Source organism: Penicillium paradoxum, assembly GCF_028828445.1.
Source record: "Penicillium paradoxum strain IBT 22861 chromosome Unknown utg000005l_segment0_segment0, whole genome shotgun sequence".
Lineage (NCBI taxonomy): Eukaryota > Fungi > Ascomycota > Eurotiomycetes > Eurotiales > Aspergillaceae > Penicillium > Penicillium paradoxum.
In genome coordinates, this window is record NW_026643183.1 from 1,153,326 (window position 1) to 2,065,701 (window position 912,376).

The 912,376-nt window shown below is 48.6% G+C and overlaps 341 protein-coding genes across 341 annotated transcripts; 165 read left to right on the forward strand and 176 right to left on the reverse strand.

The window, feature by feature from the left end:
* Positions 1-1,493: 1,493 nt before the first annotated feature.
* Positions 1,494-3,110, forward strand: N7457_005458 (Beta-lactamase family protein; the record flags this gene model as incomplete). The annotated part of the gene is made up of 1 exon (XM_057176502.1): positions 1,494-3,110. The coding sequence occupies one exon, from the start codon at positions 1,494-1,496 to the stop codon at positions 3,108-3,110; it is 1,617 nt and encodes a 538-aa protein (XP_057030804.1).
* Positions 3,111-4,463: 1,353 nt separating this feature from the next.
* N7457_005459 (uncharacterized protein) lies at positions 4,464-4,655 on the forward strand (the record flags this gene model as incomplete). Its single annotated transcript, XM_057176503.1, has 1 exon — positions 4,464-4,655. One exon carries the CDS (start codon positions 4,464-4,466, stop codon positions 4,653-4,655), a length of 192 nt encoding a protein of 63 aa, XP_057030805.1.
* A 1,160-nt stretch (positions 4,656-5,815) lies between these two features.
* On the forward strand, positions 5,816-6,508 carry N7457_005460 (uncharacterized protein; the record flags this gene model as incomplete). Its single annotated transcript, XM_057176504.1, has 3 exons — positions 5,816-5,953; positions 6,125-6,191; positions 6,246-6,508. The coding sequence occupies 3 exons, from the start codon at positions 5,816-5,818 to the stop codon at positions 6,506-6,508; spliced, it is 468 nt and encodes a 155-aa protein (XP_057030806.1).
* Positions 6,509-6,939: 431 nt separating this feature from the next.
* ags2 (alpha-1,3-glucan synthase Ags2) lies at positions 6,940-14,510 on the reverse strand (the record flags this gene model as incomplete). Its single annotated transcript, XM_057176505.1, has 6 exons — positions 6,940-6,988; positions 7,048-7,558; positions 7,639-7,844; positions 7,905-13,862; positions 13,923-14,098; positions 14,160-14,510. The coding sequence occupies 6 exons, from the start codon at positions 14,508-14,510 to the stop codon at positions 6,940-6,942; spliced, it is 7,251 nt and encodes a 2,416-aa protein (XP_057030807.1).
* Positions 14,511-18,248: 3,738 nt separating this feature from the next.
* On the reverse strand, positions 18,249-18,986 carry N7457_005462 (orotate phosphoribosyltransferase; the record flags this gene model as incomplete). The annotated part of the gene is made up of 1 exon (XM_057176506.1): positions 18,249-18,986. One exon carries the CDS (start codon positions 18,984-18,986, stop codon positions 18,249-18,251), a length of 738 nt encoding a protein of 245 aa, XP_057030808.1.
* A 681-nt stretch (positions 18,987-19,667) lies between these two features.
* Positions 19,668-21,625, forward strand: N7457_005463 (methylenetetrahydrofolate reductase (NAD(P)H) MET13; the record flags this gene model as incomplete). The annotated part of the gene is made up of 3 exons (XM_057176507.1): positions 19,668-20,289; positions 20,414-20,549; positions 20,587-21,625. 3 exons carry the CDS (start codon positions 19,668-19,670, stop codon positions 21,623-21,625), a joined length of 1,797 nt encoding a protein of 598 aa, XP_057030809.1.
* Positions 21,626-22,877: 1,252 nt separating this feature from the next.
* Positions 22,878-26,153, reverse strand: N7457_005464 (putative NTP binding protein; the record flags this gene model as incomplete). The annotated part of the gene is made up of 1 exon (XM_057176508.1): positions 22,878-26,153. One exon carries the CDS (start codon positions 26,151-26,153, stop codon positions 22,878-22,880), a length of 3,276 nt encoding a protein of 1,091 aa, XP_057030810.1.
* Positions 26,154-26,996: 843 nt separating this feature from the next.
* On the reverse strand, positions 26,997-28,430 carry N7457_005465 (Nur1/Mug154 family protein; the record flags this gene model as incomplete). The annotated part of the gene is made up of 2 exons (XM_057176509.1): positions 26,997-28,103; positions 28,173-28,430. The coding sequence occupies 2 exons, from the start codon at positions 28,428-28,430 to the stop codon at positions 26,997-26,999; spliced, it is 1,365 nt and encodes a 454-aa protein (XP_057030811.1).
* Positions 28,431-28,751: 321 nt separating this feature from the next.
* Positions 28,752-29,437, forward strand: N7457_005466 (H(+)-transporting V1 sector ATPase subunit F; the record flags this gene model as incomplete). The annotated part of the gene is made up of 5 exons (XM_057176510.1): positions 28,752-28,778; positions 28,840-28,874; positions 28,949-28,982; positions 29,070-29,207; positions 29,297-29,437. The coding sequence occupies 5 exons, from the start codon at positions 28,752-28,754 to the stop codon at positions 29,435-29,437; spliced, it is 375 nt and encodes a 124-aa protein (XP_057030812.1).
* A 646-nt stretch (positions 29,438-30,083) lies between these two features.
* Positions 30,084-30,728, reverse strand: N7457_005467 (ML domain-containing protein; the record flags this gene model as incomplete). The annotated part of the gene is made up of 3 exons (XM_057176511.1): positions 30,084-30,173; positions 30,230-30,446; positions 30,511-30,728. 3 exons carry the CDS (start codon positions 30,726-30,728, stop codon positions 30,084-30,086), a joined length of 525 nt encoding a protein of 174 aa, XP_057030813.1.
* Positions 30,729-33,472: 2,744 nt separating this feature from the next.
* N7457_005468 (putative GABA permease) lies at positions 33,473-35,174 on the forward strand (the record flags this gene model as incomplete). Its single annotated transcript, XM_057176512.1, has 4 exons — positions 33,473-33,603; positions 33,654-33,886; positions 33,935-34,777; positions 34,852-35,174. 4 exons carry the CDS (start codon positions 33,473-33,475, stop codon positions 35,172-35,174), a joined length of 1,530 nt encoding a protein of 509 aa, XP_057030814.1.
* A 400-nt stretch (positions 35,175-35,574) lies between these two features.
* Positions 35,575-37,963, reverse strand: luA (3-isopropylmalate dehydratase LEU1; the record flags this gene model as incomplete). The annotated part of the gene is made up of 2 exons (XM_057176513.1): positions 35,575-37,695; positions 37,757-37,963. The coding sequence occupies 2 exons, from the start codon at positions 37,961-37,963 to the stop codon at positions 35,575-35,577; spliced, it is 2,328 nt and encodes a 775-aa protein (XP_057030815.1).
* Positions 37,964-38,952: 989 nt separating this feature from the next.
* Positions 38,953-40,419, reverse strand: N7457_005470 (zinc-binding alcohol dehydrogenase family protein; the record flags this gene model as incomplete). The annotated part of the gene is made up of 4 exons (XM_057176514.1): positions 38,953-39,488; positions 39,545-39,990; positions 40,056-40,096; positions 40,168-40,419. The coding sequence occupies 4 exons, from the start codon at positions 40,417-40,419 to the stop codon at positions 38,953-38,955; spliced, it is 1,275 nt and encodes a 424-aa protein (XP_057030816.1).
* A 1,342-nt stretch (positions 40,420-41,761) lies between these two features.
* N7457_005471 (DUF895 domain membrane protein) lies at positions 41,762-43,336 on the forward strand (the record flags this gene model as incomplete). Its single annotated transcript, XM_057176515.1, has 4 exons — positions 41,762-41,849; positions 41,903-42,944; positions 42,998-43,094; positions 43,157-43,336. The coding sequence occupies 4 exons, from the start codon at positions 41,762-41,764 to the stop codon at positions 43,334-43,336; spliced, it is 1,407 nt and encodes a 468-aa protein (XP_057030817.1).
* A 164-nt stretch (positions 43,337-43,500) lies between these two features.
* On the reverse strand, positions 43,501-45,016 carry N7457_005472 (UDP-N-acetylglucosamine--dolichyl-phosphate N-acetylglucosaminephosphotransferase; the record flags this gene model as incomplete). The annotated part of the gene is made up of 3 exons (XM_057176516.1): positions 43,501-44,481; positions 44,541-44,721; positions 44,778-45,016. 3 exons carry the CDS (start codon positions 45,014-45,016, stop codon positions 43,501-43,503), a joined length of 1,401 nt encoding a protein of 466 aa, XP_057030818.1.
* A 327-nt stretch (positions 45,017-45,343) lies between these two features.
* Positions 45,344-46,655, forward strand: N7457_005473 (putative nuclear pore protein (SEH1); the record flags this gene model as incomplete). The annotated part of the gene is made up of 3 exons (XM_057176517.1): positions 45,344-45,553; positions 45,629-46,478; positions 46,549-46,655. The coding sequence occupies 3 exons, from the start codon at positions 45,344-45,346 to the stop codon at positions 46,653-46,655; spliced, it is 1,167 nt and encodes a 388-aa protein (XP_057030819.1).
* A 386-nt stretch (positions 46,656-47,041) lies between these two features.
* Positions 47,042-48,610, forward strand: N7457_005474 (putative proline permease; the record flags this gene model as incomplete). Its single annotated transcript, XM_057176518.1, has 1 exon — positions 47,042-48,610. The coding sequence occupies one exon, from the start codon at positions 47,042-47,044 to the stop codon at positions 48,608-48,610; it is 1,569 nt and encodes a 522-aa protein (XP_057030820.1).
* Positions 48,611-50,661: 2,051 nt separating this feature from the next.
* Positions 50,662-53,545, forward strand: N7457_005475 (putative PHD finger and SET domain protein; the record flags this gene model as incomplete). Its single annotated transcript, XM_057176519.1, has 2 exons — positions 50,662-51,225; positions 51,275-53,545. 2 exons carry the CDS (start codon positions 50,662-50,664, stop codon positions 53,543-53,545), a joined length of 2,835 nt encoding a protein of 944 aa, XP_057030821.1.
* A 911-nt stretch (positions 53,546-54,456) lies between these two features.
* Positions 54,457-56,083, forward strand: N7457_005476 (putative MFS monocarboxylate transporter; the record flags this gene model as incomplete). Its single annotated transcript, XM_057176520.1, has 4 exons — positions 54,457-54,622; positions 54,676-54,776; positions 54,828-55,190; positions 55,331-56,083. The coding sequence occupies 4 exons, from the start codon at positions 54,457-54,459 to the stop codon at positions 56,081-56,083; spliced, it is 1,383 nt and encodes a 460-aa protein (XP_057030822.1).
* A 156-nt stretch (positions 56,084-56,239) lies between these two features.
* Positions 56,240-57,855, forward strand: N7457_005477 (RNA polymerase II accessory factor CDC73 family protein; the record flags this gene model as incomplete). Its single annotated transcript, XM_057176521.1, has 2 exons — positions 56,240-57,061; positions 57,124-57,855. 2 exons carry the CDS (start codon positions 56,240-56,242, stop codon positions 57,853-57,855), a joined length of 1,554 nt encoding a protein of 517 aa, XP_057030823.1.
* Positions 57,856-59,122: 1,267 nt separating this feature from the next.
* On the reverse strand, positions 59,123-61,095 carry flbA (developmental regulator FlbA; the record flags this gene model as incomplete). The annotated part of the gene is made up of 2 exons (XM_057176522.1): positions 59,123-60,598; positions 60,652-61,095. 2 exons carry the CDS (start codon positions 61,093-61,095, stop codon positions 59,123-59,125), a joined length of 1,920 nt encoding a protein of 639 aa, XP_057030824.1.
* A 9,949-nt stretch (positions 61,096-71,044) lies between these two features.
* Positions 71,045-73,338, reverse strand: N7457_005479 (origin recognition complex subunit 4; the record flags this gene model as incomplete). The annotated part of the gene is made up of 2 exons (XM_057176523.1): positions 71,045-71,665; positions 71,734-73,338. 2 exons carry the CDS (start codon positions 73,336-73,338, stop codon positions 71,045-71,047), a joined length of 2,226 nt encoding a protein of 741 aa, XP_057030825.1.
* Positions 73,339-74,246: 908 nt separating this feature from the next.
* On the forward strand, positions 74,247-74,863 carry N7457_005480 (PaaI family thioesterase; the record flags this gene model as incomplete). Its single annotated transcript, XM_057176524.1, has 2 exons — positions 74,247-74,342; positions 74,450-74,863. 2 exons carry the CDS (start codon positions 74,247-74,249, stop codon positions 74,861-74,863), a joined length of 510 nt encoding a protein of 169 aa, XP_057030826.1.
* Positions 74,864-75,165: 302 nt separating this feature from the next.
* Positions 75,166-76,979, reverse strand: N7457_005481 (secretory pathway gdp dissociation inhibitor; the record flags this gene model as incomplete). Its single annotated transcript, XM_057176525.1, has 8 exons — positions 75,166-75,254; positions 75,313-75,570; positions 75,626-76,177; positions 76,240-76,585; positions 76,635-76,662; positions 76,727-76,786; positions 76,849-76,873; positions 76,934-76,979. 8 exons carry the CDS (start codon positions 76,977-76,979, stop codon positions 75,166-75,168), a joined length of 1,404 nt encoding a protein of 467 aa, XP_057030827.1.
* Positions 76,980-77,449: 470 nt separating this feature from the next.
* On the reverse strand, positions 77,450-78,353 carry mrpl4 (mitochondrial 54S ribosomal protein uL29m; the record flags this gene model as incomplete). Its single annotated transcript, XM_057176526.1, has 3 exons — positions 77,450-77,605; positions 77,758-77,924; positions 77,990-78,353. 3 exons carry the CDS (start codon positions 78,351-78,353, stop codon positions 77,450-77,452), a joined length of 687 nt encoding a protein of 228 aa, XP_057030828.1.
* Positions 78,354-79,189: 836 nt separating this feature from the next.
* On the forward strand, positions 79,190-80,960 carry N7457_005483 (NOT2/NOT3/NOT5 family protein; the record flags this gene model as incomplete). The annotated part of the gene is made up of 5 exons (XM_057176527.1): positions 79,190-79,271; positions 79,353-79,491; positions 79,582-80,379; positions 80,447-80,801; positions 80,865-80,960. 5 exons carry the CDS (start codon positions 79,190-79,192, stop codon positions 80,958-80,960), a joined length of 1,470 nt encoding a protein of 489 aa, XP_057030829.1.
* A 274-nt stretch (positions 80,961-81,234) lies between these two features.
* Positions 81,235-82,297, reverse strand: gtmA (gliotoxin thiomethyltransferase; the record flags this gene model as incomplete). The annotated part of the gene is made up of 4 exons (XM_057176528.1): positions 81,235-81,623; positions 81,682-81,738; positions 81,800-81,838; positions 81,904-82,297. 4 exons carry the CDS (start codon positions 82,295-82,297, stop codon positions 81,235-81,237), a joined length of 879 nt encoding a protein of 292 aa, XP_057030830.1.
* Positions 82,298-83,548: 1,251 nt separating this feature from the next.
* Positions 83,549-87,342, forward strand: N7457_005485 (condensin subunit SMC2; the record flags this gene model as incomplete). The annotated part of the gene is made up of 5 exons (XM_057176529.1): positions 83,549-83,575; positions 83,626-83,666; positions 83,766-85,923; positions 85,976-86,350; positions 86,404-87,342. 5 exons carry the CDS (start codon positions 83,549-83,551, stop codon positions 87,340-87,342), a joined length of 3,540 nt encoding a protein of 1,179 aa, XP_057030831.1.
* A 664-nt stretch (positions 87,343-88,006) lies between these two features.
* On the forward strand, positions 88,007-88,707 carry N7457_005486 (Ubiquitin system component Cue; the record flags this gene model as incomplete). Its single annotated transcript, XM_057176530.1, has 2 exons — positions 88,007-88,285; positions 88,414-88,707. The coding sequence occupies 2 exons, from the start codon at positions 88,007-88,009 to the stop codon at positions 88,705-88,707; spliced, it is 573 nt and encodes a 190-aa protein (XP_057030832.1).
* A 356-nt stretch (positions 88,708-89,063) lies between these two features.
* Positions 89,064-90,005, reverse strand: psf2 (DNA replication protein PSF2; the record flags this gene model as incomplete). The annotated part of the gene is made up of 3 exons (XM_057176531.1): positions 89,064-89,178; positions 89,253-89,839; positions 89,892-90,005. 3 exons carry the CDS (start codon positions 90,003-90,005, stop codon positions 89,064-89,066), a joined length of 816 nt encoding a protein of 271 aa, XP_057030833.1.
* A 285-nt stretch (positions 90,006-90,290) lies between these two features.
* On the forward strand, positions 90,291-92,480 carry alg10 (dolichyl-P-Glc:Glc(2)Man(9)GlcNAc(2)-PP-dolichol alpha-1,2- glucosyltransferase; the record flags this gene model as incomplete). Its single annotated transcript, XM_057176532.1, has 3 exons — positions 90,291-91,188; positions 91,253-91,390; positions 91,456-92,480. 3 exons carry the CDS (start codon positions 90,291-90,293, stop codon positions 92,478-92,480), a joined length of 2,061 nt encoding a protein of 686 aa, XP_057030834.1.
* A 261-nt stretch (positions 92,481-92,741) lies between these two features.
* N7457_005489 (serine hydrolase domain-containing protein) lies at positions 92,742-94,004 on the reverse strand (the record flags this gene model as incomplete). The annotated part of the gene is made up of 1 exon (XM_057176533.1): positions 92,742-94,004. The coding sequence occupies one exon, from the start codon at positions 94,002-94,004 to the stop codon at positions 92,742-92,744; it is 1,263 nt and encodes a 420-aa protein (XP_057030835.1).
* Positions 94,005-94,797: 793 nt separating this feature from the next.
* Positions 94,798-96,443, reverse strand: N7457_005490 (rRNA-processing protein PWP1; the record flags this gene model as incomplete). Its single annotated transcript, XM_057176534.1, has 2 exons — positions 94,798-96,157; positions 96,211-96,443. 2 exons carry the CDS (start codon positions 96,441-96,443, stop codon positions 94,798-94,800), a joined length of 1,593 nt encoding a protein of 530 aa, XP_057030836.1.
* Positions 96,444-96,674: 231 nt separating this feature from the next.
* On the forward strand, positions 96,675-97,040 carry N7457_005491 (COX assembly mitochondrial protein; the record flags this gene model as incomplete). Its single annotated transcript, XM_057176535.1, has 2 exons — positions 96,675-96,708; positions 96,790-97,040. 2 exons carry the CDS (start codon positions 96,675-96,677, stop codon positions 97,038-97,040), a joined length of 285 nt encoding a protein of 94 aa, XP_057030837.1.
* A 525-nt stretch (positions 97,041-97,565) lies between these two features.
* Positions 97,566-98,649, reverse strand: N7457_005492 (rRNA-binding ribosome biosynthesis protein UTP23; the record flags this gene model as incomplete). The annotated part of the gene is made up of 3 exons (XM_057176536.1): positions 97,566-98,353; positions 98,416-98,505; positions 98,562-98,649. 3 exons carry the CDS (start codon positions 98,647-98,649, stop codon positions 97,566-97,568), a joined length of 966 nt encoding a protein of 321 aa, XP_057030838.1.
* Positions 98,650-99,554: 905 nt separating this feature from the next.
* Positions 99,555-100,819, reverse strand: N7457_005493 (PP2C family serine/threonine-protein phosphatase; the record flags this gene model as incomplete). Its single annotated transcript, XM_057176537.1, has 2 exons — positions 99,555-100,272; positions 100,344-100,819. The coding sequence occupies 2 exons, from the start codon at positions 100,817-100,819 to the stop codon at positions 99,555-99,557; spliced, it is 1,194 nt and encodes a 397-aa protein (XP_057030839.1).
* Positions 100,820-103,100: 2,281 nt separating this feature from the next.
* Positions 103,101-105,156, reverse strand: N7457_005494 (uncharacterized protein; the record flags this gene model as incomplete). Its single annotated transcript, XM_057176538.1, has 3 exons — positions 103,101-104,171; positions 104,258-104,482; positions 104,560-105,156. 3 exons carry the CDS (start codon positions 105,154-105,156, stop codon positions 103,101-103,103), a joined length of 1,893 nt encoding a protein of 630 aa, XP_057030840.1.
* A 1,433-nt stretch (positions 105,157-106,589) lies between these two features.
* On the reverse strand, positions 106,590-109,588 carry N7457_005495 (snoRNA-binding rRNA-processing protein DIP2; the record flags this gene model as incomplete). Its single annotated transcript, XM_057176539.1, has 3 exons — positions 106,590-109,200; positions 109,262-109,513; positions 109,572-109,588. The coding sequence occupies 3 exons, from the start codon at positions 109,586-109,588 to the stop codon at positions 106,590-106,592; spliced, it is 2,880 nt and encodes a 959-aa protein (XP_057030841.1).
* Positions 109,589-109,767: 179 nt separating this feature from the next.
* On the forward strand, positions 109,768-111,052 carry N7457_005496 (actin-related protein 2/3 complex subunit 2; the record flags this gene model as incomplete). The annotated part of the gene is made up of 6 exons (XM_057176540.1): positions 109,768-109,832; positions 109,924-110,452; positions 110,512-110,650; positions 110,716-110,816; positions 110,874-110,922; positions 110,973-111,052. The coding sequence occupies 6 exons, from the start codon at positions 109,768-109,770 to the stop codon at positions 111,050-111,052; spliced, it is 963 nt and encodes a 320-aa protein (XP_057030842.1).
* A 1,023-nt stretch (positions 111,053-112,075) lies between these two features.
* On the reverse strand, positions 112,076-113,451 carry N7457_005497 (metalloendopeptidase WSS1; the record flags this gene model as incomplete). Its single annotated transcript, XM_057176541.1, has 2 exons — positions 112,076-113,114; positions 113,168-113,451. 2 exons carry the CDS (start codon positions 113,449-113,451, stop codon positions 112,076-112,078), a joined length of 1,323 nt encoding a protein of 440 aa, XP_057030843.1.
* Positions 113,452-114,190: 739 nt separating this feature from the next.
* On the forward strand, positions 114,191-115,743 carry N7457_005498 (DUF1776 domain-containing protein; the record flags this gene model as incomplete). The annotated part of the gene is made up of 4 exons (XM_057176542.1): positions 114,191-114,223; positions 114,281-114,620; positions 114,685-114,848; positions 114,901-115,743. 4 exons carry the CDS (start codon positions 114,191-114,193, stop codon positions 115,741-115,743), a joined length of 1,380 nt encoding a protein of 459 aa, XP_057030844.1.
* A 262-nt stretch (positions 115,744-116,005) lies between these two features.
* Positions 116,006-116,920, reverse strand: N7457_005499 (HNH endonuclease signature motif containing protein; the record flags this gene model as incomplete). The annotated part of the gene is made up of 4 exons (XM_057176543.1): positions 116,006-116,293; positions 116,366-116,644; positions 116,704-116,810; positions 116,869-116,920. 4 exons carry the CDS (start codon positions 116,918-116,920, stop codon positions 116,006-116,008), a joined length of 726 nt encoding a protein of 241 aa, XP_057030845.1.
* A 2,059-nt stretch (positions 116,921-118,979) lies between these two features.
* Positions 118,980-121,234, forward strand: N7457_005500 (tetratricopeptide repeat protein; the record flags this gene model as incomplete). The annotated part of the gene is made up of 2 exons (XM_057176544.1): positions 118,980-121,030; positions 121,087-121,234. 2 exons carry the CDS (start codon positions 118,980-118,982, stop codon positions 121,232-121,234), a joined length of 2,199 nt encoding a protein of 732 aa, XP_057030846.1.
* Positions 121,235-122,791: 1,557 nt separating this feature from the next.
* Positions 122,792-124,030, forward strand: N7457_005501 (DUF3712 domain-containing protein; the record flags this gene model as incomplete). Its single annotated transcript, XM_057176545.1, has 4 exons — positions 122,792-122,946; positions 123,063-123,481; positions 123,539-123,660; positions 123,710-124,030. 4 exons carry the CDS (start codon positions 122,792-122,794, stop codon positions 124,028-124,030), a joined length of 1,017 nt encoding a protein of 338 aa, XP_057030847.1.
* A 1,110-nt stretch (positions 124,031-125,140) lies between these two features.
* N7457_005502 (uncharacterized protein) lies at positions 125,141-125,422 on the forward strand (the record flags this gene model as incomplete). Its single annotated transcript, XM_057176546.1, has 1 exon — positions 125,141-125,422. The coding sequence occupies one exon, from the start codon at positions 125,141-125,143 to the stop codon at positions 125,420-125,422; it is 282 nt and encodes a 93-aa protein (XP_057030848.1).
* Positions 125,423-126,172: 750 nt separating this feature from the next.
* Positions 126,173-126,804, reverse strand: N7457_005503 (uncharacterized protein; the record flags this gene model as incomplete). The annotated part of the gene is made up of 2 exons (XM_057176547.1): positions 126,173-126,356; positions 126,404-126,804. 2 exons carry the CDS (start codon positions 126,802-126,804, stop codon positions 126,173-126,175), a joined length of 585 nt encoding a protein of 194 aa, XP_057030849.1.
* A 1,533-nt stretch (positions 126,805-128,337) lies between these two features.
* Positions 128,338-129,265, reverse strand: N7457_005504 (uncharacterized protein; the record flags this gene model as incomplete). Its single annotated transcript, XM_057176548.1, has 2 exons — positions 128,338-129,149; positions 129,199-129,265. The coding sequence occupies 2 exons, from the start codon at positions 129,263-129,265 to the stop codon at positions 128,338-128,340; spliced, it is 879 nt and encodes a 292-aa protein (XP_057030850.1).
* Positions 129,266-129,676: 411 nt separating this feature from the next.
* On the reverse strand, positions 129,677-130,429 carry N7457_005505 (GNAT family N-acetyltransferase; the record flags this gene model as incomplete). Its single annotated transcript, XM_057176549.1, has 1 exon — positions 129,677-130,429. One exon carries the CDS (start codon positions 130,427-130,429, stop codon positions 129,677-129,679), a length of 753 nt encoding a protein of 250 aa, XP_057030851.1.
* Positions 130,430-130,565: 136 nt separating this feature from the next.
* Positions 130,566-131,555, reverse strand: N7457_005506 (putative glycosyl transferase family 8 family; the record flags this gene model as incomplete). Its single annotated transcript, XM_057176550.1, has 1 exon — positions 130,566-131,555. The coding sequence occupies one exon, from the start codon at positions 131,553-131,555 to the stop codon at positions 130,566-130,568; it is 990 nt and encodes a 329-aa protein (XP_057030852.1).
* A 694-nt stretch (positions 131,556-132,249) lies between these two features.
* On the forward strand, positions 132,250-133,406 carry N7457_005507 (glycosyltransferase family 2 protein; the record flags this gene model as incomplete). Its single annotated transcript, XM_057176551.1, has 4 exons — positions 132,250-132,474; positions 132,565-132,879; positions 132,993-133,163; positions 133,218-133,406. The coding sequence occupies 4 exons, from the start codon at positions 132,250-132,252 to the stop codon at positions 133,404-133,406; spliced, it is 900 nt and encodes a 299-aa protein (XP_057030853.1).
* Positions 133,407-133,925: 519 nt separating this feature from the next.
* Positions 133,926-135,999, reverse strand: N7457_005508 (uncharacterized protein; the record flags this gene model as incomplete). Its single annotated transcript, XM_057176552.1, has 8 exons — positions 133,926-134,575; positions 134,640-134,793; positions 134,848-135,015; positions 135,064-135,079; positions 135,146-135,269; positions 135,319-135,435; positions 135,495-135,599; positions 135,660-135,999. 8 exons carry the CDS (start codon positions 135,997-135,999, stop codon positions 133,926-133,928), a joined length of 1,674 nt encoding a protein of 557 aa, XP_057030854.1.
* Positions 136,000-137,762: 1,763 nt separating this feature from the next.
* Positions 137,763-139,373, reverse strand: N7457_005509 (uncharacterized protein; the record flags this gene model as incomplete). Its single annotated transcript, XM_057176553.1, has 1 exon — positions 137,763-139,373. One exon carries the CDS (start codon positions 139,371-139,373, stop codon positions 137,763-137,765), a length of 1,611 nt encoding a protein of 536 aa, XP_057030855.1.
* A 1,239-nt stretch (positions 139,374-140,612) lies between these two features.
* Positions 140,613-142,986, reverse strand: N7457_005510 (putative DNA helicase; the record flags this gene model as incomplete). The annotated part of the gene is made up of 4 exons (XM_057176554.1): positions 140,613-140,697; positions 140,771-140,831; positions 140,938-142,376; positions 142,430-142,986. 4 exons carry the CDS (start codon positions 142,984-142,986, stop codon positions 140,613-140,615), a joined length of 2,142 nt encoding a protein of 713 aa, XP_057030856.1.
* Positions 142,987-145,226: 2,240 nt separating this feature from the next.
* On the reverse strand, positions 145,227-146,486 carry N7457_005511 (endonuclease III domain-containing protein; the record flags this gene model as incomplete). Its single annotated transcript, XM_057176555.1, has 1 exon — positions 145,227-146,486. The coding sequence occupies one exon, from the start codon at positions 146,484-146,486 to the stop codon at positions 145,227-145,229; it is 1,260 nt and encodes a 419-aa protein (XP_057030857.1).
* Positions 146,487-146,690: 204 nt separating this feature from the next.
* On the forward strand, positions 146,691-147,261 carry pex4 (putative ubiquitin conjugating enzyme (UbcJ); the record flags this gene model as incomplete). Its single annotated transcript, XM_057176556.1, has 2 exons — positions 146,691-146,883; positions 146,924-147,261. 2 exons carry the CDS (start codon positions 146,691-146,693, stop codon positions 147,259-147,261), a joined length of 531 nt encoding a protein of 176 aa, XP_057030858.1.
* A 543-nt stretch (positions 147,262-147,804) lies between these two features.
* N7457_005513 (putative GPI anchored cell wall protein (Dan4)) lies at positions 147,805-148,815 on the reverse strand (the record flags this gene model as incomplete). Its single annotated transcript, XM_057176557.1, has 1 exon — positions 147,805-148,815. One exon carries the CDS (start codon positions 148,813-148,815, stop codon positions 147,805-147,807), a length of 1,011 nt encoding a protein of 336 aa, XP_057030859.1.
* A 753-nt stretch (positions 148,816-149,568) lies between these two features.
* N7457_005514 (tyrosinase family protein) lies at positions 149,569-150,830 on the reverse strand (the record flags this gene model as incomplete). The annotated part of the gene is made up of 4 exons (XM_057176558.1): positions 149,569-150,280; positions 150,341-150,463; positions 150,527-150,652; positions 150,703-150,830. 4 exons carry the CDS (start codon positions 150,828-150,830, stop codon positions 149,569-149,571), a joined length of 1,089 nt encoding a protein of 362 aa, XP_057030860.1.
* A 2,374-nt stretch (positions 150,831-153,204) lies between these two features.
* N7457_005515 (sterol desaturase family protein) lies at positions 153,205-153,990 on the forward strand (the record flags this gene model as incomplete). Its single annotated transcript, XM_057176559.1, has 1 exon — positions 153,205-153,990. One exon carries the CDS (start codon positions 153,205-153,207, stop codon positions 153,988-153,990), a length of 786 nt encoding a protein of 261 aa, XP_057030861.1.
* A 2,682-nt stretch (positions 153,991-156,672) lies between these two features.
* gel1 (1,3-beta-glucanosyltransferase gel1) lies at positions 156,673-158,043 on the forward strand (the record flags this gene model as incomplete). Its single annotated transcript, XM_057176560.1, has 1 exon — positions 156,673-158,043. One exon carries the CDS (start codon positions 156,673-156,675, stop codon positions 158,041-158,043), a length of 1,371 nt encoding a protein of 456 aa, XP_057030862.1.
* A 925-nt stretch (positions 158,044-158,968) lies between these two features.
* On the reverse strand, positions 158,969-161,011 carry N7457_005517 (uncharacterized protein; the record flags this gene model as incomplete). The annotated part of the gene is made up of 1 exon (XM_057176561.1): positions 158,969-161,011. One exon carries the CDS (start codon positions 161,009-161,011, stop codon positions 158,969-158,971), a length of 2,043 nt encoding a protein of 680 aa, XP_057030863.1.
* An 874-nt stretch (positions 161,012-161,885) lies between these two features.
* N7457_005518 (uncharacterized protein) lies at positions 161,886-163,290 on the reverse strand (the record flags this gene model as incomplete). The annotated part of the gene is given in 3 exon segments (XM_057176562.1): positions 161,886-162,513; positions 162,576-163,174; positions 163,192-163,290. 3 exon segments carry the CDS (start codon positions 163,288-163,290, stop codon positions 161,886-161,888), a joined length of 1,326 nt encoding a protein of 441 aa, XP_057030864.1.
* A 228-nt stretch (positions 163,291-163,518) lies between these two features.
* Positions 163,519-165,166, reverse strand: N7457_005519 (Peptidoglycan-binding Lysin subgroup; the record flags this gene model as incomplete). The annotated part of the gene is made up of 3 exons (XM_057176563.1): positions 163,519-164,475; positions 164,531-165,028; positions 165,077-165,166. The coding sequence occupies 3 exons, from the start codon at positions 165,164-165,166 to the stop codon at positions 163,519-163,521; spliced, it is 1,545 nt and encodes a 514-aa protein (XP_057030865.1).
* Positions 165,167-166,832: 1,666 nt separating this feature from the next.
* On the forward strand, positions 166,833-168,463 carry N7457_005520 (uncharacterized protein; the record flags this gene model as incomplete). Its single annotated transcript, XM_057176564.1, has 3 exons — positions 166,833-168,084; positions 168,146-168,211; positions 168,261-168,463. The coding sequence occupies 3 exons, from the start codon at positions 166,833-166,835 to the stop codon at positions 168,461-168,463; spliced, it is 1,521 nt and encodes a 506-aa protein (XP_057030866.1).
* Positions 168,464-169,466: 1,003 nt separating this feature from the next.
* N7457_005521 (zinc-binding alcohol dehydrogenase family protein) lies at positions 169,467-170,588 on the forward strand (the record flags this gene model as incomplete). The annotated part of the gene is made up of 1 exon (XM_057176565.1): positions 169,467-170,588. One exon carries the CDS (start codon positions 169,467-169,469, stop codon positions 170,586-170,588), a length of 1,122 nt encoding a protein of 373 aa, XP_057030867.1.
* Positions 170,589-171,082: 494 nt separating this feature from the next.
* On the reverse strand, positions 171,083-173,084 carry N7457_005522 (Zn(II)2Cys6 transcription factor; the record flags this gene model as incomplete). Its single annotated transcript, XM_057176566.1, has 6 exons — positions 171,083-171,382; positions 171,438-171,908; positions 171,969-172,485; positions 172,544-172,793; positions 172,845-173,001; positions 173,055-173,084. 6 exons carry the CDS (start codon positions 173,082-173,084, stop codon positions 171,083-171,085), a joined length of 1,725 nt encoding a protein of 574 aa, XP_057030868.1.
* A 2,977-nt stretch (positions 173,085-176,061) lies between these two features.
* Positions 176,062-177,456, reverse strand: N7457_005523 (amine oxidase, flavin-containing superfamily; the record flags this gene model as incomplete). The annotated part of the gene is made up of 1 exon (XM_057176567.1): positions 176,062-177,456. One exon carries the CDS (start codon positions 177,454-177,456, stop codon positions 176,062-176,064), a length of 1,395 nt encoding a protein of 464 aa, XP_057030869.1.
* A 1,045-nt stretch (positions 177,457-178,501) lies between these two features.
* On the forward strand, positions 178,502-179,365 carry N7457_005524 (uncharacterized protein; the record flags this gene model as incomplete). The annotated part of the gene is made up of 3 exons (XM_057176568.1): positions 178,502-178,725; positions 178,803-179,007; positions 179,075-179,365. The coding sequence occupies 3 exons, from the start codon at positions 178,502-178,504 to the stop codon at positions 179,363-179,365; spliced, it is 720 nt and encodes a 239-aa protein (XP_057030870.1).
* Positions 179,366-179,543: 178 nt separating this feature from the next.
* N7457_005525 (FAD-binding oxidoreductase) lies at positions 179,544-181,096 on the reverse strand (the record flags this gene model as incomplete). The annotated part of the gene is made up of 2 exons (XM_057176569.1): positions 179,544-180,331; positions 180,400-181,096. The coding sequence occupies 2 exons, from the start codon at positions 181,094-181,096 to the stop codon at positions 179,544-179,546; spliced, it is 1,485 nt and encodes a 494-aa protein (XP_057030871.1).
* A 1,847-nt stretch (positions 181,097-182,943) lies between these two features.
* N7457_005526 (uncharacterized protein) lies at positions 182,944-183,294 on the forward strand (the record flags this gene model as incomplete). Its single annotated transcript, XM_057176570.1, has 2 exons — positions 182,944-183,073; positions 183,131-183,294. 2 exons carry the CDS (start codon positions 182,944-182,946, stop codon positions 183,292-183,294), a joined length of 294 nt encoding a protein of 97 aa, XP_057030872.1.
* Positions 183,295-183,886: 592 nt separating this feature from the next.
* Positions 183,887-184,928, reverse strand: N7457_005527 (putative catechol dioxygenase; the record flags this gene model as incomplete). Its single annotated transcript, XM_057176571.1, has 2 exons — positions 183,887-184,586; positions 184,678-184,928. 2 exons carry the CDS (start codon positions 184,926-184,928, stop codon positions 183,887-183,889), a joined length of 951 nt encoding a protein of 316 aa, XP_057030873.1.
* Positions 184,929-185,667: 739 nt separating this feature from the next.
* Positions 185,668-186,333, reverse strand: N7457_005528 (uncharacterized protein; the record flags this gene model as incomplete). Its single annotated transcript, XM_057176572.1, has 1 exon — positions 185,668-186,333. One exon carries the CDS (start codon positions 186,331-186,333, stop codon positions 185,668-185,670), a length of 666 nt encoding a protein of 221 aa, XP_057030874.1.
* Positions 186,334-187,687: 1,354 nt separating this feature from the next.
* N7457_005529 (aromatic ring-hydroxylating oxygenase subunit alpha) lies at positions 187,688-188,986 on the reverse strand (the record flags this gene model as incomplete). The annotated part of the gene is made up of 2 exons (XM_057176573.1): positions 187,688-188,102; positions 188,160-188,986. 2 exons carry the CDS (start codon positions 188,984-188,986, stop codon positions 187,688-187,690), a joined length of 1,242 nt encoding a protein of 413 aa, XP_057030875.1.
* Positions 188,987-189,900: 914 nt separating this feature from the next.
* Positions 189,901-191,640, reverse strand: N7457_005530 (uncharacterized protein; the record flags this gene model as incomplete). Its single annotated transcript, XM_057176574.1, has 5 exons — positions 189,901-190,428; positions 190,497-190,577; positions 190,632-190,920; positions 190,982-191,092; positions 191,168-191,640. The coding sequence occupies 5 exons, from the start codon at positions 191,638-191,640 to the stop codon at positions 189,901-189,903; spliced, it is 1,482 nt and encodes a 493-aa protein (XP_057030876.1).
* A 974-nt stretch (positions 191,641-192,614) lies between these two features.
* N7457_005531 (FMN-binding negative transcriptional regulator) lies at positions 192,615-193,388 on the reverse strand (the record flags this gene model as incomplete). The annotated part of the gene is made up of 1 exon (XM_057176575.1): positions 192,615-193,388. One exon carries the CDS (start codon positions 193,386-193,388, stop codon positions 192,615-192,617), a length of 774 nt encoding a protein of 257 aa, XP_057030877.1.
* Positions 193,389-194,046: 658 nt separating this feature from the next.
* Positions 194,047-195,663, reverse strand: N7457_005532 (MFS transporter; the record flags this gene model as incomplete). Its single annotated transcript, XM_057176576.1, has 3 exons — positions 194,047-194,295; positions 194,346-195,441; positions 195,512-195,663. 3 exons carry the CDS (start codon positions 195,661-195,663, stop codon positions 194,047-194,049), a joined length of 1,497 nt encoding a protein of 498 aa, XP_057030878.1.
* Positions 195,664-198,366: 2,703 nt separating this feature from the next.
* On the reverse strand, positions 198,367-199,834 carry N7457_005533 (uncharacterized protein; the record flags this gene model as incomplete). Its single annotated transcript, XM_057176577.1, has 2 exons — positions 198,367-199,580; positions 199,696-199,834. The coding sequence occupies 2 exons, from the start codon at positions 199,832-199,834 to the stop codon at positions 198,367-198,369; spliced, it is 1,353 nt and encodes a 450-aa protein (XP_057030879.1).
* An 802-nt stretch (positions 199,835-200,636) lies between these two features.
* Positions 200,637-202,127, reverse strand: N7457_005534 (putative nucleolin protein Nsr1; the record flags this gene model as incomplete). Its single annotated transcript, XM_057176578.1, has 1 exon — positions 200,637-202,127. One exon carries the CDS (start codon positions 202,125-202,127, stop codon positions 200,637-200,639), a length of 1,491 nt encoding a protein of 496 aa, XP_057030880.1.
* A 904-nt stretch (positions 202,128-203,031) lies between these two features.
* N7457_005535 (dolichyl-P-Glc:Man(9)GlcNAc(2)-PP-dolichol alpha-1,3-glucosyltransferase ALG6) lies at positions 203,032-204,944 on the forward strand (the record flags this gene model as incomplete). Its single annotated transcript, XM_057176579.1, has 3 exons — positions 203,032-203,269; positions 203,335-203,497; positions 203,561-204,944. The coding sequence occupies 3 exons, from the start codon at positions 203,032-203,034 to the stop codon at positions 204,942-204,944; spliced, it is 1,785 nt and encodes a 594-aa protein (XP_057030881.1).
* Positions 204,945-205,289: 345 nt separating this feature from the next.
* N7457_005536 (copper metallochaperone COX17) lies at positions 205,290-205,686 on the reverse strand (the record flags this gene model as incomplete). The annotated part of the gene is made up of 3 exons (XM_057176580.1): positions 205,290-205,430; positions 205,490-205,551; positions 205,659-205,686. The coding sequence occupies 3 exons, from the start codon at positions 205,684-205,686 to the stop codon at positions 205,290-205,292; spliced, it is 231 nt and encodes a 76-aa protein (XP_057030882.1).
* A 373-nt stretch (positions 205,687-206,059) lies between these two features.
* N7457_005537 (GTPase-activating protein RNA1) lies at positions 206,060-207,325 on the forward strand (the record flags this gene model as incomplete). Its single annotated transcript, XM_057176581.1, has 1 exon — positions 206,060-207,325. The coding sequence occupies one exon, from the start codon at positions 206,060-206,062 to the stop codon at positions 207,323-207,325; it is 1,266 nt and encodes a 421-aa protein (XP_057030883.1).
* Positions 207,326-208,488: 1,163 nt separating this feature from the next.
* On the forward strand, positions 208,489-209,526 carry N7457_005538 (transcription elongation factor DST1; the record flags this gene model as incomplete). Its single annotated transcript, XM_057176582.1, has 1 exon — positions 208,489-209,526. One exon carries the CDS (start codon positions 208,489-208,491, stop codon positions 209,524-209,526), a length of 1,038 nt encoding a protein of 345 aa, XP_057030884.1.
* A 462-nt stretch (positions 209,527-209,988) lies between these two features.
* On the forward strand, positions 209,989-210,477 carry N7457_005539 (uncharacterized protein; the record flags this gene model as incomplete). Its single annotated transcript, XM_057176583.1, has 1 exon — positions 209,989-210,477. One exon carries the CDS (start codon positions 209,989-209,991, stop codon positions 210,475-210,477), a length of 489 nt encoding a protein of 162 aa, XP_057030885.1.
* Positions 210,478-210,683: 206 nt separating this feature from the next.
* N7457_005540 (ABC1 kinase family protein) lies at positions 210,684-212,678 on the reverse strand (the record flags this gene model as incomplete). The annotated part of the gene is made up of 2 exons (XM_057176584.1): positions 210,684-211,884; positions 211,942-212,678. The coding sequence occupies 2 exons, from the start codon at positions 212,676-212,678 to the stop codon at positions 210,684-210,686; spliced, it is 1,938 nt and encodes a 645-aa protein (XP_057030886.1).
* A 451-nt stretch (positions 212,679-213,129) lies between these two features.
* Positions 213,130-213,702, reverse strand: N7457_005541 (uncharacterized protein; the record flags this gene model as incomplete). Its single annotated transcript, XM_057176585.1, has 1 exon — positions 213,130-213,702. The coding sequence occupies one exon, from the start codon at positions 213,700-213,702 to the stop codon at positions 213,130-213,132; it is 573 nt and encodes a 190-aa protein (XP_057030887.1).
* Positions 213,703-213,892: 190 nt separating this feature from the next.
* Positions 213,893-215,281, forward strand: N7457_005542 (MBL fold metallo-hydrolase; the record flags this gene model as incomplete). Its single annotated transcript, XM_057176586.1, has 5 exons — positions 213,893-213,975; positions 214,039-214,282; positions 214,351-214,498; positions 214,569-214,934; positions 214,989-215,281. The coding sequence occupies 5 exons, from the start codon at positions 213,893-213,895 to the stop codon at positions 215,279-215,281; spliced, it is 1,134 nt and encodes a 377-aa protein (XP_057030888.1).
* A 1,188-nt stretch (positions 215,282-216,469) lies between these two features.
* On the forward strand, positions 216,470-216,736 carry N7457_005543 (uncharacterized protein; the record flags this gene model as incomplete). The annotated part of the gene is made up of 1 exon (XM_057176587.1): positions 216,470-216,736. One exon carries the CDS (start codon positions 216,470-216,472, stop codon positions 216,734-216,736), a length of 267 nt encoding a protein of 88 aa, XP_057030889.1.
* Positions 216,737-225,295: 8,559 nt separating this feature from the next.
* On the forward strand, positions 225,296-228,340 carry N7457_005544 (ATPase P-type K/Mg/Cd/Cu/Zn/Na/Ca/Na/H-transporter; the record flags this gene model as incomplete). Its single annotated transcript, XM_057176588.1, has 3 exons — positions 225,296-225,692; positions 225,760-227,111; positions 227,168-228,340. 3 exons carry the CDS (start codon positions 225,296-225,298, stop codon positions 228,338-228,340), a joined length of 2,922 nt encoding a protein of 973 aa, XP_057030890.1.
* A 746-nt stretch (positions 228,341-229,086) lies between these two features.
* On the forward strand, positions 229,087-230,319 carry N7457_005545 (putative pectin methylesterase; the record flags this gene model as incomplete). The annotated part of the gene is made up of 2 exons (XM_057176589.1): positions 229,087-229,701; positions 229,756-230,319. 2 exons carry the CDS (start codon positions 229,087-229,089, stop codon positions 230,317-230,319), a joined length of 1,179 nt encoding a protein of 392 aa, XP_057030891.1.
* Positions 230,320-230,379: 60 nt separating this feature from the next.
* On the reverse strand, positions 230,380-231,561 carry N7457_005546 (isopenicillin N synthase family dioxygenase; the record flags this gene model as incomplete). The annotated part of the gene is made up of 4 exons (XM_057176590.1): positions 230,380-230,798; positions 230,856-231,230; positions 231,289-231,474; positions 231,525-231,561. The coding sequence occupies 4 exons, from the start codon at positions 231,559-231,561 to the stop codon at positions 230,380-230,382; spliced, it is 1,017 nt and encodes a 338-aa protein (XP_057030892.1).
* Positions 231,562-232,151: 590 nt separating this feature from the next.
* On the reverse strand, positions 232,152-237,207 carry N7457_005547 (uncharacterized protein; the record flags this gene model as incomplete). Its single annotated transcript, XM_057176591.1, has 4 exons — positions 232,152-233,165; positions 233,215-234,621; positions 234,877-237,100; positions 237,164-237,207. The coding sequence occupies 4 exons, from the start codon at positions 237,205-237,207 to the stop codon at positions 232,152-232,154; spliced, it is 4,689 nt and encodes a 1,562-aa protein (XP_057030893.1).
* A 779-nt stretch (positions 237,208-237,986) lies between these two features.
* Positions 237,987-239,191, forward strand: N7457_005548 (t-SNARE syntaxin; the record flags this gene model as incomplete). The annotated part of the gene is made up of 4 exons (XM_057176592.1): positions 237,987-238,245; positions 238,298-238,479; positions 238,533-239,102; positions 239,159-239,191. 4 exons carry the CDS (start codon positions 237,987-237,989, stop codon positions 239,189-239,191), a joined length of 1,044 nt encoding a protein of 347 aa, XP_057030894.1.
* Positions 239,192-240,629: 1,438 nt separating this feature from the next.
* On the reverse strand, positions 240,630-243,183 carry N7457_005549 (Zn(II)2Cys6 transcription factor; the record flags this gene model as incomplete). The annotated part of the gene is made up of 8 exons (XM_057176593.1): positions 240,630-241,122; positions 241,179-241,432; positions 241,490-241,909; positions 241,966-242,282; positions 242,336-242,841; positions 242,893-242,993; positions 243,066-243,089; positions 243,175-243,183. The coding sequence occupies 8 exons, from the start codon at positions 243,181-243,183 to the stop codon at positions 240,630-240,632; spliced, it is 2,124 nt and encodes a 707-aa protein (XP_057030895.1).
* An 852-nt stretch (positions 243,184-244,035) lies between these two features.
* N7457_005550 (MAPEG family protein) lies at positions 244,036-244,710 on the forward strand (the record flags this gene model as incomplete). The annotated part of the gene is made up of 3 exons (XM_057176594.1): positions 244,036-244,049; positions 244,113-244,161; positions 244,210-244,710. The coding sequence occupies 3 exons, from the start codon at positions 244,036-244,038 to the stop codon at positions 244,708-244,710; spliced, it is 564 nt and encodes a 187-aa protein (XP_057030896.1).
* A 573-nt stretch (positions 244,711-245,283) lies between these two features.
* N7457_005551 (uncharacterized protein) lies at positions 245,284-246,499 on the reverse strand (the record flags this gene model as incomplete). Its single annotated transcript, XM_057176595.1, has 2 exons — positions 245,284-245,881; positions 245,931-246,499. 2 exons carry the CDS (start codon positions 246,497-246,499, stop codon positions 245,284-245,286), a joined length of 1,167 nt encoding a protein of 388 aa, XP_057030897.1.
* A 560-nt stretch (positions 246,500-247,059) lies between these two features.
* N7457_005552 (fungal specific transcription factor domain-containing protein) lies at positions 247,060-249,309 on the forward strand (the record flags this gene model as incomplete). Its single annotated transcript, XM_057176596.1, has 6 exons — positions 247,060-247,140; positions 247,201-247,427; positions 247,482-247,509; positions 247,576-247,830; positions 247,894-248,037; positions 248,092-249,309. The coding sequence occupies 6 exons, from the start codon at positions 247,060-247,062 to the stop codon at positions 249,307-249,309; spliced, it is 1,953 nt and encodes a 650-aa protein (XP_057030898.1).
* A 1,159-nt stretch (positions 249,310-250,468) lies between these two features.
* N7457_005553 (putative phosphatidylglycerol specific phospholipase C) lies at positions 250,469-251,909 on the forward strand (the record flags this gene model as incomplete). Its single annotated transcript, XM_057176597.1, has 2 exons — positions 250,469-251,047; positions 251,103-251,909. 2 exons carry the CDS (start codon positions 250,469-250,471, stop codon positions 251,907-251,909), a joined length of 1,386 nt encoding a protein of 461 aa, XP_057030899.1.
* Positions 251,910-254,146: 2,237 nt separating this feature from the next.
* Positions 254,147-255,225, forward strand: N7457_005554 (SCO family protein; the record flags this gene model as incomplete). The annotated part of the gene is made up of 3 exons (XM_057176598.1): positions 254,147-254,620; positions 254,711-255,035; positions 255,104-255,225. 3 exons carry the CDS (start codon positions 254,147-254,149, stop codon positions 255,223-255,225), a joined length of 921 nt encoding a protein of 306 aa, XP_057030900.1.
* Positions 255,226-255,556: 331 nt separating this feature from the next.
* Positions 255,557-256,093, reverse strand: N7457_005555 (molybdopterin synthase catalytic subunit; the record flags this gene model as incomplete). The annotated part of the gene is made up of 1 exon (XM_057176599.1): positions 255,557-256,093. One exon carries the CDS (start codon positions 256,091-256,093, stop codon positions 255,557-255,559), a length of 537 nt encoding a protein of 178 aa, XP_057030901.1.
* A 274-nt stretch (positions 256,094-256,367) lies between these two features.
* On the reverse strand, positions 256,368-258,231 carry N7457_005556 (glycoside hydrolase family 13 protein; the record flags this gene model as incomplete). Its single annotated transcript, XM_057176600.1, has 3 exons — positions 256,368-256,884; positions 256,939-257,698; positions 257,760-258,231. The coding sequence occupies 3 exons, from the start codon at positions 258,229-258,231 to the stop codon at positions 256,368-256,370; spliced, it is 1,749 nt and encodes a 582-aa protein (XP_057030902.1).
* A 727-nt stretch (positions 258,232-258,958) lies between these two features.
* Positions 258,959-263,138, forward strand: N7457_005557 (putative G-patch domain protein; the record flags this gene model as incomplete). Its single annotated transcript, XM_057176601.1, has 7 exons — positions 258,959-259,109; positions 259,180-259,496; positions 259,578-259,653; positions 259,719-259,921; positions 259,993-260,053; positions 260,203-260,552; positions 260,613-263,138. 7 exons carry the CDS (start codon positions 258,959-258,961, stop codon positions 263,136-263,138), a joined length of 3,684 nt encoding a protein of 1,227 aa, XP_057030903.1.
* Positions 263,139-263,522: 384 nt separating this feature from the next.
* N7457_005558 (uncharacterized protein) lies at positions 263,523-264,116 on the reverse strand (the record flags this gene model as incomplete). Its single annotated transcript, XM_057176602.1, has 1 exon — positions 263,523-264,116. One exon carries the CDS (start codon positions 264,114-264,116, stop codon positions 263,523-263,525), a length of 594 nt encoding a protein of 197 aa, XP_057030904.1.
* An 864-nt stretch (positions 264,117-264,980) lies between these two features.
* On the reverse strand, positions 264,981-267,520 carry N7457_005559 (DUF3433 domain-containing protein; the record flags this gene model as incomplete). The annotated part of the gene is made up of 2 exons (XM_057176603.1): positions 264,981-267,385; positions 267,478-267,520. 2 exons carry the CDS (start codon positions 267,518-267,520, stop codon positions 264,981-264,983), a joined length of 2,448 nt encoding a protein of 815 aa, XP_057030905.1.
* Positions 267,521-271,406: 3,886 nt separating this feature from the next.
* Positions 271,407-273,162, forward strand: N7457_005560 (putative pH signal transduction protein PalI; the record flags this gene model as incomplete). The annotated part of the gene is made up of 3 exons (XM_057176604.1): positions 271,407-271,596; positions 271,647-272,886; positions 272,946-273,162. 3 exons carry the CDS (start codon positions 271,407-271,409, stop codon positions 273,160-273,162), a joined length of 1,647 nt encoding a protein of 548 aa, XP_057030906.1.
* Positions 273,163-274,350: 1,188 nt separating this feature from the next.
* On the reverse strand, positions 274,351-274,780 carry N7457_005561 (uncharacterized protein; the record flags this gene model as incomplete). The annotated part of the gene is made up of 2 exons (XM_057176605.1): positions 274,351-274,638; positions 274,700-274,780. 2 exons carry the CDS (start codon positions 274,778-274,780, stop codon positions 274,351-274,353), a joined length of 369 nt encoding a protein of 122 aa, XP_057030907.1.
* A 2,807-nt stretch (positions 274,781-277,587) lies between these two features.
* Positions 277,588-277,803, reverse strand: N7457_005562 (uncharacterized protein; the record flags this gene model as incomplete). Its single annotated transcript, XM_057176606.1, has 1 exon — positions 277,588-277,803. The coding sequence occupies one exon, from the start codon at positions 277,801-277,803 to the stop codon at positions 277,588-277,590; it is 216 nt and encodes a 71-aa protein (XP_057030908.1).
* Positions 277,804-278,198: 395 nt separating this feature from the next.
* Positions 278,199-278,498, reverse strand: N7457_005563 (uncharacterized protein; the record flags this gene model as incomplete). The annotated part of the gene is made up of 1 exon (XM_057176607.1): positions 278,199-278,498. The coding sequence occupies one exon, from the start codon at positions 278,496-278,498 to the stop codon at positions 278,199-278,201; it is 300 nt and encodes a 99-aa protein (XP_057030909.1).
* A 908-nt stretch (positions 278,499-279,406) lies between these two features.
* N7457_005564 (uncharacterized protein) lies at positions 279,407-282,672 on the reverse strand (the record flags this gene model as incomplete). The annotated part of the gene is made up of 3 exons (XM_057176608.1): positions 279,407-280,030; positions 280,099-281,757; positions 282,631-282,672. The coding sequence occupies 3 exons, from the start codon at positions 282,670-282,672 to the stop codon at positions 279,407-279,409; spliced, it is 2,325 nt and encodes a 774-aa protein (XP_057030910.1).
* Positions 282,673-285,403: 2,731 nt separating this feature from the next.
* On the forward strand, positions 285,404-285,658 carry N7457_005565 (uncharacterized protein; the record flags this gene model as incomplete). The annotated part of the gene is made up of 1 exon (XM_057176609.1): positions 285,404-285,658. One exon carries the CDS (start codon positions 285,404-285,406, stop codon positions 285,656-285,658), a length of 255 nt encoding a protein of 84 aa, XP_057030911.1.
* Positions 285,659-286,178: 520 nt separating this feature from the next.
* N7457_005566 (uncharacterized protein) lies at positions 286,179-287,042 on the forward strand (the record flags this gene model as incomplete). The annotated part of the gene is made up of 1 exon (XM_057176610.1): positions 286,179-287,042. One exon carries the CDS (start codon positions 286,179-286,181, stop codon positions 287,040-287,042), a length of 864 nt encoding a protein of 287 aa, XP_057030912.1.
* A 43-nt stretch (positions 287,043-287,085) lies between these two features.
* N7457_005567 (uncharacterized protein) lies at positions 287,086-287,889 on the forward strand (the record flags this gene model as incomplete). The annotated part of the gene is made up of 1 exon (XM_057176611.1): positions 287,086-287,889. The coding sequence occupies one exon, from the start codon at positions 287,086-287,088 to the stop codon at positions 287,887-287,889; it is 804 nt and encodes a 267-aa protein (XP_057030913.1).
* A 689-nt stretch (positions 287,890-288,578) lies between these two features.
* On the forward strand, positions 288,579-288,773 carry N7457_005568 (uncharacterized protein; the record flags this gene model as incomplete). The annotated part of the gene is made up of 1 exon (XM_057176612.1): positions 288,579-288,773. The coding sequence occupies one exon, from the start codon at positions 288,579-288,581 to the stop codon at positions 288,771-288,773; it is 195 nt and encodes a 64-aa protein (XP_057030914.1).
* Positions 288,774-290,523: 1,750 nt separating this feature from the next.
* N7457_005569 (Yae1 family protein) lies at positions 290,524-291,285 on the reverse strand (the record flags this gene model as incomplete). The annotated part of the gene is made up of 1 exon (XM_057176613.1): positions 290,524-291,285. One exon carries the CDS (start codon positions 291,283-291,285, stop codon positions 290,524-290,526), a length of 762 nt encoding a protein of 253 aa, XP_057030915.1.
* A 1,681-nt stretch (positions 291,286-292,966) lies between these two features.
* N7457_005570 (uncharacterized protein) lies at positions 292,967-293,495 on the reverse strand (the record flags this gene model as incomplete). Its single annotated transcript, XM_057176614.1, has 2 exons — positions 292,967-293,320; positions 293,394-293,495. The coding sequence occupies 2 exons, from the start codon at positions 293,493-293,495 to the stop codon at positions 292,967-292,969; spliced, it is 456 nt and encodes a 151-aa protein (XP_057030916.1).
* A 2,135-nt stretch (positions 293,496-295,630) lies between these two features.
* Positions 295,631-297,437, reverse strand: N7457_005571 (SD08430p; the record flags this gene model as incomplete). The annotated part of the gene is made up of 2 exons (XM_057176615.1): positions 295,631-295,976; positions 296,044-297,437. The coding sequence occupies 2 exons, from the start codon at positions 297,435-297,437 to the stop codon at positions 295,631-295,633; spliced, it is 1,740 nt and encodes a 579-aa protein (XP_057030917.1).
* A 776-nt stretch (positions 297,438-298,213) lies between these two features.
* On the forward strand, positions 298,214-299,272 carry N7457_005572 (uncharacterized protein; the record flags this gene model as incomplete). The annotated part of the gene is made up of 1 exon (XM_057176616.1): positions 298,214-299,272. The coding sequence occupies one exon, from the start codon at positions 298,214-298,216 to the stop codon at positions 299,270-299,272; it is 1,059 nt and encodes a 352-aa protein (XP_057030918.1).
* Positions 299,273-299,732: 460 nt separating this feature from the next.
* N7457_005573 (uncharacterized protein) lies at positions 299,733-301,411 on the reverse strand (the record flags this gene model as incomplete). The annotated part of the gene is made up of 2 exons (XM_057176617.1): positions 299,733-300,410; positions 300,470-301,411. 2 exons carry the CDS (start codon positions 301,409-301,411, stop codon positions 299,733-299,735), a joined length of 1,620 nt encoding a protein of 539 aa, XP_057030919.1.
* Positions 301,412-302,080: 669 nt separating this feature from the next.
* Positions 302,081-302,956, reverse strand: N7457_005574 (putative esterase/lipase; the record flags this gene model as incomplete). Its single annotated transcript, XM_057176618.1, has 1 exon — positions 302,081-302,956. The coding sequence occupies one exon, from the start codon at positions 302,954-302,956 to the stop codon at positions 302,081-302,083; it is 876 nt and encodes a 291-aa protein (XP_057030920.1).
* A 767-nt stretch (positions 302,957-303,723) lies between these two features.
* Positions 303,724-305,286, forward strand: N7457_005575 (uncharacterized protein; the record flags this gene model as incomplete). Its single annotated transcript, XM_057176619.1, has 7 exons — positions 303,724-303,813; positions 303,863-303,935; positions 303,997-304,006; positions 304,061-304,257; positions 304,312-304,362; positions 304,418-305,116; positions 305,168-305,286. The coding sequence occupies 7 exons, from the start codon at positions 303,724-303,726 to the stop codon at positions 305,284-305,286; spliced, it is 1,239 nt and encodes a 412-aa protein (XP_057030921.1).
* Positions 305,287-305,789: 503 nt separating this feature from the next.
* N7457_005576 (phosphopantothenate--cysteine ligase CAB2) lies at positions 305,790-306,992 on the forward strand (the record flags this gene model as incomplete). The annotated part of the gene is made up of 1 exon (XM_057176620.1): positions 305,790-306,992. One exon carries the CDS (start codon positions 305,790-305,792, stop codon positions 306,990-306,992), a length of 1,203 nt encoding a protein of 400 aa, XP_057030922.1.
* Positions 306,993-307,651: 659 nt separating this feature from the next.
* N7457_005577 (glycosyltransferase family 31 protein) lies at positions 307,652-309,047 on the forward strand (the record flags this gene model as incomplete). The annotated part of the gene is made up of 2 exons (XM_057176621.1): positions 307,652-308,659; positions 308,718-309,047. The coding sequence occupies 2 exons, from the start codon at positions 307,652-307,654 to the stop codon at positions 309,045-309,047; spliced, it is 1,338 nt and encodes a 445-aa protein (XP_057030923.1).
* A 585-nt stretch (positions 309,048-309,632) lies between these two features.
* Positions 309,633-311,224, reverse strand: N7457_005578 (polysaccharide deacetylase family protein; the record flags this gene model as incomplete). Its single annotated transcript, XM_057176622.1, has 3 exons — positions 309,633-309,952; positions 310,009-310,094; positions 310,158-311,224. The coding sequence occupies 3 exons, from the start codon at positions 311,222-311,224 to the stop codon at positions 309,633-309,635; spliced, it is 1,473 nt and encodes a 490-aa protein (XP_057030924.1).
* A 651-nt stretch (positions 311,225-311,875) lies between these two features.
* On the reverse strand, positions 311,876-314,462 carry N7457_005579 (DEAD/DEAH box helicase; the record flags this gene model as incomplete). Its single annotated transcript, XM_057176623.1, has 9 exons — positions 311,876-312,453; positions 312,539-312,687; positions 312,743-312,936; positions 313,008-313,159; positions 313,214-313,293; positions 313,359-313,719; positions 313,771-313,906; positions 313,958-314,015; positions 314,080-314,462. 9 exons carry the CDS (start codon positions 314,460-314,462, stop codon positions 311,876-311,878), a joined length of 2,091 nt encoding a protein of 696 aa, XP_057030925.1.
* Positions 314,463-316,055: 1,593 nt separating this feature from the next.
* On the forward strand, positions 316,056-317,676 carry N7457_005580 (pantothenate kinase; the record flags this gene model as incomplete). The annotated part of the gene is made up of 4 exons (XM_057176624.1): positions 316,056-316,292; positions 316,433-316,715; positions 316,772-317,288; positions 317,349-317,676. The coding sequence occupies 4 exons, from the start codon at positions 316,056-316,058 to the stop codon at positions 317,674-317,676; spliced, it is 1,365 nt and encodes a 454-aa protein (XP_057030926.1).
* Positions 317,677-318,661: 985 nt separating this feature from the next.
* Positions 318,662-320,238, forward strand: N7457_005581 (uncharacterized protein; the record flags this gene model as incomplete). Its single annotated transcript, XM_057176625.1, has 2 exons — positions 318,662-319,806; positions 319,869-320,238. The coding sequence occupies 2 exons, from the start codon at positions 318,662-318,664 to the stop codon at positions 320,236-320,238; spliced, it is 1,515 nt and encodes a 504-aa protein (XP_057030927.1).
* A 558-nt stretch (positions 320,239-320,796) lies between these two features.
* On the forward strand, positions 320,797-322,584 carry N7457_005582 (cytochrome P450; the record flags this gene model as incomplete). Its single annotated transcript, XM_057176626.1, has 4 exons — positions 320,797-321,001; positions 321,089-321,285; positions 321,368-322,369; positions 322,450-322,584. 4 exons carry the CDS (start codon positions 320,797-320,799, stop codon positions 322,582-322,584), a joined length of 1,539 nt encoding a protein of 512 aa, XP_057030928.1.
* Positions 322,585-323,428: 844 nt separating this feature from the next.
* pigc (phosphatidylinositol N-acetylglucosaminyltransferase) lies at positions 323,429-324,998 on the forward strand (the record flags this gene model as incomplete). Its single annotated transcript, XM_057176627.1, has 2 exons — positions 323,429-323,756; positions 323,824-324,998. 2 exons carry the CDS (start codon positions 323,429-323,431, stop codon positions 324,996-324,998), a joined length of 1,503 nt encoding a protein of 500 aa, XP_057030929.1.
* Positions 324,999-325,925: 927 nt separating this feature from the next.
* Positions 325,926-327,410, forward strand: N7457_005584 (uncharacterized protein; the record flags this gene model as incomplete). The annotated part of the gene is made up of 4 exons (XM_057176628.1): positions 325,926-326,002; positions 326,061-326,347; positions 326,405-327,008; positions 327,065-327,410. The coding sequence occupies 4 exons, from the start codon at positions 325,926-325,928 to the stop codon at positions 327,408-327,410; spliced, it is 1,314 nt and encodes a 437-aa protein (XP_057030930.1).
* A 261-nt stretch (positions 327,411-327,671) lies between these two features.
* Positions 327,672-330,982, reverse strand: N7457_005585 (uncharacterized protein; the record flags this gene model as incomplete). The annotated part of the gene is made up of 2 exons (XM_057176629.1): positions 327,672-330,632; positions 330,686-330,982. The coding sequence occupies 2 exons, from the start codon at positions 330,980-330,982 to the stop codon at positions 327,672-327,674; spliced, it is 3,258 nt and encodes a 1,085-aa protein (XP_057030931.1).
* A 430-nt stretch (positions 330,983-331,412) lies between these two features.
* On the reverse strand, positions 331,413-333,476 carry N7457_005586 (FAD-dependent oxidoreductase; the record flags this gene model as incomplete). The annotated part of the gene is made up of 4 exons (XM_057176630.1): positions 331,413-332,320; positions 332,375-332,555; positions 332,609-333,005; positions 333,061-333,476. The coding sequence occupies 4 exons, from the start codon at positions 333,474-333,476 to the stop codon at positions 331,413-331,415; spliced, it is 1,902 nt and encodes a 633-aa protein (XP_057030932.1).
* Positions 333,477-334,632: 1,156 nt separating this feature from the next.
* On the reverse strand, positions 334,633-334,902 carry N7457_005587 (uncharacterized protein; the record flags this gene model as incomplete). The annotated part of the gene is made up of 1 exon (XM_057176631.1): positions 334,633-334,902. One exon carries the CDS (start codon positions 334,900-334,902, stop codon positions 334,633-334,635), a length of 270 nt encoding a protein of 89 aa, XP_057030933.1.
* A 302-nt stretch (positions 334,903-335,204) lies between these two features.
* N7457_005588 (uncharacterized protein) lies at positions 335,205-336,723 on the forward strand (the record flags this gene model as incomplete). The annotated part of the gene is made up of 6 exons (XM_057176632.1): positions 335,205-335,328; positions 335,414-335,439; positions 335,505-335,541; positions 335,592-335,665; positions 335,717-336,093; positions 336,144-336,723. 6 exons carry the CDS (start codon positions 335,205-335,207, stop codon positions 336,721-336,723), a joined length of 1,218 nt encoding a protein of 405 aa, XP_057030934.1.
* Positions 336,724-336,952: 229 nt separating this feature from the next.
* Positions 336,953-338,696, forward strand: N7457_005589 (NAD-dependent succinate-semialdehyde dehydrogenase; the record flags this gene model as incomplete). Its single annotated transcript, XM_057176633.1, has 4 exons — positions 336,953-336,982; positions 337,090-337,177; positions 337,264-338,508; positions 338,560-338,696. 4 exons carry the CDS (start codon positions 336,953-336,955, stop codon positions 338,694-338,696), a joined length of 1,500 nt encoding a protein of 499 aa, XP_057030935.1.
* A 450-nt stretch (positions 338,697-339,146) lies between these two features.
* On the forward strand, positions 339,147-340,496 carry fluG (uncharacterized protein; the record flags this gene model as incomplete). Its single annotated transcript, XM_057176634.1, has 3 exons — positions 339,147-340,250; positions 340,313-340,428; positions 340,493-340,496. 3 exons carry the CDS (start codon positions 339,147-339,149, stop codon positions 340,494-340,496), a joined length of 1,224 nt encoding a protein of 407 aa, XP_057030936.1.
* An 896-nt stretch (positions 340,497-341,392) lies between these two features.
* Positions 341,393-345,350, reverse strand: N7457_005591 (uncharacterized protein; the record flags this gene model as incomplete). The annotated part of the gene is made up of 3 exons (XM_057176635.1): positions 341,393-343,328; positions 343,397-344,778; positions 344,880-345,350. The coding sequence occupies 3 exons, from the start codon at positions 345,348-345,350 to the stop codon at positions 341,393-341,395; spliced, it is 3,789 nt and encodes a 1,262-aa protein (XP_057030937.1).
* A 2,317-nt stretch (positions 345,351-347,667) lies between these two features.
* N7457_005592 (oxidoreductase 2OG-Fe(II) oxygenase family) lies at positions 347,668-348,786 on the reverse strand (the record flags this gene model as incomplete). Its single annotated transcript, XM_057176636.1, has 2 exons — positions 347,668-348,546; positions 348,598-348,786. 2 exons carry the CDS (start codon positions 348,784-348,786, stop codon positions 347,668-347,670), a joined length of 1,068 nt encoding a protein of 355 aa, XP_057030938.1.
* Positions 348,787-350,396: 1,610 nt separating this feature from the next.
* On the forward strand, positions 350,397-352,387 carry N7457_005593 (amino acid permease; the record flags this gene model as incomplete). Its single annotated transcript, XM_057176637.1, has 8 exons — positions 350,397-350,504; positions 350,564-350,634; positions 350,683-350,706; positions 350,754-350,843; positions 350,893-350,975; positions 351,035-351,429; positions 351,487-351,816; positions 351,884-352,387. 8 exons carry the CDS (start codon positions 350,397-350,399, stop codon positions 352,385-352,387), a joined length of 1,605 nt encoding a protein of 534 aa, XP_057030939.1.
* Positions 352,388-352,526: 139 nt separating this feature from the next.
* Positions 352,527-354,129, reverse strand: N7457_005594 (MATE family efflux transporter; the record flags this gene model as incomplete). The annotated part of the gene is made up of 3 exons (XM_057176638.1): positions 352,527-352,679; positions 352,768-353,397; positions 353,476-354,129. Coding segments are annotated over 3 exons (1,437 nt in total), but the record flags the coding sequence as incomplete, so codon positions are not given.
* Positions 354,130-356,805: 2,676 nt separating this feature from the next.
* On the forward strand, positions 356,806-358,359 carry N7457_005595 (uncharacterized protein; the record flags this gene model as incomplete). Its single annotated transcript, XM_057176639.1, has 1 exon — positions 356,806-358,359. One exon carries the CDS (start codon positions 356,806-356,808, stop codon positions 358,357-358,359), a length of 1,554 nt encoding a protein of 517 aa, XP_057030941.1.
* Positions 358,360-359,667: 1,308 nt separating this feature from the next.
* N7457_005596 (Clavaminate synthase-like protein) lies at positions 359,668-360,820 on the forward strand (the record flags this gene model as incomplete). The annotated part of the gene is made up of 2 exons (XM_057176640.1): positions 359,668-359,856; positions 359,915-360,820. 2 exons carry the CDS (start codon positions 359,668-359,670, stop codon positions 360,818-360,820), a joined length of 1,095 nt encoding a protein of 364 aa, XP_057030942.1.
* Positions 360,821-361,146: 326 nt separating this feature from the next.
* N7457_005597 (uncharacterized protein) lies at positions 361,147-361,977 on the reverse strand (the record flags this gene model as incomplete). The annotated part of the gene is made up of 1 exon (XM_057176641.1): positions 361,147-361,977. One exon carries the CDS (start codon positions 361,975-361,977, stop codon positions 361,147-361,149), a length of 831 nt encoding a protein of 276 aa, XP_057030943.1.
* A 470-nt stretch (positions 361,978-362,447) lies between these two features.
* N7457_005598 (putative MFS transporter) lies at positions 362,448-365,978 on the reverse strand (the record flags this gene model as incomplete). The annotated part of the gene is made up of 5 exons (XM_057176642.1): positions 362,448-362,635; positions 362,694-364,399; positions 364,519-364,540; positions 364,599-364,734; positions 365,922-365,978. 5 exons carry the CDS (start codon positions 365,976-365,978, stop codon positions 362,448-362,450), a joined length of 2,109 nt encoding a protein of 702 aa, XP_057030944.1.
* A 1,348-nt stretch (positions 365,979-367,326) lies between these two features.
* Positions 367,327-369,066, forward strand: N7457_005599 (TMEM165/GDT1 family protein; the record flags this gene model as incomplete). The annotated part of the gene is made up of 3 exons (XM_057176643.1): positions 367,327-367,935; positions 368,006-368,939; positions 368,999-369,066. 3 exons carry the CDS (start codon positions 367,327-367,329, stop codon positions 369,064-369,066), a joined length of 1,611 nt encoding a protein of 536 aa, XP_057030945.1.
* Positions 369,067-369,982: 916 nt separating this feature from the next.
* N7457_005600 (uncharacterized protein) lies at positions 369,983-372,896 on the forward strand (the record flags this gene model as incomplete). Its single annotated transcript, XM_057176644.1, has 4 exons — positions 369,983-370,082; positions 370,314-371,643; positions 371,697-372,782; positions 372,851-372,896. The coding sequence occupies 4 exons, from the start codon at positions 369,983-369,985 to the stop codon at positions 372,894-372,896; spliced, it is 2,562 nt and encodes an 853-aa protein (XP_057030946.1).
* An 866-nt stretch (positions 372,897-373,762) lies between these two features.
* Positions 373,763-374,098, forward strand: N7457_005601 (uncharacterized protein; the record flags this gene model as incomplete). Its single annotated transcript, XM_057176645.1, has 1 exon — positions 373,763-374,098. One exon carries the CDS (start codon positions 373,763-373,765, stop codon positions 374,096-374,098), a length of 336 nt encoding a protein of 111 aa, XP_057030947.1.
* Positions 374,099-374,506: 408 nt separating this feature from the next.
* Positions 374,507-375,226, reverse strand: N7457_005602 (WSC domain-containing protein; the record flags this gene model as incomplete). The annotated part of the gene is made up of 2 exons (XM_057176646.1): positions 374,507-374,850; positions 374,935-375,226. The coding sequence occupies 2 exons, from the start codon at positions 375,224-375,226 to the stop codon at positions 374,507-374,509; spliced, it is 636 nt and encodes a 211-aa protein (XP_057030948.1).
* A 2,283-nt stretch (positions 375,227-377,509) lies between these two features.
* On the forward strand, positions 377,510-379,403 carry cps1 (Gly-Xaa carboxypeptidase; the record flags this gene model as incomplete). The annotated part of the gene is made up of 3 exons (XM_057176647.1): positions 377,510-377,868; positions 377,945-379,287; positions 379,360-379,403. 3 exons carry the CDS (start codon positions 377,510-377,512, stop codon positions 379,401-379,403), a joined length of 1,746 nt encoding a protein of 581 aa, XP_057030949.1.
* Positions 379,404-379,880: 477 nt separating this feature from the next.
* On the reverse strand, positions 379,881-382,263 carry gta1 (glutaminase GtaA; the record flags this gene model as incomplete). The annotated part of the gene is made up of 6 exons (XM_057176648.1): positions 379,881-379,950; positions 380,003-380,138; positions 380,191-380,334; positions 380,389-380,591; positions 380,643-381,666; positions 381,717-382,263. The coding sequence occupies 6 exons, from the start codon at positions 382,261-382,263 to the stop codon at positions 379,881-379,883; spliced, it is 2,124 nt and encodes a 707-aa protein (XP_057030950.1).
* A 629-nt stretch (positions 382,264-382,892) lies between these two features.
* On the reverse strand, positions 382,893-383,087 carry N7457_005605 (uncharacterized protein; the record flags this gene model as incomplete). The annotated part of the gene is made up of 1 exon (XM_057176649.1): positions 382,893-383,087. One exon carries the CDS (start codon positions 383,085-383,087, stop codon positions 382,893-382,895), a length of 195 nt encoding a protein of 64 aa, XP_057030951.1.
* A 1,898-nt stretch (positions 383,088-384,985) lies between these two features.
* On the forward strand, positions 384,986-386,017 carry N7457_005606 (uncharacterized protein; the record flags this gene model as incomplete). The annotated part of the gene is made up of 1 exon (XM_057176650.1): positions 384,986-386,017. The coding sequence occupies one exon, from the start codon at positions 384,986-384,988 to the stop codon at positions 386,015-386,017; it is 1,032 nt and encodes a 343-aa protein (XP_057030952.1).
* Positions 386,018-386,476: 459 nt separating this feature from the next.
* N7457_005607 (ankyrin repeat domain-containing protein) lies at positions 386,477-387,569 on the reverse strand (the record flags this gene model as incomplete). The annotated part of the gene is made up of 2 exons (XM_057176651.1): positions 386,477-386,604; positions 386,684-387,569. 2 exons carry the CDS (start codon positions 387,567-387,569, stop codon positions 386,477-386,479), a joined length of 1,014 nt encoding a protein of 337 aa, XP_057030953.1.
* Positions 387,570-388,035: 466 nt separating this feature from the next.
* anxc4 (annexin ANXC4) lies at positions 388,036-390,681 on the reverse strand (the record flags this gene model as incomplete). The annotated part of the gene is made up of 2 exons (XM_057176652.1): positions 388,036-388,326; positions 388,381-390,681. 2 exons carry the CDS (start codon positions 390,679-390,681, stop codon positions 388,036-388,038), a joined length of 2,592 nt encoding a protein of 863 aa, XP_057030954.1.
* Positions 390,682-391,417: 736 nt separating this feature from the next.
* aspE (septin) lies at positions 391,418-393,024 on the reverse strand (the record flags this gene model as incomplete). The annotated part of the gene is given in 4 exon segments (XM_057176653.1): positions 391,418-392,522; positions 392,578-392,840; positions 392,862-392,898; positions 392,912-393,024. 4 exon segments carry the CDS (start codon positions 393,022-393,024, stop codon positions 391,418-391,420), a joined length of 1,518 nt encoding a protein of 505 aa, XP_057030955.1.
* Positions 393,025-395,251: 2,227 nt separating this feature from the next.
* Positions 395,252-396,270, reverse strand: N7457_005610 (uncharacterized protein; the record flags this gene model as incomplete). The annotated part of the gene is made up of 4 exons (XM_057176654.1): positions 395,252-395,603; positions 395,656-395,817; positions 395,868-395,924; positions 395,975-396,270. 4 exons carry the CDS (start codon positions 396,268-396,270, stop codon positions 395,252-395,254), a joined length of 867 nt encoding a protein of 288 aa, XP_057030956.1.
* Positions 396,271-397,899: 1,629 nt separating this feature from the next.
* On the reverse strand, positions 397,900-398,666 carry N7457_005611 (DOPA 4,5-dioxygenase family protein; the record flags this gene model as incomplete). The annotated part of the gene is made up of 4 exons (XM_057176655.1): positions 397,900-398,192; positions 398,295-398,352; positions 398,412-398,544; positions 398,596-398,666. 4 exons carry the CDS (start codon positions 398,664-398,666, stop codon positions 397,900-397,902), a joined length of 555 nt encoding a protein of 184 aa, XP_057030957.1.
* A 691-nt stretch (positions 398,667-399,357) lies between these two features.
* N7457_005612 (uncharacterized protein) lies at positions 399,358-400,735 on the reverse strand (the record flags this gene model as incomplete). The annotated part of the gene is made up of 4 exons (XM_057176656.1): positions 399,358-399,824; positions 400,031-400,372; positions 400,461-400,579; positions 400,638-400,735. 4 exons carry the CDS (start codon positions 400,733-400,735, stop codon positions 399,358-399,360), a joined length of 1,026 nt encoding a protein of 341 aa, XP_057030958.1.
* A 335-nt stretch (positions 400,736-401,070) lies between these two features.
* On the forward strand, positions 401,071-402,082 carry N7457_005613 (uncharacterized protein; the record flags this gene model as incomplete). The annotated part of the gene is made up of 3 exons (XM_057176657.1): positions 401,071-401,289; positions 401,360-401,579; positions 401,643-402,082. 3 exons carry the CDS (start codon positions 401,071-401,073, stop codon positions 402,080-402,082), a joined length of 879 nt encoding a protein of 292 aa, XP_057030959.1.
* Positions 402,083-402,440: 358 nt separating this feature from the next.
* Positions 402,441-403,308, reverse strand: N7457_005614 (40S ribosomal protein uS4; the record flags this gene model as incomplete). Its single annotated transcript, XM_057176658.1, has 5 exons — positions 402,441-402,852; positions 402,950-403,048; positions 403,131-403,149; positions 403,209-403,246; positions 403,301-403,308. The coding sequence occupies 5 exons, from the start codon at positions 403,306-403,308 to the stop codon at positions 402,441-402,443; spliced, it is 576 nt and encodes a 191-aa protein (XP_057030960.1).
* A 1,453-nt stretch (positions 403,309-404,761) lies between these two features.
* Positions 404,762-405,552, forward strand: N7457_005615 (60S ribosomal protein eL21; the record flags this gene model as incomplete). Its single annotated transcript, XM_057176659.1, has 4 exons — positions 404,762-404,808; positions 404,925-404,992; positions 405,060-405,107; positions 405,222-405,552. Exons 1-4 carry the CDS (start codon positions 404,773-404,775, stop codon positions 405,550-405,552), a joined length of 483 nt encoding a protein of 160 aa, XP_057030961.1. The 5' UTR covers positions 404,762-404,772.
* Positions 405,553-406,360: 808 nt separating this feature from the next.
* N7457_005616 (putative mitochondrial carrier protein (Rim2)) lies at positions 406,361-407,692 on the forward strand (the record flags this gene model as incomplete). Its single annotated transcript, XM_057176660.1, has 3 exons — positions 406,361-406,545; positions 406,626-407,579; positions 407,653-407,692. 3 exons carry the CDS (start codon positions 406,361-406,363, stop codon positions 407,690-407,692), a joined length of 1,179 nt encoding a protein of 392 aa, XP_057030962.1.
* Positions 407,693-411,026: 3,334 nt separating this feature from the next.
* Positions 411,027-411,415, forward strand: N7457_005617 (uncharacterized protein; the record flags this gene model as incomplete). Its single annotated transcript, XM_057176661.1, has 2 exons — positions 411,027-411,037; positions 411,202-411,415. The coding sequence occupies 2 exons, from the start codon at positions 411,027-411,029 to the stop codon at positions 411,413-411,415; spliced, it is 225 nt and encodes a 74-aa protein (XP_057030963.1).
* Positions 411,416-414,365: 2,950 nt separating this feature from the next.
* On the forward strand, positions 414,366-415,806 carry N7457_005618 (uncharacterized protein; the record flags this gene model as incomplete). The annotated part of the gene is made up of 4 exons (XM_057176662.1): positions 414,366-414,482; positions 414,534-415,032; positions 415,112-415,170; positions 415,330-415,806. 4 exons carry the CDS (start codon positions 414,366-414,368, stop codon positions 415,804-415,806), a joined length of 1,152 nt encoding a protein of 383 aa, XP_057030964.1.
* Positions 415,807-415,904: 98 nt separating this feature from the next.
* On the forward strand, positions 415,905-416,915 carry N7457_005619 (uncharacterized protein; the record flags this gene model as incomplete). Its single annotated transcript, XM_057176663.1, has 1 exon — positions 415,905-416,915. The coding sequence occupies one exon, from the start codon at positions 415,905-415,907 to the stop codon at positions 416,913-416,915; it is 1,011 nt and encodes a 336-aa protein (XP_057030965.1).
* A 1,296-nt stretch (positions 416,916-418,211) lies between these two features.
* Positions 418,212-419,663, reverse strand: N7457_005620 (uncharacterized protein; the record flags this gene model as incomplete). Its single annotated transcript, XM_057176664.1, has 3 exons — positions 418,212-418,363; positions 418,428-419,104; positions 419,179-419,663. 3 exons carry the CDS (start codon positions 419,661-419,663, stop codon positions 418,212-418,214), a joined length of 1,314 nt encoding a protein of 437 aa, XP_057030966.1.
* A 959-nt stretch (positions 419,664-420,622) lies between these two features.
* On the forward strand, positions 420,623-421,018 carry N7457_005621 (translocon subunit SSS1; the record flags this gene model as incomplete). The annotated part of the gene is made up of 4 exons (XM_057176665.1): positions 420,623-420,707; positions 420,760-420,818; positions 420,883-420,910; positions 420,978-421,018. 4 exons carry the CDS (start codon positions 420,623-420,625, stop codon positions 421,016-421,018), a joined length of 213 nt encoding a protein of 70 aa, XP_057030967.1.
* A 659-nt stretch (positions 421,019-421,677) lies between these two features.
* On the reverse strand, positions 421,678-424,068 carry N7457_005622 (WD40 repeat domain-containing protein; the record flags this gene model as incomplete). Its single annotated transcript, XM_057176666.1, has 6 exons — positions 421,678-421,919; positions 421,992-422,757; positions 422,819-423,184; positions 423,258-423,634; positions 423,690-423,782; positions 423,870-424,068. The coding sequence occupies 6 exons, from the start codon at positions 424,066-424,068 to the stop codon at positions 421,678-421,680; spliced, it is 2,043 nt and encodes a 680-aa protein (XP_057030968.1).
* Positions 424,069-425,283: 1,215 nt separating this feature from the next.
* N7457_005623 (sorting nexin-3) lies at positions 425,284-425,956 on the forward strand (the record flags this gene model as incomplete). Its single annotated transcript, XM_057176667.1, has 3 exons — positions 425,284-425,361; positions 425,543-425,864; positions 425,928-425,956. The coding sequence occupies 3 exons, from the start codon at positions 425,284-425,286 to the stop codon at positions 425,954-425,956; spliced, it is 429 nt and encodes a 142-aa protein (XP_057030969.1).
* A 714-nt stretch (positions 425,957-426,670) lies between these two features.
* On the reverse strand, positions 426,671-428,807 carry N7457_005624 (telomere repeat binding factor family protein; the record flags this gene model as incomplete). The annotated part of the gene is made up of 3 exons (XM_057176668.1): positions 426,671-427,607; positions 427,670-427,699; positions 427,759-428,807. 3 exons carry the CDS (start codon positions 428,805-428,807, stop codon positions 426,671-426,673), a joined length of 2,016 nt encoding a protein of 671 aa, XP_057030970.1.
* Positions 428,808-429,262: 455 nt separating this feature from the next.
* On the forward strand, positions 429,263-429,802 carry N7457_005625 (uncharacterized protein; the record flags this gene model as incomplete). Its single annotated transcript, XM_057176669.1, has 2 exons — positions 429,263-429,324; positions 429,394-429,802. The coding sequence occupies 2 exons, from the start codon at positions 429,263-429,265 to the stop codon at positions 429,800-429,802; spliced, it is 471 nt and encodes a 156-aa protein (XP_057030971.1).
* Positions 429,803-430,566: 764 nt separating this feature from the next.
* Positions 430,567-432,123, reverse strand: N7457_005626 (RasGEF domain-containing protein; the record flags this gene model as incomplete). The annotated part of the gene is made up of 3 exons (XM_057176670.1): positions 430,567-430,887; positions 430,957-431,445; positions 431,518-432,123. 3 exons carry the CDS (start codon positions 432,121-432,123, stop codon positions 430,567-430,569), a joined length of 1,416 nt encoding a protein of 471 aa, XP_057030972.1.
* Positions 432,124-436,710: 4,587 nt separating this feature from the next.
* Positions 436,711-437,926, reverse strand: N7457_005627 (40S ribosomal protein eS4; the record flags this gene model as incomplete). The annotated part of the gene is made up of 5 exons (XM_057176671.1): positions 436,711-436,764; positions 436,821-437,115; positions 437,280-437,564; positions 437,633-437,770; positions 437,916-437,926. The coding sequence occupies 5 exons, from the start codon at positions 437,924-437,926 to the stop codon at positions 436,711-436,713; spliced, it is 783 nt and encodes a 260-aa protein (XP_057030973.1).
* Positions 437,927-438,247: 321 nt separating this feature from the next.
* N7457_005628 (aspartate-semialdehyde dehydrogenase family protein) lies at positions 438,248-439,453 on the reverse strand (the record flags this gene model as incomplete). Its single annotated transcript, XM_057176672.1, has 3 exons — positions 438,248-439,053; positions 439,107-439,364; positions 439,423-439,453. 3 exons carry the CDS (start codon positions 439,451-439,453, stop codon positions 438,248-438,250), a joined length of 1,095 nt encoding a protein of 364 aa, XP_057030974.1.
* A 146-nt stretch (positions 439,454-439,599) lies between these two features.
* Positions 439,600-439,834, reverse strand: N7457_005629 (uncharacterized protein; the record flags this gene model as incomplete). Its single annotated transcript, XM_057176673.1, has 2 exons — positions 439,600-439,690; positions 439,734-439,834. 2 exons carry the CDS (start codon positions 439,832-439,834, stop codon positions 439,600-439,602), a joined length of 192 nt encoding a protein of 63 aa, XP_057030975.1.
* Positions 439,835-440,554: 720 nt separating this feature from the next.
* On the reverse strand, positions 440,555-442,449 carry N7457_005630 (FAD-binding type 2; the record flags this gene model as incomplete). Its single annotated transcript, XM_057176674.1, has 4 exons — positions 440,555-440,722; positions 440,775-440,956; positions 441,009-442,062; positions 442,144-442,449. The coding sequence occupies 4 exons, from the start codon at positions 442,447-442,449 to the stop codon at positions 440,555-440,557; spliced, it is 1,710 nt and encodes a 569-aa protein (XP_057030976.1).
* Positions 442,450-443,076: 627 nt separating this feature from the next.
* Positions 443,077-446,669, forward strand: N7457_005631 (uncharacterized protein; the record flags this gene model as incomplete). The annotated part of the gene is made up of 10 exons (XM_057176675.1): positions 443,077-443,151; positions 443,200-443,347; positions 443,407-443,498; positions 443,560-444,174; positions 444,235-444,387; positions 444,441-445,435; positions 445,476-445,665; positions 445,717-445,845; positions 445,903-446,019; positions 446,073-446,669. 10 exons carry the CDS (start codon positions 443,077-443,079, stop codon positions 446,667-446,669), a joined length of 3,111 nt encoding a protein of 1,036 aa, XP_057030977.1.
* A 1,489-nt stretch (positions 446,670-448,158) lies between these two features.
* On the forward strand, positions 448,159-452,339 carry N7457_005632 (uncharacterized protein; the record flags this gene model as incomplete). The annotated part of the gene is made up of 4 exons (XM_057176676.1): positions 448,159-448,373; positions 448,427-448,583; positions 448,643-449,090; positions 449,143-452,339. 4 exons carry the CDS (start codon positions 448,159-448,161, stop codon positions 452,337-452,339), a joined length of 4,017 nt encoding a protein of 1,338 aa, XP_057030978.1.
* Positions 452,340-452,673: 334 nt separating this feature from the next.
* On the reverse strand, positions 452,674-457,834 carry N7457_005633 (DNA-directed DNA polymerase zeta catalytic subunit REV3; the record flags this gene model as incomplete). The annotated part of the gene is made up of 2 exons (XM_057176677.1): positions 452,674-457,547; positions 457,600-457,834. 2 exons carry the CDS (start codon positions 457,832-457,834, stop codon positions 452,674-452,676), a joined length of 5,109 nt encoding a protein of 1,702 aa, XP_057030979.1.
* Positions 457,835-458,145: 311 nt separating this feature from the next.
* slu7 (mRNA splicing protein SLU7) lies at positions 458,146-459,552 on the forward strand (the record flags this gene model as incomplete). The annotated part of the gene is made up of 1 exon (XM_057176678.1): positions 458,146-459,552. One exon carries the CDS (start codon positions 458,146-458,148, stop codon positions 459,550-459,552), a length of 1,407 nt encoding a protein of 468 aa, XP_057030980.1.
* A 289-nt stretch (positions 459,553-459,841) lies between these two features.
* On the forward strand, positions 459,842-460,747 carry N7457_005635 (60S ribosomal eL37 domain-containing protein; the record flags this gene model as incomplete). The annotated part of the gene is made up of 5 exons (XM_057176679.1): positions 459,842-459,898; positions 459,946-460,028; positions 460,112-460,266; positions 460,417-460,488; positions 460,608-460,747. 5 exons carry the CDS (start codon positions 459,842-459,844, stop codon positions 460,745-460,747), a joined length of 507 nt encoding a protein of 168 aa, XP_057030981.1.
* Positions 460,748-461,263: 516 nt separating this feature from the next.
* Positions 461,264-462,483, reverse strand: N7457_005636 (uncharacterized protein; the record flags this gene model as incomplete). The annotated part of the gene is made up of 3 exons (XM_057176680.1): positions 461,264-461,581; positions 461,644-462,111; positions 462,223-462,483. 3 exons carry the CDS (start codon positions 462,481-462,483, stop codon positions 461,264-461,266), a joined length of 1,047 nt encoding a protein of 348 aa, XP_057030982.1.
* A 913-nt stretch (positions 462,484-463,396) lies between these two features.
* Positions 463,397-465,842, forward strand: N7457_005637 (putative C6 transcription factor (Gal4); the record flags this gene model as incomplete). The annotated part of the gene is made up of 7 exons (XM_057176681.1): positions 463,397-463,429; positions 463,497-463,526; positions 463,589-463,683; positions 463,746-464,059; positions 464,112-464,791; positions 464,848-465,368; positions 465,419-465,842. The coding sequence occupies 7 exons, from the start codon at positions 463,397-463,399 to the stop codon at positions 465,840-465,842; spliced, it is 2,097 nt and encodes a 698-aa protein (XP_057030983.1).
* Positions 465,843-466,663: 821 nt separating this feature from the next.
* On the forward strand, positions 466,664-469,915 carry N7457_005638 (uncharacterized protein; the record flags this gene model as incomplete). Its single annotated transcript, XM_057176682.1, has 2 exons — positions 466,664-466,891; positions 466,952-469,915. The coding sequence occupies 2 exons, from the start codon at positions 466,664-466,666 to the stop codon at positions 469,913-469,915; spliced, it is 3,192 nt and encodes a 1,063-aa protein (XP_057030984.1).
* Positions 469,916-470,202: 287 nt separating this feature from the next.
* On the reverse strand, positions 470,203-472,319 carry N7457_005639 (sugar porter family MFS transporter; the record flags this gene model as incomplete). The annotated part of the gene is made up of 8 exons (XM_057176683.1): positions 470,203-470,352; positions 470,428-470,554; positions 470,611-470,707; positions 470,776-471,081; positions 471,136-471,226; positions 471,280-471,722; positions 471,776-472,172; positions 472,239-472,319. The coding sequence occupies 8 exons, from the start codon at positions 472,317-472,319 to the stop codon at positions 470,203-470,205; spliced, it is 1,692 nt and encodes a 563-aa protein (XP_057030985.1).
* A 967-nt stretch (positions 472,320-473,286) lies between these two features.
* N7457_005640 (uncharacterized protein) lies at positions 473,287-474,837 on the forward strand (the record flags this gene model as incomplete). Its single annotated transcript, XM_057176684.1, has 4 exons — positions 473,287-473,815; positions 473,883-474,031; positions 474,255-474,480; positions 474,584-474,837. The coding sequence occupies 4 exons, from the start codon at positions 473,287-473,289 to the stop codon at positions 474,835-474,837; spliced, it is 1,158 nt and encodes a 385-aa protein (XP_057030986.1).
* A 2,332-nt stretch (positions 474,838-477,169) lies between these two features.
* On the reverse strand, positions 477,170-478,865 carry N7457_005641 (OTU family ubiquitin thioesterase; the record flags this gene model as incomplete). Its single annotated transcript, XM_057176685.1, has 6 exons — positions 477,170-477,635; positions 477,692-477,984; positions 478,029-478,294; positions 478,347-478,410; positions 478,479-478,565; positions 478,623-478,865. 6 exons carry the CDS (start codon positions 478,863-478,865, stop codon positions 477,170-477,172), a joined length of 1,419 nt encoding a protein of 472 aa, XP_057030987.1.
* A 2,509-nt stretch (positions 478,866-481,374) lies between these two features.
* On the reverse strand, positions 481,375-483,002 carry N7457_005642 (uncharacterized protein; the record flags this gene model as incomplete). The annotated part of the gene is made up of 4 exons (XM_057176686.1): positions 481,375-482,568; positions 482,630-482,690; positions 482,746-482,904; positions 482,959-483,002. The coding sequence occupies 4 exons, from the start codon at positions 483,000-483,002 to the stop codon at positions 481,375-481,377; spliced, it is 1,458 nt and encodes a 485-aa protein (XP_057030988.1).
* A 1,093-nt stretch (positions 483,003-484,095) lies between these two features.
* Positions 484,096-485,113, forward strand: rho3 (Rho family GTPase RHO3; the record flags this gene model as incomplete). Its single annotated transcript, XM_057176687.1, has 7 exons — positions 484,096-484,145; positions 484,205-484,255; positions 484,417-484,433; positions 484,491-484,505; positions 484,561-484,682; positions 484,740-484,941; positions 484,995-485,113. 7 exons carry the CDS (start codon positions 484,096-484,098, stop codon positions 485,111-485,113), a joined length of 576 nt encoding a protein of 191 aa, XP_057030989.1.
* Positions 485,114-486,025: 912 nt separating this feature from the next.
* On the reverse strand, positions 486,026-486,907 carry N7457_005644 (lipoyl(octanoyl) transferase LIP2; the record flags this gene model as incomplete). Its single annotated transcript, XM_057176688.1, has 1 exon — positions 486,026-486,907. The coding sequence occupies one exon, from the start codon at positions 486,905-486,907 to the stop codon at positions 486,026-486,028; it is 882 nt and encodes a 293-aa protein (XP_057030990.1).
* A 490-nt stretch (positions 486,908-487,397) lies between these two features.
* N7457_005645 (pyridoxamine 5'-phosphate oxidase family protein) lies at positions 487,398-488,192 on the reverse strand (the record flags this gene model as incomplete). The annotated part of the gene is made up of 2 exons (XM_057176689.1): positions 487,398-488,006; positions 488,076-488,192. The coding sequence occupies 2 exons, from the start codon at positions 488,190-488,192 to the stop codon at positions 487,398-487,400; spliced, it is 726 nt and encodes a 241-aa protein (XP_057030991.1).
* A 1,026-nt stretch (positions 488,193-489,218) lies between these two features.
* N7457_005646 (NIPSNAP family protein) lies at positions 489,219-490,427 on the forward strand (the record flags this gene model as incomplete). The annotated part of the gene is made up of 2 exons (XM_057176690.1): positions 489,219-489,876; positions 489,943-490,427. The coding sequence occupies 2 exons, from the start codon at positions 489,219-489,221 to the stop codon at positions 490,425-490,427; spliced, it is 1,143 nt and encodes a 380-aa protein (XP_057030992.1).
* Positions 490,428-491,344: 917 nt separating this feature from the next.
* N7457_005647 (aminoalcoholphosphotransferase) lies at positions 491,345-493,097 on the forward strand (the record flags this gene model as incomplete). Its single annotated transcript, XM_057176691.1, has 7 exons — positions 491,345-491,484; positions 491,672-491,681; positions 491,755-491,912; positions 491,968-492,026; positions 492,099-492,194; positions 492,251-492,918; positions 492,984-493,097. The coding sequence occupies 7 exons, from the start codon at positions 491,345-491,347 to the stop codon at positions 493,095-493,097; spliced, it is 1,245 nt and encodes a 414-aa protein (XP_057030993.1).
* A 586-nt stretch (positions 493,098-493,683) lies between these two features.
* N7457_005648 (40S ribosomal protein eS27) lies at positions 493,684-494,282 on the forward strand (the record flags this gene model as incomplete). Its single annotated transcript, XM_057176692.1, has 3 exons — positions 493,684-493,686; positions 493,819-493,881; positions 494,100-494,282. The coding sequence occupies 3 exons, from the start codon at positions 493,684-493,686 to the stop codon at positions 494,280-494,282; spliced, it is 249 nt and encodes an 82-aa protein (XP_057030994.1).
* A 1,449-nt stretch (positions 494,283-495,731) lies between these two features.
* N7457_005649 (uncharacterized protein) lies at positions 495,732-496,186 on the reverse strand (the record flags this gene model as incomplete). Its single annotated transcript, XM_057176693.1, has 2 exons — positions 495,732-496,029; positions 496,134-496,186. 2 exons carry the CDS (start codon positions 496,184-496,186, stop codon positions 495,732-495,734), a joined length of 351 nt encoding a protein of 116 aa, XP_057030995.1.
* A 1,181-nt stretch (positions 496,187-497,367) lies between these two features.
* On the forward strand, positions 497,368-498,228 carry N7457_005650 (alpha/beta hydrolase; the record flags this gene model as incomplete). Its single annotated transcript, XM_057176694.1, has 1 exon — positions 497,368-498,228. One exon carries the CDS (start codon positions 497,368-497,370, stop codon positions 498,226-498,228), a length of 861 nt encoding a protein of 286 aa, XP_057030996.1.
* Positions 498,229-498,499: 271 nt separating this feature from the next.
* N7457_005651 (proteasome regulatory particle lid subunit RPN5) lies at positions 498,500-500,193 on the reverse strand (the record flags this gene model as incomplete). Its single annotated transcript, XM_057176695.1, has 5 exons — positions 498,500-499,102; positions 499,155-499,643; positions 499,697-499,933; positions 499,998-500,054; positions 500,110-500,193. 5 exons carry the CDS (start codon positions 500,191-500,193, stop codon positions 498,500-498,502), a joined length of 1,470 nt encoding a protein of 489 aa, XP_057030997.1.
* A 1,011-nt stretch (positions 500,194-501,204) lies between these two features.
* N7457_005652 (putative siroheme synthase) lies at positions 501,205-502,943 on the forward strand (the record flags this gene model as incomplete). Its single annotated transcript, XM_057176696.1, has 2 exons — positions 501,205-501,529; positions 501,583-502,943. The coding sequence occupies 2 exons, from the start codon at positions 501,205-501,207 to the stop codon at positions 502,941-502,943; spliced, it is 1,686 nt and encodes a 561-aa protein (XP_057030998.1).
* A 317-nt stretch (positions 502,944-503,260) lies between these two features.
* Positions 503,261-505,111, forward strand: N7457_005653 (2-deoxyribose-5-phosphate aldolase; the record flags this gene model as incomplete). The annotated part of the gene is made up of 4 exons (XM_057176697.1): positions 503,261-503,316; positions 503,378-503,459; positions 503,571-503,764; positions 504,289-505,111. 4 exons carry the CDS (start codon positions 503,261-503,263, stop codon positions 505,109-505,111), a joined length of 1,155 nt encoding a protein of 384 aa, XP_057030999.1.
* A 914-nt stretch (positions 505,112-506,025) lies between these two features.
* N7457_005654 (putative ribosomal assembly complex component Ipi3) lies at positions 506,026-507,801 on the reverse strand (the record flags this gene model as incomplete). The annotated part of the gene is made up of 2 exons (XM_057176698.1): positions 506,026-507,396; positions 507,457-507,801. The coding sequence occupies 2 exons, from the start codon at positions 507,799-507,801 to the stop codon at positions 506,026-506,028; spliced, it is 1,716 nt and encodes a 571-aa protein (XP_057031000.1).
* Positions 507,802-509,098: 1,297 nt separating this feature from the next.
* Positions 509,099-511,253, forward strand: N7457_005655 (uncharacterized protein; the record flags this gene model as incomplete). The annotated part of the gene is made up of 2 exons (XM_057176699.1): positions 509,099-510,205; positions 510,261-511,253. The coding sequence occupies 2 exons, from the start codon at positions 509,099-509,101 to the stop codon at positions 511,251-511,253; spliced, it is 2,100 nt and encodes a 699-aa protein (XP_057031001.1).
* Positions 511,254-511,885: 632 nt separating this feature from the next.
* Positions 511,886-513,136, forward strand: N7457_005656 (lipoate synthase; the record flags this gene model as incomplete). Its single annotated transcript, XM_057176700.1, has 1 exon — positions 511,886-513,136. One exon carries the CDS (start codon positions 511,886-511,888, stop codon positions 513,134-513,136), a length of 1,251 nt encoding a protein of 416 aa, XP_057031002.1.
* Positions 513,137-513,843: 707 nt separating this feature from the next.
* Positions 513,844-515,364, reverse strand: N7457_005657 (phosphoserine phosphatase SerB; the record flags this gene model as incomplete). Its single annotated transcript, XM_057176701.1, has 3 exons — positions 513,844-514,167; positions 514,225-514,482; positions 514,540-515,364. 3 exons carry the CDS (start codon positions 515,362-515,364, stop codon positions 513,844-513,846), a joined length of 1,407 nt encoding a protein of 468 aa, XP_057031003.1.
* A 2,347-nt stretch (positions 515,365-517,711) lies between these two features.
* N7457_005658 (putative aminotransferase) lies at positions 517,712-519,007 on the forward strand (the record flags this gene model as incomplete). Its single annotated transcript, XM_057176702.1, has 1 exon — positions 517,712-519,007. One exon carries the CDS (start codon positions 517,712-517,714, stop codon positions 519,005-519,007), a length of 1,296 nt encoding a protein of 431 aa, XP_057031004.1.
* Positions 519,008-520,663: 1,656 nt separating this feature from the next.
* Positions 520,664-521,641, reverse strand: met16 (phosphoadenylyl-sulfate reductase (thioredoxin); the record flags this gene model as incomplete). Its single annotated transcript, XM_057176703.1, has 2 exons — positions 520,664-521,400; positions 521,467-521,641. The coding sequence occupies 2 exons, from the start codon at positions 521,639-521,641 to the stop codon at positions 520,664-520,666; spliced, it is 912 nt and encodes a 303-aa protein (XP_057031005.1).
* Positions 521,642-524,684: 3,043 nt separating this feature from the next.
* N7457_005660 (GFA family protein) lies at positions 524,685-525,252 on the reverse strand (the record flags this gene model as incomplete). The annotated part of the gene is made up of 4 exons (XM_057176704.1): positions 524,685-524,935; positions 524,995-525,058; positions 525,108-525,154; positions 525,201-525,252. 4 exons carry the CDS (start codon positions 525,250-525,252, stop codon positions 524,685-524,687), a joined length of 414 nt encoding a protein of 137 aa, XP_057031006.1.
* A 706-nt stretch (positions 525,253-525,958) lies between these two features.
* Positions 525,959-527,853, reverse strand: rlmA (SRF-type transcription factor RlmA; the record flags this gene model as incomplete). The annotated part of the gene is made up of 3 exons (XM_057176705.1): positions 525,959-527,524; positions 527,581-527,737; positions 527,798-527,853. The coding sequence occupies 3 exons, from the start codon at positions 527,851-527,853 to the stop codon at positions 525,959-525,961; spliced, it is 1,779 nt and encodes a 592-aa protein (XP_057031007.1).
* A 1,890-nt stretch (positions 527,854-529,743) lies between these two features.
* Positions 529,744-533,123, forward strand: N7457_005662 (DUF1708 domain-containing protein; the record flags this gene model as incomplete). The annotated part of the gene is made up of 6 exons (XM_057176706.1): positions 529,744-529,933; positions 530,011-530,168; positions 530,226-530,319; positions 530,371-530,599; positions 530,655-532,987; positions 533,044-533,123. The coding sequence occupies 6 exons, from the start codon at positions 529,744-529,746 to the stop codon at positions 533,121-533,123; spliced, it is 3,084 nt and encodes a 1,027-aa protein (XP_057031008.1).
* A 576-nt stretch (positions 533,124-533,699) lies between these two features.
* Positions 533,700-534,541, reverse strand: N7457_005663 (ThiJ/PfpI family protein; the record flags this gene model as incomplete). Its single annotated transcript, XM_057176707.1, has 3 exons — positions 533,700-534,091; positions 534,146-534,383; positions 534,464-534,541. The coding sequence occupies 3 exons, from the start codon at positions 534,539-534,541 to the stop codon at positions 533,700-533,702; spliced, it is 708 nt and encodes a 235-aa protein (XP_057031009.1).
* Positions 534,542-535,500: 959 nt separating this feature from the next.
* Positions 535,501-537,724, reverse strand: N7457_005664 (putative sucrose transporter; the record flags this gene model as incomplete). The annotated part of the gene is made up of 7 exons (XM_057176708.1): positions 535,501-536,399; positions 536,448-536,560; positions 536,617-536,806; positions 536,863-536,934; positions 536,988-537,054; positions 537,132-537,376; positions 537,601-537,724. 7 exons carry the CDS (start codon positions 537,722-537,724, stop codon positions 535,501-535,503), a joined length of 1,710 nt encoding a protein of 569 aa, XP_057031010.1.
* A 1,158-nt stretch (positions 537,725-538,882) lies between these two features.
* On the reverse strand, positions 538,883-540,750 carry N7457_005665 (glucose-6-phosphate dehydrogenase; the record flags this gene model as incomplete). The annotated part of the gene is made up of 7 exons (XM_057176709.1): positions 538,883-538,995; positions 539,056-539,712; positions 539,768-539,852; positions 539,907-540,104; positions 540,173-540,523; positions 540,581-540,601; positions 540,661-540,750. 7 exons carry the CDS (start codon positions 540,748-540,750, stop codon positions 538,883-538,885), a joined length of 1,515 nt encoding a protein of 504 aa, XP_057031011.1.
* Positions 540,751-543,097: 2,347 nt separating this feature from the next.
* On the forward strand, positions 543,098-544,112 carry N7457_005666 (60S ribosomal protein eL33; the record flags this gene model as incomplete). Its single annotated transcript, XM_057176710.1, has 5 exons — positions 543,098-543,122; positions 543,264-543,273; positions 543,430-543,483; positions 543,548-543,690; positions 543,791-544,112. 5 exons carry the CDS (start codon positions 543,098-543,100, stop codon positions 543,886-543,888), a joined length of 330 nt encoding a protein of 109 aa, XP_057031012.1. The 3' UTR covers positions 543,889-544,112.
* Positions 544,113-544,784: 672 nt separating this feature from the next.
* Positions 544,785-545,526, reverse strand: N7457_005667 (uncharacterized protein; the record flags this gene model as incomplete). The annotated part of the gene is made up of 2 exons (XM_057176711.1): positions 544,785-544,992; positions 545,057-545,526. 2 exons carry the CDS (start codon positions 545,524-545,526, stop codon positions 544,785-544,787), a joined length of 678 nt encoding a protein of 225 aa, XP_057031013.1.
* A 1,786-nt stretch (positions 545,527-547,312) lies between these two features.
* On the reverse strand, positions 547,313-548,033 carry N7457_005668 (uncharacterized protein; the record flags this gene model as incomplete). The annotated part of the gene is made up of 2 exons (XM_057176712.1): positions 547,313-547,514; positions 547,582-548,033. 2 exons carry the CDS (start codon positions 548,031-548,033, stop codon positions 547,313-547,315), a joined length of 654 nt encoding a protein of 217 aa, XP_057031014.1.
* A 3,293-nt stretch (positions 548,034-551,326) lies between these two features.
* On the reverse strand, positions 551,327-553,336 carry N7457_005669 (MFS transporter; the record flags this gene model as incomplete). The annotated part of the gene is made up of 4 exons (XM_057176713.1): positions 551,327-552,551; positions 552,602-552,912; positions 552,967-552,996; positions 553,079-553,336. 4 exons carry the CDS (start codon positions 553,334-553,336, stop codon positions 551,327-551,329), a joined length of 1,824 nt encoding a protein of 607 aa, XP_057031015.1.
* A 1,809-nt stretch (positions 553,337-555,145) lies between these two features.
* Positions 555,146-556,810, forward strand: N7457_005670 (uncharacterized protein; the record flags this gene model as incomplete). Its single annotated transcript, XM_057176714.1, has 1 exon — positions 555,146-556,810. The coding sequence occupies one exon, from the start codon at positions 555,146-555,148 to the stop codon at positions 556,808-556,810; it is 1,665 nt and encodes a 554-aa protein (XP_057031016.1).
* Positions 556,811-557,184: 374 nt separating this feature from the next.
* N7457_005671 (EF-hand domain-containing protein) lies at positions 557,185-558,402 on the reverse strand (the record flags this gene model as incomplete). Its single annotated transcript, XM_057176715.1, has 4 exons — positions 557,185-557,207; positions 557,276-558,233; positions 558,284-558,302; positions 558,362-558,402. The coding sequence occupies 4 exons, from the start codon at positions 558,400-558,402 to the stop codon at positions 557,185-557,187; spliced, it is 1,041 nt and encodes a 346-aa protein (XP_057031017.1).
* A 1,020-nt stretch (positions 558,403-559,422) lies between these two features.
* On the reverse strand, positions 559,423-560,826 carry N7457_005672 (putative tubulin-specific chaperone c; the record flags this gene model as incomplete). Its single annotated transcript, XM_057176716.1, has 4 exons — positions 559,423-559,629; positions 559,692-560,414; positions 560,467-560,627; positions 560,709-560,826. 4 exons carry the CDS (start codon positions 560,824-560,826, stop codon positions 559,423-559,425), a joined length of 1,209 nt encoding a protein of 402 aa, XP_057031018.1.
* A 3,196-nt stretch (positions 560,827-564,022) lies between these two features.
* N7457_005673 (S53 family peptidase) lies at positions 564,023-565,869 on the forward strand (the record flags this gene model as incomplete). The annotated part of the gene is made up of 2 exons (XM_057176717.1): positions 564,023-565,521; positions 565,575-565,869. The coding sequence occupies 2 exons, from the start codon at positions 564,023-564,025 to the stop codon at positions 565,867-565,869; spliced, it is 1,794 nt and encodes a 597-aa protein (XP_057031019.1).
* Positions 565,870-566,197: 328 nt separating this feature from the next.
* rpnL (proteasome regulatory particle lid subunit rpnL) lies at positions 566,198-567,109 on the forward strand (the record flags this gene model as incomplete). The annotated part of the gene is made up of 2 exons (XM_057176718.1): positions 566,198-566,764; positions 566,831-567,109. The coding sequence occupies 2 exons, from the start codon at positions 566,198-566,200 to the stop codon at positions 567,107-567,109; spliced, it is 846 nt and encodes a 281-aa protein (XP_057031020.1).
* A 293-nt stretch (positions 567,110-567,402) lies between these two features.
* On the reverse strand, positions 567,403-568,726 carry N7457_005675 (uncharacterized protein; the record flags this gene model as incomplete). Its single annotated transcript, XM_057176719.1, has 2 exons — positions 567,403-568,432; positions 568,521-568,726. The coding sequence occupies 2 exons, from the start codon at positions 568,724-568,726 to the stop codon at positions 567,403-567,405; spliced, it is 1,236 nt and encodes a 411-aa protein (XP_057031021.1).
* A 1,410-nt stretch (positions 568,727-570,136) lies between these two features.
* On the forward strand, positions 570,137-571,798 carry N7457_005676 (MFS transporter; the record flags this gene model as incomplete). Its single annotated transcript, XM_057176720.1, has 5 exons — positions 570,137-570,224; positions 570,281-570,526; positions 570,582-571,424; positions 571,490-571,663; positions 571,713-571,798. The coding sequence occupies 5 exons, from the start codon at positions 570,137-570,139 to the stop codon at positions 571,796-571,798; spliced, it is 1,437 nt and encodes a 478-aa protein (XP_057031022.1).
* Positions 571,799-572,129: 331 nt separating this feature from the next.
* N7457_005677 (isopenicillin N synthase family dioxygenase) lies at positions 572,130-573,446 on the forward strand (the record flags this gene model as incomplete). Its single annotated transcript, XM_057176721.1, has 5 exons — positions 572,130-572,288; positions 572,348-572,455; positions 572,511-573,127; positions 573,175-573,346; positions 573,399-573,446. 5 exons carry the CDS (start codon positions 572,130-572,132, stop codon positions 573,444-573,446), a joined length of 1,104 nt encoding a protein of 367 aa, XP_057031023.1.
* Positions 573,447-573,800: 354 nt separating this feature from the next.
* N7457_005678 (geranylgeranyl pyrophosphate synthetase) lies at positions 573,801-574,988 on the reverse strand (the record flags this gene model as incomplete). The annotated part of the gene is made up of 1 exon (XM_057176722.1): positions 573,801-574,988. The coding sequence occupies one exon, from the start codon at positions 574,986-574,988 to the stop codon at positions 573,801-573,803; it is 1,188 nt and encodes a 395-aa protein (XP_057031024.1).
* An 858-nt stretch (positions 574,989-575,846) lies between these two features.
* On the forward strand, positions 575,847-577,487 carry N7457_005679 (epoxide hydrolase family protein; the record flags this gene model as incomplete). The annotated part of the gene is made up of 8 exons (XM_057176723.1): positions 575,847-576,067; positions 576,145-576,278; positions 576,339-576,611; positions 576,670-576,678; positions 576,735-576,921; positions 576,986-577,106; positions 577,173-577,328; positions 577,389-577,487. 8 exons carry the CDS (start codon positions 575,847-575,849, stop codon positions 577,485-577,487), a joined length of 1,200 nt encoding a protein of 399 aa, XP_057031025.1.
* A 988-nt stretch (positions 577,488-578,475) lies between these two features.
* Positions 578,476-579,447, forward strand: N7457_005680 (DUF1917 domain-containing protein; the record flags this gene model as incomplete). Its single annotated transcript, XM_057176724.1, has 2 exons — positions 578,476-578,530; positions 578,585-579,447. The coding sequence occupies 2 exons, from the start codon at positions 578,476-578,478 to the stop codon at positions 579,445-579,447; spliced, it is 918 nt and encodes a 305-aa protein (XP_057031026.1).
* Positions 579,448-579,848: 401 nt separating this feature from the next.
* N7457_005681 (COG1/VPS51 family protein) lies at positions 579,849-580,730 on the reverse strand (the record flags this gene model as incomplete). Its single annotated transcript, XM_057176725.1, has 1 exon — positions 579,849-580,730. One exon carries the CDS (start codon positions 580,728-580,730, stop codon positions 579,849-579,851), a length of 882 nt encoding a protein of 293 aa, XP_057031027.1.
* Positions 580,731-580,888: 158 nt separating this feature from the next.
* Positions 580,889-581,623, forward strand: N7457_005682 (OB fold domain-containing protein; the record flags this gene model as incomplete). The annotated part of the gene is made up of 1 exon (XM_057176726.1): positions 580,889-581,623. One exon carries the CDS (start codon positions 580,889-580,891, stop codon positions 581,621-581,623), a length of 735 nt encoding a protein of 244 aa, XP_057031028.1.
* Positions 581,624-581,799: 176 nt separating this feature from the next.
* Positions 581,800-586,285, reverse strand: N7457_005683 (SKI complex subunit tetratricopeptide repeat protein SKI3; the record flags this gene model as incomplete). Its single annotated transcript, XM_057176727.1, has 3 exons — positions 581,800-585,847; positions 585,909-586,109; positions 586,170-586,285. 3 exons carry the CDS (start codon positions 586,283-586,285, stop codon positions 581,800-581,802), a joined length of 4,365 nt encoding a protein of 1,454 aa, XP_057031029.1.
* A 528-nt stretch (positions 586,286-586,813) lies between these two features.
* On the forward strand, positions 586,814-589,232 carry N7457_005684 (sterylglucosidase 1; the record flags this gene model as incomplete). The annotated part of the gene is made up of 4 exons (XM_057176728.1): positions 586,814-587,197; positions 587,245-588,176; positions 588,228-588,546; positions 588,600-589,232. 4 exons carry the CDS (start codon positions 586,814-586,816, stop codon positions 589,230-589,232), a joined length of 2,268 nt encoding a protein of 755 aa, XP_057031030.1.
* A 991-nt stretch (positions 589,233-590,223) lies between these two features.
* On the forward strand, positions 590,224-594,377 carry N7457_005685 (karyopherin MSN5; the record flags this gene model as incomplete). Its single annotated transcript, XM_057176729.1, has 8 exons — positions 590,224-591,712; positions 591,766-591,890; positions 591,940-592,011; positions 592,065-592,289; positions 592,352-592,455; positions 592,516-592,774; positions 592,833-592,975; positions 593,030-594,377. 8 exons carry the CDS (start codon positions 590,224-590,226, stop codon positions 594,375-594,377), a joined length of 3,765 nt encoding a protein of 1,254 aa, XP_057031031.1.
* Positions 594,378-594,990: 613 nt separating this feature from the next.
* Positions 594,991-595,718, reverse strand: N7457_005686 (putative NADH-ubiquinone oxidoreductase subunit GRIM-19; the record flags this gene model as incomplete). Its single annotated transcript, XM_057176730.1, has 4 exons — positions 594,991-595,039; positions 595,119-595,271; positions 595,401-595,507; positions 595,596-595,718. Coding segments are annotated over 4 exons (432 nt in total), but the record flags the coding sequence as incomplete, so codon positions are not given.
* A 150-nt stretch (positions 595,719-595,868) lies between these two features.
* trm10 (tRNA (guanine(9)-N(1))-methyltransferase) lies at positions 595,869-597,119 on the forward strand (the record flags this gene model as incomplete). Its single annotated transcript, XM_057176731.1, has 1 exon — positions 595,869-597,119. The coding sequence occupies one exon, from the start codon at positions 595,869-595,871 to the stop codon at positions 597,117-597,119; it is 1,251 nt and encodes a 416-aa protein (XP_057031033.1).
* Positions 597,120-597,456: 337 nt separating this feature from the next.
* Positions 597,457-600,243, forward strand: N7457_005688 (uncharacterized protein; the record flags this gene model as incomplete). Its single annotated transcript, XM_057176732.1, has 3 exons — positions 597,457-597,658; positions 597,788-599,364; positions 599,425-600,243. The coding sequence occupies 3 exons, from the start codon at positions 597,457-597,459 to the stop codon at positions 600,241-600,243; spliced, it is 2,598 nt and encodes an 865-aa protein (XP_057031034.1).
* Positions 600,244-600,889: 646 nt separating this feature from the next.
* On the reverse strand, positions 600,890-601,078 carry N7457_005689 (uncharacterized protein; the record flags this gene model as incomplete). The annotated part of the gene is made up of 1 exon (XM_057176733.1): positions 600,890-601,078. One exon carries the CDS (start codon positions 601,076-601,078, stop codon positions 600,890-600,892), a length of 189 nt encoding a protein of 62 aa, XP_057031035.1.
* Positions 601,079-602,108: 1,030 nt separating this feature from the next.
* On the forward strand, positions 602,109-605,134 carry N7457_005690 (uncharacterized protein; the record flags this gene model as incomplete). Its single annotated transcript, XM_057176734.1, has 4 exons — positions 602,109-604,022; positions 604,101-604,777; positions 604,917-605,016; positions 605,066-605,134. 4 exons carry the CDS (start codon positions 602,109-602,111, stop codon positions 605,132-605,134), a joined length of 2,760 nt encoding a protein of 919 aa, XP_057031036.1.
* A 652-nt stretch (positions 605,135-605,786) lies between these two features.
* N7457_005691 (putative oxidative stress response protein Oxr1) lies at positions 605,787-606,983 on the reverse strand (the record flags this gene model as incomplete). The annotated part of the gene is made up of 2 exons (XM_057176735.1): positions 605,787-605,931; positions 605,989-606,983. 2 exons carry the CDS (start codon positions 606,981-606,983, stop codon positions 605,787-605,789), a joined length of 1,140 nt encoding a protein of 379 aa, XP_057031037.1.
* A 527-nt stretch (positions 606,984-607,510) lies between these two features.
* N7457_005692 (putative endosome-associated ubiquitin isopeptidase (AmsH)) lies at positions 607,511-609,211 on the reverse strand (the record flags this gene model as incomplete). The annotated part of the gene is made up of 2 exons (XM_057176736.1): positions 607,511-608,992; positions 609,065-609,211. 2 exons carry the CDS (start codon positions 609,209-609,211, stop codon positions 607,511-607,513), a joined length of 1,629 nt encoding a protein of 542 aa, XP_057031038.1.
* Positions 609,212-609,559: 348 nt separating this feature from the next.
* On the forward strand, positions 609,560-611,481 carry N7457_005693 (uncharacterized protein; the record flags this gene model as incomplete). The annotated part of the gene is made up of 2 exons (XM_057176737.1): positions 609,560-609,683; positions 609,758-611,481. The coding sequence occupies 2 exons, from the start codon at positions 609,560-609,562 to the stop codon at positions 611,479-611,481; spliced, it is 1,848 nt and encodes a 615-aa protein (XP_057031039.1).
* Positions 611,482-612,374: 893 nt separating this feature from the next.
* Positions 612,375-613,547, forward strand: N7457_005694 (protein kinase domain-containing protein; the record flags this gene model as incomplete). The annotated part of the gene is made up of 1 exon (XM_057176738.1): positions 612,375-613,547. One exon carries the CDS (start codon positions 612,375-612,377, stop codon positions 613,545-613,547), a length of 1,173 nt encoding a protein of 390 aa, XP_057031040.1.
* A 264-nt stretch (positions 613,548-613,811) lies between these two features.
* N7457_005695 (SRPBCC domain-containing protein) lies at positions 613,812-614,474 on the reverse strand (the record flags this gene model as incomplete). The annotated part of the gene is made up of 1 exon (XM_057176739.1): positions 613,812-614,474. One exon carries the CDS (start codon positions 614,472-614,474, stop codon positions 613,812-613,814), a length of 663 nt encoding a protein of 220 aa, XP_057031041.1.
* An 852-nt stretch (positions 614,475-615,326) lies between these two features.
* N7457_005696 (uncharacterized protein) lies at positions 615,327-616,556 on the forward strand (the record flags this gene model as incomplete). The annotated part of the gene is made up of 1 exon (XM_057176740.1): positions 615,327-616,556. One exon carries the CDS (start codon positions 615,327-615,329, stop codon positions 616,554-616,556), a length of 1,230 nt encoding a protein of 409 aa, XP_057031042.1.
* Positions 616,557-617,329: 773 nt separating this feature from the next.
* On the forward strand, positions 617,330-618,559 carry N7457_005697 (Zn(II)2Cys6 transcription factor; the record flags this gene model as incomplete). Its single annotated transcript, XM_057176741.1, has 1 exon — positions 617,330-618,559. The coding sequence occupies one exon, from the start codon at positions 617,330-617,332 to the stop codon at positions 618,557-618,559; it is 1,230 nt and encodes a 409-aa protein (XP_057031043.1).
* Positions 618,560-618,672: 113 nt separating this feature from the next.
* On the forward strand, positions 618,673-620,627 carry N7457_005698 (Amidase; the record flags this gene model as incomplete). Its single annotated transcript, XM_057176742.1, has 5 exons — positions 618,673-619,102; positions 619,178-619,514; positions 619,594-619,637; positions 619,706-620,100; positions 620,151-620,627. 5 exons carry the CDS (start codon positions 618,673-618,675, stop codon positions 620,625-620,627), a joined length of 1,683 nt encoding a protein of 560 aa, XP_057031044.1.
* A 269-nt stretch (positions 620,628-620,896) lies between these two features.
* N7457_005699 (uncharacterized protein) lies at positions 620,897-622,414 on the reverse strand (the record flags this gene model as incomplete). Its single annotated transcript, XM_057176743.1, has 6 exons — positions 620,897-621,417; positions 621,479-621,546; positions 621,610-621,992; positions 622,061-622,128; positions 622,184-622,220; positions 622,286-622,414. The coding sequence occupies 6 exons, from the start codon at positions 622,412-622,414 to the stop codon at positions 620,897-620,899; spliced, it is 1,206 nt and encodes a 401-aa protein (XP_057031045.1).
* Positions 622,415-622,761: 347 nt separating this feature from the next.
* Positions 622,762-623,079, forward strand: N7457_005700 (uncharacterized protein; the record flags this gene model as incomplete). The annotated part of the gene is made up of 1 exon (XM_057176744.1): positions 622,762-623,079. The coding sequence occupies one exon, from the start codon at positions 622,762-622,764 to the stop codon at positions 623,077-623,079; it is 318 nt and encodes a 105-aa protein (XP_057031046.1).
* A 438-nt stretch (positions 623,080-623,517) lies between these two features.
* N7457_005701 (NADP-dependent isocitrate dehydrogenase) lies at positions 623,518-625,517 on the reverse strand (the record flags this gene model as incomplete). Its single annotated transcript, XM_057176745.1, has 6 exons — positions 623,518-623,942; positions 624,010-624,506; positions 624,563-624,599; positions 624,660-624,843; positions 624,971-625,006; positions 625,227-625,517. The coding sequence occupies 6 exons, from the start codon at positions 625,515-625,517 to the stop codon at positions 623,518-623,520; spliced, it is 1,470 nt and encodes a 489-aa protein (XP_057031047.1).
* Positions 625,518-626,369: 852 nt separating this feature from the next.
* Positions 626,370-629,477, reverse strand: N7457_005702 (C-1-tetrahydrofolate synthase; the record flags this gene model as incomplete). Its single annotated transcript, XM_057176746.1, has 5 exons — positions 626,370-626,478; positions 626,590-629,117; positions 629,175-629,212; positions 629,261-629,312; positions 629,367-629,477. 5 exons carry the CDS (start codon positions 629,475-629,477, stop codon positions 626,370-626,372), a joined length of 2,838 nt encoding a protein of 945 aa, XP_057031048.1.
* A 760-nt stretch (positions 629,478-630,237) lies between these two features.
* tif34 (translation initiation factor eIF3 subunit i) lies at positions 630,238-631,503 on the forward strand (the record flags this gene model as incomplete). Its single annotated transcript, XM_057176747.1, has 5 exons — positions 630,238-630,270; positions 630,337-630,843; positions 630,900-631,016; positions 631,082-631,258; positions 631,321-631,503. The coding sequence occupies exons 1-5, from the start codon at positions 630,244-630,246 to the stop codon at positions 631,501-631,503; spliced, it is 1,011 nt and encodes a 336-aa protein (XP_057031049.1). The 5' UTR covers positions 630,238-630,243.
* Positions 631,504-632,261: 758 nt separating this feature from the next.
* mbf1 (multiprotein-bridging factor 1) lies at positions 632,262-632,792 on the reverse strand (the record flags this gene model as incomplete). The annotated part of the gene is made up of 2 exons (XM_057176748.1): positions 632,262-632,570; positions 632,637-632,792. 2 exons carry the CDS (start codon positions 632,790-632,792, stop codon positions 632,262-632,264), a joined length of 465 nt encoding a protein of 154 aa, XP_057031050.1.
* Positions 632,793-634,848: 2,056 nt separating this feature from the next.
* On the forward strand, positions 634,849-635,792 carry N7457_005705 (SH3 domain-containing protein; the record flags this gene model as incomplete). The annotated part of the gene is made up of 4 exons (XM_057176749.1): positions 634,849-634,911; positions 634,971-635,400; positions 635,456-635,683; positions 635,737-635,792. The coding sequence occupies 4 exons, from the start codon at positions 634,849-634,851 to the stop codon at positions 635,790-635,792; spliced, it is 777 nt and encodes a 258-aa protein (XP_057031051.1).
* A 944-nt stretch (positions 635,793-636,736) lies between these two features.
* N7457_005706 (ankyrin repeat domain-containing protein) lies at positions 636,737-640,282 on the forward strand (the record flags this gene model as incomplete). The annotated part of the gene is made up of 3 exons (XM_057176750.1): positions 636,737-636,835; positions 636,909-637,425; positions 637,479-640,282. 3 exons carry the CDS (start codon positions 636,737-636,739, stop codon positions 640,280-640,282), a joined length of 3,420 nt encoding a protein of 1,139 aa, XP_057031052.1.
* Positions 640,283-640,677: 395 nt separating this feature from the next.
* Positions 640,678-642,497, forward strand: N7457_005707 (uncharacterized protein; the record flags this gene model as incomplete). Its single annotated transcript, XM_057176751.1, has 3 exons — positions 640,678-641,180; positions 641,256-642,393; positions 642,426-642,497. 3 exons carry the CDS (start codon positions 640,678-640,680, stop codon positions 642,495-642,497), a joined length of 1,713 nt encoding a protein of 570 aa, XP_057031053.1.
* Positions 642,498-643,130: 633 nt separating this feature from the next.
* N7457_005708 (AIM24 family protein) lies at positions 643,131-644,447 on the forward strand (the record flags this gene model as incomplete). Its single annotated transcript, XM_057176752.1, has 4 exons — positions 643,131-643,202; positions 643,287-643,716; positions 643,821-644,170; positions 644,229-644,447. The coding sequence occupies 4 exons, from the start codon at positions 643,131-643,133 to the stop codon at positions 644,445-644,447; spliced, it is 1,071 nt and encodes a 356-aa protein (XP_057031054.1).
* A 674-nt stretch (positions 644,448-645,121) lies between these two features.
* N7457_005709 (translation initiation factor eIF2 subunit beta) lies at positions 645,122-646,395 on the reverse strand (the record flags this gene model as incomplete). The annotated part of the gene is made up of 4 exons (XM_057176753.1): positions 645,122-645,419; positions 645,488-646,035; positions 646,061-646,168; positions 646,384-646,395. The coding sequence occupies 4 exons, from the start codon at positions 646,393-646,395 to the stop codon at positions 645,122-645,124; spliced, it is 966 nt and encodes a 321-aa protein (XP_057031055.1).
* A 357-nt stretch (positions 646,396-646,752) lies between these two features.
* On the forward strand, positions 646,753-647,198 carry N7457_005710 (uncharacterized protein; the record flags this gene model as incomplete). Its single annotated transcript, XM_057176754.1, has 2 exons — positions 646,753-647,023; positions 647,095-647,198. 2 exons carry the CDS (start codon positions 646,753-646,755, stop codon positions 647,196-647,198), a joined length of 375 nt encoding a protein of 124 aa, XP_057031056.1.
* Positions 647,199-648,043: 845 nt separating this feature from the next.
* N7457_005711 (uncharacterized protein) lies at positions 648,044-650,209 on the reverse strand (the record flags this gene model as incomplete). The annotated part of the gene is made up of 3 exons (XM_057176755.1): positions 648,044-648,348; positions 648,378-649,659; positions 649,709-650,209. The coding sequence occupies 3 exons, from the start codon at positions 650,207-650,209 to the stop codon at positions 648,044-648,046; spliced, it is 2,088 nt and encodes a 695-aa protein (XP_057031057.1).
* Positions 650,210-651,652: 1,443 nt separating this feature from the next.
* Positions 651,653-652,512, forward strand: N7457_005712 (RNA recognition motif domain-containing protein; the record flags this gene model as incomplete). The annotated part of the gene is made up of 6 exons (XM_057176756.1): positions 651,653-651,672; positions 651,746-651,818; positions 651,884-651,990; positions 652,058-652,317; positions 652,380-652,415; positions 652,466-652,512. The coding sequence occupies 6 exons, from the start codon at positions 651,653-651,655 to the stop codon at positions 652,510-652,512; spliced, it is 543 nt and encodes a 180-aa protein (XP_057031058.1).
* Positions 652,513-653,450: 938 nt separating this feature from the next.
* Positions 653,451-654,618, reverse strand: N7457_005713 (gamma-glutamylcyclotransferase; the record flags this gene model as incomplete). Its single annotated transcript, XM_057176757.1, has 5 exons — positions 653,451-653,990; positions 654,046-654,130; positions 654,283-654,327; positions 654,437-654,468; positions 654,538-654,618. 5 exons carry the CDS (start codon positions 654,616-654,618, stop codon positions 653,451-653,453), a joined length of 783 nt encoding a protein of 260 aa, XP_057031059.1.
* Positions 654,619-655,582: 964 nt separating this feature from the next.
* Positions 655,583-656,641, forward strand: N7457_005714 (putative short-chain dehydrogenase/reductase family protein; the record flags this gene model as incomplete). The annotated part of the gene is made up of 2 exons (XM_057176758.1): positions 655,583-656,463; positions 656,518-656,641. 2 exons carry the CDS (start codon positions 655,583-655,585, stop codon positions 656,639-656,641), a joined length of 1,005 nt encoding a protein of 334 aa, XP_057031060.1.
* A 536-nt stretch (positions 656,642-657,177) lies between these two features.
* Positions 657,178-658,505, reverse strand: N7457_005715 (uncharacterized protein; the record flags this gene model as incomplete). Its single annotated transcript, XM_057176759.1, has 3 exons — positions 657,178-657,254; positions 657,311-657,525; positions 657,583-658,505. 3 exons carry the CDS (start codon positions 658,503-658,505, stop codon positions 657,178-657,180), a joined length of 1,215 nt encoding a protein of 404 aa, XP_057031061.1.
* A 237-nt stretch (positions 658,506-658,742) lies between these two features.
* Positions 658,743-659,390, reverse strand: N7457_005716 (uncharacterized protein; the record flags this gene model as incomplete). Its single annotated transcript, XM_057176760.1, has 1 exon — positions 658,743-659,390. One exon carries the CDS (start codon positions 659,388-659,390, stop codon positions 658,743-658,745), a length of 648 nt encoding a protein of 215 aa, XP_057031062.1.
* A 632-nt stretch (positions 659,391-660,022) lies between these two features.
* N7457_005717 (coatomer subunit alpha) lies at positions 660,023-663,978 on the forward strand (the record flags this gene model as incomplete). Its single annotated transcript, XM_057176761.1, has 6 exons — positions 660,023-660,052; positions 660,137-660,186; positions 660,248-660,567; positions 660,626-662,524; positions 662,575-663,662; positions 663,724-663,978. The coding sequence occupies 6 exons, from the start codon at positions 660,023-660,025 to the stop codon at positions 663,976-663,978; spliced, it is 3,642 nt and encodes a 1,213-aa protein (XP_057031063.1).
* Positions 663,979-664,428: 450 nt separating this feature from the next.
* On the reverse strand, positions 664,429-665,186 carry N7457_005718 (flavin-linked sulfhydryl oxidase; the record flags this gene model as incomplete). The annotated part of the gene is made up of 2 exons (XM_057176762.1): positions 664,429-664,948; positions 665,020-665,186. 2 exons carry the CDS (start codon positions 665,184-665,186, stop codon positions 664,429-664,431), a joined length of 687 nt encoding a protein of 228 aa, XP_057031064.1.
* Positions 665,187-665,677: 491 nt separating this feature from the next.
* On the forward strand, positions 665,678-666,943 carry N7457_005719 (putative transcriptional regulator; the record flags this gene model as incomplete). The annotated part of the gene is made up of 1 exon (XM_057176763.1): positions 665,678-666,943. The coding sequence occupies one exon, from the start codon at positions 665,678-665,680 to the stop codon at positions 666,941-666,943; it is 1,266 nt and encodes a 421-aa protein (XP_057031065.1).
* A 140-nt stretch (positions 666,944-667,083) lies between these two features.
* N7457_005720 (DUF5310 domain-containing protein) lies at positions 667,084-667,495 on the reverse strand (the record flags this gene model as incomplete). Its single annotated transcript, XM_057176764.1, is given in 4 exon segments — positions 667,084-667,170; positions 667,218-667,295; positions 667,346-667,369; positions 667,385-667,495. The coding sequence occupies 4 exon segments, from the start codon at positions 667,493-667,495 to the stop codon at positions 667,084-667,086; spliced, it is 300 nt and encodes a 99-aa protein (XP_057031066.1).
* Positions 667,496-667,723: 228 nt separating this feature from the next.
* N7457_005721 (putative AP-1 adaptor complex subunit beta) lies at positions 667,724-670,326 on the forward strand (the record flags this gene model as incomplete). Its single annotated transcript, XM_057176765.1, has 6 exons — positions 667,724-667,800; positions 667,869-667,889; positions 667,966-668,097; positions 668,160-668,797; positions 668,847-669,415; positions 669,472-670,326. The coding sequence occupies 6 exons, from the start codon at positions 667,724-667,726 to the stop codon at positions 670,324-670,326; spliced, it is 2,292 nt and encodes a 763-aa protein (XP_057031067.1).
* Positions 670,327-671,095: 769 nt separating this feature from the next.
* N7457_005722 (NAD(P)-dependent alcohol dehydrogenase) lies at positions 671,096-672,295 on the forward strand (the record flags this gene model as incomplete). The annotated part of the gene is made up of 3 exons (XM_057176766.1): positions 671,096-671,272; positions 671,337-671,945; positions 672,005-672,295. The coding sequence occupies 3 exons, from the start codon at positions 671,096-671,098 to the stop codon at positions 672,293-672,295; spliced, it is 1,077 nt and encodes a 358-aa protein (XP_057031068.1).
* A 291-nt stretch (positions 672,296-672,586) lies between these two features.
* On the forward strand, positions 672,587-674,265 carry N7457_005723 (threonine synthase THR4; the record flags this gene model as incomplete). The annotated part of the gene is made up of 2 exons (XM_057176767.1): positions 672,587-672,640; positions 672,703-674,265. 2 exons carry the CDS (start codon positions 672,587-672,589, stop codon positions 674,263-674,265), a joined length of 1,617 nt encoding a protein of 538 aa, XP_057031069.1.
* A 1,920-nt stretch (positions 674,266-676,185) lies between these two features.
* N7457_005724 (uncharacterized protein) lies at positions 676,186-676,506 on the forward strand (the record flags this gene model as incomplete). Its single annotated transcript, XM_057176768.1, has 1 exon — positions 676,186-676,506. The coding sequence occupies one exon, from the start codon at positions 676,186-676,188 to the stop codon at positions 676,504-676,506; it is 321 nt and encodes a 106-aa protein (XP_057031070.1).
* Positions 676,507-678,363: 1,857 nt separating this feature from the next.
* On the reverse strand, positions 678,364-680,144 carry cspA (putative cell surface protein; the record flags this gene model as incomplete). The annotated part of the gene is made up of 2 exons (XM_057176769.1): positions 678,364-679,424; positions 679,487-680,144. The coding sequence occupies 2 exons, from the start codon at positions 680,142-680,144 to the stop codon at positions 678,364-678,366; spliced, it is 1,719 nt and encodes a 572-aa protein (XP_057031071.1).
* A 1,491-nt stretch (positions 680,145-681,635) lies between these two features.
* Positions 681,636-683,260, forward strand: N7457_005726 (DNA primase subunit PRI1; the record flags this gene model as incomplete). The annotated part of the gene is made up of 3 exons (XM_057176770.1): positions 681,636-681,811; positions 681,871-682,068; positions 682,126-683,260. 3 exons carry the CDS (start codon positions 681,636-681,638, stop codon positions 683,258-683,260), a joined length of 1,509 nt encoding a protein of 502 aa, XP_057031072.1.
* Positions 683,261-683,751: 491 nt separating this feature from the next.
* Positions 683,752-684,864, reverse strand: N7457_005727 (MAM33 family protein; the record flags this gene model as incomplete). Its single annotated transcript, XM_057176771.1, has 4 exons — positions 683,752-683,777; positions 683,839-684,314; positions 684,396-684,576; positions 684,684-684,864. The coding sequence occupies 4 exons, from the start codon at positions 684,862-684,864 to the stop codon at positions 683,752-683,754; spliced, it is 864 nt and encodes a 287-aa protein (XP_057031073.1).
* A 460-nt stretch (positions 684,865-685,324) lies between these two features.
* Positions 685,325-685,962, reverse strand: N7457_005728 (translation machinery-associated protein 16; the record flags this gene model as incomplete). The annotated part of the gene is made up of 3 exons (XM_057176772.1): positions 685,325-685,607; positions 685,659-685,743; positions 685,794-685,962. The coding sequence occupies 3 exons, from the start codon at positions 685,960-685,962 to the stop codon at positions 685,325-685,327; spliced, it is 537 nt and encodes a 178-aa protein (XP_057031074.1).
* A 308-nt stretch (positions 685,963-686,270) lies between these two features.
* N7457_005729 (putative exonuclease) lies at positions 686,271-688,606 on the forward strand (the record flags this gene model as incomplete). Its single annotated transcript, XM_057176773.1, has 3 exons — positions 686,271-686,283; positions 686,343-686,490; positions 686,554-688,606. 3 exons carry the CDS (start codon positions 686,271-686,273, stop codon positions 688,604-688,606), a joined length of 2,214 nt encoding a protein of 737 aa, XP_057031075.1.
* Positions 688,607-689,553: 947 nt separating this feature from the next.
* On the forward strand, positions 689,554-690,532 carry N7457_005730 (Fig1 domain-containing protein; the record flags this gene model as incomplete). Its single annotated transcript, XM_057176774.1, has 4 exons — positions 689,554-689,584; positions 689,645-689,713; positions 689,772-690,099; positions 690,154-690,532. The coding sequence occupies 4 exons, from the start codon at positions 689,554-689,556 to the stop codon at positions 690,530-690,532; spliced, it is 807 nt and encodes a 268-aa protein (XP_057031076.1).
* A 1,514-nt stretch (positions 690,533-692,046) lies between these two features.
* N7457_005731 (rRNA 2'-O-methyltransferase fibrillarin-like protein) lies at positions 692,047-694,020 on the reverse strand (the record flags this gene model as incomplete). Its single annotated transcript, XM_057176775.1, has 5 exons — positions 692,047-693,118; positions 693,186-693,454; positions 693,509-693,690; positions 693,749-693,796; positions 693,861-694,020. The coding sequence occupies 5 exons, from the start codon at positions 694,018-694,020 to the stop codon at positions 692,047-692,049; spliced, it is 1,731 nt and encodes a 576-aa protein (XP_057031077.1).
* Positions 694,021-694,202: 182 nt separating this feature from the next.
* On the forward strand, positions 694,203-695,286 carry N7457_005732 (RING finger domain protein; the record flags this gene model as incomplete). Its single annotated transcript, XM_057176776.1, has 2 exons — positions 694,203-694,404; positions 694,457-695,286. The coding sequence occupies 2 exons, from the start codon at positions 694,203-694,205 to the stop codon at positions 695,284-695,286; spliced, it is 1,032 nt and encodes a 343-aa protein (XP_057031078.1).
* A 187-nt stretch (positions 695,287-695,473) lies between these two features.
* sld2 lies at positions 695,474-697,202 on the reverse strand (the record flags this gene model as incomplete). Its single annotated transcript, XM_057176777.1, has 2 exons — positions 695,474-696,975; positions 697,052-697,202. The coding sequence occupies 2 exons, from the start codon at positions 697,200-697,202 to the stop codon at positions 695,474-695,476; spliced, it is 1,653 nt and encodes a 550-aa protein (XP_057031079.1).
* Positions 697,203-697,401: 199 nt separating this feature from the next.
* Positions 697,402-697,833, reverse strand: N7457_005734 (uncharacterized protein; the record flags this gene model as incomplete). The annotated part of the gene is made up of 2 exons (XM_057176778.1): positions 697,402-697,561; positions 697,796-697,833. 2 exons carry the CDS (start codon positions 697,831-697,833, stop codon positions 697,402-697,404), a joined length of 198 nt encoding a protein of 65 aa, XP_057031080.1.
* A 3,833-nt stretch (positions 697,834-701,666) lies between these two features.
* N7457_005735 (Peptidase S12 Pab87-related C-terminal) lies at positions 701,667-703,279 on the forward strand (the record flags this gene model as incomplete). Its single annotated transcript, XM_057176779.1, has 2 exons — positions 701,667-701,795; positions 701,849-703,279. 2 exons carry the CDS (start codon positions 701,667-701,669, stop codon positions 703,277-703,279), a joined length of 1,560 nt encoding a protein of 519 aa, XP_057031081.1.
* Positions 703,280-703,911: 632 nt separating this feature from the next.
* On the forward strand, positions 703,912-706,584 carry N7457_005736 (putative C6 transcription factor; the record flags this gene model as incomplete). The annotated part of the gene is made up of 4 exons (XM_057176780.1): positions 703,912-704,628; positions 704,695-705,973; positions 706,030-706,445; positions 706,510-706,584. 4 exons carry the CDS (start codon positions 703,912-703,914, stop codon positions 706,582-706,584), a joined length of 2,487 nt encoding a protein of 828 aa, XP_057031082.1.
* Positions 706,585-707,720: 1,136 nt separating this feature from the next.
* Positions 707,721-708,902, forward strand: N7457_005737 (uncharacterized protein; the record flags this gene model as incomplete). The annotated part of the gene is made up of 2 exons (XM_057176781.1): positions 707,721-708,707; positions 708,759-708,902. The coding sequence occupies 2 exons, from the start codon at positions 707,721-707,723 to the stop codon at positions 708,900-708,902; spliced, it is 1,131 nt and encodes a 376-aa protein (XP_057031083.1).
* Positions 708,903-709,213: 311 nt separating this feature from the next.
* N7457_005738 (SDR family NAD(P)-dependent oxidoreductase) lies at positions 709,214-710,131 on the reverse strand (the record flags this gene model as incomplete). Its single annotated transcript, XM_057176782.1, has 2 exons — positions 709,214-709,400; positions 709,458-710,131. 2 exons carry the CDS (start codon positions 710,129-710,131, stop codon positions 709,214-709,216), a joined length of 861 nt encoding a protein of 286 aa, XP_057031084.1.
* A 1,704-nt stretch (positions 710,132-711,835) lies between these two features.
* Positions 711,836-712,234, reverse strand: N7457_005739 (uncharacterized protein; the record flags this gene model as incomplete). Its single annotated transcript, XM_057176783.1, has 1 exon — positions 711,836-712,234. The coding sequence occupies one exon, from the start codon at positions 712,232-712,234 to the stop codon at positions 711,836-711,838; it is 399 nt and encodes a 132-aa protein (XP_057031085.1).
* A 473-nt stretch (positions 712,235-712,707) lies between these two features.
* Positions 712,708-714,310, reverse strand: N7457_005740 (uncharacterized protein; the record flags this gene model as incomplete). The annotated part of the gene is made up of 4 exons (XM_057176784.1): positions 712,708-713,043; positions 713,114-713,485; positions 713,536-714,127; positions 714,180-714,310. 4 exons carry the CDS (start codon positions 714,308-714,310, stop codon positions 712,708-712,710), a joined length of 1,431 nt encoding a protein of 476 aa, XP_057031086.1.
* A 632-nt stretch (positions 714,311-714,942) lies between these two features.
* On the reverse strand, positions 714,943-718,494 carry N7457_005741 (bifunctional cytochrome P450/NADPH--P450 reductase; the record flags this gene model as incomplete). Its single annotated transcript, XM_057176785.1, has 4 exons — positions 714,943-717,485; positions 717,545-717,985; positions 718,050-718,295; positions 718,374-718,494. The coding sequence occupies 4 exons, from the start codon at positions 718,492-718,494 to the stop codon at positions 714,943-714,945; spliced, it is 3,351 nt and encodes a 1,116-aa protein (XP_057031087.1).
* A 1,432-nt stretch (positions 718,495-719,926) lies between these two features.
* N7457_005742 (glycoside hydrolase family 16 protein) lies at positions 719,927-721,079 on the reverse strand (the record flags this gene model as incomplete). The annotated part of the gene is made up of 2 exons (XM_057176786.1): positions 719,927-720,224; positions 720,280-721,079. The coding sequence occupies 2 exons, from the start codon at positions 721,077-721,079 to the stop codon at positions 719,927-719,929; spliced, it is 1,098 nt and encodes a 365-aa protein (XP_057031088.1).
* Positions 721,080-723,017: 1,938 nt separating this feature from the next.
* On the reverse strand, positions 723,018-723,532 carry N7457_005743 (uncharacterized protein; the record flags this gene model as incomplete). The annotated part of the gene is made up of 2 exons (XM_057176787.1): positions 723,018-723,368; positions 723,530-723,532. The coding sequence occupies 2 exons, from the start codon at positions 723,530-723,532 to the stop codon at positions 723,018-723,020; spliced, it is 354 nt and encodes a 117-aa protein (XP_057031089.1).
* A 2,119-nt stretch (positions 723,533-725,651) lies between these two features.
* N7457_005744 (SDR family NAD(P)-dependent oxidoreductase) lies at positions 725,652-726,753 on the reverse strand (the record flags this gene model as incomplete). Its single annotated transcript, XM_057176788.1, has 5 exons — positions 725,652-725,925; positions 725,984-726,245; positions 726,316-726,540; positions 726,591-726,631; positions 726,686-726,753. The coding sequence occupies 5 exons, from the start codon at positions 726,751-726,753 to the stop codon at positions 725,652-725,654; spliced, it is 870 nt and encodes a 289-aa protein (XP_057031090.1).
* Positions 726,754-727,143: 390 nt separating this feature from the next.
* On the forward strand, positions 727,144-728,644 carry N7457_005745 (acyl-CoA dehydrogenase family protein; the record flags this gene model as incomplete). Its single annotated transcript, XM_057176789.1, has 5 exons — positions 727,144-727,432; positions 727,484-727,509; positions 727,581-727,758; positions 727,814-728,137; positions 728,190-728,644. 5 exons carry the CDS (start codon positions 727,144-727,146, stop codon positions 728,642-728,644), a joined length of 1,272 nt encoding a protein of 423 aa, XP_057031091.1.
* Positions 728,645-728,745: 101 nt separating this feature from the next.
* Positions 728,746-730,884, reverse strand: N7457_005746 (fungal specific transcription factor domain-containing protein; the record flags this gene model as incomplete). Its single annotated transcript, XM_057176790.1, has 4 exons — positions 728,746-729,137; positions 729,218-729,689; positions 729,801-729,892; positions 729,954-730,884. The coding sequence occupies 4 exons, from the start codon at positions 730,882-730,884 to the stop codon at positions 728,746-728,748; spliced, it is 1,887 nt and encodes a 628-aa protein (XP_057031092.1).
* A 229-nt stretch (positions 730,885-731,113) lies between these two features.
* On the forward strand, positions 731,114-733,395 carry N7457_005747 (fungal specific transcription factor domain-containing protein; the record flags this gene model as incomplete). The annotated part of the gene is made up of 3 exons (XM_057176791.1): positions 731,114-731,181; positions 731,548-732,718; positions 732,796-733,395. The coding sequence occupies 3 exons, from the start codon at positions 731,114-731,116 to the stop codon at positions 733,393-733,395; spliced, it is 1,839 nt and encodes a 612-aa protein (XP_057031093.1).
* Positions 733,396-733,636: 241 nt separating this feature from the next.
* On the reverse strand, positions 733,637-735,539 carry N7457_005748 (uncharacterized protein; the record flags this gene model as incomplete). The annotated part of the gene is made up of 5 exons (XM_057176792.1): positions 733,637-733,976; positions 734,036-734,176; positions 734,234-734,417; positions 734,482-734,536; positions 734,589-735,539. 5 exons carry the CDS (start codon positions 735,537-735,539, stop codon positions 733,637-733,639), a joined length of 1,671 nt encoding a protein of 556 aa, XP_057031094.1.
* Positions 735,540-736,892: 1,353 nt separating this feature from the next.
* N7457_005749 (uncharacterized protein) lies at positions 736,893-738,224 on the forward strand (the record flags this gene model as incomplete). Its single annotated transcript, XM_057176793.1, has 1 exon — positions 736,893-738,224. The coding sequence occupies one exon, from the start codon at positions 736,893-736,895 to the stop codon at positions 738,222-738,224; it is 1,332 nt and encodes a 443-aa protein (XP_057031095.1).
* A 769-nt stretch (positions 738,225-738,993) lies between these two features.
* N7457_005750 (uncharacterized protein) lies at positions 738,994-741,361 on the forward strand (the record flags this gene model as incomplete). Its single annotated transcript, XM_057176794.1, has 2 exons — positions 738,994-740,209; positions 740,271-741,361. 2 exons carry the CDS (start codon positions 738,994-738,996, stop codon positions 741,359-741,361), a joined length of 2,307 nt encoding a protein of 768 aa, XP_057031096.1.
* A 424-nt stretch (positions 741,362-741,785) lies between these two features.
* On the reverse strand, positions 741,786-743,540 carry N7457_005751 (uncharacterized protein; the record flags this gene model as incomplete). Its single annotated transcript, XM_057176795.1, has 4 exons — positions 741,786-742,450; positions 742,520-743,016; positions 743,080-743,257; positions 743,315-743,540. The coding sequence occupies 4 exons, from the start codon at positions 743,538-743,540 to the stop codon at positions 741,786-741,788; spliced, it is 1,566 nt and encodes a 521-aa protein (XP_057031097.1).
* Positions 743,541-744,146: 606 nt separating this feature from the next.
* On the reverse strand, positions 744,147-745,795 carry N7457_005752 (cytochrome P450; the record flags this gene model as incomplete). The annotated part of the gene is made up of 4 exons (XM_057176796.1): positions 744,147-744,315; positions 744,368-744,534; positions 744,585-745,694; positions 745,745-745,795. 4 exons carry the CDS (start codon positions 745,793-745,795, stop codon positions 744,147-744,149), a joined length of 1,497 nt encoding a protein of 498 aa, XP_057031098.1.
* A 1,344-nt stretch (positions 745,796-747,139) lies between these two features.
* Positions 747,140-751,642, reverse strand: smc4 (condensin subunit SMC4; the record flags this gene model as incomplete). The annotated part of the gene is made up of 4 exons (XM_057176797.1): positions 747,140-747,235; positions 747,288-747,365; positions 747,423-748,175; positions 748,229-751,642. The coding sequence occupies 4 exons, from the start codon at positions 751,640-751,642 to the stop codon at positions 747,140-747,142; spliced, it is 4,341 nt and encodes a 1,446-aa protein (XP_057031099.1).
* Positions 751,643-751,846: 204 nt separating this feature from the next.
* N7457_005754 (ELYS family protein) lies at positions 751,847-752,920 on the forward strand (the record flags this gene model as incomplete). The annotated part of the gene is made up of 3 exons (XM_057176798.1): positions 751,847-752,036; positions 752,094-752,323; positions 752,381-752,920. Coding segments are annotated over 3 exons (960 nt in total), but the record flags the coding sequence as incomplete, so codon positions are not given.
* A 552-nt stretch (positions 752,921-753,472) lies between these two features.
* On the forward strand, positions 753,473-755,602 carry N7457_005755 (FG-nucleoporin nup42; the record flags this gene model as incomplete). The annotated part of the gene is made up of 4 exons (XM_057176799.1): positions 753,473-753,518; positions 753,568-753,643; positions 753,868-753,972; positions 754,024-755,602. 4 exons carry the CDS (start codon positions 753,473-753,475, stop codon positions 755,600-755,602), a joined length of 1,806 nt encoding a protein of 601 aa, XP_057031101.1.
* A 379-nt stretch (positions 755,603-755,981) lies between these two features.
* S10a (40S ribosomal protein uS10) lies at positions 755,982-756,624 on the reverse strand. Its single transcript, XM_057176800.1, has 3 exons — positions 756,553-756,624; positions 756,201-756,424; positions 755,982-756,120 (listed from the first exon to the last, which is right to left on the reverse strand). Exons 1-3 carry the CDS (start codon positions 756,592-756,594, stop codon positions 756,036-756,038), a joined length of 351 nt encoding a protein of 116 aa, XP_057031102.1. The 5' UTR covers positions 756,595-756,624; the 3' UTR covers positions 755,982-756,035.
* Positions 756,625-756,996: 372 nt separating this feature from the next.
* Positions 756,997-759,072, forward strand: N7457_005757 (ASCC2 family CUE domain-containing protein; the record flags this gene model as incomplete). The annotated part of the gene is made up of 1 exon (XM_057176801.1): positions 756,997-759,072. The coding sequence occupies one exon, from the start codon at positions 756,997-756,999 to the stop codon at positions 759,070-759,072; it is 2,076 nt and encodes a 691-aa protein (XP_057031103.1).
* A 276-nt stretch (positions 759,073-759,348) lies between these two features.
* N7457_005758 (fatty acid desaturase) lies at positions 759,349-761,090 on the reverse strand (the record flags this gene model as incomplete). The annotated part of the gene is made up of 2 exons (XM_057176802.1): positions 759,349-760,822; positions 760,888-761,090. 2 exons carry the CDS (start codon positions 761,088-761,090, stop codon positions 759,349-759,351), a joined length of 1,677 nt encoding a protein of 558 aa, XP_057031104.1.
* A 296-nt stretch (positions 761,091-761,386) lies between these two features.
* On the forward strand, positions 761,387-763,655 carry N7457_005759 (phosphoribomutase PRM15; the record flags this gene model as incomplete). The annotated part of the gene is made up of 11 exons (XM_057176803.1): positions 761,387-761,392; positions 761,451-761,495; positions 761,549-761,627; positions 761,685-762,004; positions 762,058-762,076; positions 762,127-762,136; positions 762,188-762,368; positions 762,419-762,532; positions 762,582-762,709; positions 762,764-763,440; positions 763,495-763,655. The coding sequence occupies 11 exons, from the start codon at positions 761,387-761,389 to the stop codon at positions 763,653-763,655; spliced, it is 1,740 nt and encodes a 579-aa protein (XP_057031105.1).
* Positions 763,656-764,120: 465 nt separating this feature from the next.
* Positions 764,121-764,924, reverse strand: N7457_005760 (uncharacterized protein; the record flags this gene model as incomplete). The annotated part of the gene is made up of 1 exon (XM_057176804.1): positions 764,121-764,924. One exon carries the CDS (start codon positions 764,922-764,924, stop codon positions 764,121-764,123), a length of 804 nt encoding a protein of 267 aa, XP_057031106.1.
* Positions 764,925-768,739: 3,815 nt separating this feature from the next.
* On the reverse strand, positions 768,740-770,804 carry N7457_005761 (MFS general substrate transporter; the record flags this gene model as incomplete). Its single annotated transcript, XM_057176805.1, has 10 exons — positions 768,740-768,813; positions 768,876-768,981; positions 769,037-769,376; positions 769,431-769,561; positions 769,619-769,982; positions 770,055-770,175; positions 770,230-770,327; positions 770,389-770,471; positions 770,524-770,660; positions 770,714-770,804. 10 exons carry the CDS (start codon positions 770,802-770,804, stop codon positions 768,740-768,742), a joined length of 1,545 nt encoding a protein of 514 aa, XP_057031107.1.
* Positions 770,805-771,149: 345 nt separating this feature from the next.
* On the forward strand, positions 771,150-772,469 carry N7457_005762 (glutamine synthetase; the record flags this gene model as incomplete). The annotated part of the gene is made up of 1 exon (XM_057176806.1): positions 771,150-772,469. One exon carries the CDS (start codon positions 771,150-771,152, stop codon positions 772,467-772,469), a length of 1,320 nt encoding a protein of 439 aa, XP_057031108.1.
* Positions 772,470-773,685: 1,216 nt separating this feature from the next.
* Positions 773,686-776,941, forward strand: N7457_005763 (acetyl-CoA synthetase-like protein; the record flags this gene model as incomplete). The annotated part of the gene is made up of 3 exons (XM_057176807.1): positions 773,686-775,474; positions 775,529-776,802; positions 776,858-776,941. 3 exons carry the CDS (start codon positions 773,686-773,688, stop codon positions 776,939-776,941), a joined length of 3,147 nt encoding a protein of 1,048 aa, XP_057031109.1.
* A 564-nt stretch (positions 776,942-777,505) lies between these two features.
* N7457_005764 (glycoside hydrolase family 16 protein) lies at positions 777,506-778,459 on the forward strand (the record flags this gene model as incomplete). Its single annotated transcript, XM_057176808.1, has 1 exon — positions 777,506-778,459. One exon carries the CDS (start codon positions 777,506-777,508, stop codon positions 778,457-778,459), a length of 954 nt encoding a protein of 317 aa, XP_057031110.1.
* Positions 778,460-779,144: 685 nt separating this feature from the next.
* N7457_005765 (Major facilitator superfamily domain general substrate transporter) lies at positions 779,145-780,430 on the reverse strand (the record flags this gene model as incomplete). The annotated part of the gene is made up of 4 exons (XM_057176809.1): positions 779,145-779,460; positions 779,561-779,867; positions 779,928-780,237; positions 780,293-780,430. 4 exons carry the CDS (start codon positions 780,428-780,430, stop codon positions 779,145-779,147), a joined length of 1,071 nt encoding a protein of 356 aa, XP_057031111.1.
* Positions 780,431-781,182: 752 nt separating this feature from the next.
* N7457_005766 (uncharacterized protein) lies at positions 781,183-782,756 on the forward strand (the record flags this gene model as incomplete). The annotated part of the gene is made up of 3 exons (XM_057176810.1): positions 781,183-781,325; positions 781,383-781,956; positions 782,028-782,756. 3 exons carry the CDS (start codon positions 781,183-781,185, stop codon positions 782,754-782,756), a joined length of 1,446 nt encoding a protein of 481 aa, XP_057031112.1.
* A 713-nt stretch (positions 782,757-783,469) lies between these two features.
* On the reverse strand, positions 783,470-784,405 carry N7457_005767 (NmrA/HSCARG family protein; the record flags this gene model as incomplete). Its single annotated transcript, XM_057176811.1, has 1 exon — positions 783,470-784,405. The coding sequence occupies one exon, from the start codon at positions 784,403-784,405 to the stop codon at positions 783,470-783,472; it is 936 nt and encodes a 311-aa protein (XP_057031113.1).
* A 3,547-nt stretch (positions 784,406-787,952) lies between these two features.
* On the forward strand, positions 787,953-788,477 carry N7457_005768 (uncharacterized protein; the record flags this gene model as incomplete). The annotated part of the gene is made up of 2 exons (XM_057176812.1): positions 787,953-788,161; positions 788,222-788,477. 2 exons carry the CDS (start codon positions 787,953-787,955, stop codon positions 788,475-788,477), a joined length of 465 nt encoding a protein of 154 aa, XP_057031114.1.
* Positions 788,478-789,039: 562 nt separating this feature from the next.
* Positions 789,040-789,552, reverse strand: N7457_005769 (uncharacterized protein; the record flags this gene model as incomplete). Its single annotated transcript, XM_057176813.1, has 2 exons — positions 789,040-789,374; positions 789,426-789,552. 2 exons carry the CDS (start codon positions 789,550-789,552, stop codon positions 789,040-789,042), a joined length of 462 nt encoding a protein of 153 aa, XP_057031115.1.
* Positions 789,553-790,055: 503 nt separating this feature from the next.
* N7457_005770 (uncharacterized protein) lies at positions 790,056-790,427 on the reverse strand (the record flags this gene model as incomplete). Its single annotated transcript, XM_057176814.1, has 2 exons — positions 790,056-790,195; positions 790,265-790,427. The coding sequence occupies 2 exons, from the start codon at positions 790,425-790,427 to the stop codon at positions 790,056-790,058; spliced, it is 303 nt and encodes a 100-aa protein (XP_057031116.1).
* A 1,612-nt stretch (positions 790,428-792,039) lies between these two features.
* On the forward strand, positions 792,040-792,617 carry N7457_005771 (uncharacterized protein; the record flags this gene model as incomplete). Its single annotated transcript, XM_057176815.1, has 2 exons — positions 792,040-792,273; positions 792,300-792,617. The coding sequence occupies 2 exons, from the start codon at positions 792,040-792,042 to the stop codon at positions 792,615-792,617; spliced, it is 552 nt and encodes a 183-aa protein (XP_057031117.1).
* A 1,733-nt stretch (positions 792,618-794,350) lies between these two features.
* Positions 794,351-795,085, forward strand: N7457_005772 (uncharacterized protein; the record flags this gene model as incomplete). The annotated part of the gene is made up of 3 exons (XM_057176816.1): positions 794,351-794,485; positions 794,536-794,780; positions 794,839-795,085. 3 exons carry the CDS (start codon positions 794,351-794,353, stop codon positions 795,083-795,085), a joined length of 627 nt encoding a protein of 208 aa, XP_057031118.1.
* Positions 795,086-795,853: 768 nt separating this feature from the next.
* Positions 795,854-798,353, reverse strand: N7457_005773 (uncharacterized protein; the record flags this gene model as incomplete). The annotated part of the gene is made up of 2 exons (XM_057176817.1): positions 795,854-796,007; positions 796,894-798,353. The coding sequence occupies 2 exons, from the start codon at positions 798,351-798,353 to the stop codon at positions 795,854-795,856; spliced, it is 1,614 nt and encodes a 537-aa protein (XP_057031119.1).
* Positions 798,354-799,581: 1,228 nt separating this feature from the next.
* Positions 799,582-800,139, reverse strand: N7457_005774 (uncharacterized protein; the record flags this gene model as incomplete). Its single annotated transcript, XM_057176818.1, has 2 exons — positions 799,582-799,796; positions 799,935-800,139. The coding sequence occupies 2 exons, from the start codon at positions 800,137-800,139 to the stop codon at positions 799,582-799,584; spliced, it is 420 nt and encodes a 139-aa protein (XP_057031120.1).
* Positions 800,140-802,234: 2,095 nt separating this feature from the next.
* On the reverse strand, positions 802,235-803,098 carry N7457_005775 (uncharacterized protein; the record flags this gene model as incomplete). The annotated part of the gene is made up of 1 exon (XM_057176819.1): positions 802,235-803,098. The coding sequence occupies one exon, from the start codon at positions 803,096-803,098 to the stop codon at positions 802,235-802,237; it is 864 nt and encodes a 287-aa protein (XP_057031121.1).
* A 1,652-nt stretch (positions 803,099-804,750) lies between these two features.
* Positions 804,751-805,216, forward strand: N7457_005776 (uncharacterized protein; the record flags this gene model as incomplete). The annotated part of the gene is made up of 2 exons (XM_057176820.1): positions 804,751-804,780; positions 804,833-805,216. The coding sequence occupies 2 exons, from the start codon at positions 804,751-804,753 to the stop codon at positions 805,214-805,216; spliced, it is 414 nt and encodes a 137-aa protein (XP_057031122.1).
* Positions 805,217-808,600: 3,384 nt separating this feature from the next.
* N7457_005777 (dihydrolipoyl dehydrogenase) lies at positions 808,601-810,387 on the reverse strand (the record flags this gene model as incomplete). Its single annotated transcript, XM_057176821.1, has 4 exons — positions 808,601-809,440; positions 809,507-809,989; positions 810,078-810,157; positions 810,252-810,387. 4 exons carry the CDS (start codon positions 810,385-810,387, stop codon positions 808,601-808,603), a joined length of 1,539 nt encoding a protein of 512 aa, XP_057031123.1.
* A 1,150-nt stretch (positions 810,388-811,537) lies between these two features.
* Positions 811,538-813,130, reverse strand: N7457_005778 (MFS transporter; the record flags this gene model as incomplete). Its single annotated transcript, XM_057176822.1, has 2 exons — positions 811,538-812,818; positions 812,885-813,130. 2 exons carry the CDS (start codon positions 813,128-813,130, stop codon positions 811,538-811,540), a joined length of 1,527 nt encoding a protein of 508 aa, XP_057031124.1.
* Positions 813,131-814,588: 1,458 nt separating this feature from the next.
* On the forward strand, positions 814,589-815,613 carry N7457_005779 (glycoside hydrolase family 16 protein; the record flags this gene model as incomplete). Its single annotated transcript, XM_057176823.1, has 2 exons — positions 814,589-815,426; positions 815,474-815,613. The coding sequence occupies 2 exons, from the start codon at positions 814,589-814,591 to the stop codon at positions 815,611-815,613; spliced, it is 978 nt and encodes a 325-aa protein (XP_057031125.1).
* Positions 815,614-818,408: 2,795 nt separating this feature from the next.
* N7457_005780 (uncharacterized protein) lies at positions 818,409-820,384 on the forward strand (the record flags this gene model as incomplete). The annotated part of the gene is made up of 6 exons (XM_057176824.1): positions 818,409-818,805; positions 818,856-819,009; positions 819,057-819,531; positions 819,587-819,822; positions 819,882-819,972; positions 820,028-820,384. 6 exons carry the CDS (start codon positions 818,409-818,411, stop codon positions 820,382-820,384), a joined length of 1,710 nt encoding a protein of 569 aa, XP_057031126.1.
* Positions 820,385-820,886: 502 nt separating this feature from the next.
* Positions 820,887-821,393, forward strand: N7457_005781 (MGMT family protein; the record flags this gene model as incomplete). The annotated part of the gene is made up of 1 exon (XM_057176825.1): positions 820,887-821,393. The coding sequence occupies one exon, from the start codon at positions 820,887-820,889 to the stop codon at positions 821,391-821,393; it is 507 nt and encodes a 168-aa protein (XP_057031127.1).
* Positions 821,394-821,781: 388 nt separating this feature from the next.
* On the reverse strand, positions 821,782-822,099 carry N7457_005782 (uncharacterized protein; the record flags this gene model as incomplete). Its single annotated transcript, XM_057176826.1, has 1 exon — positions 821,782-822,099. The coding sequence occupies one exon, from the start codon at positions 822,097-822,099 to the stop codon at positions 821,782-821,784; it is 318 nt and encodes a 105-aa protein (XP_057031128.1).
* A 1,429-nt stretch (positions 822,100-823,528) lies between these two features.
* Positions 823,529-825,484, forward strand: N7457_005783 (uncharacterized protein; the record flags this gene model as incomplete). The annotated part of the gene is made up of 1 exon (XM_057176827.1): positions 823,529-825,484. One exon carries the CDS (start codon positions 823,529-823,531, stop codon positions 825,482-825,484), a length of 1,956 nt encoding a protein of 651 aa, XP_057031129.1.
* An 864-nt stretch (positions 825,485-826,348) lies between these two features.
* N7457_005784 (uncharacterized protein) lies at positions 826,349-827,160 on the reverse strand (the record flags this gene model as incomplete). The annotated part of the gene is made up of 3 exons (XM_057176828.1): positions 826,349-826,592; positions 826,651-827,096; positions 827,158-827,160. The coding sequence occupies 3 exons, from the start codon at positions 827,158-827,160 to the stop codon at positions 826,349-826,351; spliced, it is 693 nt and encodes a 230-aa protein (XP_057031130.1).
* A 1,897-nt stretch (positions 827,161-829,057) lies between these two features.
* On the reverse strand, positions 829,058-830,998 carry N7457_005785 (CNOT2/3/5 family protein; the record flags this gene model as incomplete). The annotated part of the gene is made up of 3 exons (XM_057176829.1): positions 829,058-829,118; positions 829,184-830,664; positions 830,744-830,998. The coding sequence occupies 3 exons, from the start codon at positions 830,996-830,998 to the stop codon at positions 829,058-829,060; spliced, it is 1,797 nt and encodes a 598-aa protein (XP_057031131.1).
* Positions 830,999-831,527: 529 nt separating this feature from the next.
* On the forward strand, positions 831,528-832,347 carry N7457_005786 (D-aminoacyl-tRNA deacylase; the record flags this gene model as incomplete). The annotated part of the gene is made up of 5 exons (XM_057176830.1): positions 831,528-831,534; positions 831,585-831,763; positions 831,815-831,857; positions 831,921-832,147; positions 832,216-832,347. The coding sequence occupies 5 exons, from the start codon at positions 831,528-831,530 to the stop codon at positions 832,345-832,347; spliced, it is 588 nt and encodes a 195-aa protein (XP_057031132.1).
* Positions 832,348-832,626: 279 nt separating this feature from the next.
* On the forward strand, positions 832,627-834,002 carry N7457_005787 (peptidylprolyl isomerase; the record flags this gene model as incomplete). The annotated part of the gene is made up of 5 exons (XM_057176831.1): positions 832,627-832,642; positions 832,721-832,785; positions 832,851-832,860; positions 832,912-832,998; positions 833,062-834,002. 5 exons carry the CDS (start codon positions 832,627-832,629, stop codon positions 834,000-834,002), a joined length of 1,119 nt encoding a protein of 372 aa, XP_057031133.1.
* Positions 834,003-835,783: 1,781 nt separating this feature from the next.
* Positions 835,784-836,608, reverse strand: N7457_005788 (uncharacterized protein; the record flags this gene model as incomplete). Its single annotated transcript, XM_057176832.1, has 1 exon — positions 835,784-836,608. The coding sequence occupies one exon, from the start codon at positions 836,606-836,608 to the stop codon at positions 835,784-835,786; it is 825 nt and encodes a 274-aa protein (XP_057031134.1).
* A 2,447-nt stretch (positions 836,609-839,055) lies between these two features.
* Positions 839,056-840,557, reverse strand: usgS (transmembrane protein UsgS; the record flags this gene model as incomplete). The annotated part of the gene is made up of 5 exons (XM_057176833.1): positions 839,056-839,412; positions 839,462-839,846; positions 839,901-840,058; positions 840,130-840,236; positions 840,500-840,557. 5 exons carry the CDS (start codon positions 840,555-840,557, stop codon positions 839,056-839,058), a joined length of 1,065 nt encoding a protein of 354 aa, XP_057031135.1.
* A 332-nt stretch (positions 840,558-840,889) lies between these two features.
* On the forward strand, positions 840,890-843,022 carry N7457_005790 (uncharacterized protein; the record flags this gene model as incomplete). The annotated part of the gene is made up of 1 exon (XM_057176834.1): positions 840,890-843,022. The coding sequence occupies one exon, from the start codon at positions 840,890-840,892 to the stop codon at positions 843,020-843,022; it is 2,133 nt and encodes a 710-aa protein (XP_057031136.1).
* A 679-nt stretch (positions 843,023-843,701) lies between these two features.
* On the reverse strand, positions 843,702-844,199 carry N7457_005791 (signal recognition particle 14 kDa protein; the record flags this gene model as incomplete). Its single annotated transcript, XM_057176835.1, has 2 exons — positions 843,702-844,076; positions 844,173-844,199. The coding sequence occupies 2 exons, from the start codon at positions 844,197-844,199 to the stop codon at positions 843,702-843,704; spliced, it is 402 nt and encodes a 133-aa protein (XP_057031137.1).
* A 249-nt stretch (positions 844,200-844,448) lies between these two features.
* N7457_005792 (MIF4G domain-containing protein) lies at positions 844,449-847,148 on the forward strand (the record flags this gene model as incomplete). Its single annotated transcript, XM_057176836.1, has 2 exons — positions 844,449-845,901; positions 845,959-847,148. 2 exons carry the CDS (start codon positions 844,449-844,451, stop codon positions 847,146-847,148), a joined length of 2,643 nt encoding a protein of 880 aa, XP_057031138.1.
* Positions 847,149-847,636: 488 nt separating this feature from the next.
* Positions 847,637-848,345, forward strand: N7457_005793 (uncharacterized protein; the record flags this gene model as incomplete). The annotated part of the gene is made up of 2 exons (XM_057176837.1): positions 847,637-848,055; positions 848,120-848,345. The coding sequence occupies 2 exons, from the start codon at positions 847,637-847,639 to the stop codon at positions 848,343-848,345; spliced, it is 645 nt and encodes a 214-aa protein (XP_057031139.1).
* Positions 848,346-848,478: 133 nt separating this feature from the next.
* On the forward strand, positions 848,479-850,587 carry N7457_005794 (uncharacterized protein; the record flags this gene model as incomplete). The annotated part of the gene is made up of 3 exons (XM_057176838.1): positions 848,479-848,691; positions 848,759-849,047; positions 849,122-850,587. 3 exons carry the CDS (start codon positions 848,479-848,481, stop codon positions 850,585-850,587), a joined length of 1,968 nt encoding a protein of 655 aa, XP_057031140.1.
* Positions 850,588-850,782: 195 nt separating this feature from the next.
* On the reverse strand, positions 850,783-852,233 carry N7457_005795 (uncharacterized protein; the record flags this gene model as incomplete). The annotated part of the gene is made up of 2 exons (XM_057176839.1): positions 850,783-852,165; positions 852,219-852,233. The coding sequence occupies 2 exons, from the start codon at positions 852,231-852,233 to the stop codon at positions 850,783-850,785; spliced, it is 1,398 nt and encodes a 465-aa protein (XP_057031141.1).
* Positions 852,234-852,685: 452 nt separating this feature from the next.
* N7457_005796 (DUF3433 domain-containing protein) lies at positions 852,686-856,439 on the reverse strand (the record flags this gene model as incomplete). The annotated part of the gene is made up of 2 exons (XM_057176840.1): positions 852,686-856,104; positions 856,160-856,439. The coding sequence occupies 2 exons, from the start codon at positions 856,437-856,439 to the stop codon at positions 852,686-852,688; spliced, it is 3,699 nt and encodes a 1,232-aa protein (XP_057031142.1).
* A 799-nt stretch (positions 856,440-857,238) lies between these two features.
* On the reverse strand, positions 857,239-858,627 carry N7457_005797 (putative monooxygenase; the record flags this gene model as incomplete). The annotated part of the gene is made up of 2 exons (XM_057176841.1): positions 857,239-858,326; positions 858,381-858,627. The coding sequence occupies 2 exons, from the start codon at positions 858,625-858,627 to the stop codon at positions 857,239-857,241; spliced, it is 1,335 nt and encodes a 444-aa protein (XP_057031143.1).
* Positions 858,628-871,190: 12,563 nt separating this feature from the next.
* On the forward strand, positions 871,191-871,556 carry N7457_005798 (uncharacterized protein; the record flags this gene model as incomplete). The annotated part of the gene is made up of 2 exons (XM_057176842.1): positions 871,191-871,229; positions 871,287-871,556. 2 exons carry the CDS (start codon positions 871,191-871,193, stop codon positions 871,554-871,556), a joined length of 309 nt encoding a protein of 102 aa, XP_057031144.1.
* Positions 871,557-912,376: the final 40,820 nt, after the last annotated feature.

Sequence of the window (912,376 nt, forward strand, 5' to 3'; positions counted from 1 at the left end):
TATGCATGAGCTATGGATCATGATGTTCTCCGAGGCTGCATTCGATGATTTGTCCGATCTCCCCGGATATTTCCATCCGCGTCGCTGGCGAAGCCATTTCTCCGAGAGATTCATGGCTTAAATGGAGTTAGTAACCATCCAATTTCTTTGATGTATTTCGGTCATACAGTGGATCCTCGGTCACACCGTCCAAGGCTACACGTCTACCAGCCTAAGACGTTCCTGCATCCAAAATATGATAGAGTCACCTCGGTGGAGAATTTGGTGTCATTGCCTGATCAAATTCAATTCGATCAGGGGTCTGCTAATTTCCCGAGTATGGAGTAATGGAATACAGGCTACATGATGTACGGAGTACTCCGTACATATGTTGTGTACCTAAATACATTGGTCTATTATTAGTCGGCCCCTTTTTAAGCTCAGACCTTGATAAATTAATGATCTTCCGGCAGGGAATTGAGTCTAGATGCCAAATAATGCCATTCACAACATGTTCTCCTATACGGGGTACTCCAGGTGGAGTGCTCTGTACTCCGTAGGGTGTCTTGTCTTATAATGGTACTTCTAATGGCTCTATTATGTCCATCTGGGTTTGTCCTCTCGTGTTGATCGTATCGCACCAATGAACCAGGCCAGACGACTAATCTCTTAGGTTGACACTCATTCTATCATAGCAAAGGGTTGTATCTGCATTTGGTATGACCAAGACAATTTAGCAGTTTCCAAGGTGAGATACACTCTACGAAGTGGTAGGTACCTATAGGTCAAGGTTTGGTATGTGGCTCTCGCCGTTTCTATGTGTCTTACAGCGATAACAACCCAATTTGCTCCAAAGTACGTGTGTTGTCTCAAACTTAGTCAGTGGCTTGACAGCAAGGGGAAGTGGCGTAAGCAGCAAGAAACAAGGAGTGGCCAAGGATCAAAATAGTCAAAAGACACCAATTTCTGCCGAATTGGCCTTGGACCTTTTTCAATGGTGAGTGTAAGGATATGCAGCCTATTGGCCCCCTGGTCCCGAGCTACGGACGAGGAACCCGTTCTCGGCAAAACATCTAGTTTCTTGCAGACCAGTCTCTCGATGCAACGTCATTTGAGGACTTATGATCTATAATCATGGTCAGTACCACGTTGAAGTTGACAAGTAGCGTGGTACCACTGGATATCTTCCAGATAATGGATAATCTGTACTGCGTACGTTGCCCTAGTCGTGTTTGCTTTCAAATGGCGAGATCGAACCGCCTCGGGAGTGGTGTCTTGGCGTTAGGTTGTAATTTTCCAAGTAGTGACAATCTTGAGACAAACAAGGACTCAGACACCATTTACTCCATAGAATACCAGGAGATCTCGTACGGAGTAGGGGGTGAAAGAGGAGATTTGATATATTCCGACTGCGCTATAATTAGCAATCACTGCCAACGACAAGGTGGGGTAATTAGGGAACCTCACAGCCTCGGAAATCCCCTGTTTTCCTTTCGTCGCATCGATTTGAAGATATGGCGATCACCAAAGAATATGTGGAAGAGCTATTGAACAACATAGCTCTCCGCTACAGGGGTCCAGGAGGTGCTATCGCGGTCGTCAAAGATGGCGAAGTCATTGGCCAACGTGTCTGGGGGTTCGCCGACCTGGAACAACGGATCCCCTTGACAGCTCAAACACAAATGCCGATCTGCTCAATTACCAAACAGTTTGTTTGTGCACTGTTACTGGATTTGGAACGCAATCCGCCTCCAGTATTGGCTGCCAAGGGCGATGTTCGAAAACAGTTTTCAGATCATCTCACGGAAATCCTCAGTCCGGAGCTTACTGCTAACGATGAACTGACGATCGAACGACTATGTGACATGCAATCTGGTCTCCGCGATTATTGGGCGATGACCACACTCTGGGGATCCAAGCCTGACGACGAGTTCTTGATGGCCAGAGACTGCGGTTCAGTGATCGCGCGAACCAAGTCTTTCCACTTCCAGCCAGGAACAGAATTCTCGTACTGCAATTTCAATTTTTACATAGTTGCCCGAGTAATTGAGCGAGCTACAGGAGAATCCCTTGAGAAATTGCTGGAAGAACGGATCCTCCGCCCAGCTGGTATGAGCACGGCATTCCTATGCCCAGACACCGCAAACCACCCACCGCCGTGTGTGGGCTATGAAGGAGATGAGCAGCGGGGCTTGTTCGCGGCGAAAAACCGAATAGAATGGTCTGGGGATGCTGGTCTAGTGGCTTCACTCACCGATATGATCGCGTATGAAAAATATCTTGATCGCTGCTACGCCGATCCACAAAGCTGGTATCATACTGCTATCGCCACACCATATTTCAAAGACGGTACTATTGCCAAATATCGCTATGGATTGGGTCACACTCAGATTGATGGTGTGCACACGATGGGACATGGGGGAGCGTTGCGAGGTTATCGACTGCACCGGCGCCACGCGCCACGCGAGCGTCTCTCCGTTGTAGTTATGTTCAACAGCGATTCTGATGCATCCGGCCCGAACACTGAGATCTTCCGAGACCTGTTGAAGGCTCCTAAGCCCAGTACCGTTGCCTTTCCACCGCTTCCGGACTGGTTTGGCGTGTTTCTTGACCAAGACACCCAGCTGGCAATTGTCGTCACCAAGAGCCCACGCGATGGAGAAATTGCAATCAGCTATGCCGGCTCCCCAGAAACCGTCAAGCTCACTGCGCCAAACCATGGGAAATCCAATTCCATGGAAGCGACAATCAATGGAAATTCGTTGAGTATCCACCGTTTGGGAGATAATCGGATACTCAGTGCTCAGCGCATTGTTCCGAAGGAATCAATACTCAAAACGACGTCTTTCCAGGGTTTCTACCACTGTGCTGAGACTGAATCTACCTTCCATTGCACCGGCGATGCAGGTATGCTATATGGCGCATTCGATGGATATCTCGGCCAAGGAAATGCTACCCCAATGAGATATCTAGGAGACGATGTCTGGTTCTTGACATGCCCACGTGGCTTGGATGCACCGGCTCCTGGAGATTGGACCGTGGTATTTCACCGTAACGAGAGTAATGTAGTTGATGGGTTTACGATTGGTTGTTGGTTGGCTAGACGGGTTGACTTTATGAGGATCGTCTAAACCCTCACCACTCCGTACTGCCGAACCTTGAGCGATATTAAGCCGAATAATCATTTACATTTTCATATACCTCTGTCGTTGGTAACAACTCATATTTTAGGCCTCAGATCTCAGGACGATGAGTTTCACTATCTGCACTCTTACTATGGACTAAGGGAACTCCAGGCGGCCACCCTGTAGGCGAGAGAAAAAGGGGAAAGACCATCCATCAATCATCTATAAAAAGAAACTGCAAAATGAATACAAATAAAAAACAAAAAAGAAATGAGGCTGACCCGATTTGAACGGATAACCTTGCGAACTGGAGTCGCACGCGCTACCGTTGCGCCACAGCCCCATTTGATGTAAGCAGCGAGCAATTAATGTACTAACAGCAACTACCACTTCAAAAGTAAGAAACTCAGCAAAAGTTAAAAGATCTTGATTTCTCACAGTAAGGCTCGGGCGCATTACTCTAAAATTTCACAGTTTGAAACTTGACCTAAATCTTGGTTCCAGAGCGTTAGCATTTGTACTAGGTGAGTGCTTACAAGTCACGAGGGCATCTTTCAGATCCGATGGATCATGGTAGCTGCTCGATCCCACATGTCTTAGGATACATTATTAGATCGGACACAATGGTATATCAGTACACAAGTAGTAAAAAGAAAAAGCTACGTGGACTTACCTGGATATATGTGTCGGCCTTGATATCAGTTTATCCGTTGTCCTAGTTATTTCAACCCCCAAGTACCACACCAGACACTAATCGATATATATATCACGTCCGTGATAGTCTAGAGATATCAACCTGGAATTTGCGAACCCAGAGCTTCGTTTTCCTCCATGAATATTTACGTAAATTCCCCCGAGACGCTTAGAATAAGCTACGAATTTTGTTCAACTACTAGTTATAAAGTTTGGTTACATCCTCGATCCCGCAATGTTAACCTTAAAGCTACCAAGAAAGACGCCTAAAAAGACGCCTAAAAAGAGCTAGCAAAGATACATTGACTATGCTAGTAAGAGACAATCTACATTGCTTTAAATTATTTGGAGAGTGTATGAAACCATTATCCATATGTACTTGAGTGTCAGAATTCAGATCATCGTGGTGATCCAATTGACGGTCGATGGTTCGGGGCATGATGAGCCCGATGGAGAATGCACTGTTGGCGTCCTTGACATTTGCTTCGGTTTTCTCTCTCAGAGGGATCGAGTCTCAGTACCTAGACAGGTACTTGAGGCCAGATGACCAGCTAATTAATGAGTCGAAGTTCTGCAAATACATCGATAGGGTATTGGTTACCGTTAACCATAGATTTGATCGCCCCGCCCACCTCACAATGGGCCTTCATCGAGAGCCACGGCGCTATGTCCCTCCACGAGATTAGCTTCAAGCGGGCGCCGGGGCACATCGGCACAGAAGGCAACGAACTCGCCGACAAGTTAGCAAACCAGGGCGCCCTCCACGTGGCCCAGGGACTCGGCTCCCAGGATGAGCCCACGATCAGTGGCATCCGATCCGTATATCGGAGCCTGCGGGACGAAGCCCGCTTTGCCTAGTGTCAGAAATCCTCCACTCGACTCTCAGCCTAGTACTAACGCTGGGAAGGAATATACGAGGTCAAGGACCTCCCCGACCTCGACTTACAGCGCCCGGTCTTACACCGATGGCTCGTCATCCGATTCTCGCACGGGGAATTCGACTAGTATCATCGAAATTTCCGGCACAAAGATGAAAAGCTCACCTATATACTCCTACAGGTGGGTCAAGACCCCCGAGTATCTTACGCTATAGCTCCTAGCACAGCGCAGTTTCGGGAACTAGCCTCGAAATCTCCCTCAAGTAGGGAGGACGGGAGTATACCCACAGCACCTCGGCCCTACCGAGTTCAGCGAGCTCCCCCGCGTCACTAGCTTTTACGCCATAATCTGCACCCGGTAAGCACCCGCCTAGGCGTATCACCAGGCTTTTACCGCCTTCCGCTCCTATAGCCCTGTCTCTTTTATCACTCCGCATACTCGCACACTTACTCTTTCACACACTCTCCTTTTCTATTATCCCATACGGAATCTAAGCAGGCCTCGAACTCGCGGGCATCTACCCCATACCCACAGGCGTGGACACGCCCACAACCCGGCAACAGCTTATGAGCACTAGGCGGGAACCACCCACCGCTAAAACACACTACATCCATCTCACAGGCCAGAGGACGGGCAGCTAACTGGAGGCCCAAACAGTCTCATCATCAAGAAGGAGTTGCTTTCTATGGGCGGACATATTTAAATGATTCTATAGCTTAGCACGTCCCAAGACACCAAGGAAGGTCGCCAGATAACGGGCTTTGCCAATGATCCAATGGACGTCAACCAATATTCAATTAATACAACAACAACCACAGGCTTGACATCAAACTCAATTAATTCCCACTTGATAGTCACATCTACTTCGAATATCAATGTGAAAACATTATGTTTGGAGTTCAAAATGAAGAAGTAGAGATGAGAAGGTCAACGGCCTGAGTCTCAAGGTCACTTCAATCGAAAACAGAAGGTGCGCATAGACAGCGTTACGAGGAAGGTGCAAGGTAGACAACATAAAATGTTATTTTTCGCTCCCTCTCTCTATCTCTCTCTTTCTTTCCCCCCTGCCCTCTCTGACTTCCGTTACGCAGCTAATATCATCCTGCCAAACCTGCCAAACCTGCATTTCTATTTTCAATATGACCATCCCTCCCCCCAACGAGGAAACTGCTCCTGTCTCCTCTGGCCCGGGAGAGTCTAAGAAGCCCCGGCGCCACCAGTGTAAGTCTAAAGGAGTGATCGAGCGTAGAAGACAGCGAGATGCTGGACTCCCTGTGGTAAGTTCTATCTACCCCGTCTGTTCGTGAAAGTGCAGCGTCGATCCGTTGACTGTCTGCTGGCTGGTGTCAACTGGCTGGTGTCATCAGTACCAATTGATCTAGCCATGAAGACGCGAGTTTCACCAAACATTATAATGATCAGTTTAAACTAATAGCTGAATCCGATAGGACCCTCTGCCCCCTCGCCCCCAGCGGCAGAAAACCCCTTCCCGAGGAAGGAAGAGGATGATGCGGAGTATGTATCTTTACAAATCAACCACTGAGTGGGTACTAACAGAAACAAAATCAGGAGCTGCTGCCGGAGCCGCCCGCGCTGACGCCGCCCGTGCTGCTGCTGCTGCTGCCGCCGCCGCCGCTGCCACCGTTGCTGCCAACCCCTCCACCTCCCTCGAAACTAGCTGCGCTGAAGCCAAAGTCGAGAGCGAGAATTTTCTGTCCCGGGAGGTGGAGGATGCTAAGGAGGATACGCAGGTTACTCGGAAGCAGATGAGCGAGGCCGTTAAGCCTCATCAGGAGATCGCTGGTTTGGCCTTCCGGCCAAAGGACAGGTGACTTTGTGGTGTGCGCAGACTAGTTCCAATTATGCAAATCTTCAAGTTGACTTTGAGTATCCACCGCGGCTACCAGGTAGCCACTGATGATATCATGAATAGTCTGGGCTTCAAAGCCGCCTTGGGCTGTAGATCGGTTGTCGTAGTTGTATTCTTGTCATAAGGAGGTGGCTGGAAAAAATTACGATACTGGGTACAATTCGTGGCGATGACCATATCTATTGCATCCCAAACTGTGCATTTTATCATAATATTAGATATCAAATGAAACAGGCCATCTCTTTCAAGCCTAATGACATGCAAGCCACATGAACAAAGAAGGAGAAATATCTCGAATATACGCCCAGAAAGAAACCTTGCGCAAATGAAAGGTAGATTAGATTCGTGCTTTGATACCATGTAAAGCCTTCAACAAAAGAGATCGAAACATTTTCAAGGCTTTGACAGTTGCTCCCTGCGGAAGAACAGGAGAAAACCGCCACTAGTAGTTCCGAGGTGTCAGGGAGACTCCACGACAATGCCGTTATTGAGACGACTTACCAGATAGAAAGTTGGAGCATAAGAGCAATCCAAAACCAGGCATTTGCCAATGCGCCGACACCAGCTGTAATATCAGGCGAAATTGGCCCGGGTCCGATCTTGTTAGGTGCAAAGGCCCTTGCACAAATGGTGGCAAGAGAGCCCAGGACCTGTGATACGAGAAGTGTGAAGCAGATGTGCATACGTGTTAGTGTTTGCAGCAAAATCATACCGAAGCCGAGGCCTTGTAATGCATCTAATACCCCGAGCCAGAGCCATAGACTGCGAGATATTAAAGCACCCGCCGTGTAGCTTCCGGCCCAGGGAAGAAATAGACCGGAGCCAGATGTTCCCCACCAGATCTGTGCCCAGCGTGGAGCACCTAGACCACAGGCCAGAACTGGGAGAATCCAACTGTGAGACTTGGATAGCCTGGCAAGGAAGAATAAAACTGCTATCCAGGCACAGCCGAAGAATGCAACGCAGAGAAGAAGAATTTGCCAGGAGCTGGCGTGCTGGGTGATCCAGAGAACTGCAGCGATGATCAGTCAACATTTAAGGCAAAGACGGGGAAGGATGTTAGGAAAACCAGTCTGGTAGATGAAGACTCACAGTTCCAGTTTCTACCATAAGGCGCACTTAAAAAGAAGTTTTGAAGAATGACAACCACCCAGTTCCAAAGTACAATCTTACGTCGAAAGACAGATTTGTAGAACGACGGGACTTTTCCCGGAGTCTGGCGGTAGTAGTTCGGTAGACCATAGTAGATGATAAGGCCAACCGACCATAGAAAGAGGGCGATGGGCGTACATATTGCTCTGATTTCATTGTTAGCAGGTCCCCGAGCTTTAAGGCCATGGCTTTGGTTTTATACGTACGTCATCCGCCAGGTATTCGTGATGCTGCCCTGCACATTTGTGATTCCGGCGTTGGTAGCTTTGGTCAAAGTCGAACCCCAGTACCAAAGGGCAATGACATATGCTTGCTGTGTGCCCTGGATAACACAAGCACGAAAGACCCACTCCCTGACCGGTGCACCACTTTCATCGCCGAAATTGAGAGCAAAGAAGATCGAGCCGCTTGAGGATGCAGCAGCGTATACACTACTACCGACATTCTGGATCCACCCGCGATTGTGTGGGTTAGGCTCAAAGTGCGCCATGCCAATGATCAAGAATGCTGTTCCGTATAAGAACCAAGGCACAGTCAAAACAAGTACTGACTTGCAGTATCGGAAGAAGAACCACCATAGAATAGATGTGATCAGGTACACTGTCGCGATTCCGTATAACTTCGTGGCTGTTTGACCAACCTCTCCAGTAAGAAGGGTGATCTGGTAGGAATTGGCGGCAATAATCTGACCCAGTCCGAGGAAGAGAGAATACACGGGCCATTCTCCGATGCGTATTTGCATCCATTTTTTCAATCCGGTTGGTGGGACATAGTCATCGCCAAGAAGGAACTCATCTGGTGGGCCCTTTTTCCTCTCAGGTACGCCACTGTCATGAGATGTCGCATCGTCGTTGGTGATTGACCCTGTCGGGGAATGACCTGTCTTGAATCGAAGGATTGAGCCCGCTGGCGAGCCTTGATTCCGACCAAGGCGTGCATCGCGGAACTTATTGAACCATTTTTTCTCGCTTTTCTCGAGGTATTGCTCAATACAGAGGTAGGTATCCGAGTTTGACCCATTGAGTTCCTCAAGTCGTTTTTCAAACACTCTGTAGTACTCGCCGTTACTGTCAGTAAAGAAAGGATCAACCTTTTGAAGTTTGAAGTCTTTCTTCTCTCCAACAACCGAGTCGAGTGACAAGACTGATGGACTAGTGAGCCGATTTCCTGGCTCCGTCCATGGGCGAGATGGAGGTATAAGAGTATCATCGGTCCCAACTGTGCTGGGTGCTGTTGAAATAGGGGGCGTGTGATTGCATCGAGGCACCATAGAGCCTTGACTCACTCTTTGGGCCGAGAGGGCTTCTTTGGTGAGTGCGACCCCCTGCGGCTGGGGGGTCTGGGTACGTGCTGGCTCTGCCCCTTCAGGTTGCATAGGATAATCATCGTCGCCATAGCATGTAGCCATCATTTCGTCGTCGCTGTCGTCCTCCACCTCTGGAGAAGCTCTGCTAGCACCATCATCGCTCTCGATAATATTGCCTTTGCCGACCTCACGTCGACCACGAGGATCTAGATTCCCAGATATTGGTCGCACGCCAAAGGACATCTGGCGGCTGAGCCCTGATCTAGGTCTTCCATCTGCCCCAGGACTTGGATCACGACTATAAACTATAGGGCTTCGCTGTAGTGATCCCGTAGTACCTGGGCGACTTGGTGGTTGCAATGGAGGGGTTGATGCGCCGGATCTTGTGGATGGGGCGTGCGGTGTCATCATTCCATAAATTGCATTATACGCTCCAGCAGCAGCAGACGGGCTTTGAGCCTTTGTTCGTCCTTTCTGATGAACTCGAATTGATGTTAACTGTAGGATTTCAAGATCTTCGATCCACTGGGCGACTGGAAATCGTTGCTTAGCCGACCTTGCTCGCATCATTGCCCTCACTTCGGGCTTAGAGTTTAAAGCACTGTCGATAGCCAGCTTGAATTGTTTCAACAGGTGAGAGGTAGTAGTGGACTCGACGGTATACCACCAGCCAGGCATCTGTCCGAGTCCTCCCACTCTGGCTCCAATACCAAGGGCACCCTTTCGACCAAATTCAACAGCGACAAGGCCAAAGGGCTCATCGCGCGACGGAATTAGTGCGAAATCGGCACCAGAAAAGATGAAATGAGGCAGGACGGTGAACTGAGGTTTGGAACATACTCGACCAGGATAAAGCTTCATCATTCGATCCAGTTTCAGTGCGGCAAATTTGCCGTACAAGTCAATAAGCGGCCCAATGCATATCAATTGAACATTTGGGCGCGCCTCTAACACACCAGGCAAGACATCAGCAATTAGATCGACGCCTTTTTGCATGGACCACCTTCCAACAAAGACCAGTAAGTCAGCATCAGATCTCTGCTTCAGACCGGCCCACTCTTGGGCCTGACGTTTTAGGTCTGTCCTGCGGATTTCAAAATCATTGTCGACCTTGATGTCACTCTCCTTGGGCAAAGCTCTATTCCACTCGCCTGTGTCAGAAGGATCTGGGTTTGGCAAGTTTCCAACTTTCCTCAAGCCCCAGAAGATTGGATAACGGGCATAGGAGCGTTTCCCATATTTTTTTGAAACACCAACGGCGCCAAAGCCTTGTTGATGAAGGCGCAGATAGCTTGCACTGGCATGCAAAAGGTTGAAGATTTCGCCAAACTGAACATATCGGGTGACAACATCGAGATCAAGGTTGAACACAGCACACACTTCCGTCTTCTCTTTTTGTGTCCGCATAGGCCATAAACCTTGAAATTCGGCGTTGTGAAGCGACAAGCAAACTGGAATAGTGTCGGGTAACAGGTATAGTGGAGCTACCGAGCCATGATAGTCATTGATATGGTACAAATCAATAGGAAACCGCTTTATCGCCTGCGAAATGCACTGGTTCCAAGCAGAGTAGTAGATCGCGCTGTCGAGATCGTCCATGCGAGCCGGGTAGGGCTGCGTGGCAGATTGTTGGCGAAAGACAGGGGCGTCTAGCAGGACATATGTGATATTCCTCAGTTGATGATACTGGACCTTGATCTCGTAAGAGTTGCCCAAAATCATGACAAACATTGACTCGGCCTGTTTATCCACGGGATAATGAACTCCGCCGACACAAGGTACAACCCAGATGAGATCTTGATGTCCAAGCTGTTTGCCCATTAACTGTGCCATGACGCCCAAACCTCCAATCTTAATCTTGATTGCCCAGTCATCAATCTCGTATTCCATGGTGGCGACGAGAACCTTTCTTCGGTGCGCAGTCCGATTGCCAAATGCTGACGTGCTTTGAAGGAATTTTGATCTGCTTACAAGGCGTAGAAAGGGGTTTCTGGATTGTCCATGTTCAAAATGCCCAAATTTGAAGTTGTTGATGAGATCCATGGAGACATGTGTCTTCCTTCCACTCACGCCGACTTGGTTGAACTTGATTCGATAGAACGTTTTCATGAACACATAAGCACACGCTGTTCCTGTGATGACAGGAACAACCCAAAGAAGAAAGAACAGGGCCATTTGAACATATTTTGAGCCCATGGGAACAAGCTTGAACTGTAAGTTTGAGTCGTCCAGCTGGAGTCTCCAAGCAAGGTGTGGATTGGGTGGGTGCTCTGTAATATTAATGGAGGTGACACTTAGGGACGATGGCGGCAGTCGGTCTAGGATAGAATCTCCATTGGAGTCTCCATAAATGTAGCTTTGGTCTGGTTGATTGTCAGGATTTATGCCCCATACATTGAATTGACCCTGAGCGGGCCATTCTGCCATGAAGCGGAATTTCCAGATGCCATCTGTATCCTGTCTCACCCTATTATCCAATCCGGCATCGTATCCGTACTGATTGAAAGGGCCGTTGAAGAAGAGATGAGGGAAACGACGCCGGATCGCGGGATTCCAGCCAGGCCCGTCGCCTTCTTGGACATAGTCGCTGCTCCCTGTGAGGCGGCTCCAATATTCGACCCGAATGTGTTTCCCATCCCATCTTTGTTTCTTAGTTCCAGACCAAGGTTGTTCTTGAATGGTGTGGTTTCCTCCCTCGTATGGGAGCCAGTCAGTGAATGCAGTGCCCCAGTTTGTAGAGTATCGATATTTGTCTGCCCCGGCTGCATGTTGTGCAATGAACCAAGTGTAATTCTCGCCAGCGTGGAGCAAGCTGCTGGAATAGTTTGCCGTGGTAAAGATCATGGGATTGTCATGCTGGCCAATCCTAAACAGGAAATGGTCGATAGAATGAGTTGCATTTCCATTAGTACTTGTTGCATTGTTGACCGTCATTTTGTGCACTCCATTGTAGACACCGGTCAGAGTAGCCTTCCAAGACCAAGTAGATGGAATTTGGCCGACCCACGAGGTACTTTCTGGGGTCAGGGTTTCACAATGGACACTATCAAAGTCCAGATAAGGCCATTCTCCGGATTCAGTCGACGATTCGATCGAGATCGAGTCAGTTACTGCAGAGCAATTCATCTCTGTGGAGAAGAACAAGCTGACTTCTACCGCCTCACTTTTGTCGGGTGCGACCGAGGAGAGTAGCGGGACATCATGACCGGGGAGGAATTTGGTTATCATAGGACGAGGAGCGACAAAGGTATCTTTGGGGACGTAGGCTCTGAATTCGAAGGGTTCAAGGGTCATGCTCTGAACACAACCCTGGTGTTTGTCTGAGCTGTTCAAAGCAAGTCTGTTTGGACCCTCTTGCAGTGTCAACTCATCGTGAGGATAGAACAGGTTCTTGACTGTAGTGTTCGCGTCGAAGGGAGAAATCAAGGCGGAATCTTGGTCAGAACAGTCAAACTCGTAGTCCACTGTACGTTTTTCATTTTGATATACAAGCCAGACTGTTTGATTTCCCCTTTCCCCTAGATCCTGCATTTCGTAATATGGGCTGCGAAAGGCAGACCACATACCGGTTTCTGTGGGCACTCCATTTGAGCCGGGGAGATGAATGTCATGTGTTTGTTTTGAGAGTAGCTGAACCCACCAGCCGTCATTCAAAGCGCCGAAGTCCTGTCGCATTTGGTACATGTGTTTGATGATGTTCCGCACAGGATGAGCGGGATCACGGTGGTCATACGTGACTGCCTCATCGTAACATCCCAGGCGGCCTGCCTTGATGGGCCACTGGTAATACTGTGTGGAGTTCAATTTGAAACATCCGTGGTTCTTCCAAGCTGTGGCTGGAGACATTGCTTGACGGCCGTATATATAGTTGGCAGCTGAAGCATCCAGTATGTAGAACGCCTGTTCTTCACCCCAGAGAAGCATAGGAATGCCAGGCATGTGCAATGTGGTAATGAAAAGGGCTAGGAGTTGTCTCTCAATTCCATATTCAACTGCTGGCCAGCGGAAAACATCCTGGTTTGTCGCTCCGTACATGTGGCGTGGATCAAATTGACCAGTATTGGCGTTAATCATATCATTGGTAAGAACCATTTGATACCAGGCTTCGGTCCAATCTACTGGAACATCATAGCCAGCAGCTAGGTTACCATCCATGCCCAGGAACCGGGTAAGCGAGCGATAAACAGAGTAATGGAATGCAGCAGCATCGGTAGCCTGTTGGTTTTGATCACGGATAAAGTATGCTGAATCAGAGGAATTGGTCATCCTAAATGCTTCTCCGAGTGTTTCCGGCTGCATATCAGGCTGTCGACCTCTTCCATGAAAGATAGACCCCAGGGTATTGCCACTAGTGATTTCCCCTGGGAGGAAGAAGTTTTTCTTTCCCACGCGACGAGCGCAATCTCGATACGCTGCTGACATGTCCCCAAGCGCATCGACAGTAGCCTGTGTAGCTTTATCGTAACGAAATCCGTCGATATCAAAAGATGCGATGATCATGCATGAATGGCGGATGAGTCGCTCTCTGACACTAGGTACCCATTCGCGCAATCGATCTTGCACCGAGGCAAATTTTGCAAGTTCTCGCTGCCAGTCAGGGTAGACTCCAAAGGCCTCGATGTCACCATATTGGTCAAAGTCACTGTCGTAGCACCCTTTGAGCTCATCCTCGACATACTGGTCCACTGGGTATCCAGTCTCGTTCCAGAAGCGAGGATATTGGCATGTCTCGTTGTAGGTGTTGCCATATCGAAAGTCGACATAACGGCGGTCTGATTTCCAGGAGGCTTTGTGTTCTTTCGTCGAGAATGGGGTGGTTGTGTTCATGTAGCCCTCAAACCCGATGAGATCACCCATCCTGGCCCATTGTTAGATAATCTCAGTGTGATGATAAAATTCGATCAGACTGATAACTCACGTTGAGACAGTATTGTCAAAAATCACGTACATGCCGCGATTGTGAATCTCCGTGATAGCTTCCCTCCAGGTTTGAATGGTGCCAAAATGCTGATCCAGTAGGGTGGTATCGAGCGCTGAATAGCCGTCAGAGCCCCATGGCTGGTTCATCAGTACCAAGCCTGCAAGATAGATCCCCTATGAGTTCCATCGTTAACCGAGATTGGACATATATTCAATGCCCACCCATGAAGCTCACCTTGATCCCCATTCCTTGTAAATAATCCAAGGTATCCAGCAGTCCAGCCACATCACCACCATGTCGCATTTGATTGGAGTTGATATCATGTTCAAAGAGTGTCCCATTTACATTGTCGTTTGTGGGGTCCCCGTTCACAAATCGGTCAAGGAAAAGCGTATATACAGGAAAACGCCAATTCTCTGGGGATGGAGTGTAAGTGTGGTCTGGCCATTCTCCCCAATAATCCAAGGGATTGGTTGCTGATTGATTCTCATTGAGGTTATAAGCAGTAAAGGCCTCGTCATAAGGCCAACTGATCCCCGGAACTGCGAGAAGGGCGAGCACAGTGATTGTGCATCTCCAATTCATGGTCAACAAACAACGTAATCAACCGCTTCCGCAAGTCAAGATCGTGGCATGTGTGGATTGAAGACAGGATAAGACGAGAGAAAGACTGCTGATTTGGCTGGGAATTTCGACACACAGCTGCGATGTTTCACCATCCTCTGTCAGTGGGTATGTTACTATCTCTCCAAAGGGTATATTTGGAATCCGAGCAAGTACCAATCGATACCAAAGAGGTACAGAGCGTCCAACCACAGCGGGTATCCTCAACAGGAAATATGCAAACTGCGCAGAATGAGCCACCGGCGCTTTTCCCCGGAAAGTCGCAGGGATTCAAAAAGGGCGTACTGGGACTTGGTAGAAATGACTAACATCAACGAGGAACTCCAAGTATTTTAAGCCAAGTAGAATATTGCCAAGGTCCTCCAGTCTATCGGAGCTCTCCTAGGTAGAAAGGGAGGAGGAAACAAAACCAAGAGCTGCAGAGTGGCTCCCAGAAATAAAGGAAATCTACAATTATTTGAGTGCTTAGATCACTCGACATTCTTTAAAGATAGTATGATACTCTACCTGTACTTCTTTCTCTAAATCTATTGAGGTGCTTTTCGGCTCTTGATACTACAAATAAACCACTTGAAAATTCCCTTTGGTGTCCGAAACTAACGGTAAAGCCGGACTTAGTGGCTGATACGAGACGTGAAGACCAAAGTACCAAAGTACAACAGCCTCTGCGCTTTGATCAGTATATTTGTTACCCATGTGTGCTATTTACATAGCCCATGGACCTCAGGAGGCAAAGGCTTGTGTCTTACGCGGCATTTCTAACGCCCGGGATTCAAGTAGTAACCATAGCCCCATGCATAACAGACGGCCATCGTGGAATGTCCGTGGCTCGACAAAGCTAATCAAGTAATCCATGTATTGAGGTCTCACAGTCATTCGGTGGGACTTGATTATGATCGTGCTCAAAGTAATTGAGAGTCCGAGCAGTGCAGAAAATACTTTGCTGGTCTTACACTAGCCGAATTGAAACATAGATAATAGACCAAACACACATCATTTGCGTGGTCATATACTCATTCAAAGTAATTACCTAAGCATCCCTACTTGATATAAATCATTTTCGGCTTGGTCTCGACCGTTGCCGCCTCAAAGTCCTAGATGCGTTGTAGAGGAGATAGTTACATTAGAGATGCTGTCTCACGCTAGCTACCTCTAAACCGGTATCTATCTAGGAGAACGCAGATCAGCTCTATAGTAGATGCGTCTCAAAACAAGATACCCAGACTTCCTATTGGGACATGTAGCCATTCTAAGGTTACTATCTAGCCTGCATTCGTGTAGGTATCCACGAAAGTATGGAGTGCATATACAGGATCCGATCCTTTTTGTACCCTCGCCTCTATATACGCATTTAATTACATTCCTCATGCTTGCTGTCTGTGGTATTTCATGCTGGACGAGAATCGTAAGTCCCTTTGGGGACATTGTCGTCACTATCATCCATTTTTCTGCAATTTTCGAGACGAGGTTTGCCTTCAGGCATCATCTTAATAAATTTCTAAAGCATGAATATTCCATAAGCTACATTGTTTACATGTAACCTGCCGCCCATCGTGGACACCAAGGTCACTCACAATTCCAGGAATAGGTGGCCATCAATCAGGCTATCCTAGCTTCTTGTGAGACGACAGCATTTGAAAAGATTTGATTTGATTGAGCAAATCATTGATAGATATCTGGATATTACTGAAACAACCACTCATGCAGTCGTCTCCCAAGATCTGGATCTGTATATCATATCTGATGATTCGAGACAACATGTGCAACTGGAGTACATGTGATGCTTCCAGTGTTCCAAGATTAGGTCAATATGTACAATGATGTAGTGGACCAAGACGGCCAAAGAGCAAGAAGGTAACACGATGTCACCTGAATTCCCTTATACAACCAAGTCATGGGCTTGTGTGTATTTACGGATCCCATTAACGTGTGCCATGGCGTATGATGGCCTGGGGTACAGAATCAACCAGGGCGGGGCGCCGATCTAGGTATATCCCATCTATTCTTTTCTTAGAAGCAACTGACATGGGTTTTGACATATTCGAAAATGTTATCATGTACTTCTAACTACGAGGAATCTAGTATAAAGTGTACATGAAATACCAGTCTACTCAGAAATATGCCGCTAGGCTCTATATCTAATTATATAAAGAACCTTTCCTTTATGTGTTAGTCAAACTAAGTACGAGATTTCTAAAGGTATTATTAATATGGAGCGAGGATGTTTAACCACTCGACTTCCCTTAGTTCTACAGTTTTAGAACTCACGCTGAGGTCTTACATATGCTTCAGGGAAACATACTGCAACGAGGTCAACTGTACCCTTTCTGTCTAGTAGTTGCTGGGGAGCTTGAGTTGTTAACGATCTAAAGTATTTCAGCGTGTGAACGTGATAATGAGCCAACGTATAGAAACTCAGTCGTGCGAGTCCATAATACACCTACCATCAGAGCTAGTCTTAAGAATGAAAATTAGAGTCATGAGGATGTATGCATCTTTCATGGACCCAAGACAAGTGCGTAGTCTTGATCTGAACCCCTGGTCCCGTTTCCAAACTCGCCGTGAAACCCACAGAGCCATTGGGAGATCACCGGAAGCTGCCATATCTTAGGATAAGGGGTATACAAAATACCGATCGGCCGTCTTGTACATTGGTTGAGGCAATGGAAGAATACATCAGCCTTCCTATCTCGATATAATTCAGATCCACGCCAGTATATAGTTCAAGTGTTCAGTGGGACGGCCTAAATTAGATGTAAATATATGTCCCCAGCGATAATCCTTAACATTTCTGTAGATTGCCGGCTGTTGGAATCATGTCTATGTAGTTCATAGCAGTTATCACTGATACCTCCATGTAGGTAGAAAGGACACTATTCATGTCCCACCAAGTACTGATCAAGTGATGGACTTTTGTAAGACTGACAGATACAAATCACCTGAGCGCAACCTCTGATGTCTACATTTCTATACCTATCATTGACTACTCTTCCCCTCATACAATCACTACCTGTTCTGTCCTTCTGTTGCGCGACATCAGATACAACCTAGCACATTGATGGCTTCTGCGGTGCTGCGTGTCGCTTGCCGCGCAATAACTTGAGTTGAGTGCGATAATTGGGCTTTCATAATACTCAGCTTCACACTATCTACTCTGTCGAGTTCATGTGAAACCCTGTCTTGCAGCCAGGTATTCCGGTGTCCGAGTGCGACCACTCAGTTCAGGGGTGTGTTGAGATAGGTAGAAGAATCCAGTTCGAAGAAAAATACACTGGGGTATCGAAATAGCCAGTCATTTATCTGGCAAGACCAAGAACCGGACATAAGGCATGAAAAGATCCATGTTTCCCGATTGGAGCATATAAAATCTTTCTTTTTTCGAGTCGAACACTCGATATCTGTTCGGGATGAAGTTGACAGGACAAACACACTGGCTTGTCCCTGCTAATCATGTTGCTCCCAGGAACCCAAGTGGAAAGTGCATTCGCTAGAAGTGGCCCAGATATATGGTCACATAAATGGCCAAAGGACGAGTTCATAGTTCATATAAAACTGTGCCCACTTCTCCATTCGAATGTGGGCTACTTTGAAGTGGTATATTTCCAGAGAAACTCCTAACTATCCTGGTATCTTTATGTATTTATTTATTGTCTTTCCTCATACATCATGCATTTCTTAGCGGATTCCATGAGGTCATATTTATTGGGCGCCGTAGCGCTCACGGTAATCCTTCAACCGCTGGATTTCAGCGGCTCCAATCTTATCATCGAGCTTCTCAATCAGGTCGTGGAGGCCGATGACTGAACGGATGGGAATCTTGCCGCCAAGGTCACGCTGGGCAACGCCGATGGCGCTCTTGGACTCGGTATCGCTGACACGCTCCTCCCGATCCAGCAGAACGACGACACCAGCCACGATACCGCCCTCCTTCTCGATGATGCCGACAGCCTCGCGGAGTGCAGTGCCCGCGGTGATGACATCATCCACGATGACGACGCGCTTGCCCTTCAGAGGGGCTCCGACGATGTTTCCACCCTCGCCGTGTGCCTTGGCCTCCTTGCGGTTGAAGGAGTAGCTCACATTATCCCAGGTGGCCTTGCCAGACAGGGAGTCCCGCACAGCAAGCTCGTTGGTGACGGAGGCGCAAATGGGAATGCCCTTGTAAGCGGGTCCGAAGATGATGTCAAAGTTGGGCTGGGCGGTGCCGTCGGCGTTGATGGTGACGAAGGGTTCGGCGGAGAGGACACTGGCATATGCGGCAGAGGAGGCGCGTAGCAATGGTGCCGTGTGCAGGAGGGACGAGGTGAAGAAGTAGGGCGATTCACGGCCTGACTTCAAGACATAGCTGCCGAACGAGAGGACATTGTTGGAGATAAGAAGGGGAAGCAGAGTGGACTTGTAGTCCTGGTCGGCGGTTGGGGGAGGAACAGTCGACATTTTGTTGTGTATTGAAGAATGAGGCAATTGTCTGGGAGTCGAGAAAGGCGGATCGACGAAATTTTGCCCGAACTCTGACAGGAGGGGCAAGACCCATCGGGCGATGGCGCAATTTCACAGTTCTGCCGCTTTGAAGCTCATGTATGTCCATCAAAAGTCATTGTTTCGACACAGAAATGGTCGGAATTGAAGGACTGAGACTTGCATTTTAACCTCATCTGATTTTCAACCATTTCCCCCAATTGAATGCCCCCGAAATTCCCCCCCCCCGAAGTAGTAAAACACGTGCCTCCGATGGCGGCCTTCCCCGCCAAATGCTCTCCCCCAAACGTTCCGCTCACCGGATTCCCCCCTTCTCCCCTTCTCCTTGAGCCTCAGTCTTCTTGGTTCTCTTTTTTTTTTCTTTTCGTGTTTGATCATTTGTTCCTCTTTATTTCTAGGCTCTTGGCATTCAGGTGTCACAGCGCACTGGGATTGTGCTTAACTGGCCTTAATACGCAAGCTGAACTAGCCTGTTACATCTGCATAGGTGTTCCAGTCCCAGAAACAATTTCATCTAATTATCACCCTAGCTTTCGGTACGTTTGTTCACATCCCAAAGAGTACAATGGCAATTGCTTGTTGCCATCGATAGCTCAGAACTGTATAGAGTGCTGACTGGGACTAGATTAACACACCGCTATGCATATCCGCGAGAAACTAGCCAAAAATGAGGCAGAGGGGAAGACTGGAATCTCTTTCGAGTTCTTCCCTCCCAAGACCGCCCAGGGTGTACAGAATCTCTATGACCGAATGGATCGCATGCATGGATTGGGTCCCTCATTCATCGATATCACCTGGGGTGCTGGCGGTCGCTTGTCGGATCTGACCTGCGAGATGGTCAATGTGGCACAATCGGTTTATGGCTTGGAGACTTGCATGCACCTGACTTGCACAGATATGCCGCTGGAAAAAGTCGATGAAGCACTCCAAGCTGCTTACAAGGCAGGCTGTACCAACATTCTGGCTCTTCGAGGAGACCCACCCCGTGACAAGGAAACTTGGGAGGCCACTGAAAATGGATTCCGCTATGCAAAGGATTTGGTGAAATATATTCGAGAGAAATATGGCAATCACTTTGACATTGGTGTGGGTGGCTATCCTGAGGGTGCCGACGACAACTCTGATGTGGACCAATTGATCGATCACTTAAAGGAGAAGGTTGATGCAGGCAGCTCCTTCATTGTTACTCAGATGTTCTATGACGCAGAGAACTTCATTGAGTGGGTGAAGAAATGCCGCGCCAAAGGCATTACTGTCCCAGGTATTTTATCATCAACATACGTCCCCCCAAATCGAACGGTGCAGCTAACATTCCAAAAGTCGTGCCAGGTATCATGCCAGTGTCCACCTACGCCTCTTTCATTCGGAGGGTCAACTGGACCAAGGTTCGAGTCCCCCCGAGTGGATGGAGGCCCTTGAGCCGGTTAAGAATGACGACTCCGCGGTTCGAGAGATCGGAAAGACCTTGGTTGCCGAGATGTGCAGAAAGCTGATTGCCGCTGGTCTCAAGCACTTGCATTTGTAAGTCGAGCTCTACTACTTTCCCACTCAATCCCAGTAGCCGTGAATATGCTGATATCATACCTAGCTACACCATGAACTTGGCCCAAGCGACTCGGTTGGTTCTCGAAGAACTCAACCTTACTCCATCGGATGATTCCCCTATTCAGCGCGCCTTGCCCTGGCGGCCTTCCCTTGCCCTCAATCGGAGATCGGAGGATGTGCGACCAGTGTTCTGGCGCAACCGAAATTCGTCATACGTTGCTCGTACCCAGACATGGGACGAGTACCCCAACGGTCGCTGGACTGACTCTCGCTCACCTGCGTTCGGTGAGCTCGACGCATACGGTGTGGGATTGAAGGGCACAAATGAACAGAACATTCAACTTTGGGGCGAGCCGAAGTCGATCAAGGATATGTCGGACATCTTTGTCCGTTTCTTGACCGGCAAGCTCGACAGACTTCCTTGGAGCGACTCGCCAATCTCCACCGAAGCCCACGATATTCAGGAGGACTTGCTGAACTTGAACCAGCGCGGATTCTTGACAATCAACTCTCAGCCTGCTGTCAATGGAGTCAAGTCGTCCCATCCTATTTACGGATGGGGTCCAAAGAACGGTTTCGTTTACCAGAAAGCCTACCTTGAACTTTTGGTTCCCTCCAACTTGCTTGATGAGCTCATCACTCGCATCGAGAAGAACAATGACTTGACCTACCATGCCACCAACAAGAAGGGCGAGCTGAAGACCAATACCCGTGATAGCCCCAATGCGCTGACATGGGGTATCTTCGCTGGACGTGAGATTATTCAGCCCACCATTGTCGAGACCGTTAGTTTCTTGGCCTGGAAGGACGAGGCATACCTCTTGGGTGATCACTGGTCCAAGTGTCATGACGCAGCAAGCCCTAGTCGTAAGCTGATTCAGAATATGATGAACGACTGGTACCTCGTCAATATCGTCGACAATGACTTCCACAGATCCAATGCTGTCTTCGAACTCTTCAATGGCCTCGAGATCAAAGACCTCGATGTTGAGGTGTCTGGAACCCCATTGACTAACGGCCGCGCCGAACCAAATGGCATTGAAGCCAACTAAATCGGTTCTTTTCAACCCAGAACTGGCGACTTCCCCCTAAAATTTTCGACCCTTCGGTCCCACGCCATCTTTGCAAACCTCTCATAAAATCAACATCAAGACTTACCTAATTCAACATCACTCATCTCAACGATAACACAGCCCATTCAAACAACTACTCCAACACATCTCGGGCTCACCCTGCAATGTCTTATGGCGTCACGACTGAAGACCTCTCAACGATTTCTTCCTCAGCGTTTTCATTTCAACATAATGTACCGATACCCCGTCTCTTTTAACAACGGCGCTTCGTCGATCGGATTCTCTGTTTCTTTTTCGGGTCCGTATCTCCTCCGGGCCCGGTGCCTGTCTTCTGGACTATGTCCATCCTCCCTATTCGACCTATCACAGTCCAGAAGAATGGAGGGATCAAAAGAATGAAAGATAACAAAAATTCAACATAATTTCTACCTTGAGGGCCTCTTCTGTTCCTATCCGTCGTCTGTGTTTTGCCCCTTCTACGATTTATCTCAATCCATAGAACTCACAGTAACGGCCATCATTGACTTTTTCCCTTTTTTCATTGCCCTTTTTTTTGGTTTCTTTCTCTCTCCTCACTTCACTTCTTGCTCTGCTTTCCGCGTCATTTTGCATCAATTACTGCTTCCCACCAAAAGCCCGGAATGCACTTCTGAGCATCTCGCTCACATCGCCAGCTCAAAAGACATAACTTTTTCTCGAAATCTTTTCGTCCTTCTTTGCGTTTTGCATTATGATTTGTTCACAAGATTTTCCGGGGGGGCATACAGGACCATTCAACACCAGGATGACGGAGTTGGGATTGTTTTTTGGTTTTGCTTTTATTGCAGAGCGAGAGAAGATCAAACTCGAAATTGAAAGGATTCGAGATAGCTGACCTGAGGTACTTTTCCCCTCTTCAACATGGGAAAAGCAGGCGCTAGATGTGGATTCAAGTTCGGTTTTTGTTTTCTCATTTTCGGGGCAAGGATGTCAATATCAGTACAAGTTTCTGCCTAATTTAACGTACATTAAGATAGATATGGATAAATGGTGATGTAGAATGTTCAAGTTACATGTGTATTGAAGGATAAACTAGGGATACAGCCGATAGACACAATAGGCGAGTAGGATCACTCGAGATCCAAGACCAAGACCAAAACACCACCAAAAATGACGAACGACCTGCTCCCAAGCTCGAAACTCCTAATGAAGACAATCCTGTACAACTGTGCAGCCAAAGAATGGACTAATTTTACACTATAAGGGCACGACCGATGCATTGAAAGACCCACACAAAGGGTCTGGCAAACCATAATATCCAACGACTCACGAGAACGACGTAGCTAGCAGTACGGCCGATCAACATGGCAGCAAATCCAAGGACGAGAAGATACAAAACAGCTTGCAGCAGTTCTACCATGAACTGGCGGATAGCTTTGTCACCGCGAGGCCTGGGCCAGGCACCTGTGGCTTGGTAGTGAGACACTGCGGTGAAGATGCACTCAAACACTCTCCAGCAGTGACCAGTCATGTTCAGAGTATTATTGACCACGAACTTGAAGTAAGGGCTATCGGCACCCATCCGGAAAATTCGGTTCACCTGGGTAACAGCTATAACGAGGATGTTGAAAACAAGTGAGAGGATCAATGGGCTGATTCCCTGGCCTTCGTCATGATCTTTGTTTCGGTGGTGCATGTCACCGAGATCGGCAAAGACGTCTGTGATATTGGGTTGAAATAACTCATCCTTAGGACTCGCAACCTGAAGCCCGTCGAGCTCTGCGATTTCCAATACTTTATCGGTGGTGCGGAGACGAGGTAGAGGTAGAATTTTGGCCCGCTGATCTGCTTTTGATCCAGCATCGGGATTTTTTGTCTTATCAGGTGCAGGCTGTGCAGATGTGGCTGTTTTGGTAGCCTTGATGGGTTTGTCCAACTTGGAAGGCTTTGCCTGCGCGGATATCTTTCTGGTTGATGTGGGAAGCTTATCCGGGTTATGTGACGAGGGAGGGGTTTCTGATATAGTAATTCTTATGGGCACTGGTTTCCTCGGTACATTTGATCCCGATGAAGGTAATTCGTTTGCTGATGACTTTTTTTCCACGGGTTTAGTTTTCTTATGTTCAGTTTCCGTGTGTTTAGTTTCCGTGTGTTTAGTTTCCGTGTGTTTAGTTTCCGTGTGTTTAGTTTCCGCTTTGACCACCTTTGGCGGCGAGACAGGAACATTTCCCGTGATAGCCTGCGATTCTTTTGCGGATTGAAATGACCGTTCAGAGCGTGATGATTCTGAATTGTCTCTGGACGGAAGAGTAGGTTTCGGGCTTTTTGATTGCTTTCGGTTCGAGCGCGGGAGAGATCCAGAAGCATTCCGCAAAGTCTCAGCGCGATGACGGAGGCACTCTGTCCCGTTGCGCAGTATGGTGGTGAGACTGTCGGTAGGTGACTTCACCAGTCCTGAAGGCTTTGCCAGCCCGGAGGTACGGATGAAGCCACGGACAGTATGTGCCGTTGTCCCCGCGGCTCGTGCTGGAATATTGTGATCTTGTAATTGATCTGGAACTTGGCTCTGGTCGACGGCTTGATCTTGCTCCGTGGTTGATTTGCTGGTGGATGGCAATATTTGAGGAGACTTCAAGATAGGAATTGTTGGCTTGATGTTCGAACTCGAGCCTCCGGGCCGTAATCCCAACGGTGTTGTTATCATCTGAGCCCTTGCCCGGACGGCCTTTATAGCTTCGGCAGTGGTTGTGTGGCTTGCGCCACCAGGACGACGCAAGCCTTGCAGCTTTGGCACAGAAAGTTTCTTGTCGGGGGTAGGAATCATAGTGGGTGTGATAGTGGGTGTGGTGATGAATAAATCGTCCTCCCCCCGACCTTTCCCGTGGTCTCCGGACTGGTCGGGAGAATTGCTGGTAGGGTGGAAGTTCTCTTTCCCCGAATCCTGGGTCCCTGACTCCGGAATCGAAGTAGGGTTCGGAACACAAATCTGTTCTTGGGAGATCGTTGATTGCTTCGAGCATTGGGCAGGCTTCGTATTCCGAAAAGTTTGCGGCTTTTCGTCTTGGAGGACTAAGGTCTCCTCCACTTTGTGTGTGGTTTTGCGGGTTATCCCTTTCTTCACCTCCTTCGTTTCCTTTTGCTTGTTTTTGGATGCCAGGGCCAATGGACGTGGATGAAGACTGGCATCGTCTGGAGAAGCGAACTTGAGAATGTCGTCTGGATTTTTCTCCCCTGAGATCTCCCTGCACCCTAAAAAAGAGCCGTCGGCATTTTGAGGGTGTCGCTTTTCTTTGATTTTTGTTGGTGATTCTTCCCATATTGTGCTAATTCGATTATGTCCGATTTCATCTGGGCTGTAGTAGTGGTTCGCTACTACACGTTGGGGTGCAGTGGTAGGTTGAGAGGCAGGCGGAGGCGCTTGGGGAGGCTTATATGGAGATTGTGAGTGAGGCAATGGTAGGCGATATTCATCTGGCGATAAATTTGGTATTTGATCTCCGTCAAACGCCCCGTCAGATGTAATGACTTCCTTATGGCTTTGGTCTCGTTGTCCGCTCAAGCTGCATTTGCTCTCAGGTGAAGGGTTGCGGCTGGGCAGAGAATCTGGATCTAGCATTTGGCCACCTTCTCTGTGTACCCTTTCAATGCTTTTCTGATAATCGGAAATTTGTTGAGCTGTCATCATCGGCGGGTTGGGATCTTTTGCAGTTGGCATGTTCACAACAAATCGATCTTCCCAATCCGTTATGGAGCTTTCCTCGGCAGATACTGGCGAGATGGAAGAATGTGATTGAGGGCTAGAATCGACAGTCGTATCTGTTCTCACTGATTTCCGGGGAGTAGTCTCAGTGGCATCTAAATTGACCCATTGGTCGCCTTGTTTCTGCCATTTATTCAAGCTATCCACCGGACGGGAAACAGAGGCATCGATCCTCACATCCTGCGCAGGCCTGCTAATTCCAGTGGGGGTCGGAATGCCTGATCGTAGAATGGCTCCTCGGGGACTTTTCTGGAGTTGAGGGCTGCTAATGGGAGGTCTGCACCGATGATAGGAGATTCGCGGGTTTGGAGACTGGCTTTTACCGTTTTCCTTGCTTTTGGGACTTCGCGGAGACAAGGGCGAATCCTTCTCAAATTTATCCCGAATTTTCCTCCAGTATTGGTCACGACCTTTCTCTGAAGATCTAGGCTGGCTACCAGGCCGTCCTGACTGGCTAGGTGTCTTCGGTTTGGGGAGCCCGGTGGGACAAGGTGTTTGGTTCAATTCGTCGTTATGATTGTCAACCAAGTTCTTCGGAAGCGGCAGCTTGGTCGCTTTTGATGTTTGTGACACATTTCCAGACGCGACGCTTGCAATGACATGATCTGCTGATATTGCCTGCGGGCTCTGAGCCGAAACTGGCGCAGACAACTCTGTGGCTGATACCTGGTACTCGGCTCGATAGGCTTTGTATGGACTTGGGCGTGCAGGTCGTGGTGAGAGATTCACGAGATGTCCATCGGGCAATTCGACACGGTTTCCGTCCATACTGGGCTAACGAGTGCGATTGGAGTTGGGAACACTATAACCACCGTGGCAAGTTGTCCTAGCCCATGCCGAGTGAAAGTATAGGTTGTGAAGTGTTCCAGGCCGCTGGTCTTGCTGAGTTGAGATCTAGGTCGAAATGGATATGGCGAAAATTGGTCGGCAGATGCAGGAGGGGAGATACATATGACAGACTCTTAGGAGCGGGGTGGCTAAAAATTGACTGGCTATGGATAGATCTCCCAGGTGGTCGTTCTCTCAACACGTAAGGATAGTGTTCTCCCGCTGGTTGGAATGCTAGATCGGTAGTGAGGAATGCTAGCCCCCGGGGTGGAATGCCCTTTGAAATGTCCTGCCGCCAATTGGAATGGCAATTTCCTAACGGTCGCACCTTTCGAATTGAATTGTACCATTTTCGCATGGAAGTTGGGTAGCTTAACTGTTGGAAAGAAAGCGCGATGCAGATATCAAGGACGAACCGCGCATGAACGAACCCGTGAAGAGTTGCCAGTCAATGCAAACGAATACAACGACCGTTCCAGTCAAATAGCAGATCAGTTCCAAACGACAAGACACGAAATTACATGCCGTAGGCACTGGTGTTGTTGGGAGTCCTCCTTGAATGGGCGGTCTGCATTCCCCAGCGTGGCCAACGCGAATGAACATCATGAACTGCACATCAGACACCAACCTGCCTCTAATACTCCGTACTCCGTATAACGTTGATTAAAAAAATGTACGAGGAGTGTCGGAATCACTGACATCATTTGACTTGAAGTCAATATTGACATGACGCATTTGAGAAGGCCGCAGCTTGCTGAGATGGAATATAGTCATTTATTCGTTTCAGAACCGCCCCGTTTCTCGACGGGTGTTCAGGCTATCTGATCTATTGATGGTGGCTGGGCTACCTGGGTTCATGCCTCCCGGTACGCTGCTTCTTTTCAGAGGACTGGAATTGCGCATCAAAGGAGTTGAACCTCGCTCCTTGTACACAAAGTCCCCATTGTTTTGCAAACGGCGATCGAAAGAGGTCGTCGCAGACTTCCTCAATGGAGAGTTTGCATGGCTGTAAACGCCAAGGCTGCCTCCATCGCCCGTTGTCGTTGCCGTTGATCGGAATTGCGGCTGTCGCATTGTTGTGCGAGTATTGTTTCGAGCCATCGGCGACCCATCTCGGGACATGCTCGGAGTGTGGGTTGGTGGACCCTGGAATATAGATGAAATGGGAGTAGAGGAGGTCGATTGGCGGACTGGAGTGAAACCCTCTGGGTCGACGTGCTTGAGGTAGTTTGGATTGGGACTGGTCTTGAACCCACGGTTGATGATGACAGCCGGGGTGTAAGTCTCGACCCTATTACATGCGCCCTCAGACTTTGGTGGTGCACCATACGGATCTGAGAACTGTGTACCAACATCTCTCATCAGTGGATGCGTGCGGGGCTGTACGAATTTGGTTTCGTATTCTTTGAAGACCTCCTTGTGTACCAACTTCTGGTCCTTGGCTTGCTGTGTATATGAAGAAGAGATGAAGGACATCTGAACAGACAGAAGAGTTGTCAGAACAATCGTTGTCACAATTGTTACGCTGGGGCGTGGATCAGACAGCTGTGTTGGTAGAAACAGCCAGTATACCAATACATGCCCCGGGCTAAACAAGCAAAAGAGCCGCAGGCAAAGTGGTGACGGATCCCACATTGCAAGCTCCCACACATCCCGTTGTGCATCGGGGTGTGCTCTCGACTGCGCCGATTCTTTTGATAGGGCGTTGGCGATATACCGCAAAGGAGACGGCATCATGGGGCTTGAATCAACGCGCACCCGGTGCGCAGAAGGTGTCGCCGGGTTATTATCAATAGAGTTCTCGAACAGGCGATAATGCCTCTTCTTGTGGAACGTGTAGGCTGCATTGACCAGAGAGGCGAATGCCATCAAATGGACAATAAATGAGGCCTAGATAGAAAGCACACCGCCGATTAGCTTTACATCCAGAGTTTTAGCAGAAGGAAAAGAGTAACACACAAGCCACCCACGCAGGGATGCACCGTCGTCGTCGCCAAACACATCGTCGAAAGCTTTGCTGCCACCCGATCGGCTATTTGCTCGTGCGATAAGGAACACCACATTGAGCGCAATGCCAATAGGCAAAGCCCAGTTCTTTTCCAGTTGGTCCCAGTCACCAGCTTCGAATTCCTCGGAAAGCCAAAGCAACCAGTCATATGGATTCAGATTGGAGAGTATGCGCTCGGTGAGCGGGCGGCGGCGGACAAGTCGAGGCATAATGTCGGAGGATGGGATATGCAGTACAAGCTGTTCCTCAGCAGCTTCGCGCTATTGAAGACGATGCAAGGGCATGGAATGGGTGGGGGCTGAGTTTGAGGTAGTTCAAAGATTGTTTAGCAGACAACGAAGTAAACAAATCTGAGAAACTTTGGGAAATTGGAAATTGCATCAGCTTATGTAATTGCAGCTCCGAGCGATAACCACGGCGATCAACGGACAGCTAGACCAGATCTCTCAGTTGCTTGATCAATCTAGAACTGACCGTTCGGGGATTGTGTTTCTCGAAGATATCGGATCGTTCTTTTCTTTCTCCTCATCATGGCGGCCGCCGCCGCATCATACAAGGTACCTGGCCTTTAGTCAATGGAACGACCCCTCCGATGGCGTCGCTAACTTGGTACCCCAGGACCGGCAATTCCTTGCCGTTATTGGCGATGAAGAGTACAGACCCTTTTTCTGAGCTTCTCACTTTCGAGGTTCGAAATCAAGCTAACATAGCTCAACCTCTCATACAGCTCCGTTACCGGTCTTCTGCTCGCTGGCATCGGGGTATGACCCTCTTCACAACTCCGACTACGTCACATTTTCATTATATCTACATGAGGTTCCATGCTGACGTCCTGTGTCTTTCTACAGCATGTGACTGAAGCGCCGGGTTCTCAGCGAAACTTCCTTGTCGTTGATTCTAAGACCGAGACGTCGGAGATCGAACGAGCCTTCCAGAACTTCACCCAGGAGAGGAAAGACATCGCTGTGCTCCTGATCAACCAGCATGTGAGTAGATTCTTCATGTCCTGCGCTCAGTGATCCCGGCGCTCGTGTCGCATTGTCTACGTCTCAGCTGACAGATATCTCGCCCACAGATCGCAGAACGCATCCGCCACAGCGTCGACACATTCACTGATCCCTTCCCGGCTGTCCTTGAAATCCCCAGCAAAGACCATCCCTACGATCCGGAGAAAGACAGTGTTCTCAAGCGCGTCCGCCGCCTGTTTGGAGAGTAGAGACGTGGTATAAGTCTCTATGTCTTTGTCATTTAGCCGCGAGAAGAGTGGGTTTGTTGTCCCATTTTGCTTCCAGAGTATGCACAAAACTTTTGTGTTTATCGTCTATGATGCCGGCGCTATATGCCTAATAACTTGCACTCGGGAATGACCGCGAAGACAATTTGGGAATGTCAGATAGGGAAGATACCCAACACAACATAAATGAATTCATATACCCTGCACATTATCCTATTGAGTGGTCTTCTCCGAAACTTTCAAGATTTACTGGGCATTATATTGCAGCATTAATGCAGATGATCTGATTGTATATTATAATTACAGACAGATGTAACTGTCAACCTTGGAAGGTTACTGGCGAACGGGTTGTTGTGCTTTGAGACAGACAAATGTAAACGATAAGGCCAACGAATGCAAACAGCGTTGAAACGACAAAGTTCAAATGATACCCGAACGTACTGCAAAGTGTTATAAAACTCGAACAAGAGATGCAAATATTGAAGTGGTCATGATAAGGGCATGGGAAGGATCATTGCGAACGCTTAAACCTCCGAGTCAAGAACAGAGCCAATGGAGTTAACAGTTCGGCAATCTGAGAGATGCCACCTGGTAAGTGGATGCAAAGCAATGTCTAAAATAAACAGGACTACAGGTGGAACACAATATCATCTGCCTTCAGGCAGGTCACCTGCTTCTGGTCGCTGTTGTAAACATCAGCAAGAACGGAGTATTTGCCCTGGAAAAAGAGATGTTAGCTGCTTGGCCCCAAGAGAGTTATGGCAGACAACGTACCGGTGGGATCTGCTTGGGCAGATCCACCTCCTTCGTCAGGACCATCGTGCCCTTCTCCAAGGGACATGCCAGGTCCACGTTTTTGAGCTCGTCGCAGAGATCGACTGTCTGCTTGATCAAGGTGATAAGACCCCACTTGACTTCTAGGTTTACAGTAGCGCCCTTCTCGATTCTCTCAAGCAGGGTACCTTTGGCGGAGATGGTCAACTTTGCTCCACTGGGCCACAAGAACGTTAGCAAACTGTAATGTATGAAAAGGACGTCCTCTGTGGTTCACATACGGCAGAGGCGGGTTAGGTGCCAGGTCCACGGACTCAATCTCGAGCCTGTAGTTGTCTGGTTTGGCACAGTACTGCAAGGGGTTATCGCCGTTCACTGGGAACTTTTCATTATTGTTCGTCTTCAGTGTAGCCTGCGTAGGGTCGAAAATAGAAAAGGCGGCAGCATTTGCAAGAGGAGCCGTGAGAGCCAAGAGGCTGGCGGCTGATAAGAACTTCATGGCTCCGATGTTCGGTCAGGTTCAGTTGTAGAGACGGACCCAGATTAGAAATTTATCGTCTATGTGCAGTGGAAGATCACCAGGCTTTTGGCTCTTGTTCGAATAGAGTGTACCGTTGGGGTTGAGAAGCAGAAATCGAAGTTGGGGTGAGGAGAAAGAGATGTCACTTGATGACGCCTCCACACGTGATCTCGGGGTAGATCTATACCGTTTCTGTCGCCCAATGGTTCGGCGTCTGTCCAGTGTACCTGCAGGGCATGGCTGGTAAATAACAAAAAGTACCTCGCACGGCGCAGAATTGCTCTCTTACTCCTTGAGTTCATTTTGTTTCATTCAACAACTCGAGTTCATCCCACACGAGGTGGGGAGCTGATTTGACCCACTGCACCCCAGTTCCTTATCGATGATCGGCACCGGAGTGCCAGGCTGCAGGCATCACATCGATACGTGCGGAGTACAAAGCACAAAGTACAACAGACAATAGTGACCAAGTACAGAATCATATCTCATCCTCATCGTTACGTCTTTCTCTTTATATATTTTTGTGTTAAAATCTGCGATCGAAGCTTTTCGCTGGTGTTCAGATATCTCTTAGGTCGGAGGCCCTGTCTCCCCCAAACGTATACATGGACCAACAATGCATGATCCAGATGCTGATATGCCCTTCGAAGACCATGCTGAATTGTCAAATCAGATAGCCAAGTGAACCCATATCTTCAATCCCATAGAAGCCTTATACCTGTGTCAACGTAGAACCTTCAAATACGGGTTTCGCAATCTCCGAACACACAAGCAGAAGTCATTGCAAACTTAAGACTGGTGGCTCTTGAGCCGTTGGACCTCCTGTATAACCCGAGAATCCGATTTCCACATAAGCGACAGCCATATTGGGTATTTGAAAAGCCACCCAAATATGGACGGCTTGACAATGACGTGGAGATGTAAATGGTGAACTGAAATGATATCTGGGTAATACACATTTCCTAGAAGCGGTCGTCTTCCACGGTGATAGCCAGAATATATGGCTGAAGCAGGTAACTCGGGGCAGCAAGACTGGAGGAGACTATTTTTGACATCATCCATAGCCTGCACTAATCCGTGTAGCAATATTGATGGTTAGCCATGTACGGAGTACACCGATGATGATTGTGACTGGTATATTCTCACACAGGGGAAGATGGTCCCCATTAAGGCCTTCTATATCTCGAAGAATGTGTTGTTTTGGCATAATGAGCCAATGGAATTGCCCAGCAGGTCGGATGTTGTCGACTGCGATTAACTCATCATCCTGTCTAGCTTTTAAGAAAGCTGCTTCCTGCACGAGTTCTAAATCCACAGACTGACCTCGTAAGCGATACTGGCAAAGTTCGACACATCGCAAAACTTGCAATTATGCTGCACCCGCTCAGTCCACTCCAATGTGATCAAGTATTCAAACAAGCGTCGGAATTTCTCCATTGGAAGTGTGCAAAAGCAATTGTATATAAATCTCGGATGGCAAAGAAAGTGAGTGTTCGCAAACTCGAAACGTCTTTCGTTTAAACCAAAGCACAGAGTGGCTGTGTGATAAAAGGTGGCTGTGTCGAGGGCTGCACTGCCTCGATTTGGAATAAATGAGAACTGTTCCCCTGCACTTGACTTCCATCAGAAACTGACTGGAAACGAAAAATTAAATCGGTCACAAAGACTCCCATGGTATGTAACGCCGTTCCCCGTAGGTGCTAACGCTTATATATGTACAGCCAGGTTGCAATACGGAGTAGTCACGGCCTCTTTAGAGTCTAGGTACGAGTTTCCTTTAGAGCAAAAATTTGAGACCTGATGGTGAGTATGCTCTTTACGTTTTGATTCTTAGGTTAATGGGTCGATTGTAATAAAGTTGCGTGGGTCAGGGGCTAGGCGAAGTGGTCTGTCGGCCAGGGTCTTGCCAAGGATACGCTGAGTGGGAAGTTTGGAATGAGCTATTTTTTACGTGGCTTTAGGGGGATATAGGGGATGATACTCCGTACTCCGTACATCAAGTACTTTCAAAAAGAAGCATAGGTGACCAACGATAAAGCATCTGCAGTGCTGCACCGGGTGTGGATGAGCTTTCGCTGGCCCCCCGGGCAGCCTGTGGTTATTCCCCTAGGAGCGTGAAGTTTGTGGCCTGATGGTTGGTGACCATATGCTACCAGGAATACTACATATATTTTTTTTTTCCTTTTTTTCATTTTTTTCAGATAAAAAGAAATAAGCCTTCATACATTCTGGCACAGAAAATAAGGTTATTTTATGTGGAGCACGTAATTGGGGGGCTAGGTCACGTGATTGAAATGGGGTCTATCATCTATGTGTGGTCCCAAGCAGAGCCTGGGCCTCATATATATGTATATGTACCGCTCCAGCAGATGATAAAACACCGATTGTCCCTATGACCTTTTGGCCCAGCGGTGGAATGGTCTTATGTTATCTCTTAGGAGGTAGGTAGCGGCCTAAGATTCACACGTGGTTACATACCTACCAACTTAGGAACCTTTGGACTAATATTGCCAACGAAGCCAAATATTCCAAACTGTTAAATAGCATCGACCTAGTCGGTACTCTATACTCTTAGAGAAGTTTCAAAAGTTGATTGCGGACTCATCTACCGCCATTCAAATCTTATATGACAAGTCTCAATGTGAAAGCAGTGCACATGCCCCTTGCTTCAGCAGAGACAGCCACCATGGACAGCAGACTTCGGACGTTGTCAATTACCCAACATGGCGAAGGAGATCCTCGATGCATCGGCATACGCAGATGCTGCCCTTGAGAAGCTGGGGTACCAGCAAGAACTCAAACGTTCGTTCAATCTGTTGGATATGGTGGGGTTCAGTTTCAGTATTGTTACCTGGTAAGAATTTTCATCGCCAGCAAAAAAAAACCCTGTCTCATGTAGTATAGTTGGACTGCCCTCAGTGGTGGCTTTATTATCGGCATTCAGGCAGGTGGCCCACCCGTCATGATCTTCGGCTGGATCGGGGTTTGTGTGTTCACCATGTTCATTGCGCTGGCAATGGCTGAGATGTGCTCGCGTTGGCCAGTAGCCGGGGGCCAATATTCATGGGTGGCTATGTTAGCACCGCCTCGAGTTTCCCGGCAATTGTCATATATCACTGGGTGGTTTATGTTGACTGGTGGGTAGTGTTTGGAAGCTGGTGAATACTCGCTGATCTTCCTGTTAGGGATTATCGCCATGGGCGCCGTTAACAATTCATTTGGATCCAATTATATACTGGGTCAGGCCAACCTGGTTTTCCCAGATCTTGTTATCGAGCGGTGGCACACTGTCCTGGTTGCCTGGGCCGTGGGACTATTTGCTCTCGCCGTCAATGTATTTGCACCCCATGCTTTGCATCGTCTATCGCGTTTGATGCTGGTGTGGAACATTGCCTCGTTCATGATCGTGATCATTACACTATTGGCAACCAATCACCATAAGCAAAACACGGACTTTGTGTTCCACGAATTCCGGAATACAACCGGCTTTGGTGCCTCCATGGCCACAATGATTGGAGTCCTACAAAGCTTCTTCGGCATGTGCTGCTACGATGCACCGAGTCATATGACAGAAGAAATGGCAAATGCCAGTCGAGACGCACCCAAGGCAATTATCCTATCTGTCATAATGGGTGCAGCAACCGGGTTGACCTTTCTACTGACACTGTGCTTTTGCATGGGTGATATTGAGGCAACAGCAAACTCAAGCACCGGGGTACCCGTCATCCAAATCTTCTACGATTCAACTCAAAGCAAGATTGGAACGTGTATTTTGGCGAGTATGATCACCGTCATCATCATGGCAGCATCCATAGGTCTCGTTGCTGAAGGTTCGCGATCAGTGTATGCCTTTGCGCGAGACCATGGGTTGCCGTTTTCGGGTCTGTGGGCTCAAGTCGAATCAAAGAAAAAGATACCTCTTTATGCCGTTGTCCTCACTGTGATAGTGCAACTAGCTCTGAATGCGATCTACTTTGGCACGGAAACAGGGTTTGAAACGGTGATTTCGATAGGTACCACGGGCTTCTGTATGTTGGCCCAGTTCACTCTCGCTGCGTGTATAATCATGATCCTCACAGATTCTAACATGAATTCAATCTAGATGTTTCATACGGTCTTGTCCTTCTTGCTAGACTACTTGGCTATTTTTTCCACCACCCAGCGTCTTTCGAGGGGCCCCATTCACTACCACTTCCGTTGTCACTCAGCTTCAATGCGATTGGTTTCATATTTTTGGTATTCGCTTCGATTACGTTTAATTTTCCCTCTGAAGCCCCGGTAACCTCGGAATCAATGAACTACACCAGTGCAGCTATTGGGCTGCTAGCACTGGTCAGCTTGGTGACCTGGTTGACCACTGCAAGATCTCGGTTTGCCGGGCCTTCAGATGTCAAAATTTTGGTCGTCGACGGTGTGGGAAGCTAACAGATGCTGCGGCCTGTCGACCATGAGGATCTGAAGACAAACAAGGGGAAATAGTGCCCAAAACCTGCTCCACGGGGAGATATGCATATGCTATATAGGTTGTAGCACACACACATGGTGTACCTACGGAGTACATATTCAACTCTCTTGAAGAGAGAGCGAAATACAGAATATACTTTTACGAACAGCAGCAAGTCCACGATCATGATTCATTCTCGTTGAAATTCGTAGGCTATCCAAATTATTAACAATAGCCCAGGATTAGGCCAGGGTAAGACGAAGCACAAACAACAGCGGCAACAAGTAGGGGAATATGATTTTGAAATCCAAAAGTGACACGAAAATGCATTGCGACAGCACCAATGGCTGAATCCAGGCGCTCGACAAAAACAACAACTTTTTACCACTCAAGGGGCTCGTTCTTCACATCACCACGGTTGGTCTTGGGAACAGGAGCGGCCTCGACCATAGTCGCGCCACGGCGGTCACGGCGGAGGTATGCACTGCCGTCCAACCAGGGGGTATCAAGAGTGCGCTTGGCTTCAAAAGTGCGGATCTTGGACTCCATCTGGAGGGTGAGACCAATGTCATCGAGACCGTTGACGAGACAGTGCTTGCGGAAGGCCTCGACATCAAAGGCGACGATCTTGTTACCCTGGGCATCCTTGATCTCTTGGTTGACGAGGTCGACCTCGACTTCGCGGCCGGCGCGGGCCTCGTCGGCGATCTTCTGCAGGGCAACCTCATCAGAAACGATGACGGGCAGCATACCGTTCTTGAAGGTGTTGTTGAAGAAGATGTCGGCAAAGGAGGGGGCGATGATGCACTTGATACCGAAGTCCAACAGTGCCCAGGGGGCATGCTCGCGGGAGCTACCGCATCCGAAGTTGGGGCCGGTAACAACCAGGATCTTGGAGTTGCGGTAGATACCCTGGTTCAGAATGAAATCTGGGTTCTCCTTGTCATCGGTGTAACGGAGCTCGTAGAAGAGCGCGGTACCGAGACCGGTACGCTTGATGGTCTTGAGGAACTGCTTGGGGATGATGGCGTCAGTGTCGACATTGGCGCGCTCCAGAGGCGCAGCGATACCCTTGAGGCTGGTGAAGGCGGGAAGACCGGTGCTTTTGCCGCCGCCGGTAGCAGGAGCAGAGGAGTTGGTGTGGGGCTCGTTGTCGGCGGGCTGGTCCAGGACGCGGTCGAGATCATCCTCAGTCTGGGGGGAGTCAGCCACGGGCTGCTGGACGTCAATCTTAGGCGAGGCCTTGCCGAGGACGGGGCTGGCAACGGCGTGCTCACGGACATCCGCGAGCTTACCGACAATGGCAGCGGTAGCAGCCATAGCGGGGGACATGAGGTGGGTACGGCCCTGAGCACCCTGGCGGCCCTCGAAGTTACGGTTGGAGGTACTGGCACAGCGCTCCTTCGGGCTCAGGATATCAGGGTTCATACCCAGGCACATGGAGCATCCGGCTTCGCGCCATTCGAAGCCGGAATCAGTGAAGATCTTGTCCAGACCCTCAGACTCGGCTTGCTCCTTGACAAGACCGGATCCGGGGACAATCATAGCACGCTTGATGTTGGCGGCAATCTTACGTCCCTTGACAACCTTGGCTGCGGCCCGCAGATCCTCGATACGAGCGTTGGTGCAAGATCCAATGAAGACCTTGTCAACCACAATATCCTTCATGGGGGTACCGGGAACGAGACCCATGTACTCAAGAGCACGCTTGCAGGAGGCCTTGCGGTTCTCATCCTCGAAGTCATCGGGGCCGGGGACAACACCAGTGATCGGAATCACGTCCTGGGGAGAGGTACCCCAAGAGATGGTGGGGATAATATCTTTGCCATCGATGAAAACCTCGGTATCGTATTGGGCGCCGGAATCGGACTTCAGGCTGGACCAGTAGCTGACAGCCTTGTTCCACTCGGCGCTGCCATACTTGGGGGCCAGAGGACGGCCCTTGAGGTATTCGAATGTGATCTCGTCAGGAGCAATCATACCAGCACGTGCACCACCCTCAATGGACATGTTGCACATTGACATACGGGCCTCCATGCTCAGTGCACGGATGACGGAACCGCAGAACTCAATGACAGCACCGTTACCACCGGCAGTACCAATGACACCGATGATGTGAAGAATAACGTCCTTACTGGTGACACCAGCGGGAAGCTCGCCGTCGACCTGAACGCGCATGTTCTTGCTGCGGCGGGTAATAAGAGTCTGGGTTGCGAGGACGTGCTCGACTTCACTGGTTCCGATACCGAATGCGAGGGCACCGAAAGCACCGTGTGTAGAGGTGTGGCTGTCACCGCAGACAACAGTTGTGCCGGGCAGAGTGAAACCCTGCTCCGGGCCAATGATGTGGACAATACCCTGACGCTTATCGCCCATGCCGAAGTAGGTGAGGCCGAAGTCCTTCACGTTCTCCTCCAGGGTTGTACATTGGAGACGCGAATCGTTCTCCTTGATGAAGTCACCGGCATTCTTGAAGTTTTTTCGTGAAGAGGTGGGGATGTTCTATTCATATGAACCGACATGATTAGTATTCGTCTGCCATCAGGCATGGGATTGAACATACGTGATCAACTGTAACCAAAGTGCAGTCCGGCCGGCGGACCTTGCGGCTGGCGTTCTTAAGGCCTTCGAAGGCCTGGGGCGATGTGACCTCGTGAACAAGGTGACGGTCGATATAGATCAGGCAAGTGCCATCTTCTTGCTCATTGACAATGTGGTCAGAGAAGACCTTGTCATACAAGGTCTTAGGTTTTGACTCTGCGGAAGGCATGGTGGGGGGAAAGATAAAAAAAAATAGCAGACGGTCGGTGAGAGTAGAAAATTGGGGAAGAAAAGGTTAGATGAGATAGAGAGGAGATGTAGTGAAATAGAAGTAAGTACCGAGAACCGAGACCTGGGGAACTGGAGTAGCAATGACTTATATTTTTCTATTCAGAGCAGTCCGCGATGTCGCTGAAGAGCTTCTCGAGGGGCAACGCCGATCTCGGCCGGTCAGCGACGAATGGCGCCGCTTTGATTGGCCGAGGTGGCGATAAAGCGGATAGCCGATGTCGGCCCTGTATGCCCAAAAGGGTAAGGCGGCTACTCGCGCTTCATGGCGGAGGCTCAAGAACATTGAATCTTTTGATATTAGAGAATTCCCATACATAGGGGCTCCTCAATTGAGTCATATATTGTGGAGTGCCCAGGTGCATCCCAAGCTATATCTCAAATATCCTGGTCTATGTTTCTGAGCTACATTGTCGGATTTTCCAGAACAAGTCCAGGCAAGATCCAACGTACCATCCATGACGTACTTACAACATAGACCGACTCCGGGGACAGCAGCCTTGGAAGCAATAGAAACACGCTGATTGGGTGCTGGTCCCGTCTCCGATCGGCTCATCCCTTCTTGACTCAACGCTTAGCACTGGGGACACGGTGTTATGCTTGGTATAAAACCCCATGTGCATTGTATATGAGTCTTAGCGTGGATCCTTAGCGAAGTTCAATCAATTCTTACCAAGGTGAATCCGGTTTTCCAGCATAAAGTCATGTTAGAGGTGGGTTGTATACCCCCAACGTTGCAGATAACTAGGTATAACTAGGCTATGGATACACGCATTCACATATTTTCAGCAAAAATATTGTTAAATTCTGAATTTGTTCCATGGTCTAATAGCTGTCCTACGTACATCAATGTATAACCCTATCCCAGAACGCCAATCTCTGCATCTCGAAAGCATAATTTCATGAAGTGTTGGAATCAAAGACAGGGTCTCATAGCTCAGACGAAGAGCCCAGGTCGACCACAATGCGTTTTCCAGACACCGAGCCACTCCGTAAAGTCTCGAGTGCCGCGTTAATACCTTCCAGCCCACCCTCTGCGTGGACGATCTCCGGCAACGTGAGATCTGTTGATTGCAGAAGGTCCTCTAACCAGCACACCATAGCTTCACCCACTGCAGGGGCAGTATGGAAAAGCTTGATGGGGACAGTGTGGTACTGTATCCCCGGGTTCCTCACTTTGGGAAGGCCAGTCAAGCCGAGGAGATGGGAGTGGCCATCGGGGTTAAGAGTCTTCTCAAGTTGTGTTGCTGTCTCTGATCCGACAATATCGAGTGCGTATCGAAGCTTGCCTCCAGTAACACCGCGAATAATTTCCACGGCACGGTCAGGATCATGTCGATCGACTAGAAGATCTGCACCAGACTGTACGAGCTTGGCACCGTGTCTGGCGGCATCCGCTATGCAAATCACCCGTAACCCGGCAAGCTTGGCGAGTTGAAGAGCTACCAACCCAGTGGTTGTTGAGGCTGTAAGATGAATGTCAGCTATATGATCATAAGGGTGGAATTATTGTTTGTCTTACCTCCCCAGATAGCAATCCAGTCTCCCCGTTGCGGCTTTTCTGATTCCATTAATGATGCAAAGCATTCTTGGTGTATGTCGGCCGGTATAGTTGTTCGGTCAAGCTTCTTGATGATATTCGGCAGATTTGGACCGGGGACTCTTTTGATGAGAGAGAAGTCTAGTCCAAACGATACGCCCAGGGCCAATGCAGCAGCGACGTATGCGACTCCAACAGAAGCTGCAGCGTGGATAGATGTTGAAGGAGGGATCCGGGCAGCATTGAAGTCAGTGGCGATGGCGTATTCCTGGAATGCTGCTTTCCTGATATCCCGGTAATCTGTTGATGGCACGAGCACCACGTCGCCTACACGAAGACGTGATGAGCCCTTGGGGACTTGTAGTACACGTCCAGCCAAATCCCGCCCGTTGATCCATGGCAGACTGGGTATCCCGAAGTTGAAAGCACTAATTATGTCTTTGGTTAGCCGTTGACTAGGGTGAGGATCAGCTGCAGTATAGTATAGACTTACGGTCCCTTCCAGTCAACAGGGTTCAGACCAATTGTGAGGACCTGTAAATAGATAGTCAGCACCTTGTTCCATACAAGATCTAATCCACAAGATCAACAGGAACCTATCATACCTTGACAAGAATCTCTCCCTCATGCAAGATGGAAGGAATGGCATGATCATCTACAAGTGCATATTGTTCACGAGCCCCCTTGAGGAGCAACACCCTTTGTGTTGACTCTACCGACCGTGGCGACGGAGGTTCACTTTCTGACCTTGACTCGTTTGAGTAATCTGAGATGGACTCTGAGAAGAAGCCGCTGTGGAAAGTAGTCGGAGTCTTGTGCAACTCTTCGAGCTGAAGGCAAGTAGCGGTGGTAGACATAATGCTTGAGGATAGCAGTGGCATGACAGGTAGATCACAAGGAAACTCCCAACAAATAGTCTATATCTATATTGGCTTTTGATCCGGTTTCCAGATCTCTCGGGCGAGAAGATTAAATTCAAAGTCCACTTTCCTCGGTTTAGAGCGCGGGGCAGTGATATCGATCCCTCCCATAGGCATCTAGGGTTGGGTCTATCCACTATACGCTTGGCCACAAGGGCGCAATGGCGAAACTTATGGGATAATTGCGTCTCACATTTGCGCAATTATAGGGTTTCCGTCCTTCCGAGGTCTCTGATCGCCCATTGCTCATGACGGGGCCCGAATGGCGTGCTAAACCCTAGACCCGGATGTCGTAGATCCCTATCTCGAACGCCATATAACGTATGTACTCCATAGGTTGTCTGAGATTCATGCAATGAGAGGATCAAATTAGCAGAGCTTATATACAACTACATTAATATTATATCGAGAACCATTAACGATAAGTTTGTGCTTGCTCTCGATATAAATTCGTTCTGCGGAAGGTGATTTGCTGCTTTCGGCTCCAAGTGATGTGATCCGGTCTGGCGATGACGAGATTTGCAACGCAGATTTCAACACTCAACACCGGAATCGCGAATATAGGCAACATGTCCATCTAGGCGGCAATAAATAATACGTTGGTGATTTGTTTTGGTCTCCTTATTAGTAGAGTCGATTTAGAATGCCCTGTTCATCTAAAGACATACATATGTGTGCTCGCTGTTTAATCGTGCGAAGAGAATTTGTATCCGGCACACCTTTATAAAACATTAGTGGCAGTGATTTGATTTCTAAGCCGTAGATCTTGTTTGGGATATATAGAAAACATATCTAGCGAAGACCTGGTGCATTTCAAATCGAAAGAGTAGGTAGTAGATTTCCAGTACTCCGTATTATGTCTCAACATGGTCAACTTTCTAGATCTTGAAGACCCCTTAACAACTATATTTCTCTTATTGCCAAGCGTCTTGTGCCCTAGATCTGATAATCCTAACCGTTTTCTACTCCTGGGCTGCTACAGGGATTCGGGTGCCTCCTGCACGCCTCGTGCGAGCACGTAATCCCACCAAAGAACCACAACATTGCTTGAATGACAATGCTCATCGAATCGAGAGCTAGAAGAATATCTGACAAGGATTCACAAACCAAAGCACCTTCCTGATGTTGACATAGCGCGCCATAGATCGCTTAGGATAGAAATGCCGACAGATGTTGATATGGGGTATAGAATGGATCTTTCACGCGAGCACGCTTGTTATAAACTGCCGAAGCGCCTGCTAAAATACTAACACAGCTCAGGTACTAATTCTAGTTCATCATGACCGGCTCTGAAAAGGATTCCGCGCCGAGCGATACGGAGGTGGACAGTGGTTCATCCCACTCCCCGATTGATGGGCCTCACAAAGGTGAGCTTGGGACATTCTCATCGAAGCCGAGGAGACTAACCATTCTCTCACAGTCAAGTGGTATCGCTCGACGTTTTTCAATGCCCTCATTCTCGGTATTTGCAACTTCCTCGCCCCCGGCATTTGGGGTGCGATGAACTCTCTAGGCGGAGGAGGCGCACAAGAACCATACCTCGTCAACGCAGCGAACGCCTTGACTTTCGGTCTCATGGTAGTTTCATGCTTCTTTAGCAGTGTCATCGTGCGATTTATCGGGATCAAATGGACTCTCATCGTCGGAACAATGGGATTCGCACCATACGCAGCCGGTCTATACTTGAACAACCGATATGGCCAGGAATGGCTGGTACTCCTGGGCGCTGCACTTTGTGGTATCTCAGCGGGCATCTTTTGGATGGCTGAAGCTGCTATTGCGCTTTCGTATCCCGAGCCATACAACCAAGGACGTTTCTTGGGATTCTGGCTCGGCTTCCGGGTCGGAGGACAAATCCTCGGCGGTGTCATCAGTCTGGGCATTAATTCCAATCGGTCGACCTCGGGCGCAGTCTCGTATACTGTGTACATCGTTTTCATTACCTTGCAGGCTCTTGCTCCTTTTGCTGGTCTGCTTTTGAGCAACCCATCTCAAGTACAGCGGAAGGATGGAATCGCAGTCAAACTGCATGTGACGAACGGTGTCGTTTATGAGATGAAACGCATGGTGAAACTGTGGATCAATCGCAAGTTTTTGTTGATTGTTCCATTTATCTGCCAGGCTGTCTACACCGAGGCTGTGATGTTTTCGTATCAAGGCTTGTGGTTCTCAGTGCGAGCTAGAGCTCTGGGTTCATTCCTTTCCGGTGTGATCGCTTTGATCATCGGCAATGTCCTAGGAGCCTTTTTGGACAATAAGCGGATCTCTCTGAAGCGAAGAACTCGCTATGCATTCTTCTTCGTGGTTGCATGGCAAGGCATGTGCTGGGTCTGGGCTTCGGTCGTGACTACTGAATTCCACGAGACCCACCCCGTATATGACTGGACTGATCCAAATTTTGGAAGAGGGTTTACCCTCTTCTTGTTCTGGGTTGCTGGGTTCCAGCTCAACTATATGTATCTGTGAGTCGAAACTGAAGAGTGACGGTCTGGTCGAAAGGATGCTAATCGGTCAGATTTTTCTTGGTGGGCAACCTTGCAGACGATCATGAGGAAGTTGTACGGATTTCAGGCCTGTTGCGTGGTACTGAGTCGGCTGCTCAATGTGTCAGCGTGAGTACATTTCCAGGGGTCTCATATTTTGTGTAGTCCAAGTACTAATTGAGAGTCTCTAGTACGGTCTCAGCAGCGTGAACGTCATGGCCGCAGTGGGTAGTGTATATCTCAATTTTGGCATGTGGGCCATCGCAATATACCCTGCCTGGCTCATTGTCAAGGAGATTGGAGAAGCCTTTGGGGATAAAAAGGTCGCCAGAGAGACTCATGGCGTGCACGAGGCCCCAGGCCCAGCATAGATACTTCAATGGTTTGCGCAAGGGTTAGAAACCCTTTAGTTTGCGAATGCTGGGGTATATGTACCTCCTTGTCCGTGTCAAAAATATATACATCAAATAAATAATAATTCTATAGTAAGGCAGTGCCCAAAGATCTCATGACGCCTCAGTTAGCACTTTTGAAGCTATGCGATGAAACCAAACTCCCTGTTATCGTGGTGAAACACGAGTAACGCAAGGCGATGTCGCACGAATAGACCGAGCATCCCACAAACAGTTTGTACTGCAACCATGTGCCACGCAAGTTGGTTTTCTCGCATTGGACCCATCCAAACTAACCAAAGATTCAGAATAGTCAGATTAGTCGACTCAGTGATCCGACCATTTTCATCTTCAGTGATCCGCACAAGTCTCAGAGTATGTAACAAGCGTAGTGCAGCATCGATCAGAGGGGATGGGGGGTTCGTCCACTCCGTGACAGAGGCATCCAATAACCCAGTAGAGGCGCTGAACTTGGGCAATCGGTGACGAGGACAAGGGATCAGTTTGAACAGCTGAGGAGTGGAGTACAGGAAGTTGAAAATCTGGGGAATGAACAGTAGCAGCAGTGTTTTGCTGAAATGTCCTAGAATACCAACCACAGCAAAGACCATTCCCGCGAAATAGCAATAGGTATCGCCCACGAAGACTTTTGATGGATACCAGTTATGATATAGAAGAGCCGCTGATACACCGATAAATGGAAGCAGGAAGTAGATCGATAACAAATGTGAGTCGGTAGCAGGGTGCGGGTATGGCGTGATAGGTGCAAGGTACATCGCATCATTGAATAGCAATTGGAACGCAATCACGAGTGATTGAGCGACCTCAATACCGTTGATGCCTGCCAGCATATTGATTGCATTTGGACAGAAAATTGCAACCGCTGCCATGTACATGTAGTACAGCCATCCAAGGTCGACAATGTCACCCAGGTAAGGCTGCAGGGGCACGGGAACGACGACTTGCGTGACGCCGAAGTCAACAAAATACACAATGAGCATAGGAATTGCGGACAAAGCAGGGATCAGAACTTTGTGTCTCCAACGAATATCGAACAAGTCATCGCCGATTCCCAGAATCACGACGGATTGCAAAGACAAAAGACCAGAAAGGTAAGAGGCGAGCTATGGAAGTCAATATCAACACGAGGTCGGATAGGAATGGTTGTTAAGTCAAGACCAACCTTTCCATGCGGAAACCGGTGCAAAAATCGGCCGCTCTCAATATGTTGCGACTCGATCACAACATCACGGTTTCCGCCGCCAGATGTGGCTGCCACGATGTCCTTGTAGAAGGCAAATGGGATGAACATAATGAGCGACATCAGATACACCACTGCGCATACTGCACCCATTGTTTCAGGTCTGGATGTAAATGTCAGTACACATCAAAATCGCGCACTCAAGAGCTATATACATACATTTCGGGCCGACTGGGCTTTGCCATATCTTTGCCCTTTAACCCCGCCTTCAAAAACACAGGTCCGAGCCATCTAATCAGACTAAAAGCCACTGCAAATACTATACCACATAGCGCAATTGAAGCGACTAGAGGCGCCCCGTCACCCTGGAATGTGGTGTTGAGGATCGCTAAACCGGCCCCGACAAGAGCTAGTAGACGCCAAGTCTCCGTACGGGAGAGGGTGCTTGGGTTATGCATGACGAGCAAACAATCGAGACAACAGGAGCTGCGTCTGTCTGCTGCGAAGAGAGATCCACAAGGAACTGACCTATGCAATAAGAAATGAAGTCACCGGCGACGCGCAATCTGTCTTCATTCTCAAAATACTTGATAAGCCTATCGTGTTCTGCCCGAGTTATCTGACCGCTAAATTTAGCGGTGAGAGTATCCCGTGATGCCTGCGACCAAGAAAGGTAAGGCGACGTCCACCACTTGTTTCATACCTCATACGTGCAGATGCATGAAATCCAAATCGTTATTGGCTCAGCTGTCTAATTCGTCAATTTCATTGTTCAGGCAGTCCTGATGGGGGCAGTGGAGCGCCCCGAGATCACGGCCGGATTCGCCGACTTCGATGCTGGCCATCGGGATCTGGTCACGGTCACTAGATTTAACTTCTATGGCAACCGTATTGTCACAGCTTCGTCTGATCACCGCATGAAAGTTTGGGATCTCAAGGATGGCCAATGGCAGCTTATAGACACATGGCGCGCTCACGATGCTGAGATTCGCGATGTACGTACTCCAAGCAAGCCAAGGGCGTCACTCAAATAGCACCGTTGTGGTTCACTTGCTAAACTACAGTCACAGGCAACATGGAACGGGCCTTTCACAGGCCAACATATAGGCAGTGTCGGAGAAGACATGAAATTAAAAATCTGGCAAGAAGATGTGACCCAGCCACCAAACTCGGGGCGACGTTTCAGGTCAATCTTTCGCATGACTGCACCCCAGAGACATCCATTTGTATCACTTGACTTTCGTAATATTGACCTCGAGTCATGGCTGGCGGTGATCACCCGGGATGGCTACCTCATGGTCATGGAGCCCGTTAGCCCTGATAGCCTTGCAGACTGGCAAGCTGTTGACCAGTTCCGAGTGTGCACCGCCCCCGAACGTGGGGAGGAAACGAGTTTCAAAGTTCAGTTCCATCATGATCCTACCGATATCACCCACACCATCTTACCAGACTCTGATCGAAAGAGTCTATCGCTAATCGTGGCTGCCATGGACACTGTCAAGATTTATCGTACTGACGCAAACCGGCGATTTTACCATGCCATTGAACTAAATGGACACAGTGGGCTTGTGCGAGACATTTCTTGGGCGAATGGCTCTGTGCGTGGCTACGATCTTATTGCGAGTGGTGGCAAGGACGGATTGGTTCGCATCTTTGAAGTGTACACAATGCCGGCTGGCCAAGCACCACAAAGCACCAACAGCCGGAAGGGCGATCGTCGCAGTCAATCCCAGTCGCAATCACCGTCCCTCCGGGCAACATCGCAGTCCGGAATTGGCTCTGCTCTAGCAAGCCGTGTGCCTGTCTCAGTGACTGATCGTCAAGCCAATGGGGATTCACAATTTCGGCATTCGTTCAAGCAAGTAGCTTGTATTGACACCAAGCACCTCGATGTATGGCAAGTCCAATTCTCGTTCTCTGGTGAGTATTTATAGTTCTGTTCGGTTATTTTGGTTGCCAAATCCCTGTCTTTGTACTAATCCACTACTAGGTGACTCGTTAATTTCCTCTGGGGACGATGGAACAGTTCGGTTTTGGAAGAGATCTTTATCTGGGGAATGGCTTGAGTTCGCTGAAACAGACTTGGCTTCTCAGTGATTCCAGTATTTTCAAAGCACTCAATTGGCATGATGGGTGGGCAAGTCATCATCATTGGGGATACCAGAAATACCCGTGGATGTCCAGCCCTCACTGTCTCTCGTCTTCTTACTCAGCCACCATCCTATTTATTTCCTTCTCAGTCAATGATACCCTTTATATTTGATTTGCATCGTCCTGTGTTCACTTGATAGTATCGCTGCGACTAATTAGTTGACTCGAACATTAATAATTTTGAATCGCACTCTCTCAATCATACTCGAGGAAAGAGCGATGTTTGGAGATGCCGTAGGTCGACTCTTGGATAACTTAGCTCTCGAGTTGAACCACACTGGACCTTTCAAATCCATCACCTATTCATTATCTATATTCATTGTTAGCCCGCTATGGCTCTCGGTCCGACCATTGGCACCGGCTTGTTTATCAGCGCCGGCCAGGCTCTCGCGGTCGGCGGACCTGCCTCGCTGCTCATTTCGTATATACTCCTATCCTTCCTCACATTTGCCATGACCACGAGCGTCGCCGAAGTATCTATTCACATGCCCTCGCAACATGGGACACTTGTCACTAATGGCTACCTGTACATGTCAAGCAGCCTAGCATTTGCTTCGGCATACCTCCGCTGGTATACCCTGGCCTTGTTTGTTCCATACGAGATCACAACGGCGATGGTCAACCTTGGCCTGTGGAAACCAGGCGCGATGGTCGCGATCAGATTGGCTATCATCATTTTCATCGTTGTGGGATGCAACTTTCTACCAGAGAGGCTCTTCAAAAGCTCCGAGCGATTTTTCACTTGGATCAAGATCGGTACAATGGCGACTCTCTTCGTGATTTCTCTGGCTCTGGGCCTTGGTGGCGTGGATGATCAGCCCCCATGGGCATTCAAATATTGGAAAGACCCGGGTGCCATGAATGAGTACATAGCTCACGGTCTCTGGGGAAGAGTTTTGGGTTTCTTTCAATGCCTTCTTGATGGCTCCATTGCTTTCACGTTTGCTCCCGAGCTGATCGTGCACCAAGCTGAGATGCCGGTACCACTTGGCGAAACAGCACTTTTGAGCACCGCGATCCCAGGTAGAGTCACGGCTGACGTTGCCCTAACGGCAATCCCGTATATCATGAGCTCCTTGGCCATGACCGTCATGGCTCCTTTCGATGACTCGCGTCTGACGAATAATGGAACAGGCTCCGGGTTTTCTCCCTATGTGATCGGACTCAAGAATGCAAATATTCAGATTATACCTACAATCGCGACGGTTGCCATCCTTCTTTCCTCGGTGGCATCTGGACGTTCATTCTTGTATCTCTCTTCGCGCGCATTGTGTGCAATGTCGGAACTCGGGCATGCGCCCTCGGTATTTTCCATCCGCAACCGTTGGGATGTGCCTTATGTGGCTGTTCTAACGTCCGCTTTATTCTCTGGTCTCACCTTCATTTCTGTGAAAGTGTCGAGCTCAACCACCAATACCTACCTCCTTCGGCTTGTGACGAGCGCCGGCTTTATTTCCTCACTTGTGTCATGCACCATTTATCGTCACTTCAATCAACGACTCAGCACCAACCGAATTCCAAGGCGTCATAGTTTCTCTTTGCAACCCTTTGGTACCTATTTCGGGATGTTCTTGAGTGCCTTACTGCTGCTGGGCGGCGGGTTGTGGGCAGGGCCCAAGGGAAATCTGACTGGGTCTCGGGGTGCCCGACTGGTCATTTCGTACATCAATATCGTTGTATTTGGTCTCCTGTTCTTTGTTCATCGTTTCCGAGACTTTGTACCCGTTGTCGAAGTCGAAAGGCCGATTGATATGGGTGGAAGCAGATATGAGGACCGCGAAGGACCGAGAGACCCACAGACACAGAAAGCTCACTTACACCGGGCAAAGCTCGATGCAATCCCGGAGAACTCTGGAGCGTTTGAGCTGCGACTCAGTCAGACCATGTTCGGAGAGGCTTGAGTGTTAGAAGCCGGTGGAGAATGATCCTTGCAAGATACGAAGCACAATGCCGATGCACTCCGGGTACAGAGGATAGAGGTGGAATTGGCATGTCCTGCGACTCGGCACTATTGGATGTTTATTATCATTAAAGATAGATTGTCGTTCATTTGATGTTTATTCCTTTAATATTTCGGACCGCATTCAGTGTGTTTGCTATATAGTCTGTAGGGCGTATTCGGCCAAGTGAAAAGACCCAATTCTCCGTCTTGGCAGAACGGACCAGCTGACATGGTATGATCACGTTATTCCGTATTAGGTGCCTAAATACGGAATAGATACCTAAATATGATGTGGGCATAGTGGGAAGAGACCCCCGAACAGAGACATTGTCTACCTGTGAATATCTCCTATGTTGTACTCCCTACGGAGTACTCCGTACATGTATCTCATTAGGCGAACTTTTCGATATGGCTCGTACAGTATCTTTCAATATTATACACCGACTGACCTATGGATCGACGGACAAATGGATTAGCCCTGTTCCTGGCACACTTTGATTTTCCCCCTTTGTAGTGGCAAATGGCAACAAATCAAATCGGAAATCCTACACGCCTTTCCCCCCTTTTACCGCTTAGGTCGGAACTTGACCTTCCACTTCCACACTTTTCTTTCTCTGAAAATCTGACTTGGGGTTTCATATGCCTAACCTTCACTTTCTATAGGTCTACGTGAAACCCTCTAAGACCAGATGACCCTGCCCCTCTTTGAACCCACATCACGCTCTCCATCGCCTTCGGCCGATCTCTTTCCCAAGCATTTCTGTTACCCGTTTTTCCCCATGTTACTTCTATATGCTTCCTCATACTTCCTCATTACTCTATACTTCCTGGATGCCTCATCCTTTCCCCTTCTGATATCCGGCTCATTTGAACATCTGATATTTCCGTAGGCAAGCCACATCCTCTTTTTTCCTCCCTTGCATTTTCAGGGATTTTTTCCCCCAACCTGGTTCTGTGGGAATGTCTTTGTGCTTCTCCAGACAATCCTCGCCCCCAAAGGCTCAAAGGACCGTTGGACAGCCCCCTCAAGAGTCTGCCAAACCTATCCAGCTTTTGAGGGATCGTGGGTGCTGCTCACTTGCAGTGGGTGATATCTCGCTTTTCTGCATGAACCTGAACCACATGCCTGGCTTTGTTATAGCCGAAGTGGAAGGGCCAGAAAGTACTCTGTACTGCCCGTATGATCCATTTGAGATTGGAATCTACTATGCTTGATGTTGCATACCAGTTTATCTACTCATCCATCTAGATGCTAACCCTCCCACCTGGACTACCTTAGGTAGGTATGGATGCCCTAGGCTCTCACCATGACATTCCCGTGACTTCCCCGCTGCATTGGACCACACTAGTCCCAAATGGGGCTAGTGTATTCCATGCTTACTGTGAACAGTCGGTTTTGCAGATTACCAAGTTACCATACCGGTAATCACAAACTGGCCATCTCTCTGCAATGAGATCGAAAAAAAAGAGAAAGGATTCGGAGCCCTGGGAAATAATATGGTTGTTTCCGGGTCGTGCCTTCCCCCTCCCCCTTCTCCTCGAAGGCCTCTGGCTTTCTGCCTTGAGTTTCAAACCCACGCTAATCCCTTTTCACCCACACACTTGGTCTCTCTCGCTACCCGGACGTCCCATTCTCTGCCTTAGGCCTTCGTAGCCTCCTCCTTCCTCTGTTTCCAGTCCCTCAACTTACTCTTCTCTTTTTCCTCTCCTTTCCCCTACCCTTCCTCCCTTCGCGCTCTTCTTCCTTTATTCCCTCCCCTTCTCTCATTTATCATTCGCGCCAACCTCTTCCATATTATCGATACTCGACTCTACGACTCTCCCCCTTTCGCTTCCCTCTTGTGATCGCACCGTCTTCAACGTTCCAACGCGTCCACTGTCCACCTAGACCGGATTGACAACTTTCACGACCACGGGAAAAAGTGATATGCGATTTGAACACTGACAGGCTACGCCTCTGTCAAGAAAACATCATTTTGTCTTCGCCTGAGAGGGGGTTATCTGTCGGCTATGACAGATACCTCCTCCCTCGCCATCACGCACGCCACAACGGATTCCTATCCGGTCCACGCCCATCGCGGCTCGCCTGCCGCCGTCGACGGCGCCGCCTCTGACTCCGGCGCACCCGATGAAGAACCTTACACCATCAAATGCATTTGCTCGTTCGAGGAAGATGATGGTAACACGGTCTTTTGCGAAGGGTGCGAGACATGGCAGCACATCCTCTGTTACTATCCCGATAAGAGAGTACCAGATGTGCACAACTGTGTCGACTGCGAGCCACGGCCCCTTGACAATCGTCGTGCCCATGAACGCCAACGGCAGCGGCGGATCAGAGAAAAAAGCGAGGACGGGGACCGAAGAACAAAACGATCCGGTGCTAAATCCCATAAGAGAAAGTCCAAGGATCCCGAGGTGAATGAGTACAGTCTTGGGCGACATGATTCGGGTGCTCGTGAGGCGCCACCGGTTAAGAAACAGAAGGCGTCTCGCCGTCCATCAACGTCAATAAGTGGTGTTTCGGGTCCCTCGGGTTCCTTGGCTGAATCGCGAAATCGTCGATCCTCCACTTCGGTGGCAATGAGTCCAACGAACACCTCTCCCTCTATCCCCCAATTCTCAGACGAATTCCTCCTCTCTTTATGATCGCGAAGATCTTTTTGTGGAATCCAAGAGTATCCTCAACTACGGCGTCGATTTTCTCAATGAAATCGTTGCATGGCTGAAGGATCCACAAATATTAGCGAAAGTCAGTGATGGACTCAGTGCCGAAGACTTTGCCAAACGGTCCGAAGCGGCTATGGATCAGTCTCGCTGGCCCTCCCTGGCCGTTGAAACCATCCCTGCCTCGAGCGTTGAGATTGATGGTAAAATTCCCGTCCACAAGATCTTGAAAACACAAGATCCAATACGGAAGGGCGATATTGTCGGCGAAATTTTTGGCAAACTGGGCCACGTCAAGGACTACAAGAAGGTCGAAAGTAACCGATGGGAAGAATTGAGGCATGCCATGCCCTTCGTGTACTTCAACCGACAGCTGGACCTGTATATCGACAGTCGCCAGGAAGGGAATGAGCTCCGCCACATCAGGCGCTCATGCGATGCGAACGTTTTATTCAAAATTTACATCACCAACGGTCGCGAGTACCATTTTTGTTTTGTTGCGAAAGATGACATTTCGGCAAACTCGGAAATTACCTTCATGTGGCATTTTGATGAAAATCTCTTTCCCGAAAACACGTTGGAGCAGACCAAGGACAGGGTGGTAGATCCAAATGATGCTGCTATATATATTAGCAATGCACTGGCGATCTTTGGTGGTTGTGCGTGCGGTCATTCCCAAACTTGCGCTGTGAGCAAGCTTGATCGCCGGTCCAAACTTCTTCCTGGCCAGAAACGTGTCAAGTCGAAAGTGAAGGGCAAACCCAGGCGGACCAAATCCCAGGTCGATATCAGTCGCGCCGACAGCGAGACGATGAAACATCCCGATGAACATGACTCCGCCCTTGACACCAGATCAAATTCCGGTTCCACGCGCGGTAGACATACTGGTAGTCGCGATATCAGCCCCACGACACATCAACAAATACTGCCCGAGCTCTCCAGTCGTGAAAGACGCAAGATAGCCAATGCCGAAAAGCAGTTTGAACAAATGGCCCTAGGGCCCGTCAACCCCAAAAGGAGAAAGCGCACCAGCGGTCTTTCACGGTCTACTGCTGCGGCAGTCTCGAGCTCAACGCACACTGCAAAGAACTGCAAACCCTACCACGAGTCTGTTCCATCCCGACTCCTTCGCACCGCAGAGCGATCGTCTCAACACCGTGCCCCTTATGTTGATGTACAAACCCAAGTTTATGCCGGTGACGTGGAACGCGCTTTTTTGCGTGCGGAGCATTCGAAACGAGGATATGAACTTGATATTCTACATGATACAGTCATGAAGGTGGCGCGTTTCTCCGCGGGAAATCATTCCAGGGAGGATTGGGCTCAGCGAGCGGCGTGGGAAGCCGGTGACCACAGTGTAATCCCGTCTGGAGTCATCCCCTGGTGGTGCATCTACTACCCGGAAGCCACTGATGACAGATCCCATATCGATTTGCTTCCAGAAGATGCGGATAGAATGGGAATACCCCGTGATCATGGCCCTCTTGCGATGCCTCCTAGGTGGTCTTTCCATCAGTCCAAGTACCCACAGTCTCCATACAAGTATCGCAAGAAGATGCCAATACTCGGTATTCCTTATGACCCTCCAGGGCGATCTGTTCAGGGCGATGTTGATACCCGGAGCGCGGTCTTGGACAAGCCATCCTTCTCTGCGCCTAGCAGCGATCCGCGTAAGCCGGCGGGTACTCCTTATTGGCCATCTATTGCCGCTCATAGCTTCAGGGTCCTTGTTGCTGACAACCGTGGGAATGTGCAATTTTCCATGCCACCACCTCATATACCGTCGGCCCTTAGTCCCAGATCCACGGCGACAGGCGGGTTAGCATCGCCCAGTTCCCATGACGCGACTTCTCCACTTCCACTTGTGCCACCTTCTGGGCCTGCACTAGTATCCACCCCTGCCAAGAAGAAACTCAGTCTTGGTGATTATCTGATTCGACGTGGAACCATGGCGAGCACCCCAACTTCGGAAAGGTCTCCGGCTCCGGCTCCTACCCCGACTTCTAGCCCGGGTTCTCTCCACGCCCAGCATTTTCTTGCAATCACAACTGTTTTCGGTGACAAGCATGAACCTCCTCACCCCAAAACCGAAGCTCAAGGTGACAAGAACGAGTCTTCTGGATCTCCAGATGTTTCTATGATGGATGCACCTCCGGATGTTCCGATGGATGTTCCTATGGAAGATGCATCCGAGTCACAACCCACCAACAAACAGTCTATCTCTTCATGATACGACTCTTCGCGTGGTAATCATGGTGGGTCTGTGACAAAAGGAGAATTCCGCCGTGGATTTAACGTTTCTTACGACCCAAAATTTCGTTTCTCGTGTGACTTCATTTTGATACCTTACAGCAAGGCGGGCACAGGCGTTCGGGATTATGTGTTTCATCTATTTTTCTTTCTTTTCTCATCCGACTTTCGGACTCCGGATGGCGTATGGTGTGGTTTGGGATTGGTTCTTGGTTATGGGAAATACCATCGGTTGGGTCAGGGTCTTTGAGATTGTGTCTGTCTGAGTTGCAGCACTTGATTCTTCACGATATGTCAAGGTTTTGGACATGTATGGCCGCCCTCTTTTGAGACGGGGTCAGATTACTCTTTCGATATGTATGGCCAGCCCCCCTGGGATGGGGCTAGATAGCTTGTATGAACACTGTTACCTTTTCTTGTTAAATCTCCCTTTCCTTTCCCTTTTTGCTCTCGAGTTGTCCTAGGTTCGAACGCACTGGCTGATCAAAGACTGCGACATCGATGTAGATGCATGTCTAGATGTGTTTATAGACTATCTGCCTGTCGTGAATAGTCCTCCCTCAATTGACTATACTGGGGGAAGCGATGGCGCTGTACACTAGCGACGTACCTTTCAATGTTTCGTCTTCCTCATCTCCCTGGCCCTAATATAAGAACAAGGCCATCAAGTTGTCGAAGTCTCTCGCTCGAATGCATACCCAAACATGGATATTCTCCCGATGTAGTGAGTATCTTAATGCAGGCAGTATAGGCTAACTGATTGGCTGTAGGCCTCGAGTCCAAAGGGTCAAGATGAGTCAAGACGAGGGGGAAATCCTCAACCCCGCGTGTCTTCTCGCGATCATCTTCGTTTCTATACTTCAGGTTCATTTCGGTTGAGGCTATCACACGATGAATAATTCTGATCACGAAAACCTCACGCTGAGCGAGATTCATCCTCGCGGGTCTACAGATGAGGTCCCTGAAATCGAGCAGCCCGCTCTTCCTCCACCAGATGAAGGCAAAGCTGCATGGATGATGTTGGCTTCATGTTGTTTGATCCAAATACCAGTCTGGGGTCTGTTGTGATCAAACGGAACTTACAGCCCATAAATAATAACCAGCATCTAGGATTCTCCACTGTCTTTGGTGTCTTCCAAGAGTACTACTCAACACAAAACGTCTTACAAGGAAGCAAAGGCGATCTAGCAACTGTTGGAACTACCTCCACTGTATGCAACCCGTAGATGATGCGGATGTTAATCTGTTCTAATGTCTTGCAGGGACTTCTGTATCTGCTCTCGCCTGTGACTTTCACACTTCTGACCCGGTACCCACGTCTACAATACTACTGTGCACCCATAGGCCTGGTCATCACAGTGATAGGGTCCCTGCTATCATCATTTTCAGTACAGGTGTGGCATTTGATCGCCACTCAAGGTGTCATATGTGCCATTGGTAATGGGCTCTTGTTCAGCCCTTCTTCTTTATACCTTGACCAGTGGTTCTTGCGTCGGAAAGGCCTTGCGATTGGAACGATGTGGGCAGCAAAGAGCATCACTGGTGTTGCTTTGCCTTTCATTGCCAGTGCTTGTTTGAATAAGTATGGCTCTAGTACTACACTCAGAGCTTGGACAGTTACTACGGTATGAATCACTTTCTCGTTGGTGTTTCATGAACCGATTCAGATATAGGATGTTATGTCCCGAGGTGGTGACCGAGTTGGATTATCAATGTCTTTCACACCTTCGAGCTATACTAACGAGCATTTGAATCATTTACTTAGTTGCTAACCACCCTTGCGGCCTTGCCCTACATGAAGCCACGCATCCCCGTATCTTCATCAGCTGCAGCCCGTCGCTTGGACTTGAGTTTCCTCAAACAAGCCACATTCTGGATGCTACAGGCTGGGAATATCATCCAGAGTTTTGGATACTTCCTGCCAACAACGTTTCTTCCTTCCTATTCAACACATACTATCGGGCTCTCCCAGAATACCGGAACAATGCTGGTGTCACTATTCAACGCAACATCTGTTTTTGGTGGGATAGCTCTTGGAACCCTCTGTGACCGCTTTTCTGTCACTAATATCATGCTACTGTCCTCGGTTGGCTCGGGGTTATCAGTATTCCTGTTCTGGGGCATGTCATCATCGTCGAGCTCAGGGTCAGATTCGCAGACAGCCATTGCTCTTCTTACTGTCTTCTCCATTACATACGGCTTCTTTGCGGGTGGCTTCAGCTCCACCTGGTCTGGGGTCATTACTCAGATAAAGCGGGACTCATCGCCTTCCTTGGACACAGGATTAGTCTTTGGTCTTCTTGCTGGTGGCCGAGGAATTGGGAATGTGATCAGTGGGCCGCTGAGCACCGTGCTGCTTCATTCAGGGTCGTTGGGGGATTCAAGTGGCCCGAATGGCAGTACTGGCTATGGAACCAAGTACGGGACGCTGATTGTTTTCACTGGCATCACGGCCTTTTTTGGCGCTTGGAGCTGGATGTGGCGTTATATCAGCCCTGCACGGAGAGGTCTTGGTTGATCTTCACAACACGAGAAGACGAGCAGGGATTAGGCAGTGGTGGTTGGTGGAACATCGAAGCATTGAATAGCATGAATAGTAGTCAATAGCAGCTATTCATCTCGGAAAATAAATATTCATCATCTCTTTTTCTACGAAGAACAAAAAGTTCAATGTATGGACAAGACCGCGTCACGTGCAGCAATACATCTGCGGAGCTTCGACTCCGAATGCGCGTTCTTCAATCCCAGCCCCGACAACGCTCTTCTTACAATTACTGCTGCAACCAGGGCCACTGCCCTATCTGAAACAATGGCGACCGATGCCGCACTTCAAGATCCTCTTCTGTCGCTCCGACGTGCGATTGCCTCTGGCAACCTCCCAACGCCGACGACCTCATCCGAGCTCTCAGATAAACCTGCCACAGATGACCTAGCCAAAGCCACACATCTTTATTTCACTCAGCCAACCCCTCAGACAATCGCTTTGTCGACTTTAACACGATTTATCTCCACGTCGACAAAGTCCCCCGTTGACCTGCGCAGTATCCTTTTCGCCTGGCAGAACAAAGATGTCGCCATTCCCGAGTATATTGCTAAGGCGCAGGAGTTCAATGAGGCATTGAAACAGCAGACACCGGAGGGTGGTAAGGAAGAGAGTGTTCAGATTCTGATCTTCCTCGAACGTCTCGACCTTTTCACCTGGTTGGAGGGCGCCTCTGACGACAGCGAACACATCAAACCCCTCGAGGGTGCTGCCGCCGCTGCCGAGGCCGCCAGTGCGGCCGCAGGTGTTGCGCAGGCTGAGAATGCAGCCGGAATCGCCGCTGGTGCGACTGGCGGTGTCGCAGCCGTCCCCAGTGGTACCGTAGGAGCCGCACCGCCTGGAGCTCAAGCCGGGCGTCCACAGAAGCAGATCGATCCTCGACTGCAGGAGATCTACAACGGAGAGCGCAAGACCGGTGACCGCAACACAGTGCTTCGTGGAATCAAGCCAACAGTGAGTCTAGAGCCAAGACGCGACAGCACAGCAGCAAGCTAACCCAAACCCCCCCTCACCAGGACTTCTCACACGTCCGCAAGAGTGCTGAAATATTCCTTGACCGCAACCGCAATCGCCCTGGCCAACCAAGCGCCAAACCCGGCACCAAGGTCCCAGCTCCATCAGCCGGACTCTCGATGCCATCATCCCGCAAGTCCAGCTCGCACTCCCGCCCCGACCCAATCATCCTGATCTCGCCCTCCGCCTCATCCCTCATCCGCATGTCGAACGTCAAATCCTTCCTCGAACAGGGTATCTTCGTACCCCCGGACCACCCCACCCTCTCCAGCACCACAGACGCCAACCTCGTGAAGCTGGAGCGACCACTCCGCATCAACGGCGACCCATCCAACCCCAGCGCAAGCGCAAGCGGCTCCCGCACCGGTGGCAAATCCACCCGCCCAACCAAGTTCATCGTCGTCGACGGCACGACCAACTTCAAGCCCGAGTACTGGAACCGGCTCGTCGCCGTCTTCACGACCGGCCAGACCTGGCAGTTCAAGTCGTACAAGTGGTCTTCGCCGCCGGAGCTGTTCAAGCACGCCACCGGTGTCTACATCGGCTGGCGAGGCGAGGATGTCCCCGGCCAAGTGAAGGGCTGGGGTCGGGGCGTTGCGAACTTTGCTGTTGAGCGCTGGGATGAGAAGAACGGTGTTCATGGTGGTGGACGCTGGCGGGATCGTGAGGTCGTTGAGGGTATCTGGACGGCTATTGAGGAGGGTATGAAACTTCGTGGTTGGGGTGCTAAGTAGACTTCCCTGTCCCCTGTTATCCTGTCTTGTATCTCTCTCAATACCCTCTCCAAGAACATGATGACCAGTTGGCATTCAAGGCGTGGTTCTAGGCGTTGTGGTCTTTCTTTCTTTTTTTTGGTTCCCATCTTGTTCTGTGTATTTATGGTCTTGATACTCAAAATCTATGAGATTTCAATCTGTAACCTGGTGTATTCGTGGCATTCGAGCGCTATGTAGTCGGGTTATAGACCACACGTACACTTTGGATAAGGTCATCTGGTATCCTGGTATCAGAGTACTATATTTGTTTACACTGGACCATCTACTGGAAAGAGATGAGAATACAAGATCGTGTCCATTGCAATTCCCAAAGTAAATAATATGACATACACAAGCAGACCAGAACTCACTCGCTGTGCCCGGGTAGAAAGATGCAGGGGACTTAAGTAAACAGAGTCACATGAGATGGAAAAGAGTAAAAAAAAAGGAGATATGAAATCGTATGACATGCTCAGATGAAAAGTAATCAAAAGAAATGCAGAAGGGTTGTATAAGAAGAGAGATAGGAAAAAGAAAATAGGAGAGACATGCAAGAAACGCCGGGTCTGATGCTCAGGAGAATAAAGAAACAAGCCTCCAATCATTTTTGTGTTTTTGTGTTTTTTTTTTGTTCTGTTTCTTCTGAGTCTTCCTTCTGAGACTCTCCCGATCTAGAGGATCAAAGAGAGAGAGAAAAAGGGAAATGCGAGGAAAGCTGAATAGGAAAGGGAAAAAAAGAAGCAATGCCATCCGAATATTACAAATATTTTCCAGTTCCGGCCTTCTCTATAACATGAGCCATCGATCATAACGTCTTTCGTTTGGAGTGGGGGAATCTCGTGACGAGGTGATTAAAAGAAAAAAGGGAAAATGGAAATGGCAGCCAGGACTGAGCTGGACTGCATGCGGAGAGTAAAGAACTTCGTGGTCGGAGTAGATCGTGACGAGATTGATGAAATCGGGTCTCAAGGTCGACCGGATATTTTATGTCCCGCCTCGGGGTTTATACGAGGGGGCGAGGGTTTCCGTAATTGGGTCCACAAGCATGAGAGTGCGGGTGTCGCAGGGTGTGTGGGATTTCGATCTGTGTCTTAGGGAAGAAAGGTCAAATACCGGACTGCGGGTGTTGAATTGGATCGGGCAGCTGTATGCACCGAAGTGAGGCTCATGAGGAGTCGGAATCGCAGTGGTACGACTCGTCTTCAAATGGGTTGCGGGCTATGTCAATGCTTGTGGGCGGTGGTTGTCAGGCGCGAGTCGAACGGCTCATGCTGCGCTCTGGGATTGAAGGCGGGCCGATTGGTGTGGGCGAGTATGAACGTGGTCCTCCCAGGATGTCCACATCGTGTTCTTGTAGGACAACGGAGTACTTGGGATCGCGCAGGAACTTTGGGACCGAATCGCTTGACATCAGCTTAAACACAGATGTTTGAGCAAGCTCAAACAGATGCACCACTTCTTGAAGACTTTTGAACATGGAGTCATCGTCTCCCACGGCTTTGGTCATGCGGCTGGCCAAGCTGTTGCGCAGGGCATGATCAATGTTCAACTCGCAGGGAGAGCCGGGAGCTAGGAAGGCATTGTATAGTCCATATGCGGCAGCCAAAGTTTCCCGCACCGAGTCGACCTTGTTGAATGTTCCCATCTTTTCGGACTTGTGGTAGTTGGCAGTGAATTCCGAGACATCGAGGTAGAAAGACAGATTCTCCTCACAGAGCGAATAGCGAAGGAATTCACGGAAGAGCAGACGCAACGCGGGATCTTGAAGGATGTGGGTCAATCGGGCATTGTTGGAATCACGGGGCATACCACGACTATCGTACGTCGTCGCAGCCTCGCGTGCCTTTTCGCGCGCAATCCATCCACACACGCGCTGTCCACGTTCGGTGATACCGTAAATGGCATACTTGGAAGGCTGGAAATGAGCATTCGTCCCAATGTCAGGGAACTGCTTATCGTCTTGAATCATCGTGATCAGGCCGTACTTCAAGAACAGCTCCGCGATCAAACAGGTCTCCCGGCGCTCGATAGTAGTCGAACAATCCATCAACCAGTCCACCGATGCCTTTCCAGTGAATGTGTTGCTGTAAATCTTTCCATCCAGAAGCTTGCGCTCCCGAGCCACCTTCACACCAACTAGGCCGTTGGTGTAATCGCTGAGCGAGTCCGAATCGGAAGTCGAGATGCTGCTCTTCACGTTCGGACCATCTTGACCAGCAAAGCGGCGGAAGATCACCTCGATTGTCGCGCGATCATGGGAGAGCTTGTCGGAATCCGTATCACGCTCCAGAATGACCAACTGCATGGTATTGCGAGGCGACTCCAATACATCCATCACGTGACGGGCGGTGATGCCGTTCCGCTGGCAGAAACGCTGCAAGATGTTAATGCCCTTTGGGGTAAGCTGGAAGAGGGCGCCCTTGAGGGGGAAAATTGGAAGCGCCTTGCCGTCCACGGATTCAATGAAACGCGCATCGACAAATCGCTGGCAAACGGATCGGGCCATTTCCTTGGCCATGGAGAAGGTGGTGGTCGTGGTGGTCGTGACGATGCGGGAGGGGTCCTTGGGGTCAGGCATGCGATTGGACTGGGAGAACTTGAGGGAGCCCAAATTGTTGATGGCCTCCTCTGAGGTAAATGTGTGGTCATATCTGGTGAAACGAACGCGGTGCGAATCCAACTTCAAGCTGACCATCAACGTGGAGAACAAGTCCATGAAATCCTGCGCAAATCAGCCCAATTGTCCCATTGTGTCTCTAGAGTTTGTAGACCTACCTTGGTGAAGGGGCGCTCATCTTCGGTCATGCGCAATAACCTCGACGACGTTTGATGCATTTTGGGGGGGTCGGGCGGGGAAAGGTGGTTTTCGTGGGGAAGTGTAGGAATACGCTGTAGAGTCAAACGACGCTTCAGCAGCGATTGGGGAGGATGGTCGACCAAGGCCGGAGAAGAAGGGCGCGAGGTTCCCGTCAATTGCTCGTAGGTGTCGGCGTGGAATGGTGGGGTCACAGGGGTTGAGAGCTTATGTCTCGATAGACTACCATAGGAAGTGGAGGAACGTAGTGTAGTTGTTCCAGACAGACTAGCAAGAGCGTTTGAAGTCTTTTGAGCTAAGGCAGCAAAAGAGCGACGATTGCGGGAGATAGAGCCGCCAAAAGCAGAACCAGGAACTGAAGGGAGAGAATCTTCTCGGCTGTGGCTCCCGGGTTGGGTTGGCATTGAATGGTTTTGAGTCTTCGGGTTGAACCAGAGGGAAAAAGTGGGTTAGGCCAAACACCTGATACCGGAAAAAAACATGGGATTTTTTTTTTTTTGGTTAAAAAAAAAAAGAAAAAAGGAAAAAAAAAAGTTATTAAGAGTGGACTGGCTAACTCTCAAAGGGAAAAAAGGAAAACGGATGAGAGGGGGAGGAAATTATAGACTATGATAATTTCCTATTATTATTTTTCTCTTCAAATCAATTTCAATAGAAAAGAAAAGGAGGAGTAGAATGGGTCTAAAGGGGGGAAGAACAACGGGATAGGCAAAATAATTTAAATAAAATAAAAAACAGAAGGAATGGAAAAAGGAAAAAGGAAAAAGGAAAGGAAAAAAAAAAGACGGAAAGGAAAAGAACAAAAAGAGGAATAGAACATGCCCCTTGTGAAGAACAGCCATTCGGCCTGTCAGCCCATGACCCACAGCCCACGCGTGATTCCCAAAAGAGTTTGGCCTGATGCATCCAAACAACGTGGGCCATGAAGATCGGTGGGTTCTGGGGTCTGGTATTACGCACTACGACGGTAACAGTGTGTACCAAATACCCTCCAGTCTACATGTACGAAACATCAGGTGTAGGGTCTGGAGATCTACAGTCTCAAGCATCCCTACATGGAGATTCCTGTAGTATAGTATATGCTGGAACCACATCACTGGGATTGTGAATAAATCTTAAAACCCTATCTGCAGATAGTCTATTATAGTTTGGGTCATTCCAAAGTTCTTAAGAATCGTCGACCATGGAAATAAAACAATGATGCTGTGATTTCAGGATGGATCCCCAATTTTTCCGATGATTTCATTGATTTGCAGTTTTTTATTACCCAAGTCCCAAGGAAACGGGGACCGAACAGATCCGCCAGATCGTGATACCGCGGTAATGGTAATACATGCAATACCTGCCCAGCAGGCATACCTATCTTAGGTTAGGTCCCTCCTCCTCCGTACCTTCTCCTACTATAGAAATCGACTCTGGCTGTTTCCTTGTTCACTTGGTATTCCTGTCTTAGGCGCCGCTGATTGGGATTGGCTTCCTGGACTTCGGAGTAATAACGGCTAAACTCAGATCTGAATCTTCACTTTAAAATGTCTCCAACCTGATTGGTGTCTTTTCACTCTATTTCAGGCTTCCATGACATCCATACTACCTAGGTATCCCATGAATTATGCTGTGTGCCGCCAGAACAGGCAGTGACCGAAAGCTTGAGCCCACGTGGGACCTACAGTTTGTGATCATCCCGATATCTAACGTTATACTGATATTGGATGTCGAGATTCTCGGGTAATCTACGGAGTTACTGTTACTCTAATCATAATCGAACAACCATGGAAGTCTCCTTAACCTTATCCAGTGGCAAAGGGCTTAGGGCAATTTGATGATACATAGGGTCTTTTCGTGCCCATATCGGCCCACCCAAAACGCCGAACTGAAATATAGATGAAAAACGTGATTGTCTATGTTGTATACACCAGCTCGGGCTGAGGCCGAAGGCTCCATGTAGATTACCCACAACATACGGAGCACCTAGGTTGGATGTATCCATTGGCGGAGTACGGAGTACGGAGGACTCCGAACACCTTGAAAATCAACATCATCCTACACCGCACATCGTATGTCGCCATCGGGATAACCCCCTCCACTTTCCACTACGATCGTCCAGTAGTGGGGCAATTGGGAAACGCTTTCTCAGAACTTCCCTGTTTCTTTCTCAATGTTTCGTCACTAATCCAGATCTGGCCTGTCGCATATAGGCTATGATTCTGAAACTACACTACCTCCAACGGACGCTTGTAGTACCGTTTGAGACGAGAGACAAAAGAATCCCATATCTATGCCGTACATCATAGGCAATTAATTTATCACGAGTGGAAGAGTCATACTTTGGGGTTGAGTACGGAGTACCCTGGGAGTGACTCCAAATTACGCAACCAGTAAACAAACAAAAAAAAAAAAAAATGAGAGAGAATCAAGGACTCCGTAAAGTACATTGTAATCTCCCAAGGCTTCCATGGTGATTCCAAGCGTCTTCTTTTCGTTTCGTGCGCATAATCCATGTGGTCCCACGTGGGCACACGTGGAGTGAGAGATGCTTAGCGTCTGACCGCCAAACCCCCTCTTACTGTTTTGCGCCTAGAGGGAGGCGCAGTCTCGCGAATCTTTCCCCTGGATGCCTTGGTTCCGGGTGAGCTGGGGAGCTATCGCTAATAAATCCCATGAAGGTCCTAGGCGTGGCTTTAGTACGGAGTTTTCAACAACTCTGGTTCGCGCCCTGGTTCCTGGATCCACGAAGATACTGCCATCGCTGGTTTCAGCCCTCTTTGTCTTTCGGGATCTGGAAAATACCGGGGTTCGCGCGTTGGCCGCCCTGACATAATTGACGCCAGTACTCCGTACGGAGTACCAAGACGCCCCTAATGTCGCTTACCCGCCCAGCCCTGGGGATCATGATCGCCAATGCTATCAACAATGCCTCCATGACCGCCTGAAATACGAGATCAGAGCGAAGACAGGGATTGCCTATTCTTGCGGTCGGGGCGTTTCTGGCATGAGCTAACGCCTCAGCATGAGAGCCTCATCTTGGATTCCGTCATCTGTACCGGGTTTCCGGCTCGAGACGACGTCACGGCACAAAGACCGTCTCCCATGATTTCACCTCCATGAACCATGGCTCCCCATTGAGAGTTTTTGTCCAAGGTGTTTCATTTCCCTGCTCAGATCCCGCTATCAGACACGTCAGCAACCTCCCGATCCTCCCGGCAGTGCTCCAACAGACAAGGCTGGCCAGCCAGAAAATACAAAACAGGTCACGCGAAACAACAATTCCAAGAAGTCAGTGCGAGTTTCAGCCGGGTGGCCGAGTGGTATCCTACAGTTACCTATCTCTTTAAAGTCAAAAGCAGGAGAAAAAAAAGGTTTGGACTAAAACGCTCAGATACGGCGATAGAGACAAATTGAGCAAAGATAGTCGATGATTCCATAGCGTGTGATACGAGATTGGCTCCCCCGCAACAGGAGATGGCTAAAGCCAAAGTTAAATTGGATAGCGCAGATCGAAAGCGAGCAAAAGAGATTAAACGACATTATACATCACAGAAGCACGGAAAGACCGGAAAAAGAACATTCGACTCATCCACACGTCACATACGTTTCAACTCTTGGGATCTATCAATAAGGATCAGTCAGAAGATCGAACGGTGTGCCACGTGGATTGAGACATGGAACAATCCAAACCGAACGGGTTCTCCGGAGTAAAATGTCTTTGATATGCCGTAACCATACTCTGTAACCAGGGACGGGATAATGGTTGGGGGCCAAAAAAAAGCGGTGCCTAAACTCCGGCCGCGACGTCTTCAGCGTTGTCCGAATAGAGCCACGAGGCTTGGCTGTTGATCCAAGACCACCAACGGAAACGCTGTGGATTCTGGAAAAATAAATCAATAAAAACACAAACACCACCCAACCCAACGCAGTAAATGATTCAGACAGTGCCTGCTCTCTTCAAATCGATTATTACTTTCTGTACCGGAATATTTGCCATTGCCCTCCAGATAGAGACACCGTGGGCTTGGGACACGCTAACCCCGAAGCGGAGATAGTGGACATCAGTGTCGCTTTGGTCTGCCCGTATTGTAGAAGTGGATTGGCATCCATCCAGTTTGGAAAAACAGATTGGCTCCCGGAGATTTTCCTGTTAGACTCTAAAGTTGCGGTCAACGAAAAACGTGATCCGCTCGTCTATCGACTCCGCATGATTCAAGTGTTCAGCTGGATGGGTCGTACCTAGTTGTCGGGACTGGATTCCCTTGGGTACGGAGTATTGTAATCCACGATGACAGTACATAAATTGTAAGTTATACATACCTACTCTAATGTATTGTATTGATTCTGGATATCCCTGGGTGCCATGCGACTAGCTACAAGGAAGGATTCCTGCAGGGTTCGAATTATTCAGGGGTAAAAAAAAAAGAAGAAAAGTTGCCCCGGTGCATATTTGGTGGATTCCTGTCTATCACCGTACTCCGTACTCCGTACTCTCGATTGACATCAAACCTTACGAGTCATGCAAAGTCTAAATACAGCGAGGCCACTTCGCATAATTACAAGTCCATCCTATCCTGTTAGGGACAGTTATCCTGCGTTTCAGGATAAGGGTCTGGTCGTCGATCTACGCAAATAGAAATGGAAAGCTTGGTTGCCATTAGTTAACCCTGGCACATACCTTACTTGGAAAGATCGACTTCTCGTGGCTGTACTTTGTACACCGGGCACCAACTCACGTTGTAATCCAGTCACATATCACACCTCCTTGCCTGTTCGAGGGTCCCTGCATGTACCAGGTGTACTCACACATACTCCGAGGTGCGTGGTTGTACGCGGATCTCTGCGGAATCCAGGCAATCAACACCCGACAATTGGTTTTGCTTTTCTAGGAATGTGGCGTGGATGATTGGGATTCGAGCTATGCCCTGATACTCCCTGGGACTGGGCTGAGGATGCTAAACTCAAACCGTCACTTCTCCCAATCCCTGGCTTGCCGGGTGAGGTATCTGGGTTTCGATTTGGACCATGTGGCTGGCAATAGAGAAAAGAGACAGGTCTAGATGAGTCTGGACGTGGTCTTTGCCTTCCCGTTACCCCCTTGATGTCTACATACGGTGTACTCCGTAGGACCGTAGCACCCGCAATATCAATTCGGGGTTTCGAATTCGGGGATCGTCTCATGGAACAACTATAATTAGGTCTAGAATCCCGACAACATGTATCACATTCCAGAAACCGAAGCTGTCGGAGCCACGAATGTGGGGAATGCATACTACATACATAGCTGAGGTTGCCACGTGGAATGCCGGGTCAATCATGGGCGTGGTACGGAGTACCTAGGTACATGTAGGTACGGAGGATAGAGCATTGCACGATTCCATATCCAACACGGATAGGGGGGATACCATAGGGACTACAGACCTTTGAGCACAGATCCTGATGATCTCTTTGCCAGACCGCAACTTGTCACCAATGTGCGGTCTGTCCCAGTTATTTTTTGCTGCGCATATACGCCGTCGATGGGATTAGACCTCATCTTAGTGCTATGTGGCTTACGCAGCGACCTTGATTTTCTTGCCCGTAATTCAGCCACAAACCTCGATCCGTCCTGCCGGATGAAAATCCTCAGAAGGGGGCATGATTGGCAAAAACTCTCCTTGCCAGACTAGCGAAGCGACTAGTGAATTTCCTGGGGGTGCACGCAGCACTCGGTGGACAGAGCCTCACTTAACTTAATCTATTCCCTAATCGGCGTTCCTCCGTACCTAAATGTGGGGGGTTAGAAATCCCAGATATCTCCCCTGGCGCGGCAGCCGCGTCGATATTCGATATTCATTTTTTGAAACGGTCGTCAAACTTGTGGCTTTGGCCTTGGATCTCTGACTCGCTCAAATTCGAATGCCAATGCTGGTCTGACGTCGCGACCTTTGGAAGGATTCTGAATTCTATTGGCCCTCTGGCATGGAGATGCGAATGACGATGATCTCATCTGGGGCATCATACGATGTGAGATCGACGGTGCGATGGGAAATCGGCACTCCACATCGAGAAAAAGCAAGACGGAAGGGAGTACGGAGTATAACATATTTGCCGTACCTAAGTACCAAGGAGGTCCCTCACAATACACGTGTCTTGTACGGCTGCCAACATGGTGTATCCAATACAGGAGCCTGACAGTACAGGTCTACCCGTTGATCGACTCCACCGGCTGAAAACAGCAAGTGCAAGTGACAAAACGTCATTGACAACTCCGCGGGCGTATATAGGGACTCCATCTATCCGTCCTCCCAATCCATTGAATCCATTGAATCCATTGAACCAGACTTTCGAGGTGTGGCTTGCCCACAATACCGGATTAGGGGGTAATACGGCGAACTCCGGCGTGGCAAAAACTCCAATGGAACTATTGGCACCCCACGCTAGAAGCCTTCCAGAAGCCTTCCAGAAGACGCTAAGAAGCCCCCGTTTCGGAACGTCCATGGTTCACGCAGACACCAAACAAATGGAGTCCTTTGTTCTTTGATTAAGGGGCTGGGAAAACTCGGTCTCTGGGTGACGTTCTTTTTTTATTTCCTTTGGTTCTCGTGTTCCTGACGAGTTTGAGAAGACCTTCCGGCCGAAGGTGAAGCCTTGGCAGATGTCACTCGAACTATGGCCCTACGAAGTATAGGTTTCTTAAATTGTCTATAAGATTGTGGGTCACGGAGCAAGTTCAACCCTGGCGTCTTCCGAGTAAGACTCGTATATTGAAATCTACCGGTCTACTATGCATCTTCGATATTGTTACGTATCAGATTCCATGTTCTGGAAGGAAGTCATGTGTCAAAAAAAAAACTAAAACTAAAAAAAGAACCCCAAAGAAAAGGGAAAACCCGGCGAGCGCGGATTCCCATGAACCCACCAGACAAAAACCACTCCACCGTGACGGTTGACACGGGAAAAGTGTCGGGAAACAAAAGCACCAAGTCCACGTGGCAGATCTGCAAAACACCGGTGATAGAAGAGAAAAACAGCCCTTATGCAGCCAACGGAGTCAATAATCACTCTGCACTAAGCGAGGATGACCTGCAGTTGGAACCTTGGCTGTGGAGCTTCTACGCCCATGTGGCCCTGAAGGATGCAGAAGAAGCGGTCTGCATGCCTTCCAAGATTTGTTTCATCGTCTCTGGTTTGATTTGTTGACCAGGCTGGGAAGATTATTTCCGTTTCCTTCTCTTAGCCCACGACATCGACTAAGCCGCTGACTTGGCCGGTGGCAACTTTCGATGAGGGTTACTTGTATCTACTAAAAGCCGGTGATTGCAACAGAATGTATATTTCTCATTCTGTCTCTTTTCTTCGGGAAATGACAATCCCCGATCGGAGATAGTACTACCTTGGGTTTCCTTTGCATTTGGCCGTCAGCCCTTGATCAATGATATGGCAGGTCACGCCAATTGGGTGGAACAATTTCCATCCAGATAACCATGGCGAAAGTCATATGCATCTCGCAATGGGGACCGAGGGACATCCACCCAATCCTGACAAATCGTCCGGGACTGGAGAACGGTTGCATATGTTGTATGTACCCCTATACGGAGTACAACCGAGCCCTTGTCGGGATCTATACAATGTCCACTCCAACTTGTCAACGACTGCCATCTTTAATACCGAGAACAATGCTATCGATGTTAAGACCGATGGAGGATATCTACGACATACTGATCATTCTTAACTGGTAGAAGTGTTTCTATTACCTACAAAGTATACCTGCCTACTCCGTACGGAGTACTTGGCAAGTCTTGGTCTTAGTTGATCGTCAGGCTGCTACTGCATGGCAACGGGGCAGACGGAAGTTGTCCGGAAGTTGTCCGAATGATACTGATCGCCACAAGAAAACCAAATCACATCACACACGAAGCCGTTTACGACTCGGATATGCATCAACATCACCCCCGCGCTTTGGTCTCTCCCCGCTCGTCCCAACTGACTCCAGTTGCCCTAGAGAAAAGCCTAAAAGCCAACCCCAAGCCCCCATTCGAAGGAAAATCTTCCTGGCTTGAGATAACCCTCCGATCACCCTGCCATTCAGCTCCACTCTTGTCTGCCGTTAACCTTGCTCTCGCGTGGAGGCTAGGCTAGTCCGCTAGCTTGGCGGGAGGTGGCAAGGTATGATCCAAACGGGAAACCCCCGAAGAATTACAGGGAAAAAAAGACCAGGACAACTACTTCGAGCTTCGACCTAACAGGAAAGGAAACCTACAGCTCTACATCTCCAAAGCGGGGGTGTGAAGTCTGGGCGCGTATAGGCGGCGAAGAAGCCGGTGACCGCCGCTTTGCAGGAAGATCCTTGACACAGGCTCATTTTTCTCCCCGGGGGATACAGCGTCTTGGAAATGTCACCGAGTTGCAGAGTTCTGCATGTGCAAATACCCATCTGATAGATTTTTTTTTCACCTGGTCTTTTCTGGGTAACGGACTACAGCCCACGCGGAAGGCTGCGGCCCGCTGATCAAACACAGACAAAGGCACATGGATAACCACCTCACATTTGAAAGAGACTGGCATGACCATGTTGCACAAAGCCCTGGTTTACATCTTCTCAACAATGCCGTGCGAGGCGGGTCTAGATTTACCCCCCACCATCCTGAAACCAGCCTGCAAGTCTCGGCCCTGTTCTCTCGGTCACAATCGCAGCCATCCGGTTCCTATTTCAAGAACTGAGACAGGCTTCTGAGGTAAAAGAGGTCTTTCGGGCTCTGGCATGGTTTGAATACACTAGCTTTGCACATGTGCAGCACCCGACACATGTTCATGTAGTCACCCTTGCCACAAAAGAATACCGATCTGCAGGCTGCAGCATGACTCGGATGAATTCCTAACGGTCAGTCAATCCTGAGACTAGCCCTAGAAAGGGAACGTTGGGGCATGTGGATTACGCATCAAAGCCATGCGATTGTTGCAGGATAGTGGAGTTTGGGGGGGCTGCTGTTCCTTGCTTTTGTTAGCCTGTCCTTGGCTCCACTCCTTTTATCCTGTCTGTGACCTAGGGTAGACTGGTGAGATGAAATTACATATATTATGGCTATAGTGTTCTCTCTTATTGAGCATATTTAACTCTAAACACAGCGTAACATAGGTATAAGAATGGGCCTAACTATATAAACCACCATTGACGTTCTGCAGCTTTCACATGGAACCCCAGTGATCGCTGTCCTGCATGCAGACTAATACGCTCAACGCACATCTTGCCACATTTGAATCTACACCCCAGCCCCTCCGCTATCCATTTGTAGGCAAAGACTTGAGAATTCGACATGTCACAACACATGGCAACCCACATGCTATCACTTCACCATGCCGTTGAACATACATACAGATCAACAATGCACAAGCACGGCATTCTAGGGTTTATTATACATTAATTAACATAGAAGCAAAGCCTTTACTAACGTCTAAAATACCTACCACGCAAGAAAGTATCTCAACCAAGGCAGCGCGACTAAAGAATCCCATCTTCTGTAGGTACATCTATGTGGCATCGCTCTAAAACAGTGAACCAAAAAAAGGATATACAGACTCATCGCTTCCCTGATTTCTATTACCACACGTTTTCCTTTCCCTCCGAATCTACTAGCCAGTTTCAAAATCCCAACAAGATCTACCACGATATATCGAATAGACTCCCGATCTCGCCACCATCGAGCCCGCGCAGATCATTGCTCATCATACGATATCCAACCTTAACCCCCTTACCGCAGATCCCATGCTATTCCGAGGCCTACGTCTGCAGACATCAATTTAGGAGTTCATTTGCCCCAGTATAGTGCACGGAAGCTTGCATACACCCTGAAGCAAACCTTCCAAGGACAAGGATGACGTGACTGATCGCACACGGAACTAGGATCGCCACAGTTGGATGTAGGTTTGGGACTAGTGATGTTTGTCGATAATAGTTTAAAGGGCCTATGTATGGAGTAGTGTACCTATGGTTATGTCTGGTCGGTGCACGGAAATGTGTGTATGGGATGTGAGTCCGGTATCGGAATGGGGTTCGGGGAATATATAACTAGTGTACAGCACCTTACGGAGTACGGAATAGGGCTGATATGGTTATTCCTTTTCGGGACTCGGGATTTGAGCCAGGAATACGGGTTGGTGTTTGTGTGTACTGCTTTGTATGTCTGATGGAAGAGAATTCCAAATCTTTTGTGAACATGACTTGGGGGAGGAGATGGAAATCAATTGAGATGGAATTTGACTATTTGTATAGTTCAATTATCTGATAGTCAGAAAGCCAAATAATGTACTCCGTACTCGCCGATGCAAATCATGTAACACAGCAATGCATGCTGGTAATATATCCTTGGAACCGAGTTGGGGGTAGGTTTATTCACGCCACCACTGGCCCAGACCACCTCCGGAACCAGCCATTTCAATAACTTCCTCGAAACTAATTTCCACACGGAACATCTGCCCATCAGCAGTGCCGTTGCCACTGCCCACAGGGGTAACGAGTCCCCAGCTGAGCAGCTTCTCCCAGGATTCTCGGGCTACATCTCGGCCCCAGACCCGGCCTGGTGTAGCCGCGGCTCCTGACACCGAGGCAGATATCTTTGCAGAGGTTAGAAGCCGGACGTATTCCGCATATGCGGCGGGGAAGGAAAGTGCAAGTGGTCCCATGCTTTGTGATTGGGACCCGTCGTTTCCGGGATCGAACAGGGCTGACAAGCGGGTTGCAGCTACCAACAAAGCTAATGGCAACGACGAGGGACTAGATGATGTGATGGACGTGGAGAAGGGGAGAGGTGCTGGGTCGGGGCAATCAAGTGTTTGCGAAGCGAAGTTTTTCGGTACTGGAATTTCGGGAACTGGTGTGTCGACGGTCGATACGCTTTGCAGCAAGTCGCCGATTGGGAGAAGTGCGCTGTTGAAAAACTCCTTTACACATTTCGATTGGTAGTAGATACGCCTGATGTGGAATTGGAAGTCTTGGTCATTCCACATATGCTATTTTCAAAAGCGAGGTTTAGTAAATCTGCAAGTAACGGGAAAGAGCAGAAAGCTGTAGCTCTTACCTTCAAATATTCCTTCCAGCCCTTGAGCAGTATCACCCATTTGCTAGACTCGACCAGGGCACGGTCAGATCCAAGTTCAGCCGCAATATCTGCTACTTCGGTTTCACTGAGGTCTAGACTTCCGAGGCAGATATCCGAGAATGTCTCCAATGACTTAGGTAGCGGGACGTAAGTATAGCGGTGACTGAATCGACTCTTGACACGCTTCTCGAGCATTTCGGTGACATCGACCTTTGTCGTGAGCCCAATGACCGCGATAGGTGCTTTGCGGGCCTGGGCAATATCAAACAGATTATACAACAGAGTTTGTCGTGGGTGGGTGACGAACAAGTCGAACTCATCCAGCAAGATGATGATAGACTTTGCAGCAGTTTTTGACCCTGCATCACCAGAAGCTCCGAAAAGCTCTTCTGGGTGCGATAACAAAGCCAAGAGCGTCGCCATGGTATCCGCATAGGAGCTGACCTTGGCTGCATCCTCCTCGGTATGCATCTCACGACCAAGTTGGCGCCACATCTCGCGCAACGCTAGACGATCATCCGTGTGCAAAAATCCATTGAGGCGAACAACGTGAAATTCGTTTCTATGCTCCCTCGCGAGTGACGAAATGATGGATTCCACAATCGCAGTCTTTCCACACCCTCTGGATCCAAGAAGAAGCATCGAGTTACCCTCGCCCACCGACACTGTTTGTTCGATGAGCTGGTGAACCTTTTGGTATTCGGTTTCAACTCCCCGTAATGGGATCTGCCGTTTCCCTGACAATTTTTCGAGGAGAATGGTCGAGAGAATGCGCACTTCATCTGCAAGGCCCGTCTGACAGAGTGCCTGGAACTTTTCAGCGTATTCTGGCAATGGCTCGGAGACATCAACGGCTTCAGTCGCCTCCGGTTGTTCATAAGGCATTTCCTGTTGCAGTTGCATCGCAACGATATCGTCCAAGCCGTCCTGATACTCAGGTGAAGGAGACTTCTCTTTCGGCTCTGCGGCCAGGGCTCTCTTGGATCTGGTTCTCGTGGTGGATCTGGGGTTTGCGATGGATCTAGGTTTTGCGGCGGATCTGGGTTTTGCGGTGCTTCTCTTTGATTTGGCTCTTGTAGCTGAGCGACGGGCAGGCTCCGGAGATGACTCGTCGACATCTATGTCATCCTCGTCGTCGTCATCGTCATCCTCTTCCTCAGACTCAGGTGCGTCCTCGTCCTCATCTTCCACCGGAGACTGTGGCGGGTTTTGCACTGTTCGAGTCGCACGCGCACTCTTTGAGGGGGTAGTTGCTTGTTTTCTCCTCGACGGCGTCACAACCTCCTCCTCATATCTTTTTGGTGTTTTCCGTTGTCGCCCACTTGTTCGTGTTCCAACCCGGGCAGGGGTTTGCGTCTCTTCTTTCTCTTCCTCGGCCTCCTGGCCTGTGCTTTCTTGGTTAAGATCGTGTGCTCCGCGGGCAGATTGACGCCGTGAGGCACTTTTAACCGGCGTAGGGGAATTTCGAGTGTTGTTGGGGGATGAGGAGACCGCGAATACGTCTTGATCCTCGTTTCCCATTTCGATATCTCCATCAAAATCCTTGGAGACTCTTCTTCTTTTAGATGCTCGTGGGTCCTTCATGGCTATAGGTTGTCTGGGGAACTCGAATTGCTGGTATCGGGGGGATCCTCTAATTGGAGCGAATAGAATTGCACCGGAGCAAGGGAATCAAAAACAGCTCCTCTTGTGATGTGCTTTTGTCGAAATTGGGTTTGCGACTGTATGAATTAGCATCACATCCAATCAATGCTCTTGGTTTCCGACCAGCTTGAACTTGGGAGCTTTCCCTGAGTGAAATGACTTACAATTCGAGAGAGAATCAATGCGCATATGGTCCAAGGTAGCGCCAGCAAGCGTAGCTCGTCCAAATTGAAAAAGACAAACTGTGTGGTTCAATTGCGCTCCAAGGGTCGGACGAAGGACAACAATTGTCGATTTTCGCCTCAGGCCGAGACGCGTGACGCGAAGTCAGGTGCTTTCCCTTGGAGCGGCAAGGAATCCTCTCCTGTATTCCAAGCGCCATGCTAACTGGTCTGTATGCACATGGAGAAAAAGCCATGTACTTTTGCAATACAGATCGACTGTCATTGAAAATTACATCTTGCATTTCGTGGCAAGCAGCTTCCTCGGTTGCGTTCGGCCATTGCTAACAGCCTTACGGAGTACAACATAGGAACTACGTACTCCGTACCCGGGATACCTATATAGGGGGTTTCTCTCTTCTTTTTTCCTTTATTTTTCTTTAAGAAAAAAGAAACAAGGCATTGAAAACAATTAACCATTAACGAGAAAGACAGACCAATATCCGGTGATCCAGATCTCAAACGTGGGGACTTTCTACCATATCTACGCCTATCCGCCCCCCAGCCGAGGTCCAATGATGCATCCGAGCTGAGGTTCGGGGTAAGCTTCCCAGAGTTACTCCCAATAACACAACTCTTCTTCCTCGAAAAAGTCCATCTTTATACTCAATAACCCTATAACACATCATGGCCAGTCATGCAATTAGCGCCCCGTCCAGGAAACTGGACGAGTTCGAGGAGCTCGTCTACGGACATACGGGCCGAATGGGCATAAACGAGGAAGTAAGTTCCATGTGCAATTACAACCCCGACATATACACTGCACCCCAATCTACGCACCATTGCGATGCAGACTGAATCCAGCGCTTACCCTTGTCTCGAACGCAAAGCACTGGGACGTCGATGCCCGCGGTTGTAACCTCCGCTTTGAATCCGCAACCCGCGGTCCTCCGGCCAAAGTCTCGTTCCTTATAACGGTCACTCCTGCGCTGAGCAATTCCTTCGGGAACCTCCACGGAGGCTGCGCTGCGACTTTGATCGATGTCCTGTCTACCACTATCTTGCTGGGCGTCTCCAAGCCTGGTAACTTTAGTCTCGGTGGTGTCAGCCGCAATCTCAAATTGACGTATCTGCGCCCTGTGCCTACGGGTATTGAGGCGCGTGTTGTCTGCGAAGTTATCCATGTTGGCAAGCGATTGGCATTGCTTCGGGCTGAGATCCAGAAGGCTGAGACTGGGGATGTTTGTGTCGTTGGGGAGCATGAGAAAGCCAATACAGACCCCGAGGTGACGCAGCGGATTTGATTAGGGTTGGGTACATTTATAAGCGGCACCATGACCTTCCTGGTTCTTAGAGACTGTTACTTGGATATCAATAGATAAAGAAGACGTTTGAATCAATAATATAGCTGCAAAGTTCCAGACATTGTACGAGCGAAGTGCATGTAAGGATGGCAGTGGTGTCCAAAAATATTGTGCTTCGTTTGTGATAGGGAAAAGAAAGACGGACAGACAGAGAAACTGCCAGACATGCCCAAGACAAATATAGTCAACCAATCTAAACAGCACTAGATTATCCGATTCTCAAGGCGGGTATCAAAGCCTGTTTACTCGGTAGCCAGTTGTTGATCTTCACGGAGACCCTCAACCTTCAGCTCCTCGCCAGTGGCACGGCGGTACACATCACGGACATCATCTATGGCAAGTTGGTTAGCGAACAGGTGATAGACTTTTGATATTGGAAAATTGCTTACCAGTTGTAGTTTCGAAGTGTGATGTCGCGTCGTAGCTCTTGGAGATGAAGATGTTGGATTCTTCGCCACTGTCGGTGGGCTCATACAAAGGAATAGGCGGGCCCATGAACTTCTCCTCGACCTTACCCAGGCGCTCGAAGCCAGGCTCAAGCTCAAGGTGGGGGTTAGCATCGTTCTCAGCAATAGTGGAAACAATGGCGATGTAGTAGCCCTTGGGGCAGACGTTATGCGCGGATGAAACCATGGCAATGTAAATATCTGGAGGGGGTCAGTTTCAGATCAACAAAATAAGCTCGAATATGACTTGACTTACCGTGCTTGCGTCCAACCTGGGACTGGGGAATGATCAGCTGCACAGAGTCACTGCCGTCGGTCTTATCGATGGGGTGGTTCAGAATGCAGATAGCCTTGAGCAAGTATCCGGTGACCTTGGACTTGCTGGGGAAGTAGGAAGGATCGGCGATGATCTTCTTGGTCTTGGTCTCAAACTTCATGGCTTCGGATTGGTCATCCCGATCCTTCATGGTGGCCTTGATACCGGAGACCTTGCCGTTCTCGTAAAGCACTTCATCGACATCGGTGTTCAACATGTAGGTACCGCCGTAGATGGCAGACAGACGAGCAAAGCCCTGGGGCAGCTCGCCGAGACCGTAGAGAGGGTAGATGTATGGGGACTTTCCGTAGCGTGCCATAGAGTTGACATAGAGGCGGATGCGGTTAATGGTTTCGACGGCAGCGCCGGCCTGGGTGATATAGTCGTCGGAGGGGTACAAAGCCATGGAGTGACCAACGAAATCACGGGTGTTATCTTCAAGGCCAAACTTGTCGTAAACCTCCTTCATTGTGCAAGATTGGACGTCCAGTCCTAATCTTCATTAGCTCACTTCTAGGAACCCCGCCTAAAGAACTCGGGTTGCAGATACTTACCCTGGTGGCTAGCTGGGTCGTCCTCCTTGAATTCACCAACCCACTCCAAGAACTTCTTGGCACGTCGCTTCTCGAACAAGCCCATGAGCGATGAGCGCAGAGCTTCACCAGCATCGGAAGGCACCTTGGCCACGGTCGCCTTGGGGCCCTTACCTTGCTGAACATAACTGCCAGCAATCTGCTTGAACTCGAGGTACCGGGTCACATCGGTGGAAACCAAGATGTTGGTCAATTCTCCATTGGACATGAGCAACTTGGGGACCAAATCGATGTTCCAGTCGTTGACTCTCCCGTATTTCTTCCATGGCTCCTCGCCGGGGGCGACGTTGCCGTATTTCTTGAACAGCTGCAAAGAGAGTCAGCAGAGTCGATCGGGGGATAGCTGGTAAACATACTGCTTCGATGTTGACAGATGCTGCTTCTCTATGGCCATTGTGAGCTATTCTGATCGTGGTGCCGTCATAGCAAGCTTCTCCGCCTCACTTACCCTCCATAGTGATCGTTGCGATCGATGTGAAGAACCTTGTTACCCTTGACACTGAGGACACTATAGTCGAACACAATGAGATACGGGGATCATCAAACAGAACAAGCTCTTTGGAGACCTACCCAGACAACACACACTCGGTCAGGCCTGCAAGAAATGGTCAGTGTTGACTTGGGGCGCATGGCGGGGTAGCATAGCAAAACATACCGGTTCCCAACACTACCACATCGTATTCGGGGGCGATTTCGTCCATGATGGATGTGAAGGATATTAAAGGTAGAGAAAAAACAGAAGAAGGATTCAAGAGAATGAGGAGAAAGAGAAAGTTGGCTATCTCCCCGCGGATCAACGAAGCGGTAAGAAAGGGGAACTATTTGACGGATCCGCCACTAGTGAGTTGCCTCGAGACACCTCACCACGATATTAATATTACAATATAAAAATCACTCTGGATCATTCGTTTTTAACCCCTGAATATAAGAGGCGTGAATTCTTGGGCCTCAGGGGTAATCATGACTGGTTCCTGGCACTCAGAGGCACAGGAGTAAATGAACACATGTTGATAGTGTCGAATGTTGACCCATTTTCTTATGTATCCTGTGAATAATTTGACATGCGAACTAATAAAACCACTCTGAAAGCTAATGTTACATACTTAGTTGACCTGGGAAGACTTTGCTTAGGTCTCCCTCGACTGGGTGGGTCTCTACCCTATTCTCATGTTTATTGTTTCTTGCCCTTGGCCTGCTCAACCTCAACGTCCTCGAGTCCGTGGAAGTTCTCAGGGCGATATCCGGCTTCGTACATCCGCGAGGCGTCCTCCCAAGCATACCAGCGCTCACGCAGAACGTGCTTGATATTCTTCATGGTGCTTCGGATCTGACATTATCGGGTTAGCTCATTGTGGTCGAATATTATCAATCTTTAATTGAGAAAGAAGTCGCAAGCACTGGAAACAAGAAGATTTCACAGAGAGCATTGCAAGATTGGTAGATGAATGTGACGGCTGAAAGCCTCGGAGCGAAACTCACCACTTTGTCACGTTCCCCAGACTCATAATCACCGTAGCCGGGCTTCAGTCGAATTCGCTCCATATCAGATGTGGCAATGCGGTTTCGTTCGCGGACGCATACATGCCACAAAGCGTGCAGGTCTTCCCAGCTCCGTTCGCGGAGTTCCTGGATACCCCATGAGCGACCTAGATTGCCAACAATCAGCACTGTCGGCAAGAACATCGATATATTGAAAATTCGCCTAACTAACCAAAAGCGAAATCATAATCTGGTTGAGGCAATGCCGCCCGGTTAGGGGGAAAGAATGCCCAGAGTCCATGGTTAGGGTTCGTTTCCCGGGGCTGCATCTCTTCCGGTGATACAGGCTTGGGCAATGGCCATTTTGACACGGTGAATGGGGTTCTGGGACCGGTCCGGTTGATAGCGGACACACCGCGGTTTTTGCTCTTGTCGCGTCGAGGGTTGACGCCGACAGAGGCAGTCGAAGAAAAGCTTGAAGACTGAATGGCTGATACAGTCACGGGGAGGCGAAGTGATGGTGCGAGGTAAGTAGGGGGCAACTCAGCCATAGCCAGCCCTCTCAGGCGGCCGGCAATGCGTGGAACCTGTTGCATGATTGTGATGGCTTCCCCAGGTTGGTCGAGTCGGAGATTGATGGCCCTTTCTTTTCGCAAAGGCGGCAAGGCTCATCACGTGCCATGGCAGTAGTTAAGATGGTACCAGCTTCGGGTTCATCGGGTCTGCTTTCATACCTATAGCTAGATTTCTCTTTTTTTTTCTCTCTCCAGATCTCTTTTGATATAGTTCTCAATCACCAAAGGCAATTACTCTTTCACACTTAGCCCTTAAGGTATTTTATATGTTCACCTCTTGAAGGCTTGTCCGCGGTTAATTGGAGACTGGCCTGTGCATTCTCGAGCACCCGCGCGCCTGACCGCCCAATCGACTCTCTCTCAGCGGAGTAGTGCCGCATCAAGCGTGACCAGCCTTTGTGGATTGCTCTCCCCTCCACAGATTCAAGTCCGGCGTATTACTCGATCAAAGCTCTATTTTGAACGTTCTTAAGAGATCCCGAGATCTCACAAGTTTGCTTCTCTTTCGGAAGCACCGATTATGAATAGACCAGGTTCGTTATTTTCCTTCAATGCCATCGCATACCCTCATACCATTCTTATCTTTTACCCAACTCCGCGGAACTCTTGATAGTCGAACTTGCCTCGATGCAAGGTTTTGATCTATGTGATGCCGAAAGTTGGCTGGGATCATGCATGTTTCGGGGAGTCCAATGGCAAGCCTCGCTGCAAATAGTCCTACATTTGCGACCGAGACATTCGCAAGGGCACGTCCGCACATTCCTGTGCCGTGATATTGACCTGCGCGGCCCTTGATGCGACGAACGTGCTAACTTGCCACGCTTGTGTCAAGCCTAAGTCTACATCTGTTGAGAGGCATGTCTGGATTCCCCATGCAACAGCAAGCACAAGCTCGAACTGCTTCATTAGCCTCTGCGCGATTGTCACACGGGAAACTGGGTGTGATTGCCTCGTGTTATACTGACTGAGCACTCGAGATTATTTTGAAGAAGGGATGCTAACATGGGACTGAATGATTAGGCGGTGCAAACTGGAGCTTCAATCTACCTGTCAGCGGAACAACTGGCCTACAGGGCAATCAACAGCGCACAATGGGAACAATGGGCAGTTTTGCGCAAAGTCTAGGAGGGTCGCAATCTACGGCTCCACTCGATCTGTCGTAAGTACACCCTTGCCATGGTTTGCGGTGGTCTCCCGTCTCTCCGGACCTTTGAGTCTGTCTCCGAGCTGACAAGGTCGGTGATTCTAGGGAGTTCCCTTCGCTATCAGGAGCATCACAGCAATCACAGTCACAGACTCCCGGTCAGCTAATGTGGGCCAACGCAAGTCAACGCGCTGCTCAGCAAACACCCGTTCAAAGACAACAGCACCCTCCGACGTCGCAAGCCCCCTCTCGTTCCTCCCAACCCCAAGGTCTTCCTACACCGCAACAATCGCAGGCACAACATGATGATATGTTCCCTTCTGGTACGCAGTTTGCCAATCGACTAGATGACTTTAGAAATGGTGGGCAGGGCATCAGTAACCAACTCGGTGCGGGTGGACAACCCCAGACAGGCAATATCGAAGAGTTCCCTCCATTGGGTCGAAATGCCGCTGCTGAACTTCCCCTCGGCCGAACCGGTCCTTTGATGCAGGGTGCGGGCTTTGGAGGCTATGGGTCTGGTATAGGGACCTCACGATCACCAGTCAGCCAAGTGCCCAATGGCATTCTGGGACAAGAGAAAGAAGTAGGTATTATCAGTAATACTCACTTACAAGGCGGCACTGACTTCGAACAGGACTTGAACAATGGCGTGCTACCAGGCCAGCGTAACTTTAGTGACCCGCAACAGCTACAGCAAAGGCAGGCAGAAAGTAGCGATAGCCAAGATGTTTCCGGTGCTTCGCAGAGCGCCGAACAACCGCCTCTTGCGCAAATGAGTGAACTTGACAGATTTGGGTTGGCCGGTCTGCTACGTATGATTCATGGCGAGAGCCCTGATGTCGCAAGTCTCGCCGTTGGCCAAGATTTGATGACACTAGGATTAGATTTAAATCAGGCGGAGTATGCTAATATTTCCGCCTCACTATTGACACACCCATGGATGCTAATCAAATTCTTTCTTTCATAGGCCTTTGCACACATCATTTGCTTCGCCATTTGTGTCATCAATGTCGGCCGTCCCTCTGGAACAAGATTTCTCTTTGCCAAGCTGTTATAATGTTGCCAATATTCAACCCCTTCAATCTCGCATTCCCGGATTCAGCGATGAGACACTCTTCTTCATCTTCTATAGCATGCCCCGGGATATCATGCAAGAACTAGTTGCCGAGGAATTGATGGGCCGGAAGTGGCGGTACCACAAGCTTGAGCGATGCTGGCTGACTCGCGACGAGACATACCCAGGACCTGTTGACGTGGAGCGTGGCGTGACGGAGCGCGGCGTGTATCTTCTGTGGGATCCCACCAGCTGGAAGAAAGTCCGAGTATGTCACCTTCATCCCTTGTTGAGATCGAGAAAATCATCAAGCTAATCATGATCTTCGCAGCGCGAATTCATTCTTCGATACGAAGACTTGGACAACCGGTTGGATCCCAATCGCGGCGTTGCCCGTCCACCTGGCGTGGCGCATCATGCCTCATGATTTTAAGCTTATACGAGTTAGGTGTGGCGCACAGAATTTAAACAATCAGCTAGGGCGTTTGGTTTACTGGTCTATGTAATATTGCTCAGGTGTGGCCGATAGTACATTACCCTTCGGGAACAAAGCGTGTTGATTTCTCGGAGACTAAACGGACTATGTGGAAACCCAGGATACCATTTTGACGATCAATAGCCTTGATGAACTGTTCAGATTATGACAAAATGTAGACCCTTTGAAGGTTCTATACATCCAAAATTCCAATGAAATTCTCCACTTAGCAAGATTGCCGCGCAGTGGAAAGAAGGGCCACCCATTCCGTCTCGATATCACCATCCCCGAATGTGTCCTTTGCGTATTTCTCCAGTGCCGGACGAAGCTTGTCCGCATGTTCTTCTCGTTGCTTGTCTGTCCAGAATGACTTTGTCATGCTGGGTATCATCATCATGGCCATATCGACAAAGACAGACGAGATGAGGGCCAATTTGATTTTACTGACACGGACATCAACGTCCTGGAAACCACGATTCTCGAGCTGGGACTCAATCCAAGGCTTTGAGTACCATTCTCCATCATTGAGCGATGCCAATAGTTCCTGTGTTTCAGGGAAAGGCAAATTGCCTGGGATGCCCTCAATTGCTCTCCGGGCAAGGGCAATCCAGCCGGCTATTTTCACGTCAGTAAATCTATTACTTGCGACCATCCTGCGTTTTCCAAAACTCACGCTCGATCCAGGTCGAAAAGGCAATAGTCCCGCCAGGTTGCAGAATCCGGATGGTTTCTAGTGGCCGTTCATGTTAGATTTCAAATGAAACGCGCAATAACGCAACGAGCTCTCTTACCGTCGAGAGCCTTGATAGAATCAGGGATTGCCATGTAGGCTATCAAAAAGCATATGGTTAGCCACATTCAAGTCAGCCGAAAGTGCATTCAGTACGAAACTCACCAAAAGCAGTAAATACATGGGAGTAATGATCGCTGGGAAGATCAGAATCCCGCGCATCTACAACCCTGGTCTCCACGTTCTCCCAACCCTCTTGCTTCATCCGATCGGCAGTGTACGTGAGAATTACGGACGAGATGTCTCCGCAGGTCAATGTAGCTCGTGCCTTGGTAGTGTCGTCGAGTTTGGCATTGAGGGTACTGGAGATAACACCAGTGCCGCAGGCATTGTCAAGGATTACGAGGGATTGATCCGGGTTGGCCTTGGACTCAGCGACCACCTTGCTCTGGTCAACCAGCAATTCACCGAAGGTACGGGTGACAATCTCCCCGCGCTTGAAGGTGGAAGCATAGGCCTCGCTCTTGAAGACTGTTTCAAGGTCGGTTTTGTCTGTCATGGCTGATCTGAACAATACTATGTGTGGAAGTATAGTAGTGATTGAGATTGCTGGGTGTAGAAGACCGGAGTAATATGACACAATGTCCAGATGATGGAATGATGGAGGTGATTATTCGATCTACCTGGCTCTTTATATAGGGTCTGAGGCTCTAGATTCCCTATAGTCGGTGCAATGTCTCACTTGAGCAACTTTGTACCACAGAGAAAGTGTCCGAGAATGTCTCCGCGAGTGGAGATATTGGTATAGGTGCGGCTTGAAAGGTGCATATGACCTGCTTATTCCCTCGATACATACTTCCAATTGTACTTTGTATCCAAAACCCCCAATGATAATCCTTGACCAGGTCAGCTCTTGTGATGTACCCTGGTAGTAGATTGGGCGGATTGGAAGAAAAATCTCCCTTACACAGCCTGAGCGATTCCTATGGAATCCTTTGTCATAGGTACTTTAAGCTTACACATGAAAGCTGATAAATCAGGGGTTTAAGTGACAACTAACCCAAATCATCGCAAGGACACTGGTCTATGGAGGTGGGACTTGTCCTCCTTCATAAGCCGGGTGAAGGTGCTTTCATATCATTCTCTAGTTAAGTACAGCGCTCTGTACTAAGAGCTCTTGATCCAATATTATTATATTATCTCTCACCTGTCTTGCAAATGGGGTTCCAAGGTCTTTCTAAAGGTCTCTCCGGCCGTCTGTGTAAGTTGTAACTGTGGTAGATAACCTATATTTATGGACTCAACTGCCAAGTTACCACATCTTCCTTCCTCAAATTTAATGATAATTTTAGACTCACGCCAAATATATCATAGGATACATGGCTTTAGTCCTAATAAGCGTACTCTGTTTCTTATTATTTAACGAACATATAAGTCGTCGCAAAAGCTTGTGACAGATTGGGCGTTCGCTTCCTCGGTACTCCGTAGTTAGTACTGTAATCGGATAAAATCAAAAGATAACACAGGAGCATTTGACCCATTATATAAGGTAGGTAGTTCGGATAGGCAAATCTCACCTATATAGACGAGTGTATGTAGAAGCTGATGTCAAGTCGCCCGAGCCTCTCTTTTCATAGTTCTATATCACGTGACAATGAAGCCCCCGCGCTGACATCAGCAACGCGGCGCCAGACCCGAACGGGCAAAGCATAAACAGCTGGTGCGGCAAAACAATCAATCCCCTCCACATTTCATCTGGCCGACCCATGCACTCTGCTAGCGAGCAGCACGCCGTTTCGGAGTCGCAACCATGAGGATTACGGAAATTGTTATAGACGTGAGTCTCAGGATCTCTGATTGTTATTTACTGCGCTAATTTGTTGTTAGGGCTTCAAATCGTACGCTGTGCGTACGGTGATCTCGGGATGGTATGCAGCCCTTCAATTCCAAGCATGGACCGAGCTACTGCATGGACCGAGTTCCTGGCAAGATAAAAATGGCGGAATGTACTGATCGCGCAAATATAGGGACGAAGCGTTCAACTCTATCACTGGCCTGAACGGCAGTGGTAAATCCAACATTCTCGATGCCATTTGCTTCGTGCTTGGTATTACCAACATGACCACAGTCCGCGCGCAAAACCTCCAAGATCTCATCTACAAGCGCGGCCAAGCCGGTGTGACTAAGGCCAGTGTTACTATCGTTTTCGACAACCGGGATACCGCGAAATCGCCGATCGGATTCGAAGAATATGCGAACATCTCGGTTACCCGACAAATTGTGCTAGGCGGCACAAGCAAATATTTGATCAATGGCCATCGCGCGCAACAACAGACTGTCCAGAACCTTTTCCAGAGTGTCCAATTGAACATCAACAACCCTAATTTCCTCATTATGCAAGGTCGCATCACGAAGGTCTTGAATATGAAGTCGGTCGAAATTCTGGCGATGATTGAGGAGGCAGCCGGCACACGAATGTTCGAGGACCGAAGAGAGAAGGCGAACAGGACAATGGGAAAGAAGGAACTGAAGCTGCGCGAGATCGAAGAACTGCTGAAGGAAGAGATTGAGCCCAAGCTCGAGAAGCTACGGTCGGAGAAACGAGCTTTCCTCGATTTTCAGCAGACGCAGAACGATCTCGAGCGCTTGACCCGACTTGTTGTAGCCCATGACTATGTTCGCGGCGGCGAACGGTTGCGAATTGCAGGCGAAGAGTGCGAAAATAAGCGCAATAAGGTGCAGGCACTTGAAGATAATACACTCAAGCTCAAAAATGAGATTGCTCACTTGGAGGAAGACGTACAACGGGTGCGCACAGCTCGCGACAAGGAACTCCGAAAAGGCGGAAAATTCCAAGGACTTGAAGATGAGGTCAAGAACTACTCGCACGAGTTGGTTCGATTGACCACCGTCTTTGATCTTAAAAATGCAAGCATAGAGGAAGAGAAGGAGAAACGAAAGACTATCCAAAAGACTGTCACTGATCTCGAGAAAGTCCTGAAAGAGAAGCGCAAGATCTATGAGAAGCTACAAGCTCAGTACGACACCGCTAAAGCTGAACTGGACGCACAGAACGTCGAAGTGGAACAAAAAGAGGAATTGCTCCAGACACTGCAGACTGGTGTAGCCTCCAAGGAGGGCCAGGAGAGTGGTTACCAGGGTCAATTACAAGATGCCCGCAACCGTGCAAGCAATGCCGCCACAGAACAAGAACAAGGGAAGCTCAAAATCAACCACCTTGAGAAGCGTATCAAAGAAGAGGAGCCTCGCGCAAAGAAAGCGAAGGAACAGAACTCAGGGCTTTTGCGTGATCTGGAAGGGTTGAAGTCGCAAGCAAGCAAGCTAGAGTCCGAGCTGACTCGACTTGGGTTTGAGCCTGGAAAAGAAGAGCAAATCTACCAAGAACAGACCGGGCTTCAACGAGATATTCGCGAGCTCCGTCAACGGGCTGATGGCCTTAAGCGACAGGCAGCAAACATTGATTTCAACTACGCTGACCCTCACCCCAACTTTGACCGATCCAAGGTAAAGGGCTTGGTTGCCCAGCTCTTCACCCTTAACAAAGATCAAGTTCCGGCCGCGACTGCGCTGGAGATCTGCGCCGGTGGCCGCCTTTACAATGTTGTCGTGGACAGTGCAGAGACCGGCACGCAGCTACTTCAGAAAGGCAAGCTGCGCAAGCGTGTGACTATCATTCCCCTTAATAAAATTTCTGCTTTCAAGGCCTCCGCAGAAAAGATTGGAGCTGCACAGAAGCTTGCTCCCGGGAAGGTTGACCTCGCCCTCTCCTTGGTTGGATATGAGGAAGAAATTCTCGCAGCGATGAACTACGTTTTTGGCAACACACTCATCTGCCATGACGCTGAAACAGCCAAGAAGGTGACATTTGATCCATCAGTTCGCATGAAGAGTGTCACGCTGGAGGGTGATGTGTATGATCCGTCCGGAACACTTTCTGGTGGAAGCTCTCCCAATTCTAGCGGTGTTCTCGTTACTTTGCAAAAACTCAACGAGATCACCAAGGAGCTGCGGAGCAAGGAACGACAGCTCGCGACTTTGGAAGACAATATGAAGAGAGAAAAGAAGAAGCTTGATTCTGTCCGCTCCATCAAACAAAATCTGGATCTCAAGTCTCACGAAATTAAGCTCACCGAGGAGCAAATTAACAGCAACTCCTCATCTTCGGTATGTTCTGTTTATATTTAATTATCAACAATTTGCGACTAACTCGAAGTAGATTATTCAAGCCGTCGAGGAAATGAGAGCAAATATTGAACAACTCAAGGAAGACATCGCCGATGCTAAATCTCGCCAGGCCGAAGCATCCAAGGATATCAAGCGCATTGAGAAGGACATGAGTGAATTCAACAATAACAAAGATAGCAAGTTGGAAGAACTCCAAACCACGCTCAATAAGCTCAAAAAGAGCCTCGCCAAGAATTCTATCTCGGTCAAAGAGCTGCAGAAGGAATTGCAAACTTCCAGACTAGATTCTGAACAAGTTGGCAGCGATCTATCCGCAGCCGAGGAGCAGTTGGTTGAGTCGGACAACACCCTCAGTGCCCAGGTGGAAGAAATCGAGTCCCAAAAGCGGGAGCAGACACGACTGAAGGTATTTGATTCCCTCGCAACGCTATTCAATAACCATGTAGCTAACAGATTCAGGATGCCCATGACATCGCGCAGGCTCAACTTGACGATGAGAGGGCTAAGTTGACTGGCTTCGATGAGGAATTGCGAGAATTAGAGGAAGCCATGAAGAACAAATCGTCTCGAATTACCGAGGATGGTCTTGAAGCGCAGAAGCTCGGCCATCAGCTTGAGAAGGTCCAGAAGGATCAGCACACCGCTAGCCAGGCTGTGGCTCATATGGAAGAGGAACATGAATGGATTGCGGATGAAAAAGAGCACTTCGGACGCGCCAATACACCCTACAACTTCCAGAACCAGAACATCGCTGAGTGCAAAGCTACTCTACGCAACTTGACAGAGCGATCTCAAGGCATGAAGAAGAAGATCAACCCCAAGGTTATGAACATGATCGACAGCGTTGAGAAGAAGGAGGCTGCTCTGAAGAACATGATGAAGACCGTTATCCGCGACAAGCGAAAGATCGAGGAAACCATCATGAATTTGAACGAATACAAAAAGGAGGCTCTTCACAAGACGTGGGTCAAGGTGAATGGCGACTTCGGACAGATTTTCAACGAGCTTCTTCCGGGCAGTTTCGCCAAACTTGACCCGCCAGAGGGCAAAGACATCACAGACGGTCTCGAGGTCAAGGTGTCCCTGGGCAAAGTCTGGAAGCAGAGTCTTACAGAACTGAGCGGTGGCCAACGTTCGCTCATTGCACTCTCGTTGATCATGGCACTTTTGCAATTCAAGCCCGCACCAATGTACATTCTCGATGAGGTTGACGCCGCACTCGATCTATCTCACACGCAAAACATCGGTCGACTGATCAAGACCCGTTTCAAGGGCTCTCAGTTCATCGTCGTCTCGCTGAAGGATGGCATGTTCCAAAACGCCAACCGCATTTTCCGTACGCGATTCAGCGAGGGTACCAGTATCGTCCAAGCGTTGACTCCTGCCGATATGAAATAAGCATGCACATGAAATTCATTGTTTATAGTTCCTTTCTTGGTTCGGTGGTGTACGACGTTACGTCTGGCCTTTGGTGTTTGGTTGTGTTTGGGTGGGAATGGATCTCTGTTTTATGACTTATGCATGGTAAAGGCTATTTTCGTTTCTATTAAACCCCTGTATCTTGTATTTGCTTAACTTGATAATCCAACGGTCTATACAAAGCCATCTCGGTGCGGAATTATCCTGTTCCCCTAGTTCACTCGAAGTATATTACCCAAATGGAGATCACTGATACTATGGGCTCCATTATCAAAGAGATGCAAGCCACATAGCAGGAATATTGAGTATAAAGGACGCAAAGTGCGGTTGTTTTATAGTGGTCTACATCCCAAGTCGGCGTTGTGGAAGATAAACTCCGATTCCCGCTTTTATGACGGCACGTGCTTGATTCTTGACAGGAGCCTCCCGTGCCACACCTCCAAACGCGCAATCTGATTTCATACTCTCCGCGCATTGCGCTCCTACCAACCTAAGCTTACCCCATCCGTTCTATTTTCCGAGGCTAAATTCCACCTTGCGCGTTCTCTTTCTCGGAATCCTTCCGCCCATCACCCGCATACCAATACTGGTGATACCCGGACCCTGAACACTTTCCCAACTTGCGCTCCGCTACCAACACACGATGACGGACGAAGAACCTTCGCTGAATATTCCATCGCTCCTAACACTAGCCGTTGTATCATACTTCGTGCTCCGTTGGTTTTTCAAGCGCGATGACAACCCCGCAGGAGGCGAACGAGGTCGGGGGCGTGGCAATGTCGTCGACCCGGCGCAGGTGGAACAGATCGCGCAGATGTTCCCTCAACTGAGTACGCGAGATATTATGTGGGATTTGCAGCGTAACGGAGGCAGTGCTGCAGCGACTACAGAGAGGATCCTGACTGGACGCGGGTTGGAAACTGTACGTATTGCGCTCCTACTGTCATTTACTCCCCACCTCATTCTTGTGCCAGGCAAACAGGCTTGACCACAGGCTTACAACATCTACTCAAAACTGTTATTAAGGCATGAGCTAATTCACATTACCAGCCCCCTCCTTCGTTCCAGCCCCAGGTCGCAATTCCCTCTCCCAGTATCCCGCCGACCCAGACCGCCCCGGCCGCATCGGTACTCAAAGCGGACGGCCAAGACTTGATATCTCGGTACAACCTGGGTGCGAAGACCGCTAGCCCGCCTGCGGAATCACAACCGGAAACGCCCTCCAAGTCTGCTTGGTCTCAAAATAAAGAAGAGCGCCAGCGGTTGTTGCAGAAGCGTCGGGACGACATGATCTTGGCAGCACGGAGGAAGATGATGCAAAAGGAGCAAGGTGGTGCTCAATGATATGAGCATTACCACTCCTACCTATCGACAACATGATTTCCTGTATACTGCCTCTGATGTTGATGAACTCGGCCAATCTCGGTACTAGGATTACCTTACGGTCGATATACCCTCTCTATTCCAAGGTTGTTTCGGTTTTGTCCCGTGTTATCATCACTGCTCTCCGTTTTCGATCAAGCGTTCGCATGCTGTATGGTGTTAATTAAATTGGAAGATTTTGATTATGATCGTTGGTCATTGGATCAGGGTATATTGGTCTATATACATGAAAGTCGTTGTGGGCATTGGTCTGCGTCACATATGCACCGATTAACTCCGAATAAAGATACCCCAAAATACGAAAAATGCTTGAATGCTTAGAATTCCATGTAGTCTTCTTCCTCATCATCTTGAGTACCGTCATACCCGCCATTTGCTCTTTGCTCGGCCATTTGTTCGCGCCGGGCTTGTTCCTTAGAGGACCCGATCTTCCTATAAACCAGTTAGTATCAACGATCTTCCATGGAATCGCACATGAAACTATCCCTGAACGAGATCCAACATACCGAAGACCATCCACAACACCAGTAACAAAGCCTCGCTCCTCTCCCAGCTCCATTGAACCAACACCCGTCAGAACAACACCGCTGCCACCGGTCGCCGCAGCATCCAGTGCCTCGACACCGGATCTCATCTTCGCCATGCGCACCTCACGCAGATCCTTCAGCAACCTCCGTATCTGATCCGGGTCCACGAGATCATCGCTCGCGGCATCGAGCAACAGATTGCCTACCTCGACCCAGTGATAAGGTAGCGAGGGGGGATCCCGCGAGGACGTCACGGTCTGGGCTGTATTTTGAGGTAGGAAAGGCGGTGTTGGATAATACCGATTGCCATCGGGAGTATACTGCGGGCGAGCCGTTGGCAAAGCCCCACGATCTAAAATGCTGGGTTGGCCAGGTAGGGGAGGAGGCGGGGAGAAAGCACTCTGGTAGTCTTGGTGCTGGGATTCGATTTCAAGGATTAGAGACAATGGATCTGGGTGGAGCCATGTTGGTGGTATGATATTGGCGCGGCGTTGGCGTTTGAGGAGGAGCGCGAGCCAGAGGGGTAGAGAGGCACGTCGTGGGGGCATCAGAGGTTCAACGGGGCCCTTGGAATAGTTAGCTTCAATCTCATAGGCAGTTCTTAGAAGGCGCATTCACTCCTAGTAGTTCGAGGCCTTCTAGACGCTGTCGAGGCACAATGGTCACTGTTTCCATCTCCGCCAGGAAGGCGATCTCTGAGGCCGTGACGCCTCGCGGGAGAGGAAAAGCCATCGGGGGAAGATGTATATGGGAGTTTGAAGAAAGTCTCCCGTGTCACAAGTTCAGTTGTCACGAAATGTTATCAGTCACGATCGCATTGCGTTCGCGATGGTTTGAATAGTCGCAACGTTGATATTTGCGTTGCCTGGCCGTGCTTTTGTTTGCTGGTTTTCTTGGATATCTCTGTCTTCTGCTTCTTGATCGCCTTCAATTGTATTCAAACCCTTTGAATATTCTGTTCTCTGCTCCACATTCCCCTGGTGGTTGACCGCAAGTAAATCCACACGGCTGATCGAGATGGCGCGTTTGAAACGTTTGCATCGGTCTTCAAGCTCCAGCTCCGACGGAGATCCGGCCGCCCAACGAGCTAAGGTCACCTGGCAACTTTACATGCTTGCTGCAACTGATTATTTGCGTAGCATGGTTAATCCTTTAGAATCAGAACGGAGTCGGGGCGCTCGATGGTTTGTGCCATTCTGCCTGCTCTTGATCCCTGTTTGGGTGAGCCTCGTCAATAAGGCTGTCCCGGAACCCTACCTCGATGAAGTCTTCCATGTCCCGCAAGCACAGGCATACTGGGCGCATAAGTGGACGCAATGGGATCCGAAGCTTACAACGCCGCCGGGGTTGTATCTGTGCTCGTACATTGTCTTTTCTGCTGTGTTGCTGTTGCGCGGGTCTCCGACAAAGCTCACTCCGGACGTCCTGCGAATGACCAACGTTGGAGCAACTTCGGTTATCTTTCCTTGGAGACTGCAAAAGTTGTTTGATACTATCCAGAGGATGAAAAATACTCGCCCATTGGGAGCGAACTTGTCGCACACCGTGCTGAATATTTGCTTGTTCCCTCCGCTCTTCTTCTTCTCCGGTTTGTACTATACCGATGTTCTGGCTTTGCTGGTTGTCATTGAAGCGTACAATTGGGACTTGGAAAGAGACTCGGAAAAAGACCCGAAAGAAGGACCTAAAAATGGTGTTCGGGAGACACTGATTTTCTTGGCTTTCGCACTCGCTGCACTGGTCTGTCGACAGACCAATATCTTCTGGGTTGCAGTCTTCCTGGGTGGACTTCAGGTTGTTCGCAAGATCCGAAAGTCAGCTACGCCTTGCATGTCATCCAAAGTGCCAACTATTGTGAAGCAAGGTCTGCAGAATGAGGTGTATGATCCTCTCGTTTCGGAGGCTTCCTTGGAAGGTAAATTATCCATTGAACGTAAAATATGAAACTAGCAGAACCATGATACTAACCCGATATTCAGATTATTTCAAGACCGCCGTTTCACTTGCAACCATTGGTCTACAGAAGCCTTTCTCTCTCCTCGTTTCTCTTATTCCTCACATCATCGTCCTAGCAGCCTTTGGCGCGTTTGTACTTTGGAACGATGGTGTTGTCCTTGGTAAGAATGACCTGTTTTATTCCACAGCTGATGGATATCTCAACTAACATCCGCCATTCAACTAGGCCACAAGGAGTTCCACACTGCGGGTATTCACCTGGCTCAAATGCTCTACATCTGGCCGTACATCGCCTTCTTCTCGTGGCCACTGTTTGTCCTTCCTTTGATCAACATCCTTGCCCCCAAGCCACTCCCTGAGTCTCTGAACCTTGGCTTCCCGTCGAAGCAACGGAAGTATCCCAAGCTCAAAGCAGCCCTGATTGTCATGCCGCTTATGCTTGCCGTGGTCCACTTCAACACCATCGTGCATCCCTTCACCCTTGCTGATAACCGACACTATGTGTTCTACGTCTTCCGCATTCTTCTGGTCCACCCCGCAGTCAAGTACGCTGCAGTCCCAGTCTACTTCCTCTGCGGATGGGCCGTGATCTCTGCCTTTGGATTCACGACCATTCAGCGTCCACCCAAAGCCCTACGAGTTCAGGGTGCCCCAGTAGTACCTCCTGCGCCAGCTCCGGCCCCTACCCCATCCCCAGCTGCGAAAGAGCCAAAACGTATTCCAGCGTCTGCACGCAAGCCCGTCCAACAGCATGAGCAACCACCAAAGGGAGCGAAAAAGCCCGCCCGGCCCAACCGCAAGAATGCCAAGAAGAGCGAGAAAACTGAGGAGAAGCCCTCCGCGGCTATCACGGATCCAAATGATCCTACAGTTCTAGCTAGAGTCCAAAAGCACATCTTCGCACGACAGAAAGAATTGCTGGAAGCACCGCGCGTTAGCTTCGTGCTTGTTTGGCTGGCTGCTACTTCCCTGTCTCTCATCACGGCACCCCTCGTCGAGCCTCGCTATTTCATCATCCCGTGGGTTATGTGGCGTGTGCATCTTCCTCCCCTGCCATGTCTATTCAAGTACCGAGAGACTCGTCCTCGCACAGAGGAAGCTAAGCGCCGCTCTGATTTCATTATCAACGCGCCAAAGTTCGTGGAGACATTCTGGTTCTTGGTCATTAACTTGATCACTGGGTATGTCTTCCTGTGCAAGGGCTTTGAGTGGCCGCAGGAGCCTGGCAAGGTCCAGCGGTTCATGTGGTGATCCTTTATTCCCTCACTTTGCCTTCTTTCTGGGCTTTGCTTTTGAGAGGCTTGTACCATACAAACTTCCACACTTGTCTTACTACTGATTAAAAAGTGTATGTATTTTAAATTTGACCTAATAATCATCTGTTCTTGTTTTTCTTTATCAATCGCGACATTCAGATCAGGCGAGCCTCATCATCACCTATGTACATTGTTAGAAATTGGCCGTAGTATACAGATTCTACCTCGATGTATTCAGAAACATAATAACTCCGAATCACATCTTCCGATCAAATACACGCCCACCAGGTGGAACGTAACCCTCCCTTCCAACCATACCGTTTAGTTGCTCCTCCCTCCATGCCACACGTTTACAATAAACATCATGCCGGAAAGTGTGTTTCAGCTCATCCATCAAGTCATTATCAAGCGGCAACGCAGCCTGAACAGCCCCAACACCACACAAGTCATTCTTCCGATCAACAAACCAAGTGAGAGTATGACCGCCACCCCACGTCAAAGTCCGCTCCCCATACCACCCCTCAACATCCCCCAGCGTCAACAAACCCCCAAACCCATATCCAGCCTTCATTTCCGCACCAATACCAACACGAAAAGACACCCCGCCAGGACTAGCAAGCGCATCTGAGTAACTATCCGTTGCCTCCGGCGAAAGCTGATGCCGAAACATATCATCAACGGTAGCAGGTCTAAGCATCTTCCCATCATTCGCCAACAAAGAACGCAGAACCTTGGCAAAGTCCACGCCCGTCATGAATAGTCCCTGGCCCCCGAAATCTCCCCGTCCCCGCAGATTGATTACCCCGCCGCCCCCGAGAACCGCTTGCCCGGCTGCGTCGCGGTCGGTGGGGGTTAGGTCGACGAGACGCGCGCGCAGGTCTTCCCGGATGACGGGGTAGAACTGGGCATCTTTGATGTCGAGGGGATCGAAGAGTCGTCGCTGCATGTATTCTAGTAGTGTACCGCCCGTTGCGCGCTCTACTATGCGTCCCGCCCAGTCGAGACTCGGTCCGTACGTCCAGGCCTCGCCGGGCTGGAAGATTAGGGGGTAATTGAACCTCTCTTCGACGGGGAGGGGAGTGGGTTTGGTGATGGGGAGCTGCTTGCGCCACTTGGCGATGAGCGGGTTCATGAAATAGTAGCACAGCCCGGAGCTGTGTGTGAGGAGCATCTTGAGGGTGATGGGGCGGGCGGGTGGTTCGAGTTGGGGAGTTCCGTCATCGGCGAAGCCGGTGAGGATTTCCTTTGCTGTGAGGTCTGGGGCGATGGTGGAGAGATCGCCGTCTAGAGTGAGTAGGCCGTCTTCGACGCATTGGAGGGCGGCGATGGTGGTGATTAGTTTGGTGGCTGAGGCTATGTATAAGACATCATCGAGCTGTTGGGGCTTCTTGTCACCTGAAAGGAGAGTGCGCTCTCCCAAGGCTTTGTTGTATATGAAATGGCCTTCGCTGTCTGTGGCGCAGATTACAGCGCCGTTGATCTTGCCGGCGTCGATGGCAGCTTGGAGGCTGGTCTCCATGTTTTTGACAGACATAGCTGTATCGATTGACTGGATGTGGTGAAGGTAGTAGAGTATTGGTAGATAGCTACGGACAATAATGGTGCCTATATGCATGGAGGTGAGATACCTGTGTACCTAGGTGAGTATAGCGTCGAAATCGGTGCCTCTTTTAGTCCCGAGTGGGGTACAGTGGGTCCCGGGATGTGGGGATTGAGTTAACCTCCGAAGTTAAAGACAGTTCTTATACATCTCCATGGTGCAGCACAGGTGGAAACGGAGAGAGGGAGATGGCGGTCTCACTGTTAGCAGAATATGCAGACAATGTACCAGCCCGCATCGGAGGGGGCTAGCCCTATCAAAGGGCACTGGTCTGAGAGATCTCGAGACCTCGACACAAGGAAGTTTGGGGACTCGAAGGCTTCGTATACGAATTTATGGAATTCGAGGTTTTGAGTACGAGGGAAGGAGAGAATGACATACTTAACTTGTTATACTGTCATAGATGAGTACATGAGTATGACCGTTCTACTGCTTCGCACCGGGAATTACTAGATCAGATTCAAATGTTCTCTGATATGGGAAATCCTATTTAGAACATACACTGAATTCCCCCTAGGATAGATATACATGTACTACGCATACGGTTGATAATAAAACAGCCTAATAGAGAATTGTTAGAAAAGCATATATAGTCATTGAAATTGTCTCTTCAAAACTTCATAACAAAACTGGTCATTAACATGCAAAACCCAGCAAATCTATTTTTTGTGACGCATATCAAACAGAACGATCCACGGGTATATGAGTCGAACTAATCCTCATCCATCGACTCCCAGCCATCACGACCACGGTGCTCATCCTCGTCACCCTCCTCTTCCTCATCATCAGACTCATCATCATTACCAGGATTGATACCAATAGTGCGCTCCTGGACATCACCAGCCAAGTCAGGCAGACGAGACACAAACGCGCGACGCACAGCGGCGTTAGTCGAAGCATCCCAGATCTGCACATTACCCTTGCTACCAGCAACAGCCAGGCGGAAGCTGACCTCCTGGTCGGGAGCGAAGGAAGTAGAGAACACCTTGCCGACCTCGAGCTTGCGGGTGACGACCAGGCTGGGCTTGTCGTTCTCGACATTCCACAACTTGACCTGCTTATCTGTGGAGCCGGTGACCAGGAAGCCGGGGATGGTGCGGTTGATGTCGAAGGAGGAAACGGAGGAGTCGTGCGCCTGCAGAGACCAGACGGGCTTGGACTCGGCGGGGGTGGCGGGCACATTGCGCATGTCGTAACGGTAAACCATGCCGCCGTCGGTGGTCACGTAGAAGAAGTTAGGGTCGTGAGGGTCCCAGCGGACGGCCTCGACGTCGGCGTCAACGCCCCAGCGGGCCTGGGCGTCCGGCGCACGCATATCAGCTGCGACGACGGTGCGGTCGTAACTGCCGCTCAGCAGGATGGTGGACTCGGTAGGATGCCAGTCTAGTGAGCAGACCTTGTCCTTGTGGTTAGAGTAGGACTTGGCGCAGGTGGTGGTGGTGAGATCCCAGAGCTTGACGGTCTTGTCGGCCGAGGCGGAGGCAAGCAGGTTGCGGTGCTGACGGTTGGCGGCCAGCGCCAGGACGGCGTCGATGTGGTACTCGTCGTTGGCCTTGGCCTTCTTCTTTTGCTTCTTCTTGGCCTTCTCGGCGTCCTGGCCGCCCTGGCCGAGAATCGCGTTGGGGTACATGCAGTCCACGACGTCCAGGTCCCAGATCTCAATATCGGGCTCCATGGTTCCGATGGCCACAAAGTTTCCTTGCGTCCGACCTTCGGGGTTCTTGCCAACGGGGATATCGAGCCACTCGGTGCACAGAGGGATACCGGGCAACATGATGTCGTGGTGTACGTAGAGGTTCTCGTCCTTGTCTTCGTAGACATAGACCTCCAGGTGTGCAACTTCGTCCTCCACCTTTCCAGCTAGTAGAAGGTTGTCGTGGGGCATAATCTGGAGCTCCTCGCGTTCTTCATCATCCTCGTCTTCGGGGATCACAAGGTACGGATCTTCCTCGTTGGGCTGGTGGTATGCGAGAGATTGAACATTGCCGAACATGGTTGCACGCTCGCCATGCTCATCAACCTCCTCCTTGTCGTAGTTATCCATATCGAATTCCTTCAACACATCGTCGTCGCTGTACATCCGATTAGCATCACTCGAACCCCGCAGCGCTCAGGATTTACTCACTCCTTTGAATCGGCACCCTTGGTTGAAGACTTCTCCTCGGTATCATCCTCCATAGCATCATCATTTGCAGTCCCAGCCTGGGCAGCGCTCATATCCTCCTTGGCATCCTCAAGTTGCATGCGCGCAAGCTTAGATATACGACTCATCTCAGCCTCATCAATCTGATATTTGGTAGGGAACTGGGCAGCGACACCGCGCTTAACCCATGTCGTAGTCGTAATCATGGAAGACATTGTGAAAGTGTTGTGACGAAACTGATCACTGCCGTACACTTTTTTTTATCGGCGATTATTTTTTTTTATCGGTGTGCCTTGAGGGGCTGTCCGCCCGGCAGAATCAGGCCGATCTCCTTACCGCCCGGGGGTTTTGCGGACGATGTTCTTTGCGGTGATCGTACGATTGACGTTATCCGGCCTTTCAATTAGCTCTGATTTCCCGTCAAGTACTCTATTTCCATCGCCATCATGCATTCCCACCTGCACACTTCTTACAATGTCAGTATGTTCAGCCTTACCCGATCCGGAGGACCCCTCGAGCGGTCCTGCTGCATAATCGCCCGGTGACTGACAAATCACACAGACTGCGAGGAGATCATGAATGCTCTTGATGAATGTCATGCCAAGGGATTCCTGCACAAAGCCATTGGAAGCTGCAATGATATCAAGATTGACGTGAACAAGTGTCTCTCGGCAGAGCGATTCGAGCGCGCGAAGCGCAACCGAGACGAGGCGCGCAGTAACCGGCGGCGTGTTGAGGAGATCTGGGCCAAGGAGCGTGAGCTCAGTCAAGGGCCTGCGGTGGCTGCCAATACCGATGCTGCAAAGCAATAGACGGTGCGATGAGCATATGCTATGCCACCATGTTTGGGACTGGAGTTTGGAGTGTGCTTTTTATGGCTATTCAATGATGGGATTTGAGCCCGAAAAGACGGCACTACTGGCTGCTTGTGCTTAGAAGCAGATACCCGCATGGTTTCGAGGTTCCAGCTCGACTGCGATATGATCTCATGGGGCCGAACACATCGAGGCCAAGTTGACTTGCCGCCTCGCCATCTCCTCTCATTGCATTTGGGGAAGAATACTCTGTACGATACTTGAATGCGACTGTATATACGACTAGGCCTTTCGCTGTTATTTTGGTTGTATTTTCCTCTGCCAGCCAATACCGCAAAGTAAATCTACCGGGAGTCAGAGATCCCCATGAATGATATCAGATGTACATTTCTATTATGTACATCAGCTAGACTTTTAAATATAACCCATCCGATCTGAACGCCGTGCCCTGGGAGTGTAAAAAACGATGAATGCATGCAATGATAACCAGCATCATGAGTCGCCTAGGCCGTAAAGATTCAATCAAGCATCAACCTCCATAGCCTCATTCGACTCGGCGGCCTCCTCGAAATCTTCACGAGGACCCTTATTGTGACGACGTTTCCGCTTAGGCTTAGCCGCAGCAGACTCATCATCCTGCTGCTCAGTAGCATCCTCCTTCGGGGCGATCTTCTCCTTCTTCGGTGCTGGCGCATCGGTCTTCTTCTTGGACTTCTTCACGCTGAGCGGATTAGGTCCCTTGACCTTAGGACCACGCTTCTTCTTGGGTTCCTCAGCATCGGAAGCATCCTCATCACCTTCGCCATCCCGCTTGCGCTTGCCGAGCATAGGATCCACATCCAATCCGGCGCGGAACTTCCCGCGCTCATGGCCCTCCCGCACCATCTCGGAGGGGTTGCTCATTGGCTCGAGAACCATCACTGAGCGCTTGACGTAGATGATAGGCACGCCGGGAATGGAACGGGCAGCAGAGCGCAGTGCCCGGGAACGGCGCATAGCTTCCTCTTCTTTACGATCCTCCTCGGTCTTGCGTCTCCGCGGCTGGTTCTCGTTGTTGCTGGTCTTTCGCAAAATAGGATCCGCGCTTGCGAGAATGTAGTGCTCCTTGTTCTTTTTGACATCTGCATTGGGCGAGAGCAGTGAGAGGAGACACTCGATCTCGTCGATGGGCGTGGAGTCCGCGTTGTGCGAGCAGTGACGGAGCGGGAGTTCTGTGGGCGGGGGAAGGAAGAGAGGGCGATATGGCTTTTCGGTTCTGGGGTTGATGGGTTGCGCGGCCATGATAGCGGCGAGAGAGCACTTGGTCAATACTGCGAGATGGTTAGCTGATGTGTGTCTTGGGTAGATGGGGCTGATGCTCAGCGGGACTCACAAGGCTTGACCTTTCCTTGAACGGTTCGCTCAAGCGCAGGAATCAGCTCCATCTTGAAGGAATCGGTGGCACGAAGAAAGTTCGAGTCAACTGTTCATGCGCATGTTAGTATTGTTCTTAAAGCAATAGCATTGAACTCAACATACCCAGGACCTGGTAGGCCTCTCGGAAACCGAAAGTGAGCTCATACTGGTGCATAAGCTTGCGATACTTCTTGGAACGTTTGGCCCTCATTGTGAATGGTAAAGATAAGAGAATCGAGGATTGATTGCAGCAAAAACCATGAGCTTCTGCGTCGACCGAAACTTTTTTCATTCTGCCGGGCGGCGGCAGCGGCGGTGATGTGGTCTGTGCTGGGGGAAGTACCCAGTACTTTGTTCAAGTGGGGCATCAAGGCTCAAATAGAAGTACCCTATACATACTTCTAATCGATCCATCTCTATATCTCCATCTACAGGTAAAGCTAAGAGAAACGAGCAATACGACATGGTGGATTGCGTGTCCAGAACTCAATGAAATATTATTATTTGCCCTAGTGTAAACTCGGCACAATGATTAAACGATGGACGGACACGTCACATCTTGCCAGTAAAGCAATCCCTCCAAGTCTAAAAACATAAGAAAATGGTTTCGGCGATCTCAAATAGTGTTGAGGGCATATTTGTGAGGGTAAGAATCACCGGCTGGAGCGGTTCCTAGCAGGGATTGAGTGTATTCGCAAACTCCCAATGCACAATCTCCGTGCTAGCCATAGAATCGCCTGAGGGGGTGTCAACCTAACAGACGGAGGATGGCGATGACTAGACGTGGCTGAGCAAGTGAGTCTCGCGCTGGAGGTTGGGAGGAATAATATCGGCGTGGAGCTCATGTTTGGAGGTGCAGAGTGAGCGTTGGACATGCATGTCTTGGTCCTGGTTCGGCACTCGCATGCTATCAAAGCTACATGATAGCGATGTGCTTGGGTGCGCTTTTGGTAGTAGACCTGAGCATCAAGCCGGTATACCATGCGGGGGAACAAACGGCCTGCTTAATGGACTGATGTTCGGTTTCGATGGGATCCGGCGCATCGCCGAGAAGGACGCCGAATCCAAGATTGGTGGATACTGAGGAAAGTTCGACTGAAGAGCCAGTGGCTACTTTCATCCATCACGTTTCTTGCAAGATGCGACAATGACGGAGATATCGTCCATTTTGCCGCCCTCAATAGCCAGTCCCTCATCCACTGCCTTCTCCATGAAAGGACTCTCTGCAAAAGGATCCTGGGCAATAGTGAGGGCCGCGTTGAGCAGCTCGCGGGCGACATAGACATTGCGATCATCAGACAATTGAGGATGCTGCGCACGCAATTTTGGGTCGGTGCGCGCTTCCTCCCATTTGTCGATGCTCTCCAGAATGAGTTTCAGGACCTCGTGCTCCCAGAGATTATCCATGACGCCGTCCGAGAGCGCTAGAATGATGTCATCTTCCTGCACGGCAACTTTGGATAACACTGCGTCTTTCCGGGGCGTGTCGATGCTGTTCGTGCCCAGCTGCATGGGGCAATCGAACCAATGCCACTGCTCGGCCGTGCGGAAGAGAACTTTCTTCTCGCTTGGTCGAATCACGAGAATCTTGCAATCGCCCAAGTTAGTGACATACAGCAAAGGTTTCTTCGTGCCGTTCTGTTCCTTGGTCCAGTGGAGGATTGCGGTCGCGGAGGTTGTCGTTCCTAGCCACTCAGTGGGAGATGTGGTTGCCCGCAGGGTCTCCTCATATGCGGACTGCAGGTAGCCGACCGGGTCGAGTGTCGCCGTGCATTGATCGACATTCTTTTCGACCTCGAGGGCCCAGAAGTGTAGAAGGAGTCGAGACCACAGCCTGTATTGAAAAAAAGAGAGATAAGGTCAGAGATTGTTTCCTTGTATGCGGGGTTAGATGCGACCACTCACGCAGCATGACCGCGGGGTTTCGTAGCCCAGGCGCCTACACCATCATCGACGCCCAGGAAGTTCTCAGCAACAATGATGGAATCGTCACCATTGTTCAAGCCGCGGATTAGCTCGCCCTTGACGGATAATCTTTTATCCTGGTTGAGGCCGTGCGTCGTCAAAGGATCCGAAAACGAGTGCGAAGGTGGTGAGAGAAAGGGTGGAGGGAACGGTCGTGACGGTCGTTTAGCACATAAAGCATAGCCGGTCTCGAATCGAAAAGGCGATTTGTGGAAGGCTAGCGGGTGTTCGGGGACAGGAGTAGTGATGCCGTAGCAGGGCCACACCGCAGCATGATATGGGCGTGCCGTGCTCGGTAGTCGGAGGCGGGCACTTTTGACCGGGGCTTGGTTTATGCTTATGTTCGCGATCCACTTGCTAAGGGACGTCCATGATGATGATAATGAGTGTGACACGGCCGCTGCCTTGGTCACCATGCCTGACTTCGCACCTCACTGTGCACCAAGATGGGCTCGGGCGAAGGGGTTCTTGGGCGTCAAGGCATGAGCTGAGAAGAATGGAGAAACGGAAAAACAAGAAATTGTCGAGAGAACAGGTATTGACTCAGACCAAGGCGTGAGCGCAGAAAAAAAAAAAAAAAGCGACACACCGGTAAGGGCCGAGCATATCTCGAAGATATCACTGGTCTGCATCGCCGACTGTACCTTGCGCTACGGAGTATCTCTGAGCATATGACAATCACCGCCCGATGGAATTTCAGCATTCCTGCTACTGGCTTTTGTCTCCTATTACTCCTATCTTGCATTTTACTGGCCTAAAAATAAAAAGAAATCCTGCAAGCACAGTCGTCGATAGTATGACGCGGGACAGCCTATGAGCTGCCTATTAGGGTTCTGGCGTCTATCTCGATCCCTGTCGATCAAATGACGGGGATTATTCTGGAAGTTGTCTATTCATCGGTGTGCAATGCAAAAGCACTAGTGTATTCCTTTTGAATCTGTATCTCTTTTGCTTTTTCTTCGTTTTTTTTTTCGCCACCAGTCCAGCGGGGGCATTCCCAGTTAGGCCCTCTGCTCTATATTTAGGTAATGGCCAGGCCATGTTTTGATTAGGTACATATATCCGGAGGGCTGGAGTGTTATTCTCACCAGAAAGAGGAAATGAGAGCTGGATTCACATCATAGGGGAGAAACCCGTGTTGTGATTCAGAGTCCGGAGTACTGCGTACTCCGTAGAGAGCAACATTTGCAATCCCGTGGCCCCACACAACTTCGGCGTTTATAGTGACGCAAGCAGATGTGTTGGCTTTCGATATGTACATATACCTATCGAACCACGATTCATCGCTGCCATTGAGGCCAAGCCACGGAGATACTGCTTTACTTCACCCTCCAAGGATTGAGTTCTCCCGAGGTCTGTTGATACTTGAAGTCATACTCCGTACTGTCCGCCGACATCGGACAAGACTAGAATTTATTTGTCAGTGCAGATGAATACCAAGATGAACAACACGAGGTAAACGAATGGTTGAACTACTTCGTACAATGCTAAGTCCTGTACACTCATGGTCTATTGGATAGACACATTTAGCCGGGATTCTCCAAGACATTCGTCCTATACAAAAGTGTCACTACCCAACAAAATCTCTAAAAACCCAGACTTACAAGCAGACTGTGGGACCGTCTCAAGTAGGAGTTGGAGCCAGGGACTATCTTTGGTGGATGAGATGAAATCTGCAGTTATCTGCTCGGTGATTATAACCAGCAACAGATGAGCAGCTCTTTCCTTGCATATCACCACTATGAAACACCGGGAACTCAACTTTCTCGCAACGGGACCGACTCCATTGGTTCAATGTGTTTATGTTTCGATGTGCAGAGAAGCATGGGGGGGCTCATCGTGCTTCCATTCTAGACTTGCCCGGTATATGTTCATCTCAGATCCACGCCGCTATCTACGTAGTCCGATAATGTATAGTAGATCGAACAATATCCTACCCACCAGGATGAACCAATCATCTCAAAAGCAAAGACCCTCTCGACTACGAAAACCACATCGACAACTACAGGGAAACGAATTTGCAAAGACTCAGCATATCGACAGCACTATGCACCAGAGTTCCGTGACCGCTGAACTAAGTCGTAGGTTACTTTCAGAACTACCTCACGGCATGTCTAGACACCAAGTACCTAGGCAAATTAGAGATGAGAGGCCAAGGCGATATTTGGCTTGAGACGGAGACCTGTAAGGACGACGAAACCCGGTGACTCTCTACGAAGCATTGGGTGGCATTGCCTAGGTAGTGTTAGGGCTGAAATGGGGTTCATTCTGCTAGAAACTTAATATGTAGACTTCTCGCGGCTATATCAAGAATTGACATGGCCCAGGATTAGTTTGTCATATGCTTCAAATGAAAATATTCACCCCTCGACCTCTTGCCCATAATTCCCCATGGCGTTCCGCCATAAACCTTTGCCATGCCGTTGGCATGTAACCTTCCCTTGAACTTGCTTTTTTTTTGGCTTTTTTTCGTCGTTTTCTGTATGTTTTTCTCCTTTTTCTTTTTTCATTTCGTTATCATAGTTGAGATTAGTTGAAGAATCCTCAGAATCCCGTCAAATGAGAATAAATATTCATTCTTTTGGCAATCTGAGGACTGCATTTCAACCGCTCTGTAGCGCAAAAGCTGCATCATGAATCATGAATCATAAGCCGTATGCAAGTCATAATTCGTGATTCTCATAGTCATACCGCGTCCTAGAAGAAGTTTGGAATGCTGGCTTCATCAGGAGTCTCCGCTTTGGTATTCGTCCTATCAGCCTCTTTCCGCTCATTCATGATCAACAGATTGATCAATTCAAATGCATGATTGAGCTCGCTCGCGATAACCTCATCCTTAACATGGCGCTTCAGCGCACTCAAGCCGTAGAAATACATACGAGCAAGAGTGCTAGCAGTAAGGGCGGTTGGCGGTCGACGGTGTCTGCGTTCAATGCTGCGCTTGGTCACCATGGTACGCACATGGCGTTCCGCACAGGGGCAGGCGATCACGACCTCTTGGGTGCACTCCTTAGAACAGCGGCAGAGAGCGGAGCAGATACATTTGTGTTGTTTGATTAGGTAGTAGGTGCCAGATTGAGGATCCTTTTGGCGTTCGTCTCCGATGCTTGTGCCCTCCAGTTTGGCAAGAGCGGACATGCGGTGATCTTTGATAGTCTGGGCCTCGGCGACTTGCGGGGACAGCTGCTCGGGTTTAATCCATGGAAGCTTGCCGTACGGGATATCATCAGGCAGACTAGCAATTGCATACACAGTGGTATATTTTTCAGACATGGTAGTCAGAAGATCGGCCGAGATGACATTAAAGCATGGAATGAGCTCTCTCCATTTCTGGCAGTAGTCCCCACCGCGGTCCGAAGCGACTCGGGTGGCGAAACTGCGATATCCAAGCGGATCGAAATGAACGACGTGTCTGCGTCTGTCCTTGTCGACAAGGTGACTGATGTATTCTTGCTGGAAGTGTGCAACGAAGTCTTTCCGAAGAATTGGACAGATCTCAGGCGAGTCCAACACGTCCTTGAACGCGAGAATAATGCGGTAGAGATGATCAGCTTCGGGAAGAAGGTTGGGTTGGTAATTTTGCAATGAACGCAGGTCGATTCGGAAGGAACCGCAGAGCTCGATGTTTGCCAGCTCAATCGTCACGCGGGCATACAAGGCGTAAAAGAGATTCTCGACGATATCGATCATGACCTTCATTTCCTGGGTGTACATGTTCTGTTCAGCTCGCCGAACCCAGCACGTCAGTCCTGTCTCAGTGGTATCAATCTGAGAGTCAAATTTTGGTGTTAGCACTGTTATAAACATAAAGTAGAAGACATAAGCCTCAAGAAAGACTTGACTTCAAGACGTACCTCAACGCCATAGCTTAGGAAGATTGCCTGCATGATCTTTGACATGGTGTACAGCTTGGTGAAGATGCGCAGAATGACGCCGAAGTGAATCGAGGCATCGACAGGATCCATATCATCGGGGGCTAGGAGCTGGATTGGAGTAGTAGGTGAAGGGGGGCCCGAGACAATAATCCATTCGTCGTTGCTAACAGTGTAAACTCGAAGGGGATTCTTGCGAGCGGCAAGCTAAGGATAACCCGTTAGTTGAACTTCCAAGGTTCTTTCGAAGTATCCAATTCCATCAATAGAGACATGTCACTTACCAGAGCCTGTGGAGATCCTGATTCATCAGACCATGAGCAGAACTGGGGTGTCTTTGGACCAGACCGAGGTGTAATTGGAGAAGAGTCCTTGGTTGAGTCCGTAGAGGTCTTAAAGCCAGTGGAAATCTTGAACGTCCTGGCGGGAGAATCGATGGCAGTGATTGAGGACAAGGACTGTACTTCATCCACGAGTGATTGGCAGTACTTATAGCAGCGATGCGTCATCTCATCAATCATTTCTTCGTAAGGAAGGTCCTCGCCATTGTTGATACGGACACCGAGATTATCCATCATGGCCTTGGTGGCTTGGGCATAGGCGTCAACACAGTCCTTACCACGTTGGATGCAAGTTCTTGTATCCTCCCCCGATGTGAGAGCAGTTAAGCGTGCCTGGGAGATGGTACTGGCCATTGTCACAGGATCCAGGCTGACATCGGATGCAATGAGGCCGGTGGAGGCGAAGTTCGATGGATCCATTTCGGAATTAGTAGAGCTGTTGGATGCGCGAGCTAAGTGAGGAAAAACAATTTTCAATGGGGCAGGCTGGGGCTTAGAGGCCTTTCGCAGCCTGGGCCAGAGACTACCCTTAGGAGACATGCTTTCGTTGGGCAACGCCTTCGACAGCAGTTAACGGATGAAAAGATGAGGAGGATGAAGAAGGAAAAGACTTCAATTGGTACAATGCTCCTATTTATACTCTGCACGCATACACCATGTATTTGTTTAGATCATGAGGGTATACACAGAGTGGAAGGACCCGCAACTGGCAAGGACGACCAGTCACGGCGTGGCTCCAGGAGGTGTAGATATAGATCCCTATAGATCCATGCAGCTAGAAACCTAATGAAATGACAATCATTGAATGTGATTGGTCGCAACTTAGCTGACTTAAGTATCATTGTTATATCCATCGCAAATTCTCATCGAATCGCTCCGGATGATAGGCCGCAAAGTGACCTGGATGCTCCGCGCGGCTTGGACACGCATAGATCAGGTGCACCAATAATCAATCGCTGACAAAGAAAATATTATATTCTTCGTATTCCTATCCGTTCAGCTGATGGAAGGATTTCATATTCCTACACGGAGTAGGACGGGTATATACTTACGGGGTACCGGAACCCTCCAAGGTTAGCTGCACTCGCACACCACGATTGTTCTGTACCGTCTTCCTAATATGGATACCGCCTTGACCGTCCACTGCTTCACCGCCCTCTTGACCGCCTTCCAAATTCTAGCTCCGTCTCACCACGTGATCTTAATGACTAAGGTATCCACTCAGCCAAATTTTCTCACAAAACTCCCAACCCAACTCTTTCCCTCCTCCATCTCCAACCAACACCCAAAATCCCGCGTGGATCAAGGTCAAACAAATGCGATTGACTTTTATCCATGCTGGATTACCACACTAATAGGTATGTGCCACCAGTCCTTACGGACAGGACCGCAATCGAGAAAAGAAACAACACGATACGGCACCAAACAGACTCTTTATGTGATGAGATTCGCATTAGAACCGGTAATTTTTTAGGAAGAGCCGGAAGAGGTATGGCAGGGGCAAAAATCCCTGTCGTCGATGCTTATAATGGTTCTCCTGAGAAGAGTCTTATGGATGCTTGATGTTTCTTTTCTTGGTTACTGGCCTGGAAAAAGATCATTGTCTTGGAGCAAATCGCTAATGATGTCTCTTTGCAATGCAGATTATCAACTTGAACTCGATGAATACTTGCCTTTTTTTGTTATACACAGGCAGACCATCTTAGAACAGACAAATGAGAGAAACATTTTTATCACATTGATACATCCATGTAAACCATAGAATGTATGTCCCAGTAGTAACGAAATATTTCAGGGAAACAATTCTATTTATATTCAAAATTGAACTATGATACATCCCTTATATTCTCTTCAACTCCCAAGGATATAGAACTTTTATATGGAAACCAGATAGAGAAGACCTCCAAGGTAACAAGGTCAAAAATGATTCACAACGCCAATAGACATGCTTGTACACAACCGTAATCCTAAACTCAAGCAACGCTGACAAACTGGCGCTTCTTGCCGGTGCCCTTGGTTGTCTGCTGCTCCTCCCAAGTCGCCTCATCGACATAATCCGTAGTACTCTGCTCGCGGATTTGGTTGCCAATGAACTGCAGCGCGGAAAGGTTGAAACCCATCTCATCCTTCTGACGAGCAAGAACCCGACGCAGCGATACCCGGATGTTGTCGAGCATAGGGCGCATCATCTTGCTGGCAACGATCTGGCGGTGATGGGTCTTCAGAATGAAGAACAACACGCGGCAGGTGAGAGGCACATTCCATTCGCGCTCGGCCCAGATGTTGAGGAAGGTGAAGAGGGCCGAGAGCTTGGAGAATGGTAGAACCAAAAGAGCGTCCTGGAGGGCCGCAGCAGGGACTCTTTGGACGGTGTTCAGAACGTGCTGCTCGGCGGAGACGTTGTTGAGAGCCAGGTAGACTGGGTTACGATCGGGCGCGGCGGCGTTGGGGTTGGCAGCCTTGACCTTGAGCCAGTCGCGTACGACTTCGAGATCCTCCATACCGAGCTCCAAAGCTTCCATGATCTTTTCTCCGGCCATGAGAGTGCCGGTGGTCTGCTTGCCAGCGTCGACGGCCTCGGCCTTCTCGCCATCCTCACCGTCCTCGTCTTGCTCGAGAGACGCAGTGAGTGTGCTGTCGTAAGCCTCTTCCATCTCCTTCTCGCGCTCTTCCTCCAGGAACAATGGCTCGTCAGTTTGTTCCCAGATGCGGATGCTCTTGTCGTGACTGGCACTGACGATGAAGTCACCAGTGCGACTCATGGCAAGTGCCCAGATCTCACCGTGGTGACCAACAAGGCGCTGAATTTGCTCGAACTTGTCTCCGTCCCAGTATTTAATGACGCGGTCCTTGCTTGCACTGAAGAAGTTGTGACCGTTACCATCCTTGTTGTGGGGAACGAATGCTACTGCCATGATACTGTCCTCGTGGGCCAGGAAGGCCTTGTGGCAGTCACCGAAGTCCAAGCCCCAGAGTCGGACGGTCTTATCAGCCGAGCAAGTGACGATGAGTTTGCTATCATGGGAGATATCCAGACTCAAAACAGGAAGTTTGTGTCCGTAAAGGTTGAGGAAAAGCTTCAGCGAATCAACAAAGAAGACCTTCACGGTGTTGTCTAGGAGGGAAACTGCAAGAAGTCGTGCATCGGGAGAGAAACGAAGGTTGAGAATGTCGTCGTTAACCTTCAGGGTTCTGGTGTGTGCCAGCTTGAGGCGAGGGGTGGTGCGTTTGGTTCCTGGGATTTCTTCCTGGACAACCTGGAAGTTCCAGAATTTGGCTGTCTTGTCTGCACTTCCACTGACCATAGATTTGCCATCTGGATGCACGTGAAGCGACCACACGGGTCCCTCATGTGCTTTGATAGTATCGAGCAATGTTGAGGACGCGATATCAAATACTTCAAGTTCTCCGTTCTTGTTGCCAACAACCACGATCTTATCACCGGGAAGGAACGCGGAACACAGTGAATAGCCACACTCGAGTGTTCGTAAACAACTTTCGGTACGAACATTCCAAATCTTGAGGGTGCCATTCGAGGCAGAAGCGAGCATTCGATCGTCGGAGCTTAATGCAATCGACCGAATATCTGTTCGGTGTCCAGGGATGTCCACAGCCAAACTTCTGGTATAGTCGGGATCTTCGCTATCGGTGTTCTTCTTGTTCGCCGGCACAATGGTGTAGGCCTCGAGCTGATTGTTGGTCGTCGCCGCCAGGAGATTCAGTCCAGTTGACTTGTTGGTCATCCAATCAAAGGAACGAACTTTACCACCAGTTCGAACGATGACATGTTGGACAAAAACTTCGGTTATAGGAGCGGCAGAAACATCTTCAGGCTTGTCGTTATCCTGTTCTTCTTCCTGTCCATTTTCCTCGGACCGCTGCGCCTCCTTCTCCTTTCTTCGCTTCTTCTTCCGTGCCATACTCTTTTGTACCTCCGACTGCGAGCGAATGCGCCAAACCTCGACTGACTTGTCGGAACCGTGGAAGCCAACGTAATCTGAACGAGGGTGGAATCGGATGCCAAGTGTGCGATCTTTGCCATGTCGGTAGAAAGTTCCTCGTTCGGTAAGAATTTTGCGACCGTCTGCGCCGACCTTCTCCCTGGAAATCTCCATCATGGCTGCCTCATCGATCGACCAAACTCTGAGTTCACCGTCATTGCCAGCTGTGATACATCCACCCTGATCGGGCGAAAGACCCAAACTCCAGCACTCGCCGTTCGATTGCGCCACATGTGTTTCGATGCAGTGCTGAGAGGCGAGATCCCAGACTTTGATCAAGGCGTCCTTGCCGGTGGTCAATAGGAATCCCGCGTGTTCACTCAAGCCGGAAGCAGTGAGCAATTCTGGTGAAGGGAAGAGAAAATGCAGGGATGTGATCTGGTCGGTATGTCCGCGAAGTTTGAAGAGACCAGTTTCGGTGATCAAATCCCAGACAATGATATCAGTATCTTTCGAGCCACTGGCAAGGCGCACGCCTGCATTGTCGAAGGCTAGCTTGGTGACGGCAGATTTGTGGCCGTTAAAAGAGATGATGACGGTGGCAGTGCGCGAATCCCAAAGACGAATACTTCCATCCTCGTAGCTGGGAAGGACACCGTTGTTAGTTATAATCGCCCGAATGGGTCATATTGGAGAAAACTCACCCAACCGCGAAGATATCTTCATCCGTCTGGCTCTGCGTGACCACACTAACTTGCGCTCTGCAGGAAGAATCGCGCCATCTTCCTAAGAGTTCGCCCTTCTTCACATCCCAGCACAAGACTTCCTCGCTTGCGCCCACAATGGCTCGTCCGGCGCCTGTCTGGCGTGCAATGCCGGTCTGGTCATCTTTGGCCCAAACCGCATTTGAGGACGCCGAGGCGACGAGCCCGAATGTATTCGAATGCTCGAATTTACTGCATGAATGTTAGCGCTCGGACTAGAGAATTCCAAAACACATAAAATCGCACGTACAAGTATGATTTCACCATCGTTGGGGGTGGATGGGAAAATTTTTGGAGCCTCCGATTGCTATCGATAGGATAAAATTAATACGGGCGGCGACAGCGACCTCTCCGGCTCCCCCACCGCCCATGACGATCACGGGCAACCTCATAACAGCCACCAACTACGTCTGGGCACTACTTTACCAGCCATTGTCTTGCCCATCATGCTTCTCTTGGATTATCAGAACGTTTTAATTCAGTCCCTCCTGACGGAGCGGTTTTCTGCTGGGTACGATTTGCCCTTTTCCCCCGCACTGCGATCCCGCGCATTGTATACACCTCACCCGGAACCAGGCACCCGACTAACAAGCTGACTTCAGAGCACCCCCCGTTTCCATTGACCAGGTGGTTTCCGACTTCGATGGTGTGACATTCCACCTTTCTACCCCCGAGTCCAAGACAAAGATCCTCATCTCGATCAATGTGAAATGTTACAAAGAATTGGTCCAGTACGGAGCTCAGGAGGTGTTGGAGAGAGAATATGGTCCTTACATCGTGTCTCCCGAGGTGGGCTACGATTTCTCGGTACAGGTCGACCTCGAAAACCTGCCCGCAGACGAGGAGGCCCGGAGTGATTTGATTATGAAGCTTGCACTCCTGAAGCGGAACGCAATGGCTGCTCCTTTTGAGAGAGCATTCGACGAATTTAACAAGCTCGCCGAGGAAGCTTCTCGGTATACCTCCGAGTCAGCACCACAGGGCATCAAGGAGGGCGGTGAAGTTATGGCCATCCATTACCGGGAAGAGGAAGCCATCTACATCAAGGCCAACTGGGATCGAGTCACAGTGATCTTCAGCACCGTTTTCCGTGAGGAGACAGATCGCATTTTTGGCAAGGTCTTCCTGCAGGTTCGTACTTTGTGGCAGTCGCGTTATAAGCTTTTGAAACCTATACTTACAGCCTATAGGAATTCGTTGACGCCCGACGACGTGTTTTGACGCTTCAGAATGCTCCTCAGGTTCTTTTCCGTAACGATCCTCCCCTTGAGCTGGCCGGTGTGCCTGGTCTGAGTGCCAGCGGCGGCGAAGTCAGCTATGTCACCTTTGGTACGAATGCTACGAACGCAGATAATTGTTGAGAATCTCCATCGTGATACTAATTCGGCTCGCAGTTCTGTTCCCCCGACACTTGACTCCTCAACGTCGTTATGAGAACATCTCCCACATTCAGACCTTCCGTGATTACTTCCATTACCACATCAAAGCCTCCAAGGTATGTGTTTTTGTTAGTCCTGACTAGACGGATTTAATGACTAAACATTGAGTGCAGGCCTACATTCACACTCGAATGAGAAAGAGGACAGCCGATTTCCTTCAAGGTACGTATTCCAGTGAGCGAGAGAAAGGGTTTGGCGCTAACTTGCAGCAGTACTCAACCGAGCTCGGCCGGAAAATGAGGAACGTGAGCGCAAGACTGCTAGTGGTCGCACGTTCCGAGTCCAGGGTTAAAATCCCAAGGTTCTTTGTTGATATTTGCCCCCAAGGAGTGCTTTGTTTGTATGAGCCAATTTGAGCCAATTTTTTTATACACCTTCTTTGTGTACATGTTAGACAGTTGCATCCACCAGAATATTCATTCACGTATCTATGTAGATAGGCCTTCCCAAAGTCGGAATTCTAAAATTTGCCAATGCAACGGCAATAGAATCTAGCAACTCAAGAATGATGATGATCCAGACTTTCTTCAGCTATGTATAGGCGGTACTATCATTGCATGTGGAAACCGTATAAGTCACAATTCTGTGTCACCATGTGGGAGTCATAAGTAGATATGATATCCCGTTAAATATGGTATTTAGATGAAGCTATATATTAATGTAAACATAGTAATAGGAAGCATACGATATTTGATACAGATAGGGTATTGATCTAGGTGACAGGTACATCCACCCCTGCTTAATGTTTCAGATAGATGCCTGAATTTTCAGTATCTCCCTCAACATTCTGGTAGAAAGTTTTTCTGCCACTTTTTCTGCCACCTATTCTTTTCTGCCACCCCATTTGATATCTACAACATGGTCTAGATAGTAAACAAAAGGTACTTTTCTAGTCAAAAGATCGTCCATTTTCATATAATCAAACGTACTCCGCATCATACAGATCCTCCAGTCCCCTTCCATCACCAGTATCAGCAGTACTTCCCCGTTCTCGTCCTCGTCCTCGTCTACCGTTGTCGGAGAGCAGATACTCAAGTCATAAAGACGGCATTTCAATAGAGATGGAGTTAATGGAGGTAGATTAGGAGCATTCAATTAGTTAAATAAAAAATAGGAGTAGCAAAAACAGGTACCCGAAAGAGTAGGCTTCAGTTGTAGTCTTCAAAGTATATAGAGTTGGATGTATATAGATTTCTAGACTTGTTCAAATCGAGTTCATCATTTCAACACAAGGTAATGCATTCTTGGTATCTATCTCATAAAAATCGTAATTCCGTGTAGGGAGCATGTGCCAGTCAAATATCTCGAGAATTGATTAAGAGGACGGCTTCATTGTCCCGCAACAGGAACATGTCCACCATTGGGTTTCCATAAAGCTACTGCATGAGGTGCAGAGCCAACCAAGGGGCTTTTTATCAGCATCCCGGTCCAAGGATTTCAGGGTATCTAGTGCACGAGTGCGATTCTTGAAAGCAAACGTATCCCTAGGATTTATGTCCTTGTCTTCCTTTCGATCAAGAGGTGCAGACCGTTTCTTTGAGTTACGGGGCTCTGAGCGCGCTGGTAGTGCAGATGTTCGGCCAGAAGTAGATATGGACGTTGTTGTGAACAAGGTATTGGTCGGAGGTGGTCGTTCTGCAGCACAGACATCACAGCATAGGAATGTAGAGGGGTTCTCGAGGGTGCAGGTTGAGCATGTCCAGGGGGCCTCGTATGAGCTGTTATCAGCTGTGAGATCAACAGTAATATTGTTATTAGACGATGAAGTAACCTGTGGCATTACAGGTTGGGCTTCAGAAGTAGCAGGCGAGGTGTCAGAAGCAGTGAGTGGTGGTGATGATTTTGTTCGAGGTCCCGCTGGGTTTTGTTGACTTGGCGGAACATAGGAGGACTCATATTTTTCCCTTTCTTCTTCCTGTATTAATTCAATAAAGGCCTCCATTATAGCTCGCTCGTTCGCATCATCTTCCTCGGCCTGAGTTCTGAATCCATGCGAGGCCTCTTCCGCAAGTTCGGTGCTGCGATCTGTACCAGACGCACATCCCTGGGTTACTTCAATACGCCTCTGAGCGGCGTCAGCCCTGATTTTGCGTATATCTGTTCCTCGGAGCACGGGGGCGCCGCCGAGCTTTTTGCCGGAATTCTTAGAGAGAATCTTCCGCTGCTCAGCAGCGGCACGAGCTTGACGCCGAGCTTCGTCCAGTGGAATCCTCTGGCCACCAAGACGCTTTCCTTGTGATAAGAAACCCTCTCCGGTGTATCCTTTCCGGGCGAGTTCTTCATGCTCATCACGAAGTTGGTTCCACAGCGCATGAAATTGCTGGTTGTGAGGACCAATTAAGTTATGGCAGAGTCTGTTTAATATCAGCGTCTGGAATGGGAAACTCCTGAACATAAAATTACTCACTCATGAAGCATAGTATCTACAACTTCTTCAATAGGGAGGAACTGTCGCTGATCGGAGGGGTATCGTAGTCTTAGGCAAATTTTTTGCCCTGAGTTGACATTCAATCCCAGCAGATTTCGCTGCTGCGGATAGAACTCGCAGAGCGCACCAACTCTCCAGGCACGCTGTCGCATGATCGGTTTGACCAGAGACGCGACTTTGCGGAGGATTAAGAGCGCCTCTGACTCTCTCGGGCGTTTCTTCTCATGGCGGTATTCCGAGATCAAGGGGTCTAGCTCCCGCATGTTTGCAATTTTTAATCAAAATTTGAATGATTTAGTGTCACCAGGAATAAGATGTCACCGATATGTCGGAGGTTACTGCCTCCGTCAGAATAGCCTCCGAGACGAGGGTCTGAACGAGAACTTTTCACATCAGAACATGGGCAAATTATGCCAACGTACAGCGATGCAGATAGCCAGGAACAATCAAAGGAACATAACCAGCGATGGAAATTTCAGGATCAATCCATGTCCTGGGCGTCCATGGATCGTCTTTTGTATTGATAATCAAGCAAGGCACATGGATGCCTGATCCCTCAGGCCTCAAAGTGATCACGTGCATTGTATTGAAACAAGACCGGGTGAACTACCTAGGTGCTCCACGCTTCTACAATATCTGTGTATAATGACAAGTGAGGCAGCTTAATGCGGAGTCTGCGTTGCCAAAAGACTGGGAATTATCTCCGAGTTATATCAACGATCATATCCGTTTGGTTTTATGTGTATCGGGCAATAAGTACATGTAGTCACAAAATCCGGAAGTTCAACCACTTGTGCTGGCATGAAGAACTTTACCCCGCCAGATATCCATCTGCTGCAACTACGGAAATCCGACAAAAACAAGAGAAACCTGTAGAAGTATAGAGTTGACATCGATATCCAGCGCACTGCTCATGTGACCTCCTCGATAGTGCCAGCGTTATCAGCATCAATCTTATCAAACTTTTGCGTTTCTTTTCCAACTTCTTCTGAAATCAACAAAATGACGAGCGACGACCAGTTCTTCCTTGATTATGTGAGTATCTTGGACATGACCATCGAAACCCTCCAGTGCTGATACTTCTTTGTCTAGCTTGAGTCCATACGCCATGACGTAATGCGGTATTCCCTCGGAGTCGCAGACTCGATCGACCGACAGGTTGACCATGCCGCGAATGTTATCAGAGACACACTGGCCCAGCAGTCATGGCTGCCGCCCACTGTTCGCCCGCTTCGTGTTGGGCCGCGAACACGGTCATCGCAAGCTCTGACGGTCCGGATTCAAAACTGGATGGCTCGGAATCGCGCGTGGACTGCAGCCATTCTCGCATTTGTCGGAACAGGTGTCGTTTTATACTATGGGAGCAAGAAGCTGCATGGAAAGCGGAGAAAGGCTAGAAGGGCGGGCAACGGTGCGCGTAAAGAAATAGTGGGTATGTGTCATAACCTCCGCGTTTTATGATCTGCGCCGGGATAGAAGCTAACTCTGCGATATAGTTGTCGCTGGGTCGCCGCATGAGCCGATGATAAGGGCCATTGCTACTGATTTGGAACGTCGAGGATTCATTGTATACGTGACTGTTTCGTCCGCTGATGAAGAGCATATCGTCAAGTCTGAGAACCGCGCTGATATCAAGGCTCTGTGGTTCGATCCCACAACCGTAAGTGTTATTCGTCGCTGTGCGGAATTCATCCACTGACATTTTTCAATAGACTACATCTTCTCCATCCGAAGTCCATCCATCATTGCAAGAACTTCGCTCCTTAATCACTCAGGCGCAATCACCTGTTGCCGGAGTGCCTCCGCACACTTGTCAGCTGAGTGGCCTTATCGTGGTCCCATCACCCAACTACAGCGCCGGTCCTGTAGCAACCATTCCACAGTCATCCTGGGCCGATACGGTCAACACCCGCGTTCTCTCACCAATCCTCACAACACAGGCATTCCTACCTCTCCTGACTCTTCGCAGCAATAGCAGTACTATTGTGTTTGCCTATCCATCCATATCCTCCTCCCTTTCTGCACCATTTGCCGGGCCGGAAGTAGCCACGGCGCGCGCGATTTCAGGCTTCGCAGCCTCACTTCGCCAGGAACTTAGCCTTCTCGAACAAGGCAATGTCGATGTCGTCGAGCTGCAGCTGGGCAACATTGATTTAGGGCCGACATACCGAAATGGTCAAAGTCAAATTGCAGGCACAGAAGTCCTGGCTTGGAGCACTCAGCAGCGAGCTCTGTATGCTTCACAATATCTGTCTAGCGTTGAGCAGCGCCCAGTTGCATCTGCGGGTCCCAGTACAGTGCGTGGATCCCCGGCCCGGAATCTCCATTACGCTATCCTAGATGCCCTGGAACCAGCTTCGCGCAACATGTTTGGCCTCAAAAAGACAAAGAAGCCAGTCATGTACGTGGGTCGGGGAGCTTGGTCATATAGCATGATCGGGGCCTGGGCTCCCAGTGGGCTTGTGGCATTGATGATGGGGTACCGCAGTGTAAATGGGATGGCCTCTGGCACTTCTAGTGGCAGTGGCAGCGAATCAGGCTGGGAGAGAGTTTAAGCTCCAGTGTGCTGTATGGCCCCTCATTGCCTTCATGCTACTACCATCTTCAAAACTCCAAAAGCACTCGGTTTTCGATAATGCTTTTCTGTATATAATGTCTTCAAAAATACTCTTCACTCTTAATGGTATATTTTGACCTGATCTTATGATCCATATCATCGCATATTGATACATACTGTCAAATCCTGTAGACAAAATTAGTATGTTAGTACCTATGTTGCACGCGAGATTCTCTAGTCATCGTGTGTTTTGAGATGATCTACGCGATCATGCTTCCTAGGCGCGTAAAAAGCTCCGCTTCCATCCGTGCAGCAGCATCTGGCTGCGCTAGGATGGTCCCCATTGAGTCCTCCCCAATATCCTCCTCCCAGAGAATTTGTGGCTCAGCATGGGTCTTCAGATTCCGGTACAGGCACATACGCAAATGCCAACGGAGGAGATCCGCGTTCACCCCTTGGCTTCCCGATCTTGCAGAGTCCCGAAGACGAGTCCCTCCTAGTCTCGCCTCGCCCCTTTCGCTTGAGAATATGATGATTTTAAAGCCAGCCTATATCAATTAGATCAGCATCTATCAGCAAAGTAACACATCCTGTTATGGGCAGTCCTACGTTGGATCTACTCCAGTTTCAAAATCATCAAACAAGGAATACAAATCGGAGCGAAGAAGGAGCCCATTCTGTGGGGAGAACATCTTTGACGCCCCAATCACACTAGCGGGGCTGGGATCTGTCACGTAACGACTGTAATTGCCGCGATTCCACTCCTCTAGGAGACTCACGGGGAAAATGTGTGTAGACTCCAGACCCCGGAAAGGTCTTGTATTGTTGAACACCTGAGGGGGACCGGTAAGCGCACAACACCCATCTCGTCGGCGGAGGCTGTCGCGAAACTGCTCCTGCTGTTAGAATCGTTAGCCTCATCATGAAATGCTTCTGGTAATTTATATATCAGCACTACCAGATCGTCCCGATCCTTCCGGCCTTGGGATTCTGTGCTAGTATCGTGGGGTTTGACACGGCGAGGCGCGCATTCTGTTGTCAAGCTAACAGAAACTGGGGTCTGGTCTACATCTTTCATTGTTAGCTTGGAAGACTTGAGCCATATTGGATTCACCACACTTACTACTGGCAAGGACAATATAATTTCCGGGCGGAACGGGAGACCGGCCACTCATTCGGAGCGCCTGACCTGGGTGTCCAGCACCAGATAGATGGAAAATGGCCCATTCGATATTATTTTGAAAGATAAAGATTGCTGAACAATACCGATACAGCATTTCATCGCTTATGTACCGTGATCTGTTCATTGGGGATCGTGAGGCCTATCCATGGCTGTATCAGTTATCATCGCAGCCCGCTCTTGTGAAGTCAACTGACTCGCAAGTAAAGCGCCACTGTTCTGGTACAAGTGGAGATTTGAATATGGATTCTGCGGCTGCTGGAGGATGCGTGCTGCCATATTGACGATGAGAAAGGTCAAAGTCAAAAACCCCAAAAAAAAGTATAGAGGTGAGATTGATATCAAGTTAACTATTGAGTGGCAGGGCCTTAGTGCCTTAGTGCCTTAGGCACCTTGGTGTACAAAATATGCACGAATTGGGCATATCTCAGATTCAAAAGGGAACAACGTCTTCAATGATCACCACATAGTTCCCATGCTTATATTCGTACTCCGTACGGAGTACAGTGGATATAGTGCCGGTCGTTTCGCTGCAAGTCTGAAACAAATCCCCGTGAAATACGTTCAGCATTGACAGCCGCCCAATTGGGGAACTGATGGGTGTGGCCCCACTTAGCTGTACGTCATTGGTGAACCAGGCAAGCACAGCACATGGATTAGTTTTCTCGTTCCATGGTACTAACTAGTGAGGATGGCGACCCCTTTGGCTCTATTCTTAGACGAACAACATTCCGAGTCCAGAGTCCAGAGTCCAACGGTATAAAATGGATAGTACCAAAGTAGAGAGCTTGGCTAGACTACGCGAGATTGTTAAAGAGGGTCCTGGTTCTTCCTAGGGGAGGATCCACCCGGTACACCAAAGCAAATGTACTCCGTATACCCATAACGCAATAGAGAGTGATCAAGTGCCGTTGGGATGAGAGACAGCCTACTCCGTAGAACGATGGATGCAGATATATCAAGCAATGCCCGGAGGATCAATTAGATTCTTTACGTGCTTATCTCTCTCCCTTTGGGAACATGTCGAGCGCTGAATTGCATATCCACTCTTTGGTGGCTTGCAATATAATTAGTTAGGGGATGGTTTCACTTATTTACATCGACTGATTCGCCCCCAGAGGCTAATTCTCATGTATTTTGGATTCTGCAGGAATGTGCGCTCATCGTCATTTTTTCTCCCAGCCGGGATTTCTAGAATTCCAAGCGGACATGGCATCGATACATACGATGAAACCACCCGTGTGGGGAGGGACGGCAGGAGAAACGACCTGGGAGCCTGGGATTCTAGAAGATTGCGGGTCAAAGAAAAACACTCCGGAACTATAGTACTCCGTACGGAGTACACAAATTATGATGGATAGTGAAATCAATAATAGACTTATATTCATGTTATAGCATGGCTCGAGCCAATAACGATCACAGTATGCACCCTGCCGGCCCCAATGGCGTCAATGGCCGCCATTACGATATTGTTCTTGGCGACCCCCTGAAGCCGAAGCGGTTTGAAGGTGTTAGAGGAGTCTCCCCTGAGACGATCTCTCCCTTGTCAACGTCGAGACCCAGTGGAGTCCTTTTTACTCCGTACTGTTTTTTTAGTGCACGGGGCCTCTATTTACGTTGTCATCGTGTCGTCTTTGCATTGTGATCGTCAGGGCCCTCCGTTTTTCTCCCTCCCTCTGTTTCTCCTTTCTCACATCCTTGTCTCATCTATACCCCCCCCCCCCTCTCCCCAATGCCCTGAACTCTCACGGTGTCTTCCTTGCTTCGATTTCGTCTCCTATAGGGCTGTCATTCCTTTTGGCTCTATAACTCCGCCTCCCCGCCCGAACCCCCCCTTTGTGTGTTATCCGCAACCCCGAAGGCGACCTCGTTTCAGGAATACAAACCAACTTTCCACCTTTACTCCGATGCTTCCTGCGCATATCTCGAAACCTCCCACCGATTTAGGATACATGATTGAATAGCCAACTGTGTCGTGACCTTATTGACTGGACAAACATTTGATACCCTGGGAACGGAGAACCCAACAGCTTGTGATATAGATAATTCTCGCCATGAACACTCGAGGAAAACTGGGCGAATGTCGCTCTACATCTCACGATACTTTGCGAAGTGGTATATCCTCGCCGCGGGTGGCGCATTTTGACGGCGAAGTTCCTCCCGCACTTTCCCCTCTCGATGCATTTGCCGCCCAGGGCCGCTTTCTGGCCCGCCAACTCGATGAGTCTCGACGAGGAGACCGTCGCATGAGTCGCCTGCCGCCTGCCAGTGTCGCTCGATCGCTTTCACAAGGCCGCCCGGGCTTCTACCGCTCCAAGTCGTCGGCTGAATCCCGCACCGGATTGACCCGCCAACCCACGCAGAAGGGACAGCCAGAATATGAACAACCTAAATACCGCCCGATTTCTGAACATCCCCGCTTCAGCTCGGTTTCCAATGCTAGTACTGAGGCTAGCTATTATGAGGATGACGATGATGATAGTAATATAACACCTCGGACAACGATGGTCCCCACTGGACCGGAGGTGTATGGGATGCCGCGCGCCGAGTCTCCGGAGAATCTGGCATCGGTCGCAAGTGGGGCGGAGGGTGCACCTGTTGATGTGGCCTTTCATGAGCTACGAGGTTCATCAACCGACTCGGCAACTTCTCGACTACATATTCCACGCACCTTGGCACCGCCAGTGTCGCCGCGTTCGCGTCCGTCTAGTAGCTCCAGGAGGGCGCATCATGAGAGTTCTGATGACGAGTACAGCAGCTCCAATGGGGGGTCGACGTTCTCGAAACCTCGCAAGATGTCCTCCGGGAGTGCTGCTTCGTTGCCATATTCGCCCATGTCAACATACCCTGCACGAACGCTCCCTCGATCACCGTCCATGAGCTCGGAGACATCGGGCTCCGGAATGAATCATTTACCCAGGCCTTCCTTCAATTTCTCTCGGCCGCTGAGTCGATCAAGTACAACCCTATCTGCTCCTAGTTCCTCGACACCTACCGAATCGACCATTGCGTCCACTTCACACCACATGCAGCGTCGCTGCAAGCCGACCCCACTGCAGCTTTCCACTGAAGGAGCTGCCGCATTCGCACCGCTAGAAGGCGAACCATCCTCCGCAGTCTCATCTTATGTTTACGCCAAGTATGCGCTTCCGCGCGGACGCTTCCTCTCGAGGGATTCGGTCGTATTTGCAGGCTTGCAAACGCCTCATTTCGAATGGGAAGGAGCGATATTTGAGAAAACACCTCCTCGAAACTCAGAGCAGCCACCACGGATGACACGAACGCCATCTCCAACGCCTCATCGCCAGTTCGAGCACTCACCAAAGCCTCACTCGATGCACGAAGTTCCAAATTCAACGTTCCAGACCTCCAGGCCGAAATCTCAACCTGAACTACCCCAGCCTCAACGAGCTCTGCGACCCCCGCCCTCGCCTGTGCCCACATCGAAAGTGGAGCCACTACGCCCCTCTGTTAATAGCGCCCGACAGATAACCAACGAAAAGGATGAAACCGTCTCTTCTGCGGATTCCGCAAGCACCGTGCGACCTCAAACCGCCGCCCCTCAGGTGACGGCGTCCGGCCTTACCGCCGATGATCACGTCACTAAGGGCATCGAATGCCACGAAAGAGGATCTCTCAGTGAGTCGACGTATCATCTGCGTGTCGCCGCGAAACAGGACCACCCGACGGGAATGCTGTTATATGCGCTAGCCTGTCGCCATGGCTGGGGCATGCGGCCTAATGAGAAGGAGGGCGTGCGATGGTTACGCAAAGCCGTGGATTCCGTCGGCCTCGAAATGTTAGCCAATCCCGATGCTCCGGGTGCGTCGAAGGCGAAGGAATTGCAAAAGGCATACCGGGCCCAGTTTGCTCTGAGCATCTACGAATTGGGCGTTAGCTACTTGAATGGCTGGGGCATTGAGCAAGACAAGTCTCTTGCCCTGCGCTGCTTCGAGATCGCCGGTCAATGGGGCGACGTCGATGCCATGGCCGAAGCCGGATTCTGCTACGCGGAGGGCGTTGGCTGCAAGAAGGACATGCAGAAGGCAGCCCGATTCTATCGTAAAGCTGAGTCCGAGGGCATGAGCATGGTTGGAAACAGCTGGTACGTTCTTGGTGATTCCATTCTCCCATTTCTATATCACTAACCTATCTCTGCAGGATCCACAAAGACAAGTACAATGAGAATGAGGCGAAGAATCGCTCCCGTGGCCGAAATGTCAGCGGAGAGAAGGACAAAAAGTCGCGCAGCAAGTCTCGTACTCGCAGTATCTTCCAACGCAAGAAACCCAACGCACCCGAGGCATAGACTGCCTTTGATTCCTAGTTATTGTCATTTGCTTTCGCTCCCTATTGGAGCTGTATAACCTAACATTGCTGCAATTTGCAATATGTTTGGAGCGTTCTGAGCCGATGTTTCGCTTCTTTTCTTTTTCTCTTTTCTCTCTTCTGACCCCTTTACACTCCTTGCCTTTCTCATGTCTTAAATTTTTATTATCAGAGCCGCCTGGGCAGCTGTTTTCGATGTATTCGCCGAGCCTTTTGGCTTGGGTTCATGCGTCGCAGGCTTCATACTTCCGTTCTCCGTGGATACCCTTTCTTTGCCACCGCTTTTTTCTTCTTTTCTTCTTTTCTGTTCATTCTTCTCTTCTCTCCTGGCACCTTTTTTTTCTTTCTATCTTTTCTGAGCTCCATCCCATTGGATATTTGCATTGTACTCATGAACTCATGACAGAATCCTGTACTTCTCCTTACATCAACCAATTTGGACATTATTATTCATAACTTCGTATAACAACCCAAACACCTGACCCCGCATTGTTCTCTCCCCCGGCTTTCTGCTTCTCTTTTGCTGGCCCCTCCTTTTCTTTTCGCTTGGCTGCGCGGAGGATTGACCTAATGGGTTTTAGCTCCTAGCCCGTGGACCTTGGGATTTGCCTAAAACACACTGGTGTGGGGTTAGATCCAACGCCACGACCGGGGGGTGTGCTTCACTTGGACCATTTCGGTCTTTTGCCCCGTATAACCTTCTCTCAATACGGGGGTATGTTCAATCCCTTGGCAGGCTAATTTTGCTAGTCTCACCATCATCCAATGGCTGTCCGGCTCGCTCAATAAGCTAGTGCAACGGGGCATGTCAAGGAAGTCTGCAATCTCACACATTGAATGCCATATGGTAGGACACGTCCTTCCGTTATCTTGACATGCGTGTCAGATTCCAAAATAAAGCCCACCTCGGCTCGGTCCTTTTCATGTGGGAGTACTGCTTGTTTTCGGGGTCTCAACCTGAGACATTATACTGGACTTCCAGTCGATCGATTCTCCGCAAATCCGGAGTTTCCCCAGACCCACGCTAGAGTCCACTACCTGGCCCGTGTGTGTCGTCTCATAGGTGCTGTGGAGGGCAGTCAGGGACGAAAATCACTCGAGTAAAATGAAATGTCTCTTTTCCGTACGCCACAACCCAACCTTGCATTTCGTTCGCCCCCTTCTTTTCGGATTTTTGGATTAGCGTTTTGGCTTTTTCCTACTTCTTGCATGGCATGTGACGATACTAGACCCCGTTCTAGGACGTTTTGGCAGTTTGAGCTTTTTTAGCGAACGCCGGTGGGTTATAAAGTACTACCCACGCCCTTACATTGAGGCAGCGCGTAGTACCACGTTCGTTTTCCTTTCATTTACTCTGTGCTTCCTTCAGGCCTCTTGTGCCTCTTTTTTTCCCTCGGAAGTTCTTCACTGTGGGTGTGTCCGATTCGGTAAGTCTAGCTTCTTTCGAGACTCCCCTGTCGATAACTCGACAAAGTACCCCTTTGTTTCTCCTTTTCCCTGCCATTGTACTCTCTAACATAGACTACAGCAGCACAAAATGTCGGCCACAAAAGCCTCAGTCGTGGAAGCAGAAAACGTCGGCGTAGCGCCAAAGAAGGGCTTCGGCGCGCGTCTTGTCGCCCACTTCAAGAAGTGGTGGTGGGTGCACTTGATCATTTTCTGTGCTTGCGTGTTGATCATCACATTACCAGTGTAAGTCAATGCTCCTTTGAAAACAAAGAAACTCATCCCCTTACTTCCCGGTGGAGAACAAAACCACATGGTTGAGGCTCACATCAATCCGAACATTCCACTGACATTGAAACTAGTGTGTACGTCGGCTACCCCAGAATCGCCCAGGATGCCGTCAACGACTCGACCCTCGAGATCAAGGAGATGATCGTCAGCGATCCCACACCTGAATCGATCCAGCTTGAGCAGTTCCAAATCATCGGCACGGACAGCCCGTTCCACCCCAAGATCTACGAGTTTGATGCCGAGGTTTCGCTCTCCGGTGCATCAACACCTTTCGGCACTGTCGTTGTCCCTGCTGTCAAGTCTAAGGACGGTGCAGAGGTTCACGTGGAGCAGAAGCTTGATCTGACCGACGTCGATGCCTTTGGCGAGTACAACAAGGCTGTTATGTTGAATGAGGAGTTCTCGATGAACGTTTACGGAAAGCCCGGTCTTAAGCAGGGAGCTTTGCCTAAGACTACGGTGACCTATAACAAGACCGTCACTATGAAGGGTATGTTTGCCTCCCCTTTTTCTTGTTAATGAATAAGCAGATGCTAACTCGAACCAGGTCTCAATAAACTCAAGGGCTTCGACGTCCCCGAGTTCCACATCATCTACCCTCCCAAGAACGGCATCGGCTTGAACGGCACAGCCATGATCCCCAACCCCACTGTGATGACCATCACCATGGTAAGAATTGATCTCGCACATTCACCAACAAAACTAACACTAAAACTAGGGCAACGTCACCATGAACCTCGCCATCGCCGGCAAACCAGTAGGAACAACAGTCCTGCAAAACCTCGTCCTGAAGCCCGGCAAGAACAACGTACCAATGGTCGGAGACGTCGACCAAGCCTACATCATCAGCCTGCTCATGTCGAAGAAAAACCCCTACAAGGATGGCGTCGTGCCCTTCGACATCACCGGAAATTCCAGCGTGTATCACGGCAAGGAGCTTCCGTACTTCACCACTGCCTTGAAGGCAAATAAGATGGCCATTAAGCTGGATGTTGGTGCTGCTCTTGGTGAGGTCGGGATCAAGTTTGAGAAATCTTAAATCTTGACCTTCTTGGGGTTGTACACAATTTATCTTATGCTTATGGTTATGTCTTTGATGCTTCTATGTACATCTACTCGACTGAGTAGCGGGGCCCCTTGTGTGGTGGATTGTGGCTTATGTGTATAGTTAATACCCTTTTACTTTTGCAATTGACAATTGCGTTAATATGATACTTGATCCCCCGAATTCTTGGTTTTCGTATAAATGATTGCATCATGGCTGTAGTTGTGCGAAGTAGACGTGCTTATCTTTGGATTTTCAACTTCTTTCGTTCCGGTAGGCCTATTTGTTGTGCAGCATGTTCACCCAACTTGACCCTCCATACACTGAGCCCAAACCAACAAGGAAGATTGTCAAGGTACATACACTACTCCAGCAATAACGGGGCTTTGGTGGAAGTTCCCGGTTCATTACCCACCCATTCAATATCCACCGAAACCCACCGTCAACATCGTGCACATCAAGGAGCCAGTGTTTCCATTGTATAGCAAGTAGACGACGAACCGTACAGCCCAAGAGAAACCGATCTCAGTCCGTTTGCTGGCCACAGCAATCGAATCCGCAGTCCATGAATCTCGACTACTCTGGTCAACGATTATGGAAAAGACAGGATGGTCAGACCCGTCATTTCCGCGACCCGGATCTCCTCGAACCCCGTCGCTGATATGCAACTTCGGAGGAGCCAGCAAGCTTGTTGGAGCTCACGCGAAGACTCAATTGGAGAGAGAGCGCGCGGGATTCGACAAAACCCACATCCGAACTCGGGTTCAAATAACCGAAGTCCCGAATGAGGTTTTTGTCGGGGGTCAAACGACGATAGCGCGAACGCGCTCACGAGAAACGGGTTCAACTCCCCGGGATCCACTCCTTTTATCCTCTGAGCGGGTTATGGACTCTGCTAGATGAATTAATCCATGAGAGGAAGCCATTGAAGAAGGTTCAGATACAGGACCGAAACGTCATTCAAGAGAAATCGAATTCCAATTCGCATTTGTCCCGAGCGTTGTTGCACCGTGCATAGAGACGAGATGGATGGGCATCCCGGTAACTATCAATCTTGAAAGGCTGCTGCCATGCGATTTCGCCTTCTCTTCCACGCAAGGAAATATGGGAGCAGTGGGTATCACTATACCTCAAATCGAACTTCACGATATTTGGCAGATCATCCAGGAGAAGTCCTCTCCTATGACAGTCTATGTCACTGACCCTCAGGTCCGCGGATTAACACAAGTTGTGACTCGATGGGAAGGTTCCCGGTTCTCAATAGCTCCTGAATCCCCGGATTTTCCTTGTTTTGCCAATGGCAAATTTTCCATCAATTCGCCGGCACCGGGTGTTGATCCATCGGTGCTGATCACAGAGGATTGGAAGATACGTCCTGCTATCTGAGGACCTGCATATCTGGGATATCCATCGTGTTCTTCGACGAAGGCTGCATGCGATCTCGGAACTCGTCATGTGGGATCGGGCATACCGCTTCAAGGGTAAGGATGAACAGGAAGGTAAAATCGAAGGATTGAATTTCAACTTGCGAATGGTGCTTTTCATCCCTCGCACGCGCAGATGTCGCTCTGAGCGGTTGATTGAAGAAGGAGTTGCCTGTTGGACGTCTTCCAGAAGCTGTCGATCAAGTCAGTGTCGGACCTTCCGTAGTCGTCTATGATGAGGACTCACAGGCTTGCATGATGGTTGCGCCCCCGAGAAGAGTAAATGGCCTGTAACTGGCTAGACACTGCTAGACACTTTCTTCATTCAAGGTTTATAGAGACGAAGATGGATGTGAGATTGTTAGAAAAAGAGGGTTATCGATCGGTGTTGTGATGTGTTAGATGAAGGAGAAGATTTAGCGGTCCGGGGCGTTCTGGTCTTCTAGCAGCCAAAAGAGAGCGACAGGAGATATCGACTATGACTCTCACTTCTGGGATGAAGACCAAATGGGTTATATAAGATACCATATAGGAAATCACGGATGTATACAGCCAGGTGGGTGTTCTCCATAAGAACGCTGCTATTTATCTAGAAGAGCTTTATCTCCAGCAGACAAAGAAGTTTGAGAAAGAGAATTTGTTTGTCAATGTCAATGAAAGATACTAAACAAACATACTCATACACAACACAGTCTGACCTATGTGCTAGAGACTATAGCTTGTAGTACGCTGGCGGGATGTTATCGTAGTAAGGCACCACCACCGAATCAGAGTCCTCAGTCAGTCCAACCATAGCAGTAGGCGGAGGATGAATAGGCTTCTGATCAACAATCAAGTTGATACAACTTGGCCCAGACTGAGCCAGGAGCTTAGCGACCGCACCCCGGATATCATCTCTGGAATCTGGATGACTCCTTCCGAGTCCTTCGCAACAGCATTCTACAAGCCTCTAGCCACCACGTCATATTTAGTCGCTGAACCGAGAGCACTGATCGGCCGAATCGGATTCTTAGGTCCACGGACAACACCCTGGCCGTTAGAACTCATACCCCCACTTGCGTCGTTAACTACCACGGTTATGATATCCAAGTTGAATCCGGTGTAGGCGTCCAGCTCCATCAGGTGCAACCCGACTGACGCATCTCCTTGGATACTGATAACTTTGCGACTAGGATCTGCAATCGCACAGCCCCGCAAATACCCAAACCCGGTACCCAAGAAGCCGAGGTAGCCCGTGGAAGTGAGGACAATGCTAAGTTTTGCGTATGCAGTCAGATCACAGGCCACAACGGATGTTTCGCCACTATCAGGCACAATGACGCTATCTAATTCAACGGTAGACATGACCTGTTTCATCGCGCGAGAGGGGTGGATAGCCCCCGACTCTGTCGTGCTGGCTTCTTGCTCAAATGGTCGTTCTAGAGATGTGAGACCGTGAATCGTCTCCACTCATGGCTTGGCGATTATGTCTTGAGAAGCCGTTGTGAATTTGGCATTCATCGCAGTGACGAAGGCATTCACATCAGAGACAATACCAAGATCAATAGGCAGTGTTCGACCAATCTCACTCTCGTCACAGTCAACCTGTACTAGTTTGCATCCTTGACTTGGGATGATGGCGCCGCTGCGACCCCCAGGTACATTCCTGTACGGGCACCTAGGAGACTGGTTAGATCTGGAGGTGACTGCGGGTCAAACGATGCATATTTGGATGTTTTGAAATGGGCATACTGCACGTCTCTGCGAATTTGACGATGACCTGCCGTATCTGTAGTGCTAATTACAGGTTATCCATTAGGTATCGAGCAGAGCCTACCTGAGCATGCTTTGTGCCTGTTCCAGTATTTATGATCGATCAGTTGGGAACAGATCCATAAGAGCTCAACCGCTGCTTCGACAGCCTCGTTGCTGGGGCCCGGAGAAAAAGAGGATTGTGAAGTAATCGATCCCCAAGCAACGAGCTAGGCTGAACTGGCGTAAACAACACATCGAGAGGGAAGTTAAGCAAGACCGAGCCTTATTGGACTTGTGTCAATTGTTACTTCATCACCTTTGGACCATGATATTTACCTGGAGCCCCAGATTGAGCCACTCGAATCGCACGCGACACAATCCTCGGACATTCCTCGGGCGTTACAACTCCATGGGCGAATTTGAGAAAGGCCAAGCAGCAACAACTCGATCTATCGATCCCTGAAGGGTATTATTGTCTGTGTTCCTCGATGGCGGCGAGGAAGTAATACAGAGAGTCGGGCCTCGGTCGCTATAAGCCGTAGCGAGGCCTGGATTCCGTTGGAGAAGCTATCGTTGATTTCAACTACGGTAATTCCCTGTGAATCAACTCTCGAGGGAAGAGACTGACCCACCATCAACGGTCACGAAGCACACCTCCAGCTTCATGCTGATCCGAGAATAATCCTCGGCGGCCTATACGGCGACGGCTTCATGTCTAGTGTCGACGAGACGGATGCCAATGGATTCGCAGCCCATAAGGAATGCGTCTAGATGTCCACCATGTAGACCAAAGGCTACTTGCACACCGAAGTGCTTCAGACACTGGGCGAGCAAGTCACCATCAACTCACGATCGGATGGATATTGTAGCTCAAAGCCTGCCATATGATCTGTGTCAATCAGACCATTTCAAGACATCACTGGGCGTATGAAACCCCCTGAACAGAGCCACAAATCTGTGCGGACCGAGGTGATGTTCCAATGGATTGGTAAATACGAGGTCATCCCATTGAATTTGCGGAGAAAATGGCGGGGAAGCAACGTCGTGGAAGACGCCCAAATGCGGAGAAGTCATATGATGTATACAAGAGTACGGAGATGGACGCAACACTCGGTATTCTTGCAAACATTACTTGACAAAGAACTAGAACAGGCCCTGTGCGCTCGCCTCTCTCAGTTTTCTCATCGCAGTTTCCTCATTGGCCGAATTCACAAGAATTGCATCCGCAGCCGCCAACAGTCCGTTCTCTGCCTTGTTAACCTCCAGAAACTTCCCATCCCAACTATAGATCACATCTCCATGACGCTGCTGATCACTGAAAAGGAGTGCGACACTTCGAGCCACAGTCTCTGGCTGTTGAACACCAACACCAAGAGACTCGATAAAGGGCGTAGGCACCATTCCCGTCGCAGTCCAAGAAGGCGAAACAGCATTCAACCGGACCTTCCCTTCAAGCTGATATCCCATTCCACGAATCAACCCCAGAACGCCATGTTTCGTGATCGTATAATCGCCCGCACTGAAGTTCTGGAATGAAGACGCAGACGCGGTGACCACGATACTGCCCAATTCACCAGGCGCGCGGTGGGTCGCGTGTTTCTGGATATAGTGCGCAGCTAAGCGAACTGTGGAAATAACCCCCAAAAGATTGATATTGACCGTCCGCAGATTGGGAGGGGCTAACAGCCCGTTCTCGTCAAGGTCATCTTCGAGGAAATCGCTCATTGGCCCCACGCCTGCGTTGGCAAAAACGTGGTCGATTCGGCCGAACCATTCTTCGATCTGAATGAATGCGGCGCGCTGGCTTTCCCATGAAGTGACGTCCAATTGGATGAATTTGAGGTTCTCTGCGTTTTCGAGTTCAGTTGGCAGTGGGCTCAGGTCGCCAATGATCACTTTCGCGCCGTTCTGGAGACATAGCTCTGCTGTCGCTTTTCCGATTCCTGATGCGCCGCCTGTGGCTGTGAGCTATGGGTTTCAAGTTGGAATATGGTGAATGCATACCGGTAATTAGAACTACCTTATCCTTGATATCCCGCAAGAGATCATCGGTGATTTGGATGCTCGCCATGGTTGAAGGGAGTGTTAGAAGCCACGTTGCGGTTGATATTTCGGAATCTGGCACTAAGGCGGGGTTTATATGCGTTTCTAGTTGTTTTGAAGTGGAGAAAGCCGAGGCAGATCCATTAGTCCTGCAAAGAGCACGACCATTCTCTTTTCTTCGATTCCGCGGCTTATATCCACAGGGATCTTCCACTAAAGGCACTACTCCGCATTTCGGAGGGGGTGGCGTTTGTTGATAGTCAGCATTATGGCTTATTTTGGCCTTGGACTTCGTACATGCTCCCCCGGAAGAGAGAATAAGAGGGGGTTCGTTGATAATGATTCTCAGCTACATCCTTATTAAATGCTTCATACCAGGTGAGAGTTCGCAGAACCTTATGTAACGGTAAGTAAACTATAGCAAGTGACGAAGTAATCTTTATTTACATATAGGAACAGCCTGAATATAGCTCTGCTGAAAAGTAGATATCTCTCTCTCCATAGCCCAAAGAACAAAGCCTGTCTTATAATCCCATGTTAACGGAGGACAGTATTGTTCCCCGATGACACGAAAACCTTTCTTCAGCCAATAATCCCCTGCGACATCCCGGACAACCTTGAGCGTGATTCGCAACTGGGGGAGTCCAGTGCGCCTCTTTGCTTCCTGCTCACACTCCCTAACCAAAATTTCCGCAATGCCTTTTCTTCTGTATCGAGGATTCGGCTTAATACCAACCGCCGCGAGTTCGAACGTCCCCTCACAGACTGTACTTTGAGCTTCGTCACTAATACTTTCTAGTAGAGCGGTACTCGGCGAGATGATCTCCTCAGAGCGAAACTGGTCAAAGTGGCCTGGTAACTTCCACACGGGGCCTTCAGAATAGGGCGCCCAGATTTTCAGGCTTGCTGAGCCGATGATCGCGTTTCCATCGAATGCGATGGCAGTAAAGCCGGTTTCTTGCAGCTCGTTGGCAAGCTGGGTCTCGCTCTTGAGTCGAGGAGACGTTTTCTCGAAAGCAGCCCCACCCGGATCGCGGTAGCTCTCGTTGATGACTTCTTGAAGCTCAGATAGGAAGGGTTGTTTGAGAAGTTCGGTTTGAGAAAAGACCTCAATAGTGTAAACTAATGGAGTTTCTGGGGTAAATTGCAGAACGTCCGGGGCTTGAATTGCGTGTTGCACAGTAGTAGACATATCGAGGACGGAGAAAGAATGTCCAAAGGAGGTGAGGTCGGGATGAATATGGGTCTTATATTTGACTTCTGTCGGGATCCACCTGCTTGTCAAGTGAAGGGCGTAAATCCCGTATTTGGCATAAAAGTGTGAGTCATTAGTTTGAAGCCGAAGAATATCCAACCATTCGCCAGTACCAAGAAAGCAAATAGTCTCTAGACTCCCAATGCACAGGAGCCCACCACTTTTCATGCAGAACGGCATAACCTGACTTGATATCCTCCGGCCACGGCCATTGGATATTCCACGAGAAGTTCATCGTAGTCCACGGGGTAGGACCTGCCCGAGAAAAGGCATAGTTCAAAACACTCTGGTCGGCGATGCTGGTGTCAAAGCTGCCTTCAGCAGCCAGGAGAGCTTCGAAGTAGCGGAACATCATGAGCGACGGCTGTAAGACCATAAAGCCAGTGTTCAAAGTGTCCCAGTCCCAAAAGTCTTCAGGGACGCGTGATGGATGCGATGAGTGATTCAGCTTGAGCTGCGGCAAGCCAGCAGCAATATAACTCTCTGGCAGGGGGATCTCAGCCCCGTTGAAGAAGAAGGAAGGTTGTAAGGGCGTTGCAGACCAGTCCTTTGGGATAGTGAGGAGCCCGTCGAGACATCTTGTCAAAACAGAATCGCCATCTAAGAACACAATCAGGTCATACTGGACCATTTCCCAGAGCCGCAGCTTGGTCAAGGCATCAGCCCATCGGGAATCTTTTGGTCGAACCCAGTCCACTCGCAAATCTGGCCATTCGACGACTTGTGCGCCGTCCGATCGGAGACGATCTCTCTTTTCTTGATCGACATTTTCGTGAACGAATACCACGAATGGAATGCCCAACTTGGTTCGTGTTTCCGGGGCGTGAAGGACTTGGTAAGTGAGGATGCGGGCGGCATCAAAATATGGATCGCTAGTATTTTGGAACTCGGAGATGAAGTGATATCTGTTTTCGGTTGGTGCGCTCAAATAGGTCGCGTAGATCACTTTGGGGAACTCTTCTGATCTCTCGCCGGTCTGATGGACAAAGTAGCTACTCCATAGCCACGACAGAAATAGACTCAGGCCACTGAAAAGCAGAATGGTGCTCAGTAGGCGCTTCATTTCTTTTTACCGGGCTGGAGAGAATATCAAATACATGGTTAGTCACAAGGAATCCCACTTGATATAAATCAAACCTGTGCCTCTAGGGCTGTTACACCGCGAGAAGAAGTCGTCTCATATGCTGTGCGCACTCTGGCTTGATCTCCAAGCGACGTACTGCTTCCGGTGATCAAAAGAGAAACAATACAACAGACATGACAGGTTCTTTTATCCTACTACCCTGTACAACTTAAGTCTGTCGGAGGTTTGTCGCTTTCCCACAGGGTTAATCCAAGCACCCACCCAATATATATGGAGTGTCTTTTTGTCACTGAAGTAGTGCATATTAATCCTAACTAACACACTTGGTTGCAACTAAAATATCCAAGAAGCTATTACACCTAGGAACTTGGTCAAATTCAGATTGAGATCCCTGGGCTGTGAGGAGCTGTAAAGACTCTTCCATCACCTTGTTCCACCCCTATATTGCTATATCTCTTTTTCCTGAATCTCGAAACGCTGAGCGTTTCCATGGAAAATAATAGCCTACACAATGGGAACTATATTGAATTTCGAGTTCCTATCTCCCCCGAAAAACAGACAAAAAGACTCTTTCAGCGTCTGAACTACAACTGGATAATCTTTCCTCTGACCGCCACAGTTTCATTGACTGGTATGTCGTGTGCCGTAGTCTCGCTTGATAAAATACGCGCTAATGACTACAGCTCTATATCATATAACTATTTGGACAGGCTTATACACCCGGCTTGTTCAGCCGGACATCCTGTGGACTCCCGACTGCACAATCCTAGCCATCGTCTACGCCCCATTCTTGCTGGCACAGCTCCCACCATATTCCATTCTATGGGGACTATGCCTACCAGTGCGCCCTTTCACATACGCCAAATCTCCCAAGAAGCGAGTTTTTCGCGAACTCAGGGTATGCCTAGTTACCAAGGGGACAAACATACAGGTCAGGCCTTGATATCTTGCATTCTGTTTGTCTCAATGCTTATACATCGAGTGATAGACGGTGGTCAATTCGGTTCGGCCATGGCAAAGTTGCAGACAAAACGATAAAATCACCTTCCACGTAGTGCTAGATTGCGACCATGATGCACTCAACACATCACTCCCTAGTTTCGTCAACGTGGTTAAAGTGCCAGCCTCGTTTCAACCAGACCATGCGAAATATAAGGGACGGGCATTGGAATGGTGTCGGCGATATTGGAGACTATCAGAACATGATTGGGTGTTACATCTCGATGAAGAAACTGAGATTGATGCATATCTGGTACAAGCTTGTATTGATTTCATAGAGCGAGGAACAGAGGATATTGGCATGGTATGCATTCTACACCCCTGGGGACTTTCATCTCACCACTGAAGCATTGATAGGGAACAATATACTACACCGCGCATAATCACTGGAAGAACTCATTCCTGACTGCCGCGGAGATATTCAGAGTCGCAGAGGACTTTGGTCGCTTTCAACTTCCAGTCCGACTTTTCAAACGTCCTTTACTTGGATGGATGCATGGTTCATTTATTTTGATCAACGGTGCCGTGGAGAATCAAGTCACCTGGGATACTGGGTGTCTCGCTGAGGATTTTTGGTTTGCCTTCCATGTATCCTGCCTATCTTTCTCAACTAATACCATTGGCTAATATCCGGTTGAATAGGCCGCACGGCGAGGGTTCAAATTTGGCTGGATCCACGCAATCGCACAAGAGCAGCCTCCTATCAGCGTTGCAGATCTCGTTCAGCAGCGGAGGAGGTGGTACACGGGTATCATGTCCATGGATAACTGGCTGGTCAAACTGGCTCTCGCAGTTCCTATGATGGGGCCATTAGCTTATGGATGTTTGTAAGTAGTTAGGTCCCTTGGGATTGCATGTTCTGGTACTAATATGTAATGCCAACTGTATCTAGGACTATATATGCATTCATGAGCAGCTGGCATATCTCAGTCTCCCACTGGTTCTTTGTGTGGAACTTATTCAACATCGCCGTAGATATGCATGGTCTTATTATAGGGAGCTTGCTTCAGGATTCATACTTGCGTGCCACCTCAATTACTATGATCTTGCACGTCGTGTTGACATTGCTTTGGGCACCCTTCGTCCAGTTCGCGCATTCAATTATCTTCCTATCTGCATTGATTCGACCTGCGAGCAATTTTGTCGTGATTAGGAAAGTATAGGTTGGTGGTCTCGTGATCTAGCTTGCAGTATAAGTGATATAGATTCTTCAATATAGCCTTGACGTCGAGTGAAACCATCGCCTCTTATGCATTGTAGATACGAATCAGAAAAACAACCCGAACATCACCAAAATCCAGCGCTGATATTCCCTGCAATGAAGAAGCACATATATCCATCAACGGCCCCTCAAGCCCACCATTGCTGAGCACCAGACGCCGAAGGCAATGGCGTCGAAGAATGAAGCGCCACAGAAGATTGCATATGCGTAGCACTAGCAGGGCCATGACTACCCGCATCCGGCTTAATCTTCTTCTCACCAGTCGCGATCTCCCACCCATTCAAGGTCCGATTAAACAACTGCAAAGACGCAGCAGGCTGATAGAACGGTACCATATGGCCTGCATCGTAGACACGAGTGAACGAGAAATTACCGTACTCACGTGTGGCACCATACTCCTTTCCATCAACAACGAAGGGGGTATATCCAGCAGAGCGGAACTGCTTAGCGTGTTCGTACTTCGTCGCAAGGGATACTGCCTCGCCGCCAAACCAGTTGCAGGTGTAGTCTGCGTCGCCGTATATGAGTGCGACGCGCACGGGGCGAGAGAGGATGTCTTCCAGGTCTTCGAGGAAATTGGGGTATGCGAAGTCGCCGCTTTGATAGAAGGAGTAGAGGACGTCGAAGTTGGATTTGGTGTAGTTGACGTCCACACCGATTGCGTCTTGGATGGATGCTTTGTTGAGATACTCGGTGTAATATGGTGGAGGAGTTTGGTCATCTGCTGCAAGACGGATGTCGTAGCTGTTGCGTCCGCTGATTGTATAGTACGGTCCCTCTGTGATAGAATAGAACCATATAAGAAGGATATCATGGGAAATGAAGGGATAGGAAACACATACCAGCGTTATCACGACACATATATGTAGCTTCGGCGCAGATTGCCTGATCTGCAACCTCAACTCGTTTTGTTGCGTGGCACATAGCTATCAAAGTCTGGCAGCCCTTTGGCATCTCGTTTGCGAACTTCATATAGTTGTAGACCGTGTCGTTGACCTATAACCTTTTTGTGAGTGGGAGTTTCGCTTCTACCAGAAAAGAACCTCTTACAGTCTTGATGCCATAGGTGTTATTGACGGCAAAGTCAGCATAGTAATTCGCTTGAATGCCTTGATCGATCAGACCGTTGATAATTCCTAGGGTGTTGAACTCAAGCTGAACACCATCCAGGGTACCGTTTGCGATCTTCTCATTTTGTTCGTAGAAATGATCGAAGAACTATACTTGTTAGAAAAGATGGACAGACTCCAGATTGTTAGCACTTACAGTAGTGCCCCAATGTCTAACGCAGTGAGAAGAAGATCAGTTGAGGGTTCCGTTGCAAGATTCAATATAAACATCAACTTACCCTCCATAGCTTTCAGTCCAGAGATTGAAGCTTCGCGACTGGAGTTTCGAGTCCAGCTTTGGCAGACCGGACAGAAACCCTTGGACTACCTCCCAAGTGGCCTTTGCTGCAAGATCGGTCGTGGCTTTATGACATTAGGCTGTCGGCTCGTACACCAAGGTTAAACAACTTACTGATCTCTGAAGCGTTGATAACAGGGTAGCGGCCGACGACATCACCATATGAAGCATTTTGGAAAGATCCTGTAAGAAGATCAAAGGAGCCAGCTTCTTTCTCGGCATACGAGAAACCTGTATAATATTGTAAGGCAAGGAAGTTCCAGCGTGAAAAATTGGATAGGAAACCTTACCAACACCAACAGGTTGTGAAAGAAAGAGGACATTCGAGACCTCGTTCCAGGAGTGGGGATTAATGTAATCCTCTAGCTTTTCGTTGACAAAACATGGTCCAAGTTCTATACTCAATGTATGGGTAAGCAGCTTGGCTTCATCTGCATTGCTATGGTTGGACCTACCTTGGAATAATCCAATCAGAGAATCACTACCAGGTCCGCCATTTAGCCACAAGGTAATAGGTGCGTTCTCTGGATCATGTCGAGCCTCGAAGAACCAGAAGAAAGTATGCGAGTCTGGCGCCAGATCCACATAGCCCGAGTACGACTTGACGCCCTCGGTAGTCTCGCAGATTTTGGGCTCCTTGTAACGAATTGTGACATTGTTGCCAGTCTCGATTGTCTTCACACCAGTGGCCTCCTCAGGCAGCTGGCGGCGATTGAAGAAATTGAGATCTGGACTGGATGCTTCGCTATTCCCGAGAAGTGGGAGCAAAAACGGAATCCATGCAGACAAATGCATCGTGTCCTGCGTTTGATAGTCTAGGTACTGACTGAATCTTGTCTGATGGAATTGAAAATCTCCGTCTGAGACGTTGGTTTATATATCTATCCATCTCGACCAAAATGCAGACGTCATTCAATTGGGCTGAGGTCGAACAAACCTGATCCTTGGAGCGCATCGAGAGAGCTGTATCGTATACGAGGAATCAAGATGGCGGTGTTGGACTCTGCAAATAACATCCGACGTTGAAGCATACCAAGTGCCAACCCTGCTCTTGGCTGACGATCGATGACCGGATTAGGTGCAATCGTGCGCCGGCCCCCATAGGATGAATGAGCCACGATGCTAAGATCCCACGGGGAATAGGTTGGTTCCCAGATCGAGGAGAACTATGCGCCCGACGTCATGTCAAACTCAGGTTTATCTGCCGAAGTCTCACAGTGGCGTGGATGGTCTGGATGTTGGAGTTAAAAATAAATCGTGGGATATGGGTTCATCGGCTTGGCCATGCACAGCAGCCACCTATAGGGCCTACCGAATGGATATATCTAATGCTGGAGCCTAAGGAAATGGCAGCGGTGGTTATACTAGGAGACAACCTAGGGCTACAAGGGAAAAGGCATGGACTCGCAATACCTCACACTCAAGTATACCAACCATCCTACTATGCTGTATTCTCCAAGTTGTAAGGCTGCTCATGCTGATACCATATATTCCCCCATTTTCTCTCTCGCCTGCTCTGCTTGACCTTGTACATCCAAATCCCAAAGCCACCGAAACCGTTGATCAAGGTTGTTCCTCGACTTAGTCTCATCATCACCAACCCCCTCAAGACACAGACAAAGAAGATCCCCATTCTCCTTGCTACTAGTAACAACCCTCTGACACCGCGGCCGACGAACATTATCATAAGCCCTAAACGCCGCCACAACATCACCCACACACCCAACCCGCGAATCACGCATCCTCGAACGCCAGCACGTAGCCACCCCCCGTCTCGTGGAGACTCTGAAGCCGTTTGCCGAAATGGATGGTCTCCGGCGGCATAAGCGAGACAAGGGCATTGAGGAAACCCGCTCGTTGGAGGAACATGTTTTATGGAGGAATGGAGCTTGGGGTTGATGGATGGGATATTTTGCTAGGTTCCAATCTGGAAGTAGTACGGAATACCGTTTGCGCAATGGTAATAGGGTTGAAGGCTGTGTTTTGTGGAGGCACGTAAGCTTAGGAAGTAATATTGGGGGTTACTACATGACTTGATGTGCGAGAGTCGGATGGCGGGGAACAAGCTTTATAACGCGAGTTGGGCTTGGGCAGTGCAGAGGCATTGGGTTCAGAAGCCCCGCGGGCTGACAGCCATGATCTGCACTCTAGCGGGGGTGCATATCAATATGCCGAAAAGGATACGAGGTAGCAAAGGGGGAGAGGATAAGAGTATGTATTGATATAGACACTGTCTAGGGCCGCGTTCATGAAATAGTATAGAGACATTGAGCTCGAAAGCAAGATGGGTGGAACGCGCAAGTCTAAAGTATCATGTCTGTCCCATACGGGATAATAAACGCAGACAGTGTGCATGATAGCTGCCAACATGGGAGAACTCGGATCGACGTCGCGATCCTGCCGCGATGCCTAAAATACGCGCATCGACATGCGTAAAAGGGAAACCAACAGCTCGAACGCATCGACTCTGTCAGTAAAAGAAAAGAAATTCGCTAAGAAAGAAGGAAAAAAAAAGTCAAAAGGCGCTGTGCACGCAACGAAGAAATAAAGAAAGATATTCAAATCATAGGAGCAGTCACAATCCGCTGACGTTCCCATTTGGAATGTCCGAATGGATCATCACGCGAGTAGAGATCCGATCGGTCCCACTCAGAGTCGCTGTCCGTAATGCCGGCGTACTGATCATCCGATCGAAACAGCTGAGAAGAATCGGTGTCATCCATCGCGCGACGGAATCGTAGGAACTCCCGCGACTGGGGGCTGGGCATGGGCTGTATTGCGTTTGATTGCATGGACTCGAGTGCCACGCGCTGCAAGTTGCGAATGTCATCACGCATAGTACCCACTTGGGTTTCTAGATTTCTGCGGGCAGTTTGCTCGCGGCGCAGGAGCGTGACTAACGTGCTGTATTGCTCTATTGAAACGCCCTGATATTCGGAGAGGGAGGTGGCGGAGGGAGCGGGGCGGAGAGTGCGCGAGTTTGTAGTGTCTGGACGGATTGTGCTCGTGCTTGAGGGGCGGGCGGATGCATTGAGGGGGCTAGGGGATTCTTCGCGGTCACTTGGGGAGAGAAGGCCGCTGGTTTTGCGCGGGCGAGAGAAGGATTCTGATGAAGGGTGGTGTCTTGAACGAGATGATTTTTCGGAGTTGGACTTTTCGGAGCCGTTGGTTTGCATGCGCGCAATGGCAAATTCTAGGTCGATGAGCTTCACTTCTAATGTGGTCAACCGCTGTTCCAGGGTGACGCTGTCATCTTGCTGCATTGTGTTGATGAAACTTGCAAAGTTTGGTGGGAGACTGGCTTGTTCTGCGCGTTGGTCGTCTTCCATCAAGGACGGTGTATCGGACATTCGGGTCACGCTGGTTACTGTCGTTCCCGAGGAAGGCCTCACAGATTGTCCACTATTGGAGCTTTCGTCTAACGGTGGAGGGGAGCCTGGAATTGAGGCTGGTGCAGGAGCGGATGTAGGTGCGGGCCAAGATGCCAATCCCTCTGGCAGCTGTTCTGTCATCTCGCGCAGGGCATCTGCGCTTCTCGACAGTCGGTGCGAGAGCAAACTATGTCTTCGCTCGGGGAGATAGCTTTTGTCTTCTTGCGGGTCGGAGATTGCGGTTGAAGCCACAGCAAACCGAGATTCGTCATCCGAGAAGACGACGCTAGGAAGAGTGGCCCGTCTTCGGCGCGGCTGCATGCTACCAGGCATTGAATCACGCAAGGTTGCGGAAGACAGAGGAGACAAGGGGGACAGATGTGTTTCCGCGAGTTGCAGGTTCTGCACGGAGAGCGGACTACTCCGGTGCGAGTTCAAATGCAGAGGCGGAGGGACAGCCAGCGGTGATTTTCCTTTCGCTAGCCCTGGGGTCCTCACCGGCGGCCTTGCGAAGCTCGATTCATAGGGATTCTCTTCTAGCTCATCAGCCTGGCTTTGCCTCTTCCGATTGAAGATCTTGCGCATCACTGTCTTCAAGGTGCTCCCTGTCCGGCGATGGGCAAGAGACGGTTGAGCATGGGAATGGAAGTCCATGGATGGCAGCGCCGTATCATAGTGTTCTCCGGTGTAGGATGCAGGGTTCGAGGCCGAGCGCTCTGTCCGGGGAGATGGCTGTTGAATACTCCCAGCTGACTCGCTGCCGGCACTCGTAATCGACCGTGGACTGTATTTCGACATCGCTGCGGGAGGGTAGGGAGGATAGCGATCGACAGAGAGTGGGCATGCAATGTATGCGCAAGGGATCCACTTAGATCATTAAAAACAATATCACGGGGACATGGGGTATATATCGTTGTAAAAGCAATGAGAATCAAAGATCGTCTGGAGCGAGTGTCGAGAAGCGAAAAATAAAAGATCGAAGGGCACCAAGGGTTTACAATTGCAACGGGCGACGGATTCGAATAACAACCAGGGGAATGGGGTTAGTCGACTTGTGGAACTATAGTCAAAGACTATCAAACGCGCGTTAGCTGATGAACCAGGCCATGAGGGGGTTACAAACGAGCACAGCGTACAATGTAGGATATCCTCGGGGACATAATGCGAGATGCTACACAGCTTCCACGGCAAGGGCGTTTGCCAGTCGCAGACTCAAAATACCGTTTACAACAAAGAACACCAAAAAAAAGGGAGATCTAAACGAGTGTCGGGCGAAGAGAGAGAGGAGGAAACAAAGGGGAAGAATTGGAGATTAGGGAGAGAGAGCTATCCCCACACCGGCACTTCACGCCACAACCGCAATTAAACAGGATTCCAACAGCAGGGAGAGAAGAAGACGTGGAATGCCAGGCAGTGGGGAACAATGCCGGTTAAAGGGTCTGCTGGAGTCCCCGACATGCTGCGCTAGAACCCTCTTTGTGAGAGTAAGCCTTCCAAGACTAGAACACTTGGGAAGTGCATATTTTTGGTCTGAAACACCACATGGCGAGATGCTGTTGATGGGATGTTCCGCACAGACCCGGTTCTTTTCAGCCGTACGGGGCAAATCCACGAAGGCCAGGTCACGAAAGCCCACGTAGGGGCTCTTCTAAGAACATTCGTAAAGGAATGTAGTGTCAAAGCGGGCGAATCGGGGCGCCGATCCGCGGCCCCTGCTGCTTCAGGCAATGCACCTCCGGCGCCTCCAAGCAGAAGTGATCGGCCAACTGGACATTTCAAAAATACCTTATCTCCCACATCCCTGGCCTTCCGCAGGGGTTTCGGGTTGAGACGGTGAGTTTCAAATGATTTGAGTAGTTGTCCTCGAATCACCGCGCTCCCCCACCGTAGAGGCCGTGCTCCAAATTTAATCTATCGCGTTGGGTGCTATATAGTGGGGAATATTGTTCTGGAAGCAGATCGGCTAGAACAATGAGCAAGAAGTCGGACTAAGTACGGAGTACGGAGTATGGAGTAGTCCCCGAGGCCGCACATTCGCTAGAGCAGGTCTCCGGCGTCGGGGTATCGCAGGTCGGCATTCTCTTCCAGAAAATCCATCCAGTGCTTGAGGAAGCTGCTGCCACTATACATTCCCAGTGTCGATCAGCATTAAACTATTGAATCTCCAATGACAGAGAAGAATCAACGTGACTTACCGACTGATCGTCTCCGAATCCCCACAAATACACAGGTGTCGCTTGGGGCGTGTCATAGCCACTACCACCTCGTTAGCAATCTATTGATTCTCCTACAGGTACTCCGTACAGCACCTGCAGACAAGTAGGTCGAATTGCGACCGGGAGGAATAAAAATACGAACATACCATTCAACCGGCGCTTCTCGCCAAGGAAGCCCACTTCGTGCTCCGCATTGCTGCGCACCAAGCTCACCACAACGGCCTCTTTCTCGCGCCCCTGGAATCCATCCACACTGCCAAGTTCAATCCCTGGATACTTCTCTCGCAGCATTCGTGATAGTAGAGCCAATTGCCCGTTGTAAGGGGTGATCACGGCAATGCTTTCGGGCCGAATACCCGCATCAACCAGCGTGTCCACATGTCTGGCAACGACCATAGCTTCCATCTCGTTGCTTTTGCTGTCTCCGAGCAATGCCCCCTTTTTGGTGATATCATCCTCCTCTGCCTTTTCGGGGAAATCCCCGCCTTGTGTATCCCAGAATACGAGGGGCTCCTGCGTATCGTCGGTACCTTCGACTTCGTAAGGCAGGTCGATCAGCAATCGGGCTTTGACCGCATCGCTGGCTATCAGCTTCCCCTCGTAGAGCTCATCGGACGGGAATCGCATGATCTTCTCATGCATTCGATATTGTGTGGTCAGCATGCGTTTGATTCCCGGTCCGTGCAGCGCCAATAAACGGTCGAACAGGGTGCGCTCAAGCGATACGCCCTTGAGCATTTCCTGGTCGGTTCCAGCCGTTGGCTCTTCGGCCTTACCCTTGGAAGGTTTATCTTTGGAATTCTGTCCAGATTTGACGGTCGGAGGTAATTGCAGATGGTCACCTGCAAGCACAACTTTCTCTGCGCCTAGAAGAGAGATCCAGCATTGTGCTTCCAGGGCTTGACTCGCCTCGTCGATGATCACAACATCGAACTTCTGGTTCTTCAGTTGATGACCTCCAGCGCCATGCAGAGTAGCCAGAACCACGCTACTCTCGCGCACCAAATTGTCCACGCATTTAGATTCGCGTTCCCGGAACTCCTTCCGGAGCTGCTTTAAATCATCATAGATACCTCGTCGCTCACGACCAGACCGAGTCTTTCGGATGCTAGCCTGTTTCTCATCGATCTCCTTCCGAATATCCTTCACAATTCCCCCAGCATCAGAGGTCTGCGTAAGGACTTCAAGGGAATGCTCAAGAACAGAAGGAAGTAGACGAGCCGGATGTCCAATGCGCACAACAGGAACCTTCGTAGGAGCCAGCCGTTCGACAATATTATCAACAGAAACGTTCGATGGACCGCAGACGAGGACACGCTTTTTGCGCCGAACCAATTGCAAGATCAACTCAATCAGAGTATGGGTCTTTCCCGTCCCAGGTGGACCATGGATCAAAGCAATATCCCTCGACGCCAGCGCGAATCGAATAGCATCCTTTTGCGAATCATTCAGCGACGGATCCACAAATTCCACCGTCTCAGTATCACCCAGTTGTAGCGGAGTCGTATGCCCAAACGCAACACGCATGAAATGCGTATAATCCGACTCAGTCATTTTGACCATCTTCTCCATAGTCTGTCTCATCCTAGAACAAGTCAACACCCCCAATCCAACAAATCCCATAAAAATAACCCATACCTCCGATACGTAACATCATTGGCAAGTTTAATAGCCCACAGCTTCTTCCCCCAAAGCTCCTCAATGGCCTCATCGTCCTCCTTCGATCGTGCCCCGCCACCCTGCTGCCCGAACGCAATCCAAATGGCGCGCTCTCCAGTCCGCGTAACGACACCTTCAGGTCCGCCCTTCTCGCCTTTATCCTTTTCCTTGTCCTTCCCGCCCGCGGCCTTCTTCGACCCCGCAGCAACGTCATTCACCCTCACCACATCCCCGACGCGAATTCCGTGCGATCCAAGACGCGGCGTCCCGTCTGCGGATCTAGTCTCGTCTGAGGCGACGGCTGGATCGGGTGCGAATTCGCCGACGACACGTCCGCCCAGTCCGGTGCGGCACTGCGAGAGGACGAGGCCTGTTAGGGCGGAGCCGGTTGCTTGGAGGGTGCGGCGTGTTGCGGGGGAGACGGAGGCAGCTGTGCTGGCTAGTTTGGAGGAGGAGACTTCGGCTTCGTGTTCTTGGAGGAGAAGGTGGAGTTGGGTTGAGGCGAAGAGGGGGATTGGGATCGGGGTTGGGGCCATTTTGGCTGGTGTAGAGGTGGAGGCTGGAGGTTGGATGTTATATATTAAAATTGGCCTTGTCTAGGTAGTATCAGTTGGTAGAAGACCTAGCAGTGGGGTGTGGTGCTGTGTGATATTCCAAGGTGTGTGTTTGCGGTCCGTCGAGGGACCGGCGATAAAGAAGCTTCATCGCTTATCTCCGTATGAGCGTGATGTATCCTTATACGATGGTCATAAAATGAGTCTGAACTGAACACTGTGATCTAAATCTAGAATGAACTACTAACCACATATGACGGTCGTCGTTTCCTTAAATAAGTCACTTCGTCTTATTCCTCTTCTCCGTCCTCTGCTTTCTTTAAGCTCGTGCATTATACTATCTTTCTCTCAAGGCTCTCGTCCTTGATCCCGTAACAGCCTTCCCCTTATGCCATTCTCAAAAAATCCTCAAGTTGAAACAAACCGGTGCAAACTCCGACCGAGACCTAAAGAATATTGAAGCAACATCCTTGCCCATTAGCTTGGGTGAGCAAATCCAACCCCAGGAAGAAGCGACGGACCAAATTGACCAACTCGAGCTAGGTGAAGATCGAATCCAAATCCCGAATATGCCAAGCGGGATACCAAATAGTGAAGATCGCAATAGATTCACAATCAACGAGCTGCTTCCATATGTCTCTATCACAGAGGAGTGGATCAAATATGCGGCAGTGAAGGTGTTAAAACACGAATGCGCTCCCAAAAACAGCCTATCCCGCGCGGAGATAACTGTGGCAGCTGCCACAGGAAATTTGAGATAGTTCGAAGCCCGATACATTCATAGCAGTCGCTGCTATTGAGAGGCTCACAAGGGCATACAAGGACAGTGAGCTCGCTACTAAGCTCCAATAGGGGAACAACCCGGCGTATTTATCACTACGACTTGAGCAATTATGTGATTCCGTTGGTCAATTCAGAGCTAGAATTGGTTCATACCCTCGGTCAGTGGTTTCGAAGCAACCAAGGGGATGGTGTTCTCAGGATCGTGGTATACTCCGGACACGCAAGGGTGGCAGGACGAGCCGCAACAACATAGATGTTAGGGTGAGTTAGATAGCGACCATTTAATATGTACATGCTAACGAGTTCACTATAGTGGCCGAGCTAACATATCTGGGAATCTTCAGGGGCCGACGTGTGATACTTTGTTGGTGATACATGCTATATCTTCGACTGTTGTTCAGGAGGGTCTCTGGCCTTAGGAGACGACACCGGCGATGAGTTTCTAGCCTCTTATGGGTGGGACGGCTTTGCCTATACCTCTACCAACTGGCCCTTAACTCGGTCCTTGACCGATATTCTCATCGATCTGAGTGGACGTCCAGCAACCCTAGCGCAGATATATGCAACTATTTTCCGCCGTGCCCATCAGAGCCAAGTTGAAGCCTCTCCTGTGCATGTTCCAAATCGAGAGAAACCCAGCGTTACTCTGGCTCCCTCTGGCCTAAGTCACATTCACAGATGCCGCCACCAGGCAATGACACCGTCAGTGTGCTCCTCCAGAGCTTCATCGCCAGCTGGGAGGCCTGAACGAACAAGGAGTATTAAACGCCATTCGATTAACAATTATGTTCTATTCTTTGCTTCTTCGCAGTCAGCCTATTACCACGGTTTCATCCATTGATGTTTCACAGTCATGTCTGTGCCTACAGCTCCTATTCTTTCCCCTCGGTCAAGGGCGACCGTCGCTTTCGATGGCGGCAGATGTGACAGTATCCTGGATATATTCACATAGTAGCCAAGTGACTCCCGCTCCCATAGGAGTGGGAGTAGCTAGAACAATCAAGCATCCTCTTCCCCTGCTTTCGGCGTGACAGCAGGCCCAAGTTTGACTAGTACACAGACTCCAGCGTTACCCAGGTAGGGATATCTACTAGCACATATCTGTAGAATAGCGTCAATTCAATCGAATGCTATGTAACGTATTAAATTCAGTATATATGTGTTTCTACATGGAGAATGGCCCTAAATTATGAAAAGTAAGTCAATCAGTGAAGCCCAGTGCCCGCACGGTTTGCAAATGGTTCCCGTAGGATAATATACATCATCACACGGGCAATTGGATTCGTCCACAGCCAGGGACGATATAAACCCCTCGCGTATGCTCCTCGAATAGTCCATGGAAAGACAATCCGGATCATCGTTTCTCTGGCAACGATCCGTCCACTTCAAACGTAATCTTGGAGGTATAAGACAGATTATGAGCAAGCAACATGTCCCGATCAAACAGCCTCAATCTTAACCTTCGGCTCATCCAATTCAGGACTTCTCTTAACCCTCGACATAGTAGGCTCCAACCCCCGAATCTCACTCTTACAAAGCCGCGAGCCAGCAAGATAGCAATCTCCACAGCGACGCTTAACGGGCAGACAAACCGTCTGCCCAAGCCCAACAAGCAACTTATTAATCTCATGCCACTTATCATGCGGCAACCATGACTGCAGCGCCATCCGCGTCTCCTCCGGATTCTTGGTCTTATTCCAGCCCCAGAGATTCGTAATGCGGTGGACATGCACATCGACTCCAATGCCCTCGTGTTTGCCCCATGCCGCGCTCAGACACAGGTATGCCATTTTCGGCCCAACGCCCGGAAGAGCCATTAGCCCTTCGGGCGTCGAGGGGATATCGCCATCGTGCTGGTCGCGCAGTATTAAAGCGGTCGCTTTGATGTATTTTGTTTTGTTGTTGTGGAAGCCGACTGTGCGGATTAGTTCGTTCAGACGCGTGGGATCCACAGCCAGGATATTTTTTAGGTTGAGCGTGCTGTCTTTGGTGTCTGTGTCGTTGGACTCGTCTTCCAATTTGATTTTGATATCCGGTGAGTCGTCGCCGAGTTCTGTGTGTAGACGTTGCATCGCTACCGCTGTGACGGTGTCTTTTGTCTGCGATGAGAGCATCAGTGCGATGAGTGTCTGGAATCGTCGGTCCTGGGGTGAGGATGCCCGCCAGTAGAGCTCGGAGCAACCCATTGTGTCTACCGGTGCGGTCGGATTGTCGGCCCGCATCTGCTTGATGGTGTTGTACATTGTCTCCCAATTGGACGGGGGCTCGACTTTGACCAGGCCGTCGGCATCGCGGGTTTTGCGGGCTGGGAGACGTCTTGCTTTTGGTGCCGGTGTGGGTTTCTGATCGGGCTCATTCTTGACGATGACTTTGCGGGGTGTGCGAGGACTCTTCTTCGGGACTGGGGGGTTTAAGGGACTCGCATTGCGCTTTTGACGTTTCGGTGGCGGTTCAAGGAGGTCTTCGATATCGGCTGTGTCTGCCTCGGAAAGAACGGAGTCGTCATCGCTTTCGGCAATCAAACTCGGTGGTACAGCAACAGATTCAGGCTCGGTCTTGACGGTCGGAGTTGCATTTGCATTGTAGGCGAAACTTTTCAAAGCGCTGACAGCGGAGGAGTTGCGCGTCTGACGTCGCACGGGGGACGAAAGTGCCTGTAGCACCTTCGCGGTATCCTTGGAAGTACGAGAAGTGCGCATGACGGAGATTGAACATGAAACAGGAAACAAATCCCCGAAGAAAACAGAAAGTCGGAAACAATTTCACATGGTTGACCCGTGGGTGGGCCATGGGGCAGAACTTCCCCAGCCTCGGCGATCGCAGTTCCCGAGTCAACTGCGGACTGAGGAAACCACTTCGACTACACATCTACTGTAATTACACAACTTATATCCACGTTCAATATGTCGCAGGCAATGTCAGGTAACACGACACAGCGGCTTATTCGTGAGCTGAAGGGGTACCACTCCACCCCGAATGAGGCACTGTTGCACCTCGGCCCTGTCGATGAGGACCTACTACGTTGGGAGGCGGTGTTGAAGGGCGTAGATGGAACACCGTACGAGGGCAAGTCTACTCAGTCCAGCCACTTTTACAGTTCATATGCTGGGCGATCAGGTCACTAATGCGACAACAGGCGGACTCTGGCACCTTCGCATCGCCATTCCTCCAAACTATCCTCTTGCGCCGCCGGCTATCCACTTTACGACCCGTATCTCGCACCCGAATATCTCCTTCACGACAGGCGAGATCTGTCTCACGCTTCTGACCACCGAGCATTGGAGCCCAGTCTATACCCTATCGAGTACACTCACGGCTGTCCAGCAGCTATTGACAGATCCGCAACCTGATTCGCCTCTGAATGTTGATGTTGCGGCTCTGCTGCGTGACGGGGATCTCGCCGCCTGGGAGAGTGTGGTGCGGTACTGGACGGGCGAGGAACGGTGGAAGGGCGCCGGCAATGTTGGACGATAATGGTCTCTTTGGACTAGTTGAGATATTTTGGGCTCCGTTGAGAGACCCATTCTGGATTTGATTTGTCTCTGCTCTTTTTCTGAGGGTTGACATCATTGACCGCACATAACATACCCCTTGTACATTCCGATCATCTTATATACCTAGCACGTTTTACTCTACTCTATACATACTTATTCAGCAAATTTTACAGTTGATCTTGAGACAATGTGATACTTGAGCACAATTTTTGCATTGTCTTCAATGTGAAGATTGAAGATCGGCTAAAATTCATCACATGAAAAATGTTAGCGTGTGCTATGCGCTGTAAATGTTTTGGATCGGTGAAAAGCCGAGAAAAAAGGATCCCGAGGCATGATAAAAAATGCCAGCCGTTGAACGCCGAAGAACGAAGGAAAGACATAAGTAGGTCGTCACGGGTCATGCGGAAAGATAGTACAATGACAATTGGCATGAAGATGCAGAACCGATTTCAGATGCTAAAAAAGAAGCGCCGTTGAAGATGATAAAGATGCAAGCAGGCGAGTAGGCAAAATCCATCGATTAGAGGGCCATTGCGACCGCGACGGCACCACCAACCATGGCGATAACCTCACGAGCCATACCAGTAGTCAACGCGGCGGCACCCGTCTGCAGACCGGGCTTAACGACAGTGGTGGCTGCAGCTTTGCCGGTTGGCGTCGGGGTGATGACAGTGTAGGAGGTGATGGTGCTCAGGCTGCCATCAGCCATGGTGGTGGTGCTCTTGAAGGTGGAAGTGCTCAAGCTGGTGGGCTCTGTAGTTTGAGCAGAAGTAGTTGAGCGACTAGAAGTAGACTTCGACGAGCTGGACGAAGTGCTCGTGGTCGTCGACAGAGTCGACGGAGCAGTGGTAGTCGCGGCCTGGGTGGTCTGGCTAGTCGAGGGCACAGATGTGGGGGTGGTCTGCTCAGCAGTAGTCTGAGTAGTGACCACGTCCGTGGTAGAGATGGGGACTGAGACAGAGCTGGCAGAGGTGGTCGGGTCGGCCGAAGTAACACTCGACTCAGCACTGGTAGTTGGCTCAGTCTTTGATGCCGAGGTGGTCTCACTGGTCTCAGGAACTGAGGTAGTTGGTTCAGTGGTAGGTGCAGCGGTAGGTTCAGTGGTGGGTTCAGTGGAGGGTTCAGTGGTAGGCGCAGTGGTAGGCGCAGTGGTAGGTTCAGTGGTGGGTTCAGCGATGGGTTCAGTAGTAGGCTCAGTGCTCGCCGAAGTCACAGGAGGAACGGTTTCAGACGGCTCAGGACTGGCAGTGGCGTTGTTCTGGCGCTTGGCAAGCTTCATGAGGCTCGCAATAGCGGGTTCCTCGGCTTGAAGAGCTTCGGCGGCATGAAGGTCAGTCGGGAAGATTCCATGACGGAATTTGGTGGAAAGAACATGCAGAGCATCATGAAGCGAGACTGCGTTGATGTCGGCAAGTGCTTCCTGGAGAGACTCACGTTGGGAAGCCTCCGAGTCCACTGCATCTGCTGCGAAAACCGCAGACAGAGCGAGCAGTGTCACAAAGAGCAATTGGAGCAAACTGATACGCAGCATGATGCAAAGATCAGCGATAAGTAGATCCGGCTGATAGGAGAGATGTGAAAGAAGAAGAAAGACGATGGGCGACGAAGTGGGAGTTTTAAATTTTACGACAGAGAAGGAGCTATCCAAAAGATGTTATCCAATCGACTCCACCTCGAGTGGCAATCTCACGAACTGGTTTTTTTTCTTTTTCCCTTTCTTCTGGATTTCACGGTTTTTCGCACTAGTGAAGAGAGGACCCGATAGTCATCGGCGTGGCTGACTTTCTCACGGAGTCCAGACCTATCAAATGTCTTGGATCGGCCTCGACGAAGCTTGATACTTTCCGACCACAACTATTTTAAAACAATCGAGCAGTGATGAAACTGCAACACAAGGCGCAGTCAGACAGGGCGTAGGTGCAGTGTTAAAGAGTGCCAGTTCATCATCCCAGCTCCACTCCTTTCTATTGGCCCGGTGTCAGCGCTAACAATAGCAAAAAGGACAATAATAGAAAGTCGTGTTGTCATTATTTCTTTTTTACTCCATCTGGCAATTTCAAGAAAGGGGTTATTGTCTCCCCTGGAGCCTTTCCATGGCTCTACAATATGTGCAAAAGATTAATTGTGTACGGAGGACTCCTACTACGGAGTACTCCGTACAAAGTACAAATCTCCCAAAAGTCGAGCAGTCATAACTCTCCACAGCGGGTGTATTGTTGTCCGATACAGCCGAGCATCCCAGGGACTGGTCATTTGTGTACCTCGTACCTCAGGTCGGCCTCAGCTACGGAGTATACGAAAAGCAATACCCGCGCCGGGTGGGATCCATAGTATCGCCGACCGACCGGGACCGACCAAGCACCCCAAATTCCATCATCATATCGACGGTGACCTCCGTGCTGTTCGGCGGATTGAGAAGCCGGTCTGTTCCATTAAGCGCAAACCGACGATTCTGTTCATCCTTAGCTTGCCAGATACTCCACAACCGATCGATCATACCGTGGTGCAGCATGAACGCCGGGTCTTGTGGAGACGTGAACAGGTCTTGGAGAGTCGCGCCGAGGCTGAAATGGCCGCCGCCATGAACGCCCAGGACCCCGTCTGGCCGTACGGGCCAGTAATCCATGGCAGTCTGGAAGTCGGAGATATTCTCCGCGGCCAGGAGTCGGTCGACAATGGTCTTATTATCGTAATTATGGCTGACGAAGTTGTTGAGACTTCGGTTGAAGCAGCGCGGATTGTAGTCAAAGCCCGGTTCGGGGAGCTCGGTGAATGAGGCAATGTTTCGCGAGAACGGTCCCAAATGGATTTCCATGTCTTTGAAGGGTCCACATCGGACACAGCCGCCACCCGACCCTGGAGGAAGCGTTACCACGCCACCTTGGATGCTTTGCTCGCCCGGGTTCTGCTCTCCGTCGCCCGACAGTGAGCTGTCGCTGCAATCGAAGAGAGGGCTCGCCTTGAGGTTTTCCGACCACAACGGCCAGTTCCAGTATCTGGGTTCTACATTAGTTTGCAATCTTATTGGTCGGACGTAAGGAGGGGGTGGTCCTTACGGGAGGTAGCCAGAGTAACCACACTCGTCTCGCAGGGCTGTCTCCCAAAGCCAGAGAAAGTGGCGATGCCATGGGAGAAACAGCCCGCTGTAGTGCGCATTGAGGGTGTAGTTAACGTGAGTACTGTACGGCCATGTCAGTCCTGTATAGTATAACCTCGGAAGGCATGAAGCTGTTCACACATACGCCACAAAATCATCAAATCTATTGCGCACACCTGGGTATTCCTCTCTTGGAAGGTGCTGGGGCTGCCGTTGCATACACAACACCGCATCGGTATAGTCGATTCGCTCAGTTCGGGTCAATTCTCCCCTGTCCAATGTCAGCTCGAATCAGTCCAGATATCGGCAATAAGCACAAACCACTCCTTCCGCACGCCATTGTTGTGGTTTCCACACAACTCGAAAGATATGTTGATTATGGAGGCATCGACCAGCGAAACCAGAAGCCCCAATGCAAAGATCAAGGCAGGCTGATAAAAAGCAATCATCCTGTCACTCTAAAAAGCACACCCTCGAACGTGTCCAGATCGATGACAGACGATCGAGACTTCCGAGAAAACCCCACTGCTCAAGATGGTCTGTGGTCATGGTTTATAACCTCTCAAATCCTGCAACCAGGCTAACAAAACCGGATAATACCCCTTGTATGATATGTAAGTAAGTACCCCGTACCCCATACGGAGTATATGGGGCTGTTTATTGTTTTCCCCCAAATTCTAGACCTTGATTTGGCACGGTGAACCAGGAACAGCACTTGGCTATGCGGGTTCTGACCTGTCAGTGTGGGGGGTGTCACCCTGCAGGGATGGAAACGTCCAGGTGGCAGGCACTTACTCTCGAGACGGGACAAAGTGATCACACTATCTCCTTACAAACAGGACAGGCTGGGGTTCCAGACCAATGAAGTTGATTTTGGAGGTCGTTTGTCGTTGTGCAGGTGTTCTGGGCGAACCATTCGGGCCACTAGTTTGGCGGGCTACATTAGCTCTCGACGTGCAGAGATAGCCCCTATTTGACCGGGGTCCCTCTCAACCAATCTTTTCAATTGCATGCACTGGATGTTCAAGCTACGCGAGTCAGGATGTCAACCTACATACGGAGCATGGAGTACGGACTACTCCGTACATACGTCAATGATAGCTATATTTGTCATGGTTTATTGGGTGACTAGACCGTCGTTTGCTATCGCAATCAAACAGGTCTTCAATGCCGTGGTTATATGTACCCACCCGACCAACACTTGAATCCTAGATAGTAGCTTTCAGACTTGGAATACTTAGCGATGCCTGATGGCTATACGAAATGCTCATTCCACAGAAATTGTAAATAAGCACCCAGTTCACCTGAAAATGCAGAGTATATGGTACCAGGCATAGCGGTTCATGCGTCTATACAATCTTAAAAAAAAAGCCAACAAATGAAACATGCATCATCCCTCCCGATAGGTGCATATTCTAGTACGATCCAGAGCAGGAATTAATCCCTGTCAGGTTGTCATACTACTCCCCAAAATTTGGTCACCCTAGCACGTGTCTAAAACGCTTAATACTGCCACTGCGTGAGGCTGATTTCCAACCGCTGTTCTCGTATAAAGAGTGATTCTGTATACACACACATATTGTCTCTGTCTGTTCTAAATCGGGCACAGTTGCAGCGTGGACAATCCCAGCCGAGTAGATGCAGGTGACAACACCAAAAAAGATCGTCCATGAACCCTGTAAGCTAATTCAGCAAGCCACCACGATTGAATCCCGAATGAGCAATTAGATCCCCTCTTGAGAATCATAACCTATTCCCAATACGGACTGGATAACAGCATTGTCCCCGATCTACAGCATCTCCTAGGTCATAGATATCGCACTAGGCTTTTGGGTATCCACCGGGCCTGTGGGAATGACAAGGATGAAAAAGTACCATTTGACCTTCGAACAAGCAGCAGAGGAAAAATATCAACAGATTATGTGACCCTCTCTTTTCAAAGTTATTAACACCATATTTTGCGGCAAAGGGAAAACCACTGTCGGTCACACTGACCCCAATCTAGAAATCATATAATAGACCCCATGGACGATTGAGCTACAAAGGTAGATCCGGGCTTTTGCTATCAGGTCTTTCCTCAATTTTGGGCAATGCAGCTAGTCACCTTAGGGTCTTGGACTAGCCGAATTCTTCTACACAGTGCTGCGTCGTACTCCGTAGTGCGTACACGTCTACGGGTAGTCGTGACTCGGTTGGTCCCACTTCTACACTCATAAGGGGTCATATGTCGTGGATATCTGAAAATACTGTCATTTCAGTTGATAATTTGGTGTCAGTGCCTTTGAATTGGGCAACTTTCAACCCCAGCCACGTTCTAGGCAATCGAGCATCTTGACGTGTGAGCCACAGAGCGCAGCACGGTCCCGGGGATGATGGATGACGCTGGCTTTGTTCCGGAGACTTTTGAGGGAGGGAAGGTCAAGAAAGTTACGTGTTTTCTTGTCTGAAGGGAGACGGACGAATTGAGAGAGCGAGGTGTATACTTGTCTTTGAAGAGAACAGAAAGAGATCAGATCGTGAATCTCAATATCTCAACATCCCAAACACCGCATCGAGCTTCTTGGCTAAACCTCCGAACAACATATTCCTCAGATATCTATCTACAGAAACAAACTCTCAGGTACAAGTCTCCATGCTCTAAGCCTTTTCACATGGTGTTGAATCGCACCATTAGCGGCGACGCCCGATGCGGGGGCCATGAAAAGCTGGGGAACCGAGGCACACACATAATACCCTGAGGACTCACTCACCACAGAGTTAGCAACCATCCCATGTCTTTCTCGACCTTGGTCGCATGGCCATTTTATACAAGCTCAAGTCACAATGGACATTCTAAATAGCTCCCTGGGCCAGCTACTCCCCGAAATCGCGACACTCTGGTCGCAGATTGTGGCCAGATATTCGCCCCAGCAAATCGAGTTTCTGGGAACGCTGCTATTCCAGATCCTATTCTTCTGGATACCTTCGTTATGCTATATGTCCCTTGACGTGATCGCGCCCTCCTTCTCCCAGCGCCACAAGATCCAACCCGCCCCCAAACAGCCAAGCCGTCAGGAGATCGCACGATGTTTCATAGTCGTCACGCAGAACCAGATCATATCCTCTATACTTCATCTGCTGTTACTTTCCGCAACCACTTATGCTGGTATCAACTCATCATATCGAATCGAAAGCTCCCTACCGACCCTAGCCGAGATCCTCCGCGACGTCTTCCTCAGCCTGTTGATGCGCGAGGTGATGTTCTACTACAGCCACCGAATCCTACATACCCCTTCTCTCTACGCCCGGATTCATAAGAAACACCACCGCTTCACGGCGCCCATTGCGCTGGCTGCTCAGTTCGCGCATCCAATCGAGCAGATCGTCGCTAATGCATTGCCCGTCTCTTTGCCGCCGCAGTTGTTGCGGAGTCACATTGTTTCTTTCTGGGTTTTCTTGGCTTATGAGCTTTTCAATATGTCGACAGTCCATAGTGGGTATGATTTTTTCCATAATAAGGCGAAGATGCATGATCTCCATCATGAGAAGTTCAATCTGAACTATGGCACGCTGGGTTTATTGGACTGGGTGCACGGAACGGATAAGCTAACGAAGCGCCGGACCGAGTGAAGGTAATCGGTTGCTATATATGGAGTAGTAATAGCTAGTTACTTGGGTTCCTACAGCCTACATGTATGCATCTACGGAGTACGGAGTACCGGTATGTAAGTAGGCTTAACGCGCGCGAATGCATACATGATCAATATCCCACTTGTGGACATTTATTGCAGATTGCTCGCGTATTACGAAGATGTAAAGCGCTTAGGGGTGAGTTTCGAATAAAATCGAATCTGCTACCTGAATATCCCTAGCCAAGATTACTGTATCTTGTGAATCATACTCCGTAGTCCCTGATCAGAGCTATTCCCACAGCCAAAGCGATTCCTACCGTCCAAATCCCGGCCTTCCTCTATCTCTAGGTGTTGAAGCTCTTACGGCCATTTAGATCATGCACCTACAGAGTAAATATTTATACAAAAAGAGTGGCTTTCAAATAGTACAGTACCTACCGTCTAGCGATATATATCGATATAGTTCTCGGGAAGGGCAGAAAATGTCCGTGAAAGGACTTCAGGAAAGACTACTTCGTACCAAGATGTCGCATGGCCACAAACGCTGCTGATCGTATGTACAGCTTCCTTATGCCTGCTTTCTTTCTAGAGAGATATTCCAAGGTTGAATCATAGGACCTGATATAGGCATCCACTGAGGTCTGTATCATCGTAATTTAGGTGTTCTAATTTTGTGGCGGTTTAAAATTGGGCATATCCAGGCAGGAAATTTGATTTTAATTGAAATGGACCCCTGAGAGTTACCTGTACATGCAGATTTGCATAAGTATTGTTTTATCCTCTCCCCTTTCTATTTTTATGGGTATTTATCCGTAGTGCTTTGTGAATCCCGGTCAGTACCCCGTTCCTAGGTACCCTTGGTCGGGTTCTCGTTGGCCCTGACAGTCGTGGCTCGGCACTGCTCGGCATTATATTTCTCCGGACCGTTTTGCCGTTGGTGTGGTGTGGTGAGTTTGCCAGTGTGCAGAATGGCACGATGATCTGGAACATCCCTGTCCATAACCTTGAAAATAGGTTGGAAAGGATTGATATCGCCAGAACGACATACCGACTCGAATAATACCCTGGGAACCTTGGAATGAAACTTCGTTCGGGGTGGGGCAGTTTGACGCTGTATTCTTGGCTTTCCTGGTCTTAAAGATCTGCAGCAAAACAAAAATAAAAGATCGCGATCGTCGCTTATGCTCTCGCAGGAAGCACATTCGCTCATCCGTGGACGAGTGGCCTGATGAGTCATATAAGGCTGTGGCTGACCACGCTCAGACAATGGAGATGGTGGTCTTGGAAGAGGTGGTCTTGGAGGAGCTTGTCTTACGATCTCAGACATGGGGCAGCGTGCTAATTGCATTGTGGGTTACTCCGTAGATCGAGTCAACGCCCGGACATACTCCGTAAGCCTTGCCAGGGAAGATGGGTGAATGCCTAGACTTCAAGTGCAGCCTTTTGCTATCGACGCGTCATCTTCACACACGCCCTTTTTAGAGGCGAGTATTTATAGTCGGTTGTTTTCCACGGGGGTTGGGATCAAAGTCTTAGTATGATCCAGGCAAGAGTCCGGGGGCGGGGCACGTTGACGGGGTGTATTTTGGAATTGATGAGAAAGCGAGTACGGAATCTCCATCACGGTATGAAGAACTGGACGGGCAAGTCTATTTGGAAAATGCATTGGGTTATATCTCCAGGGTCGTTGCGTCTGAGGATTGGGGAATCGGCTACTTTCTCCAGCTCACGTGCCAAGTCCACGGTACATGCCTTGGAAGCCCAGTATGCGTTGTCCTTGATACTCTGCGCATTCTTCGGAAATAACACATCACACTGCAGAGCCCGGTTTATGTACGGAGTACGGAGTACGGGTTGGCCTCATTGTTTGGTCTCACTTTATGTATAGCGATCAAAGGAGGACTCTGGGAAGTGTCACTACAAGTGGGTTTCACGCCAAGAGTAGCCAGTGTTTCAGTCAACTAAGCGAATCTCGTTCGCCTTGAATTGGATTCCAGAACTCGAGGTTTCTCTTCCCCTATACTCCGTCTTAGAGACACTGTGTGTGTGCATGCAACAATATCCCAGGCCCCCCTAGACCCTTGGACCCCTGAAGTGCGATCGCCCTGCCTAGATAGTGGCGCGTCACCGCCAAGCCGTGGCACTCCACCCAGAGCTTTTATGCCGATGGAGGCAGGTGAGAGGGATCGTGTACGGAGTAGAGATGCAGTGCAACGAGTATCAGATGGATTGAGACCCGAAGATGGAACTGCGCTGGGGATGTCTCCGTACGGAGTACTCCGTACTGCGTAGATTGGCCCATGTCTCAAGATGCGGTCCAAAAGGTACCTGACAATCCCACGAAAAACACCGAATAATCAATAATATAGGGGCTGGCCTATCCCCGGCGGTGATTCCAGGTCATTCTCCATAAAAGGGTCCACTGCAAGCCCACGGTGTTTGACCCTTACAGTCTGATCGACTCAGGTCCAAGCTGAGAGCCAATGTACTTGGCGCGGCACAGCCCCGTTGTCTTTGGTGTAGCCATTTTGAAACCTTTGACGTATAACCCTTCATCCCTTCCCTCATTCATTCCTGATCTTACTTTTGTTTCTTGTCTTTCACTCTTTTGATCTTTTGCCTAGAGCGTACACTCTCGTTTACCATCCGTTCTTTCCATCCTCCCAAGAAACACGACATCATGAAGGGCACCGTTGCCTCTATGGCCACGGCCATTACTCTCGGCGCTTCCACCGTTCTCGGTGCCGACCTCAAGACCCGCGACAGCGACATCACCCCCATCACTGTCAAGGGTAACGCCTTCTTCAAGGGCGATGAACGCTTCTATATTCGCGGTGTCGACTACCAGCCTGGCGGTTCCTCTGATCTCGCTGATCCCATCGCCGATGTTGAGGGTTGCAAGCGCGACATCAAGAACTTCAAGGAGCTCGGCCTGAACACCATCCGTGTCTACTCCGTTGACAACTCCGCCGACCACGACGAGTGCATGGAAGCCCTGGCGGAGGCCGGTATCTACCTCGTTCTCGACGTCAACACCCCCAAGTACTCTCTCAACCGCAAGGAGCCCGAGAGATCATACAACGATGTCTACCTGCAGTACATCTTCGCGACCATGGAGAAGTTCGCCAAGTACGACAACACCCTGGCCTTCTTCTCTGGTAACGAGGTCATTAACGACGGTCCTTCCTCCAATGCCGCCCCTTACGTCAAGGCCGTCACCCGTGATATGCGCACTTACCTCCGCGCCCGCAAGCTCCGTAAGGTTCCCGTTGGTTACTCCGCCGCCGATGTCGACACCAACCGTCTCGAGATGGCCGAGTACATGAACTGCGGTACCGACGATGAGCGCAGCGACTTCTTCGCTTTCAACGACTACTCCTGGTGTGACCCCTCTTCCTTCACCACCTCAGGCTGGGACCAGAAGGTGAAGAACTTCACTGGATATGGACTTCCCCTCTTCCTCTCCGAGTACGGCTGCAACACCAACGACCGTGAGTTCAACGAAGTCAGCGCTCTTTACTCCACCCGGATGACCGGTGTTTACTCCGGCGGTTTGGTCTACGAGTACACCGAGGGTGGCAACAAGTACGGCCTGGTCAAGATCAAGGACGACGAGGTCACCACTCTCAAGGACTACAAAGCTCTCAAGGCCGCCTTCGCGAAGACCGACAACCCCAAGGGCGACGGCAATTACAACACCACCGGCGGTGCCTCCGGCTGCCCTGCGATGCAGAAGCCCAACTGGGATGTCCCCACCGATGCTCTCCCCGCCATGCCCGCCCCCGCCAAGAAGTACCTGACCGAGGGTGCTGGCAAGGGTGTGGGTTTCAAGGGCAAGGGCAGCCAGGACGCCGGCACCAAGTCCACCAGCACTGCCACCCAGGGCTCCGGTGATGTCGCCGCTGCCACCAGCACCAGCACCGATAGTGCCAGCACCTCCGAGGGTGCTGCCGCCAACCTCAAGCCCATGCAGTTCAGCTTCGCCCCTGCTACCGTCGGCCTGGTGACCATTGTGTCCACCATTTTCGGCGCTAGCTTCCTTCTCCTGTAAAGCAGTCATTTAACGGGATTGCTCAGTTCTATTTCGCTTCTTCTCAGTGAACATGTATCTTTTATCTGGATTTTCATATTTGACTCTGTGGTTAGAACCATCGCATTAGGATAGCAAATTGTATGGCGGGACGCTTGATAGTTGGTGTATAGAAGACCTTGGTTTCCGCATCTAGTTTGAAATGAAACGTAGCTGGATTGCTCATATTCTAAACTTCTAGTAAACACCCTACTGTACTCTGTGGGAGGTTCTTTGCTTTCCTGCCGAGATAGCGAAACAGACTAAAGGCCCAATTGGTGGAGATGTGGTAGACCGAACGACCGGGCACATCATTAGTAGCTTACTAGACCAATCATCCCGATTCCATCTACACAGAACCTGCTCCGTACAGGTCAAGGTTTTCGACCAACAGCTTAACTATCTTGAGCACCAGTTTGTGTCAAGTAAACAATTCTTCCAAAAATAATTGGTATACTCTGTATTATCCCTGGTCTGCCAGACGTCCATTATTTGGCCTGTATCTATTGACATATAGTCTGCGGTTCCTCTCTAGATAATGGTTAGCGCGGTATTAAACGAGGCAGTTGTATGTCGGATAAGATGACAGATATTTCAATATCTAGGTAAGTCTGTCTAATTTATAGATTTCATGTTCTATCGAAATATATGCTGAGAAGGTGTTTGTTGACATTGATGTTCTTAGTTCTATATAATTCTATATATCGCTAGTTAACCTGTTAGACAACTCCCCAACAGTGACTACTTGGTTTTGCTGCTAGTCAGTGCAATTGAATATACTCGTGTATGTGGCGGGATCACGCTGTCATTCGGATAGGCAGTCACTGGGGTTAGAAGATGTTCGTGAAGGCGATATTTGTTTACGGTCTAGAGAACCTCGGGAGGCTACAAGGCGCATCGGAAAAAATCAAAGTTCCTCCTTATGAGCAAGATCAGGAGCAGAATCATAAGCATTAGCAATGCCAAATAGAGAGGCAGTATGAAGAACAGGATCAGAAGCAGCACCACGAGCCTGAGCCTGAGCCCGAGCCCGAGCCCGATCCTGATCCTGAGCTTGAGCCCGATCCCGAGCCCGAGCCTCAGCCTCAGCATAAGCCTCAGCTTGAGCCTGAGCCCGAGCCTCAGCATGAGCCTCAGCATGAGCTTGAGCCCGAGCCTGAGCCTGAGCCCGAGCCTGGTCCCGAGCAATAGCAAGAGCAGAAGGAAGAGCATAAGAAGGAGAAACGGAAGGAGCAATAGGAGGAATAGGAGCATCAGCGGGAACAGGACGAGCAGGAGGCGCAGGGCCCGCAAAGGTTTCCGGAGCACACCGTGGCTCAATGTCGAACCGTACCTGTAAGTCAGCATTATAGAACCAGGTGTTGACCTGGCTGATGTGATGGGTACCTCTTGGCCAAGCACCCAATACAACTCTGGCAACGGCCTTTCCCAGCGGGGTTCCTAGAAGTTCGTGGTAGTGCTGGGTGCCATATTTCCAAAGATATGATCCCCTTTCCTCGCACAAGACAGCCGAGGTTCGAAGGCCGTACATTGGGTAAAGGCGTTTGGTCGCCAAAAAATGGGTCAGCAGATCTGCAGTAGGGGCAAAATAAATATGTCGTAGAGTGTCGATGTGGTGCTCGTGCTTATATAGAGCTAAGGCAATGTCAGGCCAGCTATACTCATCGAGTTTCACCTCCCCGAGATTCTCGGCAATAATAGCGCCATTTCCGATCAAATGAGTATACTCCCTCGTCTCGTCAGGAATTCCGACTTCGTCGTGCCGAATTCGTGACCATTGGTACTCTTGCTTCAGAGAAAGACCTGCCTGTTCAAGATTCTTGACGAGTGCTTCTGGTGGGAATCTCATATCATCTCTCTCGGGTTTCCAGAAACTTTTCAACTTGTCTCGACCATCGAACAAAGTTTTCACGGTTAGCTTTGACATCTTGATATTGCAATCTTCCAGAAATGCATTGGCAATCCAGTCTTGGAAGATTCGGCCGTCTCTTTCCCATTGGGGGACGTCCTGCTGGTGAGGTACATTCTTGGGTCTGTCTGGACCGCCCAAGCCAAGTTTGATTAGGTCCTCAGGTGCACGAAGCCGTAATGGCAAGCTTTGTGGGTCTTCTGGGACTTGTGGGACTTGTATGCCTAAGCGCCCAAAATCTTCTACAAAGTGAGAGACGAGTGCTGAGTCTTCACTAGAACTAGAACGCTGTCTGCGAGCCCGGCGGCGAGGAGCTCTTCCACTAGTACCCCGTCTCCGACCCAGGCGATGAGATTCTTCACTAGTACCCCGTCTCCCGAACCGGCGAAGAGGCTCGCCACTAGAAGGCCGTCTCCGGACCCGGCGAGGAGAATCGTCACTAGCACGCCGTCTCCCGGGCGGACTAGACCGTCTCCGAGCCCGACGAGGAGAATCGTCGCTAACACGCCGTCTCCGGGGCGGACTAGGAGAACCGTCACTTGCACGCGGTCGCCGGGGTGGACTAGGGGAACCGTCACTAGCACGCGGTCGCCGGGGCGGACTCGGAGAACCGTCACTAGCACGCGGTCTCCGGGGTGGACTCGGAGAACCGTCACTAGCACGCGGTCTCCGGGCCCGGCGAGGAGAATCGTCACTAGCACGCGGTCTCCGGCCCCGGGGAGGAGAATCGTCACCAACAAGTGGTCTCCGGCCCCGGGGAGGAGAATCGTCACTAACAAGCGGTCTCCGGGGCGAACTAGGAGAATCGTCACTAATAGACTGGCTTGGGGGCGGACCAAGAGAATAGTCACTAACATGCTGTCCCAAGACCCAGCGAGTAGTATAGTAGTCACTAGTATCTCGGGGCGGATTAGCAGAATCATCATCAATACGCCGTCTCTGAGCTGGGCGACTAAATTCTCCTTCGATATAACCTTCACTCTCACGTTTCAGGCCACGAGAAAGAAGAGGAATACTGGTTTCGTTGTTTGACTCGGACATGTTGAATAGAATTGAACAAGAGGTTGTGTCTATAAGGATTTAGTAGGTTGTATGAATTCAGGAGTCTGAAGTTTGATACTGGTATTAGTGCGGACCAAGCAGCCGTTATATAGTTCAGGCTATCAGGCTCGTTCTAGAGACAATGACTGGGTCGGTTCTTGCAACTCGTCTATCTTGAGATCGAACAAACCAAGGGGAACAAACCAGGTGAGACTGGCTTGTTAGGAGAACAAAGACTGGCCTGTAATAGAAGCAACAAACAATGGCATGGCAGACAAGCCTGGAAGTCTGTTATCCTGACTAACCAATGCATCGAGAATTGCATTGTGCAAACAAGGCAAGGTCAAGGCAAAAGCAAAGCCAAATATAGCCAAAACCGACCTCGTAAGTCGAGTATGATAAAGACCTCGAGATGAGGCAGTAATATGGAACCTTTGTTTATCCTTTGATGAGCGTATCAGTCTACAAGAGAGTGACTAGAGCATGCCCCCAAGGAAGGGTTCAATATCATCTTACTATTCTTGCTCTTTGTTGTATTTCTGAGGCCGCTATGCATGAAACTTACCCTAACGATGGGAGCAAAGAGTCAGGGAAGAATGTTGCGTATAGTCGTTTCGAGAGACAAGATATCCGGACTGGGATAGGCGGACTTGAAACTTCGGTTTACGTGTCCTTGGCAGATTAAAAAAAGGTCTATGAAGATCATTTGCTTGAAAGTGAAAGAGATATGTAACGCTAGAATAATTCATCGTTGATACCTATCGTAAAGGACTTGGAGCAAATTCACTGATATGCGTCATTGGTGTAGCAACAACTCTTAAGGACTTCATGAACACCCAATCCAAACCATTACAGTTGAAGCTCAAATCACGAGTTAGCAATTAGCACCCCATCCAGAAGCAAACCTCCAATCCTGGCTAACCTCGCCAATCCCCCTCACCAGACCTACGACATTATCAACAAACCCGCCCTCGCCGCTGTTAACACGCCCACGCCGCTCAAGCTCCGCATCCGAGTCAGGAACCCGCAGACCAAGTAGCTGCTGAGTACTATACCCCTGCAAGCGATCTGCATCCATTCTCGTTAAAAGCTCAGAATCCTGCCGCCGACTCCACGCCGCCTGCTTCACAGCCGGCGCCCAATACTCCGCTAGGGCAGACTCGCTACGACCAAAAGCATAGCATTTGGCCAGCGGAGAGGCGGCCTCTTCGGGCACGAGCGACGCATTCCAGCGTGTGTGCGCGATTTCGTACCGCTTCTCAATGAAGAAGATAATCGGCCATGTGATGATCCAGAGCTGGAGAATGACAACAGTCCACCAGACGGCCCTGTTTGCACGCAGCCGGTTGATCCAGTGTGGGGAGTAAATTGTGACGGAGTGGTGGGCGGTCGCGAGACTGATGCTTATGTTGCCGCGGTAGTTGAGTTCGCGGATATGGGAGGAGAGGACGTTGCGCATGGCGTTCGAGTCAAAGCCGCGGACTTCGCGGTGTAGAGTGAATCTGAAATTGAGTCCAGGTTAACACAAAGGAATTTTTCTCACCTAGGGGGAGGGGAAACGTACGACTTCACAGGCGCGGGGTCGTGACAGAACCGTTCGCACCACATTCTTAGGTCTTTTTCTGCAGGTGAGAGGTTATTCTGTTGGCCATCATGGCGATTCAGGAGAGCATCGGTGTCTTCATCAAGGCTGATAGCACGCGACTTGGGAGGCTCGTATGTGGGTGAGCGGAGAATTCCTCCCCGGTACGCTGGCTTGAGATCCTCGTCTGTGAGGATCTCAACCTGCATCCAGTTCAATTCCATGCGTGTAGGCTCCCAGCCGGTTAACATGGTCTCTGCGAGATCTAGTCTGAACTGGAAGTCTGTGACGGTGTTGCTGTTTCTCTCATTTTTCTTTTCCTGGCTGGTTTCAGTATGCGTGCCGCGGATGTGGAGCAGCGGCCGCGGGGGCAGTTTTATTTGCTTGTGGATGACATTGTATAGCTCGTCGCAGTTGCTCGAGAGCCCTGGGCTGAGACTGAGAGCGACCTTGTCATGGGGTTTGGTACCCGGGCTGCCAGGAAGAACGTAGGCGGAGTCGATTAGGCGGAGGGGTAAAATACTAGTGGGAGGCTGGACGGGCTGGACGGGCTGGACCTGAACAAAGTGAGGTTGGACAGGCTGCACAGGGGGAAAACGACCTCGGGGTCATCAGAGTATGGAGGCGGCGCGTCGTCGATAGAATGAAGTGAGTGCGACGATGACGCCGGGGGATCGGCCGAGGGGAGGCGACCCATGACTCCCAGTACTCAGAGGCAAAAAAGGGGAAATGGAATTAAAGACAATGAACGAGAGAGAAAAGATTCAGAGAGAACTAAGCGACTTCTACGGAAAGAGAGAGAGGGGAATAGATTTTGGAGGCTCTGAGACTCTTCGTATTGCCACTGCAGCCTAGAGCCTGGACCCCTGCACCTGGAACTGATCATTGCTCTACTCCGGACTCCATATTCCACGATTCTTTCTTTCTACCCAATATAACACTTGAGCGATCCGAAAACATCAGGATCTGAAGCTGTGCGCTCCCAACAAGGAGCATCTTTCTGCCGTGAGCCATAGGTCGACGAAATGGTGTGGTAGTTATCGCAATCACCACCAGCACAGACTTCACAAAGACCGTTTCGAATACGCCAGGACTTGGGCTTGGTCATAGGAGTTTTGGTACAAGAAGCCCATTTCATTCCATTTTGCACCTCGGTATACCATCGGCACGAAACTGCCGTTTCATTCACTGTAGTGCCGAGTTTACTCCCCTTGCCAAACTTCATACAGTCGCTATCACTCAGCTTCTTGTTGTGGCCTTCCATCACCACATAATTGCCTTTGCAATTTGCCTCGGTGTACATCTCAAATGACCACCCCTGCGCTCGCGTCTCGATGGTCTCTTGAGGACTGGCAACAGTCGCAACCTGGGCAGCAATTCGTGTTACGTCTGAGGGGTGAAGGAAAGTCGCAGGGCCAAGGTCATCATAAACCACCCTGCTTATTGTAGAGGGCTTTGCTGTGGATGAGGTCCCGACATAGTTGGGGGGTTTTTCTGTTAAGAGTGGCAGCCAGAAAGCTTTAGACTTGCTTGTTTTCGAAGCAAGGTCCCTCGCACTGGGTTTGACCCAGACGAGGGGGAGTACTGGTAAGAGCGTCTGCCATATATTTAACTTCATTGTTTTTGAAGCAACTTCGCTCGCACTAGGTGTTACCACTTCGTAAGACGTTATTGTTATGGGCGGGAGCGTGCTTTCTGTTGCACTTGTCGAGGGCTTGCTTGTTGTCAAGGGCTTGCTTGTTGTCGAGGGCTTGCTTGTTGTCGAGGGCTTTCTCGTTGTCGAGGGCTTACTTGTTGTAGAGGCCTTGATGGATGTTGACAACTCTGCCCCCGAGGAGCCACAGAAGTCGGCACCGGTGCCACATTTACCCCATGTAGAACACTATACGTAAGGTCAGTCTCGGCTACAATATCCTTGAGATCTTGACAAAACGTACACACTGGCCTGCAGGGCACGGATTCAGAGAGGCAATGTCAGTCCAAAACAACGGACGTGCTGTCCCAGGCACCTGTGGGCCACAGACTGCATTCTCAATGGCAACTGGCATGGGAGGCTCGCCGGGGCTGAGGCACATCTGCCCGCCAATCTGTAGCTTATTACACCCGTACCAGCCAGTAGTATTGGTGTTCCAATACTCGATATTGGCCACAGTGACATCGTATCCCTTGGCAATCTCTGTGCAGTTATTGTCATCGCGAATGGTGTATGTGTAGCACGTACCGGAATCCCTGACCGGTGGCGTGAGGGGGTCTCCAGTCGCACAGCACATGGGTTTTCTGATGGGTATATTGGCGCAAGGAGCGTCTGGGTTGAAGGAAATGAAAGCACTTGACGAGATACCACATCTGGCAGCTAGCGTGTCGCAGGTATCACCGGCTTCACTGAGAACAGAGCGACAGGTAGAGTCAAAGCGCTTATGAATTGATCCAGACTGCTATCAGTTAGAGTCCTGCATTGGAGTATTGGAAATTTAGGTACTGACCTCCGGTTGCCTTAGAGACAGTGCAGCTGCCATATGAATCACGCAGAGACCGCAGAGGGCAAGAAAGATGCCATATTGAGAAGTTCTCATCTTGCACGGACTGGTTGCTAGTACGACACTTCTTGAAAGATCGAACCCGGGCCTTTATAGATCTGAGGTCCTCAAAGCACTACACCATCAATGCTACTGCTGAGAGCACCGTATCGGAGGCATTTTTCATTAATGCGGATAGGGAATAATATGAAACATCAGTTCGCTGCTTACAGTATCGCGCAAGGCCCGAGGGCGTAACAGCATAAGTCGAGAGCACCAGTACCTTTTGTATAAGATATCTCAAATGACCCAAATGAGTAAGGCAATGTACAATATCAAGCACCGTCAACAAAGAATGTTGTTGTACTCGGAGATCAACTGGCGCAAGTATGACTGCGGATAGCCTTTGTGCAATTTTAGCTCTTTCCTCTTCGGATTTCAAGTTGAATGTATTCTTTGAAGCAGGTATATAATGCTCCGTGTTGCCAAGTGTCTTGGCTGCTGGGGCATTAGATACTTGCATCAAAACATTTTAGCGAGGCTTCATAGGAAGACAAAGGACGGGCCCAACAAAAAGAATGATCACTACCACCAATCAATTCCGCGTCTCATGGGGGTAGGGTGCACACAGACAAGTTAATGCTTGTCCTCGACGGCTCGACCAGTTCCAGGTGTGTAGGTAGCAGATTGATATGTAGTATTGTTTCATCTCAAATATCAAAGCGAGATCTCAAGTCTGGAGCAATTAATCTAGTAAGCACCACCGGGTCAAAGAAGATACCATATTTTGGAGGTTTGTGAGATTGAAACCTATTACCTATGTGTTCAAGTGAGATCTCATGAGTCATTGACTTCCATCTTCTAAACCGTGTATACCGAAAACAACCAGTCCTCTAAGGATGTACGGAGTACGAAGTACGGAGTAGACCACTGGCAAAAGCCTATTGAGCTGAGAGAGCCTACTTCGTAAGTCTTGACGTGTTCAATTATCGTAGATGCAAGAGCAGGAATCAACCTCGCGTTTCAATGCATCTGCAGAACTGTCTTGATCTACTCCGTACATGTACTCTGTATGGTTGCAAAAGCTGTATACATACTCCGTACGGACCACACCAATGCCGGGCCATTCTCAGCATCAGTATGCTGATGTATTGTGTAATTAGAAGAGGGGTTCTGTAATTTGGGCCTAATAACTGCAGCTTGCTTTTTCTTGAGAGACTATTGCCGCAACTGCTGCAGACTCCTTACTCCACTCTACTCCACCAAATTGCATCTAGATCTTCATTACTCCGTATACATGTCATGTAACACAAATGATGAAGAGCGGCATACTCCGTAGAATTCCCCACGTTGAGCAATGCAGTGCGTTTTGTCTCAAAGTGACGTTCGTCAGCAACTGATACCTCAGAATGCGGCTTGGCTGAACCTCAGCTAGGGGTGTCACATCACACTTCACGGTACGGAGCACTCTGTACGGGATATACAGTCGATCGACGCAGCAAATACTCCGTACGGCTGGTTTAGTTACAAACTGCTATACTCTCCTTACCGACCGCGTCCAGATTCTAGTATACGTGTACTGTCCTGACCGTGTGGTCCACCAAGTGACGAAAGTGCCATCGAGATTAGGTAGTACCGCTGTGTCCACATGCCATGTATAAATACCGGAATGTGTCATGAGAGCGCATTCCCAGACTCAAACCTCTAGTTTCACGAGTTGAACATGCTCCTGAAATCTACTCTGTTTCTGCTGAGTGCAGCTTCTGCCTTGGCTCAGGAGTCATGCCTATCCTCATCTGATCCAGCGGCCTGCTGCGCCAGCGGAGCAATCGAAGGCGAAGAGACTGTTGGTGAGACTGTTTTCCAATATATTTGTGGCTCAATCCCTAGCCCTCCTAGATTCAAGGGACACAAAGCTGCAAACGCCTACGAATGTGCTGAGCTGTGCGCACAGGATGACACTTGCTTCGCTACCTCGTGGCGGATCAGCGGCTCGAGTCCGCGTGGAAATTGCTTCTTCGCCATTGGTGAGGACTTTGAGGCAAAGGAAGACAAATTGTTCATGTTACTTGCAAAAGCCCCTGAGCCTGTTCCGGACCCTCCATGTCTAGCCTCACCCGAGGCGAACGCCTGTTGCACTGGTGGGCGAACTGAAGGAGAAGAAACTGTTGGCGATGTTCGTTTCCGGTTCACCTGTGGATTCGTCCCAACCCCGTCCAAGTTCAAGGGTCACAGCGTGGGAAGTGCCTACGAATGTGCCGAGCTTTGCGCACAGGATGATACTTGCTATGCTACCTCGTGGCGTATTACCGGCTCAAACGCGCGTGGAAATTGTTTCTTCGCTATGAGCCAAACCTTCGACTCCCAGGCCAACAAAGATCAAATGTTGATTTCTAAAATCGTCGATGACGACGAATCCAATGAATGTGACAAGGAAAAGGAGGAGTGTCTGGAGGAACAAAAGAACTGCGAGGCCGACAAGGCACAGTGCCTCGCAGACAAGGGCCGTTGCGAGGATGAGAGAGAAGTGTACGAGGCCGACAAGGCACAGTGCCTCGAAGACAAGGGCCGTTGCGAGGATGAGAGAGAAGTGTACGAGGCGGTCAGTCTGCAGTGCGAGGCCGACAAGAACCGCGCTGAGAACGCAGAGCGCGAGTGTATTCGCAACTCGAACGAGCTCACCGAGAAGAAGCGTCAATGCCGGGAGGAACAGCGTCAATGCCATGAAGAGAAGTCCCAACAAGCCATTCAATGCCATGAGGATAAGGCTCAACTGAACCTCGAGAAGCAACAATGCGAAAACCAGAACAACCAGCTCTCTCTTGATATTATCAAGCATCAGGATGAGATCTCTGAGCTTCAATCCACCATCACAACCTTGCAGTCTACTATCGACAACCTTAATTCCACATACTTGGCCCTGCACAAGGAATGCAAGGGCGGTTCTTCATGCCGATCCGGAATTGTGAACGCCGGTGAGCGATCCTTGGAATACCCAACACAACCAATAAGATGACCAGTACTAACAATATGAAGAAAAACGCGATGACGGTTGCATTCTGCCTGCTGGCGGCAAGAACTTCAAAATCTACTATGCCAAGTGTCAGTATTATCCAGTTTCGTTCCCAAATTTATACTAACTCAACATCAGTGGATGACCCCGGTGCTTGGGATCTCGGTACACCCAAGGTAGCCAACTTCGCTGCTTGTGGTGATATGTGTGCCCGCACCGCCCGTTGCGTGAGATTCGCTTGGGCTACCTCTAACACGGAGGGTACTTGCTGGATGAGGTCTCACGGCCAGGACCGGAAGCCCACTAAACTCTCATCGTGGACCAGTGGACAGTTGGTGTAAGAGCATGCGATGTGGATATATTTGCTGATAGGTGCAAGTCTGGAATCCAGCTTGGTTGTATATTCGGGGATGGTGGCTTTCAAGGGGTTAGTTTAGCCTTGGTATAGGTTTTGCCCTGTTAGGTTTTCCCATACTTTCGTGCAAATGCAAAGGCTACACTTTATGATTTGCGGTTGTATTCTTTCAAGGCTGAGCGACGCGTATATGTGCGATGGTCGATATGCCCATGCAGTGCAGTATAGGCTGCTAGAAGTTTGAGGTCGGTCTCCCACCGACGTCTATGAAGATATAATTTTGATCTAATGTTGAGTCTGGTTCTGGCATCCATCGGCCTGGAGTAGTACTGTACCTTCTTTTTCCTCCCGTTCGAATGGAGGAAACAGCATGTTATCAGCGATGTTCGGTAGCCGATCCTCAAACCATTGAATATCTGGGAGAGCTCGTTTGTTGACGCCAGCGAGGGCTTGGGCAAGGAGGTCCGAGGTGCTGCACTCTTCTTGCAGCAAGTATCTAATAGTCTCTGTGCACGCTGAAAGCTTCCAGCTTCTTGTTCGGGTAAGAGTGGTGACCAGTGTAGGAAGTTCCTCCCTAGCTCTCAGCTTCGCTTCTTCGCGGCAGCACGAGGATTCGACTGTTTTGTTCGGTGTCAAAGTCAAAGGGCACTGAGTTTGAGGACAGATGCTTGGGTCTGGGGGATAAATACGGAGAAGAAGAGGTAGAGATATTTCATTCATTGAACTAGGAAAGACCTAGGCAACACGGCGAATGGGTGGATCACCAACTTGTTGATATAACTCACAATCAGTTTCAGAGGAACAATCTTTGGAGGCTGCCTTGAGGGTCGTTGTTTCCAATGAGTGACCCTCATCCAGACGCGTTTGACCCTCTGAGTTTTGTCAACTTTGACACTTTATCTTCTATTTGCTCTACATTGTTGTTTCAGAGACCTGATCTTGCAACCAGCCTCAGATCTCTCGATTCTAAAGCTTGATCTCTCATCGCCATGCTGGCCTCAAACCAAGCTGCTTGGCTTAGCTCCAAGTCAGCTCGTCCTCTCAAGGTTGGCTTAGCACCATACACCAACCCGCACGGCAATGAGATCGTGGTCAAGAATGGAGCTGTTGCGGTTAATCGACTTGAATGGACCAAGCAGCTGATGGGCAACATGGCGTCTAGATGGATGAAATACCCCTTTGTGCTTGGAAACGACTGCGCTGGTGAGGTTGTTCAGATCGGCGACGATGTCAGTCGCTTCAAAATCGGCGATCGTGTCCTTGCTCATGCCCTTTCTATGGATCCTGCTGTTAACAAGTCATCTGAGGGCGCCTTCCAGAAATACACTGTCATCCGTGACAATATGGCCGCCTTGATCCCAGATTGGATGTCTTACGAAGAAGCTTGTGTCGTTCCCCTCGGCTTGTCGACTGCCGCGTCCGCGTTGTTCCAAAAGGACTACCTCGCTCTCAAACTGCCGGATGCCTCAGCCGCACCCTCTGATTCGACTCCGGAAGTGGTCTTGGTGTGGGGTGGATCGACCAGCGTGGGCAGCAATGCCATACAACTCGCGATCGCAGCGGGCTACGAAGTCGTCACTACCTGTTCCCCGACGAATTTTGACTACGTCTCAAGCCTGGGGGCATACCATGTCTTTGATTATCACAGCAAGGCTACTATCCAGCAGATAGTCAACATTATGCGGAACAAAGCGGTTGCTGGGGCTATTGCGATTGGGAAGGGCTCGACCGAGGCTTGCATCGAGATTCTCGCAAAGACAAATGGCTCAAAGTTCGTGGCTCAGGCCAGTTCTCTGTCCTTTGAAACAATACCAACTACAACTTTCGGGATCGTGCGCGCGATGGGTGCTTGGGTGTGGTCGAGAATAACCATATTTATCAAGTCGAAACTCCGTGGCGTGAAAACCAAGCTTATCGTCGGTACCTCTTTGGCCCACAACGAGGTGGGCGCTTCGATCTACAGCCAATTCCTGCCCGGTGCTCTCGAGAATGGGGGTTTTATTGCTGCCCCTAGGGCTTTTGTTGTGGGTAAGGGTCTGGGCGATATTCAGAAGGCTTTTGATTTCCACATGCAGGGAGTCTCTGCCCAAAAGATTGTAGTTTCGCTTTGAGAATTCGCTGAGATCTTCATGTGGGTTTCCAGGTCTTGATGCTCTCTACATATGTTATCATTTCCACAAGGATTGACGAAACCTTGCATGCCTTTTGCCTTGACTATCTCATGCCATAAAGTGAGAACCCACAGATCCATCATAGTTTACCAAGGTTAACAGGTTCAACTCAAATTGAGACATATCCATTCCGTATCTAATAGATCCTTGTAATCAAGGTAATATCCCCCAGGTGCCTAGGTGCATGTATGTATTACATTTTACCTAGATAGTTCACAGGACGTTTGAGACATCCAACCCCAGCCAACAAGAGTGAATAGTCAAACCTTAACATTGCGATGTAAATACAGAGAGCGGCTAATCTAACCCAAGGCATTGGATCACTTGGTTTCATATGAAGTTTCATATCAACCAATCCACCCCTTAGTAAAGATGACTTGAATAGGGTACATACATGAAGGAAGGCCGGCCTCGACCCACCAATTGGCAAGAAACTAAAAGATATGTGTGATATCCAAAAAGAAGGACGGCTCGCTCTGATCAGTGACCTCAGACATAGCAAACGCTTGAACAGCGGACATATTGCACAACTTGTGAAACGAGCCGGATTCCAGCAGCCCCAAGTACCTCACAGCTAAATTGTTACCTCCTTGCAGAACCCGAAGAGCCCTTTTCAATTCCTCCAACTTCTGCTGCTTATCGTCCGACGCAGAAGCACATGTGCTCGGTTGGTTGGCATGTGCGTTAAGAAACTTTGCCGAGAGATACAACAGCATGGGTGAGAATGCATGTGCCTGTGTACTTATGTGAGACAAACTCAAACTCGTCCGTTTCAGGAAGGAGACTCACTTTAAAGAAGCTAGACCGAGTAAGCGGCTTCGCTAAACCTACTATCTCGTATGCCGAGTACAAAGGTACCAGGAACATATCTTCTTCCATCTCCACCTGGAGGATCTCCATCATATTGTAAAACCATATCACAGCTGCATTGGCTAGCATATTAGTGAATAGTCGCATTGGATCGTGGAGCTCGGGTGCGGATGCTGGGAGTGAAATTAACATCAGTCGTTGCTGGGCCATTTGGTAGAGTCGGCTATGACGCTTCCAGATGTCCATTGGCTCGCTCGGGGATGCCTTTCCACTATTCTCAGCTCGTTGGAATGTAACGCTATGCCAGCATAGTGTGATTAGGACTATTGTCTCCGCGAAAGGTGGTAACATTCTCTGTCCTGAACTTTCGATTTCCTCGTATAAGGAGCCCATTACTACTGGCCTGCTGTGTTGAAAGTCTGACTCCGAGACAGGGAGATATGTGCAGAGCTGAGGCAGAGATCAGCTTGGCTCGGTAGATCATTATATAGAAGACATGGTATAACTTACCGCTTCCTCGTGGAGGCTTAGAGGCCACTCATCGGAGATGTTGAGAAATCGGTCGAGACAATATGCTAGCCAGTATGTCCGTCGCTTCTCCTCAGCCTCAGCCCATGCTTCAGGATGTGCCATGTTTATGTTGATCTCGTTGAGTCGATCAATCTCGTACAATTTGGCCAATTGAATAAGACGAAAAGCTCGCCCTGCAGTTAGCCATGCGCGGCGATAGCTCATATAGCGAAACTCATAATGAGTCAGTAGAAGCCATGCTTGGGCTGCCTGGAGACAAGCCGCATTGGTAGATTCAATGTCGTGGTCAAGAGCTTCAATGCCGGATCGTGCTCGTGTGTAGAGCGACTCTCGCATGTGTTGTAAATGAGCAGATGAAGCTGCTGCAAGTGCCCACATTGCATATTGTAGGCAGATGTGAGAGCTAGGCTTGTCGGATCTCTGTGACCAGGAGAAATAGCGGCCTTGGTGAAGCATTGGTGCGACAGGGTGTACTCTGTCGAAGTATAATTGATCACTGAACTGATCGTCAGCTTTGTTCGCAAATATAGGCTAGGATAAAATAGATTGCGTACAGATCTGCCTCGATTATATCGGATGTCTCTTCATCGGGCGGTGTCATTGAGGTCACTGGCGTGCTGAGCGGTGATGTCCCAACATTGTATGGGATATCACGAGATTCTGAGTTTGGGGCATTGGGGATGTATTCTTCCGGTGGACTGAGTATCTGTACCGTCTCGTCTGACTGGTATTTTTCATTGCCATCCGATGCATCCCTAGCACTGGAATTGCCTTGATCGCAGTTGATGATGCTTTCAAGGGTTGCTAAAGCTTCAATCAGTGGTGAGGGAATATCAGGATCTATTTATGACACACCAATGCGATTACGTAGAGCCTTAAGATGTCCCTTTTTTGGACCTCGTGGTGATCGGATCTGATTGACCAGACAAGCTGTGCCTGATTCCTCGCATTGGTCACATTGAGGCCGTCGCCTGTCGCATCGAAGTTTCTTTTTGCGACATTCCTCACAGGCCTATATCGTCAGGACCAAGAGATTTCTTATGAGCTAAGAGACTATTATCTTACCAGTCCCGGTTGCTGTCGTGAACCCGACATGGTAAGGTTTGAGGAAAGTGCTGATGCTGAATCTACTGCATCCTTAAGATAGAGCTCATCCTATTCCATTGTGAGAGAGACACCTGTACTTGGTATTTATAGGCATTTAGTATGACCATTCAGTGCACTGAAGCCTGAGTCGCTCAAAGGTCGGCAATTATGGATAGACTGTTTCCTAAATCGTCTATCTATGAATCCGTTTCTACTACCATCTGTTTCGCCCGTCGTACTTGTAGAAAGTCTACTCGGTCTCCCCGATTCCGTCTCGAAAGATCCCACTCCGCATGGCGTGATCAGTAATTTAGTGTAGAAAATGTTATTTTTTGTTTCATTTTCAATACTTCCAATCAGCTAAGAAGGTGCTTCATCGCGGGTAAACGGCTAGAGGCCTTGGTTATTACCAATGGACTTACGTCTCTGCGCTGGCAACAGCCTCGATTGCTTTGATCACGCCACTTGGGTATGTAGTATCAACAAGAGAGCCGGTCAGCCGTATCTGTGGCTTGTTGATCAGGAGGGTGGACAGTTGATTGATCTGTCATTTGGCCATCTGCTCTATTAACCGAATTGGTTTGTTGCTCATCAAGACTGAAGTTCCGGTTGTTAAACGGTACATGGTGTGGCAGGTCGCTATGAGGATACGCTGCGCCGACTGGCTGTTGTTGGTGGCGATCTGAGCACATGGGGGCACATGGACAGTTATTTGGAATCATTATTTGTCACGACACATACCACATGAAGGAGGGGACGTGTAGTGGTATGTTCACAACCCGACAGAGCTGGGTGCGTGACACAAACGTCAATCTCGAGGCGTGCATTGTCCCCCAAAGATGTACGGGACATTAATTAGATCATTGCCCCGTTTCAAGATTCCTTTTTCAATCTCCGAATAAACAATCTGGGGAGCAAAGATGTCCTGAGCCCACCAATCTTGTGGATGTTTCTCACTCTGACAACGAAGCTGAAGTTAACAGTCACTTAGCAGTATGGGTCATTAGATCCGCGGTTGTCTGAGTGTACCAAAAAGGGTGGGCGACAGACAAAGTCGATCCCAACATCAGCACAACTCACACATTTTCCTTCGGCACGGCACAATGATTCGGGCCCATGTAATCTGCTTCTTGTGATAAACCTCTTGTGATGAGTCGGATGATACTGAGTATACTCCCCCTGTCTTCACAGAAGGACAGCAATTTGACACAGTTGCAATCGCAAACAGTCGCAAACGGAGGCAGCGGAACTTTGGGTGTGATGTAACCTGACATAATGGCCATATAACCAAGACACAGATTTACTTATCTTGCCTGGAACAGGACATTAAGGTCTCGTATAATTGGTTGATATTCCCCCGCCAGAGCCACGCGAGACTCGCGCGGATCGCATATACGGGTGGCAGTAGCAGTACCGCCCAAATACGAGGACGGTAAAGTCATTGAAGTATAATATACTGTATATTAACTATGAATTATTCGTATCAGCCTAGCTCCTGGTCTACCTTGTACTCAACAGTTGAGTTAGCTCGAAAGGCAATAAAGCGTCGAGGCTTACGAATGACATTTCTATGCATGCGGCATCCCCGACATGCATGATGTCCCTGCCACCAGCACCATTAGGCAGGAATTATTGGGTATACGGCAGATACCCACGGCAAAGGATGAGTACCTTGGCGGCCTCGCTACCGGTCCAGCCCTGCCCTGTCGCCGAAAAAGCTTGTAAGTATTTGGAATTGGTAAACGGCTTTAGTGCTTATACTCGGCTAGGCTCCAGGGCGCGGCTCTTCATCCTTTTCTCAGGCTCTCCGTTGTACCTCTGGACAGCGATAAGATATGTACCCGTGTTAATTGGTTAAGACCTCGACTGGCCAGATGTGGTTTCCGCAGGACCTCTGTCGGTATGGAGTGTCGCAGGGCGGGACTACGGCTGCCCCATCCCTTCTCGATGCTTAGATTCAGATGATGACACACCCCAAGACCGCGTGTCATTGATTGTGCTAGATATCACAAGCACTGAGAGCAAAATGACTCGTAGCAGATAGACATGGCAACGTGCACAAACGAGAGTAGTCATCTCAAGCTCCACCACGATGTGGGCAGCCTCAATTTATACGGCTATCCAGATTTCACATACTCTTCCTCAGGCACAAATCTCGGGTTTAATCCCGCCAGCCTTGGGAAGCACCCACGTAGTGACAGAGAGTCGATAAGGTTTGAAATAACCTCCGAGGATCCATCCTCCTACTTTGTTAGCGCCGGGTCGGGCCGGAGTATGGCCAACCTTGGAAGTCCGGTCGGACCTCGGGAGTTGCAACACGTCAACGGGATGGAAGATCCGAAATCCGGCTATAGCGGGTGCTTCAGGCAAGCTTCCTGGGGTATTTTCACAGGATATGGCATATCAATTGGTGGAAATCAGGGTTTTCTCGTTTGACGAGTTCACAGAGATACCCCATGACTCCCAAGCCCAGAAGCCGTTGGAAGTGGTATAAACACGGCTTGTTCCCCCAAAACCAAAGAAAATCGTTATAAAAACGACTCACCAGTTGCCATCAATCTAATTCAACAGGCCAACCACTTGCTCGTCGCAAGAGGTGGGGGGATGATGACGCTGCCGTATATTCTGGGAGAAGAGACAATTTTTGAGTTCATGAAGGTGTGAATAGATAACGAGGTTCAATCTCGGCTACCTTGAAATTGCTTCCAGCTCTTTTGCATCCTTTTGGATCGACAAGCACTTATATGACGGCATCGTGAATCCATTGAAGGTGTCAATAAACCAGTTCAACTGTACATGATTGATACAGCAGCCTCATGATGCGCTAAGAACTATATATAGCTTTATGCAAAGCATATCTCTTGAAATTCTGGATTGCGCAAGTAAAAGGTGTTCAAGCCCAAGTGCATATCAAATCCGGTCAACTAAGCTCTGGCAGACGAATATGGGGCTATTTCCGAAACGGAAACCCTTCAATCATTGATCTTCAACACCATATATAGTCAGCGGCAATTATATGGGGTAATAGTGCTTGGGTAAAGCTCCAAAGTACTCCTCCGTTGTGAGAAATCATCGCAGCCCCCGTGTACCAGGTATTGCGTTGTCCCTGCAGGGCGTACAGGTCACTATAAAAGCCATCCTTGATGGCCTGAGCGGACACTTCCAATTTAAAAGGCGAGTGTGATTTGAATTTGACAATTTGAGGAGTTGTGACCGTGAAGCTCTGCGCGCTCTGTATGTTCTGGATAGCCCGAATAGCCGCCTTCTCGACTGCCAACCGCGCCATTCGTGAGGAGCTGCGGAACCAGACATAGAACATACCTGGAATGCGGGTGCTAGTTATAAGCTCCACTGCAGGCTGCTGAGGGATGTTGTACATGGCAGATGAGTCCCCATTGATCCACTGATGCCCATCAGGTAGGCCGGTGTTATTGACGAGCATAATATAAAAGCCCATGGTGTCCCACTGTGCAAACAAAGCACGCTCCGCTGGGCTGAGGTCGAATCGTTCCATATTTTCCAAGGTTGTGGGAATGGTGATAAGTAGCTTGGATGCTTGAATAAGCTTAGAGCCAGTTGGTGTCTTGACAACCAGAGGCACGCCTCGTCCAGATTGGGGTCTTGCGGCAGCCGTCACGGCCGAGGATACCAGAGCGTTGGAGCCGAGCTCACTAAGTGCTTTTTTGTATAGCTCAGAGTTATCATGATGTGCGGGCCCAACGCCAGCACCTGATATTTGACTTAGGAACTCAGTGCTCACCAACTTCATCACATTAACAGTCAGTTGTTGTAGTGGATTTGAAAGCCCATGGGCATTGAGATAAACGCTAAATGCAACTTCAGAAAGGTTGTATTTGTTAATAAAGTCTCCGAAAGGCAGCAACAAATCCGGGGCAAGTGGCTGCGGCACGTTCCAGGTGGAGTCTAGCCAGGGATACTTAGCAAGCTCGATTGCCCATCCGGTCAGATTTTTACTGGGATTGAAAGCGACTGGATTACCCGTGTTGAAGTCTGCCAGCGAATGGATGAGATTGGGTTCAGTGTAGTTGACAAGGGGGATGTTGAAGTGGGCGAAATAGTCGAGTGTGACGGAGTTGTTTAGATATCTTTGTACACCATAGTCCACAGTGAGGCCGGTGGCATGATCAGTGTACGTGTTTGTATGGCCACCGAGGTGTTTCCTTTTCTCCACGACCACTACATTCTGCCCCATTTTGCGCAGGTTGATTGCAGCATATGTTCCTGATGAACCGCCTCCAATGACAGCAATATCGGAGACAATTACGTTCGCTTCGGCGTAGTTTTTGGAATCAAAGATATCGCTCATGGCTGAGACGGCTAGACCAAGGCCAACCACCACAAGCGGGCTTAGAGAGTACATCTTTTGGGGGGAGGGGGTCTTTCTGGTTGATCAACTTTTCCGTGCAAATAAGATCTCAGTGTGAAGCCTTCAATCGAACAACATGTAATGACTTACGACTCAATGATAGACTGGATCCTAGGTAAGCACTGTTATGATCAGTCGCGGAAAAGGTGATAACAAGGAGTCAACGAGGCCTCCGATTCTCCATCGACCATATGTGTAAGATCTTATAATTTGGGCGGTCACATTGGTGTCACTGTCCGTTCCAGATGGGGCATACCTACCTAAGGTATTCAACCACTGAGCTCTTCGGAACAAGATGTTTCAAATACTGTTCCACAACATCCGCCCATTCATGCCTGAGAAGCGGGACATCAACTCTTCGTGTCGTATAACCAAACCTAAATCCCCCTGGGGGTGATGTCAGGCTGTCCAGCTGAAGAGGCCTACGAGGGATTTGGGCCCAAGAAATGGCATTGGGGTGCCTGGGCTGTACCTTCTACTATGTCAGTAGGTCAGTTGTAGGTACCCAATCAGCCCAAAGCTTCACGTTGAAGCCTTGAAATGCAGAGCAGGTTTCATTGTAAGGGTACTCCAGGGAGGTGAATCTTTTGAAAGGCTTGTCGTCAAACAAAGAGGGCATAGACCCACCTTCCCGATTGGGAGGCCCATGTTTGCCCTGGTTGCCTTAAGTAAAAGGACAACTCCTTCCCTGACGACGGATCCGACCAGTTGCTGTGTGATTGTCCTGGCTTACAAGTCCTACCCTTTCTTTTTTTCGTTGTTATTTCTACGTTGGATATTAGACTTGCTTCACTTTTTTCTTCACTTTTTCAGGCTGCTTCTTCCCCTTATTTACTGCTTCTAGGCCAGCTAATATTCCAGGGCATCAACGAGAAAGGACGAAAAGGGAAGCTGCAAATATTGCATCTGTATTCTTCGAGGAAGGAACTATCGACCTCCACAAACTCCAAGCCGATCTTTTCCACTTTGTTTCACTTGCCTTCCTCAATACAGCCAATCTTATCTCTAAAGAGACACAGAGACAGATCACTGGTCCACGATGAAGCTCATTATAGCTGGCGCGACCGGTCTCTTGGGCACTGAGATTGTGAGACAAAGCCTCCAAATCCCCGATATCACCCAGGTCATTGCTTTGTCCTGCAAACCTATCCAGCTTGATGAAGGTGCCGACTCGTCAAAGCTAAAAAGCGTCCTCATCCGCGACTATGGTGAGTACCCTGATGATGTCAAGGCTGAGTTCACTGGTGTCGACGCTTGTATCTGGTATGTCACAGCCGGTTTCTTCCTTGCGTTTTACTATAAAACCTAGATTCGCCAACTGATTTTTATTTGATCAACAGGACTGTTTCCCCTATTCCCCTCCAGACTGATAGATTTGGATTTTCCGAGGTCAGCCGTGCGTGGCATGATTACACCAAAATTGGATTCGAGGCCATGTACGAGGCTGGACCAGTTCATCCCTTCCGTTTCATGTATGTCAGAACAGAGAAATTTGAAGACTCAACATGGAAGCCAGTCATGAAGGTGGATTATCAGGTCATGCGTGTGAGTGATAGAGACGTTATGGTCTGCTCCATATCTTACTCTAACGCCATGCCTTGGGATAAACTAGCGCAACACAGAGCTTACGGTCCTCAAATTCCCTACTGAAAAGGAAGGAGTGGAGGTTTGCATCGCTCAGCCCGGGGTTATTGTTAAATCAACAATTTGGTCTACAGGTTTAATGGCAAACATCTGTCGCATCATCAACATTTTCGGGCGGCCGGTCCCCGAGATTTATCCAAATGAACTTGCAGCCGCAGTGCTAAATCAAGTCATGGATGGGTTCGAGAAGGAAACACTTCTGGATTCCGATCTCGTGCGAATCGGACAGAAGGCACTGGATATATCTCAGGACAGCTGAGAATTAGTGAACTTGTTTCTGTTGAGGGTATTCTACTGCTCCCAGTTTCCTGCTTTTTTGTTTCACGTGTTGACCTTTCTTACTCAGATATTGTGGTGTTCGATTTACAATAAAGATTAGACGCCTATTGAGTTCGGTCCTTGGTTTCCAGTGCAATTCCTTCCAGGCTTCATATCAGTTACTCTAGCAATTGACCCTTCCCTACTGGAGACAAATTCACTATCTTCCTGAATACATGGTTGGGATCGTACTTCTTCTTGAGCTTTCTCAACCTTGGTGAATTTGGTCCGTAGACTTTTTCTGCCTTGGTAATGCTGCCTAAGTATGACTTAGCTACGAGTCTTGATGTACCAAAGCGCAGAAGAAAGTCGAAAGGCTCACTCAAGTAGTTGCCATATACGCTAGTGCCATCACTGTTTTCATCGCCCTTCCAAGCAACTCTATCGGTAATATACCGCGAGATGTTCCTCAATAGTAGCCGCGCACTTTTATCTTTTGATTCATCTGTCCAGTTGACAGTGATACAGATAGGTGCAAATTGGCCACGATTTGCGAAGGCCGTCTCTCCTATTGCAACTTGGCGAATCTGTTGGGTAGGATAATATTCAAAGGCTATCGTACTACCGCGTAGGTTCTCATTCTCAGCCTTCTTTGTGGTTTCCCAGAAGTAGTCACTGATTTCTTGGGCAGCATTCACATCTAGGGGAAATGTGAAATTCGCACCGCCAAGCAGATGCCGGCCATCGGGCCCTCGGGGGTATCTGTTGAACATCATATTTAAATCTGGATATGATACCATGCTTGTGGTATCTGCTAGAGGCTCAAGATCAAAAAGTGGTTTGAAGAATTTCTTCCCTTCCTCTTCGGGTCCGTTGTAGAAGACAAGCGCCATTATCCCAGAGCCATTTTTCGGAATGAAATTGCCAATGATCAAGCTAAACATCGAATTGCCATCCATCGCTGCCACTGTTAGTTCCAGGATCAGCATTTTTTCGAGCAAGGTAAACAAATCCGATCTATCAAAGCCGGCTTACTGAAACGATTCCCAAACTCCACCAGAGCGGGCAATTTCTGTGGCTGGTAGCCCAAGAAGCCAGCCCAGCTATCCCCCTGAGGATATCCCTGAGAGGTGAAATGCGTCACGATTCCAAAGTTTGCACCAGCACCGCGCAACGCCCAGAACAACTCAGCATTCTTTTCCTTGCTAGCCGTGACGACATCCCCATTCGCCAGCACCACTTCACAACTAACAAGACAATCAAGTGCCAACCCCCGCCGACCAGTCAAATATCCATAGCCCCCACCGAGTATCAGGCCTCCAACCCCTGTATCACCGACAGTCCCGCCGACAGTCGCAAGGCCATGATTCCACAACGCACAATTGACATCGTCCCAGGTGCACCCGCCACCAAACGTGACCGTCTGTCTCTCCAAATCGACGGAAGTTGATCGTATCTTGCGCAAATCTATCACCATACCCCCGCTGGAACAGTTATCTCCACTTGTGCTGTGACCCCCTCCGCAAACCGCAAGAGGAAATACCCTGTGCTCCACAGCGTATCGTAGAGCAATGCTTACTTCGAAGGCATTGCGGGGGCACACAATTATGGCAGCGGGTTTGATGCATGATGCGCTCCATCGTTTCAGTCTGTCCTCGTACCCGAGATACCCAGGTACAAAGATCTCTGCGTCTGGAAGGGCTTGCATAAGACTTTCAAATTTGGACGTCATTGTGGATTGGGACTGGGATAGTCTGCCAGTATACCAGGCGTATATCAGCACTTCTTATGGTTGTATTAGGGTTCGCTTTTCCTCTTCATAATCTCCAGTCCTACTGGAAATCAACTGGAATTTAGCAGAAGATGAGATTGGGGTTGCACTCGGGGTATTTACATGTCTTTGTTATCCGCCGAAACGGTGGTGATCGTTGTGAAGATTATAGATCAATCGGCAGACCTCGGCCTCCTTTATGATGAGATTGGACGTTTCTTGACAATCAGGAGTGCATGATCCGTATCTAAGCATTTGAAGACATTGCATAGAATGGTCCAGGACACAATTTAAAATTACTCTTGTACCCTTGGAGTTATTATCTCATTTAAGATACACCGCAGCTCATTTACAGTTGGTTCATTTGAGGTACACTCTTATGCTTATGCTATTTTACATCTTTGGCCCGATATTCGGACTGGACATCAAGAGATCCATCAAGGAGTTCTAGTTTATTATAGCTTTCAAGTTTGCTCTTTCGAGCAAAAGAGAAGACGACAAGTGCGAAGTAAAAAATATTAAAAAAAAGTAATGGGGGCTCAGCCGGGAATCGAACCCGGGACCTCACGCATAATAGGTAATACTAGGTATTGGTACCTGAGATTTCTCCCGAAGCATGAATTATACCACTAAACCACTGAGCCGAATGTCCTAAAACCACAAGGATCTTACAAACGAGAGGCAATACATGACGTTACAGTCAGTGTGCAAAAGTGTTAACACCCCTTTTTCTGCAGAACAAATCACCACCAATTAAACATTAGAAATGACGGGCGGTATAACTAGTTCGGAAGGCGGTGGCAGAGAGGGTATTAAAACTTTTGCCTAGCCACAGTAGGCTCGAGCAAAAAAAGGGGCTCAGCCGGGAATCGAACCCGGGACCTCACGCATAATAGGTAATACTAGGTATTTGAACCTGAGATTTGCTCCCGAAGCATGAATTATACCACTAAACCACTGAGCCCAGTGGTTGCAAAGATTGCAAATCATTGGTGTATGATGTCTTAAACTATTAAACTAATTGGTTATTCGTACACAAAACCCTATTTCCCCCTCCCTTCCTCCAATTGCTGATTATCAACAGGGGGACTTGAAATATATCTAGCTTTCCGAATGAACAATAAAACACATTATTGAGATAGGATAGAGGCAATGGAAATAAACAGGAAGGGGATCGGCGCAGTCATTTATTCAGGAGAATAGACCAACATCTATTGACACAGAAAAATGGTCAAGCGGAGATATATGGAGTGCGCGACTATAGTATGATTCAGGTGGATAATTGATGCTTATTGTTCACAGCTAGACGTCTTCTATGTAGGTGGGCTTGGACATACTCCGGGGTAAGCAACCAATTTACCACGTAGTGTGCAAGTTGATATATATGTCGATCGATGTAAAGCACCACTCTTGTCATTAGCACAGAGGTCCTCAGAGGCGACGGTAAAACTAGTTACAGACCCCCCTCAAGTAGCCCAGAAAGAACCAACATCAATGTGCTGGATACAAAGTACTCAGCCCGCATGATCCACTCTCCCCAGGGCTGAACCTCCAGTCATGACCACCGACCATGGTTTTACACCTATTTGCAAGCGCCCATCTCATCTATAATATACACATGTACCCATTTATTCATCCCGAGAGGCAAATCCAGCGTGGGCAATTCACCGAAATGTCATGAATAGTCATAATGACGTCCAATCACCCCAGGGCATAAAAGTATGGCCGCTCCAACCATCATTTCCACACTCTACAGTATTGCACAGTCAACGATCCATTTTACATATTCAACGATCCCATCCGTCAAAATGCCCAACAAGTCCCAATCAAAAGTCCCCAAGTCCGAGCAGGAGAGTCACATCATGGGATCGCAAGTTAATGCTCCCGAAATGGCAGATCAGCCTCAGCCTGCTTCTTCCGATGTCGATGAGACGATGAGTGTGTCTTTTCCGTCTGGTCGTTCTTCTTCTGTTTCACGCTAACAAATACCTCCAGCTCGGGATTACAAGGAGGCAATCGACCAGTCTAATGTCCTCTCTGGCGATGCCCTTCGCCACGCAAAGCCCCAGTCTTCCACGGGCTACTACGAACCAACGGAGGAAGAAACTGATATCTCCTGGAGACCTGATCCTTCGGGTCATCCGCGCAGGACTTTCTAGGGTGGTTGTATATGATATAGTTGGGTTGTGATTAGGATACTTCTACAGAATGAATAGCGTCTTTGATATCTGGTTTTTTTGTCTTTATACCTTCGAAGTTTCCAGTATGATATTTTAAAGCATGATATATCCAGAATGTGGGATTCTTTGTGAATACGAGGTTATTTTGGGTTTTTAGTGGTGGTGTTGGTCATGGTAACACCGGCGTGTCATGGAACATGGCACGACCCGGAGACCTTGGCGGATGAAAGCTTAGGCCAAGCCGACGTTAACTCTAACTGGTCCAAACGCGCGAACCCCGGATTTGTGGGCCAGGATCCTTCATGCACGTCTTACATTTAAGTATTGCGATCTCGGCGGCATGACGGCTGATCTACGTGCTAGTCGCACAGGAGGATTTAGTGTCAGGGGGACCCTTAATCCGCTGCACGGGCCGTTTGACTTAAGCTTGATAAGTGGGGAATCAAGGAGAAGGAGCGAAATGATGTAGAATGTGAGATTATCCCGTGAAATTGAAGTAAATGCTAAAATGCGCGACCAATATCAAATGCCGTTACAACCGTGCTGCGCTTTTGAAATAGCTCAGAACCGCTCAAAGCTTTCCCTGGGCCTCCTTGGCCGCCTTGGCGTGACGCTCGAATGAGGACACAGGGGGAGCGGAGTTGGGGTTGGGGTGGTGCTTCTTGAGCGCCATCTTGACGTTGTACTCCAAGTCGAGAGAGGCCTTGGGATCACCGGTCTTGGGCTTGAAGTCTACAACCAGGTCATCCTTGACAGCGAAGACGGAGTCAATGGCGAGGTGGGGGTCGTCGCTGGGGTAAATCTGGTTGATGACGGTGGCGTATTCGGGGTGGGTGATCATCAGGTGAATGTGGGCGGGGCGCATGGGAGAACGGTCCATGATGTTGAGCAGAACGCCGGCGGGACCGTCGGTAGGCAAGGAGTAGGGAGTAGGGTGGTAGCAGTACCAGTTGAACTCTCCCTTCTCGTTTGTTCGGAACTTGCCGCGTAGGTTGTTATCGGTCTGCTTGGGATCCTGGAAATCGTACTGGCCATTGGCCGAGGCTTGCCAGATGTCGAGAACAGCACCGGCAATTGGCTTGCCGGATTCCATATCCCTGATCACGCCGTGCATGAAGGTGACCCGGCCATTGGGGTTCGGGTCCTGGATGATGCTGTCACCCAGAGCGCGGAAGGGAGCATTGGGAGACCAGAAGGGACCGAGAATGACGTTGGAGGTGGGGGAGACACCGTCCTCGGTAATGATCTTGTTGGCGATCTCATCGACGAGGCTGAGATAAAAACAATTAGCTTTTGTGATTTTGGTTTTGGTAATTTTTTTTCCTTGTGAAAAAAAAAAAGTGACGCTGAAGTAAGACTTACGACTCAAGGCCAATGACGTCGCAAATACGGTGGCCCTCATTGCGGATAGGAGTGCTGATCTGTCCAACGGAGTTGATAAACTCAACGCCGAGCATCCACTCAGCGGAGGTCAGCTCAACCTCACGAGCGAAGTCATGGATGTGTCTGATCAAGGAGCCCAGAACGACGCGAGCACGCTCGGGAGTGTTGGGACCCATGCCATTGATGACAGAGTCGGTGAAAGTGGGGTCAAACTGGCGGCCGGAAGACATTGTGTGTGATGAGAGTGAGTTGTAAGTTGAAGAAGTGAAGAAGTTTGGAGAGACCTCGAAGGTCTATATACACGGTCGGCGACGGCATATCGTTCGGCTGGTCATCAATGTGGGGGAACTGCAACGGTGCTAAACCCAAAAAAATACCGTCGCCACCTGCCGGATGGGTCGATCGCGTGGATCACAGATCGTTCCATTCTGGCATCGGTCAGCCCCAACAGCCGAGTGGCGGCTGGTCCCCTATTATATCAGCGCGGGGTGGCCGGGGTAGCTCTTATCCGCGGGTAAGGCCCGGGATCAGCTCTCTTGCGCCTTCCCGGCACCGCCCCGGTTGCTGACTCAGTGTGGCTATCAGCGCATTTTGATTGGTCTGCTGACTTGCGCCTTTCCCGAACCGGGGGTCGCACGTGCCGATATGCCGGCCACGATGTATATCCTTAGCATCCTGCCTAGGTACATTCAGCGTGCCTTACTCCGCAGTGTTTGATTAGTTGATATATAAAGAGTAGGATATGGGGAACTGTATGTCACTCTCCATCTCCATAGAAACCCATCATATACCTGACTACATGCGTACTTTAGAGTCCATAATCGAAATCTCTAGAGACAGTTTCACAGATCAGTAGATATTGAATGGATAGAAGAAAACTTGTTCTACCGTGAGAGGGAAGAAGTTTGAAGCACCAAGACTCTATTCTCATTCTTGCTCATTTCCTAGGTTTGTACTTATCTCAAGCCTTCAATAGTGCAATTCAACCAGATTCTCTACCTCCAAATTTCCTATGGTGAACTCTCCACAGTTCACCTGTTGATCGATCTTCCGAAGCAATGACTTGAACGCTTCCCGATCTTCATCATCGCATACTGGCCACTCCTTGTTGTAACATCCCGATGGTGTTATGAATTGACTTGGCCCTAGACCACCATTAAATTGGATGTACCGGGCCTCTGTAAGAACTGGAACGAGGTCCTTCTCATGCTCAAAAGGCATGCCAGGTTCAAAATCCCATGCTTCGCTGTGGCCTGTTGCGAAATGGCGAAGGTGCGGAAGGCCTGCCTCAAAGGAGGCAAAATAGTCAGACCACCGGCGTGGATAATAATAGCGCCAGCCATCGCACCCGTTTTCCTCTAGCACATATTGCATTTCAGATGCTGGAATCGGACATTCAGAAAGTTGGTAATCCAACATTCGCACATCGAATATGATCGGACAATCGTCGAGATAAATTTCCTCGAGTGTCGATGAGTGCGAGAGAATCCAGTCAAGCTGCTTGTCCTCAAAGAAGGTAAAGTTACCCAGAGCGAGCGACTGCAAGTTTGGAAAATGGATCCCTTCCAGACTGAATTTGGGGTAAAAGCCCCAGTAAAGGTTGGAGTAAAGAGAGAGTCTCCGAAGAGATCCCATCGTGGGCTTCAGCCAGTCTGACGCTAGTATCCCTCCGTAGAACTCGTGTAATTCTTGAATCTGTTCAATCCATCACGGTGTCAGCTCATAGCACGTAGCACACAAAATGGGCTATAGATGTACAAACATCAATTTCATTTTCCGGACAGGCAGGCACCAGTTCGTGCACAGTATTTAATCTCAAGGACTCCAATGTGGGCAAGACTTGCTTGAATTCATCACTGAGCGGGGTCACGTTTTGCTGATTGCGAATTCCAAGCTCTTTCAGGGGTTGTTGCAATGAGGCCAACCCTGCACCCAACCATTGAACGAGAGTTTCTCGGTAATCTTCTGATTGAGCTGGCTCATTCCAATCTGGATTCTTGGCGCAATTCTGATCAAAGCGCAGCACAACACTCTCAAGATTTGATAGATTTGGAAGCATGAGCAGAAGCTTCTGCCATTTATGAGGAAGCTCAAGTTCTTCGCCCCCATCGTATGAGCCCTAATAGATATCGCATGTCAGACAAGGCTTTGAGCATGATGCCATGGTGTATATTGCCCCCTAATTTTTCGGATTGGTACTTCACTTACATAGTCCTCCTCGACAGTATTGAGGTAAACCTTGCGCACTTGGTCTTTAAACTGCGGGTGTGTGATAATGGACTCGAATGCCTGACAACTTCCGTCTTCGGTGTACAACGAAATCTCGGAGAATAGACACTCTGTTGCGAAGGAACTTAGCGCGTGGTTTGTCAGCCTCAGAGCCTTGAGGGTTTCTACGTCCGACTGGGACGCGATGACTGCCAGTAGCTCCGGGGGGAAATTGAATGAAGCCATGGCTCTTTTTATCTGAACGGTGTTGACTTGCATCAGAAAAAGTGTCTACGAGCTGTACGTGGAGTACATTTTATACGATTTGACAGCAACTAGACTCAACGAGATCTTGGCCCTATTTTTTAGGCACCCGTAGGCAGAAGGGGCCATTCTTAGTTTGCCACATATGTCTTATTGGTGATATCTAATCTAGTGCCCCTTTTTTGATCTCTTTTCCTATCGTTAATTTTGACTTGATATTTTAAGCAAAAATTGCCGACAAGGCACTGGACGGCGCGGGAAGGTCCCCATTGAGGCTCTCGGGAGTGGTGCAGAGCTGCCTGGTCTCTCAGGCGCCATTTCCTTTCTTTGGGCCAACAAACATCGGGACTATCTACACTCTCCTTTCTTCTCTAATGTCCACGATACTAGTTCCAGCAGATGGCAAAACTAAATCCAATTTGAAAAATTATAGTAACTGCCAAAATCTCGCACAAAAAAAACCATAAAACCCGCAAAGGAGCTGATGCAATACAAACAAAAAAGAACCCAAAAATGATCACCAAGCCAATACCTCTTTCTGAGCTCCACAGGCCAAAGACGCACAAATCTGCTCATCCTTCTCGCTGACGTCTGAATTACATGCCGCCTTAGGCTTTGCCGGCCAGATCTGATGGCCCGCGGATTTTTCACGCTCAAAATGCTCCGTGATGACGTCGCGAACAGTGCTCTGGAAGAAGAGCGGCGCCTTCTCGTACTTGGGATGTAGTTCGCCATTGGTAAAGACATTTCGATCGAGGTTCTTCTGTGCGTTGTTGCAGAGGACTTTGTCCTCGCCCATAACGCGTGCGTACATCTCACTGATGAGCTTGAAGTCGGCATCGGAGGAGTTGCGGTTTCGGTAAATCTCGTAGGCCATTTTGGAGCTCTTGGGGCCTGAAGGAAGGAATTTCTGGATCATGATAAAATGGGGTCTGTGTTGTGTGTTAGCAGTGGTTTTATTTGGTCAGGCATAAGCTGGGGAGACTCACGAGACAACCATGGCAGACATGGGGAAGTAATAGGTACTGGCAGTGTAAAGGCCTTTCTCAATTTGTTCGGGCGTAGACTCGCAATGGTGTTGGATGTGTCCGTCTTTGAGGTCGCTGTCAAAAGATTCAAGGTTGAGGAACTCAGGAATGTCAGCGTGGGTGGTAGGACAGTGGTAGCATTCGTTGAAATTATCCGCTAGGATCTTCCAGTTGTAGTCGCCCTCCAGAGCATAGGAATGATCCAGATCGTAGTTATCGAAATTGTACGCTTTGTATCGGTCTTGCTTGTCGACGTCCCGGAAATGTTCTTCCCAGGGAACTTCTGGGACTTCATTTGCATCGAGATTCACCCAGATAAATCCATTGACGTCGACCTTGACATGGATCCTGAATAGACTGTTCTGCTCCTTGTCGAAGTTGCTCAACTCTTGGTATCCCGTTGCTTTGGCGAGTTTGCCATTCAGTCCATATGACCAGCCATGGTACCGACAAGCCAGAATCTTGGAGTTTCCAGAGCCCTCTTTCTCGACCACTGGGTACGCACGGTGTCGGCACACGTTGTGGAAGGCGTTGACATTGCCCTGTCGGTCGCGAGTGATAATGAAGTCAAATCCCGCAATCTCATAACGAAGCCAGTCACCGGTGTTCTTCACCCGCATGCTGTGGGTGATGAAGAGCCATCGCTTTGAAAAGATCGCCCGGCGCTCCAACTCGTACATCTCCGGTGAGGTGTACCATGAGGCCGGCAAAGCGCGTACAGGAGAGGCTTTGGCTTCTTCTTTTGGGGCAGGGTTGTTGAAGCCGAAATAATGTAACATTGAAGCCATGATGGAGCGATTTGCAGGTTTGGTAGAGAATATCTTTCAATCTTTGCTGGTCTTCTTGCTAACCTCATGGGCTCTTTATACGTTCACAAATAATTTGACATCGGACTGGCAATCATCTCTATAGTCCGATCAGATGAACGGCTGGATTCCAATTTGGTAGGGCAACCCATCAGGAGGCGGGTTGGTCTTCCGAAAAGAGATATCGGACCCGCCAACCCGCCACCATAGTGCTACAACGCGTGCTACAAGCCGACCAGCTAATCCCCCGATGGGTTTATTGGGCTCCATGTCGCCAAACCTGACATATGCCCGGGCAGGCTCATTCCGCTATCTATGCTTCCCCTACCTTGTTCGGAACTAGAGCAAATTGACGACTATGTACTTCGCCGATCGGGCCCTTTGGCCAATGACAGTTCGCAGATTGAGGAGTACGCGAGGTTCAGTCTTCGGGATGTCTTGCCCATGAAGTCACGAGCACTTGAGCGCAGATGCAAGATGCAGATGCAAGACTCCGCTTATAAAGGAAGATACACACTTGTCAGCAGTTTTTCTACATGGCGGATAGTGTCCTTCATTAGGTCATAGATTCCTGACCGATTCTATTATTTTCGCAGACAATATCGATCACAAGACAATTCTATATGCTTTTCTCCATCCTTCTTTCTATACGACGAGCATGCTGATCTTTCCAAGATTGCTATTAAGACGTAGGAGATCAAGATGATTACGCCTGCATCAAGAATAATCTAGCCGAAGAGATAGATTGCATGGTTTCACCATATCACCATAAAATTCACTATATATTCTTCGCAAGCGAGACGGTTGAAAGCTCAATACAATATCATAAGATGTATCCCAATCGCAGAGTAATGGAACAGAAGCTATCCCTCATGTTAGGAAGATGAAACCTATCTCTATTCACCAGCTGGGAGCTTTGGATTTATGTTAGCAGTAGGTGCGTCCAGTGGCATATATGTCATAGGTTGAGCAACTTGTGCCGGTGTTGCCACGGGCACTTGTATTGCGTGATCAGCCAGATGCACCTGCTTTGTGCCATTGGGGATTATTGTTGTGTATAGTCTCTGACGAGACCAAGGCCCGTCCAATCTCATACCATGTTGACCAATATCGCCTTTGTTTATAGAAACCTGGATATCATCCCAGGTGCTCAACTCCCTGCCGTTGTAATCGAGTAAATTGACTTGAAATTGCCTCACAACGGCTGCGCTGAAGGACCCATCGCCCAGTATCCGGGTCACGACTCCAAGAAGAGCAGGCTGGTCGACGATAGCGTCTGGGAGATTGTTTATTTTGAGGAGGTGTTCCACATCAGTAGCGTAGATGCACATTATATCAGCCCCAGTATCAAAACAAAATGGGAATTCAAAGCATCTGTATGTTAGAAATTGGTTTGTAGAACGAATTCGGAGCAACATTTTTACCTGCATCGGTAATTAGAAATTGGATAGCAAATAGAAGGAGCCGGAAATAGTAAGGTGATGCTACTTACTTCGGCGCGGAAAAGAGAGTCAGACGCAACATCCAAGGTTATACCACTGAGATTGGTTTTCATAGGTTCAGGACCGTGCAGCTAATCCGACATCAGTATATTCGTGATTGAAGTGGGGCTTATGGAAAGACTTACCCCTTCTACCCAGAAGCCCGTATGACCCTTTCGATCTTCATTGATCATATTGAATTCATGCCAGCGGAAAGGCCTTGGCTGACACAACTTCGTTCCGTACGACCAATAGGTAACCAAGCCCGGGTTCCAGGTTAACTGGCCAGACCGATATGCTGTCATGATTGCTTGCACATTGCTGACTAGTTGGCATGGATCATTTTCTTTCCGAAGCCAGTCCAAAATGAACTCAAGTTGCTCGAGCCGTTGTACGATAGGCCAACTGAGGCCGGGCTCTTTGGCCATCATTGCACTAGACAGTGGCGATTTCCAATTAGCAACATCCAAGAAAAGTGACTTTAAGGGATCCATACTCGCGCTTTTCCTTCTTTTTTAAGAAACCCTCCAGTTTCCACTCGTAGACGTCGATCAAGATATCATCTTTCATTCGCTCCCGGCATCTTTGAATTTGAGCGTCCAAATCCCTGAGTGGCATATGTTAGCACAATTCTGGAACGGAGTTAATTTCACTAGCGTGGGATTCTATGGGCAGAACTCACTCAGGATCCAAGTCAATCTCGTCGGAGGTCCATCCTTTAGGCGCCTTCAGTCTATCTGTAATGGGATCTTTGGGACGCTCCCATGTTTGCTTTGCAGGTCGTTTTGGCGGTGCTGGAAGTGTATCTACATAAGAAACCTGGACATCCTTCGCAAGCTCTGCAGCGGTCAACTCCGGCTCAGGTGCAATCGGAGCATCATCCTTAGCTGGGGCAACATCCTTAGCTGGGGCAACATCCTTAGCTGCAGCAACATCCTGGGACTTTCGGACTTTGACCTTCTTTTTGCCTTTGACTTTGACTTTGCCTTTGTCTTTACCACGCTTCTTGGTAACGCGAGTGCTAGAAGATATTGCCGGACCCGCTGCTGAACTGGAAGAATATCCACTCCATTGCGCCTTCTCTTGAGATTTCTGTGAGTAGAACCCTTCTTCCCTTTTCCTCTTTCGCAATGTGTGCGCGGCAGCCTCGGACATATTGCAAGAAGGGTTGGTGTATGATGACAGTGATGATTTGTTTTGGTGGAAATGCTGTGTTTATCAAATTTATAGAATATAATGTTGTAATTGGAGACATCTGCTGGATAATGCCCACCGAAGCCTTATATAGAGGGAACATACCACCATGTAAATGTTACCAAGGCATGGCTGGACTGGCGCTCATTGAATGTCATACTCGGACAAAAAACAAAGGATGTGAAATTGACCAGTAAGCGCGAGTTTCCGTGTCTATTTTCCCAAGCTCTTTGTTTCTGTCTTCTTCAGCGATTGCTTGGCCTTTTGTATAAGAAATTCAAGAGCAAAGAGCATCGAATATTCTAAAAGGGGATCAGTCTCAAAAGACATGTCGTCAAAGAGACCCGCAAGCAGTCGAAACGAGTGATCCGCGCATGATCATGGAGCTCTTGACACAGGGTCCAAATTTAGCTCAATGCGCTAACTTCTGACGAAATTTGGCTCTTGGTGTAAATTGCTGTCGAATGCTGGGTTGAGAAGAAAGAAGAAAGACACTGATAGCACCGATCCTGACTAGGCTCGCATTGTGATATTTGAAAATAACCAGATCGTGGCTTTGCGAGTTTCAGATGCTGTGAGAAGGTTTATCTTCCAAGGTTGTCATATCTGCGCTGGTTTTGGACGGTTGAATCATATCACCAAACAAAAGACCCCGAGGGTTAGATGGTCTATGTCGGTGTCAACACCCTAGGGCGTGGGGTGCAGTGGCTGTCAGGTTAAGCAAGCAGTCCCAGTATTGATAGCTCAGAAGATCTGAGCAGAAAATATAAAAACATACGTGTAGCTTTATCCGTGTTCCCGATGTTCCAGAAGAGAGAAATATCTTTCCCCGCATGACCTTGTGTATGCTTATAGTAAACTGCCTTCCATGTACTAACTGTCCTATCATAAACAATCGTAATCAATGGGTTACAAATAATGTCAGACGTGGGTATCTATTCTTTCTTGGAGGCCTTCTTCGCCTCATGCAACTCAGCTCGCTCTTTCACCAATTCCGAAATCGCAGTGCCGGTCTCACTTCCTAGCTTCGCGAAACCCTCCACCACGCCCTCACGATCCCCAGGACGCATCTCCTGGCTCATCTTGAACTTCCCTTGAAGCTTGGTAATGCGAATCTCAATTCCAACAATGTTCTTCTTCAGGAGATCAGTGTACTCCTTCGGCGCATCAGCCACTTCCCACGCCTTCGGTTTCTCGCCACCAGTATACCCCATAATTGACTGCTCCGTGTGTTGCGAAAGATCATGCAACTGCTTGGCAAGGAATGCGCCGGTCTCCGGTGTTTTGGAATCATAGTACAGCGACATCTTGCCATATGCCTGGACAGCAGAGTAGTTCCACGTGGGCACGACTTTCCCGGTAGTGGGTTTTGTTTCGGTGTAGAATTTGGGAGTCACATAGTGATCGTGCTTGCCATTGAATAGCACCAGAACGTCCTTATCGAGTTCAAGAACGTTCGGCGGGTTGTCATTCACCGCCTCCATCATCGCCTTGACTTGTGGATTCTGCTTGGCGATGTGGGCGCGGAGATGAGCGTCGGTCTTGCCATTTTCCCCAGGAAGGTCGAGTACGAATGGAGCATGGGTGCACTGTAAAAAGTCTTGCTGGGAGGAGTTTAGGCCAGTGATCAAGACTCCGAGAGGATTTTGGCGGATAAATTGGAGCAAAGCCTCCGTGTCTGTCTCTGCGTGGGCGCTTTGGAAGAACATGTCGAATAGCAATGAGAATGCAGGTGGTAGATGAGCTATGGATTGGGAAGAAATCGAAGTGGAAGGTCAATATGTGAGATGCAAAAAATGACCCAGATCTGTAGGGGGGATTTGTTATCAGAAGCCAAGCATTCGTTAAAGGCATGTACAACCGGGTCCCGCACGGAGATGCTCTGGGCTTTCCCCGCCGGATTACCAAAATTCCGACTTGAAGCAGGACCACTCCACAATAGTAAATGTCGATCTCATCTGTTATATATAGCTCAAGGACAACAAGAGATTCTTTGTGTTGGCCCAACGTGGTGAGTATGAGCACTCTAACCCGTTCGGGTTAGTATGATTAATAGGGGGATAGCGCAAGCCAGTGAAGAGGCTGCTATTGGCTGGCAATGGACATACGAGACCCACTCTACATGGATTATATGTGTTCTTCAGTGTTTACCTCCCCAACAAAGATCATTGAACGAAGAGGAAAAAAAGAAATAACTCAAAGAGAGAGCGACTGGAGTCAACTGGACATCTAGGTGGTGGAATAACTTAGGCATCTCCTCAGTGCTACACATAAAACACCCCTAATAGTAATAATAAAAGTCAAGGATGTGTATACAGTAAATACATTTTGTTCATATCTAAAAGCTACCAATTCAAAAGGAGAGGCTCAAAGTTTCAAGTTCTGGCTTGTCCGCAGCTTCTCGCCGTATTTCCAGAAAAGAACCGGAATGGGAATCATGGCAAGTGAGAGGAATCCCAGCAGGGAATTGCCCCAGCCAAGACCCATCGCCTCGTACATATCGGGCCCTGCTAGGGGAATGAGGGCGCCAAAAAGGGAACGCAACACGGTGTTTGCAGCTATTGCCGAGGCCGAGTGAATGCCGAAGGCATCGATAAGATATGTTGAGGTGGGAATCTGGCACGAGTATTAGAACGCTGTTTTACCAAGAATTTCACGACACTTACAAAACTTCCAATCAAGCCCACTCCAACAAAGGCAGTTCCAATGATCGGAACCATCCATTGCACGCCGTACTCTGCTGTCCATCCGTATAGGAAGAGTCCTACTGGCAGAACCAAGCCTGCAAATATCATTGGTGGTAATCGGTATTCTGGCTTTATGACTCCGTTGTTGGCAGCGGCTAGTTTCTTGAGAAGTAGGTCTGATGATCCACCGACCAATACAAGACCTATCATCATTCCAATGCCAATGCCAAGATAAGAAAGCCCCGATAGACCTTGAGAGAAGCCGTAGGTTCCAACAAACACAGAGGTGATGGTGGTGAACAGTAAATAGAGAATACCGTAAACGAAAGCGATGTATACCGATAGGGCCAAAACAATCGGCGAGAAAATCAAAAGTTTCATAGGTCTAATGACAGCGCGCTTCATCAACTCCTTTGGCGGCAGACCGAGGTCTTGAGCAGATCTGAGATTGGGGTTATTAGTTGCCTTGCGAAGACGTTCGGTTTTCTGGCTGAGAAGAGTAATCTCGTATGTCTCTCGGAGGAAAAGGAACATTATCACGGTCATCAATCCTGACTTTGTCATATAGTCAGTAAGAGGGCTCATGGGGAAAACAAGGGGAACCGAGAAAATGCTCACGGCAATTGTGATCAGCCAAAATACCCATCTCCACCCTGCTTCATCTGCAAGAAATCCGCCTGCAACGGGTCCAATCACCGGACCAAGGAGGGGGCCCATGGACCAGATGGCAATGGCCGCGCCTCTCTCCTCGACCTTGAACATATCACCAAATGTACCACCACCAATCGATAACGGAGTTGAGCCCGCAAGCCCCGCAAAGAATCGGAATACGATCAACATGTCAAGGCTGGAACTGACAGCGCATGCAATGGTGAAGATGACGAAAAGGACGTTCGAGACATGGTAGATCGGGAGACGGCCGTATATCTCTGAAAGTGGTGCGACAATCAAGGGTCCGACGCAATATCCGAGGACATATACTGAAACAACAAAAGAGGCGAGTATGGAGCTCTGCGACTTGAAATCGATCATCACGTCTTGAACACCGGGAGCAAACATGGAAGAAGCTAGGGGACTGTTGAGTTGTTAGCTCATAATCCAGAGGCACTTCATGGACAGCGACGCGGTGGAGTGATAGTTCTTACGTGATGAGTGTCATGAGAGCAAGAAGACCTCCATTTGTCCATTTTTTCTTCCCTGACCAGTTCGTTGGTTTGGCTGGGTCATCTTCCCCTTCCCAGTCTACAATATCGGGGTCATGTATCGATTTTATGCTTTCGGTATCATGGGTAAGCATTTGTTCTGAGTTGAGACTGGTCGCGGTGGACTTTTCAGTAGTGCTAGCCATGATGGGAAAAATTATAATAAGTGATCTGGGGACATATAATCGAGAAACTGAGAACAAGCCATGTTCTTATATCACAGGGGAGTGTGGCGCAGAGAATAAAATTGGCTCGGAAGGACTCCTGTCGCGGACGCTAGGAGCCTTTTTCACAGTAGCGTTAGCGGAATATATTAACTCAATTGTTTATGAATGCATATAAAGCCAGTGGAATTGATCTATTGGTGGGATAGAGCAATAAGGTAGTAGTCAGGTCCGGTGCATGTATAAACGGTATCATACGAGATTCTCGGCTCGCCAGTTCATTGGCCGACGTCCTCTTAACATCCCACCTGGGCACCTGAACCACCTCACTTTAGGCAGAAGAGATGGTCACGCGGGGAATAAAGGGAGTTATGCAAATGCATTATTCACTTGCTACAGAGGTCGTACATTATTGATTTCGTAAACCCACTTGCTCTCTGGATTGTGAAGGACCAGCTCCAGGGGCCACTAGAGCCATTGGTTCCATTTAGTCTCAACTGTGTCTCTGACAGCTTCGACAGCCGAGGCCAGTCCTTAGTCCACCACCTGGAGCTTGCAACGTAAATCAGGGCACAGTAGTTTACTAGTGTGCAAATACCAAAAGCGCTTCCGGTGCTTTTTCTTCAAGAAGAACAAGGTAAGCAGGGTCTACCCTGATCGGTCAGAAGAATGAATGCAAGGGCATGACCCTCTGACTGATTCAGTTCTGTTATCACTTGATGGAGTGTCGCAATTGAAGACCGACAGACCTGGAGAATTCTATCATCGGAGGTGTGGGCCCGGAGACCTTTTGATGGGTACCGAAACCGAGAGCATATTGTTTCTCTCTCTATTGAAAGACATGAATCTTCTTGAAACTTCCCCTTTGCGGCCATGAGAAGGGCAAGTGACCCGCCTGTAAGTGCCGAGAGAAATCCATCATAGGCGATGAAATACGGGAGACCTTTTATAAGAATAGTCCACTCTGATAGCAGATCACCTTTGATAGATAGACGTGACTAGCCCATCTGGAATCCAACTTCTGCTGGCCGGGCGAAAGCCGTGATGAACAGAAGGCATGCACAGGCAAAGCTCCCATGGCAACTTTCTTTATTCACATTTGACAGGATCTGGCGATAGCTTTTCAATGCACTCTCGTGGTACTTATAGGCCGCTTGGAGATAAATATCCCTATAAGGGTCTGCACTTGGAAGTTGGGAGCTGCGAGGAGCCCAGACTCTCCAGTTCATTCACTAGATGGAAAGCCGATAGTGTCAATATCCAGTGCAGCAGATATTAATTTTGCATTGCAAGTCCAACAAATTCTGTGGAGAAGAGTTCCTGAGTCTCTGCTTGCGATGACAAGGAATGTGCTGTTCTGGCCACGAAGTTGTGCAGTAGCTTCAGATCTAACAGCGCACTTGTTGAGAAGGTGGAGTCAACAGGAAGAGGAGGCGGGGCAAATGAGTACGCATGGCGCTTCTTAACGCATTGGGCACAAGGAACTGCGCTATTTCCGTCGCATTTTGACTTACGCTTCTTGCATTAGATACAGCCATTGCGGCTCTTCACATGCTTGCGTTGGCTTGGTGTAGACATGACTGTGTCATTTCTGTGTCTTTTTTTGAGAGGCTATTCCTGCATGATAGAGGCGTGCAATTAACAAAAGTTCCCACACGACAAGGCCTTGCAGGTAAAAAACTTGAAGGGGGTGTGAGCATTGAAGTGTACCTCATCTCATGACTTAGCCTCATTTGGACTAGCGTATAGATCTGTCCTACCGAGGTTAAATGCCTTCGATGGCACGACCAATGTGTTTAGAATAGTTCTTCAATATGTCGACTACTGGACGGTTTCTTTATCTAGGCTGCAAGAATGTGTCACTTTATCATAGAGAAATGACATCCGCTGGCTAATAAATAGTACCGTCCGCCAATATGCTCTTTCCAATCTCCGAGGTTCCTTACGCCTCTACCAAGGGCCCATGACGCAGAGCATTTTCAACTAATTCATAGTCCAGCTATTAAACAAGAAACTCTACAAGTCTATCACTTGGTACTACTAGCGCATGTATCATCAAAAGGCTTGATGCTCGTGAGACTCGACCGCTGGTCTTCAGATAGCCTACCTCCAAGGCTAGGTACTTTGCTTAAAAAGCGGAGTTTATATCACATTCACAAAGCGGATGGCTATATCAGGTAGAACCGACATCTCACCCGACGGCAAATCTGTGGCCATCTGCGACCCCGATGATAAAGATACTTGTCTATAAATGTTGACTGGATTCAGATTTGTAAAAGGTTCATTGGCTTTGTAGGATAAGGGTGATAGAAAGAGGGTATAGATTGAAAATTGCATAAAATCGTAAAAGGAACCATCATGAGAGCCCTAAGTGGGACGACATAAACCAAAACTCCATCGCTGCAAGAAGCCACCGTGAAAAGATAAAGATGCGCCGATTTTTGATAAACAGGAGATCGCAAGATCTCCCGCATATAACAAGCGAAATCCTTAGAAATTAGTCAGTGAGACAAAAGTGAAATATCAACCAGGTAGAGAGACATGGAATCAGACGCGAGCTGCCATGTTTGAAACAACACCAATGTAGCTCAAGCGCCATGTTCTCCTGCGTTGACATAGTAAATCGTTGAGATATTACATTGAGGCAAGACTAGCAGAGCCTGCAGCCGCAGACCCCCAGCGCAGTTTTCGAAGTCCGCCGCGGACCGCTTCCTGGCCACACCCTGCAGAGGGGCGGGGGCCAGGAACACCATCTCCGATCATGCCGACCTCAGTACGCCCAACCTCACGGCCAAGCATATATCCAGCAGAAAAGCTTATGGCAGAGAACAAAACAACAACACCGGCGCTGAGGACCCAAGTCATAATCGTAGGGCTGACAGGCGTCACTGAATCTGTCATACTCGCGCGGCGGTTCTTCTTTGATGCAGCACTACGGTCCTTGGGTGAACTTGATCGGCGTTTGACTTTGGCGATGGGGGAGCCAGATGGCGCTGTTGGCTCTCTTGGGTGTCGCTGTGGTGCTTTTATAGACGTGATTGGCTCTGGATACTGGGGTGAGGGTCGGACCTCCTCGTCGCTGCTTTCTTCGCCTATGGCGACTGATTCCCCTACTAGGCGGAATGAAGCAGGTTGTGCAAGTCCCGGTGGAGCAGCCCGGGAAGAGGATGGCTGGCTATCATTCTTCGGTAGACACCTGGCGGCAGCGGCACATGAAAGAAGTGTAGATAGACTCGCACGAAGGGCGGCATCATGATCCGCATGATGGGAGGGTGAAAGCATGTTGTAGGGGCTGTGCTGATACTGACGTCTCCGTGATGATCGTGGGCTGGGATAAGATTCTCTTCTTGAAGCCCGGGAGGTCGACGGGACGCCAGATTGAGGACGCCGTGTAGACCATCCTGGTTCCGACGTGGCAGGAGGATGTGTGAATATGTTTGGCTGAGGAACAAAAGGTGATGGGCTGATGCCCATCCCTAGGGCAGTGGAGGTATCATCTTCATCATCGCTAGAGGCGCCGTCGGAACTAGAGCGTGCAGATAACGAAGCCGGGAGAGTTGGGCGGCGCATATCTTCATTGGAGCTGCTGAGAACCTGGTCGGACTCGCTTTCGCTCTCCTCGTATTCCTCCTGACTACTACTGGCTTGGCTGGCATCCCGCGATGAATAGTCCACTTGAGCTGTGGTGATAGCAGCAAGGTGTTGTAAACGGCGTCGTCGATTACGGCGTTTATATGCCCCAGCTTGCCCATGCTCGACACGTAACCCGGTAGTGATTATATCATCATTGGTAGCAGCCGATGAGAAGGAGGAAGAGGACGGTTGCGAGGACACGTCAATCCAAGAGTCTATATAGTATTGTAGTGAGTACATTATGAAAGTTTTAAAACGAAGTTTATGTATGCATATTGAAAGGCGATCAATAATGGAGGTACCAGCCAGATTATAAAAAGGACTACATACCCTCTGATCTCATGGGCGCTGCACCAGATGACTGGGGCTGACCGTTATCTCGAAGCGGCTGATGGGCATCGCGCGTCATCCGACTTGCGGCTCTAGGCTCACGCACCTGACCCAGCAAGTCGCAGTGATTTGGTTGCATGGCCAAAGATTAGATTGTGAAATATGAGAGGAGGGGATATGTGAATAGAAATAGAAAAAGAGAGTGGGAGATCAGGCCACCCTGGATCGAAGGGAGCGGTCAACGTGGGGGATGAGGTTATCTTATCAGTGTGGAGTCGGCGATCACTGATGCCCAAAGCACTGTACAACATATACTAGTGCTGCCCACCAGGAGAAACAAACCCTGGAAGAGAGAAAGAAAGAGAGATAGAGGAAGAGAGGCTAAGAAGGATGCAACTATTGATTTTCGCAATCACAGTAGAAATGAAGGAGGTGAAGAAAAATGAAAAGAACATTCAGGTGGAAAGGATCGAGTGATGAGGTGATCAGCAGACCGAGCAGGTGATTTGCAGCCCGTGACGACGATATGAGGGGTTTTGTCTGAGAAAACGGGGGCAGCAGTGGGGCATACTTTGGAATGTCGCGAATTGAGACCTGCAAGACAAGAGTCTCTTTGATTGATAATGCAATGAAAAGGACATAAACCGGGAGCCAGATGGATCAGAGTGGCAGATAGAAAAACAAAGGAAATTGCGGGGAAGGCGGCAACCAGCGGCAATATGTGTCGCGGTTCCAAGGTTACGCAGAATACAAGACAAAGAGCACGTTGAGTTGGACAAAATGAAAATTGAAATGATGTATCAAATTAGAGATACCTGAGCTAAGATCATATTACACGTAATTAAACACGAACTTTTTTTCCCCTCAGTCAAAGCAAACCTGAGACCCATGGACACCGATATGTTGCAAAAATCAAACGTACGCAGGAAACAACATCAAGTTTAGAAGGTAACCTTGGTACCCTTGTACTCGGGAATGCTGCCCTTGCCCTTGTTGAGGGCACCGCCGCGAGGAGCACCGAAGCCACCGCGACCACCGCGGCCACCACCACCACGGCCACCGAAACCACCACCGCCGCCACGGCCACCGAAACCTCCACGGCCACCACCACGGCCACCACCGCGGCCGCCGAAGCCACCACGGTCACCACCCTGGGGACGAGGAGTGCTGAAGTCAAGACGGATAGCACGGCCCTCGAGCTCCTGGCCCTGGAGAGCATTGTGAGCAGCCTTGGCCTCATCAATGGAAGCGAACTGAACGTAACCGAAGCCCTTGGGGCGGCCAGTCTCCTGCTCAGTGGGGAGACGGATTCCGAGAACGGAGCCCTGGGCACCGAAGACCTCGTGGAGAGCATCCTCAGTGGCGCTGAAGGGAAGGTTGCCAACGAAAAGAGTGTCACTCTCGGGGCTGGTCTGGTCGCCGTAGGAGCGGGCACGAGCCTGGCTACGGTCGGCACCCTGCTGGGGGTTGGACTGGCGGGCAGTGGCGTAATCAAGGTTGATGGTACGTCCATCAAGATCGGTACCCTTCTTGGCATCCATGGCCTTGGCAGCATCGGCAGCGCTGTTGTACTCGACGTAACCGAAGCCACGGGAGCGGCCAGACTCACGGTCGGTGACGATGCGGACACCGGAGAGCTCACCGAACTCGGAGAACTCACGCTGGAGCCACTCCTCATCGACGTTCCAGGACAGGTTGCCAATGAAGAGGTTGGCGGAAGCACCCTCGGGGACATCCTCGGTCTTGGACTTCTTAGCGGCAGCAGCAGGCTCCTCATCGGCCTTGCGCTTCTTGGAGGCAGAGGCCTCGCTCTCCTCGGAGTCGGAATCAGAGCTGTCAGAGTCGGAGCCAGACTCGGAGTCGGAGGACTCAGCCTTCTTGGCCTCAGACTCGGACTCGGAGGAGTCAGAGTCAGAGTCGGAAGACTCGGCCTTCTTCTCAGCCTTCTTGGGAGCGGGCTTCTCATCCTCGGACTCAGAGTCGGAGGAATCGGAAGAGTCAGAAGACTCAGCCTTGGCGGCGACCTTCTTCTCGGCCTTCTTGGGAGCAGGCTTCTCCTCCTCGGACTCAGAGTCGGAGGAGTCGGAAGAGTCAGAAGACTCAGCCTTGGCGGCGACCTTCTTCTCGGCCTTCTTGGGGGCGGGCTTCTCCTCCTCGGACTCAGAGTCAGAAGAGTCAGAGCTGGAGGAAGCATCCTTCATCTCCTCATCGGACTCAGACTCAGACTCGGACTCGGAGGAGCTGCTGGGAGTAGGCTCCTTCTTCTTGCTCTTCTTGGAGGACTTCTCCTTGGAGGCGATCTTGGAGGCAACGGCCTTGCTCTTGGCGGCGGGGGACTGGGAAGCCTTGGTGATACCGGCATCCTTGACCTTGTTCAAGGCCTTGCTGGCCTTGCTGCCCTTATCGGCAACCTTGGAAGAAGTCTTGGACATTTTGAACTGCAGAAAAGAAATGCGATGTCAGCAATTGCTCTTTTGGAGGTGGGGAGGACTCATGGAGAGGGCTGGGAGGCTGGCTTGTAGCTCGGGTAGGGTGGCACATACTGTAATGACAAGTGAAATTCTTGTAGTATGTGCGGCAAAGCCCACGATCCCTCAAGCACCCGTGTATTTGGATGTAAAATGGAACAACAGCCCTCAGAAGAACTGCCAGAAGTGATCTAATCACAGCTGGACGTTAACCCACAACCCACGGACGGACAAGTTTTCAAGCCCACAAGCGACCGACAGCCAATACTGTCTAGAATATGTAACCCACGAGGAAGATGTCCCACAGAGCCCACAGAATAGATGTATATCAAGCCCACAGCCCTCAGAGTAATGATAAGCCCTCAGAGTATCTGTTCAAGAACTTACGAAATAGAACCCACGCAACTGCGTTAGTTAGTGTGAAGGAAAAGTTTTTTGTAAAATAAAACAAGAAAAGCAACCTGAGACAGACTGCTTCTTATAGGAGATGAGGAAAGAAGAAGAGAGGATGGGAAGAAGAAGAAAAAAAAGAGTGAAGAACTGGGGACCATCAGCCCTGATAAGGAAAAATTTCTGGAAAAAAAAAAATCGGACGCTGGCAGAACCACTCCGCCTGCCTAAGGCGAACTAGCCCAGGCACTTAGCGCGAGAACCGAGTGGGTACCTGCTGGTGCCTGTCGACGACTCACAATCGCAAGTCACTTGGCGGTATCTTTTGCTCCGGCTTCATGGCTACCACCTATAAACCATAAAATCATCAACTCTTATTCGCTTACTGACCCTACCCATTCCAACATTGACCCCCTGTTCGACCTGCCTTCACTAGAGAGTCAATGGGACGATAAGTTTCCACCTGGCCTATATCGTGATGGCCCCTCCAACACCCTCCTCGCACCGCCCCCGCAAAAAGAGAAAGGTCGCAATCTCTCCCGGCTCCAACAATAACCTGATCTTGGACTTGGGCGAGGGGAAACAATCTCCAGCATTTCCGCTAGTCTCATTCCTGTGGGCTGCTCGAGCCGGTGTGTCCCAATGGCTGATCCTCCCTATCGTCCTCATGGCCGTTGGCCTCTTCCGATGGGCTGTGAGCTTGTGGGGTTACTCTGGTAAGCAGCATTGTCTTCCTTCAGGGGAGGATAAACCGGCGACACAACAGACTGACACCTTCTAGGGTTCCAGGTTCCCCCAATGCATGGTGATTTTGAAGCGCAACGGCATTGGATGGAAATTACCACGCATTTGCCATTGGCGAAGTGGTACACCTACGATCTTCAATATTGGGGCCTCGATTATCCGCCATTGACCGCATATCACAGCTGGCTGCTTGGAAAGATGTATGTTTCCTTCATCTGTTGAGGTTTCCCCGTGGATCAATGTTGACTTGTTGGCCTATTAAGCGGCTCCGCTTTCAATCCGAGCTGGTTCGCCCTAGACGCCTCCCGAGGCTTTGAGGATCCCCATTTGAAAGTATACATGCGCGCCACTGTCGTTGTATCTGAATACTTGGTGTTCATCCCGGCAGTGGTCACTTTCCTTCGCCGCTATACGCGGATCCAGGGCGTTCATGCTTGGTCCGCCTCGATTGCTCTTGTGGCGGTCCTTCTTCAGCCAGCGAACATTCTCATCGATCATGGCCATTTCCAATATAATACCGTGATGCTTGGCTTGGTCGTTGCAAGCTTGGATGCTATCCTGGCAGGACGTATGCTTTGGGCTTGCATTTTCTTCGTTGGTGCGCTGGGATTCAAACAAATGGCGTTGTATTATGCGCCAGTCATGTTCGCATATCTTCTCGGCGTCTGCACCTTCCCTCGGATCAATATTCCCCGTCTTGTCAGCATTGCGCTCGTCACATTAGCCACTTTTGCTCTGCTGTTGGCACCTTTCATGGTTGGTGCATCCAACGCAGATGCTCGGAAGGCATTCTTATCTTCTCCGGTGCCACCCCTGTTGCAGGCACTTCCCATGCCCGTGGACAATGATTCTGTTCTGTATGGGCTGTCATTCCAACTAATGCAGATTATCCACCGAGTGTTCCCCTTCGCGCGTGGGCTCTTTGAAGATAAAGTTGCCAACGCTTGGTGTGCCATTCACACGTTCTACAAGCTCACTCGCTTCGATGCCACACTCTTACAGCGAGCATCTCTTGGTGCCACATTGGCGTCGATTATCGTCCCTTGTGCTATCATCTTCCGCCATCCTCGAGCTTCGCTGCTCCTTCCCGCTCTATCTGCCGTGTCTTGGGGATTCTTCTTGTTCTCCTTCCAGGTACATGAGAAGAGTGTCCTGTTGCCTCTGCTGCCAATGACCCTTTTGCTTGCTGGCGACGGTGGACTGAGCAAGGAGACCCGCTCCTGGGTGGGCTGGGCCAATATACTTGGCTCCTGGACCATGTACCCCCTTCTCAAGCGCGATGAACTTCGTGTTCCTTACATGGTTATGACTTTGCTTTGGGCTTATCTTCTTGGTTTGCCTCCTACCTCTTTTGAGACCTACCGAAGCCGGTCATCCGCGGAAGATGCCAATGCCCATTTCGAGCCCAACATTTTCACCACTCTCCTGCACTTTGCATTCTATTTTGTCATGATTGCCTGGCATGTCCTTGAAGCATATGTGGCTCCACCGCCCGGCAAACCCGATCTCTGGGTAGTCTTGAATGCTCTGATCGGAGCTGGTGGATTCGGAATTGCGTATTTGTGGTGTATGTGGAAGCTGGTTACCCAATGTCGCCAAATCAATCGGCAGGCGACCGAGGAGGAAAGCCAGAAAAAGAAGCAGTGATTATTCATCTTGGTGGACGGTTGTGTGCTTCTTAGTGATACCCAATGTTGTGTGTTTATCGAAATAATCTGAAGCCGTACGATTGCTTGGTCTATGTATTAACATGTATTCATACGAATGATATTTTTGAAATTATCGCTTGAAGAGGTGAGATATTGTATTGGGAAACTGAATCCCGATCATCTGTAGCGCAAAGCTCTAGATTCCAATATTTTAACAAAAGAGCAGATATGCTCCAAAAACAGACGATATCCAGAGAAAACAAGAAACTCCCGCCAATGAATGGTATAGTACAGTGTTGTATATTGATGGTACAGACGAGGACAATCAGTCAGACATCAGAGTCTAGACCTTGAAGCCAAATCCGGCCATGCAAGTCTTGTACTGCTCGATCGTGGACTTGCACTCCTGCTCGGGATTCTCGGACTTGGAGAACAGCATACAGTCATCGCGAGCGGTCTTCTCGGGTTTGCAGACGCAGCAGGGCTATAGAGAAGAGCGAATCAGTCGGTTGCGCTTGTTCGTTCGGCAGCATCGGATCATACCTTGGGCTTCTCGGTTTGGGCGGGCTGAGCGGGCGCTTGCTCGGGAGCAGCAGCGCTTTTCTCTGCAAAGCATTGTGTAAGCAAGTGTCAAGTCCTTTCCTTTGATGTAGAGTGGGCGCATTGTGCAAGTATTCAACTTGGGTAGATGGACAGAGGCATTGAGACGTACCATTTGAGGAGCCAAAGAGCCAGGACATTGTGATTGATATGTAGGTTAATTTGATGAGAAGATCACAAATGAAAGACAAGAAGACAGTATGGAGTGGGAAGTTGTAAGTTGAACCATAAGTGCTTACCCTTGACTTGACACCATTGGACATTATTAATGCGCTTTCAGCGGGGCTGGTCTCTATGGGATACCGTAGCTGTTATTTTTTTTGTTATCACCAAAACACTCGCCTCCGCAGATTTGCCTCCCTTTCTGCTACACTGACTGTCTCTGTCTTTTCTTCTTGTTCTTGGGTCTACTTGGGTCTCTTCGTTGCTGGGAAAAAGACCTCCATTGATCTCACGCTTTTTCCTTCTTTTTTCTCCCTTCTTATCTCAACATCCCACTTCAACTACCCCGCCATGGCCCCTCCCAAGGTCTTTTCCCTCGAGGGCAAAGTTCTCAAGCTCAACAGCGCAGAGGACATTAATGCACACATCCAGCCCTTGATTGACAACACCGACTACACTGAGATCCGCCTCGGTGGAAATACCCTAGGCATTGGCGCCTGTGAACGCCTGGCCGAAGTCCTGAAGACCCAGAAGAGCCTCGAAGCCGCCTACCTCGACGACATCTTCACCGGTCGTCTCCTTTCCGAAATCCCCACTGCTTTGTCTGCCCTCCTGAGCGCCATTCTCAAGCTCCCGACTGTCCACACCGTGAACCTCAATGACAATGCTTTCGGTCTCAACACCCAGGCCCCGCTTGTCGAATTCCTCTCGCGCCACGTGCCCCTCCGCCACCTCATCCTGAACAACAATGGACTTGGTCCCAATGCTGGAACTTACGTCGCCGACGCTCTGTCAAAGTTGGCTGAACGCAAGGAGGAAGCTCGCAACTGTGGTGAGGAGGTTGCCCTGTTGGAGAGCGTTGTCTGCGGACGTAACCGCTTGGAGAACGGCAGCATGGAGGCATGGGCTCGCGCCTACAAAGCCCATGCAGCGGGCCTGAAGTCGGTTAAGATGACACAGAACGGCATCCGGGCCGAGGGTATCTCCCACCTGTTGACCCAGGGTCTCTACCACGCCAATGCCCTTGAAGTTCTGGATCTGCAGGATAACACTTTCACTGCCGTGGGCTCCACCGCTCTGGCAAACGCCTTGTCCGGCTGGCCCTCTCTGCGTGAGCTTGGTGTCGGCGACTGCTTGCTCTCCGCCCGTGGTGGTGTGAAGGTTGCCCAGGCTTTGGCTGCGAACAAAAACCAGAAGCTCCAAACTCTGCGTCTGCAATACAACGAGATGAAGGCGGAATCTGTCAAGGGTTTCACTCACGCAGCTAAGACTGCACTCCCCAGCCTGCGTCGTGTTGAGCTGAATGGAAACATCTTCTCTGAGGAGGATCCTAACATCGCTGATCTGCGTGAGCTCTTGGAGGCTCGTCAGGAGGAACACGGTACCGATGAGGACCCAGAGGACACTTGGGGTCTTGACGACTTGGACGAGCTCGAGGAGGAAGACTCGGAAGACGAAGAAGAGGAGGAAGAGGAGGAGGAGGATGAAGATGACGAAGATGCCAAGGCTGAGAAGGCCCTCCGGGATGCCGACCATGCCGAGGAGGAGAAGGTCGCCCAGAGGGACGACAAGGACGTCGATGACCTGGCCGATGTGCTGGGCAAGACTGCCATCTAAACCTCCGGAGCTGTTCAATAATTGTCACTTCCATCATTCCCTGCCTTCCATCACAGTCCATGGATCCAATTTGATTCTGACATGGCCAATGGCCGAGATAATCCCTTACCCTTGGTTTGATGGGGATGTTCTCGCTGGCGTTCATGGTCCCTTGCCGTCTTCAAGGCTACTCGCGCGCTTCAGGTCTGAGGATCTGACTGGCGACGCTTACACTTTACCTTCCAAAGACCCCCATTTGTTATACCCCCAAACTACATCGATGAAATCGCAGCCGCACATAATTTCCTTTGCTTTGATCCATATTCTGTTTGCATAGCCGTGGACCACAATGTTTTCTGCAAAGAACACAAACCATATAGATGAAATACATATCTGGACGAGCAGGGCCATTGAACTTTGAACACTACATGCGTATTAAGGTGTATGTGGGAATCTACTCAGACAAGGAGATATAGACGCGCAAGTATAAAAGTGAAAAATAATTTCCCAAAAGGGAAGGTAAGTCTTGGCACAAACCTCAGATATCGCATCTCATAAAATTCCCATTACCTTGTCGCTTTGACCTATCTTTTCTTCCCTCCCTGTCACTTTCGGCGCTTATATTGCTGCTCTCTTTCCGCTCTTTGTTTACTTTGCGGGTACCATTCCTCTCTGATACACCGCTAACGTGACCGTGAGATCTACCAAGTGAGTGCGCAAGCATACCACCCCTCATCATACCTTGCTTTCCCACAATTACCTGTTTTGATACCTGGCGCATTGCGGATCACAGCCTCTATATTATTATCTCTGAGCTCCTAGGTGTGATTTCGTCGAGTCCCCGAGGGCAACTGAGGTGGGAAGGTGGACACGTGGAAACTGGCAGCGTACCACTGTTCTCCCCCATGCGCCTATATAATGGGTACCTTGAGAGCTATGTTTTGTGTGACATGAAATGAATGCATGTATGCTCCGCGACCGTGAACCCAAAAGGATCAATATAGTAGCTGTGGTTCTGCAGAATGCGCCGGTATCCGGTGTTTACAAAGACCCTGCGCTCCAAGCTTTGACGATGATATACTGACAACTGTGGCTTCTAGGTCGCCAGAAGACTCTCCAGCTAGTACTCCGGTTCCTCCGCCGTCGTCTTTGATCGCGTTACTCCTCCATACCCCCCGCACAACATGGCGATGGATACCAAAGAGATTCAAGAGAAGGGCAAGATCCTGGCGAAGGTCGTGGCCAGGGATGCACCTAGAATTGCTGCTAGGGAAGCGGCTAAGGCCAAGGCTGAGCCTGCAGCTAAGGCAGCTAAGGAGGCAGGGCTGCCTGTGCCGGAGCTGAAATATGAAAAGATGCCTGCCGACGAGGCGAATATGGTCCAGGGCGTCCTCAAGGAAATTCAACAAGGCATCCGGGCAACAGAGGATCTGTTACGGCAGACGCGCATCGGTATCATCGTCAACAAGCTCAAAATCAGCACGTCTGAAGACGTCGGAAGACTTGCCAGTGCCATTGTCAAGAAGTGGCGCGATGATGTGCAGAAGCCCAAGCACGGTGCTACGTCGGCGGCCAGTCGGGCGTTGAGCGGCTCTCCGCGACCAGTAAAGAAGGATACAAGCGCGTCTACTCCAGCCGCTGCTACACCCTCAGACAAGGCTCCTCCCAAGCCTACTGGGCCCGTGAAAGATCGAACCTGGACTACAGACGGAGTAGATATCAATCATACCGATAATGGCAACCGGAACAAATCCATGGGACTGATATACAACGGACTTTGCGCCAAGTCGACCGAGGACCCGAAGGTCATCCTCCCTCGCGCCATTGCAGTGGAGATTGCTGCCTACAAACTCGTGGGACCGGAGACGAAAGCAGAGTACCGGGATAAAATCCGCAGTCTTTTCATGAATCTGAAGAACAAGTCCAACCCGAAGCTCAGCGTGCGCGTCATCGAGGGAGAGATTACCGGCGAGCAACTTGTGCGCATGTCTTCCGACGAACTGCGATCTATTGAGCAGCGTGAGGCAGATGCCAAAATCCGCAAGGAGAATATGGACAAGGCCATGGTCGCGCAGCAAGAACGCAGTATCAGTAAGAGTTTGCAGTGTGGCAAATGTGGCCAACGCCAGGTTACCTACACCGAAGCCCAGACCCGCGCTGCTGATGAGCCGATGACCCTGTTCTGCACATGTTTGGCTTGCGGCAAGTCCTGGCGCCAGTGAGCTCGAACCGTCCGGGAGGTGCGAGAGACGGGATCTGTATTATCTTTGGGACTCGGTGTTTTTTCTTTTTCCTTTTCTTTTCTCCATCTTCCTATTTCCTTCTCAATTACGACTTCCTGCTTTCTGTCAAGCTCAGGTTATGAAAGACGACAGTGGAGTTCTTTTGCGGGCTTTCGAGGTTTCTCCTTTCTACATCGGTTTCCTCTTCGGGGTGAAACTTAGCCGCCCCCAATGGATGCAGCTGCCATCCACATTTCTTCCAAAAATTCAGATATCCAATTCATTCCAACTCTCGCCAACTACAGAGTAGTACCGCCGTAGAACACCAATAAACGAAAACGTCATACCTATGTCATTATCAATCTGCACCTCCCATCCATGGTTTCGATCTTTACATGTTCATGTATACAACTCTCGCATCTATACCTACCACCAGAAGATACCGTGCACAGCTCCCTCATAATGACCTCCCGCGAGATACTCCTCAAACCAACTCAAGCCCTCCTAGAAGCCCTCACAAACCCAGACCCAACGAACCCCAACCACCTCTTGTCAACATTCACAACCATCCCAACTCCCGTAGTCCACGAACACGGCCTCCCTCAGCTAGCACCCTTCCTCGGCCGCCCATTCACCGGCCAAGATGGAATAGCAGCCTACTTCGACCTCCTCTCCTCCCTCCTCTCGGTCAGGAATATGCTCTTCGAGCCCGAGGAGAGCTGGGTAGTCGACGAGAGCTGCATGGCTGTTTCGCTACGCGGGACGGCGACGTTTGTGTGGAAGGAGACGCGGCAGGCGTGGGATGAGACGTTTGTGTATCGTATTAAGCTTGCTGTTGACAGTAGCGAGGATCCGGTGAAGAAGGGGGGTTGGCGGTTTGCGAGTATCATGTTTGGGCGGATACAGGCGCGGCGTATCTTGCTAGAATGGGGAAGTTGGGGGAGTTGTTAGGGTCTGGGAATAGAGGCGGGGTTTATGTGGCTTTTGATACGGAAGAGGAGGAGAAAGGGACCGGGTAGGAGGATATAGGGAGATATGTGTTGTATGGATCATAAGGAGAGTGTCATTATCTAGAAGATTGCTCTGGTCAGAGTGCCGGTATAATGCACATGTTTTTTATACTGTCTATTCAGGAGCATGGGCTTGTCTATCCCCATCTATCCCTCGAAGACGTTCTGGTTAAGCTCAACTCCCATGTCCTTCGCCATGCTCTGCATCTGGGCCTCGAGATCATCCTCCATGCCACCGCCCAGATGTAAGAACTGACGCACTTTGGTGAAGTAGAACCAGATATCGGTAGTAAATAGCACCATGCGGAAGACAAAGTGGCGACCTATATTACGGATCTTCTCGGCCAGCGGCAGATCCGGGGATTCGATGAGAGCACGCGAGGCCCAGATGCCGGTGATCTTAACTCGGTTCACCGGTGAGCCCAGGAATTGGTTGTTTGCTTGAACGATGCGCAAATTGCGGCCGATGAAGATCAACTCCTGAGGCCATTTGGTTTCATCGCCGAGGATATCGCGGATTGCTTTGCGCGCTGCCTGTTGCATCTCATAGTGTCTCTCTGCACGCTCGGACTTGCTCAATCCTTCGATCCCGCGCTGGGTAGACATGTCACCGCCACTGTACGGGCGCATCAGCGTCGCTGATGCGAAGATGTCTGGATTGTTGACGCCCCAGCTGTTAACAATCTCGCCCAGCGTGCGATTGTCGAAGGTGAGGAGAGCTTTCCAGAAGCATGCGTATTGGTGTCGAAATCCGGGTTCCATGTGGATGTACAAACCGTGATCGATCAGAACCAGTTCCGGCTCCCCGGATGGCTTGCGACGGATGAAGATGTTTCCTGGGTGAGGATCGCAGTGGACATATCCCCACAGGAACATCTGTGCAGAGAACAAGTCTACCATAGTCGTCATCACATCCTTGAGGGACAAGCCTAGTCCGCCGCGGTTTTTGTAGCCTCGCCAATAGTCACGCTCTGACTTGATCTTTGACGCGCGCGGGTTTCGGCTTGTGGGTGGTCCATTGGGCTGATCAAGTGGTGTCCCATGGCAGCCTGGGCTTCCCTGGCCGTAGCCGCCGCGCCAGGGTCGCGTGATGGAATCCTTGTCCCAGAGCCGTACGCCCTCGACCCATTCGGCAGTCATGACGCGCTTCGAGCTCAATTCGCGGTATACCCGGGGGATATATACACGATTTCGCAGACGAGGTTCACCAGCCACTAGGTTGGCCATGTTTTCCGAGTTGTCTGCTTCATTGATAAAGTCTGTTTCGAGCGATAGTCTTTCACTGATATAGGGAACAAGACTGTAGAAAGGAATGTCGAATATCTTGCTGTAGATATAGGTCACAACTCTGTGGATTTCAAAGTCAGCATCATATCCTCTTCCAGGTCAATCATAGGGAGCGCACTTGAAGGCCCAGAGATCCCAAGCCAATTGCTGGGCAATCTCCCGCTTTTGAATCTTGATCGCGAGCTCTCTGCCATCCGGCAAACGAGCCCAGTGAACCTGAGCAACACTAGCACTGGCTCGGGCTCTACGTTCCATCACACCCTTCTCGGGGTCGCCCGTAAACGAGACACCGAATACCTCCTCGGGCGACTTCCCAAAGTCCTCACGAATGACCTTCTCAATATCCTTCCAGCTATTCTGCGGTGCATCATCAAACATACGCGAAAACATTTGCTGAAACTCAGCTGGTAGAATGGCAGATTGCATCGCAATCGCCTGTCCCATCTTCAGATAAAGTCCGCCATTGTGTCTGAGCAGGTCCGACAATCGCTCCGCATTACGAGCGTGCACAGCGGCAATAGAGCTAGCCAGTGGCGGTTGTGGGCGGAAATTGATTTTGTAGTCCAGGGCCACGAACAGACCGAGAGAGAAGGTGCGGGCAGTTCGGGTCAGCGATGATGCGTAGAACTGGCTGTCAATGCCGTAGACGACGCCCGTTGCTAGCGAGACGTAGACAATTCGGCGCAGCCATTTGAGAGTCCGTTTATATGTCTTTGCTTCTGTGGGTTTGCCTAGTGAGATTGGGGATGGCGGCACGAAGGGTTGAAATTGGCTTGAGTGAGCATATCGGTGCGGGCGCCAGATGGGGGGACGGACGATCGTCCGCGTAGAGCGGAGGAGCGTCGCGTGCGCCATTAGGAATTGTAGAGGCAGATGCCAGTTCACTGCATGATGTTTGAGATCAAATTCAGAAGGCAGATGTCGAGTGTGTGTCGAGTGTCAAGGGGAAGTTCGGCCTGTCGTCATCGAAGCTTCCAAGGTTGTGAGATCAGGTGAGATTCCTCCTGGCCTCTATGCACCCGCGGACAGGATAGGTAGTCCTCTAGCTATTCACTCCTAATCAATACCTCATTCGCCAATCTGACCACTGGAACCTCCTCTGATGCGCAAGTCCGCGGACCTCCTCTTATTCTCAAGTCCGCGGACCTCCTCGGTCTCGGAGTGAGGGCCGAGTTCAGCCTGCGATGGATATACCCCGGAAGCATCTACGAGTCCACTGGGCCATCAAAAGGAAATTAATGATTGGATCGGGTATCTGGCATCAATTACATCTATAGCACTATTTACAATTGGTTCCGAGCATAGATCACAATTCATCATGGTCATTAGATCCCAATGTGTCGCAGACTTTCGCATAGTCGCGCATATTCTGGGGAATGGTGATATCCCACAGCTCATCGCCCTCCAAGAAGGTCAGTTGCTTCTTGCATGATTCTTCCGAAGCCATTGGGACCAAAATCGGGAGATGTTTGATCGAGGCCTTGAGGAAATTGGTCTTGAAGCAGTTGCCAAAGCCGGCCAGAGTGTCCGCATCCGAGCAGATATGTGTTCCACCCCCGAGCAATGGCCCACAGCGTTCTTTGATGGTGATTGCGACGTCGTCGCCCATCTTCAACAGAGCCTCTTCCTTGTGGGGCACGTTCATCTGCAGCATCAGGCTGCGCACGGCGGGGACGAAGGTATTGTTGCGCGTCCAGAGATCCCAGTGAGGGATTGTTGGCTGGCATCCAGCATCGCAGATTTCACTCTGGAATTTATCGAAGATGTGACTCGGTCGGCCGACCAGCGCGGAGACCACTTTGAAGCATGACATGCCGATCGCCGCGACGGGGGAACATAGCAGCACGAGGAGCAGAAGGCGATCGAAGAAGAGATACATGGTCGCTCTGTAGAAATGGGGAAGAGACGAGCGACGTAGAGATGATCCAACTTTTGCTGGTCAGGGGTCACTGATAATGTGATTTCCCCCGCCTTTGTGGAGAACTTGTCTCCTTCACATGTCCTCTGCTATTGTCTAGCAACGGCGTAGTTGGCTCACGAAGAAATGGATCCATTTAATCTGGCTCGCCATGATCCTTTCAGGTATCGCCATATCCTCGGCGAGAGCCGTGGTCGTGGCTCTTATTCGGGCAAAAGCAAAATCGGGGCGAGAGTCCTTCCAAGCTGGCAGTGATGGTATATGACCAAATGCTGACCGGAATTTTTGTCGCTCTAGTGATGACTCTGGAGAGATCTCCCCCATCAGCCTGGAAGAGGTGGACTCTCTCGAGGCCATTGTTATCATCGACAATGAGCTGGATCCGCTATCACCCCCAGCCCCGGACACGGTCAAGGTTTCAGGAAACCTGGGGTCTATTGCCATGGGCTCAGAGCACACATTAACCGACCGTGGAGAAGCCTGCAAAGAGCTCAGGCTCGGAGATGTGTGCTGCGCAGCGCATGGCTTGTCAATTCTTGTGGTAAGATGATATCCTATCCTACTGTTGCTTGGTTGAATGCAGGTTTGTATTGAGCAGATAATATGTAGACTGCCACGAAAGGCGACAGAAAGCACGCTATTCTCTTCGATGCTGGTCCTGAAGAAGAGGCATGGGAGAGAAATGTCAAACGGCTGCGCCCGAATCTCTCCTCTGTGGAAGTGGTCCATCTATCGCACTGGCATCGTGATCACTCAGGTCCGTCATTCCAATTGCAACACGAACGCATTGGTCTATTTTATATTCCTTTCTCCTGACACTCATGCAGGCGGGCTTCTTCGGGCAATTCGCATGATCAACGATGCCAAACGGGCCGAAGGATGCTCTGATGACCTCGTCGTGGATTTGCACCCAGATCGACCGGTCTATCGAGGCATTGCTCTGCACGATCATATCATTTCCCTCGAGGCAGATCCTACCTTTGAGGAGATAGAAGGTGCGGGTGCCGTAGTCGACAAGCAGAGCGAGCCCCATACCGTGCTTGATGACTTTTTTCTCGTCTCTGGGGAGATCCCGCGAGTGACACCGTACGAGACAGGTCTGAAGAACTCAGTGCGATATGATCCTGATGAAAATGACTGGTTCTCCGATGAAGCCATTGTTGACGAGCGTTCTCTGATCTGCAATCTCAAAGGTAAATGCAGACCGATCGACGCCCGTAAGCTAATGAAACTAACATCTTCTGCAGGAAAAGGCCTTGTCGTTTTCACTGGATGTAGCCATGCCGGCGTGGTCAACACCACCAAGCACGCCCTCCAACTCACGGGTGGCACGATCCCTCTCCATGCCGTGGTCGGCGGGTTTCATCTAGCCACGAGCGATGCAGATCAAATCGAAGACACAGTCGCAGATCTCAAAAAACTCGATCCCGCCGTGCTCATGCCAGGTCACTGTTCCGGCTGGCGCGCCAAGTTTGCCATTGAAAAGCAGATGCCGGGATCAATGGTACCCTGTACCGTGGGATCAAGAATCAGCTTCTGATCGCCGTCATGTCGGTTTCACCTGAAACCATGATGCTCGCCGAGCCCGTTCCTTGCATGCTCAAGTCTCCACGTGCAGGAGTTTGATGTCAAAGCGGCATGGGTTGCTGGGAGCAACAATTCTCATCAAGGGGTATCTCGTCATTGGCGTTCGGCATATTTTAGACTGTTTTCGGATTCCGATGCCTGACATCACTCAGATCTCCTTACTGCATTCTTCTTGTGATCGGGAGATTGCGGGAATGATATGGATCGCTACAATGTAGGTCTATACGATGTATCGGTCTAGATTGTAGGCTTGTCGTGGTAATGATGACAACGGTGCTAATAATAATTACGGAATATATTCGGTCAAGCGGCGTACAAGGCAGGTATCTACTAGGTGACTAGGTAGACGGCGGAGTGTGTCAGGCTGATTGTAGTGCCAGGCTATGTGGCATGGTTCAGCGATATATATCTCGGGTAAGCATGAGTGAGGCTCAGAGCAAGTAGAGTAGATCCTCAGAGAAAGTAGGCCAAATATATCTTGCACAACTAGGTGATGCGTCCAGTCAAACTGCATACGATATATATATTTGCGTCAGATACTCAATCCTATCCGATGGGCATCTCCTTCCTCTTTCGGTAGTTCGATAACCAAAACAGCTAATGTCAAGCGAAATAACGTACACTTGTACCCGTTGAACAAGCAGCAACCTCCATGGGTTGTGTTCCACATAACGACGGTGCAACGCCTACTTGACTACGACCTGGAAGTATTGTTCGAACCATAAGAACCAACGTTCAACCATCATATCTGTACATACTCAACTCTCCACCGATCACTAGATATCTCAACTAGCACTTCACCATCTTCCGTATACCAAGATACAGTGTCACCACCCGAGCAGCAACTACCCCCAACTCCCCGAGGACGTATCCGTCTCCAGTCAGCTGGACAATTCCCCCAAGACTCTCCGTGCATCGTGCTACAGCCAAGATCTCTTGGTATTAGATATCTACCGAATCCTCAACCCCCCAATTCCCAATAAGCCAGACCGTCGTCTAAGCCGGAGTGAAAAAAAAATCCCTCGGCCCAAACAAGCCCCAAGCATTGGCATATCGGCATCCAAATGTCCCCCAAACCACCCCTGACAGCGGCACGCTCCCTCACAGGAGACACCTCCGATAAGAAGACGTGGGCAAAAGCATGCACACTGCCACCCTCGCCAAGACGCAACCAGCACAAGCATTGCCAGTACCAACCCTTGCGCCCGTCTTCCCTCTCTCTCCTCTCCACTCCGCCCCACGACCACGACCAAACTGCACGGGTGATCTCACGACCGAGCGAAAAAAAGGGGGTTGGTTTGAGGCCAAATGCCAAGACGATAATGCGGAAGGGATGCACGGCGTGGGCCTTGGCGGTGGTGGACAGGTACCGCATCAGGGCGATCGGCAGATCAAGGGAGGAGCATAATTGGGTAGAGACACGGTGGGAAGATGGTTTACATCATTGAATGACTTTATCGCACGATTCGCCAAGAGACTTTGAATAGCGTCGTGGGCAGGAAAACATCCCGTGCCAAGATGGGGGTTTACTGGAGGCAGGGATGCAATGCAGTGATGATCGGGATGATTTGCGCGCATTGATTTTTGAGACTTGCTGGGGAGAACTTGAGGACCCTCCGAAGTGCTTGGTACGGAAGATGTCCGTCTTATCAATACAGAGGGCTCTGTGCTCTGGACTCTGTACCCGGGTGTGATCTATACTCTTGCCGATGGGGTAAATCGGATATTGATGCAGGTCATAGAGACCGACTATTGACAGTTGCCAGAGAACACAGAGTCGATCATACCCCTCTTTCTGACCTCACATACTCATTATCCCGGAGGTGTTTATTGCCTGGCCAAGAAACTCTAGTGGGAAAAAGAAAACAAAGGATTCAAACTTGGAGCATTATTGCCATGACTCCGTACGGAGGACCGTCTGCTCGTCGATCAGGTTCTCATTTCGCAATGGGACAGCACTACGGCATTTCCATCCACGCAGAGAGCACTGGCTATTCATAGATAGCAACCAGCACGGGCGATCACCCAGCATCCCCCGCGAATCTATCCCTGTCTTTATCTTGGCATACCCGGACAAGGTATCCTAGAACCTCGCTGTATGCACTGTACGGAGTCCTTCGTATACAGTACCTGTAAGAACGGAGAAGACAAATCGAATCCTGTCGACCCTCCGGACTATTCCCATCGGCAATAACAGACGTGGCCGGGAATCGTAGATCGGGGACTTAAACGGTGGCTATGCAGCTCTGCCGATACACTGGCTGAAGACGCATCCTGCAATCGATATCTCGTAGCCTAGCAGGCAGTCTCATATCTCCTTGTTCCAAGTATAGAAAGAACGAAGCAGGATCAAGGCTCGGATTCGTGGCGCGTCACAATGGGAGAGAAGGGGAAAAAAAGAGACCAGGATCAAGCGGGGATCGTGAACAGCGCCGATCAGTGGTGCCCGAGGCAGTGACAGCGGCCAGCCCGAGACAGAATCAAACTCGTACGGAGTACCATCTGCTCCTGGACAATTGTAATCCCTGGTTTTACGTTTTGTTTTACCCTTGTACCCGATATAAGACAGCCAAGGGAAAAAGTAATACATACCTCATCCGTTGCCTAGAGCGGACGGGCGTGGGCATTGGATGTTCGACTCAACGGCTTTTCGCGCACGGGGTATGGAGTACTCCGGACAGCATACGGAGTCGATAGGTCGGGAAGGAGGTATCTCGCACAGGTCACAGAAAGCACAAAGGGTATCTCCATTTCTCTCTGTCATTCGACTTGGAGCCATACCCTGCTATACACTCAGGCCACTGATTCGGGATACGACGGAGGATGTCGCTTTGCGTCGAAAAAGGGGGAACACAACTGATGCGTTTACTCCGGACTTCATATCTCCGTAGATACGAACGCCCCGAGACCGGATTCCGCGTCAATGGAAATCATGAGGTGCAACCGTGCTGTACGGGGACCAGTGACGAGGGCGGAAAGGAAAAAGGTCCTTGACTTGCCAATGGCGAGGGTTCGCGTCGAAGTGTGGAGAGAGTGTTTCTCCTGTCGATCACCCCCCAAAAAGGGGAAGACTAAGCATATGGGTGTGTCGGTGGATTCAGTTGAGTCACGTTGTGTGTTTATTCTTCTGGAGTATGTCATCATTGCTGGGAAGCTATTTAGTCACGCGAGCTAATGTGGTATCGTATGTTTTATTATTTTTTGGGCTTCGGAGCTTCGCGCGGTCAAGCTCCGAAGCTGCAAGGAGCTCGGAGGGTGTTGCTGGTCGACCGAAAACGTTAAACCCCGAGACTATCTAGGTAGTAGCTAAAGACTACACGTTTTTTTGTCGCGCTTTGCGAATTAGGGCGAATCGAGCTGATCGGCACAGGGGTTTTTGCACATCGTATGCAGCCAAGCGACAAGAGTAATCTGGATATGGACATCGTACGTTAGACTCCGTCGGGAGTGCTACGCTCTGAAGCTCCAATTCTGCTATACACTTATACTTCGTATAAGGTAGCTCTTTAGGCACAGTTAAGCCGAGGGTTTCGATTAGGGCTGATAAGGGCGACTATTTTGCGACTATCATTTCGTGGCGTCCAGTTAAACGCGGGTGGCAATCACCAGAGTCAGAAGAAAGGACAATTTACCCGGTGCACCGTCGGCAAAAACAGGGCAAAAACGATAGCAAATTAAACCGGGTGGTCAGTTAGCTCCAGTCCAGCTCAGCATCAGTGTGTAGAGCAAATAAGAAAAAAATAAAAAATAAAAATCCGCGATGCTGGTGTGCACAACGAAACCTGAAAATGTCGTGCCGAGTTTCCCGAGAGCTCTTCCAACACGGGAACCCCGATACTGGCCGAGTTTGCTTCGCCGAAGCAGTATAGCCAAGACCGAGAGGGGTCCGACATAATCCCAAGTCGCGGGCCCAATGGTGTGTCTTGCATGAGAAAACCTCCCATATTCGGCTTGCCTATCTAGGTATGGTAGCGACACGGGCAGTCAGGGAAGCACAGACGCAGAAGCGGATATCCGAGGTCGGGGAGGCATTGTGTGATTCCATGGGCTTCGAATGGAGCAATGGGCATAGGGCAATGGCCAGGACTAGGGCACAATAGGGCACGGGCAAAAGATAACCAAAAGAGCTATGACCAGGGGGAGCCCCTCTCCCGGGACAGCGTCATTATTCTCCGCGAAGAGAGTCTGGAGATTGCAATATAAAGGGGATAATTTCGAGATTTGCTCCAGGCCACGTCGGTTTTGTATATTTAGACACGGGAAATCAAATCTCTCGTTTCAAAAGCTTTAAAAGCTCTCCTGCAGGCACCACATGGCACCTTTCCTAATCGGGCCGCGAGGTGAGCGTAACCCGTGCACGGAGATGAAAAGAGACGCTATATCCAACCCGCAATTTGCTTTCATTTCACATCTCCTGATTTCTCCATGGGCAGCGAAGTCTGGGGACGCTGGGATGGCTTGGCGAACCGCGCGTTGGCTCTTCGCAGTTACGGTCCTTGGGGCTTTCGATGGGCGTGTAAATCTACCAAGCTGTGAGTCGGATACGAAGCTGGTTCGACATGGTACCATGAGTATAGCCCCAAAAAAAAGGAAAAGAAAAAGGGGATTGGCGCCGTCCCCGACCTCCGCGGACTAGCCGTTTAGTCAAGTAATCGAAGGTATCGTGAACCCTGAAATGAGCTAGGAAAGAGGGAAAAATGCCTCACGATCTGAGATCGGCAAAAGTCCTCGGACACGCCTCCGACCGTACAAGCTACGCGTCTTGGTACTATTGTTTACCTTCGTACCTACCTACTCTGGACTCCGTACGGCGACTCCGTACGGTGGTAAGGTAATCAAGCAACGATTTTGGCAGGGCGATCATCCAGTGGACCCCCTCACGATGCTCCTCTGGCCCACCAGTGAGGGGTTGATTTCGATGAGGGGCTCTTTTAAGCGGGTTTGGGGTAATCTGATTGCTGGAGGCAGGCCTGTCCCCATCGCACTACGCGCACTACTGTAGGTACACGGCTGCGAAGCGCAGGCCAAGCCCGGAGGATGATTGCTGTGCGACACCTAGCCAGTGACCGGTGATAAAGGTAATGCCAATGGAATGAATGTGGGTTCAGGATCTGGGCATCTATACAACGGGAAATTGGAGAGACAGATTAAGTTGGGTGTGCTCATCATCGGTGACATTAGACACTGGCCCTTGCAGAGTTTTTTTTTTTTTTTTTTTTTTGGTATTTTTTCGTGTTTAGGGTTATAAAAGGCGGCCATGTCCACGGTGACGCAACGGGTAAAATCGTTCGGTTTGGTGTAATTTACCAGGACAGGGACGAGGAAAAGCTCTGACTCGGGAGGTTCTGGAGGCGCTGATTGGTGGGGGAAAGGTAATCTCGCGGTTCGGACTTGACCCGAATGAGACATTCTGTCGCGTTTTTGCGTTTGCAGTTACCGTGCGTAATGACCGTGACGGGAGTAATCAAGGGTTAGTCCAACAAGGGCATAGCGAAAGCGGCCTGATAGAAGTCATGACGTGATACTCTTATTCTTATCATATCATTTCACTTCGCAATTGATGCCGACTTCCGTTCAGGACGCGAGATAAAAAAGAAAAGAAATTGCTACCATGCAGTAAGCTGCACCGCGTCCATGGGACGGTCGCGTCGAGGGAAAGCTTCTAGAAGACGACCAGAACACCTTTAATCCGTAAAGACACGCACTCTGGGCACTGGGTCCACTCTGAGAATTTTTTTCTCATTTGGAGAGAAACGCCGACTCGGCACCGAATCCTCTCTTGGACTCTGGTTTACTCTGCACACAGCACTTCTGATATCGACTAGGATGACCTGCACCGTGCTGACCGTCCTGGACCAGGTGGCAATGGAGCCTCAATGGCCCTGTGAATGACCCGTCCCGACGTGGCAATCAATCTTCGGGGCACGATAATGGGGGTTTGAGGCATTTTGTTGCATGACGGCGAAGAGAGACATCCGATCGGAACAGACCGTACGAAGTCCAGCTGAACGTTGATGTGTGCATTCCCCAGATCAAGGGATTCAACTATCCCAAACGACATCAGCGGCGTGATCGCCTTAACGAACTTTAGATGGTCTCTTTATCCCCCTGTGGTTTGTCCTCCACGTGTAGCGAACACATGTCCGACCGAGGAGAGATAGGCGATTCGCCACGGGCGTTTAGATTAAATTGTGTACCTCCGTAAATCAATGTACAACACACACGGAGTACAGTAGATATACGTCGCAATTGTCCGACAGGATTCCTTGGGGTAAGTTGTGTTCCGATTCAAGATCGTGAAACCGTTCCCAACCCCCTCCAATAATTCGCAGCCACACACGGACACCGTGAACTCCCGAGGTATTTTAGGCCATTGGCACTTCAATGGCAAGGATGTCGGCGAAAATGCATTGAGAGGATAGCACGGTTACAATTCTCCAAATGAAACTATTGCGAAGGTGTTGCTGCATCAACATATAGTGTGTGTGTATGTAGTATAATCTACCTCCAACGGAGCTCCCTTGTCCCACAACATGATCCACGGGTCGGGGCGTGGGGAAACCAAACAAAAAGAAATCAAAAAATAAAAAAGACCAGGCCCGAAAAGGAAAATTCCCTTTTCTCGACGCTTCGAAGGCCCCCAATCGAGCCATTTTTCCACTTTCGATGGAGTCAACAGAGCTCTCCACTTCTCGTCTCCGTTCAAAAGACTCTGAGTCCTGGGCCGACAGATTTTTCTCTTCCAGAACAATAGCTCCGACACCATGGTACATGATTCCTCTGTACTCGCGCAGACAGTCCCAGGATCGTGCACACCTCCTGTCGGCCTTGGCTGACGTGGTTCACTAAGACTCAACGGCGAGAATCCCCCGGAATAATCACTCAATTGAGATCCTTTTTGTTATTAATTTTCCCGTCTTTTTGTTTCTCGCACGGGGCTGCAGGAGGACGAAGCGCACGGCGTTGTGTCGAATAGGAGCCCATTGCGGATGTGAGACTCCACCCGCGGCCGGCTTCCCGAATCAGTTTGGCCCCAAGAGCTATCTGGCTTTTTTTTTTTGCCTCTATTCCTCTCCCAGATGTGATATGGAGATGATTGAGACAAGGGGAGAGTGGCGAGCTCCAGAGTGACAATGGGATGGGTCAGGGCGAGACAATCGTCTCTTTCCCACTGGAAAGAAACCACACCAAAAAGCAATAGCTCCTTCTCGCCACTCTAGATTGGAGGTCGTAATATCTATTAGGTATCAGTATCATGGCTACACTCGGCTCCATAATTCACCGTGCAAAAGTCCGCAATTGGCTCGCATTGGGAACAGCGGAAGTACCGCGGAAAGCGCCGGGCCTGGGTCTTGAAGCTACAACGTCCAGATGTATATATACGAGACGGGATGACCGGGGTTGAATGGGCGTCACGCCCTACGGGTGATAGCCGTGGCATTGATCTGAGAGAAGCGCATGTCCGGAGTCAAGGAGAGGGAATTATGTGTGTAGATCGTGTAGACTCGGAATTCATCTCGTCTTTTCCCGCGCCGTTTCTCATCTCCAAACGGCTCGTGCGCGATCGAGGAAAACCCCAGCCCCGAGGAGATGGGCTTCTGGGGAAGGACTTGCCAAGGGGGACTCCGTCCTCGCCGGGAAGCCGGGGTGCATTTGTAGGGGATTCGAGAGTTGGAGTAAACCCATCGACACGCCACGGCGGCTTCTGATTGACTGTGCTAACGGAGGGAACACTTGGTTGCTACATTGTGATTCGAAAACGAGGTCCAATCGCATCCAGGCTGATTATGCAACGGGAAGCTTGATGGGGTCTGGAGGGTTTGCGGATCGCCAACGATACGGGAGTCCATAGATGCATTCAATTGTTTCCCATGCTCTTGTATTTCCGCAATCGGGCAATGTCCTTTGTCCCCCGAATTGGGATTGTTGTTCCCCTGTTGGGCCGGAGGCATATTATTCATTTCTTTGGTCATGCATAACTGGGCTATGTCCTGGCCAGAAGGATTCCCTTTCTTTTTTTTTCCTCTCGTAATTATAGCTATGGGGTACGGTTACTTCGTACTAGCAATTGGAAACAGCGGCATTAATCGGACTCGCCTTCATTTCGGCCAACTTCCATTTAGGTCCAAGCCATTGCTCATCGAATGTGATATTATGAGGCAACTCCGGTGCGTTCAGACAGGATATATCAGAGTCAGTGCTTGGGGACAGCGTCGCCGATCAACAGCGATGAAATCATCGGTCGGTGTCTGCGCCCGGTGATTCGATCAAAGCCGCCCGGTTGTGATTTAGTAAGTGGTAGTGGGTGGGACATTCACGGGCCTGCCAGCCAGTGAGCACCGCCGAATTAAATGACGCTTCTGGGGACGCTCCCCACGAGGCCAGGGGAAGAAAGACCAGGCAAAGATCGACTGTGGGCGAGATACGAAGGAGGCAGCTTCGGCGAGAGTGGTGCTAAGAGATACGGTGCGTATTGATAACAGAGTTGAAAGCGTAAAAGAAAAAGTAATCGATGACATAATAGTCATCGTGGTAAGGGAAACCGAAATGGTAATTTTCATCAACTCGGTATGCTTCAGCATTGGCATACGTTGTACATATCAAAAAAGACAAGAAAAAAGAATTCACCTGCCAACTGCTTCCGGACCCCTTGCTATGTTTAAAATGGTCCAGATGTAACAGCCATGCGATACTGTCGTCACTAGAGTGCCCGTGGTCTACCTAGGTCCCTCCGCGTTCCTTGGTCAGTTGGTCGAAACGGCCGGATTGGGAGCCCCGTCGAAGATCGGTCAACTTGAAGTATAGTAGGATGCGCAGTTTGCACGCCATGGTTCTCAATAGTAGAACTGAAAAGTGTAGGTGTACCAATGGTCCAACATGGGACTGATCTCGGACCATGTCGCTCAATAAAGGAACATTCTCCTGCAAGGGCATTCCTGTCTATTTCCTTTGGCCATGCCTGTGAATTCTCCGTCAAACCATCTTATCGCTAATCGGCTCATATGCCAACTGCAAATCGCAATACATTGGATTTGCAGTGCCAATTCCATTAGTTGTTTCTTGTCATTGTCTTGGGGGTCTCGGGGCACAGTAAGGATCCAAATGACCCCAGACACAAAAATCGCGCATAGTCAGAGCTGGGGCACTCCAGCTAAGGCCCTCAAAAAGCGTGTAATTTTCCTTCTTATGCTATACCTTTTGCATACACCAGATTTCATCCCACTGATGTTTGTGGAGGCCAACTCGGCAGACCGGTGCCGGTAGCAGACTCTGGAGTGTCGTGGTATTGGTATGATCAGGTTTTTTACCGGTTTTGATACTAGCCTGAAAACAGCAATCGCCCCACTCAATGCTATGCGCCTGGCAGGTGAGTGGCTGCAACCGGGGGTCCCGTTGGAGCTTTCTTGGTAGGGCAAGGGGCAAAGTCTGGTAACAACCAAGAAATAAGACCGGACTAACTCGAAGGGGAATGGAAAAATGAGAATTTTGCGGGAACGAAAAATAAATATGGAGAAAAACAGAAAATAAAGAAAATAAAGACCCCAAAAAAATAAATATCATATTCGCGGGCGGGTCAGCGTAGTACCTAGGCTCAACCTCCCCCAGCAACCATATTCAGAAGTATCTTTTCCCCCAAATTCGACAAACACGGGATTATGGTTGTGAAATTCCTTCTTATCCTAATTCAGTCGACTGAATTTTCATTTTCCTAATTCCCAATTTTCGCTTTTATTCTATTTTTTTTTTATTTCCCTCACTCTTTTCGTTCATTATCCACCCACCCACTCCGGTTTCTTCTTTCTGACCCCCCCGGTAATCCATTATAAAACAGACCTTCCTTCACCCGTCTGGTTTACTTTTTCTTCTCTCTTTACATAGGATCACTTCCGCCTCTGCCAGACCCGTCATCCAGCTGTGTTTACTCATATCGTTGGGTTCCAAGGCTGTGTGAGCCGAAGCAACAACAATGGCGGAGCGGAGAATTTCCTATGCTGTCGATGTCGAGAATGGTGAGCGTCACAACCGTGAGGCTGGAGATGAACACAACCTTGATGAGTACTCTGCTCTGAACCGGTACATTTCGACTGCCCGCGATGGTCGTCGTGGTTCTACCTCGAGCGCCGCTGCTCTGAGCGCCGCAGGCGACAAGAAGAAGCCCTGGTGGAAGTTCGGTGGTAAGACCGATGGTGTCGAGGATGGCTTCGTCACTCCCGATGAGTGGCTCGAGACCGACCTGCGCGCTGGTCTGAGCTCCGGCGATATTGAGCCTCGTCGCAAGAAGACTGGCTGGAACGAGCTGGTTACTGAGAAGACCAACATCTTCGTCCAGTTCATTGGTTACTTCCGTGGTCCTATTCTCTATGGTAAGTGGCTTGCAAGTCTCGATGGAGACGCGTCCTGCCAACGGCTACTAACGCGTTGGCTCTACAGTTATGGAACTTGCTGTCCTCCTCGCTGCCGGTCTGCGTGACTGGATCGATCTCGGTGTTATCTGTGGTATTCTTGCGCTTAATGCTCTCGTCGGTTGGTACCAGGAGAAGCAGGCTGCCGATGTCGTTGCTTCTCTCAAGGGTGATATTGCTATGCGTGCTGTCGTTGTCCGTAACGGCCAGGAGGAGGAGATCCTCGCTCGTGAGCTCGTTGCCGGTGATATCGTTATCGTTGAGGAGGGTACTGTCATTCCCGCCGATGTCCGCCTGATCTGTGACTACTCCAAGCCCGAGATGTTCGAGGCCTACAAGGAGTACCTCGCCAACGCCAACTCCGACGATCTCAAGGAGAAGCACGGTGATGATGACGATGATGATGTTGAGACCCACCAGGGTGTCTCCCTCATTGCCTGTGATCAGTCCGCCATCACTGGTGAGTCTCTCGCCGTCGACAAGTACATGGCCGATACCTGTTACTACACCACCGGTTGCAAGCGCGGCAAGGCCTACGGTATTGTCACTGCTACTGCCCGTCACTCTTTCGTCGGAAAGACCGCTGCCCTCGTTCAGGGTGCCCAGGACTCTGGTCACTTCAAGGCTGTCATGGACAACATCGGTACCTCTCTGCTCGTTCTCGTCATGTTCTGGATTCTCGCTGCCTGGATTGGTGGATTCTTCCGTCACTTGAAGATTGCTACCCCCGAGGATACCGACAACAACCTGCTCCACTACACCCTGATTCTCCTGATTATCGGTGTCCCCGTCGGTCTCCCCGTTGTTACCACCACTACCCTCGCTGTCGGTGCCGCCTACCTCGCCGAGCAGAAGGCTATTGTCCAGAAGCTCACTGCCATCGAGTCCCTCGCTGGTGTCGATATCCTTTGCTCTGATAAGACCGGTACTCTCACTGCCAACCAGCTCTCCATCCGCGAGCCCTACGTCGCTGAGGGTGTTGATGTCAACTGGATGATGGCCGTCGCTGCTATTGCCTCTTCCCACAACATCAAGAACCTGGATCCCATTGATAAGGTCACCGTCCTTACTCTCCGCCGCTACCCCAAGGCCCGTGAGATCCTGTCCCGCAACTGGATCACCGAGAAGTACACTCCCTTCGACCCCGTCTCCAAGCGTATTACCACCGTCTGTACCTGCGATGGTGTCCGTTACATCTGTGCCAAGGGTGCCCCCAAGGCTATCCTCAACCTGTCTGCCTGCTCCGAGGAGGAGGGCCGTCTCTACCGCGAGAAGGTCACTGAGTTCGCTCGTCGTGGTTTCCGTTCCCTCGGTGTCGCCGTCCAGAAGGAGGGTGAGCCCTGGCAGCTTCTGGGCATGTACCCCATGTTCGATCCCCCCGTGAGGATACCGCCCACACCATCGCTGAGGCCCAGGTTCTCGGTCTTTCCGTCAAGATGCTTACTGGTGATGCCATCGCTATCGCCAAGGAGACTTGCAAGATGCTTGCCCTCGGTACTAAGGTTTACAACTCTGAGCGTCTGATCCACGGTGGTCTCGCTGGTTCCGCCCAGCACGACCTTGTTGAGAAGGCTGATGGTTTCGCTGAGGTTTTCCCCGAGCACAAGTACCAGGTCGTCGAGATGCTCCAGCAGCGTGGTCACTTGACTGCCATGACTGGTGACGGTGTCAACGATGCTCCCTCTCTCAAGAAGGCCGATTGTGGTATCGCTGTCGAGGGTTCCACTGAGGCTGCCCAGGCTGCCGCCGATATTGTCTTCCTCGCCCCCGGTCTCTCCACCATCGTCGATGCTATTAAGCTTGCCCGCCAGATTTTCCAGCGTATGAAGGCTTACATTCAGTACCGTATTGCTCTGTGTCTCCACCTTGAGATCTACCTTGTTACCTCCATGATCATCATCAACGAGACCGTCGACTCTTCCCTGATTGTCTTCATCGCCCTGTTCGCTGATCTTGCTACCATCGCCGTCGCTTACGATAATGCTCACTTCGAGGCCCGCCCCGTCGAGTGGCAGTTGCCCAAGATCTGGGTTATCTCCGTCGTCCTCGGAATCTTACTCGCTGTCGCCACCTGGATCATCCGTGCCACTCTCTTCCTTGAGAACGGCGGTATCATCCAGAACTTCGGTTCTCCCCAGGAAATTCTGTTCCTCGAGATTGCCCTCACTGAGAACTGGCTCATCTTCGTTACCCGTGGTGGAAAGACCTGGCCCTCGTGGCAGTTGGTTATTGCCATCTTCATCGTCGATGTCCTTGCCACCCTCTTCTGTGTCTTCGGCTGGCTCGCACCCGACTGGAAGCAGACCTCCCCCATCACCCCCGGTGGCCCTGGCTTCTCCAAGAACAACGATGTCGACATTGTCACCGTCGTTGTCATCTGGGCTTACTCTATTGGTGTCACCGTCATCATTGCCGTTGTGTACTACCTTCTGACCATCGTCCCCGCTCTGGACAACCTTGGCCGCAAGACCCGCTCCAAGGCCGATACCCAGATCGAGAACATGATCGCTCACCTCTCCAAGCTTGCCATCGAGCACGAGCACGACTCGGAAGGAAAGTCCCGCTACGTCATCTCTGCTCGCGCCGAGGATGTCGAGGACAATGAGTAAATGCTCTTTCCTTAGCTAATTTTTCGACTCGTTACTGATCCGAGGTCTAATTTTTCTTACTTCCCTGCGATCTATCAAACTGGTGTGCCACCTACTTGAACATGCATACCGTGGAAGTTCAAAAGCCCGTACGTCGAGCTTTTGCTTCCGTTTTACCGTATTATAGACTTTGTGTGTTTCATTTACCCCTTGACTGTTGTTTGCTCTTGAGTTGCTAGGGTCAAGTTTTTCTTTCTCTACGTGTATGTATGTCGTTAATAGTGGCACCAAGTCAATCTAAGGGATTCTAATCATTTTTCTTCCTTGTAAATTCTTCAAATTCTTCTCCTTTTTAAAACTTTCAGAGCATTCCAGCCTTCTATTTCAAATTCTCTTCCTGGCTCCTCATCCCTGCTGCATATACCCCTGGCGTTTTTGTCTCAGTCTCAACCCTCACCGGTGGAAGCCAGATTTTCCGTGGCTGTCTGTTATTCCGGATTATGGTCTTTTGCGGGGAGACAAGCTTTCATGCAAGCCTCCATTCCTCCGTCGAGTACGCAGTATACAGAGATGACCGGGGTGTACTTGCTTCGTCCCCCCGGCCCTCTCATCTACGAAGTCTTTACTGGTGCACAATGAACTTGCTATTTCTCCGTCTGGTACCACAGGGGACCCGGGCTTGTATAGAACCAATTCCTCTAGTCCTATAAAAACAAGGATCATGTTCATTCACAAGAGCCTATCCCAATCCACGAGAGTAAACAACCATGCCCCCATACTTCCTCCTCTTAAGCCTCCTCTTCCACGCCATAGGCGCCAACGCCAAACCCATCCAACTTGCTTCTAGACAAAAATGCCAATCCTCAGGAACCCATTGTCCTCCCGGAACAATCATCGTCAGCGCCTCTGACCAACGCGCCGACTTCCCGACTATTCAAGACGCCATAAACTCCCTCCCAGACGACCCAAGCCCGCAAACAATCCTCATCCTAGCAGGCACCTACACCGAGCAAGTCAACATAACCCGCTCCGGCCCAATCACTCTCCTCGGCCAAACGACCTCGCCCAAAGACGCCACCCGCAATCGCGTGCGCATCACCTGGGCCGCCGCCAATCAAGACAACACCGGCCAAAGCCTCGACAACGTCTACTCCAGCGTCCTGGTCGTAGCCCCCACGCTCGAATCAAGTCTCACGGGCTCTGGGCCAACAGGCCATGCCGTGCCGGCCGATACGCGCTTCGGAAATGGGGATTTCCGCGCATACAACATCGATTTCGATAATACCTGGGCGGAGTACGCTGATGGACCCGCGCACGCATTGAGTTTCAGTCGCGCTAACGGGGGCTTCTATTACTGCGGATTCTATTCGTATCAGGATACAGTATGTATCATTCTCGTTTTTCGAATGGACTCGTACCGTACTGACCCCCGACAGGTCTATGTAGGCAAGCTCGCCAATGCATACTTCCATGCTAGCATCATTGCCGGCCAGACGGACTTCGTTTATGGATTTGGCACCGCCTGGATCCAATCCAGCGCGCTGCAGCTGCGGGGTTGTGGTGGTGGTATTACTGCTTGGAAAGGTACTGATACTACCTTTGCAAATAGGTATGGCGTGTACGTCGTTGACTCGACGGTTCGTGCGGCGAATGCTTCTGTTGCGCTGGATATCGTGGGTGCGTGTGCGCTTGGCAGGCCGTGGAATAGCCAGCATCGGTCTATCTTTGCGCGGTGCTATGAAGATGGGAGTATTGATCCTAGTGGGTATGTGGATTGGGTTGTTTCGGGTGTTTCGCGGTTTGAAGAGGGTGTTACCCTTATGGCGGAGTATCGGTCGTATGGGCCTGGGTTTAACGCCACAGGCAGGGTCGGGGGTGTGACTACTGTTCTGGAGCGAGAGACGTGGGAGATGTACAATCATCCGCAGAAGGTGTTTCAGGATTCGGATGGTCAGTTTGGGAATACGAAGTGGATTGATTGGGAGACTGTGAGAGGATGATACTCTAGAATCAGTTGTGATATGCTTGTAACACTCAGCACACGTTGCCCTCACCACATCCTATACATCTCTACCCGGCTCATGACGCATCTCCCCAATAGCCTTCTCCTCCGAAGTCCCATAAGTGTCCGCATACCGACCCGTCATCCATTCATGGACTGTCACCGGGGGGTATCTCGCACCCACCTCCGCATCCTCACAACCAGGGAGACACCGAATCGTATAATCCGGATTCCCAGAGAAGAAGAACGGAACACTGAACCTCTCCTTCCCACTCGTATTAATCACACGATGCAGATTCGACAAATACCGATCATTCGTCCAGCGCATCATCATATTCCCCAGATTCACAACATAGGCACCACGAACAGGCGTCACGTCCACCCACTCAGACGAGAGATTATTCCACACCTGCAGTCCGCCAGTATCATCCTGCAGGAGCATAGTAATAGCGCCAAAGTCCGTATGCGCCCCGATTCCTATATTCATTTAGCCCACACCCAGATAGCGTCATTCCAATGAGGAATATGCCTCACCTCTCTCCAGATCCGACGCATCAGCCTCCTGCAGCGGATGATGAAGCAATCGCAGAATCGTAACCGGATGATCGTAGAAATCACCGAAGACGGTCTCCTGCAGACCAAGCGTATGCGCTAGGACTTGCATAATCGCCACCGCGAGCTCGATCATGGCGTCGTGGTACTCGTCCACGACTTGCCGGAAGGCCTCTGGTTCTGCGAGTTCAGAGGGATACTTATTCGGGCCTTGGCCGAAGCGTCGCTTGGCGACGTAGACATCGTCCAGTGGGAGGTCTTTGCCGAGATAGAAGCCTTCCTTTAGATCGCCTTTGGTGCGTTTTTCGAAGTTTTGGGAGCGGAGGCGCTCGTAGCCTCGGTTGAAGCCGTCGATAGCTTTTGGGTTGGGTTAGTTGTGGATCTGGGTATGTAGGTCTGGGGTTGGTGTGCATACATAGATCATATTTCTGTTTTGTTTCTAAGGGGAGGTTGAAGAATTCGGTTGATTGGTGGAGAATGGCGGTTTGGAGGCTGGTTGGGATGGGGTGGTTGATTAGTTGGAAGAAGCCGAATTGTGAACATGCCTGGCGGATTTGATCGATGAGGGCTTCTTTGGCGGTTGGGTTGGTGCTGTAGAAGGCTGGGGAGGTGGTTAGGTAGCTTGTAGAGGAGGGCTACAGGGGCACTTACGAGCGAAATCGATGATGGGGGGTTCTTCGCAGTTCATCTCGGTGCTATTCAAACTTCCGTACACTGGAAGAGGTTTGATATGTGATTTCCATCCGACGTTGTATACACTCTCTATCGTCTTAAATGCGGGGATTCGGGCATCGCCGTTATCTGCACGATGTAGCCATTCACAGTGCAGATTGTACCCTCCGAACCTCCGAAAATCTGTCCTATTAGAGTCCACCTTTCTTATATCCAGTTGCTTGATTGCTTTGCCCCCAATGTTCTAGCGATAAGAGGTCTTGATGAGGCTGCTGGGAAACCAGGACTCAAGAGGCGTCTCCTCAGTCTAGAGGAGTGTATGGTGTGCAGGATAGCGCAGTATAGAAACAGTATCCGGCCCACTCTTTAGCAGTAAGAAACACAGTCTAGAAATAGCATAAGACCACGGAGGGCATGAGATACGGAATGAAATGTATGATACAAGACAAAAGATAGTAAATCATTGAGACAGGGATTTCCCTGTACGTGTAGAAGAGAAGTGGATAAAAAAAAGGCATATTGGTAAACATGAATGAAAAGACTCAAAAAGAAGAATCCATGCGAACGGGCTATTGGGTATCAAGAGGTGCTTTAATCAAACATCCGCTAATAGCAGATCGGCGTCCACTCCTGTCCTGGATAGGATGTGGGGGACATGATAATCTCCTCGCTGGAGTTGTCCGCGGTGATGGCAAGTTCCGCCGGCCGGGGCGGGTCGTGGACGACACAGGCCTTAGATTCACTGCGGTGAGGATGCGAGGACACCACCGAGCTATTGGAGTCGGCAATGGCATTTGTATGGTTCTCAGAAGATGAGGTAGCCGAGGCCGGTGACGCTGGCGTTCGAGATCCGACGTTGGGCTGGGGAGAGAGACTTTGTTGAGATTTGCTACCTGGCACCTCGTATCGGTCTTGAGCATAATCGTGCTCATTCTTTTGAGTATCGGTTGGCTCCCCGGGTAGCTCGTGTCGGAGGTGTTCTCCAAGAACGCGATCGTTGAGTTCTTCATGCTCCTCCTGTTCTTGATTCTCGCTCAGCGTACCTAGTTGCGGATCTTGAAGTTCGGTTTGCTTGGTTTCTTGCTTATGCTGCTCATCTTCCCGTAACTGATGTATCTGTTGATCTTGTAATTCCTGTAGTGGTGATAGTGGCTGTGGAACTCGATTCTCGTGTACTGACATAGGAGATGGTGTTCGAGAATGACCTGGGAGAGGCAGACTGAGTGCACCACCGTAATGGGACCCAGTGGGTGTTTCATTCATAGATGGGGACCTAAATTGCGAGTAAAACCGACCTCCCATCGCCATGTGATTGAAGGACGAACTAGGCGGATGTGATATGCTAGCATGTTGAGGGATATGAGCCGATGAACTCCTTGTATAGCTCGGTGTCAGTGATGGAGGTGCAGTTGGCTCTGGAAGCCTAATTGGCCAAGGCTGTTGTTCAAACGGATGGTCAAGGGCTGGTAGTTCAACTTGTGCAGCGGTAATGGCTTTCGTACTATTTCCATCTGTTGCTGGGGGTGTTGCCAGCGTCCTGTTCAGCGGTTCTGAGGTAGGCCTCGTGTGGTCGGGCGAGTTGTTCTCGCGATCCTGAGAGTCTTGCCGGCCAAATAGTATCTGTTTAGGTCAGAATGAGTGGCAAGAAGAGATTATAGAATCGACATACACTAAACCTGCTGAACGACCGTTTCCGCTGCCTTGCAGGTGCTTCCTGAGATCCTTGCACTTGAACTTTGGAGAATAGATCCCCCACTGAGGCCCGTCGTTGTTTCCCAAAGTTCTTGATCTTTCTGATGGTAGACTTCTCGATTTGCGCTGGGGACTCGGATTCTGAAGCTTGCGATAGACCGTTAGCAGGCGTGACCGGGCGAGATCCCTTATTACTGCTGTGTTTGCTGAAGCTACCAAAGCTAAGCATACTGCTTCGGGTCCCTGGTACGTTTCTGACTTCGTTCCTCAAGGGACTATGCAAATTTGGAGCGGACGGAGGCAGCCCACTAATTGATCTCCTTTTTGACTCGAGAACCTCGGCAGAACTCGGGGATTCTGACGGATAGAAAGGCATGAAAGACTTTCTCTTCTGTTGGACAGATGGAAGAGAGCCACTGGAAGGGTCGGCACTCAGAGCATGGTTGTCATTCATCGGACGCTCAGCCTTGCTTTTGTGCTCGGTGTGCTCAATGTCAGATGCAACCTCGTTTATGGTCTCTTGTAAAGGAGAAGGGGGTTCCCTGTCCGCGTCATCATCAAATCCAAGTCCAGTTTGCTCGTCAGCTCCAAGTGTTGAGACCGAAGGCTGGCGGTTATGACCTTCATCGGGTGCAAGCCCATTATTATCTTTCGGGGGAGGCGAAGGAGGCTTGGTGCTTTCATCTAACACCGGGCGGATTGACGGAGTAATAATTTCCGGTATATTCTTGCTTGGCTGATGCCTTTGGCTGTTCAGTATCGGCAAAGGGACATCAAAAGGCTCATGACGAACGACGGGCAAACTCTTTTCTGCGACTAAAGATTTTCTCGCTGGCAGCTTCGAAGCAGGTTGATCGCCAGTCGTGTGTTCACCCGATTGTTCTGAGGACTCTGCGAATTGTCTTTTACCACCATTGACTTGACCAGGTCCATTCAGCTTCATGGGAGTACTTGCCGACCTCTGAGGACGAGGATCTGTAGGTGAGAGACCAAGCGCAGCTATCATTTCCTGCGCTAAATCTCCAGCTAATCCAGGGCTTCTGGCGACTTGGGTTTTAGGAGGTACAGCCGGAGGGGATGGCAACTCCTTCGGTTGTACACCAGTTTCACCAACCCGCTTGCGCGATAGGAAATCCCTCGAGCTGACTCCATTGATACGATTCTGGGGATTGTTTTCACGTGCGCCATCTAGACGGAGACTGGCCCCCGTAGGATCAGGGTCAGAACTTGCTTCAGCTCGCCCGGATTTGAATATAGGCAGGCTTCCCAAGTTGACCGAGTTCCGCATAGAAGAAGAGTTACCAGACATACCAGCGGCTCCTGATGGGATAGAGAACTGTATGCTGTGGCGAGGAGCACTAGAAGCACTCGGAGCTGATTGACCCTACAACGTTACCAACATCAGAACCGAAACAATCAAGGACGGGGAGTTAGGTTGTAGAGAAAGGGCGGATGCATCATTCGTATCGCATTCTAGAGCTCAATGCAAAAAAAAAGTGCTCGGAATTACATCGTGGTATCCAAAAAGTCAAGCAATGCACCGATATTAAAAAAGGGGGAGACATTCAGGCAATGGCCTCCACTAACCCAAGTGAATAACCCGCTCAGACGAAATAGAAAGAAAAATTCAGGCATCTACCTTGTCTCCACTAGCACGGAACTTGCTTCTGCCCTTGGCAAACAGCCCCTTGGCTGCTCCGCTCGCCTTGCCACTAAACGCTCCAGCAGTGTGAAGGAACTCCTTTCCTTTCTCTCCGACCTTCTCCCTGTTCATCACAGTGGCCAGATGGGTCGACGGTCGCCTCACATGACTGGCGCCGGCTGGAGTACCGTCATTCGAAGAACCGAGGTTCCCAAGAGATCCCAACTTGGGGAATCTGCTTCTGGTAGGTGATGATGGCACAGTGGGAGAAAGACTCTGGCTCTGCTGAACTACGCCAGCATGTTCGGGGTGCTCATGAACTACGAACTGCAGCCAATTATTCAGTCCAGTGTCAAGAGTAGCAAACTGATCGCGGGTATGTTCGAAAGACTTGATCCTCTGGTTGACAGACGTGATACCGAGGATATCACGGAAGCCCAGAAGTTGAGACTCATCGAGGGATATGGGTTCAACGTGAGGAGGGGCTTTAGGTTGCTTTGGCGAGACAGTACCTGGGCCCATGATTTGTTCCGGTGGTGTGTTATTTTCCGGAAGAGGTGGAACAATCGAGAGTCGAGGCTTTCGAACGGCATTCTGGGTGTCGGAACCTTCATTATCAGAAGTAATTGATTCAGGCAATGCCTCCGAAGGCAACGGGACAATCTCCTCAGTGATAGGCTCAGGCTCCTGCATAGATAATGATGCGTCCAAAGGAAGGGGCGATGCATAGCTGCCAGGCTTTTGAGGTGCTGGCTCTTCTTCGTCAGAGGACTCCCAAGAGAACCTTCTTTCTAACTTGGGCTTTTTTGGCTGATCAACGATGTTAGAAGAAGAGTCCCCAGTTAGACTAGGACTATTCGAATAAGGATCCTTGGGCGCCAAAGGATGCGGGCTGGACCAGTCTGGGTGGCTCTCCGAGACCAGAGCCTTAGGTTGTTCATTCGGACCAGGTCCGGTCTGACCATCCCAATATTTCTCAAACTGATGCGGGATGGACTCGGTGGGTGCCTGTGACTGGGGTTGATGACTCTGCTCCGGGTTCTCCGCAGGGGTGGCTTCACGGCTTAACGATCGAATGATTTCTTCCCTCAGACGGTCATTATCGGCATGCTGTGGCGACTCCTCGGGCCCCCTGATGGTAGGGATTTCGCCAGGGAAGCCGTCAGGGCCTAAAGTGCTTCCGAATTTGAGAGGGGCAGGCAGATCCTGCCCACTGCTCGAGTATGATTGCATCGATGAGTTCTGAGGAGAGATCCCTGCGTCAGGCGACTCTGGGAAGAGATTCTGAGGGGGAATGGAGGACAGTTCTGCGCAATCCGCTGGTGGGGTATCCTGGTCTGTAACTTGTGGTTTCCTTGACGGACTGTTGTCCGAATTTGGAAGGCTCAGGTCGCGACGATGCCCTGGGTTAAACATTGGCCCAGCAGTCGCACCTACCTTCGGACTCGACTCATTAGGTTCTTCGAAAATGGTGGGTGTTCTTTCATCAGTCATACTGCGACCACCCATGATAGGGCTGATCGTCGAAGTGCCGTCGCTATTCGACCGCGCAACACTGGTAGTGGTGGATTGCGGAGTTTCTGGAACGTCGAAAGCCTGATGAACTACCGATCTGAATCCTGCCGAGGGTTTGTGATGCAAAGAAGCATCCTGGGGAGCAGAGGTCTCCTTAGGGATGTTGGGGTCTGCACCATCCAAGAAGTCGGCTCCAAAGCTAGACATGCGCTCAACTTCCGGTAGACCCATGGAGGGGGTTTGTTGATCTGTCTGAGATGGGGTCCCAGCTCCGTCAGGCTTAAGATCTTTGGGATCTGCGATAGGAGACTGATGTGTTGCTTTTTCCTCGCGCATGCGTTTGTAGAGATCGGCTGGCCTCACAAAGGCAAGAGGCTTCTGATCTCCCCCACTAACACTCCGTCCCTTATTGACCGAAACCTGCTCATCGGCACCAAATGGAAGGGCAGACAAACGCCTCGAGACCAACTCGGAGGAACTGCCCGTATGATGGGTGGCATAGAAAGGCCGAGGTACGGCGGCAGGCTCCTCCTCTTCATCATCGTCATCATCGTCATCATCACCCCAGTCACCTCCATCGTAGGAATACTGTTTTGCTTCCACCCAGCGTTTCGTTTTGGAGCGATTCACGTTCGTTTGGAAGGAGATTGGAGTTCCGCTACTACCGGTGCCTGCGGAAAGCGGACTGCGAACATTTGACGAGGGGCTAAAGCAGGTCTCAGTATTTGTGCGACTGGATATGCGACTGGATATAAATGTGTTGCCTTACAAGTTCTGGGGTCCGCGCCCATGCGATTGCGCGGGGTCTGCCATCAGGAGAGCAGTGTCAGGGAAGTGAGGCGAGCTCGATTACCAGCATCGACTGCTGCCTAGCGATTTGCGATAACTCGGCAAGAAAGGTGTATGTTGGAAGCGATAATTAAGGACAGCAACTGTACTCGGTATTGTCCCCTTTCTAGCAAGGCTAACGAGGGGGAGGACGAAAGTGGCGATTTGGCCCAAGTTGGGCAAGGCGCCGATCAGATGGCTGGTCTAATGGAGGGAAACAAGATTAGGTATAAGTAATTTTGTACAAGAATGACGTGTTATCATAAAGGAAAAGAGCAAGACAGGAACATCAATGCGACTAACATTAGAATATCAAAGATGAAACGAGAGAACTGAAACAAGCTATTGCCCCTGACGAAAGGGAAAGGTGCGTCAGTTGAGCTATTCGCCGTCTAAATTTGGCTGGTGCGGGGCTTATGTAAGGGTTTCCGATTTAGTAACGTGGACCCAACGGGGGTCTGGGGGTTGCGTAGACGATTTGTTCTTCTCGATGTTCTCACTTTGCCTCTTAGTATACCACGTGTAGACCTTCGTTCTTGTTCCTGTCCTTGAGCCGATACTTTCGGAGCTGGGTACCTGCAACCGGACACGTCTTCACCTTGCCCCTTATCGATTGCCGATAGACCACACTCCAGTTCAAGTCCGAATTCAGCCCTCTCTGTTCAACGTGAATTGAAATAAGCCTCTTGAGATCGAACTTTCATTGGAGAATATAACTTTTGATCGCTCAGCCTCCCTTCACATCGCTCCTGCCGCAACGCAAAATGACTGGACCCTCGATACAAGATCGGACCAGCGAGTTCAGCGCTATCTTAGGCCAGGCCCAGAAGCGCTTAGGAACATCGAAAGTAGGCTCACAACGCCAGGCATTGTTGACCGATGCGCAAAGGCGCCAAGCCAATGCTTCGCCCACGGGAGCCACAGGGGAGGCGAAGGCGGCAAGATCGGAGTTCGCGCGACGAGCGCGAGATATCGGAAGGGGGATTACAGGCACAATGGCGAAATTGCAGCGACTGGCTGAATGTGAGTGTGTCGTCACAATGTTGAGAGTACCAATAATCTAACAGGCGAATAGTGGCGAAACGGAAAACGCTGTTCGATGACCGACCTGTCGAAATCTCCGAATTGACGTATGTGATCAAACAAGACCTGGCCGCCCTAAACCAGAGCATCGCATCGCTGCAGGCGCTCACCCATGCGCAACACCCCAAGTCGACTCGCTCAAGGACAGACCAGGAAGGAGAACACAATGACAATGTAAGTGAGACATGAAAGGACGGGAACGGATAGTTGCTGATTGCCCTTCTTAGGTTGTCGTTATGCTGCAGGGAAAGCTAGCCGATGTAGGTGCCAGCTTCAAAGAAGTTCTCGAGGTCCGCACGAAGAATATCCAAGCATCCCGAACACGCACCGAGAACTTTGTCTCCTCGGTCTCTTCCAAATCACACAATCTCGATGCACAGCGCTCAGACTCCCCCTTGTATAACCTATCGGGACGACGGACACCTCAGCCCGGATTTCAAGTCAATTCTTCTGACCTATTGACCCTCGAGCCCTCGAACCCTTCACCGCTAGGGCGTCCATCGTTCCAATCAGACCAACAGCTGATGGTCATGGAAGAGGGAGAATCAAGCAATACATATGTCCAAGCACGAGGTGAAGCCATCGAAGCCATCGAGCGCACCATCAGCGAACTGGGTGGCATCTTCGGTCAACTAGCGCAGATGGTCAGCGAACAGTCAGAAATGATTCAGCGCATAGACGCCAACACCGAAGATGTGGTCGATAACGTTGAGGGCGCACAGAGAGAACTAATGAAGTATTGGGGGCGCGTATCTGGGAATCGCTGGTTAATTGCCAAGATGTTTGGTATCCTGATGGTACGTTCACATATCATGGCCTTCTTGCGAGGATGGTTAACTAATGACCGCTTTAGATCTTCTTCCTTCTTTGGGTGTTGATTTCGTGATAGATTCGATATCCCCTCCCCCTTTTTTTTACTGTATTATAATACCTGGCCTGTGTGGTTTCGACAGATCATGGCCCTTCTGCATGTCCGCACACGCTGAGCATTTCAATTTCTTTTTACACTCTGGCTAGACTCTGGGATGTCGAAACCGTCACGCTCCTTATTCCCCCCCCCTTTTCTCTACTGCCTGGGACTGTGTCCTCAAGAGTTACCTGCGTAAATACATTTCATGTACTAATTGGATTCCACCCAAGATCATGGGATAACCATGAACGACCTCTATAAACTGTCTCGATATGTGACCTTCCTTCACATTAGGCTGAAGCTTTGTTCCATGATCCAGGCCTTGCTCTTTCTTAGAATTTGTGATGCAGCACGATTCGTGTTTGCTATATATGAGGAGTACATCAAAGAAGTGGGTTTCTCACCAGTGGGGATAAATTTCAAAGCCGCAGGCTGTGATTTCTGCTCAGCTATACTGGCTCAAGCAATGTGTCTGACTCTCCTACTTGGGGGCTTCTACCTACTACATATATAGGTAGATGTCTACATGTACGTTAAATTTTCTGATACACACCCCAAGCGCCCGTTCCGTTCGGCTCAACCTCCGATCCACGGGTAGATCTACCCTTAACTCTGTTGCCCATGACCCTCCTACTTTGGCTTTCACCCCAGGCCGAATATCTATTGACACTATCAATACGCATCACAATTCGCCATGATTCAAATATCTCATTGGAACTTGAACTGAGCAGGGAGACTACAATAAGCTCCATTCCAGAAAATGCATCTGAGGTCCAAAATTTTGTTACGCAAGGGTTGGATAGACGTGTTGAGTCCAGAAAGCTTCCGTCCATGATATCACATTGCTTTCTGACATACATGCCGCCCTACAAAAGGATTCGCAAGGAATGTACCTCAGGACAGTTCTTCAAATAGAATCGCTGTGTTCCGTGGCGACCGACAAAGCAATTCGTTCTGCTCTTGCAAACCTTTCAAAAGGTCTCCCAGAAACATTTTGCTATATTTTACAGAGATCAGAGAAGATCGTATCGTCGCCTTCTTACCAGAAGCCGATATTGGGGTTGCTCTTTGTGGCTCAGCGTCCACTTATAGTGGATGAATTGCGTGAAGCTTCGAGTGTTGTGCCTGGTGATACAAACCAGGACATCACACGGCTTGTCAGCAACATTATGAAGGGGACAGTTGGGGAAGAACACCTTTACAACATGCCGCTATGAAAGGCTTTTGTGACGCTGTTCACCAGATCTTGGATATTCCAAAAGTGGGCTTTAGGACCAAGGGCTTGAAGGAGTATACGCGTTAATCATATGCTTTGGAGATTGGTCATAGTTGTGCTAATCCGCCATCGATTAAAATAGGGCAATGTGCGTTGCCGAGAAAATCACAAGTAAATATCGCAATCAAATGCCATATTTTATGCCCCATCAAACTGGGCCATAACGTTCCACGGTTCTGATTCCGCCCACCCCAAAGAGGGCTGGTTATCAAACAATTCCCACACAAGAATATCATCCCAACCTTCCATAGACCGCGGTCCAGCGGAGGTTTCATCGGTGGGATCGTTACCATGCGGAGTAGCCATAACCTGGTTGGCAGAATGGCCAAATATATCAGAATAAGATCTAATCTGGCCCTCGGAATAATTTTCAGTCCCATTCCCATCGGACAGTGCGTTGGCTGGCTGCTCTGAACGAGAGCCATCAGGATCTCCTTTGACCAATGGAGCACAGAGATCCAGAAATTTGGAAAAGAGTTTGTATAGCTTGCCGATAGAGACATTTGCCTCGGCGAATTGGTGAAGATCATCAGTGATGTTTTTGATCATGTTGAAGTCTCTCTCATTCGAGGTTGCAATCACATTGCAAAACAGGACAAAGAATGGTGCCAGGGGGAATAGCAACATGGTCCTATGTAGCAGGAGTTTGTTAGTATAGAAAGATGGCTGAGTTGGGTCATATCATACCAAGTGAGAAAATATGGATATGAATCGATGGGATTGAGGCGGCTCGAGAATGCTTCCTGTAAAGCCCGGAGGGTAGTGAGGGCTTCCCGGGCTGTGTATAAACAGTTTTCGCAGACCAGGCGGGACTTGAGTACGGAAGAGCGAGCTTGAATGATTGTCGTAAGAATCGAGTAGTAGTTAAAATCCATTGCCAGCCACTCGCGCCGCAAGTCACTCCATGATTGTCGGAACTGCTGTTCCTGGCGACGCCGAAACTGGAAATAGAATCAGCGGCATATCATTGCGGAGCTTGGTCTTTTCTCCTGTCTTACCATCTGCACATTGAGGTGGATTGTATGTGCCCGCGCCACCAGATCTGATAGTATATTGGCCTTCTCTGAGTCGTCTATTGTTTTGGTATCAAGCAAGATATTCAGTAATGTGTTTTTCAACTCCGAAAACTCAACTGTGCCTGTTACCATGGTAGATGTTGGCAAATCAGGGTCAACATGAACTAATTGACTCGGCTTAACTTTCAAATCTGGCAAAGAGGGTGGTCGAAGCAGCAGTAGACTGAGAGTCTTGTCAAAGTAATAGCAAGAGTACACACAGGCATGGATGTTTTTCTCTGTTTCGGTTCGAGGATTAGGATCCGTGATGTTGTGGTAGTTCAAAGCAACAATCATCCTCGAGGCTAGTGCTGTGAACATCCAGCAACGGGACATGTCACCTAGATATTGCATCAAGCGTGTCTATCATGGTCAGAGATTTTACACCCATGCCACATAGGAAAGCGAAACAAACATACAGCGGACAATATTGACTGAAGCAAAAGCAGACTTGGTGCGGCTGCAAGCGGAATTTGATTTATAGCTTCCATGGCGCCGGCTTCGTATCTTCTTTTGAGTGATCTGAAATGAACTCTCAAAGGCTCATTCGTAATTAGAGGGGCCATTTTGGATATGAAACCCATGGCTTTCACCCAGACAATGATCCGATAATGCTGCATTACTTGCTCACATTCTGTGCCCCCAATAATTGCAAGCCCCATCCGCTCCAGCATCTTTTCAGATATATGATCAGGCCAGCTCACTATTCCCTGGGAACTTGTTCTCTTATCGGTTCCTAGAACAAATAATTTAGTAGTGCTAACGTTTGCCTCGTTGTCGGCAACTTACCAGGCAGCATCATGTAGAGCAATTCTGGCGTGAGAGACGGATGCTCCAGATTTTCTTGAACATCCAAATCATCCATAGTCACAGTCTCTTCCCAATGTAGAGTTGGATCAGACAATTGACTGACGAATTTTCGCGCTGATTCAAGCGCGGTTCGTCTATCTTTTGAAAGAGCCGGGTTGCATTGTAGCTCATGCTCAATATATTCCCTAGCCTCGCTGACATGATGTGTTGAGCCAGGAGAATGCGCTTGGTGGGTATGTTGGGGCGTCACGGTTTGAGACTTGTGGCGCTTGTTTGCTTGAAGCTTGAGAGGCGTGGTCTCGTGCAAGTCAGATTCTCGATAGCGCTTCTTTTTGTCATTAAGACCTTCGGCATTGTTCATAAGATTATCCAAAGGCGATGAAGTGGATGTACTGCTAACGGCATGATGACCTGATGGAAAATCTGCTATCTCTTTGCCGTTGGACTCCTCTAGCTTGGTTAATCTTTGTGTCAATGCGTCTAATCTTACGGATATCAGCTTTCAATTGACTTGATTTAAGGTAAGTTGCACATACCGAGAAACTCGCGGCCTATGAACTCGTGCCTGGCGGGTACGGAGACATTCTGCCCCTGCGTCGGTGCAATTCATACAAGGGTCTTGGCGGTCGCACTTCACCTGCAATAGAATGGTTCAAAATGAGCATGCGGGTATCAGAGTATAAAATACACCAATTGAAAGACTCTCTACCTTTCGATTATGACATAAATCACACTAGTCAATGATTAGTTTGGCTGCATACTTGTTTTGAAACAGCGTATGCCGTTCGCGATGCCATGAGTTATTTAGGCAGACTTACTGCAGACATATTGACATTAGTCTCCCAAACAGACCCTCGGAATCATGAAATTTTAGTCAGATGCTTCAGAGAAAGCCCTATCTTGGAGCCTCCAAGTAGGAATGTTGTTGAAGTCCAAGGGTTGACGCGTTCGGCTCCCGAAATGCCGTGTCCGAACCAAAGCGGCTTAGTTCTGATGCCATATTCATAAGGCTACGACGACGACCGGGAACTGAGAAAATGATTCTGATACCACATCCATCTCTTAGTATACATATATATTTGACCCTTGAAAAGATCTAGATATTGAACTGGACTTATTAAAAGATGTATCAAACATATGCTTCACCTCCACCTCCATCTGTCCTTCACAATGCAACGCGGTTCCATACACCAGTTGGCATCACATGGCGACTTGCCGAGGTACCTATGCAGTTTATATCGGTTGATCGGCCTTCGAAAGCTTGCATAACCTCATTTATGACTTGAGTAGACGTTTCATATCCTTATTCCAAAGGCAGAAAACAGTCTAGTCTCCGGGGTGCAAACCAAAAGAGGGTATCTGAACAACACATTGGATATCCGGAGAACATACCACTAACATCCATCCCCATTTAAGATTGATTTATCCAGTCACCCCCGCATTTTTTCACAAATACCGTGATAATTGAGACTATCTTGCGTATCTAGCGACTGTCACATCGGGCAGGCTACTACCGTTCCTCGGCTTAAGACGATCCGATGGAGATCTGCGGCTAACAGTAACCGGTTCCCAGAAGACCTAGTATAAATACCCGCCATGTCCAGTACTAACAATGTTCAAACATCAGTCAATCTCTAACTGTGATCATTAAGATTCCTGTGCCATTTCCTCCCGAAAAGATGTCGAACGGAATGTGAGACTGGGCTCCGTTTCTATCTCAGATGCGTATACTAACCTAGGCTCTATTGTTATCTAGTAACAACCCTTCTGGGATCTTTATTGCTGCCACTGGACCTATTTATCTGGTCAGTGCCTCTCCAAATTTGCTATACATGACCGCTAACCAGAACAAGGCACTTGCACCTTTGGCATCGAAAATCGCCGCACCTAACGGGATTGTTCAACAGCTCACCGAGACTTTGGTTAGCCTGGCCACCCGCAGTGATGTAGCACCAGCCCGTGCAATCCCTGCACTTACTCTAGTTTACGCACTGTGGAGTTTTGTCGGCAGTAGCGCTCTGTCGGTCGCCGGACAAGCCATGTCCAGATCGGCTGGTCTCGATCATGATCACCCTCGGAAACATCGCAGCAACATGGAGGGGGTTCCATTGCGTCTCATGTCTGCCCATCATGCGCTTATCGAGATATTCCCATTGTTTGCGGCTGCGGCTTGTTTCGCTCAAGTGCTGGCCCCCGGAGATCAGCAGATTCGGAATCTTCTTGGTCTTCATGTGTTGTTGAAGACTTTCGTCTTCTACCCTTCATATGTTGCGGGGGTTTCTCCGGTCAGATCACTGTCCCATATACTTTCAACTTCCGCTATTATCCGCGTCCTTTGGTTGCTCGCAAACTGAAGTAGCTGCTAGAAGATATCTCGCTTTCTTCTTTATCTCTCGTCGAAAGAAGAAAGCAGCGACGAAAGAAATGAAATCTATATTATTTGCCGGTTACAGGCTCCTAGCTCATCTCCCAATGACTGAATGCCTCTCCGTAGCTTTGAAATGGACCTGGCCTAGATATATTCCAAAACTATAGCTGCGTCGGGTCTGTATTTGGATGCAAGCCCATGTAAATAAGATCTTTGGCGAATATTCGCCAGATATCCCATTTTTTGTAGTGCATCTATAGTAATGATTCACAACCAAATGATAGTCAACTGGGGTATACATCTTGAAACGCTGGGACCCCAGATATAGTACCCAAGTACATTCTCGGGACACACTGGTTCCCGGGAACGTCCATGGAATCTTACCGAAGCGGAACTGATCTTAGACCTCGTATACCGAATAAATCTAGGGCTTCGTTTGAATTTTGTACATTTTACTAATTAGCATTGTGTGCTTAGATTTGTCCACGTTCAAAGGCTTGAGCAGCACTACTACTGACACCCACAATGTATTACCGAATATTTGCATTGGTTTGAGCTATCATTCATGATAACAATGATAACAGTATTCACACTCCAATCTAACAACAGACCCGTGAAGAACATGCACTTCCGTATCTTCAACAGTATGTGGAATAGCACCTCGTCGGTCCATCTCATTGCATGCCGCTTCGAACCATATGTGGTTGAGATTTGGCACAATTTTTTGTTCGCCATGCTGGTTAAAAGATAATATGTATTCGTTCAGATCCTGCCGCATCGCCCATAGGAACTCCTTTCTATGAGACCACGTGGAATTTTGTTCGCCTTTCCGTTGTCTCTGGTCGTCTTTCGCTATGGCAACAAAAAAGCTGACAAGTCTCTCCATAGTTGACGTGGTGAGAAGAAGACTAAACCAGCTTTCGGCTGACGAATGGGGAATTTCCGGGCCCATCAAGCGTTGGACGGTCGAAAATAAAAGAGTCATGCAGTGATGGGTTGATAGGAAGATCTGAGTGTCGGTGAATGGTGCCTTTTGAAGAATTGACTGCTGCCTTTTTACAGATAGAGCCATATTTTGGGGATGATGTTCAAACGCATCAGAGTCAGAGTCAGAGTCAGAAGATGCCAACGATTCGAGGAAAAATGTTGCGTAGGCGCTTTATTCAAGTCAGTAGATCTCACAAAGGGGACATTCTGAGACCATACATCGGATACAAAAGCTTGGACTGGAGCGAAGCCACGGCTCTGCTGTAGATGACTTCTTTCTCGGTCTTAGACGATGCCCACATAGGCTGGGCAATTTTGTCTGTCTTCAGATGATATGCAACCACACGTCCAGCTAGGTGATGAGATAATCGAATACAAGTATTCCAACATCTTCTTAAATCGCCTAGATATCTCAGAGAATACCCTGCGTTGTCATGGACAAAACCTGTGCTGTACTCAGGCGGCGGGGGAGGGAATAGTTTAGAGATAAAAGCGATGTCATCACCTGGTGACAGGCTTTCGTCAATAAAATGACCTTTCTGATGCTTCCGCTTCCGGAGTTGGATATATGCCCACGCTATTGCGAATTCTAGCTGTGAAACCCGGTCATGGAGTGCTCGGCAAGAGAGAGACAAAGAGCCGATGTCCTTCAATTCACAAGATGCTAGGATCGTCACAAACGCATGAGCCGGGAGTCGCTTCCAGCCTGAACCTTTAGGCCCAGTGGTCATCGACCCTCTTTTACCTCTCCGAAGGACTGTTCGGACTCGATCGAGAAAATGTGCCATGGCTAGATCTGAAGCGGTCTCCGACTATCCTTTGGTAGATGTCGAATTTTTCATTGAAGAAGGACACGTAAAATAGAAGAACTTTGGAATAGATGGTGAAAATTGCCGATAGGTTTCTTCCTGTCATCTGACTGTACCCAAATTGAAGACCTCGGGCACAGTCGTGGGGCTGACGCTTTACAAAAGCACAGTCGCCGATTTCAAGTTGAGGGGTGGGGATTTGCAAAAATTAAGCCTGGAATGAAGCAGTAGCAGTGGAGAAAATACAAGCTAATCGAAGTACAGAATTCGAAACATCTGAAATTGTGATGATGTCGATGGTGGATATAGTGGACTTGATGCCTTATCGCCTGATACCCAAGGCATCAACATCTCTTGGCGCTGACTCCATTGGAACACCAAAGTACATGTACCTATCCGCTTCCCTTCTTCAATGTCCTCTTCTTCAATGTCCTCTTCTTCAATGTCGCCAGTAATCAAATCGATGGACTGTTCATACAAAACATTGATGCCTAGCTGACTACTTACATGCGGCGCTTTTCAGAGCGTGCAGCGCGGCGATGGCGACTCCAAATGACCCTGTAAATGGCGGAGGGGCAACAGACTGGCCATCGAAACCACCAACATTATTTTCATGCATGGTTTGTCATAACAGGAAAGTCAAATGCGACAGGCAAGAACCCTGTTCAAATTGCGCAAAGGCAAATGTGGAGTGCATATACCGTGCTCCACCGCCGCGTCGTCGCAAAAGGGACCGAGAGACCAATGGGAGTTTGTTTCAAGAGCGCAGAAAGGCTCTCAAACGCCGCCCGGACATTGGCTCTACCACTCACCATCACCCTGCTGGGGAAGACCACCGGACTGATGCAGGGAAAGGTGGATCTGGGAGGATGATCATAAAAGATGGCAATTCCATCTATATCGACAAGTGAGTCCCTGCGTTTCATGTGGCTCAATATGAAGCTTCTAACTTCCACGCCAGCAATCTTTGGGCGAGTGTCAGCAATGAGGTTTGTTTTATTTATTTATTTATTTTACTTATGCGTATGTATGTCAATTCTGATCATTATTGCTAGCTGTCGAATGCAGCAGACGTACTGGGCGATGTATCGGATACTGGTACCGATGACTTCGCCCAGGACGTGAACGACGATTATACAATACTCTCAACTTCCGCAACCAAACATGTTCTCACCGGACTCCACCCAAATCCCCTGAATATCTTCAAGTTATGGCAGGCATTTCTCGAGAATGTGAACCCACTCACCAAAATCATACATGCTCCAACTGTACAACAACAAATTTTGGAAGCTACGAGTGACCTCCCAAAAGTAAGCCGGGAGTTCGAAACATTGATGTTTGCGATATACTGCATATCGTTGGTTTCCTTACAGGAAGAAGATGTGAAAAAATTGTTCGGAGAAAGCAAAAAAGCCCTGTTATCGAAGAGCAGACGAGGCGCCCAGCTCGCTTTTAGGAACGCAACTCTTCTTCGTACATCGAGTTCAGTGGTGCTTCAAGCTTTCATGCTATACCTGGTAGGCTCATTTTACTTTTACGGAGTACAACACCTTTTAACGATGTTTCGGTAGCTTTGTATGCGCGCCTTCTCTGACCCACATACTATCTGGACACTGTGTGGCATTGCAACACGAATTGCGCAGCGAATTGGGATCCATCGTGACGGGTCTGGACATGGGCTTTCAATATTCGAGACTGAGATGCGTCGTCGTATCTGGTTCCAGCTCGTGATCATAGATGCCACGTCAGCACAGTTCTGTGGTGTAGCATCAACGCCGCTTCCAGCTACAATTGACGTTCAACCACCGATGAATGCGAATGATAGCGATCTTGATCCGCGAATGACCGAGCCAGCCTGTGAGAAGCCAGGTTCGACGGAGATGATTTTTGTCCTGGCTCGGAGCGGCTTTGGAAAATGGCTCCACCGTCTATCAAAGAAGGTCGAGGGATCCAAAGTCAAACTATGGGACTTTTTATCATCATCGTCAATGTCCTTGGTTGATAAGGATAAGGCAATTGATGAGCTTGAAACATACTTGGAAGAAAATTTCATTAGACATTGTGATAAATCCATTCCACTGCACATGGCAACCGAAACCATGGCACGTTCGGCCATATACTATACCCGATTTATGGCACACCATCCTCGTCAATACCAGGACCCCAATACTCGCATCTCTCAGGCTGAGAAAGATGTCATTTTCGAGTATTCCCTCAAGATGATAGAGTATGCTGATTATGCCCAAAGCAATTCCGTTGTACAGAAATTCTCGTGGCACATGGTGAATCATATGCCGTGGGACGCCATAATCTTCATGCTCTCGGAGATGCAACATCGGGCCGATCCTGAAGAAAAGAGCAAAGTCTGGCAATTGATCGGAAGGGTGTATTTGGTATATTCCGGGCATATTAGGGATATGGGCAAAAAGGATCCAACGCCTCTTCACATGGCCATACAAAACTTGATTCTGAAGGCCTGGTGGGCTTATATTGAGGAGTGCAATCTCAACCACCGCATACCGACCCCTTGTCCAACCATTGTCACATCATTGATTGCAACCATGCCAGATAATTCTCGTCCACAATCGGAGAGAAACGACCAAGTTATTGCGCTCTGTGAGGGTTCAAAAGATCACCTCAGCCACGGCATTTCGATCTCACAATTCGCACCAGAGGCCGACAATTTGGAGTTTTCACACGGTGACAGCCCGAAAGACTGGAATGACTGGGACAATCTTCTCGCTCACTTCCAGGATTCCCTGGCAAATGATACAATGCATCTGTCGTGACCCAAACAAAATTCCTCTCCGGGGCCGTGAGGGTTATAGACTGGCCTATCTTGCACACTCCAAATGCGTTCACCGTACCCTATTTGTTTCAGTGCTACGAGAAATCGGTTAACAGCGTTGGAATTTCTTTTCCATGGGGAAACATTCCAGCAACTTGGTGGATGGAGAGTCTCTCGTCTCATGCACATTACCAATGACCTTCCAATTTCGGCCGTTCTTAATGGACTGGAACCTATCAGCCACCACGTGGAAGTCAACGGTGCCGTTTTGGCTTTTAAGACGCAGCATTTATACCGGCCTGCATCCATAAGAACGGTGAAAGTGTTGATCTGACTTCCCAATTGAGCATAGCTGTCTTCTTAGTTGTCTCCTTAGCTACAAACCCGAGTGCTCAGCTACTAGATCTTCTGTCAAACACAATGATGGCTGGCACCACTGAGAAGACCCCCAAAATCGCTAGTTTTTGCTCTCATATACTACATACTTTGTTATCTCACAAGCTTTTCTAAAAGCTTTTGGCGTGAGCAGTCGCTTTGATATTTTCTCGGCAGACGCGGTAAGACCATGAGGGCATATGAAAGTGAGCGACCCCCATATAGACTGGAGTCCGGACTTTCTGGATAAATGCGTCACAGAGCGGGATAGGGTTGTATGTATCATCATCCGCGTGCGCCAAGAACAAGACGTGATTGGTGATGAGGAGAATTAAGCCCGCAGACGTTCTCATTGGTGTGCCTGTGGCACTAAGCCTTTGTGAGTGGATCTATGAGACCCCCACCTATGCTTCTTGAATGTGATGCCCACCATTGTCATCCAATCTCACATACACGAGGATTGACAACTGGAAGATCGGACTATTAGCCCGGGAGTATCCCACTGTCTAAGATCCACTAATCCTTCACTGACCGATTGTGTGCCCGCTAAGCATCAATCTGTCCGTGGTTGGCCACTGAAACTTCACTGCTCGAACATGTGAACAAAATGAGTGCTGGTCATTTGCGATCGAGGCAAATGAGAGCCGGTATTTTGCTATCTTGAAATTACAGTTCTGGTAGTAGTCATCTCGCGACAGTAGAGGTATAAAGGCTTCGCAGCGGCTGAGGGAATGATCTTCTGGCTCACTTCAGTCAAGCTCTTGTCTACTTCCTCCATTTGCAAAATGAAGACCAACGCCCTCATTTCCCTACTTGGCCTGTCCGGAAGTGCCCTGGGCGCAGCTATGGACAAGGGCCATCATGAGCCCTTTGGCTACAAATCCGGCTCGAAGGAGTCGATTGCTAACATGAAGGACAAGGTCGAGAACGTTGTCTGGATCCTGCTGGAGAACCGCGGATTTGACAATATCTTGGGTGGAGTGAAGAAGAAAGGGCTGGACAACGTCGTCAACAATGGCCCTTTCTGGAACCCCGAAAGAGTCAACGACACTAGCAGCAAGAAGTGGCCTAGCCAGTATAAGAATTACGACTCGGTTCTCCATGATCCCGACCATACAGTGACTGGTGTCAACTTTGAGCTTTACGGTTCTTACAGTCCTGACAATGAGGCCATCGCCAACGGCTCTTTGACTCCCAACCTGGAGGGCTTTGTCAACCGCCAAATGCTGCGCTACCCCAGTATCTCCGCCCAGCGAGCCACAGACGAAGTCATGGGATATTACTCTGAAGACCAGATCCCCACTCTCGTTGACCTGGTTGATGAGTTTACCACTTTCAACTATTGGCACTCGTGTGTTCCTGGTGTAAGTACCTTCCTGACTCACGACATGCCAGAATAGCAATTTAACAATCAACTAGCCCACCAATCCCAACCGTCTCTGCGCCGTCTCAGGTATCACCGATGGACATGGTAAAAACGACAAGAGCTTCGATGTCTCCAGCATAGACGCCACCAGCATCTTCCAAGTTGCCTCAGAGAAAGGCATCTCCTGGCTGAACTATGACGGCACCAACGGCGCCTTCAACCCTGACTCCATGTTCTTCGACTGGACCACCAGAAACGCCAAGAGCAACGTCGTCCCGCTCGAGAACTTCTATCAAGACGCTTATCTCGGTCTCCTGCCCCAGCTGTCATATATCAACCCGTCCTGCTGCGGCCTGAACACGAACTCCATGCACCCTGCCGGAAATGTCTCCTTCGGCCAGGTTCTCTTGAAACAAGTCTACGACGCCGTCCGCACTGGCCCTCAGTGGGACAAGACCCTCCTACTCATCAGCTTTGACGAGACAGGTGGATTCTTCGACCATGTCGCGCCCCTACTGGCCGTCCGCCCAGACAACAAGACCTACACTGAGACTGCTTTCGATGGCAGCAAGTATACACTCAATTTCGATCGCCTGGGCGGTCGTATGCCCACTTGGTTGGTTTCTCCTTATACCCCTCGTGGCCACATCGAAAATTTCGGCACCGATCCCGTCACTGGTGAATCTTCCTCATATAGCGCTACCTCCGTGTTAAAGACGCTTGGCTACTTGTGGGATTTGGAGGATATGAGTCCCCGTGTGGAGCATTCGCCTGCCTTTGATCATCTTATTGGCCCGAAGGCGCGCTCTTTCACACCGGCTACTCTCAAGAACCCTCACACGTTCCCCGATGCTATTTAAAGGTCTGTCCTGGAATATTCCGACTTGATGGGTCTGACATCTGATGTGATGGATGGATGTATCGATCGATCATTATGAATTATTGTTTCCTCTCTCAATTTTGAAGATATGCGGGATTGGTTTGAACTATATATATTATGCTATTTATCATCATCTTTTCTAAACGGACTAGATGAACATCAGGAATCAGCTACTCAACTCTCATCAGGACAGGATACGATAATATCAGACAATATGCGCGGTGAAGGAGAGTGTTAGAAACTATGGATGAAGAAATTTGCTGGATTATGCCGAGTCACATCGCATCTCTTCCGCGGAGAGTCCATAGTCGTAGGACGATCCAGAGTCGCCGCGGTTTGATGATGACTCTGATAGGAGTTTCTTCGATCAAGTGTCTGAGAATACATCCAGCCACCCCTGCCCTTCCCCTTCACAGGATTAGAGCTCTGTCAAAGAGCGCCTTTTCTGCGACTTCGTTGCTGGGGCATGTTTGTCTGTTGCCGAAAATGGCACCAGAGCACTTGGACAATCCAAGCCTACCTGGGTACACACTTCGGACATTGGCAACATTTTACAATGGTAGTCAGGCCATTTTATCCTATGATGCCTTAGCTGGGAATTCAAACAAAACTGGCCTTGGAAGACAGTCGCGTCAAAGGACATAAGATCCTGGCGGAGAATCGAGTTGCGGCGATCTCGTGAATGGAGGTGACTTAGGATTGAATGTAATAGGGTAAAGATAAAGCAATTAACTCGAGGGATCACATCTGGTTATAGAAAATATCCCAAAGTGAATAGAAAAAACGCAATCAATATCTGGAGTACTTGCCAAAGCTCCCCCGATATATAAATCAATCTACTTTGCCTGAGATTTACAACAGGGTACCTTGTCTAATGGAACAGATAGCTATCTAGCTATATATCCGTAGGTATCCCCGCTCAAGGTTGAAGCCTGAACTTATCAATGTCGTTAGTGTCCTGCAAATATATCGATCGTGCAAATGAACATCCCATATTTATCAAGTACCCTCAAGAGAAGTTATCCGGAACGCATTTTTGATCGCAGCTCTACACGGGGTTGAAGACGAAGCCGTTCGATCTAACATGGCTGTAGAGACTTAATTTCAACTCTATGGCAAATCATTGGCTCAAGCAAAACATTGAACTGGTCATTCGGGAGCCTCAGTATCACGTCAAGCTTCTCATGAATGCTCCACATGCTGAGCCGCCACCAGTTAGCCCTAAGCCCTGGAGCTCTATTTTGCTTATTAATAAGGCCCCCAAGTGGTCGGTTGCTTTATATATCGCTTTAAGGCCAACTCATACATCAAGTAACATAAGGCGGTTTGGCCGAGTGGTCTAAGGCGATTGACTAGAAATCAATTCTCTTCGGAGGCGCATGTTCGAATCATGCAGCCGTCGGTTCTTTCTTTTTGGCTGGTGTTTCTCTTTTTGTCTCCACAGGGACGTCTGAAAAGTGGCTCCTGGGGCTTGACTTCTGCCGGGAATGATTCGGGGAACACACATGTGCGTTCATAAAGCACTTGTTGTACGGTCATCCCGACGATTTTTTGCCTGGAAAACAAGTCGCTTTTTCATACATACGTGGTTCATGGCATGGATCCTCGAGATTCGATATGCACTGGGAGGAATTTTGATCTCTGGTTGAATAGGATCAAAGTAGGTCTTTATTGCAGATGATATTGAATAGCAATATTGTATGGTTGTTTGATTGGAATACTACATATTTTACATTGCGCACGTTCTTTGGGTTGACCTCCCGGAGTGTCTTTGTTTAATTTCTAGGCGAGATTAGTGGAGCGAAAAGAAAGATAGTAGCACCTCCGTTTGTCTGTTGAAGCAAAGAAAGAGATGGCTTTTCGATTGCATTGCCCTGATGCTTGTCATGGCATAGAAGAAAAGAACTAAAAACAGCCAAGCCTGTTCGCAAGTCCTTGCTTTTCCTCAATGTTTCTGTATATCTATGCTTCAAATCAGCCATCAATGGATATATGCAATCAAACCTAATCAATTATAAGATATAACACCTAGATGCTTTCACACACCTCTAAGGTTGCAAGATAGAAGACACAACTGTGTATGTGATAGTGGTTGAGGCCTCAGGCGGACACCCTAAACTCGATTGAGGTGTCGATCTGGAGATTCTCGAATTCCGCCCGCAGCATCCATTGATAATCAACCTTCCTCTTCCCAACCACAGCCCTGCAACAGTCAAAATGCCTGCTCCCTTGAGATTGACAAGCGGGCTCCTCACCCGAGCCACTCGCAATCTTGTTCTCGAATCTACCCACACACAGCGCATCCTCCCTCTTCTCCGAAACAACACTGCGTCACAATGCCGAGCCTACACCCAAGCACAGCGCCCGCGATGCGAACAAAGCATGCGCAGCATGCTCGCTGCCCAGAACAACTTCTCCACCTCTGCCTCCCGAGCAGGCCCCAAGACAATGGGTCAGATGCGCCAGCGTAACTCCACCGGCCCATTCTCATGGAAGGCCGCGTTGCTCTTCGTGCTGACCGGCGCCGGTATGATGCTCTACTTCCGGGTTGAGAAGGCTCGTCTGGAGCGCAAGCGTATGACGGAGATGAGCAAGGGTGTTGGCAAGCCGAAGGTTGGCGGTCCGTTTGTGTTGACGGATCTTGATGGCAAGGAGTTCACAGCGGAGGACTTGAAGGGCAAATACAGTTTCGTGAGTAATCCCAGGGAATCGACCAGAATTGGATGGATTTGTGGCTTTGGAATGTGTGTTTGCTAACACAACCTTGTCTTACTTCTGTAGGTCTACTTCGGCTTCACTCACTGCCCCGATATCTGCCCCGATGAGCTGGACAAGATGGCCGAGATCATCGAGAAGGTCAAGGCCGCTACCAAAGACGAGAAGCTCTTCATGCCCGTTTTCATTACTTGCGATCCCGTCCGCGATACCCCCGAGGTCCTGCGCGAGTATCTGAAGGAGTTCCACACCGGCATCGTCGGCCTGACTGGCACGTACGAACAGGTCAAGCACGTTTGCAAGCAGTACCGCGTGTACTTCAGTACTCCCAAGGATGTGAAGCCCGGCGAGGACTACCTCGTGGATCACAGTATCTACTTCTACCTGATGGGTGAGTGTGGGCCCATACAATGCTATAACTCGGGTGACAGATTTCAGTATGCTGACCATATATTATAGATCCCGACAATGATTTCGTCGAATGTATCGGCCGCCAGGATACTCCCGAGTCTGCCTCCAAGGTGATCTTGGAGCACATCAACGACTGGAAGCGGGAGGGAAAGCCCCTCAAGACGGAGTAAGCGTCTTGCGCCAGATGTATCTGTGGAAATTGTACAATATAGTCATTCAGTATCTGAATACCCTACTCACGCTGGAGCCGTGCTCTCATGATCCCGTTTTTGTTCATGTCCATGTTCGTACATCCGCAATGCTCAGACCAAACCTGGCCTCAACAACCACCCAACACAAACCCAGGCGCCGAGGGAGCCAATTCCCTCGAGTAACGGCTATTATCCCTAGCAGAACCTGTAAAAAGATATCAGCGTTGCCCAGAAGCCACAATCAAGAAAGCCGCACCAACCTACCAAGTTCACTCAACCACATCGAACCTCAATCCAAGCAACATCATCTCTAGACCGCATCAGTCCCCAAAGCCTTCCCTTCAGCATCCCGATCCGCATTAGCCCTCCACTCCATCCCCCCATCAACAAATTCCTCCCTCTTCCAAATCTCCGCCTTCTCCTTACATGCCTCCAAAACCTCCTCCCCAGCCCTCCACGCCGCGCCCCGATGTCCCGCACTAACCGCGATAACAATCGAAGCTTCTCCAATCGGCACAGTACCCAGCCTGTGCGCAATACTCACACCCTCAAGCTGGTGCGTCTTCACAGCAGCCTCCGCGATCCTCGCCAGCGTCTTCAGCGCCAGAGGCGGGTAGGCTGTGTAGCTGAGCTGCGAGACGGAGCGGCCTTCAAAGGTATCGCGCGTTGTGCCGAGGAAGAGGACGTTTGCGCCGGCGGCTGGCGAGGACGTTTGGGATAGATAGGTGTTTGCGTCGAGGGTGTCGTAGGTTAGTGTGATGTGGATGTTTTGGGCTGCAATGTGGTGGGTGCGTGGGTAGGTTTTTGGGTCGAGGTGCGCTGGGAGCGCAGATTCGGTGGATGTCATTGTTTTGGCATTGAATGTGTTGGGAGAGAGGATGGGTTCCTGGAAGTGTTTGGGTGGACTTGCTTGCGGCTTATCTGCGGGGATGGATAAGAGCCGATATGTGGAGAGCCCCGCGGGAGGCTTGGGTTTGTTTTTTTGGATGTGAATTCATGGCTTAGGGTTTATGATTTGGGGGTTGTGTTCGTGTGTCTTCATTGTAGGAAACGGTCTAGCTACAATGTATAGATGGTGTGGCTTGCTGCCAAACATACGTCTCAAGTACAACATATATTTATCATAGGAGTAGCACAGTGGCTTCGTACGGCCGGAGTGTGAACTTGTCACCAGAGAAGCGCTGGGTGGCCTCTTCGACTCCTTCATAGGTGTTGAGCAAGACCTGCTTCACGCCGGTGATACCGTTGCTGGCTGCATCCCACTCCAGGGTCTTCTCTGTCCAGTGGCACACAACCAAGGCCTTCTGGTCGCCATACTGGCGAGTGTATACAAAGACATCCTGGTTAGGCTTGTCCAAAAGTGTGAAGTTGCCGTACACAAAGATGTCAAGATACTTCTTGCGCAATTTGAGCACAGTCGCCCAGTAATGGTAGGTGGAGTTGGGATCCTTGACTTCGGCCTCGGCATTGATCCGAACATAATCGGTGTTCACAGACATCCAGGGCTTGACCCCGGGTCCGGTGAAACCAGCGTTCTCGGCAGCAGACCATTGAACCGGAGTGCGTGCGTTGTCGCGTGACTTCTTCTGGTATTCTTGAAGAGCAATGAGTTGAGCATTCTTGTCCTGCTTTTCCAACCTGTAATATCGTCAGCCATGCCGCTGATGAGTAGCATCAGGAAAGTGAAATTACCTCTTCCAGTGGTTCAAACAGTCAATGTCCTTGTATTCTTCAATGCCCCATTCCTTGGGCACGTTTCTGGTTCCAAGCTCCTGTCCCTGGTAAACGAAGGGAGTACCAGCCATCAGTGTGAGGGCAGTAGCCAGCATCTTGGATGCGACCAATCGATGCTCTTCCTTGGCGTTTGTGTAACGATCAATAGAACGTGGCTGGTCATGGTTCTCCCAGTAGAGCGCATTCCAACCATCATTGTCATACATAAAGGTCTGCCAGCGCTCAAAGAAGTCCTTCAAATCAGTGAGTTGCCAGCTGCCAGGCTCGAACTTGTCGTATTTACCATGGTCAATGTCAACATGCTCAAAATTGAAGATCATGTTGATTTCATTGCGGTCAAATTGCACGGCACGGAGCACCTCCTTCTCATCGGTGACGAAGGGCATCTCGCCCACACTGAAGGCATCGTACTCCTTGAGAATCTTGCCAATACCCTGGAGATACTCGTGCAAGCGTGGCCCGTTGGCATACCACTTATCTCCCCACTGCCAGGGAGTACGGGGATCTTTGATGGGTCCATCAGGGAAGCTTTGATCCTTGCTAATGAAATTGATCACATCCATGCGGAAACCATCGCAGCCCTTGTTGAGCCAGAATCGCACAATATCGTGCACGGCTTCAACGACTGCTGGGTGTTCCCAATTGAGATCGGGCTGCTCAACTGCGTATAAATGCAGATAGTATTCTTGGGTCAGCTCATCCCATTGCCAGGCACTTCCTAAATTGGATCATTCATCAGATGGATTCATGCAAGCGGCAAGATAGGTAGAGACGCATACCCTGGAAATGAGACACCCAGTTATTAGGAGGCTGGCGATTTCCCTGCTCATCGTATTTGGCTGGCTTCCAGACATACCAGTCGCGGTACTTATTATCCTTGGAGCTGCGGGACTGTTTGAACCATTCATGCTGGTCGCTGGTGTGGTTGACGACGAGATCCATCAGAAGTTTCATACCGCGCTCATGGCACCCGGCAATTAACTTCTCAACATCTTCAACAATGCCATACTCATCGGCAATACTGTAGTAATCGGCGATGTCGTAGCCCATATCCACCTGCGGCGATTTGTACGATGGACACAGCCAGACGATGTCTACTGCTAGGTTCTTGATGTAATCAAGCTCGGAGATAATGCCGGGAATATCACCGATTCCATCGTTATTTGAATCCTTGAAAGAGGCCGGCCAGATTTGGTACACAGAGCTCTCTTTCCACCAGGCACGGTGGTTGGAAGTTTCCGGTGTCGTCATACTGTCCACTACGGTTCCCCGCAATGAGAATGATCAGTGATAAGGGAGGAGGTCAGGTGTGGGAAGGACAGGGAAAATGGACCAGAGGAAGAGGAAACAAAAAGAACCAGGAATCTAGATAGTTTGGGTGGTTTATATAGTGAACGAGTACAGAAAGAATGTCGTATTCATCTCCTACCGAGGGGCAGATGCGGAGAATCATCGGGTCTCTCAACAATTGATTTGCCTGCATTCGACAGGGATAAGCCGTCCTTTGCACTTGCCAGGTGCATCATTGAATCAGATCTCGAGAAACTCTTGTCGCTGGCCCAGTGGATCGTCTCCACCTGGCAATGGGAGTTGGGGTTTCTTGGCAGACAACCAGACCCAGACCCAGACTTAGAACTTTGCATGTTTTGCTGTGAGACTTATGAGCTTTTTAGAAAAGGGCATGTGTAGAATGTTTTCAATCTTCTCATACAATTAGAATATGTATGTATTAATTGTATGTTTGCTGATTGTGTGCGGGTTAAACCATGTACATAACACATACGTACGGAGTACGGAGTACACAATGGGGATCGTCGTGTTGTTTGATGCATCTCGGGAGCATCTCGGCCCGAGATATGTATCGGGTAGGCGGTGAAAACAGGTACATGATGCTTTTCCTTATCGCTTATCGGATAGCGGATAGCTTCGAACATCCATTTCGGAGATCAACTTAGCATGTTTGCCAACCACTGCAACCATGGCGCATCCTCGAAATGAGCGATATCCTGCAGGATCAACCGGTCGCCCATTCCCTTCGCGCAGTGAACACGACGACTTCATGTATGATGATCAATCCAGATCGCGATCGCCTGGTAAGCTCCTCCCCGCACGGCAATGGTGCGCCGGGTGTATACATAGACATCTGCGGCTTGGGAACAAGTCTCTCACAAGATCAAAGTTGACTAAATTGAGTCCCAGTTGAAACGAGGGATAGAGAACGCGTCCACTCCCCCCATCGAAGACCAGCAGCCGACGGCAGACTCCAATACTCGAGAGATCGAGAATCTGGTCAAGGCTATCGAGGCCACGATCGCGGCGACTACCGCCAGCGAAACTCGCGCTCATCCCCTGGCCGGGGCAGGAATACATACAGAGACCGTGACAGAGAGGGTTATCGAAGCGGGAGCCACAGTCGAAGTCGTAGCCGCAGCCCTCGTCGAGGCCCGTCCCATCTCGGACAGGTGAGCCGAGAAGTGATGATGGAGGGACTGCCGGTGGACATGACAGAAGAACATGTGAGTCCAAATAAACAAACAGCCCTCGTTTCACCGTTGTGAACAACTGGCTCGCCAGGGACAAATGCTGATGACCAACAGATCTCCGTTGAACTTAATACTGCCTATCATATCGATGGCCTCGAGGATATTCGAGTGATCCGTGATCGGCAGACAAGTATGTGAACACGGCACAAACCTGTGGGGTCTTGCGTTTATCTAACCTGGTACTGTGTTCAACAGAACTGTCAAGAAAGCTAGGGTTCCTGCGCTTTCCTACCATTGACGCATCCCGCGCATTCGTCGAACGAAACCATCCGTTCATTTACCTTTATGGTCCCAGCGCGGGAAACACTGACCGGGGCACCAAAGTTCGCATTGCTTACAGCCGTGAGAGGGAAGACCGAGCTCGTGCAAAAGGCGCAGGCGACTGGAACTGCAGAAAGGTAAGTGAGCTCGGTAAAACCTTGAGCTGCGTATGCGGGTTGTATTTCATGATATGCGCTTACAAATTCAGTGTTTTATTCTCAATTTTTCTACACGTCCGCATTGTTTCAAGTGTGGCAGTCCGCGACCAGGTGAGTACACGTTAACTACCACCTTACATTTACCATCTCCCACACCCCATTTCACACGCATCATTCATCGCAGCGCATCTTTCCCTTCACAAATTTCATTGTCCATCTTTTACTCAGCATTCGCCTTTCTTCATCGCTGACTGTCCCAGCAGACATGGATCCTACCGGCCCTCCGGGAGTTCCCACCCCGAAAGTAGCTAACGATGGTGATAATGATGCCGCTCCAGAGAACCAACCCTCTCAGTTCCTGCTTGTTCGTGGCCTGGAGGCATCTGTCTCAGAAGAGCTTCTTGCAAAAGGAGTTTCTAAACTGTACCGACCCTCTGGAAACACTGAATCTGCCCCCAACATTCAAAAAAAGGGATCAAAAGTAGCATCTACAACTGGTGACAGCAATCTGGGAGCCCCAGAAGGATCTCTTCGTCGCGTTCTTCTTGTACGTGATCGCAGAACCAATGAAAGCTGGCGTTATGGATTCGCGGAATTTGCAGGAGTCGCGGTATGTATGCTCTATTCATTTACTCCATTGTCCTACCTCCTCTGACACTCTGCCTTCCAGGACGCACAAGCTGCGATGGCACGACTCAAATCCTTCGACAAGTTTACCATTTCCTCTAAGCCAGTTTTGGTAACCTACATTCACGGCGGAGTATTTGTTCCTGTCATCAACCCCTCATCCAGTGCTAGTCACTACACATTCAGCCCAGCGAACAACCCGTCGCTGCAGTTGATGTACTGGGATGACGCGGCGTACGTGACGGAACTTAAGCTGTCAACCGATCAAGACAATGCCGCACAGGAACAGAGAGGCGGCAAGGCGGCTTCCAACCAGCAAGATACCCAAGCCAAGGGCAACAAGGACTCTGATAAGACAAAAAAGAGAAAGGCCGATGCAACTGCCGCTACCACTGCCACCACGAACGCAAAGAAGCTTTCAATGCCATCCCAGCTGCAATTCTGGAGTGACCGCCACGCTGAACTGCATGCCAACAAAGACGATGGCGAAGATCATGCGGAGACGGCCCCGGAGCTAAACGCGTCGGTGACTGACCTGGGTGCTCTTCCTGTTCAATCATTTGCAGACTTGGAGAACAGCACCTGCTATTTGTGCTGGCGCATCTTTGACAATCCGGAAGATGTCCTAGAGCATGAAAGTGTCAGTGAAATGCACCAAGAAAATTTACGTAACGAAGCCTTGAGGGAACAGAAAATGCGCGAAATGATTAAACATGGTGTTATAGAAGCACCCCAAGCCTACCGAGACCGGGCAAAGGAGCGCCGCCAGGCATTTGGTGTTCAAGATAATTCAGGTGCTGATGCCAACTCTGACTCCAGCATTGATTTGATCGCCCAGCCGGTTACATCATACGCAGACTTTGACCAGATCGTCTGCTTGTTGTGTGCTGAGGGGTTCGAAAGACCTGAATTACTCGTTCTCCATGAACGCCACTCTACAACTCACGAGAAAAATATGCAGGATGAAGCAGCACGGGCACAAGGCGATTTTAACCGGGTCAGTTATGGTCTCATCCCCCTGCCCACACCAACCTATCGAGCTTTCGCCGATGATCCTGAGTCGGTTTCATCCTATGCAGATTTGAAGGAGAATTGCTGCCTCTTGTGTCGACGAAAGTTCCGGAGTCCGGAAGCTGTTCTTCTCCACGAGCGTGTGAATGAAAACCACCGGGAAAACCTAAAGGATAAGGAAAAGAGAGCATACGCCGATCGTGACCTCGTCCGGAGTGGTCTCGCGACCCTACCGACTCCAATCTATCGTGCTTTTGCGGAAGATCCGGAAACAATTTCCTCCTATGCAGACATGAAGGAACTGCAGTGCCACTTGTGCAACTGGATATTCCCAACCCCGGAAGGTCTTTTCCTCCACGAGCGCGTGAACGAAGCGCACCTCGCAAACATGAAGGATAAAAAATTGAGGGCAGAAAGCGATTGGAGGATCATGGAGGCAGGTCTCGCGACCGCACCGAATCCCATCTATCGTGTTTTTACGGAGGATCTGGAAACGTTCTCATCCTATGCAGAACTCGGAAAGAATATCTGCCACTTGTGCTTATTTCAATTTAAGACTCCGGAACATCTTCTTGTTCACGAACGCGTGGATGAGCCACACCTCGAAAAATTGAAGGATAAAGAAGCGAGGGCACGCGGTGATATGAGACTGATCGAGGAAGGTCTCGCATCCCTACCAAGTCCTGTCTATCGATTTAGCCCAGAGGATCTCGAGTGTGACGATTTTGATACTAAACCGCCCTCATCCTATGCTGATCTGGGGCAGAATGGGTGTTTTTTGTGCAATGCCCAATATGAAAAACCAGAATATGTGTTCTTGCATGACCGCTTCGCTGACATGCACTTCGAAAACCTGAAGAGCAAAAGAAAGAGGGAAATCGCCATGTGCGCGCTGGTCATTAGACATATCGTGGAAATACCTCACATTTATGGGGATTCCGCCAACCAGAAACGCTTGAAGGAGCAACGCGCGGCATTTTGCTCTGACGACTCCAGTGCTCCGCCGGATGCATCTTACATCGATCCGAACACCCAGAGCTGCTGGCTATGCTGGTTGGACTTTGAGGCGCCTGAGCTAGCCATTCTCCACGAGCGCATAGATGAAGCACACCAAGAAAAGTTGAAGGACGAAGCATTGCGAGTCCGAGCCCGGCGCGCATTGATCGAAAGTGGTGCTTTGGAAGAGCGTGAAAACGACGAAAATCAAGCAACGGAGCGCCACGAGGCCCCCAGTGCTGACGACTCTAATGCCCGCCAGAAGGCGTCTGAGCCAGCGCAAGAGGATCAGCAACCTGCGCAGCCAACCTCAATTGGTGCTTCTCTTCTCCGCAAAATGGGCTGGTCGGCTGGTTCTGGCCTCGGCGCTGAAGGCACCGGAGTGACGGCGCCAATTTCTACAGAACTTTATGCCCCAGGTGTGGGACTGGGTGCTCAAGGAGGTAAACTGGGTGATGCAACCGAGGAAGCTGGCCGGAAAACCCGAGGTCGGTACGAAGAATTCTTGGAAAAGACTAAGGATAATGCACGCCAGCGCTACGAAGAGATGGATCGGTCTTAACCCCGGTTGGAAAGATCCGTAACGGTTTGACTGTACAACATACAACATGAATATCGAGAATGGAGGTGTGAAGTTGCTGGATAGTTGAGAAATATGAGTGGGGAATTTGAAGTCTGGAGAATTTGACGTCTGGGGATATTTGAGAAGGCTTGAGGAGGTCTGGGAATGACTTCAATGTCGCCATACTCTTTGGCTGATTACCTGTACGATACTAATGGATAACCAAATGAACTTATGTAGCCTTGCTTGCACCTGTTCGCGGATAGTTCTTCCTATTGCTATCTGCAAGCTATGCCCACAAGTCAATGCAATAATGTACAAGCTGGTATCAAATCATGAGTAGAGTGTGTAGTGGTATAAGCACTTTGCAAATAAAACCCCGAATCAGTTTTCTTTCGTCCCTTGCTCTTCCCGAGCGTCCTGGAACGCCCTCTTCATCTTCTCCTTCTCCAACTCCTTCTCAAACTTATCACCAAACACTTTGGTCACCCACTCCGTAACCTCCACCTCAAGCTCCTCATCACTCTTCATAGGCACATCACTTCCACCCTGCAACCCAGCCCGCACAAATTTCCTCAAATCCTCAAGCCCGTTGATATCCAATGCATACCCAACCGCACCGCCAGCCATCAACCCGAACGAAATCACATTCAGCGTAGCCAGGTTCAGCGCCTCGAAGGCGTCCATCGCGGAGTTCGAGAACGGCTGGTGGTACACCGAGCTTGTGTAGTATTGCGGCATGCAAGCAATTCGCTTCTTGTGGAAAGCGCGCCGCGTCACGAGTAATGAGAGCGCGAAGAAAGTCATTCCTCCCAGGAGGAGTTTGAGGGTCGTCTTTGTTTGCGGCGCAGGCGGCTGCGTTATTTGTGCTGGTGGTGGTGTTGGGATCTGAGATTGATCGGGCAGCGGCTTTTCCTGAGGTGCTGGCTCGCTCGACTCAGATTTCGGGCTTGAGCCCCAGCCAAATAGTGACACCATTGCTATGGTGTGTGATGGGAGTATTGGGTTTGTGATGCGAAGGTAGAGAGCTGAATGGCGCTCGGGAATCGGCGGATGCTGGAGGATGAATTGGAAATTCGGACAAATAGATTGTTTGGGTATGGAATTCTCGTTTCTTCCACGAGTTTCCTTGGGAGACTGTATATGAGCGGGGCAATTGTTCGGTCGAAGATGAAGCAGATCTGCGCGGCGGAGACGATGTTGATCCCTGGCACGTGACTGGATTTTTTCGCCGAGGAATTTCGAAGTTGACTGCTGTCTTGACTTGAGGATGATTGGAGCAGAATATGACTGGGCTTATATCTGCTTTTGTTGCTTCCAAGGAGTAAGTTTTTGGCAATGACCACTTTCTAGAAGCACACGAAGCAAAGGATGGCGATACTCGACTGATGCGGAGACTACATGTAGTCTACTGGGGCATTTCCCAAAGAAGCTTAAGAGTCATCTACAATTCTATTTTGGAGTTGATTCACGCTAGACCGAAATGGCCTTCTAATATTTAGAGCCTTATCCCATTAATTCGAAGACAAATTAGTAAATCAAGGCTGCAATTAAACGAATTACCATCTATACCAACATCTATCACCTATGCATAACACTAATCCGAGAAAGAAACTCATCGCAATATATGAAATATCAAAATAACGCCTAGAATGCAAAGAGTCAGAAAGAAAGCAACACGCAAACCCGAAAACCCCAACATCTCAAAGTCATCCACATATGTTCGTAATTCAGCGCTTCGAAACATTCGTCAATATATGCTCATAAAAGGATTGCAGATCATAGTAACGTAGTAACATAACAGAGGAAACCAAAAAAAGAGTCGTTAGTAGGGAAGTTATGTCATGAGCCCGTGGTAATAAGCATATCGGTCCGACCAGGGCGATGGAAGCGATCAATACCAAGATGCTCTTTGCCGTCACGGCCAATATAGATTCCAAAGCCATATAAAGGTAGGTTGCGGTCTGCTGGCGGGGCAATGATAAGACGGGTGACGAGGTCGGTTTTGCTCCTCGGTTCGCGGAGGATCTTGTCAGATAGGAGAGGGGACTGGTATAGGTAGCTCATCAAATCAGCTAAGGTCGTGATGTCGTGAGGGAGATAGCGGCGACGGCCGGGCCAGATCGCCAGGAAGGATAAGGCATATAGGCCACAGAAGACGATCAAAGCGTAGAATGCAGGCATGAGAGCGGAAATGCGGATGTCGTTGTGATTGGGATACCAGAGGGCGATGAAGACGCCACCGGCGAGAATGGGAATTGCGAGAGATAGCAGGCTCATGAGGGATATCCAGGCAATTTTGAAGTGGCGGTTGATGATGGCTTGGATGGTGACCTGGAACGGGAAAGCGGATGGGTAGGCGAGGAGGATGCTCTGCTCGGCAGATGCGCCGCCGGGGGATGAGAGCTCAGCGAATGGCTGGAGGGCTCGGAAGTATACATCGATGGGCTGCCAGGCGAGGAAGAGGACGTTGCCAATCAATGTAGGGACGAAGCTGTATAGGAAATTGGACGAGGAGAAACCATTGGTCGATGGTAATGTTGGAAGCCTAGGAGGGAAGCCGCCCTCGATGGCGTTGTTGATAAAGCTGACGGAAACAAAGGCGATAAACAGGGCGAAGACAATGGTAATCCACACAAATACTGGGAGGCTGCGTAAGAACCAAGGTGTCCAACGGTATCGGGTGAAAGGCGGATAAAGGTGACCATCAGGTGAATCGTCGGCGGCTGCACCATGCTGCTCAACGTCATAATAGACCGGGACAAGTCCTTGTGGCTGGCTGTCCCGACTCTTTCCAGTCTGATGAAGTGATGGGCTGCGCACAGGAGCATTGACTTCTCCCATTCCGTAGAAGATTTCGGGCTTGCTCGAGATTTTCCAGTAGCCTAATCGCAAGATACGGGGATCAAGCGACTCTTGCACAGACGGGACTGTCTCAGAGTGCTCGAAATCGTGCAGGATATTCGACCGTTGGATAATAGAGATCAAGTCTGCCAGACTCACAGGATCCCACATCAAGCCGGTCCAACCGCGACCGAAACGCAGGGAAAGGAGGAACAACCCAATTGTTAAAACACCATATAACCCCACCAATGTCCAGCCCACAGATTGAACTGAGGTCCATCTCCAGACACCCTGTCCACCAATGATATAGTACTTTGCCTGGAAGAGACAGCTGAGGAGAGGCAAGGCGAAGAAGTTGGCAAGCCAAATTGAGAATAAAGAGAATCCTAGCAACGGCTCGCCATGTTGAAAGTGGGAGAGATCAGGAAGCAGAAAATTCTGTGAGAGGATAGGTAAACGATGCATGACAAGTCCTCGTTGTCGCTCTGCTGACATTATAGCAAAAGGCGCTATCCGATACACCGCAGCCTGGATGACGAACGACCAAATGATGATCGGTGCGGCGAGAATTTGTGGTAGGAATTGCATCACAAAATATCGTGAGTCGCCTTGACGAATGTAGTTCCATAAGCCGCTATGACCATGGGACCATACATTGCAGAAAACCACACCCGCGATCATGAGCAGACAGCAAAATATCGCCAAAGCCAGCGCCCACGGCCGCAAGACAATGGGCACGTAATCCAAAGGAGGATACATCAAGCTCTGCTCAGGTGGATCAACGGGAATAAACGATTCGGGATCCACAGACGTTGGCCTTTGCGGCAAAGCTTGGACAGGAGATGGAGATGTGTACGATTGATTCACAGGGGGCGTGTCATGTCGAATGGGAGTTCGTGTGCGTGTGAAGTAGCCGAGCCCTTCATCCCATACCAAACGATCATTTGGATAGTCACCTGTAGTTGTCGTAGAAACTGAGTCGTGTCTTTGGATTCCCCGAGCTCGGTCCTGGGTGAGCTGGTCGATTGCAAACCGGACGTATGGGGTGTCATCCAGGCCTGGAGTAGGGGGTGGACCTGCGTAGTCACTGGGAACTCGACGAGCAGTCTCCTCTGAAGCTGTCCTGTCGGATAAGGGGCTGATGCGAGATATTCTTTCTTCTCCAAAGCGGACAGTACTGGAAGTGGGTGGACGCGGGGACTCATACTCCTCTTCGGCAAGTTGCATATGCGACATAGCGAGTGATGGTGGCCGGGACGAGGGATGGGAGTTGGGAGTCATGAATACCCTGACAGTTATAAGACTGTCAGGAGTAGAAGAAGCTTGATCTGAGAACGAATAGTAGTCGTCTGATGCAGCTATAGATTGTCGGGATTCTGATCTGGCAAGTTGAGGCCTACTTGCTATATATGAGTCAGTTGACATCAATCCCTGTGCGAGCGCAGGTTCCGCATCTGAATTAGCAACGAGGCGGGGGATTCATCTATGCACGTACTATTCACGTTGCGCAGGCTGAAGTTTTTCGTCGGGGTGGTCATGCTGGGCCCTGGAATGTGGATATTGATCCCACGCGCAACGGCAATTAATCTAGAAGCATTCCCCGAACAAGGCACTTGAGAAGCGAAGGGGTTTTTCAAGACTCACAGTCGCTGCCCAGCGGGCTTTTGTCTAGCTGTCATGGTGCTAGGTGACGTTTCCCAGCCTCCCCAGCCACCAGACCGAGGTTTCCATCACCCAGGCCAATAGGGATAGATGAATTATGGGGACTGTCAACTCAGACACTATTAATTTGATGAATCACACTGAAGACTCCATCGAATGAAAAAGCGAGGAAGTGAATCTCGGAATCGTTGGTTGTTTCGCGGCCCGATCACCAACCCATGGATGGCCCAAAGCTTGGCTTTGATTTCTATTCTTCTACCTTCCTACTTTCCCACTTCCCTACCATCTTTTGGATGAGGTATTCGACTGCAAGTCTAATAATTGGCGATTGTATGTATGAACTTGGGTTATTCTTGCTATTTGCTCCGAACTACTACAGTTCAACACTCTAGGCCCCACCCAGGTGCCTCGCAGACACGTTCCGCGCTGGGCCCTCAAGACAAATAATTGTCAACAATATTGCTATCCTAGATTGTGGCTATTGAGACTAACAAGCAGGGTGTCTCAAATAGTTTCCAATGCTCCTTGAAGATAAATCATAGTGTTACAATTGTTCTGCCTCCCTTGCTGGCATGGGCGGCTGGGTCTAGGGCTTCGCGGGCGACCGAATACAATTCGAAGACATATTGCATCTAGGGCATGGAAGATATGATGGCGATACATCTTACAGAAATTTCCGAGTTAGTGTCCAAGAAAGAAAGAGTGAAACCAAAATCGACAGTATCGACCGATTACTCTGGTAACCAGGATAGAATGAGATCCATAAGTAGCTCGGTTGGCTTGGAGCATTGTATCCACAAGTCGTGTTAATAACGGAAACCAAGTATTTGATAGCGACAATAAATACTTTCAGCGCGCATCATCAGGGTCGTCAATCTTATTTTGAACCCTTACGTTTCAGATTGAGGGCAATTGTAGACAAAACAGTCACACAGTTTGCTGTCAGAAAGTCAATTCGGGGGGAATTATTGAATGACAAGCCTTAAGTAGCTTCCTAGGTATAGTGTCTTCCCGTATAGCCTCTTAGGCATCCGAGCAGCTTGTATGGACGCATCAAGCCAAAATTAGGCGCCAGCAGAAGGACAGCGTGCTATACGAAGTTTCGCATATAGCCCTCGGGGCTCGGTTTGGATTGAAATCGAATTTGCTGCCTGGCAATGCTTATTTTCAAGCTGATAGAAAAATACAGAAATAGAATACCTAAATTACTATGACATAGACCTTAACAAATGCCTAGTCTGCGCTTCTAGCCTGAGATTCCATTTAATTTGAATCTATTAATCTATCCTTCATGATCTTGCCCCTAGATTTCAACATCGTTCAACGCAAACCTCATTCCAAGGTTGCTATTTCGCGCCCATTATGTGAGAGCACCCTATTGATATCTTCCATGTCAGTAAAGGAAAGTATCTATTAGACTTATCTGAACATCCAGGAAAGGGAAGCAGGACTTGCGCGTGTTGCCAGCACCCCCAATTCCGAACCTGACATAACGCTGTTGAAGGTCATATGTAGTTCCACCATCGGGGACATCATTGCCCCGAGAGCTATTCAATGACTCCAGCAGAGTTATCCTATCAAAGGTCTCTAACGCCAGTTGCCTCTCTTCGTCCTTGGACTTTTGCCGTCTTGGCCATTTGAACAATCTCCATATGCAGCGCATATTCAAAGAGGGAGGAAAATATTTCCCGTTGTCTTCGTTTTCAATGACAAATTGAACTGAAAGCTTGAGTCAGCCACTTCTGGGGTTAGTATTTTAGTTTCTCGATACCTTGATAGCTTCAACTCACCTCGAGACCATGGGTCTAGTTCAGTGAGCTTTTGCAGGAGCAAATAGCTTCTTGGATTTAAGGCTGGTTATACGTCTAATGAGCCGGTCCCTTACTGTGGCCTGCACCATGGGTTACACTGACACTGTATAACCTAGGCATGAAGCCTAAGTCTGCCCAAAGTAGTAAGCCTTGAGTCTCAAACGCAGCACATGAGATAGGAACAAAAAAATGTGCTAGGTTAGATGATACGTTGCCTACATCTTGAGATCAACAGGGTTGTCACTTTCGATTCGGAAGAGAATGCTCTTATTTTATGAAACCTGGACCGAGTCAGGTCTAATATGAGTTGGCCGGATTGAATGAAGGATTGCAACATTCCAAGGTTACCACCATGTGTAACCGCTCATGCAAGTACCCTTTTTATGATCTGGTATCTGTCCATAATCCTGCTGCAGAAGAATGAGGAATATGTGAAGGGTTCAAAGGCGAACGATGCGATTTGTGATGCGTAGAGAGAAGCATTGGAGATCACCACTTATAGTACAATCTCCACTATAGCAACGAGTTCCCCAGGGATCGTAGGTTGACGATGGAGTGGTTTGCGGGGGGAGTAAGTGAATATTTTGGGCCGTGTCGCCGTAGTGGAACTCTACTAGGAAGCTGTTTGTTCACGAGGTCATCGGCGCTAGATTGATGGCCTACCCAAATCGAATGTCCTCGTAGAGAGCCTGTGCAGTGTCTAGGCAGCACGATGTACGACACATTTCTTCAAACAGAAGCACAAAAGCCGGCCATGATCAAAGGCGATAAACCTTATCTGGTCTTTAGCAAATGGTATGTTTGATAATCAAGTGAGATCTTTAGGGTGGAGACAGCCTGTTTCATCTTCGAAAACGTGGGAAGGTGGGCCTCCAACGGGGCCTGAAGCCCGGACTCCAGTCCAAGCGTTTTTTGGGGGCTAAATATCCCGGTTGAGAGCTGTGCCGTGTTAGTGGATCGATGAAATCCGAATGGGGGCTGGCGAGATTGCAAGTTATGGTCCATGAGTGTGTCTGATGGTGGACCGCAATCAATCTCTGGGTAGGTAAATTTCAGAAATGCAGATCCCGTTTCACCACTCACAAGATGAGCCTCCTGAAATCAGGCACTTCGGATCCTTTGAAGAGCTCGATTCAAATTCAGGAGTCAATGGTCACATTAAAAAGCAACAGCTGGGATTCAACCCCTGAGTGAAAAGAAAGAAGCGTTGATGCTCTGCGAGAACAAAGAAATCACAAACATCTCGATATTGGCTAACAAACAGATATAGCTGATGACCGCATGTGTCACGAAGCTCGAGATTATTCCAGCGGCCGCCCGCGATTCCTCCGGCGCCCGGGCTTGGCAACCTGTCCCGAAGTGACGCCTCAACCGGGCAGAGCGAATGAGAGGCCCGGGGAGCTCTGCGCGAACAACCCCGGGCTTTCAAAGAAGGGAACCGTGCTGCGGATGGATGGAGTAGCTTCACCGATTAGAATTTGGAAGGAACATTGAAATAGGGGGAAATGAAATTGCAAGCATATGAAAAGACAGAGAGAGAGAGTATGGAGTACAGATACGAAGAGGGTGATGAAGAGGAAACATACCAAGTTGTAGAGATCATCTGACTGTTGCCTGAGGCCAAAAGCCTCTCTCCTCCTCCAAACGCCCATCCACGGTTTCTTCTCCAATGGCTTAGCTAGGCCCTTGTCATTCCTTTATTCTTCTTTCTTAAATTCTTGGCCTTTCCCCTCATTTGCTTCTGCTCCTTGATTGTTCTCGTTTTGGAGCCTTGGTGGCTTCTATTTCCCCAGAGTCTCAGACCAATGTCCCCTGCCAATGCAGCCTTGGATTCACCTCGAACTCTTGCGTCGCGTGTGTCATTAGGCTATTAGAATTAATCGCTCATTTTTTCTCCTATCATTTCGCTGTCTGGAGACAGGTTTGACTTCCAGGGTCGTCTCCCCTCACCATGTTGCTCAAGCCTGCGACACCCCTCACCGTCTTGCTACTGATCGCATTTGTGCTGTTGCTACTCTCCTGTCTTTCGACTCCTATCGTTAAAGGCATCCCCCTAGCAACTTTCAAAGATGTCGATTATGGCGTCTTTGGATATTGTAAGGGTAGCACCTGCACCAATATCCATGTGGGATATACTAGCAGTTGGTCTCTCCCTTTCTTTTCTGCCTGTGCGCCGCTAAGTTTCATGCAGATGATATAAGTAGCACCGGCGATGACTTCAATCTCCCCTCCGGCACTCGAAAGTCGCTCTCGTCGATTCTTATCATTCACCCAGTCGCCGCCTTCATGACCCTGATCTGCCTCTGCTTAGCTTTCGCGGCCCACTTCCATGCTCCCTCCCACTCGCCGCGCTTCCTATTAGCTCTTCTGATTTTGCTTCTGCCCACACTGCTCGTGACTCTCTTAGCATTCCTGGTCGATATTTTGCTCTTTGTGCCGCATCTAGGATGGGGTGGTTGGATTGTCCTGGCGGCGACCATCATTCTCACCTCCTGCGGAGTGGTTACATGTGCCATGCGCCGAACCCTTGTGAGCCGAAAGGCGAGGAAGCTCCGAATCGCGGAAAATGCTGAGATGAGTGGCGAGAATTACTACAACCGACAGAACGCCGCAGCTGCGATTGCGGCCCCTGCCCCGGTCCCTGCTCCGGCCCATGTCGAACCCAAAGATGCCTTGGTCTCCACTTCTCTTACCTCCGACTCCGGCCCTACATTTGCAACCTTCCAAACGGAAAGGAGCAATAGCGATGATGATCGCATTCCTCTCAACTCGCGGACACCACCCCCAGACAATCGCGGCACTCCATACCGCTCTCAGCAAGATGAATTAGGCAACATGCCACCTCAGGGCTCGGATCCCTATGGCGCTGGTCAAATGTCTCGTAATCCCTCTGATCCGCGGATCCGTCCCCAATATTCAGATGGCAGCATGGGCTCCCGGAGAGGAGGAGCACCACCTGGCTTCAATGGACGCGGACGCGGTGGATATCCTCCCCGGGGTGGACGCGGAGGACCATATATGGGGCCTCCTCGCGGGCCTTCCCCTGGCGCTCGGGGTGGCTATATGGGGCCCATGTCAGCTCGTGGAGGCCGCGGTGGAATGCCGCCTCGAGCACCACCGGGTGGTTATGGTCCCGGTCCAGGCCCCAATCGCGGCTATGACGCATACGCTCAATCTGCATCGCCTCCTCAGGATGGCTCCTATGGTTATGGACCGCGGCAGGGACAGATGCGCCAGCCATCCCCCGGTCCCATTGGAATGGCCGTGTCACCTGAGACGGTAGGCCAGGCCATTGAGATGACGCCGCAGAATCGACCACAGTACGATATGTATGAGTCAACCCAGCCAATGAGCAGCGTACCGCAAGCGCTCACAGCTGAGAACCCCAACGCTCCTCTTGAAAGTCCAACAAGCATGTATAGCCGACCCGAGTAAGTCAAGTTATCGCAACATCGCACACCTAGGTTGATCACTAATCATATCTGTGTAGTTCATACATTCCTCCCCGATCGGGCTGGGGTGCAAATGACTATAGTACCCCGCGACCGAACGGTCAGCAGACCAACAGCACTGGTGCTACCTACTACGAAGACGTGGATCCTCGATTCGCTCGCCGACCATCGCCGGCCAATGATTCTGCAATTCCCCCATCTCTAACGCCTGGACCTGGCCACTGTACGTGCTTTTCTATGAAACACTCGTGTTGACCGAAACTTACTAACTTCTCCCAGTTTAATGAAACTTATTTGCTTTCCTGAGTGTCTATCACACTTGACACGATTCCCTCACCTCTTCTAAGCTCTGCGATACCCTTCTTTTTTTCTTCAATTCCCTGGCTTATCTTTGGATGACTTTTTACTTTTCGAACTTATGGCACAATGTAGTCATTTTGGGGACTGGAGTTTTGGTTTCTCTTTTTTTATCTTCATTTTGTCCTCGATAAACGCTGTCCTTCCGGACCAAACCCTGAGGGTTCAACTTGGTCTCACGTATCCGCTTGGACAAAAGGTGGCGTTGAGCACGAAAGTCTTTTATTTGTTGAGTCGCATTCTGTCTGGTTTTCGATGTATAGCAGCAGGCAGATACGATGTACAGGAACCGCTTCCCAGTCGTCCTGGCCTCCAAGATCCAAAGCACTTGATATTGCTTCTGGTTTGATCACTTTTCTTTCCTATTCTATTTTCCTACCTTCTTCCACTGAGTGGACTGTCAACCATATCCTCCCCAATGTTACATACATTTTCCTTTGTAGAGTACAGCTGGCGTCTGGCTTCCAAAATCAATGGGACAGTGCAAGCGTTTCCAATTGACCTTTGAGCTAATCAGATATCTAGGGACGTCATACATGCATATAAGCTTTATTTATGTATAATTTCATAGTAAAAGAAGGGAGACACGAAGGTAAACTGAAGAGTGTGATTTCAATAAGCCAAGTTGGAAAACCAACGCCCTTTTTTCTCTATACCAGCTGCACCCAAGACCTCTATTCGGTTTGCTGCTGCAAGCATGTCCCGGTCAGCGGTTGCGGTGCTCGATTGGACGAATTCTCGAGAGCTTTACAGCTGACCGGGTCAATCTTCATGTTCAGATTGGGCAATGTAAAAGGCTACCTCACAGCTCTACACGCGGGAAATAAAGATAGATCAATGGTTACTATGTCCAGCAGTCCCCAAATCCCGAGAATGCATATTGGAATAAATTCAAGGAATCTTAAGCTTCGAATGCCTGCGAAGGTAGATCAAATTATCCATTAGCAGCGCATCATTGTCCAAGTCCATAAAACACAAAAGTAACGTGAAGGAAATCATTCTTAATATGTCCGTGGGTCGTGACCTAGGCTGTCGGAGGCACAGCCTCACGGAAGAACGAGAAGCATTTCGCAGTCTGGTGCAAATCTAACCAGCCCTTCTCCAGATCTCCTGTGTCTCCTCCAAGTTCGCCGCCTCTTCGGCCTCCAGCTCGCGCATTTCGTCCGCCAGGATTCTCAGCTGGTGCTGCAGGGCAAGGTGGGTTGAAGTGGTAGTATCCCTGTAGGTCAACCAGTTGAGATGCTCGTAGTAATTGAAAATTGACCGTATGTCCTGCAGGATTGATTCCTTCATACTCGCTCGCGCATAGTCTTTGATTCGCAGCTTCATGAGCCGCTCGAGCTGCTCATCACTGAGTGTTGGGATCGGTCTAGGCTGGGACACTGTTCCTCTGTTAGCTTTACGAAGTGTAGTGGCAGAAAGGCCTATTTCGCACTTTTCGGTTTGATGAGGTGTCAGTGGGAGTCACCTTGGAGTAGAAATCTGGGTATTTAGCTTTGGCCTCTGCTTTCATCATCAGTGTGGCTTACCTAGGTGGGAAACACAGCATCACCTTGCTTGGTAATGTCGGGGGAATTAGGAGGATAGTTGGAAATGATCGATGTAAGTTGAGGAGGTGAGTTGGATGGTCTGGGTAGCAATCATGGAGAGGATTCTCACAAAAGGAAGGTGCCATATTCATAGAAGGGATAGGAAGAGCTGTGAAGTCCTACTAAGGCTCTCGTAATGTAGCAATAAATGCGGAGTACATGTATTAACCTAGACACCTTTATGAGCCCCCTCCTAGTAATGGATGATTCAAATCAAAATATATTGATATTCTATTCGGCCTCCAGGTGAAGTGAAAGCAAATCGAGGTCTAGCAGTGTTACCTTTTATACCCGATGCTTCATTTCTCCATATTCACAGTGCTTCTGGAGGAGATGATTCCACAGCTTGGTCTTGTCTACCGAGGTCAACCCACACATCATATGGCCTCTGATTACGACATCGCCTACGCCAACATTACTTCGATTCATGGCAACAAGCAGGTCAGGGGGCAGAGAAGAGCGGAGGTCATCCGTTTTGATCGTATATGTTCTGGTGCCGTCGTCAGTTGTGGCGAGATACTCGGCGGGCTTCGAGCCCAGATTGTGGCCGGGAAGGAAACCTTTGATGGTTTATGTTATGCTGAGGCCTACGAAATGGGGCTCGGTGAGGAGGGAGAGAGCTGTATTGGAAAAGGAGATGGAACTCCTAAGTATATATCTGCGACGTGCTCTGCACTTAGGATAACCAGGCTAATCAGCCCTTCTCGGACTGCATGTCGTAGAAACTGATATCTAGCTTCCGGCCACTTCGTCCCTTTTGCCAGGGAGTCCTGTTTCATGACAATCTCTTCTGCATATGGCTTCTAACTAAGAAAGATCCATTTTTCACAGCGAGACGGACTGTTGCCGAGAAAATGACTCGGTTCTATCATATTCAGTGGGTGAGTGCCTAACTGAAGCCCGGTGACTTCTTGATACATAACCACGAGATAAGGAGTTTTATAATTATATGATGAGATTTGGTGAATATTTGAGTAGAAAAACTAATATTGATGCTCGACTGGCATTCTTAAGCAATGATCGGGGCAAAATGATGCCGAGCGATGCCTTGTAGGTAGTTGGGGGTAGTTGGGTCAAACCTATACGACGACAAGCTAGGTTTAAACGACGTTATGATCGTGCAAATAAATTAAATGATTTATTTACTATCCTTTCCCCAAATACATTGCAATCAGGTCCTAAGAAATATTCCTGGGCCATAGGATATCCATGTCAAGTGCTTGCCTGGGCCGTGCATTTCTTTGATTGACACGCAGCAGATTGCAATGCACCAACGGTGCTACCTCAGTATAGATTTAGCAAACAAGCTTCCCAGGGCATACCGAGAATCCCCACTATGGTCTCATATTCAAATTCTAAGCCGAAAAATGACACGCGCCAAAGCCTATGATAAAGAAGCAGGTGAAGCAGGAGACTAGAAGCCGACTCCTAGGGATATGTCGTTGTAAGGAGACTCGATAAGAGGTCTCCTTTGTAGGGTCTCCTTAAAGCCCAGCCAAATAGCGAAATATTCGGCCGAATCCTCCACAGTCTAATTCAATAAATAGAGCAAATATGCCACTTTGCAGCCTATATTGCGTTGAATAAACTCAAATGTCCCATGCAAGCCAGTCAAGCTCCTTCCAGGTCGTCACACCTGATAGGTAAGGCACTATATCTTTTCAAAATGTCTACGAATGAGACACCTCCATACATGAGGAGTACATTGAGAAATTCAGGAGGGAAGAGCTATGGAAGCTAGGTATCCATCCGTTACCTCTCAGAAGCCCTCTCCTTGATGCATCGTAAGCATCAATCCCAACCTCAATCACGCTCATCAAACATGCTGCCGATGTAAAAATAAGAGACTATAGAAGTTGATGAATTCAAAAAACTACATGACCAAGCCATCTGATATACCCATTTCTTCTAGATTTAACTCCGAACTGTCAATTCCAGCACAGGACTTATCGGACTAATGAAGGCTTTGTCGAAGTTTCAAATGATCAACCTACCCAATAGCAATATTCCGTAGCTTTCAATGGAATCTGGAGATTCAGCCACCGATGACTCGCTCTCAATGTCATTTTGACGGGGTAGACACGTAACAGGTCGACACGTAATAGATCGTCACATGGGTCCGAGGCCATCACGTACTTTAGGCGTCCGATGCGATGATTCCGTCGCCTTCTCAAGGCTTCCGGAACGTCGCCAGAGGGTATAAAGAGAGCAGCGAGCCCCAGAAGCGACGATCGCTCTCGCACACCTCTCCCCCCACACCCGCTCATCCTCAGCTATGGCAGCTATAGCTGTCAGTTTCTCTGTCCCAAGAGCTAAGCTCGCCCTCGCGAGAAAGATTTCATGTTCGCTCTGTTCGAGCGTGTCTGAGATCGTGGCATTTGCTAGGGACCACCGAGAGTCCAATCAGATATCACAACTCTGCCTGTGAATGAGCGCAGCAAGACTGATGCGAAAAGTTCCCAAGACACCGGAAATGACCTTGCGGAGCACCCGCGAGCCAGACAAGCTTGTCTCATTCTCTCAAACTGCCTAACAAAGCGGTTCGAAAACAACCACATCCACCCACGATCTGCCTCTGCTTGATTCTCATCCTCACTCCATCTTAAGTGGTGAAGAAGCAAAAAACACTTAATGCTTCTTTCTCGGGTTTTTTCTTAAACGACCGTGATTCGTTGTCGTCTGCATTCGGCTGCCCTATAAGTTGCATATTCGGCAATGCCCTCATATATGCCGGCTACTTAAGCCGGCCCTCACTCATCGAGCTGTGCTCGAGCCCGTTCGAATCGTGGCACTTGCTAGGGACCGTCAAGAGTCCAATGAATACCACAACTCCGCCTGCGAACGACTCGGCAAGCCCAATGCGGCAAGATACCAAGGCAGCGGATATGCCCTTGGCGAGCGAAATCGCAAGGCGCCGAAAATTCCCTTGGCGAGCAAGATCCCAAGACATCGGAAATGACCTTGCTGAGTCCCTGCGAGCTACCTAAGCTTGTCTCATTCTCTCAAACCGCCTAACAAAGCAATCTGAAAACAATCGCATCCAGCCCTGCTCTGCTTTTGCTTGATTTCCTTCTTCCCTGCCTGCAAGTGGTGAAAACAGAAACAGAGCTATGCTTCTCTTTCGGGGTTTTCTCAAAGCTGCCGAATCATACCCATCAGTATTCGGCTGCCCTCTCAGTTGCATATCCGGCAATTCCCTCATATATGCCGGTAGCCAGATCCAAAGTTTGCTCATCGAGCTCGCCGAGCACGTACTCTTATGGAGAGACCCTGCCTCGAGAATGCCATAATTTGGCTCAGAAGCACCCGAGACAACACCCACTGATCAACAAACGAAGACTCATTTCACAACATCCATAACGCCCGTTCCTTCCGACAATCACCAAGTTCAGTGCCGTTGTCGTCAACTGCGAAATGGTCCAAACCGAGTCCAACCAATCTGCAGTTGACTTCGTCACCAGCGAAATCCTGATAAATAACCACGTCGCCCTCATCCTCCGACCATGGTCGTCGGATTGGATAACTTCCGCTAGCGGCATCCACGAAATGGCTGTATACCCCTCTATCATCGCCGAAGGTGGTACATGCTGAGATGTCGCATGTGTACGCAATAAGATGGAGCAGTTCACGGAGCAAACCATGCATTCTTGTGGACCACGCGTTGCACAATGATCTGCGTGAGGTGCAGAGCTTGCAGAGCTTGCATCAAGATGCACCTGCGCGTCATGGATACTTCTGCCGTGACTTCTGACGCGGCTTTCTTGCAGGTCGTTTCTAGGCTTGGGTTGCCTCAAAATTGCGGTAGGGGATTCAAGATCCCGTCAATCGAGCTGCTTGGGTCTTGACCACCGATATCGAGATTGGCCCCTGATACATGGGGGAGGTGCTAGGCAACCGGGAGGTTTATCTGTGGTGTCTTCGAGAACTGGGGTTTCTGGAGGACTGCGCTGATGTGACTCGGTTACGGGCTGGGAACTCGGCAAGAACGGGAGATAGGTCGAAACAAAGACAAACACAGAGCGGGGAGTATCGGTTGCTTGTGCCAGTGCATCTGGACGAACTGAAGATAGTTTGGCAGATGATTTGAGAGATGAAATGAGGGGCAGAAAATGTCAACTTCGGAGTGAAACAAATGGGAAGTCGTTTGACAGGTGCTTTAAGTGCTTTCTACTGTCATCTCTTTATTTGATTTAGAGAGAACACACTCGACTGTACCTAGCACTACGGATAAGGCCTGAACAGGCAATTAGGTATTAATGGATCACCATTGAAGACGGAACTATTGCGCAAAAAAAAAACAAAACCAGAACCACAGCGAATTGGGGGGATAGGGGGAATTAAACGCCATGTTACAGAAAAAAAAAAAGACACGGTAAAGACAGCAACAGGAACCAGTAGAAATATGACGACTTGTGAAAGCGGCAATGGAGAAAACACCCTCGCTATAGATACGAGAACACCTCTCCGCATTTCACCATGCATGCATCGAGAGGCTCAGAATCCAGCGCTAAACAACTTCCAGAAAGAATACACGAATCCAGCAATTTGTTTTTTCAAAGGATGCTTCGACTGGCCTGGCTTCGGCTTGCCTGGCTGCGACTAGCCATACTAGCGCGGCTCGGGCTCGTACGACTAGGCTCATCTTCCTCGAGGACATCGCTCAGACGTGTCGGGTGACGGTGGCGCGGTGTCATAGACTCCCATCCAGTACCAGGGCCCCAGCCAGCGCCACTATAGTCTGCAGCAGAGGTAGGTGGGTAAGGGGCTTGCAATGGGGCGGGTGCGTCAGAAGATGTGTAGGAAGCTCCCGGCATATAGTGACCCCCTGGCGGGGACTGGTCATACTCCTCGCTTCCCTCAGATGCTGGGCCAGGTGGATAGTTGAAGGACTGGTTGTGTGGGTCTTGGGAATACTGCGCGTACTCGTCATCACCGGCTTCGCTGCTTCCAACATACGACCGCGCATCGGGTTCGGAGGTTGCGGGGCCTGGGTACGGAACACTTGTGTTATCGTGTGAGTACAGTGGGCCCGGGTAAGGGGCCTTTGAGGCTGGTGGGTCAACCTTTTTCGGTTCAATGAAAGGGTCGGAGCCTGTGGGAGACATCGGTGTGCTCTGATATGCGTCCGTAGCCATAGCAGTAGCAGTTGGACCACCTGGGTATGGACCCTCCCGGGTCTGTGGTCGGGTGGTGTTGTGACGACCAGGCAAACCCGAAACCATAGGCACAACCTGAACCCCCCGACAAGAGTGGGCTCTCCATTGCGCAGAGAATTGGTTCGGTCTCGCTCTTCTTGTTCGCGACGGCCAAGCTCCTCCCAGGCACGGCGTGCTTCCTCTTTGGATATCTGAAGTTCGCGTCGCATCTCTTTGAGGAGCTCTTCGGCCTTGGCTTTGTCTTTTTCGGATTCTTGTGCGGCAGCAAATGCATCGGCTCGGCCTTGTCGCTCTGCCTTGAGCTGGCGGTCTAGATCGGCTTGCAGTTCCTTTGAACGTTCCTGCTCAGCACGAGTGTCAAAGAACCAGCGCTGGAACTTGCGTTCGGAAGATGCTCGTAGCCGTTGCAATTCAACAACGGCATGGAAAAGGTTGGCACCAGCGGCAGACAAGTCTGTAATCTGTCGAGCCAATTGTTGACTGATTGGATCGCGCTCTAGATCGTCATTGTTTTGTTCAAGCTTGCGCATCCAATAGCTGGTGAGACCCTCCCAGTGTGATGACAGTGTCTCCCATCGCTCGAATGCATGCGGAAACCCAATGCGTTTCGGCTGTTGGAGCGCTTGGGGAGCACCAGGCTGTCCTGCGGGTGGAACCTGAGAGACTTTGGAGAGCCCACTTGGCTTCATGTGAGCCCCAACCTCTGCGGCACTCTGCGAGCGACCGTGCTGGGGCTGCTGGCCGGTTGCCTGTGCCAGTCGTGGCTGGCTGGCCACTGGTCCCGTGGCAGCTGTGGGTAGTCCTGCCTGATATTCTGATGGTCGGCTATTTGCGGTAGCATCTGCTGTTGGTCGATACCCAGGTACTGCGCCCGAGGCGACGGGGACGATCTGGGGCTGTCCTTCGGGGGCTCTAGATGTTCGTGGGACTCTATTTCTTGCTTGGGAGGCATTGTCGCCGGCAACGCCAGCACTGTACTGTTGGGCTTGGGCCTGTTGTTCTTGCTCCAATTGTTGTCTTTCCAATTGTTCTTGTTCCGCCTTGCGGCGAGCCTCTCGATCCCGGCGTTGTCTCATGATATCCGTAGGCGTCCGCACACCACTGGGTGGCTGCGACGTACCTGTAATGGGGTTTTGAGGTACACGGGGTCCACCGTTTTGAACATTTTGAACACGGCCATTGCCCATAGGCCCAGCGGGGCCAGCAACACCTACCATGTCTGACATTGAAGCATTCACTTCGTCCCAGTCAGTAGAAAGCTGCAACGGTCCACGGATGGCTTCTTCAAGCGCAAAGAGTATTGCTGACGCGGTGCGTGATGAAACACTGGTTGTTCTCTGCGGCCAATACGAAGAATCGAGAAGCTGGTACGGGTCGTCGATGGTAGAACCGTTGTCGTCAGTGTGTGCTTCGGAAAGGGCCGGGCGTAGCGCTGCAATGCCACTGGTCGGCGCGCGTTGTACAGGGACCGGGTTTGTCTGTGCCGGTTGGGGGTGATTGGGGTATGAGCCCGGAACACCTAGAGAGACAGCTCGTCTATGGAGGGATTGGCGAACCTCTGACTGACGCGGAATACGACGTAATGGACGCTGGGAGTCAGAAGCGCTCGAAGGTCGAAATTGATCGGCTGATGAAGAGGAAGAAGGTCGCTGCACAGTCGGCTGGCGTTGCCGCGCAAAATTCGTAAACGTGGGTCGGTCGTTAGATTCGTTGGCTTCGTTAACCGCTCTGGGGGTTCGGCGAGACACCTCTAAGAATGGTCGATATAAATGTGGATAGGGCGACAATGCGAGATGTTGCGTCACTTGAGTAGTGGATAGCTCTCAATCGCGATCGCAAAATTATCGCTCGGAGTGCGCAAAAAGTGTACAGCCCCAACGGCTGTATAAATCAATACTCAATGCACAAAGTAACACAATTGAGAGAAACACAGAAGCAATTCGAAATCAGGAGAGACGAAAGAACGGGGAAAGGGACGGAGTGCGAGGTGGCTGGTTAATTGGGATGGCTGGGGGTCGCCGCAGCTCCAGCTGCAGCGCACCAAACGTGTCTTGGGGATGAAGCGCCAACTCTTACCCTAATTCCAGATCTCAAAAGAAAGAAGATGGAAATGGGGAAGATTCAAGGCTGAAGTTGGAATGGAAATTCACGTTCTGATTGGGGCAGGAATGCTAGCTCGGTACCCTAATTGACCCGACCTGGGAAGTCAGGCCTGAATCGCTCGGCACTAGGACTTTTGCAGTAGCTGGAGCTAGAGCTAGTATATTGTTAGATCCTCAATAGCCCTATGATCAGGGCAATCCGGGGAGAGCAATACCTCCAATAATTAGTTGTGAGCCTGCACGGATGACCCTGCAAACTCGAGTCAAAATGTAAGCCCAATTCTGAGGCCTGCACATGGGTATTTGTAGAAGAAAATTCAGAGAAAGGGCTCAGAAACCCCGAATTCAATTTCCCAGCGTGCCATGGTTGGGTTTCGAAGCTAGGCACTCCGAGCATTCGAGAGATATACCTGTACAGCTGGTGATGCGTTGGCAGTACACTGTACTCGCTCTTGTTTGTCGGGCAGCTATATATATTCCGTACGGAGTACATGTTCCTCTTATATATCGAACACCTACTCCGTATGGGATATAAAGCTGTTCCAACGTGCCTTCTTCCATTGAATGCATCTTCCAGGAACTAGACTCCATCTGATCCACTGCCTACGCGCCAGTGGCTCCAAATTCATGGCTCGAACTGCTCTTCCCCACATCGTAGTTCCGAGGGCCCGTAGTTCGTTCGATTCTCAGGGTTCGGTTTCTATTTCTGTTTCCCAGCGTTAGAGTGGGAACGAATGTAGCCATTGACGAGTGTGCACACCTACTCCGTATTCAATGCAGAGTTATAACACCTCTCATGCTCAATTGGATACTACTCAAGGATGTTCCCCGTGGCCGAGGTCTCCCTGGAGGGCTGAACGGATGACAAAGCAAAATAGACTACCTCGTGGACCAACTCAAGGACTGGGAAAACAGAGTCAAGGACAACTCGAGAACAACACAAGGATGCATCGAGTATCTGCACAAGCCCTAGGGCTGTAAATGGCCGAATAGCTGGGCATAACAAAAACCCAGTCTGTGTCCAGTCTAAATACAACATGCAGAAGGAGAGCAGGAGCAATTGTGAACATTTAACCGAGATGAATCAATTTCCTACCTGTCACTTAATAGCATTGGAATAGTTCGAAGCTTTCTGGATTTTCCACTCTTCATGAACTTTGAACTATTTTTCAAATCTCCTGGCATCGTGGAACGCTCGATTGTGACCAGACCTTCCGTTTCCGAGTGCAAATAATAACTATAACATAGATATACTGTGTCCGGGAGAGACTCGGGGAACCCACGGTCTCATCGGCCCGACAGGTTCAGACTGGACAGTTGACCTAGGAACGGGATTTCTTTGGTGCATCATCCATTTTGATGACTCAAATCGTCACCGAAAAATCTCCCCGGGGCCCCTCTTCCAATGCATCCGCGTGACCGCACGCCTCGCAACACGACAAATACCCTCAGTCGTCGGGTCTTCCAGCCGAGCATAAACCCTAATAGCTAGCTAGTTGGAGGTCCGTATGCGGGCGCACTTACTGCAGCTTTGGGGTCAGCTAGCTCAACCCCTCGCGATACCCAATTCCAAATCTGCAAGCCAGGAGGCTTCAATAGAACGAGGGGTCACCGAGCCCACAACGAGGCGCTAATCAACACGAGCCGTCCCAGGAGCACGACGACATCAAAGGCACAGATCCTCCCTTAGGGAGGGAAGGCCTAGACTCCGCTGGACAAGCACGCAAGGGCCCCAGAATCGGACAATTTCATATTTCAATCGGACCGGGGAAAAGCTTCCCGTAGTGCCGCGGATGCACAATCGCGAAACCCGGGAAGATCTCGAAAGGGGACCGAAGACCCAGAGTGGAGGAAGGTTTCACATGTGCCTTGCAGCCTGCATCTGGACGCGGGAGCTTGGGTGTTTTAGGAGCAGTGTTTCAGTGTCGTTCAGGAGCGTTGGGTTTGGACTATTGGCTACCTAAATCATGGTATTATGTGTTGCCAGACACGGGGGACGGAGAGGCGATATTCCTTTTTCGGAAAAGATCTGTTTAAGACGTCGCCGTGTCGCCGTGAAATTGGATCGTGCTGATCATTACATTTCATTGATTTGTTCCTGGCAGTGATTTTAAATGAAGTTTTCGAGTCTGTTGGCTCGTGAATCATGGGATGGCCTCGTGTGCTGGTCTTTTGCTCTTCGGCTCCCGGTCCTTCCCCTTGGGAAGACTTCTGGTGGAAATTGCTTCTCTAGTGGATGGGGTTATATTGCACTCTGGATCCTCATCTGCATTGGCTTGGTGTAGGTCTAAGATTTAAATTATATGTGCTAACGTCCTAAGAATGTGGCCGAGAGGGCTGGAGGTGAGGGTTTCTGCAGAGGCTGCACCCGCTGTGACTTAATCGCTTCAAGATCGCGGATACTGCATGCACCGAACGCTCAAGAGTGATTACGTCTGCCGATCAGGGGCACCACTGGGGGTGCGGCGATACTTATACGGAGTACATGGCCGAGATAGCTGCAATGGAGCGGGCTGTATAGCGGGATGCATGCAAGTCAGGCTTTCGATGGAATGTGGGGTTTATTTACTCGGTGATTAAGCAGAAGCATGTCTCGAGGGTTTTGTTCTTAAAAAAAACCTTTTTTCTTTCTTTCTGGTTTGTTCTGGCGTTAAGGGGAATTGAATGTGTAGAGGGTAAGTTCTGGTGGATCGACCGTCACATATAGAGTGCCATTTCGAGTTGGACCCAGGACTCCGTAGATACAATTGACATATTGGGTTCAAATGGGGTCGAGTGATTCGATCCGAGCTAAATTAGGACAAAAGAGACTTTTTGGACTCACCAATGGCCGCATCCTCCTTATAGAGTTACTCCGTTCAGCTGCATAACATTTGTGATTTGTCAACCGTCAGTGTATATGTACCCTGGAGCTCCTTGAGCCTCTCGCTAGCGCTGCAGAAAGTTAAGATGGTTCGGTTTAATCTAATCCAGACACTGAGTTTTTGACTATTGTTGTGGCAGTGAAGGTTACGAGCTATAGACACTAAGTAGTGGACAGGAGGTACCACGCCAACTACAATAGTGGCCGCTATCAGGCTATAACGGTGGAAGACGACTTGGTCACCCGATAGAATGTCCGGAGTACGGAGTAGAAGCCTTGAAGATGCTTAGCCAGCCACTCAAATGCACAGAAGAAAAACGAAATTAACCCACATCAGCCCATGACGTAGGGGCAGCTAGAACAATTTCCGAGATGAAACGTCGAAGTGTGAGGCTTGAAATTCAAACGTTGCTAGGAGAAGTGTGAGGAATGTCCAACGCCGAGAAAAGACCTAAGCGTCCCCACAATGCCTCCACAGCCCAGAAGCCCTACAGTGCTGCCAAAGTGACAGAGCAGAAGAAGCATAGATCACGGCGATCGGCATTAGTGGCTGATCCGGAACTCACCCACCTTCACTCCGTGGCTGATACCTCACATTTTCGCTCCCAGCCTCTGCATGGGATTTTGGTCTGCACATGCACAGTGGGCGGACAATCAGCTGAAAATGACGACAAAGAAGGATGAGATGATTCATGGGAATGAGTTCGATCGCTGAGACGAAGAGCCGTGTCACTTCGTGGCCGTCTAGAGCTCACATCCTCGCACAAGATGGATTACGAGGCCCATTGCACTATAGAGGCTTCGGGATGTTTCTCAAGCCCTACGGATCGAGTTCCGCGCCCTTGCTGGGGGAGGAGAGACCCAATCGAAAAAGGTCCTTGCTGTAACCCCATCCCTGCGGAAGGGGACCATGCAAGGTCGGATAGGTCATGATCGTCTGTGCTTCGGTCTGTTTACATTGTGCATTTGGCATGCGTCGGTCTTTCCGGCCACCGGGCCATTATCCTCGAGCTTCTAGTCCTCGAGGTTATTTTTGGTATATCTATCCCCTTCGCCCTGGCATCCACCTCGTTTGTCCTCCATTCCTTCTCTTCTATCGTCCTGGCGGCAATCCCCTCTCGTTAACCTGCAGTGACTGTGCCTGGGTCCTAGTGGTTCTGCATTACTCGTGTTTCCTTCTCTTACCACTCGAGAGCATAGTCCCATGGATCGCAGAGGTCTTTACTGTCCAGGCGAGTTGGACGTGTTGTATCAAGACAGGAACGAATCAGAGACTACCATCTGTCTGCCGTCACCACCTGCAAAGCGAATTTCATCATACTACCCCACGACGGGCCCCAAGGTTGTTGAGGATTCACACCTTGATCCCTTCTACCTGGAACAATCATTGGCGGCCACCCCAACTTGGGATTCATACCCATCGGACATGCGCAATGATAATTTTGAAGACGAAAATCAATACTATACACTGTCCTTTTCTCACAACAAACAAATCAACACATTAAAATACCGACGTCCAAATCGCTCCACACTTGCACAGGTGGAGTTGGAGAACAGCCTGAGATTCCACCGATACACTTCCTCGACCGAAGAACATAGTACTTTGCACAGCAGCCATATCTCCTTCAGCTCTGTGCAGACAGACAATACCACCCCAGATTTGACACCCAGCAGCTCCTTCTCCTACGATACACCTGGCTGCCCAGACATTGTGATCGAGGCAACCCAACAACTTTACCAACACGCGCACCAAACCAAGTGCGAACCTCGCCGCCGATTCTATCTTCCTGCTTCGACACCACCTACATATTCTCTTCCTCCCCCGCCACCCCCACTGGGAGGGTCTTTTACCCCCGATAGTCGTCCCACTACACCTTCCTTCCAACATTCAAACGACTCCACTACAACCATCACTATGGGCTACGAGGACATGACGGGATCCGCTTCATCACGATCACGCCGCAGGAAGCAGCCTCCCCCTAGTCTCAACTTATCATCGCGTGACCCAAGCTCCCACAGCGTTAGCCGTCGCAAGCAATATAGCCCTGGGACCCGCCCCCCCGCTTGACCCTTCTATGATTTCCCCTCCATGTCTCATCAACCCAGTCACAATGGAGCCCCACATGACACACTTTGACCACCCTCTTTTCATCCCTGCCAACGATTGTCCAAGCCCAGTTCCCAGCCCGGTGGCTAGCTCCCCGCCTATTTCCCGCCAATGGACAGCGAACTCGATGGAGCGGCCTTCGATCTCTACCATTGATGCCTTTTGCGAGCAGTCTGTCTGGGAGTCCGACTCCGATTCAGAGTCTCTTGGCTGCAAATCCATGTCGCGGAGACCTATCGACACTCTGCGCAAGGTCCGCAGTCGCGCTAAGCTCCGTGGTGCCAAGTCGCAGCCTCGACTGCATCAGACTATGCTCGGTGAACAGACAGTGGACGAGTTCCGATGCATGCCCGAGGACATTGTAGGGGAGCCCATCCCAGACAATATCCGACCTAGCATCGAACGTCCCAGCACTAGCAGAGACGGCCTGCGTCCGCCTAACGCCCTGCAGACACTGCGTCTTGTTGCCCCTTCCACCACATCTCTCATTCGCCCTCGATCTCGGAAGAACAGCAATCCAGATAGCGCTGATGTCGCTCGCGCTGCAGCTGCGGCTGCAGCTTTGCAAGCACAATCCCGGCGGCGCCAGCGCTCCGACTCACCAGAATACTCGAACCCCGACAAGAGCAGCCAGGAGAAGTTGACGGCATTCTGCTACGAGCAGCACTCGCAGTTTCCGTTCATTGATGGATCCCGCGAGCAAAGACCCCTCTTCCAGCGCTTCATGGACTCCTTACGTTCACTTAACTGCCAGAAGCCCACCAAGTCTCGCAAATCTTACAAGAAAACCAATGTTACCACCATTTGATGCATTTACAATCGGCGTTCCGGTTCCCAGGGTTCTACTTAACGGACGATACCATGCTACAACATTCAACTCTCTCAGCGATCACTACATTGTTTTGATATCATTTGCCATCACATATCCCACGTGTTTTCCATTACCAACACTTTCGCTCCCACGCGACTCCTTTTGCCTCCCAATGAAAATAACGAATCTCCACATCTGACTGTGGCTGGACACTGACATGCGCCAAAAGAGGTTCTCTACGCGTAAACCTCGCGCAAAACGAATTTCACGCCTGGTTCTAGCGACCATGACTACCAACTACTGACTCGAAACCCTCGAGCTGACTATCGTTAACTTTCCTATATGTTATCTCTCTTCAATATCTTGCATGTCTGGATCGCGCCTCCCGCGCGCTGTATCAACAACGCTTTGTCTGATCACGAAGTCCTCGTGTACACGGTCTTCATCACATCATGAATGTCTATAGACTCAAGTCTCACCCTCGCTGTGCCAACAATTATTTCCTTATTTTCTCATTTTTTTTTGTCATTTACTTAATCCCAGACTTTGCCGGAATTTGGCGTTCTCTGTGGTCTGTCTTTTTACGATGCAAAATCCCTGCATTCTCTCAATCTCAGCATTCACCAAAAAACCTGTTTCATTATTTCAAACTTGCATAGACAAAGCTAGAAATCTATACATTCACGATGATGTCAGCGATCGTTTTGCCTTTCTATCGTCTAGGTGATGACACGCTTTCGAGGAATGCTAGATCACCTCTCGAAACCATCCTCCGAGGTATCTCGAATGCTACCACACCCTCCAGCCACACTCCCTTCGCAATGACGCATAACAGCAGCTCCACAGACCAGGACCCCACAGTCCTACACAACGCACGGTGACTCAATCCACTACACCCAAACCTCAACCAAGGGCGAAAGGGGCAAGCCTCGGCCCTGGCCACAAAATTAAGATTCCCAGCTAGGAATTATTACCTTTGGGACTTTGGATAGCCCTCCATCCTGTTAGCCACGTACGTAGTCCGCTTCGATGAACCGATATTGTCGATCGCCTGCAGCCCTCTCGGACTCCCCCGGGCCTAATGTACGCGACGAAGCCCGCATCCTGGATCTCGGGTCGCTTTCCCCACCAGGAAACCGCACTGCCTACCTGTCGGATTCCTGCGAAGCTATTTCTAGGAACCCCACTGTGGCTTCGACGGAGACACCGAGTGCAGATCGTCTGGGCTGTGCTGGGTCGACGTGTCGACTTTAGAGTTCTTAGGGCTTGGAGCCACATGCCGACTATTTTGGATTATCATCCACGACACTTCTCTTCCCCTGCCGCTACAGGTAAATTGTTTCCTTTGCTAGCGTTTCTCATCTAGATTAACTATACTCCGTACGGGATATTTCGTACTCAACTACCCAGTATACACGTTCGATCGAGAAACCCACGAGTGGAGACAGGATGGCATCCCTTGCATCGGCCCCTCAACGTCTGCCAAGCGACACATTGCGTCTGAGATCCTTATTTTCGATCTGGGCTGGAAAGTCTTGGAAAACCCATATATCGAATATAGGTGATACAAGCTTAATCGGAACGTATCGAGTCAACCAAACGGCCCGGAGTACATTCCCCGCGCTTTCCCCTCAACCTGATATCACACGTTCGCTATGCTGAATGCAACTTCAAGCCAACTCGTAGATCTGCCAATTGTCACTTTGACAGTCAACGCTAGACAGGGGTCTTGTTTGTGCTGGTCAAACACAATTTGTCTCTGCCGGACTTGCCTTATGCGATTTCACAACGCAAGGCGGTCGATCCTTCGGATGCGTGCTCGTGTCCCCCAGGTCTGTCTGCTTGTCGGTTTCAGATCTGTCGGAGTTTGCGCGGTGGAGATCTAGGCCGCAGAGAGTTCGATCGGGTGCCTTGTTGTCAAGACTTCCCTGTTTCTGGGTGGGTACGCTTTTGTCTTTGAATCTAGGCCAAGGGCTACGTAGGGGATAGGTGTGACATATGAGCTGTCGGATTCGCCTCGTGTTTGACAGACAGGTGTCTGTCCTGTCGTCTGTGCTATCTCACAAATGCAGTCTTGTAAAGTACATTATACTGTTGGGTGCTCGCTGGGTATAATCTGCCGTGAGTCGGGGCGAGTGTCTCAAGATTCCTCGCAAGGAAAACCCAATATCAAATCCCAGTCGCAGTACCATAGCAACAACGCCACCAACAGCTGCGGCTATAGTAGTCTGCAGAATCCCCAGCGTCAGTGTGTCTCGGAGCAGCACAACCGTTATGTCCCAGGTGGCAAAGAACGGACAGGCCGGAGAGACTTTCCGCCCCGCCCACTGTATCGACCTTGCAGCGGCAGCGGACCCCTGTTCCAAGCCCTTGGGTACCGTACCCGCATCCTCACGCCAAGGGATGAGTCGTGCGGCGCGGGATGCGCGGTGGAGTCCCCGAGAGACAATCGACCCGTGTCTGCAGAAACATACATCTGCGTTGGCAATCGGCACGATGCTCGTTTTTCGTCCTTCATCCCTCGCACTGCTTCCCTGGAGAAGGAACTTGGCATGTAGATCCTGACAGCGCTGTATCGCATCGACAAACATCCAATGCAAATCATGGATGTATCGCAAATCGGAAACAGCTTCAGCTCCGTTCCACAGTGCCCTCATCACCCTTACTCTCATCCTTCTTCATCTCCAAGGCCTCCATATTCTCCTCCCACTTTGGAACATCCACCCGTCTCTCCCATTTAGATAGAATGACATCACCCCGCCGCGCCAGCTGCACCTCCGCCCGCTCTTCTTCCGCCTTGCCCGGGGCCGCAACCTCCGCAGGGCCACCGCCCTCCGCAAAGACCGCCTGGACATCTAGTTCATTGAGGGCGGTCTCGTAGAGCGTACGCAGCTGCTCCCTCTTCTGCCGACGCAATTCCGTAATCTCATCTGTATTGCCCATATCCCCGGAGCCAGATGTAGCGGGGTTGCCCCGCACGGGCTTCTTCACAGCACCGGGTCCGCTCCGCTCTTCAAATCCGCGTAGTAGACCTTCCATAATACCGAGGACCGTACCCGCGCGCATTCCCATCTGCGCACCGACGGGGAAGCCGGCGTCGAAGCCTTCTTGGACGTGTGCGCCCTTTGAGGAGGCCGTGCCGTCGCGATACCCGGCTGTGACGTGCTGGCGGCGCAGGGAAGGGAGGTCGGATGGTTCGGCGGAGGTGGATGCCGAGGCGGCTGCTGCTCGGGCTGTGTCGAGCTCTCTTTCGCTGCGCGGTGGGGAGGAGCCGAAGATGTCGTCGAGGGAGTTGTCCACTGCGGGGTCGTCGGTTTGCGTTGAGGTCATTGTGGTTTCTGGGGAGGCTGGAGCGGATTGGGCGGAATCCGAGCCTGTGGGTGTTAGAGACATTGTTTGAGGAGCTGGATCTGGTGCACTCTTTGACTTGGGTTGGAGAGTGTTGACGCTGTGGAAGAAAAAAAGTTGATGGGAGCGGGTCGGCGGGGCGATCCGCCGATCCACTGAAGTATAAGGGGAGCATCTATAGACGGTTATTGCTTGTGTCTTGCCATTGTGCGCTGATGCTTGTGTGTACGGAAACATTAGGACTGCACTTCTTCAACTCCTACATTGTATACTCATATTCTCTTACAATTGAGGACATTATTCGGGGGTGGAGTGCTACGCCGCCCAAAGCCTCATGGGCCATACGCGCCGGATGTTATAGGTATCTAGGTACCTGGTCAATTGAAGAACCTTGTGAAACTAATATGACAGCACATACGACTGCTAAGATGCATTTGCAACATATTGAGTGCTCCTTTCACAGTTCGAAGGCCTGAAATAGCCTCCGAAATCACCTTAGGGCTCAACAATCTGCACAACAAGTATCCAACTCTCACGAGAGTATGGCCCTCCACATACTGCATTGTCCAATGATTCTTGACTGCACATATGCCAAAATATGTATACCCAAAACTCCGCTCAAAGTCTCTCACCCAGAAATTCTGCGACCAGAACATCGTATCTAGACAAGGAAGGCTGAGCTCTCGCTGAAGCTACCTCGGGGAACTTCGTACTGGCCGCCGCTTCTGCTAGTGTCATCCATTTGTTTGATACACTACTAATAGACTGAAGGTAAATACCGTCAACCAAGAAGCCGCTCATGGTGAGCACATCTCCTTGCCTTGGTCAAGCTACGGTGGTTCAATTGCCCAGTTGTCCCGCCGAGTGACGAATTGCAGTCGTCATAAAGGCAAAATGCGAGGAACCTCTGCCTGAACTTGAAGTTTTGAAGAGACACCACAGATTCGGTGAGGCAATCTCGCTTCATGGAATTTCATGTCCCGTCCGGTGTCAGGTATTCATTCCTGGGAAGGGAGCAGGATGCTAAGGTTCACTCTGCATATTCCTACGACCGAAAATTCTTCAACCCGAGGAAAAACAGAAGGTTATGCCCGGTTGTGTTATGGCCTTATGGTCTTGATATTTTGGGTAATTCTCTGACTTCCTTGATGGCGTCATTGCGCTTCCTCCAATATGATGAGACCCGCCAGTTCTAGACGGCACTTGGCCAATCTCCTTGGCTTTGAGAGCTATAACTACATGTCTTTCTTAGCCATACCATGATTTTGGGTCTTCTTTGCGCAAGCCCGTTATCCCGGAATTATACTCTTGTGTCAAAATACATTTACTCTCCGTAAGGAACAGTAAATGGATTGATCACTGTTCAGACTTATTAGGATTATGTTTATGAAGAGACCTAGTAAGATCATATTGTAGAGCTTCTCTGCTGGAAATGCGATTTTGAATTACTAATGTTCCAATGGTCTTTCAGACCTATGATTTACCGTCCATGATGTAGAAAGCCTCATGGACTTTGATATTTCTGCTCTAAGCTACCTAGGTAGGGCCAGAAAGGTGAAAGCTGCCGAATTAACCTTGCCATCATACACTTAGCTATACCCCAAACATATTTGCTTCATACAGGTTGGATTTGTAATCGCATTTTTTGCCAAAATTCTTCCCAAGACTATACAAATTGATGTAACCCGAATCCAACTTATGGACCTAGCTCTATACCTGGAAAGGTCTACTGCTGTTCTTCTCCATCACCCTCATCACTCCCATCAGGGAAACAAGGATCCCCTTTCGAAACAACGGAATATGACTGGAACCCATTGTACAAGTAGCACACATCCCAGTCATTGGTAATCTTCGCCAAGTAGCTCTCAGGGGCACAATCATCAGTGCCGAACATGCAAAGGTCGAACCGATACGAAATCATGGGTGCTTTCCATGAGATACTCTTGATTTCCTCGGGTTCATTAAAAATTTGCTCGCAAGTACGCCCAGACTGGCCGTAGCGACGACCGATGGAGTACTCGATATTAGATACGGAGGAATTGCAAACTGGGGGTGCTTCGCTGAGGAAGCGCAGATCCCACTGGCAAGTGTTAGCGGGATAGTTTTATAGAGATGAGAATTTGAAGAGTTCTTCTTGGTGGGACTGAACATACAGCTCTCCAGGCGAGAGTTCCGACTTCTTCAGGGGTAGGAACTGCGTTCACAGTCCAGGCAGAGGCGCTGAAGAGCGCTAGAGTCATGGCGAGAAACTTCATCTTGCACGGTGAAAACGGACTTTTCTTTGGTGCCAAGGAGTGTTATTAGGAAAAGGAAAACAGAATTTCTCTGAAAGGTACAAGATTCGAGCAGATTTTCTCCTTATTATACGCCTGCACACCCCCCGTCAGGCTATTTGAACACTCATGCACCTGCAGGAAGCGGGCCCAACAGCCCAATCACATCCGACAATGACCAGTCTCGACTCCATGGACTCCAAGATAAAACCCTGCAGTTGCAGCAAAAGAGGAGTCAAAAAAAAACAAAATACTGGGAGCTGAAAGAGTCTCTGGCTGATACCACTCCATAGAGGGGTCTCGCATAAAGCGTTTCTTGGCATCGGGGAAAACAGCGTTGGGCTTTGGGATATTCATTGGGCGACGTGAGACGAGGCGAGAGGTTTGCGTCTTGAAGGCTTCTCATAAGATACAGCTCATTCGGGTCTTGAACGCGGAGGAATTATGGGCGATGAATCCACATTTCCAGGTCATTGGACAGAAGGTTGGTTGTCTCGCCGATTCAGGAACATGGCGAATAAGCGCTGGCTTGGCTCAGGGACCTGTCACTTCAGGAACCGGATATTAGCTGACATGCAGATTGGGTTGCAGACACGAGTTCGCTTAATCAATTTTTCTCCGGTCATACGAGGTTGACCCAGACCGTCAGCTTTAGAGCACGTACACTCGAGCAGCAGTGAGGGGATTTGCTCGTTTTGCTAATATCCTCTAGTCAATTGAGATCTTGACTTGCAGATGGTCTGAAAGGCAATTGTGATATTGACCTTTATCATTTTCCTGGCTCACTGCCTTAGTGGAGGACGGCACGGAGTACTAGACCTTTTGATACGCATAACTAGAGGCGACGTAGGAGAAAACATTGATGAAATGTCACGGGAGAAAAATAACCAGTGACAATAGAAGATAAACCTTCGATATCTTTGATTCATCTTTTGCCATTGACACAAATCTCATCGCCGAACACATCACAGGCATTGGTCCAGACCCAACATAACATGCCGGATGTAAGAGGATAGATATAGCCAATACTCTGAACCATGCGATATCCCTCATATAGAGCATTGGCCGCGTTAGGCGCCCCCGCCTGACATCACAGCAGCATTCTCCTCGGTATCTAGGTCCAAGTCAGATCATTTCCATAATATCCAGATACAGGAGACCTTGTAAGATCGATAAAAAGTACAAGAAGAAGTCCAAGTGAAGATGGTTGAGTCCGACAATCCGAGAAGGGAAGAAATTATCCAGACCGTGCTGTGTTCGCTAGAATTTATGATGGTAGAATGTGTTTGAGTGAGGCACTGGCTAAGATGGGAACAGGTATTTTGCTTTTATGACTATTATTTTCTAGTTGACTTTATGAACAAGAGACCAGAAAGGATGGAAGGGTCTCTGAGGCGTCAATTTGGACATTTTGGACACTATAAAACTCGCGTATCCCCTCCAGCGAATGCTCTCGGAGGCGCATTTCCGTCCAATAAACTAGCCAGAGTAGTAGAAGTGGACAATGGGTTGGATCTCCTGTCTTTTGCAATCTGATCTGACTGGATCAGTCAATCCCGCGTAATTCGCCAGTCAGGATCCCGATATTGATCTATGGCAAGATCAAGATCGCAAGATAGACGTCGAAACAATGGTCGAATTCTCCAGGTTTCATCGGCTGGTTTGCCAAAGTGCCTCGCTGGCATATGATGGAATGGAAATTGAAGGTAGGAGTCTTTGGGAGTAAGGGAAGAATGAAGTAAGAGAAAATTCAAGTTGATTTGCAGATGAGATAGGGGACAGCAAAGAAGATGGAAGCCGAATTCTCTAGGAGATAGGAAGGACCCTTGTATAATCGGGTACACTAAAGCTGAAACAAAGACTATGTAGGAATATCGACGTGCGATCAATCTCTTGCTTAATATACTAAGGTACTTGTTGAGCAGGCTCGTTTTCAGTTTCGTCCTTCAGACGTAGTCCATCGGCCTTATAATATCTTGCTAAATACGACTCCGTACATCTCCAAATAACATATAACATATCTAAGTCATTTATTTATTCAATCTATAGAATATCCCACACAGGGGGTATACATTATAGGCCGTCACAAGAACCAGCACTGCACGAGACTGTTTCAATCATTGCCGCTGTGGACTCGTGGTCAACCGCCAAGCCCGAAGAGGCAAGTCCTGCAACTTCTGTGCTGCCGGTTTGATAAACATTATAAATGTAAGCGTGCCGATCAGCACACAAAGCATGTTGGTCATGTAGTAGCCGTCACGGTCGATCTGACAGGTACCGCCACCGTTGATGCAGCGGTTCTTCTCTGGCTCGAGGGCGCAGGAGAATGCCGTTGTGACAAGGGCGTCTTTGAGGGAATCGGTGGGTGGGGCGATGGTCGGGGGTAGACATGTGGCTTCTGTGAACATGTCGACGAGTTTAAGGACGAAGATGCGGGGGAAGGTTCCTCCCAGGTTACAGACACTGGAGATATGTTAGCTATTGGTAAGGCTGTGAGTGCTTTGGGGAGATGGGAGATGTTTGGGCTTACGTTGCGAGGAGTGTCATGTATGTCCCGCCAATGGCTGGGTCGGCAATACGCGCGTGGAAGGCCGAGATGGCGACGAACATGACGGTGTTCATGAAGGTTGATAGGACATGCTCGCCAATTACAGTAAGCATGTACCACATCGGCACTTCCGGAGCACTGGGGTAGATCATCACGGTCAATTGGGCGAGCACGGCGGCTGCCAGTCGGCCGATAAATGCCCAGCCCCAGAGGCGCATTGCGCCGTAGTTGGTTGACCACTGACCGGCGTAATAGCCCAGCATGATTTCAAAGGGGAAGTCAATCAACACAACCAAGGCCATGTTGTCTTGGCCGAAGCCCTTATCCAGAAGCTTGAGGCTGGTGACTCCGTCATTGGCCTGGAATCCGATCTTGGCAATCAGGTGGATCAGAATGATGGTCTGAATGTTCTTCAACTTCAAGACACTCCACATGCTCTTATAGACATCCATGATACTATCACGCTCCTTGGTGCGCTCTTCCTTCTTCAGGAGAGCCAAGCCACAGGTCACGATCAGATAAGCCCAGCCCCAGAAGCTAAGGTATGTGCCGAGGGATAGCAGGCCACCCTCGCCAGGGACGGTTCGGAACCATCGGTTCGCAAAGTCCTTCGAGTTAAAAGCCAAGAACACGGTGTACGACAGAAAATGGCCGGCTGTCAATCCGACCGTTTGCGCGGTCGAGGCGTAGGAGATGTTCGGCGGGGACATCAAAGTGATAGCCCAGCCATCCACTGCAATGTCCTGGGTGGCGCAGAACAGAACCAGCATGAACCACCAGTATGTGAATGTCCAGACACCCGCGCCGCCATTCGCGCCGGCCTTGACCATCATGTTTTCAATGTGGCCTCCCATATAGATCATAGCTAGTCCGGCAATCACCTGCACTGGGGTAATCCAGCTCTTGCGGCGACCGAAACGCGTGCTCCATACTGCATCCACAATTGGACTCCAGAATAGTTTGAGAGAGTATGGGTATGAGGCGAGCGAGAAGACTCCAATCTGGCCGTATGAGAGATATGGCTTGAGGAGGAAGGGCACAGAGCCAGTGGCCAGGCCCATGGGCACTCCTTGGAGAAAGTATAGTAATACCAACAGCAGGAAGTTGCGGCGATCACTGTGCGGTAGGTCGTTGAAAGTTGTAGTGGTCTGGACGGGGGTCTGCGGGATGACGGCGGGTTCGTAATCGAGGGAGAAGCCAGGCCTTGACATGAGTTGAGCAGTTCTTTCAGCAGAGGTCTCTGCAGAGGGCGTGTCCCTCCTGCGCATTTCTATGTTGTGATTCATCTTGCCGTTCGCATGTCCGTTTGTCTGTGTAGCCAGGTGCAAGCTCGGTTTGGAGCGGCGCTTCGTGAGGCTCCCGTTCTTGCGTGGCATTGAATATTAATTAATGAAAAACAGAATTCACTGTGGTGGCCAACTTTGTCCTAGTTGGATTTGAGGACAGAAGTTGGGTATTATGATAAGGGAATGTGAAAGGGATGGAACGAGGGCAGTTGGGCTGTAAGGAGAGCCGGGGGGTTATGAAAAGGTCTAGGTACCCGAGTAGTACGTTTAGTTTCGAAGATAAAAGAGTGTATGCATGAATATCAAAAGGAAGAATCAAAGAATGGGGGGGATCTCCAAGACGCCCAAGTGGAGGATGACAAAAAAAGTAGTTTTGAGGCAAGCTGGCCTCTTGGCTTTTCGGTGGCTTTGCAAATCCGGGGGAGCCTCTTTTTTAATCTCATTCTTCACACTTCTGCAACTGGATCCCATTTGCCCTTGATCTCCTTCATCTGCCCATTTGTTCTATTGTTACACACCATGCAGATGAACTCATCGGAGCAAACCCCAGGAGCTATGAGGTCATAGCAACACAGTGGGACTGTATCAGGGATCTAATGAGACTAAAAGCCCAACCTAGACCCTCTACTTCAAACATCGGCTTTCAATAGATCGGGCATCAGCATGTAATAATAGATGGATTTAATGTCAGTGCTTCGCTAAGCTTCTCGCGTCAACTCTTGCCCAGATCACGTGCTGTAAATAAACATTGCATCGGGAACTGCGCAGCTGTCCTACCTTCTCGCGGGCTTAGGGGAACCTCGATTTCTAAACCTCCCATCTATTTCAACCCACTCTCCAGTAACCATCATCTACCTATATCTACAATGACAAAATTAATGTCGCGCGTCCCCGCATCACCAGACCCAGAAGAAGAAGAACTAGACTCGGAGATCACCTCGATCCGCGCAGAAAGTAAGCAGACCGAGTCCCAACCAAATCCCCAAAAGCAACAAACTAACCCATACAAAGTCCAAAATCTCCAAAAACGCAAGCGCATCCTCACATCGAGTCTCCTAGCAACCGACCCCGTCCAAAAACTGCTCCGCAAACCCGCAGCTCTAAACAATCTCAGTGATGACCTCGCAACAATCTCTCCTCTAGCTCGCGCCGCCGGCACGCACACCTCATCAAACCACCACCGCATCGCCTTCAGTGCAACCGCATTCCCATTCAAGGATCCGTCCCCAAGAGCCCCCGCGAACCTCCTCGGCGTGCGCATTGACGTCTGCGCGCGCAACGGCCGCTTCGCCAAGCCATACTATGTCCTCCTCCGGCAGGGCCAGAGTCGCGCAGATTCCGGCTCCAAAGTATTGAAGGTCCATCGGCACACGGTGCCGGGGTTTATATCTCTTGAAAAACTGGAGAGTGTTTATCTACCCCACCCTGGAGGTTCGCAAGGCGATAGGGATGGAGATGGAGATGGTTCATCTGACGGGGAAGATGAGGTTGCTGAGCCAGCGAAGCCGTGGAAGAAGAATGGCCGAGTTGCGCGCAAGCAAGATCTGCGGGGCTTTGTGCGCGAACTACGCCGCGAGCTTGTGGCGTGGCATATGCGTGTGGACGCTGTTGAGTTCCTGCGCGAGAAGTTGGGTCTTGTGGGCGAGGGGGGCGCGCCATTGCCGTTTGACGCGTCGCCGGATCAGGATACGGGGATTGTGTCTTTGGCTGCTGCTGCGCTGGAGGCGCGGTATGTGCGGCTTGAGTGGGCGGATGGACGGGTTGGGCGGTTTAAGTTGACCAATGCTGGGGTTGTGGAGAGGGCTGTTGTTATTGGTGATGAGGGGCGTGATAAGAAGACTGAAGATGCGATGACTGGGGGTGGGGGTAGGATTGAGACGGTCTTGGAGAGATTGAAGGTGGATGTTTTGTCCAAGTCACCATGAAGCGTTGTGTTTTGTCTTATCAAATGATTCTTCTACTAGCCAGATACCCCAATACGAAATTAAACTGAATCCCACGATACCATTACTCCATCCTTCAGACCTCTACAAATACCCGAACGGATTGCGCAGATGGAAGTTGATATAACCACAGTGCTACGATGAGCCAAGAACCAAAAATCAGAGATAGCCATTGTAAATAAGTTCAATTGTCACGTCTATTCAATAACCTCCACCAATGCTATGCAATCATGAGACCAAAAAGCCGCCGCAATGCGTATATGTGGGGGTGACCAATGGTCGATCCAAAAGCAGATCAAGTTTATTACAAGAAGAGTAGGGGGCGTAACAAAGAGAGAAGATGCGGAGATAGCAATGTCCGACATTAAAAAGATAGGGCAAAGAAGTGGGCTGATTAAAAAGGGTATATTGAGTGGATGTCGTGTCATCGTGAGCACTCCAATTAGAGCGCCACGCAATCCTGGTTGGGATGGATTGTATCCGGGGTACTGGACGATTCGAGAGGGGAGTGTTCTGGAACCCCGACGGGGGTATCGGTAGGGTGTGCGAACGAAACAAGGGGTAAGGGACCATATGATTGGCCATGTCGCATCTCGAGATGTCTCCGTAGGACAGCCTCTTCTAGGTGCCAGCGTTGTCGCAGGGTTGTCTTCTTCGTATCCAAGGCTTGCATGAGAGAGATTTCTTCTCGTTGGTGCTCTGCCTGCAACGTAGCAAGATCCTGAGTGTTTTTATTACACATGTCATCGAGTTCCCTTTCCATACGCGCCGTGGCTTCCTGCAGCTTGAGTTCTTGGCGGTCACGGAGGACTTTGATACGAGCGTTGTGGAGCTGGTCCATTGTTTCGTGGCTATGGTATTGTTGTTCGAGCTGCTCCATATGTTGACGAGTCAATACACGAGGTGGTGGGGTTAAGTCGGGTTCTGAAAATGATTCCGAGGTTCTTTCGGTTCTTGTCGGGGTTGCGATGGGAGAGGGTGGTGGGCTGGCATTGCGGAGATACCCCTCCATGTGCTTGATCCGAGTGCGCGAGTTCATCTTGGCTCGATCGAACTCACGTTGCTGTTCAATTTCAACGGCGAGTTGTCGCTCTTCAATTAGGGATATGGCTTCGATGTTCTGCAGGAGAAAACGTTAGCATAGAATTACATAATGAAGCGAATGTTGGCAGAACGAACCTTGTCGCGTTTCTCATCCTCGTGCTGCTGGTTGTCAGATTGCTTTTCCGAGACAGCAGTCAGGTGTCGGCGCCGGAGGATACTCAAGGCGGCATCTTGGAAAGCCAAATGCCTGTCCCTTTCCATCCGATGCCGTTCTTGCATCTCACTCAGCTCGGGATCATCGAGAGTTCTCTGCAATGCCTCTTTGCTAAACAAAGGGATTTCCAACTTAGGAAGCGGTACCTCGATGATCGGATTGGCCGGGACATGTTCATGAGCCGCATCGTTGGACTCTGCGTCACGTTCTAAGAACACATGATCCACGCCGTTTTCGCCCGTAGAGACTGTAATCCGTGCCGCCGGTGGCAGGACCAGGGCCGACGATGTGCGCTTTTTGCGGAAATTAATCCTTCCGATAGCAGATTTCAAGCTGCTTCGGCGCTTCTCCTTCTTATCCGCAGAAGCGACACTTAGCATTGAATGCCGATGTGAATTGGGGTCAAATGGTTCGAGAGAATACCCAAGCCCAGTAATGCCCGACTTCCCCTCACTTGAACAAAACGAGGTCGGGCGAGTAGACAGCGAAGCCAGCGATCGCGTGCTGCCGGGTTTCATGCGATCGGAAGCCAGTGTGACATCGGACAACGACGAAACGACTTGGTCCAGCGCAGAGGGAGCGGGGGAGGACGGCTCGTGGGACGGAGTGACAGAGCCGCAGGTCGAATTCCGATCGGTCGACGAGCCGGAGGACAGGACTGGCGATGAGAGATCGACCATTCCTGAGGCGATCGAGGCGGCCAGTGGTGCAGTTGCCTCGATCTCCGGGACTTTCAGCCCCAGCTCTCGTGCCTCGTCGGCGAGCTGTTGCGCCCGCGCTTCTTCGGATTCGGGTGTGGGGAGATCGAGGACATCGCGACGGTAATGGGCCTCATCAAAGACGGGCCCAGTGCTTGACTCCATTGTATGTACAGGTAGCAGTTGTATAGGGCGCCTAACCAGCGCACATGAAGTAGCGAGGAATGGAGAACTCGCCCACTGCAGTGGACGAGAAGGACGCAGGCTATGACGGCATCCGCTCAGGAGAGGGTCAAATTGATGAGGGGGGGGGTAATGACAGTGGAGGTGGTCAAAGCCAATTCAGAAGATCAATACGAGGCAATAAGGGGCAGAAAGGGGAACAAAGACCATGTTTCTTCATGTTTTTCTTTTTCGGGCAATTTTTCATAAAAAAATCAGCTTGACCCACGGGCGACCCTGGCGCAATCCCTGGCTCTACTATGGGACGATGGGGTCATCATGAAACGGCCTAAGATGTGGGTTGATGAGTGATATCAGAGAACCGACTATTACTCCATACCCTGGTTTCCAATAGATATGACTCGTCTAGCTCGTAGGCATATATTAACTATTGGACACCGGCATTTATCCCGATAGCCTTGCGCCAAACTGCCCTAACTCTATACTCCGGACATCGACTTCATACCCCTGGCCGATGGTTGCCATCTCAGGAAAGTAGGGCTTAGGGCTACGGTCATAGCCTCCGGTTCCAACTTCCAAGTTTATGACGGGTCAGGCCAGGAACGGGGGACTCCGTGAGGGAGTTCAAGAAAATGAGTCGGGAATACAGGACTATTCGTTCAACATGTCAAATGCCAGCTGGTAAGCCCGTTCTTTGGCTTCGTGCTGCGGGGTTCCCGCCCTCGTGCCTTTGTCCCACCCATGGCTGCATCCGATCATTCTGTAGCTGTCCACATGCCAGCCCTTCAAATCCTGGATCTTCTGGGCCAGTGCCTCTGCCTCCACTGCGAGGGTATCCCCATCCGCAGTGATTATCAGCATTCGTCGAGGGAAACGATCTGCCGGAGCATAGAGTGGTGAAAGGCGCGGGTCCCGCTTGTCCAAGGACGAGGGTATATAGCAGCGGTCGAACAGGCGCATCACGGGAATCGGAATTACAAAATCTCCTCTGGTTGGTGCAATCTTCAACGCAGGATCGAGGCTCAGATCGGTCACCGGATAGATTGTCACCAGGGATCGGAAAGTATCGCGCGGGAAGAGGTTCGAGGCGGCTACCAGCGCGAGGTTACCACCGGCACTGAAACCAGACAGAGACACATGGTTCAAGTCAAACTCGTCGGGATTTGTAAGGACATATCTGATAGCATCTTCCACGTCGTTTAGGGCTGCGGGGAAAGGGTGTTCTGGTGCTAGACGATACGGAACATCCAAGACGGTATACTTCGTTTCGCGGCTGACCCTTCGACAGTACTCGTCGTCACCGCCGTGGAGAGGTATTACGAAGCCACTCCCGTGAAAGTTGAGCAGCACCGGTGATGGTCCCTTCCCAGACGATCGATACAGACGAACTGGAATAGTTCGGCCGTCATCCCGCGAGTTGATCTGGCGGATTTCATCTGGCGCGGCCGATACATCCCTGGCAAATCTCATATAACTTCGTACGATAAATGCAAAGCATTTGTTGTAATAATTTGTGGGAAACGACATATTTGGCGGATGTACGGAGTACGGAGTGTGTTGAAGCTGAGTCTCAGTCAAAGGCTGGGGTTCGACCGGGGTGCAACTAACTACTGCTGATCCTGACCCAATCCTAATCTGATCTAACCTCTACTAGCTACCTAGGTAGGATTACTTACCAGTAACTGGTCCCGAACCTGCCGCCCATGTGTCAAATCTCATTTATAACCTCGGGATGTACGGAGTACTCCCTAAATATTGAATCCCTCGAAACCCAGGAGATGACTTCCCAGAGCCTAAGGCAGCCGCGCCCCCGTGCAGTAGACAGTGCAACCTTTATCTGAAATTGCAGTGAAGTGATTGGGGAGATCTCAATTAGACGAATACTTTAAATCTGACATTCTTCCACAAACACTCTAAATTCCCGATCTCTGTAACATGAATCATGCCACCTTCTGTCGTGCGTCGACATATCTGATCCATCGTGGTCGTAGCGTGACTCTCATCTCGTGGCTGTGGATTCCCCGCAATGGGAAAATTCCACGCGGAGCCGCAATCGTTTTCCACGCACCTTGTCCGCCAATGAAAATGACCACCTGCCGTCGTGACGCCCATCTCCATCTCCCATCACCATCCCATCTATTGTTTCCTTTTTGGAGTTCGGGGCTGCCTAACAAGCTATTAATTGATATATTTCCTACATAATCTAGCCTTTTATCTAACTAGCCACCGAAAGGCTTGTTGTTGAGCTGCACAGGACCATTGGGAGATCCGCTTTTTACACCGCAATCTACACAATGACCACCAAAGTCGACCCCGTTGATACCAACTTCACAGTTTTCATACGGTTGCCATTCCCTCGGGGGGACTTTATCGATCCGCCACCGGCAGGTTCTTCCAGACGGAGCTTCTTGAACATTTTACTAACAGAACTAGGTGGAATGGAACGCTTCCAAAGACCAAGCGCTATGGGATATTCTCTCCCGGCCATCGAAAGGAGACATTGACTGTACGAACCTCACTGGGCTATACATTTACAGCTAAACTAAGTAATACTGACATCATTCTAGGGAAAGCTTTGTAAATGCCTTTCACTTTCCACCACCCCAAGATTTGCTAACATGGTTCATCTAGGGCAGAGAACTTTGATGTCACACTGCAGTTCTTACTCCAACAGGCAGCATGGCTTTACGACCGCCAGCTATCACAGGTTCGGGCTCAGATGCGGAAGGTTGGGACTACGCAGTCAAGCTCTCCTTCCCCAGCTCCAGGTTCTGTCACTGGGAGTACGGCCTTGGGTGGGCAGTCACAGAGAGACACCCCCACGCTAGGTAAGTATATCGTGCTGATAATGCCTATTATTGTTGAAGACTCACATTCAACAGGTTCTCGGGCGACATCACGACATGTAGCTCAACAAAAAGATATTCAGCGAGGTATGGACCAATCTCTCGCCCGTCCGTTGGATTCAACACATCTGATAGTGACTAGCTCCTGACAACCGACGCACAAGTGTCACGTCAATTACCACTATTACTGCTACTAATACAGCCCGGGGGTCTCGCGACCCTGTACGCACTGGCACACCCACAATCGACGATAAAGAACCACACTGGGATGCTTTTGGTCGTCGCCCTTCGGCTGTCAGACGGGAACAGCCGCCCGTCGCGTCTTTACCTAAATCTCCCACACTAGAGGAAGAGTCTCTATCTTCTAGCTCGGAGGAATCTGACTCCGATGATGACGCAGACCCACGGGCACCCCGATTCAAACGGTTTGGTAAATTCTCTATGCAGCGCTCTGGTCTTCGGGATGATGAGGACGACGAGGATGATACCCCAGCATTCCTCCCCTTTCCCCGGGAAACTGAACACGCTTACCGAGAACGACCAGTCCATGGAAGTGCCACTCTCCGCTTAGATGCCGAGCGAGGAGCAGCTGTGCAAGGCCGACGTGCCGATCAGCAATCTGGTCCCCGGACACCGACAGCTACGGAGTCCTCCACTAGCTCGATGAGTTCTGGTGGGCCTGTCATTGTACCCGGAAATAGACGGATCAGCCAGGGCCCACCAATCTATAGCCCCCAGCGCGTCGCTCACTCGCGCCAAAACTCCCGCAAGTCCACCGCCTCCGGTCGCGAAGCTAGTGACGGTACCCCCAGCATGGGTAGCAGCTTCAGTGACCTCGACGGTATGTGCCCCCAGCCCGAGGATTCCGGATTTCAACTGATCGCCCGGTCAGATGCAAGCGTCACGCAATCTGCCCTGGAGGAGGCCCTTCTCAGTAACATGCAGCACGGTGGAATGGCGAGTCGGATGAGTACCATCAGCCAAGCATTGCGTAGCCGGTATCTGCAATGATGTACACAGTCCGCTTTATATAGCAAATCCTATTGGGGCAATATCGTGGAATGTATGATGTAGCTGCGGGACACCCCGCATGTGGCATCCACGTGACGGGTGGCGCCTCTGATCATGGACATTTGCTTCGCACGTTGTTCCCAGATATTCAAAGTATTCAGAGTCACGGATCCATATCGGTCAAACGGGTGCGCTAGTGCCGGATCAGGCGATTCGGTCTCAGTTCTTTTCACTTGGAGGGGTAGCTCCACGGATTTTTAGCCAAAACCAAAAACATCCAACAGCCGGGAAAAGCCTATATATCGTGCATCAACGAGAATCTCGGGCCAATCGTGAGGAGGCTAAATAATCAGCATCAGGGAATACCCGTGAACCCCACCAAAGCGTAGAGCAACACGCAGCGGCATCCTCGGCATCTTCTTATCAGACATCAGACGTTCCTCGATTCACAATTGCTTTTTTTTCTTTCTCAAGTACCGCACAGCAACCCCTCACAAATCATAATGACAACTCCTTTAGTCGGCGAAATGCCTCCAGCGGAAGCCGAGTCGGTTTACTTCAGTGAGTACCCGCCACCAAAAGCTCTACCGAGACATGAAGCGCTCGCGCGCGCCTTCATTGAGCTTCACGTGGAGGCAAACCGACGTGTAGTTCTCGTCACATCTGGCGGCACTACAGTACCACTTGAAGCGCAAACAGTGCGATTCATCGACAACTTCTCCGCAGGTACTCGTGGTGCCACATCAGCCGAGTACTTCCTCGAGCAAGGCTATGCCGTGATCTTCTTGCACCGACAGTACAGTCTGCTGCCGTACTCGCGGCACTACAGCCACTCAACCAACTGTTTCCTTGATTTCATGGACGAGGCGCCCGCCTCGGCAGACTCTTCCAACCCAGACAATGGGCCCATTATGGTGCGCGATGAGTATCAGAATGAGATGCGCGATGTGCTGCGCAAGTACCGCTATGCGAAGCAGAACAACCGACTTCTCCTGCTGCCGTTTACAACGGTGTCGGAGTACATGTTCGAGCTGCGAGCTATGGCGAAGCTGATGCGCCCACTGGGCGCGAATGCGCTGTTCTATCTGGCTGCCGCAGTCAGCGATTTCTTCATCCCGCGCAGCCGGATGTCCGAGCACAAGATTCAGTCTTCGGAGTTGCCCGCGCACATGCAGGGCAGTGCTATTGCACCGGATGACATCTACACTGGCGAGAATGAAGAGCAGCCATCCTCGCATCGCAAGAAGCTCATTGTCAACCTCGACCCTGTACCCAAATTCCTGCACCAATTGGTTGACGGCTGGGCGCCGGAGGGAAGTATGGTTGTCTCGTTTAAGTTGGAGACCGATCCCTCGTTGTTGGTGTATAAGGCGCGGACTGCGTTGCAGCGCTATTCGCATCACTTGGTGATTGGTAATTTGCTTTCAACGCGCAAGTGGGAGGTGGTTTTCATTACACCGGATCCGCCACATGAGCGTTGGCTTCGGGTGCCTAAGTCCAGGCGCAGCAAGAGTATCTCTGGTGTTGAGGATCAGGTTGGGTTGGCAGAGGCTAAGAAAGGGGACTCGGTGTCGTCGGAGCAGCCTGAGACAGCGCAGATTGTGGGTGGGGATCACGATGGCATTGAGATTGAGAGTCTGATCATCCCGGAGTTGGTCAAGTTGCACACGAAGATGGTTGAGAAGAAGACAAAGTCTACGCAGTGAATGTTTTATGGAAATGTACAAATCGATTGAAAAATAACATACTACCTAGGTACGCTTTGCCACTAGGATCGCTATATCTATATAATGTCAATATTGTCTATATAGCTGAACGTGTCCTGTACGTCATGCCTTTCACGATTTATCAAAGCTTTCTGCAGCGTTGCACGTTCTCTTTACACATTGCAGTAGTCCATAGTTATACGCTATGTATGCAGGGGTGTGGACCTCCTACAACTCCGTAATTGCCAACTCCTAGTCCACTCTGCCATGATATCTTTGCAAAGCCATATTGGTCGCGGTGGATCCTGACGCCGATTAGCGGGAACAGGATCTCCACGGTGTACGCCCCGGGAGATCCAAATCGCCAGCTCAATTGCAACAAAGGACTCCTTTTTTTTTCTCAGCAGGAAGATATCTAAGTCAAGGGGGAGATATCTGAAACCTTCGAATTCCACCAGGGCTACGCGTCCCGATGTGTCAGCAGGCGGCAAAGCTCGGGGGTCGATCATCTTAGCGTCGACCTTTCCCCAGTCCCTCGCTCTCATGATCAACAGGAGAGGAGGAAAAGGACAGCTTTGATCTCCTCTGGGCATTGCTCTCGAAACACCAAAAAATGACTGATTGATTTATTTTCTGTTTAGCGTCGTATTTTTCTCAGGATGCTTTCCCGCCGCCGGTTCAGTCGCCGCTTAATTGCTATTGCGACCGCCATTGCGCTCTTCTTCCTCTATCACATTTCCTCTCTCTCCGATCACAGTAGCTCATGGCCACCTCACTTCTCAACGACCGAAACAATCCCCGACCTCGATGAGAATGGCGAACCCGTCCCATTCTGTCCGCCATTACCAGGCATCGAAAATATACTCGTGGTCATGAAGACCGGAGTGACGGAATCGAAAGAGAAAGTCCCCGTGCACTTCAAATCCACTCTCCGCTGCATCCCCCACTACGTGATCTACTCCGACTTCGCCGAAGAAATCGAAGGCGTCCAAATCCACGATGTCCTCCAAAACATGGACAGCGCCGCAAAGAGGAACCCGGACTTCGACTTCTACCACCGCATCGTGAAATACGGCCGTAAAGGTCTCGAGCAGCAAGATTTCGCCGACGAGGCCAATTCAGCCATCGGAAAACCCAACAATCCCGGCTGGAAGCTGGACAAATGGAAGTTCTTGCCGATGGCGCAAGAAGCGCTGCGCTACAAGCCCGATGCGAAATGGTTCGTCTTCGTCGAAGCCGATACCTATCTGTCGTGGCCGACGGTCCTGAGCTGGCTGGCCCGGTTCGACCACACAAAGCCTCACTACCTAGGCACGGAGACGCAGATTGCGGACGTTATCTTCGCCCACGGCGGTTCGGGCTTCGTGCTCTCCAATTCTGCTCTGCAGCGCGCGTCTGACGAGTACTCCGCCCGCGAAGTCGAGCTGAATCTCTACACCGACCAGCACTGGGCAGGTGACTGTGTTCTGGGCAAGGTCCTCAGCGACGCAGGCGTCAATCTGCACTTCACATGGCCGATTCTCCAGAACTCCAACATCGGCGAGCTGGACGAGTTCACCACCGAGTTCTACCGACACCCGTGGTGTTTCATCGCCGCCTCCATGCACCACCTCTCACCAACTGAAATTGAGAATCTTTGGAAATTCGAACAAAAGCGCTGGCGTAATGTGAGTATACCCAATCCTCCCACGTCCCATCGGTCCCACCCAACTAACCAACTCCCAGAAAAACAAACGCATCCTCCTCCACAGTGACCTCTTCCGCGAATACATTTACCAAGAAATCGCCACCCAACCCACCCGTCTAAGCTGGAACAACCTAGCCAGCGACGAACAACCCTTCGCCCACTCCTTCGACGACTGCCGCACAATCTGCGAAGCCCAAAAAACCTGCGTGCAATTCTCCTTCCGCGCAGACACCTGCTGGACAAGCTCCAGCCCCCGTCTCGGAAAGCTCGTCTCCGATAAAGACGCCACATCTGGCTGGATCATCCCGCGGATCCGCTCTCTGACCGAGTCAAAGGGTGTATGCCGGAAGCCCGATTACGGCGATTGAGAGGGCCTTGGCTTAGAAAAAGTGTAATCTTGATCATCTACGTGTCTTGTTTTGGCTGTCTATCTGGTGTACAGCCGTTATTGTGTTTGCATGGAAAAGCGAAAGGAATCGAATTGGCTTTGGCAATTGGCTTTCAATTGGGGGTCTGGGTCTGGCTTTTTCGGGTTATATGCATTTGTACTGGGCATCTTGGGCTCGATTATGATAACTTGCTTTGTTTCTCCTCATTTCCTGTACTACCATATTCTTACATTCTCTAGCTGATGATTGTCTTGGACGGACAATGTTTGCTATTGTGGCGTTGGTGCTGTGTTGGATCTTTTTATATAACCCCTTGGTCAACACAGTCAATACATCCCTTGGACGTGTATAAACATGTTCAAATTTGCTTGTATCAGGTGTCATCTGCTCTACCATCGATTCATGCTCTAAGGATTACCACCGGAAAGAATTGTTATATGAATGAAAGTCATCATTGCCAAGAGGGCATTAGGACAGCAAAGAGGAGAGATATTATCAAATAAGGATGTATACGAAGGACAACTCCTGCTGCAAGTCCGTACAAATTCCACGGACATTGTGCATTCACAACGGTGGAGCAGATGAATCCTCCAGGCATTGGTCGATGCGCATGATCTGGTACCCGGCCCCCTTGACGTGTCGGATGAATTGCGGGAGGTAATTGATAGTAGTGGGATTCAGGTAGTGCATGACAGCAAGGTTCCCGCCCATACCTACGCCCCGGTAAAATGCTTCGAGCTGCTTTTCTGGTGTGGTGGTATTGGCCCATAGCCAGTCTTCGACATCCACACTCCAGTTCACAATGTACGGGTTTGGAATGTTCCGGGCTAGCTGCTGGCGTAGTCGGGCACCTACTGTGCCATATGGTGGACGGAAGTATGAAGCTGCAGATTTTCAGAGTGTTAGATGCATGCCCGTTGGAATAGAGGGAACAACTTACACTCAATTCCCAGCTTATCCTTGAACACTTGTATAGCTTGAATGATCTCGTTATCAATGTCCCGGAGGGTTGGCAATGATTCCATCCTTGGTAATCTTATTAGCAACTTCACTATGAAATAAAACCCGAGTTTTATAGAGTGGACTTACTTCGGATGAGTATTCGAGTGGAGCGCCACCTGGTGGCCCTTTCTCAACATTTCCTTATAGAACTCTGTGAAATTGCTCGTCTGATCCCTGAGTCCTGCTCCAACGACAAAGAAAGTGACTCGGACATTCTCCTCGTCAAGGATGCGCATGACTCGCTGAGAGAACTGCGGATGTCCATCATCAATGCCAAAGGCAAAAGAATTCGGACGCGAACACCGCAGAACCAATCGCCCGCTGGGCAACTTCCCAGGCAAACGATAATGACCATTTTCTGGGATTGGTGGTGGAATATCTGGCACAATCTCCACACGATGAAGAGTGAGCGTTTCCTGAGTATAAAAGCCATGGAATGAGAAAGACACGACCCGATTGAAATCGACCGCGAAATGACTGAGAGGAATATAGAGTTGACGACGACCCGTCGGGATTCTGGAATTTCCTTTGGGATGCTTGCGTCTGGAGCTTTTGCATTGTCCATGCTTGTACTGATTCCTTCTTCGTTTATCCAAGTCCATATCATCGTCGTCATCCCAGTCATCGTCATCGTCCCAGTCATCATCATCATCGCCGGAGGCTTCAGAGGCGGGATGCATCACGTACCGCTCTGCCTGAACGGAGTCTGTAACGCTGGGAAAGGGACTGCGGTGCGGGCTACATTCGTCATTGTGCTGGTTTAACGAAATGCTGAATTGATCTGTGCCCTCAAACTCGACATGCAAGTACTCGTTATACCAGGGGATCAGACTATAGCATAGATTGGTGTCAAACTGTGTGTGGAAATTCTGGTCCGGATCTGTTGGGAGTAAACGGATGAAGCCCGGTCCATGTTGCACTGTGAGATTCTCGCCAGAGCCATGCCAGAACCCTAAGTCATTGTGGGTGAGGTTTTGGAAAGTGTCGATGACCATAGGGGGGCTTGAACTTTTTATCTGCGAGGCATTTTGCGAGGCGCTACGAGGGAGGCCTCGGAGTTCATTCCAGTGGCCGTGGTCAACAATTCCGCGGAATAGAGCTGAGGTCGAAAGGAATAGTGAAAGAGTGGCGGATCCTATAAATAACCAATGCATGATGAAGTCCCTTTGGAAAAGACCGAATGTGCTTGGGTTGAAAAGGTTGGATTGGGATTTGTAGAAAAGTAGAGTTGTTTACTCTGCCCAAGAGGTCGGGGCAAGAGCCATTGATCTGGCACAGAGGCAGGAGCTCTACAATACGCTATGAAGGGCGTTCTTTCTACGAGCTCTCTACAGTATATGCGCTACAGGCAATCAGGAACATAGAATAGGAAATGAAAACTAGATAGTTGCATAAAAGCTCCACGAAATCAGTATTGAGGCACATCTCTCGACTAAAGTCATTCGCATCCATGTGACGGTGGTCGCAATAACGCTCACTAAAACCATTAAATCCTCATACAAGATGCAGAAGAAATGGTCTTGATATCGCTTTCACTGACTTTGGCTGCTGACCATAGCGAGAGATCAAGCGGTCAAGGTACGTTCGGGTTCTCCCATAATGTGACAATGTGATCCTGAATTGGAATGTCTCAGAGACATCATCCAGGGTAAAGTTGCAAGCTGCTGCTGTTGGACTTCTTACGTTTCCATTTTTTTGGTGGGTTCTTGCCCTGCTTTTGTTAAATCGTTGATCTTGTTAATTGCGTTGGTCTCGTTGTTCGCCAGCTTTGACAGACTCAGAAAGGAAGACTGGGTATCGAAGCTCTAACCCCAGAATGCATCATTGTCGCTAGAAGCAACAGATGCTGGAGCCCAGTTGGAACCGGTCAATCCGGTCGTCTTCTTAGGTTTCTCAGGCTTGTCGACATCGTATGTCTCATGGCGGTCGTCCACGGTCGTCTGTTCGGCATCACTCCCCTGATCACGCCGGTCATCCTCCTTAGACTTGGGTTTGCCAGTGGACTCACTGCGGTCAGGCTCTTCTTTGATCGGGGATTCTTCCTCGTCGGCAGCAGACTCCTCTTGACCAAACCCGGCATCACTCTCGGCGGATTTCTCACTTTCATCGGCCTCAGCAGACGCAACTACAACAGACTCAGCCGCGCCAGACTCCGAACCAGAGTCGGCGTTGGATTCAGCATCAGACCCAGCATCGAAGAAACTCTTGTCAGAGTCATCATCGAATTCTAGCAAGTCACCCTCAGGACGGTAGCTCTCGAGGAACTGAGGAATGTTCTGCTTGCATTCGATCAAGTTCTTGACCAAATCTTCGGCAATATCCTCGTTGCGTTCATTGTAGAATGAGGTAGCAATACCTTCGTTGCCAATGCGAGCGGTACGGCCTGTGGACCATCGAAAAAGATATTAGCGGGCAATTTCATCAACTGTATCAGAACGCAGGCAGCGCCTAGTTGGTGTAATACTTACCAATACGGTGAATGTATTCGGTAATTCCGCCGTGCATAGCGCTGGGAAGATCGTAGTTCACAACATGAAGGACATTGATCACATCAAGACCACGGGCGGAGACGCCGGTGGCAATCAGGATAGGGCACTTGGCAGTCCGGAAGGCACGCCTGTTTTAGTGCATTAGTAGGGTAAGATAAAACAACATACCAAACAGCTACTTACATAGCATCCTCACGCTCACGCTGATTGCGTCCGCCATGAATCGAAGTACTAGGCATTCCTGAGTTGTAAAGATAGTCGTCCACGAAGTCAACTTGCTCTTTATTGTTGACAAAAATCAGAGTGCGGACAGGCGGCATGCTTATGAGAAGATCATAAATAGCACGCATCTTCTGGTTCTGGTCCACCCAGATGATCTGAAAGTCCCATCAAGTTAGTATAATCATAATCCATGCGAACTATCTTGGGGTATTTGCGGTGCACATACATCTTGAACAACATTGTGGTGTGAACTGCCAGCTCGGCCGACGCGAAGACGCACATGATCATCACCAAGGTATGTCTTTGCAAGCTGGCGGAAGTCCTTGCTGAAGGTAGCGGAAAACATCAAGTAGCGGTGATCATCATCCTCATTGATATCTTGCTCAAGTCAGCATCATGCAAGTAAAGAAAAGGATATTCGCAAGTACTCACCTCCTCCAGACATAATTTTCTTGAATTCGTCCTCCCAATCAGATTGCAGCATCTCGTCAGCCTCATCGATTACAGTGTAGCTAAGGAGATATCAGTATACAACCCGTGTGGACCTATGTCAGAATTGGTGAACAGGCTGACTTACCGAACGCGACGGAGAGACAAGACGTGGGTTTGGTTCATGAAATCGAGCAGGCGACCAGGAGTGGCAATCAGAATATCACATCCTTTCTGAAGTTCCTCACGTTGATGAGCGGAAGGAGCACCGCCATAAGCAACGCAGGGACGAAGCATGGAGCGATAGCAAAGACGACGTGCGTCATCAAAAATTTGAGTAGCCAGTTCACGAGTAGGGCACACGATGAGAACCAATGGCTCTGCACGAACAGCATTTTCCCTTGGGTTGAAATGATCAGCGGGATTTGGCCTAGGAGCAGCCAGCTTTTTCGCCTTTCCCATCAACTTAGACAGAATGGGGATAAGAAAAGCTCCCGTCTTTCCCGAACCTACGTTTGTTAGTTCAATTCATGCGAGGGAGCAAATTTCGCGGCACATACCAGTTTGGGCCACGGAAATCAAGTCATGGTTTGCTAGAACCGCTGGGATAGCATACGATTGAACTGCGGTAGGGTGTCGATAGCCACAGAGACGGACGTTCTCAAGCATAACCGGATGCAAACCAAAGTTTCCCCACTATTTATCTTTAGGCTGGCACAACATAACTAACTTCTCTCGCAGACTAACCTCGGTAACGGCCTTGATCTCGTTGGGACTTTCTATGTTCACCTTATAGCTATTCAGCCTGGAAGGGAAGATATATTTAGCTACCATGCTGCACCCATGCTCTTCGAAGACCCGTTACTTACTCGTCAAATTTGTCACCGGCACGAGAGATCACGTCGCTATTGAAAAGCTGCGCCTCCAATTCGGGGACGGGAGGTCCGACATCGCCATACTCATCCTTCCATTCATAGCGGGTAGCAATGCCAGCCCAATCCCGATGCTCCTTGTTGTTGACAAGTTCAGCGTATTCGAAGGGAACGCGGTCAGTCCAACCTTTGTCACGAGCAACCTGGAGAGCAGCATTGGTGCTAGGGCCAACACCAGAGAGAACACCTTCGACAGGCTCACTCTTCTGGGTGTTCAAAGCATCATCATCATCGCTAGAGGGGCGATCGACAGCGGAGGCAGTATCAGCCACCGAGGCCACCGAGGCCACCGAGGCAGCCTCAGGGTCATCGTAGTCCATGGCTTGGATAGTTCAAAGGCGATAGTGGGATAGAATAGATACTAAAATGGATAGCGAAGATTCGAGGAGATGGAAGAGAAGAAGGAGAAGAGTGAAGTGTAAACAGAAAGACTTTATGTTCGAATGAAAGGAACGCAAACGACGTGCTAACTTGGCGGGAAGGAAGAGCAGGAATATTCGGGGCTGCAGTAAACGATTCGTCGCGTACTCTACCTGTGATCTTGAGGGCCGTAGTATGGAAAGGGATGTATCTAAATGTACCTGGATATAGCTCCAGGGGCTCTAACTGGGAAGGAACTACCAGCGTAGATAGTACATGGGTCGTAACAGTACATCGTTGTATACCGAACATTCGGTACAGTATTTGCCTACATGTATGTATACGGAGTACAAGGTAGTACCTACATGTAGGTATGGAGGTATCAGGTAGCGTCTAGAAATTCGTAAGATCGCTTTTTATCAGACTTCCTGCGAAGGGGCGTAGCGGCCAATGTCCTAATGGACTTTTTGGCCTAGTTGATGCCTGAATTATGCCTGATTCTAGACCGCTTTTTTGACCGCTCTATACAGTGTATTGTAAATGAAGCTATTCCCATCATTGTTTTCATCCCTTTCATCATCTCCATCGTCGTCGCCCCAAAGCTATTCCCATCTCCAACCATTATCGTAACGCACGAAATGCCAGCTTACATCGATGCTCAGCCTTATAAAGCTAAGATACTCGATCTTCTCCAATAAAAAACCACCTACAAAGCTATTCGCACTAATCTTGAGCTGGACGGATGACGGAGGTTTACCTTAAAGTAAGCGTAAAGCGGTAACCCAGGTAGTGATAAAGACAAAGAGTAGGAGAGAGAGGAGAAGAGAGTGTTATGAAATAAAAATGCTTTTATCGCTAGGTCCGGGGGTTCATAATATTTTATATGGTGGGAATAGCTTCATTCTATTGGACTTGGGCACTTTCGAAGGTTGGGTACTTTGCTTAATAAGACCCCTATCATTGTAATTCAGGTATTTTAATTTCTGCCTGTTCAAAATAAGACGCCAATAAGGCATTTTCAAACGCTTTCAGGCATCAACTAGGCCAAAAAGTCGATTGGGACATTGGCCGCTATGCCCCTTCGCAGGGCGTGACCCGCGTGTTGAACATCAAACTGCTTCTCATTTTGTATTCGCCTCACGTGCGATTTCATCTGGTGTGACTCTCGAGATCAGCCCTACCCAGACGAGTGCAGAAGATCTCAGTATGGCTATAGTTCGGAGCTAATGCAAACATCGCCCCGAAGATGGACGAAAGCGGAAGAGGGAAAAGCGGGCCGCACAGAGCCCGATTCCTCATATATTCGAGAATCCCCAGGGATAACGGAGGCAGTCCCACAACTCCTAGGAATATCTCCATCTGATTATGCTCAGGGCTGATCATTCTGATTGATAACAACCGGGATCTGCCCTCGGGACGTTGGTAGCTCCTCGGCTTGTTGCAGTGGAACCCGTGGATCCGGGTAGAAGGAGATATACGCAGTAAGCCTGGGCACGGGTACCTCTCCAGCATCAGCTCCGTCGGTCACTCTACTTCTCCCCAACTTCCTCATGATGGCTGCCTCCGATCGCATTCCGGCGGTAGATACCAATTCTCGACGCAAGCGCCCCAATCGTCTGGAGGAGGCGATTACCAATCCCGGCGCCGTGAAAATCAACGTCAAGGGCGCATTTATCGTCGACGACGAGCCACGCTCCAAGAGTCCCGTTGATGCGGAGGGCGTACACTATGAGAATAAGGACATTCGACTCCCCCACCATACAGGCGTTGTGAGCCATGTAGCTGTCGATGTGAGTGATTCATGGGAAGGCTTTTTTTTTGCTGTGTGCCCCGCACTACTGCTGCTTCCCCCGCAATCAAGGGGCTGTGAAGAAATTCCGTCCACAACACGAGTAGAGAGTATGGGCTGACGCGAAATCGCACTTGACAGATCGGTGGAACACTTGCGAAGCTTGTCTATTTTACTCGGGAGCTGGATAGCGCGGACAACGGCGGTCGACTCAATTTCCTTAACTTTGAAACCCATCGAATTGATCTGTGCATCAATTTCATTCGGCAGCTCAAAGAAGAACATGAAAAGCGCAATGGCTCTACACGAGAGGGACTATGTGTCGTGGCGACTGGCGGAGGTGCCTACAAATACTATGACAGGCTGAAGGAAGAGCTGAACGTCAATATTCTACGGGAAGAGGAGATGGAATGTCTGATCATTGGTAAGTCGTCGGACATGCCTAAGCAGTTAGGGCTATCATTTAACACCAGCAAATAGGTCTCGACTTTTTCATCACCGAGATTCCCAACGAAGTCTTCACCTATAGCGATGCCGATGCGGAACCCATGCAATATGCCGAGGCCCGACCTGACGTCTATCCCTATCTCCTTGTCAATATAGGATCAGGCGTGTCAATGATCAAAGTCTCTGGTCCGCGACAATTTGAGCGTGTTGGTGGAACGCATTTGGGAGGTGGAACGTTTTGGGGCATTATGTCATTGTTGACCGGCTCCCGAACCTTTGACGACATGCTGGCAATGGCCGATCGTGGAGATAATAGTGCTGTGGATATGCTTGTGGGAGATATATACGGCATGGATTATACCAAGATTGGTTTGAAGAGCACAGCCATTGCCAGTACTTTCGGCAAGGTACTCCGGTTGCAAAACGACGCGGAGCAAGGCGCCGAGGACGGCGAGGGCTCGACTGGTGGTGACTCGATTGAAACTAATTCCAGTCACGATGGCAAGCCAAACCCGGAAGACATGAGTCGAAGTCTACTCTACGCCATCAGGTATGTCCCAGTATTTAAATTCCCCGAACCCCGAGTCCGACCTCAACTAACCCCAATTAGTAATAATATCGGCCAGATCGCATATCTCCAGTCAGAAAAACACTCAGTGAAACACATTTATTTCGGAGGCTCATTTATACGGGGCCACCGGCAAACTATGAATACCCTGTCTTACGCTATTCGCTTCTGGTCCAAAGGCGAGAAGCAAGCGTATTTCCTGCGCCACGAAGGCTACCTCGGTGCCGTTGGGGCTTTTATCCAACGACAGCCACAGAACTGGGGTCGCAGAAACAGCGTTGACGAGGTGGTCGCACCGCAGGCGGTCCGAAACCTCGCTCGAAATAAAAATGTTCTTCAGCAACACGGTAGGTCATCGAGTGATCTATGACATCTGACAGAACTGTTGTGGCTCTACCTTCCTCTGCATTGAGTCTTGATACCCCTTCCACGCAAACCACGAACTACCCATCTTATGCCACCCTATGTTGTGCACTGTTGAGCCCAGTGTGGCCGCTTCAGAATTTCCCGCTTCAGAGCTTCCCTGTCAGAAGCCAATGTGTTTCTTTGGGCATTTACCCAAGTTGTACCTCTAGATCTAGGTAACTTATGAAGTCTGTTGGCTCTGTATTGGATGTGAAATATGTTCGGTTTTGATGTTTTAAAGAAATAAAATCTTCGTTTGATCTGGTTTGTTGTATCGTATCTTATTGGTACATCATTCTTAGGGTCACTTTTCAAGGTCAGCTTGTGTTTGATGTCGAATATGTGTGTCCATGGATGTTTGCACTAGGACACTCTGCGGTGCCCACGTGAATATCGAGAGCCCTAAGCTTGGAAGAATTCAGCATTGAGCATTCGCGCCAGCGCCGACTCAGCACGGGCTATTCTAGGCAATCCATCTATGAACCCCTAGTAAGGTCATTGCGCTTATGTCGTCCATGTTTTACATTTGCTATTTCCTATTTCATACTAGAACTCATTGCGCTTATGTCGTCAACGTCCTATATTTGTCTCCCGTTCCCCAGTTTCCACTTCGCACTGTTTACCATTTCCGCGAGCATACACGCAGAACCCCGTCACGTCTGCTCGTTTTTCTATCTCCCAGTTTCTCGCTGTCTTCCACAGTTCTGTCGTGGCTTGCTTGCACTTGTCTCACACTTTTCTCTCACTTTGATCGCAATCTTACTTCATTTGCCATTGGTTGGGTCCATGTTCTCTGATTTTACGTGGCTATTCATCCTACAAGCCATATTCTTTTGCTGTCCATTCCTGACCCGGTTTTCCTACTGCTGTCTCGTAGACAATCTTTGGCACGCCTTCGCATCACCTGTCACCTCCAGTCTTTTCACTCCCTTGTTCCCATACTCATCAACATGACCAAGAACATGGTGCACGAGGTCGTTGATCAGCTGGAGAATCTCTCCGCGCACTCGCCCCGGGCCCAGCATGCAACCCAACTTCCAGCTGTGCAAGCTGACATGCTTGAGTCGACTGTTCATGGCTCTGTACCTGATGCACTGAATGCAGCTGATCAACAGGCTGTCACTCCAACTCTATCTGAGTTGACTGAAGTCGACGACTCTTTCCTGCAACTTTTGCCAGATCCTGCTGCGGTGTCTCAGTTGGGTTCAACTGGGACTCAGTTCCTCAACCCTGCGCCGCCCAGCGTCAATTACCAAGTGTCTCCCAAAGGGCTTGTCACGCTTTCTGAAAGTGCTGGACATACCACTGAAGCCGCTTCCCCCCATCTTCTGAGCCCTGCATTGGGATTCACATCTTTCGAGCAACATCGTGCACAGAGCTCCCCTCTGAATTCAACAGCTGCTCAAACCACCCAACCCAGCACGTCTTCGCTTACAGCGGAGCGCATCGTGGGTCCGTCGCGGCCAATCCCAGCAACAATATTGACCATGCTTGAGAATTGGCATGTAGCCAATCCCGATACTGAGCACCCCGCCGCCATAGCTGGCCGTGCGCTCTCCGCCTGGAAGAACTTCAAAGTCTTCAATGATGATGCTGATGAGTACGAACTGTCGATGTTCCAGATAGCTTTCAAGGCTCAGAAAAAGAAAACTTTGAATTATCGTATCATGGTACTTCACTCACCGAACGGCATGACGCAGCTGGTAGTTTATGGCCAACCTCATCCACGATTCAACGGAAAATCGAGAAAAGGAACCAAGGGAATTTACCTGCTGGATTGGCTTGAGGTTGATGAGCATGGGGAAGCCGAGGCCTGTGGCATCAAACTATGGAGGACCGATAATGAAAACATCACCTTCAGCGCACAGATTGCCGACTCCGAAGGCAAGTGTCTTCCGGCGTCTGGACCGGTCAAGCCTGCCAACGTGCCTCGCCCAGTGTCAACTCCTAAGCAAGAAGAGCATGCAGATGATGGAGATGATGGAGATGAGATTGAATCCGGCTCCTCCGACCAACCTCTTCTACTCAAGTCCACTCGTCAATTCTCGTTTCCCAAAGCCAGAATCCCCAATCAGAACAACGGAGATGAATTCGTGTATGACTCCCCTCTGTCTCGTTTGGCGGCTGCTTTCCCTTTTCACGCCCCCCTGTTCTCAGGCCTCCCCGGGCTCTTGGCAGTCCCTGGAAACCACAGGAGAAGAGACGTCGCGGTAGTTTGTTTGAACTCAATTTCAATGCCCACAGCGCCACCCCTATCAGATACAAACTTACCTGTGATTTGTCCAATCACGTACGCGTCTTCAAGACCAACGATGCCCAGGTCTTGTTCCAAAGGGCCCGGGAGTTTTACAATGGCACCGACAAGCCGATGCGTCTCCTATGCACTGTGCCTGGTGTTGAAGGAGTCCGATACTTGGGAGAGGGATGCACCGATGAGTTTGATATTCTCCAGGAGGATATTCGCAAGGCTTCTGGTGGTGATTATGAGAATGTTGTTGTGGAGGTGAAGGCCTATAATGGTGCTTAAGCTTTGGTGAGACGTGCTGGTGAGATGGGGTGTGTGTGGCTGAAAGGCCTAAGGGAAGCTACTGCATTCATATCTGCTCGAAGTCCGAGCGTGCGCACGAGTGCATGTATTTGTATCTACAGAAAGTCAGAAGTTTCCATCTCTAACCAGTCAATTTGCATTATGTGTGTTATGTGCATGTACGGAGTACTCCGTTCGTATTTTGGCTTTCTGTTGTTTCGGCAGCAATATGTTAGCCAGCTCTACCCCGCATATGAACCTTCTTTCTCGGTGAATCGAGAATAGATCGCCGTATTTCCCAGTGTCTATGACATCATGATAGGCCATAAGTTTGTGATATGCAGGAGAAACATACGTAGGATATCATATCTCATGCATGTACGTGCCGCCATATCGAGACGCATTCCTACGCCCAGACTCCAGACCTTCGTAGCACAAGGGAATAAGTTTTTCGCAGATTCCACATTCTCAAGTCCTTGAAAAGGCTCGAACCCCCTACATGTGAATCTGAAATATCTTTCACTTTGATCAAGGTCGCCAGTTGTTGCTTTTCCCGCTATGGATGTATCCACTTTGTCCCCAAAGGCTGTGACACTCTTCTGTGGTCTGTTGAGCTTCTATATCTTCATCACGATCACCAAATATGTCAAGTTGAGGCAGTTCCGAGGTCCTTCATGGACCAACATCTCGCACTGGCCTCATAGTATAGCGCTGCTCCGGGGGAATTGCCACGAGTGGTATGCAGAAGTCAATAAGAAACATGGTGCGAGTCATCTTCTCGGGAGCATTATGCTTTGCCTTACTACCGTGGTGTCATACATCCTTCGCTAACAGTTCCCATTTGAGCCAGGTCCGATTGCCCGTATCGCTCCTGGACGGCTGATCACATCCTCCCCCGACGTTTGGATGCATGTGAACAACAAGCCTGGCTATAAGCGCTCCGATTGGTACTACCGCGCCGTGCGACTTGAGTACCGGAAGGATAATGTCTTCAGTCAGACGGATAACGTGAAACATGAGCAACGGAGGAAGCAGATGGCTCCAGGGGTATGATAGCTGCCCTTTCATCGTACTCGGATTCTTTTTCCGTCCAATCATGGGATAGCACGCTGACTGTGGCTGAATAAAGTATTCGGGAAGGGAGAATCCCAACTTTGAGGGCTCTATAGATGAGCAAGTCCATGGTCTCTTGAACCTCATCCGGTCTAAATATCTCTCGTCTGAGCAGGAGATCGTACCGATGGATCTATCAAAGAAGATCCAGTATTTCACAGTCGATGTCATCAGCAGTGTGGGTCTCGGCAAGGCGTTTGGTATGCTTCAAAATGACCAAGATGTGGACGAGTACCTCCAATCGACCGACGAGGGTCTTTCTATCGCTAATACCGCCCTCGCCATGGGGTTCAGCTGGCTCGCTCAGGCGCCTTTCATCGGTCAATTTATTGCACCCTCACCCAACGACAACAACGGCTTCGGTAGGATGATGGCAGCATGCTTCCGTCTCGTCAATGAGCGTGCTGCAAACCCCTTTGACGATCGGAGCGATATGCTAGCCTCATTCATGCGTCATGGCTTATTGGATGATGAGCTACGCAGTGAGGCGCTAGAGCAAATACTTGCGGGTTCTGATACCACAGCTGCCGCCATTCGTGGCACCCTTTTGCATATAGTAACCACCCCTCGCGTCTATATCAAGCTGCGGGGTGAAATTGATGATGCCGTCCACCGTGGAAATGCGCCAAGCGAAGACCAAGGCCTGATCACTGCTGCCCAAGCTAAACAGCTTCCGTACCTGCAGGCTGTAATCCGCGAGGGTCTAAGAATACGGCCGCCTGTTGCGAATGTGTTCCCCCGCGATATCCCGAAAGGTGGTGACACTGTTGTTGTCGATGGCGAGAGGGTGTTCCTACCGGGTGGTGCCTGCATTGGATACTCGGCATACGCAATGCATCACAGTGAGAAAGTCTATGGCAAAGATGCAGGGGCTTTCCGACCGGAGCGGTGGCTTGAGTCAGATCCTGATAAGTTGGCTCTCATGACTCATACCAACGAGCTTATATTTGGCTTTGGCAGATTCCAGTGTTTGGGAAAGGTAGTAGCCCAGATCGAGATTGGAAAGATAATATTTGAGGTCAGTAGAATTAGATCCGCGTCCCTGCTGCCATCTTCTTGCTTCTTGATGAAACGCTAACGCACTGCCGACTGACATAGCTCTTCCGCAATTTCGATATAGCTTTTGTCAACCCCACACATCCCTGGGATGTGCGAAACAATGCTGGGCTTTTTTCGATCTCAAATATGTGGGTGCAAGTAGTCGAACGGACGCCCTGTTCTCAGTCCGGGTAGAGATGGGCTCTACTGTCATATTTGGGTATGCCATGTTATGATGCCGCGTTAATCGAGAACAAATTGCTCATGTCGCTCGGATCTTCTCTCGGGATGTCATCAAACTCATCTGAAATTGTGAAACTGTCTTTGAATCAACGTGAATTTCATCTTGGTCTTGATATATATGCACACAATATATCCACAAATAGCACTCCTAGACATCTATCATGTCAATGCCTTTAGAACTCGATCATTAATATTGGTGATCAGTCTTATATCTTATTAAATCATTCTTTACGCTAGCTATGTCAGTAGTACTCAGGTGCAACTGTATCTCTCTTTGTGAAATGTGGTCTACCTCCTATCTTGATCCGAATGTGTCCCTCCTATAGATCAAAAATTCTCTCTATTTAGGCCTTTTTGCTTTCTTGAAATCTACAACATTGTCAGCATTGTCAAGATCTGCATGTGTGGTCCTATCCCCTATTACTGGACGCTTGACCCCAGGGGCATCTCTTTTATAATATGGTCTTATCGCCGCCTCGGTCATTAATAGAACACCAAGATTCCATAGGCTGCTACCTACGGGTAGGCACCCCTAAGTGATTTCAGAAGCCCAATTTACCTCTCTGCAATACACATTAGCAACAATCAGAATAGCCGATTGTAGATGCAAGCAGATCCAAAGCTCCGCGCCCAATAAGGGCTGATTGGATCACGTGCATCTATAGATAACTGCTGAATCAGCCTCCAGTTGCGCCCGGGCGCGTTTCGTGTACAGCTGTCACTTTGCCAAGGATATCAATCAACGGGGTTATTTCGTTCTCGCGCCATGCCCCAATATTAGTTCTGCCCGTGCTCCATGACGTCTCCTCCCTCCCTAGACCCTTCCCCTCCCCCAATCCCCGTTGACACCCATCCAAACCGCGCCCCCGGGTCCAAGTCTCCTGAGCTTGAACGGTCCCTCCCCGATCCCAATCGACTGGCGCCGGAGGATGCATATTTTGCACCCTCACTCTCACGAGTCCGGTCGGCACCAACCAATTATGAAGAAAGTTTGCGGGCCTTGAATGGCGAGAGCGGTGCCCATCTTGGGTCCGCCGCCGCATTGCGGAAGAGAGTCGGCGGTGCTGGCAGACGGCGCAGGCGAAAAGGTGCCTGGAAGAAGTTGCTCTGGGTTAAACAATCCTGTATGTTTGCGCGCACCCACACAGGGCTCGAGCTTGGAGTTCCACCGTTGCTGACGATCGTTTATAGATCCGGATAATTACACCGATACGGAGACATTTCTGGACCATCTCCAGCGCAATCCTCGAGTGCGGCCGTATGATTTCTGGCCTCTCGTGGCTGATTCGACTGTGATTGTGCAACATGTGTGCTCGGTGGTGATCTTTGTTTGCTGCTTTGTCGGTATCGTTCAAGATCGGGTGAGCCCCGTCTCGATTGTGTGCTGGGGAAGTGTTGGCACGGCCGTGGGCTGGATTCTATGGGACAATTGGATCTGGAAGGAGCATGAGGAATCCGTGAGAAGCCCAGATGGAATCACTGGAGCCGACGACGACTCTAGTTCGGCTTCCATTGCTAGCGCCGTCAATGCACCTTCAAGCGACACACAATTTGAGGGCCCGAAGACCAACGCTATTCACGGTCTTGGATTGACTATGTCTGCAAATGAATCAAAAGAGCGATTTGCTCGTCGCAGTGCAGATTTCAGCGAGAGCATCGATGCAGTCGCTCATCTGACAGCGCACAGTGCTATGCCGTCTCCTCCAGACGGCTCTATTGGCAGTATGGACGGAGTAGTATCGCAAGATACACACCGGGTTTCGATGCTATCACCCCGCAACCGCCAGCGACTGACTACAGTCAAGTCAGCATTCCTTATCTACTTCGCCCTCCTCGGCCTGAGCCCTATCTTAAAGTCTCTCACCAAATCTACCGCCAGTGACTCTATCTGGGCCATGAGCTGCTGGCTTTTAATCATGAATATATTTTCCTTCGACTATGGAAGTGGGGAAGGCGCTGGCGCCACCACCAAGTTTCCTGCTTCTTTGTCCACAAACGCAGCTGTGATGGCCTCGACTGTGCTTGCGTCTCGATTGCCGTCTACGACCCACGTGTTTAGTCTCATGCTATTCTCGATGGAAGTATTTGGGCTGTTCCCGATCTTCCGGCGCCAACTACGGCAGAAGTCATGGACTGGTCACGTTCTCCTGACACTGGCCCTTGTGATTGTTGCCGGGGGCGCTGTTGGTGTCACCTTGAGCGGTGGATGGGCAGCAGCCATCATCGGATCAGCTCTGGGAAGCATCCTGACCGCGTTTGGCATGGGCGGCTGCAGTTGGTGGCTTATCAGCCTGCAGAAATATAAGAACGTTGTGATCGGTCCTTGGGATCCTGCACGGCCTATTATTCGGAGGCATTGGAACTAAACACCACTTGACGTTTGACTATTGATGACTTTTACCTTCATTGTAATATAGATTTCGGCGTCTGGAACTTGTCGTTACTTATACCCCTAGATTATCTAGTCTTACTTATTCTTGAGACATCCCAGTTTCACTTGCCTTCATTTTCTGTTTATTCGAACGTGTCATTGGGGCTGTTTCCCATTCCAATATCCTGGGTGCTTTGCAAACCAACCTTCCAGGAATACATATTCTCGTGAGTGATGGAATCTATTTCCGAGGGACTGTATGATCATCGGACTCAGTCAAGCATCAAGCACCCAGTGACGTAGGGGCAAGAATGCGGGCTGGGAGGGAATGAATGCACAACCCCAATCTGGTATGTCGAGTCCATCGCGATGCCTCGATTTTGCACCAAGGCAACGCAGCTTCTAGTTGTGCTGACCGAAACTGCAGTTTTTCGTTTGAAAACCAATTGGCATGAGTTGTTGATGTTCTATTTTTACTTGGGGGTTCAATCACCTGTACACCTGTCAGCTTCGGGAGCATCCAATTTAGCCCCCCGAGGTGGACTCGCTTGGCATTCCGAGCCGCCTGCTTAGCGCCTCGGACCACTTTTCAGCGGCCTTCTGACGGCGTTCTATTTGCACCAGTGACATTCCTCTAAAGGAATGGCCCACATGCCCCGTATGAAAATCAGCCGCAGAACAAGGCGCATGTTGGGACAGATCGTCTAGGGGGATGTGGTGGCATTCATGGATGTTGCGGGACTATATACTCGACGTTCTGCTGTCCTCGAACATGTCCTCGTTTATTCCTATTTCACTCGAATCGCGGCGTGTAGCTGCTTGATAACCTCTCACGACAAACTGGGTATTTTATTATACCCTTTAATCCTATAATATACCCTTTCGCCCGTATATAGCCATACCATCGCAACCGCAACTCATCATGCTTAAGCGCTTGGCACTCGGCCTGTTGGCCGCTCAATCTGTGGTGGCTACACGCTTTGTCATGTACATTGACGAGTGAGCAACACCTTTCTGATTCATTTGCGGCGAATCCTATAGCTGACTGTTATACAAGATGGCATGTAACCGATCTTCCGAGCCAGGACAAGACCGAGGGCATCGACTATGCTGTCATGGGATTCGCTCCCTCGAAGACTTTCAACACAGGGTCATCGTTCCAGCCCTTCGAGTCTCCTGATACCATGCGCAAGCGCTTCGGTCCAGATACCAAGCTGATGATTGCCATTGGAGGCTGGGGTGATACTGCCGGTTTCTCGGAAGCAGCAAAGACCGAGGCTTCGCGTGAGCGATATGCTAAGAATGTTGCTTCCATGGTTGAATCGAACGGATTCGACGGCGTCGGTAAGAAATCTCCATTAACCTTGACATTAATACACAATACTAACGTATCCAAAAAAGATATCGACTGGGAGTATCCCGGTGGCAATGGTGAAGACTACAAGACTGTGCCCAACTCGAAAAAAGTCGACGAAATCGAAACTTATCCCCTCTTCCTCGCCGCTATCCGCAAGGAAATCGGCGACAAGCTCCTCTCCATCGCTGTGCCAGGTCGTAAGCTGGACTTCATTGCTTTCACCAAGCAGCAGGGTCCCAAGATCTTCGAGTCAGTCGATATGGTTAATGTCATGAGTTACGATCTGATCAACCGTCGTGATAACGTTACCGATCACCACACTGGTGTCCAGAACTCCTTGGATACCATTAACGAGTATCTCGCTATCGGTGCTGCTCCCGAGAAGCTCAACCTTGGCTTCGCCTACTATGCTAAGTGGTTCACCACCGCCGCTGACTCTGACTGTGATGAAAACCCACTCGGATGCCAGCTCGCTCAGCTCGAGAACGACGATGGTAGTGATAATGGAAAGTCTGGTGCTTTGACCTTCGAGGCTAGCGCGGTTGCTCCTCCCCCTAAGAACTTGAAGGAATCTAGCAATGGAAAATGTGGAGCTGCTGATGGCGCCAAGTGTCCCCAGGGACAGTGCTGCAGTGCCTCTGGTTACTGGTATGTATACCCAATATCTTCCCGATAATTGACATCAATCTAACTATCCTTGACAGCGGTACAACCGATGAGTTCTGCCAGGCTGGTTGTCTCTCCGACTACGGCACCTGCAAGGGACTTTCAATCACCGACTCCTGGCGCAAGGCCCAGCAGGACGGCAAGACCGATGCCAAGGGCGGCGGTCAGTACTACTTCGACAGTGATAACAACCTCTTCTGGACCTGGGATACTCCGGAACTGATTGAGCGCAAGTTCAAGGAGATTGTGGGGGAGAAGAAGCTCGGTGGTATCATGGCGTGGAGCTTGGGTGAGGATACCTACAAGTTTGAGCACTTGGAGGCTATGCAGAAGGGCCTCAAGTCTCACTCCACCATGGCCAAGTCCGAAGTTCCTGGTAAATAGGTTATTCGATGATAGAAAGCACGCTAAGGTCAAGTTGAGCCTGTCCTGTCATAGATTGTGCGATTATTGATGACTGATATCTGTATGATGTTTTACTGCCCTGAAATGAAATGACAATTTGAATTCCCCTCTGCTATTCTATTCATACGAATCATACTCGTTTCTAATCCTGGAAGCTCTTTTGTCCTAATATACCAACGAATAACCAAAGCGTGGGCTCTCAGGTCAACGAGTCACACGTTTGCTTTCTTGTGTCATGTGTTAATTATTTGTCCATCTCTCCATCCAAGACCCCAGATATCTTTCAAGCAAACCACTCGCAACTGGATCACCCACAAGAGCCAAAGAGGGACAGTCTAGGATTGTAACCTCCGTTTCAAACGAAAGCCCAGCCTCCTTCATTTCCTCCCATGCAGCCGTGTCTCCTCCCCCTAGCTGAGCCTGCCCCGCATACTTAGATCGCCAAAAATCAATGAGCTTAATACTTGGATTCTTCTCCGGGTCCTGTTCACTCTCTGCCAATCGTCTCAGCCACTCCCGCGGAGACACGACCTCAAAGTCCGGCAAAGCCGAGCCCTGCCTCAAAGCAGGAAGCAAATCATCCTTCCAACTCAACGTCTGAGGATTGACCAGATGATACACCATGTTGGCATCGTTTGACCCACTTCGGCTATTCATGACAATATCCGCAATAGCCCGTCCACACTCATCAACAGGTAACCAGCTCAGCCTTTCATTCAGCTGCGGTAGGGCGCCCGTCGTTAATGCACTACGGAACATGAGCGGCACAGCTTCCGTGTCATTCCACTGCGCGCTGACTGTATCCCCGCCAAGCTGGCCAATTCTCAGCACTCGAGCTTGCATACCTGTTTGGTGCATGGCGTTGCGGACAATATGTTCAGTGACGAGCTTGGATCTGCCGTACCCCATGGTCTGCGCGTGTTCTAGATTCTCGATCATGGTCTCGGGAATTGATGCAGGCTTCGGGGCGTTGCTTGCTGTGCTCACGCTTGAGCAAAAGAAGAGGCGTGCTGGGGTGGACAGATGAGAACGCAGACAGAAATTGATGAGGTTGTGTGTTCCGCGGATATGCTGTTGCTCGAAGGATCGCACGCCTAGGTTGAAGTTGACTGCCCATGCGCTGTGAACGACGCATGTCAATGATGAAAGCAAGTGGCAAAGATCATGGTCTTTGAGACCGAGATTAGCATCTGATAAATCACCGGGGACGGCATGGAGTTTTGCGGCTTCAATATCGGTGAACGTGATGTTGCGATCAGCAAGTGATTTGTAAAGACGTGCCCCCGCCGCTGCTTGTCCTGGTGCACGTACAATCGCCCATACTTCGGAGACTGTTGGTCGTTTCAGTAACTCTCCGACGATGAATGCTCCTAGGTTGCCGGTGGCGCCTGTGACCATCACTACTTCAGTTTCTGGTTTTGCAGAAATGGTCGGGAAATGTTGAGTGAAGTGCGAATACTTCTCAATTAGTTCGCGCATAACATGAAGCTCATCCTCTTTCTCAAACTCCTGACCTGTTCTCATCTGGTAAAGATGCCTGGCAAGCGCACTGACGGTTCCTTTCTCAAACACAATGTTTTGAGATAGCTGATCCGCTAGATCACCGAGATTAATATCACGCATGATGCACCTCCAAATCTGCGTCGTCTGCAAGCTATCCACTCCAGCCGAGAAGATATCATCTTCAGCGCTGGATAGCGTTATACCCAAGTCTTTGCTGAATCTCGATAAGAGCCAGTCCTCCAGTTCTGGAACACTGAGCTTGAGGGAACCTCCTTCCTGCCCACTTCCTTCGAATTTGGCATAAACCTCCTTTATATCATCCTCAAACTGCTGGTAGATCTGAGCACGTATGCATGTCCCTTTGTCGGTTTTAGCATATAGAACATCGGCACCTTTGATCACGACAAGTTCCTTGGGTATTCGAGAAAATGTCTCGGCACGAGCATTTGCCGCCTCCACAGCCGGCCAGATAACCTCCAAGAACTCATCATTATCTAGATGAGGCAGCTTGCCAGGGGCGCGGAAGATGAAAGCTCCAGGTACAGTTCGTTGAAATCCAAACATCACACAATCACTGACGATAGGCTCTTCTCTGATGCGCCCTTCAATGGGAATAGGAAGAACCTTTTCCCCATTGACCAGTGTGATCCGATCATCCAGCCGACTCAAGTATTTATAATAATTAGACTTTTCAGGATCTGAATGTCTAGTAAACAAATCAGCAGTCCTGAAACTATTCTCAGGGTTCTTCGCACTGTAAGGCGGCTTTGAATTCGAAGGCCCCTTACTCGGCAAGCCATCCAGCGCAACACATTCAAAAACCCCTGGCGAAATTTCATCCATCAAAGTGAAATCAGCAACTGGTCGGTGCAATCGCATATATTGCCACTCCTTATCTTCCGGATCTCGAAAAGAAGTCATGATCTGTCCCGTCTCCGTCGCTCCATAGTTGCCGACGAGATTCACACCCTGCGCAACAAGACGGTCGCCAAGGTCATCTGGACAGCTGGAGCCCCCATATAGCACGAGCTTGGGCCGAGCAAGAGCTTGAATTCCTTCTTGCTTTTCTGCGAGTAGTTTGATGACATATGGCACGGCGCTGATTTGCTCTGGCTGGGCTACCTGGAGCGCGGCGAAAAGGGTTTGGTATGTCACTGGAAGGGAGTGATTTCCCAAGTACGCGGGTGCTCTTGTGAAAAATGCTCGACCGAGTTCCATCAATGCATGGGAGTGGAAAAGCGGACTGACAGTGAAGAGGCGAAGACCGAAACTCTTACGGAAATTAGCGAGGGTTTGAAGGTTGGTTAGGAAGATCGGCTTCGGGAACCCGGTGCTTCCAGATGAATGCAGGATCCAGGCGATCTTCTTGCTCTCTTCGGATATATTCACTCCGAATCGTTCAAATCGAGGGAAGCTGTAAGGACAATTGAGCCAGTCTTCTCGTCGTAGATGCAAAAAGCTACTGCAACCAGGGTTCTCCGTGCGAATTTCATCCACGACATGCTGAAACTGGATTGTGTGGATGATCTGGTTGCAATTTGCCATCTCCATTAGCCGGGTATAAGCCGGGGCCGTGAGGCGCGTGGACAAGAAGAGCACGGCATAACCGAGGCGATTCAGGGCGAAGAAGGTTACCACGACTTCGAAGCTGGATCCAGCAAGCAGGGCGATAACAGGTGCCTGCTCAAGTCTTCCATCCTGTTGATAGACTGTTAGTTGAGGCTGAAACATAAACCTGGGTTTATTCTTACGGCTTCCATAATTCCTTGTCGCATATAACAGCGAACAGCTACGTCGGTATAGCGATCGATATCTCTAGCTGTATGCTCTTCGAAGTCAGCGGCCCCATGAGCTGGATAGCAGATCAGCGGCCTCTGTGCTTCGTCTGGCTGAGCAGCATGAGACTCCAAAAGCCCATCAATAGTTGCAAACTGTTCATATTCAGGCCATTGAGAGTGGAGAGTGCCGTTCAACAGACGAGCTGCGATGTCCTTGGTCTGGGGTGGCTCCACGGCGCCTTTAATGGTTTCAAGGGTGATTGCAGCCATGTCTGCTATGTGCATATCAAACGGGAGTATTGGATTCTATTGACATATCTTTATATTCTCGAGAAAACCCCCATGTTTGAGGTATCCCACGCATCGCGGGTGCTTTTCCGGATTTCCGGTTTGGGGCCTCGGAAAACACCCATCCCCGGATTTTGTTATCCATGTTCTTTGGAGAAACAGTTCGGAACTCATGTGATGTTGTTTCAACATGAAGATGATATTACATAGCAAATAAATCTATAGAAGCATAATCCAAAGAAGACTAGGCTCTACTGCAATACTATAAGATAAATTTGGCTATCAAGCCTTTCAAAGGATCAAGAGCATACAGCATGAAAAATAAAGATATAAACCAAAGTTATTGTCACTCTATATACCTACAGGATCTTGTTGTACATGTACGACCCCCAAAATGTACATCTTGTCCAATCTAAACGCGGCACAAGCGACCGTTCTGATCGGGAAGACCATCAAGGCTGTCCACAACCCAGTCATCACTGCCAATAGCAGTAGGGGCATAGAACAAAGAAGTAGGATCATACTCGTTCTTGATCTCATACAAGCGGTCGTAGTTGGAACCGTAGAATGCTTGGTTCAAGTTAGGCTCCTGGATATCCGACTCGGCCATGTAGACACCGGAGTCGGGGCAGACAGTGCGCCACTTGCCGACAACATTGTTGGTGAGGTAATCCATCTTGGCTTGGATCTCAGCATCGGGAGTAGTGTCGGTCCAGGCGGTCGAGGTGATAGCGTGCATCAGCGACGGGCGCCAAGCGGGGTTGGCCGCGTTGGGAGCGTAGAGATCGTGTGCCTCGGTCTTCATGTTGAAGCCAAGCAACAAGAAGCCATCAGTGATGGTTTCGCGCAGAACGTTGAAGGTTTCGTTGAACAGAGTGGGGGACTCGAAGTTCTCGCGGGGGAACAGGCGAGAGGCGGTGATCATGGTTGAAGGACCGACAAACTCGCGGGGGAAACCAGCAGCCCAGCCGTCGTGGAAGTTATCGTAGTAGGTAGTGATGGGCTCGAATGAGATACCCAACTCGTTAAGATCATCGAACCATGGCTTCATGAGAGCGTTGAACTGGGCCACGGTGTGGTTGACGGCGAAGTAGGGGGCCATCAGGAAGATGTAAGAGTCCGGGCCGGTCGGGGTCACCGAGAAGTAGGTGTAGGTACCAGCGTCAGCGTTAACAGGGAAGCGCTCAAGGTAGGATCGGACACCAGCGAAGAAGGTATCCGAGGAGACAGTCTCGCTAGTGGTGAAGTTGAAAGTCGAGACAGTCACGCCAACCTGGGGGTAGACACGAGAAATGAGGGAGGTGACGACTCCGAAAGTGCCTGGTGAGATTGTTAGATGGGCGTATTAAAAACAGAGATTAGAGGCAGACTTACCACCACCGCCACCGCGCAGAGCCCAGAAGAGATCGGGTTCGCTTTCCTTGGTGACTGTGACGAAGCGGCCATTGGCCAGAACGACCTCAAGAGCCAGGACTTGATCAGCAGCCAAGCCGTAGACGCTGGACATGGGGGAGTGGCCACCGCCAAGAACATAACCACCAGCAACACCAACAGTCTAAGATAGTCAGCGAATTTTGTCTACTTGCCGCTGTAGAATGAACAACTCACCATGCCTTCGCCACCAACGGCAGTGAAACCAAGCTCCTTGCTCTTCTGGTAGATCTCAAAGGCCTGCACACCAGAACCCATCTTGACAGCGGGACCCTGGTAGCCAGCAATTTGGTAATCCTCGTAGTATTCAATGTTCTTGAGGTGGTGAGTCCAGATACCGAGAGCACCCGCACCGGTCGACTTTCCGTTGAAGTCGTGGCCGGTGTTCTTGACAACCAGGCGGACACCGGTATTGCGAGCAAAGTTAACAGCAAGCTGGATCTGAGCCACACTGCTCACATTGACAGCGTAGCTACTGTAGCCACCCAGGGTACAAGATGCCGAGGCATTGGTGGTAGGCAGGCAGCTTCTACCCTCGAACAGAGGCCACATGGCCGAGGCCGAGTCAGCAGCGCTAATTGTAGAGTCAGTATATAATGTTCGTGTTTGCAATGTGTGGTGTTACTCACTGAATGTTCGAGTTGTTCCATTCTGCACTGACGTACGCGCACTTCTGGGCATCATATTGTGGCCATGAAGTGTAACAAGATGCGGCCAGAGGCACGGTCTTGATGAGTGCGCCATCTACAAGGTCATCCAAGGTGGACCATGTGGACTCGGAAGGCCACTGGTCGTCACCGGGGAAGACCTTGCATCCGTCGGTAGACGGGGGGGTCTGATCTTTCTCACCAAATGCCGCAAGAGCAGCCTCGCTCTCGCTAAGCTTCTTAATGTAGTCATCGGTCAACTGGAACTGCTCGCTCTCAAACAGAGGAGCGTTCGCAATCGAATCAGAGGCGACCTTCTGGCCAACAAGAGCGGTTGTGGGTGTGACCAGCAGGAGGGCATTGAGCAGAACGCCCGCGAATACCGAGGAAGGAGCCATGGTGAGAGTGTGGAGGTCAGATTCCTGCACCAAAACGGAACAGAAGTGCAGGGGGGAGTGGCAGTGGCGTCTTATAAACTGCGAATCCTCACCATACCCCTGTCGAGTACCACGAGGTTGACATCTTCCCAACGGCGATTGCCTGGCTCCACTACAATTTGGAAGCAATACTCCCGAGGTCCGTATGGCGCTCCAATCCTTTGCTGCCACTCCACTGTTGTGCATCCCTTCCAGCATCCAATCACAAGAGTGAAATTGAGACTGGACTCAGATGGGGCGCTCCGGCTCGACGGAGTACCACTTGCCTGATTAACGCCAAGCCTTCGCCTAGGATCCGGTCTGCACTAGACGGGGATGTTCTGGTCTAGACAAGGATGGTCTCCAGTATCATGGGCTTGTTCTATTATCACCATTGTGGGGTACTGTTTCACCCTAGACTGTCCGAATTTTCTCTCCTTTTCCTTCACGGGTCACAAGGGCAGGATCAACACCCATCAAATTGGGAAGCAAAGACCACCGAGTATCCCGTTCGTTGTGCTCCATACGGAGTACTCCGGACTCCATAGAGCACAAGCGAGCAGCAAGCACACTGGCCGTCGGCATCTGGATCAGCCACCATGCGGTCCGCCTCCATTCTCCGTGGCCCACTGCCGATCCACTCCGGTAGATCCGATCTGTTCACTGGGCAATGCGACGCCAACATAGGGGACCCTGGGAATGTTACATTGGGACTAACTTTGCCGAGATTGAAGGCTCCAAAATAATAAATGAATTGATTCACCCAAGGCCGAGAAGAAAGTTCCTTCCATATCGAACGTGGGGGCCGAATATTACAACCGACATTCCAACATCGTGAAGTCTCGAAGCGATGCCCTGATCCATGGTCTGCACAAAGTTTGTTGCTTCGAGGACCCCAATCGTGTGCATCATCCTTTGCTAATTGGTGGGAGGGTGCTGATCGTCGCCGCAATATTGGCAATGCTGGCCTTCCAACCTTGGAAGTTCATGACCTCGGTACTGGTGATTCTCGTGTCCCGCTTTCCCCCCCCCCTAACAACAAGGATCTAGCTCTTCTGAGATGTAACGGTGCAAAGGCTGTGAAGTTTGCCGACCCCCTCCGAGATTGTGATCCTCTACGCTAGTCTGCACCTGAGGTTCAAATATTGCCATCGGCTGTTGACTGTGAAGAAAGCAGCTGGAACCTAGTGTGTACAAAGTACGAATCGAGTATATCATGCATCTCACGATCGACGATCGGCTGGCTATTTGAATGTCCCACGGGCAGAGACCCGGTTTTGTCTCCAGCTTCGTGCTTCGTGTTTCGCGCTTCGTGCTTAGCGTCATCCGCGGCATCCGTGGCATCGTATTCGATCCTTCCAATCCCAATCCGTGGCGTGGGGCCGGTCGCTTTTGCCTTCGCCTTCATCTGGTCTCTGATGACAGTTCATTATTGGCCCCTTAATGAGCCTCAAACACCTCAAACGCCATAGAATCGTAGAACCGGTGCTGCGACCCGAACTAGCTTCGTAATCTCGTCTAGCCAGCAATTTTTCCCAAATCCCGTCAAACCTTGAAGCCAAAGAAGTGGGAGATTGCTGCCGATCCTGGCTCGCAGTGCTCCGTAGTGACCAGCGTACCAGGTTTCCCACCCGTGTTGCATTTTATCATTCGGGTCTTGCCCTGTCTGGAGTTTCCTCTCTGATATACTCTCCTGAGTGGGACACAACGATGATTGACGATTCTTACCAGAGGGTTGGACTGGCAATCATCGTCGCATTTACGGTGCTTGGAGGCGTTGCAGTTCTACTTCGGCTCTGGAGCCGATGGCTATCACGATCGCCGATCACCAGTGGTATGATGTCCGCTTCTTGTGCTAACTCTAGATCTCCACTGGGACCTGCATCCTTAGGAGCGATCGCTAACAAGGCTTATTGCAGATGATTACATGATTGTGCTGAGCTGTGTAAGATTCTCAGATCCACAGACTGTGACAGGGATGAAAGGGGTATACTGATACGTCTGATGTAGATCATCTCAACATGTCAAGGCGTCACGATGTGGTACCGTAAGTCACTCGATCAACAAGGAGAACGATTGCTCAACTGCCAAATCCAGTCTTTAAAACCAGCTATATTGGCATCCACGCTCGGGATATACCCAAAGACTACGATGCCAAACTGGGGCGAACTGTAAGTCGGCTGCACAATTCACTATGAATGAAAAGCTCACGAACGAAACAGTGGGAATTCGCAAACCAGCTTCTCTACAACCCGGCCTTGACCACGGTCAAGCTCGCGATCATTTTGTTTCTGCGTCGACTGAACTCCCACTCGCGGGTGGTGAATTATCTCATCTGGAGTTCCTTCGTGGTGGTAATCGGGCTTTTCATCGCCGTCCTCCTGGTCGATATTTTCCAATGTAATCCAGTATCATACGTCTACGATAAGTCTATCCAAGGGTCATGCATTAATCAAAGTGCCTTCTTCATCGCCACCGCCGCGGTAAACCTCATCAGCGATCTGATGGTTCTCTCAATCCCCATCATCATTACCGCTCGGCTTCAAATGCCACTACGCCGCAAGATCGCCGTCTGTGTCATTCTCTGTCTGGGTGGAATGTGAGTGATTCTCAAAACGCAAATGCCCGCCCTTCTAACATTATCCACAGCGCCACGGGTGTCGGAGTCTGGCGCATCATATTGATTGTCCAATCATACATGCACCTAGCTACTGATCCGGATCCCACCTACTCAATTGCTATCTGCAGCTCAGCCGTCGAGGTTAACGTCGCAATCGTGACGGCTTGTGCCCCGTCCATGAAAGCCATCGCCAGCAGATACCTGCCCAAGCTCCTGGGCAGCTCGCGCAATGGCGGAAAAACCAGCTACGGCACTGGGCCCAGCAATAGTACCGGCTTTTGGTCACGCAAGCTCGGCAAGTCAACCTATACCAAGCGCAATTCAAACATGCAGTCAGGGTGCGGCGAGGAAGGATACGAGATGGCTGACCCACTCGGTGGGTCGCGGTTCGAGGTCACTGCCGACAAATTCGATATGCGCAAGTATCGACGTGGTGGAGATAGTGGCAGCGACATCACTCTGAGTGACGATGGTAAAGCGGGGATTATGAAACGGACTGAGATCTCAGTCGGATATAGTGAAACGGCGACGCCTGGAGATGGGAGGTCGGCGTCGCAAGGGGATGGGAGATCGCAGGGCAAAGCAGCGAGTGTGGATAGTATTGTTTGAGATATATAATTTAGACTAGGATGACTTACGCTATAGAGATTTATTCCCTTTGTTCATATAGCCTTCTCGAAGAAAATGGGCCGAGGACCGACTACCCCAATGGCGTACTGATAGTGAGGGGTTCGGCATTCCCCCCTCCTCGGGACTTTATAAACTTGACTTCCCATTGACTCGACAATTTGAGGATTCGAATAACTTCGCGGTATATAGCTATTTGATCTATCTCATCATGGCGACTCAGTACGAACTACCGTTCACGGTATGTCTTTCGCATTTCCAGCTCGGCAGGGTGTTCGGCGAGATGTCCGAGCTGAATCCACATACATCACCTAGACATGTTTACAGTGCTAATTCGATTATTGTCAGCTATCCGATCCCACACTGCTGCATTTCGACTCCTTCATCGGCGATAAATGGATCGGTGCAAAGAGCGGGAAGCGATTTGAAGTACTTGGTAAGTGAAAGGCGCATGCTGCGAACTACGTTTTCGAGCTTTGGTCTAAAGGAGAGATCGGCGCTGACATAGTACACTCTCTCTAGACCCCGGTAGCGACAAGGCGTGGGCCAGCTGCCCCGCCAACGCAGCAGAAGATGTATCGACTGCAGTAGAATCTGCGCACGCGGCATTCGAGCAATTCCGCAAAGTCAACCCACGCCAGCGCGCGAAGTGGCTGCTCGAGTGGCACAGTTTGACAACGGCGGCGCGCGATGACCTCGCCCAGATCGTAACCCATGAGACTGGAAAGCCATTGGCAGAAGCATATGGAGAGATCGACTATTCACTAGGCTTCTTGTGGTGGTTCGCTGGAGAAGCAGAGCGCATTCAGGGCACTGTGTCAACAGCCGCTGCACCAAACCGACGTCTGTTCACTATCAAGCAGCCGATCGGCGTGGCTGCCGCGCTGGTTCCATGGAACTTCCCCGTTGCTATGGTTCTTCGGAAAGTGAGCGCTGCAATGGCAGCTGGCTGTACAATGGTGGTGAAACCCAGCCCAGAGACACCTATCTCTGCACTTGTACTGGCGGAACTGGCTCGTCGGGCCGGTATCCCAGCTGGAGTGTTCAATGTGTTGACTACAGATCTTGAAAATACCCCGCCGCTGAGCGAGGCGCTGTGCAAGCACCCACTTGTCAAGAAGGTGACATTCACTGGATCAACCCGGGTTGGCAAGCTGGTAGCATCGCACTGTGCACACGGTCTCAAGAAGCTGACCCTCGAGCTGGGCGGTAACTGTCCCTTCATTGTCTTCAACGATGCCAACCTTGACCAAGCGATTGAGCAGTTGATGGCCCTGAAGTGGCGTCATGCTGGCCAGGCTTGTATTACTGCCAACCGAATCTACGTCCAGGAGGGAATTTACGATCGCTTTGCTACTCTTCTCAAGGAACGGACCGCTGCTCTGGTTGTTGGTCATGGCGCTGCTGCTGGAACCACAATGGGCCCATTGACGACGCCTCAAAGTCTCAAAAAGGCATCTTCCCAGGTCGAGGACGCTCGTCGTCTCGGTGCCGACGTTATCTTGGGTGGTAACCCGCTAACATCAAAGCCCGGGTACTTCTTTGAGCCCACTATTCTCTCGGGAATGACCGAAGAGATGCTCATCTCGCAGGAGGAGTCTTTCGCTCCCATTGCTGCACTATACAAGTTTGAGACTGAGGATCAAGCTGTTAAATTGGCCAATGATACCAGCATGGGTCTGGCTAGCTATGCATTCACCAAAAATATCGATCGCATGTGGCGTTTATTGGAGAACTTGGAGGCCGGAATGATCGGAATGAACACTGGTAAGTTTTTCTTTACAGAGGAAGCCTCGACGAGCTAACCAATCCGCACAGGTAATCAATCTGCTGCCGAATCGCCCTTCGGCGGTATTAAGGAGTCTGGATATGGCAAAGAAAGCGGAAAGGACGTGGCCGTCAACGAGTACTTGGTCACCAAAACGGGAACCTTCACCATTGAGGGACAGTATTAAACGAATACTGAGAGTTGAACGATCCTGCGTCGACCTTGACAATCTACCATCCTTTTTTAGCCAAAATAAATTGAATGAAGTTGATGAGTTGTTTCTAAGTGGGCATTCTCCACTCGATTCCACCGCGCGAATATTGAAGCCGAGGCGAGCCGAGGATGCAGATCAAAAGACACGAGAGACCAGTGTGCATAAGCCCATCGAATAATGTAACATTATGTACGGAGTAGATCAAGAGAATGTAGAAATAACCTCATCAAAGTCGATGCACGGGCGCCCAACGGTTTCTGCTGGCCCACCGACGCGATATCCCGTTCTCGACTTCGAAATTTGCCCTTCAGACCCCAGCAAACTCTGCATCCTAGTTTTTAGAGAACCACAACGTTAAACCACGTCATCCGGGCTCATTGAGGATAATAGATTCGATTATACACCCGTGGACCTCATCTAATCATGGCGAATCTTGATCCACTGCGCCAACTGATTCAGTCGCACCCACTCATCGACAACCATGCCCACAACCTGCTGAAACGCGAGTCGGCCACTGACTACGACACATACCCACTGGAGGCCATCGTCTCCAAAGCCCACGGTCGGGCACTAGAAAATTCCCGCACCACTCTACCCTTGCTGCGAGCCACAAACCAGCTTGCCGAGCTATATGGCAGTCCCTGCGCAGACTGGGACGAGGTCCAATCCGCCCATGATCGATGCGTGCGGGAGGACTATGATGGCTTGATCCGCAAATCGCTCGAAGGCACACACACATTGCTACTCGATGACCTTCTCGGCGATGACGAAGACATCGAATCTTCCAGCTGGCACGATAGCTTCACAGTTTCGCCAACCAAGCGAATCGTGCGGATCGAATCCGTAGCAGAGTCCCAGATCCTGCAAATAGCCAGCAGCGAGCGGAAGCCCGGCGAGACAGTCTGGAATAACTTCCGCCAGCGATTCCAGGATGCTATCTCCGAGGCCTTGGACGATCCCAACGTCGTGGCCTTCAAATCCGTCGTGTGCTATCGCACCGGATTAGACGTGGACCCGTATTCCTCTGATGATCTCACACTGGGCGGCTCATTGCTGCGCACCCTCGATTCCGGCACCACAAGATCCGGGTTCCGAGTCGAGGATAAGCCGCTGTGTGACTGGCTTGTCCAGCAGACATTGAAAGCGATCTCGTTTAAGAAGAAGGCGGGGGTCTCAAAACCGCTTCAGTTCCACACCGGCTTGGGAGACAACGATATGAATCTTCTGCGAGCCAATCCCGCCTACTTGCAACCTTTGATCGCGCAGTATAATGATGCTGATGTTGTGCTGCTGCACTCTGCGTACCCGTATACACGTGAAGCGGGCTATCTTGCCTCCGTCTATCCTAATGTCTATCTTGATCTTGGTGAGGTTTTCCCCATGGTCAGCCGAGAGGGACAGGAGAAGATCCTCCGGGAAAGCCTGGAGCTCGCGCCTACAAATCGTCTGCTCTGGAGCACTGATGGTCATTTCCATCCTGAGTCTTTGTGGTTGGCGAATCGCCAATTCCGCCAGGCTCTTGAAAAGGTTGGTTTCAAGGGCATCCTCTCATTATTTAATTTCCAGTGCTAATTGTGCTTATCTCGCAGGTCCTTGTAGACTATGTCCAGCATGGCGACTATACAAGCCCCCAAGCCATGAAGGTTGCTGCCGATATTCTTTTCTACAATGCCAACCGCCTTTACAAACTCAACTTGACTCCATGGTATGTCTATTTCGAGGCTATCTCTTTGCATTTGAAGTATGTGTACTAACAATCAATCCATCAGCTGATGCGTACAGTCCGCTGCCCAAGCCAAGTTAGTTATTTTAGCGCGCTTGCTGAGTATGAAAGAGACATACTAGGCTTCCGGGGCAGTACCGAAAACAAAACTACGGAATTTCAGTGAGAGAAAAGTGTATTTGATTCCCATATTAGAAATGTAAATGTGACCATGACTTTTTTTTTCCATGCCGTGTTGCCCTCATCCCAAATCGTATACAAATCGCCGGAACCAACAAAACGACAGCGCCACCTGAAGTATGTGCGTGTGAAATTCCATCAAAGCAAAAGTCCGAGAAAGAAATACATGCCTATACCACCGGGCGGCGGGATCATTGCGTGCCGAACAATATTGGGGTATCATGCAAGAAGCGAAACGAGAGAAGAGAGAAAGGGAAACAAGAATGCGAGCCAACTCCGGCCGTCGCTTTTCGTGTATCAAGCGTTGGCCTGACGCAATGCAATGTGAATGATCAGTAGGTCAAACAATGGAGGGGGTTGTGACGTATGCGAATCAGAAGATGGGGGAGAAGGAGAAGAGAGACCTAAATGTCATCGCGTTCATTGTCTGATATGATAGTATTGATAATGTTATAATAACAGCATCAACCGCAATCACTGGATCATCTCAATAACGGACTGAAATGATAGGGTATAATGGGTTAAAAAGCCAAAGAAAAGAAAAGGTAGTATATCTCAGGTCAGTTTGGTAGACTTTGAGGAGATAAGAGGGGGAGAGGGTAGGGGAGTGTGGCCAAGAGACGGTAGGCTAAAAGACGAGACGAGGCGATATATGCATCATGAGCGAGCGACAAAATAAGCGGTAGAAGGCTAAACATGTCGAAGCAAAGGAGGATACCAGAAACGAGCGTGCACGCCAATTCAAAAATAGACGCCATCTGCTGTATCAAGCCGCCATCTTCCGTTCACTCTCCATTCCATCCTTTTCCCACTCACCTAGTAAGCGAGAAACTTCTCTGAAAGACACCGGTTTGGTGAGGAACAAGTCCACACCAGAAGCCATGGCATCGTACTCGTCGCGTGAACTGCTGAGTCCGGTCAAGGCGATAATGATGGCCGGCTTACGGTCATCTGTGTCTTTCTCCAGCGAGCGGATGGCACGAGTAGCTTCAAAGCCATTCATGACAGGCATCGACATATCCATGAATATGATATCATAGCCGCTCTGCAATCGTTCAACTGCCTCAACTGCCAATTTGCCATTCTCGGCTGCATGTAGCGAGGTTAGGTGGCGCTTCTTGAGAAATGTCATCATCAGATTGAGATTGATTTGATTGTCATCGACCACCAGAACCCGTGCTAGACGTGAAGAGTTGGCTCCTCCATCTAGTAGTGGCGATGGGAAGGGATTTTCTGAAACTTCCTCGGGCAATATTTCAATTGGCGGTGGCGATTGCAGTTGTGGCATTGTCATAGGGTAGGACTCCGGGAACTGCAACTCAGGAGCACTTCGAACATCCGCGGAGGATGTGAGGGGTGACCCGATTGCAGATGGCAACGAGGTAGTCCGAAGGGGTAAACTCTTGGGTTGCATGGCGGAGACAGGCGTTGCAGATCTCGACTGATCATGTGTTAAGCATTTCATCACGCTTCGGGCCAACTTGTGCGGCCCACAGGGACGTCGAATGATGTTCACGGAGGTAGCCAGTGGTAGCCATTCGTTTCTTGCGCCGCTATAGTCCACCGATTTGCGGCAAAGGACAAGAAGAGCGGGCAACGTGGCTGACGGTGCGATGGTGCGGAACTTTGGTAGATCGGCTTCATCCATAAGTACAATGTCGATATCGGCTTCAGGCGTCCACGAGACAATCTCCATGTCATACCAATCTGAAATATAGCGAGCGATTTCAGACCAGTCGGAGTTAGCAGTCACACCTGCTGGGTCAACCCCCCAAATGGCAGCTCGTCTGCCAGGGTATCCCTCTCGCAATAGAAGAGTTTGGGTTAGAGTTTCAGTCTGTTGAACCAGCTGTCCGGAAGGCTCAAAGTTCGGACTTTCCTTGCCAACAGGCCGTGCCAAGGGGAGAGATACATGTACAATGGTGCCTTCCCCAGGACGGCTACGAATACGAATGCTGCCATTCAAAGCCTTGACCAAACTTCGAACAATAGACAATCCCAGCCCAGTGCCCACAGCCAGCGAGTCTTCTTGGGCAAATGGGGTGTAAAGCTTGCTGCGCAAAAACTCTTCCGATATGCCTTTGCCCGTATCTGTCACAGTCAAGGTGACCAAGTCTTCAAGACCTTGTCGCCGAGAGCGTCCTTCGGAGTGACTGGATGCTGACAAGGATAAGGTGACACGGCCAGAGTCTGTGTATTTCATTGCATTTCCAAAAAGGTTCATGATGATACGCCGCAGAGCGCCTGGCTGAGTTCGATAGACCCAATCACGGAATGATACGTCAATAACAACCTCCACGCTGGACCGTTGATTCTGCATTTTTGGATGATGTGGCATCAATACAGGCAGATCAGCTGAAGCGGTAGAGCTCTGGCCGTACACATGGCCCAGACAAATGCCTTCAATGACTTCTTCGGCGAGGATAGCCACGTCTGTGGCCACGTAAGTATCTAGGTGGTATGCCAGCTTGTCTGATCCTTTAAATTCAAGGAGCGACTCTTTCTTGCGTTTCAATGACCGCCATGTTCGCTCCAAAGATACCACTTTACTGAAGTCAAGTACCTGGTTCATTGTGTCCAGTAAAGTCCGACCACAGGAGTTAACAGTCTCGAGCAATGAGTCCTGGAACTCGTTGAGATGGGTGCTGTTCAAGAATTCTGCAGCAGCCAAGATTCCGTGCAAAGGGCTACGAAGTTCATGCCTAACAAGCAATATTAATTAGTAGCTGCATGTTTAATGAATACATTCAATATAACTCAGGGCACTCACGAGATGCTGCCAATGAAATCACCCTTCTGGCGATCGGCAATGAGAGACTCAACACGGCTATATTCAGCCATGATGGAAGATGAAAATCCAAGCACTGAACTAAGCTCAACGGAGGTAGTGAACACTTGTGTCTCCACGGTGCTCCAGCAGAAACATCCTGCGAACCACTGCGAAGAAACAGCATTCCATAAAGGCACGAACATTATTTGCGTGGCATTTGGGAAATACTGGTTGAGAACCAAGTTTTCCTCGGCTTTTCGCCGTTTTCGCAAGGGCTTTGAAGGCTGTGGGGCACTAGGCGGGGACCGGCTTGAGGAACTGCTGCTAAGAGGGGGTTTATCCTGAGGTTGTTGATCGTCATCATCGGATGTCGAAATGAGCCCATCGCGGTGGAAAGACCAGAGCTTTCCTCTAGGATAGCGTCGAAGCAACGTTTGCAGGAAAGCCCGATCTAGATTGGCCGCAGCGCATGTCGCCATCGACCCAGCCTGGGGGGCGAACGGTTCATCATTTGTTGACGCTGACAGAACAGGGGCAGGACCACCTGTATCAGAACAGTCACTCCCCGTATCAACATCCATGAGTGGGCTATTGTTGGCCTCCAGGAAAATAACGCCGCTTTCGCCATTTAAATCAAGACTCTCGCGAAGCAAGTTGGCCGCCCTGCGGAAGCACCAGGAGTTACCTTGCGAGTCATCGGGTGGGAGGCGGTTGCGGCTGCTGCCTGTTAACCATTCTGGTAGAGAGCTCTCCACCGTGCCCGACTCTAATTTTGATCCACTGTCCAATTTTGAATCGCTACTGTCCAATTTCAAATCAGAGGCCACAGATCCGAATGACCGAGTGTCATTACTGAGTGATCGGTCATTCGGTGGACTATTGGATGTCGATTGCGATGCATGTTCTGCGCTGTTTCCGCGAGATCCGCGAGAACCACCAGAAGCACTCATTCGATTGTAGGAAGACGTCGGGGCCGTTGATGAAGGGCCAATACTGCCGGTCCGCGATGGATCGATGTTGTCCACAAAACTGGAACTTCCCTCCACGAAACAACTCAACCCGCGGGAAAGGCGCGCAGCTCGACGTCCCTCGGAAGCCTGTCTGCAAATCTTCAAGTAGTCCATCACAAGCGTCGATAGAGACCCCATTGTATCCTTCTCCAACTGTGTCAACCCATCTCGGGGTTTTGTGTCCAATACAAAAAAGCATCCCAAGTTGATTTTGTTCTCGGTGGTTAAGGGAGTTCCTGCGTAAAAGCGAAATTTGGGGTCATCTTCGACAAACGAAAGGTGTTTATAGCGCTCGTTTGTGGCCATGTCGTCCACAACTAGGAATTGATAGTCTGTGTTTTCGCGGTCGTTGGGCGGAAGTGCAACAGTATCCTGTCGAATGGCGTCAAAACCAAGAATCACGTATTTGAATAATGTGGCCGGGTCCGACACTTGTCACGAATCATACAGCTCGTCGAATGAGCAAAACTTACCTTGCATATACTCCATGTCTTGCGGGTGTCGGACGGCCCCACCCAAACATCATCGTTGTCGTCGTGAATTGACGGATCGCTTAAATTGAGAGACCTTGTTGCTTCGGCAATAATATGTTGTATATCACGATCCAATACGGATATGAGCACCCGCTCGACATTGAGACGCAAAGCCGCTAGCTGGGCAAAGGAGGTCAACGTGCCATTCGAGGTGCCTAGGACTAGAGCATCTGAGCCGATCGTGGTAGCTGGTCGTGGGATTGCGCTGCTGTTCGAAGGCAATGAGCCTTCGGAGATCGGTGGGGTGACTGTGGTTCCCGAGGCTGCAGAGAAATGGAAACCGTCGGTGGCCGCAGAAAACCAGGATGGAACCACCTCAGGCTGAGAAGCAGGCCGGTAGTAGCGATAAAGTTCTCTGGCCCTGCGATCTGCGTTGTGTAGTTTTTCCTGGTGTGTCCTAGGAATCTCCATAGTTTGCCGCTAGCGATGGAGATGTAAGGATGCAATACTGCATCCTCAGACTCCGAATTTCGAGATTGCCGTAGGAGTCAGACCGGCGACGACGGAGGCAGCGGGATAAAAAAAAATGTTGGAAAGATGTTGAGGCGGCGAGCGTAACTTGATCATTCGTTCAAAGGATGGTATGAAGAGGAGAAAGAGTGTGATTCACACACCCAGAGTGCGATCTCCACAGCAGAACACCAGGTCAGGTGAAACGTCCGAAGGTGTTCCAGAGAATGCGCAAGAGAGTTGGCCGCAAGGACAGCCAGGGATCCTATCTGTCGAGGTGGGGACGGGTACTAGCGAGGGGACCGCATCTGAGGGGATAAATGCTCCATAGAACATGATTAGTGAGAATCAACGCTCGGTGCACATTGAGAATCGTGTACTCCATGCCCCCTGCTCCACCGCTTCATCAGCCTTTCTCGTGCGATTTCCCGGCATCGTAGGATCGGCACACAAATGGTGCCAACGTTCTTGGACCAGCATATTGACTGGAGCACAATGGAGTAGGAGGCTCCAGGTGGCGTCCACTGGGAGCGATGTTTGTGGACGTATGTGGAGGGGGAACGGTTTCAGTGGCTGTGTAGTGGTCCGGTGGCGGCCTCAGGTTGCAGATCATTGGGTTTGCAGCCTCAGGCCACATTAGTGGCCATGAAGATCAGGCACCGTGGCAAGCCAAGTGCACCAATAAAATCTCAGGATCATCCTACCAGTCAACGGTGCCAATCATAAACGATTGTTTTTTTCCCTTGCTTCATGCTCTGTTTTATGATGGAATGTTACCATCCTGTCATTCCAACAGCTTCACTATTGCGCTCTTTGCACAAATAAAGCCCGTATCGTCATTGAAGAACTAATTGTACGTCATTTCTGACAGGGGCTAATGTTAGCGCCGCAAGCCCACAAAGCCCATGACGCCAGTGGCGACATTGGGCCTGGGGGTACAGGAAAGGTACCCATACACTCAAGGCATCAAAATAAGCACCGAGCTATCGGCCATCAACCCCACTGCCGGTGGTAGCTATACATAATGATCATCTCTTCCTACTTGACCTCGAATTGTCACGACGATTGGGCTGCGAAGTGGCATGTTGTATTCGAAGGGTTCTCTACCGATATGACCGGTCACCGCACCCCAGATGTATGCCACCCATGACCCAAGTGTCAACAAAGCCAGTGCAGCAAAACAACTATGGAGATGTGTCGGGTACGCCGGCACTGAATAATCAAGCTGCGCTTTCGAATCCGCTCAATGATAGCCACGCCCAATGTTAACCATTCATGCCGAGTCCATTGCAGCGGCAAGCGCTAGACAGGCTTGTACCACTCGACGATATGATTTATTATCTTTCCGGATAATGATGCCCATACCATCGCCGTTTTAGATGTCAACTTCCATGTCGAGAAATCATATCCATGTGGAAAAGGCGGGACCTATCTTACCCATTATCCATGGTAAGTTTCAACGTCTATGCAGATTCCAATACCGATTGATGCCATGCAGTGGTTTGAATGCTATCGATGACCGAAGTTGGCCCGAGGGGGACAGCGATGGCGTGAGATGCCATCTCTAGGTTATTGTGGGTCTTGTGGATCAGACTCACAAACAGATGCTCGGTTTCCAGGGACATCGATAAACACGCCCGGCAGGCAACGAGAAAGAAGCCTGGTGATTATCAGCTTGGGCCCAACTACCATGGCCGTACCTGTTAATCCATTCTCTCCTTGGTTGTCCAGAGAAAGAGCGTTTCTTCGAAACGAGATCAGCTCCCAGTGGGGAAAAAAACCAAAGGTATTCACACAAGGCAGTCACCGCCGCGACATTGACAGCACACTTCCCACCGAGTACATCGGATGGCTTTACGGTTTCCTGTCCAGGAGCCGGGCTTACTTTCTCACGTAAATGCGAACAGGACACTGCCGGTTATCCACATATGCAAAGGCCCACCATGTCGGGGATAGAAATCGGTGCGTTTTTGGATTTATCGTAGGTACTGACCACAGCATCGTTTTGGAGCTGGAAGAAATCATGGCACTAAGGAAGTTCAAGGCTGTTGGAGCTACGGGTGTGTTTACAAGTGCCCATGAGCCCGCTGCCAACCTCGCTTCAAAGTCCGGCAGAATTGCGGCTGATTTTGCCTTAATACAAGCACCGGGAACAGAATTAGCCATAATAAGACACAGTAGATACAGTGTGGATTATGTATTCACTTCTAAGCCCCGAAATCATATAATGAACGTATTTAGCAAAGGCTCAACCCATGGTCTCCAGGAGCTATAGGCTTCAATATTCATATTCAAGAGCAACTCTTTTCATCAGCCATTCACCGGCAGTCTTTTCTCCATGCCACTCCAAAGAGCTCCATTTTCCTTTTTTGTCGCATCCTGGAAGGGGATCCATGGCAGTCTCATAGTCGGGGTGGACGAAGAAACCAATTGAATACCGGTCAGTCACTGTATCCTCGCTTGCTGCACTTCCGTATTTTAGGTGACGCGGAGCAGTTACGTGGTGTAGCGCACTCCTCCACCTTCCGTTAGACTGCTTTTCCAACATATCCCCGACTTGTACAATCATCGTACCAGGCTTTGGAAGTACCGGTCTAAATATCCCTGCGTCATGATCGTGACTCTCAAGGCCTCCAACCATGTCCTGAAAGAGCAGAGTTAGTTGGCCAAAGTCGGTATGGGTGTTGAGACGATTTGAACCTGTTTGCAATGATAAGAGAGGTGTAGACAGGTAGTGATTCCAGCCAAACTGGCTGCAATTGATCTCTGGCGTTTGCTGTTTGCCAAGGTAATCAAGATCAGGAATACCAAGGATTTCACATAGAAATCGGAGGATCTGAAGTTCTTGATCGATACAAACATCCCACCACTTCTGGTGAAATGATTGAAATCCAGGAAAGATTTCTTCAGGCAGCAGGCGATTTCTTGCGACGCGAGTATCATTTGGGTCGGTGCTGAGGTACGGATTTCCGGTTTCCAGATTTTCCATCTGCTCAATCGGAGCAGTTTCTCGCAGTTTCTCGATCTCTGTAGGGTCCCAGATGCCTTGAGTGACAATTCCAGTACCGGCAGATACATAGCCTCGATGGTCAGATGCTTTCCGAGGGTGCGCGATCATCTTCTTGACATTGATTGGGAGACTAAAGAAGCGACGAGACTTCCGAGGATCAGCAGGTATCTCAACAAATATAAAGGATAAGTGTCATACCCATGACATAGCCTCATCAACCATAGCCTGACCAACACTATGATTGGAAAGATATACAAATCCATAGGACTTTAATGCGTCATCTAGCTGTTCGAGGGCATCTTTGCGCTCTTGCGGGGTGCCAGCCGAGAGAATTCGGAAATCGATCACTGGGATATTTGCAGGCTCGACGTCTTTGATTCCGACCATTTCCAGAGATTTTGGTAAAGACAGAAAAGAATTGTGAATACCGTGATAATGTCGATATCGTAAAAATAGTGGTCCTGAATAGGCAGAGAGATGTAAAGGGTCATACGTGGTCAATTACAGAGCTATCACTTATATCTCCCGGCTTCAATAAAACGCCACGGCAAGGACCAAACAAAGAATAAGAATACTAGGAATGGAAAAAGATCAGCATGTACGGAGTAAGTACTCCGTAAAGAGGTATGAGTTTAAGTGCAGGTGAGCTCATTAGATATTTCTCCTGCAGGATACGTGCGTCGCACAGCAGACTGCAGAATTCAGCTCGAACGTACTCCGTATGTACAGCACGGAGCAGACGCCCGAGTGATACATGCATATGTATGGAGATAATTCACCGCTATTCAACCATGAATGGCAACAATCAGCAGGATTCTCTACCCATGTCGGTTGATGGCTTTCGAACATCTGCGAACTTAGACGACCTGACCTCCGGTTCGCGCCCTCCACTCTACTTGCCTGAATAATTATCATTACTGTCAACTGGCTAACGCTATGTACGGAAATTTTACTTGGGTTATTTACTGCATCGGGAATTCAAAACGAATAGAACTGCAAGATGCAGGCGAACGGAGAGTGCAAGTCATCAGGATGTAGCCGATTTGACATATACGTCTCTTCTTCATATTCAGATATTCTCATGGTCCCCTAAGGGTATACACCAGTAGGCAGCGTAGTATACACCCCAATAGATACCTTGGACATAACTAGCGTACGGGAATATATGGAGATAGTTCAGATCTAGTGCTCGATTCTAAGTTAGTAATTCCTAACGTGTATCTATTCTCTACGATCAAGAAATTCGATTGAGAAGCATTATCACGACGGCGGTTATAAACTGTCGGATAAGGGGAATACACCATCGCACCTTAAAAAATCCGTAATGTGTCACTTAGGCGAAATGCAGTTCCCATATGGGGAAGTTCATATCGAGGGCCTCTCTAACAATTGTTGAGACAGTGGTGGGTGCCTTGGTGCCTTGGTGCCTCGGACATCACAATCGTAGCTAGAGTCGGGAGCTCCGTCTCGACTCTCTCTTCCCAAGACAGCTCTCTTCCCCCTCCACACTCCTCCTACTACGTAGTGCTCAACAACATTGATTAGTATCTCCTCAGCAATTGATGAAGTAGCTGTAATTCAGATGATAGTGCTAAGAGTACCGATCTAAAGCATGAGGCCGATTCAACTATGTCTCCCTATGCCAATATTGTAGACCTAGGTATGTAACTAGTCATTGTATGAGTGGAAATTGGTGCTTAAGGTTGTTTTATCGGCTGAACACTTGATACTTGCATCCGTTTTCTATATTTCCAATTGGAAAGGTCGCCAGGACAGTCCAACACGGCTCTAGAAGACTCTAGCCAATGCGTAGTGAATTCCCAGAGCGCGTCGCAATTTCATTCAGATCCCAGACCCGCGTTCTCTAGCATTCCAATACTTCCTCCCAATACCTCCCCTGTTGTCATTCTATCCGACCGTATCCCTGCCATGATGTTAAATCTCATTATCTCCTTCTGCCCTTTGACGCTTTTAATTCTGACCGTCAGCCTTAAATCATGGTCGAAAATGGATTGAAGAGCGAACAGTCCGTCACTGGCGGCCAGTCTATCTGGGAAAGTGACGATGCCCATATTAAACGAATGGGAAAGAAGCCGGTTCTCAAGGTACGCCCTATCGCAGTCTAATCTATTCAAACAACAGCCCAGACGACTAATTTCTGCAGCGAAACTTTGGCACCTTCTCTATCTTCGGCCTCAGTTGTACAATTCTGGGTACTTGGGAGTGCTTGCTTGGGTCAGTGAAGTTCACAAAATCAACGACTGCGCGCTGACAGTTGTCTAGTGCCTTTATACGGCCTCTGCAGAAGTATGTTTAAGCCGTCTGCTGTTTTCTGTGATTCTAACAGTTGTCAGTGGTGGCTCCGGTGGTACGGTCTATGCTTTCATCTTCTGTTGGCTCGGCACCATAGCCATATTTGTGGTGTTAGCCGAACTAGTTTCAATGTTTGTCTCATATTGATTGGAATTAGCTCTCAAGCTAATCACCGAACAGGGCTCCCACGGCCGGGGGACAATATCACTGGGCGGCCATGCTTGCTCCACAACGGTACCAAAAGTTTCTTAGCTATATCACAGGTATGTGCTACACTTCGCGGAATACTCAGAGCTCGCTCGCTAACAGTTTGTTATCGAAGGTTGGATGACAGTAATTGGCTGGCAAACTGGCCTCGCATCCCTTGCCTTCTTGACTGGGACGACAATCCAAGGCGCTGCTATCCTAGGAAACGTTGACTTTGAATCACCACCTTGGCAGGGTACATTGCTTGTCTGGGCCTCCCTAACCTGTGCCTTGATCGCGAATCTAACCGGGGGCAGAATGCTGCCTCGCATCGAGACAGTCGTTTTGTTTATACATATCCTGGGATTCCTTGGCATAATGATTCCTTTGACGTATATGTCAGATCACAAGTCACACGAAATGTTTTTACAGTTCCTGAACTACGGGGAGTTTAGCTCGCAGGGGCTAGCCTGGTGCATAGGGATGAGTAGCTGCGCGTTTGTTTTTGCCGGAGGCGATGCAGCGGTGCATGTGAGTCCTCAACAAATTTTCGGCCTTTTGTTCGTTTTAACTAACAGCTTCCAATAGATGTCCGAAGAGGTTGTGAATGCGTCCCGTGTCATCCCTCGGGTTCTTATACTTGGGGTTATAACAAACGGTTGCCTCGGCTTTGGGATGCTGCTAGCTGTCCTTTTCTGCGCTGGTGATCTCCAAGACGCATTAGACTCACCAACTGGATATCCGTTTATGGAGATCTTCTACCAAGCTACTAGGTCCCGGGCAGGTTCACTCGCTATGTGTTCTATCATCATTATAAACTTCTCCTGCTCGCTTATAGGTATGCTGGCTGCGACTTCTCGCCAGCTGTGGTCGTTTTCCCGGGATAGGGGACTTCCGGGGTGGCGTTGGTGGAGCCAAGTAAGTCAACATAAGCCCTTGAATAGGGGATTTTTGTCTTTCGTGTTCCTAACGGTTGTCATTCAAGGTTTCTCCATCCTTCAAGCTGCCTATCCACTCTATCATACTTACAGTACTGGTCAGTATGTTGCTGGCACTTATCAACATCGGTTCTCCCGTTGCCCTTGATGACATTCTTTCAATGGCTGTGTCTTCGATCTATCTATCATATCTTGTGATTTCGATCCTCCTTCTCTATCGCCGAATCAAAGGCGACATTTCTGAATACAATGATAGCGAAGACGCCATTGTTAACGTCCCCGGTGCGCAGCTAGTCTGGGGACCATTTCATTGCAGCGGAATCTGGGGTACTCTCATCAACGCATTTGCGACTTTTTATATCCTTCTCGTTGTGTTTTTTAGCTTCTGGCCCTCGAAAATGAACCCAGGCGTGGAAGGAATGAACTGGAGCATCCTGGGTGTCGGTGGGAGCAGCATCATCGGTGTTATCTACTACTTTGTACGGGCCCGCAGAATATACACTGGACCTATTAGAGAGGTCTCAGTGGAAACAACAGCTAGTGTGGACTAATATGACGATGGAAATGCCTGGCACCTGCTTCTAATAGCGGCAGGGACTACCCAAAGGAGCAAGCCAAGAGGAAATTATGCGGTAGCTACAGGGCAGCGGGTGATTTGACTGTCAATTATTCCATGAGATAGTCAGTACCTGCCCTTTCAACAATGCCTTCCCATCGAATATTTCTCATATAGGATAATTCGATTACTGTAACCAGCATTAAGCCAACTCCCACTCCTAATGTCAATCCAGGGAGATCCCAATGCAAACCAAATGCACAGGCGAAGGATATGGGAAGGCCGACCTGTGGTGAATGGCACGAAATGATTGCAGTTAGAATTTGCGACCCGAACAAGGCAGGAAAATGTAGAGAGCATCTAAACCGGACTCACCACGTAATAGGAAACCAAAGCGGTCCATCCTCCAATTTTCTGTTTTCCAAGACCTCTTAGCATACCATTGCTTGAAGCGGCCAGGGCGTCGAAAATTTGCATGAGCCCAGAAAACGGAAGCGCTGCACTCGCTAAATCGATAACATCGGTGTTATTCGCCAATAACCGAGGTATCACATTTCGAAGGCTCGCCAGGGAAACGAAAATTGAAATTCCAACAGCCAGTGCCACACATCCAGATACTTTGGCCGCTATTTTTGCTGCATCCGCTTGGCCCGCACCGATCAATGTCGATATACGGGTGGCTGCGGCAATGGAGATTGGAAAGTGTATCATGAAGGTCGTGGCAGTCGTAGTTGAGAGAATTGTCTGAGCAGCTAGATGTTCGAGGGAAATAGAGCCCGAGGCCAAGGTGATTATCTCAAACGCCATGTACTCTGCAACCACCATGCAAGAGCTTGGAATGGCAAGTGTGATCATGGGCCACCAGCCTGTGAATGCCGCCTTCGTGAAGCCATTCCAACATTTGGCTCCGTCAATCCGAATAGTGTAGAGGGCAAGCAGGACCGGTAACAAAGTCTCAACGATCACGACAGACACTGGCGCTCCAATGAAGCCCCATTCCAATTTCTTTAAATAGGAGCAAGAGTAACTATGATTAGCAAAATTTTCAAGGATACTATAGTAGGTTTATTCGGATCAACGTACCCAAACAAATAACCAATTGAGAAAGCAATTCAAAGGAGCGCAGATTACCATAATCCACACCGTCGGACTGAACAGCCCTTGGGCCATCATGAATCTCTTTCCACACTCGAACGCTGCATATCCTGGTATACCGAGGACAAGGACTTGAAGGTACAAAGCAGCCTTTTTGACGACCTCTTCTTGTGGGATAAAATATACCAGAATCGCAGCCGAGTTGAGCCACGCAACAGCAATTGGGATACATATCAACCAAAGAAAAATAACCATGCGCTGAAAATGTAAGCCAACCAGCTGCATGTTACCGGATCCATACGCTGCTGGACACAGTGTATCTAAACAAGATGCGAGGCCCTGAAATATCGCATAGCCGGTTATGTTGGCTGTGAGGCTCGCGATCGATGTCGCGGCCAATTCCACCTTTCCAATGTGTCCGACCGACAGGATAGTGACTGCAGTGAAAGAGTGCTCTAACAAAAATGTGCAGATTAGCGGACAAGATGTGGTGAGAAGAAGTCTGAGTTCTGCCGAGCTAGTTGTCGTCTGAGGCCAAGTCTCTTCGGAAGTTTGTCCTGGCTCCTCATCATTTTGCTGGATAGGAAGGAAAGGCAAAGCTTCTGACGGTAGGGCCGACCCCGAGTAATCTATTCTTTCCATGATATCTTCCTTTGTTCTTGCTTTAGAACTCGGCGAGCCTCTTGGGCTTGACGTTTCCTTTTTTTAGCACAGCAGAACTTGCAGAAAGCGATATCAAGACGTCCCCTCCCTCTTTTCCACAAGAACTAAGGTTTAGGATGTGGAAGAGTTAATAACGTAGGTGTTCTTACTGCATTTATGGAGTACATCTTTCTTGTTAAATCGTGAACCAAGCAGCGCCCTTGCATCGGGTGGTCTACATTTAAGGTGATTTTGTCATTCTGTACGGAGTAATCCGTACGGACTACGGAGTATATGCCAGGTGATTTATTGCCATATGTAAGATTTGTTGACCACCTGAAGGACGCGTAATCGCCATTGTATATATGCGGTAAAATAAGGAGTGGCTACTGGCAGGTAACAACTTGAGGTAGAGCTGAGAGCCTGCGGGATTTACAGTGCCTTCAGTGGCTTAACCTGCATTTTATTATCCAATCAACTATGAGGACGGGGGCATTGGATATGTAATATACAACACTTCATGTTGATCCCGGATTCGCCTTCGTTTGAAAAGGCAAAAAGAAACGAGGTAAGTACGGCTGCGAAAGTGTATAGTCCTCAGGGGTCGGTTCCAATTCAAATCAAATTTGCTGCCAGAATATGCCTGTGTTGAGACTGCTATTGACACTGTCCAGGTGCCCATCACTGTAATGCAGATTATAGTCCGTGATTAAAGCTATTCTTACAATATGAATTTTGAGAAGAAAGAATATATCTAGGAAAATGATTACTCCGTACTGAAAAGACCACTAAAAAGAAATTTCAAGGCAAACGCGACCGAATAGAATAAAAGCTTCGTTTTATCTATGTACATACGTTCCAAGGACCAGGGCACCTCAATTAGGTCCCTGTTAAGATCTCCGCCATGGAAATTCAGGTATTCTCGTGTTCTGCTAGTCTAAAACCAGGCATATTCAGGCAGCAAATCCAGTTCAAATCGAAACCGATCCCTAATGCAATATATGTATGCAGATTAATCAAATTCGGAATGGCAAGCTGGGAATAAGCAAATAATGCGTATGTGTTCCATCTCGTCCGGGCGCCGACCATAGCAAACAATGTACCGTAATCCTCCCTAAAAATATCATAGGCGATTTATGGGTGTAGCTAATGCTAAAACCATGGGCTGGGGGCTCTTACACTCAGCTTTATGACCATACTACTACATAAGTCGAAGGTGCATGCATGGATATATGAAGAAGCAGAGAATTCTAAGAGCAGAATACCTACTTCGTAAAAGTCTATTTACACCTGGGAACATCTCTCACAGATGTATATAAAAGAAAGAACGTTGGAAGAGCCAGTGTGTTATGGAGTACAGAGTACACAAGCATACGATTATCCCGAGTTGTTGGACGGAAGCAAGGTTCCTTTATAATGTACTCCGTAGTAAGTCTAAGGTATGTACTCCGAAGATACATTCCTCGGGGCCGAGGAGGTTTGAGGTACAAATACAATACGGAATACTTGAATACGATGACGGAGCCTTGAGCGCTGTAGCTGTGGCAAGAAGTCAAATTGGTAGTCGGAAGTTTGTGCAACCATAATTCTGGTAGGTCGATGAAATTCAATACTTTCGGGTGGGTGTGTGGCAGTGCCAGTAGATTAGGTACCTCGGATATTCATGAATTCAAAGGAAGCTAAGCCGCAATCCTCCTAAATGAGGCGAATAATTTCTCAGGATCTCAAGAAAAAGGGATATGATTCATGACATTTTGCTTTTTCCTTTTTGTTGGCATGGTGGGGGCTTTGAGAAAAGGATCTATCATGACCCCAGCAGCGGTGACCAAGCACACCGACTGGCCCCATCCCATATTGATCTATCATGTACGGAGTACTCCGTACGGAGGAGAGGATAAAATCTGTAGCCAGTCAGTGGAGACTTCCCTCAATGTGGAGGGCGGGTCACATGGGAAAATTTTGGATCTGGTGGTGTAGGCTGTGTTATGTATGACCAAAAAGAAAACCTCAGATGTCGATCTAAGCTCCTAGTGCTGTCGGCCCGAACCGAGCCCGGGTCCCGTGATTTTTTTGACTTTCGGCCTAGATACATCCTCGCAATGATCGGCAATAGTTCCGCTCATTTGAGATATGTAGTGGAAATATCTGCATTGTTTTATGGCTGGCTGAGAACCTGAATTTGGGCTCTCTAGACAGGGGCTTCTATGTACAGAGTACGGAGTACACTTTCGCCGAGTTCGATTTCTTTTACTCCGTACGATGTCAATCTCGAGCAATTCGGCTCGGTTGATGGAACAGGCACAGCTCACAGCGACTATATTTCATTATTGCATCAGTCATGCTGCAGGTGATCGAAAATCTCAACCATGTACGGAGTACGGAGTAGTATGGCATGTATGGGTATCAAGGCTCCGGCAGCAGCATGCCAGTATGTGCCATACGGGCAACCATCGTGTCACTCAGGTAGTTGAGAATATCTTTGCATGTATTTCTGGTATGAACATGTAATTTACTTGGAAACACAGTTCTGTTGTTTGCTTGCGTTTCAAGCTTTCTCTAGATGTCAACATATGTAAATGTACATGCGTGCTTCAGCCTGCAACAAAATTCCGATCTAGTCGACCAATTCTTCATTTGTGTCTATACCAAGCAGAATCGACCAAATATCTCGCAGTCATGGATATTCCAACAACCTTTGCCAATTTGCGAGTGCAGAAGGGTCGAAGACCATGGGTTGAGTTTGAAGATATCCGTATGTACTCGACCAAAGATGTCAACGAGCTTCCAAACAACCATATTGGAGCTTTTATGCTTCCTCTGGACTCTGTATTGGCGGACCAGAGTAACGTCGAAAAACGACTCCGAGCCATGTCGAAAGGAAGACATGCTGCTGCAAAATCAGCCCAATTGCTTAATTTCGGCTATCGTGAAAAGGAAACGCCGAGTCGTTTGAACGAGTCCCGCTCGTATCTGCGAATCGGCAGCACAGTACTCGTTGTGGACGAAACGTTCAACTCCGAGGCCATCCATACCCATAGCTGGAATTTGTTCATCGCAACCGAATTTCACTTCCCAAGTACCGCTCTCAAATCCACCCAGTACCTGCAAATATCATCACCAACACTAAAGTACGGAGAATCCCTATTTAACAAGACCGGCGAGCCTTCCTTTGAGCACATCCAGATTATCTCTGGAGTTTGCATCTTCAACGGAGGTCTTTTGATTACGAGTGTATCGGATCCAAGAAGCGGGAACATTGACGTCGACCAACTCAGTCATGCGGAACCTACCTTTCACGAGATGGACTATATTTCTCGTTCATCTACTGCCATCGCAGATATAGTTGCAATGACTATCTCAAGGATCCAAGAACAGCGTTCGTCGCGACGGTTGGCTATCAAGCTAGACATTCCGAGCTGGCATTACTATCACTCAGCCGTTGCAGTTTTCGCACAAGGAAAATGCTCTGCTATCGAGGCTCTAAAATGGATGGATGCTGTTGATCGACGACATGACCAAATTGGGCAGGTTTTCACGGAATCAGTCGAACATGAGCTGCGAAAGCGAGGCATCAATGACCGCTCCAGCTATGAGATTCACACTTCTTCAAGAACTGAATTGGCCGCCCTCTTGATTAAAAGATCCATGAGTGAAGGGAAAGAACCTTGTGTGGAGACTATTCTTGAACACATGGATGCCGAGCAGGATGGTTGTTGGAGAGAATTCTATCAACGTATCTCAGTCACAGAGAGACCAAAAGACCTTAGACAGCTGGGCTATCTTTACTATGTTTTTGAGGTGGTCCGTCCTGCTCTCATGGAGTTACACACCCCAACGACCACCCTCCTGGCTGAGAGTAAAAGCAACAGGATTTTGACATTGAAAAAGTCGAAGGCGACACCAAGGCCCCGTCGACTGATTATCAACATTGATGATCCCGCAGAGCGCCGCATCTACTCCAGAGCGCAGGAAACACTGAGAAGAATCCGACAGTCGGCAGATAAAGCCGACTCGATGTTGGTGGAAGCGTACATTTGCAGGAAGGTATTGGTCAACGGGAATCTAAATAGAGCACGTTTGTACCATGAAGACCCAATGCCCGAGGCTGTAATGCTCTCTGGTTCTGACTGCGAGACTATCCGGCCGTTGGATATTGTGCGTCGACTCCATGGAACGAAATATGCCCATGATCTACAACGACGGTTCAACAAGGTGGGATTCTCAGTATAGATGCACATTATATCCATATTTCGGATCATTGGGATACCACAGTCGGGGGTATCCTTCAGTTTCATCTTGAGTTATATACGCTTAGCGTCATTTCATCATGCTCAAAAAAGCCCTATAGAAATAGCCACCTACGACTGAATTAAATTGCAAACTACCTCGAAGTAACGACTTCTCATCCATTCGGTGAATTACAAGGAAATTTTCAGACTTGTGTTCGAAAATTTCGCGGATTGAAATTATTTCGTAACAGGCCATTCTCGGGTACAATGGATACCTAAGATCCTCTGGTCGCTGACCAAGGTTGCTACCCTTTTTTTATTTACGGTAATTCATTTCCTCTTACTTGTATTTTTAGTTCACATGTATTCAGTTCACCGCTCAATGATACCTAGATTAACCAGCATTCAAGTCTTGGAACCTTTCTATTTTGATCGTATCTAGGTAAAATAACCTTTTATTCCGTACTCAACCTTGAGTAGTAAAGTGTTTCAAAGAGAACTATCAGAGTAGTACTGAGTACCGAGTACAATCTGGTCAAATTGCCTTGACAGCCTTCATGCGGGCATTTTCATTCAAGTGACTTGGGAGTACGGAGTATAGATTGCAGTACTCCGTACGGAGTATAGCTCGTTTAGCTACATTATTTTGGATGTTATACAACTTTGAGAATTGCATAGGACGGGCGTACCCCAGGCACACGCCTGGTTGCCTGTATATTTAGATCCGATATCTACATGTAGGTTGCAAAAAAAGTCCAGACCACCGGGCAGTCCACCATTGAGATGACCAATACGGAGTACTCCGTATTGCCTTCACCAAAAGGCATTTAGGAACCTGCATACTTCAATATTCACGAAATTGGCCGTCTTTTTGTTGAGAAACAAAAATCCCTATTGGTCAGAGGCCACATAGTTGGATGTATCATGCTGTTTGCTGTACAAACATGTACTCCGTATACCTACATGTAGCTTTACGCCACCGTTGCCGCTACCCGCTCCAGCGAAATCTGACTCCGTTCCAGCCAGCGTGTTACTCTGCATACTGACCAAATGATCAGTAGAGCTATTGAGGTATTTTCTAGGTTATTTTCGAGATTATTTAGGTTCGATTTATTTTTTAGGAATACAATCATACGAGCTTGGAGATCTTTCTCGGTTGGAAAACTCGACTCCATGGCAGGACGTACGTGCATCTCAAGCACGTAGCGGGATAAAGGATGGTAAACCCCCGCTATTTTTGCTCATGATATACCTAGGTACTTTTCTACTTTGAAGTCTTTTCGTCTTCTTATATCAATTACACACAAAGATGTCGGAAATCAAAGTTGTTGAACCTGCAAACATCCCTACTGTCGACTTCAAGTTGCTTTCTAGTGGCGATGCCGAAAATCACAGACTCGCTCTCAAACAGTTGGATGATGCATTTCAGACATACGGTTTCATTTACCTGTCTAACCATAGCATTGGTCAGGATATGGTTGACGAGGCACTCTCTTGGGTAAGTGTTACTATTCCTAGCCATTGTGTTTCGACAAACCGCTTAATTCTCCATGTAGTCCAGGCGTTTTTTCAACCTCCCAACGGAGTTGAAACAATTGATTTCGCACCCTGGAAGCGCAACTGATCATCGAGGCTGGGCGGCCGTCGGAACCGGTTTCGTGAGCCAAGGTGTCTGGGATCACTCGGAGGTCGATCAGATGCGTGAGTCGGCCCCGCCAGAGCAAAAGGAGATCCTTGAGATGGGCAATCCGCATTCGAGCGATGATCCTCTGACCAACCCATATCCCAACCGCCTACTGCCAGAGGACCACTTCCCTGGATTCCGATCCTTCATTGAGAAATGGTGGGATGCCTGCGTGAACCAAGAGCAGCAGTTGATGCGCCATCTCTGCGAGATCTTGCAAATCCCCGACCTGGACTATCTAGCTAAGCAACAATCGCCCACCGGTAACCGGAGCCATATGAGCTGGCTCTACTATCTGTCGATGCCGGCGTCACCATTGAGACAGCGCCGGGCTAATAGGCTCAATACTCACACGGATTTTGGTCAGTTGACCCTCCTATTCCAAGATATGGTGGGTGGTCTTGAGATCCACGACCACGAAGCAAATATATTCCGGCCAGTTCTGCCCAAGCCCGGGACTATGATCGTCCATATCGGAGATATGCTGGAGAAACAATCGAATGGACGCTGGAAGAGTGCTCTGCATCATGTTACTGGACCGAGTCACTCAATGTACGGACAGGAGCCCACCAGTGCGGACACCGTGGTAGACCGGTTTGCCATTGCCTTCTATGCCCATCCGGATTACGAAATGATGATTGAGCCTCTTCCTGGGTGTGAAGAGAAAGGAAAATGGAGAACTTTGGAATGGCAAGACAGGATGACCGCAGGAGATTGGATGAACAAGAGGGTTGCCTTGGAGTATGAACGCCCGGAGTCAATTGTGGCTGCCGCATAGTGTCTAGCAGTCAGAATTTTGGTTACCCACAATATCATCTGCTAAATTTGTTGATTCATTCATTCTCAATTTATTAAGGGAAATATCTTCGACTGAAGCCTGTATGATCTCATTAAGTGTTCAAAAGGCTATTGCCACATCCAATTAACAGAATTGTATGTCGGTGCTCACACCACTGATCAAAGCCGTACAGTTGCCATACAATTCTCGCTAGCTTCCAACGGCTGAGATTGAATATTATCAGATTGCATTTGCTGCCAGGGTCAAAAGGGATGAGTCAATTTTGCAGATCATGATGTCCCGATCATTCGATGCCTTTTCGATCGTCACTCGGGAAGCTCATGCCAGACAGCTTCGGCAATTTCCTTCATATCAGCGTCTGACAGAACGAAATCTGTCTCACTGCCCCTCTTTGGGCGAAGGAAACAATCTTCGAATTGGATATGCATTGAGCCTGAGATATAGTGTTGGTTTGAAGAGGCGTCTGAGTTTCGAGTGATGCGCATGGCTTGGTTAGGCTCGACATACATCTCGCCAGCGCGTTCGTTTAACTTCCAACGCTCGACTGTGATCTTTCCCTCTGGAGTAACTTTTATTGTAAGGACGACCTTGACCTGTTGCTCTGATTCACGGAGCCAGAGCAAAACATCTTGTTGTAGCTTGCGGCTTGAGTCGGACCATCCTGCTTCAACAAGGATCGTCGGCCACTTCGCGTCTCTTCCAAATACATGAACTGGGGTCTTCCAGGATGAATCTGGGCATTTCTTTCTCGTAGGCCCCTCGACAGTGGTATTCCTCATGGCCAAAAGACGACTTTGCTGGCCACGATGCCAAGTTGCAAAAATGTCACCGAAGGCACCATGGGCGACCGAATGCATAGCAGTAGGCATTTTAAGAATGGCTGTATGTGAAGCGAGGATGTAGGTGACCAACGAATGCATAAGGTGTCTTTCTGGTGACTCATCCTCGAAACACCTCTGGAAGGAACGCTCATCCACGTTATCAAATATGATATATGAGTAGTCACCAGGTTGGCCTTTCCTGTTATAGTGGTCCAATTCAAGTTCAAAGCATCTCAGACATTGCTCTACACCTTGATATTGGTATCTCGGTGTTGTAGCAGGAAGCCCTTCTTCTCTCAAGATACCTTCAGCCATGATGGTAAATCGTAGTTCTCTAATATATTGGAATTGATAGAATCTCCTGATTGGGGACTGATAAATGTGCATCTACCTACATGGCATCTGCGTAAGGATGACGAATAATTACGTAGAAAGCGAAACTGATTTACATAGACGAACAGAACGATTAGAATGATTCACCTTACCATTACGACTTTTGAATTCGACTGAACAGCAGCTTCCACAGGGAGTGATACATACATGTATTTATAACATCTTATTTAACGTAAATGTATTTCTCAGGAATTGGTATCACAGCAGCCCTTTGAAGGCTCCAACATCCGAAAATTCCGACTATCAACCACCTCCAGATATAGTGCCCAAGAGAAGGAAATGTCTAAGACAGAACCAACAACGAGGATGCCCCACCCTATGTATATGCAATGAAAGAAAAAGACATATAAATGTAACGCAAACAACCCTATCGCTAATTCAAACTGTCTAAATTAGAGGCGTTCCATCAGCCGCTTGCGCACCGTCCACATGCGCGCTCGTTTGCCGTAAATGTACATAGGAATCGACATGAGCATAAAGAAAAGCTGGATACCACCAATGGCTAGGAACACAGTGCGTGAGCCATCGGAATTGAGCCAATCAACGATGAACAGTGAGAACACCAGTCCGTGAAGGATATCTAGAAGAGAAGATGCGTTAGTCTGGACCAAACTGATCTGATAGATAGTTCAACATACTCTTGCTGAAATTCAGTGTCACAAGCGCCTCGCCGGCATACTGGCGATAGCTATCGACACAAAAGGTGATGGCTGTAGTGCTGCCCAAGCAGCAACCGAATGAGATCAACCCAAAGAAGATGGTTGGCACAATCCAAGAATCGCCGATTTCGGCACTCCAACCAAAAGCCATCAAACCAATGACAGTCGACAGTGCGATGGGAATTGCCATCACAAGACGGAATTCAGGCTCGTAGATGCCACCATTGCGTCTGGTCATGAAGCGTGTAATGATATCAGATACTTTGCCTGCTACGGCAGTGCCCAAAAGACCGCCAACAAATGGCGATATATAGACCAGTCCAATCTGTAATGCGGTGAAATTATAGTGCTCTTTGTTTTCAAAGATGTGCGCAACCGACTCGGAGAGCACGATCAGCCAGCCAACTGATAATGCGTATACAACTGTTGACCAAAGGACAGCGGGATAGGCGAATAGAACGAATGGTCGCGCGGCGACGCGTAGCCAGCTGTCTTGAGCGATCCGCCCATTCCAGACCTTCAGTAGTTGAGAGTATGGAATCTTCGGACGCTCACGGAGTCTGTTTGTATATTGAAGGGTTCCAGTCACTGGTGTTCCAGCAGGCTCTAGGGACTCGGTTCTCGCAGGTGAGACCGCCGCTGATCTAGCTGCCTCCAGATCATCTGGATGCGCACCAGGCACAAGAGCGTGAGAGGTTGGCTGGAGCAAATCACTGCCTTTCTCATTGGAAGTAGCAACAGGTTGGATGATCATTTGATCGCCATTGGTGACATTATCCGCTGGAGAATGCAGATTTGACTTTTCAGTATCGCCTACTTGATGGCCGTCTTCTGGCTCATCATCGGCAAATCCAACATGAGCTTGTTTGGATTTTTTCGGTGCTGGGGTGGGATCTGGCTGGGTCTGCTCGACAGACTCGCTTGGTAGCTGGGCATGTAAGCGCCGCCCGCGGAAACCGTGGGAAACGAGGTCCGAAACACTGCGACCTGGGGCGCGCGGGCGTTTTGGCTTATGGACACGAGGACGGGGGGTGCGATCCCAGAATGTTTCTGGCACGAAGAAAAAGAGCAAGACTAGACATGCACCAACAATGATAGCGACGATCCAGAACACCCACCGCCAGCTCAGACCTTCGATGATGGCGGCGCTCACTAGAGGGATGAGATTCTTTCCGCCGAGTAGCAGGAGTGTATAAATTCCCACCCGGTATGCTCGTTCATGCAAAAAATAGATTTCTGCAATAGTGGCAGATGGAAGACATTCGACGGGACTCACAGCGAATCCTTGAAAAATGCGAGCAACAACGAGACTTGGGTAATTCGGCGACAGAGCGCACCAAACTGCTGAGATTGCGAACAGGGTAGCTCCCAGGAGATAAATGGGTCGTTTCCCGTATAAAATGGCTGTGGGTGAAACTACGACAGACCCTAGGCCCAGGCCAAGCATATAGAATCCGGTCGTGAACGCCACCTGCTGTGTGCTGACATTGTATGCAGCGGCAACATTGTTAAACCCAGCCGCCAGAATGGGGGTCATACCGCCTCCCATCAGACAGTAGAACCCTAGTGAGAACAATGCGGTGTCACGCTGCCATACAGGCCAATTCAATGGATCATTCACTGAGTCATCGGGTTGGGGATCAAGCACAAATTGTCCATCCGCAGTTCTCTTCTGCGTTGGAATCCTGGTCCGAGAGTTAGATCGCGAGGGACGATAAGATGAAGTGATAGATGATGTCGATGTCCGATGCGGTTGATGTCTCATTCCCAAAGGCTCATTGCGATTAGATGATAGAAGAAGTACCGTTCCTGAACCATGCCGGCAACTGATCAGTCCCGTTCGATAACATTACTTCTCTGATGAGATTGACACTTCCTACTCACCAGGAACTTCGTCTGTTTCTTTATCACTCAAGATTCCCAATGTGGATTTGGACCGATATGTCTGCTCCTCGCCCAACTGAGGCTCTTCGTTGGACTTTGCTCCAAAGAGTCGTCTCCAGCGCGAGGCAGCTGGTTGCTGTGGAATGGGGGTCCCCCGGTATTTTGCTCCATGACAGCAGAATGGCCCTCTGGCTTGAGAAGATTGAGGTATTCAATTTATACTGTTTGCAAGCCAAAACTGCTAAAAATTCTAAGATTAGTCAGATCTTTTTCCATCTGATAAGCGCGGAGAAGAAATCCTCGAAGATCACCTGGGTACAGCAGTGGAACTCCTTACATATATATCGGGTTCCCGATAGGAAATACCGATGTCTGAATGTTGAATGCCCTGGATTCGGTACAAAGTTCAAAAATGCCGTTCGTCACAACTGGTCCCCGTGGATGTTGTACTACCAGCAGTCGATAGAAACCCCACACAGGGAAAAAGATAAGGTGATGTGTCGCTGGGTCTTGGTAAAGCGATCAACGCTTCTGAATTAACCCAAGCGGCAGCAAATCAGCACCACTCAAAGGCATAGCTTGATGAAGGAAGATCGATCAGTGAAATAGTACGTAGACGGCAGGCGAGAAATATATAGTGCCTCAATGTCTCACATGGGCCCATGCGATAAGCCCCAAAAGGTCTGTCACGCGGTCAAAGGTGAACACGCCGAGCAACCACTGATTAGTTGAAAAGAGAAAGATGTGCTCAACGGTTCCATGTGTCCTGTGGGGGGGCGGTGAGCCGTCTGGAGGTACCCGCCAAGTACCACGCGGGACACAGACTCCCACAGTTAATCTAAGTAGCTCCGAGGTACTATCGGTCTACGTTTATTAACTCCTTATATATGTTTTGTGTTATTGACATTGTTAATGGCCCGCGTGCTTAATTGCCCATATGACGCGGGGTCTGATAAGCACCCCGATTCTGGGCAATGCTATGCTCCCCACAGTGTTGATCTCTTGGGTCAACTGGATCAACCGCGACAGGTGGATCCTTGAGACACTCGTTTACAACGTGCATGCAAGATCACGTCAAGGACCGTTGATATGTACTCCATACTCCGTACATCCAGGCATGTGAGAACGACACATCTATCTGACATATACCGTGCAGCTTAAAAACTCAAATCCTCCGCATTGCCAAACGCACACGGCCATTCCGGGGAACATGCCAAGCCAGCCAATCCCCGCGCTTGTCGCGAGGGTTCCATTTCGCTTGCTCTAGCTGTCCATAGACATGTCGTCCAAGGAGGCTTAGTGCTGGTCACTACTTAAGCGAACTTTCAAGTGTCCCAACACTGTCTCAGCTGACCACTCGGTAGTGTTGGCAGCCGTCATTGTGCAGATGTCCAATTGCGGGGGAGAGCCGCCCCGGTTTTAATGCTTCTATCGTTGGATGCTAATGTTTTCCACTGATGGTATTTAAGCTATCTATATCGTCATACATCAAGATAGGATTTGATCGGCGACTTCATATGACTAGGATATTTGGAAGGAAAGGGTCTTTTAAGCTGGTGGCGTCGTCCGCAAAGACATTTGTGGACGCCACTTTATGCTCGGCCAGGAATACTCACCTGAGATCGACAGTCCGAATTTGGGGTCACACTACTTACTTAGCCCGTGCTTAACTGAGTGGTCGTTTCATTGTGAGCAGATTCAAAACAAGGCACTACTGGGAGAGAAGGCTGCTCTTGCACCCAGGGGTGGTATTGGTTGCCACTCTCCCGACCGCTGAAACTCACTGTGATCCACTACGGAGTACTCCGTACTTCGTATGGAGTATATACAGCGGCCAGTTCTTTCTCAGGGGGCCCGAGTTTGATATTCGGCACCTCTTCATGACCGGACCCCTGGACCCCCTGCAGCTGTTCTATCTTTCCCAATCATTCTCTGTTCATCGCAGTTGGAATTTGATCTTGCAATGAGGATGCACTTTTATTTGGGATCATTGACTATGATGTTTTGATCCAATAATCAGAGTTCCAAGGTTGATAGTTACGGGACAATGGTGCTCTCTGGCCTTCAAGTTGTCATTTTTTTGAAGATAGTCTGAGAGGATAGAGATTTGCACCCTTGCACGGTATACTCCGTATCTAGGGACTCCATCTATGATGTTGCCATATGGCGGCTGAATAGATTCAGGGTATCCCATGCATCTCCCAAAAGCAAGGATTATGATGTCCCAACGATGAGTTGGACAAGGCCCCGTTGTTTCTTGCACAACATATCCAACATCAGTCTTTCACGGGCGTCAATCTCAATCCAGATGATGGAGACGAGCATAAACCAAGATCCAATTTTAGATTTGCCAGTTGCATCCAGGGGGATCAGATCGAGACGATTATTCCCAGCCGTTCGCAGGAGGTCACGTGTGAAACCCCTTGGGCAATTCAAGATGCAATGGCTCTTTCTTTGCCTTGGATTCTCCTGTTCTTTGCTTGACATACTTCATCTTAATATCGTTTCTTCGCCGTGTCACGTTCATTCTATCGTCGTGTTTTTAACATTGTCTTGGCGTCGATCAAAGATTCAATCTAGCGTCGTGTCATCTATCGAAGAATTCTCCCACCTTCGATAACAGTCCCACCTCCTTTAATTCTTGCTTTTGAAACATCATCGATCATCCTCTCAGAACACCGAACCTGACCCTGATTCACTCTTTCTGCGGAACAAACCGCCAGTGATAATGAAGATCAACACACCGTCGTTCCTTCTCTTCCTTCTTCCCGCCATCTCGGCCGCACTCGCCGATACGACCTACAATGACAATATAAATTCTCAAGTCTCGCGGGAGACCGTTGGCAGCAACGCTCGTCTCGTTGATTCCGACACAGTCGCATCTAATGTCGCCAAAGGGCCGCCGGACGTTCCCGTGGATGGCAAGGATGGCAAACCACACGCTGGTCCGTGGGTGGAAACCAATGCAGAGCGCGACCGCAAAAACATCAAGGGAAGCGATGATATTGATATTGTCTCGACTAAATACGATACCAAGATTCCTTCATCCGGACACCTCAGCACCGAAGAGGGCAAGATGATTCCACATTCAAACAGCGGCGTCATGGACGATCCAAATCGGGCGGGCCCGAAAGAAGGCACACGGGGAACTGAGGGAGGTGTGTCTGAGAAAGGAAAGGAGAACCAATGGGCATCGGAAAAGGTGCCCGGGCCTCCAAGGGAGGCGCCTCCATTGCCCAATAGTGAGGCCAAGAAGCTGCCCTCGGGCAGTGAAGACGCAACAATTAGAAGCGGCAGTCAGTCTGCGGAGGGTTCGGGAAGCCTGGGAATGCTCGAGGTAAGTCTTCCTATTTCGTTATTGTGAGTCGGGTGTCCTGGTCGAACAAGAGGAATTAATTTGCTTCTAGAAACCTGCCGATCTGCCTCAGAAGCCATACGATATTCCACACCCGAAGCCCCCGGCCATGGTCAATGATAATCCTTTGGGTCTTGGACGCGAGTCTGTTAACTCGGGTTCTCCCTCCGGCTCATCTTCATCCTCCTCGAGCTACGACCACAACAGTGATTTGGGCATCCCCGACGCCAGCAGCACTATGCATTCCCTTGTCTTTTCGTTCACCATGATCATCGTCTCTGAAATTGGCGACAAAACATTCCTCGTCGCCGCGCTGATGGCCATGAGACACCCCCGATTGGTAGTGTTCACTGCCGCATTTAGCGCTTTGATTGGCATGACTGTTCTTTCAGCCATTCTGGGCCATGCCGTCCCTACCCTCATCCCAAAGACTTTTACCAAGTTCATGGCCGCCATTCTGTTCTTGATTTTTGGTGTAAAGATGCTCAAGGAAGGCCGGGAGATGTCTCCAGATGAGGGTGTGGGCGAAGAGATGCGAGAGGTCGAGGCAGAGCTCGAAGAGAAGGAACACGAGCAGCTGCGCCTGAACCGCCGTCGCTCTTCGGTTACTCCTCACAACCTCGAAGCTGGCCGTGCCGGTCGTCCCAAGACCCGCGGATCCGGAAACCGCCTGCCCTCGCCTCCAGAGAGTTTGTCCTCGTCCTCGTCCCGTGGTTCTTCCCCTCAACCCCGGCAACGGCTGAACAACATGTTCTCGGGGTTGAACAACCTGCTTTCGCTGTTGCTCAGTCCCGCATGGGTCCAAACCTTCGTCATGACCTTCCTCGGTGAATGGGGTGACCGCAGCCAGATCGCCACTATTGCCATGGCAGCCGGCCAGGATTACTGGTGGGTGACCATTGGAGCTACCGCTGGGCACGGTATTTGCACTGCGGCGGCCGTCATTGGTGGAAGGGCCATTGCTGGCCGAGTCAGCATGCGTGTTGGTACGTGTCTTCTATTTGCTTTGCCCATTTCGAATCAATGCTAATCATGTCTGCTATAGTGACCCTGGGTGGTGCCGCAGCCTTCCTTGTCTTTGGCGTAATCTACTTCATTGAAGCCATCTCTTAAAGCACTGCATTCCCGCGGTTGTATGTGTTCACGGAACCCTATCGTTGACAGTTTTTGGCGGTTGATTTGTTGTAAAAGTCGAATGCATCTTGGGACATAGCTATCTGTTTTAATGATTTAATCTTGTGTTTGGCCCATGCAATGGCCAAGTTCACAATTATTATATTTTTCACCAATCTCGAATTCCATGGACTCATCTACGGAGTACTTATAAGACTTATTGCGTACATGTAGGTAGCTACCTAGGTAGGTTGTCGAAAATTGGAGTTTTTGTGGGAATTCCGAATGAGAACCTTGTTGCATAGACTTATGAAGTAATGATGCTTCTTAATATGTTAAAAATGACCCACGTATGTAGTCTTTTACAAGTTTTATGGGATCATTTACTCCGTACGGGCTACAGATGATAATTGCAAACCAAAAATATTGTTGACCAATCAAGATCAAGATAAGATTAAAAGTGGATAGGGCATAGGGCTTAAGGCTTCAGGCATAGGGCGTAGGGCCTGGGGCTTAGGGTTTGGCCTGAGGCATTTACTCAAGGCAGAAACGAGGCATCAACCTTACTGAAAATGGACTAGCAGTTCCGTATTACCATTGTTCCGTTGTCCCGACCAGCACATTCCGCCCCGCATTATTGTTTCTCCGCATCATACCGTCGCAGCCCCTAAAACCCTCACTCCTTCCTTCTCTCACTCCTGACGGCTCCAACTCTCCATCAATTACCATTTCTCGATCACGCGGCCATCAAGTATCATTTTGCTTTGTCAAATCTTTTTTTGATGGCCTCGATCTACATTACAGAGAGACCAGTCTGAACCCATAACAACGCGTGGAGAGGCACGTGTCCTCGGTCTCACCGCCCCCTGTCCTTCTCTTACACCACTCTGCACCTTGTGTTTTGCCACCGCCCTTCATGGCTCGTATCTTGGGATCGCGCATGACACGAAGTCAAAGCCGAGAAGCGAGTATCGTCGCAAACAAGGCATCCAATGTTGGATCATTTGGCAAAAGTTGTAAGTCGTTTTCTGTGATTATTTCTAGGTTGCCATGGCAGCTTAGATACCCTGTGTCGCACAGTGAGACAAGTAACTGCAAATAATTGCAGTGAGAACTATACATGTACTGGCAGTTTATAGCCCCCACATGCGCTTGGCCTGATACTTCACTTTTTGTCATTCTGCATCTCTCTTGGGCCCTTTATCTCAATTTCTTGTTCCAATTGAGTTTAGTCTAATATCATTCAGGGCTGAGCGGCCTGACGGAGGAGCCTTCGACTCCTGCTTCAGGGTTCATCGTACCCAGGCAAGTGATACCAGAGTCACCTGAAAACCATGAAGGTCATACCAATGTCTCTGGTACAACCTTGGGTCACAATGATGTGGAGCCCAGTGATTCTCAAGCTGCCGATAAAATAGAGGCCCATCTCCCGTTCATCCAACAACAAGCGACCTTTGTCATGACTCTTTTGGTTCCCCCAGGATTGAACCCGGACACTCTGGCAGTTGAAGCAAGAAAGCTCAGCGACTCCAAACACCCACATCGTAAACGTTTGAGGCGATCCATCGAAGGGTTGACAGATGAACTGGAAGACTCGCCGCTCTCTCGGGATGGCAAGTCCTTCTTGGACATCTCTCAAGCTCGTCGTTTGCTTTCATCCACTCAGTTAGATGCAGCCATTCCACATCTGCACATGACAAATTGTGCTTTGTTGACCCTCAATGTCTTTCTTCCCAGCATGGGTACCAAGTCCCACTCGGAATTCATTCAGGAACTAGATGCCCAATTTCCCGCGTGTACTATGGATAGCTTTGCAGATGACTCCAGCTCCAGAGATATTGGCGCTAGCATTACCAGTGAAGCTACCTTCACTTTGGCCTTGAACATTCGCACGCAGTTCTTCATCATGGAATTGGACAGGCGTCAGCAGGAGCATGACTTCAGTCCCTTCTCCATTCTGAGACAGGTTTTTGCTATGGACCTCACGCCCAATGAGAATGACTCTCAAGATTCCCCTAGCTCCTTCCGTGGGTTCAACTTGCCAGGTATCCTGCAGGATGATGATGGGCATCTCCCCGAGCATCTCCCTGAAAAGTTCCTTATTGCCGTGGGCGACCGGTATAACGATCTCCAGGAAGAACTCTCCGAGTGGGATTCTGTCGATATTGATGGATTGAGAAAGGCATATCGGTGGCGTTCATTCGAACGAGATCTTGCACGCTGGGTTTGCACTCGTGAGAAAGAGATCAAGGATGACATCAGACGCCTATCAGAAAAGCAGGTGCATAACTCACCTGGAAGCCGTCGCCTTACTTCCGTGCCAGCGGGCACTCCTAATCGGCGCCAATTATCGACAGTACCTCCCAGCACTGAGGTCCGTCGCCAGACACCCTCGGTCCAAAAGACTCTTTCCCCTCGGAAAGAAAGATTGGTGAACACAGCACCTGTGGTAGATGAAACACCTGAACACGATGTTCCTCCGCCAGAAACCGCGCCTAAAAATGTTACTGAGCAAGGTAGTCCCAAGAAAGTCAAACAGCCGGTCACAAACGATCCCAGTCGGCGCAAATCCTTAAGGTATGCTCATTCTACTGACCCATGTGTCTTCGGCTCCTAAATTTCATCCATAGCAATTACCGAAACGCGGCTTCACTCGCGGCGCTCAAGAGGCGCCAGGATACTAGTATTCAACAATCTTTTCCTGACGCCGAGTCGCAAGGCTCAATTATCTCCGCGAGCACCAGTATTGTGGACCAGGCGGGTGTCCCTGGTTCCTCCGCTGATAACAGGCCAATCGCGGCTCAAGAGATTCAACAATCCCCTGACCTGAGATATCCAGACATCGGGGATGAGACTACATATGTAAACAATGATGAGGACCTGGACCTCGGCCAAGACGGAGAAAGCGACATGGTGACATCAACGAGCCCACCAGCTTCTGCTCGTATTGAACGAGTTAGCCACAACCCCCGATTCTTCGATTCCCCGAGAAACGCAGATTCGCAGCGATCAAACAAGGAGCGCTCTGCGGCAAATAAAACCGTCCCGGCCGCTCGGCGCTTCCTCGATAAGCAGAAAAATGCTAGAGTTGTGTCGCCGATTAGCCAGTTTGATTCTCAAGGCGCAACAAAGCACCACACTGTGCTTGGGAAGCGAGCTCGAGTTGATGCAAGCCCCAGCGACGAGTCAGATGATGAGTTTGAAGAAGATACTCACGAGATTGATCCCAGGCGTAGGGTCGAAAAGCCCACGCAGAGTTTACCTGTCGCGAAGCGACAGCGTCTACAGGACGATGCGGAGTCTGGCTTAGGACGGTGGTTGCAATCGAGCCGCAATGGATCAGGCAACGAATCAAGTCAACATCAGAATTCTACACAAGTGGGCCGCAGGGCCCCAACAGTTGAAAGTACCGATGTCACTGATGAAGACGTCGCCCCTGAGCCGCTCGCTGCACCACCCAGTTCTCAAAGTCGCTGGGCACAGGCCAATACCCATGCTGCGAGCCACAACCATTTAACTCAGAAGGCACACCATCGATGGACTGATGAAGAAGATGAACGTCTGATCTACCTCATGGGAATCTGGGGCACTTCTTTTGCCACCATCAAAAAGCAAGACGGCAGTTGTCCTGCAACTGATGGTGGACCCTTGCTTGAGCGTCGCTCACAAATCAATTGCAAAGACCGTGCTCGCAATCTGAAGAGGAAATATCTCAGGTAAGTCATGATAGTGTTTTGTTCATACTAGGTGAAACAATGCTGATGCTGTTTATCAATTTACACAGAGAGGGCCGGCCACTTCCTCCTGGCCTCGATAAATCGACTGGTTGATGTTTCAATTCGAGAAATTACTAACAGTCCAGTGTTGTCATCTTATTTGTTGTCCTTCTTGTGATACCCAGGCAGCATAGGGGATGGCGCTTTGAATTTACTTTGCAGGCCTTGCCTATAGTCATTTCTTTTATTGTATACCATTCTACTGCTTTGCCCAGGTCGATTCTATGGGCATCGTTGTAAATAACGGCATGGCTTTATTTTGATTTTTGTTTCGTTTTCTCCTAGTTGCAAAATCAAGCAAATTGCCTTTATACAGCTCCAGGATGTTAATCCCATGTGCACAAAGGTATCAGAATGGAAATTCGCGAGTGACATGAAGAGACGGGAAATGCATCATGAGCAGTGTGTCTCATTGGAATGAGACAACATCTGGGATAGTCTCGGAATGAAAGCATGAGGCTTACCCGAAAGCTTTAAGGGTATCAATTGCTCTAGGGGCAATACAAAAAAGATAAGGATGAAGCCCAGAGACAGCATATGGACCCATGATCCCATTATATTACCAGCAAAGCTTTTTTCAAAAGCCGTCCCCAAAATTTCGTTGTTGTCTTTCGCATCTGACTCCGAAGCGCTGCATATAGGTAGACATCACAAAAGGTCATTGTCAATCGACGAGTTTGAAAAGTGTCTCAACTACTCAAACAGACAATGATATTGTACAGGTCTTCACAATCTTTTGTTCGATCAACCGGAGATTACCAAATGGGAAATAGCGGGCAGAGAGGTATAAGAATCCCTGTATTCCCTGATATTTGCTCTGAAAATCAACTTCACATTCTCAATATTGATCACCTACACTGATCAAACCACCAACGGTACCAAGAAAACATTTACTGCTGATTCAGACTTCAATTCCAATCATGGCGAAAGGTAAGAGGGGGAAAGGTAGGAAGGGTAAGAAGCCAAACAACAAGGGCAACGACAAGGCCAAGAACGATGGAAACGAAAGCCAGAACGAGAGCCAGCCCGAGATCCAGCACAGGAAGCCAACCACGCGCCACTGTCCTTGTAGGAAAGAGAAGAAGCACACTCTATCTCCTCGATGCATTACGGTACGCCATATCGTTCTATGCTCAACCCATAGCCCCGACTACTCAAAACGGCCGGGCGGCTGTATTAAATGTAATGAGGCTGACAAACGGAAAGTGCGACAAGAAACCAAGGAAAGGGATCAGAAGCGCTGCTCATCTGCTTAGTCTCTTTAGATAGGACATATAAACTGCTTCGTGTTTTGCATCTTCAACACCATATACCATTTCTTGAATGCCACTGGCAAAATGTTGAATTCACCGAAAAGGATATCGAAGTCCATTCGGAAATAGTAATGAATGCTAGTCTAAGATAATTTTTTCACGCAAGTCCAAAAGCTAAAACAAAACGAGTGTAGAGAATGTCTATCCCAAGACAGACAGTAAATGCATCCCAAATCCGACCAGCGGACCAGCACAAGAAACAGAGACAGGAATAGGATAGTATCCCTGAGATCACGACCGCTCGGTTGACGAACCAGCGAGGGGTATATCTGTACATGCAATTTAGAGCACACGAGACCAAAATGATAGTATATATGCGGCCTCAATGACGAGGCATGAATGCTAGTCACTTCACAGAAGCAAGCCCATACCGGCAAGAACAGCACCGATCAACGCGGACCCAGCGCGGACTGTTACGGCAGCGTTGTTAGCGGGTGTAGGCGAGGCAGATGAAGCCGCAAGAGTAGAGCCAGAGGCGCCAGACTGGGGCAAGCCCGTGTTGGCACTCTTGGAGTTGGTAGATGATGCTGCGGTCACGATGCCTGTTGGTGCGACCGCTGTTGAGGGCGCGACAATGATTCCGCCAGCGGCGGTGGCTGCAGTGGGCGCAATGGTAGTGGATGCGTTCTCGGCAACACGGGGGGGCCGAATGTTCTCAATCGCCTGGATGAGGGTGAAGCTCTCCTTGCCACCACCTATACACGACGGAAATGTCTCGTCAGTCTTGTTCATGTGGCTACTGATATATTCCTCATGCTATAGCAAGAGGGGCAACTTACATGTTGCTTCGGGCCATCCAGGGCATGTCATATCGCATTGATCGTCGTCAACTTTGGCGGAATCCGAAGGCATGTCGTCGCCGCAATAGCACATGTCGCCGCGGCTTAGAGCAGCAACCTTGAACTCTTTTTTGGCACATAGGTTCTGGCAATATCCTAAAGATTGATAGGTGTAGGGACCCTGGCTTTTGAAGGACTCGACTTCGGAGTAGCAGCCCATTTTGGCGGTAGCGCTAAGCGAGTATACGGGCAATGCGAGAGCAATAGCCGTGAGAATGGGGTTGATATGCATGATTGCTGGTAGGGGAATATTCGATCAACGAAAGAGAAGAAAGTGGTGATGAGAGAGTGGATCTGAGAAATTCAATGAAAGAATGTGCAAAAAGAGCGAGAAGTGTTTGACAGGCGTGATGACAGGAAGGAAAAAAAAGGGTCCATCAAGCTTCTTTAAGACCGTTTGTCCAGTGTCAGGAACACCCGTCAGGCTCCATTTTTTTTTTTGGATTGTTTTTCTGTGGAGTCATACTGGGGCTGATGACATCGAAGTCCAATTGATGGAACCAGTGCAGCAAGTGATCATCCTGAAACACTAACCAACATGCTCTATTGAACTCGAACTGGCGGCCTATTAGCCTCATTGGCCTGCCATCTTGCGATCGCCCGATCGGCATCCCCAGGTGTGGCGCCTTGCTCCTTGTTTGGGAAGCCACTGATGGCGAATGGAGTCTTACGAGTCAAATGGGGAGAACTCGAGGAACAGTTCGTGTGTTTCTGGTTCGCCACTTAACTCGTTTAAGTATAGATTGGTTTTAGGGTGTTGCATTTGTGAGGAATCTGACATTGCTCGTCATTGTTTGACTTGGCGCTCATCGCCAGTCACCCTCCCTTGTTCCCTCCTTTTGTGGGCTGAATTTTACAAAGGCTATGCACTAGATAAACTGCCTCGTAAGGAGTATACACCGTTGTAGAGTACTCAATCCAACAGTTAGACAGCCATACAGAAGCGTTTGACATTGGAATTGGGTATCGACTCTATTTTGGACCCATGGTTGGAACCGAAGTTTCCGTGTTGTGGGAATGGTTGCCTTGTTTGTCAGGTTGAACTACGGAGTACGGAGTACAATGTTTGCTCGTCAACCACCTGTGGCGTTTTTTTTTTCTTGCCCTAGATAGGAAACTTCAATAGAACCCCGAAACACAAATTTAGCCACCCTCACTTTGGCTTAAATTTACTGAAATAAAGGAAATTTGGAGCGAGATATGACGTGATGGGATTGCCCTAATGGCATAGAATTGCGATGTTCATTGTACCCTTGCCGCGGGTTGGGATCTTCAACTCCAAGACCGTTCATCTTCCTGGGTCTCCTCAAGGTGCTTTACGGAGTACTTCCTCGGTACTCCGTACTCCGTGCTTCCTCGAGACAAGTCAAAGGCCTAATGAAATTGCCTTCATTGGCAGGTCAAGTACGGAGTCCTCCGTATTCATATTGGGATACGAAGTGCAACGTAGGAGCCGGCGGGTCTCTAAATTCCAAATAGTATCAGGGGCAGGACTGTATCGATATCCTTTTTTGTCTTCTAAAAAAGAAGCTGAGATCCTAATTGGTAAGACCTATCAATTGTGAGGGGATTCAGCCGTACCGCGTGCCGTATGTTTCACCCGGATCGCTTCGAATAGCACATGGTCACAATGATCATTTATTTACCTAACCTCGGTGGGCTCAGATAGTTTCGCTCCGACAAAAAGCTCCGCATATCTTCCTGTCGGGACCACGCGGATGGGACGGAGTACATAGCGGTGTCAGACTACCCACCGCTCAAACAAGCTCCACAATTTAAGAATTTGATCCCTGTCTGGGTTAATTTATCTGGCGAATTCAACTAGCGTGGATGGGCACAAAGTCCAATGACGTCCACTACAAGTGTACTCCGTGGTGAACTGAACCCTTCTGGATTGAAGTTGTACTTTCCCGGGCGATTCAACCAGAGATACAAAGTACGGAGTATTTGTATGGCCGTCGAGTCAGTGTGCATACAGATCCCAGTGGGGATCAGCCCTTGCCCCTGAGATTTGTCCTTGAGCATCATGGGGACTTCTCATTGGAGCTTTGGCAGGACAAAAACGATGTAGGGGGTCTGTTTCCTTCCGCGAGGTGACTTTGTGAGAATAAGATCTATTCGATTTGTTTTTCCTGGCTATCATACTCCATGCAAGCCATTTCAATACCCGACGGGAAAAACGCCGAAGGGTGAACTATTTTTAAATTCCATGGCTTATTGGGCCGAAGCTTGCTTTTTCTTGGCTATGCTTGCGTCTGATCATGGCAAAGCTGTGTTGCCAATCCCAGCATGGTCGATAATGCTCCGTACATACGACCTCAACCCCAAATCACCCCACGTCTCGGCAATGGGATTGCTCAAATAGGGCAATTCGTCGGCAATGGCCGCCGGCCGAGAGGGGAAGATAAGATACCTCATGACGTGCTCGCTATGAGCTGGGGTGAATCCTTTCGCGTTAATTCAGCTAGATTCTTGCTTAATTTGATTTAGAGTCTTCGTTGATCTCAATTTCAGTATGAGAACCCTCGCCCTCCTCGGCCTGGTCGCTGTACCATCGCTGGCCCTTAATATTCCCGCACAACAGCTTCTCTTCCCCGACACCGATTTGTCGGGCAATCATTATAACCTTCTATCTGAACCCTCTCCAAAGGAAACCTGCCCCCAGGCTCCAAAGGCTAGCATCCCTGAGGATGGCTTCCACTCGTCGCAGACCTTCCTTTCCGACGATGCCTTCCGCGCCCGGCAGGCAAACCGGCTTTCGCGCGCCGTGCAAGTACCAACCACCATAGGAGATTATATGGAAGACCCATACGATGAGGTCTTCGAGCCTTTGGTCAAATTCCAATCGCTATTGCAGGAGATGTTCCCTCTGGTGTAAGAAATGGCCCAAATATTGAACACGGCCCGCGAGCCGAGACTTCAATGGAGAAGTACTGAATAAACAAAACAGGCATGACCGTGCTAAGGTTGAGCATATCAATCGTCTGGGACTAGTCTTTACTTTCGAGGGTATCGACAAGACACGCAAGCCGCTGCTCTTCATGGCCCACCAAGACGTCGTCCCGATCGATGACCCATCAGACTGGACTCACCCACCATTCGCAGGTGTCTTTGACGGCGAATGGGTCTGGGGTCGCGGCGCAAGCGACTGCAAAAATGTCCTCATCGGACTAATGTCCGTAGCTGAAGACCTTCTCTCGCAGAACTGGCAGCCACAGCGCACAGTCTTATTTGCCTTCGGGTTCGACGAAGAATCACACGGCTTCCTAGGCGCCGGAGCAATTTCAGCAGCCCTCGAGGAAAAGTACGGCAAGGGCTCATTCGAGTTCATTCTCGATGAGGGTGGCATGGGACTTCAGAGTCTGGGCGACGAATCCGATCCCAGCGGCGAGGTCGTGTATGCGCTCCCCGCGGTCGGCGAGAAGGGTAGTCTCGATCTGATCATCGATATCGCCGTGCCTGGTGGCCATAGCTCTGTCCCGCCCGCACACACAGGTATTGGTGTTATGGCGGAGATCATATACGAACTCGAGCGGAAGGAGCTATTCCCCGCTTGGTTGGATACCAACCACCCCGCCCACGGAATGCTCGAGTGCCAGGCACGGTACTCGCCCGACCACGTCGAGCCCTGGCTATCCGAAAAGCTGGCAGCTAACGATCCCGCTGCGCTCGGGGAGGCGGTTGCCAGTTCCCGTGGCCCAGCGGTACGCTATACAATGCAGACATCACAGGCCGCTGACCTGATTCACGGCGGTGTCAAGACAAATGCTCTACCGGAGAAGATCTCCGCAGTCGTGAACTACCGCGTCGGACTACACCAGACACCTGATGAGCTGCTCGAGCGCGCTGTTCGGATTATCACCCCTATCGCCGAAACTCACGATCTCGCTCTGCGGATTGATTTCCCCGGTGTGGCTGAGTCCAAAGAAGGTGATGCAAACGACCGTACCCTCACTCTATCCCCTCTAAGTGTTCCTCTCGCCCCGGCTCCGATCTCGCCAACGGATCCGCTTACGTCGAAGGTGTGGGCGCAGTTTGCTGGTGTAGCCCGCACTGTCTTCGAGTCGCATTCGAATCCACTTTCCAAGTCTGCCTCGAAAACTGGATCCAAGCCGACTGTTGTGGTCGCGGGAGATGTGATGACTGGCAACACAGATACCCGCTTCTACTGGACTTTGTCGGAGAATATCTACCGTTGGAGTCCCTCGAGGGCTGGCGGATCGTTCAACATCCATACAGTGGACGAGCGCATTCACTTGGATGTGCATTTGGAAGGGATGATGCTTTACTATGGTATGCTTTCCTTCAACTTCTTTTCCCTTTCGACCGCTGTGTTTGTTGAGAAACTGAACTAACATTTCCTAGATCTGATTCTATCTTTCGATGCTTGGGATGATAATTCTGAGTAAAGGTGATCTTTGTTGTGAGATACTCTGAGGCACATATGAGAATCAAGCACGTATAGATATGTGGTATCAAAATTACTCGTATTTTGAATATATGAAAAAGAGATTATAACATAGGTCTGTTATAATATCAACAAATTCCCCGTTGGGATGGGATACTCCCAGATAGTGTGAACCGAAGCGACAGGCTCATGTAGATCCGGACATCGCCACATGTATAATCAAACATCTCACCAGAATCCATAAAGCATAGCCCAGGGAGCAAGACAATAGATGGGTATAAGAAAAAGACATCACCGACTGTGGAAACAACGAAGCGCACGGAAGAAACTGGGCATATTTCCCACCATCCCCGATGAGGAAGATGGTAGGCCATAAATTCTTAACAAGAGTCTTTCGAGAAAGAGAATGTAACCAGTATGGGTAAAAGTTCATGGGCTATATAACGGGAAACAAATGAACAAGAAGCGAAAGAGTCCGCTAGCGGACGAGGAGGGGAGCGAAGGAACCACCCATGACGGGACGAGCGACGAAAGTATTTTGAGGATAACTGTATTTTATGAGCAGGGATTTACGGCAGTTGTGAATATTGATTGACTTACTCTCCTGAAATAGTGTCGTACAAGTCAGTCAGCGCTCGGTTGGTTGGTGTCTCGTTGATCCAGGTTGCCAGATCCTTGATGAACATAGCCCGAGTTTCGACCGAGCTCACTGCCGCTGCGAAGCACTCCCAGTCACCTACAAATTTGTCAGTATTTTTTATTACGCAAGCATGGGGATTGTCATTTACCTTTGGTATATGTATGGCGAGTGTCGAGAGGTACGCCGTATTTGTTTTCAACGGTTGGGTAGAAGTCGCTCTGCATCTGATAAACAGAATTTGGAACGAGACCTAGGCCCAACTGGACATCGGCAAAGAGATTGTAGAGCAAGCCTACAAAATCAGTAAGCAAGACTTCATAGACTAGAAATAAAGGGTTGATCTTACCATGGCTGGCGGTATCGCCGTATGACAAGGTCGTTCGGGGAGGGTTGGCGTCCTTGGCAATGGCTAGGTCCTCCCACTTGCTGATGTAGCGATTGGCAATGCGCGAGTATTTAGAAGCATCATCGTCGTGGCCAGTCAGGTTAGCAATGACTGACATGGCCTGAATACCGATCATGCCCTTGAGTGCGAGGTTGGTTTGGTTGCTAATTTTGCCGGTTAGATTTGAGAAATCAGACAAAAGGAAGTTTACTCACGCCAGGGAGCCAGCAAAATCATCAGTAGAGATCTGGTTTGCAGGGTACAGGGAGTCCTCAACCAAATAACTGGTCCATTGCTTGAGCAGAGTGTAGTGGTCGGTCAGGAAATGAGTGTCACCGGATTTCTGCACGTAAGCCAAAGTCATGATGAGCATGTTTCCACACTCTTCCAAGGGCATCTTCTCGTCGGTGCCATCGGAGTGACCGGTAGCATTGGGGTAAGATGAGCCGAGATCGTGCATAGAATAGTCGTTGGGGTATTTTCCAGCCTCCTGGTTCTCAAAAAGAGGGTCAAGGACGAGCTTCAGGAATTCGGGATTGGTGTATAGGAAAATAGGGTACGCTGGGAAGACAACGTCGACGGTATTCATGTTGCCATCAGAAGAGATTTCCTTCAGGAACAGATACATTTTCTCCTTTGTACCACAAAGCTGGGTACCGCCGAAAGCCTGTCGAACTGACAGCGAAGTAATAGTGAGATAGTCCTGACCAGCTGTGGCAATCGAGTCTTCGGCCACCCTGCTATCAAAGCTGCTTGCAAGCTTGCTGGACTCTTCGTAATCTTGGTGGAAGAAAGAAAGTGCAGCCAACTCGGTATCGAAGTAGCTCTTCCATAAGGACGGAACTGGGCCATAATCCGAAGCACCTTCATACTGAATAGCTTCATCCTGCGTGAGTCCAAGTGAGAAGAGGGTGCTGACAGGCGAAGAGCTGACTGGGCCCAGATCTGATGAGAACGCAAACACGGGCCAACTAGAAGAAATAGCGCGGAAATTCGTGTCGCGTCCATTGGTGAGTTTTCCATCTGTCGAGAACTTTCCACGGACGTCGGTATCTGGCCCAGACTGATATGTCATGCTCTTCGAGTCATCGGTGGCCCAGTACCAATTGCCCCATTCGCTTTGCTCGTTGACTTGGGAAAATGCCAGTGGAGTCTGTCTGTGTACCTTGTGGTAGGCAACACCGTCAGTAGTTCCATACTCCCATTCTGCGATAGCATTTCGGTCGCCCGATACCCATTCTATCATTCCATCAGCCATTGCACGTAATAGGAAAGACTAGATCACGAACCTGCTGAGATATCCGCGTAGACCTGTACATCGTGGTTTTGTCCGTCAAGGGAAGAAACCTCGACATTGAGATAAGAGAAAACGAGTGACTGGCGCTTGAAGTCGTTGGGTGTAACAGGCGACAAGAAAGTAATGTTCATCTCAAGCTTGTTTTCCACGTTCATAGTGAAAATGCTCTTCGTTGAAGTATACTCAAATGCAGTCTGATTGACAGTCTTGGTCCCGGGCAGCCCCATCCAAGTATAGGTATTGCCATCGACACGGATCATACCTGTCCACGCAGTCACTTGGTTTCTGTCCAAGGTTAATATCATGGGTCGCGTCGAGTTACAACTGAAGCGAATAATCAACATACTGCCAGAAGACAGGCCATTGGCCAGCCAAATAACCGCCATTACCACCGTCCTTTCCTGCATCGAGCCAAGTGCTAAGATACGGGGACCTAACTGCCAGAGGTATAGCTGGGGGCGGGCAGGCGAGAAGGTTGACTCTGCTCCAATAGAGGTCACCAAGGAGGCGACCAGCAGCCCGAGGCGATACAGCTGCATTATGACAGATTCGCACAGAGAATAGGGGTAGGAAGTACACGAAACCAATGCAGGAGCAAGCCTGCTCTATTATTTATTTGCAGGAAAGGGAAAGGAGTTCTCGGAACCTTCGCTGCTTGGCACTATGACGGAGCGAATGGAAAAGAGGATCGTCGGTATGTTTACAGGAGAGGAATGTCAGCGACATTTTTATAGTCGACCTCAATCTAACAAGAGAGGGGGAGGAAGCCAGAGGTCCCTCCGAGATCCGCATGCCAGAATGTACTCTCAACAGGATGTTTATCGAAGTGGCTTAGCGTAATAAAAAAAAGCAAAAAAACACATAGGTAGCAGCAGACCTGTGTGTATCTATGATCTCCATAAACGCTGATCGGCTGGTCTCCGTCGGTGTTGGAGAACGATTCATGCTAAGAGAGGGACGGAGGGAGGTTTTTTGGGGGGAAGGGGGGCGTGTCCAGACAGGGATCTCAGTGAAAAGGTCATAGAAATGACGGAGAGGGGGATCTAGCTAAGAAGGCTCGAATTTAAAAGTCAAGCATGCGGTCAAACAGGTCACGGATGAAACGGCATACTTGCAGGTCGCATGGAAGACAAGCAGTGGTCTATGCAGATCCACGGAATGGGTGGCGTTAGTGGACAAGAGCGCCGGGGTAATCCGAGACTGGTTCGGTGCGTGCCTTGCGCATGACGAACCATACAGCAGCATGGTGCAAATAAAGGTGTGGGGAGAAATGGTGCGATGTGAGCACCAAGGGGCTGCAGAAATAAGAGCGGCGGTTTGAGATCATCGCCGATAGGTCTGGGGCAAATAGGGCTATACCCATGATCAAGAAGAAGTGCCAAGTGCATGTCCTTCGTGATTCCATCAGGCGGACATCTGAGGAGTCGGCTGTGGGGGATCTTATGCGTCTAATCGATGGAGTAATATCGGACCTTGATGTTGAGTGTCCGACACATCTGCGGGGAAATGGCCATCGGCATCGCATTCATTTTAAGGAGTGTCGGATTTAGATGGCCATGCTGTCTTGCATAAAGAGGACTTTGGGGCCTTCAAGAACCGAAGGAAGGAGAGTATCCATTATTCTCTCGCAAATCAGAGGGGTTCCCCTTGCAGAGAAGCTCGGCTCCACAGGTCAGCTTCAGCCTCGAAAGTCCGATCGGAGACAAGAGATGGATGACTTCACTGAGAGTTTCATGCCTGTGATGCCTGTGCTTGGCTTTTGAGTGTTCCATACTCCGTACTCCGTACATAAGCCGGGGTCGCGTGCGCCCACGTAGTAAATGCAGAGGTTGATGATTCAATATCCACTCCTTATTGATTCCTCCTTGCTGCGTGATATGCCTTGTCTGCTTCACAATATGCTGGGACAACATGAATTGCAAATTACACTTTTGATTGAACAGAAGTCCAAAATGAACATGACTTGCGCTTTCGGTCTCCGTTCTCCAAAGTATAATGTCTGTTCCCTCAGTGAGGTGCATTAAGCATTCGCCGACCAGCAGCCTGACTATTAACCTCGTGCGGATTTCTGGCTTAGTTCTGCTTTCTGAGCAGTTGATCATGAAATGCTTTAGTTCGTTCAGCCAAGGTGGGATCGCGTGCCAGTGGAAATTGATGCCCCGCGTTATGGAGAAGGGCTTTTTTAGGCAAAATATGATCCCCTTTTACCCCATTCAAAACTCATCAAGCTGTTATGTATATAAGCAACAGTAAGTCTTCGGCATTGTTCGACCATTTGAAGTTACCCTTATACAACACAAGCTTTTAATAATACATAGGACGGAGTACCAGCGGGAAAAGTCTCATTTCTGACCGATCTACCCGGTCGATAGGATTTTGAGTGAAGCGAGGATGTCTAATATCTCCTGCTAGGACAGTGACTGTTCCTCATTCCTAGTTGAATGACTACATATGCATAAAAGTGGCATCGTGGCCCCGACAAAGTGAGAGATGAAAGGTTTAGAGCTTTAGTCAAACGTAACATCTACTGTGATATCACAGATATAATATTACTTACTCGAAGCAAGCCTTTTACTGACTTCTACCCTTTTTGCTTCATCTTTCATCAAGAGCCAAGCATCCCTTCTGGCTTGCTGTGTCGATGTAACCCCCGCTCGCTTGTAAAAGTTCATTGATCTAGGTATCTTCACTCACTTAAGCACTCATCGTCTCTCACACAACTTTTGGAGAGGATAAATGTAGTTTCATCATCAGGTGGATTTATCCTTTGTGCCGTCGAGTTATAACTCTTTTCAGGGCAAGGTTGTTCTCTGGGCTTCACCCGTAAATGATAGCATGCTTCTCTTTTTTTCAATGTTCAAGCGAGTATAGGAGCTTTTGCTCGCAACACTAGGGTAGTGCAATAGATGATTCAACCATTAAAGGGTTGTGAAATTGAGGAACCTAATGCCCTTGTGAAATAGTCGTGGTGTGTCGGGCACATGGCTCATGAGGGTATGACTGATTATTCTGTTGGCGATGATACCAGCAGAGCCGATAATTAGGCATTCCCAAGTAAGAAACAACCAGAAACACCACTTGAGAAGTGCCGAAAGAAGACGTTTCGCAATGGCCGGCATTGGTTCTGGGCTTAAGCCTCAACAACCTACCTCGAATCATAATGGCGGGGATATCAAAATGGCCCCCTTTTTGCCAATTTAGTACACTACGCCAACCACCACCGATTCATTTCCCTCTCAACAACCTCACGACGCCCAGAGAATGTCCAAAATCAAAGAGATATTCAGCCCGACCACAACCTCAAATGAATCCCACCACTTCAACGACCTCCTCCCAGCATCCTTCCGAGATGACGACCTATCACTACGCGCCCCACTCGACAACATCTCCAAATTCCTGCATCTAGACCTCTCAGTCCAACGCCTAAATGACATCCAAGAATATCTCTGGCTCGCAGGCCGGCCCATGCCCCCGCGACCCCTAAACTACCAAATATCCGTCTCGCGCCAAATAATCCTCGACGAAAAGATCGACATGCACCTAGTCTGGGGTCCCGCACGACGCATCTACATAAAGCCCCTCCCCCAATACCTCCTAGACGCCCACTTCTGGTCCACAAATCTCACCTGCGGGGAATATCCGGGGATCTGCTACTGTATGAACAGCTTCAAAGACGCGACCCCGCCTCCCCAAGCGCAAAAGACACCCTGCCCCCGCAGCACCCTCTCCAAATCCGCACTGGGGTTCTTGACATCCTACATTGCCCTAATCCAACACCCCAGCGACTTCCGCATCGCCCAAGACCACAGCCTACTCCCGGCATCCCTAACCTGGCCGCAATGGCGCGCCCTCGTCCAAAACCTCCTAGCAACGGACGTCACCCACCCAACCCGCATAAACAGCCGCTACAAATACGGCGAGCTGCGTCTCTCCCGTCTAAACAAGATCTACGCTCTCCAGCGGGGTAGTTTCTTCCGTGGCTATCGTGCAAAGTACCAGACTTACCAGGAGCTCTTCCGCTCGTACCTGGCGCCTATCACGGCGATGACGGTGTACTTTGCGCTCGTGCTGACGGCGATGCAGGTCGGGCTTGGGACGGAGCAGCTGGCGGAGAATCGGGCGTTTCATAGGGCTTCGTATGGGTTTACGGTGCTGTCGATATTGGGGCCGTTGGTGCTGGTGGTTTTGATTATAGGGGTTGTGGTGGCGCATTTTGTGGTGAACTTTTTGGCAACGGTTGTTTTTCGGAGGGAGAGGTTTTCGGCGTTTAGGAGGAGGGCCGGGAAGGTGTAGATTGGGGGTTTCTATTCACATATAAGAATCATTAGTATAGCCGGAAGTATGGCGCGAAGGTATGGTAATTGGGAGCGGCCTCGATTGGGCCCAAGTGGGATTCAGATTGAGATGAGAATCAAATGTAGATATACTCGAGTGGTGGATCCTACATGAGCTATGAGGAACTTTAGACTAAGCATGTCCTTGGTATTGGTATACAAGCGTCTAGAAGGAAATGTAGGTGAGTGGAAGGTACCTAGGTAGGTAGTGTGTTATTTACCTCTAAAATAGACCAGACAGACATTCTTTTCCCTTTCTTGATCATACTATCAATCCAATTCTGTGCGGTCTCCTTTTATACTTGACTTTTATCCTGGACAGGCATCTAACCAAGTTGCATGAACTTATAAGAGATTGAGTCGTATAATGATAGTTGAGCATCCGCAGACTACCACATCCATCTATAGTATTTCAAACTCAATCTTTCACACGCTGCGTGGCTGCCTCGTCTAGAAGCCTTGTAATTGCTTCATGGCCACTCCATTCTGCAAAATTCCGTGGTGTATCATTCTCTCCAACCGCAACAGCAGAGACATCCACCCCCCCTTTCAAGAAGCATTATTACAACCGCTTCATTCCCAGACTCAGCCGCCATATGCAGTGTCGTATGTCCCAAATAATCACAGTCCATCACATCCGCCCCATGCGCCAAGAGTGACCTAACAGCCCATTCATTGCCATCCTGTACAGCAAAGTGTAGTGGTGTCAAGGAGCGAAAAGGTTCAGATACAGCCACATTTGCACCCTTCGCCAGAAGCAGGTCAAGAACGGACTCGCTGCTAGCACTCTTCACACCAAATACACAAAACAACGCTGTTTGCCCAATATCCGAAGTTGCCTCTAGATCTACTCCCTTCTCCAGGAGCAGCTTCACAACCGCTTCATTCCTACCCAAAACCGCATAATGCAGTGCTGTCTCCCGACTGGTCGTTAACGCCGCCACATCAGCTCCCCTCTCCAGAAGCAGTCTCGTAACACTTTCCCGTCCCCCGCGGGCCGCATAGTGGAGAGCGGTCTCTCGGGTTGAATTAGTCGCAGCGATATCCGCCCCCATTCCCAAGAGTGCCTGGACGGCTGTCTCATGGCCATTCTCGGCGGCGAGTTGAAGCGCGCTACATGTCGAGCTCCGTCCCATATCTATCGCAGACGACGGATTCGCACCGGCGTCCACCAAAAGCTCGATGATGCGATGCATTCCGGCCTCTGCGGCGAGACATAGTGCTTTGGTTTTCACTCCGAGCGGAATTGGCGCATCGCTGGTTTTCCTTAGGAGCTTATGGATTACAGGTGCTTGGTTCCTTTTCGCGGCCCATCCAAGGACGGAGTTTCCGTCGGCGCAGATATGGCTGCGCGCTCGTTGATACATATGCGAATCGAGGATGCTGGCGTATCTCCGTGCCGTGCGGAGAAATGAGCCGACGTCTCGCGTGTCCAGAAGGTTCGCTATCAGGAGGAGGATCTCGATTGGAAGGTTGAGGAGTGCACTTGGCTGTATCTGTTTGATGGGCATGTTGGATTCGAGGATTCCTCTGAGTAGCTTCTTTTTTTCAGGGGTTTTAAGTCAGGTACTGTAAAAGACAGAGACGAAGGCTACCGAAGACGAGAAGGGGCAGGGATCTTGGCAGATGTTCGTTGCATCTTCGTTATGTTTGGACGGTTTGTCAAGCACCTTGCGAGTAGACCATTGATACTTCACAAGCACAAGTTATACGGAAATCCTTGAATTCCAAGGTTGTTCTAACAATGGCAGCCTGTTTGTGGCCCCAGGAAGCAAGATCTCGATCTGCATTCCATATAGAGATCCACAGAGCCACACAGAAAGGAACTACAAGCAAACCCCCAACAGCAGAATAAAAGCCCAACTCAAAGAGTCGAGTAAACATAACTTCATCCATGCCATAAGCATACAACAGCTGAAAAACAATACAAGTTCAATGCGAGGTCCATCGCACACAGAGAGGTGAAAGGGAAGTACCTCAAACGTTACGAGCCAATTCAATACAGAACTCTCCCCATTCCTGGCCTCCATTCAACGACAGAATCTCCTCCGCAATAGCCTCCTCCAGCCGCTCATGGTATCTCCGCCGATACTCCGTCTTCACCAGATCAAGGTGTCTAGGCTCCCAATGCAGACGCACAAGACGGGAGATAAGCAATTCAGAGCGCTCACGACCACTACGGGATTCGCGCAGGGCCTGGTGGAGGAGGAGGGCATCGCGCATGGGACGGTTGATAGCGCCATTAAGGATATGAGCGAGCGTTTCACCCTGGAGGGGACTGATTAGCGATAGATTCAGAAAGGAAAAAAAGGATGTACATACCACCAGATTCCGCGATTTGGCAATCATAGCCTTGGCGAAATTGTGTCCATACTTATCCTCATAAGTGCGCAGCACTTCGCGTAGATGATTATCGCTGCGTAGTACGATGATGTGGATCATGGAGGTCTCGCCGCCCTCGCGGACAATCACACGATGCAAGTCTTGCACATCCTCGAGTACGAGACGTCTATCCAGCGGCTCGCGGTCGTCCTGGCGCTGGCCCTCGAGGGCGAGTAGGATGGCGACGCGGAATTTATCGGCGCGCAGCTCGGCGCGCATACAGCGCTCCAGACTGTTTTCGTAGCGAGAGTCGCGGAAGGAGTTTTTGATTTCGCGGATGGCAGCGTTAGATCGGCCCATGAGTGACTCGATGAGGAGTTCGCGGCGCGAGGTGCCGGCTTGGTAGTAGCAGTTGGCCCAGTAGGCTTCAGACTCCCAGCGGCCTAGAGCTGTTGCATAGCAGACTTTGCCGAAGGAGGAACTGCCGAGTTTCAGGCGGAGGTGTTTGGCGATGTTTATGCCCTTTCCTTGGAGGCGGACGCGGTCCTTGTACTCCTGGCGGAGAAGAAGGATCTCGTCGCTTGTTAGGTGTGGCAGGATTTTGATGATGGGTTTGCTGTCTATATTGCGCGTGTGGTTGAGTGCAGCTTGCAGGGCCTCGGCGTCGGCGCCGGCGTCGTAGAAAGAGACTCGTTTGCGACCGGTTGTTGGGGAGATTATGACTTTTCCGTCCGGGCCGTTGTGAGAGGAGGTTGAGTCGTGGCGCCCGTGGCCAGATATTGGGCGGCTGAGACGTTTATCTTCCTTGCGGTCGTCACGATCTTTCTCTCTCTTGTCTTTGATGCGGTAGCGGGCGTCTTTCTCGTTAACAGACGAGTGGGAGCGGTGCCTGCTGCGGGGGCCTGAGTCTGAAGCCGAATTTCCACCATCAAGCGGCTCGACATCCGAGATGTCTTCGTCGCGAATGGAGGGGATGACGATCGGAGATGGCATGGGCGAGATGGACTGATAAGTGCCGTGATATGGTTCTAGCAGCGGACTCGCCGGAGGATGAGCCGAGTGACCTGCACTAGCTCCCCCGACTGCGAGAGTACTCGACGTAGAGAGACTGTGAGGACGAGTGCCTGAACGACCTCCACCAGGTGTGATTTCCACAAACTGAGGCTCGTTTCGAGGCGGCTGCTCAGGCGGCTTCTGCTGCTGGGACTGTGCCTGCGAGTGATACTGAGTTTGCACTTGCTGCGGTGGCGGCCTAGTATACTGGTCATGCACAGGAGGAGTGTACGGCGCCGGCTTAGCAGCGGGGGCGGGAGCAGGGGCAGGAGCAGGGGCAGGAGCAATCTTGGAAGAGTACATCACACTAGGATCGATCTGCGCGTACTGGTATATGCCGGGATTCGCATACCCAGCTGCCACCGGGTAACCAGGATTACTTGCAGAGGCCGTGCGATAATGCGAGGGCATGTAGCCAGCACTAGTCGCCGCATACGGAGCCAAAGGCTGCTGCTGACCGGCATATTGCATCGGGGAAATCATAGGTGCCGGCACGGCTCCAGAGCCATTCCCGTAGGTTGAAACCGAAGGGAACGCGCCGGGCATACTGGACGGGTTCGCGGGCTGCGAAGAAGGAGGCACGAATCCAGGCCGTTCACACTCGGGTATAGCAGCCCAGTCAGTTACCGCGCCAGGGTATCCCGGTTGAGTAGGCGGCCTGGGAGCGCTCGGCATGAACTGCGTCGGTTGCGCATAGCTATATCGGTTCGGGCGCGCATAGCTGGGATGGCTTCCCGGTGCCTCGCCGTAAGCTAGATCGTCAACAGAGTCATCAGAGTCACGATTCACGCGACTGCCGCGGTCTGGCGATGAGGGCCGGCGGCGATGCGACCGCGAAGAAGTATACTGCGACGCAGAACCCCGCTCGTCACCCGAGTGTTCATAGCGGTCATCACGACGACGTCTCGAGCTATCTGCATCACGATCACCCCGACGCTTCGAATCTTCGTCTGAGCCAGTGCGATCCACGTCGTAGCGGGTGGAGCTTCTTGGGGCGCGTGAGACAACGCTGCGTGGCTCATCAGAGCCGGAAGATTCGCGCTGGCGCCGCTCGCTGAGCAACTTATATTGGCGCTCGATTTCGGCTTGTTCGTCTGGGCTGTAGCGTTTTGTTGCCTCAACGGCAGGGGAGCGGGAACGGTGGGATGGCGAAGCGGAGGGAGCTCGGCTGTCGCGCGACCGTGAGCGCTCGCGACCGGGGGATTTGGATCGGGTGCGCGACCGTGGGTCGTTCACTTGGAGCGACATTTTGGTTCAAGAGGGGCCAATGAGTGGGGTTCTCCTCCGGATTCTGTTTGGTATTCCGAGACAGATAGATTGACTGGTTTTTGTCTCACAGGGCTGAGGAATTCCAAGATTCGGATTTGAGAGTCTCGGTCGCACAAAGAGAGTGGATGAGGGTCCTCAAGCTCTGTGGCCTCCGCTCTATACCCTACCACACTAACGGCGATAGCGAGGTAGCTCTGTAACCAAGTAGAAGGGGAAGAACGGAACAAGGAAACAGTTGGTGTATATAGCACCTCGTATTCGACTTTGGCGCCAGTTTGGAGCTAGTTCGCGATTCTTCATGCCCCCCATGTAGCCAAGGATTAGCGGCTCTTATTGGCTTACAACTGTATTCAGGATCATCGTTGGCAGCGCTTCAGCCGCAGGCACTGGACCTTTGTGGCCAATGCGAATGCAGATTGCAAATGAAGCCGAGGGGTCAAGTGCACGGTCTACACGGTCTATACGGAGAACTCCGTATGGGGATGGCATTCGCCAGAGATAAAACTGTGATCAAATAATCAAATTACCGTGCAACAGCACTAGTACAAGTTCCGGTTCTCGAAACATTTTGAAGAGAAATGACACTCAAAAAAAAAAAAAACAATAGGTGTGACATAAAAAGAAGCCTTGCGAGGGGGCCAGGCCGCGAAGAATGGGGGTATGAGCGGGAAGAGAAAGCTACGCGAACAGAAGGGCTAAGGGGCAAAGAACCCGTTTATCGTGTACGATGGCCATCACGAGGTCCCATGCGACCACCATAGACTTGCTTCTGGGCTGGAGCCGGCTGCCCATTGCGGTTGAGGCGATCGGTTCGCCAGCGTTCGTACCAGATCACGCGGCTGGCCTCCCGCAGCTCGGAGCGCCAGTCGGAGAAGACAGAGTCCTTCAGGCGTACAAAGTCACAGTGCTCGGGATCATATGGGTCTGCAAACCCCCAGGGGAATCGGCGTCCCACTGGTTGGTCACCAGCGGCCAGCGAGTGAGGATCCGGGGATAGGATAGAGAACGGAACGTGTTGGTTAGCGGCCTGCGAGGCGCTAGACCTACGAGTTGCCTGGCTGAGCTGGGACGGCGAGCCAGGGACCTGTTGAGTTCCAGTCTCGGCGTCTGCAGGCCCAGATTCGGGCTTATTCTCGAGCTCCAAGGGCTCCTCTTCGTCACTTTCCGAGCTGTATTCCTCCTGGTCCTCCAATGTCAAGATCTCGAGGGGGTCGATATTGGCCTGCTTTAAGCTGTTCCACACAGCCTTGCGAAGATAGGTCATGTGAGCAGAGGTGATTGTGTCCGCTTTGCTGATGACGGGGACAACAGTGGTCTTGCCCAACACGGTGCGTAACACTTGCAGATCGAGACTCTGATCTAGAACACCAACCACAGGCGCATCACTAGCCTTAGGTGTGCCATTGGCAGCCCGTTCGGCCATGGCAATATTCTCGTCAAGGCGCACAGGGTCCAGAAGCAGGAAAGTGCAGTGAATATGGGTATCGCGGGTGCCGGGGGAACGAATGACTTTCATCTCCTCGGCCAAAGTCTCCTCGAACTTGCTCTCCAGGAAGCCTGTTACGCCACGCATCTGCAGATCGGCAATGTTCCGCTCAAGACCCACTGAGTCCCATAGTGTAAGTCCGACACGTTCTCCATCGAACTCCGTTTCCAGGTATTGCGACGTGAATCCTTCCCAAGCTGATGTTTGACGTTGAAGCTCCTCGACCTCCTCAGGGGTGCGCGAGGGATGCTTATGAGACGGCATTGCTAGAGCACTGCGGAGGAAGTTGATGAACGAAGTTTTGCCCGAGTTGCGTGCACCAATGACAAGCACACTGCATAGGATCATTAGTTCGTCTGCGTGGTCTGGATGTCTCCCATCTGACTTACTTGTACGAGGTGGGGTCCTTGCGACGGCGGACACGGCGGGGGCTGTTCACGGTGCTGACGGCACTACTGGCGTAGCTATAACGGCCGCGATGGGTCATGCTCTCAGTGCGCGCATAGGGATCAATCACAGGTGAGGCAGCCATTGTGGGCGAGGCAGCAACACCAGACTGTGGGCGAGGCGTTGGAGCAACCTTGCCACGTTCCTCGCCTCCAAAGGTTTCCAGTTGAGGGGTGGGGGGAGAGATCAGGCAAGCGGGGAGGCACTTTAGGAGCGTAAGAGTCACGCTGACGACGCATTTCGTCTTCCATGGCTTGCGACTTCTTTTTGCGGGACCCAGAGGGATTGCGCTCGCTCAGAGGCTCGGTGGATTTAGAACGACGAAGGAAACCGAGGGAAGTGCGACGGTCTGTCTCAGGTCCCAAGCGCGTAGTTGAGGGGGCTGCCATGTTCGGATGTTTGTCTGTTCTTTCCTGATTAGGTTATGTTTTTGACTTTGCTTTTGTCCTTTTCCCTTTCTTGTCTTCCTTTTTTCCTTCTTTTCTCTTGCTTCTTCTCCAATCTTTTGCTCCCCCCGTTCTAGGGTGTCCAACCCCGTCGACCATCTCGATATTGTATGATGCCCCCCTCAGAACCCCTCACGGACACACGTCGGGGGATATGGAAATAACCACTCACCAATGAAATGGTCCAATATATATCGGAGCTCGCGGCGCTAACACCCTTGGAAAGTCCCAGGATTTCAATATTGAATTCGAAACTGAGTGGCCCGAAACTGGATCAGCCCAACCAATGCCGTCTGCGCTGGCAATTTTCCGAACTCTGGTCTGCAACGGCAGAAAGTGAGAAACAAACAAGGAAAAAACACAAAGAGATAAAAAGCGAGTGTGGAATCAAAATACAAGCTCCCAACCAGTGGGTGAAAGGTCCTGGATGACAGGGGATGGAATTGAAATTGAGATTTGAACAGAGGTCAAATCTCAGAGATGCCTTTCTTTTTTTTTTGGGGAGTTTTTATTGCAAATAGGCCTGCTCACAGCGTCCAGCAACAGCGGCGCTTGGAGAAAAGTGAAAGGGTTGAAAGAAGGAAGAAATTAATTTGGCTACGGAGTACGGAGTATAGATTACGGTGCTAACTCACGGGGTTCGGACATTGGGCGATCAAAAGATGGAGGACACAGAAACTCAGGGGTAAAACTGCCTCTCTGGTCCAGCGCTGTTTCTCCACTTGGAGCTTGGTCGTTTGGATACTAGGCCCCGGTTCGTCCGTCAATGGAGCTAACAGACGGGATGGCTTTAGGGTCCAAGTACAACTTGCCTGGTCTGGATATGACCTCCCCGAATGCTGTATTATACACATGGCTTCCTGCACGTTGATCGCCAACTCGTGGCCTCCGGGAGTCTGGCACGTGCGCCAGGGGCCGTTGAAAGGTCTCCACTGGCTGTCCAAGACAATCTTGGAGGCAGGCAGACGAAACATCCGAAATTGCCAGGGAACAGCAGTCCAATGAGGTTGCTATAAGAGGTTCATGAGTATAGGTGCCTCACTATGTTGGAGAATGAACAGATGGCCTACATAGTACGGAGTATATGCAGGTACCTTATGTACATGTACATACGGAGTAGGTACATGTACATAAGACACGGAGTATCATATACGAGACCAAAACATGTGTGTTTGTCTTGTTTGCACCTATACATAAGACGAGAACAGGTGCCTGTCCCTGACCCGTGTTGGAATCAGGCAATTATGGGGATTCCTCACTTCAATAATCAATGTCAGGAAAAAACCCCCCACACTCGGTGACCGACCCTTTCTCAAATATGTTGTATCTCAAACCTACCCAAGGGGCGACAACATACTCCGTACTCCGTACACCTTTGACAGATGAACCAAACCCCGAGGTGCGGCCAACCCCAAAGTCGGACCCCCGACCCGCCCAGTGCCCAGAGGCCATTCGGCTCCAGGCAATGGCACACGAAGCCGCAACCTAATGCATCTAATCAAACTAAATGCGCCGTTTAATAACCATATCGAAAACAGCCCCAGGCCAGCTAGCATGAAACCTGAAACACCACAATTTACGATCGCAGCACCAACACGAGACCCTGGACACATCGTGTTTGTGCGAGTCGCGTCCGGAGCCAGAATTGTGCGTTTTTTTCGAACACCACGCAGTATTGGCTTCTCGTCGGATTTCTTCGTGGCTTTTCACATTGTGCAAAACAATGGCTGGTCACCTTCAGGCGTGAATACGAGATAAAACTGTGTCTTGTCGCGCACGTCCCTGAAAGGACAGAGTGGAGCTCGAGTGGGGCGGATTTGCCTCGCGTGCAGGTTCAAACTACTTTCGGTAGAGCTCTGAGAGGATAGTGCTTGGGAAGAATTCAAGGGGTTCGTACCTTTGATTCAGAATTGCTAATTGATTTGCCTTTTCTAAGGCTAGCTTTGGTTTTTCGGTGCGAGGGGGAAATTTCAAGGATATCTCGGACGAGCTTGGACCAGGCTCGGGCCTTGGTATTTTGTCTACTCCGTACGGAGTACGGAGTAGATGGTTCTTGATGGGAGAACCTTGCAATTTAGATACACTTCTATCACGTATATAACAGTGCTCTCTATTGCTATATCGTTCTAGTGTACTATTCCGCAAATCCAAATCTATCCCCCTCTCGCCCTCACGAAGTTCTATTCGCAACGAACGTCTTGAATGGAAGTACCAAGCACGGTGCGGATGGACACACCAGCTCTCGATCCAAGCCCTTGAACTTCGGGCCATTGGGGCCGCCAACTTTCTTGGCCTGGCCGAAGATCAAAGGCTCATTGGGCGGCTGGTCATCGCCCCATTTCCCGTTGAAGTTCAGCCACCCCACCGGGTCTTGGGAACTGGCAGACTGAAAAGCACCGGTTGTGATGCTGTATGTGTACATGTAGGCATTTAGCACGGGGTCCCATAGTATACCACGGTCTGTGTAGTCCATTAAAAACCCGGCGAGGAGGTTGATTCCCGGGATAGTATGGTCGTGTTTTCTGTGGGGTCGGTAAGTATATCACACAGGTCTTATAAAGATGTCTGGTTTACCCTGAAATTGCATAGTTGGCATGCGTCCCTTGCGCGGAGTACGCATAGGGCCGCTTATCTTTCTTCTCAACCGCGCCGTAGGTGAATGCCTGGCCTCGAGCATGCTGGCTATACCATATTGCGTTGGGGGTACCGTTGACGAAGCGGATCATATTGTGTTCCCTTGTTTTCATTTTAGAATAAATTTCAAGCAAGGCAGTTCTCACATTTACCAGTCTCCGATATGGTCACCGAATTCCAAGCCTAGGACTCTGCCACCCTTGTTGTATCTGATATGGAGTCAGGAATAATGCCGACTGGAGAATATCGCTGTGCTTACGCATAGAAGTAAAAGTAGAAAGCATCAACAGTTTGGTCGTCGCGATCTATGACAATAATAGCACTCGCGGTACCACCAACCGTTCGTCCTTGTGAGTCTGGTCTGATACCTCGGAACCAGGCTGGTTCTGGACTGGCTTCGATTCCTTCTGAGGAGGTTAGATAGACGCTGGCATTGCTCAAACTATTTAATGTGTCAAGATTGTTGAGGTTCAAGGGCTGCTGGACTCCCTCGAGCGTTGTCCAGTTGACATTGGGTTTGGTATGGTCGAGCTGTTGCTGGATATCGCTCGGCATGTATGTGTCCTGGCTATGGAGCCAGACCAGGGGTGCTATCGAGATTGGTTTCTAAACTAAAATCAGAGCTGGATCTATTGGAGGGCTCACCATATTCCAAAACATATAGTGGGATATTAGATGTAGCTCTGTCGCTTAGGGATGCCCAGACTGGTTGGTTTGGAGATAGAGCAAGCAGTGCTAACAATATAAAACGACGCATCTTATGTGACGGCCTTTCAGGCACTAGAGACTAAGGGATTCTCTTTAAATAAATATAGCATTAATCAGATTCTACCAAAGATTCGACTTTTGCATGGTTTCCTCTAGATACTTATCAGCATGACCTCGTCACGGGGATGAGAATACAAAACTAGTGGATGGAGACATACCGTGAGCTGAGGGGCAGTTAAACAATTAGTTTAAGCAATATAAGGCCATAGGCAGATTATTCTTCGTCGAGTCTTTTTGCTATTTGCTCGAAGCCTTGTATCCCTGGAGGTGAGTGATCTCCTTGACGGGGATCATGCCAGTGTTCCGGACCAGCAGATCACAGCAACTCAGCTCGATTCTTCACAATTTGGACGGGATAGCCATGCCTCATAGAGTGCATCGAGGGAAAGATTTTCCCTGAAATAGGGTGGGATTGTTGAGAAGTGACCTGTTTACCTCTCTTATCCTCCGGAATATAGTATGCAACCCCGAGCAATGTGATCTCCATGGGCCCATGAAGGTGCTGGCGTGGTAGTGATAACTATAATTTAATACCTCGCTGTTTATTAGAAAGGGTACAATCTCCATATCACACTTCATAACTGGGACATCATTGCTCTGGGTCTCTGTTAGGATGATGTCACCTGTCGATGCACTGGAGCCCTAGCCCCTCATGACGAAACGTCGGGATGGTTTCGAATCAATTTAACTTGCCTGCAGACTGCAGGTAGCTCTGTGAATATGTAATTTCAAATATCTCGGAACCGTTTATGTGTCCACCTATAGAGGGCGCTCTTAGGTTCATCTGTATAGAATCACGAGATCCACTACTGACCATACATATCTGCATCAGTCGTTGTCAGCAAAACAACACGTTTTCTAGATTGCATGCAAGCTCGTTTACAATGTGCTTTTTGAGTTGTCTTTCTCTTCAATGTATGGAAAAGCACAAAATTGCCCTGTTCCCATACTTTCAACCTATCGGAAGGTACACATAATCTTTCACCTGTGGAACTCTTTGGACCTTCTGTGATGGCTATATGTAGTGAATTCGCTATGATTTTGTTTCGCTCGTCATGATGAGGTAAAATGTAAGGCTAGTCAGGTTCGTGAATAGTGGTTACCTATGAAGCATCCATCCCGGCTTATCCGAAGCGCAAGCCATGGATAAGGTATGGCCTCGAAGAGCAACATGCCAGCATCAACAGCTTGTATCCAGAAGCCAGACAAAAAAATGGGATTAAACCAAAGGTCATATACAATGGTAAGGTCGTTACTATCAGATATTGTGGGGCACGCTTTGTGACACCTAAGGCCACCCACGTTATTGGGGCTTCAGAAGAAACCGTGATGAGGCAGAGCCAGAAAGATCGAAATGATATTTATGTCAACCGAGAATGCCTATATATAACTCTTGACTAATTAAACCAGTAAATATCACAGTTGCCGCTGCCTCTCAGCCTCTTCTTCCTTTTTCTTCATCAACTTGAAAAGTGACAAATCCAACGGAATACGTTCTCCAAGCCAAGTCGCACGCTGAGTATGATTTCGCTCTTCCTCCGAGTCCACCGTGTTGGGATGAATGAGAACACTAAGCGGGCCCCGGTTGATAATCAACCAGGGAATGAACGCTCCAAACTGCGCCGGCGTAAACAAATTCACTTCGAACATGGCGATTGGGTGAGGGCCGACTGGCCGGTCGAAGAATGTGTAAATTCGTAACTCGGGAACTGTTGGATGTGAGTAAGTTATCAGATTGGAACGGCCAATTGGACCCCGCAGTTAGACGGCCGGGCGATACAGTCTCCGGAAAAAAGAACTGCGCTACTTACATTCTCGTCGGACTCGTTCCCAGAGGGCTTTAGCATATGTAGCTTGTTCCTCGTTGGCCTAGTTGATGCGTTAGTTGGTTGCAATCTTGGCTTTATCCAGGATAAATGATGGCCTACCTGGAAATGATAGATGTGGATATCGAAGCCTCCGCGCCGATCTTTGGCTAGAGGATCCGGGAACTCCTCATAGGCTTTGCTCAGTACGCCATGCTGAGGGTTCTTCAATGACTTTCCGTCTTCGGTTCTCTCGCTGCGATAGAGTTAGTGTCTTGACTTCATTGTGGTAGCATCGGAGACTTACTTTGACAGCGGCTCGAGGTTTTCGTACCCCTCCAATGGAGATGGGTATGAGAAAGCAAATTGATCAGTCATGCTGGGTATATTGTAGTATCGGGATCTTGAAAATGAACAGAGGAATGTAGTGGTGGGTCAGGTAAAGGTGCACGACGGCAGATATATGTGGAGCAACGGGTTGGGTTGATCAGCAGGGGCGCTGGGTTATCAATCAGCAAAGAATGGGGTGAAAAATGCATAATCTCGGATCTATGAGCTCCAATCACTCACAATGTTGTCAACGAACCCTGCAGTAACATCATCTGTCAAGTCCACTGTGACGGGGAAATTTCCGCACTCTAACCAAGCCGCGGAACAGCGCGAGGGGCTTACTCCGTCAACTGCATTGAATAGTACCCTTTTTGATCGAAACGTTGGGATTGATTCGAATATCGCTTTGTTTTTGGACAGAATATGTATTTCGACATTTAAAACAGCATTGAGAATGAGCAGGCAGAACTTGATTAATGACATCCTTGAAGATTGTTTTGCGTTTCTCTGTCATCCCTCTCCACATTTATATATCAACCCAAGTAACATTTCCAGACGCATTCATTCAACATTATATGATTTTGATATTATACGGATACTACGAATGGATATATCCACGAAAAACACGAGGAAAGCTTCCTCAATAAATGGATCATGAAAAGTAACCAATATACACCTTGGTATCACCGCTAACTGTAGGTCCCGAACGCCAATTATCAAAAACACCTAATAAGAGATGCTACCAAGCAGCCCGAATGTCAATATGACCATCGTCATTCACGTATTTGCCGCGATCCCATTCCCGTCCCTCGCCCTTCTTTGACCATTGTACATCCTCCGGTTTGCTTTCGCCGTCCACGCCCGTGAAGGCGGTGTTATTTTTCCATTGGCTGATGGTCGCCTCGTTGATTCCAGCTTTGCGTAGTCTCTCCTCGCCCTTTTGCCTCCAACGCTCACGATCGCGTAGCGCCTCCATGGCCATGTCCCAATCATCGTCAGCGGTCATGAGCCCTGCAACCGCACGTCGGGAGGACTGCTGGCCCATGGAGTTAGAATTGTCATCGTCTAGATGTACGTCGGTAGTCGGGTCGTAGCCGGGGGCAAAATGTGCATCAATATTGCTCAAGTTGGGTTTGTAAGCACCTCGCCCGCGTGAGCGAATGGGCGCTTCGTTCTGTCGGGGAGGAAGTGGTCCGACAAGGTCTTCTAAGGGGTCGGATTCGTTATCCGTTTCATTCTGACGTGCGGCTGTAGTGTGCGGGGGCGACAAGCGGTTATGCTGTGAGCTGGGTTTGAGGCGAGAACGGCGGGAATCATGTGGCGATGCATCTTCCTCCTTGGATCGTCGAGATTTGTACAATTCCGGTGAACGGGAACGGGAACGGGAACGGGAACGAGTAGAAGGCGCAGACCGATGGTCTTGCCTTCGATGGCGATGGCGATCGGTGCTCCGGTCCCTGCGCGGAGAACGGCTGGGAGACCTAGAGTATGATCGATCACGTCGCCTCCTACCGTGTTCCTTGTCTTTGTCCCGTCGATCTCTCCGAATTGACTCGTGATCCCGACGTACATGACGATGTTCGCTGCGGTGCTTGTCTCTCTTTCCAGTGATGTCGTGGTCATCAGGTCTTCGTCGGTGCCTGCGCGATCGGTCTCGTTCCGTAGAACGGGAACGGCTTCGACTTCTTTTTCGATGTGAACGATCGCGATCTTCTCGATCATTCCCCCGATGTTCTCTTGACGCTCTTGCTTCACTTCGATATTCAGACCGTCTCGATGAACGGTCTGTTGAGGTTGGCGCTGAAACACCTGAATTTTTCGAGACTGGATCTCTCAGCTGACGCATGCGCTCCCGTGATTCTTTTTCTTCCTTCAGCCGGAGGGCTGTGTTATGACTGTCTGTGACTTTGATGAGATTTCGGAGGAAGCGAGTATTGGGCTTGGGGGCATTGCTAGCTGGCCTGCATTGACTGTCAGTCTTGTACTTATACAAACCCCAATTCCGGAGAGAAAACCAACTTTGAAGGCATAAATGCACTTAGTCCTTGAGTCGAGTATTTAATAGAATTCTCTTTAGCCTCCTTGGCAAGAATCTGCGCAACATAATCGTCGTCCATGATCCAACTGAGCTGTAGATCGCGGGGGTTCAATTCGAAGGGGGTCGAAGAGTTTCAACGAGGGCAACGAGTGAAGAATACTAGTGAAAATATGTGCTATGCCATATCAAACAAGAACAAAAGCAGAATAATTTCGAGTATCTTCAAAGAAGATTCCGGGAGCTGAGAGAGGCGAAGACCATCGCGCCTTCCAAAAGCCGATCTCACCGCCTTTGGTATCGGTTATCGCGATAATTGTTTACCTTCAAATGTTATGGACCCCTCCAAGCTCCGCGGTAATCTTCATTGATCGTCACATTCCACAAGCAGAGTTCTGATCTGCAAATTTCCTTAATATGACGAACTCGTCATCCGAAGCGCTTGCAGCGCTCCAGCAGCTTGAGGAGCAGGGGGATTTGAAGAAGCGCCTTACGATTGTTCGCATCAGCGAGTCAATCTCCGCGGAAGTGGGGGGATCATACCCTTCTCCTTCAAAAAGAACCTCCGACGTTTCATTCTCAAATTTCGATGACCCAACTCCTGCCTCGTTAGAAGCTGATCTTTCACATTACAAGGTATGCACGACTTGCCTGAACACTGCGAATGCCGCTGCCGAAATCAGCAAAAACTTATACTTTTGCACAGGAACTATTTGCTAAACTGCGATTCTCCTATCTCGAGCAAGTCACGAAAGAGAAATTCTTGCGCTCGATTGTTGGCGATCCGCCGGTGATTGTCGGACACAATGAGAACATGGAATTGGAGACGCAACTGGCGGACGTGAAAGCCGAGCTCAAGGCGCGAAAGGAAGATGCCCGGATCATGATCGAGGAGATGGAGCAAATGGGCCGTGATTTGGCAAGCCGTAAGTGAGCCGTGACCCTGAAAGACGAACATATTAGCTGAAGCTTTGACCGCGCCATGACAGGTTACAAGAATGTCGAGCTTCAAACAACGCAGCTTTCGACATTGCCAGCTTCGATCGAAAACCTCGAATCTACAATCGCCACTCTCCGCGCCAAGCAGGTCGCCAATATGGATCCTTCCGATCCTAACAACATGTTATCGTCGCGAAACCTTCCTCTTCCTGCGACCTTGGCGCTATTGGCGGAACGCGAGGCGGAATTGGCATCATTGAACCGTCAGCTTGCTGCTGTCAAAAACACATTGCCCCGAAAGAGCCGAGAGGCTGAGGCGATAGAAAGAGAGTGCAGTGTGCTTGAGCGACGGAAGTCAGATGCCATCATGCAAGCGCGTGAAGCACAGCGCAAGAAGCAACAGGGCGAGAGTGATGGACTAGAAGAAATGGGACGTTGGTACAGGGGAGCGGAAGAAACCCTGAAGGATTTGGTGGGGACCAAAGCCTGAGCCTACAGGTCAAGCCAAGGCTTTAGACATACGACGACACGAGGTATGAACGATTGAGCTTATCTTAGGTAGGTGGGGATCGGGGAGCGGCGTTAGGGATCTAGGTAGGAGGTATCTACCTACTGTACATATATATGGGTCCACAGATACTATTACATTTTTGAGTTACGAAAACATAGGATTTGAAATCATAAAATCGGGTTCCAAATTGAAGCCTTTCGGCTGTATTTGATTCATTGTATTGCATGATCGTAGAACATGAGACGCTATGATGCAGTCATTTTGAACCTCCAGGGTATGAAGGTGCCCCAAGCGAAACCCGACCGTACTCCGTTTTTTAAGGAATAATGGGAGTGATTTACTCCTCATCCTCCTCCTCCTCGGCATCCTCACCACCGGCAGCGGCGGCGGCCTTCTTGCGGCGAACGCGACCGGGGCGGCCACCACCGAAGGGAGAGGTGAGAGAGAAGTCGATGTGCTTCTGGGAGTCGAGGCGGACCATGAACGAGGGAACGTTGACGATCTGCTTGCCGACGCGGATGTGACGCTGCTTGATGAGGACACGGGCGTGGTGGATGGACTTGGCGAGGCCAAGCTTGTAGACGCAAGTCTGGAGACGGCGCTCAAGGAAATCCTCGACCTTGAGGGCAAGGACGTAATCGAGCTTCATGCGGGACTCATCGAGCACACCGATGCGGACGAGACGGCGAATGAGGGCATTTCCTTCGAAGAGACGCTTGGGGTCCTTCTCGTCGAGAGTGAGGAGCTCACTGTGGAGATGAAAAAAATTAGCGCAATGTCCACAATATTTGCCTAGGCCCGATCGCTCGGATCCTTCGCATGTCTGTAAATTTTTCGTTCACATACCGAGCAGCACGACGGATCTTGGACAGGGTGAGCTGGACGCGCCACACCTCACGCTTGTTGCGGAGACCGAACTCGCCAACAACCTTGAGCTCAGAGTCACTAGTAAAAAGAAAAAAGGTTAGACGGATGAACGCGACATAACCAGAAGCACGCTTCTGATTAGTGGCCGGAGAATACTAACAGACGAGCCGACTCGAAGGCTGTGATGGAGTTAGCGCCTAAATCTTGAAATTGAGGGTTTCGATTGAAATTGACTTACGACGACGGGGGACCTTGTAGGTCTTGGAGGAGACGCGACTGCACAGAAATCGATTAGAACAATGCGATGCCTTCAATTATCGATATACTCACGGGGCCATTGCTGCGGTTAGATGGGCGGTGGTTGTCGAGGAGGTCGAACAGTCAAAGACAGGTTGAGAATTTGAGTGTGCGTGGATGCGAGCCCTATTTGCCTAGTCCCAATAAGGAAACTCACGTAATCCGATTGTTTCATTGCGCTGATTGGCGGAACCTGGAAGTAGACCCACTCTACTCCGTACATCAAGCATTCATCTGAAGCTATCAAGGTTTGTAGATCTGTGTCAGTGTTGCAAAATTAGAACATGGAATCCGTCCGAGTAAGGTATTGAATACTGTGTGAAGATGGTGGTCATTATCAGGCGCCGTACTGATGCAGTTTCTCTTGGAGAGAAACGTACCCAAGAATCTCCTTGCAATTTGCATCCACAGTCGAACGCTGTTTGGATGCGAAGAATATTTGGCTTCCCATAGCAATTGAAATATCATCCGGCAGGAAAATGGCAGCTATGTGTAGTATACTCGACTTGGTGCCTATGCTTCCCGAGTCTTGCAACAGCCCAATCGTTAACTGAGTTCGCTCCGTAGTTCCCTATCCTCCAATAAACTGGCCAAGATATAAGTCGATGAGGCCCATGTTCTTCAAATCCTCTGCTTTATACAATGTTACTCCTAAAGTTTCCTTGTGTGAATTACCAAGTACTCATTTCCTCCATATGCTAACTAAAGTCTGCCGTCGATACAAATACCTTGTTGATTTAGTTAAGGATAACATCTATTATGACCAATCACTTGTGCTGGGTGAAAAAGAATTGCATTAGAAAGTGATATCTTGACATAGAGCTGTTGAAAAATCATCGATATGAGTCTGCTGGCTTGAGATGATCATCTATTGCTCTGTCAAGGGTATACCTAATTGCTGTCTGACAGCCGTAGACTTAATACATCATTGAGAATCTACTTGATATTGGGAACTCAAGTATCTGAACTACTTCCAGTACACGGAACAAAAAAAGTTCATTCTACTTTCTGCTCGTCTCGAAATAATGATTGGCTCAGGTCCATCAATCTATCTTTGACATCCATTGTCGGTCGTCCATGTCTACTGAGTCGGGCACTATACAAAACACTATACAAGGTGAAGAAAATCAGATTAATACGGAAGACGTAAACAATTTGGGGTAAAACTATCTGTGGAGATAATTTGTGCATAGCAAAGGAGACGGAGAGGTGAGGAAAGACTATCTACTGTATACAGTCGGCCTTGGAACCTTTGAAACATTTACGATGAAGGACGACTCACGTTATGATTGGGTGGAGATCAATGTATTACGCTAACCCACATCGAGAAGCCTTGGAAAATTAATTAATAAGTCCCAAATAGGCTAGTGCGATTCCAGGGCTTTAGCGAGTTAGCTGATTACCTAAGGTCATCGATCCCACAAATTCCTATCCGACACTCTAGTTTTCTAAGGTGAAGGCCCGTCGACAATCAACCACCCAGCACCAACCACAAAACCGCCGTCATGCCTCACTCGTACGGTCTGCGCGCCGGCACTCGGGTACGTTTGAGCTTCCTTTGCGACACGCGTCTTTTTTTCTACTGGGAGGACGACTGGAACAACCGAATACGCCTTTGTGACTTGGGGAGGATGAATGCTAACGACACCACGAACAGTATGCCTTCAGCCGTGGCTTCAAGGAGAGCGGTATGATCCGCCTCTCTACCTACATGAAGACCTACCGGTACGCTCCAAAACCTCGAATCTCGAACGAACGACAAGAATTGAATTCTGACAGATGTTTCTTATAGTGTTGGTGATATTGTTGATCTTAAGGTCAACGGTGCCGTCCAGAAGGGGTCAGTACAATCCTGAAATTCCCTCTCAGCGCTCTCGCTCGACCGCCCACTGCGATCACACACCATGGGCAATGCGAATCCCGACAGAGAGACGTGAATCTAACATGTGAACAGTATGCCCCACAAGGTCTACCACGGTAAGACCGGTGTCGTCTACAACGTCACCAAGTCCTCCGTCGGTGTCATCCTCTACAAGAAGGTCAACAACCGCTACCTCGAGAAGCGCATCAGCGTCCGCATCGAGCACGTCCAGCACTCCCGCTCCCGCGAGGACTTCATCAAGCGTGTCAAGGAGAACGCCATCAAGAAGCGTGAGGCCAAGGAGAACGGTGTCCACGTTCACCTTAAGCGCCAGGCCGTTGGTCCCCGTGAGGGCCACTTCGTCAAGCAGGCTGGCAACAAGCCCGAGACCGTCGTCCCCATCGCCTACGATACCCACATTTAAAGGATTCGTCATCGAATTGGGTCGGTGTGTGCGGTTGTTAGGTGTTTACTGGGTTTTCAATCCATTTTTGCCTAGACTGAAATGGATTTTGATACATGAGACGAAGCGCAAAGGGTTTCGGATGCCCTGGCACATCTCTCGCCTGTGCATAGATTCCCCTGAATGAAACAAAATCAAAAAATTTCCGAGTTCATGTCTACATCTTTCCTGGTCCAGTTTCGAGGATTTCATCTATTGCTCTAGACTTGTTTGTAGTGCTGTTCGTGCCCGTTGGTTGATCGACAGCTCCACATCGGTCATTTGTACGATGTACGGAGTGCCACCATTGAAGAGGCTTCTAACTAGCATTTTCAATGCCTGGCCTTGCCAATTGCACCCGGGTATTTCAATTCCGATGCTCCCGAATAGCCATGAATCGGTTCGTTGGAGGGTTTGCCCATCTAGTACACTCCACGATCGGATACCTTGGTGTCTACGGATCTGACCGGTTTCCCTTGATTGATTACATTGATGAGCCCGGAATAAACCAATATGACACGTCCTCGGTCCAAATGTGAAATATCGGCAGTAGATTTTCCCCTTAGAAATGCGGCCTCCACAGGGGGAGCGGAGAAAAAAGTCAGACCCGCCCAGGAAAAGAAATATTGCTCCGGACAAAACCATTCCATCACCTTTCCTTGTACTCCGTACACCATTTGACCATACTTCTTTTTGAATTGTCATGATTTAATTTGCCTCGCATTTAACGTTATTCTAATTCTTTTCGACGACATCTTAGCCTTTCTGGCGGCTTCTACTTCCGTCCTCGATGACCTTCTCAACCACCGCAGCCCCCAGCTCTGCGCCGGCGCAACTGGGGGACACGTCTCCATCATTGAATAAAGATCTTATGCCACAATCGCGCGAAATGGGGGATGTCATTCCGAGCCGGACACCCCCGGCGAGCCAGGAAAAGTCTGACGCGAAGCCATTTGCACATTTCGTTGCTGGTGGGTAAGTTTTCCCTGGAAGACGAATGCCATCAAGGCTTCATTGAAGGCCCCATGGACATCGATTCTGATTGGAAATTCTAGATTGGGCGGCATGACTGCTGCAACGCTCACTTCGCCGCTTGATGTCCTGAAGACGCGCCTGCAGTCTGACTTCTACCAGGCACAGCTTCAGGCTCTGCGCGCCTCGAAACCTGCACCGCTACCAACGTCCAACACCCTCGTCAATCTCACCCGGACTGCTGGCATGCACTTTAGCGAGACCTTCCAGATCCTTCGCTCAATACACGTCCACGAAGGATGGCGCGCGCTATTCAAGGGCCTGGGACCGAACCTGATCGGCGTGGTGCCCGCACGTGCTATCAACTTTTATGTCTATGGAAACGGAAAACGCATACTGAGCGATTACTTTGACTACCGGAGCGCCGAGCAAACTCCCATGGGGATCCACCTGACCGCTGCTGCCATCGCCGGTATCGCCACAGGCACGGCAACCAACCCGATCTGGCTGGTCAAGACACGTTTGCAATTGGATAAGTCGAATGCCGAACATGGCAAGAGTCGCCAATACCGCAACAGCTTTGACTGCATCAAACAGACTGTGCGCCACGAAGGCATTCGCGGTCTCTACCGCGGTCTGTCCGCTTCCTATCTGGGTGTGACTGAGTCGTCTCTCCAGTGGGTGATGTACGAGCAGATGAAAATGTATCTTGCTCGCCGTGATGCCCTCAAGCACGCCGACCCTGCGTACGACTACACTTCGTGGGATTCTGCAGAGCTGTGGGGTGGACGAATCACTGCGGCTGGTTTGGCGAAGCTGATCGCTGCTGCCATTACCTACCCTCACGAGGTCGTCCGCACGCGTCTGCGTCAGGCACCGACCGTCTCATTAGGCAATGGCAAGGTTGAAATGAAATACACCGGCTTGGTGCAGTGCTTCAAGACCGTCTGGAAGGAAGAGGGAATGGTGGCCATGTACGGCGGTCTGACGCCACACTTGCTTCGTGTCGTTCCCTCTGCTGCGATTATGTTCGGAATGTGAGTTGCTCCCAGCTTTCTCGAGATCCATGCCATGGGCATTGTGACACGATATACTGACTTCCTTTAATAGGTACGAGTTCATCCTGCGGATGTTCGGCACTACCTCATAAACTGACCTCGATACTCTCGGGGCATTGCTACTCAACTCACTTGTTACCATTGTACAATATTTCGCTTCTATCACAGTTTCCGCTCCGTTTCTGTGTGACTGGGGAGCGGGTTTCTTCTGTTTGTTTGTTTTATTGTGTATAGAAGAGAAAACGGCCCTCCTGCATGTGTACGGCGCACGCGATCTGGGGTTACATTTTAATTTGAATAGGCGTCTCTACTCTGATTTTATCGACAAAAGGCAAAAAGATTTCTGCGTTAGTTGGCTCTTCTGCTGGGACCTACGATTCCGGGGCGAAGCTCTCCAAGCATTGCTCACGCTAGCCCGTTTGTGTATTATAGGACTTATTTGAGACTCTCCCAAATGTGGCAGGGCAAAAGAAGAAAGAAAATGGACCGAACTATGTCTTAGATACGCCCCAACCCCATGAGTACTTGTTCACTGCCAAGGCCAAAGCCACACATATGATGCATGCATGCACATAGTATATTGGTCATTGCATTGCAGAACCGGATGATCCTAAATGAGCGGAGTCAGGTTTAATTGCACTGCACTGCACTGCCACTCGACGACAGCTCGCTTTGCTTCCCCTCAAGTACCCTTCCTGGCCCCAATGACCTTTGCACTCCGAGATGTCACCATGGAAATCCAGTCAGGCACCATCCCGCTGCACAAATTCCTCGGGCATTAGGCTGCTCTACCCAGGCAACGAACACACCCGCGCCCACTCGTCCATGTTTTATCCGAATCCTGTTTTCACTTGCTGTGGCTCCCAAGTGTCCATAAACCCGGTCATGGTGCGAAGCCTGAGGTACCCGATCTAAAGCACTAAGCGACCACCAGCATTGAGCAGGCAGGGATTCGGGATGGAGAGATCCAATCCCTGCTCCTGACAGTGGCTCGGTTTCCTTTAACCGGATCTAGACAATGGGCTATATACTTCTTGTCTGGTTTTGGCCAGGTGCTATGCTCGACTTGGACTGTTCCAGGTTGCTCGCCCGAGATCCGCTGTAAGCGTTCTTCGCCCTCACTACCTTTGTTTCCTGATCCCAGCGCCCTGTGGTGTACCCCACACGGAGTACTCCGTACATGCCACTGCTCGTTGATTCCTAAACGGGTGAATTGGTTTGTGTATTGGTCATGCGTTCCGGAGTACTAGGTTCCGGCCATGACGTTGCAGGGCGAGCACCTGGGGCAAGTGGGTATTGAGGTATGAGATACGTTGAGGGCTTCGTGCCCGACTGCCAGATCCGTGCAGTTTTTCTGGCCGGGACGGGTTCTAGAACAGGAGCTAGTCGCTCGTAGAGCAAAGGGTAGATGGGCTGCCGCTCATGTTCTAGACTCTACAGAGTATTTGGTAGACTTTGGCCGTATGTGGAGAGGATGGGGTTGTTTGTGGATCGGTCTAGATTATCATCTCTGTCGTCTTTGGGGCTTCAGATGATTTGCCATGATGCACATCTGCAGGCTAGACATTGTCGCCGCGCTCCGTACAATACTTTACGATCTCCCCGAGACCAGGTGGATTCTCCAGGTGGGTTCAAGTGCGTCCCGGGTGCCAATGCCAAGAGCGAAAAAAAAAACACCGACTCTTTACGGAGTACTGCGCCACAAAACCCTTTCGATGTGATATGTCTATCATATTAGATGCCATGTAGGATTAGTTAAAACGTTGCTTCAGAACGTTCTCTCGCTGGTGATAAAGTTTCCCGGCTTACAGGGTACATTCCGAATACAAGGCTGTCTCGCATGGCTTAGACTCCATCGATATGGATTTGCGATGGGATTTATTCTCTCAGACTATGATTCACGATGTGGCTGATGGTTATCATATTATTCATGTTATTACTCCGCATGGAGTTCCCAGTCGGTGCGAATCTTATGCAAGGTACATACCTCGAGCTGCTGCCTGGTCAGCCAGGTTGTCAATATAGCTCGATCCCACATCTCCCCTAAAGTGACCTCATTAATACCTCAAACATTGAAATCCTGGGAACTATCTCCATAGGACTGTTAGATTAACAAATCATACGGTTCCCATCCTAGTCGGATGGGTGCTATTGTCTAGATCCCCGAACTATGCCTTTCTCTCTGCAACTGCACCAAAGAGGGTGTGATGGGACTGACAGGGTTGGGTTCGTTCCTACACCGCACTTTGTGTGCCACCTATCAGATACCTAGGAGAGAGACTTGTGACCATGGTTCGAAGGGTCAAGTTATAGGGTCAATGTGCGACTTGGACAGCCAGGCGAGCCCGGCTATGGTTTGTACACTGGCACGATTCACGAAGCAAGTTGCATGGACTGAAGCTTCTTGGATCATGAGGATGAAGGTCTAGACTATCTAGATCCTGGGTAATCTCAGCCACAGCTGTAGATCAGGGCGTATGATGACACACGCAAAGTACCTAGAGAGGGTGGATACATGAGTAAACCATATTTGGAGTGGACACCCAGGCGTCCCCAAGGCTGAGTGAGAAATTCCAGGACAATGAATTAATTCTGCATCTCTTTTTGGTCATATTTCACACCTGAATAAGATTGTTGTCCAGGAGCCACTCTGCAGATTCTCGTTTATTTTGACAGGTGTAGAGCGGAGATCGGATCGGCAGGGGGCACCGTCGGCTGGAGTGAACCTGGCTGCTGTTCGTTTACCTTGGGCCGCCAATCCACCGCGGTCGGATTGATACCACAAAACAGGTGACCTTTGCCCGATGTATGCTTCGTACGATGTACTGCGTAGAAGCACGGCTACTGGTGACTTCACTTGACACCACTTGACACCACTTATGAATGATCCATCCTGAAATCACATTATTCCCGTTTAGGATAACAAGCAAACGCCCGCGTTAGCTTCCAGGCTCGAGTCAGGTAATCTCCATATTGACGTTTTTCAAAAAAAGAAATATATGTAACTGTACCTCGTTCTCACAGGAAAAGCTCGGTCGTCGGACCTGTCTCCATATATTTTCTTCACCCACATCTCCACCGCTATGTCCACTGCTGCTGTGCCTCTCCATTCCAGAACCCTAAGAAACCCTGACCCGGGCTCAATAGCTAGCTCCCGGGTTGACCTTTCATCACCACCGAGATGCCGAGGAACCAGTCCATCTTAGGTATATAACACGCCTTTCCCCTTGTCTCAAATGCTCATACCCACAACTTCCAATCCTACAGCGAGTACCTTAAGTACTCCGGCGCGCTCTACATTGGCAATTCTTCATCTTCTGTGTCCTGCATTATCTTCGAAAGCTTCCCCAGCTATCAACCTCATCGAGCATCACACTCACAGCGCACTGCTTCTTTTGATTCTAATTATCCCGACCAAACCTCAACATGGAGAATAGGTAAGTGTTGCAGTCCCATAGCATCTACCATCGATACCCGGATATCCGCAAAGTCCAAATAGCCCCAGCTCCCAATTCATTTGTCAATGACGTTACTCAATCACAACTCTGCTTTCCTGTCTTTCTTCTTCCCTGCTGACCTTGTCCTTTTCCTTTTCTCTCAGCGACTCAGCATCTGGCTACTCTGCGGGGCAAACCCTCGATAGCACTACCGATAACACGAGCGCACTCAGCAACGACGCCCCTCAGACCTCTTTGTTTGACCCCGAAGCTCAGTCGGAGCAAGGAGGCTCATACATGCTGGGTCAATGGAAAAATGAAGACTCATCGCTGGCCCCGTGGTCATCAGCCAACAAGAGATATTCTTCGGAAACTTAGGCCGTTCTGGGACACCGGTATCTATCCCCAGTGTCCGTCAAAATTGGGGTTTCAATTGGGGTATTACACAGGTTCATGGGGGAGTTTGGTGGTGGCGAATGGAGATCAGAGCTTGGTTTTATCTTCTAGTCTGGGATCAAGCTATAGGGCAGAGTTGAGTTAACCGTTTGGGAGTGTGGGGCCTGTTTCACCGACCGTTTGCCACTCTTTTACTATGTACTGTGTCTTGTTGTTTTTGATCTATTTTCTTTGCTCTTCTTTGCTCTTCTTTCCTATTTTCTGCTATTTTCTGCTCTGTTCGGTTCTTGATCATATTTCCCTAGACCTTTGGAGAGGTTAAGGAGTTCGACAGGATATAGACGAAAAAAGACTTGGACTTGTGTCCATTTTGTCCGGTTTGTCCAGTTTGTCTCTTTGTTTAGCTCACAGATCTAGATAATGCGATTATATTTGGGCAATACACCACACTGGATGATATACTAGGTTTATGCTGTCGTACACCCGTAGTCCATCGGTTTTATTTTCCGGACAAGAACAAACCAAATCGCAGTGTCAACAGACTTGCGTCCAATATTTTCTCGAGCCACGGTACTAATTAAACTCCTTCGGTCTGTTCCGTTGTTCCCCACTCGATCCGAACAGCCCCATCATCTTATTGTCACTCCCCCGAAAATAAAATTCCCCGAAATCTATGAGATTTAGTACCCTTTTTCTTTTTCTTTTTCATTTTTTTCTTCTTGATTTTATCTTTCCCACTCGGCTTTATATGTAAGTTTTCGTATCCAAAGGACAACTCTCTACCACATATTTCCCCTTTCATCATCTAAGCCCCCGTGTTGTGTATGACCAAACTTGGGCCAAATGCCGCCACCAAGCGACTGGGGACGAATGTCAATGTCGTCCAGTGAACGCAAGGAGCGATGAAGCTGGGTAGCGGCTATCATCACCGATTACGAGATTATCATGGGACTCTCCGGGCAATTGGCAAAAGTACGGTTGCGTATCCATGCCTGACAAGCTCCGAGCACAGGACAAATTGATTAACGCAGGAACGGAGGCGATCTGGGTCCCTTCGTTGCAAGATAGTAGAAGAGGAGGCAACCTTATGCCAAAAGCCCGTTTGGCGTCCGAACATCCATGTTTGCCGCGGAGAAGTGGCCCACTCTTGAAGGCACTGGCAATCCCTATTCCTGGCCTTGCAGAATGATTTGCAATCGCCTGATCATCGATTTCCCACTGTTTCGCCTTGACAGGGCTCTTGATTCCCATTTGCTGCCTCACTTCTCATATCCTTTGTGTTGGGAATCGTTCAGTGATGAGTTGTTATAGCCCGCCTGCCCCAGCCTCATACCATCTTCCCCGCACTTGTACCGTACTCCGCGGACTAAGATATTCCTCTCAATGGACAACCAGCCTCGAAGGGTCTGTTGAGGATGACACCTTTCTTGTGCGACTGGATTTTTCTTTTGCGGCTCCGCCGATGTTTTCGACCCAACATCGACGCGGTGCATCGTAGGACCCATGGGAATGCAATAACAGGACAGTCTGCATGTACGCCATAATCATTCCGATCCGTGCATGGGCAATCAGTCGATTCTCCACCCCGATTTTCGCTCCTCTCGATTATGATTTTTGGCCATTCTATTAGGATCGAAAGTATTTGGGTGTAGTTGGGATTATTTTACAAGCTCCTTTTCTTGTGCATGACCCGAGCATCATGCCTTCTCAAGACCGAATCAATGCCTTCAGAGACTGGAACCGTTTGGCTCGAGAAGCCTCCAATTTTGGACTCCTCCCTCGTATTCCAAGCCCTTGAGCCCCAGCAGGTATTAGTGCGAAGATGATCATCTCGAGGATTTCATAGTCTGGATGGACTACTTCGTACTTGGTTCACATTTCGAATGGTTAACCAACAACGGCCATTGGGAAAATAGGCCCAATTATATCCGTCTGCATGGCGAAGGTGCCGTTCAAACGATGGACTTATTTGGTCTTGTTTTCCATGTCCACTCCTCCAAGCACAGCAAGGGGAATGATGGACTCAATCCCATTGGATTGATTCTTCTTGGCACCTCTTAAGTCCGGTCTCTCCTCACTTGGGCACTCTCCCCTCGGAAGGGAACTGTGCCCGGGAAAAAGAAGCCTTCGGAGTTCACCGATAGACCTAAACCTACCCCTGGCTCTCCGAAACTCGATCTCTCGAGCGGCGGGGATCTGCATCAAACCCACACGTAGGTGTTCTAAGATGACGTCTTCAAGTGTCCTCCCCGGCCGGAACACCGCCCCAACATGGGTGCTCCACCCCGCAGATACATCCATATGCCAAGCGTTAGATTCGGATGGCGTACACTGCCAGCTTCGATATTTCTTCACCGATATAAAAGAACCAAAAGATTACAATGCATGCTCCAGCATCTGCTGGTAAGTAAGAAGTACCATATAATCCGATAGGTTCAATGAAATAAGGGTCATACACAAAACGGCTCTGTGAGTATGGGTACCGTCACTGGTTGCCTTCGTATAATGCACGCAAAGCCCGGGTTTCTAGTCTGCAAAAAGGCAACTGGGTCTGCGTACGAAATACAGAGTTTCCGCTTGGTTAGTTGGACTCTCCATGCCCTTGGGATTCACTCTTCCGTTGTAATAAGATTCTCATGCCGTCTGTATCTCTCCAGCTCACCGGTATTTACGGGAACAGATCTTGAGTTGAGCAAAAGGCGAACCGAACCCTCGTCGTTTTCCTCAACCCTATTTATTTCCCAATCAAGAGATTGGGCCCAAATTCACACCCGGGTGCGAGGAAGAGGCGCAGGCTTCCAAGGCCCGGACACGTTTCCATGTCAATCTGTGGTATAAATCTCCGGCTGACGGCCGTTTATCCTTTTCTTTTCTTCACAACTTTAGGCCGCCCATTCTGGCCCCATCACCCCCTCAAGGAAGCCTTATCGCCATGGATTTCCCTTCCAACAATGCAGAGGCTAGTGAGGAAGGCAATGGGTTGAACGATCTTGAGTCATGGATTTCTTTTCCATCCTCCCAACCATCAATTGGTGAATATAATCCTCTTGTGAGTGGTCATCCAGATATTCAAGCATCAAGGTACTAAGCTGTTTGACAGAGCTGCTTTTCCCTCCCTTCCGCCTACGCATCGAGCTACACAACAAGTCATGGTGTTGTGCAAGATTCCGGGATGTTCAGTACCGAATCTAGTAGTCAATTGACCGAGCGTCCAGAACGACACGAGGATGAATTTGATTATATGATCCCAGAACCTGTACCGTTCAATGAGCTCCCCCAGCACATAAACATCAGTCGGAATGAAGAAGAGCGGACTTATGCTCCACAACCTGTCCCGGGGCCTTCCTCACGTTTGAATCGCACCATGATGGGGATATTGGAGGAAGTGCCCTCCTTTCCACAGCCTCCACCTGAAGATGCCATAGCGCGGACTGCCACAACCTACAGGATGTTGATGTCCGAACAGATAGACCCTTTGCATCATGTCTCTCAATGCATCCAGGAGCTTGAGACCATGGCCAGCTGCTTAAGATCAAAATTCTTAGCATCTTCAAATCCAGTGGCCGGCTCTAGAAACCAGACCAAAGAGCAGTTTCGGTGTTGGTGTTCTCCTGATCGAACGATAGATCAATGGGGGTCATTCAAAAGGCATCTGACTTTACATGGTATATTCGACAGCATGTGGAAATGCACCGAACCACGCTGCCGCAAAAGCACCTTCCGGCGAGATCGGATACGTGAGCATTTCACCGTTAAACATGGAATACTTGATCCATCTCCAGCGATGATAGCTGCAACGAAACGCACTTATACTCCGCGAATCAGTTGCCCCGTGTGTCATCTTCCGACCTCTTCTTGGAATGAAGTTTACAGACACATCAGAGATCACTGTCTAGTTCCTGGTTCTGGAAATGCATCGACCGACGGAGATCGGTCACATCACGGCAGCAACGGCGGGGGGAACGGCGGAGGCAATGGCGGAGGCAGTGGCGGAAATGGCCATGGTTCTTTCCCTAGTGGATCAAAAGATCCGAACAGTCAAACTCCGTATTATTCCCAAAATCCACCAGGAGATCAGGCAGGACACTCCCGTTATTCTGATCCGGGTATCGGAAGCTCCAGGAACAGGAGCAATGCAGGACCAGGGTCCATATCGCACTCTGCCTCGGACGATCGGCTCAATCTTGGCTCCAGTCACAACTTCCCAGATGGAGCTAAGGGGCAGTCTAAGAAACCTGAGCCTCGACAGAACCACAGAGTTTCCAAAGCTGATAAGTCAGTCCAAAAGCGCAAGCGCCTGGGGAAACAAGCGCAACCACCAGAACAAGGGCCGTCCACTTTCGGGATATGCAGAGGGTGTGGCCATGATTTGACTCGATGTCGAACGTGTAGTCGTTTGACAGAAACTGTCTGGAGATGCCACGCTTGCATTGACCCGTCCAGGAGTGCTATCCCAGCCGCGGCTTCCTCAATGAATCTGCCTATCCGCACAAGCTCTACTGTCGCCAATCTGAGCCCAGAATATCCCCACGCCTCGGAAGGCTTCGGCATACCCCAAAATATGTACCACCACCCTTCTTATCCAATTACCGGCGCAGGTATGCCAGGCTTCGGCGCCCAAACACCCCAGTCACTCAACAATGAGACAACCCCTTTCTTTGACGAACCATCAACGGGTGATCAGTACATTGGCGTGGCAAGGGTTGTCGAAAGTCACGGGTTCTTGAATGGTATCGACCACAAGGTTCAAAGATCGCTTGTTTCCCAGGATGATACCAAATTACTATGCAGCGTTGGACTCGACAAATTCATCGGCCCACTCCCTGCTAAAAGTCGAGTCAAGCAACAGAAAACAATGACTCCATGTCGTCCGACTCCAGAACCATGTGCAGACCTGGTCCTGCAAAACAAAGCATCTTCCACCATTCCCATTCCCATCCCACAGGGATCTCCATGCCAATTTCCATGTGCCCGTTCCCGTCTTCAACTATCGACGAACGAACACCTCGAGTTGTCTTTTAAAATGTCGCCGGCGCGAGGATCCAGCCATTTCCTTCGCACCAGAGTCCAGGTAGTTGTCAAACTATTCAGACTTCATTCATCGGTGGCAAAACAAAGCACGAAAGACAGACAGACAGACAAGCAGAAAGCTTGCCGTACTACGTCTGCAGTCGACCTCGAAGAACATGCTGAGTCTGACATAGAGTCAGAATGCGCTCTTTCCCCTCCATCATCCTCCAATTCCGAACTCACACCAACACATTTCTGGGAAGTGCAAGACTGGTCCTTCAGCATTGGGGTACCAACCTTGATAAAACTTCTCCAGTGGGCCACCGGCTTCGATGCCGATACGTGCAAGGACCTAATGATTTTGGACCCTGACAACATGCTGAAGTTGATATGCGAGTATTGTATGCACAATTTCAGAAGACCTTTGTCGCTCATGGGGCGCAGCGGACTGAATCCATTTTGGATTCTCTAGAGGGGCCCTCTTGCCTTTGCAAATCCTTTTTTCTGGTTTTTGTTTTTTTCATCCTACTTTCTAGCATTACTCCTTGATCCTTTTCCTCTTCCTCCCCCATCCCATCTCTCTAGCTGTTATATACCTGATCGGTGCTACATTTCCATCTTTTCCGCCATTATTTGACTACGATGTTTTACACAAACCTATTTCTGTACAAGTCTGTATATCGCACGATTGGGCATCTGACTTTCAGAAAACGATTTATGTCTTTATGCGTGCATGGGGTTATCTTTTACATTATACTTCAAGAATCGCGAGATTTTACACAGAATGCCGACACAATTGAATGCGTTATGATTCTTTTTTTTTCTCGGTTTCTAATTCACTTGCACATAATGACGGGACTAGAACGCCATGACCTCTGCCAGGTGTATTTCCCGGGTTCGGCCTACGCCTTGCTCAAGGCAGACTAGGCTAGTATCAGTTGCACTGCCTTGCGATCTGATGTCTGCACAGCCTGATGTCTGCACAGCCTGTTGCTGTAGTCCGTACACCGCTTCTATGTATTGCATTTGGTGTGGTACTATGTCCTGACGTGGTTGATGTGATGGGCTTGCATCGCATAGCCTTGCATGGGGCTTAGGCGCGATCCAAGTCACTCGCAGAACTAATAATTTCTTACATATTGTTTCTAGAACCATGTTCGATTGGCATGGAAGCGGATATAGAGAAAATACTGGATTTTATCTCGTATTTCGTCCATATTCGCTTCCCTTGTCTACTACATACAGCGAAGTGTTCCCAAATGACACATGCAAAAGTGAACGAATGGTGAATTTCCAATGTTTAAGATTGGTTTTTATTCCCTCTGATGAATACAGATCACTGCCATGCTTGTTCTTGGGCAGATGTCCTTTATTTTACTACCTCTCTAGGTAATTCTATCTCGAGTTATGCAAATGGATCTATAAAACATACGAACTAGAAGGGGAGGTTCCATTGCATTATCCGAAAACACCACATACATAAAAACAAAGAGACCGCCAGACTAGTGACATCCATGGAGAAGATATGAACCTCCGCCAGCCTAGTATGCCTCCAACCCATTGAAGCAATATCGTAACACTATGAAAAAAAAAGATACCCCCTCCCCGCTTCCGAAAAAGACATTATTATTCACCAAAGACCACTGAATTCCGCAGCAAGACTTTTCCACACTGCACGCGCACGTAGTGTACTGAGATGCCTGAGCCAGCTATAATTTTTGAAAAGCACGCAAACACGGGTGGTCTCTTGGATCTCATTCAGTCAAACTTAGTCCTGGCGGCTTCGTTTCGCGCCGTGAGGATTCCAGGAACCTTGATCGGAGCCAGCCCCAGCTTGGTTGGGTCCACCCTGGTTGTTAGGATTGTTGTAAAAGCCAGTTTGGTTGAATCCCGGAGCACCGCCGCTCTGGAAGTTTTGTGCTAAATATGGTCAGTATCGTGAATCGAAAATAAGGGAATCATGCCGTGTATCTGGGACACTTACATTGCGCTCCCATGCCAGGTCCCATGCCACCGCCCATCATCGGATTCATACCGGGCATTTGATTCATACCGGGCATCTGATTCATGCCAGCCATCGGGTTCATGCCCATGTTGCCCATCGGGGTGCCCATAGGAGTCATGCCCATCATGTTCGGGCCACCAGTCATCGCATTGCCACCACGGCCGCGTCCGCCGCCGCCACGACCGAAACCACCGCCCATGTTACCGCGGTTGTTGTTGAAGCCATAATTTTGCATTTGCATAGCACCGCCCATAGGACCACCTTGGAAGCCACCCATCATAGGGTTGGGTGCTCCACCCTGGAAACCGCCTCCGAAACCACCCTGGAATCCACCTTGGAATCCACCTGCGGAGTTGAAGTTGCCGCGGTTGTTGAAGTTGCCTCCAGTACCACGGGTGTTATAACCACCTCGGCCACCGCCGCGGAATCCACCGCCAGCGTTGTTGTTGTAGTTGGAACCACCACCAGTGTGGTGGGTAGTGCCAGAGCGACCGCCAGGTCCACGTGCGGGGTTTTCTTTGGGAAGAGTTTTGAAGGGATTTTGTTGAGGGCTAGTGTAGTGCACGGTGTGAGCCTGTCCACTGATACCGCCATGTCCAATGCTACGACGAGCTGCTGTAGCCGCCTGTGCAGTAGTGAACTCGACAAAGGCTTGACTGTTGAATCCCGAGATATTAGTATAGACGGCCGAGATCGTTGTTATTCGTAACCGAGGAAAGGATGCTCTTACCCCTTGCTTTTACCATTCACTTTGTGCTCGCTGAAGGTCACATCCTTCAACTGCTGTTCGACTCCGGCATGGTTGATCCAGCCTCGGACGTCGTCTTCGGTTGTCCACCAGGTAAGATCCGAGATTAGCAAAGCAGTCGTAGCATTGACATCGCGATCGGCGGATTGATCTTCGTATTCTTTTCTCTTGGTTCCCTGAGGTGCTGCAGGTAGGCCGTTGGGGGTTGTCTGTTGCTGAGTGGCCGACTGAGCAGCTATATTTCCAGCGGGCTGGTTCTGAGGTGGACCGGTATCCTCGTGCTTGATGGGGGCTCCTTGGGCGTTTGCATTGGTTTGAGCGTTGTTGGATGGGCCAGCATTCGACTGGGGCAAATTCTCGGGCGCATCTAGAACGAGCTCCGAATCCTCCTGCGCACCGGGCTCATTGGCGTTGTATGTGCCATCGCCGTAGATGTCGATATCGAAGTTGTCGTCGTCAGTCGCCATTGCGAACTAGATTAGTATCCTCTTCAGGGGATTGGATGTCAAAGAAAGTATTGAATTTGCCTGAATATCTGATGTCCGATAATACAGGCCCTTTTTTGCTTTCTTGGTCCTCTCCGCTCCCGAGAAGATCAAGTCAAGTGCATGTCTGCAGATACAGGCCACCAATTAGCATTGAGAAAACATTATGGAAAATTGACAACTGGTGTAGGGGTAGCGAGAGTCCCGTATCAGCTCCCAAAAGCCCGTTGGACCTAGTCCGCACAGGTAAAGCGGACGGAAAATTGGCCAAAAACCCCGAAGGGTAACATAGGAAGGACAGACATGAGAAGCAATGAGGCCAGACAATACGTACAATCCGAAGCGGTTGAATCGCTTCTGGTAGAAACAAGACTTGCGCGAGTTGCAGACGCGACGTACAGAGTGGGAATCAAGGTTGCTCCGCGAAGGTTCGGATACAGATTGGAGTAGGAAAGAGAAGTGACAGCTGCCACAGACAGGCAGAGAGATAGTCACAGACGCGGGATATGATGATTAGAACAGAAACAAAAGCAATGAAAAGCAAGGGAAGCGAAGGGGATAAGATGTTGATAGGGAAGGGAAGTCGGGCTTGGTTCCGGGAGCCTTGTTCAACGCTCTTGTGCTCAATTGACCGTCCACAAACTTTGGGGAAGATCGCAAGGTGTTGAAGAGGGTGATATAGAGCTTGCTAGAAGGATAATTGATGGTGACGGCGACGCGAGGGCGAAACCGAAGCCTATGGAGAAGGCATCGATGGGGGCCCGGAGCTTGGATCTGGAACAATTAAATTCCGGACCTTCTCCAAGTTGATTGGTCAGCGCGCGATTGGTCCGTTTGGGGGGAAACCACCTGTTCTTTGGACTCCGGACTCCTTATTCACGTCTTCCTCTTTTCAATTCTCCATTCTCCAATTCTCTTCACAATTCTCATTCTTCGCAACCATGTCTGAGACCTTCCAGGAGCTTGCTGATATTCCCAAGGACTTCGTCCGGGAGGGTTCTCAATTCGTTCGCCGCTGCACAAAGCGTATGTTTATCAGTCATCGCGCAAATGCACAACATGCTGACTTCATTCATAGCCGATAAGCGTGAATTCATCAAAATCAGCCAGGCCGTTGGAATGGGTTTCCTCGTTATGGTATGTGCTGCTACTGTGGTTCCTGCAGCGCAGTTGGTGGCGGAATAACTGACATCGCCATTAGGGTGCCATTGGCTACTTTGTTAAGCTGAGTATGTGCTTCAATCAAAGTCCACCCGTACTTCCCGGGGGTTTTCGGTGCTAACATACTCGTTGCAGTCCATATCCCTGTCAACCAAGTGCTGGTTGGTGGCGCATAAATGGAGACACATCTCAGCGATGTCCCAAATTCCCAGGGCAAGTGGGGAGAGATGGGGAGAGAAGATAGCATCTTGGAAAAGTTGGCGCACAAAATGAGAGCGGGGAAATGGCCCAATGTGAGGCAAACATCCAACCCAGGCAACTACGGAATCACCCTGCGCAGTCGGTGACGATACGCCTCTGCCCGCCTCGAAACAACAGCATGACCTCCCCGCCGGATCTTCGAATAACACTAAACTCGCGAGCCCTTTCCGTTTTACGTTCTGAATTCTGTGGCGCCTGTCCGTCACTCGGCGCTTTTTTTTTTGGCGATGCAATAGGAGACAGAGCATTTTTGCTATCCATAAGATACCACCATTTTTCGCATCCTGTATCAACAAGAGGTCTTTGTTTAATTTAATTTACACCGTTTGGGCCTTAATATTCTACCGAAAATCTCTCAAAGCTGGGCTTCCAAGTGGCCTGGGATCGCGTATGTTGTTGGAGAGCAAAGCCTAAAACAAGGAATATTCGTATCATTCGTCAAACTTATGCCTGACCCTAAGTATTATCAAATCTACAATATGTATCAGCCCCCTCGAATTTGCACAATCAAAAGCCAACAACGGATGCTTTTGTTGAACAGAAAAGACGTATTTGCCACCACGATTGCCCATATCTACCAGAGAATGTCCTCTGCCTCATCAACAACCAAACGACGCACAGGCCTACTGCGTATTGGTAGTTGAGGGCGCCTATGGAGTGCATTTTCACGGTATTCGTTGAACTCCGCGATATCTCGAAGCTTGTCATCATAACTCTTGCCCGCCGGAGGGTCACCCTCGTCTTTGGCGGCACCGGCATTCCATGAATGTACCGTGCAAGTGCCGGTTGATAATCCCCAGCCATTCCAAGAAGTTGCTAAACATAGTATCAGCTAGTTGTACCCGAAAAAAAAAACAAAGGGCAAGAACATCCATGGGAGGTGCTTACCTGCTAGAACCGGCGTGCTTGGGTGCCAACTCGCATCCCGAACGCAAGTCTTCCACAACATCTCCCCACTCATTTCATATGCCGTAGCATAAGCATCTGGATCGCGAGGTCGTGAGTTAAGAGTTGCTTCACCGACGTCGATTGTCCCAGCCAATGTGGCATCCAAGTTGTACACATAAACCTTGCCATCTTCACTACCACTGTACACATAACGCGAATCTGTGCTAGCAGGTGGCGAGAAATGGCAGCGGATTAGAGTCTTGAGGACGCGATGGCCCTGATATGTAACAACAGAGCAATCCTCCTGGGCATTTCTGCGGTACTGGGCTGGATACTGCTCGAAGCGGTAGTCAAAGCCGGTTGTGTAGTTGGCGATATCAATCTTTTCGATATCGGCGGTTGTCATCATTTTTCGGAGATCCCAAAGCTTCATCGTTTGGTCTTTGCTATTGGACAAGACGTATCGGCCGTCGCCTTTGCTGTCAACGTACGTCAGTCCCTCCGTGTGTCCCATAAATGCACCAGCTTCGCGCCCATCGCCCATCGACCGTCGATCCCAAACGCGTAGTGTCGTGTCGTCTGAACCAGAGTATAGGATATGTGGTGACGAGGTATCGCCATAGCACACAGCATTGACATGATGTTGGTGCCTGTCTCGCAGATTGAGAACTGGCTGATTTGTTTCCAGATCATAAACGATGACTGAATCTTCTGATGTTCCTGCAACAATCTCACGTCCATCTCCTGAAAATCTTAGAGACCAGATCTGTGATTGAAATCACCAGTTAGCCACTGTGGTTTCGATGAATAAGAATCAGTTTACATACCCCAAAATGCGAACTTCCCCAGCTCCGTCTTAGTCTTTGACCGGGTGGAGTAGATAAATCTAGGATAGTAGGTTCCGAATTGTCTTCTGGGTCTGTGGAAGTCATGTAGGCTTGGCTTCGTATTGAACTATAGACAAGGAAGCGGTTGTCTGGGCTCAATGTCGCATCTGTGATGGTCCATTGACCAAATGGATAATCGACAGTCTTGTAATATTTCCAGTCATAAGGATTAGATGTATCATACATCCGAACCTTGAAGTCCTGTGCGCAGCAGAAGAAGAAGTTCCCATCGTCTGAGAATTGGCCTGAATAACTTCGTGTCTCGAAATGAATAATTCTGTCCGCAACTGAACTTGGAATCAACCCCTAGGTTGGATCAATGCATGCGTTAGTCTTGGTCGTGATTTTAACCTTATTGAAAGACTATGTGCTTGCGTACCTGGAAGATTGCTTGGCTGGCTCTTTTGTGTACTCCATAAGGGTCAATACCAAGCTCTCGCCACATCAGGCCTGTCGCAAAGTGCCTTTTTCGCTGTTTAAGTCGGTCAACGTAATTTTGATTAGTGCCAAAATGCCCCTCGCGCATCAACTTCTGGCCCTCTGGATTAGGAACCGGCGGAAGTTTAGCGGCGCCCCGGGGTCTCCTGGCTCGAAGGCGATTTCGAAACATAGGCATAAATTCTTCGTCGCTGAGGTCGTCTTCTTCGGCTCCTAGCTGTTCGTGTTCTTCTTCAAAGGTAGTCGGCCAGCCAGCGGAGTGAAGAATATCTTGTAAACCACTGGACGCAAGCAATTCAAACCATCGAGTAGCTGGGACTGCAGTTAGTGAGCAATTGTTGTGAGGTCTCTCATGGGTTTCAGTATAACATACTTTGTCTCTGACCCCCATTCAAACCATTCAGATCCTCGCTGTCATCCGTTGTCAGCTCGATCTGGATGCTTCCAATATTGATGCGGGGATTTTCTATAGACAGAGAAAAATAAAAAGAGGTTATTAGTCCATCTGCACACTATTCTGTTGGATTGTCAATGCTCTAGAATTCAATCCTACCGTATGTCATCTCCGCCCCCATATGCTCATCTGCATTGGATATGTCATCCTCCCATGCACCATCATCCTCGGATGGTTCTCGCGCGGGGTGATAATCGGTTTCAGGCTCATCTTCTTCTAGCCATTCACGAGCAGGGTGCCAAAATATCTCTGACTCCTCGGTGGATTCTCTTCCATTGTCCGACATCGTTGGACTCATGGTGTATTGAGGTAGATTGAAGAGATACGCTTATCGATAATTGATAAGTCCCGAGGTCACCGCTGATTTTGGGTTATTATGTCACCGCTTTCCGGGGATTCCAACCTTCCAGACCTGGGAACTTAACTCCGCCCCTTAACCCCGACAGCTGTTGCGGTATCACCCTCAGGGAAGCTGCTAAGGTCTTCAACTAACTGGATATAACAGACTTCTCGGATTATTGGACTCTGGGCCAATCTTTGCTCCCAAATGTCCCAAGTGACTTCGCCGAGGAGGCCTTCGGGTTTCTGATAGACCGTTCCTGTTGACAGGTCTGCGACAAGCCTCTCTGAACGCAAAGCTAATGCATGGACACTAGTTCGAAAATTGTCCACGACCGAACGGCTTTACCAGAGACTACATTGTTACTAGCTCATCTCACCCGTCTAGTGTCACCCACTCCAGCCCCCCGCAAATGCAGCATTGGGTCATGCCTGTCATTTTCACAACACTCAATTCTAAATCCACAGCCACGCTAGGATCAGTATATGCAGGGAATTAGAACTCTGCGGGGGGTGCATCTTTGGCTTTGCATATGCATGTTATGCAGAACTTTTGCCTCTCGTGTTCAGTGACGATAGACCTTATGGCGGAGAAGAGCAACGCCATGTCAGCTCTTTTCAGTTAATTGATGAGGGTCATTTGATATAAAATGCGAGGGAAATACAGTGTATTAGTCTCTTTGCATTTTGCAATAAAGAGAGAAAGACTGGAATGTTATGAATTTGCACTATTCTCTTCATAGCGGCTCATACTATCATAGTTCTCTTTATTTCTACCTATAAACATCATTTTCAGATGACTTATGCCCTGGTTACATTTTCAACAGTAGGCTCCAGTCTTATGCTTGAAGTTGAAAGGAAATTTCTCTGTTTTGAGACAATTGCAGACAATGTTTCAGGAGACCGATGAAGTACGTCAAAACGGCCGTCAGGAAGATAAGCCATGAGGGCGGATCAATTATTTCCCCGGCCCCCACAGATACAGATGCTTCTCCAACTTCCGGGCTCGGGCTTCGTAGATACTCCTTTGTGGTGTTTAGTTTTTGGGATTAGAGTGAAACAAGATTGTCTAAATAAACACACACTCTACAGTCGCCAGTTGGAGATCCACCAAATATAACTCCAACCAACTTTTCCCCTCAATTTCCCCTCCGCATCACCCAACCCCACCACAATGCAGTCCGTCCCAGAATCGCGACAGCAATCTTTCGAGGAGATCTACGGACCCCCTGAGAATTTTCTGGAGATCGAAGTGAGTCATCCGGTTCAGAAAGCTGACTATCTGTCCTCAAATCGAGCACCCAGCTCGGCATCGAGTCTCGTGCCCATATCTCTCCCCTAATCAACCCCCATACATCCCCACTCCAAACCCGCGCCACCATCCCCATGAAGAACCAAAAGGAGATACCCCAGACTAACAACGACGGCTGCAGGTTCGCAACCCCCAGACTCATGGGACCTCTCGCAACATGTACACGTCGTACGAGATTGTGTGCCGAACCAACATCCCCGCCTTCAAATTGAAACACTCCGTCGTGCGCCGCCGATACTCTGATTTTGAGTATTTCCGCGATATCCTGGAGCGCGAAAGCACCCGCGTCACGATACCCCCACTCCCTGGCAAGGTCTTCACCAACCGGTTCAGCGACGATGTCATCGAGCACCGTCGCGAGGGTCTGCAACGGTTCCTGCAGATCGTCGCCGGGCACCCTCTCCTGCAGACGGGGAGTAAGGTTCTAGCTAGCTACATACAAGGTAGGCCGATTCTCTATTTCCATATCGATTGGCTGTTGTCGACCGCATGCTGATCTCGTCTAGATCCCAACTGGGACCGCAATGCGTGGTAGATGGCTATCGCAACTATTAATTCATTAACGAGAAGCGTGTCTCATTTTCCGGATTGGCTGGGCATTGTATCTTGGCCATACTGAACCTTTCTTCCCTGTCATGTCCAGTTTCCTCTCCCCCATGTTCTCCTGCTCCCTTCACTCTCATATCCTTTCCACGGAACTATCTCGCGATTGAAAATGGGTTTCCCGCAGTGTATGCTATGTGATGATCATTGCCTGGTTTTGTTTAATGCTCGTTTGATATCCGAATTCACTGTTTCTTTCTTTCGAATCAATTGCAGATATTAGTTATCTATTATTGTTTTGGGAGGGTGCTTTCCCTTGATTTTTCCCTCTACAGCCTGCGAGTACTATCTTTGATTTTTGCTCTTACCGTTTAGGGTGCGTACATATTGAGAAATCCGGATTCATTGCATTTAGGTTCTCCTTCAATCTCAATCCGATCACCAATGACAGTTGTTGAAAAACGAGAAACGAAAACTTTTATTTGATAGAAAATATAACAAAAACCATCGTGTACTGCGGGATATAGATCAATGACAAAAGCGAACCAGAGGAGTCTGTAGAATTAATCCTCTGAGAGGCACCGGAAAATGGAGAAAAAGGAAAAGAAAAAGTAGCAACTCAACAAGCACATTAAAAAGTTACCAAAAGTAGTTCGAAAAGGGCTGAGAGCCTTGATAGACATGAACATCCGAAGCTTTCCGTTGATTAGTTCAATTCGTCCCAGATCATAGGAGCGAGGGTGTTATCTTCCCACGGTGTCTCAACCGCAGAAGAGGGACCCGTCCCGGCAGCATCGTCCAAGGAGAAAGAAAGCATACCCGCCGCCGCGGGAGGAAGATACATTGAGTGTTCCATGACCCCTTGAGCAGGCGGGGGCAAAAAGGCAGGGTCAGCCTGGGCGATATTAGACTGAGAAGGAGTAGCAGCGTGACGACTCCTAGACCCCGAGGTGCGAGGGGTAGTAGCTGGAGTTTGGGTTGGAGTTATCACAAAAGGCCTGTTTGGGGATTGTTCGCTGGTACTGGCAGCATGAGGACGAGGAGTTGACGTCCCTGCTACTGGTTCCTGGCCCTGGTGTTGGAATAGGGTTTTGCCGCTCACAGAACCACCGTCGCGATAGGCGTGGGGAAACTTCGTTCTGAAGCGGTCGCGGAGGTCTGTTGCTTTGCGATGGCTTAATTGTAGTCGTTGGTCTTGCTGGATCAATGTCCACTGGAAACCATGGACAGCGTAGCCTTTGAGGAGAGCTTCATCTTCGGCGGCTGTGAAAGGTCGTCGGGAGCGACGTTTGGATATTATGACGTGCGCTTCTGGGATCCCAAGAGATGCAAGGGTTGAATGGGACTGGCTTGAGAGAGCTAACGGGTTATTTCCTGACGACGGTGACTGAGACTTGGCGTTGCTAATACTCCCTGGATCTGGGTCCGGAATGGATAAGAGGGTACTCGAGATAGACTGTTTGTGTGATTTGCAAACCGGGGTTCCCGATCCAGGATCTGGCTCAGAGGCTTGGCTAGAAGGCACTAGATTCGAAAGGTGAAATTTGCCAGATGTATCATCAGAGCCTTCAGCTTTGGCTTTGAGCAGAGCGTTAGTCAGGGTGTCGCGTAGTTGTTTCGCAGCTTCATTGGGATCGGACGCCCTGTGGGATGATGAGTGATTCTGTTTGCGCGACATCCCAAAATTTGGGTTTGCGCTGCTTACCGGTATCCCCACGGGCATAGAACTCGAAATCTTGAACATAGCGAGGTTTTAGTATGATACCAAAAGTTGCGTAGAAGAGCAAGCCTTACCTGTCTTTCAAATTGGAAGCAGTACGCTGATTAAATTCAAACTCCGGTTGCGCAAGAATAGCCGTCCAGTTACCGATCCCACACTTCACCACGCCCCGAAGTAAAGTGATTGTCTCTTCTTCGGTCCACCTTCTCAGATTTTTACGAGACCGGCCACGAGTCTTAGGGGACAAGGGCATATCTTGTGCTGGAGTAGGAGGCAATGTCTTGCTGCTCTTGGAAAGGTCCGCTTCGTGGACAACCAGAGCAATCTCATCTGGATCCACTGGATTAGTACTTTCAATATTGTTATCATTGTCATTATGGTCATCATCCTCTTCCACATCCCTCAATGTGGCTAGGCCCTCTTCGAGCTTAGCATCACATCTCTCCGCGGGCTGGCCGTCTGCTATCACCCCATGAGCCGAACCCAAGACTCCAGAGTCAACTGCAGCATCGCCTCTGGAGGGCTTGATCAAAAACTGGGAGATGTTAGACCCAGCCTCGATGGGTGGGAGAAGGGCAGCATTGGGCGGGGGCTCATTAAGTCCGTTTAAGATAGCAAATGGTCCAAATGGAGGAGGTCGATGTTCCTTCTGGGCTTGAGGGATCGGCAGCTGTAGATGCTCGCTGAAGGTATCAACTTGGAGATCTCGGCGTCGGCGCTTGCGGGGCCCTTGAAGGGCATCATCATCAAATGATGACGAAAATGGGAATTTCTCCAGAGCACGAAGGTTCACAAACGCAGGGAGTATCGGCCTTGGAGGGCGTTCCACATTTGACTGTGAGTCTGCTGAGAGTTCGGTTTTCTTGATCCGCGCGGCGTTCAAAAACTCCGTTACTGTCGGCAGGCCTGCTTTTCCACTCGACGGAACATTTGCATTATTGCTGCTTGAATTGGAGATGTTATTCGATTCCCGTGTCCCGATGGCATTGGGTTCGAGTGGCGATGGGATGCTTAGGGTTCTTGAGGATACTGGTTCGCGTAGAGGGGCGATACGGAGAGATAGTTGAGGGAGTTCGCGGAGTAATGATTCATCAAGAGGCCGTAAGGCACTCCCAGATTCCATTGCTATCAGCTATCACAGATAGAATATCATCCTGGATGTCCCAGACATATTGCGTCCATGACCCTGGGGATTTGCAGAAGATGAAGCTTCGATAAGAAACGCGATAACGCTATGGGCGGTGACAGCTGCCAATAAAGCGGTTGGCCGGGGGCTCTACGTCAGTTAACATTCTTGAGATCGTCGAGATCCCCTGACAATCCCTTTAAAAGCGTTGGACTTTTTGCTCATTGACTTGATCGAATTCCTTCGCACACCTCACAGCCTGTCGATTCTTGGTCTTTGTTGCGAAAACGTGAGTTACCGCCATCTCCACGGAGCTCGCCCAGGTACATGGAGCTACTCCAAGCTCCATCCGTACAGACCGCGCAGACCGCTCTGGACGAATTGCAGTCAAAACAAAGCGCAAAAAGCGAGGTACAAACAAAGAATAACGTTGAAAGCCGCAGATTTTCACAATGCCTACTATCTTCCCAACATGGCCTCACATCCTTTTCGGTGTCCTTGAGCCCATCTCATTGTATGACCCCAAGCCCTACATTGCCCCCCTATGCAAGAGAATCTCACTGATGATATATTCTTTCTGTAGAGCCCTAGGCAGTGCCTTTCCACTATACGATATTCAAGGCTTTATTGCCGGCCAAACACCCACAGTTGCAGCCCCAGCCACGCTACACCCAAGCAGCGTTGCCCTCGCCTATCAACTCGGCAATATCTATTCACTCCTCTTCCTAGTCGGCGTAGGCGTGTGCCACTCAACAACAGAGCCAAGAGTTCTACGCAACTACCTAATCGGACTGGCCATCGCCGATATAGGCCATGTCTATGCCACATACTTGGCGATGGGTTGGGATGCGTTTGCGGATGTTGCGGCATGGAATGCTCTGACATGGGGCAACATCGGCATCACAACTTTCCTATTTGTCAATAGGATTGCCTACTTCATGGGTATTTTCGGTTATGCGAAAGCGCCTAAGGCGGTTGCAAAACAGGAGTGAGATGGGACTTGCTTTTTTCCTCGCTGGCCTGGCTTGATAATCATGGATGTATCTCCTCTTGGAGGCAAAAAAAGCAAATAGATTGGGGGCGGGGCTTGCTCCCCCTCCTTCCCTTATGTGTGAGACTGTGTAGGTATCTGCGTGGTCTAATCCAGGCCTTGCCATCGCCTGGAGCGGCTCTTCGGATGCAATGGGCCGCATCTGATTCGTATATTTTCGTTTCTTGACGCATACTGAAGTAACAACTTGCATGAGATGTGGCTGGAAGGATATGTCGATATGCTGGATTTAGTTGACCGCGTGGTATATTACGGACCAGATGGGCTGGGCTAGTTGCATTTTGCGAGCCCAATGAGCGTGGTTTGTTATGCAAGTATGAAAAGAAACGTTAAATGTCACCAGCGAGAAAGAGGATTATTAATTCATATTAGCATAACGCAACGCCAAACGCCACGGTGATGCCCGGTGCCAGTATTGGTATAAGAGTAGAAGTACAGATCATGAAACGGAGCATTTCAAGTCATCATTTGGTGTAGATCGCCTACCCCCTCATAAAACTGCCAAGGAAACCACACCACCAATGCATGTGTTGCTGACCAGGGAGACAAACAAAGATGTTGACACAGATCCTCGACCCAAGGCCTGCGCGAGCGGTCTCAGCACCTGCAGCCACATCAAGCCAAGCACACACTGAAGTTGCTTTTATTCTCTCGCCCAAGCTGACCAAGTGCCTAAGAATCTCCGCTGATCCGGCGATCGGGTGACTAGTTCTCGCGTGTATATTGCGTACTTTGCAGGTACTGGAAAACCGGCTGAAGCACAGCGTCGCCGTTTTGTTTGTGGTCTCGAATATGTGGGATTAGGAATGGAATGCCGGGGAATTTCTCGTAGTGCTGGCGATAGGCGGCATAGTTCTGAGTCGGGCTCATGAGGAAGGCAATTTCCTGTGGAATCAGAGCCTTGAGATTAATCGTATTTCCCTGGGCTGTATCTGTGTTGCCGGCACGCATCGCCGCAATGGTGTAGCTGTGAAGGCCGGCGATAATCCCCGTGAGAGAATGATAATTACGTCCTGTGAAAAGAACCTATTCATTCGGTTAGAGTACTTTGACATTCTGGGACCCCGGTGAGTTCCGAGATCAAGCTCCGCTCACCTGTGCACACTCTTGTAGATATGGAATCAGCTCTGGAAGTGCGGCACAGCACTCCCACACGGAGATACTCAGCGAACGCCAGTTCTCCAGAAGTTGTCCCACGATATCATCCCCTTCGACGAGGGCTTGCTGGGTCATTTCGGCGAAATGGAGCTCGTCTTGGCCACTCATACTGCGGGCTAAATCCGTTGCCGATGTCGAGGTGAGACAGTCCTCCAGGAAGGGGATCGATGTATCAAATGGAGTTTTCCAATCCATGGTAGAAGCGTGAATGTACTGTCTGCGAAATCGGATTGCCAACACGCTTAGCACCTTCAACATGGCAGTAAGTCTCCCTTGCTGATCTTTGAACAGGGCTTGAATGGGACCTGCGATGAATCCAAACCCAGGAGTATTGGGTTGAGGCATGTCAGAGTTCCCACCAGGTCGCACAGCTCGAAGACACTGAACCAGTGCTCGGTGTGCAAAGGGGCTCCGCGACCGAAGATGCTGGATCAATCAGTGGGGGCTCTATGTAGTGACCAGTGATTTATACATAAAATATGTTGGAAACAAGCGTACCTTTTCCACTTCTATATAGAGTGGGATATCCTCCGGAAAGGCGGCCAGATGATCGGAAAGAATGATATAAAGAGCTGTATGTTGTTGCAGGAACCACTCGACAAAGAGAGCATTGTATCCAAGAGCAGCGCGTACGAGCTCCTCGAAGGCAATTTGTCTAAAGTGAAAATGGCTCTCGGCCTCGATGGCGGTAGCGATTGCTCGTGCATCTAAAGTATGGCTTGATTGTGGCGGGAGCCAACTCCAGGAAATCGCCTTGAAAGGGGGGATACTCGACCGGCGTATGATTTCCTCCACTCTCTGCATATGAGAGAGGGCCCCAAGCATCTGGTGCTCACGGGGCTCAGAGAGAGCGACCAGAAACGTGTCAATAGTGTCGACATTTCGAGCGCGGAGTGAGGTCCTTGGAAAGTTTTCGTCACGAAAGAGGCCGAACTGAATTACCCGGCTGATCTTTTGGATCTCGAAGGCCCAAAATACGGTTGTTGCCTCATCTTCCCACCAGCGGTACGACGTGAAAAAGGCAGGAATCTCCATGTTGGAATGGAAGATTTGCTGGTAAGAATGCCCCGGGTGTGAGGCCGTGTTGCTAGATTGAGGAGGCATTTTCGCTCTCTTGGAATCTTGCCTACCTCCAGGGGAGAGAAGCGTATCGGGAGATGGTTCAAAGGCGGATTGATTTGGGGTGGTCGATTGCATTTATGCGGTCATTACACACACACACACACACACACACACCATGGGGAAGATCAAGGCCAACACATTGGGCTAAGTATACGCTCACGTTCATGTAACACGGCGCTTGAACAGAGTAATTATAGGACAGGGATGAAGAGCGTATGGTAAAGGCGAGAGAAGGACTGCTCAGAATCCAAATAGGGGAGCTAACAAGTATGTACGAGACAGAGACGGGAAAATAACCACACAACGCACAGATAATCAACAAGTGGGTTGCTCGGCAAGAGGAGGATGATTGGTTTTAAACATAGAACGAGGGCCGATGATTTCCTTTATCCCTGTTACCTGTTCCGCCACGTTCGACACATCACGAGGGCCGCAATGGGCAAGGAAATCGACCAGGCACATTACCAACGGGGCGCCTATCCCCGTTGCCAGGCTGCTGGAACTGCCGACGGGAGGAACCTTCGGGAAAAAGGGGTTAGTGACATTGCTTGGGACTCCATTCCGGCCCCAGATCGGGGAGAAGCTGGTGAACTCCACCAGGATTGAGATCTGCAAGTTGGGCTTCTCTGCTGGTTACCGAGATTTGTGTTATGCCGGACACCCGTTGCCCGTTGGGCTGCAGAATGGAAAGACTAGTCTAGTTGTCAATATGACATGTTGTGGAGTTTCTTTTTAGTTGCTGAATGAATCGGTTGAGGAAGCGGTCAGCTTGCAGGTTCTGGAAGACTCACAAACCGGGAATCATCAGTCGGTCAGGGGATAGTCTATATTAATGAGGTCTAGGTATTGGAGGTTGTACCGCGAGTACTCCGTACGGAGTATACGAGAAAACCATTAAATCCGAAATAACAAACACTCCACTCCACTCCAACTGCGCGGATTGGCCTAGACAACGTCGATGATTTCATAGTTGCACACCAAAGGGCGCTAACATAGTGGCCGTAAAGGCCTCTAAACGGGTGACGATCTGAAATCAATTCAGAATCCCTTCGGAGTTCCCCAGCCTTGGAACACCGTGGAACATTTTAGAACGTCTGGAATACTTGTTTTTTTCTTTCTTGTTCCTCCTTTGTCTCTTGGTTTCTTTGATCGTTGATCGTTGATCGACGGATTCCATTCAACTCCGCGATTGGTGTGCTGTTTCGCCATATTGATCGGAGAGAGTCATATTTGCGGTCTGATGAATCTATCAACCCCTGGGACACACCGCTGGACTTTCTCATAGTCTAAACTTTGGAGGCAAGGTGAAGTAGATCAGGCGTAATGAATTTTCAACTGACAGGGAACAAGAGGATCAAGATCCGTTCTCCGTCGATTGTGACATGGTTATATCATTATTACATGCCAGAAGGAACATCATTAATATAATTCCAGATTCTGAATAAAACAAGAATTCAATTCCAAACAATTATTACATGTATACTCCGTATGGACTCTGTACTGCCGGACTTGGTCTTTTCCCATACTTACACCGCTATGTACGGAGCCCTAGGGAACCCTTCCAGCCTTGGAAGGTTGATGTCAAGACACCCGAAGCTCCCAATGGATCGGGCTATTTCAGGAAATTGGCCATATATCTCTAAACGGAATCATTCCCGTCAAATACCGGTGGCGTGGGTTGAAATCTCCACCAAATGGCAAAAGGGGTGTTTTCAAAGCAAGACACCTGTGAGCATTGCAACAGTGAACCTGGGAGGTTGGATACTTTCTCCAGCCCAATCATCTCCAACCGATGATTCAAATCAGTCAAGCCACCTGAAACTCCAGCATTCCAAGGTTCCTGTACACAATCCCAGGTCCCTGGGACTGGGACGGCTCTCGGTAGATCCGCGTATTCGGTAGAGAGGCCATTTCGAAGGCGATATCTTGCATCCTTATGTATCAAGATGTGCTTTCGATCTGGAAGATACAGTCTCAATTAGGCATTGCTTCAGATTCACTAGTGCCAACATTCCAAATGCGGGAAGAAATACAGAGTATATGATCTGCAGTTGAAAGACGCCATCTCCGTCCCTGGTGAGGTTTCGACCTACTCCGTGCACCGAGCTCCATTCCCGTCGCTTTAAATCGCCAGCGCTTTATACGGGAAGATAGACTAAAGGATTCATCGTGCGTTTGCAATCAAAAGCGCGTCAATGTACGGAGTACGGAGTACAGAGTACCGAATCCCAGGGATCATGACTCATGGGCAATGCACAATGCATTTATTCTGCAACCCCCAGATAGCCTGCCTCGGTGTGCGTCTTGTGTAGCTCGAGTTCCCAAATTCCCATGGCACATACCAGGATGCTGTCAAGCCCAGAGAAAGCTGCACGAGCTGCACCGCATCGAAGCAAAAGTTCTTCCCTATCACAGAAGTCCCATACATCCCTTGTCCCTAAGTTAGGTACTTTTCACCCTCTCTTGGTTCTTCCCCAAACCCCTACCACCCCCTGCAAGAACAGTCCATTCGCTTAGCTCCGCATTGCATAAAATGACAGGTCAGCAATCCCATCGTACCATACTCCGTACTCCGTGCTGTCGTGCAGATTCCCAAGAGTATGGTGCTTAGATGCGGAGAACTTCTCCCGGTGGATATCTAAACGTGGGACGGCTGAGTACTCGATTTGAGTTTGGATGTATCAGATTTATCCTGTCAGTCAGCCCCCTCCCCTCGTCCCCTTTCACCATCGTCCCATGATAGGCCATCGGAGAAATTGAACAAAGACATTTAACTTCAACCGCTTGAACCTGCAAGAGGCTTCATATCTTGCAAGCTCTCTTGTCCCCGTGATCCGTCAGAAAGGGGATGTGAGTCTGGCTGGAAAGTCTCCACCCCTTTCCCGGGAAGTTTTTACTCTATCTAGAGTTATGGGCATCGCCATCCCCATCATGAACATGTGGACAATGCTCATACGCTGATCGAATGCAATTAGATCCACCGCTCAACACTTAGGGCCCTGTTTTGAGGTAGACAGTACTCCGTACGGAGTAACCTCAACAGGATGACATGTGAATCACTCGTCCCTCCGCAATGCGATGTCGGAGATGAACAAGTTATTCTTAGACTCTTAGCCATTTTTTGGTTTGCATTTGCTCGCGTATACGGAGTACACCCAGTAAGCACCGAGTACTCCGTACGGAGTATGATTATCGCTGGTACTCCGTATATGTACCCCGTTCTCCACCCCTTACTTGTTTTCTCCATGCCCCATACTCCGTACATTGCCCCTGACCCCGTCAAGCAGCCTCACAATCCACATACAGTAAATCTCTGCTCCGTATGGAGTACAACGTTCGGAGTCCTCCGTGGGTAGACAAGAGACGGAACTCCCCGTCACCGAAATCCGGGATCCATCATACCCACAACGGGCACGGATACTCCGTACTACCTGCTAGTATATCGCAATGAACTAGTCTCATGCACGCCTATGCCGCATATACGGAGGACCTACCGGTGCCTTTGCGTTTTATCTCCACGGAATCTGGATATCTAATATCCTCCCATCTTTCCGGATTGAAACCAAGCTCAGCAAGTCCATCAACAGGGCCGAGGACTTTGCCACCGTGGTCCTCGAACGAAAGCGGATCGCCTCTGCAGATTGACTACTCGGTTGCAGTGAATGATAATGATGGGCCAAGCAAATCAAGAAAGCGCAGCAGCCGAGCGTATATTATTGTGAATCAAGATGTTCAGATTAGCGGGCCTGGACGCCTTGTAATCTCCGCCTTCCACGTACACCGACACGGACTTGTTGCCAGCGTGGGAAACGGCCCGCTTGGATGGAGAACGGAGTGAGGAGTACTGTTGCATTGGCTGAGTCGTAACGTCTGGGATATGTTGCTTGGATTGATTGCTTGGAGCTAGTGGGATTTGTCGGAGATGAGAGGGGAGATTCGCAGATGAGGGCTGTGGAGTATGGGATGCAGGAGCAATATATTTTCAATAGGCTGTTGTTAGTCGTGGGCCTTGATTCTCAGCTGCCAAGATAGAGCGCCTCATCTTCATGTCGGAGATGCATTTGTTGAGTCCCGGTTTAGTACGCAGTAGCCCCTGGTCTAGGGGCAGGCTAGAGTGATGCTAACGTAGTAGCCGCATCCGGGGTTGCGGGTCAGGCGCATGGGGGCCAGGGAACGACCTCGGGAGCTACGATATCCGCGGGATCTTCATACAAGGGTACGGGATATGGATGTCTTGGATTTGCAGAACAATCACGGCCAAGAATAAGTCGAATTGAACCGGACATGACAGCTAACCGTCCAGGGAGAGGAAGAGTTGAGGATCCAGCGGGATAAAGTAAATACGGTCATTAAATATTTGAAAAAAAGAGGTAACGTCAAATGGTATCATATCACTCGGAAACGAAGCGGTTAACCCGTCCCTGTTTTGTTTGCTATGGTTCGAACCTACGAGAACAATGCATTATCCAAGCCCGGTAAGCAAGACATAACGTCGTTTCCCAGCTACAGTTTTTTAGTGTTTGGGTTTGTCAGCCAGTTACTCCACGAATATCATAAGATATTGTGAATTTAGTTGGCGAGCTCGTGAGCACGGCGGCGGTCACGCTCCTCAGCAATGGAGAGCTAGCAGACAATGTTAGTGTAATTCGTAGAGATCGATTTCCGAGTGTATAACATACCTTGACACCCTTACCCTTGGGGAGGGAAACCCAGGGCTTGTCCTGTCCAATGACGAAGACGTTGGACTCACGGGTAGCGAACTGGTTGTCAAGAGCATCGCGAACGTGGACGATGTTGAAACCACCGTCGTGACGCTCACGGTGAGTGATGACACCAACGCGACCCATGTTGCGACCACCAGTGGCCATAATGACAACACCGGAGTCGAACTTGACGAAGTCAACGATCTTGCCAGTGGCAATCTCGACCTTGACGGTGTCGTTGACCTTGATGGCGGGGTCGGGGTAACGGATGCTGTAGACGCGAGCGCAAGTTAGCAAAACCTTGTCCTTATAAATGGGATCTTACTGTTTCCAGAAAGATGGAACAGATGTTCCAAGTTCTCTTGTCCTCCGCCGATCAACCAAAGCTTGGTCCAACGACTGAATGACACGGAACTTGTGGAGTGTGGAACTCACGTTCGCGCATCGTGCGTAACCAAGAATGGGATCCCGCCCTTGCCGAGCTGAACACGCTTGACCTTGCAGAGCTTGAACTCAGCCTCCTCAGCCTGGATGCGGTGGACGGTGAAACGGCCCTTGGTATCGTAGATGAGGCGGAAGTGCTCGCCGGTCTTCTCGAGGGAGATGACATCCATGAATCCAGCGGGGAAGGTGCTGTCGGTGCGGACCTTGCCGTCAACCTTGACCAGACGCTGCATCATGATGGCCTTGACCTCGCGACCGTTCAGGGCGTACTTGAGACTATCAACGAAGGAAATGTCAGTTGCGTGTTCGTCGTGTTTTGTGGAGCCATAGTGTCGCGTGCGTACCGGTTACGGATGAAGACAATCAGGGGAAGGCAGTCCCGGAGCTTGTGGGGACCGGGGGAGGCCTTGGGCGCGTAGGTTCCGGACATTTTGTCCAAGAGCCAGTGCGAGGGCGCACTGAGGCGCTTCTGGTGCTTTCCGCTGTGAAGAGATTCTTGTTAGTGATGATGCTCGAAGTCGAAAAAATTTGATCACTTTCGCAGCGACTGGCCGGATTCGCATTCCACCAGGGAAACGAAGCCAGTGGCCTGGATAGTGATATAGAGGGCGATCTCATGACACTTACGGGCCGCGCATTTTGTCTGATTTGTCGACTGAAGGTTGGGTGGTCGGAGTGTCGAAGGAGAAGGCTCTGGCCGAGAAGTGATGATCCAAATCGGAGCGGAATTCGCTTGTGCGGTGGTTGTGAGCCCTATTCCCCACCCAGACCAATCAGACTCCACTAGTGGATTTTCCAACGTTGCTTATGTCATCCCTAATTGGGGCCTGATGGACCCACCCGTGGACTTCCCCTTTGGGAACGGAGACCAGTGATATTGAAATGACTTGTACGGAGTACAATGTATGAAATTTGTATCTATTTGACATCTGTTGATGGTATCAATTTTAGTAAGCTTTCTAAATGTATCCCTTGATCACGGCAACCTCAGCATTGAGGATAGACGATCCCGCAGCTCCAATGACGGTGTTGTGAGAGAGGGCAGCGAATCGGATATCGAAGTGACCGCCAGCGGCACCCTCACGGACTCGGCCAACGCTCACTGTATAGCCACCGCAGATGTTACGATCCAGGCGGGGCTGGGGGCGGTCAGGCTCATCGAACACCTTGATGGCGGGCTCTGGTGCGGAAGGAGCACCCAGCTTCTGTGCCTCGGACTTGTATTCCCGCAGCGCCTCCTTGACCTGCTCGGCGGTAGGAGTCTGACGGTTCTTGAAACGCAGGGAAACGAATGCCATGTGGCCGTCAGTGACACCAACACGGGTGCAAGTGGCACCAACGCGGAGACCACTCTGCTCATCGAAGCCAGTAGCGTTAGCATTCAATGAACCCAGGATCTTTTGGGCCTCGTTCTCGAGCTTATCCTCCTCGCCGCTAATGTATGGGATGACATTGTCCAAAATATCCATGGTAGGCACACCGGGGTAACCAGCTCCGGAGACGGCCTGTTCGGTGAACACCTCGACTTCCTCGACAGGGCCGAACTTGGCCTGGAGAGCAGCGAAGGGAATGACGATGCCAATGACGGCACAGTTGGAGTTGCAGACCAGGAAGCCCTTCTTGAGGCCATACTGCTCACGCTGATGAGGAATCAGATCCATGTGTTGGGGGTTCACGGTGGGAACCACCAAAGGCACCAATGGGTCTTTGCGGAAGTTCTTTGCGTTTGAGAAGACAGGGATCTCTGCCTTGATGAATGCCATTTCTGCACATCCCGTCAGCATATAATGCATGTCAGTGAGAGATGTTGTTACATACCAGTCTCGCCAGCAATATCGCTGTTCAGTCCGGAGAAGACAAGATCACAGTCCGAAAACAGTTCAGCCTTGCACTCACGCACAACTAGGTTGCTGAGCTTCTCGGACATGGGAGAGGCCTGCTTCCATTTCACAGCATTCTTGTACTTCTTGTTGGCTGAGCGCTCGGAAGCACCAACAGCGTGAAGCTCAAGGAAGGGGTGGTCTGCCAGCAACAGAATGAAACGCTGGCCCACAGAGCCAGTGGCACCGAGAACACCTGTACCATGTTAGACTTATATCAATTATTAGATGGCTTATGAATCTTGAGAACATACCGCACTTCTTCTTAGGGTATACGGGAGCCATGTTGCTTTTGGATCTGGAAACAATCTTGCGTAAGTTAGCCAACCAGATGTTCCAAGAAGTAAATAATCACAATCAACCAAAAGATATACAGAATCACAACAGGTACAAGTCGAATTGGGCAACATATCACCGGAGGCCTATATGAGTCAAGCGTCTCTTGAGCCCCGCATGCGGTTTGTTGGAGGCTTCACTAGCTCCAATACCTCGTAAACCTCATAGATAAGAGCACCAAGACTCCTTCAACGATAGAACAACATTATGAAACATCGATTGTACTTACCAATTCGCTGGTGATAGGGTTGAAAGCTTGTGGCAATTCACTGCGGCAGCGATATCGCTCTCGGCCAATTCCAGCGTTGCCCCGCGGTGATGAGTCAGCATCATGATCGGACAAAACGACATCTCCCCGATTGGTCAATAGATGCGGGTCCCAAATCGAAGTTTAAATCACAAGGTTTGGCTAGTTTGCATGTCATATCTTCTGTTCGATGGATGGCGAGGTCAATATACATGCGTACTCTTCTTGGTCATATTTCCTGCCTAGAATCTGTCAGCAGAAGACAAAAATTGTGTATAGCTCTGATAAATTTCCCGGCAGCTTACCACAAGTTGATACTGCTCTGGGCTTCAAGCTAGGTTCACGGTTGACCAAACCCGCGAAAGCCTCGACTTGGAGCCCAGATACATGGTTTGCCAATTTTTGCTGATCGATATAGCTTGCCTAGATGGCTTGGATGTTGGGTAGAGTCAGAGGAAGGGTAAAAGTACCACTGAAGTTTCCAGCGTGGCAAGCGACTATCAAGACATATGATTGTTTGAAGATGGATAGTAATTGAAGTCATGAGCCTCGTTACGAGCACATCGAGCGAGCAAAGATCTGTTTGCTCGGCATGTGATAAAGATCAATTCATCCCAATAGAAGCATATCAAGCTCGGACAAATGTTCGTCAGTGGAGTGCTAGAGTGCTACTCTGAGAGATATTTTCAATCCTTCGGATCGAAGCACGCACCACCCATATAATATCAAGATCTAACGGTTTGCTGTTATTCATTGAAAAGCCCAAATGTCCATTATTAAGTCATACACAACGTTACGTAAAATTAATGTCCCGGCCCAGGTGTGTCCTCGTCGTAGTCGAAGATCTTGCCAGGATTCAGTAGCCAGTTCGGATCCAACGAACGCTTGATACTGCGCATGACGTTGATGGTTTCCGGTCCAACTTCCTTCTTGAGCGATCCCTTCTTGCCCAGTCCAATGCCGTGCTCGCCCTGTAATACTATATTAGTAGATATCCTAGCGTTTCTTTCACGGTCGACTTACTGTGCATGAGCCCTCCATTTCCAGTCCACGGTCCACCATGTCGTAGACCACCTTTTCGACGCGCTCCCGCTCAGCAGGATCATTTCGGTCATACATGATACTTGCGTGGAAGTTTCCGTCGCCGATATGGCCAAGGATACTGGCGAAAAGACCCAAGTCGACCAATTCCTTCTTGGAGGTTTCTGTTGCATTGCGTCAGTATGTGCGGGAAAACAATAGCCAAAAGGAACATACCGATAATATCAGGCAGTCGAGAAATGGGCACTGCCACATCAGTCGACCACACCTCTGATCCCTCCTTACGCAGAGCCATCATGCTCCACAAAGACTGCTTACGTGCTGACCACAAGTCATGAGCCTCACGGTCATCCCGAGCAAATTCGAAGGATTCCGCATTGTTGCCCTTCGCGAGCTGCGTGGTTAGATTGATACTATCAGCGACACCGGCAGTAGTTCCCGAGAACTTGAAGAAAAGAGTCGGCGAGACCTTCCATGCGCGACCAGTTCCACCCGCCCGGTTGATGACATCCATCTGAACATCATCCATAATCTCCATGCACTGCACGGGGACACCCTTGCGGATAAGCTGCATAGCCGTCGACGCGGCGTCACGAATAGTTGGGAACGCGACGACGCCAACGCGTGTCAACTCAGGGATGGGTGCGAGCTTCAAGGTAGCCTCAGTGACAATACCGAGGGTACCTTCTGAACCCACGAACATGCCTGTGAGGTTGTATCCAGCAGAGGTCTTGCGGGGACGTCTGCGGGTTTTGATAACCCGGCCATCAGCCAGAACGACTGTGAGGTTGATAACCCAGTCCTTCATGGTACCGTAGCGAACAGCATTGGTACCACTGCAGTTTGTACCCACCATACCGCCGATCATGGCGGATGGGCCGGGATCAACGGGGAAGAACATGCCAGTGTCCTTGATCTGCTCATTGAGGTCCATCCACTGGATGGAGGGCTGGACGACGATGTCCATGTCATCGGGGTGGATTTCCAAAATTTTGTTCATGGATGCGAAGTCAATCGTCATGCCGCCGTGTGGTGCGGAGAAGTTGGCTTCCAGACTCGATCCGCCTGAGTAAGGGATCATTGGCATGCGGTACTTGTTGCACACCTTGGCGATCTCGGAGACTTCTTCTGTAGACTTGGGGTATGCGATTGCGACCGGGAGGCGCTCAGCGTTGAGGCTGGACCATTCTGAGAAACCGTGCTGGTGGAGCTCTTCTTCGTCGGTGCCAATTGTGTCTTCACCTAGTTTGGCTCTCAGCTCACTGATGGCCTAGAGGGCGGGTTGGTTGTTAGCTTGGGTAGCTCTAGTTTTCAGGCAATAGTGATTTTGCGACAATTGGGAACTACTAACCTTTGCAAAATCCTTCGCCGTGCCATATTGGGGCTTGGTGACAGTCTGTGTGGATGTCTGGTTAATTGAAGCGCAGCCGTAACCCAACCCCGCAGCAAATGCGGAGACAAGCAGAGCCTTAGTCGGGGTCCAAAAGGGCGAGGTAGAGTTTGTAGATCCAGAAGAATTGTTCTCTTTTGAGCTCTCTGTCTTTCCTGAAGCATTGGAACTGTTCAATCTAGCACCGTTGCCCAAAATGATGCGTGAGACTCGAGGCCGACAAGCGGGAGCGGGTAGCGCTCGTGAGACCCTGAGCACCGAACGCATAGCGAAGAAAGATGACGACTCCGAATTTATGAGATACAAGTCTAATAAAAGAGAAAAATTCTATTCTCTCAACAACAAAAGAGAAAACGGTGCCTTTAAAAGAGAAATCCCCTTCATTGCGGCCCCGCATGAGGTGACCTGTCCGTGTACTCCGTCTTCGGGCCTATGATGTCGGAGTTCGGCCGAGAAAGGCTCGGGTCTCTCTGCTCAACAGCCTAGGCAATGTCGTCAGATCCGCTAAGCACGACGGGCTCTGGATCTTCGTCGCTTAAAACCAATTGCGGAGAAACTAAACGTGGGGGCGAAGAGGCGTGGGACCGCTGAATATGCTGTACAGCCGTGGGATGCCTATGTTTTGGGTATATTTTGACGTAAAAGAATCGATCTAAATTATGCACACATCATTGAGACTAATCAAACGAAGCCATGCTCATATTCCGCTCAGGTCGAAGAGGAGCAGAAGAAGTAGGGCAAGTAGAGGAAGTAGAGATGTCTCTGGATCCAAATGGTTGAGGGGGCAACGGGCCGCAGAGAAACCTCGTTCACATCGCCAATACCACAGAGTTGATGCTGATCGCGCAACAACTCCTCGACTAAAGAACCATTCACTTATGCAAGTCTGAAATAATGGCCGAGCAACTTGCTCAGCTGGTGCGCGAGGTGGAACGCTTAGTCACCGCGCCCTATGTGCCCTCGTTACAGGTAGATTAGTTGCGACTGGCATGGGAGTATACATGCTAATACTCTCAGGACCTCCATGATCTGGTTCAGCGAAGTGAATCGCCCAAAATTGGCTCCTGGGCGTTCTGCAAACCCTGTCAAGTTGGGTTATTGGCCGATGTTTTGGTTGAAGCCTTATCGCGGTCGCGCGTCGCGCTGCCTTTAATTACTGCATTTGGTTCGTGTTCAATCGGAATATTGTGATATTGTGAGCACTCGAATTTTAACGTATTCCAGCATCTACGCCAATATTTAGAGACGCTTTGCTAGAGCGTCATCCGGTGGCTTTGGACGCCTTCCTAGAAAAGGCCGTGAATGATAATGGCGAGGTGAGCTTCCTTCCCTCGAGCCAATATATGCCAGTCGAACTATGTCAGCTAACGATACTAGTATTCCTCGGCATGCATTGCATTGTTCTCATCGCCACTGCCAGCAGGCATCGTGCCGCCCGCTAGGATTGCCTCCTTAGTCGCGAACCTGGTGGGCAGAATGGCACAGAACCCTTGCGTGAAGACAGTAGCACCTCTTCACGCACTCATTTCTGGACTCAAGGGCTCTCCAAAGGTCTTGGAAGATATTCCTACCGAGGTCATGTCCAATCTTCAGCTGGAATTCACCAAAACATTGCGCAACCTGGACGATCACATGGGTAACCTTTTGTGCCTGGCCATCTTCGCGCAGATTACGACGGCACTAGACACAAAATCTCACAATCAACACGGATCAGAAAGCCCATCATGGCTTCTCAGCATCAATCATTTCTTTGGCCAGAAACGGGGCCTTAAGACACTCGACTTGGTCGTCTTGCGTGTCATACTGGCTTGTTCGTCCAGTTGTAATCTTTCACCTTCCGAAGCTGCTGAGAGTATTCGACTGGCGATTTGTATTGCTGATGCGATTAAACCTGACCAGAAACAGGCTTGGATAGCGGGTAATTCTTCTAAGATTGCCAAGCTGTGCGAGAAGGCTGCGAGGGACGGTCTCCATGGTGAGACGCAAACTATGGTTAGTGCTGGCTGCTCTCCCCAGATTAGACTGAACAAAATGCTAATTATTCGCCGATAGGTAATCGTTTTCTTGCACACCCTTCTACCAGCACATTCCTTGTCCTCCCAGCTACGGGAGCTTGGCACCAGAGTTCTTTTGTCCAAGGATAGCCAGGGGACTATTGAAATGATACCCCAGCGCTTAATCTCACGCCTCGCAAAAAGCTTAGCTGTAAGTATAAAGGCTCTCGTTAACGGTCATTTCCTGACATACGAAATCAACAGGAATCGGGAGAATCTACCACCCGACAGCTTTTGACATTTACTTTTGATACCCTAAAAGCTAGTAGATGGTCAGGGATGGCTACAATGGCAACATTGCACTTGTCACACTTGATATTGGATGGTCTGCAGGAGTCACATCCCCAGACAATACTCACTAGTGCCAACAACACAATAGCCACTCTAAGAGAAGTTCTTGGAGAAGTGGTTGGACATTTCCCCCGGCAGGCAAGCGAAAGCCAATGCAATGACCAGGTATTATGTTCATCTCAGCTGTACACAATGCAAAACAAGCTGTTTCTATCCTTGCTTGGGCTTTACAACAGGGTTTCTTCAGCGCAAAATGGCGATGATCTGATTATGAGATCCTTTATGGAGCGAGTTGAGCAATCGATGCTAAAGATGGACTGTGCCTTTTCGACGACAACCCCCAAAGATTTTCGTGGTTCTTTTGTTCTGCGTGACAGACCTGACCCTCAATCCACTCAGATCAACCGCAACTGGCGTTCCGGGGTTACCGACCTTTTCATGCAGAATGCACAGACCTCTCATGACAGTATGATGAGGAAGATTGAGGACACATGCTTTGACCTAGAGCGTCGGTGTGATGATGTCGAAGGACCATTGAGGGCTGCCGAGGAAGAGCGGGACAGATTAGCTTACGAAAACGAGCAACTGAAAAGGTGCAATGAAGAATTGAACGAGCAATCGAAAGAACAAACTAAGGAGCTTGAAACCAAGTTGTGGAACTCATCTGAACGTGTCAAAGAACTTGGCGTTGAGAATACACGTCTTGGGCAACTCCTCCAAGGTCAGCATACACAGATGGAAGAGTTAACAACGTCTCTCGACTCCGCACGAGAGGAAATCCAGGAGCAGCGACGGAACTCTGAACAAGCAATTTCTGCCGAGAAAGAGCGAGCCCGTTCTAAGGAGTTGGAGTTAATGGCCACTTTGACTGATAAAGAAGATCAACTGGAAGAGCTTGAGGAGGAGATGTCTATCTTGCGAATGGCGAATGAACAGGCACACAAAAAGTCTCCATCAAGCCTCAGGTGAAATGGCTACTTTAACAGACCATGCTAAGACTTTGGAGAAAGAACTTGACAATATCTCAGAGCATTTCAAGCAGACTAGCCTCCTTGCCGATCAACAAACAAACGAACTCAATCGTCTCTTGGCCCTGAGGGAAGACTTACGAACCGAGCTGAAGTCTGCCAAATCAACGGTATGTTTCTCAGCGACAACTATATTGGACTGATCGACTAACTGTGTTCAGGTGACGCAACAAAATACTGAAGTTGAGAGACTTCATTCCGCATTGCAAGAATCCGAAGAGCGATCGCGCAGTGAGCTTGAAAGGCTGAAAAGGGATCATGAAGCCGAGATTTCACATACTACATCCAAGGTACGTGTTTCACACATCAATTTCTTGCCGAGCGAAATTGATTAATGAAATTTTCAGATGGCGAAACAAGAGGCAGAAAAACGGGGGTTGCAAGCTGCTATGCAAGCTGCCGCACTTGATGCATCCAAGGATGCACAATCAAAAGACAAACGCATCCAACACCTGGAAAGAAAGGTAGATTTCGTTCTCCCCCCAATTATCTACACCTTCTAACCTCCTGAGTTTAGGTGCAAACTTTACGAGATGAACGCGCTGCAAAGGCACGTGAATTTTCCGAAGCCCAACAGCACATTGGCCGACTGATGGGGGTGATGGGGTTCTCTGCGAATGCCCCTGAGTCAAACGCCTCTGTCAAACACCAGCGCACCAGGTCCTCTATGAACCCTACCACCCCAGCTACAAGGATTCCGGAGCCAATCAGTGATGAGGAAGATGGGTCACAGTTCTCGCAATCCTTTGGGTCTGTGACTTCTCATGACAACGGGCCCACCCCAAAGCGACCAAGAGCAAACCCTAAACCCCATGTCCCATCCGATTCCTCTGCTATAGCATACAAGAAAAAGAGCCCGCCGCTTACTGGCAGGATCACTCGCTCTGCTAGGAAGCCACTAGCCGAGGCTGATCACAACAGTCCGACCAAGTCACAGTCAAGCAGTGCATCGAAACGCAGTCAGGTAGATGATTCTTTCCAAGGGTCACAAGTTCGGGATAACTTGGAGGAAAATCGACTACAAGATCTGGATTTGGATATGGATCTTGAGTTCTCAAGGGATTTCATCTTTACAAATACTGATTTTACAAGATCAGAGGATCAGACATCCTGATAGTGCCATAATCTTTTTCTTGTTTTCCTGTGTTATTTTACCTGGCATTTTGCTTAGGTTTCTGTGTTAATCCGTTGTATAGAGCCTTCTATATGCTTCTGTCATAGGTAACCATCCTGTCATGCTGTCCCATGTCGTTTGGTCTGGGTTGGTTTGTTTTCTTTCCTTTTTCTATCTCACTTGATATACCATTGAACCAAAGTCAGATTCTCATTTCGAATATCGGTTTTCTACACACAAATTTTTTTCTACTTGCTGCTTGAATCCATCGAATCTTTATTCTCGTATCTTATAACATAGCGTATTATATTCTCAATATATCTTTCTCCCTATATCGTAACCCCTCTTTCTAGCCCGCCGGACGTGGCCATTCTTATCGAAATCGGCTGGATGCTGTAGCTCTTTCCCCAGCGTTGAGGGTTTTGCGTGCCACGTAGACGCCTTGGTCGCTCAGCTTTGTGCCGTTTGAAGGTGGAAGCTATCTTTTCAACTATCCTTCCAACTCATTTCTTAATTATTTGTTTTACCGGTGTACTGATCCAACTACATACATGATGATCAGTCAGTATATACCCGTTCTTTTCTTAGTATGACGACAGTTGATACTAATCACTAAGATCTCCTGTAGGTAAGGGAAGGTGAGATTAAATTTTAGGCAAATAATTCCCCCACCATGACAGAAGTATCATCATGTTTCTTGGATCATAGGGCTTTTACATCCAAGCGACATATATAGATTATGCTAGGCATAACCTGAAGTGTGTACAATCACCTTCTAGCCTAGTAAAAGATTCTGAATGGCGGTCTATACCATATGGGTAGGTTGTTGCTATGCGAGGGTTCATGATTCTCTACAAAATTACAAGGGGATGGCTATGTAAATTGGAGTGTCTTCAACATGGAAGACTATCCAGTAACCAGGGATTTCTCTATATACACATATTGTATCTTTAATTATATAATGTCGTTTCTTGTAACTTGCACTTCCACATTGTATGCATCCAGATATCTGAGGGCTATGTATAAACCTAATTGCCAGCTTAAGCATGTTGTCTCACCGGTATAATCCCATAGCTCCGCCCCGATATTCAAGTGGCACTTTATGTCATATAATGCGGATTTTGATGCTATATCAATTGAGATATCTAAGCTAACGCCTAGTTCATAAGGCTGTAGCTTTGCTTCTTTACATAACTCGCACTTTCGCGTCACTTAGCTTGCACTTTCGCATTGAATGAATCAAGATATATGATTGCGTGGTATGTATATTGTTTGCTGTTTAGATGTAGCCAAACATGTTCAATATCCTATACGATTGCTCCTTCCTTATTTAAAAGCCTGCTCGTAATCCTTCTCATCCATTGATATCTCTACTCTTCCTTATCCTGTCTTTGTTTCTCTTAACTACGTCGTGGATCATACCTAAAGTAACAGTCTTCACATACTGACAGAACTCTTCTCCAGCTCCGAAGCCCTAATGTCAACAAACATGATACGACCTCGCGCCCCTCACACGTCACCAGACCGACCTTGGCTAGCCTGGAAATCATGGGAGACCACTGCAATCGATCTGTCCGGTCTTCCAAAGGAGGTCAACACTCATGATATTTTCGATGCTTTCAGCAGCTATGGAAATATCGTTTCTATTGACCTTCGGAATGGTCCTGGTGGGGAGCCTGGTTCGAAAGGGCGTATTCGGTTCCGGTAAACATCTTCTCAAGTCTCCAGGTGTAGGAAACGTTACTAACTATCTAAAGGCCTGCCCCAGAGAATGATTTCTGGACTGCCGGTTCCTGTGATATGAAACTCCGGAGTGGCCGCGTTGCTCATGTTTCGCTCCGTCTTGTCTGTGGCGACTCAAACGAGTTCATCCCCAGCCCGGTCCGGGCCAATATTAAGCTTCCTGGAGAACTGGTGAGAGCAAACTGAGTTCAGGGTCATTTTCGTATTACTGGAAATTAATTGGTATATAGGAACTCAAAACCACTCAAGTCGACATCGGTATCCTTCTGAGCCCGTCCACTGTTCATTTCATGCAGAGCTTTCACGACTTGGCATACCCGAGATATGTTGTGGACGTCAAACGGAAATGCCTGTTGATTTATTTCAAAGTGGGCATCCGGGGGTCAGAGACTGCTGAGGTGACCCAACATGACTATCGTGTCAAAATCCCCTTCCTCCAGCTGACCCAAGTGTACGACCAATTTGACGAGACATCGAGGCAGAAATCCCTCCTATTTATTCTAACCTCTGCCGCTATTTGCCATCGGAAGACCAACGACATCCGGTCTACGTTGACTGAGGAGAGAAATTGGAACGAGGAGGACAGCTGGTATCGCCAGACCTCTGTGACGCACAACCCAAATTCGTTGAAGTCTCTTTCGACCAACTTGAAGAAGGCCGGACATATTATTGACCTGGGTAAGTCTATGTGTTTCTCAAAATCAATAGGCTCACAAGTCTCTTTTGATAGGCCGATGGAACGTCTTCAAGATCACATTTTCCCCCGATGAGAATCATCCGCCCGATCCCGATACAATCAACCCCAGCTTCTTACTCATGAATGAGATTTTCGCCGACTACAATATCTCTGTCAATGATGGAAGCGCCTTTGTCGAGAGTCTAGACCGACCAGTACCGGTGTGGAATTGGATTGACTTTTCTGAGTCCAAGTCCAACAAAGCTTCCACGTTGCTGCAAGACCTGGGAGATAAGAACTATGTACATCTTCCCTTTACCATCCGGTACCAACTGGAGGTTTGCCTATCGCAAGGATTTCTCTCTGAATTCACCATGGATCGCGAGTTTGTGGAAATACTGAAGGGCCTCGGAGATGACCAGGCCAGAAGGTTGCTGGAGTTTGTTGCAACCGAGAAGAAACAATACCTTGATCCCAAGAAGATCTTTGATCTCAAATGTGTCAACGGAGTGAGTGACTTGAAGATCAAGAGCTATTGTTGCTTCATGCACACCGCACGGGTTACTCCGACCACAATCTATTTCAACACCCCTTGTGTCGACGTATCGAATCGAGTTGTGCGTGAATTTACTCACGCAGGCACAACTGGACGTTTTCTTCGAGTTCGGTTCACGGACGAGAAAACTGAAGGACGTATCAATTCTTCCTTCACGAGTTCCAACGATGAAATATACACTCGTGTCAAAAGAACCCTGTCAAACGGCATCACCATCGGAGACCGTCACTATGAGTTCCTCGCATTTGGCAATTCCCAATTCCGCGAGCATGGCGCGTATTTTGTTGCACCCGATGCTGGTGTGTCAGCAGCAAGTATTCGAGCTTGGATGGGACAGTTCAACCATATCCGAAACGTGGCTAAATATGCTGCAAGACTGGGACAATGCTTTTCGACCACCCGCGCGTACACATCGACCTCCGTCCAACTTGTCCCATGTGAAGATATAGTTCGGAATGACTTCACATTTTCGGATGGCGTTGGGAAGATCTCCGAGTTCCTTGCCAAGATGGTGAGAGAAGAACATGATATAAAAACTCTGAGTGGAGAGCTTCCTTCAGCTTTCCAGTTTCGCCTCGGCGGTGCCAAGGGCATGCTGGCTGTATCTCCAGATCCTCAGCCTCATGAAGTACACATTCGCCCAAGCCAACAGAAATTTGAAGCCAACAAAAATGGGTTGGAGATCATCCGTTGGTCCCAATACTCTATTGCGACGTTGAATCGTCAATTGATCCTTGTACTCTCTGCTCTAGGCATCCCGGACGAAGTGTTTCATGTCAAGCTCAAAAGCATGTTGGATAGCCTCTATCGAGCCATGTGCAATGATTTGAAAGCAGTTGAGTTACTGCAGCGATACATTGATCCAAACCAAATCACTATCAAGCTGTCTAATATGGTTGCTGATGGCTTTCGACGGAGTGAGGAGCCGTTTGTTAATACCATGCTCGAGCTTTGGAAATCTTGGCATCTAAAACATCTCAAAGAGAAAGCCAAAATTGTCATAGATCAAGGAGCCAACCTCCTTGGCGTCATAGACGAGACAGGTGTTCTGAAAGGCTACTTCAAAGATTCATTATCTCACGACGATATCTCATCTGAGGATAAATTGGCTGCTCTTCCTGAAATATTTGTGCAGATATGCCGCCCACAGGACAATGGGGTGTGCAAAATCATCGAAGGTCTCTGTATTCTTGCTCGAAACCCTTCCCTCCACCCCGGTGACATCCGAGTAGTTCGAGCAGTAAACCGACCGGAGCTGCGAGATCTCCGGGATGTGATCGTGTTTCCTCAAACTGGAGACCAGGACATTTCAAGCATGTGCTCCGGGGGTGATCTCGACGGCGATGATTACCTTGTTATTTGGGACCCTGATCTGATTCCCCAGCACTGGTTCATCAAGTCCATGGACTACAAAGGCTCCAAGGCTCCAGACCTTAACCACGATGTGACAGTTGATGAAGTCACTTCCTTTTTCGTAACTTATATGAAGAACGACTGCCTTCCTCGAATCGCGCATGCCCATCTAGCTTGGGCTGATCAACTACCGAAGGGAGTATGGGAAAAGAAGTGTATTCGCCTTGCGCAGCTTCATTCAGATGCTGTCGATTATAATAAAAGCGGTGCGCATGCCAGGATGGAACGCTCCTTGAATCCTAGAGATTGGCCACATTTCATGGAAAAGAGGTACAAAAAGCCATCCAGCATTTACAAATCTTCCAAAATACTCGGACAATTGTATGATGCCGTGGTAACTACTGAATTCGCGCCCAACCTGGAGAAGCCTTTTGATTCTCGCATTTTGGAATCCCCACTGGCCGCAGGAAGTGATCAATTCATGGAGTTCGCCCGAAATCTCAAGGCCGAATACGACACAAGCATGCGACAAATCATGGCTCAATATGAGATAAACACCGAGTTCGAGGTCTGGTCGACCTTTGTACTCCGACATGGCTTTGTTCTCAAGGATTACAAAATGCAGGAAGACCTGGGCGGAATTGTGGGCACGCTGCGCCGTGCATTTCAGCGCCAATGCTATGACAAGGTCGGACGCCATGATGGACCCATCTGTGCCTTGGTCATAGCTATGTACAGGGTCACCCAGGAGCAGGTTAATGCAGCACTGGAGGCTCAACGCGAAGAGAAAAGGCAAAGAGAGGATCTTTCGATTGTGGAAGTGAAATCTACTGCATTTCCGCTCATCAGCTTCCCGTGGTTGTTCCCAGATGTCCTCGGTCAGATTGCGAAGGGCAAAGCGCGACAGCCTCGAGAGCCGGAGGAAGTAGGCAGTGCTGATTCCACCAAACCTGTCAACGGCGGCCGGGTCTACACCCACGAGGAGATTCTCGACATTATCGGAGACATGGATGATAATATGCCGAAGCCAAAGACTGATCCACAATCTGATTCTGTACCTCGGGGCTCCGAACTCCTTGCTCACCGGCGCGTCATGAAGCCTAAAGACGGGGGCTCGGGCGTATGCCTCGACGAGGACGATGAGAAGGAAGGGGGAGTTCAATTAACCATTGATGAAGTCAAGAATAAGAATACAACGAAGAAGATGGGGGGTGAAAATACCCAAAATGGACAAGCTAAAGCACAGGAAATAGTGGTCGAGGTCGAGGATATTGTGGAAGGGGAAGGTGATTTGAAGCCATCGGCGCTTGACGCTTTGCTTAACATGATGAATATCAATTAATTGGTTGCTCTTTTGGGCAACTGGAAAGGAAGAAAACACCAAAAAGAAAACCCCCAGCTAACCAACTGATGGACGGGGATGAGACTCCGATGGGCGATGGTTGATTCGACCCCGAGGTTAAGCGTTTATGAGCTTTGGTCTCTAGGTATCTAGTTTGCCAAAATGGAGATAAACTGAAGCCCAAAATCTCTCCATGAACTAGACCGACCATCTGGGCAGTCTCGAAAAGCTAATCGTTGCGTCTGTAGATGTTGCGGTGCAAAGGGTATATCCAACTCCGCAAACTACCTCGAAGACTTCAAGATACCGTCTGCCCAGAAAAGAGAAACAATAACTACCAATCTAAGCCCTCATCTCCCTTCCGCTCCAACAAATCGACAACAGGCTCCAACACAGCCTTCGAATGACTCCAGTGTGCAGCATCTCTTGTTCTGGAGTAAAAAACAGGGCAATCCATGCTATCACAACTCACCTCGTCCCCAGGAGAAACACCCATACAAGAGCGACAAATAGCTTCCAAATCAACAACTCTCTTCTCCGCCCGCTGCAGCCGCGATACAACATCAAGCATAGCAAGATGCGGCTGCTGCAGACAAGTGCCACACACAGGCACAGCCGTATCCGACAATTTAGACCGACAGATAACACACGACGAGGAGCGCATATATGATTCAAGAGTTTTCCTAGCAGGCGCCGCAAATGCAGAGCGAGAATTCGGCCGCGCCAGCGCCGAACCATCAACCCGCCGGATACGCTGCACCTTCGGCATCTCGTCGTACCACTGGCGGACATTCGCACCAACCAGATTGAAGATCCGCTCTAGCGGGGGTATGATATTCTTCGTGATATAGTACTCAGCATCGAGTTCGAGCTGTGCGTCATGAAGGAGCGTTTGTGGCGCGACGCAGCGGTCGATGAGTCGCGAACCTGGCGCGCCGGTCACAACGACGTAAGGCACGCGCTCCCCGGTTTGTGGCTCAGAGCGTGGATCCTCGACCATGCGCTTTGTGCTGATCATTGCTCCAGCGGGTAGTTGGCCGCGCTCGGAGTATGTACCTAGACGGACTTCGCGCGCGAAACAGAAGTCTTGGATGGAGACGCGGCCTTGCATGATTTTTGCACATTGGCGCTGGAAATAGGACTTGACTTGGCTTAGGTCGGCGGTGCGGAAGAGGGTTTTTAGGGCTTTTTCTTCGATTTTTTGTTCGGCGGGTGTACCGTCGCGTCGCACGGTTTCGATGCCCTTTGCGTCGAATTCGGGCTCTTTTTGGGTCCGGTGCTCGTATTTGAAGCCCACATAGCGTTTCTTTGCGAGTAGGATGCAGGGATGGTAAACCTTTTCGAACTTTAGTTTGATCGGCCGCGGGTTCATGTCTGTTACCGCTTGGGCGATTTCTTCGCCGATGTCAAAGGCTTGGTCTCGGGTTCTGCCTTTTAGATAGACGAAGAGGCTGTCGGTGTCGCCGTAGACAACTTCGGCGCCCCAGCGTTCGATTGAATGGATAAAGGCAATGGCCTTTTCGAGTGTTTCTCGCCCCGTTTGAACGATGCTGTCGGCGATCTCTGAGCAGGGCATTCGGCCAGAAAATGAGGCAGAAGTGTAGCCATATGTGACGTTTGCAATCAGCTTGAGAGCGAGTTGTCTGTTATTCAGAAGCCGTTGCAAAACCTTGTCATCTTTATCGGCCTTCATGCCATTTTTGACCATTACACGGGTTTCCAGAATCTCAGAAAGCATTTTGGCCAGCAACGATTGCCGCGCCTCCTGCTTCACATACATCATACCGTTTGGCGCAATATTTATTTTGTCCTTTAGTAACTCGAGTAGCCTGGGCTGTCGTTTGTAATCCAAGAATCCCATCTTGTCTCGTCCGCGCCAGTGCATCGCTCTGCCCAGGAATGTCGAGTAACAATAGTTGTACGCGATCATGACACTCGGGTACAGTGACTGGAAATCAAGCACCAAAAGTGGGCTAGTATAGAAGTCACTTTGCGGTTCCATCACTAGGGGCAAGCACTCCAGCGCATTTTGCTGCCCAACCTGCTTTCTACTCGGTGACACGAGCAGAAAGTTCTCAGGTTTGGCGATTCGGAACATCAAGGACTCAACTTTGAACTGGGATCCTCGGGAGATTACTGAGGCAAAATCAATGCCCAGCAATCTCGCCTGCTCGCTTGTTCTTGATGTCAATTCATTGGCCTCGAGAATCTCCAGGTTTAATTGCACACGGGAGGTGAAATATTCCACGACTTTGTGTATATTTCGAGGCTTGCCACTTTGGTGCCACTGCGTCAAGACGCGGGGAGGATAGTGAGGGATTCGACGATGCAAAACATGGAATACGACATTCTCAATGGTGTATTGCAGAAGGTTCAGCTCGCCTTTCATAGCGCGCCAGATATTGAACATGTGTCGCCCGGTTATGCGGATAGAGGATGAGTGGTCAAATCCCCACCGGTCTGCATCTTTTCCAAATCGTCCGTGGGACTGAGATTTGGTCCTCGAAAGTTCCTCGCAGATGTCAAAATCGTACTTCTTGCGGGCTCGCTCGATCACATATCCCCAGGAAGCATTGTGAACCTCGTAGCCTGTGATGATATCCGGATCATGATACCTGACAAGATCGACTAGTCGATTAATCAGGTCTAGCTCGGTAGGCTCCCACTCAACGTCAATTGTCAATGCTTTGGTGATTTTGGCCTCCGGCCTCTCGCCTTCACCATGGTAAACCATCCCAACATGAACCCCAGGAAGATGACTATTGACCTCCAACTCCTCATCTTCAGATTGAACGCACCAGAACATGGTAGTGATCTCGTCTTCTTCCGGGTTGGCTGTGAGATTCCCACGCGTGTTCACGTGGATTTCTAAGCTCATCGTGCTCATGTACTGAGCTTGGTGTTCCACGCTAGTAGACACTCCCTTCTGTGAGTATTTGAACCCATGTTCGTTCTTCTGTGTTGGGCCCTCGATCTGTGAGAGCAAGGCCGATTCCATTTGAGCACGCGTAGTTTGGACTTTTTCTTTTTGATCAGAACTTGGCGAAGCCTCCAGGTTTTCGAACCACTGTATAACTTCTGAGCGGCTTGGCGGGACAGGTGCATATTCCCAGATTCTAGCGGTACACTTTTCTCGGAGTTGCTGGTCAGTTTTCTCTTGCTGATCTCTGTCATATGTTATAGGCATCTGCTCGCCAAAAATTGCAGGGGCCTCTCCTGTTGGGTCAAAATCGGGTAGAAAGTGGATGGTATTGCTTTCTAGTCGGAACTCTCTGCCGCCATATTCTCGTGGTCGTTCAGGTGCATCTGCTTCGTCACTGTAGAACGCTTTCTGATACACAACCGAAGGGCGTCCAAGGCCATTTAATGATGATTGGACTTCGTTAGAAGTCGGGCTGGCAAATCTCAAGCAATACAATGACTTGTTGGGTGTAAAATCGAATGCCTGGTGGATATTTTTCATAGTCTCGGCGAGATGTGGATCGAGGGAGATAGCTCCCACCATAGTTGCTGAAGAACGGAGCTCTGACAAACTCTGTATTTCACTGGCCTTGTCGGCAGATCCAGATCCAGAAGGGAAAGAACTTGGAAAGGATTGAGAAAACTCGGATTCTTTTGCCGTGGAAGGGTTTTCATCTTGGCTAAATCGCATGATGGTCAGAGGATCATTGGGGTCTTTGACGACGGGAAATTTCAGTCCGCTGGTGTAACTATGCGCCTTTGGACGGACGGTCCTCTGCGAGGAAGATGACATTGGTTCTGATGACAGGAGTTCCGCATTCGAATCCAATTTGCTCTCAAACGAGACACCTTTTCGTTTATCATCTTGCTTCTTCTTCTGCATGCTGAGTGAGTCAAATCGCTTGTTAGACAAGCTCTCATTGCCCAAATGGCGAGCTCTTTTTGTAGGTGGATGCTGGTACTCCAAAGTATCAAAATGTTGTCGTTTAGAGACCATGCTTCTGCTTTCACTATGATCTCCAGGCCTTTTGTCTTGAGCGGCATTTTCTTGGCCTGGATGAGGCCCTTGGTTGCAAATACCATCGATGGTTGCTTTTGCACTGTTGGTCTGAGTAGGCGCAACTATATCTGAAAGGGGCAGTTCGTCGAATATCTCATCGTAGAAGCTATCGCTTACCGGATCATTGATCCTTTCGGGTTTCTGTTCGATTCTCTCGCCCAAAGCTCCCTCTCCTTGGTCGGAATCAGAGTAGTAATGTCCATCAAGTTGAGATGACAAAGCAAGACCCTCATCAACTGAGATTTCTGGTGCTTTTTGTTGGGCAGGGCCCTGAGAAGGACTATCGAATTTCAGAGAACCGATCTTGTTAGGAAAGAAGTCCTCGACACTGTCCAATGCAGTCTTGATATTTTTGGCTTGATCGTCTGTACCCAAGAACGTTCCAAGCGTCGCATCTTTGTCGTTGTCCTCTTGTCTCTCATTTGCGGCAAGCTGAGAAGCCATCTCACGGAATTCTTCCTCGTGTATCCAACCGCCTCTCGAGTGGTTTCTTTGATCGACCGACATCGAAACTAACTCATCAGGCCCAAACGGAGTGCTTCCGGGATCATTTATACCCATTCTCTTCTTACGTCTGCGAGTTTCATCCTGCCACAATCCAGCCATGCTAGGAACGAGCCGCTCGTTAACCGCGACTGGTTTTAAAAGCTCGGTGAAATCATGGTGCAAAGGCCGTTCCTTGACATCGAGACGGTTCAAAATATCTTGAACACAGATATCAACCTCCAGTGCGCAGTTGCTTTGCTTCTGTAGCGCTGGGTGTTCCATGATGCTCGTTGATTGAATTGAACGGTCGTGCCAACGATGGGCTAGATTGCCGAGTTCGAGATACTCAGGTACTGGTGCCCGAAATCTGACTTTACTACAGCTCATAATAGCACATCCGTACAAATTGTAATCGCACATCCATTGCGGGATGTATTGCACGTGTGCCTCGTACGGCTGAAGAGGACGTTTCATCACAGCTCCCTGGTGCAAGAGATCGACCAGACGACTCGTATGGAAAGGGTTCAGGAGATAAATTTTGAAAAAGAACCGCCATCCTACATGGTATCCGTAGAATGGAACTCCTTTCACCAAGGTGATATGTGCCACAAAGGCAGTCCTCCTGTCATATGCATTTCGGCGAAAGCTAACTGCAAGGGCATGGTCGATCGAAATATGAAGGGTCTTGATTGCCGAGTTCACTAGATCTTTTGTCAGTCAACAAGTCCAATCACCGGTATGACTATAACTAACCTTCTTCTGGCTCCAAGGACCCATTGTATTCGATATAAAGGTAAGGAAATGCCCCATGAACATGTACACAGACTCTCTGACCAGTCTCGGTGGCCCCAAATATTCGAATAACAGGCACTCTGGGCTTGAAATCTTTCTCCGAGACTCCGTCACGAAAAGGCAGTGGGGGATCCAACTCCGACGCGGTCGCCTGATAATGATCGATACAGTTGAGGCGCACCCGAAATGGCTCCATCGCTGTGATGTGTGGCGACCGAAAGCCACAGCGACATTGCGAGAAACAGATGGTTTCAAGCACCAATTATCGCATGAGTGTCTTTTTAGGCATCTAAGTAAAGAAAGGTGAGAAACGCGACCGAAGTATGCCTAGAACAACGCGAGATAACGCCTGCTCACGTGATCTATATCAATTCTCCACTTGTCGTCGGCCCTATCGCAACCTCACTCATCTTTTATCTCACAACAAGAGTGAGCTACAGGTGGCTCGATCTGCTTCCCAATTTATTCTCTTTATTTATCTCTACTACGCCATCGATTTCTCTCAATATGTCACGAAAACCCGCGGATGTGGCGTCAAAAACGCCAAACGAGTACATTCCGTCCTTCATCTCGAAGAAGCCATTCTACGTCGATGACGATACAAACAATGATTATCTAGAGCATCAACGTCTACAGAAGGCCACTCCCGATCAGTCAAAATGGTATGATCGGGGAAAGCGTGCGGGCCCAGCAGCAACCAAATACCGCAAAGGCGCATGCGAAAACTGTGGCGCGATGACACACAAAACCAAAGAGTGTTTGAGTCGACCTCGAAAGCATGGTGCCAAATGGACTGGCAAAGATATCCAAGCGGATGAACTTGTTCAGAAGGTCGATATGGGGTGGGATGCGAAAAGAGATCGTTGGAACGGCTACGATGCAAGCGAATATCGCCAGGTTGTGGATGAATATGAAGAAATGGAGGCCCTCAAACGACAGGCAAAAGAGAATTCAAATCTCAAGAAACTTCAAGCTGATGAAGATGGAGACGAGGCTCCCGATTCGGATATCCGCTACGCCGAAGAATCTGATATGGGACGACAACAGAGCACAGCAACCCGCAATTTACGTATTCGAGAAGACACCGCGAAATATCTCCTCAATTTGGACCTTGATTCGGCCAAATATGACCCCAAAACACGACGAATGGTTGATATGGGCGCGCAGGATGATCAGGCCGCTGCACTCGTCGCCGAGGAAAACTTCGTCCGTGCTTCTGGTGACGCTGCGGAGTTCGAGAAAGCCCAGCAATATGCATGGGAATCTCAAGAGAAGGGTCTCCCCCAACTTCATATCCAAGCCAATCCCACATCTGGAGAAGTTCTCAGAAAGAAGGAGAAGGAGGATACTGAGGCCAAGCGCCAAGCGCATCGCAAGGCTCTTCTAGAAAAGTACGGCGGTGGAGAACATTCGCAACCTAGTGCGCTACGAGAAACTATGGTTGTTGAAAACGAGCGGTTCGTCGAATATGACGAGAGCGGTGCCATCAAGGGCGCGCCCAAGAAGGCGACCAAATCTAAGTACCCCGAAGACGTGATGGTCAACAATCACTCTTCGGTCTTTGGCAGCTGGTGGTATGAATTCAAGTGGGGATATTCATGCTGTTATTCCACGGTGAAGAACAGCTACTGCACAGGAGAAGACGGGAAGAAGTCTTTCGAAGAAGCAGGCAATATGTTGTTGTTGACTGGGTTTGGTGACAGCAATGTGGATGTCTCCGAAAATTCTGAAAGTGCGCCCCACGAATCTGCGCAAGCCAGCAGCAAGGACCAGGAGCAAGATCCAAGTACCAGTGGAAAAAAGCGCACATTGGAGGAACTGAAGTCTGGCGTCACGGAGGAAGAACTTGACTCATACAAGCGAAGCCGGCTGGCTGCTGAAGATCCTATGGCGAACTTCATAGGGAAAGATTGATTCTCATAATATCCTCTAAATACTCTTGCATGGGCGTTCGGATGTACTAAAATACCCTTTTGATATACTGTTTAAACAGTGGACAAATGCATAACGCTGTAATATGTACTTGACTTCTTTGTATAGATAGAAGATACCGCCTCGTAGGATTTACCTCAACAATGAAGCCAACCTCTTGACTAAAAATGATGCCGACGACGTACATACTCCATACAATTTCAAACAAGTAACTGATTGGCTCACCCCATCTGAAGACCTCGGGGTAAAATAGCATCACGTGATATATGGCATGCACGGACCGGTCCCGAAGTCTTTCCATTTAGGGTTAGCTCAATCACGGGATCGAGTAAGCCCTCCTGAGAGTTCACGTGATTGACTAACGCACTCGCTTAGAGCACAATCGCCAGATCTTGGGCAAGTTTCGAGACGCTTAGCGACGACGACCCGACAACCAGCCCCTTCAACGGAATTGCCAGGTACGTTCGCATGCCGGCTCCTTCACAAGTGCTCACTTCACCCGTTCACCCGTCAATTTACTAACATCTCTCCTCACCCACAGTTCCATAATTCAAGATGAGTACGTCCGATGCCGAAACATCGCACCGCGAACCTCCGCAACATCGAATGACTTGAAACTAACAACGACCACAGCTAAGGGTACCTCGAGCTTCGGAAAGCGCCACAACAAGACGCACACTCTCTGCCGTCGTTGTGGTTAGTATTACACCTATTTTTCACGATCCCACCCATCCGACCCGCAGTCGCAAATTTCTATATCGAAAGACGGAATTGGCGATTACGGCGAAGACAGTCACACAACATAGCAAGGATCAGGGCTAACCGGTGATATTTGCGACTATACAGGCAAGCGGTCTTTCCACATCCAGAAGTCGACTTGTGCCAACTGTGGCTACCCTGCTGCCAAGACCCGCAAGTGTACGCAATTACCCCTCCCGACAGCGTTGGTGGCATGAAATATGGCCATTCAATTGGAATATTGGATTATGGGCACTGGGTTGAAGACTCTGGCTTACATGGATTTTTTCTACGAACAGACAACTGGTCCGAGAAGGCTAAGCGCCGCAAGACCACCGGTTCCGGCCGCATGCGCTCCCTGCGTGATGTCCACCGCCGCTTCCTGAACGGCTTCCAGACCGGTACCCCCAAGGGTGCCCGCGGCCCCCAGACCAACTAGATTCCCTTTTTCGTCCGCTCGGCGTCGCGTTTTCGTTATCGGAGAGGCTGGAATAGGAATGAAGGGAGGGATCCTGGCATGACATGAATTAGCATTAACTCAAAATGCAATGGCAGTTCCGGAATCTAACCGCTTTCCCATGGAGTTGGTGTGTGCAACTGTCGATTACGTTGGTTCTCTTTGCCACGCCAAGGATGACAGAGTAGAACTTGCGAGACGACTGGAAAAGTTTCGTTGAGGGGGCTCTTTTCTGCTGAAAAGAGCTGGATAAAAAAAACATGGGAAAGCGTGCATGAATTTCCTTTTTTCTACGTTTATGACTGGCGATTATCCCCATGTCGTGACAGATACAATGTGAAGTCTCTTCCTACCATTTCATGATCTCTTCTACTCAGCACGAGGCTTTCGATACAAAGACGGAGATACATGAATTGGGCATCCTCTGAATGGCTTTTCTAAAGTTCCTAATAAGCTCGTGGCTCCCGCAACATCTAACCCACTAGTATACAGCCCTTTCTATGATTCCCCGCGGCCAAATACAGTGACTCCACCATCCCGTTGAATGAAGTACAAAGCCTCTCGCTCCTCCAGGCTCTCTTCTTCACTCGAGCTCATTCCACCACCTCGGCTGATTCTCAGCACGCCACTCACATCCTTTGCGGCTCCCGTGTCCAAAGTACGGAGCTGCATGACCGATCGAGCCCGATGCGCCAACCCAATAGCAAGTGCCGCATGTTCCGTTTCTATTGGCGTAGCCAACAGCCCTGCCGATATAGATGCATTGTGTATTAAGGGTGCATCCGTAGCCAGCGTCAAAACCGTAGCATGTGCAAGCTGTTGATGAACAAGTCAGCCTAAACCTTAAATTTGCCTATCAGAATGTGATAACACCTTACCTGTTGTAGCCCTGTGATCCACTCCGCCATCTCTGTGGCTCCAATTCCCATGCTTGGGCCTGTTGCAGCAAGCAGCAGGTCAGGCTGGTCTATGATAAGGAGAAGCTCCTCGCCATCTTCCATTGATCTCCTTTGCTGTTCGATCACTGAAGAGATATCTTTCTCCAGAGCATCGAGGGAGGCGAGGCCACGACCAGAGAAATGGAGCTTCTTTGCAATCCCCGCTTCGGTCTGCTTCGGTGCCACATTTCCTCTTACTGCTGGAGCTGTTGGTCTCATCGGCTGTGGTGATCTTCCCGGCACAGCGCCAGGTGGAGAACGCATTGGAAGCGTTGTGCGTGGGCTACTTCCCAAACCAGCTGGTGAGATAGTGGGAGTAGCTGTGGCTTGTGGTGCGTAGAACAGCTCAGACAGGCCATCTATGAATGCAAAGTGCTGTTTGTCTGCCAACCGCGTAAGATCAAGGCCCTAAATGAGTCGTTAACGACGTTGTTCAAGTTATGTGTCAAACAAGCAATATAGAGAGGGATTGGAATAAACGCATATTCAAATTAGGGAATTTCAATCAGCAGAACCTACCAATCGCTTTGCCTCAGTTCTCCAGAACTCATAACTCCGCATGAAGCTCACCAAGACCACCTTCTTCTTGGTGCCATTTTGCAACCCATCTAGGCCAAATGCCGAGTTGGGGCTTGATGAGCTCAACGCAGCATGAAGAAATCTCAGAATCAACCAGTTTGAAGTTGCACCAAGGATAGAAGAGACTAGTGTCAAAGATGAATCGGGCAGAGTTGATACATATGGAGCGAGGAGGGGTGGTAGTGGGGGTTGAGAAGGCATGATTGCGCCTTAATTTGACTATCGATGCTCCCTTTTAGTCCCAGATTTTTGGAAACAGTGTTCAAGCAATGTCCACCCCTTTTTTTTCAATGTTTGAGACCTGGTTTGGATGTGTGGCTGCTGATCGAAGTCGTGGAAATGATGTCGAGAAAAAATGTCTCCGGCTTGTGATTGGCCCCTCATGTATCCGGCTATGCCAAGACAAAGCATATGGAGGTGATATTGCCTGGGATTCGCTTTCTCTTGCTGTTCGTCGATTTGTTATTTGTTATTTGTTATTTGTTACAAATAGATACAATGCCGTCGGTAGTTCAGACTTTGACCATCTCAGTGCTTATAATCAGAACCACTCTTTCGGAAAGTTTCAAGGGCAATATTCGACACCAATATATATAGTTCATCTACATACTTAACTGTCCATGTCTACATAATCCACGTGAACACCGATCATTTTAGTGAATACAAACTGAAACACAGATGCGGATTATGCTAGCATCTTCGAATTTAAATAAAGACCAGCCCAAAAATAATGTAGTCCAAGATGCCCAAATGTCTGCCTGAGGCACCGACACGCGTTTTTTGCACGCATCACCTGACCTTTCCCCACCATCAGAGGGGAGCGATGGATGCTTCTTATCCATCGCATTGCAAGAGGCTGTGCTTTAGCGCCGATCGTGAGTACATTCTCCATTCTAGATATTACTTCCACACCCTTATGTGTATACACATCTCAACCCGATAGTGTTTATGTGCTATACATCGATACTCGATGCGGTCTTCTCGCAAAGCATCTTTCGTTCAATATATCACATGCATTATCCGGCTAACTGTCTGTTCAGATGACTGCCGTTGTATGGCATGAGATCAGCGCATTGGATATACGATACGAGACATCCAACTTGCCTCGATAAAGATGGCTAGCACCCGTGATTCCCACTCATTTGCTGTATGTATTGGGTTGTGTGAGAATTGAGAAATAAAATACCAGAGTTGAAATCTGACTGTGCGATTAGTGCGATGAATGCCGCTTGCGCAAGTCGAGAGTAAGTGGCCTTTCATATCAACCCCTTGCAGGCCAAGTCCCGTTTAACGCAGGGTACTATAGTGCTCCAAAGAGCGACCAGTCTGTCTGCAATGCAGACAGCTGAACAAGGAATGTATATACAGCCCGAAAGTCAGCAGGAGTCCTCTGACTCGGCAGTAAGTGACTAAAAGCGACAAGAATGGCTATATGTAAACACGAAACCGACTGACCACTTCAGACACTTGACTTATGTTGAGGATCGCCTACACTCATTTGAAACAGCCTTAGGAAGGTTGTTCCCAGGTGGCGATTTGGATGCTACTCTTCGCTCTCTCTTGCAAAACCCAGAGATCCCAAGGGCTCCTTCATCTAAGTCTTCTTCAAGGCACTCAACACCGGCCAAACATGACCAGGAACGGGCCGAGCCAGCCCCAGAAGCCCTCCCGCAGCAAGCCGATGGCTTTGACTGGGCCGAGAAAGAAATCACGCTTGGTGATTTGACAGATGGCATGGCTGCACTATCTATCAAGCCTGAAGGAGCTGGCTACTTTGGTTGGTCCATGCAGAACACATTTTTCTCGTTCAAAGCTGATATGACTTTTAGGAGCCTCTTCGAGTGTCGTGCCACTACGAGCCCTCTTCGATCATGGCTTTGACCTCAATATCCCTGTTCGCTCGGCAAGATCAGGAGGCGTGCCTCTCAAGGCACAGCTTTTAGAAAGTGCTCCATCTGGACTGATTGAACAAGCATTCATCGACGCTTTCTTCCTCAATTATCATACCAGCTATCCATTCATTCACGAACCTACCTTCCGGATGCAGTTTAATGACCCATCTTTACGTCCGCATGGCACAGCCTGGCATATTCTTCTTAACACGATTCTAGCTCTTGGAGCATGGAGTATCGGCGATGACAGCTCAGACCTCGATATCACGTTCTATCAAGAAGCCAGAGGATATTTGCAGCAAGCTTCCGTGTTTGAAACTGGCAACCTGACACTAGTCCAAGGATTATTGTTATTAAGTAACTACGCACAGAAGCGTAATAAGCCTAATACCGGATGGAATTATCTTGGTCTGGCAGTTCGAATGGCTATGAGCTTAGGCCTTCATAAGGAGTTCCCTGGCTGGAAGATCAGTCTGCTACAAAGAGAAATTCGCAGAAGATTGTGGTGGGGAGTTTTTATCTTCGACAGTGGCGCAGCCAAAACTTTCGGAAGGCCAATTCTCCTCCCAGAGGATAATGTGATGGATGCGAAGCAGGTTCGCAATATTCCCGAAGAGGTATCTATGCCCAGTGTGGAACATCAGAAACACCTATAACTGATATATCCCCACAGGCATTGACTCCCACAACAACAACTCTCCCAGCAGAATCGAATGGTCCAACAATCTACTCCGGCTTAATTGCCCAAGCCCGCTTCCACCTTCTTACCAACAGCGTTTACCAACGCCTCATCTCGAGTCCCAGTCTCACCCCAGAAGACACGTTGAACCTGCAAAAGCCCATCGAAGAATGGTATAATGGTCTTCCATCCTATCTCCAACACCCGCAGCTGCCTCTCTCCATGCAGCCAGCCAAGCCGGATCCAGATTCCCTCGCACTCGTGCGCAACCGCCTGCTATGGCGAAAATGGAACCTCACCATTCTGATCTACAGACCAATCCTACTCCGCTGGGCCGCTAGACGCTGGGCCCCACTTAGCGGCAGTGGACCAGGCACCCCAGATGCGGGCTGTGAAGATCCCTGCGAGACAGAATGTCGACTACGCTGTCTCCAGAATGCTCGTTTGACCATCTCTTCGATATCAGAGTACATGGAGAACTATATGTGCACCCGACTGGGTGCATGGTATATGCTGTACGCACCTCTTCCCCACATCGAAATCAACGTACTAATCCCCAAACCAGCTACTTCCTCTTCCAAGCCGGCCTCATCCCCATAGTCTTTCTAATGACTGATCCATCGAACCCGGAAGCCACATCCTGGCTTCAGGACATTGAAACCACCAAGGCCCTCCTCTCCCACCCGTCCCTCGGCACAAACCGTTTCGCGACCCGCTGCCTCGAAGTCATCAACCGACTCCTCGGCCCGCCGACGCACGCAGCGCCAAATGGTCTCCCAGCCGTGCCCAACCAAAAGTACGAACCGCAGCAACACACACTCCAGCACATAGCGCCACAAGCGCCGCCTACCATGATGCCATTCCCCGAGCAGCTATTCGGCGACCCCGGGTTCGGCGGTAGTCTGTTTCCAGTCGAACAGCATATGCAAATGCATAACACAGGAGGTATGGATTTCTCAGAATGGGTGAATTTCGCGCCTGCGGAGTGAACAAGCGATTGATTTTCGTCCTTTTATTGATTTTGCAATCATTTTTTCCTCATGTGCATCTTGTTGAAAAGGTCACGGCGATCTTTCTTGACTGTACGCCTATTCCAATCGCCTTGTCCTAGTTGTAGACGGCCGGGAGAATTGCCGCGTGCCACGTCCCGCGCCCAGTCTAATTCTCCCATCAACACAATGTAAATGATGTCTGTAATTAAGAATTAGCTCGTTCTTGGCAGATCCACATTGATAGAAAAGTTGAGAACGGGTGCCAGAAATCATTACGCACAAGACCAGCACAGTCTACCCTCTCAGCGTCTCGATGCGCGGCCGATGCGAACTACGGGCACTCCAACGGTGGTATAAGCCTTTCTGCGGCGAGCCAAGGTCTAAGGAAGCAATCACATGGCGAGTTGTAAGCCTGCGCGACTGCCCAATGTGACAATCCCGTCTCTTCTTGCTCATGACATTAGGGCTTTACCTGCAGAACACAGGCAACATCCACTGCATATTCCGCACTTCGTATGGAGTACTCCGTACACATCGGATGCAATTAGAGGTGCTTCGCCCCAAGGCGCAGCCCCAGCTGAACGCCGACCAATCACCGCGAGCGGCTCTAAGGGGGCCGCAAGTGCTCACTGGAAGGCGACTAGTGTGGGGTAAGACACTGTCAACAATGATTAACCGTCTTGTTTTGAGCATCCGTACACTTGATATTCCACCAGGTGAGGGCTCTGTTCTGCTGCAGCCGACGTCCAACTTCACCTCACTTGCTCGAATGAGGAAAGCCAACTCGATTTGAACATTACATCGTCAATTAACACAGAATGTTGGACCCTCTCACGGCTCTCAGTACGGCATCTGCGGTAGTTCAGCTTGTTGACTTTGGCATGAGGATTCTGGACGACAGTCAACAGCTGTACACCGAAGGCAACTTGGTAACGCTCAAGGAGCTGAAGACGATCACGCAGGATCTCGTCCATGTCAACCATCTGTTGATCCATCGAGCGCAGCCAAAGGATACTTCAGAGGACCCCGTATCCGATGTAGAGAAGGTATGTCTAATCAGTGCTGCACTATGAGCCAAAAGGAAGAGAACTCATCAACTACTCTAGTCCCTGGACAAGCTAGCCGCCGAATGCAGTGATGTAGCGGCTGAGCTGATCGCCTGCCTTGAATCCTTAGACACGACGGCAGGAATCGGGCGCTGGAAGAGCTTCTGCCAGGCAGTCCGAAGTCGATGGAATCTCCCTAAGATTAGAGAAATGGAGACGCGAATAAAATCCTTTCGAGAACAGCTCACTATTCGCGTTCTGGCTGTGCTCAACCACAGAACAATCCTCCAGGCGGCGCGTCAAGAGCAACGATTCGATCGACTGGACCAGTCGCACGCCGACGTGATCGACATCGTGGCCATTAACCGGCAGCTGCTGCAGTCGAGTCTACACACCGATGTGTCCGCTCTCTCTCAGGCTATTTCGCAGAGCGAGGCCAATGCACAGACTCGCCATAACGAGATCAGCGCAGCCATCCTCAAGCTCCGGGATGGGAGCTCGATGGTCATCACGGGGGAACAAGACAATGAGAGATCTGACTTCATTGCACGCGAAACGATAATGACGCTAAAAAAGCCGGTCTTGAACCACGTGGATTTTCATGTGCAGGATTTTGGAGTAGTTCAGTCAAAGGTCCTCGACTGTCTCCATTTTCGGGAGATCGATCACCGCTACAATACTGTGCTCGATGCCCATCGGAATACGTATGAATGGATCTACCAAAACCCGGAGACCAACGACAAACCATGGAGTAACTTTGTCCAATTCCTTGAACAAGGCCACGGCTGCTACTGGGTGAATGGTAAGGCAGGATCAGGCAAGTCAACACTCATGAAGTTCATTCACAGCCATCCGCAGACGGCACGATCTCTCTCAGTCTGGGCCGAGAATCAAGAGTTAGTCGTGGCATCCTTTTTCCTCAGCAACCTGGGCAATTCGCTGCAGAAATCACCCAATGGGCTCATACGTTCTCTGCTGTTCGAAGCACTTGCAAAACACCGCCATCTGATCCCGCTAGTGGTGCCTGACCTGTGCCGGGCGGCCGCGAACCTAGACCACAAAGATAAGCTCTCGGAGCCAACATTTAATGAGCTTGCTCAAGCTTTCCAGAACCTCATCCGCGACTGCAGCGCGAATCTACGGCTCTGTTTCTTTATCGACGGCGTGGACGAATGCGAAGGGGATTATTGGGAGATCTTGGAACTACTAGCCTCTGCGTCCAAATCCAAACAAGTCAAGATAATTGTGTCGAGTCGTCCCATAACGCCCTGTGTTGCGGCCTTCTCTGGCTTCCCAAACCTGCGGTTGCAGGATATCACCCATGACGATATGATGTTGTATGTCAATGATAAACTAAAGGTGCAGCTGGAACGACGTGTTGGAGCGCATGCGCATGCACTTATTCTGGAAATTGTTGAGAGGGCATCCGGCGTGTTTCTGTGGATCATAGTCGTGGTGAAGTCCCTACTTCTCGGGGTTCATAGTATGGACCGCATCGATGATTTGCAGCGACGGGTCGACGAGCTACCGGCTGATCTCATGGAACTTTACTCGCACATGCTGCGTAATATCACACCCCTCTACAAACAACAAGCCTTGCAGATATTTCAACTAGTTCTGAACAGCGTCGGTGTGGAGAGTGGCGAGGAAATCACAACCCTCCAGCTGTCCTTCGCGGATCAAAGTCCCCTCGAAGCAAAGAAAGCTCCGATCCGGGAGATCTCTTCTGCGGAAGAGTCTAGACGGGTAGAGGAAATGGATGGTCGGATTCGAAGTCGGTGCTGCGGACTCCTGGAGATCAGGGACCGGAGATACTCCGGAGGTATACTAACGACTATCCATCGACCTACTGTCGCGTTTCTGCACCGGACCGTCTATGAGTTTCTGACCGAACAGATGAACTCAAAAGATTGGCTGGATTTGACGGCAGGAAATCCCGACTTTGATGCCCAGTTATCCTTAGCATCATCATGTGTTTTACTCGCCAAATCTTTGCCTCAACAGCGGGCGATAGACCGCGATTCTCTGCCATGGCAGAGTATACGATGCTGCTTGCACCACTGTTCTATGGTTGAACAGCAACATGCCATCACCACGGAGCTTTTATACGAGCTGAACCGCACCGTGTCTCACCAATTTGCCAAAGTATGGAGTCCAGGACACGAGACAAGCGAACAAAAATTCTGGGCCGTTGCGCCTCCCTTCAGGGGAGCATTACCCTCTAAACACAGCCCCGATTGCTTCTTATCGCTCTCAGTGACATGGGGTCTATCCTTTTTTCTGCAAGATGAGCTCGATCGTAACGAGCACGACATCAAACAACTTGAAAAACTTCTTCACATCGCCGTCTCCAGTTTCATTCTCACATGGTCCGATATCTTAACCCACTCCACCTCCTTCTTACTCTCGCAGCCCGTGCGAATAATAGGATACGCAAGAATCATTTCAACTCTCCTATCAAGCGGCGTAAGCCCAAACAACCACACAAAAGATCCAAAAAGCAGAAGTCCATGGGAAGATCTCCTACATCACTTGCACGATCTACTAGTATCCGACCGCACCGCATTCCTCCGGAATTTCAACCAAGACGGAGGGTATTCACAGACCCTGCTCGATCTGATAGTGGTCATGGTAGTATCAGCAGCCGATCCCAACGCTGCGTTCATTTGGAAAACAAAACATTACCGCGATGTTGAGCATCCGACTGAATTCCGATTGTCGGCATTGCGCGTCATTGAGCTTCTACCATTTGACGAGATGGATGATATCTCCCATGACCGGTCCTGGCATGTAGTCCCTGAAGACCAGCGACCGATTGTGCAGTACCGAACACGACTGATTGCCATGCTCAAGGAGCGAGGTGCTCAGTCTAAGGAATGGACATGTGCTGCTGGGTCAGAAGTGGCTGGGAATAAATCAGCCAGCGATTTGAAAATCGGAGTCGTTGGCGCGAAGAGTAAACGAACGAGTCGTTCGTCGTGGAAACGAATATCGCGAGTATTTCGAAGCTCGAAGGTGGGATAGAATAGCCTCGTATATGTGGAAAATCAATCCTTAGGAGGAGAGGCTTCCTATACAGAAAGAATCCTCATGAAGGACCCGTAAACCAAAGAGAATCATCTGTGAGAAATAGCTATGGAAAAGAGATGGGAAGCTTGGTATTGGATTTAAGTTCGTAGGGTATATAGGCATCAGCGAATTTCTTCAAATTCACGAATTCTTTGTACAGGCTTTGACATTGTATGTCGGGGTATTATAGACAGTATGTGCTGAGTTTCTCTTGCATGAAGCCATTAATCTTACACCGTCATTTACGCTTCTTCAGCGTGTGAATCGACGGGCTTCATGATATCGTCCTCGTCGATAGGTGTTCCGCGCAACTCGGCTTCGATGTGCTTGATGCGCTTCTTCTCTTCGTGAGCGGCTGTATCGCCGAAGATGAGATCCATATCTTCGAGTGTCTGTTGGAGACAGGTTAGCATGATAATTTGAAAGGTAGTGGCATTGGTGCGTAGAAGAGGGGGCATAGAACGTACCTTTCCACGCGTTTCGGGAATACAGAAGAAGGTGAATGCCAGAGCAAGAAGACAGAATGCAGCGAAGAAGATGTATGTGCCCCAGGTGATGGACTCGAGCATGTCAGGAGTGACCAGGCCGATGATGCTGCAAGACAGAGATTCTTAGAATTGAATGATTCGACTGGGGATGCTAGGACTTACAAGTTACACATCCATGTTGCAGAAGTCGTAATAGAGATGGCCTTGGATCTAATCGACAGATTGAAAATCTCCGAAGGAAGAACCCAACCAATGGGGGCTGTAAAGAAAGATTATTAGTTGATGCCAGAGAATAAAGCCAGCAAGGATTGTAAGACTCAATCTTACCAAATGAATAGGAGAAGTTGACATCATAAATGTAGATGAAAGCAATACCGGCCCACCCAGCGGATTTGTTGTCGACGAGGCCGGATCCAAAGCCGCCCAAAATGCCGCCCACAATCACTAGTGAAATGCAAGTGCCTGTGGCTCCAGCCATAAGCAGAGGTCGGCGACCGACTTTGTCGATGAAGAAGAGAGCTGGAAGTGTGCTGAGGGTGTTGACGATACCGTAAACACCAGTAGCAAGGAGGGAGGTCGTGTTGCCATCCAGGCCTAGTTGGGCGAAGATTGTAGGTGCGTAGTAGATCATGGCTATAGGAATCAGATATTGCTATAGATAAATGGACAGCCAGGGAATTGACGTACCGTTACAACCCATGAACTGCTGGAAGAACATCACGATGCAGCCAATAGCCAGCCGCTTGAAGCGAGGCCATGATGTAAGAAGGGACATGTACTTTGAAATAGTGTCAATGAGATTCGATCAAACCAGAGAAAATTGGCACAAACCTGAGCATAGTGCAATCTCCATCCAGATAGGTTAGGGAAATTGTCCTTCGCAAAGGAGTTTTCCAACATGATAGAGGCCTTGATTTCAAGGTACTCGTTGAGCAGAACAGGGCTATCACGGGATTGTCGGCGGAGTCTTGAAAGCGCATTGAGTGATTCGTCATCACGCTCCTTCATCATCAACCAACGCGGCGAGTCAGGGAAGAACAGCATTCCAATACCCAGGATAACGGCTGGCAGGATTTGCAGGGCGAGAGGAAGACGCCATGAAACCTCAGATTGGCCGGTGCAGCCTCCAGCAGGAACATCGTTGTACGGATCGAAGGCAGGCTTCAGAAGCGTGCCTCCGGTGTATGGTGTATCAGGAGCACAACGAGTGCCACCAATGTAGTTCGTTCCATAGTCAATCCAGTAACTGAAGAGAATTCCCAAAGTGACAGATACTAAACTTGAATCAGCCGACGTACTACATCCGGACCTCGAAGCAAAAACTTACATTGCTGTAGAACGACCAATCCTCCACGAATTTCCGGAATAGAAACCTCAGAGATGTACAGAGGCACAACCATTGTCAATTGACCAACGGCCAAACCAGCAATAGCACGACCGGCAAAAAGCATGGACACGTTCATAGCCGCACATTGGATGATAGAACCAATAGTAAAAACAATAACAGCCAAATTAATCGACAGCTTTCGACCAATTCTATCGGCAATAGGACCATTGATCAAAGAACCAAACCAGGCTGCCAACAACAGCGTCGACACAAACCAACCCTTGAACCCGCTTTCCGTGAAGACACGAGGGTATCGAGCCGCGAAGGACTCCATAGTGACAACACCGCTAATGACACCTTGATCATATCCAAACAACAGACCACCCAGACTCGAGAACTGAACACGACGTTAGAAACAGTTTATAGAGCAAGAAGATACCAAATGCAAACACAGAGTACATACCGCTGCTACACCACAGAGATAGGGATTCTGCATGACAAGCGCAAAGCCGCCCTTCGGGGCGCTCTCCGTAACAGTAGCCATGATACCCAGAATTTTTCTTAGGTCTCAGCTGATCTCTTCGAAGCGGTAAGCCCTGTCGCTTTATATATGCTTCCCCTCTGTGCCAACCTATATGGCGAGCATCGATGGTTACCTCCGGTTCGCTCTGCCAGGAACACAGTACTCCGTCTGGTATACAAGAAGCAAGCAGGAACACAGTACTCCGGGAAGCCGAAGGAGCACATAGTCTGATATAGGCAAGTCGAAACGGAGTGGTCTCCTCCGATCCAATGGAAACGGCAGGCAGAGAAAAGGACGGGGCCGAAGCTGGGGGGGTGGACTTCCCCGATATTTCTGGTGGACCGACTGTCCCGAGGTCGGGGGAGGTGATAATGCGGGGAACACCCCTGTCCTGGGAGGTCTCTGCGCACCCTGGGTGTCTTCGGGGAATACAGAGGCAACAGAAGCTGATTTATAGATCAGCATACACCATATATTCCATATCGAATATAGATTCCAACAAAATAGAATGAATCTCGGTGTCGCCCTGCGTAGATTCGGGCGGATGTATCCCGAAGCCCGGTGGGGAATGGCGTCAAGTGGAACTCTGAAACGTGGAGAGTCGGGGTAATTCCGATCGCAAGAATATCTGCAATTCGGATGTGGAGGGTGAAAAGTCACAAGATGAACGGCTCATCATGAGCGAATGCTCGAATGAACTCTCCTCATTCGGGCGTTTCTGCCCATGTGACCTTCCCCATCCCGTGCATGTCGCGCGATTATGCGCGCATTAGCAAAGGGCATTTGTAGGTTGATTTTGGTTCATTGCCGTGACATGCAGGTATTGCAGAGCAGAATCTGCGCAACCTAGACATGTGAAGCTCGCGCTTTCCTCAGCAACTGAGTGCTGCATTTACCCAGCACATAACCCTCTATACCTACATGTAGGTTAGGTATATCTACGCACTAACCTCTCGCCTTCTAGGCAGACTTCCACACGATATTCAAGATGTCACAGCCTTTCCACATCGGAGTCCTTCTCGCAGGAACCGTCCAACTCCTCGATCTAGCAGCCATCGATCTCCTCTACATGACAACCCCAGAATACCTCCAGGAATGCTCTCTCCCACAGCCACTTGTTGACATGGGCCGGCCCTGCGAGATCCACTACATCGCCCACCAGGGAAGAGACGCAATGGTCGGTACAACCGCTCAAATGAGCCTGCGACTAACCGACTCGCTTGCGGACGATGCCGTCGCCCCAGGGAAACTAGACGTAGTGGTTATCCCCGGCCCATCACCCAAAGATATGCCCCCGGCAGAAGAATACCTTGACTTTGTGCGCAAGCACCACGCAGCAGGCACGTCCATTCTGAGTATCTGCACGGGAGCATATGTGATCGGATACTCGGGAATCGCAAATGGTAGGGAAGTCACCGCGCCACGACTGTTGATACCCGAGATGAAGAGAAAGTTCCCAGAAGCGAAGTGGGATGACTCGGTGAGGGTAGCAAGAGATGGCAATTTATGGACCAGTGGTATGTGCATGGATTCTCCTTTTCTATTTATACTGTTTATACTGCACCTAGATACTGAGAATCATAGGTGGTATTACAAATGGACACGATCTCGTTGTCGGGTTTCTGCGAGAACATTACCCTGCAGCACTCGTGAACACCATCCTTGTCGCAGCAGACATTCCCTCCCGACCAGTGGCGTACAGTGGTTCCGCGACTAGCGAGACAGTCTATGTAGTATGGCAGGTTATCAGAGCCATCCCACACGCAGTGATTCGGCTGTTTAGGAAATGAGTTTCTGCACCTAGGCACCGAACTTCTAGAAGCGACCCCCGACGTCATCCCGAGGCTCCTCTGTCAAATCAACGATCAAGTTTTTGTTTTTAATTAAAAAAAAGGAAGATATAATGAAACGAATTTCCTAATGATAATCAAAAAAGTACATTCAAATAAAAAACAGCCAAGTACTACAAAAATGCCCATCAAACTCTTCATCCTCGTCTTCGTTGCCTCACCCCTCGACTACGCCCGCTACCGACACACAGCATTATACCTTGAATTTAGCGACCCACAACCAACACAGACAGAGCTACCGATCAAATCATCTTTCGCAGAGGTAGTCGGGTCAACCGGCTACTACAGTTTCTCAGAACGAGTGAATTGGGAGATCCCTAGTTCCTCCACAGGTAGGATCCACATCCTTGCTATACTTGATATCGCGAGAACATGCAACACCCGATACTCTGTTACTATGAAATCCCCAAGATGGATAACAGCTAATTTATTCAGACTTGGCACGTACAATCCCCGTGGCCACACTCTCATCCTCAACACCTATCTCACATCTACGAGAGACGATATCCAGGACTCCAATCCCGGAAGTCCCAGCAGGGGAAGAAGACTGGAACAGCCAGAACTGGGTGTGGGATACGCTAGAGCGACTTGTCGTTGCGGGGTATATAGACGCTGAGACGAAGGATCGCGGGTTAGAGGAGATGGTTGAAGTTGTTTTAGAGGCTGGGGATGAGGAGATTCCAGTGTGAAGTATCATGTGCATATAATGTATTTTTAGATCTTATATTTGGATATAAGAAAGTAAGATAGTCTAGAGCCTCTGGCTTTGAATGCTAATAGAATACCACGAAATAAGAGAGCCCACGGTCAAAAGATATGGTATTCTCTTCGGAATGCATGGAACAAAGTCTATAGAACTATTCAAGCACCAGGCTTTATGATAGAAGAAGAGAATAGAAAACCCCTGTATTCATCTAAGGAGAAGGAAGGGAAGGAGGCTATTTGTAGCATAGCAAGGAACAGAAGTCATATGACTTCAACCAAGAACAAAATCAGTCATTCCATCGCGTCAGGAGTATCATTTCCAACCATCAACCGAAAGACTCAAACCAAGACACTGTGTATCTCCCACAGTCCCAATCTAAGCATCCTCATCAGTACCGCCCACAATTCCACAAATCGCCGATCCACACCCCATGCCCTGCTACAACCTGAGTTTCCACCAGATCAGACATCCACGCGAAGAGATAACGAGTGGGCAGAAATGAAACGCCCGCATTCAAACTCGCCAAGAAGTATATCCTTGAAACAGCCATCAAAAGAGAAAAAAAGACATCATCATGCCGATGAACACTCAAAGATCTCTTTCCTCGGAATATAGAAGGGATCGCATGCAATATGGCGCAGAGTCACCGCAACCCAACTCATAGCCGGGGTCCCGCAGCGACAGAAACGCAGGGTCATGACTTGTCCCTAACAGCAGGGACAGATTGGTGTCGAGCTCTGGATAGGTGGGGTGCGTATCGAGCGAGATATCTCGTCTAGCGGAGAAGTATTCAGACTTCCGTATTTAAAGCGATGGAGGCCTTCGACCGGGGTTTCATTTGCGCATTGAGCGCTTTTGTGTATATAGAGCATCGAGCAAAGCCGGGCTGGTTTCATAGACGCGGACATGAAAAGCTCTAATCCATCTTGCGTGGCTTTTTTGTTGCATGAACTTGGCGAGTAGTAGGGCTTTCCGCTCTTCAGGATCTGATTGATTGAGGATTCATTTCAGGGAGACGGTTTCAAATATAGACATTATTCGATAACCGTGTCCGGATTTGCAATGGCGGCGCTTCTTGGGGGGCAGATTTCAAACGAATGCAGAAATGTTGAAGTAAACGGAGGTTTCACGGTAGGAAGCACCCTGAGATAAACGATGAGGCGTCGTTTAGCAGATAACGACGACGAAGTCTGGATAGTTTCGTGTCTTTCGGTATCAACGAAACAAGAGTTGTTTGTGTTGAGTGGTGTTGGCCTCAGGAGTGACGCTTGTAGAACAGATATCTAGATATTTTTGGAGTTCATCTTTTTTTTCCATTATCGACCCTCTCCCTCCTGCGTTCGGGCTCACATATAACAGTCGCAGAATATCTATAAGCTCGGGCTCTCGGAATCTCTGCCCTATAGGTATAGATGAAGTATGCAGCACAGTTGACCTAAGTGACGAATGCTGGATGGTGGTCTGGGTAGTAGATGCCAGCTAGATCCTAGAGAAGGAATCAGTGATATAATTAGAAAGGTTCCAAGAATTTGGAGGTGACAAAGGAAGGGCTGGCCAAGCTGCAGCTCCGTAAGAACCACATGGTGATATAATAAGGTTAGAAGGTCGGTGCGATTGCTTTTTAACCCTCGCAGATACTCATGGGTCGGGCTAGACCACGTTCCACTATTTAGGCTTTTATATGAAGTTTGATCAAACTGTCAGCAATCAAAATAACCCCCGGAGCGGCCCTGGGCTAATACTTCTTCTCCCCTTACGTTCTACCCCTGCATCTACAGACACATACATATAGTTCAATAAGAATGCATTTCTTGTAGTTCCAAATCTGTAAAAAAAAAGATAGACTCGGAGAAGAAGAGAAGAGAAAATCAAAGGCCCCGAGGCTTAAAATGGGAAAAAAAAACAATCTGGGCAAGAACGCTCGTACCATGCAACGCGCTGGACCACGCTAAAAAGGACAATCATAGGGAGGAGAGAAAGAATGGGATGGAGAAAAGAGGGGCGATTGTAACTCAGGCCTATCACAAACCCTAGATAAACAAGAGAAAGAGACGTGCTGACCCAGTCCCCCGAACAATCCATGATACGAGGCGATTAACCCAGGATGATCGGTATGAGGGGAAGAACTGCATGACAAAAGTCCATAGATCACCCGGTCACAGCCTTATCTTCGATCATGTCGATCGTGTCGATCATGTCGATCATGGGGTTCCCAATGAATCGGTTCGAAATCTGAATTCTGGAAATGTGCCTGATTGTATGGGGAACTAGGAAACACTGATCAGGAACTGAGGCTATGATTGCATTGACAGAACTCACTTTTTGAAAGGGGTAGTGACGGGCAGCGAGCGGCTCAGATTCGGTTTCATCACCAGCGGGTTCAGACGAATTTGTGGACCGTCTGATGATCGACTGGGCAGCGAAGTCATCGGGGGTGGGGCGGCGGAGGGTGGCGCAATTTGTGTTGGAGGAGATGAGACAGGAACTGGCGGAATGGGTGCATGGCTCTGCATGGGCGATTGGTACATGTCCTGTTGTGGAGACATGCGGAATGGACTACCGGGGGATGGCGAGACAGAAGGCATGGGGGACATAGGAGCGCCCATCCCAAAGGATGTATCCTGCATCAGATTGGGGATGGCCATTAAGCTTGAATTGACATCGAAGCCGAGAGCAGCTTGATCCCAAGGGGAGTAGTCGGTCGTCATTCCATATTGGAGGTTAACTATGGGTGCCATGTTCAAGGCAGTGTGCACCGGATAGAGGAGATCATAGTGACCGCTGCATGGGATGTTAGGCTTAACACAAAACACACGTGAGCGGCTGGAATAACTCACGGTCGGTACAGAAGACGGATTGTTGCATCTTCACGGCGGAGAGAGGAGAGTTGGTGAGGTGTCACCACGTCACCTTCACTTCGATCAAGGTACAGAATTTCGACGCCAAAGCCAGATCCATCAATCACGCCATCGATCAACGCCTGGAGACCAACTTCGTCGATTTCGCTCTTCACCGGCTCTATTCGCGAACTGCAATATTGATCCACCGATGTCGGGAGGAAAGCCTGATAGCGGTCTGAGTTGAGTTTGATCCACGCACTAGTCAAGATCTTCATGCCGAAACAATCAGTCTATATCCAAACAGTAATCCAACATGCTATTCGGCAGGACTTACTCGGAAGTGAGTAATGATGCTATTGTTGTAAAAGCCGTCATTGAAAAGATTGACGAGGAAAGACTCGTCTTGAGCGCCATTGTGAATAGCAGCACGCGTTTGGTCAAGGACATCTAGCGTGGCATCCACAAACATCTCATAGATGGAATCCGATATCCCAACCTGATCCAAAAGCTTGCTGAGATCCTTCATCCGCTGAATCTCAGCATTTATGCGGAGCGTGTCTCTGAGGTTGAAGAGGGATTCGAAGTAACCAAACGCCACGGCTGCATATGATTAGCATGGAGTCCGCCGATTATAGGCTGTACACAACAATACCTCTCCAACCACAATCCCCATCGCCTTTCATGATGCGGCATTCGGGGTGGGTGACAGCCAGCGCCTGGGTACAGTGAGTCAGATGCGAAACACAATGTAGTCACACAGAAGGCTCAAGCCACGAAAGCTTACATTTGTCTTTGTGACTAGAGTCGGATCTGCATTGGAGTAATCCAAGGCAATGCTGTGACTCGACTGCTTGGCTGAGACAAGGGGACCCTGTCGATACGCTGTCAGCCATTGCCTGCCGATCAGGGCAGATAGAAGCTTATTTACCGGGATATCTGGCTGATAACTATTGGACAGCTTCTGGAAGCGTTCCATCTCGTCGGGCGAGAGAGCATTCATATTGGCGGAGGTGCAAGAGATCGGATGGGAGAATGCAGCTGATAATGAAAGGGCCACCGGAGAGAAAAAAGACGAAGAAAGGGCGTGCCGGTAGAAATGGGCGGAATACTGCTTTTCCGGGAACGGCTGGTGAGGACCGAAATGATTCCAAGTAGGTTTTGATAAGGACATCGCATACGGCAAGAATGGGGATTATTGGAAGGAGTCGAAGAGTCCACGTGGGTTTATGTCAAAAGTGTCTGGAGATGTCAGAACGAAATGAAATGGACCTGGGGAATGCCAATAAATAATCGAAAAAAGAAAAGAAAGAAAAAGAAAAGCAGAAAAAACGAGGTGACATACAGCTCCCGTTGACATTTCCTGGGGACTTCGGGGTGAAATACGGACACCGTCACACTGTAGTGTATCCCGGCACAATGGATCGACTTCTACTATCATAGTCTCAGCATGATGATCGAGACGCAACACATGGCAGTCATGGTAAGGTTAACATCAGGCCGAACACCCGGGGCCAAGGGGATACAAGAAACATGGGGCAGAGGGGAGGTGTGTACTACAAGCCTCTCGGACGGGCAACTCTCCCCGTGATGTTAAAAGGGGGAAGAAGGGTCAAGCAATATCACAATCACATTGTGGACGAAAAAGGAAAACGTGAATGACGTTATGAGGGCAAGCCTCCACGTCAAAAGGCTAGAAGCCGGTTGTCAGGGTCTTCAGGGGTCTCCTTTCGAAGCACGAGCCACCTCATCTGGGGGGAAGAAAGAAAAAGGACCCCGAAATCCCGGAAATATCTCTCTGATTTTGCTTCTCACGGATATAGATTCCGGGGGGAATTCTGGAGTGCCAGAGAAGTGGGCTGTAAGGGGACCAAGAGCAGAGACATATGACACGCAATGACAAAATCAAACGATACGATCGGGGAGAAGATGTGCCCACCTGGTAGTTTTTTTGCCTATGATCTTGCCGATGAGATAATCATGGAGGGGGAAGCAGAGAGAAGCCGAGTGAGACCGAGGGTGTGTGGTTAAACCCGGAGAGAGAGCAAGGATGAAGAGAGAGTTCACGAGTCCAAGAGCCCAGAGCGATGATCGATCTCACGAAAAACTTGCAAACCTGCAAACTTGGAGGCTTGGAGGATTTAGGAGGATTGCGGATTAGGGAGTTTAGGGGAATTCGAGGGGGAAGTTTGGCGGGGGGAGATTTCCAGATGTGCGAAAAGGAAAAAGATGCAACACCGTCTTCTTTTTTTTCTCGTGCTCTCCTATATGGAACGTGGAATATGAAAATAAAACAAAAGAGAAAGGCGAAAAGAAAAGATAAAATAAAATAATATATGAACGATGCACCGTGCCCCATCTCGGCCATACAGCTGTCTGAAGATGCTGATCGAACAACACAAACATCTCGCGTAAACGCCCAGTCTTCTTTCCTTTTTTTTTTTTGTATTGTCGTATCTGTTGGGAGTACAGCCTGTATACCCCACAAATCCCCTCGGTCGATATTTCAATTGACAGGAGAGGCGTCGGGGTCTCCCTATATCGGAGCTATTATACAATGGACTCTCCCCCCCACACACCCCATACCCACCGAGGCTCCAATTGCACAGGACTAATCGGGGAGCTATATAGGCTCCACGGAGTTACCTAACTGGGGATATAACATGACAGGGGAAAGGAGAAAAAAAAAAAAAGAAACAGATCTGCTGGTAAAAAGGCCCCCAAAGCGGGGTTTGAAAGCGTCCAGGGCTAAGGACTGGGTTATTTGATTCCCTGCGCCCCGTCGTGATTGGTGCAGCCCTCCGGTCAATGCAGATACGCGGTTTCCCCGTCTCTTTCTTTTTGCTTTTCTTTTGGCTTTTGGTGTGGCGGTGGCCTTACTGGCTGGTCTTGCGGTATAAGTTATCGCCATCACCCGACCTGGTGCTCGGTCCTAGAGTTGGTTTATCGTGACTGCAAAGGTAGATCCCCTTTGAGGCAATTCAAGGAAATCCCACGATCGCCAGCCGGAACCCAGATGCTGTCAATGCGGATTGCCCAGAACTTAGAAAAAATCAGGTTACAGGAAAGCCAGAACGGCGTACCTGATGCGCCGCGATCCATGTAAACCTATGAGAAAGATAAGGTCCCATGTCGGCGCAAATGGGTCTTCGCATTGACGTTCTTTTTTTATCTTTTGGTTGCCTTTTCTTTGTTGGAATATCCTCTAAATCCCGGTTCACTGATCGGGCCCAGGTGTTATACTTCGAGTCCCAAGCACCTTACGTGAGACCGGACTGGTGAACCTTCCAAGGCAGGAAGGACATGGATCTCCCGAGCTATCGACGTAGGAACCTTCAAAGCTTCACAAATTGGCTTCCCCAGCTACAAGACTACAGACCCGTGCTCTGTACACGATATACACTATTCCGTACAGGCGTTGTAAATGATTCATCTGATCGTGATTTTAGCGTCTGTCAGACCAACTCTAAATAGCGGGTCAAAACAACAGTCCTTTCGCGCAATGTTCGCCCATTGCTGCGACAAAGAATCGGTGTGAGATCTCGTCCTTTTTTTAGTCTGTTTCAACGCGGCTCAGCCGAATACACGTCATTTGACACGGTTCCCGGGATATCGGGAACAGATCCAGGCGCTTAAAAAGTCCTGGAATGCACTTTCAAAGGACAAAACGACCGCCTAGACTTCTAGATTAACCATCTCGACGGTTGTTTGCCTCGGGGATCTTTTCGAGCCCGGAGACCCGATCGCAGTCCCTCTCCAACACTCGACTCGAATGCAAATCGAGGAGGGTCATTGGCACGCAGCCCCTCACCGTTCAGGGTTGTTTGCCAAAGAGTCCGCAGCGCTGAGCTCCACTCTCCCACAGCGCGCAGTCGCTCCACGTCACTCGCGCTTTCCACCAATACAGTCCCGTTATCCTGGTCAATCTTGGCATGGAGCTTTTTGTCGAGGATGAGGAAGCTGAGGATATCCAGGACCTCGGGCACAGAGATCTTGAGATGCTTGGAGATAAATTGCAAAGAGAACCGCGTATAGGGTGCGATCAATTTAAGAACGGCCTTAGTGCGCATGTTGCGGCTAACCTCGTCGATGTTCTCCGCAATGAAAGGGTCGGCCAAGACATCGGGATGTTTGCTCAGGACAGCCTCATATGCATGGTAATCATCGCGCTGGAAGGCATCCACCAAATCGGTCATCGCTGAAATGCGGGGATCATTCTTGTAAGGCTTGGTTTCTTGGGAATCGAAGGGGTTGATGTCGGATTTCATAAGCATGGTCGTTAGGACAAGGTACTTGAGCACTTGGATTCGTTGCATGGAGCCCGCTTCGTCGTAATTTCGGAATGACTCAAAGAAATCGCTTTGTGCCTCCTTCCAGTTCTCTTCGCTCATGTGCATCTTGCCTCCGCATTCTCGGATGATACCCATAATCTTGGGATGGGGCACTGCCGACCGCACTCGGAGGGCGCGCTGGTACAAGACCTTCAGCCGTTTGTTATTCTTCGTCTCGGCGAACATCTGAATTTCGAGGGCGTAAAGCTCGAGTAAATATGTTCCCTTGCTGGTATCGTCCGTCCCGTCCTCTCGCTGGCATGCCCGGTGCAACTCCCGCATCTTCTTGCCCAGTTGACTATATTGCTTGCGCTCCAGCCAGAGTCGAGCTAGCTTAATGTTGGTCTTCAACCAAAGACGCTCGTTGTTTGTGTTTTGGAATGATTCGAGGGTCAGAGAGTAGAACTGCTCCATGCATTGGTATGCCTTTGCATTATCCGACCCTTTCTCAATAAAGTCCAGCATATTGTTGATTGATTTCTCTGAGTAATTTCGCGTGACGGCGGATTTGACATATGTGAGTAGTTCCCGATAGTGTTCAACGGTCTAATCAAGAAAACGAAAGTCAGTACATAGACAGCTAGGTGAGCTTGGGATATGAACTCACATCGCTATATCGCCCAAGCTTAAATTCCAACTTGATAGCCTGTTTGAGGCCCTTGAATCCCCTGTCCTCTGCGATTAGTGCCATTCGCCGTGATCAGTTCAGAAGCGAACGATTACCATTCACTTTTGTCTTGTTCCATTGGCGCTATGCCTAGGAACTCATCGACCGCCTCCTCCGGATTGTCCACCTTGATCTGCTTGGCATTGTAGTATTTGTTCTCGATTCCAATGTCCCCGGAATCATCGTCATCGGCATCCTCATATTCAAAGTCGTAACTGCGTTGAGCCGGTCAGCTCGGTCTGGAAGGCGAAGTGGGGAAGGGCCAATACTCCTCATCTCCGGAGTCTTGCATAAAGTCATCATCGTCAGACATCTTGGGCGCGTGATACGTTGAAAATGAGAACAAGGATAGGGTGGAGAGCGTGTCGCAAAGTGGTGGGGTCGAGGTGTTGGAGTTGGAAGCTTGGTGAGATAACAGCGAGCTTTCCGCCTTGACTATCGCGAAAGCACTGACTTCAAGTCGCTACACTCACCGTATTGCACCTACAACTACATGTATATTCTAGCAAGACTGGCTCAGCTACGAGCGTAGATTATATTACCATGCACTGATTGACTAGATTGAATACTTCAAATCGTGGTTGTCAATCGTGGATGATCGGCCTACTTGGGCAAAATAGCAAAATACCTCCAGGCCCTGGGCCGATATGTATCTACATACAGGGACAGGGAAGACAACCCGAACGCCACGCTTCACCGATGAATCCCAGGAAAGAGACATTGGGCTGTTAGCCCAGGTCACCTGCAGTAGAAAGGAAATTAAGAGGTCCACCCTCAGGGCTCAATCTTCGAATCCTGTCGGTTTTGTTGCCAGCTATCAGGGGCTTGGTATGTTGATTGTCACAGCTTTGAACTCTCTGGACATTCAAGTCTCGGGAATTTAGGATCGTAAATTAGAGGGGGAAGTCAATTAAGGCCCAATACGAAGATAGTAAAAGGCACGTACGGAGTAGAGGCTGCAGAAGATGAATAGAACGGGGGCACTTTCTACCTATTCATTGGTAGCCCCTTGCCGGGAGTATAGCGCCCTAAAACATAGAACAATCAGGAACACATGCCAACAAACATACTCCATGCAAATTACACTAAGACAACTCTGAAATTCAGCCCAAATACCTGGGTAAGCAGCCAACTCATCAAAGAAAGAAAAAAAAAAGACCTTCGGTGGACCAGAAGGGGGCTTGGTACGCTATTCGCCGATCCCTTCAGGCCGCGATGTCATCGACTCAACTGGAGTCTTGGAATCTTCCCCCGACAACAACCCCAATCTGCTCCCACTCTCTAAATACCCCCGATTTTTAGACGATCTACCACTCTACAACATAACGCACAGAACGTGAATATCCTGTCCCGACTTACTCCTTACATCCTTCCTTCGAGTCTCCTGAATCAGATCACTTTGCGCAATGGGGCTATGCGGTCGAGAGAAGATGGTCCAGCGCAAGATGGTGCTGCTGTCAGTTTTGATCAGAATTTCCCCGCTGATGATTGGTGAATGGGCTGACATTCTTACAGAGGTGATGGTGCCTGCGGCAAGACATCGGCGTTGAATGTGTTTACTCGTGGGTGCGCAATCCCCCCTCGCATTCGTTACCCCCTCACCGGTTGATGACAGCATAGCTAACGGGCCTTTGACTAGATTTTTCCCGACTGTCTAGTAAGAAATTCCGATACTTTCGAAGCAAGCTTTCAATTGCAGGTTATTGATGCTGGTTACTGGCACTTAGCGAGCCCACGGTTTTTGGTATGCGCATCTCTCGGAGCTGAAGTTATTGGATTGGTTGCTAATGGAGAAATACAGAAAACTACGTTCACGGTATTACCCCATTCCCCCCCTGAGATGTGACCCTCGAAACTCATATGCGGCTTAGATATCTTCGTTGATGGCATACATGTGGAGCTCTCGCTTTGGGATACAGCTGGGCAAGAAGAATTCGATCGATTGCGCGCATTGTCCTACGAGGATACACATGTGCTCATGCTCTGCTTCAGCGTAAGAAAATTGTTCTTCTATTACCGCAGCATACAAGCTAATGAAGCTTGTGCACAGGTCGACAGCCCGGATTCCTTCGAGAACGTCTCGTCAAAATGGATCGCAGAGATTAACGAGAACTGTCCTGGCGTGCGGGTGGTCTTGACGGCACTCAAGTGCGACTTGCGCAAGGATGAAGAAATGAACGATAACCCCGACACCATCAGCTTTGATCAGGGCCTGGCGAAAGCAAAGGAGATTGGTGCAGTGAAGTACCTCGGTGAGTCGATCTCGAAGCTATCTATCCTATCGCACTGCTGATCTCCCCTCCAGAATGCTCTGCAGTCCAAAACCGCGGCATCAGAGAAAGCTTCTACGAAGCTGCCAAGGTCGCCCTTGAGGTCAACGCCGGTGGGAGCTCATCCTCCGGTGGGTCGTGCATCATCCAGTGAGGTGGTGTCTTCGTGCTCCGATGCTTGGAATCAATGACCGCATTGTGTGCTAGTAATTTGGTTTTACATGCCAACGGGATAGTCATCCTTCTGATGATATCCACCACCGCTTCCCCTTTCTTTCGCCCTGTCTTCTTTTGCTTTACATTTTCCCCTCAGCAAAGTCTGTTGATTCCCCCATGCATATTCTAATTTGCTTTCTCTCTCTCTCTCTTTCTCTCTTTCTTTCTTTCTCTTCTTTCTCTTCTTTTTTTTCCCACTGGAGCAGATACAATCTCTACTCCACTCACACCCAACATACCACGGCACAGATATTGGTCTATGTTGGTTGCATGATGCATAGCTCGGGACCTCTGTGTTCCGAGCATTTCAGCGAGGTTGGTTTTTTGACGCCTTTATTACGATACACAAATATAATTCTTATCGGCTCCTCTTTCGGGCTTCATTGGATTTGCGACGAGCTCTAATATCTCCTTCCAGTGACTCAAATGTTCTCAACTATATACCCACCGCTTTTATTCCACCGTCCCCAAGCATCTTGACACCATACCATGGTTGATGTTGGGCTGCTTATCTGCCGGCAGTTTCTCTCTTTCTTGCTGGCCGAGGACCTCCAAGGTCCTGGGGCCTTATGTTTCTCCATATTTCGGCTTTTGATCACCCGATGTGGGCTGATTTGCAATATGACTATGCTTTGATTACTCCGTACAGTCTTCCAAATGCAGGTCCACACTGGGCTTTTTACAATGCATCCATCCAGTCAAATCACTAGAGACATAATCCTGTATCTGCACTCCCGCCCTAGGTAAATGTAAATACATCTAGTTTCCTACAAGCTCGACGACTCTCAAACAAGAGCAAGAATACGCCAACAATAAAACAATCAACACCCAAAGCACCAACACAGACATCTTAGAAAGAATTGAGTAAATCTTCCTCCTTCACCTGATAAACCTCATCAATCCTCTCCCCCAGCGGCGTATCCCCACAAGCAAAGTCCGTATTAATCCGACTAACAAACCTCTCGACAAACCCAACAGCAACATCCCCAATCTCCAGTCCCGGAACACCAACACCCTGCAAACTAGTAGCCTCCTTACCCTCCAACCCACAAGCCACAATCTGCTTGAAGAACCACATCGGCTCGTCCGTAACATTCAACCCAATCCCAAAACTGCTAATATTGCGCCGCAGATGCACTCCAACGGCAGTGATCTTCTTTGCCTGCGATGCGCCCTTCGATACCCACACGCCCGGGTCTTCGGTCGTGAAACCCTCCACGCCGTAGCTTTTCAGAAGGTCGATGACGCTGTTCTCTAGCACGCGGATGTGGCAGCGCGGGGTCAGCCCCAGTCTCTTGAGATCGAGGATTGTGTATGCGACCATCTGGCCCGGTCCGTGGTAGGTTGTCTGTCCGCCGCGGAGGGTCGGGTGGTACTCTGCCTTTGGGGGGTTGGCGCCATTCGGAATGAGGAGGGAGCGGATGGGTTCGAGAGCGTCGGGCAGGGAGAGGTTGGGGTTTGTGATGTCTGGTGGGCTTGTGTTTGAAGGTGGGAGGTCGCGACGGCCGGTGGTGTAGACCGGGTTTGGGGTGAAGGTGATGATTGTTGGGTCTGGGGGTGGAGGTGGGGTGTTGGCTAGTGTGGCGCTTGATTTGCCCGAGGTTTGGGAGAGGAGGGAGCCCGGGGAGGAGAGCTTTTTGTGCGTGAGGAGGCGGGATGTGAGGGCTTGCTGGATGTGCGAGACGCGGCTGAAGGGCGTTGTGTGGGGGAGGTGGAGGTGGGCGAGTCTCATTTTGGGTGGTTTGGTATGTGATGGGGTATTTGGGGGGTTGAGGATGTGGAATTGTATCTTTTAGCGCATTGTTTGGTGGTCCGAGAGGGCGTTATGTTTTCCACGGAGGTTGAGGTCGGTTGTTGCGGAGAAGCTGGGAGCTCGCTCCGATAAGGTTTGATAAGTGGCGGTATTCGATCTTGTTCAGTGGCTGCTTTCATACTTGGGAGTATTTAACATTATGACTTTGGATTTGATATCTAGATGTCCAATTATTTGGATTGCCTTCTATCTCGTTAATTGTACTTGGTTGTGCATGTTTTCTCGGACTAATCTCATGTGCAGGAAAAACAACGTTACATGTAGGCAATCACAATCGAGTGGATTCAAGGGAATCGAGAAGCATTCATTGTCATAAAAATATTTAAACTGAACGAACAAATCATACTTTTCGAACTGCCCAGGGACATGTTGGTGGTGTCATAAAGACCAGAGCATATCAACACCCAAACTATGAGGAGGGCACCCCATTGACCAGCCCGGAATCCTGCTGCTCAGCGGGAAGCAGAACCCAGTCGCGCACACCACCCTTCCAATCAGCAATACGGCCCTCAGTAACTCTTACAGTCACAACCCGCACATCACCATCAATGGAGAGGCTAGGCCGTCTTTGGCTAGGATCCTGTTGCTGCTGACCGAAGAGGTTGATCTCTTCCTCCTCGAAGGTATTATTTTCCAAATGGCGGGCCTTGCACCACGACTCCTCTTCCGAGCCGGACTCCAAAAACTTCGCCTCACCGGTAATGGTAGTGGAGATGCTGGAGAGGGCGCTAGTGTTTAGGTTGAGGAGCAGGCTAGCAAGAGACGAGCGGGTAGCAGCGGGTGGTGGGGAGCCATCGCGGTCACCGTGCGTCGGAGCTCGGGTTGGTGGGCGATGCGATACCCAGTCATGGACCAGCAGCGAGACTCGCGGGTTGGACAACAGGTGGTTGGTTTTCCGCGATGCGGGGTTCGTTGTCATGATGATGGTGGGGTACGGGTCAAAGGGGGTCGAAGGAAGATAGGTGTAAGACATCAGGGAGATGTGAGGTGTCTTGTCATCGCATGTTGCTAGATGCAACTTGATTGAGAAGTAAAAGGTCAGTTATGAATTGATTTATCTAGGCGATGGTTGGCACTATGTACTTACGAAGCGGGAGTTCTTAAGACATGAGATGACCTCGGATGGCAACGAAGTAGCGACATGAGGGTGAGTAGTGGTCGCAGATGCCTCGTAAGACAGTGGAGGGTTGAGTGATTCAGTCATTTTCAGAACATTCGAGGACCAAAACGATCGTAATGAAACTCCGGAGCGAGATGGGGTTGAGATCTGCCATCCGGGGCGGTGTCCTGTTGCCCAATGGCTTCTAGGCGATCTTCGTCTGGCAGCGACGTCATCACTCCATATTCGCCTGCTTCCAACCGTGACCGACAGGGGTTATCCCGATGCGTTTGACATGGCCATCTACTGTTTTTGACTCATTTTTGAATCAATTCAAGTATAACGCTTTTCAACTAGTTCCCATGTACGGACTATTCTGTACGGAGTACGGAGTTGTTTGAGGTGCGGTGGAAGAGCGTGGAGATAAGCCAGACAGGTTTCATCATAATGGCCGTAGACATGTCCGATCGGGTGCACATGTGGTACATCACTTATGATTTCGCGCCGTAGGACTACAGAGTAGTGTTCTTATTATGGAGTACTGAAAGGTATTCCAACCTTCACATGTTTATCCCAAGACGCTATCTAAAACTACGGTAGCCTGCATAAGTGGCACAGATGCTCGTATGGTGTAGGCGTATGGAGTACTTTGTATCGAATACATCTCCGCCATGTCATCATTACCCACCTTGTAGTGGCAGATTGGCTGTGATCCGGGGCAAAGGAGACCAGCACCGCCCGTCGCCTGGACCGAGTCGGGGAAAGTCCCTTCCCCGCACATGAGCTACATCCAATCCCAAGAACATCTCTCCTTGACCAACCCAGACAATCGTCGGATTAATACTACCTGGGTACTTCAGATCTTCAGTTTACCTACCTCTGTGGTTACCGGTGGTAAAACATTCTCATACTGTCCGATCCAATCGGTACACACATCCCCGGATCATCGTGTCCCCCTTCTTCAACTCCCCTTGTAACGTCCTAATCCCTGCTCTCCCCTCCCCATTCCTACACCTCTCTCCTCCCTCTGTTTTCCCCACTCCCACAGCCTCTCTCCCTAGCTTCGTGTCAACTTTACACCCATCTTTGTGAGGCGTGTTGTCTGTTGCTCTTTGGTTCCTTCCCTGAGTCATGATGTTGGGTCCACGCGCAGCTCGCTCGACTCGGTCAGTGACCTCACTATTGCGACCTTTCAGCTCATCAGCTGTGGCCTGCCGTGCTCCCTCCATCCGAGATGTTACAGCCGAGTCGACCGAGGAATTCCTTAGGCGACAGAAGGAGTTCCGCGAAAACTTGGACCAAGCTCGTTTGAGAAGAGAACAGCAAGAGAGTCAGTCTGTCAATGCTTCTGCTTCTTCATCTACCCCTTCCCGTGAGTACGCTCCCACTGCTCCGCGAGTGAGCAATGCGAGCCAAGGTCATTTCCGCCCTGCTTTCGATGCCGCCGCGGCACTTGACCATAAGGCAATGGGCTCACTTTCAATGCACCGCTATATAGGGGATGAACAGCACCAAGAAGCCGGAGCCAAACGTGGCCCTTTATCCTCGCTCATCTACGGCACCAAGGAGGGCCAGCATTTTGACAAAGACATGGAGCGCTCCTTCTCCCAGGTCCTAGCCCGCGGCAAATATGTCCATTCCATTGTCATGCACGACGTCAAACCCGACAAGGTTGATGAATATGTAGAACTGGTCGGCCAGTGGTACCCGCGCATGGCGGGTGCCGAGGAGAACCGTGTCAACTTGGTAGGAAGCTGGCGGACGCAAGTGGGCGACAATGATACCTTTGGTAAGTTCCAATCGAATGAACCTACCCATGTTATCTGTTAGCTGACTGTTGGTTTCAACCGAACAGTCCACATCTGGGAATACCAACGCTATGAAGGCTATCACGCTTCCCTTCATAACATCTCGGAACATCCAGAGTTCCGCGAATTCGATCGCAAGCTCAAGAGCTTGATCAAGAGCAAGAAGACTTCGCTGATGCAGGAGTTCTCATTTTGGCCCACAACCCCGCCGCGCCGTCTCGGTGGACTGTTTGAGCTTCGGTCATATACACTGCACCCAGGTAACCTTTTGGAATGGGAGACACACTGGCGCCGTGGCCTCTCAGCTCGTCGTGAGGTGATGGAGGGTGTGGGCGCATGGTTCGTGCAGATCGGCGAGTTGAACACAGTGCATCACCTGTGGCAGTTTGCCAACTTAGAGGAGCGCAAGATCCGCCGCGAGCAGTCGTGGAACGTCGAGGGCTGGGCCGAGACGGTTCACAAAACCGTTCCACTTATTCAGACCATGCAGAGCCGGATTCTCGTTCCAATGCCTTGGAGCCCTGTCGGCTAGACTGTAAAATACAGCTGAATCATTATTTGTGAGCCTTTCGTGTGGATATCGAAATCCAAGAAATCTGCGGTGTGTGATTGAGGATGCGGCGAGGTGGAGCGGGATGGAGCGAAATGGACCTCGCCCTACTATTTTCTTTTTCGTTGGGATGCATGAGATGGAATATGCGAAGACCCCTCGTGTACCCCAATTTGTATTGTGTACCTAGGCATCAAGCATGTGTCGAATCCAGTCTAACATGATATTGGTAGAAATCCCCGTTCTATAATGCCCATACTCCGTAGAGCCAGTGCCGAGCAACGGCGCTCGGATAACCCCACTTCTAGTCTCGACGATCTCAACGTTTTTGAGGCATTTCATTGGCAATAGAACGCATGGGCACGAATACAATACTGTCATTGACACGTTGTATCGATCTGCACTTGGGTGGTCATCCTTTAAGAAGAACTCTTTTGGAATCCCGTCCTTACCCCCATGTTCCTCCGTAGATGCAGGTAAACATCATAGATCTAATCTCAAACCTCCTCCGCCGGCAGAAAAAAAAAAGTCAACGAAAACAAAACAGATCCAGACCAAGTGGCCTCTTCTGTCTATTCAACGCCGATCTTTAACATCGAGCCCCATAGACCCGCGTCTACGGCTGTTCCTCCCCAACGAGGACCCGGTTTTCCTTTTCCTTTTCCTTTTTTCCTTTCCGTTCTTCGTTTCCCTTTCTCGGCGATACTCCTTCCGTCGTCCTTCACTGTCAACACTCGACTTTGATCGTGCGTCTACGTCTGACAGAAGAGCAATCGCGCGCATTTGGAGGGGAGCACCGCAACTCGACAGCTTGATCGAGTATATGCCTCGTATTCGGGACGGAATATCCAGACAATAGACACCCGCGCGTTAACAGACGCGCAAAACAAACCCACAAAATGGTTTACATCCGGCAACATGAGTTGGCAAATCTCAAGAACTACAAATATGCTGGAGTCGATCATTCGCCCGTGAGCCGGTTTATCCTCAAGCCCTTCTACAACAAATTTGTGATTCACTGCTTTCCCATGAGCATGGCGTAAGTATACTCCCCATCCTTGGGTTTTGTTCTTGGGTTTTATGTGCATGGTTATACAGTCAGTTTCAAACTGAGGTCCTTTCGGCCCGAGACGGATATCTTCCTTGTCTCTCGTGTCCCTCCAAAAGATCTATACACAGCACAATGTGACTAACTTCTCATTTCTCTGCTCTTTGCGCGCCTAAAGACCCAATGCCGTAAGTCTTCCTTATGCGACACTCTTCATTACTTGAGATATAAAGAACAGAACCTAATGGCTCGCTTTGGTAGATTACGCTCACCGGATTTATGTTCGTGGTAACTAATTTCCTCACGGTTATGTGGTACAACCCGAACTTGGACACGGACTGCCCGCCTTGGGTCTATGCCAGTTGCGCCATTGGCTTGTTCCTGTACCAGACTTTTGATGCCGTAGATGGCATGCAGGCGTATGTTTACACATGAATTCCGTTGAGATTGTTGGAGAGCGCTTCGCTGATACAGGCTGCGCCGTAGACGGAGAACTAGGCAAAGTGGTCCGCTGGGCGAGCTCTTTGATCACAGTGAGTTTCAGGATATCAGGACGCAAAACGAGCAGAAGAGGATGGTTGGCTAATTATGTGCTTCTACACTAGGTGTCGACGCATGCAACACTGGTCTCGGCGTATTGATCTTCGCGGCCGCAATGAACATGGGACAGTCCTGGATGACCTTCCTCGCTCTATTCGGCTGTAAGCCTAGCCCTTCCTAAGCACCCCCGCAGCTAGATCGTCTCTAACAAGCGCAGCCACCATGACGTTCTACGTGTCAACATGGGATGAATACTACACCCAGGTCCTCACATTGGGCGTGATCTCTGGTCCTGTTGAGGGCATCTTGACCCTTTGCACTGTCTACGCGATCACCGCCTACATGGGTGGCGGCAGCTTCTGGCACCAGCCCATGCTGGAGACCATCGGTGTTTCAAAGCCAAGCTTCCTCTCGAGCCAAGTGTACAACATGCCGTTTACACAGTGGTACCTGGTATATGGCGCGATTATGCTCTGCTTCGCGATTGGCTCGAGCATCATGCACGTCGTCCAAGTGCGTCGCGCGCGAGGCCAGGACCCAATCGCGCCGCTCTATGGTCTCCTGCCCCTGGTTGCGATTTGGACTCTCACCCCCGCCTACCTGTATCTGCAGCCGGCGATTTTGGAGAACTATACCATTCCCTTCGGGCTGTTTGTCAGTCTTGTCAATGCTTACTCCGTCGGGCGCATCATCATCGGCCACCTCACTCAAACGAGCTTCCCCTACCAGAACGTCCTGCTATATCCGCTCGCTCTAGCTGTCTTGGACAGCGCAGGAGCCCTTCTCGATTTGTGGTCTGCCCCCGTGCTTGGATATGGTGTTGGCCAAGTCGCATTTGTGTTCGTGTGCCTCGGTCTGGGTGTTGGAGTATACGGTAGCTTCGTGGTATGTTTTCGTTTTCCCTCCCATTGCGCGTGCGATCATTCTTGCTGATATGGATTGTCCTCCAGTATGACATTATCACCACGATCTGTGACTACATCGACATCTGGTGTCTCACAATCAAGTACCCGTTCGTCGAGGAGACCGAGCGCAAGAACGGCGTGTTGAAGAAGACCATATGAGAAGATTATAGACGCTATCCGAGGCGTTTGATGGGCTTGTGGGTGATCAGCAGTTCAACCTTGATCACCACAGGCGAGACGGCTCAATTGAGCCCGGTGGAAGATGCGAGTATCAATAGATGGATACTTGGAAAAGAGCGTTGGACAAAATGATGCCTGGCTAATGACGTTCGTAGTACATATTTTGGGTTCCGGCGCACATGGAGCAGGTAGCTCTTAGTGGCAATTTAGCGATAGAATATGAGAGTTGTAATGTGCATGTGCATGATTCTTGATTGTTGTAGAAGAAACAGGAGGCACCTGACTGCCTGCCCGCAGCGGAATCCACGTCTCCACATGGAACCAGCGATTGAGCTCGTGCTTACCTCATTCACTTACCTCATCAGGGTTTGATTGGTGGAAAGTCCGCCGCCTTCCCGAATAAGGACAAGCGAGGGCACAAACCGGCACAAAGCCCTACCTCCACCCAAACCGGTCCAAATCCCTTCAGACTTCTCTTGGAAGACCACCTCATCCGCATCACACAAGGCCATCGCCATCAGCGCCATTAATCAACTATCTCGCTGATCGACTTTCACTCGTCAAGATGGTGAGCCCATTTTCGCCCTGATTTTCCGCTCGGTCCCTGTTCGATGCGATCCCCACGGACACGGAAGACCTATTCGGATTATCGATTTCAAATTTTCAACGACCACCGACGCTAACATGTTGTCCTTGATAGGTTCTCGCGGTCGATCTCCTCAACCCCACCCCCCAGGCCGAGGGCCGTAAGCACAAGCTTAAGGTATGAAACAACCGGACTCCGAAAGAATGCACCAAACCATGTGAAAATATCGACCCGATGGGGGCAAATGCAAAACCTGGACAACTCGACCCGGACCCGGATCTCCGATGCTTCGACATGGAGCAAACGGGAAAGGAAATCGAACGTCAGGAAGAACATGGAGGAACAATTCAATATTGGAACTATGATGGCTGATTCTCGATTTTCCCCGCCTACAGACCCTTGTGCCCCAGCCCCGCTCCTTCTTCATGGACGTCAAGTGCCCCGGCTGCTTCACCATCACCACCGTCTTCTCGCACGCCCAGACCGTCGTCATCTGCGCCGGTTGCTCCACCGTCCTTTGCCAGCCCACCGGTGGCAAGGCCCGTCTGACTGAGGGCTGCTCTTTCCGCCGCAAGTAAACGAGAAACGAATGAAAAACTTTTTCTTGTTATGTTCCGGTTGAAACGTCAAAGAGAGAATTAGCATGGAGAAATTAGGATGAAAATACCAAAACCTGGGGTTGACCTCTTCTTACCTTTTTTTTGGATCATCTCGGCTTCGGTTTTCGGTGTTTAGGGGAGAGAGTTGCTATCCTGGCCCAGTTCCATATACTGGACCTCTCTCTTTTCTCTCTTCCTACCGGGCTTCAAAATGTCACATACCAAACAACCCTTTTTTTCAATACCACCCTTCCCCTACCGAGCCACACATGGACGGACAATTTTCTCTTAAACTGTTTTCTTCGACTGGTGTTGGGGTTTGAAGGGGGATGCGATTTGCAGATGATCTGATATGGTTCTTATAACCATATTGTATCAGTCCGCATGTCCCCTCTTGAAAAAAAGACAAATTTGAATGTGGCCTTCTGGACCCATTTCTCATCCTACTTCCTCCACTGCGTGTTCTTTCTTTTGCATTTCACGGTGATGATTAATATCTCAGCGTTGAATTCTTGTTTTCCTTGCGCGTGATGACAGATAGAAGATGGAATGCCCCCCACTGTCAACGACCCCCCCAAAAAGCATACAAAAAAAAAGCAACCAGCATTCTCCTAGGGAGTTCCGGATATCTGGCACAAAAACGGCACCTTGCTTGACTTTGTGCTCTGCTTTCTGTTTTGATTTTCTGGCTTCTTGTGTTCAATGTCTATAAATGTATCTGCGACTACTGTATATTGGTTTCATGCTCAATCCTATGAGTTGCGCCTTGTACGTGTCTGCTTGTAGATATACATGTATATGTTGTAACTGTAGATCGTCTGTTGTTAGACACTATTGGTAGCTAGGTATGTTGCAAGTCAATATATCATATCAAGCTCGACGTCGACTGTCAGGTGTAATAATAGGGTTAGAAGAGACGCGAGATTCATCCCACTTTCTCCCTGCCATTGGTCCCTGCCCTGAGACTGCGGGGGCAGCCCCGAATATTCCCCACCTTGCGCATATGCGCTTGTCTACTTTGGTGTGGGAGGTCTAGGGCAGGTGGAAATGGTAAAAACGAGGCGTTTGTCCTTTTGCTGGCATAAGCTTTGAGTACAAATACCGTGGTGTATCCTGACACTTTACAACCTCGGAGTATATATCCCAGCCTAATTTTCGCCCTTCTCCCTTCAGACTAGAACAACCTGCAAAACCAGAATCTCAAAGGTCAAAAACGAACTCGAATCCCAAGTCCATCGCATTTAGATACAGGTATGTCATAAAATATGTTCGCGTGTGTACACAAACCGCAGAACCAGTCATTGGACAAGAGATGCCAGTAACCGAGTGGGGGATAAAAAGGCGAACACAATATCCAGCCGAGTCACACCAGCCCAAGCTGATCATTACTTTCCCATTCCTTTCAAAGAGATATATCAATGGAGCCCCTTACTCAGTCAAAGCCCGAGCCTTGGCCTTGATCTCCGCGCCGAGGTCAGCGGGGATGGTGGGGTTAGCACCAGTCATCATCGCGAGCTTGCCGGAGGTGTCATTGATGAGCATAGCGGCAAATTTATTACGGCCTTCGATCTCTCCCACAGCATTCTTGGTAGCGATGTCGTTAGCAGCGTATTTGTCTGCATCGATGACCTTCAGCTGGTTGTTGGAGGTACGGACGAAGTCGTAAAGGAAGAAGACAGTAGGGTGGGCGTTAGGAGGCTGGCACTGGGGGTGAGCCTCAAAGGCACTGTTTTTGATTTTGTTAGAACCCTACTCTAAGTTTCCGGGGTGGATTGAGGGGGGTTCAAAAAGATATTTAGTAGTGGAATCGCGAGGTGGGGGGGGGCATACTCAATGAGGGCCTGCATCTTGGCTTTGAGATCTTGGAAATGAGTAGCAGACATGGCGATTAATAGGTAGGATGAAAGAGTGAAAAGTAATGACTGGGAGCTGAATTCAAGATGTTTGTTGAGACAGAGCTGTTCAGGGCCCGAGTTCTAGGGACTCTGACAACGGAAAATCTGGCCAATCCGATCCACTTCGGATTCTCTGGCCTTTTCCACTGGAAATTGGGCCCTGGGGACTCTCGCCGGTAACTGGCTCTTCCATACAGAAAGAATTTCGATGGAACTTAAAATAAGATGGTATTTCCCATATAATTCTTGCCTGATGATTGTAATTCGACTTCCGCAGAACCCAGAAAAAACCCAACCTAACTTACCTAGGTAGGTTGGGGTTTTAGGGCCATACCTTCGCACTGGGGTTAGGTCTAGGTTATGACCTTCGACCTAGCTAGGTTATTAGGGCCTTAAGTTAGGTTATAAATAATATAAATACCTTCAAGTATAGGATTTATGTTAAGGAAGTGGGCCTGACACCGGTCGCAAAACTAGGAAGTAATGGTAGAGCATCTAGCAAAAGAGCCACTATGACGACGTCGTCATGGCAGGTTGCCAGCCCACACCCACATAATGGGTGGTACAAGATATCCTAACCCTTTAGGTTGTAACACCTTACATGCATCATTTGAGCTCTGTAACACAATCCCTCTATAGGAGTTTCTATGGGATTCCACATAGTAAACTCGGTAACCTCGTTATGTATTTAAGTCACCTCATTCCCGACCTTAAAACATCAGACAATTACAACTTCTTCTACAATACTATTCACTTCATGCTTCTCTTACTAGACTCTCATTTCTAGTTTAACAGCCCATAATATCAACATATCATCACGTTCTATTTCATCTCCATCAGGAAGACACTACTAGTTATCAGATTTCAATTTGAGTGTTTCTACGAGACAAAAACAGTCTTGGCGTGATCCCAATCCGCGGCTCAAGCCTGTCGTCTGGACAGCGCACGTCTGGTTGGACGGGAGACGGGCGCCAAGGAGGCCCAAGATTTCCGCCGACAAACTCCCTCTATCAGACTCTCTGCCTCTTATCTTATCGCGCCTACATCGGAGAGGGGAAGAAAAGAGTCAGCTTCCAGTCTCCTTTTTCTTCTACAAGACAGTCCGCTCCTCCAATCCATTGAAAACGCTCTGATTCTCTACACAGCTCTGAATCCGCCCATTAAGAACAATGGCGCCCAATCCCACAACCTCGGTGCGACAACCCCTCAAATTGTTGATGCTCCACGGATACACCCAGTCCGGCACCTTTTTCCATGCCAAAAGTCGCGCCTTGATAAAACACATCCAAAAGGCCTTCCCTCTCTATGATGTCTCAGCCATCTACCTAACAGCTCCTATCCGCCTCCGGCCTGTCGATATCCCCGGCCAGGAGGCCTCCTTAGAAGGCACCCCGATCGATGAAATTGAATCCTTCGGCTGGTGGCGGCGGCCTGCTACCGTGGAACAGCCGCTGTACACGGGCATTGAAGAGGGATTTGCGGCTGTAGCGCGCACACTGAAAGAAGAAGGCCCCTTCGATGGCGTAATTGGGTTCTCCCAAGGCGCCGCATTGGCCGCAATGGTCACAGCGCTGCTGGAGCCCGCGCGGAAACGGTCCTTCGAGCACTTTTCTAAAATGAGCGTTGATGGGGCGGCGGGAATAGCGATTCCTGCGCCGTTCGGCGACGAATTCCTGCACCCCCAGCTGAAGTTTGCAGTTTGCTACTCTGGGTTCAGGGCACCGGGGGCTCGGTACCGGGGTTTCTACGAGGAGCCGGCTATCCAGACACCTGTGTTGCATGTGCTTGGGTCCTTGGATGCTGTTGTTGAAGAGGCGCAGAGTCGAGCTTTGATCGAGGCTTGTGCTGGTGAGCCTGAGCAAGATGGGTTGGTTGTTTGGCACCCTGGTGGTCACTTTTTGCCGAGTCAGCGGCCTTATCTTGATGCTGCTGTGCGGTTCATTAGGGAAAACATGGAGAAAAGTGATGGATCAAATGGTAAAGGGGAGGAGATGGAAGAGGATGTGAATGATATGGATATGCCGTTTTAGAGGGATAGGACTTTATACAGACAGAGCTGGATCTGGGGATCTTATATGTACTGGATTAGATTAGATTCTTCTGAACCATGACTATATGTAGCGCATCTACTTTTTTTTCGGGTTACGATGATGGCTGCAACGGCCAATAGACTGAGTATGTGCTGTATATGGGTGTGATATAAAGGTCATAGCTGCGATTTCACTCTTCGTGGGTCTACCGGCGAATTATTTTACACGCATGGCAGAAATCCCCGCGCCCAAGTCCCGTTCACAAACCAACTTAATGCGCCTTGCCCATGTCACTGCGGGTGGGCTGGATACGGGCCATCATCTCCTCCTTCGTGATCAGATGATCGATCCGCTCGAGCAGACCCAGCAGATTCTTCATGTCGCTGCTCCATTCATTCAAGACATCATCAGCATCTCTGGGCTTGGCGAAGTTGACCAACCGCGCGGGCCGGTCAATCTTAGCGTAGATGGTCTTTGAAGTGACCAGATCGCTAATGTACTTCTCTGTCTCTTCCTCGGTCAGATCCAAAAGTTGGGTCAGGCGACCCATCTGGATGCGAGTATAGTACTTGGCTACCACACGAACATTGTGCTCGATGACTCGCTTGCGCAGATCTTGCCACCTCTGGTTTGCTTTGTTGTCAACGGCCTGCTTCGCCTCAGCGTCGAACACGTCTGTGCTGCACAAGTGGGGGCCGAATTGCTCGGAGACCATAGGCCAGCGCATCAATTCGGGGATGGTAAACAGCTTCAGCAAGCGCGATTCCTCAGGAACCTGGGACAACCGTGAATCTTGCTTGATGCGGTGTAGGAGATCAGATTGTTCATTATCGTAGGGAGCCAGAACGACGTAGTACACAATGCGGGCAAGTGACTGGAGTTAGGTTAGTGGTGGCCTGAATGGTAGGATTGGAAAGGGCACATACTGCACGCAGTTGCTCTGGGTTGTTCTCAACTGCTTCCGTGTCCAAGACTTCTCGGTAGTTCTTGCAAACCTCAAGATATTTGTTGTCATGGTTGGCCAATGCGATCTGCTGTTCGAAGTAACGGAGCTTGAGATCTGTAACATCGTCATCCACCTCCATAGGTGCCTCGTCTGGCCCACGAGTCTTCTCCCGCTCCTCTGCCTCCTTCTTGAGCTTCTCGATCTGCTCGGGCGACTTCTTCGGCTTGCGATTGAAGTATCGCTTGTTGATCTTGCGGCTTAGAATCTGAGCCTGGGTCCAGTCTTTGCGCTCAATGCACAAAGAGACCTGCTCCAAGATAAATTCTGTCTTTTCCCGTCTCGTCATTGACCCAAACGTCTCCACCTGCAGCTCACAGAGGATATCTGCTGCTGAATTGATATCGCCTTGGGTCTTCTTGATATTCGAAAGGATGCGTGTGACGCGGGCTCGCTCTACTTCAACAAAAATCTTTGTGGGTCATTAGCATCACTCCGATCAAGATCAAATGGTGTTCGGCCTACCTTTCCCTCGGTCACTGTGCGCAGAGTTTCGATCACAGACATCTTGACTTCCAAGTTGGGAGTCTCATCCAGGAATGTCATAACTGTTTGCACCATTTTCGTTGTGGCCTGCTTGAGTTGGGCATGTTTCTTGGAGAGGAGAAGCACTTGATCGTTAAGAAGGTTCCAGTCACCGGCGTTCTTGATGATGGTGACAATGGCAATTAGAAGGCGCGATGTAGTGGCAAGATCAGAGGCCTGAATAGGAAGAGTCTGATTAATTCGGGTGAACCAATAATGGGGATGGCAGTCAGCGTCATACCTGTCTCGATTGCTTCTCCAGACCCAACAGCTTATCGACCGCACCTTGGACATCGGTCTAGAAGCAGGTAAGTTAATATCGGATTTGATATCAAATCAGCGTCGGTATGTACCTTGGCGAGGCTTTCAGCCTCCGGGATGAGCTTGTCGGCATCCTTTGTGAAGTCCTTCTCGGGCTTCAATAGGCCGCCGGACATGATGACGAATAGGGCTGGGGAAGCCGACGGGTCAAATTAGGGGAAAATGAACGGGTGGTTTGTTAGTGATTTTCTTTGCACACTTCCGTTGGACTTGACAACGTGAGGTTCGTGGAATGGTGTAGGATGAGATGGAGATGATGCTGTAGCTCCGGTGTTGCGCCCTTGAGCTGGAAGCTCCGGTTCACGTGACCGAAACATCACCTTGTCCTTCTGAACTCCGGACTTCAGCATGCCCACTTGATGCGCTGATCACTCTTTTGTCGGATGATAAATCTGGTTCTTTCGAACATCTATACATTTGCAAGTTCCAAGGAGCATTTTATATATATGGTCTGTTTTTTCATGTTCCGTCCACAGAGTCCACAGACGCTCTAACGACCAATCCATATATGTATGTACCTAGTAGCTCGAAGCCTGGATATACACCCGACTATTCGGCCAGAAGGCACCCCAGTTTCACTAATATCAACACCTGGGTTGAGTCCGATATAGGCCAATTAACCTTCCCCGATATTCCTCATGTATACCACGTGACCTTATAGCCACATGCAATCACGCAATCTGCCTTAACCTCTTTAGGCGAGGATTTTATGTATAGAAATTTTTGGAAAAAGAGATGTGTTTCTATAACATACACTGTGTATGAGTCAATGGGAGAAAATCGATCTCAAGCACCTCCGTCTGATGCTTGATCATTCTAAACTTGAATCTTAAGACCTCCTGTCAACTGTGCCAGGACCATCCCCCACTTCGATATCCTTATCGCCCGTTATCACCAATCGCGACAGGCCTGTTACTCACTCTTGATATTCGCCTCTGACTCCGCGGAAGTCTAGAAAGTCAAATCAGTGAGCATCTGCCTTATAAAGTACAGGCTGTCTTTGCCTTGAAGTGTGGCCATTGAGGAGCCTTCCGCAGTTTGATCTCTCCTGCCTCTCCGAAAGCGGCGTATTTCCATACTTATAGTCTTTGGCGGGGCTTGGACACTTCGTCCCACCATACTTCACCATGAAGGATGCCTCATGTGACCCTAGCTCACCCGCGCCATTGATGGCTGCGTGGAATACCGAATCACAGGTTCACTTGATTATCGGTTCGAATCCAATTGCCGCTGCTCGATGTGCAAGAAGCATCGAGGTCGGCGCAAAGCCAATCATTATTGCGCCGGAGACCGATAGCATGCACTTCACTCTGTCCGAACATATTGCCAGTGGCTCTGCCCAGTGGATCTCTCGTGAGTTCCAAGATAAGGACTTGACCACCCTGGGCAGAGAAGAGGTTGATCACGTTGTGGACTTGGTCTTCGTCACCTTGGGCGGCAACAATTCTCTGAGTATGTCCTGCTGATACAATACCTTAGGCCATATGACTGACATTCCTCACCAGGCCCACACATCTCAAAGCTTTGCCGGCGTCTCAGAATTCCAGTGAATGTATCAGATGCACCTGAACTGTGTTCCTTCACACTACTGTCTACGTACTCAGATGGCCCTCTTCACATTGGTATCACGACATCAGGCAGGGGTTGCAAACTTGCATCCCGTCTCCGGAGGGAGATCGCCGCCTTCCTACCCCAAAACCTTGGAACGGCCATTGACAGACTTGGTGCCGTGCGGCGGCGGCTGTGGGAGGAGGATAATGCCGCTGGGTTAGGAGAGGCCGTATTTGACAGGGAGGATGATGATTCCACAGGCCAAAAACACACATTCAACAATTTGGTCACGGAAGGTGATGTTGCCGCCGCGAAGACGAGAAGAGTGCGTTGGCTCTCTCAGATCTGTGAATACTGGCCTCTCCGAAAGCTCGTGTCTATCACCGATGCCGATATGGATTCCATCTTGAAGGCGTATTCAGCTAGCAGTGGTACTCTGGCTGGCACAAACGGCCTCGATGCCCCCTCAAAGAAGGGGAAAATTGTGCTCGCAGGTTCTGGACCTGGTCACCCAGATCTACTCACTCGCGCGACTTACCACGCAATTCACAATGCCGACCTTATCCTCGCAGACAAGCTCGTTCCCGCCCCAGTTCTGGACCTGATTCCTCGCCGAACGGAAGTCCACATTGCACGAAAGTTCCCCGGCAACGCAGACCAGGCGCAGGAAGAATTCCTCCAGATGGGTCTGGCAGCTTTAAAGCAGGGACGTCAAGTTCTTCGCTTGAAACAGGGAGACCCATATCTTTATGGACGTGGAGCAGAGGAGTTCGAGTTCTTCAGAAACGAAGGCTACATCCCTGTGGTGTTGCCGGGTATCACCAGCGCCATGAGTGCATCTCTGTTTGCTGATATCCCGGCGACCCACCGCGGTGTTTCGGATCAGGTCCTCGTGTGTACAGGTACTGGCAGAAAGGGCGCTGCTCCCAACCCTCCCACCTATGTACCTACCCAGACTGTGGTCTTCCTCATGGCTCTCCACCGACTTTCTGCTCTTGTCGAATCCCTTACTACCTTTCCCACGGAAGACACTGATTCACAGTCGCGCGCGCTCTGGCCTAAGGAAACACCATGTGCGATCATTGAACGGGCATCATGCCCTGATCAGCGTGTCATTCGCTCGACCTTGGAACATGTCTGTCTGGCCTTTGAAGAGGCAGGGTCGCGACCACCAGGATTGCTGGTTGTTGGCGCTAGTTGCCACGTTCTGCACAACCCTCAAGATCAGCGATGGGTGATTGAGGAGGGGTTCCATGGATTGGATGAGCTGCGTAATGAAGTGGATGCAATCGTGTCGGTGGACGAGAAGCAGTGATTTGACTGATCCACATATATATCTAGAGCGATGGTTGCAAATTGTGGTGGATATTTATTGTACATAGACAGCATTCAGATACCCCTAGAAACGAGACATGCATGATCATTAAGAACCTCATCTTCATTATTTTATCTAGATTTTGTTTTAATTAAAAATGAGATATTCTCGGGATACACCTATGCGTGGAAAAGTACGGAGTACTGACACGAGGAATTGGCGCGGCTCGATTTAGTGGATCCCCCGGCTTTGTTTAAATTGCTGATCGCTCCACCTCATCCGCATCTTCAATTCTGACAACAACCTCTGCCACAGCCATGTCTGCCAGACCTCAGAGACCGGTTTATTTCTCCAACGGGGAGGCCCTCCAGACGTGAGTTTTGCGGTAATTTATCGCAACACAGATCCAAGTCCGCTAACCAGCGCGCCTGCAGCCCCCCGATGACTGTGCGGGTCAGACGCTTTGTCGAGAGTGTATACTACTTCCTGGGCTTGTACTTTACTTCACTTTTATCAGTATGTATCTCTCATGTCAATCCTCATACATGGTCTCTTCTTTTATTATCTTCCCTGTGATGCTCTATCACTTTCTCTGCCGCAATTGGACCAAATCTGACCTATTTTTAGATCGATGCCTACACTGCCGCTGAGAACTCTTCTTTCAACGTCAACAACCCGAATTATAGATATCAGAATCGTTCTCGTTGGGGAAATAATATTTCCCCACAGGGGGGAGGTGGTCGTGGTGGAGGAGGTGGCGGCGATGGTCCTGGATTTGGTCCGCGGCGCGTGGGCCGTGTGGACGATGTTCGTGGGCCGGAGTGCAAGAGTTGTCAATAGGCAAACCGGCAGACTGCAAATACATCGTCACTCAGACGTAGCATCAGGGAGAATACAGGGTAAGATGCCGAAACAAAGGGGGGGGGTTGGTTCCTTCGCTCGATCTTTTCTTTGATGGGGAAGCTTATCATACCCGATGCACATCGCATCCTGCAATGCACTTCTAATATCAAACCGAAACCTTATACCTTGATACAACAACACTCAGGATTTAGATATACCTCATGTGCACAATGGCCCATTGGACCTCATATCTCGCCAGGAATGACCAAAAAGTATCACCCTAGGAGCGACACTAGCCTTTAGCGCCACAACACCGCCCCCGCGAGGTAACATCGTGTCATCTTGAATTCCCCGAGGACGGGTCGTCATGATGATACTAAAACCCCCACGTGACAACCCCTCTTCCCCTCTATGCCAAGTGTAGTAGGACGACCTGCCCACGTTTCCAGAAAGCAATCCACAACACTACTTCCGACAGCGTGCCCTCCAACCCAAGGCACAGACTGGACAACCTACCCATCATGAGTGCCATCCCAGCAACAGACGCCGAATGGGCGGAAAAGATAGCCAAGATGAAGGAGCACCTGCCAGAGCACACACTGTCTCAGCCGCCAATTCCAATTCCAACAAGGGTCAATCGCACAATAGACCACACCCTCTTAACCACCCCAATCGATGCCTCCCAGATTGACACTCTGTGCAAAGAAGCCCTCGAGCACGACTTCGCCGCCGTATGCGTGCGACTCGAGCACGTCCCACGTGCAGTAGCCCACGTCAAGGGCTCCAACACGGCCGTTGCCTGCGTGGTAGCCTTCCCGGAGGGAACACACGAGACAGCGGAGAAGGTGCGCGAGGCGAAAGAGGCCGTTGCGCAAGGCGCCCAGGAGCTCGACATGGTTATCCGGTACGGGCTGTTGAAAGAAGGTCGATACACGGAAGTGTACGAAGACGTGCTTGCGGTGCGCAAAGCAGCTCCAGCACCGATTATCCTCAAGACGATTCTGGAGGCATCCATGCTCACAAAAGACGAGCTCCTTGATGCGACGATTGTGTCATGCATGGCTGGTGCGGATTATATCAAGACCAGCACGGGATGGAATGGTGGTGCTAGTCTTCAGCATATTGCGCTAATGCGTATTGCGGCTGAAATTTCCGGAAGCACTTGCAAGATCAAGGCTAGTGGCGGTTTGCGCAATGCTGATGATGTAGTGCGCATGCTGAAGGCTGGGGCGCATCGCATTGGAACTAGTTCTGGGATAAAGATTATGCGTGAGGTGGATGAGGGAGAGGTTCTTGAACAAGGGGTTGGTCATGCGGCGTATTGATTCAGTGATTCCTCGCAAGACATGGTTTTATCTTGTGGGGGAGGAATGTGTCATTGAAAGTTAAGAAGTAGAGCATTGAGGTTAGCGGAGATCGAAAGATATCCAGATTCCTTTTTTTTTGGCTGTTCGGGCAGCCTTGCCACCGTGAATATAATGGCCACTACTTCCATGGTCCATTTCTGACTCATAGTTTGCCCTTGCGGGTTTAAATCCAATATCTCTCGGTACATTACAGTTGTAGATATCAGATATCAGATACCAACCCCTGTGTGTAGGCCCAATGGGAGGGGGACACGATGGGCGGGATCCATATGAACCTGGATGGCATGGTTTCAAGGATTGTGACCTGGTTGAATCTCATAGTTCGTGCAGTTATGCCTTTTGTGGGCCGGAATAACGGAGATGCACGATGTAGGTAGTTTTGTGAGACAATTGAACCCATCCTTGCGCATGGTAGATGTGAGCCCTGCTTTATCCCTTTAGGGTTGCCTCGTGAACACCCCCACTTGTTCTACATCAAGATCATTATTATCCCTTCAAGGTATACATATATGTATTTCAACCGGTTTTGTCGATGCAGGACCCCCCTTTTAATGGAATCAAATGATTATTGCAACGGCGCGGATCAAATGATGACGACTTCCGAGATTGGTTTGGTCCTGGACTTGAGTGTCCAATAAATGCAAGATGTTACAGACTGTAGTTTGCCAGACCAAGGATTTGTATTAATACCATTTCAAACCCATGCCAGGGGATTTATGTGGGAAGTTGAACAGCACCGATATCCATAGTCATGAACGTGGCGGACATCTTGATTATTTGACCTAAAAGCCCCAAAATGATATAGTATATACTAATCCAAAACCCTGCGCCGATCCATTGATATGCCAACCAAAATAATCCAAGGCTTTTGTTTATTCATCGCTCTGATCATCTGAGTCACTGGTCAAAGCACCGTCGATATCCATTTTTTGAATCACTGTGTCACCGTTGCGACCCTTCTTCTCCGCGGCGAGCCAAGCTTCCCGCTTTTTCGCCTCACGCTCCTGCTTCCTTGCTTGCCGAAGGACCTTCTCCTGCTGTGCGGCCTCCTGCTTCTCATGGAGCTCGTTGATGTAATCCTGCAGATTGGCGAGTTCCGAACGCAACTGGACAACCTCGTCATCGGCAGTATGGCGAGCAGTCTCATTGACTGCGACCTTCTTCTTGAGCACAGCCACCTCGTTTTCTAATCCAGCGACCTGCGAATCACGAGCGGCGGTGTCTTCAAGGGCTTGTCTGGAAGGGGTAGTGTTCGCAGTAACGCGAGTGACCTCCGCACCACCGGGCTGACGGAATGCTGCCAGCTCTGCAAGACCATCCTCGATCATGAAGTCAGGGAAAGACGAATGAGTAAGCGCCTGGGAGAATTGGGTTGGTTTGCGGCACTGGGAGTCGGATGGGGCAATAAGGTGCGTGTGGAACATATATTCTGCGGGGACGGCGCTAGGGGCGTGCGATGGAGCAGAAAGTCCACTATCATGGCGGGGCTTGACGATAGTGTGGGCCTTTCTCTTCAAATCCGAGGAAGGGTGCGGGATGCCACCTGGGGGTAGCATGATCAAATTGGTGATCGGATGCGTGTAGTCCGCGACCGATGATGTGAACTTTCGCCGGGCAACATTCCATGACAGCACCTTCCCATTCGCATGGGCTGAGAGTAACGTGGTACCATCGTATGTAAGGGAAATGGTCTTCACTGAGCCTGATTCAGCTGAGGGAGGGAGCCACCGGTCCTCCATAGAGACCTGTGCTGGGGTTGATTGCACCGAGGGATCGTGAAGAGGATGCTGCGCAGAATTACCCCGGTAGAAGTCCACTGATTGTACGCTGCCATCTTCATAGCCAACATAGAAAGCCCGGTCGACGGGATCTAAAGCCACAGATGTTGCGGACAAGGGAAGGAGGAAGGTTCTCAGCACCCGGCCAGTATGATAGTCCCATGCGATTGCAGTGTTGTCTTTGGCAGTTGATACCACAATGTTATGGCGGCCATTGCTATGTCCGACAGCAAGAGAGGTGATTGCCGCGCGGTGATTGGAGAATGTTCGGATAGGTGAGTTTGTGGGTTGGCGAGTCGCGCTGAGAGCGGGTTTCGAAAATGAGAGAATGCTAGGCAAGGACCAGACATGCACGCTGGCATCAGATGAGCCGGACAGAATGAAGTTAGACGTGGGGTCGATAACGAGTGAGGTCACCGGTTGCAAGTGGGAGGCCGTCGTGGCTACCTGGCGTCCTGTGCATGTCTTAAGAAGGCTGTCAGAGGCATGCTCACGTGAGACACATATCAATGGGATTCAACATACCTCCCAGATAATCAATCGACCACCTTCAGTGCCCAAAACCAAGACATCGCCGTACTTGCCCCCCGCGACCGCAATACTGCGTATCCGCTCCGGAAATGGGACAATGCCCTCTTGATTACCTTTTTCCCGACTATAAACGTGCACAACAGCTTTGTCTGCTTGAGCCGCAAATATATGCGAGGGGCTCACAGCCAAAGAATTGGTTGAGGTTGAGCTCTTCTTGAAAGTCGATCGCAGTATCGACGAAGGCTGCAATTCATGGACGCAGATTCCTACATCTCTAAGCGAGGCTGTCGGAGATTTAGCGGATGACAGCGTCGACGCCACAAATGATTCGGAAAGCATCAGGAATGGGAGAATGAGGTATCATACGAAGTATGGGAGGTTGGTTTCGACTCGCCCATCCCTTCCGAGCTTTTTTTTTCTTAATCGATTGATAACGAGGTGTTTGCACTGTTTGGCTGGTCCATACCCGCCAATGCGGCTAACCTCCCCCCACGGGCTGTGTGTGATCTATCTATCTTGCGATGGTGGCTTTTTATCTGACGCAGCCTTCTAGAGATTTCTCCGATCTTTTTTTGATCATTAGACAGAATCTTTGTTTCAAGAACATCTATCAATAAATCGTGCCGCGTTTGATATTAGACCCGCTGAAACTTTGACCTGTCACTTTTAGTCAGCGCCACCGGGGCCAGCCTCGGGAGATCAGCCTGGTCCAAGTACGGAGTATGAGGTATCAGCTTGCAATCTAGGTATCAATGAAGATCGCTGCGACTTCCTCAGCTCATTCCGAGCTCGACTCAGTGTCCAAGGAAACCGGCGCAAACCGTCACCAAGCATTTATATCCGGAGCCCGACGAATTACGCTAATATGTACTCCGTACAAGAACTCCGGTATGATCCAGATTCATGCAAGGGATGGCAACAGTTGACAAGAAGGGGTGGATTGCTGTTGCGACGAGACACGACATCCAATGAAGACCCGCTTTACTACACCCTCTGGGTGATCCTGTTGTCCTTCTCCAGGGCCTGATTCGTCGCGGCTCCCTTCTCCCCCCTCTCTTGCATCCCAATTGTCTCATTCCCAGTGCCCACCCGGGAGTTGACTATGTATGACGAGAGGAAGCGACGGATAAGGGTCTCTCCACGTTTACGGGCTCCTGCAGAACCAGAGATTGAGATCGGGAGCCAATTGTCGCTCCTCGCTGTCCGAGTTTCTCCTCTTCTTTGGAATGTAAGGGCGTCGTGACTTCATTCTCACTATTATTACTATGTCCCGTGCCGGGAAGGCTGACTCTCGGTGTTCGTGCCAGATGATGGACCCTCTTTCCAAGCCTGAAGGGGGAATTGTCCCGTTGAACATTTTCGGGGTTCTTCATGGCAGGGTTTTAGTCCTGTCAAGGGATGTGCACCTAGGCCCGATGACCCTACCCACCTTAAATTAGCTGACTAGCGCCACAGTCGCTGTATAAGGACATATCGAGCCCCTGCATCCATGAAACTTCATTTGTTTTGACGGCTACAATAAACAATCTGAATTGCAATCCCAGCTGGGTCATTCTGGTGCAACACACTTTGCTTTTTTTCTTCCCGATCTTTCGGACTAGAATTAATACTTTTAGTCGCGAGCCCATTGTCCAACATGGACTCTGGTGTGACACAGATGCCTGCCCCGTCATGCCTTCCGGTCCAGGTTCAAACTCACATAAAAAATCAGGGCTCGAACTCGTCGGCAATGAGCCACGATGGCATATCAATCGCCGAGGCCGTCCCATCACCCCGGAGATGGTCTCCCACCTACATACCTCGCAGGCGAAGCAGACAAGTGCCCTCACTATCATTTATACCGTCACCAGTGATGCCGCGTGTAGAGTCGCAGGATTTTTCGACTTCGTCAACCCGGCGGGCTGCAGACCGGGGTACAGCTTGCATGTCGCCATTTCGCTCTGTTCGAAAGATGAAAGAACCTTTCCAGTTGATGCTGCCATCATCCCCAGCATCACTTGATGGTCCTCCTCCCGCCTTCCCTGAGAAACCCAGCAAACTATCTACAGCGCCGGCCGAACACACACTGCGAACATGGCGTTCAGACCAAAATCTGACCTCTAGTAGCATGGATGCATTTGGCCTTTTACCCAGCCCACCCATGTCAGAGTCGAGGCCCGCGAGTACTGGTCCAGAAATATCTTACTTTGATTCTTTCTCCTCGCAAGCATCAGAGCGATCTAAGGACGAGACGGAGGAGCAAGAGGCGAACGATTTCACTCAATCGGACGGTCCTGTCCCCAAAATGACATTGAACGTTGCAGAAAGAGCAACGTACACGGCGTACCGTCCTCCAAATTGGGAGAATCAATCGCGTCCAGATGTTATGAATGTCCACCAAGCACACTCAGAGTTTGTACGGCTATGCGAATCCGGCAACGAGCAAGGTGCACCTGCCTCAAAAACTGACACTCCGACTCCTACTGCAGCATCCCCCAAATCAGCACATAGCGAGAGATCTCTTGTTCCTGGAAGCTCACCAAGACCTCAACGCCTCAGGGCTGGGACAGTCTCGAGTGAAGCTAGCTGGGTGCCTAGCAATTTTTCATACTGTGAGCGATGGCTGCAGGGTGTGCCAGTTGACAAAGCGAGCGATCAAGGCACGCCTGCAAAGGAGTTCAACAATCGGCGTAAATGTCAAATTGTCGAGAATGACCCTCCTATGCCCAAGCTGGACATAATCCCGGGAGCTAAAGCTCTGAAAGTAAGTATTCACTCATTCATACTTGGAGAACAACATTGAGCTGACTGTTATGCAGAAATATGTAGTCCATCCCAAAACAAAGCCCAAGCTTGTGGATATTGCGCGCCAATCATCACCGTCGGTGCCGCTAGTCCCTCCAGCAGTGCTCCTACCACAGACAGTACCGACGACTCCAGATCAGCGTCAAGAGGAAGTATCTGTATTCAGTCCGGACACTCCGCTTTATATTTCTGACAGTGGATATGAAACTCGTGATTCTGGCTGCTCGTTTAATGGTCTTGATGATACAAAATCCGACGAGCACGATGACGACGGTGATGCCTACACTGATCCAGGGTCATTGACCTCTTCAGACAGCGTTGGATCAACTGTGATATGTGAGAGGCCTGACTCCGTGCAGGGAGAACGTGAAGTTTGTCCGCAGCCTGAAATACGGTCGGGCAGTGTAAGCCCGAAGGCATCATCACCAACAACCCAAGCACCAGATAGGACCTCCACCATACCCGAGAAGCAAGAAGAAAAACCACGGCTATGGCACCATGAATGGACGCTGGACGATCATGAATGGACTCTTGATGAGCTGGACCACTCCGTGAAGGATTTTCCTCGCCATATGCTTCGTCTCACATCCCCTGTGATGGTATTCCTCCGCAAAAACGACGAGAAGGCCTTGCTCAGGCCTTTCCGTACTATTTTTCCTGATGTGACCGAGAACCTGCTCGACTGCCTGTGTGCCGCCCTTCTGGCCCGCAACTATCTGCTTTCTCTGTCAACCATCCACCGAACCAAACCATCTCCTTCCACACGCAACGAGTCATACCCTCTCGAAGCGATCCCAACAAAAGCATACAGCACACTCGGAATACAGCTTCCCTCTGGGTCATCTAGCAAGACAAAAGATCGCATTTTTGGACCTCGCAACGCGGAGCTCCGAGCACGCCTTGAGCGCATCGTGGACAATCTTCTCTTCGCCATCTGCGGCCGATCTGATCCTACGTTGAAATCGGCCGTCGAAGTACTCGCTCAAGTTCTTGAGACCAATGCTTAGCATACTCACTCCCTATACTCGATATTTCCTTGTCTGTTATTCCCTTCAACATCTCACTACCACACTCTCGACATTTCCTTATCTGTCATTACTTTCAACGTCTCATTGCCACTCTCATTGTAACTCTCCTTTCGTTCTGTTCGTTCATTCTCCACCATTTTGATTTCCACACTATCCCTTCCTGACTGTCCTTGCCATCTCATTCATTCTGCGGTAATACCGCTAGCTACCGCTCTACTCGATGAGCTCTCTTTTCTTTCATTTGTCCTCATTCATCCTTTCACTTCAGTACTTTCATACCCTTGCATTGCGCGGCCCTTGGAACTTTGTTTAGTAACCCGCGCGTTCGGAATCAAATCATGTATAATTAGTACTCTCAAAATATAGCAACCATAATCATAATTGGATCAGCAACCAGCCCTTCCATCAGACCAAGTTCAGTGTAATGCATTCAATTCACTCAATAATCCAGATCATCCTGGTCTTGCCGGAACCACCTCCCAACTGGAGGCCGTACTTTCCCGCCGACCTGTCGGGATGGCGAAAATGCTTAGTCATACTTTTCCGCGGGATTGGACAAACTCCAGCTCAGGTCTCTTCCTGCGATTTCACAAAGCATACACTCACACATCATGTCTGCTCCAACAAGAAGCCTACGACGCCTGTCATCTTTCAGAAACGCCATATCTCCAGCATCGACCATAATTGCCCCCGTCGGCCGCCGAAGCTATGCTACAACGGACTCCTCATCCGCTACCAACACACCGGGAACCACACGGCGGAAAGCAACAACATTCAAGGACAAGCTGAATGCAGGACCCTCATTCTCAGACTTCGTCTCGGGAGGACAAGAGCCACCCCTTGACCCTTCAGAGGCCTATGCTCTTAAGACCGCGCTCGTCGGCCCCGCCGGTCGCAAGAAGGAAATGACTCGACTGCCCGAATGGCTGAAGACCCCCATTCCGGACTCAAAGAACTACCAGCGCCTTAAGAAGGATTTGCGAGGATTGAACCTACACACTGTCTGCGAGGAGGCCCGGTGCCCCAACATCTCCGACTGCTGGGGTGGTAGCGATAAGTCCTCCGCCACGGCAACAATTATGCTGATGGGCGATACCTGCACCCGCGGATGCCGTTTCTGCAGTGTCAAGACATCCCGCACTCCCCCACCCCTCGATCCGCACGAACCCGAGAACACCGCTGAGGCCATCTCCCGCTGGAGCTTGGGATATGTGGTGCTGACCAGCGTGGACCGTGACGATCTGGTAGACGGCGGCGCGCGCCACTTCGCCGAGACGGTTATCAAAATCAAGCAGAAGAAGCCGAGTATGCTGGTCGAGTGTTTGACCGGTGATTTCCGCGGCGACACAGAGATGGCGGCGTTGGTCGCGCGGTCCGGCCTGGATGTCTACGCGCACAATGTCGAGACTGTCGAGGAGCTCACACCCTTTGTCCGCGATCGCCGCGCCACCTTCCAGCAGTCCATTCGCGTGCTGGATGCTGCCAAGAAAGCTGTTCCGGATCTTGTCACCAAGACTTCGCTCATGCTCGGTCTTGGTGAGACGGATGAGCAGCTCTGGGACGCTCTGCGTCAGCTCCGCGCTGTCAATGTTGACGTCGTGACCTTTGGTCAGTACATGCGTCCTACGAAGCGCCACATGGCTGTCCATGAATACGTGACGCCTGACCGCTTCGAGCTCTGGCGCCAGCGTGCCCTCGATATGGGATTCTTGTACTGTGCCTCCGGTCCCTTGGTACGAAGCAGTTACAAGGCTGGTGAGGCGTTCATCGAGAACGTTCTCAAGAAGCGCCGTTCTGGCTCTGGTGCCGCTGAGGGCACTGTCGACCAGAGCGCTGCTACCACAGGCGAGGTTACCCAGTGAGGTAGCTTGGCTATGAACAAAAAATTCCATTTCACTACCTACACCATCTACTCATTCCTACCCATGTCTTCTTGTCACCTGGCTTCATACGCATGTCGTTTAATCCCTTGGCGCTTTATTTCTTGCATCTTCCTGGGTTGTTGCTGGAGTTCTTCATAAAAAGGGATTTTTTTGTCGCTGGTGTCGTTATTGCAACACTTCAACATTTCAACACAGGGATTGTGCTTTGTATCACCATTGAAGAAACTCGTGACCTATTCTTGTCTCTAATTCCAAGCACTAGAAATCAACTCAGTGCTGCTGTTCACATATCAAATCTCAACAAACGTCATAGATCATGGTCCGAACCTGCTCCGTTCTACTCGTCACATACTACATCTCGCCATCAAGGCGAAAGGAACCCGCCACACGCAGAAATAAGGATAAACCTCCCACGCTCTCTAGCACGTACCTTGCAGTTCCTACCTCCCATAGCCCCAGGCTCTCCGCTAAAGGTAAGAACCGACAGAAAACTCCACAACTCTCCAACTCACAAGGAAATCTTCAAATCGGGCCCTGAGACCGGTTACATGTGCTCGCTCGGGCTCGACTTGATGAGGGGGTATAAGTTCATCCAAAAAATGGATCATGAGGGGGAGATGCGCAAGCACTCAGTAAGTATACGTTCTACTGAACACAGCGCAACGCCCGTTTAGCTACACAAGGGTTTATTTAGTCTCAGAGGTCAGCTCCGCGATGTCATCGTTGTCCATGCCGAGCAGGTAGAGGATATCGACCAAGCTCTCGCCGTTGATGCGGGTGGGAGCCTCCAGCTGGACCTTGGACTTGGCGCGCCAGGCGACACCGAGGCCTGCAGCGTGGAGCATCAGGAGATCGTTGGCGCCATCGCCGACGGCCATGGTTTGTGAGAGGGGGATGCCGTGCTCGGCGGCGATGGACTTGAGGAGAGTGCGCTTCTGGGCGGCATCGACAATGGGGTAGGACGGCACCAACTTGCCAGTCAGGGTCTGGGTGGTCTCGTCGATTTCGAGCTGAATGGAGGGTTAGAACCGAGGAAATGATTAACACAGGAAACAGGAGAGGCTTACGTGGTTGGCGACGGCAATATCGATACCGAGCTGCTCGGCAAGCCACTCGGCGAGGGGCTGGAAACCGCCACTCAGCACTGCAATCTTATAGCCCAGAGTCTTCAATGCACGGCAGAGCTCACGGGCACCCTTGGCGATCTTGATGACGGACTTGAGCTTGTCGAAGACATCTGCTGTGACGCCGTTGAGAAGGCCGACGCGCTCCTTCAGTGATGCGGTGAAGTCCAGCTCGCCGTTCATAGCGCGTTCAGTGATTTCCTGTTCACATGTTAGTTACTAGCATAGAGAATCAAGCTCTGGCAAGAAAACACATACCGAGACCTGTTTCTCGACACCAATGAACTTCGCGATCTCGTCAATACATTCATTATCGATCAAGGTGCTATCCATGTCGAATACAGCTAAGCGCTTGTGGCGACGGAAAACGCTCTCCTTTTGCAGGACGACCTCGACATTCCACTCGCGCTCAAAGCGCCAGATGCTCTCATGCTTGCGCAGGTCGGGGAAGGAGAGATAGTCTGGGTTTGGCGGGGGAGAGAAGGTGACCTCCACGACGCGGGGGTGTTCGTCACGATCAAGACAGCGGTGCGAGGTGTTCATGCGCTGGTAGGGGGTGGGGAGGGTTTCCAAAATCTGCAGGAAATTGGTCAAGCATAGTTGAGAGACATAGGGCCCATAGAGGTGGTCCAAAGGTTCCGGCTCTGGCGCAGGTGGCTCTCGCGGGAACTTGTCCATATCTTCTGTCGGGGCAGAGCCACTAGGCACGGTTGGCGCTGGGAGCTTATCGCCTGGGGCATGTTGGGGTCCGGAGTCGGGGTGGAAGTGGGGGTGAACGGGATTGTTGGATTTGTAGTAGATAGTGGCGACGATTTGCGACGTGCCGCTTGGAAGAGGGTTTGCTTGGTGGTTGAAGATGCTGTGGATGATACCGCTGTCGGTGACTCTCTCAGGGTCCGGATTGATAGGGTTTGCGTTAAGAACCAAGTGATCATCCACCTGGTTGGCCAGAACTTCGCCGATAGTCTGGTTGATTTGGTTGATTGGAGCCATCGGCTTGTACTGTTGGTGGTCTTGCAGGAATGAGCTGCTGCGCATTTGGCCGAGGGATGGCCTTGTAAGACGGGTTGTGGAGTCAGCCATCATGGAATAAGTAAGAAGGGAACGGGTAAGAAGCTGTGCGCAAGTTGAGACTATCGTGACACATCCCACACTCCCGAAGATCAAAAACGACTTGCGCCGATCGGCACGTGGATTTGGTCCCACTATAGACCACGTGATTAATCTGCACGTGATATCCGATAGCGGCGGTATTGGATCACCGCCTACCAGAATGGTCATTGGAGACGAGCACCTTCTTTGCATCCAGTCTAGAGACCTCGACAGGCGAGAGGATAGTCATGGCAGCTGGCATCTCGGCCTATGTATCTAACGCGATCTTAGCCGTAGAGAAGGGATGTTAATAGTACACCCGAATGATGATTTTCTGATGCGATTCTGAATGTTTCTAACAGTCGACACACATGCAAAAATCATCGTCTAATCATAATCAATCTTGACTACATGTATGTTGTCAACATATCCCAGTCGACTTCGGAACGATGGATCAAAAAAGAGACAGTTCCATCACCTATGATTGATTGATTGTGATGCTTGCTAGGAGACAAGATACCCAGCCAAACCAGAACAAGTCTACCAGATGAACCTGAACAGGTAGATAATAATGTAGTCAATGATGTTTATGCTCAGTCAATGTCTAGACTTGCTTGCTCATTGCATCACCCGTAGTCTATATTCTCAGAAGTTTTTCTCGTCCATCGCACCTACTCATTCTCTCAAATTCTCAACTTCGTCATCTTCCATCTCGATCTCCCACAGTCTATATTCACCTTCTTCAGCCCTAGTTGACGGCTCCTTCTCGGACCCATTATCCGTAGCGCAAAGCGAATACGAGGCCTATGGTACCCGTTGGCTGATGCTCATTTGTTCTTGAATTATTGCGTACCTCATAGGCTTAAACTCTCCAATCTGAAAACGCCCCCGTTTAACGTGCACCTTATAGTGAGCCAAGGCGCAAACTTGCGATAATTCCTTTGCTATATGTAGGCAATATGGGTCGTCTTGGCATAGCCCCCTGTACTTGGGAAGAGTGGCATTCTGTGCGGAGGATCCCAGGACTTTTAGTAACTTCCTGTCGAAGGCATTTGTTCTGGTGAGCCAACGAGATATGTAGAAATGATTCCGAATATACGCACATAGATATATATACATATAAAGCTCAAAAAACATCATATGGCATCGTTGGAGGCTAGGAGAGCATGATGGCCAATGACAAGTCCGGCAATAGGGCTGGGGTTTGCTGATTCAATCAAAGCAAACGCGGGAAGCAAGAAGTGAGAAGTAATATACTGTAAGGGAGGAAGACTAGGACATCATATACTCTTTCAATATATAAAAGAATAAGTGTAAGCTGCTAGGTTGCGCCTGAGATGTTGTCTGTCTCTAAACACCAATCATAAGGGAAAGATTAAAAAGTATGATAACTTGGAGGAAGAGTATTGATAGAAAAGGAAGAATAGCCTGGGAAACTAGCTTCTATATATAATCCTCCCTGCCGTTTGGTCTTTGTAAAGTTGGCAAACTAAACGCGCAGTTAGACCGACGTCTGTGTAGCCTTTGCCGATTGTACCGTGATGCTTCGTAGTATGCCAGGCTCTCAACATGCGACACTGCTTGGCAGTAACTTTCATGCGGCGCATGTTCCTGACAATGCTTGCAGTATAGATACACCTACTGCATATGTAGACGAAAATGGCGCATAGATTTCGACAAATACCATCCGCCCATAGGCACTTGGCATCTGAAACTTAAAGAACCAGATTATGGCAGCTCGCTGGCCACATAGGCCTGTAACAACAGTCCGTATTGACTGTCTTTTGTTATCCATGTAGTCCTATTGATACTACCCGTCGCCTACATGTACAGCATATACTCAGTGTGGTATGTGCATGTGTTAGGGCTAACGCCTCTCACCGGGCATTATCTCTTGTTGAGAGAGCCCTAGGGCTTGAGCTATCACCCAGGCTGTGTAGATTTGATATTCTAGAGGTATATCCCCATATCACAGGCTTTCCTGTTGAGCCACTCTCTTTCATGTTCTTTGTAAATGCATTTTCAAGCTGTCTTAATCTTAGGATCTCTTTTTTTGTTATCCGGCCAAAAGAAATAGGGCAATAGAGCAAAGTACATGAAATTGCATTAAAATTTCTCAAGCAATAAAGCGACCCGAAAGCGTTTCGTGGTGATGGAGTGGTCTTATCGTGATGGGCTCAAAATACTCAAAATACTGCCGGGGGACTTGCTATTTGTGGCAGCCGCCCGTAACCGAAGTTCTGCGGGCAAACAGGACCTTCGAGTCTTGACCCGCATCTACAACATAGTTTTGTTAACATACATATTTTATACCGAATATTGTTCCAAATTTGTCAAGATGGCCGAGTCAGTCCTCTCTCGCCGGGCTCAAAATCTCGTCGATGCAGGATCGGATAACCCAATGTGGGACGTGATGAGAGATATGTGGTGCCCAACAACGAACCCAAATGGGTATGTCAATGTGGGCGTCGCCGAAAACACAATGATGCATGACGAGCTATTGAAGTTCATCAATAAAAAGCTTGAGCTACCGTCTAAGTATCTCACATACAATGACGGTGGAGCCGGCTCTTCCAGATTGAAGGCGGCGATCGCTGCATTTCTGAACCGCCATCTGAACCCCGTCACGCCTCTTGAACCCAGCCATGTCATGGCAACAAATGGAGTTTCTTCTGCAGTTGAGCATGTTGCATGGTCATTCGCGGATCCTGGCGAAGGAATCCTCCTGGGAAGACCGTACTACGGCATGTTCATACCTGATATCTCACTGCGGTCAGGGAGTCCCGTGGTTCCCGTCAGTTTTGATGAACACGACCCACTGGGCCTGGAGGCCGTGGATAAATACGAAGAAGCATTGCTGGCATTCCAGCAAACCACTGGAAAGAAAGTCAAGGCTCTGATGCTTGCCCATCCTCACAATCCACTCGGACGCTGTTATCCCAGAGAGGTACTCATCAAACTGATGAAGTTCTGCCAGAAGTACCAAGTCCATTTCATCAGTGACGAAATCTATGCTCTCTCTACCTTTGAGAATACTGTTGATAAACACCCACCGCCAGCCAAATTCGAATCTGCATTGTCTATCGACCCGACTGGCATTATTGACCCCCGTCTGGTTCATGTCCTGTGGGGTATGAGTAAAGACTTTGGCGCAAATGGAATCCGACTCGGAGTCATTATTTCCCAGGCCAATCCTGCCGTTCATCAAGCGTTGACGAGCGTTGCACTTTATTCCTATGCTTCAGGACTCACTGATTACATCACATCTCTGCTACTTGAGGACTTCGAGTTCACAGACTGGTACATTCAGGAAAATCGGAAGAAGCTGTCAGACGCCTACACATACACGGTGAACCGTCTTAACGATCACGGGATTGAATATGCAACAGGATGCAATGCTGCATTCTTTGTCTGGATGAATCTGGGAAAGAAATACAGCGAATTGCACCCCGAGGATAAATGTGAAGATGTTGGGGACGCAGTCATGAAGCGCCTCTTGCAAAAGAAAGTGTTTTTGGCGAGTGGCCTTCTTTTCGGATCAGAAAAGAATGGATGGTTCCGAATTGTTTTCACGCAGGGTCATGACTATTTGAGCGTGGCTTTGGAGAGGATAATTGCAGCACTAGAGGAATAGACTTGTGCTCTAGAAATCAAGTGACTATACATCAATTGGAGTGCGTAGGTGAGCTTGTTGGTTTATGTTATTCTAATATAGTGATCCGTTTCTGGTTGTTTATGCCTTAGTCTTGAGGACTGGAACACTTTATTGTTGATATTCGAGTAGCCGAAGACTTGAGCGTTATCAGATATCTTGTTCATTGTCATATGGGATCAAATTGCTGTGGGCCTTAGACGAATCTTCTATCACGCTCGTCTTGCGAGCAGCTTTTGAAATTGCAAACTCGAGATACGTATTGTAGAAAATCCGAAAGAGTCCAGTGCGGTGCTGAGGATCAGTTCAAGCGCCCAGACTTCCAAGCTTGAGATGAGATCTCACTTGTCTGCTCAGGAATCGAGTCCATGATCGTTTTGCTTTCTCGCCTGCTCTTTTGCGCATTTTCCGTCCTTCGCATATCCCATTCTCTGGTAATACCTACCATATCCACGGCCCTTCCAACTGTGGACCATCAAGATTTAGATAGCGCCACAGAGCTCAGAAACATTATCATCGCCATCATCAGATTCCTACTTCAAACGCGGCGACAATACGGCCAGGAACTACCCTGCTCTTGGGTATTTTTAACAGCCTGCAATGCCCAGAACATATCGCCCTCGGGAACCGCAACTACTATCCCTTCATAATGCTCCCTACCAACGCACGCCCCGGCGAATTCTGAGTGTTTCTGACAAACCCATACAACCTGCACCACTTTCGCTCTCCATGGTTCCTGAGATTCAACAGGCCACACGAAGATCTGCCCTGCGCAGTTGCCACTATGATATTGGCAAATTTGTCAACGGACTGGATGATATGGGCCTCCGTGATAATCGGGATGGCATGAAATCCATCACTGCATAGGATACTGATTCCCTTGTCATCGATGCTTATTGACGCCATGTTGCTCGACTCTGAGGCTCACAGTAGGAGCTGTGCCCATGACCTTGATAGAATCATTTCTTGCTGGTACTATCTGTGGGCTCGGATATCAATGTTTTGCTTATTACTCTTGACATACTGGGAGGAGAAGCCGTGTCTTTGCTCTTGCTGGGGTCCATTTTTTGAGAAGAATAAGTTGAATGGAACATTGGCTTAAATGATGAACAATCTTCCTCGTAAATCCCGATACAGGCGAATCCTAAGGTTATGCATATTTATCCTTTTCTCCGCTGCCCTTAAGCAATCACTAACAAACGGTGCTTTTCTGTCTAGAGCTTGGCGTTGCATTTGCGCGCTTTGACGCTGATCGAACGCAAACTAGGGCTGATGTCGCACGTGACCAACACCACTGAACACAATACTAGCAAAAAGGCCTTCAGCTTAGAAAGACCGAGGGGGTTGGAAGGTTTCTAAAGGTTTACGTGTATGGAAATTAAATGTGTAGTTGTAAATTTATGAAAGAATCATCAGTATACTTTCATTTATCATATGAATTTCATTATCATGTCTCGCAAGTCCCCAGTGGGCACGAGAATCAAATCCACTCCCTGCGCAGAGAGTTGGGATGCCAAAGGTACGTTTTGTACCATATTAGAAAGACTAAAAGATCGCTTTTGTAAAGATGAAGGGCAGAGAGGTATCACGCAAGGAACGCCGACGGTATGCAGTGGAAGGAGGGGAAGGCGAGAAAGTTCAGACGACAGGGGTCAATTGGGGGTTGGACATCGCCTCCTCCTGTCGCTTGCGCTCCATCTCCATCAAGTACTGAGCGTACTTGGATCGGGGGTTGTGGATGCCACACTCAGTCTTCTGCTGTCCCTTCCAGCGACCAGAGCGCTCGTCTTCGTTGTCGGCAACGGGCTGTGTGGAGTGCCAGTCACCAATGCTCTTGTAGCCACGGTCGAGAAGCTCATTGTAGGGGACCTCGTTGTCCTTGGCGTATTGCTTGACTTGGTTGAAGGACCAGTTGGCCATGGGGTTGATCTTGATGAGGCCAGCCTCGTCAACCTCGATGATGTCAAGGTCACCACGCTTGCCACCTTGGCTGCGGCGACGACCAGTGAGAACAGCGTGGACATTCATCTCACGATAGGCACGTTGAGCGGGCTCAACTTTAGCGACCCAATCATAGAGTTGGTCGTCGACTTCCCAGAGCTTGGCGCCATACTTGGCTTCAAATTCGGCTGTGGTGTTGACGCCAGCAGGCTTATAGATGTGCACATTGTTGTTGGGGTACTTGCGACGCACACGGTCGACCAGGGACAAGGTTTCATCAAAGTGGTAGAGGGTGTCGAGGAAGACGAGGTCAACCATCTGAGGACGAGGCACCTGCAGCTTGGACAGCATGTCCAAGGTAACAAGACCCGTGAGACCGAAAGCAGTGGTCTGGAAAAGATGGGGAAGTGAAGTAATGCACCATCTCAAGATCTCTATAGAAAGGGAGTCAGATTAAAGAGTCGAGGAAAAGAGGGGTCACAATGGATATCTCTACGAACCTTGAGGCTCAAGGAACTGCAACTGGCGGTTGAGGAACTGAAGATGAGGCTTGGTGAAGACAATCTCGGGAACATAGTCATCGCTGGATCCAGAGGCAGCACTGGCATAGCCCGACTCAGTCATGGCATCATGGTTGTCGATGCCCTCCATCTCTGAGGGGTAGTTGTTGGGCATTTTGGCTGGCATACTGGAGGCAGTGTGGACAATCACAGATACCAGTGGGGCAAAGACGTGATAGAAGAAGAGATTGTATGTGTGGGAATGATCGAAGAGTGCGGAGGTGTGAAGACAAAGCCACAGATGACACTGAGGCAAGAATATAAGAGCAGCAAAGGCAATCACATCATCCGGAGATCCGTCCCTGCCATCGTCTTCATCCGATACTCCCCAATTGTCTTCAATTCAAGCAAACAGTCCACTGTGATTGGCTGGAGGGCCGATTGCGCCATCGATAGAAAATTACTTCCCAAAATGGATTCATAATGAAGCTTAGGTAAGCTAAAATTGGGCCTTTCGCCTGAGCATCAAGGCAGCAAAATGTCGCGATCGATGGCGTGATTCCGAAGTCGGGCCGGAGAAACAAGAATATCCGGGTCGATTCAGCATTCTGGAGGCAACCAGGCTTTGGAATCCTCGGTCGTTCGGAAGGGATCCGCGAGCAAATGCCGTGGAATCATCATGGAGCTAAGCACCACAATTAGGTAGGCATAGCTTGTGGATTACCCCGGGCATATTGGTCATCGGCGCTGACCAACCCTGTAATCAGGTCTCCACCCATGGACGTGGGCACTGATCATGACCCTGCGTGCTGATCATGACCCTGCGATCTTCCTAGGCAATGATATCACCTTAGCAGATCTCTTGGTGGGCAAGCTGGGCATACCGGATCCAGGCATGTTGATTATCACATCCACATATGTAGCCATATGCGCAATAGAATAATCACCGAAAGTTGTATCACGGTGGATTGGGATGAGGTATCCCATCCATTCTGCCAGGCGGTAACGCATGTGAGGCTCAATGACGCCAAAGCAGAACACATCGGGCAATCCCTTAGATAGAATGGACGTCACAGAGGATATGTGGTTTGTTTTCCCCCTCCATGTGCGTCCTCATACGACCAGCGAGTATGAGATTTCTGTCAATCTATGGGCTATTTTTGCTACCTACACTGTATGATCACACAGATCATACTTATACTCCACTATTCTATAATAGGGTCGTTGCATGCTCTTAATAGAGTCTATAACATATTCTTTCCTCGTTCGGCCATGCAGTTAGTAGAGTAGATATGGAGCATGATGAGAGTGGATTTCAATCAAAATCGGTACGTGGGTAAGGTTGGACACATTACTCCGTAGAGAGCACAGTGATCTTAGTAGGTGGGTCATATTAACCTCAGGTCTTAGTCTTGCAAAAATACCCACTTTTTTCTGGAGCACTACCCTTCTTTTATCCTCCTGGGCATATTCATCTAGACCTTATTCCAGTTGAAGATACGATTCTCATCGAGGAAACCGATCGGCTCGATGTTACGTCTAAAGAAATCCGCGACATCTATCGCTTTGTTAGTTAGACGAGTATTTTATTGAGAGACCATATAGAAACAAAAGATGCATTGGGAACTCCAGGAACTCCGCGGGGCATCTTCAGCTTCAGGGCTCAGATATGCTCAATTAGCAGTGATGGTGACAGGAATCCTTCATCGTACATAAGTTGACTGATAAAGCTACCAAGAAAGATTGATATCTAAAAGATGAAATAAAATATCAGTTGATATTCGAACCCGAAACCATCAGTATATGGTGTGTTATCTATACGTACCACTGTAGCTGTACCAGCCCATTACTGGCTAGCTCTTTCTGTCGTTAGTTCTCCATTTCTAGCCCGGGTTATTGTCCGAGCTCGTATCAACGGGAATTGACGTGGGTGATGAGTGGAAGACAACCAACGCCAGATTTTCATTTGCCATGAATCTGCGATGTGCAAGCCAACCTCGCTTTCCATAATCCGGATTCCGGGTATCACGTTTTCGCATTCTTCTGCTAGACCGGGGAGGGCTTCATCCACAGCTTCAACAGAAATGTCGGCACCATCATGGTCTTCTCCGCTATTAACAATCACACCTGGTCGAGTCAATCCACCGCCAACGTGAAAAGATCTTCTCAATGTGATCCATGCCTATGGCATTCAAATCTCCTATCAAGCTTCTGCCCCGCAAGCTCAACACAACAAAAGTCTTTACAGTATGGCCGCCCGTTGCAGCATGTAATGACCAATGCGTGGCAAGACACACAAGTCACCCAGCTGTATTCCCCCTTTCTGATCATCATCCGCTTTCTTTTCGGGGTTAAGCAACTGATCTGAAATACCATGCTTCGATGATATCGCGCGATAACATCGTCGGTCGTTATGGACTTGTCGGATCGTCAGGTCGGAGATTGAGAATGAGATGTCTCCTGGCCTGCCAAGTGCTTGAAGGTTAAGATTGACTGTGTATTTCGCCTGGATTGATGGTCTGTCCATCCCTCCCAGGCTCAAAGGTGTTATGAATCTATTAGGGGGACGCTTGATTCGAGAACGGCTCTTGACTCAGTCATTTGAGTAATCGCTAGGTTGTTGTAGATGAAGATGTAAATCGTAGTAGGCGATGGGGGACCCATGAGAGAGAATTAATGGGAATGAATTATGAATTAGAAGCGTCAGTGTGATAGCGCTCATACTGAAAGAGAGGGAGGGAAGGATGTCATCCTTGGAAAGATTTAGGTCCGACTCATTTATCCTCTTATAAACAGATTGCAAATGATAGTTATTAACAAATGTAAGAGGCAATAGTCTTATCAATCAACTATATCTAATATATAGTGAGAGTCAAGTGACAGGAGGATGAGGAAATAGTGAAAGAACAGTGGATGAAGTACAACCAGGCTAAATAAGCCCATAAAGTAACGAAGGACATGAACTTGATTTCCGAGCTACCTTCCAATGTAGCTAGGTTCCAAGGCTAGTTCCTTAGATATCTAAATGGATTTTGAAAGGAGTTTACCTCATAGTGAAACAAAGATCAGAGTCTTCCACACTAGAACTTCAAGACTCGACTGAATCGCAAGAATCGCACTCATTTCCTAGGTCATATATCTTGAGTACCTTTTTTTCCTCTCAAATAGACATATACAAAGTCCCCTTTTGACATCCCCACCAAAACCCCCAACCCCACTCAACCAAACATCTGCTCCTGCTTAGCGCCCTTCACAGCAGCAAGATAACTAGGCCGATCCTTAACATAGAACTCGACATCAACCCTACCCCCAAGATTCGCCTCCCCGCCATCGAGTGTCCCGGCCTTAATACATGTCATCTCAGGCATAACCTCCAACTCCGTATAGATGCTTGAGCCACAAGTAGGGCAGAAGAAGTGCTTATTAATCTTTCCACTGTTGCCGATGGCATCGTAGGCATCAAGGGTCCCTATATCGGATAGCAAAGTCAGAAACTCATTGTAGTACGAGTAAATATGGAGAACTCACCCTTGGTCACCCTGACGCTGCTGCGGGGAACAACTGCATTAGAGGTAAATGCGCCACCGGACCACTGTCCATAGTTAGAAGATCCTGTTTCGAGCTGGAGAGGGAGTTTGCACCTTTTGGCAATCGGTGCAGTGGCACAGAGCGGCCGTGTACGAGTCAGCTGGTGTGTTGTTAGCGGGGTTTAGAAGCAGCTAGGTGATCCATACCGTCGATGGTGTAAGTCACACCACCGCACATGCAGCTTCCAGTGAAAGGCATAGTAGAGAATGCGATCGAATAAGAAATGGAGATACGGGGGGATCATAGAAAAAGCGGGGTTGGACGGTCTTATAGTGTCGGAGTCGGTGTTTGGTTGCCAATCACCGAACGCCGAGACTCTGTGTATAGCATGCGGGCGTTCTAGTTTCTTCTTTGGGGTAGCTTCGTGATGGTCCTGAGTATTTGCCGTGGTACAGAGTTGTACAGCTGGGAAATCCACAGTTGCAATGGGAAATAGACAAGAAAAAAGAACAATATCATTCCTAGAAACAAGAGCCTGCTTTATGTACATCGTCCAAGAGTCAAAGCAGTAGCACGACAGATCCGGATTCAACGCCAGGTTTCTAGAATGAACCAAAACGCAACATTAAGGGGATCAGAGAATAAGAAAGTGAAAAAGAAAGTAAAAGTTGACACAAGACAGCACTGGTATATATCACTTCAAAATCCGCATGAGACATGTCATTGGAAAAAGACAAGACAGAAGAAAATGGCGAAAGAAAGGAATGACAAGAACCGGGGTATAGAGAGGATACATGACTGGAAGCTTGATCGAACTAGGGAGACATTCAAATGCCCCCGGGGCAAAAAGGAGTTATGGGGTATTGACAAGAAAGTGAGATTTGTATGTCCACGGGGACCACCTCGGAATCAAAATGCCAGCACTTTACAATGATTTCTCCACAGGAGAGAATCAATCCAAGCATCAAGTTTTCGGCTTTTTATTTGCACCATCCCCTGCGGTTCCCCCCTCGGGACTTTTTCTCTTCTTGTCTTGTTCGTCTTCTCGAGCAAAGCTAGGACCGCTTTGCACTGCCGGAGTCGGGAAGGTGAGTGGACTGGGCAGCATGTTGGAGTCTGGGCCTGAGCGGCCAAAGCCCCATTCGGGGAAGAAGCTAGAGGGTGACGGGAGGAGTGCATCGGAGACAAAGCGGCTGGGCAAGGCTGATATGGGCGTCTCGATGTTATTCGAGTTATTCCCATTGTTCGGGTTTCCACTGTTGCTGCCGTAAGAGTCATTTCGAGTCGTGGCAACGGGGGGAGGCGGTCGCGCGAATGGATTTGGAGGGCCTTGGGCTCCTGCGCTCAGTATTGCGCCGGCTGAGGGCGATGGAGGGGGCAAGACCACGCCCGAGGGACCATTTTCGGCACTTCCTTTCGCGGGCGTGGAGGTTTTATTCCCAGCGGAATCTCGGGACGAGTCGGCTGTGGCGCTGCCAGCATCAGAGGTTTCACTAGGAATCTGCACCTTTAATTGCGGTCTTTTAGATGGCAACGGTCCACTGTTAGTTCGAGATGGTGCTTTGATTTCCGACGCCGACGCCGACGCCATTGATGCTCCACGAGGAGCTTCTGTTGCAGCTCTGACGGCCATTGCTTTGGGACCAGATGAGGACTGTGGTAAAGCTTCTAGTTTGAGAGAATGGTTATTGTGAGGTTCATAGGATGGTGCCCCGGCTCCGAAATGACGGGCGAGCACAGATCCTCGATCATCGATCGGCGTGAAAATACTACGTGATTTAGACAGCGACTTCATTTGAGGCGGCGATTGGCTGTGCTCTGCTTTCATCGCTCCCGATGAATCCTCCTGGGTGTGATCTGGACCAGGTCGTTCTTGGTGACCATCAGGTGCGAACCCCGGCGGTATTGAGTTTCTTCCATGTTCCTGCATGTACGCTTGCTGCACCTGTTGATGGGGCCCGGGAGGCATACCTATTGCATGGCCGTGCTGTTGGTAATGCTGTGGGCCCTGATGCTGCGGTGGCATCTGTTGCGGTATACCGTGCGGGTGCATAGGAGGCGTCCCTTGATGCGGTCCTGGTGGGTGTCCATAATGTGCAAACTGTCCCGGTCGAGGTTGCTGATTCATTGCATGGATATTCGGGTTGTACATCGACGGATTGGGCATATAGGTAAACCCACCATTCTGGGGGACGGGTGGCGGCGGAGGTGTACCATGTTGCTGTGGGCCTAGGTTCGAGCTGACTCTGCGGATGTGATTCCTTGAAGAGGGACGCGAGGTGCCTTGTGATTGCGGGGTGCCATGGCGTGTCATGGCATGATGGATCGGGGGTGACGCGGAAGGTGCATGGTTTGCATGGTTCATGTGCTGGAAAGCGGGCTGGTTTTGGAGGTGAGGGGGGATGGCGGGGTGGTTCTGCTGAATTGCTTGAATCTCATCGGGAGCTGGTGACGCTTCATCTTCCTCCTCCTCGTCATCTCGCTTGCCCGCAAAATCATCTGGTCCTTTGTGCTCGTGAGGAGGGCCGAACTAGAAAGTTGCTCGTTAGAACATTTCAAGATGGTCATCGGACACCTATCACTCACATATTGATAGCGGCCGAGAGCCTCATGCATGTCGCATGACGAGTACTCGTATAGCTTCTTGTTATGACCAAAGATAATGACAGCTACGTCAACGGAGCACAGAACAGCCAGCTCATGCGCTTTCTTGAACAGACCCCCTTTTCTTTTCAAAAACGTGCTAAAGCCAAAACCCCCTATCAGTCATGACCAGAATACTCGACTGAGAGGATCAACTTACACTGAGCGATTGCGGTCATCTTTGATGGCCTTGATCTCAATCTTTCTCCGACCCATGGCGGAAGGCTACGGGCGCACCAATTGCGCACCGACAGCAAGATTGAGATAAAATGGGGAATGATACAGCAAGCCGCAGAGCGACTTGCGAGATGCCTCGCGCGATTAAAATGATTTACTCAAGGTGCAGAATCGACGCGATCGCGATCCTAGTTCGGCGGTGGTACACGGGTGCTGTATGGAAGGACCTTCGCCTCTCTTCACTAGAAGATCTGAGGGTGGCGTAACTAGTCAACAAAGAGGCCTGGAACCAAGAACCGTGATCTTTGGATGTCGCAGGAACCCTGTAGATATTCAGGGCGGGGAGGGGGGGGGCTGGACGCGACTCCCAAAAAACAATAAGATCCCTCGAAGATCAAACAGGAACAGTGAACCCGAGGAAATGGGAATCAACAAAGGAACCAGACAAAGCCAAACCCAAGTAAAGGATGGACCTGCGGAGAAAGGATGATTGACGATGCAGGAAAGGTTGATTCTAAAGATAGATCTTCGAGGGAGAGAAAGAAGATTTACTCGGCTGACTCAGCACGGCCTTAGGCGCCGTTCTATATTTATCTCGTCTCACCATCTCTGAGCACCCTATGTTGTACTTACCACATACACCTACTAAGGATGCTCAGGGTCTTGTCCCTGCAGTGGCTGATCACAGTGGAGTCTCCCCCTCCACCTCCTATTGGCAAGTTCATGGACGCTCCCTGATATTCTTACTCTCTTCAGCCGATGGGGGTCTATGATGTCAACCCGTCAACCCGGGGAAGCTCAAAGCACGGATTAAGGTAAATTAAAGCTCCACAAGGATATCGGGGTTCTGATTTCAAGACTATATATACACCTGCACTCCGTCAGGTTTGCCATCCTCCGCCTAACTCCCATGAATAATGAACTCTGAAAGAGCCCGTGATGTCGCCAGCCCTATTTAGTTTGAAAGAGTAAGGCGCCAGATCTAAATCGTCGATTCCGATCTGGCATCATAGCGATATATTATACCTTGTTTGAGATCAATGAGCTACAATATAAACCGTTTTCAGAAAGGGCTAGTAGAGATGATATTGTCCAGCTACGAGAGTCTCCATACAGGCACTATCGGTGCTCAAGGACCCTATATTGCAGTCCCTCAATATTGTGACTGATTGGCTCCAGTGCGGCACGACCGTTTGACCAGTCGTCGCGATCGTCGCTCGGAGATTGGGCTGATAGGTGTACGGAGTACGGAGTACGGAGTAGGCAAATAATACCGGACACTTGTTCGACACGTTCGATTCGTTCGACACGTCTGAATGACAGTTTCTCCCTGAGTGTCAACGGTCAGGCAGCGAAACCACATGCCACATAACCCTGGATCCCCCAAACCCAGATCGAAAGAGATGATCAGCCTCAGGATCATTCACTTCCAACGATTGTCCCACTCCGAGTAGGGGCGATCGAAACGTGAATCATTTCTTTGTGTGGGCGCATCTAACGGAGTCGAGACTCGCGGGTACGTTAGTTTCATTTACCCCTGAGCTTCGTGAATCGCTTCGTCTCTTTATTTTCCCTCTCCGATCGTTCGCTTGTCCCCTTTTTCTTTTCGTTTCTCTCCTTTTTCTCTGCGCGTTCTCGGTGGTTTCGACCCATTCTAGAAGCACAGACAATCTGATTTCAGGCCGTTTATTGACTTTGTCCTGGGCTGCAGGACATCCCGGACACGCCTAGACAGTGTATCCATTCACTCAGTCTAATTACGTGTCGGTTGTCTGCATCCTCAGCCTTGAGACCTTCATCTCTTATTTGTTGACGGCCAACAGAAGCTAGAAAAAAAGGAAGAAAAAAAAGCGGACCCCCGAATTTCTCCCCACAGTCCGATTTTTGACGCGCAAGGTCAATCCTCAGCGGTCGCATTTCCGGCCAAAAATGTCTTTCTTTTCTCGAGTCTTTCGGGGCAAAGATGCCCCTGCGACAAAGAAACAGACAAAGCCTACCGCGGCCTTAGACCCGACCCCTGCGAAGCCCAAATGGTCCGACGCGTGGCAGCGAACAGAGATTGCGCCGGAGGAAGTCCAAGACCTTGTACGAGGGTGTGTGCATGAGCTCAAAGCCCGAGGTAGGTAATGGATTTATAACTTGACTGTGGAATATTGGCCACGAATTGTTCGGATTGCTGATCATTCGTTGCGACAGCTCTTGACACCCCATTTCTCCTCCTGCCATTCCGACCCAGCTCCGATCCGAGTGCTGCTCGCACGTTCATTCGCAATTACTTCAATCAGTCCTTTGAGAAGGGTTCACCTGTGAATGGAGAGCTCTTGGCGCAAGAGCTCCGGCTCACGGAGCCGATGGTGAGAAAGATTGCCTCTGCAGTATAACAGCGACTAATGCCATTTTTGGGGGCATAGGTTCTTTGTGGTGTGATGAAATGGTGCTGGAGCAGACTTCCTGGTGGTGTTGTTACCTGGGAGGCATACGAAACCTTCAAGATGGGCGAAAATGGTATGCCAGGCTGAGATGGAATGCGGGGGAACATCGCTGATGAAACCTTAGATTCGGATATGGCCCGCGATGCTTTTTCCACTTTCATTCCAATCGGCGGCGATTCCGAAGCGCGCACCAGTATCATTTTTGACTTCTTCGACCTTTTGGCTGCCATTGCGGCCCATGGAAAATCCAACGGCTTGGGAGGCCGCAAGCTTTCCCGATATGCCGGATGGTGGGCATTCGAGCATGTGGATACAGGCAATGGCTTTGAGGCCGCTTATAAAAACTGGGCTGCGTATGGGATTCCGTTGCTCTCGTGATTCTGGATGGGATCCTAACATAATCTCTAGTGCTGCCGATGCTACAAGCCACTTGTTCTTCGCCTACCTTCGCTCACTGTCCCCCGATGTCCCCCGCGGCGTGAGTGGCATCTCCTCGCTACCCATATCTCTCCAGTCCCTCGTCGAAGCGACCGAATATCCCCCCGAGACTCCCACTTTGCTGCAAGTTACAACTACGAAGGTTGTCATGATTGTGGAGAATGTTTCTCCGACACCATTTGCTTTATTGCGACGCGCCAAAAACTTCGAATACCGCGACGATGATTGGCACTTGCAAGAGTTTGCCAACTACGAGGACCCCGTCAGCGCATTGACTGACGAGTGTCACCGCGTTCTCAAGTGTATCTCATCAGCGAACCAATCCAGTGTTTCGAGTACCAAGCAGTCAACCAGTTTGCGAGATGCATCCTGGTCTCGTTTCGAGGATGTTGGCTTCGGTGGCTCTATCGACTCTGATCCAGAGGATGAAAAGGAGTCTGCCCCACCGGCGACGGCAAAGAGCGCTGCTCCTAGCGGATTGAACACTGTTCCTCAATCTGGAGGAGGTGACCTTGGCCGTCCTACCACTCCCTCGTGGGCAGACTTTATGTCATCTGGTTTCGCGGATGAAAATGGGTTGAAGCCCAACGTGGGTCCTTTGCTCTTGCCTCCTGACAAGATTCTGCCCCCCATTGCTGCTGTACGTGGTCAGAGCTCTCAGTCCCATAAGCGTTCCTTGGATATCGAGCCGTGCCTTGAGCCAGCAGAGTTGGCCAGTATTAATACCCTAGACATGGACGACTCTTTCTGGTGGGTTTGGATCAGCAGTTTGTCAGGCGACGAGCCTTCTTCTCGCAAGGCTGTATTTGGTCGATGTGCACTTCTAGAGACCGTCATTCGGGATACCAAATGGCTGGTTCTTGAGGAACAGGTGAAGGGCGCTGCCCCAGAGCCTGAAGCCGGTGCTCAGATTGTCGAGAAGAAGCGATTCTTCACTTTCGGTAGCCGTAGAGGTAAGCTCAATCGTCGCAAGTCCACGGCCAAGAAGGTGTCTTCGATTGAAGAATCGTACAAGCGGCCCAATAATCTGGGAACGCAGAGCAAGACTAGCATTGGACCTGATCAGCACAAGCGGATCCAGGCAGCTGCGGCCGCTCTTCAAAAGAAGCACCGCGAGCAAGAAGCGGAAGCCAAGGAAAACCGAGTCAACCCCGATCCTAGCCGTTCCTCCAAGACCAACTCCGTCCTGACCCTCCAGCCTGCCATTCTAGACGAGGCTTCACAGGCTATGAAGTGGACTAAGAACTATGACAAGAGTGCCTTCCGGGCAGCATACCTCAATGACAACCGCGCTGGCACTGGTCTTGTTGAAGAACTCACAGGCACCCCCGAGTCTACCTCTAAGGTGCCTGAGCAGAAGCCTTCCACGCCCTCGGCACCTCTTCCAGTCAGCACTGCAAAGACCGGTCCTCCTCCACTTCCTAAAGATGCAGCAGCAGCCGTCGCCACCCCTCTTCCGCCTTCGCCTAAGCAAGAGCCAAAGAAAATAGTGAAGGTCCCCACTCCTGGATCAGAGAAGATCACCTCAAAGCCTGCCGTTGTCGAGCAGCCCGCGGAACGACGGGACTCAGTAGACGATGCCAGTAAGAAGTTGAAGAAGAAGGCCGGAAACACTGGCTTCAAGAGCATGTTCGGGACCAAAAAGAAGCCCGAAGAGCCGCAGCCTCCTATGAAGAACACTGGTTCCAAGGAAACCTCTACTGTGGCAGCTGCTCGTGCAGCGCTTGAGGCAAAGACCAAGGCAGCCCAGGAGTCCAGCCCCGTGAAGAAGAAGCCTCTTCCCAAGGAGACCGCTGTCGTGGCTGAAAAGCCCTCGACGCCTCGAGTTGTTGAAACGCGTTCGGAGCAACGCGTGACAGAGTCCCCGACTCCAGCACAGCCCTCCGCCTCTCTGGGAGCGAATGGTGCGCCGCCCAAAACCAGACGCGCCGCCGAGTATGATGCTCTCTCGCGCGTCGCTACCCCGGAACGTGACGCCGCCGATCACGAGTTCTCCAAATTCGACCAGGGCCCGTTATCTGACCAACCTGCTTTCGTCCCCGATGATTCGCCCGTCAGCCCTGTGCCTGTAGCCCGGAAGATTGAACTTCCTCAGACTCCGATCAACGGCAATGGTATCCGCCCTGACGCCGCTACCTCTCCTGCGTCCACCGACACCACCCAGGATCGGTGGAAGGCGATCCGCGAGGCTGCTGCCCAGCGGACTACTGTCAACCATGAACATGTTCATGAGCCGGAAATCGAAAATCCCCGCACTAGCCAGTCAGAGCGCACCGACGAGGGAGAAACCAGCGGAGAAGAGAGTAAGTCACTATTTGATATCCGACAACACAAACCCAATGCTAACATTTCTCCCCAGCCATCGAAGCCCGCGTCGCCCGTATCAAGGCCCGAGTGGCCGAGCTGACCGGCAACACGGATGATGGACAAAGACACTAGTCTGCTACGTCCCCACCCGTTTCCCCTTTGTTCATTATTCCTGATCATCCCCTCCCTGGCTCTCTATTCGCTACCCGTGATGATCCAGGATGTACTTGTTTGTTAATCGTATACCCTTCTCCCGATCCGATATCGGTTGTGTTTGCTTATTGAGCGCGGTCTGATAGACCGAACCCAGGTCCCCCATCTCCATGGGCAGACCGACGAATACTGCGACATTTGTTCTTTCTCCCTCTCCTTCAAATGTCTTTTGGCTTTTCGCCGGTCCGATAAATATCCTGTCTTGGTCTAATTTTCCTTTTTCCTACCGAGTCTGGGCCATCTGCTGTTTCTTCCTTTTTGTATGTGTGACTTGCTCTATTCCCCTTTTGCTATTCCTGATTGTGGTTGTCGCTACCCATACGAATCGCTTTGTGTCTAGATTATTGTAATGCAAAATCTATGTAATATGGAACCTTTTATCTCAATAGAATCCAGCCCCAGAATAATACATATACTGAAGTAAACAATCCATAAATCATAAACCCGTCATATCACATTCAGTTCACTTATATAAAACTATCACAGTTTACAACTTTACAACCCCAAAGCCTTCAAAATCTCCTTCCCAACCCCACTCGCCGACGCAGGATTCTGTCCCGTAATAATCGTCGACCCCGTCCCAGCCGCCTTCCCAACAACAACCATCTCCCCCCAAGGCTCCGCAGCCTTAACATACTTCCCCAGCGAAACCCGCCCCAGCTCCGTCTCCAGCATAAACGGCATCACCGACGACAGTTTCACCGAATCCTCCTCATCATTCGAGAACCCAGTCACCGTCACACCAGCGATAAGCGGCTCGCCGGACGGCGCCTTCGCATTCAGCAAAACGCATGGTCCGTGGCAGACCGCAGCAACGGGCTTGTTGGCGGCCGCAAAGGCCTGGATTAGAGAGAGGGAGGTGGGGTCTTCGGTGAGATCGAACATGGCTGTTTTTATGTTAGAGTGAGGACTTGGTTGGGATCAGGGAAAGGAAGACGTACGGCCGTGTCCGCCGACGTAGAAGAGGGCGTCGAACTCGTTCGCGCGGGGCAGAACATCTGCCAGCTTGTGCGTGTTTGTCCACAGGGCTTTCTGTTCTTTGAGGAAGGTTTGGGATACGGCGTCGGATTCGAACATCTTCACGGAGCTTGGGTCGAGGGGGGCTTCGCCGCCTTTGGGGGAGGCGACGGTTAGGGAGACTTTGCCTTGGAGGACTTCATGGGGGTGTGCGAATTCTGGCTTGGGGGTTGTTAGCAGGTGTACGGTTGGATTTGCTTAAGAGTGGGATAACACGGATTGAGGCTGTAGGAGCAACATACCAGATACCAGCCAGTTGGACCACCTGTAGCGGCAATCTTGTTGTGGGAGGTGAGAACGACGAGAACTTTGGGAGTCATGTTTGCTACTTTTTGGAATGGAAGTGTATATTGAAGAAAGAATTACAAGAGGACGACTGAGGGAAGTACGAGGTTATATTCTTAATAGAACTGGCTATGCCCCGCTTGTGGTTGTTGAGGGCAATCGGAGTGAGGTATATCACAATCCCGTCACTGGTTCCACCTGGATCCTTGTCGATTATCAATTCTGCAGGATTGAGCCAATGAGGTTGGCTGCTGGAGCTGAAACCTGTGTGCAGAAGTCAGGATTGTGCAGCTCAGCTCTTCCTCGGGACCCGCTTCGTTGATGATGTCATACCGTTCCTCCCGAGGTCCGATATACCGATTGTTCCTGTTAGTTACCCATATTGTACGGAGAAAAGGGTAGAGTTGAAGGGTTTTGTACTTGCTTGTGTGTTGGACAATGATCACGTAGTACATTGGGGCAATGGCTAGTGGTTTGAGGGGCATCTTCAGTGGGTCAAAGCTGTTGTTGTAGGTATTAGAAGGAAGATATAGTAGTTGGGCAGCTGGATTGGCAGCTGCAAACACAGTTGAAAAGACATTATGATTTTGAAAACAGTCCAGGCTATAGAGTTATGTCCAATTATAAAGTGGGATGTAACCCCTTCATCCTTCTCATGAAGGGTGAGCTCAACCCATATGGACAGATGTAAAGAATGAACATTAATAAGATAGTATATCATCGCAGATACTAAGCACGATGTACATGCAAATACCAGAACCAAAGAGGAAAAAAGAAATAACAAAATAACAAAATAACACAGCTCCTTTTGGGGTAACATAGGGTCTTGCACTGTACATGGTATACATAGTAATCTAAGTCAGTTTGTGTACAGGAACATGAAATGTCAAGTCAGGACACGCTCGTATGAAATAGATCGGGTATCGAGCAAAAATCAATGGCTATTCATTGCAACGGATCGTAATTTCGCAGCTTCCGCTCTGGGGCTGCTTGCTCATAGTATATACCGGAGTCGGCGGGTAGCCTCGGCCGCCACGAGGGCGCTTATCGCTCCAATGAAGAGACAAATGGCGATAGCGTTGGGTCGGTCCTTATCCAGGTTCATCCATTGCGTGTCTGAGTCGTCGGCAGCGTCGTCTGGTCCGGGTGTTGCGCCCGGTTCCAGGATGCTGAAGACAATCCAGCTGATGAATGTGCCGACAAATTGCGGTAGGGTCGTGTACACATTTAGCACGCCTAGGTAGATGCCGGCTAGTTCACCTGTTGACGGGATGTTGGATGATTGATCCTCTTCGTCGCTGTCGCTGTCGAAGGAATCGCGATGGTTCAGCCGGAGGACATCCAGCTCGGTGTCGGCGGCTGAGTTGCGTAGGCTGGCTGAGGTGATCATCGTCACGCCGGATCGTGAGGATGGAATGGCGGGGGAATACCCGGCCATTGTTAATTTGTTGATTTCCACGCCCATGAAGGCAAATGGAGCCCAGCTACTGATCGCCCAGGGAATACCGCATGCCGCTACTAGGAAAGTTGCGAAGGCTCGGGAGTGTGCTAGGGGTGCGAAGATCATTGTGACGGCAAACATGATATGGGAGATCAACCAGGCGGTTTGGAGATCGGGACGGATTGAGGTGATGGCTTTGAGGACTGCTGCAACTCCCGGTGGAGGTCGGGGAGTGAATCGGGTCCGCTTGCTATCTGGCGGCTGGATACAGAAGGGTAAAAGTACAGAGCTGAGGAATGTAATAGACGAGAAGACTGTTAATGAAAGACTGCCTACACGGCCGACTTCACCAAGCATATCTGTCGCTTTGGCCATATCGTCTTTGGGTACTTCATAGCGGAAGTAGGTCTCACCAACCCAAGTCGTGCTGTAGAAGAGGAAGGGGAACCAACCTAGTGGATGTCAGCTCGGTTTCTTCAATCGCATATAGTTTCACATACCAATCCAAGCCCAGAACTGGGCCCAGCAAATAGCTTGGATGCGAGGCGGCAGCTCGAAAGTTGTTTTGAACAGCTGTGAGAGAACTTGAACAGCACCAGCACTTCCGTCGTCTCTATTATCAAAGCAAGTTTAGTTGGCGATAATAATATGGACACGAAATCAACCCACCTTGCCGTGATAAGCACTCGCTCTTTAACCGAGTATGAAGTGACTGCCACTGCCATAACCAACGAGAAAGCAGCGATCACTGTCATCTGCTTGAACTGTGTATCTCCAAGAACGGTACCGAAGATGCTGACAGTATCGATAGCACCGACCACATAAGCAAAAAGCTGGCCAATGGCACACATTCTCCCGGCTAGTAAAAGAATATCAGACTTGTTTCAGGCTAAGATATATCGGGAAAGGTCCTACCCCATGCAGATCCAGCTTGCTGGGATGGAATCGGTAGTGTATCCACAATCAAACTGCGACAACACGCTTGGACTAAGATGCTGTCAGCCATTTGCAATTAGAATAAGAGTTAGTCAGCCACTTACCAACATTGATGGAGAAATCCACAGCATAGATACTCAATACAGCAAGGGCAATTGTGCCATTCTTAGCCTGTGGGAGAAAAAGCGATATTAGCTTCCATATAGCCATGGACCTAGGATTAGTCCTTCAACAAGCAGGATATGTACCTTTTCCGGATCCTTCACGAATAGCCCAACAATCTCCGACGTCCACCCTAGGACAATCAGACAGAGAGCAACAACAAACGACCCAAAGACCATGAAAGGCCTCCGTCGACCCCATTTTGACCGTGATCGATCAGCAATGACACCAATCAGAGGCTGGATAATCAACCCCGACAAAGGGCCAGCAATCCACACCAACGAAGTCTTAGACTTCGTCAAACCGAGTTGCAAAAGATACGGCGTACAATCTAACCCGAGTCAGTAAAAACAAGGAATCGTCAATGCCAAAGAGGGCCCCAAAAGTGGATTGCTCTCACAGGTCATCTCAGTGCCCCACGTAAACCTAAAAAAGGCAGAATATCCAAGTCAGTCGCCTATACTCCATACTTCAAGATGCAATTGATGCAACTGATGCAATTGAAACAATTGACAATGTCCCACGTTCTCTAATCCTCCCACACCTGCAATAAACACAGAAAATGGGAACGAAATACGCACTGCAATCCCACCAAACTAAACGTCAACAGAGCCATCCTTGTGGACTCATTCCGGCCCTTAATGGAGGGCGTCCCTGCCCACCTCGCAGCCTGCGGCATTCTAATTATCCACGTGCTAGCATGCGCTTAGCGTCGCTCATATACTCCGTACCCAGACCAAAACAACAAATATGGCAGGGGCTGGCAGCGTAGCCAGTCGGAACCACAAGATCGGGTGTTCTCGTCGGAAGCGATGCGCAGGTTCGGAATCGGACGATGCAGGTGGTAATTGAGCTATTCCGGAATGGCTTCGGATTATCGCGTAAGGCCGATAGGTGCCTGGTCGCTTCGGAGGATTGAGTCGCGTGTCGTTCGGGGAAGCTCGCGGGGGGGGCCGAAATGGCGCACGGTGTCTTCGGGCTTATGGTGGCGCGACCCTCTGCGTCGTATAGTTTGCGACGACGTCAATGGGGGGATCCTATGGAGCCGTGAAATGTCTATCACAAGTTCAGAGAGAGAAAGAGGCCCAAGTCGAAAGAGAAAGAAAAACCGCCTTGGCATGACCGTCTCCATGCGGGCCCCCGGGCTTATCGATTTAATTTACGAGACCCGCCACTCCCATTGCCGATCCGGCATTGCCCAACTTGACGGGGCCATGCTAAGGCTTGTATTTGCTACCTGCTCACGGATCCTTTTTCCTCTTCTACGCGTGTCAATTGGCGATTTAGGACTGCAGGTCTGCTTGCGGTTCTGGGAGCTTATCCTTATGTCAGCCTCAAGCGTCGAAGGCTTTGATGCTGATTGGCTGGGATGACGTAAGGTTGGGCCCTGAAAGCCAAATATAGAACTCAACAGGGGCGATGGACACGGGATAATGGACGTGCACTCGGCCAAAGAGCTCTATAGGGGCTTATATGTCATACAATCATAGCTGCGGTTCCCAAGGAGAATCCCTTTACGCCGTACCTATTTTCAATTAGGGAATAAAATAAGAATCATAGTGCATGACAGGTGATTTGAAGCAACTCCCAATACTCCGTATAAAAGGACAGAATCCACCACAGAGCCGACAAATAAGAGCGTAAGTTTCTTTCATTGCGTGTGTCGCATCCAATTCTTAAATTCGAATTGGGTTGGAAATTTTAAAAGTATCACAGTATGACGCGACTCCTGCTAGCCTGCCGACCAACCAGCCCGAGTCGGAAAATAGAGATTTTAGTTCCTTCGTACCCCGAATCCGCTTCCCATAATCATCGTAAACAGCTATATTCCATAGACCTAAAGCCGATTGGGGGCTGAGGTAGTGACGGGCCACTGGTAACCAGCGGCGTCACTGAACTTGTAGCCGTATGAGGCAGTGAAGTCATCAAGGACGGCCGGTCCACGGGAACCTACACAAAGGAAAATTAGTTTTGTGTCAACATGGAACGATCTCAAGCGCTTGAACTAACCGTAGGGGTATTCCATGGGGATGATTTCCTTGTTGTCATCCAAGTAGTGCAGGAGGGGAGTGAAGATGCGCCAGCTGGCGTCGAGCTCGTCATCACGGACGAAGTTGGAGTGGTCGCCCTTGAAGGCGTCCAGAATCAGGGACTCGTAGGCCTCGGGGATCTTGAGGTCGGAGAAGCGGCGGCGGTAAGTCAAGTCCAGCTCGGTGACCACCGTCTGCATGGACAGACCGGGCAGCTTAGAGTTCATCTTGATGTAGACGGACTCGTTGGGCTGGACACGGATGACGAGCTCGTTACGGGGAATATCCTTAAAGATACCGGAGGTGACATCCTTGAACTGGATGCGGACCTCGGTCTTCTGCTCGTTCAGGGCCTTTCCAGCCTTAAGAATGAAGGGCACACCGTCCCAACGCTCATTCTTGATGTATGCGACAAGTGCGCAGAAAGTCGGGCAACGCGACCCCTTGGGCACAGTATCATCCTCCAAGTAACCGGGCTTGCTGCCATCGAGGGAGCGACCATACTGGCCAATGATAACGTTCTTGGGCTCAATGGCATCCATAGCACGGAGGACACGAACCTTCTCGTCACGGATATCCTCGGAGGAGAAGGAGATGGGGCGCTCCATGGCGAGCAATGTAAGAACCTGCAGAAGGTCTGTGAAATTATCAGCATCTTCTGCCACGCAACAGTGTGATTCGTATGTACTTACGGTTTTGCATGACATCACGAATAATACCGAACTCATCGAAGTAGCCGCCACGGCCCTCGGTGCCGAAAGGCTCCTTGAATGTGATCTATAGCCCGAGGTTAGGATCCAAATCCGGTGGAAAGATCATTTTATCACATACCTGAATGTTATCAATGTGGCGGCGGTTCCATGTAGCGTTGAAGAACTCGTTGCCGAATCGCAGAATCAAAATGTTCTTTACCATCTCCTTACCAAGGTAGTGGTCGATACGGAAGATCTCCTCCTCCTTCCAGTTAGGCTCCAGAGCCTTCTGAAGTTCGCGCGAGCTCTTGAGATCCTTGCCGAAGGGCTTCTCGACCTATGAAGTGAAGACAATCGTATCAACATGAGCTCCTTCTGAGCCAGAATATCCCGGTACAAACTCACGATAATACGAGCAAGACCCTTCTCAGGGTAGCAGTTGCGCTTCAGCTGCTCAGACACGGTAATGAAAACACTGGGTGGCAGTGCCATGTAGAAGACGCGGTTCTGTTCCTTCCCTTGGCGGCTCTTCTCGATCTGTTCAAGGTGGTTGTTCAGGTTGATGAATGAGTCATCTTGATCGTATTGGCCGGAAACATAGGTGCACATCTTGCAGAATTGATCTAATTGCTCCTCAATCTCCTTTGTGGGGACCTTGATGTAAGAGCGAACGCGCTTGAGAAATTCGTCGTGGTCCATCTTCGTCCGTGCATATCCGACGATCTGAATGTCCTTGGGGAGGAACTTGTTGCGGAACTATGGCATTGCGTTAGTGGATAAATATCTAGAATGATTAGTAGAAATGGGACATACAAGGCCGAAAAGCGCAGGGAACTAAAAAATTTAGTTAGTATAGGAAGAGTCATCGCATTCGAGTGGGAGAGGGTACGAACGGTCTTCTTCTTTGCCAAATCGCCTGATGCGCCTAGTACCACAATAACGGTATCATCTTTGAGTTCGATTGTGCTGAATGCGATCTCCATTGTTAGCGTTGTGGCTAATTGACCGAGCAAGACTTCGTATTCGACGCGGCAATTGGGGGACGGAGTAGGGAAGCTATTTGCGCCAAGGAAATTTTGCGAAAGCGTGCAAGAAAAGGAAAGGCAAATTTCCAGATGTCGAAAAAAGCTGTGTCCGACTGAAATGACAATGGTGGGACAGATTGAAGCAGAGACGAAGTGGTGGGCTACCGCGGAGGGGAAAGTGATGTCAGAGTCACAGGAGGGGGAAAACTCACCCAGCATTCTGGTGCTCATCGCCGTGGTTGATCACACTAGACATCTTGTACCAACCGCTTAATGCACCCAAGGAAGAAAAGGAAAATGGACTCGGGGGTTGAGAAAGAGAAAAAGGAAGATTGTTGAGGACTGCAACAGGATCCGGCGGAGTACTTTTTTAACGGCAGTCGCTCTCTCACAGCTTCGGCTGGTGGGGCTTTGAGGGTTGTCTGGGTATTGTATGTGTTTTATGACTTCAAGAGGTATTAATCAATTTTAGGCTTATGACGATACTCTCTTTTGCTTTTTCCGTTGCTTTCTACGAATTTTCGGCCCTGGATCGACTCCTAGCCTCGTGGCAAATACCGGTCTGTCGGCTGTCTGAGACCAGCCTTTTTGTAATTTCGATCTTCACTGTCATGGACCTCGGATCCTGGGGTGACTTTGAGATCCCACAGATCATACCCGTTTAAACTAGGGATCCATGACCCCGCGCAGGCTAGCAGCACTCCTTATTTTGTACGGAATACTCCGTACGGAGGACTGGGGCTTGGGCTGATGACTTCGGAGCTATTGTCACGAGTGTATGGAGTACGATCTAGTACATATATCGTCTATTTGGGTCCAATCAAAGCTCTACTAACCCCGTAGAAAGAGGGTCAGAGGTCATCTGATAAGAGACACAGCTCACTTATAGGTGCGGTTCGTAGTGCCCCAACGGGCTGACTTCAACGGTGGAGATGTATGTGTGGTAGTCAGGTTATGGACAGCTTTGCGGTCAGCGTATACATCATACATCGATGTCCGCCGGGCGCCATCCATGCATATGTGCTGGGGGCGGAGCTACTACTCCGTACTCCGTCTCTGTACATACACCGCAGTTGGCATCGCAAGCCACCGCGCCGAGGGTACGGGAAGGTTGCAGATGTTACATCTCCACCGGGTTATTGCTAAAATCCCACCAAAATGTATCAAACTCCAGAACGGAGTACGGAGTATAGGATACCAGAACGGGCTCGATACCACATGCAACGTATCTGGAAAAGACAGAGCACGCAACTCGATAAGAACCTCTACCGGTGACCGAAATCGTGGGGATGGATCAGCACATTTGTCATACCAGAGCGGATTCTATTTTCCCGCGAGTCACTGGGTACTTTTCTTAAGTCCGTTTTGTGGCTGGTATTGAACCGATCTGCCTGGACTTTGGGGGGGGGCCACCCCCCAATCCGGAGCCAATTCACCGTCGTTACTGAAGATCTTACCACAATGCGAGAACCGATGTATACGACCCTTCCGACACTAGCGTGGTTCCTCGCTCTCGTACGAGTCCGCTTGGAGATTGCCCCGATTTTGCAGATTACATCCATACCCGGTCTCAAGTGTAATAATCAGTGATCCGGACAGCCAGGGTAGTGGGGCGGGATACAAAAACCTCCTGATTTCCCAATGAGTGCTTTCGGTCTGAAGTATACCGGAATGCTACCCGGGTCATATTATGGTTAACTCTTAACTCTACCTACATAGTCAGTTATATCAGTTATACTTAGAAGGTAAGTATGTCTGCTTCTACCATAGTATCACTCGAGGATGGTGTGAATGGTTATGACTGAAAAAGGAAAAAAAAAAAAGGACATTCAAAGGCCGACAATGACCTGTGCATGTAGCTCTTTTCTTGAATGGAACCCCTGTCGTCATCTTGATGCTTGCTGTTTGTCAGCTGGAACGCTCCAGGGCTGCACGCTGTGCCGGTCGGGCTACTGTAGTCCGACCGGCAGAACGAGGAAAATAACCAGGCGGTCCCGCGGTTCGGACAAATAAAGGTCCAGACCGAGCTTATCTCGGAGATTCTGCCTATCAGGATGCTGACATAAAGTACAAAGCGGTGAGCATATCACGAGACCTCGCTTAGCCCTGAGTATCACGTGGACTGTGGCTCGCTAAGATTCCCGTTTGGGCTAGGGCGAAAGCCAACACACCGGCTGCAAATTGATTGTGCGCCTGACTCTATCGAAGCGACGACAAACCACGACAACCGGGAACGACTTTTGATCTTGCGGGTCATTCCTTCGACTTTCTTTCCTTGCCCGCTCCCCAGAGAAACGCCGACACAATGCCTTCGGAACAAGGACACCGCCGTGAGTGAATCCCTCGAACTTCTTATCGATCGTCGGTTTGGCGGTCTCGAAATCGCAAACCCGCACGCATCTCGAGCTGGCACTTTGTGTGCAGCGACCTTGAAACTAAGACACGATATGCTGACTATTTTCTTCCTCTAGTTTACGTCAAGTAAGTTACCACCGCACTTTCATCGTCGCATTTCAAGTACATATTCAGTTCGACATGGAGCACCGATTTTGGGAGGGACACGAATGAATCATCGCTACTCAAAGTCGACACAACATACGATATGAACAGAGGATTAATACGAATTTCTTTTTACAGGGGTCGCCACCTGAGCTTCCAGCGTGGCAAGCACACCCTCACCCCCAACACCAGGTATCTACACCCTGCGCCCACAAATTGAAATCGAAGAATGGAAATCTGATATATGGTTATACAGCTTGGTCAAGATTGAGGGTGTTGATGACACCAAGTCCGCCAAGTTCTACCTTGGCAAGAAGGTCGCTTTCGTTTACCGTGCTAAGCGTGAGGTCCGCGGCTCCAACATTCGGGTGATCTGGGGCAAGGTCACCCGGCCGCACGGTACGTGAATGCAACAATCCGTCTCGGGCAGCTATCATCAAATAGCACCGAGCAATCTTTCGATCCAGAATGTGGTTAATCTGACTCGATTTCGATCCAGGCAACTCCGGTGTTGTGCGCGCCAAGTTCCGCAACAACCTCCCCCCCAAGTCTCTCGGCGCTACCGTCCGCGTTATGCTCTACCCCTCCAACATCTAAACGGCTTCTCTGTGTTGTTTTTAGTGGGCGATTCCCTTCTTCGCGCAGACGGTCGGTCAGGCAAGGAAAAGTCGACGGAACGAGCCGATGTTGATTTGAGGTGATGGAGTTGGCGGGTTGATAACGTTTTGTTCGTGGGAGAAGGCAGGGCCAACAAAGCCCTACGAATCAAAAAATTTTACACTTTCATAGCTGTGTCGGCCACAAGGCACTGGGAACGAGTTTTATCTCGATATTTCTCCTTGTTACAATTCGCGAGCATGATGTGTCTGGTCGCGCAGCGTCACTTCTCCCATTGTGTATCTGACGCTTATACGCACCAAATTCCATACCATTTCAAATTTCAACAACTCCGGTCAATCGATCCGCTTCTTCGTGCGTCCGTCTACCGTTGATCTAGAAGAAATCGCATTTCCTTGCTCTGGCTCCAATCTACCATGACAAGCTTGTTTTGCAATCCCGAATCATGTCCGGCAACGTAGGCCAGGATCAAGCCCCTGGGCAGACCTAGACCGTAGTATTTTAAAATTAGCTACGGAGTACGGAGTATAGCTTGAACACCCTTGTGCGGCGTGGTTCCCCGGGTTGGGATCTGGTGTGGACCCGCTCATGCCGTCATCTCAACAAAAAAGCTATGCTCTCGAGGCTTCATTCAGGGCTTGCTTTCAATGCTAGTTTGATCTGACCTACCATGTGTGCTACGTTCATATTCTACGTGCTATGCTCTCATTTGCAACGTTCTCAAGCTCTCAAGCTCTCAAGGTGTTGAATTATATATATCCATCCCATGAACCCAGCCCTGAACTCCACTCTAACCGAAGTATATATTCCCCAGTATACAGAAAGCAAACCCGGTATCCCAAACTCCAAATCCCAACACAATCCCATCATGAATCTTACAGACTTTCCTTGTGAATTGCTTGCCTATGCGCTTTCAAATTCTCCCGTCGACTCGAAGCGTGATCGCACCAGGGACATTTGAACGCGCCTGGGTTGAGATGTTGAGTCTCGATGTGCCGCCTAAGCACCCCTTTGCGCGAGAACAGACGATCATACGTACATCCCTTCCATTCGCACTTGAAGGTTCCGTAATTATCGTTGCGCCTGGAATTGAGTTTATTTAGTACAAATGATAAAGCCAAGGAAAGAGGAAAAAGACAAGACCCACTTTTTTTTGGATGCCCGGCCTCGAGAACGACAGGGTAGCTTCTCGGGCTGAGGCATTTCTTTCGCGACAGGGGGCGAGACCGCCATTTCAGTCCAGGGACTGGGATAGCCAGGGTCGTAGAGGCTTGCTGGGGAGTGTATGGCGGCGATTGGCTGGTGTGGAACAGATCGCGGGCTTTGAGGGTTGATCGACCTCTTGGCGGTGCTTGGATCTAGATAGGACGAGGAGGGAGTCGGGGAGAGCATGGTGCTGAGAGCAACAGGAGTCGAGGGAAGTGGGAATTGATAGTTGTATGGATGAGGTTGAGCTGTGAGTGTTCGCGCGGCGTTCAATGGGTCTGGCGAGGGAGTCATGGAGATATTCTCAGGCTGTTTGAGATACTCGGTTCTCAAATTCTCCAAGTCGGCGTATGACCACGCAGCTGCGACCTCTGGGATACCTCGAGTATTGTTGCGCGCTGGCCACGCCATGATGATGATAGTCGCAGAGCTGTTGCGAGCAAGCTTTAGGAAGGACGAGACAAATGACACGAGTGTCAAGTGAGGAAGTCAGGTAGATTTAGCAGGATTATCATCTCAGTCAATCAAAGGGCTAGCCGGTATTTATAGTCGACTCGAGATGGTCCAGGAAAGTCGGTAGGTCAACTTCATCAAAACACGCACCAAACAGTGCACCCCCAATAGGAAAGTGGACACCACCAAAACAAGAAATGTCGCCCGGATTTCCCCCAGATTTGTTCTAGAAGATGTGTGGAAAGGTTGGTCTTACGCCCCCAAGAGCAGGGGTGCACTTTCTCTACACATCCATGTTCAACATTGCTGAATCGAGATAGCCGCGATTTTAATTCCAACGAGGGGTGTCTAGTGGCTTTGCTAGCAGGGCTAAGTATAACCCTGGACATTTTTGGCCCCGAGGTATTTGGCCTCGGCAAACACGCTATTTCCGGCTCTGATCTTCCACTCACAGGGCCCCAGGGAAGGCAAGAAAAGAAAACAAAAGAAAACTAGGATATTTAGAATAGTTTGATGCAGATACCGCAGAAAGCGAGCCAACCGAATGCACGGGTTTGGCGCCAAAAGCAAATCATCAGCACGAGCCGAAGATGATTGATATGTACAGAGGATACAGGTATAATAGAACGGAGCCTCTAATCCTGAGCCCCTGCTCACTACTATACAGTATATCGCGCGTTATTTTACGAGATTTTCGAGAATATCAATGCGGCTGAAAACTAATGCATGTGCTATTCCGTTTCCATGGCCCCGGGGCGCAGTATCATCGATTCCCCATCCAATCTCAGGAGTTATTCTGGCTGCCACGTCACGTCCGGACGGGATATGCAGATCATGAGCCACGCGAATACATAACTCCCACGTTGGACTGGGGAGAATACGAGAGATCGGCGCAAGGTCCTCCTTTACTTCCCATTCCTGCGTCCCATTCTTATGTGAGATTCTTAAAGCCTGTTCCTTTTTTTGTCCCCCACGTGAATTTCACATGCCGTGAGACTCTAATAATGGCTATAGAAGAATGATCCAAAAGAAAGCCTCGCGAAGTGGTATATCTACGGACCACGTGGTATTGGACGGGGGACAGGGATCTGAGGTTACATTGCGCCGAACTGCATATATCTAGGGCCTTAGCTTCTTGATGAAATTATAGTTACATCATATCTTTTCCATCCTATGGTAGCCATGGCGTAGTCGACGTCGAAGTTTTCCATAACCTTGAAGACTCCGGGCGTTGTGGTTAAATGTTTTAAGTTAGGGTTTCGGAGACCTTTTTGACAGGATGCAAGGGCTGTAAGACTTATGAGAATCCCATGTACCCCGGAAAAGGTGAGATATGATGTGAAGCTCAACAGTGAACCATTGGGGCACGTCGATCATGACTGGATATGCGAGGCCTGGCGCGCCCAAGGCGCGTATCCCGTATTTGCTCGCGTGGGCGAAATGCGGGCTTGCATGAAAGCTGACCCTCCTATTATTATCATTTAGCTCCTTGGCCAATCTCTGAAATTGATTCTAACAGAAAATAAGAGAAGGCCTAAAGAGACACTTCAAGAACTGTGTATCGTCAAATTGGGATATCAAACACCAGTGGACCCGACTCCAAACAAGCCAGAAAAAAACGATTAAATACAATAAAATAATAATAATAATAATAACAAGAAGAAACAAAGTAGAAACAGGAGAGATAGAGAGAGCACATACTCCTCCAACGAATCCTAGAAAACCGCCAACTGAAGAATCTTGTTCAGACTCGCTCCAAGTGAACCCTTCCCAAGTGTTCGACCATATTATCCTTTCGACTGAAACGCCTATCACAGATATGGCAGTTGAAGGAGCGCGGTGAAACATGCTGCGTCTCTATGTGGCGCATTAAAACGCCCTTGCGAGAGAAAGAGCCGCGGTATGTGCAGTCTTTCCATTCACATTGATAGGAGCCATGGAGATTCCTAAAATAACGAATGGCTTGTAAGCATGAGGAGGAGACGTTGCTTTGGTGACTGAAGGGTGGCGTACTCGACTTTGGGCCTGTGTGTTCGACCACCTTCACCAGGGGTGTGGACCTCGTAGTCGCTAGCGCGTGGCCGAGGGGCCTCTTGCATAGACGGTGTGGATGCAGAAGGCGTGTTGCATGTAGTACTATATTCGGAACTGACATGACCGCCCACTGTGGTGGGCTCATTAAGTCCGTTGATCTCGAACGAAGGATACTGTGTGGGTATCTGATCGAAAGGATTGCGCTCTAGATGATGCGGTGCAAGCGTCATGGGGTAGCTGGGGTGAATCGGCGCGGCGCTATGCTGGAGAGGGTTATATGAAAGATGATTGTCCAACGACAAGGATGGTCGTGTGAGCATGGAAGGAGGATGCGGATAAAAGACAGGTCTGTAAGGGCGTTGAGGATCACTGGAACTTCTTTGCCTGTCGCCGAAAGCATTCAAGGGAACGTTGTATGGCGCCCAGACCATCGTGTATGAGGAATGAGAACAGTTGGTAAATATTAAGGGAATAGAGCAGATAGTATTGTATCGGAAGAGTAAACAGGGCTCAGCTCAAGTCTCGGATCTCTTATAAGGGGATCGATTCTATATGTACATGTGCTCAGTGCTGTAACGTGCATCTCCCATCCAGAGTGCATGTATATGCGACCTTGCATATTTCATGTGCGCCAAGGGGATCGGTGGATTTTAGGGCAAACCAATGGGTTGCTTCCAACAATAACATTCCAACAGACAAAGGAGGGCTGGACATTGTAGTTGGTGGCCTCGGGAGGCCCAAGAGTAGTTAATCACGAACCCTCCCAAAGAAGCAATATCGGGCCGATGATAGAGATCTAGTGACGTGGGCAGCACCCCGTTTTTCTATAAGAGATGCCTCAAAATGGATCAAACCCAATCGATCTCGGCGTGCCTTTTCGAGTATAGTCTGGACGTTCATGGGGGTTGAGGCTCTGGCCAAACCTAGGGCGCTTCCAGACGGGTATAGCCTCAGCTCGCAAAAAATAGAATAACGATAATAATCCGGCGCGTACTATTTCCGATAGTATCCCTCCAATAATATAGCCTTTATACGCATTAGCTTGTTTCATGCCGTGGTCTATCCAGCATCTGTACCCAACGGAGGGAGTTGGCGGCGTTGTCGATCTCCGGAATCCCCGGGCTATTGAGTCAACATAGTGAGATTGTTCGAGATATATTAGCATGTCTACAGATCCCAGTGCAGCATGAGAATGCAGGGTATAATTCCTCACAAATCATCCGCCGAGGGTTCGTTGTTTGACGCTGCAACCTTAGATGCTTGCGTTGACAACCGCAGGGGCCACCTGCTCGTAACCAAGCCACCTTTTGACTGGGACTATTTTCGATAATCCGTTCCCTTTCTATCCCACACTGGCTATCCGAGTGAGCCAGTCCGAAATGACTTCAAGATATTTCGGAGTCAAACAACCGCTGCAGGTAAGACGCCAGAAACGGCACCCACATGTGACCGTACCCTTTTCCAGGCCAATCGAATGAATTAATTGCTTTTACTAAATATATACCTATCACCTCTCAAGCTGAGAGTCCGATCGACAAATCAACTTCATCCATCGATGACCATTGCACATCGACCCCTCTACCACTACAACTTGCCCTGGATCCCTCCTATTGCGGATTTGAGCCTCATAGTAACCCCCGCAGCAAACTTGTGTCAAAAATATGACACAAGGGACATGATCGCGAATTAGTCTTGCCTAATGACTTCATATACCTTTCAAGATCGATTTGGAGCAGGGGAGCAGGGACACTGTTTGGGTCTATATCGTCAAAAATCCGTGCTTCGATGTAAGATCAATTGGATATCAAGCAGGTTTCTCAAAGATTCTTATATCTAGACAGCCCTAGAGTAATACGCCGCATTTCGAATCTGTAACCAAAGTATTAGGCTGCCGCAACCGACAAATCAAGACCAGACTTGACCGATATGCCCTTGGGCCTGTCCCCGCATCGCATATCCTCACCAATATGCACCTTCACGATGTCTATCAAAGCCATAGTATTAGTTTTCCCCTCGCGTTCGCTCCAGCTGAGACCCAGCGCATCAAGAAGACTTACTTGGTCGTATTCCGAGGCCAAACTTCATATCCTTGCACCCGAAGTCGACCATCATAATTTCTCGGCCCTGTCCACACGGCAGCGAAAGAAAATTTATGCAGACTAGTATGGCAAGTCACACAAGGCACAGTTGTTTATACCAGTAGTCCTCCCTGCAGATCTGTAGATGGCATTTGCCTCTGATATCAGCCATAGTGCACACCAAACAACATGCTGTAAAAAGATGATCAAAGGAGAGGAATCAAGTAGTAGATCCCTCGTCGTTATGTAGCTGGGGTTACGGGTTACCCCACAGTGCCAACCACCCGAACAGCCCAAATAGTCATAGTACTAACAGAAATCAAACAAAGCAAAGTTAGTAGGTCGTAGGTCGTGATATAAAAGGGATGTTTACTCGATTCAAGACACGGACACTCAATTTGATGTATCGGTTGCTTTACAATTTCATTTGACGTGGTCCCTACACTCCAGCGTGAGCAATTATAGATGGCAGGGTTCAATATGCCCTATGGATCTCATACCACTCTTCACATCCTTTGCTTTTGTAATCACACCGTATCCATGAATCCCACAATATACAGCCTCCGGGTTATCGAACACATCTCGCGGCAAGATCCCATGGTTGATTGGTGTTTATCTAACCATTCGGCTCACTCCTTTCACTATAAAGCATATATAGCTTCAAACAAGGATTCATTATAGATATACACCTGCAATGATTTTGTGTCATCGCGTACCTATGATAGTATCCCCTAGCGTGTCACTCAGTAAGGTTTAATGCAGTATATGTGGCAGCGGATCAGTATACCCTCAACAAAATGTGATGAAAGTACCTAGTGACTTGGCTACCATGACGGAAAGAATTATAGGTTGTGTTGGATTTCCGAAGTGTTGATATTATCGAGGGAGGGAGTGAGAAGAAGAAAAGTGATCTCTATCTCTAGAGAAACGAGAACAATTATATGCCTATATATTAGCAAATAATCCAGCAAGCAGCCCAGTCTGTACAAACAGAGAGGCCTAAATAATCTGGCATTGTAATGCTTCAGTAGTAGTCTTTTGCAGACGGTAACTCCAAGTCTATAACATTGAAATATTGTTACCTTCGAAGTCACAGAAAGGCTCATGACGAAGATGTAGATGTATGGACCAAACTGTTCATAGAGTTCTCTGCATGTCCGCGCGATCAAATCTATGGATATCAGATCAGGTGTATGCGATTGGTTACTCACGGGTGCTTGTGAAGCTGTATAGCGCTCCACGCTCGGTTTAGATTAAAATTAGATTTTCCGCTTAGGTTCAAGCTGACAGAAAATTAAAATACCTAAGATTGGGATGGTAGGAATAGCGTCAAGGGTGATGTATAGCCGGTGGCATCGGAGCACTAATACGCTAAGGGAAGCAAAGAATCGTTAAAGGAACTCTGGTATAGGTTAAGTATGTTCTAGGTAAGTATTAACAAAGGCATGACATGCATCAAAAATCATATGCAAATAGTGGTAAGAAATGAGTTTAGAGGTAGGGAATTTTGAGGCAGCAATGGTGAAAAGAGCTTATTAGATACAATATGTGTTAATTTTCTTTCAAAGGGGATATATGCAGATCGAAGCGGAGGAAGGAAATATACGAAGAGAAGGGGGAAAATTGATATGAGAGGCTATAGGATGTTAAACATCACCCTCGGACTTCAAGTTAGCATTGTTCTGAGATTCAATCAGCTCCTGACGGAGACGCTCTTGCTCAGCAAGACCCGTTGTCCGGACAGTGTGCTCGCGAGTCAGTTCACGACGGCGGATGAAACAGGCAAGAATAATACCGAGACCAGCCATGGCAGTGTAGAAGATCCACATGCGGGTAAGAGCATGCGTGTAGGCACCCAGAATGACTTGGCGCTGGGAGAGATTAAGGGTGTTTAGGACACTGGCAGATCCACCAAAGGAACCGGTAACGACTGAAGCGGTCTCAGGGCCGACAGCGGCGATAATCTTGGCTGACTGTTGACTCATGATGTTCTGGTAAATGACCGTTCCTAGAACGACGGACGTGGAAGTGGCAAGCTGACGAACGAAGCCGAAAGTGGCTGTTGCTGTAGCCATGTCGGCGGGTCGGATGTTGGCCTGGAAGGCAACCAAAGGGGCTTGGAAGTTGGGGCCGATACCAAATCCAGCAATCAACTGGAAGATAATGATACGGGGCCATGAAGCGTAGGGCTTGAGGTCGATACACAGACCATATCCGAGGGTCAAGAAGAGCATTCCACCAATGATCAGCTCGCGATAGCGACCAGTCTTCTTCATGAAGATACCCGTCCCTGCAGAGGCGACTGCAAGTGACAAAACCAGAGGCAAGACATATACACCACTCATGATAGGGGATGCCTGGAGGACTGTTTGGAAGTAGAGTGGAAGATAGTAGCTAGAAGCGATGAAGGTGAAGCCGTGGCAGAAACAAACAAGCAGGATGAGAACGTTATACCACTCGTTGAACAGCCGAGGGGGGATAATGGGGAACTTAGCAATCTTCCATTCCACAAACATTGCCACGGCCCAAGTAAAGACACCAAAGACAATCAAGCAGATCACGGTAGGCGAGGACCAGGGATAGTTGACACCGCCGAACTCTAGCCCGAAGAGAAACATCAGAGTTCCACCGACGATCAGGAATGTTCCCGCCCAATCGATACTGCGCACGCCAGCCCACAACGGGGTCTTCGGCGACTCAATATGAAGGAAGAGAATGAGAATGGCAAGTGAAACACCTCCAACTGGAAGGTTAAGCCAGAAACACCAGCGCCAAGTTACACTCGTAGTGAATGCTCCACCTATAATGGGACCCAGAGCTCCTGCAATGGCCCAAGTTCCACCAAACAGTCCATAGTACATTGGGCGGTCTCTGTATGAAAGTTAGTCTTGCCCAATCTCCAGACCATGGAGACATCCTACCTTAAACTGAAAAGATCGGAGACACTGATGTTTGCGAGGATAAGAATACCACCGCCGCCAACGCCTTGAACGGCCCGACCTGCAATAATGGAGGCCATATTCTTCGCCAAGGCACAGATAAGACTCCCAACCAAGAAGAGAACATTAGCCATCACAATGATGAGCTTTCTCCCCCAGATGTCACTGATCTTTCCCCACAGGGGAATACAAGCGGCGTTTGCCAGAAGATACGACGAGGCGATCCATGAGAAACCACTCTCAGAAGCACCAAACTGGGCGGCAATAGTGGGAAGGGCAGTGGAAATAATAGTCTACCAGGGCCACGTTAATGCCACCTCGAAAGCAAGGAGGAGGGAGGTGCGTACCATATCCAGCGCGGCCAAAAACACAGCCAACTATAAAGAGTCGCATATTAGCTTCTGCAGTCTTCCAACTTCCCCGCGCATTCGCATAAGCCTATCAGAGATTTTCTCTTACACATAGAGCCGTCATGACCACTATGATCTTTTTCTTCCCCATTTTGGCCGCTTGTGAAGGTGTGCGATCCAAAGCATCACCGGTCTTTTCCGTCACGTTCTCCGTATCAGTATTGGGTTCCACATTGTTAGATCGAGCAACTGCCGGGGCTTCCGTCTGCTCATCGGATACACCTGAGTTGGTTAAAGGTTTTTCTTGAGTCTGATCAAATATAGTATCACCGCTCGAAGCGTCTGGATGTTGGCGCTCGTTTGTCATGTTGAGTGAGGGAAAGAGAAAAGGGAAAATTTTTCTTTAAAGAAAAACGCGGATAAGGTCCGCCCGGTCGTCAACCGATGGAAAATATCTTAGATTAAGCGGAGAATAGTATTGTCTCTAGATATTTAAAGGGGCCCTCGGATTTCGCATTTTCGGAGTTAAGAGCTCTAGATTGATCCCCAGGGCTACAGTGACTCAAATGAGAGGTCAGCCTGAGTGGACCGCGCGGGTGGGTTATTGCCGCTGCCGACGTCAGCACCAGAACACTTCACTCGATCTACCTACATAAGATAGATCGCAGGGTGAATGAAACAAGGAAATTGAAGTCTGGATTATCTTCTCATTGGCAGACACCTGATAGAAGCACTGATCGAAATCTAGACCAAGACTACTAAGCTCCATGGATCCTCCAGCCTTGAACTGGTCAAGTGCTTATTCGCATGGTTCTTCCAAGGGGGTTACATAGTGGATTACATAGCTGTTACTGTCTTCTCTCTTTGATTCGGCCATCTCCAGATACGTCGCGTCCAGTCTGTGGCCGAGAAGGGGAATTATGTTCATTCGGGATTAAGGACATGAGGCACGTGCCAGACGGTCCCCCCTGAGAACGTGCGCATCGCGTCGACAACCATAATCGAATCACAACCCAACAGAGGAAATATGTGTGAGAGCACAGTCAGTACCAAATTTGGGAAATCAAATAGCAGTTGGCACATTGATCATATTGCAATGTCGCAAGGGAGAGTCGACACCAGGGCAATCATGCTGCGCGTCTATTCGTTTAAATTAAAATCTCATCCCCAGGGGTCACTGGTGGAGATTAGAGCTTCTCGATTTGGATTGCGATTCCAGAGCTGATCTTTACCAACTGGATGAGAACGAATATCGCAACTGGCGCTAGCGGTCTGAGTCGCTGGGGTGACTTGGGCTTTAAAAGTGATCCCTGGCGGTAGCTTGCGGGGCAAAGAGGAACTTGGAAGTTTGAAGTCCTTCATCCATCATTCAACATCGGCGGTATATGATTCCTTTCGCCTGAGGAGACGGGGTGGTCTTGTGCCAAACACAGATACACAGATACAATCCGCCACTGGGCATCCGTATGTTCTCAACTCGCTTAAAGGAAACGAGCAATTGATCGGCTTCAAACAAGAATTGTTCCTCTGACGGATGTCCTCTAACACATATAGGGGCTGGAGAGCTTGAACTAAAGTAAGATGGCAGTGAGCACTGTAATTTGCAACGTTTGGCCAACGGTCTGCCTCGCTCTTTCCAGAATCAAGAGGGCTCTTTCTGTTTTAGAAGGTACGTATCTTCCCGAGTACATATATTATGTATAGTGGCCTGGGCATCCTTGTAGGTCCTAAAAGAATCCGAGAAAGAGCAAGGATGGCCGAGCTCTGTATAAGCTCAGAGCTAGGGGTCGTTCCATAATAATTTCCCCATTCGTCAACAGTTCATGTTACCTTCACTGGCGCGATAGACTCTGTTCTGGTAAGCTGAACTAGTCCACAGTGCCGTTCTCTCAACTAGTGGAAATGAGAGTCGCAGTCAAAGCGGTCGGGATGGTGGTATGAGGGGCAGCCGGCATGAATTTTGTTGTCTCGGCCCCTTCTCTTTGATCACGATGACAGTACGTTCTTCCCTTGTTCTTCAAACAAAGGATAGCAGTTCTGTTTCTCCCCTCTTGTTCCCTGTCTGATAGTGGGTCACGTGCTTGCCTTTGCTTGCACGTTCAATAAGAAGGCTATAAGACGCGTGAAGCCTGGGCAATACCTTCATCACTCTCCAGCCGGCGCCTCAGTTTCCATCATGGCTCGCATTCATGACCTCCCACTTGAGCTACTGCAACATATCTTGTCATTCATTGCCAACCCTGGAAATTACTTCCGTCCAGATGGCGCTGAAACAAATAAGACTGCCGAAAGTGGTGATATCCAACCATTGGACTTGGAGGAGGATGATTTTGATTACAATGGAGTTCTACACAAGCTCTGCCTAGTTTCACGAGGTTTCCGTGAGATAGCCCAGCCTCTTCTCTTCCGACATCTATATGATGTGGGTTTCGGCGGGGAGCCAAGCGCGACCAGTTCCTTTACCAAAGCCATCTATCGTCATCCACATCTCGGAAGACATGTGCAGGATATCACCATTACGACTCTGCCATTTAGCCTACATGGGCATAAAAGTTTCACGGGCGAAGACATCAAGTTCTTCAAGAGCGTACTCAAGGACCTTGAATTAGGCGATCGAGAAAAGGCCTGGCTTGCAGCCTTAGAAAGATACGATGCTAACGTCTTTACGGCCTTATTGACCAACAAAACACCCAATCTACGTGGACTGCATCTGTGTGTAGGTCATGGTTGCGCCACCGGCATGAGGAAGCATCTCTTCATTCAAAATCCATCGTATCTTTCCAATCTTGAGTATCTTTTCATCGAAGCCACCAAAGGTTGGGCCGGTCACGTAATTTCAGCCTTTGAGAATTTCCTCTTACTCCCCAAACTCAAATCTTTCACCGTTCAGCACGGTGCTCTTCTCGATAAATTCTTTCCAATTACCTGGACTCCCGGGACATTGGCGATAGAGCGACTGGCCTTCCGGTACTGTCATATCGAGGCTGGAGCCCTGGAAAGCCTCTTCCAAGCATGCAAGAAACTAAAATCGTTCACCTACAATAACTACACCCTGAATCCACACGAACAACCATTTACACCTGATGATATACCGCCCGAGTTTACCGCTGCGGAGTTCACCAAAGCCGCGCTCTTACAAAAGGACACGCTCGAATCCTTCCGCCTCGAATTTGCTCTGGATCAATGGGAGATGTTTTACGCCGGCGAAGAAGATCTCAGTCTCATCAAGATCGGCTCATTCCGCAACTTCACCGTACTCAAGTCCATTGTCCTTCAACACGCATACCTCCCAGCACACCCCCAATTCCCTGCTTCGCTGAAAACGCTGCATATCACCGATTGCAACGCGTCCATCCGGGAGCTCTGCCAGAACCTCGCGACAGACTGCCAAAATGGCCTGTATCCGAACTTAACCGAGTTCAAGGTATTCGCATTTAATATCACGCTGCCGATCAGGCTTCACGACCAGACCATTCCGCAAGGGAAAACTCCCGCACAGTGTTTCATGGAACTCCGAGATATGTTCAAAGGCACTAAAGTGGACTTCCATATCATACCGTACCAGCTCCCTGATTTTGATGATGAGGACGAAGATGACGAGTATTATGAACATGACGACTTTGATGATGATGATTATGGGGATGCTTTCCTGCAAATGACCCCCGCAGAGGCTGCACGGTTCCTAGTACCAGGTGGTCCGGCGGTGCCCGTGCCATCACAGCTGTTAGATTTGCTTATGGAGGAGGCTTTGCAGGATCCTGACTTTGCACATCTTGCCCCGCGAGCTGGACGTGGAGATGTGAGTGATGATTCGTGGGAAACTGATGATGATAGCGATTAATCTACGTCTTTACCATGGCGTAAGTACGTGTATTCAATTTGATCTTTGATATTTCTTGAGGTTTTACTGGAGCATAGCAATATTCCGAGAATACTACACAAGTGTAGGTATGTAATTCGTAGGATACCTAGGTAGTCCTTCAGGATCCACGAGAATACGACCACCACTTCAACGATATATTCAAATCCAAGGCATAGTCATAACTCAAGAACTCCTCGGTGAACATGCAATGATCAGTGTTATTCCCTGGCGACTCTGTGACAAATTCATAAGGGAGTTTTGGGGGGTATATTGTAGACGGGGTCATAGAGCGTAAAACCACATCCAGGAAGTGCATTAGCAGAATAATACGTATTGTAATATACCAGAATGCATTACTCCTGTAATAGTAGGATCTCTGCAAAGAACCAAGCCTAGTTAGCCACTGATCCCCAACAATCGCCTTAGAAAAGAAAAAGGACCTACCAGTCAAAGCCTCCTCAAAACTCAAAGTAATATACCCATCCCGATCCTCATCATACCGCTTAAAGACATCCGTCATGCGCTTGAGACTGATACAAGCCTGAACGAACAGATCAAAGCTCATGCCCGTAGGCCTAGGTTCCTTCGAATTCATCTGTCTCCCTTTACCCGCAAAAACTGCAAACATAACAGAGATGAACTTGGGACTGAGCCGGTACCCGAACGCAACAAGTGCCTTCTCAAACTCCGGCTGGCTGATGCGGCCGCTGCGGTCTTCGTCGAAGCGGTCGAATAGCTCCCGCCACGCAGCCAGATACCGCCACAAAGAGACGAACTCGTCGAAGTTGATTGTCCCCGTGCCGTCGCGGTCGAACATTCGGATCATGAGTCGCACTGTGCGCGGGTGGAAGGACGTGAAGTCGCCGTTCACGAGGGCGCTGCCGAGTTCGCCTTCGGTGAGGGTGCCGGAGTGCGAGGCGTTTGCGGCGCGGAAGAGGGGGAAGAGTTGCTGCGGGTCATCGCTGGGGGCTGTCAATGGTGGTGGGACGGGGGATTGGGGTGGTCGGGAAGAGACCGGGGGTCTGTTGCGTTGGGGTTGGACGGGTGGGGGCCCGAAGCCGTAGTTCGGGGGTGGTGGGGAGGGGTGTAGTGGGTGTGGACGAGTGTGATTCTGGATGGGGGTTTGGGTGGGTGGAGATAGGTTTGTGGTTGAGGGTCGACTGCTGTAGGAGTGGTGAGACTGCGAGTCGACGCGCGGGGGTGCGGCGATGTATGCATGCTGCGGGGGAGCGCTGGAGACGGGCAAACGTGCAGGGACTCCACTGTGGGAATTGCTATGGCCGGAGCTGTGGCCCGACTGCGCTGGTGGACGGGATGGGAGTGGTTTATGGTTGAGGCTTTGGCTGTGGCTTAGGATATTGCTTTGGCCTGATAGATGCATGTTGCCTAGCATCTGCGCTGCCTGGTTGATCGTTAGGATAGGGGAGATGAGGCACATGGTGGCTGATTTACCTGTTCCGGCTCAGCGTGACTGTAGCATTCTTTGAATCAGTAACTGTATAGACTCTCATGACTTGACTATATACTTACGCTGGCAGCGCATCCGGGTTGTAGGATTTGTTGTACGCCATAGTCGGAGCTGACGCGGGGAGGGGGAAAAGGATGCGACCAGCAGACAGAGGTTAGATAAAGAGAAAAGAGAAACCAGATCAAAAAGAAAAGGAGGCGCAGATTCAAGGCGGAGCCGTGGGGCAACGATATTTAGCGCGCCAAGTGATAATGGCGGAGGGGATGTTGGCGTAGCTCTCCGGATGAGGAAAACAGGGTCTTCCCCCGTTGCTCCATTTCCGGCCAGTATACGGAGTAGGTCTCTTGGTACTTCACGTCAGGGCAATGGAAGTGACCTCATTCCTTTCTCTGATGTCCCTTTCAAACCATCAGCCTTACATGCGCCAATTCTGAAAATACTAGCTAGAGATTCAAGACCCACTCTAGTTCGCACCTCGTATTCGTACTAAATTCTTGGAGATGCTTCTTTTTTCTTGGGCTGTGCGAATCAACCCGACTTCCATGGGCTATTAATATGCTCGATACAGGTCCAGACTGCGATCTAGCAACCGCCACAGACACTCATACAATTATTCAGGCTTCCTCCCCAGGTGACGGCTATGGCGGGCCAAGACTGGACCGCAAGCGGGTCTGGGTGGACTCAAGGCGATGGCACTAGACATACAGGACGGGCTTGGGATTGCGATGAGTGATATGTGCAAAAAGAAGCCTGTTGTATCGCGCAAACTCGTTGTACTCGGTTTGGAATAATAGGATAAGGTAGTCCTTCTTCAATCCCTGATATTTCTGTCCATAGCTACAAAAACATAGCTAAAACTACATTGAATGCAAGTTACCTAGGCACAACAGTGATAAGCCCAGTTCGTCTCCTTCGCCAAATTTAAATAGCGCAAAAGTCATGATTGGTCATGTTGGCGTAATAAAACAAAAAGACAGGTGAAAATATCATAAGTTGGAATAAACATGGCCCTGCTGACTGCATGGGCGCTTAAGGAGAGCAAATCCGGAAGGAGGTATCCAAGAGAAACGTGATCATTTGGCAACAATCCAAATAAGTAAGATATCGCCCGATGTTGCGCGAGCTAAGTTTTGACTACTTTGATAGCATGTAAAATGTCTTCGAGAGACCATCCCGGCCCGCCGGGAACAATCTCTGCCCAGACCTCCTCGGGAACAGCATCGTTGGGATCAAGCAAACTCCAATTTGGACTAGGCTCCGGCTTGATCCATTTGAAGTCTTCGATCTGGCTCCAGCGGTCTTGGTTGTCAGGGCGGTCATGATCCAAGGCCTAAAGAGAGGTGTATCAGTATGAACGTCGACAGAAAAGCAAATGACGAGGGATATACGAACGTAGGCCTTTGGTATCCGACCAAATCGAATGTTAGAACAGTCCTCAATGATTGGGTTGCTGGAGCAGCTGAGATAAACATCCACATTGCTGCAGTGATGCATGCGGAATTGGCGACAAGAGACTACCATCACGCTGCGCTCAACACCGGTGATATGTGCAGGGCCATTGACTTGACCACAGACCAATAAGCTTTCCTTAATATCTTTGACAGTCAAAGTAGCATATGGTTTTCCGTTGGCAGTGGGAATGGACATATCAACGATACAGTGACGCAGAGAGGTGATCGATGCTGGGACCGTAGAAGTTGATCCAGAGGCTGGGAGCATGATGTGAAGTCCATAATGATCGTCAACTGACACTGAGGATATACCGGTAGCTGCAAATGACGGGACTGATTTCTCCGGGCTGGATTTTACGCCAAATTCTCCAACCGAGATACCCGGGAATGATGTCGGTGCAAGCTCAGGCCGCTCTTGCTGCTGCTTATCCGGCTCGTTCAATGGAGTGGAAGGATAATTGGGTGTCTGGTTTGCGGACGAGTCAACAGACGAGGCACCCGGAGAATGGTATCCAGGGATGCTAAGCCGTCCCTGAGATGCCAGCGTAGCAGCATCAGATAAAGAGACCGCAGAGGCATTCTTTTTGGTCTTGAAGCTGAATTTTGATCGGGGCGCGAACGCCGCACGAGTTTCGCTCAATCGATCCTGCAGCGCTTTGATTGCCTGAGACTATGTCAATCCTGCTCTGTTCAAGGAGAGTGTGGCTATCATATACCTCTGCATAGACCCTCTGGTCATAGGTAGGAATATAGCTTGCCGCATCCTTGACTTCATTCGATAACCGCACGATCCCGGCAAGACAATGATCTGTTGCGTCAACACGTTCGCCACCCGCGAGAGACGTATCCGCAAGACGATCCATCTGTTGTTGTAAAGCTACAATTGTGATAATCAGCAAGAGTTGCTTTTAGTGTGATTGCCTGCTACTGCTTTTGAAGTAATATATCGGGTCCATACCGGTGATTTCATGCTGGAAGTAACGGAAGAAGCGCTCCTTCAAAGGTATATCAGCCTTTGAGACTGTCTGATTATCCGCCGACAGCCGACGTGCATGTTGTATTTCTGCCTCAGCCATGATGCATACAAAAGGGGAGTTTAGAAGTGGAGGTGAAATTATGGATTGATGATCGAGGCGGCTAACGGAAAAGGTGGGATGTAGCAATGACGTCGATTCGCTGTCCAGCTAATCATACCACCCCGCACGGGATTGAGGCCAAATCAACCAGAACAATCAGAACAATCAGAGGGGTTTCTTGGAAATGATTGGCAAGCTGATCCAAAACTCGGTGCATTCCACTGTGTCCCCGCACGATTTTCCTTTTTGCGATCCAAATCAAGGAAGGTCGGATTCAGAGAAATAAGAATTAACGTCGACTCCACAGTCCCCAGTAACGTCCAGAGTGATTGGTCTCCGATCTCAGATTGACGCGATTATCACTGCAGCTTCACCGTGACGTCGATCAGTCCGCATCGGAGCTCGGGCCCACGATGATCCGGGCTGGCTTCAAAGTGGATTTCTGCAGGACCTCGGACTACATACATCATACATGTATACGTGGGATTTATAATTTGTGTACTGACTTGCTACATGCGCTTACACGTAAATATGCACATTCTTTGCCTATATGTATGCCGGTGTTGAAATAGAGTCATATGTAGCTGAAATTTGTCATATGACAAGTGACTCCGACAACATCCTCCATCCAACTTCTACTGCCTACAGCCGACATTCCCTCAAGTCCCATCCTGACCCCTCCTTTCCGACAGTCAAGGTCGAAGGAAATGTAGGTTCAGAAAGCACAATGCTAGAATCGACAGGAACTCCCGATATTCCTTTTAGATGGGAACCACTGAAGAACTTGTTCCATCGCCCATGACAGCCTCCTTACCTCCAGCCTCTCCCTCCAGTGAAGCACCTCGTCACTGAACCTCATATCTCTGAATAATTCTCCTAACTCCAAGTTGGAGACTTGACTTACAATTCAGTCGCCACTTACGACCTCCAAATGAGCCTGGTCAACGTGAGTCAGAATCCCTCACAACTCTGACACCCCCAACCGAGGAGTCAAGTCATCAGAGTCAAACGCATACACCTAAGACGCACGCCATCTACCAAAATTATGAAAATCATCGTTTTGGCAGTACCTCCAATGTTCAAAATAACTCCCGAGGGTTGCCGCCTAGTGCTTTCCAATCTAGACGTGTCACGCCGCGGTTCCTGGTCAAGGTCAGGTGTCCGCGTAAATTCTGACGACTTCTACCTTCGCCATATTACTTCCGATTATGCCAGGATTCCAACAGGAGACCCTGGTTGACAACCTTGCTGCAACGCGTGTTTGTGGCAATTCCCGGCAGATATTCCGGGCAAGCATGATGGCGTGGAGCTCCGTTAATCCCACACTCCACCAGGGCAGCCGTTTCTCCAAATCACAGAGACATAGATCCCTACAAGCTGCATACATGTGCCCACATCAGCCGCTCACTTTGGGTCATTTTTCATAATCCAGATTGGCTTTCCCAAGTTATCTCTGTCCTCGCCTCACTATAACGCCCCTCGGCGGTGAAATGCATCCACGCACGGAACAAAGCTCATTCTATTCTTCAAGCTAAAGGGAGACTCATATGCCATTGGATGCCAGTCCTGGACAGGAACTTGGGGTTCCTGCTCCCTCGTGGATCTTGAGAAGTTCTGCTGCTCGATCCCGGAGCGTCTCGAAGACTACTCCTTGTGCAAGAGAGGGTCCCGACACTCATTATCATTCAATCAATAAGTTTCAGACTGGAATTACCAGTGGGCAAATTCAAAATGTGTATCTTCACATGATGCGAAAGAACCATCAGCCCTGTTGACAGCACATGTAACGCCAAGGCGGAGTTGCCGACAATTCGCAAAATGGTGGCATGACGTTGCCTTGCGTTATCCGTTTATTGTTTTGCTGTAGGGGTTTCAAATCTATCAGGTTCTTGATCTGGTTCAAAAAGAGTGGCTTGCACTATCAATAACATGCCCCTCGTGCTTTTCGGCTTTTTCAACCTTTTCACAGAGAACCACATTGACGGAAGTTGCCCAAAGCTACAATGGCATTCCCAGTCTCATCTCGAGAAAACAAGGTCCCAAATTTGGGACTATGCAAACTGGCCCACCAAGTTCGCAGGAGGCAGAGCCCAGCTGACCTAATTGCAGGGGTTAACGATCCTCGAGACCTTGTTAACCTGATAATAAAGAAACGAGGGACTATGTGGAGGTGAATAGGATGGTTAGTTAGCTCAACTCTCATATGCCATATTCCTACAAGGATGGCACTGCATCGGGATCTGTTTGTTTCATCTTTCTGAAAATGGCATGAGATAATTGTCTGGTGACTTCTGGGCCACTGTCACTCTGTAGATGTAATTGAACTGTAAGGACCAACAATGTACACCTCCACTATCACATGGGGTAATACAGCAAAAGAAGCGAACTAAACCATTGCAACGCAATATTTCGTCAGGTTGTACAAGCACATGCTGGCTGAAATGAGGTCGTTCACAACAGTACTCTGATCGAGGGAGCGCCATATCACGAGTGCAAACATTAAATTCTTGAATGAGATGCCAGATTTTATTCTGGGGTTCGAAAAGGAGATTGCTTCTAGCGCATATCCTATATCTACTGCTGGATTGGATTGGTGGTTCTGTTATGTAAAGTTGTGTTTGGAATCAATTATAAATCGTAGATTAGGTAGGTATGTTGTAACTCCATGATCTCACTAGCAATCTTATCCGAAAAAGGTCTGTTCAGGTGCATGGAGTTGACGGGTAAAGACATTAGCTGGTTTTCCATTGGAATCATAGGATAGATAGACGAAGCAGGAACTGAAGCCCTGATGAATGATCAAATGTACATGCTAGATTCATTTGTGTATGTCAGAAACTCCCGTCATTCCAGTTGATCACCTTACTATGTCATGATCGATGAGAATAATGGTTTGTATACACAGTTGGAGCCCTATTTACGGTCAAGAGAAGATACCTAGGTATCGGTGACTATCAAGTTGATGTGCAACGTTGTACTGTTGTATGCCGGCCTGGTATCAACCACATGTCTACCTACCTCATTACATGGAGCTGGCTCGGGTGATTCTAATCATCTCAGGGCCTACATGTTATCCTGTGAATATTAATGTGATCCCACTTAATTGGAAAGAGATATATGAAGTACAATAAGCCCAGCGGACTATTGGCCTGTAAAGTTATTTTCATATTACCTATAGCTAATGACACATTGGAAAATGCAAACTCCAATCATCCTTTTTCAGGTCTTGGCCTTCCTCCTATCGATCTATGTTAAGGCAGCATTTGCTATTAGTTCAACCGACCAGCGCGTTGAACAACTAGCGAGGGTGCCAGATGGCTGGTCAAAGGGAGGCAGACCGCCGGCATCGAAGCTCATCACATTTCGACTGGCAATTACTCAGAATAACGCCGCTGAGTTCGAGCAAAAGGTCATTGACCTCTCAACACCGGAACACCCGAGCTATGGTAGACACATGACACGAGACGAAGTGAATGACTTCTTGCGTCCATCACCTGCCATTTCAGACCAGATTATCGCATGGCTGAGATCGGAAAATGTGCCCGCAAGTTCCATCAATTCAAATATTTATTGGATCACGTTCACAGTCCCCGTTTCTCAAGCCGAGCAGATGTTGAAAACACAATTTTTCTACTTCCAGCACCAAGCCCAGAACAGCCTCGCAATTCGGACTCTTGGTTACTCTGTGCCTAGGGTCTTGCATCCTCACATTCAGCTAATTCAACCCACAACTCGATTCGGTGACTTCAGCTCCCAAAGAAGCTTCCATTTGCAGCCCAGTCCGGTGACTTCTGAGCAGCTCGCCGCTCAATGTGACAGGATTATCACACCAGATTGCCTCCGAGAGCTGTATGAGATCGATAACACGACCAGCAGACCCGATTGGCGGAATCGATTGGGAATATCTGGTTTTCTGGAACAATACGCTCGCCATGATGATTTCGAGGAGTTTTTGCGTCATTACGCACAGAGCCACACGGACGCCAACTACAGTGTCGTCTCCATCAACGGGGGCCAGGACGATCAAGACTCTATTTTTGACAGTGTCGAAGCAAATCTAGATGTACAGTACTCCATTCCACTGGCAGATGAAGTACTAGCAACCTTCTATACGACCGGGGGGCGTGGTCCTATGGTTCCTGAGATAAACAATCCAAATCCTGCTAATTCGACAAACGAACCTTACCTTGAACAACTTCATTACTTGTTAGGCCTCCCAGACGGGGAGCTGCCCGCCGTGCTTTCCTCCTCATATGGAGAAGATGAACAGAGCCTTCCACTGTCCTATTTGAATGCCACTTGCAGTCTGTTCGCCCAACTGGCCGCTCGAGGTGTTTCCATCATTTTCAGTAGCGGAGACTCTGGGCCAGGAGGATCTTGTGTGAGAAATGACGGGACAAATCAAACCAGGTTCCTCCCGGCATATCCAGCTTCCTGTCCATTTGTTACGTCCGTGGGCGGAACATACGGCATGAACCCCGAAAAAGCGGTTACCTTCTCCGGTGGTGGATTTTCAGAGGTGTTCTCTCGTCCCGAATATCAAGACCAGTCTGTGACAAACTACTTGGATCATCTTGGAAATCAATGGCATGGGCTATACAATCGGAATGGGAGAGGTATTCCGGATGTATCAGCCCAAGCATCCGATTTCGTTGTTCGAGACCATGGCGACTGGTTCTTGGTCGGAGGTACAAGGTTTGTGTTTTCCTATGCTTCCACAAAGAAAGAAATGAGCTGACGTTGTACAGTGCTTCAGCGCCAGTGATGGCAGGAGTAGTGTCTCGGCTCAATGCTGCGCGTCTTGCTCAGAATAAACCTCGAATGGGCTTTCTAAACCCATGGCTTTATAGCCACGGGCAGCCAGGGCTCACGGATATTACCCAGGGTGCCTCCCAGGGTTGTAAATGGACCGACGATAATGCTACTCTCCGGGTACGGAATGCTAGGTGGGATGCCACCAAAGGGTGGGACCCGGTGACAGGGCTAGGCACGCCTTTGTTCCGCACGCTTGTGAAATTGGCATTGTTAGATGACTATGTGTAGACATATGAATTTGAGCTTATAGCACAGCTAATTTAGGAAATGAGTTAAGTATTGGGACTGGGTATTCTAAAGTCAACAAATAGGTATGAGCAATTGTTGTAGAAAGGCCCATCTCCAGCCCAACTCTGGCCAAATGTTCCCACACGTGACCTCGAGCTGACCGCCCACCACAGCTCCGTCATGAGCATCGGAATGTCGCCAACAACCATCAATCAAAAACCCGAATCCTTTATCTCTTTTCGCCGAATAATTTCCTGCCTGCTTTAGATTCTTGCTAGGCCAATTTATACCCTTTTGAGCACTGTCTTGAATCCACAGAATCCACGCCATGTCCGATCTACAGTCCCTTGTGTCAGAGCTCCACGGTGCTCTTGAGCGCAAACAGCTCGATGCCGCCAACGAGCTTCTCATCCGTGCCAAGCGCGCCCTACTTATGCAGAATGCATTGATTCCCACACCCTCCACACCTCCTCAGCTCGTCGTTCTTGCCCGCCAAGTCCTTGAACTCGGAGCGCTCGCCTCCATCCGCCAGACCGATGCGCAGCTATTCACACGGTACTACCAGCAACTGCAGCCCTTCTACGATATTGAGAGACACGCCGGTCTGCCCGGACAAGGTTCATCGGAAGTGGACTTCAGCACCAGCCAGCGCAGCAAGATCACAGGATTGTATCTGCTTCTTCTTTTGAGCATGGGCGACAGTGCCAACTTCCACACAGTGCTAGAGGGCTTGGTGGAAGAGGCGAGCTTGAAGGGTGGTCGTGTTGAGGATGATGCGTGCATCAAGTACCCCGTTGAGCTGGAGCGTAACTTGATGGAGGGAAGCTACGACAAGGTGTGGAGGGAGACCAAGTCCGAGCGTGTTCCTTCGGAAGACTTTGGACTTTTCTCGAATGTAAGTGGCAGGCGTGCTTTGCGAAACATTTCCGCATAATGAGTATACTGACCATCCAACTTTTAGGTTCTTATCGGTACTATCCGCAGTGAAATCGCAGACTGCTCAGAGAAGGCATACCCATCGCTCCCCATTTCCAACGCCAAGAACCTTTTGTTCCTTGAGTCCGAGGGCGCAGTTATCGAATTCGCCAAGCAGCGCGGCTGGATCCTCCGAGACGGCCGGATATACTTCCCCGTTGAGCCTGAGGCAACTGCCAGGTCTGAGAAGGATATTCTGATGGCTAGCGGCACTGTTATTGAGAATGCATTGGGTTATGCTCGCGAGCTGGAGACTATTGTCTAATCACATGCTCAATGGAAACGATATACTTTCTTCGGATATGAATGACTTTTTTTTCTCTTGTCTTCGGGCGCGGTTGTACTTGTATACCTGTCGCTTATGCATTGTGCTTTGTCTAGCGTGTTCATGATCACAATCATGTTAGAATAATTCGGTTTACTGTTTCCCCGTAAATCGGAGTCGGAATAAACGACTCTTAATCCTAGCGAATAATGTTGCAACAAGAAGCAGCATACGCTAGATTTTCCAATAGTTTCAAGGCGGATGTCCAGACAGACATGGCTTCTCCATTTTGACTATAGATCAACAGTCCAGACACAGAGTCTGCGATCATAGAAACTACTTGAAACACACAAAAGCTCATTAGACTGAGCCGTTTCCTGGCCAATTCTCCCACCCTTCCAGACACCGCTGGCATAATTCATACTTTCATGCTCCGTAAACTTCGCCAGCACCTCAATCCCCCATTCCGAAGTCCCATCTTGGCTCTTGCAGGCAACCCGCACAAGCCTTGTACCCGCATGCATGCAGCTCGCCAGGACCAAAAAGCTCCATTCAGACACATCCGACGCATCCTCCGAGTCCGGCTTCTTCGTCGTATCCAACAATTGCAGCCGCCACACGCCTCCATCCAGACCCTCCTCGGCGAGAACCTCCCCCCTCCGCGTAGCATGGTAAACCCGCAGACTCTCATCATAGCTTCCTGTCAGGATAACCGGAGCATCGTCTACCATGGGAACAGAAAGGGGCAGGATAGCCGTGACACCAGCCGTGTGGTGTCGAGCTCGATCATCGTGCTCCAGCAGCATCGGCGAGACATGCTCATCTGGATCATCCAACTCGGCGGTATTATCGAATCGACGCGTGTGCAGCGAACCAAAGTCATTACCCGTGAACATAAACGGTATCCCAGATGGATTCTGGGGCTCTGCCCCAGAACTAGTTGACAATGCAACGAACCACACTTCGATCATCTGTTTTGCTTCATATGTGCCCCATTCTACAACATTTTCTTCCTCGTGGATATCGCCGTCAGTCCCGAAAACGGCTGTGCGGCTATCAGAGAATGTGACGGCGAAGCCATCTGCCGGCTGCGGGAACCAGTTTTGCGGGGCCCAGGCGAGGAAGAGCGCTGGGATGGATGGGTCTTCGTGTACTTGCTTCGTCCATAGCTGGACGATGCTTGGTGTATCTCCTGACTCGGTTGATACTTGGAATAAAGACACTGAACCTACGCTGCTCGCAATTGCGACTAGGTTCTTTTGTCTTGGATGGAAATGCAGGTCAAACACTGCGTATGGAAGAGAAATTCTTTGGATTTGAGATCTAAGGGCTGTTAGTGGTTCCGTTATCGGTGGTTGGTATACCGGCACTAGGGCTGGGTGGGATGTAACATGGGTTGCAGTCTGCTTACAGGGCTTTGCTAACCGGGTCTAATTTCCAGAGTTGTAGACTCCCCGTTTTGGACTGTTCGATTTCTCCATCTTCGGTCTTGGTCTCTGAGAGAAGGTAGGTGCCCACGATGAAATAATCCGGGGCTTCGGGGCAGAACTCCAGGCAACTGGGTGGCTGATCTAGGAAGACCGTGGTTGCCGACTGGGGATGTTGGATGCTTGCCATTTTGGTGCAGGCTGAACTGAAAGGATTCTAGACCTTGCAAGGCTCGGGCTTAAGTTGTTGAGTCCGGAGGGGCGCCGGAATGTGGCGTCTTGGAAACGCCCGAAAGTCCAACAGCAAATGGGGTCTCTCGAATAGCCAAGTCGTGTGACGGTCTCTTTCCACTGTGCTATTGTGGGAAATGAATCACGCGAGCTTTTGATCTGATTGCTCTTCGTCAATTATGCCGATGGCGTTCGGAGTAAAAAAAAATCATATAGTGGGGGCGGTGAGAATTCACGTTGAAGTCGAAGACATTGACTGCATACGATGTATTCGGAGTATTCGGAGTATTCGACTATGACTCTCCTTGGCGTGTGATATATGGCGGTATAAAGTGGTGTCCTCTCGGGAGCATCGCCTAAATAAAGCTAGAGGTAACGCATGTGTTCATTGTCCGGGGTTGACACTACGCAACAGTCGTTGTACGATGTAGTTTATAGTTCCTGAATCCATGAAGATGTGCACAGATTGATGCTGTTGAATTGGGATTTCTCACGCCAACATATGGAGTATGGAGTCAATCTGAGAAGAACGATCAAACCAATACGTTTAGATCCCCGCTTTGAATGTGAGCTGTTTATGCCCTGGGAGTCGCCGGAATGAGATCGATCCCACGCTGTCTCCGATCCTTCGAACTATTGTTTCACTGCATTGCATGGCATGCCCCACCGTTATTTTGTCTTTGGCCGGTGAGACGTGAATATGAAGGCATTGGATTCAAGAAGTCCAGAGACCCGAGTCATAGTGCGGATGCTACTCCGGACTGAGTCACTGCCTAGCTACGGAGTCATCCTAATACATAAGAGCTTGCCGACATCCGACGGTCGCCGACGGGCTAAGTGGGATATCTGCCTACAGCATTGACATCGGAGAGCTCGGAGCTTCTGACATGGGTCCTAGCTTCGGATAGAACCAATTGACAAACGGGGGAAATATAACCTCAGGTTCATATTTACGGAGTAATCACGGCACTCGTATAGTTATGCCGGGAATCTGCGGGCTCTCAAGGGCGTGAACTCTAAGTGTGACACATCAGTGATGAGAAGCGACTTTCATTTGCAGCCCTTGGACGTCGATGCATTGGGAGTGCATGGGGGGTGTCGATCACGATGTTCGGCTCAGACGCGAGGGCGATCTGGACTGGACGGTTGCCAATAGGAGACCCCAAAGGACACCAGAAGGCAGAACGTGGAGGGCTCGGAAAAGAGTATGCGGGTGTAAGCAATTGTTATCTCAGTGTGTTAGCTTAATTTCCAAGGCGAATTTCTCATTTGACGGTGTGCTACTAGCCCCAGAAAAGTACTTAACTCGTTTCGCTGCCCCCACTTTGTTCTTTCTTCTTGACAATTACCATTCGACACTGCAATTCACATGGAAGGCGATACAAAGCCTTGGGGCTATACATGGCGCTCATCTCGGTTTCTGGTGGTTTCCTCCATCACAGTCGCCTTGTTCGCGGGTGGGTTTCACTGTCTGGACATCGGAGTCATGGTAAAAATATTAACAATCCACTAGAGACATTCCTTTACGGATTTCTAACTCCGATTTTGGGTTATATGCTTGAAGAACGACTGCATCTTGATCCTTCTCGGACTCAAACATATACAACCTCATTGCTCACCACTCACGGGTTCATTGGTCTCATCTCGGCTCCGATTGTCGCTCACATTGCCGAGAAGACTCCAAGCCAAAAGACACCGCTATTGATTGCTCTAGCAGGATGTTTTGCGGGTACTCTTATGATTGCCCTCGCCCCATATGGTATGAGACCTTCCTGAATCCGAACGAAGATCACCTCAGGCTAACCATCACACAGTCTGGGTTCTCTTCCTGGGTCGCATTCTGCAATCTGCGGCGGGATCCGCTACTTGGGTTGTTGGATTTGCTCTATTGGCCAACAATGTGGATAAGAAGCATCTCGGAAAGTCTATGGGTATGGCAATGTCGTTTGTAACTGCGGGAATGGTCGCAGGGCCAACAGTGAGTGGCACATTGCTGCAGTTGTTTGGCTATTGGGCTGCCTGGTCCCTTCCCTTGGTCGTGCTTCTCCTGGATATCATTGCTCGCTTGATTATGATTGAACCCGCAAAAGGATTGCGGAAGACCAAACCTTCGAGCAAGCCTGCTGGCACGTCGATTCTCAACAGTGATGGAGCCCCCGAGGAATCGACTGCTTTGCTTTCTGATTCATCTGCGGCAATCAAACCAGATGATGCTGAAATGGAAAACAAGCCTGATCTCAAGCACGAATACTACACGATCATGCTTACCAATCCACGCGTCTTGACTTCGCTATCCAACATTGTTGTTGTCTCCTCTCTCATGTCGGGCATTAACAACACTCTCCCGGTCCATTTGAGACAAGCATTTGGGTGGAAGAGCTTACTCATCAGCATGATGTTCTTCTGTTTGCAAGTACCGAATATTGCCCTCAGCGGCCCGGCTGGATGGCTTCGTGATCATATCGGACTACGTGGACCCACCGTTTTTGGCTGGGTTGCGTCTATCCCTCCACTTCTACTCATGGGTCTTCCGGGAGACCGTCACTTCCCATGGGCCGGGTCCGATGCAGCTGGGAAGTCTATATTTACTACCAGTTTGATTGGTTTAGGCGCTGTTCTACCTCTAGTGCGCGGTGCAGGAGCTGTGCAATTGGCTTGTGAGTGATCCTGCTATACTTTCCCCTCCCTTCCTCGCTAACAAGGTGATCTTTAATATCCATAGATGTGGCCAAGGACATGGAAGCTAAAGACCCCCATGTCTTCGAGGCCAACAGAAGCAACTTGCGTGTCTTCTCCATGACCGAAGTGGCATATGGTCTCGGAATGATGTTTGGGCCCTTGTTGACGGGCTCTATGTTTGAACTAGTGGGCTTCTTCTGGATGACCATCGCACTGGGTGAGTATACCTTGGTCCTGATACCGTTCAATTTACTGATTCGATGCAGCTATCATTTGCCTCATCCAGGCCGTGGTTTCATGGCTTTGGCTGGATCCCTTACCCTCACCCGAGACCCCCGAAGTCTCGGTTTAACCATCGAGATTGACCATTTGGGTTGATTGAAATATCTCACGTTGAAACGACACATGAAAAAGTTTGTGATGATTCTGAGTAGTTTAGCAAATATATTAGGATAGAATAGAAAATGTATACAATGTCTTTTGACAACAACGTGTACCTATAGATATCTAGCTAGGCAACCTCAGGTATATTCCCTTTCTCGAAAGAAGAGAATAGTTGTACGGCAATTAGCAACTGGTGGTTGGCGAAGACAACGGCGGGGGGTTACCCCGCAAGGTATAAAGCCTGAGCTGCAGACCAAGTGCTGGTCTGGCATGCTTTCTCTTCAATCGCACGAAGCAAAATGATTGAACCGGAGAATCAGAATTCGCAGCTTGCAGATTGTGATCTGATTCCGATTATTGATCTCTCGAATTTGGAGAGTCCACATCTCCACGAGCGACAGAATCTCGCTCAATCAATCTATGATGCCTGTACACAGGTTGGTTTCTTTTATATCAAGGTATGAAAATAACTCATTCTCTCAAACTATATAAATAAGTATTAAAAATACCTGCCAAGAACCATGGGATCCCAGAGGATATGATCAAAAGCATACATAGTGCCGCAAAGCGACTGTTTGATCTCCCCGCGGAGCAAAAGATGAGGTTTTATATTGCAAACTCCCAAGTATATCTAATCCATACTTCTGAGCATCATAAAAGACATACTAAAGTCATCCCAGAAATTCCGTGGCTACAGCCCTCTAGGCGGCGAAAAATCAACAGGCACAGAAGATGATCCCGTCGATGAAGAAGATGCAGTCAGCGCTCTGTCAGAGGCATTTGATATCGGATATGAAACTGCAATGGATCTCCACAAGTCAAAGAATGATCCTCTTCCTCGTGATACTTATGGATTATACGGAGATAACCAATGGCCTAGCCATGACCTGCTTCCCAATTTCTCAGATATCTATATCCGATATTGCGCCATGATGCTGAGCCTTTGCAGAAAGTTGATGAGAATATTTGCACTTGCATTGGATCTACCCGAAGGATATTTCGATTCGATGGTTCAGAATCCAGGAGTCACCTCTAGGATGATGCATTATCCGCCTCAACCAGTGAAGCAAGAGATCCGGGAAGGGCTTGGGGCTCATACGGTAACTACATGGCAGAATTTGCAAATGAAGGTCTCCAAAACTGATTCCCCTCTGCTGCAGGATTTTGAATGCTTCACCATCCTTTCCCAGGATAGTGTCCCGGGCCTGCAAGTCTTGAACCACAGCGGGGAGTGGATGCTGGCACCGCCATTGCCAGGAACGTTGGTGGTTAACATTGCGGATTGTCTGTCAATTTGGTAAGATGAGGCCGATGATTTACAAGAATGTGAACTTATATCTTTAGGACGAATAAGAAGTTCAAGTCGACCATTCATCGAGTCACGAATCTGACCGGCCACGAACGTTACTCTATCCCCTTCTTCTTTGGGGTCGATTATGATACCACGGTGTCGGTTTTGCCAAATTTTATCTCTGATGATAATCCGGCGTGCAAAGAGCCTTTCAAAGCGGGCGAGGTGGGTAGTTGAAAGCTTGGATGTACTGATATCATAACTGACGAGGTAATAGTGGGTTCGTGAAAAGCTTTCAAAGGCATACGTTGGTTATCAGGGTTGAAAAGGTCAAGGATGCGCTTCTGAAAACCGAGATTGGTATCTGATTTAGCTAAAAAATGGATCTGAACCATATAGCGTTGCAATTGCTTGTGGCTTGGGGATGAAAATACGATGATGTACGTACGTGGCTAGCTCTTATGAAAACGGCAAGGCTAATTCTTTTCTCGCGGGAGCTGTATTCGATAACGCCTGCGATGTGAATCTCTTTTCTTGCTCTTCTGGAATATTGTATCTCATGTGCAATCCTGTAATGGTGTTATGTCCGAGTCTCCCAGTGCAAGTGTGACACTCCCTTCATATCGGTCTCAGTTGGAGGGGTCTCATCATAGCCAAGTCTTGCTATCTGCCCTCGAGCTCATTCCTTTTCTTCAGTGACTGCTAGGTGCTTCTCAGGAATGTTCTGTTCAACATCGGTCGGTACGACATCTGTCCATAGAGAATAAAGATCATCTGGGAGCATTCTCCTCCCCGTAACCTTCTTGGCCACCAGCTTATCCTTCGAATCATCGTACTGAATGGTTGAGGTCCCACCCCATTCTCTTGTAACTTGAAGAATGCGGGTGATAAGGGCAACGAGCTTCCTGATGTCTTCTTGGTGGGCCTGTTCCCAATCCTGTAGCGCTGTGGAAATGTCGTCCACTTCAGGCGTCGAGAACAGCCCACCCTTATGATAAGCACGGACGAGGTTGGGCGTCTGAGAAATCCAAAGCTGCGCTGCAAACTCCGATAGTTCAAGAGGCTTGTGGAATGCCCGAGTTTTGACCTCCAGGGTTAATTCCCTTGGGACTACCCAGCCTTCCTTCTTGATGGTCAATCGAGGTTGACTAACGGCCTCATCGACGGAAGCAGTTTCCAGCAAGGGGGATAGGGAATCTAGATTGGTTGGAATGCTTTCCTCTGCAACCAGATCCTTCGATTCGGCGGGTTTCTCATCGAGATATCCATCTGTCTCGTGGCGTACGAGGAATCTCAGACCACCCAGTCGATATTGCAGAATGCGATAATGTCCAGTACTCTCTTCGATCTGATAGGTGGTGTATGCCTTCTCGAATTCACGGCCAAACCCCTTAAACTCGTTGACCGCGATGTATTGGTAGATAGGGGTCTCATCGCGGCAGAATATCGCAGTCTGAGCGGCCATCTCCACCTGGATGGTAAAGGAATCGAGATCACGTCTGGCCAAGCTAGGCTGGATGAACAAGAGCAGTCTACGGATGTTGTTTCTGTCGGTCACGACGTCGATTGGGTTGATATCGAACGATGGTTGCTCAATGTAGAGGGAGCGGAAGAGCGGCTCGAGAGGGCTAGCAGGATGACGGGCCGCATTCTGAGCGATGAACACAAGACCGCTGTCCTTTTGCAACTTTTGGGGCTTTTCTGGGGGAGACCATCGTGCTGGAATGCCTGGAACTGCGATCGTTGGTTGGGTTGCTTCGATCCAGTTGTAAGAAGCTAGGTGCTGAACATCGGTAATGGTCGCTTCTGCTGGGGCAGAGGCCTCTAAATCGAGGCGGGAGATCTCTACGTCTTTCTCAGAGGTCATTCTGGAGTCTGACACTGATGGATCTGGTGATCTTGGAATGTGCGATGTTGAGGCTTGGAAGGGAGAGGGAGTTGAAAACAAGAAGATGATCGAGACGAAGGAACCGAGTCTCTATCTCTGGGAAGACAAGGGCATTCATGTGTCGAGCAAGTAGCAAGCAATCTATCATGCTGCCCAGTTTGCCATGGTCAATAAGTCTGAACAATCAGGAATTGAGATGCATCTTTGTGAAGACACATAGTATGGTTGACTTGCTGCAGCCTTGTAATAAGCCGGCACAATGACAATGGCCTAAGCCAATTGACTATCTGCCTTCTTTGCAGTAATAGCAGCACCCACTATCATTCACACGCGTTAGGAACAGGGTATCAACTTGTATTGCCTATTGCTATCTGCCTGTGGAGATCCGAAAGCCCAGGCGAGGTTGACTTTCCTGGCAAGTTTGCACTCGTCTGTAAGCTCAACAGGCCAACGACTTTATCGACCCTCCGGATATAACCAATGACTACCTCTATAACGCTCCGCAGGAATGTCCGGCACTGCTTTTGAGGACAACGATGATCTCAACAAACACGCTACAATGTTTTAGCACGTACACAGGGAACATCTCGAGGGCATTGAAGGAGGTCCGGATAGAATGAGACAATATCCAAATCTCCAACGAATGAATCCCAGAGACCGCATATTCCATTCATGGGCTTCACGGAGTGTACGTTTGTAAGCATGAAGCCGATCTCGGGATCCGTCAGAACCCCGCACATGACGCAGCTGCCTGACAGCGGAGCCCTGAGTATGGCGTATGGAGTATAAAAAGGGTGGGATCCCTCGAAGTTCAAGGGGCTAACCACTCAATCTGTAATGCCTTTACCATTCAGCACTCCACCTGCCACGGCAAAGGCCGCGCTGATACCATTCAAGGCCGCCATCCCCAAGGCCAAGCTCACCGAGCTCGAGACATTGGTCAAGATAGCGAGATTTGCACCACACACTTACGAAAATTCCCAGACAGACCGTCGCTATGGTGTCTCCACAGATTGGCTTGTCGCTATGCGAGATTTATGGCTGAGGTCCTACCGTTGGTAAGGATCTCATATCATTCCATGCATACGCGCAAGTATGCCTGAATGTTGTGCATAGGACTGAACAGTCATACCAGGGAATCCTCCGAAGATCGGATCAATAGCTTCCCTCAGTTCTTGACAGAGATTGAAGGTCTCACGATTCACTTCGTAGGACTCTTTTCGGAAAAAAAGGATGCTGTTCCTCTCTTGTTGCTGCATGGTTGGCCTGGTAGGTGTAGATCCTGGACTTGGGTTTACTTTCAGTAATGCATGGCTGATTTACTAATAGGGAGCTTCCTCGAGTTCTTACCTATACTGCAAAAGTTCCGAGATGAGTATACACCGGAAACCTTACCTTATCACTTGATTGTACCGTCGTTGCCAGGATTCGCATTCTCATCAGGACCCCCACTGGACAGGGACTTTGGAACGGGTGACATTGCTCGTGTAGTGGATCATCTGATGAAAGATCTCGGCTTCGAGAGTGGCTATATTGCCCAAGGGGGAGACATTGGAAGTCGAGTTGTCAGGCACTTGGGTGTGGACCATGAGAGCTGCAAAGGTATGATACCTTGTGTGTCTTCCAAGACGATAGAACTTGATCTAACATAGTAGTATAGCCGTACATGGTAAGTATTCCTCTTTATACAACTCACTCCGTGACTACAATGCCAACCTACCCCAGCCAACGTGGTTTTCATGAGAAAGCCGGACGGCATGACAGACGAACACCTCAACGCGTTTGAGATCCAAGGCATTGAAAAGATGATGAACTTTTTATCCACGGGCGCCGGTTATGCAACTGAGCATGGCACCCGACCTAGTACCATCGGTCACGTTGTGTCATCGAGTCCTATCGCTCTTCTGGCGTGGTAAGTCTCGAGATTCAAGGCCTGCCCAGGTGCTCTACAGGACTGACAAAGCCCACACGCGTAGGATTGGAGAGAAGTTCTTGGAATGGGTCGATGATCCACTTCCCCCGGATGATATCTTGGAATCTGTCACACTTTACTGGCTCACGGAGACATTCCCCCGGTCGATTTATACTTATCGACAGGTGAGTCTCTTCCCCTAACGGTTGTTGATCGATGTCTGCAATGAGGGATCTGATGGGAATACACAGAATTACCCCTCACCACCAATTCCAGCTAGCAATGATCCCCGCTGGTATATTCACAAACCATTCGGATTTTCCTCGTTCCCTATGGAGATTGCTCGACTACCACGCTCGTGGGTGGAGACGACAGGAAACTTGGTGTTCTGGGAGCAGCATCAAAAGGTGAGCTTTCTGACCGGTGGCTGAGAATTGAGGACTAACACTGGCCTCTGTCTATCACAGGGCGGACACTTTGCAGCACTGGAGAGACCCGATGAGTTGAAAGCGGATCTGGTCAAGTTTGTTGACCAGGTATGGCCAGGTATTGTTGGCGCACAGTAAGGAGAGACCAACATATGATAATGAAGAAAGGGCACAGAGATGCACAGTACAATGTAAACAAACTTGAACTGGAATTACACGTCTACAGAGTGAAAGATGAACTGTTTATGTGGTGTCATGTATACAGATAGGAAAATACGTGACTACAACTACCTGAGTCTATAGGAAAGCACATTCTTCTAATGTATTCAGTGGGACCGTCGAAAGCTATTGGACTCCTCGAGGTGACCCTCAAGAATGCCCAGCTATGACTTGGCCGTTACTCGCACCAGAACTGGCAGTTTGATCTGAGTGTTGGCGCATGGCCCTCAACAATAGATGTTGACAGCGCTGTACGCACGAACCCTGTACCCAACACCGGAGAGCGGCCTACGGCGGGTGACAAGAAGGTGGATGGCGAGGAAGTGATGGGTAAGGGAGAGGGGTTGAGGAAGAAGAAAAGAAAAAGAAGATCTGGGGGGAGGAGACCCTTTTTATACCCACCTGCAGCCCACGTTCCTTCCCGATTTGAACGCTTGTCCATCGCACCTTCCCAAATGGAATGGTTCCCTGCGAGCAAACAATTACCGCATCTGGCTATTTGGCTATTTACTTAGAAGCAACATGGACTCATTGCTATTGCTCACTGCCTGTGTTCAGGTGTATCTAGCCAACTCATACAGCTCGTCCGGACGGTGAAGATTTTATAGTTCGATCTTCTGATATCTGTATTTCTTACATCACTATCGCAAACCCCTAGGCCGTTTTCTACAGTCAACATCGTAAGAAAGCACCTTGGATATTCGCTAATAATTTAAGAAGACAATTATTCCGTCATCTCTTGGATTGGCATACTGATGAAGTACTAAAAGGTTGGAGCCGGCAAAAAGAAATGCGGGCCGTTTCTCAGACCACCCGGACACGCCCACCTACTTACCATCTCCAACTATTCCCGAACAGCCTTGGAAGAAGTCATCAAGCAAATAACCATCCAGCAAGACCCAAAACCATGGCCTCAGCCTCAGCAGCCGATGAATTATTCTCCGACGACTCAAGTTTCTACGGTAAACGCTAGCTACATACTCCACTCAACCATACCCCAACTGACCTCTACCCAGGCGACGAGACCGTAAAAAAGCAACTCGAAGCCCAAGCTGCGGCATATGACCCAGAGCCATTCTGGGTACAAACCCATGAAATCATGCTAGCAACAATCCAGAACAACCTGCGCAATCCCCGCGGGCCTTGCAGGGACGATTCATCGGACGTCTCGATGAGAGATGCATCCCCAGAACCGGCTACTGGACATTGCAATCAGCGCGGGAAGACCGAGCCCGTGGAGCGATTCTTATTGCGGCTTCCGCCATCCACGACCAAGGTTGCTGACGTAGGTCCCTGGATTTGGATGTTTAATCCGCATGGCTCGTCGCGGCGAAGCGGGGATATACCCACTCTTCTCAGGAAAGGCAGAGAGCTTCTGCTGCAGTATGAGCATGAGAGTGTGGTATTGCGCAAGGCGCATGATGAGTCGGGGGCGAAGACGACGGCGCCTTTGACGCGCAAGTTGAATCCCATGCGGAAAGAACTGGAGAGGAATATTCTTGATCTAGGGAGGGAGACTGGTGTTACGGATGGGAAGTGGATGCTGTTTCCTACGGTTGATCATGTGGACGAGGTTTGGAGTACGGTGGTCAAGGCTATGGAGAAGGGGGAGCTTGGGGAGGCGGCGAAAGTTGCTACTGCTGATGGATCTGGGAATGGGCAGTCGCGGTTGATTTGCATTTATACGTCTGACTTCGGGGATACTGGGGATGTTAAGCGGGTGTTGTGTAAGTTGGTTGATCTTGGGCTCGTTGGGAGGGGTTCTCGGGGGATTTACTACAAGTGTGATGCTTTCACTTGTCTTGAGATCAACTCCAAGAATGAGTATGGGCTGAAAGCGAGCATGTTTTCTAGTCAAGAGGTGCTTGGTTGGAAGTGAGAGAGGACGGCATTGTGGTTTGTTCATGATTGATGAGAATATGCTGAACGATTGATATTATGGCCGTAATGGGTATCTCTGAGCAACGCGTTTATCTATGATACTTTATGAGTTCTCAAGCATTGGTAGCAGGAAGGCTCTGTCATGGGAGGGTGTAGACCGAGAGCTTTTCAGGAGCTCCGGGAGGGTGAGTTGTTGGAGCCAAAGCTCGAAGCAGGGACGCTTGATCATGGGTCGCATAGATCAAAAAGGTGGCCGCCTGACGCTCTCCATGAATGAGCCGGCTCAGTCATGGCCGCGGCTGTCGGCCCCGTCAGGAGGGATAGTCCGCCCTGACAAAAACGCAGGAGCTCCAAACACATGTGTTATGGCCTGGAGAAGGCGAGTGTATAAGAAGGTAATCATTCATCGTGGTCTGCCTGATTCATGATTTTCTCACATGCCTCCCTAATCTCAGCAACACCTTTAACTGCGCCCCAGGTATCGAGCAAATGCTGGATCTCTTTCCAGTCCTTGTCCGCATCCTCCTGTTTATCCTCCGCCAAAAGTTTCTCCAACCTCTGAGGCGCAGCAAGGACCCATCGAACAGTGTCCTTCTCATTCTTCTGGCTTGAAGCCTCGTCTGCAAGCTTCGCATCTTTCATTCGCCGGCGTTGCTCCTCGCCTTCCTTGATGAGCCCACCAGCAGTCTCGGCAACAAAGGCAATGGCCGGACCTAGCGTTTTCGTCATAGTCAACGGAGCTTCGCGCTCATCCATACTACGTCGCATTTTGCCAATTGTCTCCACAGCTCGAATCAACTTCGAGTAGTTATCGTAAACAAGCGCCTTCCGCTCTCCATCTAGAGTTCGGATATCTCCAACCAACGTGTTCTCCGCCTTGAGCACCGTAGCTAGCGATGATGTTGATAATAGATGATCGACATATCGCTGCGGGTTGAAGTCTGCACTGTCGAGCTCCGTTCCCGACCCCAGAGCTGATGGGTCGGAGATGTCTCCTGCATCTGTAGTTCGTGGCGCGCTGCGGGAGCGGGATGCATCCCGGGGAGCAGATGTTTCTGCGCTTGGGGGCTTGAGGTTGTAATAGTCTCGGAGGGCGTTGCGATTGCGTCGGGGAGGGAGTGAGGGGGAGAGCGCTCGTGCAGTGGATGGAGTGGATGCGGCGCTGAGACCCCCGCTGACGCTGGTGTTCAAGGCATCGAGCGAGGCGCGAGATGAAGCTGGCCCTGGGGAATGGGCTCTGGAGGAAGCGATGGACGGACGAGGAGACGATAGTGTCGACATTGCAGGTGTGGTTGTCGGAGTTGTCGGAGGTGAGAGCGTCGGGCCAGATCAATTGCTTTAAGCAGTGGTCTGTGCTCGTGTTTTTTCCGCGTTGAGAGCTTCCCCGACTTCGCGTTTCCTTTAACTTAACCGCAAGAATATAGTTGATTTGAGAAAGCATGGCTAGTCCGGACCAGATTGCAGCCCAAATTTTGAGCACAAAATCACTATCAGTGTCTCAAATATGGCTCAACGCCTTTCTATCATCCTCCAGCACATCACAACGCAACATCCCCCCCTCTGCGCTCGCAAAGACCGCTATATTCCGCCTCCTCACCTCTGATATCCAAGAATCGCTCTCTAAGCATAGGTCATGCGTGTTACCAGTCGATACCCACGATCCAAACATCCAAGAACGACATGTGCAGGGCTCAATCCCCGTCCAAGTGCTAGACATTGAAGATATAGGCACGAGTCTGTGGAGCCAGATCGAGGCCATTGAACGTGTCGAGCGTGGTGAGGCCATCCGTGGCCGTGAGATTGTGCGCACAATAGCTGTAGGCGAGGATCCCGAAGCGACGGAGAACAATCGTGCGAATAACAACCCGGCGAACGGCGCGGCAAGTGCGTCTGGTAACAGTGGATATGGACCGCATCGTTTGATTCTTCAGGATGCAGCAGGGAATATGGCTGTGGCAATTGAAATGCAGCGTATCAACGGGATATCATTGGAGAAACTTGCTATTGGGGCGAAGCTCTTGCTCCGAAATCCGACGATTGCACGAGGTATGATCTTGCTTTCTCCTACGTCTGTTACGGTGCTCGGAGGCAAGATTGAGGTCTTGGACAAACCGTGGAAGGAGGGTAGGAAGGCTAGGTTACTAGAGAAGACTGCGGGAATCGAGGGAGCATGATAGGGCACGGATCATCGCGCGCACACGCAGCTTTCTAGATGGCCGGGCTTTGCTTATACTTGCACTTGTTATTAAGGTATGGAATTTGCATTTCTTTCTCTTTGTATAAGAGACCGATGTTGTCTCATGTCTGTGCGCTAAAAACTGACTGCGCGGTCAAATAGATACACTATATCTTAGAATCGTGCAGTTGTCGTGGTTGTACGGCGCTTCCATGTGACTAAAGCTTCACCGTCGTCCGATTGGTCCTGTCCAGAGTTTGTAGGACGCTCCCGGGGTTGCCCACTACCATCAATGTGGCCCAATTCCTCCCATCCACTGCGCTTCCACGGAGCAACCATGATCGCCCGGAGGGCGTCGCTGGCCTTGCCAGTCTGCGCATAGGCCAGGCTGAGATCCTCGGCCCCAAGGTTGCTGTAGGGAGGTACGCTCCGCAGCGCGCGTTCAACAGACATGGCGGCTGAGTATGGCTCTTGTGATGCTGCTGATAGCTCCATCCATCCGGCGGGCTGTCCGGGGCAAAGCATCACGGCAGCAGTGGCCTCGCCAATGCGCCTGATATCCTCGGGGACAGATGCATTACCGTTGAGTCCGGTTGCTGAAATGGCGCTTAGAAGTTTGATGATCTTTGCACGGTCGTGAAGATCAATATCATCACGCGCGATCATGCCATTGAGGTCGGATTCAACTGCCTCAATGGCATCATGGTCCGCATCGAGGAGTGCAATGGCACCCAAAAGGGTGACTGCTCCAATATGGCCAGGGTGGTTCATAACACAGTCGAGCAGTTGCTCGCGAGCGACGGACCGGTTCTCCTCGCCACCCTTGGCCCATAGGACCTGGGCAAGAAGACATACCACATCTGGAGCATTGTCTGCTTCTTCAAGGGCGTCGCGGAACATATCAATCGCTTGATCCATCGACTTCAGATTGTAATGTGCCAGACCAGCGGTCAAATGCGCGGACAGACGAAGCTTCTTACAGGCCTGCGGATCGAATTTCTCCGCGTCCTCCTCTCCAGAAAGCGTGAGCGCGAGTTCAGCCTTCTCTGCGGCCTCCTCGTAAGAGTGGCTTGCAAGTAGGATGCGGGCCATATCTGCGTTCGCCTGGGCATACTTTGAAAGCGAAGCTGGCGATTCAGTCTTTTCGAACTCTTCTTCCATGCCTGAACAGACAATATGCAAGCTAGACTCGGCATCTCTGGTCTCGCCCATTCTCTCTGCCAACAGAGCGGAAAGGTGCACGAATGGCAGGTCTGACGGATTTTGGATGCAAAGTTGATGAAGTGCAAAGAATGGCTGGATAAGTTGAGACACCTCGTTTGAGGCCGAAGGCTCATAGAGATGATCAAAGTGAGTTAGACTGAAGTGGCGCTTAGGAAGAATATCAGATGAATTCGAAATATCAAAAGCGTGTTCGAAATGACCTCTCGCCTCTTTGACATCGCCCATACCGAGTGAAATAAAGCCCTGGCCAACCCAGGCCTGTGAGTAGTCTGGGTCGGTCGCCTGCGCTCGCAAGAAGATATCGTAGGCTTTCCGATCTTCTCCGTGGAGGAGATACAGTGCGCCGAGATTGGTCCAGACTTGTGCGTTACGTTCATTCAAATGTAAACTTCGCACAAAGGCATGCTGGGAAACCTTAGGACTCATAGTTGCAGTGACGACACCCAGTGAGTTCCAAAAGTCGGAGTTACCGGCTTCCAATTCGATCGCTCTCTTGAAGCACCGCATAGCTGCTTTCAGAAACTTGCGGGGCTTCTTGCCTTTCTTAGTAGAGTCCGGCTGCGAACTGCGGTATGCTGAGTATTCAGCCCAACCCAGATTGTACCAGGCAACTGCTTGAGAATGAGTATCATGTAAGGAAACATGGAGTGCACGCTTATAGGCGATGATGGAGATGTGATTGTAGAAGTCGGATGGCATTGACTCTTCACTGTCATTGGCTTCGAGCCAGCCATTCCCGACACCATCGACATCGGCCATGACATCAAGGGCCATGGGATCGAGATCGACCGCCAGTAGAGCCCTACAACGGGAAGCGGACAGCCTTCCAGCCTTGGATTTCATATATGAGAAATTGGCGCAGGCATCACCTACGGCCTTCCACAAGTTGAAAATGTCACTTTTGGCATGTGCAAGTGAGCCCGCGACCACAATAGCTTCGCAGGCGAGTTCTGCTGCATCGTTGAAGAGACCCAAACCAAGGCTCTTCGTCGAACTTTCTGTCAAAGTCTGAAGGAGTGCGAGAGTCACACCAATGTCATCAGGTCGTGATTTCAAAATATCTTCATAGGCATCAATTGCGTCATCGTATTGGCCAAGCTCTCGTCTTACGTTTGCCAGCATATACCGCGCAAACCATACGTGCTCTTTGTCTTTTTCTGAAAGGCCTGACTCCAATGTCTTGACGTGTTCGAATGCCTTGGTGGCGGCGACATATCTACCAGAATGGTGATAGCTTTCGGCAAGGCCAACCCATGAGTGGTAGTCATTTGGCGCAAGTCGAAGCGCCGCTTGGAATGACACAATACTTTTGCTATATTGCTGTTTGTTGACCTGGACTGACCCTAGTGCCGCATATGGCCAGCTGAATCCCCGGCGCTTGGACCCAGGAGAGGGTCTAGCTTTGCCGGAGTCAACGACCCGCTGGGCAACGGCTTCGACAAGGTCCCATTCCTTCGAATCAGCAAAGCCTCGGGCAAGACGCTCAGCGGCTTCAATCTCCGAGGTCGATAATTCAAATGCCTTGTGGAAGCACCTGCGAGCTCTCGTCTTGTCCTTCTTGTAATCTGCGAAGTAAAACCCAAGGAGGCTGTATGCCGGAGCAAAATTCATATTCGCCTGAATAGATGCAAAAAGGCTAGCGTAAGCACCGTTGCGGTCTTTCCGGGCAGCTGGGGACGGATTAAGCTCCCACTGGCAATAGCCAATGCGGTAGAAAAGCTCCGAAATGAAGTCCCTGTTTTCTGGCTGGGCTTCTTTCAAGTCCTCAAGGGTGTCCTGAAGACTAGACAAGCCAGATTCAAGACTGCCATTTAATGCCTCACACCAAGCAAGCTCTGCACGAATCTTGAGGTTAGAAGGATCACGTTCAAGCGATCGCCGCAGGAAGTTGACGGCTTCTGCATAGTCCTGATCTTCTTTCAAAACCATACCAATGCCAAGAAGGCAATTGGAAGAAGTTGGGTTCCGTTTGAGGATGTCCTCAAAGAGTGCCTTCGCCTCTGGGTGGTGGCGGGGGGATTGATAATGGACCAGCGCATTGGCAAGTGCATTATTTAGCGCATCGGTGGTGTTGGGAATATTGATCCCACTGTACTTTATCAAGTCCTTGATGTAAAGTAATCCCTTTCGAGCAACAGTGACCACACTCGCATACTCTTCCAAAGAGAGATAGAAATCTGCCATGATGCGATGGGCTAGAATCGAATTCCGAGCGGACTCCAAGCCTTCAACCATAATGATGAGACGATCTTGAGCAGCTATCGCATTTCCATCAGTCTCAAGATCAGTTTCAGCGACCGTCGTCTCATCACTATCCTTGACATCTCTGCTTTCTGATTCATCGGAAGGATCATTGGGAAACGGCGACAGTTCGCTCGACAAGAACCCTCTGAGAACATGTGAAAGTCCAGACTCTGGGAAAAATTCAATGTATTCACGCAGGTGCCCCACGTCATACTGAGAATAATCCTGAACATCCTGCCAACCTAGGAAAACCTTCCATGCGGGCTCGAACGGATGTTTGATAATCACCATGTCGTATGCTGCCTTGTACACAACTTCTCTCTTCGCCTTCTTCTCACTCTCGGGCAGAAAGCCGAGCTCATCATACGCACGTTGGAACAATTTCTCCTCATATTGACGGCGCACGGTATCATCGTTGGTCCAATCAATTATTCCGTGGTAAAATTGGTCCAATCGGCTCTTATTCGCAGCCTCCCGCCGGACTTCCTGAGTAACTTGTTCAATGCGAGCACCTAGACGTGTTCTGCGCTCTCCAATTTCACGATTGATGAATTCCTTTTCTTGGCTCTCGGTTATATCAATCAATCGCTGGTATGTCTGCGCTGGATGAGGCAATCGGCCCTCAAGGAAGTCATAAAGGGGCGAACCCGGTAACTGCAGCTCCAATGCATGTTTCTGTTGAGTTTTGGTCCCATTGTTCTTCATCGACTTTGTGTATTTGTTAACCAGATCGTTGCAGCGGTCCTTCTCGTCGCTAGATATGGTCAGCACTGTATCTTTTGAGTTATCGCAATAAAACAGAAGCCAAAACATACTTATTGGCGAATATCTTTCCAAGCGCAATGACTGCCTGGCGATAACCATCATGCTCACAGCCGCGCTGTCTCTCGTATAGGGAGACCAATCCTTGCCAGGCAGTTTTGTCGTCGGGGTTGATTTGGGTCGCTGCAGAATACGCGCTCTCTGCTTCTTCGACGTTTTTCATGCGGTCGTACGCAAGGCCGAGAAAGACATGTCTGAAAGAGAAAACAAACCCCGTTAGTCATGTTTTCATGCATGAGCAGGAATTATCATACGCGTGGTAGTTCTTGGAATCGCCCTTGATGAGCTCCTTTGCCTTTGCAGCAGCATCTTGGTAGTCTTTAGATTCCAAGGCTGTTCGCACAGCTTTCAATGCCGCTTTGCTCGACATGTTTCCGTTGTGCAGAAGCAGCGGGGAGAAACTGTCGTAGTGGAGCAAAGCGGTCGGCTAGCTTTCGATACGTCACTCCTTATCGTTATCAGGCCAAGGTGGACACCGATCTTCGAGTTGGCAATGAGCTCACCGTTGGCTTGAAGCTTGCAATTGACTTGATGAAAGAAAACTTGCGCTGAATCTGACGGCGAACTTATCGAAGCAACTTGAAGGAAGCAAGCGTTTCGAAGAGGTCTCTCGAGGTTGATTCAGAATCACGTGCTCTAGCAGTTGGTACGGAGCAGTCGGGCAGCTCGTCAACCAGCCCTCGTGACCCTTCCTAAAGGCTGCCAAGGCAGTTTAACAAGCTATCCCACTTCTTACTGTCAAGTACAGAAGATCCAGGGGGCATTGATCTACGTTGATGATACCCTTTCTACGAGCTGAGAGCCTTGTATACTTCGTTTCTTGACTTGTTCGCGCTCAAACACTCCGCTTGACACCGCAACCTCATTTGACTTAAGATTCGATTCAGTCCGAGCCACAATGGCCCCATTGCGCCTCAAGGTTGAGGGGCAGTCCTTTCGAGATCCTCACAATCGGGAGATCACACTGAGGGGAATCAACGTCGCGGCTGATGCCAAATACCCAAAGACACCTGATATCCCTACATACATCGCCGACAACTTCTTCGATGCGGATAATGTCTCATTTGTTGGACGACCATTTCCACTGGAAGAAGCGCATACTCATTTCAGGCGACTTAGAAAATGGGGTTATAACACTATCAGATATATCTTTACCTGGGAAGCTATTGAGCACGCGGGACCGGGGGTTTACGACCATGACTGGGTTGCATTTACCATAGAAGTGCTCCGGATAGCCAAACAATACGACTTTTGGGTCTTTATGGATCCACATCAGGATGTGGTAAGTTTAGACAAAGAACATATCAATCTGCGCTAAGACTCTCCTAGTGGTCTAGGTTCTCTGGGGGATCTGGGGCACCTATGTGGACACTCTATGCAGCTGGACTTAATCCCAAAGCTTTCAAGACCACGGAAGCCGCCTTGGTACAAAACACATATGATGTCCCCGCGGAATTCCCCAAAATGATCTGGAGCACAAATTACACTAGGCTTGTTTGCCAAACCATGTTTACCTTGTTTTGGGCTGGACGGGACTTTGCTCCCAAGGCAGTCATTGATGGGGTGAATATTCAAGAGTATCTCCAAAGCCACTTCATCAATGCGTGTGCATACTTGGCTCAGAAAATCCACGAAGCCGGTGACCTCGATGGCGAGGTGATTATTGGCTGGGAAAGCATGAACGAGCCTCATCGTGGTATCATTGGCGTGCAAGACATCTCGGTAATTCCACCAGAACAGCAGCTCCAACTTGGTACCTCGCCAACAGCATTTCAAGCAATGCTCACCGGGTCTGGAAAAGCTTGTGAGCAGACAACATGGGCTTTCGGAAACTTTGGTCCTTACAAAACAGGCACAAATCTTGTGGATCCTGCGGGTGACATAGCCTGGTTGCCAGCTGATCACGATGATAGCAAGTATGGCTGGCACCGTGACCCTGGGTGGAAACTTGGGGAGTGCATCTGGGCTCAGCATGGTGTTTGGGATCCGTCTACCGACACCCTCCTGCAAAAGGATTATTTCTCCAAGAGCCCTCAAACCGGCAAGCCACTCGATTACGAGAAGTTTACAAACTCATATTTCTTGGACCATTATCGAGCATATAAAGACGCTATTCGGGGAATCTGGCCCGATGCAATAATGTTTTGCCAGCCACCTGTGATGGAGGTGCCACCAGATGTCAAGGGCACTGCTGATGATGATCCAAATATGGTCCATGCAGTCCACTACTATGATGGGTTGACTCTTTTGACAAAGCACTGGTGAGAACTGGTCAAATTTTAGTATCCCTGTATCATTTCTAACTACCACAGGAACCGACTCTACAATGTGGATGTCATTGGTGTTCTCCGCGGTAAATACCTTACACCTGCCTTTGCGGTCAAGATTGGCGAGTCAGCTATTCGAAATTGTTTGCGTGACCAGCTTAAATTCCTTCGTGATGAAAGCCGAAACTACATGGGCAGTCATCCCGTGGTATTCACAGAAATCGGAATCCCCTATGACATGGACGAGAAAAACGCCTACAAGACCGGTGATTATAGCAGTCAAACCAGCGCCATGGACGCAAACCATTTCGCATTGGAAGGCAGTACTTCTAATGGCTTTACCCTCTGGGTATATGTCACTCAGGTAATCTTTTTCTTTTTCGTTGTGGTGCTACGAATTTCGCTAAGACCGTGTAGAATGACCATGAATGGGGTGACCAATGGAATGGGGAGGACTTGTCTATATTCTCCCTCGATGATCTCGAATTGCCGGCGGGAAGTTCCGCCAGGTCCCTCAATCCTCAATCCCCAGCCTACTCGGAAAGTCGCAGTAGCAGAGAAGAAACAGCGGTTGAACCTCGGAATCTCAAAGGTGCTTTGGTAACGCCTTCAATTTCCAGCGACCAATCCCAGCCATCTGTGCGACAGACGCAAGGATATCGCGCAGCAGAGGCATACCTCCGCCCGAGTCCAACTTTTGTGAGCGGCAAATTGGAGAGCCATGTTTTCGATCTCAAGAACTGTGCCTTCACTCTATCATTGACAGCCAAAGGGCCTACCACCGCAACTGCCCCAACTGAGATATATCTTCCAGAGTTCCATTTCCCAGAGACCAACCTTGTCGTCGCAGTCAGTGGCGGCAAATGGGATATTAATATCCATGACATCCAGGGAATTAAGCTGCAGCATCTGCGATGGTGGCATGGCGAGGGAGAACAGGACATCAAGATCGAAGGACTCAAGCGCAAGCCTGGAGAATTTTCTAACCCGGGAGGGGAGGATGTGAGTTATCTGGAACAATGCCAGAGGGGCCAATGTGCCATGATGTGAACTTCTAGTTATATTTTCGGTGATGCTGATCTTCCTTTACCAATTTGAACGAGTTGCTTATTCTTCGCACATCTCCTCTTGTAATGTTTATTCAGATACTGCCTTATAACAAGATGATCTCATCATACATCTTGATTACATAGTATATAGTCATGTACTAAATTCTGCATCCTCTAATCTTTCCATCCATACGGTGATCCACTCTATGTAAGGAGTGTTTATATACCTTGTCGCTAAAATATAGATAGAGACCAAACCCACCATTAGAACAAAAACCCCCCATAAATGCCCAAGAACGATTATGGTATACAATTCATGGTCTCTATTATACATATCGACCTAAGATAGACAAGGATGTGATAAGTCTATAGTTAGCTCCAGTATGTATACACCCATGCCGTGAGCACCAACAGCCGCCAGATAAGATAAACAATGATGAGGGGCATAGCTCGGGCTGGACATGGGCAACTATGATGACACCAGAATAAAGCCGCCCGTTTATATAGAACAAAGGGAAAAATATATGGGAGGGCAAATTGATCTGATTTTCTTTCACATATGGACCCTTGAACATCGAGTCCTCCATATATGCACCCCCTAGAGTGAAAGGAGACAATAGAGCGGAGCATCAACGGTGAGCGGTGTGCCCTTGTTGATCTCCAGGGAAAATTCTCAGCCCGACAAGTCTCTTGTATTCAGCAAGACTTCCCTTCCGTGATATTAGTCGTCGCCAACCCTGCTTGTTTGCAAAAGTACCTCCTCCCTTCAGATCAATCCTCAACCCCGAACCCAATCTCCCCGGAAAGAGCGAGTGGCGCGTACGGATGGCCGTTGCGGTGTCCGACTGCTAAGCCAACACAGGACAGGTTCAACGGCCATCGATTCTCACCCGATTTTTTTTCCACTTGACTATGAGACGCGGTCTTCCTCTGTGACACGAGCCCGATATCTTTTTTTCGATCATTAAACACCGCTGCAACGCGTCGACAGGATGGCTGCGGAGGAGCTGTCGGAGGGTGGCATGGCCGACATTGTCCGTGCCCTGCAACTCATTCACAACCCTGCATCTTCAAACGATCTCCGGAAAGAGGCCTCGCAGTTCGTGGAGAATCTGAAAGATTCAGATTCGGCAGCACGAAATGGCTTCCTTTTGGCGTCTCGCATGGAGCATGAGCCCGTGGTACGATACTTTGGCCTAACTCTCCTTGATCACGTTCTCCGCCGATACAACTTTACGAACCCAGACGAGGCCGAGACATTGCGTGTGATGATTTTGCAACTCGCTGAGAACATCCGGCCCGAAGACCCTGCCTATTTCCGAAACAAGATTGCCCAGCTGTGGACTGAGGCCGCGAAGAAGACATGGGGATTGGATTGGATGGATATGGATGCCAAGCTGGTTCAGTTCTGGGGCGCATCTCTCGTCCATAAAGAATTGGTCCTTGTTGTTCTTGAAACCCTTTCTGAGGATGTGTTTTTCCGTGAGGATACTGCTTCATCACTACGGGGAGGTGAGCTCAACCGGTCTCTCATCGAGATCTTCACTCCTGCAGGCATCGTTGAGCAAATTACCGGGGACAAGCACAATGCTACCATTCCACGTTGTGGGACGGAGGGCTGGCTGGTTCGAATTTGCGAGTTCCTGGACAATTGCGTCCAAAATATCTCTAGCTCGGAACAGGCCCGGGATGCAGCCGTAAAGGCTTTGGCAACTTTACGATCTGCCTTATCATGGTCGCTCTACAACGCGGTCATTGCCTCCCAGGTTGTTCCCAGCATCTTCCGAGCTTTGCCTTGCCAAGATGACCAAGTGCTCCTCTCTGCAGTTGAAGCGCTTCATGCACTCTACGGAAGGAACACTATTGGTGGCGAAGAATCCAATGGGCTGATCTGCCTAATATTTGAGTCGGACTATCTTCTCCTTCTTCAACAAATCTTTGAGTGGTCGATTGTAGGCCCAGACGATGTTGATGAATCTAAATACCTTATCTCTAAAAAGCTCTCCGAGATGATTTCATACATCGCTGGGTGTCTGGAGGATGATAAGTTCTTGCGAGACAACACGAACCGTTTGAATCTCCCGCCGTTCCTGCAATTTATGGTCAACATCATGCAACACCAGAGCTTAGTAGTGTCCATACCTTGTTTGCATTTATGGTCCAGGTTGTTACAGCACGCGAAAATCAGCAACTTGGAGTTTGTGGTCGGGCAAACACCGCAATTTTTGAACATTTGCACCCAGAGACTCCTTCGTTGGGAGTCTCTGCCCACTGAGTCCGATGATCCCACAGTGCAATTCTTGATCGAAGATATTGATACCATTCCTGAGCGACATGCCTTTGTTGGAAATTACCGCCGTTACTGTTCCTCAATCATCGAAACTATCACCTTGAAGCGGCCCCAGGAAGCGGTACGCGAAATTCTTGCGCGGGTTGATACCAACCTTGATAATTTGTACAGCGGTGTTCAACCTTTCAGCAGTAAGTGTCATCAGTTCAATGAATCTAAACCCCAATACTTATTCAATCTGCAGTGGAAACGTTCAACAAATCCTCGATCCCTCTCATGCGGGCGGATGCTCAATTCGCAGTGGTAGAGGCCGTCATCAAGGGATACAACAAGTGGGTTTCGGCCCATGGGAAAGCACCACAACGTGATGTAAGCGGCTGGGACGGAGATCGGATAGTCAGTTGCTAACATGTCACAGGAATCCAAGCGGATTGAACTCGAGCACGCTGTGGAAAACTGGGCTTCAAGTTTGATGCAAAGATCCTTTGAGGTATGTCACTGCAGAAATCCAAGGAATATCGTCCACTCATCTCCCCGCTACAGGACCCTGTCTTGAAACAACGAGTCATCAAGCTGGCTGTCGACATCTCTTCTAAAGCCTTGGACAACCATCCAGGCTTTGCACTGAAAGTTTTGGAACACATTCTCATGACACGCCTACCAGATCAGTCCCAATACCCATTGTATTCGGAGGCTGTCAAAGAGCTTCATAGCTTGGCGAGTTCTGAACTCCGTCGGCTGGCCATGCGCTATGCGGACTACTTCTATGTATGCATATCGTCACACGCGTGTTGTCTACATGTGATAACCTCTAACCATGTCCTCTATAGACTTTCTATGACCTTCTTGAGCCCAAGATTAAAGAAGTCACGATGACTAACCGGATAGATGACAAGTTGCAAATGGAGCTAACTTCTATCTTGGTAATCATCATGTAAGATCCCTTCTCGTTCTTGTTCTGATTTCCAAACTGTGCCAGACTGACTCAACGCAGGCAACGCGCAATCAATGTTGATCCTTATCTGCGTCAAAGTAGGCTCGCGGCCTTCCTCCAGCCCATCCGTGAATCATGGCAAGATGATCAATTCCGTCAAAACAGCTCTACTTTTGCCGGCTTTTGTAGTATGCTTGGATTGGAAAATGTCGGTCCATATATGCAATCCAAACAAGCCCAGAAACTGGTTGAATGGACAGAGGTTCCCTTGGACAACGAAGGAAAGTTAGTCCAAGAAGAGATGACCAGGAAGTTCCAGGTAGGAATCACAAACCTCATCTCTTTTGCTAATGTCAATCTGACACACTATATTCTAGCTATTGCCATTGCGTGGTACCAAAACAATGTTGGCTGTTTCCACGGATCGAGTCAAAAAGTCCATGCCAGCCTACGGAACTGCCTGTGAGATGTGGCACGAATTGATCCCTCTGATCCTTCCCACTTTGTTGCAGCTTGTTAGGTAATTATTCATCCTGACAATTTTCACATCACTAAGCTAATTGTCTATATTTAGACACGCTCATGCCTTCCACAATCCTACCAATTGGAACATGGTTGAAGGCATGCAGCCAGTGGTCGAGCGAATCCTGACAGATCGGTTTTGGCAGGCTGGTATCTCCGTCGGAAGCCGTGAGGAGTTCTATGCCAGAATCACAACCTCGAAGTCCACTCTTGAAGGGTTTGCATCATCGGTTCGAGGAAAGGTCCGGGCTGTTCGCGAAGCATGTTACTCCATGCTGTTTAGCATGAGTCGCATGCGGGAACACTTTTATGGATTCGCCGAACTTCCGGGTCCCCTAGCTGAAGCATTGTTCGTTGATTCACCGCATCTCTCTTCCCACCAGTTCTCAGTTTTGCTCAACATCTCACGTTGTCTGATTGATGACTGTCCCGTGCAATTCCGCGGCCAATTCCTACCTCCCATGCTATCGACCTTGTTTACCAACATTGATCGAAAAGTCACCACAGAATGGGAAATTATCGAACAACGCAAGAATGGGATTTCAGACGGAGATCTCACTACTGAGATGAAGTCCGAAAGTGTTCTTCGTCAGTTGACTTACTCTGCTGTGATCATGGTAGCCAGCCTATTCGATCCCCAGAGAGGTGGTAACGACCCCCTGTCCTGTCGCCCATCTTTGAAACGCCCGACACTGACAACATACGAATCCCCAGATCCAGATGGAGTTGAATCGGATCCTAGCGCACCTCAGCCAACCCCGAATCTCCCTGATTCTATTCGCCATTTCGTGCTCTCCTCTCCGGAGATATTTGAGCCCGTCATGCTCTTCTGTACACATGCTCTTCGCATGCGCGATACGCGTAGCGGTAGCATTATCACCCGCGTCATCCGGTCAATTCTGCAAGACTTTGCGCCTCCGAGCGACACCCCGGACAGTCCGACCATCGCGACCATTCGCGAATTCATTTGCACTGATGTTCTCAAAGCATGCATTGCATCTGTACATGAATCATACTTTGTCGATATGCAAAAAGACCTCGCACAGCTGATTGCATCGATCTGGTGCCTCTATGGCTTCTACAGCGAGACACCCCGTGCTGTTTTCCTGAGCTTGCCAGGAATTAGCGCAGACAAAGTGGCCCACACTGAGGCAGCAATTCACAGAACTACATCCCCAAGACAGCAGCGCGCATTGGTTTTGGAACTTCTTGAGCCTTTGCGTGGCATCAGTATTGCTGAACAAGGAAAAATCCTGGGCTCGCGCGAGGAACGTCGTAAGGCCCGTTCAGCGCTCCAGGAGAGGTATATGACCAATGAGATGGAAAGTCAGCAGCAGAACCATCGTGTCGATATTAATGATGGTCCTGATCTTGGTGGTGTTGCTGATCTCTTCGGTTAGCCTAAGCATTATGTGCTTCTCACATCGTGAACAGTTTCGATACGCCATGGTGCTACCGAGCTTGTTGATTCTTACTTTTACATATCATGGGTCCTCTGTCTCCGTTTTGTACACAATCCGCGGCCTTTCGCCCATTATCCCGGCGTCTATCTTCCCTTTCTGCATGGACATGCGCTGCAGCTTATCAACTCCCTTTGTCGTTAGCGAGCGGCGGCGCATTGCAAAAGATATTGTCATAGAGAAACCAAATTTCACCATGTTTAAGAATTTGCATTGGACTACTGTTAATCTACTCGAGTAATGCAGCGAGATGTAAAGTTGAACGAGCAAAGAAATAAGACATATTGCAAAAGACTGAACTAAACCCTTCACTAGGCAAGTAATATCTACAATGTTTTTCTCAAATTGGCTTCGAGACGGTCCACCCCAACTGCCACCACAATGCTTTTAGCTCTCCCCACAACGATCAGAAAAGCCCAGTTCAGTCCGTATACCATGGAGGCAAGGGGTCGCCCAATCAAGCATTCCAAAACACCAGCATCATACAGAGTCAAATCGAGAGAGGGAAAGGCGGTACAATTCGCTCAAAATAGGTATGACATTGTCAAACCATCTATTGAGTGAGGTTGGAGGGGGTATAGGCGAAAGTAGGGCGGATAAAGCTGTGAAGGCAAGCAATTAGCATCGTTGGTCGAGAATGATAGTGAAGATAGCGTCGTATTACGCCTCAATGGAACATACCGGTCGGAGTTGTAGACCTTGGCATCAGTGCCGAGAAGCTCCTTCTCGCGTGCCTTGTCGGCGTAGTACCGACGGACCTGATCGCGGTCCTCCTCGGCCTGGAGGAGAGGAGTGAGGTGCAGACGTGACCACATCTTCTCACGGGCGAGCTCACTATCGTTCGATTGTCAGCTCCTGAGTTCTTTTGTTTCTTTCCACTACAAATCTTATATCGGGTCCCAAATGCGGTTCGCTCGGGTCGATCGGAGGAAGGAGAGGAGCCTGGTGCTGGGCGAAACGTACCGTTGCTCGCGGACACCGTGGAAGTACTTGTAGAATCCGTAGGCCATGATCAAGTGCATGCCAATCATGTAGTAACCGGGCTTGAAGCCGCGGGCAGGGACGTTGCGCTATAGAGGGTGAGCATGAGATCCTTGATGCTTTCGTGCTGGGTGCGCGGGGCCATTGGGACCCCAGGAGCTGCATAGTACCGCTTACCTTGTACTGGACTTGAGCGTAGCCCCCCGTTGGGGGCATATCCTGAGGCATTGTGGCGGTATTAAGCGGGTGGAGGGCTTGGAGGGATAACGAGGAGCCGCTGTGACGATTGGAGAAGTTGGGTCTGGAGGGTCACGTGAGAAAGTGCACAGTAATGAGGGCTACGGCACATCTCATTGGCTGGCATGGTTTCGGAGCGGGTGCTTTTTCAACTCCCGATCTACACTCGACAGCCCACTTTTTTGTTTTGCTTGCCAATTCGACTACACAACAATGGAGGATCAAGAGCGACCTCGGAAATTAGCTAAGCTAGATCACCCCGAAGAAGCCACGTCCGAGGTGCCAGAGCCTGCCATGGCCGGATCTGTTGTTGCCGCCAACGAACCGGAGGCTGCGGGCACTCAGATTGGAAACGAACCCCACGACCTCTCCGGATCTACGGTTCAAAAGACCGAACCTGCTGCCAATGAATCTACACCCCAGGATGTCGCTGAGGGAGCTGCGCCCCCAATGTCAAAAAACCAAATGAAGAAGATCCGCCGTGCAGAAGCTCACCAGCAAAAGCGCATGCTCCAGAAGGCCCAGAAGAAGGAAAAGAACATAGTAAAGAAAGAACGTCGGCGCGCTATGTTTGACGAGGCAAGGGAAAAGGGTGGCCAAGAAGCTGTCGACAAGCTGCGAGAGACATTGCGTGGCACGAAAGCTAAGCACGCTAAGGCAACACTCATACCTCTGACCTTGGTGATGGACTGCGGCTACGATGATCTGATGTCAGAGCGAGAGCGCATCTCTTTGGCAGGTCAGCTCACTCGATCATACTCGGACAACAGCCGCGCAAAGTATAATGCGCACATGATGTTCTCGTCATTTGATAAACTATTGAAAGTGCGCTTCCATACTGTTTTGGCAACCCACAAAAACTGGAAGCGCGTCCGCATTATGCAAGAAGACTTTGTGCATGCTGGCAAACTGGCCCTAAAACAGATGACAGGTCCTCGTGGAGGCCAGCTTGTTGGACCGTTCGCTGACCAAACTGATGCGAAGCCCGAGGATGGGGAAATTATCTATCTCAGCAGTGATAGTGAGAATACCTTGACCGAGTTGAAGCCTTACAGCACTTATATTGTTGGGGCGTTGGTGGATAAGAACAGACATAAGGCGGTCTGCTACAACCAGGCAGTTGCGAAGGGTATCAAAACTGCCAAATTGCCGATTGGGCAGTACATTCAAATGGCACATCGCCCGGTGCTAGCCACAAACCATGTCATTGAGATCATGCTCCAATGGTTGGAGCTTCGGGACTGGGGCAAGGCATTCATGAAAGTTATCCCGACCCGGAAAGGTGGAGCATTGAGAGATGTGCAGGGTGAGGGTACGGAGGATGCTGAAGACGCTGAAGATGCTGCTGAGGATGCTGCTGAGGATGCTACTGAGGAAGAACTTCAACAAGAACAGCTCAAGCAGCTGGAAGAGATTGAGGACTTGGAGGAAGGAACTGAGGATGGAAAGGAAGAGAAGCAATAGCTTGACTTATCTTCAACAAACAACATGTACACATATTCAAACAATGGAAAAGCGAAAGCCACCCTGATACCACAGCGCCTATGCTTTGGTGCTGATTGCTGTCTGCATAGAGATTTTGACCTGTTTGTGCTTTGACATTTCTTTGATCAGTGCTTCGGTGACTTTCATTGGTTCTGTACGTGTCCTGTGCATCTTTGGATTCCTTTGTATGTCTATGTCCTTCCATTCAGGCCAGCAGAGAAGTACAGAAGTAAAGCATGCCCAATTTGGCATAGGGCAAGCCGTCCACTGGAACTCACGATGCTTACTCAGCAGGTAGCCACGGCAGCCACAGTCTATGACGGAGGCGATTTTCTTTGTGATTATTATTGCAAGAAGCACTTCCAAGGTTGCTTTTGCTCTCTATCCTTTTAAGCAGAAGAGCCTCTGCTACGGTTTCTGCTCCCTCCATTCTTTTTCAGATCACCTTTCCTTCCCTTATTTCTCTCTTCTCCAAGTGCCTGCCACATTTTTGTTTGGCAGCTGCCCCTCGCAACCATGTTTATGCTCCGCAACGGTAAGCAACACGCTTTTCATGCCCCGCCAAACCCCTCCATATCCAGTCGCTTTTTGCTCTCAAATAGCTTGGAGTTAGTAAACTAATCTCTCGTATCTTTTACATTCATTAGTGAGCAAATTCCTGTTCGGTGACGCTTCAAAAGAAGCCATCATCGCAATTCCCCAGGGAGAGCTGTATCTGGTCCGCCCACAATCGCCCAAGGGTTACTCGGAGCTTATCTTCAAGGACGCTGCTGCCACAATCCGACGTACCGGCCAGGACTTCCAATACCAGCTTGTCATTCAGAGAGCCTACGAAGAGGGCGAGGAAGAGCTTGCCGACGACGACGGTGAGCAAGGCGCAGGTGACGGTTTAGATAAGGACGAGAAGGTTTTCCTCCTGGATCAAACCCTTCACTTCCGGTCGGAACTTCGTGACGGAGGAGCCAAAATCTTGGCTTGGGATGACCTAAGCGGTGACGCTGGTGATCTTTTTGAGTTCATCTGCGACTCCTCAGTCCCATCAGACAAAGTTGCCACGTTTGAAGTTGCTGCTCTTCAGTGTCAGTACGAACGTAAACACCGCCGCAGCGCCCAGAAGGCCACGGAGGCAGAATTGCAAGAATTCTCATACAACGAAGAGGAGCCTCTTCCCTCTGCTAGTCCGGTCGCTTCTCCGACTACAAAGCCACACAGAAATTCCTTCACAGCAGAGGAATCCACTGCAGCTATGACAAGAGATGTGGAATATGCCCAGTCTAAGGGGCAGATCAAGACTGCCACTCTCGAAGAGGAGCCGACTATTGCCCCACCTTCTGCAGCCCATCCCGAAGCCAAGGAGATTCTTAGCAAGGAAAACGCTGAGCTGCATCTGTTTGACTTCTCGACTGGAACATTTGTTCTGCAGGAGTCCGAAATCGTTGCCTCTGTTTCAGAGGTAGGTACTTGGCAGTACTGGCTCCAGATTTCTGGCAAGGAGAAGGAGTGGCTGGGACAGGCTGTCGTGGCCGATATCAACCCTGTCTTCAACTTTGAATATCTGTCATTCATCTTCAATCACTACGGTGAAGATGGCGCGGCCTACTCATGGCTCCTGCGTTTCAAAGATCAAGCCTCGGAAGAGCGGTTCCAGGAGGGTCTGATGCAAGCCCTGTGGGAACAGCTCAATGAAATGAAGTGGACTAAGGTCAAGGAGAACGACCGCGACTATGTGCTCGATGCCTTCCAGGATCTCACCATGGAAGATGCCGATGACAAACTGGAGGAAGAACTTGAGGAGGAAGAGGAGGAGGCCGAAGAAGAGTATGACGGCGATCAGGACGATGCCCAGCGCAGTGAGCATTACGACAGCGACGAAGAGGAAGAAGATATCGTGACGCGCGATGCGGATGGAAACGTCAACTCTCAACTGGCAGTCGGCTACAAGCACGATCGATCATTCGTTGTGCGCGGGTCCAAAATCGGTGTCTTCAAGCATACCCCTCACAACAACCTTGAGTTCTCCACGACTATTTCGAAGGTTCAGACTCCCAAGGGTGCCCTGTTCAGCCCTAAGAAAGTTATGCTTCATGCTGAGGATCAGAACATGATTCTCCAGAATGGGAATGATCCCAATTCCCTGTACAAGATGGACTTGGAGTACGGCAAAATCGTCGACGAATGGAAGGTCCATGATGATATCGCCGTGGAGACTTTCGCTCCCGAAAATGTGAGTTATCTTTCGGCTTCCGAGCTTCCTTACCCCGTCAAACTAACCAATTTTCTACAGAAATTCGCACAAATGACTGCGGCACAGTCGTTCGTTGGTATCTCCAAGAATGCCCTCTTCAGAATTGATCCTCGTCTTGCTGGAAACAAGCTTGTCGATTCCGATCTGAAGCAGTACGCCAGCAAGAACGATTTCTCAGCCATGGCTACTACCGAAAAGGGATACCTTGCTGTTGCCTCCAACAAGGGTGACATTCGCATGTTCGACCGCCTGGGCATCAACGCCAAGACTCACATTCCGGCCCTTGGTGAGCCGATCATTGGTCTGGATGTCTCTGCAGACGGACGCTGGGTCCTGGCCACTTGCCGTACCTACCTTCTCCTCATCGATTCACTGCAGAAAGAGGGCAAGAATGAGGGCAAGCTCGGATTCGAGCGAGCTTTCGCGAAGGACTCCAAGCCACAGCCTCGCCGCCTTGGCTTGCAACCCGCACACGTTGCCCAGTTCCAGCACGAGACGAAACAGCCTATCGCATTCACACCAGCTCGCTTCAACACCGGTGTCGACTCCACTGAAACCAGTATCGTCACTGCCACTGGTCCCTTCATCATCACCTGGAGTATGAAGAAGGTTGTTGCGAATCGCAAGGACCCATACACCATCAAGCGATATGGTGAGAATGTCATGGCTGATAACTTCCGATTTGGTTCCGACAAGAATGTTATCGTCGCTCTGCCAAACGAGGTCAACATGGTCGCCAAGCGCACCTTCCAGAAGCCCACACGCGAGAGCATCGCTGGTCCAGCCACACCTCAACGTGCGCGCAGCGGATGGGGCAGTCGCCTCGGCAGAGATAGCATTGTCAACTCGCCTTATTAGTCTCCCCGTTCTCCCCCTTACGTTTCTCATCGGCTCCCGGATTTTGCTCTATTTCTGTACCATTACCCATACCCCTTGACGTTCTGCTTTCCCGTTTCTTTCAATGTTGTGATTTCTTCTGAGGGTTGCCCTTCTGACATCGCTGAATTCCCTCTATATCTGGGGGGCTCACGACGTTCACTACTATCTTTCTCGCTGACCTGACTTGCTTCTTTTTGGCGATATTGAGTTAGAGCCTAACAGATAGTATTCAGACCAAACGCTGGGATTCCTTTTTGATGAGGTAGTTCGCAAGTAGTTCAGACAAATCACAAATGAATAATTGACCAATCAATCAGTTGTTCCAAAGGATATCAAGAGTGTTGTCCATTGAAACAGGAACTCATCCCCGTCCTCGTCATCCGAATAGTAGTCCCCCATGACCGTCCACTTTCACATCCCGAATTTCTCCCCCAGACATCCCCCCATGAGATGAGCCTCATTCATATACTTATAGATTAAATTCTCACTAAACGCCTCCCCACTAAAGTAGCACCAATGAGGACCACAGTCTTCAACCGAACACTCGATATGCCCACATCCAGACGTTTTCATCGTCATAGTATCGCACTTAGAGCAAGGCTTGATGATCCTGACACTTCGTTCCTCATCTTCCTCCACACGCCTTACGCTCAGCATCTTGAATTCCCATCCCAGCCAGCCTAGCCTCCTCCACCTCCTGCTCCGCCAACACACTCTCCCTTTCCACCCTCTGCTTCTCCCGCTCCTCGCCACAATCATCACAGACCCAATGCGTCAGTTCAGAAGGCCCAGCCCGCGCACAGTTCCGCTCCATCGACTCCTTCGCAGTATGGCACTTCTGGCACCTCGCCTAGATCAACGTTCCCTGATCACGAACTGTATCCCCTAGATCTTTGACGGCGTGATACCCATTCCGTACTTTGCCAGTGTCCTAGATGCAGGATATCGTCGGCAGAATGGACACCCCAGTGCTGCTGTATTGATTATACAGCCTGTCGTGTTGATCTCTGCCAGGCCAATAGGAAAGGTACCCTCAGATACACACATAAGGCATGTCATCTGCCTATCTTCATGGCTCATGGCTCCAAAATGAAATGGTCGCGTCTAATAAGCGAGATTCTGTTTGGAGTCAGCCGAAAGGAGTTTTGAATTACCGCATATACACTTTGCAAATTGGACTTCATCGCCACTTCTTGACACGGCTTGGATTAAAGACCATTCTGGTGGCCATCTCCGACTTCATATGCCTGTTTAAGGAAGACAGTAGAGCAACGACGGGCCTTGGTACCTCGAGACATCTGTGGGTGGAGTATATACCGCATAGGACCAACATTCTACCTCCTTCAAATCCTATAAAGGCTGTACCTAGTTATTGTGGTCGATGGTGAATCTTTGTGTCGATAGACATCCAAGTATATATGGGCCAAGGAGAGACCAGAGCGTGCTAGCCATGAGATATAAACCGGGGGATTACCAGCGTTGCAATAGGCCTTCGACTTTCTATATACCTATGTAGGATCAGTCTAGAAATCATAGCAATGTCATGTGTCGGAGAGGAGATGATATTGAGAACTTATGTCTTATGCCTTGATTAGGGCTGACCGTTGGGTATGTGGAAAACCTGAGCGTAGTGTTTGCTTCATGAGAGATGGTTGCTTTTCCACCTCTTCATCCCCTGTTCTCTTCTTTCTTCCCTTCATCCCCTCTTCGTCTTCTTTTCTTCTCCTTCGTTTTTCGTCGTCCTGTCCTTTATTTCTATCTTTCAGTAGCCTTGATCCATGTCTCCTGTGCCATCAGCCAATACTTTCAATCTACATTTTTCTCACCCTGTTCCGAATCCCTTCATGACTGATCCGGACAAGGTATATGAGGCCTCGCCTCGTACGCCGAGAGATCAAGTTCCCTTTCTTGATGCCATCGATGAGTTTCACAGTCTTGGTGTCGGCCAGATTGTCTGTCTGCCACAGCTTGTTGTTTGTGGTTCCAGATGCAACGCCACTCACTCGATTCTTGAGGGCCTCGCACGTGTGCGCCTTCCAGTGAGGAATGAACCTGGCGTCTTGATTGTTACAATGATCATATTACGCTATCACGAAGTCCCTCGTTTCAGGGTGACCATCGAGCCCGGCCCTTGGAAAGAAAACAAAGACGATTTTCAGCGACTCGAGACATTCGAACCTATTGTTAGCGACATTGCTGAACAGCTACCGTTATGTGTTGAACAAGCTACCAAGTTTATCGAATCCATTACCGAGTTTGGATTTAGTGACAACATCATCCGAGTCGAAATCTTCGGTCCCGATAAACCCGACCTGACACTTATTAATCTGCCGCGATTGGTCTTCCCAGAGCGCTCAGCCTCTGGAGAGCGAGGGAAGGAGTTTGTCCAACGAATCAAAGCGACATACATGAAGAATCCACGCAGTATTCTCGTAACTGTGATCTCAGCAGAGGCTGACACTGGTATTGAGAAGGCATGCAGTCTCGGAGGGAAATATGCTCAGGGACAAAAGCGTGTCTTTGGCATTGTCACCCAGCTCGATAATCTTGAAGCGAACTCGAAGACGGCAACATCTTGGACGAAGATAATGAAACAACCGATTCCCGCATCGCTATTGGGATTGCACTTCCTATGCGGCCAATCATTTGGGTCACGATATGTATCAGACACTGAGAAAGACAAACAGGAGAACGCGTTCTTCAACCGAGAAGAGTGGGATGTTGTGACAAAGCTACTAACAGGAATGGAAAGACTACGACCTCGACTCGATGGTCTTCTTGCGACACACGTCCGAAACAGCTTCCCTGGCCTGGTTTCTGATATCGAAGACAAGCTCAAAGCCCACCAATCGAGACTGGCAAAGCTCAACATTCCTCGAGAGACTATTCAGCAACAGAAAGCCTTACTGTTTCATCTGAGTAGTGCTTTCGAACGTATTACTGAACAGGCATTGAGTGGCATGTACACCTCCGATTTCTTTACCACGTCCGTGGATAGTGAAAACCGCACTGTTCGTGATCCCCGACGCCTTCGTGCTAGGATCCGCGGACTGAACGAGGATTTTGCGGACATCATGGTAACTGCTGGATGTCGCCGATTCATTTATGATGTCAACCACCAGATAATCTCGTCACCCAACCCTGCCAACGCCTATGCAAACATAAGAATTCCAGAACACACGTATCGCGTAGCTTTTGAATGCGAGATCAACGAGCAAATTCAACAGCATCGAGGCATCGAATTTCCGGGAAATTTCAATCAGACACTGATAGGGAGTCTGTTTCGGGACCAATCAAAGCCATGGGAAGAAATTGCTCGAGTCCATCTGCTGAACTCATGGGAAGGCACCCGGGAGTTTACAAAGCTTTTGCTAGATCATCTTGTGGACCAAGATACATCTGCGGTGATAATGCATGATATCATTGACCCTCAGCTTGATTCCATGAAAGACACTTTACTGGCAAAACTCGAGGAATTGACTGCTCACAATAAGCGAGGCTATCCATTGCCTCTTCATCGGACCTATCTTCGTGGTCAATCATTGTCTCTTGATCAGAGCTGTCTTGTCAAAATGCCAATGTGCAAAAGCGATCGCCTCTTGACCAAGCTTGAACAAACGCTTAGGTCTAATCCGCAATATGCTTTCACTAAAAGTTTTTCAATCGAAGAACTCAAGATGGCTGCATTAAGCTTGGAATTCTCAGACAACCAGTTCGCAGTCTCGGAAATTGTTGACCAGATGCAATCGTATTACAACGTGAGTTACGATATCCAAGTTGATATAGATATCAGCAACCAAAAAGCACAATAATTTAGAAATACTAATGTGAAATAGCATGCACTTGCGGTCTTCATTGACAATGTTTCCACCCTCGGAATTGAAAACTGTCTTCTCGCTCCTCTGGGTAGCATATTGACAACCCAAAAGATCAGCAACATGGACGACAGCGAGATTGCAAAACTATTCATTGGCACGCAAGGTCTGCAAGGTAGGTTGACTAGCAGATCAGAGAAGTTACAAACCGCATCACAAAAATTGCAGAGATTCAGACCCCTCAACTGGCCAGCTGCACGACCTGCACAACCTGCACCAAACTCGCAACCTGTACCTCAACCTTCTACCCTGACAAATGTTGCACCCCGAGGCATGTTGTTCACCGGTAAGCCCCCGAACCCGTTCGCGATATCGAACGGGGAATCTCCATTTGCAGGCATGAACACCAGACCTAGTTTCCATCCCCCGTTGTCGACCAACCCGGGACTATTCATGAACGGCCGTTCTCCCTATCACAGTAATATGTTCAACTACAAGCGCGATTTGAAAAATGCAATCTTTTCCGCTAGTCATTGCGCGGATCTTTTCACTGCAAAGCCTTCCTCAATTCCTACCGGTTTTGGGCCATCTCAATTCGCATCTACTGGGCCTTGGGCGACAGCTACATCGGCAGCAAACACGATTTGGCCCCCTTATGCTGCATTCTCTCCTGCGAAACGCAGCCTTGATCTTGATCGGTAAGTACATGATGTTTTGCACTGCTACATACGTTTTCGTCCAGTTTGCTGTTCTGATTATCCTCACTTTCTAACGCACTGCGTTCTTGTCTATTGTGCTATAATAGCAGTGGGCTAACATGGTTTGATTATCTCTTAGGAATGTGTTTTACTTATCAGAGATGGACGCTAGCAATAAGGTAACCAATCGATACCAGTCGATCTCTTTGGCCGAGTCGTGCAAGAGATTCTCATTCGAGGTAGGAATGCTGTATTGATTGTTGTGAGCCCTCGCTGATTTGGATATAGGAGCTGCGATGGGCATACTATGAGCTCGGGCAAGATAAGGGTAAGGGTGCTGCGCAGAAAACTACCTAGGCGTCGAGGGAGAGAGCTTTGAGAAAGGACGGTCGTTGAAAAGAACTACAGCGATCATCGACTTGATTTTGAGAATTACAGGAAGCCCGCAAACCAATTGAAAAGAACAGGAAGTGGGAAACAGAAAAAAAATTGAAAAAGCAGGCAATATCACAAAAAAAAAAAAAGAACACCAGGTGCTGGGAGATGAAGGATGAGATGGATGGGTGACTGGGATATGGGGGCAATGTTTCGCAAAATACTCAAAAAAAAGCAAACGTAGCTGTCAGATAGCAAGAACCAATTGCATGTAAGATGTACTGTTATTTGGCTCCCACAAGTACGTTTATTAGAGAGATAGATGCATGGAGCAGTGGATCAAGGCAAAGCACACGAAAGCACCAGAGGAGATTCGACATCACATAGCCATCTGGATATCTGCAAAACGGTAAAGACTAACTATTAAATAAGACCCAAAGGCCAATTTCCTGCATGGAACATTCGGGTATTCTATGTAACTTGATGAATGCCAAAGTCCGCTCCTGTCGGCCCCTTTTATGACGCACAGTATCATTATCTGAGATTGGAGCTCTCAATGCTTATATCCTCCCTGATACAAGCAGACCCTTTATATACAGCCAGTGCAAGGGATCAGGGTGTTGCATATGGTCATTCAAGAGCCCACATACCACACCTCGACTCCAAGTACATCGAACTTGACGCCCTCATCAGAGAGGGGCTCGTTGCCGAATGTCTGACACGGTGCACTCACGCCCTTTTCGAGACTGCTGTCAACCCACAATCCATAGTGACCATCACTATTGCCAAATATTAGTCAAGAAATCGAAAGGGCACTGGGAAAATAAGCCACTTACCCGCCTCCTAGACTGAGAAATCCAGTTTCACAGAAGATCATATAATCATTAACCCCGCTGTAGGGGAAAGCCTTGAAACGAATACGTTCAGGCGTGCTCGCCCCACTGCGCGAAGGGGTATGGATAGAAGAAGGCGACGGAGGTGCAAGCACACCGCCACTCGCAGCGGCGATATTAGTTTTAATATTCATGTTAAGATTGTGAGAGGGCGATTCCGCCCTCGCAGGCTTTGATTTGCCGTCGTTGCGCAGGGTGCTCCAGCGGCCGGCGGTTATGGTATCAGCGGAGGGTGGGGGAGGAAGACCAGCCCGCTCGAGCGCCTCCTCGGATTGGGGTCCTTCTTCGCCTTGGAGGGTGAGGGGGAAGTTTGCCGGGGGTGGGAGCACGCTAGAGCGCCAGAGGAAGCACTCGCCGGTGCCGAAGAACTGCGAGTCTGGGTGCGGGGCATCGGTCATGTAGGCGCCGAAGACGGTGCCGGAGGGGGAGGAGTCACGTATGACGAGGACGTAGCCCGCCCGCGGGCTACGGTGCGAGAACTCGGCGCAGTTCTCGTAGAGGGTGGAGAGGGAGGCGCCATCGCGATCGAGGCTGTAGGCGAGACGCCAGGTCTCGGCAAGTTGGAGGCGGGGGGGTACTAGCAGGCGGATTTCTTCTGCTAGTGCGCGCGTGAGGAGTTGTTGTTGCAGTAAGTCTGCGGATTTGGGGATTTCGAGGGTGAGGGGTGTGAGTGGTGGTGGTTGGAAGGGTGAGGCTGTTCGGCGCGGTGCGAAGACTTCGGAGGAAGTGGAAGACCTCGACCATGGCATGATTGACGGCATTTCTTTGCCTATATCGGGGTCGGTTATACGACGGTAAAGCCCAGAGACGACGTGGCTGACGGGGTAGGAGAAGTAGGAGGCGGCGGAGTGGTAGGGTGGTCTTTGGGGGGTGGGCGATGCTGGAGTGGAGGAGGAGGTAGTGTGGGAGGCGGTTTTTCCTTGTGACGCGGACGACATGCGGACAATTCGAGTCAATTGCTGGCTGAGGGTGGTTTCTGGAGAGAAGAAGAAGTATGAGTTGGAAGGTGGAAGCGCTATCGCTTATCATGTGGGGAAGCAAACGTCAAGCTCCCAAGTATCGTGCACCTGGGCAGCCCTACAGGGTTACCTAACAACCTTGGCGTGGCATGATTATGTACAGGAATTGATATTTGCCAGTGTCTGCAGTTCAATTACGTATTGCCATGGCCAGAAATATGTACGGACACCAGCTGACCTGAGATCTACTTGGCTTTTAAGGTCAAAATAAGGCTGAACTCTGTTATAGATCCAGGCAACATTTGCCGAGCATATCTCAAGGTCAGAAATGTTGTTCCAATTGAACTAAGATGCAAGGGACATTCCATGCTATTGGCATAATCAAAAACGCCATGATCCTTCTAGATAATAGACTTGCTGATATGTAATATCATCAGAAAGGTCAAATCAATGCAGACGATGGTATCTTAGTGTGTATCAAACGATTCAAAGGGCAATTAGTTCTTTCAGGCATCTGGACGAAGATCCACTGTGTCGAATTCTAACCCACTGACTTCGACAACGTGCCCTGGCCGCAATGCCCCAGTGTAAATATTCTCTTCGGCATGTGGGTGGAACAGACCGGTCTGGCTGCAGTTTAGAACCGTCTTGAGACCCGGAGGATCAGTCAGTCGGAACACACCCCAGTCGGGGGTTTTACTCGGAGCGCACACAATTGCAATGCTCTCGGGCAGCATCACTTGATAACCGCAGTGCGTGTGGAGGTCGCGCGAGCTCATGAAGCAGGTCTGCGAGGGATGTGTATGGATCCAGCCAAGCGTCATCAAATCCTCGGAGTCGCAGTAGTCGAAAAGAGCCGACTCATTCACCGTCTCACATGTGTCTGATGTCGATGTCTGCTCAGGGATGACCAGTTTTGATATAAAGAGCGCGTTGGAGACCAGAGTTCCGCATAAGATACCACAAGTCTCAAGATTGGCACGAGTGTTCGGGGAAGCTAGAGATAAAAAGCGGGATCGGAGGTTCGCGGGCAAGAAGACCGAACGCAAAGGAGTCCCATTTTCGAGATATGCCGATGGTTTGAATGTGTAACTCGAGGGATCTAGATCCGAACGTGTGGGGGTAGTTTCTTTAGGGACTTGCATCTTCTCAGGCACTGCCGGAGTCGGCGATATCTTAGCAGGCAGTGAGGGTGCCATGGCTATTGCAGAACTATCGATAATGGATGCTCGGCTAGGCATAAGGTGCTCTTTAGGAGGTAATATCGGGGGTGCATGGCGTTCGGCATTCTTATCAAGGATAGCAATGTGGCCCGGAGACACAGTAGGCTCTAGGGCCCTTTGGCGCGGTACGGTTGGATACTTATATGCGGACATATCGGACAAAGGAAGCTCAGACACTTTGGTACCTTGGCCATAAGCTTGCCTCGTGTGGTCGATGTTGGACCTGATGTTTTGAATCCGTTGGCTGAGATCTTGATCCCCCATGCGACTGTCTGGTTTGGTGTGTTCCCCGTCTCCCCAAACACCCGCTGCGCGACGACTTTCCAGTCCTTCGATGGATGGCCCTGAAAGACCCTTTGAACCTCGGACGGTGGCTCGGCGGTTGAGCTCCGATTGGGCTAGCTGCACAGCGAGATCTCGATTCTCTCCTGCTTCTAAAGGCTCTGCCACACCAGCGAGAGCAGGATCTGGGACTTGGTCTCGCGGTTCGGCGATGATTTTGGCTTGTGAGGGGTGTTTTCGAGATTCACGCTCCCGCATCAACTGAGTATATCGCTCATATCGCTTATTGATCCGCGGCCTTAGAACTTCCAGCTTGCTAAGGTTTTTCTCAACCTCTTTCTCAGCTGCCACCAGGGCCTTGCGATCTTCGTCATTCTTTTTCGTATCAGGGTGCTTGGAAAGATGGACCAAGATTAACTGGGCATGACGGAAGAGAATGAGATAGGCTTGTTCATCGTGTCCTTCACGTTCGTAAATACGAGCCTATCATTTCAAAACAAAGTTAGCAATCGTGAAATGGTCGCAATCCCAGTGCAGGTAGTAGGTATGACTAACCTCTCGCAAAAGCGTGGCGGCAGTCCTCAGCCAATATTTTAGAGGAACAGAAGCGTTATACTCATAGTTCTGAGCTATGCGTGTGATATTCTCAACACTTTGAGGAGCAGTGCCTCCGCTTGCGCCTCTCATCGCATTGGAAGCCATGGTGGAGTATGTTAAGGTAGGGGTGATGATGAGGTGGCCAATGTGATGTTGAGCAGTAGATCAAACCCAAAAGAGCATGGCGATACAGGAATTTCCGAGACCTGGAAAGACCAGAGAAGATTGTGGGAGCCGCATCTAGGCGACGTACAAGGGCAGCCTGATGAGGGGAGAGTGAGTGGGATGAGAGCGGGAAGCTTGGTCTCTCCGCTCTCCGCTCTCCGTCAAAAAAAGATGGAACTGTTTCTACACAATGTTCCCTTCTATTGATAGATCCTATCTACTTTCTTGTCTTCACATTTGATCATGAGTATTTCATTATAGCCATTGGCATTTGCCGCATCTTAAACAATGCATGAAATCACGAGGTTGCGCCAACCGTTGGCGCGCTTCCCTATAACAAAGCAGCTTCATGAAGTTATCAAACAACGCAGAACCAAAGCTCGACCCGAATTTGTGAGCGATAGTCTAATAGGTGAGCTCTTAGTCTTACATCTGCTCTGAAATTGTTATATACATCGTGATGCTCATGCGCGCTGGAATTCGCAGATGATATCGTCCAGCGAGTATCACCCTACCTTCTCCAGAACCCACCGTTGGACATTGTGGACTTTTGGCCTGGGGCTGGTCTTTTGTCTACTAAACTGAATGATCTGCTTAAACCTCGCCGCCATTTGCTTGTCGAGCCAAATGTCCTTGTCGCCGACAAATTCCTCAAGCCTCTCACCCAGAGCAACCCGTGTTACAAGCTCATCAATGAAAGCATGTATGACAAAACGGATTGGGCCGATTTCCTCGTAACCCATTTCCCAGAGCAAGTTCCTCATAACCGACAAGTCTCCGAGGCTTTACCGAAGAATGACACACTCCTCGTGCTGGCTAATTTGCCTGCCGCCAGTTCTCGTCTGGATCATTTCAGACCTGGCCGCTGGTGGCTCGGGATGTTGAATAACTGTTTACATCAAACCGGGTTGAATGCATATGGATCTATTCGAGTTCTTGCCACATCACCCTTCAGCGACATCGCGGCTGTGTTGCCAAGGTCTGCCAACGAACGCACACGAACTGGGTTGCTGGCAGAGACCTTGGGCTTACACACCATAGAGATTGCAAGCCCGGCTGGACCCGAACCAAGCCATCAATGGCGCGGTTGGGACATCATCCACGACAACCGAAAGCGAGTGGCTCAAAGAACTGCAGCAACTGGCATTGTCACTCCACCCAACCGAGAGTTTCCCCCTTTAGAGCCGGTGCCACCAGTTACTGGCCGTGGCAAAAAGGAGGCACCCTATGAACCCCGAGTATATCTCGATGTTCATAAGGAGATGTTCAAGGCCATCGCAGCAGGGGATGAGTTGGGCCTTAGCACGATTCGTGAAACCACAGACCCCAAAGCCCAGGCAATTATTAAAGAACGGCAATTGGCTATTACAAAACTCGCCAGGGATAATAAAGCGGCCTATACCCGTCAAAGATTTGCCAACATGAGACTCAAGATTGACGAAGTCACGCGGGCGTTCTCACGTGCGGCTACGGATCCCAAGGAGACTCCTGAGAGCCTGAAGGCGTTGGATGATGAGATAATATCCCTCAAGTCTACTTTTGACCAGGAGCTGTCAAGTACGCACTTTATTTTGACCCGGCTGCATGGACAGACCGTCGATGACGCTCGCTTGGTCTTCGTATCCAACAACTTTGATGATTCCATCCTGGCACATGACCGACGGCCTTTCGAGCCCTTATACGTCGAATATGAGGAGATTTATCCCCGTGCGATCCCGCGTGGACTGATATATTTCGAAGCGGATCCCAACCCGCCCGCTTTGAAGAAAATACATGATCTGCCAAGCGCACTGCGGCCAGAGGTACTTGAGCGACTCTTCATATTGATGTCGATTGTCGGCAACCGCGGTACCATGTCGCTCACCGAACTGTTCGAAATTCTTTTCCCGAAACGAGCCATTAATGATCTTGTGCGCGCTATCCCACCGCTTGCGACGTTTGCCGAAAAACGACTCAAACCTGGCTGTGGCCCGATGCCCCTACCCGACGGATCAACGTCGGACCCGGTTTCTAGCTACCAGGATAATGTGGACTATGATCTCCGTGAAGTTCGACTCCGCATTCTGTCGGTGTCAACGCTGGTGGATATTTTGATGGAGTACGAGAAGCTGCCGGATAAGCTCTCTCTCATGCATTTCAGCCGGGTACTTGGTGGGACGATGACCATGTCGCAAATAGGGGAAGAGGCGAACAACATGCGCATTCGATAGGGCTGTGTATTTCCGTATATTATGCTGTACTCCGTACAGAGTACATTAGAGTGGAGACTCCAGTGTCCATCTGACTTCCAAGGTTCGGACCTGTCCAGGGTTGCACTTGCACGAGGCCAAAGGATTGGCTGTGCGGAGTACGGAGTAGGTGAGTCACAATCATGACTACATTATGTAGACTCTATCCATCACATATGTAGGTGTTCCGGAAATTGCGAAATAATCCCCTCCGTATACTCCGTACTCCGTACAAACAGAACAGAAATGGCCGTTGAGACGCCTCCAGTGGAGTCATCGGGCCGCATTAGGCCATTTGACTCCAGGTCTTATAGAAATACTAAACAGTGAACATGCAAGACATATGTTGCATGGCTAATAGGAAGCAAGTAAAGCATCACTCTGCAGGGAAATGAACTGGTGGAGCCCGATCAGCGCCCCAGTTGAGTCCCCAGATTAATTTCCTTTGGACTGCTCACTGACACCGTAGTATCCTACTGTCACGGTTAATCTTATTAGTTCTTCTCGGACTCATTTCCTTGTTACGTTCGAGACCGGAGTGGGCCGGTTCGGTTTTTTTTTTTTCTTTGCTCTTTGCTTTTTATTCGCTTTACGGTCTGCTCCGAGGATGACGACGCCCCAATATGAGTCTTTGTGTGCGTGTTTAGAAAACTCCTCGCATATACCGAAGAACAGTATCGAGCTGGCATGAACCGTGTGGCTAATCTCCGATTGCCACCCCCATCATCGTCATAGATCCCAACCGTGGGCGAGGCTAAATTGCCTATCGCGAGCTTTGCCGGTGGCGCTACTGATATCAGAGCGATTCCACTGGACCCTGTTCGCCCCCATATAGCCCTGGCCTGCTCACCAAATTCCCAACCACCACACAAGTCATGGCCAATCCCCCATTGCAATTGTCGCTGCAGACAGCCCGGGAGGACAAAAGTCCCCCGCTGTCTGCTCAAGTCCAGTCGAGGCTCACGCCTCCGGTGTCCCCCACGGCCAAAGAAAGCGGCCCCCAAACACCAATTTCAGGCTCCCAAGATTCAAAGATAGAGCAATACTTGTCCTCCAAGGACAACACCAGCACCCTTCAATTCACCGACGACCTCGAAATCTGTTGCGATAAGAACAATCACTCTTTCGAGTTCGGCCGAGGCGTCTGGAGCATAGTGTATAAAGCGCGCTCCTCACCACACACTTCAAATACCATCCCCGGCACACCCCCCAGCTCCCCAATCTCAACATCCCGAGTGCTAGCCGTAAAAGCGCCATTGCGCCGCGATGCGCGCCCAGTCCTCAAAGCCGAGGCACTCACGCTCACCCGCCTCACGCGCATCCCAGGCCACTCCCAATACATCGTGCCCTTCCTCGGCTACCACGCCGAGCTGAGCGCACTAGTCATGGTCGCCGTGCCCACCTCCCTATCAACCTTCATAGAAAGCCAAGCCGAGCTAGCACGCGCCCGCAAACCCGCAACAGCAACCATGTTCGACCCCGTCCAGGGCCCAGCCTCGTACCAGCAGCTCGCGCGCAAGCTGATCAGCGGCCTGAACTGGCTGCACCAAGTCGCCGGCGTCGTGCACGGCGATATCAAACCCCACAACATCCTGCTCCGGGATACCACCGACGCCGTGTTCCCCTACGAGCCTCTCTTCGCGGATTTCTCTGCGACAGTGGATATCCCGACTGACGCGGATGCGCCACTCGATACAACGCGCGCGTCGATGTCATCTTTCACGCCGCCCTTCACGGCGCCGGAGATGCTGGCTTCGTTGACGCATAGTGAGATAGCGCCGACACCTGCGTCGGATGTGTTCTCGCTGGCTGCTACGCTGCTTGCAGCGGCCACGGGTGATTTGCTGCTGTATTCGAATATGAATCACCGGCTCAGGTTGGAGATGGCAAGGGCGGGGCATCAGATTATTGATTTTGCGCGGTCTGGGATGAATGGGAGTCGGGTGCCGAGGAACGGCTTTGTTGAGCGGATTGTGAAGCCGGCTGTTGTCAAGGATCCGGTGATGCGGATCTCGACGACGAAGTGGGTGGAGCTTGCGTCCGCTTGATTGCATTTCATTTTTTTCCTTGCGTTTTGCATTGTCTATATACCCTGTTAGATGGAGTTGAACGGAATTTGTACCATATCGGTGATGTAATTATTCGGATGTTTGAGGAAATAGCATAATAAATTTCAAATATCTGGGAATTGAGGATATCAGTCATTCATTGCAGTTTCTCGTGAAGCAGCGAGTATCAAGTTTCGAGAATAGAGTAGCAAGTTTCGCAAAGTTCTCCCAACGCCAAAACTCCCCACGTGTAATCATCTGTTTTTACTCTTGCTCAACGAATCGCTTCAAATCAGCAACCCATAACTCGAAATTCGCTTGCAATTTCACCCCGTACATCCATCGTACCACATAAACCAGCCACCCAACCTGTGCTTCCCAATTGCGCACCTCTGTACCACCCTCCACGTCCGTAAGCTCATGTACCCGCTCCGCAGTCAATAGTGACGGCGCCATCGCGCCTGGTGCATCGGTATCAGAAGCCCACACGATGCGACCGGCCTCGCCTGTCTCTGCATTCGGGGGGCGGCACTCAGTCACAAGGAGTTGAACATCTGTTGCAGCCTGTGGTTTTGTGGAGGTTGAGGTTGGGTCCATACGGACGTGGAAGGTGAGCCTCGTTCCTTTTTGGAGGATTGGGGATAGGGTTGTAGTCTGGTTTGTATTAGGGGGTTGTGTTGATGTTGATGCCGGTGTTGGGTCTGGTGCGGACGTCGGGGTTGGGGATGGAGTTGGCTGGGAGCGAATTGTTACGCGTGGTACGAAGGAGTTCCAGCTTGGCCAGGTTGAGGTATCTGTTAGGACGGCCCAGACTTTTGTGGAGGGGGCTTTGATGAGGCTTGAGCTGCCGATGTGGAGGTTTGCTTTCTCTGGGGTTATGTTTGGGGTTGCACGAGTGGCGTTAGTTGGGTCTGTGAGGGTCGCCATGGCGAGTTATGAGGTTGATGTTGGAGGATTGGGATTGAGGTAAGAGGAAGATGGGTTGGGGGAGGGAGAGGTAGATGGTAGGTAGCTTTGAGGTTGTTTGCATCCGGGGCGCCGATAATTCGAACGCTGATAAGGAACGATAAGATAAGATAAAAGCTTCCCGGGTATCAAAACTGACGACAGTTGGAGTTTACGGGGTTATAGCTTCTTGCTAAAGGCATGGTGTTTATTTAGATCAAGTTCATAGAGCAAGTCTCAATTTGTATTTCTCTATATTACTTCAATCCATGAGTCACCATGAAACATATATATGCTAAGACAGCTGTTAGGCCACAATCCACAACCAGATGTAGACGCTTTAACCAGGTAGGTTCAAATAGCAATGAACCCCGGTGAAATTAATATCTTGCTTTTCATTTGTTATATGTAGCATAATATTACGTTTTTATATCATGGCAACCTTGAAAAAACATCGCTATTATCAGATCCAAGGACCAGTGTTACTGAAGAGGACCAACTAGCAAGACCAGCTGCTCAACTACGTCTGTGATCAAGTATATTAATCAATCAGCTTCAAGTTGAAATTGGTTGAGTGAGACAAAGCTCCAACTCTTGTTTCAAATCCCCGTAGTTCATGCTTTGTTGGCATTTGATTCATCTCTGCCCCTTCCTACACTGTCGTTCCTTCCCGAAGTATATCTGCTATAGACGAAACATCATATCCTCTCCTCTTCTCCGTCTTTTCTTCTTCCTCTTCTCCATCCCATCCATTCTTTCATTCAACATTCTTTCGTTTCTTCAACACTCATTTCTACATACTTCACTTATTTCCATTTTGTTGTTCTCTTCACGATGCAGAATACTTGCCAGTTCCCGCTTCTTGTCCAGACTCCTCATCAACTACCTTCTACCCTTATTGTCCGACCACGTCCGAGGTTTTGTGTTCTACGTCCTGGGGGATTCTGGACGCCTCTGATTCCACTTGACGAATTGCCTCACTGGTTGGAGATTCGCAACTGGGCCCCTGACATACACATGGGAATGTACCCAGCCTCGATGAGCTATATGCCACGGGAGGGCTCATACGATGTTGTTTGTCACCACTGCGGCCACGGTCTAGATTCGCTACAACAGAGCGTTTCAGAACGAGAAGCTTGGTCCGTTGAAGCCAGCAATGCTGCGTCGAGCAAAAACTCTTCTGAACCAGCGTTGGCGCCAAAGCCCCAGCATACCGAGGCAGTTGGCGTTCCTACGGTCTATAAGAGTTCTCCCAATCAGGTCTTGCAGCAACCTCCTTTCGGAAACATCTTGCAGACCCCTTTTGTTGGAATGTGTGTAGTTGATATGCATGCTCAATATCCCAATATTCCTGCAGATACCTCTGGACCGAGAAGACGGATGAGTATTGAGAATTCGGCTCCACCTCCGATATTTGGGATCAATGTTGGCAGCCCTTCACTTTCCATGGCCTCGTCAGGAAACGCTCGCAGACCTGATTCTCCGTGGCCGGGTACTCCTAGTCCACCGCATGCACATTCTGGATCGTTTGGCAAGCCCCAGCACGGTGGGTCTTTCAAAACTGAAAGTATCGCATCGATGCAGAGTGCCAGCGTTGCATCCACTCGATCCCTCACAGCTGCTGCTCTACAGCAAATGAGGAGGATGCGAAGCAGAAGACTCTCGCGCGGAAGCAGTTTACATACAAACATCAGTGCTACGGGTACAAAAAGTCTGTCTCAAGTCTCGGTCTCAAAGCTTTCCAGGGGTTCCAAAGCTTCCATGATTTCAAAGGCTTCCAAGGTCACCTCTGTCGTTTCCTCCGTCCGTGTTATCTCAAAGCATCGTCGAAAGGTTCTCTTGCGTCGCCAGCGTGCAGAAGCAAGGAGGGCCATTCAGCCACCACTTTCAGCGGTCTCGGTGGAGGCGCCTGAGCCAAAGCCAGAGCAAGTGAATTCAGCTACCAAGAGACGTGATCGACGTGAGCGCATGATGCAAAAGAGAAAGCAATCTGATCGGGGCAAGCAGCCATATCGGAACATGATGCGGATTCCCAATTGGAGCCCGGGTATGTCTAAGCACTAAGTTACAATCGAGGATGGTTTATACAAGATCTTGTCAAGGCATATCACTGCCTTGATTGTCGGTTGTGTTGCGAACATGTTCATTTGACTGAGTCATGGTTCGTAGGTAGATGTCCTTCTTTTATTTCGCGGTTCTGCTGTGTCTGGCAATGTCGTTCCTTCTTTTCTCTTTGCTTTCAGTGACGCTGCCTTCTCGCTCACTGGACAGTTTGTGATTTCCGGTTGTGTTCTGTTCCGTCAATGAAGCTTTCTTTCGCTAGTTTCGGGTTTGGCGGTGACTTTCTTCCCCTAATTCTTGCTGTTTGTGGGATCGAATCGAATCTGCTTTCCCTGGGCATTCTTTCGTTCTTGTTTGGCGTTTGATGACGTTCTATTTGTTCCTTGGCCTGCCCACGGCGTTCTTTCTTCTGTGAAATGTTTTGCTATCCCTTTCTCTCGCGTACGAAGGATTCGCTTCTCGTTTGTATTTCCAATGTGGGTACTTGACTCGTCACTCCTTTATGAAACGTATCAGACTCAAATCCAGGTCCGTCCCGTTCGTTAGCCCATTCCAGAATCCCTTGATAAAATGTATAAGACATTGATATCAGGATGCGATGCTCTCTTAAGCTTTGGTGAGAGACCCAGATACACAATTAGAAAAGAAAATGGCCCCCAGGATGCACCATACAGCCGTTTTGATCGGCATACGACCAATCGGGGAGCCGCCCCCGCACTTTCGCTCCGGTATAGTTGATAGCCTTCCCAGCCAGGTAACTCCTTGCAAAGCCCACCATGACCCGAGTCAAGAAGCCTCGCGGCATTCGACACGACCGAGATTGCTATCGCTGCAAAGTCCGAGGGGTCAAATGTGACTTGAACCGGCCCCGATGTCAAGCCTGCGTCCAGAGTGGGGAAGCATGCAGCTATCCACAGCGAGTTGTATGGATGGAAGATAAAAAGCCCAAGACAAAAGCATCTCCCGAAGCACAACAGGTCTCTCAACACGTCTCAAGTGACGAAATATCAACAAATACGGGAAGCACTGTCAAGTCAACGTCCGTCAATCTATATGGCTTCATTGACCTCCTCGGCACTTTCTACCAACAAATCCACTCTAATAACCACGACATCCCAGAAGAAGGCGTTCAGCTCATTTCACGCACACTCAGCTTTGCCCGCTCACGCATCGAAGATGGCAACAACAGGGAATCTATCCAGTCGCATCTCGTGGCCCTGGCCAACCTGAATCAAGTCATCGAGTCCGCACACCCAATCGCACTCTTTGGCATCGCTACGTTCGCAATGTTCGAAGTCTGTTGTGGGTCCTTCGGCAATTGGCATTGTCATCTCCAAGGTGCACGCTCTCTTCTAGATCTCCACTGCCACCACAAAGCCAACCTCGACGATCTCTGCAACGAGATATTCGGCCTGGCCGATGTCCTCGCCTATCTAGTGTGGTTCGACGTGACGGGTGCTCTTGTCCGATCAGACCCATTAATATTTGACGACTGGCATCGCGAGATCTTGTCTGCCAGTTTCCTAGATTCGGTCGGATGTCCCGCCGACACATTCGATCTGTTTGTTCATCTTGGCAAGCACAGTGATATCAATGGTATTGATCTCAGTGCTAGAGCTATGGCCCAGATGCTGAAGATCGGCACCGGTAGTACAGATCGCAGTCTTGCTGCGACCGTGTTTAGAGGAACCGCGGCGATTATGGCATTCAGTCGGGCCGGGGCGGTGGGGGACCCGGCTACATCGCTATATCATTCTAATGTGCTCTCTGCTATGGTGGATCGGACTTGCGAAGCTATCGCGGAGGTCTCTTCTACATCGAGGTTCTATGTGCATCTTGCTACGCCGGCGTATCTGACGGGGATGTGTGCATCAACAGCCCGACAATGCGAGATCATCCGGACTTACTGGCGAAACTGCCAGTCGTGTGAGTTTCCTCGTTATCCGGACGCGGAGGCGCAATGCGAGAGGAGATGGAGGAGTTGCGGAGTGGGGTTTAGCAATTAGATTGCCTTCCTAATCGGGCAAGGCATCACATTTCCTATCTTGGGACGGAGCATATATAAAGCGGTGCCTCCAGCCCTTTCTTTCCATTACTTTTGTCCTAGCTATAATTGATCATGGCTACCTCGTACCAAGACCGTTGCGCCCAAAAGCGCGCCGATCAGCACTCCCTCATCCTCCCAGAATGGCGCTTAGATCCCATTCCATCCATAGAATCCGCCCCAAACGCACTGGCTTATCTGCGCCAGATCCTAAGCCCCGAAGAGCTGGCACTCACAGAAGAGACAGATATCGCAGTCCTTCTGCGCAAACTCGCATCCGGAGCACTCTCCTCCCTCCATCTAACACGAGTCTTCGCCAAACGCGCCGCCCTCGCCCACCAACTCACAACATGCTGCACGGAGATTTTCTTCGAAGAGGCCTTCGCCGTAGCCCAGGAACTGGATGACCACCTCGCCAAAACAGGACAGCCAATCGGTCCCCTCCACGGATTACCAGTATCCATCAAAGACCTATTCTCCGTTCAAGGAGTAGACACTTCGATCGGTAACTTCGCTCTCCTTCCAATATCCCATGGATCACCCTATATCGTCTCCAAAGACTAATACAATTGAAATCCAGGCTGGGTCGGACTAACCAACAACCCCGCAACGGCGGACAAATCCGTCGCGCGAACCCTGCGCCGTCTCGGCGCCGTGCTGTACGTAAAGACCAACCTGCCTCAATCAATGATGATGTCAGACTCGTACAACCACGTCTTTGGCCAATGCGTGAACCCGCTCAACCGCGCCCTGATCTCTGGTGGGAGCTCTGGCGGCGAGGGCTCGATCGTCGCGGCTCGCGGCAGCGTGCTGGGTATCGGTACGGATCTGGGTGGCTCGATTCGCATTCCCGCGGCGCTTTGTGGGATTTATGGATTGTCGCCTACTCCTGGGAGACATCCGTATGAGCGGGGGAAGTAAGTTGTTCTCTTTTTATTTTGGGGGATCTTAGATTCCTATGTGAAAAGTGCAAGTGCTGATAAGGATCATATATAGTCCTGGACAGGATATAGTTCGCTCGGTTGCTGGGCCTATGGCCTGTAGTCTTGCGACTATTGAGAGGTATATGGAGGTTTTGCCGGAGGCGAGGCCGTGGGAGGTGGATCAGCACGTTGCGCCGGTTCCGTGGAGGACGCAGTTGGCGGCTCCTGGGGGAAGCGATTGAAGATTGGGTTTTTGGTTGATGACGGGGTTGTGAAGGTTCAGCCACCGATTGCGAGGGCTATGAGGGAGGTTATTGAGGCGCTTGAAGCGGCGGGTCATGAGGGTATGCAATTTGCGAACCCTGTTCCAAATAATCTTGGGTATTTACTGATAGTTCTTCCAGTCTTCGAATGGGATGGCTCCTCGCATAGCTATGCGTATGCTCTCTGGGCAAAAGCTATCTTCTCGGATGGCGGCGAGGGCTGTCGCAAGAAGATCGAATTAACAGGCGAGCCGCTTGTTGAGGGTATGCTCGTTGGAAAGCCGGAGGATACTTTGACGACTAGTGAAACGCACCAGGTGGGTTATTTTTGATTTTGTTTCGTATTCTCTGCTAACGTATCTTGCAGCTCAATGCAGATAAGTACAACTATGAATCGGAATACCTCGATAAATGGATGGACTCGGGAATGGATGCGTTGATCATGCCCAATACTGCGTGGGTGGGATATAGGCCGTGGACGTGGGTCAAGTCCAGTGCATATGTGGGATATACGAGTATTTGGAACTTGCTTGGCTATGCTGCATTGGCAGTGCCTATTACTACTGTCTCGAGAGAGAAGGATGTTCCCGGTCAAGAGTGGCTGGCTCATGTTCCCAGGAATGACAGTGATAAGTTCAATCAGCAGCAATGTGAGTCTCTTCTCGCTTCGTGGATTCCATTTAAATTGCTGATTTGTGCTTTAGATGATATCAACCTGGTGGAGGGCATGCCTGTCGGGATACAGGTTGTCGGTGGCCGGTTTGGTGAAGAGAAATGCGTTGCTGTGGCCAAGGCAATCGAACTGGCGATGCAGACGCCGATGGTGGCTCGGGCTAGTCTTTGAATCGATCGTATAGGGAAGCTATAACAACACGCAGAGCCTTTCCCGGCCTAGCATTGAGTCTCCAGACATTATGCATCCTCTCATGATATAGAGTGATCATTCCATCGACATCGTCGTGAGTTATCGTGGACCGTTCAAATCCCCCAACACTATGTTTACCACTCTACTACATCCAACCCCAACCCAAGTTATGTTATATTATTCATTGTATTCATCACTATATACAAATCCCCAATAATCCAATATATACAAATCTCCAACTCCAAATCTCAAATCGGAGCATTCATCGTCTGTTTATAATCCGGAAACTCGAAATCCGCCAAATCCCACTCAATACTCGGCTTCGAGGGCGCATTCTCATGTCCAGCACTACTCTTCGACGCCCCCTCACCCTTCTCCGCGCCTAAACCATGTTCATTCGCCGAATACGGTCGTAGAATTGGAGTATGACAGACAGAATCAGACTGCATCCTCAGCTCTCTTACAACACGGATACCCTCCTCGTTCCTGTGCTCTGCTTCGTTCGTATTGACCTTGGATATACTGGCCGAATAATAAGCCGGCCCGGGACTGAAGAGCTCGCTGTACCAGATCATGCCGTCGGTGTTATGGAGCTCGGTTAGCTGAGTTGTGTGGGATTGCTCTTTCGAGGCGTTTGAGTGTAGCGGTTGAGGGAGGAAGCAGAATGAGAAGATACGGGAGATGAGTGGATGTAGTGGTGCTAGGCAGATGCAAATGATGGAGACGTTCGCTTCGATAGAGGACCAGAGGGCTGCTGCGGCGTTTGCCTCTGAAGAAGGGGGTTTGTGTTAGTTTTGATGATCTCCTTTTTCGGAGATGTATCTGCTTACTGGTGAAATCTTGAAAGCGAACGATTTTGCTCAATTCATACATGCGAGCGGCACTGGTTGCGATGATACTGTGGAATAGTAAGGTCAGTTGCATCCCAGAATCACCTATTGTCTGTGCGAGTTGGACTTACAATATCCCAATGCTGAAAACCAGGAAAGCCCCGCACTTCTGTCTGTTCGGCATCCGTAAATGCCACAACAGTGGCATGGGCAAGGCTAGGATTAGTAGATCCGTGGCAAGCTGAATCCCAGCATTGGTGAACCACACGGCGCCGTCAGACAGACAATGGGCGCTGCGTATCTCTGCATCTGGGTTCCAAAAGTCCCTGATCGGGATGCAATAGACAAAGCCACTCATAGTCATCCATAGTCCTGCGATGACGAGGCAGCCCATCAAGATGTAGGTGGTGATCAGGAAGGAGCGTCGACGAAAGAGGCGCGCATACAGCGTTAGAGCGGATAGTTTGGCAAAGACCAAGGTAAGGTTGTAGAAGGGAATCGAGAGCCATAGATACTATAGTTGGTTTTGATTAGCGAGCTATTCCTCTTCGTATTGTGGGGAAGGGCTATGAGTATTTGTACAAATAGTTGCCTCTCGACGACATGTAGGGGAAGTTCTTCCTTCGGCACACCGAGGCCATAATGGCGTTCTGTAGACTACATTAGATCGAATAGCACGCCATATTAGGGAAAGGCTACTCCTACCGACAAGTATAAAAGCAGTGAGTGCACAGTCAACGACCTAGTGCAGAGCATCAGTATGGGACTTTTACACCTCAGTGTTGGCATCAGATTAGAAGAATATACCAATGCGCACGATATCAACACATCATCCCATCCAGGAGTCTTCACAATGAAAAGCCGAGTGTATAACCTGAGAGCCACAAACACAGCTGCCAGAGCTGTAAATATCACGGTGATGGCCAGAACATCCATTCGATCGGCAAGGGAAGCGATTGAGAATGTTCGTGGATATCATGAGACGAGGTCAAATTGCGTCACCACTGAACAGACTGTAGGATCACCATCACTCTGCGATCAATCATGGGGATCGCAATATGGCAGGTGATTCAAGTGCAGTCTTGAATATGGCAAGTGTAAAAGAACACAGTGAAAATGGTCTAGGCTAATCCCATCGAGAATCGATACTCCGCATTTGACGCTGTCTGTGAGTACCAATTGTCACAATCGTCACAATCGTCATAAACCTGCCGAAAGAAACTCTGCAAGAATCGAGGTGAAACCTTTTTCTTCGGGGTTCTGGTTGGTGCAGCCGAGTCAAGATGACCGCATTGGGAAATGGAGATGACCCGATTGCGTCAAAGACATCGGTCTGGGCCAGTAGAATGCGCATCACAAACCCCACCGGCGAACACCGTCGATTTGATGCCGATGATTGGCTGTCTGCCAATAAAGTTGCGGATCCTGCATTTCTCGCCGAGTCGCGGCCGAAGGTGATGTCGACCTGCGTGACATTGGAGACGGCCGGAGGGAGTCGACGGAGTCTTCCGACGTTGTTCATTTGGCCGATGCTTCTAGGTTTAGGGTTTCAGATTGGCCTTCGACCTTCTGGCGTTCGAGGTGGAGGGTGGCGTCGGTGACGTTTGTGGATCTCTCATATTCATGGGGTCTGGGGTGTGTCTAGTATCAGCCATCGAACATTCTCGCCTCCATGAAACAAAAATACATGATCACGATGAATGCAATGGTCGGGGCTAGACAAGGTTGGAAATGGAATACTTTGGAAGCCCCCAAAGAACACAGAATGAGCCTGGTTGCCGAGAAGATCTGTTGGGGATGTGATCTTCAACACATTCCTGTATGTACTTGTGTTAGGTACTTGTGAAACTTACGCGTTCTGTCGCTTAATAGTCGTCTATGTTGTTTTACAATCTACTGTAGAAGGTCAAGTGTACAGAATAACAATTCAATTGCGGACTATACAAAAAAGACCAATCAAGGCCAGGCCAAGGCCATTCCGCTGGGGATTCTAAAACGGGAGTATCTCATCAAATTTTGCAGCAAATGGGAAAAAAAATCTACAGGCGGGACTTGAGGTTGGACTTCAGTCTGCGCTCAACAGCAGCCATGTACTCTCCAGTAGTAACCCAAGCCTCGCGGTCCTTGCGGCCACAGGCGAGAGCAAGATCCTTGGTCATGATAGACTCCTCGTTGACAACGTCAATACAGGCGCGCTCGAGCTCCTCGGCGAAGGAGACAACCTCAGGGGTCTCGTCGATCTTGCCACGCTGGATCAGACCGCGGGTCCAGGCGAAGATGGAGGCGATGGGGTTGGTGGAGGTCTCGCGGCCCTTCTGGTGCTCGCGGTAGTGACGGGTCACGGTGCCGTGGGCGGCCTCGGACTCGAAGGCCTCACCGGTGGGGGTGGCCAGGGTGGAGGTCATGAGACCGAGGGAGCCGAAGCCCTGGGCGACGATATCAGACTGGACATCACCGTCGTAGTCTGAGAATACGGGTTAGATAAGTGAACGACGGAAGAAAACGAACAAGATGATATCGGTGAAACTCACTCTTAAGGGCCATGACGAAGCCACCCTCGGACTTGATCATCTGAGCGACCATGTCGTCAATGAGACGGTGCTCGTACCAGATGTTCTTGGCATCGAAGTCCTTCTTGTAATCCTTCTGGAAGATCTCCTCGAAGATATCCTTGAAGCGGCCATCGTACTTCTTGAGGATGGTGTTCTTGGTGCTCATGTAGAGGGGAAGACCCTTCATGAGAGCCATCTGGAAGGAAGAGTGGGCGAAGCCAGCAATGGACTCATCAGTGTTGTACTGGCACTGAGCGACACCACCAGCCTGGAAGTCGTAGACCTGGACGCGCTCGGGCTCACCACCGGCAGGGGTGTAGACCAGCTCGAGCTTACCGGGACCGGGGATGACACGGTCCTGGGCACGGTACTGATCACCGAAAGCGTGACGGCCAATGACAATGGGCTTGGTCCAGCCAGGAACCAGACGGGGAATGCGGGGGATGACAATGGGCTCACGGAACACGGTACCGCCACTGGATAGATCGTCAGTGATCGACCTTCAAAGCCTAATCGGATCAAAGCCACTCACAGGATGTTACGGATAGTGCCGTTGGGGGAGAGCCACACTAAGGATGGTTAGCATCTTTTCCGACTCGAAAAAAAAAATCTCTCGCCAAGGAACTCACTCTTCTTCAGCTTGAACTCCTCAACGCGGGCCTCATCGGGGGTGATGGTGGCGCACTTGACACCGACACCGTACTTCTTGATGGCCTCAGCGGCATCGATGGTGACCTGATCATCGGTCTGGTCACGGTACTCAATGCCAAGATCGTAGTACTTGAGATCGATATCGAGGTAGGGCAAGATCAACTGTAGACAGCCAGTTAGTATCGAGTCTGGATTTCGACCGGGATGATTTATGATGCATCGACCGCATGCAGTCTCTAACGGCAATGATCATGCACGTCCGGCCCGGATGAGGGGTCAATTGACATACCTTTTCTCTGATTTCTTGCCAGATAATACGGGTCATCTAGATTCAAGGAAGATGATTCGGTTAGCACATGCGGAGAATTGAGTCTTAGTGCAGAATGCAGCGTCATCGATGGGCGATTAACACATGAAGGCCGAAACACGCCCGTGTTTCCCCGCGTTTTAGACGAAAATGCGACAGCCGAGCACGAGGAAATGCAGGCTTGTGAAACAGCCCGAGAAGAAAGTTTGCACTATAAAAGGAGGGGGGTTGCCCATACCTCATCACCATCCAACTCCACCACCGGGTTCTTGACCTTGATCTTGGTTTCAGACGCCATTGTGCGGGTTTGAGAGAGATACAACGAGGGGATCGATCCGGACCAGCGGGAAGACGAATTAACTCGATTAGTGCGCTGAGAGAGAGAAGCAGAGGAAATGGTTCTCTTAGAAGGAAGTGAGGAAGTGAAAGAGGAAGAAGAGAGAAGACGAGAGGAAGAAGAAAGAGGGGCGGAAGGAGGGGTCGCGAGGGACCGACGAGCGAATGCGGAACTGGACCGGAGTGCGTTCATCGTGGGATACTGCTCTAAGAACGTCAGTGCTAGTTTCGCACACTCTGTTTGGCTGGGCGGATGTAAGTCGGCCACTTCAGTCGCCGCTGGTTACAACCGAGGGAATCAACTTCGGCAGAAAGGAAGTGTGGAGTCGGGAAACTCGCGCTCCGTCACGGATAAAGTGAGCAACGGAGGTGCGTCCTCCGGGTTTTTGATTAGGATGGAGCAATACGGAATAGCCGGAACAAGTGAATCAGGCAGATAGGAGAGGGATAATTACCGAATGCAAGAGAACTGGGTAGAGAGAAGGAGGAAAAAGCCTTGTCCGGTGCAATGGAAATTGCTGGGTTTCCTTATTAACTCCGCAAAAAGAAGCGCCGAAGCCGGACGTCACGAGATATGGAAAGGAACAGTGTTGAGAAAGCACTGGATTTCGCTTTTTCTTTAAATCTCTCCTGCGAGGTCTCCTGACTCATCAATCTAATCCGTTCTCAGGTTAAATTTACCAATGCTCCATCTGGCGACCCGCTGAGTGAAGCCTATACGTCCTATACTCAGGTACGCGGTCCACGGGTGGGCAAAAGGGCGTTTTCCGGAGAACGGAGCACAACTCCGTAAGCCTCACCGGGCCTCGAGAGATCTCCGGAAGCTCTCTAGCCGACTTGTACGATCTATCTCGAGAGATGGATTAGATTGATTATGATGAAATATCATCTCAAAATGAATTTCACGTGTGTCCAATTGCCCCGGATTGCGCGGTGTTGAAAATCTCCGTCTAAAGACCCGCTCCGATCAGACGCCAATTAATGTGTTGAAGAATCGAGCTCATTCCATTATTTAAAAGATCCCCAACATGTCCTTGTCTGTGCTTTAGAACAATCCATCGATGTCACCAGTCTCGGTGTCAATATCCACATTGAGGTAGCCGGGGGCAGTGGGTAGTCCGGGGATAGTTTGGATATCGGCGGCCAAGGCGTAGCTAAAGCTATATTAGCATAACAATTCGCAGAAAGAAAAATGGGGCCACTCGAACCCCAAGTGGGATGGTAAAAAAAAATGGGAAAAAAAGAAAAGAATAGAAAAAACTTACAGATATCCAGCGCCAACCGCCAACCTGACATCCCGAATCGGGACAGTGAAGCCAGTGGGGGCACCCTTGAGGGCTGGGTCGTGACTGAGCGAGTACTGAGTCTTGGCGATACAGATCGGCAGGTTGGAGAATCCTTGCTTGGTGTAGGTGTCGACCTTCTTCTGAGCCAATTCGCTAAATTCGACCTTCTCGGCTCCGTACATGGCTTGGCCAATGCGCTCGATCCGCTCCTGGATAGTACCATCCAGGTTGTAGAGAAGCTGGAAGTTCTTCTCCTTAGAGCTGGCGGTCATAACAGCCTTAGCCAAGTCAACGGCGCCGGCTCCACCCTCAGCCCAGTGGTTGGCAGGGACGGCATCCTCCGCACCAGCAGCGATCGCCTCCTCCTTGATGACAGCAATTTCAGCCTCGGTATCGGTCTCGAACTTGTTGATCGCGACCACGACAGGAATGCCGTACTGCTTGGCATTGGCAATGTGCTTTCGGAGGTTAATGCATCCCTTGCGGAGAACATCCACATTCTCAGTGCGGTAGACTTCAGGCAGAGCGGCACCGGGCTTGATCTCGGGGCCCCCACCGTGAACCTTCAGCGCACGGACAGTGGCCACAATAACAACGGTGTCCGGGGACAGACCAGAGGAGCGGCACTTGATGTTAAAGAAGCGCTCACCACCCATTGTAAAGTCGAAGCCAGCCTCGGTAACTACGAAACCAGTCTTGGCTTCATGGTCCTCCTCAGGCTCAGTACCAGCAAGCTTCAAGGCAAGCTTATCGGCGATAGCGGAGCTGGCACCGATACTAATGTTGGCGAAAGGACCGGCGTGCACCATGACAGGGGTACCTTCCAAACTCTGCATTAGGTTAGGCTTAATGGCATCTTTCATCAAGGCCGCGAGGGCACCACCGGCGCCAATGTCGTCGCAAGTCACGGGGTCACCATTTCTAGACGTAGCCACCACCATACGACCCAAACGCTCACGCATATCTTCCAAGTCGTTGCTCAGGGCAAGAATAGCCATACACTCACTAGCGACGGAAATGTCGAAGCCAGTCTCACGGGACAGACCCTTCTCGGTAGGAGCCTGACCAACAGTAATACCGCGGAGGTGGCGGTCATTGACATCGAGAACGCGACGCCAAGTGATGGTCTCCGGGTCGATATCTAGACGAGCAAAGCGGGTAATTTCCTCCTCCGTGAGATCATCTGGGTTGGTCTTCTCGATGCCCAGCTTCTTCAGGCGGCGGAACATGATAGGCTTGAACTCGCGCTTGCCCTTGCTTGCGGGAACAAGACGCTTGTAAAGAGGTCCATCCTTCTGAGTGGACTCGTGGAACATTCGAGTCTCGATGGCCGCGGCGAGAAGGTTGTTCGCGGCTGTGATAGCGTGGATATCTCCGGTAAGGTGGAGATTGAACTCGTCCATGGGAATGACTTGACTGTAGCCACCACCAGCAGCACCACCCTTAATTCCGAAAGTAGGACCCTGACTGGGCTGTCGGACATTGGCAAAGGAAATGCGGTTCAGGTGGGCACCGAGGGCCTGAGTCAGACCCAACGTGGTGGTGGACTTGCCCTCGCCGAGAGGGGTGGGGGTGATACCGCAGACCAAAATGTATTTTCCGTTGCGACGGTGGGAGAGACGATCCAGCACATCGAGGCTAATCTTGGCCTTGGTGTGGCCATAGGGCTCCAACTCATGAGGGGCAATACCAATCTCGGAGGCAACCTGGGTGATGGGCTTGGGGTACTGCGCCCGTGAGATAGCAATATCGGAAGGCACGGGGCTTTGCAGGCGAATGGGGAGAGGAGTGACACGGCGGTCCTTCTGCTTCTCAAAGTAGGCCTTGGAGGCAGCAACCACGTTCTTTAACAGCATAGCCACGGTCATGGGACCAACACCACCGGGGACAGGAGTGATCTGCGAGGCCACCTGGGAAGCAGACTCGAACTCCACATCACCAACAAGTCGCTCGCCGGACTTCTTTGTAGCATCGGGCTTGTAATTGATACCAACATCAATGACTACGGCACCGGGCTTTAGCCATTCACCCTTCACGAACTCGGTCTGGCCGATAGCCGCCACAACAATGTCAGCGGTTTTCACAATGCGAGCGATATCAGGTGTCTTCGAGTGGCAGACGGTAACGGTAGCATCGGCGTTCTTAAGCAGATAGCTGACCGGGCTGCCGACGATATCACTACGTCCCAGGACCACTGCCTCCTTGCCAGCGGGGTTCACGCCGCTTGCCTTGAGCAGTTCCATAACCGCGAGGGGGGTGCAGGGAGTGAACAATGGACGACCTCCTCGCTTAGCCAGCTCGCCGATATTGATTGCACCGAAACCATCAACGTCCTTCTCATCAGCAACAGCCGAGGTGATGGCATGTTCAGACATATGACTCGGCAGGGGCAATTGGACCAGAATGCCGTGGATCGCGGGGTCATTATTGGCTTTGGTGATTTCTTGGTTGAGCTCCAGCTCTGTGCTCGACTCGGGGACGTTAATCAAAGTGCAGATGATATTGGCCTAGTCAGTAGGTTAGACATTGCTCTAGATATGTCCAACGGTTGAGGGAAGTCATACCTCCTGGGCAGCCTTCAGCTTCATGCGCACATATGTGCCTAAAAACCATTAGTCTAAACTACCTTTCAACACTGGTTTTAGATGACCAACTGGAATCCGAGCGATTGCCGACTGCATAGAACCATCCATGTTAGCGTTCTGTACTTCCGTTATCATATGCAACAAAGGGAATTACTTGCCCTGGAAGATAACCAGGTTGGGCTTGAATCTGGGGTTTGTCGCTTGAATTTGCTCAATCTCATCCTTCAAACCCTGGCGAATACTCTTCGCGATGGCAGTGCCATCGATTTTGGCGGCAGCCATGGCTGATCCGGAAAACTTTCGGAAAGAGGAGATAGCGGGGCTGATAGGGGGGAAACTGATGTTCACTGGAGACTCAATTGACCACGATGAACGAAGTCCTCTGGGTCCTTGGACAGAGGAGTAGTTATGTATCAAACGACGGGACAAGCAAGGAAGATTTCGGAGATGAGGAGTGCCCGCATGCACTTGGAGATAAAAAGTGCAGCGGGGTAAGGCAGCGGGGACGAATGGCATGAATTATTGCTTGTTTGGGGCGAGCCCTCGGAGTTGGGACCGGTTTCGCAACAGAAATCCAAACTTGGGCTGTGATTTCACATGCACCGCTCCTAGGATATGCTGAGATCAAAGCCAATGCTTTCAGCTTCAAAACAAATCCCTCACATGAACCTTTCCCTTCTATTTTTCTGTAATTAAGCTCAAGCGGAGAGTCGGGGAGTTTCCCGGGGAGTATCTCCTATATCTGCCTGAGGCAGCAATATAGGAGCCGCATGAGTCATCTGAATTAACCTTTTTAGGGAGCCACTTAGGGCTTAGGGTAACAGGTACCAGTCACGTGTAGATATCGGAATGCGGAATATTTCGCGCTCCGATCAAGGCTTGGCGTTGAGGGCCGAGTGTGCGATGAAATTCACTAGTCAAAGAAAGTGAGGTTGAAGAGGTTGACCCCCCCAAAAGCCACTCCGCCTTACCCCTTCTGAGCCGAGAACGTCTCAGATTTTCCCCTCCGACACTCAATCTCGAATTTCTTGCCGGAACACTATTCAAAATGCGGCCTATTTTGCTTTCGGGCCATGTGCGTGGGCTTCCTCGAAATCTTGCTGGATCCACAGAGACTGACCGCAGCCATCTATAACAACAGGAGCGGTCCCTGACCCAGATTAAGTTCAACAGCGATGGCGATCTCCTCTTCTCCGTCTCGAAGGATAAGATTGTGTGCGCGTGGTGGTCCGCCAACGGCGAGCGTCTCGGTACATACAGCGGCCACCAGGGTGCTGTCTGGACAGTCGACGTCAGCCCTAACACCATTCTTCTTGCGACCGGTTCGGCAGACAACACCGTGCGTCTATGGAACATCAAGACCGGCGAATGTGTGAAGGTGTGGGAGTTCCCGACAGCCGTCAAGCGTGTGGCATTCTCCCCCGATGGAAGCAGACTTTTGGCAGTGACGGAAAAGCGCATGGGTTTCAACGGTACCATCGCCATTCTCGATATCACCTACGGCGAAAACTTGAGCTCCCAGGCTGCTGAGCCCAGCTTGACCATCACTTGTGAGGAGAGCAAGGCAACCGTCGCGGGGTGGAGTTTCCTGTCCAAGTACATTATTGCGGGGCACGAGGACGGCAGCGTCAGCCAGTACGATCCTAAGGTATCTTGTTCTCTCAAGGTGGTGTGAGATGCATGCAAAACTAACACTGTGTTCAGTCCGGAGAGCAACTCGAGAATGTGCAGATCCACGAATTTGATAGCCAAATAACCGACATTCAATTCGCCCCCGATCGTCTTTCTTTCATCACCGCATCCAAAGACAAGTCCGCTAAGGTATGTTGGTGTTTTGAAAGTCCTTCTAAAACACATCGGAAGCACGCCCCGCTAACAACACGCAGCTCCTGTCCTCTCGCAACCTCGCCATTCTCAAAACCTATATCTCCGATACTCCTCTCAACACTGCTAGCGTGACACCTCAGAAGGACTTTGTCATTCTGGGTGGTGGTCAAGCCGCCATGGATGTCACCACCACCTCCGCCCGCCAGGGTAAATTCGAAGCACGATTCTACCACAAGGTGAGTGGATATATTCTTTCAACTGAGCTCAATCGCCAGATACTAATCATCTTAATCTACAGGTGTTCGAAGACGAATGCGGCCGTGTTCGTGGCCACTTCGGTCCCCTTAACACCATTGATGTTCACCCCGCAGGTACCGCATACGCCTCCGGTGGTGAGGACGGTTACGTCCGTGTTCACCACTTTGACAAGTCATACTTCGACTTCATGTACGAGGTCGAGCGGGAGCAGATGCGGAAGTAAAGAGCGGATGGGGGTGAAGAATGCCGGGATGCGTCGTGTGTATGTGTTTACGAGGCGAAAAGACTTGGGACAAATTTCCCGAGTCCCGCATACGGAATGGGAGGATGACCTTCCGGTCCACGATTTTCTCATTTCATTGATTCCATGATCAATCGGAGTTGGTACCTTGTGTTTGTGTCTTTGTTTAATAAAAAGATGACATGGTTCATTTTTTGAGCTCTTATGTCTGTCCTATGTGTGTCCTCCGCAGGAGAGATGAAAATCGGGTAAATAGACAAAATCAAAGCTTTGCAAATCTTCAACCTGCGCTCAAGATAGCTTAATTGCCATTTCAGTTGCATAGGCGTATCTATGCAGCTGAGGATGGTATCTCATCCCTACACATAAAAAAGAAGCCTACATCATTCACCCTCGCACATACGCATTAAAACACGTATGTTGTCGATCTTGGCATACATGTACTTATAATGATAACTAGAAGTATACAAAAGCATACTGATAATATCAAAAATTGAGGTATCTCATTTATACAAATTTTTTTTCATGATATCTTCTCTAAACCCGTTTCCCATGCAAGGCCAGCGCTAATCCGACCAGCAGAAAAGAAACCCGAAGAAAAAAAAAAAGTGACATCTCATGAAAATGGGTAAGGAACATGACAGTCATAGAGCGCAATAAAAAGCAAATGCAGAAAACGTAGTTTTTTTCCCGATCTCATTCCTTGCGGAATGAGAGTCGTGAGTTCAAACCGCGATCATCTATTTCTTCTTGGGGAACTTTTCAGCGCCGATGTCTGTACCACGGAGCTTAATGTTCAGAACACGCTCCATGGAACCGAGAACCTTCTGGTCGGGAGCGGCGGTTCCACGCTCGAAGTCCTGCACAATGGTCATGGTGGTGTTGCACTTGGTGGCGAGTTCCTTCTGGGTCATCTTGTAGCCCTCCTCGGTACGGCGTCTCTTGATAGCGTCGGCGACGGCGTGGCCGACAGTCTTAGGCTTGACAATGTCGTCGCTGCGGTCGACCTTGGTCAAGTGCTGGCCTTCGGGAGCGCCTGCCTTGGCACCCTGGAAAGTGTGTTAGTCCAAGTCCTCATGGTTTATTTTCTCGGGTTTGACGGAGATTGCACGTACAATGTTACCGGTGGTGTACTTCTTCTCGGTGTAAACGCCGCCAGAGCGCTGGGCAGCGTTCAGAGCGCTCTTGCCCTTGATGACGGTCTCGCGGGGGGCGGCGCCAGCTCCGCGGAACTTGCTGCCAATCTTGGTGGTGGATTCCCAGTCAGACATTTTGAAAGGTTTTGGTGGTGTATGTGGAGGTTGGTTTAGAGGGGAGTGGAAGAGATGACGTTGGCAGTGTGAGGGTTGAAAGAGAATGCAATTTATATCGATGACACCAGAAGCTTCCAATCGAGGGAGGGGCTAACCCGCTTTGGTAATCAACACAGATCGGGTTCCCTGGTCCCTACTGTGACTCAGTTCGCTTTTACTGCCCTTCGTACTGTAGTTGCTCGGAATTAATTGCGATTACTCTCTGATCGTTATGACTCTTTCTACATTGCTGTCAGACTTTTCCCTTCTGAGTGTCTTGATGGATTTGGATTCGCCATCCCAACCGCATTCCTCCCCCCACCATCGATTGCCACAGCCACCTGCAATGATAGCCACATTCTTATTCCTGCGACGCTGACGTAGCGACAAAGGGAGAATCTCTCAAAGAATACATATAATAATCAACTATTTCCATTCTCTTCCTCGCTTGAATACTTCATATATAATGTAGAGATACAGTGTTCTTCAAAGTATCAGACAATGGTGTTACTTGACCCACAATTTGATGTCATAAGAAGGTGCACATCTCCAGCCCTAATGATATCACATAAGAAAATGTGTTTCCGAAACATCACAACCCACTATCAACTGGCATACTAGGCTCTATGTGATAGGGTAAAGAGTCATAATGAGTCTTCCCCAGCCATAGTCCCCACGACCCCACGCCGAGGCTGCATGATCGGGCACCAGGATAGGCTTAGTCGCTCTGGTCCATACAAATAGCCCTAGGATTGCGCCCATAGACCCTCTCTGCCCAGCGATTGATGTTAATTTAAAGTTCCTTGACTTTATGCCAAATTGCCGTTTCTCTACATCAATGTGCTGGAACACATGGGGGAGTGCGAAGTTGAGGTCTCATATATATCCATTGTTATCAGCTTAACTTCACGCATATGAGACCCTTGGTCGTCTGTAATAGCCTAGGATCTTCCAGATACGGGATCTCATGAATAACCAGGCCTCTTCTACAGAGTATATAATCTGAGTATCATAAAATATAGTACTCCGTACATCCATTTTATGGAGCTGGTTTCATCCCTATAATTGCATCGTGCATGCTGCATGCTGCAATGCTGTACAGTAATTTGAAGCGTTATATATTGAAATTCTATGATCATTGAGAAGCAGACAATCAGTGTTCTAGTCCTCCGTATACTACTCCAGATTCCTTTTCCGGAGGCTGGAAGGTTTCCTCCTAGGCGTACACTGTTATAGATCCATCCAAAGCCCTTTCGGAGGCCCTTCCTAGAGCTCTTCATCTTGTATTTTGAACTTTGACTTTTCATAGTAACCTATCTTCACTACAAAACCTACTAGGAATCTCTGAACCAAGAAAAAGACCGTGTCAAGGTCTATCAACTTAGGAATGAGCAAAATAATAACTGAGCGAGAAGTTGTGGGCCTGTCCATGATTATTGATTAAAAATAGTAACAGTCGTCTATTCCGTGTTGAAAACATGCTCAGTTCTCGCTCGTTCTTTGTTTTCCCTTTCTTTACATGGCTGAATGATGGAGTGCAGCATAGATCCGCAGTAATGCGATTGAAACATGTCTGTTCCCGGTCATTTGGGCTTCATATACTCTGTATAGTCGAGCTAACCAAGGATTTTACTTAAATAGTCCACATATCTGTGGATGCTTGCATAATTCTTGCTTTGTTAATGTAAATTTTATGAAGAGGCATTAGGAAATATATCTCGATAAGTGACGTCTAAATGGTGATTTGACCGAGTCTGACCTATGTTTTGGATATTAATCCATCTGGAATCCACGAGTCTATGTGGAATGTAGTGTTCAAGTTGATTGAGAGTCTCAAAGATGTTCTTGAAGTGTGGTTGTTGCTGTCCTTGAATGTTGGTGATATCGGGGCGCCGGATACTCTAAGATCTTGGCTCTCCTAGGCTACATCATAACATCCGCAAACCCCTGACTCTCCCTACTCTTGTGTTTTCACTACTCTCATTCTCCTGCAATCCTCGCTACCCTTAATCCCAACTATCCTTGTCTATCCGCCATGGCGGCCTCCAGCGAGTTCGCGTCTGCCATGACCACCCGGTCGCTCCGCATGGTCCGGACGGTATGGCAGCTTCCTGTTCCTGAGAGACGAGCCAGGTACTAACTCAATATCACATACAGGAACTAGAATTTCTTGCCGACGCATCCGTGATCACTCCCCATCAGCTCTCCTCCATTCTATCACAGCTGCCCGCCGATTCCAACGTGCATGCCCCTCGGGCGGCGCAGGCATCAGCATCGCCGCCCCGACAACTGGCGCAACCTGTGCCTACGCAACATGTTCCAGTGCAGTCGCAGCCCTCTCCAGCGCCTTATACGCCCTCATACTCGCCTCCTACCTCGCAAATGGCCAATGTGTTGGTGCACGAGAAGGCCGCGATGCATAACCAATACGCCAGCCCGCCTCCTGTAGCCCTGCCAGCTTATCCCCAAGTCCCGCCGGTTCTCGGTGTTGCGGCGGCCATGTACGCATACGCACCCACCGATCCAGGTGATTTGGCCCTGCAGCCACAGGATCGTATCCAGATTACTGAGCACATGAATGACGACTGTATGATAATCCCCTCCCACCTAGCATGGAATACCGGCTAACTAGTGATGAACAGGGTGGCGTGGTCGCAACGAGCGGACTGGCCAGGAAGGTATCTTCCCTCGAAGCTATGTGAATGTCTTGGATGAGAAGGCTGCTGCCTCTGCGCCCCCGCCTACAAACTATGGAAACATGCCTCTTGCAGTCAGCCAGAGTGGACAGCCTTCAAACCCGGATGAGCCGAAGCAGCCCAACAAGTTCGAGGAAGGAGGCAAGAAGTTCGGAAAGAAACTGGGCAATGCCGGTATGTTTTAAATATCTCTTGGTAATTCTGGATAATTTCTAACTTGGTATCAGCAATCTTCGGTGCCGGTGCTACTGTCGGCTCCAACATCGTCAACAGCATCTTCTAATCGCATGGCCGCGCTATCTTGTTGGGCGTTTTGCTTCTTCGTATTCACTCTCATTGATACGGCGTTGGGGGATTGAGTATTTTTTTGGGTCTCTAATGGATTTAGTGGACTCAACCAGCATAGCTTATTGGCCGAGAGCCAAAGATTCTAGGATTCTCAGTGCTCGAATGTTAATTAGCTCTTATTGATTATCCTGATAGGCGATTACTCCGTATATATATTCTAATTCGACTCTTGGTTGAATGATAGCGTCGACACTCGCAGGGTCAACTTCCGTGCTAAGATCTATGGTATATCATTCCATAATGAGCTAGGCCATCATCGCCACGCTAAGGCAGACTATGTGGCTGCCATAGCCACGACGTCCGTGGATTAGCAGCTCCTAGCGGAGGATAAATACGTATTTCTATTCGTCACTCTGGTTTCAACGCCCCGGTCATCAATGCACCCTGCAAGAGACATAAGACCGAAACCCCCGAGAATCAATATGTAAAAATTACTGCTAAATTTCAACACCCAACCACCTGATGCCATGCCACTTTCTCAGCATAGAAATAACATATATATAGCACCTTCTCCCAAAACAACGCAGGAATCATGAATAGTTTACGCGCCGATAACAGAAATAGTCCATCTAGACCCACAGTCCAGACTATAGCGCGATGTGGGCGCTTACATACAGACACTAAGTGTTCTAGCGGGGTTTCATACCCCGACAAGATCGAATCCGTGTCCTAAATGTGATTAGCTAGCGTTCTATTATTGCCATGCTAGCATGTAGGCACTGTACTTGGACCCTCTGGATCGAGTGGCGATCGGCAAGCCCCCATGGATGGCGGATTGAGGATTATGAGCGGATTCTCTTAAGAGGGCGCGGATTGCGCAATTAGACCAAGGGCATTTTTTGATATGCTCTATGTGTGATGATTATGGCCTGATATATTATGATGCTTTCTGTGCTGTTTTTGATATCTTTGTTTGTTCCTTTTGTAAAGGCCGATGATAATTGGGATGATTTTACGAATAATCTTGCAACCGACTTGGTATGTTCACGACTACTGGAGGAGAAAGCGAATACCTACAAATGATTAGATGATGTGCTGATACTCGGCGAAGGCTCCTTTAATCACCTTGTTCGGCGAACGACTCACGAAACAATTCCTGTCCGAGTCGATCAGCGTCCTCGATAATGTTATCTTCGCCCTTTCACCACTGGGAGTTTTGACGGCCGTAGTCTCGGTGATCAGGATATGCGGAAGTTCTTCCCTCAGAGCATTCGTTGGAAGAGCACAAGAAGGTCCTGCGGAAGCTGAAAGCGAACTGCTTCCTTGCGTTTCGGAATCCACTGCCGAGCTATTCAACGATGGCGGCATTACACGAGTTTTTGGCCGGCCCAAGATCGTGGAGATAGTTGCTTGGCAAGACGAGGATCCGAGGACTGGAGAAAAATCGACAAAGTTTGGCACTTTGAAAGATGCTCTTGATGAAAAGGCTTGGACTTGTCAGGGCAAAGGTCCACCCAGTGAACTACCAGAATTGGACATTCCCAACCTGTCGTTGAACAAGGGCATCAAGCGAAGAGATCCAGTTTGGTTCCATTGCGCTGCCATACTCGGGGGAATCCTACAGACTGGTCAGTACTTCTTTATGTTGGAGCCCGACATGATGCTGAAGATTCTCACCAAGGCACTGTTATATACGCTGCGCTCACAGTGTTTGTGTATCCACAGCATTTCAAAAAAGACGATAAAGCAGTTGCATCATATGCATTTCCTTTCTATTTCACCGGGACGACCCTTCTCTTCATCGGGATGTTCTTCTGTGCATTTATCATGGAGCGATCGTCGAAGGAATACTATTTCAAACCAGAGAAACCCGGAAGCAAGCTTTACTGGCTGCAGCCCGGTAATCAGAATGTGGGAGATCAAGTCTTTAATGCCTTCCTAGCTGTCAAAGAAGGCTCAGAGTCTTCAATGACTTATATCAAATCGATCAGAGATCGAAGATTTGATAGAAAATATGTGGAGATCTACTCTACCCTTGCGTCCACCATCCTGGGGTTTATCTTGCAGTTCGTCGGCCTAAGAGGTCTTCACGCCTCTGTCATTCTGGCCCAGCTTGGATCGACATTTCTCATGGCGATCATACGTACCTGCCTGCGCACGGAAAGAATGGCACCGGATGAAAACAAGATGAAAGATGATCGCGAACTCATGTCTCATAAACAGCTGGAGTTAGACTGCTTTGCCTTCTATCTCGAGAAGATCGAGTCATTCAATCTGGTCTCGCTGCCTGATCGGCCTGCGACTATGTCTTCTCCAAGGCCCATGCCTTATATTGGCGCACCACTGGCAAAGCAGGTGATTCGAACGAGAGCTCAGCTAGCAAGGCTCACCTTTAGTTCAAAACACAGCTTGAACGTTGATTGGGATGAAATGCCTATTCGTCAAATGGCCCAAAACCTCACGAGGACAATCGAGTTGACGATGGATTTGATCTCTAGTTGGGGAGGGGATTTAGGGAAGACGTTTCAGTTCCGACTTGGGTTTGATTGCCACAGACATTCTTCTGGTTCTAGCCCTCGATCTTCAGGGACGTATTCAATCGGCCTCATGCGATGCGGTGACGCCCTGCGATGGAAAGCGGATGTCAGCGAGCTAGAAGCAGTTCTAGGCTTATGGACTTGGTCACTTTACAAGTCAAATAAAGACTGGCGGGATTCAACTCTTTGTCGCCTTGTTGGATTGAGCGAAGATGAGGCAACCAGAGAAGAAACATTCCTCTACTATTACAAATGGATCTTCCGACAAACTGAAGCAAGGCTAGTCCCGTCAAAAGAATTCGACGGCTCATCACGCTTGTTTGGCTTCGAATCCATTGACCCATCCTTTGTTGGAAAATTGTTGGCCGTGAGGACAGCAAATGAGCTTGAGACCATGGTAGCCCAGGATATTTATATTCAGTTTCTCAAGGAAATTTTCATCCACGTGGCAGATTTGGGTGGAAATGTCGATGTTGTTCCGGGCTTACAAGGTTCATTTGTAGCATCAAGTACTCCGGTCAATGAGCTCATCCGTTGCTTTGAAGATGGCAACTTGGGCTCACGGGAGGATGCGTTACTGTGCATCGTTCCTGTCCTCAGATATCGGCGCCTTTTACCAGATCTTGCGGCAGATTCGGCCAAGGTCAGGGCCAGCAGGGATCGTTACATTGAGAATGGGAACTGGAACAGTGCCTTTTCGCTGCTCCGTTGGATATGCGAGCGGTCAGAGAAATCCCAGTTTGAGCGATCAGTCTACGAGTTAGGCTTCCTGTGCCGTCGGGCACTATTGAATACTAACAAACAAGTCCGTAAGCAAGGAGTCGAACAAACCTGCGCACTTCTCAAATCAGACATCAGAGAGGAATTCTTTGAAGCCCATTCAGCGCTGCCATCCTCGCACTGGCCCGCATCCCGGGATCGTGTCGCATGGTGGGACTCGTTCTCGCGCCAGCTTGGGTGGATTGCGTGGAATATTTCGACCAATGTACCAGGCATGGCATTCTGCCAACCCATTTTCAGATCTCTGAATGTGTCTGAGGATCTACGATGTCCGAATGATATGAATCAAGATCCAGAAGCAACCCAGAAGGGAATTCGGGCTTTGAAAGATTGGCTTACGCTGTACAAGATTGATGATATCGACCGCGAGGGATATGGCGAAGACGAGAGACTGGGCTTTGAATGGATTGTCAGAAACAACTTCCATGCATTGCTGCATTTCCTGTTGTTGAGATGGGTAGAGTTCAGCGACGACCTTCCCATTTTGGTTCGGATTGGGTATAGCCTCGCAGCAAGAAGCAGATCTGACCGAGCACTTGATATACTTCGCCGACAGAATGCGGACATTGAAATAATAGATCCAGACAACCGCTCAGCGCTGAGTGATCTGGTCTATACCCGCGACTTAGAGGGAAGTCGACTGCTACTGCAAAATGGAGCCGAGCCAAACGGCAACCTGCAACAGTCGAAGATTAGCCCACTTGGAATCGCCGCCCATCAAGGCTATGACGAAATTGTGGAATTACTTCTACACTTCGGAGCCAGCATTGAGATGACTGACCATGTTGGTCTCCGAGCCCTGCATTGGGCAGCCAGAAATGACCATCTCGATACTGTCCGCTTGCTATTATCCCATGGTGCGGAAATTGATCCAACGGGATTAGACAACTTGACACCGCTCCTTTCGGCTGCCATGAATGGACAGATTCTCATGGCTGAGCTGCTCATAAAAGAAGGTGCAAATGTCAATGCCCGAGGCCAGTACGGTCAAACTGCGCTGATGATATCTATCAATATACCAGACCCGATCCCGATGTTCCAATTACTCTTGGACAACGGCGCCAGACTTGATTTGTGTGATCAGAGCGGATCAACTGTTTTAGATCTGGCTAGGCAATACAATAATATGGAGGCGATATCTTTCTTCGAAATAGCACGCATGGCGTAGAGAAATATCACAGAAACGGCATTCCACTCAGCCTCATTTTATACACGCTAATATAGACTGTATTCACAATGGCCTGAAATGGACAGCGATCTTGTAATCTGCCTTGAAAAACTCGGCCAGTTGCCTGACAAAACCGTCGATCCGCGGGAATGTGCTGCAACTGGACTAATCGGCCAGCCTAGTGACTCGCCTAGGCCTTACAGTCGAAAGTTGTGGATATTAGATCGGAAGAAAGCGCTCGACGGGGGAATAGCGGCCGAGCCCTAGAAACTGCAAAAAAAGATCCTGAAAGGTGAGGCACTTTTGATAATAAGGACGAACCAAGTTGATACTAGGCCTTCGCACCAAGACATCAAGTTTGAGTGTTTCGCACCTCCTTTCCTTTAACCAACGCCATGTTTCGAACTCTGTGCTTTCGCAGGGCTTTGCTTCGACGCAATGTCGCTACACGTGTAAAACCATCCCTGCAAGGTCTTCACGATGAATGGCTGCTCAACGCGATCAACAAACTTTCGGTATACGACGCCATAACCTTGTCACAGCACAGCCGTGGAATATATGCCTTATGCGATGTGAAAAATCGTCAGAAATGTCACCAATTGGAGTTCGGCCGAGAGAAATACCCGCAGACTCATGAAGCTGGGCTCCAAGCTGGTCTAGACACATTACCCGCTATTCTACGAACTCCCTCCCTTGGAAATTATCTTCGTCGGGTGGACCTCTACGGAACTGGAATGATTGAATGGTATCCTGACTATGAAATTTCCATCCCAGATACTGTGCTGCCACCCGAGGATATCGACGGACTCAAGCAAGCAATCCTAAGCGCCGGCTTCCAAGATGCACAGGAGTGCGACTCAATTTTGTCCATGCTTTTACGAAATCCTACCAAGTTCGAGTAAGTGTTCATCTCTGATAACATCCCCTAATAAGATCTCAACTGAGTCCTGCGCTTTTGTGACCAGCAATACAGATCTGATTCAAGCACGGAAGCTCTTCAGTTCAAAGATGCCCTTATTACGCTTTTAATTGCAGCTGCTCCGAAACTTGAATCTATTTCAATGTATCCATTATTGGAATATATTCATTGTTCATGTACTGGGAACTATGGAATGGTGGATCTTCTCCGAAGATTGCTTCATCGGGCATCTGCAGAGTCGGTGCTATACTGCCAGAAACTACGAGATATTAGCTTCCACCCAGACGATAAGATCAACGAATCCATTGAGTACATTGAAGACCCATATTATCATCAGCTTAATATGGCCCGCAAACTACCCGCTGTTGAATCGGTCGCCTTCAAGCTGGTAACGTGGAGCAATGAAGCTGGAATACCACCTCCTCCCCGTTCCGCCAACTACAGCAAGATCAGCTTTACACATTCTGCCATGGAAAGTTGGGATCTTTGTCGTATTATCGAATCCGCTAAGACCTTGAAAAGTTTCACTTCCACCATCGGTGGTCGTTTATACCCTGAGGGTGGTACCCCCGTGTTATGCGTGACTCCGATACTCAAGTCCCTTTGGATACATCGGCAGACCCTAGAAGAAGTGAATCTAGATATGGAGAGCCAGACACATCGGCAAGAGTTGTATGATGAAGAATATCAACAAGGACAAGAGGATGTGATGAGTGAAGAGGAACGGAAAGAGTATGAGGAGCAATGGGCAGACGAGCTGCCAGAGCTAGCCGCCCCAGAGATCGCACCCGCGCGCGTCTCCCTGAAAGACTTTCCACAGCTCAAGAATCTCAGCATTGGAGCCCATATGCTATGCTATCTAGCTCGAGGTACAGGAGATGGCAAGAAGCAGCTTGGCTCAGAGATTTTCAATCTTGTTGATCATATCCCGTCTGGTCTTGAGTTCCTTCGGATTTACGGGTACGGAGAGCCCGCGGATGCTCACCTGGATTACGAATCTGATCTAGATATCGATGCCCAAATTGAGCAACTGGCGCGTGAGAAAGATGCCAAACTGCCAGGACTGAAGATCCTTGAAGGCGTTGAGTTTTGTATTCCAAATGGCAGGACTTTGGGTCAAGATGCGGATAGAGACGATCTTAAAATATTCTGGAAAGATCCAGATGACAACAGGTTTGACGATGTCGCCAGTGTAAGTTAGTCCGTACAATAATCTATGCGAAGGCCTTGGCAGGCCAGAAGAAGAGCTGTGCATTAGGAACTGCTATGTATGTTGTGCAGTGGACGGAGTACTAGAACACGTTAACACCTTCACACGGGGACTGGGTATCCAGTCTCATTGAAATGCCCCTCCTATTTGCCCAGCCCTGGGCAAAATGGTTTTTAGTCTTGGTAGCTTCTTGACACACGCTGATTCGACGAATGAGCTCTGTCCGTCCAAAGGAGATCATAGGATACGCCTATGAGATCCCGCACATGCCACTCTCTTAGCGCCCGGTGGGGAAGATGAAATAGATGTGCTAAAGTACGGAGTAGTCGTGTGTGTGACTCGACTCAAGAAGCTGCAAGTCTCGTCACATAATCTATGCTATTTTGCCATGGAAAATTCCAGTCTAATAATAGAGAGCTCTTGGTGAGGGGAAGCTATCTCTCCTTAAGAAAACCCCCAGAACCCGCTTCGACTCTCTCTCAACTACGCTCACTTACCGACCATCTGTATAGCCCCAGAGTCGTTGACCCAGTCAGACTCATCGAGAGAAACCTTGGAAGATCAAGCGCAAGTCTTTCGGTGATACCATACCCCGCCACAGTGTGAGTCTGACCTTCAATGCCTTGAATCTACTCTGATCCAGAAAACAGCATTTATTAGAGAAACGAGACGAGATTCAAGTGTTCGCGTGCCGATTCACTCTTGACTAAATAAGCAGAATGGCGCAACAAACACATTATCCGCCACCACCCATGTCAGGTCAGTCCTCTGCGCTATTCTGGCAGGAATCTGTATACTAACCAATCCATGTAGCTCCGGCCAATGTAACCTGTAATTAACTTCAAACTCATATCGATATTGTCCCCGTACTGAAGTCGTTAGCATTCAATCCTCCCTCGATTTCCTCGGTTGCGGCTCCCAATATGAATTATCCGCCTCCTCCCAGACAGCCTCCCCCAAATGGAGTGTATACTTCAGCCACTCCACCGACAGAGAGCCCAAAACCCCACCGACACACACAGTCAAATGGGGGATATCCGGCGCCGTCAGCCTCAGTGAGCCCGCAGATACAGGAGCCCCAGTTTGCCCAGCATAATATCGCTGCGTCCACTCAAAACACCGTCATGGGGATGGACAAAGTACCTGGAGGAGCCCCGGCATTTGGAGACTTCACTGGAGCGACGGCAGCCAATAGTGATGATACTGGCGTTTTCAACGGCGGCAGCTATAGGATCAGCCACCGAGATACCAATTCTCTACTGACAGTACAGCTGGCGATGGGTTGTCCCTTGACTATCAGACCCGGTAAGTCGAATTAACCCCAACTATGTTCTTATATCGATTTGCTTGATTGGGATCTTTCCAAGAAGAATCACACCGGTATGGAGTTAATCTTGTTTCGCTTTTAGGCGCAATGATCGCCATGTCCCCAACCCTCACATTGCGAGGAAACGTAAGTTTCTCCTGGAAGAAATTCATCGTCGGCGGCAGCATGACCATGTCCCACTACACCGGTCCGGGCGAACTCCTAGTAGCACCTTCAGTATTGGGCGATATCATGGTCCTCCGCCTGACCGGAAGCGACGAATGGAAAGTCGGACGTGATGGCTTCCTCGGACACACCGCTGCGATCGAGCACAAATACCAAGCGCAAAGCTTATCCAAAGGAGTCTTCTCCGGCGAGGGACTTTTCATCTACAAGATCACTGGAACCGGATTACTCTGGATCCAGAGTTTCGGCGCGATCATCCAGAAAGATGTGAGTTTGCCATGTCCGATTCCACAACTTCTCTCTGACATATATTGTTCCCGCAAAGCTTCGCGAAGGAGAGTCCTACTTCGTCGATAATGGACACCTTGTAGCGTGGAACTGCAAGTATAAGATGGAGCGCGTTGCCTCTGGTGGGATCATCTCTGGGATTAGCTCGGGCGAAGGTCTGGCTTGCAAGTTTACAGGTCCTGGAACTGTGTATTTGCAGACTAGAAACCTTCATGCCTTTGCTGCTCAGATGAAGATCAGCACCGCTGGTGCTTAAGTTCCTACGCATGTCTTTTGAACCACGCAGGAGCAGTTCCGAGTCCCGGTTTGGGGATTTTATGTGACCTTTTCCTCCATGAGAAACGAAGTTGTCCTTTGTTTTGATATACTTGTTGTACACTTATCCAGTGCATCGGGCTTAGGCCCAATTATGAGCAGGTCTCCGTTTTGTACCAGTTTGCTAAGGAGGTGGATGCAGTGGCCATGTTAGTACATTTTGTGTGGAATTCTTGTTTTTTTGTTCACGGCGTTGCTATCGACATTTTCTCTTATGTCTGTCATACCATCTGGTGCTACATTATTTTTACTTGAGACCCAATTCCATGAAAGTATCAATATCCCTCCAATAGCTACCGTCTTCTGTTTAACTTGTCCATACGTCTACAAGCTTATCCAGGTATGACGGAAGTACAGCAGTTCTGATAGGCAGGCCCAGTTACCTGATATAAGACCAAACAGCCCTCGGGGGTAAAGTATAGTGATGTTTGTCCATTTCATGCGAAACTATTTTTTATTCTTCACTTCGTTTCCTCGTTCAAGCTCCTCACCGGAGAAAGAAAAAATCAGCAGGACCTTTTTCCCACCCCGCCAAAGCTCTAGTAAGTCACACGCCATAAGGAAGAGATAAAAACAAGCCCTTCCTCCACAAATTGGCAACACAGCTCCATCCGCTTAACCCACACGCTTTCTGCGGCCGATCTGGGAACGGAAACCGGTCTTGATGGCAGCGACGGAACGACGAGAACCGCAGGAGTTGCAAGTGACGAAGTAGAGACGGTTCTCACCCTTGTTGAGCTCGGTATCGGGACTGCGGCAGGTCTTGCATGTGACGTACTCGACAATATAGCGACGCAGAACGGACTCGATACCCTTCTGTTGGAAACGGCCCTTGATGACCAGGCGACGACTGCCGTCGACACTGCCTGATGTACCCAACTCAGCGAACAGGAATTGAGTGCAGTGCTCCTCGCTAAAATAGAAAAGACGTTAGATTTGATACTATGAAAGAGGCGTTGAGATAGAGAACGAGTAACGAACCTTCGCTTCATGCGCTTGCAAATATCGGCAATGTTGGCGAAAATGGTACGACGGTTACCTTCACGCAGACACTGGGGAGGAGGAATCTTGTAGGACTTGGCGCCGCTGGACAGAAGATCGGGGTGGTGGCTCTCAATGAGAGAGAAGAAACGGGAGACAAGGAGCGAGTAGGGGATGGGCTGTGTGGCGTCGTGTGCCCAGATACCGGTGCCGGCCTCAAGGTCGCCCTCGGGCACTGCCTCGGGCTGATCCTCACCAGCCTCCTCAGCAACACCAGCCTCAGCGAGCTTGGCCTCGAAGTCGGTGGCGTCGGACTTCTTGGTCTTGCTGGAGCTGCTCTTCTTCTTCTTCTTCAGCATGGAGGGATCGAACTCGCCATCGGCGGCGGGGGGCCTCCTCATCGCCAGCTTCGGTGGACTTGGACTTCTTGGAGGACTTCTTCTTTTTTGAGAGACCCTTGAACATCTCAGTGACCTCGTCGACTTCCTTCTCTGTATATTCAAGACATCGTTAGTGGGGCTGAGGCGAAAACGACCGAGGGACGAAAGCTGAAATCGGGGAGCTGTTGCATACCGCCTGTGGGCTTCTCAGCCGGGGGGCATCTGTAACTTGGCCATTGGTATCCATAATGACCGATCCTTCGCTGAATGCGACCGACTTGCGCTGCTTAGTTTCGATTTCCTAAACGGAGGAGCAAAAAGCGGCGTTAGTTGTGAGAAAAGAGAGAAAACAGAAGAAATCGTATGATCTGGCTGTTCAGCAAGCAATAGCAATCCTCAACCCAGGCTCAACGATGTGTGTTCTTGGATCACTGTGGTTGGCGGCCGAGGGGTCGATATTGTGCAGACTCAAAGAAAATGTGGGAGGGTCGGTAAAAAGACAAGGGTGTGACGTACAGCGTCCGCCATGTTTTGAGGCTTCAAAGATGCAATTTACTCCACCACCAGTTGTTGGAAGGTAGATCAAGTTGTTGCGAAAGTGTAGAGCTTGAGTTGGATCGAAAAAGGGCAAAATTATCGCTGGAATCTGATATCGCCAGGCCTGGAGGTCTGTTATCGCCGTACGGGCACGTGACCAATACTGAGTCACCAGATTACACAGTCACGTGCTGAACCACGGAGCTTGGCGGCGATCCAGTTGACCGGTTGATCAAGGCAAACAGCTCATTCCAACATAACAACGGCAGTAGGCAGGCCACTGCTCGATCGAAATCGCTTCCGCTTCCCCTCGTTTACTCCTCTCATCACTTTGCAACCGCTTTCAACATGTCTTTCCCTTCAGACAGCTCAAATCCCTCCTTCTCGATGTCCGCGTACATGGTCCCCTCTCGACAGAACTCATACTGCGATTCCGATGATGAGCTCGCCTCCCTACCTTCTGAATCCACAACCGACTCCGACCTTGATACATTGTCTGAATATTCCTCCGATGCCGAGGCAGAATGGCGCGAAAGCATTGAACAGCTGGAGCTACTTCTGAGTATGGTCCTGGTACCCTTCATTGGGAAATACCTGGGGCGACGATGCGCATATTGGAGTATGTAACACCGACTAGCTTTATAGCTATGCTGTGTACAAGAAATTCCTACTAATCAGTTTCCATTTTAGGTTGGACACGATTCATGCAGTGGAAGTATCCAGTTGAGGTGGTGATGCGGAACCCGGCTGCATTCAAGGCAGCGGGTTTCATCAAGGCAGCTGCAGCTCTATGATAGATTGTCATTCCAATGGCCTTATAAGATCCTGCTGCATGTTTCATTTTTACCAAGCGTGCTATAGTTCAACCCCGCAATCCCCACCCTGATCAAATCTCCCCAGACCGACCCGACTTATCTTCCTGGACTGCCATATATCCACTACCAAAAAGCCACAAGATTACCTCACATTGAATCAAAACTCCTCGAGATGTCTACATTGGTTGTATCTGGGGTTGGAGGAAGATGTGGGACTGGGGGCAGTGTCGATTTCAATGTCCTTCAATCTCCGGCGATTCATAATTATTCTTCTCCAGCGGCGGCATACATGGATAGGCGAACCTCATATCTTGAATAGAGACATACATTTGGACTTGATCCATTTGACGATTTGTTTAATCTTCCTGTTCAAGAATGTTCTATACCCAATGAATTTATCAACTCTCATCAAAGCCAATGCTCTCTACGTCTATTTCCGATTGACCGTGGCACAATATAACTGTCCCTATCATGATGGAGAATCTATAACTCACGCAGCATTGGATTATCTGTCTGTGGACAGTGAACTGAATTATATCAATAACATTGTGCAGCGAACTACGTCAAGCATAGCTGATGTCCGTCAGATCAAGGATACTAACCCTAGCGCGCTTCATCAAACATAGGCCTGGAATATGCATGTTGTCTTAGATTCGTGATTGCTTTTAATGCCTATCAACGGCTAGGTTTAAGCTAGTTAGTCACGTTCATGAAATTAGTAGATCTTTAATATGATCTGGTTGAAGTTTGATGCAGATGTCATTGAGCTAGTATCCAACCTTTCAACTGCTTAATCAACCCAGCAGTGAAGTCGTGCTTGAAGGCTAATACAGTCTGTTCTGTCGCCAAAATTCACATAATCCTGGAGGCTGACTCCGCCTCGCAATGATTCCAGTTGTTGAGCACAATTGTGGCTGACGATGTCCAGTGTCTAGCCACGGCAAATCATTGCTTCCGTCAAAAGAAACACCGTTCAAGTGATGCATGGGGAAGTTTTCCTCAAGGAAAGGCTCGGATGGCCTTGCATCTTCTTTTTTTGTCTGATGTTTTGGCGGTCCATTGCGAGTTGCTCTCGCTTGCCTGCCTCTATCTTTCGGGTCGAGCAATCGGACTTCGGAATATGGATTGACTGTCGATTTTCCAGGAGGTCAGGGATACCAGTCATTCCAGGAGATGCAAGTAACTCTTGCAAGTCTGATGCAACTTCTGCCGCAACTTCAGGGTGCACGATGGCATGGTAAGCAGCATCCAGGGTGTGATAGAAAACTTCGTCATCGTCGACTTGACTCAGATCATAAAATTCTATATCAGAGGCAGGCGGCTGTCGGACCTCCGATAAAATTGCCGGAGAAATGGTTTCCTTGTCTGCTTTCTTGGGAGAAAACAATTCGTATCGGTCTTCGTTCAAGAGGTCTGTAGAACGAGTTTGGCTGTCAGATAGGGTGGGAGCGTGGGTTGGGACATTGAAACAGCTCTTTCTGTCTAGATTCTGAGGTAGTCCGTTGTCGCTTTGCCCCGAGTCTTGATTTTTCTTGGGATATTTCCCTCGCTCGGGAAGTGTGTCTTGTTCTGGTAAACATCTGTTCACACCTGAAGGCGTTTCAATCGAGGTGTATGGCTCCAGGAATTGTTGGGAAATTCCATTGTTCATGCTATCAGCCCCTGGAGAATGTAAGTGAGTTAGTTCAATCATCTCCGGCTGCACCTGCGGAGTGATTCTGCCTGTAGCGTGCTGGTCTGTGTTGGTTCCGGGTGAAGTACGCGTCTCGTTTCTGATTTCACTGGGCCATGATGCCTTTCTCTCGCACAGCAGCACCCATAATTCGGACAGACTCCAATATTGTTTAGTCAAGCCGGGGTTCGATATCTCCGTGCAAAGAGTTTGAAGATCCATTCCGACGTGCATCAGATTCAGCAGGTATTGTTCAAGAGCATTGCCTTGAGCTATGCTATCAGTGTCACTCTCAGACCAAGTGTACGGAATCGACGGAGACTGAGACGTCCTTCTTCTCTTGTTGGGTGAGTTGGGAGAGACATTCCCCAATCTTGGAGAAGCCGAGGAAATCTCGTGGAGAGGTGCCTCTTCAGATATGACTCGCTTTCTTTTCCCACCAAGCCAATTATTGCCTGGACGGGTCATGGCAAGCTTGGGGCAATTATCTAATGAATCTTTGAGCAGTAGCTCTTGTTGATCGCAATCCCCGTCGTGTCTTCCGCCATGATCATCCTTGTGGGTCCACGTGGGATCGGGGCTAGGGTTATTCCTTCGGGGGAGAAAGGCCATCTCACTAAAGGCAAGATCAGACTCTGCAGAATATCTGCGAGACTTCAGGCTTGGTGTAGCTTTTGTAAGGTTGGCCGAGGAAATATCTTTGTGATGATTGCTCGAAGAGGAAGTCCTGCCCTTGCTGAAGATGCCGAGTTTTGTGTTGTTGCGAAGCTACACGCAATGAGTAATATGCAAACGGAATTTACCAGGGTGGACTTACTGTCAACCTACTTCCTGTGACATTTGTGGCTTGGAACTCATCATTCATGGTGTGCTTTCTGCATGCGCGCTTCTTGGTCCTTCCTTTGCGAGGCTGCGACTGGGACCCGAGGGCAGATGATGGGCCTTTATATTCATAGCGGTCCTCACGAGTTTTGTGTCTGGGCCTTAGCTCGTAGGTATTTCGGGATCTCTTGTGGCTTTCACTTCCAAGAATAGTCTCATGCGTGGACGGTGCTCCGGATTCCTCAAGGCAACTGGCATCCCGTTTCCTAGTATTTGAGTGTCCACGCCCTATGACATCGGAGATATCAAGGGGGATACATGAAATACTCGTTGCGGATTCCTCGTGAGACATCTCTCTCTGTTTATTGCCTGGAGCCCTGTTAGCACGGAAAATCTGACAGCCTCGCGATAAAGCCATGCCTTCACCTTGACGATGACTCTGTTCCTGCTCCACAGTGGAAAGCCACCTATAAATCGGATTATCTTTGCTTTCCATCACGAACTTGAATCAATGAAGATTTGAGCGTTGGGGTGTGTAAAGCGTGAAAGGTGTTGGAAATAAAAGCGTTGGATAGCAACTGGGGGCAGTGAGGTCACCTGAAAGCACAAATTGGGAGTTGCGAAAGAAAGCACGACCAGCTCTCATCCTCCCTACATGTAGGTATCGTTGGTCTTATCCTCTCATTACTGTGTGATGGATTTCATTGTTGATTGCCTTTCTGGTGTCACGTAATGCTCACATGGAAAGAAAGATTCCCTGACTCATCTACTAAGCAGCGATCACTTCCCATGTTGCTCGGGAGCTGTCGGTGGTGCTATTCACCTACATTCCACCTCTGTCCAGCCGAATCCTTCATTGAGAGAGAATTGGTAACATTGTATAGATTTCAATCCTGGGGCCGATCGTCGCCATTTCCCGGACTGTTCCCGACCTACACGGCCCAAGCCACAAGTGGGCCCACGGGGCAATGTCTCTCTGCTTGGATACGTGCATGCGCCAAATCATTGAGACTGAAAGTGTCCAGAAGCAAGAAGGCTCTTCATGATCACTGCAGTAATGAAATTAATATTTCAGTCTGCATGGCTAGACCATCTGCCGGGCAGTCAATCCCAGGCCGAATGGGACGTGATATCCACTATGCATAAACATGCATACAACCAATGACTGCATAGAGCCGCGAGGTATGGGGAATCTGTCAAATTCCACGGTCAATGCGTACATGAGATCCCGCCCAAGGTATCGTTTCTCTCAAAGATAAAGCGCATCCACCCTGGACTTGCATCACTACGCACAGCGTCGATGTATGGGCCTGGTCAAGTATTTGAATGCCGGTATAGAATTCAGATATTGATCCGGCGCTACCAAACTCAACGCAACGAGTCCCTCGTGAAATGTTGAGTCAAATGAGGGGCAAACGAAGTGTACATGCGCCGTTGTCTTTAGTGCCGCCAATCCAAACGAAGCCTCGGATAGCATACGATTTACGACTTGAAGAGAAGCCCGACGAGCCCCACAAATCAATCAGTTCAAGGCTTAGGCTCGTGGGACTGGCTTGAGCGGGTTTATCTCTGCAGCATCTCACCCCACTCCGGAGGACCTTTTGGGCTAAGGCCGGACTTCGCTCACTCTGGCCAAGCTCTCAGACAAAGACACAGTAAGCAGTATATTGCGCGTTGTGGACTTGCCGTTGGCGTCCGACCAGTGGAAAATTTCCAATGCGAAAGCCCTAACGCAGTGTGATTGTTACACGGGACTGAATGCTGACTCGCCTCGCAACCACTAGGATCTCCCTGTCATTTCACAACCTAGACGTTTTCTGATTTTTATCCTCTTCTTTCGCTTCGATCATCTCTTTCCGTCGACTCTCATCTTCTTGTTATCATACCAAGGCAGTTCTAGCATTGCCTTTCTTTCGGCTTTCATCAGACCTGAGCCGCGATGTCTAAGCTCTTCGTTCAGTGTGTATTCTCTCTCTGCGAATCAATTCGCGCTGGTAAGAGCCAGTCTAATGATTGATGCAATGTGATCTAGCGGCCTTTCTTGGCACACTAGCGATGACACCTTGCGCGAGGGTTTCCAGCAATTCGGCGAGATTCAAGAAGCTGTCAGTTCGCATTCATTGAAGTAAATCACTATGAGTTGAGCTTTTGCTGATTCTACTGACCACAGATTGTCGTCAAAGACCGTGCGACTTTGCGCAGCCGTGGTTTCGGCTTCGTCCGCTTTGCTACTGATGCCGAGGCAGACGCTGCGATGAATGCCATGAACAATCAAGAGTAATAACTTAGCCTCACTTCATATACATTTCGCTGGTGTTCAAACGAGATCTCATACATTGTTCAGATTTGACGGACGGGTTATTCGCGTTGACAAAGCATTTGACCGACCCCAGCGCCCCGACGCTGGCTTCCAGGGCCGTGGCGGATATAACTCGCAGCCCTCATCGGGATACCAGGGTGGTGGCTACGCTGGCGGTTACAACGCCAGCGGGTACAACGGCGGTGCCGGTGGATACAGCGGGGGGTACAACCGAGGTGGTTACAACAACTATCCCCCTAGCGGTGCCAGTGCCGGCTTCGGCGCAGGTGGCCATGGTGGATATGGTTCGTCTCTTGCCAGGGGACTCTCCCTAGCATATTTTACTAATTTGTTCATTTATATATAGGCGGTGGTCCAAACAGCGGATACGGTGGTGGTGGAGGTGAGAGCTATTGTTATCCTGACCCTATCGATATTAACTGACTTCCAAAGGCTGGCGCGGGAACAACCACGAGCAAGCTCCTCAAGACGGTCACTAAGCTCATTGAATGATCGATCGTCTTTTTGGTCCCCTACTATGTGTTCTTTTCTCCTTGCAATCCCCTTCTAGAAGAAGTGACGACCCATAACGGCTGGAACATGGTGGAAGATCGACTAGGAGCGGCAGGTGCCGCTTGCTCAATTTTGATTTTTGCAATGGGATTTTGTTGTATTTTTGATTTCTCCTTGCTAAAGAAGAAATATGGGCTTCTAGCTCAAGCTACGCTCTTATCAGGTGCACATTTTGAGCATTTATATGGATGCATTTCACCTTATCCTACATTCAAAGTTGCTTGGGCTTTTATTTTGATTTTTGACACAATGACCCATGTGTATTTTCATATTGCACCTGTTCACTTCTCATAGCACATGGCATTCCTGAACGAACCATGCAGATCACGATCACTGATATGGTGGAGATAATACCACAATTTGAAATTTCTTATGAGTATTGCAGGCAACGGACCGAATTGCCACAAGTAGAGGAGCTTTTCTCTAGCAGGAAGTTATGCATAGCCACTATCTCTACCTAGTATTCTATTACCGCTACTATTCTCTTCATGCAAGGTGTCATTCGGATTTGGTATATTTGCATCCTACCTGGGAACCCAGCCCTTCTCGGGACTTTTCAGCTTCGAAGGGCTAACAGCGGAGAGCCAGGAACAGGAATTTTGTAGAACAAGATCTAAAAGTATTCTTTTAATCAAACCTATGCACGCTGCCCAGGTGCGATGTTGGAGTGGTTCAAATTTTAGTACTAACAGGATGAACCACCCACTTAGATATGCCCACTATTATTAAATGAAAACAAGCTCACTCATCTTCTTAGTGGTTTATTCGACTCTTATTCTACATCGGTATTCTATTGGAATACCTGATCTATGTATCAACAAAATAACATCAGTCGTCAAAGTACCCTCATCAAATGCAGTGTACTTCATTCAATTGTCGAACGATCATCTCCGAAACCAGTCTCAGACGCGCCCTCCAAAGACCTTGTGACCTGCAATTCAGCTTCCTTCTCCTCAGCCTCTGCGAGTCCCTCGAGCTCAATGGCCTTGACTTTCTTCACCAAATCTGTAACATGAACATCTGCACTACCAAGCCCGATGCCATCAAGAGCCTTCTCCAACATGAACAGATATTCAGAATTCTTTCCACTTAAACCGTGTCCCTCGCTGATGACCTGTGCCACATGTTGCGGCTCGCGATGGGCCGCATCACGAAGGAACTGCGGGTTAGTCGGCTGCCCGATGTAAACCATGCAGATGATTGGCGAGGATCCTTGATCTTCACCAGATCCGGTCATTCCTTGGACATCGGTTGTGGGGTGGAAAGGCGTGTAGTGCGCGCTGTATCCATCGATCTCCCGTTCGTCCAGGTAGTCGTGGACTTCCTCGGCGTGAGACGCTGGGATGTGGTACGCCGCGCCCCAGACTTTGCCTGTGGAGGAAGATTCGGATTCCAGGTGCGCGAGCTATGGGGAGATGTTAAGGCGGCTGAGGAGAGCAGGGAGTGGAGCTGGAACATACCGGATCATCCAAGGTCTCCCAGAAGCTTCGCTCGATTACGGTGACTACTCGACCCGGTTGCTCGGGAGTGCCGCGGTGGTCAGTACTTAGGGAGCGAGTCAGCGATTTTGCCATATTGTGTAAATTCAAGATAGTAAAAGGTCAACATACCTAGCCTACAATTCATGGAAAGAAAACCACGATGTCAGTCTCGTCAACCCGAACAGAGCCAATCCTTCAAGTGTAAGGTCCACCCACCTGCCAAAAACGTCGTACATAGCCACTAATATAGCCTGGTACGCGCTGGTCTGGATGATATAGTTAGATAGTCGATCCTTCGATCAGACGTGACCAATACGAGGCTTGTTCTAATGTTGCCTGTTGACCGCCGTCTCATTGCAATCTCACATACCGTAGTGTGGAGGGGGTTTCCAAATCAAGCTCCTATTTGATATAATTAGTATGCAAGACTGGGTATCGGGTCAATGATTCAACCCACCCATAACCGAATACCCAAAGATCACCCTTGGGAAAATGACTCTTCCACGTCCGACCTTCGGGGTGGACCTGATGTCCTTGTGCAATGGCAGCCATACCAGATTTGTTACCGCCACCCAGTCTCTAACGAATCTATGTGCTGGCGCTTCTCAGGTTCCAAGGTTGAAATCGTGGATTAATAGTTCCTTCCCTGCGATGGATTCCAGGGCTGATATTTGCAGGACGCAACGAGCAATTCCAGTGGGAAAACAAGGGCTTATTTGTTCACGATGGCTGTTGTCGATTGGATTTTGGCAACTGTATTTCCAAATGTCGAAGTTTAGAAATCAATCGCTGTACCCCGTCTCCATTGTTTGCAGTGTTTGTTCTTGGACATCCCACCATCTTCGTGCTCGATGAGCGATCTGGCGTCAACAATGGGAGATGTTGGTAATCTGGGATGTGTGGCTATACCTAGATAGTGAGGCATAAACAATTGTTGCAATAGTTACACAGGCTAAGTCAAGTATACTGACATCCACTATACCGTCCGTATCTAGCTAGATCTGGGATGTCCAATCTCTTGTCTCCCAGATTCTCCTGGAGGGGAAGTCCATGTAAATCAGAATTCATCTCGGCAGGATGCTTAATTAGAACCGTCGCTATAGGCGGTTCTCATCTCAGGTACAAGAGGATCACTAGAAATCCGAGTGGTAGCCTTATTCCCTTTCGTGGTAAAGGATAAAACTATTGATATATACATATATCACTAAGATGAACAAACAAGATAAAAAATACTCCAAACTGAGCGTAGAATATAGAAATGACTCCATTTTTGGCAAATAGATAATTCGTGCAAACCGTGGGGACCCATGCTCCCAGGTGCATTTGTGCCTGCATCACTCCTTTCTTATCAACGTCCTTATCGATAGCCTTATCGATTATCAGCTCCTCTTATCGCCCATCCACTCTGGTGTTATCGCGTCTTTTTGTTCCCCAAACAACCCTCGAAGGTGCTTCGATGCTTGCTTCTATTACTTTATTGTCTCTTTTGTGAAGCTTTTGAAGCTAGCTTATCATCATGGCAGGACTTTTCCGTCTTCTCAAGATGCAGTACACCCCTCCCACTGATCCCAAGAGTGTTTCCTTCGCCGGCAAGATCGTCCTTCTGACAGGTGCCACCTCGGGTCTCGGTTTCGAAGCTGCCACCAAACTCCTCAACCTTGGAGTCGAGTCTCTCATTATCGGATCTCGCAGCATGGAACGTGGCAACCAGGCCAAAGCCAGCCTCGAAAAGGCCACCAACCGGCGCAACGTAGTGAAAGTGTGGGAACTTGAGATGAACAGCTTCCAAAGCGTCAAGCGTTTTGCTGACCGTGCGAACACCGAGCTTGACCGACTTGACATTGCTCTCCTCAATGCTGGTATCTGGAATCGGACATATAATGTATCTCCCGAGGGCTGGGAGGAGGACCTACAAGTTAACACGCTATCCACCTCGCTGCTGGCGTTACTTCTGCTCCCCAAGCTGAAGAAAAGCTGCTATGCCGATAACCCCGCCCACCTGAGCGTTGTATCAAGCCAACAGTTCGTCCAAGTTAAAGCCGAAAGTGTGCGCACCGACGACTTGCTGCTGCCGCATGTGAACCAGCCTGACAACTTCAAGGGTCCCAAGCAGTATGGGATCTCAAAGCTTTTGCTTGAATTCATGATGAAGAAAATTGCCAAAATGGTCCGCCACGATGACGGTACTCATCCTCTTATTGTCAACACTGTGAGCCCCGGTCTGTGTGTCTCGGCCCTGGGTCGCCAATACAATCACTGGTGGGAGGTGTGTGTCAAGTGGGTCATGTACAAATTGTTCGCCCGCACCACCGAGCAAGGAAGTCGCTTGCTGGTGAGCGCGGTGCTTCAAGGAGTGGAATCCCAAGGAAGATGCTGGCGCAATGATGGATATCTGGAGTGAGACAACCCTTCTATTTTGTTTTTGTTATATGCATGCTAATGGTTTCTTAGTGAGTCTGCTGCGCTGACTACCAGTCCGGAAGGAGAAGAGCTCCAAGAAAAGACCTGGGAAGAGATCATCGCGCTGCTGGAGGAGCAAGTTCCTGAAGTGTCCATCATCTCCCGGGAACTGTGAAGGAGAACTGCGCCAAGTACTTTATAGGTACATTTCATTTCAGAAAAATCTTGCATGTTGCGTTTGGCGCTTGCTTTAGTGTAATATTAACAAATTTATGGTTTCGATCTTAAGCATCGAGAGTGCTTTTGGTGCTCATATGTTTGTGACTAGATGGCGATACTTGCCCAGCGCTAGCTGTTTCTTACCAGCCTCAATCCCCGGTGGCAAAGGCATCCCTAGAACAACTACTTGGATACCTAAGTAGGTCTAATCCGCTCTTATCCCAAGAGGAGTGGCCAATGCCGATTGCACTGCTAATAATATGCACGCTGATGGACGCATCGAACCATCTACCAAGAAGGTTGGTATTGGTCCGTGTAAATTGTTCCTACGCTATGAGGTATATAGTACCTGGGAGTTTGAGTGCAACGGCTCACTATTTAGAATTGAATCTATGTTCCATATCTGACTGTCTCTATATATATGGAGTGTACCAATGATTGATATTAGATTCATGAATTTTCAATTTAACATATGCCGTCAAAACCCGAGCCTTATTCGTTCCAAGTTGTGGGCAGCTTTGGATAATTCTTCGCATCATAGCCCAAATCCTGATAGACAGTTGCATCCCCTGCATTTCGGGTTAATCTCAGGGTGGTCAACAGAAAGAGCAGCATATTGACATACCTCTCAGGGCTTCAACCCGATGTTCATTTTCCTCTTCCAATTTCTCCAGCTCCTGGCCAGGCTCTTCCTCGTGGGATAATTTACCTCCCTCGGACGATGCAGCTTTGCCAAGCTGGTTCTGCGCCTCGCCAATCATTAGGAATTGAGAATTGGGATAATTCAGGAACTCAGGCAGCAGAGGCACCCATCGGAGATCTTGGAATTTGTCAAGAACTCTGACCAGCACACGTTAGCATGAGAATGGTGGAAGTTCTTCATGAAGATATACTTACGATTGAGGATATTCTGGGTCTTTTGGCAATCGACCAACCGGCGGACCAGGATACTTGGGATTCTTCGACTGAATAATCCAACTCCCGCGTTCTCGGAGCCCAAAGTCCTCTTGGAGAGTGCCCAACTCCGCCGGTATCGTCAAGATATAAGCGAGATGAGAAGCCCGCGGTGTGGAGGTAATTTCGTAGACACCTTCCGCGTAAGGTCTGGCTTCCTCCGTGTGACGTTCACCTCGGGTGGCGGTTTGGTATGTGGTACTAGAGATGAAACTGTCATGAAGATCTTGCATTGATTTTCCAGACTTCTCCACAAATCCCATATCTCGTTCCTTGCCCGACGTCGGGAACTTCTTCTTGGGGAGCATCATCAAGCGACATGAGGCATCTTTATTGACGGGGCCTTGGCCATGATCGAATTGTGCTCCAAGAGGAGTCGGTCGGAGAACAAAGAAGCTTCGAGCGACGTCGCTAATACTTTGGGGGTCCTCTACATTGACGCGCGGGCGGAAGAAGAAATAGATGAAGCCCTTTTCGAGAATAGTGGAAGATACGACATCTTCTCTCTCTTCGGACTTGCGAAGACCTGCCTCAATGTCTGGCTCTTTCTCAGAAGCGGTCTCGGGAGGTTTTTTCTCCAGTGGCTTTTCTTCGACTGGCTCTTTCTCGACTGGCTTTTCTGCTTTGACGGGTGCTCCATCTGCCTTCGGTGCTGCAGGGCCATCTGTCATTGCGTCGGGTACCTGCTCCTCTTTCTCTTTCTCTAGCTTCACATCCTCCTTTTTTTCCTTTTTGGGCTGTGGAGCTTCCTCCACTGAGCCTTTGCGTTTTGTCCCCTTGGAAGACTTGCCAGTCGGTTCGGCGGAAGTTGAGATGGCTTCCTTGGCCTTCTGGGCGGCATGGCGTGAGGATGTTCTTGTGGCCATTCTGAGTGGTAATATGCACGCAATTCGTGGCTCTTTCTCGGCTGGAGATCAATGATCAAATAATAGAACCGACAATGGTTCAGATCCAGCAGCAGTGGTGCGTTTTAAAGCGCCTGGGAAACCGCTCACAATGAGATACACATGACGTCATGTTATACTCCCTTCAATATCGTCACAGGTGAAGCCAAGTACAAATTGTGGGTAAATTTGCCGAGGATTCAAAATGCCGATGAATATTTAGTCAATATCCATTTCATCGACCATGGGCGAGTTGTCCACGGTATCAATGCCACTCAGATCGACCGATTGTGTTTCGGAACTTGAGCTTTCATTTACTTTGGCCTCCCGAAAACCCTCAAATGGGTCCATACCTTGGGAGTATTCATGCATTTGTTTGCCAAATTTCTGTCGTTTGGTGCAATGTTCACGGGCTTGAGCGTGAGATTCGGCTAATGCGTGTCTTTGTTTCAAATGCTGTGTAGCACCAGTGGCAAGGGATGGCTTTCTCTTCTGTCCTCTTTTTCGCACAGCAGGTATCCCATTTGGGTTATGTCCATCGGGCTGGTAATTTAAATCGTTCATGTAGTCTACCAAGTCGCGTTGCCATCGTTCAAACGGATCCGGGAGACATGGTACATCCGGCCATGGCATGATACACTCGGGCTCATCATCGGGTTCTTCGATGGCATAAGGCTTGATGACTCGAATTTGATCATCTTCCTCAACCGACTGCGAGTCATGAACAGGCGTCGAGGCCCCCGAGTCGTCCACACTCTGCTCACTTTCATCTGCGTGGAATGAGGTCGGCCCGATGAAGTATTCCAATGGCAGGTATGACTCGTTGGAGCCGGAAGAATTGGTGTCATTCATTTGAAGACCTTCCATTATGCTATCATATATTGGGGTTTCAACCAAGTCGATATTGAGATATCGGTCTAAAGTCAGCGGTCAACTCGCAAGATGCATAATGGGGCCCAGGAGTGGGATTGTATATGGAATATGTGACCAAGAACATGTATTCTATTAAAAGATTAAGAACAGGGGAAATATCAAAGGACATTGGAAGCATGGAACTCGCAAGAAAGCTATGGTCGGCGATAACATCATGGGCTTCCAGATGCTTCCAACGCGGGGTGTATATATGGAGAGTTACCATACATCTCCACATCTCGAAGCCGAACTTCAGATGTATAGCTAAAAAGGAGTATATGATCAGTCCAGTCTATAATATAAAACAGAATCTATAGAATAGTCCCTAGACCCTGGTCTCTGGACAATCTAAGACCAAGACTAGCTCTCCCCCTGACCGCTCACCGCCCGGCGGCATGATTGGCCGATGTCATTCGCTTCCACAGTAGAGTCCACGTTTAGTTTACTGCTACACCAACAACAGCACCAAGTGTTTACCTTTTGCTCTTTCTCTATTCTGGTGGATGCGGTGGTCGCCTCTGCCTTCTATTGCTCTCTAGTGTGCGGAGCTTGCTACTTTACAGTGCGGCTCCGGCCAAATCTTCAAGATGCAGTCCTCCCCAAACATGCTCACCAAGGTACGCCCCTCGCAATGACATCTAATGCGCCACATATAGCACTCGACTCAATTGCAGATTCTAATAACCTTCTTTCTTGTGCAGTTTGAGTCGAAATCCTCCAGAGCCAAAGGAATCGCATTCCATCCCAAACGGTCAGTGAATGCCGCAGATGGACACCTAATACCTCAAAACACCCAAGCTGACCTTGAATAGGCCATGGATTCTCGTTTCTCTTCACTCCTCAACCATCCAACTATGGGATTACCGCATGGGAACTCTCATTGACCGATTCGAAGAACATGATGGACCGGTTCGCGGCGTTGACTTCCACCCAACCCAGCCCCTGTTTGTGTCGGGAGGTGACGACTACAAGATCAAGGTCTGGAACTACCAGACTCGGAGGTGTTTGTTCACATTAAATGGCCACTTGGATTATGTGCGAACAGTCTTCTTCCACCCCGAACTGCCTTGGATCCTGTCTGCGTCCGATGACCAGACCATCAGAATCTGGAACTGGCAAAATCGGTCACTCAGTAAGCAGCGTTGGAGCCACATGTATCGAAAATGACTAACGTTCTGGCCTCATTTCAGTCTGTACGATGACCGGTCACAACCACTATGTTATGTGCGCTCAATTCCACCCCACCGAGGACCTCATCGCCTCGGCCTCGTTGGATCAGTCTGTTCGCATTTGGGACATCTCTGGCTTGCGGAAGAAGCACTCGGCCCCGACCTCGATTTCCTTCGAAGATCAAATGGCACGAGCCAATCAAAACCAAGCCGATATGTTTGGAAACACCGACGCAGTCGTCAAGTTCGTGCTGGAAGGCCACGACCGTGGTGTTAACTGGGTGTCGTTCCACCCTACATTACCCTTGCTCGTGTCGGCTGGTGACGATAGATTGGTTAAACTTTGGCGGATGAGCGATACTAAGGCGTGGGAGGTCGATACTTGCCGCGGTCATTTCCAGAATGCCTCCGCCGCTCTGTTCCACCCACACCAGGACCTCATCCTGTCCGTTGGTGAAGATAAGACGATTCGCGCATGGGATCTGAACAAGCGTACATCGGTTCAGTCCTTTAAGCGTGACCATGATAGATTCTGGGTTATCGCCGCCCACCCCGAGATGAACTTGTTTGCCGCAGGCCATGACACCGGTGTTATGGTCTTCAAGCTCGAGCGAGAGCGTCCTGCGTCTGCTATCTACCAGAACCAGCTGTTCTACATCACAAAGGAGAAGCACGTTAAGTCATATGACTTTGCTAAGAATGTTGAGTCGCAGCCGATGCTTTCGCTGCGCAAGCTGGGTTCCCCATGGGTCCCTCCCCGAACCCTCTCTTACAACCCTGCTGAGCGAGCTATTTTGGTCACCTCGCCGGCTGATAATGGAACTTATGAATTGATTCACTTGCCTAGAGATGCTACCGGAGCGGTTGAGCCCACAGATGTCAAGCGCGGACAGGCAACCTCGGCAGTCTTCGTCGCCCGCAACCGTTTCGCTGTGTTCAACCCCTCAAGCCAACAGATCGATATCAAGGATCTGAGCAATTCCACAACGAAAACAATCAAGCCCCCAGCCGGAACTACTGACATCTACTTTGGCGGCACCGGATGCTTGCTCTTCATCACTCCTACACATGTGACTCTGTTCGATATCCAACAAAAGAAGCAGCTTGCAGAACTTGCAGTTAGCGGAGTGAAGTATGTGGTATGGTCCAACGATGGACTTTACTGCGCTTTGCTCAGCAAACACAATGTCACTATTGTCACTAAGACCCTTGAGCAAGTCAGCACCCTGCACGAGACTATCCGCATCAAGAGTGCTACCTGGGATGATGCCGGTGTGCTGCTCTACTCCACTCTCAACCACATCAAGTACTCGCTTCTTAATGGTGACAATGGTATCATTCGCACTCTGGACCAGACTGTATACCTTGTCCGTGTCAAGGGACGCAGCGTCTATGCTCTTGATCGCAACGCCCAGCCACGAGTTTTGGAGATTGACCCGACTGAGTACCGTTTCAAGCTCGCCCTTGTGAAGCGTAACTACGACGAAATGCTTCAGATTATTAAGACTTCGAGCTTGGTTGGCCAGAGTATTATCTCTTATCTGCAGAAGAAGGGTTATCCGGAGATTGCTTTGCAGTTCGTGCAAGATCCCCAGACCCGCTTCGACCTTGCCCTTGAATGTGGCAATCTCGAAGTTGCTAACGAGATGGCACGCGAACTCGACCGTCCCAAGTTTTGGACTAGGCTCGGAGCCGAGGCATTGGCTCATGGTAACCACCAGACTGTCGAAATGACCTATCAAAAGCAGCGTAACTTCGACAAGCTCTCTTTCCTTTATCTCTCTACTGGTGACCAGGAGAAGCTTTCCCGTATGGCTAAAATCGCCGAACACCGTGGCGACTTTACATCTCGTTTCCAAAACGCTATCTACCGTGGCGATGTTGAGGACCGAATCCAAATGTTCAAGGAAGTCGATTTGTGTATGTGTTGACTCCAGTGAAAATTGTTTCTCTCATACTGACCGTTATAGACCCTCTTGCCTATCTCACTGCCAAGTCACACGGTCTGACTGAAGAGGCCGAGTCCATTCTGGAAGCTGTTGGTTTAACTGAAGATCAGATTGCTTTGCCCACACTCGAGCAACCTTTGACAGTTCCCCATCCTATTGTGCCTACCTTCAAGTCCAACTGGCCCGTCAAGGCTGCTGGTCACTCTTCCTTTGAGAAGGCCCTTCTTGGCGAGGTTGGTGCTGCCGATGAGGAGGCAGGTGCTGATGGATTCGATATCGAGGAGGAGGAGCAAGAAGCTGCTCTCGCCCGGGAAACCCTTGATGATGATGAAGAGGAAGTTTCCGGATGGGACATGGGCGATGATGTCAATGCTGAGGAAGATGTCGACTTCGTCAACGTGGAAAGTGCCGAAGCTGGAGCGGGTGGTTCCGAGGCCGACTTGTGGGCTCGTAACTCCCCACTGGCTGCTGATCACGTTGCCGCGGGCTCTTTCGACACTGCGATGCAGCTCCTGAACCGTCAAGTCGGTGCCGTTCACTTCGCTCCCCTCAAGGCTCGTTTCCTCGAAGTGTACAAGGCGTCCAAGACCTATCTCCCAGCAACTGCTGGTCTGCCACCTTTGGTCAACTACGTCCGCCGGACCATTGATGAAACCGACTCCCGGAAGATGCTTCCCATCATTCCTAAGGACCTAGAGACCATTGCTAGTGTTGACTTGCAGGAGGGCTATGCCGCCATGCGTTCCAATAAATTGGAGGATGGCGTTGCAACCTTCAAGCGCATTCTCCACACTCTCCTCGTGAACACAGTCTCATCCGAGGCTGACGTGGAGCAGGCAAAGAAGATCATTGCCACTGCGCGCGAATACATCCTGGCTATGTCTATCGAGCTCGAGCGCCGTACTCTTTCCACCGATACCCCCGAGAACCTCAAGCGTAGTCTTGAGCTATCTGCCTACTTCACCATTCCTAAGCTCGAGGTCGCTCACCGACAACTGGCATTGATGGCTGCTATGAAGTTCGCCTTTGCCAACAAGAACTACGGCTCTGCCTTGAGCTTTGCCAACCGGATGCTGGCTAATGGGGGCTCAGCCAAGCTTTTGGAACAGGTAAAACTTCCTATATCTGCATCTATAAACTTGATGGATCTTTACTGACTACAAAATACAGGCTAAGAAGATTAAAGCTCAGTGCGAACGCAATCCACAAGATCAGATCGATATTGACTTCGATCCCTTCGCCGAGTTCGATATTTGCGCTGCTTCCTTCACCCCCATCTACAGCGGCTCCCCCAGCGTATCAGACCCCTTCACTGGCGCCAAGTATCACCCCCAGTACAAGGGCAGTGTCGACCGCATATCGGAGGTTACGGAGATTGGTGCGCCGGCCAGCGGCTTGCGCCTGTTCGTCCCCAGTCAATTTTAATTGCAGCATGACGAAGCATGACGGTTTTCTCCCTTTTTTTCACTTCTTGGTTTGAAGTTACAAAACGGGTACATTTTCATCTGCACGAGGAGAGGTTGTGTTTGGCGGCGCTTTTCATTTTTTTTAGGCTGGGAGAAAGATAAAACTTCCTGCGCACAGCCCCCCTGTCTAGATGTCTTTTTGTATCCAAGATTATAATTGCTTAGCGATCTAGTTTGTATGCGAACATGTTTTGTCCAAATACCTCTCCTCCAGTTATCACCCACCAGCCGTGCCTTTAATCGCCTGATCGATACCATGTACCTACGTACCTATCTCTACATATAATACGAACCATAGTGATAAAAGTACAGATTTTTTGATTCGCCCAACTATGCAATTCTAATGTACAAGGGAGATGTTCGAATCGAAGAGTAGAGAGAAGAACATCAATCATAAACATACAACACCTCAATCGCACCGACCATCCTTCCACCCAGTGCGCCACCGCTCCTCCCAAAATCGACAATCAAACTCCTTCTTCCCAAGCTTCCGATTGACCTCGTTATGCGCTTCGCACATCCACCACCCAAACTCCTTCCGACTACTCAGCTTTGGCTGATTCCGCGCCATCCACGTCTGGAAGTCATCAGCACACACCCAGCACGGGTACAGCTTCGAGAAGAACTTCAAAAACCCGCGCATATTATCCTGGTGCTCTGTGTTTGCTTTCTCGGGGTATGTAGCAGCCATCGAGTGCAGTAGTGTCCAAGTCGAGCGACCTAGCTCTTCGACGTCTGGCGGGCACTCAGAGGGCGTTGCGCTGGGTGAGGGGGTTGCGGCCGCAGCGAAGGCGGGCATAGAAGCTGTCATTTTGCTTACGCTCGAGTTGAAGGTTGGTTTTGAGGTTGAGTTTGAGCTTGATGTCTTTTCAAGGTCGGCTTGTTTGGTCAATGCTCGCCATGAGGCGACGGAGGTGCAGGTGCGGCAGCTGTTTAGGTGGCATGTTAGTCTGGACTGTAGATCGGGTGACACAGGTGGCTGGTGCTTGTTGATACATACGGCTTTCCGTCTTTGCCTAGGACGACGCCCTTGGGCAATGGGGCTTTTGTATCATCGTCTTGGGCTGGCTTGGAGGAGCTTGCGGAGTCCGCGGTGGTTTGCTGGTTGAACATGAGCCCTGCGCCTTTATTTTGGCTGTTGATTTGCTCTGATGGAACCTCAGACATGGTGGCACTTGTGAATGTTCGGTTCACCTGGAGTATCGTGAATTGGAAGTTGTAAAAGTGAGTCGGAGCTGATTTCTAATAAAATGCGGAGAATAGCGGAGGCTAAAAAGAGGCAATCGTGATGGGGATTTGGCGCGAGGACCTGAAAATGACCATGAAAATGACGTGCCAACGATTCTGCAATAAATGAGCTTTGTATGTGCTAGAGATCCAAAAGCTAGCTTTCAGAGCAAACTAAGTCGCAAATGATATGCAAGTCAGATATCCCAGCGCCGATCTTGGAATATCGATGCCGCTTTGTCAGCCATTTTCCACGGCGCCCTCCCCAATTTAGACGCGCTTCCCCTCGCATGATTGTAGATGACCTCAAGCTTCTTTTCTTCTTACCTTTGTTTGCTACTCCATGCTGCCCCACCTAACAGCTGGTCCATGTGCCTGAATTGACACCTACCCTATCAACCCATTTTCAATCGCTACAAGGCAACATCAACATGGCGCCGAAGTATGCATTTACATTATCTGATTCTGAGTCTGAAGCAGAAGTCGAGATGCCCAGCGCTCCCTCAGACCAGGCACTAGAGAGCGGTCTCCGCGAGACAGTAGCTGCGATATTCAAGTCGGGCAATATGGAGGAATTGACTGTGAAACGCGTGCGACTTGCGGCGGAAGTCAAACTAGGTCTTGCTGAGGGGTATTTCAAGTCTACGGGTGTCTGGAAAATGCGGAGTGAGGAGATTATCAAGGATGAGGTGGTAAGTGTTCTTTCAGATGGATGGAGCTTCACGGTGGGAAAGATTCTGATTGAGATGGTACAGGGGCTACAAGACCAGGCAGACCAGAATCCGCAGTCCTCGCCCGCACAAAAATCGCCCTCTCCTCCCCCAAAACCTAAGTCGGCTGCCATTCCAAAGCGATCAAAGCCCGCAAGCGCGCCAAAGCCCAGGAAGCGTCAGAAGCCTGAACCGCCGGTCGTCGATGAAGATGATGAGCCATCAGTCGCGTCCGGGGATGAAAGCGACGAGGTTACCAAGCCTAAGAAACGATCAAAAGCACCAGTCGATAAGGTACCCATTAAGAAGACAAAGGGCGACATATCAGATGCTTCTGATATTTACTCCGGCGACGAAAGTGAGGAGGTCACTAAGCCTAAACAACGGTCAAAGACACCAATTAAGAAGGCAACCGTCAAGAAAACAAAGGAGGACGTATCAGACGCTTCTGATGTCTCCGATAAAGGTTCGGATGAAGTCAAACCAACCGAAAATACAGTGGAGGAGTCCGAAAGCGAGATGTCGGTGGTGCTTGACGAAGAGCCGCAGCCTAAAGCCCCACGCAAGCGACAAAAGAGTGCCGGAGCAGCTGCCCCCAAGACGAAAAAAGCCTCCAAAGCCAAGGCCGAGGATGTCACTCCGGACCAGGCCGAAATCAAACGACTGCAAGGATGGCTGATTAAGTGTGGAATCCGTAAGCTGTGGGGTAAGGAGCTGGCTCCGTATGATACCCCAAAGGCCAAGATTAAGCACTTGAAAAGGATGCTCGAGGATGCTGGAATGACCGGCCGGCCATCTCAAGAGAAGGCAAATCAGATTCGCGAAGAACGAGAGTTGAAAGCGGATCTAGAGCAGATCCAGCAAGGTGCAAAGCAATGGGGTGCAAATAGCGACGAGGATGATGATGCTGGGAAGCCTCGACGCCGGCTGGCTCGCGGGCGACAGTCGCTTGCATTTTTAGAGAGCGATGGGGAAGAGACCGATTGATAGACACCACATAACCGTATATCGTAATTAATGGTCTCTTTATTTCAACAGTTGAGCCGCTGGGAAGCAAATTAGGCCATCTCGCGACGCGCTTCATACTTCATAATATCAGAATATGTGCCTCAAGCAGTTGCCTTCCATTATCGCCCAGCCTTGGAACCACTCATGCGTTGGGCAGTCAAACTGAATATGGCAACGGAAGAGATGAAGAGTACAAGATTGTAGAACTATTCTTGTTAGCATGCATCTTGTAATTGTGTCGGAGGTGACGTACAGCCTTTCGCGAGTACTCGTTCTCTTCTGCCTCCGTTCTAGCCTCGACGAAAAGGCGTCGCAAGTTGGGGAGATTGGCCTGCAGATATGTTAGCCTTGGCAATTTTGACAGATATCCAGATAGCTCACCATTGAAGACACAGCAGTGATGGACTGGGGTTAGAAGACGGTGAGCCAATTTAAAGGAGAGTGATGATCGCAGAGCGGGAGAGTCCAGAAGCCGCCATTTGTGGACAAGTTTTGATCGTCCAAAACACCCTTTCTCTTTCTCTCCCCCATTCTTCGTTTAAATCCCCGCCACCTCGGATTGTTCTCGAGTCTCTCTGTATTTGCGGGCAAAGTGAGGAATCTCAACACCTCTAGATTCCCTTCCGATCCCGACATCGCGCGACCGTGAAGCTCCCAATTCCCCGCAGTCGCCCAACGCACCTCGATTCCCACTCCCATCCCCGATATCTCTAAGTGGAGGCACGACATAGTCGTTGCTGAAGCTTATACATACTCGCTATGGCGATGAACAAGATCCGCGGCGCCTTTGCGGTGCCCCGGAAAGGAGAGACATTCGAATTGCGAGCTGGCCTTGTGTACGCGGCCCCCTCCACGCGCTGGGCACCTCGCCAATAATGACGGACGATGCTGACTATTATTACAGTTCCCAGTATGCGTATGAACGGTATGTCCAGTGGCGCAGCCTTTACGCCGGTGTGGTAGTGTTAGGCAAAGAAACGTTGTGGCTAACAGCGCAACAGGAAGGAATCCATCCAAAAGACGATCATGGCCATGACACTGGGAAAGGATGTTTCGGCCCTGTTCCCAGATGTGCTCAAGAATATTGCTACGGCCGATCTTGAACAGAAGAAATTGGTCTACCTTTATCTCATGTGGGTGCCACCTCGCAGTTCAAGGTGGCTACGTATGCTGATTAGGCAAATCTCCATTGCAGGAATTACGCCAAATCGCACCCGGACCTATGTATTCTTGCTGTGAACACCTTCGTCCAAGACTCCGAAGACCCCAATCCATTGATTCGTGCGTTGGCAATCCGGACAATGGGTTGTATTCGGGTGGATAAGATGGTTGATTACATGGAAGAACCGCTGCGCAAGACCCTTCGAGACGAGTCACCCTATGTTCGCAAAACCGCTGCAATCTGTGTGGCCAAACTTTTCGATCTGAACCCAGCAATGGCTCTTGAGAACGGATTCCTGGAAATGCTTCAGGAGATGATTGGAGACCCCAACCCGATGGTTGTCGCCAATTCGGTGACCGCGCTTCAAGAGATTCATCACACGGCACCCGAGACACAGGCTCTGCAAATTACAGCTAACACTCTACGGAAGATGCTGATGGCTTTGAACGAGTGCACGGAATGGGGCCGTGTTACTATTCTCTCAACTTTGGCTGAATACAAGACCTCTGATGTTAAGGAGTCAGAGCACATCTGCGAACGAGTGGCTCCTCAATTCCAGCATGTTAACTCCGGTGTGGTTCTTGCAGCAGTTAAGGCTGTGTTCTTACATATGAGGAACGTTAGCCCTGAATTGTCAAAGACCTACCTCAAGAAAATGGCCCCACCATTGGGTAAGTCCCCTACTGTTCTTGTTGCACTTATCTTGCTAAATTTGGATAGTCACATTGGTTTCTTCGGCCCCTGAGGTGCAATATGTCGCATTGCGAAATATCGACCTTATCTTGCAGAAAGAGCCTGATATTCTCAACAAGGAACTCCGTGTTTTCTTCTGCAAATACAATGACCCGCCATATGTTAAGTTCCAGAAACTTGAGATTATGGTGCGCATAGCGAACGACCGTAATGTGGACCAACTCCTTGCTGAGTTGAAGGAATATGCCCTTGAAGTCGATATGGACTTCGTCCGCCGAGCTGTCAGAGCGATTGGCCAAGTTGCCATCAAGATCGAGAGCGCCAGCGAGCGGTGCGTCAACACATTGCTGGACCTCATCAACACCAAGGTAAATTACGTCGTTCAAGAAGCGATCGTAGTCATCAAGGATATTTTCCGGAAATACCCTGGTTATGAAGGTATCATTCCGACTCTTTGCCAGTGCATCGATGAGTTGGACGAGCCCAACGCTAGAGCAGCACTCATCTGGATTGTTGGAGAGTATGCCGAGAAGATTAGCAATGCGGGTGATATCTTGGGTGGCTTTGTGGATGGTTTCAACGAAGAATTCTCTTCGGTTCGTTCTTCTCCCCTGACATATACTTCTCATCGTGGGCTAACCTCTCTCTATAGACCCAACTGCAAATCCTGACATCTGTCGTCAAACTTTTCCTTAAGCGGCCTGAGAAGGCACAGGGCCTTGTGCAGCGTGTTCTCCAAGCTGCCACATCTGAGAACGACAACCCAGATGTCCGCGATCGAGCATACATCTACTGGCGTCTTTTGTCCAACACCAGCGATTCAAATGCGACCAAGAACATCGTGCTCTCGGAGAAGCCCCCCATCGTTACCACCATTCACTCACTCCCGCCGGCGCTCCTCGAACAACTTCTCTCCGAACTCTCTACTCTATCTTCCGTCTACCACAAGCCTCCCGAGCAGTTTGTTGGCCACGGCCGATTCGGCGCTGACGCCGTCATGCGCGCTGCTATCGAGTATGTATTCAAATTCTTGTTTCCATTGAACGTATCGTTAATCAATCTACAGGGAACAAATCCAAAACGCACGCGAGAACCCATTGGCTGCGGCGGCTGCCGCTGCCGCTGGCGGCACCGCCCCCCTGCGCAGGCGCAAAACAACGTCGAGAACCTGCTGGACATCGATTTCGACGGCGGAGCCCCTGCCTCGGCACAAACCGAGCCTTCCAGCGGCATGTCCGGTCTGGAGGGTCTGGCTGGCACCCCCGTACGGGTAGCGTCACCTGTCACGGGTGCCCCAACAAACCAATCCAGCAACAACCTGGATGACCTATTGGGCGTTTTCGGGGACTCTAGTGCTGCTCAGCCCTCTTCCAGCGGCCCCAGTGGCGGCGGTGGCACTGCAGACCTCATGAACGGATTCTCCGGTCTTGACCTCTCCGGCAACGCGGATTCTTCTCAAAACAACCAGTCTAAGAAATCCAACGACGATATCCTGTCGCTCTTCTAGAGCGATCTATGGTATAGCCAAGCGTGAGTTTGAACCGAACGAGATAGATTGGTGTTTTCCTTTACGTGTTTAATTTTGCTTGCATCTCTACCCAACCGGATTCCAAAAGGCCTGTATATTTCTGCCTCGAATATTGATTGTTTTATTGTATTGAGAGGTGGCCAGCTTTTTAGCGTACATTGAGTATAGCTTGACTATGCAGGCGAGTCTTTATGGCAGTTTACGAGTTACCCAGGTCTATGTTCGTAGGTATAACCGGGCTTCTGTGCCGAGGAGATATAAATAAAGTTCCGCTTTTGCCTTGGCCAATGCAAGCCACCGCTCCACCGAAAAAAAGAAAAAAGCCCTACTTTGACCAAAGGTCTCCATGAAGTGAATCGATCTGCTAATACCACAGATTGAATCCATTATCTCGTAATTACACTATGTACATATCTGCTTACCTGCTTGTAAGTATGTTGTTTGAAGTATGTAAATGCTATATTGCAGGTGATTACCCGGCAATATCTAGGACAAGCCCAGCTCAATGCATTTAACCCCGTCCGAATCACATACTCTTAAGTCCATATCTCCGAAATTGACCCTTCCATCGGCAAGAAACGGTGCTGACGAATCTTAAAACCGAAGTTTCCAGTGCCAACCCCGAGTGGGACCCGGACCTATCCCGCTTCGAAGAGTGGGATATAAATGGGGCACGTCCCCAAGAAAGATGTGGGTTTGCGACAGCGAAACTTCACTCGATTTCCGAACATAACTCCCATTGATCAAAATGGCTCAAACTGACTACAAGTTCGAAGGATGGATGGGTCTTGACCCTACCTCCGGCGAGGGCAACATGGTCTGGCAAGACTTCCAGCCGAAACAGTGGGAGGAAACCGATGTCGATATTAAGATTTCTCACTGCGGTATCTGCGGCTCTGATCTGCACACCCTCCGGAGCGGTTGGGTATGTTGATTGATATACATCGAAGAGACTGCTAGGTACATCAGGAACTAACATTTGCCACCAGAGACCCACCGATTATCCCTGTTGTGTGGGCCACGAGATTGTAGGTACAGCCGTGCGCGTGGGAAGCAAGGTTACCGACATCAAAATCGGTGACCGCGTCGGTGTCGGCGCGCAGAGCGAGTCCTGCCTTGGCCGTCTAGGCGACTGCGAGGAGTGTGCGGCAGGCCTCGAGAACTACTGCAGCAAGAAGGTCGTCGGCACGTACAACAGCATTCACTACGATGGCAGCAAGTCATACGGCGGTTATGCGACCTACAGCCGGGTGCCGGCTCACTTTGCTATCAAGATTCCTGATGCTATCTCGTCCGCTGATGCTGCGCCTATGCTGTGCGGCGGTGCTACCCTTTACAGCCCGCTGAAGCACAACAACTGTGGTCCTGGCAAGCGCGTTGGTATTATTGGTGTTGGTGGTCTCGGTCACTTCGGATTGCTCTTTGCGAAGGCTATGGGCGCTGATAAGGTCGTGGCTATCTCGCGAAAGCTGGGCAAGAAGGAGGATTCGTTGAAGATGGGAGCGGATCTTTACATCGCTACTGATGATGAGCCTGAGTGGGCTACAGCTAATGCCCGGTCTTTGGACCTGATTGTCTCGACTGTTTCGTCGGTCAAGGTGGGTTTGAACCTTTCGCAGGCTGGGTATTGAGATTCAGAGACTGACTATTTGTATAGATGCCTTTTGCCGATTACCTGGGTCTTTTGAAGACTGGTGGAACTTTCGTTCAAGTCGGCCTTCCTGAGGACGGTGGCTTGTTTGCACCTGTTCGCAACTTGATGCGCCGCATCAAGCTTGAGAGCTCTCTCGTTGGCAGCCCCAATGAGATCCGCGAGATGTTCCAGCTTGTTGCTGAGAAAGGAATTCGCCCGTGGGTGGAGGAGATCCCAATGAAGGATGCAAACAAGGCAATTGTGGATATGGAGGATGGAAAAGCCCGCTACAGATTTGTGCTGGTCAACGAGTAGAGGACTATAACCATATTTAAAAATCATCATCCAATAAACCCATGCATTTCATGGACATACAACACACATCTGAACTATACCAGGCTTGAAAGAATCCAAACAATGCAAACATTCCCGAATAAACTCTCCGCCTATCAAATTGCACGTGAGCGCCGCTCTCGGAGCTACTAGTCCGCTTTAGGACGCCAGGATTGCCCCCGCGGTGGGATGAATCATTCGGCCTCAAGTCAGTTTAATCTTTTGCCCGTGTTTGCCTTCATTCAAGTCAATTGATTTTGCCCTTAGCTAATCATGTCTCCAACACTCTCACAACAGTATCTCAGCACCCGAGGTGCTGAATACGGGGTGAGTCAATAAAAACACAATTCCTCCGTCGCAAACATTACTAACCCGCCTCTTTTCTCTAGAGATCCTTCGAAGATGTTGTTCTTCAAGGCCTGGCCTCAGACGGTGGTCTGTTCATCCCGGAAGAGATCCCTTCTTTCCCCGCCAACTGGCAGACCGAATGGCGGGATTTGAGCTTCGAGGATTTGGCTCTCGAACTCATGTCGCTATACATCTCCACCGACGAGATCCCTCGCGAGGATCTCAAGAGCATCATCCAAAAGTCCTACTCGACCTTCCGTCACCCTGAGCGCACTCCCTCGATTCCCTTGGACAAGAACCTTTACCTCCTTGAGCTCTTCCATGGACCGACATTCGCCTTCAAGGATGTTGCGCTGAGCTTCCTCGGAAACCTCTTCGAGTACTTCCTCATCCGCAAGAACGCTGGCAAGACTGGCAAGGACAGACACCACCTGACCGTCGTCGGTGCCACTAGCGGTGACACTGGTTCCGCTGCTATCTATGGACTGCGCGGCAAGAAAGATGTTTCAGTTTACATTCTGTTCCCCGATGGCGGACGAGTCTCGCCAATCCAAGAAAAGCAGATGACCACTATCTTGGACCCTAATGTGCATACCCTCACCGTGGACGGTTCGTTCGACCACTGCCAGGATATTGTTAAAGCTCTTTTCGCCGATAAGGATTTCAACTCCACTCACAACATCGCCGCTGTGAACTCCATTAACTGGAGTCGCATTATGGCTCAAATCACGTACTACGTGTACTCCTACTTCTCCCTTATCAAGACTCCCTCCTTCAACAAGGACTCCCAGATCCGCGTCGTTGTGCCCTCAGGTAACTTCGGTGATATCTTGGCTGGTTGGTTCGCTAAGCAGATGGGTCTTCCTATCGAGAAGCTGGTGATTGCCACCAACGAGAACGACATTCTCGACCGCTTCTTCCGCAGCGGTGGCCACTACACAAAGAAGGCCCTCGACGCCCCCTCCGACCACGGTGTCAAGGAAACCCACAGCCCTGCCATGGACATCCTTGTCAGCAGCAACTTCGAGCGTCTGCTTTGGTTCCTGTCCTACCAGAGCGCCGCCGGTAACTCCGCCGAAGAGCGCCGCAAGCACGCCTGCGACAACGTCAGCGGCTGGCTCGAGGAGCTGAAGACCAAGGGCGGCTTCCAGGTCCCCAGTGCCGTTCTCGAGGGCGCCAAGGCCGAGTTTGAGAGTGAGCGCGTTAGCAACGACGAGACTATCTCTACTATCCGTGACATCTACACCACCTCCTTCCCCAAGGGTCTCGGTGCCGGCTCTGCTAAGAGCTCCAAGACCGGTGGTTACATCCTTGATCCTCACACTGCTGTTGGTGTTGCTGCCTCGCGCCGCTCTATGGCTCGCAACCCTACCGATGCTCACATCTCTCTGTCCACTGCCCACCCCGCGAAGTTCGCCAGTGCTGTGGACCTTGCTCTGCGTGCGGAGAACGGTTACGATTTCACTGAGATTTTGCCCCAGGAGTTCGTTGGTCTGGAGCAGCGTGAGAGCCGGGTCACCCCCGTTGGCAAGGATGCTGGCTGGCAGGGTGTCAAGGAAATCATCAAGGCTGAATTGGAGCAGGAGCTTCAGGGTCTGCGTTAAAAGGGTTTTTGATAGAGAGCAAGACTTGGGTATAGCGTAGATATGTTTGGGATCGTTGTCTTTGTCGATTTTGTCATTATCAAGTCATAATGTGGATATTAAAAGCTCAAACTTGCTATAGCAGCATATTAAACATGATGAATGGTACAGATCCTGGCACTTCGAGCCTTGGAGATTTAGAATAACATAGAAGGCGACCCACTGCTTCTACATTGAGACTGCAATGTGATCTATGTACATGGTCATTGAGGATTATGGTGGTTAGGGCTAATAAGAGACCATATTGAGGGATTGGGATGACAGAAATCGACATTTTAATTCAGTGCAGATGCTTTCAATATCTTATAACATTATCAATTTCAATGGTGGACATATAGGGAAAGAATCCAAAGCAATAGACTCTATTATTATTGGTGCAAAATTGCCTAAAACGGCAGAGATGGGAAAAGGCAAGGAAAGCAACGTCTTCAATTTGGAAGATAGCGAATAAACAAAGATAGCAGCTCGCGATAGCATGCAATTTTACGATTCGTTCGAAAGTCTTTCGCATATACGGTCACTCTACTAACGACAGGCCATTTAAATGAACTGAATGGCTACGTAATGGATAATTGGTCATTAAAAAATAGGCCAAGGACAAAAAAGAAACTGGGCAGTTACTGCCCGACCGGGGGGTCGAACCCCGAACCTTGTGATTTATCGTGAATCACAAATAAAAGTCACACGCTCTGCCAATTGAGCTAGCCGGGCTGATGCGCTGATAACGAACTATCTGGGTATAGAATAGATAAAAGGTGTGGATATAAAAATAATAGTGCAAATATAAAAAGCAAGCGGGCAGCTTCTGCCCGACCGGGGGGTCGAACCCCGAACCTTGTGATTTATTGTGGGAAACACGAATAAAAGTCACACGCTCTGCCAATTGAGCTAGCCGGGCGGATTTATGAATTACGGATTGTTTGAATGAATCATGAGAGGTCGCACCTTTGAAATTATCTTTCCCGAGATTTAGACATGTCGAAGGCAAGAGGTTAGTAGATATATATTCACGAGATACCTATTTTCGTGATATAACTATCTCCATTTTCCCCCGTGCACATATGATCATGTAGCTTCCTATCGGATTCATATATTCCTGATATGCTAATAAGATTAATCTCCTATGGTATCAGGATTAGCACCTTCAACGCACTTTGAAGGCTACACCACCAGTTTCCGCCCACTACGTACTCGCACTATATTATACGGTAGCGAGACATTTCAGTCCAGGCTGCTTTCAGTTAAACGAATATAGGAACAGTTAGGGTTGTGGAGGTAGTTTCTTTCTGGACCCTTGCAGATGTATAAGGGATCTATATATTTGCAGTCAATAAATGTTCCCCCCTCTTATACCAATTATGAACAAGATTTAATTTTACGCTTCTGTAAGAAGAGGATCTTTATTCCATGACAAGCTGTACATTCCCGATCTTACTATTCAACAATAGAGGCCAGGTCATATTTCAGTGGAATACCAATTATACCCTTTCACTCTGGTTACATGCACATTGTCATACTTCACCAGTCGCCATACACTGCAACAAGAGCATGCTACTGTTTGCCTTAGATAGTTGGAATCTGATGTCTTAAGTTGTTTTGTCGCTCTATAGCTGGAATTTCCTTAAGCCGTCGAGAAGATACACTCCATTATAATGAACACTTTTCATCTTCATCTTCCTCTTTTTTTCCTCCCTCCCCCTGATTGCCTTGAATTCTCAAAATCAACATTGTAAAATCCTCGAACAAGGCTTGCATTACTAAATTATGTTTACATCACTAAGGCTGCCCAGGTGGCCAGGCGGTTGGCTCTGTAGTCATCAAGAGACGGCTCCAGCTTCTCTCATTGACTTGCATATCGACACCCTTCTCGTCCTGTACACTATGCTAAAACCGTCACCCCCACTCAGTTCCTCCAAAAACCCCATTCAGACAGAGCAAGTCTATGACAATGAGTCCGAGGCAGGCAATGCTCTAGCTGGGAACCAAATGCTGGAACACTTTATCTGGGGAGATCTAGAAGGCCTCGAGGATGAAGATCTTCACCCCCAGAGACACTTTAAGAAACAAGGATTTAACGCGCAGCGTGAGATGTTTGAAGAAGTTACTAAAAGTATCCGGGGCTCATTTGGGACGATTCACTCAACAGACTTCGTTCCCTCCAGATTCCTTGCATCATCACCCACGAAAAGCAGGAAGCTGTAAACCTAGCTATTGAGAATGGCAAAGTGAACAGAAAATTTCTAGCAAAATTCATGCTATGTGCTTATGAGGCAATGTCGGATGAATGAATGAAGGACAAGAAGCGCCGATCTGGTTCTCACGGAACCTAAAAAAGACATGAAAGATGCCAGCAACGTGATAGATCCAAACAGAACCCAGTGCAGAGAGTATGGCCATAGATATTAATTATATCCAGTTAAAATCTGTTGGCAAGATGTTTGCTAACAATTCAAAAATAAAAAACAGCTTGAACGTCGCAGAGTGACCTTCTCCTCTCGCAAAACCCTCGCCGATGAGCTAAATGAGAGGCTGGCTCAGCCTGTTTTCGAGGTGCGTCGTTTTAAATCCTATCAAAATGAGATTCAGTGCCTCGGATCTCTACAAAATCTGAAAGATAGGATTGGCAAGTGTATACTACTCGAGGTGCGACAACTAGAAGGGCAGAAAATCACGCGTCAAATGTGAGTCTGCACCACTAGACACATAAGAAGGATATAAGAGGTTCTTATTCAAATTTATATATGTATCAGGCTAGACAATATCTATGGCCTCCAAAGGTTCTCTCTTTAAGTGGCTATTTAAAGCAGCAAGGTGTCGAGGAGCATCTATGGGCATTTCCATTTGGTTCAACCGAGGCTCATATTGTATTCACCCTAGATTTTGATAGTCCCTCCCTTGAATATGATGGAGAGAGTGCTATCTCCAGCAAACTTTCCTTCAGCCTTGAGATCTATTGGTTTCCATGAGCGGACTGCCTTACTTAGCTATTCAATACAGAGAGAATGTCAATTCTACCCAATTCCTTAAGAAACCCACTTTCACTATTGGAAATGTATCGGTAGACTCTACCGGGTAGAGGCATTCTTGCAGATAGAGAATCCGTGGTCCTACAGGTCTACTTGAGATCTTCAGGACCTTTATCGGCGCTTTATTTAAGCGATTATAGTGGTCCGATGGCTCCCCTGACAATCATAGTTGCGGCTTGCCTTATGCAAACCAGGGATATTCAGCCGTTCTATTTCAGGTCACGGGAAGCACTAGCCCTAGGCGCCCAAAGGTAAATCGGACTCCTACAAGGACCTCGGGATAATTCCGAAGAATACGCCTATTTCCGCCCCCACAAATTCACCGAGTCACAGCTCCAAAAAATGGGAGTAACTCACAGTCAAAAGAAAGTGGAATGTGACTTAGAGCACACGGGCTGTGTGCAAGATCTTCCCGAGGGAGATCTACATGCGGTTGGGTTCCTCGAAGATCAAAAGAGTATCTTTCTTCATGGACTTGCCCTTGAGTCCTTTATGAGCCCTTAGGTATGATACAGCGTGTGAATGTGAAGAAGGTTAAAGACAGCCCGACAACAGAGGATACAGCCACAGCCTCAGGCAGTCTCAGAACGGGGTCCTCTATAAGTATTTCCCAACTTTAGGGCTAATGGATGACCTCATCGGAGGATCGAGTTGACGGAAACCGACCTTTTGATTGCAGGTGATTTCAATCTACTAGGATGGTATTTTATCAATTTCAGTCGTAGACATATAGAAAAGGTATTCAAAGCATTAGACTCTATTATTATTAGTGTAATTTTAAGATAGGTCTGACAAAATAAATCCAAAAACAAAATCTCGAAATTGACCAAGCCGCCACTCTCCTTCCAATCTTCTCGCCCTGTTAAGAGCGGAAGACGAATTTCCAAGCGGGACATAGGCCGGATCACAAAATTTGCTCAAGATACCATGAAGTCTCTTCTGATCTACACCACAAAGATCGCGAAGAGGTCAGGATCCGAGGTAGCCAGATCTCACCCTCAGGTGGGATGGTTGTCGAGGTGGCTCAACCGATTTACAGGAAAGCCATGAGACCGACAATACCAGCAAGGAGGCCAGCAGCGGGCTTGACGTTGGAGGCAGCGCCGGTGAAGGAGCCGGAGGGGACGGAGGCAGGCTCCTCAGGGGTAGAGGGGATGGAGGAGGTGGCAGGCTCGACAGCGGGCTGGGTCTCCTGGGGGGTATCGGGCTTGGACTCAGCAGGGGTATCGGGCTTGGACTCAGCGGGGGCGGCGGGCTGGGTCTCAGCGGGGGCGGCGGGCTGGGTCTCAGCGGGGGCGGCGGGCTGGGTCTCAGCGGGGGCGGCGGGCTGGGTCTCAGCAGGGGCGGCGGGCTGGGTCTCAGCAGGGGCGGCGGGCTGGGTCTCAGCAGGAGCGGCAGGCTGGGTCTCAGCGGGAGCGGCGGGCTGGGTCTCAGCAGGAGCGGCAGGCTGGGTCTCGGCAGGGGCGGCGGGCTGAGTCTCAGCGGGGGCAGCGGGGTGGGTCTCAGCAGGAGCGGCAGGCTGGGTCTCAGCAGGGGCGGCGGGGTGGGACTCGGCAGGGGCAGCGGGCTGGGTCTCAGCGGGAGCAGCGGGCTGGGTCTCGGCAGGAACGGCGGGCTGGGACTCAACAGGGACGGCGGGCTGGGACTGAGCAGGGACAGCGGGCTCGGTCTCTGCGGGCTTGGTCTCAGCAGGCTTGGTCTCAGCAGGCTTGGTCTCAGCAGGCTTGGTCTCAGCAGGCTTGGTCTCAGCAGGCTTGGTCTCAGCGGGCTTGGTCTCAGCAGGCTTGGTCTCGACAGGCTTGGTCTCGACAGGCTTGGAAGGAGCGGGCTCAGTCTGGACGGGGACAGCGGGATTGGAAGGACCGGGTGCAACAGGCGCAGTGGTGGGCTCTTGGGGAGGGACAACCCAGCCGGTGGGCTTCACAACTGGGGCAGTGGGGCCTTCGACAGCGGGCTGAGTAGCGTTGTGGAAGGTCACAGGCTTCTCGTTATCGCACTGGTGGCAGACAGTGGTCTTGGTGATGGTGATGGTGTTGGTTTTGGTGATGGGAACAACCCAGGTCTTAGTGCCAGAGGTGACGGCAGACGAGGTGACTGGAAGTATTGATTAGGACGTGGTTCAAACGATACGATTGAGCAAAGATTCTAGGGCTTACCAGGGCAGGTGGTGGTCACGATAGTGAGAGTCTTGGTGGTGCCAGGATTCACGGGAGTGTGAGGCTTGCCGGAGGTAGTGGGCAATGGGGTAGTACCCGGGGTAGTGGTGTGGTGACCGTGAGTGGGGGTGCTCAAGGTGGTTTGGTGAGCGAGAGTGGGGGTGCTCAAGGTGGTCGAGGTGGTGCATGGGGTGGTCCACGACTCAGTAGACTTGGTCCAGGAGCCGGTAGGACGGGTCCAAGACTCGTGAGTCGAGACGTGCTCGGCCGGCTTGGTCCAGGACCCGGGAGTCGAGGCATGCTCGGCTGGCTTGGTCCAAGTCTCATGGGTGGAGGCGTGGCCAGCGGGCTTGGTCCAAGTCTCATGGGTCGAGGGGTGCCCAGCGGGCTTGGTCCAAGTCTCATGGGTGGAGGCGTGGCCAGCGGGCTTGGTCCAAGTCTCATGGGTCGAGGGGTGCTCAGCGGGCTTGGTCCAAGTCTCATGGGTCGAGGGGTGCTCAGCGGGCTTCGACCAGCTCTCGCTCCAGCCCTCAGTCTGGTGAGGAGCGACGGCAGCAGCGCTCTGAGTGGCGGGCTTGATGAAGTCCTCACCACGAGCCTGCATGACGCCAGCAAAGGCTGGGCTAGCAAGAGCCAGAAGAGCAACGGAGTTGATCATTTCGAGAGATTGAAAAATGAACTAAAGAAAGATAACGAATGAAGAGGTGATGATGATGAAAAGTTTGGAGGACTGGCAGATTTCAACGAGTTTATATGTCCTTTTCGAAATGACTGATTCCAAGTCATGCTGGATATGGGTGCCATGGTTGTGCCCAGGACAGCGAAGGTAGACCTGATCCGCAATGTCACCATGTAAGACCGAATGCAGAAACTGTAATTGCCCAACGAAGGATGACAAAGACACAGATGTATGATCATTGGACGAAAATCTCGAGTAATGATACATCCATCTGGTGAACTCAGATGCAAACGTGACAATATGCGGTATCATTGGGGGTGAAAAGTGAAGAGGGTCTCCACAAGAGTAGCCTAATGCGGAAATATAAGAGGAGCTTGGTGATCGCCAGGGCAAGCCGGTTGGATACGGATCAGGAATAGTACCTAGATAGTGAGCAAGCGCTTATGTGATTGGCATATGTCCCTATTTGAGACACACGCTCAATTCTTATTGAAACCTAGGTGTATTATGGACTCGACATCTAACAAACCTTGGAAAGCAGGCAGTTTTAGATAAGCAGCACTCAGAAGGCAGTAGTCAGGACTGCTAACTAAAGAAACCCTCCGGACCCGGAAATGGTCAAGAAAATAGTGGCTGCGCGACCATATTTGGGGTGGGACCACAATTAAGAGGACAAGGCGTTTCTCGTTCGAGGTAAGAGCTTTGTGAAAACGCCAGATAGCTCGATCAGAAGCAGCAAGAAAACTCGGGGAGCGAATAGGCATGTTCCTTATTTCGCTTGGAATGTGGGAATGGTATCCGAGTAAGCGTAGGGATGTCCCATTGGTGGTTGTCATTTCGAAAGAATGTACACGTGAAGAACGAATTTCGAGGATCGACGATCTCAACAAGCTCATGGCCCATATCCTTCTGAAGAGATTGGTCGGATGTTACCATCCCAAGACCTTGAACTGCACTCGATGACGGGGAGATCTCGATGTAGTATTGGGTTGAGCCGAGCCCCCACTGCGCGCAAATAGTGCTGTTACAAGGAAAAATAATAATGGGATTCTCATCAAACATCGATTCTGAAGAAGGTTTCAGCCAATCTGAGGCAATAAAATCCGTGTTTTACCATTGCCGTGCACTCCTTAAGCTTGGGAACATCAGGGATATCCAGCTGTCATCCATGGATCTTGGCGAGCGATAGGGACAGCAGCGAGGTACTGTAGAGATTTGGGCCGCAAGCGGGAACTAGACGAAGAGAATATCTCGGCATCTCGCGAACAAATCTCTCACGGCGAGAGCAAGGAACATCGATGCAAGCCTATCCGTTTTCGATTCATAGATCAGATCCATTTTAGGTTATGTAGGGCTTAGGGCATACGCGTACACGGGATCTGGCGCGTCGCGCGTCGCGCCTTCCTGTTTGGGGTCAATTAAGCCTCAACGATAGAGCGTTAGCCTTGCCCATCCCCAGACTTGCCCACAATGCCTCACTCCATATCGCCCAGTGCTGCACAAAATGATGAGGAAATGCCAGACGCTCCTCCAGCGGAGACCTCAATTGCGAATAATGTGAAATTGGAGGATATGTTCGACGATGATGACGATGAGTTCCCGGATTCCGGAGATGTGAAAATGGAATCCCCAGCTGCGAAAGAAGAGTTTGTTTCTCTGCTCATATAAAGAAGCCTTGGACCAAACGACTGACCAAACCGTCTAGGCCTCCGGCCCCTACACCCTCAGGCGTAGACTCGGATGTCATGCTTGCCTTCTATCAACGACTTTTCCCCTTCCGATACCTTTTTCAATGGCTGAACCATGGAATCGTACCAACCAAGGACTTCGGTAATCGCGAATTTGCACTTACTTTGCAAAACGACGCCTACCTTCGATACCAATCATACCCCACTGCAGACCTGTAAGGTCCATCCAGCCTTTGATCGTCGGTTCCCTTTTGAGTTAACAAATGTGCTAGCTTCCGGAAGGACATACTCAGGTTGAACCCTCCTCGCTTCGAAATCGGGCCTGTTTATAGCACCAATCCACGCGATCGCAAAACTCTACGAGGCGGGCAAATGAAACCAGTATCCAAGGAGCTGGTCTTCGATATTGATTTGACTGATTATGATGACATCCGAACATGTTGCGTCAAAGCAAATATCTGCGCTAAGTGCTGGTCCTTCGTCACAATGGCAATCAAGGTGATCGACACTGCACTGAGGGAAGACTTCGGGTTTGAACACATTCTCTGGGTTTACTCAGGTCGACGTGGTGCTCACGCCTGGGTGTGCGATCCTCGCGCGCGCAATTTGTCAGATGATCGACGACGAGCCATTGCTGGTTACCTCGAGGTTATTCGTGGAGGGTCACAAAGCGGCAAGAAAGTCAACCTCAAACGACCACTACACCCTCACATCGTGCGCAGTCTTGAATTGCTCAAGCACGACTTCGCCCGGACAACCCTCATTGATCAAGACACATTTGAGTCTATTGAGCAGGCAGAACGCCTTTTGTCTTTGTTACCCGACAAGGCGTTGAACGAATCTCTACGAAGAAAATGGGACTCCTCTCCAGAACGTGCCAGCACTAGTAAATGGGCCGATATCGATTCACTCGCCAAGACCGGGAAAAGCAGCACGCTCAACCCAGCCACCCTTCGTGATGCGAAGCAAGATATTGTTTTGGAATACACCTATCCACGCCTGGATGCCGAGGTCAGCAAGAAGATGATTCACTTACTGAAAAGCCCTTTCGTTATTCACCCTGGCACTGGCCGTATTTGTGTTCCCATCGATCCACACAATGCCGAAAACTTCGATCCTCTCTCCGTCCCGACAGTGATGAACCTGCTCACAGAGATCGATGAATACGATGCGAAACACCCTGCTGGAACAGCGGATGCTGATGTTCCCGAAGTAGAAGGCAGTGCGATGAACGGCTCCGACATGAAGGGTGGTCGCAAGTTGCAGGACTATGAGAAGACCAGCCTGAAGCCTTATATCGATTTCTTCCGCTCCTTTATCGCAGGTCTTTTGAAGGAAGAGCGTGCTGGAAAGCGGGAACGCGATGAAAGTGGCCCGGCCATCAAGTCCGATCCCATGGAGTTCTAGCTGCTTCAAAGCCATCCTCCATTTGCCTAGCCCTGTCTCATAGACTTATGACTTTATGTTTTGTTAATTACCTTCACCGATGTCATTTGGGATTTTGATCAGTCGTTCTACGCTTTTCTAGGAGTTGGAGTTTCTTCTTGTGCATGGGCTTGAATCGTTATCGATCGGTTCCCGAGATGTACATTTATTACTTTCCTCGCATTCACGTCTATCAATTGAATGGAGATAATCATTTGAGATTTGAAACTCTATATGCGCATCTATATCTGTACAGCAAGTCAGAGAGTAGGGCAAGAACTCATTGAAGGAGTCGTATATTTGGAGATATTGGAGATATTGGTACAAATAGAGTCGCACAAGTAGTTGCGCTAAAGTAGGTCATGATATAGGGCACCGATGGTATCCACGTATCAGGCAAACTTCTCATTATCGAGAGGCAGCTCCGACAGCAAGAGGAGGGAACAAGCCAAAGTTTATGTGGGATAGTTAATTTAAGCACCGATGAAGTTCTTGACAGCTGAATGAGAAAGGCATTGTTAGCAAGCAATTCAGAAATATGAAACAGAAGGGAAACATACTCTCCAACCAGCGAAGGTACTCCTTCTGCTCCTTGACGGAGATGTAGTCGGGAACCATGTTAGCGAACTCGGCGTTGATGCCACGGTCCTCGAGGTAACGGTCCCAGAGACCCTGCAAGTCCTCATCGAGGTTCTCGAAGGGAGGACCGGCGTAGAGGCTCTGGCGAGCCCAGTCCTTCTCAGCAGTCTGGGCCTGGGCGAGATCAGCCTTAGCGAAGTGGGAGACCTCCTCGATCTGGAAAACGCCGTCCTGGACGACAGTCTGGATCAGAAGGGCACCGTTGTTGGGCTTCTCAACGGTAATGTTAACGCGGGCAGGGAAGCTGGGCTCGGGCTGCTCGAATTCCTCGCTGGTCTCGGCGTGCTGGCCGCGGGACTGGTTCTGGAACTCCATCTCGTCGGTCAGAGAGGCATCGTCGAAGTCCTCCTGCTCGCTGATGTTCTGGATATCGGCGACGGTGAAGCTAACGCGGATGCTAAACAATCAGATATATCAGCGATCGTGCTCGGAATTGAGGGGAAAGGGCAATGCCGGATGGTAGGGGGATGAATCGTACTTCTCGTTGCCGAACTTCTTGGACAGGATAACCTCCTGCTCGCCAGCGACATCCTTCACCTGCCACTCGCCGTGCTTAACAATCTCATCGATGATTTCCTGCTGCTCGGCGAATTCAGGGATGTCAGAGGACTTCTCGTGCTTCAGCTCATCCTCGAGCTTGGCGAGGAGGTCGATATCGACTGTAGAAAAATAAATGGAAATTTAGCATTAGACCACATGCGCGGTCCACGACTAGTCAATGCCGGAGTTGCGCGGACCATCTCAAATACTATTCGGCTTATCTTACCTTCAGATGAAGGGGCCTTGAAGATGCTAGATGTCGAAAAGGCAGCGTAGGCGGGCTTGGTAGCCTGCTTCCAGGTCTGCTGGAGAACGGGCTTAGGAAGCGCTGGGCGCAGAGCCGAAGTGGCAATGGAGCGCGAGAAGGAGCGCGGGATAGAGCGGGAAATGGTGCGAAGGGAAAGCATTGTGAATGTGGATGGTTTGAAGTATTTGTTGAAGATGAGAAGCTTGAGGAAAAAGTAAGTGAGCTAACTCCGTTGATGTTACGAGTGCCAAGACCGGCCTGTTTTGTCCGACTTTGCGCGGCCACCGCAATTTAGTTCCATTAAGACAAAATCTATAGAGAATCTAAATAGAATATCACTGATGCAAATAGAGAGTTGATATCAAAGGGCTCGACTTTCTCTGGCAATCAGCTCTGCTATATATGTACCGAGGCTAGAAGGATGGCCTGTTGATGCAAATCTACAAGCAAGTAGGAACTACAATATAGGTGGACAATATACAGCAGCTTCGAATTGAAATGGTATATTTGAAGAGATTCGGCTGTACAGAATCTTATGAAGAATCATTGTACCCATAATGCGCCAACCCAGTCTTTTTGGACACCAGACAAAAAAAATATATCAAAAAAAGTAATCGTGATCAGGACATGCTCTTGGGTGGGAAGGTAGATGTGAGTTTCTCTCCATCTTTCCTGAACCGAATGAACTTGATCGCGCTCAGCCCTGACCAGTGTCTATTCCAGTTCTTCATCGCGGTCATTGCATATTGATCGCTGAGGTCGGGCATCCAAAGTCCGGTCGAGAACTCCCGACCCTCGGTTTCAACTCGTTGTTTCAAAGCCTCCTCGCGCTTGCTGGGGGGACGTCCTTTGCGGCGCTGTGCTTGGAGCTCTTTGATTTCCTCAGTGTCACGGTCGATATACCTAGTTTGGGGTCAATTTTCGTTTCCTGGTGGGATCGTGGGTGCTACATACTTGGCAACAAACTCGTTCATTTGTTCAATCGAGAAAGCATCGGTGGTCTCCTGGATAGCCTCGTGGATGTAATGAATGCGGTCCACTAGTTGGGTTAATTTGGTGGCCATCAATTGTATCGAGCAGGTGTCATACTGTATGGCTGTCTTGCGCGGCTCACAGTGGCGTTATGGCGGGACAAGCGATCGTCGCGAGCACCAGCTTTGCGGAGTCGGTGGGCATCACGACTGTTCTCATGAAGCGCATTGAGAGAGCTACGCTTCTTGGAGATTTGCTTGTGCACCTTTTCCAGAGTAACAGGCATGGTTGCGGTCTGATAAGAATTACTCTAAACACTCCGCCGTAGATTTTCGATAATTTTCTTGGATGCACCGGCACAATTAGGCGGTGACCCCAAGATCACCGCCTTCCCCACTCGAGGAAAGCGCGTCTGCGCGTCGAGATAGGAGCATTCCAGGAGTTATTTACTCCTTCGATTCTTGGTCAGATATTGAAGTTGGACTTCACATTGCACTTCATTTTGGTTAGCGTTTTGGTTGTGAAAATCTCAACTTATGTTCTCGGTTATTGCTTGAATACGAGGACCCGCCTGTGCCTCGAACGGTGTCCACCATGGGCATTAAAGGTCCGTTACGTTGCTTGGGACTGTCTAGGGGAAATGATTGTTCTAACACCAAGAAATAGGACTTCACGGGCTTCTCAAGTCCATACAGAAACCATGTCATGTCAAGTCTTTTAGTGGGCAAACACTTGGAGTCGATGCATATGGATGGCTTCATCGCGGAACCATTGCTTGTTCCGTAGACTTGGTCTTGGACAATCCTACTAGGAAGTATGGCTTGTCTATCTATATGACTTATAATGCACTTTTTACTGACAAGTTTCCTCGTGATAGGCACATTGATTTCGTCCTCAATCGAGTCCGCATGCTTCTATTTTTTGGAGTAAAACCGTACCTCGTCTTTGATGGCGATAATTTGCCCAGCAAGTCCGGCACCGAACAGGATCGATATCGCAGGCGGCAGGAAAGCAAGGCTCTCGGACTAGAGCTACAACGAAAGGGAAGGATGCCAGAAGCTTATCAGGAGTTCCAAAAGGCTGTCGACGTTACCCCGTTCATGGCCCGCCAGTTAATTGAAGAACTAAAGCAAATGAATGTGGAGTATGTGGTCGCCCCATACGAGGCAGATGCCCAGCTGGTGTACCTGGAGCAACAGGGTGATATTGACGGTATCATATCCGAGGACTCGGATTTGCTTGTTTTTGGAGCAAAGCGGTTGATTTCAAAACTGGACCAACATGGAGAATGCATTGAGATAAATCGTGCCGACTTTACTGCTTGCCGGGAGGTCAGCCTGGTCGGGTTCAGTGACCCGGATTTCAGGACCATGTGCATTTTGAGCGGTTGTGATTATTTGGCAAATATTCCCAAGATGGGCCTGAAGACTGCCTACCGGGTTGTTCGCAAACACAGGAGTATCGAAAAGGCTTTGCGCATGATACAATTCGAAGGCAATTTTCGAGTCCCGGCTGACTACCTGGCCAACTTCAGACAGGCCGAGTTGACTTTCCTTTACCAGCGGGTCTTCTGCCGTAAAGCTGAAAAGCTGGTGACATTGATGCCACCTGAGAAGGATGTCAAGTTGGACACGCTGCCATTTATTGGCGCTGATATGGAGCCAGAAATTGCCATCGGGGTCTCTCGTGGCGATCTGGATCCAACCACGAAGCAGCCAATCATATTGAAACCACTAGCCACAGGTAAACGGTCCCTTGGCATTAATCGCCGACAGACACTGGGTTCTTCCTGCGAGCTGAAGCCACGAAGGCCTATCAATTCATTCTTCACCCCAAAGAGGACACCACTGGCCGAGCTGGACCCGAATAGTTTGACTCCGTCCCCGAGCCAGCAGCGACTGCTAGAGCGCAATTCAAACAACTCTTGGCAGGCCAGTGCAGCACCATCCCGCTCCAATTCGGTCAGATCCACCCCTCTAAGGGCCTTCTCCGATCAAAGTCTCAGCCCCATGATACGGAGTGTAGAACGCTCTTCTTTTTTGGCCCAAAATGCAAGATCCTCAACCTTGCAGCCCACCAAGAGGCAGAGACTCTGCTCTGAAACTGACGGAGACTCTTTGCCTGCCTGTTCTCCGGCTCGCAGTCGTTTCTTTGCTCCTACTTCTGAACAAACTAGCCCAAGCGGTCAGAAGCTCTTCCGGTCTAAACGATCACGGAACTCAGTGGTCGGTGTCTTCTCTGATGACATAGCAGAAGACATCATGTCCAGTATTCCGGATCCCAGTAGTACCCCCGGGCTTGTGGAACATAGACCGGAAAGCAATCTCAAGATATCTGGCAACCCCAGTGGAGTTGAAACGCCTTCCAAACCTACTTTCAACAAGCCTCTCCTTACTAGCGATTTGAAAGAGTCCAAGAACACACCCATTGATACCACACCAAATTCTCCGAACTTCAACCAGGCGCTCGATTTCCACGTTGACCGACAAAATTCCAATATACTTTCCAAATTCACTTTTCAAGCTGGGCAAAAGCCCAGCTCACCCGGCGCTCGCTCTATTATGACGAAGATCCCTGCGATTCTCCCTTCTCCTAGGCCTGCGACACCCTCGACCCCCAAAAGCCCAGCTGCGATCGCTCGGAGCAACATCATTCAGCGACGCCTGACACCGCTTCAGCGGATGGGCCAGGCCGCTCTCAGTCGGTCTAACAGCGTCAATATTCCAACTAAACTCCGGGATGCCGAAGCTTCCAAGCCGCGCTCTGAAGCCTTTTCACCTGTTACCAAGGGATTCTCGTTCACGGGAACCCAAGGCAGCGAAGATCTTATTGTCCCAGACAGCGAGGATGAGGAGGATGATGAGGATGAACCCAGTACAGGGTCCTCGGCGCCTCTTGATCTCAAGCGCTTTTCATTCACGCCAAATTAAGCAGCATCTTTATCGGTTACGGAGCATTGGGTCAGGAACAGGACTTGGGATCTGGGGTAGCATTGGACCACTGGTTTTTCGTTGGCTCCACTTTGGCGCGTAACCTGTATTAATATTTTTTTGTGGAGTTTTGTGGAATTCTTGTTTAACATAGCATTTGTTAGTGTTTAAGCAATGTGAGCACCTTGAAACCCCTGAAACGTTGAAACATCCAAAAGTGCCCAAACCGTGCCTGGAGACGGCCCAATATCAAGAGGCTGGAGGAATCGCGTGGCGAGTAGAAGTGGGGCTAACTTTATCGGGATCTGCACTAGTCCCCATCGGGTGAAACACGGGCCAGGCTTACCCATTCGAGCTGGCAATATTCTCCACTTAGCAGGCGGTCTGGGCTGGTTACCGGGGAAGCGACGGAGTAAACAATGGTTGGCCCAGCCTCCCATATTCCTCTATACTCTTGTCTCATCCCCAGCCTCCAGAGAGCGAGAATCTGTCGATTAGCCTGACGTGGAGTTTTGTGCCAGCTACGAGCCCTTCCCTCCCTTCCATTCTTTCCACACATTCCTCTCCTTCGTATACTTTCCACCCGTACTACACACACAGGCGTCAATTCATATTTCTGACCCATCTCAATAATCCACTTTAGGTCCGAGCCGGAATCCACAGTACTATCGAATATTTTGGATATTCTTCAAAGTACTTCAAGCATCGAACGCATCTTAGGCCATCCGATCTTCATCTCATTCCCCCACATTCTTCCTCCGCATTCCATTCCAACGATCTCGATATTCAAGTGTCAACTCAACCTCACAAACAACTACGCCGCCGGGCGTACAATTGCGTTCTGATATCGCATTCTGTTCGATATACTCCTTCTCGGAGACCCGAGAAGCGAGTCAATACATAATTGAAGGAGTTCGACCTCAAGCTGGTCGTCGTTGAACATAATAATGGCTGGTCCTTTTGCACAAAAATGGGGTCGTAAGTCACAGCATATGGGACATTGACATATAATGACATTGTCACTAATCATTTATGCAGGATTCATTCCTATGATTGGGTACCACCATGTATTGATGATCATTATCGCGGTTGCGATTATCCTATTATGTGAGTGTTTGCCTCACATATGACACACCCCCTGCTGGAATGTGCTAATAAATCGCAGCACTCCTGTTGGCCGGTTGCTCTTCATCATCCCCACAAATACCTGACATCTTCCTCATCTCTCTATACTATGAGCGCTATGATCCTATACGGGATCTCGCCCAAGTCCAGCCAGATGTCCATCTTCCCATCTCCCGTATCGTCGGTGGCGCAGAGATGGAAGTCCGGGTGGGATACTTCGGTATTTGTATTCAGCCAGACGGGGGTTCTTTTATCTGCAATGCCAACGCGACGGCCCTGGCTGAGATTGTCACTGTGGATCAAGATCCCCTCAACCTTATCTGGGTGGCATCGACGTTCAAGGACGCTGTTGTGTTCCCATATCTCCTGTGAGTAAACTATACTTATTTGTATGGTACTGGGAAAGACTAACACATGTGAAGGATTGTCGCTGTCATTCTTGCATTCTTCTGTTTCATCCTTCTAGCAACTTTCCCCGGTTGGCACGAGGAGGTCGACGACTCTGGATCTGAGCGTGAGGTCAAGCCTTTCCCCTCACGACCCGTCTCACAAGCTGCACTAGCCCTCATTTTCGTGTCCTCGGTTTTTGTCCTCGTATCTGTACTATGGCAACACACAGCATCTGTCGCTGCAAGTACGATAGCCCAAGACATGGGCAATGGGAGTGTGAAAAGCGGCGTCGGCTCTTCTGCAATGGTGCTTGGCTGGTTTGGCTTTGTCCTGCTGGTCATAGTAACTGTTGGCCTGTTGGTCATGATATTGAGTATCAGTCTGATCCGCAAACTGACCGATGAGGAATAACGGATTTGATCTCGCCTCAACACCGAGGCAAGAAAACCTTTGCTCTCTTTTTGCTCTTTTCTTCTTTTTACGACTTGCGCTACTTCTCTGCCTACGACATACCTTACCCTTTATAACGGGACGACACAAATGGGAAATGAATAATACCTACGAGCACACGACATATGCTCGCAATTCACGGATTGGATGGATACGGAACACACGACACTTGGGACTGTTTTTTGATTCCCCCGACGGAACTTTGGAATTTGGACAACTGGGATCTTTTTTTTTTTTTACAAACATATTTGAGGCCTTCGATACTCGCATGCTTTCTATTCTTGGGATTCGACACGAGCTATCTGTTTCGTCTCATCTTGAGAAACCATCACATTTGGCAATTCTGTCAATCTCCCGCGATAAGATGTTTTTCCTGAAATAGACCGCAATGTTATCGAGTCACTTTTTGTACACTTGTTTTCTGCTCTTGTTTTTTTCCGAGTGGATTTTTTACTTCTTCTGTTGAGTACCCGGCGTTTGATTGATATGATCATGTATACCACAGCCTTTTTTTTATTCCCATGCTGTGTTCATCTTTTGCTTCTTATGCAACGTTGCAAATCTTAGTTAGTTCTTATGACACGATGTCAGGAAATGATACTCAAGTCATGTCTCCATCATTCAATCCCTTGTATGTTTGACTTTATACCATATCTCCCACATCAGTTGATGATGATTTGACATATATATATCGCTATCTATATTCACAACTTTCCACTGGATTTTTATTTTGGCAAAGATGAGTTCTTATACTGGTCGTTTAAAGATAGTAACAAGTGTGAATAGAATTTGATCTAACAAAAACACGACTTGATATGATGTTAGGTAGACTGCTTCACGGTTGGTATTAGACCACGAAGCCTCGATTACTACTTCAACGATCTATAAAGCCCTAATATCTGGTACATAGAAACCGGTCTCTCTCTTCCCTATCGTCCCCTTCATTTGTACGTTGGGTTCGGAGCAAAAGAATCGTATATCCCAAAGAAGGAACATACTAAACCATCTACCCTTTGTAGTGGCTCAATTCTCAAACCCTGAGTTCTCAAAAGCGACTTGATATCATATTGATGACAAGATCTTCCAGCAAGATTTGACTGACGGGGGCAACGTTCCCCTGATCCCACTGCAGTTTCGAACTTTGCAAGCGGGATGCAGGCGTAAGCCATCTGCAAGCACATACAGGCGTGCATTCACACGGCATTACTGAATTCCAGCCAATGGCATATATTTGACAAAATAAAGAGATATTTTCTGAGAAAGTGTGAGTATCAATGATTTTCCTAAAATAAACAAGCATCCCCGAGTTGTGCCATAGAATGTAGATAAGAAATTTGAGCCTCCATGCGCCGATCCATTGTTGATGCAAGCCGCAACAGAACACGAAAACTCATAAAGGTACAGATAATGTCGGCCAGTCTGTGGATCAGCCCTTCGAATCTGCGGCTTTAGTGACGCCAAGCAAAGCATGAGAATCAATAGTCCATGGAGTAACCACCTCTGGCACTTCCACTATTGTAGCCACTCCTGCCGTCGTTTGTCCCATCATGGCCAATTGCATGGTCATCCAGCGACCTGTACTGGTAGTATTCACCTCGACCGCGACCTCGACCACCACGGCCTCGAGCGTTGGTACCACGCCCGCGTCCGGCGCCTCGACCACGACCGCGATGAGCTCCTCTTCCTCGCGAACTGTCATCGTACTGGTAACGACCGTCACCTCCACCACGCTGGGAGGAGTGGTAGTTGCCGCGGCCATAAGATGGTCCTTCAAAGCCGGCGTTCTGATTTGTGGGACTGTCCTCCTCCTGCTGGAATCGTCTCTTTTGACTTCTGTTCATGATGGGCTCACCCTGACGGAATTCCCCGCTGTCTTCCACTCGCAGAACAACCTTCTCCCCGATCACAGTCTCCAGGGTCGTGGCCTTGTCAGCAGGGATGGGATGCCAGTTTTGGATCTTTCCTGCATCAATGAGACGGGCACCTTTGCGCACAGCTAGTACTACAATAGGCAGTGGATTCTCTGTATGATAAACTTCTGTTGCTGGAATAGGCGCCACGCGGGCTGCCCAGATCTTGTTGTCCAGGTTTCCAGTTCCGGTAATCTGCCATTTTACTTTCTTGCCCATACCTCCAATCTTGTCCAGGATGGAGCGAGGCGCTGGGCGTGGGGTAATTAGGATGCTGTTAGCCATGTACTTGAGGTCATTTGATTCAGCAAGCCCTGGGGGCAGCAGCGGAGCCAGCAAATTCTGCGTTAGGCTGTTTGAATCCTCCGGAGAAAGCAAGTATCCCGTGTAGAAGACGACACGCTTGATATACATCCGTCCACAACGGCTTTTGGTTAAATTCAACGCAGGGTTGCGTAGTGTGAGGTTGTGGGCATTGACCATGCGCTGCACCTCTGCAGTTTCACTGACGGGGTCGAGGTAAGTGCACCCCTCGGTTACCTGAATGACTTCAGAAAGAATCGGCATCCGCGCGCCAGGGGGCGCCTTTTGAAGGTCTCTGTTCAGGCTTTCAAAGAAGTCCCGGAAACCTTTCACACTAGTAACATGTTAATACGCAAAGGTTGGGCCCAAGGGTCTTTGTAATACTCCGTCACAAGACTTACTGCTTGACACGATCCTCGTAGACGCGAATTTCTTCAGCCTGCTCATAAGTGAGAACAAGATCCTCAAGAAAGGCCTGTTTGAAGTTCATTGTGGTCGCAAACCGCTGACTGTTCGGGCCAACCTCGGGCTTGAGACCGATGAGGTCAAATTCAAGTTCCTGACTAGCGACCATCCGCTTGATAACTTCCGCAAAGCCGGCCTCACTTCGACCGGTCAGCAACACTGTGAGCGCATCTTTCTGCTCCATGCTATTCCTGACCAAGCGGAGCTTTGAAGAGTTAGCTGATATGCCCCGAGATGCAATGTACGATAGAAATCACACAATTTGGTCGTTCCACCATCCTTCCCATTTGCGAGGCTCTTCTATCTCCAGGCCTCTTCCTGTGGCACTGAGAATATTGGGGTCATGCCACCATCCTCCATTTGCGAAGCTATCATTCGTTTGCAGGAAACCCACTGAGGACCCATGCCATAATTGTGGGTTCGGTAGGGGACTCAAGAATACTGGAAGCGCTGACGTTAGTGGTCAAGCCTTGTATCTCCTAAGTCTGTCGAGGCTCACAGGTATTATCGAAGTCGTAGACGTGAATCGCACGAATCTGAGAGATCGCTGGCAGAATGTGGTTGTTAGAATCGTTCTCGTGACCACAACAATTGACGTCAGTAGGCATTACCTGGAAGCTCCTTGTTCACGATTGACCAGCGGCGCAGGGATGTAATGGTGTGCGGTGGCCGATGAGAGGCGTGGATCCCGCTTCCTGTGTGCGACATATTGGGAGCGGAGGACCCAAAGCGTGCAAGATTTTCTGAAACGACTGCTTTGGCAGATCGCATTATGACAGAATCGAATTAGAGAGGAGAATGGTGTCAGCGCATAGTCGTGACAAGAGCCAGTTGCCAATTGGACTGAAAAGCAGCAAGCGCGGTGACGGAGCTTCCGAGAAAAGTGGTTTTGCCGCCCGCCCAGAACGTGACCCAGGAACAACCTCAGACACCACCCCTGGCATGTCGCCTGTATGGATGATGTCGATTTGCGACAGGAAATCCTCCAGCGCACTCTCAGGGAGGTAGCTGACGAGGAGAATGAGGCTGCCAATCCCTGCGTTATTTGCCTAGACACTATCACTGAGCCGTGTGTGGCACAGCCATGCCACCATGCGAACTTCGACTTCCTCTGCCTCGTCAGTTGGTTGGAGCAACAGCCTAGATGTCCGCTATGTATGTATACACCATTTATCTTTTTGACTGGATATAACTGACACTACAATAGGCAAGATTGAACTGACAGCCGTGCAATACGAGCTCAACGCCCCGCAAGGCCCAAAGCTATACAAGGTCCCGCCCCCGAGCGCAACAACCCCAACAGTTCCAACTGCAGCTCGGTTGCGCCCAGGCACCCGTTACGGTGCACGAAGAGGACGGCGTCCTTCGCCTCCGCCGCGACCACAGTTAGATGACCCGCTCGAACGCCGGCGCAATGTCTATCGCAACCAAACATACTCTATGCGAGTCGGATCCAATCGACTCTCTCAATACCGAGAACTGACGCCAGAGTTATTCGGTCGGGACGAGGAGCTAGTTTCGCGCGCTCGGAAATGGATCCGTCGCGAGCTCCGAGTCTTCTCTTTCCTGAATCCGGAGCCGGAGCAAGAAGAGAGAACATCTCACCAGGTTTCACGGCCTGGACATCAACGGCTACAGAACCGCAGGGCAAACAATGCCGAATTTTTGCTGGAATACATCATCGCTATCTTGCGCACGGTTGATCTCAAGGGGAGTGCCGGACAAGCGGAGGAGCTGTTGCGCGAGTTCATCGGACGAGATAATGCCTGCCTCTTTCTCCATGAATTACAGGCATGGCTGAGGAGCCCCTATACTTCCCTGGAAGACTGGGACCGTCATGTTCAATACTCCGTTACTCCGCGGAATACATCTGACGGAGGGTATAGGACTCCTGATGGTCCGGACCGAAGGCCGACCCCTGTGAGCAATCGGAGTAGGCCACAGAGAGCCCGGAGACCATACAGGTCCAGGTCGCAGGAGGCGCTTGATCGCTCAAGGCGGCTGCAACAGGCTCAACAGCGATATAATCCATATTAGACCAGCGACTCTAGACGAAGTTATCTGTACCATTGTGTACTTCTACAAAACGATGACTTTCTAGAACAATAGACCATTAGCACGAATTATAATGATATATAGATTCAAAACGCTATGAATATCCTTGCTATCTATGCTTTAGTATGTATGCAATCGTCATTTCATGAAAAACAGAATTGTCCGGTTTTTACTTCCGGCGGAAACGCCCTCCTCTGCCACGCGAGAAGCCTCCTCTGTTGATGCTTAAGGACCGATAGTTCGCATGAGCCTGAGGGTTGATCCTCCGGGCGTGTGGCTTTTTTGCTTCAGTCGTAGAAGGCTTCTTCGGAGGTTTGCCCAGGGGTTCTTGATCCTTCTGCTTCGCAGCGGACAATGAAACAGCTTCCTTTATTCTCTCCGAGAAGCTCTTGGGCTTGGCGGCTAGCTTTGACTTTTCTCCAAATTCCGGATCATCGTCCGAGTCCGGCTCGAACTCAGCCTCCGTATCAAGTTCAGGCTCCGACCTGGTGTGAAGAGAGGCGGCATCATCCGCCCGCTCGATATCACTTGGGACATCGTCCCAGCCATCCGTAGCAGCAGGTAGCTGTTGCGTCTCTGCAACAGCTACGACTTCATCCTCTCTACCCAAGTCCCCATTCCTCACGAGAGCTGGGTTGGATTTGGGCTTCGGCTGAGGGACAACGGGCCTCATAATCACTCTTCGCGTCGTCCGTTTTTGGCCCTTCTTCTTGTATTTGCGATTCACATCCGGTCCTTGCCCATCTTCAACCTGGTTCCTCGCAGCTTCCTCTGCCTCTGCCTCTTCCTCCATCTCGCGCATCACATCCCAGTCGTCTTCCATCCGATCCTCTTCCATATCTCGCAGGCCTTGTACCAAATGCGATAGTCCCTTGCTGGCAAATCTTTGCGGTTTTCGAGAAACAATAGGACTAAGCCCTGCAACATCATGGTTGGCACTGGGTGGGGGGTATCGACCGGAATTAGAGCGCCGAAGGAAAGATGGTGTGCCAGACAAGGCTTCTTGAGGTGATATTTCATGGGCCGGGTTTAGTGATCTTGTCTTTTGCGCATCTTCATTATCTGCCGCTTCGACCATGGCGGCGTAGCGCATTGTCGTCGGTGTTGCGAACAAATTTGCTAGATAGAACTGTTTGGTCTCGGATGCAGGGGTTCGCGCAAGCCTCGGTGTTTCCTGCTGTGGCTCTTCTTCCGGAACTTCGGGAATAGTCTCAACGGGCCTTCGCTTAGATGGGGTCCGGAAGGTAGCTGCTAGGTTGTTCGTTTGCCTTCTGGAGGAAGGTGTTCCACCACTCCCACCGGATTCAGATATCATGTCGAAAAGTCCCAATGTTCTTCCATCGCGCTGAGGTGTAGGCCCAATTGCAGCCTTGAACGGAGATGGTCCTGGCTGGTGCGTACTGGGACTGAAGAGCCTGCGAAGAGTCGATGGCGAGTCATATGGATCGAGTTCCGCAGGATGGTGAATGGTGCGATTATTGGATGGAGTCGCAAAGAGACCTCTGGAGGCCTTGCGAGGTGTCGTTTGAAACAATCCACCGCCTTGGCCTGGGGGAGATGCATGCTTCCGCTTTTTGGAGTTACTTTGCAATGCCTCCTGTCGACTATTTTCACGTCTGCTAAGGGATGCTTCGAGAGCCTTTAGACGACCGTATTCCTTGTACTTGGCAGCTGAATTATTGATAATTTTTCTAAATTAGCGGATCATGCCCTCGTAGCTCCATGCGACATAAAACAATTGGCATACCGATTTCTGCGTTCTGTTTAATATCATGGCGTCCGGCTTTGCGACCACCATTGTCCGATGCAAAGGCCTTTTCCCATGTTTTTAATTCTGCGCGAACATTTAAGGCTTGAGCTGCAATTTCAGCACTCGAACTGAGAACAATGTCGGCCATAATTGAACTGCGTGGGTAGACAGCCTTAGAAGGGGAGGAGTATGGCTGTAAAGGTTCCCGTGACTTCCCAATAGGTGATACGCGTCACGCGACGTGAATCAATTAACATTCGCCTGACTAAAACAGTAGGCGGTTTAATTCTGCCGACTCCTTCCGAACTTGGGCGGTACGTACGTACCATTCTGCCCCAAAAGCGAGGTTAAGGATCAGCCTTTCGCCCTTCGGGGCATATGGTCAAAAGAAAATATACAGAGAAGATTAGCATGGCCCCTGCACTAAGGATGACACGCTCAATCAAAGAGAAGCACCAATTTTTTTTTTCCTTTACTGGATTGTTTTCGAGGTTCGAAGCTGTGGGTCTATTTATGGGACGATTACTGCCTTTAATTGGGCTTTCGCTTTTGGGCCATCACGTGGCACACCGAGGCTCGGCGTTCGAGACCCACATGGGCTCGAATAGGGCGGGTCCATACTTGAGAGCCTCAGGCACTGTGCCTTCCTCTTTTGGTCCATCGGGAAAGAACGGAGGTTAAATGGAACTTTAAGGATCTGCCTTTTGCCCTTCAGGGCATTGTGGTTATCTGAAAATATACAGAGAAGATAAGCATGGCCCCTGCACTAAGGATGACATGCACTATGTACAAAAAGCTAACACTTTTTTTTCTTTGCAGGTTTATATTTGATATGCCAGTCCTGGAGCGTGGGTCTTATTACCCCATATCACGACTTAATTGGATCAATCTAGAAATTCCACGTGATAGGATAATGTTCGAGGTTCGCACAATGCGTGCGCAAAGTGGAGCCCACCTCGGAGTTCGAGATCCGCAAAGAGCGGGCTTGGGATTTAACTGACCAATCACATGTGTGTATTTCTTGAGCCTCACACCTGGCCCTCAAGGTGGACTCGGGCCAGTGACAAAGTCTTCTCCTCCATCCATGGGAATTAGTTCTGTTTCAAGATTAATCAGAGTATTGCTATCTGTTTCCAAGTTCCAATCATTTGTGCTCCCGTTGTATCTGCTTAAAATGCCACCTAGGGATGACATAGTCAAACCCACTCCATGACCATCATTTTTCTTCGGATAATGAATCAATGGTTTTTCTTAAAACAATTTAGCTACCCAGCTCAACATATTTATGCACTTGGTTTATAGCTAGACTGTCTTCAACGTTACAATCCATATGATTGAAGAAGGCTCATTATCGCAGAAGAACAATTTGGGGGTTCTTTCGTTCTCTGTCGTGTGAGAGTCGAACTTAGGTGTGATATTCGTAAACTTGACTTAATATGTATCCATAGCTTTGAGAGTTGGTTTCTTTTTATCCCGAGGCAGACCGTTGGGATACAAGAGAATATTCCAATTCGGGAGGATGTTCGGCACTACGCAATAAATTCTGGATATGGAGGACTTTGGCAAGAAAAAAAATCTCGGTGCAATAATATTCGAAGTGCCGCATAAATTGACGAGGTCATGTACCTTAATATGTACTACTATAGGTATCTATAAAACAGCTCATTACAATGATTTTACAGCGATGTCTTTGTCTAGTAGAGTTTATACGGCTTCACGGAAAAATAATCGTAATGAAATGCTAGACTCACATGCAGTGATATTTCTATGCATAAATATGAAATCAATCTTGAAGCACTAGACAGATAGATGTCCATAACGGAGCGGTATATGTCTGTATCTAATTTGGACTGAAATGAGATAAGCATGAACACTACCTAGGTAAGATATTGGACAAGCAATATGCTAATCATCTTCCGTTTTTTTTTTCTTTTTTTTCATTATTTCATCATTCTCCTTTTTCCTTCCGGTCCAATGATATTGGGATCGGTGATTGCAGTTCTCGTCGGGGAAGACCCCGCATAACTCCGAGAACATCCACATTCAGGGGAAGATAAGGCTGCGATAAGCCACAAGCTAACCCGATATGGACCCATAACAGTCACATGGTAGTGTCATGTGACTCCCCCCGCATTCGTTATACCTACCTCCTAGGTACCTAGGTAGTTTCGCGTCTCCGCTTTCTCGGTTATTTCTGGCCACGACCTTTCCCAACTCATTTTAGTCTCGTTTTGGCCTCAGCTTAATTCGTATTGTACCGCGATGACAACTGTACAATTATGCCCCCAAAACGTGAGCGTACGGTTCAAGGCTCGTGTTGGCCCTGCAAACACCGCCGGGTGAAGTGCGATCTAAGGAAACCTTCATGCCAGAAATGCGTCACCTCCGGAGCAGAATGCTGCTATGACAAGCTTCTGATTAGATGGAAAAAGGCACCGACGCAACCCTTCCCCATGTATCAATCCCCGTATATGGGCCTCAATATGCACTTCAAAGACAATACCTTGGCCATCGGAGATATCAAGGCTCTTGAGTACTTTCAATTCACTGTTTGGCCTCTTTTCACAACTGCTGTACATCCATGCCCACCACCTATACCTCTGGCTATGGAATGTCAACCAGTACTCCTGGCTGTGTGTGAATTGGCCGAGGCACATCGCACCCTACGAGACGAAGCTGGGAGTAGCACGGTGAGCGCACAGTTTGATAAACGAATGAGCTGCTTGGCTTCCGTCAGAGAACAACTTCGAAAAAACAATACCAATCATGCAGCACTCTCACCTCTGTTGGTCGCAGTCTTTCTTCTGTATTTCCTGGACGGCTATATCGAATGTGGCCACCAATCTGCATCGACGGCAAGTCACCACGTGGGTGTCCAGGCGATCGTCGATCATCTCGGAGGCTTCACAGCTCTCATTAGAGTGGGCCAGAAAGACATCACCATGTTATTATCAGAGTTCGCATCCACAGACTTGACAAAGGCTCTGCTGGATGACCGGCCCCCTTGCTTTCCCGCTGAGATCTGGACACAGATAGAACACGGGACAGTCTGGTGGGACCAAGAAACATACAATGGCACGACGCTGGCGTCGGTGTTCAGGATCATGGCAGAGATGTCTTTATACCGCCAGCAAATCAAAGGAGGAGACTTCGAGGTGTTCTCAATGGAAGTGGTACAGGGCTTTGAGCGGTGTTTACAACCCTCATTCCTGGTTCTCAATCTCGACCATATCAGCAATCCAGATACCTACACTGGACATGAATCAACCCTCGAACCAAGGATGCAAGCTGATTCTTTCACACGTGCCTTTCAGCATAGCGCTCTCATCTATCTCTACCGTGCAATTTGCGGCCTTCCCCCGAGACACTTTCTGGTACAACAGCATGTGCAGTCATGTGCAGAGTGCATCAAAAGTATCTCGCCTCTCTCTAAGGCTCACAACTGTATAATATTTCCTTTGTACGTCATGGGAGCTCATACTTTCATGCAAGACCAGCAGGCATTTGTCTTGGAGAGATTTGATGCTATATACCAATATTTGCGTTTTAATTCTGTACTTTTGGTCCGCGCAGCGTTGGAAGAATTATGGAAGTCACCTCGACATGATGGGAACTGGTGGGATATGTTCAGATCTTTAGGTGAACACGTGCTGGTGATTTAGCCTCGAGCTGTATTTATCATGTGGAGCGTTGAAGTGACAATTGGATTTCCATCCATTTGACATCCCAGTCTGTTCTGTATCAATATTTGAACTGTGGCAATGGATTTATTGGCAATATCGATCATATCCCCCTTTTCTCACTTTGGATCCTTGAGCAGTTTCGGTGCCAGGTACTGTGTCCTCGAGCATTCATTGGATGTGTGGTTTCTTCGGCATGGACTATCTGTGCTGGCTCTGGGACTGTGCCATTTTCTGAAGTACTTTCTCTTTGAGACAGCATTTTGTCGACTCCTGAATCACTTCTCGGGTTGGTTGTTCCCGAGGTTGTCAACCCCGCGTTCTCTGACGGATTGCTTGTATTAATGATTGCAGGTATTGTAGCACCGGCTTGGTTGAGGTCAGATCTTTTGTATCTGATCATCAGCTCATCTGCCAGTGGTCCTTCGTCCATGACAACCCCAAACCGATCTTTGGCTTTATTCTGGGCCCTGTGAAGTGACCTGTAAAGGGCATACTTCACCATCGCCTCCGCATATCGAACCAGGTACCTATGTAGATAGGAATGGGTATCCGGCGTATCGCACTACAGAATGTTGGTGGTGAACCAGTACGCTAGCAATTTAGACATTACTTCCTCTATATATTTAATTTTTTTAAAAAGAGAAACCACATCTTGATCTACTAATTTTTAAATGCACCAAATGAGGCTCAACCATTTCTGCCTGCCAGCCGGACCGTTTACCCAGCACTAGGGCAGTTGCTAAACCAGAAACGCCACGGCTTACACTGAGTCCCCCAATGACGACTATCAGCATGGGCTCTCAGAAATGCGGGGGTCATACGATTACGAATATTTCTGCCTAGATTGGATCTCATAAAATGTGCCCTGGGTAGGGTTGAATCCTTTCACTTTGCTTTCAGGATAACTTTCAACCTCATCACCACCCACAATGACACTGTCCTCGGAACACTCTCCATTTGATGAAAAATTTGATACCCTTGTCAAAGATCAACTGGAAAAATGGAAAGTTCCTGGATTGAGCATCGCGATTATACATGGCTCCAACACTTTCACCAAGGTAGCGAACCAGTCGATTCCACGCTCTATACTGAATACTCACCAACTCTCCAGGCATATGGAAAAGCAGAACTGCCAAACGATAGCATAAACAAGCCATCTCGAGACATGACAACTGATGCATTATTTGCAGCATGTAGCACAACCAAGGCTTTTACCGGTGCTGCTACTTCCATCGCAATCCAGGATAGCAAGACTAGCAAATCCCCAATTGACTGGGACACATCCCTGTCTTCTATAATTCCAGACGACTTTGTTCTGGGTAACGAGTACGCAACCAAAAATATCACATTGGAAGATGCTCTCTCGCATCGGTCGGGTATGCCAGAGCATATGTGGTCTTACGCTCTTTTCCCAAGGGAGACAACACCAGGTTCGGTAGTTCGTGCCATGCGACACTTGCCCCTTGCAACACCGCCGCGCACCAAATACCACTATAGCAACCACATGTTGATTGCCGTATCGCATGCACTGGAGACACACACAGGCCAAAAGCTAGGATCTTACCTGAAGAAACGCATATGGGATCCACTCGGCATGAATGAGACCTACTTTTCTGCAAGTGAAGCAAGATCAGATCCATCAAGTGCCGGGAAAATAGTTCAAGCATATGACTGGGTTCCTACAGACGGCGGCGCATTTATCCCGAAGCCCGATAATGACTGGCCAGGCAACAGTGGCGCCGGGGCGATTTACAGTAATGTCCTCGATTATTCACGCTGGGTGCGTGAGTTGATTGAGAGAAATGGACCTTTGAAAGGCCATGACAGCTTAACGGCTCCGCGGACAATCCACTTTCAGAAGGGCGATTTGAATTTCCCCGCTCCGTACCATGGATATGCGCTCGGATGGTTCGTGGATAACTACCGTGGACAAGATCTCTATAGTCATGGCGGTGGCTGGCCCGGCTATGCGAGCTGGGTTGGCTTCGTGCCCGAGAAGCAGTTTGGATTCGTGGTTATGGGCAACTCGTTTTCGGCTCGATATGCTGCGTTTAGACTGGTTACCTATCTTCTGGATAGGCGGCTTGGTCTAGCGAGTGATCCAAAATACGAAGAGCAGATTGCTGCATGTATAGCGAGTCAGGAAGAAGAATGGAATGGCAGGCTCCACAATGAAGACTCTAATGATTCCAAGCAACGGTTGTTCTCCCGTTTGCCTGATCCTCCGATTCCTCATGCTTTGCCCTTATCGGAATATACTGGGACTTACAGACACGCCACCGGTTTGGCTATCACGCTCGGGATCAAGCCGGACGGACTCATTGCTGATCTGCGAGATCAGCCAATTGTGAGTAAACTATCTCTTGCCCATGCAAGCGGTGAGTTTTTCGTCGGTAGAATTCATGACAAAGGCGTCAACTTGCTTCCAGCCTTCCCTGTGGAATTCTATATCGACGCTGAGGGAGTAGTGGCAAGAGTTGGGCTTCTGTTGGAACCTGACATGAAAGGAGAAAAACTCTGGTTTAGTCGCTGTGGGGGTTGAGGGTTTGTGTTCTGATAGGAATCAAAAAGAGGCTTTGAAGTATATCAAGAATTAGAATACAGAAATCAGAAAGCTTCTGAGAAAAAGGATAGCAGATACTACTTGGAAAAGTCAGGTTCCCCCGACGTATATATAGCTTGGTTATACCTTCATCATTATATCCTACGATGTAAAACAGCCATGCTAACTCGTGGGCATCACTTTTGGTATGTCGTAGCCCTGAGTCCTATGTTCAGTGTAGGTACGGAGTATACCTAATATCTCAAGGGTCAGGTACGCAGGTACGCGCACGGCCGCTTAGCGGGGCTGTGTCAACGGAAGGATCGGAACTGGAATTGGTGAAAAAGAAGAGACGAAGCGGCTAAAGTCATGAGAGAATGTGAGAACCAGGGGCACTCCCGATCAATAGTTAACCTTATCTATACTCCGTAATGAATCCCGTCCAAAAACAGGGAAAAACAGAAAAAAAAAATCAAAAAATCAAAACTGCAACGTCGGCCGCACTTTCCGCATTGGGCGGTGCAAAGTGGGACCACGTCAGCCGGAGAAGCCCTTGAAGCGCGTTCTTCCCCCCAAACTTCCAAACATCTCGGACGTAAGATCTCTCTTCAGTATAACCCGAGTCTCCATAGATGGACGGCCAGGGAACTGCTCAGCCTGAGCGGGTGCGCAAGCGGCGCCGCCGCACAATGGCCTGCACCCAGTGCCGCACCCGCAAGTTGCGATGCGATCGCGAATATCCCACTTGCAGTCGGTGTCTGAAAAGCAGAACCCCAACCAAATGCACGTATGAGGATGGGTTTCTATGGCAGCAGCCCGCTACAGTAGCCACCACTGCATTTCCATCCGATCGCGGTTCTGCATTCATTCCCAGAGTTGACCCGGCCCCCGTCAACACGCCTTCGGATTCGGGAATGCAGACAGCATCTACTCGGACAGACCCTCTATCGGCGAGTGCGCCTCGCGGGGCAATGGCTGGTAGTCCAATGCATCACGATTATCACGGTCTTACCGGGAATGCTCTGGCGCCCCCTTATAGACATTCGCCACACGATAAAGAGCGAAAAGATTGCTTTTTGGAAACGGTACTGGGTGCTCCCAGAGCCGCGGTCAATCAGGAACCTTATGTGAACACGGGTCTTTTACAGCGTCCTAAGCGCCCGGCGCCGGCGCCAGAGCAGGATATGCAAGGGCCATCGCAAGTGGACGATGAGCATATTCACGAGGCAGAAGAGGACCCGCTGTCGCTGGGGGATCAGCTAGATATATCCCCTCGCATTATGATGAGAGGTCGTGAAACCAGAACGCGATTCAGTGGATCGGGGATTTTTGCCAATCTTGTAGCACAGGTCTGTCCTCTTTCATTATCCGAGTCGTCAAAAATGGTAGTCATGTGAATGCTGACTCCCCTGTAGTTTCCGGATATCAGATCTTTTGCAGAGGAGATCAGGCTCTCTACGCCAATCTTTGCTCAACTTCAGCCAGACCTGAAGAGGGTGAAGCGCGGGCTATTAAAACGCATGGTGCTTAACCAGCCCTTCCCCGAGCCTACTACGGCTTCACTTCTTAGCATGCTGCCCTCGCGCGGTGTGGTTGATGAGCTGGTCGGTTTGTATCTCACTTATATCGAGTCGACTTACCGCATATTCCATGTCCCGACCTTCTTACGAGAGCTTGATCAACTCTGGGCCATACGAGAGAACCCAGCCACGATATCCGCTGCATTCACAGCCCAAGTGCTGTTAGTTCTTGCCTGTGCATGGAATCTTGCGGACTTGGCCAATCTTCAGTCAAAGAATATGGGCGAGCTTAAATGTCAGACCGCAATTGAATGGACGCTGCACGCAGGAAAATGGATTGATAATCTCCACACCAAGCGTCCGGAAATTACATCAATGCGACTTTCTATTCTATTAATTTTGGCGCAAAACTCGCTCGGGATGAAACGTAGCCAGGCTTGGCTCACAACAAGCACCCTGGTCAAGCAAGCGATGATGGCAGGATATCATCGCGATCCAAGCCGATACGCACGGATTTCGATATTCAACAAAGAGATGCGACGGCGGATTTGGACTACCATCGTAGAGTTGGACTTGCAAGTCGCTCTTGACCGGGGAATGCCACCATCAGTACAGAGCTTTGACTATGATGCGTCTCCGGGGCTGAATATTTTCGATGATGAGCTACATGAGAACACCACTGAGATTCCTCAAAATCGGCCATTGGGCGAAATTACTGACATGTCGTTCCAATCTGTGTTGAGTCGGTCGCTACCACTCCGTCTCCAGGCATGTTCTCTGATGCACTCCCCACGGATCAGCTGTCGATACGAGGATATTCAGCGCCTGGACGGGGAGCTCACCCGACATCTTTCTCGGATCCCCGGGTGGGTGACAGGGGACCCTAATGACATTGTCCTCCAACAAAAGGTGACTCTGTGGAAAGCTTTGATTGAGACAAAACTTTCTCAATGTCTACTATCTGTTCACACTCCTTTCGCCATTGAATCACGACGAGAACCACTCTTTGCTTCTTCCGCACGCTCTCGCATGGATGCGGCAGTCAGGATATTGTCCACCCAGCGACGGCTTCACGATATTTCACGACCACTATCGCTGTGTATGCTTGGCGAATGGACTCTCCACGCCTATATTTCCGTCTGCCAGTTGCTACACACAACGGAATCTAGCACCGGTAGGTTCTCCTTGGAACCTATCTCACGTTGAGAACCTTCACTTATACTTTCGCAGTTGCTCCCCTCTACCCCAGCTCCTCAGCTTTCCTTCTTCATAATATTCCTGGTATCCCAGAATCACTCCTCTCGCTTGTTGAAACCACCCTGATCGCGCTCGAAGAGCGCTCCCTCCAACTCACGAAAGGAGCAAAAGACTATTATTTCTTATCAACCATTGTTGCCCTCGTTAAAGCCCGACTTTGGCCGACACAAGCATTGATGTATAAGCAACAGGTCGTGGAACGGGTTTTATCATTCGCGCAAGTCCTTTTCTCTCGACATACGAACTGCGACCACCTCGGCGACAAGGGGTTGGGCAATTTCAAGAACAACCAGCTTGCTGCATTTATGGCCGCCCCGGCCATGGTGCCTGTCATGCCGGCCGAGTTTGATCCCGGTGGGATGCTCCCGCCACCACATCCTGGCTCGAACGTGAGTTGCATGATCTTTCTCCCACCTTTTCTTGGCTATTTTTCGTATTAACTCTGGCTTCTAGCAACCTGATGAGTTTGACCCTTTCTTGGAGATCTTCGATTGGGAGGACTTGACAAGCATGACGTTTCCCTGTTGAGGAGCGCGGTTTGGAGAGACGGCTTGAATCTCTGGTACGGGTAATGTACAACATGTGCTTGATCATTTCGGTATCTGTTATGCGCTTTCAATTGTATATAGTAAACCTTGTTCACCGAATACGAATACTCTGAATGCCCAGAGCAAAGTCCGGTTTATCAGGGAAATCCAAGGCAATGCGAACAATAGTTGCGTAATTGCGAATGTTGTGTCCTGATTGTCTGCGGTTCCACCATGAGATCATGATCGGGCAGATCAGAACGCGATGTAAGGGAGCTCGGGGAAAAGAAACCATCGATGCGTGTGCCTCGATATCGCACGGAGCTCTGTTTGCACCCTTGCTCTCAGATGCCGAGGTTGATACTTCTACACTAGATGTTCCTTTTCTCTAGTTTTTGCAACTAGAGCGTTATTCTTAGTGAGTCTTGCCTTTTCGCGTGGAGAGGCTATGAATCGTCTGGTAGCTATTGTGGGGAGCGATCTGCAATAAGTGATCGTCGCAGGTCTTGAGATCGGAGGGGTACAATGTCGTCCCAGTGTGTACTTTGGACGAGTAGGATAGTGTATGTAGCTTGCATTATAGACTGTAGATATCAAAAAGGAAATAAGCAATGAAATAAACATTGCAGCCATAGAGCTCAATCTGACGACAACAGCCAATCGGCGCGTGTAGCTGCGCAGTGGCTTGCAATAGGCTCTGCGGGTCTAGTACCAGCAGGTACCGCGGTTCCACGCATATGATGGCCTGGGAGAGAGGTACCCCCAGGTACCACACGAAAATAGCCTTTCCAGGCCCGCTAAAAGACCGGCTTTGAATTGACATCGTGAGGCTCGAGGGCTGTGTTTTGTGTTTTTTGTGTCTTTTTTGTTCTCTTCTCTTCTTCTGACTTTGCCACTTGCATGTTTGACCATGTGTTTTGCCCTTCCTTGCTTCAATCCCCCGCCAAATCTCTCCCCAGTTTACTTCTTGCCGCATTGGCAATCCCATTCCAACATTAAAGAGAAGAACAACGCCATGTGTATTCCGATCTGATAACTCCCATCAATTCCCCGGCCAGCTAAGCCAATTCTCCGAATCTCCCTTTAGAGCTCTAACACAGAGATAACCCTTTGTACATAACCCCATACATAACCACGATGCATCTCCCATTCCTGTCAACGATCCTCACGATCACAGCCTCGCTGGTGGGCGCCATCCCAGCCCAAACACACGTCTCGCAAGTCTACCAAACCACCGACACATACCCACTTTCAAACCCAGGCCACCTCCCTGCGCACGACCCAAACATCCTCCTCCACGACTCGACCTACTACCTCTTCAAAGGCGGCATCAACATCCCAATCTTCAAATCCGCCAACATTTCCGGTCCCTGGGAAAAGCTCGGCACAGTGCTATCCACCGACAGCATAGTCCCCAAAGGCAATCGCACACGACCCTGGGCACCGACCACAATCGCAATAAACGGCACCTTCTACTGCTACTACACCCTCAGCGCAGCAGGGTCCCGGGATAGCGCCATTGGCGTCGCAATGACCACCGCACTCAATGGCACATGGACTGACCACGGCGTGGTAATCAATACCGGTACCGGTGCTGGCTCGGCCGTGTGGCCGTATACGATTACGAACGCCATTGATGCGTCGGTGATCGTTGAGCGGAACTCCAGCCAGGCGTATCTGAATTACGGGAGCTTCTGGCATGGGATTTGGCAGGTGCCGCTGGCGGAGGATATGCTTTCTGTGCAGAAGGCAGATGATCCCGATGCGGTGCAGTTGACGTTTATGCCAGGTGCTAGGACGAAGCCTCAGGAGGGATCGTGGATGAGCTTTCGGGATGGGTTTTATTATGTTTGGTTCAGCCATGGGAAGTGTTGTAATTTTGAGAATGGATTCCCGGGGCGCGGGAAGGAGTATAGTATTCGCGTTGGGAGGGCGGCGAATGCGAGGGGACCGTTTGTGGATCGCGAGGGGAGGTCTTTGCTTCAGGGAGGTGGCACGGTGGTGTATGGTTCTAATCATGGGGTGGTTTATGCGCCTGGTGGATTGGGTGTCTTGGAGGGGGATGCTTCCTCGGATGTTCTTTACTATCATTACTTGAATACTTCGATTGGGTTTGAACATAAGGTGGGTTTTGGTTTTGTTGGGAGTTGGATTTGGGACTGACTGTTGGAATAGCAAGCTCAACTGGGCTGGAATTACCTTGAATATGAGGATGGCTGGCCGGTTACTGTTGGAGGCGAGAATTCTACTACAACTAATGCTGCTACCATTCATGGACGGCCTGGTTGGGGGTGTCTGATGTCGGTTTTTGGTGAGTAAGTACCGCTTCAGTCTCTCTGCGCTCTATACTCACCCCGTTTACAGGCTTATGGCTGTACATATGGTCATAGCAGTGGCTCTACCATGCATCCTACTCAGATTCCCGATTTTGCTTCATCTTGCTTTTCAGCGACTGCATGTAGCTAGCAGTCTTGGCGATGGTGTTTTGGTTAGATTTCCGCACTACGACTGTTATATAGCGAGCATCTCAATCGGTTTATATTCAATGCATATCATCGGCATACCAAGCCATGTCGTTAACTAATCATGCTATTGTCCTCGCTAACAAGATCTGAAACAAACTTCTCCATTCAATCCCATCCACCATCAACACTGACAACCTGCCCAGTAGTATACGACGCAGCATCACTGAGCAAAAACACTACCGTCTGCGCCACCTCATCCGCAGTTCCATGACGCGGAATCGCAGCCGGCGGGTCACTAATCTCACCCTGAATCTCCCTAGCCTTCTCCAGCAAAGGCGTCAAGATACTCCCACTAAAGACCCAAATCAGCAAACACCCCCAAACACAGCACCAATCCCCAAATACTCACGGCGCAATAGCATTAACCCTAATCTCCGGCCCAACCTCTTTAGAAACCGACCTCGTCATCCCAACAACCGCATGCTTCGTCGTCGAATACCCCGCATGCAACGCAAACCCCTTCAACCCCTGAATACTCGACGCATTAACAATACTCCCCTTCCCCCCAGGAGCAGTCTGCATAATCGCCTTCAACTGCGCACGCATACAAAACATCAACCCCGTAACATTAACCCGCATCAACATCTCCCACTCCGCATCATCCTGGTCAACAAACCTCCCCGTCCCATGCTTCTTGCCAATCGTGCCAGCCATATTCGCCGCGCCGTCCAACCGCCCGAAATGCGCCACCGTACCGGCAATCCAGTCATTCACGGCCGCCGCGCTGCCAATGTCCAGCGCGGTAGTGGTGATCGTTGCAGCCGTTGAAGCGCCGAATTCAGTCTCGATGGTTGTGCGCGCGGCGGAGAGGACTGTCTCGCTGAGGTCTGCGAGGGAGAGGAGGGCGCCTTGCGCGTGCAGCTGGCGGGCGACGGCTAGGCCGATTCCGCCGAGGCCGGTTACGGCGTAGACTTTGCCTTTGACGGAGTCCATTGTGATGGGGGAGTTCAATTGCTGGGCTTGCTGGGGGGAATGGGGAATGGGGGTATATGTGTGCGAAGACTGGGTGGCATTTGGGTCCATGTGGGATGGGATGGTTACGTTCGGTTTGGCGGGGATAGACCGTGGGGTCGGAGATGCTCCGTGGCCAATCTGTGGACTGGCTCGGGTATATTGGAGGGTTTGTATAGAGATCGGCTAAATTGTAACGTTGGAGTCTGTGCCCGAGAGGAATTGGTATATGGCTTTGAGCACTTTACGGGGAAACCCCGCGATAGAAACCCCACTTGGAGTCTGGAGATGAAGGGGCTGGAGTCCACACTTTGCGCGATCTGAGGTTGGATGCGAAGATATTATGGGTGCTATGGTTGAGTATGGACGGTGGTCGCTACTAAAAGCCTTGAGTCATCTATACAATGTTGCTTTTGTTTAAAGCCCTCTGTATGGAGTAGTTGGTCCATATAGTGTGAGTATTATCCAGTATATACTACCCCTCTTTTTGATTTCCATAAGAAAGACTCTTTCTCATAGTTCCTTTTAGCTGTCTTTTGGATCTCTTTCTAAATTCCCCTTGAGCCCCCTCTCAATAGTAGGCTATGATATCTGCACTTAGTAACCGCTCTACAGTTGGTATTCTGTAGGTAGCATGAGAGTAGAATAGGGACTTTCGATAGGGCCCTCCGTACTCCGTATGTTATAGATGAATGTAGACTAAGTGAAGATGTAGTTTATGAGAGATAATCCTCATTGGCCAATGTCAACGCTTGCATGCTGATTTGCCGCTCAGCTACGGGGTACTCCGTACAGGCTAACGCATCATCCAAACAGATGGGCCCTCCGAGAATGCCAAGATCATCATTCTGTACGGAGTCAAGTGGCTTGTGTTATTGAAGTGGGTGCATTTATTGATTGCATTTGCCCAAGCGACTCCTCCCGATGGGTTCCAAGGGAATTGGAGCTTGGAATGCAATTTAATCTATGTGTACGTAACCTAGGTGGTTCGCATCGGAGATGATTGCATTTGTTAATGCGAACTCCGTACGGAGTATATTTTCCCTACCTCGCCCTCTTTTGTCCTATGTCTATATCACATATATTCGGATGTGTACGGGGGAGAGTATAGACGCTTGGGAGGGATTATCCAACCTCATCTGACTCTATGGAGTATACTCCGTATTCCGTAGTACGTACATAGATTAGACAAAGCTATGTTATGTTGGATGGAACTATACACGCTGTGAATAGGAATAGATACATATGCTGGCATCTATAATGAAGCCAAGTCCCACAGGGATTATAAGAGCCACTTCAATGGAGTATCTGCATATTGTACTGCCTCATGAAGTAGTCATTCAGAAGCACATGCAAGTCCCTAGCGGCAGGTCTGTTCCCAATCAGGTGGCCCGCTTGTTTCACAAGTAACATGGATGCAATGCCGTTTCAAATAGATTACTTATAGCATTCAAATCCATATTAGATCCGCAGAAAAAGTAAAAAGTAAATTGTATGTTGCGTGACAGCGATGGCTCAGCTGAACCCGGAGCTCCCAACCCCGGGACAAAGAATGTGGACAGCTGAAACGAAATTCCAACTTCGACTTGGCATGAAGCCACGTTGAATATATCTCCGAGAAATGTAGCCCTATATCACATCTACAAGTATGTACCGAATATGCCGTATGTTCTCAGTCTGCCCCTCCAAAAATCGAACTCCGTAAATCGCAAATGGGTATCTCAGAATGCAGTAAAAAGGAAAGAAAAATAAAAAAATGAACAATCAACCCCTCCGTCAGAGAAACATCCCCGACAACAGTATCCCTCCAAGAACCAGCGAGACCAGCGAGGAACTCGTCGCGGGAGCCCTCCGCACACCGGACGAGATCTCCGTTTTGCTCCCGTACACAATGCCCTCGGCGTTGAGGCAGTACATCACTTCCTTCGCCTCCTTTGATTTGTGCGAACGGCAAATGGCAAAACAAGGGTCTGGATCTTCGGTGATCCACACTGGGTAGGCGCAGCAGGACTGCAAGACCGCCTCCATATCCCTGTGCGGATCATTTTCCTGCCACAGCGGGACCTGGTTATAATAGTTGATGTTCGAGGGTAGGTCGGGCATCAAGTTGCGGGAGTTGTAACATTGCGCCGGCTGGGTGAAGGTGCCGTTGGAGGCGGTTACTGGAGGCGTCATTGGATGAACTGGTTGAGGGAAAATTTGAGTGGTTTTTAGGGTGCGGGATGTGCAGTCGCGGAAATGAACGGTGGAGAGGAGTTTGGTTCGCGAGAGGATGTCGCAGTGTTTTTGTCGCAGTGTTTCTGAATTTCGGATAGAGAAGGGACAGTGTGAAAAGATCAACCGGAGAGCATTAATGAGAGTTGGACGCAAAAAAAAGGGTCTGTAGTCCCCGGGTCCTTTTAACTCCTGAACGGCCACGGGGAAAAACGCCAAGACGCTATGTTGGAGATATTGGCCTTTGCAGGTGGGCCTAACAGTGACCACTTTCCAGCTGAGGATCTGAAGCCTTTTTGCTGGGAATGGGTGGCCTAGCGAGACAGAAAAAGGGGGGATACACTTTGTGATATACTTGGCTCCTTGCGTGGCTCATCTATTATGATCTATGTCTTTGCTACCCCTCGATGCTCCCGGACGTCTACGGAATCAGCCTATAACCGGGCTGTTGCATTGGCTCGACGCCACATTTTCTTTCTCCGTTCGTGGCCCTCGTTGAAGTCATCGAGCCATTTTTGCTCGAATCGGGGCAGTCGGCGTCCTGGGGCGCCTGGCTGGGGGTCTCCGGCTAGATTGCGGAGTGCCTCGAAGTAGGGCTCGAATTCAGGATTCAGCACTGTGAATCCTGGACCGTCACTCTTTAGCGCGATACGCTCCTTTTCCCACTTTTCTTGTTCTGCGATGGCGGGAAGGGTGGCCTTGCCAGCCAGGACACGTGCGGCAGCCACGGCTTGCCATTCGAATACTTTGAAGGTCAACCCAGCACCGACCTGGGGTTACATGAGTTAGTGCTTGAACTGCGGGGGAAACATCTTCCCGGAGGCATGTGAAGATACTTACAGCGCCAACAAAAACCAGCGATGGGTCATGTCTATAAAAGACATGCTGGTACAAATCGGGCACGCGGTTGTTCCTCGTGGCAACCTGGGGCAAGAAAGGCAATGTCCAACTGAAACCTGTTCCAAAAATGATATAATCGACATTGGGTTCAGAAGTGCCGTCTTCGAAATGCACCGTTCGCTCGCCTTGATCATTACTCGTGATGTGTGAGATAGGCGGGCGGCGCTGGATCTTCGGATGCTGGAACGCATCATCGCCAAAGTAGGCGTTATACCGACCACGAACAACGGCAATCACCGGTGCCTGGGCACTCTCAATCAAACTGACCGCAGTATCGGCAGCCGAAACAGACGCCCCAACGGTAATAACTTTCTGCGCCGTGTCAGCTTATGCCCGAACTTCGCGTTGGGAACAGCTCTCACCTTGCCCCGATATTTTTCCGGTCCCCGATAGTTCTTAGTATGTTGCACACTCCCAGGATACCTCGCCGCATACTCCTTCAACCCAGGAATCACAGGGATAAATGGCACCGCGTAATGACCCGAGGCCACAACCACCGCATCAAACTCCTCGGACCACCAGTAATCCGATCGAGCACCATCCAGACTCTCCGTCCGGCGGAACGTAAGCACCCATTTCTGGCTGCGGGAATCCTTGATCGCCCGCTCAACAGTAGTGTTATACTGAACCAGATCCTGATATCCCTTCCGATCAAACAGATCCTCAATATACTTCCGAATAACCGAATGGTGCCGGAACGGCGTATCCTCGCCATGTCGCTCAATCGACCACCGCGAGCGAACTGTAGGAATCTCTTCCTGAGAATACGACATGGCTCCCGCATTCACATTCGTCTCTAGCGTCGGGTACACCGCTGAATCCGTAAACCGATCCTGCGACACCACAGGTGTCCGACACGGCAGCTGCTCTGGAATCTCCAGCGGCGCGTCCGCCGTTCGCGCGGCTAGACCGTCGAAATCGAATTTCTGTGGTGGTTCATCGTCTCTTGAGACCCTGTTGATTATTAGCTTCAAATCCTTGCATTGGTGGGTTTAAACGGCCATACCAGCATCCACCGGCTTTCTCTTGTCTTTCATATACACGGATCACATCGAATGCCTTCTCTTGTGATAGCGCATCGACGGCAATGGCGCCCGCCGGACCGGCGCCGATAACGGCTACGCTTTTGATCGCCATGGTGTGAAATTTAATTGATGTTTAAACGGAGTTGGGCTCGTAGCTCATCTTAAATTAGTGCTGTCTCGGCCGAGCTCTTGGAAAATGGGGATCTCTATGGTGTGAACGTTGAACTCTAGCACGCCATCCAGTTGCTGTTGGCGCAAATTTGGCTCGCAGGGCCCAATGAGGGCCCCAGGATGTCTAGTTAGGGGATAGCCGAGGTCGGAGTTACTGTCTATACGTGCTAGGCGTTCATTTCTTATTCTTAGCGCCGGACTCTGCGCAAAACACAGCTTAAATCTGAGATTGTCCTTTCTTCATCCCATCGGCTTCGCGTCTAGCCCGTTGATCTGATTGGCGGCCGGGTGGAGATCCATTTGGTCACGTGCTGTTTAGCCGGGAGACTGCAGGAACTGCATTCTCATTGGCTGGGAGTTGGTGCCTTGGGATCCAGGCTGCTGATCACCTTAAGATAGGCTTTAATAGCCGCAAACCCTTGCGAATGGCAAAAATAGTACTATGACGAGTCCAGAAGCTAGTTCCATACTTGGAATGAAAAGGAGTAGTAAGAAATCACGATGCAATCTGTAGTAGATGAATGATAGATAATACAAGAATCCGAAAAGACCAAGACCTAAAATGCCGCTAAATCAAGTAAACACATCGGTAGCATACCGCTCCTTCGTCCGCAGGTTGTCGAAAAACGCCTTCGCGGCCTCATCCTCACTAAGCTCAGCATTGGGCAGAGTCTCGCCCTTCTCCTTACACTCGGCAAGCTTCTCACGGCGCTTCTCGAGATACATCTGCTTGCAAGCATCGCGAATTCCCGCACCGACACCGGTACTACCACAAACGTAGACATTCGCACCCTGCTCGAACAACTGTACCAGCTCTTCACGATCTTCAAGCATGAGATCCTGCACATGATTTCCCTTTCCTTCAGCGGGCCGGCTATACGCCCAGCGCACATCGACAGCGCCCAACGTAGCCCAGTCTGCCAGTTCGGCGGCGTGGATATCGTCCTGGCCCTTTGTGCGGCAGCCGACGTATAGCACCGCCTTGGCAGGCTTGAAGGCCTCATTTTCACGCAGCTCGTCGGAATCGGGGGAGCTGCGACGACCGCGGATTTTCTCCGCGCGGTCCATGACGAAGCCGCGGAAGGGGGCGAGGCCGCTGCCGGCGCAGGCCATGATCATTGGGGTCTCGAGGTCAACGGGTGGCTTGAAGTTCGATGGGCGGACGGTGATGTGTGCGCGTTCGCCGATTTGCAGCTCGGAGAGGTAGTTAGATGCGACGCCGAGGTATTGCTCGATGCCCTCGCCGCCTTCTGTGACGGTGTTGGCCAGGGCAGGCGCGCTGAGGACGCTGAAGGTGATTGAGCATTCGGATGGGTCGGCTAGGGGAGATGAGGAGATGGAGTACTGGCGCACGCGCATCGGTGGCAGCATGGCGAGGAAGTCGCCGATGGAGAGCTTGATTTCGGGGTAGCGGGTCAGCAGGTCGAGTGGGCTGACGCGCTTCTTGACGATTTCTTCGGTAAAGCGGCTGGGGCTGGAGGCCATGTAGCGCAGTTCGGCTTGGGTCTCTGCGTCCTGGATGGCGGCGTCGGCTAGGGCGTTGAGATCGCGCTTTGATGCTGGCTGGGAGAGCTCAATGTACGTTGATAGAAGCTCGAAGGCTGAGATTGGGGTGTCGATGGGGATCGAAGGGGATGCAGTTGAGCCGGATGGCTTTTGAACTCGGAGCACGGCATCCCAGGGGAGGTCGAAGCGACGGATTGCACGGCGGACGACCGAGCTCGGGTTCACGGGAAGTACGGCAAGGTAGTCACCGCACTGATAGGTCATGTCCGAGGGCAGCTTGAACTTGACGATGCGCTTGGCTGGGGCTTCTGGGGAAGTCAGGAGCTGGTTGTCGACGACAAAGCCTTCTTCCAGCTGAAGTCCAAGGGTTGATGCACGCATACCCGAGCTCACTTCGACCTGCAGTGAAGACTTCGGCTTGGCACTCTTTTCAAGGCCAGCGCCGCCGAATTTAGCCATGACGGCTGGCCAGAATGAGCTCTCACCCCAGCCATCGAAATCAGTGAACATATCCGAGTTTGCTGCGTCCGCAAGACCAATGTCGCAAAGCTTGTTAGCTCCGTTCTCTTTGGCCAATTGGTCGATGGCCTTGGGAATACGGTAGAAGGTGGACGACCAATCATGATGACCACAGCCGAAGACTGCATAGTTGGTACCTTCCAAATCGCCACCCTTCAGGTTGCTGAGCCACTGGAAGAAGTGAGCCGCGTTATCGGGGGGCTGTCCTTCATAAGAAGCTGAGATAAAGACGACAGGACCATCCTTGGGAATGTTTTCCATGGCGGAATCCAAGGAACTTGTCTGCGCAGCGTACCCATATCCAGTGGCATCATCAGCCAGTCTGCGGGCAAACGCCTCGCAAGTTCCTGTATTACTGCCGTAGAACACATGCATTGGCTTCAGCTTTCCATCCACGGGTGCAGCCTTGGGCTTTCGATCCCGGCTGCCAGCGCCAGTCTCTAGGGGGGCAGCACCAGAGCCACTGAGAGCAGTGCTGAGCTGCGTGGGGTCAAGACCATCTCTCAGAGTAGCCTTCATATGGAAATCCTTGGGCTTGATGGTAAGTGTCTGCTTGATACGGAGATCGTAGCTGGGATTGTCCATCTGGAAGTTGAAGTTCTGCAGTAAAATCGCAACCACGAGGAGAGCCTCCTGCCACGCGAAAGGTCGGCCAATGCAGCCTCGCATGCCATTTCCAAATGGCTTCCATGCATTCTTGGGCAGCTTCTCGAAGTTTTCATCGAGCATTCGCTCTGGCTTAAACTCATCGGCATCAGGGCCGTACACCTTCGGGTCGCGCTGCATCTTGCTAAGCATGAGCACAACGGGCTCATCCTTTTGAAGGACATATTTACCGCCTCCCAGAGTCACCGGATCTTCCTGGTTCTTAGTCGGATGGGGGTGCAGGGCGATCATCGGGGCTGTTGGCTTCAGACGCAGCGTCTCCCGCATTACGGCAGTGATGTAAGGAAGCTTAGACATGTCATCAACGGTGATCTTGCGTTTGCCAATCACACGGTCGACTTCTTCTTGGGCCTTCTTGTAGGCGCTTGGGCTCTTGAGAAGATAGTAGAACAAGAACGACAACATTCCGGAAGTGGTCTCATGGCCTATCAAACTTCAAGTCAGTTCTGAGACAATGCAACGTTTTAATGGATTGTTCACATACCAGCAATGAGGAAAGTGATCATGTTGTCCACAATCGACGTGTCGGTCATACCCTGACCAGTCTGAGGGTCCCGGCCCAGAATAAGCGCATTGAGAAGATCCTTCTTATCAACCGGGTTCTCCTTCCGCGCGTCCACTAATTCCCGGGCCAAAGTCCGAAGATACTCGATATCAGCCCAGTACTTGTTAGTTTCCGCAGTAGGCAGACTGTTAAATAGACCAGGCCGAAGGGCCCGCTTTCCAGAACCGGCTAACAAGCCAACCATGGCCTCAACGAACGGGTGCATTTCATCGTGGTAGAATGAATTGAAGCGAGTCCCCATAGCGCAAAGAGCAATGGTATCCAGCGTCAAGCGAGTAAAGTCGTCTGTGACCTGAATAGGAGTCGTGGGTCCAAGTCGGGCCCATTTTAAGACCAATTGCTGGGCGATATCATACATTTCTGAAAAGTCAGATCAGTTCCGGTCATTTTTTCCTTCTATCGCATGTAGTTCAGTAGCACCTACCGTCAAACATGCCGCGAATCATCAGCGGTCCGAACGCAGGAACAAGTACACGGTGCGCAATGGCCCAGTTCTCTTCGCCGGGGTAGTTGGCTGTGAAGAGACCATCGTGCACACCGTTGCGAATTTCATGCAGACCAGCGGAGACGACCTTGCTGAATCGTTCTTCGTCACAGACTTCGTCTACTAATTCGTGGGAGTTGACGAAGACTCGTGATCTGCCAAATGTGGTCAAACGAAAAATCTCGCCTGAAGAGTAAAGAAATAAATGAATTAGCCGCTCACATTCCATTTTATACGCATTATAGTGAAGACCTAAATCCATACCATAGTTATCAGCCAGCAGCTCGAAGCTGTTTGCCGGCACCTCCGCCTCGATATCGTAGATGTTTCCCAGGAGTGGGACGCCCCTGGGGCCTGGAATTGGGACCTCGTTGGTCGAGGCCATAGTGAATGATGAGGATCAATCGGGTAGTTTGATCTGGATAGGCGGGATGAGTAGTAGAATATGTGGGATCAAAAGTGAAAGGAGAAAGGATGAGTGATTGGTGGGGTTGGAATGTGTGCCAAATCCGGCTGTCGTGTTCCAGCGGGGTTGGGAGCTATGCTGTTCTGCTGTTCGGCTCGTATACTGTTACGTTGTACTCTGTACTCCGTAATGCCGATGAGATCAGAGATGCAGGGATTAACGACCGCAGGATAATAATGTTGAGAGGGAAGGGTTTAATATAAGAGGAAAAAAAAGCCGTGACCTCACCGATTATCTATCGAGCCTCGGTATCTTCCCTAGTTTAATTTAAAGAGCTTATTACAACGTAATCAGCTACATGACTCCATTTCAATTCCTCATGTTTCATCTTGTTCTCTCATTTACCCCCACTTCGGGCTCGGCAATGGCTGAAAGCCCAATCATGATCGCCGCGTATCCATCGGCCACGCCGAGATCGTGAGTTAATTTGTATTCTGCCTTGTCGGCTTTGACAGGGATCCCGATAACAGACGGCACTCGCCGGCACAGGGTCATCCCCACAGCTATATCCACCGCCAAGACACGGACGAGGAATTCCGTTTCGCGGGAATCTCCTTTTGGGAATACCCTCATCGGGGACGGAACTCGGACATAGGTTACCCCGATTCCGAGGACTCCACAGGGCTCACGGCGTGTTCGTGAATATGACTCGAGGCCCCCTCAACGACCTGCATTATTATGAGATCATCCTGCATGCAAAAACTCCCCGGCATAAGACAGGTCGGATACTTATGCCCGGCATAATTGGGGCTACCATGGTGTGGTGAGCTATCATTCATAAGGGGCGTCGAAGTTAAGAACGAAAATAGAACACGGGTTTACCTCTTGTGAACATTGCACATTAGGAAACTGGCCCTGTACTTGGCAAGAGGGGTAACCTTGGAACGCCGGAGTGGTTCCTCCGTGGATACTCCACTACTGGCCGCGATCGCGGGAAGATCGACTGAAAGTAAACCCGTTTCATATAGCAAGATATGTACATGTATAGAATGGTAAGCAAATTGCAAACGACGCAACAGGCAGCCTGAACAACGCCAACGAGGGGAATTTCTGGACCGAGGACCCAAAAAAAAGGGGATATCAACAAAATTGGGGAGCGGAACGAGTGGCTCTGCGTATAAAAGAAGGGTCAAAAGAGACAGGAAGAAGACGGGAAGCTGGGACGGAAGGAAATGGGTCATTATTTCGAATCCGCAGGCCATTGAAGTTGTCCAAGATCAAAGTGGTCATGACGGCGATCTGAAAGGCCGGACACAGCAAAGAAAAATGCAGGGTAATAGAGCCACAGAAGTATTCATTACAGAGAAAAGCAGGTTGCCGGGGTTACTTGGGGTTGAAAATGACAAGCCGGCTAGTTGTGGACCTGTTGGTAACCGCCGTTCTTCCACTCGCTCTGCCTCCAGTCGTTCTGGAAGGCCTGCATCTCGTTGCGGTTTTCACCGGCTGGGGCTTCGGTCAAAGCGTTTTCGAGACGGCCCTTGCGGCGCTGGCGCAGGCAGAAGAACAGGAAGCCTATGATGGCAAGCACAACGGCTGAGGCTGCGCCAGCATAGATTCCAATATGCGCTCCTTGGCCGAGCTCTTCCCACTTCTCCGACAGGGACTTGGGCTCGGGTTTATTGAGTTCCTCCAGTGTGGTGGAATTTCCGCTGCAATATGGCGTTAGTGAATATACTTTGAAAACATGTCGGATTAAACCCTTACCTCACGACCTCGATACTCTCCCAGGAACCAGAGTAGTCCCCGTAGACGTACTCTTTGCCGGTGTGGAAATCCTCAACTCGCAACTTGCCAAGAGTCATAGTGAAGGGAGCGTTCTCCCATTCAACCAAGCCCCCAGCCCAATCAATAGTTCCCTGTTCGGCCTTTTTCTGACCGGCGGGCCAGATACTGAACTGGACCTGACAAGGGGTCTGCGGGTAGTTTTTGCCCCACACCGTGAGCTCCTCGTTATAGTCAAGTTCGCGAACCATTTCGCCGTCGATCCACCACTGGAGCTTATCGTGGTTCCAGTATGTGGTGTAGTTGTGGAACTCGGTGTCGGCGTTCGGCACGTAGTGGTTTCCACCGCGTTCGTAGGAGGTAGTGTTACCTTTGCCAAAGAAGTTGGACTGCACTTCGCTAGTGTTGGTTCCCACCCACTCCCAATCGATCTCGTCCAGGTCGTCGGATTCCAAGACGACACTGCTGACCATACCTCGACCCGGGGACATCTTGACGTGGGCTTCCACAATGCCGAAGAAAATGTAAAATCTGGATTGCAAGAGGGTAGACTCGCCCTCTTTTCTGAGAGTGAACTGGGCTCCCTCATCATTGTAGTCATAGGTTCCGGTTTTCATGTTCCAAATCTTCTCGTCCAACGTCGTGTTGAAGTTCCATGTATACGTGGTGCCGAGAGCGGGATCCGCAGGACATGTCGTATTCATCGGATTACATTCAGTTGACGTTTGGGCGGTCGCATAGCTCGCCAAAGCCGCCAGAACGGCGATTCGAGAGAAGAACATGATGGACTGATGTGTATCAACGATTGCTCTCTAATCTCAGGGCGCTGTAGCCGAACAGTCTGAGAGAATGACGAAAAAAATGAGTGGACTCGAGACTACTCGAGATTCGATAATGAATGGATGTGCGATTGCACGGTAATGAGTGGAAGGCAGTCTGCCAGCAGCAAGATCCAAAGAGAGTGTTGAGAAAATGAAGAACAAACGGGGGGAAAATCAGCCACGGCGGGCCAATTTAGGCGCGGAGTGGACTCAGGGCATGATGGGGTCCCAGGCTAGCGGTGTTTTGAGCCAAGAGGATTATTTTTGCACCGTTGTACTCCGTAAAGCGTGCGGGTGTAAGGGGAAAGCTGCAGAGATTCTGGGCAAATTTGCCCACTAGCCGGTCTGGGTTAGAACGCCCCATTGGAATGCGTTCTGCTAACCCCTTTCGATCGACCCCAAGAGCCCCGTGCCTGGCGCTAACCCCCTTTCAGGATCTGTCTGGTGTTTCTCACGGAGACTATGACTTGGTGGACGACCCTGATTGGCCCCCCATTGGATCCTCATTGGCTGATCGCAGCGAACCCCGATAAGGACCATGGAAGTTGATCCGCATCAAGGAGTCTATACCGTTTTGCGTTGTATAAGACTATGGGGAACGGAGTGAGTTGGGACAATATGCATATACACGCTTGTAGGCTGGATTCGTATAACCCTCTTAACTGCAACAAGGACTTGGCCAAAATGCAGGACTAAACTAGTGGCTTAGCCCAGGTCTAGGCCACTTCAGGGAAACAAAAACAAAAAACCATCTTGCTGCAATGGCGATCAACATCGAAATGGATAACAATCGCCACGGGTACGGAGTAAACAGCTCCAAGATTGGGCTGGATACAGATCATCGTGCATGGCCCCCTTGAACAACACCTTGCAAGCCATAACACCAGGTGCCGGACACCACGTACTACCTACACCACGGGGAAAAACATGTGTTCTATTCTCCGTTCCTTCAGTTTGTCAGACTTTTTTGCAAGCTGAATTTTAAGGATGCTCCGCTTAATGGACCCAATAACCAAGCCCACACGAAGCCAATTCTGACCTCCGGGTCCCGCAAGTGGAGATGTCTAACACCGGATTTCCCTCTTTTCTTTCCCCCCTGTGGATCCTTTCCCCTGTCTCGCCTGCGCGCCCCCTCGTTAATGCACCTCCCTCTTGGAGCGAACGATGCTAGCCACATGAACCATACAAATAACGTGTCTCATCTGTCGAATTGGGTCAATCTCGGGTGCGGCGTTCCTGGTGCGATGGCCGTAATAATATACTCGGCTTTGCCGGCTCGGAATCTAGTTAGGAGAGACTTTGGTGATTCTGATCGATCGAACGCCACTGCTCGGCGGTGACCCAACCAACAGCCAAGTCCCTCAGCCAAGTCTACAATTTGCGAGCACTCAGGTACCCGTGGCAAGCTGGTCATGTCCTCCTCTATGGCGAACAGAGTACGGAGTACAGCTTACGGAGTACTCCGTACTCCGTCGCAAATTAAAGTATCGTAGTTGGAGACAGCCATTCGTGCAACCGTGCATTACGAAGTAGGGAGCGTAAGAGCTCAGAACGATGTCCAACCCATGCATTTCAATCCGAACTCAGGGGGTTTCCAAAAATCAAAAATGAATTTGTAAAAAAAAAAGAAACCTTAAAACGCACAGATCAGGCAATCTGTTTCGAGATTTATTTTCATCAAATCGTAACAGCTTGGTCGTATGTCATGTCTCATCTGTCATGTCTCATCAATAAGCTTGGAACCTTAGCCAAATATGTCCGGCCCATCTGTGGCCCATAATTTCCTCCGGTTAAAAATAAAAATAGTAAATGCTATGTACCAATGATCAACACCAGCGCCCAGTCCAAGGGTCTCAAGGGTCATTCCTTTGTCGATGAGGTATAATCGACGGCCACAATTCAAGGATCCGTCAAATACACCTTAGCTGGCCGGCGCACATCATCGCGATCTCTATAACGACGGGTACTTATCGGCTTCTCATACTCGACATATGTTGCGGACGGACGACGGCGACTCCGTCGCCCTCGGCTACTCGTGCTGCTGCGAACAACAGGAGGCCGGTAGCCGACGTCAGGCTCGTCTCCCCCACTCCATGCGCCGGGAAGTCGAAAGATTCGCCACAGCCACAAAATGAGGAGGGTGCCTGCAATCGAGCCAATAACGATACCTGCGATCCCGCCGCCGCTGATTGTGCTCGGGCAGTTGTCGCCACTTGACTGCCGAGGCGTGAGCATGGAATTGATAGGGGCCTAGGAAGCGAGCGTATTAGCCTCAGATGTGTTCCAGAACTTGCGATCCGTGGTTCTTTGTTCGGCCCGCGCCCGATGCTGAGTGAGCCACGGGTGAAAGCTTCGAAGTAGGTAGGATTTATACTCTGATATACGGAGTTCAAACATCTTGATGCACTTACCATGGCCTGCAGCCTATGAAATAAATAAGAATATATATATCTGATATCGGGGAATTTGAATCCAGTCCCCTGGTGGCTGGGAATGGTATGCAGAACGGTGGGTCTCGATGTGGTCTTAACTCCAGCACCAAAATTGAAGCGTGAGTATAGATGAATGATTAAAACCACCCACACAACAGGATGAAAGGGAAAAAAACAGAGGAAAAATCACCCAAGACCAGAGCCTCACCTCTTATAAAAACCGGACTCGACTTTACAACTCCTCTTGATTGCGCACTTCCAACCACCTTTCCCGCTTCTGACGTCAACCGGACGTCGGCCTTGGCAGCCTGGCAGAGCAGCGATCTTCCCTTTCATACAGCGCAAACTTGAAACTTGGCTTGAGCAATCCTTGTTTGTTGTCATTATTGGATGCTTGCTTTAATTGTGCTCATAATTTCATGTTGGATTCAGTCAATTGTGTCTCTTAGCCAGTCAATGTCGACCTGCACATTGTGCATCGCTTGCAGCGAACCCACATGTACCCTGTCTACATAGGTACAACATATTCCATTATGCGTGTCACACCAGGGAAACGCTATCTCTGTTAGGCCTTCGGAGAAGCATGGCAACGGGGAATAAGACCTGCAGTGGAGAAATGCCGAGAAGATGGGCTTGAGGGTTAATTGAGCTACAACATACTAATTGAGCAAATTTGGATGCTGTATTCCGTCGCAGATAGTGGATAGGCGAATTGGTCTGGACAATCTCAGTCACAAAGGAACATCGAGCGTACAACGGTGCGATCTGATCTCTCTAGTGACGAAGTGCTTGTCCAATGGCACATTCCCGGGAGTAGGCGAAATATCCCTGGTTCCTCGTATCTTCGCATGTTTTCCGAGCCTAAATTCATGCGCGCCCCTTTCGTCATCATACAATCGAGGTCGAGCAAGATTTTCTCTCATTGCTTATCATTTTTCTTGACACTCTTCACATGGTATCCGCTCGCGGAATTCCTTGTGGAGAGTCGAAGCCTTGTTTCCATTGATCGGCATGTAGTAATTTAGGATGACGGAGATGACAGGTATGTGGTTGCGTGACAATAACCTAGATACCAAGCATTGACTAGAGGAGCTGGGAATTCATGACCGTCTGCCCAATTTAGTACATCTCCCAGCCTTTCAAAATGTATTTCGACTGCCACGTTAGATATATGCAGCCATTTTGGAGCAGTGCATTCCATCGCTCTGTCTGGCAGACACAATGATGTTAGATGGTGAACCCATGTTCTCATCTTCCAAATACCAACCAGGACTCCAATCATCGGCACTAGCATTCAGGCTTGAAGATATGATAGAAGCTGACTGTGCAAATACGCCATCTAGATAAGCGAGTAGTACTATCAACTGTTGAACTGAAATTGAGGTCACTCGCGTGGCATGAAAGATATATTGAGGGATTTTTCGGGTCGTATAAATTCCTATGTCTTCATTCCGTCCGGTTCGAAGGTACTATTTGAATGATTGGAATATAAAGAGCCGTGCACCGTATAAAAATTCAATATGAGCTGCCTAGTCGCAGAGCCAGCTAACAACAGCAGCCAATATGCCCTTCGGGGTCCAATGTTTAATACCCACCCCCTTTTTAGGTATGACCAGGCACGGTTTGTAGATGTGTACTCCGTACGGAGTACAGAGTATGCATGAAAGAACTATTGAATCGAGAGGTCATGTCCATAACTACCTAATCCCCCTTTAGTGTAATTCAATCGGGTCACCCATTAGCCTGGACTTGATTTTGTTTCCTAATATATTTGCAAATGCCGACCGATATCAATTTAATTGAAATGCTTTGTACGTAAATGTGCCTTGACGTTCAGTATAAAAAACCAGGGGAAAAAAAGGAAAAAAAGAAACTCCGATGCGGGGATTCGAACCCCGGTTCGCGCTGTGAAAGAGCGCAGTGATAACCCCTACACTACATCGGATGTTGCTGTATTTAGTCATCTGACCTAGTAACTATCAGGTTCATTGCATCATTTATACACCATGGCAGTGAGCAATCCCATACCACAACTGTGTGAACTAACAACGAATGAAAACCAACATACACAAATCATCTCATCTCATCTTCATAGATTAATTCACATATATCGTCCTCCAGTGCATTCAATACAAGTCGCCGTGACATACGACGACATCGGACTGGCCAAAAACAACATAACATTAGCAGCATCGTCAACAGTGCCTGGCCGTCCTAGAGGGATATCCGATGTGTCCCTAAATTTCCGTGCGCTCGCAGGAATACCAGTGACAATATTCTGACCAGCAATCAAAACTTTGTTCTCTTCCGTGGGCGGCTTCGTTAGTCGCGTATCCATCCACCCATATGCGACAGCATTGCAGCGAACATTGTATCTTCAGCCTGTTAGCAGAACTGCGTTTCTAGCGCAGAGGGAAAAGAAAAATTGCCTACCTCGCCCACTCCGCTGCAACCGACTTGGTCAGTCCTAGTATCCCCGACTTCGCGGTCGCATAGTTAATCTGGCCCATTTGACCGTGGAGCCCGGATGTCGAGGATACATTGATGACAGTCTTGGGCATCTCTGCAGTCTGAGGATCCATCCAATGAGCAGACAGTGCGCGAATCATCCGGAAGGGAACATAGTTATGGATCTTCATGATGATATCCCATTTTTCGTCGCTCATCTTGTGGATGGCGCTGTCGTAGCAGAACCCTGGAGTCATCAGCATTTTCGAATAATCGTGGATGTTATGAATATTATTGTAGGAGAGATGCGACCATACCGGCATTATTGACGAGACAGTTAACCTTGCCGAATGCTTTCAATGCAGCATCAACTGCTTTTGCCGGGAATGCTTCGTGAACTGCGTCTCCCACGACACAAACTGCCTCGTATCCTGCGAGACGCAGTTCTTTTACGGCCTCATTGGATTTTGTCTCGTCTACATCGGCCAGTACAATTTTAGCACCTTTCGATGCAAGAAGACTTGCGGTCGCTCGTCCAATTCCTGTGGAAGGTTAACGCAAGCTAACACCGTATGCAAATCAACCAACACACCTTGCGCACCGCCCGTGATCAGAACCACTTGACCGTCAATCCTAAGAGATGACTATGAGTGATTTTCTCTTCCCAAATACAAAGCAAATGCCTACCTTGAAGGGTCAACGGGCTGGGTATCACGAGCCAATTGGTTGGAGATTTGTTGCAGTCGATGAGCCATTCTGTTGTTTTTTTCTTTTCTTTCTGCTTTTCTTTCTCTGTGTTCTTTACTATAATTAAATATGGAATCTAGAGTATGGTTTTTTAGGACGTCTGTTCTGTCTCTTGACGTTGTGAACGTGCACGTTGGTAGTAAATTCCGCGGAACTATCTAGCACCACATCGGAATTTGCTTCGGAACAATCCACGCAGAACGATCTCAATATTCCTAAATCCAGATCCCAGTCTATCGGAAATAGGCTTCTCGGTATTCCAATGGAGAGCGATATGCGGCATGATATTCAAACCTCACTAGAATCATCTCAAGACAGACATAAATACATCTGTATATCGGGCTCGAATAACAGCTCATCCTCTCTCAATAATTACGATAATCCCATACTTGCACAATATGTCTTCCTCCACTCTTACCTCAAACATTCCATTTGCCGATCCATCCTGGCACAAGAACACTGCACACCCATACTACAAGGATTCTCACCGGAAGCTGCAGCGCTTCATTCGGGAGTATGTTGATAGCGAGATCACACCCAATGCGGGCGAATGGGAGGCGCAAGGATTTGTCCCTGAAGAGGCTTTCCAACGTCACGCACAGCTAGGCTTCTTAGCTGCTGCTGTGTTTCCACTTCCCAAGGATTGCCTTGAGGGGGTGACGCTGCCTGCGGGTATTCCAGCGGATGGTATGTACAGAATTAACGATTCACGAGATACCAACTGACATTTTACCTTAGAATGGGATGAGTTCCATGATGCTATCGTGAGTTTTTCCAAGAAGTCTAGGATTTCCAAAATTGGTCAACGGAGGCGCTGACGGGTATGCATGGATAGCTCATCGACGAGATCGCGCGCTGCGGATACTTGGGCGTTGTCTGGGGAATCAACGGTGGTGCTACCACTGGCGGAGCTCCCATCGCCTCTTATGGTACACCGGAGCAGAAGAGAAAGTATTTGGCACCGTTGTTGCGGGGGCAGCAGAAGCACTGTCTCATGGTGACTGAACCAGATGGTAAGTTACTTCAGGGCCATCTAATTGTGTCAGATACTAAGAGTATCACCCGCAGCTGGTTCTGATGTTGCTGGCCTCACCACCACGGCCGAAAAGTCCAAAGATGGAAAAAGCTGGGTTATCAACGGAGAGAAGAAGTGGATCACACAGGGTCAGTTGGCTACACACGCTCTCTGTGCCGCTCGAACTGGGCCCCCGGGTGCCAAGGGCATCACTGTCTTTATTCTTGATATGAAGATGCCTGGAATCTCGGGGAAGAAGATGTACAACTCCGGTGTCAGCAGCAGTGGCTCTACCTTCATTGATTTGCAGGATGTTGTGGTTCCCGTCGAGAATATCCTTGGCAAGGAGAACCAAGGATTTGAGATTATCATGTCAAGTAAGTCTGACCACTCTCGAAGCATGACTTGACAGTTGCTGACCGAACTCAGCCTTCACTCATGAACGTCTGTGGGTTGGTATCACCGCCCTCCGTCTGGGTCGTGTTGCTTTGGAAGACAGCTATCGCCATGCGCTGCGACGCGAGACATTTGGCAAGAAGCTGTTCGAGAACCAGGCAGTGCGACTCAAGTTCAGCAAGATGGCTGGCCTTATTGAACCCGTTCATTGTTTGATGGAAGATATTGTGCATCGGTCAACACGCACTGCTCCTCTTAACTTCTCGCCGTGGACGGCGCTGCTGAAATTCCAGGCTGCACAAAATCTCGAGAGCATTTCTCGGGAGGCACAGCAGGTGTTTGGTGGACTGGGGTACTCCAGGGGCGGACTTGGTGGAAGGGTGGAACAGATCAGTCGAGATGTTCGGGTGTTGGTGGTCTCCGGCGGAAGTGAGGAGATCCTCATGGACATGATTGCGAAGCAGCAGAAGAAGCTGGCAAAGCTATAGATATATTAGAAGCGAGAGCACGCCTTGACACATTTACATTTTAGTGTGATATACTTGGAAATTTATTGTTGGTTTATGGTTTCATCTCTAAAGCCATCATTTCATAAGTTAAGCCCATATAGTGGATCTTCTTCCCCCCAACTGCCAAAATCAATCATCTGCGAAGGTTGTGCATAAAAGCCCGTGAGACTGATATTGTGAACGTCATACGCGGAATCAAATGGGAATCCGAGGTTAAACGACAGATCCATGTCAGTGGTCCAGCTAGGCCCTGAAATTTCTGTGTGATCACGATTGGGGAGCATTTCTGCTTGGTCATCTCCTGACTTCGACGCAAGCTGCTTGAGGATGTCTGATAATCCACAAGTGTTCATGATCGCGGCCAGCGTGTTACGACTTCGTCCTGCAACTGGATACCATGGTATGATTTCATCCAATGTCTCCATGATGGCGGCCAGCCACTTCTTTTCTTCTTCCTTGTCCTCGCTTGGTTCTGCGCTTACAATATCCGATATGAGAGCTACAGCAGCGGATAGACAAGGGGGTTGATGGTGGAGAATATTCTGGAAGCACCATGGAGTTGTCGGTAGGCCAAGAGTAACTTGGATATTCGGATCGCATTCGCCGTACAGATTTGTTGTGAAACCTTTGTTGTCTGCCCCTCTAGGCATCGGCGGCGGGGTGGTGATTTCGATCCACGGTTGAAAAGATAAGTTGCGAATGGTCGATTGAGGAGGATAGTTATGGAGAGAAATTGGATATGAAGGGCGCAGATGCCGGGCGAAATCGGATGATTTGCATCCCATTGCAGTTCAGGAGCGAGGTTCAAGAACCAAGAGAGCAGCTTTTGACTCGCCTCGGAGAGTTTCTTTACTGAGGATTCTTGGTAGACTCTCCCCGGAGCACCATTGATCACAGAGAGAACATCGTCCAGCAGAGAAGCTAGCTCAACCCATGCCGCCACAAGTTGGCCACTTCTACCCAAAGTCTGCGCAGAGAGTCGGGACACGTTGAGGTCGTCCAGCCGGATCGCGGTCGGTCGACCCTGGAAGGAACTGTATAATCTTGAATGCTGTTAGGATCATGAAAGCAATATTGCAGCAGATGAAACTTGCTTGTCAAGAACGTAACATCCGTGAAGAGTGATTTGTCGAACTCTTCGATCCACCTCAGTGAGTAATCCAGCGGCTACCAAGTTCCTGCAGTCTTCATGTAAGCCAAAATCGAAGACTAAGCGATACGCAATTCCTATAATATGGTCAGGAAACCCGAATTATCTATCTTTCGCAAGGGGACCGAAACAACATACCTGGGTATAACCAGCACGCTCTGTCGCTTCCCAACCCGGCCAGATAGTAGCCAAACAAACACAAGCCGGGTATGGTCGCGATGGTGGGATTTTCCATCTCGAATAATAGCTCAGCCTTTGCACGGCGGGTATAGATGGTCGCAAGTGTCTCCCTGTGGAGTGGATCGTCATCGAAATTCAATGCCCTGAGAAACAGCGAATATAGAAGAAATCGCGAGAAATAATCCGATCGTTCCCCTGCAATATACCCTAACCGGAAGACTTCCTCATCGAGAATAGGTATTGCAGCATTCTGATACTTAAAGAACAAGTCAATCAAGCGCATCTGGGTTTCAGGACTATCGGCTATCCTCTCTGCCTCCATAGGGTTGACAGATTTGTCGCTTGGCGAGTATGAGGCACGTTTTGCTGATGGGGGACTTGATTGTTGGAGAACAGAGACCATTCTCATGTGCGAAGAATAGCCAAAGTAACGCAATTGACCCTTGTCGTCCACTGTGAGCGGAGAATTGTTCGTTTCCTCCAACGGGTCCTCCAGCTCATTGTTCAGGGTTTCTTGAGCGGTGGCGCGATCAGAGCTGGATTGAGACAATCTTCTGGGAAATCCTGCCGGTCGCAAACCCATCTCGTTTTCCATGACTTGGAGATTCAGAATAACCTCGCTCTCCGGTGATTCCGGAGACTGGGGATCCTGGGATGCGTTCACACCCGGAGAAACTGCAGGATGCGAAGATTCAACAGGCCGACCGAGAGATGAACGTCTGACAGATTGTAGACGATCGCAGAGATTTGTTATTCTGTCATCTGATCTGGCCAGGCCATGGCGAGAGCTGTGTCTATAATTCCGGTCCTTGCTAATGCGGTCAACGCAACTGGAGCCACGGCTTGCCGTTGAGGCTCGTCGCCTGAAGTAATCGTTGACACTCGACATTCTTAACACAAGCAATCAAAATGCTTGCACATCGTAGGATGTCGAACAAAAAGGAGGCCGGAATTACCGAATGGTGTTGCCGTGGAGAAAGAGCGGGGGATCCGCCCCGGAATCCTTGACAACGGATCCCCCGCGTTATTGAGCCAATCGGAATCACATCGATGACCTCGCGAGAGTACAGGGCGAATCTGATCCTCTTGATTCTGTTTACTTCTCATCTTTGCCGAACATGAACGGGAACGGAGAACCCAGTGCCCCCAAACGACACCGGAGAGACAAATACATCTCCCGTGCATGGTAAGAGAAGCTCCAGTTGGCAAATTCTACAGCAATTGACCATGTTGCAGTCGAGCGTGTCAGCGTCGCAAAAGCAAGGTATGGACTGGCTCAACAAAGTAGTCCAATCATGTTGACACAGGTGGCAGTGTTCTGGTCATGATCCCTGCCTCAGTTGTCAAGGTCGGGACTTGATATGCACCTACAACACCGAGAAACGGCGACCAAGGAAGTTGAATTCCAATGGACAGCGACGTACTCCGGCGCGAAGGTCAATAACAGTGGACAAAGGAGGTGATCCTACTACCCCAGAACCTCTCGATATCACACTACCGTAACCATATCCTTCCCATTCAGCAAAGATGAACAGGCCTAATTATGGAATAGGTCAACGAACTTGGACGGTATTGGTGACGTACAAGAATCTGAACCCTTCGACAGGCCAGGATATGTGAACACACCTTTCAGTGCCCCATCGACGAGGCCCAGTCTGTACAGATCTATCGGATCAGATCCCAATCGCACATCTCTGCGGTCGCGAATATTAGACGCTCGGGCCCTCTTTAGAGGCAGCGAGGACATAAGGTCAGACCGAGAAGAAGCGCACCGTGGAGAAACTCACTCGATCGAATTGCCTGCTTTTTGTGAAATCGAAGAATCCCTACGTGCTTATTTTGAGAACTCGGCAAAGCAATATCCCGCCATCCATCCTACAAATACCATCTCTCGCATACACGAGATACTGGAGTGCTTGCAATATCCCTTGTCTGGTTCAAAGATTGATATTGACCATGTCGCTGCCCCGACTATAGCATTGCTGTGCATCATAATTGCCATTGCCAGGATCGGCGGCAAAGGCACGACACATTCCAGCGCTGATCGCTCTTTGGTCTTCAGGAATCATGCACGCAACCTACTCCAAAGCTTTGAATTTACGCCCCCAAACCTGGAAGTTCTTCGATGCTACACTCTGATCACCACGTATCTTCTGCACATGAACTTTTTGGATCTTGCTCAGCAGTCTATCGCTGTGACGGTCCGGCTAGCAATGACGCTTCGACTTCATCGACAGTCCCCACTTCCTAGACAAGGAAGTGACTCCTATGACCGGAATTTGTGGTGGACTATTTACATACTGGATCGCGATATCGCTTGTCTTGGGGGAATACCCTTCCTCGTCAGAGACGAGGAAATCGACGCGCCGCGACCGACACAGGAAGGCCATTCTGAAAGATTCTCTAGTGTGACATATATCACACACGCATGCCAGTTTGACGAGCAGGATGAACCAGAAGAGAAAAGTTTGAATCGAGATGCCATGTACTTGGAGGTTCTAGCCCATCTGGGTCGCCTGTGGGGTCGCATTTGGGGTGATCTACTTACCAATATCTCGGAATCGGACTGTCAATGGCAAAACGCAGAACTTTTGGATGCTCAAATTCGCATATTCCAGCAACAACTGTCACCGAAATTTACGTGGAAAAGACCATCAAGCCTGGAGCGAGGTGTAGAAGAGGAGGAACCAGCCATGATGCAGCGACAGCTGATTATCCTCATGGTGAGATATCTCTACATCAGTCATTCAAATTTCAATGCTTGGGGTTTCTGTTTGCTGACTCTGGGAATGATACACAGCGCATCAATACACTACGACTGCTGATTCGACGAAATCCCGCATCGAACTGCACATGTCTAGATCGTAAAGGCTCTCACAGCGGTGGTGCAGCCATCTCAGCGCAAACAATTGAAGCAATATTAGGCTTGAGCGCACGTCATGAAGAGCTTGTGCAAATTGGGCATCAAATCAGCATCACTCTCGTCCAATGCATACTATACTTGGTGCACATCGTCGGCGAGTCGAACGACACAAGTGGGACGGAATCTGCCTCTGCTTCCGTGGTTTCAGCATATCAGATACTGATCACTCTTTCTGAACGCTGCATATCTGCAAAGGAGGCACTCGAGACACTTGATGCAGCGCTTTTCCACAACGATGCGGGCTCGACTCGGGGCCACGCACCTCATCATACAACTGCAACTCTGCCACGACAAAATGGCGAGGATCGAAATGGCCTGAATTTAAACCACACACAAGGTCTGGTGAAGACAGGGAAGCAATATGAGGCCGCAACCTCAACCAAGAAAGTTCCCCGTCCAAATGGGCTTTTTGATTGTTTGCAACAAAGGTACGAGAGCTTGGATAGCTTGGTACAAAATACATTGCCCAAGCCATGAGTGCTTTGTAGGGATATGTATAGGCGAAATTTAGATGAATGGAATTGAAAAAAAGGAAGAGCATTACATACATTAAGGTACAGATGCATAGGAGCCGTCGTGATGACTTGGTGTGTTGTCTGCTGTATTCTCTTCTTCCCCATTTGATGAAAAAACGCCTTGTAGTCAAATCCCACTGGAGCGCTATAGTGCCTGAACATACCCGTTGGAGCGAACTGATTGATTCGATATTGAATTGGCTCTATAGCTTTGCTTGAAGAGGAGCAGATCCGGTCTTCTCTATGTCCTTCAGAAGCCGCCTCAGCAGCTTTCCAGTTGGACTCTTAGGCAAAGAATCAACAAATACTACTCCACCTCTCAATTGTTTATAACCAGCTACTTGGCGGGCCACAAACTCGGCTATCGATTGTGCTGCCTTCTCCATATCCCGCACGGCCTTCATTGGTGGCTCCTCGGACACGATATAGGCGCGTAGTAGATCCGTAGCATTGCGCTCACTCCACACGCTGTGTACAGCTGCCTCCTTGACGAGTGGATGACGAACAAGTATCTCTTCAAGCTCTAAAGGGGAAACTTGGAATCTGTTGAAATGCTATTAGTTTGGATCTTGGATAAGAGGAAAGTCAAGTACAGTCATTACCCATTAGACTTGATGATATCCTTGATTCGACCACTAACGAAGAGATATCCTTGCGCATCTAAATGCCCAAGGTCTCCCGTTCTGTACCAACCACCATCCAGCATATGCTCTCTCGTAGCTTTGGGATCTCCCAAATAGCCCCTAGTAAATGGATGTTGTCAGAGTTGATTCATTGAGGCATGTAAATGAATCCCTTACATCATGATATGTGGGCCGCGCAAGGTGATCTCGCCTGTTTCACCCTGGGCCACATCATTGCCGGCCGCATCGATAAACTTGATCTCTGCGTTTGCAATGAGTTTCCCTGTCGCATTTAATGGCATGTCTGTGTTGCGAGTGCCGGATTGGACACATGCGCCGGAAGCTTCGGTACACCCGTATGCTGGACCCTAGTCAGCGCTTCTTGTCTTGTGATGTAGTCTAGACAAAATTGTACGGTCACTTACTCTGACATAGTTTGACTCCGGGAAATACTGTTCTCAACTCGGTCGCGGTTTTCTCCTGCAAGCTCGTCAGCCCATGATAGTGCGGTTTATCGCAGCAAAGGACCTACACTCAAAGGAGCGGCCGAGCAAGTGAAATATTCCAACGCTGGATATTTGTATCGCCGGGTAATAGGGCTCTCAGCAAGCATCTTCGCGACCGGAGGCACTAATCTAGCCAATGTTGCCTTTCTCTCAGAAAGAAGGCGACAGAAACGTTCCAATTCGAACCGCGGCATCAGACAGACATAGTAGCCCAGCCAAGGAGCCCCGGTCATAGCTACATATAGCGCGTAGACATGAGATAAGGGTGGGAAGAAAACCTCACGCATATCACTCCTCCAGTTGTCGGGATTGTCCGCTCGCAATTGGTAGTTCACTGCAATGAGGTTGTAGTGGGAGAGAACAACAGCCTTGGGGTGACCAGTTGTTCCGCTAGATAACATGATCGCCGCAGGAACCTGTCGGTTGTCGCCATTTGCAAAAGAATAAGCTTCAATCTCCTGTATGTTTCCTTGGGCTGTGCCCAGTGTTGGCCAACTTGGCCACTGTGGATGAGATTCGCCCAATGCGACAACTTTGATGCTTGCGCTCGCCGAGCCGCTCAGACCAAGGCTCTTAGCAAGCTTGACAGAAGCCGAGCTGCCGACAACAATATAGGCTGGTTTGACAAGCTGGATGCCATATGCAATCTCGGTGGGTGACAGAGCATCGTTGATCAGAGACACGATACCACCAGCCCACCATATCGAGTGTACGGCGATGATATAGTCGATACAGCTGGAGGATATCACGCTCACGACTTGCCCGGGCTGCAGTGAAAGTTTTTGCCGTAGCCAGGCAGCTCCAAGCTTGACCAGAGTGAGAAATTCGCCATGTGTAATAGTTCTCCCGCTGACGGCTTCTTCGAATATGATTTTGTCCGAAGGGATCGGGATGGAGTTGTCTAGCAACGTCGCCTCCGTGACACTGAGATTGGTTGGGATTCGTACGCGAGTCTTGGAGCGGAATATGTGAGACATGATTTGAGAAATTGCCAGGCTAAACTAGCCATTGCAATGGGAACACAGGATCCCGAATATATGGGCTGTATCAATCGCCCGTTGCTGGGCTTCCGCGCCGGATTAGCAGCCTATCACCGGCATCTCTATTTTCGGAACAACAGGAAAAATTGACAGCGGATCGGATATTCCTGGAATCTGAGCCTAGAACCGATGAGATGGACGATGTGAGAAAGATGTGCATAGGTCGGTGAATTCCGAGATTCCTCTCGTTCCGCGGAATTCAACTGGAGATGGCTGGTCCTCAAATTCAGGTTCTACCGGTTGATGATGCGGGGAAAGGAGAACGAGAATAAACAAGAGGCAAAAAATGACCATTGACGCTCTGACTGCTTTCGGGATCTAGTAACTTCTTGTGATGTGAAGTCTAGAGTGGCTCGCGGAGAATCGCATACACGGGACCTTCTCGCCTAACCCGATAGTATCAAGTATTTCGCTCCTTAGCTCTCAAATATATGCTTTGATTCTGATAGAGCACCTGTGATAGATCATGAAGTAGCCAGAGATAACAAAATTGCCCATAGGAGGCAGACTACGATGAACATCGTTAATGTGGATGAGTCCTCGCGGAGTATATGAGACTCCCACGAAGCTTCTACGCAACCTCGAGGACTCTCCACCTGAAAGGTAAGGCCACAAACCGGCAGTGCAGACAAGACAAAAGAAAATGTAAAGAAAATCAATCCATGAAGGGTTTAATTTACGTCTCACCGCAGACGCTGCTTATATTAAATAGAGAATTTAATAATGAATACCTACAGAAGGCATGTACTCCGTACCTCGTGCAGAGAGGAAGGCTCGAGGCTATATGCTCTTTGCGGAATAATAACTATCAAAAAGAGAGAGAGCAGTGCGAGCATGTGAGATTTAGTGACAGGCTCCCCGGTACATTAGCACAGATTTATGTACGGAGTATTGCGTACATACATGTAGGAGACATATCAGGTGTAGGTACATCGTCACAGCCCTATGCTCCCCGGCCCTCGGGAGGCCCCACAGGAGGGTCCATCAGTTCCATGGTTACGCCAAATTCAATCTCACCAGTTCCCTTTCGGTGAACACTACTCCATAGGGCTGGGAATTGTGTTCGATCATGATCCAATTCATGCCGAGAAGCTGAATTGTGGATACCCTCGTATTTCAGCCGTTGACACAATTTTGCTTTGATTCTAATTTGCTAGCGCGGGGGCGCAGTTGGCTAATGTAAGCGAAGTTCAGCCCCGGGGCCCTAGCCATAAGAAAGTCCTCCTTCGCACGGTTAATATTTAAGTGGTGACCGAGGCCGTAGCCTTCAAATCTTCCACCGCTACAAGCATGGATGAAACAGCAGCGAGCTTCCGCGAACAGTTTGTCAATCCATCAGACTTGTTTACGATTCTTATGATTATTGGCGGCGATGTAATCCTCCTCGCGCTGGCAGCCCTCTCCGGTGGCACTATCACCCCTGTCACCTTCTCCTTCGGTTGGGCATCGTACGCTATCTCGGCGGTTCTCAGTGCGCAAGGCGAGGACAGCCTGATGCCCTCGAGCTCGGACTTTTCGCTCCGCGTAATCAACCTCAGCAATGGGTATATGCGCTTCAACCGCTCCTGGGCTTTGGGCCGGGTATTTCAGAACTACGAATACTGGATGCCACCAGAAGTGGACCAGCTACTGCAAAATCACCCGGTCTTATATCAGGATGAGGAAGCCGGAATGACGGACCCAGAGGTGCTGAAGGGTACGGCGGTTGCAGAGACAGACGTTAAGCCCCGCAAATTCGTGAGCCCCCACCAGGCGCGCCTGTGCGTTGCGGTTTACGAGTGGGCACTGGATGGGCCCCACCGTGTCGCGAAACCTGGCCATGACTGGGTGTACTGGCTGGGCATTGTCGTGACAGTGCTTCAGATAGCCATCAGTGCGATACCGTTCGGCCTATACAAAGACTGGAGTATCTTCCTGGTGACGGTAGGTGGGAGCCTCCTTGCCTACGCGTCTGGTGCCCTGCCGCAGTGGCGGAAGGAGAAATGGGCCTGTCGAACCTTGGAAGGTCGCAAGGACGTTGCGTTAACGCTTGGTAATGGCACGCGGCATGTGGTGGTGGTGCGGGGAGCAAAGGGCGGGTTGGATCTGGAAGATATGGCTGGCGGACAGTGGTCCAATGACGAGGAAGGCCCGAAGCGGAAGCACCCATGGATGCGGTTGATGAACTCCGGCAACACCACGCGTATGCTTACGTTCGTGTTAGCGGTACTGTGGCTCATGCTTCTTCTTGCCAGCATGGGGATCCAAGACCATGGGTGGTATCTTCTTGCGGTGGGTGGTATTGGCATCCTGCAAAATCTCATCGCGGCCGGGGCTCCACGTCAGCCGGCAATGTTGGGAGTACCGATTCGACCGGCTATGCGGCCGAGTTCAGGGGATGAAGCAAGCTCGACACCAATGGTGTTCGCTGAATTCAAGCTCATGCATACGCTGATGGAGCTCGAATTGGACTTCAAGGGGGCTGGCCGAGCTCTGCTCCCAGAATTCTTCCCTGGAGGCCGGCTACTGCCGTGGGAGGAAAAATGGTGGTCCACCGATGAACCGGAAATTCGACGCGAGCTCCTACGGGCGGCTAAAACAAAAGAGTTTAACAAGCAGATGCGCAGGACGCAATCTGGCTGAAAATTGGTATATCGGTACTGCAGTATATGGCGATGTATCATCGGGTTCTATCCCACCAGGGGCAATCCCTTGTTGTCGTATAATGATTTTATACTTATTTACTTTGATTCAAAGGTCAAGGAGTGGATGGCCTATATTTGTGTTATGCCCTAGAGCTTTGTTTTCTATCTCCAGACTACTATTCATACTCCGAATAACTATATCCAACTGCGTCTCTTTCCCCGGGATTCCATTGTGCTCAGATAATAAGGTCCGACGACATATAAATCATACAATCGAACGACAAACTAGTCCTTTTATCTTGGCTGACATTTGCCATAATATGTAAGCAGAAATTTATAGACTTGTTCACCTCAGAATCGCAATCCTCGTCTGACCACTCTATTCTCTGTGCGTGATCCCGGTTTGTCTATGAGAACTCTCGGTCCTCTGATGGCCGATTCATCAGCCCAATTAAGGATCGAATCATGACAAAGGTCGAGGCTGAATGGCAAGAATAACAAACGAGATGGCGAGGAAATGAGAGCTATTCTTGGCACTATAATTGACCAATCAACACTCGAAGAACGGAAGAGTTAGCCAATGGAGGGCCAATCTTAACCAGAACGGGGCAAGCCCTCGGTACTAAATAGGAACTGAGTAAGCACTTGTTTTAGCCCTGGAGGGGCAATCAGCTTCGCTATGTCATGGCATTCTTGAAGCTGAAGTGGGGGATTATCTGACGCAAAAAGTGCAACTCTCAGAGTCCCTTATTGAATATACCATCACTATGGCGGAGCATTTGTTCTTTCCGGATGAACCTCCAAAGCCGCTTCGGATCAAGTACAACGGTCCGCTCTATGATGGAGGTGATTGGGGCCAGTTCCCGACTCGCTGTGGCTGGAAATCAGAAACCGAAGAAGAGATGTTTCCTCCACGTGGAACCCCGCAGGAGTTCCATCCTGGAATCGAGTGCTGGCTCTATTTCGGCATGCTCCATTATGTGTTCGGGGACCAGCTGGACCAGTCTGAGTTCATCATGCACTTGGAAGATGACCCTCAGCAGTACCTGACGACCAAACATCTCCATAAATATGTCGACAATGCCAAGGAGTGGAAGAAGAAGAAATATGGACAGCGAGCCATTGAAATTGTCAAGAAAGTCAGCGAGGAACTTTCCAGATACGCCGATTGCTATCTGTCGGATGATATGACATTGGCCATTCGGCTAGTCTGCTATGTTCTCTGGCACGTCGCAGTCAAGCGAGACGGCCCTCAGACCCAAACTCCTCGTGTTAAGATGTGGCTGCTGAGCACCCTATCTGACACCAAGCGAATGGTCGCGGAGGGATGGTGTCCTTGGGAGATAGAGAAGTGCCGCATGAGCGGCGGCGGAGTGGATACTCCAGCGTATTTGCTTCAGTTGATGCGTGTCAAGCCCAAGTGGAATACCAAATTGCACGAGTCGTGCAGAAAGTCAGAATGCGTGGCGAACAATGTCGATGAGAGCGACTATGTGACTCGACATGTGCAAGAAGACTGCACCTGTCCGCATCTCCAGGCAGATGTCGAGCAACTGCACAAAATTCTCCAGGATGGAGGAGTTCCCCTTCTGATGATCACGCCTGATGGTGAGGACGAGTCTGGCGACCAGAAATTCAAGATTGAGATCACGAGAAAGCGTTCTGGCAAGCAATACTTGTCTATCTCGCATGTGTGGTCTGATGGATTGGGCAACACCGAGGGTAACACCCTCCCGCACTGCCAAATAGGCGTCCTTTACAAGGAGGCAAAGCGTGTGCTTACTGGGGATGAATATGTCCCTCGCTATGAAGGCCCATTTGGACTACTACATACGAGCGCATCTCGACTTAGCCATTTCGCGGGCAACCGAGCTCTGCGTAGAGACGATTCAGTGCTGCTTTGGATCGATACCTTGTGTATTCCACATCAGCGTGATGTACGGAGTCTGGCAATCCAGCGAATTCGTGAAGTATACGTAGATGGTCAGTGAGGCTGTCAGCAGATTCCCGAGTGTTCTTTGATCGTGATCTAACCGATTTATAGCTTACCGGACGGTAATCATCGATTCAGAGATGAGAAATGTAAACGCCAACTCTGCAAGCCAGTTGGGACTTCTCCTCAGAGTGCTGTACTGTTCGGGCTGGATTCGGCGCTTATGGACGCTTCAAGAAGGACTGGCCGCTAAGAGTCGGCTATACGTGCTCTTCGCTGACAGGGTAGTCAACATTTCGACTATCGCCCAGGAGCTCCTAACCAAGCTTGATGGAGACAAACTCCCCATAATGCAGGAGAGAATGACTACTTTTGCCAGTTCGGTTTGGTTTACTTTCTTCACGCATACCATTGACTATTCATCCAAATTTGAACGCTTCGTCGACTTTGTTGGTAGTCCTTTTGTTGGAGGAGGGCTTTCAAAGGATCAGATAATTGCCTGGAACTGGTACAATGTAGCCTTGCGAGCTACCAGCAAGGCAGGCGATCGCCCTATCATTCTAGCAGGCATCCTCAATTTTGACGTGAAGGAAATTCTCGAAGCCAAGGGATCTGATGAACGCATGCGGAAGTACTACGGCATGCTTGACCAATTTCCTCAAGACATCTTGTTCCATCCGGGTCCACGGTTTGAGGATGATGGAATGCGCTGGGCATTGAAGGTGTGCCAATTTGACGAAGAAATCACCTATCTCTCGAGTGGACCTGGTAATATCACACCCCAGGGACTCCAGATCACACTTTCTCCATCATGGCTGTTCCAATCTCGTGGAGTGTTTGACCTCAGCCTCTTTGAGCAGGACCAGGGCCAACAGGCTTGGGAACAGTGGATCGGCGATAACAACATTGAAGGCGACAACCCGCCCACTGTCTGTCTGGTGGAGACTCAAAGCACTGCTAATTTCGAGCCAGACGCCACCTATGGGGTTATTGTGCGCGGGACAGAAGATCTTAAGCCTGGACTAAGAAGGGCCTGCGTAGTGGTGTCACTGCAAGCGACGGAGGATGCCGTCCATTATGCACAATACAACGCCCTTGCACACATCCGGTCTCTTTCTCACTTTGGAAACTTGCCCGAGAAAGGCTACCTGGTGCCAGTCACTTGGGATGACCAGCAAAAACGCGAATGGATTGTTGGTTAACCAAGACCATATCAAAACGGGATTGGGCCATGCATAGTCAGTTTCTCCAAGCGTGAACCGCAGTTTTGTGGTGTGGTTGAGGATACGAATCAAATAAATTCAACACAATCTAGCTGCATCCATATCGTAGAGTTCAAGTTCCCTCAATGCCCGTCCCTGGCGTGAATATCTGATCTTATATTCATCGGCCAGCATGGAAATTCGAGACCTCGTATTACAGGCTTAGGAGCTTCATCATAGGCAAGTTCCATCCTTTCCGGCTTCTATTGCAAGTAGGAGCGTGCGAGTCAGAGAATAAGAACTTTCTCCTTCTTTCTCCTACCTAGTAGTCCACGAGACATGATCGACCTGTTCTATCCGAAGCTAGCTACTAGGACGCATAAAATGTATGTGACCGGCGTCACGCCTGACATACTTGGGCTATTTACGCCACATTCTCAATCTGCTGAACCCCTGCAACTTCTTTCCCAGAGCTAGAACCAAGCTCTTCCAATGGGATACCTTTCCCGTCCAATTCCTGTTGATAAACCACAACTTGATCGGCATCCCCAAACAAAGCCGCAATCTCCTCCAAGGGCTTATGTCTAGTATCATGATAAGCGGACATAACAACCACCGACGCAATAGCAGGCACAATAATGAAAATTGTGTAGAACTTCCAACCAATGGCCTCAAAAGCATACGGCGCTGCTTCCAGCCACATCAAATTAGTGAGCGCAAACGTGCACATAGCGAGAGCCAGACCCTGCGAACGCGCATAGCTGGGCCAAATCTCGGTGATGTAGAAGTAGGTCGGCCCGTCTAGGAATGCACAGAAAGTGGCTTGAAAGATCATGATTATCGTAGCGCAAGCAATCAACCCCCCACGGTTTGTGCCCCCGAGGTAGAATCGCTGTAAGCCGGCTTCTATGGCCATCAGAATAGCACAAGCCCCGAGGCCGAGAGAAATAAACCAATGCCGGGGCACACGATCAACCCATAGCATGGAAAGAGCATTGGTGACAAATCCAATTGATTGGAATCCGGCTTGGAAGCCAAGGATTTGAACGGTGTCGAACCCAAGGCTTGCCCACACGACGGAGCCATAGTCTGGAGGTTGTATTAGCGGCGATGTATTAAACGGATGTAAGCCCATAGGCTGGAGACTCCCGGACTCACTCAAAATAACCAAAACCCCACAACTATAGATGCTAAACTCCAAGAAGATAGTCATGAGAGCACGCTTGCGTAGTGAAGGGTTCGTGAAGATCCCCCAGTACGAGGTGCGAAAGCGACAATCCAGCTCGATCTGCTTCCTCATCTGATAATACTCCCTCGCGGCAAATTCGTCACTTCCCGGGTCATTTTTAGTAGCATGGAGTCGCTTGACAATGTCCCATGCCTGCTCTGTCCGATCGCGAGAAAGCAAATAGCGAGGCGACTCGGGCATCCAGTAAATCCCACACAGAATAATGGAAGGAAGAACCATTTGGATGCCTACAATTCCCCTCCATTGGTTCTCTCCCGGAACAAAATAAAACCCTAGCCCAACAAAACTGGCAACACAATATCCGAACAACATCAGCAGAGCGTGGGCATCGGCAACAGCACCACGGATTCGAGGTGGTGCAAGTTCGGCGATCCAAACTGGAACACTGTTTTGGATAAGGAATGAACTACATTCATTCGATCAGTCCTACAACGTGAGATGTTCTTGTGTTTGGAAATCCGATGCGTACCCTAGTCCGTTGAAAAATCGGAAGACGATAAACATGGCCGGATTGACGGAGCCTGTCAGCAAAGCCCCAGATACAAGAATAACTGCATTTCCCACTGCAGCAGTGACCTTGCGGCCGAATCTATCGCTCATCCATCCTGCCAATAAGGCTCCAAAGACGGCGCCTGCTTGGTAGATGCCTTCGCTATGTTAGATTTCGGTGATTTGCATTCCCCGGCCATTTCATTGTAACTTACCATTGATTGTTCCTGTTATTGCACTGGCATTTGGGTTTGTTAATAGCCCCATATAATTCTGAAAGGATGGCTGGGTGAGAGTCGTAGCGATATTCGCAGCCGCGTAGCCATATGCTGCTGAGCTGAGTGTAATGAAGACAATGACGAAAACGCTATAAGCATTGACATGATTTTGGCCTCGAAAGATATCATGGGAGACATTGCAATCAGCTATTGGAGTGCCCATGCTGTAAGATAAGAGAATATCGAATCTTTGGAGTCTTCAAACGGCAATACACCCGGGCTATCGAGGGACATGATCCTTTTATGGAGCCACTTGATATCAGTCTATACAGATTAAACCTTATTAGATCTTGCTGTGGGCTCGCATTACCCCGCATCCCCGCATTTTCTTTGTTTGGCAGCAATTGTGTGAAGAAACGCTGTAGTATGCTCTGGTAATTCCGAAAAATGGTCAATTCCGAGGTTCCTACAGCTATCCCGAGACAACAGTGATGATCCCATTGGACGTAATGCGTAAATGCAGCAAGGGTTTGTTGATGATAGTCTGAGTGTTGATTATTTGAACAATATTGCAGTTTGAGGCCCAGGTCTGACAGTTGGCTTGCCGATAGCATATTTTGGAAGAAAATTCCGAAACGAGACCAAACTCTCGGGCGAGGAGGAAAGCAAATAGGCATTTGCGCCTCTGAATTTCCTATGCGTACACTATGATAATTTTCAAATCAAAAGGCGTCCACAGTGTTGATACTGAGAAGGAAACACAATGGTGATATTGAAGTCACTGCTAGCTTATAACAATTCCAAATAGTAACCCGGCATGACACCTATATTACGCTGCAATCGTATGGGGCGCTGATGTCAATTTCACATTCAAATTGCCCTTATCCCAAACCACGAACGAGGATTGCTTAATCCATTGCTTGGAATCTGCAGAAATCTCCATATCAAAGTTCCAAATCATCCGGGCCAGAATCAATCGCATTTCCGCATATGCGAGACTAAACCAAAGTCAATAAATGAACAGGCAGGAGTTGGAGAAAGTTAACTTACTTGCGGCCGAGACAGTTGCGTGGCCCCACGCTGAACGGCTGGACTGCACTTCGATTGTCGGATTCATACTCGGGATCACCCATGAACCTCTCTGGAATGAAGGCATTGGGGTTTTTGAAGTTCTTGGAGGAACGTTGAGCTGCAAGTATCGGTACTCCAACCGCGGTCTAAGGGTGCATCAGCTTTTGAATATCGCTTGTTTTGGATCTGTACTCACTCCACCGGGAACCCATCTACCACAGATATAATCACCCTCGCCCTCTACCATTCGAGGAAACCCATAAGGCACGGGAGGGTACATCCGGAGACCTTCATTCAAGACAGCGAGGGTATATTTTAGCTGATTAACAGCTGACCAAGTGATCTGGTCTTCGGAAGTGAATGCGCCCCGAATTTCCGCTTTCAGCTTGTCCATCACGCCCGGCACAGTGAGTATATAATAAGTTACCCCGGATAGCAAGGTCGCAGTCGTCTCAGAGCCTGCAATGATGAGGACATAAGAGTTGCTAACAAGCTCATCTTCACTCATTCCCTTTTCGATGGGCTGCTTCAGCACATTGCTCAAGAAGTCAGGGCGGCCGTTGTCTCCATTAGCCATACGCGCCTGGACTTTCTCCTTGGTCATCTGATTCTGAGCAGCCTTCTCCTCTCGCACCTTTCTGGGAACTATCCACTTCATAAGAACTTGTCCAAAGGGGACACGTCGTAGAACGTTGGCCCATGCCGCAGTGCGGAAATGACTGAAGATAACCGAAACCCAGAAATGATATTGCGAGTTTTCGAGACATCCGAATGATTCTCCAAATGCAAGATCGCCGATGATATCAAATGTGGTGTAGTTGTACCAACGGGTCATGTCGACTGTGGCACTGCTAGATCCGGAAAGTTCATGCAATCGTTGAATCAACAAGTCAACATAGCTCTTGACAATCACTTCCTGACGCTGCAGACTGCCTTCCGAAAACCCGTGGGATAAAGAGCGTCGATAGCGCGCGTGAGTCTTATCGTCCGTGCGAAGCATACTGGGGATATGGTTTGGTCCGACCGACACATGTCGTTGGTCCTTGGGTCGCTGAGGCTTTCCTGGTCGAATAGAGAAGATGTCTTTCCATGCATCCTGGTTGATGAAAGTCACTTCGTTTGGCGCAATACGCACTGCGTCGCCATACTTTTCGTGGAGCTTTTGTGCGTCCATGGGCAAGCTGCCGCCCAGTACAGATCGGAAAAAGGGGAGGGATGTGGCTGCGTTAGCCTTGGGACCTGGGAACGATGCCAGAGGGTGAAAGTAAAGGTTGTAAATGATCCATCCGACAAAATAGCAAATTCCCTGTGACTTAGGTCAGTATTTTGAGATCAATCCGGTCTCTTTGAGCTAACCAGTAGCCATGATCCTCCAACCACACAAACAACTGGATGGATGTTCCCCATCCATGAGGGGGTCCCTGAAATGGATTTCACTAAGAAAGTCATTGTATCACTTGAGGGCGGTATTCCCCACGATTCTTCACGTATAAGATGGAGAGCGCCACGGCAGAACTAAATAAGTCGATTCGTGCGTCGCAAAAGAGTACTCCCTACTGGGTGGGGAGAGAGTTCGGAATCCTGGTCTCTATAATTGACACACATGTGTTGTCATGTCGATCGGAATATAAACGGAATAAGCGGAACATCGGGTGGACGGTTGCTCGGAATAAGAGCGTATACGTATTGATGGGCATCGTTGGCTCCATCATGGATGCAAATGGCTTTCGCCACCAATATGAGGAGATGAGGGGCTTCTATCCAATGGAAATGGGAGGGTCTGATCCCATTGAATCATATCACCTAACGAAAGAACCAAAAGACCTTGATAGTACGCTTTTGCTGCTCCGTCCATAAGCTGTATGTCATCTCCCCCTGGTGCAACGCGTACTGGGCATCTGCTAAATCCTTAGCACTGTCCCTTTCCCCCTCGTCTTCCCAAAACGTGGCGAGTTTACCCTATTCGGCAGCTAGTACGTGGATGTACAGTGCTAGGGATTTGAACACCAAACCTGAAACAGCGCGGTTGTTCTTGTTTGGAGATAGGAACTTCCTTCCGCCTTCATCTGAATCACCTCCACGTGATGAGTTTATCCCTTAACTGAATGGCCAACTTCTTCATATCCCCGTGAAGGCTATAAATTCGAAATATGCTGGAATATTGAAAGACTACCTAATATCCTAGATCTCCGGTTCTGGATATTGTATTTTGGAAGACCCTAGCTTAGTATGGTAGTCTGCCTGTTGCCGATGAGCGCTACTTGCAGTAAATGAAGGCCTAGGGCTGTCATCCATGTTCTTCTGTGGCAGGAAGGGGTTCACGTGTCGATGCCTGAATATACGATTTCGGCCCGCAAATCTTGGCAACCAACCCTGCCACAACGGTATATTCAATGTTGATTTGGTGTTTTCCAAGCTGATCCATACATTCTGCACACTCCATGTAGTAATAGTTTATCTTGATGCTTATGTACCTAGATAGGTAATAGGCTAACCTTCATATCGTGTGGCGATGTTCAGATCTTACAGTAGATCCCCTTTCCAAATTGAGCATACAACCGCGTCTTTGGAGAGTCAATATGGAAATGTACGTGGTCTCTCGTTTCTAAAATGTACGATGATTGTAAAATGAAACAAGAAATATTCACAACGCCCCAACCCATGATATCATCGAAAACAGCACACAATCCCATCCACCCAGACAAGAGGCTGAATCTCAAGAACGACAACGCGGCATATACTCTTCAGTCATTAGCGACCCGTGATATAATCCCGGTTCTCGATTGTTACACTCTTCGTCATGTGATTGACCTTATAAACACCAACAAGTCGGGCAGCAAGCTCGAACTAGGGAACAGGTTAGTTGGGTCAACCTGGAGGGAAGCTTGACGGCACTTACCATGTTGTTTCTCAGTGAAATGACAATAAACTGGGCATTCTTGGTTCGCTCCTTGATATACGAGGCGACGATAGAAACCTAACAAGTGATTCGTTAGCACACGGGTTCCACCACAATCATAGATGGTTGACTCACATTTCGGAAATCCAGGGCAGCATCGATCTCGTCCATGACGTAGAGCGGAGTAGGCTTGTAGTGGTGCAGGGCGAAGACCAGCGCCAAACTAGACAAGGTCTTTTCTCCACCGGACAGATTGCCAATGTTTTTCCAACTCTTCTTGGGGGGCATTACTGAGAACAAGATGCCTTCCGAGAAGGGATCGAGGGAATCCACCAGCTCTAACTCGGCATTACCGCCCATGGTAATCATCTGGTACATTTCTTTCAGGCGCAAAGAGATGATACCAAATCCTTCCATGAACCCGTTCAACCGAGAGGAACGAAGTCCATCCAAGCGTGCCTTGGCACCGTCTCGTGCTGTCAAAGCAGTGGTCAGATCTGCCGAGCGCGATTCGTGCTCGGCAGCACGACGGCGGTACTCTTCAATGACCGACAAATCGACAGAGGCATTTTGGACCTTCTCCTCCAGAGCAGCAATGACGGCTTTCAGAGATTCCTTGTTCATGGCCTCTAGCTCATCCTTGGTGTACATCTGAAGCTCCGTAGGCTCCTGCTCTTCGCCAATATCGCTGATGTTCTGGAGGTTTATGCTCGAAAGCTTTTCCTCCCAATAACGACTGCGTTTCTGGTTTTCAGTCAAGGCCTTTTGGTTCTCGTCCAGTTTGTTACGCATCTCGATCTCAGTGGCTCGTGTCTCATTAAGCTCGGCGACCTTGGCATCAAGCTCGTCCTTCAAGGCCTTGAGTTCGCCCTTTTTGGTTTCCAGTGCCTGCAGATCATTAGTTGGAAACCCAATGTACTCCCAAACTCTGGATTGCTTACCTCTTGGGCTTCGTCGGCCTTTTGTCTCCAGTCTGAAGATTCATTGGCTTGATTGGCAACGTCTTCTTCCAATTTCTCCAATTCATCCATGATTTGCTCGATCTCCTTTTCCGAAACGTCGCGCGCTTTGGAGTGCTTCTTGATCAGTTTCTCGTTCTTGGAGAGCTGACCCTCAGCATTTGAGATTTCCTCGGCAAGCATGCCAATCTGCTCTTTTAAGCCATCTACCTTGGCCTTTTGGCCACGAAGCTTAACACCACCGACTTCCATGATCTTATTCTGCAAGGTCTGGATCTCTTCCTCGATACCGCTCTTCTCATCGTTGAGTTTCGCGATCTCCTTCTGAGCTTTAGCGATCTGTTTCTCGAGCGCAGCAACCTGAACTTCATCGGAATCAGATGGCTTATGCTGTGCGCTCAGTTCCTTCACGCGTCGCTGCGCATCAGCAAGGCTGCGCTTGGTACTGTCGATCTCGATGAGGATCTTTTGGATCTTAGTCTCGACACGTGGGATTTCTTCCGATCTTTCCTTCATCTGAGCCTCAACGTGTCGCTGTTTGTCTTGGAAAGCCTGGAATTTTCTCTCCAAATCCTCGAGATCTGATGCCAGGCGAGACACCTGCTCTTTTGTGGTATCTGCAACTTGCTTTGATGACATACCGCCTCGAGCAACACGGGTACCACCACCACTCATGGTTCCTGATACATCGATCAATTGGCCGTCTTCCGTCACCACTCGCCAGCGTCGAGCGCCATAGGCGATACGATTCGCTTGCTCCAAATCCCTGGCAACCAATGTGTTTTGCATCACGCTGTAGAAAGCCGGGGCAAACTTTGGGTCCTTTGGCTTGACAAGGTCAAACAAGCGAGGAACACTTTCGGGTGTGTAGATTGTTGCCATGTCGCGGCGTGGTAGACGGTCAAGAAGGATGAAGTTCGCTCGACCAAGGTTGTTCTTGCGCAGATAGTCGATACATTGCTGACCAACTTCTACGGTTTCCACTACCATATTGTCGAGAGCAGGACAAGCGGTAGAGATTGCCACATCATACTTTTCGTCAATTGTGCCCAAGTTGCCAAGTCGGCCATGGAAACCATCGATACGTCCAGATTCTTTGAGACGCATCAACCCAGTCAAGACACTTCCGCGATTTTGTGTGCTTGCAAGGCTGACCCGTGCCTCTTCGGCCTTTTGGCGAGCGCTTGATACATGCGAACGGACCTCAGGTTCACGCCCAGCGTACTTCTTAAGATCATGTTTGAGTTTCTCCACTTCAGACTCCAAGGTCTCTTTTTGGGCTTGTCGCTCCTCAAGATCATTTTCCTTGGTTTGCAGGCTTTCTTCGATTGTGAGAATCTTTTCCTGTGCCTCCTCGAGCAGAACAGCGCCAGCATTAGCACGCTCACGCAAGATATCCAGCTCACTCTGAGCGACAGCGACAGCAGATTGCTTCTGGTTGATCTTCTCGTTCCATGGTTCCAGTGACTTTTGCTTGGCGGCAATCTGATCAGACAAGCCTTGTGTTTTGCCCTTGAGGCCCTCACGAATCGAGTTCAGTTCCTTTTCTTCTGTCACCATTTCTTTCTCAAATTGAGTGGTCTCTGCAGTCTTCTTCTCGATGTCGTAGGTAAACTTCTCGGCCAAGCTTTGGCATTCAGAGGCAGCAAGGCGACTGGTTTGCATGGCTTTCTCAAGTTTCTTCTGTTTGCCGACCAGGAATTTCTTTTTTTCCTCGAATTTGACAGACTCCTTATCGTATTTGGCCATTTCCTTGAGCAAGCCTTGGGTGTCGTTCTCAATCGACTCGTAATGACGAACTCCCTTTTTGTACGCCTTCTCGAGTTCTTTGATGCCGGATTCATTGCCTTCGTGTTTCTCGAGTTCCATGTTAAGCAATTCCTGCATTTGAAGAATGGCCTCCTCCGTGACACGAACATTGTCAGCACACTCATCAATGTATATCTGATAGAGGGCTGATTGTTTCTGGGCCAGTTCATTCTCCTCGCGGATGTAAGCCAGAGCTTTATCCTTCTTATCAACCAACGCCGTCTTTTCTTTCTCCACGTGTTGGACACGATTGTTCTTCTCCACACATACATCGTTGAGAGTTTCGAGCTCGGTTGCCGCTTCATCGATAGGCGTCTTATACTTGGAGGTTCCGATAATGTCTTCCAAATATTCCAACAGACCTTCATCGTGTTCGTTGGCGGCTTTGGGCTTCATCTGGGCGATGGACTCGACTTCACCCTGTAAAATCAGAAATCGCTTGTGATCCAAGTCGATCCCGCGATCTCGAAGGAAGTTGGTCACGAAGGTAAAATTGGTCTCTTTCTTGTTCATGTAGTATTTGCTGGTATTATTTTTGAACGCTCGGCGTGAGATAATTAGTTGGGAATCTGGGACCACCTCCTGGCCACCGTCGGGCAGATCGAGGACTTGTGAGAAATGAACCTCGACTTCACAGAATGCAAGGTTGGGATATTGGGCAGAGTTATGGATCAACGCGGAGATCTTGCCCTGTCGCATCTTACTGGCGCGGAAGCCGAAGACGAATAGGAGAGAATCAATGACGTTAGATTTGCCGGAGCCATTGGGCCCAACGACGGAAGAAAAAGAGGCGTGGAATGGGCCAACAATTTGCTGGCCAGCGTAACTCTTGAAATTTGTCAGAATAAGATTCTCAATGATCATCCGGGGCTTGGGCGCCGCATCCTCCTCTGGCGCTTGAGGTGCTTGCGTCCTGGACTTGGCCACAATATCCATGGGCCTCTCCAGGACTGTCGAGTTCGGGTTGATGATGGGAATCTGCGATTTGGACTCTTCCGCTGGTTTCGAGGGCGACTGGTTCACGGCGGATTCGGTTATTTCGGACAATGGTGGGACACTCGTGCGGTGGGCTCTTGGTTGAGGCTCTGGGGATTGGGAAGGCTCTGGAGTTGGGAGTGAGCCCTGTGCTGGCTTGGGTGTGATCGAGCCACAGCTCTTGCGGGGACGAGCCATACTTTTTCTTTTCAATGCCGCTTTACCAGATGGGGAGTCTGGATCGGCTTCAATTGATGCGATACTAACGTCTTCTTCATCCTCATTGTCATCATTTTCGTCGATATCCATCGCGTCGGGGTCCGTCGCATCAGTATCCATCGCATCGGAATCATCTGTTGTCGCTTCTTGGGCTTTGCTGGCTCGGCGCACAGTGGAGGGTGTAACCGGGTCCAACGTTAATCTTTTGCTCGAGGCTCTTTTTGCTTTCTTGGGCACTGGGGTGTAATCCTCCTCGGCCTCCTCATCGTCATCGTGCGCATCGGGTGTTGGTGTGACATTTCCTGGGTCCTCTGATTCAGATGTATCTTCAACGGCGTAACTCCGGCGGGGAGCAGAGCGGCGGGAAGTTCTGCCCTTTGCGACTGGAGCCATGGTGTGCAGATCAGTTTGACGTCTGCTGCATGGAGGGGCGATTGGGGTTTGACGGAGGTTTCGTCGCTTCAAAGTGGGTTGTTTACCTCGTGCCCGAACGGGTAAAGTGGCCGCCGTTCTGCCACAACAAGCCCTTCACCGCCATATCCCGCTGTAAGTTACCGTACGGTAATTACTCCTCCGCGGAGCTGGGGATCAACTTAGGAATTCATTCAACTTACTCTTCGTCTTGTTATGCCCAACATGGCTCCATGGGAGAGTTTCGACCAGGTCTTCTCGTTTAATAAGAAGTACACATATGAATCAAAGGTCTTTGACCAAATTCTATCCAACCGGCGCTCATTGGACCAGCTCTTTGCCGATCGACTTCTGGGACTCCTCGGCATCCAAGGAGGTATCATGACTTAAAGCTCTGAGCTTGGAGCGCCGTGCTAATCAAGCGCCTCTATAGTGACCAAGATCTATCCCCCGAAGGCTAATGCAGACCTCCGAACGCTTTTCAACCACATCGTTTCCTCGGAACTCGATATCCATCACAAACAATCGTTGATCTATTACATCCTCAAGGATTGTCGCACTGCACCAGAAGCCGCATCTCAGTTTGCGCAACAATGTCACCTTCCGGAAAAGTACCGCTTCTTCATTGAAGGACTTTGGCATTTGGATCGTCTTGATTTCAGGGTGGGTTCTTCATGGCCTCTAACATGGACATCTTCTGACGATTACATGATACAATAGCGAGCCGTCGAGTATCTTGCTGAGCCCTCGCTCATTCCTACCTTCCCGGATGAGATCCTCTATGTCCTGACCCTTACAAATCTTCCCAAGCACGACGACAGTCTTGCAGTCGCATACTACCTCACTGCAGCTCCTCCTCTGGCAAGCGCCAAGGTTCGCAAGGCCTTCTTTGATACGCTCGCTCGCTCGAACATTACAGAAGCATTCTATTTTACACGCAAGTACGATGATTCTCTCCGACGGGGCTTCTTCGAGCAGCTAGTTGAGTTTGTTCACAAAGTCAGCCCTGGCCAGACGAGAAGCAAACGTGCGATGGAACTCGTGGGTCTTCCGCTTGATGAAGATGAGGAAGAGTGGTTTGGGTATGTCTTACTGCAAGGCAATGCCAGCACTCTTCCGGGGGCCAAAGACACTGTCATGATGCGCCGTCTGGCAACCGGGCGACTCGGGGAGCTCACTCCGGAGCTCGAATCATTGGGAGGCAAGAAGATTGATGGGTTGAACTGGGATGACCTTCGGGGGAGCATACAACACACGTAGATGATACCCAACCAGAAACTTAGAACTGGAATTATTGATTACTTAAAATTGAGATGATAACCTTGGAATTGGAGTTTAAATTTGCTTTTGCTGGCTTCCTTTTCCCAAGTATTCAGGTGTTGTGGTGGGCGCCGAGATATATATATGAAACTCTTTGTTGCTCAGATTAAATGTGATGGTCTACGCTCACGCCAACAACTCAAAGCTGGGGTCTTTCATCTGAAACCGAGACCAATGTAAAGAAGATCCAAGATTCATTTGATTGCGATTAAACAATTTAGTATCCAGTGCTATATAACAGTGCTTGACCTCAAAGCTGGGATGGCCGCGGTTCCGATAAGATACGGACCAATTCCCTGAAAAGTCCCAACAGCAGTTTCCCTCTCGACGCGCACTCATAGCACTGTTCCTATTTATCTCACAGCTCATTTGATGAATATACCTCAAAGACGAGGCTTTATTTACTAAGGGTTCGCATATTCGCCGACATCCAGGCCAAGACAGGGCCTCCAAGGAGAGCAATTGGGAGCAAACATCGACAAAGCCGCAAACATGGTGGTATGTACCTTTTTCCAGCAAGGGCGCTGCAAGTTCGGAGGTATGGATCAATTATCCAAATGAAAAGCAAGTCATTAATGCATTTCCAGATCGTTGCAAATTCGAGCATCCGGGCAAAGCTACTGCCGGTCCCTCGGGGAATCGATTTGGTGCTCTATCTGGAGGGTTTGGAGGTAAGCCTATCAAATTGTTTTGCTCCAGTTCTTCCTTATGCAGGGAGCCCATTCAATGACTGTTTATTGTATTGGAGATTAAACCTTTGATCTTTGCATTCTTTTGGGTTTTATCCTGTCCTTCTCTTCTGTTTTATATCTATGTTGCTTGTTCTCATATTACTTTCCCCCAAACCCCGTTTGAGTGTCGGGTTTCAGAGATATTGCCTTGTCCAGAATTATGCTCAAGTCCATGAATCACACGCCCTTTAGGGCTAGCGTTCTTTCCAAGCCTGACAGCAAGTCTACAATAGGGCAGAACCAGTCCCAACAAACGACCGAGTAAGTCACATTCTCAGCATGTCAAGGGAAATCAAGATTGACAAGAAGCAGTTATGGTCTAAGGCCGAATGACATCAAGCAAGATTTGACTGCAGGCCAAGGCCGTCCGGAATGGATTTTCTCTGCATACGGACCCAACAAAGATGTTCCGCGCCAGCTTTTTGGTGGTGCTCATCGCGAGCGAAGCATGGAAGAGATGCGACTGCGCCATTATGAATTAGCAGCAGCCGGCAATCTGAACCAAGCAGTGCAAGAAGCCTCGGCTCTCTGGCAAGAGTGTGTAACACAGATGGAGGTCTCGCTGAACGACCTGAACGGTGCCATCAAATACATGATTGACGGCGCGAATGAACATCCCAACCGGGTCGACATCGTCGAGGGCAAAACGCAGGCTAGCACCGCCCAAGCCCCAGCGCCATTCGGGCAACCCGCTCCATTTGGACAGCAAAACGCCGGTCCTGCAGCCAGCACCGGTGCTACACCTGGAGCCTTTGCTGCTCCATCCTCTACCTTCGGTCAAGCGTCAGGCCTTGGCCAAGCAGCTGGATTTGGCAGGGCCTCAGCAACAGCACAGCCAGCTGGCATGGGCCAGCCTACAGCGTTCGGCCAAACATCTGCCATGGGTGGTTCTGGTTTTGGCCAAACATCGACCTTGGGAGGGCAATCTGCCTTCAACCGGACACCGTTCGGCCAGCCAGCTCAGCTGGGTGCCAACCCAAGCCCATTCGGTCAGGCTGCGGCCCCAGGAGGCCCCTCCCCATTCGGCGCTCCATCTGCTGCCTCTCCCTTTGCCCAAATATCCCAGAACCAACAGCCTGCTGCCGGTGGGTTTGGCCAGAGTGCGGGACAAGCTAATCCGTCACCTTTCGGTCAGCCTGCTGGACAAGCTGCCCCGTCGCCATTCGGCCAGCCAGCCCCGCCAGGTGGCAATCCTAACCCATTCGGTCAGCCATCAGCACCGGCAGCAGCCGCTCCATTTGGTGCCCCATCTGCCGCATCCCCCTTCACGCAGGTGGCCCAGAACCAGCCTGCCACTGGCGGATTTGGCCAGAGTGCTGGACAAGCTGCTCCATCACCTTTCGGCCAGCCTGCCACACAAGCTGCTCCAACTTCCTTCGGTCAGCCTGCTGCACAAGCTGCTCCAACTCCCTTTGGTCAGCCTGCTGCACAGCCTACTCCAACCCCCTTCGGTCAGCCTGCTGGACAGCCTGCTCCATCTCCATTCGGGCAGCCTGCACCCCAAGGCGTGCCTGTGCAGAGTGCAAATGCTGGGCCACCGGCGTTCCTTAAGACAGAAAGTCCCGAGGATCTCAATCCGCTTCCAAGGCTGGAAGGTGAAACTCGACATAACCCATCGACCAAGCAACTTGTGATGTGGAAGGGCCGGCCCGTGAAGTATATCAATGAGCACCCGTGCTACCTTCACCCACAAGACAACAAGTCTTTCATTCGAATTCATTTCCCGAATGGGCCGCCTGATGCAGCTAACTTGAAGGATGCTCAAGCCAAGCCCGAGGAGTACACCCCCGATGTCACTCAAGCATATGAGTTCTTCCTTCAAAATGGCTACTTCAAGGATGGCATTCCGGCTGTAGCCCCCCGACAGGAGTGGCTCAGCTTCGACTTTTAAAGTCCAAAGCCATGTTATCGGCATCAAAATTTTCAAATGTCTCATAGGTTGAGATATCGTGCATCTCGTTTTCATTCTGACATCAGAGATCAGAATACTGGGCTTGTCTAAAATCAAGGAAAACGGCGTTTCGGAGTTGGCCAGTGGATAATGGATTCACAAATGCCACAATTGTAACTACATACATACAATTGCTATTCTCTCCACCTTTAACGCGAAATTACAATGATACAGACATCACTACAAATTGAGGCTCTTTGTTCTTTTTCAAGATGTTTCCATTTTTTTAATTTTGAAGTAATTCCAGGTACGAACGGAACCTCCCGCAGCACGAAACAAGTCATGCGGGTTAGGACCAACTCCAATGTAGCATTGTGTACCACATTGGGGCCAGTCCTTGATTCCTCCCTGAGGCAAGCCCAGCCTAGCACATTTATGCGGCAATGGTGACCTCAACCTCAACACCGGCCTCGATGTTGATGATGATCTGCTTGACGGTCTCGGTGGGGGCGAGGAGACTAGTGTCGAGTATCAGCAACTGTACAGCACAGAAGTAGCGGCAATCATGCCACTAGTCAGGGATTGGAGAAGAACTTACTCGATGAGACGCTTGTGGATGCGCATCTCGAACTTGTCCCAGGTCTTGGAACCCTCACCGTTGGGGGTCTTACGGGTGGAGATCTGGAGGGTCTTGGTGGGCAGACGGACGGGACCCTTGACCTGGAGGGACTTGGAGCGAGCACGGTCGATCAGCTCCTGGCAGACCTTCTCGAGGGAGGCAACCTTGCGGGAGGTGAGGGTGATGCGGATCTTGTGGACCTTCTGTATAGCGGACAAGAGGCAATTAGTACTTGGTATGGGCCGACGAGGTCCATTGACATTGCACACATAGCGACAGCGAGGTGCGATACTAATGTGCGACAGCGACAATGGGATCAGGGACAACGTACAGGGCCCTCGCCGAACTCCTTCTCGGGCTTCTGGAAAGACATCTTGAATGATATGAACTGGGACGGGTTAGTGTTTCGGTTCGGGGATTTCAAGAGCAGAAAAAAAGGAGCGCGCACAATTTAAAAGGCAAATGCCGTCAAGACCTGAACTGCTAGGCTCGGTAAAGTGATGATGGCTGGTTGAAGTGATGTGGATCGAGAATTCGATATCCAAAAACTTCAGTGCGAAAGTCTTGGCGCTTCGGTTATCGCGCGCTAAGCCACTTTGGGTCCCCTTGCTCTCGTGGCTTATGTCATCACTGAAAGAGGAAATGAGACCGCCAAGTAATGATTCGAGATGATGATCATGAGCTGACGGGCTGTGTTTTCTTGTTTGGGTTCTTTCTTTCTTTGCCTTTGCATTCCTTCCATCACCACACCTGAACAGCTAGTTGAGCTGTCCCAATGGCAGAGTTCCCCCCGCTAGCTCCAGTGCCTCCCCCCGCAGTGCGGAGGACAATCCCATCAAATGACTGGGAAGCTTGTCTAGATGCATGGATGGCTCTACTGGGGGTCCGCTTAAATGCATCTGATCAACAATTCAAGATTGCATCTATTGAAGATACATCAGTCCCCCCATTCCTTGGATCGTACTATCAATACACGGCTGCGGGGGATTCTAGTCTACAAAGTGGACCTAAAGCTCGACAGCTCCGGAAACTATGCTTTTTGACTACGAGAAGATACTTACTCGGTCTCTCAAATCCACCAGACGGAATTCTGGATTGGAGGCTTCTCGGCAACCTATGTTGCTGCTATCCTTCCAGCGAGACCTTGAAGACGTCATTATCAAGTGCCTGGGATCTGCACCATGGCAAGATCACTTCAAGTATTGAAAGAGCAAAAGCCACTGTGATCAAGAACCTGTCTTCAGCCAACTCATCCTCAAACCCGGAGGTTATTTCTGACATCCGCCGTTTGACTATCCTTGCTTCTGTGGTGCCGGCATGTGGCCAGGAGCTCATGGCGGGCTCCGACTTCCTGGACACGATAGCGGAAGCCTATCAGTCAAAAAGTGCGCGGGAAGAGTTCCGGAGAATACTCGTTGCCAACGTCTACGTTGGTATGATTTCTTTATTGAAGGAACCCGTCAACCTGTCTTCGCTGTTAGATCAGTTATTCAGCCTGAAAGCGGCTGCTCGAGTTGGGGCACCAAAGATGAAGAAGGAAGCAACTCTACTTTCTGATCTCGTCTGTAGCTCAGACTTGCTCATACGGCTGGAGAAGTATCTCAACCTTCACCCCCAGAAACGGGGGCAGGACCTCATTGCCAGCTTGCGCACATATCAGACGGAGTCGAAGTCGCTACATCATCGGTATCAAAGGCGCAAGAAAGTAGATAAAGGCAAGGGGGCATCTTCGGATCCAATAATTTCGGGAGAGATACATGCACACAAGATGTCACTCGTCACTCAAGTACAAGACCTCTTCCCCGATCTTGGATCTGCCTTTATTGTGCGGCTTCTGGACTTCTACAACGACAATCCCGAGACTATCATCGCTCACCTCCTCGACGATTCACTTCCTCTAGAGCTCCAATCTCTAGATCGATCCGAGCAACTGCCTCCCACTGCAGAACCCTCTCACAGCCATCTCCCAACCCAACCAACACCACCCGCAATGCCATCACCTACATTAGAACCACTCCCAACCCGCAAGAACATCTTCGACAAAGACGTGGACATCGCCGAACTAAGCCGCTCAGGCGAAGCACAAGGCAAACTACACTTCGGCCGCGTCGACACAGACGAAACAGCCGACACCCTCCTCGCCGACCACGACCGACACGCCGCAAACAAAGCCGCAATCCTCTCCGCACTAGCAACCTTCGACTCAGACGACGACGAGCGCGACGATACCTACGACGCAGCCGACGTAGGCGGCACCATCGACGGAGCCACCGGCGGCGCAGACGGTGAAGCCGACGCAGACCAGCAGGCCCGCCGGGCAGCAGACATGGACATGACCCTCTTCCGGACCTACAAATCCAACCCAGGCGTCTTCGCCCGTGACTCAGCTACCCGTCGCTCGCAGCCGCGCGCGTCGTTGAAGCGCGAGACTGAAATGACCGACGAGGCTATCGAGGGCTGGGCTGTTATGCTAGCGCGCGATCCCAAGCGTCTCGCTAAACTCGAAGGTCGACTGGCTATGGACGCTGGCGGGTCTGCTGGTGCTGGAGCACTTAATCAGCCTGAGCTGCGATCTACTTCTTGGAAGAAGCCGCAGCCTCGAGAGGACGGAGAGGAGGGCTCTGATGAGGGCGAGGCTTCTGGCCATGGTTCGCGGGGTGGTAGGGGTCGTGGGGGTCGGGGTCGTGGCCGTGGTGGTAGAGGTCGTGGTGGCCGTGGCGGCGGTCAGGGACCGCCTGATACTGCTGCGGCACGACAGAGGAAGGAGGAGAATAAGGGAAGTCGGGCGAATCACAATCGTCGACAGCAACACGCGAAGAAGATGGCGCGTGGCGGGGGATTGCCCGGCTAAGAATGGAGGCATACTATCTTGGATTATGTGGATGCCATATGGAAAAAAGACACTGAGTCGCTTTTTTCTGTTTTGATATCTGTTGAGGACATGGATCTAATTTACGTACAATTTCGTTTGGCTCTCACAAAAGCAGCCACATAGCATAAAGACAAACAGCATTCAGAATCATGAAGATACCATAATGCACATAAGATGCGATATAGGTAGTCGTGATGGCATGTTTACACAGGGGAGTCGTACTTGGCCAGCAAGGCAAAAAAAAACCACATTGCATCAGTGGTGATCTGAAAAGACGCCGCCCTCCGCAATAGACTTGCGGCACTCCTCCATAATCCGGACTTGTTTCGCGACTTCTCCAAGTCGGCTGATGACCTCCTTATTTCCATCGTAGAAGGTAAAGATGGCATAGGGGATACCGGTATCACGGCAGAATTCCAAGACAAACTTCTGCGTGCGACGCAGATTGTGACGCGGAATGCGTGGGTAGAGATGGTGGATGGCTTGGAATTGCAAACCTCCATGGAAGAAGTCGAGCCATGTTGGGCAGTCGACGTCCATAGTGGTGCGGAGCATTTTCTGAGGGAAGGACTCACCAACCCCCAAATCAGCGGTTGACATGGCGAAATGGGACAGAGTGATCTGGACGTGTAGGGGAGAGGGCACGACGTGAGAGATGAGAAGGAAGATGATGCGACTCTTGGCATCTGGCAGCGTCTTATACATAACACCATAGCCAAACCAGGTCCAGAAAAACACCTGTCCGACAAGCTCAAACCAGACATGCCACCAAGCGGGGCCTTTTCGAGGAGCTTGGCGCTTAAGCAAATACTCCCAACTCAAGGCGTAGAGATTGAATCGTGCGAGCATCATAATAGGGTAGTAAGAGTAATTTTGGAATTTGAGGAAGAACCGAGCCACCGCATCATAGGCCATGATTCGATCATAGTAAGTGCTTCGGAGGCTTGTGAGGAAGCGATGCGAGATAGCGAAAAATGGGATATGTTCGATATCAGGGTCATGCTCTGGCTCATTGGTCACGATATGGTGCACGTTGTGGCTTCGCTTCCACCATCCAAGACTTAATCCTCCAAGATAGTCTGCAATAACCATGCCTATGACGGTGTCCACATGGAAATTGTGTGTAATGCCCATATGACCGGCATCATGGGCAGTGAACACAAGCTGATGCCAGAAACATCCGAGGAAAAATGCCGAGCTGGCCCACCATTCCATGCGGAGAAACATGTAGGACAAACCCGCGAAGAGTGTGTATCGACAACATTCAATGAAATAACTGAAGTAGTTGCATTTGTAGAGTCCCGCGGCCTTGATGCGCTCGTTCAGTTCGCGGTATTTGCGCTTGATCTCCTCCTGGCTTGCGGTATCCAGAGAGGGATATTTCGCAATGTCAAGAACGATTTCCTCCTGTGTTCTTGCATCCAAGAAGGCAGGCTTGGCTTGGCGCTGTTCCTTCGATGTGGTGTTTGTCATGGCAGTTGGTTGTCTTTGACGAACAGTGGATTTTGTGTCGACCGCATCGAATACCGGTGAGGGAGGGATGGATCCATCTTGACTAGAGCCACTGGAGCTTTCTTGCCCCGTTGATTCCTCGTCGCTCAAGCATGTGTCTTCAGCATAGGCACGGTACTTGCCACCCTGTATGGGAGGAAGGAAGTTGATCCATGTGCCTTCAACTCGTCCGATTTGGTATGAGAGCATGCGCTCGAGGGCTTCTGGAGAGTGTAACCTGCATGAGATGGGATTTGATTAGATCGATCTGAAGCTGTGGGATGTGCCATTTGAAGAACATACGCGTTGATTTCATCTGTCGCGTCCCTTCCCACCATGTGCTTGATCGGCTTCTCTCCTCCAGGGTGGTATTTGAGCCATGCGTCCACCTTCAAGACTCGGCCATCGAATATCATGACATGCTTTCCATCTGCAATGAGGCCTTCAATATATCGTCGAGTCAAGAGGCTGTCCTTTCGGGACGGTCGGAGTGCGGTCTTCTCCATTGTGTCAGGTGCAATGAGGGCGTGGATGTGCGTAGGGTCCGAGAACGACAGTAAGGGGATTACACTGACATTGTCGAGGGCCAAGCTGAGGGACTGATTGCCAATAAAGAGAAGAAACAGAGAAAACAGAGAAACCAGAAAAGATGGCCAGACTGAAAAACACAAGTACCGTGTAGGGGCTATGGGGCGGAGGTGGATAACAGCGGGGACTGATCAGCCGCGGCCTGTGATTGTCCACCTTTCACATTGCTGAACCTGAAACATACTCCTTCACCGTACATCCACCGTGTGGCATGATGACTGTGAGTCTTCGATCTATGCCATTTATCGGTCTTGAGTATATTGTTCTAATGACGTTAGGAATCAATTTCTTCCTTGACTGAGCAATGGCTCCAGTGGGACCAGGTCTACACTCCATTCCATTCGGTGGCCTGATCATCCCACTGACTCAGTTATAGGATCCTACAACTCGCGCAGAGATAGAGCAACTGCGGGACTCTAATGCCACAGAGGAGTTGGAAAAGCGCCTTCGAAACCGTATGTACCGTTTGTTATGTATTTCTCGGTACATATTTGACTCGTAGGTACATCTAGGCATTGAGTTTGGAACGGCTGGTCTGCGAGGCCGCATGGCAGCCGGGTTCTCTTGCATGAACTCCTTGATAGTCATTCAAGCCTCACAGGGTCTGGCCAAGTTCATCCGAGACAAACGCTCTGATATCGCATCGAAGGGTGTGGTTATTGGACACGATGCGCGTCACAATTCTGCGAAGTTCGCTGCACTCGCTGCTAACGCTTTCATCGCGCAACAAATTCCTGTGTGGTTCTTTGATGAGGAAGGCCCGACTCCAATGGTAGCATTTGGAGTGAATTATTTCGGTGCTGCTGCAGGTGTCATGGTGACAGCGAGCCACGTAGGTCCATCCGCAATACAAATTGTATAGATCTCCCGCTAACCAGCCCCCAGAATCCACCCCAGGACAATGGTATGTTATCAATTCCAGATATTATAGAATAATCACTGACAATCATATAGGTTACAAAGTGTAAGAATTCTGAATCTATATTTTGGAAATTGCTGACAGGATCTCTCGTAGCTATTCGAGCAATGGCGCTCAGATCAACCGGCCCGAGGATGGAGAAATTGCGCAGTCCATACAAGAGAACCTTGAGCCGTGGCCAACTGCATGGGCGGAGTTGCAGCCGAGTGAATACTTGCGCGCTGACTCTTACCAGAAACTGCTACCTCACTACAGCAATCAAGTCGCAACATACATGGTACGTCATATAATATCTGGAACGAGTCCAAGTTAACCATTCCATTCTAGAAATCAACCGTGGAAAATTGGCAACCCCCAAGACCGCTCGTGTATACACCCCTGCATGGAGTGGGAGGCTTGGTTCTTCCAACTCTGTGCCGCTCGCTTGGAATCAACGACTTTGTATCCGTTGCTGCCCAAGCAAAGCCTGATCCAGACTTTCCAACCGTAGCATTCCCCAACCCAGAGGAAGCCGGAGCATTGGATCTTGCTATTGAAACTGCCGATAATGAGGGGGAGCACCTTGATCATTGCGAATGATCCTGATGCCGACCGCTTTGCTGTAGCAGAGAAAGTGAAGTAAGTTGTGTTTCCCGATGTTTATAGACCGACCTGAACTGACGTGGGCTACAGTGGCCAATGGCATACCTTGACCGGAAACCATGTTGGTGTTCTTCTAGCATCCCACATCTTAGATTCCTTCGATGCTAGCAAAGATTGGTCTCATATCGCGGTACTGACTACAACGGTCTCGAGCGGCATGCTCGGAAAGATGGCAGCTGCAAAGGGCATCCACTTCCAAGAGACCCTGACAGGGTTCAAGTGGATGGCCAATGTTGCCCGTGACTTAGAAAAGGAGGGAAAGAAGATCCCTTTCGCATACGAGGAGGCACTGGGCTATATGTTCCCGTCAGTGTGCTATGACAAAGACGGCATTACCGCAGCTACAGTGTTCCTGGCAGCGGAGGCAAAGTGGAGAGCCCAGGGACTTACTGCGTACGCTAAGCTACAGCAGCTTTTCAGCGACTTCGGCCACCACGAGACGTTGAATAACTATTTCCGATCTCCTAACCCGCAGCTCACCACGAAGTTGTTCCAAGGGATTAGAGGCAGCCCTGGTCTAGCGAATATGCAATTTGGTCGCTTCAAGATCTTGCGATGGAGAGATTTGACCGAGGGCTATGACTCTGGCACCCCGGATAACAAGCCGGACTTGCCCGAAGATCCAACAAGCCAGATGCTCACATTGTGGCTGGAGGGTGGCGTTCGCTTCACATTCCGAGGTTCAGGCACAGAGCCCAAGGTCAAGTGTAAGTCTATTTTTCCACCTCTTGCAAGAAAATTGAATATTGACATGCATATAGTTTACATTGAGAGCTGTGGGGATTCTCGCGATGATGCCGTGAAAGCAGTTTGCGATGCTTTCCTAGCCATCCGGGAAGAATGGGTACAGATGTATACACCCTCGATGACATACAGCAAGCAGCTTCCCACATCATCTGGTCACATCCTGGATGTAGAATGAAAATATTCATTCGTAAGACCAGGTATCATATATGCACATATTTGTTTTTATTAACTCTGCTATCTGTTATGAAATGACCCAATGAAATACCGAAACCGATTTGGATTTACATGAACATCTGAATACGTTGTACCTAGGGCTCACTTGGAATTTTGTGTCACAACAATCCCCATTTAATGGATTAGAGCTATTAAAGGCCTACCTGCATGTGATTCCTTTGACTGGAATTCCCTAAACGCCATGATACATGCATCCATGCGAGTTAAGATGTGTCCTTGCGTACGTAGATGCAGTGTCCGATGTGAGTTTCCGCAAACACATATGTAGCAAACGCCTGGAGATAGACCCAACGTAACATCATTCAAGCATATTAAACAATTGTTGGTACACCATTACTACATGGCCACCTCCGAATCTCCAAGCGAGGCGACGACAAATAAAAGTCATCAACCCGCACGCAACAACTCAAAATTGGAATTGTTCAACTTTCCCCAAAAGCCAGCACTGAATTTCCCGCAGCGCCGCGATATCATTCATCGGCGTAGCTACCTTAACCTTCCCATCATGCCACCCATGTGTGCGTTTGACCAGATTCAGACTATGGCCCTGCGGCCGCGCTGAGTCAAAATCAATGATGACAGGGGTATCGCCTTGAAACATAATGTTACATGGATTGAGGTCATTGTGGACGATTCCCAATCCATGGAGGTGTTTCAAGCCCCGCACGATACCCTCTAGCCAGCGATCGACCTCATTTCGATCCGCCCCGCGCCTCTCATATGCAAGATCTCTCTTACTGCGTCCAGCCGGGTTCACTCGGTCCATAAGGGTCTGGTCGTACTGTGTAAAGTACATGCCTCGGATCGAGCCGTCCACAACCGCGCAGCCGTGGTATTGGGCAATATTCGGGTGCGGGGCTTTCTTCAAAATCTCGCAGGTCTTCACCTCCTCGATCCAGGTTTCTCGGATCAGCACTGGATACTGTGGACTGTATGGTGACAGGCTTGGCCTTTTCATATACCAGATCGATTGGTCTGAGATGCTGTCTGCTTGGGTGAATTTGTCCGAGAACTCCGGGAAAATGCGGGTTCCGGGGATCTTGTTTGTGCTGAACATGTCGCTGAACTGGATCTCATCTTTGGTCGTATAGCGCTTGCGTGAGTATGCCCGGTAGATTGCACCGGACATCTCGTAGACAATGATGGTCCTTTGAAATGCGAAGCCATGTTGGGGACCGCCGAAATCCTCGGAGTATTCAAGAATGTACATTTTGGATCCACAAATCAAGAATGGAGGGGGAAAAAATAGGATCAAGTCAGTTGTGAGAGGTGACTGGGAGATTGAAATTGAAAAAAAATAAAAAGTGGTCATGCAATGAAGCGGGCGGCTACCTAGTCACATTGCAAAAGCCCAGTCGGGTTCTTTGCGCTTCAGCCAAGGCTTGTTTGTGTAAAATGAAGGATGTGAGCAGCATCTACTTTGGGAATCGGCGTTTGCTACTGAATATATTACTCTATCTTTGGCATGTCGGTCGTTGTCTCTTCATTTACATACTAGAATGCACCATACTTGTATATCTCACCAGAGCAAGATGAGACGGCATATGCGCTCACAAGATGGTCGAAGAGTACGAGAAGAATCTCACTTCTCCAATTCCAATGACTCGTGTCACACCCATCACGCCCCGCCCTGCTCAAGGTACAGCGAGGGTCTCCATGCCAGACACCATGGCAGCGACACTGTCGAACCGCACCAGGCTCATCAAGCCCAGGACGCAACAGCCAAAGAGAAGATCCATTGTCATTTCTGTCCCCGATTCCACAGCCAGGAACCCAATAACAGAATGTAAGACTTGATTTCTGCCGGGACTGCACCAAAATGTGTCTCCCACTCAATACTTCACAGGAACAATGCCCAATCCAAGCTTCCTACCTGTGCCCAACATTCTCACAGCCATGGTCATCGACATGAAAGCTCGTACACCCATGCTCAGCCCCGATCGCGGTCTCCTCACTCCAGCGAAGATGAAGACTACCAATACATGCATCGGTATACCAGTCAAGGATCCGGCTTGAACGATCGACATGGCCATGTACACTCTCGCGCTGCGCCACCGGCATCGGGTAGTTATGGCTCGGGTACTACGCTGCGTAGGTCACAAACGGACAGATACAGCGGGACCAAAGCCGTGAGATTTGAAGATGATGAACCTATTCTCCATTCTGGGAAAAGCCCCTCGAGTTGTCCTGTACACAGTGGCCGGCAGTCTCGATCTCAAATTCGGGAGTTGCGAACTACGAGGTGGGTGTGGGGGCCTCCTTTACCCGAGCCGAGGGTATCCGCCCAATTCGGAGGATTATACGCAGAACGCATTTGAGGATTCTCTGTGATGGAAAGCAGTTTATGGATTAGATTTACATTGTGATACAATCGGACTACCCCAAGGTCGTTATGGTTGGAAGTAATTCTCGAATGGGACTACGAACGTAAGGCTCAGAACTAAAGGGAGAAAGGGGATCTATATCAATATGTTATTTTGCGCGCCCTTGGATGGTTAGGAATTCCGGCTTTCTTGACCAGAGAATCTGTTGAATTATGTGGCCTCATCCATGTTATCTGAGCAGTATCTCTTGAACGCATTATCAAAGTGTTCTTTTTCAGCGTCTTTTTCGAGGTCCGTTTCAACGGCTTTCTAGTCCGAAGGACAAACCAACCAACCGAAAGACGGAAATACACTTCAGTAATGTTCTATGGATACCTCAGAAGCTAGTGGGACTAGCGAACTACTTTATCATGACCGCATCCAAATGACTTCTGTAGTGCAAGTTGCAATGCAATCGGATTGAAATCACTTCATAATGTATTTAGCAAAATTCAAAAGCGAAGGGAACTTTGCACTAGGTAATGAAACAATTTCTGATCATAAAGCTGGATTATCAGAAGTGCGACCAAGATACCTCATGTCGCTGATTATAAAAATCCATTCGACCAAGAGTTAGTGCGGTCTCTCCCTCTCAAATGTATTCGTTTTTGAGTTTCTCCTCTTTAGGAGGCATACATTGGTGAGCATGGTGTTATCAACGTCAATCCCACAAAAGGAGGAGTAGAATACGTGTCATCAGCCCGCTCTCACAGACGTTGTTGTTGTTCTTACCTGCGGGCAAGTTGTTTCTTCTGGAGATCCTGCTCCTAGAGATATTCCTCACGCCAACCTTTAGAAACCTCTTGATTTTTCTTTTTTAGTTGCTGTGACGTAGGCCTATAATCATATTGTTACATTATCTATTCGAGTAACGTGTGTTATCGGTACTAACCAGTACGATATTGTGTCCCCGAAATTATCTCCAGTGAGACGACAATTCGCAAGCCAGCGGGAATCGGCGGACGATTTGCAGATGCCTAGATCTCGTTTTACATAGAATACAAATCTGCCGGTGTCTTCAGATCGTGGCGACTTCATATCAACCAAAGCGAGACAGCGAGAACAATCTGAAATACGATTGCTCGTGTATACTTGAGTCAGATCGAAGTGAGGGCAGGAGAAAAGAGGCTCAACACTGAGAGGAGAGAATAGAGCGGAAAATATTACTGTATATCGCGCGTCCATCACTAGGTGATTAGAACTGTCGATGGATATGTGTATTGTAACCCGAGCAAAATATTCAGGCGTAATACCCAGTTGACACTTATGTGTCAGATGGGGCCCACCAGTAAGCCCAAATAGAAAAGGGCCAACTTGATCTCCACATTGGGTAGAAGGGGATCTAAGAAGTTTGATCACACGGGCTCGTTCTCGAATTGTCCATGCAGCGCATGGACATAGGTCGACTATACCGGCGTACGTTGTACACGGCCTTATCAAAGATGGATACAGGAGCAAGTCATCTGTGAATTCTTTCCTTGGATGGAGCTTGAGGCATTTTCCGCAATATCTCCACGAGCCATCTTGAAGGCGAAGCAATAGTTTGTTTCGTACCACATTGCTACTGTTCACACACAGTATGGGGTTTCGAATTTGTAATAGTCGTGGGAACTCGTGACGCTTATGTTTCAGAGTTGCGCTGAATAAGTTGAAAAGCCTTTTGCAGCTGAGGGTTAGACACGCTGCGTCGACTTGTGGAAGGAATTCGTGGATCTGCCTCAGAACACTGTCTTGCAAAGAAAATATTGTGGTGCCCTTTCTTCCGACCAAGGAAAAGAGATATGAAATGAGACGTGCTTTAGTGCAAAATCCTTTAACCCTGCGTCTAGCTTTCCTCAGATGTTTCTTTTTTGGTTTGTTATGCTGATCATCGAGGTACCGACTCCTGCCCAAACACTGAAGCTTGTTCCTCTCTGCGCCTTCCAGTAAATGAGCTTCTTCTTCATCGTATTGAGAATGTTTCTGATCCAGGTGGGATAGTCTGCTGGGTAGTTTCCATAGTCTCTGCATTCGGAATTCCAGTCCGTTTGGTGGTATGAGATAAACTTGAGGTTAGACTTGAGTACTTCGAGAATGAGTCAAGCGAGTAGATGTTGATATGATTATGACGTGACACTTACAGGTTAATATCTTCTACATGTATATAGAGGTACCTTATCCGTGGATTGTTTATGATCAGTTCCTGACCTCAGCCCTCCAAAGTTTAGTCCAGATACGTACTGTGGTGCCTCTGAATTTCTGTTCTTCTATGAAGTCCTTCATTTAGGTAGTAATGTTAGTTCCAACTACTAGCCTTGATAGGATGCGGAGTTACCTGGTAGCAGAGTCTCTAACTCACAACCTTATATTATACTGATTCGGCTTGACATTTTAGACGTGTTGGCTACATGCGGCTTTCAAGCCAACAATAAAGCGCATCATAACTGACTACATGTAGTTATGACTTTGTAACCACGTTGCCCTCCTCATCGAACTTGGTTTCTTTCAAAAAGCGTGACGCAACGGGCGCTGTCGAAAATGAATGACTTTCTTCATAGCTGCGTGAACCTACATACATTCAACTTTTGTCTAAGAAATTCGTAATCAAGATATTGACAGAGAGGTAGCATGATAGCGAACACAGAATCGGGCTAATTGTTGTGAGTATTGACTTGTTCCTTTGTCACTTTATAGTTGCTCTCTCCCTAGAAAACGCAATGATAGCCCCACAGACAATGGTCAAAGTCATGGCAAGTACTAGTAATAGGTTAATAAAATTTGGGTGTTTTCTAGATTAGTAACAGCGATCATTGACATACCTGGAATTAACTGATACGCTTCGATGTAGCTAGATGAAACTGCTGCCTGGAGCGCTGGTGGCAGACTTGCAGTAAAACTATAGTCCTTGAGAATCTCCTTGATGAACTAAATATCCTGTTAGTATCTTGCAAACCAGTGTGATTATGAGCCCAAGAAATACCTGAGTTCTCTCATGCAAGGGGATATCTCCCAAACCGATATCGAGTCGTAAGCGAAAGAGTCCCTGGAGCGCTGCCGTGCTGACGCTCGTGCCGATAATCTGCCCAACCTGCTGGGATAGATAATACACTGCGGTAGCGCTCGCCATCTGATCTTCAGGCGCACATATCGTCAAAGCAATAAATTGGGCGGAAAGCAGCAGTCCACTCCCCATCGCCCAAGGGAAACAATAATATACTTCGATTCCTTGAATGCCATTCGCCCATCGCAATACCATCAAAAGCTGGGATAAGACACTACCCGCTATAGCTACGAGAGATAGCTTTTGGTATTGGATGGTCCTGGGAGGGTCAGTATTTAAGTGGTGTGATTCGATTAACATTTTCCCAACTCACTTGCTCATGGCTTTTCCAGCAATCACAGAACCAAGGATGAGGCCAAGACCCGAGGGCCAGATTCGCATGGCAATCGCCGAGTTGGAAAGATGATTTATTTGAGCCAAATAGGGCGGTAGGTTATTCAGGATCTACTATGTATCAGCAAGAGATGATCGTTATAGGACAACTGAATAGTGGGCACTCACCGTACTGATACTTGCAAAGAATATAACCTGACCGAAGAGAATCCCACCGAGGCCGGGTGCGCACACGACGGAAGGAGGGATCATAGGCATTTTAGTCCCAAAACATTCGACTAGAACGAAGGCCACGAGAAACAAACACGACACAGCTAGTATAACCGGGGTGTTGGACTGGAAAAGAATGCCTCCATCGGTTGTCGCGAGGATGAAGGAAGTGACAGTGATAAAAAAGGTAGCAAGACCAAAATAATCAAAGCTCCATAAGCTTATATTGGAGCTGGAATGGATGCGCTTCGCAGAGGCTGGAAGTTGCCAGTGAGCTAGAGCCAAACACAACAGTCCGATGGGCGCTTGACCGATTAATGACCTGATTGTCAAAGATGTCAGTTATCCGAGATCTCATAGATGTAGGATTTTCAACGTCTCAAGACAAGTTTACCATCTCCAGTCGATCATGTCGGCGACAAGTCCCCCCAATGGTCCTCCACAGCCCTGTCCCAGGATACCAGCAGCAATAACAAAACTTCGGACGGATGCAATTTGGGTGATGCAAAACATTTCTGGTGTTCTAAGTCAGTTTCAGGCTCGGTTTAAACGGACCGATGCATCCCTACCGTTAACGAGGACCGAGAGCAAATCCGTCATACCAGCACCCCCAATACCTGCGACGAAACGACCAAAAACGAATGGCCATAATGTTTGAACAGATCCGCTAGAATTAAATGTGAGTCGCGGAAGAAGTGATAAAACGGCCGGGGTGGTCTTTCACGTACGAGATCAAACATCCGACTCCGAACAAGGCATATGCCAAGAGTAGGAACCGTCGACAGCCATATATATCACTTAGAAATCCATACTGTACAATGTATAAGATGAATGAATGAGAGAATCGATAAGACAGAACTGACCACAGGCAATGCAACGCAGAATCCCAGGTTATATGAGACTAGCAGCAGCGGCGCACTGGATGGGGCATGTAGCGACGAAGCAATCTCGCCTTGAGTAGCCAGCAAGATAGATTTGTCTGCGCTCGCTAGAAAAACGCCTACATAATATGAATTGTAAGTCAGTTGCACACCCCGAGAAAAGATCACATACCAACTAAACCAGCCAAGATTTTCGTAGTATTGACCTTGTTCGACTTCTGAGGCTCAAGATCGCCCAGCAAAGCGGTTTGTTCATGAGCCATTTAAAATTCCTACAAGATAGGCTTGCTAGGCTGGAGTCGAACAAGATAAAGGACCGTCACTCCCAAAGATCAAGGCTTCGGCGATTTGGCCAAGACAATAGTCCAGGGCGATCGCACAAATTTACCGCTAGGAGAGCCCACTGTGGATTCCAATTACATCGCGTACAGATGCCCTTCTGCAAGTCGGAAATAAAAAAAAAGAAAAGTAGACGCGGGGAATTGAGGTCTTATCCTCGAATAATAAATTCATTCTGAATTCAATCGGGTTTTTTGGTTCTCCTCTCTTTTCGCCACCAAATTCATTCACAGTTGATATATTCGGAATCTATACTTTGGCAACTCACCATGGCGACGGGATTATCTGCTGATTCAACGCAAGTACTAAGTCAGTTCCGAAGAGAACACCCAGAAATCAAATTTCTTCGCTTCCAATGGCAGGACTATTCAGGTGTTCTTCGAGGACGAGTTGTCCCGATGGACACAGTTATGGCCCAGATTACCAAGGGAGGCCCTCTGAAAGCGACTGGACTCGCGATGTGTGTCTCCCTCACTAATAATCTGCTACCCTCAACTCCATTGGACGGTCAGTACTGGCTGGTACCGGATTGGTCAACTCTTCACCCGACAGCCAGCCCCAAAAGCGCATCGGTGATGTGCGCCTTGGACTACACGGTGCCAGCCACTGGTCCAGTCAGCCGAGAGGTGTGTCCGCGCCATGTGCTAGAGAAGGTCCTCCGACGAGCGCAAAAGGACTGGGGATTGAGCTTTCTAGTCGGCTTCGAGGTAGAATTCGTGGTGATGAAAGCCAACCCGAGCACGGGGAAGATGGAGCGATGCAGTCAGGGTTGGGGGCTTTTTTCCATCGCCGGTCTACGGGATCCCTGTTACCAGTATGTGGAAGAATGCGTCAGCCAGCTCGAGGCCCTAGGTGTGGATTTCCAAGCGATACACACAGAGGGCCAGCGAGGGCAGTATGAGTTCGCATTGGGTCCGCGACCACCCCTCGAGGCGGTTGACCAGTTGGTGCTGGTACACAGCTATCTCAAAGACATTTTCGCTCGTCAGGGCTATACGGTGACTATGGTACCCAAGCCAGTGCCCTCGGAATCACTCACGAATGGCCAACACATGCACCTTTCATTACAACCTGCCAGTCCGGAACTGGAAGAGTCGTTCCTCGCTGGCATTCTCAAACGTCTACCGGGTCTCTGCAGCTTCTGTTTACCGCAGGACGTGTCTTATGAAAGACTGGTGCCGTTCGTGGCGGGTGGTAATACTGCTTGCTGGGGAACTGAGACACGCTTCGTGCCAATTCGGAAGATCGAGCCTAGCCGCTGGGAGATCCGCAATATCGATGCAATGGCCAACATGTATTCCGCTATGGCAGGCATTCTTGGTGCCGGGCTCTGCGGTCTGGCTGGCCAGGAGCCGCTTGTCTGGCCAGATCTCGGGGATCCTGCAAATAAAGACGCATCCCGAGGGGAACCCCTACCCAAGAATGTCGAGGAAGCGATAGCTTTGCTGGATGCGGATGCTTTTGGTCTGGCGGACATGATCGGCCGTCCCATCATAGATCACTACGTCGACATAAAGCGATTTGAGCTCTCCAAGCTCAAAGGCATGGATCCGGAGGCTGTGAAAGAGCTGTTCATCGAGCTGTTTTAATCTCGACGGCCAGTCGTCATTTTTCATGTAACTTTACGTATAGACTTCGCGTTTAGGTAGTGCTTTTGGTGTATATAACTGATGGATCAGTGCATGATTCCCTGTTTAATGTTAAATTCGACTCAACAATGGGCTCATTTTCCCCCTTTACTGGGAGAGAAAAGTGAGCTAAGTAGCTCCAGGACACTCATAAATCTGACAGATGGCCGCTAGAATTCTAGCGGTGAAAGAAAAATGGATCGTACTATTTTAGTTCGTAGTGCGGATATCGAGGGTTTTCGATCGCAAAATATGACGGTGAGTGCATGATTGGGCTTCTACGACATGTGTTGTACTCCTAAATCCTGCAGACACTGCTACCGAGCATATTCCGAGAAACCAAATAGCGGCTGAACCAGGAAGACGGGATCTGATATTCTCCTGAGCCACTTTAGTGTCTCGCACTGCGGGAAGCAAGATGCCGATCATCTCGATTGCAATCTGCATACTCAACCTAAAATGACCCGCAGGTAGATCATCACTCTATTCAGCGCTCTGTTAACTTTTCGTCAGCTCAGCTCCAGTGGGGCCATTTAAGCGCCTCGATATCCACCAGTCACACCTCCTTCTGGGCGGTCCACACGATGGGATCGGGGGCCAGGGTGTCCCGATCGAAAGCTGTCCATACTGCTCCGTACTCCGTACTCCGTAAGTAGCTTTGGAATGGCTGATTTAGTGCTTTGTCGTCCCGATTGAGTGTTGCGATGCCCTGGAATATATTCGTCTCGATACAATTCCATGACCCTGTATTTCGACTCCCTGCACTTGTTTGAACCTCGTTCCTTAGCTCCCTATAACGTAGGTAGGTGCGTAGGTAGTAATCAGGATTCACTCCATGTATGTCAGGTACAGTGGCCATATGCGAGTATCTGGGGCCCGCGATCATGCCGATCGCTTAGCTGGAGTGGACCTGCAGGTTTCGTACGTCCCCACGAACCATCCTGAGGCTAGCTCATTGGCGGGCAGATAATGCTCCCTGGATGGATTTGATTTGTTTCATAATTGACTCGGTACCTGTTACGAGGTCAACGTAATTTAATCGCCTTGCGCTAGCCATGACTGAATGTCGGAAATTTGCTGTTTCTCTCCAAGGGCTCGGGGCTGAAATAGAATCCTTTCCTTCAGAAGAACCACCATCGGCGTTTGTTTGATAACGAAAGGGGGAAAATATTTCATCATGATGCAACTCAGCGAGTCAGATGGTCCTCCCCTCCTTGATACTACCTTGACAATCAATGGTCTGTTCCGTCAGACGGTCCTGCATTTCTCAGACACAGTCGCCCTCGTTTGCACTCACCAGCCACGGGACTTGTACGGAGTTCCGAGTCTCCCTCTTTGCGATGATGGGCAAGAAGCACCTTACCTCCGATGGACCTATCGAGATCTCGACCGTGCAATACAACGGTTTGCGAATGGACTGAGAAGGCGCGGACTTCGAAAGGGAGACCCGGTGTTGATGTTCATGACAAATACTGCCGAGTATGTCATCGCTACATGGGCTGCGTATCGTATTGGCTGCGTACATGTTCCAATCAACCCTAGAAGCTTGTCGCATACCCGCGAGGTCCAACACATGTTGCGCACCACGATGAAGGGTTGCAATACCAAGTCCATTGCGACTATTGCGGGCAATGCCGATCTGTGTCCACAAATTGAGAAGTTGACAGCCGGGGTGCCCTGCATGAAGATATTGGTTGACGGCCTAGTTGATGGATGGATACCATTCGAAGACTTGATGGAAGAGCCAACAATCGCTGGGAAGGATGGACAGTGCGATGGTAACGACCCAGAGCCAGGGCCAGGGCTTTTAGGATCCTCGATATTCTTCACCAGCGGAACTACCTCTCTTCCCAAAGGCTGTTTCGTGCAAACGTCGTCATATCCTTTCACAGTTGCCACAAGTTGGCGTCAAAGTTGGCAGCCAATGTTGCCCGGTGACAGGGTTGCACTCGCACTTCCGAACAACCACGCCTTCAGCTATATGTGTCTCATGTCATCTTTCGTAAATGCAGCTACCATTGTGTTTCCGGGATCTGGCTTTGTCCCAGAGACTGTGATTCGGGTCCTCCACCAGGAACAGTGTAGTCATACTGCGTTTGTGCCAACCATGATCCTTGCATTGAGTGGTGTCTCTTTAGCCCCTGGCCAGAAGCTTAACTCCCTACGACGAGTATTATTAGCGGGAGCTCCTCCAACCGAAGAGGTCATCAGAATCTGTCTTGATCATCTTGGTGCATCAGGAGTCGAAAATCTGTACGGAATGACCGAGGGTGTCCTCGTATCCTCTAATGTGGTCGGATGTGCCAATGATATCATCAGCGGAACAGATATATCGATTGGCTCTCCGTTGCCAGGTTCGAAGGTCAGAGTTTGCGCTGAGGGAAACCGTACCCCTTTGTCTGTCGGAATGGTCGGAGAAGTGCATTTTTCCGGGCCAAGCTTGATCAAAGAATATATAGGACGAGCCGATGATGATAAATTCTATATTGGAGAGGATGGTCGACAGTGGTTCTGCACCGGAGACAAGGCGGTGCTGGGCAACGATAATCGGTTTTATCTGGTTGGCAGATATAAAGACACGATCATCCGCGGAGGTGAGAACATCGAACCATCCGCCATCGAAGCTGTATTGGGCCAATTCTCTGAATTTCATTGCCTTGAACCTCAGATCGTCCGAGTACCAGATCATGTCGCCGGCGAGCTTCCTGTTGCGATTGTGAATCAAGAAATAGATCAAGATACGGCACGTCGAGTCAGGAACACTATTTTGGAGAAGATGGGAGCGCTCTACGTCCCGGTGGACGTGATATCAGTGCAGTCTCTGGGAATAAATGTTTACCCCAAGACCCTCGCAGGCAAAATCCAAAAGCCGAAACTGGAGAAATTGATGAAGACATACTGGGAGGAGCATCGATCTCACGCTCGTGACAAACTAGACCCTTTTCGCAAATCACGGGTTACTCAAGGTTGGCCCCCCTGTCAACTTTCGTTTGCATCGAGCTGATTGGTATGAATGTTAGGATTAGCAGCTTTGATCAATGATCTCACACTCAATCCCATGCAGCGGAAGATATGGCAGGATACGGCACGCAGAGTCTCGTTCTCTGACTGGGTGGCTGCTGATGGTCCTACCAAGCAGGCTCAGTCGGCTAACGAGGCTCAACCAAACCAAGACACATACCATCCCATGAATTCAAGTGACAGCCAGAATATTGTTGAGCCAGCTCTAGGCTCACAGGTCATGGAATCATTGCTCGCAGCCATTGTGGAAGAAAAAGGAACTCAGATTAACCCAGCTACTCGAATGGTTGATTTGGGGGTGGATTCAATATTATCCATTACAATCCTCAACCAAATTAAAACGGAAACAGGCTTCTCACTCCCATCTTCCCTATTTTTCACCCAAAAGACGATTGGGGAAATCGTTGACAGTTTATGTTCGATCTCGAGCCCAGAGGAGCTTCTCGATATCACCGCCTCAGCAGAAGAAGCACCTCGCGACACATGCTTCTCAACACTTCTCCAAGGCACACCAAAGCCTGGAGTCCCCTCATTGTTCCTCACACCTCCGGGTTCAGGATATGCTTTCTCATATGACGCACTTCCCAACTTTGAAGATGATTTTGCGATATACTCCTTAGGATCTCCATTCCTCATGACCAAGGACGAGGCTTCATGGACAGTGGAAGAAGCCGCCGCTTTATACGTCAAGACCATTCGCAATCTTCAAGCGCAGGGACCATATATTCTCGGCGGGTGGTCTATGGGTGCAATCATCGCCTATGAGATAGCATATCAACTTCACCAACAGGGGGAACAGATCCTAGGGGTCATAAATCTCGACATGCCAATCCCTAAACCACATCCCGATGTTCTAGAGCCAACTGTCAAATTGCTTGAAATCTTGGGCTTCTATCCCCCAATTCGTCGCGAAGGAAAGCCCGATATGGAAATACCTTCCTATCGACGACAGCACAGTCTCTCGTCGGTTCTTGCAAAGATGAGATACTCGCCTCGACCGATCAATACGCCCGGGAATGTGACTCCAGTGCCCATATTCGTGATATGGGCGGGGCATGGTGACCCCGACCGGCTCCCAGTCGTGCTGGCTGAAGCAAATGAGCTATTGAAAAGATATGGATCCCAAACTCAGAAGAGAACTGGACAGGAGTGGTTACAAATACCACGTGAATCATTTGGCCCGGGTGATTGGGCGGAAATGGTGGGAGAGGAGAACGTCGAGTGTCATGTCATAGACCATGCAGCACATGATTCAATGATGGATCCAGAAGTGGTATGTTTTTGCCCTATTGATATCAATCCTGGATTTTTATTTACTATCGTTCTAGGTGCCATATGTGGCGGATTTGATGCAACAAGCCATCAAGGGGTGGATGGAAAAATCCATGTCTTTCGGCGAGCATTCCCGATAAAATGTATCCTTGTATATTGTCAGCGTGTCAATTTATGCAGTTCAAGGATGATCAGTAGCATAGAGGAAGTCAACGCTCAACAGTTCTAACTAATGTCACAACCTGTCTATATGTTGTCAAAACAACCAGTCTTTTTTTGAACCTGACCCATGTTCGTACTCGGCTCCTTCGAGTTAACAACAACAAGAAGAAGAAGAAGGAGAAGTTGTTGGGCTATGTAAAGAAACTTCAGCGAGCGGAATTGCGTAGCGTGATAAGTTGCTCAATCTTCATCTGCCTGTAGTGTACACCGTACTAGCCCGCTTGTTTCAGATTTCCAGCTTTCGAATCGATTCAGAATCTTGTTTATTCCGAGCGGTTCAAAATCCATTGCTCTTGTTTCTCTGCCTTTTCTAAGGCGCATTCAATCGTATCTGGATATAAGCCTTGCAGAGTGTGAAAGGGGAAATTACAGTCCACAACTCGACCCCTGCGGGATATCCGCAGTATGACGTCATCTTTGCTTACTGTTTTTTCCGCGTCTTCTCTATTTGTGCTAATATACATACCGAGGTCGTGCTCAACATGCCATTCAGACAGGCGTTTCAGGACATTATCAGCAAGGCGGACAAGGCCTGGGAGGAAATAACCCATCATGGCGCTCCCCCAGTACCATCGCACAACAAGCCTCCCCCGCCGCCTGTTCCAACATCCAGCAAACCCCCACCAGCTTATCCGGAACAGCACTACCAACCCCAGATCTACTGGCGGCCCAACCTGCATCCTCAAGCACCAGTGTCCGCCAACTTCTACCACGAACAGGGTCAGCACGGTTGGGGCAACAACGAGGCGCAGAATTATATCGACAGCCCGCAAAACTCATTCCATTCGCCCCAGGGCGACGCAGTGATCGTGCGCGCTCTGGTCAACCACGGGCACCCCGACCATGCCCAGAAATTTACCAGCGCCCGGCTATCGAGTCACCAGACCCTCGGCCGACCACGCGGCTGTCTGTCGGCCAGAATTACAGCGCCGGTCGCCCGAGGTATCTGGCCTGCTTTTTGGCTGCTGCCTAAAGACCCCTTCAAGTGGCCCGAGGATGGCGAAGTCGACATAATGGAAGCGTGGAACGGCGATGCGGTCAACCACACGTGTCTGCATTGGGGCCACTTCAATGGCGAGGACTGGAACAAGCATCGCGTTCTCGAAACCCCCATCCCCAACATCAGCTCGCCGATGGGAGTGAGGTACGATTTTATCTGGGACGAGGACGAATCAACGGGCAGGGGGCGCTTGGTTTGGTTGATCGATGGTAGACCCATCATGAGGGCTGAGAAGCCGCCTGGCACGAGGAAGATGAGTGAGTTCAGAATCCTCATCAACATCGCTGTTGGAGGAAATGTCTGCCAGGGAACTATGCCCAGCGATGGATGCTACGAGACGGTGATTCGTGAGTTGGCCATGTGGGACGCGCCGCCTGGGGGATGGAACGAGTTTGAAAGGGCTTGGAGAGATTCGCAAGATGGCAATACCATGTAATGAAAGGAAGGGAATTTCCGTTGCCAAAAGATATCAACTATACCCATATCCCCTGAGTTCTAAGAGGGGCGTCTCTGACTAGCCGAGTGAGATGAGTTGTTGCGTGCTGATAGAACGAAATCAATTGTTTAAGCAAGACTTCAGCTTGATGCATCTTGCCTTTGGTTGCTTATTCTCCCATTTTTTACCTTGTGCGAGGATCAATTCCCACCATTTCTTTTATCTCACTATATTGCGTTCAAGGCACCGTATCTACAAGCTACTACGCTCCAACGCTGCTCTTTAACAAAGTCTCGAAATTTTCTCATCTATAAATCGTATATACAATCCGAACTAATTACTATTAAATAACGTGCATCATAGGCGTCGATCCATCCTTGGTCTGATGTATGCCTTGTGAAACGCGCCTATTATGCACGACATACACAACGATCTGAGCTGCAGCGCTTGCAATTCCGACGGATACCATAGCGATCATGGTACGCAGACCGGTCGAGTAACTATATCTCGGTGTTAGAAGCTGTGGTGGAATTGACCTCGACGTATGAATTCACTTACAGTGGCTTGTCATCCGCCTGGAAGTATTGCGTTCCAACCATTAAGCCGCTAATTGCAGACATAACCCACATGCTGCAACAGAATTTGGCATTAGCGCTGGTCAAAGCCAACATATGAACATGGAAACTCACGCTATGCTGATACTTCGCTCTCTTGGGTCTCGACAGTTCACCTGAACCCAAAAATTATGTATGGGGTGGTAGCCCACAGCAAAGCTATTCACTGCGGTCCAAAGTCCCCAACGTGACCACTTGCCAACATGAGGCTGGACTGTGAGAGCTACTATCAGGGTAGTGAGGTAGCAGACTTGAGCTGCGATTACAGAAGCACCTCGTAAATTGGTTCGATCGCTCATGTAGGCGAAGAAAAACACCACGCCGAGTGATAGAAATGCGCCAACAGCGGCAAGAGCATTTGCCTCTGTCCTGTCAAATCCGAGCGACCTGTAAAAATTAGTTAGTCGGAATTTCGATAACTTTCGAAGCTGCGATTGAGCCTAGATATACTATAGTTTGCTTAGTATCCACAGAAGGGAAGTCTTACATAATAATTGAGGGTGTATAAGTGGTTAGCGGACTCCATGTCGAGAAGACGACAAATGTCGACAAAAAGTGAAGCCAACGGCGGTAGCAGCACATAGTGCGGAAGACAATCTTAAGCGGAATATGTTTGCCATAAGCACCCTCGTTGTTTCCACCATTGTCGTTCTCGAGTCGCGTTTTAAGAATGTTCTGCTCGTACTCGGAGAACTTGACAAGTCCTGGGCTTAATAGCGGTCTGGTATGGTCGGGTGATTCAGGAAGGAACAAAGAAATGACGAATGAGATAAAGATCGTGAATAATCCTTCAACTGTATGAAAGATGTGTTAGGAAATGAGATAAAGAATGTGTTTATGACAGGAACACATACGCAGAAAGAGCCATTGCCATCCTCGGATCCCGCGTTGACCGTTGAGAAGCAGAATCCCCGAAGCCAGGATGGGACTTAGCGCGTTGCCGCCAAACATTCCAAAGAAGAATATGGCAACCCGCTTGGCTAGTTCTTTTTTCGTATACCAGGACGACAGGATAAAGACTGCTCCAGGGATATAACCTGCCTCAGCGAAGCCAAGGAGTAGTCGCAATGCTAGAAATGCTCCTCGATTCTTTATGAAGACTTGCATGGTGGCAAGGAAACCAAAGAGAAAGACCTGAATCGAAATCCACTTGCGAGGGCCGACCTGTAATCGTTCTCATTAATATCAGATGTTCCAGCCAAGTGTTGATGATACGTACTCGTTGCAAGGCCATATTGCAAGGTATCTCAAATACCACAATGCCCATGAACATGAGTTGATTCCCCAGGTTTACTGTCGACTGGGAAACATTGATGTCGATGGCGAAGCCACCAGTCAACGCGCTCGCAATGTTCATGCGATCGAGTTGGAAAACAAGAAGCCCGAGAAAAAGCAGTGGCAGCACAGTAAGATCGATCCTTAGTACAAATGGATGTTAGTGTATAGTCCCATCGATAATCCGGGGGGTAAAACGGTTACTACTTTCTGCGAGCCCTTTTCTCATGGTCTGGATCCCATTCGGGCAATGAGACCGGAGAGGATGAAGTAAAGACACTGCTGCCCTTGGATTCTTTCGCCTCCAAATCCATACTCTATGACTGCCTTCTGGTAGGCTAGGAAGCAGGATATTTTCAGCAGCTATCGGTGATGACCAAATTCAAGAAATTTTCGAGCATGAATTCCACATTTTCCTCAGTTCGTATTAGGACTCCTTTTAATTAATCGCTTTAGCAACAATGGCATTATTGTCGAGATCGCGTGCTACCACAAATCCCGAGTATCTCAAATGACGGGGCCAAGTCCATCAGGAAATATGGTATCGGCGTGAGGGCTCCTATTATTGTAGCAGGATAGCAGGATAATAGAGGAGAAGGTGAATCCTCCGGGCTTGTCAGTCTTGTCGCCAGGCCGGTCCACCAGTCAAGTCCGCGATAGCGTCAAATGGCGCGATCAGGCCCACAATCGACGACAACACCAAACCCCTAAGATGAATGCTAAATCTATATCGGGATTTGCACCGGCATTTCGTTTACAGCGCCTATTTATACCTTGTATGTCAATATCGTTTGATATTGGATTGACTCATCTTTTCTAGCGTTTTTCGGTGTCATGGTTGGTATGCCGATTAAAAGGGTCGCGGTCATCGGCGCCGGGCCGGCAGGAGCCATTGCGATAGATGCGCTCGCGCAAGAAAAGGCCTTCGACATTATTCGTGTATTCGAGCGCCGCGAAGGCCCAGGGGTTGCTGGTTCGTCGACATCATTCTTGCAACGTGATTCCGAGTGACCTCTGACCGATGGTGGTATTAGGATCGGGGATTCGTCTCCTCCCCCAACGCTGGTTGACTTCGCGTCTCTGGCTAAGAGAACGGCGGATACTCCTGTTCCTCTTCCTCACAGTTTGCCTGCGCAGACTCCAAAGTCGGACCAGCCTCGATTTGCAGAGTCGTCCGTTTATCCATATTTGGAAACAAATATCGATTCCCTGCCTATGCAGTTTTCTCGGGAGCCTTTCCCGGAGGAACGCAGTGAATCTTCCATATCACACCATGGACCCCAGACCCCATTTCGCAGGTGGGATGTAGTCCGCAAATATGTTAGGGATCTTGTGGAGCGTCGGGGGTACAATGACTGCATTTCATACAACACCACAGTCGAGCGGGTTGAGAAGGTGGGAACGGAGTGGAAAGTCACACTTCGCAAAGATGGGGAGAAGAGCGACTATTGGTGGGTTGAGTGGTTCGATGCGGTCGTTGTGGCGAGTGGGCACTTCTGGGTACCATACATACCCCCAATAGAAGGCCTGGAGAGCTTTGAGAAGGCGAGACCGGGCAGTGTACTTCACAGCAAACATTTCCGAGGGAGAGAGGCATTTACTGGCAAGGTAAGCTACACCAGTTCCCCTGTTGGAAGTGAGGTGACATCCAGTTCAGTATGTTGACGTGATTCCTTTAGCGAGTTGTGGTTGTAGGCGCGTCTGTCTCAGCGGCTGACATTGCATTCGATCTTACGGAAACTGCAGAGCGACCGGTTCATGCAATTACAATTGGACATGCAGCGAACGGTTACTTCGGCGATGAGGCATTCAAACATCCAAGTATACAAAACCACCCATCAATAGAACGGGTCTCTGGCAGAACTGTGCATTTGGTGAACGGAGGTTGTATCACGGATGTTGACTACATAATTTTCGGGACAGGCTACAGCTGGACGCTACCATTCTTACCGGCAGTTCCAGTACGCAATAACCGAGTGCCCGAGCTGTATCAACACGTTGTGTGGCAAAAGGACCCAACTCTGCTGTTTGTCGGCGCTGTCGCTGCTGGACTGACGTTCAAGGTGTTTGAATGGCAGTCTGTGTTAGCCGCGCGACTGCTTGCTGGCCGAGCTACTCTGCCACCACTGGAAGAAATGCAGAAATGGGAAACAGAACGTGTAAAGGCTCGGGGTGACGGCGTGAAGTTCACGCTGATCCATCCAGACTTCGAAGACTATTTTGAGACAGTGAGAAGACTGGCCGGTGAGGGAGAAGAGAACAAGGGACGAAAATTGCCCAAGTTCCGCCGCGAGTGGGTGAGAGCATTTTTGGATGGCCATGAACGCCGCAAATCGATGTGGAAAAGGCTGAATGCGAAAGCCCGGGCTGTGTCTCAAACAACCAACAAAGAATTAGCTCGGCTCTGACACAAGCTGAAGCAATGTACATCTCAATATTCGAATAATGTGACGAGAACTCTTGGAATATTTCTCGTATATTGATCCTGATACCATCGAAGATTAGAACGCCTGTGGTAAGAGCCATAGTGACTTAAATCCCGACCGTTTGAAATGACCTAGGTACTCATTCGACACCTTCACCATGTTCGTTATCTTGGAAAGAGAATCTAAAAGTGCCCAGGTGGATTGGAAGGTTCACTAACAGAATACTTTAAACATCCCTCTATGGATAAATGACCTCGGGATGGTTCTAAAGCAAAGTAATTGTTCAGGCCTACAGATGTGGGACTTGGGAGGGGCAGAGGTGTGTTGGAAAGGAGACGGAACTCCCGAACAAGACGACGGGTTGTCAGCGCAGTATAAGCCTAGGCTATAACAGGAACCTTGGTTTTTGTTGTGGCCTGGGAATTTGCTGCGTTTTTCACACTGATAACACTGATAGGCACCGACCACTGTCTCAGCAGTAATATACATAATGGCTCCACTCTCTCAATCGCATTTTCAAAGGCCTGGGACGGGGATTGCCCCCGAGTGACCATACTCTAGAGCCTCGCCGTTTCTTCTTGTCATGGACATATATAGGGTCCAAGCGCCTGGGCTTACATTGATTATTAGAGCGGGCTACGCTCATATGCTGTAATCCGCCAGCCAGCTGGCATCTATATTCAGTTCTATGGTGCCTATGAAAGCTGAAATGGGTGTCTCTCTAAGTACTCCTCAAAGCTTGATAGCTTACCCCGAGCGACGGCAGCTGCCTCAGCAACCAATGTCTCCGTACTAGGACCAAAGTACCCGAACTCTTCCATGAAGCTGAATCCGTCCGCAAAAACATCTTGGAAGAAAGGCAAGCTTGCCTTGAATTCATCGGTGGAGATCTGTCGGTAGACAATGGTCTTTCCGGAACTCTTCGACAGAAGCGCCGTGATCTCCTCATTGGTATACAATCTCGTGGCAGCGTGAAGTACCTTGCCATCGAACTTCTCGGGGTCGGCAAGAATCGCGCCCGCAAACTTGCCAGTGTCACCGACAGCGTCAAGCATGGGGAACTGTTGCTGGGGAGATGTGTGGCGAGAAAGCACATAGGTCCCGTCGGCAATCTGCTTGGGGGCCATGGCTGGCTGCTGTGAGAGATTCTCCATGAAAGAGCCTAGCGAAAGGAAAGCACTCTTGATCGGAAGAGTGCGAATGTAATCTTCAGCGGCGGCCTTGGCATCGAATGGAACAACGGAGGCGTATTTGCCCTTGGAGATATCGCGAACTGCAGGTAGGGTGCTCCAGATAATATAGTTCACATTTTGTTGGACAGCGACATCGGCGATTCGCTTCGCGTTACCGAGCTCGACATCGAACGCATCAGCACCAAGGCTCGGGGTGGTCATGGCGTAAACAGTATGGACACCAGCTAAGGCTTTCGCCAGAGAATCTGAGCTTGTCACGTCGCCTTCCACAACCTCGATGTTCTTGTGCTTTAACTGTTGGGCCTTCTCGGAGTTGATATCGCGGGTAATAGCACGGATTTTGTACTGTTGCGACAGCTCTGGGTCGTTCACCACGTGGTTCAGGACCGAGCTGCCCTGTTGGCCAGTGGCCCCAAAAATGGCAAGAATTTTAGACATCACGGGATGCTATAGTGAAGTGAGACTGAGATATAACAGTTGTGGGCGAAGCCGAGATTAGAAGTTTCGATACAAATGCTCAAAAAGCAGGTCTTGCTGATCTTAAATAGACAAAAGGAATCGCTCAATTCAATCCTCTGCGAATACCGAAGAGCGAGGCTGACAAATGACTAGCAAGGATTAGAAAAGGCCCCTGGACGCCAATTACGAATCACACGATATTTTGAAATCATCAGCGGGGTATGTCGATATACAGCTGCAGATAGAGGCGGGAATTCTCGTCGACAAATAAGGAATAGGGGTTATATCGCGATTCGCGACAGTCCACTCGCACCAATCCTTCGTGGAAGCAATTGCAAGGATATATGTGCCCCCTTGTCTCAGATGTTTACTCCGTGTCGGGCTGACGCTCGGATTTACCCTGGACGTCACTATCTCCGAGATACTCAAAATGTCATTCTAAGTCTGTGGGAGAAAGTCCAGGATACATCCGAATCCTCGCTCATCATGGCCCCCGATAGTCCGTCCCTTATCACAGAGTATATGCGGCTCTATTGGTCCTATTTATGGACGCAGATACCACCAAATTTGCTTGTCTAGCAGGGACGCGGAATTTAGGCGTAAGGTTGTTGGATTCTCAAATGATGACAATGGACATTGCCCAAGATGAAGGCGCTAAGGACAAAGAGATAGTAAAACCACTTGTCAACGGCACTTAATGCCCTTTCCCCCTGCTTTTACGTGGAACGGAATTTGTATGATGAATTGACTTTTAGGGCCCTTTCAAAGTCTCCTGATAATTCGAAGACGATGACACGCATCCAGCCTTGTGTTCAGGTTGTATTAACTCTCAGGTCGCAATATGTCCATTTTGAGAACTTGCCGCATTTTGGATTCACTTCAAGTCGAGAAGAAGAGCAAAGACTAATTCAAGTTAAGGATCTTGCCACAAATCTAGCTTGAGTGTCGGATGAGCAGACTGTGGCACTGATATGTCACTTTTTACACTGGACGCTCACAGCTGATACTGGTATCTATCGCAAAGTGATTATTGAGGCTATAACCGCTCTTCGCTGCAATTGGACCCAGGGATCCACCAAGGATAACGATATGCCCCGGTCAATGAAAACTATCAAAAGTAATTGAGGCGCTTTGGGGATCTCAAACCCGAGGAACACCCCGACTCCCACTGTGGGGCTCCAGGTATGAATCCACTAGAAGTTGTCGCTCAATGAGATGGAATTAAATTCGTGAAACAATGCCCCTCGAAGAATATCTGTAGCCTTTATGGCAGTTCGGTTGTATGCGTCGTGTTCTAGAGGGATAGGGACCGCGAGAGACGGAGAGGAGCAGAGCTCCGGATGCTATTTCTAGAAGGTATTCGCCTTGGACAATGCAATTTGCAGGATCTTGGCAGGACTGATGTAACAGGAGATATTGAGCACTAAGCAAGCCATCGAGACTCGCCTCCCTAATAGCAGGTGTTGAGATAGGGTCTCGTGATGGATCCCGTGATGGTCAGGCATCACCCCATCAGATAGATAGATAGTCGGGAGCTCGTCTCCTTCGGAATACAACTCTCTCCCTCCCTTCTCTCTGAGCCCCACACTGTAGTCCTTAAGAGCAGGCTAATAGCGGGATAGTCTAGTGGAAACTCTGACTGAATGTGTGATTGCTGGTGACGGAATTTGTTCTCCAAGAGCTCGGTTACATCAGTGGTTGGTGATATATACATGCCACCTAGATTATGTAAAGCCTTACTCGGTCTTTGGCCTTCCATGATTGACTTTTGAGCTGAATCTAAATCGCGAGACTGTGTAGTGATAATGGCACATTTCCATCTGGCGTTCTTCGTGAGACTACATGTCCAGGTGTACACTACGAGGGTCCTGCTCGAGCCCAACGCCATTCATCATTTATAAAATCTAGATTGATAAAGTCTAGCTCACTACTGAGAGAGGGATTGCAATAACTAGTAAGAAGGAATGAAAGAGACGGTATCTAAGAGGGAGGACCATTCGTATGAATCAGAAGCTCTTGTAGCGTGCCCGACTTAGTCTTTGAAAGTAAATGAGTGAATGATGCGTCCGCTAGTTTCAACAACGCATAATACCCGAATAGTTATAGTTTCCACGTTTCATATGTAATTGGGGGCAGCCTCCGTGCAGTTGAAATAAAGGGGCGTGCCCAGCGCCCAGCCCTCAGCCCCGTCGCTTGGAGAAAGCCACTGCCGCTCGTACTGTACCTACATGTCGGTACGTCTAAAGGCTGAAATGAAGGTTGTGTCAATGGAGTGAGCTCTCACGATCATCACCATACACCCGGTTATAATTATAAACCATATTGCGTGTAATATGCACCAGATGAACGACGGAGCGACAAGCCAAACGAAGGACATCCGTTTGGATAACAGTTAAATACGCTCTATTCACTACTCCGTACTCAATCAAACAAAAGAAAAGGAAAGATTGAACCAACTTCCATTTTCTCTGGCAGTCATATTCAGCACGCTGATTATGGGTTTCCTCCGACTCACGTTCCCATACATAACGAGTGTTCCGTACTAAGAGGGCCATTGAACAATGAACAACCCTTGAAGTAATCTAAGATTTAGGCATAATCCAGGCTATGAACATGTGGGCATATCCTTAGAAACGAGCTGAATGCTCAAGGCGCGTAAATGTACTGCGTAATGAGTTTGGAACATTTCTCAGATATAGCGGTCAGTGCTAAGCCTGTCTCAGTCCTTTGAAGCCTTGTGAGCTGGAAGTCATCTGTGCCTGATACCCACAATTACGAGATGCACCTGTAGCATTGCCACTGAGCCGAACTTAAATTACTGCGCCAAGCTTCATCGAGGTACTTCCATGTCCACGAGTGTTATGTACACCATTGACTTTGCGCAGTTCTACATTTTGGAGATAACGGCAACCAAGGATTTCTAGGAATCCCACTCACCAGGTTCTAGCTCATCTGTTATCTAAATAATCCTCTTGTCCGATATTGGAGCTTCCAATCTCGTCCGGAGTACAATGATTCAGACTATATATAGAGTCGAGGTCGATCTTCGGCTTATATGATCAGGCGTCCAACAGTGGAGTGATCGGCACGCCACGCGATCTGTTGGCTCTAATACCAGCCAATTATATACATATATTTCAGGCTCTTGTCGATCACTACCCCAGAATTACGAATAGACTGTGAGCTTTGATATGTTTGCGCTCTGGAGTGAAGTGTTCAGGTTACCTATGGTTACCTATACTTAGTAGTCGTGTACGGAGTAAGTAATCAGTCATCTAAGCAGAACTAAGACAGTTGTCCGTAATAAGAATTGATCGAGTGAGCTGGGCCAGACCGAAACATTATTTGGTCACCGTAGCTGACAGGAATCTATTTATACAGCAACAGGTGTTGCCTCGGATACATACTCCAAAGGATATACGGCAGGATATATAAAGGTCTTGAGCACTCCCTCTCTTTTGCTATATCATCACAACATCTACAATCCACACACTCGAAAAGAGCCAAATACAAACAATCACTCAAAATGAAGACTTCTTTTGCTACCATTGTCCTCTCCCTCGCCGGTGCTGCCTTCGCCGCTCCCGCCGCTGGGTCTGGACCCTACCCCTACAGCGTGGACAGCCTTACCGTCAAGCATACCACTGAGGACAAAACCTGGCATATGGTGCTTGGACTTACATACCGTGATGACTCGGCCCAGGCAATTGAAAGCACCACCTGTTATGCCTCTTGGTGAGTACTTGAACTAATCTATCACGAAGCCTACAATCGGAGACTAATCCACCGAATTAGGGTTGATGGCGCCGATCCTTCCGGACCTACCAGCCCCAAGGCTTGTGCAGACCCAGCATTCACCTTCTGGTTCCCCAATGGCGTTGGCAACCTGGATAACTACGACGTTCTCGCCAATGGTCCCGAGGGCACAGCTGGGGGTAACATCGCATCTGGTCCCAAGTACCAGTGTGGCCCTTACGAAGGCCACCTTGACAATGTCGACAAAGAATGCAAGATCACTAATGGTGGACAATTCTACCTCAAGAAGCAGTGATCGTGTTAGAATTGTATCGGAGAGATATTTGGTTTTTGTCGATTATGTCGCTCTTTAATGTGGTGCTTGGGTGACCTTCCAGCGTTGTTCATGGTACATTAAGGTTCACTTTTGATCTCGTTTTAATATCATGCTGCCTTTACCTACATATCTCAGAATGAATCCGTCCTCTGTTCTAGGTTGCATATATCTCTCCTTTTGGCAAAGTTGAAAAATATCCATGGATGGATGAACTAAGCACTGGCACTGCTATGACAGAGACATTAATATGCAAGGTACCAATGGGATATAAATTGGAAATAATACAAGCTACAGACTGCACACTAAGGCCTCCAAAATTGAGGGTTGATCCTCTATCGCGTGACTGTACCAGATCCTGAAGATGAGCACGACTTGAAAGGTTACACCCTTCGCCGGACGATGAGCCGGTCCGTGCTCGGATAGTACCTGGGTAAAAGGTTCTACAGAACGATGGTCATTCGGGAGTAGGTGTGAAAATGGTTTCCAATATGGAAGTGGTACAGGGCAAAGGGTGATTCGATATCCACACATCAATATATAGTCAGATCGGCCGTGAAAAGTTATAATGCTGTGTTGTATGAGCCTTATCCTCCGTTGACTTTCCTGTCACCACATGCATCTCTATATCTGTCTTTACTATGATCCCATTCTGATCTGAATCGGGATTGCTGACAGGAATGATGGCATCCTGACTACCTAGCGTCGTATCGCGCAGTCCCTGACGTCGATTTCTCCTCGGGGGACCCCGTCGCTGCAGATAGCTCGCTCTGGCCGACTGCATGGTGGTTGGGTAGCGGGCAGTGGTGGATCCAAATATAGCCGGGATGTAGGTTTTGATCAGGACGAAGAGAGAGGGAGCGCTACCGCAGAATATTGCTGTAGATAAACAATTAGAGATGGGATTCCATGGGGATGGAAGGTATATACCGATGTAAGCCTCGATCGTGCACCAGTTGGAGGAATCAGCCAAGAGGATGTAGTAATCTTCTTTGGCGGAGGCGAGCTTCGTGACAAAGTCATAGCGAACGCAGGCCGCTAAATGTAAAAGTTCCATCAGTGAGGACTCAATCACTGGATGAATTGAAGATAATACGCACCAGCAATAGGCAAAATACCAAGTCCAAAGATCCCTAGAACACTCCCCTTCTTGCGCCAAGTCAACTGTAGACTATAGATCATTGGAACTGGGAGTAAATATGTCAATATATCTGTCACAATACTCAATATGCCATTCACCACAAAGAAAGGTTGTTGTGTTGACATGGGCATACATCCACTCGACGTTGGGTCTGTCCAAAACAAGGATGGAGGGTTGCACGTCGCCAGTACGCTAATGAGGCTCACAAGGGAAACCAAGATATTAAAACCCATGACAAAGAAGACAGCCCAGCGCATGTATTTGCGGGGATCGAGGCGGAGATAGAACCATAGCAGGGACATCTTAATCAGTCCCATAGCAAGGGGGAATAGGAGGCGCCCAATCCAAACACACTGGTAATCGTCAGGGTTACCGTATTGAATGGGAATAGAATGCATACTTTTAGCAAAGCCACCATGTCACTTTGCAGTATCGCAAGCTCGTGCTTTCCGAGTCCGTAGTTGGATCCAACCATGATACTTGTTGACAATCCGATAGTGAGTATCTGATCGAATGCCAGTGATTAGATGTTGTTCGCCGTATGATTGAAAAGCCCTTACTGTGCCAGTTATCATGAGAACTAAATATCTCCTTAGTTTTGGTCTCGAATTTGGTCCCATCGACTTACTGTCATCCGCCCCCAGCGCTTTCAGCATAAAAGCGCGTGCGTAGATGCGCAACGCGATGATAATCGAGTCGAACACGATGAAGCCGATTCCCACGCCAAAGATGGCCGCATGTCGATTCTCGGAAATATTGCCTTGGGACGCCGTATCCTGAGCAACTTCCATCCTCAATGCGTCGTGGAGTGTCAAGAGCCAGGTGCGGCCAGGGGGAGGCTACGAGGCTAAGTATTTCACTATACGGAGTACGGAGAGCTGTGTAAAGCTATTTGTCAAACTTCGGGGGCAAAATGCCTCGGATACGGAAGAAGTTAATCTACATCCTTGTCGATTCTTCGGGGAATCGATTTAACTAGCAGCGAACAATGGACAACCGGTGTTTGCATGCAGGGTTAGTTGACAGAAAAGCCCCGTTCAGGGTCTAACAACTTGGGAACAAAAGGATTATATGCAGTCAATGATTGTTTCTGTGACGACGAACGGTGGGCTCGTGGTGGAATACCCCACAGAATCCGCTCCGTCGGTTAGCACTTGCGCGGACCTCGGTCGATGGATCTACCCGGGGCCCACAAATGGCGTCCAGACTATATATCGATCAGCCAGCGCCGAGACTTTTGATGCAGCCGTCGCTCTTGTCGGGAGCTTTGTTTTCGAACCATGGCATGATACTCGTAAGAGACCCATCTTGAAACACGGACTGGGAATACCCATGATTCATTAGCCTCTTGGCGGGCCTAGATGGGCGAGGGCCGAACCAACTATCGACACTAACAGCAGAATTTGCATGAGGGGAGATTGCTTTCCCCCGTGTGGGTATTTCTCGAGGAGCCAATTGACTGGCCAGTGACACTGCTAGTGATGAGACATAGTATGCGAGGTTGCCGCTTGAAAATTTTGCCCCTCCGGTCGACTGAGCATGAGTGGTAGATTGAGAAGCAGCTTGTGTTCCCACACGCATTGATATTCTCTCGAAGAGAAACACACCACTGTCGCAATTGCTGAGTCAGAGAATGTTTCTTTAGTATCCGGGGGCCAGTGGTATCCTCGGCTGAGCCTGCACCAAATGCGCTTGTCATACCCCACGTCCACCACCTTTGACAGAGTAATTGGCTTGACGAATAGACCACTGCCTCCAAAAGAAACTGGCATATCCCAAGACCATCGACTAGAGTTGCATTGCGGCGTAAATTTGCTGAGGGACCTCGGTAAGGTGCTTGCGTAGTTGCAAGAAAAGGTTCCTGACCTGGAAGATGTCACCCAAGTGTATTATCTTGGTAGGTAAAGAGATACCCGCGGACTCACAGATGAGAATCTTCTCACTATACTAGCCTACTTCGATACAACTGCATACTCTGCGGATGTGATGGCTATCCGGAATATCAATGAAGGAATGACTTATAACGCCGTGCACGCTCTCCAACGGCTTTGCAAGCATATGAGGTTCCTTTTCCTTCAAACTGGGTCAAATGCTTGTATCAATCGAGTATCGACGAATGGCTGTAACCTTTTTGTCACAGATTTATGGCGTTGCTGTGTTTCGCTTCCAAGAGGACATCGAGATCAATCCTACTTTGCGCGAGGACAACCGGCGCATTGCTTCGCGCTGGGGTGACGAGATCTTCTAATATGCACACGTCGACCTAATCAAATCAGCCAATAAGGAAAAAAAAAGGGCAATGGTGCGAAGTTCGACCAGATCAGATTATTGATGCATCTCACCATTTCCTGAGTTTGACTATGTTGACCCTCGTGGTCAGGTCACGTTCCCATTCCCACAAGCATGACCTACGTCGAGCTCATGGCGCTCTATTTGATGTTGTATCACTACACAATTGGTGCCGGTGCCACCGCTGTCTTCCCGGTACCTTACACAAACTATGTCCACACGTACACGCCATCCTCGCAAGATATCATCGCCCGCTCGGAGATCTACCCGTCTATTGAAAAGCCGCATCAAGCACACGGAGAGGCATTCGACACGGCCGATAACGCCACCCCGGGACTCTGGACCCTAGTATGGCCAAAGATGCCAGTCCGGAGGACAAGGGCCGGAACCACATCGAGACTCGGTTCGCAGACCAGGACGGCTACAAGAGGATGTGCGAAGAGTACAGTCTGTGTCCTCGCGAGACTTCCGAGGCGACTCGGATCTTCCTTCCAGCAGACTTCACCCTTCTCGGTTGCAACAGCGAGTTTAGCTTGGATAAATTCGGAGTGTTGGTTTCACGGAGTGTGGAGTACCCAGTGGCGTATGGGCATTTCCAGGTGTTTGATCATCTAACTCAGGAGACGACCTTTCCTAATAAGGAAGATTGGACCAAACGTAACACGAAGGATGGCCAGGGCATCATGCCCTGATGGGGAACAAGTTCAATACACATGGAGCCTTGCTCGTGAGTATCTCTACAGACAGCGATTGGAGATTCGCATAATAACGCCCGTCACCTACATCCCTTACTACTCAGAAGTAGAAGAGCAATCTAAAACGTCGGCATTATACGCTCAAGCCATATTGTATTAGCTCTCTTGCCTTCTGCCATAACCAATCACTTATCGTCACCAACGGTCAACCCGAGGAACAAACCCCTGACTGATCGTCCAGGATACACTTCCATGATGTCTCAGCTTGTGTGGTGTAACCAGGAGCCTGGAAGACATGACCCGATGAGCAAACACCGAGCAATAGTCTGTTGCTCACAACTGGAGATCTCGCCACATGGCAGGCAGCCACTGGATACGTTGTCCAGCCCCGGAAATGATTGACCGGCAAAGGGAACCGCCCCTGACTCATATATTCCCAACCATTTGAATGCGACCTCAAACCCAAAGGATCAGGTTGGTTCACCCGATTATTCGGCAAGGCTCCGTGAAGAGGAGTTAGCGGCACAGGCTAGAGGTTACATGGGGTAGTGATCATCCGTCTTGAAATCCATTCCAACACACACTTGAACAGAGGTTTAGTCTTTTTGGGTTTATGTCTCATTGAACCCTTTTCATGGATATTCATCATTACTCGGGTAGGAGTCCTAGCCGAGGATCTTTGTGTTTCCGTTGATCGTCATAATCACTATCCTCGTTCTCCTTCTCGCCAGGGTGGGGGGTGAACGCATTGCCCTCACCATTCGTCAGTGCCGTGGGATACTACAGCAAGACAGGCACGACATAGTAGCAGACACCATATCGCAATAGACACGACGCGAGGCTAGGCAGGTACAAGGTCATGGCGGGCGTTCCGAGACGATCACCGTTGAGTTTGAGAGTGGAGCTATTACCTGGTACGGAGTACGGTGTTGTCGTTACTGGCACTGCCGCGAAGCCCGAGACATCCGTCTTGTCAACACAAATAAACCATCACCGGAATTCTCAAACCCCAAGCCAGAACCTGCACTACCTAAACCAGAATGGCTTCCTAATAACCGAAACGGCACGCCGACTGCCTTTGGCTCTTTTTCACATGAAGCATCACTGGACAGGAAAGATCGGATCGTAGGGGAATTCAAATATGCACGTCATAATTTTCACGATTTGGAAGTCGTTAGCTGCGTATCTATCTGCTGTCAATGATGCCGTTGAGGGCTCTTGAAAAAACGTGATTATTTTGGTCTTGGAGAGTTAGTGGGGAGATTCTAAATTTCCCGTACGTGAGGACCGATATCTATTCTCTGCGGTGATTAGAACGACACTCCACAAAAAAAGAATGTCACTGTTTCATTCGGAAGGTTGAATTTTAGTGGGTTTCTTCGTTCTCGATCTATCGCCTGTTTCATCTCTTTCGTTGCAGTCTAGGGTGGATAGATGGCGGGTCGTTTCCATTTGCGTCGCGGGCCTCCAGATGCGTTGTCAATTGCAACCGGCCTATGACAGGGCTGGATCTATTTTGACTGGTATATTGCGCCGCCTCAATCCAGGCAGACTCATTATCCCAGGCAACCGTGTTGTTTGGCCCCTGAATGTCGTGCCTTGGCAGCCCCGCAGGCCAAACGATGGCTTAATAATAGAACATCCCCCAAGGTTATCTTTGGCCAAAACCCTCAGATTGACTGCTTATGCTTCAATGCTAAGAAAACATCAAAGTGAAAATGTGTCAAAAAATGTGTTCCAATAAACACCCGCTCGCGAGAGCTCGCAGGACACAGGTCATTTTCTCCGTCCTTTCATGGCCATGTGCGCTCGCTGCCCTCTTGAGGACTTATGGTAGCGCTCAAGGTTGGATGCAGCTCATTGCAGTGAGTTTTCCTCTACCGCATAAAATACAGGACCGTCTAATGATTGGAAGATCTCAATTTCCACCCTTACGCCGATCTTCATTCTCGTCAGATATCGCAAATCCGGAAGTCAATTCTATCCGCTGCTCGTAATAGCCATTGATGCTTTGATGGCTTTACTCTTCATCGGGGTGTTCATTTCCGGAATGTTCATCCTTAGTACCCAGGATATTAGCCTATGGGTGAATCCCGACAACTTCAAGCTGGCCAGTGGCATTCCGCAGATCTACTCCAACCTCTCATGTCTCATCCTCAGGTAAGTTGGCTCGCCGAACGGATGTATCCCGGTCTTTGAAACATACTGATCATCCTAGTCTGGTGTATCTGCGCACATTTGTGCAAGCATCCTTCAACCGATACATGCAGTTGACCCTCAAGACTCGCCAGGTTAACTACACGCTTTGCCCGGCGTGTGACCGATCTGTGGATGCTCCTGTGGGCCAGCGTCAGGATATGGCCATGGCTGCGGAACAGCAAAGAGCATCTGGCTCTGTTGATAGTCTCTGTGGATTGTACACTGGCGATGCTGAATCGCAGCAGTTGCTACCTGAGAGCGTTTAGGGCGTCCACGGTCAGCAGACTACTGGCGTCATGGCCAATAACTGAAGCCTTAAGATGCCAAGAATGACGGGAAGATCGGATACGGTGACAAAGGCCGATCTGCACGACATTCTCGATTGCCGGGGAGTTGAAGGATCTAGTCTTTTGACTTTGACTTTGAACGATTCGAAGGATTGAATCGGGGGATGGTTTCAAATAGCAGAGATTGAAAGGAGATACTGTGATGCTTGTTGATATGCCTGAACCTTGACAGGATTGCGATTGTTATGTGGTAGTACTTGGTTCTTTGTCGAGTGGGTCAGCGCTGTACACCCTTGCATGCCGGCAAATGTTCCAAGGTCAGTACTGTCGCTGACAATAGGTCATTTGAAATCCACCGTTCCTTATGTACCTTTTATAAACGCCGGCCGGCTGATTTTGAGAGCCATTCCACATTATTAAAAAGTCCATATTCCACCAAGAGATAGGGAGAAACTCTGCAGAATATATGACAAGATGGCGAAAATACCCACAATAAGATGAGTTCTCTCATTGCAGTTGATTAGACACAGAACCAGCAGAGAAGACGCAGACTGCCAGTTTATGCCCACTAGATCCATCTCAAGGTTGACTTCAGCAACTCTGTAGGGCGATACTGAGGCTAGAGCCAGAAGTGAGATGTAAATCGTTGGAACTGACAAAGATGGGGTAGACAGGCCAAAAAACACTCATAATGCGAGCTAGCTGCCGGTCCGTGAGTAATAAGCAACAGGTCTCTATCAAGTGGAACTAAATCTTGACTGTTGAGTCACTTCTCTCTCGTGGGTCATCTCCGAGCAATGTTTCCGAGTCACCAACTGGACTTGATCCCTCGCATTCGAGTGGTTTTGGCTTGAAGATCCGGAACGAAGCCCTCTTGCGATATTCACGTTGGAAGTCATAACTAGATCCGTTTCTCAAAAGCCCCCACACGGAAGCAAAGTAAATACGATGCTGGTAGACATAGTCTTGGCATATCTTCGTTGGCCATATCAAGAAATCCAAATCGTCTTTCCAGCTCATTTCTTTCCTTCGCTGTCAGCTCAAACCCTCCAGCGCTGCAACAATACCCACATTCCACGGTGCAATGTCCGATTCCACGCTGATCTGCAGAGCTCGTTTCGCGCTCATAGCTCACGCAGCATCAACAACTACGGCTGCTGCAGCCGCCTTGATTCACGCAGTCTCCAACAAGCACAGGATGCATGTACCATGTCGGATCGGACTTCCACTGCCCAAATGCCCGTTCTAGAACAGAAGGGCTTTCTGTAATCTAGCTCCGCAAATAGTGCCATTCGCACTCTAAAAGCCACGCGTTGCGATTCAACTCCTTCAGTCTTCGTGTCTGGGATGGGGTCATAGGCTCCTTCTTCAAAGCGATCTATTTTTGGCAGATTCTTCTGTGCGCAAGAACGCGACTAAGACCATGATTTCAGGTGCCTCATTGCCTTAGTCCTCCCATTAGTTCAATCGAAATCGTTGGAGGGCGTCGGAGTCTTGAGTCTTCTCCAGGGCAGCTTCTCGGGCGCGCAGTCCTCGCGGAGTCCAGGAGACCGCGAGGACGAATCTACACTTCGGATTTGTACACTCGGGATGCACCACCATGAGTTGTTGTCAAAGGTGGCTCTGGGACGCTATATAGCGTATCAGAATCTATTTAAAATGAGTTGCATCCTTTATATAAATTCGTAATCATGATCATCATCATATGATTATCTGACCCGGGCTATCACATCAATCACCACTAACAGCATCCACCCCTTTCAACTGCAGACGTTCGACAGAAGCACGAGACGTTAACTGGAATGTCTGCAGATGCCAAAGCAATGTCGCGTGCAGGTTCAATGAAAGCCGCTTCGGCAGTCTTGCCAAGGCGAGAAAAACATTCATATAAGCCATGCAAGCCCCATACATTGTTGAGTTTTGCCCTGCGCCGAGGATAGTCTGGAGCGAAGCCCAGATCTTGTTTAAACAGCACTTCTGCCTCTTCGATGCGATTTTGCTCCAGCAATAGGCCACCGAGAGCATGACGGACTGGCTGCATCCAGGGGGGCGGATCAGAGTACGCAAGTCCATCCTCGAGCACAATGGCTTCCCTCAGGAAGGAAAAGCCTTCCTCGATGTTCCCTTTTCGGTACTCCAATTCTCCAGCAAGCATCGCTGATGCCACCCTGAGGACGTCTTCCTCCTTGCATGGAATGCTGTTGAACCGCGTACTAGGGACTGCCTTGCGCGCGGTTTCAAATTCTTTCTGGGCATTTTCGGCTTCTGCGATCCGCCCAAGTGCGCTAAATGCAAGTCCACGGGTATAATAAATGATAGCTGTGGTCGCACAATATGTATCACGGTCTGTGGGAAATTCGAGGTCAAGAATCTGCTCCCAGCGACCGAAGCGCACCAAAACATGTGCCTTGCTCCCCACAAAGCTCTCGATGAAGTCTGCCATGGGGGGACTCTTGATCGCCAGCACATGAGGATAGATGATCTGTTCGAGCTTTTCTGCCGCAGAGATTGCATCTGAAAAGCGCCCGCACATCATAGCAGAATACAATTTCGCACGGATATAATGCGCCCGGTAAGCTGTGTACATAACAGTGCCCGGCTCTTTGGCAAAATAAATGTCATCTGCCAGCATCGCTTGATGGTTCGACTCGATACCACGGCGGTAGTCGCCTACCGCCGCATCGATGTGCGTCGGCATATGCAACATGTGCGAAGCATGCGGGACGATCCCACGCAGTCGATCAGCAGCCTGCAGGGCTAATTCCGGGAATGGTGACATCTCCAGCATATGGATATACAGATGACAGAGTGCTGGATGATTACGACCCGAGGACTGCTTCAGCCCCAGCTCGATGACATCGCGAGCCTCAACTGTGTGATTCCCTGTGGGTTTGCCAGTATCCAAGTCCCATAGTCCACGTGGGGTGATACACATCAGCGCCTCAGCAAAGAGGGCCGCAACGTCTATATCATCACTAAACTCCTGATACACAGGGCGCATGGCATCTGCGTATGCGCGATCAAAAGGACTTAGGTCGTCGGGTATGTCATTGACTGATGGAAAGCGGGCACCAATAGCCTTGATCAATGCCTGTTCAACCGGAGTGGCATGGCTAGCCAGCGCGGATGCTCGTTCTAGAACTTCATTGACCTTCTCGATAGAAGCCCGGCGATCCTTTGGATCAAAAAACTTCCAGGCCTTGTTGTAATTCGGCCCGGATGCGTAGGCGATTCCCCACAATGCCATCACGCAATTGGGATCACTTGCCGCTGCTTGTTGGAAGCACCGTTCTGCTTCGTCATGATTAAAAGAATAGGCCCATATCAATCCGCGATCGAACCACAGTTGGGCCTCCGCCGAAGAGGTTGTTACCGCTCGATGATACGAGCCAAGATCGTAATAAGCCTCTGGGGCAATGGAAGCATCAGCTTTGGACTGGTCCCTAATTGAGGTATCAGAGGAGAATTTCAAAGAAAAACATCATTCAAATACTTACTGCATACTGAGGAACAAGGCTTTTAGTACTGATTTCGGATCTGTCTGACTGATCACCCCGTGCTTCCAGGGTTCCCTGTTCCGTTTAAATAGAGAAAACAAATAGAATGCTGATTTCTATCAATCCAATTTTGGTAATGCACGAACTGAAGTGGCCCAATCAAGAATGATCTAGACTGAACTGAAGCTGAGAAAGCATTGACAGTATTCGATGGTGTGACAAAATAGAGAGAGATAGAAGGAAGAAAGATCAGTGAGGGGCTTACGTGCTAATAAGTACTTGGTCTCGTATCTATACAGGGTCATGTGATACATAACCTCCATTTGCTTTTTTTCGTATCAACTTTCCGTCGACGGTTGCTTTTCCAAATCGTTCCCAAGGGACTACCTACGCAGATGTGCTTGAGAGCTGGAGTACTATTTGGAGTTAGTAAACTCAGGCTTTATTCCTCACTCTATCGTGGCCCCGTATGTCCTATCCGGCACCTTTGAACACATATAATGTTGATTACCTTGCCACCTGGGGACCTAGCCAACCTTGGAATTTATATTAAAGCATCAATCCTGATTACGATGAGGGGAGGAAGAGAGGTTGCCAGTTCCCATGTACATAATATCTCCCAGGCTGTCCACGTCCTGTGATTATGTGTAATCGGTTATGGATTGATTACAAATATATGGCACCAGATCTAGCTCCGCCTCAGCACTCCGTCGTAAGTTCGAAACCAGTCCTGTCGCACGATTTCAACATTGATCCCTTTCGGTTAGGTTGCGGGGACGGCCCTATTGAGTTGACTTGCCACCTGAAAATCTCAGTATCCCATCAACAGCGATTTTGGGGATAGGAAGCATGAGCTTTTGTGATATCCTAGGTATGCCCCGGTAAGATTGATTCATAAATACCTCGGCTCTCTGGGGTTCTGCTCAAGTAGGAGCTTGTACGCTCGAATGTTGATTCTCAACAGACGTGGACCCCGACTTAGTTGGCTCTTGCGCGTTTTGACGGGTTGTTGTCGACAGGCCGTTCTTGATGGAAATCAGTTACACACCCATGGGGGGTATCTCTGAGATTCCCATCACAGCACTCGAATGTAAAGCACTCTGGAAAGTCCCTGCGCATCTCGTCGGTGTCGACATCATATAGGTCACCATCGTTGTCAACCCAAAGAGCCTCACCAGTAGGCTCACATTCCTCTATTATGATTTAGTTTGTTACAAACACTAGCTCATCATCTCTTCTTGACCGCAGTCGTACCTGGATGATATAGACAATTCTTCTCCGACTTGGTCGTGATATCGAATTCTTTCTCGCAATTCATGCAGATTGCGTACCGTGGTACTGGCCTCTTTGTATGCAATGTTGACAGGCCCCCTCACTATCGGTAGGCGTCACCAATAGCAGACGCTCGGCTTCTTTGCGGGCCTCCTCATTTTTCTCACAGATGGATTTGAGAACCATGCGAACCGTCTTGTCAGACACTTCGTTGATCGCATGATCGAGAGTTGTAGCCTCAGGCCCTTCCTCTATGATGGGCATGGTGATCTGTGTTAAATTGCCGTGTTCGGCTGCGTTCGCGGTAGGTAAACAAGAAGGGGCAATCCGTCGCGCGTGGAATCGATATCTCAGTCGTCTACGCGTTTTAGGTAGCTCACACCGCCTCCGTTATGCCGCGTTCCTATCATCGTCGCGCCATCCCAAATGCGAAGGCTACATGTAGGCGGCATATATGTGTCCAGATCACTGATTATAGAGAAGTTTACACCCTGATCTTTGCAGATGCAAAGATAGAGTTACCAAAATTGGGCTCTATTGATGACTGTATCGTGTCTAGGCTTGGTTAGTCCTGTGTCTAACTTGACAGCCATCCGTCTATTGCTTTCTCGGAATGTTGATTACCCGGCAGCCAATTGCTATTAAAGCATGAGCCCTGAATGAGCACTATCAGAATGGGAGGAGAGGTTTTTGCTTCCTATTGCCTGACCCAGTAGGGTCAATACACGTTCCCGCAACGGAGCCTGAAAACATTGGAAATGTTTGCCGTCCGTCCGGGGGCTGCCCCTGTCCATTACGCGCTCAGCATTCCCACTAAGGCTCGTTATACTGTTAGCAAAGCTGTTTTGCATGTTTGCTGCTACGCTGGCCGAAGAAGCTGTTCCATATTCATCAACAAGCAGGATGGCAACAATGGGTTTGTGTGCCCCAATTCTGTTTGACGCGTAGTCATTCGCATCATTCGCTGCACAAAGGCCGCTCCTAATTATCAAGAAATTGTTGCCCCGTTGACCATAAAAATCCTGTCCACGATGTAGTTGGCAGCATCTGATATTCCCACTAGTCGAATAACTCGCTGAAAGAACTGTTCTGCTCCCTGGCCCTTCCCCTGCGTGCGGATTTTCCGCTGCCTTTTTTGTAATCTTAGTCGCTACTCTGTACCCTGGGGCAATATCGGTGAAAGCCGCGCCCACCTTGTTCTAACCTGAGCCGCAGTCACCTAACTCCATTCCAGTGTGGAGCGCCCAGCCCCATTTAGCTTCAGGCTGATGTCCATCATGAAAGAAAGGGCATTCGGGTTGCTATCAGTGTCTCGATTTCCTCTTGGTTACCCTGGTCGTTCAAACCAGAACTCACATTTAAAGGCATTACCCAGCTTGGGGGCAAGCCAAGAAAAGAGGAAATCAAGCCCTAAGGTCCATCGACTGAAAGCCAATTGCCGGCGAATATATGAGAAGTGTCGCCTCTGGTAGCACCTATGGACGGACCATAGCTCACAATGCGACGTGTAATGATACCGCCAACAGCACAAGTAGCCAGCAGGTCCGGGAGGAGGACCAGCGCGAGGGGAGACTTCGTGTACATTTTATAGTAGAGAAAAACAGCGTATTTGTTGATTTAAGGTGAAGAGAGCTGATCCGGACCAAAATCAGTCTTAGTTCCCTTTCTTCTGGCCCTTTGCATGCCATTTTAGAGACATTTCCCTATGTCAGTGATTAGAACAAGGAGCCTCTGCGGCATTCTAATTCATGTCTTTGCCTTCTCCAGCGCCAAGGCAAGTAAGCCCGCAGGATATTGTTTCAGTTGAGACCGAGGGTTTCAAGGAAATAAACGTGCACTAGACCTCACTGGACACTTACTAGTATCAAATTCCTATTAAGTGATAGGACAACGGGGGCGAGCAAGTATCTAGATGTATACCTCGATGCCAGGCAAAAGCAGACTGGGGTATCCCCAAATATTCTTATGGATGCAGCAAGATTTAGTCCACCCTCTTGGGTAGGCCTTTCTGTGTTGAGTACATTGTGTACTCCAGGCACGGGGTATTGAAGACCGGATATGGTTAGATCGTGGCTGTTGAGGCTTGTCGATCCGTGGACTTGAGGGCGGAAGGCGGCGGGTCGGACCTTGGCAACCAAATGGGGCCAATCAAAGTCCTGTGCGAGATTAAGATCAGAAAGAAGCCATGGATACTCCGTACATGTCTTAGATTGTTCCGCACCAGTTCAGGCGAGGTAATTTGTACTCGCTTCCACGAGATCCGCTCAAGCCGAAGGCGTTATGTAAACGAAATTCGGGATATAATACCATGGCTTGATGGCAACTCGTAGTAACCTTGCATAATTATACAGTGTCTCCGCTAGCAAAACATGCTGCACAAGAACCAGGCAGTACCAGCAATCCACCAGGCCCCTTGACCTAGACTCCGAACAGCCCCATCGATCTTAGGCGGACAGCTCACAGCAGGAGTCGCAGCGGTGCACTCATGACTAGTGAGAATCGAAGAGATGCTCGAGGCTGCTTCGGCGGCCATGCTAGCTATGCAAGGACTGGGAGTGGGTGCGGGGCTTGCGAGAAGAGCACATTTTGGGGCCCTCTCGTAGCTTCGACCCGGAAAGGTTTCTGTGGGGATGGTAAGAGTTTGAAGTACATCAAATGCAAGCCCCGGAGTTTTGCCACAGTCCTCGTCGGTAGTGAGGGTAGTCAGGTTCGCCTGACGGCCCCCTCTTTCGGTGGTGAAGATGATGCTCTGGTAGGCCTCGTAGTATCGTTTGTGGAAACCGTCTGCATCGTTTCGTGTATGAGCATTATCATAGTCGGTGCCGTTGTCAGATGTAGAGCAGTTAGACCAGCCCATCGACCATCCGAATTCCCAGGTGTTTTCCGTGTCGAATTGATTGGCGATTCCGAAAAACACAAACTGTGTCTCTGTTTTGTTGTCGACCAGCTGGTCCGTAGAGAGTGACTGGAGAGGCAAAAAGGTGGAATTCTCCCCCTTTCCTCGGTGTAACAAGCCGACCCTATATGCCATAGAAGGGCTTATCTGCTGAAAGGCCGGGTTATTCCTAACAGCGAAGACGATAGGCATGAGTGGCATAGGCTCATATGTGTCGTTACGCGGAAACACAAGATCGATCTCGGCGAGGCCCAACCCTGTTGCGTTCACGGTTGCTAGGTTGACCACCAGGCTCAGTGCCAGCAGGTACGCCTTGAAACTGAACATACTGAGCTAGTGGGGCAGAATCGGAGGGAAGATCGATGCTGATGGCAAGATGGCCAAAATAAAAGACTATCGAAACGCAGCAAGAACGATGGCGAGTGGGGAGGATCATAGAGCAATGAACATTTCAGAAACCAGCAACATTTAAAGGCGCAGAAAAATTACCAGTAGCGCCGGAGAAGCGAAATTACTCCAAAAATTGAGTCCCCTAAACAAAAGAAAGAAAAAAAAACGCTACTCTCGGTGTCTTCGGGGTGGATCAAACATGGTGGATCAGCATTAGGGCTTAGCGGCTTTATCAACGACCCGCTACATAGTTCCCTTCCACGCAAGCTCGGGCGAGAAAACGACCAGCCATGCTTTGGTAGTTGTACTAACATAGCACCGAATGACTAGCAAACAAGGTGCTCAGTCTATCTACAATGTCGGTGCCTGGTAGATCATGCATCAGGAGACATCTCAATACGACTGTTCCGTCTCCATAGTTCGGTTGTGGTCACGCTCTCTTAACGTTCTCGAGACTACTGGACCTCGCAGTCCTCTCAAACCCGTCAATCTTTGACAAATCCATATAATCTTTTTCGATTTTTACACACTTTTTACATCCTCTTTTCGTTTGACAATCCATCATTTTGGCTCCTTTCTGCTGTGGCGCAGCGGTCCCCTCGCCGCCTTCCGCCGGAATTATCTCTGGACAGACACTACCGAGGGTTAAAATGTTCAGAGATCTTCGGAGACGTCGATTGTGAAATGGCTCGCTTTTTGCCGTGCGAGGTACGGTGTATTAGCCTAGCCGGTGTTGTTAAGAGAGGTCCTTGGGGACGTCGATTGTGAGATGCGCGTCGGAGGGCCTAACGGGACCTAGTATTTATATATATTAAAAGAGTTCCCCGCTCAGGTTATATAGTGTCACAGTCAGTCAAGATCACACAAACACGGATGAAGGGTGAGAAGTGCGCGCATACACGTATATTTTGAAGTTGACGAGCACGTCAAACTAGCTGCTCTTAGGTCTATGGTGCTTGCCACGTTGCTGATTGTATGACAGCACATACGTATAGCAAAGCCCCTGCTGGGAAGGTCTGACCAGGGCGGACTAGGCCCTTGATTGAATCACCAATAAATTGGGCATGTCCATAAAAGCGATATCATTAGCGGGGTTTCGTTTTCTCTTGCCTGTCCGTAGGATTTCGCAGAAAGTTCAAGCCTCACAGGTACCCAAACTACCCACAAAAATGTAAAATAAATGCTTACAATCACATTAGTTTTGGTTATCTTGGTAATCTGTCTTTATATCGATTTACCATTAGTAATACCATCTGCTAGAATCATTATATATATATCAATACCGTTGCAGCAACTGCACCATATTCTAAACCTCGCCCACGCTCCCCTACCCAGTCCCGCAGTTCTCAATGTCAAGGATTGTGCAGGGATCTGTCTGCAACGGTAACATTGTGATAGCAATGCGGTAGCCAATAATTACTTACGTTTCGTAATGTCGAATTGATGTTAACTTTGGGCGCGTGGCATGACCGCAAGTCCTGATAGGTTATTCAAGACAAACAACATACCCAGAATACATAGCCAACTTGTTCCTATACCACAATACTTCTTCTACTATTAGTCACCATACTTCTGAGCCCGTTTCGACCATGCGAAGGCTCACCAACCTTCCAAGAGGAGTATCGGGGCAACTAGGTACCAAAGGTCATCGAAACGGGACATGGCCTGCAGGTTGCGGCGCCGGATACTCCATATGTGGCAGCGGCTGGCCCAGACAAGTTATACTTCATCGACACCCGGTTCGATACTGGGACTGCAAAGCATATAAAGGAACAAATCGAGAAGGCAACTATACCGAACCCGGAGGAGTACGTCGCGATAGACGAGGTTTCGGCTACGGCAGAATTAAAAAACTCTGTGTCCGGCGAAACGACATTCGTGTTTGACCCCCGCTATGCCAGGGTGCTGTTTGCAAAGGGAATGAACAGGCACAACCCGGAGCTCAAACTGCCTGAGCATGAGCCCGTCGGCGATTGGTTGGTGACCTACGACCTAGGCAATACACTTACGAACCTGGCTAATTCCTGCTGTGATTTTGACCATCACTCTGCCTAAGGCCGCATACGGCATTCGAATGGCAACTGTCGAATCTGCCACCCCTATAGGGTTGACAACGAGTACCCATGACCAACCGGTGATCAATGCCATCGGCATATGCGACCCTCTTTGCTCGAAGGCTGTCGACACACCAAAGGAAGATGGAGAGACGGACCGACAAGCTGGACTGGGCCTAAAAGAGCTGTGCCGGGTGGGGAATTGGACATCAATTCTAAGGGAATCAGCCAGGCGACTCTAGACCTACAACTGTTAGTCAATATTTGTTAGGGTGCTCTAGTATTTGGGGATAGATGTTGCAGAGCCGACAAGGAATGCAGGCATAAGTGCCTTGATCTACAGGCATCAGATTCCATCCGAAACGTTAAGGGAACACTGACCGACGCTTCTATTCATCCGCGGCAACGCCTGCTCAACCTTGAAGAAAGTACGTGTTAAACGGAGATTTTAGCCTGGGCTACGGGAGGTAGCGGAAATGCAAAGGATGTAGGAGGATAGTGGTGTGTTCTTCTTTGTTCTGTTTGTGTATAGTAGCCACAACTCGTGTGTCTTGGACATATAATAGAGATTTCCCCCGAGTTCCCAGAAGGAACAGTCATCGATATTTGCCTTCGGGGTTAGCTTACTCCTCCTTCCTCGCTGTGGTATAAGAAACCTTCACGCCCGGATTGGTTCCTTCCCTTCTTCCCTACCTTAGACGAATACAGGGTATTCCAGTCATATGGATCATTCTAGACTGTATTCCAATATCAAGCATAGCATCTGAAAAGCTACAAAGTAGCCAAATCTTGTGGAAGTCAGCAAAATGAACCCGAGATCAAAGCTAAGTTGAATATATGGTTGCTTATCTATATTTATATTTTCTACTGTCTGATTGAAACGCCTCTGTTTTCAGCTGAAAGCTACACTTCAGTGCTGTACCACTATATATATCAGGGAATCAGTAAGCCTATATTTGAGCTTTGTACTTCTGTACTGATCGATTGCTCAGCTCGGATTATAGTCGCGGGGTGGCAGAACTGAGAAGAGCCAACTAGTTATACGGGGACGGGGAAGTGGCGGTGCTAAGGAGCTAGCTGATCCGGACTAGTGGCAAAGGTGCCTCACCTGCGAGTTGTAGGGAAAGGTAGAGCGAAAAATGGAATAGACTGGTTCGATGGAGGAGGGAAGAACAGGGGACTGACTACCTGGGATATAGAACCACCCACGGAAACTCAGACTAAGAGCACGAACCGAAAAAGCTCAAGGTGGCAATAGGATGGTCATTCAATATCCAATATCCGATATGGTGTAGTGGCTAACATCGCCGTCTCTCACACGGCAGCCGGGGGTTCGATTCCCCCTATCGGAGTTTCTTTTTTATTTTTTTACTTTTTATTCCTCATAATATGCTCCAGCCAGGCAAGGCAGTATGGGCATAGACTTGACTTGGCCTAATGTCCGACAAAAAAATAATCCAGGGAATTCCCCAAAATTCACGGATAACAGAAATCATAAGTTGAGTTCTCAAATATCGACGCATCTATTTTGAACTTCGACACGGGAAATAAACTCGGCAAGATACGTCATTTTATAGCCTATTTGTGATCATCTTGGGAATACCTTCCATCTATGACAACGGGTCAGAGGATTGGTCTCCTGATCATTCCGAGCACCTCTATATATATCCATGGCTTGCCTTGGATCCTTCAAGAATTAGCTCTTGCATTCATACCCGGTACGTCACTTGGATGAAACTTTCAGCGCTTCTACTTGAGTAGTAAATTGTGGAAGTTTGAAATAGAGGTTGTCATATCATACGTAAAGCTCGCATAGGATTAATTACAGGAATAACAGGATTCTAAACGTCAAGTTGATATTTACCTCGCTATCGACCTCAATGTTCTCTTAGTCATTTCCTCAAATGGAATGGAAGTCATGAAATTGAATCTTTGATTTTATTGCTAGCAAAAATTCCCTTCGCACATTAACGGTACTCTGTATAGAAGGAATGAACTAACCGCAGGGGGATAGAGCGCTCAGGGGTTGGTTTCAATTGAAATCGAATCAGCTGCCTAAATATGCCTGACGTTGGACCGCTCTCGACGTCGCTTATTACTGCGTTGTAAACAATAGTGTCTAACTGAAGCTGTCGAGAAGGGAAGATTATATATGTTATAGACTTCTAAAAAGAGTACTAAAAAGTCTTCCGAAAGCCGCAAACACGGCCAACTATACGAAACGCTTCATTCTGATGGGACTTCGAAGCAAGTGTGAAGAACAACATGATTCATTCATTTGTCCCGGCCGTGCAGCCGACTGCTAAGCATGTTGTTGATATATCTAATATGGATACCGTTCCTCGGGTGGATATCCTCTATGCGCATGAGGATAGACCTCCGCACTAGCCCACAAAGCCCAAGGCCCAACCCGGCCCAACCTACAAATGGGCTGGGCTTTGGGCCCGGTCTCTAGGCCTATCGATGGGCTATGGGCCTCAAACAATACAAACTTGCTAATTCTTGGCAGATACATAAGTGATGTAGATTTTCTAGTATTTTTAGGTATACAGATTACCCTCTAGGCTCTAAATTTAGCGAGTTCTTCCGCGGTAGGCTTGCAGACTCGAACATACGTGAAAAAACAGGCATTAATCAGTAGCTTTATGAGGGCCAAGACTGCGTTTATGCATGCAAATGGGCTTTGTTAGGGGCCTTACGGGTCCCCACTAATGGGCCGTGGGCTTGGTTGGGCTTCGAAGGTAGGGCCCAACCAAGCCCATTGCGGAAGTCTACTCGAGGGAGCGCACTCGCTTGCTAGTTGGTCGGGAAGAACGGACGCCAAGGTGAGGCGGGTCCATTTTTTGAGCTCCCATTGCTGGTATCAATGGGGAGAACGAAAGGACCCCAATTCCTAGTGGATTCTTCAATTCCCAGGATCGCGTGTTTCGCTTGGGTTGTTGTTGGCAAAGAAGATGGGTCTTGAGGAGATTTGGGAGGTGTTTTTGAGGGCTACTATTGCCTAGGTCTATGATGTGAATGAACAGTGAGGGTAAAGTACATGGAGCTTGAAGTGAATGCATTTGGATATAGGTACAAAGGGACGGTTATTGTATTCCTAAAAGGTATTTGCGGAGAATTGGAATCCTACCTGTCAAGGGCTGATCGACGTTTTACATAACAAACCAGCGCTGCTCCGAAGAGATGGGCCTGATCCTAGAAAGGGAGAAGAAAGATCTAGTTTGGTCGTGAGCTCAGAGCAGTCCGGTCATTCATAGTGATAATAGCATATGCATTTCGCGAGAAAAAAAGAGGTGATTACATGAATGATGTATTTTGCTAGCCGAGCTAGTCTAGATCAGCTAAAAGTAGTACATGGGTAGAGGATATATGGAATCGGAGGAGCTTAGAAGTGGATGGGCTTGGAGTAGGTGGCCATAGCAGCCTCCTTGAAGGCCTCGGAGAGAGTGGGGTGAGCGTGGCAGGTGCGGGCGATGTCCTCGGAGGAGGCACCGTACTCAATGGCGAGGGTGGCCTCAGCGATCATCTCACCAGCACCGGGGCCGATGATGTGAACACCGAGAATGCGGTCAGTCTCGGCATCAGCGATGAACTTCACGACACCCTCAGAGTCGAGGTTGGTCTTGGCGCGGGAGTTGGCGCTGAAGGGGAAAGTACCGACACGGTACTTGACACCGGAAGCCTTGATCTCGGCCTCGCTCTGGCCAACCCAAGCGACCTCGGGGTGGGTGTACATGACGCTGGGGATAGCGGCGTAGTTGACGTGACCGTAGCCAGTCTTGATGTATTCGATGGCGGCAACAGCCTCCTCCTCAGCCTTGTGGGCCAGCATGGGGCCGAAGGTGCAGTCACCAACGACACGGACATGAGGGAGCTTGGTGCGGTACTCCTGGTCGATGATAAGACGGCCACGGTCGTCCTTCTCAATGCCGACCTTCTCCAAGTTCAGGCCCTCGGTGTAGGGGCGACGGCCAATGGCGACCAAAACGACGTCGGCGTCCAAAACCTCCTCCTTACCACCCTTGGCGGCCTCGATGTTAAGAGAAATGGTAGCACCGCTGTCGTCACCGGAGGTGACCTTGGTGCTGGTCTTGAACTTAATGCCCTGCTTGGCCAGGATCTTCTGGGCCTGCTTGGCGATCTCGGCATCCATGCCGGGGCCACCGATCTGGCCGAGGAACTCAACAACAGTGACCTCAGCACCGAGACGGGACCAAACGGAAGCCTAGTATCACAACAAAATGTCAACACGATCCAACTCTCGAACTTCATGCTATGCGCTGATACATACCATCTCGAGACCGATGATACCACCACCGATGACGACCATCTTCTTGGGGACCTCAGTGAGGGCCAAAGCACCAGTGCTGGAGATAATGCGCTTCTCATCGATGTTCAAGCCGGGGAAGCCGGTGGCCTCGGAGCCGGTGGCAATGATGATGTTCTTGGCGCGCAGGGTCTGCTCACCACCGTCGTTGAGGGCAACCTTGATGGTGTTGGCATCAACGAAGGAGCCGGTACCCTTGTGGTAGTCGACACCGTTCTTCTTGAGCAGGAACTCGATGCCCTTGGTGAGACCCTCCACGGAGGTGTCCTTGGCCTTCATCATCTGGGCCAGGTTGAGCTTGACCTCACCGACCTCGATACCGCGCTTCTTGGTATCGTGGAGAACCTGGTGGTAGAGGTGGGAGTTGTTAAGGAGAGACTTGGAAGGAATGCAGCCGACGTTCAAGCAGGTACCGCCGAGGGTTCCGCGCTTCTCGATACATGCGGTCTGTCAGGGTATACTGTTAGTATGCGGGTTGCGACACGTTGACCGACTCAGTTCATATTCGGGTAGCTTTTGAACAGTTCGTTCGTACCTTGAGACCCTCCTGACCGGCCTTGATAGCGGCAACGTAACCAGCGACACCACCACCGATGATGACCAAGTCGTGATCACCTGTTGGCCGGGAAGGCGGAAATCAGCAATCCATCCGGCAAGCAAAGGAAACAGCTCCGGGAACTCCGTGGCAGCAATCCAAGTATCAACTTACCTGCCTCAGCGGCGTAACCACGTTTTGACTGGCCAATGAAGATCATGGGAGTAGCGAAGCTGGAGGGAATGGCTCTGGGGCCGGCATTGCGAAGAGCAGACCGGGGCGTAGCCCGGGGCAAGACGGCGCGGAACATTATTAAAGGAGAAATAAACAAAGATAAAGTCTAGAAATGGGAAATTCAATCCTTGAGGCCAACGGATTGAAGTTGTTGGGAGTACACGAAGAAAGTGGATTCGAGCCCGGGAAACGAAGGACTGAGCTTTTGCGGCATTGCGCGGCTTCACCGCCCATAGCGGACCAACGCCGCACACCTCACCCTTGTGGCTCGGGCGGTGAACAGCCGGCAAATTACCGGATGATTACGGGAGCCTATCCCGGTAGTTTTGCCGGCAGAAACCCAGCTTGTTGAGTTGATTAAAGAGATGAGGACAGCAAACATTAGAATGACTATTGTGATTTTCCTGAACCTAGCAAACATCAAAGGCTTCACATCAAGGTGGCAATTTGATCCCGGGTTCCTTGGGCAGCAGTCCTGTCGGATCAACTTCATTTCCGTCTGGCCAATCCCCGGCCCTTCCCCATCACATACCCGCGGGCGATCTATCGGGAAGGGTTTTCGGGGTCCTCCGCGTCGGTTACAAGCGGGCACTGGGGACGCCGATGTATACCTACTTTAGATCGTGCCCCAGGTTAGTTGTACCCCGGTTCTCTGATTCTCTAAGGCTGGCCTGGGTACGCTTTAGGCCACTCGATCGCTTATGTAAGTACGAACAGTTTCAACCAATTGTTTTGTGTGTATCTTGCCTTAGAAAGCTATTGCAAGCTGTTGCTCTATAGATCTAGAACTATATGTATTTTCATGCTTGGCAAATCCTATCTGGGTAGATGTTCCGAACATAGTATTTGTTATATGTATGTCCCATCCATTTCACACTCATACGTATATATAACTATACATATTTCATTGTTGAGGGCGAAAGAAACGTCTCAGGACAGATCCTACGGGCCGGTTTGAATTCAAAAAGCTAACGAGCTATACCGAAAGTATGGATTGAGTATACGTAGAAAGCAGTAACAAGCAGCAGGAACTTGGATTTAAAGTATGATAGCATAAGATGAAACGCTACCTCGCGAAAAGCAAAGACTCAGTATTCATTCCACTGTAAACTAGCAATCTCGGTAATCAATGCAAGGCCATAAACACATCCTACCTAGGTAGGGTCATCTAGAGGAAGTCTGTGACTTCCAATGCATGAGTTCGTGCAAGACATATCAAGATGTTTCTAGCCCTGTGCACGAGCTGATTTCTCCTCCTCCTTTCGATTCCTTTTCTGCCGCCACTTGATCCCACAATGCGCAACAATCCATAGGCAAGGAGAAGCAGCAATGGAGATCAAAGCAAGCGTGGTGTATGCCCAACCCTCACCCATAGCAGATCTCATGGGACTGATAGCTGCCGAAGCCGCCGCACCGAGTTCACAGCGAAATAAGTTGTTTGCTGCTGTCGCTGTCGCTGACTTTCCTGGCCACAGATCGACCATCAGGGCATTTAGAACTTGCGAGGTACCGATGATAGACCACCCTATGATGAATAAGAGAATGATAGGAGCAGAAAGGTGGACCTTGTGACCTAAAACCCATCCATAGGCGAGGATGGCTAAATTGCTGATATAGTAGAGCGGGAGTGCAACTTCAAGTCTTGCGCGCTCGATGTTGAAGTTGCTGATATCAGCACGCACATTCTTGACAATTATGAGACCCGCACGCTTTGCATGACGACGATAGTTCCAATCGACTAGCCGACCAGTCGTGAAGGCTGAGAGAACCCCTCCTCCGCCGATAGGAAGGTACATCAAAGCAGCATGGAGATCATTGAAATGATAGATTTTGTGAAAGGAAGTTGACGCACCGGTCATGACCGCGTAAAAGCTAGCAAAAAGAAGCCCTGTTGTGAGTAGGACCGCCGATGTCTCGCGATCCAGGACGACCTTCATAGTGGGAACCGGCGAGGGAAATCGGAGAGAGTAATTACTTCTTACTTCAGCCTCTTTGACTGGATCAGGTACAAGACCCTTCTGTTTTCGACTGCGATGCCGAATGATATCTGCCACGGAGTTATTCAACGCAGGTGGGGGGATCGAGCCGTCTCCGACGACTTTGCGACATGTCTCCGGCAGGAATAGAGCGAGAATGAGGAAGAAAACGCCGCCAAAGATGAGGAGAAACCAGAATATCCAGTGCCAGTCAGTATACTCGCTGAAAAGACCGCCAATGATTGGTGACAGAGAGGGACCTAGCATACTTCCGATTGAGGCGAATGCGATGTATGAGCCTCTCTCTGCAGAGGTGATCATGTCTCCAACCAAACCGTTTGCCAGGGCCACCGTCGTGCTACTGCCAGCACTCTGGAGACATCTGAGAACGAGTAGGGCGGCGTAACTGTTTTGGAGAGCCAATCCCAGATTGGCGGCGAGGTAGGTTGCGAAGCAAATGATATAGGCAGGTCGGCGGCCCGCAGTGTCCGAGAACCCTGCTATCAGCATGGGTGCCACGCCCTGCATAATCTAGGAAGAAAAAGGGTTACCAGCTGTTGCATCCCCTGATAAGGCTATTGCTTTAGTTCATCTTACCAGATATGTAGTGACGGTCAAGTTCACCTGGGAGATGGAGATGTGCAGAGAACTTGCGATAGTGGTCAAAGCAGGCAGATAGATGCTCGACGACAGGGGGGAGAAGAAGCTAGCTAGGGATCCCATGGCAACAATAGCCCGCTTTTGAGCGACTGTAAACTGGGAGAATCCCTCCAGGCGTGCATCTGCATGCTGACTCGGGTCTGGTGGTTTGGTGTCAACTTCAGCGCTGTGCTCCTGTACCATCTTGCCTAATTTCATCGGATCCGGGGATTTTTTGACCATGTGGTAGAGTCGTGGAAGCAAGAGGATTTATGAAATATCCCGATGACTCTTGGAGCCGGTTCAGGGAAGTCAACGAATCAGAGTTTGGGGACGACGGTTGCTTAATCCCGGCACCGGCATCTGAACTCAGTCTCAGCCCAACACTTGCTCTTGCCCTTTGACAACACTAGGTTATAGGCGATGTATGCGAGCTCTGCGCCCATATTAGATGCTAGAATGTGGTGGTAGTTTAGTCTGCGATTCGAGTTTGGTTTGTGGGGTCCTGGTAGGTCATATGCACATGTTGAGTCCTACAACCTGCGTTCTCGTGAGAGTACTGACACCTAAGGGCAGAGTGTATACACCGCGAATGAATCATCGAATGTGTTCATGAAAGCTATTCAAGTCTCAGATATCGACAAGGTCTACCTACATATGGATATTTAAGGGTGCTGTCAACCTTCCAGGGGTGAATATACCCATATCAGATGGGCTCGAAGCAAGACGCCTCTTGGACCGATACCCCGTAAGCAAGATTGAAGCGTCATCGCACCCATAAGATTACCTGGATACAGTGAACTCATGAGGATAAACAAATTCCCCGGGCATCCGCTCAACTTCCAACCTCCAGATCTTGCCGTTGCCCAGAAACGACATTGCACAACCCGTGAGCCCTGGCGACGAATACCAAAGCAAGAGGTGAAGCTGAGCGACAAAGCAGATGGAGAGAGCTATGAACAGAATGACTTGTCGAGGGGACAAAAGTCTGGAGCCTGGGGAACTCGTTTTTGAAATCTCATTCTTCCCAGCCCCTCCGCACAGTCAGGGACACATTTGAGCAGAGGGACCGGGGTGGATTCCTTCGATTCTGTGGCTTTTGCCAGTCGAGTAGAACGGAGCACGCCCCTGGCTCCACGTGCATCTTGGCAGGTCCCCCACAGCCAAATAAAACGCACCATGCTAGTGCTCTCTACAGGCAATTGTCCTTCTGCATCAACATGGCCTTTTAATTTATTTTTCTCACTAGACCAGGAACTCGATGCAATTCCCCACAAGAGACAAGCACAATACCGTGCCTGCAAGGGCCTTGACGAATGGGCAGCCTTGGACAGCGCTTTCTTGTGTGATTTTGCTCCGTACAGAATCAGGGAGGAGGTCCATCCGATCGGCTGTAACGCTATTTTCAACATTGAGCATCCTGTGAAGCGACGTGCTTATCAAAGAGCCAAGGAATAGAGATTACAGCCACCCCGATCGGCTGTACAATTCTTCTCGGCGTTGTCTTTCAAAGTGACACCTCATGCATCGCAATATACCATAATGGATGCTATATATATCGCCTACTTTCTCGTCCGAGTTTCATCCCAGTTGCGATTATAACTACTCTTCTCACTAAACAGCGCCATCTATTCACCCTAGCCACCCCTAGCAACCGCAGATATGATCTTCTCCGTGGCTTCTATCGGGATTGGGGCCCTTCTCTCCGCCCTACCTGTATCGGCTGCCCCCAACACATGCTCGCATAGCAAGGTTTTTGATAGCACCAACTTTTTCTCTGGATTCAACTTCGAAGACGCCCCTGATGCATCTGGCGGCTTCGTTGACTACGTGGATGGCGCAACAGCCAACAACACCGGCCTTGCTAAGATCTCCAACGGCGCAGTCTACCTCGGCTCCGACTACGAGACTGTAACCACCGTCGGGCGCCCTGCTGTCCGCGTCCGATCCAAGGATGCCTTCACCACCGGCCTTTTCATCTCCGACATTTCACACATGCCGGCAGGCACTGGCAAGGGTGCTTCCTGCGGTATTTGGCCTGCCTACTGGACAGTTGGAGCTAACTGGCCAAACGACGGCGAAATTGACATCATTGAGGGTGTCAACAACCAGGCCGCCAACGGCATCACTCTCCACACGGCGAAAGGCTGCAACATGGATGTCTCTGGGTCCGAGGCAACCTCCGAACAAACTGGTGCTGACTGTGAGGCCAACAATGCGGGATGCACTCAGTCTACTACATCGACCAACAACTACGGCGACGGCTTCAACGCCAATGGAGGTGGTGTCTATGCTGTGGAGTGGACCACCGAGTCAATCAGTGCCTGGTTCTTCCCTCGAGGGAGCGATATGGCTACACAGCTGATCAATGGTGGTACTGCCGATGTGAATGTTGGAATCCTCGGCAACCCCCTCGCTCACTTCAAGGGTAACTCCTGCAACATTTCCAACAATTTTAAGAGCCACAACATTATCTTCAACATTGACTACTGTGGAAGTTGTACGTATTCTCTATGGAGCCAAGATTCATTTTACTGACTCTGACAGGGACATCAAACAACTTCAAAACTGATTCGGTCTGCAAGGCCCTGGCCCCCACCTGCAACGACTGGGTCGGCCAGAACCCTGCGCAGTTCAAGGATGCTTACTGGTTGATCAATTCGGTCAGGGTCTACAACAAGAAGTAAGACTTGGCGCTGAAGTTGCTTGCCCGACTCTGAAGATGGGAGATATCGATAGCTCAGTCAATGCTCGGCGTTCTCATGTTGCTAGTGCGGGTTGTACATACCCTTACATGCCCACTCTGAGTATGTAGTGTATAGTAATATACACAGAAACATTTAATCTACATCTTCTGTAATATCTATCATCTAGTTTTCTGCCTTGTGTTCCTCGGCAGGTACGATGTTACATGTACAGCAGCCCTTGGAATGTGGGCTGGCAGTTCAGGGTGGTGCAGCCCATTACTTTGTACGGGCTAAAGCAGTCTTTGTCTGTGAATCCGTTTCAACTGCTTGCACATAGCTCCTAAGCACACCCCAAATGAACTTTGCATTCTCTGTGTTTTGCCGGGCCCACTTTATAGTTAGCCCCTCTGTTGGAGTCCAGGGCTATTGTAGGGAGTACCTCACGAGAGCGTATCCAGGAACAATATTCCATTTTAAATTGATCACTAGCCATATGACTATGGCTTAACGATGAGGGCCCTATTCCGTGATCGTCAAGCTGGTTTATCCCTACCTGGCGGAATATTATTGGCCCAATATACGGGAGAAAGTACAACCTTGCAAGATTGGAATATAGATTAAATGTGACGACGCGGTGCGCTAGTGCAATTCGGTTGCGCATCGACATTCCTTCTTCAACTGTAACCCTCTCGGTAGTTATGCAGGATGGACCCCTTGGGCTTATATTCACGAAGTCTGTACGGGGTGTCCCATATGTGAATGGGCGTGAGTAGAACAATAAAGCTATCTGTGATACAAAATCATAACACATAACACGAAGTATTGACAGAATGAAGCCAGGTGGATGAAGCTATTTCAGCGGCAAGGGCACGTGAGATATCATGAGATGAGATGAGTAGCGACATCCGATACAGCGCGAGATCCGATGTATTGCGGAATGCTCTGTAGACAAAGTGTGGGTTGTGAATTACGCCTCTTCCGAGACGGCTGCTAGTGGACGGCTTGGCGCGGGCTTACTTTTAAGACTGGGTAGACAGTGGCTAACTGTTGATAAATTTCTGCTGCTTTTAGGCCAGGTGCAATATGGATACTTCCTTTTTGACAGCCTAATGTCGTGCCACTTTTAGAACATTGCTATGGATGTGATGCATGCATACTTTAGTCAACTAGCGAGTTCTTCGTGAATAGGGAATCTGAGCGAGAGCACTATCTGACCATCGCGAGCCGAGGCCACGACGGAGTTCGTCACGCCATTTTGATTCATTTATAGTGGCTCATCGTATATTGCACGAAGACCACCAATGAGGGATTATTATTCAAGAGAGAAAACAAAGCTCCACTCTGTTGGAGACGTATGCAAGGCAACATCTTGGACGAGAGCCAATAGATTTAGATCCAAGAAATAATGTTACAGCCGATGGAAAAGACGAACCTCCCTCGAACCTTGGTTTTTTTGAGAAGTCGCATTCAATAACCGCTCGGTCCACTGGGAGTCTGTGTCATGCAGCGTCGCTAGTCAGCATCCTAAATGAAGCACATGCCTTAGCGGGGGATATAGTTCATGTAGATCTCTCGGAGAAAAGGATCAGGTACATGGGATATATATCCATTGAGAAGCTGGGGGGTGGTTGGTAGCAAGATGGATTAAGTCTTGGCTCTGTAAATTGTGTCTCTAAAGAAGCTCTGTGGATGGTTTGGAGAGGGGATATAACTTGTAAAACCAATGACGTGCAAGTGATGTCCGAGCTTAAATAAACAATTATGACGATAAAAAAGACTGAGGAGTATGGATTTTGAGTGATGAAGGCGTGATTAGGGACATCGAAGAGTATTTCACAAGATCCACCGCGACATGGGGGCCATATGCTCCTTTGGGTGTAGACAGATCGTGGACTGAGTGCGCAATAGATGCCTCCAGGGGCTTTGAGGAGATGAGACTAGCCGATTGCAGTTAGACCTCCTAATAGCACACGTGATCAGGCACAGACCCCGGACTGAGAAATACGCAGCTCCCCCGCTCCCGCCCCCCGCGTAAAAGCGGCAGCGAATGTCAAGACGACGGGAGCAAGCGCACCTATAAGGCTAACCAGGAACAGCCACTGATGCCAGTCTTCGGACCAAGCCTTGAAGAACCTTGCTTGACGTCTCCCGGACCGATCTCGAAGCCGATTTAAGCCGAACTTGATTCTCATCGTCTGATGTGCAGACAATTACCGTTCTTTCTCCCCCGGATTGACGGTTTCGGTAAGCCGGTTAAAAGGCACAACTACTAGCCCCGCCCTGAGCCCCTCACATAGGACTCGCTTCTCGCCAAGACCGATTCTAGAGCCCTGTCCCCTGTTTTTCTCGTGCTAGTGAAGGAACTATGGTACGTTGATGACAGTAGGATTCCTATTCCTGCCATGTCCCGCCGGAATATGACCGCATTGGAACGACCACCCGCGCTTGGATACGGTTTAGTCGATCCCCGTGGGGAAATGTGCCGTGCAGGGTTGTCGATTGGGGAGCTTGAATTCGGACTTCCGCCGTGATCACACGAGAACCCTCGGTGGCTGAAAAGGCTTTAAAGCCCAGCCCGCCATGGTCGCGGCGCGAAATTTGGACTAATCGATTTACTGTGCTGTTCCAGTCAGGTTGTATACCCTGTCCGTTTGTGGATTGGCTTTTCTTCTCTGTTGCTGTTACGAGTTCCTGCTGCCTTCTCTGAACCGTAGCCGACTAGTCTGGGAGTGCTTCATATATTGAATGTGGAACACTCGAAACGATCCTCATCTAGTCTTTCACTCGCATTCAAGATGAGTGACAAGATTCCCTCGTGGAATGTCGTCCACAAGCTAGAGAAGCGCCGGCTTCTCATTGGCATCAACTCTGTGGCTGCTCTGTCCATTCTGTTCTTTGGATACGACCAAGGAATGATGTCCGGTGTTAATAACTCCAAGAACTACATTGACCTTATGAAGTTCGGTCACACCGAAGTGATAGATGGCGAGGTAACACCAGTGGTCACGAATTCTCTGCTGCAAGGTGGGATTGTTTCGGTATACTATTTGGGAACGCTTTTCGGCGCCTTGTTCGGTGGTTGGCTTGGAGACCGCATGGGCAGAATCAAGAGCATTGCGGCTGGCTCTGTTTGGGCTATTGTGGGTGCAGCGCTGCAGTGTTCAGCCATGAACCATAATTGGATGATTTGCGGTAAGAAAATGGAGAAAGAAATACAACGAGAGTTGGACTGACATTTGCAGCCCGTTTTGTCAATGGTATTGGAACCGGTATCTTGAATGCTATCGTCCCCGTTTGGGCTACCGAAACGGCCGAGCACACTTCGCGTGGGCAGTTCATTGCTATTGAATTTACCCTCAACATCTTTGGTGTTGTGTTGGCCTATTGGTTGGAATTGTATGTGCGCCTCGCTGATTTCTGCTTTCACTTCTAACCTTTGATAGCGGCTTGGCTTTTGTCGATAATGGAGAATCCGCCCTGCGCTGGAGATTCCCTATCGCATTTCAAATCATCTTCCTGATCGTTCTACTTGCGGTTGTCTGGTTCTTCCCGGAGTCGCCTCGATGGCTTGTCAAGGTTGGCCGAGAGGACGAAGCCCGCTACATCCTCCAGCGTCTGCGTGGATCTAGCGGAGATGACCTGATTCGAGCAGAAGCTGAGTTCCAGGACATCCTGAGCATTGCAGAGCTAGAGCGCACAGTGAATCATGGGGACTCGTATTGGTCTATGTTAGTTGGCTACAAATCTGGTGATCTCCACATCGGCCGCCGTGTACAGCTGGTCATTTGGTTACAGATCATGCAAGAATGGGTTGGTATTGCAGGTGTTACCGTCTATGCTCCAACGATCTTCGGTATTGCCGGATTTGACTCGATGAAGAGTCAGTGGATCAGTGGATTGAACAATATCTTCTATATGGTATGTTTCTTTCCATATGAGCGACTGAGTGAGGAAAACTAATGTCTACGCACAGTTTGCCACGCTAGTCTGTGTCTTTACTCTCGACCGTATTGGTCGTCGGTGGACCTTGTATTGGGGTGCGGTTGTGCAGGGCATTGCTATGTTCCTTGCCGGTGGATTTTCCCGACTCGCTATCGACGCCAAGGCAGCTGGGGAGATGGGCAAGGCATCTTCGTATGGTGCCGCTGCAGCTTCGATGATTTTCATCTTTACCTCCGCATTCGGAGCTACATGGCTTACAGTTCCATGGTATGGAACTATCACAGGAATCTGATCACCATATTAAGCGCTAACACTCGATTGTCCAGGATTTACCCGGCTGAAATCTTCCCGCTGGCCGTCCGTGCGCGCGGCAACGCATTTGGTGTCGTCGGATGGAGTATTGGAAACGGATGGCTGGTAAGTGGACCGCATTCCTAGGAAGACAAGAGGACCATGCTGACAGTACCTCTAGACTTTACTATGTCCGGTCATGTTCAGCGCTATCGGCGAGAAGACTCTTTATGTTTTCGCGGCCAGTAATGTGATCGCACTCCCCATGGTGTGGGCTTTCTATCCAGAGAGTAACCAGCGCACGTTGGAAGATATGGATCTTCTGTTTGCCGCAGATACACCATGGACCTGGGATGCGGAGAAGACCTTTGCCCGCCTCAAGGCAGAGAACCCGGGTATGGTCCAGACCCTTGACCGCAAGGGCAGTGTGGTGGACCCCGAGACTGGAAAGTCTGTTTCTATTGGTGCTGCTGCGGCCGCTGCGGTCTCCAAGGCTGGTGATAATGTCACAGGGGCAGAGCATGTGGATCACGCTTAGATCTGACGTTGGACTTGGCACGAGTTAATGATGAATGGTTGAACCCTTGATAAATGGATATATGAGTTACACGTTATTATCTAGGTATCTAGGTTTATACATCAGGTACCTAATAAGCGAGGAAGCCACTTGAGAGTGGTCGTATTTGAGATGATGTTGTTGCAGAAACCGGCGCCCTGATTGGCCACTTTGAGAACAACATCCCTTAACTACGAAGCTTGAAATTTTTCTTCTTTTCTCCTTCTTTCGGCAAGGATTCATGTTTGTCTAATACATCAAAACTACAATCTCAATAGAACCTTCATAACCGATCATTTGGTAAGTACCGCAATCCCGAATAACGCGTATCGCGTCGCATCGCTCCCAGCTAATCACAAATTTCGAATAGAGCCAATATCAGGTGCTCGCGAAGCCAAGCACTTGGGCAAATTCTAAAAGAACTCCTATCTGAAATCAAGGCGTGCTAAGCTGTGGGAGATAGCCAAAAAAAAAAACAACGAAAATGCCAGACAAGCAGCTACTCACGGCCGACTCAATAAAGTCCGACTCGCCAATCTTAACATCAACCCCAGACCAATCAAAACCCCAAAAGGAAAAAGCAGTCCAACCAGAGCCCTCAGCTCTGACCAAAAAATATCTTCACCGCATATCCCTACACCCAACGCTAACCCCTTACCGCCGGCGCGTGTACCGCACGCTCCTTTCCGTCCCGCCAGGCCGGTGGACCACGTACTCGGCGATGGCGACGTACCTGGGCTCCAGCGCGCGTGCGGTAGGTAATGCAATGCGGAGTAACCCCTTTGCGCCGGAGGTGCCGTGTCACCGTGTGCTTGCGGCTAATGGGTCCTTGGGTGGGTATAAAGGGGAGTGGAAGGTTGATGGGCATAAGGCTGGCGGTGGATTTTGTGAGGAGAAGCGGCTGAGGCTTGAAGAGGAAGGTGTTGTTTTTGTTGATGGGAAGGTGAGGGGTGTTTGTTTTAAGGAGTTTGTGGATTTAGGGGTTAGGTGATTTAGGGAGGTTTGGCTGATGATTGGATTTGCTTTTTTCTCTATGTGCATCGATTAGGGCGTTGGGAGAATTATGAATTTTGTATCCATGAATCGAGTTGGATATTGAGAACTTGTGCAGTTATTTCTGGAAAGTTGATGTCCAGGGAAAAGCAAAGGTCAAAGAAAAGAGAAAATAGAGGGGAGCAAATCGCCACTCTATACACCAATGTGATCATTTGACTGAGGGGGCCCTGAGGCCATTTCAAGACAGAAATAATCATCCTGGGTACAGGATTCAACTCTCCAACACTTTTCAGGTGAGGTAAGGCCCAAACCATACCAAACGCCTCTTCAGTGTCAGCCAGTTGGTCTACCACTTTGAGCAACAATATACCTACTATGGGATTTTATTGCTGGCTTTGCTTTTCAGCAATTCGCTGGAATACAGCCGATGGATCCAGGAAGGTCTCAACCCGATAACACTTCATACGCCCGGCATCGTCCTTCCGGACAAAGAACACGGCAAACCCGGGGATAGTGATTTCGTCGGTATCCAGGCTGTCTCCTTTGACAAGATATCGGATAGTTGCGGCTTGATAGATACGAGGGGCGACATAGTCAAAGTAGCGGATCTCGTGAGTCAACATGGCTAGTTGGCTGAGGACACTTCTGAACATCTGCCGCACCTCGCTGCCCTGGATCACAGGGTTATTTGCGTATTGCATCTCTACATCCTCGGTCATGAATTCATCAAGCCACTGATCCGTGTTGAGAGTAGCACTCGCCCGGTGGCACTGAGTATTGGTATAAGTTAGCCGTCGTGTGCGCTGCGAACTCTTGGAAGAAATAGCCCTACCGCTTCTAGCCACTCCAACACGGCATTGTTATCAAGCTCAGGACCTACTGACATCATAAAAATGAGATAAGGAGGGTAGAGGATACGAGCCCTTCCGAGATACAAAAGTAAAATAGGATTTCAAGGCCCTGCAGATCTATGTGGTTATATAACTAACGCCTGAAGTGTGCTTATAAATTCAAAACCCACTGCGAGTTCTGATTCACAGCTTATCTCCGAGAACTTGGACCTTGCTATATCTATTTTAGCGAATCGCAGATCCTTATTCATTTGCCTACGATGGCTGATTCAGTTATGATGGCTCTTTGGCCTCTTCGTATGTGGAACTGTGAGCTTCTTAATTCCATGACGCCTTTGATTACCAAGTAATGGAATAGGGACAGAATGAGAGGACTTCTAGTTGATGCTAGGTGGGTATATAATATGAATAAGCATTCAAAGCATTCAGAGAAAGTGTACAGCGAAATATTGTGCTTATTCACTCTGTGTCCCGGAAATAATGCTTTCATTCAAGTCTGGGATTTACATGAAGGGCACGGGCGGAGGCCAGATCCCATCCTTCTCGCCTGAAGCAACTTTCGACCCGGGGATGTAAAATAGAGATACTAGGACGTGCAAGGCAATCAAGGGCAGCTGGCTGACCTCTACGGGTGGAAAGACATCTGCCTTGGGCGTCAAAAGTGCTGATTCTCGGCGTCCTTTTCAGAGGTCCTTATTCTTGCTGTAATCTGTTGATCAAACCTTCAATTTACTCAGCCATGACTATAGGTCGCCCAGAAGTACATATTCTCCCTGACTCTAATGGCATCAGCTACCGTCACATCTCTTTGTCAGATGATTTCTAACCAAACTACTGTCTCAGAAGCATCGAAGTCGGGATATCGACAAAGCTAGACCAGTTTGGAATGTTCAGAACCACTAGCTAATTTCCGGTTGGCTCCGAGGGACTAAGCCTGATGATAACGTGCATAATGCCAGCCATTAATCTGAGCATAGAATAATACAACTCACTGTCGAATTTTCGGAGGAATTTGCTGCGTTCAATCCTGGACCCAAGCTAAAGGAACCAGGTTACGCTGGTTTGCAAGCGTTCGAGTTCCAACCGATCATGCACTACAGAGGCAACGAGGTAGCTTGGCTTGTTCATAAAGGTTTATGTACTTATAGCGATGTCTCTGCACAATAATAGGGCTTTGCTCAATGGCAGTCTCATATATTCTCCGATTTTGAAGCTTGTGATAGCGAATGTACACCCAAAATTAGGGATCCGCTGTTTCATAGAGCGCTTTGTTGCAAGAATGCGGCGATCTATACTATATTTACTGTGCTGTTTCCTACTCACAGCATCAGGCACGAGACCCAATGTCCTAGATCACTCATTTGTCGCTTCAAGTCACACGCTTCTTCCGAAAGACCCAATTGTCCCAGGCCATCCTTCTGCCGAAAAACACCCGAAAGCATGCAAAGGAAACACACCAAGTACCAGACACCAATGGTGTAAACACAACCTTTATACTGATTATACAGCAACAACCCCAGACACTGGAGTCACGCAGGAGTTCTGGCTAAACATAGACCAAGCCACTCTCGCACCAGATGGACGTCCACGCTGGGGCCTCACCATCAACGGATCCCTCCCAGGACCAACCCTCGAAGTCAACTGGGGCGACACAGTGGTCATCCACCTCCGCAACAACCTCCCTAATTCTGTCCGCAATGGTACAAGTCTACACATCCATGGACTCCGTCAATACTATACAAATCCCATGGATGGAGTCGTATCCGTCACTCAGTGCCCCCTCGCACCAGGTCATACCATGACCTACCGCTGGCGAGCAACACAATACGGCACAACCTGGTATCACTCGCATATTGGACTGCAGACTTGGGAGGGTGTATATGGAGGTCTGATTGTCCATGGCCCGGCTAGCAGCAACTATGATGAAGACAAGGGTGTGATACAACTCACAGACTGGGATATCAACACAGTCGACCAGCTCTGGCGTGGGGCGGAAACAGGTGCCTCGCCGGTGCTTGATAATGCCCTGATCAACGGCGTCAATATGTTCGGGAAAGATGGCGATCCTGGTCAAACGGGGTATCGGTTCAACACTTCCTTCACGACGGGAAAGTCATATCTGCTCCGTGTGACAAATGTCGCGTGTGATACGCATTTCAAATTCAGTATAGACCACCATACATTGACGGTCATCGCTATGGATCTCGTTCCCATTCGGCCGTACAATACAACGGCTGTCAATGTCGCAATTGGTAAGTTTCTCGCTTTCAATTCGTCCGCACGTCAAACAACCCAAGCCCTACTTCTATACAACCCTCAGATGGAATACCTAATCATTGCCCATGTCATAACAGGTCAACGCTACGATGTAATAGTCCACGCAAACCAAGTCTCAAAAGCCAATTCCTTCTGGCTCCGCGCCACACCCCAACTAGCCTGCTCATCCAACAGCAACGCCGACAACATCCGCGGTATAATCTACTACAACCGTCCACATTCCCAAAAATCAAACCCACCGCTTCCCCTCCCAACAACAACGCCCTACATCTTCCCAAACACCTGCGAAGACGAACCGGCCTCAAGCCTCATCCCCATAATCTCCAAACCCCTAGCCCTAACCTCAAAATCCATCTTCTACAACTCCACCCTCCCAGTCACAATCGCCCAAGACAACCACTCCCTCTACCACTGGTACCTAAACGGCACCTCAATGCAGGGCAAATGGAACAATCCCACCCTCCTAAACCTCCCCACCAACCGCGCATCCCTCCAAATCCCAACCCCCAATATCTGGGTCCTGGTCATCATAGAAACAACAATGAATATCTCCCACCCAATCCACCTCCACGGCCACGACTTCCTAGTCGTCGCGCAGGGTACTGGGTCCTGGACTGGATTTGGATCGTCTACATCGAACATGCACTCACTAGATTTCGCAGCGGGGGAATTACCTAAACGCGATACAGCGCTGCTTCCGGCGTCTGGATATCTCGTTCTCGCGTTCCGGTCGGATAACCCCGGTGTTTGGTTGATGCATTGCCATATCGGGTGGCATCTGGATCAGGGGTTTGCGGTGCAGATTGTTGAAAGAGCCGGGGATGTGGAGAGGCTGTTTGGACTTGGTGTGACTGGGATGAATGGTTGGGGTCGGGAATGGATCGAGGAGAACTGTGCTGAGTGGGAGAGATACAATGATCGGGGATCTCCCATTTTGGAGGATGGGGCAGGGGTTTAGATTACTTCTATTTGTAGATAATACAGTGTTCAGATCTGCGTTTTATGGGATCGGTGTAGGGATTTCATCCGTTTTCTAAGAATAGTCGGGGTATACTCCGTACGACTGTTCCTGTTGGATGGGAGGTTGCGCAGGTCAGAATTGTTGACAAGCTTGAAACTTTGGCTGATCGTCGTGTGGCACAAAGAAATAAGATCAGCTTCAGGGTCTTGAGGGTTCAGGGATTGGGGATTTTGATTGCTTTTTGCGGCTTGCCATTTGGAATTTTCTTCTTTGTTCGGGTTCGTTGGGGATGGGGATCGGCAGAGCTGAGCTGGGCGTTGGTCGCACATACAAACCTGGAAGGATTGGAATAGGGTGATCTTCTAGGGCTTGTGAGTCCATTGGACAAGTTATACCCTGTGTTTACACACATGTACTTCGTGGCGTGTAGTCGGTACGCAATACAAAAGCCCAGCTAGTGTTTAGAAACTCGACGATTAGAGGAAAAGGGGCATGGAAACATGAAATCCGAGGCGAAGAAGCCAATTCTAGAAACCGGGAAGATCATCCAAAAGTAAACAGTCAAAATCTCATAATCGTTGCCATTCATTGAACACATTCCACCGCGTACCACCAACTCATCTAAGCTCATTATCTCTGATCTAGGTTCTAGAACACACAGAAGAAAAAGAGCTTGCAAAACCGAAACAATGGAAGAAGCAAAATGCGCATCTTCTATACATGATCGTTCCATGACATCGCGATCTATCGGCGAGAAGAAAAGAAAAAGAAAACAAAAAAAGGGGTAGAAGAGTTATCAGAACAAGGATCATAATATCGTAAAGTGTGGGAATGAAACAACGCAAAAGCTCAAAAACACAATCATGAGATCTGCTTCGCAGAGCGCTTGCAGGCATTGCGCTTCGGCAGGTCGAGGTGGTGGTATGAGCGCAGGTGCTCGACAAGGTGGTCTTGTCGTGGGAAGCCATTGCTGCCCTTGCGCGAGCAGCTCTCGACTGGGCAGTTGCGGAAAACGGGGTAATGGACGCTGGATTGGTGGCGCTTGAGGTCCGCGAAGCGGGTGAAGGACTTTCCGCAGTTGTCGCATCCGAAAGGCTTGGCGGGCCTGTGGGGAACATGTGTTAGGGGGGTTTATTCCGACTGTGAGGTGGAGGTGATCTTACTTGGAGGTAGGTGCTGGTGAGTCGGGGCCGGACTCGTATTCGCCCGTGGGGTAGTTTGGCAAGTTCATCCCTTCAGCTGGGAAGTTGAAGTTGCTGCTGTAGCTGCTGTAACTGCTGCCGCAGCTGCTGGGTGCGCCATGGGGCATAGTGGATCGGTCGAAGACGGGGTAGTCCTGGCGTGTGGGGTATTCTTGTGGTTCTTGGTAGGTGTATGGGGAGCTGGTGATGCCGTATACCTCTTGAGCGACCTCTTGCATGGGGAGTGGGCTGATTGCGTCGAGGTCGCAGAGGGAGTCGTAGACTGGCTGGCTGCCGTAGAAAAAGAAATCCATGCTACCTGGTGAGGAGGAGTAGGAGGAGTAAGAGTCGGAGTAACTGAAGGGGGACTGCATGTCGACGGAGGTGGATGAGAGGGAGCGTTGGTTTAGTGGAATTGGGATTGCGGTCTTATAGAAAGAGAGAGAGGGTTAGTCTAGAAATGCGCCCATGCAAGCTCAAGCCACCTACCATTGTGAAAGAAATGAATTATTGGGATTTCGAGGTAGTTCCAAAACTTGGGAATTCATAGATAAAATCCTCTGGCGTTCTCGAGGGACCAGGGCCCTTTTATGTGCCCAACGTGAACCTCGAGCATCATGGAGCATGACCGGGGCCCCCAAGGAGGACATTGGTGGACACGGGACAGTGCATGAAGTGGACTGTGAATGGCTGTGAATGGCTGTGAGATGGGCAGTGAAAGAGCACTAAACGGGTTCTAGAAATCAACTAGAACACCACTCGATGGAATCCCTCGGGTTCTCCGCCTCCTCGCAGGAAAAAAACCACCATCCATGCGGACGGGGAACATTCCACGGCCCTTCTAGCGTGTGTGTTGTATAGCCCTGCTCTCGTTGACGATGATTGGAGGAGATGTAGAGTGAGCCAATGCGATAAGCAGCGGTCAGACGTCGGTGCCCAGTGTGTTTTCCCCCTCACGACGATCCTCGTCTCATTGGCCATTCGCTGTTCTGAATGTCTTCTAGCGTCATTCTAGCGTCTTGCCAAGCGCTCGTGTCTGACATGGCCCCCCGTTTTTTTGGATTTGTCTCTTTTGGTGCGTAAAAGTGGCACAGTGTGGTTTCATGTGCTGCACCGGATCCTGGTATATCAGAGAGGAAACGCACCTCGAGTTGATGTACGGAGTACGGAGTACTCCGTAGTGTTCTGCAGTGTCTCCCCCGGCACCATTTGAATGCGGAATCTCCGCATCAACCGTGTGAGAATCTCTCAGTCGGCACAAACGTGCCGAGTTATATTACCTTGAACATGATCCGCAGTCCAGCCTCACGGGCCCGAACGGGCTCCGTCATCTCGCCAAGCAACATCCCACAATTTCCCTTTTTCCGGGGTCCCAGATCGATGATGTCGTTTGCGCACAGCCCCCGAGCAAACGTATCTGTGAGCGCTAACAGGATACAAAAAAGAAAAAAAAAACAAATCCCGCACTTTTGTCCGTAGCGCCAAGCTGAAAGGAAAGCCAGTTGGACTCCGGAATGGCTTCTAGCGCTTCTCTGACGTCGCACGTCGACCAAAACGACCAGGGCTCACAGCTGCGATTCGTCACATGCCATGTAGGAGGATGGATTTAATTTGCTTTTCCCTTTTTCGTTCTGTTCGAGTACCTCCGCGGGGAATGGTTTCAGTTGCTTCCGATCCCTGCTGGATGAAATGGGATTCGGAATCAGATCGCCTGCAGCCGCATGTTTTTTGTTTATTTATTGGATCCTTTCTTCTTTTTCTCGTGCATTGTGCTTGAATTGCTCTTGCATCATTCCCCATTCAGGTTAACGGTCGATCTGCAATTACGTGTCCGCAAAGTACAGATCGACAACCCCGGACCCAGCACCCAGGGTGCTATGTACGAGGTACTCCGTACAGACTTGTCCGTACCTGATGGATATACGTCGGGCACTGGATTTACTCTCGCAAGGCCTAGGCCCGAGTATCTCCCTATCTCCAAGGCAGACTGGCGCCATCCTAGAATGAGCCGCTAACTTATGCCAAGGAGGATGTTATGTATTATTTATGTACTCCGTACTCTGTACATACTACGCAGTACATGGATGTACTTATGCAGGCTGCTCGCGAAGTACACCATGGTCGGAGGGATTCATTGTAGGAACAATTAATAACCTTGCAAATAACACAAAACTCCCATGATCACCCATTTCATTGCACTCATTCATGCGGAAAAAAACAGTAAAATATGAATCCGAGATCCCACAGATTTCAATGGTCTTTCAGCCTCCTATTCTATCGAGTCATAGCGTCGGGTCACAAATTGCGATCAAATACAGGATTCAAAGATCAATCATCTGCACATGGATACCCGTGGGGGTTGCTCATTGGTAAAAAAAAAACGAACAAGTTATAACTCGTCCTCGAGGTACTTGTACACAAACTTGAAATCAGCCTTGCGTCGATTCATCCTGGGAAGATATTGTCAGTGGCGAGTTCGGGAACGTGCGAATCTGTTTGTTAATGCTGGACTAACCATGTGCTTTCGTAGTCGAAGAAGCGATAAGTGCCTTGTTCGAACTCCTCGGTGATATTCTTCGGCTCCTCATGACGCTGGAACCAGGTTTGGTATTGCTTGTGGAAACGCCAGCTTTGATTACGCAGCGCTTTGGCGGCAAGATATTGCTGATACGTCCCTTGACGGTAGTAGAAAAGGTAGAAGAGGGTATCGGTGTCGATTCGTCCAGTGTCATATAACCGGGGATCATCGAATATCGCAAGAGGTTCCTGGGGATAGTAGAGCGCAGTACTGTAAGGGTTCTGCGGCTTGTAGTGGCGTGGTTTTTCAGCGTCGCCAGCCTCCGGACAGGTTGTCAATGAAGTGGCGAGAAGGCGCTGAACAGACGGTGAGGGGTTCGCCGATGCACGCGCCTTCGTCACTTCAAAGGATTGAAGCAGGTCCTGAAGACCTGGAGGCAGGTGATATACGGACTCTTCAGTCTCAGTTCCTGGTGCTTCTACATTGCCATTCGTGGATGCTTCCGCTTTAGCCGGCGCGGGGGTTGGGGCTGGAACACTTGCACTGGCAGGGATCTTCGGCCGCCCGGCCCCAACAAGCTCTTCCGGACTGGGCGCCGCAGCGGGTGATACTATTGACTTGGCAACGGGCACTGCGGACGCCACACTGGGCGAAGCAGTAGATGATTTCGACATAGGGAATGCCACGGAGAGGGCCGGGCTGTACCCGGGTGGAGGGGGAAGAGGAAGAATGCCAACACCACTTTTGTCGCTTGCGGCAGCAGCTGCAGCGGCGGAGGCATACTTGAGGTCACCGGCGGGACGGGTGGGGAGGGGGGCAGGCTTCATGCCAGGAGTGGCACTGGATGAAGCAGTAGTGTGGAGGGTAGCGAGAACGGGAAGCGGCGATTTCATCTGCGTCGATGGTCTTCGAGGTGTCGGCGCTTCAGGCTTCGCTTTTGGCTTGGGTTCGAGCTCTTCATCTTGAATCGATTGAGCGTCTTGTGATGATACCCGATCACCTTCGCCGCCCATACCAAATTGTGCCTCGACCTCCTCGCCAATATTCAGATCATCGTAGAGAGTTTCGTCCTCGCCAGAGTAGTCAAGGTTGCCCCCTTCCTCGACGTAGTATTTGATGCTTTCCTTGAGATCTTGTACCGCGCCCACATCCAGGTTGCCGTTTTGTAACGAACGATTGAGGAACTCCAGCTTGTTTACGTGCCATTTATGTCGTTCCGTGACGTGGGAGATGTCCGCCATTCGATCCGCCTTCTTCGTGTCCTTCTTGCCCTTCTTCATCTGCGCATGAAGTGTCTCTTCCTCCGCCTCCAAGGCTTCGATCTTCAGCTGAAGCTCGTCCACCATACTGGCGAGGAACTCAGAACACTCCACTCTCTCCTTCTCCTTTGGGTCAAGTCGCGACGCTGCCGATAGGCCTTCCTTCGAATACGCTTTCGTCTTCATCTCCTTCTCAACGGCCTTGAATTGTTCCATGCACTATTGAGGCTATTAGCCTACTGCCCATTGAAGAAACCATGGATCTTGGAAGGGATCCAAGGTCGAAAACCAAACATACCACTTCAATAGCTTTCCGTTGTTCCATCAGGGGAGCTTTATCCTTGACTTCATTTCCAGCGGCCCAAGATTTGATCTGATCACGGAACCTTTGGAGCTTCTTGATTTCGCGCTTGAGGTGGTCTTCGAGCTTGTCCCGCTGCGTGGGATTTGTGGCCTGGCGTATTTTCTCGTAAATGCCTTCAAAAGTTTGGATCCCTTCAGCGACCTTTTTAAAGGTCTTATCAATTTCTTGTTGCGTTTTTCGGGCTGCCATTGTGAGCCCGTTGGTTGTGGACTGTGCCGTCCACTGGCGTTGATATTAATGTGGTCGGAATGGGGAGGTAATGCGCTATCGACCGGGAGGATCAAAAGTGCACAGTCGAGCGGGTTGAAATCGGAGGGATTGCGAATGTGCTTGTTTGATTCAACGAGGGACAGAGACTCGGAAGCCCATGGAATGCTCTCCGCGTTTGAGTGGAAAGCTTCGTGGTTGCTCTAATAGGTAGGCGGTCACGGGCGGAGGCGAACATGAGGGCGGCGCGAGAGGAGATCGTGGTCTTGGAAACCAGTCACTGTCGCATTTGAGTCGCTCTCAGTCGGTGTTTATTTTACTTTTGTGCTAACAACCCGTGTCGCGCTGATAACGCGAATCAAAAGACCTCCTACTTGTTCAAGGCAACGCTTTGTGCCAGCACTATCAACGATCTTATCTTGTCCACATCGTCAACGGCGGGTATGTTCCCCAGTTCCACCGAGCTATTCCCCATGCTAATTTTTGTATAGAAGCTTGATACATCGCAAACATGAAAGGTTGCGACCGATAACCTCTACAATGCATCGAAATCGCTAATATCGCTTAGTCGTTATTCAAAGAGTCAAATCGGCATCCGTGACTGTTGATTCGGAGTTGGTCTCCTCTATTGGGAAGGGACTCCTTGTATTTGCCGGCATTGGCAAGGAAGATACCGAGAAAGACGCAGAAAATTTAGTGAACAAAGTGTTGAAGGCTAAATTCTGGCCTGATGACAATGGAACACAAGTAAGGCAAATTGGTCCATATGTGCCACGGCGGCTATTAACATCATCATAGTGGAAAAAAAGTGTCAGGGATATTGAGGGAGAAGTACTCTGTGGTATGCTCCCCCTCGTCTGCTATGTCCTTCTCTACGAACAATGCTAATGGTTATCTGGTATAGTTTCCCAATTCACCCTTTATGCGAAAATGAAGAAAGGCAATAAACCCGACTTTCATGACGCAGCTAGCCCGGACACCGCACGCAAGATCTATGACTTCTTTTACCAAAAGATGGGTGAAGTCTATACCCCTGACCGAGTCAAGAATGGTGTCTTCCAAGCAATGATGGAGGTTGAACTGAAAAACGACGGGCCGGTGGGTGTAGAATACTGCAGCGCAGACGCGGCGGTACATTTTGCCTTTCTGGCTCCTTTTTCTCGCCGCTATTGAATTTTTACTGACTGATTTCATTCTAGGTTACCATTGAGATCAACACCAATCTGCCCAAGAAAGAGCCCAAGGAGCAGAAAGATGGAGACAAAGAGTCCGACGTACAAGACATCAAGGGATCATTTGAATTTCAAATCCCTCCTGAATTGCTCCAATGAAAACCGCAAAGAGGAATAGATATAGAATAAAGCTTTATATATCCATAGAAGTTAGCAGATACCCTCAATACAATTTGTTGCATACTTCGTTGCTGCATAGTACCTGTCCCAACGAAGTCGGGGTGCCGCAATGGAAGCTTCCTGAACCACAGACGCCGCACTCCCCCACAATGCGCCTCACTTCATTCTCCTCCACCTTTTCCCAAGATCACTTTTGAACCTCTCTCGTATTCTTCCCCACTTTTTGCATTTCTTTTTCTCACTTCCCACTCCACAGCCATGGCGACAGCTCAGCGTAAGTCTAGTGCGGGGTCCACCGATCTGCCCGCGGAACGCAAAGATTGATGTGGTCGAGTGACTGACCAGCTTGTAGGCTCCCGTGTCTTCTTTGACATTCAAATCGGTGACAGCAAGCCTAACCGTGTTGCATTCGAGCTGGTAAGTGACGGCCCGCATCCTCATGTCGCGTTTGGTTTACAGCTAACATTAGAGGCGTCATACAGTTCAACGATGGTACGGCATGATTTTCTCGACGATTTGGGACGTGACTAACAACAGCAACAGTTGTCCCCAAGACCGCTGATAACTTCCGTGCTCTCTGTACCGGCGAGAAGGGCATTGGCAGCCAGGGCAAGGAATTGACCTACAAGGGTATGTCTGCATTACCCCGCCCCCATCACGTTGGCGCCCACTAACCGCCGCGTTCCGATACAGGCTCAATTTTCCACCGTGTGATTAAGCAATTCATGATCCAGGGTGGTGATTTCACTGCGTTCAACGGCACTGGCGGCGAGTCCATCTACGGCGAAAAGTTCCCCGACGAGAACTTTGATCTCAAGCATGACCGTCCCTTCCTGCTCTCCATGGCCAACTCCGGTCCCGGTACCAACGGCAGTCAGTTCTTCGTCACCACTGTCCCTACTCCTCACCTCGATGGCAAGCACGTCGTTTTCGGCGAGGTGATCAACGGCAAGAGCGTGGTTCGCAAGATCGAGAACCTGAAGACCCAGTCCGACAAGCCCATGAAGAACGTCACCATTGTGGACTGCGGTGAGCTCTCCGGAGAGGACTACAAGAACGCTGCTACCCGCCAGCAGGATGCCACTGGCGATCCATACGAGGACTTCACCGAGGACCACCAGGGTGAGGAGCTCACCGCGCCTCTGTGCTTCAAGATCGCTTCCGATCTGAAGGGCTTCGGTAACACTGCTTTCAAGAAGGGCGATCTCGAACTCGGTCTTGAGAAGTACCAGAAGGGTCTGCGCTACTTGAACGAGTTCCCCGAACCCGATGAGAATGACCCCAAGGAGCTGGGCGAGCAGATGAAGGCCCTCCGATTCACCCTGCACTCCAACTCTTCCTTGCTCGGCAACAAGCTCCAGAAGTTCCGCCAGGCTCAGAACTGGGCCACATATGCGCTCCAGGTCGCCGATGCCGCCAAGGCCAAGGACGCCGACAAGGCCAAGGTCTACTACCGCCGTGCCGTTGCCCACGAGGGTCTGAAGGAGGAGGATGCCGCACTCAAGGATCTGCTGGAGGCCGAGAAGCTGGCTCCTGGCGATGCCGGTATCATCAACGAGATTGCCAAGGTCAAGAAGACTGTTAAGGACCGCGAGGCCAAGGATAAGGCCGCTGCTCGAAAGTTCTTCTCTTGAACATCTGGCACTTGGTTTGTTCGTATATTTCCTTTGTTCCATCACGATTCACGACGTGGTATCCTCGCTCACCGATGACCCATGATGTATGATATAACATCATTAAGGCATTCTGCCTCGTTCTCTGTGTGTTTGGGTCAAATCCATGCTGTAATCCCTTCTATGTGGTAGGTCTCGTGTAGTGCGGCATCTCAGCCTCCAAAATGAAAAATCCACCCAAATTATCGGGAATGTCTCTAAACACGGTCAATGATATATACCTAGCTAGTCGTATTTGAAACTACATATTCTGCGCCGTGCGCTATTTTGAAGCGCCTGTGAAGATATACAGCGTTCATCTCAACAACGAGAGTCAAAATAGCTGTTCTCTAATCACTGAAGTTCTCTGCTCTTTCACTCCTGCTCACAAATCTAAAAACCAATATGGCCTCCGAATTGTGCTCGATATCCTCCATACTAATCGTCGGTCCTGGGGTATGGGGGTGCTCAACCGCCCTTCATCTCGCCCGTCGAGGATGCACCAATGTCAAGGTGCTGGATCCTTGCCCTGTGCCGTCACCCATTGCTGCAGGGAACGATATCAACAAAATCATGGAGCACAAGCAGCTGAAATGTAACTACTTTCGGGCTTTTCCCTTCCTTGTCAAACATTCATGCAATAAACTCATCGGCTAATATCCACTAGCACCAGATTATGCTCACGATTTGAGTCTTGCCTTTACGACTTTCACTAGGGCCGCATTGCAGGGTTGGAAGACCGATTCAGTATTTCAGCCGCACTTCCATGAGACTGATGGATTTCCAGGACGTGAAGGAGAATGAGTGGACGAATGTTGTATAAGAGACTAGCGTCATATTGTTAAAACTCAACTGGTTGTGCTCTTTAAATATACCAGGCATCCTCTCTGTTGAGACACTGATACTCTATATACTCTATCCAACGTCCCCCTCCTTCTCATCTCCCTTCCACCAAATCCAGCTAACCTTGCAGCAAAATCACGTCTTAATAGTCCCAAAGTCACAAGGCACTGCAAGCAGGAATATTTTCATGTTTCTCCCAATACCAAGAGACTCCAGGCTGACTGATGCGGTTTTAAAGGTGTCTTCATGTCATGTTCCGTTACGGTATTTTCCGCGTCAGATATTGCCTTAGAGGACCAATTGACGGAACTCTTCACATTCAGCAGCGTTGCACTCGTGTATAAGGTACAGGTAGACACTCGCGAGACTCCAGATCCCCCAAATCGACCGTAGAGTACGGCAGTTCGGTAGACTGGAGTTTGGAATTGGATCTGGGCTCGTGTGACTCGGAGTGTGTCTTCGAATGACAGGCGAAGGAGTAGCATTCAAGAAGTCCTTTTTCATGGATAGTTGGTTTGATGAGAGGAAATATCTTTCACCGTAAGACATTTTATATTATAGGATCTTGAACCACTGCCGGTAGTCTGCGCCTTGACCCAGACCCTAGTTTCAAACTATGCGCATCAGCCGCTCGTATTGCCGCCTGGCCCGATCATCATTCTAAAGAAAAGTATAAGTAGATAAATCTACACCGAGCTTTCAAAGCAATTGTCCAATTGACCACCACGCCGTGGAGGTAGCACTGGATCCATTTTTGCCACGGGGTACTGGGTGTATGCATTTGCTTCAATAGGAGGGGATATGATAATGGTTTCTAGTAGTCCTATCTGAGAACCACCGAAATAAATGTCATAACATTGCAAACAATTCTTTATGAGAGATGGGGATCTTTCTTACCCCCTTGATGAGGTTGAACCAATCTATTTCACCTCCGCATGTACCTCCAATGCATCATATATCCGCCCAAAAAGACCATCATGCCAGTTCCTCACATCCTCCCAGTCACCCTCCGGTAGCGTGGCGCGCATGTTCCGCAGCCACCCACCAACAATCAAGTCCGCATAGCTGGCCTTGCTACCGAGTATGAAGGGTCCACTCGTGTCCTTCAAGAAAAGCTTACCCAATTCACCCAGCGTATTCCGGAAAGATTCCTTCAATTTCTCCCGTGGCTCGCCTGAGATTGCAAAATCATCCCAGCTCTTCACACCCCCGCGCCGCGCGAACTCCGCTTTACTGATCTCGGCAGTAGCGGGGTCGAATGGGAGATTCTGCACTCCAAGTTGCACATGCGAGGTAAAGGCTGCGTCGACATTCACATTGAACTTGGCGTATTCAGGGAATGGGCTCTCGGGGATTTCTGACAGTGGTATCATGATCGGATTCTCTGGCTTGAAGACATAATCGATGGTCTGAGGAGGGAAAAGGTCACCCGCGCCAGAGTCCGGATACGTCTGCTGTAGATGGACTGCGATATCAAAGGAATCTCCGACCGATGAATTGGTGTTGGGATCTTCGATGATCGGTAGAGTGAAAAAGTCGGTTCCATCGGCAAACTTGCGACAGGCGGGTACTTTGAGACTGTTGCGAACCTTGGCAACGTCAGGCAGAGGCACCCATGTGGTGGAATATGGGATACCCTTGAAGTTGAGTGCCATTCGGGCTTTCCAGGGGTTGGGTGAGCAGCAGCTTTTCTCTACTGGGGGCCGCATGGCGATGTCATAGAAGGTGATAGACTTGGTAGACATGGTGATGGGTGAGGAGTGTTGCTCAGATAAGTTGGATATTGTGTCTTTGGAGAGGAAAAGACCTTGATGAAGACTACCTAAGTAATTGAAGGGCTTTATATATCGTGGGGTGCGGGGGCTAAGTTGCTTGACTTTGCTACATCTGGTGGATGTTGTAGAGGGCTGACGTGGGGTCCAAGTGATTCACCTTGACTCATGCCCCACCTCTTCTCCACCGTATCTTTGCCAAGGCAATCCAAAGCATTCATTGTGATCCCACCATTCTGTTTCTCGTGAATGTCTTCTCTATGGCCCCAGGAATACGGAGCACCCGGTCGGCGAACCCGGGGGACATGCAGTGTACGCCAAGAGTATCCAGAAGAAGGGATGAATCTTTGATTGTCATCATGAGCCATGCAGCATTGATCGGTTATCTAGTGAGAACTAAAAATATATCGAGTTTTAGCTCAAACTGTGCTCATCTTATGCAGCTAAAGGATCAGAGTAGAGGCGCTTCTTCTCTTCTTCCTTCACTGCACAGCGACTGCATTATCGTATTCTGCATTGATTCCCTCTCGGCGTATCGATCATATCATTGACAACGGTATTGAACTTTGGGTTGATCGAGGCTCATTTTGAAAACAGAAGTATCGACTATATGGTAAGTGCCATCCGCTTCCGACATAGATGACCTTGAAAGGGTAGAGGAATGTCTCGTCTATGCCATCGCGGCTGTCACAGAGCAAGGATACTGTCAATTTATCACGAAAAGCCATGGAAGTGCTGGTGGCCTAATTAAGACCACAAGACATGATTTAACAGCCTAAAACTGGGCGATAGTGGTAGGACGTCGATAGCAATACCCTTGACCCCTGTTGAGGAAACGCCCCGACTATCTTGTGTCCCCTGCTCCATCTTTTACTTTTGACCTCAAAAGCCACTAATGATGGGTTCCTTATTCATGGTATCCCAGGATCTTCGACCTGTCTAGACACCGAATTGGAACCACAAATTTTCACCCTTGTGGAACTATTTATTAGCACAGAGACCCCTCGGGATTTCCGCCTCCCATCATAATAACCAAGCATATATTCAAGTGGCCAATCATGATTATGAGCGAGGCAGAGATAACGGCAGGTGCTCCAGGGTATCTGAAGGTATGGGGCCCTGCACTGATCGCTATCGGAAATTCGTTATTCTTTCTAGCCACTATCCTCATGATCTTACGTATATACACCTTTTTCTCTATAAAGAGAACGAGAGTCATCTGGCCTCTCCTATGGGCACTGACATCCTGGTTAGTACATTTAAATTAGATGAATTGGTTTTCTGATACGTTTCAGTTCCTGGGTGCCGCCGGCACTATATTTTATAGCTTTGAGGTTACCCGTCCTGATCTTTATATACGATCAAAAGTCAACATCATCCCGACCATCATCGTGTGCTTTGCCATCGCATCTGCTAAAATGGGGATGGTGATGTATATTCTCGAGGTACAAAACCGCGCCGGTAAAAGAATTGGGAAGTGGGCTATGCTGGTTGCTGTAGGGCTAAACGTATGTCATTTCCCACAATTGACAATCAATGACTATAGCAACTGCTTATTCGAACCTGTATAGCTGGCCTCTTATATCGCCTTGATTCTAATAAAGGTATTTCACGATTACAAGACCAACAGGCCAGTGCGCACTGGGCTCAAGCTGGGCGATCGGTGGTTTGTCGGTGCCGGGGGTATGTCTTTCTTCCAATCTCAACAAGTCGCAGTACAGCTAATATATGCGGTCCAACGCTTTAGCATGGAGTGTTGTCACAGATCTTTTCCTCGCTATATACCCGGTATTGATGATTTGGAAATTACAAATGCGGAGAAAGATCAAGCTCATCATGTGTGTTTTGATGAGCCTTGGTATACTTGCCGCTGGCCTGGGGATAGCGAAGATGATTGAATTCATGCTTACGGACTACAGTTGTGAGTTAGACCTTGGCATATCTATGGATACTTGTGGCATGCTCGCAGGATGTATATTCAAGCAAGCTATTTGTACGAGGTGGACTGACATGTGTATCTCACAGACAAACTCGCAATGTGGTTAATCTTTCATGTTTCCGAGGCGTGGATATTGTTAATTGCCTCGAGTGTCCCCCCCACTGTGGCCGCTGTTCAAACGCCACATGGCGAAACCGGAAACCGTTTGAGCGATGGTATGTTCCGAGTTAGCCAGATCACTCCGCCGGGAGAGCATCTAGAAAGCCTGACTAGGAGGCCTTGGGTGGTGCCATGATGAAAATTGTCTATGATTGGAATGGCTGTAAGATGGACTACTTGAAGTTTCAAGTAAAAGATGTCTGACCAAAAATACCCAAAGTGTTCCGCTAGATCTGGTATCACTCCCCCTGTTAATCAATTCTTTTTGATCCTTAGCGGTTGGGTTGAGATGAATTCATCGTCATTTCCTTGCTTATAGCGTTCACTGATACTTGATCCCAGGAGAGCTAGGGACCTCGTCATCGCGCTCATCTGTGTGCACGTTAAGCTTGTCAAGGTTGTCAAGGGACAAGCGCAAGAAGTCATGCTTGTTCTTCCAGGTGACCTGGCTTTCTGCAAAGTTTTCACTGTCGGCGGGAGCTGGAGGCGGGTCGGTAATCTTGGTGACAAGGTACGCTGTGGATGCCTCAGCAACTCCGTACATCAATACGCCAATAAATGGAGTGCGGAGCAGAACGGTGAAAGCGAAGGCAAAACCGAAAAGGACGCCCTCTCGGTCTCGGAACCACCGACGCTTTTGCTCGGCGGTGAATTTGATTCGGCAGAAGTACGGTTCGAGCTAGACATTGTTAGAATAATCCGGACCGAGGAAAGGCAACTTGACTCACAAGCTCACGCATCAGACTGCGTGAAGAGAAGTAGGTGTGAAGGAACATCACGATCCAGTTCTTCGGCAGGAACAAGCCCGCGCCGAAAATAACGGCTGCGGGGCCAGAGCCAACGTGGCTTCGGAACGTGTAGAAACTTGCTGCCGGCATGACAAATCGACCGATGATTACAACCATGGAAAGAAGGTAGAGGCCGAGCATCATGCCAATCTTCTTCACATAGCGGTTGAAGAATGACTTCAATGCTTCTGGAATCGGCCGGGAGCCAGCTTTCGTTGTGTATTGGATGAGATGGGGGTAGTATAGGGAGCGAAGTTTGTTAGGATCCTCCGCTTTATGTTTCTGGAGGTATGTGGCGTCCACCCATTGAATTGACTGCATGAAGCTGATGAAATGGTCAGTGAAGATTGCCAATCAGTTCGATGAAAAGAAACCGTACATTTCATCCAGCGTGGGAGTCACATATCGCATCAAAGTCATGAGCAGGAAAGGTACCTGAAGTACAGACGTGGACATGAACTCAAGGCCATTGAGAAGCTTGTCGTCCCAGACTGCCTCCTCTAGGTCGATCACCCATGATAAGATGTAGATGAAGACCTTAACACTGAAGATCTTGGATTGAAGTTAGACGGGAAGTCCCGATAAATGTGACATAGTGTGAAACATACTGGGATCTGGATGATCAATTGAATAATGATGCCCACAGCTATCGCGAGACCTGCTTGGCGGAAATGGTCATACTTGAATAGTTCAGGGTTGGATAATGCACGAACAGCTGCAAATCTCAGTTAGCAAGTGTCAGGAAACCCATGGACCATTCAAAAGTTCATTCCAAGGCAAGTGACAGGGAGGGGCTGGCTGCATTCAGTACAAGTAGCTCCTTGCTCGAAGTCTTGGGAGAGAGCTATCTTCGAAAGTGCCCAAACCCAATGTTGTTTGCTGGTATGCATAGCCAGGTATTTGGCTAGGCATTCTAAGCCAATGATAGACTCGGATGGCTGATAAAAAGCAATAAACCATTTAGGGAGATAGACATACTTCCTACCAATGTGAGCTGGAAGCCGCGGATCACGGCATTCAGCTCAAAGTTCGACATCGTCTCTTTCGAGAATTTGGAAAGATCCAAATGAGTATTACTGCTCGCAACGCTAGAAGTGTCGAAAGAGTTAGAAAACTAGCAGCAATATCCCTTTTAAAGGGGAACCAGAATTAACTGTGGATGCCTAACCATTGCAAGCTGCATTGGGATCACATGACCGTATGGCCTGAGGCTGCAGTGCATCTCCCCGCGTAACATAGTGCAGATAAGCCCCGTCTCTTTGCATCGAATACCCTGGCTTCTTGCATTCTCCTGTACAAACATGTCTCTATCTTAATATCCTTCAAACTACTCTCCTTTTTACCCCTTATTGATCGCATTCATGAACCATGCCCGAGTCTCCAAGTGAGCCGGGTCAGATACAGTCCCTTCGTCGTTCCGTGACCCTTCCTACCAAGTTAAATCCACTCGCGCAACGCCGCTCGAGTGTCCCAAATACCCCAGAACATGTAATTTTCTATCATCCATCCGCGAAGATCGTTCATTTTGCTCCACGAGCACTCGCCCCTATTCCCTCCAGTTCTGCGCCCTCCGACTTCGACTACCCCGTTGACACTATCGAAACACTCCCCTGGCGCTCTGCGACTGAACGAACGGTCGCAACAGCGCCATTGAGGCTGGAGAAGGTCCATGGGTCAACAGCGTTTCTGAAATGTGGAAATGTCGTCCATGCGATCCTGAAGAACTCCCAGTGTTGGTGCGTTGACGGGGTCTCGAAGTTTGTACTACGCATTCGTCCTCTTACATACTATCGCATTGAGATTCCTTACGAGACGGACGACGATCGAAGCCTAGTGCAGGATTTGAAGATAGCGTTTCCAACAATACTTCGGTACGAGGTGACGCCATGTCCTTTCAAACGGACCTTTAGCGTCGAGCTTCCTAATGATGCGATGGCACCTCGGCGCAAAAAGGCCTGGCAACCCAAAGACCGGAGACACAGAATACCGACCATTTTAGAACCTCCGCTTGAGAATCTATCTCCCGTTTCAACTAGATCGGAATGCATCGATTCAGCAAGCACCGGAGATGACACCGATGGAAACTTGACCGATGACAGTTGTTCTACTTCAAACAAAGCCAGTAGCGCAGCCTTGGAGGCCATTCCCGACGATACGCAGGCACCTACCATCAATTTGTCAATCCCGTTCCCATCAATTGGCACTCCTAGGCGATCAGTGTCCGAAGGCCCACCAGCTTTCACCAGCCTGCTTGCAAAATTCGAGGCTACGACAACCACTGAAGATGATTACGACTCTTCGTGTGAACTCAAGCCAGACGACGGGTCGAATTTTGATACTGTACTTCAACTTGATACTGAAGCACAGCCTCCTACAGAACAACTCAATTTTGAGCTTCCTGTCCACAGTGGAGTCGAAGCTGAGCCTGGATCCGAACTCGCACCGGATGCTGAAATTCCAACAGATATACAAATTGTATCCAAATCCGAGCCTGAAGCTGGGCCTGGAGCCACTTTACAAGCCCAATCTCTAAGCGAAGCCGCGGTGGAAGCGGAGTCTACAATTTCAATCGAGACCGAACAAGTCTCAGAGGCCGAAACTTCGGAGGAAATTGTGCTTCAATCCCAGCCTACGATTGTAACTGAACTGGAAGTCTCCACACTAAGGATCGATCACGATTGCTTCTTCGCGTCTAGCGCCGAGTCATCCCACTCCGCTGAGCCTCAATCCCCAGATTCAGTCTCCACCCATCCTACATCTGTTGGGGGGCCTGATTTGCCCGAGCCAACCGAGATGTTCAATCTTTCGAATACGAAGGAGGCAGTTTCTGGGTGCGAATCAAAGCTAGCGAGTCCATGCAAGACAACACAGCTTCCCACAGTCGATATCTTCGCACGGGATAATGTCGCAAACGCAACCGGGATGCATCATCAACTATCAATGCATAATACAGGCCAGAATAACTTGCCCAGGCGCTTCCCGGATGCATTCTCGGATACCTCGCCCTCTATGACTCGTTCAAGCAAAGTGCACCCACCCAGTCGTTTTCTAGATGTTTCCTCGGACGCTTCGAGGCGCCTGCCGCCTCCCGCGAAGGCAACTTTATCCAATCCGGATCTTGACCCGATTAGTGCTGAGTTTCGGCGTCGCGCCCAAGCCACAAGAGAACGTGACTTTTCCCCTATGCCTCCTTCTTCGGCGTTGTACCTCCCATCCGGTGATGATGCATCATCGTTCATTTCCAAAGCTATCACCCTGGTATTGATTCCCCCAGCCTATCTACTTGTCATTCTTCTTCACATTGCGGCCCGCATTGTCGACAACCCAACTCCCCACCGGACTATCACCTCCACACCAAGCGAGTCCACCTCCCGACCCCAGCACTCCAAAAAGTCTTCAGCCTCAGAGGACGATTTCAGCTTTCCACTGAAGCCCCTCACTTCTTCGGAGCATGACGATGCCCGAACTACCCAAAAGCCCAATCCTTGGGATTTGGACTAGCTGGCAGAGGCGCCCACTTTTCAATCTCCATCCACATCTTTCTCCTTTACGTGGAATCTTTTCCTTTCCCATCTTTTGCCCGGTTTAATCATTTCACTTTGTATCACCTTCTCCATACGGACCGTTCTAATGTTTTCTTGTTATGATCTTTCGCACCTAATTTCACGACTTACGGTGGACATAGGGCACGGTTTGTATTCTACTGGATTTCTGTATTCTAGCGTTGCATGTATTATCGAAGGGAACACGGGGTCATATCAAACGAATAATTAATTGATGCAAATACGCTATTTTTATCTCCAATCATGCTCTTTCTGTAGCGTAGGTACCACCAGACTATCCGGCATTCCTACGTAGTGTAGAGCTATTTGATTTGACTTAGGAGATTACTTAAGAGATGCAATCCACACAAAGTAGTGCCCGCTTGGAATGCTAAGAGCTCTTCATTTATTTCCCCGCCCGATGGGACTTGTATGAACAAACAAAGCGCCCATAAATCACAAGAGCAGGGGAATATGTACACTTGAGGGTTGAAAGAATCGAGAACAATAAGCCAGAACCACCACTGAACGCCAGCTAATGCATGAGAAAATAAAGCCATCAAACACATCGCGTGTCAGGTATGAGCCAAGTACACAGAGGCGATGATGCTGTCTGGTAAATGGACCGAATAGCAAATCTATGCTTTTGCGACCTTAGCAGCTCCGCCCTTGGTCTTGGCCTTGCGGCCGCGGCGATCTCGCTTCTTCAACCCGGTCATTCCTGCCTTGCAGACCTCAGCGTAACGAGCGTAGAACGCCTCGAGATCATCGGGGTTGACGATGGTTGACAGCTTAACCTTTGTTGACTTGTTCTTGGTGATCTTGCCATTCTTGCTTGCGGACTTGGGGTTTGGCGCATTGGTGTTTCCATCGGTGGCTCGGATGAGGATAGATGGTTGGGAGTTTGTAGTAGTGGCACCGGGCACATCGATAAGAGGTTTTTGAGTGAGATTTACCGAGCCATGAGTCTGTTGGGAGGTTTTGGAGAGCAATTCGCCGAGAGATTTGAAGAACTAGAGGTCGCCGGTGTTAGTGATATAGCTTGGGATTCGGAGGTGGTCGCATGCGCGGAGGTGTAGCGATCAGGTAACACCAATATCAATATTTACCTCATCATGTCCCAAATGCGGCGCCATATTGAAGAATGCTTGTGCAAGGCGCGCGGTAATTGAGCGATCTGAAAGCTGGAGCAGATGATCAATACGCAATTGACAGCTGGGCACAACTCGCAGTGGGGGGAGAAACTCCGCTGTGGGTGCCTCTCCGCCTTTGCTTTGGGGCGGCAGAAAAGTGAAAAAAGTTGTCTACCGCCTCCGGTGGTACCTGATGTCGAGGACCAGCATTCAGAACTGTTGAGAGCAGACAAGATATTTCGCAGAAACAAGATGCCTCGCCCTCGGCATAAGACCACTGCTCTGCCTCGGGATCTCCGATCCGAGCTCGGAATCCGCGATAGCTACGGCGAAAAGAAGCGTCGTCTCAACGGACCTGCCTCGCGCAAAGAGCGCCGCCAAAATGAGCGTACGGAGAAGAAATCTCGACATGCAGCCTCGCAACACAAGAAGACTTTTGAGCGCCCACAGCAGCGGCCTCAGCAGAAAACTCAGCGACCAGCTCAGGTCGACAGCGACGACATGGACCTTGACGAGGAACCAAGCGCACAGCCGACAAAGTCTAAATCTACGAAGGAGACTGCGAAGAAACCCAAGTCAATTCTGAAGAAAGCACCTGTTCAACAAGAGTCTGAATCCGAGTCTGAATCCGAGCTTCAGTTTGACTCCGGATCAGAGATAGATCTCAACGAGGATGACAGTGAAGATGAAGATGAGGAGTCGGACGACGATGCGTCCGAAGATGAACCCGAGGAAGATATCCCGTCTGCAAGGCACATCTCAGGATCAGTTAAGTCCAAATTGGCGCAAGACGATGCCGAGATCGCTGCATTGGAGAAGAAGCTTGGCCTCAAGAAAGGTAAATTGCCGAAGGCCTCTGAGGACGACGGATTGGATGATTTGCTGGGAGACCTTGGCGGTATCGGCGGTGATGGCTCAGAGGACGAGAGCAAGAAGCGCAAAAGAGAAGCCGACGATTGGCTACGGAACAAACGACTCAAGGCCAAGAACTTGCAGGCTCAACAAACCGCAGAAGACGATAGTGAAATGGATAGCGCTGAGGATTTTGATCTGGACGAGGAAGTTTTCGGGAGCGATGACGACGAGGCAGCAGATGGAAGCGATTTCGATGGCTTCGACGAGGAAGAGAGGAAAGAGCCCAAGCAGAAAGAAAATCCTTATATCGCCCCGGTCACAAAGCCTGAACCCACAGCTCAGAAATACATCCCACCTTCACTGCGCGCGCGCCTTGACCCGGAAAACGAATCTTTGACTCGACTCAAGCGCCAAGCACAGGGACATCTGAACAAATTGTCCGAAGCTAACATGCTTTCAATTGTTGCTGAATTCGAAAAGCTCTACCGCGATTACCCTCGTCAACATGTCACATCCACCTTGATCAATTTGCTGATGGGATTGATCTGTGAGAGGGCGGCTCTGCAGGATACCTTCCTCATTTTGCATGCAGGTTTCATTGCGGCGTTGTACAAGCTGCTGGGAATGGACTTTGGCGCAGAGATTGTTCAAACCGTTGTCGAAACATTGGATGCTGATGGTGATGAGCGAGGAAAGTTCCAAGGAAAAGAAGCTACCAACTTGGTGTCTCTTCTGTCACAACTTTACAACTTCCATGTTATCGGTTCCTCGTTAATGTTCGATTACGTTCGTCTTTATGTGAACGAGATTACAGAGACGAACACCGAACTTTTGCTTAAGATTATTCGGAGTAAGTGGTGATACCCCAAGACAAGATGCGATTACCAGTCCCCTAACCTGTATACAGATTCTGGCCCTCAGCTCCGACTGGATGACCCATCTGCGCTCAAGGACATTGTACTGCTCATTCAGCCCGCGGTTGCCAAAGCCGGCGAAGACAGTCTGTCTGTTCGAACCAAGTTCATGATCGACCTCATCACAGATTTGAAGAACAACCGCGCAAAGGCCTCCGCTGCAATTGGCGCAGGTATTACCACGGAACACATCACCAAAATGCGCAAGATTTTGGGTTCTTTGAACAGTTCTCGCACTATCCGTGCATCCGAACCTATTAACATCTCCCGTGACGATATCCACAATTCTTCGAAGAAGGGCAAATGGTGGCTGGTTGGCGCAAGCTGGAAGGAAGATCCTCTTGTAGCTGCACAGCGTGAAATGGCCCTCGTTCAAGAAAGCCAGACCCAAGTCCAAGACGACGAAAGCGACGGCGAGCCTGACTTTGGTGTCCTCGCTAGAGCCCACCGCATGAACACAGATGTCCGTCGCTCGATCTTTGTTGCCATCATGTCTGCCAATGACTTCCAGGATGCGCATGTCCGACTCATGAAGCTTCGCCTCAAGCGTGCTCAGGAATTCGAAATCCCCCGTGTGCTCCTGCATTGTGCTATGGAAGAACAGGGCCACAACCCTTACTACTCCCTTATCGCACGCCGACTTTGTGGTGATTTGGGACGTCGTATCAAGATGTCATTTATGTTTGCGCTGTGGAATGTCTTCAAGAAGATGGGTGAGCGCGGAGATATGGACGAGGATGAAGATGATCACTTTGACCCCGACGATGAGGAGAACGGCGTCAGCATGAAGTCTGTGGTTAACCTGGCCAAGATGTTCAGCACCCTCATTACTGACGGTAGCTTGACACTGAGCATTTTGAAGAATCTCAACTTCGCATACCTGCAACCCAAGACCAAGACCTTCGTCGAAGTCTTGATCATCAGTATCATTCAGCAATCCCAGAAGTCCAAGAAGAAGAAGAAGAGTTCCAAGAGCGCTTCAACCGACGAGGAAGGCAGGAATGAAGAAGCTTTGATGCAGGTCTTCCTACGTGTCAAGGAAACCCCACACATTGGCAAGGGCCTTATCTACTTTGTGCGAAAGGTTGTCGCGAAGAGTGACATTGTCTCCCCCGAGGAACTGAAACTCGTTCGGTGGGGATGCAATGTGGCTGTTGATGCCCTTAAGGCTGTTGCGGACTAGGGTGTTGCACCAAGTCCATGCAAATGCACATAGAATATACCCAAGTTGTTACGTTTCTCATGATTTATTCCACTTCATTCCTCAGTCTCCAAACTATCGTAATGCGAAACCATCAATGTAGACAAATCGAATGATCACATATTCAAAATATGGTGAGTGCTCAGGACCGCCTCCGGCCTATATTGACTATGTGCATATTTATGACATTTATCTTAGTCTTCCAGAGCTATAGACATGCGGGCGCGCTGATTGACGGTGAATTTGAGATGCAGCAATCAAATGAGAAGAACTCAGCCGCACCACCCACAACATCGGGGAAAAGACGCCTAATGGTTGGCTGCACGGCCAAGCATAAGCACCAAGATCCTGATTGGAGCCACGCCGCACAACCCGAGGCACTGCCTCATTATGATAACCTCCATTTTCACCAAGGTCCAGTCACACATTCTTGATGCCATATTATTTGGCAAAGAACTGTGTCGCAAAGCATGGCCGAGCTCGCCTGTACCGCCATTGGCGTTCTCTCGTTCGCCTTAGAAGTATGTCAGGGGATCGTCTCCTACAAACAGGCATGGGCGGACTGCGACGACGATATGCAAAATGCACGGAACAAGGCCGAAGTTCTGTGCATGATGCTCAAGACACTACGAGAAACGATAGAGGAACTACAACAGACAAACCCACGAATTGCAGCCGACCTCGAGCAAAAGGCTTTGAGCATGCGCACTTCGATTGAAAAACTTGTGAAGATCGTGGACCGATTCAAACCTGCGCCGTTTGAGGCTTTTCCCGCCAAAGTGCGCGCCCAGGTCAGAAAGGGATTGTATCCGTTCTACAAAGATGCTGTGAAAGATGCACACGTACAGCTAGATCAGATTCAAACGATTTTGCAAACATCATTGCTGATGTGAGTGTAGAGAGTATGGGCGTCTGTGTATGTGTGTTGCTGGGACTAACGCAAACTGTGACAGATATAATTGGCAAGATACAAGAGCAGCGCGAGTCATGCAAATCTCCATTTATGAAGAGATGCGGAGTATGCATTCTACACTGAAGAATACTATATCGTCTACAGGCATGCCGCCGCCGAGTCTACTGCAAGTTGTGTGTGATCGCCAGCGCGAAGAAGTTCCGATAATGCTGATGCAGAAGAGATCATCGAGAGATGAGTATGGTCTATACCAGAATCTCGAATAGGCTTTGACTGATATTTTCTAGCAATCAATTCTCAAATCGACATATCTGGACTGAAGACGAATCAGAGATAGTGACAAGAGCATATACCTATCACAGCCGCCTTTTGAATATCGCGATATCTATGTCTTTCTCCATGACTCGAGGAGCTGGAGGGTTCTCTATTGCGCCAAGCTTGCATGTCCAAAGCATTTGGAGCGAGAGTAGTGAGCGATATCACGAGGCTAGCGAATTGATGATAGGCTGTATACTAGATGAGTCGATCATTCCGAGATTACAGACTGCCTTCTTAGAACGGCGATTGTCTCCCTTCGACACTTTCTATTCATTGCCGCCGTATCGTGATAGGGTTAGTTCTCTAATGGATGTATGTTCACAATCTCTCCACTTGGATATATGTGTCTAACAGAGAATAGATGATGTTCCATGTAATGAGCACGCAGTGTCTCGATTTGAATCCACCGCAAGCCTTTTCCAACTTGATCAAGTTCATGCTGGAATGTGGCATGAAGCCGAAAACAGATGATAGGGAGCTATTCGGCGGATTGCTTGCACTTTTCGGACTGATTGAACTCGCCGTGAATGATCTTCCGTCGGTTTTGGAACTAATTGAGTTGAGAGGGCCGCTTCAACTCTGGCATTTGACTCACTATCCAGAAATATTGAAGCGAAATCTGCGGTTGATTCTTTCCCAAGATGAAGAATGTATTTTTCTTCCCTCTCCACCTTCCTAAAATATCCTGTTTTTCCCGTTCATCGAGGCTGACCGAAATTTACAGTGTGCCACATGCCAAGGATAACCAAAGCAATCATTCGGGAGTCTGAGGACGAGCTCAGGAAGGCTCTGGCGAGTGGAGATGCTTCGCCAGATGATATAGTCGACGAGAGCGGGCGCATCTCGGCGCTGGAATTTGCATTTGGGTGGCCGAAGGGTATCCAAGTTCTTCTACAGTCAGGGGCCAATGTACCCGCTCACTTTGACGCGTTTGTTTCCGGAGAGGGAGAACAATACAATGCTTCAGCCGCCCTATTACTCCAAGGTGGTTACTGCTTTGGGTGGTATGATGTGTTCTGGAGCACGAAGGGCAACGATGATGGCACTAGACAAGCGCTGCTTGTCCACGAGTTAGCGGAAAGGCGAATAAGACTATGGATGCTTATCAAGTCTTCCTTACTTGCTGATGAGATACCGCCTCTCGATGACGGCTCCATGCTCGATGGGTATGCCTCAAACCTTTGCAAGGCTTTGGCTGGCCTTGGGATCGATATTCCGAAATCGCTATGCGTTCTGATTGAGGGCAATCAAGATTCAATTTACCAGAAGCTTGCGGATATGGATATGCCAGCTATCCGCCTGATGGATAGCCTGTACGACGCTGGCTTTCATGACGTTGATTTGCCTAATTCGGAAGGGAGAACGCCATTGATGAGGGTGTGGCCTTTCGTGCATAACATCCCTGAGTTTTTCCGGCGTGTCGCCTGGTTGATGTCAAAGGGTGCCAGTATCGAACGAAGGTTGCCACAATCGAACGCCAAAGTGGCCCACTTGCTCACAAACAGAATCATCAGATGCCACTTTTTGTATCCGAGAGGCGTAAACGAATCACCTTATAACGCAAGCGACGAGTGGAAGAAACTCGCTGCGGGATGGAAAGATGCATACTTTTTCGTACCCACTATACATGACCATTGCAACTGTGCCTGTTCTTTGGGTGGATGTACCACGCTCTCGGTGGCCCTCAGAGGCATTCTTTCGTGGATACCTCGATTCGAATTAGAAGGCCACATGGACCACTTGCGACCCTGGTTCCTGTCACTCGTTGCCTGGCAAAGTTCCTGGCCACATCTTGCGCGAGTGGTACTACGGTCCCTCACGTTTGATGCGTTGGGTCTCACGCATACCTGCTGTATCGAGATCAATGCATATGATGCTTATCCAATCCAAACAGGGAGATCTGATGCAGAGATTAGCAGGATCTTGGATGAGGAGCACTGCTTGCTTCAAGATTTTGAAGAACTGCTACAGGAGATGGAAAGCAAATTTGATGAGCTTGGCCTCTCGATTGAAGAATTCCTCGATGACTACTGGTATGATTGTGTAATCAAGTACCTCTCGAGGCGTGATTCGTACGATGAGCATCATGTCAGGGAAGCAAGAAGGCTGGGAATTTTCCTTGAAGCAAAGGAGTTCCACATACCCAACGTAGCCTCTTTATCGATCTGCTCCCAGATCCGAGAACTGTAAGATGGTTCGCGCTCTGAATAGCGCAAACTATCATTCATGCCTTTAAAAAGGATTCCCAGACAGGGCTGCGAGGATTAATCTAATAACGCCCTGGGTTGGCTGGATATGTATACACATAGACACATAAGCAGCGTGAATATAACGAACCAGAGTCAAATCGCGTTTCTTCCTTGAATTGGCGTCAGCTGCGACCGTTCATTCAGCTGTTTCGATGAGGTCCCATTCCATGGCAATGAGCCAGGCGTCTTTGGCCTCTGTGTGCTCGCCATCTCCGGATGGACCACGCTCCAACACATGACTAGGCACCTGCCCAGGTATTTGAGGTTCGCTAAAGTGTGTCCCAAGCTGCAAATTCCAGTTAAGCCCTTTATGAATGCCCACCAAGTCCCCTTTCCGAAGATGGGGTGTTGACTTGGATCGCGAGGGTCCCATGATCATGATATTCAAAACGTCATCGGGACCTGTTCTCTGCACATGATCCCCAGTAAGCGCTTCGGCCTGTAGGAAAGCAAGAGAGCCACAACCGCTAAGAGCCGACTGGCTGACATGATTGATCCGTGCTGTTACAAGATACTTCCTCAGCTTTTCTGTCGAGGCGTCTGCACTCTGTACCTCTAAAGGCTGAGTCAACGGAGGCTGTGGGAAATTTTCACGCTTTGCCCCCATTTCCAAAACCCAGCTACGCACCTCAGCAGCCATTCCGCCGGGAATAAAACTTGGCCTACCAGCCCGATTCCGACCACGACGATGCAATGTGCGCGAGGATGGAGAGAACGGCGCAGGGATATCCTCTGCGCCCGGTTTTGGCGGCGGAGAGCGAGGCAGTACAAAAGCTGGTTTGCGTTTCTCAGGTGGCGATATCCCAGGTGTGTGTGTCTTGGGATTGGGTGCAAATTGGCTGCTAGGAGGCCTCGCTGCCGAGGAAAGCATGAAGCGAGGGCGCCCGCGAAACGGTGTTGTCGTTCTCATTTCACCTGGGGTAGATACAGCTGGAGCAAATTGACGAGCACTTGGTGCTGGGGTGCGTTGTGTATTACTATCCGTTGCCTCGACGCTCTGCCTGTTGTGATCAAGCAAATCGATGTGACCAGTTGGTAGATTCAGTGTTTCGGGTGGCGATGAAAGTATTGGATCAATTTGTGTTGGCCTCTTCGGATTCAAGGGTGTAGTTCCCTCCACACGGCGCCTTTTGTTCCTATCTCCGACCGGCGCAAATAGCGCATCAAACTCAGCATCTATAATGCTCGGAGTCTCTGGTTCTTCTGGAGGAGAGCTGTTGATGGCATCATCTGGTAGTTCATTTGATTCTCTTCCGTCATTTCTTATATGACATATAACCCCGACATCACCAGAGTCGTCGACCGCGTCGCGTTGGCGCGAGGGAGTGATACCCCGGGGAGGGAGATTATGGGCAACTTGAGGCGTTGAAGATGGCCCGTCATCGTCTATCACGTCGAATTCCTCATTCCCACTCTGTGTTGCAGTCTGTGACAATAGAAACCGAGGTGTGGGGGCGAATTGAGGACCATTGCGGCGCGTGGATGGGTTGCGGCGGGAAAGGCGGAATGGTGATGGAGTCTAGGGCCGAAATGATTAGCTCAAAGTACTGATCAATGTTGCTACTGCCATACCGCTGGAAAAGGCATTTATCTGAATTGATCAGAAGCCCGAAGGAACACCATGGCTCTACTTCGGTGAGGTTGGTCGGGTCTGTGAAGTGGGAGGTGCGCGTTGGATGGCGGGGAGAAGATTGGCCATCACGCCAATCGAGTCGGAGTGCATTTCCATGGCTACACACAAAGTAGGATGCTAAAGTCCAAACCAAAGTCGAAGAAACGTTGGATATTTCTTCTTTGGGGAATTTCCTGCTGATTTAGCACAATGTCACAAATTCGGAAGAATACGATGCATCACTTTCTCACCTCGATCTATATGTCGTGGCACTCGGTTCATACGCCAATCGACTTAAACCCACCGAGAACTTCCCCTTCAGAATGTACGATTCTTTCTAAATCAGACGCTTATAGATCATTGCTGAAGCGATAATCATCATCGTAGATTTATCAATATCTGGGTATATGATCTAAAGTCCAAAGCCTCAAATACGAGAAATATCACGCAACACCAGTGTATCCGCAGTGTCAGCATCGATGCCGAATCTAATCCGCTGCTCGCCACCGTCATGGCCACTGGGGGGAGTGGGCATTCGATCGAACGAATCTCGTGCCGGAGTCTCATCCTCAGCAAGTGTAGAAACACTAGAAGCACCAGATCCATTCCGAATCCTCTGTCGCTTGACCTCCCACCAGCCCATCGAGAACGAGCGTCCCTCAAACACACCCCGCTCTTTGAGTTCCTCATCGGATTGCCATTCCGAGCCATGGGGCATGAAAGAGTCCAGGATGCGCGATCCATAGAGTAAACTTGCAACAGAAGCAATACTTGTTGGACTCTTGGGCAATATTCCATCGGTACGCATGACATAAAGTGCTATCAGCGCACATATAACCATGCTACCAAGCAAGCCGTCTAGAATTCGAGTCGAGAGTTCGTTTTGCACGAGGTAATTTCTTCCATCGTGAAAGACACCAGTGTAAATAGGTGCTTCCATGATGGCGGGCTCAACAAAGTAGGTTGCGTTGAAGGGGTCGTCAAAGGATTCCCGAGCATTTGTATCGAGTAGTTGTGCTATAATGATACCCCAAACCGCACTGAGTCGATTGCTCAGTTTTTCCGGATCAAGAAGTTCATCTAACGGGACGCCATTGATACCATTTGAAACAGCTTCCAGGATGGCGTCATTGAAAGTGGGATCGGATTTGAATAAGAGATCTTTTAGATCGTGAAGGCTTGGGAATGTGTGCCGGGTTGTATTGAAAGGTGTCCGAGCTGAGCCTTCCACGACTCTGGGAGGGGTATCGGTATCAATTGAAAGCGAAGGGAGTTGAAACTTTGTGTCGACTTCTACCTCTTCGATAGTGGCGTTACAGTATATATAATGATAATCGGTGGAAGCAGCATTATTTGGACCCTTTTTGAGGTATAGAAAGGCGTGCGTGGAGCAGTTTGAAGGCGCATTGCCTGACAGCTTGAACGGGCTAGCGAGCACATAGTCGATCTCATTGGCGATGGAACCCCCAGAGACACGGACGAAACATGGAGAGTATAGCTCGCACCACAATCCCCCCCTTCGAATCTCGCAACCGCCGTTGGCCGGATCTGGTGCACAAATAAAGCGGCTGCGGAGGGCGGGAATTCGTGCGTCGAGGGATCCAGTGTTTGGCGATAGATGGTCAGTGTCGGCGAGTTTGAATTGCGGGAAAGCCAGGTTATTATATGTCCACTGTGGATCAGAGTAATTGAAATTTAGGATGAGACCAGCTGTACTATCGGTGATAAAGTCGTGGGACTCCCAGTAGCTCATATCGTGGCCAGGAGAGGCAGGGTCGCCTAGGTTCCAGCGGGTGATCTGGGTGAGATTCACGGGGGATGTAGGCCCGGAGACTTTGGTAGTAAAAAGACCAGAGACAACGATGGGGTTGAGAGTGGCGAGGAAAAGGGATATTGTAGCTGCAGCTGGCGACCACTGCTGCTTTCTAAGTGTATCAAATACGGCGTAGGGGGCGATCTTGCGTAGCTGGTTCTCTAGGATGGTTGTCTCGGGGGGAGCACGGCCCTCCCAGAGACGGGAATAGGGCTGGACAGTACGTGTGCCAAATTCAACAGATGTGAACAGACAACGAATGATAAACATGACCAACGCTGGAATATAGACCCAGAGATAGTGAATGTAAGGAGACTTTCCATCGACAAGGGTGATCCCACGTTCACTCGTAGAGATGTGGTAGACGACCTCGAGACCTATAATGACGGCTATAGGGATCAAAACGACAGTAGTTCGAATGAAAAATGTGGTAGAAAACGGTTTCCACCAGGTAGGTGAAGAGTCTTTGTCGTCACTAGACTCGATGGATTGGAGCGATGATTGATCCTGAGGAACAAGCATAAAAGCCCCCTTTGGATCGATCAAAGTACTATACTGGGCCTGACCCAGTTTGGATTGCGCCATCTCTTCTTCTGACTTGCACTGCGATCCGCAAAATGCGTCCATGAACTCCGAACTTCGGGAAAACACAGTAGCAAGTCCTCCAATGGACCCAACGTCTCGTGGACACACGGCGACGGGGATAAAAAAACATAGAAGAATGATCACAATAGTAATCAGCAAAACCAGAAGACTTGCCATCAGGAAGAATGACATCTGACGCAAAAATAATCGTTTCACAAACCATTTTCCCGTTCCCTCCACATGATGCGGGTCAATTTGCAGGACCTGATCCTTCACCGTTTGCTGCACAAGACACGACAATGAACGAGTTATAACATTATTAAACAACGTCATATTTGCCCAAAAGTCATTCCGGGATTTACCATCTGCTGCAAAGGTAAACTGATCACCGGCCATCTGATCGTCCCACAAGCCGTTCGTCGACGCCGATTGGAAACCACTATACAGGAGCTTTGATGCCTGTACACCGGTGATCACTTCTGTGATATTCAAACTGTCACGCTCGATATGCGCAGAAATAGCATTCTGTCCATCCTCGCGCCAGATCCTTACCGGGCCTTGGTATACCGTGTAGCGGAGCTTACACACAGTAACATGCAGTGGATGCTTTTCCCACACCGTGGTGTCCAATGCCTCTCTAGCCTCATTTGGTGACATGCCATATATTACTGATGGACCAATGGCTGCCCAAAGCCGCAAATCGGCATCCCAGTTGGTTGTATATGATTCCAACTCACTAACTTCGGTCTCGTTACTCCGTTGATGCTGACATCCTCCGAGGCTCCATTGAAGGCCAATGTTGAAGTCAGACGTCATCATTGGAAAAGGTGGAGAAAATTGTTCAAGGCGACAACCGTCGGGGGTGGTGTATATCGCTAGGTCTCGGTAACCACGTTTCTTGGCGTACTTCCAGGTTATAGTGGCATTTTGGCAATCGAAGGAAGGCTCAATGACCTGTAAATTTGCCTCATAGCTGCGATCCGCGGGAATTGTGTCATTTCCTAGCGAATATGATTCGGCTGGCTGGAAAGGGGTGTAAACGTAATCTCCATAGAGACCAACAGGGCGAGTCATGTTAAGGCCAAAAAATGCCATGCATTGAGCATAGGCCTTGGCCGACTGTGACCTAGGGTCAAAACTAGCATAGTCGAACTTATGAGATACTGTCAGATTTGAAGGACGGGCTATGAGCACTGAGTCAAGTTCGAAGAGACCAGTGGAAAGCACAGTGATGCCGTTGAGGATTAACGAGCCTGCCACGCAGAGGGATACCAAAAGGTGCCTGTGCCTGAGCGATTGGTACAGCGATACAACGTTCAGTTTCGACAGGTAGTCAAGGAAGATGCTTTGTGAAGCCGGGGTTGGACCCCGGAGCATTAGAACCCAAGGCATCAGCTGGCACGCACGGTATTCGGCTTGGGTCCAACCAGCTGTGAAGATTGTAAAGACTATCAAGAAGTTAGAACATTTGAATTCAACTCAAAGTATAGGAAAGCCACATACCTGCGGTCGGCCCATACGTCCAGAGATAGTAATATCTATCTCCATCGGTCTTGATACCCAAACTCCGATCCTGGCGCTGGCTATATACATATAATGCGACCAGTGCAGCTAAGCATGATAAAAAGCTAGCCAGAAAGAGGACCATGATCGGACGCCGCAGAAAGAAAGGCGCCCAAAGTGGGCAAGGGCTGTAGCCATTCTCATCCGCACTATCCTTTTTGGCAATAGGAGAATAGTTGCCCGGCTGTTTGACGATGAAATCATGCTCCTGCGCTGGCATTGTTAGGAAACAGAGACTAGGGTAACATCAAACAGCATAAGCCAGCCCTCTCGATCTTGAAAAAGCAAAATAATATTGTATGACCGATGATCTGACACAAATATTGCAGAAACCGACGTTGAAATTGCAAAAGAAAAAAGTTGAGGCAAAATGAGCAGGCGTTGGGTTATATCAGGAGCCTTGACCATTAGCGCGGATAGTGTATTCGGACTCCGAGAGGACTGAATCCTTCATACAGGGTCCAGTCCCTGATTTAGCATTGATCAGCGGATAGATGAGCATGTTTCCTCTTGGCATCAATTTCCATTGGACTAAAAGATCTATTACGCGCTGACTAGAAGGGCCAAACCGCGCCCGGCGCTAAATCTGTTTGACAAAGTACTTTGTACTCCGTACGGAGTATTCCGTACAACATAGGCTTATGTGCCCTTTATGCTCATATATCACTATAGGCTTTTAGGTCGCCTCACCCCTGTCAATTTGTACGTGATAGCAAGGCCTATGAGGAAATACCATCATCACTTTATATATTCCATTTTGTCATATCATTTAGGGCCGTAGTTACGACACAGTTTTGCACTTTGTATGCAGGCTTATAGTAACGTCCGCTGATGTCCCTGTAGAGGCGAAAAAGAAAAGCTTGCTGTCATGTGTTCGAAGTGAAATCAAAGATTTGAAGACGTCAGGTTTAATCTCTATTTATGTGTATGTAATTCAAAATAATAAATTTACAGAGAAGAACCAACTTGGCGGAACTGATTGGCGAAGCAAGATCAGAAAGAATAGAAACAGGAGACCCTTATATCTGAGAGAAGTACTCATCGAAGTTGTCCATGGCAACCTTGGTGCAGTCGAAACCATAGATCTCACGCTGCACATCGGCATCAGCCCATTTGTCAGGGACCGGACCCTTGCCAGCGCGGAGGGCAGCGAACTGCTTGTCACGCTCCTCCTTAGCGGCACCCTCACCCAAGTGGAGGGCACGACCAGAAGCGGTAGCCATATCAACTAAAGCCTCGGCACGGCTCTTGCGGATCTTTTCGTAAACACGGAGAGCCTTGTTTATGGACTCAGGGTCAGTGTTGGGGAGTTTGGAGAGAACAACGCCAAGAACAGCACCATCCTCAATCGCCTGGGCAGCACCTTGCGCGAGGTGAGGCAGAGTTGGGTGACAAGCATCGCCAACCAAGGCAACAGAGCCGTGAATCCAAGTAGGGAGCGGCTCGTGGACACGCAGCTTCCACTCGCAGACCTCGCCCTCAGGAACATAGTTCAGCATTCGCTGAACCATGGGACAGAAATCAGAGAAAACCTCCATCATGGCAGGCTTAGAACCCTTCGTAGTATACGTGGCATTTGTGGCGGCTGCGAAGTTACTATCGGGCTGCGTAGTCGAGAGGTTATAGATGGTATTATTAGAGACAGCATAGGCAATAATGTGTCGCTTCTCACCGATCCAACGAGTAACTCGATTGCTGTTAATGAGGGCCAAAAGTTCGGAGTCGTCTTTGATTTGGTCTTTATGAATCATGATACGATAGGCCGCCTGTTGGGTGTCTTTAACGCCGACATCCACACCAAGTTGCTTCAGCATTTCCACGCGGGTCATACTCTTGATACCATCGGCAGCGAGAAGTACATCGCACTTGACCTTAAATGGGACAGCACCCTCAGCGCGGGGTGTTGCAGTGAATGATGGTCGAGGGCAAAATGAGTCCACGTTGTCTGCGTTGATTCCAAAGTGGAACTTGATTGTGGGATGTTTCTTACATCCTTCGTATAATCCACCGGCTAGGGAAGCACGGTGGCCAACCATGTGCTTATATCCGTATGTGCTTTCAATATACCGTAGATCCACATATGCATGCTCATTATCTGTTGCGCCGTCTGCACACACATATTAGGTTCATGTTTAGTTTCCAATGGTCAATTATGCCATACCTCTGACAGATGTATCCTCAATATTCACAGCTTCTGCCTCAATGCCCTTCCAGACACCAAGTCCATCCAGGACGCGAGCCATATTGGGCGCCAATTGAATACCAGCTCCAACGAAGCCGAGGTCGCTAGCGGCCTCATAAACATCAATATTCTGAAAACCCCGTTGGGCCAAAGCTAGGGCGCAAGTCAGACCACCCATACCTGCACCCAGAATGGCGATCTGCAAATCCTGTGGTCGTTTCGTCATTGTAACGGAGGTGAATGGAGAAGAAGTTCTAAAGATATCTAGAAGAAAACATGTGTCAAAGATAGTGCGAAGGGTCTGTTTATAAACAAATTATCAAGTATCGCCCGAGCGATGCTGCCGACACGTTTCGCACTTTCCTTCATGGCCACGGCGGAGTAAATCTTTCCCGCTTCTCCCACATTCTCCCCACAATATTCCTCGCACGGGCTTGGGTTCCCATTGTGTCCTGGGTGGACTTTATCCGCTTGGGGGTTTGATGGTTGGTCATCAGGACATGGTGCCCAGGTGGAAATTCCTGGTGCCGAGTCCGAATACAGGTCATCGTTCACACGTCGTACTACGTCAGCCTAGCCTTGTGGTCGTGGTGAATCAGCACCATGAAATTGCAGCTGCCCTTCCCCCTGTATCTTTAGACTTGAAGCTACCTTGATCTCAAAGCAATGGTGCCTGGATTCATATCTCCTCTCGTGTTCTCAGTGTGTTGTCCAGGATCCACCAGCGCATGGCCAACATCCTAGTGTGCCAATCGCGAGTAGATTTTCCACAATATCCAACCCCGGAATTTACCCCGGAATTTACCCCGGGTAAAACCGCTACACATTCCCGTGTAAAAAGAATGGTTAATACTGAATTTTGAAACTGCCGATGGTCGAATGGATTTGTGTCTGTAGTGTGGGCTCTAACGTGATATCAATATTAGCGAGGCGCGACCAATGACTTTGTAAAACTACCTATTGGAGAGTGATTACCTACATAATTTATGCAAAGGCAAAGGCTTCCGCAATTCGATCCCAAAAAAGTGTATTAAGTTAAGTGTGTCTATTACGGGAACTTCATATCCATGAGAGTTATCGCAATGGTGTGTTTTTGCGTCCAATGATAATGAATAGATATTTGCGCCCTAATTTCAATGGCTTTGAAGTTCAATAGGTATAGGCATCGTGATTAATTAATGATCACAGAGCAGAAGGACTAGAAATATATCTGATGGCATAAAGATAACGCACAAGCTCAACGGGGCGACTTCATAACCCCCACATCCAGGGCGACGTGGCCAATCACAAGAGAGATACCCCACAACCATGTGGCATTCTGCATAGTGTGACCACCCGGGCACCTTATTAATAGTACCATGCGGGAGTCTAAGGTTTTTATAAAATTATTTTATGGTAATTGTTGGGTGTAAAATATTTTAAAATATTTATACACGTTTGATACTTTTTTTTTGAAGAAATGTTTTGGGTTTTAAAATACTTTGGTTCTACTTTCTTTGTTTTATGTATGTTTTGTATTAACAAAAGCGTTTTGGGTCGGTTTTGCCAAGAAGCAAATATTTTATACACATTTTCTGCTAGCATTCTGAATTTTAAACATATTTTACCACTATTTTAAAATTGATCTTGAATTTTAAGAGTGTTTTATCATGATTTTCTGGTATTTTATTAGAATTTTTTTTAGGGATTGAACAACTTTATTAAATTTTAAATTCATTTTTGTTCTGATGTTATATATGTCCTCGAATCTATACTATCTATCCTTAAAATTTAGGCACTAATCCTTATATTCTCCTAGTTTACTAACGATCTATTAAGCTATATCTATTTTAACTAGCGGATATCTAGATTTCTCGAATACTATTAATCTAAGAATGTGGTAAGCGCTAGTATCTCGAGCTACCGAGATTATTTGCCTCTAGTTCTAATCTACCTAGGTAGGATATCTAAACGGTTTTATAGTAGTCGCGCTATTATATAGCTAGAAACGATAGTCCGCGATTAGAATAGTGCTAGGGTTAAACCTAGGATATCTATAGTATCGATAAGAAAGTATAAGGGTATTATAAGGGTATAATAAGCGTGTAACCGGCGCGGGTTATAATTCCGGATCTCTAAAATATATATATAATTATAGTATTAGTTACTATAGAAAAAGAAAACCGGATTAGGTTTATACTTAGAAATAACGTACCTAATTTATTAGGTTCTATCCGTTATAGGAATAAAACGAGAAGGGCTACCTAGGACGTACTATAATTAGTATAGGTACTTACTATAAACTTATATTATAAAACCTCCCTCTTTAAGTAATCGTTAAGGCTATTTAGAAACCTTCTATAGAGCCTTATCGGTGACCGACGTTATATATAAAGTTAGTATAAATATAGGTAGATATTTAGTCCTAGAAGAGGATTCGAACTTATATATCTAACCCTAATCTTCCTTCGATAATCTAATATTCGTGATCTATTATTAGGTTAGAGGTTAGTAGTATAATAGTAACTTTAATAATATACGTAAGATATACTACTGATAAATATTAATAGATATTATAGTCTCGTTACTAGGTAGGAATTATTAGCACTTTTTCTTAAGGTATATAAGTTATAAACCTTATACGGTAAACGTAAGGTGCTTAGCCTAGGTAAGGTAAAGTAGTTTATATATTATCGTATAGCACTACGAGAAATATTAGTCTCTTTTCTAATATTCTAATATCCTTAGTCTTATCTTTAGTTTCTAAGTATATTCTAGTTAATAGACTTCGAAGTTTAGACCTAGAATAACTACCTATAAAAGTATATAATAAAAGCCTTATACCAATTTTATTACCTTTATAGAGATATCCGTCCTTTATATCTATAGAAGTAGCCGGGGAAGATATATTAGGTAAATAGAGTAGAGAGTTATCCTTACCTCGATTAAATAACTCTTCTATCGAATCTCCTACTTTTATTAATATACCCGAGGTTATAGTAAAGAGGATTATAGGATATCCTCTTAGTTTCGCGAGATAGAAATATAAATCGTATTTAGTGACTCGTTTTAGGATAGGGATTATTACGTTAATCCTTATAATTAGACTAGTAGGTGACCTAGGATAAGTTAGGAATATTAGTGAGTTATTCTAATTAGGGTAGTAATATTCTTCTATAACTTAGCGGTATTATAATTAAAGTAATCGTAAGGAAATAGTAGAATATATTAATTATATATTCTTTAGATAAGGAACTAGAGTAGAATTATATAAGTATTTATATTATAATTATAGATTCGAACCTAGGTGATTTAGATTTCTAGCTATAAGATCCTATTTATTTAGTATATACGTATATAGCCTAGTAATATCTAGGCGTAAGTAATAGCTAGTGTCTCCTATTCTCTTACTATATTTAAACGAGTCTAGGATATCTACTCTATAGATATCGATATAGTATTATCTCCTCTAGGTTATATTTTAATCCTACTTAGGATAAATGATTTAGAGTATTTAATTATATTATAACAATATATAAAGAATAAAGTAAGATAAGAGTTAAGGAGTTAAGGAGATAAAGAGAGACGAGTTCTAAATATAGTAGGAGCACTTCGGGGAAATATCACCTAAATCTTTAAGCCCTAATAAGTAGAATAGTGAAAAGAACTCGAATATATTTATTTAATTATAGATCTCCTAATATATATATCTATTTCTTTTAGATAGCTACGTTACTTAACTTAAATTTTAACTAATAAATAGCGTCTAGAAGAATATAATATACTATATATAGTATATAAATATATTACCTTATTCTAGATTATTCGCTCCCTATCCTAACTAATTACTCTATAATATAAGGTTCTCTAATATATACTCCTTTAAGTATAGTAGAGCTAAGAGACTAATAATATCGTTACTATTATATTAAATTCGGAGCTACGGGAGTCTAAGGATTAAGTCCGGAGTACTCGTAGGCTATAGAGTCTATATATATACGAACACTCGTTACTTTCCGTATATTAACTTATAGGCGAAAATCCCTTTAATCCGGACTATACCTTTTATATTATATTTAAGGAAGTCCTTAATATATAATATAATACGTTTTAACATAGACCTATATATTAGATATATATATAAGAAAACGACCTTTATCTTAATATAACTAGTGGTAACACTCTATAGATAGTAGGATATCTTATACTTACTTATTAAAGAACGAGACCTTCTTATACTAATAGACTAGGTTAGTACTAGGATCGCTAACATTAGGGACCTAGTACTACTTATCGTACGTATAGCGTAGGAGAATTAGAAAAGGATAGTCTACTCGGAGCGAAGATAGCCTTATCGGTATATTATTAAATATATTTAAATGTCTTAGTATATAGGGGCTCTATAATCTAATATCTAAGTATTACCTAGTGGAAAGATATTAGTTTATCTCGCTATATATTAGTATAAATAAGTCTTCTTTAGGCGTGATATTAATAAGTAGTAAATTAAAAAGACTTACGAATACTAATAGATATACTTTAGCCGCTTACTATACTATAGCTATCCTATTAGGGTCTTCTATAGAATAGGCCCCTTCGAGGTATAAACGTAAAGTACGTCGAAAACTCTCCTTAGATAATATAACCTTCTCGATATCTCGTCCGTTACTTTTAGTAATCGTTATTTTAAGTAATCTAAACAAAGTAGAATAAAGTTATTAGTTTATTAGTCCGAAAATGTTATAATTAACACTAGAATAGAGATATTTTAGGGTAGGGGAGATATTATACCGATATAGACCTTTACCTACTAGGGTATTATTATACTATACTACCGTATACTCTCTTACCTTTTAGGTATAATAAACTCCGATATATATATTTAGCCTCCGCTATATACGCTAGAAATTTACTACTTTTTTATTTATTAGCGGTATAATAATATCCTCTATAGACACTATACTAGCCTAGTTAATATCGAACTCGGTTCTATTAGATATCGAGTATAATCTCGACCGTAACCTTCTTATTTCTTAAGTAGTAATAATTACTACTTCTAGAAGCCGTTATAGTCTTAACCTTATATATTTCACTATATAATCTAAGTTTATTCGATCTTCGCGGTCTATCGAACTCTAAGTAAGGATAGAATTACTCTTAGCTATAATAGCGAAGGTATTCACGATATTATCCTCGGATAAGCGGTAAGAAGATATAAATATAATTATAGTAGCTTAATAGAATATAGCGTTAATCTATAACTTTAATAAGTGTTAACGTAAAATTAAAGGGAAAATAATCGACGCTCGTACGTATTCCTATAACTAATACGATTCGAGATAAGTGTCCGGGGACTATAATCTTAACTAGCCACTTAGAAATTAGAAATATCTTAGCTTAGTAAGGAACCTTACTTTACTATTAAGTGTAAGAATCTCTTCTATAAGTAGTATATAAGCTATCTTCGAAATTCCTCCGTATTCCGAGTAATAAGGATCACTAGGAAAGAATAAGACTAGATCTAACGTAAGAGTAATTTATAGTAGAGGAGAACACTCCGAAGCTATCCTAAGCTCTTAGTAGAAACGTTATTATACGCTTTTTAAGCGTATAGCTACTATCTAGCGCTATTCCTAGATAGTATAATAGTAACGACTAAAAGAATTAATATTATAGTCTAGATTCTATCGCTTAGGCTCTATAACTAGGTATTTCCTATACCTACGAGTTACTTATAGACGCTTAAATCTAGTATTATCTACCTATTATAGTATATCTCCGATAAAGGCTATATAGAAAGCTATTAAACGTATTAGCTTACTATTAGGCTAAGGGATATTAATACCCTAGTTAAGTCTACGTAGAGTAGTAAGACTTATAATAATATCCTTAAAATTACTTCTATAAGGCCCGAGTATTACCGGAAGAATATTCGTATATAATAAGCGTTCGGAAATCGGAAGATATATAGGGATTAGATAAACGCCTATAATACTACGGTATATTATTCGGTATAAACTAAACCCGTTAATAAATATCTAATATAGGAATAAAATATAACGTTATTCGAAAAGAGTATTAATTAGAAATTAGCGGCTATACTACTCTATTTCTAATTCGGCTCTAATAGGATTTATTTACTAAAGAGCTTTTACTTTCCGGACTCTATAATTATAAATATAATATATTATAAAGGCAGAGTTTAGTAATTATTATATAACGCTATTAGGGAGGTTCTTAAATTTTCTATCTAGCGATACTTCTTAAGCCCGCCTAAGGATATTATATTCGTAGATATAAGTTTACTCGTCCTCGACGATAATAAGTTTAAAGGGTTAGAATAGTAGACCTTAGCTAGCTAGAGTATTATAGAGGGCCGGAGTAGCCTTAGAGGAGCGATATATAGCTTAGAGGTAAATATAAATTAAATCCTATAATTTTCCTATATAAAGTATATAGCCGAGATATATTAGGATAGAAGAAGAGTAGTAATCCTTCTAATACCGATAGTAAATAATATCGGATAGAAAGATAGGGGAATTATTAAGGTATATCGCGAACTATCTAGATATAGAACGTACTAAAGTGCCCTATACTATAGAATACTATAACTCGCCTAGTCGTAGTATAAACTATACTATCCCTTTATATATACTAGACTTAAACTATAGGGAATAGAGTAGTTTTATTAGAAGGGGAATAGGATCGATAAGATATATATATCTTATCGAGCTATTATAAAGCCGGCGATTAGTAGGGGATAGTATAGGAAGTTAGGTAGGGATAATAGGAATTTTTCGACGCTAGAGGGGGAGTAAATTAACTTATCCTCGAAGCCTCTTATTTAAAGTAGCCTTATCCTTTAGTAGTTCTTAGATTATTCTAAGATTAGTGATAGTCTATAGGATCTATATAAGGGAGGTATAGTATTTACGTATAATCCTAGCGGTATTAAGCTATAATATAAGAAGAAGTTAGAATTAGTTTATTAGAGTTAAGATATATAGTATACTAATAGATTCGAGAGGTATATCTAGTATAATATAAGTCGCCCTCTATAGCGGAGGCATTTCCGAAGAAAAAGCTAGTATAAAGGTAATAGATAGAGTAGGGAGTATATCTATCGATAGTACGTCCGGATTAGCTAGATCTTAATCTATATTAACTTTAGCGTCTTCGAGATCTTAAGATACCTAAGTTTCTTCTACTAAGGTTTTAATAATTAGTTCGGTTTCTTCTATAGTAAAACCGGTTCTAGGGCGTTTAGTGTCTATCTATTATATATCCTCTAGTAGATATTCGATTATTAACTCTATAAGATCACTTCCTATCTAAAGGTTATATTACTATTAGTGTTAGATAAAATAGAGAAAGTACGAACCTATATAATAGGAGTAATACTATTATCTATTAGTGAATTAGATATAACACTTTCTATATCCTTAATAATATCTAGCGGGAGGGGGTAATTATTTTTAAATGCCTTAATCGATAGTATAATAGAAGCGGCCCTATCCGCTAGAATTTTAGTAATAGAATCTAACCGGGCGTAGAATTATATATTTAAGAGGAAGGTTATCCTTATATAGTGACTAGGGCGTAATATAGTTAGAGTAGCCTATATTTTTTTATATTTAGTCTCTAGTAGATAGTATTCGGATTAGAAAGTTATTTATATTACGAATAGTATCTTTAAAGTAGGGCTAGAATATAATAGATTCGGAATAAGAATATAAAAGGAAACGTACTAAGATTAATATATTAGGGATAAGAATTTAGGGATTTCTAGAATTAGTAAGATATTTAAGGTTAGTAATATATAATAGCGAGAGAGAAGAGACTTATATTCTATTTAGGTGACTTTTAAAGTGTCTAACTATCCGTTAGATCGATATATCTATAGTAATTAATATAAAATGCTTAATAAAGATATAAATTAATATAAGGGATAGATCTTAAATACTAATATAGATAAAAGATCTATTATATAGTCCTAAGTAATATACTATAAGGTCTATAATAGGGTTAAAGTATAGTAATTCTATTACTACTCCCTATAAAAGAGAAAGAAAAAAATCTAGATTAATAAAAATATTCTCTCTTTAAGTAAGGAAAATATTAATAAGCCTAAAGACTCTAAAGAATATCTAAGTAATTTAATAGTCTAGTCCTTCTAATAACGAAATTATATAGGTAGTTATCGATTTAAAGTATAAGGGCTCTCCCTTATCTTTCACTTTTATTTAATCTCTCCCTTATTAACTTACACCCCCTATATAGACTATTAAGCCTTTTTTATCTCTAAGGGTATAAGATTATTCGTCCTAATTCCCTAGATATCCTACCTTCTTTTATTTTAATAATAGACACTCTACTAGTCCCTAAGTATAATAGATCCCGACGGTCTTAGAGTGGAAGTATAAGCTATTAATATTTAGGCCTAGAGCATTTAGAACTTAACTAATATAAATAGGTACGGTAAAAATTATTATCTTCTACTCGAGTAGCTTTTAAACCCCCCTCTTAGTAGAATCCCGCTCGTCCCTAACTATTACTTTACTATCTACCGAGTTAATAAATAAGACCGAGCGAGAAACACCGAGGGTCGATCTTTATACTAGTACTATATTAGTTTATAATAAGGTCCTTAAGAATATAGAGATAATAACGCCTACCTACGACTCTATTAGTAATATAGAGATCGAGTACCCTATCTCTATATACCTTAGGGCTAAACTATCTAGCCTTAAACTTAATAACACCCTTAAAGAATACGACGCTCTAAGCCCTCCCCTAATACGTAAAAAGCGGAGGTATACTCGACGTATACCTACTATAAATACTAAGTAGTATAAGAGGGATAAGTTACCTATACGAGAGGTATATAAGACTACTCTTCGGTAGTAGTATCTATATTATTTAAATCTCGAGGGCGTTAAGGAGCTTATTAAGGAACACTACCTTACTATCGAAAAGCCGTCCTATAAATAGATACTCCTAGTATAGCGTACCGAAGCTAACGCTAGAAATTAGAAGTATATTACTCTACGAAATTTATAGGTATATAATAAAGTAATAAACTCGAATATTTTAGAATAATTATAAATACTAATACTAATATTAGTATCTAGAACCGAGTTAATTATATTATCCGGATATTATAAAACGAGTCCTTACCTCTCTCGATAATTACCGAAGAAGAAACTCTATAGAATTTCTTCTATAGGAGGTTTAATAAGGCGGACTTCCTTACCTATTTTAGGTTTATTACTAAATAACTTAATTACGGGAATATAGGTAAATAAGGTTATTTATTTATTCGTAATATTTAGGTAAATCTTATAACGAAGGTTAAGATATAGTATAATATTACTAACACTTAAGGAAAGACCTCTACTATAGCTATTAGATAGTAGTCTATAGTATAGGACTACTAGGGAGAAATTATAGATAATCTAAATCTTATAGGCGTAACTCGAAAACTCTTTAGGGAGTTAGAACCCTATATACCTAGATAGAAACGCTAATATAAAGCTCCTCGTCCCCGTTAGAAGATATTCTTTTCCGGTCTAAGAGTTACTTTAATAGTCTCCTAGGGGAGAGACCCTAGTATATTCTCTTATACTATTAAGCTATATATAACTTTAGTGTATTTTTATAGGATATAGGTTTTATTTTATTCGTATATATATATATTAATATTTTAAGATATAAAGTCCTAGTCCTCTTATACTAAATAAGGAATTATAAACTATAAATATTAAAGGCCTCCCTAATATTATAAAACTATAGTTTATATAGATAATTAGGAATAAGCTAATACTAGAGTTTAGTAGATTAAAAAAAAAAAATCTAGAAAGTTATATAGATATATATATATAGCTATATATAGCTTAAGAATTATCCCCTCCTAAGGCCCTTTCTTAACTTTAAAACTTTCCCCTATCTACCTAGTTTATATCCTATTACTATAAGAGTATCTAATATATATCTGCTATTAAGCTATAATCTAGAGGTAACTACCTTATCCTCCCCGTACCCTAACCTTAACGTAGGAGTGTTATTAGCTTAAATCTAAGGAGTTAATAAGGCCCCCTAGAACACTAAAGCTATAGATTACGACCCTAAAGCTATAGTATTATTATCTCCGGAGTCCTTTAAGGAGGTAAGATAAGTATATCTCGAACACTAACTAAATCTAATGCTCTTAAGAATAAAAATAATAGCGATATATAATAAGTCGCTCGGTATACACTATTACTAGAATAGCACTCTAGCGATTTTATTCTACTTCCTTACGCTAGATAGTAAACACTATCTCTAGGTCTAAGCTATAGATAGTTAGTCGAGCCTACTAATATCTTTATTAAAGGGCTATCTACCTTTCCCGATCCTAAGCCCTTATTCTACGATATACCGTAGTTTATCACTATAGAAGATCTAGGATTAGCGCCTATAGATATCCTTAATAGAGACACGTATATACGAGATATCTAGTATTATCTATAATTAGTTTAGATTTAGGTAATAGTACGCGCTATCTAGGAGTTAAATACCCGGATAGATATCTAGTTACGCTATAATACCGTATAAGGGTAGGATTTATAAGCTAATAGAGGTATTATATGTCTAGTCTAGCTCCTTACTAGACTAGGAAGACTAACCTAGGCCCCTAAAGTTATCTAGGACCCTAAGGATCTTATAGGCTAGGTTATAATCGGCCACGAAACACTTTAATATACGTCTAATAGTATAAGTTTAGATCCTAAGTAAAGCGGTATAGGCCTCTAGTATCTAATACTAATTATATTACTATATACTTATATTCTGTAAGGTACCGGGTACTTATATCGAAACCAAAATTGATTTATAAAGGAAAATTCTAACGATTTTCCAAAATTCTAAGCATATTTCAAAATTTTCATAAAATGACACAAAATATGAACACTACGAACAAAATACCATCTGTTTAATATGGTAACGCACTAATAAAATGTTTTGACAATACATAATGTAAAGGAAATATAAAATAGAAGTAGAATAAAATTGTAATAAGTTAATTTTTATAAATAAAAGTATCAGATAACTCTTTTTTTGCAAAAAAGTCTTGTATGATACTTTTTTCTTAATTTTACAAAACATAGAGCTCCCTGCATGGTACTTTAGATACATAGTACGATACGCAGGATGCTAGATAGAATTCCCTAATAGGTAATATGGGTTAGCTTGATCTACAGTAGATTAGCAGGTTGGAAGAACGTCCTCCTCTTTTAGAAGCCTATGGATAAATAACCCTGTTTGAACATATCCGTGGCCTTTTTGTGACAACATCACGTCTAGTTCCATCCGCAAGCCAGAACCCAAGTCACTAGCCCGTATCTCTGAGTTAGAGTCTTGAAATTGCATAGCTGTGTGCCCTGGTTCCCCAAATAAATTACAATATAGAATGGTGCCTCGAGTATCAGGCATCTTGTGCTTACCTAGATATCACCGGAATTATTGTAACAGTTAACGGCGACAGTTTCAAAGTAACCTAGAGGGCGATTATAATGAACTAGTTCTGAGCTTCATGCATAGGAGGGGCTCAGAAAGTGATAGTTGCTAGTGCTGAGGTGCGTTTTGATTTCCCGAAACGGCACCACAGTACGTTGCGTTCATGGAACCAACATTGCGACGGCCTGCTTGTTGACCCTGCGTGCTATACAAATCAATAAACTCCGAGACATTGTATTTGGACTTCTATTCATCTCTCTCCATCTCGCTCCATCAAATCACCAGCTCAACCTATTGCGTCTTTCTTCTTTCGCAAGAATTTCCTCCCGTCTTCCATTCTACCGAACTACGGGCTTAGAATCTGCCGATACCTAACGAAGCCATGGCTATCGCTCAAGAGCTGTTCTCGTTCAGATTTCATCACATTTCTTACCTCCACAGCTCCCACAGCAGGCCGAGGAAGACGTAGCCCAACTGGAGAACCAGATGCCTCCTACAACGCGGGCCACGGGAACTCTGGGGCCGATACTGGCCAAGGATGAACTGGTACAAGGTAACTGCCACCTATCAGAAACGTTTCAAAGTAGTACCAATAGTTTCTGCTTGCAGTTGACTGCGCGGTCTTGAAAAGCGGCCATCCATTCTCTTTCTGGTGCGTCCAGAGGTGAGTCATAACATGAGATCCTTGTTGGGAACATCATCTGAAAGAGCTTTCACCTCGGCAGATGACTTGAGTGGTTCATGCTCCGAACATGTCAGACTCTGGAAAGTCTACGGCTTCTTTGGGCAACCCAGGGGGTTCATTATTACAGAAAAGCCCGTCGTTGGGACTCGATTATGGGAGAAACCGATCCTCTCGGGACACGATTACTTCTATGCAGAAGACTTATGCCCTGACACTATTCCAACAATACTCATGTTGGGACAATGACAAGACAGATCCAGGAGCCTACATGTCCTCTCAATGGGATACATGCGATGAAAATGAGCAAGGATTGTTGAAAAAGTTGCAGTCTAGTACAAGCCAAATTGTGACTTCCTCGTATCTTCATGAGGAACAGGAAAGAGAGTTTGCATATCAAGTTCAGAGAGAGCAGCAAGTCCATCGACCTCCCATGTATAAGCCTCGCCGCCACGAATTTCATGGGGATATAGAATATCCTGGTTGCTTCGGCAACTTGCCCGCAGATTCCCAATCCAAAGCCGTTAAATTGGCATTCAGGAGTTGGAGACCACGTCAGCCAGCTGGGAAGGCAAATTATCCAAATGAGCTAGGGCATAGGTTTTATTTCACTTTGCTTCAATCAGACCGTGCACATGTCTCAGAATGATCTGACGGATGAGTTCTGCGAGTCGGTAAATCGGATACTGACAAGCTTCCGCAGTAACGGCCTCATCATTAGCTAATATGAGGCCAGCAACCTCCTGGGCGATGTTCGCCTACCCAAGAATGCCAGGCTCAAAATCTACGCGCCGCGTATGACTACACCCATGCGCTCGTTTCAACATCTGGATATCTTTGGAGTCGGTGTGAGGACACCTAGTCTTGACAACTTGATGACACGGAGCCTTGAGCTCTTTTCTGGAAGTCTCTGTTTTACTTCATTTGAGGAATACAAGAACTTCCGTTACTTTTTGGGACTTTTCACTGATAACATGGTGGCATCCCAGGCGATGGAGTGACAAAAGAGGGATTCGTTAAATATTTTGCTCGGATTTAGCTTTTTTTAGCCGCTTGGTTCACCCTTTGTCGTGTGCTGTGCCGGGTCTGGAAGGCGGTGTGTGGAGGATCTATGTGTTACCACTTCTGTACAATACTCTCTTACCATCATCATCATCCAAATCCATCATTATCATTGGTCAAGAACCTCATATTGTCAGTTTATATTACAGTGCCCGCTTCCATTCTTGGGTGCGCTGATCCACATTCGCACAAAAGGCGGTAGATTCCAGCAATCGCACATGGGAAGCATAATTCAGGCGACCCCTTTGACAGGTGAAACGTTTTGGTCTGGGATATTTTGGATCTCGGGGCTTGCTTAGTTGCTTTCTGAAGCATGTTGGATTTGAACACATAAGTCTTTGAGATATTAACTGTCTATCTTGATACTACCCTAGTACTAGTCTGATCAACATCTATTGGGAATCCCATATAGATTCACGATAGCCTAGTTAGTCAGCCTGAGATACGTTCTATCTTCTACTGAAACATTTAGAAATGGAAGTAGTAGAAAGGTACCGGGAATTAAAAGGCACCAACCAAGCAACTCGAACCATCACTATCGAAAAAGATACTCCCGGTCGATACACATTCGCCCAGCCAGAATATTCTCTTGGTAAGCCCTAAGTAGCTTGATTATGTGGGGAACTGACGTCCTCACCACGGCGGTGTCATAAATAAGGGGAAATGAGATATTCAATGCCATCGTTTGTTGACGGTGCTGGCCATCTACTTCATACACGCCCATCTCAAGCCTTTGAATCATAAGATGCATCAACTCCGAGTCGGAATAAACACGGTGTTGCTCGTCTAAGGTGACGGTGAGCCACATTATATCGTCCTCTGGGTTATACTCACAGTCTTCTGGAATGATGAGGGTATCTGCTAGAAAGATCGTTCTAGAGGGAGATTCATTAAAATATTGCATTTTTGGTTTTGGTCCCAATATGGAAAGCGTAATTGTTGTATGTTGTATGTTGCGGATGATGCCTTCTGTGTGTTTATATTTATCTTAGAGGGGAAACTAACAGACATTTAAATACCCCACTGCTTGATGCACACCATTATTCTCTGTAGATATATATGTGTTAACCCAGCTGTCTACCTAGTGTCTGACTAGATGGTGCTATGATTACCTCGAATTCAGACAATGAAATTATTGTACCTTTCGACAAAGACAACAAAGTATGATATCCTTCTGTGAAATTCGAACAATCAGCGTCCTCAAACAAGGGCATCTCATTGTAGAATTTGGTATCATAACCTACACACAATAAAACTAGAACAGCAAGATACTTAGGAATAGGGGGCTCACTAGGTCACCAGGTCACCAGGTCGTGGTAAAAACTAGTAAGTATTTACTAGTAATAAATAGTAGCTTATAGGGGTTACCTAAGAGGGTTAAATTACCAATAAATTATATAGATATACTGACTAGGTCACCAGGTCACTAGGTCATACCTAAGCTTTATAAAAATATTCGAACCATAAGTTACTAGTCATCACTATTACACTAAAAGTTACTAGTAACGACTATAGGAGGTGCTTAGAAATCTAACCTAGTGACCTAGTAAAACGTATATTTTATAGTAAAGATACTTTTAAAGTATAATTACTATAGATTATAAGGATTTTACTAATTTCTCTTAGATATAACTAGTAACTATTAAATTCTAGTATTTTATTACCTTATATTATATTAGTATACTTTATAGGAATATATCTATAGGTAACTAGAAGAGACTAGAAGGGAATAGTTCTAGGATCTTAAAATATATATAAAATAGAGCTTAATTAAACGTATTATAACCTAGTGATAGTTAAGATAATATATTAAGAAATAGTAAAAAGGTCCTAATTTACTAATAGTAGGGCTTAGTAATATCTAGTTACTACTATAAATTACTAAGAATTAGTGACTTACTCTTAAAGTTACTAGTAATTACTAGTAGAAGTTAGGCTTATATACTTCCTAGAAAGATTAGCTTAATACTACCTTTCTTATAATATCTTAAAGAAGAAGAATATATTAAGATTAAGATAATATAATTTAAACCTTATATAGGTAGTTTTAATAGGGGTTTACTAGGAATTCCTATTAACTTCTTATTTCTTCTTTCTAATCTAATTTCTTCTTCTTTTCTCTTTAATATCACTATATCTTCCGGTATACTCCCTCCCCTACCCTAAATCTATCTTAATAATACTATTTTTATTATCTTTTTATTAAATCTACTTTATTAGTTATTAATATAATTAGTATATATTATTTATATTACTTCCTATACTAATCTAATATATTAGGTAGGGTAGTAATAGGTTAATAGTAGGTATAACGAGATAAGATAAGGAGAACTACTAGGTATAACTAGTAGTAACTAGTTATATTTAGTAAACGTATTTTACTTTTAATTATTAATACTTTTATTTATTATTACTATATTAAATCTATACTCCTAGTTATTAATTTAATTAGTGTTAGGACCGGCGTGCTAGCGGGTCCTAGTAGATAATATAGAACTAGAGTGAAGGAATAGTAGGGTGCTAGTATATTTATAAACTAATCGCTAAAGAGCTAAGTTCCCCTAGTAGTCTCTATATAGATAATCTTTAGCGGGTCATAGGACTAGGTTACCTAACCCGGTAGGACTTAGTCTCCTTAGTACGGTCTCTAGCGGGGGGTTATACTACCCCTACTAAGTCACGGGTTCTAGATTATAGGACTAGGCGGGATCTAGCCTATAAGGCACTCTCCTAGTAGAGGGTTGTAATATTTTCCCCCTCCTTAAAGAGCTACGTCCTCATAGCTAAGGGTCGGGGGTCGAGGGTCTCTTATAGTCGAGATAGGGAGGGTTCGAAAATAGTATATATATCTAGCTATCTAAAAGAGGGTAATTTATCTTTATAGTAGAAGGTATAGATAGACTCGGAGCTTTAAGCGTTATCTCTCTTCGTCGCGTATAATCTAAGTTCTTTATATATTTTTCCCTTATCTCTCTTCGAGTTATAGCTTTCTTCTTTCTATACTTCCTCGTCCTTTCGCTTTTTCTTCTTATAGCTTTTCGTCGCTTCGCTTTTCTTCTTATAGCTTTTCGTCGTCTCGCTTTTCTTACTATAGGTTATTTCGACTTATTATAGTAGCTCCCTTTCCTCCGATCGCGAGTATAACGTATATCTCTATTAATAATTATACCCTTTCGGCTATTATCTCCCCTACTAACCCTACGAGTACGTAGTATCGGCGTTATATAGACCGTCTTAGATATAACTTAGGGTATATATATATCCTTCCGCTTAGCGGGATTAACGTTAATACTCTTCGGTATAACTATTATACGAGGAAGCGGTAGTCTTATATAATAGTAAGTATAGACCTCCGCTTATATTAGCGGTTATTAACGTTCCTTAGGTTAATTCTAGACTTAATACTTAAGCTAATACTTATATCTTAGCGCCCTATACTACCCCTACGTAGAATATATCGTTCCTTATAATTATATAGGGGTTTCGAGGTATATAGAATACTTTAACTCGAGATATCTATATAGGTATAGTTATATCTTTCGGTCCTCCTTATATTATACCCCCTTTACCTCCTCTACCCCCTCCGCCCCTTTTAACGTAGGTTTTATTAATAAGTCGGGTTATAGATTAGCTTCGGGCGCCTTCTTAGGCTAAGTTATATATATAGCGGTAAGAATATAAGTATATCTTAGAGGTTATTTATTTAGTATAGGTAGTTATTACGTTATATCTTTAGAGAGTATTAGCTATATTACCTATATTACTTTTTATCCTATTTTTTAGCGATAAACTCCTACGTATCCTTATTATACGTCTATAGTCTCTTTAGGATATTTTTCGTCCGCTCCTTATCTTTACTAATATTCTAGATCCTCCCTTAACCTATCTATAGCGTATACTAGCGTAGCTAGTTATTTTTTAGGGGTCCGTTTAGTAGTTAGCTATTAAGTTCGGCGTTCTTAAGCCTACTCCGGTCCTTCTAATCTTCCCGGAATATATCTAGCGGTAGATCCTAGATTATATTAACTTCTTCTTTATAGATCTTTCTTAGCGTATTATATACTTTAGCTATTCCTTCTTCTTATTATAGTAGCTCTCGAATACTAGTATATCTTCTATATTTTCTTTTAGCTCCTATATATTTTTCTTATATCCGTATCCTCTCTATTTAATAAGGTATTTAGCGCCCTTATAGTTATTAGTAAGGATCTCCTTAATCTCCTATTTAGGTTAATTATCTACTAATATAAGATTAAGCCGCTTTTAAGCTTTTAGCGGATCTCCGTAGTATAGCTCTAGTATTAAAGTATATTATATAGGATAGATCTTACGGTATCTTAGCGTAAGGATTAGCTAGTATACCTATTATCCTACTATACCTACTATTATAAAGGGTCCTATATAGCGGTTATCTAGCTTTTTATATAGTTATCCTAAGTTAATATATTTATTTCTTAGTATAACCTATTATCTAATTATAAACGACTTCTCTATATATTTCCTATCGTAGGCTCGCTTTATTATAGTTTTCGACTTTTCTAGGCGCTTTCTTAGTATTTCTCGTATTTTTAGTATTTCCTCTATATAGCTTTTAGCGTTATTATAGGTTTCTATCTTCTTATCTAGTACTAACGTTCTTAGTTCCGGTTAGAATCCTAGTAATACTTTAGCTAAGGGTATTTTTAGTATACTATAGATAGTAATATTATAGATAATCTATATAAAAGAGATCTATTTTATCTAGTTATCTTAGTATTAGCTTACTATATTATATAAGTAATACTTAATACTTTAATTTTATCTCTCTATCTACCTATTAGTTTATAGATAATAGGCTATTAATAGTCTATATCTTATAGTGAGGAGGTAGTAGAAATAGCTTTAGAATTTTAATATAAAGATAGTACCTCTATTACTAATAAGGTTTTCTAGTATTCCCTATAGGGGTATAACCTTTTTATAAAATAAAGTTATAAGTTCTAGCGAGTCTATATCCTTAGTATAGGAAATATAAAAAGAATATTTTAAGAATAGATCGACTATAACTATAATTACGTTATAGGTCTTCCCCTCCTATTTTAAAGGTAGTAGGCCTATAATAAAGTCTACGCTTATCTATTAGCTTAGTCTCTCTAGTACTAGTAGTAGTTCGAGTAGTCTATATAGCTTATAGTATTTAATAGTATTAGACTAGTAAATCTAGTATATAAGAATATAATCTTATATATCCTTAATAAGGGTTTTCTACTAGTATTTACGTCTAATAGCCTATAGCGTTCTTTTTCTTATATAATAGCCTACTTATAGATTATCGTAATAGATCCTTATAATTTCCTAGTAGATTATAGGTTCGCCTTCGGGAATATAGACGTAGTTATTATATCTTAGTAGTCTATCTTAGCTCCTTATACTCTATCGTATCTTCGGGGGTTATTTAAAGTTACCGGTTTCTTATACCCTTCTAAGCGTATTCCTATAGAACTTATTCTTCGCCTATATCTTAAGTATAAGTTCTACTATAGTTTCTAGCGGCTTATAGGTATATATAGTTTCTCCTTTAGCTACTTCGCGTACCTTCTTTTAGCTCGGTAGTCTATTTATTATAGGCTTAGTAAAGATCTCTATATATACTATAATTATTATAACGCCTAGGTATATCGTATCCCGTAGATCCCTTTAGTAACTAGCGCCTTTACTAATAGTCTTCTTAAGTCTCTATATAAAAATATTACGATTTATAGCGTCTAGTAGCTTATCTATTATATAGTTAGGTCGTTTATTAGGAGCGTCTATAGGGTTTATTTTCCTTAGGCGGAATATAATAACGAAGTTAAAGCCTATAAGATATTCTACCTAGTATACCTAGCGTCTTATAAGCTCCTTAGTTATTATAAATTAGACGAGATTAGTATAATCTATTATTACTATAATCGGGTACTTATTTCCTTTAAGAAAATAGCGCTATTCCTTAAACTATTATAGTATTTCTTTATTATACTATTTTACCTTAGGCTCCCTTTCTCTTAGACGGAGGAGACCCCTCCGAATACCCCACGATATCGGGATAGAACTAATATGATCCGGTCCTAAGAAGCGGGGAACCTAAATCATAAAAGGAAGACACCTATAGGGAAAGGGAAGGTAAGATTTAGTCTTAGAACTAATATAGAATCGAATACCCTTCGTTCTAACTACGTATCCCTCTCGTATTATTATTTACCTAGTTAATAAGTACTACCTTAATAAATAGTTACCTTAATAATTCTAAATCTTCTTCTTTAACTACCTAAAGAAATAATAACGAGATAGAGTTTACGATCCCGATAGGGTAATAAGAAGATACCTTTATAAGAAAACCCTACTATCTATAAGATAGAGGAGGGAGAGACCTAATCTTTATTAGGACTCTCGGAAGTACCTACTACTATTAGTAGAGATAACCGATAACCTTCCGAAACTACCCTAAATCCTTAGCGAAATAAGGATAATTCTTAAGTGATCTTTAAGAAAGAAACCTTCTAAGCCTTTATAATAAGGATCGAATAGCTCGAAAGAGTAGCCGAAATACTAATATATCGTAGCCGGATTTATAGTAATTTACTAAACCTACGTAGTTAGGAAATCCGTTTTAAGAACTCTAACTTTATAGAAGAATTCTCGATCTAAGAAAGAGAAGACTAGTTACTCGGACTACGCCTAGAATTCGAAGGAGCGAATAAAAAATATAGTACCGAAAAATAAAAGATCTTCGGTACCCTATCCTATATAAATAGGAACTACTAACGACTTTAGTATAACTACCTAGACGAAATACCTTCGACTCTAAGCCGAATCGTATAGGGTTTATAGGCTTATCTTAAGGAATAGACTTTATTCTTAATAAAAAATTCTATAAATATATAAGCTACTATTACTAACTAAATATAAAAGATAATCTAGTAAAACGATTAAGACCTAAGAGACTTTTACTATAAGTTAAATCTCTTAGAAAAATATTTCCTAAAGTAAAGCGAGGAATAAAGAGCCCTTACCTTTTTCTTAAAACTTAATTATAGACTTTAAGCCTATATCTATAAATATAACCTAACTCTTTTAAAAACTCGGGGGGAGATAGTCTCTATTATATTAAAATTTTAGGAGCTTTAAAACTAGAAGACGAAACCTAAACGAAAAGCGACCGAATCGGGATAGGGAGACCTAGATATAAAAAAGAAAAAGAGAAAGTTCGAAAAATATAATAAAAACGAAAACTCCTCCGAAAAAAGAAATCTAAAGGACTTAAGATCGAAAAGGCGCGGAAATCTTATCGATAAAAAGATAGAAAAGAAACTTACCTATTATACCTATTAAAGTAAGGATTACCTTTTAAATAAATATCTAAACGACTCTCTAATAAAGAAAATAAAAGTATAACTAGTAAAAATAAAAGGATCCTCGATAAAATAATAGGGAAATAAGAGCGGGTCGGAGTAGATTCCTCTACTCTAACCCCCTAGATCGGAACGACGATACGCTTCTATACTCTAATCTTAGTAGGAAAAATTAAAATCTATATAGACCTAGATAGTTATATAGAAGTTAACCTCGTTAGTTATAAGTTTATAAAAACTTAAAAACTTTAAAAAACGAAACTTATACCTCCTATTATTAAAGTAGTAGAACGTAAAGAAATAACTATATATAGGGTATAGAATGTCCCTATAACTATTATAGATAGTAAAGGAATTATTAGAACGTTTATACGACCCTATATTACTATTAATAGAGATCTAAGGATTTCGGGTAGTCTAGTACTACTATTAATAATAACCCTAGTCGACTAAAAAATTAATCTCTCTCTACTAAATCGAAAATAGTAGTTTAATACCCTAAACTATAAAGCTATAACCCTATACCGGTTTATAAAAGAGTATAAGAACCGCGTATATATCTATACTATAGTAAAAATACCCGAAGAAGTATAGCTTTTATACGAAGAGGATAGGGATATAGAAGAATCTCCTAACTTACCTTTAGAACTATAGGGATTCTATAACGTCTTCTTTACGAAAAACGTATAAACCTTTTCCTTAAATAAGATTATAGACTATACTATCGATATATTACTAGGAGAAAACCCTCCTTATAGACTAATCTATTCCTTATCCTAAAAGGAACTAAAAGAACTTCGGGAGTATATCGATAAGAACCTAGAAAACGGACGAATCCGACTATCTAAAAGTCCTATAGGAGTACTAATCCTCTTCGTTCTAAAAAAGGATAGCGGATTACGTCTCTACGTAGACTACTAGGGGCTAAATAAAATCTTAGTTAAAAACCGGTACCCGTTACTACTTATCTTAGAAATTCTAGACCGATTAGCGGAAGCTAAATAGTTTAGTAAAGTTAATATCTAAGATACGTATTACCGAATTCGTATTAAGGAAGGAGATAAGTAGAAGACTACGTTTCGCACTCGATATAGGTACTATAAGTATACGATTATACCGTTTAGACTAACTAATACCCCTACTATATTCTAAAGTTATATCTATAACGTACTAAGAGACTACCTTAATATAATCTATATAGTATATCTCGATAATATATTAGTGTTTTCTCCGATAAAGGAATCTTATATAAAATATCTCCGAAAAGTTCTCGAAAACCTTAGGAGAGCTAGCCTATATATAAAGGCCTTAAAGTATATATTCTATTAGGAAGAGGTAGAGTTCCTAGGATTTATAGTAGGTTTAAAGGGCGTCTCTATAGACCCCCGAAGGGTAGAATCTATTAAGAACTAAGAACTCCCTAAAAGCTATTATAATATCTAAGTATTTATTAGATTCTATAACTTTTACTATTAGTTTATACTATAGTTTTTATAGATTATACTCCTATTAACTTCCTTACTAAAAAGGTTAAAAAATAGAAGAAAACCTAGATAAGTCTAGTTTAATATCTATAAAAGACTTACGTTTCGCCGTCTAATTATAGCGTTTTAGTTACCGATACTATTATATTATTTCGACTTAGAAAGGGATATATAATTAGAAACTAATACTTCTAATAAAGGTATAGGAGGGATTATATCCTAGAAGGATAAAGATAGGAAATAGTACCCTATAGCCTTTTAGTCCTAAAAGTTTAGTAGGGCTAAACTTAACTATTCTACCCCGGATTAAGAACTATTCGCTATCGTTTACTTATTTAAATATTAGCGATACTATCTAGAAGGAAGTATCCGATCTATAGAAGTTCTATCTAATTATATAAATTTATAGACTTTTATAAAGTAGCTAAAGCTAAATAGAAGATAAGTAAGATAGTATATATTCCTATCCCTATATAACTTTTTTATTAAATATAGACTAGGAAAAATAAATCCTACGGATATATTCTCCCGAAAAGTAGATCTAAAACTAAGGGACGCCTTAGTAGAAGATTTACTTAGACCGTTATAGGATAGAATCGTTACTAGAATACTACCGAAACGGAGTATTACTATAGCCGAATCGCTAAGTATTAGCGATTTATATACCGGTAAATCCTAGTTTAATCTAGAATAGACTAATATAAATAGCGACGAAGTTAGTATAGAAGTAGCTAACTAGGCTATATAGGAAGAGTTAGGTCGCGACTAATAGATACCCTATAAAACGGTTAAGTATACGTACCGAAACTAATCCGTATATATATAGGAAGTGTAACTAGATCTCTAAAACCTAATCGAGAAAATCTAGGATAGCGATCCTAAGATACGCCGCCGAAAACTTACTATTTCTTAGTCGAAACTAGGTAATAAAGGTTAGGGCGTCGATCTATATAGTATTATAAGGTATAAAGAAAGACTCTATATCCCCGTAGGGGAGAACTTAAGGAAAAAACTCTTTAGTCTTTATTATAATAATACCCTAATAGGATATTTTAGTAAATATAGAATATTAATATTACTATAAAGATATTTCTACTAATAAAATATATACTAAGACGTCGCGGAATACGTATCCGAATATATAGTATATTAAGGAAACGTAGCTCCGAGGTATTAGCTATATAGCGTATTTAGAATACTACCGATTCCTACTCGACCTTTCGCTAAATTATCGATAGATTTTATTATAGGATTACTACCTATAATTTATAAAAACGATATAGTGGATAGTATCCTTATTATTATTAATAGGATAATAAAATAGGCTCTATTTTTTACTATTTCTATATTAATTAACACCTCTAAGCTTATAGAGCTTTTCTATATAGAAGTAGAACTTCGCTATAGACCCCTATAGGGTATTATATCTAATCGAGGCTCTATATTTACTAATAAATTTTAGTCTTAACTATACTACGAAAGTAAGGTAAAACTATACCTTTCTACTATATTTTACCCCTAAACGGACGGTTAAACTAAGTATATAAATCAAACGCTAGAATATTATCTTAGATATTTTATTAATATAGAGTAACTTATATAGCTAAAACTACTATTAATAGTATAATACGCCTATAATAACTTACCTAATATAACTATAGGCTACTCTCTATTTATAGCTCTTATAAGCTATAAGCCTAACTTTCGTATATATTCCGAGGACGAAACGTATAAAAAGGAGGTCCTAGCCGTAACTAAAAGAATCGAGATTCTAAAAAAGTTACGGGAAGATATAACGGAACGATAGCGAAAAGCTTCTAAATTATCCGCGAAACGATTTAACTCCGTTTATAAACCTATAGTATTTAAAAAAGGCGACTTAGTAGGGTTATTAATAAGAAATCTAAAGTTTAAAGTCTATACTAAGAAATTAGCCCTAAGATATATTAGACCGTTACGGGTCCTAAACTCTATTAGATCCTAAGCGTACCGGTTAAGTCTCCTAAACTAATACGATAAGATATATAATATATTCTATATCTCCCTCCTAGAACTATAAAAGAGAGAAAAGTCTAAAACCTTACTAATACTAGAACTTAAAAAGTCCGACGAATAGGAAATTAAAAATATTAAAGATAAGAGGCTATTTAATAAGGAGAGATACTTCTTAGTAAAATAGAAGGGTTAGTCTACTAAATATAACTAGTAGATCCTAGAAGAAAATATAGGAAATATAAAAGAAGCTATTAAGTCCTTTAGAAAACTTAAGGAAAAGAAGAAGAAAGCTTAAAGTATATAGTTAAATTTAATACTCTATTAATAAAAAGAAGATAATAAATCTAGATCGAAACGAGCCCGTTTTACTATCGAAATACCTCTAAGATATTATAGAAGAAATAACCTTTAAAAATAAGAAAATAGAATAATTCCGGAAACTATACCGAATATATAACGAACTTATAGCGTATCTAGTACGATCGGAAAGCTAGCCTAGATACTAAGGAAAAGTATAGGGCTTATATCGGTATCTTAACTACTTATAATAATCGCTATTATTAAATCCCTAATAAACGAATACTTCGCGGTATTCTATAAGGTATATCCCGAATCCCTATAGCGGATAAAGTAGTAAATAGAAACGTCGTAGGCCTTCCGCTCGGCTAATATAGCTAAAAGACTAGGGCGAGGTAAAGGGGTTAGACCTTAAGAAGAGAGGAACTATTTATAAGCGTTAGCGATATCCTACCGATTCGTTAGGGAAATATACCTAAAAGGGAGAAGGTAATACTTACGATAGGAGTCTTCTTTTAAGATAGAGGGAAATTATAAGTAGCTCGATAACTACGGATTAACGTAGAAAAGTTAGAGATTAACCTACGGATCCTACTCTTAACGGTAGCCCGGATAGTAGGCCTATAGAAAAATCGGGATCTATTAATCCTATCTTATTCTATATAGTCGGGGCGATCCTCTAGCTTTTCGAAAAATCGGGTAAACTATTTGATAATTAAGATTAGATCTATAGTATTACTAATAATACTACTCGGAACCTATACGATTAGGGTCCGATACTAATAAGAAAGACGAACGAATCTATACTAAGTTATATACCTATCGTTTCTCTATATAATATTAGTAAGAGATAGAACTAATAGCCTTAGATTTATACTTAACCTTAAGGGGTTCGTCGGTAACCTACTTCTTCTTAGCTATATATAAATAGGTAATATACTAATTTAAGCGATATCGAATAGGACGATTTTATTTCGGGCGCGTAGAAGAATCGGAGTTTCGAGTATAATAAGTAGTCCTAATAGGATCTATATAAAGAGGAGTTAATAGCGGATCTACGTCGGAATAGTTACGAACTTTAGATACTATCTTAGAAATAACCGAAGGAGAAAAGGGTATAGATAGATCTATAGGCGGGTTATTAATAGGAATTATACTACGATCTCGACTATAACCCTAACTACGACCGTAACCGCGACTATAATCTCGCGCTATAATAAAGGAAGGTTCCCGTAGAAATAAATAGGACTTATAAAAGATAAGACGATAAGATATAAGGGGATTACCTACGAAATATATAAGGAACTACGTATAAATAATAACGAAATAATATAAAGAAAGAAAAGATTATAGTTAGAAAATTAAAATAAATTCCTCTTTTATTTTAGGCTACCTTTATTATAAGGAAGGAACTATATATATAATACCTTCCTTTTTATCGAGGAGAATAAGTTATAAACCTCCTATACTCGTTAATCCCGAAAGTATTAAGTAAGATCGTTCCTATAGCTTCCCCGAATATAGCTATAAAAGTATTAGAAACGGACTCTAAATACCTCTATTTCGTAATAGTCTAATAAGTATATCCTATATCCCTAAGGAGTAGACTTAAAAGTCTACCCCGATCTAATAGAGTTAAACTACAACTATTAAGTATAGTCTATATATTAGCCCGACGACCGTTTATAAACTTATTATAATTCGCCTAAAATAGCTAGACTATTATTAGAAGACGAATCGTTAATAAAACGGCTATAAAATACTTATAGCTTATATTTTCTTCGTACCTACTAAATTCTAATACGAATAGTAACTAATAACTGCCGCGTTAAACGCTTAGGCTAAATTATACGAACTCTTAGCGACTTCTATATAGATCTACTCTAATAACTCTATTTTATTATCTAAGAGAACCTTTAAAAATTTTAAGATAGTAGAAAAATCCTAAATATCCCTTATTATACTAACGGGTATCTATATAGGATAAGTATAGATCTATTATAATAAAAGCCCGAAAACGTACTATATTATAAGTCTTCTTATCTATATAATATCGCTTATAAAGGATAGACGTGATTATATTATACTAATAAAAGATAGAGAAAACCTCCTCTTTAGTAGTATTAAAGGACTTTAAGTTAGAACGTAAGTAGCCTAAGTACTAGACTAGTTCTAGTTCCGGTACTAGATCGCTAGTATCCCGCCTATTAGCTACTACTACGGCTATACTAACGAGGCTCTATAAAATAGAGAAAGGAATAAACTCGATAGGAACCCTTCTTACCTTATAATTTATACTTCCCTTTATTTAACCTAAAACCCTAGGACGGGTTTTATAGAGAAGGGGGATAGTTATTACGGTATTTCTTTATTATACTATTTTACCTTAGGCTCCCTTTCTCTTAGACGGAGGAGATCCCTCTAAATACCCTACGATATCGGGATAGAACTAATATAATCCGGTCCCGAGAAGCGGGGAACTTAAATCATAAAAGGAAGACACCTATAGGGAAAGGGAAGGTAAGATTTAGTCTTAGAACTAATATAGAATCGAATACCCTTTATTCTAACTACGTATCCCTCTCGTATTATTATTCACCTAGTTAATAAGTACTGCCTTAATAAATAGTTACCTTAATATAAACCCTATAAAGATTACTAGTATTTCTTAGTTACCGATTTAGTAATTTCTCTCTACTACTAATATCTTCTAGGAGTAGAAGGTGATAGGGTACTAGTATCTATCTTTATAGAGCTATAATATAATTATATAGATAGCGGCTCCTAATATATCCGTTTTTATTATAGTTTTTAATATAGCGTTAAAGTATATAAGTATTAGTATAGTCTAGAAAGCGGTCTTAGTCCTTTTAAAAGCTTCTTACGCTTCTTCTATAAAGACGAACCCTTCCTAGCGCTTATTTCTTCCCTTCCTTATACGTCTAGCCCCTTAATTAGATTATTAAAGGGGGCGCTAATTATCGACTATTTCCTAATAAAATATTAGTAGAAGTTAGCGAAGCCTACGAACTACTATATATCGAAGATATAGGTCGGCTCTAGCTACTAGTTTATCGTTTCTACTTAGGTAGAGTCTATAGTAACTCTATAGTAGGAGATAATAAAGCCTAAGAAGTCGACTCTCTTTACGTAGAATATATACTTACTAAATTTAATAAATAACCTCTACTTAATTAGATATTTATTACGACCCTCTACTAGGAGAGTGCCTCATAGGCTAGATCCCGCCTAGTCCTATGACCTAGAACCCGTGACCTAGCAGGGGTAGTATGACCCCCCGCCAGAGACCGTACTAGGGAGACTAAGTCCTACCGGGTTAGGTGACCTAGTCCCGTGACCCGCTAAAGGTTATCTATATAGAGACTACTAGGGGAACTTAGCTCTTTAGCGATTAGTTTATAAATATACTAGTACCCTACTATTCCTTTACTCTAGTTCTATATTACCTACTAGGACCCGCTAGTACGCCGGTCCTAACATTCTAATCGCTAAATCTTAATTAAACTAGACCGTTAGAATACGTAATATCGATAACTCGACGTACGAGCGACCGCCTAAGGGGAACCTTAGCCCCGATCGCGGAAACGAACGACGTCCCGGGACCCCTATAACCCCTACTAGAAGAGGTAGAGATATAAAGAGTCGACGATAACCCTTAGGGAGGAAACCCGCCGGATCCGATAACCCCGACCGAGGTAGATAAGAAGGCGGAACTCCGAGAGTTAGAGACCCTTAAAAGATATCTAGCTCTAGTAAAGGAGAAAAATAGGATCCGCGTAGAGCTATAGGACGAAGAGGAAAACGTAGTAATCCTATAGGCGAGAATATAAGGATCTAGGATCTATTAGGGTTCGCTAGGTAGTACTACTAACTAAACTACCTACTAACTATCTAATACTACCTATATAAACTCGATTATATCGTAAGGAAGTACTAAAGGCTACCTATCCTACTAGAAGGAAGCGAGGGAACTACGTATACCCTATAATATAATAACGTATAGAGCCGAGAGTTCGGGCGAATATAATCTCTTTAAGTCGAACTAGGAAGCCTTCTAGAATAGATACCCCGACTAGTTCGCTAGCGACGTATATAAGGTAGACCGAGTAACTAAGTTCCTAGTACTAAAGATTAATATAATATAGATAGAATACTATAGGAATAACCTAGGCACGACGTTTACCTAGTCGGTCTTCGAAATATAGGCGCTCGCTTAGGTCACCGACCCTATCGAGATATAGCGAGAAGCTAAATACGACTAATAGTAGATAACGTAAGCTAAGTATTAAGATATATACTAATACGCCTTAAAGCTTATCGGACTCTATAACCGCTTAAAAGATATACCGACTAGATAGATAAGAATCGACCGTTTAGAGATAGGTATCGTTAAGGAGGTACGAGACGAAGTAAGGAGGTTTATAGCCCCCGCTATAGATTAATAGGATAACTAGGTAGCCTTCTATAATTAAATTAAGAAAGTAATACTAGGTAGGATATTATATCTTAGGGAGGCTAGGAAGATAGCGCTAAGAAATACTATAGACTCGTAAGGATCTAGTAGAAGACCCTTTAAGGGAAATAGCGCTTTCCCTATATAGTAAGCTACGACTACTACGGAGGGTAGAAAAGCTACTATAGAGTCTAAATAAGACTAGAGTAGAGATAGTAAATTCTATAACTTCTATAGTAAGCCGGGCTACTATACGAAGGACTACTATAAGAAAGCTATAGTAAACGTGTTAAGGTAACTATTTATTAAGGTAGTACTTATTGACTAGGTGAATAATAATACGAGAGGGATACGTAGTTAGAACGAAGAGTATTCGATTCTATATTAGTTCTAAGACTAAATCTTACCTTCCCTTTCCCTATAGGTGTCTTCCTTTTATGATTTAGGTTCCCCGCTTCTCGGGACCGGATTATATTAGTTCTATCCCGATATCGTAGGGTATTCGGAGGGGTCTCCTCCGTCTAAGAGAAAGGGAGCCTAAGGTAAAATAGTATAATAAGGAAATACCGTAATAACTATCCCCCCTTCTCTATAAAACCTATCCCGGGGTTTTAGGTTAAATAAAGGGAAGTATAAGTTATAAGATAAGAAGGGTTCCTATCGAGTTTATTCCTTTCTTTATTTTATAAAGCCTTATTAGTATAGCCGTAGTAGTAGCTAATAGGCGGGATACTAGCGATCTAATACCGGAACTAGAACTAGTTTAGTGCCTAGGCTACTTATATTCTAACTTAAAGTCCTTTAATACTACCGAAGGGGAGGTTTTCTCTATCTCTTATCGGTATAATACGATCGCGTCTATCCTTTATAAGCGATATTATATAGATAAGAAGACTTATAATATAATACGTTTTCGGGCTTTTATTATAATAGATCTATACTTATCCTATATAGGTATCTATTAGTATAATAAGGGATACTTAGGATTTTTCTACTATCTTAAAATTTTTAAAGGTTCTTTTAAATAATAAAATAGAGTTATCGGAGTAGATCTATATAGAAATCGCTAAGAGTTCGTATAATTTAGTCTAGGTATTTAACGCGGCGGTTATTAGTTACTATTTATATTAGAATTTAGTAAGTATAAAGAAAATATAAGCTATAAGTATTTTATAGCCGTTTCGTTAACGATTTATCTTCTAATAATAGTCTAGCTATTTTAAGCGAATTATAATAAGTTTACGAATAGTCGTTAGGCCGATATATAGACTATACTTAATAGTTATAGTTTAACTTTATTAGATTAGGGTAGACTTTTAAGTCTACTCTTTAGGGATATAGGATATACTTATTAGACTATTACGAAATAGAGGTATTTAGAGTCTATTTCTAATACTTTTATAGCTATATTCGGAGAAGCTATAGGAACGATCCTACTTAATACTTTCGGGATTAACGAGTATAGGAGGTTTATAACTTATTCTCCTTAATAAAAGGGAAGATACTATATATATAGTTCCTTCCTTATAATAAAGGTAGCCTAGAATAAAAGAGGAATTTATTTTAATTTTCTAACTATTTTCTTTTCTTTCTTTATATTATTTCGTTATTATTTATATATAGTTCCTTATATATTTTATAGGTAATCCCTTTATATCTCGTTATCTTATTTTTTATAAGTCCTATTTATTTCTATAGAAACCTTTCTTTATTATAGCGCGAGGTCGTAGTCGTAGTTATAGTCGTAGTTAGGATTATAGTTAGGGTTATAGTATAATTTCTATTAATAACCCGCCTATAGATCTATCTATACCCTCTTCTCTTTTAGCTATTTCTAAGATAGTATCTAAGGTTTATAACTATTCCGATATAGATCCGCTATTAACTCCTCCTTATATAGGTCCTATTAGGACTACTTATTATACTCGAAACTCCGATTCTTCTATATACCCGAAATAAAATCGTCTTATTCGATATCGCTTAAATTAGTACGTTACCTATTTATATATAGCTAAGAAGAAGTAGGTTACCGACGAACCCCTTAAGGTTAAGTATAAATCCGAGGCTATTAGTTCTATCTCTTACTAGTATTATATAGAGAAACGATAGGTATATAACTTAGTATAGATTTATTCGCCTTTCTTATTAGTATCGGACCCTAATTATATAGGTTCTAAGTAGTATTACCGGTAACGCTATAGATCTAACCTTAATTATTAAATAGTCTATCCGATTTTTTAAAAAGCTAAAGGATCGCCCTAACTATATAGAATAGAATAGGGTTAATAGGTCCTAATTTTTCTATAGGCCTACTATCTAGGCTACCGTTAAGAGTAGGATCTATAGGTTAATCTCTAACTTTTCTATATTAATCCGTAATTATCGAGCTACTTATAGTTTCCCCCTATCTCGAAAGAAGACTCCTATTATAAGTATTATCTTCTCCCTTTTAGGTATATTTCCCTAACGAATTAATAGGATATCGCTAACGCTTATAAATAGTTCCTCTCTTCTCGAGGTCTAATCCCTTTACCTCGCCTTAGTCTTTTAGCTATACTAGCTAAGTAGAAGGCCTATAACGTTTCTATTTACTACTTTATCCGCTATAGGGATTCGGGATATACCTTATAGAACGCCGCGAAGTATTTATTTATCGGGGATTTAATAATAGTAATTATTATAAGTAGTTAAGATACCGATATAAGCCCTATACTTTCCCTTAGTATCTAGGCTAGCTTTCCGATTATACTAGATACGCTATAGGTTCGTTATATATTCGGTATAGTTTCTTAAATTATTCTATTTTCTCGTTTTTAAAGGTTATTTCTTCTATAATATCTCGGAGGTATTTTAATAGTAAAACGGGCTTATTTCGATCTAGATTTATTATCTTCTTTTTATTAATAGAGTATTAAATTTAACTATATACTTTAAGCTTTTTTCTTCTTTTCCTTAAGTTTTCTAAAGGACTTAATAGCTTCTTTTATATTTCTTATATTTTCTTCTAGGATCTATTAGTTATATTTAGTAGGCTAACCCTTCTATTTTACTAAGAAGTATCTCTCTTTATTAAATAGCCTCTCGTCTTTAATATTTTTAATTTCTTATTCGTTAGACTCTTCGAGTTCTAGTATTAGTAAGGTTTCGGACTTTTCTCTTTTTTATAGTTCTAAGAGGGAGATATAGAATACGTTATATATCTTATCGTATTAGTTTAGAAGACTTAATTAGTACGCCTAGGATCTAATAGGGTTTAGGACTTATAATAGTCTAATATATCTTAGGGCTAGTTTCTTAGTATAGACTTTAAACTTTAGGTTTCTTATTAATAACCCTACTAAGTCGTTTTTTTTAAATACTATAGGTTTATAAACGGAGTTAAATCGTTTCGCGGATAATTTAAAAGCTTTTCGCTATCGTTCCGTTATATCTTCCTATAACTTTTTTAGAATCTTAATTCTTTTAGTTATAGCTAGGACCTCCTTTTTATACGTTTCGTCCTTAGAATATATATAAAAGTTAGGCTTATAGCTTATAAGAGCTATAAATAAAGAGTAGCCTATAGTTATATTAAGCGAGTTATTATAGGCGTATTATACTATTAGTAGTAGTTTTAGCTATATAAGTTACTCTATATTAATAAAATATCTAAGATAATATTCTAGCGTTTAATTTATATACTTAGTTTAACTATCTATTTAGGGGTAAAACGTAATAGAAAGACGTAGTTTTACCTTACTTTCGTAGTATAGTTAAGACTAAAATTTACTAGTAAATATAAGGCTTCGATTAGATATAATACCTTATAGAGGTCTATAGCGAAGTTCTACTTCTATATAGAAAAGCTCTACGAGCTTAGAGACGTTAATTAATATAGAAACGGTAAAAAATAGAGCCTATTTTATTATCCTATTAATAATAATAAGGATACTATCTACTATATCGTTTTTATAAATTATAAATAGTAATCCTATAATAAAGTCTATCGATAATTTAGCGAAGGGTTAAGTAGGAATCGGTAGTATTCCGAGTATACTATATAGCTAATACCTTAGAGCTACGTTTCCTTAATATACTATATATTTAGATATATATTCCGCGATATCTTAATATATATTTTACTAGTAGAAATATCTTTATAGTAATATTAATATTCTATATTTACTAAAATATCCCGCTAGGGTATTATTATAATAAAGACTAAGAAGTTTTTTCCTTAAGTTCTCCTCTATAGGGATATAGAGTCTTTCTTTATATCTTATAATACTATATAGATCGACGCCCTAACCTTTATTACTTAATTTCGACTAGGAAATAGTAAGTTTTCGGTAGCATATCTTAGGATTATTATCCTAGATTTTCTCGATTAGGTTTTAGAGATCCGGTTATACTTCCTATATATATACGGATTAGTTTCGGTATATATACTTAACTATTTTATAGGGTATCCGTTAGTCGCGACTTAACTCTTCCTATATAGTCTAGTTAGCTACTTCTATACTAGCTTCGTCGCTATTTATATTAGTCCGTTCTAGATTAAACTAGGATTTATTAGTATATAAATCGCTAATACTTAGTAATTCGGCTATAGTAATACTCTATTTCGGTAATATTCTAGTAACGATTCTATCCTATAATAGTCTAAGTAGATCTTCTACTAAGGCGTCCCTTAGTTTTAGATCTACTTTTCGGGATAATATATCTATAAGATTTATTTTTCTTAGTCTATATTTAATAAAAAAGTTATATAGAGATAGGAATATATACTATCTCGCTTATCTTCTATTTAGCTTTAGCTACTTTATAAAAGTCTATAAATTTATATAATTAGATAGAACTTCTATAGGTTAGATACTTCCTTCTAAATAGTGTTACTAATATTTAAATAAGTAAACGATAGCGAATAGTTCTTAATCTAGGGTAGAATAGTTAAGTTTAGCCCTACTAAACTTTTAGGACTAAAAGGCTATAGAGTACTATTTCCTATCTTTATCCTTCTAGGATATAATCCCTCCTATATCTTTATTAGAAATATTAGTTTCTAATTACGTATCCTTTTCTAGGTTAAAATAGTATAGTAGTATCGGTAACTAAAACGCTATAATTAAATAGCGAAATATAAGTCTTTTATAGATATTAAGCTAGACTTATCCGGGTTTTCTTCTATTTTTTAACCCTTTTAGTAAGGAAGTTAATAAGAGTATAATCTATAAAAACCGCGGTATAAACCGATAGTAAAAGTTATAGAATCCGATAAATACTTAGATATTATAATAGCTTTTAGGGAGTTCTTAGTTCCTAATAGATTCTACTCTTTAAGGGTCTATAGAGACGCCCTTCGAACCTACTATAAATCCTAGGAACTCTACCTCTTCTTAATAGAATATATACTTTAAGGTCTTTATATATAGGCTAGCTCTCCTAAGGTTTTCGAGAACTTTTTAGAGGTATTTTATATAAGATTCCTTTATTAGAGAAAATATTAGTATATCGTTAAGATATACTATATAGATTATATTAAGATAGTCTCTTAGTGTATTATAGATATAACTTTAGAATATAGTAGGGGTATTAGTTAGTCTAAATAATATAACCGTATACTTATAGTACTTATATTAAGTACGAAACGTAGTCTTCTACTTATCTTCTTCTTTAATACGAATTTAGTAATATATATCTTAGATATCGACTTTACTAAACTATTTAGCTCCCGCTAATCGGTCTAGAATTTCTAAGATAAGTAGTAATAGATACCGGTTTTTAACTAAGATTTTATTTAGCCCCTAGTAGTCTATATAAAGACGTAATCCGCTATCCTTTTTTAGAATAAAGAGGATCGGTACTCCTATAGGACTTTTAGATAGTTAGATTCGTCTATTTTCTAGATTCTTATTAATATACTCCCGAAGTTCTTTTAGTTCCTTTTAGGATAAGAGGTAAATTAGTCTATAAGAAGGGTTTTCTCCTAGTAATATATCGATAATATAGTCTATAACTTTATTTAAAGAAAGGGTTTATACGTTTTTTATAGAGAAGATATTATAAAATCCCTATAGTTCCGAAGGTAAATTAGGAGATTCTTCTATATCCCTATCCTCTTTATATAAGAGCTATACTTCTTTAGGTATTTTTACTATAGTATAGACGTATACGCGGTTCCTATACTTTTTTATAAACCGGTATAGAGTTATAGCTTTATAGTTTAGGGTATTAAACTACTATTTTCGATTTAGTAAAGAGAGATTAATTTTTTAGTTAACTAAGGTTATTATTAATAGTAGTACTAGACTACCCGAAATCCTTAGATCTCTATCGATAGTAATATAAGGTTATATAAACGTTCTAGTAATTCCTCTACTATCTATAATAGTTATAGGGACGTTTTATACCCTATACGTAGTTACTTCTTTATATCCTACTACTTTAATAATAAGAGGTATAAGTTTCGCTTTTTAAAGTTTTTAAGTTTTTACGAACTTATAACTAATAAGGTCGACTTCCGTATAACTATCTAGGTCTATATAGGTTTTAATTTTTCTTACTAAGATCGGAGTATAGAAATATATCGTCGTTCCGATCTAGGGGGTCGGAGTAGGGGAATCTACTCCGACCCGCTCTCGTTTCCCTACTATTTCGTTAAGGATCCTTTTATTTTTACTAGTTACACTTTTATTTTCTTTATTAGGGAGTTATTTAGATATTTATTTAAAAGGTGATCCTTACTTTAATAGGTATAATAGGTAAGTTTCTTTCCTATCTTTTTATTAATAAGGTTTCCGCGCCTTTTTAATCTTAAGTCCTTTAGATTTCTTTTTTAGAGGAGTTTTTATTTTTATTATATTTTTCGAACTTTCTCTTTTTCTTTTTTATATCTAGGTCTCCCTATCCCGATTCGGTCGCTTTTCGTTTAGGTTTTATCTTCTAGTTTTAAAGCTCCTAAAATTTTAATATAATAAAGACTATCTCCCCCGAGTTTTTAGAAGAGTTAGGTTATATTTATAGATATAGGCTTAAAGTCTATAATTAAGTTTTAAGAAAAAGATAAGAGCTCTTTATTCCTCGCTTTACTTTAGGAAATATTTTTCTAAGAGATTTAACTTATAGTAAAAGTCTCTTAGGTCTTAATCGTTTCGCTAGATTATTCTTTATATTTAGTTAGTAATAGTAGCTTATATATTTATAGAATTTTTTATTAAGGATAGAGTCTATTCCTTAAGGTAAGCCTACGAACCCTATACGATTCGGCTTAGAGTTAAAGATATTTTATCTAGGTAGTTATACTAAAGTCGTTAGTAGTTCTTATTTATATAGGATAGGGTACCGAGGATCTTTTATTTTTCGGTACTATATTTTTTACTCGCTCCTTCGAATTCTAGGCGTAGTCCGAGTAACTAGTCTTCTCTTTCTTAGATCGAGAATTCTTCTATAAAGTTAGAGTTCTTAAAATAGATTTCCTAACTATATAGGTTTAGTAAATTACTACGAATCTAGCTACGATATATTAGTATTTCGGCTACTCTTTCGAGCTATTTAATCCTTATTATAAGGGCTTAGAAGGTTTCTTTCTTAAGGATTACTTAAGAATTATCCTTATTTCGCTAAGGATTCGGGGTAGTTTCGGAGGGTTATTAGTTATCTTTACTAGTAGTAGTAGGTACTTCTAAGAGTCCTAATAAAGATTAGGTCTCTCCCTCCTCTATCTCGTAGATAGTAGGGTTTTCTTATAGAGGTATCTCCTTATTACTCTATTAAGATCGTAAACTCTATCTCGTTATTATTTTTTTAGGTAGTTAAAGAAGAAGATTTAGAATTATTAAGGTAACTATTTATTAAGGTAGTACTTATTAACTAGGTAAATAATAATATAAGAGAGATACGTAGTTAGAACGAAGGGTATTCGATTCTATATTAGTTCTAAGACTAAATCTTACCTTCCCTTTCCTTATAGGTGTCTTCCTTTTATGATTTAGGTTCCCCGCTTCTCGGGACCGGATTATATTAGTTCTATCCCGATATCGTAGGGTATTTAGAAGGGTCTCCTCTATCTAAGAGAAAGGGAGCCTAAGGTAAAATAGTATAATAAAGAAATACTATAATATCTAAACACTATTTTCTACTTATCTCCCTATTTTATACGGATCCTATAGTAGGTATCTCGTAGATCTAGTTTAGTATAGATCTATACTCCTAATAATCTTACTAGGGACTTATTAATTAGCGGTAGAGGGTAGCGGTTCTTAATAGTGATCGCGTTTAACCCTCTATAGTCTATATAGAGTCTAAGCTTACTATCTTTCTTCGGTGTAAAGAGGATAGGTACACCCGATTAACTCTTTAAGTGTCGGATCTAGCCTTTTTCGAGGTTCTCCTTAATATACTAGCGGAGGACTTCTAACTCCTTAGCGGATAGTGTATATACTAGCCTCTAAGGGGGTATCTTACCTAGTATTAGCTCGATTACGTAATTATATTCTACGTAGGTTAGAAGGGCTATAGTACCTTCTTTACTTACTACGATAGCTAGATCTTAGTATTCTAGCGGGAGTTTAGTTAGGGGTTATACCGGATAGGAGGTCCTATCCGAGCTTTATATTACCCCTAGTATCACTATAAACTCCCCGGTAACCTTATCGACGTCTAAGCGTAGCTCTCCGAGTATACCTTATAGTCTTACTTCTTCCTTAAAGTCTTCTAGCGGGAGGGTTTTAACCTCTAGCGGGGCTATATTTCTATATACCTACTTACTAGTTACCTAGTTAATATCCGGATTTACTAGTCTAAGCTAATCTATTCCTAGGATTATATTATAGATCGTTATATCTACGGCTTCGTAGGTTATTTTAATAACTCTATAGGTTCTATTCTAGTCTATTAGACTAAGCTATACTTCTCGGCTTCTATATAAAGGGATTTTATACCCGTCTACGGCTTCTACTAGGCGGGTACTTATTATATATATCTCTTCTAGGTTCTCTTTTACCTATTTCTAGCTTACGAAGCTCTAGGTTACGCCACTATCTATTAGCGTCTTAGCTACCCCTATTAGGGCTCTAATCTTAACGTCTAATATTAGTACGTTATAGATAAGTACTTAGTATACTCCCTTACGTTCTCCGAAGAGAACTATCCCTAATACTACGGGAGTCTATAGTATAGGGTTATCTATTTTTTTAACTCTTCTATAGCTATAGCATTTTATTACGGTATTTCTTTATTATACTATTTTACCTTAGGCTCCCTTTCTCTTAGATAGAGGAGACCCCTCCGAATACCCTACGATATCGGGATAGAACTAATATAATCTAGTCCCGAGAAGCGGGGAACCTAAATCATAAAAGGAAGATACCTATAGGGAAAGGGAAAGTAAGATTTAGTCTTAGAACTAATATAGAATCGAATACCCTTCGTTCTAACTACGTATCCCTCTTATATTATTATTCACCTAGTTAATAAGTACTACCTTAATAAATAGTTACCTTAATAATTCTAAATCTTCTTTTTTAACTACCTAAAGAAATAATAACGAGATAGAGTTTATAATCTAAATAGGGTAATAAGAAGATACCTCTATAAGAAAACCCTACTATCTACGAGATAGAGGAAGGAGAGACCTAATCTTTATTAGGACTCTCGGAAGCACCTACTACTACTAGTAGAGATAACTAATAACCCTCCGAAATTACCTTAAATCCTTAGCGAAATAAGGATAATTCTTAAGTAATCCTTAAGAAAGAAACCTTCTAAGCCCTTATAATAAGGATCGAATAGCTTAAAAGAGTAGCCGAAATACTAATATATCGTAGCTAGATTTATAGTAATTTACTAAACCTACGTAGTTAGGAAATCCGTTTTAAGAACTCTGACTTTATAGAAGAATTCTCGATCTAAGAAAGAGAAGACTAGTTACTCGGACTACGCCTAGAATTCGAAGGAGTGAGTAAAAAATATAGTACCGAAAAATAAAAGATCCTTAGTACTCTATCCTATATAAATAAGAACTACTAACGACTTTAGTATAACTACCTAGACGAAATACCTTCGACTCTAAGCTAAATCGTATAAGGTTTATAGGCTTACCTTAAGAAATAGACTCTATCTTTAATAAAAAATTCTATAAATATATAAGCTACTATTACTAACTAAATATAAAGGATAATCTAGCGAAACGATTAAGACCCGAGAGACTTTTACTATAAGTTAAATCTCTTAGAAAAATATTTCCTAAAGTAAAGCGAGGAATAAAGAGCTCTTACCTTTTTCTTAAAACTTAATTATAGACTTTAAGCCTATATCTATAAATATAACCTAACTCTTCTAAAAACTTAGGGGGAGATAGTCTCTATTATATTAAAATTTTAGGAGCTTTAAAACTAGAAGACGAAACCTAAACGAAAAGCGACCGAATCGGGATAGGGAGACCTAGATATAAAAAAGAAAAAGAGAAAGTTTGAAAAATATAATAAAAACGAAAACTCCTCTAAAAAAAGAAATCTAAAGGACTTAAGGTCGAAAAGATATAGAAACCCTATCGATAAAAAGATAGGAAAGAAACTTACCTATTATACCTATTAAAGTAAGGATCACCTTTTAAATAAATATCTAAACGACTCCCTAATAAAGAAAATAAAAGTATAACTAGTAAAAATAAAAGGATCCTTAACGAAATAGTAAGGAAATAAGAGCGGGTCGGAGTAGATTCCCCTACTCCGACCCCCTAGATCGGAACGACAATATACTTCTATACTCCGATCTTAGTAGGAAAAATTAAAACCTATATAGACCTAGATAGTTATACGGAAGTCGACCTTATTAGTTATAAGTTTATAAAAACTTAAAAACTTTAAAAAGCGAAACTTATACCTCCTATTATTAAAGTAGTAGGACGTAAAGAAGTAACTACGTATAGGGTATAGAACGTCCTTATAACTATTATAGATAGTAGAGGAATTACTAAAATATTTATACGACCTTATATTACTATTAATAGAGATCTAAGAATTTTAGGTAGTCTAGTACTACTATTAATAATAACTTTAGTCGACTAAAAAATTAATCTCTCTCTACTAAATCGAAAATAGTAGTTTAATACCCTAAATTATAAAGCTATAATCTTATACCGGTTTATAAAAGAGTATAGGAACTATATATATATCTATACTATAGTAAAAATACCCGAAGAAGTATAGCTCCTATACGAAGAGGATAGGGATATAGAAGAATCTCCTAACTTATCTTTAGAACTATAGGGATTCTATAACGTTTTCTCTATAAAGAATATATAAACCTTTCCCTTAAATAAGGTTATAGACTATACTATTAATATATTACTAAGAGAAAACCCTTCTTATAAACTAATCTACCTCTTATCCTAAAAGGAACTAAAAGAACTTTAGGAGTATATCGATAAGAACCTAGAAAACGGACGAATCCGACTATCTAAAAATCCTATAGGAGTACCGATCCTCTTTATTTTAAAAAAGGATAGTAGATTACGTCTCTATATAGACTACTAGGGGCTAAATAAAATCTTAGTTAAAAACTAGTACCCGTTATTACTTATCTTAGAAATTCTAGACCGATTAGTAGGAGCTAAATAGTTTAGTAAAGTCGATATTTAAGATATATATTACCGAATTTATATTAAAGAAAGAGATAAGTAGAAGACTACGTTTCGCACTCGATATAGGTACTATAAATATACGGTTATACCGTTTAGACTAACTAATACCCCTACTATATTTTAAAGTTATATCTATAATATACTAAGAGACTACCTTAATATAATCTATATAATATATCTCGATAACGTACTAGTATTTTCTCCGATAAAGGAATCTTATATAAAATACCTCCGAAAAGTTCTTAAAAACCTTAGGAGAGCTAGCCTATACGTAAAGGCCTTAAAGTATATATTCTATTAGGAAGAGGTAAAGTTCCTAGGATTTATAATAGGTTTAAAAGGCGTCTCTATAGACCCCTAAAAAGTAGAATCTATTAGGAACTAGGAACTCCCTAAAAGCTATTATAATATCTAAGTATTTATCGGATTCTATAACTTTTACTATCGGTTTATACTATAGTTTTCGTAGATTATACTCCTATTAACTTCCTTATTAAAAGGGTTAAAAAATAGAAGAAAACCTAGATAAGTCTAGCTTAACGTCTATAAAAGACTTATATTTCGCTATCTAATTATAGTATTTTAGTTACTAATACTACTATACTATTTTAATCTAGAAAGAGATATACGATTAGAAACTAATACTTCTAATAAAGGTATAGGAGGGATTATATCCTAGAAGGATAAAGATAGGAAATAGTACCCTATAGCCTTTTAGTCCCGAAAGTTTAGTAGGGCTAAACTTAACTATTCTACCCCGGATTAAGAACTATTCGCTATCGTTTACTCGTTTAAATATTAGCGATACTATTTAGAAAGAAGTATCCGACCTATAGAAGTTCTATCTAATTATATAAATTTATAGACTTTTATAAAGTAGCTAAAGCTAAATAGAAGATAAGCGAGATAGTATATATTTCTATCTCTATATAACTTTTTTATTAAATATAGACTAGGAAAAATAAATCCTATAAATATATTATCCCGAAAAGTAGATCTAAAACTAGGGGACGCCTTAGTAAAAGATTTATTTAGACCGTTATAGGATAGAATCGTTATTAGAACACTATTAAAACGGAGTATTACTATAGCCGAATCGCTAAATATTAGCGATTTATATACCGGTAAATCCTAGTTTAATCTAGAATAGATTAGTATAAATAGCGACGAAGCTAATATAGAAGTAGCTAACTAGACTATATAGGAAGAGTTAGATCGCGACTAACGGATACCCTATAAAATAGTTAAGTATACGTACCGAAACTAATCCGTATATATATAGGAAGTATAACCGGACCTCTAAAACCTAATCGAGAAAATCTAGGATAGCGATCCTAAGATATACCGCCGAAAACTTACTATTTCCTAATCGAAACTAAGTAATAAAAGTTAGGGCGTTAATCTATATAGTATTATAAGGTATAAAGAAAGACTCTATATCCCTATAGAGGAGAACTTAAGGAAAAAACTTCTTAGTCTTTATTATAATAATACCCTAGCGGGATATTTTAGTAAATATAAAATATTAATATTACTATAAAGATATTTCTACTAGTAAAATATATACTAAGACGTCGCGGAATATATATCCGAATATATAGTATATTAAGGAAACGTAGCTCTAAGGTATCGGCTATATAGCGTACTCGGAATACTACCGATTCCTACTTAACCCTTCGCTAAATTATTAATAGATTTTATTATAGGATTACTACCTATAATTTATAAAAATAATATAGTAGATAGTATCCTTATTATTATTAATAGGATAATAAAATAGGCTCTATTTTTTACCGTTTTTATATTAATTAACGCCTCTAAGCTCGTAGAGCTTTTCTATATAGAAGTAGAACTTCGCTATAGACCCCTATAGGGTATTATATCTAATCGAGGCCCTATATTTACTAGTAAATTTTAGTCTTAACTATACTATAAAAGTAAGATAAAACTACGCCTTTCTATTACGTTTTACCCCTAAACGGACGGTTAAACCGAGCGTATAAATTAAACGCTAGAATATTATCTTAGATATTTTATTAATATAGAGTAACTTATATAGCTAAAACTACTATTAATAGTATAATACGCCTATAATAACTTACTTAATATAACTATAGGCTACTCTCTATTTATAGCTCTTATAAGCTATAAGCCTAACTTTTATATACGTTCCGAGGACGAAACGTATAAAAAGGAGGTCCTAACTATAACTAAAAGAATCGAGATTCTAAAAAAGTTATAGGAAGATATAATAGAACGATAGCGAAAAGCTTCTAAATTATCCGCGAAACGATTTAACTCCGTTTATAAACCTATAGTATTTAAAAAAAACGACTTAGTAGGGTTATTAATAAGAAACCTAAAGTTTAAAGTCTATACTAAGAAACTAGCCCTAAGATATATTAGACTATTATAAGTCCTAAACCCTATTAGATCCTAGGCGTACTAATTAAGTCTTCTAAACTAATACGATAAGATATATAACGTATTCTATATCTCCCTCTTAGAACTATAAAAAAGAGAAAAGTCCGAAATCTTACTAATACTAGAACTCGAAGAGTCTAACGAATAAGAAATTAAAAATATTAAAGATAAAAGGCTATTTAATAAAGAGAGATACTTCTTAGTAAAATAGAAGGGTTAGCCTACTAAATATAACTAGTAGATCCTAGAAGAAAATATAAGAAATATAAAAGAAGCTATTAAGTCCTTTAGAAAACTTAAGGAAAAGAAGAAAAAAGCTTAAAGTATATAGTTAAATTTAATACTCTATTAATAAAAAGAAGATAATAAATCTAGATCGAAATAAGCCCGTTTTACTATTAAAATACCTCCGAGATATTATAGAAGAAATAACCTTTAAAAACGAGAAAATAGAATAATTTAAGAAACTATACTAAATATATAATAAACCTATAGTGTATCTAGTATAATCGGAAAGCTAGCCTAGATACTAAGGGAAAGTATAGGGCTTATATCGGTATCTTAACTACTTATAATAATTACTATTATTAAATCCCTAATAAATAAATACTTCGCGGCGTTCTATAAGGTATATCCCGAATCCCTATAGCGGATAAAGTAGTAAATAGAAATATCGTAGGCCTTCCGCTTAGCTAGTATAGCTAAAAGACTAAGATAAGGTAAAAGGATTAGACCTCGAGAAGAGAGGAACTATTTATAAGCGTTAGCGATATCCTACCGATTTATTAGGGAAATATACCTAAAAAGGAGAAGGTAATACTTACGATAAGAGTCTTCTTTTAAGATAGAGGGAAACTATAAGTTACTCGATAACTATAGATTAACGTAGAAAAGTTAGAGATTAACCTATAGATCCTACTTTTAACGGTAGCCTAGATAGTAGGCCTATAGAAAGATTAGGACCTATTAACCCTATCTTATTCTATATAGTTAGGGCGATCCTCTAGCTTTTCGAAAAATTAGGTAGACTATTTAATAATTAAGGTTAGATCTATAGTATTACCGGTAATACTACTTAGAATCTATATAATTAGGGTCCGATACTAATAAGAAAGGTAAACGAATCTATACTAAGTTATATACCCGTCGTTTCTCTATATAATACTAGTAAGAGATAGAACTAATAGCCTCGGATTTATACTTAATATTAAGGGGTTCGTTAGTAACCTACTTCTTCTTAGCTATATATAAATAGGTAATATACTAATTTAAGCGATATCGAATAGGATAATTTTATTTTAGATATATAGAAGAATTAGAGTTTCGAGTATAACGAGTAGTCCTAATAAGATCTATATAAGGAGGAGTTAATAGCGGATCTACGTTAGAATAGTTATAAACCTTAGATACTATCTTAGAAGTAGCCGAAGAAGAAGAGAATATAGATAGATCTATAGATAAGTCGTTAATAAAAATTATACTACGACCCCGACTACGACCCTAACTATAACCGTAACCGCGACTACGACCTCGCGCTATAATAAAGGAAGGTTCCTATAGAAATAAATAGGACTTATAAAAGATAAGATAACGAGATATAAGGGGATTACCTACGAAATATATAAGGAACTACATATAAATAATAACGAAATAACGTAAAGAAAGAAAAGATTATAGTTAGAAAATTAAAATAAATTCCTCTTTTATTCTAGGCTACCTTTATTATAAGGAAGGAACTATATATATAGTACCTTCTCTTTTATCGAGGAGAATAAGTTACGAACCTCCTATACTCGTTAATCCCGAAAGTATTAAGTAGGATCGTTCCTATAGCTTCCCCGAATATAGCTATAAAAGTATTAGAAACGGACTCTAAATACCTCTATTTCGTAATAGTCTAATAAGTATATCCTATATCCCTAGGGAGTAGACTTAAAAGTCTACCCCGATCTAATAGAGTTAAACTACGACTATTAAGTATAGTCTATATATTAGCCCGACGACCGTTCGTAAACTTATTATAATTCGCCTAAAATAGCTAGACTATTATTAGAAGACGAATTGTTAACGAAATAGCTACGAAATACTTATAGCTTATATTTTCTTTATACCTACTAAATTCTAATATAAATAGTAACTAATAACCGCCGCGTTAAACGCCTAGGCTAAATTATATAAACTCTTAGCGACTTCCGTATAGATTTACTCCGATAACTCTATTTTATTATCTAAGAGAACCTTTAAAAATTTTAAGATAGTAGAAAAATCCTAAATATCTCTTATTATACTAATAGATACCTATATAGGATAAGTACGGATCTATTACGATAAAAGCCCGAAAACGTACTATATTATAAGTCTTCTTATCTATATAATATTACTTATAAAGGATAGATACGATCGTATTATACCGATAAGAGATAGAGAAAACCTCTCCTTCGGTAGTATTAAAGGATTTTAAGTTAGAACGTAAGTAGCCTAGGCACTAGACTAGTTCTAGTTCTAGTACTAGATCGCTAGTATCCCGCCTATTAGCTATTACTATAGCTATACTAATAAGGCTCTATAAAATAGAGAAAGGAATAAACTCGATAAGAACCCTTCTTACCTTATAACTTATACTTCCCTTTATTTAATCTAAAACCCTAGAATAGGTTTTATAGAGAAGGGGGGATAATTATTACGGTATTTCTTTATTATACTATTTTACCTTAGGCTCCCTTTCTCTTAGATAGAGGAGACCCCTCCGAATACCCTACAATATCGGGATAGAACTAATATAATCCGGTCCCGAGAAGCGGGGAACCTAAATCATAAAAGGAAGATACCTATAGGGAAAGGGAAGGCAAGATTTAGTCTTAGAACTAATATAGAATCGAATACCCTTCGTTCTAACTACGTATCCCTCTTATATCATTATTCACCTAGTCAATAAGTACTACCTTAACAAACAGTTACCTTAATATTAGATACCGCTATAGATATTTCGAATATATAGTAATACCGTTTAGACTCGCGAATACTCCCGCTACCTTCTAGGTATATATTAATAGAGCCTTAGTAGGACTTATTAACGTCTACCTAGTAGTATATCTTAATAATATACTAATCTTCTTAAAAGACGAGGAGACCTACGTATACTACGTCCGAGAAGTACTAAAACGCCTAATTAAGTAGAGGTTATTTATTAAACCTAGTAAGTATACGTTCTATATAGAGAGGGTCGACTTCTTAGGCTTTATTATCTCCTACTACGGAGTTACTATAGACCCTACCTAAGTAGAAACGATAAGTTAGTAGCTAGAGCCGACCTATATCTTCGATATATAATAGTTTATAGGCTTCGCTAACTTCTACCGACGTTTTATTAAGAAATAGTCGATAATTAGCGTCCCCCTTAACGATCTAATTAAAGGGCTAGATATATAAAAGAAGGGAAGAAATAAGCGCTAAGAAGGGTTCGTCTTTATAGAAGAAGCGTAAGAAGCTTTTAAAAGGACTAAGACCGCTTTCTAGACTACGCCGATACTTATATACTTCGACGCTACGTTAAAAACTATAATAGAAACGGATACGTTAGGAGCCGCTATCTATATAATTATATTATAGCTCCGTAAAGATAGATACTAATACTTTATCGCCTTCTACTCCCGGAAGATACTAATAGTAGAGAGAAATTACTAAGTCGGCGACTAGGAAATACTAGTAATCTTTATAAGGTTTAAGGAATAGCGCTACTTCCTTAAAGGAAATAAGTACTTAATCGTAGTAATAACGGATTATACTAATCTCGTCTAATTTATAACGACTAAGGAGCTTACGAGACGCTAGGTATACTAGGTAGAATACCTTATAGGTTTTAACTTCGTTATTATATTCCGCTTAAGAAAAACGAACCCCGCGGATACTTCTAGTAGATAACCTAACTATATAGTAGACGAGCTACCGGACACTATAAGTCGTAATATCTTTATATAGAGACTTAAGGAGACTATCGGTAAAGGCGCTAGTTACTAAAGGGATCTACGGGATACGATATACCTAGACGCTATAATAACTATAGTATATATAGAGATCCCTACTAAGCCCGTAACGAATAGACTACCGAGTCGAAAGGAGGTACGCAAAGTAGCTAAAAGAGAAACTATATATACCTATAAGCCGCTAGAAACTATAGTAGAACTTATACTTAAGATCTAGGCGAAGAACGAGTTCTATAGGAATATACTTAGAAGGGTATAGGAAACCGGCGACTTTAAATAACCCCCGAAGACACGATAGAGCGTAAGAAGCTAGGATAGACTACTAAGATATAATAACTATATCTATATTCCTAAAGGTAAACCCGTAATCTACTAGGAAATTATAAGGATCTACTACGACGATCTATAGGTAGGCTATTATACGAGGAAAAGAATACTATAGGCTATTAGACGTAAATACTAATAGAAAACCCTTATTAAGGATATATAAGACTACGTCCTTATATACTAGATTTACTAGTCTAATACTATTAAACGCTATAAGCTATACGGACTACTCGAACTACTACTAGTACTAAAGAGACTAGGCTAGTAGATAAGTATAGACTTTATTATAGGCCTACTACCCTTAAAATAAGAAGGGAAGGCCTATAACGTAATTATAATTATAGTCGATCTATTCTTAAAATATTCCCTCTATATTTCCTATACTAAGAACGTAGACTCGCTAGAACTCGTAACCTTATTTTACGAAAAGGTTATACCCTTATAGGGAATACTAGAAAACCTTATTAGTAATAGAGGTACTATCTTTATATTAAAATTCTAGAGCTATTTCTACTACCTCCTTACTATAAGATATAGACTATTAATAGCTTATTATCTATAAACCGACGGGTAGATAAAGAGGTAAAACTAGAGTATTAAGTATTACCTATATAATATAGTAAGCTAATATTAGGACGACTAGATAAGATAGATCCTCTTTATATAGATCGTTTATAATACTACTACTTATAGCGTACTAAAAATATCCCCGGCTAAAGTATTACTAAGATTCCGACCGGAACTAAGAACGTTAGTACTAGATAGAAAAATAAAAACCTATAACGACGCCGAAAGCTATATAGAGGAAATACTAAAGATATAAGAAATACTAAGAAAGCGCTTAGAAGAGTCGAAAACTATAATAAAGCGAGCCTATAATAGGAAATATATAGAGAAGTCTTTTATAATCGGATAATAAGTTATACTAAGAAATAAATATATTAATTTAGGACGACTATATAAAAAGCTAGATAACCGCTATATAGGACCCTTTACGATAGTAGATATAGTAGGATAATAGATATACTAGCTAATCCTTACACTAAGATACTATAAGATCTACCCTATATAATATACTTTAATACTAGAGCTATACTATAGAGATCCGCTAAAAGCTTAAAAGCGGCCCGATCCTATACTAGTAGATAACTAACCTAAATAGGAGATCGAGGAGATCCTTACCGATAACTATAAGGGCGCCGAATACTTTATTAAATAGAGAGGATACGGGTATAAGGAAAATACTTAGGAGCTAAGAGAAAATATAGAAGATATACTAGTATTTAAGAACTACTATAATAAGAAGAAAGAATAGCTAGAGTGTATAATATACTAAAGAAGATCTGTAAAGAAGAAGTTAATATAACCTAAAATCTACTACTAGATACGTTCTAAGAAGGTTAGAAGGACTAGAGTAGGCTTAAGAACGCTAAACCCGATAGCTAACTACCGAATAGACCCCTAGAAAATAACTAACTACGCTAGTATACGCTATAGATAGGTTAAGGAAGGATCTAGAACGCTAGTAAAGATAAGGAGCGGACGAAAAATATCCTAAAGAGACTATAGACGTACGATAAGGATATATAGGAGTTTATCGCTAAAAAATAAGATAAAAAGTAATATAGCTAATACTCTCTAAGGGTATAACGTAATAATTACCTATACTAGATAAGTAATCTCTAAGATACGCCTATATCCTTACCGCTATATACGTAACCTAGCCTAAGGAGACGCCTAAAGCTAACCTATAACCCGACTTATTAATAAAACCTACGTTAAAAAGGGCGGAGGGGGTAGGGAAGGTAGAGGGGGCGTAGCGCGAGGAGGACCGAAAGGTATAACTATACTTATATAAATATCTCGAGTTAAAGTATTCCGCGTACCTCGAAACCTCTATATAATCGTAAGGAACGATATATTCTACGCGGGGGTAGTATAGGGCGCTAAGATATAAGTATTAGCTTAAGCGTTAAGCCTAGAATCGACCTAAGGAACGTTAATAACCGCTAATATAAGCGGAGGTCTATACTTATTATTATATAAGACTACCGCTTCCTTATATAATAGTTATACTAGGGAGTATTAATATTAATCCCGCTAGGCGGAGGGATATATATATACCCTAGGTTATATCTAAGACGGTCTATATAACGCCGATACTATATACTCGTAGAGTTAGTAGGGGAGACGATAGCCGGAGGGGCGTAATTATTAATAGAGGTATACGTCGTACTCGCGACCGGAGGAAAGGGAGCTACTATAATAAGTCGAAATAACCTATAGTAAGAAAAGCGAGACGACGAAAAGCTATAAGAAGAAAAGCGAAGCGACGAAAAGCTATAAGAAGAAAAAACGAAAGGACGAGGAAGTGTAGAAAGAAGAAAGCTATAACTCGAAGAGAGATAAGTAAAAAATATATAAAGAACTTAGATTATACGCGACGAAGAGAGATAACGCTTAAAGCTCTAAGTCTATCTATACCTTCCACTATAAAGATAAATTACCCTCTTTTAGATAGCTAGATATATATACTATTTTCGAACCCTCCCTATCTCGACTATAAGAGACCCTCGACCCCCGACCCTTAGCTACGAGGACGTAGCTCTTTAAGGAGGGGGAAAATGTTACGACCCTCTACTAGGAGAGTGCCTTATAGGCTAGATCCCGCCTAGTCCTATAACCTAGAACCCGTAACCTAGTAGGGGTAGTATAACCCCCCGCTAGAGACTATACTAGGGAGACTAAGTCCTACCGGGTTAGGTGACCTAGTCCTATGACCCGCTAAAGGTTATCTATATAGAGACTACTAGGGGAACTTAGCTCTTTAGCGATTAGTTTATAAATATACTAGTACCCTACTATTCCTTTACTCTAGTTCTATATTACCTACTAGGACCCGCTAGCACGCCGGTCCTAATAATATTCTAGTACTTCTCGGATATAGTATATATAGGTCTCTTCGTCCTTCGAGAAGATTAGTATATTATTAAGATATATTATTAGGTAGACGTTAATAAGTCCTACTAAAGCTCTATTAACGTACGCCTAGAAAGTAATAGGAGTATTTATAAGTCTAAATAGTATTACTATATATTCGAAATATCCGTAGCGGTATCTAAACGCTATTTTCTACTTATCTCTCTATTTTATATAGATCCTATAGTAGGTATCTCGTAGATCTAGTTTAGTATAGATTTATACTCCTAATAATCTTACTAAGGACTTATTAATTAGTAGTAGAGGGTAGCGGTTCTTAATAGTAATCGCGTTTAACCCTCTATAGTCTACGTAGAGTCTAAGCTTACCGTCTTTCTTTAGTATAAAGAGGATAGGTATACCCGATTAACTCTTTAAGTGTCGGATCTAGCCTTTTTCGAGGTTCTCCTTAATATATTAGTAGAGGACTTCTAACTCCTTAGCGGATAGTACGTATACTAGCCTTTAAGAGGGTATCTTACCTAGTATTAGCTCGATTATATAATTATACTCTACGTAGGTTAGAAGGGCTATAGTACCTTTTTTACTCGCTATAATAGCTAGATCTTAGTATTCTAACGGGAGTTTAGTTAAGGGTTATACTAGATAAAAGATCCTATCTAAGCTTTATATTACCCTTAGTATTACTATAAACTCCTTAATAACTTTATCGATATCTAAGTATAGCTCTCTAAGTATACCTTATAGTCTTACTTTTTCCTCGAAGTCTTCTAGTAGAAGGGTTTTAACCTCTAGTAGGGCTATATTTCTATACGCTTACTTACTAGTTACTTAGTTAATATCCGGATTTACTAGTCTAAGTTAATCTATTCTTAGAATTATATTATAGATTATTATATCTACGGCTTTATAGGTTATTTTAATAACTCTATAGATTCTATTCTAGTCTATTAGACTAAGCTATACTTCTTAGCTTCTATATAAAGGGATCTTACGTCTATCTACGGCTTCTACTAGGCGGGTACTTATTATATATATCTCTTCTAGGTTCTCTTTTACCTATTTCTAGCTTATAAAGCTTTAGGTTACGCTACTATCTATTAGTATCTTAGCTATCCCTATTAGGGCTCTAGTCTTAATATCTAATATTAGTACGTTATAAACGAGTACTTAGTATACTCCTTTACGTTCTCCGAAGAGAACTATCCCTAATACTATAGGAGTCTATAGTATAGGGTTATCTATTTTTTTAACTCTTCCGCGGCTATAGCGTTTACTATAGCTTTCTTATAGTAGTCCTTTATATAGTAGCCCGGCTTACTATAGAAGTTATAGAATTTACTATCTCCGCTCTAGTCTTATTTAGATCTTATAGTAGCTTTTCTACCCTCTATAGTAATCGTAGCTTACTATATAAGGAAGACGCTATTTCCTTTAAAGGGTTTTCTATTAGATCTTTATAAATCTATAGTATTTCTTAGCGCTATCTTCTTAGCCTTCTTAAGATATAATATTCTACTTAGTATTACTTTCTTAATTTAGTTATAGAAGGCTATTTAGTTATCCTATTAATCTATAATAAGGGCTATAAACCTCCTTACTTCGTCTTATATCTCCTTAATAATATCTATCTCTAAATAGTCGATTCTTATCTATCTAGTTAGCGTATCTTTTAGGCGGTTATAAAGTCCGGTAAGCTTTAAAGCGTATTAGTATATATCCTAATACTTAGCTTATATTATCTACTACTAGTCGTATTTAGCTTCTCGCTATATCTTAATAGGGTTAGTAATCTAAGCGAGCGCCTATATTTTAAAGACTAACTAAGTAAATATTATACCTAGGTTATTCCTATAGTATTCTATTTATATTATATTAACCTTCGGCGCTAGGAACTTAGTTACTTAGTCTATTTTACGTATATCGCTAGCAAACTAGTTAGGGTATCTATTTTAGAAGGCTTCCTAGTTTAACTTAAAGAGATTATATTCGCCCGAACTCTTAGTTCTATATATTATTATATTATAGGGTATACGTAGTTCCCTCGCTTCCTTCTAATAGGATAGATAGCCTCCGGTACTTCTTTATAATATAATCGAGTTTATATAAGTAGTATTAAATAGTTAGTAGGTAGTTTAGCTAGTAGTACTACTTAGCGAACCCTAATAGATTCTAGATCCTTATATTCTTACCTATAGGATTACTATATTTTCTTCTTCGTCCTATAGCTCCGCGCGGATCCTATTTTTCTCCTTTACTAGAGCTAGACGTCTTTTAAAGGTCTCTAACTCTCGGAGTTCCGCCTCCTCGTCTACCTCGGTCGGGGTTATTAGATCCGGCGGGTTTCCTCCCTAAGGGTTATCGTCGACTCCCTATATCTCTACCTCTTCTAGTAGGGGTTATAGGGGTCCCGGGACGTCGTTCGTTTCCGCGATTAGGGCTAAGATTCCCCTTAGGCGGTCGCTTATACGTCGAGTCGTCGATATTACGTATTCTAACGGTCTAGTTTAATTAAGATTTAGCGATTAGAATATTAGGACCGGCGTGCTAACGGGTCCTAGTAGGTAATATAGAACTAGAGTAAAGGAATAGTAGGGTACTAGTATATTTATAAACTAATCGCTAAAGAGCTAAGTTCCCTTAGTAGTCTCTATATAGATAACCTTTAGCGGGTCACGGGACTAGGTCACTTAACCCGGTAGGACTTAGTCTCCTTAGTGCGGTCTCTGGCGGGGGGTTATATTACCTCTGCTAGGTCATAGGTTCTAGGTTATAGGACTAGGCGGGATCTAGCCTATAAGGCACTCTCCTAGTAGAGGGTTATAATAATTAGGATATACTATTTATATTACTTCCTATATTAATCTAATATATTAGGTAAGGTGATATTAGGTTAATAGTAGATACGATATAAGCTTTATAATAACTACTAGTTTTTACTAGCTTTTACTAATAATTATTAATAATTTTTCTAGATCCTATAGCTATTCTAATCGGAAGTCCTTTTTTCGATTTTTATCTCTAGCGATCTTTTTTATATTACTATATTTTCCTATTACCTACTAGTTTCTACTAGTAATAGCCCCTTTTAAATATTCGGTATAGTTAGTATCGTTATCTAGTCCGGACGACCGGAAGAAACCGAATAAGAACGATAAGGATAAGCCTACTTATATTATAAATAAGGTAGCCGCGTATACTAATAAGATTATAGTAGTATAGAATAAAATTATATATATAGCTATTACTATTTCTAACTATCTATTACTAATAATTACTAGTTATAAAGAGATCTATAATTACGATTACTATATTTAAGATCGGCGGTTTACCCGCTTTCCTTTTACTAGAGTAGTAGTAAGTATTTAATAATTAAATACTAGTTATTTTTAAATTTAACTAATTATTACTAGTAATTACTAGTAGGTAATCCCTCGCTACGTAACTAACTATCCCTATTATATTTACGCCCTATAAGTAATACCCTCTATTCTAAAAATTAAGCTATTTATATCTAGTTACTAATAGTAATTACTAGTAGTAAGAAAACCGTAAATAGTAGAAAATAATACTATTCGGCCGCTTTTACTATCTATAAGTATATTACTAATATATATTATATAAGCCCTATATTTACTATTTTTTACTATTTTTTACTAGTTACTAATATCTAACTAGGGTAAAAATCCTTATTTCGGTCTCTATATTATTAGAGATTAATAACTTAGTACTCTTTTATAGGTTTTACTAGATCCTACTAGTTACTACTAGTATTTACTAACTATAAAATTTAGTAATAGTATCTAAGGTAACGCCTCTAATAAAGAGGATAATAATAATAAGGA

What these genes read in the sequence shown, in the direction of transcription:
- S10a (XM_057176800.1), bottom strand. Translation starts at nt 756,594, where the DNA reads ATGTCTTTCCAGAAGCCCGAGAAGGAGTTCGGCGAGGGCCCT. An exon ending in AGGAGTTCGGCGAGGGCCCT is followed by an intron (nt 756,425 to 756,552) that starts GTACGTTGTCCC and finishes TCCGCTATACAG; the next exon opens with AAGGTCCACAAGATCCGCAT. An exon ending in ATCCACAAGCGTCTCATCGA is followed by an intron (nt 756,121 to 756,200) that starts GTAAGTTCTTCT and finishes ACTCGACACTAG; the next exon opens with TCTCCTCGCCCCCACCGAGA.